Source organism: Indicator indicator, chromosome 23, assembly GCF_027791375.1.
Source record: "Indicator indicator isolate 239-I01 chromosome 23, UM_Iind_1.1, whole genome shotgun sequence".
NCBI lineage: Eukaryota > Metazoa > Chordata > Aves > Piciformes > Indicatoridae > Indicator > Indicator indicator.
This window is the reverse complement of record NC_072032.1, coordinates 4,156,187-5,285,460: the sequence shown is the minus strand read 5'-3', so window position 1 is coordinate 5,285,460 and position 1,129,274 is coordinate 4,156,187. Positions and strand designations below refer to the sequence as shown.

At 44.7% G+C, this 1,129,274-nt stretch overlaps 10 protein-coding genes across 11 annotated transcripts; 4 read left to right on the top strand and 6 right to left on the bottom strand.

Annotated features, from left to right (window-relative positions):
• Positions 1-51,857: 51,857 nt before the first annotated feature.
• Positions 51,858-73,285, bottom strand: HTRA3 (HtrA serine peptidase 3). The gene is made up of 9 exons (XM_054391551.1): positions 72,862-73,285; positions 65,458-65,557; positions 63,573-63,795; positions 62,721-62,915; positions 59,871-59,903; positions 59,160-59,274; positions 54,113-54,161; positions 52,149-52,244; positions 51,858-52,023 (listed from the first exon to the last, which is right to left on the bottom strand). The coding sequence occupies exons 1-9, from the start codon at positions 73,283-73,285 to the stop codon at positions 51,858-51,860; spliced, it is 1,401 nt and encodes a 466-aa protein (XP_054247526.1).
• Positions 73,286-73,521: 236 nt separating this feature from the next.
• On the bottom strand, positions 73,522-111,251 carry SH3TC1 (SH3 domain and tetratricopeptide repeats 1). Its single transcript, XM_054391422.1, has 20 exons — positions 111,047-111,251; positions 109,596-109,598; positions 108,882-108,956; positions 107,534-107,655; positions 106,164-106,269; positions 104,423-104,566; positions 103,600-103,777; positions 102,329-102,402; positions 101,933-102,128; positions 101,039-101,166; positions 99,116-99,157; positions 95,877-97,562; positions 95,018-95,198; positions 94,756-94,924; positions 93,394-93,516; positions 92,985-93,135; positions 91,745-91,941; positions 91,291-91,517; positions 89,860-89,948; positions 73,522-73,985 (listed from the first exon to the last, which is right to left on the bottom strand). Exons 1-20 carry the CDS (start codon positions 111,249-111,251, stop codon positions 73,522-73,524), a joined length of 4,560 nt encoding a protein of 1,519 aa, XP_054247397.1.
• Positions 111,252-161,970: 50,719 nt separating this feature from the next.
• Positions 161,971-254,676, top strand: ABLIM2 (actin binding LIM protein family member 2). Its single transcript, XM_054391421.1, has 22 exons — positions 161,971-161,986; positions 168,853-168,996; positions 176,320-176,503; positions 183,185-183,300; positions 188,539-188,665; positions 191,321-191,414; positions 205,881-205,968; positions 209,279-209,337; positions 211,295-211,372; positions 215,764-215,910; positions 218,222-218,254; positions 220,412-220,532; positions 222,266-222,364; positions 227,879-227,980; positions 229,268-229,321; positions 232,274-232,326; positions 233,002-233,128; positions 239,227-239,285; positions 241,899-241,953; positions 242,298-242,362; positions 242,554-242,634; positions 254,563-254,676. Exons 1-22 carry the CDS (start codon positions 161,971-161,973, stop codon positions 254,674-254,676), a joined length of 2,016 nt encoding a protein of 671 aa, XP_054247396.1.
• Positions 254,677-303,258: 48,582 nt separating this feature from the next.
• Positions 303,259-354,567, top strand: AFAP1 (actin filament associated protein 1). 2 transcript variants are annotated; one of them, XM_054391537.1, is made up of 17 exons: positions 303,259-303,385; positions 308,650-308,747; positions 316,456-316,564; positions 317,290-317,501; positions 321,298-321,477; positions 330,659-330,751; positions 332,198-332,282; positions 332,507-332,656; positions 335,917-336,128; positions 337,614-337,759; positions 341,914-342,031; positions 343,884-344,141; positions 345,822-345,936; positions 347,708-347,872; positions 348,744-348,934; positions 349,649-349,810; positions 354,541-354,567. In XM_054391537.1, exons 1-17 carry the CDS (start codon positions 303,259-303,261, stop codon positions 354,565-354,567), a joined length of 2,448 nt encoding a protein of 815 aa, XP_054247512.1. The 2 variants fall into 2 exon arrangements, with proteins under 2 accessions (XP_054247512.1, XP_054247513.1); XM_054391538.1 differs by lacking the exon at positions 343,884-344,141.
• An 18,692-nt stretch (positions 354,568-373,259) lies between these two features.
• SORCS2 (sortilin related VPS10 domain containing receptor 2) lies at positions 373,260-908,664 on the bottom strand. Its single transcript, XM_054391420.1, has 28 exons — positions 908,128-908,664; positions 710,939-711,006; positions 578,867-578,960; positions 460,280-460,444; positions 457,997-458,070; positions 446,746-446,810; positions 445,194-445,312; positions 440,057-440,146; positions 432,884-433,063; positions 429,080-429,226; positions 427,575-427,677; positions 422,925-423,001; positions 420,259-420,350; positions 419,213-419,320; positions 405,302-405,422; positions 403,829-403,962; positions 403,083-403,211; positions 401,536-401,707; positions 397,563-397,749; positions 392,617-392,750; positions 391,164-391,287; positions 388,648-388,760; positions 386,932-387,057; positions 385,218-385,317; positions 383,669-383,771; positions 375,841-375,998; positions 373,620-373,699; positions 373,260-373,283 (listed from the first exon to the last, which is right to left on the bottom strand). The coding sequence occupies exons 1-28, from the start codon at positions 908,662-908,664 to the stop codon at positions 373,260-373,262; spliced, it is 3,624 nt and encodes a 1,207-aa protein (XP_054247395.1).
• Positions 908,665-923,420: 14,756 nt separating this feature from the next.
• On the bottom strand, positions 923,421-926,225 carry LOC128974838 (28S ribosomal protein S26, mitochondrial-like). Its single transcript, XM_054391576.1, has 4 exons — positions 925,919-926,225; positions 925,337-925,474; positions 924,504-924,627; positions 923,421-924,111 (listed from the first exon to the last, which is right to left on the bottom strand). The coding sequence occupies exons 1-4, from the start codon at positions 926,185-926,187 to the stop codon at positions 923,980-923,982; spliced, it is 663 nt and encodes a 220-aa protein (XP_054247551.1). The 5' UTR covers positions 926,188-926,225; the 3' UTR covers positions 923,421-923,979.
• Positions 926,226-931,771: 5,546 nt separating this feature from the next.
• PTPRA (protein tyrosine phosphatase receptor type A) lies at positions 931,772-1,042,339 on the bottom strand. Its single transcript, XM_054391556.1, has 23 exons — positions 1,042,307-1,042,339; positions 1,011,461-1,011,532; positions 964,858-964,936; positions 964,041-964,400; positions 960,863-960,880; positions 953,789-953,873; positions 952,480-952,553; positions 949,881-950,017; positions 947,892-947,982; positions 947,335-947,411; positions 945,702-945,738; positions 944,773-944,870; positions 944,514-944,633; positions 941,386-941,552; positions 939,523-939,658; positions 938,649-938,798; positions 938,432-938,525; positions 937,409-937,485; positions 934,947-935,081; positions 934,349-934,474; positions 933,656-933,807; positions 933,229-933,364; positions 931,772-931,903 (listed from the first exon to the last, which is right to left on the bottom strand). The coding sequence occupies exons 1-23, from the start codon at positions 1,042,322-1,042,324 to the stop codon at positions 931,829-931,831; spliced, it is 2,514 nt and encodes an 837-aa protein (XP_054247531.1). The 5' UTR covers positions 1,042,325-1,042,339; the 3' UTR covers positions 931,772-931,828.
• A 31,933-nt stretch (positions 1,042,340-1,074,272) lies between these two features.
• MAVS (mitochondrial antiviral signaling protein) lies at positions 1,074,273-1,079,107 on the top strand. The gene is made up of 6 exons (XM_054391419.1): positions 1,074,273-1,074,389; positions 1,075,146-1,075,320; positions 1,075,744-1,075,898; positions 1,076,595-1,077,144; positions 1,077,862-1,078,016; positions 1,078,482-1,079,107. Exons 1-6 carry the CDS (start codon positions 1,074,273-1,074,275, stop codon positions 1,079,076-1,079,078), a joined length of 1,749 nt encoding a protein of 582 aa, XP_054247394.1. The 3' UTR covers positions 1,079,079-1,079,107.
• Positions 1,079,108-1,084,873: 5,766 nt separating this feature from the next.
• PANK2 (pantothenate kinase 2) lies at positions 1,084,874-1,106,849 on the top strand. Its single transcript, XM_054391492.1, has 7 exons — positions 1,084,874-1,085,075; positions 1,096,284-1,096,636; positions 1,099,544-1,099,797; positions 1,101,103-1,101,279; positions 1,102,105-1,102,228; positions 1,104,347-1,104,472; positions 1,105,474-1,106,849. The coding sequence occupies exons 1-7, from the start codon at positions 1,084,874-1,084,876 to the stop codon at positions 1,105,522-1,105,524; spliced, it is 1,287 nt and encodes a 428-aa protein (XP_054247467.1). The 3' UTR covers positions 1,105,525-1,106,849.
• A 5,387-nt stretch (positions 1,106,850-1,112,236) lies between these two features.
• RNF24 (ring finger protein 24) lies at positions 1,112,237-1,121,844 on the bottom strand. The gene is made up of 5 exons (XM_054391615.1): positions 1,121,699-1,121,844; positions 1,116,624-1,116,666; positions 1,115,602-1,115,643; positions 1,113,302-1,113,381; positions 1,112,237-1,112,375 (listed from the first exon to the last, which is right to left on the bottom strand). Exons 1-5 carry the CDS (start codon positions 1,121,839-1,121,841, stop codon positions 1,112,237-1,112,239), a joined length of 447 nt encoding a protein of 148 aa, XP_054247590.1. The 5' UTR covers positions 1,121,842-1,121,844.
• Between the last annotated feature and the right edge of the window lie 7,430 nt (positions 1,121,845-1,129,274).

Sequence of the window (1,129,274 nt, the reverse complement as noted above, 5' to 3'; positions counted from 1 at the left end):
CCATCCCTAGAGGTGTTCAAGAAACCTGTGGACATGGCTCTTGGGGACATGGTTTAATGGTGCTGTGTTGACATTGGACTTGGTGATCTTAGAGGTTTTTTCCAACCAAAATGATTCCATGATTCTCTGATTCTTCCCTGTGTTTGTCAAATACAGCTGGAAAAACAGACACCTTTGTAATATTTTTGTTTGTCAACTGTGGGCAGCTGAGATCTGCAGGCATCCAATCTGTGTGGATCTGCCACATCCAAAGTTAGCCCCATCAAAAGGCAGAGCTCCCTGGGAAAGGGAAACTCTGCTGGGGAAAGTGAGAATTTCTGTGAGCAGTTCTGTCTCTGTGCTCCCAGAAACCAGGTGCCAGGCTGCTGCTTCCTGAGGACACCAACCACCAGCAAAGGATGCAAAAAGGAGGAACTGCATGGAGGGAAGCGTGGCCCAACAGGAGACTCAGTGTTGTCGAAGGGGAGCTGAAAATATGCTGAGCTTCCAGTATCATTATCCAGAAGTGGAAGAAAGTGCTCAGTGTCAATACAAAGCTAACTGGAGTCTGAGTGACAGAGATTTAAGGAGATGGTTTGTCTGAAGAAAGGGTCTGCAGGAAGCCCTGTCCTTTGGGATGGCCAAGCAACACTCCATGCTTTTGCTGCATGCTGTGCCCAGGGCCTTTAAATCTGCTTCTCAGAAGAGCTGGTGCTGTTTGAACTGCCCTCCAAAAAAGCACAGCTCTGAGTGCCATTAAATAATGGGGTTTGCCTAGGCCCACACAAACACTTGGCTTTTTCCATCAGTTTATCAATGCTGAGTGCTTGCACAGCCCAGAGCTGAGCACTGGCTGCGTTTCACTCGGAGTGATGGAGGAGCCAGGAAAAACATCTCCTGGGGAGTATTCCCAGTTGTAAATTTATTTTTGACACATATAGGGTGGAATTGGGTTTCTCTGTGTGTGTTTTGATCTCTGCACAAATTCTTATTGAAAGAATGTCTTCCAGCTCCACAGAAACTGCAGATCCTGCTCCAGGCCTAAAGCTGTGGGCAAGTCCCACAGCCAGATGTGTGGGGCAGGGGGAGCAGAACAAGAGAGAGAGAGGAGAACAAGAGCACCAGTCTCATGAGGACCTGGGAACAGGGGTTGTTTAGTCTGGAGAAAAGGAGGCTGAAGGGAGACCTGATTGCTCTCTACAACTGCCTGAAAGGAGGATGGAGTGAGGTGGGCATTGGTCCCTTCTCCCAGGTAACAAATTGATAGGACAAGAGGAAACGGCCTCAAATTGCACCAGGAGAGGTTTAGGTTGGAGATTAGGAAAAATTTCTTTACTGCAAGAGTGGTCAGGCTCTGAAACAGGCTGCCATGGGAGGTGGTGGAGTCACCAGCCCTGGAGGTGTTCAAAAAAGTGCAGACATGTGGGTTCAGGACATGGTTTAATGGCCACGGGGATGTTGGGTTGATGGTTGGACTGGATGATCTTAGAGGACTTCTCCAACCTAAACCATTCTCTGTGTGATTCAGAATTGCCACAAAGTATTTCTATAGAAACACTACAGATGGCACCACCACCTGATCTTTGAGAAGATCATCGAAAGGAAGAAGCAGACAATTGCCTAAGACACTGAGGTGAAGCAGCCCAGCTCCCCATGCAGTTGCAGACCACACATCTCTTTCCCAGCACACAGTTGCACAGAGCTTTGTTCATCCAAGCACAACCCACCAGCACAGATGCAGTCAGAGGCACTCTCTGGTCTCACTGGTGGGCTCTGTTCCAAGGTGGCCTCACACCAGGTGATGCTTTGGAGGTGGTGCAGTGCTGCCCTGCTGCACTCTACCTGAGCAGGAAGAGGCCACTCTTCTCCTGCATGGTCCATCATGGTTCTGGTGAGAGCACACTCAGGGGGTTTGTCTCTGTGCTTTTGCTCACTCGTTGTTCTGGGGTTATTTGGGGGGGGCATTGTGGGTTCTTCTTTTTGGTTGGTTGGTTTGGGTTGGTTGGTTGGGTTTTTTGGCTTTTTTTGTTTGGGGTGGGTTTTTGTGGGTTTTTTTTTTTTTTGTTTGGGTTTTTTTTTGTTTGTTTGTTTTTCAGGGAGGAAGGTTTAAAGAAAAATTTCCCTTTTTATTTCTCAGGTTGTTTTGAGAAGCAAGGCAATGGCACAGGGTGACTTAGCCATCTTATGGCTTCTCCTCCCTAGTGTCCATTTCACTGGGGTCTCCTCCTCCTAATTCAGTTGTGAAGCCAGGTCCACAGCCAAAGCTGGAGCATTCTCAAGTTTATTTCTGTTGCCAGACTCCCTGTTCATTGTGGGAGGATTCCACATGCAACCAGAGGATGATTTTCCTCTGTGTTAAGAAATAATCCTGGCACTAAACCATTTGAGTCATCTTTCTGTTTGCTTGACTTCTCCCATAATAACATTATCCAAAACTTGATTCACCAGCTAATCTCACAAGGCAGGATTTTAGATGTGTTTAAAGAGAAAGAAAATTATCTTCTTGTTTTGTTTGGTTTGTGTTGGGGTTTTTTTTTCTCATTTGACCTAAGAAAGCTGCAAGCTGAAAGAGTTGTGCTGTGTTTTGCTTCAGCTAAGATTAGAGAGCAAGAACTTCTATAGGGAGGCAGATTCCTTAGGTGCTCAGTTTGCACCATGATCAGTTATGGTTTGTTTTCCTTGGGAGGAACATGGTAGCATCATCATTAGTGGTGAGGTGTGTCTTGTCACTTCTCAGAACCATTGTGCTGTCTCTGACTTCCCAGACTGATCCTCTCCTAAACATTTGAGGCTGCAACACTCCTTGCACAGAAACAGCTAAAAGGTCCCATGCAGACTCATTCACGTTCCTACACCATGAGAGGTGAGGTGACTCAGGGTCCCTTCTGCTCAAATGCTGTTCTGCAGGACAGGATTAACTGTCTCTGTGCTAGCCCTTCCATCTGGTGTTTGCTTGGACACAAATAAAATTGTCATTAACAGACTGCAGCAGACAGGCATGGCTCTCATTCTAGAAATCCAGTGTTACTTCATCATGTCTTTGCTGAATCCTGGGGAGGGGGCTTACTGAATGCATGAGAGACTAGGATCCCACCACCCAAGTTGTCTGCAAAGCTCTCCCAAATGTGTCTCCAAAAGCTTGCAGTTTAAGTAGAAGACAACAAATAATGAGCTATGAACAAATCAAGAGCTGTTTCAGTTGCCATTTTCAGCCAAGGTTTTTATAAACCAATCTGAGGGTTAGTGTAAAAGAAGCTAATGGGAAGCTCACCTGGAAATCTTCTGATGGCTTCCTAATTTAGGAAGGAAGCTTATGAGAAAATAGGTAGCCAGCACTTGCCATCAAGGATGGCATCATGGAGGCTGGAGTAAACATCCTATAAGTGAATGGGAGATTCCAAAATTAGGATCAAGCTATGATGAGACCTGAGAGTGAAGACCAAGAATTTAGGCTTAATCTTAGCCAGAAGAGAGTGGAAAGACAAAGCAAGCAAGGGGCAGTGCCAAGGTCTGGTGCTAAGGGAAAGTGCATCTAGTCTGGAGTACTGTGTCCAGTTCTGGTATCTCCAGCACACCAAGCACATGGAACTGCTGGAGCAGGTCCAGAGGAGGCCACAAAGATGATCAGAGGCTGGAGCACCTCCCCTATGGGATAGGCTGAGAGACCTGGGGCTGTTCAGCCTGAAGAAGACAAGGCTCCAGGAGGACCTTAGGACCTTCCAGTACCTGAAGGGGCTACAGAAGAGCTGGGGAGAGACTTTTAACAAGGGCTAGGAGTGACAGGACAAGGGGCAATGGCTTTGAGTTGGAAGAGGGGAGATGTAGACTGGAGATTGGGAAGAACTTCTTTCCAGTGAGGGTGGTGAGACAATGGAAAGGCTGCCCAGGGAGGCTGTGGATGCTCCCTCCCTGCAGGTATTCAAGGCCAGGTTGGATGAGACCTTGAGCAACCTTGGCTAGTGGGAGGTGTCCTTGCCCATGGCAGGGGGATTGGAACTGGGTGATCTTCGAGGTCCCTTCCAATTCAACCCATTCTGTGATCCTACTCTCTCTTGTACTTGGCACAGAAATGACAACAGAGGTGCATTTGCCAGGGACAGAAGAAAGGAAGAGGCCAGTGCACACCACTGGGAATGAGTTTTACTGTGTGGGAGAGAGGGATGTCAAGAGTTTGGAAAGAACTCTCCAGAGAGGTTTAAAGTGTAGAGATAACTTGCACACAAGGCTCAGACTGAGTGACAACAGCAAGCTCTCATCCAGAGTCTCCCCTGAACCCACTGCTCTAAGTCATCACATCACATCACATCTGTTGCAAGCCCTGTGCCCTTACTTCTTACTGGTTTTGCTTCCATCTGTATCCAGGCAACACCTGCAATAATATTATTGTCTGCAGACCTCTACTAGTCCAGGGCTTCCTTGCATCATGTTGCAGCATTTTCACTTTAGAGATACAGATTTCATACCCACTGAGACCTACACACACTGAGTGACAACACCCAGGAGAGGCTGAGAGCCCTGGGGATTTTTCGTGTGGAGAAGGGAAGGCTGAGAGGGGATTTAATAAATGTTTATAAAGATCTGAGGGCTGGGGGTCAGGAGGGAGGGGACAGGCTCTGCTCAGCTGCACCCTGGGATAGGGCAAGGGGTAATGGATAGAAACTACAGCACAGGAGGTTCCACCTCAACATGAGGAGGAACTTCTTCACTTTGAGGGTCACAGAGCACTGGAACAGGCTGCCCAGAGAGGTTTTGGAGTCTCCTTCTCTGGAGACAGTCAAGACCCATCTGGATGTGTTCCTGTGTGACCTGTGCTGGATTCTGTGGTCTTGCTCTGGCAGGGGGTTGGATGCAATGACCTTCAGAGGTCCTTCCAACCATTAGCATCCTGTGATCCTGTGAAACTCAGCCCATGCACATGTGCTCAGATGCAAAAGTAACCAGTTTGTAAGCAGGTTGAAGATGAGCTAGCAGTGCCCAGGTGGCCAAGAAAGCCACCAGCATCCTAGCCTGGGTCAGCAATGGTGTGGCTAGCAGAGGGCAGGGATTGTGCCCCCGTACTGGGCGCTGGTGCGGCTGCACTTTGAGTACTGGGTTCAGTTTGGGCCCTTTACTCTAAGGACATTGAGGTGCTGGAGCATGTTCAGAGAAGGGCAACAAAGCTGGTGAGGGGTCTGGAGAGCAGGGCTGGTGAGGAGCAGCTGAGGGAACTGGGGGTGTTCAGCCTGGAGAAGAGGAGGCTGAGGGGAGAGCTCATTGCTCTACAACTCCCTGAAAGGAGGTTGGAGCCAGGGGGGGATTGTTTTCTTCTCCCTAATAACAAGAGATAGCATAAGAGGACATGTCCTCAAGTTACACCAGGGGAGGTTTAGGTTGAAGAACAGAAGAAACTTGACTGAAAGGGTTCTCAAAGACTGGCACAGGCTGCCAAGGGAGGTGGTTGAATCCCCAACCCCAGAAGTGCTGAAAATAGGCAGAGATGTGGTAGTGAGGGACACGGTTTAGCTCCAGCCTTGGTAGAGTTAGAGAGTGGTTGGACTGGATGATATGAAAGCTCTTTTCCTTTCCTTCTCTGATTCTTTTTGTCAGAATTCAGCCAGAGGTGAATGTGTAAAGCTGGTGGGGGGGAGGAATATTTCCTTAACACAGAGTCATAACAGCACCACAGCAATCAGCTCCTTCTGAAAGCATTCTGGCATTAATAAGGAACTCTTTGTGGAATGGCATTTTAATTAGACATGTAATGAAGGATCAGATCCATTATCTCAAGAGTTACACTGTGAGATATGGGAGAGGGAATTCTCTTCTTACATTCCAGAACTGCAGGGGAGCTGTGAGCACATTTTACACCTTGTGTTTGTGACACTCAATTGGATCATCTCGTTTGTCTAATGAAGTTGTAGTGCTGTTTGGGAGTAATAAAGTCACCCAGGGGAGTTACTGCAACAAATGCATCCTACAGAAGATATGATGGGTTTAATTACCTCAAGATGTTCAGAGCTATTGCCTTCTAATTAAAAATCAGAGGACCTAATGGCAGAGGTATGCCCAGATAGCCCAGGGAAATGATTTGTTGATCTATGGTTGCTATGAGAATATTGAGCACTCTGGGCTGCCTGTGCATTAACTTACAGCTGTGTAATCATCAATGCTTTGGAAGGCTCCAAGGCTTCATGCAAGCTACATTTTGATGCCTGCACCCTCTCTAATTACTTTGGAATGATTACACTGGGCTACCTCCACACTTCAGAGGCAAACTCTGCCTAAAGCACTTCCTTCTGCACTTCCATGCAGAGGGCACCTACAGAGACTCTGATTCATGCAGCTTGCAAATGCTGAAACCACACTGAAAGCCTCACTGCTGAACACTCTGTAGTCAGCAGTGTCCCCTGGGGCAAAAATCTTCAATTCAGGGAGGGTCCAGGGACTCTGAGAAGCAGCAGCAGCCCCCAGTGTGCAGGAACCTGCATCCACAGCACTGGAGGTGTGCTCTGCCTACCCCCCTGCATATAGAATCATAGAATGGTAGGGGTTAGAAGGGACCTCTGGAGATCAAGCCCAACCCTGCTGCTAATGCAGGTTCACCTAGATCAGGCTGCACAGGAACACATCCAGGAGGGTTTTGAAGGTCTCCAGAGAAGGAGTCTCTGGGCAGCTTGCTCCAGCACTTGAGAACCCTTTCAGTAAAGAAGTTTTTTATAATAGCCAACCTAAACCTTTGCTACTGCAACTTGAGGCATCCTCAAAGTAAAGTTTCTCCTTAAGTGAAATCTCCTGTGTTCTAGTTTGTACCCATTGCTCCTTGTCCTGTCACTGGCCACCACAGAAAAGATCCCAGCTTCAGCTCCCACTAGACTAAGTAGCTCAAAGCCCCATCCAACCTGGCTTTGAAAAATTCCAGGGAGGGACCATCCACAACTTTTCTGGGCAACCTGGTCCAGCCTCTCACTACCCTCATGGGGAAGAATTTCTCCCTTCTATGTAATCTAAACCCACACTCTTTCAGCTTCAGCTGTTACCTTCTGTCCTGTCACCACAAGCCCTTCTGAAAGGTCCTTTCCCAGCTTTTCTGCAGGCCTCTTTTAGGTGCTGGAAGCCTTCTAAAAGGTCTCCCTGAAGCCTTCTCTCCTCCATGCTGAACAACCCCAGCTCCCCCAGCCTGTCCCCATAGGGGAGGTTCTCCAGACTGCACTAACTTGTTTACACAGCAAACAACTCACCCAGCTGTTTTCTCCTCCCACTGCTCAAACCCCATTTTCATTTTTGCTATTTCACTGTTTTGCTGATGGTGGTGAAATACATTTTACCATACTGCCTTCCCTGCCTTCCCTGGCTTGCCTCAGCATTTAAAGGTACTGTGGAATGATGAAAGTCCTAAACAGGGATAAACTGGTGTGCGTGCCATGACATCTTCCTCAACAGTGAGAGGAACAGAGATTTAGGGACAGAATTCATCCCATGGCAGAATCCATCCCTTTATGAGCAGAATTCATCCCTATGTGGGCAGAATCCATCCCTTTATGGGCAGAATCCATCCATTTTTGGGCAGAATCCATCCCTTTTTGGGCAGAATCCATCTCTTTATGGGCAGAATCCATCCCTTTTTGGGCAGAATCCATCCCTTTATGGGCAGAATTCACCTCTGTTTGGGCAGAATCCATCCCTTTTTGGGCAGAATCCATCCCTTTATGGGCAGAATTCACCTCTGTTTGGGCAGAATCCATCCCTTTTTGGGCAGAATCCATCCCTTTTGGGGCAGAATCCATCCCTTTATGGGCAAAATCCATCCCTTTATGGGCAGAATCCATCCCTTTATGGGCAGAATTCAACTCTGTTTGGGCAGAATCCATCCCTTTATGGGCAGAATCCATCCCTTTGTGGGCAGAATCCATCCCTTTATGGGCAGAATCCATCTCTTTATGGGCAGAATCCATCTCTTTATGGGCAGAATCCATCCCTTTCTGGGCAGAATCCATCTCTTTATGGGCAGAATCCATCCCTTTATGGGCAGAATCCATCCCTTTGTGGGCAGAATCCATCCCTTTATGGGCAGAATCCATCTCTTTATGGGCAGAATCCATCTCTTTTTGGGCAGAATCCATCCCTTTATGGGCAGAATCCATCTCTTTCTGGGCAGAATCCATCCCTTTCTGGGCAGAATCCATCTCTTTATGGGCAGAATCCATCCCTTTTTGGGCAGAATCCATCCCTTTATGGGCAAAATCCATCCATTTTTGGGCAGAATCCATCTCTTTATGGGCAGAATCCATGCCTTTTTGGGCAGAATCCATCTCTTTATGGGCAGAATCCATCCCTTTCTGGGCAGAATCCATCTCTTTTTGGGCAGAATTCATCCCTTTGTGGGCAGAATCCATCTCTGTTTGGGCAGAATCCATCCCTTTCTGGGCAGAATCCATCTCTTTCTGGGCAGAATCCATCTCTTTTTGGGCAGAATCCGTCCCTTTATGGGCAGAATCCATCTCTTTATGGGCAGAATTCATTCCTTTGTGGGCAGAATCCATCTCTTTATGGGCAAAATCCATCCCTTTATGGGCAGAATCCATCCCTTTATGGGCAGAATCCATCCCTTTTTGGGCAGAATCCGTCTCTTTATGGGCAGAATCCATCTCTTTTTGGGTAGAATCCATCTCTTTGTGGGCAGAATTCATCCCTTTGGGGACAGAATCCATCCCATTATAGGCAGAATCCATCCCTTTATGGGCAGAATCCATCCCTTTATGGGCAGAATTCACCTTTGTTTGGGCAGAATCCATCCCTTTTTGGGCAGAATCCATCTCTTTCTGGGCAGAATCCATCCCTTTTTGGGCAGAATCCATCCCTTTATAGGCAGAATTCACCTTTGTTTGGGCAGAATCCATCCCTTTATGGGCAGAATCCGTCCCTTTTTGGGCAGAATCCATCTCTTTATGGGCAGAATCCATCTCTTTGTGGACAGAATCTATCCCTTTTTGGGCAGAATCCATCTCTTTATGGGCAGAATCCATCCCTTTCTGGGCAGAATCCATCTCTTTCTGGGCAGAATCCATCCCTTTTTGGGCAGAATCCATCCCTTTATGGGCAGAATTCACCTCTGTTTGGGCAGAATCCATCCCTTTATGGGCAGAATCCACTTCTTGTGGGCAGAATTCATCCCTTTTTGGGCAGAATCCATCTCTTTATGGGCAGAATCCATCTCTTTATGGGCAGAATTCATCCCTTTGTGGGCAGAATCCATCCCTTTATGAGCAGAATCCATCCCTTTATGGGCAAAATCCATCCTTTTTTGGGCAGAATCCATCTCTTTGTGGGCAGAATCCATCCCTTTGTGGGCAGAATCCATCCCATTATAGGCAGAATCCATCCCTTTATGGGCAGAATCCATCCCTTTTTGGGCAGAATCCATCCCTTTATGGGCAGAATTCACCTTTGTTTGGGCAGAATCCATCCCTTTATGGGCAGAATTCATCCCTTTGTGGGCAGAATCCATCCCTTTAATGGGCAGAATCTATCCATTTCAGAAGGCTCTGCTAAGCAGAGGAAGAAACCTCTGCTTGGAGCTGTCACTTTGCAACTCTAATGCCATCCAACAAGGTCACCCCAGTGCCTCAGTATGATCAGCAAAGTTCTGCTTTGCCTGTCACCTCTCCTAGAAATATTCCTATCTCCAGGAAACAACATCTCAGAAACCACCACCCCTGTGTTGCCAGCTGGCATTTTTATCCCAGCAGAAGAGGCAGAAGACAGCCAGAAAGGGGGAAAAGCAAGATTTCTGATCTGTGTGCAGTTTTAGCCCAACTTGAACAGTTACCATGGGTTTGTTTCTTTTTTAGTGGCCCACAAACAGCTCCTCAGAAAATCACTTGCAGAAGCACTGCTGTGTGGTCTTCCAGAAAAGACATTCCAGAATCCTCCTACTCCTTTGAAACTGGCCCACTGCTTTGTCATAGGGTCTCAAAAGCTTCACCTCTGGGAAAGTTGTGGACATGAGAGAAACGCTGCTCAGCCCATCTCTTACCTCTTCCTCCTTTGTATGCCTGCACCTGTTTGCAAGCTTCCCTTCCTGTCCTGCAGCAATCACATCCATCAGTGCTGTTCACAGACCATGCTGCTAGGCCACCAGCTCACACAGCCTGGCACTAGTCTTTCAGCCAGGTGTCTTCTGCTCTGATGTTAGTCCATCTTGTCACACTGCTCTCCACAGGATCACAGGCACACAGGGTTGGAAGGGACCTCCAGAGATCATCAACCCCCCTGCCAGAGCAGGACTATAGAATCTAGTGCAGGAACACACAGGAACACATCTAGAGAAGGAGACTCCACAACCCCTCTGGGCAGCCTGTTCCAGTGCTCTGTGACCCTCACAGTGAAGAAGTTCCTCCTCATGTTGAGGTGGAACCTCCTGTGCAGTCGTTTCTATCCATTGCCCCTTGTCCTATCCCAGGGTGCAACCGAGCAGGGCCTGTCCCCTCCCTCCTGACCCCCAGCCCTCAGATATTTATAAACGTTTATTAAATCCCCTCTCAGTCTTCTCTTCTCCAGACTAAAAAGCCCCAGGGCTCTCGACCTCTCCTCATAGGACAGTGCTCCAGTCCCTTAAATTCCCAACAGAAGGTATGTCTCCACAAATCAGACAATGAGGTGGCTCTGTGGGAGCCTTGTGCCTCAGATCAGGTGACAGATCCACCTCTATGAGTCTGACAGGAGGTCACACCATAGTGGCTCATGAGATGATGCAAAGAGGGTATGGGGACGATGGGAGACCTGCAGTGCTGCACTGAGTGTCTGAGATGCACTCACCAGGATGTGTGACGCTCTCAGCTAGTTTGTCAGCCTGGTTTCCTGAACTTGACCTTGTATTCTGGCTCAGGAGTCCTCACATCTGGCCTGTACAAAAAAAGAAAAGCAAGAAATTCAGTCACCATTACACTAACAGAGCTGCACAGATGGCACAGAACCATCGGGAGGCAGGGAGCCATGGCCCTACAACTACCAGCCCAGAGACTTGGCTGTGTGACAGCAAGTACAAGGCTCTCATCATCTTCCTTTGCTTTATTTCCCATCACACCAAGAGAGCTTCAACCTGATGTGATGCCCTCAACCTCTCTTTGTTTGCTGCCAAGCCCAGCCCAGGATTCCCAGAGCTCCCCTCTCATCCCACTTTACCCATTTCTCCTGTTCTCCTCTACTCATAGAATCATAGAATTGTTAGGGTTGGAAGGGACCTCAAGGATCACCTAGTTCCAACACCCCTGCCATGGGCAGGGACACCTCACACTACAGCAGGTTGCTCACAGCCTGGCCTTAAAAACCTTCAGGGATGGGACCTCCACTCCCTGGGTGCCCACCTCCCTGGGCAACCTGTTCCAGTGTCTCACCACCCTCATGGGGAAGAGTTTCTTCCTAATATCCAGTCTGAATCTACCCATTTCTAGTTTTGTTCCATTCCCCCCAGCCCTGTCATTACCTGACACCCTAAAAAGTCTCTCACCATATCCTAACTCTCCTGGCCACAAACATTGCTGTGCCCCTCTTGCTGAGCACCATCCTGCTTTTTGACACACTGGAAAACCTGCTTTGACTCAAGGGTATTTGTAGCCAGTGGCTCCTTGCTTTCCTGGCTTTGGGTTTTTGGCAGGACTCCTGCTCACATTCCCTGGAGTCAGAGGGTACAAGGAGAACCATCTTCTTCTCAGTTACTTGGCATGTTGGCATTTAGCTGCCTGTATCTTGACTCTTTGCTGGAAACTGCCTGCTGTGGTTTCCCCAAAGAGCCAGAGGGAACAGTAGCATCATCCTGTCCACACACAGCCCAGGAGGAAGCTATTGCCATTTTTCCTTCTACTTCCACCCACCGCGAGTAGCTCACCAAGGAAGGACCTCCTTAATGTCCCTCTGTGAGTCCTGAGTAACTCTGACCATGTTCCAGATCTTCCTCATACTGAGAGTTCTAGAGGCACATTGAGGTGGAACCACACAGCCACTTGTGAAAAAGCTAAGCACCTGCACTGCATGGCAATGGAGGCATAATCATCACAAGAGGGTTTCTGCAACATCTTCAAGGAGCTGATGGCTTGGGCTAAGAGTATATAAATTGATAGTTTCTATGGCAAGATGCTTTGTTTTGCCCAAGATAAAGGTCAAGCACATCTGGAAGACATAATAGCTGCATCCTATAGGGACTACATCAACTCTCTGGCTGCCAAGATCTCCCATGAGCAGGCTCAGAGGGCCAATCTGCTGATTTCCCCAGCTGTCACTGGTTTATTTAAGGGGATCAATCAGTTTTCAATTATTGTTCTGCAAGGCAAAAATGAAATCTATTGTGCAAGCTTTGTGCCAAATGACAATGGCTGCATGCTACATTCCCTTGAATTCTGAAAAGCCTCTTTTCTGCTGTCCCATTCATCTCCTTGGACCGTAGATCATGGTGAAATGGGCCTTCAAATCTTGTAGCCATTTCACACAAGAGAAACATATTTTCTTGAAGCAGTGGTAGCAAGCAACCTGCTTTAAGAGGGACAACCATTTGCTGCCCCACTTGGCTGAATGTGAGCAGGAGTGTGGTCAACTCCATAACTGCATCACTTCCTCAAGTGAGGCTACACTTCTCAGCAGTTTCCACCAGCCAAGGCAATTCAAAGTGCTTTCAGTTTATATTCACCAGACTGAATAATTTTGTGTTTAAAAATAAAGTGAGAACAGTCTTGGTCTGACATTGGTTTGTGCATTTCACTGAGCACCTGTAAAGTGCTTGATAGCTTCAAATCTGGCAAAGGGATACCAAATGCAGAGAAGCATTAAAATGGATGGGCTTGCAGCAACTGGTTTGACTGGAGAGGCAGGAGCTGAAGGACAGCTGTAGATTTTGGGTTGTCTTTATTCCTAGAATGAGAGCAAATGAGAAACTGCCAGTGCAGTTGTGCACCAGCAATTTTATTCTTTGGAGAAATAATGCAAGAAAAGAGAGATAAAGATGAGAAAACAACAGTCAGACTAAATTTTGCTTGTAATTTATTGCACTAACTAAATGAAGAGAAAACATCTGGTGAGAAAGCTACAGCATAGGGACTTAGAGCACTCCCTGAGCAGTAGCTGCCTTCATGCTTACTTGCTTACGACCTCAACTAAGTTTCAGGCTGCTGTGTCCTTAATTCAGCCCTTAATGAACTTTTCTTTGCCCTTTTGACCAGCAGTGTAGCTATATAGAATGCATGAACACACAAGGAACAAAACCTCCCCCACTGACTGACCGGCAGCCCTCTAGTCTTTGGCTACCCCTTCTAGAGCAGGACAAACTGGCCAGCTACAGTATATTTATGCAAATATTTTTCTACTCTAATTCTCATTTTTTTACAGACCAGGTAGAGTTAAACATTTGCGACAATGATGATTCTGCTCCTTTGCTTATGCTGAACCTCTGCAGATCACCAGAGGTGGAGGACTCCAGAATGCCTGCCTCATGAGGTGATTCAGAAGGGGTGATTTGCTTTCCTAGGAACTCTGTGCTCTCAGAAGTGATAAGGGCTGGACTCAGTTCCAGGAGAAAGGGGAAGACAGCACAAGCATGTGAGGGGAGAGGCTCTGATGAGTCAGCACATCTCAGCCAACAGCAAACCACAACCAGCACTGAGCAGGACCAGCACAACCAGCACTGAGCAGGACCTGCTCGAGCAGCAGGTGCACACTGAGTCAGCAGTTACCAGGAATATTCACAAGTGCAGTCCCCAGAGTTCTTCACTGGGCACCACCCCAGCTCCCCAAACCTGCCAGCACTGCTGATTCTAGCACAAACAAGCAGGTCTGCCACAAATGCCAGTCAGGCAGTGGGGGAGGAAAACTTGGGCTCAAGTCCGCAAGCTGGACACTGGCCAAAGGGCCTTGAATACATTGGAGTGTGGAGGGACATCTAGAAGAGAGAGAAGATTTAAGCTGTTTAAGCTGTGGGTAGCACCCAAATGGGGAATCATTTGTGATCTCTGATACTCACAGAATCACCAGGTTGGGAAAAACCTTTGAGATCATCCAGTCCAACCTATCACCCAACACCATCTAATCAACTAAACCATGGCACTGAGGTCCTTATCCACTCTTATTTTAAATGCTTCCAGGGACAGGGACTCCACCACCTTCCTGTGCAGCCAATTCCAAAGGCAAATCTCTCTTTCTGTGAAGAATTTCTTCCTCACATCCAGCCTAAACCTCCCCTGGCACAGCTTGAGCCTGTGTCCTCTCCTTCTGTCACTGGTTGCCTGGGAGAAGAGACCAACTCCCACCTGGCTACAACCACCCTTCAGGTAACTGTAGACAGCAATAAGTCTCCCCTGAGCCTCCTCTTCTCCAGGCTAAACGCCCCCAGCTCCCTGCATCAAGCCACAAGCTGAGCAACCCTCCAGCTAGACCTACACTTAGCACAGGGGGTTGGGTGTCTGAACCAGCCTCTCTGTCAGGCAAGACACCTCCAAGTCTACTTCCACATGCCCCCAGATCTGCTAGCAAGCTCACCTCTCCTCTGAGACAGCACAGCTGCATGTGGCCACCACCCCTGGGGAATGGTCCTGGGAGCTGCTGCAGAAAGCTGCTTGGCCATGGCCACCCCAACCCAGCCACCAGTCCAGCAGCTCAAGGCCACAAACAGCCACCTTGGCTCCAATGCCTGGGAGCAATGCCTGGCACTGCCAGCTGGTTATTTGCAGGAGTGATGGGCAGGTGAAAATAGGCGTTTAGAAAGAGAGATAGAAAAGTTAAAATCACACTTTCTCCAGAACTTTCGAAAATGAAGTGATCCATGGCATGTTGGCTTATTCTTTGAAGGGGGGAAAAGTAAGGGGAAAAAAATCTCTTGGAAACACTCTTAAATTTGGTGAGCTCATCAGAGAAGGCAGAAGGTAAAGAGGACTACCCTTGGTCATGTGCAGACGTGCCTCAGAGCTGGAAAAACAGCCGGTGCTCCAGATGGGGAGCAAACTGGAAAAACATTCTGTGTTTATATTTATTTAGTCAATCTCTTGGTGTCCTTGGCTGCCCAGAGGAGCTACTGAGAGGAGTTTCTCCTGTGCTGGTTCAGAGTTAGGTTACACACACGTTCAGAAATTCATCTGTCTGCCACTAATGAGTTGTTCAGCCTCGCTGGAGGGTGATGACGCAATTAGTGCGAGCGGGTGAAATCCACCCCAGGTGAAACTCCACTGATGTCAGTGAGCTGCTTCTCCATGATTTGCTTATTCCAGTGCATGCAGAGACAATATGTAGAAAGAGGAGTCTTGCAAAAGGATTTACATGGATTGCATTTGTCTTCTCTGATGCTAATCCCGAGTAAAAATTGGCATTGACGTCAGCCATGATTTCTGTGGATCCACTCAAGGATCAGGGCATTAATAGTGACACTACACTTGTAACAGTGTCCTTTGCAGTTCTACCCACAGCCACATAAAGTAGTTTTTCCATTCCATTCCATTCCATTCCATTCCATTCCATTCCATTCCATTCCACTTTAAAAAACTCCTAAAGTAAACCAAATTCTAACAGACTCTGTAACCCCAGGCAGTTTCAGGAATGGATTTGCTTCAGAAGAGCCCACAGCTAGAAGGTGCCAAGCAAAAAAAGGCTGAATTTTGCCTTCATTTCCCTCCTGAACAGAATCATGGAATCATAGAATTATTTGGGGTGGAAAAGATCTCTAAGATCACTGAGTTCAACCATCAACCCAACACCACCATGGCCATTAAACCATGTCCCACAGTGCCATGACCGCACATTTCTTGAACACCTCAGGGATGGTGACTCCACCACCTCCCTGGGCAGCCTGTTCAAATCCCTGACCACTCTTGCAGTGGATAAACTTCTCCTAATATCCAACATAAACCTTCCCTGGTGCAACTTGAGGCCATTTCCTCTCCTATCATCTGATACTAGGGAGAAGAAACTGACCCCCACCCACACCTAACTACAACCTTCCTGACAGGTATCTGTAGACAGCAATGAGGTCTCCCCTCAGCCTGTGTAAAACAAAGCAAGAGGCTTTTCCTGCCCCAAAGGCTTTTAAAGTTAGCTCTGTCCATCATTTAGAGATATCTTGTACTGCAGTGAAGCTACCAGGGCTTCATGCCTCGTACCCTAACAGATAAGAAAGGAAGCACAGATCAAGCTCAAATCAACCATTCCACCCAGGTCATGTGGGCAAACCATGAGGGACAATTTATGACCAGGGGGGTAGCCCATTTGATGCTAATTGAAAGAGTACAAGCTCCAGGCCTCAGTTTTATTGTCTCTGAAAAACCCCAGTGCTTTTGCAAAGGCTTCACTTAAGTGTGACCTCTGAAATATCTCTGCTCGTGGGCTGTAGCAACAGTTCCCCAGCTGTGCTGTTATTCATCAGTAACCATAGAAATCAAACTGCTGCCAAGTATGTGCTCTTTGTTTTTGTCTTGAAGGGCTGAAAGCTGATGCAGGGATGTCTTTGCCCCTCCTGACTGCCTTGTGAACTCACACACTGGCAAAACTGATGGAGAGGTGAGGATGGAACTTGCTGTCGTTGGAAAGCTCTGTCAGCAGTGAGCTCAGTCAACAGCCCTGCTGCTGCAACTGGGCTTCTGCTGGTGCTTTGTCAGTGCTTTGTCAAAGAGCCTGCAGCTAGAAGTAGGCTGTGGCAGAAAGTCAGATCCTGTTATTCAGTAATTGCCCTCCCTAATGAGAAACTGACTTTGTTTGTTTGTTGCTGTTGAGATCCAACTGAAGCAGCACTGCTATTTTTAGAAACATTATTTGTTTTGGAAAGAAAAATTGTTTTAAAAGTTGCATAAAATCTCTCCTAAAGGGATGTCTTCAAGTGAATTGTTGGCTCACTCTGATCCTGGAGGGTTTTGTGGGCAATTCTCTTATTAGGGTAAGATTCTTTGAACTGGCATCTGGGCTTTTTCAGCAGTCACTATGTGGGCACAGTTCCAATGGGCAGCACTAATCATGTGTGAAGGTGGGGGGAGGCCTTTCTCCCCAGTCACAGAAGAAGATAATCAGCTGAGATCAGACCCCTAGCTTTAAGGCAGCTACAGCTAGCTGAGAGAATTGCTGGAACAAAACTAGAAATGGGTAGATTCAGATTGGATATTAGGAAGAAGTTCTTCCCCAGGAGGGTGGTAGGACACTGGCACAGGTTGCCCAGGGAGGTGGTGGAAGCCTCATCCCTGGAGGTTTTTGCAGCCAGGCTGGATGTGGCTCTGAGCTACCTGATCTAGTGTGAGGTGTCCCTGCCCATGGCAGGGGAGTTGGAACTGGATGATCCTTGAGGTGCCTTCCAACCCTGACAATTCTATGATGGCTTACTGCCCATTTATTGGGCAATGTAAGCTCACACAACCCTTGCTATTTCCCATTGTATTCCACTGGTTGCTCTCTGCCGTATGTGGCATTGCCCAGCACAAACCAGCTGCCCATGGGCAGTGCCTCACCTAACAGGTTTGTTTTTTGTTGACATGCAGCATCTGTCCTACAGCAAAGGGCACTTAGCATAAGAGCACTTAGAGAACACCTGCAACATGCAGGGAAGCTTGGTGCAGAGATCCCTGCAGGAGCTTTTTGAGAAGGAAACCATGCAGGACGGTCTTCTAGCTCGGCTAGGCAGCAATAAACAGTGCACACAGAATCATGGAATCATAGAATTGTTAGGGATGGAAGGGACCACAAGGATCATCTAGTTCCAACCCTCCTGCCATGGGCAGGGACACCTCACACTAGATCAGGTTGCTCACAGCCACATCCAGCCTGGCTGCAAAAACCTCCAGGGACGAGGCTTCCACCACCTCCCTGGGCAACCTGTGCCAGTGTCTCATCACATCATACTCAGGTGTCTTTCTGAGCACTTCTGGCTTGGGATAAGTGCAGGAGGAAATCACTTGTGTATCTCCACAGCCAGAGTGGAAGCATCACCACCCTGAACTCCTCCACCCAAGTTCAACAACAAGGATAGAGTTGGCACAGTTATATATAGAACTGGCACAACATAGAGAGTTGGTACAAATAGAGAGAACTGGCACAAATCTATAGAAATGGCACATATATAAAGCTTCCCTCTGGCACCCTCTGAGGGCTCACTAATGTCCAGTTTGACATCTTCCCAGGGATTTTTCTTAGGGGAAAATAGCTGATTTTAAAATTTGCCTGGTCACTATCAGATATACCCTGCTGGGGTACACCAAGAATGTGCACACAAGTACAAGGTCCTCCATCTGGGGAGAAATAACAGCAGGCACCAGGACAGGTTAGAGGCTGCCCTGCTGGAAAGTAGCTCCACAGAGAAAGACCTTGGAGTGCTGCTGGACAGCAAGTTCTGCATGGAACAACAATGTGCCCTTGTGGCCAAGAGAGCCAATGGGATCCTGGGGTGCATCAAGAAAGGTGTCCAGCAGGGCTAGGGAAGTTCTTCTACCTCTCTGCTCCGCCCTGGTGAGACCACACCTGGAATCCTGTGTCCAGTTTGGGGCTCCCCAGTTCAAGACAGAGACCTGCTGGAGAGAATCCAAGGGAGAGCCACGAGGTTGATTAGGGGACTTGAGCATCTCCCCTGTGAAGAGAGACTGAGAGCCCTGGGGGTGTTTAGTCTGGAGAAGACTGAGAGGGGATCTGATCAATGACTATAAGTACCTGAGGGGTGGGTGTCAAGTGGAGGGGGCCAGACTCTTTTTGGTGGTTCACAGTGATAAGACAAGGAACAATGGGTTCAAACTAGAACATAGATTTCACCTCAACACGAGGAGAAACTTCTTTACAGTGAGGGTGACAGAGCCCTGGAACAGGCTGCCCAGGGGGGTTGTGGAGTCTCCTTCTCTGGAGACTTTCCAAACCCACCTGGATGCATTCCTGTGCAGACTACCCTAGGTGATCCTGCTCTGGCAGGGGGGTTGGACCCAATGATCTCTTGAGGTCCCTTCCAGCCTCTGATATACTGTGATAATGTTGGGTCACTGAAATCCTTGGTGTCTGAGAAGAAAAAAAAAGAAACAACCCAAACACTTTGTGCTGGTTCAAATAAGGAAACCAGTACAAATACCATAAAGACAAAACTGCCAGCTCCAGATTCCAAACAAATTCAAAGGTCTATATTTAGCTCCTACTATTCCTGCTGCAATTATAAACCCTTTCTTGTTAACTGTACACCATCATCTCAATGCCCTGCCTGGCAGTGCTGCTTGCAGCTCCATCATTCATCTCTATTTTTAGTTTGCTCACAGATAAGGCAATAGCAAAGGACAGAGAGTAAATGCTTGAGGCTGGTGTTTGTGCAACACCTCCCCAGTTGCTGCTCTAGGAATTGCTCTAGAAGAAGCTCAAACCTGTCCCAACTCCCAGCAAACAATCCCTCTTGCAAAGACAAGCGTCAGATCCAGAGCAAACCTTTCCTGGCTTTTGGGGAAGGGTAGGAGAAAGGGTGCATGGGTCCTTGGTGGAACAGAAGGAGCAGGTTTCCTCAGCAGGCACCTGACATTAATGATGCTTTGTGGCCATGAAGGAGAGAGTGAAGAGGATCACACCTTCAAAGAGAGAGATGTTTGATCGAAGTGCCAGCCCTGCACATCACAAATGGGATTAGGCTGTTGGAATTTTTCATCCCAGCTACTCAGATTTTCATGAAAGAGTTGCAATTCCCTAATTGCATATCAGAAACAGGAGTGTTTTCAGCTTCTAATAAACCCTGGAAGTCTTTCCAGAACCCCTTCAAAATGCTCAGCCTGTGTTGAATGTGGCCTGCAGCCTGCCACAGAGGATTTCAAATTTACCTGGAGCCTGGACTCAGGAAGTGAAAGCAGGAGGAGGAGAAACACAACAATGAGATCCAGTCCCAGCTGTGATCAGTAGCAGTGGGCTGAAAACCAGGTTTTAAAGTGTATTTCATCTATAGAAGTAGAAAAATCATCTTTTTAGAAGCTTGCACAAAGAGAAGTCACACTGACGGAAATTCTGGATGGAGAGCGGAGATACAGGTCCAGGCTGTCAGCTTGCACTCAGCCCCATGCCAAGGTGGGAAGGGGCTCAGGAACCTCATTCAGCACTGTGATGGGAATGTCATTGCTTCACCACCTTGTCACATCCTTGGTGCTCTTCCAAGCTCAGGGAAGCCAGACTCATCAAATTTGAACTTAGTCAGTGTCTACCTGTCTGATTTGGCTTCATTGCCTGGTGCAAGTAGTTGGGCTCTCACAGGATGAGGTCTGAAAAAGGAAAATTTAATCTGGAATACAATTTCTAGCATCAAAATGAAGTGGGATGTGAAGCAGTCCTACAAGGAAAGAGGCTGATTCTTGCATCCAAAGTCTGGACCACACAAAATCCTAAGTACCTCCTGCAGGAGCAATCATCCACTGGTGGAAAGACGGAAGGGATGAGGTAATCAAAAATAGATATTAAACCCCTCTTTGAGATACAAGGAGGGAGCTCTATATCCCCAGTACAGAGAGAAAGGCAAGCAAAGAGGGTTAAGGCCAGATCCAGCAAGCCAGCAATAATTGACTAATAACCTAAATTCCTATGTGTGATGTGGAAAAGTCTCATTCAGCTGCTGTTAACCCTGGAAACAGCCAAGCTTCACTGGTAGCTGCCTTTCTCTATAAGGCCTCCCAAGTGCACAGCCATGCTTGCCTCACCACGATGGTCTCAGGCAAAGCCTGGTTAGGAGACCTCTTGGGCTGCAGGAATAGTTGGGAAACCTCAAACAAATTTAAAAAAAAAAAAAGAGAGAAAATCAGCCCACGTTTCTCATTTCCTAGTGCAATCTGTAGTCATTAGAATGTGACCCAAAAGGGTAGTGTTGGCTCAAACTTCTCTGTTTCTCACTGCTCTTGAAAAGTTCTCTGACTTGAGCCTTTGAAAGAGTGTTTGTGCTCAGGGCAGGAGTCCAGAGGATGCATCCCAACAGGGTGACAGCATATCCTGGTGGAGCCCAAGAAAGGTATGTGTGAGGGCTCTGCTGCTCACTGATTTCTGGTGCCTGGATGTGGCACGTGGCATATTCAACCCACCATGGTGAAGATGCCAGCCCAACACACAACCATCTCCAGCCCTTTCCTGGACATTCAACTAACAGGGAGCTGCCTGCACAGGTGGGATGCCCAGGGGATCCATCTTTTGGGATCCATCCCAGCCCCTAAGAGACAGGCAATGCCACACCTCTCACTTTGCTCTGGCCAGTTTGAAGACTTCATTAGGAAGTCAGTGATGAGATATTGATTTAAATCTCCTGTTAGAGCTAGAGGCAGAGCAGACACAGCATTGCCATACCCAAACTCAACCCTAAACATTAAACTACTGAACTGCACTGGGCCATGTGCACACAAACTGTCAAGGAGGCAGAGGATAAATTTTAATAGCTTCATGTTTATATGAGAGTAACAGAAGTTTCTTCATGCATGGAAGCTGCAAACATAAAACAGAGGAGAAATCATCAAAAGTGTGTTTTGTTGGGGTTTTTTTGGTGTTTTTGGTTTTTTTTTTTAATGAAGTATTTCTATCAGAAATTTATCCAATGTAATCAGAAGGACTTTAGAGAGTGGAACTGGCTTGAAATAGCTGCACTCTCTCAAACAAAATTAATGATTCCAATATAAAGACCTGGATACCTCTATGGCACATACAGGTCATCTCAGTGAAAACAGTTCAGTGCTTCTATAGAATCATAGAATTGTTTTGGTTGGAAAAGCCCTCTAAGGTCATTTAGTCCAACTGTCAGCCCAACACCACCACCTCCCCAGCTGCCATGGCCACATGTTTCTTGAACTCCTCCAGGGATGGCAACTCCACCACCTCCCTGGGCAGCCTGTTTCAATCTCTTGCAGGACAGAAATTGTTCCTCATGTCCAAACTAAGCCTCCCCTGACACAATTTCAGGACATTTCCTCTCGTTCTATCACTTGATACTAGGGAGAAGAGACCAAGCCCCACCTCACTCCAGCCTCCTTTCAGGGAGTTGCAGAGCGCAATGAAGTCTCCTCCTCTTCTTCAGGCTAAACACTCCCAGTTCCCTCAGCTGCTCCTCACCAACCCTGTTCTGCAGACCCTTCACCAGCTTCGTTGCCCTTCTCTGGACCTGCTCCAGCACCTCAATGTTCTTCTTGGAGTGAAGGGTTCAAAACTGAACCCAGCATTCAAGGTATGGCCTCACCAGTGATGAGTACAGGGGGCACAATCCCTGCCCTCCTGCTGTTGGCCACCCTATTCTATGCTGGACAATATTTAATTATAGAAGTATTTTTTAAACAAATTGAAAATGCAGAGAACTTTGATGCTGTAGGAGATCATTTTGGAGAGCAGTAATTTTTTTTCAGCAGCACACCTCTTAAAATTAGCAAGAAAATGAGATGAGTCTTCCAGGAAATCTCTAAAACCTTCTTAATGAAAGCAACTAACAAGAGTTAAAAAAAGAAAAGGCAAAAGGAAAACAAAGCTACAAAGCTGACAACTTCCTTGTGACCACAAGCTCTAACTGAATGCTGAATTTGCACTTGTAAAGACATTTGTTTTGCAATGTATAAAATTTCCTCTGGCCTGTTCTGGACACCATGTGCCTAGCACATTTGCTTTATCAGTGCTCCAACAGCATCTGATGTTGCTGATCCCTTGAAGATATTTGTTTTGTAGGTCTCATCCAAGTCCCCACACCCAGTGATGTCCAGTAGGCTCCTGCTCCTCCTAGGACAGGCTGGGTTTTCATTTGTTGCAGCAAATTCCTGAAAACATAGAGTGAGCTGGAAACCATCCTAACTCTGCTGCTGTTTCTGGGAATGACTGACTGGCTCCACAAAGGCCTGAAAATACATAACCTCATTTTATGACAGGTTGTCCCAAACGCCTTTGGAACAGTCCTGTAATGATTTGCATGCTCCTCAAACTGATATCATGCTTTCATTCCATCTCAGTGTGAAATCTGAGCAACACCATGAATCATGGCAGGCCAGGCACTGCACATGCAGACTCACTAAGATGCTGGGAAAAGAAGAGGAAAAACAACAGCAGAGCATCTGCAGGCTCCAACGAACTGGGGGTCACACTTGGAAAAGTACAGCCTGGGCTCCTGTGCCCAGGAGCCATGAATGCAAGAGGAGTTACCTGGGTTTGCTTCTGGGGACACGTGTAACACCATGTGGTGGAATGGAAGCTCAACATGAGCTGGCAGTGTGCACTTGTAGACCAGAAAGCCAACCAGAGCCTGGGCTGCATCAAGAGAAGTGTGGCCAGCAGGGCAAGGGAGGTGATTCTCCCCTTCTACTTAGCTCTGGTGAGACCCCACCTGGAGTACTGCATCCAGTTCTGGAGCCTCTATTACAAGAGGGAGATGGACATGCTGGGAGATGTCCTGAGAAGGGCCACAAGGATGAGCAGAGGGCTGGAGCTGCTCTCCCTATGAGAGACTGAAAGAGTTGGGGCTGTTCAGTCTGGAGAAGAGAAGGCTCAGAGGTGACCTTATTGTGGCCTTCCAGTACCTGAAGGGGGCTCCAAGAAAGCTGGGGAGGGACTTTTTAGGCTATCAGGTAGTGACAGGACTGGAAGTAATGGAACAAAGCTGGAAGTGGGGAGATTTAGGCTGGATGTGAGGAAGAAGTTCTTCACTATGAGAGTGGTGAGAGCCTGGAATGGGTTGCCCAGGGAGGTGGTTGAGGCCCCATCCCTGGAGGTGTTTGCAGCCAGGCTGGATGAGGCTCTGGCCAGCCTGATGTAGTGTGAGGTGTCCCTGCCCATGGCAGGGGGGTTGGAAGTGGATGATCCTTGTGGTCCCTTCCAACCCTGACTGATTCTATGATTTGTTAGACTGAGTAAAATTCCCACTGCTGTGGAAGGTGAATTTCTTCACCAATAAACACAGCCATAGTCAACCTCCCTTAACCATTACCAGATCACCTGAGCTGCAAATAACACCAGGGCTGGAGAGGCAACCATCTCGGGCAGCACAGATTCTCCTGAAGCATCTCTGTGCTCCATCTCTCTGCTGTGTATCTACCAGTGTGGACATCAAACTGATGCTTCTGGTCCTAAATTAACTCCATGTATTAGTACAGAGGTGCTACCAGGTTTATAACCCCTTCTCATGGGAAGGTGTTCATCACAGGGGACTACAAGAAAGCTGCAAAAGGCCTTTTTACAAGTCATAGGATGAGAGGGAATGGATTGAAGCTTCAAAAGGGCAGATTTATACTGCAGATGAGGAAGAAATTCTTTACCGTGAGGATGGTGAGACATTGGAACAAGTTGCCCAGGGAGGTTGTGGATGCCTTCTCCCTGGAGGTGTTCAAGGCCAGGTTGGATGAGGTCTTGAGCAACCTGGGCTGGTGGGAGGTCTCCCTGCCCATGGCAGGGGTTGGAACTAGATGATCTTTAAGTTCCCTTCCAACCTAAACCATTCTATGACTTTATGAATCTATGAGCAGTCCAAGTGCGAGCAGGGCAGGTTGGCTTGGTTTAAAACCTGAATGTCCTAAGTTTTCATTACCCTGCAGATGGATGTCTGGCTGCAAGAGAAACAGAAGTTTTCTGACTGAAGTTTGATGTTATTTTTTTCTTTTTTTTCTCCCCTTAAAGATCTAAACCATCAAAGATTCATCAAAGCATGGCAGTGCTTGTGTTATCCAAAAACCAGCTCACAAACAAGACATTTCTAAGTGCTTGTGTCAGGCTACCAACACCAAACACTTGGCTTGCTCGACACAAGTAGATTTTGAAAGACACCACAAAAGAATCAAACATTTGCAGAGCACCTCATCTCTTTGAACATATTCACTGAAGGACTATCCCCCAAATGCAGAGGAGAGCAAAGTGATTTGCAGCTTGCTCACAAGAAATGGGCAGCTCTCTAAACATGAAGGTTGGTGCTATCTTTGGTGTGTTCTGCAGAGATGAAGGACTTGGGCTCTCTGAGACAAAAGGCCACCCTGCTTCAGCTGTGCCTGGGAATGGGATAACCAGAGCTGTGCTTACAGCCATCTGCTTGTATAGCTGATTCTGGTCAGGGAAGGAATTCTGCTGGTAAATCCCTTTTTATTAATATACATTCAACACTGTGTCCAAACTAGCATTATGCCAGCATATAAATGCACTGGAAAAACAAGGACACTGCTAAGGAATTCCAGCTCCACGATTAAAGCTCTGCCTATCCACTCAGACTGCTTTTTATGCCTCTCCTGAACATTTACTGTAAGGATGAAACATACAGAAGTGGAATCCACTCCATCTTTCCTGCAGAACACAAAGTAGGGTATGGTCCATTTAATGTCTTGAAACAACATTAGGAGAACCAAAACCCTTGAAAGTTGGATTTGGCATGTGGCAAATTCCTAAAGCAGCTTTCCATTGCATCAGATCTCCCAGTGTTGGTAAGAATGGCATTGAGATTGGAGCTTTTAGCTAAGGAAAACAGTCACTGAATATTGGAGATCAGGTCTGATGAGGAGAGGCTGAGAGAGCTGGGAATACTTAGCCAGAAGAGGAGGTTGAGAGGAGACCTTATTCTTCTCTACAGCTACCTGAAAGGAGGTAGGAGTGAGGCCAGTGTTGGCTTCTTCTCCCAGGCAACTAATGACAGAACAAGAGGGAATGAGCTCCAGCTGCACCAGTGGAGGTTTAGGTTGGGTACTGGAGTGGTCAGGCACTGGAACAGGCTGCCCAGGGAGGTGGTAGAGTCACCATGCCTGGAGATGTTCAAAACATGAGTAGATATGGCACTTCAGGACATGGTCATGGAGATGCTGGGTACAAAGCTGGACTTGATGATCCCCGAGGTCTTTTCCAATCTTGATGATTCTATGATTCTAATATTTCAAATGTGTATTCAAGGTAGGAGCTGGCCTATTATTCACTGTGTTGTGCCTAAAGGCTGAGGAGTCTCAGTAAAATGTAAATCAGTCAGAGAATTCCCAGAGGACTTAAGATATGTTAGCAGCCATCCTGCAGGGCAGGTGCCATCAGTTGTGTGCATCTAGGAGAATTCCCAGGGTCAAAGCAGTCAGAAAGGTCCATCCCGCTCTTCCCTGCTCGCTCCATCCTCAGAATTATCTTTGCACAGGAAGATTTTTTTTTTCCCCTGATTTTCACAACTATTTCAAACTGTACACAGATCCAGTGCATACACAGAGCTTAAGCTCTCCCTTGCCATTGTTTGGAGGGGGTTTTTCTAAGGGCTTTTGGCAAATGAGGCCATTCCTGCTGCAGCTCCGAGTACTTCTATTTGAACATCTGAAATTCCACAGCTATCAGCACATCAGCTCGAGCTTTGGTGACTCATAAATCTTTCTCAGCATCTTATTTCATGAGGTCTAGTTCAAGTATTAGATGGAAATTACATTTTGCAGTGACCGTATTCGAATGGTGCTACTTAAAGAGAAGAAAATGGGTTTGGGGGTTAAGAGCAGTCCTGGTAGGTATTAGTGAGTGTTCAGAAAAGCAAAGATCTGCTTTGATAGGAGAAAAAGAGACATTTTTATCACTAGCAACAACGTGAAACATCAGCTGAAGCTCTAAGAGGAGAACGCATTGTCTGAAAATGCAGAGTTTGAAGGCAGGCACAGCCCTGACACAGCACCTGCCTTGCCAACAGCTGTTGTCAGGCAGATCCACCCAGAGAACGCTGCTTCAAATTAAGTATCTTAAGTTTCTTTGCATATCTTGGCCTTTCCTTTTTACCTCTGCCACTGATGTTATTCATGGCTCGTGCACTTCCACACAACAGCCTGTTACATCCAGTCAATAAACACCCAAATGGATCTGCAAAAAGCTAAAGCCTTGTTTTAAACCCAAACCATTAACTCTCTGCTGTTTAATGGACCACCTGCACCACAGGGAACTCCTCTGGGACAGGAAGAAACAGGGTCCAGATCTCCTGAGTATACTGGAAGCAAATCATTTCCAGCCCATGGCAAGGTTTTCAGCACTAACACCACAGGTGGTGTAGTACAAGCAGGTAGCCTTCAGAGAGATCATTCTCCCACTCCTGCTTCCTTAAAGTCAGCTCTGCAGCTTTGATTGACAGGGTGACTACTCCTTCCAGTGCACTTCCAGGCTGCTGTCAGCACATGATGCTTGTCAGGGCTAGCAGTACAAAGTCTGATGGGTGGCACAGGCTGCTTAACTGCAGAAGGGTGGCCCTTTGATGTCTCCATTCTCAGGAGAACCTCAGGTACCCTGTCAACACCAGCCACACAGGCTCAGGCACTGGCAGTACGAAGAAGCCTGGCACACTGCTTGTATCAGAAGATGTGAATTACCCTTCTCTCTTTTTTATATGGCAAAGGTTTCTACAGCTGGTCTGCTGAGCAAGGTTCTCCATGGAAATGCCAAAAAAAGGTCTTGGCAGTTGTGGTGTTGGCTTGTCACCCACTACTGCAGCAGGCAGAGCCCTCCCATGGCCTGTGCCAACACCTACTTCCAATTGTTCCTTAGCCTAAGGAATATCAAATGCACATGTCCCAGTGTCTAAACATTGAACTGTTAGAGGATGACTTCATACACCCTTCTGGACAGCCAGCTTCCCCTGGAGTTATAAAAGATTCATTAGGCCAAGAGATAATTCTTCTGTTTTGGTTTCAAGAAATCCTTTGTGAGAGTGGAGCTGGGGTCTAGCCCTTGCTGTGAGACCTGTTGAAACACCTTCTCCCATTGCTGTGGGTACTGTGGAAACAGGATGCACAGTTCCTAAAGGCAGTAAAACTAGGAGAATGTGCTCACATCTACCAGGGAAAGCACTCAACCACAGCAGTGTTGGTAACTTCTTCTGCCCCGTTCATTTCCCCTCGGTCAAGCCTGAAGACTGTGATCAAAACTTACCAGAGTACCATGGATAGAGACCCTTTTCTTCTCTCTTTGGAGGGTCACATTCATATTTCACTTCACTTCTAATTTGCCCATGTCACAGTTAGCACAGGAGCACACTCCACAGGATGCTCCCATTGCTTTACAAAACTAGCTTAACAGAATCAAACCAACAAGTGAACCTCTGGGCTCTGATGTTATTGGGCTGCCATCTTCTTTCTTGATAAATATTTCAGAGTCTGAAGAAATTTGGTATTAAGCAACAATTTTAATATTCAGCTTATAGTTACACTGAGTTCATCCTCCTTACTCATGCCCCCTGGGCTATCACTCCCCTGGCTGTTTTCATCTTTAAATAAACACTTTCAGCAGGTTTTCTTTCCCCTCTTAGTCACCATTTGGACAAATTGGTTTGTTTTGGGTTTTTTTTTTTGTTTTGTTTTTTAGAACTCCCACTGTATGATTTGTTTGGCTTCTCACTCAATACTGTTACTCTTCAAATTCAGCCTTTCTTTATTACTGCTGCAGTTAAATTATTTAATACCTATCTGAGCTTTACAGAAGAAGCACTAAAACACTTGACTCTGGAACTGTTTCACGTTAAAAGTCGAGTTCTACTTCTTGATCTCTGCTAAAACTTCTTAACTGACACCAAGATTTCAAAACAGCTTTCTCCAGCTGTATAGCTCAGTCCAAAGCCAATCCAATGGGGAACATAATTTAACCTCTTTCCAGATTTAATCATATTTATCCAGCCTGCAAGTACTTCAGTCATCTAACTACTGCACTCATCTGGTCTTTTCCCAGATCTACGGAAGGCTGCTTCTAGACAGTGCATCCTTCCTCTTAGCCTTGCCACTTCTTCTTCAGGTACCTTTTTCTCTTCATTTCTTTTTTTTTTTTTTTTTCAGGAGAATTGAGAAAAGGAAAATGATCTAAGCCAGTAATAAATAGTTGGAGCTAGGCAAGATGTCTTCTCCATCTTCTGTAGGTTTTGGCAGCTGCTTTGACTTCAGCGTTCTTCAGTTTCCATTAACAATATAAATAATGGCTCTTAGTAAAGCTGGGCCTAGCACCAATTCCTTCATTACTCCTTATGTTCATCTTCCCTTCCAAATTGGGACAGTGCCATTATCATTAACCTTGATTTATGGTCCCTTGTCTGTTTGCCAGCCTACTTGAAAGTGTAGTTATCCAAGTCATTTTTAATTCATTTCTGCAATGAGACTCCGTGCCATGCTGTTATAAAGTCCAGATTCAGCAAATACTCTGAATTCCTCTTGTATATTAATCCTGCCACTCCACTTCACCAGAGGTGTCATTCTGAGGAGAAAACAAAGCCTGGGGAGTGTTTGGAACCACCATTCCCAGTGCAGCAAAACAAATAGGTCTGACAGGTTGAAGACATGACTCCAGATTTCAGGAGTACTCCTTTTCTGTACAGCAGTACAGACCTCCTATTTTATTATCATGCCAAGGAGTCAGCATGAAATTGCCTTTGTTCATTTTCCTCAGGAATTCATAAGCCTGGGCTCTATTCATCCACATTATTGGAAACATTGTTCACTTCTATCCATGTTTGTCTTCTGAATACCTTCAGGAAAGTTGGCATTCTGGGGGGGATCAGCTCAGTGTGATTATCCTTCATTTATTTAATGCAGCCCCACTGCACCCTAAGGACTCTTTCCCAAAGTTTCTTTTCAGACAGTGTTTGTTCTCCAGAGGTTTGCTCTGTGATGATCAGCAAGTGGGGGGTTAAGCTTCACACTGAAAATTCATCTCTGCTTGATTTCTTTCCACCTTTGTCTTCACTGGCAAAAGGGGTGGAAGCAATTGAAAATCTGATTCATATGTGCAGGAAGTCTGAATCTAGAGAAGGAAAAGCCTCCTCCCTGCAATGGGGGAAACAACCCAGCACCCTGCAGAAGGGCAGCTCACAGGCAGTGCAGCAGCAGAAGTTATTTCCATCAGATGGATGGGATAAGAGAGCTAGAGAGAGGTGCTTCTTGCCTACACCAGTGAGAAGGGGGACATTTTATTCAGCATTTTAGGAAGGAAAAGGAACCATTCTCTGCTTTTGTGTTCCACTGATAGAACTAGAACCAGAGTCCAAAACACATTACCAGGATCTTGGTGAGTTGCAGCAGTTCAGGTAGCAGCCTGCTAGTCCCCTAACAATAACTGCATTTAGAAATCTCTTGTAATTTCTTAAAGATGATAAAGAATACAAATAAGGAGGAGAACAAATTATCAAGCACTTAATGGTGCTCTTCATTCCTTCTTCCCTCAGCTGCTGTGAGCCTTGCTGCACAAGTCAAGCACATGGTTTGACAGACTTTTAGATGGTGTTAACCACAGCAGTCAGCTTCTTCAGGGAGGAAAATAGTTTATCGACAAAGGTTGGGTTTGGAGAGGTTTTGCATCTCCCAGCTCTGCAAAATAAACCCACACCAGTGGCAAGAAGTAAAGAAGAGCAACTGTCTCAGTTGCTAACCTTTGGTTGTCATCTCACTCTGGGGCATCTCGAGTGCAAGGTACCATCAGACACACAAACAAACTGATACTCCTGCTGTGAGCACTCTATGGTTAGTGCTCACAGCTGTCTGTGCAATGACAGAAATAGAATAGAAATAAATTCTCATAAAGCAAACAAAAATGTTGTGCAAGGACACAAGGTGGAAAGGGGAAAGGTACAGGAGAGAAGAAATAGGAGTTCAGGAGAGGGTTGGGGGTTAGCCAAAACCGATGGAAGAAAGAACTTGATAGGAGTCCATTGGGCCTGGAGCAATGAGTGCTGGGAGGGTATCTTGGCTGCTCATCAAGTATCAAGAGGAAGCCATGGTAGCCAGGAGAGCTGGGTTACAATATAGACATTTAAAGACATATAGTTGTCTTTGTTCCACCTAATTTATTTGAGAATTGTGGAACTGAAGAAAGGGAGGGATGGGAGGAAGAGGAGACAAAGAAAAAGAGAGAGAGAAGCCAATCCTTTTATCAGCTTGTCCACCAGCTTCCTCAGCCAAGAAAACCCCATTTTGATCCCTGACTTTTTATTCCATATGCTTGCCCACCCCAGTTTCAACATGAGCTTTGGAAAGCATTACCGGACCTATGTGTCTGAAAAAAACTGTGCTCTTTCTTCACTGTTTTTATCCCTTCAACAGCTGCTTTCCAGCAGCCAAGAAGGAATTTAGGTCTGCTAAATGTTAATTATTACACTGCTCTCGTACTCCCTCCTCACACCCTGACCCTGCCCTTCCTTATCATAAAAACATCACAGAAACCAAGCTGCAGGGATGGAGTTACAGTAAAGATGTTTCTTCACACAGAGATCCTTACTCAGTTGTTGCTTAATGCTCCCTCAGGATAACCTGACTTCAGTGAGATTGGTCCCCACAAGGTCTCAGAAGGGATTTCAGGGCATGACCTGCAGAGCACAGGAACTCCCACAAAATGCTTTTTTAGCAGCTCCAGGTGGGGAAGTTCACCAACAAACTGTTGTGGGAATACTGACACCACAACTGCAAAGTGTTGACTTCTGGCCCTGCTTAGGATACCCTGCAAGGTCAGACTCCACATTTATAAACCAGCTCTGATAAAAGTGTTTTGCTATTGGTTTAACTGTTCTAGAATCAGAATTGTTTCAGTTGGAAAAGTCCTCTAAAGGTCATTGAGTCCAACCATCAACCTAAGACCACCATGGCCATTAAACCCTGTCAGCATGATCTAATTTATAGACCTAAGAGTAGACTTCAGATGTTCTATAGGTGGAGTTGGTAGCACTGCCCACTGTTAAACTTTCCCAGCACTTCCACTTACAAGACTCTGCATTCAACAGCTTAAAGCCCTGCCAGACCTGAACCATTTGGGCTGAAACTTTCCATGTTGCTCAGAAAATTTAGCCTTAAGGCTGAATTTTTACTGGCAAGTATCAGCCAAAATTGTGCAACTGTTCAGCTTTCTCCAAGGACAGAACTGGGAAAATTAGACTTTTTTTTTTTGCAGCATTATAAGCACACAGATATTTTCCTGAAGGAGCTAAGAGCTTTGCTACAAAGTGTATTGGAAACACAGTAAAAAAGTAATGTTTTCTTACAGGCAGCATGTTTTCACTGGTTTCCACCAAATCTAGACAAAGTTTTACAAGATAAAATTCTATGAAACAACAGATTGAGTGTGCTCAGCAGAACAGCTTCTGGTTTAAAAGCTAACCAGTACAATTTCTGTCCTTGCTGAACAGTCTGCAGTTTCTCACCTGATTTGGGGTTTTTTTGGTTTTTTTTTTTTTTTTGGGGGGTCCTGGGCTTTCAGAGTGAGAACAGGGCTGGCTCTTTCAGATTCCGCCCCCTTTTGGAGGCACAGATATTTTGGTGCAGAAAAAAAACCCTTCAGTGATGGAAATGAAACTTGAATTTGGATGTGATGGAGCAGAGAGGAAAAATGGTCTACTAAGAATGGAAAAGGGGACACAGACATTGAGGAACATAACAGTCTGAAAATGAGTGGACAAGGACTTAAACCTGTGCTGGAGGATGGGAACTTGGGTTGGACTAATTACAAGGAATAAGAAGGCCAGGAGAAGCGATGCAGTCATAGGAACATTCTGGAGAAGGTGAGACACCAAGTAACAAGTTGGGAGTCACAACAAACTTTTTTTTTTTTTTTTTAGCCTGTAATGGATACTCTGCTTCCTAAGTCTCTTCATTTGCTGTTGCCAGATAGTAGCTGTGAAACCCATTGGTGATCTATGTGCATTTTCCTGCTTTACAGCTGCTCCCTATAAATTATATCCATTTACTTCTGCTGTAAATTATTCAGCTGCTTGACAGCACCTTGCTGAGTTCAGCAGTGACAAATTGAACTACCTCCGTTCCTTTTCAAGAAAAAGCAATAGGAAATCCAGTCTAGTTAGAAATGGGTGTTGTACCTCAAGATGGCACTGCCCTCTTTGCCCAAAATTTGGTCACTGCTCCTCTGCATCACCACCATGTGTGCCTAAAACACCTCTTCTCTGCATGTGTTTGAATCCTGGTGGCTTTTTGCTGAGAGATGCTCAGACCTGACTGAGGCTGCATGGAATCAGACAAAAAGAGTTCACACAGTCCACTCACCTAACTCTTAAGAGCAGTGATCTCCAGCTAGGACATGGCCTAAACCACAAAGAATAGTGGAAGAACTTGGAGCCAAAGTCAGTGGAAAAATTACAAAGAGGCCTTTGTTAATTCTTTTGGTGCCGTGATGATGCAGAGGACCTCTTCAAAGAGATTTCAGTGCAAGTTTTAGCTATGCTAGAACAGACGAAACCCCAAGCTGCTCCCTCCACAGTACCCCCAGGCTGCGTTCTCCTTCTGGCTTTGTTCCCTGCTGGACCTTGGATTCCTTGTGGCACAGTGGAGAGGGGGAGCTCCAGTTCTCCACAGCACGACCCAGGATGCCAGGGCACTGGTATCTAGTATGAACATGAGCAGGTGCCCTACACAGTGCCTATTGGGACCAGCTCTTCAAGAATAGGGTTGTTATATAAAACAGAAGCACCAGTTCCATCCTCACCTATTTCTAAAGAAAAGCATGAGCATTCTTCTTTCCAAAAGCAGATGTAAATGTCTAGCCACACAAGACCCTAGGCTCTAAAATGGATGGATTCACCATTCTGTAGGCTTGGATCCAGCCTATGCTCCAGAGGGGGATCGTGTTCATAATACATAAAGCCTCCATTCTTAGTTTTTCCCATTGGTTAGCATTAATCTTCTCCTTGCTTAATAGTCGTGTTATGTGTTTGCCAAGAGGTCATTTCCCTTGCTGTTCAAAGGGAGCCCATGGACTCCACACACACACACTGATTCTTTGACTCAGAGGGTCAAGGAACTAAAAATGTTGGTGTCTAAAGGCATCAAGGTCCTCTCAGGAAACCAAGTCAGACACCTGTGGGATAGGTTCATACCATTAAATTTCTTGGGTATGTAACACCATTTGGTATCTCTCTTGATTTAGTCTGACCCATCCACAGCCCACAGACTTACCCTCAAAACAGAAAAACTCACTAGTGTGACAAGCAGGAAGCCTGTGACAGAATCTGAACATCAGTTTTTGTGGACACAGCAATGGAGGCACAAAGGCAGAGTCACAGCAAACCACTGGCTGGAGCTTTGCCACCCCAATTAAACACTTTTCCACCTAACCACTGAAGTCATCAATCATATTCTGCTGTGCAGATGATTTGCTGATACAAGTGGATGAGCTAGCTCAATCTGTAATCATTTCTCCTTAATGAGAATGAGACTAGAGAGAGAAATCCTAGCACACTGGATCCACCCACATGTTCCAGTCATGTCCTGGCCCTTACAAATGCATCCCCACAAGGAAGGGAATTTGTCTTTCAGATTTGTTCAACCACATCCACTATCACAGAGTCATAAAAATGATCTCTGGAGGTCATCTTGCCCAGCCTCCCATGGAAAGCAGGGTGGTCACTAATGGTGGGTCAAACCACCTCTCATTTTGTCCAGCCTGCTCTTGAAAACCTCCAAGAAGGAAGACTCAGCAGCCATGCAACCACAAGTCAGTCTAAACCAAAGAAACCAAGCCATGTAAAGCTGACTGGAGAACCAGCTCTGGTTGTGCAATCTACCATTGTGTCTTCAAGAATATTCTGCAGATGCTTAGGGGGAGCGTATTAAAACAAGGAGCATGTAGAGGGATCCTCTGCTAGCAAGAAGACAAACTGATGAAAGAGAAGTCTTTTTTAGGAATATTATTGCACACAAAAATGCAGACACAACCTGAAGCTCAAATTCCCCAAGTCAGAGGGTCACTGCCAGCTTGCCTGGTTCTTACTCTCTTTCTTTAGAAGATGGCTGCTCAGAAATTCAAGACCCTTGGCTAAAACCTGAGTTCTTTCTGTACCCTCTAAAGTTCACCACCTGAGTTCTCATTCTAAAAACCAACAGATTAACCCCCCACCCCACCCCCAATGGATCATGATCCTTAATCTCATATTATCAAGACAGCTCAGTGTTCCAAAGAAGATCTTAATCACATGGATCAAGACAGAAAAGGAGGCTTAGGCATTTAAGGGGGCTACACATTTTCTGGCTGTCCTCAGCTTCAAGTTCAAGCTCAAGTTCCAAGGTTCAAGTTACTACATTTGTGTTTGGTTTGTCTTTAAACCTCTCTGTGCCTCTGCTTCACAACTTCAGTAATAACCCTGCAAGGCATGTTTCAAGAATCTATGTCTAAGCTATGGTTAAAGCACTCAGAGGTCATGCTAATAGATGCCATTAATAAGTATCCAGGTAAAAAAATGGGAATTGCATGATCACAGCTTTAAGGTATACACCTCAAAGAGAACTGCCCACATCCATGTACACAATAGAGGATTAGAGACTAGAATGAAGATGCCTAACTTAAAAATATTCTTAAATGGTGAAACTATGATTATTTCACCCCCAAAACTCTGAGAGGCAAATGGATACTGAATACACCAACCGAGCCTTCATGTGAAATGATGAAGACAACAAATTCCAAGGGATTCTCTAGCATCATTTTGATCTTTCTGGGCTTGTTTTGTTTACCCACCCTTTGGTTTCTTTGTCCCTGACTCAGACATGCATCATCCCTATTTCTGGGAAAACGCTATTGACATTTTGTCCTTGGGTGTCTGTCACTGGTGAGGGGCAGGGTGAGACTATCTAATGCATGGAATGTAGGTCATGAAAAGCTGAGGGCACTCAAGATGTTTTTGAAGCAGAAAAGAGGCTTTACAGGAATGGGGAAATCAGAAAATAGACAGCTTCATGTGATTTCATTTTAGCTGCTTCACTGAAACCCCACAGCTGCTCCACTGGTAAGATCTTTTCTGGAGACAATGAGCTGAGTGTTCTTACAAGGGCTCAGTGCTGGTGGGCAAAACCCAGCAAGGCAAGAGGGCTTCTTTCTCTGCAGAAACACTGGGGGCTCATCCTTCCTGTCCTCCAGTTTGGTCTGTGTGTGCAGCAAAGCTGCTAGGTACATGCTGAAGCTGAGACACTACCTCACCAGCTCCAGCTCCATCCAAGGCAGTTGGTGATGAGCACTTCACATCACTGACACAGGAATCTGGGACACTTGGAAAGTGCCTCACAAGCTTTTTCCATTCCAGTTCTTCTTTCTGGGCGGTCCTTACCAGAGCCTGCTCTGGGGTTTGGCTCTTCTCTACCCAAAGCTAGCCAGAAGAAATTCAGTTCTACAACGTTTGCCAGACACTCCAGGCACTTCCTTTTCACCACATTGCCCCAGATTTCCAATCTGCCTAATACCATTTCCTCCCTTATCTACTTTATCAATTTCCCTCCCTGGCTGTCACTACCTCTCTAGGAAACTCTACATCATATTTTAAATTATTTCACATCCCTAACTCCTACTTCAGGGCTTTAACTGGACTAAAGCACAACATTGCTCTCTCCCTGACACAAATGAGTACCCAACAATGACTTACAAAGCCATTGGCACCTATCTCAGGGTGCTCTCATGTCTCCTGGAAATTTCTCTCTCTAACTTAGGTACCAGGCATAGTTTCAAGAACCAAGTCTAGTATATGGTTAAAACATTCAAGTGTCCTGTTAACAGATGTCATTAATAAGTACCTAGGTAAACAATGAGAATTGCATGAGCATAAATTTGAGGTACACACATCAAAAAGAACTACCCAGAACAATCCTAAATCTGTGACTCAGTGGCCTGAGAAGCATTCATGTAGGAAGAATAATTTCCTTCTAGGAAAGCAGAAACCTCTCCTTTGTGGTGCTGGATTCCAGGTACATTTTTAAGGAACTAAAAGGAGCAACGACTTGAGAGTTATAAATAAACTGCTGCTGACCCTTCCCATTGGTCCCTTTGATGTTCTGCTCCCCTCCCTCTGTACTTATTAAGTGGTGTGTGCAGAGCCTCCTTGATGCCAGCTGTCACAGCAGCTCAGGTGTTAGTCATAGCCTGGGCATGATCCTGAACCCACATCTCCCACATGGTCACTCATGTGCTGAGGTTTGGCTTGGAGCTCTGTTTTCTAACAGTAGCCAGGTGGTCAGGGGGGTTCTGAAGGCCACTGAACTTGGTGATTTGCAACCCAATGTTTGTGCAGAAGGGAGGCACAGGATGTTTAATGTCTGGCTGCTAGACCTCAAGAGCAGTTTGCAGGAACCATGGAATCCTCTATCATCATTTTAATAGCTCATTTGAGAACAACAAGGTGATTCCCTTTTCAAGAGCTGTGGCCCAGAAACCATGAGATTACACAATTTCAGTCACCTAGGGCCAGGTTACAAGAGGAGAAGTTAAAAAGGCTTTGGGGGGATTTGGAATTTGTGACTGCAGACGCCTAATCTTAAAGGAAGCAGCATAAAGCATTGCCAGGAAATAAGAGACACTCTCTCAAGGCTGCAGACACATGCACATTGCAGGCAATTTCTCAGTAAAAATGTCTGCTAGGAATCCTCAGGTGGGTCTGCAAATGTAGTAACATCCAGGAGAGGAAGCAGTGTCATGGATAAGTGATGCAGAAGCATCTCTGCACTAGCAAGGAAAACCTGATGCCATTCAGTCAGTTGTAAAGATGTGATGCTGCTTCACCTGAGTTTTAGCAATGAATTAAGAATAAATTTTCAAGTGCCCATTCAGCTCCACATCTGTTGTTGATCTAATTAGCTCTTTTAAGGACTCCAAGGGAACTGTTGCAAGGGATAGATCAGATTAGAATGCTATTGAAAAGGATAATAACAACCTGATCTAGCTGGAGGTGTCCCTGCTGACTGCAGGAGGGGTTGGACAAGGTGCCCTTCAAAGGTCCCTTCCAACCCAATGCATTCTGTGATCTGTGATTGAACTTGGATCTAATAATCCCACCTGAAAGTAGCATAGTCAAGGTCTGGACATTCCAGGTTTTCTGTACTATCCAAGCTGAAGACAAGAGAACGTTCTAGACTGACATTCAGCCCAGGGGGAAGAAATTGGATATGCACTGCTTGAACATAATGGAACTGCAGATAGGAGTGAGGCTGTCAAGAGCTAAGTTCTCCTGGGTAATTAATCCACAGAGAAGAAAAGTTCAGAGGTAAAGCAATTAGGAATGACTGCACCAAAGTGGGGAGGCAACTCAAATCAGCTGTTTCAGTTCCTGACACAGCTGTATCTCATGTGCCTTTCAGAGCTTGGTTTGCTACCAATAAAGAAGTTAGTAAATGAAACAATTAAGGCCAATACAGAGTGTAAGATAAACCTTGATCAAAACCAACCCCAACCCTTTAAATCCAATTCAGATAAGGCTTAATTCTGAAAACTCTCCAACTGTTAACTTCTACCCCAGTTGCTCAGTTACAGCCTGAACTGTAACCTCTGAAAATTAGCAGACTCCCTCAGGAATGCAGAATTTCAAATCACAGTGCTGCTGCACGTCTTTTTCCACTCATCTACCTGATGTAAAACCAGTAGATTAAAGTCAGATTGCATAGGAGTTTGAGCTGAAGAAATCTGGATATGTTATTAAATGCAGACACTAAGCAACGGAGAGCACACAGGGAAAATTCTACACTCCTAGCCATGATTCTTCTTTTCAGGAACGTTTTTGCAGCCCTGCTCTCTGCACAGACTGAGACTCCTCAGGTTTGGTCTCCCCTCTCTGCAATTCTCTGGTGATGCAGTCTGCAAATATGCTAAGTACCAAAGCCCTCAAATAATCATAGCAGCACTTCAAGCCCTTGGAAAACCAAGCCTCTGTCAGCTTTTCCCTAGACAAGAGGTAGCAAGACAGACACAGCAGCTGCTCAGACCTGAACGAGGGCTTTTTGAAGTAAAAACAGCCCAGGAGCACAGCAAACATTCCAAATGAGGCTGCAGCAGATAGAGGGTGCCTGAAAATCAGGGCTGAGTCAGAGCTGTGACACCTATAGCAGTATTTGTATCACACAGATAACACTAATTGGTGGCATCTTGGGTTAAGCAATAAACAAATAAATCAGCCCTCTCTTTGACTTGGCTCCCTAGCAGGTGACCTAGTCAAGGAAAGTAAGTGCCTGCAAGAATGAAAAGTTGCCAAAGGGATGAGTTTTACAATTAAAACCATTTCATGCCAGATTTCACAACACTAAGTGCTTGAAATGATGCTACACTGAGGTGCTGGAGCAGATCCAGAAAAGGGCAATGAAGCTGCTGAAGGGTCCAGAGAAAAAGTCTTGTGAGGAGCAGCTGAGGGAACTGGGGCTGTTTAGTCTGGAGAAGAGGAAGCTGAGGGGAGACCTCACTGCTCTCTGCAGCTCCCTGAAAAGAGGCTGAAACAAGGTGGAGCTCAGTCAGCCTCTTCACCCAAGTAACAAGGGACAGGACCAGAGTCAAAAACCTCCAGGTTGCACCAAGGGAGGTTAGGTTGGATATTAGGAAAAATTCCTTTATCAAAAGGGTTGTGAGGCACTGGAACAGGCTGCCCAGGGAGGTGGTGGAGTCACCATCCCTGGAGGTGTTTAAGTGTTGTGTGGCTGCTGTGCTGACCTACAGTGCTGGGTTAACAGTTGGACTTGATGATCATAAAGATCTCTTCCAACCAAAACATTTCTGTGGTTCTGAGAGCAGATAACATCTACATATGCCATACACTGCACTTTATAGTACACTCTCCTCTGAAGAAAACAACCACACACTTTAAAAGCTTTATCTCTAGAAGCCTTCCCCTTTCCAATGGCCTCATTTCTGAAGGAAAGAGAAATCTGCTCTCCACTGGAGAGGAGGGCAGGAGGGATGGCAATACATGGCTCTAGAAAGGACAGGACATAGCTACCCCTGACAGGTCTTGTTGATCACTATTATAATTACTCTCCATTTTTATGTGATTCCTCCCTAATAAGGCTACAAGCCCCTGAGAAGATCTCTCCCTAGTGCTTGCTGTGTCTGTGCTATGGAATGAACACAAGCACTGGAGCAGGGAGGTTTGGCCATGGCTCTCATGCTGTTACTAATGAGGTTCCTGGTATAGCTTCCATACCCCCTCTAAGCTGATTCTATAAATAGCAATCAATGCAGCCTTACATGGCTAAGTCTTGATAAAGTTTCTGATGGTGCCAAAATATCCTACTTCTCTGCATGCCAGATGCTTCTAATGAAGTGACTTCCCTCTCATGGCACTGTGTTTGCATTACCCTCTCCCCCCCTGAGCTGCTCACACTGATGCTTACAGCTGGGTCAGCTTTCTCCTCCTCTCTTGCCCTCTTGCCTTTGTATAAGAAATAGGATCATTATTCTCTGGAGCCACCCACAAAGATGACAGGATGTGTATGGACAGCCTCTTTCTGAGAGCATTTCACACTGATTTAAGACTTTGTTCCATTCAGGGCTCACTTACACTGCTGTTACAGAAAGCTCTCTACAAATGGCCAAAAACAATAATTAAAAAATTTGGAAAAGGACTCCAAAGTTGGTAATAGCAGAGGGACCTTGTGTCCAGGTGATGTGCTGTGCAGTACCTGCTCCCAGAGCCAAGTCCAAACCTCTATGCTAGGTCCTGAGCACCTAGGGAGTATCCAATTAAAACTGCCTTTGGACATGTCTGCAATGAGGGTGGTGAGACCCTGGCCCAGGTTGCCCAGAGATTCCCTATCCCTGGAACCATTCCAGGTCAGGCTGGATGGGACTGAGCAATGTGATCTAGTTGCAGATATCCCTGCTCACTGCAAGGGGGTTAAGCTAGAGGACCTTTAGAGGTGTCTTCCAATCCAAACCATCCTCTGATCCTGTAAGAGTTGCTATGTTGTCCTCATTCAGAAATGACAATTCCTCAACCCTTTTTCTCTCAGTTTTTGCAATTTTGCCCAACAGTGACCTAGTTAAGCCAATTTACTGGGAGATGAGAGATACCAGTGTGAACTCAATTAACCAACAGATGGAATCAAAGCCTGGATCCACATTTGCTGGGCAAGCGGCAGGATCACAAGGATGTTGTGTTGAAAGGGTACATTCCCTCCTAAACATCTTCTTGTTGTTTGGGGAAGGAGGAAACTACCACAAGGAACCAGAAAATACCACAGCAGAGCAAACCCTTCAAGAAGATCTTTAAAAGCAAGCTGTGGAGCAGAGACTCTGAGATCCTACATAGCTTTTGGCCTAACTACAAGATTTAATCTCATCACAACTGCACTGCCACAGAGATGCAGCTGGAGGTGTGCACATCTCTAATATTTCTCAGCACCAATGGCACTTGAGGTGTTTCAGTATGGCAATACTGGACCTGAGTTTAGGCTTACTTGAGATAGCTTCTCAGACTCTAATCCTCATCATCTAATCTAATCAGATTTTAGTTTTTCCTCCTGGGGCAGGAATCACACAGCACTCACAGGACACTGAGTAAGGAATTCCAGTTTTCCCCATTCTTGCTTCCAGTGTAATTAGCTGACAGCTTCACTGGAGCTCACAAAAGGGATCTGCTGTGAGAGCTTAGAGGCCAGCTGGTCTGAATGAAACTAAAGCCACCTCCTGTGAGGAGGGGAAGAAATAAAAGTCATGGAAAAACCCAAACAAACCCAAACAGACCCTCTTTCCATAATGCTATCCCCTTCTGCTCTGACTGAGTGAGCACAGGGTGGACTGGCAGATACTGCTTGTAGCCCACACTGGGGTAAGGTCTTCAAGGGAAGATCAGAGGAGGTGAAATGGAGATGAGGCTTTACCTGCAAGCCATAGGACTGCCCCCAGACCTGCTCAGTCCATGACTGCTCGTGTTCACTGACTTCTATCTCTGTGGCTCCACTGTTGCACTCTGGTCTGTGTTAGAGAATCTCATGAAGTGAAGCCTTTTACTATTGATGAAGAAGAAGGGGGTGAGGGGAAGCATATTCCCAGCCTCTTGCTGGGTGCATTGAGCCATAAGCCAGGCACGCAGAACATTTCAGGCTGAATTCTGCAAGCTTTTGGGAAATCTATCCAACCACAAACCCAGACAAGGTCAGAGCAAGTCTGACCATCAATGCATTTATTTAGAGCTCAGTAGTAGCTGGGCTCTGGCTGTCAGCTGCAGGCTGTGCACACAGAGTGCAGTCAGTGGCTCTGCAGAGTCTGCAGTCCACAGCAGGGAAGCAGCCCCACAGCCCAGGTCTAGTGTTCAAAAGGGGAGCTCATATTTTCCCCAGAAAGGAAAACCCTAACTATAGTCTTATCAGAACGATACCCTGCTTTATTTAGAACTGGCAAGGAGGCTTGTAAAGGTTATTTTGTGAGATCTGATAACCCTTCACTAAAGGAGAGAATTTTATTGCATGCTATTGAGGATCACATTAAAGCTATTCTGTGGGAGCCTTCTTAATCTTCCGTTATTGGGCATATTACCTTCTGCATCACCATAAATGGGTTTGGAAAAGTCCCTGGGAAAAGAGCTGATCTAATTGCAGGAGTCAGAAGAGCCTCAGGATTCAAGGCAACAAGAAGATGGTATGGGGTGTTGATTGTCTTGAGTTTCCCTGCTGAAAGACTTCTACAATTTTCCTGTTCTCCTTTATACTGATGTCCCCCTTTCTGCATGTTACATTTGAACAGACTGCAAACTGCACCGTGTATGTTTTACAGTGTGTGTAACCTGGAGCTCATGAGGTGTGGGGGCTATGTCTTTGTCACCCCCAGGATCAGGGCTACTACAGACTTGCTACCAGTGGCAGATGAAATAGGTGTTGGACTGGCAAAGTGCATGCACTCCCTTGCAGAGATTTGGAAGGAGGCTTTAATTACTCACATCACGGGAACTCAAGCATGGAGCAGATTTCAGTGCTCCCCAATGTCCCATCGTGCCTTCACTTCAAGCATGTGTTTTCTTTCACAGATTTGAGGATCAGGCCCTGGGTTTCTATGGTGTACTTGTGCTGGACCTATGGACAGTTATTGCCTAAGCAGAACCAGCTCTAGTGACCAGAACTGTGAGGAGCAGCTGAGGGTTAATTCAGCGGGCAGCTAATTTGCCTCTTCTCTCTTTCAAGCTCTTGGCTGCACTGCATTGCCAATCATTCTCCTGTTGCAAATGAGCAACGTGGTCTTTACTCCTGAGACTCCACGTGGAAAACCAGCAGAGTTCTTTTGATTCATTGTTGTAACAGATTGTAAACCTCTCCTCTGTTTTAGAAACATTTACCATAGCAGCTGAAAAACGGTTTTGCAAACTACTGCTTGCTTCAGCCACAGGATTAGATCTTGAGTCAAACCCCAAACATCCTCTCTGCCTCTACAGCCCCCTTCTGTAATCCTCCTGATCTCTGCTCACACACAGCAGTTCAACAGCCAGCTGACTGGGGATGGCTCTTTTCTGTTTTATTTGGGTTTTTTTAGGGGAGCATTTCAGTCTAAACCCAACCTGTCCTGTGCAGTAGATGACAATCAATAAAACTTTCTGTTTGTTAATGTTGGCAGTGAGAGAGGTGGGGACTTAGCAGTGAGAATGAACTGAAGTGGTTTTGGTCCTAGCAGCAGAAAGACTTCTGCTGCACATCATTAAGCAGCAAGCTTTAATTTCATGCAGCGTTTAAATTTCAAAACAGGACATGAAGCAGGGTCTCAAAACAGGGCAGTTTTACCTTAAGACACATCCTACAGAGTGAGAGTGCATTTCTTTTCATTATATATAGAGCTGACATTAAAAAGAAACTCAACTAAATGACAAAATATGCCTGTGATGGTTGCTGGCTCATTATAAGGTTTCTTTACCTACTACTCATACAGAGAGTGAGGTTGACTGCATCACCTACTTAACATCACATTTCTGTGCTTTATAGGATGGGAAATAATAATCATAGAAATGAATCAGAGAATCATTTTGGTTGGAAAAGTGCTCTAAGACCATCAGGTCCAACCTTGTACCAAATACCACCATGCCCATTAAGCCATGTCCCCAAGTGCCATGTCTACACATTTCTGGAACACCTCCAGGGATGGTGACTCCACCACCCCCCTGGACAGCCTGTTCCAATGCCTGACCACAACACCTCTCACCCTACCTCCTCTCCAGGTTCTCTGTGTGCTCTGTGCTGTATTTTTTTTTTTCCTGTGTGTTTTGGGGGAGATAAATGAACATCAAAATGTGCCACTGTGATCAGAAGCATCGAGATGAACTTGTGGGAAATCTGTTCTCCAAGGATGATGTTTGCGTGCTGACTTTCTCTGCCCTACATGAGGGCACAAACCAGTGCTGTGGTGTCAGATATTGCCACACACATACAAACTGTGTCTGGTGGTCAGTCTCTGGGCAGTGTGGTGCCCATGAGCCACACACAGCGAGCCCTGACATCTGTGAGGCATTCATGGCACACCACCTGCATCTCCTGGAGAGGCTGAGCCTCAAATGCCATGGGAATGGGACTGTATAAGGACACAGACAGTTAAATAAGCCATCAGCCAACCACTACTTACCCCAGGAAGAGCTAGCTGCCACTTCAGGCCATGATTGCCTTACTCTTCACCTTTTTCTTTCTCCATGCTAAGAGAAAGCAGGATGGTGCGAGGCACATTTTTCACTCTTTGACTTCCTTTACTTTTTCTTTTCCTGTAAAAAAAATAAAACCAACAACCACAGAGGTTTGATTTCACAAAGGATGCCTCTGTGACTGCACATGCAAAATGAAAATGTGTCAAGAGATCTTTTTCTTCAAAATCCTCTTTTTTTTTTTTTTTAACTGCACAAGTCCTTGCAATCTTGCTGACCTTCTGAAGTTTAAGCACCTCTGTGCTTAGCCCCAGACTTCACTGATGTGACCAGGATGATAACAGGCTGTGTTTTTACCTGTTAGAAGAAGAATCTAGGCAGCATTAAATGTGAGCTTTCTGGAGAAAAGGAATCATTCTATTTTATGCAGAAGCATGTTCTCAAACCTGGTCAGAGGGAGGTAGATAAGGAAGCTTCTGGCCATCAGCAAGCTGAGATAACTTCTGCTTAGCTGCTGCTGTTAGTAGCAGCTGCTGCAAACTCTCACAGTCTGCCCAGTTACATAGAACCATAGAATTGTCAGGGTTGGAAGGCACCTCAAGGATCATCTAGTTCCAACCCCCCTGCCATGGGCAGGAACACCTCACACTAGAGCAGGTTGCTCAGAGCCACATCCAGCCTGGCCTTAAAAACCTCCAGGGATGAGGCTTCCACCACCTCCCTGGGCAACCTGTGCCAGTGTCTCACCACCCTCATGGGGAAGAATTTCTTCCTAACATCCAATCTGAATCTACCCATTTCTAGTTTTGCTCCATTCCCCCCAGTCCTGTCACTCCCTGACACCCTAAAAAGTCCCTCCCCAGCATTCTTGGAGCCCCCTTCAGATACTGGAAGGCCACAAGAAGGTCTCCTCAGAGCCTTCTCCAGACTGAACAGCCCCAACTCTCTGTCTGTCTCCATAAGAGAGCAGCTCCAGCCCTCTGCTCATCCTCATGGCCCTTCTCTGGGCACATTCCAGCACCTCCAGATCTTTCTTGTAACAGGGGCTCCAGAGAGGCAAATGCATGCCTGACCTGCAGCAGCCAACAGAAGCACAGAAATCTACCCAAAAGCCACAAAAGGGCTTTGCCAGCTGACAAACCAACTTCCAGGTATGGTTTATAGAACCTCTGTGCTTCAGTCTCATGTCAGAGCCTGACTCCATGCCACCAGGGTTGACAGCATTAGCAACTGACTGTGGTGGGTCCGATTCCCTCAGTACTACACAAAATGAATGTTGTGTTATAGAAACACTGGCCACTTAAAAACCAACTTCAGACAAGGCTCTCATTTCTCTTGAGAAAATATTGATTTTCCTTCATTATAATTCTACCATATTTGGGGGGGGGGAAGCAGTTTGAAAAATAAGTTTTGCAAACCTTGTTGCAAGCTAAGGCAAATTCTTGATGCCTACCAGGGCAAGATGTGTAAGGGTGAGTGGTTTGCTGTTCAACACAGCTATCAAACCTCTTCAGGGCTGTCACCAGGCTGTAGAAAGGCTTGCTTTATTCTAAAGGGGGGTGGTGATGTACAGAGGTTTGCCAGGCTGCTTTCAGAGGCTGCTTTTTCTCATCTTGCCAGGATTTACTCCTGTTTCATCCTTTCTCTGCAGCTGCTCTTAAAGATGTGAGGCAAAAAAATGCCCAAACCAGAACACCACCCCAGAACCAAAGCATCTCCTTCACCTTTCACACCACATTCAGTTTCTGTTTGTGGGTGTTTAGGTCCATACCTACTACACCTAGGGTGCTGATCAGCAAGAAACTAGGTTAAAAAAAAAAAAAATCACAGAAGCACTCAGAAAATTTACTGCAGTAAACCCAGTTAAAAACATAGACCATAAGTACAGAGCTTTTTGAGGGGGGGGAAATGTGAAACCTTGATGTATAATAATCATTGCACCTCTCAGCACTTCCTCAGCTTCTGCACACTGATTTCTCCTCTTCATCTGACCCCCCTGAGAAGCTGTAAAGGGCTTTTCAAAGCACCAGAATTCCCTTAACCTGCCCTAACATTTTCTTTCTGCTTTTCCCTGACTGGAAGACTTCAATATAAGATTTATAGGCCAGGAGGGCAATATTTTAGGACAGCAGAATGACAACATTTAATCCCAGAGGAGTTCAGATGCTGAAGTCTTTCTGCAGAGACACAACAGGCAGCTCTATGCCCCTCATGTAAGCCACAGTTTGTTTCCCAGTGGGATATACTTTTCCAGCTGCATAACTTGAGGTGGGAAACAGAGCACTGGTGGCTAACCACAGAGACTACCAGCATGATGGACTCCAAAGCTCAGATATTTTTATGGACATAAAAATGGTATTTGAGAGCAGATTCCTTGCATCTGGATTTATAGATGGGGAAAGAAACAGCTAGGAAGACAGGAGTCATTAGTGCATTGCAAACTCTCAGCAGGCAGCTTGTGGCAGGCACATCATGGTGTAGGGAGCTTAACACCTGAGTGAGGCAGGATCCAGCTTTTTGCTACCTCCAACTGGAAAACCTCCCCCAGGGTCTAGACAAAGCCATGAAATATCACCTACTGCTTCACTCAGAGTTCACTTCCCCAGAGCTCTGTGGATTACTTCTGCTGGACATGACACAGAGTTGAGGATGATTTTTCACTCATTCAAAATTAGGATGGAAATTTAGCTATTGACCAAAGGCAAAACCTTCACTATGCTGAAGCTGGCTTAAGGTTGTACAGGTGAAAGTCATCTCATCTTACCTGGGGCTTGTACATCAGTTCTGGTCATCTGAGTCCTTCTGCACAGGAGGGAGGCTTTACAGTAAATACTTTTTAGAATACAGCTTGTTTTGAACACCTGCTTTCTAAGAAGAGGAAAGCTGCTTCTTTCCCCTGATGCTAAGAGACATTTAGCCAGGGAGCCCACACAAAACAACCAGCAGCCTATGTGACACCAACCCTGAGGTGGACTTCCTTCCACAGAGAGCCAGACCAGTTGGCACTGCTGCTGTAGGACTGCATGAATTCTAGACCCACCAAGATGTTAGAAAGGTATCTTCAGAAGTATTAGCACTGCCTTCTCTAGCCTCACTGTCTTTCTTGGACACTAAGGATCTTACTGAGAAGATGGTTGAAGGTTTCTTGTTGCGTGCTGGGTTTGGCGTGTCCCCCAAGCTGCTGCAGGGACTTCAAGCAGCAAGTGCTCATGCCCAGCTATTTAAAGCTGTGGAGGTAGGAGATCGTTTCAGAGAGGAGCACAACTTCAGATGGAGGCAATTGAGAAGTCATTGAACTCAGCAGCTGTGCAGCTGCGTCACCAAACCCCTCCTGCTGCCCAATTATTTTCCTTGGCGACTCCTTCCCCTAAGAACTTGTTTTTTCCTGACTGTGTCTCAGCTGGCTGTTTGGGAAGGCCTGGCCAGTGTTTGTTGAAGAAAGAAAGAGCAAGCAGTTGCTTCTGTTACTCTCCAGAGATCTTTAGAGGGAAGATGCTGTTTCATGCTGACATGTTCTCACAGTCTCTGGGGGAACCTTTTGACAGAAAGGGAGGGGAAGAGGAAAGGAGGATGGGGGAGACCTGCTCTGTCTGACCTTTCTCCCCAGAGGATAAAAACCATCAGAGGAAAAATAAATATATTTTCCTCCTTTTTTTCCTTTGTGACTGTTGCAGTTTGAGGCTCCACTCCTGTATCCATGCTCCCCAAACATCAGTTCACTGCTGGTGAGAATACCATTGAGTGGGTTTTATTAGAGAAATGCAGTATAGCACCAGCTCACGTCTTTGCTAGAAGACAGAGAACTGGACCATCCAGAAAGATCTTCTAAGCTACTCTGCCTTAATTACTGGTGGTTCTTTCTGCCTCAGTTTACAGCCCATGGCATAATCTGGAAAGTTCTTCCACAGCAAAGCCCTGCCAAGGTGTCTGCTGTCACAAGCACTTGGAAGACCTGGATAAAAAGACCAAATCTACTATTTGCAGAACACCAAAGTTGCAAAAATAATCTGCTGCTGTGGGAAGAGGAAAGGGAACAAACACACACAGACCTGGATGCTTTCCCCAGGCATGTCCAGTTAAAGGAAGATTACAGAAACCCAAGTAAATAAGGGGAATAAAATAAAACAAACACACTCCTTTCCCTTCCCTTTTTAAGTCTTCCTCCTACTTCAAAGCAGTCCTCAGACTTTACTCCTATCTGTGGGCACAGAAAGCATACCCTTACTGCCCATACACATCCCCTCTGGGGTAAGCTCTCAGCCTTGCATGACTTTGAACACCAGTTCCTGGCTGGTGGTGCCTGAACAGAGGCAGCAGCACCTTCTGTGCCCTGCAGTGTCTCTGGTTAAATAAACTTTTCCTCAACCCACTACCCTGGTGTTATGCTGCAGACCTGAAGCACTCATCATAGCTTCCAGACTTCAGAGCTTGGGAAGAAAAAAAAACCAAATTCCTCTTTCTTTGGGATTTCTGCTAAACCAACAAAGCCTGAAGCAAGAACCAAGCAGTGACAACAAAGTGAAAAGTGTGAGGCTGCTGTCTGGGGTCTGTGGTGGGACAGAAGAGAACAGCCAGCAGAGAAGAGCAAACAGAGGAGTTGCTGTGGAGAGAAAAACGCAGAAGTTTGAAAGAGCCCCTGTGGCAGAGACCATGTGGAAGAGCTTTGCAGAGAATAGCTGGTGCAGAGGCAGGCACAGGAGAGGTAGGGGAAGGAGGACTGCTGGCTGCTGTGTGGTCCTGTAGTGCAGCTTGTGCAGGACATAGCGAACAGCAAGCAGACAGCAGTTTATGCAGGAGAAACACAGAATCACAGAGTGGCTTAGGTTGGAAGGGACCTTAAAGATCATCCAGTTCCAAACCCCCTGCCATGAGCAGGGACACCTCCCACTAGCCCAGGTTGCTCAAGGCCTCATCCAACCTGGCTTTGAACAACTCCAGGGAGGGGGCATCCACAACCTCCCTGGGCAACCTGTTCCAGAGTCTCACCATCCTCACTGTCAAGAACCTCTTCCTAATCTCCAGTCTAAATCTGCCCTTCCCAAGCTTCAATCCATTCCATGTTGAAAAGAGGCACAGATGTGGTGCTGAGGGACATGGTTCAGCACCAGCTTTGGTAGAGTTAGAGAATGGTTGGACTGGATGAACTCAAAGGTGTTTTCCAACCAAAATGACTCTATGATTCTGTATCTTGCCTTCCTAACCATCTCTCTTTATGGATGGCACAGTATTCTGCAATGTGTTATCTCAGTCTGCTTTCTACTGAACATGGAGCCTGAAAAGCTGTTTCAATGTGGTCAGCCCCACAGCAGGCACAGGTGGGCAGGACAGGGCAGCTTGCTGGCAGAGCTGCACAGCTCCCACTGCAGACCTTGCTGGGCTGCAGTGCAGAAGCTCCCTGAAATACATTTCCTGAGTTGTCATTGCTGAGCTCTCTCTTTCCTTATTTTGCTGATTAGGCCTTGCAGAAAGAATGGAGAGGCTTTGGAAATCTTTGTGGCAATCAAAATGTGGTCAGACTAATGAATATCAACAACATTCGTCTTGTTGACCCAGCCCTGACATGGAAAAGCTGCAGCTGCCAGTCCACTTTTATAGGGAGATCAAGACCCCATTTGTTTGGCCTGAGAGACACAGGCAGTTACTGCTGACAGCAAAGGTCACCTCGGGGTTTTCTTTCAGGCACTGACTGCTGTCTCGTTTTATCTTAGCCAAGAAACAAAGACATCAAGGTTCTTACAGGCTTAACACTAACTGCTGCTATCAGCAGATGCTGACTCCATCTCCAGACCGAGCAATTGACCTCTGCAGCTCTGGCCAGCATCAGGGGGCAGAGTGGCAATTAATAAAGTCTGCTCTTCTGTCTCAGCAGCTGAGGGTCACACCCCAGCTGGAATGACACAGAGACTGCTGCAGCCAGAGGAGGCGACAGTGCTTCCTGAAAGAACCTCAGCTGACATGGCTTCCCTGAGTGAAATCTGCTACTCCACAGCTTAGGAAAGAGGACCTCTCACTGGAACACAACTCTTTATGAGTAAGGAACCGGCTCTTCTCGCCTCCACAGTGTCACAATTCAAAGGCCAAGGCACTTGGGCAGCACCATTAAGAGTTTATTTTCATTTTAATGCTGCCATGCCACTTCCAGACTCTATTCCGTGATGTAGTCTTTAGAGTTGTCTGTGATTTGTTTCAAAATCATCAGTGTTACCAGGGAGCCAAAAACCTTTCTCTTACAGTAGGAAAAGCTAATCACTCTGTGGGCCTTCTTACCAAACAAATTGTTGGTCAGAAATCTGAAGTCAGCAACAAACTCATGGAAATATTTTAACCTATTGAATACTAAGGGAGCAGGCACAGGCAGTCAAACACCCCTCACTGCCTCACAGCAGCCCTCTGTCTGTCACATCTCACCTCAGCTCAGAACATACTTTGGAAGCTGTGGTTGTAAGGATGGAAAGGTGGTTGTAAGGATGGAAAGGTTGTAAGGCAGATGTAAGGATGGAAAGGAGTTGGTCCCACTGAATGTGGAATACGCAGCAGGTACAATGAAGGCTCTTCTGTTGGAGGGGTGGAAACAGCTCCATTAGTGACAGCATTGGTGTCACACCAGTATTAAAGAGGAAATGGCCTCAAGTTGTCCCAGGGGAGGTTGAGGTTGGATATCAGGAAAAATTTCTTCCCAGAAAGGAAGAGGCTTCCCAGGGAGGTGGTGGAGTCCCCATTCCTGGAAGTGTTTTAAAAATGCATGGATGTGATGCTGAGGGATGTGGTTCAGTGGCAGTGGGGGGATGTGAACTCCAGGTGAGCTGTTGGACTTGACAACCTCCAAGGTCTCTTCCAACCTCAACAGTTCTATGACTCTGACAGATTTGTTTAAAAAGAGCTTTACAGCAACAGGCATTTGTGTAAACTTTAATCTCCTGACAGTAGAAACATACAGAGTCCGAGCCCAAAGTAGTGTAACAATTTTACAGCAAAGCTTACCAGTAAAATGCAAAACTGATTTGTATCAAATTCTTAAAAAAAAACCTGTGCACTTTCTCAAACTTGTCTTTGTTCAGCACATCCTTTTGATTTACAGAACAAGGCAGTAATTCTATAAGAATCATTTACTATATTCCAAACTCGCATGACCTAGGTGTAACACTCCATAGCCTGAGACCATTTTTGCTCCTTTCATACTTACAGATTTCACCTCCCAGCAGCACAGAAGCACCAAGAACAAACACAAGCTTTGCCAACACCAATTTCACATTGAAAAAGTTACATAAAAAAAAAAAAAAACAAACCCAAAACAAGCTCAGCTGTGCACTGCAAGAGCTTGGTTCTTGGAGTTTAAGAACCATTTCCCCTCTTGGCATGCTTCTCACATCCAGCAGCATTTTAATCTATCAAAATGCAGAACTGGATCTGCTCTGAATCTGCAGGAAGTGGACCCCATTTTTTACCAGCAACCCAGAATTGGTTTTCCTCCTCCCCCTCCCCAGAAGACAGTTCTTTGACAGGTGAAATCTTCTATAAGGAGCACAACTGAATTCATCCCAGCTACTATGTACAGAAATGGCTCAGGCAGTTAAGTTAGTCCACCTTGTCATTAGTCAAGGAAGGGAAAGGACTGCAGCTGTAAAGGAGGTATCTAGTGTTCCAGGGTAAGTGAGTTTAATTATGGTGAGAGCTTCCTCACTCCTATTTACATGACAACTTCAGGCTCAATATTAAATAGTAAGTCATCATTTCCTCTTCGAACTTCAAGTAGTAGAGGTGACTCGTTCATCACAGCCTCCTGCAGGTCACTGGAGGTCACCAAAGGCCGCCCGTTGACTTTCACAATGATGTCTCCATCTTGGATCCCTCCTCTGTAAGGACAAGAAGCAAAAGGCAGTAAGAGTGTGCTCTGTGCAGAGAAAAAGAACAAGGGCTGCTCACCACCACCTATTTGAGGATTTTTTTTCTAGGAAAGAAACCAGTGTGCTCTACCTACCGATGAGAAGGTGAGTTTGGAACAACTTCATGGACATAAATGCCACTTCTGACATCCGGGAAATCAGCATTGCTGTGTTTCAGTTCTTCCACCAAGCTGAAAGAAGAAGAAAATCATGCAGCATTTGATTCCACCACAAAATCTACAGCATTCCAACATTATTTTTTAATTTTTTTTTTTTTTTTGTATAAAGAAAATTGACTGACTTCACTGATTGCCCCTTGTTCTTGTGATGAGAATGTACAGGATTTGGATTTGGACCAAGACACAGAAGATTTCAGCAAGTCAAAACTACTTCCCTGTGCAGAGCATGCTCTGTTTAAAGGTCCTGCACATCTCCTGCAAGAACCTGACTTCTGCTATTTGCAGCAGCAGCAGCAGCACAGAGGACCCTGTAGAAGAGCACAGGGATAGCAGCACTCTTTGACCTGGTCAGAGATATTCCTGTCCCAAAGCATCAATCTGGTGATGGTGCACAGATCTGCTAAAAATGTTGCTTTCTTCATTTTGCAAGTCATTCCTCATTTGTCTTTATCTAGACAGCACAGCTTTGGATAACTTCAGGCATCAGATAGCTCAGAACTGTGAGAGTTTTCCAAGGAAATTCAGCTTCCTCAGGTTTTCTCAAGGAACTGTAAGTGCATCCCTTTGTAAAGAAAGAAGACAGGAACCAGCTGCAAAACAGAGACTCTGAAAACATCCCCTCACTTATAAGAAGATGACAACACTTCAAGGTCTGTGCATAGTGTGGGTCCAAACTCACTTCTAGATGGATGACTTTGCTGTCAGACATGAAAACCCATGGGGGCCTCAGATGGGAAGCAAACCCAAATGGCTGCTTACAGCTTCATCTCATTGGGGTTTGCACTGTGGAAGCTAACAATTAAACATGCCAAGGGAAGTGGTCTTTTGATGAGAACAAGCCTGGAGACATCTTACACTGCTTCAGTAGATTCCACAAAAGCAGAAAAACCTCTTGTGGTGTTCACAACTTTGCAGAACAACATGAAACTCAGAATGCCATTACTGGGATTTGTGCCAGCTGAGGATCTGACCCTTTGGGGAAGATTGCAAGAGCTGAACTCAACAAACAATGATGGATTTACTACAACACCAGCTGGAAACTGTCTTCTCCAATTCTGTAGTCTACTGCCACTTTGGAAAGGTGCCTACTTCTGGGAAAGAACTCATGTCTAAGAGCCCTCGTGTTATGGCAGGGTAGAGCTGGGCAGCAGCAAGATGAAGCAGTGTGAAACAGAGGGAGGGTGTCCATCTCTGGCTTTGTTATCATGGGGGCATAAAGCTTTAGTTCTACACTTCAACAACTGCTTTCCTCCAGATAACCAAATCTCATATCCTATGGCCTCCCCTGGCACTGGTAAAACTAATGCCAAACCTTCAGGCCCACTCATGGTCACCTGAAAGCAGCAGCTTGTTCTCACAGAACTGTAGAGCCATATGGATTAGATGGGTCCTTAAAAATCATCAAGTTCCAACCCTCCTGGCATGGGCAGGAACACATTTTACTACACCAGCTTGCTCAAGGCCCCATCAAACCTGCCTTTGACCAGTGCCAGGTTTGGAGCCTCCACAACTTATCTGGGCAACCTGGTCCAATGGTGAAGAATTTCTTCCTAATGTCTAATCTAATCTTTTCATGTCACCTAAAACCTGGTGTAACTCCAGATATCTTTTTCAAGAACCAAAATCCATGTTCAGCCTCTTCTTACTATCCCTCAGCTCTCCACAGGGCACTCAGCACTATCAATACTTAAAGAGAACGGCTGACAGTGGTTTTGCAGGTCTCAGAACATATTTCACCAGCATCACTGGTGCAGGCTTCAGAGAAGCTAATGCACATTTCTGGATTCTCTGGAGAGTTGTAATGAAAGCTGAATGGTGAAGGCCTGAAGCACTGCTGACCTCAGGCATGCCCACCCAGACCCCCTTGCTGAGGTACTCACGCAGGTGTTATGGTCAGCATCCTGATGCCAATGAAACGTTTCTTCCCATCTGCAAATCACACACAGGACAGCTCAGAAATGGAGGCAAACACTGACAGAAATAATCACTTTGATGAGCTGTTAAAACAGGATGTGTGAGCTTTTAACAGGATTCAACAGAAATCAGACATCTCCACTGAGGACAGTTTTTTGGTTTGGTTAGCTCCCTGCAGGTGAGGGTAAGGGAGGAAGTCATTTACACTCCAGAGAAGTTTTTTTCAGGAGAGTTTCAGTGATCTAGTAGCACACGGCTTCGGTAAAGGGAAAAACTTGCAACCAGCTGCCATTTCATTTGAAAGTGCTCAAGATAATGAAATGGTGTTCTCATTCAACTGTAGAAATGAGATTTAAGGGAATGAAAATGTCCACACTTCAGAGAAAGGACAACCAAGGACTCACCTGGATTCTAACCCAAATACCTTGTTATCACTAGCCCAAAAACCAAAAAGCAAGTTTTAAAAAGACCCCAGAAATATTAACCAAACTAATCATAAAAATGATCAGGGGCTGGAACACCTTTACTGTGGGGACCAGATGAGAGAGCTGGGGCTGGAGACCTCATTGTCTCAGTCTCCAGGGAGGTCGAGTGGAAAGCTGGGGAGGGAGATTTTTTGCAGGTCTGGAAGAGGACATGGTCTTAAACTACAAGAGGGAGATTTAGACTAGATAGACGGAAGGAATGTTTTACAATGAGAATGGTGAGACACAGGTTGCCCAGAGAGGTGGTAGATGCCCCATCCCCAGGGACATTCCAGGTTAGGTTGGAAAGGACCTAGTTAAAGACGCTCCTGTGTGCTGCAGTGGGGCTGGACTAGACAACCTTCAAAGGTCCCTTCCAAACCATTCTATGATTCCATCATCAGCCAGGACTCTACAGAATTCTAAATGGTGACAATTCAGTCCTTTAGGAACAACACCACATTTCTCTAGTTGACTTTTAATAGTCATGATACTCCACAGCTGGCTTATGAAAACAGTGCAGCTTGATGACATCCTGAAGTGAGTGCTTCAGTACTTAGTTACATCCGGTATGAAACAATATTTCCCCTTACTTGTTCCAGCAGAAGTACTTCACAATTTTATTTGGGCTTCTCCATGTTCTCATGTGAGGAGACAGTTTGAAAAAAGAAATGGACACAGTGTCTTCTAACTCTTATTCTTTCCAAGAAAGAGAGTCCCAAATCAAGGAATTAGTCCTCAATCTTATGCATGTCAAATATTCCCATTAGTGTCAGGGAAGATGTTGACTACTAAACGCTGGATTTACTACCCTGAACATCTGTAACCATCAGCCTTGCCTCTCCCTGAAATGTTCTGCCTTTCCTCTATTTTAAAGTGAAGTCAATCAGCTGTACTAAGTGTCATGGAGATGTCCAGTTACTCAAAATTGAAGTCTCAAAACTTTTAGGTGTGGCACACTGCACTCAGTGCTTCTCCAGTCTGCAAGGTTTCACTTTCTAAAAGGATCCAATCACGGTAATTTTCCCACCTGACACCAATCCCTTCCATCCCTGCAACGTGGGCAGCTAAATGATGAAACTGACTTCACAAGGTATGCAGAGGACAGACTCTCTGGTGACAGTTCACTGTTTGCACTAAACAGTTTGCTGCCTGTGTGAAGCAGAAATATGCAGAAGCACAAAACATACTCTGGGAGCTCAGTTAGGAATGTTTACACTAAAGGAAAGTGAAAACTAAAGAAGAGGTAAAAGGAACTGATCTGGAAGAAACAAAGCACAAGCAGGAGCTTGGGCAAGAATGAAATCACAGCAGAAATGCTGCAGATCTGTAAGGGAATTATTATCCCAGTCCAGATTCCTTCCCTTCCCAACCTCCAGCCATTTCATCTCGCAAACACAGGTGAAAAAACTTCAGGCCTCCATTCCAAGTCAAACAGCTGGCACAAACCCCCAGGTTTTCATCAACAATGATTAGAGGGAATAGAATTATCCAGTTTATTAGAAATAGCAGCAGAGACTGGACAGGCCCAGACAAGCAATTGTAGCATTTCTCATCCCCAGAGCAGAGCCCTCTTGATGTCAGGGTTAAGTCACATTGGCACCTGGAACTACCACTGTCACACTACACCTGCCATTCTGACACCTTATGCAGACATGAGGCAGAAAGGCTGGAGTAAAAAGTGAAGCTCTACATCTAAGAAGTACATCATCAGTGTGAAGCCCCAGCAGGAGTTAAAACACGGTTAGTAAGTTAGATCAGGTGGAATGAATGGGAAACTCTTGTGGCTTAAAGTTGAAGCAGAGCACAGCAGAGAGAGAGAGATCCAAATAATTTCATTTTTGGAAGCCCCAAGCCAGATTAAACACTGCTTCCAGGTGCACAAAGTCAAGTGAACCATCCTCAGCCACTACTTCAAATTTCAATCTGTTTTGTGTTAATTGGAATTCACAGGCAGCTGACCCCAGGCACCTGGAAGCACAATAATCAGTACAAAACTGAAGTCCAAAGCCATCCTCTCCATTTTCACCCCTCTCTGCCCCTGTTTATTTGCAGTTGGATACAATGGACAGGCCTTCAGCAATAGAAGCCTTCTGGTACCTGAAAGGAGCTACAGGAAGGCTGCAGAGGGACTCTTTCCAAAGGCCTGCAGTGATAGGACAAGGGGCAATGGTTTGAAATGAGAGAAGAGCAGATTTAGATTGGATATTAGGAACAAGTTCTGCACCATGAGGGTGCTGGAACACTGCAACAGGTTGCTCATGGAGATGGTTGAAGCCTCACCCCTGCAGATACTCAAGGTCAGGCTTGACAAGGCTCTGAACAACCGGATCTAGTGGAGGATGTCCCTGCTGACTGCAGGGGGGTTGGACTAGGTGATCTTTGGAGGACCCTTCCAACCCAGACCATTCTGTGATTCTCTAACATATGCCTTCTCTATAGAACTGGTAGTTAGCTGAACAACTGGGATGTGAAAGACTAAGGTCAAGTTTATGAACCAATATTCTGAGTATCTCCTGTGTGCCAGAGTCTGTCTGGAAGGAGCAGTTTCCTGAGGGGATGTTATCATCTTCAGGCAATATGCTGTTTAGAGCAAACTGGTAATAGCCTTAAGCTTCTATGAGCTGATTGTACCACAAGGGCAGATCCCACTGCATGGAACTGGAGCAAAAAAAAAAAAAAAAAAAAAAAAAAAGGCATGATAGAAACATCCCAAAAATTCTGCCTGCATCAATTCCTTATGTCAAGAAATTATGTCTATACAGACCCAGAAACTGTGACCACAGGCTTAAAAAAAATGCAAACTAAGTCTCAAATATGGTGAAATTATCTCCTAGAAATTCTCTGTATGCATCAAGGGCTTGAAATGGCTGCTCCCCTGCCTGCAGCAGAAGTACAGAGGTGCTGCAGACAAAAAAAAAAAAAAAAACAAAACAAAAAAATTAAAAAAAAATATAAAACTTGCCTATGCCCAAGGTATGCTAAGAGTGATGGCCACACTGACCCTAAGAGTAAGTGTGAATCCTTTTCCTTTGATCAGAGGATGATGTAAATGATGAAAAAAAAAAAAAAAAATCAAACGGTACATTACAACCACAAGAGAGACTTGAATCCTTCACGGTGTTTTTGCCTTAGGGTTCCACAGGTGAATTTCTCTCTAGGCCCTCTAGCTGGGCTCAGCAAATCCATCCTCTCTGGAGGCAAAGATTCCTGAAGGAGCAAAGGGGCTGATTTCAAGTGGTGGCCTTCACTGACTTCCCAGTTCCAGTTCCCAGAAACCCTCTGGCAGATGGGGGGCTTCCTGCACAAGGTTTGTGTTCATGTCTTTAGAGGAATCACCCCTCCTGGTTTGAGACAATAAGCTTGGATCTGAAGGGTAACATCTCTCATGACACACACCTGTGTCTCAGAAGCCAACAAACAGTAACCTGGGTGAATACATAAGGATTTGACAAGTTGGCTGAAACAGAATTGTCAGCTGCTTTGAAATGTACTTTCCAAATGATAATTAACAACTTTCTTCATCAACTGGCCCCTGAAGTGAAATCAATCTAATTTGAGGAATTCCACAGAGGAGGTAACATTCATCATAACTGAGGTGGTCTCAAATATACAACCAGATGCACAACTTAAAGACCTTTGACTAAGGGCCAGTCAAAGGCTGAGAGGGCCAGTGGTGCAGGGAAACAATCCTGGCATCAGCAGCTGGATAAATTCAGGAGAAGACAAGATTAATATCAAAAAGATTCAAGAGAAGCAGCAGCAGCCAACAGTCATGACAAAAGATGAGTAGGGTGTGGAGAGATGAATTGGCAAGCGAAAGAGTAAGAAAGATTTGGCCTGGCTGAAGCATGACTTGATTAGCTTCGGCTGTGCAGCATGTAGTAGGACACCCCTACAGTGTGACAGATTCAAGGCAGCCACATGAAGAGCCCCAAGCACTGCAGCTGTCAGTTGCTGGTTTATTCAGATTTATGTGCTCTTTGGTGCTGGGACCTTTCTTTTTTTCTGCCTCTCCCTTCTCCATGTATTTCTTCAGGAATTGGCACATGGCTCTTCCCCCACTGGGGTCTGAGAGTCTACCAGAACATCCAGTTATACAGCACTGAGAGGAACAACCATGGCAAAACAAAGATCATCCAAGGACACTGCACATGCTGCACTCCATCTGTGGCATTAAAGCTTTCACCTTATTCTCCGTAGTACATCTTCATCTCCTTTTCCCTTGGACAATGTGAAAGAGAAGGATAAGGTCCCTTCAACAAACCACCAGATGTTCCCAAGATCATGTCAGACTGCAATGACTCCTCTGTGTCCTGTCCTCAGAGGCCTCTCCACCCCCCCAGATTTTTACAGATATTGTCTACTCTTCAGGGGGTTGAGTAATAAACCATCCCTCCTACTTCTGTGAAGCTGTTTTCTATTTCCAGGTCTGCAGTGTACTACACTGTAAAATAATGCTGCTCCTCTCAGTAACAGGATCCCACGTTCTTGGGCACCTCTCCACCAGATGATGGCAACCACTGGAAGATGTCCCTGCAGGCCTTACCTTTACTTTGTTTGTCAAGAGACTCTGAGAGAAACTGAGTGATGCGGTCGGAAGGGATAGCAAAAGAAATTCCAGCCGTGACCTTCAAGGTGTTAATCCCAATCACTTCACCATCCTGTGGGGAGGCAGCACCCAATTAATTTGTTCCTAAGTGACAGGGTTCAGCATTTCACATTTAAAGCTGGTGTAAGACATACTAAGAGTGTTGTAATCACTTCAGAAATAAACATTTCTTGTAAGGCAGGATCTGGGCTGTGATTCACCATCCCTCTCACACTGAGCTGCGATGGCCAGAGAGATTACATTACAGTTTGTTCATCCAAAATCCATCTCACCACTCAGAAAGAGATTCCCTCCACTGGGCAGTGGAATCACTACAGCCACAATTCAGCAGCCTCCAAAATCAGTGCTGGTTTAAAGCAAACTATTTTAAAACCAGTTGTGCTGATTAACCAGGTCCCATCCTTGCTGTGCATCCCAGGTTTCATGGTGTGAACAAGCATAACCACACCCTATTTTCCTCACTGATGTGTAAAATTTCCTCTGCTCTATGGGAAAATGTTTTTCAGTGGTGTAGAAACTGAGATGTAATTTGCACAGGTTGCATTAGTTGAAGGGTATTTGACTACAGCTAGCTTTAATGACTGGAAGCTGGTGTGACCTATGAATCTTGAAACAAAACAACACACAAACCAAGCCACCTGCACTCACCAGATTAACGAGAGGTCCTCCAGAGTTGCCATACTGTGAAAAGGACATAAAGGGACAATAAATTGGTGCTTTACTGTAGGAAAGGCCATTTTCATTTCAAACAGTATGTTGTTTTTAAGTGTATGAAAGAGAGCATCTCATTTCTTAGGCAGCACTGAAGAACACAGTATTGATTACAGACTATCCCAGGAAAGGTTCACAAGAGTTCACAACTCTTGCAACTAGATTATTTTGATTTTTCAGAAACAGGCTGTAAGTTAGGAGCAACAACCGACCACTCCAGAGCTAAGTTAAGCTAAAGCTAAGTTAAGCTTAAGCTAAAGCTAAGTTAAGCTTAAGCTAAAGCTAAGTTAAGCTTAAGCTAAAGCTAAGTTAAGCTTAAGCTAAGGCTAAGTTAAGCTTAAGCTAAGGCTAAATTAAGCTTAAGCTAAGGCTAAGTTAAGCTTAAGCTAAGCTAAGTTAAGTTAAGCTTAAGCTAAGTTTAAGCTAAATTAAGCTAAGCTTAAACTAAGTTAAGATAATCTTAAACTAAGTTAAGATTAAGCTAAATTAAGCTTAAGTTAATCTTCTTAACATAAGTTTAAAGAAGAGTCATTAAACAATTAAAACCAGTATTTAAATTCTTCTAAAGACTCTCAGGAAAAGGTTTTGAAATAATTCATTGCAATTTAAAGTTACACTTCAGTGCGGTGCACATACAGGTCTTAAGTGGGTTTGTTCCTAGTTTTGGTTTGTAAGCCTGTCAGTCTCTCTGGTAGAGAAGAGCATGGTGCCCTACAGGTCTAACCACAGCATATTGTATAAGGCAGGTACCACACAAGGGCTGATTTTGTAACCACAGACATGCAGCTCTCTCTAGGGAGTGCACATGGCAGCTCTGAGCAGTCTGAAATTGCCTAATACCTAATGGCCTTCAGAGCAAACATCTAACAGGGCTACAGGAAATGAGATTTGGAGAGGCTTCTTGTTCATCTTCATGTTGGCTCAACAAGTTTGTTTTTGAGCAAGGCCAGTTTTCAAGTAGGTCTGCTGAACAGCCAAGAGCAGCAACTTAACCGCTCAAAAGAAACAAAAGCTAAGTGATGCCTGACAGCAGCTTGAGCCACAAACTGTTTACACTTTGATAGCACTGGGCAAACCTTATCAATTCTCAGAATAAAACAGATATTAACGTTTCTAGAACAGCTTAGAAGGTCCAGTTTAAACCAAGAGATCAGTTTCTCAGATTGCATCCTTTCAGTGAGCAGAGGCTGCACTCTTGATTTTACATCTGACTGACACAGGAACCAAAGTAATGACTTTTCAGCCTTCCTCAGCATACCACTTTTGCTTCACCTGTCCTCTGCCTGAAGGGTAACAACTTCAGAACATGCAGTATAGCTCCACTTAGGAAGGTATGGTCCTCTTTTCTCCTGCCCCATGTTCCTAGCAGCTCTCAGAAAGCAGCTGCATGCACGTTCCTGCTGGGAAGTCTTGGCTGAGCCACAGGAATGCTCTGAACAACCCAGCACTGAAACTCCTCCCGTTCTCAGGAGAGAACTCCTGCATTAGCTAAGCACAAAGCATCCCTATGCCAGGGACTAGCTTCACATTTTGTGGTCTCAGATGGCAAAGCAATTAAAATCTGGTGTCATTATCCTTACCTCCTCTGCTATCACCATTCCTTGTCTCAATTTGCACATCAGCTCTTGAGGGCAGTGAAAGCCTAGGTATATAGGAGGCAGCAGTCTGCTCTTGAGGAATCCTGAAGAATTCCATGTTCTAATTCCATGTTCTAATTCCATTTCTGCCACCAGTTCAGTGTCTTGCTCCCAAGGAAACCATCTCACATATTTTTTCCTATGCTCCTTATACAGCTAAGAGAGTCATTCCAATTCAATGTTGAGGTTCAGCTCCTAGATCAGACAGAAGCTTTTGGGAAAAGCTCCTTTTTATGTCCTATCTTAGCACCAGAAGCAATTCCCTCTTTCTTCTCCCTACAATTTATCTCAACAAGTCCATGATGATAAACATTTATGAAGTGCTTTATGTGTGTAAAACACTAAGAGTTATGACTTGTCATGTCAAATTTGACATTGAGGTGCAGTAAACAAATCCTGAAAATGTTTTCCTTTCAATGTGTAACATTTAATCCATAACACTGCAGACTGTTTTCTTGCAGGCTATTTTCCTCCTCAGAGATGTGTGCAGTGCTCTTTTTAGAGTGAGTACAAGTTGTATACACACCCAAGGACTTAATTTCTCTGGAACCCTCCAAGCTGCTCTGAGGGGACATTACTTTCCTGTATTTATGTATAATATGTAGTGCTGGGACCCTTAACCCCCAACTGTACCTCAAACTTCATGTTATTTTACATCTAGATTTTTACTTGGAGCATGTGATTTGCAAATGGAAACCAAAAAGAACAATAAAGAAAACAGCCCTCTCCTTATGTTCTTATCTGAGTGTCCTGTCATGAAACTGAAACAGATACTATCAACCTGATTACTCCATCTGCTTCCAATGCATGGAGATGAAGAAACTTTGGCTCCATTCTACAGCTTGCTTGGCCAGATCAGCTGAACAGAGAGAAGTGCTGATTTACTGGTGGTCTATACAACCATGACCTGCAGGATGAGAAGGGTCTGCCATGTGTTACACCTTCAGAGACAACCTCAAAAAGGCCAGTTGTATTTATCAGACCTTTCACAAGACCAATGCTGACACCACATAGTATTTTTATCAAAGAAGAGCCTATCACTGATTTGTTTAGTGGTTCCATCTCTCAGAGCACACATGTCCTGCTGAATAGGTGGGGATGTGAAGGTGCCAGGCCTGTGAGGCTCAGCTGCTCACACCCCAGTACTTACATTGATGATAGCATCTGTCTGGACATAATCCATATCCGAGTCCCGCAGGCCCAGCTCTTTGCCGTCCCGCTGAGCGGTGCTGACAATCCCTGTGGTCACAGTGTTCTGCAAGGCAAAGGGACTCCCAATTGCCACCACAAATTCTCCTGGCCTCAGATCAGCAGAGTGTCCCAGTAACAATACTGGTAGCTTTTTCTTAAATAAACACAGAAAGACATTCATTTATACCTAAAAATAACATGACTGGAAAGATCAAGAACTAGCAAGAGGTTAGGAACATTCACTTGACATCACATTAATGAAAAAGCCACTCACTATCACACACCCCAAACTGAAGCCAGGTAAAATTAGTATACTGCAGGGTGCTACTCCTTTAAACCCTTCAGAAACTAACTGCTAGTAGCAGCACCTTGCAATTTCACCCAGGAAAAAAGAAGCCAAAAAGATTCTGAAAGAGATTTCCCCATTTTCAGCAGATTGTTCCCTCATCCTCCTGGAAGCAGCATACAATCCAGCTGCTGACCAGCCTGCTGCTCTCCCTGCACCATGTACCACCTGCAGTCCAGCTACTGGCACAAAGCAGGAAGGATTAACCAAAATAACCTAGGTCTTCAGGTCACAATAGCAGAATCTGGCTACATACTAATTGAGCTGCCTTTTTTCCCTTGATTTTAGCTGTTCCTAGCACAGAAGACAAAGTGATTTAACTCTTAAGACCTGTATTTCAGTACCTTGTTTTCCCAGACACATTTCTAAGGAATCCCTAAATACATTCCAGCCAATCCCCCTGTACTAAATGAAACTGAAACAGGGGTCCCAAATCAATCGATTCACCTGCTTATGGCTGCTCACCTTAGGGTGAATCTTTATTGTTGCAATGTCAGATTTCTTGTCAATATCTCTGATGGTTGCTTCATAGGTGTCTCCATTCTGCAGCTGCACTTTCAGTTGCTGTCTCCCTGATATAGCATTGGTGCTTGACACCACGTGGGCATTGGTCACAATTAAACCAGAATCAGACATAATAAAGCCAGATCCACTGGAGAGGGGCACATTTCGGCCAAAGAGAGGGTGCCTGTACAAGAAGCAAGTAATTTGGGCTCATGAGAGAAGCATAACTTAAGAGATTACATTAGAAATCATTCATGACCTTTCACACTGAGAAGTAAAGCACTTGATGGCCCACAAACCCTGCAAAAATCTCATATTAAAAAAATAGGACAAAGAAAGTATCCTCCGCTGAAAACTGTGACTGCTTTTAGTCAGTCAGGGAAACAGCAATTGGGGTTTGCAACCCACAGGGTTTTCAATTCCATCTTCATAGGCTTCCTTGCAAAGAGGCTAGGTGACAAAGAAGGAAAGAGAAGGACCCCACCTGATCCCATCAGTTGCTTCTTCTATACAAGAAGCAAATGATGTCAAGAAACAGCAGAGCTGATAAATGGACTGATCATCCAATGGGAAAAGGGGAAGACAATACCCCTCTGTCCCGTTGCAAGGCTGTAAAGAGGTGACATCTCAGGGAATCACGATGCCCAAGTATTGACTGGTAGGAAAAAGGCAACTGAAAGACTAGGAATGTGAAAGAAAGGAAATTAAAACCCACTAACAATGGATAAAAATTGGTGGGAAACAAAATTTGCTGCAATAGAGACATTTAAATGACTTCATAAACTGTTTAAAGTATTACGACTTTTCTTTATGAACTGCTGCTGTAATGACCTTCCATTTGTTAGGGGAAGAAGAAAAAGTGCCAGGGCAGCAGAAGATGAGAAAAGGTCCACAAATTCTTTTTTCTTCCAAGCTGTGGTCCTTATTAGGAAATGGTTTCAAAGTTCTGGGCTATTCAGCAGTAAAGAACTGGAGCCAATCCCAGGCAGAATGCAGCATCGCAATTAGCGCCTAGCAGGCTGACAGACAAACATTTACTTATAGGGAAAGAACAAACAACCCTAGCAACATATGCAAAGAACTTCAACATCCTCTCCAAAGAGCAGTTACCATGTGCACAAAGCTAAGGCTCAGAAAATATGGTTATCTCGACTTTGCACATTAAAAGAGCTTATAAAAATCTAAGCAAAATTAGAGTACTCCAAGCAGAACGGCATTGATGTCATGGAATAAATATGCTATTGGTAGCAGTTTGTTCTGACAGCAGGCTGGTTTGAGCACTCACTGTTAAACCTGCCTCCTAGGTTGTTTGGAGGGCTCAGTGTTAAACTTGCTTCAGCACAGTGAATATTGTCTTGGTCAGGAATTCAGTTCCTTTCTCTCCCACCAGAACCCATTTCTGTTTAGATAGGTTACCCCTGGCCAGCACGCTACGTTCTAATGCTCTCCATGCCAAAATGAACCCACCTCTCACTGAAAGAAGGGTGAGCAACAAGAAGCTATGTTTTCCCAGCTTAACTGCTGGATTTCTGTTGCTTGTTGGATTATGTTTATTATCTCAGTTAAAAAAAATAAAACAACACATTGTAGTGAAGGCTGAAGAGAGCTCCAAAGATGAGCTGGACTTACACTATAGCAGCCAGCACATAAAGTGCTGTGCCAAGCATCAACCCAGCAAAAGTGAGCTACTGAACAGGAACAAAACACACCAATGGGGGCTTCTCTAGGTAAAGGAACTTGCTCTGAAACAGTATTTGGGGAAATTCAACAATTGCAAATGAAAAGGGCTACACTGGAAACTCGCTGTTCAACAATGCAATTAAAATCCAAAAACTGGAGGTGTTACCTGAGGAAAAGTTCAATGTGTACAACTGCAGGTGCAATCTTTTCCACCACATCTGCTATGAAGTTGAACTTGTACCTTGGGCTGCTGGACTGTAGGTGACCTATACTAGCAGAAAGAATTGGATATGTTAATAAGACAATACCCACTTTGATAAAAGAGGTGAGATAAATATGCTTGAATTGCATCTTCTACCAGGATAATTTCCAAACCGATACTGGCAAAGGAATCAAAGTCATTAAGATGGTTCAAAATTTATCCAGCTTGATCCTGAGAAAACTAAACATCAGCATCACTTGGCTGCAGGTTCTTTGATTTTCTTGGAAGTCTACAAGCCTTGTCTGGAGTACTTTTCTCAGGACAACAGCTAATTATTAACCAAAACCCACAGGGCCACAGGATAAGTCAGGCTGAAGAGACCTCAGGAGGTCTCTCAAAGCTGGGTCAGCTGCAAGGGCAAACCGGGCTGCTCAAAGGCTCCACCCAGCTGAGACTCACAAACCTCCACAGATGGAGTCTCCCAAAACTCTCCAGCCAGCTTGTCCCACTGCTTTACAGTCATCCATGAGGTATCTAATCTGAACCTCTCTTGCTGAGACTGATGTCTCAACTCATGCCCATTGTCTCTTATCCTCCCACTATGAAATACAGGGCCTCACAACTTCACTGAGTACAGGAATGCTGCTGTTAGGTCCTCCTGAAGCTTTTTCTTCTTCAGGCTGAGCAAGCCCAGCTATCTCCTGTGAAAAGAAGCTGAGGGATGTCCAGCCCCATCAACCACCCTTGTGATCTTCTCCTGAACTCATTCCAGTTTGCCAACACCTTTCCTGAATTGAGGGGCCCAAAACTAGATGTAGTACTCTATGGTCTAAAAAATGCTGACTTTTAGAGCTGCAGCATCTGGGAAGCTGTTAGGATTTTTTTGAAGCAAACACATTAGAAACCTGATGTAAACGGCAACCTTTGACCTGAAAGGTGTTGCAAATTCACATTTAAGCTGCTGCAGGCAGGTAGCAATAGATGAATAAATCCTAAGTGTTCTGCTAAGATCCAGTGCAGCTCTACATTAAACAGGACTACACACATCATCTCTGAACGCTGAAGAGAATTCTGTGGGATAAAGATCTTAGGAGGGAAAAAAAAAAAAAACAACAGTATTTTGGCTTCCAATGTCACAGCATCCTGGATTCTAACATCACAACATCACCAGGTACAAACAAAGCTCATACCAGCTTTTTTCAAACCTGGTGCAAGAGCACACTGCTTACTCAGGAGATGCAATTCTTTTCTTGCCATTTAGTCAGGATGGAGAGGCTCCAACTTCTGATTTCTAATCAGAATCAACTCCTCAAAGTTGTGCTTTGCACCATCATGACTTGCTATAAGTTCAACTCGTGTTGAAGGATGAGCACACTCCACATCAGCGTTCGTGTACCAAGTCAACACCTGGTCTTCAAGGGTTCAGGGTTTGCCTGTTTCTACATCACATATGAGTCATGAGTCCAGCCTAGATTCTGTCTTTACAAGGCAAGTAGGCAGGAGGCATCACACAAAAAAAAACACAGAAAGGAGACATTTAAGAGAGTTCTCATGCATTTTGATACTGTGGAGTTCTTATTTCAAAGATCATTTTCACCAGTCCTTATCTACAGATATTTTACTGACCATTAAACCTTGCAACTTGTAAGTTGCTTGGGATGAATATATAGATTACAGCATGATGGAGTCTAACCTACTAAAAAAAAAAAGTTGTCTCACTGATTGATTCTGTCCTTTGAATGAGTTCATAGATAGTGGGTGACAGAATTAATTGTTAAAGTCCCTGCAGTCTCTTAGAAAGCTTTGCCAATGAAGTGTTAAAGGCTGTACAAAATCAGAAAGTGAAACTCGTACATTACCACAGCATCCAAAAGACCTGAAGCAAAGACAGGAACTTCTGGAGTGGAGCCAGCACTGCCACCAAGGAAGAAAACACTGAAGAAACCAGATCAAGACAATTAGGCAATTCTCCATAAAAATCCATGAGCTCCTTTTCCTGTTCCTGGCCACGGGATTTACTTGTGAGGGGAAAGAAACTATGCTTACACTGAGCAAGCTCCATTTATGTGAGTTGGTATAAACAGAAGAACAACTTGGCAGGCTTGGCCTGGGTCTATTATTTTCATGGACATTCTCATGCACTCTGACAAATCTCTCTACCCAACTGTGTCACTACTTAGCTTCAAAGAGACACTGCAAACAGGAATCACAGAAGACAGCCAGATGCAAGCACAATTTGCTGTTACTAATCCATCTTCCTAAGCCCCTGAAGATTTCTCTTACCCTCAGTTCACACAAGCAGCTTGCCTGATTATGCAGTATGTCTTTTGCAGCCTGCACACACAGCAGGTTCCACTGATGGGATGGAACATTATCATCACACTTAGCATCTATGGGAGGCAGTTGGCTAGACACTCAGCTGGTAAGCTATCACAGAATGAGGGGGGGGAAGCATGGTGAAAGCAGATTTCCAGTTGGTGGAAACCAACATAGCTCTATGTGAGTCAGGGCAACAAAAATCAGCACTGCACATGGCCAAAAGCAGAGGAAGACACCTGCCAAAGAACTCAGGTTTGCCCCACTCCTGACTAGCCACCAGGTAAACATCACAAGTGGCAATGGCTTTCCAGGGAAGATTTGGGGTAGGCAGAGAAAAGAAGCCTGAAAAAAAAAAAAAAGCACGGAATGGATCTAAACATGGAGAAAGCCAGTGAAAACAAAATGCAGCGACAGAGAGAGGAGACTGTAAAACTGAAGCACATCTTGTCCTCCTTCCATACCATACTGAAAGCATTCCTCAGTCTGAGCACAAGTCCAGAACCTCTGTACTGGGGTCACAGGACAAGAACACTCAGACCTGAATGAATCCAAATCTGCACTACATATTAAAGGGAAAGTATCAGAAATAACAGACATGCAGACTTTGCAGGAAAAGTGTAGCTGAAGATCTGGTCAGAGATGAGCTGCTGTTACTATTGTCTGGTGGGAACTAATTTCTGATGACATCACATTGACTTAAAAAGTTCAGATGCCTCCATAGAAACTGATGTCCCTTGAATCATTTGCTGAGAATAACCATTATATGACATACTAGGAACTCAAGCTGTGGACTTGTAAGATATAACTGCAAGCTAACATTTACTCTCACACTGTTTAAGGGAACTGAAATATTGATTACTGTCAATTAATAATTATGCACTAAAATGTTAAGTGCTGGTTTTCATCTGAAGTTCTCAAAATCCTTTAAAAAGGAAGAATTGCAGCTTGATAAAACTGAAGAGGGAAGCAACAGCCAATATGGTGCAAATTGTTTAAGGGGACCCTGGAAGCAGGTAGTAACTAGTAGTAGAATCAGGGCTTTATGTCAGACCTTTCATCTACCCTTTAGTTTGCTTCAGTTGGTAGACACTAGCTGCTGCTCCTGTTCTTTCTAAAACATTTAATATGTGTCTTCTTCCCTCCTCATCTCCCCAGGCTACTCTTGCTGCCTTGCAGAGCTCCATGAGCTCTCAGACCTCTGCTGGTCCATGGAAGCAAAAGCTCTGAGTTTCCAGCAGCTTTCTGTGTTGTGACCTATTGACCTACTGAGATTTGCCACACATTTTCTCAAAGGTCTCTCACTAAGATCCATTATTTCCCACATTATTGCTGCATATTCAGAATCATCTCACAGTAACCAAAGTTAATTTATCTTGGCGAAAAGCCATAATTTAATTCAATTAACTACCTCTTGTATAACCGAGATGTCAAAGGCGCTGCAACCAGGTTGTACTTCAAGCAAAACCAAATTTACACTGTATGAGTCTTTAGCTGTCTCCACATCTCAAAAGAACCAGATTTCCCCAATCTTCTCCACAATCACAAATGCAGCAGCTTTTCAGCAGGTCTGAACTCCCACCCTACCATCTGAACTAAGCGATCAGATCTTCAGAAGCTCTCCAGCTCCTCTCAAGAGGACACTCAAAACCCAGATTTGGATGTAGGCACACAAGCTGGAGTTAGTGTTCATCCCATTCTGTAAAATGTGATCTTACATTTACAGCTCTACAGGCTCCAACTACATTGGATTTACAGGGCCAAAGCTAAGTGCCTGTCAGGTAGGAGTATCCTTACTGTTAGCTTAAGGCTTTCCTTGGACAGTAGTGTCACCTACAGCTCTGAGTTCATCTAACAGTGGTTTTATTTAATTTCTTGCAGAAACAGAATCACTCCAATCTCACTAAGACTCCTGCAAATCAGGAACTGCAATGAATTTGTAGAATTAATCTACTATGAACAGAAAAAGAAAAAAAAAATCAGCACAAATAAACTGTCATAAACCCACTGAAGAAAATAAAGCCAGACCCATTTATGTTTGCAAAAGACTGCAAGTTTCTGAGTATCTGCCAAGTCACTCCCTACAGAATTAAATCAAATCACATTCAATGCTTTCTTAAAGACAGCACATTGTATTAAAATCCACAAATTTTGTATTCATTAGGAACCTGTGAGCCTGGGAAACTCATTCTTTTAAGGTTGTTCCCCCCAATCTCCCTTTTAAAACCAGCTTCAGAAAAGATCTGTGTTCAGCACAATTATTATGGCTAAGGGAGGACTGCAACCTGGCAGATCTGATCACCAGGGATAAACACTGTCCCCACTGTGCTTTCATGGAGCAAAATGAAAGACAAATAAAAGATTATAATGTCTCTGCTTAAAAAACAGAAACATCTGCTGGAAACATAGGTTCATGGGCAGCTTTTCTGATGAATTCAGCATTAAGATCAAGTTGCATAGCTGTGCACTGACCATAAAGCCTTGGTGAGTTTAATGCCACATTATGGTTCAGGCAACTTGTTTATACAATGGATGTCTACCGTGCACAGCTGAGAACAATCTGGTGAACCAGCACCAAAGGGGCTTTCTTGTGCAGTGCAGCAGTTACACAGCCAGACAGACTGGCACAAGCCTTCCAGCAGAGACACCTCACTGCCTTCAGATGCTCGTTAGTCCTCCTTCCTAAGTGACTCTCATAAGGAGACCCTATGAGAGCATCTCTTTCCAGTTAGCGAGCCTGGGAAGTGCTACACTCTGAGCTAAACCAAACACTGTACAATATCCAGCCTCACCTGCAGGAACTCAAAACAAACTCAGACACAAGGAAAACAATCAGTAAAGAATGTGACTAGTGTTTGTGTTTCCAGACAGCACCTTGCGGTGCATTTCCCTAAATACAGCTGGAGGCAGCTGCAAGGCTTTGATGGCAGTAATGCTAACAGAAGACCTCAGCATCTCAGCCTGTCACAGCCAGACTCTAACTCAGCATCAAGACAAGCAACTGGAAATGGAGAGGAGTAGAGGTTTCAAAAACTGCATGTTCTGAAATTGGCCTAAGTCACTATGCAAGGCTACAGTTATCTGAGATTGTTTTAATGTATGTATGGTTAAGTGACATAACTAGCTAGCCTTTCAAACTCTGAGTCATCTAAGGCCAAATTGCTTTTGAGAACAGGGAAAAGAGACAGTAATTTTAAACTCTCAACTTTCTTTGAAACCTCTCATTACATCCATTGCATGTTATTGTTAAAAAAAAAAAAAGAAAGAAAAAAACAAAGCACCCAAAAACCATCCCTGAGTTCTATTCCTGGCTCAACCACCACCTCAGTCTGACCTTGAGCAAGGCATTTGGTTTCTTTGAGCTTCAGTTTGTCCAGCTGTAGAATTGAATTAAAAAAAAAAAAAAAAACACTTAACAGAGAAACAGATGCTTTAACTAAGCTGAGGTTTTCTGGGACAAGAAAAACAAAGCCAAAATAAAGTGAACACTAAAATACTTGCTTGGGGAAAAAAAAAATTTAAAAAAGAGAAGTTACTTCTGCTTCATGGCTCCAAATTCCTGAGCCTATTAACAGTAGATTCAGGAGGATTCCTTAAAGAAAATGTCATATATACCAAAGCCTAAGTACTCAGTAAGCCCTTAGCTGCAGGCTAGCTCACACTCTGATTATTTCATGTGGATCAATTCCAACCAAGTATTAGGAGTACTAAAGCTAACGGATGCTGATGTGAAAAAGAACAGGCAAACATCAACTTACAGCTACAAAACACTGGAGACACTTCATCTGCTACTCTAGGCTGGCATCCTGAGCAATTCTTGGCTCTGAGATACTCCTAAAGGAACTCCAGGAATATCACTTGAGCTCCTCCCTCTCTACACCACAGTTTACCTCTTCTCAAGAATGGGATATATGAAAGGTACCCAACTCAAGGAGAGGCTGCAACAGTAGCTCTTCTCCCTTTGACCTCTGCCAACAATTTTGCCAAGCTTGTTATTTATGACTAAACAGGGTGGTTAGTGGGTCACCTGACTTAACGGAAACACTAATGAGCAATTTAAAGCTCTGTTATGCATACAAATTTACCTTCCAGGAACACAACGGGAAAGGGAGCAGAAGCAAACCCTTAAAATAACCTATCAGTAATCAGTACATACATGAAAAGCTATTAGCAGGGTGACACTTCCATGAAGCAACCCACTTCAATAATAGTTTTAAAAATTACCAACTTCAACCATTACTAAACTATCTGAAGTAAAACCTTCCAGCCTGAAGCTGCCACAGCATATCAATATCTGAGCATAGGTCCTAGTATGTTACTGCAGACAGAAGACGGTGCTGTCAGGTGCATTCACCTCCTGCTCACCAGAGCCTTGCAGCAGCATGCAGCACACCAACTCTCCACAGCTACACCACCAAGGTGAAATCTTCTCAAACCACACCACCAGGCCTCTAGCCCACAATGATGTTCCAGGAGGATTTCTGCTGTTCAGAAAGGACCGGAGCACCACCCCCACATCACAGCGATCGCTGGCAGCCAGGTGGAGGTGCCTTTGACCTTGCAGCCTCTTGCCACCCCTAGAGCCACCCAGTCTTCCCAGGTCATACAGGATCACTGAATGGTAGGGGTTGGAAGGGATGTCTGAAGATCACAGAATCACAGAAACATTCAGGTTGGAAAAGACCCTCAGGATCACCAAGTCCAACCCAGAACCCTACTCCCCAAGCACCACATCCAAACCACCTTTAAACACATCCAGGCTTGGGGACTCCACCACCTCCCTGGGCAGCACATTCCAATCCCTGACCACTCTGAAATTTTTTTTCCTAACGTCCAGTCTAAACCTACCCAGGTGTAGCTTGAGGCCATTCCCTCTTGTTCTATCACTAATTCCCTGTTCTATCACTAATTACCTGATCATCCACTCCAACCCCCTTGCTGGAGCAGGGCCACAGGATCATCATTTTTCTTAGGGTGGAAAGCAGCCCGGCCCTCTGCTGTCTACCCAGTGCTCTCTGCCCCCATCCCGGGCAAGCCCTGCCATGCTCCTACCCGATTCACAGGCTCCCTTCTGGACCTGGGCGACGGCGGGCAGGCCGTGCTGCAGCGCCTTGCGGCTCACCGCCTTCAGCTGGCAGATGTTATCGTAGGTCCGGCCGTCGCTGCCGCACACCTGGGCGCTGAGCTTGCACTGGCAGACCCCCTTGGCGAAGCGCTTGCCCATAGGGTAGCGGCAGTCGAGGCTGTCCCCGCAAGGCGGGTCCTCTTTGCGGCCGCAGGAGTCCCCCTCGCCCGCGGCGCAGATGAGGCAGCAGTTGCAGCGGTCGGGGACGTAGCCGCTGGGGCAGCTAGGGCTGGGGCACTTGGAGACATCGCAGCGGGTTGGGCACTTGGCTCGGGACGCCAGGAGGTCCGCGGCGCCCGGGCTGCAGCTGAGGGAGAGCAGAAGCAACGAGCTCAGCAGCGACAGCCGCATCGTCGGCGGGCTGCTGGCGGGGACAGCGGCCGAGAAGGGGTGCGAGCCCGCCCGCCCCGAGAGCAGGAGACGGGGAAGGTGCAGTGGCAGTGCGGCGAGGAAAGGGAAAGTCGAGCTTTATGCACACACCGGCGGGGAAGTGTCTTCAGCCCCGAGCAGAGCGTCTGCGAGCGGAGCGGGAAGGAGCAGTAGATGGAAGGAAATAAGGAAGAAGGCTGCAGTACAAAGCCGCAGAGTCAAGACCAGCTCGGTCCGTCCGAGGCGCGGCAGCTCAGCTGCTCCTCAGGACCAGCACACGGGACTAAGGCGCCGAGCCATGGCCAAGCTGCCGCGCAAGGTGAGCGCCGTGCACCGGGAAGCAGTGAGACCGGCGCCGAGCTGAGCCGCACGGTTATATGTGGGACGTGCCCGCCGCCGCCTCCAGCAGCGGCCACGGCAGCTCCGCGGTTGTACCACCGGGCAGGCCCCACCCCGGCCGGGGAGGGACGGCTCCCCGCGGGCGGGCCGCCGGGCCGGGGCGGGCCTGACTGAGGGCAGCGCTCCGACGGGACGGGCTGGCTTGATTCCCGAGGGGACGGCAAAGCGGGGTGGGGGCCCGCACCCTTAAGGTAGGGGGACTGCTGGTAAATCACCCCTCCGAGGGCTAGGGGCCCGAGGTCAGCCTGGCTGCAGCCATCCACTCGATGTAACCAGTTGTGGGCTTAAAAGAATGCAAATATGTATAAATATAAGAGCATATAAGTGAAGAGAGCATCTGCGACTTCTGTGAGTACAGAGGGCAGAAAGCCAACGGGTATTTTGTCTTCCCTCATGCTTGTCCTCAATGTTATCAGCCTTAATAAGGGTCACCTGTGTCACCAAAGGGTAATCGAGGTTGGACCCTTGTTGTGATAAAAGCACAACGGCTCTTGGACATGAATCCTTTTTTGAACGTGATTCATCCATGGCATCCCAGTAAGTAGTACAAAACACTTTCCAAGAGCCATAGGGGATCCACTGGGCTCCCCTACCAAAAGATTCGGTAGCCTCTATATGACAGCAATTCAAAGTATTGCCAAAGCCTTAATTATTGAGGTTTGGGGTTTTTAAAAATCTGTTATTAATCACAAAATACTTGGTAGAACAGTCAGGTGGAACAGAGCATCTGTTGAGCTCTATTAACTAGCCAACCACACAGCCTTCATAAAATACAAAGTAAACCTTGCCCATGTGTGCATCTTTATCAACAAAACACATTTACTTGGAGGTAACAACTAGTCACAACTTTCAAACCAATTAATCTAGGTTAAGCTCGTTTCCAGGAGAGTTAAGCTGACTTCAGGAAAAAGTCCTTTGACATAGCTCACCCAGAGATTATACCAACCTTGGCAGGTTCAGTTGCTGCATATGACACTTCCAACCTTGACTTCTGCCTGCAGTGCCCCTTTCCATCTTCTTCATGCAAGGGATAAAACTTACGAAATTCCACAGGTGCCTTGGGCTTTCTCCTGATGGGATCGTGTGAACCAGGTTTAAGCAGGTGAAATTTACTAACTAGCTGCATCTGCCTATAAGGTCATAAGAAAGGAGAAAGTAGGATGCTGACCTCTTGAATACAGTAATTAGCATTCAGAATCTTCTCCTACAGTTAGTGGCTTGTTGTTCCCTCTGTTATAGGAGCAGAGTTGGTCCAGGGCTGGATCCTCCAGACAGCTGCAGTCTCACTTACATAAAAGTCTTGTGATGAGAAAACTTCCTGTAGAACACATCTTGCCATTTATGAAAAGGTAAGATTTACTGAATAATTCTGTTTAAAGAGTAATACCTACAATATGACCAATACAAATGTTGTGGTATGTCCTTTAGGGGGTGAGGAGACTAATAAAAATTAAAACCATTAGGTCCAAAACGTGGATCAGAAATAAACCTCCGTGTGTAAGTAATGTCAATATTTTCATTATTTATGATGACATAAGAAAGAAGCTGAGGAAAATGTTTCAAATTACAAAAAAGAATCTGTGAGTTGCTGCTGTAACTTTCACAGCTCTGTTGGTATTCAGCTACCCAGTTCTGTAGTCACACTTAGAGACTTCAAACAACAGACAGGAAAACAAGGTGAATATGGACAGATAAATACAGCAACCTTGACTGGAGAGTTTGCAATCTAGGACAAGTGTAAGGAATTTCTACAGAATCTTTCATAATTCATCAATCAGGATCTCATTAAATTAGAATTTAAAAAAAACCTGCAAGGTATTTTCTGCTGACTTGTTGGTTTATAGCCAAAATAAACCAGGTAACTTAATTTCTCTCAGATAAGTGTATCTATAGTATAGCCACTGCTAGGATTGGGTATTGACTATATTCTCAGTATTGATCAGGCTTCTCTTTATTATAAGAGATAAAACAAGAACTGTAAGGAATAGCTCAGTCTCTGCAACCCATTATTCATTTATTTGTTTGTTTTAAAATTCATTATTAAAGAAAAAAAAAAAAGAGAGTGATGCAGAGAGCAAGGCTAGCAAAAAAATGAAAGTTACACCAAGTATTGGGTGTTCCTCTTCAGAACAGTAAGAGGTTTCATGGCTCACTGCTTCTTGGTGAGCACTTTTCACTAGAATTTGAATTCATTCCAAATTCAAATGTGGCAGTAAAAGCTATGTAAATGATAATTCGTTCACTGAAGGTTCTCCATCGCTTGGAAAAATGACCGTTTTACGGGTTGTGAATCACCTCTGTCTGCTGGAAATGATGCTTCCTGCAGAGCTGGAAGGGAGGTACCTCAAGACAAATCCAAAGCAATACAGGAAATGTTCCTGGTGACTCAGTGGGTATCCGTCTTCTCCCTCGAGGGCCAAACTGTGATTTTATGCAAGTCCCAAAGGACAGTGAGGCATGTAGTCACCATGCCCTTAAGAGAGTATCAGGAGCTAGCTCCAAAATTCACCTACTGCTTCTAAATCCTCCTCTTCCCTTTGGCATAGTAGGGGGGGAAAAAAGTCTTTGTTGGCTTTTTACAAATTTAATTGTCCTGTTGTGCTTGTCCCCATCTTTTGGTGGACATGCAGGGCAGGTTTCTAGTCTCTGGTGGTTCCTACTTCTGTCTGGCTGTGTAAGTGTCATCAGAGCCATGGGTGCTGGTCTCTTGTGCTGTGTAGTCCACATAGTCATGGCAGAGAAGCAGGGTGGCACATGGTGCTACACAATTAATAGTGAAATGATGCCCTAGTGCTGCACTGGGAATCTGTATGCTGCTGGAGAAGGAAGTGCCCTTTGGATGCTACCTAGCTACATATATGACCCTATAACCATTACAATGCAGGCTTCATTACCTGACTATCATATTTTCCATTTCCAATATTTTCCTGATCCAAACTGGGTAACTATGTATCAGCTGATTAAAAGTCTCAATTTAAATCACAGAATGTTCCAATTCACACTGCTCTAAATCCTGTAATTCTAGTTCATCTGTGCAGATTTATGTCTTATGAGTGTCTCTGGAGTTAATTTCTACGTAAATCAATTTTCTTGTTATTGTTTCTTTAATATGGTTAGAGTTCAGAAACATTCACTTCTGTTACAACAGAAAGTGGTTAAAGACCACTCTGACCTTGTCATTGAGGTCTCCAAATTAGGAGCACATGTAGGAGGATTTTGAAAAGAGATCCAGAGCACACTTTAAACTGGAGTAAGAAACACTGTTTATTTATCAGATTGTCTGCATCTCATTTCCTAACCTAAACAGCCAAAGTCTGTTTGCACTCCTGACATTGCAAGTCTCACAAGCTGATCCAAGAGAACATCTGTCCATTTGTTTTCAAAACTGGACACTGCAGAAGAAAGAAGAGGTAGGAGGAGAAATAAGATTTCCAGAAACATAACAGTTCAAACAAAGTGACAACTTCCTCAACTGTGCTCATATGCCAGACAAGCTGTGCCTCAGAAACAAACTTTTGAGAACAGTTTCTTCTTTTCCCCATCCCCTAACAGCAAGTGAAAAGCAGAGGTCATTTTTTTCTTCTCTGTGTTCTGCTCAAACTTATGCAAATAAATGGTTTTTGGAAGCATTAGTGAGTCCAAAAATGTGTTCAAGAAACACTCTCCAAGTACACTGCAAGCAAATTAATAAATGAAGAGTTTGCTCCCTTCTACCATGATACACAGCTACTCTGAACTCAATGCATTTGGGCAAGAGCAAAAAGGGGAAAAAGCCCACCCCAAAACCATTCAAGATTCTCCCCCTTGTTGAAATGCACAGAATCTCTGTATGTTTTACAATAAAAATCCAAACAAAATCCCCTTCATATTGCCACCTTCCTTACTGCTCACAAGGTCTCAATGAGAATCCTCTGCCTAGGTTTGCATTTGCTGCTCCACAAAAGATGTGAATCAGTTGGAGAGAATCCACAAGATGTAAAATCATGAGAGGTTTAGAAATATGCCTTAAAGCTAAGCTTGACAGATCTGAAATTGTTTAGTCTAAAACAACAGAAGACAGAAAAGGGGTAAGATAAGAGGATTCAAATATGTAAAAGGTTGCTGAAAGAAGAGGGTTACAAGCTGTTCTCCATGTTGGCTGGGAGAGCTCAAGAAGAAAAAGACTCAAAATACTGCTAGGGAACTTTGGAACTGTTACTGTGAAAAATCTTTCTAAATATAAAGGGACTGAGCAAAGAGAGCAAAGCACTGGAACTGAGTTTCCTGGAGTAGATGTGGAATAGCTTTGCTTTTTAAGGCCTTCTTTTGAAGAAAATGTACATAGTTATTGTTCAGAAATTACTGCAGAAAGAGCTGAGCTGACCTGGGTAGGTAGAATCTTGAACACCCTTTCTACCTATGTTTCTGATTTTGTGACCATAATGCAGACAATCTGCCTGATTAAGGAGTACATAATGAGAGAGCAGATGGCCTAAAATGAATTTACGAAGCTCACTCAGAATTTCAAGAGAAAAGAAAGTAAGAGATGGATTAGAATCAGAGATGAAGAAGGCTTCAGTTAAGGCTATTGCAGCTTAATAGTTTGTGGTATGATAAAATCACAAGGCAAAAGCCAAACAGAAACACTGTGAAAGTGAAAAAGGTTGTACAGCCGGAGTCTGAGGTCTAGAGGTGATCAGAAGATAAAGTGCTGAGGGTGGGGAGATCAAAGAGGAATATAGAGCAGAAGGGAGGGTAGGAGAAAGAGAAACATTTCCTCTGGGTGGCATATATGGTGTCCTGGAAAGGTTTGCAAGATTAGAGAAGGATGTAGGGTGAGTAAAGGAATACCAAGGGTGTGGTACTCAACTCTATTCAGCATGTAAGACAAGACTTCTGGTAGGTGAGTTCCATGTATTAATGCAGCCTGCTGTCTTTGTGCTGTCATTACTGATGCCACTAGGTACTCAGGAGAGAAAGAAGAGCCTCAACAGTCACAATCCCTTCAAGTCTTCCTTCTCTTTCCTAATTTTTTTTTGTTGGTACCATCCCCTTTTCTATGACTGGTTTTTTCCTTGCTGGCAGAGTGACAAGGTTCAGGGGCCTGCAGATTTTATGAATCTTTTTATGGTGGCCTGGTCTTGTAGAAGGGTGATGTGGATGTCACAGGATGGATGTCAGCCAACCCTTCTCAGGGAGGGTCGGTACAGAGGGTGCCAAGAGGGATGAGGATTTGAAAGGCTGAAACAGAATTGTAGAATTAATTACAGAAATATAGAATTAATCCTAGGAATGGGAGTGAAAAGTTTAAATTCATGAAGAAAGCTTATTCTGCTTAATCCATGAAGAGACAAGTTGTTCCTTTTCACTTAGAAACACTTAGGGGATTTACTCTAGAGATGGTGCCTGCCTGGGATACATGGTGCTTTTCTCATCAAATTTATCTAATTAAACAACCAGTCCAAGGAAGAATGCTGAAGCAAAGTGGATTTAGGATTCTTGCCAACCTCAAGTTTTCAAACTCCTGAGTCTTTTCCTAATGATGAATTATAAAGTTAATGATCTCTATTTTATTTCTATTTATGGTTTTCTAAGTCTAAGAGTTGAGTTGTTGAGCTTCCTTCCATGAAATGAGAGCTAGAAAATTGTTTTATTAGGGAACAGAGGCTCTCCAATGACTGCAGTAAGTGTTTTATGGAGAACACCACATTGTCAAAATTTCCCATAAAATTAAAAGAATGGAAATCTTTGGTTTAAGTTAGAGGTCTAGAACTTGAAGGTAAGTAGGACTTCTTGTGAGGAAAGAAAAACACAACTTAAGGAAAAGAGGAAGGAAAAAAAATAGCATAAGCACAATGAGGATTATAACACTGCCTGAAGATTCCCTGGCAAGGCTGAGTGATGGCAGGAAAAAGGAGCTAGTAGAGTTCAAAAGCCAGGGTAAGAAGGTTGATCAGATGAGTGAAACCATGGTGCAATGGAGAAGCAATGGATCAGCTGTGGAGAGGATAACCATGTAAGTTGTGATCTGTCAGGGTCAGTCCAGAGGTTAGTGTCTTATTTATGCTGGTTCAAAACAGATCATTGGACACGAACAGAGCTAGTCTGAAACTGAGATTTATGCTAGAAGGAGCTGTTGATTTGGAAGCAATAGTTTCCCCCCATCCTTCCACCACTACTACATTTTAAACTGGAGCTCTCCACCTAATTCTGTGACTCAGGCTAACTTTGAGTGAGAGGGCTAGGATACAAAGATGGTTGTGAGAACTTCTCACCCAGGCTGTGGGCATTTTTATCAGCTTAGCCCTTGGCCAAAGCAAGTTAAGAAGACAGGTGCTGCTCTTAGGCCAAGCTGTTTGCCATAGGGCTTTATTTGCTTAGCCTGGCACGTTTTGTATGATGTCAGCACATAAAGAATGCTCTGCAGATAAAGCAAATGGCAAATGATTTCATGAGCCTGTTAGTGACAGATGTGTGCAGTGTGAAGGAACTAACTCTGTAGCTCAAGCTACAGTGCTTGTCAGGACCACGCTCTTCCAGCTCGTTAATTGCATTTCTCTGGTTTGTCTCCACGGATGATTATCTGTGAAACCTCCCTAGCAGTCTTGACAAGGCCTTCTGCTTGCCACCCCACCACGGGAATGCCTGTTGGAATTCTGTGTACCACTATGGAAGCCACAGTGAAAGGCAGATGGATGTTGTGCCTCTTTCATGTCTGCCTCAAACCCCTTTGCTATTCAGGGCCAAGTGCTGCCTTGTATATGAAATCTCTCACCTTTTTTTATGATGAAAAACGTTGTTTTATCAGTATTGTCACCAAATTCCTTTTAGCAATGTGCTTTAACACACATGTCATGGCTTTTTGGGGTGTTTTGTTTTTTTTTTTGACAGTGACTGGGTAAGAGAAGGGCAGATACAAGATGCTCTAATTTGCATGAGGAAATTACTGAACCATATTAAACTTGTTCCTGTCCAATGTCTGAGTGCTATCTCAGCTCTCTAGATGGATACCTACATCCTCAATAAAACCAGTGAAGCTGATCCTGAGGGTATGTTCAAGACTCAGGTTTTACAATACAGTAAGTGAAGTTTGATGCAGCTTGCTAGCTCAAAGGTTCTGTAGTGGGGGCACTACTTGATAGTCTCAGCAGACCCAGCAAAGGCTAACCAGGCATGTTCTTGTCCACAGAGAGAGCAGTGAACAGTTGGCACCATCACATTCATTGATTAGTCCTAAATCCATGCAAAGACTTAGAAAGAAGTATATGCCTTTGAAAGGAGACCAATCTCTCTGTCTGCTGTTGAAACTGTATTTCCAATTTGGCTTCTCTTTGCAGAAGAGAGAGTAGTGGAACACATAGGATTTATGAATTGTCCCCAGCAAACTTATGTTTCATCTTTTAGCTACATTTTTAGATTTGAAAATAGCGTCTGCTCCTTGCCTCTCACTCAAAGAGACTTTAGAAGAGATTAGTTGCAACAATTTTCTGAAAGCCTAACATAATGAAACAGCTGAAAGAGAAGCTTAAAAGAAGGCAACTGAAAAAAGAAATGTATTCCCCACCATGACCATAACTCATAGCTCTACTGTGTGAGAACTCAAACTAATCCATCTGGTTTTGGTTTTCAGTCACAGATGAATTAATAGCCCCTCATTTAAGTTACTGCATGGAACCACTATGAGCTTAAAGAAGCATTAGTCATTTTATTTGCATTCAAAGGGTTCTGGTTTTTTGAATGTCAGGAATATCTCTTTGCTTCAGAAAGGAACATATCCTGCATAACAAGGGTTACCAGAGAGGTAGGAAAATCTGCGTGAGCTGAAAAATTGATTACATAGACTCATTTGGGTTGGGCAAGGATCCTCCTGTGTCATCAGTTCCCTTCCACTGCACCAAGACCAAACTGATGATATCAATTGGATTGTGGGACAAAGAAAGTATAATTTCAGCAAGGACAAACCCAGAATTATTTCAGTGTATGTGTATGAAATTAAGGACCTCGAGCTGTCCTGGTCTATCTCCTGCAGAAAACACCAGCAAGATTTGGATAGTTTTTGCCAACATTCTCTTCAATAACCTACTTGGCTATCAAAATGATACACTTACACTCTAAATACGTGTTTTTCTCTTCTCACTGTTTTTTCAAGAACATTACTAAAAGCTCTTCAGCAAGTGGTTGTGAGTGGATTGCTGGAAAGCAGGGAGGGTAACTCAGGACCTTAGAGTCTGCAACAGTTAATGTTCATTGCTTATGAAAACAGTTTGAATTGGGGGAATATACCTCTATTCAAGGGAAGCCATACCCTGTGGAAGCAACTCTAGTCACAGCAGGCTTCCTCCTCCAATGACTATTTCAACTCTCTCTCAAGCCTGTCCTAGTTTCCCCGTTGCTTCCATGTGGCATTGGGCCAGACATCTTCACCAATGAGTTGGAAACCCTGATAGATAGGAGAATATTTAGTCCATGCGATAACAATTCCAAAAAATGACCATGTTACAGTGGAGCATCATGAAGAATTTTGCTGCAGTAGGAATTCTGGTCTTTCATTTTGGTTTTGACCTAGAAATTATCTGACATGCTATAGACCAATAAATTGTTCCCATTTTTTTGATGGTATCCATAGTTTTGAATAACCTCAAGCAGTTGTTTTGCAGTCTGTACTCTTTTTTTCTCTGTTAGGCTCATCACCCTTACTTCAGATTTCATAGGAAGGTAGAGACTATCTTAAAAACAGTTGAAATTGCCACTTACCACTGATGTGTTCTTCGTTTTTAAAATGTTGTTTGCTCTGAGGTTAATTCAAAAGGCAGCACTCAAGCTCAGGAGCATGTTACCTGTTATTGAATATTACATATGTAAGTCAAAATATAACTTGTTCTCTTGTAGATCGAAAACCAATCTGATATGCATGCATGGCAATAGATCCCTTTCATGTCCCAGGGAACCATAGGAGGTAACAGCTTTGTTCACAGTAAGCAGTTTTAGGATGTCGTTGTTTAGGGAGGGTCCCAGGAAAAAAGGGAACTGCTTGAAAGAGTCCAGGACAGAGCCACAAAGTTGCTGAAGGCAGTGGAACATTTTCCTGCTAAGGACAGGCTGAGGGATCTGAGGCTCTTTAGCTTGGAGCAGAGGAGCCTGAAGGGTGACCTCATTCATGTTTACAAAGATGTGCAGGGCAGTGTTGGGAGGACAGAGCCAGGCTCTGCTCAGTGATGTCCAATGACAGGACAAGGGGCAATGGGGGCAAGCTGGAGCAGAGGAGGTTCCACGGGAACAGAAAGAAAAACTTTTTCACTGTGAGGGTTCCACAGCCCTGGAGCAGGCTGCCCAGAGAGGTTGTGGAGTCTCCTTCTCTGGAGACATTCAAAACCTGTCTGGGTGTGTTCCTGTGTGACCTGCCCTAGGTGACCCTGATCTGGCAGGGGGGTTGCACTTGATCTCTGGAGGACCCTTCCCTCCCCTCTGTCCTCGGAAAGCTTTTTTGTGTGAAACCAACAAACAAAGTGTTCTAGAAGCCATCTCCCTTTATATGCATGGTAGCAGCTGTTTTGCCCCTGGGTGCATTTGGAATTGTTGGATTTTCAGGTGACAACTTCATAAACTTTCAGAGAAAATAGAGTGGGGAAGAACCAAAAATATCAATGCCTGCACCTCTCACCTCCCTCGGTCACCAGTTCTATAGAACAATCCTGCACTTCTCTGAAATTAAGACTTCTACTAAATATTTTATCTTCCCCATATCTTGGGCACAACTTTGTCACTAAAAGGAGTTTATTTTTAATTAAAAAAATAATTTCCAAATCCTTTTGGATCCCACACAGTGCCTCCAGCAACAGCCTGGCTGTTCTTCATGGCAGAACCAGGGCCACAGTCTCTCTCATGCCACACAGGGACACCCTTGGTGGTTGCAATCCAGAACCTCAGCCTTGTCCTCTCAGTTCACTACTCTCAGGCACAACTATGGATATCCATTGAAATTAAAGGAGCCCAGTAAGAGTAATTAGAAGATAGTAATTAGGACCAGAGGCTTCTGACTGGCGTATTCTATAAGTAACAGCAAACAGAAATAAAAACTGAATGGAGTAATTAAATAATTCTATTGATGAATCATGTCTAGCACCTGTGGAACGCAGAAATCAGCCACTCAGGCTGTAAATTTCATAATTTTTTTGTTCACATAAGCAAGACTCAGTTCTTGCAGCCTGGCTCCTGAGCTTTGCCATTACCTCACTGAGGATTTGTGCTCAGGGGTGTGTTTGTGTTTGCAGAGCAGTGGAAATTTTTTTTTTTTTTCAAAGAGTCTGAAAATAAAGCCTGCGTGGTTTTCAATTTGGAAAATATTTTCCTTGGCAAGGAAAGTGATAAACTCAGTGGCTAAAAATGGTGGACTTTCTAGGGTGTATTTCTTGGGTTATACCTGAAATAGGACAGCAAACTCAATGACAATAAATCTCTCAGCTGACAAAATTAGTACAGTAGTGTACTAATTAAACTCTGCCAATTAAACACAAGAAAGCTCTCATTAGTCTGGACTTCTGGAGGTATGTAGTGATACAGGTCATTCATTGCACATATTGATTTGGTGCTATGGAATGGGTCATTGTATCTTTGTAACCATGGTAGAACACAGTGGAATATTGCTGCAGGCAACGAAAAAGCAGTAGTGGGACACAGTGGAGTATTGCTGTAGGCAATGAAAAAAAGCAGTTGTCTTTGAGGCTCCAGGGTGTTTGCCTCAGTTTTCATCAGCTTCAAACCACAGTACCCAAAGCTGGAATGCCACTGCAGACCAATCAGCAAAGGCAGTTGATGAGTAATGGAAGTTTACAACACTGAGGTCATTGTACTCTTCACACAACTGAGACCCAGCAGCATGGTAATTGCTCCTCTGGTTTGCTGCTGTCACTTCCTCTTGTCAGAGCAAAAACTGCTTCCAATCAGAACCTGCTTTTGGAACTGCAGAGCCAACATATGGTTATCTGGAACCTTAGGCTAAGCACTAAGATATTCAGTAGTGTTGCCCAGCAGTTTGTAGTAAACCACAAAGCCAGAGAGATTCCATGTTTTTTCACAGTGGTATTGACCTGTCAGGAACACACTGATGGAATTTCCTCCTTTTTCTAGCATCTCCTCCCCCACATTAACAGCGCTTGATCTTTAGGGACACCCTCCTCTTTCATTTGTTCTTTCTAAAGGACAGATTCATTAAGAATGTTTGGAAGTGCTCTCTGGATTGAGATGTCAACCAAAATAAGGCAAGGAATGTCTTCTTAGCAGACCCTGAAGAGACTTAAATATGAGGTCTGAGCAACTGGTGGTGTGGAAACTACTGTTCTACCACAGGAACAACATCTGGTCAAGAGATTCCAGTAGCTAAAATTCTAAGTGTCTATGAACTTCAGATTGCTGTAAGCATGAGTTTGGAGGACTGGAGCTTTGTTGTCAGGTGCCTAACATCTGAGCTATCCATTCATTTGTCTAGCCCACACAAGAGTACTTTTGAAGTATTTTTATTGAGGATGATGGATGGAAAAGAGATTGAGGCCAACAGAAACATGTAACAAAAACTGCTGTAAAAGTTTGTGTTGTGCCTGCCCCACTACTGAGTCTGATTCTTCCCAATAAATGTTGGACAGTTCTGGAGGCAGCTGCATTTTTCAGTTAAAATAGGGGAGTTTCACATTCAGCTGAAATAAAAATGTGCATATAAAATAATTCTCCTTATAAAAAATGTTTTAGTAGTGGAAATGGATTGCTCAACAGACCAGTAGCATGCAGTGGATATTGCATTTCTGCTCTAAATGATGTGTTTAAAGTCCAAGACGTTTGTGACAGTTGTTCATTAGCCTGCACTCCTCTCAATCTCATTTCCTAGTGGCCAGCCACACATATAAAAATCATCAGTCCTAGTGAGTAAGTGTTTTTGCATCAGCCTGAAGACTAAACTGTCCTCTCATAAACTGAGAAAGCCTTTTGGCATCAGCACTGCCACCGTATGTCATGCTGTGCCTGAACAGATAAAGAAATTCTGTCTGTCCCTTTTGCTGCCATATCTGCTTTCATTCACAAGCACTAAGCTTGTCTGAGCACAAGAATAATACCATGCAAAAGCTCAATCTTCCAAAGATTGTTTTATTGTTTAGCTTGGGTAGACCAAAGCCCATTCAGTGCCTGTAGGATGCAGGATTCCTTACTAAGCATCTATCCAGTGCTGTGGTGCAACCAGCATTCAAACTCTCCTCTGAACCCTTCAGCCTGATTTAATTCCATGAGCACTCACAGCCCTGGCACTGCTCACATGCACATCAGCACTGACAGTGCCAACCACACAGCTCTGCCCTCACAACACTGAAGGAAAACAGGTTTCCCCTATCTCTCTCTAGTGATGTAACCATGGTTTGGCCCCACACAACACAACCAAATGAAGTAAGGCTGCCTTAGTTGGTGGTTAGACAGCTTGATATGGAAGAGTCTGAATCACCACCTCCTTTGGCTTGTATCTACCAGACTCTGAGACACTTACAGATGGAGGCCTTTTGATCTCCCCATAGCTTAAGCTGTTATGTTTTCACAGAATCACAGAGTTTTGTCAAATTAAATCCTGAAAGCATTCAAATGCAAGGGATCAGAAGGATCTCTAGGGATCCAGTGCAACCCTGACACCCTGAGGCTCAAATACTTACAACCAAGATCTAAAATACATATAAAAATACATTTATCGAACTTGACAACCAAGATATAAAATATATAAAAATATGTATTTATCTAACTTGATTTTTAAAGGCTGCAGTGAAGGAGACTCTCCTTATGTAACAGATCCTGGTACTTCCTTACTCTGCTATTATGAAAATACACAATGCAAAGCTTTTGCTTTTCCCTGCAGATGAGAAGAGCAATCTTCTTGCTTTTATGAAGACTCTTGTATTTGCCCTCAATTTGTGGTAGACTAAACAAGCATTATTCCTTCAACCCTTCCTCAAAGGTCATATTTTCTTAACTTTTTATCAGTCTTACTGTTCCTCTTTGTACTCTCTCAACATCTTTATTGAGTTGTGTTGTGCCTAACACAGTTCTTCACCCAAGGTCTCACTGGACAGAGAATCCCTTTCTCTGTGTTGTCCATGACACTTCTAATGATTTGAAACTCCCCAATTTTGCACTACAGCCAAAAGGTTTATTCCTGTCTGACTCATCACCCATTACAGCCCCCATCCTCTTCTGCCACCCAGTCAGCTGTCCCCTGTTCTGTGTTTATTTTTCATAACACAGGTCTCTAACAGAAGTTTCTTTTCTCAAATAGATTTGATTTCTCAGCCTGTCCTCAGCGGTGCCTTTAGCCCCTTTCAGTTTGCCATCAGGAGCAAATTATAGACATCTAGATTTCCTCAAAACTGCCCAAAATTTTACCTCTGAAGGTGGCTGTTTGAAATCTTTTCCATCTTGATAGCAGTCCCAATATCTGGTTTCCAAGTGCTCAGTAAACCAGATGTTTATTTACATCATATGTGTTTGTACTAAAGGATGCATGATGTGACTCTGGTTTACAGTCAGGCATTTATTACTTCATCTTATTCCACTGTCTCAGTAAAGTCCTTATCCTGTTCCTCTGGCACATGAGCTCTGTGACAGTTTGCCATCATCTTGGTATTCCCTTCTGCCAGTCTAATGCCACTGGCATATGTTAGGTCTTGCTTTTTTAAAATCCCACTTCTGAGGTCCTTGGGGTTCCAGAAGAGAGGTGGATACCTAAATGACCACTGCAGATTTACCAAAGTGTAAAACACAACAAAGAATTGGTGTCAAATCCAAACCACACAGACTTTGCCCTTTTCTAAGTGGACTCTTTTTGATAATAAAAAAGTCCATCCAGGAGCAGGCCAACAAGATTTGTATGATCCTTGGAAAAGGGTGTGTGAAATAAATCTGTACCAAGATCTTTTATTTTAACAAGTTCAATTATAAGTGCATAAACTTATTTCTAAGTGATGAGTTAAGCCCCTAGAGTAACAAAATGGTTTATTTGCATGGTGAGCTCTTCTAGAGACTTTTATGAGTTTGTTTTTGTTCGTGAAAGAAGTTAGAGAGTGAAGATGATTTCAATGCAGAGTATGGACCAAATGGAAAGTGATACGTGACTGCACCCAGCAAAGAGCCACCTCCCCTTAAAGGGTTGAGCATCTGAAAGGAAGAAAAATGCCTTTAGGGTGTTTTCAGATGTTTTTTAAAGCTGGATGAACTTAATCCATTTTGTTTCCCACCATTTATTCAGAAGCATTGCCTCAGGATATGGATGACTTTAAATGCTGATATTCCACCACTCCCACAGCAACTGTGATAGTAAAAATTCAGATATTGGCCCAAATTTTGTGCATGTTGGAGACGTTTACAGGAGCTGACTGCACCTGTAGGCCTGAGGAACTCAGGGCTTGTTGCTTTGGTACTTTATTTCTGGCCCTGCTCCAGCACCAACCTGCCCTTGTAGTGAGTGGCCCAAAAATAAGAACCCAGTACTCAAGGTGTGGCCTCACCACTGCTGAGTACAGGGGGAAATCGCTTCCCTGGTCCTGCTGCCCACACTATTCCTGATCCAGGCCAGGATGCTGTTGGCCTTCTTGGCCACCTGGGCACACTGCTGGCTCATGTTTGGCTGGCTGTCAACCAGCAACCCCAGGCCCTTTTCAGCGGGCAGCTTTCCAGACACTCTTCTCCCAGTTGTGGAGTGTTGCATGGGAGTGTTGTGACCTGAGTGCAAGACCCAGCACTTGGCTTTGCTGAACCTCTCACAGAGCTGGCCATGGCCCATGAGGCCAGGCAAGAGCTAGGTCTAGATAAGACCCAAGTATCTACCACAAGCCTGTTGTGTTAGATGCACCTTAAGAAACATTCAGAGCAAGCCTGTGTTATTTTTAGACAAGCAGAGAGGCTCTGTCACACTCATTCCAACTTCCAAAAACTTAAATATTTTCCATGCAAGGGTAGAATTCCCTTCTGGTGACTTGGCAAAGAAAGGGCACTTTGAGCAGATTTTGTACATCTGCTACCTCAGGAAAAACACCTGCTGGAAATTTTCAAGAGCTTTCCAGCACATAACTCTCTAAAGCAATGAATTCTTTAGCTGGCGTGTGGGTTTGATGGGAGTGCAAGTCAGAGCAGTGAACTTGCCTTTTCGTGTGCAGGTACAATCCCTTTGGTGTGCAGGGCACTGCAAAGGCAGCTTACCTGTCACTCAGTGTTTAAAGTGACAGAAAAAGAGTAATATTCCGGGAAATAAGTGTCATTTTTCTTCCATTTATGATCTAAAAAGGCAAAATGAAAGCAGAGCATTATTAGAAACAAAATATTCAGAGGAACATCTCCTTAGCACTGCAGCAGACAGCACTCTAAGGTGGATGCCTGTGCTAAGTGGGCTGCTAACCCTGCCAGTGCCTTTGTTCATGGGGTCAGCATTTTGAACATCTCTGCCTAAGATGGTATAGCAAAGATAGTGGTTTCTATTGTCTAGAATGGCAGCAGAACACCAGGGTCGTGCAAACCCATTCATGTGATGTCCCTCTTGAGACAAACTGACCCTTTAACACTAATACCAACAGGTTTCAGCACATCCTTGGCTCGCTTACTAGGCTTCTGCTCTACCCCATTGTTCTCTACATTCACTCCAGGTGTCCTGTGGAGTCTCCATCTCTGGAGTTATTCATAACCCACCTGGATGCAGTCCTGTGCAAGCTGCCTTAGGTGATCCTGCTTCGGCAGGGGGGTTGGACTTGATTTCCAGAGGTCCCTTCCAACCCCTATCATTCTGTGATTACCAAATGAAGCTGTGCACTTCTTCTGAGCCACCCAGCTTTCTCTAGGTTGTGGACAGGTTAGTTTTCAGAAGTGTTTCAGATTATCTTAGAAGTATTCTCTTGACCTGCTTTTACTCCCTGCTATTGCTTGCTTGATTTCCTGAAGGATGTTTCCTTTGCAACAAAGCACACAGATGCTTGTCTGGAGGTCCGGTCTTGCTTGTCCTGGGAACGGGGCTTGAAGATTCATCTCGTTCTAGGTCCTCACTTTTTAAAGGATTTTTTTGAGTGGGCTTGCTTTTTTTTAAGAGATATCAGATTTTGCTTGGAAAGAAGGGTGCTGGAAGAGCAGCGTGCTGCTGCTTCAGGTTTTCGAACTCGTCTCCTAACCTGCTGGCCTGGAGGGCAGCGCTGGGAAGCTAGAGAGCGCCACCGTGTGGCTAGAGGCTCTCTCGGCTAGCAAAATCCAGCGCTTGGCCCTGCAAGAGAACGGCTCAAGGTTGGATACATTAGAACCTGAAAAAACACAACATGAAGCAGGCTGAACTTCTCCGAGGAGGACAAGGCTGGGGACGTGAGAAAGCGGTGGAGCTCTTCCTCCAGTTAAAAAGGAGGCTTCTGGTCATTTGGTATCCGTTAGTCTCATCTGCCACTTTCTATTGTGTTTTATGCAGAGATGCCTAATGCACCTTTCCCCAGGTTTGATGGGATAAAGCAAAAAAAATAGAGTATGTAGCCAAAACCCCCTAGCTGGTTTCTGAGACTCTCCACATCTTCCAAAGACATTTCCATACCTCCATTCTTGTTAACGTCTCTTTACAATCAACACTTCATACGGAAGCTGTTAGGTTACAGAAAATAAAAGGCATCATTTCACAGTTTCTGAATATTTAATTGTAAGATTATCAGATTAAGACATGAATATCCCTTTGCAAAAGGTAGAGCATGACCTGTCATTTCCACATGAGCTTTGGAATGAAAATATTTTGAGGCACAATGATTTAGAGCTATCAAAGTTCAGAGCCTAGAATGTTTGCAGCTGAAGTGAAATGGTTCCGTTTCCTGAATATCATGTTGTTGTATGTAATGAAATGCTGTAAGGTATCATTGCAGACAACAGTGACAGCTCTACAAAAGGTCAGTTAATAAAACCCCCTTGATAATTTAGCTTTGAAAACAGGGAGAGAATGCCTTCACCTGACCAGTGAAATCCAACAAAACAAAACTTGGGTAGTAGCAGGGATTTCAGTTCTGGAAGCTATTTAGAACAACACACAGAGGAGTGTGCAGGAATTGAAAGAGAAATTTTATCTAGTGCATGTAGGTTGTGCAGTGGATGTATTTGACAGAAAGTGAGGGGTGATGTCTGGAGAACTGAATTGAGCCAGTTCTCAAAGACTTCACCTACCAAACTTGTGCAAATGGAGCTGATGTCAAAGCAGAGCTAGAGCAGGTGAGAGCTCAGGCATACAAAGAAAGGCACAATCCCAGGGAGTGGTTTTTGCTCTGTAACACTTTATTAAATGTCTTTATATCTATGCCTTGACCATTGCAGTATCCAGCTAGAGAGGAAAATTTAGTTTAAGACTGATGGGTTTGGGGTTTTGTTCACAGGCTGCTCCTTAAACAGATACATACCCTGTAGACAGTATATACCCTGGAGACAGTGAAAAGTTCACTGCCATGTAAACTGGTGATTTAGTCTGGTAATTTTGCAGCACAGGTGTGAGACAATGAATGCATTCTGCACCCTCCTAGCCAGTGCAATATTTCTCTGGATACTTCTGCAGTTGTTAGACTGCATTTTCCACAAGTGCTTACAAACTCTTATAGCACAGATCAGGAGCTAGATTTATCCTCCTCACGTTCAGCTCTGTTGCAAAGGTTCTTGCTTTCTGATAGAAGAAGAGAGACAGTTCCCGATCCACCAGGAAGTTGTGGTAGATTATGGCAAGTCTTGTGTAAATCTTCAGCTGAGCTTTTTTGTTGCCCAGGTCCATGGCAGCAGCCAGTGCCAAATGATAATAGCCTGCTGCATCAAAGGGGTCCTGAAACAAGAGACACAAGGGGAGCACCCTTTGTTGTACTACACAGAGAACATCCAAGCTCAGTGTATTAGGAATCAAACAAGAAGAGTACAGATGCTGGACTTGAGTAGGTTTTCCTGCTTCATTATATTTCCATTCTAAATGCAGCAGCCCTGAATGTGGTAAACCTGCTGCCACAGAACATTACTGATGCCAAACCCTGCTGCAGAAATTACTACATTTCTTACCTTGAGGTCGTAGAATATGATGTCTCCTAGGATGGAGTACACCTTGACGTAGTACAAGGTTTCCTCCTCAAACTCCAGAGGAGAGGAACAGAGGGACAAGGCCTTCAAATAGAAATGTTCAGCTAGCTCAGAGTGCCCCAGGTGGTGATGGATGGCAGCCAGACGATGGTAAGCTATGCGCTCATTTAGCTGATCTCCTGAGGAGGTAATGGGAGAGTCAGGATAAAGACCAAAGAGGCAAAGCAGGCAAATTGTCTCACAGCAGAAGACCTCTCTGCTATTTTCTGGTTTATTACTAGATAGTGTTTACTGAGTTTCTGTTTAATAGAATCACAGAATGGTAGGGGTTGAAGGGACCTCTGAAAATCATCCAGTCCAACCCCCCTGCCAAAGTAGGGTCACCAAAGCAGGTGACACAGGAAGGCATCCAGATGGGTCCTGGAAATCTCCAGAGAAGGAGACTCCACAATCCTTCCCTTTTCCCTTTCCTAACTAATTTTTCTCAAGAGACCCATGGCCAAAACCTGTTCTTTAAGAAAAATCCCACTGAATTCCCAGCTGGAGGATTTGATGATGTCTGGGATTTGCTTAAGAAACAGCTACCTTCATGTCTCCTGGACAAATACACACCCATGTGCATGCTTATGAAGAACACAGATTATTATGAAAGTCATGGAACAATCTAGCTGGGTCACAGACTCCCTTGCCCCTCCCAGCACATACCTCACATCACAAACTGACAAAGAGATGATTTTTCAGACTGATCAAAATTACCTCTCTGTGCCTGTATGCAGGGGTGAGAGGGGTTTTAATCAGGTGAATAGCTCCCAAAGTTGAAGAACAGCCATTTCTAAAACTAGCCCTGTGGGGTTTGATTACTTTACCAGGTTGGGTCACCAGCAATGTTATCAACAATCTGCAAGTATGACATGCAAAAGCCTCTTAGGACAATATTGGTCAGTATTGGACAGTATTACATCTTAGCTTCTAGAAGCATGCTCAGTTTGGGCTTTGGAATCACAGGTTTCATTCTGTGCTCCACCAAAGGTTTCCATATGAATGTGGAGTTAGAGGAGGCAGCAATAATATTGTTAATTCTTAAATGGAGGCAAAAATAGCAATGAGAGCATTGTTGTGGAACCCTGGCAAGAAATCTGACTGAATTCAAAGGAAGAAAACCTTTTAGTCTGGCGTAGTTCATAGACATCAGTCATTCAGCTGTAACTGAAATTGGTCTTACCTAAATTTACACTGAGCATGAGAGATGCTCTTGCATATTCCAGACTTTCCTCATAAGCCTTCAGATTCACCAGCAGCTCCACCAGTTTATTGCACAACCTGAGCTCAGTGGGTTTGTTGCCAGTCTGGACAGCAAGTGGGAGAGCCCTGTCCTGAAACACATAACATTAGGTACAGCTGAACTCCAAGATGACACAAATGGAAAGCTGTCAGTGCACATCAGGCAGTTTCTGGTTTCATTTTGCACAGGAAGTGCAAGAGGTGATCTGTTAACACCATGACAAAGCATTCAGCTGCAGTAGGTTATAAAGTATTTGCTGACAGGATCAGGTTTTGGTGCAGCATGTGTGGAACACTTGCTGTAACAGGAGGGTGCATAACTACTGATGCAGTAGAAAAACTGCACAAACCCTGTAGAAAGTCACTGCTTTCTCCTTCTCCCAAGTACCATTGAAAAATATGTCTCCAGCAGCTTCAGACAATTCCATTCCTAAATTGGGATCTCCTGTGTGAAGGGCAGCATCCTGAGCAACCTGAGAACAAGGAATGAGGAAAGAAAGAAAAATAAATTAATAAATAATAAATATTAGCAATTGAAACCAGAGCTCATTAAAGCCTCTCTCCTCATTGTAAGGTAGGAAAGGCTCTATTGGAGGGGACCATGCTGTTTTTTTTTATGGTACCCTGTTTTTGAGCAGGCCAGCTGCTGAAAAAGGAACCTAAGCAAGCTGGGCACAGAGTGCTGTGGTCACCCTTTTTCTGGCAATAGTATCCTGCTCCCTTTGTCAGCACATGGCACTCTGTAAACAGTGTGTTTGGTAGCTTCCACATTGAACTGGAATTAGATCAATGCTTACTACAGAAAAATTCTAATTGCAGGTTAGATATTGCTAACAGTGCAGGTGTAAGAGCCTGAAGTGGATCCTGTAAATAAATGCAGCTCTGCTGTCCTGTTCCTCTGAGCTAAATCTGTGCCATGTTAGCCGTGGAAAGCAGCACACATCCTTCCCAAAGCAGGAACACCAGGATACTCAGTGATAGGGTAAGTAGGAATGTAAACGGGGACTTCCATGTGGAACAGGATTAAGAATCTTGCTTTGAGTTTGTGGTCTGAGATTTTCAAAGTGCATTCAGTTGATCCAACTCCAGCTCTGCTCTTAAGCATCAAGGCAGCAATTCTTTCCCTCCTGTTTTGGCTGCAGGCACCTAAGGACTCCATTGCATCACATTGTGGCAGTTGTGTTTTACATGCAAGTTAAGATGTGAGGACTTGTACAAGTTACTGACACAGTGATCAACATTTCAGTGGGTAGATTCCTGCTTTGAGACTTTCCTTGTGGACAGGCATTGACTCTGCTCTAAAATGCCAGCTTCCATGCATGCACGGAGTGGAATACACATGCACATCCCTGGCCTGCTCCTAACAAGGGAGACAAAACACTGGAGCAGGCTTCCCAGAGAGGCTGTTGGAGTCTCCTTCTCTGGAGACAATCAAAATTCACCTGGATGTGTTCCTGTGTGACCTGCTCTGAGTGACCCTGCTCTGGCAGGGGGGGGCTGGACTCAATCTTTTGAGCTCCCTCCCAACCCTTGACATTCTGTGACTAACAGAAGACACTGAGGCTTTCAGCTGTCAAGCACTACATAAATGGTGTCAGCATTTGTTCAGAACAGCAATTAACAAGACCTCTGGGATCATTATATTGAAGTGCTCTCACCACACCACCTGCACCACGTTGGCATGTGCATTCCTGTACCTGTGGGCAGCATACCTGAATGTACAGATCCACCAGCTCGTTCTGCCTCAGAACGTAGTAGATCTTCCCTGCCCTTAGCCAAGCATATGCCTCTTGCTCTTTTTTCTGGAGATCTATAAATATTCCAAGGCTTCTTTTGGTATATTCCAGAGCTGACCTGTAAGCCCTGAAACAAGGAAAACTGCTCATGACCAGAGGGTTCTCAGAATTCAGTCACAACCTGAAGCTGTATCAAAAATCAGTCAGAATGAAAGCCAAGTCATCCAGCAGATCCTACCTTTCTGTTCCTAAAGACAGGTAGAGCTGACTAATGGTTTCCAGTATTTGTCCCTCCAGAACTTTGTTGGACAACTTTCTAGCCAAAGAGAGTTGATACTCATTGTAGATCACACACTGAGCCTCGTTGGGAGCAACTGTACTGTAGAACTGGCACAGCAGTTTAATTGCTTGTAGTTGGCCTAGGAGAATAGATTAGAAACACTAACACAAGTCTATTTCAAAATATAACTTCAATGAGCTTTAAAATAATTACTACTTCCCCTTTCACAAGTTACAGCACAGCCAATAACAATATAAAAGTCTTAAAAAGAAGATTGGCACTGCCAGCTTCTTCACCCCCAAGATTAACAAAAGCTAGAGATTACCTCAGGCTTGATCTTCCAAATGAACTAATAAGCCAGTCACCTTACCTATAGAAGCTGCCTTCAGCATGGTAGCTGATTGAATATTCAGTAAAGCAAGCATGGGTCTTGTAAACACAACTATTTGTTACAAAACCAATCCAGAGTACTGACTGGTTTTGTATCTTTCAGCTTGAGTCTGGTCTGTTTGTGCTACCAATAAATATTGGCAGTGTTCCTGAACGTAGAAATCTCTAGCCTCTTTACTAATTATTTCAGTTTTCCTTAACATTTCATGTTCTTTATCACTTGGGGCAAACTTAAGCACCACCAGAAGAGCAAACCAACATCTCTATTTCTCCACCATTACAGGACAGAGCAAAGATTTTGAGCACTTCGATAGCTGTCACATGTCCAGACATAAAAAGCTGTTTAAGGAACTATTCCATACTTCCACAACAAGCATTCCCATTGGTCCACTTCACAGCTTTGAGAGAGAACACCCCAAAAACTTACTTTCCAAGTGACTTGTCTCCATTGCAACCAAAAAAGCCCATTCATAATAAACCCTTCCTTTTTCTCTTTGTGTTCTACCAACATAGTAACATCCCAGCTGAAGGAGGACTTGGATAAAGTCTTGGCCACAATCCATGCTTGGAAGCTTGGAGAAGAGCTTCACTGCCCTGATGAAATAATGTTCTGCCAGCTTGCTGGCTGCTGCATGCAGGCAAAGTGCCCCAAAGTTAGCCAGGGCTATAGCTTGGTTGTGGGTGGTGCCAGTCTGTTCCGAGAGGCACAGTGCTCTGTAGTAGCTCTCAGCAGCTGCTTTGGTGTTGTTTGTTCTTCTCAGAGCAATAGCAAGCATGTTATAAGCAATGCCTAGTTGTTGGGGATTGCTCCAGGAAGAGTCCACAACAGCATTTAAAATGACTAAAGCCACATCACATTGCCTGTGGAGGATGTATAACCAAGCAAGTGAAACCAAGTTGTTAATAGTTTCCTCTGGCTTAGCAGAGACAGAGTCCAGTGCTTGCAGCATGTAAGTGATGGCCTTTGCATACCGCTTGTGGTGGCTGTACAGTTCTGCTAGACTGAGGCAGAGAGTGCTGCACAGGCCCTGCTGCTCAGCACTGAACACTGAGGAAAGTGCTTGCACAAGGTAAGGTGCAGTTTGGGATGGGAGCATGTGTCTGAGTCTTCTCAGACCGTAAATCTTCGGAGCATTTTTGATGACTAAATCAATCCTTTGCAAGGAATCCATTAAGGTGTTTGGGCTCTGGGAAGAGGTTACCTTTATGCAACTTAACACAATGTGTGGCAAGCACTTTTCGTGGTAGGACTCTGCTAGTTTGAAGTAACAGTGGTTTGCTAAGTTGTTTTGTAAACCCAAGTCCTTAAGCAAGAGCTGAAACCTTTCCAAGAATGGCAGTGCCTCTTCATGCTGCTTGTGTGCACCGTAGTGTTTTGCCAGTAGAAAGCATGCCCTTGCCTCTGCGTGTTTGTTCTGGCTCAGAATTGTCCTCTTCAGAGCATACTTCAGAATATCTGACTCCAGGTCAGCACTGCAAATGTAGTTGGGAGTTCCCATCAGAAGAGATGCAGCCTTCTCAAACACATGAGTGCATTTTTCTTTGTTCTTCTGTGTCAAGTAGATGGCTGTGAGGTTTGTGTAGAGAGCAATGACAAGGTACAAATCACTGAAGCCTCCAGCCACTGCTCCCAATGCCTCCTCAAAATACACCCGGGCTTGGGAGAGCTTCAGCTTTCTAACACTCAGCCTGCCTAAGAGAAAGCACAGCCTTGCTAGTGCCCAGGACATGCCTGCCTTCTTTGCTGCTTCCCTTGCTGATCTGAAGAAGCTGACCAGTTCCTCCTCTTCTGCAAACCCACAGAACATGCTGCTGAGAAATGGGCAAGAGAAATCATACAGGGGCTTGAAGTTCCTGTCATACTCTTCCCTATTTAAGAAAAATATCAATGACTCAAAGATGCCAGATGCTTGAACATCATCCTGGCATATATGGAAGCAAGGTCCCTCAGGTGGAGGAAAGTTTGCTGTATTTGGAGAGCCAGCAGAACCCTTTCCTTCAGTAGTTGGCTTTTCTGCCTGGGTGACCTCCAAGCTCTTGAAGTTCTTCAGCAATTCTTCTATCTTGCCATTCTTGCTGGTGGATCCTGTGCTAGAATGTGAAGATGGAGCATCTGAAATTCAAATAACAAATTACAGCTCATAACTCCATTTGTGCACACACACAAAGAGCTTTGATAGACCAGTGAGAACATTTACCAGTGGAAGATGCTGCTAGGGTAACATTGTGTAAACATCCTGCACTTCCCTAACCATTTGTCTAGGAGATGTGCCAAAGGTGGGAGCAGAGACAGGTCAGGAAGGAAGAGTTGTGGGAGACAGCAAGAATGGGGATAAATAGGGCTTGTAAGCAAGCTTCTGATCAGTGCACTTAGCTAGCTAGGCCCAGTGCCTGATCCAGCACTGCTCAACAGAAGTCCAACATTAATTAAGAGTGAGATTTGTGCCTGAGTGCACCCTCAAATAGCATACATTGAGTGCACATCATGTGTTCTCTCTGGGTGTATGAGTGAAAGGTCTGACAACGATTTACAATTCCAACTGGTTGGTAAGAAGAGGGAGACCAGAATCTGGGAAGACCCAAGGTCTGAACTGGAGACTGGTTAGAGGGCCCAAGGTCAGGAAATGGATGGACTTGAAGTGTAAGGACGCTGTGAATTTGATCAGGCATGTGAGTTGGGTGAGAGTGTGCCCATGTCTTGAGAGACAACTAAGGCAGGTTAGCCAGGGAGGGTGCCTAAACTCAGCTGCTGCAGTTGAAGTCTCATATGGGTGCTGTGAGGGTGTCTGCAAAAGTCCTCTTCTCCTGCCCACGTTATCTCTGTGTGGCCAGCCATGCCTGTGTGATGTAGAATAACATTTCTTCTTTCACTCAAATACCAATCCTGATGCTCTGCTGGCACAGAAACTCTCTCAAAATCACCAAGTTTGTGGTGACTGCTGTGGTCACTGACCTAAGATCTGCTCATACTAGCTTTGTTGAATACCTCACAAGTATAAAACCAGACAGACATGGTATCATCTCTTTAGTCCTCCCACTGTTATCCATCCAGCATAGTAGGGCAGGGACTAAGGATCTCATTTGCAGTCAGTGTAAAGCTTACAGCTGCCTATCAACAGGAGCTTAATGAAGTTGCAGATTTAGAGCTCAGATTGCTTAGAATTTCATTTCTGAAACTGTTCATCAGGATCATAAATATAGAAATTGGTATTTAGAAAAGCATAGGACAATGCAAGTAATGGCAGTGACAGCTAAAAACTAAATGCCAATGGGAAATATGCACCCTCATCAAAAGATCTTCTTTGGGAAATAGATTTATGGGATGAAATTGTCTAGTAGATGGAAAAATCTTTAGAAGTTCAAAGTCAGCACTTGCCAGGTGCCCCTTGGAGTATTTTGCCCTGTTGATGTCAGTGGTCAGGGGGTGGGGTGTATATGTGTGTGTGTGTGTGTGTGTGTCAGAGCAGTAAAAATAAATCATACAGTTTGCAATTGAAGAGCAAGGTCCAAGACAATCTGTATGAAAAACCAGTGTTTTACAGCAAGACCTAGGAGAGCAAAGAGGGAGGAAAGTTATAATGGGAAGAGACAAAAGGAGAAAGATGGCAAAAAAGATCAGGAATCTCAAATCATGTTAATAGTTTTAGGCAAAAAAAAATATATTACCACATTCATAGGATTTCTGCAGTTCTGCTTCTTCCAATTGGTCTGTAAGGAAGAAAGAATAAGAACCACGTTAGTTATGGTATCTTCATGCTTTTTCTGTTTCAAATAGCTTTGGGTCAGGCTTAGAAGTTACTAAACTTCTAGGACACATCCAATTCTTCTGACAAAGAATTCTGAACTGAAAATTAGCCTCAGTTTAGGCTAACAGATACTAGAGATAGACCTTCCTGCTGATAAAGTCACTGCTTTCTCCACAGTTAGCATCATGCACCTGCCACTGCTCAGTGAAGTGGGGGGGACATCTGCATACCCCAGGTAGAATCAAAGCCCAAGTGGTGAAGATGGTCTTGTTAGCTGGGGGAAGATGTGAGAAGTTGTTGGCACTTGTAAAGATTAGAGGGGAGCTGAGATATGGTGGCAAACACGCAATAGGCAGAAATAGCAGTATGGCCACTAAGCCCATGGAATTGTTTTAGTGCCTAGTAGAGGTCTGAGCTTTTGCTTCCAGATTTTTCATCTGAGTAAGGAAGGAGAGATGTGGAATCATTCTGCGCTTGGACATAAGCTGCATTTTGCAGCTCAGGTCTGACAAGCCTCAGTTGTTGGTCACACACAAACTGATGTGCACAGTAAAACCAACCTGCCTGAGTCAAACCTGCACAGCCAGCTCCTTTCAAACTGGAGCCTGCAGGCCTGTCTTAGGGCAGCACCGATAGATAGAAAACTTTGGTAGCTATTTGGCAGTCATATGCATCACCACAGGAGATCCTGTGGTGGGATAACACATTGTTCAGCAAGATAATTGCATCGCACCTCCTTACACTAAGACTTTAAAGGTGAAACCTCAATCATCTCGATTAGTTTATGTGAAGCATGAGCACTTCAAGAAATAAAAGCTGTGTCACAGACTAGGTAACTAAAAGCATGTCTTTTTTTTTTTCTTTGTTTCCTTTTTTCCTTATTTTTCTATACCTTTGAAATCTGAATCAAGCACACAGAGATGCACATTTGCATTAGCTGGCAATTATTATTCCACCTTTCCAGCCAGCAGCATCTCGCTGGACACACTGGCTTTTATAATGCAGCACTCTGCCATTTGAAAGTTTGCAGAACTGTTCAGATCAGAGTTTTTTAAAACTCTTCTTAAGTCATTCTGCCCCTGTACTCAGCACTGGTTAGACTACACCTTGAGTACTGGGCCCCTCAGTTTAAGAAACATGTTGAGCTGCTTGAACATGTCCAGAGAAGGGCAACAAAGCTGGGGAAAGGTCTGGAGCATAAGCCCTAGGAGGAGCGGCTGAGGGAGCTGGGGGTGTTTAGCCTGGAGAAGAGGAGGCTCAGGGGAGACCTTATTGTCATCTACAACTACCTGAAAGGAAGCTGTAGCCAGGTGGGGGTTGGTCTCTTCTCCCAGACAACCAGTGACAGAACAAGAGGACACAGTCTCAAACTGTGCCAGGGGAGGCTTAGGCTGGATTTGAGGAAGAAATTCTTCAAAGAGATTGACAATTGGAATGGGCTGCCTAGGGAGGTGGTGGAGTCACCATCCCTGGAAGTGTTTAAAATAAGCCTGGATGAGGCACTTAGTGCCGTGGTTTAGTTGATCAGATGGTGTTGGGTGATAGGTTGGACTGGATGATCTTGAAGGTCTTTTCCAACCTGGTTGATTCTGTGATTAATTCACTCCAAAAAAGGACAAAGGGTTTGTAAATGCTCTGCTTGGCGAAGTCTTGCATCAGCAGGAAAGTAGCATATATGATCTAAAGGCTTTTTAAATGCCATAGCCACAATCAAACTGGATACCAAGATATTTCAAAGTAGGTGTAAAGGCTAGCATCTCATTGAAACAGAAATGGTCAGAACAGGCAGCTAGGAACTGCACCTGCCTCTTGGGCAGTAAAAAGGAATAAAACCCACACTTACCCACTCTGTACACAGAGCACACATCAGTGAGGGAGGTTTGTTCCAGCAAGTGTATCACTTCTTCCAAGTTTTTTTCTTCTGAAAAAAAAGACAGCTCTTCTGCTTCCAGAAAATCCAGGTCTTGTGGTCTGACAGAGAAAGGAGCAACCTTGAAGGAGTCTGAAAGCAGATGAGGTTTAAAGAGCTCTCTGCATCACATTGGGCCTTGTTAGAGAAACCAATGCATTCTTGACACGGTCCTGCTGTGTTCAAATTGCTATCAAGCCACATTTACAAATGTACAAACTGAGTAGCTCTGCTTGCACCTCCTCTCAGTTTCTGCCCTTTAGGAGTCTGTCATGGTATAGCATTTTGAGAGATTCATTAAAAGGACATTATGGTATTGAATTTAAGATAAAGTCACACATCAAATGGACCTGAAAAGAGCCTTCCAGAACTTGCTGTTTCAGCCTGCAGACAGTCCAGACACAAGAGCAGCTTACTGATGTGGTGCATGCAGGAGTGCACTTTTCTGTAGGCTTCTCTGCATTATCAGCAATTATATGCCAGAGGAGCCCTATCTGAAGCACATTAAGGATACCAGCACAAACAGAACTCAGATGTTTTGACATAAATCATGAGAGACCAGCAAAAATGGAATCTTCTGCAAGAGTAAAGCTTCTTGGGTCTTGTGAACTGAACAACAGAAACTGAAACAGATATAACTATAGATAATATTTCCCAGCAGTTAAGCAAGCTTCATAATCCAGTTTCTCAGTATTTGTTTTAACTGCTCCACACCAAAACTGTTCTCATTAAAATCAATCAAAAAAATCCCAACTAAACCTGAATTTAACATTCAACATTTTCAAGCTGAAGAGCTTAAGTCTCTGAAGTTAAATAAAGATCACTTACTCATTTCTAGGTAAGTCCAGTTTAACATGACCTGTCTTTACAAAACCTGTCTGGCCAGTAGACATATGCCTTCCAAGAAACCATTCCATGCATTCAATGAAGTAGCCAAGGATCTCAATCTTGTCCCCTTCCTGGAAACTCATCTCTTCTGACACAGTACTTTCATAATTCATCACAGCTAGACAGGATCCCATTGCTGTGTGTTAAAGGAGATAAATTACTTGATCTACAAATATTATTTAACAATACAAATAGACTTCCAGCAACTCAGCAGAAAACCTGGTTAACAAAAGATGTTCCTGGAAGCCATGACTTGCACATCCAATGTGACAAGGCTTAAAGCATCCAAGCCTCACCAGTTTGGTTTGAGCAATTAGAAATGCAAAAGTTTCTTACCAACTTTCTTGATGGATTCAGATTCAGTCTTGTATGTAAAATCAATAGGGTTAGAATATGCTTTAAGAAACCATCTGCAAGTAGAAAAAGGAATTGCAGTCAGAGTATAAAAAAACTTCACTGTTATGACAACTACAGCGATGTTTTAAATCTATTTGAAACCAGACACATCCCTCCTTCAGTTTCAGCACTGTCTTACATTTCAGACATCTGGTTTGAGTTGTAGCAGCAGTAAAAGAAGTGTTAGTTCAGGCAAACCAGCCAGAGAAAGCCATGCTCCTTCACCTTGCTCAAGGTCAACAGAGAAAGTCCAGCTTTTTAAATACCAAGAGCCCCTCAAATGAATGATTTTTCTGGTGAGTCCTGAAGTGAGTTCATTGATAAGTCCATTGATGTCACTTTGGCTTTATAGCAATTATGAGCTTGGAAATGAAACAAACTATACTAAGGGCATGGATGGCTCCTGTTAGCAGTATTGAGTAAAGACACTGCTGACCTGTTATCCACATTTCCAAGCATCTCACTTCTTACTATCCATATTTCCAAGAATGGCTGTGGTGGTGCTGAGTTGATGGGTGAACTCTGTGATCTTAAAGATCTTCAACCCAAGCAATTCTATGCCTCTATCTCAAAAATCAGCATTTTTAACTTTATCATTCTAGAAATGTTAATAGATTTCAGACTCAGGGGAAAAAAATAAAAATGAAAGCACGATCTAACTGAAGATCTAGACCATCCAGACTAATCTCACTTGTGTGGTATGGATGGAAGTAGAGTTTTTGTCCTCAGGGCTAATGGCAGATGGATGTTCCATGATAACCTACCATTTACAATCACTCATTTCTAAGCAGACATTGAATCACAAAATGGCTTGGGTTGGAAGGGACCTTGAAGACAATCTAGTTTCAACTCCCTTGTCATGGGCATGGACACTTCCTGCTAGACCAGCTTGTCTCATCTGACCTGCCTTTGAACACTGCCAGGCTTGGAGCCTCCACAACTTCTCTGGACAACCTGTTCCAATGCCTCACCATCCTCATGGGGAAGAATTTCCTCTTCATGTCTGATCTGTATCTAGCTGCTTCCAGTTTGAAGTTAGTGGTTTGAAACACACTAATGTTCTCCACTATCAGAATCATGGATTTACAACATTTCACAACTGTAGGGTGTTACCATAACAAAAGCCATCACACCCCAGGTCCTGTCACTACCTGCCTTTGTGTACACATGGAAGAGATGCATGTGAAAAGTAGCTGGAGTCAGGTACCTACTGATGAAAAGGGATCAGGGGCTCCAGAGAAGCATTAGACAGCACAGCTGTGTCACCATCCACAGATCCACCTGGCACAGATCCAGTGAAAGCCCCAGTCTCAACAGAAGTGTTTATTTCATTGTCCATAGCCATTACCTTTCTTATCAGGTTGTCAGGACATACAACAAAAAATGCCCCTGAAAGGAAAGCAGAGGAACAGGTGTCACATTCTGTGATGTTTTAGTGTTACACAACCATAAAACTGGCTTCAAGAGCATCAAAGCAATACTCAGAAACTGGAAATCAAGACTTTCAGATGCTCATACTTGTCTGTCTAATTTCTCTTTCAGTGGGGGGAAAAAAAAAAACCACAATAAAATAAAGGCAGAGCTGAGATGGTCAATGAAGTGCAGAACCTTCTGCTGCTGCAGCATTCCCCATGTTCCTGCTGCAGTAACCAGCAACCCTTCCAGCCCATCATTGTCTCTGATGGTGGCAGCAGGTGCTGCCTTAGGAGAAGCACATGAGCCTTGCAGCTATCTGTAACCCCTCTCCTGTGCACCTCCAGGACCCCGAATAATGTTAAGCAAGTTGGAATATGCATCCTGCCCTAATCCTCCTGAGATCCATTTATGCACCAGCTGCATATGAATTTCTCTAATCCTCCTGTGAATCTGTTGAACCCAGTCTGTGTTTGGTCCTCTTCTTTCTGGTGCATTTGGAGTGGACAGATTCAAATGTCAGCTTCAGTAAGGATTTGAATAGGTCTTAATATTAGATCTGGGGACCTAAGAGAAAGGAGCTTCTCTATATTTAGCCTCAGCATGTACCCTCTTCCTTACCTTCCTGTGCTAGCAGGCTTCTGTACATCAAATCTAATGATTTTTCATTTATACAGACTTCAATGCCTGCTTCTTCCTCCTCTTGAGAAGAGAGCCAGAAAGATTGATCTAGGAATAGATTTTCCATGCAATGATTTATAAAACCTAGAAGGAAAAAAGAAAGCCAACTTGTTTTCTTTGCAGTTTTACAGTAACATACAAGAAAATAACCATTCAGAAAGGCAGGGACTGGGGTCAGCATTTGGAGAACTCCATTATTGCTGAACCAACAACAGCTACACAGTCTTGGTTAAATGACAGCCAGGAAGTCACATGCATAGCAGCTACTTTTGATGCTTAGCTCTTAAGCTATACCTAAAAGGTGCTCAACTCTTCTGTGCATAAAAACTGAAGCAGACCATGACCTCCCCTTTCAAAAGTCCCCTATAATTCAGCTATGTTTAAAGGTTTGAAGTCTGAAAGAGGCAATCACTAGCAAGCTCTGAGAAACAGGTCCTCAGCACCACTTAACAGATGGCTGGAAATAACCTCAGAAAATAATCTCTTTATAAATGTCTGCTGCCTGATTCAGCTCTGCTGATTTCTGCAGGTCCTGTGCCTGACTAACAGGTTCCTGGAACTTCTTTGGGACAAAGATGCTCCAGCTTACCAGTCATGTAAATCTGAGGAAGGTAGTGCTTGGTCTTGGAAACCGAGACACCTTGCACTAGGATTTAGAGCTTTCAAAGCTGTGTGATAGTTACAAGGAGATCTGGGTTGGTGCATCCTAGTCAGCATGATATAGATAATTACTTAAAGGGCCAACATTAATGCATTAGAAAATTCTTTGTGCAGAAAGTTGTGATGAAGAGGAAAGGTGAGCAGATGAGTAAAGTGCTGCTCTGCTGTTTGGAAGATGCTGAATCAATTCCCTGATAGCCACAGCCTGGCTTAAAAAGAGACTTTCACTTCTTGTGCTCTCTTTTCAAAATTGGATTGAAACAGTTGTTTTTTTTTTTTTTTTTTTTTACTCTAAGGAACATTAAAAAAATATTACAAAATTGCAAGCAAATAGACACCATGAAATTAAAGCTAAAAGTCTTTTTTAAATTCGTCTGAGGGAAACAGGCACCTTCAATAATGCACACAAGCTCTCCCTACACACAAGAAAATAATAATCAGGTAAGCAAAATGGAGACAAAAGATCTGATTCAAATGCTCACTGTTTGTCAAGGAAAGGTGTGGAACAACCAGAGGAGTCCAGTGGGAAGTATGATTAGAAGTTTAAAAGAGACTCTGTGAAGAGGGACTAAGAGCAGATTTTCCTCATGAAAACAACACAGAGTGGAGGGGTGGCTTAGGAACCTCCAAACAGGTGTTGGCACAGTGCAAAGAAAAAGGAGTAACCTCAACATGTCTGCAGAGAGGAGAAAAAGCTGTAAAAGCATTTCACTTGGAGCACAGGTTAGACTTTAGGACTAAACCATCTGGATTGCAATGGACTGCTTACAGATCTGATCTGATTTTGGAGTATCAGACAATCTTCCAGCAATGATAGCTGTTATCTGCTTTGGGTTCCCCTGGAGATTGGTCTCTCCAGCCCTATCCCCAGCACCCAAGCCCAGGAATATTATTTACTGCCATTAGGAGTTAACATAAAGAGTCTCAAAAGCCTGTTGACCAAGTTCCCAGTCAATCAGAAGTTACAGTGCAGAGGAAGAAGGAAAGCTCATTGAGCTGTGGGATGGTGAAACAGCTTTACCTAGGGAGTGGTAGGTTAGAAACTTCCAGATTTCTTCAAAAGTTTTAAATGTCACCACTATTAGATCTTGGTCACTGTGAATAGACAGCAGCCTGGCAGACAGCTCCTACAAAGAAATCAACATTTTAATTGCAGTTGTACTGGACCTGAGCCCAGTTTCTTACAGGTAACACTTAGGCTAAAATGCTACGTATTGAAAAAGGGATTTAAAAAAAATTCATTCAGGATTTTAAATTGAACAACTTGAACAGCTTAAAGAGCAATTCCTTTTGGAAAACCAGAAGTCCAACTGAAGCCTCTTCACCAGGATCAGTGCTCTGATCTCCTGCATGCCCCTTTCTACACTAGATTAAATATTAATGAGATCCTGAAATCTATTAATAAATTGCCAAGACATACTAAAATATCTCAGCCTCAAGGGCTTCATGCACTGCTGAATATCAAAACAACATTTTAAGGAAACTTCTGAGTACAAATCTAGCTTCCTCCAAAGCTCTTTTCCCAATGAGGCCACAAATCTGGTCTATTTGCATGTGGGCTTCCATCTCCTCCTGATCCCTTTCTCCATCCAAAGCAGAGCAGTAGGAAGGCAGATTTTACACAGCCACACATCAGCAGGCTGCCGGTGGAGAGTTCAAAACACATGGAAGGCAAATTATGTAGAAACACATGCTTCCAGGAGAATCAAAGCCACAACTAATTAGAGTTTCAGCATTTGGCCTGCTACTGAAGGAGGCTGGAACTTGTGACATGAAAGGTCAAATGCTGTCATCCTGCTTTTTCATCAGGAGGGAGAAGGTGACTAAGTTGCATTTGTAGCAAACCTCATTGACACATTCCCTATATACAAAGATAGCCATAAAAACGGGCCAACCCTCTTTTTGTGCTATTTAAGGCTCTGAGCACCTAGCTTTAGGAAGTCCAATATTTATACTGTTCTCTTTCAGACTTCCTCTTTGGCAGTGGGCTCCTTGGGTAACTTGGATGCTAAATGACTCCAAGTGACTGGAAATTGAAGCGAAGAATCAAGGAGGGCAAATGTAAAAAGCAATCAGAAACCCTTTGGTGCAAATGAAAGCAGGATGTTGTCAAACTAAAACCCTTCAATGCCTTACTCAATCTTTTATTTCATGTAAAATGTCATCTTTAACTGGATGTAAAATAAACAAGCCCAGCTTGTGGCACATCCTTTCAGTGCTTCACTGTTTGCATGTCTCTAGATGGCTACAGGTCACAGGAACCTCCGGTCACTCCAATTCAAGCAAACAGCACATAGATGGAAATAGGACTCCAATATCTCTCAGACTCTTTCAGTTGCACAGGGGTGAATTCTCTGAACAAGCAAAACAGCTCCCAGGCCTCTGACTTACACTGAAAACTGCCATCACCTCTCTGCTGTTGTTCTCCAGGAGACGGAGCTGCCCTCTGAGCTGTCTCTGGAGCCTGGGATCAGGACATCCACTCCGTCTTATCAACAACCTCAAGGAGATATCTGGAGAAGGAGATCATAGAATCACAGAATGGTCTAGGTCGGAAAGGACCTCCAAAGATGATCTGGTTCAACCGAGTCTGCGGTCAGCAGGGACATCCTCCACTAGATCAGGCTGCCCTGTCCAGCCTGACCTTGAATACCTCCAGGGATGGAGCCTCAACCACCTCCCCAGGCAACTTGTTCCACTATTCCGCTACCCTCACAGTGCAGAACTTGTTCCTAACATCCAATCTAAATCTACTCATCTCTAGTTTGAAGACATTGCCCCTCATCCTAGCACTACAGGCCTTTGGAAACAGTCTCTCTCCATCATTCCTGTAGGTCCCCATTAGGTTTCGCCAGAGCCTTCTCTTTTCCAGGCTGAACCATGTACAGTGGCACAGGCTAGGAGTCCCCAGGGGACACTACCTGCCACTGATGTCATTTGTCAGATCAGAAGGCAGAGCACACCCAGTATTGGTTTCCAACAAGAGAAGGGGAATGTGACCAGACACTCAGTTCCTTAAGCCAGGCCATGAGGCCTCCAGAAGAGACTGAAGACCTTCACTCAATTGCAACTTCGTTGAAAACACAGCATCAAGAAGAGGGAAAAGGAAGAAAACCCCAACCAACAACAACCCCCAAACAAAAAAACCCCCGCAACAAACCCCAAACCAAAAAACCCCCGCAACAACCCCAAACAAATCCCCAACAACAACCCCAAACAAAAACCCCCCGCAACAACCCCAAACCAAATCCCCCAACCAACAACCCCCAAAAAAAAAACCCCCGCAACAACCCCAAACAAATCCCCAACAACAAACCCAAACAAAAACCCCCGCAACAACCCCAAACAAATCCCCAACAACAAACCCAAACAAAAACCACCACAACAAACCCAAACAAAAAACAACAAACCCAACAGACTTGGAAAGGCTACAAACTTAAATAAGACATTTGAAGAATCAAGACCCATCTGTAAATTAAGCACTGAACTTTGATTTGCCTTTTCTGTAGCCATTATGATACGTTCCATAAATTGCTTCAATCTTTAACAGCAATTCTTCCTTTATGAGAAGTTCTCAACAAATGTTCTGTCGAAATTGGACCTGAAGCACATGCCCATCACATGCTGTCATGAAGTACATCATGAAATGTGCAGGAGTGATGACTGCAAGTCATCTTGTGTATTTGTCTCACTTAAAAGCATTCTATTTCTAGGATAACATGGAAAGAAAATGTCTTACCAGTTGGAAAATTCTCTGCTTGGTTAGGAGGGGCCCTTGAACTGCCATTCATGCATTTCTCACTTTGTGAACACTCTGTCATGAGAGATGAAATAGATGGTTAAGTGCATTTTCTACGTCCATATAAATAAGACTTAAAAAAAACAACCAACCAAAAAAAAAAAACCCACCACAAGCCCTTCCTGCCCCAACTCCTCACACTTTCAAAGCATTTGATGCATTGGATAATTACTAAAACAAAATAACTATCTTTACCCCCTTCCTGCAATATAGTTTCCAAACCCCACAGACAGTATCTGCAGGTCATTTCTACCCTGCTGGGGAGGGAGTTAAATCTCCATTTCATCACTTTGATGTGAAGCTTCAAGATGGAAGCTTCAAGAAACTGAAGTCCCATGTGGCAGGGAGCAAGATTTAGCCTTCAATTTCATCATCCTTTGCACCTGTACTAAAATGTGGGCTCCACTGAAGCTTCAGTAGAATAAACTGGCAGTGATATGAGGGCCTTCTACTAATTCACATAGAGCAAAATAATTCTATTTGTTACAGACTTCACACTGAGGACCATGTGAAAACAACTGGTTTGAAGTTTTAGAAAAAGAACATAAAGTCTAATTTATGTTAATAGCAATCTGCCTTTTTTTTTTCCCCTGGTTTTGACCCATATTTCTTCCACTCCTTTTGGAATGACACATTTTCATGCTGAAGAAACACCCACTCCAACCAATTCCAGTGTTTTCTCAAGGCTCCCTTGGCAAAACCCAATGAGGATAAGGCTTGAAACTTCTAAGAATAAAAGTGGGAGAAACAGATCTTTAATTTTTAAAAGAAAAACTTGTTTTTTTCCCATGTATCCTAAGACATTTTCCTCTGCAGATCTGCTTCTAAGGAAAACATTGGAACAGAGTAGAGTGTGGTGATTTCTCAGCCTTCTGCACCTTCCCCTTGAGTGCCTCTATTGATGTTGCATGAACAAAGTCATGCAAATAAAGGAGGATACAGAAACAGAATTTTCCCACTTCGGAGAAAAGGCATTAAGCAGTGAAAACGTCATCTTTAAGGCCAATTATTAGTCTATGCTAGAAATTGCAATTCCCAAACACTTTGGAGTTTGTTGTGTTTTGCTTGGGTGTTTGACAGGGTTGACAAAAACCCTCCAAGATTTGTTTGACTTGAGTCTGGACTCGATAATATTTGTTTTGAAACAGAAACACAACAGCAAGCTCGAAGAGGTGTAGCCTGCTTGTATGTAAGGAACAACTCCCATTTCAGCTCCCCACAGCTTCTAGGACCACACTCAGTTGTAGTTCTGCTTTTCCTGTGTTTTAGTCAGAAGTAGAAACACAGCAATCAAAACTTTGACATCTTATTAATTGCTTTGGTCATCATTTGGCAGCTGCTAAGGACAATCAGTGTGGCTTTGGTGTGGGAGCTTGCCAGTGCAGATATTTCAATAGTATCATACATGGACTGTCTTTGAGAGTTATTTACTGAAACATGGATATCGAACAGGAAATATTTTAACTGGGGTTGTGTAGTTTGGAGAAAAGGAGGCTGAGGGGAGACCTGCTTGCTGTCTACAACTCCCTCAATTGAAGTTGGAGCTAGGGGGGTGTTGGTCTCTTCTCCCTAGTAAGAAATGGTAGAGCAATAGGAAATGGCCTCAAATTGCAGCAGCAGAGGTTTAAATTGGACATTAGAAGAAACTTCTTGACTGAAAGGGTTCTCAAACACTGGAACAACCTGCCCAGGGAGGTGGTTGAATCCCCATCCCTGGAAGCGTTTCTAATAGGCAGGGATGTGGTGCTGAGGTACATGGTTTAGCACCAGCTTTGGTAGAGTTAGACAGCTGTTGGACTGGATGATCTTAAAGGTCTTTCCAAACACAAGTGATTCTACTCTTGTCTGCCAAAAGCAAGTTCCAATTAAGAGCCCAGCCTATACAGTATTGCCACAGAGGAGATACAGCTACTTGTTTTGTTATATTTAACAGTTGTAGATGTATTAACAAAAAAATAAAACAAAACAAAAAAAAACAACAAAACAACCAAAAAACCCCCAAAGTTTATCTGAAAACCACAAAATGACAGCTGAAGAGCACAGTAATTTAAATGCAAAGAGAAGTCCAGTGCCAAGTGGCCAGCATGTATTGATCAATGTCTTACCCATTTCTTCTTGCAACACGTCCATCCCAACTCCATCCATGACAGTGCTGATAGCAGCATCAGCCTCCACAGGCACCCACTCAGACTTGCACCTTTCCTGCTCCATTTCTTTCCTCTCCAAGTTCCTGTCCTGATTTCCCTCTAGACCAGGGATGGTACTAAGATTGAGCATGGATGTGCTGCCTGCTGCTGCCAAGCTCTCCATGATCAAATTCCTTACAGTGATGCAATTAACATTATCAACAATCTGAGGAGAGAAAAGGAAAGTAAAAATGATTAAGAAAAAAAAGAAAATCAGTATTTTAAAGAAATGTCCAAATACATTCACATGTTAAAGAGCTGTCCTTAGCCTGCAGGAGTTGCCTGTAACTGTAATACACATGAAGGTATTTGCTTTAGATTTCTCTCAGAGGAATTGATGTGCGACACCCAAATTCATCAACCCAATTAGATGATATCTAAGGACCCTTCCAACCTCAGCCATTCTATGATCCCAGAAAAAGCTCCTGCAAGCAAGTGGTCTCCCTCTGCCTTATCAACAAAGCGATAGATTTGACTAAGAACAATTCAAGGCCTTAAGTGAAGTCTACTTGTGCCCTCCAGTTATTCATTCCTGGCCAGCTTTATTCCAAAGCCTCCAAGGGACAGCATCACTCACATAAACAGAGGCAATGCAGGGGGAAAGCATCCTTTTGTAAAGGTGGTGAGGATGGAATGGGTGCTACATGATTAATTCAAATGAGCAGGAAGTTCAGATGAAGAATGAATCCTCTGCAGTGACACAGTGCAGGATGACAGACACAAGGATCCAGAGATTTCTTTGCAGTAAAGCAGAACAGTGAGCTGCTGAAGCCAGAAGCAGATTCTGGCAGCAATACTGGTATTGGCATGAACATCAGAAAAAAAAAAAAAAAGAAAAATAAAAAGGGATAGAAATGAAAGTAGAGCAGAAGCAGCTGAAAATTTCAGTGCTCCATCTACAGTCACTGATGTGAGACTTTCTGCAATCTCATTTCTTGGGTACAAGTTACTTCAGCTTTGGAACAGCACAGCCAGACCACACCAGCCAATGCACCCACAAAGGACACAGATCAAGCAGGCAGCACATGCCCTACTGATATTTAGAACCCCTTCCCCCATGGGCTCTCACAGGCCTCTAATTGATTTCATAAACCCACAGGACAGATTTGGCTTTGGTCCCATCTCTTGGACTTCCCCCAATTCCACTGTGCTTAGTCCAGCTGTGCTCAGCTGCATACAAACTTGTAATCTTCCTGAAACGTCCTTTCTGCTGTTTTCCAGCAGAAATTGGTTAAAACTGAAGCTGTTGATAGATTACTTAATGCTCTGCCAAAACCTCAGTGCCTGGTCACCTAGTAGCCCTTTATGATCTGCTGTCAGACTGGTCAGGAAACCTCTGCCCTCTCTGTTCACCATGCAATGGAGTATCTCAAAGCACATTGTTCTGGCTTGTTCCTTCACATGCATGTCTCCCAGCACTCACTGCCCTCCAAGCTTCACGTCACAGAACCCCAAATCTGAGCAAACAGCTCCAACATGAACTGCACAACAGCTTCCAGCTGTCCACCATGGTAGGCAGGTACCTGGGGCAAGGCAGTGATGTCTGCTCAACTTTCCTACACTGTTGTGCAGTCACTGAAGCCTTTAGCCCATGGAAAACTTGAATGAGCAGTAGCCTACATCGACAGAAGTGAAGCAACTCTAAAAAGGATTAAAGGAGGTGTGCTGAGAGGTGGTCTGACCAACTCACTCTTGGGAATTAGACCTTAACCATATCTACCTCAAGTACATAAATTAATGAGGCATGAAGAAATCTAGGCTGGGTGTTGGGTTAATGTCCTCATTGTCCCATTTTGCCATTGATTTGAAAAATGCCAGGCAGAGTGGTGAGGCTGATTTTCAACAGATGCTTTCTGGTGTAGCATTGCAGTTCTCCATATAAAAAGTTCTGTGCATGAGTTCATAGAAACCTGTGAAACCCAGACAGCAACTCAAACAGACAATTTGGATGCCTTTCCTCAGCAAAGAGTATTTCCACTAATGCATTTCATTAGCCTGGTTGTTTTGATCTCACTTTCTGTTGCTAACTTTCCTGAAAAAGTGCCTATCAGGCTTGATGACCTAGTTAGGAATGACTACAAGCACAAACCTGCCAGAGCCCAAACTCACTTTGCAGGGGATGTGCTTTTCCATTTATGCAGTTGATCTTTTCCTTAAAGCCTTGGCAGCAGCTAACACCCTGCTTTCAGTGCTGTGCCAGTAAACATGGTCACTTTCACACTCAAGAATTAAACACTTCAGCCTATATTTTGAAAATACTGCAATCTCCTGTTGACTAGGATATAAATATTGTGATATCAAAGCTATTTTAATTCCAAAGGTGACTGCTTTAATGACATTGTTCCAAATTGGTGTCCATTGTTCCCTGACTCCAAAGCCAGTTGTTTTTGATCAGGATTATCTTTCATTCCAGGAAGGAAATTCAGTCTTGAGAATGTTATTTTTTTTTTCCATCAGCTCCTATCTACAAGCAGAAATATCCATCCTCAACAAAATATAGGGAAAAAATATATACTGGGACTTGAAATCTTAGAGTTCAGGTGAGTTGGAGAAAATATATTAACTTTTCTTGTCTTTGGTATCAATACATACTGAAAAGGGCAACATACAAACAGGGTTGTGAATCAACCTTTAAATCTCAACAGCAGGTAGGATGCCTTAATGAAGCAAAATGGATATGCTCTGTTTAAGAGGATTAAAACCTCAGTATCCCAGAACCTGAACCAAAGGGGAAAAAACATAAACCCACCAACATCACAAAGAGTGAAAGCAAAAATGCTATCAGCATTTTCTCTTGTCTCTGAGGTACATCAAATCAAAATTCAAACCTCAAACCCATTTCCAACAGTCATGCCCTCCTCTCCTTTATGTTTGCCCTATCAAATGCCAGCCCTCATGGCTCTGTATAAGTGCTGAGAACAAGCACTGGGTTCACCAGTGCCATCTCTCCCCACAGCCTCAGCTCTCTGGGCACTGCCCTGCACAGAACCATTGGCAGCACCTGTGAGGCCCAGGTCAGCTCCCCTGCCCCTGGCTTCTCACAGAGCACAGCAGGCTGGACAGGTCTGCACTCAGCAGCTGTTGAACATGAGGTAGAATTAGAGGGTTTTTTTTCCTGCTGCAAGCTAAACTGAACAACTCCCTTATCATGCTTTTCCCCTCTGTTGCTGCTTCCTCTGCACTGAGTGCTCCTATCTGTTTTTAAAACAGTTAACTGGAAGGGAAAACATTTTCCACTTCCCCTGGCTATGCATATTGAGGCATTCCCCAACACCACCTTTTGCTGTTTTCAGACTTGTGGACAACAGGAACACTTTCTCTCCTGCCAACTGCTTCCCATTTAAAGGGAGTTGAAGGAGGAATTTAGTAACATCCACTGAACAGCTTCTGTCTCTTTAAAGGTGTGTTTCTGAATAGCAGAACAGGATCACCCCCACAAAAATGGCATCTGCTTTTAATTAGCTGCCAAAACCCTTAATGCAGTAAAATATTCATTCATCATCTTCCCTCCGGGAGGCTCAGGACAACTTCTTAATGACTGGTTTCAAGTCACCAGTTGTTGAAATTTTACAGAGATGGAAATCAAGGCAAAGATTATTTGTGATCATACAGGAATGCTATGAAGGTGCTGGAGAGGTAGCCAGGGTTGTTCATACATACTGGAAGCCTCCTGGATGGTCCAAGGTTGCTGCCATTGCTCCTCTATGCATCAATTCTTACCTCACCCAAAGAAGATGAGCACCAGCTACTGCTTGTTTCTGCCCCTAGCTGAGCCCCTGGTGGATCATGGGCAGCTCCTCTGAATCTGAAGTCTCCAGGCTCTTCTAAACCTGAGGCAACACAACTTTGGTAGCCCTCAAATTTTCACTTATCTCATGCAGTGCACTGCATTCCTCCAAGGCTCCAGACCAAGTGGTGAAGCCTTCATTGCCTTCATCTAAAGGACATTTGACACTGTTCATGCCCTTGATCTGCTCTGTGCATCTCACATGTCACAACACCTCAGTCTTACTGCCACAAGGTAATCTGGGTCATTTTCCCAAGCTGATGCTTAAAGTAGCTCTCCCCTTCTCCCCCAGTTTCAGCTCACACTTGTTTCACATCTATGTTAGGCTACAAACATCTTACAGCCAAGATCATTGCGGACTTTGTCCTCAGAGAAAGTAAATCACAGCCTTGAGCTCTCTGAAATTCAGTCACTGACATGAATTTTTAAAAGCAACTCCATACTATGTAGAGTATAGGCAACACTTCACACTTCCCTCCAGTGCTGCTATGCAACAGAAAAGCAAATCTGTAATCCAGGTAAACAGACCTAGGAATGTGAGTCCTCTCCAGAAAGGAAGATTGACTCCTTTATCACTGAAGAAGCTTCAGGTTAGTTAATTCTCAGTAAACTTTTGAAAGCAGTGGCATTGTTCACAGCTGGTCTACAAACAAAAGCACCCTACCAATCAAGATGCACTAGATTAATTTATTTCATACCTTAGCAGCACTGAAACATGCTTACCACCTGCAGTCCAGCTCTGAAAGCTCCCTAAATCCAAAATTTCCAACTTCAGAGACAGAAAACTGTCAACTAAGCTCCACGCTTTCAGAGACGATTTAAAATAAGCATAAACTCCAGGGGAGGTTAAAAAAAAAAAAAAAGTCAGATGACTGCCAGGGAACTACAAAAGGCATCTGTGAATCTCAGCACTTCATTCTGAGAGCTGGGTTTGAGAGAGTTCGATTTGTGGCAGCTAATGCAGAGGAATACGCCAGAAGGAATGCTCTCGTTCCTGGATAGCAGCTCAGCTCACACAATATTCCCTAGAGCAGGGAGCACAAAGCAGCTCACCAGCTCCCAGCAGGTTCCCCTCATCCTGACAGAGGACACTGGCAGATTTTGCTGCCATTCCACCGTGGACACAGCAAAGCATTGAAAGCTACTGAAACTGCCCCTGTCTGACTGCAACTCTAACACGTTGTCAAATAGCAGCCACAAGCACCTAAAGCAGAGCAAGAGATGGACATGCAGATACAGAGCACAGGACTTCTCCTACCTTTTCCAAGCCTGATTCCCTCTAACATGCTAGTAAGGAGCAGACAGATCCGCGCTCTCCTCAGCTCTGCTCAAAACTGACTCCAGCACAGCTCTTCCTGTTTGGCCTTCTTATCTTTCCTGTTGATTGCACAGCCTGGCTTGGATGTGGCAAGTACAAAAAGTTGTCTATTAACTGATCCTGTTAATTCAAAATCTTTTTTTTCCTCCTAAGGAAAAAAAAAAAAGAAAAAGACAGAAACATTCCTAAGCATGGAGCTGAGCTACTGAAGTTCATTATGTGAAGCAGACATGGATCAAATATGCTGCAAGGTTGAATCACACACTTTTTCTTTTCAAAGTCATTATTCCTGTTGACATTTTTGCATTAGTGGCTAAAAGACTCCATGGGACACATCCAGGCCCTTGTGCTAAGTGAGCATTGTTCAGAGTAACAACTGGTCCTTCAGATGGAGCACCAGGCTTTGTTGCTCCTTTCCTTTCATCACAGAGGTAGAGTTCTTGCTATCAGCACAAAAAGCCTGGGGAAGAACTGTTTGACAAGGAGTTTGCTCTGACATGGGCTTAAATTGCAGAAGTGTAGAGTTTTGCAAATCTATTACATACCCTGCATCTATCCAGCACCAAATAACAGGTGTAGGAGTTTAGCAAGGCTGCTGCAGAGCACCTCTTTGTCACAAGACACTGTCACTGATCCAGCTGCTACATCCTAAAGGACCCCCAAAGTCTGGGATGAGAACAGTTGAAAAGAATCCTATTTCCAGTCTGCTTGCTTTTTGTCCTCCACACCTTGAGATGGTTTTATGTCCCCTTCCTCCAGTCACAGTTATGCTACACTTACAGCACTGAGTACCCCATGTACCATCAGTATGGACCATGCACATCTAGTTCAGACACCTCAGCCCAGCATTTAGGATGAGGCCATCAACCAGTTGTGTGTGTGTAGCCTTGGAGGGTGGTGTCCTGAGACTTGTCAAACAGCTGGAAGGACCCTGTTGGACTGGCTAGCACCCGGAGAGTATGGTTTCACAGGATCACAAACTTTCAGTTTGGAAAAGCCCTAAACCATGTCCCCAAGCACCACATCCAAACCACCTTTAAACACATCCAGGGTTGGTGACTCAACCACCTCCCTGGGCAGCACATTCCAATCCCTGACCACTCTTGCTGGGAAAAACTTCTTCCTAATGTCCAGTCTAAACCTCCCCAGTCTCATAGCTTGAGGCCATTCCCTCTTGTTCTATCACTAATCACCTGTGAAAAGAGACCAGCACCAGCCTCTCTACAACATCCTTTCAAGTATCTGTAGAGAGCAATGAGGTCTCCCCTCAGCCTCCTCTTCTCCAGACTAAACAGTCCCAGCTCCCTCAGTCATTCCTCATCAGGTTTATTCTCCAGGCCCTTCACCAGCTTCCTTGCCCTCCTCTGCACTGGCTCCAGCAGATGAGGTGATGTGTTGCCCCACACAGCACAGCTGCCCTCCTGCAGCTCTTGCCAAAGGGAGTAGGAAAAACTCACCCTTCAGATGCCTTTAAAGGCATCAGTTACAACTCCTGCTAATCTCCCTCTAAGAAGCAGGAACTAAAACTGTTTTCAGACTTCATAAACAAGATATTAATTACAAATCACTCTCACTCACCTTCATCCCATCACACCACGTTAACAGGAGTTATAAATGCCACCTCACACTGATCAGCCAGTCTGTTGCTGCAGCATGCTTGGGAGCTCTCCATCTCTCCAGGAATTATGAGGTTGGAAAGTGTTCAGGTAGGTGTATAAATCACAATGAGCCACTCATCCCAGAGGGCTCTCCTCCCACTAGAATTAATTGGATATTGCACTATAAAGTAGCACACTCCAGGTTTGTTTATTTATTTATGGAGTAGCTATACCAACAGCACCAAATATCACTTTTTTATCCCCTTTTACCTGATATTTTCTATGAGCTTCATAAATGCCTGAATCTTCTCATCACATTGTATATTTAAGGATAATCTCTAGCTGCACTTTCTAACCTCAGTGCTTCACTGGCATTCCTGTCACCTCTTCTGTGTGTTCCAGAGGAAGTTTTGCAAAACCCAAGGAATCACCTAACCCTGTATTTTTCTCCTTGCATACCAATATTCCCTCCTCTATTTCTATGGCCCAATCATTGCAGAACCTACCACTGCTTAGTCTGTTCCTAAAAACCTGAAAAGTAAATCAGGGTTTATGTTGGGGAAGTGAAAGCTGGAGAAATGCAACTCTCTTGAGGAAACAAGTAACCAAATAGCAACAACTGAACTCCAGGCTCCCTGACTCGCTCCTCAACACCAGATTAGAATCATGGAATAGTTTGGGTTGGAAGGACCTTTTAAATGTCATCTAGTCCAACCCTCCCCTGCAATTAGCAGGGACACCTTCAAGTAGATCAGAAATCTTCTTTCCTCTATGTTTTTACTCCAAAGTGTATTTCATTCATGGTACTTCCATTCTTGGGGGTATCTTTTGGTACCTAGCTGAACTGGAAACAAGAAAACCAGTTTTCAGCTCCCAGGGTAATGTCATCAGAAGCTGGCTCTGGACTTCCTGCTGTCTTATTAAAACAATCTGCATTATAGAATTGTAAGTGAATAACCTTAGTGACAGCATGAGCAGCTGCTCTCATGAAGTCACTCCAGAGACTACTGTATGCTAACAAAGAGGAAAACACAAAGGTAGCACAGAGCAGCTTCCATGCTGGCAAATCACATCCCTTACACTACACTTTAATCACTGGAAATGGTGCTACCTGGTCAGGTTATGCTAAAAAAATAGACTTGAGAATATTTTTATTCTTTAACTGTTCAGGTTACATGAAGGCTTGGTGGCCTTGCTTATGTTGGGCTGTCCCTGATCTTGTCAGGATTATTGAAAGAACTGGGGAGGTCACTGGGTGTTCAAACAAGACACTTCCTCCAATTGTCACTCTCTGGCAATGCTTTCCATCATCCTGTTTGTCAGTCCTCCTGCAGCTGCATGTTCATCTGACCACTCTTCACTACAGCAGCCTGTTGTAGGAAAAACAGCACAGCTGAATATGAAGGCCAAGTTTTACCTTCCAGTTATTATTCCATCCCAACTGGGGACATACCTGTGAAGGAACAGGGTGCTGCCAGAGGAATTAATTTTAACATATAAACAGGCTGAAATGTAATTTGTGTGATTAGTCACTGATAGCCAATCCCAGACTGGGCTAGGAGGGATCTTTGTAGCTGCTTCACCAAATTCCTGCCTGTCCTCTTTCATCTCAGGTCCACCAAATATACCAAAGCTTATTTCCACTTGCTGAATCCTATCATTAAAATATCCTCTTAGTTTCACATTTTCTATTTCATGTTTGGCTGAAATTAGCATCCTTAACTATGTGCAGCTGGCATGGCAAACATGAAATCACATAAGATACTGCTTAAATTATTCTCTTTCATCCAGGGAAATCAATGTAATGCATGCTGTAAAGAAGCATCAGTGGAGCCCCTAGATATGAGGTCCATCCAGCTTGAAGTGTGAACTCACAGTGGCAGCTTTTTACTCAGCCAACTTACCCAACTAGTTACAGGGATTTTAGCAATATCAGCATGGATGTTGGTCATGTTATCATGTTCACACTATGGCTGCACACAGAAATAGTTTAGCCATGTGTTTCCTTTTGATTAGTGTGTTATCTCTCGACTGAAAGCGCATTCAAGAGTTAGCTAAAGAGTTAAAGTGTGTCCTCGGGGAGTCCTGTCAGCTTTTTGCCTGCCTGGTTGGAAACCCAGATAGCTTTACTTCCTCCAGCCTTGAAAAAGCCACCAGCCCAGCTCCAGCCCGGTTCAGAGAGGAAAAACAGAAAACATGAAAAGAAAAACACCCTGCCATGGATCAGCACGGAAACGCTGTCGCCTGGGAGTCTGCAGGGAAGCGCTGAGGCCAAACACCCAGCTGGTCCCCACTGCAGCAGTGCTGAGCTACTCACCCAGCTCACTAGCCAATTACCAAATGTTATTAATAGATGTTACTGAGCCTGTTGTTCCTCAGCTCCAGCAATAACACGGTGCACACCTGACCTCCTAAGTTTAGCAGCTCCCAGGAGCCACTGTTACTCACTTGAGGACGCTTTTGACCATGGATCAAAAGGCCAACGTGCTTCTACCAAGGAAACAATTTGGGCTCACAGCCAAACAGCAGACAAGAAAGTCATGATCAGATTCCATGTTCCATCTCAGCCAAGACATGGACCGTAGGCTTCCATGTATTAGACAAACCTTCTGAAACAGTTTAACCAGTACTGACAAAAATTTGGTAATTAGCACTTACCACTTCAAAGATTAATCATCATTTCCTTCCTTCATTTCCCCAAATTTATTTTCTGCCTCACAGGGATAACAGCCTCTCCAAATTAGACAGAAGGCTTTGAGTCACACATGGCACAGAAACTTTTGCTCCTCAATGACCCCAAACCCAAAGCATTTAGAGAGATTGTGTCCATAAGCTTCAGTATAGAAAATGAACTTCATCTCTTTTTGTTTCATGTCAAAAAGGAAATTAAATTCCTCATTGCTTCTCTTATCTACTGGGATTAACAAAGGCTAAAAACCCACCTCTGACAGCATTGCAAGAAAGGTAAAGAAAATGGGTACCTCCTTTTATAATCAGGTGAGTTAATTGTTCATTAAAGGTTAACTTTTTCCAGCTGCTTGAAGTCTGCAGGTAGAAATGAGATTTTTTTTCCTTAAGGGAAGGTCTGTAGCTTTTTCCTAGATATCCAGGAAATACATGGGGATATATATTCAGTAGGGATTATTTCTTGTGTTGATCAATTTAATTTAATATCTCTTTTCCTTCAGAGAAATATTTTCCATCTCAGGTATTCAGAAAAGGGCACTAATCAAGGTTTTTTTCCAGATGAGATATTTCATTTGTCACAGCTTTTAAGCCAGAAAAAAAATATCACTATAGCTGAAACTGTTTATTGTGAGGAGTGGAGGAGAAAGCCACATCTCCTTGGTTTTAAAAAAAGGAAGAGGAGGAGGAGCAGCAGTGATGAATATTTAGCTGTGTTTCAATTCCTTCTCCCTTCTCAGGATTTGCATAAATGTATTTGAAATATATTTTCATATTTCTATAGAGATATTCATGCTTTTATCTATTTATTTGTTTGTTTTTACTCTGGTGCTAGAGCACTTCTGGGATGGATAAAAAGGCTTTCAGCAGAGAAGCACTTCCAGTCCTTAGCTGTGCACTGAAACACTTAATTTGCAGTGCTGAAATTTTACCCATCTGCTTGGTGATTCTGCTGAGGGCTAGAAAATGCAGGGGGAAGGAACTTTATTTCTGGGTGCCTGAATACAGATGGAACACAGATATCTCCTGAGCTACTCTTGCTATTGAGGAAGTAAATTTGTACTTAGGCATCCATGATTCTATGAGTCTAAGTTTAGCACTCAAGAAGAATCTAAAATCTGCTAGCAGGATGCTGTATTTTTCTGGATATGAAGAACAGGCTTCACTCTGAGGGAGGAAGAGCACTGGAGCAGGCTGCCCACAAAGGTTGTGGAGTCTCCATCTCTGGAGTCATTCAAAACCCACCTGGACACCATCCTGTGCAACCCACTCTAGGTGACCCTGCTCTGGGAGGACTAGATGATTTCCAGAGGTCCCTTCCAGCCCCTGGCACTCTGTGATTCTGTGAACAGCATCAGAGATGCAATGTAGGACACACAACGGGAAATCAGCACACATCAGCCTGTACTGCAGGACCGAGTGAAACTGACTGAGGGCCAATGGACTGTAGTCATCCACTTCCAGCCAGAAGCTGTGGCTTCACAGAAAGAAGAGGCTTCCAAGGAGTCACATTTGCAGGAGATCACAGTATGCTTAAAGAGTGTTAACCTCTCTGCACAAAAGGGACAGCACCACGCCTCTCACTTGTTACTGCAGAAAGCACAACATTATCTCCATGTGTGCAGTCAGGAGCACAGGTATCACTGGTGGCACAGACTGGGTAACCTTGCACTGAGATCCTTGCATGCTTCATCTGCTATTCCTCAGTGAAAATTACATTTTGGGCAATGTTTTTACAACTGTAGTGACTCTGATGCTAATTGTGCTTCATCTCAGCTCTTCCCCAAACCATCCTTTGCATCTGTCCTGGTTTAGAGTCGGACAGATCCTCTATTGCCCCAAGAGGGGCAAAAGAATGACACTCACACAAATGGGTTGGATAGTGATGGGAAGTTTAAATGGAAAAGGATAGTGGTAGAGACATCCCAACACACAGAGTTCCCTTGCACCACACCCCAAAAGCCCCCAACACTTCCCTTCTCCCCACCTGAGGGTGTACCCTAAACCCCCAGGGCTCTTTCTCCCCCCACCCTCCACTGCTAGGTTAGTTCCAGGCTGGCCAGGCTGAGACCCCCACACACACTTCTTATCCTGGCATTAGGCTTAAACAGACCTACAATGCCCGAGATACACCCCCACTGTTTACCCGATAGGGAAGCATCTCCCACGGGAGCAGAGAGGGAAGAAAGAGAAAGACAATGACTTTGCAGCCAAATGTCTAGGGTGCAGGATTTACGGGTAGCAATACACTGTTTCCTGTGCCCACATACTGGGTGGACACTGGACACTGGAGATGTAACTATGTGGCAGCCTAGGGGGCACCCAGCCTAAACTGCCACAGCATCAAGTTGCTGCAGATTTTCTTGCTGTAAGCTGGGTGGGTGTCATCCTCCTGCATGACTTACACAGTGATGCTCATCACTACCTGCTAGGCTTGCCCTCACACACAGCAGGCTGTGACAGTCAAACTGATTTGTTCTGAGCAACTTCCCAAGAGCTGACTGCTGACAGGAGAGAACAGTCCTTGATTGTCTTACTTGAACAAGGACTTCTTTCATCTTTGGCCATTGTTCCCTTTGATGTTCTTTCATTCTTTCTGTTAGCAAAGTTTGCCTGGGAGTTTTATCTGACTTGCTGATCATAATGCATTTAAGCTTGCAATGGGTAACTGGTGGCTAAGTTTTAACTGCTGATGCAATATTTATATTCTTTCCAGAGTGTGAGAGGAGCTTTGCTTAGAAGTTGTTACAGACATCTCACTGCAGTGAGTGCTGAGTTACTATTTCATTGCAGCTGCTTCACACAGTTCATTATTTATAAATACCTGTACTTCTGGCTCAGTGGATAGCTGGGGATTTATTTCCATGCCCAGGATCTCTGTTTTTAAGACCCCAGCCTGTTATTCCTCTGTAACTTCAGGCTTTCATTAATATCAGTGTCACATCAACACGGTGAGGTGGTAGGGAAGAAACTGCTGTCACAGGCACAGACAGGTTACAAACACAGGTGTAGCTGAGAGAACTGTTTCAGTTGGAAAAGACCTCTAAGATCATTGGAGGGCTGCCCTGCTGGAAAGGAGCTCCATGGAGAAAGACCTCGGAGTCCTAGTGGACAGCAAGTTCTCCACGGGACAACAATGTGCCCTTGTGGCCAAGAGAGCCAATGGGATCCTGGGGTGCAGCATGAAAAGTGTGTCCAGCAGGGCTAGGGAGGTTCTCCTCCCCCTCTACTCTGCCCTGGTGAGACCACACCTGGAATACTGTGTCCAGTTTTGGGCTCCCCAGTTCAAGAGAGACAGAGACATGCTGGAGAGAATCCAAGGGAGAGCCATGAGGATGATTAGGGGACTTGAGCATCTCCCCTGTGAAGAGAGACTGAGTGCCCTGGGGCTGTTTAGTCTTGAGAAGACTGAGAGGGGATCTCATCTATGTCTATAAATATCTGAGGGGTGGGTGTCAAGTGGAGGGGACCAATCTCCTTTCGGTGGTGCACACTAATAAGACAAGAAACAACAGGTTCAAGCTGGAACAGAGAAGATTTCACCTCAGCGTGAGGAGAAACTTCTTTACCATGAGGGTAACGGAGCCCTGGAGCAGGCTGCCCAGAGAGGTTGTGGAGTCTTCTTCTCTGGAGACTTTCCAAACCCATCTGGATGCATTCCTGTGCAGACTACCCTAAGTTATCCTGCTTTGGCAGGGGGGGTTGGACCTGATGATCTCTTGAGGTCCCTTCCAACATCTGATATACTGTGAGACTGTGATATAGATAGATAGATAGATAGATAGACACAGTCTCCCTCTCTCTCTCTATACATATATAGTAGGTTTTGTGTCAAAATTCATAACTGAGATTTAAGATTTGGCATTAGACATAAAATTAGCCTAGTTCAGGTCTAGTTACAGGACCATAAAGCAGTCCAGCCCTGAATTTCTGAGCAATATACAAATCAAAAGGGGGGGAAAAAAACCAACAACAACAGAAAAGTTTTTAACACATAGATGTCCAGAGAGGTCTCTTCATACAACAGAGAATCAGTAAAAAGCAAGAGACAGATCATCACAGCATCTCATACCAGGTTCTTAGTTTTCTGTGATTCAAAATCATTGAAATAATAGGAAAAAAATGGCACATTTTTGGAAATGTATAGAACACATTTGAGGGATGATTTACTGTTTAAAAAAAATAAACACTTCAAAATAAATGACTGGAAATTGTAGGATTATTTTTTGTCTTCCAGAAGATGTGGGAGTTGTCAAAAGACAGCAATTTGGGATGAATATGGCCTAATAATTATGAATATGGCCTAATAATTAGCTTTCAAGTTAAAAACTAAAAGAATAAACAACTTTTCTTAGGAGCTTAAACTCGGTTTTCAGGACTACCTACTGGAATTGAAAAGCCTGGAATACAGAGAAGCACAGGAGGATTTACAAAAGAATATCTAATTTAAGTGGGTTTTTTCTGATTTTATTTTTTTTTTTACATGACATATCCATTTAGGACAATTTTAGAAACATTTAAGCAGTTAATACTATGGCTGAGAAAAATGAATTATTCCTTTAAGTTTCACTCCAAGTTGCTATATGACCTGAGTATCTGTGTCAGCTTTGAATAGGAAGCCAAGGGCCAGCTCCATCAGGTCAAACATCACAGCTACAGAACTTATCTCACCTCAGGATGGGAAGGTTGTGTAGGTTTTTAACTTTTAGATAACTGTTGGTGGAAAAGAGCATAATAAGTGCACTGATACAAATGCAGAGCAAGTCTTCCCAGCCCTGTCATGTTGTGACTCCAAGCTGCCCAGAACCCAGCCTGAAGTCAGCATCAGAGGAGCTGTGCAGTACATTACTCTTATATAACTGGCTGCCTCCTCTTGGGTTTGTTAGAACAGCTGGTTTGATGGTTTTGAAAACCATTCTTGCTTCCAGAACTGTAGCAGATTCCCAGACTGGTGAAACACTGAATAAGCTGGCTTTAGTAAAATGTTATGTGTCTTTGTACTGTCAGAGATGGAGGATCAGCAGTTCACCTGCTCCAGAAGACACTGACAACCTTCCCCTCCTGAACAACTGGACTTGCTGCCCAACACCTGTGCACTGTAGAGTTTAGGCTGAGCAGAAAAGCAATGCAAACATCCTCATTGTCATTCCCTGCGTGTGTTGGGGACGTGCTAAACCATTTACTTTGCTGGGGCCCAAGAAGATCACAGAAGCACAGAACGGGTGGGTTGGAAGGGACCTCCGGAGACCATCTAATCCAACCCTCCTGCTAAAGCAGGTTCAGCTAGATCAGGTTGCCCAGAATTGCGTTCAGGTGCGTTTGGAATCTCTCCAGAGATGGAGACTCCACAGCTTTTCTGGGCAGCCGGCTTCAATACCCTAAAATTAAAGAAGCTTCTCGTTAAATTCAAGTGAAACAACCTGTGTTCTCGTTTGTGCCCATTGCCCCGTGTCCTGTCATTGGCCACCGCTGGGAAGCACCCAGCCCCCGCAACCCTTCAGCTATCGATTAGCACTGATCAGTTCCCCTCCCAGGCTGCTCTTCTCGAGGCTAAACAGCCCCAGATGTCTCTGTCTCCCTTCCTCACACAGATGTTCCAGGCCCCTCAGCATCTTCGTTGCTCTCATTGGACTGCCTCTAGCAGCAGATGCAGAAGACCTCGCCCACAGAGCTCTGCAGGGCTGTAAGGGAGAGCGGAGCGGAGCTCGATGCGAGAGCGCTGCGGCTCTTGCTGAGGCAGCGGGGAACTTTGCGCCGGTGGAGGCGGGAGAGGGGTGCTGCAGCAGCGGCGGGCTGAAGCCTCTCCCCGCGGGCCGCAGCAAGGCACCGAGGGGGTTGTAGTCCGCGGCGCTGCCTACACTTCCCAAGGTGCCTGCGCCGCGCCGTGTAGAGCCGGGGCCGTGGGTGCGCGGCACCTGCCGCGGGGGGCGGCGGCGGGCGGGGATGGTGCCGCCCGCGGGGGCGCGGTGACGGGCGGCGGCGACGGGAGCGGCGGGGAGCGGCCCTTCTGGCACGCCATGAGCACCGGCACAGGTAAGCAGGGCTAAGGGTACCGTTTTGCTCCTCGTATTTCGGAAGGGTTGCGTGTCGCTGTCCCGTTGCGGTGCCGGCACGTTGCGCTGCGGCGGCTCGCCGCGCTGCGGGGCAGGAGGAGCCGGTGGAAATTCGCTAATCTCCAAAAAAAAAAAAAAAATAACGCACCAGGGAAAAGTGAAGGGATGTCGCTGTGCCTGTCGCGCTGGGGAGCTGCCGCAGCCGCGGGCGCTGCTGGGCGGGAGGAGCTGCGGCTGCCGCGGTACCCGGGCACTGGTACCCATCGCGTGGGCTCCGGTGCTGCCTCTACCCCTGTGGTGTTTCCCGGCGCGGTTCAGGAGCCCGGGGTCTGTCCTCTCCCCACCACCACGAGTACCCTCGACACAGCTGGGGAGCCCTAGCTCTGTTTCTTCCCACCGCCACCGGTACTCCCAGCACGGCTCCTTAGCCCCGGCTCTGTACCTTCCCCACCGGTAATCCCCAGCATGGCTTCTTAGCCCCAGCTCTGTGCCCCCCCCGCCGGTACCCCCAGCACGGCTCATGGGGGATGTTTCGCCCCTGCCCCGCTGCTGCCTCCCTCCCTGCCCGGCATCCTCAGGGATGGGAGCCGGCGTCTCCTCGTATTTAGGTTAAAAGCTCGGCGTTTGCTGCCGGCAGAGATACCCTGATGACAGAGGAGGTGCAGCACAGGAGGTTTCATGGAGCCCTGGCTGGCATTGCCACCTGGGTGATGCAGCTGCCCAATGCCATACAAAACTGATTTAGCCTCTTATAGATGCAGAATTTGAGAATTGCCTTGGAATTGTGTTTTTCTTCCCAGCAATTCAGCGTTCATCAGCCTTGTGTGGCATAGGGGATGGAAGGTGTGTGTGGGGGTACTTCGGAGCTCAGCTGGTCACAAAATATTACATCTTTAAAGTGGATTCAGGGTTGTGCCTGGGGGAAAGGGGGGCTATGAAAGCTAAGTGTATTTGGTTTCTGAGGATAACTGTAGCTGTTAAACATTCCTCTGCTGGGAGAGCAGGGAGACGCTGAGCAGCTTCAATTGCCTGGTGGCTGTGTGTCAACGTGCTTCATCATACCATGTCCTCACAGGCAGCCAGGTGAGAGCCTGGAGCAAGCAAAGAGGAATATAAGCTCCCTCTAAGAGTAGTGCGAGACCTGCGGTCAGGCACCTGCCAGACATCCGCTGAAATCCTTGTCTGGCATCTCCTGATATCAGCTGAAGGTGTAAATGTTGTCTATGTGTACCATCATCCACATTCCTGCGTGCTCTGTGGGTAAAATATGCAGTGACAGCCTGTTTGCCCTCTCACAAGGAGTGTCCAGGCCAAGGCAGAGTGTCCAGGGGTGCAGGTGGGGACAGAGTTTGAGAGTGAATTCAGAGGTTCTTCTCCCCCTCTATGATGATCTACTGAGACCACATCTGGAGTGTTGTGTCCAGTTCTGAGCTCTCCAGTTCAAGAGAGAAAGAGAACTAATGGAGGGCCATGAAGATGCTGAGGGGACTGGAGCATCTCTCTGGCAAGGAGAGGATGAGACACCTGGGGCTGTTTAGCCTGGAGAAGAGCAGCCTGACAGGGGATCTGCTCAGTGCTGATTAATAGCTAAAGGGTGGAGGTCATGAGGCTGGACTCTTTTCAGTGGTGCCCAAGGGACAATGGGTGTAAGTAGAATCCAGGATGTTTCACTTGAACTTAAGGAAAAAATTATTTCCTTTGGGGTGCTGGAGCCCTGAACCAGGCTGTCCAGACAGGCTGTGGAATCTCCTCTGGAGAGATTCCAAACCTGCTGGGCCATTGTAATCCTGTGCAACCTGCTGTGGGTGACCCTGCTTTAGCAGGGGGGTTGGATTGGATGATCTCCAGAGGTCCCTTCCAAACCCCATCATGCTGGGATTCTGTGAACAGAATTGTGCACTAGAAACCCTGAGTCTGTTCTCTGTCTCTAAAGGGACTCGAGATGGTTAACACAGATGGTGGCATCTGCACTGGAGATGATTGAATTCCTGCACAGAATCCTGTCCTGGGTTACTCATCTGTAATTTTGAACCAAAGAAATGCTGTGAAACATTTAAATTCTATAGCAGTAGGATGTAGGCTGGCAAAGGGGAGTATTGAAGTCTAAAGCTGGATCTTTATAATATTTAAAATGCCAATTAAATAGATTGCAGAGCCACAAACCCTGTAGAAAGGGTAGTGGATACCAGTCTGGTGCAGGGGAGGCTTGACACAATTCTATCTCAGTAATTGCACCAAACATGGTGTAAATGAAATAGCAAAAATGAACAGTGCCAAGATAAAAATAACATCCTGGGGAAGAAAAAAGAGAGAGTGGAAAAAAACCCTGGGAGTGCTTAGCTCTCATTGGAAAGCTTAACTGGCAGTTTGGGGAGTACTGGCTTTAAGTACAGGTTTAGCTTTGATGTCTCCAAATGTTGATGTTTGCATGTCTGTGTGGGCAATGTAAATGATTTACAATCAATTTCCATGACAAATTAGATGTGAGGGGTCCACATCTGCTCTGCAAAATCAATGGGAATGTTCCATTTATATCAGTGGGGCAAGGATTGTACAGCAATGCCAAAACTTGGCTGAGACCACTGCTTCCAAAAGGTTTCCACCAAAATTGCTGTGGAGAGGCTGTAATTCCAAGTTTGATGTTTAGCAGACAGCTATTCCTGGTTCTGCAAAGAAAACAAGGGTGCAGTGTGGCATCAAATCAGCCCCGGGTAAGGCTCAAGGAACTGCTGCACTGATTGGTAATCCAGGAGGAATCCCTGCTCTTCCTGTTGCTCTTGAGATGGAGTAAAACTTCTGTGGACCTGTGCTTGTTATCCCAGAAACCTTTGCTTGGTCTGTGCCCCTGCTGCTGCTGCAACACATCATGAGCTGTCAAGGTAACCCTGTGTTGTAGATATTATTTTAAATTAGATAAATGGTAGTAGCAGCCAATGGAATTGTTTAGAAGGGGTGGACGCAGCCAGACAGTTTCAAACCATCACACCCTGTGGCCCTGCCTTGCCATTTTAACTGCAAGATTTGGTGTTAGATATAGAAATGCTTATATTGTAGATCACAGAATTGTTTGGGTTGGAAAAGACCTCAGAGATCATCAAGTCCAACCATCAACCTAAGACCACTGTGGTCTTACCTAGTAGAACTACATGGTGTGGCCCTGCTTTTAGGATTCTAAAGGTACATTTAAGAGTTTATATTTATCAGTCTAATGTTTCAATTCTTTTTCATCTTAAATTCATAGCCAGAAGAGTAGAGTAGGTTAAAAATCTGAGATTGGTAAAATTAGGTTCCCATCAGTTCCCAGAAATAGGGTGACATGGCATCTATTATTTAAGTGCAGAGCTAATTACATAGGAGGTGAATTATCTTACCTTCGATTCGATTAAAAGTCATGACACAAATTCACACAGCTGTTTAGTCTTTAAGCTATTATATCAGAGGGAGAAATTGATTGCATGGATCAGAGAACAGCTAATGGAGTGTCACAGCCCAAATGGAGCAGGGACGTAGTGATTCTGGTTACAGAAGAGGTTATGCAGGGCCCTGCTCTGCTTGGGAGATTGTAGGATAGAATCATAGGCTCATTTTGGTTGGAAAAGCCCTTTGAGATCATCCAGTCCAATCATTCTCTAACTCTAGCAAGGCTGGTGCTAAACCATGGCCCTCAGCATCACATCTGTCTCTTTGAAACACATCCAGGGATGGGGATTCAACCACCTGCTGGGGCAGCCTGTGCCAGTGGTTGCAAAAAGTTTCAATGAAGAAATGGTTAACTCCTTTTCCAAGTTCCCATGTAAATATGCTGATAGAAATCCTCTCTGGAGACACCAGCATGACTGTTTCAGACTAGGATATTTTACAGTTCAATACAGTGTGTTATTGCCAGCCCTTCATTTGAGAGAACATTGGATTCCTAGACAGGACCAACAAGAGATGCTTTGGAGATCTCCAGCTAGTGAATCTGTGCAGATTATAGTGTGCAATCCAGCAAGTTTTGTGATTAAACAGAACTACCTCATTTCATTGCTGCTTGGGCTGTTTCCCTGGGAAAAATAACCAATGAGACGTTTCCTGATGGTGTTTTCTTCCCCTGAAGTACAACTGCATGGAATGTTCCTGCAAAACAAAACAGAATAACATCAAAACAAAGCAAGCAAACAAAAAATGATTCTTTTAAGTTTTTGCTTGAGGATTCTTCTTTACAGCTCTTTAGAAAAGGATTTCAGCTCAGTGGATGACATCTGCTAAATGGCTTCATGCTCTTGGATTGTAAGAGCATACAGCACAGTCAGGAAAGGAGGAATAAGTCAGGAAAGGAGGAATAAGTCAGGAAAGGAGGAATAAGTCAGGAAAGGAGGAATAAGTCAGGAAAGGAGGAATAAGTCAGGAAAGGAGGAATAAGTCAGGAAAGGAGGAATAAGTCAGGAAAGGAGGAATAAGTCAGGAAAGGAGGAATAAGTCAGGAAAGGAGGAATAAGTCAGGAAAGGATGAGATGATGGAACATCAGCTGGTAACTCCTGGCTGCAAGACATCCTGGCAGCCACAGGCCTTCACATGCTGCCCCAAGTCCCTGGAAAGGTGGCTAGATCTTCAAAGCCCAGACATGTGGATTTGTGAGCAATCTCTGCTGCTGGCTGTTCTGCCTGTTCACAGTGCAGCATCTGTGAGAGCATTCTCCATGGCTGGTGTCTGCATGCTTCTGACTGCCATTGCAATGCCATGGGGAAGTCAGTTACTGTCAGCTTTGCTTCTCAGGAGGTTAATGGCTTGCATACTCAGTCTGCAGCCATCAACTTTGTCATAAAAATATAGAAGCTAAAGAAAACTGAAAACTTACTGAAAGCATGGACTCTGAGGTAACCTTCTTCCTCTCTTACCTTCTCTGCAATGGATTGGTAAGCATTCACAGGATGTTAGGGGTTGAAAGTGACTTCCAAAGATTGAGTCCAACCTCCCCCTGCCAGAGCAGGACCATAGAATCCAGCACAGGTCACACAGGAACACATCCAGATGGGTCTTGAAATTCTCTAGAGAAGGAGATTCCACAACCCTTCTGTGGAGCCTGTTCCAGTGCTCTGTGACCCTCACAGTGAAGAAGTTCCTTCTCATGTTGAGGTGGAACCTCCTGTGCTGGAATTTATATCCATTGCCTCTTGTCCTGTCCCAGGGTGCAACTGAACAGAGCCTGTCCCCTCCCTCTTGACCCCCAGCCCTCATATTTATAAACATTTATTAAATCCCTTCTCAGTCTTCTCTTCTCCAGACTAAAAAGCCCCAGGGCTCTCAGCCTCTTCTCATAGGGCATTCAGAGAGATGTGAGAAAGATCTGATGTCAGTTTTGCCTAATTCTGCAAATCAGTCCCTCTCTACACTACACAAATCCAGGCTTTTAGCAGTATAAACACATCCTTCATGACTGTTAACTTTAAACTCCATCACTGCATTTAAGAAGTCTTCACATTTCCTGCATGGTGTCACTGCAGACAGCAGAGCTGTGTCTCTGCTGGTGTCAGGTGCAGGGCAGCAGATGGACCTCTGGGATTGTTGGGCAATTTGCAGGCTCACTGTCTGCATCCTTCAATATAAGCTTAAGGCAAATAGCTCTGAATTTAGATCATTCCCTCTGTCAAGATCCATTAGCAGTATGTGAAGGTCCTTTACTGTTATCATCTGGAAATGCTGGAATGTTGTTTTCACAGCTTATTTATCATTTGATGTTCGTGCTCTGAAATCTAGATGGAGTATTGTTTGGGTTATTTATTCTTCCATTTCAGCAAAGGAATGAGAGAGGAATAGAAACTCCCTCCAGTGAACATTTCTGTCTGCTTTAAGACATGCTTTTCTCCCTTTCTCTGTAAAAGCAAATCATTCTTTTCCTGGTATGAACCAAACTGATCAATAACTCTTCTTGAGTCTCCTGACCCCATAGGACAAGTTGTTTGACATGCAGTTGAGGGGAAAACAAACTCTACATGCCCATGACAAAGGAACGTTCCTGAATTGTAAAATGCCACTTGGGATGTTTTAATGAAGATTTTGCAATATGCATTATTTTTCAGGGTGGGGGTGCTGTTGCTGGGTTGGTTTTTTGGGTTTTAATGGGTTTGGGTTTAGGTTTTATTGGGTTTTTTGGTAGTTTGGTTGGTGGTGGGGTTTTTTGTTTGTTTTCTATTTAGAAACTGTTACTTCTAGATGTAAGCAAAACTGTCACTGCAGAACAGTAACAGTGCACAGCTGTTCTTCATGGTGGGTATGAGGCTCAAGTGTGGTATCTCAGTTGTCACTGCATGCAGTGCAGTAGCTGCTCCTGAATACAGCATCCAGTTCCTTGGAAAAGATTCCTCACCTGTGCTGGTTTATGAAGTGAAATAAGTGGCTACAGTACAAATGCAGAGCACTAAGCACACAGTGGTTGTGTTCCTTCCAGCCTGTGTCAGAAGATGACAGGGTAAACCTGGTTCCTGTGGCATTGTTCACATGTTGAAATCCTGGGTGAAGTGGGAGTGGAAGTCCGATACCTATCGGATGAAGAAGCAGCCCCAGAACCTGTCATGCAGGAGCTTTTGTCAGTTTAGAAAATAGGTCAGATACCTCCTTCCTCTCACAGTTTGAGGATTTGTGGCTAGCAGGGAATTTCAGAAATACTGCATAAGGCAGTTTACAAGTTGATGGCTAAATGCAGACTGGGATCTTCTCTGGCCCAGCAATGCTGTGTGGTACTAAAGGAGTGGGCAGCCCTACATGGAGAGTTCTTGGTCAGACACCACTTCAGGTTTTGCTTGACTTATTTTTACTTCTCTCAAGAGTTGATTGAGCTGCAGTTACAAATCCCAGATGATGAAAATATTGCTGTTTGAAAAGATGTGAATGCTCTACAAGGCATGAAAAAATATTTTTACAGTGTCATCTTTATTTTCATCTTGGTTGCTTTCATGTCTCTTGCTCTGTTTACAAACTCTCTACCTCTTTTCCTGCTGATGTTCTCAGTACTGCAAACTTAGCTGGGATTTGCAAGTCAGGCAATCCTGTTCTTCACCTGGTCACAGACTGATGAGGATTTCTGAGAGAGTTCAGCTGAGAAGTTTGGCTTCACAGAGTCTGGTAGGGTTTGCCTTGCTCTGCTGGTTTTTTGTCTTTGCAGTACAGCAGCACCAGAGCAATCCCTGGGTTACACTGTTAGATGCAACCCTGAGACGGAGGATCTCATCTTTAAGATTACCTCAGAATCATAGAATTGTTTCACTGGAAAAGCCTTCTAAGATCATAGTGTCCAACCTTCAACCCAACACCACCATGGCCACTAAACCATGTCCACAAGTTTTTTTGAGCACCTCCAGGGATGGAGAGTCTACCACCAACCTGGGCAGGCTGTTCCAATCCCTGACTGCTCTTGCAACAGAGAAATGTTTCCTAATCTCTAACCTAACCCTCTCCTGGCACAATTTCAGGCCATTTCCTCTCGTTCTGTCAGCTGAGGCTGGGGAGGAGAATGGCTCCCACCTCACTCCAACCTCCTTTCAGGAAGCTGTAGAGAGCAATGAGGTCTCCCCTCAGCCTCCTTTTCTCCAGACTAAACCCTAGGTCCCTCAGCAGCTCCTCACCAGCCCTGTTCCCCAACTGTGTTGCCTTTCTGTGTAGGGCACAGAGACCGAAGGAAACCACAGAAACAGGTTGTGTTGCCACTGTTACTCCTGATGACAGGAAGATGGGAATGGGAAAGTGTTTGCAGCCCAATTCCATAACCCAGATAGGAGGCAATTGGGAACAGCTGGGGCTGTGCCTGTCGGCACCACGAGCTGTTGTGTCTGGCAGTGACTGCAGCACCTCACCCCTGTGACTTGCACGCCTGCTCTCCAGTCTGCCATCCCCTAACCTTGGCTGTAAGTCAGGCTCACAGAGTGCTGGCTGCAGGGTTTCTGTGTGTGGTCTGAGCTCAGCAGCTCCTGCCCTGCTCAGACAGAAACCCTGCACTCTGCCACTGGCTCTGGAGCAGTGACAGAGGAGTGCTGGCAGGTAGGTGAATGCTGCTAAGGGAGCAGCACTGCTCTGTCTGCTGTCTTGACTCTCTTCCATGACTATGGAATGTGTACATACAGGTACAGCATTTTCACCCTCCTGATCACCGGAGTCCAGCCCCAAATACTGCCAGGGTTTGTGCAGTGAATGTGGTGAGGGACACTGTGTGCATCCCTCAGGTCTGTGACGTGCAGGAGAGGTGGAGAGGTCCTTTGATCTTTCTGGAGAGGAGAAGGCCAAGGGGGATTGAATTCCAGTCTTCAGCACCCTGGTGGGTGGGTAGAGGCAAGATGGAGCCTAGCTCCTCTCAAAGGTGCATTGAACAAGAGGTAACAGTTGAGCAGATGAAGGAAGGGAAATAATTGTAAGGAAAAGAAAATATCTCTGTGAGAGTGCTGAACCCTGGAAGAGAATGCCCAGAGAGGCTGTGAGGTCTCCAGCCTCAGATATTTTCAAAACTTGATTGGTAAATTCCTGAGCAAGGCAGCCTGTCTTTGCAGAGTGCCCTGCTGTGAGCTGGACCTCTGGGCACCTGGCTGAATCCTTTCTGTGGGTCTGTGAAGCCACCCTTAGCATGACTGCAGGGCTCCCCTGGAGCTGCTACAGAGCTCTACAGGCAGATTAATTACTGGGTTTTTTTTGTTTTGTTTTTTTTTTTTTTTCCTGGCCAGTTACCAACCAGTCTGCCTGGCCAGCTTTTGATGGCTCATTCCTGCTGTGGAATATTGGAGAAAAACTAGTGTCAGCTTCATGTAGGAACATTTGTGAAGCTCTTCTGCACCAGACTCTGTGAGAAACAGGGTTCCTGTGCCACTCAGCTGTTGAACAGCTGCCTAAAGATGTAGACCTCTGCTGTGGGTTGTGTGTGCAGCTGCAGAGCCTCCCCTTGCCTGGGATGGAGAGTTTGTTGTGAGCATCTGGCTCCTCCATCACTACTGGGGCTTTGAGAAGTGCTAAGCATCCCCCACCTATGGTGCAACCACTGGGAGCTGCAGAGTGGTTTGCCACTCAGAACCCAGGGCATTTCTTTATGTGTCTTAGTACAGAACAAGGTGTAAACATTTCAGCACCTTGATTCCAGCAGCCACAGCTTTTGATGGTGCAGAGCTGAGCTGACAAGCACCTGAGAGCCTGTCTTACTGTGGTGGTGGCTGTGAGAACCACCAAAGCTTTTCTGTCAGCTTTTTTTTTAATGCTCATGTCCTTCCCACCCATAACACCTTTTAGTAATAAGCATTTGTGTTTCAAATTCAATGTATGTCTGTGTTTCAGTATATCATAGAATTGTCAGGGTTGGAAGGGACCTCAAGGATCATCTAGTTCCAACCCCCCTGACACGGGCAGGGACATCTCCCACTAGATCAGGTTGCTCAGAGTCACATCCAGCCTGGCCTTAAAAACCTTTGTTGTCATTAAGATCATAACACTGCCTGTACCAGCTCAGATTCACCATCTGTGTGGTCCAGTAGCCTCTGCCCAGCTGTGCCCATTCTCCTGATGTGGGAGCTAACCATAGCAGTGGTTGATGGTCTCCATCTTGCTCCTGAGTGTATTTCAAGGTGGCAATGCATCACCTCAGATGCTGAAATTTCACTCATTTGTGGTGATGTGGTCTCAATTCCCTGGTCTGCAGAAAGCAGGGATTCCTATCTTAGCAGAGCTACCCCCCTACACTGCTGTAGCTTTGCTTGTGTCTATTTTATTGATGGGATTTGACCTGAGACCAAAATCTTGGTTGTGCTCAGGACCCTCAGCTCCTGTTATTTCTCAATTTGGGGGTTAAATAATCTTTCTGCATTGAAGTGCTGTTGTGGCAGTTTAGGCTGGATGCCCCCTGCCACTGCCACATGAGATACACCTCTGGTGTCCTGGGTGCCCACCCACAGGGGTGGACACAGGAAACGACGTATTTCTACCCATAAATCCTGCGCCCTATAAGGCCATCTGCAGAGTCATTCTCTTCCTCTTTCTTCCCTCTCTGCTCCCACGGGAGATGTCCTCTCTTATCGGGTAATGCCGGGGGAGTATCCTCAAGGCCTCTTGGGCCTGTCTAGGCCTAATGCCAGGAGGAGAATGGAGGGGGGGCAGTCTCAGACCTGGCCAGCCTGAGACTTGCCTAGCAGCGGGAGGGGGAAGAAAAAGCCCTGGGGGGTTTGGGTTTACCCTCAGGTGGGAAGAAGGGAAGGATTGGGAAGCTTTGGGAATTCTGTGAGGGGTTCTGTACGCTTTGGGATACTCTTTGTCACTATGCTTTGTGGTTTGTAGTTCTCTGTAGCTTCACCAATTGCTTTTCCATTTAAACTTTCCATCACTCTCCAATCCGTTTGTGTGAGTCTCATTCTTTTGTCCCTTTCGGGGCAAGAGACGATCTGTCTGGCCCCAAACCAGCACAGCTGTGCTACGTTTTCAGGGAAAAAAAACCAACCCAATGTGGTAGTTTTAGGCTGTGCCTAGAAAATTTTCCACAGATCTTTTATAGGAAGTGATGGAATGGAGTTAAATGACCATTGGATGTAAAAGGGAAAATGATGATAAGGTGTAAATAATCCCATTGGTCTGAGTACCAACATAAAGTTAGTTTGTATAAGCTAACTTTATCGTTTTTTAGCTTTCTTCACTCAAGCTGATGCTTCTGCTGGCTTTGCTGACCTTGAATGTGTTCTTGTTTTGGTTAATTGCTAACAGCCTACTCTCTGCTTCTCTCCTTTCTTCTCTTGTCCTGTGTGCAGGGGGGAAGGGAGGGGAGGGGGGGGCAAGCTGTTGGTAGCCCCCTGGTTTTGTCTCTGGGGGAGGGGGTCTTGTGCTGTTTATATATTGTAAATCATAGAATCAGTCAGGGTTGGAAGGGACCACAAGGCTCAGCCAGTTCCAACCCCCTGCCATGGCCAGGGACACCTCACACTACATCAGGCTGGCCAGAGCCTCATCCAGCCTGGCCTTAAACACCTCCAGGGATGGGGCCTCAACCACCTCCCTGCACAACCCATTCCAGGCTCTCACCACTCTCATGGTGAAGAACTTCCTCACGTCCACCCTGAATCTCCCCACTTCCAGCTTTGTTCCATTCTCCCCAGTCCTATCACAACCTGATAGCCTAAAATGTCCCTCCCCAGCTTTCCTGTAGCCCCCTTCAGATACTGGAAGGCCACAAGAAGGTCACCTCAGAGCCTTCTCTTCTCTGGACTGAACAGCCCCAACTCTTTCAGTCTGTCCTCATAGGAGAGGAGCTCCAGCCCTCTGCTCATCCTGGTGGCCCTTCTCTGGACACCTTCCAGCATGTCCATATCCCTCTTGTAATAGGGGTTCCAGAACTGGATGCAGTACTCCAGGTGGGAGTATCTGTAAATATTGTGTATTTTGTACATATTTATTGCATTTCATGTTTCTAGACTGTAGGTTTGCTTGTAAATACAGCTTCATTTGCTTTCAGCTGAGCTGGACTGGCAATTTTATGCTGGGGGGAGGGGGGTGTGTGGAATTTCAATCCACCACAACCAGAGATAGTCTCCTGCTTCTCATTTCTTTCCCTACATCTACAATGTTAACATGAGAGATGCCTGAGCTTTTTTCCCAAGGTCAGGGCTGATGGGAGCAGCGTGGTCTGTGTCCTGTGAGGAATATGAGGCTGGTGTTAGGGAGAAGCTGCCAGCTCTGAAGGAATGCTTGGCTAGGCTTGCTGCATCTTGCCTCTGAAGCACGTAAGGTCTATGCAGATCTAGAAGCATGCCATGGTCTTGCCTATTTTAGAGAGCAGCAAACAGCAGGAGCTGCAAATGCAAGTTGGCAGAAGCAGCTCTGCTGTTCAGCTAGAGCTGTCAGAAGCTGCCATCGTGTTGGTTGGATGCTTGCTTGGTTTACTCATCCTGTTGTGAATTGGAAAAAGGCAGCTTCTTGGAGCCTTTCTAAATACCAAGGTACTTGATGTTTCTGGAAATACATAGGAATGCATGCCTGGAGGGCTTGGGGTGGATGGTAAGAGCTAGGAGAAGTGTTGTACTGACCCCAGAACAAGTCACCCTGCTGTTTCATTCATTTTTGTCCTCAGGCTGCAACCTCTTCTGCTGCTCCTGAGGTGGCCATTGCATCTCACTGTCAGTGTTCACATCTCCTCTTCACAGTCTGTGTAGACTTTTTGTTGCATATTCCTGTGTTATCCCTTAAAGAATTTATTAATGCAGTAGGAAATTTGGAATCCTCTTTTAAACACACATACTGTAATTAACAGGGTGCCTCCAGTTGCATGGATGCTCCCTGACTGCAGTTTGTTGTTTGTAAACTTTCAGGAGGAGATGCAGTTTCTGGGTTCTGTGCTGTCCCAACAGCTGTGCTATTTTCTTTAGTCCTGAGCTGAAAGATAGGATCATCCCTTAAGGAAAATTTGGAAACCTCTTCTAAATACAAATACTGTAATTAACTGGGTGCTCCCTGTTGGATGGGTGCTCCCTGTTGGATGGGTGCTCCCTGTTGGATGGGTGCTCCCTGTTGGATGGGTGCTCCCTGTTGGATGGGTGCTCCCTGACTGCAGTTTGTTGCTTGTAAACTTTCAGGAGGAGATGCAGTTTCTGGGTTTTGTGCTCTCCCAACAGCTGTGCTATTTTTCAGTCCCAAGCTGAAAGATAAGATCATCCCTTAAGGAAAATGCTGCTGTATTTTGCAGGAACTCTTTCCTCTTTTGGTGGGATGTAGCACTCTTTATGTTCTCTAATGTCAGAAGTATATCATGATGCTGCTGGTGGTGCTGCATGTTTCTATAGATTTATTCAGCTGTTTTATAGCATTTCTGATTAAATGGCTGCAAAACTCTTGTGGGAGAAGAGAATTTGCTTGCACACACAGGAGAAATGAGAAGAAAGAGCTTTGTGATTTGTGTTTGGTAGGGTTAGTCAAGGGGAAAAGAACCTGAAAGCTCAAAGTGAACAAAATGGTGCATCCCTTAGGTCACTCTGACTTCACATGGATAAGGCTTACTGCATTTTGGGTTATTTTTGGCAGTGGCATGAGTGGCTGACATTTGCCTAAAGTAAGGAAGGAAATCAAAAGCTTCATTTGCTTGTCACCTCCCACTGACTTTAGCAAAATATCTGCTCCTTAGCTTGTCCAGTGGCTCAAGGAGGGAGGGAAGAGTGTGGCTTGTGCCAAACAACTGTGACAAAACCAGTTTCCTGCTGCTAACTCCATGCTCCAGGCAGCCAAAATATTCCCCTCCCCCCCCCACTTGCTTTTTGTCTCTCTGTGGGTCATATCCACACGGAGATTTCATGCCAAGAAGAAATCAAGAGTGCAGCTGATGTCACCCATCAGATAAGACTGCACATGTAAATAAACTTCAAAAGAAGCACCACCTAAGCCTGGAGATCTCCTCTTCTCACGTGGGAGGAGGAGGAGGCTGCATGTCCTGGCACCCATGAGCCCCACCAAGGAATCCATGCAGCCCACAGTGACGCCTGTCCCAGCAGAGCCCTGCCAGCAGCTGCCACTGTCACTTGCCAGGTCTTTAAAGCTCTTTGAAGGTGAAATGACGTGGCACAGAGATAACAGGCAGCTCACTCCTCTGGAGGTTAATATTTCCCCAAATGCCAGTGCTGCAGAAACGTGCAGAGGAGTGGAACAGCCCTTGCTCTTCTTTCTCCTTGCCCATCCTGGGGATGGAGGCAGAGTGGCAGAGTTCCAGGTGGTGTCAGTTCCTGTAGCTTTCATTGGTCTCCATCACATGGATGCAGCAGGTAACTGGGGAAGTATTTGTGATCCATTCCAGATCAGACCAGTAACACACGGCAGAGTTCTGTATTCCCCAGTGACCTGAAAGCTTGGTTATTGGGGTGAAGACAGGTCAGTCCTGAGGGCTTGTTCTGAGTGGGGAGTCTGCAGAGCAGGTCTGGTGAGGAAAAGCTGAGGGAACTGGGGTGGTTTGGTCTGGAGAAGAGGAGGCTGAGGGGAAACCTCATTGCTCTTTGAAAGGAGGCTGGAGTGAGCTGGGGGTTGGTCTCTTCTCCCTAGTCTCAAGTGATAGAATAAGAGGAAGTAGCTTGAAATTGTGCCAGAGGATGGGTAGGTTGGGGATTAGGGAAAAATTCTTTGTTGCAAGAGTGGGCAGGCGTTGAAACAGGCTGCGCAGGGAGGTGGTGAAGTCTCCATCCCTGGAGGTGTTCAGGCAATGTGTGGACATGGCACTTGTGGACATGGTTTAGTGGCCATGGTGGTGTTGGATTGATGGTTGGACTTGATGGTCTTAGAAATCTTTTCCAACCCAAACAATCCCATGAGTCTATGATTCTAAGCTTGTTCACTGGGCACGTTGGTCTAGATAAAGTGGACCTATTTCAAGCCAGATACAGCACCTCTGTTCAAAAGACACTGAAACAACCAGGTTCATCTTCAGGAAAACCTGACCAAAGTGCACCAAAACTGACTGTTCCCTAATGCTCCCAGTGTGCTAGCATCAGTCCATGTGTTTCTCGTCAGGTTTTGATCATTTCATCACTCCAGAGAGGTGTAGCCACTGAAGTAATTTAACGCTGGGAGAAAGAACATCTGCATGATGCCTTCAAGCCTTCAGGTGAGGTGTGGAGCAGACAGGTCACACAGGTGTCACAAAGGGGGAATTATTATTAATTAGCCTTACAACAATAATATGGCAAAGGGGTATTAATAAAATATTAGTAATCCTTTTTTAATGAAAATTGCCAAAACTCATTAAACAGGCTCGTTGTATGGTTGGAATGTATATTTCCAATGGGAATATGCAGTCCCTGGGCAAGATACAAACAATTTTATGCAAACTGGGAGGCAATAACTTGGAAAGAGAAGGTCCCCGAGAGCAGATAGTGCTCGATTACAGCGGGGGGAGGCCAGATAAGAACCCTTAAACCCAAAGGGTCATGAATTCATTACTCACATATGGTTTTACCCACATGGGGGATGCTGTTGCTGCTGTGTGAGCTTTGGGGCACTCTCGTAGGGCTCTGGCACAGCAGATTGCCAGCAAGGAGAGGTCACCACCTGGGCCCAGGCTGCTCTGGCTGCAGCGGACGGCAGGCAGTGAACAACGCTGCTCCTGACGGGAGCTGGCTTGGCTCCTGGGGAAACTGAGGCACAGCACCAGGCTGGTGGCAAGGGGAAGCAGGCATGAGGGATCTGGCTTCTAGGCTTGTGGTTTCTCAGGCTTGCTGTGTATGGCTCATGGCTTTATTCCAGGCTCTGGACCAGCTACTCAAGGCATGGCATGCAACACGAGGCAGCTTCTACAAGGCAGGTCCAGGTAGGCTTGAAAGCAAGGCTTAAACAATGTTTGAAGCAAGGTTTGAAGTGAGGCAAAGGTGACTACCAGGTCAACCTCTATATACATATGGCCAGTGATCGATTGGTCCCCTGGGGCACTGAAGCTAAGGTATAGCTGCCCAATGGCAAGGTGTTCTGCCAGGCTATAACCATGAAAGGCAGAAGCCAGGACCTTGTTTCTGGGGGAGCAGTGCTCAGCTTACCTGCTCTCACCCCAGATAAACAACTTGTTTACCAGACAGGCAGAGTCCTGTCCCCTTTGTTCTTTTTCCCAAGTTACCCAGTCTCTCTGCAGGAAGGAGGGGAGAGAAAAGGACCTTGTCTAGACATCCTAAGGTCTGTCTGGGTTTGTCCTGGGCCATGTCATGGCTCTACCATGACAACCAGGGCACAGCACAGTGCAGGCTGGTTATGATGAGCTGCACTGCTGCACAAACTCATGTCATCTTTTGTGTTGTTTGAAGCCTTTCCTTGACGTTTGGTTTTCGTTCCCAAGGTGGCTCGTGAAAGGTTGTGCCTCACACCTGTCATCCATCTGAGTCCTTGCATTCTTGCTGGTGAGGATTGTTTGGCCACCATGGAGGTGAATGGGGCTGCTGTAAAACAAAAACACCCCCCAAAAAAAAAAATCTGCTGAGTGTTTCTTTGCAGGAAATCCTCAATACCATACAATAATGGGCTTTAACAGGGCTCCAGACCACAGAAGCCTCTTCAGAAGCTGCATTTTGAAGAGTGTACTCCACAATTTGCTCCCATTTGTAGCTGCTTTTAAGGAATTCATGAGGGTTATTTTCAGAGCTGTTGACATGAAGCCGGTGAGGAAACAGCAGCCAGCCCTGAAGCCTGCAGCCCCCGCAGGGAATGCCTGTCAGGAGGCACCGTGGCAGAGCAGCAGGGTAAGGCACTGGCAAGTGAAAGTTGTCTTACACATGCCCAGAGAGTCTTGAGAAACCAGAGTGCTAATGCTGGAGATGCTGACTTAGCAAAGAGTGCAGCTACGTGACAGAGGAGGAGTTTGATTGAAACATGATTATGATTTGTTGAGCTCTGATGCAAATGCACAAGAGCTAAGTTTAGCAGGCTTTACATTGTGCCTTTATTGTGAGGTGGGCATGATTCACATTTGCAGCTTGGAATTTCTCCTTTGTAGGGCTCCTCATAAGGCTGTAACATTTATTCTAAAGCTGATTCCTTAAATGGTTTTGAGAGGAATCATTTGCAAATCCAAGCCTGTGTCACGTGCAGTCCCAGTGAAGCCCAAGGAGCTACGTGCTGATGGAAGAAACAAATCTTCATGCTGCAGTTATTTAAGTATTAGAGGGATATCAGATCAGGTATTGGAAAGATTTAGACTGGAGAGGAGGAAGAAATTCTTCACAGTGAAGGGTGGTCAGATGCTGGAACAGGTTGCTCAGGGAGGATATGGTTGCCACATCCCTGGAGGTGTTCAAGGCCAGTTTGGATGAGGCCTTGAGCAACTTGGGCTGGTGGAAGGTGTCCCTGGCTATGGCAGGGGTTGGAACTGGATGATCTTTAAGTTCTCTTCCAACCTAAACCATTCTGTGATTCCATGAGAGTTATTAGAAGCTGTCCCTTATCTTAGAATTGAAAATGTGAAGAATCTTTTATGAAGAAATTTCATTTAAGTAAGAATATTTTTAGATTTCACAGCCTTTTATTGACAATTTTCCTCAGAGACCAAGTTGTAGCTTTGTTCAGCTCTCTCGTGCAGACAGAGAGAGAAAAATGTTACTCCTTAAAGTTGTACCCCCAGAGCCTCCTCACCCATGAACTATTGTGCTGCAAGTTATTAATGGGATACCTTTTTGTGGAAGTTCACATCTCTTTGATGTCATCTAATGCAATTGAGTTGTAAATAAAACATGCTGGGACATGAAAAGTGTCTTTGAGGTAACAGTTCTGTTTATTCTGCTCGAGGAAACCAAAGGTGAAGTTAAGAGTGTGCTTAGAAAAACCCAGGCAGGAAGCAAGAAAGCAGCTTCTAATTATGATTTAAAATAAAACCAATAAGCAAAGAGGACTAGAATAGAATCATGAAAGCTTGCTGTAGGTTGCTGCAGTGGGGTATTAACATCCTGAACTCTCCAGACTGTGACACATTTTCCACATCAGAGTTGTACAAATGGCAGCTTAAGTCACTTCGGTGACATCTGCTCTGTCACTTGCCTGCAGGCTGGAAAATTAACTGTTATGGGAAAAGAGCCACAGACAGATCCAGCAGCTCAGGGTTTGCTGCAGGTTGTGGAGGGCTGGGGGCCAGTTTGAGTCCCTTGGTGCCAGTCATGTTGGTGAGGTGCTTTTGGCCCCTGCATTCCTTTGGTAGGAGATGCTCAGCCCAGGGCATTGTCATTTCCTCACCAGTGAGCAGAGTGGAAAGAAGGAGGCACTTCTGGTGTTTCTGAGAGGTGTATCACGTGCTGTGGGAGTATTTTTCTTTTTTTGCCCTTTAACATTTTCCCCTGTCATTGGGACTACACAAATAAGTGGAACTGCTCTGCTTGCTTTGCTCTTCCCAACCCCCTAGGAACATGGCTTCACAGAACTCCTGTGATTGGTATTCTTAGAATGACAGAAGTGTCAGGGTTGGAAGGGACCTCAAAGATCAGCCAGTTCCAACCCCCCTGCCATGGGCAGGGACACCTCACATCCAGCCTGGCCTTCAAAACCTCCAGGGATGAGGCTTCCACCACCTCCCTGGGCAACCTGTTCCAATGTCTCACCACCCTCATGGGGAAGAATTTCTTCCTAACATCCAATCTGAATCTGCCCACTTCTAGTTTTGCTCCATTCCCCTTAGTCCTATCACCACCTGACATCCTAAAAGAGGATTGTAGTATCTCTCTAGGACTTCATACTGGGTTGGTTTGTTTGTTCCCAGATTGCTATACAAGCAGGAGCAAAAATCCTTATGTATGTTTCTAAAACCTCTCAATAAGGCCATGAAAACACACAAGGAAACTGAAGGAGAAATCCTAAGTAGTAGCATCTCTAGTCTTAAACCAGATCAGAAGTTTGAGCCTCTTTTTTTTTTTTTTTTTTATACTGTTTGGATCTCATGTTGTTCACAGAGGAAAGGGCTGAGGAGACTTTGCAGAAAGTGTTTTAAGGCTTTTAACATCTTGCATTATGACAGAACCAACTTGAAATAATGAAGAAATGCAGCACAGATTGCTGGAGAATCACTTATCCCCTGCTGATGGGGCTTCATTTAAAATGTCAAATATTTCAAGGCTGTGATAAAATTGTGAGGCTTGACAAACACTTCTTACACTGCAGGCAAAACTCCCAGTGCTGCCATGGCAGAGTCAGCCAAAATGCAGCCAGATTGGCAGTGCTCATCACATTGCCTCTGCTTTGAATTGCAAGGGCCCTGTGCAGGGTGGAGAGAGGCAGCTGGCTGCCTGGGGGCCAGGGGATGTGTGCTTAGGTGGCATTGGTATTTACTGTCACAGCTACATCCCTGCTTCTGAGGCAAACTGCAGTGTCAGCTGTGTAGTTTGTGAAGCAGGTTGGGTCCTGTTTGGTGTACTCAGAGCTTTAAAAACCCAGCCTGGCCTCTCTGCTTCACTGTGATGGTTTGGTGGTTGGATTCCCAAGGCCATTGTATGTCTAATATTTGGTCTGTAGGACTGTAATGAAATTTTTAGGGTCAGTCCTGAGGCCAGGCTGCTGCACATCTGAAGGCAGGCAGTGTAAATAGAAAGAGGCATGTCTGTTGTGATTGATGGCACCATGGGACAAGAGATGTATTCTGACATTCCTATCTGGAAGAAAAAAGTCATTCCAGTCAGCCATTTCCACACCACTGTGCCTAAAACTGCGCTTCTGTTCTGTTAGAATCCAACAGTCCAAAGCTGTATGTTCAGATCAGAAATGCTGACCCCTCAGGACAACCCAAGCTCCTTCTGGCAGATCCAGAGAGGAGAGTTTTGCTCTGGTGTCTATGGTATGCGGTAGGATATGATGGAAGGTGGCCCAGCAGCACTGAACACCAGATCACTTTTCAGCTGATGCTGATTATGAGTCTGGAAGGGGAATTTTGGTCACTTTCAAGTGTGTGTCCTGACTCATTGTGATGATGTTCCTGTGAGACAGGGATTTTAGATCTGTTTTGCTGTCATGCTAGGGTCCTACCACTGGGATGAAGTGGAGGGTGGCCATGGATGGGCTGTCTGGATGGTCAGAGGCTGGGTGGATGAGAGGCTCTGTGAGAACCAGGCTGCTTCAGGAGGCTGAGGGGGAAAATCATTGTCTTCCTGTCCCTGCTGATTGCTGTAGAGAAAAGAGACCCAGACACTCCTGAGAGGTGCATGGCAAAAGAACAAGGGTCCGCACCATGACAGGTTGTGACACTTGAAATTCTGATTGGATGTCAAGGGAAATGAAATTCTCAAGAAGGTTGTAAAGCAGTGGAGCAAGTTGTCCAGGGAAGTCGTTGCCTTCATTCTGTGGAGGTTTTCAGATCTAGAGGGGACAAAGCCCTGAGCAACCTGATCTAGTGTGTTGCGTGCTGAGCATGAGGCTGGACTGGGACTAGATGACCTCCAGAGCTGCCTTCTAACCAAAATTATTCTGTGGTTCTAAACATAGCCTGTGGGAGTGCTAAACTTGAGCTGGCAGGATTAAAACTGCCTTTAAAGCTGGAGCAGGACAGCAAGGCAATGCTTCTGGGACTCTCATGCAACACTTTCAGAAACTCCAGAGACGAGCAGACTGTCAGTGGGAACTCAGTTCCTCTGCAGCACAACAATGCAGCAGCTGAGAGTTACCATAGCTGCGTCTCAGGCTGTACATGGTGCCAGGATGGACTTTGTGAGGGGGTCAGATTTAATTCTCCAGGTCACAAACTGAACAGCTGAATAGATCCAAGGCTTCTGTTTCCCATTCTGTGACAGATAATTAAAAGACTTAATCTCTTGTACAGCTGACCTGAGAACAAAGATGCTGCATTGCCAATGGTCTGGAGATTTGCTGTGTAGTGGAGTACCCAGCTTCTCATTTTTTATTTAAGATGTTGTTACTACAATTAAGTCAGTTTTAAGGTAGCAACTAGATTGAAAGTTGAGTTGTGAAACTGTTTGTTGTTTGGTTTTTTTTTTTTTTTTTTTTCACTTGTGAATGTAAAACATCCATTGAATTCCTAGAGAGGAGAGGTAAAGCCTCAGCAGTATAGAACTGCCTATAAAATGGTTGTAAAAGATATTGAAGGAAAGGAATTGTTTGGGGAATTTGTTTGTTTGTTGGGTTTTTTGGTTTGTCTGTTTAAAATTAGAGTAATTTCAAGTTTAAAAAGGCACAATTTATTTCTCAATTAGGCCCACACCTCCTCATACAGCTAGGAGATGGACTGACACATACCAGAGTCTGGGGATAGCATGTAAGCATGAAAGCCTGTGAGGAGGGGCTGAATGTGTTTGAAAGGTGCATTAAGTAAAATAATTAAACCTTGCTGTGTGAGTAGGAGAATGCACTTTAAAATGACTGTTGTAATTCTGTCTTTGTACAAGTGCAGTCTCACTGGCTGGACAGGAAACACACAGAATGAATGAAAAACTCTGGCTCAGTAGCTTTGCAGACTGACTAGAATTAGTTTATTTTCTGTCTCTTCCCAGTTTCTGGTAGATATTACCAGACCAAATATGGGAGTGGGAAATCTGGCAGTCTGCTGGAGGATCCTTGGGGTCTGCTGTTGTAGTGCTCCAGCACCAGGGACACAGGATCACACAGGATGTCTCTAGCTGCACAACAAACAGATGATTCACAGCAGTTTTCCTTCACCTCTCTGTGCTGCTAAGTGGAGCTCACAACTGGGGTTGGCCTAATCAATTAGTAAATAAGTGTTGATTACAGCTATATAAGCATAACCCTGCTAGGAGTCTGGCAGTGGTTGGTCTGATGGTGTGAATGAGGTGACAGATTTGACCTGCAATTGGGAAGAAAGTTCAAGGGAGGCTTCAAAGAAGCAATTTGTAAAGCACAGCAGAAAATGTACCTGAAATGCAGGGATTTCCTGCTGCCTTCTCAATTGCCATGCTGAATGGCACTCTATTAGTGGTGTATTTACCAATAAAGATATTATTACTGTGTGTGTGGAAAACCCCCATGAGATCATCTTGACTAAAGAATGTTTTGCCAAAGCAAAAAAAAAAAAAAAATTGGATTTTTAGGTAATAGATAGGAATCAGAATGACATAGTATCTTTGTGTTTGTTTGCTTTTTGTTTTGGTTGTGTTGGTGGTGGTTAAATGTGGTTTGGGGTTCTGTTGTGGTTTGGATTTGCAAATGTTTAGCTATTATTTGGGGCACTTTTTATTGTTTTGGTTAAGAGGGAAGAATTGACAACAAATGCAGGTATTCCTTGTAAAATCACATTTTCTTAAGAAAAGAACATAAGGAAAGGCCAATTTTGGTGTGAATAGCAGGGCCAAACGACAGGAGGCTATCTTCTGAATCAGAAACACCCATTTCAGCTGTTTCTTCACTCCAGAGAACCTGTTGCATTCCTGTTGCTTTTGCCTTTCCCCTGGTCCTACTTCTCTTTCCTCATCTTTGCCAGCAGCTCTCAGAAGTTTTCTGCTGTTTTACAAACCTCCTCAAAGAGAGGCATCTCCCTCCTTCGCTCCCTCCCTCCTTCGCTCCCTCCCTCCTTCGCTCCTTCCCTCCTTCGCTCCTTCCCTCCTTCGCTCCTTCCCTCCTTCGCTCCCTCCCTCCTTCGCTCCCTCCCTCCTTCGCTCCCTCCCTCCTTCGCTCCCTCCCTCCTTCGCTGTCTCCCTCCCTCCTTCGCTGTCTCCCTCCCTCCTTCGCTGTCTCCCTCCCTCCTTCGCTGTCTCCCTCCCTCCTTCGCTGTCTCCCTCCCTCCTTCGCTGTCTCCCTCCCTCCTTCGCTGTCTCCCTCCCTCCTTCGCTGTCTCCCTCCCTCCTTCGCTGTCTCCCTCCCTCCTTCGCTGTCTCCCTCCCTCCTTCGCTGTCTCCCTCCCTCCTTCGCTGTCTCCCTCCCTCCTTCGCTGTCTCCCTCCCTCCTTCGCTCGCTCCCTCCCTCCTTCGCTCGCTCCCTCCCTCCTTCGCTCCCTCCCTCCCTCCCTCCTTCGCTCGCTCCCTCCCTCCCTCCTTCGCTCGCTCCCTCCCTCCCTCCTTCGCTCCCTCCCTCCCTCCTTCGCTCCCTCCCTCCCTCCTTCGCTCGCTCCCTCCCTCCTTCGCTCGCTCCCTCCCTCCTTCGCTCCCTCCCTCCCTCCTTCGCTCCCTCCCTCCCTCCTTCGCTCCCTCCCTCCTTCACTCCCTCCCTCCTGTTCTTTTTCACTTAATCTGTAAGGTTTTGATAAGAGCTTACTCAGAAGACACACTTTGCACATGTATTTAGCATGTGGTGATCTCCTGAACTTGTGTAGTCAGAATCTGGAAATCTGGGTTTGTAACACTGTGGGAATAATTATTCAGAGACTGTCTTCATCACCTAATTGTAAACCTTGGAGATGTTACAGAGCTTGGACTAGCCCAGGAGGCACTTACAGGGGATGTTCAGTGGTGGCCTTCATGTTGGGAAGTTTCTGTCTCTTTTGTGCTGGTGGGAACCTACAGTGCCTGCAGTTAGATGAGATGACTCCCACCCTAGCAAACAAGACTGAATTTTCACCCCATGTCTGTATTTGCATAAAGTTTTCACAGAGTGAAGAACTGGAAACTTGTTCTTTTGATTCCACTTTGGACAAGAGGAAATGGTCTCAAGTTGTGCCAGAGGAGGCTTATTTTAGGCTGAACAGTAGAAGAAAATTCTCCACTGAAAAGGTTCCCAAACCCTGAAACAGGCTGCCCAGGTGCCCTGTCCTTGAGGTGTTCAAAAGACACAGAGATGTGATGCTGAGTTTAGCACCAAACTTGGCAGAGTGAGGTCAACAGTTGGACTTTGATGATCTCGTAAAAGTTTTTTTCCAACTCAAATGATTCTGGTATTCATTTGCCACTGGAAAAGAAGCCATGCTAGCCTTCCTCACAGGGCTTTGGAGATTGGAAGCTGTCTAAAAGCTTTGTAGTTATGAAACCAGTGGTACAGGATATGGTGTTCAAACCTGCCTGCCTTGGGCTCTCAGTGTGGTGTCAGATGGTGAAGCTGGGACGTGATGGGGGTCATCCAGCTCTGTGGCTTGGGGCACAAGTGCACGTCACTCCCGTCTTCCAGAACGAAATTCAGACCAGGTTTTTCCACTCTGTTTCACCTCAGTGTTAGAAGAAGGAGTAAAATTGAGGTTGCTCTGAAATTTCTCATGCTTAGTGAAACAGGAAAGTGTTACTGGTGGGGTAGCCTAAAGAGATATGGGACTGGTTTGTGATTGACAGTATGGAAAATGTTGTTAGAATGACTGAGTCTGGAAGCTGGGGTAAAGTTAAGGTTTCTGCAAGTCACTGTGGCTAATTCAGAGCTTTATGCTTTTGGCACCTGGCATCTCACTGGCTTGTGTAAGCAAGGTGGGTAATCAGCAGAGAAGCACTTCCAGAAGAGATCTCATTTCGCCTAGCCCCAGTGACAGCTGCAGCTAAAATGCTAACAAATATAAGGACTGGGTTGCATGAAGGAATTCCTGCTGGTTCTCTGCTTCCCTAATGTGTTAGCCTTTACTGGGGCCTTTTCCTGGCTCTTATGTAAGAAACTGCAACATTGAGACTATTCATTTGCATCCTATCATTTTTCATACCCTGAGGACCTCATCAGTCCTTTCACAGAGCTGGGCATCATGCTCTGAATATGAAACTGATACTCACTTCTTCCAGCTTGATCAGATTAGCTTTGTTGGACTATTTTTGGGTTGGTTTTTGTTTTTTTTTTTTGAGGTTGCTCACTTAGACTTAGACATTCACATCCATGATTTAAGAGAATACCCAGAAAAGCAAAATAACTTTTGGAAATCCAGGCTTGTTCCTCCAGAAACATCATTAAACCCTAAAGGTTTTGAAGTACAGGTACAGATGGTGCTGAGCAGTGCAGAGAAACCAGTCCTAGAGTGACTGACTTCATTCATTGCAAAGCAGGATTGTCCTTTCTTAGTTCAGAGCAGGGCTTTCACTCTAAATGCCAGAGAAATGGAATGCACTAAGAAGGTTATTTGCTGCCTGAGTCATCATTTACTTTCTGAGTGTCTGGTGGGGAGGAGATTTCTCTTTGCTTGTATTCTAGTTTAGACATAAACACTGGAAATGTGCCATGGTAGCATGGGTCACTTGCTCTTTCTGTGTGTCCCATTAAACTGAAACTGGGCTTGTCTCATTACAACCAGCATTTTTGTGTGATCCTTTGGGAGCAGAGCCTCCCTGTGCCTTCTTGCACCTTTGGTATGTGGTCTACAGTGGTGAAGAGTAAAAAGAGCTCCCATGAAGAGTAAAATTAGCTTCCATTGTTTGCAGTCCTGCAGAACAATAAGGGAGACTCACCACCTCCTGCTCCACAGGGACCCCAGGGCTGGTGGAAGGAAAGCTTGGAGAAACTCTGTGCTGAGCAGAAAGGACATGTCCAGGAGAAGGAAAGAAGGTGGGGAAAGGAGGCATCAAGATGGGTCAGGGAGGAGTATTTATGGGAAAAGACAGAAATTAGGGATAGAAAGGGCTGGTTGCAAGTAAGTTGGCTGCTGGGCAGCATCTTCTCTGGCTGAGCCCAGCACCTGATGGCCACAGTCTGTCTTGTCTTCAACTGTATGTGGGTTTGGTGGGTGTTTACTGGGGACTGGCTCCCAGCCCCCTTCCTGCTTGTGTGCGAAAGGCATCCCTGTGTCCTGTGGTCCACCACATTTGGTCATGCATCATTTATCCCCCCTCTGCATAATGCTGACTGGCCAAACAGCAGTCATGGACCAAACTCACATGTGAGCCCTGTGTGAGGCAGTGGAAGGGAGCTTGGAATGTTTAAGGAGGGATGACTATGATTACAGCCAGCCTCAGAGCCATGTGGACAGCAAGAAGGAGATGTGGGAGAACATGTAGTGTCATGGGCTGACCCAAGAACCAGGACAGGTGTCAGTGATGACCCAACAGACTGAGTCTTGCTTCAGTGGCATGTAGGTCAGGGAACAGCATCCTATGTACTTATTGTCTTAGTAGGTTGTTATTAAAGCCTTGAATCAGGAGGATTATTGGCAACTGGAGCAGCTTGCAGCCAGATGAAATTCCCTTGTTTCCTTCCCCTTGCATGGAGGAGGAGTGACCTACATCTTGCCTGGTGGGGATGCCAGCCTCCACATCACAGCAGCTCCCTAGGCTTTCTGTATCAGGGACACACAACAGCTTCCCTTGAGACAGAGAACATAAAGGCGTTTGTAACCTTTATGCTAAACAAAAATGTTCCACTTGACATAAACCCCATTGCCTGGCTGAATAAGATGGCAGGTTGCAAGTTAAGCAATCTGAAGCTCAGTGTGCTGTATAGACAGCTCCAAAATGCATCTGTCAAGGGTAGGGCTGCTAGTTGCAGAGCTGTGCAAGAGCAGCACAGTGGCTGCAGGCTCTGGGGTTGTGTGGCTATAACACATTCTCCTCTCAATGTGGTTGTGGTAGTTTCAGGCTGTGTCTTGAAAATTTTCCATAGATCTTGAACAGAAAGTAGTAGAATGTAGATAAGTCACCATTGGGTGTAAAAAGGAAAATAATAACTTCTAAACAATCCCATTGGAAGGATATCTGCCATAAAAGTTACTTTGGTAAACTAACTCTCTCTTCTTTGGCTTCCTCTGCTCTGGCTGGTGCTTCTGTTGGGTTTTGGTGACCTTGGCTGCATTGCTTTGTTGTGGCTAAGTACTAACAAACAGTTCTCTGCTCTTTTCTCTCCTCTATCACGTACAGGGGGGTAAGGAAGCTATTATTAGCCCCATGGTTTGCCTGGGGGTTGGGGGTGTTTTGTACTGTTTATCAATTGTAAATACCTGTCAATATTGTATATTTGGTACATATTTACTGCTTTTCATTGTAGATTGTATAGTTTTGCTTGGAAATACAGCTTTCATTTGCTTCCACCTGAGCTGGCCTGGCAATTTTACATTGGGGGGGGATTTTCAACCCACCACAATGGTGTTGAAAGATAATTGATTGCAGAAATTGTGTAGCCTAAATGTGGAAAAAAAGGGAAGCAGGATGCTGGTGGGGATGAAGAACAGTTAGATTCGTATGGGTGTGACTGCAGCTGAGAAGAAATTCTCATGCTGTGACAACCTCATCAAAGTTAACTCATTTGCACCTGTGTGAGGCAGTGAGACTTCAGCACCAGCACTTCAGTCACATCACTTTTTTATTTATGTGCATTTGCAGCAACTGTATGAATAAATCAGCAAAATTAAGGCCAAATTAGAGCAAACAGAGCCAGGAGTTTAGTTTTGTAGTTCAGAGAAATTATTTAAATCGTTTTTGTTTGCTGTAGAATATGACTTAAAAAAGAAACAACCTTTGGAAAGGTCTTTAAGTAGACTGTTTGCAATCCTTTTAGAAACACCATTTCATATAGCAGCAGTGGAAAGCTGGTAAATTTTAATGGAATTAATGATTTAATTAATGATTCATTGTGGCTTGGCTAGCAAAATGAACTACTGTTTTCTACATCACTTTATCTTGCCTTCGCTTTTTGGTGTTGCTATATCAAGCAGGCACTGTTATTGTTATTCTGTTTGTTCCAGGGAGTGGAAAGAGAAATGAGCCATGGAAATTCCTTCTAAAATGTTCTTCCACAGTTCCAAACATTTGCTCTTTTCTGAGCCAGGGAATGTGCTTGTTCCCCTGCTCCATTCGTGACACAGGCGGAGCAAACAGCAGGGTGAAGAGTGATGCCGAGCAGGGGTGCAGCCCAGAAATAATCCCCAAATGCCAGCTTTTGATCTGGGGTTGTGGCTCTCTCTCTACCTCCCTGCCCTAAAGATGAGGGCACTGGCAGGAACGTGGCTGGAGTAACTGGTGAAGGTACTCAAAGTGATATCAGGCAGCCAGGAAGCTACAGAGCAGTAACAGATACAAAGAGCAGTGATTTATTATTTTTTTTTTCCAGTTGATTCTTAAAATTTTGCAGCTGATTTTGCTGGAAGTTAGCAATGAGGAATATCAGCAAATTCAGAGATATGAGGAATATCAGTTAATCCAGAGATACTGCAAGAAAAAAAGAATATCTTTCTGCTTTTATTCAAGGGAGCTCAGAGACATCATTTCAGCTCAGATGTTAGCAATGAGAAAACATAACCTGAGGCAAAGGGAGGAAAGGCTGAACTGTCTGGCAGGCAGATCTCATTGCTGAGATCTAAACTTGGCTGAATTCAATAAAAAAAAATATTATTGCAAGTCTTCCACCCAGATCAAGACTAATTTCACTGGTCAGCTTCACTGGGAAGAGGGTGCAGTCCAACAGCATCACACTTCCAGAGATGACTCTGGAAGTTTTTTTTTCTCTCTTGTTCAGCACTCCACATTGCTGACAAATTCCTCAGTGATCACCCACCAAAAGGAAGGCATTGAAGCAGGCTTTGGATCCAACCTGCTGCTTTGCAGCTACATCCCTTGGTAGAGAATGGGATTTGGAACATAGGCAGAATAATGTTTTTTGGCATGGTCTCTCTGGGCTAAATGCAAGGATTGAAGTTCTAGGGGTTGAGTGCCTGTGCATGGGATGTGGAGAGCTGAAGGTGAGGAAATGTCTGAAATCCCCTATGTCCTCTGGGCCAGGTTTCTCATTCAGAGCTTTATGCTTGGCATTCAGGCTGGATCCTGGCCCTGATTTCAGCATCTCTCTCCTTGCCTTTGTAACCCTGAGCAGAGCTGTCTGTGCAAAGGCTGGGGTTAGACACTGTAACAGTGTGAGAGCTGAAATCCCCCTCCCACACTGACAATACCCAGGCTAGCTCAGTCTGGAAGCAAATGAAGCTGTATTTTACAGGCAAAACTACAATCTATGATGAAATGCAATGAATCTGTACAAATAGACACTATTCATAACATTTGCAAATAGGTACAATCAACAGAGAAACACAACCAAGCCCCCTTTGGCCCTTCCCCAAAAGAGAGGGGTCCCTGCTTCTTTTCCTCCCCCCTCCCAAAGCAGGCAAAAGGGAAGAAAGCCAAGAAGCAGAGAGAGGTTTGTTAGACTTAGCTTGTCAAGGTCAGTACGTGTGTTGTCTTCAGCCAGGAAAGAAGAAGCAGGCAGACAGAAGCCAAGCAAGCTGAGACTGAGAGACTTTGTTTTGAGTAGTGATTCTTAAACATTTCTCTCTCCCCAATGGAAGTGTTTAGAATAATCATTGTTTTGCTCTCTTACACCCAATAGTGATTTATTTACATTCTTTCACTTTCTCTGCTCCATCTTTGTGAAGAAAAATTAAAAAGTCTTAAAACCATCACAGCCACACAGCTGCTGGAGCCCTGGAGTGCGTGGAATTTGCAGCTGTGATCCCTGCTGGATCTATCAGGGTGAAACTCACCTTGACACCTTTCCTGCTTGCCCTGATCTGGAGGCTGCAGCCAGTTTATTGTGAGGAGTGGTTTCAATGTTTGGGCCACTCAAGCTTGTCCTGGTAGTGCCATGCAGCAGAGAGGCTGAGCTGCACAGCCTTGCAGCAGGGCAGCTTGGGCTTAGCAGGGCAAGGGGCTCTCCAGGTTTCCTCCAACAGAAGTGCCAAGGCTCCAGGAAGGTCTCTAGTGTCAAATGCAAGGTGCTCAGGTCTGGTGAGTGCTGCGAGGTGAGGCACTCACTGAGTACCCCCACACAAGGGATGCAGACAAGCACACACAGCTGCTCCACCATCCACTGCCTATGGAAAAGGGGGGAAAGGCCAAAGGCACTTTGTAGCAGTCCTCCATGGACAGCTGGCAAGTGGGAAGTGAAAAATCAGCTTGCTTTGCCTTTGGACATGCCAAGGAGCAGGGGGTTTGCAGCTTTGGACTTAATTCATGTGCTTTGCAGGCATAGGAGGCTTATCTTAGACCCGGTCCCAGGCCTCTTCACTCTCCAACTCTTCTGTTTTGGGGAGTTAATTTCTGTGCATTCACTGCTTTTTGCTTTTTCCTTACGAGTTTGTGAACATTCGTTTGCTCTTTGCTTGTTGTTTATATGACACCTCAGAAGTGAAATTTCTGGATTCTAATTAAAACACATGAGATGCTGAATCCATTTTTTTCCCCCCTAAACAGGCAACCAACCCACATTATCATTTGATAATTTGGTGTGGTAGGTAGCTGGTGATTGCAGAATTATGGCAATAGCTCTGTGACTGTTCAGAAGAGAGCAAAGCAATGAAGATCCTTTCAGGCTGTCTAATTGCTTAGTTAATACCTCAGTTTATGCTCTATTTAAGCACTCAGAATTTCCCTTGATTAAAAATCCAGACAATTTTGCTGGTAATTTTGCATGTAGAAATGATAAATTAGCATCTAGTGATCTCTTTCTCTCTTTGTGTGCTGTGCAGCATCAGCCCACAGAGAAAAATCCTTTCAAACCTGCTCTGTGCATTAATTTACTCCCAGAAGAAATGATCCTGGTGTTTCTGCAGTGCCTGACATCTTTCTTGCACCATTCATGATCCTCTAAAAATCACATTTGTATTGTAGCTTAATTCCTCCCATACTAAAGGATACAAATGAGCTTTTATAACCTTCATGCCTACTAAGTGCAATTTTTGGCCGCACCACCTGACGTTGCCTCCTCCTGCTTCTTTGGTTTCCCTCCCATTGACTGCTGGGCTGGGATTCTAGTTTTTATCTCTGCAGTTCCTCTTACAGTGCTGTTCCTCTTGCTTTCCCTTGATACAATACATCCCATTATCCCATTCACTTTCCCAGCTCACCACCAGGTATTCAGCAGAAGGTTTAAGTTTCCCTCCGGCGCTCTCAAGTCCTTTCTCCAATTAGTCCCTTACCTTTTAGAAACTAATATCTTTTCTTAATTGCTTGCCTTACCCATATTACACAGCAGGTTTTTTCTCCACTAAATGGTAGCCTATGACCTCTGTTGAAGCAGCCCTTTTCTCATCTGATGGCTACTCCATTTGCCTCTAAGGTCAACAGCTTCCCTGCATGGCAGGGTGACCTCTGAAGGCGTATGAGCTGGGGTAGCATTGCTGAGGTTCTCATTGTCCCTTCACTGCTAACCAGACCTAATCCCTTCACTCTCTGACCTGTGCCACTTAGCAAACTGCTTTCTGGATCATAGAATCAGCCAGGTTGGAAGAGACCTCCAAGATCATCCAGTCCAACCCATCACCCAGCTAAGCAATCAACTAGACCATGGCACTAAGTGCCTGGTTCAGTCTTCTCTTGAACGTCTCCAGTAATGTGCTAGTTCTGTGTCACCTCATTATGAGTCAGGCTTGGATTCTTTTCTATCCTATAAGAATGTTCCTGCACCCTCTTAATGGTTTGATATGTGACTTTTTCTTGTTATAGAATCTCTGCTAAAGGTTTTGCAGGCTTTGTCTGAGTTCTACTCATGATTTCATGTGCACAGTTGAATGAAGAATACTAGACAGTGCTTTGATTCTAGTTGAAGGAGTAAAAGGGGATAGTGCACCCTTTAGTCTGGGTCTAGGTTTCCTGTAGAGAGATCTCCCTTTGAAGAAAGGACCTGGAAGAGGGAGAAGTTCTGGTTCTGTTCATCTGACTTGCTGGCCAGTAGACAAGGACTGTCATCAGGAATTTCAGGGCTGAAGGAAGGTCTTTATTCTCAAGAGGTGACAGGGAGCTGTGAAGGATTCATGACCCAGTTACCTCTGGAGCAAGCACAGCTGCCTGCTCTCTGCCATGCAGAGCTCAGAACAGATTCCCAGCCTGATCTCACATTCTCACCTTTCCTGCTTCATGACTATGCAGCATTGTTGGTGTCTTATCCTTCAGTGCCATGCCCTACTGGAACCCACCAAGCTTTATTTTTCTGTGCCTTGCTGGTGTCTGCCTTTCAGCTCAAGATGACTATGGACACAGCTCATAGGTGATGAGAAGTTTCTGACACGTGGACTTGAGGATGGAGGTGTTTCAGGAGTGCCCAGTGATGGGCACAAACTTGACCATGGGAAGTTTCATCTAAACCCAAGGAGGACTTCTTTGCTTTGAGGGTGATGGAGCACTGGAACAGATTGTTTATGAACCCTGCATTGAGACTGGACTCTGTAGTCTCCAGTTGCTGCTGACCAGCCTTATATGCAGGTGGCTAGAAACTCAGTGAGTGACTAAAAGTCCAGGGACACAGAACCATAAAATCATAGAAGATACTGAGTTGCAAGGGGACCCTTGAGGATCATTGAGTCCAACTTCTGAATCCACACAGGCAACCTAAAATGAAAGCAGAGAAGGGCAACAAAGCTGGTTGAGGGGTCTGGAGCACAAGCCCTATGAGGAGAGGCTGAGAGAGATGGGGGATGGAGAAGAGGAGGCTCAGGGGAGACCTTATTGCTCTCTACAGCTACCTGAAGGGAGGTTGTAGCCAGGTGGGGGTTGGGCTCTTCTCCCAGGCAACCAGTGACAGGACAAGAGAACACAGTCTCAAGCTTGGCAAGGGGAAGTTTAGCCTGATCTTAGAAAGTTGTTCACAGAAAGAGAGATTGGCCACTGGGATGGGCTGCCCAGGGAGGTGGTGGAGTCATCATCCCTGGAGGTGTTTAAGAAAAGCCTGGATGGGGCACTTAGTGCCATGGTCTGGTTGATGAGTTAGGGTTGGGTGATTGATCTTGGAGGTCTCTTCCAACCTGGTTGATTCTGTGAAACCAATATGCAGATTCCAAGCAGCATGAGCCCTGCTGTATGCAAGCAGGTACAGAGTATATTGTGGAGTCCCTGAATCTCAGGTGTGGTTTCAGCTCTGTTTTTTTTATCTCTTTTTATCTCTATCTTCTTGATAGGAAAGCACTGCATATTTTATAATGAAGAAAAACATCTGTGTGCTTCCTTGCCTACCAACATCTCTAAAGACAGGCTATGGAGCAACTCAAATGAATCTGATGAGGTGCTGTATCATGGGAGAAAGGATCAGGATTAGACCATATGCCATTGCCTTCAGTTACTATTGACATTAACTTTTAGTGGGAAGAGAGAAGCAAGTACAGGACAAAAAAACCCCAAAACATGAGTTAATTAGGAACAGACCAGAAATCTTTTTAAAATGCCATTTACAACCAAGGGTACCATGGGCTGTGAAGCATTTGCAGCCAGCTAATCCATTTCAGCGTGGCCTACATTCATTGCTAAGCTGTCTGGCTGCTGTCTGCAAAGACATCAGTGAAGGCATTGACCTGGGTGATAAAAACCTGAAACAGAGGATGGAAAAGGGAAGTTGTGGTAGTTTCAGGCTATGCCTATAAAAAATTTCCACAGATCTTGAACAGAAAGTGGTAGAATGTAAATAAATCATTATTGGGTGGAAAATAATGATAAGTTCTGAACAATCCCATGGGATGGATATCTTCCATAAAATTTAGATCTGTAAACTTTCTTTCTGGCTTCCTCGCTCTGGGAGACACTAACTTGCTTCTGCTTGGCTTTGCTGACCTTGGCTGTGTTCTTCGTTTTGGCTGAGTATCCTAAATAACAGTTCTCTGCTCTTTCTCTTGTCCTTTTGTGTCCAGGGAGGCAAGGAGGGGAGTAGGGAAGGAGAAGCTATTAGCTCCCCTGGTTTTGTGCTGTTTATAAATTGCAGATACCTGTAAATATGTGTAAATATTGTATATTTTGTACATCCTCATTGCATTTCAGTTCTAGATTGTAGTTTTGCTTGTAAATACAGCTTCCTTTGCTTCTAACCTGAGCTGGTCTGGCAATTTAACGCTGGGGAGAATTTTCTATCCACCACATCAGCGCTGTGGCTACCAGAGCTTCCTTCGAAGCTGTGAGAGGAGCCAAGTGCGTCATCCTTTTCAATAACATGGGCACTGTACTGCTGTGACCTTCCAAAATGGGACTTACAGGTGCTTGGCTGCTGCTGATGTGAGAAACCAGGTTAAAGCCTTTCTGCTTTCTGGGTGCTTGGCAGCAGGCGGTGGCGGAGCTGTGTCGCCGTGCTGCCGTCACTGCTGTCTCTTGTCACGCTCCCTCGAGTCAGTCCATCATACTAATGAAGGGCAATAGTCTTGGACTGTGTACCCATGGAACCTGTGGGCAGTCCTGGAGTTCCACAGCAGCACCATCCAATCCCTCTGAGCTTTCTGGGCATGATTTTTTTTTTTCCTGTGCTGTAGCTAAGCCATGAGACTGCAGGGGAGGCACAGGAGTTGCACCCTGGAATTGTAAATACAAATTAGTGTACATTTTGATCACTTCATGTCAAAATGTGGCTGTGAAAAGGAGACAGCCTGGTGAGCAGAGGGAAAGGCTGTGCAAGAGTGAAAGGGCTTTCACTTTTCCTGCCTGTTAATTGATGTTCCTTCAGCACATTGCTGCTTAGCCAAGTGCCTTCTGCCTTCCTGCCAAGCTGAAGTCGCTGCTGGGAAAAAGTAAGTAGGGCAGATCCCGGAGAGCTCAGCCAGGGAGGCTGATGGTGATCCAGAAGAGTGCAGGGATAGGTTTGGCCTCACACAGACATCACAACAGCATTAAACAAAATAAAATATTCCATTGGGTTTAATGCCAGAAGTCCTCTGCTGCAAGGCAGTGCATGTGTAAGAATTAAATGGAATCACTCAGAGTTCTGATTCAATGTGCAGAACCTTGGGATCTTCAGATCTACTCTCTGGGTCTCAGGCTGTGTCATCCAGGGGCAATTGGAAATTATGGACCACATAGAATGGTAGGGGTTGGAAGGGATTTCCAGAGCACATTATCTGACTCTAATTCTACCAAAGCTGATGCTCAACCATGTCCCTCAGCACCGCATCTCTGCCTCTTAGAAACACCTCCAGGGATGGGGATTCCATCCACACAATAGTTTGTTCTTTGATGGAGACTGGAAGGTTTTGACCTTTCTGTGAGGTGGTTTGTCATTGACTGGTGAGGTTAATGGAGACTCACCCTTCAGGAGACAGATTGGATCAGCTCAGTAGATTGTAGTGTCATTCAGTGCAAACCATGCTTCAGCCTGCACAGTGGAGTGAACTTGTGTGCTTTGTGCGTGGTGCTACACAAACAGTGTTGCTTTCACAGCCCTCCCTCAGCAGCTTCAGAAGCTGTGGAGAGCTGTTTTCACATTTACACCCTGAGCAGTTCCTGTTTGCTGAAGGAGAGGAAGAGCTGGGGTTTTGTTGCTTTGTAACCAAGTAGGCAACGAGCGAGTAAAGGATGGGGAGCTTTGGAGAGAGGAGAGTATTTTGGCTTCTGTGGAGCTTGCAGGGAAAAAAAACCTCATTTGTGCTGTGAAAAAGGGAGGTGCAAACTATTCCTGTCACAGCACTTTACTCCATGCTTAGCCAGTTTGTTCTCCAAGCCAGCAGTCCCCTTTCCAAAGCACAAGCCACATTATTAGCTTCATACGGATTTAGTCCACAGCAAGTAAGAGCTTCCAATTTTAATCCTCATGGAGTATTCGCATGATAAGTGGGCAAGCAAGTATTGCTTTAAATAGCTCAACACATCACTGTTATTCCAGTCCAACTCCACAGGAGCAATCAGGAGAGAGATTTTTGGCCACCAGATATCTTGCTGACCACCTTCAGGAGAGAGACAAGCTTGCAGCATCTCCCCCAGCATCAGTGCTGTGCCCTCCTGCACCAGGGGAAGGGACCGCCTGAACTGAGCTGGATGCCTCAAGGAGGCTTTTCAGCTACCTCAGCCTCTCTTTGTAACTTGTGGCCAGGCAGTTTGCAGGTTTTCCTCCTTTAAGCCTTCCCCCACCCCCACCCTGCGGTAGCTATGGCAGGTGGCATCTCTTGATGCAAACATGTCCTGTGCCCAGTCCCTCCCAGGCCCCTGCCAAGGGTGGCCTAGCCCATGGAGAAGACAATCTTCAGGCTTCTGCAGGATGCTATTTTTACATGGTGGCAGCAGCGAGGTGTTGGCTGCTCTCCAGGCTGTGCGTGGGTGCTGCAGGAGTCATCTGACCCCTGGGCACGTTGGTGCTGGGGTGACCGCAGGCTGCTGCAGCTCCGCCACAGAGCCTCAGCCACCGGCCAGCCACGCTGCGGCTGCTGGCACTGCCTCTCTCCAAGGGAATTAACGTGGGAATGCCGGAAGATACAGGTACAGTGAGGTGACTCCAAGTTGTGGAGAGCCTGAAATGACTTCTTTTTATCAGCCAGAGCTGATCCTGCCGTGGGAATGATTATCCTGTGTGATGTGGAAAGGCTGCAGAGTGCAGGAAGGTGGTGAAACAGTGGCTTTGAAATCATGCTTCCTATTGTTTTAATTACATGAGTGATGGCTGGGAAATGACAATGATGCTGGCACTTTTTTGACAGCTCAGTTTGACAGCTTCCCTGGTTTTAGTTCATTTCAGTTGATGATAGTTTGTATTGGCTTGTAATGGCAAAACCACCAATTGCTTGGTGCAGATATTTTGAGTGCTGTTCCTAGATCCTTTCTCGGTGTGATCTTGTTAAACTCACACAAAAAATAGCTTTTACAGTGCTGCAGTTCCTAAAAGTCAGCAGAGATTTTTTTTTTCTTTTTTTTACTGCCTGCCTTTGGATTTGGTAAATATTTTCTTCTAATAATGAGGGCAGGAGGTTAGCTCCTGCTGGGCTGGTTTATGTGATCTGAATTTTGCACTGAGCATATGGTAAGGTTTGGAGCTGATGAGCGCTGAGTGCTTGAGCTGTGCTGCATCTCATATGCATGTGGTTGTAATCATGATCTGCTGGATACCACCTCTCCTTCACCTCTGATCCCATAAACTCTGTAATTAGCAAGGAAAAGAGAGGTTTCTTCAGCTGTGCTGCCTGCTGTCCTGGATCAGCTACAGGTTTTTGTTTTGATTACAATCCATAGGTAGTGCTGGGAAAGGCATACAATCCTTCCTCCAGTGCCAGTGGAAGGGCACTGTAAAAGCAGCTGTTTGTAAGCAGCACAAGCAGGAGGGCATCTTAGAAAAGAACACAGCTCCTGAACCATGTTCTGTTTGAGTTTTGGACCATGTGAATGAATTCAGTTACACAGAGACCAACTGATATAAAGTTATACTGAATTTGCTGAATTGCCTGTCTTGTGGTGTAGGAGCTAGAGAGGCACTAATTGTGCTTTGCTGTAGGAGCCACAGCAGAGGGCTTGGAAAGAGCAGTAGAGCATTTCTGCAGCTGGACCCAGCTGATGCAGAGAAGCCCAGCTGGGAAAGTGAGTTCTTGTGCACTGCTGTGGGGACAGTTCATCCCTGGGCAGCTGGAGGGCTTAAGGGGTGGCACAATATGGGCATTCAAAGCAAAACTTGGTTAGCTTCCCCTTTATCCTTGGCACCTTCTCCTTTGTTGTGAGATGCATGGAAGAAAAAGGTGTTGGGGTGTGATGACAAGGCTGGGAACTGCTTTTAACATAAGCTGCTGATTGTGAAATATGGCAAACCAGGTTACCATGAGGTACCTCACAAGCTGTTGCACAACATCTAACGCCTCTGCTGCTCTGGCAGGTTTGGTGCCTGTCCATTTGGGCACATGTGCTCCCTCCTACCCTGCTGCCTGGACCACCAGGGTGCATGGCCAGGCAGGGCTAGGGATGGGGAGCTGATTTTTTTTTCTTTTTTTTTTTTTTCCCCTTCTGCTGAGCATGATTTGGAAGGCTGAATGGGGAAAGCTCATGGAGTCCCCTTTTTAACTATTGCTTTTTTTTTCATTCTTTCTGTGCAAGGACCATCAAGGTCTCAGGTCTCCACAAGGCTCCATACTGAATCTCCAGTTCTTATGAAAAACCAAAGGCAACCTCCTTTTCTAAAGCAATTCCCTGAACAGGAGAGAGATCACCACACTACTGTGTTTTATTACCCTGACCCCCACACCAGCACTCTGGAAGCACTCCCAGTCACTCTATTTTACACAGACAGAAGGCAGGGAGGGAGCAGGGGCCACCTTTGTGCATCAACCAAGAAATAATGCTTCACCAGATATTTAGAGGCACTTAAATGCTTGTTTTTTTAGCTTTCAACTGGCTGTTTTGAAATCCAGCCCTGAATGTTTCGACTGAAGCGACACAAGAAAGGTTTGGCAAAAACAAGCAGCTTGAGCTCCCGTCTCTAATTCTGGTTGGGTGCTGCTGCACTCATCTGCTTCTCCTTTAATCCTGCTCAGAGAAAATTGCAAATTTAATTCCCCTCTGGGATGCTGTGAGCCACACCCTCCCCAAATCACTTGATAGCAGCATTTCATCAATCAACATTTCTGCCTTGTTCCTCAAAGGCTTAGTGAGCAAAGGGCATTTGGGTCTCGTGCTGGTGTATTTTGTTCTGCAGTAACCACCTCTAGCTATGGAGATGAAAGGTTTCAGCAGCAGCACAGAGAGAGTTTTCTGCTAATTCTTTCATGCAGAAAAATCACTGCTAGCAGAGCTGTGCAGTTTGGGTTCAGAGTTGGAATGTGGCCTTTGCCTTTGGGAGTTAAAAAAAAAAAGGCATGTTATTATGAACTTAGCAGCTGATATTGCTAATTGTAGATACTGATTGTAGGTCATAGAATTGTTTGGTTAGAAAAGCACTCTAAGATCATTGAGTCCAACCATCAACCCAGCACCATCATGGCCATTAAACCACAGTGCCATGCTCATATGTTTCTTTAACACCTCTAGGGATGATGACTCCACCACCTCCCTCGGCAGCCTGTTCCAATCCCTGACCACTCTTGCAGCAAAGAATATTTCCTAATGTCCAACTTAAACCTCCCCTGGCACAATTTCACGCTGTTTCCTCTGGTTCTATCACCTGATCCTAGGGATATTGATGTTCCTGTAGATGTTAATGTCTAAGTTCTTTTTCTTCCTCAAACAAATTTGTCTCCATATCATGAAGTGAATGTAATGGGTCATGAAGAAGGAATGTTCTGGTGAATTTATAGAGGAGCCAGTAGTGCTGACTGTTGCTGAAGAAAATGGATGTAGCTTTTCTGCTGATGGAGGGCTGCTTTTGGAGGCAAATGAAATTACATTTGTATAAGCCTGAAAGGGAAGGCTTGCACTTTTTCAACTCATCCTCCGGAGTGGGATGAAAAAAACCAAACCAGCCCACAAAAAGAACAGGAGAGGTGACCATTCCCCCAAGCCTTTTGGGTTTGCCTTTGGGCTCTGGTTCAGCACTCTCCATCCACGATAGTGCTCAGTAATGGCTTCTGTGGGTCCTTAGTGCTGAGTTAAACCAAAACACCCCAAAGTGGAAAAAGCCTCAGGCATGTGAGCTCTGCAGTTTCTGACCATATGTCTCTTCACCATGTCTGTGATCTACCTTAATGATTTGTCTTATTTGGCTGTCGCAGAGCCTGATGGCAAAAGGGTTTGTCATCCTCTGTGTAGACTGATCCCAGACAGGATCTTTTGCCAAGGGTTTGATTTCCCCCAGCAGTTTGCTCACAGCAGAGGGAAGGTGACATTTTCCATCCCAGACTCTGGAGTACAGCATGACCAGGTTCTCACTAATCTTCTCCCTTCTGCCACTGCCATCAGCTTGTCTTGTGCTGCTTCCAAAACACTCCTGTCTCAGCCAAATCCTGTCCTCATCCTAGTCCCCACTGCTGTTAAATCCTATTGAGGCTAGCAAGGCTTTAGGAGCTGTGCTTACACAAAGGGAGGGGTTTGGATCACAAATTGGGATTTTGGTGGATTCAGTGGATGTTGATCCACTTCTGCCAGACTTTCAGCCTTTGCTCCCAGTGCTTCCAAATCCAAGGTGCTATGGTTTTTAGCACTGAGAAACAACATGTTGTATCCTATCCTATTCTTCAGTTTCCAACAATTTTCACAATTAAAAAAAAAAAAAAAGGCAGCAACAATTGCAAATTGCACTAATTGCAGATTCATCTCCCAGGTGCAAGAAAAAAAACAGGAAAAGGAAGTTTTCCCTGGAAATGTGACAGCATTTTTACTTTAGGGAAAGGGGCTCTGTCTGGCATGGAGGGCTGCCCTTGAGGCTCTCAGGACATCTGAGTCCCACCAGCACATGCTCTGGCTGTGCCTGACACTTCTTGACCAGCCCTGCCTGGGGGACACTCTGTGGCATGAGATCAGGGCTGTGTGTGTGTCACCACACCAGCCAGGCACTAACAGCTCTGGAAAGATGCTGTTCCAAAAGCCTCAGCCATGGGAAGAGTTGAGTGTGGCAGTGTTTAATCAATCTAAGCCCGAATTTTATCTTTCAAATAGAACTTTTTTTAGGCCGAAGTGTTCTGGGTGTAGTCAGCTCTTTCTAAGTCAAGTCTTGCCTGAATTAAATCCTCCAAATTTGATTATTGTTAATAGTTCTGGAGAGGACAAACCCTCTTTTCCCTTAGTAACAAACACTGAGCAGCTACTTGATGAAGTGGCTGAGGAAAATGCTCTGCTTCAGGTTCATACAGGGTTGATTCTCTTTGAGGGTGGGTAGTTTGTTTTGGGCAGGTTACAGTACAGAGAAGTTCTCGTGTCAAAAGTTAAGTGTTGCAAAGTTCAGAGTTTCCTGCGTTTTCTTTTGAGGATTAAGTCAGCTCCTCATGGGAGCTTGACCCATGCACACTATTTACTCTCTGTAAATTTGGGCATCTGCCTTTCTACAAACTTCGAACTGCCTGTGGTGCTGTGTTGTTTTTGTTGGAGATGTCCTTAATTATAACCAGGGCTTCAGGAATAGCTCCAGAGCTCATGTTGCCTTCAACAGGACTTTTTGGACAATCCCAGGATGTATAGTGTCAGCAGACAAGGCAGAATGCTAATGGGTGGTGAATAATTAATGCCATGGGCAGCTCTATCCCATGTATCTCCTTGGCAAAAAAGGAGCAGACACCTTGCATGCAGGAGTAGAGGGTACCAGTTTGGGCCAGACTTGCAGAAACTCCTCTAGAAGACCAGGAGTTTCTGAGCCCTAGAAGCAGAGGCTCAGCATCTCACTGAAATGCTTGCTCCCTTAAGTCAGGGGATGTGGAAAAGTCTTCTAAGTACCACCACAAGGTTCTGGTGAGGGGGAAGGGATTGGAATAGTTGAGGAAGAGCAGCCAGGTCAGAAACGAGAGAACAGGAAGTGGATGACACATGTTACCCTGTGCTCAAATTGACAGTGCCATCACAGAATGGTAGGGGTTGGAAAGGACCTTGGAGACCATCCAGTCTGACCCCCCTGCTAGTGCAGGGTCACCCAGAATAAATCACCCAGGAACACATCCAGGCAGGTTTTGAATGCCTGCAGAGATTGAGACTCCACAACCATTCTGGGCAGCCTGTTCTTGAGCTCTGCCACCCTCCAAGTAGAGAAGTTTTTCTGCGTGTTTATGTGGAACCTCCTGTATTCCAGTTTGTGTTCTCTACCCCTTGTCCTGTCCCTGGGCACCATTAAGAAATCTGGCTCCATCTGCCTGACACCCATTAACTGTTGACCAGCATTGGTGAGATCCCTTCTAAGTCTGCTCCTCTCCAGGCTAACCAGCCCCAGTTCTCTCAGCCTCTCCTCACAAGGTGGATGCTGCAATCCCCTCAGCATCTTAGTGGCTCTGCACTGAACTCTCTCTCCAGTAGTTCCTTGTCCTTCCTGAACTGAGGAGCTCACTGCCTCTCTGTACCATCCCTGACATGCTGTATTTTCCAGCCTTGGAAATAAGCACAGCACATCACAGAAGAATGTTCATTCAATTTGTCCTTTACTTAACACCAGGACAAGTGCTCACTGTGTTTTCCTGTTATTAGTTCTTCACACAAGGAGAAGGCCAAGCCTGTTGTGTTATAGTAGAGTCCCTTTACCATTAACTGCCTTGATGTTTGCTCCCCAGACACCTAAGTGCTCTGTAATAAAAAAATTGATGCAAGCACTGCAGCAGAACTGCAAGAATAAGGTCACACCTCACCTGTTCCACAGCACACAGTGGGGTGCCAGCTGGTGGCACCAACCCAATAAATGCAATTTCTGATTTACATCACAAGATGGCAGCAAGTTTTTAATTCCCTTAATATTTGACTTCCTTAGATAATCCTGATCTCTGGAAATCCTGGGATTTGTGCTTGCCTTTGCTTGGTGATCAGAAGGGACGTGGTGTGTACAGAGCTGTCAAGGTTTTGGGGACTGTGAGCTCACAACATCTACAGAAGTGTGTTTCTATCTTAACATCAGTTCAAAAAGCTCTCACCTCGAGCCTTAAAGATCAGTAGCTTGCAGGGTTATAGTCACTAAATCCCATTAAAGGTATTTTGGATAAAACCAAGAGGTTTAATCTATAGTCTTTGACTTCTTGAGGAGAAAATGTGACAAAGCATTTTGTGGCAGCCAGACACAGGCTCTCAGGACTTGCTGATGTGGGTCCTTTCCTCTCTCAGCAATCCTGAATTATGATTGAAATGCTGTAGATGTGCACTTCCAAAGCTATGAAATTAGAAGCTTGGCTCAGCTCCTGTAGCTAATCTTTTGTCCTGTGCTGGCCAACACCAGAAGTTCCAACAGTTTTATCTGCTTGACCTGTTTTCTCCCAGGTGATAATTGTCTGTATGAGGACAGACTGAGAGAGTTGGGGCTGTTCAGTCTGGAGAAGAGAAGGCTCTGAGGAGACCTCATTGTGGCCTTCCAGTATCTGAAGGGGGCTACAAGAAAGCTGGGGAGGGACTTTTTGGGATATCAGGTAGTGATAGGACTGGGGGGAATGGAACAAAGCTGGAAGTGGGGAGATTCAGACTGGATGTGAGGAAGAAGTTCTTCACCATGAGAGTGGTGAGAGCCTGGAATGGGTTGTCCAGGGAGGTGGTTGAAGCCTCATCCCTGGAGGTTTTTAAGGCCAGGCTGGATGAGGCTCTGGCCAGCCTGATGTAGTGTGAGGTGTCCCTGCCCATGGCAGGGGGGGTTGGAACTGGATGATCCTTGAGGTCCCTTCCACCCCTGACTGATTCTATGATTGTTTCGAGGTGTTACAGAAGATTCATCTGATGGCTGTTTTCTGATGCTCTCCTTTTTTTCTGTTCTCTTGCAGTTTCACAATCACAGGCTGTGCACAGCCAGCTGGAGAAGCCATCAAGCACTGCAATTCTCTGCCATAACTGTGGGAACCCATGCAAAGGAGAAGTTTTGAGAGTTCAGAACAAATACTTCCATATTAAGTGCTTTGTTTGCAAAGGTAAGTGTTTGTGGCAGCTGCTCCTGAGGAGCCATGAGCTTCATGGTCCTGCAAACCCCCCAGGCGTGTTTTACAACCCACTCCATGCCTGAAAGGATTTGCTGTAAGCTTTATGGCTACTTACTGTAAGATTGTAAACACCATAAATCCTCCAAGTGGAGTGTGTTTGGAGTGGGTATAAACCTGTGGAGCATATACTACGGAGCTGGGGCCTGAGGAGGGCCAGCTTGGGAGAAGTGCAGTGGAACACACACAAGGTTAGGAGAGAATTAACATTCACAAAGGAATTCAGAGGTTATTCCTCTCTCAGCTTTCTAGAGCATGCCCTGGGCTGGGCCATGGCCATGGCTGTTCAGACTGTTGTGTGTTGGAGTGTGATACTTGAATCCCAGGTGACTCTGTGCTCTTCCATTCTGGGGGGGAACTGCTCTGTTTGCTCCAGGTTGGTGTCTGGTGATCCACTATTGACACATTGGCCTTGGTTCCTGTGGTTGTGAATTCTCTCCTTGTTTCTTGCTGCTGAAATGTATTAAAGGAGAATGGCAAAAGGTGATAAAATATTGATGACTCTGACTATCAGATTGAAAACAACTGTGTTGTCTAGTTCATTCTGAGGCATCTGTCAGGTCAGGACTGCTTCTCACACAGAGTGTGGTGTTAGGCAAAAACTTGATTACAGCAGTGTAATTTAGTGATCCAGTGGAGGCACAGAAGGATGCAGAACTGTAGACAGGAGAGATGTAAGTGCTGTGATTATATCATCCTAGGGAGCCTCTTTTTAATCTTCCATAAAGACAGAAATCACCTTGTTTCAGGAGTGTTTGTCAAGTGTGGGTTTTTTCTGTAGTGTCCTGGCATTTCCAAAGTAGCATTAATCTATGTCCAGTAGAGTATCCAGGAAATCCTGGGATTGGGACTCAAAGCCCAGTGTTTCTAGGGTGTCTGGGTAATGTCATTCCTATCTATAGCTTCGTATAGCAGCAGAAAGTGCATTTTAGTATTTTACAGTCACTCTAGCAGAGCAAATACTGGAGAGCCTGTAGCGCATTCACAGATCTACTTGCATGCAGAATTCCTGCAGTAAAATGGGAAAATCTATGCAAACCTGCAAAAAGCTATTCTTTGTAGGAGACTGCTCATGTCAGAAGACCCCTAACTCACAGCTTTGTCCTTTACTGATTTTTGGCCTTGATGAAATGAAGTAAGCTTGCAGCCCAAGCCACAGATCTAAACTCCTGACCACTGTGCTATGGCAGCTTCACTATGTACCCCTAATGAGAATTCCCTGGACTGCTGCCTAGCTGTGGATGCAGCACATGCTGTCTTCCATGCTACCATGGCTTGTTTTGCCTCAGGGACTACATTCAAATATTTTTTTTAGTTTTTTAGATGACCTCTAAGCCTGCACTCAGTCCTGTGCCAGGCAGCACAACGTGCATTAGAACATAGCACATCTTTAGTGTGGCTGAAGAGCTGCCTGGCAGAAAGGGACCTGGGGGTTCTAATTGACAGGCAACTGAATATGAGCCAGCAGTGTGCCCAGGTGGCCAAGAAAGCCGATGGCATCCTGGCTTGTATCAGAGATGCTGTGTCCAGCAGGTGTAGGGAGGGGATTGTCCCCTTGTACTGAGCTCTGGTGAGGCCACACCTTGGGTGTTGTGTCCAGTTTTGGGCACCTCAGTACAGGAGAGATGTGGAGGTGCTGCAGCCACGGCAGAGGAGGGCAACAAAGCTGTGAAGGGCCTGGAGAATAAATCTGGTGAGGAGCAACTGAGGGATCTGGGGGTGGTTAGTTTGGAAAAGAGGAGACTGAGGGGAGACCTCATTGCTGTCTACAACTACTTGAAGGAGGTTGTGGAGAGGCTGGTGCTGGTCTCTTCTCACAGATAATCAGTAATAGAACAAGAGGGAATGGCCTCAAGCTGCAGCTGGGTAGGTGTAGGCTGGGCATTAGGAAAAAAAAAATTCAGAGCGAGTGGTCAGGGACTGGAATGTGCTGCCCAGGGAGGTGGTGGAGTCACCAACCCTGGAGGTATTTAGAGGTGGTTTGGATGTAGTGCTTGGGGATATGGTTTAGGGGGTGAACTATGGGGATATAGTTTAGGGGGTGAACTTTGAAGAGTAGGGTTCTGGGTTGGACTTGGTGATCCTGAGGGTCTTTTCCAACCTGGATGTTTCTGTGATTCAGCTTTGAGCTGGGCTCCTGGTCCTAAGAGCCAGCGTTTGAGACTGATTAACGGGAAGGACTAAGACAGAATATTAGGTGAAAAGGTTAAAAACACCAACTAGGTTGGAAATAGAAGTGATTTGTTAGATCAGATGCCTCTGCTAGGATATAAATATGCTGGAAGCTCCGCTGAGTAATCTGAGGGACTGGCGTTGGAGCACAGCCGCAGGGTCTCACGTTTCGCGGTGCGAGTCACTTACGAGAAGCTCACTAGTAAGGTTTCTGAGTCCCAATTTATGGCCAGGCAGTAGTGGCTGATGGCATCTGTGGTATCTTAGGCACTGGGGATGAGAGTGGAGGCTCTTGTTCATCAGGCACTCCCAGCAATGTTCCCATTGCTTCCTGAGTACCTCAGGAGTTCGCAGTCCCAGATCATATTAACTCTATACGGCTGGCAAAAGAGAGCCTTGCTAGGACAGTGTGGTAGGTTTGGGGCTTGCTCGTCAATGGCACATTAATTTCATATTTTATTTCACTGAAATAAAAAACCCTTAAATTAGTCATCATAATTAATAATGATAATAACCACCTTTGCCTGTGCTAAAGTCATCTAATGTTCTGCATTGTGGTTTGGGGGTTTTTAAACTTCAACGTTAAAAATAATTCATCGCTAACTTTCTAAAGGCAACTCAGTAATGAAAGCATGAAAACAATTTTGCTCAGTTAGTGTAAACTCTCACAGTCATTAAGTAATGATTAATTTGGTTTGGTTGGTTGGATCACATTCTTGCTGCAACCATACTTTGTATTCATAAAGAATTTTCTGCAGCCTCTCATGTTTTGGTCCTAACTGATCACATCAGCACCTTAGTGAAAGCTTTTGCTTCCTGGCATACATTTCAACATTTCATCCCTCTTTGTTGTCTCATTAATGGTATTTTTCTTTAGTCTTTTCATTGCCTTTCTTTTTTCCTTATTTACATCCTTTTAGTCAAGAGGCTGAGAAGTTACGCTAGAAGGCAAAATCATGGAGGGGTTTTTCAAAGCAGTAATTGCTGAGATTTCTGGAGGATGATCCAAACTGCAGATACAGCCATATGCAGGAGATGTTTGCATTCCAAGGGGCTGGTTCCTCACTGGGAAGAGAGGGATGCCAGGAAGAGGTGCTTAACCATACTGGGAATGCAGAGGTAGATTTAGGCAGACACCAGTGAATGGAGAGGAATACAACTCAGCATGGTCAAAATCAAAGTAGAACTGGGACAAAACTGAGTGGATTTAGAAAATCATGCCTGGCATCTATTAAAATTCTAGATGGTAATGAAAGCTTTACAGGCAGTAAAGATGTAATTCATATAAAGACCATCATTTCAGCCCACACTAGATAACATCCCACCTGTGAAGAGCCTGTAGTTCTTTTGAGTTGCTCAAGTTCTCTTCCTAGGGTAAAGCGTTTTTCCCCACTCAAGAAATGTCAGTGCAAAGATGCCTTTTGCCAGGGGGACTTTGTGTCTGTACCATGCTCTTTCACATGGGGACACAGCAGGGACACAGCCAGTGTGCTGGAGTAGCTGGTGGGTGTCTTCATGCACTGAGGTGGTGTGAACCCTGTGTGGAGACCCAGAGAGAGCTGTTGCCTAAAATCCATCACTGGCACAGTGGTGTTATTCCACCTCCCCCTTGCTGCAACTCATTAACACCAGACCATCTGTGCCTAGTCAGAGCAAGCACTTCATTTGCAAACCTGTAACTGACACCCAAGGCATCATTATGAAAAATCATCTGAAAAATATTGAGTGTTGTTGCTTTACAAGTTTTTTTTTTTTTCCTAGAAAAGAAAAGGAAGCTGATGTAATTAATTTGGCAAATGACAGCAGTATTTTATCATAAACACTTAAGATACTATTGGGTTGAAGGTGCTGTAAACCACATTCCTCTCTTTCTTAAATATCTATAGCATGCTCGTAAATTTTAAATAACCAACTTGATTGCTTAAAAGAAGACAGCAGTGTAAACCAGACAACTTTTCCAGTTTTCCTGGGGGTTCTTTCAGTAGCTTGGAACAGCCACCCACAGAGGATTTCAGAGAATCATTAAGGTTGGAAAAAAACCTCCAAGTCCAGTCTCCTGCCCCACACCTCCATCACCACTAGACCATGTCACCCTTAATGCTACAGGAGAGCTTTTGTAGGTACTGGGAAATTCCACTTTCCAGCAGGGAAGTGGAAAATGGAAATGCAGGAATTAATGGATGTGCATTATCCTGTAAATTATAGGAGTCAAGTTACACAGTGCACAGGAAACTCCCCAAACTCCCCCTCATGTTAATTAGTACACCTGAGTCATTAGTGCTCTGTCAGTCTGACAGAGCTTTCTGACTCTTTAAGGGTGCTCCTGCCTTGAAGTGTGTTCTCCACAGAGACATTATTATGGGTATGATGGGCAGTCTGGCTGGGAGCTTTGCGTGGGTGTCCTCTGCACTGTGTCCTTCATGGTTTTATCAATGCTGCACGTGCATGGTGCAGTGTGGTGAGAGGGATATGCTCTGTCCCCACAGTATTTTTTCCACTCCAGAATGCTGGTCTGGTTTTCCTCTGGCTGGCCTGCCTGCCTTCCTGCAGTTCCTGACTGGGAGCTGGGAAGGGGGCCAGAAGGTCTGCCCCAGATTTCCTGGGGCTGCATATTCCTATTTTTGTTTACCCAGGACTGTAACAAAGTGTGAGATATCCCAGGCCTTGAGATTGTAGCTGCCTGTCAGCTAGTACAACTGAAATGCTGTCAGTGACTGACAGGCTGGAGTATCCTTGGTTTCACAAACATCTGCTTGGGAAGACTCAGACATAATCAGTGCTGCCTGGGCAGTGAGTGCGTTGTGTACCATCCATGGTGCCTCCTGTCTTGCTGCTGCCTCACCTACAGACAGAAGTTTCAGGTGTAAATTGTCCAAGGCTCTGGGTGAGCTGATATCCAGCTGATATTCCTGTGCAGACTTTGCATGGTCAGCAAACTTCCAGCTGGGAAAGTTTCATGAAAAGCCTACTTGGGCTCACCTGCAGCAGAACAAATCACAGGAGGAGTATCACAGTGACAGTTAGCTTCTAGAAATGGGCTTAGACTGCTTCACATTAGTTGCAGGTCAGGCTGAGATGGAGTCAGTGGAAGTTTGCCAGATGGTTGCTTTTGCAGGCCAGGAGAAATGCTCCAGATTGAATCATGGGCTCTTGGAGATTGGGCTCCCAGCCTGCATCAGTGCTGCATGCAGACATGTAGTTTAGATGAGAAGTATGTCAATCTGTCCTTCTTGGGATCTTGAGTCAGCCACCAGCATCCATCTCAGAGATAGTGGAAAGTGCTAGAAATGGACATCAAGCTGCAGGGCTGAGGAAGACAACTTTTATTAGCTGTGAGAAAGATGAGATCTTATTTTCTCCCTAACAACATTCTCAGTCAGTCTTCGATTTTTGAGGTCTTTGCCTCTCTCTCCTGTGTTGGTTCATGCCTCGTTGCTTAGACTGGGCAATGGAGAAAAAATATAGAGTTTATACATACAGTTGCAGTTTGATAAGGAGAACCCTTGATTGTCTGGCAGGCTGAAAGCAGAACTGGGTCACAAGAAGACCAGGGCATTTTACTGTTAGCAACACAGCAAGTGTAGCATCCTCTGAGTCTCTCAGGACACAGCCCAAAAATGAATCTACATCCAGCAGGCTCATTTGGCAGGGAGGAAAATAGAGCTGCATTTGCTCTTGGTGCAGTGCAAATGGAACACTGATGACATACAACAGCAGGCTAGCAGCATGCTTAGAGTGCATTAATTAATTGCTATCGCTGCTATTGCTGCTATTTATTTTTACAGGCTGTAGGCAGTAAAGAATTATGGAGTTAGATTGACTGTGAAATCACACAGTGCAAACCAGAGTGCCCCAGATGCTGCTACAGACACTGGGCTGGGGGGAGAAGCAGCCTGTTTGTAAGCAATTAGAGGAACCCCTCAGAGCTATGAGAGGTATGTTGGTGGCAGGTGACTGGAAATCATCCTAATGAGTGGAATTACTGAGTTGTCAGAGCAGCCATCCTGAGGTACCCTCCTCAGAAACACTGTGGCTGTCTTCCACCCCAGGTCCCACAGCATGGCCAGTTACTGGCTTGCTGCCCAGTGCCACAAGAAGAGACAAACATTTATTAACTGCTTGAAAATTCCTCCTGCAGCCTGGTCCTGTTCAGGGTAGGGCATTGCCTTGGTGTGCAGGGTAACACCCAGGCAAGCAGCTGAGTTACCCAGGGTTAGTCTCTTCATTATCACAAGTGCTGTGCTGGCAGAGCCTTTCTTGTTTCACTGAGATGAACGCCAGCAATGGCTGGAAGCTGTTTCTGGGTTTTAAATAACTCTGCCTCCAGATGCTCCTTTCGGATGACAAGTGTTGGGTAGAAGTGGGTCTGTGACATAATTCTGATTTCCTGTCCTAGGAGAGAAAGATCTGGTGGTTGCCTTCAAACATACTCCATTTCTGGAGTCATTCCAAACCCACCTGGATGCCATCCTGTGCAACTTGCTCTGCATGAACCTGCTCTGGCAGGGGCATTGCACCAGAAGAACCCTGCCTGGATGCATTCCTTTGTGGGCTACCCTGGGTGATCCTGCTTTTGGCAGGGGAGTTGGACTTGATTTCTGGAGGTCCCTTATGACCTCTAACATTCTGTGGTTCTGATCTCCAGAGGACTCTTCCAACCTCTGCCATTCTGTGATCTTGTAAACTCATGGTAGTCTGCAGCAGTTGCCATGCACACCAGACCCTGTGTTTAGAGGGAGCAGTATTTCAGTTATGTCCTGGAGGAGTACCAGACAATTGTAACCTGTCAGAGGCATTTCTTTGTACCATTGATGCTCTGGGTTTGGCAAGTTTATGTCCTTTATGCATTTCCTTTGTGCTGTTAATGGTGCTGGGTGTTAACTCCTAAAGACTTCATTCTCTGCACTGAGTTAATATTTTTCCACAGACTAAACCAAATCACTGTACAAAATACATCACTGGTGCCATTTGCTGTACAAATAGTTGGGTTTGGGGGTACAACTGATCATGGGTGAAAAATCAGATTCCTCTCAGAGTGAGCTTTGCTTTTCCAGCCATCTGAGTCTGCCTTTTCTCTTCCTGCAGCTTGTGGATGTGACCTGGCTCAAGGAGGATTTTTTGTGAGACAGGGAGACTACATTTGTACTTTGGACTACCAGAGACTCTATGGCACACGATGCTTCAGTTGTGATCAGTTCATTGAGGGAGAAGTGGTCTCAGCACTGGGCAAAACCTACCACCCAGACTGTTTTGTGTGTGCTGTCTGCAGGTATGTTTTCTGCATGATCTTGTTTTGCATTTAAACACTGGATTTTTAAACTAGAACAGGTTGCCCAGGGAAGTTGTGGATGCCTCCTCCCTGGAGGTGTTCAAGGCCAGGTTGGATGAGGCCTTGAGCAACCTGGGCTGGTGGGAGGTGTCCTGCCCATGGCAGGGGGTTGGAACCTGATGATCTTTAAGGTCCCTTTCAACCCAAACCATTTTATGAGATTTGCCAGATGTTTGAACTGGTAGCCTATAGATGGGGGGGAAAAAATGTTCTGTTGTCTGCTCCTCCAAAAGTAGCAGAATTTTCTTTTTTTTTTTCCTTCTCTTTTCTTCTTTTTTTTTTTTTTTTTTTTTTTTCTTTTTTAACGTTTGTCTGTTACCTGGTAACTTGTGTGAGGTGTCCAAAGTGCTTGAGAAACTGCCACTGACTCTGCTGTCAGACCTTTTGCCCCAAACGTTGCTCTTTTGTCCTTTGTTGACTGAAGTTACAAAGTGCCAGAGACTGAGCCTTTGCAAGCCAAGTGTATGCTATATTAATGGATTCAAAGTGAAGTTTCCCAATGCTGCTTCCCAGAAACTCCAACAGCCATTTACCTTGTGACAGAAAGGATTCACAAAGGCTTGCCTGCATGTTGGATTTCAGCAAGGATCTCCAGCAGCTATGGCAGTCACAAGTCAATCACAGAATCAACCGGGTTGGAAGAGACCTCCAAGATCCTCCAGTCCAACAGATCACCCAGCACTAAGCAATCAACCAGACCATGGCACCATCCAGGCTTCTCTTGAATGTCTCCAGTGATGGTGACTCCACCACCTCCCTGGGCAGCCCATCCCAAAGGGCAATCTCTCTCTCTGTGAAAAACTTCCTCCTAACCCCCAGCCTAAACCTCCCCTGGCGCAGCTTGAGACTGTGTTCCCTCATTCTGGTGCTGGTTGCCTGGGAGAAGAGACAACCCCCACCTGGCTACAACCTCCCTTCAGGTAGTGGTAGACAGCAATGAGGTCTCCCCTGAGCCTTCTCTTCTCCAGGCTAAACACCCCCAGCTCCCTCAGCCTCTCCTCACAGGGCTTGTGACACTGAACTCAAGCATTTCCCCCACTCCAGCCCAGAGTAACTCAGTGAGATCATTCCCACATGGACATGTGTGAGCTGGGACCTGTGTTGGTGGAGATGGTTGCAGACTCTGCAGTACAAGCAGTTGATGCCTGTTTGACCTGCATCTTTATCCTCTTCTGTGGAAACACACAAATATGGAAGGCTTCAGGAAGAAACTTTAAGTCCACCAAACCTTTGGAGCAAATGAGAATGCTGGAATGGTTTGCCTGGCTAAGCTGGAGCCTTTAGCAGTACAACAATAACCAAAGGGGAAGCACAGTGGGGCATTGATGCATCTCCCTGGAGATGTGCTGGGGCCTCATTCAGGTGACTGTGCTGTCCAAACCCAGCGTGTTCCTGTCCCTATGGCCATCTGCCCAGCTCCTAGGGCTGCCAAGCTCAGATGTCCTCCTGTCCTGATGCAGAAGTTGGGTATGTGCCACGTAGAGCTGAATCATGTGTGGAGGGGCACAAGGCAGTTAGCCTTCAAGGGGCTGTGTGCCAAACATAGATCTAGACCTTCCCTGTCAAATCCAGATCTAGAACTTCCCTCAAACACTTTGTATTTCTACCGTCTTCAAGAAGATGATTTGCTGTGGCCAGGAAGTTGAATATAAAAATTCAGAAAGTTGGAAACTCTTTTTTTTTTTTATTTTTTTAACACAGGGTTTTATGGTGGCTCTAATTTTACACAGACATCATCAGGTAGCTTGGGACAGTATTTTAAGGCTGAAGCTGTCTATCTTCTTCAGCCCCTGCATCCTGTCTTGACCTAGCTACCTCCACTGATCTCCCTGCAGTAAATCTTCCTCTGAAGAGTCCAAAATGGTGCACACTGCTCCAGATGCAATCTCCCAAAAGATGAACAGAAGGGAAGATCACATTCCTGGCCCTGCTTATTACTCTGATGCAGCCCAGGATGCTCTTGGTCTTCTTTGCTGCAGGGACACTGTGGAAACTCTTGCTCAATGTAGTGTCCACCAGGACCCCTACATCTTTTTATGTCTTTCCAGCTGATTGACCCCCAAGGTGTACTGGTGCATGGAGTTATTCCTTTGCATGTACCCTGGTTGAAATTTGCTGAAGCAGTAGATAGCAAGTACTGTCCACTCATCAGCTTCAACACCCTGGGTCAAATCCATCCCCATGGAGCAGCCTTGGGGGATGTGATTGTACAAGGTACAGGTTAGAAGAGAATTTGATCCTGTAGGTCCTTAAGTTACAGTCTGGCATGACACCTGACCCAGTGTAAGTGCACTCTGCTGCTGAAGTCAAGAGCTCTGCTCTCCCCACAGCCCTGGCCATGTCCTTCTCTTCGTTTTCTTAGATAAATTTAATTGACTCCTCAGCCATGTAGTCAGAGCAGTGATTTAAAGCACAGGAGGCTCCATCTGCTCTGAAATGAAATGAACATTTCCTTTTTGGCCCAGAAAGCTCAAACTACCTGCACTCAGCTTGAATAACTTGCCCACAGCTGCATAGGTTGTGGCATGGTGCAGAGAAGGACAAAACCAGGCTGAGGGACTTGGGGCTTTTATAGCCTAGAGAAGAACTGCCTGAGGGGGGATCTCATCAGTGCTGATCAATACTTCAAGGGTGGGTGTGCAGAGGATGGAGCCAGGCTTTTTGCAGTGGTGCCCTGCGGCAGGACAAGAGGTAATGGGCACAAACTGGAACATAGGAATCTCCATTTAAACACGAGGAGGAACTTTACCTTGACAGTGATGGAGCCCTGGAGCAGGCTGCCTAGAGAGGTTGTGGAGTCTCCATCTCTGGAGTCATTCCAAAGCCACCTGGATGCCATTCTGTGCAACCCACTCTGTGTGATCCTGCTCTGGCAGGGGAGTTGGACTCGATGATCTCCAGAAGTCCCTTCCATCCCCTGTCATTCTGTGATCTGTGACCAGCACCAGGCTTTGCAGTGTCAGCACACGGTTACCATCAGATCAGGCTGATGGTAGTTTGATGGTTTTACAGCACGCTTTTATTGCTGAGTTCCAGTGGTTTCTGGGTTTACAAATACTGCAGGCAGGCAGATAAAAAATAAAACTCATTGGGAAACAAATCACAGAAGATGTACTAAAATCCTCCAAGTCAGTTCAGAGAGCTGCACTAAAGATGCTCTTAAATCTCAGTTTAAAAATAGATCCATCCAACTGTGAAAGTCACACTGAATAGTTTTTGAAGGGATAAGTAGCTGATTAAAGCCCATACCTAGCAATGTTCAGTGGGTGACTGGTGGTGAGATGTCCCCTTATGTGAAGACAATGCTGCTTTTAACCTACAATGCTATGTATAGACCTGCTCACAAGTTACAGAGCTCAGAAGCTGACACCTTGTGAATTGACTTTTACCACCACCTTCTGCTATGCCTTCACTCATCCTCAGGCAGAGCTCCTTGTGAGAAGCAGAGGTCAGAGTCACAGAAATACTGGCAAATGTGTTGTGTGCAAATTCTGGATCCCCAGTGAACAAGGTTGTGAAACAACCTCTGAGACTTAATTATGGGTTTAGAAGAGCAGCAAGGAAATGTCTGCAGACAGCCTCACATGGAGGTGGTGGAGGGCCCATCCCTGGAAACATTCAAGGTCAGGTTTGATGGGGCTCTGAGCAACCTGATCTAGTTGGGGGTGTCCCTGCTTATTGCAGGGGAGTTGGACTAGATGACATTGAAAGGTCCCTTCCAACCCAGTGCATTCTGTGATTCGATCTTGTAGATGTGGGAAACTTAACAGAGGACTGGAACTGTTGCCCTCTCCCATCTGATTGGCAAGGCACTGAGATTAGTCACTGAACTCTTAGAAATTTAACTAAGATACATTTATGGGCTAGGAAAGCCTCCATGTGCCCTCTCCTCTGAGTAGGCTCTGTGGCAGGGAGTGATGCTTGTGAGCTTTGGCATGTTTTGTGGGTGTCACCTCTCTGGCTCTGTTGTTGTACCAAAGGTCACTTAGCCTGCTCCTCTCATTTAAACTTGTTTTCTCTTGGATTGTCTAATTGTCTCATGTAGATGCCAATTCAAACTGCTTGGCCCCTGCTTCTATTTTGCTTGGTCACTGGTGCACGTTTGAGATGAGCTTCTGGTTTCATCTGGAAGTTGAGCTGGACTTTTGTTAGGTTAAAGCATCGAGCCAAGAAAATACCTTTGCCTTCTCTCTAGCTGCTGTCCTGATATACTGGATACAAGACTGCCCAGAGGTCACAGGCAGTCTTCAGAGCAGTGAATCATAGACTCATAGAATTGGTAAGGTTGGAAGGGACCTCAAGGATCATCTAGGTCCAAGCCCCCTGCCATGGGCAGGGACACCTCACACTAGATCAAGTTGCTCAGAGCCACATCCAGCCTGGCCTTAAAAACCTCCAGGGATGAGGCTTCCACCACCTCCCTGGACAACCTGTTCCAGTGTCTGACCACCCTCATGGGGAAGAACTTCTTCCTAACATCCAATCTGAATCTACCCATTTCTAGTTTTGTTCCATTCCCCCCAGTCCTATCCTTACCTGACACCTTAAAAAGTCCCTCCCCAGATTTCTTGTAGCCCCCTTCAGATACTGGAAGGCCACAATGAGGTCTCTTCAGAGCCTTCTCATCTCCAGACTGAACAGCCCCAACTCTCTCAGTCTGTCTTCAGAGCAGAGTAGCTCCAACCCTCTGCTCATCCTTGTGGCCCTTCTCTGGATACATTCCAGCACCTCCAGATCCTTCGTTTAATAGGGGCTCCAGAACTGGATGCATCATCCATGGCTTCCAGTACTTCACCATCTCCAGGACTATCAGTGGTGCAAAGCCTGCCGTTTTACTGAGACATCTCCAGAGAGTCCAACTGGATCATTAGCTCAGTCCCAGTCTTGGTTCCCATAAAGACTGTGGCAAAAGCCTACTCCATGCTAATCCCCTGCCCAGGGCATGCAAACATGCCTAAGAGGGGAAGGTGCTGGGGTGCTTGTATGGCAGTGCAGTTGTGAGCTTGCATCTGAGGAGCAGGTCACCATTTTGGGGAGAGGATTAGTTTGGAGATTACCAATGATCATAATGAGTCTGTAGGTGCCTCCTGTACGTCCAGGTGAGATGGCCTCCTAAAAACATGTAGGGACACTGTTACAGGTTCTTGTCTCAGACTGGAACAGTTGAAATTCCTTGGCTTGTGCCTCTCCAGGTCAATCAAAAGTGCTAAGTGCTAGACTTCATTGTGTCATATTTTGGTTGGCATGAGAACATGATTAAATGGCTTCTTTCACGTGGGCAGTAGAAAACCAGGGCAGCATTTGGATTACATCACTCAATTTTTGAGACATTTTTTGGAAGTTCCTCATGAATTTGTTGGAAAGGTGAGCAGCAGAATTCATGAGGAGATAGCCAGAGGTGCAACAATGCTTGAACTCCACGTCTCCTCCTCCTTTTTCAGGTATTGCCTGTGATCCCAAATGGATGACAGTGTTGGACACTTAGCTGGTTTGGAGTAGAGTTTAGGACCATTCTGTAGAGACAAAGGGCAGCATTGGCTTTGTTCTCTCTTTAAGTGATAAGAACTTTTAAAAGCTGCACAAATGTAGAGTAAGGCACTCCTGGGCTGTTTGGGGAGCAAGATGATGTTTGTGCTTCACAAGAAGGATCAGTGCAGCTTTTGTAGTGAGGACAACCTCTCAGTTGGTATGAATTTGATAGCAGCATTTGTGGGGAAATGTCATGCAGAATTGTAATGAAAAGTTCATGAAATCATCTGATCAGATGGACTTCACCAGGAGCAGGAGGCCTGTGTTATGCTTGTGTCTCACTTAAGCCATATTTTGCTGGCTCGCTTGGGATTTAGTTGGACAGAAGCTTTGGGTGGAGTGAAATGTGTTTCTGAATCCTGCCCATCCTTTGCTGCACTGTGAAGTGACTTGTCCATCTGGCCCTCTGAGAGAACAGCCCTCAGCAGTTTCTGTGCCCAGGCAAAGCTCCCAGGGGAAAGCTTTTAGTTTTAAGGGCATTGATCAAAAGGAAAGATTCAATTAAGGGTAAGGAGAGCTGTCACTGAGTAAAGCAGAAGAGCAGTGTGGATGCTTTGGGTTTCTAACTGAGTTATCTTGTCTCCAGTGAGAGTTCACCAATGTTTCCTTTCTGTGCATGTGGATTAAGAGGAGGGCTTTGATATGATCAAAGCTGGGAGGACAAGTGCTGGGTTTTTAATGTATAAAAGGCATCTCTGCCTTGCAGCTTAACAACAATAAAGCAGCTGCATTCGCCTGCTCTTACTGCCTGTAATGCCAGGTTTATTTTCAGTGTGTAACTGAGCCTGCTAGTGATCAATCCTTGCTGATGCCACATTTCTGAGATACAGCCAGGATCTGGGCTTGAGTGCTAAGTTTGTTTTTGTGTCTTTAGATGTTATTCTTTCCTAAGTAGCTGTAACATCTGCTTTTGCAGTTGTCTGCTATGTCCCTTCAATACCTCTGAGTGGCTGAAAAATTGTGAATGAGAACTGGGGGAAGCAGAGCAAAAGAAAACAGAATGTAATAACAGTCAGCTCCTTTATGGAAAGGTCTTTCACTTGACAAAGGCCTGAGGCTCTAACCTGTTTGCTTTTGTTTGTCCTGCTGCAGGCTGCCTTTCCCTGCGGGGGACCGGGTGACGTTCAACGGGAAGGAATGCATCTGCCAGAAGTGTTCCCTGCCCCCTGCCAGCACCACTGCCTCTTTCCCTCTACAGAACCTGCGAAGTAAGGAGGCTTTCTGCTCTTCTCTTTTGGTGCTTCTTAGTCTGCACAGGTTTCAAGAACAAGTTTTTACCCCAATAGGTGTACCTGGAATTTCTACCACTACTGCTGTAGGGGCAGGTCAGGTCTAGCTGCCACCGTTGGAGCTGGTCCAGAGGAGGGCCACAAAGATGATCCAAGGGCTGGAATACCTCTGCTGTGAGGATAGGCTGACCCCACAGATTGCTCTTCTTTGTATATAAGGAATCCAGCCCCCATCAGAGAGAAATTTCTCTTCCCCCCTACCCCACACAGAATTCTTCACCATTTCCTTTCTCCAGTTCCTGCAGTGGGAGATGCTGTGCTGATTCCTCTCTTGGGGAGGGGATGGCCCTTTCAGCTGCTTTCTCGTGTCACTTACTCCCAGAGATGGCTCATGCTCAGCCATCTTACCTGCCTGTATTTGCAGACCCATACTTTAATGACCCATTGTCTGTCTGTCTCCTTTTCTTATGGGAAAAATGGCTTTGACTTTAATATTATTTGCCTGCTTGAGTACTGACAGAGCAAGTTCATTTGATTATCTGTGCTGCAGAACCCTTTAATGTACTTGCTCTCCCTTTCTCTGTACATCCCCTGCCCCCATGCAGACTTTTTCTTGCCTTGCCCTTCTTCAGCTCTGTCAGGTTGCTGCACCAGTCTCTCCAGTGCAGAGGTACCTCAGCACATCACTTGTCTCAAAGGCAAACAGCACTGGAAAGATTTGTGGCAAAACCTGATCTTAGCTTTTCCCCAGGTAAACTCACATTTAAGCCTCAAATACAGGTCTGCTTTAACTCTCGTTAGCAATGGGTGAAGGCTGTGCATAGGTTTCAGTGACTTAAGAGTCTTGTTCAAACTTGGATGGTATCAGCCACACTGGAGGCTGGACTTGTAAAGGAATTTGATCTCATCATCACCTGAGCCAGACCAGCTCTGCTTTTCAAACCATATACTGCTGGGGGTCAGCTGACAGGTGAATGACTTCTGCAAGGGCAAACTCAAGTGCACATCTGGCCTGCAAGAAAAGTGTTACCATGGAGCTGCCAGGTACATATCAGCCTTACACAGGAGCTGTGGTGCTCATGGGACTCAGGAAATTGGATAGCAATGGTGGAATCCCTCCCTGGTGTGGGGCATAGAGTTTTGATGGGTTGAGCCACAAATACATGGAGATGTCTGCATGTGTATGTGGCAGGATGTGCAAGAGCCTGAGCAGTGGCAATGCACAGAAAATTAACGATACCTACAATGATAATAAAGACTTTGGGAAGCACTCAGGTTAGCAAGTGATATGTGAAAGAGCAATATACAATACCAGCTGTTTTCCAAGCACCTTATCCTTAGGCTAGGACCAGGATTTCAGGAATAAAGCAGCAGCTTCAAGGACATGTTGGCTGAACTGGAAAGCTGAAAGCCCAGTCTGGCTGTCTGTAGCTGTGCCACGTATCACACAAAGCAATAAATGTCATCTCCTTCTTAAACAACAGACTTCTTGGGAAAGAGATGAATGTTTTAAACAAACAATTCTTTTTATAAAAGAACAGTAGTGCACAAAACATCTGACTTCCAGGAAGCTGAGGCAAGGAGCAGGGGATCTGTTGAGCCATGATCACTCCTGGCTCAGAGCTGCTCAATGTATGGACCATGTATGTTATTTGTTAGCTTATTTATCTCTGACTTGAGCTCAAAAATGCTTTTGCGAGGTCTCTTGGGATTCACCAAGTTCCCTCTGCCCCCTCTGACCAGCCTGGAGAAGAGGAGGCTCTGGAGAGACCTAATAGCAACCTTCCAGTACCTGAATGGGGCTACAAGAGGGATGCAGAGAGACTGTTTGCTAAGGCAAACAGTGACAGGACAAGGGGCAATGGCTTCAAACTGGAGAAGAGCAGATTTACATTGGATGTTAGGAACAAGGCCTTTACTAATAAGGTGATGGAACACTGGAACAGGTTGCCCAGGGAGGTGGTTGAGGCTCCTTCTCTGGAGATATTCAAGGTGAGGCTCAAAGAGACCCTGGGCAGCCTGATCTAGTTGGGGATGTCCCAGCTGGATGTCAGACTGCATGACCTTTGGAGGTCCCTTCCAGCCTGGACCATTCTATGATTCTATGACCAGTTTCTGTTTTCATCCTCCCACTTTGTTTTTCACCTCCTTTATGCCTTATATTTGAGAGCAATGGAGAATGACAATTATTTGCTTTTTGCCTGCCTCCTTGATGGCTTTGTCATTCTACAAATGCCTCCCTACCTGTTTTGTTCAACTCACAAAGCACTGGCTGTTGAAAACCTCTTGTGGCAGTGCCGATGTTGAAGGGTACTCAGGGAAGAACATCAACATGTAGCAGCAAATTGATGTGTTCTGCAGAGTTATTGGTTGAAATTAAATGAGTCACCAAAGGATGCTGCATCCAAGGCAGGAAGGCAAGGACTTTGCCTTGGTAGGCTCTGTCGGCATGGCAACCACAATATTTGTTTTTAATTATCTGGAACTTCACAGAGAAAACAGCAGTTGAGACTAAGAAAGTGGCTCACAAAATGCTTTCTCTCTGCCCACCCAAGCTTAAACCAGGTGAAAGGTGAACGACCACTGAGCACACAGTGTTGCACTAAGTTTGTGAAACCAGCCCTCAACTAACTGGTGAGCTGGAATTAGAGCACAGATGAACCCCCAGTGCAGGAGAGCTCACCCACAGATGTCTGATTGCAGCTAAAGGATTGGTCCTGCAGAACAGTGCAGTCTTTATTCTCTTGTGGGACAAAATGCAGACAACCCCCCAAATGTTCTCTTTTTTTATTAGCAAAACTCTGATGCTCTGAGCTGTTCTGCACACACTTTTGTGCTGGGCTTGTTTCCACATATCAATGCTCTACACAGTCTGCCACTGGAGAGGCATGTTATTGCTCCCTTCATGCATTCCAAATCCACTAGAGGCATATAAGAGCTATCCTTTATTGTTGTGCACTCAGAAATGAAACATTTACCATTGCACTGTGTCTCAGAAACCACAAGAATTTGAAATCAGGAAGTTTTTCAAGAGGCTGTTTAAAGCTTGTAATGAGAGCCTTTGTCTGGAGTGCTTTCTTAATAACTAGATAACTCTCTTTTTTTAATGCTTTTGTGTGTTTCTTCTCATCCATGCAAGACATTGTTGTGGTTTTTGGGTTTTTTTTTTTTTTTTTTGCTCTTCTGACATCTCTAAATGACTCTTCTGTCATTATCAAATTGTTGGGGCACATGGAGAATTCCTGAATGAAAGCCCCCACCTATAGTTTCACATAAAATAGAGGGTAAAATTGGAAGATTAGAAGAGTTACTGAGATACTGATACTAGAACCAATTTCTTTCTGATATTCATCCTTATTTTGTCAATATTCTGATTATTTGAACATTTTGTAAGAAGGCTATACGTAGACCAGAACCTACAGAGTGAAGAGTGACTGAGAGTAGGACCCTGGAGGATATGAAAGGATTTATTTAGGATGTAGAAAGCCAGATTCAAATCCCATGTCTGTGTAGCCTGTCTAAACTGAGTGCTTACAAATAAACTGTTGATGTGGAAAGAGATTTGGCTTTTAATGGTGTAGCCCAAAGCATCCAATGTTAAAAAAAAACACCAAAAGACAACCAAGGCCCCCCAAAAGTCTTGTCCTCAGTTAGTTTTTCTGGGGATTATGACTAGTTCACAGTACAGGTTAGGAGCTGATCTGCTAGAGCACAGCCCTGTGGAGAAGGACCTGGGAGTCTTAGTAGGCAACAAGTTCTGCATGGGACAGCAATGTGCCCTCATGGCCAAGAAGGCCAATGGGATCCTGGAGTGCATTTAGAGGAGTGTGTCCAGCAGATCTAGGGAGGTTCTCCTCCTGCTCTATTCTGCACTGGTGAGGTCACACCTGGAATATTGCATCCAGTTCTGGGCTCCCCAGTTCAGGAGGGACAGGGATCTGCTGGAGAGAGTCCAACGGAGGGCTACAAGGATGATTAAGGGACTGGAGCACTGCCTGATGAGGAGAGGCTGAGAGCCCTGAGGCTGGTTAGTCTGGAGAGGAGAAGACTGAGAGGGGATCTAATAAATGTCTATAAATATCTGAGGGCTGGGTGTCAGGAAGGAAGGGACAGCCCTGGTATGGAACAAGGGGCAATGGATAGAAACTGCAGCACAGGAGGTTCCACCTCAACATGAGGAGGAACTTCTTCACTGTGAGGGTCACAGAGCACTGGAACAGGCTACCCAGAGAGAGGTTGTGGAGTCTCCTTCTCTGGAGACTTTGTAGATGCATTCTGTATCATCTGTGGTAGATTCTCTGGTCCTGCTCTGGCAGGGGGGTTGGACTTGAAAGTCTCCAGAGGTCCCTTCCAACCCCTCACACCCTGTGATCTAGCCTGTTTAACCAGCACAGCCTGGCCTGTGTTAGCCACTATGACATGGTTTGCATTTAATTTTCATTGCTTTTTGGAGCTATCTACAAATAATAAATATCCAGCCAGCCACCATTTTCACATATTGCAGTGTCACTGCTGCTCAGGAATTTCTGTTGGCTTCCTAAGTGTTGGTGTATTGGTCCTGGTTACAGAATGTCACATCCATCAGAGTTGCAGGGTTAGAGAATGGCTGGACTCACTCATAAAGGTCTTTTCCAAATGAAGTGATCCTATGATTCTAATTTCAGCTCTATTTTTTGTTTTTCATGATTGCAAAATGCATTTTGAAATACAACAGAAGTTTTTCAGACCTAGAAATGAAGCTTAATGTGATGAATCAATTATTTGTTTTAATCTCATGGCTTTTAGTTCTCCTTTATGAATTTTATTGGGCTAATCAATTATTTGTTTTAATCTCACGACTTTTAGTTCTCCTTTATGAATTTTATTGGGCTAATCAATTATTTGTTTTAATCTCATGACTTTTAGTTCTCCTTTATGAATCTTATTGGGCTAATTCGAGATGCTTGAAAACTCAACCAGCAAAACTTCCTGTCTTTTAAACACAATATAAGTTAATGGGATTATAATTTAAGGCACTAGGAAACATGAGTTCAGGCTTTTTTTTTTTTCTTTCAGTTATTCAACTCCTTTAGCAATGTCAAGGCAATACTAGGGCAGCACCACTTGCCATCCATCAGGGAGCTTTGGAGCCTGCATTAGGACACTGCTGGCTCCTCATGCTGCAGTAACCATCTGAAGCCTGTGATTCACTCTTACTGGATTTTTTTTTTCTTGCAGATTGTGGGGGCTGTGGTTCAGAAATCAAAAATGGGCAGTCCTTGGTTGCCTTGGACAAACACTGGCATTTGGGCTGCTTTAAGTGCAATATATGTGGCAAGCTACTGAATGCAGAGTACATCAGCAAGTAAGTTCATGGAGGGAGCATTTCCACTCCTTTTCAGCATTCCTTTAATACCAAATAGCTAATTTAGCACTGAATGTCCTTTAGTTTTTGTTTATGTATGTTTGGAGCTGGATGGAGCCACTCTTCTCACTGCATGTCCTTTAGTTTTTGTGTATGTATGTTTGGAGCTGGATGGAGCCACTCTTACTGGTGTCCAGGGACAGGACATGGGGCAGTGGACACAAACTGGAAGACAGGCTGACAGAGCACTGGATCAGGCTGCCCAGAGAGGTTGTGGAGTCTCCTTCCCTGGGGCCTTTCAAAACCTGCCTGGATGTGTTTCTGGGTGATTTTCTCTAGGTGATCATGGTGTGGCAGGGGAGTTGCACTTCACAATCTTCAGAGGTCCTTTCCAAGTTGTAACATTCTGTGGGATACACAGATTAGAGGTTATTATCTAAATTGTACTAAAGGCAGGGGAAAAAAATCAAAGAGGAAAAGCAGAAGTCAAATTTGTCCATTTACCTGGAATGAGGCTTGCCAAGGAGCAGCAAGACAGTGGCTGGAGTTTGCCTCAAAGCCCTAAACACACCCTCAGTTATCTGTGTCTGACTCTGCTCTGTGCCATGCTGTGATGTGAACAAGCAGATATTCTCCTTCCCATGTGATTCACATAAGCAGAAATCTTCTCCAGAAGCTCAGGATGGAGCTAGGTATCATGGTTTTGTGCTGCTCCAGCCCCTGGTGCTGTCAGTTTTGGACTGAAGGTGATGACAGCAACGAGAGGCAGCACAGCACAATGCACACACAGCCCAAGTCCCATCAGTCTGGTGAGACACAGAGCTTTCACTGGCCAAGGCACCTGGGGTTCATTTCTGCTTTGGAGAAGCATGCAGATATGATGACATTTTCTTAAACAGCTGAGAAACTCAATCACTAGTGCCCAGAAATGATGGATTTCAGTCAGTTGGTGTCCCACTGGCTTTCAACAATTATTTGGACCTGGATTAATACCAGTGTAACATTTAATTTCACAGCTTGCACTGGAGAAACACTCTTTATTAAAAGGGTGTTTGTATTATCTCAGATGCAGTGCTCCTCTGCTGTAGTTTTGGTACAGTGCCTTTTTTTTTTTCCTTCCCCCCTTGTTATTTAATAATAAAACCTCCATAAATTTTAAAGATAGAGTTACTCTGCAATCCTCTTTTTAAAAAAAAAAAAAAAAAAAAAAAAAGCTTAATGCCAAACAAAATAACTCCAGAGAAGAAACATCCTGGCTTCACTTAATTCAATTAATTATTGCCATAACTTATGGGTTGGTCTCTAAGCAGTCCAACTTGTGTGCTGTAAAATTAATCTTTATGCTTCTCCAGGGAAATGTCCAATAAAATTCTGCCTCTGCTAGCAAAATCTGTCTGATCAGGAAACATGTTGAACTATGTTTAACTTAGACTTTCAAACGGGAGAAGAGTCTCCAGGTTTTTCTAGAGTGATTTATTTTCACCCATTGGTTTAATTGTCTGAGTGATAAAACTTGATAGAACAGTGCTTGAAATATAAAATGGACAATGAGGTTTATTTCAGAGCAATGGCCCAAGTGTTCTGGTCCTGACTTTTTAGGAGAACACTAAGATTTGTGGGTTTGGTCTTCATGTTCTTAAATTGTACCTTGTCTTCTATCACTTGTGGTGCTGAAAGAGCTTCACATCCTGCATAAGGGACTTGAGCATCTCCCCTATGAAGAGAAACTGAGAACCCTGAGGCTGTTTAGTCTTGAGAAGACTGATCTCATCAATGTCTATAAATATCTGAGGGGTGGGTGTCAAGTGGAGGGGGCCAGGCTCTTTTTGGGTGGTGTACACTAAGACAAGGAACAACAGGTTCAAGCTTGAACAGAGAAGGTTTCACCTCAACATGAGGAGAAACTTCTTTACAGTGAGGGTGATGGAGCCCTGGAGCAGGCTGCCCAGAGAGGTTGTGGAGCCTCCTTCTCTGGAGGCTTTCCAACCCCACCTGGATGCACTCCTGTGCAGACTACCCTGGGTGATCCTGCTCTGGCAGGGGGGTTGGACCTGATGATCTCTTGAGGTCCCTTCCAACCTCTAATGTACTGTGATGAACATACCATACTGCCAGAACTCTTCTGTCATTCAGGCTGAGTTCCAAGAGTTGTTACTGGTTTCTGTGGAGCAGGTTCCTGAGATGGTTCATCCATGACTGTCTTTAAACAGGTCTAGTGAAGAATATCAATGGACCAAAATGTTAATCAAAACTTAGTTTACAGTTAAGATAGTTGTTCTATATATTAGGTGATAGATGTATTGGGTTGATCAGAGAGAGAAATGTGGAAGAAACTAATGAGTAACACTATGAAAACAAAGAGGGTGAGGATCTCAGAGACTGAATGTTGTGACAAGGGGGGAGGTGATGGCCCAGTTCAGGGACAAAACAGGAAAGTGGAATTGTGATAGACTCAGAAGGGCCAGAAGAGTTGTTATGCAATTGCAGAAGTATGCAATTTGTTGCAAAATTAATAAATCCCAGTGTCTGAGAGGTGCCAAAGCCCATAAGCACCCTATGAAGTGTTGAAGCATTAAGGAATCTTAGCTGTTTTGTCTCCCAGTAAACCTTCCAGCCTGTGTAAAGCTCTCTGTGTGGGCTGTTGTTCCTCCCCAGGGATGGAGTTCCGTACTGCGAGACCGACTATCACGCCAAGTTTGGCATCAGATGTGACAACTGTGAAAAGTACATCACAGGAAGAGTGCTGGAGGTAAGGGGACCCTGCCTTCAAACATCTCCAAGTGTTCAGAGACATTTGCTCTTTGGGCTGTAGCTGTGTGCTCAGAACTGAGTGTAATGCAGAGAAAAAGTGTCATGGTCAAAGTTCCAGCAAATTTGAAGTGCACTTAGCCATAGTAGGTTCCAGGGAGTGATTAATACTAAGATAGGAAAAGAACAGAAGGTCCAACTTCTGCACTGATTTTTTCCACAATACTGTGGTTTTCTGTCCTGGTTCTTTCCTTGAAATATCCATACAAAAAAATACTCTTTTTGTTTGGTGATGTACTTGGTTAAACAATATGGTTCATGTACAACAGTCGGGTTAAACAATAGCATGTGTTGTGCTGTGGTGAAGAGCTGAGCCCTTGGGAGGATGAAGAGGATTAAAAAAATGTTCACAAGATTTGCATGCCAACAGTAGTGAGTTGGGTTTGTGAGAGCTGAGGATGCAGAGGGCTCTGACTGCTCGGTGAGAGCATGGTGCAGAGGAGCAGAGTTCTCTGGGTTTGGTGTAAAGGGACCGGTAACAAACTGGAGAAAAGTGAATTATTTTTATTTAAGCTGTCATAAAAATTTCCCCATGACTGATTCTGTCTGTCACTGTAGTTCAAGGTGATGGTTTCAGCTAGCGCATGTCTGTCCCTCTCCTCTCCCCTTCCCCAGGGTTGCTCTGATGGGATGACAGTGCTGTAGTACTAATTCTCTTCTCTGGTACTGGTGCATTCTGGATGTAACTTCAGTTGAAATATGTGGCATTTAACTGTGGAAAAAGATACTGATGCAAGATTCTGAAACCTGTAAAAATAGAGAGGGGGAAAAAAAAAGACTGAGGAGAAAGGATTTTTGTATTCTGTAAAAACACAGCAGTGTCACTGTCAAATAGGAAAGATAGGATGAAGCCAGTACAAAGCAGGCAATGGCTTTGAACAGGTACAATGGGATTTAATGTCTGGAGGCTTGTTACAACCTTCAGCTCCATGGCCTGTGGCCTCCTTTCCATAAGGTTCTATAAAACAATTTACATTTTTTGTGTGCAACAGAACTAATGAAGCCTGAATATGGGTGCATGTCCTGTGTCCTAGCAGTCTGCTGTTGCTATAGGTCGTTCCTCATGACATCTCTCAAAACACCTATTCCCATCCCTTCTGTTTCCCCCTGAAGAATTTTGAGAGCTTTCCACTGCCTCTTCATGTGGTCAAGAGGTGACAGGCAATATGAGCCTCCTTCCATGGGGATCAGCCTGTGATTTCCATGAGCCTTTGGGACTCCACTGCAAATGGCTTTTGAGTTTCAGTGTTGAAAGTGGAGAGCAGTCAGAGGAGGAGTTGGTTCACACACCTCGTTTCATTAGGGAGCTAGACAGAAAGTGACGACCTAAGCAGGTTTGAGAGAAGGCAGAGGCCTTTCTGTAGCTGATGTGGTTAAGTCATTTGTTGTTTGTCTGCAGCAAACAGACTTGTTCAAAAGGCTTGGAACTGGGGGCTGATCTCTTCCATCTGCCTGCTATTGAACTCAGCATGTGCTTGTCACCAGCTGCTTTGTTGATATGTTTGTATACCTCCTGGTCAGGAAGATAAGGGGTGGGGGCAAGCAAGCATGACTTGTTGTTGCTGTAGATTGTGGGGTTTGTAGAGTTGTCTGGAATTCTGAAACATTTTCCCAAGCGTCATTATTTCTTCTTACCTTCTTGATCATAATCTGCAGATACACAGCAATAACAGGGCAAAATGCTGTTCAAGTGGGGGCAATCCTGACAGCTATGCTTATCAGGCAGAGGAATAATCTGCTAAGGGAGCTGCTGGAAGCTATCACTTATAGAGTATTAAAACAAGGTTGGACAAGGCACTGGAAAATCCACGTTAGGGAGCAGTCCTGCAGTGACAAAGGGAGGGACTGCATGACCTCACAGGATTTTTTCCATCTCTGATTTCTGTGATAGCGTCAGGAGGACAGCTGCTTCCACAATGACTCTGTGCCCAGATCTTATGGGATTGTCTCCCTTTCAAGCCCTGCTCCTTTTTATGTGTTTATTCAGCAGAGGAGGAAGGGAGAGTCAGCTGGTGTGAGTTACTGATAACTTACCAAAGAGCTGGCTGGTTTTGTAGCTTGCCAGCCAAATATAAGGATGATTTAGTTACTTAAATTCTTCCTTCAGCCCATTTTCTGAGGGCTGGATTCATCCCATGTAGTCAATGGGGTTAAACATGGGATAGATAGCTCTGTTTATAATTCCTTTCTTGTTTCTTTCTTTCCCTTCAGTCCACCTTGGCTTACCCCCAGTCTCCCAGGGAACTTGTACTGGAAAAAGCTACAAGGGGGGGCTGAGCAGCTAATGTGCAGAGAGCATGAATTCTTCTGCTTTCAAAGGCAACACTTTGCTGTTCTTTTTACAGCAGCTCTGCCCACCAGTGCTCTGATGGACAGGGCTGGTTCTGCTGGAGCAGCATTCAGAGCAGTGTTTAACAAGAGACCAGCCCTCTCCCAGAAATTGCTGTGGTTTATCCCTGGCCATATATGTTGATAAATCTCCCATCTTGAATGGGAAGCAAGAGGAGGCTGGAGTTCAGAGTTTGATTTTAAAATACAATGGGACTGAAAATCCTTAGGGAGAAGAAAAGGGTCAGTTTTAGTGCTTATGCTATAGCTCTGTTCCCAACCCAGCAATAGTTAGAATCCTGCAGGGGGAAACCCCCCACAATCTAAAACAACAAGCTGTTGATTTTTATAACCAGGTGGTTGTCCTACCTCCTGGTTCTTCCACTTGACTTGCCATGCAAAGGCTTGGAAGGCTGTGGAGGTATGTGGAGGAGCTGCGTGACTCCTGAGGGACACAGAATGATAGAATTGCTGTGGTTGGACAAGGTCTCCAAGATCATTGAGTCCAACCAGCTGACTTAGACTTTCTGCCTTCAACAATGCTTGGGCTTCCTTAACATCTGCTTAACTTTATCTCAGTTCCAGCACCTCTCTATGCTGAAATGGCCTTTGCATACAGATGAATTTCTAGCTTTATAAAATATCTTCCCCCCTTTAATTGATGAGCTCTAAAGTGAATTTATAGAGAGCCATCTTACTTCCTCTCAACTGTTTTGCAAAACTGAATGAACCAAATTCTGCCCTGCTCATAAAGCTCCAGGCTTTTCTGGTGATGCTGGTGGGCATTCTCACTGTCTGTTCCTAGCTGGAACCACCATCTCAGCATGGGTGGACATTGTACTCCAGATGATCACAGAATCAGAGAGTGATTTGGGTTGGAAGAGACCTTAAAGATCATCTAGGTCCAACAGCCCTACCATGGACAGAGATACCTTCCACCAGCCCCAGGTTGTTCAAGGTCTCATCCAGCCTGGCCTTGAACACCTCAAGGGAGGGGGCATCCACAACCTCCCTGGGCAACCCGTTCCAGTGTCTCACCACTTTCACTGTAAAGAATTTCTTCCTAATCTCCAGTCTAAATTTCCCCTCTTCCAGCTTCAATCCATTGCCCCTTGACCTGTCTCTACAAGCCCCTTCCCCAGCTTTCTTGAAGGTCTCTTTCAGGTACTGGAAGGCTGCTCTAAGGTCTCCCCAGAGACTTTAGATGATGCCTCACCACTACCTTGTGCAGTGATAGGACAGGTCTCTTGGGGCTTATTTACCTGCAACTCATCTGCTTCTGGAAGCACTCAGGAGTAGTTCAACTCCTGACTAAGCTTCTGTCTCCAACTGTTCTGTGATTCACTGCTACACGGCTGTGGTGTGAGGTGCTGGTGAAAAGGGCTGGCTCATTAAATGTAAAAAAGGGTCCAGCTGCTCTATCTGACATCCTAATCTGGCAGCACGGCACTCAGTATGTGTGGGGGGAGAAAGGGTTAGCATTTTTTTCTGATTTACCTTGCTGTGTAAATGTCTAGAAAACATAACCACTGTCATTTTTAAACCTATCCCTCACACCCAGGCTTACTTTAGAATAAGGGAACAAGTGGAGTAGACACAGGGCAGGACTGAGAGGAGAAACGTCACTAATTTAAATGTCAGTGAAATGCCACTTACACCTCAGTGGCTTGTTAATTAAAGCATGAACCTTGGGGTTTTTTTGTGGTTTATTTCTTTGCTTTGCCCTCGGGTTGGGCTGCTTTTGTTTGCAGCCACAGCTACTTTGTAAATCAATCGCCTTTCCCTTTGCAAATGTCTGGGTAGCAGAGACGAGACTAATTCCTTGCAGCAGGGTGTCCACATTTCTGCCTGCAGTGGGGAAGAATGGTTCGTTCTGAGCTGTCTGTTACCCTGCTGCTTCGCTGACAACAAAACCTGGGCATGTGTGAAAGGTGCTTGAGCAGCTGATAACGGAGGCGCTGGTGCTGAGCCCTGCCGGCAAAGCGGCTCCGTCTATCGAAGGGTTTAGCATGGGCAGCCTAGCAAAGGATGTCAGAGCAACCACAGGATCCCAGTGTCAGTGCTGATCTGCACTTAGAAACTGCTCCCTGCACCGCTTTGCTCCCATCACGAGAGAAGAAAGCAAGCTTGTGGCAAAGAGACTTCTGTATAAATCGGCTCTCGCAAAAGGAAGCCAGCTAAGGTAGGAATCATCAGTTGTAGTGTTGGTGGAGATGTAGGGTGGTTTGCAGCTTGAGAGTGGTCTCTGTTTTGGTGCCACCTGTGTTTGTCTGGGGCTGCTGGGGCCGGGGCAGGTTAAGAGTCAGTGCATAAGATCGAAACTTGGCTGGCTAAGTGTGAACTGACAGTTGGCTTAGACTTTCTGCTTTCAAACAAGCATCATTAAAAGTGCTATCAGCAGATGAGGAGCAAGGCAAATAGTTTTGAGTTTAGCTTTTAGCCTTTCCTGCAAGCTATTTGTATTGTTCTTCACCTTCTCTTTCTTCCTCTCTGATCCCCTTTTTTCCACCACTTCTTCCCTCCAGAAAGAGATACAGAGCTACACCAATCCATATTTGTTAAAAAATTCCCATTGTGGACATGTCAGGAAAAGATAGGACATATTAAAAGGAACTATTGGCATAGATTTTACCCTGTAGATCAGTTTTTAGGTTTATTGAGGAAGGACACTGAGCAGCACGTGGTTATAGCTTAAGCCTGTTAAGTTTTTACCAACGGGATTCTGCAAGCTGTTTCTGAATAACACAAAAGAGAAGTTCAGAATTGGAGGGAAACTGGTTGCTAGAGCAGAAAGAATGACTATTGTAGGTGTTGTGGGGGATTTTTTTTCATTTGCTTGCTTGCCCTTCTGTTGAGGATTTCTCTTGTACGTGTGGAAAAAGTCCTGGGAGTGCTTCTTTGCATCCACACCAGTGTGGGTTTGTCTGTGGCAAAGTGCATAGTTTGACTCCTGAACCTGGCAGGTAGGTGATGGTGCCCACTACTTTTCCCCATTGTGCAAAAATGTACTACCAGTTAACTGTCTTCACTGATTAATGAAAGCATCAAAGCAGTGATTCCATAGTCACCTTGGGATACCTTCAGAGCCTCAGATCTGAGCAGCACAGGGCGTGCCAGCTCCTCACCTCGCCCAGCGCCGTGTTGCTGTCTGGTGCTTTACTCCCCAGTGCTGTTTGCCAGCAGTTAGGTATTTTGACAATGTCAAATGTTGCCCTTTTTGTCTGTCTCCACTTCCTCATCCTGTTAGTTTACATCATTTCTTTCATTTCTGGTGATCCTCTGCCTAGTGCCTGAGGCTCTGCAGGACCTGGTACCTAACCTGCGATCCAGCCAGCAGCAGAGGCATCTCCCTCCCATGACAGTGGTGCAGCAGTAACTGCACCTAGTGACAATTGGCTTTGTTGATGAAGTCTCTCCAGCATGCTTTGGCCCATGTAGCAGTACTTCAGTGTGTCAGCTCATAGCAGGAAAGCAGCCTGTATGACTCATTTCTTGTTTCCATAAGACTTTTCATCCTGCCAACCTCCAGCATTTTATGTACTTCTTCATATTTTGTCTTTTCCTCCTAAGAACGAACTTCTAAATGGTACCTTGAACTGGAAAAGTGTGGCTGAGTCTGAAAGTAGCAACTTCCTACTTCCAGGAGGGACGGCTAATGTCAGATCTACATATGACAGCAGGATTTCCCATCCTAGCTAAATCTGGGGATCCAAAATATCAGTCCTTAGTCAGGCACAGAATGCGAGACAGCTTCTGTCCTCAGATGTTTGCAGCCTGGATCACCACAACCAGCCTGGAAAGAGTTGTGATGGCATCAGCTGATAAATCATGCTGCCTCCCCAGGGTTGTTTGGTGTTGGCTGAAGCTTTCCTCCTCCCATCTGAAATGGGTGGGCTAAATGCACAGCTGTGAAGTCTAAAGGGATGGGGAGTACGTCTGCAAGTCGTCTTTCTTCTTGAAGTTTGATCCAGCTGCAGAGTGTCTTGGCCCATAAGTGGGTTTTAAGGAGTGGGAGAGGCAAGTGGGAAAGAAATGAAGGAGACTGTTGAGCAAACAGAAGAGAAGCCTCTTCCAGTCTTAGTGGGTGGCAAGAAAAAATTGGAAAGCTGAGAAGAAAAAGGTGAAAGGGGCAAATCACTCCTCACATAACAAAAGCAAATACATGCAAAATCAGTGATTTTAGGCATGACAAGGCCGTTCTGGTTTGCAAGTTCACACACTAAGTTCTGCAGAAAGATGCACTACTGGCCTTCTGCAGCTTTTGCCTGAGAGCCCAGGGCCCAGTCAGTCACTGCCATGCAGAGGTCAGTGTCCCTGTTGGTACATTCGGTCTGCCCTTCATACCTGGAAGAATAAAGAGTGTGTGGGAGGCAGTAAAAATGACTCAGATGTGGGTGGGAAGTCTCAAGGCTCTGCAGAGTACAGCAGGATGAACCAGAATCCAGACAAAATGAAATAACTGTACATATGAGACAGATCAACTGTCAGATAACTGTACATATGAGACAGATCAAGCTGTCAGTAATGCTGCAGGTGCATGCACTGAACCTTTCACATGGCTGTTTCTTGGCATCTGGTGGGATGATAAATTGATCCAGTAAGGAGAAAATGAGGAAAAGGAATGATTCAACACATTACACTAGATTAACACTGGTGTAAACCCTGTTGAAAATGGTTCATTTGCCCTGGCACACTGCCAAAGTGACTCAGTGGTGAGTCAGGTCCACTGTGACTAAGAGAATTAGTAAGAGTTTTCCTCCCTAATCTTCTCTTTGTCTCCTGGCTCTCACACTTTCCTCCTCTCACCACGGTTGGATAACATAAACAATAGATATGTTTCAAGTACCCCTGCCTTGCTCTCTGTCCCTTCATACCCAGTAGATGACATGACAGCTGTTTACTAACTTAACCCTTGTTGTATAGCACTGGTACTGAGTTAAACCCTCAAGTTCCTCTGTGAAACTCTGGCTTTGCTAGAAATCTGAATGGAGATTTTATGTGCTTACACTTAAAGCTGGTAACTGAGCACAGAATTCTCCTCCAAGCAGCAAAATTTGTCAGATTTTCTGAATATCATCACTCTAATTTGAGTATGCACCACTGAACCCAGTTTGGGGGACCAGTACAGTCCACATGATAGGCCACTATGTGGATGCAGTGGCAGAGTTATGAGCCTGTGGCTGCTGAACAACACTTGATGTTCACCTTCTCCATGGTACCCCTGAGATAAAGAGAGAAAGACAAACACCTAGACTTTACACAGCCTCTGGGGTTAAGCCCACAATTCCACCTTGAAATGCTGGCCAGGAACAGGAGGGTTGTATTGCCAGCTGGGAATAAGCAAGAACACAACCCCTAATTTCAGCCTAATAGCTCTGAAAGGAAGATTTTTCTGAGCCAGTTCTGTGCTGTTAGGTCAGAGGGTTATTAACTAATAACTGATTTCGTGCTGGGAGCACAAATTGAAACCTTAGCTCAGCCAAAGTCAGGGAACTGCATTTACTTTTCAAAAAAAAAAAAAAAAGGGTGAATTAGCCTCCATAAATCAGTGCAGTGACTAGTTGGGCCATTTAATGTCAAAGAGCTGTGGCTTGTTCAAAAACTTTATTAAATTTCATGGTGATAAATATCTGGAGTTCCTTTCTATAAGTGTCTCTCATTATCAGTTTCCTCTTCGTTGCTGGCACCTAACAAAAAGAATTAAACATCACAGCAAAACCAGTCAGCTGGGGAAGGAATGGCAAGGACAAACTGCATGAATTAGATATCCAGTAAAGAAGTTTTCACCTTCTTTGACTTGCATAGTCTGAAAAGCATTTCCCAGTGAAGGTATCTAGTCCTCAGTGTTGAGTTTGAAATGACAGGCAATGAACTTGCCTTGCCTAGTGTTCAGATGTTTTCATCTCCAGATCTCAGTCCATGGACATAAGCTGCAAGCTGTAGCAGGTTCATTCCTCAGGGAGTTCTGTCTGGATTTTATGTCCTCTTTATGATGTCTACAGATGGCTTTAGGGGGCCCTACTAGCACTGTTCCCATACCTGTGAGGAGGCCCTCATGAATGTGGAGGCAAGATCCTTACTGAGGTAAGGAGGAGAGCAGGATACAACTGTCCTAAATTGAAAGATAAAGAGAAAAAGAAAATATTCACTGTAAGAGTAACTAAGCATTGGAGCAGCCTCCTCAGAGGTTGTGCAGTGTCCATCCTTGGAGAGTTTGTGTCTGACTGGACACATTTCTGAGCAGAGTGATCTGAAGGTTGAGCAGAAGGTTGGATTTAGATGACCAAGCTGAGGTCCTTCCCAGCCTGAATTGTTCTGAAATTCTGTGGGGCACTTGCACACTTCCTGACTTAAACCTGAATTCTGTTTCTGCTGTGAGCAGTGCACTCCAGGACATCTCAGAGCCCTTCAGTGAGTGATATGAATGTCCATCAGGATGAGAATTATTCCAGAAATGCAGACAGAGCATAGGAGATAGAATCATTTATTGTCTAATTGGAGTTTTAAACTTCCCCCCCATCACTACAGAGCCTAAGTATTGTCCCCCTTCCCATCCCAAACAAAACTCCCTCCACTTAGCAGCAGTCAAGTTGTCTTTCAGAAGAGCTTTAGTCCCTCATTTCAGGGTGAGAAGCTGGCTGATGGAAGTCCCCACTGATTGGTGGTGGGTTTGTGCTTTATTCTCTTTGCCTTGGCTTGATCAGGTGGCTGTCTGATGATAACCCAACTCTCCAACAGATTTGTTCCACATGAAGAGCTTTTAACTGAGAATGCTTCACACCAGTCCTCTGCGGGCTTTGTTGCTGGGTCACGCAGCTGCACCATGCCTTGGCACGGCAGCAGGCTCCTGGTTCTGCAGGCTGACTTCCACTAGGCTTTGCTCAGGGTGGCATACAGTTAGGACCTCATCTGGGGACTTTAGAGGATGGGGGTGGCAGGACCTACCCTGAACAGTCAACACCCAGTGGTAGCATAACAGCAACGTGTACTGTGTGATACCTCAACATGGACAATGTGCTTTGGTACAATGGAATCACTCTGACCTGAGCTCTTTTCCACTAACTCTTTACTCTGAGTAGTAAAAGATGTCAGTTGCCACTGTGCATTTTGAACAAGACAGATTTTTATTTTTTATTATATTTTTAACAGGAGAAAGTGTAATGAAAACTTTTAACTCTCAGGAAAGGAACCAGATAGTTGCAAGTTTATTTAAGACATTAAATGTTTCTGTCTGCTTTCCTTCTTCCCTTTACTGAGCAAAGCAGTGAGAGAATATGAACTTAGGCTTCATTGGTGAGAGTCACCAGAAATCTTGAGTCTTCTTTCCAGGGCTCAGCTCATGCTTTGAGCTTTAGGCTTCTCTGGCTCAGTCTCTCCTATGTCAATCCACAAGTAGCATTCACTCATCAACTGCAGTAAAGAATGAGCTCAATCACACCCCAAGCAATGTCACAGGGGCCAGACCAGACCAACAATGTCATTGTGGTAGAGTTACAATTATCATACATATCATCTTTTGCATATTCTGCCACTCCATCAGCTCCTGCAGCCAGAGACAGAGAATGAGCAGAGGCTTTGCTGAGCTGTCTGCAGTAAGGCAGGATCTTTTTCCTGAGTGATGACAGCTAATTTAAAACCCAACCTTACCTCATTAAGCTTATTCCTTTTGGTATGAATTACTCCAGTTTTGCTAATGTTTCATGTTTCCTAGTCCTGAGGTTCATCCTGCTTTGCAGACTTCAGGGCACCATCCCTTGCTGTCATCAAGTTGTGCTTTAAGTGATGTGATTCACACTTGTCACATCAGGTTCATTCTTCTTTTATCTTGTTCAAGCCCTGAAGTTATGAAAGATGAGAGAATGTGGCTGCATCTCCTTTGTTGCAGAGCTTTCTGGTTTGTCTTCTAAGTGAAGCATGAGTTTGTGGTGCTCCCCATGCTTAGGGCAGGGAGTGTGGGGAGATCCTCCGCTCTACTGGGAGAATGTTCCTCATGCTAACCCATCCCAAAGGGCTCTGCCTGCTGTGTGGAGGAGAATTACACAGAATTACAGAATGGTAGGGATTGGAAGGACCCTCTGGAGATCTTCTAGTCCAACTCCCAGCTAGTTCAGGTTCATCTAGAGTAGGTTGCAGAGGAACTAACTGTTCAAAGCAGTCCCTCATAGCTACACGGAATGAAGTATTTCACAATCCTTTGTTTCAGAGTGTTAAGGACTGCCTTGACTCCACCTTTAAATTCCACAACAAAACTTTGACTTGGTGGTTGTGGAAAGCTGGTGTCCTCACCTGAGGAGTAATCAAAGTGTTGGCAGTGTGCTGGGGCGTTAAGGACATGCTTTGCTATTCAGGTTTGTAGGAATTAATCTTCTAATAGGTCTTCACAGTAAAACTCTCTTCACATCTGGATGCCTGGGCACAAAGACTTGGTGCAGTCTTGAAGCAAGTGTAGGATATTGGGAAGGTTTCTTGCAATCTGCCACTTGAACCACGAGAGATCTCCTGGAGATGGATGTCGCTGCTGCTCTGCTCTGCATGGGTTGATATTTTATTAAACACTGAGGCAACAATCTGCCAGGCTAAGCCTTCAGACTGTGCAAAGAAGTAACCATATGGTTAGGAATTTGTTTGCTGCATTAAACCCCTTCACATCAATGTAACCAAGGAAAGAAAAAATAACTGAGGCATTATTAAAGAGCTGCTGCCCTAAGCTGATAACATTTGTGGGTTCTGCTGGAACTTGTTCACCTATGAGAGGTGAAATAGACTGGGGAGGAGAAGGAGGCACTGATGAAAGCCTCCTCAGCACATACCCAAGTGGGGTGTGCTGGGTCTGATTGACATTCAGACCAAACACACCCAGGTTCTAGGTTCAAATACGTTTTTTGTTATCTAACCTGGCAAAGTGCAGAAATATCATGGAGTATTGGCAGTGAATTCCTGCATCAAGTTCCCCAGCCCCAGAATTAGCCTCTCACTTAGGAAGGTGTGTCTGATGTGTTTTAAATCTGTAGTGCTGGAGGCTGCCATGCCTTGTTTTCTGTGCTCTGGTTAGGAGAGGGACAAAATAAACACATTTTAAAAGGTAGGAACAAACCCCAGTGTGAGCACCTGGAGTTATATGAGAAATGTGAGTATGTCCTGTTGCAATTCAGAGGTAATTACACAAATCCATGAGTGATCCATGGGTGAGCATCAGCAAAAGGATTACTGCACCTTTCTCCCCTGCTTTTTCAGTTGTATCTATAAAAGAGATCTCTCTGTGCTGCTTTACAGCCAGTTGATGTTCCTGAGTTATAATGATGCATTTGTTTGTACTGTGTTCAATCTGGGGACCTAGATTGTGCTCTGTGATGCATCCAGGTTATCTGGGAATGGGTTCTGACAGTTTATTCTGGCAAAGGAGTAATTGACTTCCCCTAGAGAGTGTTAGCCTGGCAATTGCATGAGCTGTGCTACCCCAGCTGCATTACTGAGGCTGTGCCTTGCGGTAGCACTGCTTGTGCTGTGCAGGTTTTCCAAGGCAAGTGATGTGTCTTTTCAGCTTGATGTTCCAAACCTAAGTTTATCTGGTGATAGTGAAATACCCTCCTGTGCTTAAATACCTGAACTCAGGCAAGCACTTATAGACCTGAGGTTTAAGCCCAGTACTGATACTTTGTGCTCAGACACACACTTTAAGATGTCAACACAGTTAACAGTGAGCATCTTCCATGTCTTAAGTTGCAAAACTCAGCCAGTGACCTGCACATGTGACACCATAAGAAGAAGAGTGAACTGAAACAAAGCTGGTTTCACAGATTCACAGTTTGCATTGGGTTGGAAGGGACCCTCAAAGGTCATCTTGTCAAACCCCACTGCAGGGACATGTCCAACTAGAGCAGGCTGCCCAGGGCCACATGGAGTCTGATCTTCAGGTTCTCCAGGGATGGGGCCTCAACCACCTCCCTGATGTGGTGTGTTGCTCTTCCTTATTGCTGATTTCAAAGGCAGCAACAGGTTTTCAGCAGTGAATCAAGTTAATATTTAATGAAGTGAAACCAGAGATTCCTTAACATAAATTTTCCAAGCTCCTATGTTTGATATTGTGAAAGGCAAAACTGTCCCCAGACACAGATTGTGTTCTGCAACGTTAAATACCTCTGAAAGCTTTGACATTCAGTCAATGCAGAAGAATGAGACAAGGCAGCAGTGTTCCATTTGCAGACTGACAGAAGGGGGGAGGCACAGTGCAGTGATGTGAGAGCTATTTACCTGCTGAAGACAGGGAAGCAATGTTGGATAGGACTTTCTTAAAGGCACACACAGGCCTAGCAGCACTTCCCATTTTTTCAGATGAGCAGGTTACAGGACATACTACCTGGACCAGAATTTGCTTGCTTTTCAGCTCCAGGAGAATTTCTACTTTCTAACTTTAGTTTAAACTTAGTTTTGTTGAGCTCTAAGTTTTAGAGTCACTTCTGGCTTTTGTTCATAGTGGAAGTAGTTCTTCACAGAAAGAGTGATTGGCTGTTGGAATGTGCTGCCCAGGGAGGTGGTGGAGTCACCACCCCTGGAAGTGTTTAAAATAAGACTGGATGAGGCACTTAGTGCCGTGGTTTAGTTGATTAGATGGTGTTGGGTGATAGGTTGGACTTGATGATCTCGAGGGTCTCTTCCAACCTGGTTAATTCTGTGATTCTGTGAAGTGGCATTGACCTTAAGCCACCTAAACCATGGGCCACTGTCTAGCACCAAAGAGTCATAGAGGAGGAAGGAGATGCCAAGATATGGCTGTCAGTTCTGTAGGGGTTTTGAACAAAGAGGAGTGCTGGGAGCATGTGCAATAGCCTGCTTTGGGCTGTTGAATTTCTGTTTTGTGGGTGTCATCTAAGAGACTGGGTAAAAGTGCAGTTTGAAGGCACTTTTTTCTGGTAGTCCTTTGAAAGTTATTTAACCCATGTTACACTGTGGTGTTCTGACAGAGGCAAGTCCTTGCTCCTTTGTAGCAGGTAGACATCTCCTCTTGGGAAGCACACTGGCAGTGGTGGAACGGTTTAAATTAATGTGGGGATAAGGTAATTGGAAATTTGTGACAGTTTAGGAGTTGCTAAGCTGTTTGGAGCAAATTTAGGGCTCAGTCCTATTCTTGTTCTGATCAATCAAATGCTGGTATTAAATTATGTTGATTAATTTCAGAACAATTGGCAAAGCTCTCGCTTGTCTGTGTGAGGGAGTTAATGCACAGCAGCCCCAAGTGTCAGCTCAGAACTTGCACACCACACACATTCCTCATGGAAGCCTTTACTACCCATTACCTGTAAGGCAGTCTCAAAGCAGGTACAAACATTCCTTGCACAGGATACTACCTGCTGTGCATTAAGAGAATGTAATCAGAGGGATCATGATGAACAGAGAGTAGAGTTGCAAATCCATGCTCAAGGTTCTGACCTCCCAGCTTCCTTGTGCAGGTAAGTCCCATTGGGTGCACAGTATGGTTGCTCATAGGGAAAATGTGGTCACTATAGAAAATTGTTTCCATTCTGCAAATAATTCAGGGATTTAATTATTGCACATTAACTTTTTTTCTTTTCTTCCTGTTTTTTCCTTTTCTTCCTGTTTTTTCCTTTTCTTCCTGTTTTTTCCTTTTCTTCCTGTTTTTTCCTTTTCTTCCTGTTTTTTCCTTTTCTTCCTGTTTTTTCCTTTTCTTCTGTTTTTTCCTTTTCTTCCTGTTTTTTCCTTTCTTCTGTTTTTTTCCTTTCTTCTGTTTTTTCCTTTTCTTCCTGTTTTTTCCTTTTCTTCCTGTTTTTTCCTTTTCTTCCTGTTTTTCTTTTCTTCCTGTTTTTTTCCTTTCTTCTGTTTTTCCTTTTCTTCCTGTTTTTTCCTTTTCTTTTTTGCTGTAAGCAAGACCACAATTCCCTTTGTAATCACAAGTTGTCTATAGCAAAAAAAATAGCAGGTTGTTGTGGGAGATTGTTGAATTGGTATTAACTCATTTACTCTCTCATGAGTCATATTCTAGAGGATGCAAGCAGAACTTCTCATAGTGAAGCTGCTAAACTGATCACTGTAATTAATCATCTCTACCTTTTTGCCCAAACAGGCAGGAGAAAAACATTATCACCCGACGTGTGCACGATGTGTCAGGTGCAGTCAGATGTTTGCAGAAGGAGAAGAAATGTATCTTCAAGGTAAGAAAAAAAAAACCAAAACAAAAAACAAAACACCCAAACCCAGCTCCACTTGGCAGCCTGGCCCTCTTGCCCATACTTGCTTGCATGGCTGAGCTGTTTTGCATGCATTTTCACTTCGTAACTACCAGAGAAAGAGAAGAATAAAATGGGTAGGCTAAGAAGAAGTAAAACCAAACCCTTCTTGCTTCTTACTCACCTGTTACCCCTCTCCGTTCAAATCCAAGAGTCAGTGTGAGTCACAGGAAGGAGGAGTGGTAGCAATTATTCCCTGCAGCTGGAAGTACTTGATATTGAAGATTCTAACATGTTCTATTTACTAAAAAAATGCCATTTTGCTGCTGTGACAAATGGTCCAGATGAAAGTTAACATGCATGTGGGAGAGCAGCTTCCCTAAGGCTGCTGCTGCAGTCCTAAGAGCAGCTCTGAACCCGTTGGGGGCTGAGGAGAAAATCTGAAGTTTCTTATATGAATTCCACCTCAATCAGCTCTATGTGCCCCCAGAGGGTGGAAAAGAGGATGCCATAGAGCTGGAGCCCTTACCACACAGTGTGCCCATGCCTTATGCAGCCAAAAGCTTGCACAGGGAAATTTGGTGTTTATTGTCAGGGAATTTCAGTGGCAATAGAGGAGGATTTGCACAATAATGTATTCAGTGGGGTAAAAAAAAGTTGTCTAGCAGAGATTTGGGCTAAAAATCACTATTTTATGTACATCACTTTTAGCTGTTCTAAACTGGTCAAAGAAATCAGTGTCTGCACAGTTAAATACAGGGTTAGACACCAGAGAAAATGAAGGCTTTTGTCCATGTCCTTGACTGGCAGTGTCTTTGCAAAGGAAAGCACAACAGAGAACTCAGTAGGATGTGGGAACTGCCAGACTGGGGCATTACCCTAAAACCACAAGCTTGCCCAGATCTCTCTTACAACTTAGCAATTACCCACAGTGTTCTAGAAGCCTGCTTTGAAATCACCATACAGCTGGAGAAGCCAGACTTTAGTTAAAACACAACAGTGGGCACAGTAAGATCCAGTTATAATTTAGCAGGTTATTTGAAGTGCCAATTTCATTGTCACTCTGGTTTGCAACAAGAACTAGCTCATTAAAGGACATAATGATCCTTGTCTGTGTTGGTGGATTCTCCCTCAGGAGCCAGGAAATGCTGTGGTTCTTCCAATTGCAAAGTAACTCAGCAGTACTAAAATCCCCTGGGAGGTCAGTGCTTTAAAAAAAAAAAAAAAAAGATAGCAAACTGCAAATTTGATTTCCAGCTTTCAAACCCTCTGAAAGTGGGTTACAAGTGAATCTTCTGTGTAAGTTCTGTTTGTCTTAAGGGTGGGTATTTGTTAGGGTTTGTGCTGGGTTTTGGTTCAAGGAGTTGCAAAGTATGCTCAGGCCCTGTTAATTTGGACCCATCTTACTTCATTTTCTGGTGCAGGAAACTTTCTTACTAGCTTACTATCACCTGCTTTGTCTTGACATGAAGAAGTTTCCATTGGAAACTGGTGTTAGCTTCCTGGAAGGGTTTTATACTTGCTCTTCATCCTCTTAGTAAACTACTGTCTAGTTCCTTTAGCTGTTGCATGTTCCTTTAGCTGTTGCATGTTCCTTAGCAGAAACAGAATCATCAGTGGTCATCCAGCAGATGACTTTGAGGTGACTCTTCTTTTCCTGTGTGGAAAAGTTTCTGAGCCATAATAAAATATATTATTAAAAAAAAAAAAAGGGATCTAAATACTTCCTAAAACCATTGGAAAGTTTTACATCAACTTCTGCAGCAGCTGGGACAAACGCTTTCAGAGAGCAAGCTCAGACCCCCTTGTAACTGGAAGACAAATTAGCATTGAATTTAAAGCTGCTTCTTAGTGATTGACTCCCAAAATTCTGCAGTAAGCTAGTAAAGCTAATTTATCTTGTCTGTACTTAAGGATAGCCTCTTACTGCTTGAGCCTAGCTTCATCTGGGTTGTTTTTGTGAAATAAATTCTAATGATCTCCATCTGTCTTCTGGGAAATAGACTTTCTGTTTCTATCTTCTTTCCAAAATCCACTGCTTTAGAAAACTATCAAACTGCTGTGAAAACAAAGCATTTCCAATAACTCTTCTTGGTGCTCCCCACCCAGTATAAACATCAAATATTTGTAACACAAAGGTTCTCAGCTTCCCATTCAGTGGGGCAGAAGTTGCAGCGTGCTCATGTTCTTTAACTCTGCAGAGCTTTGGTTTGTGGCTAATGTCAGCTCAGAGTGGCAGGAAAAGTTCCTTTTTGCTCTTAAAATTTACAGATCTTTTACTTTATATAGTTACACTCATTTCATTGAGCACTGAACATCATGTTCAGCTTTTTAAAAGCTTTTTCCTTACCTTTGTCACTGATGCAGATATTAGTTTTTTTTAGTTCTTCCCCATGAAGGTGGTGAGGCACTGCAATGGGTTGCCCAGAGAGGTTGTGGAGTCTTCAAGCCTGGAAGTGTTCAAAGCCTGGTGGGATGGGACCTTGAGCAACCTGGTCTAGTAGGAGATGTCCCTGCCTATGGAAGGGGTTTGAAACAAGATGAACTTTAAAGTCCCTTTGAGCCCAAACCACTCTATTGCAAGACTATCATAGAATCACAGAATGCATTGGGTTGGAAGGGACCTTTTAAAAGTTGTGTAGTTCAACCCCCCTGCAGTCAGCAGGGACATCCCCAGCTAGACCAGGCTGCTCAGAGCCCCATCAAGCCTGACCTTGAATATCTCCAGGGATGAGGCTTCCACAACCTCCCTGAGCAACCTGTTCCAGTGTTCCACCACCCTCAGAGTAAGGACCTTCTGTATCTATGCACATCTATATGTGTATCTGGATAATAAAGAACAGGAAATTCTAACTACATGTAAGGAAAGAGAAAATTACCATGGGAGTGGAACAAGTTGCCCAGAGATGCTTGTGGGGTCCTCATCCTTGGGATACACAGAAGCCAACTGGGCACAGCTCTGAGCTTGCTTACTGTAATGGGACCTGCTCTGAGCTGGAGGTTGGGCTGAAGGAGCTCCCAGTGATCTCATGTGACACTTCCTAGATCTCAGGTGTTGATCTCACATACTGAAGTACATGCAGCTTTTGGGAGTACCTATGTGAGCAGGCTTACTGGTACTGAGAAACTGACAGGTTTGGCTTTGAAGGTATCCAGAAGTTGTGACTGCAGTGGAATCAGCCAGTGTGCTGCCTTGCAAGACCTTCTAGGAAGGTTTAAAAATGTTCTTCTTTTAAACATTCTAAGGTTCTTATCAGGGAGCTGAATTAAGCAAGCCTTTAAATTCCCTTTCCAGGTACATCCATTTGGCATCCAGTTTGTAGACAGGCTGCAAAGGCTGAAGAAAAAAACAAGGTAAACCACATGGATTTTTTTCCCAATGTCATTCTACTGTCATTGTCTATCCCTTTTTCTGCCATGGGCATGGAGGGAAGGATTTGGAATTACTTCACTGCTGTAATTTTAAATCTTAAGTGACAGAAATCTAGTAGGTTAATGTAATATAAATATTCTGCTTTTACTTAGTGATTAAAGCTACAGCTTCAGGAGAATGCTGACCTAAGAGTTATGTGTATCAGCTGAATAAGGGAAAATGTGAAAAGATGAATAAGAGGGGGGGGAAAAAAGTTAATTTTTAACTTCTGTCTGCTTATGATGTGATCAGTGCATGACCCCTTTTAATGTGGCTCTGCTCTTAAAAGATCAGAGAACTTCTGCTTGATTTGTTTTTACAAAAGAGAAGACTCTCCTCGGAATTTCATCCTTAGGATTTGTTTGTAAAATGTTGCCAAGCCAGCTCCAAGTTAATGCAATCTCTCAGGCTTTGAGGACCTCCTCAAGTGGGATGATTTGTGCATTTGCCTGTGTGTAAGAGGAAAAGGGGGAGTTCTGGCAGCTCTAATAATTACAAGGTTAGAAGATGAATAAGCAGCCCCTAGGAAATGAAGAATTAATCTGTAGCTGAGGAAATGATCCCTCTGAAGTGGTGGGACTGAGATACAAATATTTAATGCAGAGGCTAAATGTTGGAGGGGTAGGAGGTGGGTTCAGTTCTGATATTCTCTGATGCTCCAAGTGGTGCCCTTGGCATCCTCATTTGATAAAGCCCCACTGTAGCACAGGGCTTGGATGGGAGGCACATGGGAGAGGGCAGAACAGCAGGCAGCAGCTATAAAAAGAGTGTGTGCAAATCTGGTGTGGTAGCAAGAGCAACTTTGACTCAATTACAGTTTAAAATAAATTTTGGGTTGGGCTTTCCCATGAAGGATCTTGGCTGCACTTTTTGTACCCATCTGTTTGGGAAGAGGTTGCTCTGGCATTCTGCATGGTGAGTTGGCTATCGCATCAGTGGTGTGTCAGTGTGAGATGCATTGTTTAACACATATATATTTGCAGTTGTCAAAATACTTTAATAAGAGCTGGTCATTCAGCCTGGTGTGCAGTACTGCAGGCTTCCTCAGGATTTTGTTCTGGCTGAGTAACTGAAATTGCAAAGCTAAAACCCCATGAAGTTTACTGAAAACGTAGCAAGGGTGAAGGGGTTTCCCCTTCTTCAGTGAAAACAAACAAGGTTCTGCTGGGATCCTGTTTGGCTGCCTTTTTCTCACAAAAGCAAAGAAAGTGTGCTTGTGAGATGCTGTGTAAAGGCTGACTGATTTATAGCACAGCTCTTCTGTCCTCTGGGAGCTTGCTCCTACCCCAGCAGAGAGGAGAGGACATCTGGAGATGTTCGGAGAAGGACAACAAAGCTGGTGAAGGGTCTGGAGAACAGGGCTGGTGAGGAGCAGCTGAGGGAATTGTTTAGTGTGGAAAAGTGGAGGCTGAGGGGAGACCTCGTTGCTCTCTACAACACTGTGAAAGGAGGTTGGAGCTAAGTGGGGGTTGGTCTCTTCTCCCTAGTAACAAGCAACAGAACAATAGTAAACACTCTGAATTTCCACCAGGGCAGGTTCAGGTTGGATATTAGGAAAAAATTCTTTGCTGCAAGAGTGGGCAGGCATTGGAACAGGCTGCCCAGGGAGGTGGTGGAGTCACCATCCCTGGAGGTGTTCAAGAAACCTGTGGCCATGGTAGTTGGGGACACGGCTTAGGGGGCATGGTGGTGTTGGGTTAACAGTTGAACTTGATGGTCTTGAAGGCCTTTTCCAACCAAAATAATTCTATGCTTCTGCAAGTCAGTGGGAGTTTTGCCTGAGCAGGCAAAAAACCCAGACTGGAGCTGAAAGAAGTGTTCCCAAGTGTAGTAATTGTTCCTTTTCTTTGGCTTTTCCCTCTGTTTCCTTTCTGTTCCCCCTCTCTTCTCCTGCCCTAGGAAACGAGGACTTCCTCTGAGAGTATTATTTCTGTACCTGCTTCAAGTACATCAGGTTCCCCAAGCCGTGTGATCTATGTGAGTATTCCATGGTGAAATCTGTGCTGTGGGCTGAGGAAAGCCCCCTGCTTCCTCCTGCAGCTTAGCACATTGTGTCTCCAAACCACTGCAGCTGGTGATTCCTCTGAAGTGGAATTTGCTCTCTCACGTTTGGAGTGTTTGGATGCTGCATTTGCCATAGCAGAATTCTGGCAGTTTCCTCTTGGTTTTTTTCTGCTGTATTTGTAGCACTTCTGTTAGGACTGGAGCTGGCTTGTACCAAAGCATGCAGAATACCACAGTGCTGCCTAAAAAGAGTAGTTGCTGAAGTAAAGAGTGCAGCCCACAGGTAGATTGCAAGCTTAGATCTGAGTGCAGCTTACCTAAATCAGGCTCTTCAGCCTGCATCTGAGTGCTTGTGAAAATGGTCATGCTTGTGACTGCAGGACTCAGGCATGGACAAATGCCAGTCTCTAACCTCAGAGAACCTTTGTTGTGTTTATGGTTTGAGAAGTGCTACCTCTGGGAAGTTCACAGAGAGAATTTACAACAACTACACTAAAAGCTTGTGCTGAGTAGTGTTTTCAGGGCCAGGAGGACTGTGCTTGTCATAGCTAATGTTCAAGCTGCCACCAATAGGTAAAAAAACCACCTATGAGTGTGGCATGATCCATACAAACATCTCTTGGAGATCCTTAGTATCCCCAGGGCTATTCCTTGTCCTGTCCAAGTGCCCCTCAGGCAGGGCATGCTGTTCTCACTGGGTTAGACTGCATGCAGAGGAAATCAGTGGAGATGCCATTGACTGCCAGAGAGGTTGTTGTACAAACAGCAAAGGCTTTTTCTGAGTACACTGAGACAAGCAAAAGGGTGCCTTGGAGCCAGACTTGCCTCTTCAAGTAAAAATTATTTTGAATACAGTATGCCCTTTATTTGAGTAAGACTGAATTAGCTGTGGAGGGACTGCCTCTTGTCTCAGCACTCATCTATGTTTCTGAGCTCTCCTTCCAGCAGAGCTTCATGTTGTGGATACCAGTGGTAATCCCTGTAAGAAAACCTCAGCTCCTGTAAATGCAATTCATTGTGCTGGGAACCTCTTGTCATCTGAACACTTTTTTTTGGCCAGATGGTCTCTATCTCTCCAGCCATGCACCACTTAATTGTTTTTATAAGCGTGAGCTTTCTCCTGAGATTCATGTCTTTTGTGACATTTATCTAATTGCTGCATGGTAGTTCTTGTTTGTTTTGATATTTGTGATTACAGCTTTGAATATGCTCCACAGGCTGTTAAGTCAAGGACAAAGCTCCACTCTCTTTTTCTATCCTTTTTGTTCAAAGGCTATCATTAAGTCAGCACACAGCTCCAGTGTTTGTTACTGTAATACACTTCAGAGGCAGCTGGGACTGTGAAACAATAAACTTGTCTAGCAAATATGAGTCAATTAGGAAAAAAGATTCCCCAGAGGTGTGCAAGTTCTTGCTCTGTCTCATCTCTGACTGCTTAATTGTCAGAGCCATGAGATTGATTAAATCTGATGTTGACTTTCCCAAAAAAGGAAAGTAAAAAGAATTCAGATCAGGTTTCTGGACTTCTGTATTATCAACATGATTCTTTGCCTATCTGTTGCATCTGTTTTCTATTATAGGAGTGTTATGACATGCAGACATGCTCCAGTTTTGTCTTGGATGCTTTTGTGATTGGTTTCACCAAACTAAAATTCATGCAACCACTGAAAGGAAGGTCCCCAGCCACACATAGACCTGTTCCTCTCTGGCCATGTCTTCCCTTCTCCTCTTTGGTGCTAGTACTAGTGGGTAGACAGAGGTATAATCAGTCACATTTGAGACCAGATTCAGCTGAAGGATAACCCAGGAAAAAACCTCCAGACAACCAAAGAGGCAATAAGAGACCCAGCTGTCTGCATGTCTTCTAATGCTAATGCAGAAGGCAGAGCACAGGGGGAAGGAGCACACAGGATAACCATTTTCAGCAGTAGCTTGGATTCAGACCATTAAAAGCAAGAGTCAAAATACACATTAGCAGTTGCTGAGCTCTGTGAACTGTGGTGTGGGACACCAAAGAATTGAGAGAAAACGATGGAAGGCCAGGAGCCATGGAGTTGTGGTGATTGTATGTTCAAAGGCATCAAGTCAGAGCAGTGCAGTCCTTCTGAACAGCAAAGCATCTCTTGGGAGCTGTGCTCTGGGTCATGCTTGAGAGGGAAAGCTGGAGGAAGCATGTTTTGCTTACACCTGAGTGTGGTTCCTAGGGATGGTTTACTAAAGCCATACACCACCACTTCTTCATCTGTTGGTGTCAGATTCTGGTGTCAGAGAGGGCACAGGCCAGTGCCCATTGAAGTTAATGGGCATCTTCTCATGGTCTTCAGTCATGGTTTCATTATATCCCATTTACCCTGCTGCTTCCATCCCCTCAGTCCTTAAATACAGCTTAAAATTTAGTTGATTTCTAGACTGTGTCATTAAATAAAAGTCCTTCTTTATGGTTAGGTATAAACCTGATATATCCAACTGGAAGTCTAGGTTAGGTCCCACAGCTGTGCTGTCTGTTCTCATAGCAGGAACAGAAATGACACTGCATACAAATCATATTTGCAATTACCCAATTGTAAAACTGCATATTCCAAATGAAACAGATATTCTGAACTTAGAGCATGGCTTTAACAGAGTCCAAAATACCAGACTGCTGCAGAAATGGCTTAAAGCCTCCTAGCTGGTGATCTGAGCCTTCCCTAGCAGATTTGAATTCCACTCACGTATTTGAAAGTAAATGAAACAAGAAAAATACAAACCAGTGTAGGCTGGATGTTTGTAGACTCGAGTGTTTAGAAAGCAACTAAGGTGTTTTTTCACCCAAATTTGCCTACATTTTGATCTTCAAACTGAAAAGAATTCTGTAACTAGAGAAGTTTTACTCCTGACAGTTCTGAAGTCCAGTGGGAGGAACTCTTGTTGCACATCTGCATGGAGAGAGAGGGGCTACAACCTTATGTCACTTAAAAAGAAAATTGTCACAGCTTTCTTGTACCCTGTAGGTACAATGGTGCCCAAAGTCCTGCTGGAACAGCTCTGTCTCTGCTCAGCAGGCAGGGCTTTGTTTTCATCAGGAGATATTTCATTGCTCTTTAACTTAAAGTAGCTGCAAGGAAGGTGAGATCTGTAGGTCACTGAAGAATCACATATTTGACTAAAACACTTTTTTTTTTCATCAGTTTTGAGGTTGTGAATATGTGATGGTTGTGGCAGCCTTGTTCCACTTTCTGAATTAAGAGGAATCTTCCTCTCCCTGTGTCCCTTCTCTTTGCACAGATCCATGCATTGCTTTAGAAAAAGGGATACCTGGGAGCTGTCACACTGAAGTTTTTCCTGGATGATTAACCTCATCAAGAAAACTTCCCTGAAAAACCTATTGAGCTTTTCTTAGCTCATATCAAGAACAAATATAGGCACTGCACACACAAATCCTGGGAACTTGGGTATTTTTGTGTGTGGAAAGTGTCTCTGCACTTTCATAGCTGACCACACTGAGATCAGCAGAGCACTGGAAGGGGTCACTGATTATTTTGTGGCCAGCAAAGAGCTCCTCATTCTGCAGAGCCTGAGCTGGGGGTGAGACAATGGCACTGCCCATTTCCCTGCTCTCAATGTGGCCTGCTGGCCAGTGTGCCTACAAGCCAGTACAAGCTGGGTACTGTTTTGGTGCAAGTAACCATTACCCTAAGGATAATCTGTACAAATGTGGTAGTTTGATAATTACACTTTTGGAGTAAGTGTAGTAAGAGGAGAGTGGCCCTTTCCTTCTGGTGGCTGTGTGACTCTCATGAAAGGATTTGAATTTCACTTAAATGGCCTCTGTGATCTTCCAATGAGCCCACCATGGTACAAATCTGTCATCTGCAGCACTGTGGCCTGTAATTAAGGGCTGCTTAGGCATAGTCAAGAAAGGAGGTGAAGCTTTGGCACACAGCTGACTGGGAAAAATTAAAGACCTGACAGATGTTTTTCAGCATCTGGAAATATGGATTTGATTGTTCACTGCTGCTTCTGGTAGGGGAACCCTGCACACCAAAACCACTTTAAAGGAGGGGTGATTTGTCTGAAAAAGACTCCAGTGTCTGGCCACCTTTGTCTCTTAGTGCAGCTAGCAGTGAGTGTGATAGAACCCAAGGGACCTGGAATGATGTCGTGCTACTCCTATTAGCCAAATGTGAATGACAAAGGGAAGGAGAGAGCCCCAGAATATAAAAAGAAATGAGCATTGTGTAGAAAACCAAGAGATGGGAATGTACAGAGACAGAAGTGGTTTATCATGATGATGACTTTTCTGCTTACCCCTGCCTGTCCTTTTCTGATTGCGCCCTGATCGTATCCTTTCTTATTCTCACTGCTCTCTTTCCTCCTTTTCTTAGGCAAAGCTTGGAGATGAAATTCTTGACTACAGGGATTTGGCTGCTCTTCCTAAAAATAAAGCCATCTATAACATTGACCGCCCAGACATGATCTCCTATTCTCCATATATCAGTTACTCTTCAGATGACAGGCATAGTTACGGGGAGGTACTGGAACATGGGTATTCTTTTTACTGTGAATTTAAGAGTCTATATGCATCATTAAACATGTTGCTGAATGCTCTCTAATGTGCATAATTAAAGCAGAACACCCAAACTCTTAACATTTACAGCTTCTCTAACTGACTCATGTCATCCATTCACTCAACAAGTCCTTCCAAAACACGAGTGAGATCTTCATTTCACTTTTTACTTGGTGGAAATGAAAGAATTGCTTGCTGTGTTCATTTTCTAAGCAGATGACATGTCCCTTAAATACATGCTCCTCTGAGAGGAGTTCAGCATGCATGCAGTAAGGAACAGAAGCCATTGCTAATTATAATGCAAAAATCAGAAGTGAAGCCAAACGTCTTTCATGGCTTTATTTATTTTTTTTTTAAGTGTACCCTGTTATTTTGGTAACACACACAATGGTATCACTTCTCCTAGGTACAAATTTCATGCAGTTGTCCCTTTACTAAAGTTCATCCTCATGGCATGCATGCATTTAAAACCTGCAGAGCTAACATTGTGCAGTTTGTGCTACTGGAATCTGATTTAACATGATCTTAACAACACTAATAGTGGGGTTTGTGAAGCATATTTGTATGTAATCCCTGTCATGCAAGTTACCTTTATCCCCTAACCATATCTACCTTCCATTTGAATTTCTGATTTCTTTTACGATTTTTAGATCTGTTTTTCCAAATTAAACCTCTTAGCTGTATTTAGGGATAGGGTGGACATCTGCTTTGTTTTCTTTAGGTGTAAGTGAATGGGTAGGAAGAAATGCCTGTGTGTAACAGCCCCAGTCCTGCTGTCATTTTTCCTCTTAGTGCCACTGAAGTCTTAGACCTGCTCTCAGGTGAAGTGCAGCACAGACAATAGGTTTGCAGATTCTCCCCAACCCTTCCTGTCCAATACTGAACCACAGTAGCTCTGTCATAGTGCATCCTAAAAGAACTAAGATTGGATCTGGTAGAGGGTCTAAATGGTATTTAGGGTTTTGGTTTCACTAAACCTGAAGCTGCTGCCTAGCCCTGAACCTATGGAGTGTAAACACTTCCTTACTATGTCAAAATGTGTGGGTGCTGATGATGGCTGTGACCCTCCTCAACTGCCCATGTACGTCTAAGCTTGGCAGGGGTGCATGGACTAAATCTTCTGCCCAGCTCCTGTCAGGTCTCAGTCATTGGGACCATCTCTAAGGTGATTGGGGCTGTGCTTGCAATCCAACATGCATGTGTTCTGGTGCTCCAAATATTTACATGCTTGATATTGCTGAGGGGGCAGGGGGTCACATCTCAGCATCCTGACTACTACCTGCAGTTGCAAGAATTTCAGTAGATTTCAGGATTTGGAACTGTTAGGGTGGGTCTAGAGGAGGGCCATGAAGATGATCAGAGAGCTGGAGCACCTCTCCTGTGAAGACAGGCTGAGAGGGTTGGGGTTGTTCATTCTGGAGAAGAGAAAGTTCTCCAGAGAGAAGAGAGACCTTAGAGCAGCCTTCCACTATTTGAAGGAGGCTTCCAGGAGAACTGGAGAGGGACTTTGTACAGAGGTGTAGAATGACAGGATGAGGAGTGATGGCTTCAAACTGTAAGAAGCTTGGTTTAGATTAGATATGAGGAAGAAATTCTTCCCCATGAGGGTGGTGAGGCACTGGAACAGGTTGCCCAGAGACGTTGTTGAGCCTCCAAGCCTGGCATTGTTCAAAATCATGTTGGATGGATTGTTGAGCAACCTGGTCTAGTAGGAGGTGTCCCTGCCCAAGCAGAGGGACTAGGTGATGTTTAAAGTCCATTCCAACCCAAACCGTTCTGTGGTTCTATGATTTGCTCAACTAACCAAAGGAAAATGAGTGAACAGAAAATTGTCAGATTCTATGATGTTTAATTGGAAATGAAATAGCACAGATATTTTGCTTTTCTTGAAACAGCCAGCTCTGAACAACAAAGTTCTGGTCCAGATTTTGGAGGTGCTTCAGTCCAGGTCTAACTAGGACTTGTGTGTAATTTCAGGCAGCTGCTTTACACAGGAGTTTCCCAGCTAGCAGCACGCTCTGTGGCACAGGACTGACCTCACCAGACCCCAGGATTCTGCAGCAGAGAAATCAACAAGTGCTTCATGTTAAATGATAAATGAAATCATCCCTTGTTTACTTACTTAAAACCAAAAAAGAGAAACTTCCCTGACAGGTGTTCTTCCTAACTGCATCACGTGTTAGACATGGATGTGGGGATTTTAAGAGCAGTTCTTCTCACAAGTAACTTCATGCATGGATTTGTATCACTAATTGGTTTTGTGTTGCTGTTTGCAGTCACCTCAGTTGCTCTCTCCAGCACCTACTGAGGTAATCCCCAACGCCTTTGTTCTCCTCTTCTGACCCCTTTTGTGATGCATAAACCTGGGCATGTTGAAGTGTGGGGTTTGCCTCCTGCTTCTGCACTGCATGGGGTTTATCATTTGTGTTTTTCCCAGTCCTCTTGTGCTCAATGTGTGCTTTGCTTCTGAATTGTCATCTGTATGCTTCTGTCTCCACTGTCACACACATTTCTGCTTTCCAGAATAAATGATGTATGGTGGTCGCTTCTTCAGGCTCTCCTAAATAAATTTTGTTGGGAAATATGATTTATGTTGACTTTTGCAGCTGCCAGTGTGAGCTGACTTGAACTGATGCTTGACACAACTTTCTCCTCTTTTTTTCTCTCTGTTTATTCCACAAATATTTAAAGCCACAGACATCGTTTGTGCACACACAGATCAATCATTTGCACAGACCTGAGATTCTAGGTCTGTGTTTTGATGTGCATTAATGATCAAGCCAGTCTTTGTTTCAAGAACCATCACCTTGGAAGCAATGATAGCATTTAACGAAGTTTCCTAAGTACTTACCCAATTACACATCCAGGCCTAGCTGATTTTTCCATTATCCTGATTTTTATGTATTTCAAAATTTTGGTAATACTAGAGAATTGTGAATTTCCATCAAGGCTTGTAAATCACAGACTGTCACTTTAATCACTGGTGGAAACAGAGAAGTTAACCAGCAGAGGTGTAATTTCATTGATAAAAATTGAATATTACAAATGAACATGTGCTTTATTTAATATTGGCTTTCATGAACTTGATTCACTGCTCCTTACAGGGATGCAAGGTACACAAAAGGTAAGGTCCAAAGCAATCAATATGACATCTTGGTGGTTTGGAAGCTTAGAAGAGTTTTACTTTAGCTAGCAGGTATCAAAGTGTCAATCCTATTGAATTCCAGAAGTGGCAGTGGTATGGAGGTTGGTGCTGCTGCGAGTTGTGTTAGGTGACTGCTCCCAGAGTATCCACATGGGAAGCTGCCTTCATCTGAAGATGAATGGATGTCTAAAATTAAGTTGTCCTGGTAGGAATATGGGGGATGATGATGGAGCTGAGTAGAACCTCCTGTGTGTTTAAATGATGGATGATCCAGTGAGTTTCATGCAGATGCCTACAGATGTCCTAGTGTTCTTGACAAAGGGGCAAACACCTGCTCTGGTATCTTCACTCACTCCTGCTGGAATAGGAGAGGGGAAGCAGTTTTTGGAGTCTGCTGTCTGCAGGCTACACTGATTTGTTCTGACTTGAAGTTAATTCAAGCCAATCCTCCCTTGTCTTAAATTTGAATTTGCTTTCACAGCTAGCTCACAAAAAGTGATTGCCACACCTGATTCCCAAAGTAATGAATGCTTTTGCTGTTAAGAAGGCAATGCATGCAAAGTGCAGCTGTGATGGAGGGCTTTGGAGTGGGTGCTTCAGCACCAGACTTGGTAGAGCTAGGTAATGGTTGGACTCAGTGATCCTAAAGGTCTTTCCCAACTGGTTCTACATGGGTTTCAGTGGTTGAAGCTAAGGGTTTAGCGAGGAAGGGGCTGTGTGAGTTGTTTAATGCTAATGCCATGTCTGAGTGTTGCTGTCTCTTCCCTAGCTAGCACTGAGCATGGTGGGGTGTGGCACACTGGGCAAGTCAGACAACAGAGACACTTTCTGTGGTGTAGTGCAGACACCAGATGCTGATTTCTGTGTCCCCCGTAACTATGATGCATCCATTCACTCAGGTCCAAAGTGACCACAGGACCATCATGCTGACCTGCTCTCATCTCCCACCTCACCCCTGTTTGTTCAGAGGATTGTACAGTTCTGGAGCAACACTTTAGAGTGTTCTGTTCTTCTCACATTGTTGAATTTGTTGTGTTGTTTTAATTTCCTATGTGTGCTGACTTTGGTGGGAACAGGAGTGTTCTCTGACCCTTGGCAGAGCTCTTTTGGGCATGCTGGGAACAGGAATGTTCTCTGACCCTTGGCAGAGCTCTTTTGGGCACACTGCAGTGGAGGTGCCACCTCATCTCATTGAGATTGCATGGAGCCTCAGGAGAGCATCTCCTCCCAGCTGTACAGCAACATGCAAAATGGCACATTCTGCCTGCTTTGGAGGTTGTTCCCCTTCCCTGCTGACATGTATTTCCTCTCTTCCTCTCAGGGTGACCAAGATGACAGATCTTTCAAGCAGTACAGGACATCAAGTCCTAGCTCTGCCGGCTCGCTGGGCTACGGTCGCTACACTCCAACCTCCCATTCTCCTCAGCATTACAGCAGAGCAGGTAATTGAAAGCAGCCTCATTTATTCTCCAGGCTTTTCCACTACTTTGTCTTGTGCAGTAAGCAGAGTAGACTCTGCTAGGCACGGGTTTAAGGGTGGGCTATCAGTTCACTGCAGTGATTTAATTACTGTGAATGGAGAGTCCTGTGGGAAGAAGAGGAAAAAAAAAGGTATTTCAGGAATGAGCACCTAAGAAAATGACAACAGACAGGTGGAAAGGTGGATTTTTTGTGTGTCTGTAAACAGAAGGCAACAGTTTAAATCACTTAATCCCAGTCCCAGCCTGCCTGAAGCTACACATTCAACCCATAGCTGCTTCAAAGTGCAGCATGGCAGCAGTGAATGTAACACAGTCAAGAGGGGAATGGAGGGACTTCATATCCCTTTTTGTTATGGGTTATGGTCCAGGTCTCCTCTCCACAGTGCAGGAGCTGAAGGACTGAGTACTGGGTCTAATGGCTGGATTTTGAAGGCCAAGTTGCTTCAGTTGAGAAGCTTGTAGCAGTGGTGACTGGAGCTTTGGGCTGTAGTAGCTGTGTTGGTGCTCTTGTTGCACAGAGAGGAGAGCTCTTCTTCTTCTGATCTTTGCATCAGAGTTCCTCACAAAAGCCTGTTCATGTTTGGGCACTGTACAGAGTTTTATCCTTGGAAACAATCAATTAAATTGCTCAAAATTTATTCTAATTTTTCTCTATCATTTGAGTGGAGAACCCAAAGCATTTTTATTAATTTTTTATTGTCTTTTAATTTCATTGGGGACAAATTATGATTATAAACTAGTCTTGAAAACTGGCAATTTTTAATCTTTCCAGTGGAAATGAAAGTTTTATGAGTAGCAGAAACAGTTTTTGCAGGAATTGAATATTTATAGTACCTAAAGTCTTTGTCAAAGTGGAAATGAGCTTGGGTGTGAAAGATTTGTTAAAGAGAGGAAAGATCAGTCTCTGCTGAAGGGCTGTGTCTTACTGAAGCTTAGCTGCACACTGCTAAAGGAAGGAGGAAAGACAAAAGAAATTCCAAATTAATTCTAATATTTCTCAGCCCCATTGAAAATTCAGAAGGTAGTCATCATAACTTCCCCCTTTAACAGATGCTATTAGTCCTCCAAAATATGTTACGGAGGTATTATTATTACAACAAAACAAACAGAGAGGACTTGGGAGAATGTCTGTCAAAGTGTCTAATCAGGTGTCTAACTTTCAGAGCCAAAATAACTTCAGGATGTTTCTTCAAAGAGCTCAAATTAGCCCTGCCCTTGAGTGTCCTGGTGCCTTGTGAGCTAAACCCTGCCAGCGTGCTCTGAGGACAGTGAGGACCGGCCCCACTTGTAGCACAGCTCTCAGCAGTCAAGGCTCTCCCCACTTCATTCCATGAGCTCCATAATGAGCACACATCCTTCCCTCCTGCAGCTTTGGAGTATGCAGATTTTGCCCCTGAGTGCAGCCATGCTTTCTGTGGTGCCTTCTCTGGAATGTTTTCTGATGCCTTACGTTCTCAAAGCTTCACAGAGGGCTCTTTCTTGCTGTGGAAAGCCCATGGCCATTGGCCAACCACAGAGGGTGGCCACTCTGCTGTTTTTAGCAATAACCAGAGAAAGATGAAGTCTTGAACTGCATCTTCTAAGCATCAGGAGGAAAGTATTCCAGTACAGAAGGGAAAGCTGGCATGGTGGTTTGTGGCTTTCAGTAAGTGAGCTAAAGCCGTCTGTTTTCACTCCCTCTCTGTTGCCCCCAGCTGGTACTCTGAGTCTTGGTACCAGTAGCTGCATCTCCCTGCCCCAACACCCAAGCCCTACATCTGCATTCAGACATCATTACATCCCTTTCTTCAAAGGTAAGGTCCAGGAATGCAAACCCGTGCTGTGGTCCTGTAGATTTATTCAGCTGTGTTTCACTTCTATGTCTGTGCAAGCATGGCTTCCACTTGGGTAAAACTTGTCCTAATTTTGTGCAAGTGCTTCCTTGATGTACTGTGTAAGTTTGAGGGATGGGGTGAGGGTGGGATGTTTGATTTCCTGCTGGAGTGTTAAGTGTCTTTCAGAGGGGTGGAGGAGAGGAATTGGCTTTTATAATGAAAATGAAGGAAGAAATAGTTTAAAAGTCTGTTCTACAATGCATTGTTTACCTTTACCCTAATTTGGTGGTGCTAAATACATATTGTAACAAGCTTATACATGGGGTCTAGCATTGGGTGGTCAGTTACCTAACCTTCTACCCTACAGTTAGGTGTTCTTCATGTTCATTACCAACCATTATGCCAGATAAATTGGTGAAATCAATATAGCTGCTCTGATTAGCAAATAATCTGGGCCATCAATTATAAAACAGTAACTGAGTCTGTTCTCCATGCCATTGATTGTTTTTGCAGTGGATATTATCTTTTAATGACCTCCAGGTTATGTATCTGAGACAAGTACTGAGGAATACCAAGAACCTTTGAGGCAAAGGCTGGGGTTCTTTAGCCTGTTAGTTAAATACCATAAAGAGAAAACATTCAACTACCATGTGTATCTTCCCATGGGTCTGTCCCCGTCAGTGGCAATAATACAAGGAGGACACACAAATTGCAAGCATTTTTAATGCCAATTCCTTGGCTCTCTTGAACTGTTTGATTTAATAAAGCAAAACAGTTCTTGTCATCACAACCAAAGGAAGGGACCCTCTGCAGGAGCCAAAATTGCAGACTCAAGTGACTAGCAGGCACAAATTGCCTTTGGAAGAAAAGCGTCTTCATTGGGCCCTGATGCATCCAGAGAGAGTTCTGCCCACAGTGTTTTCACTGCTATGAACAGGAGCAGAACCAAGTGTAGGTCTTCCATGCACAAGGAAAAAAAAAATCTGATGAGACTAAACTCTCTGTTGTCTTTTTTAAACTCTACCTGCAGAGCTCCTTCCCACAACCACAAGCAGTCACCCACCTGTTTCTTGGAAGGCTGGCATGCAGCTGCTATGCTCAGAGGCAGTGCTTAAGCAGGTTTTTTGATCTGTCCTCTGAATTTGGATGATGTTATCCAGCCTGATGTACTGAGTAAGAAAAACCTCTTTTGTGTGCTGCACTGCACCATTTCACTCCATGGAAAGCTCTTATTCCAAAGCCTGCCTGCAGTTGCTTAGCAGCACTCCTATTCAAATGAGTTTCTGTGCTACCTGCTGGTGCTCAGAGCAGCAGCAATTACTTACTGCTGCTGTTGGGAAGAAGAAATCCTCAAGTGGCAGCTCCTTGTGCCCAAACAATTATTAGGGGTGCAATTTAAACGATAATATTTGGCAATCCTGCAGCACTTTCTATCAAGGAGCTAAAATATTTTGCAAGCAGTATCTTGGGGTGCCTCTCAGCACTGCTGGGAGGCAGGCAGAATTGTCTGTCACTTCCCTGTACAGGTAATCCTGAGCCCTGCAGAGCCTGTGTAGATTATTCACTGTTACACACTGAGTTAACATCACAGTCCACAAGGAGGCAAAAGATTTGCCCTCATCCTCTTCAAGGTCTCTGAATTTTTTTTCTAGGAGTTGCAGACTTTTTTTTTTTCCCCCCTTACCTGGAGAAGCCTTTGGAGGATGTCAATGTGCTATTTTTTTCTCTTTAACATTGGTTAGTGTGGGAAGAGGAGGATTGTACCAATAGTTGCTTTGTATCCAAACCAAGGTTAATGCTGCCACTTCAGTTGTTAAAAAGTGGCATCACATTCATTTATAAATAAAAATGAAAAATAAAAACTTGATTAGATCCAAACCTAACACATTGCTGAGAAGCAATCTTTGTAAAACCAGCTCTCTACAGTGGTCATATTAAGCTTCCAGGAGATAAATGTTATTACCCCAGGGGATAAATGTTATTACCTCAGGGAAATTAAACCAGAATCTTCCTTTTGACTTCACTGAGGTTGCATCATATCCTTCCTGAGAATGATGTGGGTTTGGTAGTGGTTTTTCTCCCTTCAGTACACTGTAGTCTAGCTCCCATGAAGCCAGCAGGGTGAGCTCTTCTTTTTCAGGCAAATGATTTGGTTGTGCTCTTTTAAGGATTTTTATCTTCAGAATAAGTGCTTTGGTAGCCTCACTTCAAGAAAGCTTCACAGTTCATGCCCTTGCAAATCACAGGGTGTGATATCCTCCCTACCTGCACTTGGTGTAACTCTTCCTCTGGAGATGGTGGAGTCAGTGAGTGGCCAGGCCATGATGAGCCCTGCTGAAAAAATTCTTGCTTAAAACATGGTGGAAAGTCTCTTGCCTTTCTACTACAGGAGCATAGCTTCCAAAGTCCATTTATTTGGCTTTGAAAGCTTGAGAGGAATTAATCCTCCAACTTCAAAACAACTTTGTCTGGCTTGATGCAGTGTGCAGAGATATGAAAGGATCCAGTTTCAGGAGGAGGCTTTGACATGTCCCTCACTAGGTCAGTGGTATCTGTTTGTTGTTCAGTCCTGAACTTAGACAGCTCTTGCTGTAACTTGCTATCAAGTTTCCCATCCTCCCAGATAAGATGAAAGCTGACTAGGAAGGAGATATAAACAGCATTATACTTCTCCTAACAATCCCTTGAAAAGGGAGCATGGGCTGAGCCCTGGTCAGTTGGCTCCACATACACAGGGTTAAAAGAGCAGCCTACCCCATCAGCAGCCAAGAGACACAAGGAAGTTTTTGTGGTTGACACTCAAGTTCAAAGTAAACCTTTCCAGCTTCTCTCCAAATTAAACAAAATCCAGAGGAGAGTTCATGATTCTGTTTTTTTAGCTCTACACTGGGCAGCAGAGCAGATCACAGCCTGTGGTGGAAGACAAAATCAGAAGTTTGAAAACGTGCTCTGTCTGGTAGCTTTATTCTCTCTGGGACCTTATTTGAAGTTGTTCTTCCATGTATGCCAGGCAAAGCTTGAAAGAGAGAAATTCTTGGCAAAGCCTCATTTTGGAGATTTTAATTCTAGGCTGGATTAAATGACTGTCTGTAATTCCCACTCATGAACTTTCTCTCTGGCTCTTTAGTTTGCTTTTATCATTAAGTACTTTTTTATATTATGGTATATAAAACATGTGAAGTGCAACAGCTCTCAGGTCCAAACCCGTGGCAGAATGACAGTTTAAATGTGTATCAGCTTGTGTCAGCAGGCTGCACCAAGAAACTTTTCCCTCATTTCATCCTTAGTGCTTCCCTTTTGTGCAAGGTAGGGGTGATGACTTTGCAAACTGCTCCACACAGATGATGCTGACATTGAGCAGTTTGCAGATTGGCTGTCCCCTGGTGCTTGCACTTGCATCCTGTTCTCTTCCAAGACTATTCCTCTTAATGTATGCTTCCTCCTGACTGCTTGCTGGCACTTTGCCCTGTCCCTGAAGAACAACTCTCTGCGTGTGCACAATGCCAGCACCGTGGGGGTCACTGCTCAGGGAAGTGGGTTTTTTTTTTATGCAGCTCATATATGAATATATTTTTATATATTCATACTATATGATTAATGTATCACTTGAAAGGAAATTAGAAATGAATACACTGCAAAAAATCATTTGCAAACCTTCCTTTGCTTTTTAAATCAAATGAGTACAGTAGTCACAGCACGCTGGAATGAACACCACAAGCTTTTGGGAGTTGTAAGGAACCTTATTTGAGCAAGTGTCTACCACTGCTCTTGGCATTCAAACTGGGAGTAATGTTGGGGCTTCTTCCATGTAGAAGGGATGGGCAAGCATCTGGGCAGCAAGAGCAGAGAGGGAATTCACACCTGAGCAGTGAAAACCTGTCCCCACTGCTCTCCTTCCAAGAGCAAATCCAACACCAAGAAACCGAATGACATTTAGTTCCTTGTCTGAGGACAAGCTGATGGCAAACTGGGAGTGATTTTAAGTAGCTCCCTAATTCTTGCCTTACTTTTTGGAAGCACCATAGGCTATCAGCATGGGCAGCTGGGATCTGCACTTCTCAACTGCTCAGATCACATTTTTTTCGAGGAGAAGTCACTGCTAATGAGTACAAAGTGGGTACAGCTGACTAGTTTGGGAGTTTTAATTTTTCACCAACTGTGGAAATGGCAGACACAACATTTCAGGTGGATTAGTTGGTATCTCCTCATGCAATACCCAGCATGCTCTCCCGGCCTTGGCTGGCTTGGTTCTGCTCCCACTGAGCTCCGTGGCACTACCCAGTTGACTTTGGTGGTGCATGTCAAGGCTGGCTTTGGTGACAGACCAGTGGCCATGCATCCACTGCTTGTCAGCAGAGGCAGAGATCGCTTCCCTGTGTGTATAACTGTCCATGGCCTGGACACTTATAATAATTCAGTAGATTTATGGCTATAAAACCTGCCCTCCCCGAAGGCAGAACTCAAGTTACAGATACAGCACCCTGAGCTGCTGCCCTTTCTTTACCCCTGCAGAATTTGCTATAATTTCATCATTACTGGCCATTAAATTTGTGCTCCATCCACACTAAACCAGTAACAGCGAGTTAACAGCCCTTTTATGTTGGAGTAAATGTCATGTCTGGCTTCCAGTTGCTTACAGTGCTGTAAATGAAGCGGATTTTACAAGTCCCAAAAAAGTAGAGCTTTACTTTTTTGTTTGCCAAGCAGCACTATAATGCCATAGAATGCGCCTCGGGGAGACCAGCTGAGAGGGAATGAGGGGCATTTCGTGAGCATTTGACAAAACAAGTATGGAAATACAGAATCAGTATGGAAATGGGGGTCAACCTGATGTATTGCCTTGCAATTTGGGGATGTGGCTATGGCATTATAGACCCATGACTTGATAATCCAACCTTGTCTGCATACATCAGAAATGCTGTGGCATGTTACTTGTGGGAAAAGTTTGCAAGTAAGGACCAAATTTTGACATCTGGTTTTGTCACTGATGGATTCAGGAATGTTTGGCTTAGCTGTAACATCTGGGTTTTGGTCTAGTCCTGCTCTCAGATAATTTAAACAGTACAGAATGATTTCATTTCTGGTTTCAGGGGCAGGCCATGAGCCATAGCATTACACTTTTAAAACCCTTGATTGATAGATGCTTCAGTTGAAGCTATGTGAGACACATTACAAGATTGTTGAATGTCCTTATCCTTTTTTTTTTTTTTTTTTTTTTTGGTTCTCTGCATTGAAAAGTTGTGAAAAAAGAAGTTTCAGTTTCCAAGTGGGGCAGTGCCATCTGATATTGTCTTATCAGATATTCATTACTGATGAGATTTTGGGAGTCTGAGCCAATACACTGGGCTGGAAATTAATGGCTTTTACAAACCCCTATACGTTTCAAACTGTTGGATTACCAAGTCATTCTCAACAAGCTTTTATGCTTGAAATACTCTACTCTGCTTTCCATTTTTTTTCTTTTATCTGCTTTCTTTGCTCTTCCCCTTGGAGGCAGTGAAAGTGGCCGGAGCACTCCAAGCTTATCCATGTACTCAGACAGCAAATCTTCACCTTCTGTCTATCAGCAGGCTCCTAGGCATTTCCATATTCCAGGTAGGCATTTGCTGCTTAGCTTTTGCTCTTCAATTGCTGGCACCTGTTTATCCTCTTCTGAATGTTTTTGGATTTGTTTTTTTGCATTGATTTGAGGATTTTGATCTGCAAAAGAAGAACATGTCTGAGAAATGAAGATCTGTTACCTGTTAAGCTCTGTCTCAGAAATAAAGGAGTTAGGGAGCTGTGTGCTTAAGTGCCTATATAGAAAAACCTGTGCTAGAGGAGGCACAAAGTGATAAATGTTATTAAGCCTACAAAGATACAATTATTTATAGTGCCATGGCTGTATAGGTCTGCTGAATTTGTATGCAGCCGGGAAGGCTGAGGAGGTTTTTGGGTTTGCATTTTTCCTTATTCCTCTAATTTCTGAGTTAACAGGTCATATTAACATAGGCTTTAAATGTAGCTGCAAGTCTTTAAGACTTTGAGAATCTCACCATGGCTGTGCCTTTGCACATCTGCTATGAAGTTTTCAGGTTCACATTCAGTCAACAAGCACATTAAATTCAGGTCCACACTGGTTAGCCTTTTTGACTGCCTGAGCACATCTACCTGTTCAATGGGACACTTTGTTTATTTAAGTTCAGCTTCTAGGCTGTTGTAATTTTTATCAGCTTTATCTGTCCAGAGCTGTGGTACCAAGTAAATCTGATGCCTGTACAACGTGATGGATTGGGCTAGATGATCTTCAGAGGTCCCTTCCGACCCTTACCTTTTTATGATGATATAGGAATCCTGGACCATGGCTCTGGGCACTTTGAAATAATTCCTGGAAGGCCAAGGTAGCTCCACAATACAAAACAGACAAACTGTAGGCTTTGCAGTAAGAACACTGAGCACTTCAGTTGCAAACATCTGTACCTGAACATCTACACTTCCTTCACGGTTCCTGGAGACAGTCCCTTCCCAAGTGTGACTGTTAGAGCAGGCTGGTGTCCAGGAGTTTTATCTGAAGCAGTGACAAGTGTAGCCTGTGGAGTATGCAGTGGTGGTGCAAATGTAACCACCTACATTTCAGCAAGTGGATGACATTCAAGGTGTCTTAAAGCATTTCAAGAGACTTAGAGGGAATCAAATTGCATAGGCAGGGACAGCTAATGTTTGAAATACATGAAGATGATGGATAAAGCTTCACTCTCTTGCATGAATGACAAAGCACTGACTGAGTATGGTGTACTTGCTGGTGTGTTTGCATCTTTAGTGCTGTTGAGAGGAGACAAGGGCAGCTGGTCTGAACTGCTTGCTTACTCTTTTCTTCTTTCCTTTCTCTTTGCTCTTCCTCAGACACTGGCGTAAAAGATAACATCTATAGGAAACCTCCTATCTACAAACAGCATGGTACAGTCTGCTTTTCTCTGTTGCTCTTTTCCCTGGGTGGCTTTGCAAACAAACACATACTGACTTCCAAATTAGTTTGCTGCATTCTGTGTTTTCATTCTGGCCCTATGGTCTCAAACAGAAAAGGAAAAATGTAAGATGAAAATGAAGTAACATTTTGTGCTGTCCAAGGAAGGATGCAGTGAGTAAGCTTCACTGATTTACACAAGCTGATGCCATGCCTCTGATGTCCTGTATCCTGGCTGTGTCTTTTCACTTTACAGGTATTTTTGGTTTCCAGACAGGATTTTAAGCAGTAGCTTTTAATTTTTTACTTTCCCATCCATCAAATACTCCAAGTCTGGATTATGTCAGTTTTACACTGCTGTAAGGAGTTGCTCCTCATAATCACTGGAGTGAGCAGCACATAATTAAATTAGCAAATCAGCCCTGGCTGTAGGTTAACAAGGATAGATGTTTTAAACTCTCTTTTATAGATGATAGCTGTTCTGCAGGGTTGGGTTGAAAATAAGTGTTCCTTGTTGTCCTGCAGAAGAACAAAACCAGAGTTTACTGTAGCTCACAAAAAGCCCCAAACCAACCAAACAAGACCCCCAGCAATTAATTAAATGAAATTTACCTTTTGTTCTGGAAGAACTCCTGGCTAAAGCATGAACACATGAGCAGCTGATGATTCAGCTCCTCAAGCTAAGGGGACACTGAGCTAATAGATGCTGAAAAGGAGCCAGAGAACATTCCTTCATTGAAGAGACCACGTTTGAACAAACAAGCACAAAAATGTTCTTTCAAACAAAAAGTGCAAGAAGCTCTTCTAAAACATTTGGCTTTGAAAGGTTTCAGTTACAGCAGTCCCCAACAGATTTGCTGTGGCTACAGCTTCTGTGTTTCTATTATAAACACCCAACCTCAGAATGTGGGGGGGGAAGAGGTGGAAAAATGGAACATGCAAGGGGTTGGAAAGTGAGGAGTGGGGAAGCCTACATGATTGCTCTTTTGTGTATGTTCATTGTTCAGAAGTATTTGAACATCATTCAGAACATGAAGGAGAAAAGGAAGGGGTTTGTTCTTTGGCAATATTGGCACTGATCTGTTTGAGACATGCAGTTCACACTGGGCTTCACAGCAGGACTGAGTATCCCTTGTTGTGGTGAAGCTAATGCTCGGCACTGATGAAATTCAGGCCACTTGGATTTCTCTGCCAAGGATGTGTTGTATAAAGCCCTCCCAAGAACATGGGAGGGGCAGCCCTTTATGGCCCCCATTGATTCTGGTTGCACTTCTCTCCATCTCTTTGAAGTCTGATGCTCAGCATCCCACGGAATGTTTGAATCTCTGAATAATGCTTTGGATTAAACTGGGGTTTGGGGTTTTTTTTCTTTTTTTTTTTTTTTGCCTTTGGAAACATCTTTGTCTTGAAACAAAAACAGTTCCCAAAAATGCATCAGATTTTCTGCATGGATTTCTGATGTAGTGAGAGCAAGACACATGCTTACAAGCTGGAACAACTTGCTGACTGGTGATGTAGGGCATGGTCCCAAAATAGCAGTGAGCCAGGTTTCAGTCCTTCTTGCAGTGTAGGGAATTAATTCTTCATTTGTCAGATATGAATATTTCTTTATTTCTTGGAGAAGCAGCTTGCCATCTGGTCATGCACTGAAGCAGGCTGCCCAGGGAGGTGGTGCAGTCACCATCCTTGGAGGTGTTCAAGAAACCTGTAGATGATGCACTTCAGGGCATGGTTTACTGAGCACAGGTGATGTGGAGTTGTGAGCTGGGCTTGTTAATCTTAAAGGTCCTCTCCAACCAAAATGATTCTTGGGAAAATGCCCTCATCAGGATGCTCTCCGCTAACTCTGAAATCCCTGGGGATTTTCATAGTGCCATTTTTTTTATGACCCAGCTTTGTTTTGCCACACAGGTACAGATGCTCACCTCTAAGCCATAGGTTTTCTTTCCTTATTGCAATTTGTCATTTTTCTAGTATCACCTCCTCAAGCAAACCAGCTATGATCTGGATGTGAGCAACAGAACAGCACTGAAACGCTGCTGGTGGTGGTCTTTTGCCCTTGTTTAGATGCAGGGCAGATCACCTGCCAGTGTGCTGCCTAGGGAAGTGGAGAGGGCATTTCCAACAACTCAACTTGATCTCCTCCCCACTTCTGTCTCTGAGAATCTCATTAGAGCCTTAACTTTTGTGTTACCACACTGGATTTATGATTAATAAATAAGTTTTCTGACCAGACTGTGATGCATGAGGTTCTTGTGATGCCTTTTTGCAGACAAAGCTCTTTGCTGTAATGACTTCTCCTGGGTTTAAGATTATGTTAGATCACTGCATTACTCCAGCTTTGTACCATCAAATCTCTCCCCAAAACAACACAGAGTGATACCAAGGCAACTAAGACTCAAATTGTGGGAAATTTTCTGAAATGGTGTGAAATTGGGCAGAAGAATCTTTCTGTAAGATTCTGAGGTGGTTGAAACAATTCCTCAGGGGCATAAAAAGATAAGGAACACCACACTGTGTGGTTGGGAACCCTCTAATGAATAGCTTTTAGGGCTTAAGGTTTTAGTTTTCTTTTCAGCAAGTTGGAAGGTGAATTTTAGAATCTGACACGGCATCTTTTACAGGTTTCATGGAGAGGTAATACCAAATTTGTTCCTATCTTCTTTACTATCATCATTGCCCATCCTTTTGGGGAATGTAGGAGGCCCAGGCATGTAGACCACAAAATATCTGCACTTTCATGGCCAAAGTAGCACAGAAAATGACTGCACTGCTTACATCAAATTTCCTACCCAGCTCTGGTTTGGTTCTTTTCAATTGATTTTTTTTTTTTCCCCTCTTAAAAGTATTTGGAAAATAACCACATTTAAAACAGAGCAGGTGGGGGGGAGGGGGGAAGATTGATGTCATCTATTCTAATTTTTATAATGAACTTAATCTTCCAGCAGCAAGAAGATCAGAAGGGGAGGATGGCAGCTTGGATCAAGACAGCAGGAAGGTAATGATCAGAAGGAATAAAAGGAAGTTGTTTATTGATCTTCCTTGAAGCAACTGTTGCTTAAAATGTGATCAGACACAGAGGTGTCCTTGCACGTAAGGGAAAGAATCATTACTACTTTTGGGTCTTCCCAACAAGATCAGTGTAGAATCAGATAATGGTTGGGCTTGATGATCTCAAAGGTGTTTTCCAACCAAAACAATTCTATGATTAATCTCTCACCCAGAGGGTTCAGAATCTGCATTCTACAGTGAAGAAGAAGTACTGAGATGAAGAACAATGAGCTCATGAATGTTCATACAGTCTCAATACATACACAGGTGATTCAGCTGAGCCTGTGGATGCTTTAGGGGCATCTTAATGTATAACAAAAACGTTACCATCAGATGAATAAAAGTGACATAGCACCAGACTTGGTGGAGTTAGATAATGGCTGGGCTTGGTGATCTTAAAGGTCTTATCCAACCAAAAGAATTCCATGACTCTACAGTCATCTAAAGGGGGGCACAGTGGGCTGCTTCACTAACAGAGCAACTGGAAGTCAGCAGTTTTGGGTAGTTGTGGTGGCTCGGGCATGCTGTAGTCAAGTTCAGTCAGTTCACAAGACTTTCAGATGGGTGAAGTGCATTCAGATCTTAAATCCTGAATCTTCTAACAGGCTTTTACTCTCCCCAGCTAAAGACCAGCTGGCTTATTCTGAAGGGGGATGTGGACACCAGGACTAACTCCCCGGACCTGGACACACGATCCCTGTCTCTCACTGCTGGAACTGACCGAGAGGGCTCCACGGCCGGCTACTCCCGTGAGTGCTGCACCCCACAGCCCCTGGCCTGCCCTCACAGCAAGGTGACCCTGCTGCAGCCTCATCCACAGCTCCCTACCTGGCCTGCTGCTTTGTTTCCCTATCCTAATTACATCTCTTTGTCAGTTCTGCTTTGCTGTGGTGGGTTGAAAATTCCCCCCAACATTAAATTGCCAGACCAGCCCAGCTGGAAGCAAATGAAGCTGTATTTACCACCCAAACTATAATCTACAATGAAATGCAGGGAATATGCACAAAATATACAGTAGTTACAGTATTTCCAGGTATTTACAATTTATAAACAGCACAAGAACCCCCCTGGCCAAAAACCAGGGGAGCTAATAGCTTTCCCTTCCCTGCTCCCCTCCTTACTCCCCTGGACACAAAGGGACAAGAGAAGGAGCAGAGAATTGTTTTGTTAGGCTTAGCCAAAATAAAGCAATGCAACCAAGGTCAGCAAAGAGCCAGCAGAAGTACAAGTTAGTGTCTCCCAGAGCAAGGAAGCTGAAAAGAGAGAGAAAGATGACATATACAACCCCACTTTATTGAGAGTGTGTCCAATGGGATTGTTTAGGGTTTTTCATTATTTTCCTTTTTACACCCAGGGTGATTTATTTACATTCTACCACTTTTCTGTTCAAGATCTGTGGAAAATTTTAAAGGTACAGCCTAAAACCACCACATTTGCTGTGGCTCATGAGCATTCAGTGCCTTCAGACTGGGATAGTGAAGCCATTTACAGTTTCATTTTTAGGAGCAGAAAAGCTGTGCTTGTATACAGAAACTGTCTCTGAAGAGCAGAGGTTCCTTACCACCAAAACTTGCCCCTCATTGATACACAAAAATATAAGAGACTTCTCAGAAGGCTCTTGTCAATGATGCCCAATGACAGGAAAAGGGGCAGGGAGGGTAACTTGAGGCATAGGAAGTTCCATGTAAACATGAGGAAGAATTTTTTCCCTGTGAAGGTGACAGAACACTGGAGCAGGCTGCCCAGGGGAGTTGTGGAGTCTCCCTCTCTGGAGATATTCAAAACCCACTTGGATGCGTTCCTGTGTGATCTGCTCTAGGTGACCCTGCTCTGGCAGGGGGCTTGGACTGGATGAGCTTTCAAGGTCCCTTCCAACCCCTAGCATTCTGTGTGATTCTGTGGGGTTTTTTTCTGTTTTCAATAGGATGACAGTATTAAGGCAGCTTTTTGACTTGTCCTAGCACTACTCCTTGATACAAATGATGTGTTTTAAATATTTTAGAGCCATCTCTTCTCTATCATGATCATAAACACTTCCCTCCAAAGATTAACTTAGAATAATCATTTTATTTTTGGTATTGCTCACAGTTACAACATCACAGAAACCTTCCAGGTGGAATAATGTGGTACTGTTGTTACTAAATACTGGTCTGAAGCTCCTGTGCCCGTGCTAGCTGCCAGGACCAAAAGCATGTGCTGCACACTTTCTCACTCCACATTTTGGCAAGTCAGAAGCTGAAGTGGTCACCAGAATCGAGTCTGAATTTTAGGCTACATAAGTGGCAAAGAAAAAATAGGTTTGATGTATTTGAGCAAAGGGTCATTCCTGTCCCTGCCTCCTCCACTTTGCACCATCCAGCAGCAGCAGGTCATCTGGGGTAAGCAAGCTGGGGAAGCAGTTTTCCAAAGGAATGCATCCAATGCGAGGCACGTCTGGCAGCAGGGCTGGGATGTCAGCCTTGTGGGCAGTTTGGTAATGTGATAGCTGGCTCCATCAACTTATATTAAGGAAATTATGGCTTAGCTATGCAAGGAAGAGGAAAAACAGATGCTACAAAGTCTGTCACAAGGCTGTAACAAGATAAAGAGAAGTTATTTTGGATCATCTGTCTCACTGGGGTAGCTTGAAGGGATTTGATTCCTTAATCCCCACCAGAAATTGCACACGTGTGTACAAGGTGTTTTGCAGCATTTCCCTGTGCAGGGCAGACCAAGTCTGACCACCTCACACACCTAGCATCTATAAATCACTGCCCAGAAATGAAAACCTAAGCCTTTCATTGTAATACACAGGTTGGGAAGCTGTCTGGAGTTCATCTGGTGCTTTTCTACCGATATACTGAGAGAAAAGTCCTTGCATGCAACTTCTAAGTAGGAAGAAGTGTGGAGCAGACCAAGTACTGTGTGATCCAGGATCAGGCTATGGTGCCAGCTTCTCTCCTGAGAATATTGCTAGACCTGTCAGTCTTGTATGCATTTCTGTTACCTTGAGAATGTGGAGCTATTAAACCCAGAAATGCTCAAGATCGATGTCACCTCTCTGCCAGTGCCACACAGATTGTGTAGTTCATCTTCCTTTGCCTTTTGTGAATGTTTCTCTGTCTCTCATGAAAATTGGCCCTATGAGCAGCTACACAGAAATTACATTGAGGAAGTTTTCCTGATGTTTTCACCTTTTTCCCCCATTACTTTATGATTTTACTCATATGACTGACCCATGGACATCCTAAGTAGTTCCTTCTCTACTCAGTGTTTCCCTGTTCAGTTCTGAGGACCTGCAGTCTGTCACATGCCCCCCTGGCCATGGAAGAGCAGCTTCTGTTTCTTGCACTTATGGCTGAGAATTCTGACATTCAGCCCCATCTCTTGGGCTGTATCTGAGTGAGTATCAGAGAAAGTAAACTTTTTGAGTGTAGGTTTGGTGCCAGGTGGTTACATGCAGGGTGGAGGGAGTTAGCAGGCATCAGACTGCAAATCTCTGGTGATGTGTCCAAACACAGTGAGCAAAGAGCCCTGAGTTCACCTGTCCAGCCTCCAATCAAACCAGAGAAGGGTTTTTCTGCTCTAGAAGAGACTTAGCCACATGACATTAAGCACATCATTATGAAGCTTCTATTTAGAGTGGAGCTTGCATCTCCTTACATCCACCTGTGTAAATATGTCCTGTTTCTGCATGTGTAGGTTTTTAATAGTTAATCATTTACTATAATTCACGATTTTAAATGCCAGGTATTTAGGAGAGCAGAGTGAGCTGTGTAGTCCTTGCTCCTCAGGTGTCCCTGACATTCTGAGAGGCAACCTCAGAACATCCAGGTTAGAGTGAAGGTCCTACTGGGAGAAGCAGGAGCTGTAGCCTTGCAGGGAGTAGCTGATGTTCAGGTGGTGCCTAATGAGAGGGAGAGATGGCTTTCTCTTGGCCAGTTACTCCAGAAGATGGACTGCAACAGTACCACTGCAGCTGGAGGAGATGATGAGCAGGATGTGCTGCTTGGCTTTTACTGAAGCATTTTTCCTTTCTATTAATATATATATATATATATATAAAGCAGCAGCAAAATAAAGCACGTTTAACTTTGTGGCTAAGTTCACAGGAAACAGAAGCTGAGTGAAATGCAGCTCCTGTTGGAGTCAGTAGGTCTCGATAGCTTGTTTTGGGCTGTTCCAGCTGGATCCTCCTCTGGGATTTCTTCCAGCCAGCCACACGATGTCGCTTGTGCCCGTGGCTGGCTGCTGGCAGCCTGGCAGGCAGCTCCTGCGAGCTGTGGCTCGTTTCAGGCTGCTCTTTGCCGTAGTGAGCTTTTCCTTCCTAACTGAGTAGTGTTATTTGGCAATAGAACACAACTGTCTCGTCCATCTTCTCTGTAGCCAAGAGGCCAAAAGACTGAAGTCCATAGTGGTGTTCAATGGCAGCATCATTTTCCCAGGCATGTTTGGGTGCAGATGTTCAGTCTCACAGCTGTCACACTCTTTGCCCTCTGGTGTCACTGCCATGCAGATAACAGGCAGTGGTAAGTTTCTAGTTTCCAAGGTGGAATAGCTAAGTGATTCACCTAATGCAGTATTCATCACTATGACCCTGTATCAGACATGGAAACTCCCTGTGGGGCTGAAAAGAAGAATTCTGCTCATTGTTTGTAGCACTCCTCAGATGGTGGTTGATTATGCTTCTGAAAAAATCTCTTGTTTTTATAAATTATCTTAATTTTATTAACTTAAATAAATCAGGTTTATCAAACCTTCTTTCCAGCTGGGAGCTTTCATTGCCCTAGTTGTCCTGTAGGCCACTGCTCTGATGGAGTTGATTTAACCCACTTGAACACTGATGAACAAGAACAGGACAAAGGATTCTTCCAGGATCTCCTGACACTCCTGTTGCTACTATTATTGCCATATCTTATGTGCCTCAGGACAGACATTCCCAGTTTTTTGCTTTTTTTTTTTTTTTTTTTACACTTGCATTAGCAGCTCAAGGTCATCTTGTGGTCAAGCTCTATATCTAAGCCTGTCTCCTTCCCCATCGTTTCCAAATTATGAGCTCTCAGTTTCAATAGCAGAAGTTCGGGGTATTTATTAGTCCCCAGGTGCATGGCTTTTCCCATGCACTGTTAAATTTTATCCCATTTCTCTTACTCTAATACTCAAGGTTATTCCAGTTCTTTATGATATTCCAATCCTTCTGTTGGCAGTGCTTTATAACTTAGTGTAGACAGCAAAGTTTATTAGCCCATTACTATTTTTGGTGTCCAGCTGATTAGTGAAAACATGAGGCACCTGCAATTCAACACCAGCTCACACTGACACTTTTCTCTCCCAGCTCTGCTTGGTTGTCACTCTGCATTTCTCACATTGCAGTGTTTCCTTATTGCACTATAATTGCTCTGATAAACTCCATCCTCTCCAGGTTTGCATTTGATTCCACATGCAGCCAAGTAACACTCTTCGATGCCACATGGGATGAGATCTAGGAAGATTTATGTTGTGCAGAAGTCATTTCTCTTAACAAAGAAAGCTACCAAGCAACTCTGGAAATGTACCTTTAACTTATGTCAAACCAATTAAAATCTGTGTGAATGTAATTGATTTTTCTGTTTATTTTGATAGCTCTGTTCACTCTTTCCTTAAGTTTTCTTGTTGGAAGCAGACAGGTAGCTCATTATTTTTTTCCCCTCTTAAATAGAAAAAACACAGCTGTTCTCCAATGGTAAGAGGTACTGCACTTGGAATTCAGTGTGAGCTTATTGCTCCGTGTTGAAGTCCATCAGGTGCTTTGAATTCTGTCATGGCTGTGGTCCACTGACATCCCCTAATTCCATTAGCTTTCCCTCCATGCTCAGCACTCTACCTTTCATTCCTAAAAATGGATTTGGAGTCCTCCTTAGGCCACCTTTCACCTCTGCTGTGTACTGACACAGCATAACTCCCAGTGATCCCATTTCTTCTTCCCTTGTTCTCTTTTTATTTGGATAGCGGGAGAGCCTTTTTGCTATTTGTTTTAGTATCATTTTCAGTGCTTAACTTAGCTTGACTCCTGGCAGCTCTCACTTGATCTCAGCACATGGTGAGCTCTTTGCTGAGCCATCTTTTGTTTTATTTCTTTCTGCATGCTTATTCCTAATAATCTCCTTGGGGAAGGATTATTAATCCAGTGGGGTCTGGATCCTCTTCCTGCGTTCCCCTCTGACATTTTTGACAGAGGGAAGCATTGTACATTCAGTTCTTTGAGCTAACTGACTTCTGTAACTCTTTGTATCAATTTATCACAGTTTCCTGCACTGGACTCAGGACTGTTTATTAGACACATGTTTGTTCATCTTCTGGTAAATTTAAACTGATTTGGCTTCTCACTTCTACACAGCATGATTTTTATTAACCAAAAACTAACCAGAAACACTTTTTTTTTTTTTTTTGTCCTTTCACTTGCCAAAAGCAACTTCCAAACTTTCTTCTTAAGACTCCCTATTAAAATTAAAACTTTTCAGTCATTTCATAGTGACCACTCACAGTTTGATCACCATATCTCATCTGGTTTGTTCATGGGAACGCCACTTTGATGATTTTGTCCATGTTAAAATTTTATTTCTCTTGAGTCTTCATGCTCTCGCTGGTTTACTTTATCCATATCTTCACTTATGCTTTTTTTCCAATCCCACTGGAATCACTAGAAATTGTTTGAAAGAAGGCAAAAAAAAAATAAACCAACCAACCAACCAAAAAAAAAACCCAAAACCCAAATACCCCTGTGGCTTTTTAAAGTGGTAGGATACCAACCCTTCTTTTTTTTTTTTCAGACTGTAAAAGATTTACCAAAAAAAACCCCAAATCCATCTGTATCTCATGTCTTTTGCAGGATTTCCATATTCCAAATCTGCTTCTCTACCTGGCTATGGAAGGAATGGCTTACATCAGGTAGGTGTCCATTGAAATGCATTCTCCAGACAGAAGGGTGTCATCCATAGGCAGCTCAGTGCCTAGCTGGAAATCTGCACAGTAGTAACACTTCAAAGGTGTTTTGGCTGCCAGCCCTGACAGATTCATAACCCTGTGTGGGTTACAGTTTGGCTGTCTGCAAGAGTAAGACAGACTGAGGCTTCTCCTTCTAATTGTATGTGTGATGAGCGTTAGGAATCTTGATTCTTTTCCCAAACCAAATAAAGGTCCAAAAGGTACAGGCTACACATATAAGTAGATCACAGCATAGCTTCAATTAATGATAAAGGGGGATAGGCCTCTAATTAGGCAAGTAGTAATCTCTGAGTAGCCCACAGCCTTTCTGGAACCATCTGATCTGTTTGTTTCCAGTGTGCATGAACATTTGCACATACATCTACACAGACAGTCATCACTCTTCCAAGGCAGGGAGGGAGCAATGCAGAGAGAACTACAGGCAGCAACCTAGAGAGCAAAATGCATAACCAAATGATGATCAGATCAGGCCAGGAGTTCTTTTTCTCATCTTTTTTTTCTAATTTTTGTAAGTCTCTGACACTGTGGCCTCTCTGGCATCCTGCTTTATGAGTTCTCTGTTCACAGCTTTTGGTTTTAGGTAGAAACCTGTTATGGCTAACAGTGCTGAACTGGCAGTACAGAGGTCCACATGCATGTACATTCTGAGGATTGATTTGTGTCTGAATTATGTGGGCAGGACCTTGTTCAAATTCCCTCCTTTTTCCAACAGAGGGTGTGAAAGCTGTACATGAGCAGGATTAATCTTCCCCAGTGATAAAAAAAGTGCAGGTCATTGGAAGAAGCTACAAGAAATCAGCTGTCAGGAAACAGCTAAATGAATTGGGGAAGGACTTTTTACAAGGGCTTGTAGTGGTAGGACAAGGGGTAAGATTTTGAGCTGAAAGAGGGAAGAAATTCATTACAGTGAAGGTGGTGAGACTCTGGAACAGGTTGCCCAGGAGGTTGTTGTCCCTTCCCTGGAGGTGTTCAAGGCCAGGTTGGATGAGGCCTTGAGCAACCTGTTCTAGTGGCAGGTGTCCCACAGCAGGGATTTTGGAACTAGATGACCTTTAAGATCCCTTCCAACCCAAACTATTCTGTGTCTCTATGAATTTTCCAGTAGCCAATGCAGTGTCCCTCCCTTTCAGTTAATACAGTAAGCCTAATTGTGCCTGCATGGCTTCAATACCAGACTGCTAGAATGCCTCTCTGAAGGCACCAGTGGCACTGCAAAGTTACTCAAATGAGATTTAAGGATTTGAAAGGGTCTAGATAAACCTGGACACACCTACAGGTCAACAACTTCTTTCTAGAAGACTGGTATCAGAATGACTGGTATCAGTAACTTGAAGATAGTGAGAGACCAGCCTGTGCCCAGTCACTGCGCTGGTGAGGCACTAAAGCCATCAGAAGGCTTCACACAGGTGAGGCCACAGCAGAGTCCACCAGCAGTGGAGTTGGCCATGCTTGTAGGCTGAGGCCATGCAGCGTGCCATGCAAGTGTGGCTGACGCCATGCAATGTGCCATGACACCAGCAGATGGCAGCATCGGTCCCACCGAAAGGCTCCAACCGCACAACCCAACACTAGGAAAGTCGAAAAGGTTGCTGATGGTCAAATCCTTGAGGCCAAAATTCTTCTCAGAATGGGTGTCCTCTGCCTGGATCGCAGCTTCATACCAGCTTTTGTGGTTTGTTATTTTTAATCAACCATCCCAGTGCTGCATAACAAAACAAACCAAGAAGGAAACCAAAAGGAGCCTTGCAGGTTATTGTGAGCATAGCTGTGAACATCCTTGGTACCCTGAAAGGCAAAATGAGTCTCGGGGAGGGACATGCCATGTAACAGAGCTTTTGTGATCTCCTGTCATGTTTTTCATCATAGCATTTGCCAGAAAAGGGGAAAGACAGAGAGTAGCACAAAGCTATGGCACATACACATGGTTCTGCCTGGTCCTAGTGGCATCAGCAGTGTGAAACAGAAAGCAGAATGAGGCAAGTTTCTACACAGCAAAGGTGATCTGTGACAATGGCAGTAAGACATCTCCATCACATGGAAAGGCATGTGACAATTTCAGCTTACCTGCCAGGTCTTCACGTGGGGATGGCTGGTGTCTTTTTGACACCTTTCTGCCTCATTGGAAGCTGTGAGGAATCAGAGCTCAAAAAATATCCAAAGGACTTAGGAATGAGGTGGGTTGATACGACTGCCATTGCCTCTCAGAGTGACATCCAAGCTCCAGCTTCCATTCACCTATGGGAGCTCACAGTGCGGGCAGCAAAGTGCACCTGTGGTGTCTCTGAGGACCCAGGCACTCCCTTGACACCCCATCCTCTTCTACAGGCAGAGCTCCACCTCTGCCCTTGTAGACCAGTGGGTGCTGTGAGCACTTGGGATGCCTGCTTTGAGCAGTTAGGTGATGTTCAAATGAAACTTTTTCTCTCTCACAAGGATCACAAGGATCTGTATTTTGATCCTGTGGTACGAGCTGTTTTTTCTCTCTTCTCTCAACAATGTGCAAAGTGGTTCTGGGATGTATTTTGCTGCCATGTTGCTTCTTTCTTTCTCTTTCAGCCTGAAAATATGAGCCAGTATGAAACGGACCAGGAGGCAAGCTGGGGGATGAAAGGTACATTGCAGTATCATTGCCACTCCACTTCAAGTTTTCATCCTGCAAAAAGAAACACCCAGTTGTGCCAGGCACACTCACTGTGTAAGCCAGTGGCACTGGCAGATGGATTTTCTGTAGTAACCCTTTGATTTCAAGGACTGTTGCTTTGGTGGCAGGCAGTGTTGTAGGCTGGGCATGTCTGGAGATGCTCAAATGCTTACTACTTGTGCAGTTATCCAACAACTACTGAGAGGAGAAGAATGTAGCATAACAAACCTGTGATGTGCCTAAATGTTCATTGTGGCGACTCCAAAAGAAGCCTTTCCATTCTAAACTGTGCACCTGTTCTCCTTCTCTTGCAGAATACAAGGTAAGAAGGGCTTTTCCTCCACTGGAAGAACACTCAGATTCAGCACTTCCTACCAAGGTTACCTGTGTTCCTTTTTTTTTTTTTTTTTTTCATTTGATGTTGTTCATTTTTGTCCCAGTGAAAATGTATGCAGGCATGCATACGTGGATGCAAGTATGTACCCTTTACATTACTCAGTTCAGCACAGTCACTTGCACACAGCAGAATCAGGTTTGGCTGCAGCTGATCTGCTCTTGTCTTTTGCACAGATTTATCCCTATGAAACCCTGATTGTAACAAACCGAGTTCGTGTGAAGCTGCCCAAGGACGTGGACAGGACCAGGCTGGAGGTAGGAAGGATATTTGCTTGATGCCTTTGGAAGTTTTTGTCTTACCTTTCTTCTTTATTTACCATCTTAGACATTCCTGTGCCCAAGAGAGAGGAAAGGAAGCACATCACATACTAGATTTAGTTTCTAAACACTGGCAGGTAGGCAGTGTAACTAAAACGAATGGCCAAAAACCCTTGCAAATGTCTGGTCAGTTTGTGTTTTACAAAGATAGGGGTGAACCCCTTTAGTTTTGGGTGATTCTACCTGATTCTGAAAGTGGAATGGGGTGAGCAGAAACCCATTTGATTTGGTTTTCTGTAAAACCTCTCCTAGAATAACCTGGCTGTTATTAAAGAAGCTCAATTTGTGCTGCAAATACTTGGACCTCAGTTTCTTCTCCATTGTTTTCCTCAGCCTCTCCTTGGGCTGTGTGGTCCATGATCACAGATTTGCTGTGGCATCCACCTCTCCCAAAGAGTGGTAGTGTAAGGTGGAGTAATGCAGAGATTATTTATTGTACAGGAAAGCTGACTTTGCAAAGACCAAATCTTGACATGGGTGTTCAGGCAAAACTCATGAGGTTAATTTTTTTTTTGTTTTCTTTTTGACTAAGTAATGACAAGACTGAATAAAAGACTCCCCTAAATTATCAAACTAACATATCTTTGTGTGCATTACTGTCATGAAGAAGAGAGAGTTCAACAAATGTAACAATATGGGAAGATTTATATTGAAATAAATTTATCCTCAACTCAATAATATGACAAGAAAAGAAAAAAATAAACTTCAATCTTAAAGAAAAAAGAAGAAGAAAAAAAATTCAGAAGCAGCAGGAAGTTCTTCATTCAAGATCAGGTTTTTTAGTAAAATTCATTTACCTGATGGTGATGCAGGTAGTATATTTTGGAAATGGTGTTATGTTCTTAAGTACTTGTTGCTTGATTACCCAGCAAGTGGCCCTGATTTGATTGTAAGGAAAAAGGAGCCTCAGATGTGTGCTGTTTGTGTGCTGCTTAAAGCCTGGGGCACAGCAAGCCCATGACTGCAATAATAAGAAGCATAATGAGTCCTTAAAAAGGAGCAGGGAGCTGGAGGGTTGATCACATGGAGACATCCTATAGAGGATCCTTTGGTATATATATCTATAGAATCACAGATTTGTTTCAGTTAGAAGAGCCCTTTAAGATCATCCAGTCCAACCATTCTCTGACTCTACCAAGGCTGGTGCTAAACCATGGCCCTCAGCACCACATCTCTGCCTCTTCAAAAGACATCCAGGGATGGGGATTCAACCACCTCCCTGGGCAGCCTGTGCCAGGCTTTGAGAACTTGTTCAGTGAAGAAGTTTCCTCTAATCTTCAACCTAAACCTCCCCAGGTGCAACTTGGGGGCATTTCCTCTGCTCTTACCTCTTTTAACTAGGTAGAAGAGACCAATCCCCACCTGGATCCAGTCTCCTTTCAGGTAGTTGTAGAGAGCAATGAGGTTTCCCCTCATCTTCCTCTTCTCTAGACTAAACAACCTCATTTCCCTCAGCTGCTCCTCACCAGACCTGTTCTCCAGACCTTTGCCCAGCTTTGTTGCCCTTCTCTCAACACGCTCCAGGACCTCAAAGTACTTCCTCTAGTGAGGTCCCCTATGTGTGTATGTGTATATTAAAGAGTAGAGTCTTGATTTAGAGACACCAGGCTGGTCTGAGCAGCCAGTGCAGCTCCAGATTGCTTTTTTCCAGACAAAATGCAGTTTACTTTGGATGGAGCAGCCTGTCCTGGCTGCTCTTGTCTGTAGCTCACACTGTCCTCAGCTGGCATCACTGTTTGTTTGACAATGGAGCTGCTCAGTCTGCCTCACACCAGGTGCAGCCCAGTGCCTGATGGCTGAAGCAGCCCCACCACTTCAAAGATCCCACAGAGGTTTGCAAAAAAGAAGAACAATAAACAAGATCTGCTCCAAAGCTGCAGCAGACAAGCGATAAGGGGACAGGGCCCATCCTGCTGCACTATGTTAAACACTTGTGTCAGCAGGGAGGGCTCCTTTGTAGCCCATCTTACATTTATTAGGGCTTGGGAGTTTGTTAAGCAGCATTTTAATAGGATTACAGCTACTGGAAAAACAGAGGCAGCAGCTCATCTACACATTCAAACCATGTGCAGAGCTGAATGAGAGGCACGGACTGCTGCCTTCTCTGCCAGCCTTTTATATAGAGGGTTGGTCTCTTCTCCCTAGTGGTAGAACAAGAGGAAATGGCCTCAAGCTGCTCCAGGGGAGGTTTAGGTTGGATGTCAGGAAAAATTTCTTTCCTGCAAGAGTGGTCAGGGATTGGAACAGGCTGCCTAGGGGGGTGGTGGAGTCACCATCCCTGGAGGCGTTACAAAAACGTGTAGACATGGCACTTTGGGACATGGTTTAATGGCCATGGTGGTGTTGGGAAGATGGTTGGACCTGATGATCTTAGAGGTGTTTTCCAACTGAAATGATTGTATGAGTCTGTTTAGGAGCATGAGCCAGATGTATTTAACAGGCCTCTTGCAAGCTGACGTGAAGCAGTTGTGAACGCTGAATGATCCAGCAAAGATGTCATGGAAGAGGTGCTCTGATTCCCTCTTCCAAGAGAAATCCCCTGTACTGAGTGTTCCTGTCTTAAAAAATGATCTCAAGTGAATGGCATCAGCTCCTTGGGCCAGGTTAAGGGAGGCTGCACTGAGAGCCTCAGCTGATGGTCAAGGACCACAGCCGGGTGGGGTTCCAAGGGGTGGTGCTTCCCTAACTTCATTCCCTTGTGAGTACTTTCTTGATTATGCTGTTGTGTAAGGCATTTATTTTAAGGATTACAGAAAGCATTTTCTTGTAAAAATGCATATTTTTCTAAGCCCAGGAGGTATCTGGAGATTAGGAAGGCTCAAGTGGTAATAAAAGCATTCCAACAACAGGAATTCTTCGCTCAGAACACATCTATCTAAGCCTGCAAACACGCAGCGTGCTTTGGTTTGCTTGCCCTGCCTCAGTGAGGCAGAGGGACCCAGTGCCTTGTGCTCCTCCAGGAGACATTTATGCCCACAGTGAACTGAGCCCTGGTGGTAATAAACAACCTGCTGGCTTCTAAAAGCATTGCTGGCACCCTGGCTTTTGAACCAGTATCCTGGACCTTTGTCTAGTAGACACTCAAGGAATTGATACTAGAGAAGGGTTTGCCCCAGGAACCTTTTTAGAAGCTTTTCTCTACTCCAGGGATGTTGGTTCTAAGGTTGGATGAACAGAGCAGCATTCCTGTGCTAATGGGAAATGGTGAGGATCCAGTTAATGCAGCAGGTGCTGCAACACAACAAAGCAGCAGCACAGGGCTGGATGATGAACTCTGAAGAACAGGAATTGCCCTCCCACTGCATTTGCAGGTGACACAGACTTGGGGGAACAGCAGTTGATGGTCAGGTGAGCAGAGCCTCCATTCAGAGGGACCAGGCTAGAGGAACAGGTCAACAGGGACTGCATGAAGTACAGTGAAAGTAAACCCAGATTCCTGCACTTGTGACAGCATAACACCACTCATCAGCACAAGATGGGGAGGAACAGCTCTGCAGAGGAGTCCCTGGTGGTCCTGATGGAGTCAGCAGCTCACCTTTGCAGTAAAGAGATTCTAGAGAAAAGCATCCCCTTTTCAGAAAGTTGGCATTAGAAGGCCAAGAGGCAACAGTCACAAGCTGCAGAAAGGGAAATTACACTTAGATACATGTGAACAGGTCCTCACTGGCAGAGCAGTGCACTGGGACAGGTTGCCCAAGAGGCTGTAAAGTTTTCATCCCTAGAGGCATGGACAAGGCCCTGAGGAACGTGCCCTAATTTTCAAGTTGCCCCTGTTTGGAAGATCTCCATAAATCCCTAATTCATTCCAGTTGGTATATTCCATGAAGAAAAAAGCTTAACATAATATAATCACAAAATAGGATTCTTTGGTGCTCTTGCTGCAATAGCATTTGAAAAAAAAATACAGAATTTATTTGGTCCATCTTGGAAAATTTAATGGAAAGGACTAAAATATGAATGGCCTGGAGGAAACTTCCCTCCTTTGGACAACTGAAGTCCTGAGTTACCAGGGACTAAGGCATCCTCTTTGGATGGTACAGAGCAGTACATTCCTTACCTGCCAGTGCTGCTCCTCATGGCCAGTTTGGTTTTGTTTTTTTTTTCAAAGGAAGTTTGGCTTATGGACACTACTGAAAATCCTGATTTCTCTTTCAACCACTGGAACCCCCTTCCTGATTTCAGCCTTGGGCTCCTAAAAGCAGGCACTTAATACTTTTAGTTTGGCCATTGCTTGCCTGTTGTTCAGTCACAGCAGTGGGGTTCAGTGCTTGCACCTCCAAATTGATGACTCCTGCCCAGCTGCACAGGCTGGGTTGCTTTGGGGGTTTGGTTTGATTTGGTTTGGTTTTTTTTTTTTTTTTTCTTGTCTTGAAATTGCTTTTATCACAGAGTATAAGATTTCTCTTGTGGTCACAGGCTGGTGGTTTTGAAAGCCAACAGAGTCAGACTTCTCCATTTGGCAACCATCTTTTAGTGTTTTCATTTGATTTTTCTTATCTAGTGTATCTTAGCTCCTTTGGCCTTTCCTTTTGAATGTCAGAGTTAAAAGCATTATCCATTCATGCCTATCAAACACCGTGGAAAGTAAATGATTGCACTTTTGTTTGAGCCTGTTCATTCTTTGTTTAACAAGGACACACTGAAACAATTGCCAAGGGGGGAAAAGAAAATAAAACAAAAACCAAACCCAAAACTATCCTGGAATGTCAAGTAGCAATCCTTCCTCTGCCACCTTGTTCTCTTGTAAACAGAAATGAGAGATTTAAGCCTGGGTGTGGTCTGGTTTGAACAGAGCCCTCACATTAATTCAAACATGCTTTTTCCTCCTGAAACTGCTTGTCTGGATTTGTTTTAGGGATGACATTTTTTCCATTAGTTTTCATTCAACAGCCACCCTGGGTTCTAGCCATTTGGGCTGCAACCATTTTAGGACTGGTTTGCAGTAACTTGAGTCTGAATTTATAACAGCCCCAGCTCCTCACTGTCCTTCATACAAGTCATGTTGTGCTCCCCACCTCCTCTGGAGCTGGATAGGGAAAAAAATCAGTCCCCCACAGCAGTAGTGCTGAGTGGAATGCAGCATCTCTGTGAAGTGTCATGATACCCTGAGAGACTAATCAAGATAAATGCACGGACTCAGGAACCTTGTAGAGATGCTTGGAGTGACATCAGCATGGGAAGGCTTTTGGATGCATCTCCTTGCTGCTTCTGCTGCTCTTTGCCTGGGAGCCTGTTTTGGGGACCCACATTATTATGTGGAAGCAAGGGAGACAGGGAGAGCTAGCCCTGCTGCCAAAGCTTGCTTGCACAATTGCTGCAGCTGCTCAGTGTTGGGACTAAGTGCCTTCATCTCACCTAACCACAACTGTAGCACCTACTGCCTCATCCCCTGAGCAGTGGAGCTGCTCTGGTTATATTTTGATACCATTTGAAGTTCATTAGGTGGCAACTCGTGCCATTTCTTAGCTTTCTCTTCCCTGCTGCACAATTACTTAATAGTTTGAAATATTTATTGAGCATGCAGCTTAATTACTCCATGGATGAGCATAACATTCAGTACTGCCTTGGGAACGTGGCACATGGCTAATTACAGCTTTCTAATTAGCCATGCAGTAGGCTAAGAAACCTCTGAAAAATCTCCTGAGCTCCAGCAGTGCAACAGCAAGAAGGGTGAAGAGTGCAAACCATGTGAAAGCAAAGTGAGGATTTAAAATTCCATAGATAAAAAAGGAAATTTTCCAGAAAATGATGCTTGGGCATCTGAAAGTAACATTTGAGCTAACTTGGAGAGGCATGGGAGAAGGGAGTGGAGGGGTGGGGAGAGAAGAAAAACTGGAGAAGGGAGAAGGCTATGGTTCCAGATGATGAGGTGCTTCTAACTTCCTAAACCTTAATGCAAGAAAAGACTTTGTCCCACCAGCAAAGCCTCTGCCCTACCCTGATGAGCTGAGATTTGGTTATTTACATGAATGCTCCTGAGTTAACCTTTCCCAGTAAATCCCAGTTTAGTTTGAGCATTTTGCAATTTGAAAACCCTGGGAAAGATCCTGCACCTTTTACTTGTGGATTTTGTGGATCAGAGGCAGGAAGCGTTAGGACTCTAAACAAAAATGACCAGAAGTGGACAAACTTGTTTCAGATGGCAACAGAGAACAAGAGTGCAGAGCAGTGCATCAGAGGTAGCCTGGCTGGAGGAGTCCCTGTGGAGTGCTGCTCAGATGGCATTTCCTATGGACACAACAGGACAAAGAGCACAAGAGAAACAAACCTGCCTTTAAATGACCTCTAGGAATTAGGACTTGGATTTTTCTGGTCTTCAGCTCATCACCTCCTGCCATCCACTGAGGTGGTTCATTGGTTCGGTGTTGACTCCTGAGGAAGCATGATACCCTCTGGATTTCCTCCATCAGCAGGTTTTCACATGAAGACTCAGCCAATTACTGACACAGCCTTGTGCAGCATGATCTGATCACAGCTTACTGCAGCATGGCTGTAGGTTAATTGCAATTTTCCCTTCCTGTCACTTATTCACACTGGTGCCAAGTCCCTAAGTCTTAGTTTTGAAGATCCCTGAGTTTCATTAAAAAGCACAATTATTCTCAGGGAAAGAATCTCATTGGATTAAACAAACATTATAACTCTATTCAGAATGATTAGTGGCTTTTTAGCAGGCCACAGGAAAAAGAGAGATAAGCCTCATTCATTTAGAGGGGAAAGCATTAATTCTGTCTGAGATAACGCTGTGGAGCAAGTGTCTGAATCTGCAATTAATTACTTTTTGTTCTGAGACACTCAGAGATGAGCATGCATCTGTACTGCTCTTGTGAGTGCCTCAGAGGGTGAGGAGTTTCCTTTACAGTGGCTGCATGGCAGCAGAGAGGCTTAGCTCAGCCCTTGCTTAGTTCTGTCTGTCTTAGTATGAAACATTTGTGGCTTAATTCTGTTCGGTGTTAAGTGTGTTGTAGGAGAGCTAGCTAGTCCTGTGAAGGGGACTTGAGCATCTCCCTTATGAAGAGAGACTGAGAGCCCTGGGGCTGTTTAGTCTGGAGAAGACAGAGAGGGGATCTCATCAATGTGTATAAACATCTGAGGGGTGGGTGTCAAGTGGAGGGGGCCAGGCTCTTCTCAGTGGTGCACAGTAATAAGACAAGGAACAAGGGGTTCAAACTTGAACAGAGAAGATTTCACCTCAACACGAGGAGAAACTTCTTTACAGTGAGGGTGACAGAGCACTGGAGCAGGCTGCCCAGGGAGGTTGTGGAGTCTCCTTCTCTGGAGACTTTCCAAACCCACCTGGATGCATTCCTGTGCAGAATACCGTAGGTGATCCTGCTTTGGCAGGGGATTGGACTGGATGATCTCTTGAGGTCCCTTCCAACCTCTGACAATGCTGTGAGACTGTGATAATGACAGCAAGGTGTGGTGACCCTTCCTACACAGTGCTGTGCCCTATAGGTAACATCCAGGTGAGGAATTACAGCAGCAGCATACCATTCCCAAGCTGCAGGCCACCTTCAGGCTTCCCAAAGTGGGAGTCCTGAGTTGTGACCCTGTATCTCTAATCCAAAATGCTGCCAGAGCAGGTGAGGGATCGTGCTTCTGGAGACAAGGCTCTCCTCTTCCATACAAAGCCACTGCTGTGAGCCATGGACACAGTTGGTGAATCCTCAGCACTTTACTGACCTTGGCTCCCCCTGCCTGTTCCTGTTTTCCCATGCAGGCTGATACAAAGTGCTGTCCAGAACAAAAAGCTGAGTGCTCGTGACTTTACAAGCCTCAGCTTAATACAGTTTTATCAAAACAATATGCTGCAGTAGTCCTTCCTCGTGTGGCAATTTCACGCTTAAGGATGTCCATAAATGCTGATGTTCCCGTGCTGGGAGCTCCGGGAGAGCAGGATTTTTACTGCAGAACCATCTTTAAACTTCTCTTGAAGCAGGGTTTTCAGGTAGCATCATGTTACCATCACTACACAACTTCCAAACTGAGCTCTCTTCTAAGCAGCCACTTCAGGGGGTGGGGGCAAGGGGACCTTAATGTGATCTCCTCAGTGTCTGTGGTGTGCCCAGCTTCGCAGTGTAGGTTGAGTCAAGCTGCCTGAGTAGGGCCAAATGGCCACAAAGGGAATTAAGAGTTGGTTACTAGCACACTGTAAAACACCCAGACTTCCTGTGTAAACAAGGCCAGCCCTAGTAAAATGGAGAAAAAACAAAAAAAAAGGACTAATGTGCTTTTCACCACTAAGTTTGGAGTAAGTTTGGCCATTCCTTTAACGGCCCAGTGATGCACTATTAACAGAGATGGATAGTTTAAGCTGGTCCAACCCTAAATAGAAATCATGTTCTTGGCTTTGTGAAGCACCACTTGACACACCCATCTCCCCTACCCAGCAGTGAATATCCTCCTTATTCCCTGTGCATAATTTCCAATTTCCCTTCTTTTGTTTGACTAATGAGAGGAAGTAATGCTTCATGTAAGATAAATTAATATTCAAATAGCTGAGAAGAGAGATAAATGAGTCTGTGATTTAGTGGTGCATTTCCTCTGCCTTTGTTTGGGAGGGGCTGTAAGTCTTAAAGCTGTAAGGTTTAGGAAAGTCCCAGCAACAGTGCAGACAAAATTGAACATCACACACACACACAGAGAAAAGTATGAGCACAAACTTCCCACACTGCCCTACTCCCGTGGGGTTTAGCCCCTTCAAATACTTGTGGACATTTGCCATATTTCCCCTTAAGTCATCGTTTGGCTAAGCTTATCCATACTTAGCCCTTTTAGTCTTTCCTTATAAATCAAGCTCTACAACCCCTGATTACTGTTGTGACTTCTATCTGAAGCTTTGCCAGTTTGATGACATCCTCCTGGGATCAAGGTTTACTCCTGACTTTGCAGACAGAACCATAATCATCGCTGCTTCTAGGGTTGGTCCCAAAGCTGGAGTCCACAATGCTTAAAAAAGGGATAGTGAAAGTTTCTGAGATGCAGGGGAAGCTGTGGGAGTTGTGCACAGACTGCTGTCCTCAGAGGGTGTTCATACCAGAGAGGAAGTGTTCTCTTCTGCTAGAATTAATTTTCCATGTGGATAATGCATCGATGGATTAAGTAATTTAGAATGATAGAACAGAATCATAGAACAGTTTGGGTTGGAAGGGACCTTAAAGATCAAATTCCTCTGCCATGAGCAGGGACAACATTTTGCAGTCTGGTTGTTAGTCCTTAAGATGAAGGACAGTATGTGGAGGAAAATTCAAAGCAAGGGGACTGCCCAGTGGAATGGGAAGTGGAAAGAAATGAGCCTGCGCTTTCCCAATCTCAATCTCTGAGCTGGAAACTCTCAACTGCTTTTGGACCAGGCAGCAGCAACTGAAAACTTCTGTGAGTTAAAAATAAATAGGGCTGGTGTAAAACCAAACCTCAGTGCAATTAGAAAATGAGTGCATGCATGGAGTGAAGGTGATGTCATCTGGATACAAGCAGAGGAGCAGGGCACACAGCTAATTCAGACTGGCTTGAATGGGTGCGGGCAGAGTGAAAGCTCCCTAAGCCTAGGGGCAAAGCAAAAGGATCAACGGCAAAGCACAGCCTTGGAGAGGAGAGGGAGAACTGCAGAGCTTCTGCTGAGATTGGTAGCAAGCCTTGGTGGGAGGTGAAGGTGTAGAGTATTTGACACTGCAGAAAAAGCCTAAGGCTTGCTGGCTCAACCTCTGTTGACCTTCAGTATTGAGACAAATCTGCTGAGCCTACAGTAGTTTCAAGGAAGACAGAATGTGATTTACCTCCTTTTAAAGTTTTGCATTCCCTGTGGTTTGGGGTGATTGGCAAAGTGGATTTACCTGCAGGGTGTAGGCTTTCTGATTTTGAGTATGAACTACAGTTTGTCAACGCTCTCCCCTGAGTAAGGGGATATTGCAAGTCTTACCCACAACCTAGACAGTAAAATAAGACAGAATATGAGACACTTTGCTCATCCAGACTTTGCCTTCAGTCTCACAATTCACAGGCTTCGTCCTTGCTGTGAGAAATTGCTGAAGTGAAGCCTACTGATTTGTTTTGTCCACTGGATTACCAGGAAAATGTTTTCTAAAAGCTCAGTCCAGAGAGAAGTTACTTTTCCTTTTTTTTTTTTTCTTTCTGAACCCAGTAGAATCAAATTCTGTCAGTGAGAGATTTGCTAAAATACATTGTCAGATGTTGCTCATTTCCATGTGAAACAGGATCTGCCCAGTCAAATATGCATGGCCTGTTTGTTCCATGCTGTGCATAGTGCTTATGGTGGGATGCTATCATTGGCCAAATGAAAAATGAAGGCTCAGCTCCAAAATCTTAGTCACTGTTATTCTGGATTGTGGAATCCCAAGGGAAAAAAACCCAAGGCTGTCATTTTTCTTTTATATTAAGAAAGCACAAAGACCCACGGTGACCATTCAAGGTAATTAAATGTAGTGGCTTCTTAGAAACAATTTCTTTAGTTTTCCTTGAGTAATTGACATCACAAAGATAACCTCATTGCTAATAAGTGGAAGGTGAAATTTTGCTTTCAAATTCGTGAAAAGAATATAGCTTTGTGAGGCATGTTCAAAGATTTCTTGTGCTTAGCACCTTTGGGGGACCATCTTTGGTGGTGCTTCAGGATGCACCAAGGTGCTGAGGCTGGGGCTGTCTGGAAGAAGAGCTGTGTCTGGGGAGCTGCAAGTCAAAAGGCTCAGGTGGGGAGGAGAGGGTAACCTTGCAGGGCTGGTCCTGAGTTTCAAGCAAATCTTTGTGGAAGAGGAGAGTCTGTGTTTAAAAGTTTCAATTTGTAATTCTCATTGCACTGAATCTCTACTTTTGGATGATGTGTCCTTAACACATCAGAAACAGGGAGCCACAACTGAGCAAGAGTTAGGCCACAGCTATCAGCAGGAGTGTACATGATACTCGTTTCTAATTCAGACATTTATCTTTTCTCTGTGTACATTGATAATTGTTAGGCAATTGTTATCCTGCCTCCTAATTCTTCATGTTGGTGTTCTCCTCTTTTTCTCTCTCTCTCTTCCATTGGATTGTTTTTTGGGGTTTGGGTTGTTTGTTTGTTTTTTTTTTTAATATTGACTCATGAAAACATCAATCGAAAGTGTAATTTTTAGTGTAATTCTTGGCATTTACATCTTTTTCTCTCTCTACTGTTGTTTTTGTTTGGTTTTTGTTTAATATTGACTCATGAAAACCTCAATCAGAAGTGTAATTTTTAGTGTAATTCTTGACATTTACATCTCTTTCTCTCTCTTCTGTTGTTTTTGTTTGTTTGTTTGTTTAATATTGTCTCCTGAAAACAACAATCGGAAGTGTAATCATTGGTGTAATTCTTGGCATTTACAAAGCCCACAACGTTACCCAACTTGGACTTCTGATATGAATTTCACAATTTAGCAGGGAGCTCTCTCCTTTGTTAGAAGGCTGCTATTAGTGGACCAATGTGGTGTCCACTGCTCTCATTAAAGATGAAGGCAGAACCAATCCAGCTCTGAAATTATGTCGTTATTAATCCCTTTAAAGTCCTGCAGTAGCTTAAATTTGTCTGTGTGCTCTGTCATCAAGCACCATCTATAAACACATCTCTTCCCCCAAAACTATAGCTTCTGCTCAGTTGGAACCATGTTGAAAAGATGATTTTTTTCCCCAAAGTCACCAGTGCCATCAATAATTTCATCTCCCAGTGACTCTGAGCTCATTTGGTTTTGATGAAGTCTTTTCCAGAACCCATTTGGGAATTTAAATGCAAATCCTAGCATGTTATTTTGCTGTGTGTTTTAAAGCTTAGAAAGGGCAGGAATAATTCTGTGCACAGGCAAGCTTAATGATACCTTTTGTATTCTCCTTTTCAAGAGGCATTTGTCCCCTGAAGAGTTCCAGGAAGTCTTCAAAATGAGCATTGAGGAATTTGATCGTCTGGCACTTTGGAAGCGGAATGACCTGAAGAAAAAGGCCCTGCTTTTCTAGCCCTTCCCAGATAAAATATGTGCTTGATCCAACCAGAAATAGTCTTGCCAGAACTATCACATGCACTTGCTGTTGAACCATTGTCCAGCTTCATTGTGTCAGTTTGTGTTGGGACGGATTAGGTGGCGGTGCGTGGGGATGCGGAGGGTTTGCTAACCTTGCACAACCAGTTGGTTTTGTCAGCGACTCCTGGTCCTACCCAGTTTACAACCTGCAAAGACTCTAGCTTGAAATTTATCATGGCTTGCAGTTATTGCCAGATGCAATCAGAAATTCTGAAAGGAAGAGAGAAAAAAAAAAAAGAAAAGGGAAAAAAGTGCAGCTGTGAGAACAGAAATGCATCCACCGTTTTGTTCCGTTGGGTTTGACACCACCATTTTTCCACAAAACACTTCCCAGCAGGCTATCACTTGCTGCTGTTAAAATATGGGAAAAGCCAAAGAGAAGCATGGCCACAGGCAATTATTGCAGCTCTTCTTGTGTGGTACTTTTTAATAATGAAAGCAAAACTACGGAAGCACCTTAATTCTATTTCTTATATGTAGACACAGCCTCCTCTCTAAAAGGTCGTATTTGTCTAGAAGGTAAGGAGCTATCTTTAATTACAGCACCAGAGGATTTATTTTATTAAGAATATTTTGTGACATGAAGCAATTATAATGAGTAAAATGTATGCAGACCTACTTAAAAAAGTAGTCCCATTCATCAGGAAAACTGATGCCTTACTCAGAACTGGTTTGAGAGTGTGTTGTGCCAGCTGACTGTGTTTTCCTACTGGCCTGGGGTGTCTGGAGAACTTTTTTTTCCTACATTTCCTGCTGATCAATATACCATGTAACCATGATTATATGTAGGTAGACAGATCTATCTAGAAAAGGATTCTTTTCATCAATATGTATCCTAAGCAAAAACATTCTTCCTCCACTTCCTGGCTGTGCACAATGAGCCATGAGATCTGTGATGGCAATTGGTAGGTGTGGGAATGGAACAGTTCAGCATAAAATGTAACAAAAAATAAAAAAAAAAAAAAAGAGCTTGGTGTGCTCCTATCAATAATACATCCAATTATAATCTACTAGATGAAAGCCTCATGCATTACTATTTGCATGTCTCTGTACAAATCAGTTTTAAAACACCAAACCTATGTGATACTGGTGCAGTACCTTGACGCTGTCTTTCAATAGCAGGTAAAGCTAACAAAATCTAAGTGTTTGATATGAGCATTAGACCTCAGTATCTCTTCCAGCTGAAAGACTGTTAAATGATTTCAGATGGTCAGAAGGATGGTTGCTGACAAAGAATGTTTTAAAGCGAGTTGCAAGTGTCGTGAGATGTTAAAAGAGGGAAGAAAAAAGTACATTTTCCAGCCATCTGTCAGTATTCTGCATTTTTACTGCCTTGAATGTTTGTACTCACTCCCTCCTTCACTTTGTCTTTTTGCATTTCCTTAAGGTAACTGGTTACTATATGCACTACAACACTTCTTCAACTGACCCAGCATTGGAAAAACCATAGTATTCAACTTGCCTTCTTCCAACTAACTTTCAAAGTCTGTGCTGTTGGAAATAAATATTTTCTCATGACCTAAATGTTTTGTCTGATGATACAGATGTTTAAAAAGAAAAAAAAAATCATTAAAACAAAGATACAACTCAATGGCTTTGCTCATGTGTGTATGTAATTCTTAGATTGTAGTGCTGGCCTGGATAGGGTCCTCCTATGATATTAATGTAATTAATAGATAGAATCATAGAATGGTCTGGGTTGGAAGGGACCTCCAAAGGTCAGTCCAACCCCTTCTGCAGTCAGCAGGGGCATCCACAACTGATCAGGCTGCCCAGAGCCCTGTCAAGCCTCATCTTGAATATCTCCAGGGATGGGGCCCCAACCACCTCCCTGATTTGCAATAGCTTGGCACCAGGCAAATATACCAGGGTAAAAGGGCCATAAAATAAGCAGTGCTGTACTTCACTACTAAGTTTCCTGTACATCACCTGAACTTTGTAAACCACAGCATGGCATCCCAGAAACATTTCTGCATCTAGAATTTGTCATATTTTCCCCATTTAAAGTCTGCAAATTGGAATTTTAGTCATAAAGTCTTCTTTCAGGAGTGTCCTATTAAATGTAGATGGAACAACATGTGCATAGTCAATATTGAGGTTTGTTTCTAGAGCTCCATATGCTAATCTGAAGTAGCATTTTGGAATGGAAAATGCATTTCAGAGTGATGAGAGAAATCTTTGCCAGCATATTCCATCTGATTGCGTGGTCCAGCATTGGCAGGAAGAAACTGAGAGTCTCCACAAATCATCAGCTATGTTTTAGATAATGCTCTTTAGAGTTACTGAGATGTTCTTCTCTACCCTTGTGTTTGAGGCATTGCTGTCTCACAGCACTTTGGTAAGGATGTGTACAGCTACACAGGTCACAAGGATTGGTGTAGCTCCTGGAGGACCCTGCTTTGATTTGTGTACAAGAAGCAAGGGAATTCTGTCAGATTTGATTTTCATACTGGGATGTCTCAGCTGTGCAGGACAACCCTGACGTGGGATCTAATCCTCACCTTGTGTATTTTAAAACAGGCATGTCTCAAACGCAGCAACAGAAGAGCCAACTGATTTCATCATCAGAGTCTTTTGAGACAAAGGAACACATGGATTTTTGTGGTTGCTGAGGAATATCTAACCAACAATTCCAGATAGGAAACCAAGCGTGCCAGATTGCCATTAGAGCTGTCTGAGAAGGCTGGACATTTTTGTCTGACCTTCTGCTATTTCTTTTCCTTGTGGTTCAGGGGAGAACTCTGAAAACTGGAATTGCAGAAAAAAGAAAATACATGGTTGTGAGAAGCTACTTGGAATGCAGTAACCCTCTGAGACCAGGCTTGCATTTCTTCTTCATCTCCAGGCCACCTCTGAGGTATGGCCAGATCCTCGCAGACTCTCAGGAGGTTCTGTCTCAGGCTTTTGGAGTCTTTGTCTCACTTCTCTCTTTCTACATCCTGTTAGAAAAGGGGGTGCTCAGTAAAGATGCTCACCTTTGAAACCTTGGGTCTCTGTAGTTTATTTCACCGGTAAGGAAGTACACACAGCAAATTTAAAGTTTGTTGGGTTAATGAAGCTAATTCTTATTCCCTCCTCACAGCCACTGTCTATGAGTTACACCTAAGAGAGTTAGAGCTGAGTGAGATAAAGCTAAGAGGTATGTGTTGTCCTAAGTACTCTCACTTGCATGGTTTAAGGTGTTCTCTTCCTACCAGTGTTTGACTACTCATCTTGACTACTCTGCAAACCCAACGATGGAAGCAATGTGTCCCACAGATGACTCAAGGCTTAAGGAAGAGGTTTAGTGTCTCTGCTGTGAGGTCTTTACCCTTTGTTAGAAGTCTGGATATCCCTGATTTGTCTTTCTGAATCTTGTTATATTTCTCTGAATTATTTGTTGTCAACCTGTTGTCTCCACTTACTGTGATGCACTCCTTTATGACACCCCTAGGTTGCGTCTCCACTAAAAAGGGCATTTTTTCCCCCCCAACACTGAAATCTTTCTTTACCTTTGAGAACTCTTCTGTAAGCTCCTCTCAGCCTGTTGTGTTCAGGTGGCCTGACAGAATAAAGACATGAGAGGAGTAGCTTTGTATTCACCACACTGAAGCATCTTTTGTACAGGGGAAGAAGAAAGGTAAGAACAAATGTGACTTTTTAAATTACAAATATACATAATGCCTAAGCCTTGCTTGAGCTGGTCTCAAAGCTGCAAGGCTTTGAGATTTTTTTTGCTTCTGGCTGGACATGCTTCTGAATTCTGACATAAAAGTCATTACAATTTTTTACACTACTACCTATATTTTTCTCTTTTTTTTTTTTTTTCCTCCTATTAACAGATAATTAAATAGGTGCCATAGTTGATAGCAAATTAACCAGCTAAGGCTGGTAATGGTCTGTCTGGATTTCCTTACAGTTCTCTGCCTGGAATAATTCCTCTGGGAAACCAGGTTGGTACCCTTTAAGTCACTTGATAATTTTGTTAGTCAGACTTTAAAATCCAGTTCTCATTGGAGGACAGACACTTTGGGCACCCCAGATCTTGCCAATTTGATACTGGACATTTTTTCATCTCCCAGCTAGTTTTTGATAGCTGGAAGTGCCTTCAGGACTTTGTGACTCACTGTACAAGCATCAAATTGTTTGAATTGACTTTTTTTCCCCTTAATCCTTTTTTTTTCTTTCAGTGTAATGACTGGTTATTTTTACAGTACAATAACAATAACATAAGAATCAAAGGCTACTGAAACACTGTATTCCATTTTAAATGGCACAGAAGAGAATATAAATACAGAATAGAAAATGAAATTTATTTTCAGAGCAGAGGCTGAAATTGAAGGGTTCAGCAGGAGAATGTTCTGTTGCCACCAGGACTCTGCTGCTGTAGGCTGTTCTGAGGTGCTGAATTTCAGGGCAAACATCTTCCTTTAGGGCCTATAAATGGGTTTGGAAATGTTCTATAAAAACATAAATACCAGGCCATGTGCTTGTATTTTACCTTTGTACCTCTGAAATAGGCTCACACCTAAACTAGCAAACTTCATGCCTTCTACACTTGGGAGGTGACTAAAATTAGCATTCCAGTGCTAACTGATTTCAATCAGTTTGGCAACACTGCTGCTATTCTGAAATTAGAAGTATTTGTGAATGTTTCCTTGAACCCTGATTTGTTTAAGGTAATGTCTAAATGGCAAATCACTGACTGTAAGAAATTCAGTAAGGAATAAAAAGGCCTAATACTTGCAAAGTAAACCTTAAAGATACTTTCCATCATCAGACCTTGACTTCCCAACCCTGTACAGAAGGTAAGCGTTACCTTACCCTGTACAGAAGGCAAGCAGATGCCCAAACATAAATAAGGTATTTTTCTTTCAAAACCCTTCTGGTTCATTGACTTAAGTGGAAAAAATGGAAAGGGCTTTTGGAGCAGAAAAAAGCAGAGCTTTGTTGTCTTTGAAAGCATCATTAAAAGCAGGAATCACAAAATTGCTCATGTAAAATAAAGAGATGTGGTATCACCTGGAGTCAGCTCAAGAGTGAATTAGGTATAAACAAGAAGGAACTTAAAAAGAGCTTCTCCAGTGCTTGTGGAAGTGTTCTCCTGTAGGTACAAAGCAGTGGCACTGTAGAACATGTAGAACAGCCTGGGATGTTTGTCTGACCCGTGGAGACTCTCAGCAGAATCACAAAGGCATTGTTTTGACAGGTGATCAGTTGGAGAACTGGCTGTTCCCTGATCTTGGTGATAAAGGAGGGGGCAGGTGTAGAGTTTCATACCTTGTTGAACAATGCTGAGGAGAAAAGAAGTAGGGAAGGGCTGAGCTCCCATTTTTGGCCCAGTCTTGCTTGAATTCAAAGAAAGCAGGAGCAAGGAGCTGAGATTTACAGGAGATCTTCTCCCAATGTGTTCAACCTTAATTAAAAAAAATAAAATAATGATAGTTGGATTATTTATTGTTTAAAATTTGTACTATGCAAAGACAGAGCTGCTTTTTCAGTGATGCTGGGGGGGTTAATATGCAAATAATGAAAGGATGTTAGCATAGCATTTTGAAAATGTCAGGTGCTAAATGCTAAGCCCACCCAGATCAGTGGTAATCTTACCTGCACAAGACCACAGAGGGCAGGCTATGGAGAATTTCTTCTAAAGCTGAAATCAGAAGGAGGGATTCTTTGCTTCTGTTTAGCTCAAACAGAAAAATATGATTGGGAAGTAACCATTTTTAGCTACACGTTCAGATGTGTGTGCTTTGCAGTAGGACCTGGGCAGGTTAGACTGATGGGCCAAGGCTCATTGTATGGAGTTTAACAAGGCCATGTGCCAGGTCCTCCATCTGGGTCACAACAACCCCCTGGTGAGCTTGAGGATGTGTGGTTGAAAAGCTGTGGCTTGGAGAGACACCTGGGGGTGTTTGACAGTCGACTGAACCTGAGCCAGCAGTGCCCAGGTGGCCAAGAAGGCAAATGGCATCCTGGCTTGGATCAGAAACAGGGTGGGCAGCAGGGACAGGGAGGTGATCATCCCCCTGTGCTCAGCACTGCTGAGGCCACACCATGAGTGTTGTGTTCAATTCTGGGCTCCTCACTTACAAGAGGAACATTGAGGGGCTGCACCAGGGGAGGTTCAGGCTGGATGCTAGAAAATATTTCTTCACAGAGAGAGTTATCAGACAATGGAATGGTCTGCCCAGGGCAGTGGTGGAGTCACCATCCCTGGAGGTGTTTAAGCAGTGTGTGGACCTAGCACTTAGGGACATGTTTTAGTGGTGACTCTTCAGTGCTTGGTCAAAGGTTGGACTGGATGATCTTGGAGGTCTCTTCCAACTGGCTATTTTCTGTGATTCTGTTTATATAGAGAGATGTATAGATGTTTAGTTAATATATATGAACTTCATATTTCCCTCCTTCACCCTCATTCAAAACCAGTTAGTGGTGGAATGAAGAACCTCATTTAAAGTACTTCACCTATAACATTTTCTGTGAAGAGAAGATAGTTGCAGAGAGTTTCCTTACACAGGAGAAGCCCCAGATGTGTAGAGAGTAAGGAGAGTGTCATGCAGTGAGTGAAAGCTACTTGATCCCTCTTCTTGAAGTTTCTGCAATGCACATGGTTTCAAGTTTGCTTTCTGCAGAAAGCTGAATGGCATTTCATAAGAAATGCTTTTTAGGACACGCAGAGACTCAGCACAGTGAGAATCTTGAGACAAATTTAAAAAATATAGGTAGACTATGATACTCCCCCCCCCCCCCCCCCCCGCTTTGAACCTGGACACTGTGGGACCCAAGAAAGAAAAGACTCATTAAAGAGAAGCTTCAAAAATGATACTCTTAAAAAAATTATAAAGATGCTAATAGTGTATTAATAACAATATTCTGCTGTAATAGGATCACAGTCTATGACAGGAAAGGAAAAGAAACCTTTATCAGGAGCTTTCTGCTGTACATAAAAGAGGTTTTTTCCTAGTTTGTAAATGCCTTAAGCAGCTGAAGCAGCTATAGAAACCCTTACAGAAAAATCTCAGTTTCAAAGAAACAGAAGGTTTTTGCTCTAAAAGGCTGTAGCTTGCCTTCTACATTTGAAACCCTGCTATCATCATCCTTTAGTAAAGAGAGTGGCAGTTACTGCAGTGTCACTCCCTCTCTTGACAGCCCAATGCCAAGAAGGCTACAGGAAGATAAAGACATCCCCATGACCTGCCTGAATGAATTCCTGTGTGATCTGGTATAGGTGATCCTGCTCTGACAGGGGGCTTGGACTGGATGATCTCTTGAGGTCCTTTCCAGCCCCTGACATTCTGTGATTCTGTGACTCTGCTTCCTGAAGCCATAACTCAAGCTTGTGAAGACCACCTCTACAGTAGTGAGGAGCAATGTATTGCACATTCTTGGGAACAAAGATGGTATTTGCAACCTTGCATGGATGTTTGGTCTTAAAGCTCAGAGATGCCTTTCCAAGCATGGGGGATGTGTGTTTCAAACAGAGAGATTTATATAAATTTGCCTTCCACTGCTTTGTGTTAGAAGATGATTAGTTTAAGAAGTTCATTGGGTGCAAACTATGAGGTCCAGGTAGTGGGGACCATGGAGTTCCTATTAATGATGTGACTGCAGTTTCCATGCAAGAAACTCCTTAGTACTCAACTGATTTATTTTAATGCTCTTTGTTTGAGGTGAGTTATATGCTATTCCTTTTAATTCTATGAATTCAAACTTGGGTTTAAATAGTGCTTAAAGACTCATGGGAAAGAAATTGACTGGATCACTAAGGTCTCTTTTGCAGCTGAAGTAGCTTATGGAATGAATAAACTCAGAGCTGGGAGTGGGAAATGCCATTTTAAAATGCAGCACCCTGAGAACTAAGAATCTGGATTTTAAAAAATAAGGCTTGAGCCCTTCAGCTTTAGAGAGAGTTTATCTTCCAGAGGAACTGTTTGTGCTGTCTGGTGTTTGTCTCTGTGATAGATGGCTCATTTTTTGTCCCTATGGAGTTCCCACCAGAAGACAAGCAAGTCTTACCACTCTCTCCAACAGCCTGAGGACAAACCCCTTGTTATCTCACTTCCTCATCTGGCACAGAGTATAAAGTCCTTATTTTCTTGCCAGTCTTGTGATGACTATTTCTCATCTTTGCTGATGAGCTTCTTAATATTTTCAGGACATCCCCTGTGGAAGAAATTCAGCATTGCTGGAACCAAGCACCCTGCCTACAGACTGCAGAGCTGCTACACAACATCTTGGTGCAGGCAGAGCTTACACACTCAAGTGTTATTCAATGTAATATGTGCATTAAAATTTATCAAACAAGGGGCAGTAAAGCCACCAAATCCTGGATGTGCTTACTGCAAACATACCAGTCAGTGGCATGATGCATGGATTACACTGCACACACCAGAGAAGCCAAGGGCTGTGCTTTTAGGGAACCTTCTGGATTGTTCTCTCCAGCAATCATGCTTTACAGGTCAAATCAAGTAGCTCTAAGACAGCAATAGCTGAAAGCAATTGAACTGTGGAGGAGAGGAGCTATGGTTTAATTTTTTCAAGGCTGACAAAGCCCTTTAATATTGCCAGAAAAATCACTTCTTATAACTACTCCAAACTCCACTCCTGCCAGCTCCCAGCAAGCTTAATGAACAAAAGGCAGGTGGGAGCAGGCTGCTGCTGTTAGAGAAGCTCATGTAGTAGGCAAATCCTTCCCTGCCTGTACCCAAAGGCACACAAGAAAGAGAACAGCTAAATGTGATATTTTAGGGTAAACCATTTGTCCTGACAAGGTTGGGCTGTAAATTCAGCAGTCCTGATTTAGGCAACAGAGATCTCATGCATATCCTAGTTGGCAGGGAGTGTAAATGCTGAATAAAGAGAATTTTCCCTGGTCGAACCTGTTACTTTGAGTAAGTAACTTTGGAAGACTGAGGAGGATGAAACAGGACAGAAGACCAATCTTGGCCAGATCACACCAAATTTTATTTACCGAAATTAAAGGTGCTTAATGAATTGTGTGCAGAAGTACATGCATACACATGTACAACAACAGAGGCTACAAGCCTGCACAGTATGGTGAACTTGCTTGTAGAATGCTCCATGAACACTACTCACAAAAGAACATTGGTGCATCCGAAGGTTATAGATGAAGTAAATAACACCCAGCTGGACTAAAGCTCCATGGAGCCTTCTCCAGGCTGAACAGCCACAACTCTCCCAGCCTGTCCCCATAGGGGAGGTTCTCCAGCCCTCTGATCATCTTCAGGGCCTCCCCTGGACCTGCTCCAACAGCTCTGTCGTCCTCTTATGCTGGGGGCACCAGAACTGGAGGCAGTGCTGCAGGTGGGGTCTGAGCAGAGGGGCAGAATCCCCTCCATGTCCTGCTGCTCTCCCTGCTTTGGATGCAGCCCAGCACACAGCTGCATTCTGGGCTGCCAGCGACCATTGATGGCTCCTAAGGAGTTTGTCACCAACTAACACCCCCAAGTCTTTCTCGTCCAGGCTGCTCTCAAGCCACTCCTCACCCAGCCTGGATTTGTTCTTGGGATTACTCCGACCACGGTAGCGGTGGGGTCCCCATTCCTAGAGGGACTGAAAAGCTGTGTAGATGTGGTGCTGAGGGACATTGTTTAGAGGTGGACTTGGCAGGCTGGGTTAACGGTTGGAGTTGATGATCTTAAAGGTCTTTTCTAACCAAAACAATTCTACGATATTGCAACACTTACGAAAAACCCTCCACCCACCCCGAATGTGCTGCTGTAGGGCAGGAAGCCCGTATCATCCGATTCCCAGCGGGGCACCTCGACTCACCGGCCCCTGCCCGGGGGGAAGCTCTGCATCCCCGGAGACGCCCTGCTCGGGGGCTGCCGCACACACCTGCCCCCTCTATCCCACCCCGGGCGGCTGCCTGCTCACACCTGCCCCCTCTATCCCACTCCGGGGGGCTGCCTGCTCACACCTGCCCCCTTCTACCCCACCCCCGGGGGCTGCCGCACACAACTGCCCCCTTGTCCCCTACCTGGGGGCTATCCTGGGGCCGCTCCCCCCGCGCCTTTGTTCCTGTCGCCCCGCCCCGCCTCGCCTTTCCCCGTGTTCCCTCCCCATGGCTGGGGGCGGTGGGAGTGGGTGGACCGGCACCGCCTCCGCGCTTCTTCCCCGCCTCTCCCCGGCGCGGCGCGGAGCTAGCTGCGCTCGGCGGGGCTGCCCTGCGCGGCCGGAGCTGCGCCAGGCCCCGGAGCTGCCCGGACCCCGCTTTGTGCCGGCAGCTGCGGCAGGACGGCAGGAAAGGTAGGAGGGTTCCCGCAGCCCCTCTGGCTCTAGGCAGCATCTTTCTCCCCAGTTCCATGGGCGGGGAGGGGAAAAAAGGAGGAAAAAAAAGAGGGAGGGCGAAGGGCTGGATTCACAAAAAGGTGTTTTTTTTTTTCTGCCGAGGCTCCGTTGCTGCTCTAGGCAGCTCTGTGTTAGGAAAGCTGTGGGCTTACTGAAAAAAAAAAAAGGGGGGGGGGGCTTAAAAAAAATTGTCCCGCTCGTTTTTTTGGCCGGGAGAAGCACATGGAAAAAGCTGGGAGGGAGCCCGGGCATCAGGCAGAGGCAGCTGCGGCGGTTGCTGTTCCCCGCCGGGCCCCGGCATCGCTGCGCGGTGCAGCCTCTGCCCGGGCTTGGAACCCGCAGAAATCCAGCAAAGGGAAATCCCCCACAACGAACCCCCTCGCTCCCCCCCGGGTTTGTCATTCCAAAACTCGCATCCCTTGTTGGCGACGAAAAGTCCCAGCCTGGCAGCCGCGCCGCTGCTTTGTACAGCTGCGAGTTTCAGTGTTGTCTGCTTTAGGGAGGAGGTGGGCTCGCTCTCTCCAGACTTTGTCATTCGAGCCCGTTTCATCATAGCCGAGAGATTGCATCATTATATAGTCCTGGATTCACTGAGGGCAAATGCGAAAAGAATCATCTCTCCAGATCGGTCCCATTGACTTCCCCACCCGGCCCCCTCCTCTTGATTTCCTGTCTCGGAGGTTACAGCTCCAGCAGCCTGCCGTTGGCAGGCAGCGGCTCCTGCACTGCGACCTGGTTTGAGTTTTTGGGAAACTCAGCATTTGAACTTTGACGGCTTTATGCCGTCTCTTGTGTGGGGAGGGCAGAGGAACCTTGCCAAAGATTTAGGCGGTAAGGAAAGAATAAGGCGGCAGAAGAGCTGGCTAAAGAGCCAGAAGCAGACGGTGCTCCAAAGACTGCAGGCTGTGGAGTTGGAGGAGGTGAGCGGATTCAGGCAGGCATCCCACATCCACCTGCCCAGAAAGGCAGCATAGATAACGAGGCTGCACTTTGAAAGGCAAGACAAGGCAGATGTCAGGAAGGGAGAAATAAATATTTCAATAATTTCCCCTCTGGATCCTCCATGATCAGTTTGATGCCAGCACGTGGTGTGTCTTTACCTGTTTTGTTTTGGTTTTTTTAATCATACCTTTGTAATGACTCTAAAATGATACATCTCAAAGTCAGAAAGATGTAATTAAACGTTGTACTGCAGGCCAGGGCTTCCTAAGCAGATGGATTCTGCTGTTCTATGTGGAGTTCTTTTTTTTTTGTTGTTCCGTGGGGGGAAAAAATGTCACAGCATGGCTTGGGAGGTGTTTTCCATATCTAGTATCTTGCCCTGGCAGGTGCTCTGTCACTGTTTGCTCCCAATGTTACAGGGCCACTTTTTTTGTTTCATGAAAATAGTGGTGGTGTGAAGTTCTTTTTCCCTGCTTCTCCAGAAAGGGTTGGTGCAAGGGGACAAGGGAGCAGCTTGGCAGCCAGATGGATCCATCCGTCAGTGTTTTCCTACATGGGTGCTTGGAGCCTGTCAGTCATCCCTTGTGCCTCCTTCTGGTTCTGGTTTCCATGGGGAGAGCTGCACCATTTACTTTCCCCTTTTCAATAATCCATTTTTCCTTTTGGAGCTGGGGTGGGAGAGGAGTGAATGCAGCATTAGAGCTGGAGAGAGAGCTGTTCTGTTTTCCTGCAGCTATAGGGCACCAGGTGGGCTTAAGGAGAATTTGAAATGGATTCGTAAAAGCAGCATGTCCAGTTTTCTTTGTGTATCTGAACACCCTGTGATGATGGTGACAAGCCTGCCCACAGAACAATGAGCAGACACTCACTGCCGCTGGTGGTGTGTGGCACTGTTTGGTGTTTCCCAGGAAATACAACAGCAAGAATCAGAGGGTTATGTGGTGTTCCTGGGTCTGGGCTAGATTTTTAGGTGAAAGGATTTGGAAGATCTGTGGGGTTGGAACTGCAGTGTTTCTTGAAGCAGGGGCAACAAGGAGGGGTGAAATTCACACTTCGGTAGATCAGCTGCTTGCACTCTTAAAATCTTGTGTTCTTTGTAGGGAGGTTTTTTCAATTTCACCAATTCCATTCAATTTCAATGGCACCAATTTCAATTTCACCAATTCCATTCCACCAGTGCCATTCAATTTCAATGGCACCACACCGAGGGATATAAACAAATAAACACTGGGGCAGACTGTGTTTGGTACACACACGGCAAATTGTGCTGTTCCTTTCAGTGGTGCAGAGAGAACCTGCTGTAAGGTCAGATCAGGAATTGTCCTGCCCTGCTGCCCAGTGCAGACTTCCTCAAGACATTGCCTCAGGACAAAGAGACAGCAGTTTAGGTCTGGTTTATGCAATCTGGAGTCAACTGTTTCAATTTCCGTCCATCTTCCTAAGTTTGATGTCTGATACTCTGGGCAGTGGGAGTGTGGTATCCAGGAGTCTGCCTGGTTAACTGCATTGTTCAAAGCTGTGCTCTTTGTTTTGTGAGGAGCAGCAATGGATGTGCTTTATAGTCGCCTGCCAGAGTTCTTTTGCTAACTGGGATGCAAGGACTTACACTTCCAAACTCCTGCAGAGTTTAGTTTAGTCTGTGCTGTTGTGGTTTTAGTGGCATTAAAAATAAAACATTTGTGCATCCCTTTCAGTTACACAGTTCAACTTGGTTTAGAGGTGAATGACACCTAGCTGCTGGTATGACCCTGAATTTCCTCTGATTCATCAGTCTGTTGACAAATAGAGTGCTTCATCTGGCACAGGAGCTGTCTGGGCTGGGCAGGTCAGCACCTCACACACTCAGCAGGTATCACTCCAGGTTAATATTCTCTAATATAAAATGTTATTAGGCTCCCAGTTGAACTCTAATAGCCAAACCCAACAAAAAGAAGTCAACCGAAGGACTGCAGAGTTACTCTGACCTCTGAACCAGGACTGAAAAAGCTAAGTCTTGAATGTCCTCCTCCACCTATTAAGGTTTCCTACTGTGAAGCATCCTAACCTGGCCTTACAGCATATTTAACTCTTTACTATTATACCAGATCTCTTTCTGGGGAGTGCCTGTACAAGGAAATACCAAGAGCAGGCTGTCAGCACTGTGAGCAGGTAGGAGAACATGCAGCTGCAATCACTCAGGGGTTACACAGCATGACTCGGGCTGCGCCTGCCCCTCTGCGTGTGTGAAGGCTTTGTATTGAGTGTACAACAGCACCATAAAACACCATACACAGGTTAAACTGCTTCTGCTCTCTGATTAAAAGCTGACTCTTGACTCTCCAGGCCATGAAGCATGTGCTGATTCTAGTGGGGCAGGAACATTGCTGGGGTTTGTGGGAGGGATAACTGATGGCAGATAACAAATTAAGCTTTTGAGACATCAGCCTTAGTGTTCAGATACAGATGGAAATTAAATCCTGAGTGGCCAAAATATGATTTGTCTGCTATCCACTGCCCCTCAACAGAAAGCTAGTCACTTTGGGTGGTGCATGATAAGATCTGACTGCTCAAGGTGCTGAGCAACCTTAACTCAGAGTAGTGTCCAGAGCTAATGATGTTGATCACCTCTCTTAGCCTAGGCTGTGGAAAGGATGAATCAATATCTGCTGTATGTTTTGCCAGTGTCTATCAAGAAATTGAGGAAAGAGGCTCCTCAGAGGACTTTTTTAATAAGTTTGATTTTGTATAGATGCTCTCTTTACATGTAGTGGTATCTTAAAAGTTGATGCTGTGTGTTTGTCAGTAAAATACAGGAATGTCTACTTTAAATCTCTTTCCTGAGCTGTAAAATAAACAATTAAAAACATCAATGCATTAATCCTCCCATGGTGACATAGTGGTGGGATTTGCTGACTGTCTGGGGGCTTTCTGCTGCCAAGCATCTCTCTGCCATCGTGTATCTTTGAGCTGATGAAGGCTGCCTTTCTCTGGTACACATGTTGGGCTTGGTTTTGTTGTACCAAAATCTTTATTAGTACAAAATGCTGAATAAAACTATTTCCATCCATTAATAATAAGTCCCAGAAAAGAGTACACATGTGGTTTCAAGTGTAATCCAGAGTGTAGCTGATACCTCAAAGATTTTACCCCCAAGAAATACAGCACTTTGTGTCTGTGAGGTAAGTGCTGTGAATTGCACTAACTATGCATTCATTATTCATTAGGGGACTGTCATTATATGTTTGTGAATTCCCCCAAGTCTCTTATCACTGCCCTAATCACATCTAAACATTGATGGAAAACAAGCTTTTGGTGTCCAGCTTGACTGGCTGATGTCCTGGCTTGCTGAACTTAGCCTGAGCTGATAGCCACTTTTAAGGGGCATGCTTGTTTAGTTCATTTAAATGAATGGATTTTGGGAAGGGAGCTTAATTCATGTCTTCACATTGTCAGAGGCAGAGCTAGCACTGCTTCACAGATAGTATCTAGTGGTGTGTTATCTCAGTTTTGCAGAGAAGCAAAGAGTGAAGGCTCTCTAAGATGCCACTATCTCATGCTGAACTATGATGTACTGGCTTCAAACACTGCCAGTTGCTCTGGGTGGACTTTATTTGATTTTTGTGTCCATTAAAGGGTGTTTAAGGATCCCTTTGAAACTTATCTAGTCTCTCATCAGTTACACATGCTTCTGGCATTCCAGTTCTTCAAAACTGGAAGAGAAGGCAAGGTAAGGAGGGGATTTCCCTGTTATTAGCAGTTAGCAGATCCAGCTTTTATTTGGCTGTAGCATTGCTTAGCAGGAGCAGCTGCAGAGGGGGAATTGCAGTGTGACCTTCACAGCATTTCCTAGAGCCGTCATCAATCAGATCTGGCAGCAGCTTTATCGCATCTATCAGTGCGGCTCGTAAGCCACATGCTGTCTAGTCTAGAGGGGGGAAAACAAATAAACAATGGGAGCTACTGTAGGTTTTGTTTAAAATCAAGCAACCAGGAGCAAGTTTTTTCCCCATCTGTGGCAGCTCTGGAGGCAGCTTTCAGTTTGCACCCTGTGCTTTTTGGGCTGATCAATAAACCATGGTGATGGCCTTTCACAGTTGATGCTCTCCCATCTCATTCTCGTCCCCAGCATGAGTGTGACTGAGGAGCTGATGCAGTTGGTTTAGGTGTTTTCTGCACACATAAAGGGAATAAAGAAGTGTGTTCAGGCTTCTCTGATTCCTGCCTGAAATGATGGAGCTATCTCTGATCAAGCAGTTTGCTGGTTTTTATGGAAATGAGTTTGCCTTCACTTGACATTCTAAGGCTTTTTGGGTGGCAGCTTCATAACACAGTGGCCAAGGTCAGCCCATCAGCCCACTTGTAAGCATGCAAAACATGATCAACACCCTGTAAGTGGTTGGTTGGTTTGTTTGGTGCTTGTTTGTTTGTTGCCTTACTGACCTTGGTCTGGTCTGGGAATCTTACTGAAATTGAAGACATTTTATCTTGAATTTATTTTCATTGTTATACCAAGTTTGCTGCCATTTTCAAATTCCTTTGCTCTCCTTTGCTTGCTAGCTGCAGTAAGTACAACTTCTTGCCTTGCTGTCTAGGGCTTAGGACAGTGACAGGTTGTCACTTCATGCCTAGCTTCCTTGCAGCCTGACAGGTAGGTGGGAGAGCAGGATGCAGTGGGGACAGGCAGAGTTGCTAGCGTGTAATTTGAATTTCCTTCATGGGCAGCTGCCTGTGTGTGTATATGACAGATACAGATACATCTGTAGGTGTATCTAGAATGTGTATATGTATAGGGAATTTAGATTAGAGCTGCCTTTGTCCTTCAGGTTTTCTGAGACAAATGGCTCAGTGCCAATGAAGAGATAAATTTACTGTTAGAGAAGCAAGCAAAGGTTAAAGCCCTAAGCTTCAAACTGACAATGATGATGACCAGCAACAGGCTATGGACTATAATTTTTGTGGTTATTAACTAGCAAGTTCTTGGTGGAAGCTTCCTTGGTACCAGATTTGGGCAGGGAAGCTTGAAATTCCATCAGAAATTGTGCAATAGCAGGTGTGAGGAAAATGCTCATGCAAAGTGAAATACATTAGCAGAGCAGTTATCTGCTGTCAGGAAAGAAAACCATGTGAGCTGGTGAGCTGGCTGTGGAAAGAGTGACTGGTGGGTTTCCTCTGTGTGTGCTGTATCACTTTGACAGATTTTATGGCACTAGGCAGGGCAGTGGCTGCAGCTCTCAGCCCCTGCCTCAGAGACCAGCAAACTCCAGTGAAAAACAGCCTGCCCAAAACGATGCTGTGCATTGTCCATCTTCAAACACTGGGGTGGTCCCTGAGGGTTTTGGCAGTCAGGGGGAGGATTTGACAGGCAGACATCTTTGAGTGGTTTCAGATGATGCTGTCAGCCACTGTGTCAGTGGTACCCATCCTTACTGCTGAGAGGGCATCAGCCCCTGGGGCTCAGCTCAGACCTGGATAGGGCCAGAAGATGCTGAAATTTTGGACCAGACTGGAGCAGCCAGGCACCAACCTGCACAACTGCTTGATAAGGAGTTTTAAGAGGCAAGAGTCATGGTGGTCCCATTCCAGCAGGAGAATGAGGGGGACAGAGGAGGCTGCTAGCAGGATTCAGCCTTGGAAGCTGATTCCTGTGTCATTGTTCAGGGGCTCCTGCTTTAGGTGCACACAGCAAATCAGCTGGCTGCCTGCTGCTGTTGGAGACCAAATGAAAAGACATCATTCCAGCCCTGCAGGCAGGGTGGGCTGCAGTGAGGAAATGAGAAAATGGCAGGAGTTGAAAATAAGATAGATAATGTAAAAGGCAAAGTCATTAGATAAGAAGCAGAGCTGCTGAGTGTCACCAGGGCAGTGCTGGCCAGGAGCTGAGATGCAGAGGGGCCACTCTTTGATGCTGTTCTGCTGCTGGGGCTTAGCATAGATCAAACCAAAAGAAATTACCAACAGAAAAGTGGGATTTATTCTCCTAAGCCAAATCTGCACTAGGGAACAGAATGAAATACTTACTGGATGTTGTAGCTGGCTGTAGGAGATAAAGTAGAAAATAAATACCTGGAAATGTTAGGAGCTGACTGATTTTCATCTCTGTTAACACACAACATTATCAAAGAATACTCTTTGGAAAATATTTGCTTCTTGGAGGGGGGGAAATAATCCTGCTGAGGAGCTTTTGTGACTGTAGAGAGCTCTCCCTCCTCACCTGGTCCCTTTGCCTATACCTTGTGTTTGCCCTTCCTGGAAAGGGGATAAGGGGTGCGTGGGGGGTCTTTCAGGAAGAACCAGGAGAGCTGAGAGGAGACAGACTACATCAGACCACCAGATTTTGTTTATGAGCTTGACAGGAATGAGATCCACCCTGAAGAATCTTGGGGAAAATTCTGGATGAGGGCCAGTGTGAATAATGGTGAGTGTAGATGAATGGGACCCCACCTGGTTACAAAAGCAATCTATTTCCAAGGTTGGTTCTGCTGAAAAAAGGGATATTTAAGGAGTAAGGGCTCATTTAAAAGTAAAAAAGAAACCCAAACAGTTGGAGACCTTAAACAAAAATCAAAAAAACCTAGAAGTCTCTCACTCAGAAATTAATGAAAACAAGCCCCTGAGGATGCAGACAGCTGAAAGCACACAGCAGAAGCCTCAGATAAACAAGATGAGTGTCCTCTGGGGAAAGGAAGAGCTGTTCCCTCTCTGGGAAAGTTTGCCTGTTCCTGTGGCTTGTGAACTTTTCATATTCATCTTCTCTGGGACGTTCTGCTGTCCTTGGTTCACTTTTTGCAGCTTTTTGGTCTCCTGCGCTTCTTTCCCTGGAGCTCACAGAAGTGTTTGTGCAAGCACTCAGCTTCAAATAAATGAATCATCTTGTTGGATGCTGGTGAGAGGAGTGCTCAGGGTTGTGTTCCTCTTCATGCTGCTCTGCTGACCGTGCAAGAGGCAGCTCAGGAGGTGTGAGTTTGCTGACCCCCACATCGACCTTTCTGGCCCCAAAAGGAACCCTCCCAGCGACCTCCAACAGCTGTGACTTGGATCCACCAAGGCACCTTCCCACTTGTGACAACCACATTCTGAGCCTGATCTCAGAGCTGTTCTAGATCAAACTGTAGTCAAGGAGCCAAAAAGCCACAGCAGTTAATGTTCATCTGACTGGAGCCCCAATGACTCTTGGTGGCTGTTCCTGACTGCCTGCCTGCAGTGGCTGAGCCTCAGCCTCCCAGAGCTGCAGTTTCCTTCACATCCCTTTCGATCTTCTCCTTTATTATTGTTTACAGAATCCTGAGTCTGGATTTTGCATATGTGGAAAATCTTGCTAAGAGCTGTCACCTTTTGACCTCCTCTTCTGCACATCTCTCATTTTTCTGTCCTTCTGCTTAAAGTCCAACTCTCTGACTTCAAAAAGTAATTTCATGTTAAAAATAAGCTGCCCTGGAGGCACCCCTGTAAGCAGAAGCTCTCCCTGCAACTTTAGGGCAATTAGGTACATGTCAAAGGTCTGTGAGAGTGTCTGCCCTGAAGAACCATCTGAAATGCTGAATAAATTACAAGGAAAGCAAAATCTGCCTTGAAGAGGTATAATGTTGGGAGAATTTTAGACTTCTTGAACCCTCTTTAACGCCTTCAAATTCCATTTTTTGCCACAGCATTAGGGGACTAGCTCTGCAGTACTTGTACTTGAGGATTCCTTTCTGGTTTATGGTCAGCTCCTCTGGGCTCCCAAGATCTAAATGCAAACTCAGATTGCCCTGAAGTTTATTGTACTTGGTGAGAGCAAAGGGTGAAATCTGGCTTTGAGACTTGGGGTCATTTGGGCTGGGTTTCCTGCCATACCAGCCCTTACAAAAACCCAGCTGTTCTGGGGTTGTCATTGTGCCAGCTTTAAAGAAAAACAACCAAATACAGAAAAAATACTCTGCCAAATAGGGATCAAACCTTAGCTTGGTTTGAATGTGCTTTAAGTAGCCTCAGTCTTTGCGTTTACACTGGTTAAGTTCTACTACCCCTTCAGGGGGGTGACTTGGAAGCTGGATTTGCGGGAGTCCAGCCCTTTGCCTGCGTCTCAGTGTAGGGAAGAACGGCTTCCTGCTGAGGTCTAAAGGCTTTCCTCCATGGGTCAGGATCTGCACAACCCAGGGCAAACCCTAGATGTAAATTTCTGACAGTACAGATACATTGCCTAGGTATGACTGCAGAGCTGCTCTTGGCTGGGAGCTATCATCTGGATGGTCCAGGCACGTTTCTGAGCCAGGACCAAAGCTGCTCAGAGACAGCACAGCAGGGGTGTGCCCTTGCTCCAGCTATGACCTGGGTGAAGTGTACAGCCAAAGAAGTGTGTGTCCTTCTGCCACCTTGTCAGCAGTGACTTACAGAGCACTTGCTACTCTGGAGCAGCTCTTTACATGTTAATAACATGTAATAACATGTTTTTGATGAAAAAAATTGATGACTTCATGAGATGGAAGAGGGAGTAGGGACTGTGAATGGATGCTCAGGGTGCAGGGGGAGGGGGAGAACTTACTTAGTCTGCTTGGATGCTTGAAGGAAGAGCCTAATAAAGCTGTAAGGATTTTGGTACACTAGTCATCTCTCTCAGCAGCCCTCAGAACTCCTGAGATGTCAGAACAAAGCCATGATCTTCACTTCATGAACTGTATAGGAGGGCCAGAAGCATGCAAGAATCTTGCAGCATCTTTTCCCTTTTTTTGCTGTGATCACCCCTGGTTTATCCCTTAACTCTAATGGCTTTCATCTTAACTCCTAGAACTCAGGTGATTTTAGGAGCACTCCTGAACTCTGAGGCAAACAAGCATTTATCTACCTGGGAAACTTCACCTTTTGAATAATATTGGGTGTTCTATCCATAAGATCATTTGTCACACCACTTTTGAACCGCATTTTCCAAGGCTTAGCTCACCTGCCCCTTCTGTCAAGCAGTTTGTGGAGCAAACATCTCACCTGCTGGTCTGCAGCCCTGGACTCCTCATGGAGCAGTGCCACAGGATGCTGTGCTCTTTGCTGTGGAAAGCACAGACTCTGCCCTTCTCCCAGTGAGGCAGTGGAGAAGATCAGTGCAGCTGAGGCATGCTGGGGCTCTCCACACCATGCACTTTCCTTTGATCACATTCACTAGGGTCAGCTATGGGGGGGGTCACGACCATCCCAACCAGTCCACTCCACTACAGTTTGCTGAAAGAATCCTTGCCCTGTTCAGCTCAGTCATGCTGGTGCAATGAAACAACTAAAAGTGTGTGTGCATAGTTCCAGAAGGCTCTTAGCAGCCCTGGGAGGGGTGGAATGAGGCCTGGCTCTGTGTGTACCATAGCACTTCACAGGGTGGTTTTGCTGCAGTCAATAATAAAGAACGTTTTTTTCATAACTTGGAAAGGCACAAAATCATATTGAGCAACTGTACCTTGTGAGAACAGAGGCTGTCAGGGTGCAACTATGTGCAAGAAGAGGGCATGAGCAGAGGTTTGGGTTGTTTTTTTTTTTTTTCTTGGACTAGAGAACTCATTATAAGTGACATAGTTCATCAAAATTGCAATTATTGGGCATTTTCTGAGGTAAGCCTTCCTAGGAAAAGATCAAATTCCTTTTGTCGTTGTTTCTTCATTAAAGTGAGAATTTCTTCCCAGTGAGATTGCTGTAAGGAGGAAACAGTGCACACTGGCCAGTGGAAGTCACCTGGAGCAGAAGGGGAAAATGCCATTTCGCACCATTCAGAACAGAACGGTAAAAGCCACCTGGAAAAAAGAAATGTTCTGTGGTTGCTGATTTCACAGGTGTGTGCATTCCCTATGAAATCATTATTTATACTCCAGTAAACCTAATACAGCATTTAATAATTGCATGCATTTTTTTAGTTTGATGTCATCAACGCTGCCTCTGTCTTCCCGTGCTTGAGAAACAGCATCCATGCCTGCAGTGACTCTGCCTGTAGGCAAGTGACTTTAATTCTTTTTTTTTTTTCATTGACTAATAAGAGAAAGATCAGGGACCTGGGACTGCTGGGAAATCACTGAATGCCAGCAGGAGAGCCCTTAGAGTGGGAATGTTCCTTGTCTGCTGCCGTTAACTTGTGTCACGTTCAGTTTGTCTGGCAGCTTCCAACTGGCAGTGAAGATCACCAGAACCTGGGCTTCTAGGCAGTCTATTCTTTTCATTTCCTTATCACACCACGGGATTATGTCAGTGAATTTCAGTTTTGATGCTTCTAGGCTGTGTGTCCCGGATGATTAGAAGCTTTGTCAGCATAAAGTTGTGTGTTCTTTAAGGATCAGGAGGCTCCATCCCATCCAATCCACATGTGAAGAATGAAAAATAGCATTACTAAACTAGCTAAACAACTGTACAATGTGTGTTAAGACTAGCAAAGAGATTGATTTGGGTAGTTTTGTATTGTTTTAGGTTCTTTCTCTTCCCAGAGGTTTTTTTTTTTTTTTCCACCTTCTTCATACATTCACCCCTTTTCAGAATCTTTCAAGGCAAGAACTGTGTATTCTGTAAGATAAGAAAGAAATAATTTTGTTGCTACTCTTTTGCTGTAGCTGCTGTAGGAGTTAATACTAAAATAATTGTTAGGGCAGCTTTCAGGTTAAAAATCCTAACGTCTGGAGGTAGAATTGAAAGTGGTGTGTTGATTGTGACTGACAGCTGCATGTCCAAACACATTTTCAAGGCATCACTCATCAGCATCCACTTGACAGTGTAGGATGAGCTTGATCTAACTGCACTGTCCAAAGATTGGACAGTGCAATTTGTATTGCTGCTGGACCTGGTTTGTCTCCACAGTGAAATCCCTTCTCTTTTGAAGATCCTACCCCAAAATAATCACCTCAGTTGTTATTGAGGATTACATAAATGTGATTGTATTTCTTATTTAGCATAAGAAGCAGCTTTTGCTTGGTCTTAAGTAAGACCCTGCAGACTTCTGGACTTGCAGACATTCATGACTGAATGGTGCCCAAGCCTCCCGAGAATTGTCTGCCAGCCTTTTTTTTTTTTGCCTTGCCTTGCTCTGTATTTATTTGAGCACCTGCATCTGTTGTGAGTTTTCATGTTAGAGGAGATTATGATTCAGTGCCCTGATGTTGTAAGAAGTAAGGCTGAGGTGCTCCAGCATGGTGATTTTCAGTCTTGCCAAAGGGAATTTGTTTGTGTCTGCTTTCTTATCAAATGCCCATGGGGAGAAATTGTGCAGGGCATTTCATTTCAGCTTATTTTCAATCACTGTCCTTTGAGGATAGAATGCAACTTGACATGTGCAGCCAAAGGCAAAGTGAAGCAGAGGGCAACGAACTTGGACATTGAAGAGGAAAATGGTTTCAAATAGGAGCAGGATTTGTGGAATTGATGCTTAGCCGCATCAGGTGCAGGAAAGTAGTAATGGGATACAGAGGAGCAGTGATGGGATGTGTAAATGCATTCCTCAGTGTGCTGCAGGGTCTGGAGATTCATCAAGGCAGCTGGGCTGGTGGTGATGGGTTAGGAAAAGCAGAGGTAGTGAGTGCAGGGCAAACCCTTGCCCTGCTTCCCCGGGGGACTCCAGGCTTGTTAAAACCCTTTCCATTGTGTTGTGGAGGCTTGTGGCATTGGCTGGTCCTGAGGAATGGGTGTCAGCTTTAAGCCAGAAGTGCTTTCTTTCCCTCCTCTTGGGACAATGGTATGAAATCTTTCTTGTGCACATCAAATCTGCTGTGTTTTTCACACCAGACTTTTGAGGCTGGGAGAAAAAGACTTGTGATGAGGCTGTGATGGGAGGAAGCCAAAGTCAGAGTGAAATGAGAATTCATTTTTGTGCAGTAATGTTAACATTGACTAACTTTGAAGATTAGCATTTGGAAATGTGCTTTCTGAGAAGAAACAGTTTGCTTTAATGTGTTCACTTCTAAATTAGGATTCAACTACTGATACTTGCAAGGCACAAAGAAAAGCACTCCCACAGACCATCTGTACTGGAAAAGGGAAGTTAGGAGGCTAAGTGTGGTCTTATGCTTACAAGTTCTGCCTGTTCCTGGTGCTCGTGACAGCAGGCATGCTGAGAGAGCTGGAAACTGAGACTATGTGAGCTCCAGTGTGGCTCCCAGTGGTACCAGTTAGTGTGTGCTTCAGAAAGTGTAAGGCTAGATATTTCCGCTCCTTCTGTTCTTGGTAAAACTGGCTAAGCACAGGTAAAAGATAGCATAGAAATGAGTAATAGAAGCACTGCTAAATCTTTGCGTGACTATGGCCTATGATTGTTTAAAGGACTTTCTAACTACATTTAAATAGCTTTACTGTAAGGAGAAAGCTCTTTTTCACTTTCCTTTTAGTAAACATGGGATCAGATTTTCAAATTAAAGGCATGTGAAAGCTGATAGGCACTTAGAGTAGTTTGCATCCTGCCAGACTCGAGCCACACATGGGAGAGCAGGTCTACAGCTGAGCTCACTCCCTGTAGACTTCCTTTACAATCAAGGGGTAGAAATCTGCTTCTCTAGGATGTAATTAATCTGATCTGTTCTAGATGTCTATTTTAGGAAACCTCAATTTCTCCATTGACTGTGCATTGAGCCTAGGGCAGCAAGCTGAGATATAGCTGACTGCATTGTAAGCATTGGCATTCAGTCAGAGGAATGTCACCTCCAAGGCCTCCTGACTTCCAGCCCTACCAAATGGGTAGTTCTTCTCAAGTAAAAGAATTCATTCAGGAAGCTGAAAACAAGATGATTAGCATGTATAAGTGGATTATTTGTACTCTTAATTTGGGTTTGGTGCTCACAAGAAGTCCATCACAACATCTTTGCTTGGCTTTGAGGGCTCATGGAACTCAATGAAAACATCATTGGAAAGAGACTGGAAACGCAGGACTGATGAATAAGACATTCTTGGAAAATGAGTTTTATGATAGAAAATTCTTAGCAGTGTTTTTCTGAGCATTGCTGCATAATTTGAGTTCCCTGCTTCGTGAGTAATTTGCCATATTGGTCTCATCCAAGACCATTTGTGTACCAAATGTCAACTCATTCAGCCGTGAGCTTTTTATTTAGATCACTCTGCTCAGTGCCTAACTAATTAAGATGCCTTGTGTTTGGTTGACGGATGTTGTTAACCTTAAGTAAACCAAAAATAATTAGCTTTATTACCACTATTCAAAATGAAAAAGGAGGAGAAAAAAAAAAAGTATGGTCAATTCACAGGAAAACACTCTCTGAAGACTGGAAAAGTGAAAAAGAAACTGTGCAGTGGTTTGGGAGTTGTCAAATGGGGAACTACAGCTAGAATTTGGAAAAAAAATGTTGCTTGTGTCCTTGGAAAAGGAGCCCTAATTTCTGGGAAGCAGAAGTGTCTGTGTTTAACCAATGATTTAACTAATCCTTGAATCCTACCATGTCAGGGATTTGGGATTTTGAAAGGAAGTCTTGCATTTATTACTAAATAAAGTATAGTAAGTTAAGTATCCTTCAGGTTTGGATAGGAAGTATGGATACAGATAATGAGGAGTATGGCTTCCTTTAGCAGCTGTTCAGTCTGCAGAAGAGAAGGCTCCGAGGAGACCTCATTGTGGCCTTCCAGTATCTTAAGGGGGCCTACAAGAAAGCTGGGGAGGGACTTTTTAGGGTGTCAGGGAATGATAGGACTGGGGGGAGTGGAACAAAAATAGAAATGGTAGATTCAGATTGGATGTTAGGAAGAAATTCTTCCCCATGAGGGTGGTGAGACAGTGGAACAGGTTGCCCAGGGAGGTGGTGGAAGCCTCATTCCTGGAAGGTTTTAAGGCCAGGCTGGATGTGGTTCTGAGCAACCTGATCTAGTGTGAGGGGTCCCTGCCCATGGCAGGGGGGTTGGAACTGGATGATCCTTGAGGTCCTTCCACCCCTAACAATTCTATGATTCTATGAAATCCATTGTGTTGTATTGCAAGCTGAGCTCCTGAAAGACTGATCATTACCCAAACTTCTATTTGGTTTGGGTTTTAGAATACACTATATTATAGTACATATTAAATGCATGATATGTTTTATATATATATATATATATATATATTTGTCATTCCTAGGTAGTTTGGTAAAGTAATTATTTCCATAGAATTTAGTGAGGAGATTTACATAGAGATGCCTGAAAACTAAATATGCAACAGCACTCAAATGCGGGCAATGGGAAATGAACACCCATTCAAATGGGGCTTTGCCCATGAGACCCAGGCAGGCAGAGTTCTGGACACCATACTTGTTTGCATTGAAGCCAGTGGGGAAATTCAGAGCCTTGAATGTGTCTGTTAAGGCAGCAGGACAAAGGAAGGGCTGCAGAGTGCTTGTGAAGCTCCTTCTTCCTGGGGTCAACTTCACCCCGAAGACAGGCAGTGGACACAACCCATCTTCTAGTTTTCTTTCCTTGTTGACATTTTTTTACTCATATCAGCCTTTTTCTGACTTCTTGTTGCTGTTGACATCTTAAAAATAGTTCAAAGACTTAAAAATGGTGGAAGTTATTTTTATGAAGAATGTAGTTAAGTTCTCCCCCACTGCTTCAGGCTGAATAATTGCTATCATCCTGCTACATCTTGCTCATGTTACCTATTGCAGGTGACCTCCTAGGAAGCGTTGTTATTGTTTGAAACGTGATGATTATTGCTGTACTGTTTTTAGCTAAATATTTTTTGTTGGAAGAAAGAGATAAGGTAAATATTATTAAGAGCTGGAGAAGTGAAGCATTTGTTAGAAAGTGCTGTTCCTAAACACATCACGTTCACTCAAGTGGAGACCACCACATAGTAACTGTTTAGTTTTGGCAGGCGTGCATTTACGTGTTCTTTCCAAGGGCTTATGATATGCTGAGCAGCTGGAGTTTGCATGAACATTCTGCTAAAGGAGGGCATCAAGCCTTGAGAGATGTTCTGTGCTTTCTGTATCCAGATCTCTAGCAAAATACCATAAGAATAGGTAGGTATTTGCTGTGAGTACTGCTTCTCTAGTGTAGAATAGTCTGGTCCTCTAGGAAAGAAGTGTAGAGCTAACTGTGTTGTACAGCTGGAGAACAAGGTCCTGAGAGTTAAAATAGATCAAAAAAAATTACAAAGTTCCCTCAAAATGTGAGGTGTGACTGTGTGCATGCCTCCATTAGAGCATTTACTTAGCCACTTTCAGTCTCTCCTATTTAATTATCAGGTAGAAGCACAAAGCCAAAAGGATCTAAAGTAAAGAGTAGGTGTGGTAGCCCAGGGGTTCATTAATTTTGTTTAAAAAAAAATAGAATAAAATCTCTACTGATATATTTATTGACCTTAAGCCAGATTTTCAGAAGGAAAAACAAACAAAGTCCCTGATGTAAACCATGAAATACTACTGAGCTGTTTAATTCTCAGAGAAGTACTCAGAGTGAACTTTACTGCTCTGCATGGTTGCTTTGTAGTCCTTAACAGCACAGAGCTGCACTGTTATCAGAGCAGTTAATGCTTTCCACAGGGATGCAGGATAACACCCCTGCTAGGAATGCACTGCCCCAGGGAGGAGAGAGCTCAATGCGAGCTTGCTTGCAGTTACTGCTTGCATTTGAAAATAATTACAACGTCTAGGCTATTGGTGCCGTTGCCTCTGGTCATTTCAGCAGCTTAGGGTGCCCGAGTGATATTTCACATACAACAAACAGAAGTATTTTGCATGTTGGCTTCATAAATACCATTTTTTGCCTTCAGCTGTTCAAGTCACAGTCTGGTCTGTGCAGCCCCAAATGTCTGCGTCTGAGCTGTGCGTGCTCCAAGAAGCTGGGTGTGTGCCACAATAAAAACAGCCTTGTTTTGCTTCCATGTAGCTACAGAGTCCTGCACACCACCAAATGAAACCCCTCAGGAACAGGGACTCCTCTGAGGAGCTCAGGGTGAGCTGCAGCCTTCTTGCTGTACTTCGAGTGCCTGACCCAGGAGGCAGAGATGCTTTCTCCTACCACTCGCCTCCCAGTAGCTGTTGTGCTTCCACCCACAGGAGCCTGGGGAGAGTCATGTATGTCCCTGTGTGTGTGTGCACTCACATGTATGTGAAGATGTATAGGACTAGACCATGTACAGAGATCCTTTCCAGCCTGGACTCTTGTGTGACATCTCCTGCAGTGCTACTTCACGTTAGCTTTAAATCAAAATGTAGGCTATGACTAAAAGAGACAACTCAACTCTTGCTCTGCTCCTTCCTCTTGCCAGAGCTCCTGTAGGAAGGTGGTGAGATGGCTCTGTGCCCTCCTCTGGCTCACCCCATGGCTTGAAAATGCTACTGATGCCCCAAAAGAAGTTGTGAAAATGAGGGGTCAGAGATGAGATCAGCTTCTCCCAGCAGCAACCCAGACATAGGTTAACTTCAAGTGAACTACAGCTTGCAGGAAAGGTAGGGAGGAGAAAAAGCAGAAATAATGGTTGAATTTGAAACGCAAATGTATTTGCAGGCTTGCAGATGCTTCTTTCACTTGTACAGACTGCTGAAGGTCATCTCAAAAAGTGATTCCCCACTTGCTGTTTGCTCAGAGCATTGTGAGCTCACTTTAAGGAGAACATGCAGCCTGGCCTGAGGATTGTAAGGTCTCTACTTAGGTAATACTGTAGCTGGAAGCACCTTGTGAGCATCTTGGAGTGGAAGCAGGGAAGTGGAGAGAGCATCAACACGAGGGGTTTGTTTATGTTCTGTTGTACCTGTCATCCTCTCAGAGTATGTTACCTACCTCATGCCAGTCTGATGAGAAGTGGATGAATACCTTTTGAATTTAAACTCTTAGCAATGTCAAAATTACCTTTCCTTGACTTCTCCTTGTGTGTTATTTGGATATGTTACAGCTGGTGTCTAAATTGCTGCTACTCCTTGACAAGCATAGGCAAATCCCTTAAGAACTTGATTTCTTCCTCCTTCCACAGCACTTGGCATGATTAGATCTAAGTCATTAATGAGAAACACTTATTTCCTGTGGAAATTACATCATCATGTGATGAACAAGAAAGGAGAGTCTTAAGAGAAAACCAGTTACTTTATGCTCTGTGCAGGCTTCTTGTAAGCCTGTCAAATCCTACTTGGTGAAGAGTTCTGATGTACCCTTAATGGCCAGCTGAGGTTCCTACCACCCATGCATGGCTGAACTATGGGTGAGTCAGCTGCTGAGGTGCTGTGGTGTTTAGATACTAACCAGGAATAGGAACCTTTTGCATTAACAGGATTCTTTCAGGCACAGTGGCTCATCAGCTGCAATGAGACCTGTGCAGCTCCATGTGTGTGAAAGAGAAAGTGATAGCTTTGGCAGCTCTGGTGAAATGCAGCAAGGACAAGTGTAGAGCATCTGGGAAAGAACCATCCCATGGACCAGGATAGGCTGGGGACTCCTGGGGACCCTTAACAACCATGATAGGTTGTTCTTCTGCCCCTTCCCTTTCTGTGCCTCCTATCTGCCTCTGAAATGGCTGGAAAAAAAAAAAAACAACCAACCAACCCAAAAAAACCACCCTTATGCAGGTGCTGTCAGGCTGGGACATGCTTTTTGTCCTCTATCAGTTCTTAGTGGCTGGCACTTCTCACTCCCTGCTGAACCTACCACTCTTCCTGGTGAGATGTGACCTCTGAGGGCTGTGACTTGCAAAAGCCAGTCCATTCAAAGTAAGGTAGAAGTTTACAATTATTAAAGCCTAATCTTTTAGAAGGCAAACTGAGCATGTAAAGGAAAGGCTCTGACTGGGGAGACATCTCATTCTGATGTGGTCTGGCCTCCTTGCCCGTTGTCTCATCCTTCTTCCTCTGACTACTCTCACTTTGGAAGTGGCTTTGGTATAAAGAAGGTTTTCTTTGAAGTATTGTGGAAATACCATTTTTGGGAGACCATGAGCAGCAAGTGTCCAACTTCCTTTATAAGCTGTCTTGTTAGAATATAGCTCTGATAGCTGTGTGCCTCCTTGTCTGGTGCAACAGGAAAACTTTCAGTGACTTTTATGGTTCAATTACTTTTGGCAGACTTTGATTCCCCATGTTGGACCCACACACTTGTATAAACAGAACTGGCTTCAAGCTGTATTAAATATAATCACTTAGCTACATAAAAAAAAAACAAACAAAACCAAAACAACAACAACAAACCAAGAGAAATAATGACGGAGATTCCACTTCTTATAAACATGAAAATGATGATTTGCTGTGGCAATCACACCCTGCTTGCTGATATTTTTCCCTTTCAGGCTCTTCAGCCCTTGCATCTTTCCCTATTGTCATCCCTTTTGTCTTTGCTAAAAGCACATTTTTCCTTCTCTGAACCTCACAGAAATAGATTCTGCCTAAATTGTGTCTTAACAAACACATGGAGACACATGACAACAGGAAATACAAAGCAAAAGCTGAAATATGACCCCAGCATTCCTCAGGGAGAGGGATACTGAATATTCAGTGAAATCCTCAAGTTCCTTTTGCTGCTGCCTAGAACCAGCTTGATATGGCTGGTGAGCATTCAAAAATATGTTGTGGAGGGAGCACAGTCAGAGAAACAATGTGAGGAATTCCTTTGCTTTATGTTGATGTGTGAAAGTATTTGTTCTACAGTACAGTCAAGAAGAGAAAAGAAACTAAAAAAAAAAAAAAAAAAAAAAATCCATATGCAGGCAAAAAAAAAAAAAACAACCCAACCAACTAAGTGATGGGACAGAAGAGACTGAAGGTTTTATTTTTCAAGAGGGTTTGGGGATGTTTCTGAAGAACACCTCCCTTCAATAGAGTCCTCCAGAGCAATGAATCACTTCAGCCTTTATTTGAAAGCTAAAAAAAATCATTTAAAAGAAAAAAACAACTGCACAACCTCTGTGTTTTTGAAAACTGACACTAAAACCATGGAAATGTTTTTCCTTACAAATGAGGTTGAAACAGCCTCATCCCTCCTCTGGTGCTGCCCAAACTTGAACTCTAAAAGATGCTTCCTGAAATTCAGAGAACCCGGTTGCACATTGCACAAACATCACAGGCTGCAGCCAGAATTCAGCTGGCTGGATGTTTGTCTTTGTAATTTCAGCCTTTGGTGTAGACAACAAAATAACTGTGGCAAACAGGGATGCTGAGCCTCCTGTTACCTCCCATTGAGCCACAGCCCTGGCACTGCTCAGGCTCCAGGAAGCACTGATGGGACATGAATGAGCTGTTGCTTCTTCTGCACTTGCCCAGGTGTGAAGTTGTCCAGTTCACTTCCCAAATGCTTTAAAACCTCAGAATGGAGCTTGGTGTTGTTTTCAGTATAGACCAGCAGGTCAACATGAGCAGATAAGCTGATAGCTGAGAGGCTCCTGGGTGCAGGCTGCTATTCTTGCTGCTTTCAGTGATGATGGGGCTAAGCTAGGGACAAATTATTTCTCTTCCTGTGCTTCCCCAGAATTTCCTATATGTACCTGAAAGGGGATGGTAAACCTATGGAGACATTGCAAAACTCATCTGAAAAGGCAAGAGGTATCTTACGTGTACTTGATAGACATCCCACACCTCAACTGGGCCAGTCAGCTGAGCAGGAAAGCAGATGTTCTTGCTGCAAAAGGCATGTTTTAGCAGCTATTGGAATTTCATGATGATTGATTGATTATATGGGAGGTATTAACTACTGAACAGCCTCTAAAGATTTGTTTAAACTGAAAAATATGCAGAGAAATTTCTGAAACCTTCTGAGTAAGAATGAAAAGAAATTTGAGGAACCTTTCCAGGTGTTTGTGCAACCTAGGTGCAGATTCGATTGTAAGCTACATTATTGTCTTCTCAAAGGATAAAAGTGCTCCGAATTTCATAGTAATATGGCTGAGTTCTTGGGGAGTCCAAAGACTCCATTTCTTTCTGATCTCATTTGCTCCCTTGCTGAAGAGGCCAGCGTGTGGTTAGTAAGAGAAAGTGCACATTGACGGCGCTGCTTTAGTTTACTTGGGTTGGGGAGACATGGATTTACTTAGGGAAAATCCAGATGCTGATGATTAGATGAAAGGGAAAACTAACCAAAAACAATAGGATGAGACTAAATCTGTGGAGCCACCATAATAGATCTGTGTATCTGGATTGCAATTCTCCTGATGAGTAACACGGGGCCCGGAAGCCCTCTGACACATGTTAGGTTCGTAGGGCATCAGCCCATGCCTTTACTCACATCCTTTTTATACTTCTGTAAAACAAAACTGGGAGCCAGTTCCAGCAATTTAGAAACGTTTTATGGCAACTGAGTCAAGGAATTTGGCAGGTTTTGCAGTTTGGAAGGCCACTGGAATGTTTTGTAAAAGTGATGCTAATGTCTTAAGAATAGTGAGGTAAGAGCAGTAAAGTTTTCTGTGTTGCAAGAAGTGGGATTCTTCCTAATTTTTATTTGAATACTGAGATGCTCTTCATTCTCTAAGAGGTCTCCTTTAGGCCTATCCCTCCAGGATAATGCTGGAGGAGTCCATGGGGAGCCTTCCTGCTTTTCCTTATGTTTCCATGGAGACGGATTGTTTGCTTTGATTTGATGGAGCTGGACTGCACCTTTTAGTTAATAGCTTTGTTTGTGTGGAAACGATTGCAGAAATTTGTGGTCTTTTTACTTACAAAATTAGAGGGGATAAAAAGGGTGTGTACTAGTTTTCTAATTCCAAACGTAGTTCTTCAGGGAAGTTACTCAGAGACAATTTCTCCTGTAGGATAGTTTGTGTGTTTAATGTAAGGTCAAGAGGTGCTGCTCCCTGGAAATGCTGAGTGTAGCGACATCCAACAAATCTCACCACTCTTCCTTAAACAGTTAAATGTCAATGTGAACCTCCATGTCCAAATGATTCATGTGGCCTACATGTTTGTGGCATAAATATCGTGATGTTTTTCCTATGAAGTGTGCTCCCTAGCTTTTTTGGTATGTGTGTTTTTTGGCAGCAAGCATTAGCAATTCCTGACAAGTGGAATCTGTCACTGATGTTGTATTTCTCAGAAATGCTGAGATGAGAAGTGAAAGAACATGCAAATATGAAGGTACAAGGAGCTGACTTCTTGCTGCCACTGTATTGTACTAAGGATTATAGGAATGAATAGAATCACAGAATTGAATCATAGAGTTGTTTTGGTTGGAAATGTTCTTTAAGATCATCCAGTCCAACCATTCTCTCACTCTGGCTGGTGCTAAACCATGTCCCTCAGCACCGTATCTCTGCCTCTTTGAAACACCTCCAGGGATGGGAATTCAAATATACCTGGATCTTCTCCTAGACAGGAGTAAGGCAAGGACTAAATCCATCAATGCTATCAGAATACTGTGTTTAAAATCAGTGTGCTACAAGTGTTGGTTTATTTAGTCCATGCTATCACCTAATGTGGTATCTGAGAGCCTGTTTGTACAGGAGCTGTTGGATAACTTCCTGCCTTTAGAAGTCAGATTGCCAGTAGGTTGGCTCTGGTATCCTTTCTGAGAAGCAGACTGTGTTGAATGTTTGATGGGATGCTTTGCAGGGGCATGTTGGCAGTCTGACCACTTCTTTCCCTTTAGTCAGAGGACTTCAACCCGTTCCAGCACTCCTGGAAAGAAGATGGCAATGTGTTAGTGTTATCAGCCACGTTAAGTATCAGCTGTGTTGCAATACCATGAGGAGCCTTAGGCTAGAATGTTGCAATCTTAAATGTCCAGCTTCCCTGGCTGGTCATTGAAACCACTGGGTCCTCACTTACAGAGGAATGAGTCTTGAAAACCACAATGAATGCCCCAGCAGCTCAGCCCCTGGCAGAGTTATTTTGTGCCCTAGGAGTTACAGCCTGCAGCAGGATCAGTTCTGTAGATTCCAGCAGGCAGTGACCTTACATGAAGCTGCTAGCAGGAGATAATTAAAAATTAGAAATCAGTTCTATGAAGACAGCTCCTAATTTTTTGCATCTCCGTGTTAGCAGAACATTCTCATGCAGTAAGAGTGACCAGCTGAACTAGTTCTGGCACAGAATGTAACTGTCCCTTGTCATAAATTACCTAATGAAATTTGGGGCAGTATCAATTGAATCCATATTGGAGGGATGCACTTTTTCAAGGAAAATGGGGTTTGTGATTAAACTCAGGTATAAGTCAAGTACAGGGAGAGTCTGGACTTCAGAGTAAGACATTAGGAAGGAGAACAAAAAACCATTTGGGAGTAGCTGCAGAGTCACTGTGAAATTACAGGCAGCAGCCCTGAAGATTGCAGCACCTGACTGGATTGCTTTACCAGTGCCTTACTGGGATTTGTGATGGATGCACCAGATCTGACAGTTTTGCAGCTGTAGGGTGAGGTGGCTCTTACTCAAGGAAAAGGAATCCTTTCTTTTTCATTGAATTGAGGCACTCTGCCACTGCTCAGTCTAGTCTTGGGTGCAGGCAAAAGCCAGAAACCCACAGCAGAGCAGCTCCATGCTGCTTTCCCGGCAGCCCACCATCAGCTGGAGATGGAACAGGAAGGAACTGCATTTCTGGCTGGATCTACCATAGGCAGATGATTAAAAGTTAGCTTTGGGTTTGTTATAGGTACTGCAGATCTGTTCGGAGGACATTTCCCACATGCCTGAAGGAAAGAGAAGGCTTTTTAGGAATCTGTATTTTATAATAGTCTTTTTGATGTAATGTGGGTTATTATTATGGTGGTGGGTTTTTTTTTCACATTAAACCATACAAAAGTGGTGCATTTATGGTATTGGCACTAATACTATCTTCAAATTCATGTTTTTATTTTATTTAGAAAATGTTCCATGCCAAAGGCAAAGTGCCCCAAATTAGCTTAAAAAAAAAAAAATACAAGCCAAAGAAAAAGTTGTCCCCTGGATAAAACCCAGCTCTGGGAACAGAAAGAATTAGAGTATCTTCCTAACTGGCACCAGCTCCTGCACAGCATTTGGCAGATCACTTAGGCCAGACTTTAGCTGTAGTGTTTGTGATTAAGAGGAGAGGCTCTGGTTTCCAAACAAGTTACTATATAATGATATTTTAGCTGATATTGGGGGCCACTCTTAAGAGTGCTGAAAACTTTGAACTTTCGGAGAATCACAGAATGAATCACTGAGATTCATTACTAAAAAGAGACATGAAACAACGATGCAAAGGCACAAGCCTCTGTGTCTTGTTGTTTACAAAAGTACCTCAAGGTATTGCAGTGCCAAAACCCAACAGGCATTTGAAAAGAATGGAATGATTGCCGTTTAAAAAGTCACAAAGCAGCCAAAACCAATACCAGAATGTTCATTTTTTACCCTCCAAAAACAAATAACTTCTGTTCATGATAAACACTAGAATTAGGGAGGCAGGGCAAGTTACAGAGTCTGTTATTTACTTTGTTTGGAAGCAGAGCTGAAATTGATTTCTGCTTCAGAACAAAAGTTTAGAGGAGAAGCAAAGTCGCCTCCTGCGCCAGATGATTTTCATTGAGCTCTAATGACTGACTCCTACCAGAGTCATTCTTCTGGGCTCTGACTGCAAAGTGCCTGAGCACAAAGTTCATTTTTCCTGAAAAGTCACACTTCCTTCTGCGGATGTGAGGAGTAACTGATGGTGACTGAGGTGAAAATTCCTTTGTAATAAGAACACATGCAAGTGAAGACCTCTCCAAATAGGCAAGGCTGCCAGAAGTGGGCATTTACATGGAAAATTTCCAGAGCATCTTTTGCTAATATTTAAAACTGGGTTATTCTGAGGTGAAATTAAATGTTCTGGTGCCTCCTTCTAGTACACCAAAACATCTTTGTGTCTGGGCTAAAACCAGGCCTTGTTGAAAAACCTCAAGAGCAGGTATTTCCAGCATGCTGACAATGAGCAGCCATGCAGCTTGAAGGAATGAGCATCTGCATTTTTGGGAAGGGATCACAGAATCAACAAGGTTGGAAAAGACCTCAAGGATCATCAAAGTCCAACCTGTCACCCAAGACCTCATGACTACTAAACCATGTCACCAAGTGCCACGTCCAATCCCCTCTTGAACACCTCCAGGGATGGTGACTCCACCACCTCCCTGGGCAGCACATTCCAATGGCTAACAACTCTCTCCCTGAAGGATACTATAGCAGGATTGCTTAGACTAGATGAGCTTGGAGGTCTTTGCCAACCATTAAGGATTCTCTGATTCTATTATGTGATAAGATACCTCCATCAGAGTGGGGTGTGAGGCTGAATTCAAATGAAGCTCCTAGAGGTCCTTGGGAGTGATCTAACATGTGTGCTTATGTACAGTTGTCTTTCACCTGGGGGGAATCACAGTTGCTCATTTCAGAGGAATCTTACAAAAGGGGAATCTTTGTATTTCTGGGATGGGGCTCTTTCTGTCCCTCTTGTTGCTATAGTGAAGCTGGTGGCCCTCACAACATCTCTTTTTTTGTGAAGAGCATAACTGAGCAGCTGCACTCCCACCAGGTTGCTCCATAACTGTTCATCAAAATGACACTTCATCTGCTTTAATGTACCTGAACCCTGCTGTGGAGGGGACTCCTGTGCTCAGGGAGGCAGCATATTTTGCAGTGCCAAAATAAATAGGGGGTAGGAGGAGAGAGGGCTGAAAGGATTTTCTGATGAGGGAGTGTTTGGATTGTGAAGTCTACAGGGGTTTGGATGATATCCATGCTTGTGTTCTGAGGAGGCTGATCTCACTAACAGTGCCCAGCAATAAATCATGATTTCTGAAAAGTGATAAGGCTGCAGCCTGTCCAAAGCCAAGAGGCAGCAAAGAGGCTTGATAGGAGGTGCATGATCTATAAGAAAACACAGAGGCAATGCCATTGGAAAAAGTGCAAAAAAGAATTAAGTGAGACACAAAATAACAAACAACTAAACTACGACCCAGACTAGTCCTTGGCACTCAACTTCCCCCTTGTCTTCTCAGCTGACTGACTGGTGCCAGGCCATGCTCCAGGTGCAGGGGCAGAATGGTGTTGAAGCAAAACTGCCCCAGCCTTTGAAGACTGAAGGATGCTGGTTCTCTGACACTTTAATAGGTGCCCACTCCTCACTTGCATTTGGGGAGATGTTTGTTGTGGCAGTCCTCAGTTGCAGATCAGAATATGTGGGAATTGCAAGAATGCTCCCTGACAAGATGTGCTTCTCCAGATTGAGCTGTTTTCTGAACCATGTGATAATTGCCAAAAACAGTGTTCTGGAGGCACTGTCACAGTACCTAAATTGTATGTCAAGAGCTCAGTGACCCCTTTCCATATAGTTTTTAATTTGAAGCTGTGCTGACAGCACTGCTCCATGAATCAGCTGCATGGATCACTGAACTGTGGCCTCACAGAGCACTCTTTGGGAAACTGCTACCAGAGCTCATGACTGATAGCTCCTGATTTGCTGCACTTAAGTGGTGTTCCCAACAGGTCAGGGTACTGGGCTGAGTTTTCAGAGCTCTGACTTCATCTCTGGCTTTGCCATCTGTTTTTGTAGTGTCTTAGGCAATTACTTTTTTTCCACTTAGTCACTTAGTTGTTGCTTTTTTTACCTTATAGGAAGATAATTGGTAAAAGAGGCTACAGAGAAACTGTAATCCTCAAGTTCCACTCTCTTGCCTGAAGCTGGGTTTTGTGCTTTGTGTTTGTTTCCATAAAGGGGAGATGTGAACACTCCAGTCTGAAAGCTCTCAGACTGGGAGGCTCAGTGAATGCTCATGCAGTGCTCTGCAGAGGAACTGTGTTAAGAATTTTCCAAATAATAACCACACCTGCTGGCTTTGGTTCAAGCCCCTTCCACCCGTGCTCTTTCATTATTTCAAAATATAGTCTCTCTGTGCCACAGAGCTAAGACCACTGCTTGGAATTTTATAATGAACATTTCAGAGCTGTGCATGTGGTTTGCTTGATGATGATGATGACAGTTTTCTCCTCTTGTTTTCCTTCTCCATACTCCTTTTGTTTCAGACTTGCAGGCTAAATTGATACAGTGGGTTATGGTTTCACTGTCCCCTGTGAAATATTTTTTGTCAGTGTCTTTGTGTTAGAGAATTTAACTAAAAACCCCATTATAGAATCATTAAGGTTGGAAAAACCCTCTACGATCAAGTCCAACTATCAACCCAGCACCACCATGGCCATTAAGCCATGGTCCCAAGTGCCATGTCTTCACGTTTTTTGAACACCTTCAGGGATGGTGACTCCACCACCTCTCTAGGCAGCCTTTTCTAGTGCCTGACCACTCTTGCAGCAAAGAAATTTGTCCTAATCTCCAAGCTAAACCTCCCCTGACACAAATTGAGGCCATTTCCTCTCGTCCTGTCTCTAATTACTTGGGAGAAGAGACCAACCTCCACCTCACTACAACCTCCTTTTAGGGACTTGTAGAGAGCAATGAGGTCTCAGCCTCCTCTTTTCCAAGCTGAACAACCCCAGCTCCCTCAGCTGCTCCTCACAAGTCTTTCTCTAGACACTAGCCACATATGGGCAGGCAGCACCTTGGCACATGCAGCAAGCAGTTGGTTGCATTGGTGGGGTGGCTGTATTGGTGTGGCTCATGCATTTTCATTCTGCAGCATTTATTCTTTTTCAGTGTAGGAGGGCAAAAGGTGAAATCCAAGCACTTTTAATTAATCTGTGCTGCAAATAATCATAGAACCACAGGATCTTTTCAGCTGGAAAAGACCTTTAAGATCACCTGGCTTGGCTTCCTCAGTACTCCTGGACTTAGGTAAGCCATTGTCCTACAGGCTGGTGCAAGCCAGGAGCGTAGATGCGGGGGCCCAGCACAGCCTGTGATTGTTCTGCCAGGCCAAACACCTTGGGTTTGGTGTGGAGCATCATATGGTGAAATGGGGTGTCCCTCTGAGCCCACACCTCCTGCTTTGGCAGCAGCACAGCATCCTTCTGCTCCATGTCAGGCTAATGAGGTGAGGGGCCCCGGGGGCTGAGCATGCTGCCAGGATGGCTGTCAGCAGCTGACTCCTCGCCAGCCATCTGAGGCAGTTTGGTGCTGCAGGTCCAGGAGAGGCTGGAAACAAGAAAACCATGAACATGGTTCTGCCATCATCCTCCTCTTCCTTTCTGGTATTTATTAGTATTTGCACATCTGGCCAAACCATGCTGCAGCGTGTGCAGAGGAAGCTTCTGCTGGTGGGGGCTGTGCCCCTGGACAGCTCTGCAGTGTCAGGGACACCTGCAATGTGGTGTAGAAATACAGTGAGAAAATGGAATATTGCTGAAGTTATTAACATTATATATATATTATACATAAATTCTATCTGCTTTGAGGCACTTTGTCTAATTCTCTAACACAGATGCCTGATCATTTCCTGTCTAGGGGTTTGGGCTTTTTTAAGGTTTAAGGAAAACTTGTCTCTTCTTCACAAAGTCCTTAAGGGCACATGACTTGGATCCACATTTTGATTACAAAAGCCAAGGACAAAAATAGACAACACTGTCAAAAAAGGATAAAATTAGTCAGATTATCTGGAGGGGGCCAGAGCTTGATTTGGATTTTCAGATGTGCTAAGGATTTAGATTTTTCTCAGCAGCTGTTGGTGCTGGGAGGACTTTGCCATTAATGGGAATTGTCAGACAAATGCAGTTTGGAGCTGAGATTTTGTCCCAAACATTTGGTGTTAGATGTTCAAGATGGATATATTTAGTCTCTAGGGCTAATTGGATGTTACAGCACAGAAACCAATTTTGTACATTTACAGAACTGCAGAACGTGCAATTTTCCCCATCTTTTGCTGGGGGAAGCAGGAAAATACCAAATATTTCTGCAACATGTTCTTTGAAAGAGTTTTACACCTTATTAGTTTACTTCTTAGCTCTGATGAAAGTGTATGGGGGAAGAAGGAATGGAAGGGAACACAGCTAGGAGGAGGAACCCCCAGTCCAACTTTTCTGGACTCTCTGAAACAGACTGTTTCAGATGAAGCATCTTTGTCTGTCCTGATGAAGGACAGATCCTGTCAGATTAGGGGCCACTGTCACCCCACTTGAGTTGCAAAAAGGGTTGTGTAGTCTAATAATGCTCTGTAGCACTGAGGAAGACAGATGCAGCATTAGCTTCTGATCCAAGCAACCACCGTATTAATTGTCAAGTGAGCAGCAGCAGGAAGCAGATGGTGAGATGAGGCAAGGATGCAAATGTTTGCCATTGATAGCTTTTACCTTTGTGTAATAGCTGTGGCTGGTGCTGGGCTGAGCTGGTGGGACCCCATGGCTGCCCAGCTGCACCAGCTGGTCCCTCCCCAGCCTGGCTGCCCGGGGATGCTGCCCAGGGCTTGTCCGTGCATGGCTACAGGCGTGACAGGGCTGATTCGTGCTCTGATGCAATAGGACGACTTTTATAGAGAGTCAGCAGATTTTTGATAATGACTGAGACCAACAGATGCAGCAGTCTGTGGCTTCCTAGTTAGGTCCTGAGTCTGTGAAAAACAAAGCACATCAACCCAGGGAAATACGCAGGCTTGCTGTAAACTCCCATCCCTGCTGCTTTGCTCTTTGAGGTTTCTGTTGGAGGAGGGTGCTGAGATCTCAGTGGGAGGACATTTGGCAATGCATCTTCTTTGTTCCTCAGGGCTACAGGAGGAACTGGGAAGCTCCTTTTGGCAAATATTGCTAAACAAGCCACCCAGGAGCTTATCCAGCAATATGAGTATGAAATCAAAGGCACATCCAGCCCTTGGTGAAGCTCAGGTTGATCAGGATATTCCCTCAGAAGCCTGGTGAGAATGAATGGCATTGCAGCCATCCTCCTAGACATAAAAGGTGGCTTCCTTGCCCAAGTGATATTGCTGAAGCATGCTCAGACATAGCTGCATGATTTGAACAGAGGGTTTTGTTCTGGATCCAGTGGTCCATTTTTTATCTTTACAGTACCTATCAGCTGAGGCAAGTGAGGAGTCACAGGGAGAGTATGCTGAAGATATGAGTAAAGCACATTTGTTTTTTCACTTTCTTCACCAGGTATGAAGTTTTAAATGCCATAACAGTGAGAAGCTGGTGTTGCTTATGCTGTTTAGTTCATTGGCAGCACATTTTGCAAGCAGTAAATCAGCTCACAGACCTCCAGAAAGGCACCCAAACTCAGGATGTCTGAGAGCCTCTGGTAACAGTAACATGTTGGACATCCTCTGAGCTCTGAAATACTCCTGAATGGAGCCATAATTTTTGGTTTTAAATATCACCTCTGTTAGAAGGGGCCACCTGTAAGGGGGGAGGATGAGAGCAGGCAGAGCCAGTGCCTGTACTGGTGCCAGGGTGCAGCTGCCCTGTTCTCCCATCCTCCTGGTGCTGGCTGGGGGGAACAAACAACCAACTGTTCATCTCCTTTGCTCCTGGTACACAGGAATGAAATTACAATCTTTGAGATGTTAATAACTGAAGCATATTTTGTTTTTTTCCTCTGAACTCATCTTCTTGTGGTGGTTAGTGAAACCAATCAGAAGGATTTGGACTTTTGTTGGTTTTTTTGTTTGTTTGTTTGTTTTTTCCACCCTGGGAAAAATGTTTGCAAGGTCTGGCCTAAAGGTAGATAAAAACCCAGCTGCATGACGAGACACGGCGCAACTGTTAAGCAAGAGGGAATGTGAGGATTAGTGTTGAAGGGACTGCTGAAAGAAAGAGGGATTTCATGGGAGAGGGAAGTTGCCTGGCAGGGAGGAGGGAGGTTGTTCCAAACATATGGGGCAGCCTAACCAGATGTAGAAAAACTGGATAATGTGCAGAAAACAGAAAGCAGCCAAGGGAAGTGGGAAGCGGGGAGGTAAGCTCTGCATGAAGATCCTGTAGGTAAAGCTGTCTTGGCACAGTCTGCCTTCCACAGAGGTGCAAGGGTGATCAGATAGAAGAGGGAAGGTGGCTGGAGCAGCCTGAGAGAAAGGTGTTGGCAGCAGTTTACTGCTCTTTGTTCAACATATGTTTTCTGGTTTCATGCTAAATACAAAGCACATCTAGAATTAAGAGGAAATCTCCATGTCACAAAAGTTTTAGCTCTGTATCCCGGTTTACAGTGAATTGGTTAAGCATCACTGAAGCCATGAGAACTATACCAGATAAGAACCCAAAGTTTTCAATAAGCTGTTTGTTTGTTTCTATTTTGTTGTGAGGGGAGTTTGCTTCTTTATTTATTTAACTCTGTCTCATTGGAGCCTAGAGATAGATTAATGTTTATTTTGCTTGGTGAAGGAAATTCAATTTTAAGTCCAAGTTTGTATTCAGGCAGATCATATATTTAAAAAATTCCAGAAACAGTAGTTAAATAAAGTCAGGATTTGATTTTTGTTCAGGCAAAGGTTCCTGCTAGAGTTTTGTACTCTAGAGAAACATCTCAGCAAACAAAACTAAGTGCTGTAGTCCACTTTGGTGTCCAGCCTTGCACTTCATCTTTCTGCAGCCAGTTCATCACAAGTCTGCAAAATAACTGTTGGCAGTATAAGAAAGATGGAGATTTCTTTGCAAGCTTGTGCAGTATCCAGTATTTAATGTTTCAAGGGGTCTGGATGTGCCTTTTGAAGGCTACTATAAAGAAATAACTTCACATTTTCTGGCCTGGAAAATGTGTCTGAGGGTACAAACTAATTAAGTGGGAAGCTTCTTGGTGGTATTTATCATGATGGTAGGATTTTATGACATTTCCATTGCATTTATGTCTTTATGCAGGAATGAGTCAGCTTGCATAGTGGGAGAAGGTGGTGGGTTTAGGACAACTGTTTATGTGTCCTCCAGATTTTTGAGTGAGGCAAAGAATTGCAGCAGAGAAAGGATCCTCTCATTTTTCTGGCAGTCTCACGTTGCCTTAGAGCACTGGATCCTCTGTGTCTTAGAATCATAGAATCATTGAGGTGGAACAAGACCTTTAAGATCATCAAGTCCAACTGTAGCCCAACTACCATGACCACTAAACCATATCCTGAAGCACCACATCTACAGCTTCTTGAGCACCTCCAGGGATGGTGGTTTCTGGATCTGTCCTTATAAAATTCAGCATTATCTCATTTCTGGCTTCAAATTAGCTGCAAGCCTAGAGCACCAGATTCACAGAGTGCAAACTGTTGTTGGATTGCACTGTCCATCTGGCTGACCTGATGAGACTCAGGGCTTCGTGAGCACTTTGTAATTGTGGTATTTGACATGGATAATAAAACTTGTACTGCTGAATGCAAAAAAAAAAAAAAAAAAAGACCAGGTTACAATGCACAGTTCTTACCACTGCCATATTTGTAGTTCTTCGTCATTATTTTGCTGTTCTCTTTCTCCAGTCCATTAAGCTCATTAGTTTGCTGTCTCACATTTCTGCTGGATATGTAATTATTCATAACTTGGAGAGAAATCCTAACCTAAAAAGGAATCTGTGTGCAGCTGAGGACCCAAGTGAAGGGCTCACAAGAGGCGCTGCGACGCTTCGCTGTCTCTTTACACCCACAGGTTTATCTGCTGCTGTGTGTCTCAGCCTTAACTGAGCTCCATCTCCTCTTGGGACTGGGAGTCTGGGGCAGACTTTGACCTCCTGCCACAGATTTTCTGTCTCCTTCTTGCATGGTGAGGGAACTGCTTTCCTTGTGTGGAATCGGAGCTGGTTTATTAATGCTGCAGTGGCTGCTTATCTTTTGTGGTTTGGAGTAATGGAGGAGCTGAGCTAATGCAGGAGCCAGCAAGCAAGCCCTGGAATGTCTTGTCCTGACACAATGATGTCAGCTGATACATTTGGAGATGGTTAAATGCAAGAAAGCTCTACTTTCTGCCCTAGTAGGGTAGTGGGAGTCTGAAAAGAAAACTCAACCTGGGTGCCCATAGTGAGCACAGGCTGGAGGATGAGACTCTGGGCCAGGCTGCTGGGCTCATAGCTGGAGTGAGATCCATGATAACAGTTATTTGGGGAACAAAAGAAACCTCCTGTGGAAAATACACTCCTACAGAAAGCCTTCAACTACTTGATAAAGTCCACTGTGAGTTTCTGGAGTGAGTTATCAGCATTTCCTCATTGTTTTTGGCTAACATGAGTTCAAAAAAATGCCTGCAATACTGTTTCCTTTTTTACTTTTGCCTATTTTTGCTTTGTATATTTTTTCCTTTCTTCCTTTTTTTTCCTTTCTGTTTTCTTCTTCATGTTTTTTTTCTTCCTTTATTTTCTATGAGACTGCGAAGCTGCTTAAAAGGAGTCATTCCTCTCCAAAGTCTGTGGCAGTGCTTAAGCACTGGTCTGGACTTCAAAAGCCAAACTCTTTATCCACCTACCTTAGGCTAATGGATTGCACTGCTGCATTGCTGTCACTCATTGCATGGCTGTACCTGACTGAGTAGGATTTTAGGCAGCTTGTTTCTTGTCCAAACATTCTTTAACGCTTTCCCACCTCTTGTTTTATCACCCAAATATTGCAACAACAGCATTGGGAGCTCTGATAGCTTTTTGGAAAAGCTAGGTTTGTAAAAGCCAAATCCTTGGAAAAGCAGAGGGAAGAAATAAAAAGAGGGATACATGTGAGTTGTGGCTGAAATAATCCCTTGACATGCATTGAGGCTGATCATAAATATGTAAGAGGCAGAAGGAGGTTTTAGTAGCTGTGTTTTGCCTCTCTTGCCCCAAGCTGTCTGGAAAGAGAGTTTGTGACAGTCTGGGGAGCTCCAAATTTTAAACAAAAGGTGATTGTTAGGAGTTTTGGAGAGGTTTAGATATAATTGTGTTAAAACACTCTGATGGCAGTCCTTGTGTGTCTTTTACTCAATCCATGCTAATCCTTCATCTTTAGGGCTTCAGCTGCTCTTCAGGGTTCATCTCCCTTTCACACACGTGTACCACTCCTTCCTGTCATGTCCTGTACCCCCAAGGTGATCACCTCCAGTGTCTGGAGCAGGTTTTTAGCACAATACACTGGCAGAGTTCACCACACATTCTGCACTGTAGCTGCCAGGACAGCAAGGAAGGTCCAATGAAGAGAAAACTCTCCTAGTGATATGTCTAATCTTTTCACTCTGTTCTTTCAGGGTGACTTCTCATTTCCTGCTGCTTGGGATTCTGATACAGTTTACAAGGATGTACTCTAGTCTCTGGGAACATATTGGGAAAAGCAAAAATGTTTCTTTGTGCTAAATACGCTGGCTTTGATTTGAGATTTCCTGCATATCTCTGTGAAATTCTTTTCCCAGATGATGATAATGCAGTCATGAAAGGAACTTCTTCGTAATTTGCTGGAATTTGTAACTGCAATAGAGAATTGAGTGGAAGTGAGTCAAAGTAATTTTGTGTTTCTCTTCATACAGATTTTTTTCTCCTTGTGGTTCTATATTCTTCATAGTGTCTCTGGTATTTAGATCTTTACAAAACACAGGCTTGCTTTCCCCAGCAGTGTTCTTTTTAATAAAACATTCAAACGACAACATCCTAAGCTAAGGAGGATGACACTGTTCTGATAGAAAGGGGTCAAAACATGCAGTTCACACTTGGAGTTTGATTCAAAACTGGTTTCTCCACTCTTGCTTGAGTACCTACATGCCAGTGAGGCTCTTTCAGCAGGATAGGAGAGTTTGTATATTCGAGGAAGATTTTACATGCTGGATCTTGGTAGGCTTGAATCAGAGTTAGAAACAGAATAAACTGTAATCAGTGTTAGAAACAGAATAAATTTTAATCAATCAGCCAACCAACCATCCATCACCAACTTTAACCTTTTTTTCTGAAGGAAGTCCCAAAGTATCATGCTGCTAGCAGAATATGAAGGTTAGCTTGTTTAATAATTACAAACAGCTCTGCACATTCCTGTGTGGAGGGCTCCAGAGCTGCACACACTTGCTTTAGGTAAGTACAGGACTCTCCACTAACAGAGGAATCACTAGATAGGCAGAATAGTAGATGGCTAGATAGATGGCCTGTACTCTACAGAAAGTCAGATTAGGTAATTTCTTTTACTGGATCTCATTGACATGGTCTGTTCTGGCTTTCAACATCTGTAATCCATAAACTAAACAGAGAGCAGAAGATGTAAGCCCAGAAGAATTTAATTCATCAATGTGCAAGGGGACTAATCAATTTGAATTCATGTTTCAGAGTTAGGTTTATTTACTGACCTCCCTGCCTACATGCATTGACACTAGAAAAGCAAGCATGGAAGTGCATTTGATTGGTTTGGGGCTTCCATTGTATGGACAAGCCAATAATCAATACAGATACTTCTGGTCATCCTTCCTGTCTTTGTATTTATTTTTGTTAAAAGTTCTAGTCAGCTGGGACACACTTTTGGGTCACTTATGGTATGACAAAAAAGCAATCTGAGTCTTCTTTTAATGAGTTCATCCATGTCTTCTGGGTGAAGCAACCTTGAAATCAAGTGTAGGATCTAGCACTGCTCTTGTGATTTTTTTTTTTTAATTATTTTTTTAAAACATTTGGAAGTGAAAACTTTATATTGTTTTAAGAAATAGTTGTAGGCTCCTTCCCATACATGTAGATGTTGAAGAATTGCATCATCATGCTCTTTCAATCCCAGTTGGTTTTAGTTCTGGTTTGGAACAAAGACTGGTGTGATGTAATTGCCTTCCTCTGATGGTTTTTACCTTGGTGTATTCCATGGCTGGCTCGTGTACATGCATTTTATGTGCTGTCATTACAAAAACTGTAAAGCTCTGGAGAGCCAGCCTTGGAAGCCCTTCTGGATGTATCATTGTTTTTTTTCTTTGTGCATGGCAATTGCAGCAGCCCATCAGGGACCTGTAATTCCTATTGAGCATAGAATGGACTTCTCATCATTTAATGTGGAATGTGATTCTGCTCCTTGCTCCAGCTAAAATCTGCTTACTGTTGTGATTGCCATCCCTGGGCTCCACCCTGCCTTTCACCACCTGCCACTTACCAGCAATTCCTCTGGCAATAAGACTGCAGCCAAAACTGTCAAATAAATTGGCCCCTTTTTTTTTTTTTTTTTTTTTTTTGAGAGCCTTCTGATTATTATTCTTATTTTGTGGTGATGTCAGATTTCCAAGGGTAATCTTTCACTGGGGGGGGAGTATGTTTTTCTTTGGGCCTTGCATCACCCTCTCATTTGCAGTCTGTGTTTCAGCAGCAATGATTGCTCACTCCAAGTATGCATTATGTGGATTTGCTATTATTCGGTTCCATTACTTTTTGTGATCACATCATTACATTTCTAGGAAGGAGAGGACTCTTTATCCAGAAAATAAGCCAAGGGCTGACAACAGTACAACTTGTTTTTCTCCACAGGAACATACAAGTTTATTTGTTGCCATCTTAGGAAAAAAAAAAAAAGGGGAGTTTTCCAGTTCCTTGTTGTGCGCTTGGAAGTGCACTCCTAAGATGTGTGGAAAGTGTTTCTTACTAGCTGGGAACAGTGTTTCCCTTCTTTCTTTTTGGATGTTTGTTATCATTTCATATATATAAAGTGAAACTTCAAACTTCCTTCCTTCACATTCTGATGCTGGTGATGCTATTGACTCCCACACAAAACAACCCCAGTTTAGTCATGGTAGAGCAGTAAGAGGAACAATGTCTGTGTGTTGGTGCCTAGCATTTTAAGACAGCTGCTAGTTTTTTTTTTTTATTCTCTTTGTCACACTAAGATTTTAAACATTTACAAGCATTTACAACCACTTGCTTGAAGTCAGCCAGGTACCTGTCAGCTTACAGGGGCAGGAAGAGCAAGTCACACCTCCCTGGGTGCCTGTGTGATGCACTCTTAGGTATTTGCTGGACACCAGGCCACATGTAAATGCAATTGCAGTGAATATATTGCTGAGACAGTGGGTTTGAGATTTTCCAAGCATTGTCTCACTGGTATCAACTTCATCTTGTCATCCTTTTTCAGTCCTAACCAAGGCTTTTTCTTTAAATGCTCTGCTGGGGGCAGTTCCTTCCAGTCACTTCCAGTGACTTAGGTGGCCTAGGCATTGTAGGTCAGTGGCCTGTGGTGACTGTGGTCATCAGTGACTCCAATGGAGACTTCCTCCACAGACATAGAGAAACACCACACGTTTGTGGGATGAGGCCTCAGGAGAGATTTGAGCTGATGCCAGCTCCCAGGAGTCTCTCCAGCAGTGGTTTCCTAGATAGGAGATCCTCTTCTTTTGCTTCCCTGTCTCTTTGCCTCAACCTCCTTCCTGCTCTGTTTTCATTTTTCATTTTACAGACTTATCTGTTTATGTTAGGTTATAAGCTCCTGACTACAAGGGTCTTACAATTTTTTAATAACTGAAACCAGCTCTGCACCCTTTGCACACCAATGGTATTTGATGCTTTCAGACTTTTCCTTCCCAGATGTGAAGGTTTTCAGCAAAGGAACGAGGTTACAGTGGCACAGGGTAGTTTTTGGTGAAGAGGAGACAGGAGACCTCCTATTTACAGTCTTCTCCCTTACAGAATCCACAAAAAATGCCATTGCAAATAAATGTTAGCCCAGTAAAATGTGCAATTACTGACAGCCATTAGTGGTTGTAGAACTACTTGAAAACTGCACATTGCCTCTGCTATATCCAGACCAGATTCCACACTGACTGCCTAGAGCCTATAGGAATGAGGGCTTTTGAGAGGTGTACTTTGTAATGGGTAAATGTTAAAAAAAATTCATATATTCTATATTTAAAATACAGCTGATAACAATAATGGCAATACATCCCCCAGGAAGAGGAGCTCCTTCACCACCACCATTTCCTCACCTTGCTCTGGATTTGGAACAGGTTGCACAGGGAAGTAGTTGAGGCCCCATCCTTGGAGATATTCAAGGTCAGGCTTGACAGGGTTCTGAGCAACCTGATCTAGTGGAGGATGTCCCTGCTCACTGCCAGGGGGTTGGACCAGATGACTTTTGGAGGGCCCTTCCAACCCAAACCATTCTGTGATTCTATGATCTTACATTGAAAGCATGGTTAAGAGACCACTCTACTCTTAAAGCAATAGAAGTCCTATTTCTGAAGTGTGCCATTTAAAACTCCCAAGGACTGATTATTGGGAGGTCAGACTGGATGACCTTTGGAGGTCCCTTCCAGCCTGGACCATTCTATGATTCTGATTTGTGTATTATTATTTTTATTAGATCATAGCTCCTCTTTAGTCCTCCTTGACTCTTGTGATCTCTTACACTTCGCAAATCTGGACGCATACATTTTGCTTCAGAGAGCTGTATGCTGGTAGGTATCTGTGGTGTGGTTCCATAATGTGGTCATCCCTGGAAGGAACAAGGTTGTTGTGAAATACTGTGGATCACTGACAGGCTTATGGACAGCTCAGACAGCTACAGATGTGACAGCAAAAACAAAACAAAAAAATTGACGTGTAGCCATGGGATGTTTTTCACGAGCACCATTGTGACAGTTTTGCTGTCATTTTGGAAACCCTCTTTCTGCCTGTATGTTGTCAAAAGCTGTGAGAAACACATTTCCTGAAAAGTTGGGCAAAGTAATTATCTTTTTTTTGTGTGTGTCTTTCAGCCATGGAAGAGTTAATAGTTGAGCTGCGCCTGTTTCTCGAGCTGCTGGACCATGAGTATCTAACTTCTACTGTCAGGGAGAAGAAAGCAGTAATAACGAACATTCTCCTGAGGATACAGTCATCAAAAGGTCAGTGTCAGGGTGGGTTTTCTTGCAGGCAGAATGCTCTGTGAAGAACTACAGGCAAGCCCTAAACTGAAGCAAGACAGAAAGACAGGGTGAAGCCAAAGTGTAACTTTCTCGAATGCTTTCCTTCATGCTGAGCAGTAAAATACAGCAAAAGGCATACTGGAAGTTTCTTGGATACATCTGGGGGAATCCAGCCACAAAATTATGTGCTGGATAGAAGGTTTTCTCTTCTGCTGATAGAGGGGTTACTTCACAAAATCACAGAATTAACCAGGTTGGAAAAGACCTTCAAGATCATCTAGTCCAACCTATCACCCAACACCATCTAATCAACTAAACCATGGCACGAAGTGCTTCATTTCATTTGTGGCAGCAGTGTTATCTATGAGTTCTGATGGCAAAGTAATGCTGCATCAGGGAGTGCTGGCTACAGCAGCAATTTGGAGATGTGTGGGTGCTGCACCTCTGTTCAGTGACCCAAATCCATCAAAAGGCTCCATACTGAAGTGGGCTCTGGTGTATGGCAGGTACCCGAGTGGCAGGCCAGAGCTGGGAAATTGCTGTCATCATGCTTGGGTTTAATTTTGCAATTAGAGTTGTATTCACTTTCCTCTTTTCCTCCTCTCTAAAACCATTTTGATTGCACACTTGTTTTTATGTGTGTCAAGATTATGGAGCTGAATGCAGTTTAAATGATCCACTCTGTACAGCAGCTTTCCCAGAGAGCTTACATGAAGAACATTCAGCACTATTTTTTCTACCAGTACTGTAATGTTTCCTTACAGCACCTTTGTGTTTGAAGTTGCATCTGGGCTGTAAGAGCTCTGTCCCTCGTACATGTGACACAAATACTGGCAGTGCAAACCCTCAGTGTCAGAGTGTTGAAAAATATCAGAGTGCATTGAGGAAAAATGTCACATTGTGAGCAGCTGCATTTCTCATGATTTATTTGTCCCTCAGTGCTAAAAGGACCCAGTCTTGCTTGGTGAAGTGTTTCCCCCCTTCAGTAGAGAAATTTGCCACAGAATTCAAGTCCAAGGAGACCAACATGAAAATGATGATTGTCCTCCTTTCCATTTTGACATTCTTAGAGACCCATCACTATTTTTCCTTTACTACTGAGTGAAGGAGGCAATTTCACATATTGTGGAAGAAGGTATCATGCTCCAAAAGCTGATCAAAATACACCAAACTCCCCCAAACCAAAATCTGTAGGTGGGGACCTGTGATTTGCTATGTTTAGAGACAACTGAGCTGTATTTTACAGTAGTTCAAAATAACCTTGTCTGTGCTCCTCTGACTCTGCATGTTCTTTTGCTAATCTTTTCAACTAGATTTAATAAGAAGAAACATTTGGCTTCCTCAAGAAGTCAGATGTCATTCTGTTCCCAGCTTTGCAAACACAGGGAAAGGTTGTCATGTCCTTTCATTCTGGCTTAGGGATGGTGCTGCAGGACACAAAAGCTACAGCTGTGCTAGGGAATTCAGCAGTGAGGACTGTGTTTCTGGAACCTGTGCTGTTAAATTATGGAGTGGTCCTTGGAATAGGTTTGGCCTGAGCTGATTTGTCTCTTCTATCAATTCCTAGGCATGATTTGGGAGTTAATACAGGCCAAGTTCTGCTCCCAGCAGACAGTTCAAAATCGTCACCCTTCACCTTGCTTTTGAAGGGTGAGAGATTTTAACCATATGGATATCAATTGCTCCATACCAGAGCACCTTTCTAGGTGTGTTTAATTTATGAATGTAGATGTGGCCAAGGATAAAAAGACTCCAGGACCACAGCTTTCTGCCTTTCAGCAAATACCAGGTAGGTTTTAAAGCCTATTGCAGGACCTTTAATAAGATCCATTACAGGATCCATCCCATAATAAGATCTATATGAGATCCATATCTTAAGTGGTAGGGCTTAGCTCAGTGCAGTTGTTAGTGGAACATTTTACCCACTTCTGTCTCTTACATTCAAGAAGACAAAGCTTGGACATTTCAAAGAAAAGTAGAAGTGATTAAAGGATCCAGAAACAAGCCTTCAAATTATCCAAAATGAGGTACCATAATTAATCTTGATGTGGAAAGGTATGACTGAGAATGAGCTCTCAAACTTACCCAAGAGTAAGTGCCATAGCTGAGCATTTGTCTCAAAGTGGAAATAAAGCAAATGTTTTGAGCACTGAAGCTCTGAACTAATGGAAGGACTTGGTAAGTTCTGCATGCCACTGCTGGCATTTATCAAGGTGGAATATTTTGCTAAAAGATATGCTTCAGTTCAAACAAGAACTAATTCAAGGAAATCCCACAGTTCAGTTAAGCAAGAGGTCATAGGACTATGCTTTATATGCCTATAAAGTCTAGTTTATAAAACTGCAGTTTAAATAGAGTGTAAGTCAGCATGGCCCATGGAAAAAGCATCCAGTTTCTCTCCCCAGGCTACTCATGCTTGCTCATTGTGTAGTGCATCTTCCTTTCTGCGAGCACAATCATTATTTGCCTTTTCTTTTTGCTGGTTTAGTCCTCACCAGTGTGATTTCCCTGGTCTGGTTCAATCTGAGGCCACACAAATGCTTATGCTGGCTCAAAGGAGAGTTTGGTGCTGGGACAGGAACAAGGCAGGGAAGGGGGAGAGCTGCCTCCTTGGGAGCTCTCTGCCATCCCCTGCAAGCTTCGAGTGTGTGTGAAATTACCCAGGGAGTCATGGACTCTGCTGGAGCTGCCCCTGCTGCTTTTTGTGTCAGTGATAACACTCAGGCCTCCCATCCCTTTGAAACTGTTCATCTCTTCGTTCAAATGAGAAGCAGTAAAAGCTGCACAGCCCCTCAGCACTCTCTAACTAAGCTGAACTGTCCTGCACAGGCTGTTCTTCTAAATGTTGTTTTTTCTAAATGTTTTTTTCACCCCACCCACACAACTCCAGGAGAGCTCTGGGGTCACTGGCACAGCTGAAGAGACCTGAAGACTGTGCTGAGGTCAGACTCGTTGTATGTGTTTGCAAAAATCAACTGTGTGAATCCAACAGGATATTTCAGCTGCTAGAGCAAACCCGTTTCAGATCAGTGGGGAACAGTAATGAAGGATCTGAGCAACTGGGAGCTGGCTGGGTTCTTTCTGACATCTGGAAGTGGAGAATGATGTTTTTCTTTGTAAAGGTGTGGAAATTACTGTAATGGCCTGGTTGGCTTTTAGTAAAACTCTTTAAACTCGGGAAGTTCTTACTTGGGGAATTCTTTTGAGCTCTTTTGCCTTGTTCTGTTCCCCCTCCCAAGCACACACAGTTCCCCTTCATTTAGTGGCTATCAAGAAGAGGGAGCTGGGCCAGGCAGCTTTGTTCCTCAGGTCATAGCTGCCTGGCCTTGACCTGCCCCACACCCAAACCAGTGGTTGGCTCTGAGTGGACACTTGTTTTCCGTCCTGAGCCTTGGCGTGCCCAGTGGATTGTAGGGCTGAAGAAAACACTTGGCATTTCCTTCTGAAACTCAGACCACCTTCTAGAAAACAAAGACACAAGCAGTTTATTTTGGAGCAAGGACTTTGCTGGATTTAGTCACTGCACAGGAGTGTCAGCATTGCCTGCTCTCCTCAGAGGAGCCTCTGCCTGAAACCTCTGGGGCTCACCTTGCTGTGCCACTTGGTCGGAGAAGATACACCTTGGAGCAGGTTCTTAAACACACAGTTTAAAACTGAGGGAAAAGTAGGTTTACAGGGTCAGTAGAATTCACTTGGACTATTGTAATTGGGTTTATTTTTCAGGAAGAAGCCCTTCATGTTTGGCTCCTGGTTGTTAATGGAAACCATGGGAGACTTGGATATGAATAGCAATGTTGATGTGGATTCCTCTTACATAAAGAGGAACAAACGAAAAAAAAACCAAAAAAAAAAAAAAAACAACCAACATTGGAATGTTTTCCAAGACTAATCTCCCCTCTTGATTTATACAAGGAAAGAAGAATCTGTGGCCCTTAGAGCCAGTTTATTTTACCAGTGTTGTTTTTTAGTCCATGACTTCACAGCCAGTGGGACTGCGGTGTTATGACAAGAAACATTTCATCATTTGTGACAATTTTGAGAATTACATGATCTTGACCAAAAGACATCCATTTGACTATGTAAATATATATTTTAAGTAAACTAAACACTAGGAGCTAAATTCAGTGGAGGGGTAAGCAGGATACAATCCATTGACTGAATTTCTGCCAGACCGTTGAGGGGCTGCACCCTAATCTCCCTTTCAATATTCAGGAAAATAAACACTGTTATGTTCACTGTGAGTTCAGCTTTGATTTAAATCCCTGTGCCAGAACCTCCAACAGATGGGTCACTCCTCTCCTCCCTTGGGAGTGAGATGTGATAGTGACAGGAAGGACCCTCAAAGAAGCTTTTACAGCTCCTTTCCCCTTTTCAAATTCATCTGAAAAAGGATGTGCTTGTGTGAAGGAAAAAAAGAAAAAGAGAGGAAGAAGGAAATGGTGGGAAAAGAGCTCCATGGTCAGAGGTGCTGGTGGCAGCAGTGAGCCCAGAGAATATGGGCCTCATGGGCTTGGCCAAATAGCTGTCACCATAGCTGCCAGGAAGAGAGGAAGGCAAAATCTCTTCTTTTGCTCTTTTCTTCATTCCTGTGCCACGAAAGGTTCCCCTCCATTGGACAGTTTTAAGATTCAGCTTGACAGGGTGCTGGGTCAGCTCATAGTAGAGTTAAAAGTAGCTCTACTGTTATCTAGAAAGGTTGGACCAGATAATCCTTGAGGTCCCTTCCCACCTGGCATTCTGTGATTTGATGATTTTGGACTCTCTTTTGCACGATGACCTTGCCCAACCAAAATGTGCCGTGGGAACATCCGTTGCTCATCTCCTCTGGTTGAAAGCCCTGTGTGCTCCCTAGTGTGGTATCTCCTCCCCAGAGATGGTTTTGTCTGTGTGGTAGATGCCTAGCAGTGGGTTGGGGTTTTAGCTGTTCAAGTCTCTCAGTTCTAGATGGATGGACAGTTCAGAGTGATTTCCTGTAAATGTTTTCAGTGTCTGGTATTTCTTGATCCGAAGAGCATATATGTCATTATCATATAGGGCAAGTATGTGTTTGTTCTGCTTGATTAAATTCCTGAATTCCCAGCATTCTTCCAGTCCTGCCTCAGTAACCTCACTTGGGGGGTAGGCTGTGAGCAGCACTGGTGCCAGATTTTGGTGTGTGACAGCTGAACGGTGGTGGCCACGTGGAGGAAACGTCCTGTCTGCATCCACAGAAGTGTGAAGTGCTGTCTGTTGCTCTTCCACAGGTTTTGAAGTAAAAGAACATGTACAGAAGCAAGAAGTCACCAACAGTTTGCCAGCACCTCCTCAAATGCCTCTGCCAGAAATACCTCAGCAGTGGCTGGTGAGTGTTAATGGAAATATACAGAGATAACTAAGAGAGAATGTGATAGGCACTAACAGAAATGCTTACAAGGGGGAGAGGGCCTCCAGGACCAGGGAAATGATTATTCTTCTTACGTCCACTCTACTTGAGGGAATTGGTTTCATCCTGCAGAATTCCCTCTGGTGAAACAAGGCAGGGAATAAGTCACCTGCAAAGGCTGTGGATTTGTAACCTTTGCAAGTACTAAGACTCAAGTGGCAAAAGCCTGAGCAATTTAACCTTAACTTCAAAGGCTGACCTGCCTCGTGTGGAGGTTGGCTTGGCCCAGGCCACAGATCCAGCCAGTTTCATACAGTTTTGACATTCAGCTTTCCCTGAGCATGATTCTTACGGGAAAGGCTCCCTCTTGACAGCTGAAAAATGAGGGGGCAGTTTGAAAATGAACAAATTCTACTCTCTTGGTGGTTTATTTTTTAAAGTCTTTAATGCCCTTCTGTGCTCAGCCTCTGGGTGGGAAAGTCCCTTCAGAACAAGTAGAAGTGCATGTTCTTGGAGATGTTTATAGCAAAGATACTAACTGAGGTCTGTAATTCAGTTCCCCTCAGTTGGGAGCAGCTGTCTGGTTACAGAATGAACTCCAAACAAGTTTTGAGGCTCCTCTGTCGCTGGCTTTGCAGTAGATTTGAAGAAAATATTTTCCATGTTTGTTTGAGAGCTGCATAAGCAGATCATGGCTTAAGTCTGTTGAAAGGTGAACACATCCTTAGCCCTAATACTGATCAAATATCCATTTTTTTTTTTTTTTTTTTAATTCATTTGTGGGAAATGTTGTGCCTGGTGGTGGGGACAATCCATGGAGACCTGCAGGTTTGAAGCAGGAAGCAGAGATGCACATTTCACAGGGGCAGAACAACTGGATGGCTGACACTGCTTCAACTCAGTGTGTTACTCTGTTATCCCATTCATGCCCAGTAGCATCTTAGGTACTAATTTATCAGATTAAACTCTTGGGCAGTGTTTTGGAATAACTTTTCTTTGATGGTGAATAATGCTGTGTATTGCAGACCAAGGTGAAAACCCAACAGAGAATCCATCAGGGAGCTATCAGGATGATTAAGGGACTGTAGCACTGCCCTGTGAGGGAGAGGCTGAGAGCCCTGGGGCTTTTTAGTCTGGAGAAGAGAAGACTGAGGAGATTTAATAAATGTTTATAAATATCTGAGGGCTGGGGGTCAGGAGTGGGGGGGCAGGCTCTGCTCAGTTGCACTCTGTGATAGGACAAGGGGTAATGGATATAAACTACAGCACAGGAGGTTCCACCTCAACATGAGGAGGAACTTCACTAGGAGCACTGGAACAGGCTGCCCAGAGAGTCTGTGGAATCTCCTTCTCTGAAGACTTTCAAGACCCATCTGGATGTGTTCCTCTGCAACCTGTGCTAGATTCTATGGTCCTGCTCTGGCAGGGGGGGTTGGACTCCATGATCTTTGGAGGTCCCTTCCACCCTCTAATATCCTATAATCCAAACATACATTACAGAGAATACCTCAAGCAGAGTTTCTCCCTAAGCATTGCCAGCTTGTGGCTTGAACAAGATTTTTTTTTTCTTTTTAATTTTATTTTTTCAATTTTAATTCTGTCTACTGTAATGAGAGGTGCTGAGATCATTATAGGGAAGGGAGTATTTATCCTAGAAACATTCAGATCCAGAGCTGATGCATATGCTGCAGCAAAATTCAGCTAAAAGGGACGCTGTAAGAGAATCTTGCATAGATTTGAATGGATGCAAAACTGCTCTTATTAATATACAGTGAAACCTGGAGAATCAATTTCATGGTCAACAGTGCCTGAAAGTTATTATTTCTCTTTAATTCAAGATGCATATAGCATCAATTACAAGGGAAGGAGTTAATGAGAGGCATGAAAGTGATGCAGAATGCTCAGACTCCAGGTGTTAGCTTCATAAACTGAAGCCAGTTGAGATCTTTGTTCTTTCAAATTTCTGTAGGTTCAGTTTAACAAACTGGCTTCCAAGTTGGTTTCTTTTTAAAGCCAGCTGACCTCCTTTTTCTCACTCATGCACTAATGTGTAAATTCCCTTAGAGTTGGTACAGCTGCAGTAAGTGAAGGTGTGAAGTACCAGTTAGGTCCAGGAGGTCAGCACTGGTGTTTGCAGTAGCTCAGTTTGGATTTCTGGCTAACAAGCATTTCTCTGAGCTGCAGCGGGAATTGCTGTGGAAGCCAACACAGAGCAGGCTGATCTGGAGTGCCATTTTCCCATGCTGAGCCTGAAAAAGTGGAGTTTGTGCACTTCCCAGCCCTCTGGCCTGCCCATATCATGTGGATGCTCTTGTCCCAGTAAAGTCACCAAGCTAAGTTTGTTTTTCCATAGTTGGGGGAGCTGATTTCTGCCAGTTTTCCTGCAATTCTGTTGCTGCTGTCAGGCAGTGGTGGCTTTTAGTTCCCTTTCTGATGTTGCTGCCACTTTGAGATCAGCCAGGAAATGTCCCAAGCCTCTCATTGTCTTGCATTATCCAAATACAGGTTAGGAGTGGTGCTATATTAAGGTGGAAGTACACCATAATTTGTGAAAAAGATGACAGACTGCTGCTGTCTTCAAAAGACCAGGTAGAGCCAGAAAGGAAGGACAAAATCGTCAGCTGTTTGACTTTTGAACACTGGGGCAAACTCAAAGCCCAGTCTGACTGTTAAAGACTTCTCCTGAAGTCATGCTTAGCTAATGAATTGATCATTAGCTGTTTTTTTGGGAACCTTTCTCTATTAGATGCCTCTTTGTTACCCTTTTATTGGGTATGATCAGAGACTGTCATAACATCTTTCTTTTTGTACCCATCTGGACATCAGTGGCAGTGACCAAGATGTACTTTTCCCTCTCCTGCAGAGGGATTTTCAACCCACCCTGGAAGAATGGACTCCTAAAACCATGCAGCTGATGCTGGCAGTCTGTCTGTAAAACCTGTACAGACTTAGAGTGCTCAGTGACACAAATACTGAGCTGCCTCACCCAGCCACTATTCATAGACAGTGCTTTCAGAGCTGAGTGGAAGAACCCCAGGGCCCACCAGGGGCTAGGAGGTTCTGCTCCAGATTGCCCCTTCTTCACATGGCAAGTTGAAAGTCGTGTTGTGTGGCACCTCTTTTTGCCAGCCATTCAGGACAGAAACCATTTTCCACTTGCTGGATACCATCTCCTGGTGGCTTCAGCCTGCAGTGGAAACACAGCCTGCTCCTGGAGCATAGGAATTGTCTAGAAGTGGGAATCAATAGCTTTAAATAAACTCTCCACTGTTTTCAAATCAATGGGTTTAGCACATCAGTTATTGAACGTGATGGAAATTAAAGTTTCATTTACACCACTGTTTCTCTTTATGGCACTCAAGGGATTCCACATTCAAAAATGTTTAGTCTGAATTGATGTTTAAGCTTTTACTTATGTAAAGATGTGTGGGTGGGAAGGAATTCAATACTCCTTCAAGTAGTGCCAGGAGCCAGAGTGATGTGTGGGCAGGTGCCGTGCAGGGTTTCCTTTGTAAATCTGTAAACCTGCATATTTGCACAGGCCAGATCTTGTATCAGTTTTATTATTCATCAGCCCTTGAACAAAGAGTATAAAATTCACTTTATTTGGAGACATGCTGTTAACAGTTTAAATGAATTCTCTGGTTATTAAAACACATTAAAGCCCAGAGGCTTTTCCTGGACTCAGTGGGCTTTGGACCAGGTCTTTAAACTGAGGGACAAAGTTAGACTCTGCATACACCTGATCAAAGTGAATCACTAAGCACAGAGTCTCTCAGTAGTGCTCCTTTTCTCTATACATTCCCTTGCGTACACCTGGTCTAGGAGACTTTCTGTCAGGTTTAGAAAGCACAGATCCTCCTTGCTTTAGGCTGTGGATATGCAGCTCCTTCAGATGGCCAGCCAAGCAAGAGCTGCAGATTAAGGACGTGAGCTTAAGGGCAACTTGGAGTCCTGCTTTTGCCTGGGTACATCCTTATGTGCATGCTATCATGAGTATGATGTGAGCAGCTAGGGAAGCTTTGCCTGGGTCAGCAGCAGAGGAGGAGATCACTGTTGGAAACAGTCAGATTGGTTCTCCCCTTTGAATCTGCTTTTTGTGTCTTTTGGCCTGCTTTCTCCATCAGCAGCTACTCGTAGGAGATTTCCTTGCTCTTGACAGGCAAGCAGCAGTGCTAGCTGATGAGTCTGGAGGAACAACAGTCAGTGCTCAATGCACACCTCAAAGTGCTGCTGGTGGTTCAGCACCTGGGATCCCATCATTGCACTATCACCAAGTTGCCCTGAAGTACATTTTCCACAGAGGCAGGAGGACAACATCCAGTGTGTCCTGCTGCTGAGACGTGCCTGGGGATCACTACTGTGTATTATCCACAGCATGACAGTGACAGAATGCTTCTGGCCTCCACACATTTGCTTGCCATGTTACCTCTGACAGTGATTTCAGTGCACTGTGCAGTTCAACAAAATCAAACACAAACACCACCCTTAGCTGTTTCACACGATTTTCACAGCAAAATTGAGTCTGTGCTTTGTTGTTCTTGGAATATTGACAATTCAATAATTGTTCAACTGCAACAAGTGTCTAGCAAGATGCCAGAACCCCTGTAGATAGAAATCAGAAAGATGGGTACAGCAAAGCCTAGTTGAAATGGAGTCAGTAGTTTTGCCAGCTGTATTGATTCTTGGTTCATGGATTCATTTTGCTTTCTGGGCATCCTTGGGGTTTTTTTGTTTGTTTTGTTTTGTTTTTTAACGTGTGAGGAAAGGGATCGTAAATGTGCCAGCAGTCTTCCTTCTTCAGGCTGAGGATGCAGTGGGGTTGTAAAGAGGTCAGGTCTAAGCTTACTCCAAAGCAAATGATATGTGCACGTGCCAAGGTTTCTTCTCAACAGCCCACACTTGCCTGCTGGCTTCTGAATAGCTTCATTATGCATCACCTGTGTGTGACCAGTCTGGTGTTGCTGTGCTCAGTGTGGCGGGGTTCCATAGCAGCTGGCTCCTCAGTGTGGCTGGATCCAGGCTGGTGGTTACTCTAATAACACAGACGTGAGCGTGGCAGCCCTTGCCAGCAGCCTGGTGCACTGACAGTCTGCTCAAGTCACTGCTTTGCACTGGTAATCTCCACAGCCTAACTCACTGCATAAGGGGAGTGTTTATTTCTTACAAAAGGTAAGTCTTCTTTGGGGTGTAAAGGGGTTTTATATCCTCAGACCTCTGCACTATGACACTGATTTTGGGCAACAATCTCTCACTCATATTTGCTCCTTCTCCTACAATGAAATAAAAGTAATGTTTGGGTTTTTGGTTTTTTTTTTTAATCCAACCCCTTTCTTATTCCTGTGATTGAGGAAGGTTATTTGTTTTGAAAGGCAGCATTGATGAGTTGCCCTGTTGTAGAAACCAAAAAATAAAGGTAGAAATTCATGCCAGTGCCGCCTTTACAGGTTGCCAGTTCTTGCTTCCTGCTGCCACTCCAACCACATGTTCTAGGGCTTTTTGAGCTGTAATCCTTCTACAGAACATATCCATGGTTTTGTGGGGGTTATGGCATTTTTATTTTTTTCAGGCAAACTAATGAAAAGTTGTGAAAACAAGAATTATTTCGCTTCATAATTCATAACTTTATCAACCTTCTGCTAAAAACTGCCAAGTTGAAAGAATGCAGCAATGATAAAAGAATTTTTTAAAAAATAAAGCACTGCAAGTATTAGTCAGACCAGAATGCTCAGATGTAGTTTTCACACTTCCTGAGGCTCCAAGTCTTAACCATGCCATAGCTCCCAAAAGATGCAGTTGTTTACAGCACAGGTTTGGCTGAGATGTTTTCATTTAGTATTTAATCTGTTGGATCTCTTCGCAGGATTCAAGCAGCCTTGCTTTAATCAGAAAGGTTATAAAGTTGGATGTTTCTGCTTCTCCTAATAATTTATTTTATATATATATATATATATATATATATATAAAATTGTTTTCAACTTGGTTATGGTAATCACTGCAAAATGCATTTCAGAGAGGAGGGCCCAGTTCATTCAGCAATGGATTCCATCTGTGTTGACGTTGGCTGCACAGCCCAGCCCGCCCCAGCTGTACAGAGTAACTGCCGCTCCAGCAGGGTCAAATTCAGACAAGCACCATTTGTGTTTCATTTCCTTTCCCCCCCACCCCCCCCCCACCCCCCTTTTCTTTCTGAATAACATTTTGTCTGAAAACAAGGAAATTTTCCCCTTTTCCCCAATCTTTATTGGAACCACTTATTTGTTTCTGGTTAAAAGATAGCTTTGAATCCTTGGTGCTGCGTCAAGTCGGAGTTGGACTAACTCTTGGCGTGGGTATTTCCTGGGTGAATTAGGTTTAACCAGGACAGGAATTTCATATATTCTATATACACCTGACAGGAAAAGTAGATTAAGGCTAGACCAAGATATTAATACATTCTAATGAGAGGGTGGTATGAAGCTGTGCTGCCCCAGGAGCAAGCCTTGACCCCAGCTCACTTGAGCAAGGCTCTGCCCAGGCCTGTGAAGGAAGAAAATGCAAACTCTTTGAGGCAGTTCCCCCACTGGTGTCTCACAGTTCAGGACTCGCAGAGCTGCTGTGTGCAGGCACAACTCATAATGGTTGTCAGTTTTGCAATCCTAGCAAAGATGTGCTATTTTTTCACATCCCTTTTGCTCCTTGTGCAGCAGCAGCTGACCCTGAAAACCTCATTTATTCTGTGGTGATGTGCAGAAGTGCCATTTGGGTTTTTTTTTTCAGCAGAATTTTAGGGACACTCCATTAACAGTCATGGAGTTTCCTTTATTTGGCTTCTTTGACAGATAATGTCTCTAGCAGAACTGTAAGAAAAACTCCTTTGGTTCACCAGGTAGATCACACTGATTGCCATCTCTTATCTGTAATGGGGTGTGCCATATGAAGTTGGCTGTGTCATGTGATCCAGGAGTGCTATTAGTGTAGATATCAGACCAAAAATTTCTATGTTTAGGCACAAATTGGGGCATTGGTCGTGAGGAAGTTTGCTGCTACTTGGAAGGGAAGTCAGTGCTGGATGAGCTGCAGGGCTCCTTGCCTTCTTTCACATTGGGAATACACAAGCACTTACCTGCAAGATGGCACAAAAGGGCACTCTGAGTGTGGGATGTATCTTGCTGATATTGTTCATTAGGTGTCTAGCATAGGTGTGCTATCAGTAATGAGATCTGGAGGTGTCCAGCTCTAAAATCTTGCAGATAACCCAAACACTGGAGGTGCCCCCAGCAGTAATTTCCTTACACCTAATGCCACACGTTAGTAAAGCTCAGGTTCCTCCCAGGTGACTTTAGCACTGTAGCTCACTCTATATTGTGTGGGAGAAAGCTCAAAGCCTCTGCTGGACTCTAGACTCTTCACTCTTCAGCCCACCAGAGCTGCAGTGCAGAAAGTGTCTGTATCTGACCATGAGTGAAGGCCACCTCAAGTAGTTTCTTATTTCAGTGTCTTTGATGCTGCCCTGAAGACCCCATCTTATTCAAAGGACCACGTCTAATTCACTCCTCCGGAGCCTTGCCTTTAGAGATGGTTAACATAAGATACAGTCACAAGAGCAGCCTGGTAAGGTTAGCACTGATCAGGAGCAGGTATTCTGACCATGTTTAATGTCCCACCTGGTGGGTCTGTAATCACTTTTTCTTTCCCTTTGTCTTAGCCACCAGATAATGGGCCTCCACCACTGCCAACATCTTCCCTTCCTGAAGGCTATTATGAAGAGGCAGTGCCACTCAGTCCTGGGAAGGCTCCTGAGTACATCACTTCCAGTGAGTAACAGAGTTCTAGAGCAATTTCTGAGCAGTTGGCAATTGCAGCAAATCCATCAACTTTTTATGTGTTTGACAGCTACATCTTTGGTGGTGCTCTGGTCATGTGCCATAAGGATGGCTTTGACCGTTTGTGGCCAGCTCTACTTACCCTCACTGGCTATGCATTGATTTGGCTTGCAGAACTGTTTTGGTGCAGACAGAGCAGGTTCCTTTTAGAGGAATCTACACCTGGAAATCAAGTTGGATGCATATAAAGATGTGTCAGTTGCTTTGGAGACAGTCCAACTCAGCCGCTGGTCTTTTGGACTGCTTTGAACCACCAGTGTGGTGAGGGCATTGAGTCCAGAGCTAAGAACCATCCACGTGATGGTATTCTTGTGACTACTTCTCTAGTGGAAACCACTCTGCCTCATGTCCAAATTCTTACTGTAGACAAAAGATGAATAACATCTTGAAGATAACAAAATCCTACCTGTGTATTCCCAGCTTATTCTTTCAGTTAAAACTTCCAAGGTGTCTTCTGTAAAGTTTCCTAATGGGGCAGCATCATCAACTCAATGAAGCTGATGTATTGGTGCTAGTAAGCACTGAAACACTGATTTAGTCCTGGCTGACTTTTGCAAAAGCTTTAACTTAAAATGAGCCCTGCTGAGGTTTTCAGTTATTCCAGGTTGCTTCATGGCTGCCTGTTGTAACCTGCCCCTTGGATGCTCTTCTCAAAGATTACGACTCGGACGCGATGAGCAGCTCATATGAATCCTATGACGAAGAGGAGGAGGATGGAAAGGGGAAAAAAATGAGACATCAGTGGCCTTCTGAGGAGGCCTCTATGGATCTGGTGAAGGATGCCAAAATCTGTGCCTTCCTCCTTAGAAAGAAACGATTTGGGCAGTGGACCAAACTGCTGTGTGTTATCAAAGAGAACAAACTACTGGTAATTGCTGTTTTTTCTCTTCCTTGTCCCTTTCTGATGATGGTGTATTTTAATTTTACAGGAATTTGGGGGTTTTAATATGTTCTGCAAACAGTGGCCAAGTGTAGGGTAACCTTACTAAAGAGTTTGGTCATGACTTACCCAAGAAGCAGAGAAGCATTGCAATTACAAGTGTATCATTTAGCCACTTAAAGCTTTGGTTTTTAATGTCCTTAAACTTTAAGCCAGGCAATTCCCTGATAGCAGAGAGAAAATCTGGCCTATTAGCATCTAACATATTTCATTTGGATTAAAAAAAACCTGCTAAAACTGTAAAGCCAATCTTTCATTCCCTATGGACCAAAAAAACCCAACCCTCTTCTAGGGAGCTTTGTGTATGAGCTGCAGGATCAGACTGTTGTAGAGAAAAGTCCCTTGTTAGGCTGAGCTCTGCCTTGGCAGCAGATGCAGGGGCAATGCGTGCACTTTAAACTAAACCTTTGCCATCTGTTCTGCAGCAAGTACAGATGCAGCATTCACAGGATGCACAGCTGCAGTACAGGGAGAAGAGAAACAAATGGATGGATTTGTTCCTTAAGCAAATCTGTTATGTTTCTGATTGGAGGCACTAGTGAAGTAAATTATCTGCTCATAGATATCTTTTTATTTTCTGCAAAGAGCCCAATTCAGGCAAGCACAGATTTCTGTGTCACTGTAAGCAAGCTGGTGCTTACAGAAGGAATCCACCTTGGGAGATTGGGCACTCCTTTCCTTGCTCTCTGCTTATAACTAACTATGTAACTAATAATTACTGCACTCTTCTGTTCAAAGCTGATTGACAGGGTGTAGAACGTTTTCCATAGAACCTCTTTATTCCACACTGGTACAGTGTAGCTAAGGTGTGCTCACTTGCCAAGTGCATTTGTGCTTATGGTGCTATTAGGAAATAAGGGGATATGAAATGAGAGGGAAGGGAAAGAAGGGGATATGAAATAAGAGGGAAGAGAAAGAAAGGGATATGAAATAAGAGGGAAGAGAAAGAAAGGGATATGAAATAAGAGGGAAGAGAAAGAAAGGGATATGAAATAAGAGGGAAGAGAAAGAAAGGGATATGAAACAAGAGGGAAGAGAAAAAGGGATATGAAACGAGGGAAGAGAAAGAAAGGGATATGAAATAAGAGGGAAGAGAAAGAAAGGGATATGAAACAAGAGGGAAGAGAAAGAAAGGGATATGAAATAAGAGGGAAGAGAAAGAAAGGGATGTGAAATAAGAGGGAAGAGAAAGAAAGGGATGTGAAATAAGAGGGAAGAGAAAGAAAGGGATGTGAAATAAGAGGGAAGAGAAAGAAAGGGATGTGAAATAAGAGGGAAGAGAAAGAAAGGGATGTGAAATAAGAGGGAAGAGAAAGAAAGGGATGTGAAATAAGAGGGAAGAGAAGAAAGGGATGTGAAATAAGAGGGAAGAGAGAGAAAGGGATGTGAAATAAGAGGGAAGAGAGAGAAAGGGATGTGAAATAAGAGGGAAGAGAGAGAAAGGGATGTGAAATAAGAGGGAAGAGAGAGAAAGGGATGTGAAATAAGAGGGAAGAGAGAGAAAGGGATGTGAAATAAGAGGGAAGAGAGAGAAAGGGATGTGAAATAAGAGGGAAGAGAAAGAAAGGGATGTGAAATAAGAGGGAAGAGAAGAAAGGGATGTGAAATAAGAGGGAAGAGAGAGAAAGGGATGTGAAATAAGAGGGAAGAGAGAGAAAGGGATGTGAAATAAGAGGGAAGAGAGAGAAAGGGATGTGAAATAAGAGGGAAGAGAGAGAAAGGGATGTGAAATAAGAGGGAAGAGAGAGAAAGGGATGTGAAATAAGAGGGAAGAGAGAGAAAGGGATGTGAAATAAGAGGGAAGAGAGAGAAAGGGATGTGAAATAAGAGGGAAGAGAGAGAAAGGGATGTGAAATAAGAGGGAAGAGAGAGAAAGGGATGTGAAATAAGAGGGAAGAGAGAGAAAGGGATGTGAAATAAGAGGGAAGAGAGAGAAAGGGATGTGAAATAAGAGGGAAGAGAGAGAAAGGGATGTGAAATAAGAGGGAAGAGAGAGAAAGGGATGTGAAATAAGAGGGAAGAGAGAGAAAGGGATGTGAAATAAGAGGGAAGAGAGAGAAAGGGATGTGAAATAAGAGGGAAGAGAGAGAAAGGGATGTGAAATAAGAGGGAAGAGAGAGAAAGGGATGTGAAATAAGAGGGAAGAGAGAGAAAGGGATGTGAAATAAGAGGGAAGAGAGAGAAAGGGATGTGAAATAAGAGGGAAGAGAGAGAAAGGGATGTGAAATAAGAGGGAAGAGAGAGAAAGGGATGTGAAATAAGAGGGAAGAGAGAGAAAGGGATGTGAAATAAGAGGGAAGAGAGAGAAAGGGATGTGAAATAAGAGGGAAGAGAGAGAAAGGGATGTGAAATAAGAGGGAAGAGAGAGAAAGGGATGTGAAATAAGAGGGAAGAGAGAGAAAGGGATGTGAAATAAGAGGGAAGAGATTTCTGAAAATGTAGCTGGAATTGATTGGCTATTTTTCAATGGTTAGTGAGGATTTAATATGTGTATCATTTAAATGTTAAATAGAATGTTCATTCTGACTCTCTTTTCAGTATATTGTCATAATGCCATTTTCCTTAGCCTGCATTTTTATCACCATAAATCAGGGTCATATCAGATTTCTGGAGTCTCTGGTAACAGCCATGAAGAGAAGAAAGAACAAGGGAAAGGAACAGATTTTTCTCTGAAGTCACACCATATTTCTTGTACACTTATGTTTGTTGTTCTATATAGAAATATGTTATTTTTTTCTATTTTCATTTCCTTTAGCCACATGTGTGGTCTGAAAAGTTATTTGTTTTTTTTGTCTTTTTTCTTAGGGGTTGTCTTTCAGTAATTCTATAGTGGGGATTGAGAAAACAAAAATCACAATAGGAGTCTTAACGACCAGCTACACAAGATTGGTTTGTTGTTTGAAGGGAGATTTAGACATTTAATTTATGAGATATGCCAGTAAAACAAATATATATTCTTAGGGATTAGCAGCTGCTTGTGTTATAAATGCAGCTGTCACCAGAAACCCAAAATATTTTAATTAGAGTTAGACATTAGAAGTAACTTCTAGTAGGGAATCATTTTTCACTTCAAGTCCTTTAATATAAGACATACTTCAGGGTTAGTAATGTATCATTATAAATAAAATGTTTGAATTAATATAAGGGGAATTATAAGCTGTTTATTGCCTTTCAAAGTGACCAATGTTCTATGTTTTCAATATTTCAAGTCATTTTTTGAACGTTACAAACTTAAAATCTCTGACCAAGCTAAAGAAACATTGAGTTAATGGCCTTTGGAGAGGGAAGGATTGTGAGTGATGTGCAGAGGCTGGTTTTGAGTGACTGTGTTTGCTCAGCCTATGACTTGACTTTTATTATCTCAAAGGAAGAAAAGAGCTGAGTGAGGCATGTGCCACTGTCCTGGTATGTTGGGCTCCTACAGGTGAACAGATACCCTAAATCACCTTTTCCTAGCTGACTGAGGTCAGGGTTGAAGTCATAAGGATAATTCAGAGAAGCTCAATGCTCTCCATGTAATGTAGTCCTGTAGTGAAAGATGTCTCTTAATGTCAGTCTAGAAGTGATTTTGCTTTACAGAGAGGAGGAGAAGGAGAAATGCAAAGTTACCATTGGCTGCACTGTGTGGTGTGTGGTCAAGGGCTGTATTTCTGTAGAAAAGCAGCTTTGCCCCAAGATTCAGGAAGGTGATGTGTAACTTTTGACCTTTACTATGTTTATTTAGTGTTACAAAAGTTCCAAGGACCAGCAGCCCCAGATGGAACTGCTTCTGAATGACTGCACTATCACCTACATTCCCAAAGACAGCAAAAAGAAGAAGCACGAGCTGAAAATCTCACACCAAGGAGCAGATGCCCTGGTTCTGGCAGTGCAGAGCAAAGAGCAGGCAGAACAGTGGCTAAAGGTAAGGTGGCATTTCTGAACAAGAGCTTTTCCACCCACACAGTGCTCCCATTGCCTGCTCACTTCCATCTTCAGTTCTTCTTCCAGGATGTTTTAGTGGCTAGGGCATGTTGGTAGTGAGCTGAAGGTTCAGATTCCCTAAGGTGGAGGGGGCTGGCTTCCTGGATGCTCTTGGGAGTGGTGTGTATGCATAGCTGCCACAGTTACCCTGCAAAAATTGTGATACCATCACCACAGCCAGCTTTCTAAAAAGAAGGATCTCTGAGGAGGTACCTGTTTGAACTGCTCTGGATGGAGAGAAAATGCTTCAGCTTCCTGAAGGCAATTTGAGTTTGCTAGTCCTGGTTTAGCAGTGTATCCTCTGTTATGGTTTGTTCTGGGAATGCAGACTTCTGGAAGAGAGATTATTTTCATGTTCCACTCCTTTCTGTTTGGTGTCTACTAATGTGGAAAATCTCAAGGCAAGGGCTGCACTTGTAAATCCTAACCAGATTACTAAGTATTTATGTTGGACTTTGCCAGTCTCACATGTGGAGGTCAGTGAAGCAGTGTGGGAAACTATCACTGCAGTTTGAGTAGCTTGTTTTAAGACCTTGAAATCCAGCCTTTTAAATGCATGTAAAAGTCTGAATGTCTAAGACTCATCAGGCCTTCTCCACTCAGTGCTCTGATCTGACCTTATATGGTGCTTGCTTTTCTAAGAACAAACTCTGCTTTTCCCAAATACAATCAAATTAAACACAAAGGAATTTCCTGATGGCAGACAGTTTTGATGCAGAAGTGGGAGACATAAAATGCAGCTGATGAGGTACAAGTTCTGCTGTGGGCTAATTTACTAAGTGGAAAAATTAACCTGCCATTTCCTGATCTGCAATATTTGAATGCACCTTATGAGGGCTTGGGGTCTGTGTGTGTTTGGTTTTGACTGTGAGTTTGTATCTGAGGTTAGAAAATGTCTGCTTGCCTTGCCCTAGAAACTAATCACAGCCATGGAATTGTTAGGCTGCTTCTAACATCATTAGCTAGGCTGAAGTCTTAAAATGCAGCACCATCCAAGTGTCCCACTAAGTCACCTTGAATTTCAAAAACACTGCTTGGAATGAAATGAACTTCATCAGTCATGTTCTTCTCCAGGGGAATTCTGCTGTAATTAGATTGTTGGAACTGCACCATTATTTCCTGTCTTGTTCTAAACTTGGGTTCAGTAATGCTGAATTCATTGGAATTTATCAGACTTTCTTCCATTAAAAACTGTTTGCTTTATGTTTTTAAATTGCACATAAAGCATTCCCCACACAGGCAGACAGAACAGTATTGGATTTTTTCCATATCCCAGATGCATTCCTGCTATGTTAAAAAAAAAAATGAGGTTTTGTGCAGTTGCATGTTAACAAAGTTATGTTATCTGCAAAAGCATTTGGAGACAGGCTGACAGCACTTTATTTAGTTCCTTCATGCTGCAAAGCTCTCTATTAATAAAAAAAACTCTTCCAAGCACATGGCAGCACTACTCTATGCTCAGCTTCCAAGTTCTGTGCACTACAAGCTGCCTGTCCAACAGCTAACCAAAAATGGGCTCTGCAGCTCTTACAACAGCTCCAGCATTGTCAGGAAGTAAAGCTTTGTGAGGGGAAAAAAAAAAAAAAAAGCACTGGGTTTTGTATTGTTTGAAATGTAGCAAATGTCAAGGTATTATTATTATTTGTTATTATTAATTTATCATGACGATGAAAAAAAGCACTGGGTTTTGGGTTTTTTTAAATGTAGCAAATGTCAAGGTGGTATTATTATTAATTATTATTAATTTATGATGAAAAAAGCACTTGGTTTTGTATTTTTTTTAAATGCAGCAAATGTCAAGGTGGTATTATTATTATTATTAATTATTATTAATTTATGATGATGAAAAAAAGCACTGGGTTTTGTATTTTTTTAAAATGTAGCAAATGTCAAGGTGGTATTATTATTAATTATTATTTATGATGATGAAAAAAGCATCGGGTCTTATATTTTTTTAAATGTAGCAAGTGTCAAGGTGGTATTATTATTAATTATTATTTATGATGATGAAAAAAGCATCGGGTCTTGTATTTTTTTAAATGTAGCAAGTGTCAAGGTGGTATTATTATTAATTTATGATGATAAAAAAGCATTGGGTTTTGTATTTTTTTAAAATGTAGCAAATGTCAAGGTGGTATTATTATTATTAATTGATGATGATGAAAAAGCACTGGGTTTTGTATTTTTTTAAAATGTAGCAAATGTCAAGGTGGTATTATTATTATTAATTTATGATGATAAAAAAGCACTGGGTCTTGTATTTTTTTAAATGTAGCAAATGTCAAGGAGGTAGTATTATTATTAATTATTATTAATTTATGATGAAAAATCACTGGGTTTTGTATTTTTTTAAATGTAGCAAGTGTCAAGGTGGTAATATTATTATTAATTTATGATGATGAAAAAGCACTGGGTTTTGTATTTTTTTTAAATGTAGAAAATGTCAAGGGATTCTTATCATCGTCGTCATTATCATTATTATTATCCTCATCATCATCATCATTATCAGCATTATCATCATTAACAGCATTATCATCCTTATCATTTGCTCATTCAAGCCTTACTTGAAATGAGCTGCTGAAAATGCTATGTGGCTTTGTGTTGGAAGTTCCTACACTTGCTCATGAGTAACCTCTCAAGATTTTTAAACCATGAGATGCATTATCTGCCAAAGATACTGCACCAGTATGTGCCACTGGACCTCGGTTATCCCTCATGAGCAGTGGGTTCTCATGGATTTATATCTCAGTGTCAAAGTTTAACTCTCAAGCCTGAAAAGCTCCAAATGGCTTTAGAGGCCAGACTTTCCCATGAAGGCTAAACCAGATGGTTTGGTTTTTTTTCCAGAGTCAGATGTGATCAATATAAAATACATTTACTTAAGCAAATACATTTAAAATATCTACTGGAAAATAAGTGTGAAATAAATGCACAGTGTTTGTAAAGATGACACCAAGCCCCCTAGCTGATAACCCTAGTGCAAATTGAAGTCTAGACTGGAAGCCACAAAGGGAGTTTCAGTTTCACCAGCTAACAAGTGCTTGATGAAAAAAGATAGCTGATGTCACCAAAGAGCCTGTCAGGCTCTCAGAGCAAGGAGCAGAACTAGTATAACTTCAGCCTAGAGCTGAGCTCACAGCAGTGATATAGTGAGCAACAGAAAGTGGTGGAATTTTCCAGAGTTGAGTCCTAAAATGTTCCCACGAAAATGCACATGAAAAAATGTGTGCAGTTGCACACTCTGACCCAGAAATGAGCTTTTTCCATGCATGCCTGAGCATAGGAGCATCTGTGTGTGCTTCTGTGCAGTTGTGGTCAAGCAAGGCCTTACAGTCATGTGTTTGTCTCAGCACATCCAGCAGAGTGGTGGAACTACACTTAGCTGTAGGCAGCCCAGGGAAATGCCATGTTGGAAATAAAAGGACTGCTAAGAACATGACAGGACAAGAGGATGCTTGTTCAGTGGCTTCATTCATACAGATGAATGTGTTCTGTGTGCAGGACCTTCAGACTAGGCCACTGAAAACTGCTTTCAGGATTAAAAATACATGGGTGCCAAAGAAATGATGCTCTGAAGGAGCTTCTTGTAGAAGGAAATGGTCATGGTGTCTGATCCCAAGACCTCTTTCAGCATTACCTCCTGCAGAAATTATTAGAGATTGATCATGCATGAGAGGTAATCTGTCATCTTGGAGTGCTGGCCATCCTACCTAACATCAGGCACTCTTTGTTAACTTTGCTTCCTTTTACAGTGTGCAGCTGTTCTGAAGCAGTCACTTCAGCTGAGGGGCTGCAGAGGAGCAGTGAATCTTGCAGGCATAAGCAGACGTTTCTGCATCCATCACGTTGACAGAGTTCAGTCAGTTTTGAACTTGTAAGAGAGATTTTTTTTGCCCTGAAGAGAGCAGTAAATCAAGGTTGTGACTGCATCCAGTCATCCAAAGACCCTGCAATGCTCCTTGTAGGGCTCTTAATCCACTTGTTCTAACCAGCTTCCATCTCAGTTAACTGTGTGTAAAAGTCTTGGACTATATCTTTCTTTGTTTTTTCCGTTGCCCTGAGCTTAGTGAAGGGAGTCAAGGAACTTTTGGGCTTTGGTCTTAATGTGGACTAAGTTTTACTGAAGAATAAACTCCTGACAGAGCTCTTCTTTTACCAGTTTAAATCAGCACAGAAGTGAGCTTGTAACTGTAAACATTGTGGGGCTGGTTTTATTTTCTATGGGAATTTGCAGCTGGAGAGCTCAAAGCACTTCAGACATTGCTTTATTGGCTTAAGTCATGTTCCCCAAAGAGGTTATTATCTCCATTCTGTAGCTGAGCAGAGTCAAGTGCTGAACCATCATGCCTTCAAGCTGACTGGAAACATGCTGGTCAGGGATGCTAACTCAATACAAATTACTTCCACAGAGCATTGCTTACTTTATAAGAAACTTCCAAGAACAGGCTGTGGCCCAGGACAGTCAGGCCAGGTTCTTTCTCCACTGCACATCATCACCAGCAGTGAAGGCTTTGCAAACTAAATGAAACCTCTGAGGATTTAGGCTTCTGTGGTCTCAAAGAGATGGTTTTCCATACCTGCATTCAGATCACAAGGTCAGTGTGTTTGCATAAGAGCTGTTGATGGTCTGACCTAGAGACATGATGGACTGAGGTGCATGTGAGAGCTGTGACCAGCCTGCAGGAGTGCTGCTAGGGTGAGAGCCAGAAGACCCCAGCTTGGCTGTGAACCAGAGTGTGTGTGTGTGACTAGCACCATGCAAAATAACAAGAGACTTAAATAAACTAGATGCATATGTACCAACCCCCCACCCCGAGTGTATCCAGGACCACAAACCTCCTTCTTGCCTGGTTCCTCAGGGGTAAGTTTTCTTTAGGTTCCTGGCTAAAATCACAAGTCTAGCAGGATCTTGGAGCAGAACCCAGGAAGACTGAGACTTGACCTTCTGCTTTCACTACTGGATAATATTTCTCCTGTCTCCTACTCACACTTTTGGATGGAAAATTATTATAGTCATACCTAGCTCAGAAGTGCAGCCTGAAGTATGATCTGCATCTCTGCACTGCCTGGGCTGGGGATGCAGCTCCCTTTGCACAGGGTACCTCTGCCCTTGCAGCAGTAGTGCCTCCAGCTGCCCTCCCCAGTCACCCAGCACCTCCTTCCCAGTCAAGTGGCTGCCTATGGCAATAGACTGCATGGTAGTAATGCAGGAGAAATGATGTAAGGGTTGTCTTGGTTGAGTACTCAGAAAAGTATTGTTAAGGGGATATACAGGCTCTAAAGACAGGCTTGGCTGCTAGTCTGCCAGAATCCCATTCCCAGTTTCCTCAGACAAACAGCAGTGCCTGTGCTTTTCATCTGAAGCCTGGATCTTTGAAGGGAGCTGGAAAAATCTGATTTCCTTCTTCTGCCTTTGCATGTAGAAAGAGTTAAGTGTATGGCAAGTATTTTGCCTCCAGTCCTAGGATATAATTTAAAATAAGATGCAAGAATTACAGACATTTGTAGGTGAGTGCAGGTATGGAAGTTTTATAGTCAGTGTTAGTGCTTGTGTAGTAAAATAGTTTCAAAGAGAAATACTCCAGACACATGTCAGAAATTCCACTGACTTGTGGAATTGTCAATGGCTTGGGGCAGGGAATCTTTCCAGCTTTCTACCTGCAAATATTTCCCTTTTGTTCCTCCTGTCACTGCACTCTGTGAGGCACTGGTGTGGATCCATCTGGGGATTCAAGGATTTTCTATAAGACAAATAAGGAATAAGATTATAGCTCAGGCTGCTCATACCTTCCAGGTCTGCATTTGAAAGAGGCAGTTCTGAAGTCTGCTAATTGTAACACTGCAATGCTAGTTGTGTCATTTAACATCCTTGCCATGGAATAACAGAAGATTATTTTCAATGTATTTACTTTTGAGGCTATCCAAAGAAATGACAGACCTGCAGTTTTCTGATTACATTTGCTCCTATATCTCCAATATCTGAACACATAGTCTGCTCATGAGCTCAGCTTGGTTTTCCTGGCAGGTCACCCTGTGTGTGTAATGTACAAAGGCATTTATGATGAGGAAAAAAAAAGAATGATTTCCTTTTTCTCATGTGTGAGAAAACTTCAGCTAGTCATGGACTACGCTTCAGGCTTCCAGGTGATGCCAATTCATTAGAAATAACACAGTTGGGGATTCCTTTTATTTGATTTCTGCTTTTGTAGCCATGAAGATATTTTATTGAAATCAATAGAAGTTTGCTGACCTCCTTCCCCCACCTTCTCTCACAAACATTTTTTAAAGGGAAATAGGAATCTTTTGTTTTCAGATGACTTCAGGAGATGGAACGTAGGAAAAAAAAATTGACAAGTCCTCTGAAACTTGTGATTGAAATGATGCAAGTTGGCAGCACTGGTGGAATGTTTTATCCTCAAAATGTTGAGTTAGAGGTATAGGCATGTGAAAACCACATTTCTAATGGCAGCTGTCTGCAAACATAATTATAGAGAGCACATCCAGGCAGGCATTCTATAAGGAAGGCGTTTCAGCCTGGTGAGCTGCTGCTGTGCATCAGACACCATCGCATGGCACATAGGTGATGAGCAAGGCTTTGCCACTGAACCCCTTCAACCCAGATGAAGTGTGGGAGCCTTGAATATGCATTTGCTTCAGATCTTGACACAAACTTCCATTTGACAGCGTGCCCTAGTTTGTAATCAAAATTTAATTACAGCCCAATTAAGCACTTTAACTTCTCCTTCAATATGTGAGGTATGATAAGAACCGGATTTACTGGAGTGCATGACTTTGCACATACTCTGCAGGCAGTGCTGCCAAATCATTTCCCTCTGTTCTGTCTGTAACTCCCATTACTGTCTGCCTTTGCCAAAATTAACTAACTGTGTGGTGTGAGCAGATGCTGAAAACATGAGCCATTGACTCAGGGTCATGCAGGAGACAGAAGTGACTGTTCCCAGAAACTGTGTATGGTCACATTGCTCTAGGAGGAGCACAGCAGTGTATTTATACCATTGCTGAGGGCCAGCAATTCAAAATAAAACAACACCCATTCAAGAAAATAAATCTGATGATGTTGTGGAATTTAGGGCTGCATTTAACTCTGAGGTGCATGTGCTCTGCAGCAGGTAGATTTAAATTCTCTTTTTACCAAGGATGCCAAATGCTATGAAATACTGAGCTTGTGTTTGGGGGACAAGATACAGGCAAGTTCAGAGTAAAGAAAGGCTGCTGAAGTGTTTTGAGATACCAGAAATAAAAGTGTAGGTTCATTGCCCCTCTTGGCTTACGTTTGTGTGTGTGTGAGTGATTTAATCTTTCTTTTGTTCATGAGTTCTCCATCTGTAAAATGGGGCTGGTGCTTTTGCTGTCTTTGTAAGCATTGGGTTCATTTCACAGAATGTTAGGGCATGCAAGGGACCTTGAAAGATCATTTAGTCCATTGGACCCTACCAGAGCAGGATCACCTAGAGCAGATCACACAGGAACACGTCCAGGTGGGTTTTGAATATCTCCAGAGAGGGAGACTCCACAACCCCCCTGGGCAGCCTGCTCCAGTGTTTCATCACCCTCACCATGAAAAGATTCTTCCTCGTGTTTCCATGGAACTTCCTATGCCTCAACTTCCACCCATTGCCCCTTGTGCTGTCATTGGGCATCACCCAGCAGAGCCTGGCTCCATCCTCTTGGCACTCACCCTTTACATATTTATATCCATGAATGAGGTCACCTCTCAGCCTCCTCCTCTCCAAGCTCAAGAGCCTCAGCTCCTTCAGGCTGTCCTTGTAAGGAAGATGTTCCACTCCCTTCATCATTTTTGTGGCTCTGTGCTGGACTCTTTCAAGCAGTTCTCTGAAGTCCTTCTTGAACTGAGAGGCCCAGAACTGGACAGTATTCCAGATGTGGCCTCAAGGCTGGGGACCTCAATGCTGTGCAAGGACTGTTTGGTGCCATCTTTAGCTCTTTGACAGTTTCAATATCGAAATTGTTCAGTTCAAAACTAAATGGACGTTGTTTGTTTGTTTACTTTTCCTCTTTTTGAGAGCAGTCTGGCTACTGACAGGAGTTAGCTGCTGTTTTCCCTGGAACTAGGAGTTCTCAGGCCGGATCCTCTGCTCTGCCAGCCGGGCTTGCTGTAAACAGTGTAAAGAGAGGAGCTGGATATGTAAACACATCCATGTGCATGTCCAGGAGGAATTTTGCATTGTGGTGCTGCTTCCAGCAGAGCAGGATGCCTTTCTTTCACAGCTTGCTTGGCTCTGCCATCCTTGCATGGCTGTAATCAGCTATGTAGAGCTCAGCACCCCCTTGGCATGAGTCTGAGTGGAGAGTGAGGACATGTTCTCGTCAGCACAAGGAATTTCAGACTGGGAATGGGTTAGTGGTAACCTCACAAGAGATAAAGAATTATGCCTGTGGGGAGTAAAGGCTCTACAGGTATTTATATGTTTATGCAGTTTCAGGTTTGTAAGTTCTTCATATTCTATCAAAATCTCAGTGAATCCCAAGCTCTGGGTTTTTCTTTAACCCTTTAAAAGCAGGCAGTGCCATTCTCATGCCTACAAACACCTTTACAAGTACTCTGAACTATACGTCACTGTGCAAGTATAATACAAAAATGCTACATAATGCCACTGTGCAGAATTAGTTGCAAGTTGATCAGCACTTCATTAATCCTCTAGTGGCAAAAAAAGAAAAGGAGCAGCTGGGCAGTGTGCTGTGCAAAATTCTTGTCCTTTGACTTGCAGGACCTTGGCTTGGATCCTACTTTTTTGTCATTGTAATGAAATTAATTTGGTGGTGTCAGATGAGTTCATGTTGCAAAACTTGCACATGGAAGTCAGCAGCGCTGCTGCTTCTTCTACTCAGGAGAGCCTTGGAGCTTAGCTTGTCTAGAAACTGAACCCTTCCACCTCTAGACATTCTGTCTCCTCCAGGTTGCCTGTGAAATGACTTAGGGGAGGCAGTGTGGAGAAGTCAATGTAGTGGCAGCCTGCCTGACACCTGCCAGCCTCGTAAACATCTGTGTGATTCTCCTTCCCATCTCCCTTTCCATTTGTTTATAATTCTTCTGATTTGTATTTTGTGAGTAATTAATACATTTTGCCTTGTCTCCTAAGGTTGTAAAAGATGTGTGCAGCAACTGCACGGGAGCTGTTGAGTCTGATGGGCCGTTGTCCAGTTCTCCAGTACACAAAACAGAGCTGGAAAAGGTAAAGTTATCCGCATGGTGCATGTAAAATTCCTAGACACTGGTTGTAAATACCTGCTGACTGGTTTAGTCCTTCTGTTGGTTTTGTTTGTTTGGATGTGTGCACACATCCTGCACAGTGAAGCCTTCTGCCATGTCTGTTCCTTTGGTCACAAACAGCCAGCAGACTGATTCATGTCCATGAGCAGCTTCTCTTCAGCCATGTAGAAGGCTGAATGCAGACCAAGCAGGTTTGATACCCCTGCCATGATACAGAGACACTCTCCATCAAGTGCAAGGTTCAGGGATGTGACTCTCAGAGAAGAGCTGAAGGTTATACAAAAGGTTTAAATGAAAATCTTTTATTTTGGGGAGTCCAGGTCTTGAAGAGCTCCCTGGGCATGCTGAGGTTACTGTTTGGCAGAGTACAGAAACTTGGCTATTCGTATGTGGTTGTCTCTCCTGCCAGCAGGATATAAGAGCAAGAATTAGGAAAGAGAGCAGCTGTGCAGTGAGTGGTCAATACATTGCCAGCTACTGTTCTGGGAGCAGAGCCCTCTGCAAACACTGCTTGAAAGTCCCCATGACAAAAGTGTTGTCACCAGCTTCCTAATAAAAAATCCAGCCCCTGTGGTGGAAGGACCCCACTGCCAGTGGTCTTATGCTGCTTTGCATCTGGGAAACAAAGGGCAAAGCATGCTCCATGATAGCTCAGATCTCCTGATTTGACAAAGCTGTTGTCTTTGCATGCTTGCAGGCAGCTGCAGAGTATTGGCAAAGTAACTGAAGGTGTCATAAAGCAGTGGCTTTTCTAAGATGTGTGCCAGAAAACAATGCAGCAAATCTTCGCTGTCTTTCTTTTGGTGACAATCTCTCCGTCTGCTTCCCGCCTTCACCTCCCATGAATCATGTAGTTACCAAAACTGTGCTGCCATAAGCTCTGTGCTGCTTCATGCCGTATCTCATGCACAACCATGACAGAGTAATCAGCACTAAAAATGTCTTTCAAAAGCCCCTTTTGTTTTCACACATTGAAAGTATTGAAGCACCCCGTAGGGATGCCCTTTCTTCTGGTGAGTTGCAATGCCTATATGAGGCATTAATTCAAGAAATCAGTTTTAAGTTATTCTTACCTGGTCCATGTCAATGTTCATTGCTTAAAAGGTTTATAAGTAGCAATGCTTAGAGTCTATAAATTAATTTAAAATATATTGGGTAATAGGAGGTATTGGATTGTTCCTTCACTGATCGGACTCCACTTTCGAATCCAGACCTGTTTTGTGGCTTCTGTGCTTCTGTAAAGTCTCTAACGTGGAATTGTTCACTATTTGCTATTTGTCTTCCAAGTGGATGAGAGTTTGAAATGTCTCGTCTCTTTGTAACAATCATGCTTTCAAATTCACTTGTGACCCTTCACTTGGCAAGAGGTGCCAACACTGTAGAGCAACTCATCTCTTTGCTCCTGCAGAAGCTGTCGTTCGAGAGGCCAAGCTCCGATGGGGAAGGTGCTGTGGAAAATGGCATCACTGCCATGTGCAATGGCAAAGAACAAGGTATGTCTGTGTCAGATCCAGAGATGCTTGGTGCAAAGGAAAACTGCATGTAGGGAGAGGTAGGAATCAAGTACCTGGATTTTGTCTTTTCAAAATAGGGAGGGTTTGGGTATTTTTATTAGGATTCAGTTTTGTGCCTTGGAGTACTGTTTTTATTCAGGTTGTCTCCTTTTGTTGGTTGATTTAAACACACTAAAACACCACACTTTTGCTTTTTTTATTAGTCAAGAGGAAAAAAAGTTCAAAATCAGAAGCCAAGGGCACTGTGACTAAAGTAACAGGGAAGAAAATAACGAAGATCATTGGTTTAGGAAAGAAAAAGCCATCAACAGATGAACAAACCTCATCAGCTGAAGAAGATGTGCCAACATGTGGTAAGTGATTTTTCTCCTTGAGCTTTAAATGCACATCACAGATAAAACTTTATAGAATTCTAGCCTAGAAACTCCACTAAAATTGCTTTCACTCTTGTGATAGTTCCCTCAACAGCAGAGGGATGCTCTCAGAGTGAAAGGGGAGTAGGAAATCAAGAGTTTATCATTTGAAAAGAGGCTAAAAGTACTTGACTTTGTAGATAAAATGGTTGCACAGACTCAGAAGGTATATTGCTGTGTGCAGAGGTGAGGGGGAAGAGAACTATGTACAAAAAGCAGAAAGAAATAAGAACTCTTTGCAAACAAATGCAGATGAATATGGGCTGGGCTATGAGAGAAACTTAGGTTAGAAAGCAAAAGAAGGGAAAGAATCAGGGCTTTTATGATGGATCATGGTGAGGTTTTATGGGATAGCAATCAAGACAGCAGCTGCCTGGCCTCAGCCAAAGTGGTTTGAGTTTAATTGAAGGTTCCCAAAGTGGGACAGATTGGGCAAAACTTGATGAAGTAACAAATTGCTAGTAAGCTATTTTGGCTCCTAATGTTGATTGCTCCATAGGACAGCTGCAGTGCTTGACAGCACCAAGGAAGCACATGCAAAGGCACACAGAAAATGCTCCTATTTTGTGTCTTCATTGTAATGTTTGTTCACAATTTAGGACTTTGTGCAGTGCACTTAGCTGAAGTCCTCACAACTCTGGTGTTTTCCAACAATGCAGTGTTTTTGCATCCTCCTTGTAGTGCTTCAGTCTTCAGCAACGCTTCCATAGATGAACATTTGAATCCACCCTTCTCCCAGTCCCTTCCGAAAATAAGTGTCCATAGAAAGAAAACTGTGAAGCAATTGAACTGGATTCTGAATTTGGATTTAGCTTTTCCCCTTTAAATTGATGAGGAAAGCTTTGGGAAATCGAGAAATCTGTGATGAGGCAGCCAGTGGCAGAGCTCATTGGTGCACAAAGTGTGATAAACACTGGCCCAGTGTGAAAGAAAGATCCAGGGACCACCAGCTCACAGGTGGCTCTCAAGCCACACTTTGGGATTCATTCACACAAGCAATCTTTGATTAAGTAAGTGTGTATATATACATATCTATACATCAGCTAAGTGCAGAGGTGATTTGTCAAGCAAAAGAACAGCTGGGAAAAGCTGTGTCCAGCCAGCTGCATTGTCTGAAGCATCTGGCTTCCCTAAAGCTCAAACTTCGAGGTCTCATGCTCTGCTGATTATTGTGTGTTATGTGAGATTTTACCCACAGCTGTACAAGCTAATTCCTGGTATTTCTACCATTACTTCAGATATGGACATAAACATAGCCATTACTATTGCCTGCACTTGGATCTGCTGGACACCACTTGTAGATTTTATAGGGAAATATCTTAAGTGTCTAGGTTTTGGTTGTTGCAGGAAGTCTTTGCAGATGGAGTTTCTCACCACCAGAAATCTGGCTTAGTTCAGTGTCCTCTGGGAGGCTGCTCCATAGTCAAAGGCTTTTACACTTCAGAAGGCTGTACCTCTAACAAAGGAAAACACCAGCAGAGCCACAGGTGACACCCAGCTAGAGTAGAAACCAAAGCCCACCTGCACTTGGAGTCATGGCAGAGCTCTTCTCTGCAGCATCACTGCTCCCTGACTGGCTGGTGGGTAAAGGTGAAGTGCTAACGCTCCAACTGGGATCACACTCCAGGCATTTTGTTCGTGTCAGCTGTTGCAGGTCTAAGTGGGGATATGTGGGAGGAAAAGCATGAGGTCCTGCTTGGTTCAGCTGAAGGAGGAGGGTTTGGAAGTCCTTCTCTGAGAGGTGCATTGGAAGCAGAGGGGAAAAACAAGAAGTGTCTGAACAAAAGGGCTCTCACTCCATGACAAGCCAGCTGGCTTGCATGTGAAGGGTTTTCCATTTCTAGGGATTATGGCATAACACACAGCTATACAGGATTTTGTTACAGGAGGGGGAGAGGAGCTGGAGAGTGTGATCATCACACATCCTCCTTTTTTATGGCACCTTCCAAGATGTGTGCAGTTCTGATCTGCTGTATCCTGTTGGATCGAGCTCTGACATTGGAGCCACAATGCTGGAAGGGAAAGCCAGAAAAATTAATGATAAGTCATAGTTTTAATGAAAACCAAAGAGATAGCTATCCAACAAGATTAAATGAAAATCAGACCTGACATAGAGGATAGTTTTTTTTCACATCAGCTCTGGCCTGTGCAGGGTATCATTTGTTTCCTTCCTCATAGCCTGTTTGGAAGCAGCAGCACAGTGAATTCATGGACTGTTTGTAATGTGGAAGCAAAAGTAAAAGATTTTTTTTTTTCATTCCCAAGCTAAATAAAGCAGGGAAATGGGGCTTTGTCTTGATTTTAAAGTTGGAGTCTGGAGTGGTTGTTGCTATGGGACAGAGAAGGTAGAACAGAAAGCACTGCCCAGTGAATGGCATTTTGTGCCTAGACTGTATCCAGTGTAGAGCGTGATAAGAGAAGTGGGGCTTTTAAAAGGCAGTTTGCTCATGGAGTTTTGATTTGGTATACGAGTACTGTGTTATTCTCAGGAAAATATGATCTTTGTTTAAAGCTTTGTCTTAAAGTCTGGCTAAGTTTCATATGCATTTACTTTCTGAATTTTTAGCCAATATGATTTTTATTTTCCTTGGCGTTGGTAGCAATCTTTTAAATCCTACTTTAAAAGCGCTGCACACCAAAGATGCATCCTGCTTTCTAAATGGAATCAGAATGTGTAACATCAGTGCTTAGTAGGTCTCTAAACCACTGACTTTGGATGCTCTAGAAGGTAGCTCATCACCTAATTCTGTCAGCTGTTATTTTCCCAGAAGATTTTTATCCTAGCAGGCAACAGCCACAGTGATCAAAGCTATTACAAATGGCCAAGGTGAATCTTCTGTGTGAGCTCATCAGCTTGTTCCTTTTTATCACTGTCCTTTCCCCATTCTTACTGAAGCCCTGGGGGATGGCTGTGTTCCTGCTCATCCAGCTGTGCAGTGCCTAACACACAGCAGCCATTTGCACATGAGCAGGATCCCTTCTTTGCCTGCTTTTTTTTCTAGGCTATTTGGCACTGGGGAAGTTTTCATCAGAAGCGAGGGGGGCAGGATCATTTACTTGTCTTCCTAAAATCCATCTGGACTTTCTGTTTTAAGAGGAAAAAGTTGGGCTAGCATTACATTGAGAAGCAAGTTTCTTTCTTTCTTTTTCTTTTCAAAAGAAATCAGGAGTGCAGCGTCTCACGTTTCGTTTTATTGCAGGATATCTCAACGTGCTCTCCAACAACCGCTGGCGCGAGCGCTGGTGCAGAGTGAAAGATAATAAACTCATTTTCCACAAGGACAGGACGGATCTGAAGACACACATTGTTTCTATCCCTCTCCGTGGCTGTGAAGTCATCCTGGGACTGGATTCAAAGCATCCCTTGACCTTCCGCCTGCTCCGGAACGGGCAGGAGGTTGCTGTGCTCGAGGTGCGGTGCTTGCTAATGGCTCTGATTTGTAGGAACACCCACAAGCTAAATTAGAGCAGCACTTCCATACAACCTTGGCAGTCAAAAAAAAAAAAATAGTCATCTTTGGAATAATATTATTGCAGAGCTGGTTAATAAGTACTGGAAAGAGGGAAAAAAATAACTATTAAGAGCTGTAGGCAAAGAGAGAACTGAGATTCATGCAATTCAGAAAGTCTCTCAGTGAGATGCTTTTCTCTGCACTGACCTTCCCTTGACCTGCTACTAAAATATCTCTGCTCCTTCTTTAGGCATGCTTTTACACAAGGGATATCATTACTTTGGGTAAATAACTTAGTAACAGCAATAATTAAATCATAGATCACTGTCAATGGGACCTCTGGAGCTCTTAGCTCTCATTTGTCTGATACTGACGTGGACATCTTTTGCTCAGTCTGTATCTGCAGTAAGGTAATGCTGCAGAAAGAAAACAGTGTGCCAGCAGGCTAGGGGGGGTCTTCTGACTCAGTTAATGAATAATCATCATGTACTCACTGACACACTCCTGGCACTGTCAAGGTCACACCTTCATCTCTGTCAGGTGGGTTGAGATTTTTTTGAGGGGCTTTATTCGTCATATTTTGAAAGCTGAAATGAAAAGCTGAGTGTAATGAAGATTAGAGGAGGAGGCAAATTGTTGCTTTCACTAGCAGGGTGATCACTGTGACCACTTTGGACTTCCAACTGCAGGTCACATCAGTCTCCTGTCCTTGCAACAAGGCCTGGTGTATGTGAGCAGTTCATAGAAGTTGGAAAACTAGAGAGCAGCTCAAGGAACAGTGAATGGCAATGAAATACTTAAAACTGAGAAGAAACCACACAGTTTCCTTCCCCCCTCCATTTTTCCATTATTATTTAGTTTGCTACTGTGTAACTTTGCAATCGGTAACTAGAAGTGAAATATGAAAACTTGAAAATTATTTTAATAGTATTGATGTTTGTCCTTGTGCCATTAGGAAAATCAATGCCCTCAGCTAGACAAATGTCAACAGCAACATCAAAATCTCTTCTACTCTTTCATTCCCACCCCCTGCTTTGTTTCTCCTTAGCACTAATTTTTCTCCTCATGCTAACTCCAATCCCCCAGCCTAGCACAGGAAAATAATTCTGATACAGCTTTCAGTTTTCTGAAGTCTAAAGTAAGCATGACTTAAATCTAAATCCACTAGCCTTAAGTGATTAATTTTAGTTCTTTTTTTGGAGCCTGCCCACTTTGTATTACATCATAAGTGATGTAATACATAGAATATAGCCTGCTTAAAGTGGACTCCATCTAGCAAAGCAGATTTAATCCTGGTTGTTGTAGGAGTTCAGCAGATCGAAGCCAGAGCCTCTCATACAATGTGGCAGCAATTTGTCAGGCAAGAGGAATGCAACATTTTCCAACACTGCTCAGCTCAGTGGAAGAGTGAAAACCTGACCTATGTTCTTGCCCTCTCCTTGCAGGCATCCTCCTCCGAAGACATGGGCAGGTGGATAGGAATTCTGCTGGCTGAAACAGGGTCTTCCACAGACCCTGGAGCTCTGCACTATGACTACATTGATGTGGAAATGACAGCAAGCGTCATCCAGGCTGCCAAGCAGACATTCTGGTGAGAGAAAGAGAAAGCTACGCCTGTGTTCCCCATTCTCTGAGAGCTGGTATCTCTGTCTTAACTCTAGGGCCAAAGCAGCTTATCAAAGTCCACCTCCCCCTCTGCCAGACATTGAACTCCTGAAGTGTGTCAGCATTGCAGCATCTTAGACACCTTTATGATTATCATATTGGCATCCTGCTAAGTTCTGTACAAGATGCAGGCACTATCCAACCTGAGTCAGATTTTAACTCATTTCAGTAAGTCTCCATGTGAAGTGCTAGATTTTAATCCTTTATTTTGCTTGAAGACTTACCGCTATCCCTGGAAGAGGACGAATGTGCTGAAATACACAGCTGTGTAGTTCATGTTTATCTGCTGGCTGTATTTGCCAATATCTACAGAATGTATTGACCAATGCAAGCTGTACACCAACACTGTGTAGCATTAAGTCTTGGATAGTCATACCTTCAGTGTTTCCTTCTCATAGAATGGTTGGGGTTGGAAGGAACCTCTGGAGGTCATCTGGCTCAACCCCCCCTCTGCTAAAGCAGGGTCACCCACAGCAGGTGGCACAGAATTGTGTCCAGGTGGGTTTGGAATCTCTCCAGAGAAGGAGACTCCATAACCTCTCTGGGCAGCCTGCTCCAGGGCTCTAGCACCCACAAACTGAAGAGGTTTCTCCTTAAGTTCAAGTGAAACTTCTTGTGTTCTAGTTTGTACCCATTGCCCCTTGTCCTATCACTGGGCACCACTGAGAAGAGCTCAACTACATCCTCATGATCTCCAACCTTTAGCTATTTATATGCATTTACAAGAGCCTCTCTTAGTCTGCTCTTCTTTTCCAGCCTAAAAAAAAACCCCAGGTTCTCAATTTCTTTATGATTAATTAAAAACTTCATCAAGCTCACAGCAGTCCAATTAACTCCAGGGTTTTAATTTCAGAGGTGGAAATTGAGGTGTGTAGGGCACAGCAAGGAAACTAAATTGCAGATCAGTGCTGTGCATTCCCCTTTACTGATCCTGTGCAGAGAAAAGCAAGGCACACTTAGCACAGACAGTGATTTACATGGTCACATCAGTTTAGGCATTGAAGCAGTCCTTGGTGGGAAAATTCTGTCATTTTTCCTTGGATAGATGAGGTTGTTTAGAAGTAGGAGTGAAGGAACAGTTGGGACAGGTGGGATGCCCTGCTGCCAACGTAGCCCCTGGGTTCAGATGGTTAGAAAGTGGGTGGCATGAGAAGGCAGCTGGCAAAAGTGTCATCCCTCATCTTGCTCCAAAATTAAGACTCCCCACACAAGTTTGGAATTTGTGTGACTGAATACATTTGACAATAACACCCCATCTCACCATCAGAACCTGAAACAAACTGAAAAAAAACAAAAACAAACAAACAAACAAAAAAATCCAAAAAGCAAAAGCTTCAGTTTTCCAAAAGAGGAGTCTCCTGCCATTAGCAAGGTGTCAAGATAACTTTAAGGAGGAAGAATGTGCAGCTTCCTTCGGGATCTGGTTTGAATGACTTCTGATAGAAGTCAAAGTGACTCAGTGTTGCCAGAAGCCCACTTTTGTGAAACCCAGAGAATTTTGGTAGAATCAAAATGCACTTAGCTTAGCCTTATGTTAATATTTGTTTTGAAGTTAATAGGGCTCAAAAAGTTTATCCTGTGTTGACATGTGCTTTTGCTTTAGTCAGCATCTTGCAATAACCACATTTAAAGCAGAAATAAAATGGAAACCTTTTTCCCCCTGAATCCTGCATGGCTTTCCTTTTCTGAACAAATGTGATATTAATTGGAGCCAAGTGAAAAAACATATGCAACTAAACCACATGTTAGAAAGGAATGTCAAACAACTTCCAAATAGCAGAATTCCCCTATTAAGAATTAGTTAAAATTCATTGGATGTCTTTAAAAGGCTGTAAGAGCCTGTTGATAAGCAGCTAGAGTAGCTGCCTGCTGATTTTCAACTGCTTCTAGAAAATGAGGAGAAACTATAATGATCTTTACTGTTTAAATGCTGCTCTTGTTGGCCTTTATAGCATGAGTATCACTACTCCACATTCACTGCAGTTATCACTGAAGTCACTTCAGGATTATTGGTTCTTTGTTACCTGAGACTGGTGCTTTGCAGAACAATTGAGTCTTCACTAATGGTCCCATCAGTTTTCTTTATCTAAAAGATTAGGTGTCTAGGGAAGGCTGAAGACAAAAAGGCTTCAGAGCAGCTTTGTTCCCTGTCGTTTCCCCTCTAGCAATTTCAGAAAACAATTAACTTACATGGATACATCTGTAAACAGGATTAATGAGGCTCAGTGAAATAATGCTGATGAAGTGTTTGTAGATACTTGGATAAATCTTAGCTTCCTCATGTGGTGGGAATAGTTACTACTGGTGCAGGTGCATCAAGCCTCATTAATGGATATAACCAGTTTTCAGACATGGTTATTATGATTCACTCTCACTGAAGGTACTTCAAAAGAAAGTAATACAATAATGACTCCAAATGCAGCCTTTCAGACTAATCAGAAACACCTGAGTAATACTCTTCATTAAAAGGAACAGTAAACAGATGCAGCCCTTTAATAATGTCTGATAAAGTATGAGATAAGATAAAGTTAAAGCCATTTTTATTACAGAATTTATCTTGGGCTTTTTGTTGTTTGTTTGTTTGAAGTAAGAAAAGCTTCTGTGTAATGATTATTCCACCCCCACGCTGCTCTGAAAAGTTCACACCAAACTGGGTAGGTTTGTCCCTCCTGTGAGCCTGGGTCTCCCATGGTTCAGGTGAGCCACAGTTGGATGAGGTCTGTCTCCTCTGAATGAGAAATTCAGTGGGCTCCCTGTTTTTCCAAAGCCAAACGAAAGCAACTGTTAAAACCACAGCATTCTTGAGCTCCAGCCAGCACTACAGAAGACCCTCTTTGCTTTGGTAGGGCTTTATCATATTTTATGAATGTCAGCACAGAGCCTGAATAGTGCCATTGTTTAGGATGGAAAGCTTTGTTTTCCCAATCACCTACACCTAGAACTGTAGGAATTACTCTATACCTCATTCAATTTCAGCAGTTGCTACACAGCAAAATTCACCCTTGGGATCCTTACCACTGCTGGGCATGCTCCTCTCATTGTCTGCATTGATAGATCTTTGCAAGTCTGCTGTAGTCCATGATGTCCTACCCTTTTGAAATTTGCAGAGGACTCAGATCCACTCTGTGAAACAGAGCAAGAGTGAGCCTGTAGTGCGTCTGCATGCAGAGTTAACCCAGACAGCCTGATACCATTGTGCACGGCCTCCAGGAGTCCTGATAGGGGGGGAAAAAAATTCCCAGATTTTGAGGAAGAAATTATTCAGCAAACGTTGATAGATAAGTTAACTTAGAGTTCAACAAAGTTCCTATCTTTTTTTTTTGTTGCTTTTGATTGTTGGTTTTGGGTTTTGTGTGTGTGTGTGTGTTTTTGCTGTATTTGATTCTTGTTTCTCCCAGTTCCTAAGTCTGCACCCCTTCAGGCATGCATGCACCCAGAACACCTGCTTCTCCCCGATGCAGACAGCAGGAGAACTGCTATTGCCCACTGGCAAGCTGGTTTATAATGCAGATCAGCAGGTTCCCACCTAAAGGTGCCAGTGAGCTGTTGCCTTTCTGGCTTAGGAATAGGTGTTGTAGTCTTGGCTGCTGCCAGCAATGTGTGTGTACCAACAGAAGGAAAACTGCTCTGCAGAAAGTGAGAAGAGATATAGATATGATTCATAGAGTGGTTTGGGTTGGGAGGCATCCTAAAGATCATCTGGTTCCAGTCTCCCTGCCATGGGCAGAGAAACCTCCAGGTCATTCAAGGCCTTATCCAACTTGGCCTTGAACACCTCCAGGGAGGGGCCAGCCACAACTTCCCTGGGCAACCTGTTGCAGTGTTTCACTACCCTCAATGTGCTTCCCAGGCTCCATAATTAATCACAGAATGTTAGGTGTGGGAAGGGACCTTGAAAGGTCATCTAGTCCAACCCTCCTGCCAGAGCAGATTCACCCAGAGTAGGTCACACAGGAAGACATCCAGATGGGTTTCGAGCGTGCCACAGAATCACAGCATGTTAGGGGTGGGAAGACACACCACTGAACCATCAGGTGGGCTTGGGTTCAGGTTTCTGATGCTGTTCTTTGCTTTGCCCAGTTTCATGAACCGGCGAGGCCTGTCCACCAGCCCCTACCGGGGGAGCAGTGCCAACGGCTACGCCTGCCCCAGTGGAGTGGCACTGCACTACGACGATGTTCCCTGCATCAACGGAGCGGTAAGGACCGCCTTTTGCACAGCACAAATGGTTTGCATGTGCTGGATGCACAGACATCTGTAAATTGTATTATCTGCAGAGCCCCACTGGGCAGTTTCCAAACTTGCCCCCTCTCCCCGCCCCGTTTTTAAATTTCTTTTTCATCGTGGGCTGCAAACTTCTCTCACACCTACAGAGGCTGAGGGGTGTGGGCTGGATTGCTTACATTAGGCTGAGCATGAGCCAACCTGCATTTAGAAAGCAGCTCCCTGTTGATGATTTGTGGCCAAGACTTTGAATACTATACTCACTTGAGGGGTATCTGTTAGATCATGCCAGACATGGCAAAGTTAAGGACTCGTTTACAACAGGAACTTTTTGGTGTCTGTGGGGGAAAAAAAAAAGGCAAAAACCAACCCAAACCAAAGCCCAAGCACTCCTCAGTGCCTGTGTTGGCTTATGACAGGAAGTACTCCTCATGCCAGAGGAGAATCCCAGTGGTCACTTCCATCTTCATGAATTGCAGAGCTGGTAGTAGGCAGATGCCTGATAGGGTTTAACACAAGTAGATATTAACCTATAGCAGTATGTGGTCCTCAGGAAGATGGGCTACAGCCTATGTCAGCTCTTTAATTTGAGCTGCTTCATAAAGGCCCTTGCTAAGACTGATCTCAAGAGAAATTCTGTTTCAAAGAGTCTTAGTAATACCAGAAAGATGATAGAAAGCTCCTCTTGGGAATAACACTCGACCACATGTGTGGTGAGGAGTCTCTCTGTGTAGTTCTTGGATGTGCTTCTGCCTTTGTGTGAGTAGTGTACTGCCACAGCCAGGATGGATTAAGGAAGGGTATTTGGCAATCAGGTTGGTTTAAGATTAATTGAATGAATCACTGGAGTATTGTTGAGCTTTCCATATTTCTGGAAAGGGAAGAAAAAAAAAAAAGGAATGGCCTGTAGCTATTTTAGCTGGTTAGCTCAGAACAACAATTCTCCAGCAAGTAAAATGTAATGCTACCATTCCGGCAGCTGGTATTCACTGGAAAGACAGAGAGCCTGAAGAAACAAAAAAGGAAAAAACCCTCTTGGCATCTGCTAACTGTTAGGCCATATTACTTTTAACAACTCATGTACCAGATGTAATCCCACAGATTGATCTGTGTAGCCTGTAAGTATCTCCCTGTTACTACAGCCTGCCTGTCCCCCTCAGTGCTAGAGCTGGCAAGTGAAGGTGCAGGCTATGAATAGCAAAGCTGATTCCATAGCACCAGCTTGCTCATACCATGGAAACCATGGGGCTATGAGCCATGAAATTCTTCCTTTCTACAGGGTTCTCCCTCCCTTTCTCTGAATAGCTTTACTCTGAATAGCTGTACTGAAGCTCTCTACAACTACCTGAAAGGAGGTTGTAGAGGAATGGGGGTCAATCTGTTCAAGCAACTAGCAAGTGGAACATTTTAAAGGTGTAGCCTAAAACTGCCACACAGAACAAGAGGAAGTGGCCTCATTTTGCACCAGGGTTTGGTTTAGGTTGGATATTAGAAGAAGTTCTTTACTGAAGGGGTTATCAGGCATTGGAACAGCTTGTCCAGGGTAGGGGTGGAGTCCCAGTGCCCAGAGGTGTTTAAGCCATGCTTAGGGATATGGTTTAAGCAAGGACTTGTCAGTGTGAGGTTAATGATTGGATCTTAAACGTCTGTTTTCACTCTAGGCTGTTCTGTGTGACTGTCACCACCAAGCACCTGCTCGCTTGGCCCAGGGCTCAGGGCTCACTCACCCAGGGCTCACTAACGCTCAGAGCGCTGCTGGTTGACTTTCACGTGGGAGGCTCTGCATGGTGTACTGTGTACTAACTGCCAAAGTGTGTGTGTTGCAGTGGGAACCAGAAGATGGCTTTCCTTGCCCTCGTAGCAGGAGCACTGGAGAAGACATGCTCTATGATAACGCAGGCCTGTACGATAACTTGCCGTCTCCCAAAATCTTTGCACGCTACCCGCCCGCCGCCAGCAAGCCCAATAGGTTATCCGCTGACAAACTCTCCTCTAACCATTACAAACATCCTGTCTCATCCAGTCTGTCTTCTGCTCAGTCTGTCACTAATACCTCTGCTGTGGGGAGGGGATCTGGCTCGCAGGTACTGTACTGTTGAATACGTAACCAAGCTTTTGATTTCTTGGCTGCTCTGCTTATCTGATTGTTAACCTTAAGGGCATTTGGCTATTGCAGTCCTTAGTGTCTGCACTTGAGTGCTTGGAGCTTAGGCACGAGCCCACTGCAGGTGAAACAGGTTTGCCAAGTTGTAAATTCTGTTGTGGAACAGAAGTATTGGCACCTGGGAAAGGCTTTCCCCACCGGTTCGTGACCCTTTACAGATTGTGGATAACAACAAAAAAATAGAGGTGACCTTGCAGACCTTACCTGAATGCATTTCTAGCTGCCTGCTGTCTCCTCAGGCACTGATGACTTGAGAAAACAAAAAGCGAAATATGACCTGGCCAACAAATTTACTTGTCTAGAATTGTAATAATCTATATATTTTATATATTAAGGTCTTATGTATAGTGAATATACAATAATCTCATAACTTATATATATATATACTAAATGTATCTAGTGTGTATGTGCCATATTACAATTACTGCCTGTTATTTTCTTCCCCTGGGGAAAAAAGCCTTAAGCTTATGTCTCTGCTTCTTTCTGAGGGTGGCCTGAGGCTTCTGGACCTCATGTGAAATGAGAAGCTATAGAGCAGATGAAATCCATGTGTGCTCAGGCTTGGTAGCAGGCAGGCAGACCCTGGCAGGGGTGAGAGCAAGGCTTGCTCACAGCTATGCCAATGACCCTCTCCAGAGCCTGCAGCCAGTCTCTGAAAGCCAGTCACTGGCATAAGCCTATGAATGTCTCACAGAGATGGGTGGTTTTCAATCCAGTGTGAAATGGAATAGTCAGAAGAATGTGTCTCTTGTATAAGGTACCTATCTTAGTGTGTGTTACATCACTTAACCCTTACAAAAACTTCATATTGGAATACTAGAATTCAGTGAAGTTGCAGAATTGGAGGTGGACCTCAGCAATAAATTGCCCTGACCCTTGGCTGCAGCAGCAGTAGGCTTCTTGTTGTACTCCCAGTTCAGTCCTCAAAAGTCCTTCAGGACAGTGCTGCTCTTCCCAGGGTTCAGATTATTGCAAGGGAGCCCATGGACATCAAATGTGCTGTTTCTGGTAATCTGCTTGTTTGGCCATTTTGAAAAGGGTTTTTTTTAGCTATTATTTAAAAGTTTTATTTACTTAGAGGTTATATGAGAGGAAATTGATATGGCAACTCCTAGCATTTAAAAATGTGTAATATATTGTTACAAGGAAAAAATAATCCATGCACTGCAAGGATGGCAGGGTCAGAGTCAATAAAAAATGCTGAATTTTTATGTGGCAAACCTTAGAAGGGTTTTCTGTGTTGCCAAACCTGTCCTTCAAGAATCTTTGTTGTATAAAATTGCTCAGTGCCTGTTCAACTCAATCTGCCTCACAAGGACTTTCCTAATTCAGTCAATGCTAGAGTTTTAAAAAACTTGGAGACAGTGATGCCACCAGAGATGAGGAGTTCCTGCCCTTGTTTTCCTGTGGGTGCTGATGTGGCTCCTGCTGAGCTCTGAGACATCTCTGGAGGAAGCGCTGTCTCCAGCTCAATCAATGTGCTCTATTAAGTCTCTGAGCAGGCAGCTCTTTGTCAAGCTTTGCCCTTGATGAAAGGGTGACTGTAATGCCAGCAGCACAGGAATAGCTGGAGCTGATGTGTACTTTTGTTTCCTAACAGTTCAAAGGCAAGAAGCCCCCTGTGACTGCTAATGGGATCACTGGAAAAGGGAGAACTTTAAATAACCAGCCGAAGAAATCGGAGTCGGTGTCATGTGTGAAGCGCACGGCATCCAGTGAGTACCCACTGCTGCCTCACTGGGGAGCAGAGTCATGAGGATACCCAAAAGAGCTGTCTTACCAAATAAGATAACCACTGAGATTCTTCTGTGGCTGAAAGGCTGAGCAGGAGATGCCCAGCAAGCCTTTGAATGGTGTGTTTGGGTGGCTGATCAGTACTCCAGCCGTGTCACGAGATAAAGCTTGTCATATGGAGAAGGAGAAATGGAGAAGGGGACCTGTGGCTGTTAGTTATCAGAGCAGCAGGGGAAAAAAATGGGTAATGATTCTTCCTTTAGGTGAGAGAGTAATTCTGTATTCCTGTTGGAAGAGGAAGGTGAGGAGCCGAGACAGACAGGAGAATGTTATGTTGCTCAGAAGTGAACTTACTGTTATTGCTAATGAAAAAGGTAGGATAAAATAATGATAACAACCACACAGCTCAAAAGCTTCCTCAGAGAGAGGGGACTACAATTGGTGAGTGACACTTCAGAAACTGGGTTTTTCTAGGCAGTTGAATTGCCTGTAGGAAACCCCTCACAGGGATTGCTTTGAATAAAGAAGAAAAGAGAAAAAAAAAAAAAAAAAAGAAATAAAAAAACTGTAATAATATTTTAAAATACTGGATTGAAAAGCACAGCTCCTTCTAAAGGAAATGAATGTGGCTTTTAATCCCATGCTAAGTGTTTAAGAAGGTCATGGATTTAATGGAGAAATTTGGGTTAGACTTTAGGATAAAAGTAGACATTTTCTAACCTTGCAGGTAAATAGACAGTGGAATAGCTGTGGAAGTAAAGGCATCTGGGTTAGTAAAGGCCAGCTAAAGCTGGTTTGGCAACGATTTTCAGCAATGGTTTAGTGTCCTTGAGTTTGTGTCAGAGATGCAGACAAAGTGATGTGCTAGCTGACCTATTTTCTTTGAGTCTACAACTAGGGCAGAGGTGTAGGGGGGCTGTGATATAAATTCGAACACAGATGTGAACCATGAAATGAAAGCATTTCTGTGGGAAAGTAAAAGAAGGAGAACGCTCTCAAGTATCAAAGAAGGGAGCACAACTTTGTATTCTCTTATGTCAGGTGTGAAAATGTGTGCTTCAGGCACTTGAAGTAGGAATGGAAGCTGAGCAAAAGGGCAGGCAGGCAGTTTTTCTTCTGACCCCTTCCAATTAAAAATCAAGGGTTCAGAGCTAAAGAGGAGCCTCCTTTCCTTCCTCTGAGCTACACAGAAAGGCAAGGCCACTTTTCAGGAGCAATGTGCTATAAGGTAACTGTTGTTTTTCATCCTTCCTGTATGAAGTAAAGGGAGGTGGTAGCCAGGTGGGGGTTGGTCTCTTCTCCCAGGCAACCAGCAGCAGAATGAGGGGGGACAGTCTCAAGTTGTGCCAGGGGAGGTATAGGCTGGATATCTCTATTCTTTACAAAGAGATTGCCCATTGGAATATGCTGCCCAGGGAGGTGGTGGAGTCACCATCCCTGGAGATGTTCAAGAGAAGCCTGGATGAGGCACTTAGTGCCATGGTCTGGTTGATTGGATAGGGCTGGGTGATAGGTTGGACTGGATGATCTTGGAGGTCTCTTCCAACCTGGTTGATTCTATGATTTCTGTTACCTGTGCTGCAAAACTCAGCAGGAATCGTGGACCTTGAGAGAAAAGAAACAACAGTGGAAGAGGGCTGGCAGCCTGGTTCCTCAAACCATGGCGTGCTTCCTGTGATGCTTAGTCTCAGGGAATAGCTTCATTTTACTGTTAACTTTTAACCATCCCTCACTACAACCCAATCCCTGCAGATGCAGAGCAGTACAAATATGGCAAGAACCGTGTGGAGGCAGATGCCAAGAGGCTACAAAGCAAAGAGGAGGAGCTGCTGAAGAGGAAGGAGGCCCTCCGGAACAGGCTGGCCCAGCTGCGCAAGGAGAGGAAAGATCTGCGTGCTGCCATTGAAGTCAACGCTGGTAGGAGCTGCTGCTTTGTGCTAGATGCCCTGGCAAGGCCAAAGCAGCAGAACAGCTTTGTGTGCTGTGCTGAAAGCCTGAGGTTTGGGTTTGATGTTAACCATCCTCTATGGTGTCTGTTGTAGCATAGTATGGATTTTATATAAACTGGGTTTGCTCAGCCTTGAGAAGAGAAGGCTTAGGGGAGAACTCATATCCATGTACAAATATATAAAGGGCAATTATCAGGAGGAGGGAGACTCCCTTTTTATGGAGTCCCATGGTAAAGACAAGGGGTAAAGGGGACAAGTAGCTATTGGGGAGATACAGACTGGATGCCAGAAAAAAAAAATATCACCATTTGAACTATTAGACATTGGAATCAACTCCCAGGGGAGGTGGTGGATTCCCTTACATTAGACAGTGTCAAGGCTCAGCTTGACAGGGTGCTGGGCAATCTCTTTTAAACTAGATTGTTACCCTGAAAGGTTGGACTGGAAGATCCTTGAGGTCTCTTCTAACTTGGTATTCTATGAATCTATATACACCTAGGAAATGATCCTGATGGGGACTTCAGACAAGCAGAACATGGCAGTAATTTTATTGTGACTGTCATGGGAAAATAACAACAACAACAAAAAAAAAAAAAAACCCCAAACAAACAAAAAAACTCCACCAAACCGATTTGAAACTAGACTAAAAACCTATGGAAGGCACCTGAAAGAAAGCACTTGGTTTCTGTTGCTAAGCTTTTTATGTGGGGAAAAAAAAGTTTGGCAAAGTACATCACATTTTTTTGATGGCACTGATCTTTAGAGACTTTGTTCTTTTTCTCAAAACAAAAGAGTTTCTGTTTCTCCTTGTTGAAATAATGACATTGCTGTGATGACAGGCAGGAAGACTCAAGTGATTCTTGAAGACAAGTTAAAGAAGTTGGAAGAGGAGTGTAAGCAGAAGGAGGCTGAACGCGTGAACCTGGAGCTGGAGCTGACCGAGGTGAAGGAGAGCCTTAAGAAAGCCTTGGCTGGTGGCATCACCCTGGGCTTGGCTATTGAGCCCAAGTCAGGAACATCAAGCCCACAGGTATGCAAAGCCATTTAACATGCACATTTCATGAGCAGGGAGTGCTGTGTCTTCTCAGCTCCAGTAAAATGAGTGGGAACTGAGAGGTTTGGAAAGGCTTATTGAGGCCAAGCAATAAGAACTGGATGTCTGTGTCCTCTGCATTCTCCACCTGCATCAGGTGTGCTGCAACAGGGGGCAGGCAGATGTGGGAGCCACAGGCAGGATAATGTGCAAAGCTGACAGCTCAGTGGTTGTTCCAGTGCATGAACTGAGCCACTGCTCCTTCTCAGGGAGGTTTAAATGCACCAAGCCATCATGCAGTGATGGAGACCTGCTTGTATCAGTGTCCTATCAGTCACTGCCACCCTTTGCTAGGGCAGCATCTCACACTTTCATGATGGAGCTTGGCAGGCCTGTCCTGGCTTATGTTGTAGATCTCTGTCAGAACCAGCCAGCAGAAGACTTAGAGAGGGATGTATCAGTTCCTTCAGATGACCCAATATTGTTTAATCACAGAAAACAACCTTTAATTTTCATCACAACTTCCATTTCCATCACAGAACACACACTTTGCTTTGCTTTCCTATATCTACCCTTGGTTTTGTTTATTGCCCATTATTATGAATAATCATTTCTTTTAAAAACAAACCTGCAGCCCTAGGTCTAGATAGAAAATGCTGCCTGTGGGACTGTTTGGAGGAAACTCAGTGCAGGCTTTTCTCTCTTCATTAGTCTCCGATTTTCAAGCACCGAACCCTGGAAAACTCTCCCATCTCCAGCTGTGACACCAGTGACACTGAGTGCTCTGTACCTGTGAACAGTGCAGCAGCTCTGAAGAGACCTCCCTCATCAAACACTTCTCCTTGTCGAGGCCATGTCCTTCGAAAAGCAAAGGTGAGAAGGCTTACATCTAGGCAGCTTACATCGAGAAGGCTTACATCTAGGCAGCTTACATCTAAAAGGCTTACATCTAGGCAGCTTACATCTAAAAGGCTTACATCTAGGCAGCTTACATCTCGTTTTCCTTTCCTGTCCTTTTTCTTACTTAAAATCTTATTTGCTCGTGGAGAGACAGAAGAGAGGAATATTGGTTCCTGCTGCTTAGGTGGTGAAATTTAGCCTTAAGAAGAGAACGTGCCATGTCTGAATTGTGTTACCACATGCATAATGCTGTGTTTGGGGAACCTCTTGCAGAGTTGAGTAGTTTGGGGGACAGATCTGCCTCTGTGTTTTCATTCCATGTTTTCCTCTGTAGATTTAATTTGCCAGGTAAATGGTCTGTGGTGTAGACAGCCCTACACTAACTCTGTGTAGTAGAGAAGTGTTGTAGCGAGTGTTCCAAAACACCATCAGATTGGCTCTGATCTTTGCCAGTTGTTGCAAGAACAGAATAGTAAATTATCATAACTGACACCGTGTTGTGCAAGTAGCTACTCTTAAGGTGCACTTACTTTGAGGAGAAAGTCAAATCATCTAATTTAGTCTGACAAGTACCAGGCTGAAGTTTGCAGACCTCTTGCATTGGTGTAGTTTTGTCATTGTTGTGCTTTAGCTCAATGGGACTTGCACAGCCATTCTCCTGGGCTGAAGTTATTAGCACCAGGAGCCTGTGGGCAGTATGGAACCAAGAGTGACGGTCATCCCAGCCTCTTACTGAGGTAGTAGTTCACTGTAGTGATTGCAGACTTTTGTCTTTTGTGCAGTCCATTTCTTTTTCAAAAGCAATGAAGCATTCTGTCCAGGGATGTTTTGAGTACCTGTTGTGACGTAGCTTCATTGACCATAAACATGTGCAGTGTCTGAGCACTTGACACCTAAATACAGGAGATATACAGAAAAAACTTCATCCCAACAGATGCTTCAGTTTTCTGGCACATCCTTAATCTTTTCATTTCCTCCCCTTCAGCCCCTTGAACATTGCACAGGACGTGAATTACCTTCTACACGCTACGTGAGAGCTTTCTCACCCTTCATCTGCCACCCTCTCTTCTGTCCATGGACATCAGCCTCTCTTTCTGCCAGTTAGCTTGATTCATGACATTCAACTAAGAAGAATTAAATTCAGGATAATAGGTTTCAGTTCTGTTTAACTTGGAAGCTTGCTGCTTGTAGGGTTAATGGTTGGACTCAGTAATCTTGAAGGTCTTTTCCAGCCTGAGTGAGTCAAAGATTGTGTTTCAGACCCGAGCAAGGATTCCTGTGCTCTAAAGCTTATCTTTGTATTCCAATTACAGCCTAATTTGTCTCATAAAGATACCATCTCTTAACTACAGGCTGTGCCTGTTAGCACACCATTACTCAGGGAGTGTGGTCTAGCAGAGCCCTTACAGAAGGGAGTGTGGATTTGTGCTGGGACAGGCACATTAAAGCCAGCTGTCTAATCTTTACAGCTGGAGAAACCACAGCCCTGTAACAACCTAAACATCTTTGGTGTCAAGAATCCCTTCCAGCTCAGCTGTAGCACATTTTGGATGCTCAGCCCATACCATAGAGGAAAGCCCCTGCTGTGTTGTGGATGGCATGAGCTTGGTCAGGCCCTTTCACAGAGGAATCTTGACTCTAAGATTAGGCTAATCCAAAAGGATGTGGAGCTACTCAGCATATTTACCATCCTGGGAAAAACAACTCCCAAGTATCCAATTCAGCTTGAACAGCTTTTTAGCTTTTTTTTTTTTTTTTTTTTTCCCTAAAACCTCCTGCACTAAATATTGAGTGAAATTTTGCTGAATTGGATATTGCAGCCCAAGCTGTACTCAGCAAGAAGCTGCAGCCAAAGCCTGCCAGCAGGCATGCATCTGCAGCACAGCCTGCTTTCAGAGGGGGGACTTTGGCTTTCCATTCGTATGGCCTTCTGCCAGTTACAAGGGAGCCCCAGCCCTGCAGGTGTGACTAAGGAAAAGGCATCACATCTGAGTACCCCAGAGCAGGCCTTGGCTCTCCAGGCATGGGTGTCAGTACAGTCCATGGGAATGAAACAGATTTCATGTCTGTGCCTGTGCTTGCATCTTCAGCAACTGGCAAACCTCCCAGTGGTGAGGGAGTTCTCTAAGCTTTCCAAATGTTAAGAGGTAGAGTTTTTTTTTTTTCTTTTTTTCCCCCAGTTTGCATTTGAATACAGTTGGAGGGGAGGCCAGGCACCAGAGACTGCAGGTCTGGGAGCTGCTTCTCTAAAAATCTCTCCCCTCAGGTGCCCTGACATAAGAATATAACTGTCTGAAGGGTGGAGGGCATGAGGGTGGGGCTGAGCTCTTCACATTGGTGCCCAGTGACAGGACAAGGGACAGCAAGTACAAACCAGGAGGTTTCACTTGAACTTAAGGAGAAACCTCTTTAGTTTGAGGGTGCTGGAGGCCTGGAGCAGGCTCCCCAGAGAGACTGTAGAGTCTCCTGCTCTGGTGCCATTCCAACCCCACCTGGGCATTGTGAGCCTGGGCAAGCTGCTGTGGGTGGCCCTGCTTTAGCAGGGGTTTGGACTGGATGATCTCCAGAGGTGCCTTCCACCCTCCCCACTGCTGGGATTCTGTGAGAAGGAAAGAGGGAGAGTGAAGGAAGAGGATCTGGTGTTAAATCTGAGAAGGAGCAGTGTGTGGGGACAAGGGGTTTAGGGCAGGCACTGCTGACACACATCTGCATACATCTATTTTTAATTTTCTCTATGTAACACATGCTTTTGATTATTTGAGAAAGCAATCACACATTTTTAACAAGGCAGAAGGCATTTTAATTGTGATTTTGTTAATCTCTCCTTGGCTGGAAATGGAGACTGTATTAAAATGTGGAAACCAATATTCTGCATTAATATGGCTTGAGAAGTGGTCCAAGTACCCTTGCTGCACCAGAACAACAGTTACTGAAACACTGCACATTTCAAATGAATTTCTAGACCCAAGTCGTGCAGCAAGGAGACTGCAAAGATTATTTCTGGTTTGTTTTCCAAACTGGTGGAATGGTGAATGTCAACAGCTTACATTTTGCTTCTGTTCTGGGACTGGAGAGGAAAAAGAACTCTGCCAGCTTCCTATCATGCTGTCCGTGTTGACTTAAACATTGGTGTGAACCTGCTGGAGAAACAAAAACAATGAAAAACTTCCTTGTGCACCTGCAAAAGAAGCTACTGCCTTCAAGGCTTACTTAGCATATGAAAAATTCTCCTCCAAGCTGCTTATCCAAGGACTTCCTCTGGTAGCATATAGACAGGGAATGTACATTTGACAGCCTTTTGAAAGCAGTCCGGCTTCTCCCAGTACTGTGGTTTAAGTTTAGGTGTACCCTAATCTGCTGTGTAATACTGAATATTTACATTTCCTTTTACTAAAAGCACCATCTCAATTAAGGGAACAAAAACCCTACAAGATTAAAACAAAAAAGTATTGTCTACCTGCTTTAAACCCAAGATTTCTTTTTTCTTACGTTGCTAAAACTGCCATCAGCTGTGACCTTTACATTTGCTTTACAATGGTTGAAGAAGTGTCATGGTCATGGCAGCTGTTTAGCCCAATTAATGCTCTTCCTGCAGCAGAAACAGATATTTACATGCATAAGAACTCTGAAACGTTCTGGAATGAGAGTTAAACTCAGGAATTCAGGGTGGAAGCCAAGACAGCAAGCTGCTTGCAGAGTAGATGGGTGGGAGAGGAATCTGTAGACTTCAGTCCCTGGCTAAGAACAGCTGGGCAGCTGCTCCATGGGGATTACTTCAGCCAGAGGCCAACTCCTTCATACCTTCGTTAGCTTCTGATCACTGCAAGGGTGTGATTCAAGGAGTAGGTACAGTGTGGATGTCCAGAGCTGAGCCCATCCCTCTTCAGCTCACATGGCCTGTTAGGAAATGCTGTAGGTGTCCCTCAGTAGCCACAAGTTTGATTTACCTCTGTGTTCAGCTGCAGCAATCTCATGCCTTTCACATTTGTAGCAGAACCAACAGAAACAGCTTGCTCTGGGACATGGATGAAGGCATCACAGATTCTGTGCTTTGCTGGGGCTTGCAGCTGTCATTACCCTCAGCTGACAGGTGGGGAACCTGAGGCACAGACAGGCAAAGTGATATCTTCTTTAACTTGCTGAGCAATAGCTCAGCTTGGATTACAGGAAACAAATGCAATGTAAACTTGTCAGACACACTCACAGCAAAGTAGTTTCTCCTTAAGTTCAAGTGAAACCTCCTGGGTTCTAGTTTGTACCCACTGTCCTGTCACTGGGCACCACTGAGAAGAGCCCAGCCTCATCTTCATGACCTCCACCCCTTTGATATGTATACCTTGAGAAGATCCCTTCTCAGGCTGCCCTTTTCCAGGCTAAAGAGCCTAATGGGCCTCTGCCTTACTCACCTGCAGCTGAGTGCTTTGCTCCAGCAGCAGCAGCCCATGCAGAAATCCAGCAGAGCTTATTGCAGTGCAGCAGAAAGCAAAGCTGCTGGAGTGCAGTGGTGGAGCAACAGGCACTATCAGGACATACTTGTTAGCATTCCCTAACTAATTTGTGGGCAGCAGACTGGATCCAGCAGAGTTAATGGAAAAACTGTTGCTGACCTCAGCTGGCTGTGGCTCAGCAGATCTGATGACACCAGTGAAACAAGCTGACTTCTCTAGCATTTTCCATCTCTTTCTTTTTCTTCCCCTTTCCAGGAATGGGAGATGAAAAATGGAACATAAGTATAGCAAAACCTCTCACTTTCCATAAAGGCCTTACCTACTATGGACCAAGACATAGGCTGCAAGAGACTCATCTAAAGGTGGTATCCAGTGGTACAAGAGAAGAGGTTCTAGGATTGTGTTATGTTAAAGGTAGCTTGGCGCTGTCCTGCCCCTGTTCCCTGGACTTATTGCTGTGTAGCTACGTGTGCCCCTTCTTGTTAGCTGTAACTAGTTCTGACTTCCCTGCTAAAGAAAATGAACACCAAAAAAAAAAAAAAAACCCAAAAAAAACAAACACCACCCAAACCAGCCATAGTAATGAAAAAGGAGCATAAAGTCACAGCTGAAATGTTGCTCTGCTGAAACGTCACGGACCAGCAACGTTCATTATCTCACCTCAGATGGCCTGACACCACTGAAGACTAGTGCACCAAGACTGATGAGAAATCATCTCCTTCCAGGTTCAGAACTGACGTCTGAGGGCTGGCTGAAGCTCCTGCTCATCATTTGACACTTTGCTGTTGGCCTCTCATGTGGCAAAGCTGCAGAAATGCCTCCACGGAATTGGCGTGGCCTGCTTGGCCAGGAAGGCAGGAGCTCATCAGTGCCACTGTCCTCTATGCTGGGGTGGGAGCTGGGATGAGACAAGGCAGCTGTCAGCATTGGTTTGGATCCTTTTTAGACAGAGGCTTTTGTCACTGAGAGACACAAAGCTTGGGGGAGAAAAAGAAAATGCATTTTTAGTCTTTCTCTTGATTGCTGTTGCAGAGCACCAGTCATTTTCAGAGGTCATATTGGTGAGCTATGACCTGTTGCTGATTGTTTGTTTGTTTTTTTGTTTTTAAAAGGCAACTTGGTATTTTTAGAGACTGCTTCTTTTCTCTGCTTTTTTTGAAAAAGAAAAAACTTCACAGCAATCACTCCTCAGCAGATAGCAGCAACTCAGAACAGCTCATGCAGTCTTGTCCTGTTTGGTTAGAATATGGTATCGTTAAACTTGAGTTAGAGAACACTGCTGTAACTTAGTTTCCTTCATCTTTTCATACCTCAGCTAATATTTTTGAGGAAGGTGGACTGAAAAGATAAGGATGATTGACAGACTTTTTTTTTAATATAAATTTTACAGAGAATTTGGGGATTTTCTTAGGAGTCTATTTCTGTTTACTAGGAAAGGGTGTCTTGCATTTTATAGTCTGTAAAATGATAGAGGTAAGTCTGTTCTTTGTCTCTGTGTCACTCCTGAGAACTTACATACAGTAAATTGCCAACTAAAGTCCTTCAAAAACTCAAGATTGGCTTAAAAAAATAATCAGGGGAGGGGGTAAATATATATATAATGAGTTGGGTTCTTTTAATGTTTTCTCTGTGTTTTTTAAGCCTTTGGAGAGCCTTCAATCACATTCTCAAGATTCTTTTTTTCCTCCTCAACTAGATCTAGAAAATTGCTTTAATTACAAAAAAAAAATAATCAAGTACTGCTACTTGTATTTTGAAATAATCACAGATCTGAGGGCTGGAGTCTTGATAATTAGTTAAGACTTACAATTAAAACCACAGAAGTTGGCAAGACAGCAGTTACCAAGGATCACATCGCTTCACGGCCCAGCCTGCAGTTTATCTCTTACCTTTAGGAATAGGTGCGTGGCTCCTGAAGGATACACTGGGATTCCTAGCTGAGCTGGATGCCAGAGCACTTCCTGCAGGAGCTGAGGGGATTTGTAGGCACAGAGCTCTCAGAAAGAGCTGCTAGGACACAGGACTGTGTCCTGTTTCCAGGTGCAGTTAGTGCCAGGGTTCCCATTGTCCTTAGCAGAGTAGAAATGCAGCCCAGCAAAGATTGCTTCTTGGGACTGTGCTTTGTACAAAGTCCTGCAGGCACACAGATGCAGGAGGGAAGCAAGTGTCAGTGTGGTTTTCACTGAAAACAGGATTTTTTAATACAATTTTAAGTCATCTGCTTACTTACTAACTCTCTTAAGTAGAGGGCACATCCCATACTGTATAGACTTATAGACTAAACAGTATCAAGTTCCCATAAAATTTTAGCAGAAACAAATTTGGAGCAAAAGTTAAGTTCATTTAGGCTTTTTATTTCAAATTAAGTTATTTATTTGTATATTTCAATAAGTATTTAATTTATATCTGTACATATTTATGATGCAAATTAGCCTTCTAGTCAAGGTTTGCAATGGTGTAAACAGTTGCCATTAAGTGGTCCCGCACCAAGTAATGCAGAGTAGGCAAAAGCCAAGTCACTTTCCTTCTTGACCCAATAGATTTTTTTCCCATGGGGAAAAAAACCCCAAGACTAAACCAGGAATCCTTGGCAAGGCCATGTTGGCATTCATACCTGAGAGAGAAGTGTGGAAACGTGTGTCCAAGCAAGCAGAAATGGTGTGGTGCTGGGGCCGTGCACACAGCACCAGCCCTGGTGCCACAGCCTTCTGCTCCGACACAGAAGCACCTACAGCGCCTGCTGCAGCAGGGGCTGCTGGCAAAATGAAGCAATTTCCTTTCCTTCCTCCAGAAAAGGCTGCATAAAGCCACCAGCAGCTCACCTTCAACACCCCACAGACTAACTGCATGTCTAGTACTGACAACTGACATCAGCGATGTCTGCTTTGTAGAATGGCCAAGGACTGGAGAGGAGGAGAACAACAAACCCTTGGAAACCACCTCTCCAGCGACCACGTTTGGTGCTGCACAGTGCTTGATAAAAAGCAACAGGACTTTGTCTTTCCACCAGCTGCAGGCTGGGGAGCAGCAAGCAGAGTCAGCAACAGAGCAGCACAATTTTGGTTCTAAAGGAAACCTCCTGTTTGAAACCGTTCCTGTGTCTAATCAAATGGTAACTTTGTGCTTCCTCAAACTCCTGTTACTGTACTAGGTGCTTTTTTTTAATTGCTTTTTTTTATAGGTGATGCTTTTTTAACAAGAAACAATCATCACTTTGGGGGATCAAAGCTGTCTGTTGTTTTTTTGTTTTTTTCTAATGACATGATTGTGGCAATTTGATTTTTTTTCAATGACAATACTTCATTTAGTATCAACTTTTTTGTTGAAGACACTTTGACACAAATTGGCCCAGCCTGTATGTTGTAAGATAAAAGTTCTCATCTTAAGAATGTAATTATTTCCTTACTGTATTTTTTAAAAAAATGAAATCATATTTAAAAAAAAAGAAAAGGAAAAAAAAAAAAGAAGAAAACAACCAAAAAAACTCTTGTGGAAAAAAAAGCATGAAACATGAACAAAGGTCTTTTTTTTGTTTTATTTTTTTTATTGGATAGGTTGGCAGTGCCCATTATAACTGACTGTAAATAGAGTCTTGCTACTGTATTTCTCAAGGTATTTAAGTTTGTTGGGTTTTTTTATTTTTGACACACATTCATGGAAACTCCTGTATAAAAAAAAAAGAAAAAAAAATCCAAACTAGACCCACCTTCAGCTGTGTGTCTCAAAAGCTTCAATTTAACTTTCTACCTTCCTAGTTTATTCTTCAGAAATTCTTGCAGAGCGTGAAAAAAAAAAAAAAACCAGACTGGCACCTGCTAGGTGTGACAGATCCAAGACCATTATTAATAAAGTTACCTGCCAAAAAAATAAGAAGTAGCTGTGGTGTTGTGTCTCGGTCCTCATCGGTGTCATCAGCAGCTGGCACCACAGCAGGACACCCTCAACAGCCATCCTCAGCCAAGTGCCCTCCTCCCCTGCCAGGGGCACAGGCTGCAACTGCTGTTTTCTTGGTAGGAAATCTGTCCCCACTTCACCGTGGTAGGAGATCTGTCCCCACTTCACCGTGGTAGGAGATCTGTCCCCACTTCACCGTGGTAGGAGATCTGTCCTCACTTCACCGTGGTAGGAAATCTGTCCCCACTTCACCGTGGTAGGAGATCTGTCCCCATTTCACCGTGGTAGGAGATCTGTCCCCATTTCACCTTGGTAGGAGATGCGTCCCCACTTCACTGTGGTAGGAGATCTGTCCCCACTTCACCTTGGTGGGAGATCTGTCCTCATTTTACCATGCAAGGACCTTTGGCAGCTTGAGCGCACTCTGAGGGCCATGGAAGATGGAAGCTCAGCACATGCAGGGCTCCTTAGCAGAAGTTCCTCCTGCTACAGCTCTATCTGCCTAGATGCCAAGCCCAGTAATAAATAATGTAAAATGTACATTACAAATTGCCTCTAAGAAATTAAGGTTGCTGAAAAATTTTGGAGCTAATTATCAGGCTACTTAATGACAAAGATAGGAGTTCCCTAGAGGGGACGGACAGGTGAGACTGACCACAAGTAAGCCAGGATTTCTCCCTGGTGCTTTTCTTACATTTAGCTCCCACTCCAGTTACACTAAAATTACTACAAATGTCATGCTTAAGCTGAATCATAGAATGGTCTGGGTTGCAAGGGACTGCCAAAGGTCCAACCCCCTCTGCAGTCAGCAGGGACATCCTCAACTAGATCAGGCTGCCCAAAGCCCTATCAAGCATCACTTTAAATATCTCCAGGGATGGGGCCAACCACCTCCCTGGGCAACCTGTTCCACTACCCTCATTGTAAAGAACTTGTTCCTCACATCCAATCTAAATCTGCTCTTCTCTAGTTTGAAGCTGTTGCCCCTCATTCTATCACTGCAGGCCTTTGCAAACAGTCCCTCTCCATCCTTCTTGTATGCCCCTTCAGGTACTGACAGGCTGCTATTAGGTCTCGCCACAACTTCCTCTTCTCCAGGCTGAACACCCCCAGCTCCCTCAGTCTGTCCTCATAGCAGAGGTGCTCCAACGCCATGATAATTTTCATGGCCCTCCTCCGGACCTTCTCCATCAAGTCCAAAATATATTTCTTTTACCCAACTCAGGGAAGCAGCAGGCAAACTGGTTCCCTTTCTGTACTCACAGCCTCCTCGACCTCAGGAGGAAAAGGTGGACAGCATTTGTAAAACGTGTCACGGTGGTAGAACTAAAAAGAATTGTCTGCCAAGGAGACTCAGTTGCTTGGGTGCTTAATCAAAGCTCAGAGCCCTTCAGTGCCTTTTGCAATTAAAAAAAAAAAACAAACAACCTTCACAGCAAAATAAATATTGGGGGGGAAAAAAAGTATTTCCCTAAAGAAAGAAAGAATGTCTGTAGAAAACATACAGATAGGACAAGTTGTATAAGAATAGATGTTCTATATATAAAAATATGCATTTAGAATAGTTGCACTTCACAATATAGAGCATTATTAGAACCTTAAGTTACTCAGGCTCCTGGCCTTAAAAAGCCTTGAAGAGGCTCTTTATGTGTAAGCCACATCTAATACTTTGTCTACCCACTGCATCCCAAAGACACCCAGTATGAAAGACCCCAACACCACCTACCTTACTCCACTGAGGTTTGTTCCTGCAGGTGGGCACTCATATATGCACTACTGCAGTGCTGTAATGTTGTTTTAATATATTTTCTTTTAATTGGTGCATCAGTTGAGCACCCTCAGCCCCCTCATTGAGAGTATTCAGCAAGAGGCTTTTAAAGGACTCCTGGTTAGCAAATGAACACTGGCCCCTGTGACACCATTTTTCAGATGGAGAGGGGAAAACATCAGGAAACAAGAATTTTACAATAAAAAAACAAAGGTGATGTCAGGGAAGAATTACTTAAGGTCATCAAACACAAAGCTACCAGCTCTGAACAGAAGAGTCCAGCTCCAGGGTGGGTAGAGGCTGGAAGTGCAGACTGGGTGTCCTCCTGTGCTCCCCATTTTCCTGCCACCCTGCTGCTGAGAAATGAAGCTGGTTTCTTCCATATTTAGTTCTCCCCACCAGCAGCTACAGAAGCCTCCTCCTATAAAACAAGATCAGATCCTTTTCAACTCATTTTTAAAGCAAGCATCTGTCTTAGGATCAAGACAATGCACTTTAATTCCTTCTAATTCCTATCTAATGTATTAGACAACTGAAATAATTCAATTACATCAAGAATATTCTTCTTCAGTAACCTCTCCTGGTGACAAGGAAATAATTTTTCTCTTTGATTTTGTGGAATTATAGCTCAGGAGAATTACAGCTGCATGGTCCTGAGTTGAACTTAAGTGAAAATCTTCATTCCTGGTTCCATTAATTTTAAAACAGACTGATAATTGCTGCCATTGAATTATTCCTCTGAATTATTACTTCTTTAACCTGTTTTTTAACATTTACCTCTGCTGCTGCTTTTTTTCTGGAGGTCAGCTCTTGGTGTGATGCTGTAATAGTCAGAGTGGATCCTTTTTATCACATTAAAATGAACCAAGCAACATTTTGTAGCATTTTGCTTCAGCCTTTGAAAACCAGGAGGGTCAGAGCACAGTAACATTTTCACCACAGCAGCTGGATTTATATGAAAGCAAAGCATCTTTTAAGGCATAAATCACAAAAAGAAGGAAAAAGGAAAAAAAAAAAAGGAAAAGAAATCAGGGCCTTAATGGAAAACAGAAAAAAAATATTGGCTGGTGTTTGTGACTCAGAAGTTTTATTATAGAGACATAATTTATGATGATGTTGAAACCAGGCTTCAAAATAGCACAGCAATTAATATGGCTTTGATGAGGACAGCAAAGGAAGCAGAATTGCAGTGAATATTCCCCCCCTCCCCCCCAATGGAAATTGGTTTGTGAAGGAGAATAGCCCTTCAGGTTAGGTATTAGCAACTTCCATTTGGTGCCTCATTTACGAGAACAACTCGTCCATGTCTGTCCTCACTCCTGCCCTTCCAGCTCAGGAACATTCCTCAGAATGATCTATTGGAACATCATTAAAAATTACAGACTTTAGGGCATCTTTTCATTTTGCTTTTGTTTGTATCCAAGCACTAAACCTGCAGAATGAGAGATCCAGCAGGCTGCTTACCTGTAAACGGCAGTTTAAAGTCTGAGCTACCCACACCACAGGATTGGAGAAACCTAAAATGACAACCATCCCAATGCTTTTCTAGCTGAGCTACTCGAGCAGGGAAAGCCTCAAGCTTCATTTCTGAGCCCAGCCTTACCTTTAGCATGACGTCCTGCAGGGTGGGACCATACACCCCATAGCACTGGGTCCTCTGGCTGCTGAGTCTTTCAGCAGGGACGATGAGAAAGCCTTGAATTAGGGCAGACTGAGAAAATGAGGTTTAAACTTAGAGTTTGGCCATTTTTCCTTCTGGCCCTCAAGGCAGACCCACCCCATGAATAAATAATCTGTTTGGTGTCCCATTAAAACCTCACTGCAGTCTATACAATTTCTGTGGCTAACAAAACCAGATCATGGTTTCTGTTGCTGCTTTGTCCCAGGATGAGCTTTAGAAACAATTCACAGCCTAGAACTCAGTAAGAATTCACAGGCTGAGCTGCCCTGCTAACCTGCAGTGCAGCTTACCTTCTCTGCAAACCACAAACTATTCCAGCCCCAAACCTCAGCTGAGCCAGCAGCAGCTCACCTCAACACCGTGAAGCAGGGAGGAATGTCCAAGCTGCAGGGATGCACAGCACACCCTGACTTCAGCAACCCAGTGACCTCCACAGAGCTCTTGCCAGGATCAGTAACAGCCAGGCTCCAAACCTTGCACACAGCCAGCTAAGGAGAGGTTTGGATTTGCATACCCCTCAATTTTGCAAGGAGGATGCAGATCCTGTACAGCACAGGCAACTCTTCAGGAGGACAGTGAGATAAAGACAAGACACTTAAAAGAGTAAGCAAGGAGCAAGTAGTATGTGAAGATACCAATGGAAAAGAATGGAATAAAGACATGGGAAGGGCAGAAGAACACACTTGGTTCTGTTTTTGGCCATCTCTTACAGGTAGATCAAGGTTAAACCTTGCTGGATTCTTTAATTCTAAAGCTAGATTGAAACATTCAGCCTTTCACCTGCAGTTGCAAGGCTTCAGTCTCACCACGGAGTGTCACTCTCCACCAATTCTACTGCAACAAATCCACTTGCTAGGGACACGGGGGAAAAGACTTTTCCCTGTTTTCCCTCGGAATGGAGCTGAGCTGCAGTACAGGAGGATGGAGTGGAGTGGCTGAAGTGGAGGAGGATGAAGCTGAGCAGTCAGCTGCTCGTGACCGAGCAGCGGCCAAACCATTTTCCCTCCACAAATCCCACCGAGTGCTTCACAAGAAAAACAAAAGCAAGCAATAGTTTAGAATCAAATTTTATTAAAGAAAAAACCTGTAGTGCAGGTTCTCAGACAAATGCATACCTTTGGATGCAGTGGAGTACACAGGAGTATACAGTAGTTTGCCTGCTACATGTTTGGAAGCTGAAAAGAGCCCACGATAAACTGTGCTGCACAGTTCATCACCACCAGTAAAAGCTGTCAGGAACTGGGTTGTGGATCACCAACAGAGAGTGGGGTTATGTGTGCACTACATATTGCACAAGACTTTTGATTAAGCTATTAATTGTGCAATTGGATCACAGTTAAGTGTTACATTAAGCATATTCAAACAAAGACCTGTGGGTTGCTGGGGTTTTCCCTCAAAAACAGCACATCACTACAAAACTGCCATTAAATGTTACATATTTACAAAAATATACAAATTACACTTCCCCCTCCCCCCCATTTATGACAATGCACCACTTATGGATTTCTTTCCTTCTTCCTTTGAGCCCTGATACAAAGGAACCTGCTTAAGTCAAGTTCTCCTGACACAACAGTAGGAGAAGGCATGTTTGAACCAACATAGAATGTGCAAAAGCAGAAGAGGAGGACTGCATGGTCATGGATGGTATGGGCTATGGCATACTGATGATCACCAAGAGCCTTCACAGCATATGGATGATCATCTTTACATGGATTGGAAGGGTCCTGCGGTCAGAAAACTACTGCCAGAAACACAGTGTTAAGCATTTGCTGGTCACATCCTGGTCAAAGCAGCTGCAAGTGGTTCAGGACCAAAGTTCTGCCTGGGTTGTAATTAGCTTACATCTACCCAAAGTCCTCTTGTGCTAACCATGGGAATCAGAATTGCAGGTGAAAATCAGCTGGACCCCCAGGTGAGAAGGTATGCAGGGAGGTGACAACTGAGCACTTCCCTTCCCTAACACAGAGCCGGATCGACAAAGTCGGAACTGCACAGTCACAAATTAGAGGTTGGCCCTGCAATGCCAAAGAAATGTTCCATGTGGAGAGCAGGGCAGTGAAGAATGCTCTGGGAATCCTCACAAGAATTATGGCAGGTCTAGTTTTTATTTTGTTGGCTTTCATCCCTTTGCCAAGAGCTGTAGCTGTAATTAGCCAAGAAATAGTAGTCAGGCTTGGTTTAATTTCCAGTTTTTGTCTCCTTTTGTTCAGATGAGTAATGCCAACAAAATCTGCATGGTTTATCTGCCTGAATCTGCAATGATCTGGGACCCACCTGCGCTGAAAGAGCCCCAGATGCACTGTAAATGTGCCAGCATTCATCTTTTGCTCTTAAATGGAAAATTCTCCCATCCCAACTCTATTATCTCTCCAAATCTTCTTCCAGTACTTAGTCCAGGGCGAATTGATGTTCCTAGTGCATAAACGCAGCACAGTGGATACTCTGATAATTTTGTTTTGGTGAGGAAGGGTGGTAGCTGATGTCTCCTAAATCACACTTGCAATGCCCTAGGCTGATACTCTAAACCACCTCCCCTTTTGCAAAGAAACTTACCTATAGTTAGTGGAAAGGAAAATCACAGTAGCTACACATAGTTGTAAGAGCAAGTGACAAGCAAAGCACAAGAGTGGAAGCTTCTCCAAGTGCCCTGCCAACTCATCAAGATTCCCACCTCTTCCAATCTGCTCTTCCTCTGCCCTTTTTGTTTGGTTGAGGTTTTTTTTAGTATTTTTGTCTCAGCCACACAGAAGGGAATAAAAATTATTTAGTCCACTTTGGACATCCACTCAGCTTCCTGGCAGAACCACAAGCAGAGAAAGGCAACTCAGAAGAGGCTAGGATTGAGAGAGGGGAGAATTCAGCTTTCCTCCTCCATTTGATTACATTTCCCCTCCACAGTCTCCTGCACTGCAGCTAGCACAGCCCATGACTTACACCCAGGAGGAAATATATCATAGCTTGTCAGTGACAAATAAAGGAGCTGTACTCAGATGCCTGGTATGTACATGGAATAGAGGAACTCCGTGTTCTGAAAAATTAAGATTTCTAGTCACATGTTGCTGGTGTTTGCCCTTAGGAATACTCTACCAACTCATTCATACTCTCTAAACACTATAAAATTAGAGCCCATGGAGGGATTCTAGCAAATGACAATTTCTCAGTACAAATCCAAGACATAGACCTTATAAAATCATTCTTTCCCTTGCCAGCTAGCTCAGTGCTGTGCCATGGAGGGATGCCATCAGCAAATGCTCTGTAATCATTTCAGAAGTAACCCCACACTGGAGCTACCTCTGCAGAGCACAGAGCTCCCAGGATGCAGTCTCTTCTCCATGCACCTCAGCTGGGATGTGGCTCTAAGTCAGATCCCTCCTAAACTGTAGGCAGAGCAGCTGATAATGCCACATGCTGCTGGTGCTGCACCAGTTCAGCCTCATGGGTTAAAGCCTCTGTGCCCAACCAGCAGAACTGAAAAGAGTTGCCACTACAAATTCAAGTAAGCTCCAAGCATTAAGCAAAGCAAACTCCCCAACTCATGGCAACATCACACACTGCTAACACCAACTTTCTCTTCCTTCCCTTGTCCTGTTCAGACTTGTGCTCTCCTCCCTCCTGCATCTGTCCCACATACACTCCCTCTCCAGAACAGCCTCTACCCTTCAAAGACACCACTGAGCTTTTCAATTATCTTATTCCCATCAACTTCTCCAACAAGAAGGTTCTGCCAAATCTCTCTCTGGTGGCTTTGCTTAAACTCATATTGTGTGGAACTTGAAAGCAAGCCACTTGCTTTTGCCCCTAGGAAATGCTGCATCTACACCCATCCCACAAACCTGACAAGTGAAATTGCTCCCGAGAGGGGTGACCACTCCCTCCTGCTCCTCTATTAGCAAAGGACCCTCTTATCCTGACCTGCTCTTCAGCTCCAGGTAGTCACAGTTACCTGAAAAGGCTCTGTACTTTGGCCTCAGCATTTCACAGAATCATAGAATTTGTCAGGGTTGGAAGGGACCTCAAGGATCATCCAGTTCCAATCCCCCTGCCATGGGCAGGGACACCTCACACTAGAGCAGGTTGCTCACAGCCACATCCAGCCTGGCCTTAAAAACCTCCAGGGATGAGGCTTCTACTATCTCCCTGGGCAACCTATTCCATTGTCTGACCACCCTCATGGTGAAGACCTTCTTCCTAACATCCAACCTGAATCTACCCACTGCAGGTTTGCTCCATCCCCCCTAGTCCTATCACTACCTGACATCCCACATTACAACACAAACACATCACAATGCTGCCCAGCCTTGCTGCAGTTGTTTGGCTGACAGATTGAAGGCAGGTACCACCTTACTGAGCTCCAGCAAACTCATGCAGCCACCATGTCTCACCCCTACAACCCAAAATGAGGCAGAATGAGGTGTTTGGAGATAATGGGCACAGCTGTCTGTCAAATGTATATTTTCCACTCCAGACCGACAAGGTTAATACATACAGAATCCTAGAATCATTTCACTTGGAAAGGATCTCTAAAATCATCAAGTCCAACTGTCAAGCCAACACCACCATGGCCATTAAACCATGTCCCACAGTGCCAAATCCACACATTTCATGAACACCTCCAGGGATGGTGACTCCACCATCTCCCTGGGCAGCCTGTTCCAACGCCTGACCACTCTTGCAGCAAAGAATTTTTTCCTAATATCCAACCCAAACCTCCTTTGGTGCAACTTGAGGCCACTTCCTCTCACTATTTATTGCTTGGGAGAAGAGACCAACACCCAGCTTGCTCCAACCTCCTCTCAGGTAGCTGTAGAGAGTAAATACATAGAACACATCACATGTGGATGAGAGAGGAAAATGCCAGGTTATTATTATTTATTTTCATCTTCATCTCAGACTAGAATTATGTGCTCTGGGACAAGAAGCTGAGAGGAGTCCTGGCAAGGCAAAAGGGAAGAGTTCCAGAAAGATTTAGAGAAAAGGAGAGCCAAAATTTAAAGTGAAAGGATTAAAACAACTGGAAGTGGGAAAGAGACAGGAAGGATCAACTGCAGTGAGACACAAGGGAACTACATCTACCCAGACAAGACAGAAGAACTTGGAGGGGAGACAGGGACAGGGAGGAGATCATGTTGTCACTCAGGACACAGTAGGGTGCACATCCGAATAGAAACAGAACATAAAGCACAACAAAACTCAAGGAAGAAGAATGTGGACTGTAGAGAGCTGTCATCAGCAGGGGCAGGCAGGCAAGGCAAAGCAACACACAGGCAGTAATAAAAAAAGAACAAAATGGCAAAAAAAGGAGTAGGGCAAGAAGCAAGGAGAAACAGAAGAGAATTAGAAGTCAGACAGTTTTGTCTATGAAGTGTCAACAACTGCTTAGCAAAAGGTTGGAAGCACCAAATGATGCAGGTTAGCCCTCTGAAAAGTTCAGCACCTCCAAAGATTTACCTCGATGAGAGGAGGGTGCTCACAAGCAAAGGGAGCCAGGGAGCTGGGCATCTTCCTCTGAACCTTTTAAATGCCCATCTGTGAATCTGGGACCTGTAAGTGGTGTATTAAAATTTTCTCCTTTAGAGTAGTCTCAGCATTTGAAAGCTGCCTGCGTGCATGGTACTGATGCCTGGGGTGTACACATCTTCTGCACAGCCCTACCTCGTCATAAACCATAACAAGGATGGCTCAGAAAAGAGTGGATACAAGTCTGCTGTTTTCCTATCTGAGCTGTTCTCATGAATTCTTCACCATTCCAGTAACATTTCCTTTTTAAACTGTTTTAATTAACAAGCAAATGGTGTGAATTCAGACTTTTTCAAAAAAGGAGAAGAAGTTGTTTTTTTGCCCTCTGGGCTGCAAGTGGAGACACTGTCAAGTAAGAGCTAAACATAAGTATCAAAAGCTGGCTAAAATTAGCAACAAACAGCCCAGAAATATGACATGCTAAGGAAGTTATTTGGAATGCCTGGGCTTCCTGGTGATGAATATACTCATTATGCCATTAAAAGAGTGCAACAAAGGCAGATTGCTGAAGCAGTGCCAAGTACTGCTGCATGTATTATTGCTGCCCAGCAGGGCTTTATGTTCCCTGTATTGCAACAAATCAGTGGAAAATATGCAGATTCTCCAGAAACTCAGAATTCAAGGCCCATCCATAAAGCTCAGGGTTTGTGCAACGCTTTCAAGAGTTGCAAGGAAATAGTTTTGAAGGTAATTACTTGTGTAAGGGAAAGAATCCACTTCTTTTTTTCAGGGCTAGTAAATGTCACTCCTAAAAGAAAATCAATCTTGAAGAAGAGAGAGAGGAAGGGTGTGTAATTGAGAACATGGATGGTTAGAGATACTCTTTAGAAAAGTATTTTAATACAAACCATCACAGCTCTGAGATAAGGATTTTGCTCACGTAGCTGTACCAGAGCACTTCAGAGTGTGTGTTTCTAAGCCTTCCAGTATTTCTGGTCTTATTTACTGTCTTCCAGAAGACCATCTCAGCTAGCAGCACATTAACCAACTCCAAACAGTAATTCTGACAAGCTTCACAGAAGGAAAAAGAGATGAAGAGAACGAAAATCCTTCATTTGGTCACACATGGCTCCACAATTTCTATTTTACCTAATTTGCTACTCCATTTAACAGGAGGGAAAGGCCAGGGCTGAGGACCTAAAGCAATCAGATCTCACATATTAAAAATCATTTGAAAGTCACTTGCTGCATGTAGCAGTTGCAGAGGGAAAATAAATTTTCCCAAAAGCTGTATTGAAGAGGGCTGCATTCTTCAGTCTTCACACCACCTGAATACCACCACAGCTCCTTCTTTCCCTGATGGGATATATAAACCCTCTGCTCTATGCAGCATGCTTGAAAAGAAAGGAAAAAGGAAAACTCTGTCCACACAATATTCTCATTCAGGTTTGGCCTTTTCTAGGCTATCTCAATGCTGAGAAATCCTTCTGAGGCTGCAGAAAGAGCTGGAGGAGAAGGTACCGAGGTGATCAGTCCGGCAGAAGGGCTGATGCAGGAAAGAAGATTAAAAACTTAAGAGTACACAGCTTGACATTTCCCAAAGACTGCAGGGTTAGGCTTTCCATTCTGAAAGCTAACTGGAATCTGAGTTAATTCACAATTTGTCACGTTGGTGATTATAGTCTGAACACGAATGCAAACCATGACATACGTAGCCATGGGAGGAATAAACCTGCGTCCTAATGGCACCGAGAGGGATAACACAGAAACACTGAAAGGAAATAAGGAACATGAAAATACAGACTTGGCATTAGGAAAATGGTCTGAGCAGATCCTTTAACTACTTCTAAGCACTTAAATGCTGTTCTACTGGAAGATTTAGAAAGCCCTTCTCAGACTGGTAAGATTTAGGCTAAATGCCAGTCTCGTAAAGAAAGCTGCAGAAGCAGTGTGCAACTGGGACTAGAGCAGAGACAACGAGCCAGGAAGCATCTCTTTGGGTGGACTTTGACACAACATAATTTTGCAACTCAAAGATCAATATTTATATAAAGGTAAATGCTTATAAATTTCTTCCTGGTGGAGAGCCAGTTTGCCAGGAGAAATGCACGCTTACTTTACTCCAAAGCTCTGAACTAAAACTGAAGATGGGAATAAAACAGCAGTATCAATCAATATGCAAGAACAGCTCCAACTGGCAGGGACTATGCAATGAAATAAAAATTTTAGTCTTCTCTTTTCCTCCCAAGTCTCATTAATGAAAAATTACATAACATTGCTTCATAGGAAGCAGGAAAAACCTGTGACTGAAATTGTCACTGACTCTCTAAACTTAGCAACCTTATATTTGACTTGAAGCAACACTTGAAATTCAAAATTTATCAGAACCACTAGTGCACCATGAAAAAGTTACTGCAGACAAATGCATGCATTTAACTTCTTCAACAATAAACATCTCCCACATTTCTTTGTGGAAGGAGGATGGCAATCACTACACATCCCTTCTGCTGACCTCCATAAGAGAGACAGTAGGCAGCAGCAGTATGCCCACTAAAGGAATGCATCCAGCTGGGTTTTGAAAGTCTCCAGAGAAGGAGGCTCCACAACCCTCCTGGGCAGCCTGCTCCAGGGCTCCAGCACCCTCACGGTAAAGAAGTTTCTCCTCATCTTGAGGTGAAATCTTCTACTTTCAAGCTTGTACCTGTTGTTCCTTGTCTTATTACTGTGCACCACCCAGAAGAGCCTGACCTCCTCCACTTGACACTCACCTCTCAGATATTTATACACCTTGATCAGATCCTCTCTCAGTCTTCTCTTCTGCAGACTAAACAGCCCCAGGGCTCTCAGTCTCTGTTCCCAGGGAAGATGCTCAAGTCCCCTAATCATCCTCGTGGCTCTCCATTGGATTCTCTCCAGTAGGTCTCTGTCTCTCTTGAACCTCATGGGACCTAAAGCACAGCTCACCATCTGCTCTGCACTAGGAACTACTAATGGCAAAGAATTTGAAATAATTTATGCTCACCAAATTATTTCATTATGAAGATGCTGAACAAACAGCAATTAATTTAGCCTCACAATACCCCTGTGAGGTAGCTAATTTCTATCACCCTCATTTTACAGGTGGGGAAACTGAGGCACATACAGGTTAAGTAACTTGCCCAAAGTCCGGTACAGAATCCAACCCAGGTACCTGACACCCACCTTATGCTTCTTAGCCATCACCTCACCCTTCCTCACTAATACATTGAACTGGAACATGACAAATTCAGGAGATGTTTGTGCATGTGTGACTACATACAGGAACAGCTCAGTGCTGCTGTAGACCTGTATCAGGCTTTTAGACAGATAAAAGATAAAGTGCTAAGGTGTCATGGACGTAGGTCAAGAAATTTGAAGCCCAGCACTAGTGAGACTTTTAACTTAAAAATAAACCAAGACATCAGGAACAGGAACATGGCAATGGGATTGTCTCAGTTGTAAAATCATTCATTTTAAAGCTATTCTTGCCAGGCTTCCTTATTATCTGCTGTGTAGTGTAAATACATTTTCAGCAACACTGACATCTCCTTAGAAAACAGTGGGTTTAAGACATGACAAACCAACCTCCCGGGAGTGCTGCATGAATCAAATTAATAAGCATCAAAACCCATGATTCCAGGCACTGTGTTGTGCTGAGTGTTAATTAGAGTAGCAAGCAGTTAAATATTCTGCAGTGACCCAAAAGAGCCCTGTTAGAGAGACACATCCCTGCACTGAACACAGAAAAGCAGCTGTTAAAGCACAAGGTACTCCTGACCTGGTTCCAGCAGTGCCCTTTGTCCATCAGATGAACCATGGCAGAACAATCTCAAGCTAGAGCTTCCACCCCACCCCTTGTTCATGAGGCTGAGTGCCACCACTCGCTCACTCTACACAAAAAAACCACCTCAGAGTTATCCCACAGGAACAAGTGAGCTGCTTGCAATACCACTGCATTCCCTGCTCTAGCTCACTTCCACTAGAAAAAGCATAAAGAGCTGGTGAGGAGGGAAAGCCTCTGGTGCAACAGTCCCAAGAACTTGCAATGCACAGCATGTTCTGTATTTGCAGCTCTCCTCAAGAACCCCAGGCTCAGAGAGGTGCAAACCCCTGGATTTCTCCCCTGTCTGGCAGACAACAGGCAGCTAGAGCACTGCTGCTCTGCAAATGAGCTTGCACAGCACTTGACAACCACAGATGGAGTCATTTTAGCACAAGTTTTGATATTATTTTCCTGAACAGTTTGCAACTGCTTTTCAGAAGCCTCACTTTACCTTTCCCAACTAGGTCCTTACATGGAATTTATAATCTAGATTTTCTTGTGCTTTACACACACACACATCCTGTGTGGGGTTTGTGAGAGCCTACAGTACTGCACCCAATTACCACACCCCCCTCTGCTGCACTGGATGGCAGCATGCATGGGAGAATGACTCCAATGCACATGATCATTTAAAAGCAGTTTTTCGCTGGTTTACCAGCATTCAATATTTTCTGTTTGTTGATTCACAAAGATGTAGTTAGATACCTGTCTCCTCCTCAAGCAAGGTGGTGTGCGAGCTTGCCACTGGCATCAGTATGACATTCAGTGAGCAAAGAGCTCTTTATTCTCTGTCAAAGGCAAGAAGTGATTCTATGCTTTCTGAGAGAAGCCTCCTAACCCCAGGCAGCTGTGACACAGGACGTCAGCTGTCTGAACTCATCACAATGCTGTCCGTTTCCCACATGGTTCCATAAACCACTAGGAAATGGCCAACAGGATGTGTGTCCACTGCACTGCTGTTCCCTAGGGATGCAGAGGTGGGGACTAAGAAACTGACCCAAGTGACAGTTGGGATTAAGGAAGCCTTACTACAGGCAGCTCCTTCAGAAGCCCTCCCACCTTCCCTGCAGGAAGAGAGGCCAGCAGTGGTAGGGACCGAGTGACACCCTGTGGTGATGGAAAGGCAACATGAACCCCTAAATCACAGCCCACCCTCCCCACTGGCCTCCTTGGGCTGCCAAACCAACCCAAGTGGAAAAGGTCAGGCCAGAGTTTGCCCACCCTGCCCACAAGGGCAAGCATCCAGGGTAAATCCCAAGGACGGATGTGGGTGGGCAGAGGGGGGCAATGGGCAGCCCAGCCCAGCCCTGCCCTGCCCTGCCTGGAGGAGAGCCTTGACCTACCCAGCACTGCCCTCCTGACAGCAATCTTAGAACAATCACCATGTAGAGAAACAGCCTTGGAGGAGGCATTTTCATTCTCTGGAAAAGTTAAGGAGAGGCAGGCCACCAGCAAGGGACCTTTACAGCATAACTCATCCAGCAGCTGCCATCGGCCTGGAGCTGCTGGCTCAGGGGACAGGAGGAGAGCGAGTGAAACAACTGTCCACAAGTGAAGGCACCTGGTCTGGAAAGAGCATCAAGCTGGTGGTTTTGTTTGACAAGGGGCAGGACTGGGGCAGATACTGGTGCTGATGGTTTGTCAGGACTTGCTACACATACAAGAGCATTATCCTATATTATAAGATACCTTAATTACCACTTAAATCCACAGAAGGGCCTAAGCCTAAATTCATTAGATTGTCTTACACATGTTTAAGTTAAGAGCTTATATGGACCAGGAGTGCATTTGTCTCCTTGCTCAGTCCTCTCCCAGCACAGAAAGACTTGGCCTCCTAAAAATATGTCACTGTGATCAACCAACCATCTGTTCTGGTCTAGTCACTTGTGTAAAAATCACCTTTTTTGGGCTGAAAAGTCCCAGCCTTCCACTGAATACCTCAATTAAAAATATAGTTAAAAAGTTACAGTTGATCCTTCTAAAAATAAACATAAAGAACTAGAGCATATACAGAAAAGAAAGAAGAAGGTGGCATTGAAGGTGCCTAGGGCTACAAGTTTGCTACCACAGCTTGAGCTCGATCGTGACAAGTTCTCAGGCCATGGAGAGAACGCAAGACGAATTCTTCTTCTCCCTTGGTAACTGATGATGAACCTTTTTCTCCATGGGACTGATAAGAAACCTCCCCTCCAGCAGCATTTACAGTCAGATTTGCAATGTTGTGACATCACCAGGGAAAAATAAATCGCTATAGAGAAGAGTCTGTCGGGGGTTTGTGTTCAGCTGTGAGTATCAGCTAACCAGGTAACTGTGCATCTCTCTGGAGTTGATGCTCAAAACCACGCCTGAGTGATTGCCTATGAAAATACAAAACAAAGGGCCAGCATTAGTGTATTTCAGTCACTTCACAACGAATCCCCTTTTTATTTCAGGGACAAGTCAATCACATAAAGCAAGTGGCTTTATCTAACCACAGGTCAGGTGAAGGTGCAACAGCTCCGTGTACCTACAGCATACTTTTCTCACAAAGCTTTTTGGTCATGGTGGTGGATTTGTGGTGAATTCCTAGGGTTTCTATCCCAGTGACAGCAAAAGTTGGTTCCCTTTGTGGCTTAAAAAGGTGTAGTTGTCTGGAGGGGTGCGGGTGAGGGAGGAGAATGGAACCTGAGGCATCCATTCGACATGCCACTGACCTGGGACTGGACACTGACCGGCATCAGCAATAAGGGAACTCTGTAGCTGTTCAAGTTGCCACTTCTCCCAGAAGGAGTCACTGCAAGGTAATGGTGTTGAGGAGTCCCAAGGTGGGGGTTGCGATAAAGTAGGCAACATAAAATATATAGAAAACAAAAAAAGTGGATGGGTGAGTCTGGGAATACTGTACTGTGGAAATTCAAAAGTTATGAGAAGAGAGAACAAACAGAAACCCAGGCCTGTAACTCCCTGCTGTGCACGGAGCCGAGGCTGCTACTGACAGCTCCCAACAGGGAGGCAGAAAGCTCTCCAGAACTAGAAGGGGTCTCCAGAGCATTGGAACCTTCTGCAAATCAGAATTTAGTATCAAGCAGGGATAATACCAGGTTTCATACTCTAGCCAGATAAAATAGAAGAGTATCATTAACAGGAATATTTCCTTGGCAGTACTGAGCAATACCGGAGCTAGCGGGAAGTACTGCAAGCAAGAAAACAATGCAAGGAGCAGAAATGGAGTTTCAAGTCTTAAATAAATAAAATCTTGTGTCTAAAAGCTGCACAGTAGCTGACAAACACAGATGATTATGGTCCACAGAAATGAACTCTTTACGCTCTGGTGGAAGCGCTGCTGGTGCTGCAGCTTGGCAGAAGCACAAATCACCTCGAGATCTGCATTTGCTAACTGCCTCAAGTTTCACATCAGAACATCATGATCTTGCACTCTTTAACCCTAATAATGCTCTGCCTAGATAGAAGAGCTATTTATTTATCTCCAAGCAAGGAGTGCAGGGCAAGTAGAGATTATTTCTGAATGTGTTACAAATCAGGGCAGCCTTTCTTTATTCCAGCATCCCCAAGCTGCCTTAGATAAATAGGCCATAAGGGATTTTCTACATTAAAGGAAGTTGTGCTTTTGTACATTACTAGAGGTATTTGAATGCTCCACTTTAATAGGCTTGTCTGCAAGGACTTTGTTAGCATTCATCTTTCTCCTCCAAAGACCCTGGAGATGAGTTGATCAAACAATTTTAACACAGACTTTGTTTTTCCAGGGTTCTTTTTGGAACCAACTCTGGTACAGTCATGAGTGCAATCAAGGTCATCTTGCAAAACTGAATGAAAACCCAGTGATAGTCATATGCAAAGGCTGTCAAAGAGAAGACACAAATAAACAAAGCAAAGCAAGAGTCTGGATTCTTTGCTTGTGTTCAAAGCTAACACCTCCAAGAAGCTAGGGAGGAGCACACAGTTCAAGTGAAAATAAAGACACTGACAACAAACAATAGAGGTGAAATCCAAGATAAAGAAAACTCTCTTCTGCTGAAGTTATGTCCTGCCCCAGGCTTCCCTCTTGTGCAGCTAAAAAATCATCCTGCTGCATGTGTACACGAAGCCATTACAGTTGCCTGTTACACCATGAACCTACTGCTACAAATTCCAAAGGCTTTGGGTTATCTGATTTATTGTCACAAAATGTATAGAAATGGAACTGGGAAACTTTTCCCATTATCCTACATTTTTCGCTGTGACCTGAGAGGAGTCTGAACACGATGCTAAATTTGACAAGAAATGAACTTTATAGACCAGCACTCCAGGTTACACTGGAAAGAACCTCAGGGTGCCAGGATATGCTCTTCCACCTGATACTGAGACCGTTCTGTGCAGGTGTTTCCCTCATGGGCTCCTTATGACCACCCCATGGATACTAGAAAGTTGTCAGCTAAAGCAGGGAAGATTTATCACATTTTTCAGAGGGGTTATTTTCCTAGAAATGCAAACTTTAATTGCCACTGGAACACGATGGCAAATACAGCAATGGATCTAGATACAATCCACCTGCAAGCATGAAAACATGGACTCTACAAATCCTCCTGGCCTAAGCTCAATGTTTCACTAACTGGGGGCATTATGGAGTTAATTCAGCTGCGAGCTATCACATCCAAAAGTAAGTTCTCTCAGAAATTGTCCAAGCAAGACTCCTGACATTCAACTGTACTCAGTCTGTACTCGTGCTCTACCTAGCACATCATCCATACATTAGCCTGCATCACGTGCAAGCCAGAAGACAACTGAAATAATCCTTTGTTAGTGGTGCACTACCTGCTTCTTCCTGAGACTGAGGAACAAAAAAGAAGAAAAAAACCAAAAAGCTAAACCAAAAACAACCAACCAACCAAATTCAATCACTTGTGAAAATGTATAAACTAAAAATGAAGTTACCTCTTGCGTTCCCTAGCGTTTGAGAGTCCAGATCATCATCAATAAACTCCTCACCCTGGATGATGTTCTGGGTGTCCTCACTGTGATTAACAGGGCTTGTCATCTCCTGCTCTTTTTCGTTGTGCATCTGGGCGTAGACATTTCTGCCTGGCAGTTTCCTGCATCAGACAAAGAGAAAAAGTCTTGTGATGGAGTTCCCCCATGTGGTACAGACGCTGGCACCAGAGCAGAAATGCAGCAGACCGAAGTCATTCCAGAATCACAACACAGCACCAACCCCTCCCCTTCCTTAATTTTGTGTTCACAACCTAAACTTCTCAACTCCTTCTTCCCAGTCACAGGTTTATGTAACTGCCTTGTCTCGATGTTCATACCAACACACTAACTGTGTACCAATTTCTGACTAAGATTGACAGACAATGAGCAGTCCTGGGGGAAAAAAATTACTAAAAACACAGAAAAACTGTTTGAAGAACTCAAGCAATAGAAAGGCCCAGCAGGCATTCACTCCTGGCTCCAAGTGTCTCCACAACAATTAAGCTGGGTAACAATCATCATTGCATCTCTCTGGTGAGGTGGGCTGATACTGAAGGGTGACAGCATTTCATATTCTATCAGGTTTGAGAAGACAGAAGCCATAGAAACACATGAGACAGGGAATGGAAAGAGAGTAGAGAATGGAGGCCAAGACCAAGGGGTAAGGTGTAAGGTAAACAGGATCAATAAGGGCAAAGACGACAGGGCAGGTTGATGAATTTAAGTGGGCAGTACTGAAGAAGAAAAAGTGCAAAGCCTGGCTCAGCACTACTGGGAACTGTTGAATTGGACAAAAGTCCCTAGAGCAACCAGCATTTAATTCACTCATTCATTCAGAATCACTTTATTGAATGGCTCTATCAGCTCAACTGAACAATGAGCACCATGGCTCAGACTGGGAGGCTTAAGACTCAGTACTGATAAAGAGTTCTTAACTAGATTAACTTAAGTTAGACATTGTAGAATCAAAGGCAATAATCAGGACCTTCTAACTCTGCAGCAGAGTTTATGGTTCAAACACTTCTTGAGAGCCATACCCTTGGCTGTAGCTGCATTCACCTGCAATCTGCCTGGACACCTAAGGACATCCTCTCCTAGGCACCAAGCAGACACTTCTGATTAGGGAGCTGCAGGTTGTGAGCTCTGTTTCCTACACTGCAAGAAGCAGTTTGACAGCTTGATCAGCATGACAGCAGATCACAGCTGTCAAAGCCTGTGCTTAAATACAGATTATTGCCACAGGCAGGCAGCGAGAAGAAAAGAGAAAATTGGTTTGAACTGCTGAGGTTAAGCTGTGGTTCTTCCAAGCTTCTTTAGACAATGAGAAAATAGAAAAAGTGACATTAATTTGTAGGCATCTCTCTAAACCCAACCATCTTCTGCTCCATATTCTGGCAGCAGTGTGATGTCTGGATAAATAGACAGGTTGCTTGGTTTCCCCCAGGCTTTTGAAGTTGACCTGTCTTTCAGTGACATTTCAGAGGACAGGTTCTTTACCAGGTGGCACCATTCTTAGTTTGAGATAAAAGTTACTGCAGCAAACTAGTTTGAACTGCATCTTCCAATGCATCAAAGTAATCAGCATAAACTGAAATTGCTAAATAATGCAAGGTGACTAAGGAGGATCTCCACCCTTTCATGTGAGCTATCCAAGAGGTTTCTTGCTCCTATATATGCACACACAGATAAAATTAGATATATAAAATCAAGGATTTTGTCCCATTATTTAAAATCAGCACAAAGAAAGGTATCTGATTGTTCTTGCTCTTTTCTAGGTCTTGGTGAGCATGGAGTAAAACACAGGAATAACCAAATGCAAGGACCAGGATGAGAGAAGGTCTGAGGACACAGTGCTCTGCACTATTGCAACTACTTCAACAGGTCCAAGGGCTCCTCCAACACTAACATACACATAGTGCCAAGCCTTGCACCATTCTTCTTCCAGTAACTGAATAGAAAAAGCCATGGGAAGTCTGACCCAAGAGTTTAATCCCAGCAACACAAAATGCAAAGCACATTTCTAAGAACAGAGAAGAAGATTATGCCATAGTTCCTTTTGGGGGTTTACTCTTCAGCTGCAGAGTGCATGTGCTTCTCATCCATCACTGCAGACAATTACCTCTGCTGAGCTGCACTCCATGGTTTACATTTTTAGTTCCTTTTGTTTTCTCTGCGGCATTTTGTTCCAATCATGAAGAAGAAATATTCATGCCTGCTCTGAGGACCATAAAAATATGAACTGGAGCCTTAATTCTGCACAGAACTAGTAACAAACATCACAGCTTTCACCAGGTCCTCTAGGTCCCACATCTTTTACAAGACATTCTAGAAAGTGTTAGGTTTTTTTTTCTTTCCTAGTCTATATTCACAAATTCTAATCAGTTCATATCTGAGACCCTTTGCACTTAATGTTCAGCAGGAAGGAACATCAGGAGGTGGATGAGACATTGATTCCCACTCATTTAAACTCTCCAGTTTATTTGGTTTTCAGTCCCTTCCCTGTGGAGCCAATATTCACTGGCCTTTATGCAACTCAATTTATTTTCCAGAGGTTTGATTAAGACTCTCTAGTATAAAGAACAGGAAGGTATTTACATGGCAAAGAATGTGGGATAATGCAGCATTCTCTTGGACCTTTAACAAAACTAACAAAACTAATAATCCATTAAATACAACACTTTATTGAAGTGCTGTGTGGATTAATGTGCAGATGACTGACTTCTTTGTGCTTTAAGGCACTCCTGATTTACATGGCTCTTTCATTTCAGAAATCTTCTCTGCATGCTATCACTTTGTTTTCTGAGGAAGGTTTTTATGAAATATTATGGATCATTAAATTAGTGCCTGTTTTTTCATAACTAAATGCCATGCATTGGGACTAAACTTGCTCTCCTGGAACATAAAAGTAGTATAAGCAAGGTGGGGGAGAAAAAGATAGCTTTACTTCAGAGACTGAAAATGAGAGAGTAAGGCAATGAGGCAGAAAGATAATACAGTTCTGCTCCAGCTTGTGGGAATGACCCAGGAGGGGGCTCATTTACCTAAAGTGGGACTTGCTAGTAGTGAGAAGGAAAGGAATAGCCACAAACTGGTGTACATTTGGCTGAAGCAGATTCACAGTGATTTGTGAAAACAACATTGCAGCTCTCAGTACACTGGCAGCAGTTTGCATACAAATTAAGAGCTGAAGATTTTCATGCTACTGCTAACTGTTCTTAACCAGCCCAAACACCTAAGCAGGAAAGCCAACTATTTGCCTTGGTTTGGCTATTCTGATATCCTCTTGTTATACACAAGTATAAAGAAAGAAAATTATGATTTCACATCTTCCACTACTAACATGATGATTGGAAGGCAGCTTTGATGTGGCTAAAAGACAACATTCCTTTCCTCCACTTTGCCTGGTGCAGACACTGCTATTGACCTTCTCTAGAATGCTGTCCAGGACCCCACACCATGGAAGCTTGCATTAAAAGGATGAAGAAATCTTTTCTGGATGGCAATTTGAAACCCACAAAAAACATCAATCTTGTTTCAAAGGGAGTGGAAGAAGTGTGTTCTTAGTGAACCAAATTTAGTAAAGATGGTATGGTATTAAAAAAAAAAAAAATCTATATCTGCAGGTCCCAGTTCTGCATTAAAGAATAGATTTGGTTTCTCAAAAATATTTTCCAGCTGCTTCATGTTGTTCTGGTCAAAAGAAGCAGCTGTAGCCCATTGTACTTGGATGCTTAAACAACTGAAGCATACTCCTGAGCGTTGTAACACATTGCTTGAGGCATCAGATAGGTGATTTCCACACTCAGAAAGCAAGAGCAAGGAAAAGGCAAATTATTCTTGCTTGCCCACCATCCATACTGTCTGCACTGCCACTTGTGCCACAGCCAGTGCCAGATTTAGCAGCTGGGGTGCTGCCTCTTGCTGCCATGCTGAAAATCTCCCCCCAAACTACTTAAACCAAACTTTGCCCTTTTGTGGGGTATGACTGGAAATAGTTTTTAAAGGCATCAAAATTTATCATTCAAACTTCAGTTCTGTTCAAGGTCCTTCACCACCTTGGTTCCTCCTCTTTGGCTATGCACCTCCATGCTCCTCTTGTAGTGAGGGGTCCAAAACTCAACCTTGCAATGTTTGCAGCTGTACTGCACACAGGAGCAGAGGGCAGCAGTCTTCCTGCTCAGTGCTTCAGTATTTGGGATTAGAGCACATCAGAACCAATGTAAGCCATGACAGCTCTGATTATCCATCAGACTCCACAATTTTAGTGTTGATTAGAGTAGTGGGAAATTACACAGTTTGAACCTTCTCTTTCTAATGGGCATTCCTTCAGGAGTGAGGAGACAGCCTTGGGTTTGACTATGCGTACAACAACTCAGCCAAGATCCCATTACCTCTGTACAAATCTGCCTCTGGTTTTGCTCTACCCCTCTATTTAATTAGATAAAACACTCTCCTGATTTCTTGTATATGAGGCATCTGACAAAATCTTGCTTCTGCAGGACTGTTATTTTTAGATTAATGCTCTCCCCCAAACTAATTTTCACAGAATCAACCAGGTTGGAAGAGACCTCAGAGGTCATCAAGTCCAGCCTATATTTTGTGAGCCTCTTGTGATGAACACCAAGTTTTAGCACTGGGTAGTGCAGTTCTCAACCAAAGAGAGATTGAACAGGAGCAGCAAGTTGTTTCATCATAGCTGTCCTGACTGCCCTGAAAGATTCATGAGAGAAGCATGAGTTTGGTCCCCAATGCCTTGGCAACAGCATCTTTAATCAGGAGGCAATTCTGCCTCACAAAATTGGGTGTAAATCAAGACCCAAGTTCTTACGACATGAACTTCAGAAACCATCCAGGCAGGGAGGGCAGGTGTGAACAAGGGGCAGGCATGAGCAAGGGGCCTCATTATTCAGCAACCATTGGGCGGTTTGGGCAGGTTTCTCCATTTCCGATCCAATCCCTACTATGGCCTACACAAAAGTCTGCTATTTTCTCTTCACTTTTCAACACAAGCTCTGAACACTGCCTCTGCTTGGTGAAGAGGGGTAGAATACTCTCAGGTAACCTCCTTGCCAAGGCAGTCACCATCTGAGCTGCAAGCCAGTCTTTCCACCTTCCATCTTTCCAGGTATCAGCCTTAAGTAAAGAACTGCTCTGTCCTTTGGGCCAGCAAAGAGACAGAATAGTCCAAGGCAATCTTATAAACCACCTGCTTTGCCTGTGCTCTGATGCCAACTGCAAGTCCTGTAGACTCAATTAGTGTAGTGCTAAAATTAAGACTAATAAACATTTCTCTGTCTTGGGGGGAAAAACTCTTAACTCTTCTGAAGGGAGTATCTGACTAACAGTTTATAGAAATGAAAGCACCAAATGTCTTCCATCTCCTCCTTAACTCTGTGAACCCCACATAAAAGTTATGGACAGTAACAACGTTTCAGCACCTTATACATGTGTGTATTTTTTATGTGACAATAATTCATATTTATCTTTGCATGTGGTGTTTGAGTTACCATAGAATCACAGAGCAGCAGGGTTTGAAGGGACCTCTGGAAATCACCTAGTCCAAGTTCTCTGCTGCAGTAGGTTCACCTAGTTCAGGCTGCACAGGAACATGTCCAGGCAGGTTTTGAAAGTCTCCAGAGAAGGAGTGTCCACAACTTCTCTGGGCAGCCTGCTCCAGGGCCCATTAAGTGTTATTCTGCTGAATTTATGCCCTAAAAGGAACAGTTTTTGTTCCAGCAAATTAGTTTTTAATATAAGGCATATAATATTGACATGCTGCCTTTGCTCCTCGGAACTTGCAGCCTATCTGTAAAGGACACTCAGTTTCATAGCCTCAGTCCCTGTGGACCACTTTGTAAACTTAGATACTGACTGTGCTGACTTTAAAGGGACTGTGTTCACTAGTAAGTTCTCCACTGGGACCCAGCATTTGACTATCCATCTTTATAAACACAGCAAAGGCTTTGTAAAAGGGATTAAAGATTTAGGTGGGAGAGTTCACAGGAAGCATACACTGAAAAAGTGATTTTTCAAAGGCAGCACCAATTAGGTGCTCGATATTATTTGAAGATCAAACTGCAAATGAAGGATGCAACCAGAGAAGCTGTCATCTTGGAAAAGCTTAGCAGGAATATTTTGACAGAAGTCTGTCAAGTACCTCAGAATCAGATAGGATATGGACTAAAACTGAACACCCCTGCACGGTCATTCCTCAACGTCAAACAGCGGTTTGCAGGCTGCTGAGAAACATTTGAACGCAACTCACAAGTCTCCACGTTTGCACCCAAATAAAAACCCAACCAAATTTAACTGCAGATGATTTTCACAAATTATGTAGAGAAGTATGAGAGACATTAAAGCTCACAGTTTGCAAATTGCACTGTAATTTCCTTCTTAATAAAAGCTCTATCTATACAGCAATGGTTCATTGGGCACTTTCAAAAGAACTCAAGGAAAATTATTTTTTTCTTCCTTTCTTGAATATTTTACACTTCTTTTGCCATGCAGCAACTGTGTCTGTTATTTAATTGCTCCCATTTCAGAACTAATAAAAGATATAAATCATACAGCTTGCAAAAGATATCACCAGCAAGTTTTATGCTTCCACACTATGAACAACAATCCTCCATGCACTGCTACTGAAATAAAACAATTACATCACATCTAATATAGCAAAGTATATTTTTATTCAGTTGTAGACAGTCTGATACAATGAGCTGTGCTTTATCCTTTTCAGCAATCAGCCACTATGGGCTCTCAGAAACCCAAGTGCTGTGGTGAGAAGATGAAGAGATTCTTGGGAAAGGGAGGGGTTTCCTCTATTGGATTCAAACCTCTTTTCTAAACAAAGTCTTACTTAAATGCTGTCTGTGCTCATTGCTCTCACTGACTCAGTGCCACCCTCAATTTTACTGACTTTCTGCATATTACTTCACTGCATATTACAAATGAACATCAGTCTTTAAAGAGTGAGACAAATGAACAGGCACCCTCCCTGGAGTAAGGACGTCAGGGTTTGATGATGATGATGAAGGCTTGCTTCCACTATGATCAAACGCAAGAGCTTCTCAATGCCCACGAGATACAAAATTAACAAGAGCTCAGCCAATGATTACATGAACTCATCAACAAGAACAGAATTCTTTGAATTGCACAGCACCCTAGCAGCAATGATTAAAATAAATTGTAAAGACCTCTCAGACTGTCAAAGACCAGCAGGGGATTCTGTCAAGTTTGAGAAAAGGTGTCTCAAAAAGACCGCTTTCAGAATTATTTCTCCTCTCGATGCACTCTAGTGTCAAATTAATCCTAATCTATCTCCACCACTCATTCCATGTGGCATTGCCCCAGCAATTGAAACGTGATGTGAGCAAAGAGAAACTCCCAGGAGCTCTGTGTAAGGATAAAATGATTTCTTTTTTAGCAAATCAGCATTGCAGACGCACTCACTGTCCCGATCGCTTTAGTTTGTTCATAACTGCTAGGAGCAATGAGGTAGGAATTAATCAGGACTAATATTTTAGCTCAGGTCTCTTTCTTGGTGATATTATTTAGACAAGCTGAACAAATTCTCTGTAATTCCCATGTTGCTGCTATTTATGTTGGAAGACAGCAAGGGAGAACAAGCATCACTGCAGTATCTTGCTCCCTGAAAAGTTCAGAAAAACACAACTTTCAAAGCAGTGGACTTCTTGCAGTTCTTCAAGAAATCTCTTTTTCAAACCTCTGTTTTCCTGATATATGGATAAATTACTTCTTAAGATGTCTATGTTCTTGCTGAAGGCTTACTTGCCTTTTGAACTTGTAGAGGATGAAAGCCCCCACCACGACTAGACAGATAACGAAGAGAACCACGATAGCCCAGTAGCCACTGCCTCCTCCAATCCTCTGAGCATCTGAAATATGAAACAGAAGAACAGTTTAGCACGTCCTCTTTCACATCAGTGGCATTCCTGGGCTTTCTTTTCTACTTAATTGTCAGGTCAAAATGATTTTTTGTTATTTGTGTGACCCTTTTCCTTTTCATCTGTAGGTTCTTCAGAAAGGAAACCACACAAAATTAATTGGTGCCTTGTGACTGAAGGACAGAGGTCCAATTTAAAGACAAAACCAAGAACCAACACAAAGCACAAAACCCTAAAGATTTAATTATTTGCTTACTCACTGGATTTTTTTTTTTTCTCTCATAGGAAATGAACACACACCCTAAGTACATGCATTACAGAAGCAGAGCTGTATTAATTTCACAGAGGAGGAAACTAAGGCCATGAACAACAAACTCAAGGCCATGCTTGGTGAAGGCTGGAATGAACCTGAGCTTCTTTCAGTCCCAGCATTTGCTGCTGGCTAAGGACTCCTTCACCTTTGAACTCACTGAGGTACCACAGCAGAACTGCAGCACCTTGCTGCATTACAGAGCAGAAAAAGGAACTTTGCCTTCTACACAGACTTGGCAGGCAAAGCATCACAACAGCATTTACACAAGGGACTGTGGTCAGCTGAGCTTTCTGCCACGACACACTGAAGCAACAAAGGATATATGATGGGTTATGATTCACAAGCAGAAATTACAGCACATTCTAACACAAAGCTCTGTCAAAGCTGAACTTCCTGGTTAAAAGATCATTGTAATGTACCTCTGTTCAAATACACACATGTATGCACACAGACTCTCTTCAGTTCCCAGGCACATCGAGAATCCAGAGATGCAGGAAATGCATGCAAATAACCTATTTCTATTTATTCTACAGACAGAAGCAGCATACTACTGATCTCAGGACAGGATTAGCAATGTGGAGACCCTGCCATAAGCTTCATGTCACGTGGATTTGAAGCTCAGAGATGCCAGGCTACATATCCCAGACCCCTGGAGCTTTATCTACAGAGTTAATGGCTGAAGCACAGACATTGCTTTCTCACCAGGTGGTGCAGCCAAAGTGCTTCAGCAGGCAGTGTTTTGGATGAAAGGTGGGCTCCTCCTTCAGAGCCCTGCTCTGTGTAACATAGGTGTTTAGTTCTGACAGGGTCACACAGAAAACAGCAAGAACCTTCTGAAACAAATGATGAAGTGTGGCAGAAGCAAAAGGTGTAAGAAATAGTTATTTGGTGGTGATGGTTAGTGAATGCCAAATGAAAACCTATCCATATATAGGTGTGTGAGTGTGTGTCTATATTCACACAATCACACAGGTGTTTGTGTGTGTCTGTGGCACAAGTACAAGTTAGTCTGTGTGTGTGTGTGTGTGTATGAGCAGGCATATAGATCTACATTAGTATTTTCTCTTTATCAGAGCTCAGACACCCAAAGGTTGGTCTGTTGGGAGTTGTGTTTAGGTATTTACCTGAATCGGAGTCGGCTAACGTCACCAAGACCCAGTATCCTCCCCTCAGGAAGAAACTGATGTTGTGTGCATTCAAGGCTTGCTTTATAGCCTCTATTCTCTGAAAACACAACAGAGAGAATGTCAGATGTCTCAGGCTCCACTCCACTTTGGGAGACTCAGTGCTTTATAAAGGAAAACCTCTGGGTCATTAAACAGTAAGAAACTCCAAAAGCATTTGTCAGTGGTGAGCTGAAATCCTAAAGGAATTCCATATTTTAAAATATTGCAAAACTCCACAAGCCATAAAAGCTAAACATGTCAAATCTTTCTAGCTTCTCTATATCTTCTGCTAAGCAAAGGCTTTATGTCTTTCCAGCATGTGACAGACAGCAGCATGCCATTTGCATACACTGCTGGGTTTGCCTTGCTCATAACTCACGCAGTGCACAATGCATATTAAAAACCCTCCATTCTTTTAACCTATCAGAACAAAATCTATGATGTCATTTGAGAGTTCTTGCTATGAAAAGGAACTGCTGTTTGATAATGAACTGCATGTCATAATTCACCTCACCTCCTTCCCTATGAGGGGATGCATTCCATTTATACCTATCTGTTAACAATACTCTGTAGACACATCCATCCATCCAGGTGGAAAAAAAAAATCAGGATTCCTCATCTTTTTCTCCAGTGGATAAAGCACAGCAATATCTGTCCATGTTTTATTGGAGAAGAACCATTAAATACACCATCATATCCTAACCCCAGAAGAAAAACTGTCTGATTTTCTCTCCTACTTGCTTGTGTCTTCAACATGGGCAATTTTCTAAAAGATCAAAGCCAGTTTTACACTCTATGCTCTATCATTTTGGATACAACATCCCACAGGATGCCAAATTAGAAATCTGCTTTATATCCATGGAACCTTCACCAGTAACTCCTTTATGACTTTATCAATTACAGTGCTCATCTTTGACAAAGCCTTTGCAGAGTAACAGAAACCCCTGCAGTCTCTCTCTTGTTATGGACAGAAACTATACACAAGTTGAGATTCAGATATTTTCACTCATACTGAGCAACATCTAACTTCTGAAATCATTCCCCTGACTTTATTATATCTTGGGGTGGGAGAGGATGACTCAACATAAGGGTGATGTGAGCATAGCCTCAGTTATATTACAAGCCAATCACACCTGATAGCTTCTAAGTGTTTACTTTTCCACCCCCCAAAGTCTGAAACCAGAATGGATATGACAACTGCACTGATGAGCAGCCTTTAAAGAGATGCTGGCATCACTGTGTTTAAACAGTCACTTTGTTTCAGCTCATGTTCATGGCACACAATGCAAGTGGGACCAGCACTTTAGGCTAATCTGACTGTCAGTAAGTGAAATTACTCAGCTGAGATGGTTCAGCCCTCTTTAGAACCATCAATGTTCCAAACACACTCCTTGCTCTACCAGATCTTCACAGACTGCTGTACCATCATTGTTGATTTTCTTTAACAAATAGATATTCTTGAGAAATACACCAATGCCAGTAAGCACTGGATGATGCTGGTCTGTACACTGTCAGCCAGCAGCCATAACTCTTCCTAGCTACCAGGTGGGAGTGAGATCTTCACACCGTTAGGAAGCACCTTTTAATTTCACATAAAAGCAACGGGAGCACAGGCAGTGACTGCAAAACAGGATGAAGAGTGGCTTGAGCAGACATATTCTGCCCTGGTTACCTTATCACTAGTTACACTTCTCCTGTGTTTGGGCTGGTTTGCTGGCAGCAGCACATGCAGGTCAGCAGCTGTGGGCAGACCTGGCTTCACCACCGTCACCAGCGCTTCTTCGGGCGTGTTGGTTTCCTGCAACACAAAGGACAATGTGCTCTGCACTTGAGAGAAGACACACAACTAACCCCAGGTGTCTTTTAGTCTTTGCTGTTCAGATCCTTACTATTTAGAGAGGGTTCCAGCAGCAGCTAAAACATGAACAAAGCCAAACCCAAAGTAGCTGAAATGTGAGCTGCTCTGTAGCAGCATCACGGCAAGAAGCACAAATGAAGCGGTCTGCAGTTTTAGCAACACTCTGCAATGTCTGGCCAGTGCCACGGTAACACAACAAACATTCCTAAGTGATTTAGGGGCATCCGTGGGCCATTCAGACATTTAGTAGACTTAGAAGGGCATATTCATTACAGCTAAGTTTAGCTTAGGAGGCTACTTTTCCATACGTGTTTAAGGGACAGAAAAGTTTCCAGGGTGAGTTTAAGAGCACCTAAGATTCAGCTCCTGGAATTGTAATGAACACCTTCATCCTCCACTGAAAATCAGCTGCAAGCTTTTCATATCAGGTTGTGCAAATACTGCTTTTAGTCCCCAGTTCCTCCATGTATTGTAGAATACAGCCACACTGTTGAGGATGCCCCTGCTTACTGCAGAGGGGGTTACACTAGATGGCCTTTGGAGGTCACTTCCAACCCAGACTATTCTGTGATTCCTGTAGCCTTTCCCTAACAGATTCAGGAATTCCACTAAATTGTCCATATTCTTTTGCAAATGACTTAGTAATGAATAAAATGTAAGGTCTGTTTGATTAGGAAGTACACAATTTGACAAACTCTTCTTATGGAATAGGTTTAAGTTGGCAACAGTGGGAAAGTAATTTGACATTGGATGCAAACCTTCGGAAAGAAAAAGAAAAAAAAAAGGAAGGAAACAATATAAAGTCAAAATTCCAGAACCTGATTTGCACTACTGCAAACCCAGGAAAAGCCAAAGGATTAAAAATCTAAACATTTTCAAAGCATTATCAACCTCCAGCTCAGTGCTCTTGCCTCACTATAGGCAGCATGTGCACCCGAAGAGCACAGCTCCAGAGCTCACACAATTTTCATGGGGTGCTCTTCCCTTACCTCACAGTACTGCTGCATGGCTTTGTACTTGATTTAACTTATAGGATTCAGCTGCTTCCCATCCACATTTCCTTTGTGAACATGATCTACAAGCCAGCTGTATGAACCACGTGCCTACAGATTGCATTTCATTTTCAGAGCTCCACAAGTGGCATTGTGGCTTTCTTTCTGCTTTGTTTTTACACACAGGCGATGTCTCTGTATTGCATGGCATCCTCTACCTAACTTCTAAATATGTCACATTCAAGCTACTCTTCCTGTTCTGGAGGCAGCAGTGCACCTACCCCTAATCCCACAGAGCAATATTTAGCATTAACTGCCAAAGAGGCTGTGTTAGACCTAAACTGTCTATGTTACAATATCATCATCTACAGCCAGCACGTAAAAGCAACACTAGGCCCAAACTTGGCTGAAGTGTGGCTCATGAGGTTTGCTTTATTATTTTGCTCTGTCCCTTTCTTTCTAAATGAGGAGACATTAACTTCACCTTCAAGCTTTACAGCTGCTGAGGGAACATTTTATGAGCAATCTGAAAGAGCACCTTTGCCAGCAGTTGTGTTACCACCCGCCCTATGTCTTCCCTCCACTCCGGGATGTTGGGGTTGTACGTGTCCAGGTGCTTAGTAAACTTCAGAGGAAGGACATGAAAATGATCTAGAAAAACAAAACCAAACATTTTTGAACAAGCAACAAACCAGGATGCAAAACTGGCTTTGCAGAACTGAAAGCTGCAAACACGTATTTGGCACAAGTTGCTGTGCAGCACCGCAGTGTCTGGGAACCCTGCTGCTCTGTGTTGTGTACTCTGCATGCAGCAAGAGCACTCTCCTGTCAGGCACTCCATTTCTTTCTGCATTTTCACCAACATCATCAAATTTGTGCCTACAGATAGAAAAGCAGGAAGAAAAAGAACAGAAACCCAAACCCAAAGCAGATTTACATACATGCCCTGGAATCCAGAACCTTGCCAGCACTTTTTTCTTAGGACAATATAGCACACAGCTATGGTTAGTTTCTCTTATTTGTAATGGGAACCATAGAATCAACCAGGTTGGAAGAGACCTCCAAGATCATCCAGTTCAACCTATCATCCAGCCCTATCCAATCAACTAGACCATGGCACCAAGGGCCTCATCCAGTCTTCTCTTGAACATCTCCAGGGATGGTGACTCCACCACCTACCTGGGCAGCACATTCCAATGGGCAATCACCCTCTGTGAAGAGTTTCCTCCTCACACCCAGCCTATACCTCCCCTGGCACAGCTTGAGACTGTGTCCCCTCGTTCTGCTGCTGGTTGCCTGGGAGGAGAGCCCAACCCCCACCTGGCTACAACCTCCCTTCAGGTGGTTGTAGACAGCAATGAGGTCACCCCTGAGCCTCCTCTTCTGAATGCATCAGTGGATATTATTCTCACTGAATCATAAATATACAGGTTTGCCCATTACATGTTTCTGTTTTCCATGTAAAATGAATACATTGCATACTCCAAAAGCTAGCTATGAAAACATGTAGCAGGAAAGATATGACAAAGGCTAAGTGCTGCCCTCTTTGAAATCACAAAAACAAGGTACAGCCACCCAGCTATGAGTGTTGAAAATACCTGAAATACTAGAGATAGAGTGTTTCATAGTAAACTATCTCCAAAATCTTCCCTTTGTCCATACAGGCTCCTTGGATGAACACTTGGGGAACTCAATGTAAAGCAGAGGAAGAGATCCTCTGAGATGCAAGAGTCAAACCTGGCCTCCCCAACACTTCTATCAGAACTGCATTTTAACCTGGATTTGTTTTCCAAAGGTTTCTTTATTTCCCTCATGGCCAGAATTTTCTTGCTCTTGGGATGACTAAGAGCAGGAGGAGTCTTGGAAAGCCAAAGTCCTTATCTAGTCACACTAAGAGGATTATACCTCTAAGACTTCTAGGAAAGTGGATGCACTTATAAGTGGCAATATAAATATTAAATCCATTTATCTTAGGGAAGGAGGAGGTTCATAAAAGCTCCATTTAGCATGAATGTGGGGTTTACCATTATTTTAAATTAGTAAGTACACCAAAAGGAAAAATAACAAAATCTTCTGCAGCAAATGGAGATGTATCATGCTGTGTATTTCATGATATCTGAAGGCTTTTAGCTCTGCATTAAAAAAGAAGCTTTTCCACTTATCTGCAATCCTACATGTGACAGAACAAACACAACAGTAAATAATTTCTCACAGTCTGTTCTGCCTTGTCACCACGTTTTAAGACACAACAAAACACAGCAGGACACACAGTGAAACAAGAGCTGAAGGGTTATTCAATAATTAGAGCAGAGCTACAGTTGATCCAAACTCCCAGATAAACATCAAAGAAATTGTGAGAAAAGGCAATTATTGCTCTTTTTTTTTTGGTTTGTTTAATGCTGAGAGCAGATATGGAACTAGATTTTCTTTTTTTTTTTTTTAAGAGGTATTTAAAATATTTTATTTAGAAATTCTAAGAATCTTTCTAGCCACAGCCCAGAGCACTACTTAAAATGCTATTGCTACATGCAGTGTTTGGGAAACACAGCAACATTTAAAATAGACAGAGGAAACAAAACTGTTTACAAAGGCCTGTAGTGATAGGACAAGAGGCAATGGCTTCAAACTAGACAAGAGGAGGTTTAGATTGGATGTTAGGAACATGTTCTTTACTATGAGGGTGGTGGAACACTGGAACAGGCTGCCCAGGGAGGTGGTTGAGGCCCCATCCCTAGAGATATTCAAAATGAGGCTCTGAGCAACCTGGTCTAGTTGAGGATGTCTCTGCTGACTGCAGAGGGGGTTTGACTAAATGACCTTTGGAGGTCCTTTCCAACCCAAACCATTCTATATTTCTATGATTCCATGAAAACTCTTCAGATGAAACCCCTCCACACCACCACATTGCTTAACTGCATGGAGTTATCGACCTGACAGTTCATTCCTTCCATGTCAAGAACTAAATGTGGCTTTAGATAGAATTTTACACCAGGTCCAGCTGTGTCAGGGCTGGTTTAAGAGGTAGACATGAAACGAACAAGGGCAAGGTCTTACCAAAAACATGGACAACTTTTGAGTCCTGAAGCATGGAGCTCCCACAGGAAGCTTGCACTGTGACTCTGACATCACCTGTCTCAGCAAACTTTGTCACCAGAAAACTGTCCAATGTAAGGAGAGGCTTTAAAAAACAAAGTTCAAAGTAGAATTTCAGCAAGAACCATGAGAATGGTGTCATAAAAAACATTACCCAAAAGCAGTTCACATCAATGATTCAATTAATCAACACTTCATCAGATTGTTCAGATCCCAATTTTCAACACAGACATTTCTCTCCCTTCTTGGGTCCTTTAGAGACAGAATGGCTGCCAGCTGGGGCAAACATGGCATAGAATCACAGAATGGTGGGGGTTGGGATGGACCTCTGGAGGTCATCAAGTCCAACCCCCCTGCCAAAGCAGGGTCACCCTGGGCAGGTCATTTCTTTTGGAACAATTGGTAGAGCATTAGTTTTTCATTCAGATCCTAGTGGAATAAATGGATTTTGAGGCAGGCTCAACAACCTCACATGATCTTACACAGCAAGCCATTTGCCTCAAAAATGTAGGGTATGGCAGAGTTAAAAGGATCAGTTCTGTTGACCATGACCCATGAAAGTGCAGCAGTCCACTATAACCTCCAAGGTGGAGATGAGACACTGTTTCCCAACCACAGACCCCTCTCCTTAAGAGCACACTGATCTGTGGAGCCTGTTCTAGCAATGGCAAAGTCAACAGGGATGGGCAGATGCAGGCACATTTACCAGAAGAAAGTTCTTTGTGCTTATCTGAAAGCATTCCTCTGTCACACTTAGTCTGCCTCATACACAAAACATATCACTTGTCTGTTACTGAAAGAATTACCTTAAAAGAACTTAACCCTGTGAGACCAGAAATATTCCCAACAGAAAGACTTGCATATTTGTTGCTCTAGGATATGTTTATCTAGATTTTCTATCCCCAAATGAATATCACTAGATTGTTTGAGGTAGGAATCCTTTTAGATGTCCTAGTTATCTTTGCTTTCCCAGAAAATATTTATCTACTTGATGAATACATTTGTGTACAGCCCTTCAATTCACAGCACTCACATTATCAACAGGCAAGTGCCAGCAGTCACCAGTGCTATGGTCCCAAATGCATTCCCCTCCACAAGGCTTTTTCCACAGGTAATGAAACAGAATAAATTGGTTTTCCCTCCCAAAAGAAAACAGTTTAGAAATTCAAATCAGTTCTAGAAGAGAAATTTTCCATTTCCACATAAGTATCAATAAAGGGAAGTTAACATCTGCAATGTATGTGTTGGAACAGGGGAAGTTAAGACACTTCTTGCCAGCAGACATAACTGGTTGTTTGGGGTAAAAGATGATCTAAAAGGAGTCCTGCAAGATGGAAGCACTTCTGTAAAAGGTGTCACTCAACCTTTATTGGAAAGGGAAGGAAAATGATCTCACTCAAAACCATTCAGGTACCTGAAGATTGTTTCCTATCCACCAGTAGAAGACTGTCAAATTAGGGTTCTTAGGCAGAATGATGGCTGTCAGGTTCACCTCCTGGTTTCTCCCAACAACTGGAACTGCTTCCAATCTTAAAGCCTGCAGTGGAGCTGAACAAAGTTCACACAAGATGTCATCGAACAAGAATCTATCAATTTATTTAGGCCTCTTTCCCCCAAAGCCTCTCACTTGTACATCAAAGTCCTGAACGTATTTTTCCCTCCCCCATGCTTTTCCATCTGAGATGAAAGCTAGCTGAAAGGACCTCATTTCAATCACCAACACCCCCAGAAAACCCCACAAATTCCTAGAACCAAGAGATGGATCACCAAAATGCACCTCTCTGATGCATGTTTTTGGTGCATGCCCAATTGCAGCAAACATAAGCAAATATCCCAGTTAAAAGTGGAAAAGGCAAGCACAGCGTTTTTCTTTTTCTTTTTTTTTCCCAGTAATAAAAGATAACTGAATAGAACTCTAAGAAATCTCAAACTGCTAAGGGAAAAGCAGAAAACTGACAAAGAACGTTGCTGACTGCTCATTTTCATTTTAAAATGTCAGCTGTTGGGCTCACATCACCATTGATGCATGATTTAAAATAGATGTGTACATCAGGGGACCATCTATTTGCAAATCAAAATAGATCACCTTTTCACTCCAAAATGTGTCCCTCAGTAAGTTTGTTCCTTTCTGAATGTTCACCTACAAAAGGCTGTAAACATTATTATTTGTAGAACAGCAATGAATCATCACAGTGATTTTTATCTGCTCCTGCATGTTGTATTTGGCTTCACAGTGCAGGAACTTCCACAGAATGCCAGATTGGGAGGGACCCCAAAGATCATCTGGACCAAGCTTTCTAGACACCAGTAGAATTTAGCAAATCTTTCCCTTGGAGGTTTCTGAGTGTATCTTTATCAGAATCTGTGAAGATAAAAGCTTTCTAACAGCACAAAGTGATAATCAGAAGTTCTTAACTCAGCTGCACCATCCTGCCAGGATACCAAATGGCTGCTCCAACACACACTCCTTACACAGGGTGTAGCTAACCTGGCCAGTTGTGTGCCATTCTATACAGCTTCTGACTCCTTCAAAGGCTTTCATCTCAGTGCACACTTAAATGTAATTAAAACCAATCTGAAGCCTTTCTGTTACTCTCTTTCCATGAACCGAATCGTTGCCTGCTCACATCTAAACCACTTAGACTGCTCTGATTCAGAGCACATTGCCCAAGCTGTGCACACCTTCCTTTCCCACCTGGCTTCAGCCAGCCTGTGAGATGCCTCATCCCAACTTATCTCTCATTCTGCATTTTCTCTTTAACCACCTACATGAATTCAAGACATGTTGGGTGCTTAAATGAATTGTTTCTTCAATAGCCTCTTTGCCAAAACAGAATGAAAATGCCCCTTCTGTTGCTGATGTCTTGAGCAAAACTCAGAAATTCTAGGAATTCCATTTTCCTTCTTATGAGGCAAATTAAAGAAGCCTGGAGAAGATCTGCATCATTGTTTCAAGTGTGCCATAAATTCACATTTTGCCAGAGGAAACTAAACAGTCTTTTCCAACCTTATTGATTCTGTGATTCTTTGCTCCTGAAGAAGGTTACTTCCTTCTCCAAAATTACCAGAGTGGAAGTTGTTTGGTGCTTGACTGATGACTGGTATTTCAAGTTGCCATTCCCATATACTGAAGAGCTAACAAAAAATTATTGTGTGCCTTGCTTATTTCAATCACTCAATTCCATTGTACATTTGAACAAACTTCACAGCCCCCTTAAGTGTGGACAATTAGGAATGAGGCTGACTTGCACAATTTCTGTTTTAATTTCAGTACAGTTTTCAAAGCTCCCTAATTATTCACACACTACAGAGACTATGGTTTCATGAAAAGGAAAATGCATGCCTAGTTCTTCTTTAGTTCTTTTTATTTTGGGACACCCACTCACATTTATTTAGGGCCATGAAAATGAGCAGGGGGTTGGAGCACCTCTGCTGCAAGGATAGGCTGGGGGGGCTGGGGTTGTTCAAGTCTGGAGAGGAGGGGGCTCTGGGCAGACCTAATAGCAACCTTCCAGAACCTGGAGGGGGCCTAAAAGAAGGATGGGAGAGAGACTGTTTACAAAGGTCTGCAGTGACAGGATGAGTGGCAATGGCTTCAAACTAGAGAAGAACAGATTTAGATTGGATGTTAGGAACAAGTTCTTTACTCTGAGGGGGTGGAACACTGGAACAGGTTGCCCAGGGAGGTGGTTGAGGCCCCATCCCTGGAGATATTCAAGGTGAGGTTCAAGGAGGCCCTGGGCAGCCTGGATATAGTTGGGGATGTCTCTGCTGACTGCATGGAGGTTGGACTGGATGACCTTTGGAGGTCCCTTCCAGCCTGGACCACTCTATGATTTATTCTTTCAGACCTGCTCTAATTTCTTGTGCAGTTCATCAGCAAGTTATAGGTTGTGTGATCTGGATCAGAAAGCATCATCTGGATGACAAGCCACAGTTCATGCAACTGTCCTGCATTACAGGGCATCCCACAGCAACAGAACTTGGCAGGAGGAAGAAATATTCCCTTTACCAGTTGGTCCTGAGAAAATTCCCTGGGAACACATCAGCTGGAGATAGAGTGAAAGCAGGACTCTGAATATTTCTGCTTTCATGGTATTCTACAGTGAAGAATGTCCCTGAAGGCTATTAGTGTTTCTCTAGAATGTAGAAAGAGCAGTTTAATTAGTGCCAGCTAATTTCCTCAAATCTTGTAATGTACTTAAAAAATGAAACAGAGTAAATCACTCAGAAAGGATTTATTCAAGCAGGCTGGGTCACAGACCTCCATGAGTCTCCTAGACCATGTGCAGCATCTGTGGACAAGCTCAGGAATGGACCACATCTGCTTTCAGTGCTCTGCTGCCCCTGCACTCCAGCAGCAAGGTTCCCTTAACACAGCAGTGATTTCCTTTGTGAAAAATTTCTCTGGCTTCTGCAGACAGCTGACATGCTTTGGGTTTACTGCTTATTCTGATACAGGCCACACCAGGAACACACTTTGAGGAAGCAGTTGTTCTGCTGTCCCATCAGGGTTTGCTACTGCTCATCATCCTCTGGTAAGAAATTCTTCTCCCCAGAGAGAAGGATGCTACACAAAGTTTAGTGCTGTTTTTTGCCTGTACAGATCTACTGTTCCTGTGCTCCATCTACTTCTCAGCACTTAGAAGCTCCTAAAAAGTAATGGTGAAGACCTAACTAATTTATCTGAGCTCTCTGGAGTTGTCAAGTGGTTTATAAACCAAACACAGCAGAAAAAAAGAGAATGAAAGTGATGTGGAGAATGCAATTCTGCTAATTTCCATTTGATTTAGTAGGAGATTGGCCATCAGCATTAAGGGGCTGGGCTCCATCTGCTAACCAAAGCAGAAGTGGAAACTCTGGACCCAAGGACTGACTAGCAAAATACACAAATATCAGCTGTCACAGAGCACATGGATCTGTGCACAGCCTGCGGTGTGGCTCCAGTGATTTCCATTGCTTTGGGATTAGAAGGGAAGACACCACTCACAACACAGGGAAAAGAGACACCTGGAGAATGCCAGAGCAGTATCTTTTCCATTTATGCTTCTGAATTTGACACACATCTGAAGACAGACAAGGCAATAGCTGTCTTGAATCTCAAAGGAAGAGGAAAAATTCAGTTCCAGTTATGAGTTTCCCTCTTCATTTCAATTATGAGATGAGACTGAGGTACATTAAGCTGGTGATGGTGCATGATATTCCCATGCCATGCTATTCTTTTACTTTAAATCCATTTGATGAGTTTTTTTTAGGTCTTAATTAAGGAGAGGAAGAGCAGTCTAAGTCAAGTAACCCTGCTTGTCAACATAAATCTATATCCAAGTACCACCTTAAAACTTTGTAAGAATAAACTGTCTAGGTTCTAATATTTCAATAAGTAGCCTGACTATTGGAAAAGCTGAGATTTTCATTCTTCTTTAGAATCATAGAATGGTCCAGGCTGGAAGGGACCTCCAAAGGTCATCCAGTCCAACCTCCCTGCAGTCAGCAGGGACGTGCCCAACTAGATCAGGCTGCCCTGGGCTTCATCAAGCCTCACTTTGAATATCTCCAGGAATGGAGCCTCAACCACCTCCCCAGCCAACCTGTTCCAGTATTCCACCACCCTCAGAGTGAAGAACTTCTTCCTGATATCCAATCTAAATCTTTCTCTAGTTTGAATCCATTGCCCCTTGTCCTGTCCCTGCAGACCTTTGCAAACAGTCTCTCTCCATCCTTCCTGTAGGCCTCCTTCAGGTCCTGGCAGGCTGCTATTAGGTCTTCCCAGAGCCTCCTCTTCTCCAGGCTGACGACCCCCAGCTCCCTCAACCTGTCCTCATAGTAGAGCTGCTCCAACTCCCTGATCATTCTCGTGGCCCTCCTCTGGACCCTCTCCATCAGGTCCATGTCCTTCCTATATTGAGGGCTCCAGCCCTGTACACAGTACCCAGGTGAGGTCTCACCAGCACAGAATAAAGTGGCTTGTACACTTCTCAACACATCTGTTCACTTGCTTCACACAGCACCTAAGAAGCTCCTAAAAAGACATAGCCTGAAGTGTTATACTTTAGCTGCCAAGGCTGCCAACGAGGTCTGGAGTCAGGAAGATGGATCAAACCTGAGATCTGACCTGAGGCATGCTTGCTATTTCAATAATTGATACACCACCCTTCTCCCAAATCCAAACAGAACTACCTCTACCCTTCCAACACAGCAGGTTTACAAGCCTGTGCTCTAACAACGTGACAGCACTGCCAGTCTGGGTGAGGGCACCGAAAAAAACTCCTAACTGTGACTAGTCATTTTCTGCACTACTTCATAGTTGTCAGGAGGTTTTAAGGCAGCAGCAGAAGTAAGGAAACCAAAGAGCTGATTTACAGCTGACTTGGATGAACACCACAGCCTCATCGTGCCCAGCCATGTTCTCAGCCTTCACCGAGACGCGGTAGATGCCAGGGGTCTCGTAGCGGTGCCGGATGGGCTCTCCAGTCATCGTCAGGTTCACGTAGATTGCCTTGAAGCCATCTCCAAGATCCACCTGGTACTTGGTGTTCAACATATCACCCTAAAAGGAAAATGGATCAAAAACGTTTTCAATGGCCAGAACCAAAGAGAAGACAGGAGAGGTGATCAGAACCATCTCCCCAATCAGGGCAGCGTTTGCAGCCCCATGCAGATATTCTGACTCCATTGCCCCAGCTGCAGTAAAACTGCTTACACCCACAGCAGAGATTTTAGTGCAACAAATGTTGTGTGCATTGCTGGAGACTATACCAAATGCCCACAGGAAGGTGCAAGCTTAACATAAGGCACCTCAGCTCACTAACCAAGCTGCATGACACAGGAACCACCACTCTTTTTCTAACAAAGCTGTGCAGGGCAGCTCCAAGTTCTGCAGTGATGCTCACATGACTGAAAACAACTGATGCTGTTATTTTAGTGAGCTGCCACTCATCCAGTGAACTTCTAGCTTATGCAGTTGTAAAACAAATTAGTTTAGACCTTCTTCCCAGTGCCTTCTAACCATGTCCTTCAAATGTCAACCAGATGGTCTTAAAATATCCAACCTGGGATCTTCCCACACTTGTGTTACAGAGCAGCCCTGTGGAGAGGGACCTGGGAGTCCAGGTAGATGACAAGCTATCCATGGGACAGCAATGTGCCCTTGTGGCCAAGAAGGCCAATGGGATCCTGGGGTGTATTAAGAAGAGTGTGTCCAGCAGATCCAGGGAGATTCTCCTCCCCCTCTACTCTGCCCTGCTGAGACCTCATCTTGAATACTGTGTTCTGTTTTGGGCTTCCCAGTTTAGGAGGGACAGGGACCTGCTGGAGAGGGTCCACTGGAGGGCTACAAGGATGATTAGGGGACTGGAGCACTGCCTGATGAGGAGAGACTGAGGGACCTGGGGCTTTTGAGTCTGGAAAATAGAAGACTTAGAAGGGATTTAATAAATGTTTATAAATATCTAAGGGCTGGGGGTCAGGAGGGAGGGGACAGATTCTGCTCACTTGCTCCCTGTGATAGGACAAGGAGCAATGGATGTAAGCTGCAGCACAGGAGGTTCCACCTCAACACAAGGGGGAACTTCTTTACTGTAAGGGTCACAGAGCACTGGAACAGGCTGCCCAGAGAGGTTGTGGAATCTCCTTCTTTAGAGACTTTCAAGGCCAGTCTGGATGCAATTCTCTGCGACCTGAGCTTGATTGCATGGTCCTGCTCTGGCAGGGGGTTGGACTTGATGATCTATTTGGGTCCCTTCCAACCCCTGACATCCTGTGATTATCAAAGGACAATGAAAGGAGGTTGGAGCCACACAGAGGTTGGTCTCTTCTCCCTAGGTTACAAGGGATAGGGTGAGGGGAAATGGCCTCAGGTCATACCAGGAGAGGTTTAGGTTGGACATGGTGATATTGGGCTGATGGTTGGGAACCCTCCTGCTCAGCCTCCCCTTCTCCTCACTAAACAACCCCCAGCTCCCTCTGCTGCTCCCCACGTCACTCATGGTGTCATGGTGTGGCTGCTCAGGAGAGCTGTCTGGATGCAGTCATAGGACAATTCCTTTCAGCTGTGAGCAGCAACACTTCCTCAGTACTGCCTTAGCAATCTGTCCTGCTTCCTTGGTCTTCATCAGTGTGTCCCTCCTTGCTTGCTACAGCACATGGCCATCACAGTCATGCAACTAAAACACACTGCAGGGCCAGGATGAGAGAAACTCCTCTGTACAAAACAAAGTTGATTTAAAAACCTTCCTGGCCTCTAGGAAAGGAACTCCTACAGCCATATGGTAGACAGTGACCTGAAAGGCCACCAGAGCAGAGCAAAGGGGACATTCACTGACATTACCAAAAATCACTTCCTCATAAGCCATGCTCTGAAATATGTTTACATCAAAATCTAATCTCTTGATGGAGCAGTGATACAAAATCAAAGGAGGCAAGAAAGCTCACAACTTACACACCCTGGCATCACAAAGGGAAAGTTAACAGACTATCATTTCCTCCTTTTGTTATTTTGCAGTTTGGTTGATTTTCTCCCGTGTTTTATCAGATGCAAGAGCATTGCTTATAAAGTAAAAGAATACCCATAATAAGGAACCTGGAGGACTATCAAACACCTAACCATCACATTGCAGCACACATAAAGGACCTTGAAAGCTTCTTCGGTGTGAATATTTTTTTTCCAAGTAACATCTTGCTTTTGACAACAGATGGGTAGCATTTAGTGGAGGAGATAATACGGTATTAAAGTTTAAAGCAAAAGAGATGTCTCCTTGCCAGCAATATGCCAGTAAGTGGAGTCTCTTTAGATGACATTAGCTTGCAAACAGTTCTTGTTTGCTTTTTCTTATGCTAACAAGTATACATGCATATTCTCTTCCAGGTGAGACAGAAAGCAGTGTTGAAAGCAGGAGATGCAAGCTTCTCTTAATATTTTACTCTAATAGCTTCCTTAGTGTACAGATGAGAGTATTGTCTTCAAAAGACCCAAAAAACCAAACCAAACCAAAACACAAAACCAAAAAACCGAGCAGGAAAAACAGAGCAGTGGACAGCTAAGAAAAGAGTCACATAGGGAAAAGGCAGCTAAATTTGAAAAGAATTGGACATTTTTTATCTTGGTCAGCAGAGAAAAATGGTAAGTTTTGGTTCATCCTAGGAGAGGTGCTTCTTAAACTTAGTAATGATAATGAATTCTCATTAGAGTTTGTTGTACAGACTAAGCCCTAAGCAATGCCCAGGACATTGGAGTACAAATGCTACTCGCAGCCATAGAGGGCAGCAAACTGCTACATTTCTTCTAAATCTGCCTTGCACTTGGAAGTCCCAAGCAAAGAGCTCCTCAAAAAGCACAGCACGGGATTCTCTTCCAGACCCCTCACTTCTGCAGACTTCTGAACAGTTTGAAATGTTTTATGAATTGCCACAGAGATTCATGAAAGCTTCAGTATGGAAGTCAAACTGCTAGTCAAAATCATCAGAGTTCAAATTGCAACCAAATGCTCTGTTCTACTAACAAACATTTCCAAACAAATTACAAAAGGCAGCAAACTGCCGGGGCCCAGCAAGCCTTGGGACTCAGAGCCTGGGAGCTGTGTTCTGCACGTAACCTCCTTGGTTCCATTACAGAAATAAATCCCCAGTGCCCAATTTATATCACACAGGTTTGCCAAAATGTGTGAACTTGCTTCAAGTTCTGGCAGATCAGTGGGGTTAGCCAGGAACCTGCAGTAACCTGAGCACAGCAGTTAAGCCTAATGCTAAGAGCAACTCTTTGGGAAACAGACCTGTGGCAAAGGATTCATCCCAAAGTTACTCACTGCTGTTGGTCAGGGCCTCAGGGTATTGTCTCTCTCAATAAGCAAAAGTCCCACACCTCTGGCAGCACAACTAATATGTAATAAATATTTTTATGCTGTGCTATTTGCTGGTTTCTTTAAAGCTTTGCCTCCATTCCTTTCTGAAAGGCAGAGTTTCAAAAACACTTAACCCAGAATATTAAATGTCCTCTGTGTTTCTGTTCTCTGATGCAGCAGTTGAAATTGTCAGTCCAAGGAGGCTTTGGTAATTTAGTTCCTTTGATTTTCCAAGAAGCCATTGCCTTTATGAAATAATGACCGACTATGCTGCCGAGGAGACATGTCCCATTCTGTGGGCAGAACTTGAGCTTACTGAGCTCACTGAGCTTACTGGATTGTCTGATTCAGTTGAAAACAGATGCTCTGCCATTTAGAGAGTCATTCAGTTTTGTTTCAAGCACAAATTGATCTTCATTCAGCAGCAAAGCAGGCAGGAGTGAAAAGATCCCTAAAGATATCAAGGAACCTATCATGAAGCCAATGTTAACTACTACCTGCTCTTGTCTGACCACAAAGGTGATGTCTTCCCCAGGCTTAACAGCCAGGCTTTCTTCTCTGATGCTGATCTGAAGTCCCCTGGGAGCAATCAGTGGACACATGTGCTGTGCTAAGTTCTGCTGCAGGTCTACACCACCTTCACACACGTTAGAAACAACTTTTCTGTACCTGTGAAAACAGCAAGCACCATGAACTGGAGGTGAGCAGAAGAATACCATCAGAGGCACTGAATGTGAATGTGATGGTAGCTGATGAATCCCTTGGCTTCACAAAGAGACAAGACTGTAGATGAAAAAAACAACTGGTGATGAGGGACATTGCCTTCATTGAGTAAAACCTGTGGAAGGAAGAGGGTGTAGGGCACCATAAGGATTTCACTTGCATGCCCTAGGAGACTGCCTTTTCCCAGTTAGAGACATGCCTGAGCAGCCCTCCAGGAGCCAGACAGTCTGCTACCCTTTCTGCCATCTCCTTTCCTACCATTCAACAGCCTTCACTGCTCTAGAGGTCTTGGTTCAAACCCCTAAATCAGGAAGAAATTACACCGAGCAGCTTCTGCATTAACCCAAAGCCAGCTGCTTAACTGCTGCTCCCAAATCCATGTGTCTCTTAAAACACTTAAAGCATTCACTTAATAGCATAAAAGAGTGAAAATCCCAACACTTTAAAAAACCCTAACAATGACCTACTTGGATGTGTACAGTAATTATTTACAGATTGGTTTCACTCAGGTATGTTATTTTTAAACATCCGTTAAAACTGGAGTCGGATTTCACTCTTTTGAATTCCTCTTCTGTATATCACAGCTGTCAGCCACAACTCAAAAGGCATCATTTTCCTCAGCAAGGCAAATATACAGAGAGACCCTGATTCTACTGCCAGATTTGACATTTCATTCATTTGGTTCTCATCTCCACAACTGACAGAGATGATGTTATGATAAGCCAGAATAGATGCCAGCTGCGAGTTATTCTCAGCACAGACGTCAGACCGCACTGTAGTGTATATTCTATGTGGTATTGTTTACCAAAGCTTTCCTTTGATTCTGAGTGTCCCATATGGGCAGCAAAAGAACCTGTTCTTCATGGAATTCCTTACCCTTATGGACTTGAGAGACTAGGAAGTGCTGTGAGATGTTATTGGCTCCTCAGAGCAATGCATTGGATTCAAACCGAAAGCTGGTTTGAACACAAGTAATGGGCTGAGAGAGAAGGCTCTGGATAGACTTTCCTGTCAGAGAAGGGTAACAGTGGCTACAAAATGGTACAAGAAAATATTAAAAAAGCCCAGCTGAGAACAAGACTGCTTCCCCTCTTCCCAGATGGATTAATTTTTAACTGCTCTGAACATGTGAAGTAACATTTCTCTTTCATTAGGCTGCCGGAAGCTTCTGCTCTAATTCAGAGTCAGAACTTCTCAATTCCCACTTTTTAATGTTTTCCTGATTTACATTTCCTGCAAAGCACTTCTGTGACCCTTGCTCCAAAGGTTCTCCCTTTCTTTGGAAGCCTCTGCAAGCCAGTGGAACGCAAAATCAGCTTACCCAGTGCTGCTGGTGTATGCCTGCCCCAGCACACAGTCCTCAGGAGGTGCTTCTGGGTTAAACCAAAAGTCAGCAAAGCATTTGCTGGACTCAGACTTCAGCGGTGCAGAGCGCTCAAACCCATAATCACTGGAAAACATCAACACCAGGAGTGTTACCAGCTCCACTTCACTCAGCACTCTAATGTGGTGTAGATGAGACTACTTTTTTTAAGAGTAAAAAGATTTTCTTTACTTATTATTCTACTGGCTGAACATAAAAGTTGATAAAGCCAGCTCTGTTCTAAGGCTAATTTCAATGGGAGTTGTACACACCTGGGGACAAATTGGTTGTGATTACTTTGTCAGTTCTGCAAAATTAACTCTCTCTGCAGCTGAGATTTTTAAAAGGTTTCCTTTGCCACTCAGACCAACACATTTCTTCTGGTTTTGTGCTTTGGTTTGCTTCATTTGCAAATAGAAAGGGTTTCCTTGCCTTACAAATCAATCCAATGGTCATTTTTCAAGTCCTGGTCGATAGAGAAAACCCTCAGGATTTGTTCAGTCAGGTGAAGCAAACACTTAAAACATGGCAATGTTTTTAAACAAAGGCAAATGGGAAAGTGACCTGTTCTTCAAACAACTGCTTGCCTATTTGTTCATACACAGCTATGTGGGGAGAGGAGCAAAAGGAAGCAAATAAATCCAGCTCAAACTCTAAGTAACTATTTATGAGCAATAAACTCAAACGTCCACAGATAGACTCACCATAAGAAATCAGAGTTTGCACATTCACAGACTCTGGAAGTGAGAGCTGATGTGAAACTTCTCCCTTTAATGCACCAGGATGAAATCTTCCTCTTCCGAAAGCTCCTCTGCTGGCCCATGATGCAACGATCACCCTGAACAGCAAAGCACCAGGCTGAGTGCACACCATAACCCCCCACACAGACATGACCATATGCAGTCCTGAGAGAGGCTGCCACAAGCTTGTCTGGACTCTCTCATGTTCAAATGTACAGCTCTAGAAAGCTCTCATCCCACTGCTGTCTACTATGGGCCATTTCACAGTTGCAACACTCACTGTATTTTGGGGCACAAATCCAAAGTACATCAAAATTCAAGGGCACCTTAGTCCATGGTTCAGTGTGTACAATGTTGGCACGACCCCACAACTGGCTATTCAAAAACTCACTGTAGATGCAGATGGTTGAAGTTCTACCTAAATCACCATGTCTCAGGTCAACAGGAAGCACCAAGCATGTGGACACAAGCAGAATGAGGACTGATTGAATAGGCTCTACTGGTAACTGGGCAGCTGCAAGCACTCTGTCCAAGTCTGGTAACTAGGCAGTTGCAAGCACTCCGTCCAAGTAATTTATTAGTTTCTATTTGTAAAAGACATTTCAAAGCCAATATTCAAATTATTGCTTTTTAGGCTCAGATCTGAAAAACATCCTTTGCAAATACACAGCATTCCCAAACAAGAAGTATAAAATGAAGCATGAGAACCAGTAAACGAGAGCTAGAGAAACACAGAATAGTGTGCAAAAATAACCACACCCCAACCCTGCAGAAAGAGAGAGAACAAAAATGTATTGGAAGAAGCAAAACAGAATAATCAGAGTGATTCTGAATGAATATCACATGTCCCATCCACTTAATGCAAAACCCCTCCTCATGTTGGTCTCTAATCAATACATTGTATGGAGAACATAGCTGCCCAGGATTGGATTTGGCCAGAGCAGCAGGATTAGCACAGCCCTACCGCATCACTGCAGACATGGCATTGCCCATAACAACTGGGCTCCGTGACAGGATTAGCCCAGGGAGATCCTGAGTGACTTCTGGAATGAGCTTTACTCATGGCAGTTTCTATCTGAGTACAGCATGTGGTCAGGAAGTTGGCAGAACACATGGCTGCATGCTGAAATTGCTTCAATCAATATTGCACACTTCAGTTCATGGCAACTGCTGCAGAATCCAGCAGGACCACCTATTACTATGGCAGAACACCAGATACACTTCTGCCTTTCCCAGGACACAGATCACACAACCAAAGGGAACACAAAATCCTCTCTCATTTTAAAGTCCTGTTAAATCAGCAAATATCCACAGAAGGGGATCCAAGCTGTGGAAGTAGCATCCAAATTCTGTTTCAAAACGTTTCCCTAGCACACAGTTCTGCAGGAATCTGAAAGCCAAGGAAAAGCTGGGCAGTTAACACAAGACCATGAATACCTGTAGGTTTGTGAGCTCCCAAGATTCGTAGTCATCATCAGTGCACTCCCTGGGGAAGGATGGTCTGAAGTCCACCTTCACCAGTTCCCAGTCTGAGCGGTAGCTAATGTGTCCGAAGACCCTGCAGAAAAGGATCACAAGTAAAAGCTTACTGCAAAGAAATAACAGGGCTGAGATTCACAATTTCAGCTCTGTCTTTTCCTTCCCACTTGCGTGGTTGGCTTCTAAAAGGTCCCTGGTTAATTTCCCTTCTGCTTTTATTCCTCTTGATATACAATGTGTCTACTTGGAGAACATTTGCAAACTGAGTGTGAAACCTTACAATGAAAAAATACAGTTCAGAGATGAGAGTTTATGTTTTGCCCCAGCAAATTATCCAGAAATTCAACTGGAAATTTACTGCTTTCTCTCATTTGGCAGTCAACAGCTTTATCTGTGCTCTTGTCATGTGAAGCATTCAGAGCTCTCAGGTTGTGCTGGGGAGGCTCGGAGCAGAAACCAGGAGCACAGGATTCAGTTTCCAGCTCTGTCACTCATTACTTATGATTAGAGTGCAACTTCCTCAGTTGGTTTTGTTGCTTTGGGGAGTTTTTTTCCCAACTTCTGCAGATTTCAGATGGCAATTCGCTGTTTGAACTCACAGCAGTGTCAGGAAGTTTTATTCATTTCCAGGGAATACACGAGGCAGAAGAACTCTTCTTCCTCTTAATTTCAGATATTCCAATGGAGAATAAAAACCAGCCAAAACTATAGTTTTTTAAAATATATCTTTTTTTGGGGGGTGGAGGGAGGGGGTGGGAAGGGGAGTAGGGGGAGGAAGACAAAAAGAAATATCCTTGCTTTAAAACCCAAGGTGCACTTTCAAAACAGCCAATATTTTCCAAGTCAGTATATTTATTTCCAAAACAAAAAGAGTAAATATGACATGCAATAACAAATTAGAAAGGATAAAGACTCGATTTGGGCACAAGTCAAATACATTTGTGGTTTGTATCAGGCTTACATGCTGAAGAATTTAAGGTTGATTCTGAAGCCAACAATTTCTGTGCAGTTCGTACTGCTCAAAGTTCATATTCCAAGCTTTAACAGCATTCTCCAAAACTAATTCATTCCTTTTGTTTTGCCCTAAGTTTTGTCCAAATCCAGACACAGCAGGAATGGTAGAGTTTTGCTAAAAGCTCTCTGCTGTGCACATCCCTTTCTCTTGTCCTGAATTCCAGGTTCAAAGTGGAACTAGGGTAGAGCAGAAGTGATGGACTGGTGAATTCTCTGCAGCACAAAGCCAGTCTCATCACACTAAGCATCTTTCCTGGTAGATGGATGCAGACTGTGAAGTCTACCAGAGAGGTTGAAATTAGTCCCAAGGGATAAAGAGCTGTAATGATTTCCCCTTTTCCTTCCTGGTGCCTTTGTTTCTTCCCCACCATAGCATAGAGATGTAGCATCCACAGATTACTGCCTGCACTGCTCACATTACAGCAAGCAAACAAGCCATGCTCATAGGAAACTCTACCACCAGAAGTGCACTTAATTAAAAAGCAACATCTGCTCTTGGTTTGTGTGCTTCCTTGGAAGGCTCTAAGATTAAAGAACTTGGGCCATCCACTTCCTTTCCTTCTAAATGTACCCATGGCTCAGAAGCAGAAACAATACACAAAAATTAAAGAAGGTGTCTGGTCCACTGGCTGGATGTGCACACAGGTGTGTGGTCCCACTGCACCCATTGAGACCTACAGGTTTGGTTCCTTTTTCTGGTTCAGCTGGATCCTGAGAGGTGCTGTCACCTTATAATCTTAGTCACTGGTATTTACATGCTCAATAAAGTGACTACATAGGTGGTCTCAGGCTTTTCCCACAAAGCCTGCTGCAGTATGACTGGCTGTGCTGACAGGCAGGGATTGTCTTTTGAATGCCCAATACCTGCACTTTTTGATTTCAGAAATTTTTTTCTTCTCCATACAAGCTACTAACATAAGGCAGACTTCGCCATGTGCTTACACAGCTACCTATCTGCCTCAGCAATGCTTCTTTAGGCATCACAAAATGTGGTTACATTTCTTTTATTAACTCATTTATCAACAAATACGTTCAAGTGCAAGCAGCCAAGTCCTGTCAAAGCTTCACTCCCACCTCCAGCAAAGTATTTTCTACAGATGAAATTTTCTTCATTCATGTCAGCTACTCAGGCAGATTGGTAAGAAAAATAGAAGAAAGGAGAGGGTGGTTTGAGTTCAATGCAGAACAGAACAATGAAGTTCTCCTGAAAGAATCCAAGAAAATCTCAGAATTATCATAATCATCTTTGAGACCTCACAGAGGATGAAGGTGACTCTAGATGACTATGGAAAGGGAAACATTTTGTATGTATCTATATACAGATGCACACAGACATATAGAGGTGTGTATATAAACCCATAGATATGGGCTGCTTTGAGCTGGGATAGAGAAATCTTCTTCATAATAATCTGGGGCTGTGTTTTGGATTTGTGCTGAAAGCAGTGCTGAGCACACAGAGATGACTGAGCTGCCCCTGAGCAGTGCTCACACACAGTCAAAGCCTTTCTGCTTTTCACACCATCCCACCAGTGAGCAGTCTGGGGCTGCACAAGATTGTGGGAGGTCACACAGCTGGGCAGCTGATCTGAACTGACTAAAGGGCTCCTCCACACATAGAAAGGTGGAGGAGAAGAAGGAAGGGAACGGGGCATTCAGATTGCTGGGTTTTATTTTCCCATGCAACTGTGCCATGTGACAGAGCCTGGCTCTCCTGGAGATGTCTGCACAGCTGCCTGCTGATGGGAAGTGGTGAACGAGCTCCTTGCTTTGCTTGGTGCATGGCTTTTGCTTTACCTACTGCACTGCCTTCATCCCAACCCACAAGCTTTCTCACTTTCACTCTTCTGATCTCTCCCCCATCCCACCAAAGGGAAAGCAGCTCCACAGAGAAAGATCTTGGAGTGCTGGTGAATAGCAAGTTCTCTATGGAACAACAATGTGGCCAAGAGAGCCAATGGTATCCTGGGATGCATCAAGAATGGCATGTCCAGCAGGTGTAGGGAAGTTCGTCCACCTCTCTATTCTGCCCTGGGGAGACCACACCTGCAATACTGCAGCCAATTTTGGGCTCCCCCCCAGTTCAAGGAAGACCTGCTAGAGAGAATCCAACAGAGAGCCACAAGGATGATTAGGGGACTTGAGCATCTCCCCTATGAAGAGAGACTGAGAGCCCTGAGGCTGTTTAGTCTGGAGAAGAGAAGACTGAGAGGGGATCTGATCAATGTGTATAAATATATGAGGGGTAGGTATCAAATGGAGGGGGCCAGGCTCTTTTCAGTGGTTCACACTGAACAATGAACAAAGGGTTCAAACTTGAACAGAGATGATTTCACCTCAACATGAGGAGAAACTTCTTTACAGTGAGGGTGACAGAGCCCTGGAACAGGCTGCCCAGGGGGGTTGTGGAGTCTCCTTCTCTGGAGACTTTCCAAACCCACCTGGATGCATTCCTGTGCAGACTCCCCTGGGTGATGCTGCTCTGGCAGGGGGGTTGGACCTGATGATCTCTTGAGGTCCCTTCCAGCCTCTGATATACTGTGAGACTGGGATGGGGGGAGTGAGTGAGCAGCTGGTTTAGTTATCAGCTGGGGTTAACCCATGGCAATATAAAACCCAGCAAAACAGAGCCCAGGGAGTTGCAGAATTAATTTTGATGCCCACAAAGATACAAACCAAATTATTGAGCTATGCACTTACAAGTACCTTGGAGATAATTAACTTGATAACAAAATCGCCATGGGTTTGTCAAACCCAAATAACATCAAACTAATGCAATTTCCTTTTAGAGGAGAACTGGATTGGTGGGTAAAGGAAAGGAGAAAACAAAGCATGTTGTGACTTCTGTTAGAACTCTTCCACCCTTGTAGCTGACATTGTTCAACAGAAAAGAAAACACCATTGCAGATAAAATAATTACAATGAGGAATGGAAGCACATATCCCAAAGAGAAAAATCCATTTTTAAAACCTAGTTATCAAACAGGGAAATATATAGTTTGGACTTGATGATCCTAAAGGTCTTTTCCAATCCAAACAATTCTATGATTCCATTTTGATGTATGTAGCAGAAAGATACCATGATAGGTCCACAGTCAATGTTTTCATTAACACCTGTGTTGTTGAGTAACAAACACAGAAAACGTTGTGGATAACACAGGACAAAAGGTGCAGACCCCAACTGATGGCAGCAATGCTCAGAAATTTGTGTGATAAAACACTCCAAAACCAACTGCAAAAATTAAAACCCCCTTCATATCAAAGGTGCAAAACCAAGGTGGAGAATCATTTCCAAATATTAAGGAAAAGGCTTGGGGAATTCAAACCAGAATGCAATGTTGCTGCAAAAGAAGAGCTAATTGTAGGTTGCTTTCAGAACTGGAAAGCAGAAGACATGGAGGCAACTACTTTGATAAACTTGGCACTGGTGAAGTCTCTGAAATAATATGGTGTCTAATTTTTGATGGTTTATGCATATACCCACTAAAAATGAATTTGAACAGGGGCAAGGATGATGCATAAGCTGCTTAAGCAAATGTGACCAATGAGGAAAGATTGAAAGAATTGGGTTGTACCTGCACCCAGCTTAGCAAAAGGCTTGAAAACGTGGTCTTGTGATTCTGAACACTGCTGCAGCAGGTACTCTTGGTGCTCTGCTGAGGACAAGAGGTTGTAGACATATCAGAGTGGCCCCTTTAAATGCATTGCTAAGCAACACTGGAATTCAAAAGAATTGTTTCTCCAAAGTAAGGAAGAAAGGCATGTTTTAAGCAAGATTCAAAGGCTTGGAGAAAAACATGAACAACAAGAAAGCAATATGAACTGCAATCACAGTCTGATTACTCAGGTGCAAAATACATACACCCAACCAAATCACATGAATGGAAAAAACTGGAAGAGTGCAGCAAGTGTAACTGATGAGTAGAAGTTAAACATCAAGATGATACTAATTCACAAGCTACTAAAACCTTCTTCTTGATTAATTATATTTCATTAGAAAGCTATCAAATCAATTCTGCTGAAACTATGAAAGATGATGCTGTGATAAATAATTTTGGAAAGAAATTCCAATTACCTTGGAAATTCATTTACTTTTATTTGCAAGAATTTGGAATCCATAATTTTAACTTCAGTGTTTCAGTTGCCATAACAACTTTGTACGTTTGTCCCCAGTTCATTTATGAACACATCATTTTTTAATTTGATTGCATCATTTGATAGCTGAGACAGTTTAATGCAGTTTTTAAGGCAACTCATTTAAACTATTTGCTGGATGATTGCTGGTTATTTCTGTTCCTGATAAAGCTCATAATCAGGGGAGCTAATTTAACACAAATTCCATGCAATGATCACCTTTGCCAGTAAATTCAGGTTTCTATTCAGTAGGTGTTCCTAGATGAGCACCAACAGCTGTGTCACCTTACAAACCACTGGCTGAAAGCTATGATGGTGCTGATGCTGGTGACTCCCAAAAACTGATCAGGCAAACATTCAGCCTCCATCATTCAGGAGAAATCAATCTTATTTTAACACCAACTGCTCATCTCTGTTGTCAGAGGTACAACCACCACGCTGACCTTCCTCTTCAGCTTTTCTGTCTGTTCTTCTGGATTTTATTTAGAGGCTTTCACAGCATCAAAACAGGCTCCCCAGAGAGGTTGTGGAATCTTCTCTGGAGACTTTCAAGACCTATCTGGATGCGTTCCTGTGTGACCTACACTAGATGATATAGTTATGTTGTCCTGCTCTAGCAGGGGATTTGGACTCAATCTCCAGAGGTACCTTCCAACCCCTAACCATGCTGTGATCCTCTGAAAACATTGTTTGCCACAGCAGCCAGATTTTAGCCTCAGTGTCTCATATCATGGATCTAAAGCTATATAAATGAAGACACACTTGTAACAACTTCCTGCACTGTCATGGTGCTCTTCCTCTGAGCTATTAGCCACAGTGTCTCCAGACAAAGGTATTAGGTTTGAGCAGCCTGATGGCTGACAAAGCCACCAGATGCACGGAGCAGCATAGCTGAAGCTGGAGCAGCCTGGCTTTACTTTTGAGTATCTAAGAACACTCCCAGACCTCAGAGTGGCAGGAGTGCTCCTGCTGTACTGCTGCCACAACGAGAGCACACGTGGGATTTATTCAGGTGTCTAATGCAGCAACTTCAATTCTCCAAGTTTTGCAGTCACACTGAGGACTAGTGATGACAACTGCACAGCTACTCCTGTTTGAAATCAGATGCCTCTCACACTCTAGACACATTGCTTTAATCTCCCAAGTGCTGTGTGGGGTTTTGCTCTCCCCTTTGATGACTTTATCATCAACCATGATGCCTGAAGCAGCATGCTGCTGCGGTAGCAGAATTTGTCTGTGTGGTCCTGCACTGCCCTGCTCTGGTAACTTGACGGGACAGGTGCAGGTGGAACAGGACCTCCAGTATTTTTGGGAGAGGCCTCTAATACATAAAATTAGTGACAATAAAACCTAGAGTTTGAATGAGGGCCAGCTGAGGACCCCATACACAGGTGAGATGGCCAATCTCAGTGTCTCTCTCTTGGACAACACCTAACTTCCAGGCAGCACCTAAGCAAAAACACCAAGCACGTGCAAAAAGGCAGGTCCCTGAAATTCTTTGTGGATTTAAACCTCCTAATCCAACAGCAAGCACATGGCCAAGCTGGGAAAGGAAATCAGACTCAGAAATGCTAGTTAATTATTTGAACAAATTTCAGTTTATCTCCTGGAAAGTGTTCATTTAAATGGCAGCAGTCACAGAGCTACACTAAAAAGTGGTATTTGGATCTTGCTCCCCATCCATGGCTTCCTCTCCTGCAGTAAATCCTATCAGTAGCAGTCACAACTGTCAGTGGAGTTACTGTACTGTTAGAATACTTTAGAACTGTCACACTTCCCTATTATTTTTAAGCCCCATTGCAATTTCAGATTGAACACTTAATCTACCTTACAGTCATGAGATATCAGAGGCCATTTACATTTAAACCAGCAGCAAGTTTCTCAGCTGTCTTTGGCCCAAAAGGAATGGTGTGCTGGAAGTTTCTAAGTGAGCTCAAAGAGCTCACTTAGATCTTGACTACAGAACATGACAATCTAACTGACAAAGCAAATAAATGTGACAATCTTCCTGTTTTGCCTGTTGTAGCTCCTATCATGACAGTGCCTTTGAACACACAGCAAGACACATGACCTCCTCATGCCACAGCAAGGAAATCACCAAGCTGAAGGAGTAAAGTGATGAAGTCCTGGCATGGAAGGATGCACTTTTTCTCTCTAGTCTGACCACTGCCAACAGGCAGTGTTCTCCTTAACTCACAAATGTTATTAGTGAAATATTTTCCACAGGGATATGGAGGGATATGGAGAAGAGCAGGTTTTATGGAAAGTCTACCATTTGCAAAAGGAAAACATCAGATGAATCTTTATAGGCATGCTTCCTTTCCAACAGTTGTCTTTGCTTCCTTTGCACCATTGTAAAATCAACAAAAACTATTCAAAGGGTTCATATTAGTGAAGAGGATGAAAGTGATGTAAGATTCAAGCTGCAGTCTGTTATACATCAAGATCAGAATTCAGCATATTTTTCTAATTCCCCCAAAGAATGTACCAGAGGTCACATTTTCAGTGGCCTTCCCAAATTGCAGCTACAGAAATGATGAATGCTTCCATGTGCAGGAGCAGACACCTGCCTCCAAAACGCAACTGCATATAGATGGTGCTTGTGTACACAACAGATCATGTTCAAATAAGCTGGGACACTTGTGATTTAAGTGCCTTAAACTACAAGCACATGCATATGCTGAATGCACTGAAGAGAAAAGCAGGAGTTTTGGGGTTGGGTTTTCGTTTCGGTTTGGCTGCCAAAAGTGAAAAATGAGAGGAGGAAACAATTTAGTTGAAATTGAAGCAAAATATGTTTTCTCGTTGTTTCCTGTCCCCAAAAATAATGAATGGCAATTACTCTTTTATGCCAAAGCATCTTGGTTTCAGGTTTTTGTTTTCAGGAAAAAATAAAAAGAATGGAAACAGATGATTAGTTTCTGAGAGCTGCTGGGGAGGAGCAGGATGAGAGTGTTCCCATTTCAGCCAGAAGTTCAGTGGATCCATGATGTTTGTGAATTACCACCAACATTTTTTTTTTCCATCTGCTTGGCAAATCCCTGTTAACTTGAAAGCTGTCTGGAAAGGTTTAATGCCTAGCATGATGCCTTATGCAGAAGTAAATACAAGGTGGACAGTGAACAGAATGGATTCATTTAAAGAGAAACAGGGCACTGTAGAGAAGAGCTTTGTATCATCCAGCTCTCTGCTGTCATCTTATTTGAAGATCAAATTCATTTGAAACACTTAGAAAATTTTATAATGAACTCTTTAGCTAATACTTTTGGGGTTTTACCTGCTCACATATTTAAAAATCAATTCTCTCTTGTCATAGGCAAGAAATTCTTCATTTAAACTTCACCTGGTAGAGACAGAATTAATTGCCTATGCTCACAGAAATTGTAGCTCCTTCATTTTGAGAGCAAAATGTAGCCAAATGGAGTTCAAGGCCACAACCAGAATTAAGTAAAATGACTGGACAATTTTACTGTTCTGATGTCCATATCATCACCACTTGTTAGAACTAGAAACTAAAACGGAGCTGCCTCCCTGACCGAGACGTTAGAGCACCATGGCTGCAGACACTCACACAAGGGCTCAAAATGACACAATGTGACTTTAACTTGGTGAAAAAGTCTGATGTCACCTTTTTTCTGCCCTTTTGCCCTCCTTCAAATAGGGACAAAGTGATAAAAGATTTTTACAAGATATGGATTCCTGTGGTAGTTTCAACCCACCACAATTCCTGACCTTTGGGTTCCTCTTATTCAAATCTATTTGCAGGCCTGCCCTGGAACTGCACTACATATGTGCTTTAGCAAAGCATCGTTTCTCCATGCTTCTGAACATGCTGTGAACACTTTAGAGAAAGAAAAAAAAAAATAAATGAGGCTTTACCCACTGATCCTCTTCTGAGCACAGACAGGCACAGTCCCATGGTCTTGTCTCCAAAACCACAGGCTGGCAGTGACAAGAGCTACTATCTGTGTCCACAGAGATGCCAGGAAGAGCACTGGACTTGCCCTTAAAGGGGCATTCATTCAGCTCACTGACTGGAATCTAGACTGGGACAAAGGAACCAGTTTACTTTTCCAATTTTTTTTTTTTTACACCATTCTCTTCCAGTCTTTCTGCATGCTTCCTTCATCTATTGAGGGGTGGGTACGCCCTTCCTGCAGAGAGCAGAACAAGCACTTCAGAACTAAGCAATAACCTCAAACAAGAGATTAATTTAGCTGTAAATAAAACCTAGATTTCACCTTGGGAAATCTGCTATTCTCTTCTATACTGAGGCTTTATCTACCATTTATCTGCTTCCTTAAGGACTGCAATATGAGAAAGTTGCTAGGGATGAATTTGTAACACAGAGAAGTGCTTCCTTCTACCTAGTGAGGCACCCAGAGACAGCAGGGAAGGCAGTTTGCTCCCATGTGTGGCATGACAACCAACAACATGTAACACTGACTGTTAGGGATGTTGCTAAAGGGGAGGTTGACATTCCCAGCAGAATCGGGTTGGAAAAATCCAGATGGTTCTTCTAACTCCTAACACCTGTTAGTGTCATATCCAACTTGTTTTGATCAAGTTTAATACATACTATTTTCTTGCTTTCATTATCACAGTCTCACAGTATATCAGAGGCTGGAAGGGACCTCAAGAGTTCATCAGGTCCAACCCCCCTGCCAGAGCAGGATCACTTAGAGTAGTCTGCACAGGAATGCATCCAGGTGGGGTTGGAAAGTCTCCAGAGAAGGAGACTCTACACCCACCCTGGGGAGCCTGTTCCAGGGCTCTGTCACCCTCACTGTGAAGAAGTTTCTCCTCATGTTGAGCTGAAATCTTCTCTGTTCAAGTTTGAACTCATTGTTCCTTGTCTTATCACTGTGAACCACCCAAAAGAGCCTGGCCCCCTCCACTTGACACCCACCCCTCAGCCACTTGATACACATTGATCAGATCCCCTCTCAGTCTTCTCTTCTCCAGACTAAAGAGCCCCACTCCTCTCTCAGTCTCTCTGCATAGGGGAGATGCTCAAGTCCCCTAAAGCATCCTTGTGGTTCTCTGTTGGATTCTCTCCAGCAGGTCTCTGTTTTTCTTGAACTGGGGAGCCCAAAACTGGATGCAGTATTCCAGGTGTGGTGTCACCAGGGCAGAGTAGAGAGGTACAGGAACTTCCCTATGCCTGCTGGACATACCCTTCTTGATGCATCCCAGGATACCATTGGCTCTCTTATCACCTAGGAACACACCAGGAATGCAACACCAGGCTCTAAAGAGAGCAAAATGCACATGCAGAAGTTCTGCAGTTCAGGGATGCCAGAAAACTCCCAGCAGCATCTTGTTACTCTGTGAGACCTTAGAAAGAAAATCCCTCCGGAAAAACACTCAATTACTTGTAAAGAAGATTTTGATCCTGTGTGACTCAAAGACAAGCAGTCCTTTTATGTAACCTCTTCCCTGCCTTTACCAGGGGCCATGGTCTGCAGCGCCATGGTTATCGTGCCTACTGCATTTACACTGCTTGGGAAACACTCCCTGAAGCTGGACTGTGATTTAGAAGTCATTTTAACAGGTCTGAAACTTTCATTCCATGAACTACTTCCTTTCAAGAGGAACATCGATATTTCAGACACACACAAATTCTTCCTTTTTTCCACTGAGTTAGGCCATTACTCAGTCCAGTGTTATTAAGTCATTTTACCCAAATACAAGATCTAGTCAAGTCTAAGACTGGGCTGCTCTAACTTCCATTCTCAAAGAACCTAGGACAAAAGAGAGCCTGCTAGACCAGGCACTGTTTGGATGAATATATATTCCTCAGGAAAATTACTTGGCAAACTTCAGTTCTTCATTTAGCAATACCAGGTGGATTTGAGCTCTTCGCATTTTTACACAGGTTGAGCTTCCTAAACTTTGTGAGTACTTTATTGCTTATCTTCCCTAAAACTGGGTCTACTTGGAAATTGGTTTCTACACACAATGAGTTTCCTAAAGGTTTTGAATAATTTACCACTCCTAAAAATCTTAACTAGGTCTAGTCCAGAGCACAATGCAATAAAATATCTGTTCCTTGGCATCTGAGCGTACACAGTTTGAATCCCGCAGGGGATTTGGATGAATGATTTAGATTGATGTCGACTGGCAGATGACAACTCAGTGTTATGAAAACTTTTGACAAGTCAACATCTGGGTTTTTTTTTTTTTTTCCCCTCTGTTTTGGAGTAAACACAAAACTTTACCTGAAATAAAAACCTGAGGCAAGCAGGTTCACATTCCCCTGCTTCTTCAGCAAAGCTTATCAGTTAGGGTAAGTTAGGGCAGAACTCCAAATGGAAGTGCCCCATTTCCCCATGCTGAAGAATGAGAAGCCTCTCTCAGACACAGCATTGCCAGGCCTCTCAACATCTCTCCCAGATTCAGCCCTTCGTGGATTGTTTTTTAAATGCAAATAAAATCCTTGAAAGAACCTCAGTGGAACCAGGACTTTACCTTACAGTGACAGCCACTTTCCATACAAGCCAAACGTTCCTTACATCTTTTGTGAGGTTATTCCAGAAGCTTTAAAGGAAACAGTGTCTGCTCCATAATTTTGCTTCAGCTACTGCCTGCCCCCCTCAGAATTATGCTAAGTCTCCTAACTGATGCAGATTTTGACCTTGGACTTTTAATTAAGATCTTGAATTTCAGGTTGAAAGATACTAGTAATTTATTGTCATTACCACACACAAATTCATCTCACCATGCCCTATCCAGAAGACAAAACATGTTATCTACTAAACCAGAAAAGATACAATAGGTTTTTTTGGGTTTTTTTGTTGTTGTTGTTGTTGTGTTGTTTTTTTTTTTTTCCAGGGAGTGTGTAAGAGCAGATGACATTTCTCAAAGCAGCAAATCACTGCAGATTAACTCATGTGCAGCAGCTCAGCTGAAGGTTTGGGAGAGCATGACCTATGGCAGACAGTGACAAAAGGTCTGGACTGCAATGTCAGGCAGAGCACCCCTGGGCAGGCAACCTCACCCTGAAGGGAAAAACCAATTAGAAGCAGTAGGAGAAACAAGGAGGGTGATACAGAAGGAAGGGGAAAGGGGGGAAGAAGGAAGGGGGAAGGGGGGAAGAAGGAAGGGGGAAGGGGGGAAGAAGGAAGGGGGAAGGGGGGAAGAAGGAAGGGGGAAGGGGGGAAGAAGGAAGGGGAAAGGGGGGAAGAAGGAAGGGGAAAGGGGGGAAGAAGGAAGGGGAAAGAGGGGAAGAAGGAAGGGGAAAGAGGGGAAGAAGGAAGGGGAAAGGGGGGAAGAAGGAAGGGGGAAGAGAGGAAGGGGGAAGAGGGGAAGAAGGAAGGGGGAAGAGGGGAAGAAGGAAGGGGGAAGAGGGGAAGAAGGAAGGGGGAAGAGGGGAAGAAGGAAGGGGGAAGAGGGGAAGAAGGAAGGGGGAAGAGGGGAAGAAGGAAGGGGGAAGAGGGGAAGAAGGAAGGGGGAAGAGGGGAAGAAGGAAGGGGGAAGAGGGGAAGAAGGAAGGGGGAAGAGGGGAAGAAGGAAGGGGGAAGAGGGGAAGAAGGAAGGGGGAAGAGGGGAAGAAGGAAGGGGGAAGAGGGGAAGAAGGAAGGGGGAAGAGGGGAAGAAGGAAGGGGGAAGAGGGGAAGAAGGAAGGGGGAAGAGGGGAAGAAGGAAGGGGGAAGAGGGGAAGAAGGAAGGGGGAAGAGGGGAAGAAGGAAGGGGGAAGAGGGGAAGAAGGAAGGGGGAAGAGGGGAAGAAGGAAGGGGGAAGAGAGGAAGAAGGAAGGGGGAAGAGGGGAAGAAGGAAGGGGGAAGAGGGGAAGAAGGAAGGGGGAAGAGGGGAAGAAGGAAGGGGAAAGAGGGGAAGAAGGAAGGGGAAAGAGGGGAAGAAACAAAACTCCAGTCTGGGCTATTTTCACTGTTCCTTCTTGGGGAAATTGTTTCTGGTACATGTCAAAGCTCTATTTGTAACTCCTAGGAGAGAAAGCCTGTCACGAATGCTGAGCTCCAGTATGAAGGATGGCACAAGCTGTGCTGGTAGGAACACACCACCACCCTGCACATTCCTGAGTGCATTTCCTTTCCCTGCTGCAGTCAGCTTGTGCCTTTCTTCCTAATTGGAAAGGCAGGTTTTAACTCTCAGACACTTCTAAAATATTAACATTTATCCTAGAGATAAAGCAAAGCCATAAAAGCTCATAACCAGATGTCTCTGGCTCTTTGGAAAAAGACAAACAAACAGAGTTGCTGAATGTGCTTATTTTTAACTCTATTCACAGCATCTGCCTCCATCCCTGCACAGAATGAAAACATGTTAGTACAGTGTTGTTCTAGTTACTTGTTAGCTCTGTGATGCTAGTTGCTAGGACACCAATTTAGTTGTTTACACCACGAAGACAATTTTCACAAGAGGACAAGAGAGATATTTGACATTTTTCAAGTCTGCCTAAGAATCTGTAGAGAACAGAAGGAATGCAGGAAGCAGCTATTTTTTAGCTACGATTCTCAGCTGCGTATCTGCTCTCTCTCTGGTTGGAATCTTGCAAAATTTCACTTCAAGTTTTCAATCTGAAACACTGCACTCAGGTAGCTTCCAAGACAGGCTGCATACTAGGGCTGTTCAGACACCTGTGTGACTTCAAGAAGCAAAAGCCACTGACCCAAGGACTATCTCAAACATCCACCATTAAAACCATGCTTAACTGCATAAGAAAAGAGAGCCCTGAAAAACACAGATGAAAGCAGAAGCTTACGTCATGACCAGTGTCTCATCACCAGGTTCACTGAGCAACCCATCTACAAATACTGATGTGCTGGTAAAATTATGAGTACTCCACGTCTGGCCTTCATCTATGCTGAACCTGGGGAGAAGCAGAAATGGTTTTCAGTTGCAGCTCTTATTATACAAACCAGAATTCATTCACTGAAAATAAGAAAAACCCTCCTCACTATCACAGCCCAGGATTTCTGACCAATAACACACAATATCCCTGGGCAGGGCATCATATTATTGTGATCTTTTCTCAGCAACATAGACAGAGGTGTATAATAAATTTGCCACAACCATGGGATTCTTTAGCAGGTGAAAACTGAAGCCTACTCACAAAGTATCTTGCTACTTTGTAGGTTCAAGAGGAAGTTAATTCCCACTTCATTCTTTCTTGTGGTAGTCTCTGAACTAGAGATCTGTTAAGCACAGGCCAGGAATGCCCTGAGAGGCAGAATAATCCAACTGATGAAATGTGGGAGGTGCCATATAACTGCAGGCACCAAGGTGATGGCACCTCACAATTGGTACCATCCACTCCAAAGTTTGCATAAGATGCTGATATTACACTCTGTGCACCCAGAAGTTATGAATCAAAGGGTCTCTTTTACTCTGCACTTTTCTTATAGGGCTTTTGCACAGCAGGTTAAGGATGGCTTCCATTCTAGCTAACCAAACACACAGCCTAGCTCCTCTCAGTATACACAGTATCACACAAAACCAAAGCTAGTCCCAAGTGATAAAGATCTCTTAGGTTTTGTATGCTGAAGATAATAATTTGTCTGCCAACACTGATGCAAGAAAAATGTATCATGATTAATGCAGTAGTCCATGGTGCTTTCAGCACCATAAAGTCACCTTTAAGAAAACATCCACCTGCATTTTGTTGACTTAATAAATGCTAAATTAAGGTGACTCCACCTGCACTTCACACATAACCACATGCTATGAGCCAATGCTCATCTTAAAGTCTGAACTGTGCCTGAGGTCTTGCATACACAATAGCTCTACTCTAATGGACTGTAGGATTACTTGAGTATTTTCAGAGGAATAGAAGTGTCTTTGATGGCCACAATAACTCCACCATGGTCCAGGTACAAGATGTGATGCTCTTCTTCAAAAACCTACGAGTGAGACAAAAAAAGGCCAGCTAAGCAAATGTACAAACCAGCAGAAATAAAATGTATGAGCCAACCAGGATTAAAAAACTTCTGTTCTGTACTGTCTGCACTTCAAACTGAAAAGGACACCAAAGTCAGTTTAACTCTTATATTTCTCCCAGCTGTAAAAGAAAATAAAGTTAAGCAGGTGAATCAGAAAATGTTCAGGTTCAAATCACAATCAGATTAAACTGTCTGAAGTGATTTTAACCCGACCTTTTATTTCCCACAGTATGCATTCTGCATTCTTTCCTATTATATATCACCAAGTGACCTATCACCTCACTTCGGTGTTTGCCATATTCTCTGTATCTTGCAGAATAAAATGCTTTGCAGTCTAATTCTAACAAAAAGCTGTCTGTGACTTTCTCATGCTCTTCAGACTCTGCAGAACTTGAAACACTTGGTGCAAGCATGTTGCATTCCTGGTGTCAATGGTTTACTTCAATTCAAACTTCATGCCATCACACAGAGGCCTCTCTGAGCTCTGACCCAGAACACATGTAATATTGATTTCATGGCACAAAGGATTCAACGTTACCTAAATTATTTTCATTCATTTTTCAGAGGTCACCAGCAGAACTAAAATAAATGACCAGGTAGAGAATGTCCCTTTCTGCATCTGAAATCTGTTTTGATACAGGGTTTACTCCTGTTACTAACCTGTGAAAGTTCATTTAACAGAAGAGCAGATGATAAAGAGAGTTACTGCACACACTTAGCACCTAATAGACAAACATGAAGCCTCCTACACTCTTTGGCAAAGCAAAGGTGAAAGACATAAAGGTTACATTTACTCTGCCTTGTGAATGAAGAAATACTGCCAACACCAAAGGCTGCCTTTTCTGGTAATACCAAATGCTTCCTTTAGTGGATTTAGCAAGCAAGACTGGAGTGGGGCAAAAGCATCTTATAAAGAACACTCACAATTACTTCAAAAACAGTAAGCATTGGCTTTAGGTTGAGAAGTCAATCCTCCTCTCATCTAGCAAGAGCACATTAAGGGAATCCTAGGGCTTCAAGGGTCTCAGCAGTTTTCCAGTGTTGCCATCTTACAGCAAACCCCTGTGATCAGAGGCATTTGTTGTCCTACCTGCTTGTTCTATGCAGCTGCATAGTTTAGAAGAGAATTCAATAAAGGACAGACTTTAACTTTAGATGCACTTCACAAGGATGAGATCAGCAGAGTTTTGATCCTCTAAACTTTGACCTTTTGCTCAAACCAAGCCAAAACAGTATTCATGACTGGGCCACACCTCCAAAAGCTTCACTGGCATACTGAGGCTAAGGGAAGCTGGTCTCTGCATCACTATATCCAAATTAGGGTTTCCCAGAAAAGCTGGATGGCCCTTCCTCATGCACCCCAGCTTTGGCACATGCAGGCATACTAATGCCAACTTTAGGTCAGGCTCTTCTTGCACGCATTTCAAATGCTTCATAAGCGGAATGCATGAAACTCCTCATGAAAGCAACTCTTCACCTTCAGTACATGAAAAAGAGGCTTTCATGCCTGGGGAGTTCAGCACTAAAGTAAACATTTCTCTCTGCTTTCTGGAAACAAACCCAAGACAAACAGTTTGCAAAGCTTTTAGGCAAAGGTGGTCCCAGTGTCAGAGCTGAAGTTCAAACCCAAGAACATGAGACATGCATGTTCACAGTCAGCCATGAATACTGACATATGCCTCTCCACTAACTAGAGCCAGGTAATACATTTATTATGTTCCTTACTAGGAGCCAGCCACTTTAGCCACTATAGCACTAGATTGTTAGAGCCTATTTCTGTGTTTTTCCTTCTTCTGTAACGTTTTTAGCATGTTATGTGCTTTATAATCATAATGTCAACACATTTGAATGATCCTAGAGAAACATGCTCCACAGAAATTTACTCACAGACACTAGAGACAACTGCAGTGTCCAAGTCAAAGACTTAAACCTACCCAAAGAGTTGTGCTAAAACTTGAGGGCTGGAGCACCTCTCTTACAAAGACAGGCTGAGGTAACTGGGGTTGTTCAGCCTGGAGAAGAGAAGGCTCTGGGAAGACCTTGGAGCAGCCTTCCAGTACCTGAAGAAAGTCTACAAGAAAGGTGGAGAGGACTGTTTACAGTGGCCTGTAGAACTAGGACAAAGGGCACAGTTTTAGCTTAAATACCAGTTTTCAGACTACAAAGCTGAAGAATTTCTGCCTTTCTACCTAAACCATGTCTTTTATCTTGGAATATTTGTATTGCAAGACCTAGCGAAGTCCACATCATCATTAGCATAGAAAGATCACTTCAATTATTAAAAACCTAAACGCTGTGGGGTTTATACAAGGTTCTTTAGAAGAGACCAAAACATTCAAATTTCAGCAGAACCTGACAACTCAACCAATTTGAGTCCTTGCAAATCATCTTCATCTCTTCAAATTTCCAAGCCAAACAGGGCTGGTAACAGCCACCAAATTGTGGCTATTGTAAAGATGAGTTAAGCATTATTACATTCCTCACACCTAGTACATCAACACCATCTCCAAGAGCCTTTGCTGATTTCTTTCTTACCTGCCTCCATGTCTTCCCACAGTCAGAAGTTATGTACATCTCTTCTTTATACTCAACCAGCTGGGACCCCAAGTTACCTGTCACAAAACAGGGGGAAATAAGGGTTGTGTTCACATGAGCAGGAGAGTGGATCTGACATCAGTGAGAAGTTTTCCAGATCAGAGAAAGAATTAAACTGATGATCAGCTGGCTTGCTTCATTCCTGGTCGCACCAGACAAAGCCTTTTAAAACCATAATGTACACTTTTAACTCCTTCCTTTACACTGCTGTCCATAGTCTGCAACAAGGAAGCTGAAATGCAGAAGTCAAATCAACGTTTTGGTTTTGTTGGTGGCAAACTATTCTAAACCCCCACATATCTAAGACAGAATTCTGAAATGCCCATCAAGCTGTGCCCCAACCTTAACCACAGTCTGCAAGTTTTTTCATCTGGAACTTGAATTGTTAAAACGTTTTATCTGCAAGACTTCACAATGTGGGAGTGAAATTCAGAATCTGCAGAAACACCTAACATTGCAAAAAGGGGACAGGGAGGTTGAAAAAAAGCAATGTGTAAATATAAAATAATTACTTGATTTACCTAAATATTGGTCAGGAAGTTTCTGAATATATTGACAAAAAGCACCAAGGAACAGCAGCTAGCAATTAAATTGCTGCAGAGCAAACAGAAGTGTTGAAACAGACTTGTGGAAGATGATCTTAGCAGACCCCAGGTAGAGATGTCCACCTTTTAACATGAAGTATTTCAAACAGCAAACTACTAAACCACCAGGCAGCTGACAGACTCCCAGGGGAGAAGCAATCATAGCACAATACTCCTTTTAAATTATATCCTCCAGGGGAATTCCAGTTAAATATAAGGTTTGCAGGGTTTTAGAGGAGAAATAAGATGAAAATTATCAGATCCTCTGAAGCAGGAGAGATGAGGAAAGAAAACAGGTGAGACTAGGGTAACAGTATGAAATCTCACTTGTGTGGTATATAAATAGCTGGGTGTAACCACCAGTCACAATGTGTGCACACACAGATACATCACAGTGTATGCACACACAGATATATCACAATATGAGCAGACACCCACACAGATATATTCCAATATATGCACACACAGATACATCCCAACGTGAGCACACACACAGACATATACCTCACAATGTATGCAATGTATTTGAGCCTGATAGGACAAAAAGTAAACTCAAGTTTCTCAACACTTCCTCAGCTCCCTGTGAACGTGCAGAATTCACTGCTTGCTTGATTTGCCCTCTGGACTGGCAGCTTGTTATTGTGAGCTAAGACCTGGAAAAAAAAAAACCTACACTTCTCAAAACATTTTCTATAGAAGAGCCCTTCAAGAGTTGATGGCAAAAATTTACACATCAATTGACACACATTTCATAACTGATGCTGTGAGAAATAGGAGCTGTTGCCAAGATTGAAATGCATGAAGACCCAATGTAAATGCAAAATCCTATTGCATCTCTTAAAGGGAGCAAAGCAGTTATTTAAAAGAACACTTTAATGTGCAGCTGTAAAATTTAGTATTCTGCCTGCTCAATTTATATCTCTCTATATACATAAGCTACAAAGATGCATTTCCCAGAACTATTTATGCAACTTTAATGGAGTGGAATTTTTGTTTGTAAATGAGTTCAGAAAGATGCCATTTTAACATCCTATTACTGCATTTCCCCAAATGCTTTAGGCATTAATGCTCTTCACCAGTTAATTACTACTTAAATTAAAACAATATTCAGTAGTCTCTGTGCCCTGATTTTCAAGCACAGTACCAAAACTGTCCTTAAGTCACAGTTAGGTCTTCCATTAGCACAAGCAGCTGTGCTCTATAAGCTTTCTATGAAGCAGCCAAACTCCTTGCTAAAGGGATTTTTTTGGTTATGTTTTTCCTTATTTGATTGGTAACCACACTGCTCTTATTGAGAAGATGGTTTGGTGTTGGGTTGACCTTTGGACTTGATGATCACAGAGGTCTTTTCCAACCTTAATGATTCTATGATTCTAACTTCATGGCTCTTAGGACACAGTTTAGCACCAGACTTGGTAGAGTTATACTGGAAGAGTTAGAGTTAGTTGGAGTTTGGTTGGAAAAGATCTTTCAGTCCCATCAATCTTAAAGATCTTTCCCAACCAAAACCATTCTACAATTCTTATGGTTAGAAACTGTTTTCTCATTTCCAGTTCTTATGCACTCTCTTACATCCCTTCTTTCCACCCTAGAGTTACATTTTCAGGAAAGAAACCAAACATATTCCTTATTGTCCTTTATTTTTCTCAGCTAATGAGGTTCCTCTTGTAAATATTCTCTATTTCCATCAACTTCCAGGTAGTCCTTAGCACCTGCTCCCTGGTCCTGAAAGCTGATGATCAGAATTGTACATATTATTATTATTATTAATAAAGTCTCTGTACAATATTTTGCCAGAGTGTTGATATTTCCCTCTCTCCCTTGGCAGCTATTTAACTACTTCACCCTCAGAACACATTTCCCTTTCCCACAGCACAAGGCCTGATGGCTCCTAAGCACCCTGTGATCAGCTGACAGTTACAGATCTTTATCATCTTCAGTCACTTCCAGATGTGCACTCCCTAAATCTAACAGTAAAGTTCCAACAGTGTGTGATGTGTCCCAAATAATCTGATTTCTGCATGTGTTAAGAAGCTGCTGCTTTTGTTGATTTGCGTAAGATTATCAGTTTCAGGGATCAGACCAGAAGAAATTCAAGCTCATTGCAAGCAAAATATTTCTGATAAGAAGTGTAAGTTTACAAGGATATCAGATAAGACTGAACACATGCACTGAATCCAGATGACCTGAGCATCCAAATCATATAAATGCATGTCAAGGTCAGAGTTGATTCAGGTCATCTGTTGGCAGGAGGATGCAGTTGCTCTTTAAAGTGTTTAAGACTCCAGCGTAAGTCCCTTGGCTGTGTTGCAGCACCAGAGACAGGCCATACTGCACTACTCTTGGGAAATTACTCCACTTTCACACCATCCATCCCAGCTTTTCAGCTAGCTGCTATGAGTGAGGGTACTTCTATTTTATTATAAGCTGCTCCACAATCAGGTCAGATTTAACATTAGTTCACTTGGTGATGACATCTGGGTATCATCAAAAAGACTCTGACTCCCTCACCTTCACACTGAGCAAAGTTGTTGACTAGTTTAACTAGCTGGTACAGTGAGACAATGGCAGAGTGATAAACCCACACCTTTTTCTAAGAAGGAATTCAAGGCAAAATACTTTCTGCTGTCTCTAACATTGCCTCAGAGAACTGTGCACTTAAAACCTCCACGAAACCCACCCAAAAGAAAACAAATAAACATCAGCTCACCACATCAGACATGACACAGGGACAGAGAAAATGAAATAAAGTAATGGACTAATTCATTAAACCTCATCACTGAAATTCCTGCTAAAAGGCATTCAGGTACAATATGCCGAGGCTAAAATTGAGAATTTACTTAGAATACTTCTATCTTTATGTGAAATACCATCCCTGAGACAGAAGGTGGTTTTGTAATACTGGAAGACCTAATTTGTGAATCAAATACCTCACAGAAATGTGTCCACAAAGGCTCTGTGTAAATTCATCTCATTCCTGTCAGTAAAACAGAGCAGGATTCCACCAGGCAGGTCTGCCTCCAGTGAAATATTTTAAGCTGCATTTACACTAGGGAAAAACTTGAAGTCTTCAGTTAAATTGAAGGAATGGCAGCTGTCATTCTCTTTAAACAGCAGATCTGCTCACCTTGATGTTCTTAGGGTATTTTCAGTTTAGCAAACCATTCACAAGGGACTAGTGCAAGCTAAAGCAGAAACCACCAGTGAGGAAATCAGATATCCCTTGTACAAAGAGATAGGCAGCACGTCTGTGTTTTACCTGAACATAATCCATCAAATAAGAATACAATTATCCATCTGGAAAAAGCTCCTGGAACAGTTAACAGTTCAATAATTTTGAATCAAAGAAACAGAAAATTAGCTGAAATGAACAGATGAATCACAAAGGTACAGAGTAAAACAGTGCTGTGGATGTTTTTCTTGAGGAGTAGCCAACACAGTAAAGGAATTCCTTTCATGAAATTCCACCTCACAGTACCATGGCTCCATATGTGACAATGGAGAAGCCACAATCAGCATTGTCCCTGACACAGAGACACATTTGCCTCTTTCACATCATCTCTCTTTAGTCAGAAAGGAGTTAACCAAAAAAAAAAAACCATCTGTATCTAAGACTAAAGAGCAAAGGCTTGGCCACTGTCTGCTTGGATTTGCTGGGCTGTTCATGGTGTGAAAGCCCTACACCCCACTTCCAGAGAAAAAGCAAGCAGGACAAGGCCTTCAGCCACCATCACTCCTCCATACCACACTGAAGGGGAAGGAGACACTACCCAGCACAGAGAAGCAGAATATGTCCAGGCACCTCTTACAGAACTGTCCTAGCAGGCACAGCTCTGGGACTTCAATTAACTTGTTTGGTTAAGACATCCCATAAAGGATTATTCTGTAGGGAAAGCCTTATACTGGTAATGTTTGCAGCATGATGTTGCTACAAACGTGAAAGACTAGAGCTGCAAAGAGCCACTCTCACATTTCAGGTCTTACAAACAAAATCTCATGTCTTTACCTGCTCCCATGATGAGCCCTGGTGCAGTGTCCTTTGTGTGGACTGTTCCTGACACGTAGGGATTGTCTGCCCAGCGGAGATGGAGGTGAAGGTAGCAGTCAGGCTTGTGGGGGAAGAAGCAGACATGTTTTAAAAATAATTGGTAATAGTTATGCTCCTACAATAATGAAAGCTCAGTCAGAAAGCATCTTCAGCAATGTATGTCTTTGTAGAGAGAAAGAATGGCTGCTTCCCATCTAGCCCAAGTCCAGTTTGAAACAGCAGCTTTAGCTTTTTAACAAGAATCTCTGGTGATGCCTACATAATCTGCCACTATATCTCAGCAAAAAACATTTCCAAACTAATGGAAGTCAAGATGAAATTATTGTATTAAAATCCCCCCTGACACAATAATTGCCTAAAGATGCTAACTCATCCCAACAGCAACATCACTGCAGCTTTGTTGGTCCCAGGTAGTTGATAAAATTATGAAACCCAACTTTGTACACCGAAGATTCTTTCTTAGAAAAAAAGTGGTATGAAAAGTAGCAGAATGAATTTTGGACATATTTGATAATCTCTCCTTCCTAAACAACCAACCTGATCTAGAGTGAGGTGTTCCTGCCCATGCCAGGGGAGTTGGAACTAGATAATCCTTGAGATCCCTTCCAAACCTGACAATTCTATGATTCTTGCTCCTCGTGCAGTGGCACTCCAAGTTCAGATTGCTCACAGCAGTTTGACCAGGAGTGGGCTGCCAGCACTGCCTGAGCGCTGCTACCACTGCAGCCCTCCACTCATCCCAGAGAGCTCTGGATTAGGCCCTGCAGGCTTGAACTGTGTAGCACAGTCTTGAACTCTTCCAGAGGGAAGCAGTAGCTCTAAGCCCTCCACTTCTGCTACATGGAGAGGGATCAAAGCTCTTGTAGCAGGAGGATAAAAACATTTCACTGAGCAATGCAGAGCTTGGAGTCCCTGGAGGCAGAGTCAGTAAGAAAAATACAAGGATTTCAGTGCAGCCTCACAAGTAACAAAATATTGTGGGTAGCTGGGACATCTTAAACAAACTGAAATAACATCACCTTACAAAAAGGAAGGACTTTTTCATGCAGTTAACTGTGGTGTTTATTTCCCAGCAACAGGGAACAGAGAGTTCCTTTGGTTGAAGATGAAAGAAAAAGCGTGAAAGATGGAAAGAGCAGAGGCACTGGTAAGCTCTGTTTGACTGCTGATGCACCCTGATACCTAGGCACAAATGCCTGTGGTCATGGTTATGCTGAGCTGGGATGGTCTGGTTGGCACACAAGACAAAACGTCCCCTTGGAGTCAAAGTGACCTAAACCATGAAATGCACTGCCACAGAAAGCGCTGACACAAGGTGACTGCACCAGCACTGCTCCTGCAATACCAGCTTGGCTGCTAAACTCAGCACAAAGCTCCCCAGCTGCTGAACTCCTGCACATCCCACTAGACAAACAATTCTCATGCACTGTAGAGAAAAAAAGAGGCTATGAAGAGCTACTCACAGGCTTGCAGTTAGTGGGTTTGCCGTTCATGTCGATGTCTGGAGGGTTTAGAAAATCCCAGTCACGGCCTTTGTTGTAGGTTATCAGAGTTGTAACTTTGCCATCGATTTTCTGGTTGGCCAAAAAGACTCCTTTTACACCTCTGACCTGAAGCATACAGGAGAGAGAGTTAATGAGCAGCACATACATAACAACAACAAGGATTATCCCTGATTAAAATGCTCTTCTCTGGCTGGGAACTCTGTGTCCCAGGTAGTGTGTCCACCAGGAAAGTGAATGAGACCTTAAACAAATAAATAAGGAAGGCAAAATGATATGAGGAAAGGGAGAAAGGAGGAAGGAGAAGACAATTACTAACTCATTTGTATTTCTGAAAGTATTTTAAAAGGATCCACAGTTCTCTCAGTGCCAGAAGGCTAATCATATGACATGTAGTTTTTACAGCAAAATACAACAATTATGATGGCATAGCAGAATTTTTCTTCATTCCTACTCCCATCTCTAGAGTAACCAAGCACTAGGATAACCTTTCCTCTCTAGAATGTGGGATATAAAGTGTTTGAATCTATCAGACACAGACAAGATATGCAAAAAATTCTTCCAGCATCTCAGTTAAATTCTCTCCCTGCTGCTGTGCAAGATAAAAGCTGAGCAGCACTTCAGCACTTGTACTTGGAATGGAAGGCAGAAACCCTGCTTGAAATAATAAATAACTTTCAGGTATCTATCTTCAGAGCAGGTGCAGAAGTATGATGTTTGGAGTGGTGCATTAGCCTGAAAAATAACAACCAATATAAAATGATGGTGTTTAAAAAATGGCAGCTTTAAAAATCCCCCTCCCCTCTGTGGCATTATCTATGTTCTTCCCTCTTGTGACCTATGCAAACACAGGCCTGGCTCTGCCTCTGACTGCTGTGTGTCAAATCTGTCTTCCAGATTCAAACATAATGCACAAGCACCCAAATTCTTCTGCATTTTATGCTCCTTGACTTAGATCCCTAATCTGAAATTGGGTGATTAGTATCTTTCTCTCAAGAAGGGAAGAGATTCACATAAGAATAAAGTGCCAAGGAAAAGAAGACATTTCAGCATCCTGGAGTGTTCAGTTACTCTGATGAACACTGCAGTAGCTACCCAAGACAGATGAACAGAAGGAAATTCAAAAGTACTTTTCTCTTGTTTTTTTCTTTGGACTTTTGGATTAGGTTTTGGAGCATCTATATTCCAAAACAGTAGGGGTTAGGCATTCCTCAGTATTCCTCAAAAAAAACCCCAAAACACCAATTTGTACCTTAAAAACTATTTTCTGTACAGCTTTTCTGCTGCGCTATTCTGTTCTATGACATCTTAATTGCTGCACTGTTACACGACTGATTTTCCAACCAGACAATATTCTACACTAGTTGGTAGCAAGGAGCACAGTTCAGGTGGCCCCACAGTGTTTGTCAGCAGCAGTTACTGAAGCACAACAAACACTTGTTTGTGATAAAAATTTCAACATATATGTTTTGCTGTTATGGGAAAAAAAACCTGACAAATGTGTGCTGTGACACACACAGCTCTCCTCTGTTTGAGGAGTCAGGACAAGATCCAGCCTGGAAGCATTACCTCAGTATGGCCATTTTTCAAATATGCCTGTGTCCAATTTGTGACTGGTTCCCACTGGCAGCCCTTGATCCCATTTCAAGGGCATCCTCCTTTTGTACAGCCACAAATTTCAAGGGCATGCTCTTGTTAGACAGTCTTTTACCTCTCTTTTCCTTGCCTTCTTTGAACAAGTATTTGGGAATTATTCACCTTTCGTACATGCAATGGGAAAAGAAAAATGGTACTGAAAAAAAAAAAGAAAGATAAAGTATCTAAAAGAAAATGAATGCAGACAAGTAGAAACCTGTAAAAGATTTTATGTCAGATGTACAAGGAACAGATGAAGTGAGGTCAGCAGAAGATAACAAAGATGAACAGTGCACATTTGAAGGAGAATTATGCACTAGTGAAAAGAGAAATTGTCAACCATTGAGGACTATCTCTGTGTAGCACTGAAGATTCTTCTTCCAGGGATGGGATACTTGAATTAAAATGTCCAGAGAAAACTCAGACTAGAGAAAAAAAAATCCCATCCTCAAGGACTGCAATATGTGTTCTATTTATTAGCTGGTTTGTACTATGTGAATAATCCATGCATTACCTGCATATATGAGTACTTGATCATATTCTAATAAAGAAGATGAACACCAATTATTTCTCCTACAACCTATCTGGGAGCTCCCTTATTGTCAGCAAAAGTGTTCTCCTGGAATGCAACTGTACTCCAGAAATAGCTCTAAACAATTGAACTGTGTGGCTCTGTGCACACTGCCTTTCAATTACTCTTTATCATTTGCACATTTGCTTTTTAATGTGACCCTACAAATTAATCCAGCACACACAATCATCTGGCATCTCTCTTTGTCTCTTGCACATTATCAAATATGCCCTCAGTAGCCTTCTGAAATTCTGAAGGCACCAGTGAAATTGAGTTAACTCAATAACCCTTGCAGACAAAAGGACAGCCAGGGGTGGCACCTCTGTAGGACTGATCTGAAATGACATGCTGCAGGTGACAGGCAGTAGAGATTGCATCTGACTCCCATTTAGCTTTTCATCCCTCAGGAGTGGCCAGCAGCAAAGAGCTGCAAATTAACACTCTCAATAAATCACCCGTGGGAATCTGGCTCCACACAACCTAAAGCTTCACTCCTGAGGAAGCCTCATTTCTAAAAACGTAGAGTCTAGAAAACCACTGCTAATGGCAGACCTTTAGGTCTTCCAACAAAGGAAGGAAAGCTAAACAAAGACGGAGAAGATAAGGTGGAAAAAACTCACTATCATTTCCCCCCTCCCCAAGAAGAGTCCAATTGCAGCCATTTAAGATCTCTGTGAGGCTGTGGCTTGCATCCAGAATGACCACAAACCTTCTCCAGTGGAGTCTGGAGCACTTATCAAGATTATGTTGTGGTTTTTCAGACTAACACCAGGCAGATTAGAGTATAACTGTGGCCAAACTGGGTCAGACCAAAGGTCCATTAGTTTAATAATGTGGTAATGGCCAGTCCTATGTGCTACAAGGAAGAACAGAAGGAGAGCAAATGTCCACGTGATTACATTTAAATGTCATCATCAACAGGAACAGAACTGGTAACAGTTTGTGCTGCCCTTCTGTAGAAACACCAGAGTGCTTTGTTTTTGCCAAGAGCACTGATGTTAGGAACCAAGATAGATTCATTTACAGGAGAGTTTGTCTCATAGCACGTGCTGCTGGCACAAGACGCCTCTTGGAACCACAGGATTTGCTGCCCAATATCAATTGTGTTGGTTCTCAGCTGTATCAGAGCTGACATAACCTAGCACAAGGCTCACAGGATTTACTATTTAAGAGCCTCTTGGCTAAAAGATGTCCTCCTCTAAGTCAGGCCATGTATCACTGAGTTACCTAGAAGTAGAACATCTGCATGCAGGCAGCTGCACAACTTCTTGCTCCCATAATAAGTTGTGATGCCAGCTTCACTCTTCAATATGCTTAAAGAAAAATAAAAAATCCTCAGCCAGTTCTGGCTTTGCACATCCCTGGAACCTGACACCAAGAACCTTAGAGAGCACAGCAGGAGGGAAATAGCTAAATAGCAATAGTGCACTACTAAGAAATCCTGGTCTGTTTATATTCCAGATAATGGACAAATACAGGAATGTAAAATTAATTACACTTAAAATAAATAAATTAAAACTCCACACAGACTACACACATCTGAAGAAACCAGGACTTACCTCCAGAATATCTATCAGGACATTCTCCTCTGGCTGCTTCGTGCTCCGGACGTTCTCCAGCAGGATAGAGTAGTAAACACCCTGGGGATCAGACTGATAGAGGTTGTAGGTGTCTGTCTGGTACCACTCCTGAACAGCCACAAAGACCTGGTTTTCATCTGTGCTAATTATCTGTAAATCCTGGAGAAAATGAAGGCAAGATTGTGCTTTAGCAAGTGAAGTTGGCCTTCCTTGAACTTTGTTTCTTCCATTCAGAATTTACACTTCCAGATTTGCAGTTCAGCCTTACTGTTATTTTCCTTTCACAGCAATTTCTTTTCCCTTAAGAAGCCAACCAGTCCTTTAGTTGGATATAATAATAATATTAGTTGCAATAATCCTGCACACCACTTTCTGCACAGTCATGACAAAACCCTGTGGGAAAATCATTTGGTTAGGTAAGGAAAACTGCAAATTTTATGTCCGAGTCTCAAATTTATCTTTTAAAGCCCTGGATGGCACAGACTGGAAACCCAAGCTAAAACTGTCATGGCACTCTTGTAGTACTCCTATAGCACAAGAAAGGAAAGGTGAATTTAAAAAGAGGAAAGAGAAGTTAATTGATAAGTACAGAGGCTGATAAATACTGCAGTGTGCCAAGCCCAGCCCACAGCCCAGCAGACGACAGGCACATGAAGATGGGATGCCAGCAAATATCACAAGACAGAACTTACTGTCACTAAAGAGTTAACTAGCAGGGACATGGAAGAAAGAGGAAATAACTTGAGGGAGAGAAAGCAAGTTTTTATTGCTTTCTCTAATTCACAGCCATAGATAGGACCTCAGGCTGTAATCTCAGCAGATCCTATAACAAAAGCATTTATTCTGTGATGATTTCATGCTTGGACTACTGCAATTGCCTTCTGGCTGGACCTCCTGCCTGCTTTCTCCACATTCTGCAGGCTACTCAAAGCCCTGCTGATTATCTAATTTTTCTGTAACCATGCTATTCACACATGATTGGTTCAAATTAATTTATAAAGATTTTTATAAATTAATAAGAGGTCTTCAGGATTCGGAGCACCCCTTACTGTTACTGCTCAGATTTTTGTTTACACCCAGGCTGGCTTGTTGTATCTATTCAGTATTTGAGCTCTTGTGAGGTTTCTTGTCTTTTCCATGTTCAAATGAAAGAATCTGTGCACTGTCAGGTGTCCTGATGACTGAAGCTTTAGATTGTGTGGAGCCACATTCCCACAGGGTGATTTATTGAATTGGTTTGCAGCTCTTTGCTCCTGGCCATGCCTGAGGGATGCAAAGCTTTTTTTTTTTTTTTTTTTTTTTTAATTCAAGAACTATAATTTCTTAATCATGGTAAAGAAAGCAAACAATCTCCAGATAAGTAAGTATTGCAGCTTGATCATAGAATTAGCATTAATGGCAGCTGGAAATCTATTGAATCTGGAGCATTTCCAGAGAAGAGCAACCAAGCTGGTGAAGGGTCTGGAGAGCAGGTCTGGTGAGGAGCAAGCTGAGGGAACTGGGGTTGTTTATCGTGGAGAAGAGAAGGCTGAAGGGAGAGCTCATTGAAACCTACAACTCCCTAAAAGGGAGGTTTGAGTGCAGTGGGAGTTGGTCTCTTCTCCAAATTAGCTAGCGACAGAACAAGAGGAAATGGTCTCAAGCTGCACCAGGTTTGGATTGCTGAGGATAGGAGAGAGGAAGGAAAGAGGTTTAGAGAAGGAAGGGAAGAGAAATGCATTGCTTTCACTGCAGACAGCCCCACACTGCCTACAGTTAGCAACTCACCACTCTGCTAATACTTCATATAACTTTATATTCAGGAGATGCTCAATAGGGTTTGCTATATTACTAACTGTGATAAGGAGCCTTGTGACACAAATAAATACAATTACACCCTGAAGACAGAAGGATATAAATGATTGCAAGGACTGCACAGTAAGCCAGCACTCCTTTGTGTAGTAAAATGTGCTGATGGCATAGAAGCTACCAGAAAGTGAAAACACTGCAGGCAGGGTTCAGCACAGCCAGCCTAATAACACCACATGGGCAAGACTGCAGCACTTTAGTCAATAAGGCAAATAAAGAAACACCCTCAAAGTTCCTGCTTTTCAAATCTGGCAGGTTTTCAGTCCAATGTCAAAGATTTGCCCCTTTGCAATCTTTTAGTGCTGTGGCTGGGCAAGGCATTACCCTGAAGCAGGAGATAAATCGAACAGAGAATCTCAAGGAGTGAAGGTATCAGAAGCTCAACAGATGTAAGCATTCAAGGCTGTGTGGTCTCAGCTCAACCTTCAGGCTGCACAACATTTATACCCCTGTGATTTCTTAAGCACAATCAAGGTAAGTGGATGGCACAGACAGATAATCTCCTTGCTTGTCCAAGTAAAACGGTGCAAGGAGAGCAATCAATACCAAGTTACACTGTGAAGAAAAGAATAGTTCCTTGAACCCACCTTGAAGGGATTTGTACATCTGGGGAGCCAGACAACTGCTGCAGCTCAGGGTCAGTATGCCCTGACACCACCCAAGAAAGAAATACTTCAGTATCAAGTGCCACTGCTATTGCTATTTGTGTTCTTGGCTCAGCAGCCATTCCAATGGACTTTCAGAGGAATGGGTGAGCAGTCCAGCTGCAGCTGCCAGCTGTTCTTCCACCTGGCACAGAGGAACAACCTCAGCTAATGCCTCCGTAGGGGGTAGACAGCAGCAGTGGTCAAAGAGCTGCCCAAGGGGAGAAATAATTCTTGGTGGATGCAGAGCCTTGATAAATGAGCTCTCGTAGCCTCACTACTTCGCCATCCAACCAGCAAGCAGCCTCAAGAGAACTTTGCTGACAGCAGGGCTGCAGGAATTTCTCCTGCCTTTTCTGCTGCTAATGAATGGATCCACTTAAGGAATCTCTTCAAAAGTTATGGCAAGAGGGAGCTTGACAGAGAAGGGAATACATTCTTCAAAAGATGGATGGTTAGTTTGGGAGAAAGTGTAAAGCTGCTCAAAATATTTTATACTTTTCATAGTGTTAGATCTAGTTTTGAAGAGTACAGACAAGTTTGGAAGAAAGCTTGAGGCTAAAACAGTGATGTATGGCTCAGACTGGGGCAAGAAGAGGTGTTCTAAGCCCCTAAGAAGAGTAAGAGATGATAATCAAATAAAGAGAATATATGGAGTTGATAAAAGCATGTATAGGAGACTTGTATTACCATGAAGGCATTAAAGACTAACTTAATTCTAAGGCAATAGGATTTTTTTTCCTTTTATTTTTATTTTGCCCTTGTTCTCTCTTTTGTCTTGGTTACCTGAAAAATGTGACATTATTGCCTATTTCTCAAGATTGGAAGGACAGAGAGAGATCAAAACAGATGAAAGAAGCTTTCTCCAAACTGTATCTTTTCAGAACTAAACCTGAATTCCACTGGGATATAAGACAAGAGAGCCTTTGCATTATTAAGGTTTTGTAGCTGGCATGAACAAATGCAGAATAAAGGAAAGCTTTATATCAGTTGATAAAAAAAAAAATCATTATCAGTGGAGTGCAACAGTAAAACCACCAGGGTTAGAAGCAGATCCCTTGATTTGGTCAGCAATTTTGTTAACATTTTTTTTTTTTTTGCTTAAACTCACAGGATAAACTAATTCCTGGCTTTATTAGTCACAATAAAGCATGAGTCAAAATCCCAAATAAGGTCCAGAATCCAACACACTCCTCCTTCAACACATCACACTTCTCTAGGTGAGGACAGCCAGAGCTGTGGCAGTCCTGTGCAGTACATGCTGATGACTCTCCAGATGGGGCTGCAGGCTGTGCTCCTTGGCAGACCTGCTCTGCAGCCATGGCAGCTGAATACCTGCTGCAGGCAGAACACAGCCCAGGAGGGATTGCTGGGTTTCCCTGCAACACTGCTGTGTGCCTAGCCAGCCATCTTGACACATAAATGCAATCCTGCTGCTCTTGGATTGATTTTGGTGTTCCCTTCCTACAGTTATTAACCTCTCATCCAGTTCTAGCAGCAGAGAACAAGCAATCCTGGTAAGATGGAATCTAATACCCATTCATTTTTCAATTCCTCTTCTGTTTTGGGGAGCAGACAAGCAGCCTTTAATATGGCCTCATCAAAATTTGCTACCATTCAGGCAGGCAGCAGCCAAATGCTGTCAAATGCAGCAGACATCTATGTGCTTCAGTGGAGTGTCAGTGTCAGACACTGCTAAAAAAAACCAACAAAAATCTCTCAACAGCACAGAAAAAAGCTGCAAGAACTCAGAAAAAAGACATTTGAAATTCTGTTCATTAGGTGGCCCCAACAGCTCTGCTCTCTCTCCATGCATGGAGCTATGATACATCACATAAAGGTGATCTGAGTGGTGCTGTGGAGCTGGAAGCTTGTCTGGAAGCTACTTTTAGCAGCCCTGGATTCACAAGGAAGCCTTGAGATACATCCAGAGACAAACATTCATCCTTCCCTTTGCTTGTCTTTTACAGTCCATTTGGACAAACAGAAGCACAAATGCAAATCCAAGCTACAGGAAACAACTGTTTTTTGTTGTTTTGGTTTGGTTTCCTGCCCCCCCCAATTTTCAACCTCTTCATACTGAAAGGAAAATGAGACATCAATAATTATTAATAATAATTAATAATGATTCTAATTATTCAGTCTAACAATACTCATTTATCTCCATATGTAAAATAACTTTGAAACCCATCTGTGCAGCAAAAAAAAAACAAAAAACAACAGTATCTGAAGAGCCCAGCACTATTCCCTCAGGCTACAGCCTGGTGTTCCAGCACAGCCCTCCTAACGTTGTCAGATACATCCCTGCCCAGCCTGCAGTATCTTCTGACTTGGCTACAGTTTTCCTTCCCTGTACACAGCCACTGCCCAAGAAGTCTGGCCAGTGACATGAAGCACCTTACAGAGATTACTGGAAAGAGAATTTTTTTTTTTAAAGCCTCATTCAATCCTTTTGAGAAAAATGAAATACAGCATACAATATATTTCAGACCTGCTCCATCTCCTGCTCAGGCAGAATCTAATACTTAAAACACCCTGAAACTCAGTTCTTTCAAAAGCTGTTATTTTAAATCAACCTGACAGAAAAAAAAAAAATAAAGCAATTCTTTGTAAATTCTTTCATTCTGTTTATCTCCCACCACCACAAAAGCAGCCACTGCACAGTCCCTTGATGCGCTCCTAATGTGCCAGTGTCTGTGCTGATATCCTGCTTCTCTGCATAAACTTCATCAGCAGTTTGCTCACAGGAATCTTTTCCTTTCTGCTCAGACTGGATTGGAAGGTACATTTCCACTGCACTCTGATGCTTCTCACCGACGTAGAGCGTGGTGAAAAATTTCAGAGCTGTGTTCTTGTTTACTTCATCAACTAAAATTTCTGCTCTTGTGTGACGGTACCAAATATTTTAATTTTTTTTGAAAGGGTACCTTCTGCAGAGGAGGTTAAAATCTCTGACCTTTACCACTGTTCTAATGGATGTCTGGCTTCCAGGCCCTCTCGGTGCAATTTTCAGCTCTGCTATGTGCAGATACCAAAGAAACTTTTCTTGGAGGCATCATCAAAATGCTAAAGACATACAGTTTGTTTTGTTCCACTCATCAGGTACTGCTGAACTAGGAAGAACACAAACCCATCCCTTTCAAAACAACACAGTCACCCTGTTCCTAGCTAGCTACTGACTCTATCCAAAATGAAACCATTAACTTCCAATTTATTTATTCAGTCAAGCCTGGAGTTAATCTGCTTAGCTAGGGGGAAAAAAAATGGAAAGAAAAAAGAAGACAAATAAACAAACCCCATATTTTTCCAAGACAAGGAGTTCAGCATGAAGCTCTGTTCCAAACAATCCTGACTACATCTGACAGAAATGCTGGGGAGTTTTGAGTGACACTTTCTGAATGTGCCAGAGATGTGCTCATGAGGAGCCTGCACCCGGAAAGCTAAGCGCCCTGTGCCGATTCATGGCTTTAAAGCTGAAAGTGATGATCAGATCCTTTAGTTTGCTCTCTGCTATCTTCTCAACCAGAGAATTTCCAACAATCATTTCCCAATATTTTGTAGGGTGCATGAGGAGCAAAGAACTTCTGCATGGTTAGAGCCAACCTCCCAGAAAGGCACTGGGTTATGATTGGAAAGCTTCAAACCCTGGAACATCTGTCACTTTCCTTGGCACTTCTTCAAACACATAATTATCAGCACCAGTAAGAAGTTGAGTTCAGTTTCTAATTTGGATTCAGCTCCCAGCTGACCCAGTTGGTCTCTCTCCACTAAAGCACTTCTAAGACTCCGTATTTTCTGCCAATGCAGTGGATTCTTGGTCTGTCCTTTGGAAACACAGTTTTTCAATCTTTTTTTTTTTTTTTCTATTTTTTGTTTTCACTGAGATCACTACACTGACCTTGGTTATAGCACAGTCCCACAAACACAAGAGGGGTCATTGTGAACTGTGGAAGAAATAAAGGACTGTGGAGGACTTCTTTGCCTGATTTTGCTGCCAAGGAACACTCAAGGGACAGAGATCTAGGTCACCCACTTTGTGCTGTTGTCTCCAGCCCTCCTATAGCATTTGCTGCTCTTCACAGCTGATGCAAGCCTGCCTATTGCAAACATTGATGCCTACAAGACAATAGCCTCATAGAGCTCCTGACTTCTGACTACCTCCACTGATTGACCCTCATCAGTCAGCTGGATTTGAACTCAAGAAACAGATTCATATCATGGTTTAGGTGGAAAGGACCTTGAAGATCATCCACTTCCAACCCCCCTGCATTCTTTAATGGAACCGAGCACCATCAACTGGTAAAATTCTCTCAGATTATTATTCATGCTTCTACCAGAAAGCATCATGTGGAATTAAACTGAAGAACAATTACACAATATCATTGCACTGCTTGATGGAAGCAGAGCTCAAAACCTGTTGCAGTGACTGATGACAAGCTGTTGCACGTTCCTACCCTCTCTGGTTTATGAGCTGCTATATTCCTAGAATAAAACCAGTAGCACAAGAAAACACCACAACTGGGACCGGAAATCCTTACCAGGAGATCCTTACTGTGATCTCAGAATAACGTGGTTTGAAAAAGAAAAGAGGAAAACTAGTTTAAATAGAAAGAGAATACGACAAATATGTGTAAACAGGGAGAAAAAGCTGAGTACTTACTTTTGGCAGTGCATATTTTGGCAGCTTCATCTGTACGAAGGCATTGCGCCGGTAGGACACGTAATACTTGGTCCGATTTGCTGAGGTTGTCTATACAAAGGAAAAACAGAACCCAGTGGTAGTTTGTGTGAAATCTGAAGTCTGAGATGGAAGATACTATTTTTGTTGCCTCTTTTTAACACAGCTATTGCTTTTACTGCATGCAATTAATTTGCACACTGTACTCCTAGAAGGATAAATCAGAAGTTTTTAAAAAAGCAGACTCCAAGTAGATTCAAAACTCTTTTGCTCTCTTCCTCTCTAGCAAGGAAAAAGTGATTTCTTTCCATCTGTTGCCATTTCAGCTGTCTTCGGTGATACTTGAGATTTCAGCATCTGACTGTCCCTAGTTTTTTCTCTCTGTACCCATTGGCCTGCTAGATCTTTGCCCTTTCACAGTATCACAGTACATCAGAGGCTGGAAGGGACCTCAAGAGATCATCAGGTCCAAACCCCCTGCCAGAGCAGCATCACTTAAGTGTAGTCCACACAGGAATGCATCCAGGTGGGTTTGGAAAGTCTCCAGAGAAGGAGACTCCACAACCCCCCTGGGCAGCCTGTTCCAGGGCTCTGTCACCCTCACTGTAAAGAAGTTGCTCCTCGTGTTGAGGTGAAAACTTCTATGTTCTAGTTTGAACCCATTGTTCCTTGTCTTATCACTCTGAACCACTGAAAAGAGCCTGGCCCCCTCCCCTTGACACCCACCCCTCAAATATTTATATGTATCAATCAGATCCCCTCTCAGTCTTCTCCAGACTAAACAGCCCCATGGCTCTCAGTCTCTCTTCACAGGGGAGATGCTCAAGTCCCCTAATCAACCTCGTGGCTCTCTGTTGGATTCTCTCACAGCAGTTCTCTGTCTCTCTTGAACTGGGAGTTGAAGTCCCAGCAGCACAGCCTCCAGGCAAGAGGCAGGGAGGAGGCACATTTCCCATGAACACCTGAAGGGCAGGTGGGAATCCAACAGCATAATTCAAAGCAGAGCACGAAAGGCTGAATAAATCACACTAACATGTGTAAAGCATCCACTATATTTGACTCATCTTTTCTATACTGGGTAAAACATTTCCCAGTGCAAGATGTTGATGTGCCACATGGAAGAGGAAGACTACATGAGGAAAAACTTTTTCACTGTGAGGGTGACAGAACACTGGAACAGGCTGCCTAGGGGGCTTGCGGAGTCTCCCTCTCTGGAGATATTCAAAACCCACATGGATGCATTCCATTGTGATCTGCTCTAGGTGATCCTGCTCTGGCAGGAGGGTTGGACTGGATGATCTGTTGAGGTCCCTTCCAGCCCATAACATTCTGTGATGATGATGATGCAATTCTGCACCTATTGGTTGGTCAGTTTGAAAGTCTGCAATGCGTCCTGAAGACACAATTCTACACTTAGAGGGGTAAGAGACACATTTCAGCTGCTAGCACATGTGAAAATAAGGAGAGATTCAGGTTTTATGTAAAATACTTGGGGGCTTATGAAGATTTTCACTGAAGAAAGAAACAGAAACAGGCACTGACAGAACATCTCTGTGTGCCTAGCACCCATTAGCCCCTTTCTCCTCTTTGCAGTAGCACTGATCTTCTACCTCATTCATAAAACCCCAACACAAATATTGTTCCAAAATACAAACCAGAAGATTTTAAATAAATATCAATGAAAATACTCAAGCTAGCAGCCTCCCTACATTTTTTTTTCAATCAGAAATGCAATGTAGTAGGTAAATTGTTGTTTTAGCCTTTGGTAAATAATATTGCACTTTTTCCCCCCCACACAGATGATCAGCTAAGTAGTTGCTACTCAGTCATTTCTCTAAGTTGATAAAGAGTAGCTGCTTTGCAGGAATGGAGTGGTCAAAAATGAGGAGAAAAAAAAAACAAAAACCAAACCAAAATTAAACGCCCAAAGCTTTTCTCTGGCTGTCCATGACAAATCAGATTTTGGAACAGAAGCACAAGGAGACTTCTATTTTCTTTGACTGAAGGAATTCCTTTACAATTCTACCCCAATCTCACAGCTCTTCTCCTCAACTTTTGTGTTTCAAAAGGGAACCTAATTTGTCTGACAGCTTATCCTGAAGCATGCAAACTTGGCTTGGTCAAAATAGAGTTGATGCACGGCAGCAGGTCCACCTGCCTAACTACTTCAAAGATATCAAATAATTTCATGTTGTAAAAATGTTCAATCTTTCTTTAAATCAGTTTCCTGGTTTTTTTGTTTTGTTTTGTTTTTAGTGATAGAAAGAATGTGATGCCCTTTAAGAATCTGGGTTTTTAAATGATGGATTAAACCAAAAACCTCAGCACTGATTTAATTAGTGTTAAATAGCAGTTCTTAGCCATCTTTTCACAGCCTTCTGGTTAATTATGCATTTTTTTATGTCACTCCTTTTAAACACCTGAAGATGATGCAAGGCAGCAGAGAATCAGAGATGAAGCAAGCTAGTCTTGTCACACTTCACTAACATTAAAGGCTGGTCTGTGCTTAAACACAGTGTTGCAACTTCAATCCTCCTACTACTACAATCACCTTCAAAACTGTCTGACTGTCAGTGCAAAGCAAATAAGAAAAGAGCATTAGAAAGTTGATGATGTTTGTAGCTACAGATCTACTACAGCAATGGGTTTGAGATCTTTCTCAAGATGACAAAAGGCTGAGATTTGGGCCAGGACTGGCAGTGCAGCCCTGCACTGCTCCCATTCACAGCCACACAGCTCAGGGGTTGTGTGCAATGCTGGGGCAGCAAGTCTCAAACTTTCCTCTCTTTGCACAGATGATTCTGTCCCCTCTTCTTCCTGACAGATATCACTGCGGCATTAGGAAGAGTCTCTGCTCTGATTCTAACTCACACAGCCATATGCTGACACACAGAGCAATATTTTCACCTAGTGATGAAAGAATTTGTGTGCTTTTGGAAGCCTGCTGTTCCTCAGACATGCAGCCACTGTGTGGTTTCACTGGCACAGGTAAGTGGCATCCTGCACCACACCCAGGGGTGGCTGAAGTTCAGATGTGACTACAGGACCTCAGGTATCTTCTCTCCTCCATCAATATAGACATGGCAATTGAGCAAGGAGTGCTCATACTGTGATTTACTGCAGGCAGGTCTGAAAGGAAATGACTAGAGATGTTTCCCCTTGGTGTGGAATACATCCACATATCATCTACTGGCACAGTTCTGGGCTCCCCCCCCAGTTCCAGAGAGACAGAGAACTGCTGGATAGAATTCAATGGAGAGCCACAAGGATGATTAGGGGACTTGAGCATCTCCCCTATGAAGAGAGACTGAGAGCCCTGGGGCTGTTTAGTCTGGAGAAGAGAAAACTGAGAGGGGATCTGATCAATGTCTATCAATATCTGAGGGGTGGGTGTCAAGTGGAGGGGGCCAGGCTCTTTTCAGTGATCCACAGTGATAAGACAAGGAACAATGGGTTCAAACTAGAACACAGAAGATTTCACCTCAACATGAGGAGAAACTTCTTTATAGTGAGCACTGGAACAGGCTCCCTCCAGGGGGATTGTGGAGTCTCCTTCTCTGGACTTTCAAAACCCACCTGGATGCATTCCTGTACAGACTATCCTAAGTGATCCTGCTCTGGCAGGGGGGTTGGACCTGATGATCTCTTGAGGTCCCTTCCAACCTCTGACATACTGTGATGTGTCTCAGATCTACAGAGACTGTGTTACCAATGGCACCATTTGGCTAGCAGCAGCTGGCTATTATTATTTGTGTGCATTTCCAGGTTGCACTTCCAGTTTGTGCCTGCCTGTGCCTGGCATGAGACAGAACAACAACAGCTCAAGATAAAATTATACAAGTGGTCCAGCAAAACAAAATGCTTGAAGAGGAAGCAGCCAGTGTTTTGCTGAGCACAGCAGTCTGGAAGTTGACATGGTGAGAAGCACTTCTCACCATCTTCACACTGTGAAATGGATTTTAGAGTGTGCCTGGAGGGAGCCACAAATAATGACACCTTTGAGCAAAAGAGTGTCATGAGTGATAGCTCTGAGCCTACTTTAATTCAAAAATTCCCTCCCAGATCCATTTGCTCTTGCTTTGTGGCACTACTTGTTCTAAGCCTTGAAACAAGAGAAGGAAAGATCTTGTGTGTCTCTATTAATTTACAGATCCTTTTGGAAGAAACAGGCACAAGCAGGGGAAGCTGCAAAGAAGCCAATGTGATGTACACTGAGGCAGTGATGGGGAGACCAATCCATTGCATGATATTGCTTTGCTGCAGAAGCCAGTAAATAAATAAGCCTTGCTCAAGTAAATCATATCAATGGATGGCAAATAGTAGACATAACTGTTCTTGGAGAAGTCTGCAGCTCTGACAGATTCAAGTCACACCAGTTCCAAGCACACAGGACAACATTTTCAAATGTGCCTAAGCTATACTGGTGCCATAACCAGGTTTCTCCATGCAGGTCTTGCAGTTTTGGACCATCACAAGTGGTAGGCATTCAGAGAAGTGGTTTAGTGGTTGACCTGGCTGTATCAGGTTTACAGTTGGACTTGATGATCTTAAGTGACTTTTTCAACCTAAATGATTCTGTGATTCTGTTCTGAGTTGCTCCAAGCCCCCCCAGCTATGGCCATCTCACCTATCAGGCACAGCCATCTAAGTCTTTTCCTGGATAAACCTCTTCAGGGAAGAATCCTGTGAAGAAGCTGAGCCACTACACTATCAATAGCTTTCCCTGGATGCTCTGAAAGGAACCTTTCTGTGCTATTGAGGTATTGGAAAGGATCCAGAAAGTATTGTAAGCATAAGAACAAAAAGTTTGCATTTTGTCTGACACAAGTATTTATAAAAAATAACTCTGAACCATAAAATCCACTTGAAAATGTTCCTAGACTTACAGCTAAGTCAGTGATAAATTAAAATCATAGAAATGGGCATCTGGGTGCACAAACAAAGACTAATTTGTTTTGACTGATCAAGGAATGCTTTGCTTTATGTAGAATAATCATAAATCATCATTCATACTCTGGAGCAGGTTCCTCCATGCTCCTAAATCAGTGCTGCTGCACTGTTTGAAACGTTATATTTTTGGGGTCTGAAGTGGGGCTGTGTCTCCAGAACATGGTAGTACCTGCAGAAATATGTAGTCATCCTGCACAGTCAGGGAATCCCGGTCAGTGTCCCCAGCAAACTGGACTGTCATGGTCTTCTCAGAGCAGTTCTGGATCTGGCAAGTGATGTAGCGATAACCTGAGGGAAGAGAGGCAGAAGCAGGTGACAAGGGCTATCAGGGGAAAAAGAAGCCAGCAGTATAAAATGTTATTCATGTAGGGAAAAGGCTGCCTTTGCCAGGTGACTTAGCTGTAAAATTATTATACCAAACCCTTAGATGAGAGTTTTTCAGTCTCCAGTGTGCTGAGAATATATTAACTGCTTACAGTTCAGATCATTCCCAGGAGGTAGCCTGTTATTATCCAAATTTTGCTGGTCCAGAGAGATTAGGGGTTAGATGAATGAGACATTCATGGGTGGGGATAATAGAAGGAGCCTCTTTTCTCACTTAACCTATGCACAGAGACAAATTATTCACTTGGAGAAATAGCAGCCTGACACAACACAACTGAAATCAATAGATCAGCTCCAGTATAAAATTGTGATGTGAGAGAGGAGAATCAGGTTCCATTTAATAGAGAGTGTGCAGAATGTTAAAGGCTATTTTCAAAGCTCTGTAGGGAAGCTAAGACACACTATTAACACACTGCCGGAACTGCTCTGTTGGGGCAGGACTTCTATATTCAGAGTTAATATCTTGCTGAAACAGCCTGGATTTATATCAGTAGAGGCTGTGGCCTCTCTCTTCCTCTCCAGTTAGCAACAGACAAGGAGTATCCTCTCTGCCTGGGCTGTTAGGACAGCATCACTGCATCTTTGATGCAGTCTGCTCTTGACAGAGAGAGCAGAGCCAATAATCACATCTTACACTGCCTGTGGCCCAAAGACCTTCTCCTAGGTCAAGCCCTTGAAAAGCTCACCCTTTGCCACAGGCTTCTGAGCACAAAGTACTGGAGCAACTTCCCCAAGCACAGCAGGAAAAATGTTCTACACACAATGCTGTGTCCAGGTCACTGATTCTCCCCACACTCCAGACAGCGTGAAAGAGCACAGAATGCACCCCTCACACCCTCCAGTATTTCTGCAGTGTGATAGGAAATGCATTCCACACTTGATGACTTTAGATTAGGAACGGCCATACCAGTACAGAGAACACAAATATCTGTTCCAGTTCTGGGAGATGGTGCTTAGTGCAGTAGGACTGGCACAGGCAGCGATTCACTTGAACAGACACTTACCCAGCACTGACACTGCACTGCCTGTTTGATTTGCAAATCAGAAAACAACGCTCCATGTTTAAGCGCCAGAATAAATTGCACTTTCAACGCACATTTTCCACAGAGCATGGCACCTTGACGTCAATCCACCTCAGAGCAGAGAACAAGTCAAGTTTAAATTACACTGGAGTTGTACATAACAGGACAGCTTTGCTGACTACACACAGAGGAAGAACCTCACTTGCACAATTTCTCCTCTGACTAGTTCTAAAACCAGTCCAAAAGGTCCCCTCTAAAACAAAAAGAAATGACCACACACTTGGTTATCAGTTGATAGCTGTTTCATTTGCATACCTCCACTGGGGTCCTGGATTTCCATATGAACTAAATCAGGGTCTCCATCAACTCCAGCAACAGCCCTGAGAACAAAATGTAATTGAGTTATGCAGAACCAGCCACAGAACACAAATGATGGGAGAAAAGAGAGGATTTCATACTACCCAGCTTTAAGATTCTAGCTGGGAAATTAAAATAAGCCCCATTTATGATGCCCTGCTTCTATCTTCTACATGGAAACTGCTTCCTCTGTACTTAATACTACATTTTTTTCTTACATTTCTTTAGAATAACTTCTATTAAAATATGGAAATAGGATCAGTTGGAGAAAAGAACATAAATAGGTAAGAAATTAGAAAAAAACCTTCACAACCATTAATTGATATATACATATATGGATAGATACAGGCACAGATATGCACACACTCCCATGCACTGGCAAGCACCAGACCATCTTTTTACAATTATGTTTGACATTTGAGACTTCAAGATAGATTTAGTGCCAAAATAGACTAAAATTCCATTCATATGAGAAATATCTTAAACTTGACACGCAGCTTCCATAACGAATCGATAGATCTTTGGTTGGCATGTTCAAGGCAAGAGCAGAGTCCACTCTGACAAGGGAAGAAAGTGAAGAAAAATTGTGAGAAGAATATCCTGAGAAGGAAATTCAGTGAGAATGGATGAAGGTGCAGTGCAGCTTTGGGAAAGTGCAGTGGGAATACAGGCTGATTGTCTCTTCATACCTCCCATGACAAACATGCTCAGCCAAAAATCGAGGCTTATACTCTCAGGACTTCCAACTCAACCTAGGAACAGCAGCCCCAGCTGTGCTTTCTTCTGGTCCTTCCTTCATTAGCCTGAAGGATTCTGCAGAGAACATCTGGAGCTGGCAGCTGTGCTGTCACTAAGTGAAACAGAATTCAGCCCCACTCCCACAGCCACGTTCCTCTTCCCCAGGCTCCTCACTGGTGCTGTTTTGGGATTGAGAAATTTTCTTCATAGTAGTCCAGGGTTGCGTTTTGTATTTGTGCTGAAAGCAGTGCTGAGCATACAGGGATGACTGAGCTGCTCCTGAGCAGTGCTCACATGCAAAGTCTTTCCTGCTTCTCACACCATCCCACCAGTGAGTAGTCTGGGGCTGCACAAGAGAGTCACACAGCTGAGCAGATGACCTGAACTGACCAGAGGGCTCCTCCACACCATATAAGTCAGATCAGTATGGAAAGGTTAGGGAAGAAGGCAGGGAAGGGGTAGAGTGCTGCGTTTTATCTTCCCAAGTAACCATGCTATGTGATGGAGCTTGGCTCTCCTGGAGATGTCTGCACAGCTGCCTGCTGATGGGAAGTGGTGAACGAGCTCCTTGCTTTGCTTGGTGCATGGCTTTTGCTTTACCTATTGCACTGCCTTCATCCCAGCCCACAAGCTTTCTCACTTTCACTCTCCTGCTGTTCTCCCCCATCCCAGCAAGGGGGGAGTGAGCAAGTGGCTGCTTGGGGTTTAGATGCCAGCTGGGGTTAACCCAGGACAGCACAGTAATAGTCCATCAGGGCAGCAGATGTGAGCTGAAAACACACAAAGGAGATACACTGAGTGATCAACTGCAGCTGCATGCAGATAGCTAAAACCCCCATTAGAATGTGTAAGAGAAAAAAGATCATTTTGCTATAATTATTAATAATCAAAGGCAATAAATCTGTGCTTTGGATTGAAATTACCTCATTGCTCAATGGTTTTAATAGCATTGATTTATGAGAAGCAGTTAAAACTTTGACTTGGTAATTGGTGGCTCCTTGGGAACACAGGCAGGGGAAGAGATGAGATGATTTTCACAACCAGAGCAACTCACACATGCTGGTTTTCCCTAATAAGATAAATGACCAGGCCAAAGAAGGAAGGGGAGAGAGGGTGGGGATTGAATCCCCAACCAAGCCATGAGATGTGAAGGAAACCTGTAGCGGGAATTTTTCAGTGTAACTGTGTGGAAACCCCTTGCATTTACTAAGAAACTGGTCTCTGAAATACAAACCATGCTAGCATTTAGGGGGCACCAGACTGTCAGAGAAGATGTTACATTCACTGAGATCTGGTAGGAATATACATGAGCACAGGGAACAGATCTGTGAAGTTTTTTGCTGTGTGTGCTGTATCTATTTTTCTAGACGTTCACTACATCAAATCAAACCTGCTATCAACTCTGCAGTCAGGATTTTGAGGGAAGAAAATTATGTTGGCTGAATGTTTGGGGTTCTTTTGTGTGCTGGACCTCATGCAGCTGAAACAGAAACTAATAGAAGAAGCTCTTTCTCAGGACCTAATTACCGCAGGGGGTTTGCTTTGGTTAGAATCCCCTCACTTTTCCTCTCACAGTATTGTGCAATGACACTGTTCACATCTCAGCAATCTGGGATCCTTTCTTCTCTCATTTGTTTTACTTGGGTAAAGCAGGGCTCACTCCTGAATTCAGAAGTCTTCTGAGGTAGGTTGTTTCAGCATTTTACATTCAACCATTAAAATTTCCAATGAAAGTCAGACTAACTTTAACTTTAGATCAGACAAGCCTTCCTCTAGAAGAAGTTGGACTCAAAGTTCTCTAGAGGTCCCTTCCAATCCCTAATATCCTGTGAAGCTTGACCAAGCACACCATGCTGGATAAAGCAAATGCAACATGCCAGAATTTCAGATCACATAGCAGCATGGTTACACCACTTCAGAATTAAAATAGCCCAACTTGACCATAGGGTGGTGCCAATACAGGCAGCCTCACTGTGTTTCTTCCCCTTCCTGTAAGCACAAGCCCCCATTACCTCCCTTGTGCTTGTCTGACACCATGTTGAGCCTCTTTGGGAAAGGAGTCCTGCGGAATCAGTTTAGAATTTTTTGGAGGGATTAGTTTATGAAAGCACTAGACCATGCCAGCAGTTGAGCACCAATCCTGTGGAAGAGAAGCAATAAGAGATCCTCTTTTGGTGGTGCAGAGGAGAGACTGCTTCAGCCTGGTGCAGCTTTTGTGCATATCTAATCTTGTTTACATCATAAAGCTGAGTCTAATAAAACACAATGAGAAGCAGAGAGACATCAGAGCATCTCTGTTTCCATTCAAGCCTAAACTTGATCTCCTGAGGGACACTAAAGTCCTTTCTTATGCATATGTTTGGGGGTTTGTTTGTACTTTAGGGAACCTGTCCTGAAAAATCAGCTGTTGTATGACCTAATTCTTCGTATCTCTGCATTAGTGCTCCTCCAGGTAATTCCCCTGACCTTAACTGCACAACATCAGCATGGAAAGGGTGCAATGGAGAGGACTACCAAACCCTCTGCCTCTGCCACTGTCTGTGTAGAAATGTATTCTCCATGACACAAGCATTAGGCATTTTATACTTTCAAATAACCATGCTAGAATGCTAAGAATTCAGAATCTTCTCTTAAGAATTCCAATTCCAAGACCTCTTGCATTCTTTTAGTAATATATTTCTTTTTTCCAGCTACCTTTCTTCTTCACAAACTGCCCCAGTATTTTCTTGCTCTAGAGGTATGCAGTATTCCAAAGACTCCAAGACTCACCTGAAATTTGATATTTATGTAATACACATGAACAAAACCTACCACTGTAACCCTACACATCTCAAAATGTGAATCATGAGCATCAGTTCCACTATGATAATTGTGATTCATATTTTACTTCAAGCAGGAAACTTTTCTTTGTTTCCAGTAGTCCAGGCAGGAAACTTTTCTCTATTTCCAGTAGTCCAGGCTCACTTTGTAAGGTAGCAGTTGCCTGCAAATACTGCTATGGACATAAAACTTCTCTCTCTGCAATGGATCCCTTCACTGTTAAATACTTGATGCAGTTCACTTAGGTGCCTGTTAAATAAGGCACCTTCAAACAGGACACCTGAACAAAAGAAAGCAAACCAAAACAAACCTTCTTGGTGATGCTGTGCAGGAGCCTCCAACCAAATGCCATCTGAAAATTTGCAAGACTTCTTAACCTGCTTTCTGAATGTGAAGTTTATCCAAGAAGGGAACAAGTTCCCACTTTTTGCTGGCTGATTTCTAGCAACTGGCTTAAGGGCACTGCCTTGCTTAGAAAGCAGAAGTATGCAAATGGTTTTGCTGAGTAGCTTAAAGTGACATTGACTGTTGGCAACCTGGTCACTCAGGGACACAAAACTAGGATTTGATTCAGACAAGTCAGAAAGAATCTGATTAGGACTTGGTTGGACTCAGTGATCTTAGAGGGTGTTTTCCAGCCAAAACACTTCTGTGATCCTATGACTGACTTGTGCTTCAGGCCTTGCTGCCTTCACATCTGCTTTGAAAGGTACCTTCAATGGCTGGTCAATGCCCCACACAGCCACTGTGTGCTGCTACTTATTCGCTCCCTATGCCTAAATGCTTTCTAACAAGAAGATTTTTCCTGCCACCTTTATCCAAACAGCAATGCTGGAGTGGTTTGTCATTGCTGTGGGTTGACCTTGTCTGACCACCATGTGCCCAGCAAGCTGCTTTATCACTTCTCCTCCTTAACTGGACAAGACAGGGGAAGAAAATAAGATTAAAACCTCACAGGTTGAGAGCAGAACAGGGAGATTGCTCACCAATTGCCACCAGAGGTGAAATGGACTTGTCTTGGGGAAGATTAATTTAATTTATTGCCAATTAATAACAGAGGAGGATAGATAAGAAATGAAAACCAAACTAAAAAAAAAAAAACAAAAAAACACCCTTCCCCCACTTCTCCCTTCTACCCAGGCTCAGCTTCACTCCTGATTTTCTCTACCTCATTCCTGAGTGGCACAGGGAGCAGGGAATGACAGAGTTGTGGTCAATTCATCACACATGGCCTCTGCTGCTCCGCCCCCCTAATGCTCCTCCCCTGCTCCACAGTGTGGTCCTACCCATGGGAGATAGTCCTTCATTAACTTCTCCAGTGGGGTCCTTCCATGAGCTGCAGTTCATGAACTGCTGCCACAGGTTCTGCTGGACCTGCTGCAGCATGGGTCCTCTTCACAAGGTCCCAGGTCCTGCCAGAACACCTGCTGCAGCGTGGGTCCTCTTCACAAGGCTCCAAGTCCTGCCAGAACACCTGCTGCAGCATGGGCTCCTCTTCACAAGGCTCCAAGTCCTGCCAGAACACCTGCTGCAGCATGGGCTCCTCTTCACAAGCTCCCAGGTCCTGCCAGAACACCTGCTGCAGCATGGGCTCCTCTTCACAAGGCTCCAAGTCCTGCCAGAACACCTGCTGCAGCATGGGCTCCTCTTCACAAGCTCCCAGGTCCTGCCAGAACACCTGCTGCAGCATGGGCTCCTCTTCACAAGCTCCCAGGTCCTTCCAGAACACCTGCTGCAGCATGGGCTCCTCTTCACAAGGTCCCGGGTCCTGCCAGGAGCTTGCTCTTGCATAGGCTTTCCAACAGGGTCACAGCTTTCTTCAGGGCACATCCATCTGCTCCAGTGTGGGGTCTGCCACTGGTTGCATGTTGATATCTGCTCCACCAGGGACCTCCAGGGGCTGCAGGAGACCTCACCATGGTCTTAACCATGAGCCTTGAGCATCTCTTCCTCCTCTGTATTCCCTGACCTTGGTGTCTGCAGGGCTGTTTCTCACTCCATGCCACTGTGCAGCTCTTTTACCCTTTCTTAAATATGTTATCACAGAAGTGCCACCTTGGTCACCAGTGTCCAAGGCTGTGTCTTGGAGCAGGCTGAAACTGGCTCTGCCCAACATGGGGGCAGTTCCTGTCTCTTCTCACACAAAGCTTTTAGCAGTCCTTGCCCCATGAACCAAAGCCACTCATCCCCATCACCACACAGGCAGGAACAGGAACAAACACCAAGCTGAGTGATGAAGTCCAACACAAGAATGCCTGCCCACACAGATCCTTGGCTTCCCACACAAGAGCCTTTCATAGAACATTCAAAGTTAAAGGCTCAATGAAATCCTCTTTGCATTTTCCTCCCCTCAGGGCATAATGTGGCTGAAATCCCCTCCTTCACCTGACACTTGACTAGCCAGGCAAATTTGACAGTAATGGGCACGCTGTGATTGATTACTTGGATGGGATTTCATGATGAGAGCAGAGCTTTGGTCCCCAGTGAACAACTGCTCTACCCAAATAAACTCCTCATTTTTTATTTTTATGTTCTCACCTCGATGAAAATGGAGAACCTACATCGAGAAATAAGAGTAACAAACACCTACAGCACAGGATCCACAGATGTGAGTGAGTCAGGGATGAAGCATTTCTAAGGCTCTAGACAGAGTCATAAAGGAAATGTGCTGGGACTAATTCTCTGGTAATTACTGATTCATGACTTACTGTCCTGGGGTATATTTGTGCTGGTGCAGACAGCTGACTCACAAGCTATTCTTCTTACATATTACTAAGCTCTATTTTGAGAAATCAAAAGGAACTGCAGTGATGCATAAGCCCTGGGGATTGAGAAGAATAGCAGCAGAGCCCAAAGAATCCCAGACTGAACTCCTCTGTCTTCTGCTCAAGGATTGCCACATAATAAACCATTCTTTGTTTTAAAACAGGCTTGATATACAAACCCAGTGACATGCCCTGTGGGGTGTGAGTGCCTGATGTTTGGCTGGGATGGGTCAGATCTCTGCATTCCCTCCTACAAATACACTGGGAGCTGCAAAAAGTTCTTGGCAAAGGCTGGGTGCTGTAACATCAAGAGGACACAGCCTCAAGCTGAGCCAGGGGAAGTTTAGGCTGGAGGTGAGGAGAAAGTTCTTCATGGAGAGAGTTGTTAGACATTGGAATGTGCTGCCCAGGGAGGTGGTGGAATCACCATCCCTGGAGGTGTTCAAGAGGGGATTGGACATGGCACTTGGTGCCATGGTTTAGTGGTCATGAGTTCTTGGGTGACAGGTTGGACTTTGATGATCCTTGAGGTCTTTTCCAACCTATTTGATTCTGTGATCCCTGCAACACAAACCATCACACTGGGGCAATACCGTGTGGCCAGCTGCAGTTTACATGCAGTAAAACTGGACATAGGAATCAAAGTTCCTGAATTATAGAGCACAAGAATTTGCTCAAAATGGAAACTTTTCACAGTAAAAAAAAAAAAAAAATATTAAAATGTATCTGAACCTTCCTAGGTAGCATTTACACAGAAAGAACAGATTAACAGATTTCTTTTCTAATGTTGATAGAAAAATGAAATGCTTTGTTTTGAGTTGCAGTATGACCCAGCATTTCATTTTATTAAGCTGATTCCAAACACATATTTCATGATTTTGCTTTGAAAAATTAAAAAGAAAAAAAAAAAGGCTTTTAAACAAAAAATGTCAGAGCATTAATTTTCAGTATTGCCATATTTTCTGAACAGTTTTGTGTCTGTATTTTGCTTTATGTTTTGTTCACTTCAACTTGAATGAGAAAACAAGCAAAGAAAATTAAATCACTTTCTAGAACACCTCTGTTTGGCAATGATCTTTACACTTAGCTGCAGCCTCACAGCTCCTTTTGTTTTTAGAGCAGAGTGTTTTCAGTTGGAAGGAACTTCATCAGGTCTAACTACAGAGCTGACCAAAAGTTAAAGCACATTATTAAGGGCACTGCCCAAGTTCCTCATAGACACTGACAGGCTTGGGCACCAATCACCACACTAGGAAGCCTGTTTTGCCTCCTCAGATGCCACAAGAAGGCCAACTGTTATGAAAGATTAGTTGACTTTGCTTCCTGAAAGAAGAATGAAACAAATTGGGCAAACAGCTGGGAAGGGGTAAGAAAATGCCATACTACATCACAGATGGGAAGAAAATCTTCCGTGCTCCTAAAAGCTGGATGGTAGTACACACTTTCCACTGATACCAATAATCTTTCCATTAGCTCCACTGTCATGAAAGACCAAATTCCAGACAATAAATATGCAAAGATACTTAAGGGATGGTCCAGAGCACTTGAAAAGCAAACAAAGCCTAGAAGATGATATTCATATATTGCTTAAAACCTACAGTATGTGGGCGTAGATAATTTAAGATATTCAGTCCCTACTGACCTTCCCTTAATATAAATACATAAGTCATTCCATTAAATTAATTGCAACTAAGATTTTCATTCAGTTAAAAACAGAAACCCCCACTTCTTCAGGAAATCTATCAAGATTTGGCTGCTGCTACAGGCACAAGAGGAAAAAAAATGTTTCTACAAAGCACAGGAAAATAGGATGGATGATATTTGTAGTTACCAGGATGAAATACAAATCTCAGGCTATATTATGAGCTTCAGTGGCAAAGCTCTACTGCAATCAGAAAAGAAACATCTGCTGAAGAACTGCCCAGTGAAATGTTCTTGGCATAATCAGCCAGTGTCAGCAAGATGCATCCTCATCTGGAGCGAGATGTTTGAATGAATGCCATTTCATTTTAACACACCAGAAGTTAACATTGCCAAGCAAACAATACTGGACTCAGTGTCCTAACAATCAAGGGATGACAAAGCCCATACTCTTGCCTGTGTTGAAAACTACAAAAACACCTCTACCTGTGCAGCACTCTGATAATTCAGCTGATGAAGGCCATAAGGCAGTGGAAAAATTCATCATGACAGACAAACTCCCACTGGAAGGTCATCATGTGCACCCCTCTACCTGTACCAGATCCTTTATACAACGCAATGCCCCATGCGGTATTAGGAGTAAAACATAATTATGCATCTTTATTGCTGTGGAAGTTTAAGAGAATCACAGAAACAGAATCAAGCAGGTTGGAAAAGACCTCAAGATCATCAAGTCCAACCTGTCACCTAATATCTACCATCTCCTGACAACCAAACCATGGCTCCAAGTGCCATATCCAGTCTTTTTTTCAACACCTCCAGGGACAGTGACTCCACCACCATCCTGGGCAGCCCATTCCAATGGCCAATTATTCTTTCTCCTCACCTTGAGCCTAAACTTCTCCTGGTGTAGCTTGAGACTGTGTCCTCTTGTTCTTTTGCTGGTTGCCTGGGAGAAGAGAACAACCCCCACCTGGCTACAACCTCCTTTCATGTAGTGGTAGAGAGCAATAAGGTCTATCCTGAGCCTCTTCTTCTCCAGGCTAAACAACCCCAGCTCCCTCAACCTGGTGCTGATAAGGCACTAAACATCTGCTCCCACATTCCTGCTATTGCTGACACAGTTCTTCAGAGACATCAGAGTGGTCTAGATACAGAAAAGAGGAAAACAAAAAACCTGGAAAACATATCTAATGGTTATAAAAGTACAGACTCTTAGAATTTATTATCCTTATTGGAGAGGAATGTGACATTTATGAGCAACCATGACTTTGAAGTACTACAGGAGAGTTACTCCTATCAAAGCTCCAGGACACTTCCCTGATTGTATCTGAATGATATAAGGAAACATAAGGATTCTGAAAGCAAAATATGGACTCAACGTTAAACAGGCACTTGCTGGATTTACTTCTTACATACAAAAAACATTGACAGATTGTCTGAATCTGAGCAAAGTGGCCACATTTCAGTGGTATGCTATGTTTTTCATAATTTCAGGGTGCTAAATATACCCAGTCAGATAACAAAACCACCATTAAATAAGCCTGCAAGAGAGAGGCTTCTACCTGTTAAGTGACTTCAACGGGTTTCAGACCCAAACCACTTGATTTTTTTCTGTTTTTTGAGCTGCAAGCCCTCCTGATTAACAACCTCTATAATCTTGGTAAGCAGATTGGTTATAAGCAGCCATGACATTTCTGAGCCAGTGTGTCACTTCTGCATGATTATACCCTTCCACATGGCAGTTACAGGACCTGTAAAGTGTATCAGCCATGAAGCTCCAGCTGCTGTGTAGAAGCAAGTTTTCAGTAAGGCCACATTTTGCAGGAGTAAGTAAGAAAGTGTGAGGGTGATTCAAGTGTTTCACAGAACCATAGAACAGTTTGGGTTGGAAGGGTCCTAAAAGTTCATCTTCTTCCAACCCCTATGCCATGGGCAGGGACAGCTTCCACTAGACCAGGTTGCTTAAAGTCCCATCCAACCAGGTCTTGAAATGCTCCGATGGAGGGAATATCCACAATTTCTCTGGAAAACCTTTTTCAGTGCCTCACTACCCTTGAAGTGAAGAATTTCTTTCTTATATCTAATTCACATCTACCACCTTCCAGTTTAAAACCATTAGCTCTCCTCCCATCACTACATGCCCTTGGCAAAAATCCCCAGGCTGGGATTTGGGTTTGCCTTTCCCCAGGTGTGGCCAGGACAAATGTCTATATCAACTCAAGAGAAGGGTAGCTCCCTGGAGAACAAGGAGAAGCACAGCATGAATGTCAAACAGCACAAATCTTGCAGCCAAGATTAGGTCTCTCCATTTCAGTTCTGGCAATACTACTTGCAAACCACAAACTATTGCTGCAAGCCTGATATGGCTCCATAGACATCAGGATAATTATACTGTAAGCAACTGACACAGCTCAGAGCCCTTCTAGAACTAAAATCCAAAGTCATTCAGGGAATGGAAGTGTCTAGCACATTTTGGCTAACCCTGTAATAAAAAATACCTGTTACTGGTGTTGATATAGTTAGGCACATTCTACACTCACACACTGAAGTAAAGTGCTATCAAAGGAGGAATTCTCTGGCTTTCTCAATAGATAAACGTTGAGTGTGCAAACTGATCATTTTGAAATACAGAATTAATTAAAACCTTATCAAAAGGTTCATTTTGGTGTAAAAGAGGCTACAGACTTTTCAAATTAATTTCATTTCTGTAAGAGCAGGCATTGCCTTATTCTTCAAACACTTTTTCAGTCTGCTCAAATCACTTCTTAAAACATTTTGAGAGACTGCAAACTATCTGAGCTACAAATGAAGCCACGTGACAAATGTGTGTTCAATACAGTCATATTTCTCCCCAGTTCCCTTAACAGTGCAGGGTAATTCATGACTCCAGTTAATAGGTCTGATTCGACCTCTCTTTTAAAAAATGTTATGGATTTTCCTCTGCAGAAAAAACTGCTCTCCTTTCTACAGATCAATTCCACCAGTAAAATAAAGAGCAATTCCACTGGACATTACAGCCCTTTAAATCTCAGGCTCCACAGGGCCAGACCTATAACCCTTGTTTGTGCTGACACCTGGTGAGATCACTGGCATGAGTGGACACAGCAATGCTGACATACTTGATCTGCAAAAGGTGCTGAGGCTCCCCTGTCCCCTTCAGTACCTCTGGAAACATCTTTCTTGATTAGAACAAAAATAGCCTCACTGTTCATTTCTCAGTTGGAAAAAACCAGACTGCTTACCAAAAGATATGATCCTTCGAAACTCGCTCCTGCAGAAGGATCCATTTTTTCCCCAAGTCAATGGATACATAAACCTACAAAAGGAAGAAACAAACAAATAAATAATAAAAACAATTTAAATGACAGAAAACTGTTCATGCAGTACATCTGCAAAGACAGGCACTATGTCACCATGGAACTTTCTACAGGATTTTCCAGAGTAATAACCTTTCATAGAGAAAAATCTTTTAAAATACAATCTATAATCTTTTAAGGTACAGCAAATAATGAACAAAACTCAAGGTCTTCTTGTTTACCATGGAAACAATTCACAGTTCGTGTTGTGTCAGATTCTTTTTTACCTCAACATTGTTACACAAGAGGAATAGTTAAATGACCCTTTTCTTCTTCCCATTCATTGACCAAAGGAGCACAAACATCCCCTTTATGCTCCAAGCCTTAATCCCACCAAAAATACTGAAGCCAGGAAGTCAATGGATTTAAAACTCTGCTAAAATAGGACCAAAAGATATTAGAGACATGCTTCAGAGGTTTGATGAGGAAGGGTTTATTTCATGGGTACTAATTTGTGACCTGTGAGAAATGGTCACTCAGCAGAGAAGCAGAAGATGCCCTGGAGGAGGACGACTCCAGCTTCACCTTCCTTCTGAATAGCTCACCCTGGTGACAACCCAAATGTTAATGGTATGGATGGATATAAAGAATGCAGATGAAGCTGTTTTCCCCCAGAATAAAATGGGATATAAACCAGCTATTAAAAAATCTCCCTCCTTATCATTTGCCTTGACAATGTGTTCCTCTAGTTAAAATGGGAAATATCTCTCAGACTTCTCAACAGAGAGATTTCAGGTCCCCTGCTGTCTGCATGCATTTCTTATTTGATCCAATTTACATATGATGGCTTTTCTCTTAATATCTCTAATAGGGAAAAAAAAAAAAAGACAAAACTGTTCTCTGATGTGGGAATAAGTCACCAATTCAGTCACTGATTGTCCTGGGAGAAAGCGTCTCAGAAAGAATGTTTTTGTTTTAAAGTGACAGGTTCAATTAGAAACAAGACAAACAGCTCCATGGTTGTACATCACATTTCACTGCAGAAACCCAGCAATATTTGCATGTAAAGATAAAGGATGAGGTAATTTATCTCTGTGGGTAGCTTTACTAAACACTGAATTAGAGATTCACAGACAACCAGCACTGCCCAGTTACTCTGCACATTTTGTTTATGTAACATGCATTCAACATTTGTAATTGTGTTAGGATTTCAAGGATGGAAGCTGCTAAATAAAATATGTAATCTGTGTCTGAGTTTGGTTTGCTATTTTTCTTTTATTTTAGTTCTATCCTTATTTGCCTGTAACCATTAATTGTTTGGGTATCAGTTATTAACTTTTGTATCCTCAAAAATATCCCAAAAGCTGACTTGACGCAACATCCCTGAAATCAGTGCCGTATCTGGTTGCAGCATGAAGAACCTTCTCTGACTCATCACACTTAAATATACATCTGAGCAGTCTGACAGGGATTGAAACGGGCTAAAGTGCACTAATGTCAGTTTAAAACAGGAGAAATAATGGAGGTGAATGGAGACACTACCAGGGCCAGAATCACAGTGGCTTTACAGCTGCAGTTTTGGCACTGTGAAAAGATGAACTGCATAATGTACAGGCTCTGTGTGCACTCACTGGTGCTTAGCCTAACCCAGCCAGAAAAGCACATTAGCATTTAACCAGAAGAAATCTGAAAGATGGTCAAAATCTACAAACATGATGCAACTCTGGAATATGAAAGCAGTATAAATACATCATAAAAAAAGGGAATTATTCTACATTTCACTGATTCCCCAGCTCCTTTTCTGCTGCAGAACCGTGCAAGTTTATTCAGTCCTCCTTTATTTTACCACCCATGACCAGCCTTTGGAGGCACTATTTCAGCTTCTTCAACTTTCTTTCTTCACTATAAATTATAGAGCAATTGCTTGTGGTCACATTCAGGGGAGAAGCACATTTCAGGGGTACTATTTAACTAGATTATGATGGAGTAGAAATATTACCAGTATCCATATTGACTGACAATGCCAGGATTGAAATTACTGTAAAAACAAAGATTTGCACACAGAGACAATAAGTATTTTAATGAACCTCAGAACCAGATGATGATTCCCTTCTGAGCAAATGATGTCTCATAAAATCCAACATTAATCACCACATCAGAACTGTTTTACGTCTCCTTAACAAAGCAGTTCCTAAATTTAAAAACAAATGAAGTATCTTTGAGCTTTACCTTGCCTTCCTTGGTGTAAGCCAGTACTTTATCTTCTTCTTTGGGGTGAAAAAGGAGAGTTTCCACAAAGAAAGTAATAGGTTGTTTCTGGAAAGTGGCTCCTTCATCTGTGCTTATGAAAAGACTTTGGTCACGGTCATTATGGGAGGAACTCACAAGAATTATCTGAAAGACAAAAATGACAACACACATTCAGCAGGCTGCTTTCTTTGTAGGAGACCACATACCCTTGTTTTGCTTATGTAAACATCAGCATTTGCATCTAAATGTAAGATTTTGTACATACCCTACCTACCAAAAAACCTGTGGACGAGAAACCTCTGAGGCATCTAAGAGATAAGAACTCTAAGATCCTATTAATCTTCCCTGACTAAATCTGTGAACGCTGAAGTCTCTAACTTCTCTTGCAAATCACATCAAATTGATCACCTCTACTCAATGTGACTGCCCTAGGTTTTGGTCCTCATGCAAAGTTCGTGAGGCTACATGAGAAACTCCCCAGACTAAGCAAAACAGAAAGAGTAGCAGTAAAGATCCATTTCACCACACCCATATAAATGCATCACTTTATCTAGTGAGGCTGCCTTTACAGATACTAAATGCAGAAATCATCCCTGCTATAGTGAGAGCAGCAGAATGAGCTAGGAGAAAGAACAAGTCTACAACATCTCTTCCCTGCTGACAGCTTCTGGATAAGAAGGCAATTCATTTTGATGCAGAAAAACCTGCCAATCAATTATCTGCATTTTCTTCTCAGGTCCAAATAATACCTTGATTGAAACCCAGTAATAGTTTCAGCTGTCTCTTTGCGTGAGCTTCACGTCAGGCTTCCAGCAACAAAAAAATTTCTCCCCACATAATTATATCAGAATGTCACTCTTTCCAACTTTTCCCCCTGCTGCAGTTGGCCAGCCTGGGTCTGCAAGTGCCAAGTGAGGACTCATTTCCATCGTCTTTCCAGATCAAACAAGCCTCCTTTGCATTCAAAGAGGTGCCTTTATCAACTGATAGCCTGCAAACAAAACATGGATTTTCTCAGCCCAGCTGGGTTCTCTTTGGCTCATACTTCAAAAACAATTAAAAAAAGAATATTCTCAATGCAAAAATGTATTTAGTAGATTCAGCAAACGCTGTAGAAGACACCACAGAATACTGATCACCATGATACAGTGACTGTAAATTGCTTACAGAGATAAATGGCAATGAGTTATGCAAACAGAATCCAAATCAACATGAACACAGAGAAGGAAATTTATTAGACACAACAGCACAATTTTGATGGAGTCACTCTTTTGGAGTAAAGGCTGAGGCTAAAATTTTGGAATTTCTAATGAATTCCATGGATTCGACAGCTGGGCTGAGCTTCTACTGCAATTGGTCTTGGGGGGGAAAACTATAAATAGAACATTTGTAGATGCTCTAATTTGACAGGTTAGTTAAGCATGTGCACTTGTACTTGAAGCACAGACATAGTTGCACTAATTTCTGTGTAGCTCTCATATACCAAAACTGGGGCACATCTTGAACAAGAGAGAGAACTGCTTCAGGGTCCATGGCCCACTGCTGAAACTTCACACTAAAGCATACATTAAGCCCAATCTACTTCTGTTAGCTGTGTGACTGGGTCAGTGAAGGAGAGCAAAACAACAGCTCATAACCTTGCTATGACCTTGTATTTTTTTTTTAAGATAAGCTCTACCCCAGGGCAGGGAATGGTGTCATTTTTATTAGAAAGCTTCCACAAATGACACCTTCACAAAAGCCATCTCTTATTCCCACTATCCAGTGGCTTCCTGGCTCTTGGTAAACTCTTTAAGCAGTATCTGTTTAATTTATTACTAGATACACTCCTGTTATGCTGCTGGTAGCCTAGATACAGAATTCAAAAGGTTCTTGTAGCACCCATTTGGCAGGGTTTCTGCAGAGGGCACAGCAGATTGTGGCTGTCAGGTGCTTCCCTTTGCTCTGGGGGAGTGAAGAAGCATTTATGCCCAGCACCGAAATTTGTACTTCCCTTGCCACACTGCCATCTGCAATTCAGGCTCAAAATATCTAGTTTTTCTTGGAAATAAAAGAATCCAAACAATCTGTGTGCTGAGTGAGCTATTCAGTGCATGTTCTTGTTGGCTCCTGAATAGATCATAGAAAGAAGCATCCAGTCTGGTCTAAGCTAAACTGCACAAGCAAGGCTGTAGTTCCTGATGAAGCTTGTGTCCAGGCATGTCCTTACATTTTAATGCATGTACAAGGCTGGCCCTGAGACCCTTGCTTTGCTTGCAGTGTGTACAAGTCACTCCACACTGTATTAGCAAAAGCAGTATGGTGGTAATTCCATGTAAATGGTTAACATCTCTGGATACAGTCTTCTAGTCCAGATAACACTTTCTCTATCTATCATTATCTTCATCATTCTCTCCTGTTAACATTTTTAAAACATACAACTAGCACAACAAACCAGCAAGGCATAGATACACTCCAGAAAAGAGAAAAGAACAAGGTTTGTAAATCTTGGGAGCAGTTTTCATTGTTAATGGGCCTGGAACACAGTCATGTTGAAGTTTCATAACGAGGACCCAAGAGCAGCCTGCAGAGAGCATTCTTGAAGCTGAAGTCACAAGAAAGCTGCTGGCTCTAATGAAATGCAAACACACTCTGATATTTGCTAATGCTGTCCTGCAAAAATATTATGGATCTTTTCAGAGTTAAATCCATCAGGAAAAGAATAGCCTAGAGATTGTAGACATTTCAGCACATATGGCAGAGTCCCTAGCTGTATTTTATTCACATAACATAATTCATTTAATGAAATAGTTTTGAGTTTCACTCAGTGTTCTGATTTATATTTCAATAGCTTAAACTGATCACTACGTGCCAGGCACACAGATTTGCCTCCCACAGCTCACACCCTGGGTGCTCAGCCATGCCTGCTGGCTAACTCCACTGACTGAGTAAAGTATTCCAGTGTAAATATTGTGCCCCTATTAAAAGCGTTCCATAACAAGTTTTATTTACTTTGCAAGTGGAACAAAGAGCAAAACCTTCCTGCTAGCAACTGATGAAGGGATGCAACTGGGACATACTCTCAGGAGAGCTGGCTGACTGATTGCTGAGGGTTTTAACTCAAAATAAACAACTACTTGCCTGAATAATTGTGTATCCAAAAAACCAAAACGGATTTCAATCACATCTAAATTTCACTTAAGCTTCTTTTAAACAACTTTTTACAGAGCATTTCTCACCTCCTGGGGCACTCTTCTAATATTTTAGTAAATTGCAACTTTGTGTTATACTGTTTATGCCTGACCTCACTTCTTAATCTCCCATCAGCTAAACAAACCGCAGTAACACGTGTCTATACAGTCGGATCAGATGTAAAGCTACTGCTTCCAATAGCTAAGTAGAGGTAAAAGAATATTTCAAGGAGATAAACTATCCCATAGGTGGCACAGAAAAGGAGCAAAACCAAACTATGTTATAGATCAAGGAAAGAATGTTACAGAGGAAAGCATAAAAGATTTCTAATGAAAATGACAAATACTCCACCATGCCAACGTATGAATGAAAGCATTCGGAAAAATGAGGAAAAGCTTTGCTCTTCCCCATTTCAGGGAAAGTTAGTGAGGCAGGAAGTAATAGAAAAGCCAAATAAATCTGAAAATAACACAATTCAGTCCATTTATTTAATCTCTCTTTCAAGACTGATTGGCCAATGTGCATGTCTAACCCTTCCCTTTGCTGGGTGCAATCTGAGCCCCTATGGACGAAAAGGCCCTGGCAGCTCAGGCTGCAGTAGCTTGCGTATCATGCTCCTTCTTCTGCTGTTACCACAAAGACTTGGAATAATCATAGTGATTACTGGGGAGTCTTAACTGCAGATTTGGCAGCAATTCAAAGCCATGCTGTAATTTCAAGTGGCAATAAACACAGGATATTAACATGCATCGTCTGCACTGCCTCTGAAACACAACCCCCCCTCCCCTCAGTTTAGATCCAATCAAAACGTAAACTCAAGATAAATTTGATCTTAATCAGCACTTTCTCTAAAACAAGGCAATCTTCTAACATGTTACAATTGTGCTGCCTCTTTCAGCATCAGCAACTGATCTTCATTTCAATTCTAGCTTTTATTTTCCACTGTTTCTCTAGTATTAAAAAAAGAGAAGAAAAATAAATCAAAGCGTCCACCATAAAGAAATTTCTAGACTCAAAACATCTGGCTTGCAATGGGAGAGTTCTGCAGTAAGTGGTGAGAGATGAGAGACAGCAATTTTTAATTCTATAAGCCTGTATATGGTCAGAAATCAGGACACCTCATACTGCTCAGCACTCTAAACTGACCTTGAATGAAGAAACCTCCTTTGGGTTGAGTAAAATATGAAATACAGAAACTCTTCTTTTAAGCACACAGCATCTATGCACTGACAGGGCCAAGTGCCCAGGATGTCACTACCAGTAGGCTGAGCCTCCACTGGATACTGAGGATTTGGCCAGGGAGATTCAATCCCAAGGAGTGCTGGACTCACTCCAGCAAGAGCCTTAGCAAAGCCAACTTATGAGCCATCCACACTCAGGTCAAATCATTCCCATTAAGACTTAAGTGAAGGTTCTTAGTTAAAAGGGAGACAAGGCTGCTGGGCATAGGACAGCACCAAACTGCTAATGCTGCCATCACACAGACCTGCATGCCTGCATCTGTTCTGAGGACAAATATTCTTTGTGGCAGCCCTGCCAATCTCAGGGCAGTAATTCACAGAGCTTCACAGCACTGCGGTCTTGCCCTCAACATTTTCCAGATTAAGTAACTAACTCATCCATTTTTCTTGTTTTTACAATTTACATTATTCATGTGTTATTAGATATGCTTGGCTGAGACAGAAATTACTCTAGCTCCTGATCCCAAGAGTAAATGACGTTGCTGCTCAGATGGCATTCATAAAACACACAAATTGGGCTGCCAAGGGTTATGATTTTTATCTTTGATGGTATGAAAGACCTGATAACTCAAGAGTGGCAAAGACACAGAGGGAAACATGGTCCTTTTATGCTCATAATTTGTCCTGGTTTGAGCTAGGACAGAACTAACTCTGTTCAGTGATTTTATTTTCAGCGCAGTCTCTGCTCAGTAACTGCACTTTCTGAAGTTAATGGCATATTTTCACAGGCAGTGTCTGCTTCTAGCAGTGCTAACACTGATGTTTGTACTTACTGCCAAGGGGTGGCCTGCAGAAAAGCTCTGCCTTAGACTTGCTCCTGTACAGACCAAGGTCATTGTTAAATCTTGTGTGCCCCATTGAGAGTGCAGAAAATAAAAGACTACACCTGCATGGAGGAGCACCCAGGACAGGTAACCCTAAAGGGACAAACAAGGTTTTTTATTTCCATACACAATCCATTCAGCATAAAGCTGAGGGATAACCAGGGCTGAGCCTTTTCTGACTCAGTGTATTCTGCCTTTGATCCCAGCCTGTGCACTCCTGAATTCACTTCCAGCATCCAGCTCCTGAATGCAGTCCCCACCTGCTGTTGAGTCCAGTGTGGGACTTTCCCAGAGCATGGCCAACAGCATCAGTGGTAATAGTGATGCAGTTGCCATCAGCAAGGTTGGTGTTGTACATATTTCTGTATATTTAGTTCTATTGTTATAATTTTCATTAAAGCAGTTTAGTTTTCCTTTCCAGTCTGAAAGTCTCTCTCCCTTATTCTCTTCCTCTTCCCATTTTGGAAGGGAGGAGGTTTAACAGAGAGTGTCTGTCATTTGTCTAGTGGCCAGCCCAGTGCTAACTCTTGACTGCATGATAAGAACAGTATCTAAAGAATCATTCCAGAGTAACTCCAAGCACAATAGAATAAAACACTTTATCAGATAGTTTAATCATGGAGATTTTCCCTGGAAGTTGCACCCAAAATCACTCCTCACAGATGTTAGTTATTAGTGAATCTAATCACTAATGGATTACTGAAAATTAACAAGGCTAGCAAATCGGCTTCTGTTGAACTGTCTAAATGTACATTGAGGGAATCCCTCTGTACATGAATGTACTTCCAGCCCAGAACAGGCTATTCCTTTGCACAGCTTCCTCTAGAATCTACACTGACTTTCTCTTGAGGAGTCCCTTTCCAGCTGCCAAAACAGCAAGAAGTCTCTGTGAGAACTGCCACAAGGAAAGGCAATGTGGGAGCGTTATGGATGGCTCCCAAGAAATATCCACTACACTGCTCACAATCTCAGCACACCATCAAAGGCCCACTGAAGCAATCCTGATGGGGCTAATGGAAAGCATGTGCTGCAGTTTCATCTCCCCTGTGCTGTGGTCAGCTCATTAATCATTTGGAATATCACAACTGAAGCTGCATTATTTATCTAGTACCAGTATCATGTTAGGCACTTTAGGATGTGGAATGAATATTAAGAGGTTAGGATCTTCAAATGAGCTGGTTACACATGAGACATGCTGAATAGGGAATGACCATGAGAGTTAGCACCTTAACAGGAAAATGTGTTCAGAGCAACTGGACTGAGAACAAGCCTGAAATGCTATCATCTGATCATAAAAGAAAATCATCCTGAAGTAGTTGGCTTTTCTCTAGGGCATTCACTGCAGTGGAGGCCAGTTTAAAGGTGGTTATGTATCATCATGAATGCCCAGAGAGAAACAGCTACAGAAGTTCTGCCTGAAAAATCCTGCTCTGTTCCACTTGTTGGCAACTTGCATATATCTAAATCTGCCAGATCTCTGAGATTGAACACCTCAAAGGTGCTGCCTGTACCACCTCTCTAGGGGATACCAACTACAGTCTTTTTATCTAGAGAAGTGTTGGATAGCACAAGCAAGTTGATTTTTACCCCTTCCTTCACAGGAACACATTCCTCTATAACCTGCTGCCAAACCAAAAAATTGTTGCCAGTTGACTAGCATGGCAGGCCAAATTTTCAGAGGGAATGCTCTGATCAAAAACATTTCAGGGCAGTAACTCATGCCATCAGTCCAAGAATTCTTTAGAACTCACACCTAACCAAGCAAATTTGGTGTTCCTGCAGCATATTGGAAGAGGTGTGAATATGCCACAGGTCACAGCAGAGGGAGAGAAGAAACAGGACTCAATATCTTCATAGCCCACCCTTCTTTGGCAGCTAATTTCCCTGTTGTTATTCTGTTGTTATTTGCACCTGTCTTGCAAAGACTCAAACCCTGTTTATTTTCTGCAAAACATTTTGGTCCTGTTATGAGCAAGGAGTTAATTAATAAGGAACATCTTTAAAATATCCAACGGCACAGACTGAAATTACAGTGAGAGGAACAGAAACTTTACTGGGTATCTAAGGTCAGCATAAAGGAACCTAATACTATGTGAGTTATGGATATTAATTTATTTTGATCCCTATTTCAAGTGAGAACAATCCTCTGGTCATCCTGCAAGGCCCAATGTTAGCCTGGCTATTGCTAACTCTTCAACTGAAATAATCATTTAATGTAGCTTTTGCATAGTTCCTAGGTCTAAAAACAGAGTAAAACTTCATGCAGAGATGTTTTGTGGGATGGTCAACACCTTGACATCTTCACACAGTCAAATGGTTTCATTTAAAACTACACACCCCAGCACACCAGGAGCTAAATCAGTCTTTCCCAGTACACTCTAAATCAGCTGAGTAAGGAACAGCACTGGGGGAGGCATAGCACCAGCTCTTGTCACAGCAGGGGAATGTTCCCTAACCAGGTTTTATGTTGCCCATAAAATAAGGACATTTTGTGTGTCCCTGAGGAGACAACAAAAAAAAAAAAGAGAGAGAGAGATTTGGATTGCACAGCAGAAATAGGCAAGTTTCATTCTTTTTTCACCAGTTTCTCCACAAATATTAGTGTTTCCCAGACACAACAGGCACACCCGGATCTTTCCAGCTTGGGCATTCACAGACTAATTCAAGAAGCTATTTTGCAGACCCCTCCAATAAACTTGCAAATGTTTTCTGCCTGAAGACACCAGAGAGCAAAACTACAACAGGGTAATGGGTACACAAGGAAGGACTGCATGTGTGTGCTGGTCTCACCTAGTGGAGAAACAGGGCAAACAGTTCCTAGACACCAGCTATTGATCTGCCAGCAGCAACAGCTGCACTGAGCTCAAAGAGACAGGGATGGTAATGAGTGGAGGGAGAGCAAGTATGAAGCAAGGCAGTTGTGATGGGTACAAACATCAGTCATATGGCTCCTCATGGTCTTCTGCAACAGGCAAATACTCAGAATGGCCTAGATTGGAAGTGACCTTAAAGATCATTGTGTCCCAATCCTCTTGGAACATCCCCTACTAGACCACCAGGTCACTCATGGCTTCATCCAGCCTGGCTTTGAACACCTCCACAACCTCCCTGAGCAACCTATTCCAGTGTCTTACCACCTGTAAAGAATTTCTTCCCAATACCCAGTCTAAAACTACCTTCTTCCAGCTTAAAGCCATTCCCCCTTGTTCTATCATGACAAGCCCTTGTAAAAAGTCTCTCCCCAGCTTTCTTGTAGCCCTCTTCAGGCGCTGGAAGGCTACTACTAAGTCTCCAGGATGAAATCCCTCAGGCTGTCCCCACAAGGGAGGTTCTCCAGCCCTCTGATCACCTTCATGGCATCTGCCCTAATAGTACAGAATATTACAGATGTGGCTTTTAGTCTTTTATTATGAAATCTGGTTCCGTTATAAGGTTGCACAAAAATTTTCCCGGAAACCTGGAGAAGGGAGGTCTCAGAACATTACTCTGGGGGAGCCTGCACAAATTGTTCTCTCCAATCCCAAATACTCAACAGGTCTCTAGATTCTCACAGCCAAAGGTCTTCCCATACTGTTCTCAAGATATCCCCAGTTCCAACTGAAGCACCAACTTCAAGCATCTCTATTTGTGTCTCTCCCAGTTGTACACTTCTTATGGAGATCAATGCACTTAACAACCCTGCTACAAATCATCAATAATTAGCAATTTCCAAACTTGGAGGGGTGTGTGTGTACACATCTGCAAATCCACACAGCTTCAAGTAACCAGATGGGCTACATCTAAAGCTGCTGAAGTAGCTGGCTGAAATCACTGAGAGCTTTGAAAGGCTCCAGCAGCTGGGAAGGGCTCCTGAAGACTGAAGAAAAATAAGCATCACATTCACCTTATCATCATCTGCAAAGTCTCTCAGATATCTAACACTGCATTTTAAATTTGTCCGTTCCCTTATCTAAAGGGGTAGCTGGCACTAGGAAGTGAGTTGTTCCGGTTCTAACCCTTCAGGAAGCACCTGCTTCCTTCTGAGAGCTGTAGGGATTCTCCTTAGTGGAGATGTGGGTATAGTTAAAGATCTCCTAGACCACAGGGGACAACACAAACCAGAGGCAAAGAGCTGACTTGAGCACATCTTTCATAGGTATAGCACTGCTGATTATGTGAGCTTGAAGGGGAAAATGCAAGGGGGAGAAGAAAGAGAAGGCAGAGCAGCAAAAGCAAATGCTGAAAAAACAGTAATTATTTTTCACTTGAATTTGGCCATATCTCCATTATGTAGGGTACAAAGCTTAATTATAAAAGCTCACGCTATTGAAATATTTCTCCTTATCTTTGATATCCAGTCCAAATGGACTGGAAAAAAAAGCCCTTGAAAAGCAGAAAGGAAATGTCTTTTAAAGTAATTTTTGGTCCCATTAGGGCAAATCTCATTAATAGAAAAAGGACTTCAGTGAAGAATAGAGCTTTTATATTCTGAAGCACACAGCAGTGCTGTGCTTGATTCTAGCAGCCCCATGGATAATAAACCTGTCTCCATCAGTGCTTAGATTTCTGCAGCTGTAAAGTGCCCTTCATGTTGAGGTGAAGCTTTAGTCAGTGTGCATTCCTGGTACTCGCTGCACCAAGTTTTCTCCAGTTGTGCTTGGGATGGACTGAGTGGAGCTTTTGAAAAATGATGTATGATTTTTTTTTTTTTTCATTGAAAAGCATCATTTTGCCCTAACCGAAATCTGTTGTGGAAAGTTACACTAGAAGAGTTATCAGCATGACTCCTCACGCCCATGAGGGAATCAGGAGGACAAGGGACACCTTTTGAGGCTGCTCCACCTGAATAATCAATGCCATCCCTTTGCTGGATGTTAAGGCCACACTATACTGATGTTTCCAGTGGTCTTAGTATCTGGGAGTCATTTGCCCAGTGTGCCTTGTAGGATGTCAAGCAATGAAGAGCAAGCATGGCAGTTGGGAAGACAAGATTGTCCCTGGATTTTTCAGAGGTTTCTTCCTGTCCTGTTGAAGAAAGCTTGATGCCACTCCCATTCTGATGTTCAGGCCCCTAACGTTTTGGTGAGGCAGGAGCTCAAGACTCCTAAACCAGAAGGATGAGATTCCACCTTTGATCTTCTGAGCATCAGCTATAATTAGCAATGTTTAATTTCTCACCTGTGTTCTAGAACACATTCAAATGACCTTTTCTGATCCTCAGAGTAATTTCAGAATTTGCTTTTTGGTTTTGTTTTGTTGTTGGTTTTTTTTTTTTTTTTGTCCTGTTGCCATTAGCCCTGCAAACCACACAGTGCACTTTCTTATCTTTATAAAATCTTTTTCAGTATAACTTTCTAGGACACTTTATCCTTCACCTCTTATGCTTTAATCCATTGCAGCCCTGGACCACAGCAAGTCACTGATAGAAAGCATAAAAAGATTTATGGTCTTTTATATCAATTATATTTGAGGCAACGCTCCCAAAACCTTGTAGGCATCATCAAATTCACCATAACACAACACAGCTAGCTGGGGGAGGCTGGGTAGTGTGAGGTAGCCATAAAGGATGGGATGTGAAGAGCCTCTTTCACATAATTAAAAGTTAATTAAAGACTCACAGCATAATCTATATACAGAAAAAATGGCCTTTTGTCATCTCTACAGGTGACTTCCATGCAAGAAGCACTCATCTGAGACTGCAGCCCATTCCAGAAAAGTAAATAGAAATCACACAATAATCAACACTCTGTCCCAGGTGGCATACTAATTTACCAACAGTTCTTGATAATTTATTACAAGTTAAACAGTTCAGTGACAGGCAGGGAAAAAGAAAAAAAGAGGAAAAAAAAAAAAAAGAGGTTATTTACTCTCTTGCCTGGTAATGTCTCACAGTCAGATCTACCTTGTTTCATCATGCTTGCTCCTAGGCATTTCTCTGAGAGAATTAATAAGCAGACAAGAAAAAGTTTGTAGAGGAATAGGCTATAATTCATTGCTACTGAAACCAAAAGGGCCTAAGGCACTCAAAAGGCAAAGATGTTACATTTACAGAAAAAAAAAAATATGCCCACCAGACAAAAAAAAAAACCCAAACCAAAGCAACAAACAAACCTACAACAAAAATCCACCAAACTCTCCCAAACCAAGATTAAAACCAAACCTCACTCAAGAAGAATGAGTGCCCAGTTGGCTGGTTAGGTCTTCCCAAATTGCCTCCAAACAGACCTCTGTGGTCTGTGCAATAATTTGATAACTAAATAATACTACTGGAGGTTTATACAGAACCAAAAGGATCCTAAATCAAAATGTTCCAGAAAGCAATAATCAACACTTCAGTGAGTTTTAGCTGTATAAAAAGGGGGAGAGTTGGGGTGCAGAACTAATGCTGAACACAGCAGGAAAGGGGATCCCCCCATCCAAAAAGTGGCCAGCATGCTTGTGGTCCTTGCTAAGCTTTCAAACAGCTTCAGCACATCCATTTCTCTGTCAGCCTGATTACAAACTGCCCAGGGCAAGGCTGTCTTCTCTGTTCCACATCTGGACTGTGCCAAGTTCAGGCATACCTTTGCCTCTAGGTGCAACCATAACAGAAGTAAATAAATACAGCTGCAAAAACCCCACTGGACACACTGAGTGCTGAGAGCTGATGAGTGTTTTCTGAACTCAGGTTGTTTTTTTTTTAAGCCTTAAATGAGAGATTGGGAGGTTTTTAAAGAGACATCAAATATTTATGGCAAATTAATTCAAATGAGCTACACACTGCCTTCATTTCCACTGTCAGATACAGAAAGCAGCTCCATGAATTCCATTCACTGTATGACTGCTGAGACCCCAGTGCTGTGATTTGCAGACTGCTCAGCACCAGGAAGTTTCCAGTTCCATCATCTCCTTCCATGCTTCCCACAAATTGCAGAAATTTTAAATCTATGCCTACAGAGAAGCTCAAGCCCACTTAGCCCCCAATGCTGAGCATCTTTTCCATGGTTTATCACTAGGAAGAGTTTTCAGTTTCCTGAAGCTATGAATGTGACTGTACAAACAACCCTGGTAGTGGGTATTAAAAAGAGGTTAGATGTGATTCAGCTGTTAGAATTGCTAAGGAGGAAGAGAAGAAAAGAGAACAGCAGAGGTTCATGCCACAGCAGAGTGTTGAGGCTAACTGACAGCAATCACTGCAAGCCACTGAGAGGCTGAGCTGTTCACCTGGAAAACAAGCTCTGACTAAGGAATGTCAGATTGCCAACAGATGATTGAAACATGATGAAATGAAAAGTTGAAGCCATGGTTTGGGAGTGGCCCTTATCAATTGTGGGGAATGGTAAATCCCTGCAAACTCTTTAAAAACAACTCTAAACACAACCTGTCACACCCCAGGTAAGACTCACTCACCTGGTTCCCATCTCCCTCTGTCAGCAACACAGGAGGACTCTCAGGTTCCTCTGCTGAGCAGTGCACGGGTCACCTGTACAGGTTTTTACAGAAATGCAGCCAGGTAGGGCAGCTGGAACATGATGCCAGTACTTTCCAAACACAATCCAGTTGTTGGCATCTTCCTCATGCACATTAAATCCACAGTTAGTGGCCATGGTTAGTCCTTGGGTTTTGAGAGAATTTGTGAATCCAGATTCAGACCACTGTTTCTTATGGAATATGGAATCTACATCTGCTATAGAGAAACAATTTGCAGTGAAGTGGAGCCACATAGCTCAACATAGTACACATCTGATTTCCAACTAAAAGTCAGTTGAACAGTAAAAGAATCCGACTGAAAAAAAGTCTGCCTTATATCGAAGTATTTCTCAGAAAGACACAAACCAGCTCCATTTTGCAGCCTGCCCACAGGTTCACATCATAACCTATTAACCAGGGGTTATCTCTGGTTTTCACCAGTAAAATGAATGTAGACAAAGTCTTTTCATGTCTGCAAGGCTCTGGAAACATTCACAGGATACAGACCATGCTATAATATGCATTGCAGGTTTGTATTGTCATCAGTGTCCAAGATTTACCACGTTCAGACGACGAATTTATGTCTTTAGTTCCTCCAACCCCCAGGTACATCTTTTAACTTCCCTCTTGTTCATGTCTAAGTGAAACTGCAAGTTGATGAACAATCACTGAAGGAAAAGGAGAATGAGCAGTGAAGGTTATGAGTAATTTAAACATTTGTATAAACATCTCCATCAAAAGTTGCAGTTTAAGTGATTTCTGTGCTGCTCTGTATCCTTATCAGATCCAAGCCCCTAGGAAAGCACTTGATGGCCTGTGGTTCCCACTGTGCAGCACAATAGCAATGGCTGATCCTATTCTAAATGCTCATCTAATGGGAAATGGTTTGGTTTTATGTCAGTATTCTGTCTATACTTGCCTTTGGAGCTTAAGACTGCATTGTATCCACTCCCAAACCCAGCTGTTGCATTTTTAGGCAAAATATTCAACCGTGGCCTTTATTAATCGGTGGTCACTTGGTTAAATCTAACTGAAAAACCCTGCCACCTCCTAAAGTTTCCTCCAGTGAAGAGTGCTTTTTGCAACATAGTGCTGGCAGAAAAACAATTTGCTGTGAATGCTGCAGCATAATGTATTGCTGGCAAGGCACAGGAACTGCTTCCAAAGCACAATGCACTCCTCTGCAGGCACAGGTCATGGCTGCAGAGCCATGCAGCCCTCTCTCCCCAGAAGATTTTCAGCAGAATCACACTCTCACAAGACCCTCTCTTTCAACACGAGGCCCTAAAGCTAGGCCAGCTCTGGTGTACTCTGAGACGGGTGTCTGTAGCCTCTCTGCTGAAGGTTACACAAAAATACCTGCTCTGGTCATGGCCCAGTGTACCATGGCAAACCACCACACATATAATTTAAGGAAGATTTATCAGAGGATGGCTCTTGCATCCCAACAAAGATGTGGCTGTGATGGGCAGGCAGCAAACACAGGATCTCATACTGCAGGTGATTTTCTCAGCAATTCCCTGTAAGACTGGGGAGAGTTTACGCCATCTCTCTATGCTTTAGAACACCCATCAACCTAACAGAGATAATGCTTATCTGCATTGGAGGACTTAGGTGGGAATTAAAGCATGAGTTAATATTCAAGCATCCTTCACAGTAGGCACTTCAGCATAGCTATACTTACACTGCTCCAAAAAACCCCATCTCATTTTCCATGCTGGCACTTTGACCATTTAGTGTGAAACTGTTGTTGTAATGGGCATAGCATAGATCAAAATAGTAGCCACAGAACAGGGAAACAACCAGTACAGAGAAGAAAAATAAACATCATCTGTGCTGTCAAAAGAAGTACCAAAGCAGATTTTCCATAGAGCAAATGTAACCTCCACCCACCCAATTAATAGTCCCCTCTAGAAATGACAGATAGAAATATGAAGAGCATTAAATCTGCTGAAGCTCAGTGTAACAGATATGAATCTTTACCCTGAGAAATAAAAACCCTTGCTACAAAATCTGGCTCAACCACATTTGCCAGTGTAAAAACTGTGGCTAAAGCTATTAAGTCCAGATCTAATTTGACCTTTTAAAAAAGGAGAGAGCTGGAGACAGGGGTCTCTGCAGGGCTTTGACACTTTACTATATGAAGTGTTACAATGAAATAAGCAATCCTTCCTCAGGCAGAGGAGGCTGCAGGTTTGCTGTGTCTTGGTTTTTGGAGATGTAAGAATTTAGGCCTTGATTTATCCTTTACAGCACACCAGTATTTTGTGACTTTCTTATTATCAAGAGGTGCTCAATCCAGTGTGAACAGTTAACACCCCTATTAGCACTCTGTTTCCCCTTGAGAGTTATCTCATAGACCAACAGCAGATGCAGCAGTCTGAAGAAAAGGCAGAATCACAGCAAATACCATTAAATTCCAAATTCTGAATGCCAGTAATAGAAAAGATTTTTCTTCTCAATTCCTACTCTATAGGTAAATAATCCGATTTTCACCAAACTGGATCCTATTTGCCTTGTTTTCTGTAACAAGCACAGGTACAAACTGAATCTGAATCTCAGTCTTACCTGAGAACAATACAGGCGCCTGTTTCCTCCTCCATCACCACTTTACTATCTGTCAGTCTTGCAATTTGATTACATTCAGAGCTTTTGACAGAGACAGCCCTTTTTTTACATTTCAGTAGTGGCTCTTAGCAGTTCAGTCCAGCTCCCTGCTATGCAGACACATTTATTTCTCCATTTTCATTACAAAGCTGAATTAATACATATCTCAACCTTCAGCAAGGAGCAGCACTGTAGGTGGCTTGGTTCAGCGTGGCTGAATTATTGACATGACAGTTGCTTCCTGGATCAGTTGTCAAAAGGAATCTCCAGCTCCTACAACTTTCTGCTCCTGCTCTTGCATGTTTCTTGATTGCCCTTGGAGGGAAAAATCTTCCTTTATCAACCCACCCTGGCTTGGTCCTTTTCCTATCAGAAACAAATCTAACATTCCTTCTCCTCCTAACTTTGAGTGGTCACATACTAATCTTCTCAGAAATCCCCAAGAATTAAAAGCAGTGTGATCCTGCCCCAGAAGGCTAAAATACAACAGACATCTGAAGGACCTCTAAATACTTCTGTGACTCTGTACCGACCACAGCAGATCAGAAAATACGAGCATGGAGTACAGGAGACAGATCCTGACCATGATTTGTAATGTAAAAAAGGAAACAGACCAAAGTACAAGGGAGAAGTATTATCATCCCTCTCTGGGTTGTGAGCTGATGGGAGAAAAAAAACAAAGCCCAGCTCTCAGAAAACCTCACCTTCTGTAGAAGCACATCAATAGAGACGTGGTTTTCAGAAGTGCTGAACATACAGCAGCTCCTCTTGTGAACCCCAAGAGTACATTTTCCAATTATGTCAGATCTTGGTACTCTAAGCTCTTGAAAATCTGATCTTAATCATAGGCACTAAGCAATTTATCTCTTTTCCCACCATCCCCCAAATCGACTCCCAGAAGGATTCTGGCAATGTGAAGTCTGTTGCAGAGCTGGGTATTAATGCAGTGCAATTTCTGTTTCACTCAAGAAGTTAATACCACACATTTCTTAGTTTCATGTTTATATATATTCTCTGTTGATATTTATGGCAGTTAAATACCTGCTCTCAACATGAGCCACGAACACCAAGTACCTGCAGTCTGGAGACATCACTTCAGAACACCACACTGTTCTTATGAGTAACAACTCATCCTTGCATCAGATGAAAGAGACAGAATGGGGTTTGATCTCAGATTACAGCTGTGATGGGAGAATATTCTGTTCAACAGAATGACCTGTGTTACCTTTTGTAAGGAAAGTGTCAATTATTAAAAGCTTCATTAAAAAGAGAGAACAAATGAGCAAGACAGAAAAGCCTTTAAGAAAGTTGGGCTGTCAGGTTTTCTCAGAGCAGTAGAAGTGCTTTTCACACTGCTGTGTGAGCTGAATCACAGCTGACATTTATTCCAAATCAAACCTACCTACAAGTTACACAGTCAATCAACATTCATTAGAGTCAAGAGTTAGGATCTATTAAAGTGTGGGTTTTTTTTTTCCTCTTCTGAATCACACTCCCCTTTACAGATCTTCCATCAGTAGCTTTCCAACTCAGCATCACACAAGACTGAACTCTGCAGTGAGCTCTGTGCCTGCAATGGACACATTTAGTCTGTGTTTTGAAGGTGGGACACGCCAATGGAATCCCAGGGATAAGTGAAATTGAGAGGCAGGTATCACTGCTGATACACAGCTGACACAGATGTGCACCACTGCTCTTCACTGGACCTGTCCAAGCCTTTGTGATAGCAACCTACTGCTATCAGCTCTTTGCCACCAGGGTTTCCAAATGAGAGTTCCAAAAGTGTAGCATTCGAGATTCCTATCCTGCCTTGCCAGTTCCTACCTCTTACTCAAGTTTTGATAAGCTATCACTTGTACAGCAGGTTGTGAATTTACAGATTAGACAAGAGAATCAACTCAGCTGTGCTCAAATCATGACATTCTCAGCTGTAGTGCAATGAACTTGGACTGCAATGTGATAGCATTAAGCAGTGCTGCTGCCCAAATGCAGGGCATGCTTCAGAAAGTCAAGTAACTGAGAAGTCTGAATGACAGAACCTTTTATCTCTCCTCCTGTGACATCAAAAAGACAATGAAGCCCTGCAAAGGAAATTACAGAATGTTTTTGCTACATGCCTTAATATTAACTCTTAGCACCAAATAATGCTCCAATGTATCCGGTATGAGACTGCCATTTGCTGGAGGATTTGATCCAAAAGGCAGACTATGACCCACATGCAAACAGCTGAGCGAGTTATGCATTAAATTATTGACAGTAAACAATTTTACAAGTGCTTGCTTACCATAAAAACTCAGAACAGTTGCTGTATTTTTCCCAACTACAACAACCCCTCACAGATTCATACCTCTGAAGGCTCAGAGTAGCCTCTGATGGGAGCATCCCTGCTGGAACCACACATGCTAGTAGTGACATTTCTAACGTCTCTTGTACCCTGGCATCATTTCTCAGCCTTGCTGGATTTTCACCAGATCTCTACTAATTATCTCTTCAATACTACACTGCCTGTACTGGTTACAGAAAAACCATTTCCTAGATTAGGGTTCACTGCCTGTGTTCTGCTTTGGCTGTAAAATGCAGTTTATTTCATGAAGCAGAACAATCCAAAGAGCAAGGAGGGCTGGTGAGAGTCACCCTAACACCATCCTACTCAACACCATAGCAAATGAATTCCCTGTGGGAGGATGAAGGAATACTTCAGGTCTTATCAGGAGATACTGGGCCACCATTAGTATCCAAGTAACCTCAATGCATCTCTACATTAATGGCATCATATTTCAACTGAAGAAAGGGCTGCAGCTGTCAAGTAAGTGCATTACCCACAGTAGGAACTGCAGAGGTTGCTGTGGGCAAATAAATGGTGCTCTGGAGTACACCATATATTTTCACCTGGGGTCTATTTGCAAGCAATATTTTAGTATTGTTAATGACATCAACAAAATGAATGAAATACCTGAAAGACCTGAAATTCCCACTTTTTCCAACAAACAAGCAAACACACACAAAATCCACTTTGGATAGCTCCTTTCTTTGATTTGTATCTCAGATAATGACCTCTGCATCATCACCCCAAAACATCCTATCTGGCTTTAGAACACCTGGGGTAAAAAAATAATACAGTAAGATGCCTGATAGATATAGCTACCAGTTTGCCATTTGAACTCTTCTCTAAACACCTTATCAAAAAAATCCAAAGATTTTCCATTAATTTTAACGGAGTGAACTTTGGAACTAAACTGGCACCATTTGCCCCTTAATGACAGCTATTTGCAGAAGGGAAGCTGGTTTATGTAATCAATCTAAGCACCTGCTTGTCTAATCAGTCCATGTCATCAGACAGATTGCATGACTGCCACCACATCTTGTGCAGATACATTCTGAGAGAAGAATTTGTTGCCATTTCACATTTATAATCAAGGTAGCAGGGAAAAAAAAACACCACTGAAGAAATAAAAATAAGATTTCATCTCACAAGTATTCATAAAAGCAGGAGGGAAGAGAAGTGTAAAGTTGTTTTCAGAATAGATTTAAAAATTTAAACCTAATTTTTCTCCCAAAATCCCAAAGGAAAATTCATTGACACAGGAAAGCTACAGACAAGACCTGAAATTACTGAGCAATTCACATCCTTAACTTTATTTTTTCCCTTGCTATTCTAAAATGGTTTTAAAGTAAAAAAACAGCAGTGGGCAGGATGTCCCCTCAGTCTCCCAGCAGGATATGAAGCACTTGATATGAAGGACATGAATGATGAAAATGAAAACATCAAGCTCTCCCCAGTGAGCTCTGCTATGAGAATCCACCCCTGAACAGAAACATTTGCTAGAAAACCTCATGAAAAGTAGAACTTTGGCAAACTCTCCACTGAGTTAGCTGGCATTGGTATAATTTTTATTGCTCTGTTTAACTTCTAATTCTGTTGCAAAACCAATTTCCCATAAACACCACACTCATTAATATCTGAATAAAATACCTGACATCAAACAAGATAAGGAATAATACCAATTCCAAAACCCTGAAGACAGTGAACTTCACATTGGATTTGTATAATAATTGGTTCAGAAAGGAAGGAATTGGACAGCATAACATGTAAAATGCTTCAGCATCTTCATAAACAGTCTGGACAATTACTGAAGGAAAAAGAAATCTACCATCTACAATCCTGATGCACAGCAGGAGAATGTGGAGTGGAGAATCAACTAGGATATGGAATCATCTGCAATTGTTCCTTGAGTGCATGACTTGGTGCATGTTATGTACACAGCAAGCAGTATTTGGTGAAGCTCAAATTTGAGAAGACCTATGCCTGCTTTTGTTCCTGTTTGAGTGCTCCTCTCCTAGGGTATGTCCATAAGGAAGAGGGTATGTCCACAAGGATTGCCCTTGTATTTATTCTTTACCATGCTCTTATTGCAGAGCTGGAGGATCAGGCAGGGAACACCATGCCTTTTTTTTTTTTTCTCTCTTTTTTTTTTTTTTTTTTTTTTTTTTTTTTTGGTGGGCCTTTTTTATTGTAATGAATTTCAGCTATTCTTCTGGTTTATGTCCCTAGAAGCCTTTCAGTAACAAGCCTCCAGAAATCCAGTTAAACATTGGGAAAGTGCTACATAAGCATTAAAGGTGGTTGTTAATATCTTGTGGGGGTTCAAGCAGCTTAGATCACTTTTAACTGGCCCCTCTGGCTACCACACAGGGCTGTGTTATTCATCTCTGGAGAGAGTTGTGTCCAGTCAGCTTTACCCACAGCCAAGTATGTTTATTTATTACAGCACCATGTTCTCTAAACTCTTCTGTTCAGTTCTCAGGCATGTCTGGTGTAATGGGCAGGATTAAAAGAATGCTTCTGAGTATCTTTGGTTATGGTTAAATTTTTTTCTGCAAAGACATGTATGGAGACAGAAGCTGCCCCAGGGCTCTTAGCAGAGCAGATGATAAGCGATCCTCTTTGGCTGGAAAATATGCCTTGCAGCTGTCCCTGATTTTTACCCCCAAAAGCTCACTATCCTCCCTTGATCTCAGTTGTACTTAATATTGAAAAGCAAGGCATAGAAACATCAGATAGGACAACAAGGGAACAGCCTTTGGGAAACAAGTCTCTGCTTAAAAAGAAAAATACAACAAACAGGAAGGGAATTCCTTGCTTGGTGCAGAGATTAACAGCGACTCTGCCCCCAAGCAAAGGCAAATTAAAATACTGTGTAAACAATGATTTTTTTTCCTGATGCTACAGGCTCTAAAGGTAATCTTCACATGGAAGAAGCAGAGAGAGCAGGAAGCCAAGCATCCTTAAAGGTAGTCGCTAGTAAATGAAAACTAATGCATCACATTTCCTGCTACAAACTCTCCCCAAATCACATAGTAGTAAGGAAACCGGTCCATCATGAAACAGGTCACTGGAACTCTTCACATGTTATACATGTCAAAAGGAACACCCCAGCAGTGTTTACCACTCAGCTAAGCAGCTCTGCAATCATCTGTTTTCTCAACACTTTGCTCAGAAGTCACAACCAAAACGACTGGAGTGAGAGAACCTGAGGCCAGGTTCAAAATCTAGGAGTTCTCTTGAAAACACATACAGCCACATACTAGTGGAAAGGCTTTGAAATGTTCTAGAAGGACTTACTACTAAAGAGCAGATGCCTGAAGTATGCATTAGACATGTCAGCTATAGTTTCCCTGCCAAAAAATCAATTATGTAAAACAAACTTCCAACTAGAGGCCAGATTTGAAAAGGAAACATTTGGAGGAAAGTAAAACACCTTTGCAAGAAGAGAGGAAGAAAAGCTCCTCTGCCTTTGCCTGCTGCTGCCACTACTGTCTAGAATTTCAGAAATGTTTCATTCTCTTCTCTTTCAGTTATGATTATTTCAGGAAATTCTGAAATGTTTTCAGTAGAGGGTTGTAAAATGGATAAGTGGCTCAGGCAGGCAAACACTGCTGTAAAAACCTGTCGCTGGAAGATCTCTGTTTCTGATTCACTGGGAAAGAATGTGGCTATTGGAACAAGAACACAGGGCTGAGTATCAAGTGTAGGAGAAGAAGAGTTACTGAAAAGGATTCTATCTGTCAGCTGCAAGTTAAACACTGCATCACTAACATGGATAGAGGCAGGTCCCAGACCCCAGCAGATGGCAAAACCAAATATGACTGAATAAATAACTCCCCTTAAATAAGCATCTCCCCTGCAGATCCTGCTTTAAGATGTTATTCTCACAACCAGTCAAGAAACAAATTATTGCTTAGACCATAACAGGAATTTGGCAGATTGGATTGCTCTGGCCCACAGCATGAGATGCTATCCTGGCACAAACCCACAGTCACCATTTTAGGCAATTCTGGTTTGATCTCAAACTACAGCACTAGTACGATAGTTACTTGATTTCATCTACTTCATTTCACCACAGGACACACACATCCAGGCTTGTCAAGGACTAAACTACCTGGATGCTGTATCATCTGACAACTATAGCTACATGGCCTTTTGGGGTTGGAAAGAATTCATTCAAGATAACTTCCAAGGACTTTGTATAGTGAAATTTTCTCCTTAAAGAAATTTTCAGCTACACGAATCCAAAGCACCATGCACAACTTCACATTTCCCTTCAGCTTTTCTCTTTCAATATGGTGGACACTTGAGAGGTTTATCTTTTGCAGAAAGGTACATTACAGAGCTGCATGACATTTGCTGATACTTTTTATGTCATGTTGGTCAAAATTTGATGAGACACCAGTGTGTCAAACACTAATAATAGAGATGTCCAGTTCTAGAGCCCCTATTACAAGAAGGATCTGAATGTGCTGGAACATGTCCAGAGAAGGGCCATGAGGATGAGCAGAGGGCTGGAGACCCTCTCCTATGGAAACAGACAGAGAGTTGGGGCTGTTCAGTCTGGAGAAGAGAAGGCTCTGAGGAGACCTTGTGGCCTTCCAGTATCTGAAGGGGACCTATAAGAAGGCTGGGGAGGAACTTTTCAGGGTGTCAGGTAATGATAGGACTAGGGAGAATGGAACAAAACTAGAAATAGGTAGATTCAGATTGGATGTTAGGAAGAAATTCTTCCCCATGAGGGTGGTGAGACACTGGAACGGGTTGCCCAGGGAGGTGGTGGAAGCCTCATCCCTGGAGGTTTTTCAGGCCAGGCTGGATGTGACTCTGAGCAACTTGATCTAGTGTGAGGGGTCCCTGCCCATGGCAGGGGGTTGGAACTGGATGATACTTGAGGTCCCTTCCAACCCTAACAATTCTATGGTTCTGTCTCCAAGTAACAAGCTAAATAGGAAGCATTTATGTTAAGCTATCATTATACCTAGCACAGCTTTGCTTTACAAGTAGTGCAGCTGATACAGAATAAGGGACTGTATTAATGGCAAAGCAATGAGGTTTCCTGAGGAAAAATATTTGGCAGATTACTGGTTTCTATCACTGTTATTTATGGTGCTTTTGTTACAATGATTGAATATGTAAAAAGATCCTTTGGGGCTGGCCATGTTTTTCTTAGCCTGGCCTTGATTTCTGTTAAGACTACAAAGAGAACATCAGTTCTGGATCCCATTTTCGCTTTCATGTCCAATGATGCTCACATCAGTGATGGTTTTTCCTCATCTGATTTCAGCTGGTAATACAAAATCACAAACAAAAACTGAATGACACCAGATGAGCCCAAGGCAGGGTACATGTGCTTCACATTTCAAATATCACAGAATTTAGATAATAAAACTAATAAGGAAAAACTTCTGTAAATTGTTTAAGTGGGCTGAAATGGGCTTAGATCTGAAAACAGACAAGATAACATACAAGATAATAAATGAACATGAGCTACTGAAATTACAGTGATCAGAAGAGTGAAAGAAAAAACGTAACAGTGATACTTTCAGAGAGAAATAATTGGTTTAAATGAGTGAGACAATAAAAATGACTCATTTCTATAGCTGGGATGAGGTAAAGCAAATTCTTCCCAACAAACTTTGCAAAGATTTACAGAGAAGAACTGCTGACAGCAAAGGAAATAAGTTTATTTTACAGCCCATGTCTTGAGTAAAGGAATTTCATGCTTTCATAGTCCAAAACTGACACATGCACAACCCCTCAAGTCACACTTGTTTTCATCCATCCTTCCCTTGCACACATGGACACACCACAGAAGGCAGAAGGACAGGAGGAGTCAAAACAAACGTTCCCTTTTCAATGCATCCTCTAGTGCTTGATGTCCACATTCCCTTCAGTTCCTTATTTCTGCACATAGCAGTGACCACAATATTCACTGCTAACACAACAAAGTAAAGACTAGTGTGAACTGGAAAAGACCTCTTCAGGCAGGACTCCACTGGAGTCACAAAATACATGTTTGATGCACAACCAGATTTCTTACTTCAACTTACTTACAACCAGATTTCTGACTTCTTACTTACTGCAACTGATAAAAAAAACATTTCTGAAAAATCTTATCAGAAACTGGTCACCTGCTGGAGAGGTTCAAAGCAGAAAAACAGGACATGAGGATTCACATAGAAATCTGATGGCTATACTGGATGCATACCCTGCATAAGGCAACAGAACAGGAAAGGGAAGCTGCCTTGCAAATAGTATTGGCCATCCTATTCCCAGCGATTTAGCTCCAGATGGATTGCACTGTCCCCAGAGCTGGATAGGAACAATTAGAAATCCAGCTGAATATTTATGCTTGCATTTCCTTGGCAAGGAAATACAACAGCTAAATGCATCTTGCAATAAATACTGCCTCATTTCCTAGCATAGCTGCCTCTGGCTACCTAGCAGCTCTTATTAAATCCTGTCTTACCTCTGCTTCCAGCAAGGCAGCACGGTTCAGCAGGCAGAATTGCACCCCAGTGACCCTGCTCTACTCTGGGCACTGTCATTATCTGGGGCTGACTCTCTGCCAGTGAATCATGAAGAAGCCTCTTTGCTTTCCTGGCTGCTAAGACTTTTCTGTAAAGATGATGATGATGATGATAATTCCTTTCTCATCAGCCAAATGAAAGAGGAATGACAAGGGCTGTTAATGATTTGTACAACACTCTGATAACGTGCAGCACGATTTAGGTGTAAAGTGTATTTCAGTTATGTCAGCTATGAAAAAGAGATCACAAAAGCACATTAGAGCATGGAGTACACTTTATGCTAATTATTGATGGAGAGAAAATGAAGAAGCTGTCCCTTCCTACACCCAGAACTAATGAGACTCATTTGATTCCTGTTTTTCCATAACCTACTTATGAGAGCACAGAAAATTCCCACCCTATCTGCTAGATGTATACTGAAATAAATCTCCTCCCACAGAGATTTGCCTCAAACATGGAAGTAATCAGAATGTTTAGGATTTGATGGAGGCCAAAGAGGAAAAACACTCTACAAATTAAAAACTGTGCCTTCTAAAATAACAGTTAGAAAATGTCTATAATAACACAGTATGAATGACTGGTAATGATGTCCCAGACCACAAGGCAGCCAAGGCTTTTGCTGGGCACAACTATTTTGCTTTTGACAGTGCTGACATGTTCTGAAAAAACTTCATTAGAAGTTCACACACTAGCTTGTCCTTTTCTCCTCAAAAAACCACCCCAAACCTACACACATCAGGTTGTACACTGACAACTGCAGTTAACAGAATCACTCCCTCATGTATCTGTATTGGAAGAAATTTAAGAGGGCTCTATAAAATATTATCTTGCAGCAGCAATACTTTTCCTGGTCAGATTCTACTTACCTGTTTTTCACAGAAACAAACTCATCAGCTCCATCAAACTCATAATCAAGCTGCTGCTCTTATCTGGTTGTTCAGAAGCATAAATGGACTTTAGTCTCAGAACAAAAATATCAAGGGGAAAGTCTTTAAGGAGATGTAGAACTTAAATGGTTGAAGTTTTGCTCTACAGCTGCTAAGCAATTGCTATGTCACCTTACTTGTACAGTGTTATCTCTCTATATACATCTTATGTGCATGCCTGGATGTCCTTGCATGTCACCCTGTACTCTGTGCTTTCACCAGTTAGTTCTATCTTCACAGAAATCAGCAGGGTGAAAATGTGCCAACACTTCCACAGGAAAGCAAAAAGGAGCAAGATACATTTTTGCCATTTCCTATTCCATTTTTAGCTGATTAAGGTAAGTGATGACATGATTTGACCTACAATTAAGAAATGTGAGCAAGTGTTTCTTTGCAGACAAATTATCAATAACATTTTAATTAAGGTTTGATTGAACCAAAGCAATTACCACATGGCAGCAGGTAGTGAGCAGCGGAGAGCCTGGGGCATCATTCCCCTGCAAGGGCTAGAGGAAGAGGCAGTAATTACTATTGAGGAGGCAAATCTTCCAGGCATGCTCAGATGAGGCAAACCCCCCTCAGCTTGGTCTACAAATTGGTCATTTGCATAAACATGTTCTCTGGCCAGCAAACGCTGCTGTAGAGACTACCCAAAGATGGCAGCAGGCCAGCCATTTACCTAGCAGCCAGCATCCATGTCCCTTTCTAGCCCTTACATCTCAGTCTGGAGACTCAATCTTAGTAAATGGAGCTGTGGGTCAGAGCTATTGATGAGGGTCCTTGCCTTTGAAGTCACCTCCTATCATCCTAACAGCATCCAGCTACAGGACATTTTTTTTTCTGCTTGACATATCCTGTCCCCCCAGGGAAAGTCTGAATGTTTTTGGAAATAAAATTACTGTGAGACAGAGCATGGGCACGATTTTACACACTGGTGTAGCTGTCCAAGAGCTTTACTTCAGCACTGTGTCTGCATTACCCACACAAAGCAGCAACCCACCCCGTGCCTTCCAACACAGCTTTTACATTTGTTTTCTAGGCAGCAAACCAGAAGTAGGCAATGGCTTTACTTCACTTATATGGGGTTGTTTCACAGACAGATGCCAGGTTTATTGCCCTTCACCTCCCTGTTCCTCCAAGATCAGGCTGACACCATCCTCAAGGAATGAGAGCACCCTGCCAGCACAGTTACCTGCTGTGTGACCATTATAAATCATTTCAGTAACAATCACTGCTAATAGCAACTGCCCTTCAGCTCCTGCCTCTTTCTGTGGTCCTCTCTTGGCTTAGTCTGTTCTTTTCAAAGCAACAGGGTATTGAGAAAGATAAAATAAATAAAAATAAATCCATGTATCTACCTCTTATTCATTCTCTGCACATTATTTTTGTGGTTTTCTTTTTTTTCTCAAGACTAAAACTCAAATGCTGCAGTATAAACCAAGTGGCTACACACAAATGTTGTTGACAGAACTTAGTGGTTTGGGGTTTGTTTGTTTGTTTGATTTTTTTCAAGTGACCTCCATCATGTCCTTCAAACACATTGCTATCCCTGCTGATGAGCAGCTATCACATCTCCCAAGGCTTCAATCACACTAGAAACAGGATATCTACCTATTCCACATCCATCACTGGAATGATGGACTTAGAAATAAGCACCAAGCCATCTCATTTCATAGTAGATATATTTGAAAGACTGATCTGATCTCTACAAAACAGATTTCCTTACAAACCATACCCAAACAAACAAACAAAAAACTCCAACATTTCTCTGCATCCAATTTAAACATTCTGCACTTTCTCAGTTACTTCCACAAGGAAATTTGCGAAGTGTGATTACAGTCTTGCAAAGTCTAAAATTCCCATCATCTCATATTTTGGTTTTTTTTTTTTTTTTTTTATACTTTGCTGAGCAAATTCCTCTGACCACGTGCCCCTGACTTCTCATTGCAGATCTGGTGAAATTTTGTTAGCATTTATCACATGCAGTGTCAAAGAGAAACAGTAAAGTACTTCCTGCAGACAGACAGATGCTGTTCTGAAGGGCACGAAATAAAGAAAGAAAAAGACAAGGGGTATAAGCATGGCTAAGCTCAGCACACATTGTGTTGCCTCAACTCTGTTTGCTTTTCCTCTCACATCTGCACATACTCCTTTGTAAATAAAGTCATTGCCTGCACAAAGCAGCAATATGGATGAATCCTGCAATCCAAGCTCCTTTCAGGTATCATCCATGCTGGGACTAGACCAGTATCCCAGTGCATTCCACCTGAATATATCCCCAGGCTGCCTATTAACCACAAACGCCCTGCTGTGTTTTGCTCAAGTGACATTACTAAGGATTTGACCTACATTTTACAACTATGAAAGCAAAGAAACACTGCATCAGGCTTTGCTTTCAACAGGGGATTGCAGAAATCCACTATGGTGACCAGTGTAACAAAGTTATCAGGGATCTTTGGATACAGCTCATCCCATGAGCAGCAGGCAGCTAGACTCGATGCTTATGAGTCCCTTTTGACTTACTCTGTGATACTCAAAGTGAAAAAGTGACTACCTGCAGTGTAAAATGTATTTATCACATGTCACCTGATGATTCAATCACTTGTGTCCTTGAAAAGTTTTGTTACAGCTGAAAGCTAACAGCTGTAGATTCCCCTCCATAGTGTTTCAGAGGAGTTTTCTCTCAATACATCCATCTTGCAGTGGTATCTTTGTAGGGCTAATGCAGAGATGACACTTTCTCATATCTGTTGTCAGATGCCAAGAAAATGGATTCTAGGAAGTCTGTGAAGATTTGTTCTGAAACTTTTTAGTCTGAATACCAGTTCCTTACAGACTCTTGGTGATGGGGTCAAACAAGGAGGAAGGGGTGATCTCTGGCTCTTCATAAACCTCCCCTCTTCATCTGCTTCCAAGAACAGTTATGAATGCTGACACATTTCTGCACTTAAGAACTTGGAGAAATCCTTCACAAAACATCCAGTTACAAGTTAAAAACTTTTAGATGTCAATTTCCCAAGCTGGCAAAGGGAAATACCCCATAGAATCATAGAATGGTCCAGGCTGGAAGGGACCTCCAAAGGTCATCTAGTTCAACCTCCCTGCAATCAGCAGGGACATCCTCAACCAGATCAGCTTGCCCAGAGCCTTGTCGAGCTTCAAGCACCTCCCTGGGCAACCTGTTCCAGTGTTCCACCACCCTCATAGTAATGAACTTGTTCCTAACATCCAACCTAAATCTGGTCTTCTCTAGTTTGGAGCCATTGCCCCTCGTCCTGTCACTGCAGGCCTTTGTAAACAGTCTCTCTCCATCCTTCATTGTAAGCCCCCCTTCAAGTACTGGAGGGGTTGCAGATGCACCTGCAGGACCAGAGGTTGGAGGGGCAGCTCTCTGGACTGTGTCCTTAGTCTGAATCTGATGGAAGTAACAGTGACAAAATTCTCTTGTATGGGCTGTGTAACTCAGAAGAACCACCAGGCTTGATCTGCCTTCCTAAACCCAACATCAGCCTGGCAGCAGGCACAGGGAGATGGGATTAGTCACCACGTAGCTCCTGCAGCTCTTCAGTTACCACCACGACTGCCACTAACCTTTCAGCAAACACATTGCTGTTGCCATGGGAATCCACCCTGGACATGAAGACAGTTTCATGATGTAGTGCACACACCAAGGGGATGTCCTGCTCCTGACACCTGCACCACCACCAATGGCAGCCAGGGATGCGGCAGGAACATCCGCTTCAGGGAGAGATGGGATGACAGCTCAGTGGGAAGGTCAAGGCCAATCGAGAAAAATTAAGACCACAAAGAGGTGCCAGGGAACCCAGAAAGCCAGGCCACAGCGCTTCAAATCACTTTGCCTTCCACTTCTCCAGAGTAAGCAGTCATGGAGTGGTTGGAAGGGACCTTAAAGATCATCCAGTTCCAACCCCATGCCATGGGCAGGGACACTTCCCACCAGCCCAGTGCAGAAAACTCCAGAGTTTCTGCTTATAAAGAGAGAGAAGAATCATAAGACAGAATAAACAACAATGTGCCCTTGTGGCCAAGAGAGCCAATGGCATCCTGGGGTGCAGCAAGAAAGGTGTGTCCAGCAGGGCTAGGGAAGTTCTCCTCCCCCTCTACTCTGCCCTGGTCAGACCACACCTGCAATACTGTGTCCAGTTTTGGGCTCCCCAGTTCAAGAGAGACAGAGACCTGCTGGAGAGAATCCAACAGAGAGCTACAAGGATGATTAGGGGACTTGAGCATCTCCCCTATGAAGAGAGACTGAGAGCCCTGGGGCTGTTTAGTGTGGAAAAGAGAAGACTGAGAGGGGAATCTGATCAATGTCTATCAATAGCTGAGGGGTGAGGGTCAAGAGGAGGGGACCAGGCTCTTTTGGGTGGTTCACAGTGATAAGACAAGGAACAATGGAGACAAACTTGAGCACAGAAGGTTTCACCTCAAGATGAGCAGAAACTTTACAGTGAGGGTGACAGAGCCCTGGAACAGGATGCCCAGGGGGGTTGTGGAGTCTCCTTCTCTGGACATATTCAAAACCTGTCTGGATGCATTCCTGTCTGGACTACCCTGAGTGATCCTGCTTTGGTAGGGGTGTTGGACTGGATGATCTCTAGAGGCGCCTACTAACCTCTAATGTACTGTGATTTACTTTTCCAGTCCATCCCTGGACCTTTCTGGTCCTCCTGGAGGACTCAACTCTGTTTTTTTTCCAAAGCCACCAGCCTCAAACCATGACAAGAACACTGCTCTGCATCTTTCCATTGAAATGGAATCACATCGAACAATGATGCAAATTCAAAAAAAAAAAAAAAAAAAAAAGAATTAGCACTTTAACCTAGCATATAAGAGGCATAGAAACTCTGCAAGAGTGTTTATTTTTCAAGTGAATGCAGTAGGTTTATCCGAGAAATAAGAATCACAGAATCTAAACAGCACCTTCCCAGCTAATACTCAGTTTGCACTCCACAATTTGCATTACAATCACTGTCTGCTTTCTTCTCAGAAAGACCAGCATAATGAGATTTGCAATTTACTGCACATTACTGTGAGAATCTTAGGCTTTACTGAAATACATCAAATAACATTCTAGGAACCTTTAATTCAGTATTAATCTACATCTGTCAAGTGAAGAACTAAAAATACATTTTGAGTTGCATCATTTTCTCTTTCTTGCAAAACCTGCATTTGTATATTCACTGCTTTCCAAGATTCAGTGCCTAGTTCATCCTCAATCTCTGAGCTTGCTGTTGTACATTTGCTGTCTCTTCACAGCCTTGTGTGCAAATGTGTTTTGCCTTCTGCAGCACAGTTCATGCTTAAGAACAGATACTACAGTAAAGGTATCAAAGCAGTCCTACCACCTTTGTTACTAGAAGATATTCTTTAGAATCACAGAATGCACTATGTTGGAAGGGATCTCTGGAGGTCATCTAGTCCAGCCCCTGGACTGTAAGCAGGGACATTCCCAACTAGAGCAGGTTGCTCAGAGCCCCATCAAACTTGACCTTGAATGTCTCCAAGGACAGAGCCTCCACCACCTCCCTGGGCAACCTGTGCCACTGTTCCACCACCCTCAGAGTAAAGAGCTTACTCCTGATGTCCAATCTAAATCTACCCTTCTCTAGATTTACACTTAATTATTTTCATGCTTTCTTGGAGGCTTGATTACAAAGGCAACCAATGGCTGCCAATTGAGTTTCTCACAGGTGGAAGCATTTAGATATACCCACTGTCCTTACAGATTAAGCACAGTTAATGTTCTTTACAACTAAATAGTTTCTTCAGTTTAAGATCAAAACACATGAGTAAATTTTTGCTTTTTTCAAGGCACTGTTGTAATGACAATCCCAGAGGGGAGGCACAGCAAACACTCCTCACCTCCTCTCCACTACCTCACTGCTTGAAAGGCACTCAGCTACATCACACAATGGCTTTTATCACTTCAAGTATCAAGTAATCATTTTTTGATTACCAGTTACATCCTCCTGAAATGAAAGTGGCGAAAAGCCACTGCAGCTCTATCGAATAATAAAGTTTACCCTTTGCCGAGTATTGCTGTCTAAATTGCAGCAGTTGCTGTTGATACAATTCTAGATGTTCTTGCTTTGGTTCATTTTTAACAAGACTGTGCAATCAGGTATTTAAATCAGAGGGTAAAAAGCCTAGGGAAAACCTGGAAAAAAGTCCTGTGTAAAACCACCCCAGGTCTTACAGGAAATTGGAGGTTACAAGGCAGCTGAGCTCACCTTCTGACACCATCCTATTGCAGGGCTGAGCACATTCCTGGGATTTCAATTTGAGATATTATGTGCTGTAAAGTGTGGGAAGATGTCAGTACAGTCCTGAGGAGTCAGCAGTGCCAGCTTGCTAAATCACTGTTTCTTTAAACTTACATTCTGCACTTGGAAATCACTGTGAGAATCTCAATTAGTGCAAACTGTGGTGTACTAAAAAGCTGAGTACAAGCAAACATTCTTCTGGTTGGTAGTTTTGATGTAAGAAATTCATGAGCTTAGCAGTAAAACATAACTGTAATGTAGTAGTGATGTAGATGCACATCAAAGCAAAATCAATCTAATAAAGCTTCACTCAGTCAACACTGCAGTGCCTTTTTTTTTTTTTAAAGCTATGGGTGCAGTATCTTTAAAAGCAAGGATTTAGGACATGACCCACTGTTGCCAATCCATGACTTGAAAAGATGTCCTATTTCTGAAAATATTTTTGCTGCTACTCCTTTCCCTGTGTGTCCCCACTTCTTCATCACTTGGGTTTTAAAAAAAATATTGCTTACCCTCTATTCCCCCAAATGCCATTTTCTATCACTCCCTGCTGTCTTCCTTTGCACTTGTCTGGAGCTCTGAGTTGTAATAGATTACCTGAACTCAGTACCATCTCCAGAGGAGTCACTGCAATGACACAATTCAAGGAAATAAAAACATCTCAAGTCGCTGATTAGCAGGAGAAAAGGGTCGGAGAGGACAGGTGGGGAGCAAAGAGAGATGATGACAGATTATTATAAAGCTCCCAAGTGTGTAGTGCTGAATAAACCCATGCACCCAGCTGAGAACTGGGAATTTAGGAATCATGGATGGCACACTGTAGCAAACTGATTTACAGTGTTTGCCACACAAATATTTCCCCTTGAAGCACAACAGAAGTGCAAAGGGAGCATTTCTGAGTTGTATTTCAGAATATCTCACTGACAAGTACACAGCAAGACACCTTCACGAGTCATCTGTTTACCAAGAAAATCCACACCATGAAGGGGTGCTGGGTTCTGCTGCTGTGTACCAATGATGGAGCTCATTTCCAAATACAGCTGCAGTTAGGCAGCAGCAGACTCCTCAGCCTTGCTAAGAATGGCAAGCAGTAGAAAAGAAAGCTACAGATAAAATCACAGACTTCATCCCTTTGCTCTAAAGGGGAGTCACTGCTGCACTCTGCAAAGGGTGAGGGACAAAAAGGGAAATCGAGAAGTTGTCAGGGACTGAAAAAGAGCAGCACTGACTCAGTATGAATTTAAAAAGCAAACAAACAACACACAGATGAAAATTATACAGATGTATAGCTTGGTGCTGGATTTTGTCTTAACACAGACAGCTTCCAGCTAGGACAGCTTCGCAGTACCAGAAAGTCCCTTTTATGAGAACTTTCTTGTTTGGTTATGGCTAATTATTTATTTTTTCTATTGAAGTTACAGATGTTCTGAGGTACAGAAACCTCTGCGATAAAATCATATTTAAACATAAAAATAAACTAATTTAAAACATAAACAAATGTCTGCAATAAGCAGGCAATGTCTCTTACTGAATTCTGAAGAATAGCTGCTATTATTATTATTATTACTACTACTGTTATTATTAATCATTATCATAATAATTACCATCATCATCTCATGCTTTAGCAGGCATTTGATAATCCTTATCCACATATCAAAAGTACTTCTGCATTTCAGGTGTTATAAGCCTCATAGATCAGAATATTTTAGTAAGACTTTAATGACTTAATAACCTAATGTTCTCTTAACACTTAAGGCATCACATAGGCAAACTGCTTTGCCTACAGACTCCAGGCAAGCTCTTCAGCTCATCACACTGGTGACATTCTGTCATCTGTATCACACAAGAAAGCTCAATGGACCTTTAGGTCTAAGATTCATGAATTTCCTTTGAAAAGCAACATAACAGCAACAGCATCTGAATGACTGGACTCAAGGTTTGGGATAGAGCCAACTAACAGCGATGCAGAAGGCTCCATGTCCTGAAAAAAGGACCGTGTGCCAACTGCTAATTTTGTTTGGGATGCAGGAGCACAGAATGAGGCAGACCTCACTCCCAAGAGCTCATCATAAGTTTATGATTTTCAAGTCTCATATCTTTCCAGATCTCCTGAAGAGAGGTTTGCAAGTGAAGCTTAGTTTCATTTTTTTGGTCTACCTTTGTCAATTTATTTTTAGTAAGAACTTGAGAGGTCAATACTTAGTTTTGACAATTCCTTAAGAATTGTGCATTCACAGGTTTCTAAGGGAAGGGAATAGTACAACTGCTAGGCTGAAACCAGTGTAGTAAAGCACTTACTACTCTCAAGTTCAACAAGTATTTGCCTACAGCATACTTTATATTATAGAGCAAGACATTAGTTTTAAGCCAGGGTCCTCAAGAGGTACAAGTCACAACCCATAAAAATTTGCATGCAGTGTGAAGTTTAAATTGTCTGGCTCAGTGTTTCTTGAAAACTCTCTCCTGTTTCCATACTCATAAATCATAGTCATGCCATATCTTGATATTTCTTCTGATATGCTAATGAGATTGCACTACTTGAAAATTGTTTAAAAAAATATATATACATTGTCCCAAACATGCAGCTTTCTAGCCATAGCAGCTAATTTCTAACAATCTGGACTTTATTATGATGCAAAAACTTCCAGCTGTGTCTGCAGTTGAGTTTCAAGGTGAACCACAAGTCATTGGCAACTGCTACCTAAATTCCATGTCCATTTTTACTCATTTGAGAGAATAATCTCTACAGTTCAAAAAAAAGTTGCAGGCCTTCAGTCCAGGTGGCCCTCTTACCTTCCTTTCTGAGTTACATAAACCAAAAATATGCAAATCTACCCCTGATGCCAAAGGAAAAAATTGATTTCATTGAGAGAAAAAGGAAATACTGGGGACCTGCCTTCTACTTAATTGCTGCCATCAGATGCTGATAAGGGTTTACTACCCTGGTATTGGGTAAAAGCCTGAGAAGCCATCACCAGGATGGATAACTGCAGCTCTGAAAGAGGCTGTGAATGAGGGTGGACACTTAGAGATCTTGATAACAACACACAGAATCCACTTGAAAAACACACCAGAAGGATTTATCGTTGACCTGCCAGGACTGAAGAAGTGATGCATCCTCAGCTGCATTCTTGAATGGTGTTGACCATTCAAAGCATAGATGTGGTGTATCTCTAGCACCTTTCCTCCTCTCAACAGCTCCTACAGCCTTAGAGCAGCAGCTGCTGCACACCAGCCACCCAGCTGCCTAATCTGTCCTTATTTCTCTCAAAAATGATTTGGCTACACAAAGTTTCTGAATCCTCCTGCAATTCCCATCTGCCTTGTCCCTTACCCTGCTGCAATCTTCCTTCACCAAATGCCCAACAGAAAATCCAGCAACTACAAAAATATCCCTCCAATATACTCATAATTTTTTCCATTCTTTTAATCAAGCTGTTAAGATGGTCAGTGTTCAGTAGGATGTGCCTTGAACTCATCTGAAAATCTGTCATCCAACACCCCAAAAAACCCAAACCACATAGCATCCAGAGTCTTGCATGTACTTTACAAATGTAATGCCATCCAAGCCATGATGCTTTTATGCCCATAAGAAATTGAAGCACTTTTCTCTCCAACACACTCCCTTTAATTCAAGCTGTACCTTAGGCCAGTATAGCAAAGAGTTGTTAAGAGAGGAAATGAAATTAAATCCTTGCCAATATGACTGACAGAAGAAAACATTAAGCAGAGCCATAAGCACAAGACTGCACTCTGGCACTTCTGTTGGGTATGTGCCACAAAAGATTCAGTAAAGGCAACTCCAGTGTCAGAATGCAGCTGCTGTCTGGGTTGTTGGTTTTTTTGTTTTGTTTTGTTTTACTTATTCATATTTCAGAAGGAACAAGATCCACAAATCTCAGTAAGAAACACTTCAGGTTGAAGAGCTTTAGAAGGCTTCAAGGAGACCTTATTGTGAGACCTTCTTGTGGCCTTCCAGTATCTGAAGGGGACCTACAAGAAAGCTGGGGAGGGACTTTTTAGGATATCTGGTAGTGATAGGACTAGGGGGAATGAAGCAAAACTAGAAATGGGTAGATTCAGATTGGATGTTAGGAAGAAGTTATTCACCATGAGGGTGGTGAGGGAGGTGGTAGAAGCCTCATCCCTGGAGGTTTTGAAGGCCAGGCTGGGTATGGCTGTGAGCAACCTGATCTAGGGTGAGATGTCCCTGCCCATGGCAGGTGGGTTGGAACTGGGTGATCCTTGAGGTCCCTTCCAGCCCTGACAATTCTATGATTCCCAAGCTTACGGAAGGCACATCCATGATCAAGCATTCATCAGCTTTTATCCAGTCTGCAGAAACATTTCCCATATGTTCTTATGAAGAATCTGACCAAGCTACACTTAGCTAATTTTTATGTTTAATTGCCACACATCGAGTACTCAAAACTCAATTCTGCATCTTTATTAAAAATTATTAAAGATGGGAAATCCCACACTAAGGATAACTTGATACCATTATTCTCAGGAGACTATGTGCACAGATTTCTCAATGAGCTGCCAAATAAAGACATTTTAGTCCTTCTGTAACAACGAGCCACCAAGCACCTCTTTATCTACAATTTAATTCATATAATAAAGCTTTGAGAAGATCTCACGTTTACCCTGAGAACACTGGCACCAAGAATGGCTAGAGATGTCACATCCTCTGCAATGACCACATGTAAACACACTCAAAGCCAGAGGAAAGAGCAGCACATGCTACTATTAGAAATCCATCAGAGTACAATGAAGACTCAAGGGTCAAATCTCACAGTGGTAGACTTCATCAAAGAAAGAATTACAGCTTTGTGCCTTCTTTGAATCCTACACCAGGATTTTCTTCAAAGCCTTCCATGAAATCCACTTCTAACAACCCCGTGAGTCACCTTTAATCTTTAAAGTCGGAACCACAGAAGGTGCAGTTTTAGAGATATTACAAATACAAAGTGAATTCTTTAGCCAACTGACCACTTTTTTATGAGCACAATCAAATTGTAACCCAAATGCCTTTGAAGCTTTGTGAGAAGGGCATCTCAAGGCTTTGCCTTGGAAACAACACATTGAACAAGATCTGCTGCTGCCAGCAGATGTGCTCTCCAGAAAGAAACAAAACCTCAGGTCACTATAATGTGACTGACAACACCTTGTTACCACAGCAGAAACCTGTGATAAGATAAAGGGATTTCCCTGTAGCATAGGATAAGTCTGAGCAAGGAAAGAACATTTCTGTCCATCCTGAAGTAGATACATCCAGTGAAACTAGTGTTATAAATAGGACTGCACAATGTAATCAGAGAAAACATCTCTTGTGGAGATTTCTTCCACAACTATCTTCTCGTCCTCCACTCCAAACTCAGCCTGGGATCTCAAAGTCAAATTTGTCATCACCAGAAATACACCTTCGTGCATTAAATTATGATAATATTTATTTTAATACTTAATTCTGACTTTACTAATATGTCAAACCAACTGCTTTCAATAGGTGTTTCTAGGTACAGCTGCTTTCAAGTCAGTAAATAACCTGACTGACAGAAACAGGACCAGTAACAGTGCAGGTCAGTGATACAGCAGAAGAGGGATTTTACAAGTGGGACTGTTCAGGCTGCAGAAAAAAGGGCTCAGAGGGATCTTACCAATGTATGCATATACCTCCAGGGAGGGTGCAAAGAAGACAGAATCAGGCTCTTTTCAGTGGTGCTCAGTGACCAGATGAGAAGCAGCAGGCACAAACTGAAACAAATGACATTCCCTTTGCACATCAGCAAACACTTTCTTACTGTGAGCATGACCAAGTACCAGCACAGGCTGCCCAGAGAGGTTGTGGACTCTCCATCCTCAGAAATATTAAAAAGCTGTCTGCACATGGTCCTGGGCAAGCAGACTGAGTAAAAGAACTGAACCAGATGACCTCTGGAGGTCTTGTTCAACCTCAGCCATTCTGTGATCACTACCAAGAATAGCCATAACCATGAATTAGTGGTGGTCACAAAACCTTTCATTACACATCTGACTATCCACAATCTTCCCAGAGTTAAAGCCTCCCAAAGGCAGCCCAGCCAATACACAGCTGTTAGGGCTCTCATTTGCTGTATGGGAAGCAAACATGAAAATCTCAGCTCTACACACAGGAGAAATCAAATCCCAGTCACTCAGATGTCATCTATTCCAGCTTTAATTTTTAAAAGCATGTTTTATGATGAGATGTGAAATATATTTCTGTTAAAGGCTCTTGCCACAGAATGGCCTGAACATAATTCCAGATTTCCTTACCCAGTGAACAGAAGCTCTTAATTCTGAGATTAATCAGAATTTTTGCAAGATGAAAAGCCCTATCTTTAAGAGAAAAGTTTATTCTGGAATTCAAAAATTCTAAAGAGAGCCACAGATGGTCAATAAGCCTTAAAATGAACAGTGTCAGCAGTGAACTGAAGTTTGTCATATGTTCTGAAAAACCCTGCAGTGAAAGACCTAACGTTAACTGCAGAATAAATATTTCCCACTGCTGCTCTCACTTTCCCCAAGAAAAGAAAGTTTACATTGGCCAGAAGACTCGAAGTATTTATCTGCTTCCAGTACCTTGAAGTGTCACCACTGGAGGATAGGGCAGTAGAGGCTCAGCTACAGATCAGTTGAAAAGCAGCAGCTCAGTGAAGCAGCACCATCTGCCTCCTCCTTGCCTTTGAGTCACTTCAGAACAGCCCAGCTTGCACTTGTAATTCTGTCACAGCTTACAGTGCAAACAGCACTGGCTAAGCTGGTGACAAATTGAATTTAGAAGATAAGAAATGTACGAAATTCACTCTGGGTTTTAAAATTAAGTCTGTTTTGGAAAAGAAGAAAACCTCCTTTTATTTTGGATCTACACTAACATTTAAGCAGGCTAATAGTGAATATTCTGGCTAAGACCAGAATTACTGAGGTTTTCCTAGAGAAGTGGGTTTCTCTTTTTCATTCACTGCATTAAGCTGGTTTACAAACATGCTGAAGCCACCACTTTGAATGGCTTTAACAACACAGGAGCTATCGATCCTTGCACCCAATTCCAAGAGCTGATGAATGCCCTTTTTCCACTTCAGGAGAAGAGAGACAACAACTCTCCCATCTCTTGGGACTGAAGAACCTTTGTGACTGAAACCCAGCTATGTCTTTTTTTCCTCCTGAGGGAGGAAAACAAGAGAAAATTGGCCATGTAGATGTTGTTCAATAGGCAGTGCTTAAACTGAGGGTCTGTAGCAACATGAACTGCTTTCTATAGCTGGTTTGTTTGTGGCCTGGGCACAGGAGCCAGGGGAGCCTGGTGCATTATTTGCTGGATGTTGCTGTTACTGCAAGATAAATGCAGCATTCTCCTTTTTATCTCTGGAGTGCCTTTCAGATAAACAGTCTGACCTAAAGCAAAGCCCTTTGCTGTTTAAAAGCAAACCCAGAAGAGATCTATTTTCCCAACAAAAGCAGGAGCAAGAGGAGAAGTGGCTTTAGACCTAATGTTTAAGAACACTATTGATAGCAACCCAGCTTAGTTACACAAGGAAGGGATGGGGGATGACCCAAAAAAATAAGGGCAGCTCAATGCCTGCTAAAGCTATGAGATACAGAAACAAGAATACAAGGATGGAATCTGCAGGACCTTTGCTGTCAGGTTGTGCAAAATCAAATTCAGTAACAAGCACTGGTCAAGAAGCATTGGGCCCAGTGGTGCCATTAGGACAAAACTACAGCTCTCCAGTGGGAATGTTGTGCTCTGAGCTGCTGAGTGCTGAACTAGCATTTTAAGAGGGAAAAAAAAATTCTGTAAAGAAAGCAGCTCAGGTTTGTTCTTTACTTCACCTCTGTAAGACTAACAGGTACAAATGCCTTTGCACAGCAGAATGAGAGGAAGGGAGTAACTCAGTCTCCTCAGATTCAGAGCATATTTACCTGCACAACAACCCAGTATTTTCAGGTATCAGCATCAGATATCAGTGTCACCCAACACATATTCAATTACAAACACAGTTTCCAAGATCCCAGTGCAAAGCCAATAGATGTGACTTGATGAAGCAGATTTGCGTGCATCCATCACGATATGTCAAAGAGCTCCACATGCTCCTGCTGTTTTCCCCAATACCAAAGGACAGATGCTTGTTCTTTAAACCTCAAATAATGCAAGCCTCACATTCTCTCTAGGATACCTGTCTCAAAGCTTCACCATCCTTATTGTTAAAAGTTTTCCCTGATGTATAACCTAAATCTTCCTTGCTCTCATTCAAGTTGTTTCTCACTGATGTCCCTGTGAAAAACACATGAATGGATTCTCTGCCTCTTTGTGACAGACTTTTATATATTTGAAAGCTGTTATCGTGACACCTTGGTCTTACCTTCTCTGTCTTAATAAATAAATAAATAAATCCAATTATTTCAATTTTTTCCTTTTTTTATTTTTTTTAATACAGATTTCTGAGGGCTCTCTGAACTCTCTTAAATTTGTCCATCTTCTTTTTGACCTTAGGAGGTCCAAGGAGCACAAAAAAATTCCTTCTGCTGTTCAACACCATGTTGCTGTTACACACTCCAGATGGTGTTTTGACATCACTGACAAGACAATTTTATAACTGGCACTTAGTAAACACTAACTGTTAACCCCCATTTTTATTTGTATTGCTGACGCCTAAGGAGTCATTACCCATCCTGTGCTTGTAGAGTCAATTATTCCTGTTTAAATACAGAACTTTAAATGTGTCATTTCCACACAGCAACCCAGCTAAGCTCACTTTATTTTCCCCCATAGTTTCAGTAACATAATGAGTAGAGTGATTTTAAATCCACAGAATTCAGACCTTACCACCCAAACACCTTCACACATTTCCTAATGCTGTCATGGGCAGACCAGACAAGCAGTCTCTATCCTTCATGCAAAGTAGGGAATGGAAACAGAGAATAATCACTGGGCTCCTGAGAAGTCCCAGTTGATGCATCTGTCCATTCTGGCAGGTGTTGTAATGTGTGCACACGGACATCTACAGCTTCTCTTCTATCTACCAGAACTGGTAAACTGTCAGAAGGGAGACTTAAAATTCCTGATGTTATTTTTTTCTTGATTAACTTTCATCTCTTGAGTACAGTTACTCTGTGTCACTATAATCTCCCAGTTGCTTGCAAAGAATTTATTCATTCCAATGCTTTCCTAAAAGAAAACCCCAAAGCAACAAACCCAAGAGTTCAACTGCCAACCTGGTAAAACCAGGAACCATGGCACTGAAAACCAGTCAGTTTCAAATAAACTAGATTAGTTCTGATCAGTGTGCCTCTGGAGCCTCACTCTGTCAAGTGTTCTCAAAGTCCTAGAAACCAACATTTACCAAGAGCATAGGAACCTGCACAAAATGCAGTCCTGACAGACCAGAACACTCAAGTCCAGTGTCTTCCTCCACCTGAAAGGATTCAAATCCATGTCTCCTATCAAAGTAGCTGTAACTATGAGATGACCTCTGGTGAAGACAGAGCAGGGAGGAACAGGGATTATAAAGCCTGAGATATTTTTAACTTACTTCATAAAAGTAACAAAAACCCTCCCTACATTTAACGTAACAGCAATTTTCTGCACACCATAGTGCCCCCTCCGGGCTGGATTGCTCTAAGCCTTTGAAAAAAACCAAACCAAACAAAGCCAGAAGTGTGCAGCTACTGGAATTATGTGGAAACTATTGAAGATTCCTTACTTCAGGATGGACAGGATTATCAGAAACAGAGCACGGAAAGCAGGTAACACAAGCATTGAAACATGCTGTAACTAAGCTGGAACACCATAGAAATGGCAACAGCAGAAAGTACAGAGCATCAGTAACTGCCTAGAACAGATGCTGGTAAAAGACAAGATCCTTCCAGTCACACAACCACATTACCAGGGAATGCCTGTGGGTGTTCCCCTCATACCTCAGTGGCTTTGCAGCAATAAAAAAAATGAATACAAATCAAGGAATAAGAATCCCCTTCAGTGGTTTAGCCCTGCTTGGCCTCCTCTGTCACTCAGCCTGATCAATCGGATTTTAGTGCTAGCAAAAGGTTATCTTGGATTGCATTTGCTTGTGTTCAGGCTTATTCAAACTGTACCACAGTAGAAACTGTCAGCACCTTTGAAGCATAAAGCTGACAAGCTTTTTGGAAGTAACCATGAGATATATATAGCTACGTGGTTTATAAATCCAGGCCAATTATAAGTTCTTCAGGCTCTTTTATCCATTCCTTTTTGAAGTCTATCCTAAAAACTTTTAGCTCCAATTTAACAGAAATAAATGTAAGTTTACTCTTAATTTAATGGCTCTGACTGAGATGATCCTCAGCATGCAACAGCACAGGATTAGGTCTTGTCTCTGAATTCCACACACACAGCAGCACTTCTGAGTGCATCAAGAGAGGCCCAAGCCTGAGGAGAATGCTGACTCTGTAACACAGCAGAGGAAGGAGTGACCACCTTTGTTTTGCAGAACATTCCTCAGCTGCAGCTCCTTTAAAAAGGGACTCAGGTTCACCACCATTGCGTTAGTAACGCAGAGTTGTTCGTGTGGAGGGAGCAGACCTCAGCAGCCCTGAAGTCAGCAAATCCTACTCCATGCACAGCCTGACCTCACACAGGGCACTGCCTGCTCCCCAACTGGAAGGCTGGCAGCAGCCCCATTTAACTCAAGGGAATTGGTGGCACAGCTGGGGGTGGAGCTGGTGGCTCACTGGAGTACTGCAGTGAGGCTCTGGGGAGAACCGAGGGTAGCTCTTGTCTTAGGGTAGATCCCAACCAAGTGGTTTGTACCTACCTGTAATACAACAGAGCCTAAAATTCAGAGCAGTCTGATTGCTTATTCTGTCAGTTGTAAGCAAACACAAGACCTGCATCGACTTCATACTGAAGCAGAGCTCCAGCTACACAGAGTCACCCAAGAGAAGCCTTCCTCTTAAGGACGTGTTCTCTGCTGACAGAAACACTGTCCATGAATGAACAAGCTACGTGCAGGAGGTGACACAGCTCCAACTCCGAGGGAAGAGTCACTGACTGCACTGAAGTGCAGAAACTCACTGTAGAGCAACACAAAGTCTCTGATGTAAATGTTGAGTACCTGTGGGCAGGCAAAGCCCACAGTCAGGTCTCCTCATTTTAAACAGAGCAATTAGCAGAGAAGTCACTCTGTTTTCAAAGGAGAGTTTGCTGTGACAGGACTAGGGGCAATGGCTTTAAGCTGGAGAAAAGCAGATTTAGACTGGATGTTAGGAACAAGTTCTTCACTACAAGGGTAGTGAATGCTGGAATAGGTTGCCCAGGGAGGTAGTTGAGGTCCCTTCCCTGGAAATATTTAAGGTGAAGCTTGACAAGGCCCTGGGCAGCTTAGTCTAGTTGAGGATGTCCCTGCTGACTGTGGGGAGGTTGGACTGGATGACCTTTGGAGGTCCCTACCAGCCTGGACCATTCTATGATTTTATGATTTCCACAGTCTTGACCTCTTCCTTCCTGGAGAAAGCAACTCAGCCCTTCCCACTCCATCCCTCAAGTACCGAAACACTTCCAAATTGCAATTTACACACAGTAAAATAACCCAGGCTTCACCACAGCCCCCAAGAATCAGCTTCTCAGATTTTACTCTGTGTCATAAATACATCAAAGAGGAGGAAAAAAAATTAAATTACCTACAGTTTGATTAAGCAGAGTTTTTCCTTTCTTCTTATGAAAAATGTTGAAAATGCTACAATTAATTCAAATGCCAGGACCTATCCAAAACTCCTTGTTGGAGGAGGCTTGATTTTCAAGGGAAAGAAATCCACAGAGGTCTGACTTATTAATGGGTTATTAAAAATTAATTCATGCCAAGAGCACATTAAATTTTCATCTTATTTAAGAAAATATAACCATTTCAATGAAGATAAAACAATCTAAGCTGGTAAAACACATTAATGGGCTTAATACTAAAAATGTATTGTCCAGAAACACAACAAATGAAATGCTCACAGGGTAATCAAACACCAGGTTTATATTACAAATACATATTCTCCACAGTTAGTCTGAAGTAAAACACATTTAGGGAAGCATTTATTTTGCTGAGAGTTGATCACTTAAGCCCAATAATTTTGATACAGTGAAAAGAAACTGTTCAGAATTCCTTCACTTCACCCCACAGGGCTCCTTCATTTAACATAATTTCTTTAATAAGGTTAAAACAATGTTAAGGGAACTGGGATTTGGATCCCAGTCCTTCCATACTTCTTTTGTGAGGGTAAGGAAAGAATTTTCTTTAAATAATAGCAACTTCCTAAACGATAGTTTAAGGACAGACTCCTGCAAAACACCAGGCTCTCAGGTATAATTCAGATGCATTCAGAGATGGAAAGAAGGCACTGCACTAGGATGTGTACAGATATGTTAATGTACTCCTATCAGGAGCAATGTAGTTATGCAAAAGAAAGCAAAGTGGATACCACTCAGTGTTCAAATGTGATGCTAAACTGCTCTCACAAAAATATTTGCTTTCTCATTACAGAAGGATGAAAGCTGCCTCATTACAGAGCTTCTGATAGTTCTATGTGATCAAATCAATTATATTTTCCCCACTTAAATGATAAAGCATCAGTTAATACAAGCAAAAGCTTATGGCTGGCTAGAGCAGAGGTAGCAGTTGCAATGCTGAAAGTGAAGCTGTAGATAGTTGTGAGAGAAAACAGCTTTAAATTTTCTACAAAAGATTTGCAGTTTTCTCAGCTATTTTTTCTCAGTCCCTTTTCATTTGCATGGACTCTTTCACTCAAATCACCAGACAGAACTATCACACCTAAGGGCTAAACCCCTAAAGGCTAAAACGGACACTGAAAATCAAATCTTTTCCAATTGCAATAATCAAGAAAAACAGCAAAGCCAAAAATGTTTTTTATTTGGTCACAATCTGTTGTGGCCTTGAGCCAAACTGAGGCATTCCCTGCTTACTGCAGCATCATTCCATTTTCCAGGGCCCTTTCCCTATGCAGTCTCATTATAACTTTTTTCCCCCTGATCTTCTGCTTCACCATCTCCCAAAAGTACTTCCTGTACTCCTCAGGTTGCTGTCATCTACAAATTTAATAAGCACATTCTTGACATGCTTCTTTTTGGCAGTGAAACATTAATAACACTCCCCTATTATAGCTGTGTCAATGGTTTTCTACCCACCTACAATAATTTCTTCTGCTGAAGTCAAAACATGAGACATCTCCTGCCTGTCCTTTACCCACAAGACCTGTTACTGAACGAGAGATGAAAATGAAATTGGTTTAACACATTTTGTTCTTGGCAAATTTATATGTTTACTGTCCCTCATCTCCTTTATTTTTTGGGGTGCTTACAGGAAGGTTTAGTGACTGCTTCCAGTAATTCTCCAAGAACTGAAGTCAAGTATACAATAAATCTCACTAAGCTGCTGGAGTCCTGTGTAGAACAGATACATCAGCTATTAATTTAAAATGAAGACCCTTTTTAAATGCTTAGTTGATTCAATTTTCATGCAAGCTAACATACCTTGGCTTCTAACCTCAGACTGTTTTCTTTTTTGACATACAGCTGTGACATTTGGAGAGTTGGAGAAAATCATCTTAGTCAAATATTTCATTTGTTCAAGCATGATAAAAATATAACACTCAAAAACCTTCCCAATTGCCAGTGACAGGCTCCAGCATGCTGCAGCCAGTTATTTGTTGATTTTTTTAATGGATTGATTTCACTGAGCTTGAAATTCCTGCAATCTTTAGTAAACCCAAGACAGTCTTTGAAAGGGCAGAGGCATAGACATGTGAGAGTGTTTGTGGTTTTCTGCCCTGCAGCAGACCAAACAGCTGTAACCACACCATGGCTTTGAACAGCCCTGTAATGAGCACAGCAAGCAGCTCAGGTGGTGTGCTTTGCACCACTTGTAACACCTTATCTTTCAGGAGGCAACACTCACCTTGCTTTATTCACAAGACCTGAAAAAGAACTGTGCTAAAAAGATGTTGCTATAAACTATAGCGTAAGAAGTTCCACCTCAACATGAGGAAAAACTTCTTCATTGGAAGGGTCACAGAGCACTAGAACAGGCTCCCCAGAGAGGTTGTGGAGTCTCCTTCTCTGGAGACTTTCAAGCCCTTTCTGGATGTGTTTGTGTGCAACCTACACCAGGTTCTATGGTCCTGCTCTGGCAGAGGGGTTGGACTCAATGATCTCCAGAGGTCCATTCCAACCCCTACCATTCTGTGATTTGTGTACTACATAATACAGTAAGACAGATCACTTCTTCCCCATTATTTAAAAACAAAACAAAACACAAACCCCCCAGAATACCCTATTGCTCAGAAATGTAAGAAACTAAATCAAGGACATCACAAGAAGGAATGGAGAGACATCTATTTCCTACTCTAGGACACATCCCTCAGCAGGGCACTCTAACTGCAGGCTTGACAGAGAGCACTTTTACAGCAATGCACTTCACACTACACAGGCCAAAATGCTGATGTAAAATCTTCATCACATCTTCAGGTGAAGGAAAAAAAAAATATATATATATATATATATAATTCTGGAGAGCTATCAAGTTTTAACAACACTAAATGGCATAGCTGTGTATCAACAACTAGCATTTCATTTGCTCTTCAATGCCTGCAGTGAGAGGACAAACAGATCATGCAAACATGCTCATTCTGCTCACTCCAGTAACCTTCTCATACATGCAAAACTCTGGCTTACTTACAGCTGACCACGGCTTGTATATTGAATTGATATGTAACACGGTTACACAGTTTACTACAGACTTACAACTGCAAATAAAAGCAGCTAAATAATTGCTTCCAGTGTAAAATTGGGCAAAGGAGATTATCTTTCTAGCAGGAATATCCCTATTTACAACTAAATTGTGTCTTCCAGGCTAAGATGCAGATGCCTTTTCACAGCAGCAGGATTTGATGCTGTGATGGGTATATTAATACCAGGCTGCCAGAAGTGATTAGTAATCTCCTGTGGGTGCAGCCAGCCCTGCTCATGCTCACTTCATCCAGAACAGGAAGGAGGAGAGAAGAGAGCATTACTGCTTACCCTGAGGAGCTGCAGAGAGAACAGCTTCAGTGCAGGAGCTGAAGACATGAAGGGATGTGAAATGTGTCAGAAACCTACCTAGTTTAGCTAAGTCTGTGAGTTGGTGCTGCCTAAGCCAGTTCAGAGAAAGGTCATAACATACACATTCCTGGTTTGTTTTTAACCAAGGACTCTGCAGCCCCTTAAATAAAAAACAAACAAACAACAACAACAAAAAAACCCACAAAACTAAGACAAAACAAGCAAACAAAAAAACCCACCAAACCAAGCCGAAAACAGCATCATCAAAAAGCTCCCAAAGAAAGCCTTGAAGTTGGCAAGGAGAAATCTACAGGTAGACATGAAGGTTGCCTTCAAATTCTTGCCATGCTCTAAAGAAAGGCACCTGAGTAAAGGCTTAGTGGCTCCCCCACTTGAGCTCCAGCTGCCACAGCTGCAGGCAGGACTCATATCCACAAGCCACATCCAGCAGTGGGTGACAATAACTGCTTAGACAGTGCCCTGTGGGTTAGCAGAGATGACAGGAATGGAATAGGTGGTATTTGGGTCTTCCCTGGGGTAGAAGAAACTCAGGCCTATCTGTCATGCATCAGAGAGGCAAGTCCTTGTCCAGTGATTCTAGGTGCTTGGAGAGAAGTTATTTGTGGATTGTTCTGGGTTGAGAGGGCTCACACGTGTGTGTGTGCAGCCCATGTTTTATGGAGAACTGCTTCTCTCTTTTCATTCATCATGATGATCCTGAACTCATTTTAACATTTCAGTTAAGCATCTGGAAGTCAGCAGGAGGAATCCAAGTCAAGAGTGCTTATCCACTAGGTACAGGAGAGTCTGGTGGAGATACATTTGATGGCTGCACACCAGAGGGCTGGAGGTAGCTGCAGGCAGTGAGCTGTTTTTTTTGGCTCATACTCAAGGTACTCAGTGGGAAGGGGGAGAAACTGGGTTATACTCCTTGCTTGGTTTATGCATCGTACAGTTTGCAGCCACTGAAACCCAGAAATAACCCCAGAAGAAAAGCTATGAAGGCAGGACTCAGTCCCCTGACATTTGACTATGGAGCAGCTTGTGAAGGTGACATGAGTCACATCACATTTCTATTTGCTTGAGGTGCATGAAGCAGAATAGAGGGGAAAGAACTACATGGCATCCCTCACCTGCTTTTTTAAAGGCTAACAAACAAACAAAACAACACAACACAACCACAGCAAAAAGTCTGTCTTGCACTTTGTATTGCATTCTGCCAAACTTTTAATCTCTGGAACACCATTTGCCCAACACCAACCCACTAAATAAATGTTACTTATTTCATGGCTGCAAATGCTAAATAGGCATTTTCTGGGAATTGTTTCACTAAGTGCCACAGATCATTCTCATCTGTTTCCAGCTGTGGTCTACTGCTCTAGAGCAATGCAAAACATCTCTTGCACTTGGAGATCAGGAGAGGTCTTTTCCCCAGCTGATCAGTTTGCAAACCCGAGGATTGACAGGTTATGTCCTTTGTACTTAATATTAGCAAGAGTACATGATGACTTCACAGTCAATAAATTTTACTGTACTCAGTTCTGCATTAAAAACAATTCTTCATGTCATTTTCAGATTACTAATGATAAATTACACCTTTGTTGCTAGAGAGATTGCTAGCAAAACAAGCCTGGTATGGTTGCCACACCATGCAAGGGTTCCCCCCCTCCTTGAGTGTATTTACTCAGATGAGACTAGAGTTGTTCAGCAATATTAATGACTTCAGAGTTCTGGAAGATCCAAATTGCTTGCAAATAAAGGAGGTGCATCTTTACTGATGGACTCACACTTACTTTATGCCTGATGGAAGCTGATGGCACAACTCCTTTCATGAGAAATAGTCACATTTCTCTAAGCCTGGTGTCTGCTACTGGAATGTTGTGGTGCAATGAGGTTATGCAGAAATAAACTGGGATGTATTAAAGTTAAATGCAGCACTCAGAAAACACAAAAGAACTGGAATGTTAATGAACCAGAGAGCACAGTTAGAATGCAGAATTAATTTGTAGTCAAGTGAAGCCTGAAATTTGCTATTGGATCTGCTACTTGTTGACTGTGGTTTGTGTTAGGTTCTGAGGCTTGCTTGCTCTTTTCCTCACTCTACTGGGAATTAATGCTAAAGGACAAACAAAACTGAAGTACACAAGTCACACAAATAACCAAGGAGCAGGAGGCTTTAAAGTTGTTGTTTCTTGTCCAGCTGAGGTTGATTACACTCTCAATCCTTTAGTAATAAACAAACAAACCTAAAGATAAGAATAGAGTCTTTTCAATTAAAAAAAAAAAAAAGTACAGGGTAGACATGATGAACAATAAGAAGCTCCAGGCACGCCACCACATTTGTACCTGCCTGCAGTTTCTCAGAAAATTAATTTTTGGGGCATTTTTAAAGTTGAGTGTGTAGCAATGCCAGATATAGCCAGTACATACATCATGCTTCTGCACATGGCTTTACTTCTCCAAGCACAACATGCCAAAGTAGCTGTCTCATTTCTGCTGGGGCACTACTGGACTACTTCTTCATGCTGATTTATTTACCCTTTCACAGCAGTACCAGCATCTTATCCATTATCAGCATCAGTTTTGCATTTTACCACCCTGGGCTCACTCACAAGTGCTCCCTCCACAAACACCAGTTAATATACACCAGCTACTGCAGGACCCAGCTCTTGGAAGCATCATTAAGTATCTTACAAAACTGCCTCATTGTTCTGCAGCCAGATAGATGCACCACCCCCCTAGCACCCTGAATGTGTGGGGGTAGGTCCTCTTCTCATGGAAATGCTGAAATTCCTGAACACGGTGAAGTGCTGCTCTCAAGCCTCATTACTGCACAGGTCCTGAAGGTTATTCTCTGCTCTCCCTAGCGAGCTGCATGGCACATCTATGCAGGTTGCTTACATGACAGCTAGTCATACCTACAGCTAGTTGATATGCAAATCAAGCACTGCTTGCTGCCCCTGGTTTAGCTGCCTCATGCTCTTGTTGCAGCCTTACAACCCCTGCCAGGTTCTGCTAGGTATGCAGATCTGTTTCCTTCATCTTGAGACTATGTCTCCAAGAGGACAGACTTCACCTTGGGTCTCACCCCCACTGCTGAACATTCTGTGATGTGTTTGCTGAACTTGTGCAGTCAGACCATCTGAAGTTTCCTAACCTGCTAACCTTTGCTCTTCATCTCCATTCTCAATTATTTCAATTCACAGTGTAAATGTTTGCTGTCAAATATGGGTCACATTTGAATTAATGGAATCCCCAAAGAAAAACACAGCCATTACTTCTTAGGGGTTGCTTATGCTGAGTGGTACTTGATAACTCATTCCCACCACTCACTCATACTGATCAGCAATGACAGGAAGACAAATCAACTGGAAAAGTTGGGAAGTGACCTCAGTGTGGAGAGCTGAGCTGGCATTCAGACCGGTACCATAGTAACGTAGGAACACTTGGGAACGCGTAATCCTCACAGAATGTATTTGTTGTGTAAACTAAGGATCATTAACTGTGGAAGCAATAAGAAGTTGGAACTGTGGGCTTGAGAAGGAAGAAGAGCAAACTGGTTCAGACCAACTCTGCATGCACGTTCACAAAGAAGTTCAGCTAAAGGCCGTAGGGAGGAAGAAGATGGACACCCTAAAAGCCCACAGAAGACCCCCACAGTACATAACAAGCATGTGTGCAGGAGACTTACATATGTAATGATTCCATCAATTGATATGAATGTGCTAATCACTGCTTAGAGAACTGATAATGATGTCTGAGGTGTAAGCAGACACCCTCCCAATTGTGCTGACTTTGGCACACTCAGGTGAGGGCAATTCCCTAGGTGTCCTATGCCAAAATAAAGAGATGCTGCTTTCTGACACCTCACTGGGCTTAGAGGATTTCTTTGCTGTATTCAGTCACAATTTTTGGTGATCCAGATGGGACAACTCTTTTGAGCCTCAACAGATACTGGGGATTGCAGATGAAGACTGGCCAGCACCGAGGATTCTCAGTAAGGACCCCAATCCCAGTACCAAAGAGCCCCTGAGCAAAGACCATTGGACTGCGAGCACAAGGCTTCCCTTACGCTGCCCATCAGTCACAGTGAAAGCTGTGCAGGGTTGGGTTAATTCCCAGGTAAGAAGGGTCAGAGGCCTCAGCTGGTTCTGGAATGTGTTGGATTTACCTCAGTCCTGGTCATTGTCGGTGTCTCTGTTGTGATTCTCGTTGTCCTGCTTTGCTGTTGTGTTAAGGCTGTGCCTCTTCATAATGACTTCCTCCATATTTTAATATACTTTTCCAAGAATAAATATCAGAAAATTGTTGGCCACAACTTCTTTCAGCCAAATGTTTTAAGTAATGGATATTGCTTTTGGAACAGAAAGGAAATAATGGGAAACTTGAGTCCTGCATGGGGCCTCCTTTATCTGTAAACTTTCACTGCATTTCCCTGTTTGCAAACAATAAATAATAATGATAAAAGTGAGCATTTTTATAGCTGTTTTCAGCTATAAACTTTGAGGCAGTCTTTAGTACACTTGTCTAACTATAGCCAATAATTTTCCCCTGTGGACTGGTGTGGAATGCTAAATGCAAGTGTAGTCCATTAAAAGGGAAATGAGGAGAAAGTTTGTCTTGTGGTTAGTGCCTGTGACAGAGCAATAATTCTTCAGTGTTATTTCCAGCTCTGCCATTGACTCACAGAGTGACCCTGGGCAAGTCACTAAGGCCAAGAGAATAGAGTTAAGTTCCTACATTTGATTTAACCATGAATAAGAAGTTTGATTTTCATAACTGCCAACTATCTGGAAATTCTCTTTGAGGAAAAAACTTTGCCCTAATCTCTTGTTCCAGCAGTTGACCCATCTGAAATTCAGCCTTCATGGAAATTGAACTGGTTTAACACCAATCCATTTAAAATTGATCTCATTAATTTGTTATAAATCTCAACTGCATACATGCTTAAAGCAGCTAAACTCTCTCTTGGGAAACAGTTAGGCTTATGTGGTAAAATACGTGTTTTATTAAACAAATCTCAGCAATCTGAGTGCTCCTGAATTAGGAGCTGGCATTATTTTACGATGAGTCAGACCAAACTTTTCACACAGGCACCTTTTTATCTACATTCTGCAATCACTGTGTGTCCAATCTAAGATATGATTTCCTTTTTGTATTACTCAGCCTTGTTCAAGACTATCACTGAAGATGCTTTTTCCTGGCCTCTGCAAACGCAGTCCTCTCCCACTGGCACTCATCTCAACAATTTTTTTATGCTCCTCTTCCCAGCCCCTCTGGCTCCTTTTCTCCCATCCCTGTGAACTCCAGCATTCCTGGCTTTGCTGTCAAGACTTTCAACTACCTTAAGATCAGTTTTGACCATTCAGTGACTGCTCAGATGCCTGCTCCCAGTTTTAAGTAGATGATCTTCCCTTACAAATGTCTTTGGGGGAAAATTAATCAAGCCATCACACTCAGAAAAGATTCTAACTGCAACACCAGCCTGACAAGACTTCATTTGATTAATTTACTACCTATCATAAGAATAGCAAAGACCTGCCAACAATTTATGGATTTTTAGATCAAAATATGAGCTGCTTTTTCAATAAATGGAGAACCAAACCAACCCATGTGCTAACAGAAGTGATGCTGCTGCCAATCTTTTCTATTGATTGCTAGTGAAAGTTGACAGAGTATCAATGGCATCTCAGTGAGCTTCCCTCTACCTACCCTGCCAGAGTGCCTCATGTGTTCAGCACATTTAAAAGGTAATTATCCTTACTGAGTGCATACATTTTAGAATCAAATTATCCACAAACACAACCTTCCTGATTTTTCATATTTCAACCAAAAACTAGTATTTCAACACAGCAAAATACTGTCTGCAGCAGAATGACTTCATCTGGCTCCTTGCAATGCACTGCAGAGAGGAGAAAGCTTTCACACAGCACACAGGGAGCATTGCCACAGACTCTGATTTGAGAAAGAAATGACCAACCTGAATCTGAATAAATGCCCTTCAGACCTTTCCACTGTCCTCAACTCATGCACGTAACAAAAGAATCTGTTAATTCCCATGGCACTCTCCCCAGTAAAATCAATGCTCTTTACTTCATCAATTCTGAGGTCAACAAAGCCTTCTAAGATATTTTATTTCTTCACTCTGAACTCCTGAGTCAATTTGTCAAATTGAAGAACAGAAAATAAGCAATACAGAAATATATAAATCCTTTCACTTTTTGACTCTAAGAGCAGCATGTCATGCTGAACAGTTGTGCAAACAGGGTAAAGAACTTCTGCTTAAAGCTACAAGCAGCAAAGAAATGCCTTCCTTAAAAAGGGTTTCCAAAGTCCAACTACTCAGCAGGAGGGTCAAAAGGGAATTTCAGATATAAAACAGAATGAACAGAAGACAGAAGCTGATGGTCAGCAAGGTATGGGCACCACACAATAGAAACAGCACTGGCAAGGACAGATGGCAGAAGGAAAGAGGCTTGAGATAAAATAACTGAAATACCAAACAGAATTCCGTGCCACAACCCAACAGCCTCCTTAAGTTTTAATTTGCTCATTGAGCAGTTTCACAACAGGATGCAAAAGTAGCATCTAAATAATTGAACACCTTTGTGAATAAAAAGATGAAAAATATACCCATCTGTTCAGCTTTCTACAGAAAAAGCACGTGCTTACAACACTGCAATAGCATGTTGGCATTAGACCTTCACCAGCAAGCAAAGTATTGCTTTGTAATGCTTAATATTAATAAGATCACAGAGCAGTTCAGTCTTTGTAACACATACACATAACAGCTTCCAAAACAAAAATAATCAAAACTACCACTATGTATTTTGTATCATTATCAAAAAGGAGTGAATTCTTTTCATGAAATTTGAACTCTTTCCATGGTGACTGTTTGGTGGAGAAGCTCCAAAGGTGTTTTTGTTGTTGTTGTTGTTTTGGGGGGTTTGTTTTGTTTTGTTTTTTAATGGTAAACATGACAAAAGGGTATCTTGGGTCTCTATTATGTTCTACTTCAGTTGCATTTTTCAATGTGTTGCAGGTTGGTCAGGTAAGGATCATGTGACATCAAGTTTACAGACTATGAATGGTGCCATGAGAATTTAAGAGCATATAGGGAGAACTCAGTCTTGGCTCCCCCCCACCAATCTTTTTTTTTTTTTTTTTTTTTTTTTTTTTTTCCTGAGCATTTCCAGTGACCTGCACAAAGCTAAGTCTGTCAAAGAGACTAATTAAAGATAATTCCCCAAACATATATTTATTGGAAGCTTTAGCTCCTCTAGTCAGATTTATTAAGATATTTGAAAGCATTCAAATATAAATCTGTGATTAGAATAAACTACAGCAGGGGAGACCATGGTTGAACTAAACTTTGGGTTTAGTCACCAAACTGTTTAAGCATTTCTGAAAATTCTGAGAGGGCAACAAAGCTGGTGAGGGGTCTGGAACACAAGCCCTATGAGGAGAGGCTGAGGGAGCTGGGGGTGTTTAGCCTGGAGAAGAGGAGGCTCAGGGCAGACCTCATTGCTCTCTACAACTACCTGAAGGGAGGTTGTAGCCAGGTGGGGGTTGGGCTCTTCTCCCAGGCAACCAGCAGCAAAATGTGGGGGGGCAGTCTCAAGTTGTGCCAGGGGAGGTATAGGTGGGATATTAGGAGGAAGTTCTTCACAGAAAGAGAGATTGCCCATTGGAATGTGCTGCCCAGGGAGGTGGTGGAGTCACCATCACTGGAGGCATTCAAGAGAAGCCTGGACGAGGCACTTAGTGCCATGGTCTGGTTGATTGCTTAGGGCTGGGTGATCTGTTGGACTGGATGATCTTGGAGGTCTTTTCCAACCTGGTTGATTCTATGATTCTAAGTCTGTCTACTGCTTTTGGTTCCTTGATCTCTTTATAAACTTGAACCACAGCCTCCAGTTCTACTCACATGGCCTTAAACCTAAATCCTGAAATCCTAACCAGATTAACAGCTCTGTGCAGAAAGGAGCCAGACCTAAATCCAGAATCTCTGCTGAACAATTTGATTCTCCATGTCTGGCATGATATTAAAATAAAAAGAAAAGGAACGGCCATTGGTTTGTCCCTACAACATCACCCCAGTGTCATCCCAGACTGACCAGTCACCTCATTACACAAACCAGCAGCAGGTGCACACACTGCACATGGACACACAGCTGACATTTATAAGCTCTGCACGAAATTTTCAGTGGAAAGCCCAAGGGACAAGCCCACAGTATCTGCTATGGTTTGGAACCAATCTAGTTCATTTTTAAGCAAGTAGTGGGTCATGCTGCATGGTAGATTACCTTTTCCCTTCTCCTCTGGGTAGCACCTGGTTAATGAACAATTCAGACACACTGGGGATATGCTAAATCACACAGAGAGAAGCATGGAGGTAGGAGTCCTCCAATTTCTTCAGAAAAATTTCTATTAAGGTGAGAAAATGGTAATTACCCTTACAGCACAGGAGCAGCAGCATCTGTGCTCGAGCAGCTGTAAAAAATATTCAGTCTAAAAGTGGCTGGACTTAAACAGCCAAGACAAAACCTACCGCAGGGATCTTTGGGGTTCAGACCTAAGTGGGACAATGAAAGCAAACCTACATATTTCAGTTCCAACAGCATGTCTTATGTAACAGCTCCCAAACAGCCTTTCCCCCCTGCACTAATTCCAAAGCCAGGCTGATTTAAAGCACTCCCAATATGCTATCTGCTATGAACTATATTGGGGTTGTGTGGTTGTTTGGGGGGGAGGTGTTTGGTTGTGGGTTTTGTTTTGTTTCTGTTTGAGGGTTTTGTTTGTTCATTTTTCTTAAGCTGAAATTTGGTACGTAGATTGGAGTTAATCTGATTTCACCCTACAAAGACAAACATCTAGTTTCTCTCTCTGTCCTGGCAGAGAGGTAGGACAACTGCTAGTCATCAGAGATCTATTTTAGGACAGAACAAGTCATCCTCTGTTGATGCCTCAGTTCACTGACTAGACAAACACCAGAAAATCAACTCTAGCTAGATGCAGAACATTTCTACTGCTAACATTAAGCCATGTAAATTCCAACCTTTAACATCTATCTGATACTGAGAACTTGAATGTTTATGGCCTATTAGTTCTAGCAACAGATGTTAAAGCCCTAACTGGTACTAAACTCAAACTTGCCCTTTTTTTTTTTTTTTTCCCTAACCTGAAGAGATAAAGCTTTTCCACCATTTGTGTAGATATCCAGATGGCTGGAAATATCCTTGAAGACCATCCAGTTGACTGTAGTGTATGGTTCATAATGAAAAGCAATCACTTTAAGCCTGTATGGCTAATTTTGAATGCACTGAAACACCATCATACTCTCACTTAATGAGCCTCTCTCCTATAGCTGCCAGTTTGTGGTGTATCCCTTTAGAAAGTGATGAATAAAAGAATCATCTCCCTTGATGAAAGCTTTGGTCACCATTTCAAAGAGAGCAAACAATAGTTTTGAAGCTTTCATCAGTGCCACTATGAACATACCTATGACTAATCCTGCTGATTGTCAAGACTTAGTCATTAAAGAAAGCAATTTTTAATAATGGTATTTTCAGGCCCAATTATATATATATAAAAAGAAAAAAATGTATACATGTTTAGGGCTACAGTCACTGGTGATCTGTTGGTGACAACAATAACACAAGAATAGATTTCATTGTACTTTGAAGTCACTTCAGTTCCATTTTTTGCATCATTGGCCCATGCCAGACACAAAGATTCTGCTTTCTTATCAATTTTTTATCAATATAGTTTGTATTTCAAAATAACATTAAAAAAAGAGGGGGGGGGGGGGGAATCCAGCTATTCGGAGTCAACCCTCGTTCTGCCCCAGCTTTCATCACTCCCACTGTCACTTCCAAAGTCACAGTGACATTTTCTCCTGATTTTCTCCCAACTGGCTGTGACCACTTCGTGTGCTTTGCAAACTGGATCATAGTTGAATTGGTACCAAAAGAATACTTCAACACAGTCATGAAGCAAGAAGATAACATCAAAAAGCTTCCATATTAAGAGGTCCAAAAAGCCCTCTGGAAAAACTCTATGCCAGGGCTCAATTCAACAGCAATTAGCAGCAAGCACCATTGGAACAAAACAGACAGATGCTTTGCTGGCTGGGCAGACCAAGTGGACATGCTCAGTGCCCTGCCAGGCACTACCATACACAGAGGAGCAGTTTAAGGTAACCATGCTACTCATCTCCTAACTCGTTACACTTGCCACAAGACTCCACAGGTGCTTCCCAGTTTTTACTGGAAAAAACAGTCCTCAGTGACATCCATTTTCCCAGGGTTTAACAAAGTCTATCTAAATGAATGGCCTTGCTCTTCCAAACCAGTCTCTAAATCACAGGGGTTCAGCAGCACAGCGCAGCAACCTCTTTGAAAGTAGCAGAAAGCAGCCACAAACCCAGCTTAATCTCCTGATTGGATGGTATTTCCATACCCTTCCCATTAAAGCAGAGCAGCTGGTATGCACTAATGAGCACAGGCCCACTGCTCCCAGTATTAAATTCCTCCTTTGCTCATTTCAAGTTACATTTTAACCCAATTTGACACTAACAGCAGCAGCTTCATGGAAACGTTTGGTTGGTAACAACATTAAGAGTCAGGCCACATCAAACCACACTGAGAAAGGGGAGAGAAGCACACAGAGCCAGAATAGCATTCCAGATTAGAAAGGAAAAAAAAAAAAAAAAGAAAGAAAAAAAAACCACACACACACAAAAATAACCACCAAACAAACTCAACCACCACCACCACTACCCCAACACCAAAAAACCACAAAACAAACAAACAAAACCAAAAAATCCCTACCCCCATGGTTTAGTTCAAGAGAAGCCTTTTTTGTTGCTTCCCACCACCTCCACTCACAGTGCTACCTCATACATGTTTGTCACACCCTTCTGGAAGGGGTCTCCCTGGACTTTTTCCCCTAGGGAATACAAAACGACTGCAGGATGCTGCTGTGTTGCCTTCTTATAGCCCAAACCTCATCCCTGAGGTGAGAACCAGGGAATTGCACAGCACAATGCAATGCCACCAAGGGGCAACACCAATGACAGGTGTTGCCTCCTTTCTGGGACAGGAATTCCAGATCTCCTTGGCCAAAAAAAAAAAAAAATACAGAGGCACTTAAGAGAGAGATTCAACAAGCAGATTGATGGCAGGTCCTAGTTAAAACAATACTTGTGCTTTCAGAAAACTTGGATCTTGAGTCAGAGAAACAAGACTCCATGGAATAGACCAGTGCAGACATAGAAATGATTGCAGTGCCAAGTTTCATCCCACAACTAGAGCAATCAACAAGAGATCACATTTTTGCAAGCTGCTAAAGTAGAAACCAAACCATGACTTGCAACAGATACTTAATGACCTTCAAAGAGGACAAAACGTGTAACATTACATTGACCAATAGACACAAGATTAAAATTAGTGAAATCATTTTGATGAATCTAGACTTTAGGAAGAAAAAGTGCATCTCCCTTTATTTCACTTCCTCCTGCTTTGGCTATTCATATCAAGAATAATGAATTCTCATTCTCTTCCTTAGAGGCTCTATCAATACCATTGCAGACAAACCCAATTAGCATTTAAAGGCTGCAACCTGCTTGAATTGCTTTGAGATTCCTTTGAGCTCCTCTCCCAGGCAGACTATATACTGAAGCTGATTTAGCCCACTCATTTTGAAATACTGCTGCTATTTTGCCCTTAATATATCACAACCAAAAAGATGCCTTCACTCTGATAGAGGACCACAACTGATTTCTGCATACAGTTGAATAAATGAGAGCAGATGATAAACAAGCAATACCCTATCTGATGGTTTCAAACAGCACATTTATTTTGCATAAACAAATTAACTAGTGGAAAAAAAAATCCCCCAGACCATTTACTTTCTGCTTCGTTCAGAGTGGTGAAATCTGAAATCATCCCAAAGTCACACTGTGCCAGGAGAACTGAAATTGCTTTTAAAACACTCAAAGCTGCTCTCTTGTTTGTTTTTTTTTTTTTTTTTTTTTGAGGGGGGATGCTGCATGTTGGCATTGCTGTAGATGTTGTGCTTGTTCCCACAACTGTATTTTCAGTCCCTGTCTCAAAGGCTGGTAAAACCCTAGTCTCAGTGCCATCCTAGGGAAATGATTGCCATAGCTTAATTATGCAATGTGTGATTAAAGTCTCTTCCTCCATCAGCTTTCAATTTCCTCCTCCTAGTTTCAATTAGTGTTTCTTCTACTCAGGCTTTAAAAGTAAAACACAGATTTCCATTCTGCTTTTCCTTAATCATTACTTTGGCTAGTTTGACTGTTTTCTCTCCCTAAGTAGTCCAAGGCTTTTCAATCTGTTTACATATGAGAAGATTTTCTCCATACCTCCCTTCTATTTCCCCAATGTGCCTTTCTCACGCTGCAATCAGAATAAACCAGAGAATATCCCAGGTGAGGACACAGCATCGACTTTTCTTCTTTATTAATAAAATCACAGCTACAGTGTTCTGAATATTTCTTCTCCCTCTCATTCTTATAAGTTTGGAACATTTGTTTTTTCTTTGGCAGCTGTTGCACAAGACATAGAAGCCAGAATTTATCTGCCTACACTGATGCCAAGGTCTATTTTTGACTGGAGCTTGCCAAGTTAGAGCATAAATTAATGTCTAAATTTAGATCTAAATACCTACATCTGAGTTAGTTACCTGAGCTTCTCTAGGCCATGAAGAGAAACAGGCAGTTTGAAGCTAGAAATTCAGACATCATTCTGTGAACATCCCACAAGTGTAGCTCCATCAACCAATTAACTGAGATGTTAACAATTATGCTGAGATGTTTGACAAATCCTAGTAGGAACCAAAGCAGCACGTGAAAAACAAAAATTGCAGTAACAATTTTAGGGGACTTCCTAGGCTGGGAAGCAGAGTTTTGCAAGGTGGTCATTACTAAACAGAAGGAAGAGGATTAACAGATTGGGTCAAGGATGTTTATTTTGATGACCAAGTCTCTAAACCAATGTTGTTCCATTCACAAAGCATCACATCTTCATCATATTTTTCTGATGAGTTGTTCAAACCATTTCTTTCCTTAGGAAAAAAGTTTCCATTTCAGTTTAACAGTTTCCAGCTTGAATTCTCTGGTAGTTTGAGTCAGTAACACTTTTTGAGTGCAGGAAGGCAGACAAGTAGGACACTCAATATGCAAAACAAGGAGATCAAGAGTTTCTCTGAGATTGTGTCATTTAAGAATATTTCTTCTCCACTTCTTTGCAAATTTGATGCCTTTTATGTGGTTGTAAAGAAAGGGAGCTAGGGATGGAAGTGGAAGAAGAAAAGAGGGAAGAGAATAAGAGCATAGAGCTAGTTAAGAAACAGAGAAACAAAGAGTAAAGTCTTTGCAAGCTGCAGTTACTGTATTGGGGCAGCACACAGAAGATGATGTGATTTCTATTCCTCAAGACCAGTATGCTTTCTGTAAAAGAATTAATTCAGAATGGCCCTAAAAAGAAGTTAACATTTAATGTAAAACTGCAGGACCATTGCTGCCCTTTGGTGCAAATGCTGGAAGGTGAAGGAAGAATTCCCTTCACAGTGGAAATGCAGGCAGCTGTGGCTCAGGAGCTTCCCTGAGCTTTCATTTTGCTTGTTTGTTTTCCAATGAAGTACTATTGATCACCAGTCAGGTGGTACCAAGAGGGCTGTACAAACAGGTTCTGCCAACACAACCACAACATCTTGACTCACCTCCTGCCCTCTCCCCTTCACTTCCACAAAGGAGACAACAATTCTCTCTCCTGCCTGATGCTTTGAAGAATAGGAAACTGCACTTAAACCAGCCAACTTCCGTTTGCTTCCCAAGTCTTTTATCTTAAATGCAGGCCCTTTAAAAAAACACCTTGAGCTGATTTTAAAAACTACAGAAAGATTTTAGAAGCTCTTGCTGTACAATCAGACATCAAAGTTTGATGTGGAATATGGGTTTGTAATAAAATTGCATCCTTTCTTATTTGCATTTCAAATAAACCATTAATGTCTTACAAAAGGCCTGAGAACCAAGATAAAACATCCTTCACACTTTGATATGTTGGCTGTTGTTCACCCCTGTGGCTTCACCTTTTTTCTTCTACCAGAGTTACTACAACTTCACACCACTTGGGGTTTTTTAAATTTAACCTTATGCCATCACCAATATCTGAAGCCAGATAAGCTGCTCTGACATGGGCTGCTGAACACCACAAAAACCTATGATGGAGATGGCTTATGGCTTCAAAAGCTTTCAAAATGGACTTCAAGGTTAGTTTTTTTCTCTTAAACCTCATTTAGAGTCCTCAAACTACCTTCCAGCTCCATTCCATAGCAGGCAGCATCTGCTGCTGGGCTCCACATCTGCCTTCTCTTTGAAAACAAATTTAAACAGAAAGATTTAAAAAACCCATGAATGACAAAAATTATTATCCTGTGTTGCTCCAGCCAATGTCATATGCAATTGAGGAGTGTCACCAGAAAGCAGAGGACAGGTCACCAGAGTGGTTGTTGCTGCTGTCACCACACACTGTATAAAACACAAGCAAGTTCCTATTAGCAGGGTCCCAAAGCAGCAGCTCTAAATTCACAGCACTGACTTCCCCCTGATTACACACAGCACATCAAGGAGGGGAAGGGAAAGATAACACATCCTGATTCAGAAAAAAAGCTCTTCCTTTCCTATCTGACTTGTGTAATAAAAATTAAAAAAAAAAAAAAGGAGTGCATTTGCAGGCTATAAAGCCTGCCTGTTCTGCAGTCTGCCTTTGCTACAGTGAGAGGTAACTTCTGTCTTGGGTGCAGCATGAACAGAGTCTTGAAGAAGGGATTAATATTTTAGAGACACTAATAGAAAGATGCTTGCAGGGCACTAGGAAAACAAACAAGAAGTAATGAGCAACCTCACCTCTGTTTCTCAGGTGAACAACCTCTGCTCTTCCCCATTAAACAACCACAACTTTCCTCTTCTAACTGCAAACAGAGGTGGCTACCAACATCAACACATCATCTGCAGGCACACTGCTGTCCAAAGCCTGCACTAGCAGAAATGAATCAGCCATAATGAGGATGTGAACTGTAGTGAGCCTTGGTGTGCTGAGTGTGAGGTTAAAACAAAACTTTACCAAACAAAACCCACCAGAGCTAAACCCACCAGAGCATCATCTGGGGATAGGTGTTAAAGGGCAAGTTGAAACAGCATTTCTTCACTTCTAACTGGACCTTTTCCATCATGTACACCTCCTCAAAAAGCATACATCAGGGATCATCTTTCTCCTGCTTGATCTTGGTTCCAAAAGACAATGCTCAAGAAAGGTTAATAAAGAATCATTTTGCCAGTTTTGAGTGATTTAAGCACAAAGGCTTTGGGAAAACATAAGGAAAAAACCCCAAACAAACAAACAAAAAAATAACCACCAAACCACAAAACCAACAAAACCCCTGTACTTTTCTGCACACTGATAAATCTAAGCCTGACATTTTCTGGGTAGTTAACTACTTCCTGTTGGTTTAGGGTGCTGATGAGATGCTCTGCAGCACCATGGATGAGAAGTAATCCCTGCCCTAGAGAAAGAGGGTGATGTGCAGGCTTAAACTCAGGTAGTCCCCACTGAATTAGAACAGTCTCACAGTATGTCAGAGGTTGGAAGGGACCTCCAGAGATCATCAGATTCAACTGCCAGAGCAGCCTCACTTAGGGTAGTCCACACAGGCATGCATCCAGGTGGGTTTGGAAAGTCTCCAGAGAAGGAGACTCCACAAGCCCCCTGGGAAGCCTGTTCCAGTGCTCTGTCACCCACACTGTAAAGAAGTTTCTCCTCATGTTGAACTGAAACCTTCTATGCTCAAGCTTGAACCCATTGTTCCTTGTCTTATCACTGTGAACCACCAAAAAGAGCCTGGCCCCCTCCACTTGACACCCACCCCTCAAATATTTATAGACATTGATCAGATCCCCTCTCAGCCTTCTCTTCTCCAGACTAAACAGTCCCAGGGCTCTCAGTCTCTCTTCACAGGGAGATGCTCAAGTCCCTTAATCATCCTCGTGGCTCTCTGTTGGACTCTCTCCAGCAGGTCTCTGTCTCTCTTGAACTGGGGAGCCCAAAACTGGACACAGTATTGCAGGCTCAGGTCTCAGCAGGGCAGAGTAAAGAGGTAGAAGAACTTCCCCTAGCCCTGCTGGACACCTTTCTTGATGCACCCCAGGATCCCATTGGCTCTCTTGTCCACAAGAGCACATTGCTGTCCCATGCAGAACTTGCTGTCCACCAGCACTCCAAGGTCTTTCTCTGTGGAGCTGCTTTCCAACAGGGCAGCCTCTAACCTGTCGTGGTGCCTGTCATTTCTCCCCAGATGTAGGACCTTGCACAGATTACTCCTGTGTCTGAAGTTACATTTATATTAAAGGGAACAGACATTCAGAGCTTAATCGTGGACAAGAAAACCCCAAACCACCAGCAAAAGCCTCTGGAAAATGCAGAGGATGGAGTGGAAGGGGGGAAAGGAGAAAGATGATCTTGCCAAAGATATTCCCCCAAGAACATGAGCCTGCATCACTGCTCAGTTACTCTGCAGCATAATTAGGCACAAACCTTGCTGTTAATAAGACTGTTCACATGGAGATCGTTTCCCCAGCTGACTTTAGCTATTTTCAGCAAAACATACAGAAAAAAAATAGGGTTGTGAAGTATGTTTCATTTCAATAAAGAATTAAGTGAGCAGTTCCATACTGCTGGCATTGGATATAATCTAATTCCTGATCCCTGTAGTTGTGGAAAGAGTGAATTGGAAATTATTATCCTGGCCTATACAAATAGTCCCATGTGAGAGACAGCTCACAAGTGAAGTACAGGATTAGGCCTTAATATGTTGTGTTTGGAAACCACCTTTTTCTCTGCATTAGGAAGCTGCTGTATTTTCTTCTCACATGAAACTTCCAGCAGTAAAATGCATTAAACCTCATCTCTGGGGATGATACAGGACAGCTCTATGGTTTTCTGCACACCAAAACCCCTCACAATATTCACAGATTAAATAAATTACTCTGAGGTCACAAAGGCCTTCACTGGATCAAAATCGTTTTCATATCAGTTACATATTTTGAATAAAAGGTTTGCATTTGCTTTAGGGATTTGCCTCTTGATCAACTCAGGTACAAGCTGCACCTACAGGAAAATTCAGAGTGCCTCTCTGTCATCGTATTTCCAGTTCCAATGTCTTTTGTATCTACCTGATGCCATTCATTCCCAATTCCTGATCAGGAATTTTTTTTAAATCTCTGAATTAGAGGGATTTAGAAATTGCTATGAAAACAAAATGGTCCTAGGATGTTTCATTTATCCCAAACAGGGAAAGCAAAAAGGGATTAACAACTGTGCACAACACAATCACCTACCTTGATGTACTTTTTCCCCCCCACTTAAGACAACTTGAAAATGAAACTCAATTTAAACAAACCAGCACCTCAAAATATCATAACCACTTTTTTCCCCCCAGCTTCTTGTGTAAAAATGATATTAATTCAACAGACATTTAAGAGCAGTTTTACTGAGCAAAGTCCTCCATTTTTTCCACTGCACACAACTACTCCAGGCAACATAATGCCCTTCATCTCTGCTCCCCAGACATAAAAGGCCTTGCAGAGGGGCTGCTGTGCTTTAAGCATCACACAGGGAGACTGTTTGAACCACAGCTCCATCCGAGCCCGAGCAGAAGGCTTTAATAGCCACTGCTGTCAACACAAAGAGATGTTGCTAAATTCAGGCAGAGGCAAAAAATGAAAATCAATGTGATTATAAATGATCTGTTTTCTTGCAGCTTGCAACCACTGAGAGAGATGCCTAGGGAGCCAGACACCCATTTGTTTGTAGCTCATACTCATAAAACACACGAGCGTGTCAATACTTGAACGAGCAGTTACTAAAAAGGTTATAAGTGCAACAATTCTAATCCAATTATAAAAGCAAAAAAAAAAAAAAAAGTCCATAAAATCTATATCAAAAGCTGAGGTATTAGTCTAAAACTTCTTTCCATCCCCCAGTGACAGGTGAACGTGATACCATCCTTAGCAGTAATCTACCAAGGGATGCATTTTTTGCTATCATTTAATAGTCTAGTTATATAAAATCAATACTCCCACACATGCTGTCATTCTTCTTATTTCCCATTCAGGATTCTGGAAGCAAAGAATTCCCCACATGTAATTATGAATCCATTTAAAACAAAATATTGAACCATGTCTTCAAACCTTCTTCATACTATATCGCATTCTCAAGGTAATTACTTCTCAAACTTTCACAGCTTAAGCTACTTTCCTTATGGGAAAGGCTTAGGAGTGCTTCAGGAATGCAGGAGAGAATGAAAATGTGTTGAATAGCAGCATATGTATCAACATGGTCTTTTGCTCAGGTCTTCAATAATAGCCAAGACACCTACTTATAAAATGGTTTGGGCTAGAAGGGACCTCCAAAGGTCACCCAGTCCAACCTCCCCACAGTCAGCCTTGTTGAGCCTTGAATATCTCCAGGGAAGGAGCCTCAACCACCTCCCTGGGCAACCTGTTCCAGTGTTCCACCACCCTCACAGTAAAGAACTTATTCCTAGGATGCAATCTAAATCTGCTCTTCTCTAGTTTGAAGCCACTGCCCCTCGTCCTGTCACTGCAGACCTTTGTAAACAGTCTCTCTCCATCCTTCATTGTAGGTCCCCTTCAGATACTGGAAGGTTGCTACTGGGTCTCCTCAGAGCCTCCTCTTCTCTAGGCTGATCAACCCCAGCTCCCTCAGCCTGTCCTCATAGCAGAGATGCTCCACCCCACTGATCATTTTCATGGCCCTCCTTTGAACCTACTCTATCAGGTCCATGTCCTTCCCCTATTGAGGGCTCCAGACCTGCACACAGTACTCCAGGTGAAGTCTCACCAGAGCAAAGTGGCAGAATCACCTCTCACTTGCCAAAGCAGAATTAGCAACCTTGCTTTTTTTGGAAGCAAAAAGGCTTGTCCAGCCAAGCACCTGACAGTGCTTCCTGAGCCAGCCCTGCAGGCAGAAGCATGATTGACAACATATTGACTCTAAGGGTAAAAAAGAGGTTAGGCATGAGCTGAGCATACACCTCCTAGATTGTGGTGTTCAAGAAACGTGTAGCTGTGGCACTTCAGGGTATAGCTCAGGTTACAGCTGGACTCAATGATCTTCAAGGCCCCTTCCAGCCTTAATGATTCTGTGATTATTTGTTAGGGGATTAAGCAGTAAAATGCCAGCTCTGAAAACTGTGCACAACTCCAGGCACCAGCCATGTGCCAAGACATTCACCTGAGCTAGGACTGAGGTGTCTCTAGGGCTGTATGGCAGTAAATGCCTAGGCACGCCACCAGCAAAAAGAGTTGGACTTCCAGGCACTGAAACTCACCAGGATTATCCTCCCACATACTGATTCCATCAAAATTGTATTTAGATGCTAAATTTTCAGCTAGGCTTAAGAGAAATTATGAGTGTGTTGTAAGAAGCAACAAAGAAATGAATAACTGGGCAGAGCTGTGTCACAGACAGGAGGCTGTATCCATACCCATCTGCTGAAAAGAATGAGAAGATTTAGAAAGCAATGAGAAACTTCAGCATCCAATACCCTGCTCAGCCACTGAATCCATCACTTGACAGAAACAATACACAGAGAGCATCATGTGACAAAGCTGTGAGGAAATTCCAGGCAGAGCAATGAGGAAGGAATGCTGAACCATTTCAGGAGCAACCAGGTGAATTCTGGAACATCTCTTCCTGCACAGACTCATAGGTTGCTTGATATAAGTCCCATAGTACTGGAACAAGTTGTATTTAAGTATTTTCAGAGTAAACATTCAATCACTTTCTCAAAGAACAACTATAATACATAGCTTTAAAAATATATATATATATATAGGATGGATTTAACATTTCAGGTTAAAAAAGTTACTTAAAAATTGTATGTGTGTGTATATATATCTTATATAGAGAGATAAATAGATATCTAGATATCTATATCTATCTATCTCACCCCAGGGAGCTCTGGGCAGAAGAAGATGCAGTTCAGGTAAGTATCAGATTAGCCACACTGGTGCTGACAGGGTTCCCATTAAATGTCTTTTCTGCAGGATTGGAGAGGAATAGATTTCTGAGGGAAAATGTCTGCATGAAAGTAAATCTTTGCCCAAGACTGTTTGATCTACAGTTTTTCTACACTGCCATCTTCCACCAGCTCACTGATCAGCAGTTTCCAGGACAAGAGTGGCAGCTTTGTGTTTAACAGCCTGGATATGCTTTTCTTCCACAAATTTCTTAATCCTTTTTTAAACCATTGCAAAGGTTTAGCACATCCACAGACTGCAGAAAGAGGAGAGCAGGACCGTTAGACAACCCAAGCACACTAACAAACAAGCTTTCTTTGTCTAAAGTCGGTTTGCCTGTCAAAAAAAACCCTCTAATATATTTTTGAGACATTCAGATTCACATAGAATCATCTTGATACAAATTTTATGTATTATTTTTATTCTTTAAAAGTGCTTCTAATGGTTAACTATGGCTATTTGACTTACTGGGTAGTTCCACAGATCACATATCCTCCCTTACTTCCCCCCTCCTCCAATTCTGAGGTAGATTTGACACCTTCTAGTCCTCTGGTGGCACCTCAGATTCAGGTACAAGGCAGAGCTATTTCAATCCCTGAGTTCATTTCCCCTCCTAAGTGATCACCATCAACTCCTGGCAATTTCTTTTACAATCTCCTCCACTGGAACTTCAGTTTCATCCTCTCAGATGTCCTCCCATGAACAAGGGAGATGGTGGGAGGACCTCTTGACTCATTTCAGGCAATACAAGCTTCTTCCACTCCTTTGATTATTTCAAAGTTGACTCTTGACACAAAAGACACAACCAAACCAAGGGACAATCCTCACTGTCTATCTGTGAAGTAGAGAACAACATGATGATGACTTTCCCACTGACGGTTATCATTTAAAACCAGAGTAATTGTTATTAAGTGCCCTCATGCTACAATGATATTTTACTGCAGAAAGGATGTGATGTTTACAGAGTATCAGAAAACAACTACCCTGAGCACCAACTATCTTCTTTCACAAGCTCAAGTTAAAATAAAGAGGAAAAAATAAAATATCTATAGTCATCTAAGCTGCATTAAAAACATTAAGGAAATTGGTTCAATCTGAATGGGGAGAGATGAGTTTTGTTATTCCTTGCTGTCAAGGAGTACAGAGGACACTACAAGGCCCACAGAGCTGCAGCAGCTGTCTCCTCAAGCTACCACTTGCTCTGTGTGTTTGGATAAAGCAGTGAACAGGAGCTGTGCTCTCACTCTAGCTTCATGTGTGCACAAGGAGTGAAGAAAGACAACAAACCACTTACTCAGAGGTAAAACTGGAGATGGTCCTCAAGTGAGTAGCTTGGTTTGGGTACATCAGTAGCTTGGAGGGCTTAAGTACAAAATTTCATAGCAACCAAGGAGCATTATCAGAACACATTGAACAACTGGGTTTGACCTTTCTGCAGCTGTTTTCATAAAGAATCTTACCCAAGACAACAGTTCATGCTTTTTCAGGTGGGGTTGTTTTGTTATCACACAGTTTAACCTTTCCTCTTTTACAATATTTCTGGACTTCCAGGGTTTTGCCCCAGTGGTCTAAGGGATCCTTTGGTTGCTTCAGCAGATTTAATGATACAGATTTCTCTGATGACCTTACTGTAAAAGCCATGTTGTTCTATGGAGGAGAGCTTGCTTTTTGTGTTTGTAGAGCCTGGCAAAGACAGCAGCTCCCTGGCAAGACAGCAGCTCCCTGGCAAGACAGCAGCTCCCCATATAAAATGGTGGTTTTCTTCAAAAAACACTTTATCACATTAGTAAACTTAAATTGGAGCTGTCACATTTCTTCAGAGCATCCTGAGGAATCTGTCAGTGCTGTGACCAAGTGCATAAATTGTGGCATTTCATTTCACAGTAAATCAAAACCTAGATGGATGAATGATCTGAAACTGCTATGTGCGTGCTGCTGCCTGAAAGAGTTGAGCCGTTTGGTTTAATATCAGACAAATATTCTTCCAGCTGCCCGTATGTGACATAATGGTGATGTGCAGCCCACAGTCAGATTTACAGTCTGATAAAACACCTTTAGCTCTGTGAGAGCTCCAGGCAGCATGCTGCCCATTCAAGTTTCTAGTTCTAGAAGCCAGTCTTCAGCCAAACACTTCTCACAACAGACAACTCTTCTCTAACTCAAAGGTTTGCATCAGCTATGAAGAAGAATCATAGAATCACCAAGGTTGGAAAAGACCCCAGAGATCATCAAGTCCAACCTATCACCCAGCACCTCATGACTAACTAAACCATGGCTTCAAGTGCCACATCCAATCCTTTTCTGAACACCTCCAGGGACGGTGACTCCACCACCTCCCTGGGCAGTGCATTCCAATGGCAGATCACTCTTGCTGTGAAGAACTTTCTCCTCACCTTGAGCCTGAACTTCCCCTGGCACAGCTTGAGACTGTGTCCTCTTGTTCTGGTGCTGCTTGCCTGGGAGAAGAGACCAACTGCCACCTGGCTACAACCTCCTTTCAGGTAATTGTAGAGAGCAATGAGGTCTCCCCTGAGCCTCCTCTTATCCAGGCTAAACACCCCCAAGCTCCCTCAGCCTCTCCTCACAGGGCTGTGCTCCAGACCTCTCACCAGCCTAGATGGCTGATTTGGACACTTAGAGCTTGGTCCTGCCATTAGCTCATGCTTCCTGCATTTACTTCTAGAGTAGAATGCATAGCAAAACACACTCAGTGAAATGCATCCAAATCTAACAAACATCTGCTGCAATAATGAACAGCTTGGTGACTCACTTTGGCTGCAGAAGTGCCTTTAAGTGCACCAGCTTGACCAGCAGAAGTAAAGGGCAATGCAACCACAAAGGATTTGCAAAATGAACAGAAAGGGGAAAGCCAAGTTGCAAAATGCTATCAACAAGATTTAAGTGTATTTGTTCTTCTTACAGACAGTTGTGACAAAGAAATCAATACTTCATATAAACAGGAGACATGAGGAGGCAACAGCAAGCTGTCCACTTTAAACCCTGGGCTTTTGCTACTCAAATTGTGCTAGGAGAAACAGATTCAGTCACTTGGAAAGAGGAAAGGTAAAAGCAGTAAGTTCAGCTTGGAGCACATTCCTCCATGGCAGGACAATTTGTTAAGAAGTTCTCTGTTCTCTCCCCAGATGAGAACTCCAAAATTTATTACCAAAGTTTCAGTTCTTGGAGGTGCTGCTGGTTTACACTGGAGACTCCTTTAAAAGGAGAAGGAAGGGAGGGAAATAAATAAATTAATCTGAGAATTTTGTTCTTAGATATCATAACTGCTACCATCCAGAAGTATATCAAATGTCACACTTTAGAATAAAAACTGAAGTCTCCTACTATCAGCATTACTTAATTTCTTGAGCATTTCCCTACAGCTTCAACATCTTTTAAATCATTAAGTAACTGAGGAATTGCTAGAAGAACTGTTAAAAAAAAAAAAAAAATCTCAGACTCCCCTGGGAAACATTTGAAATGGCAATGATTCCTCCAGCACTAAAGGAGATACTACCCATGAGCAGCTCTAGTGTTATCCTTGGGACCTATACAGCAATTGCTGCTCATATCTTTAGATGACAGATCAGTTACATCACACCAAGCCCTAGCCTCAAAGATGTGAAGCACTATGGAAGTAGGCTGCCACAGTTTCTTTCACAAATAAAAGACAGCTGCATAAGGACTACAGATGAATTGAATTGTACAGTTGGGTCTCCTGAATGAAACAGCTGTTTTGCCTCCTGAAATACCAATGAGCAAGGAACTGCCAGATTTTGTAAAGGGATCTCTGCTACATTTAAGTTAATTAGAGAATATGAAAAATTGGCATTTATTCAGCCTTTTGATATAAAATGGAGAGAACATTCATTTTTGCATATTCCCACCCAGCTAATTCTAATTGTCTTTCTATTTTGACTGACAGGAAGAAAATTCTTCTAGTTATCCTTCAAGAATTATTTGCTGGCAGTAAAACAGGACTGAGAAATACCACCATGATGAAAAGTCTACAGAAACACACATTAAAAGCTCCTCTATATTTATAGAATACAAGTTCAAACATGGTCTAATTTACACCCATTTTACCTGAATTTCTAGCACAAAAGCCAAGGAACCCCTGCTGTTAATTCTACAGTGGCAACAGCAATCCATTGAGGATTACATTGGCAGTGCATACCCAGAGACACAGACACTAAAGCTTAATTCCCTCTTTGCTCCCTTCTTCACCATGCAAAGACAGCTCAAGGTCTGTGCAGTCCCTCCTGCATGGTCTAGCAGCACAGGCCCTGGTTACCAAAGATATTTCCTTGTACCATCTTGTGAGTCCTTGATATAAATAAATAAAAAGCAGTGTAACAGACAGATGTGCCAACAACTTTTGACTTGCCCCTGGGCTGGTCCTGAGTTGCCTTTTTCTGACCCATCTTCTCACAACAGTTGCCAGGTTTTTCACTAGAATTTCATTACACAGAATTTGTCCATCAGAAGCTAAAATGAACACTCATCTATGGAAAGAGCTACTCCTACCAAATTTGCTTTTTCCACTTCTATACAAAAATTTGTTTTAGCAAATAGTCAGACAGCTCACATCTCCCAAACTTGAAGTCAAGTTTTGAGATGTATTTAAGTCTAATAATTTTCCTTGATGTAAGGATTGTTAAGGCCACAGTTCTACAAGGATTCATCAAGTTTATTTAATTTTATATCCCGTAATTAATTCCAATGACTTTATTTGTATTGTAAAACAAGTCTACCACTATGCAGGAAATATACTAATCTGTAAAACCTCACTTACCATGATACTAAAAGCCTTGGTCCTTTCAGACTATTATTGTACCTGTGCAACAGCAAACTGAACAAATTTTATGATTTGAAGAACATCCTGACACACATTCTAAGACCCCTGAATGTTCCTTCTCATCTGCAGCAATACATTGAGTGCTGTAATAACTTGAGTTTAAAAAACCCAAACTTATCTAAAAGACCATCATTGCCTAAGAAGACTTCTAACTGAAACATTGAAGTTGTGAGATGTAAATAAGTCAGGTTTTTGCAGAGAAGCCACTGTTCTGTTCAAATTCCTGATATCCTCATCCATCCTCAGGGTCACACAGCTCTCCCTGCTCCATACAGAGAAAACCTGGGTTCTAGCTCCAGTGCTCTGATTCACACCTGCCTTCCAGAACCTCAATGTATCAAAAAAGAAGCCTAAGGCAAACACTACTTGGGGGGTATTCATTCAGACCATCTCAGGGTATGTTCCAATCATTAGACATCATGCTTTTGTTAAAAATTGGAATGTTAAGTATGCAAAAGGGTGTTTAGACAACATGGATAAGGATGACTTCACCAGCAGCAATTAAGAGGAAGACAGATAAAAAGAGATACTATAATCAGAAGAAGCAACTGAGACAGCAAAAAGAAGTAGCTCAAATGTCACCCTTCTTTATTCTAATAAATATGTAAGTTACCTTGTGTTCTTCCAGTGACTGTTGCCCTCTTTCTTCCTTTGCTACCTGTTTCTAACCCCCTGTAGAGGAGCTGGGCAGTAATATAATCATAGAATGGTCTGGGTTGGAAGGACCTCTGAAGATCACCCAGTCCAACCTCCTCTGCACTCAGCAGGGGCAGATGAGGTTGCCCAGAGCCCGGTCAAGCCCCACGTTGAGTATCTCCAGGGATGGGGATCCAACTGCCTCCCTGGGCAACCTGTTCCAGTGTTCCACTACCCTCATGGTAAAGAACCTCTTCCTAACATCCAATCTAAATCTGCTCTTCTCCAGTTTGAAGCCATTGCCTCTTGTTCTGTCATTGCAGGCCTCTGCAAACAGTCTCTCTCCAGCCTTCTCACAGACCCCCTTCAGGTACTGGAAGTCCAGCATTTGCAATCAAAACCCCACATAAACAAAGAGCAGATTTTGTAAGAAATCTGTTGCTCTTCCTTTGTCCTCCAAAACCTAACAAGATAGATTTTTAACTCCAGCTAACTTCCATCTAAGGGGAGCAGCACCAGGTCAGTGAACAGAAACAAGCTTTATTTTCTGACTTCTTTTTCCATGATGCTTTCCTATTACAGCAATGCTACATTTATCAAAGAGTTTGTGCCTGGAACATACTTTTAAGATTATCCATATTTTTTTTTTTTTTTGTTTTTAGGAATTCTTTGTAAACAGAGCTTCTTCCTTTGAAGTAGGATTTGAAAACATTGATAGTGTTTATCCCAGAAGGGAAATAAACAAGAAAACGCATAATTAACATATCAAAAATAATGAGTTATATTGAGAGGGAGCTTTAGTTCTCTGTCTTGTGACAGAAGAGTAAAGGTCATGCAACAAAATTGACTAGTGGTATATTAAAAGTGAGAGGAGGGGAAGAAAAAAAACAGGCTAGGAAACCTCAGCTCTTTCCCTTTCACTCCTTGTTGTGAGATAATTGATGTTTTAAATGTTTGAAACCACAGGCTTTTGCTGGCTTTTCTTTGACATTATTTTTGGAGCTCCTAGGTGGAATAATACTGCTCAGGCAATTTCAAAGAGGTCTGAGCAGGAACCAAAGCCCTGTATCAGGAATAAATTTTTAGAAGAGCCCTGAAGACAGACAAAAGTAAAAGCAACCTGAAAGCTATGGAACTAGAGCTCAAGCAAGTGGGATGCTAGTAAACAGCAGCAGTTAAGAAATTAAGATGTGCTGACTCCTTTCCTCTCTTCAAATTCCAAGTTCTTTATTACAGTCATACCCTTTTTTTTTTTTTGGATGAAGCCTCTAAAAAGGAGTTCAGACTTTGCACTATTTTTAAAGTGAGGTAAATTTTGTCAAAATCACTTAGACTGCAAGGTTCTGAGGTGTGGTAGTAGGTACAAATATATGTTTAGCTGCATATACAATGCATGTGTGTAGAGTCAGAGAATAATTTTGGTTGCAAAAGACCTTTAGGATTATGAAGCCCATCCTAACTCTACCAAGTCTGGGGCTAACCCATGTCCCTCAGCACTGCATCTCTGCCTCTTTGAAATGCCTCCAGGGATGAAGCTTGGATGTGTTCCTATGTGTCCTATGCTAGATTCTATGGTCCTCCTCTAGCAGGGGGTTTTCACTAGAAGATCTCCAGAGGTCCCTTCCAACCCCTAACATCCTGTGATCCTGTTTTCCCAAAATTTCTCTTGAAGACAGAATATCAAATGAAGCAGACCTACTTTAATTTATCTATTAATTTATCTATCTATTAATTTAATTCTTGGTTTCTTAGCACATGGATACTCTAATAAGTATGTCCAATAACAACAACACTCTTCATGCACACATTCAGCCTAGGATTACCTTCCAAACCCACTTATTACAGTCAAATATCTCCTGACCTATGGCAAACCTCAGTCTGCACAGTCTCAGAACATAATGCATGCAAATGAATGCATTACAACTTAATACGCAGCACGAGATTGTTAAAGATAACTTGGATGGCTTTGTCAGAGGCAATTTGTTAGCACAATAACTTGATTGTGTATTGGAGCTGTTAACACTGAATTCATCCCACCTCACTGCAGACAACCAAGGATAATGCTTGATCTGTGTGTATGACTGGCACGTGGTCCTTCTGCAGCGAGTGAGAAGACAAAGCATGAGATACTCATGTCCTGGACGGAAGGAAATGCATCCTCATAATGCCAGTCCTTCTCTGTAGGGGAAGACTAAGTGGGAGGTTAGGAAGGCAAATCAAAGATACCTCTACAGTTGGTGGAACGAGTCTGGACCCTCACTTACAAATCTCACCCTTCCCAACTTGTTTCTCCAGGATTAAAACAAACCAAGACCACCGGAAGGCTGACATTTCAGTGGCTGCAAGCTTCTTCAGGGTGTAAGTCTTTCTCTTGGACAAGCTCTTTGCTAACTCTTCAGCTGGAGACCACCTCTCCTACTGCTTATTGAGGAACCGATTGCACAAACATCCCTCCTGTTCTTCAGCACAAACTCAGATGGTTTGACTTGGGTAACTTGCAAGACCTGATTCAACAAAGATTTGATTCTGCAGATGTTGCTGAACATTCTGTAGAGGTTGCTGAACAGCACTTGGTCAATTCCTTCCACTACCTCACCTTTCTTCCAGTCCAACCTGGGATACAAAAGAACAGTGTTTCAGGGGTGACAACATCTCAGCTCACTGCAGCTGTCTCCTGAAGGTTATCTGACCCCAGGTGAAACCCTCCTGGTTTCACAGAACAAAGTCCTGCTCCTTCAAGGCAGGTAGGACCTGACCGTGGATTAGAGGCACGCTGTGAACTGGCAGCATCTCTGTTAAGAGCTGTTAATAATTCATTATCACCATTTTATACCAGTCAGCCCCTGGAGAAGAGTAAATTAAAAATGCTGCTTGAAATATCACCCTTATCAGCAGTACTGGGTGGGGGAAATGCAATTCCTTTTCCCTATCACCACATGAAGACACGCTGACAAACTGGCCTTCTTTAAAAGAAAACAGTTGCTGACATTTTACATTTCTGTTTTTACTTTATTTACAGAAGACTGTCTACTGGGAAATGACATTTTCCTTCAGCTAACAAAATGAAAAGATATAGAAAAATGCTAGAGCTGGCATTCACAGGAAATGCAGCCAGAGAATTACAGGAGACAAATAACCACCTATGTTTTCTATAATTACACAGAAAAATGGAGTAGAATTCATACTATTGTGGGTTAGTTATAATCCTATTTGTGACCTCCAGAAGGCAAGAATAGAATCCTTTCTGTTAGCTACCTTTGTAGCACCAGTCAACACCAACTCTCACAAAGAACATTTCTTGAAATGACAGAGTGAAGTTGTAACTGTTTTTTGTGATATTGTAACAAAAATATTGTATTGCAGAACGATGAATACACCCAAGGATGGATTTAGCATCAATACCAATGAATTCTTATCTCTCCTCTAGCAATTACCATTGATTCTTATTGCACGATAATGTCTAAATTACCAGATGCATTTATTTATAGCCTCGACAATACAGGCAGAAAGACAAAATAATGAACTCAAATGAAAATAACAAAAATTACTCAGCCAAATTGACTATATTCCACCCAGAAACAGGATGTTATGCTCACAGCATTCTGGGGTGAAGCAGCACAATTTGACTACAATTGCATGTTTTTACTCATGGCTTCTACAGGCTGTCAGCAGCTGTAGGAATACAGGCTCCACGTTGCCCATGATAGCTGACAACACAAGTGAAGGAAGCAGCTTTCCTCCTCTACATGCTTGAGGAACTGTAATATCATTTATCCACTGGAAAGGTTTACAAAGGCCTGGCAGAGTGAGATTAATTCACTTTTTTAGGAAGCAAGCAGCAATGTTTGCATCCTTCCTTCTCCCTGAGCTGCAAACCCTTCATATAATCAGGCTTGGTTGGTGCTACTGGAGGCTCAAAGCAAAATAAATGCAAAACGAAACAAACAAAAAAATCACACTCAAAACAAGTGGGACTATATTAATTATGTGTGGAAGTAGTACAGGATACAAGCAGGGTCAGAGCCTCACCAGCAGGATGAGGTTCTCCTCCCATTCTCCTCTGTCCTGGAGATGCTGCACCTGGAGTACTGTGTCCAGTTCTGGGCTCCCCAGATCAGGAGGCACAGGGAACTACTGGAGAGAGTTCAGGGGATCTTTGGATGCTGAAGGGACTTGAGCATCTCTCTTAAAAGGAAAAGTTGAGAGACCTGGGACTTTTTAAGCTGGAAATGAGCAGTCTGAAAAGGGATCCTCTCAATGCTCATCAACATCTAAAGGGTGGAGGTCATAAGGATGGGGCTGGGCTCTTCTCAGTGGCAGCCAGTGATGGAACAAGGGGCAATGGGTAGAAACTATAACACAGGAGGTTTCACTTGAACTTGAGGAGAATCTTCTTTACTCTGAGGATGTGCTGGAGCACTGGACCAGGCCTACAACTGTGTCTTTGCTGAGGCATAAAATCATAGAATCACTGAGGTTGGAAAAGACCTTTATGATCATCCAGTCCAACTGTTAAGCCAGCACTGCCAAGACCACCACTAAACCAATGTCCCTCAACACCACATCTACAAGGCTTGCCAACTCTTTTGATGAAGACATTTTTCTTAATGTTCAAACTAAACCTCCCCTGGCACAACTTAAAGAAGTTTCTTCTCCTTCTGTTACTTGGAGAAAGAGAAAACTGCCCACCAAACTATAATCTCCTTTCAGATATTTGTAGAGAGTGGGAAGGTCTCTCCCCAGCCTCTTTTTCTCCAGGCTGAACAACCCCAGTTCCCTCAGTTACTCATATGACCTTTTCTCTTATGGAAAAGAACTCCTTTAAGTTATTTTCATGTTGAATCTCCCCCCCCCAAAAAATCATCTTCAGAGTACTACAGAATCAACCTCCCACTGGGTGGCTCAGTTTAAAAAAAAAAAAAAAAAAGAAGAAAGAAACCAGAGACAATTATTTGCTAGAAAATTATTTTGGTTGTAAGTGTAGGGTAGGATTTTCTAAAGTTCTCGTTGTCTGCCTAACTTTGCTCCCACTGGCTAGGAAGAGAAGTTTACTGTGGTTTCCAGCAGGAGCAGAACTAGGTCAGCAAGAGAATCTGTGAAAAGCCAACCTCACAGTTACATATTTTGTAAGGATCTCCAGGAAATAGGTAGGGCAAGACACAGTGAATGTAAAGGAAGTGGTGGTGGGGAAGCCACAGAAATGATCCAAAGGGCTGAAAAGTCAGCTTTAGCATGTGAGCACTCCAGAGCTTAGCCTGTTCAGCATTTGCTAACTGCTGGTACTTACACTAGGAAAAGATGTAACAGAAGAGAAATGCTCAGTTTTGATGTTGGGTGTATGTTAGGATATGACAGGCAAAAGCAGAAACAAAGTCATGATGCTGTGGTAGTCAAAAGAAAACAGATTTTAAGCTCACGGTTTCAAGTCCTCTATGTTCACACTAGATTTGGGATTGGGAAAAAAATTTGCCCAAGACCATGCCGACCCAGAACCGCCCAGCCAAGGTTTGCAGCAGAGACCTGGAGCAAGGAGCATCTTCAGGCACTATTGAGGATTCAGTCAGCAGCCATGCCTGAGCCCCCCCTGTTTGCTCGTAGCGTGCAGTGCTTTGGGGCAGAATCAGTTTGAGCAAATCTTTTGGGTTCCATACAAGCTAATTTAACAGCCATCCTGAAAAAACCCATGCAGTCATGTTTTTTCCTCCCCTTGCTGGTCTCAGACACTGTGAAATAAAGATGAGTCTACGGTCAGTCCCTGAGCAATATTCAGCACCAGTGCCCTGCTTGTTCTTACACCTCCTGCCAGCCTTGCTTCTTTACACTTCATCTCAACTGCACTTTTACTAATTTCTAAATACAGAGATGAACTTTTTGCCTATGGCCTCCTGCCAACCCTTCTTTCTTTCATGTTCTTGAGCCTTGGCTTTATTAGCCTTGTCTGTCAGTATGCCCAGAAGATGCCCTCATCAATGCACTTGACAGGTTGTTCCTAACATGTCCTGAAGTACCATCAGCAATGAATTGCCTTGCTTCTTACTCTGAGACAACTTCAAGTTTCTCCTCTCTACTTCAGCCTGTCAGTGTGAAGCATTTCCTGCCTCGCTTAGGCTGTTCTGCTGATTGATTCAGTGCAATAAGGAGAATTAAAAATGTTTGGAAGCTGAGTTACTTAAAAGTTCAGTAATTTCAGAACATAAGAAATCACCTACAGTCATTCTTCACAATTTTCTATGGAGATAATAATTTCACCTACACCTGCTGCTTTTAGTAAGATTACTTTTCCATTTTGGTGCAGATTTGTGTAGTGGTCCAGATGCAATCAGGGTTTCCCCTCAGTCAGGCCTTGTCAAAATTTGACTTTGGGGATCTCCAAATTCAGCACAGTCATGCCTTAGTGTGCAAAAATCCCTGCCTGACAATCGATTTGCCTTCCCAGTTTGTGCCCCTCAGGTTCTAAGGAGCCTTTTCTGGTAGGTGATGCTGGGTTAGTTACTTGACAAGTGGAAGGTTCTGTCCACTTACAGGTGATCTGGGAAAGGGATGTAGTGAGCTACCTGCCGCAGACCATTGTCCAGAAGGGTGGCACACTGCCTGCTCTGCTGTGCCCCATTTCCAGCCTCAACAGAAGGATTTTACCTTTTTTGGGGGTTTTGTTTGTTTGTTTTCATTTTCACATGGACACTTCAGCATGTTGGCTTGGATTCTGCCTACAGTTTTTAATTCAAGAGGAAATGCCCAGCAAATACCTCACCATGCAACCCTCTCCATGGCTCCTGAAGTGACACAAGCCTTTCACTGGCATCTGTAATACCAGTAATTAGTTGTGCTCCTATTTACACTAGGTTTCCTAATTTCTGCACGTTGGCTTTTCTCTACCACGGCAAAAATCTCTCTAATCATCCAGATAAACACAATTCTCTCTGAGGTACTCTCCCTGAACAGTGGATATGACATTAGGTTCCTCCCAGTTTCTTTATAACCAGTCAGGACCAATTTGTGGTACCTGCCTTTTGCTTACAGTCTTGACTCCTTCCTTCCTCCCTCCAGGAACTCCAGTGGTTCAACATGTGTCACAGGAGGGACACCTGACAGATCTGTTGGGTGCTGTTCCCACAGATCCAGAAGGGCAGCAGTGATGGGCTTGGGCCCCTCACAAAAGCCAGCACCAGAGGGATCAGCCTTTCAGCTCCCATGAGGAACACCCCCAGATCTGTGGTGGTCAGCACTGCCTGCAGTCAGGCTTTGCTACAGAACCTGCTGCTCCAGGTACCAAATGGACTGGAGCTCAGTCATATGTGCATTTGTCAAAGAGAAAAATTAATGCCTTTCCAGACACCAAGTTCATTCTTTCGTTTCACTTTTGTGGTAGAAATTCATCCCTTTGCCTGATTTAATACTGGGTAACCTCCTGAATGTCCAAGGATATCACTCACTCACCTTCCAGCACAGCCTTGAAGCTTCCAGCAATCTCTATTGATCCAATGCTAACTCCCCTGCATTTGTAAGCCAACAGCAGCAGTAGGAACTAGAGCTTGCAGGCCTTACTGCAGAAACCCAGCTGTCAAAAGCCTGCTAGCACACAACTGTTTTCTCCAAGAATTGTTCATCTCCCTCCCTGCCATCTGTGACACTGTGAAGAGTCACAAGTCAGCGTTGGTCATCTCAAAACCCAAATCTTTACTGCTGCTGCTCCTCCTCACAGAGGTTCACCACATAGCCCTGCACATTCTGCAGATCTGAATTCCCCTGGATAATGTGCCTTTTGGTATTTACATTTTTATTAGCAATACTTTAACACAGCAGTTCTGCTCACCCCAGAAGGCTTCAAAGTCACACACAGTGCCAACAAAAAGCTTCAGCTCCTGTAACAGAGTGACAGTCAGCCACTAAAGATGTGCCTGACAATTACAGACTTCAGCAGATGACAATCTTAATGACAGGAAAAAAATCCACCTGTACTAAAAGAGCCATGGAATCTAAATGCCTTCATTATGCAGGTAGCACTCTGGTATTTCACTGGTGGAACATAACTTCTGTGTTAAACTGAACAACTGATAATTAACTTGCTTCAGAAAGGAGATGATGATGACACCCTGCTGCCACACCTGACATGCACCACACTGAGGCAGTCCACTGATGGTGTACTTCACCAAGGCATGCAACTGAGAGAGACACCAAGGTTCTACAAACATGTCACAGTACTTTTCAGCACATCTTCATTGTTAACACTATTAACATATAACCTTTATGAAAAGCCCCCCGTTCTTCATTAATCACATTGAGATTAATCACATTAAAGGTTAATTCTGAAAGAATTTAATTACTCCAATCAGACCTTACTGATCATAGTTACCTCCCTTCTCAGGCAATGCACTGTTATACAGCATTAAACCAATGCCCACTGCAAACCCTTCCCCAGCTCAAAACAACCTGCAAGTGGTCTGGAGCTACAAAGACACTAACCATCTGCCCACTCATTTTTAACACCTTCATTAACATCAGGCACAAAGCTGATTAATATTAATATCACTGTGGTCTTGAAGGAGAGATAGATTGTACCTCAGCAGAGCCCTTCTGAGGGGAACATCCAGCAAACACTTTTATGCCCTCATAATCAACATGAATGGCCATGGACAATAAAGACTTTATGCTCTCACATCACCTACCTGTATATCTTCTATTACTTTGCCTTTTTTTTTTAATTAACCAAACTGCTGTTAGTAGGGGTGTAAAGCCAATTCATCAGTAGAGATGGAACGCAAGACTAATATGCCACATGTGTACATAATTCTGATTTCTTTCAGTTAATTTCTTCCTGCAGGTTAACAATGCAGACACAACCAAGAAAGGACATGGCCCTTCCAAAGGCAAAGGACCTAGACTGCAGGGCTATTAAAGTAAAAGTTAGAACAGCTATCCCCAGTTCATTTTGTCCATCTGCAGGCACGCTGTGATCTTGCAAAATAAAGGGATCCTTCCAGCTTTGCTGTTTTTCTGTACTTGCTGCATTCTCATTACACCAGTTTGTAATCTGGATCACAGTTCCCCAGGTTCACAAGTCTTATTTCACTGCTTTGGGAGGTGTTCAACCTGCCACCTTGGTGCCAGGAGAATCACCAGCTCCAAGAGACACTCAAACATCCACCTAACATACTCTTAAGAGTAATAACAACAGTGATTTACACCTGATTGAGTAACCAAGAGCACTGATCCATCACTGAAAGTCAGCTTATGATGCATGGTAGAAATGCAGATGGAAATGAGGATTCCTCATTAATAGCTTCATTTGTCAGACAAAGAACAAACTCTGCAAGCAAAACTCTCCTCTGGTAGTATTGATTTAGAAACGCAAACTTAACACAGGATTAGCTGCTTAACAGTGAACACACACAAAGAGGCAGTCAATAATGACAAAGAAAGGCCAATTTCTAAATCTTCTTCACTGCTTATTTCTGAAACTCTGCCTCTGAGTGAAGATCTCAGTCTGCAGACAAGGCTGCTCACCTCCATGCCTTCCATATTCAATGCTGTATTTCAGCTGCCTCTCCCTCCCGTTCTGTGATGTGTCAGGTAGAGATGCCACTGCCTTTTCAGCACTTTTGACAACTAAACCCTGACTTTCTGCACTACAATGGTTGAAGAAAGCCAGTTCCTCCTCTCCCCTAAATTACTAGTATGTAATTAATGTTAACATTCATGGGGACATCAATCAAAGCTTAATAGCTGATAGCAATTAAGCCAGGTATTGCCTTTATTAACGGCACTGGACTCAAAGGGGTAGCCCTCCCAGCTCACACAACCAAAGATGGTCTCTACATCCTTTACATACACTTACAGGAACATGTATTTATTCAATTTCTGGAAAACTGGTTACATATTCATTCAAATAAAGTCTTCTTCCTTCTTGGTCTCTGCTGTCACTTTCTGACCTCCCAGCAATATTAGAGTCTCTTGTTGATGTTCTGGCCAACTTCTTAGTGTGTGAATTTTTATTGCTTTAGCTGTTGTTCTGCAGCTGTGTCTTAACTTCTTCACTCCAGCCAGCTCAAGGCCTCACCATTATTTATGTCTAGAAGCTAATCTCTCTTAACTACTGGGAGAGTTTCTAACTGTAAGAAAAACAATTAGTAAGTCTCCCTGCTTCAATATCACTTCTGAATCTGGCCTACTGCATATAAAACTACAGAAGCAATATTTCTATTTTTTCCCTGAGCTACAGTGTCAAAGAATTATGGGGGAAATGCCATTCTTAAAAAAAAAAAAAAATCATATGCAGTTGAAAAATTTCTCCTTTTTCTAACTGATGGGGAACCAGAGGTGCAGTTTAACAAGCAAATTTTCCCCATTTATCTTTTCTCTTATATTTTGCAAGCTTCTTCTCTGTCCAATACACTTGATCAATCAGGATCACTGAGTCCTTGCAATGATTGCAGATAAAGAACAGGGAAGTACCAATAACTGAGTCTGAAACCTGCAAAGTTAAAGGAGCCATAAACACTGGATTGCTATGTACCAATCCTCTTTTCTGTCTCCACAACCTAGCTCCTGTCTGACCTCAGGAAGATCACTTCAGTCTCAATTTCAAAAGTAAACACCAAAACATTCAGAGAAGGGGGCAAAACCCATCTATTACACAGTAATCAAATCAATTCAAAGAAAGGTTTGGGGGTTTGCTTTAAATGAAGGCAACATCTGATGTAGGTGAGTGCATGGGAGGGTGACAAACAGAAACCACTGAGTAGTGCTTGCCTTACACTTCATGGAGAGTAGAAAAGAGGCACTAAGGCCAGGTCTGCTTTCCCCTGACCACCATGGAGCTGTCAGATTTTCACTGGCTCTGCAGATTTATTTCAGTGACTACAGCGATAAGGCTGAAACATCACAGAATCAATAAGGTTGGAAAAGACCTCAAGGATCATCAAAGTCCAACCTGTCACCCAAGACCTCATGACCACTAAACCATGGCACCAAGTGCCACGTCCAATCCCCTCTTGAACACCTCCAGGGATGGTGATTCCACCACCTCCCTGGGCAGCACATTCCAATGTCTAACAACTCTCTCCATGAAGAACTTCCTCCTCACCTCCAGCCTAAACCTCCCCTGGCACAGCTTGAGACTATGTCCTCTTGTTCTGCTGCTGGCTGCCTGGGAGAAGAGACCAACCCCCACCTGGCTACAACCTCCCTTCAGGTAGTTGTAGACAGCAATGAGGTCTCCCCTGAGCCTCCTCTTCTCCAGGCTAAACAGTCCCAGCTCCCTCAGCCTCTCCTCATATGGCTTGTGCTGGAGGCCTCTCCCCAGCCTTGTTGCCCTTCTCTGGACACGTTCAAGTATCTCAATATCCTTCTTAAGTCAGCCCTGGTCCCTGCCCATTTCAGTAGCTGTTTGCTAGCTGAAAGCTTAAAAATCCAATGACCTTTTATAGCTGCACAACAGCTCTGTTATCCTGCCAATATCTGCACTCCCATGAACACCACGCTCATTAGCTGACATCAGGTGTGAGTACCACGAAGGTGATGTAGCTGAGCTTTAAATGGTACCTGCATTGTCCTGTGGATACTTATTCCACAGCTACTCTGTAATTAAAGGCTTTATCAAGCCCTTTGAGAAATTCACTTACAAATAGAGCTAAAGAAACGTCGAGTTGTTCTAAATTACTGTATTTTCACCCAGCAATTCAGCAGACTGCCAGAAAACACAGCCAAAAATCTCAAACACTTTTTAGACCAGGAAATGAGATTAGGAACAATCAGATCACACAACTACTATGTTATTTTCAGACACCATTCAAGGTACTGACCTAAACATCAATTACCTTCCTGCCTCACATGCATACAAATCAGTGTCTTGAATCCCACAATCTGGAAAACACAGCTGGTGGTTCTGATGGCTGAACAATAGGTTATGTTCAAGAAAACCCTCCAGAATGCACTTCCTTGCAGCAAAGCAGAATGAAGTCTGCAGTTCCCACTCAACCAAAGTGTTGCCACTCTGATAGCTAAGAGACAGAGCTAAGCTCAGCCAATAATTCTTTTTGATACGTTATCTGGGTAACAGTTAAGGCCACTTCCTACCCTTTCATAGCTAATTCTTGCCATTCTAAGCGTGGCTAAAACAAATCCACAGCAAATCAACCCAACATAAACATGAGATATCACATAATAAAAATGGATCACCTGTGGTCTACAAAGCTCTCCTCTACAAATCAACTCACTGTCCCAGCCCTGGAGTCTCAAAGTAATGACAGGCAAGTTAAATGTAAGTGCTGAAGGATGCAGACACACAGCACATTACAGCTCCAATTTAACCTTTCTTAAAGGCAGTCTTAGGAAGGGCAGTAAACTCAGTTATTTCAGTGAAGTATGCTCTACAGATTTAAAAGACTTCTTTCTTTCCACACCCATTGACATTCATTTTTTAGTGTAATTAAACTGCTCTCATGGATCAGTGAGCACAGATAAGAATTGAAAGCGGAACGAGATCGTTCACCAGCAATCTTTTTTGTTAAGTACATAACCAAATATTATTTGTTAGGCTGAAACACAAAATGCATTTAAAGGATCTCATTCTGTTCCAAACCTGAGAGACAGACAGAAAATGTGACCTGCTGAGAGATAAAGGATTCAGGAGCAAACCAGACAGTTCTCATTACTGCTATGAGATTTAAAGCTAATTTCTACAGGTGAGGCTCCAATGAAAATACAACCCCCCCCAAAATGGTAGCTGCTACAATTAGGCCTTGAGCAATAATATAATCACAAAATAAACACAAAAGCTTTAACAACAACAAAAAAAATCTAACTCTTGTGAATGTGTCCAAGTGAATCCAATGTCACACTCAGTCAAGCTGACAATTCTTTTAAATCATCACATGATCAGGAAATTCAGTAGGAAGCATCATTTAGGAAGCAGAAGAGCAATAAGACAGAGTGTAGAGAAGTAATGTTTGAGGGATTAATCCAACCCCTTGGCATGTTATTGCTTAATGTGTGCTACTTGAAATATTATCAGCACCAGTGGCAACACACAAATCTGCTTCTGTAACAACAGAAAAACACCAAAAAATAACAATAAAAAATTACTAATAAATACTTAGGTGGTTGTGTTTTTTTTCCCCCTCAGGGAAACAAGACAACATCAAAGTTAATTCACCTATCAAATTTTTCAGTGTTTAGAGAACCTGAATTTGGACTTTGACACTCTCTCTGGCTCTGTCCCAGTATTAAACCAAGTCTTGCACAAAGCAATCTTATAAAGCTCTGTGCATCAAAAAACTCTCACACTGTGTACAGATGAACAGCACTTACACCTGAGACAGTGCTGGTGCAATCAGCAGAGAAAGCATAAAGCATCCCCAGCTATGCTGCACATGGATGAGTGAGTGGTGATGCCCATTTATTCTGTACAATTTGTGAATGTTCTGCTTTTTCATAGAAAGAAAAAAGCCATTTTGGTAAATTCTAGAACAGCAATACTTCAGTTTTCAGACAATCCTGGCCAAAAAGATACAGATTTCAGATCAACTGCTGTATTTTTACATTTGAGACCTGGGAGACTTTAAAAGCATAAGCACCAGTGGCATGAATAAACTTTGCATGCTTAAATCCCACCAAGACAAGGGGGTTGATTTCCCTGAGCTTCCATTATTCAACACTTCTAACTGCTAAAAAGGTCTCTGTTTCATTGCCCCTGCAAGAACATCTGTACCAGGCAAGAGGCTATTTGAGTTGCACAGATCTGAAGAAGAGGCATCCTGCTCAGTTACATCATCCAAAGATATTTATCCTTTCCCTGTGAGTGACATGGAGGCCAAGAGGTTAAGACAATGATCTACCATTGCCTCATTAATGGCCCTGCAAGTCTGCTCTCATGTGCAGTGGCAGAAATGGTTAGTCAAGTTTTCAGAGTGATTGGAAGCTTCATATTCCAGGTGTAAAAAGACAGTCTCAGTCCTCAGTAAATCCCACACTTCTAATTGTAATAAAAATATTTTCCTGTTTTCTCCTTCATAAAGAGAACTTGAGCTGACAGGGTAATCCCAGTGAGTAATACAGTTACTTGTGCTGATTCTCTCTTCCTTAACAGTTGCTCATTAAGAGCCTTGATGCCAGTAAAAACTCTGTCAATGTTTTCCTGTAATACAAAGCAGGAGTTTTCCAGTCACTGACTACTTTGACATTTATAGCAGAAAGAAAAAAAATAAAGAAAACCCATAACATTTCCAAGCCTCTATTGTCTGTAAGAGACCCAGAGAATGGACAATCTGTTTATTCCTGCACATTTGCTCTCAGAGTTTATCACCTGGCCCATGTACAAAGAGGGGAAAAGGCAAAACATGGAAGAAAACCACAAAGGGAATACAGGACAGGAGTCTGCCTGCTCATGTAAGCTGTGAGCAAACTCAAAGCAAAGGGGGATATAGAGAACATGGGCCATTCACCCCATCACCTTCCTCACATAAAGCAGGAGCTAGAGAGAAAATGCCAGTGCTAGGTGGGCTGAAGGTCTGGTCCTGCTCCCTTTGTACATTGTACGTAGACTACAGACAAGATCTCTCACAGAGCAACATGCATTGGCTACCTCCACAACACTTCTTGGGGCACCTTACTGGATACATCTTGTTCCTCTCTACTGACCCATTTTCCGCAATCAAAAGAAGATGTGCAACCCCAAGGCAAAGCTGCTGTGGTTGCCTCCAAAAGGCTGCCACACTGAGCTGCACAGGGGAAGCCAGAAGAAATCCTCTCACAGACTGCATCTGCCTTGCATCCCTTCACAGCCCTGGACAAGTCTCTCAACCTGCCTGGGTGTCAATTTCTCTATATAGCGCCTGAAAACTGCACCAGAATTGTACCAAAATGCTTAAATAGGAAGTGCCACAGGCAAGCTGAGAGTGGCAGTCAGCAGCAAGCACAGGGTGCAATGAGTTTCCTGTCAAGCTAGCTGGGATTTATGGAGACAGCAAGAAGCTTAGTTTCTTTGCACTCAGGTATTTTCAATTTTTTTTTTTTTTTGCCATCTTTTCCAGCATGTGTGTCTCCTACTCTTACTCTGGTCAGTTCCTTTGTACTGCTTTTGATGCCTTCATGAATTTAGCCAATGAAATAGTACTAATATATAACCATACCACATAATTCCTCCTCTACAGCCCTACTCAGTCTGAACAAAGGTAATAAACCCCAATCCATCTAATTTAGTATTTTCTTTCAAAATAGCTTACAAGCTTATCTATACAATTCTGTATGAGGAACAGAATTCACTTGATGCAGGACAATCACTTCACAGACACCAAACTAGGAGGAAAAGCAAGAAAGAAAACAAAATAACCATGGCAGGATACACTTAGATCTCACCCTCCAACTCCTCCCACACAGAAAAAAACCCACACAGCCACAGAAGTCAGCCTACAGCACACAATGTTTAGTATCAGCTTACTGGTACAATTATAAATCTGTTTTTACAAAGCATATATCTGGAAGGTTTCCCTCTATAACTGTTTAACATCTAACTGAATGTAACTGTAATAGAAAAACCAATGATTTCTAGCAGGTTACAGCCCTGCAGTGGCAGCTGTTTAGTATTAGAGACCTCAACCTTCCTTTCCAAGCCATGACATCTCTCTCAGATTAGTCAGTGGTGGATGTCCCATCTCTGAGCCCATGGAAGTCTCAAATCTCCAGCATGGCAAGTCACCACAGCTCCACTGACTCCATCAATGCCTCTACAAAAGGACACAGATGCACCTGACATTTTCAGTGGCCTTATTAAGCTCTCCATTAGGCTTCATCACCCTCACCAGCATCACCTGTTCTTCTCAGATGCAGATGTTTCTGCTACTACTCTCTTGACCTGCTCAAGTCACCAAATCAGCCTGGAGACAGCCCTACTTTGTTTTGCTGCAGAGTAGTGCAGATACAGATGCCTTTTGTACATCATCTGCTGGCAGCTCAGAGATGAACCACCCTCCTTCTTTCTAATTAACTTGGGCTAAATGATAGACTACTTCTGGAGGGAAAAAAAGAAAGTCTCAGTGTGGGAATGACTACTAATACCTAACAAGGAACTGAGTATCTGCAGCCATAGTCTTAAAATTAGTCTCACTTTTAACAATCAGTCTCCACTTGAAACACTCAGCATCCATTCCTGGAAGCAAAGAGACAGCTCCAACGGTGACAATGCAGCTATTGTGCCTATTCACCACTCCATGTGCTGCAAAAACCTACACACTGATATTTTATCTTCCTGAGCACAACCGCCAGCTCCATCTATTCATTCAATCTGCAGTTTAGCATCATGGCCTCTCTAGCACTGAATTAACTGACTTCTGCAGTCCTCACAAACACATTAACAAAGCTTCCCATCAAAGCATCACCCAAGCCCAGGAATTAAGAACGGCTGCAGCCAGGAAAAGCCCACATAGATGTTACTTGTCTGGCAGCTTCAGGCTTATTCTCAACATGTTAAATAACTCAAAAGTTACTCAGCCAGCTAGTCACTGACATCAACCCCTGCACAGCTGAGTAAGTAATGTTAAGGCCCTGTAAATGGAAGGAAATCCTATTATGATTGCCAGGAGGGGCATCAGTCTTTTCTTCCAAGCCACTGCTCCCTATGAATGAGTGGAACAGCACTAAGAACCAAGCACAAAGCCTGATCTCCAGCAGCTACAGTAAAGCCACACATTCTTCCAAACTAGAGACACCCTGGGAAAAGCTTCCAAAGACCTGGGATCTGCTGAAATACTGAGAGGCACATCTTAAACATTAAGATTTCTATAGCAATAGAGGCTTCACAGAGATAAATGTGAATGTAAATCCAGGATAAATGACACCTGGCTGTTCAAGCTTCTTGCAGTTGTTTTGTTTGGTTGCTTGGTTTGGGTTTTTTTTTTTTTGTTTGGTTGGTTGGTTTGGGTTTGTTTTTTCTTGTTGTTGTTGGGGTTTTTTTGGAGGGTTTTATTTGTTTTTTAAAATCTGTTTCAGCTATTTTCTTCCTTCAGGTCCTAACAGCCCCAATGCCACCCGGCAGCCCAGGACCAGGACCAGGCAGGGAGAGGCTGGGCTCCACAGCCCTTGATCTGCAGCTGATCCATCTGCACTGCAATTAATCTTTCATAAACAAATAAAAATTGCACTTCTGGGCTTTCTCTATCTGCAATGCCTTCTTCTGCTGGACAGAACACATCCAGAAACCCAGCAGCTGCCTTACAGGTCTCTAAAAGAGCAGGGGCAGGAGGAAGAAAGGAGTAAATAGATACACAAAGAGAAACTTTTAGTCACCACAAAATGTCCTGCCAGGGAATATTTGGCAAACACTGTTATTGAGGTGCATGTAAGCGTAAGCAGATCCTTTCTGTCACTTCAGTGACTGAGGAGAGAGAGGCAAAAAGGGATGAAGGAAGTCTTACAGAAGGGAGTATCCTTGCAAAAATGGTAGCTAGTCTGGGCTAAACAGAAGAGAGAAGCACAGCCTTAAAGCTAAAGTCTTAACTCACCATTCAGAGCAAGGAACTGAATTGCATTCTGGTTTTACCTTGGCACAGATCCTTGGGTTCAACCTCTGCACTACACCATTTGCTGTGACTAGGACTCAGGGCTACTATTCCTGTCCTTTAAAAGGGGACTGAACAAAGCTTGAGGGTAACTATATCTACTATTAATACAAGTTGGGCAAAGGAGAAGTTTCAACTGTGATATGTACTGAAGAAAATAGTGTATTGTCAGATGTCTTTACAGCAAATTAGTAAGACTGAATGTCTCACTTCTCACACTAGTCTCTTTGGGATTAGTGAAGGAGCTTTTTCTTCTCTCAGCTGTCCTGAGAGAACTGTCCTGTTTCCTCCATTCTTTAAAACACACTAAGGTATTGTTATAAGGAACATTTGTGCTGGAGACTGGACAGACCCAGCATGTTCTGGCTGGCATCTCCATGTGACAAGAACTAAACTTCATCAGGTGAGCTGATGTGAGCACCACTTGCTGGACTGGATCACACTTCAGGGATGTGTTGAAAATGGGAACATTGCAGCTCACCCCTCTGCAGCTTCTGCTGTCTCAGGAGAGCAGCAGTCAGCCCTGTCACACAGCATGTACCTGGAGGCCAGCAAATTGGCCTTTATATTATTTTCCTCATTAACTGCAGAAAGAGAAAGCTTCCCGTAAAGCCCGAGGAGAGGCATACCTCTTTAGAGCTTCACCTGGAAAGGAAAAATTCAGTATTTTCAGAGGGCTGCATGTTTTACAATGACACCTCTTATTCTGACACAGGGTCTTCCTCTTTACAGAAATTACAGAATCCTGGCTGCATATTGCCTTAAAATGACTCTGCCCTTGGCTCTCACTGTGAGAATTTCATTCTTCCAGCGCTCACACAGCCTGAGCTTTACTTACAGCACTGGAAATGAAGAGACTCGCCTCATGATTATCTGAATCAGACTGCAAAACACGAGTGTAACACAGACACGGGAGCAGTCCTGCTTCAAACTCTGGTGTAGCTTGCACGAAAGCAGCAGCAGGAGACAGCTCCTGAGCCGCTCTGATTGTTCGCTGTTGACCACTAGAGGCCAGCAGCTCACCTGCTGCTGCTGACCCCCGACGTCCTGGCCGCCAGGAGGGAATCTTCTCCCTTTGGAATACACACACAGGAACCTCTCCCCTTGGTGATGGATGCTATCTTCTAGCAGAGACAAGAAACTTAGGCAATCACAGATTTAAAGGAGATACAAACACACACACACATAATCTTTAAAGGGGAAAAAAAAAAAAGAAATTATTGCAATAGGGAGAACCAAAAAAAAAACCCAAAACCTTGGTGTGCTTGGGTTTATTTTTTCACTAAAAGTTCTCAGTCCAAGAAAGGGTGCTAACTTTTCTCCTGAGTTTGAATGCTGTCTCTGACAGTGGTATCTATGGCCTGGAACATGTCATTTAACATTTGGCTGCCCTTCCCTCTAGCTGCAACAGGTGCTTAAGAAGCAAAAGAAAACGGATTTGATACACCAGCCCAAGCACATCCACTTGGAAACAAGCCCTACTTTAGAACATGGCAAGCAGCAATCATCTGGAAAAAGGTCTTGATTTAGACATCCAAAAAAATAAGGACGTTCAAAATGTTTTTAGCATACACTTATTTATCTTTATTTCTTCCCAAAACTCTAACTTACACACACAGGACTGAGTAAGGACCATTAAATAGCACCTACATCAGAGCTGTTACTTCACAGTGGCAAAACACAAGGGAAAAACCTCCATTCATCACAGACCTTGCACTACTAGAGGCAGACACTGAAAAAAGTGCTCGTTTGGGCAAAAGCAGCTTTTTTCCAAGCACCTCTGTACTTAGCTAACACCCAGCTCCTAGCAATTATTTAAAAGCACTAAAAGAAAACTATATAAAGAGATGAAGTTATGCATTAAAAACTTTGACATTAAAAGCAAACAAAACTGATTTCTGGAAGAGAAGAACTTGTCCAAATGAGAAAGCCTTAGCTATAGTTTTTCTAAGGAACAGGCAACCTGGAAAAGATCAGCAGACCACTTCCTTTCCCTTATTTCCACCCACCTGCAAACCAGTGCCTGAGACCACAGTGCAGATACTGCTCACGTGTAAATAATCTTTAACAAGTTACAATACAGGTTATCCTTGAAAATAAGACCTCCTTTCAAGCACTTTTACACTAAGAAGTGAAATAACATATCACATCTGTTTTATGCCTACCTCAGGGAGCTTCCATCCCTGTGATTGGTTGGTGCCCTTCCAGCCTGGCAAACAGTTGGCATGCTGTGCTCTTCAAGAGCTGGGAAGCATCAGAGGTGGAAAAAGGTCACATTCATGAGGCTCTTCAATCTAGACACTTGCACCACCTCACAGCAAGCAAAACAGCTCAGCACACAGGAAAAATGGCAGCCATATCAGTCCCAGAAGAGCCACAAACACCACAGCTCCAGCTTCATATAAGGAGTGGAGCTAATAGCATCAATTACTACCAGCTGAGATCTTGCCCCTGTTTTTTTTCTAATTCCCCATTAGCAGCTGGTATAATTCTGTCAAAGCTGTGTCTCAGCACAGTTCAGCTGCAGGTCAGTCTGCTTCAAAGAAAGCAAAGATGATCATTTTGGTGAAATGGTTGCCTGAAATGCAATCAAAGACTCATTAGGAAACTCAGGCTGTTTCTACCCTAGAGAACATTTCTTAACCCTTGTAAGCAGGATCCTCAAATCCTTTCTCTTGCTGTATGAAACCAACCTCTGTTTCTCTGCTGCCTCTGCTTTGCATTGCCACATTTGATGGAGCATTTGTGTGCTTGCAGCTTTTCCTCACAGTTTTAGTAGTCACTCAGCAGGTTTCAGGACAGCAGAGATTCAAGGCCAATGAAAATCAAAATTACTTAGAAAAAAAAGACAACCCCTAAGAGCAGGCAATTCCAGCTGTTCAGCATCACTGAATCCTTACCATCTTTCTCCATGGATTTTCCAGGGATATCAGGTTTGATGAGCCAGTAAGAGGGGTGGACAAGATATTACATTTGCCAAAAGAAATTAGGCAAGTTGATGAGGAGAGTTTGCTGCAGCAGTAACAACCTAAGTGCAGGAGAGGGCATAGCAAAGGCAGGGCTCCACACTGGGTGTTGTTATCAATGAAGCTTTGTCTGTTCATGTCAACAGAGAACCTGTGCTCCAGAAGGGAGGCAATGCTGTAATTCCCCATCAGGCAACCAAATTAAAGAGCATGCCTTTAATGGAGCTACTCAGGGAGTACTTTGGGAAGCATGCCTTAGTCCACTAATTGCAGCATTCTTAAAGAGGTAAATAGGTTTAAAAAGCAACAGCAATTTTAGGGAAAATGTGATTTGGGGAATGGAAGTTATAATCTAAGTGCTTTGTGGTATTGAGCACATGTTCCTCACGTTGTACATGACCTGCATGTTCAGAAAGGAGCCCAGAGAGAAAAAGGCAGGTGGAGACACTTGCCCATTAACATGTAGCAGAGTGGTCTGCAGATACCCAGATGGGCTTGATTAAATGAATTCATTAGCCTCAGAGCCAAGACTTCAACTATCAGTTTTCCTTGACTGGCATTTACTTTGCCCAAGAGGACCAAGACTTACACTAATCCAAGAGCACTGGAGACTTAAAACTCCCAAAAGTTAAGACTGACTTGTCTTCCAATGTAGAAAAAAAGAGCAGGTATGCAGTTGTAGGGCTAACAACACATTGTGGATCTTACAGTCCTAGCAAAGCCTTGAAAACAACCAAAATTGGATTTGTAGTCAGAAAAAATATCAACATCGGTGACAGTGAACTGTCAGCTGGACTGAAGTTATTTTACTAACTTCATTTGTTTTGTTTGCTATGTTGAGACAATCTCTTTGTCCAGGTAGCACACTCAGCTCAGTCTCTCTTTTGTCCAGGTAGCACACTCATCAGCTCAGTCTCTCTTTTGTCCAGGTAGCACACTCAGCTCAGTCTCTCTTTTGTCCAGGTAGCACACTCATCAGCTCAGTCTCTCTTTTGTCCAGGTAGCACACTCATCAGCTCAGTCTCTCTTTTGTCCAGGTAGCACACTCATCAGCTCAGTCTCTCTTTTGTCCAGGTAGCACACTCAGCTCAGTCTCTCTTTTGTCCAGGTAGCACACTCATCAGCTCAGTCTCTCTTTTGTCCAGGTAGCACACTCATCAGCTCAGTCTCTCTTTTGTCCAGGTAGCAAACTCATCAGCTCAGTCTCTCTTTTGTCCAGGTAGCACACTCAGCTCAGTCTCTCTTTTGTCCAGGTAGCACACTCATCAGCTCAGTCTCTCTTTTGTCCAGGTAGCACACTCAGCTCAGTCTCTCTTTTGTCCAGGTAGCACACTCATCAGCTCAGTCTCTCTTTTGTCCAGGTAGCACACTCAGCTCAGTCTCTCTTTTGTCCAGGTAGCACACTCAGCTCAGTCTCTCTTTTGTCCAGGTAGCACACTCATCAGCTCAGTCTCTCTTTTGTCCAGGTAGCACACTCATCAGCTCAGTCTCTCTTTTGTCCAGGTAGCACACTCAGCTCAGTCTCTCTTTTGTCCAGGTAGCACACTCAGCTCAGTCTCTCTTTTGTCCAGGTAGCACACTCATCAGCTCAGTCTCTCTTTTGTCCAGGTAGCACACTCAGCTCAGTCTCTCTTTTGTCCAGGTAGCAAACTCATCAGCTCAGTCTCTCTTTTGTCCAGGTAGCACACTCAGCTCAGTCTCTCTTTTGTCCAGGTAGCAAACTCATCAGCTCAGTCTCTCTTTTGTCCAGGTAGCACACTCAGCTCAGTCTCTCTTTTGTCCAGGTAGCACACTCAGCTCAGTCTCTCTTTTGTCCAGGTAGCACACTCATCAGCTCAGTCTCTCTTTTGTCCAGGTAGCACACTCATCAGCTCAGTCTCTCTTTTGTCCAGGTAGCAAACTCATCAGCTCAGTCTCTCTTTTGTCCAGGTAGCACACTCAGCTCAGTCTCTCTTTTGTCCAGGTAGCACACTCATCAGCTCAGTCTCTCTTTTGTCCAGGTAGCACACTCATCAGCTCAGTCTCTCTTTTGTCCAGGTAGCACACTCATCAGCTCAGTCTCTCTTTTGTCCAGGTAGCACACTCAGCTCAGTCTCTCTTTTGTCCAGGTAGCACACTCAGCTCAGTCTCTCTTTTGTCCAGGTAGCAAACTCATCAGCTCAGTCTCTCTTTTGTCCAGGTAGCACACTCAGCTCAGTCTCTCTTTTGTCCAGGTAGCACACTCATCAGCTCAGTCTCTCTTTTGTCCAGGTAGCACACTCATCAGCTCAGTCTCTCTTTTGTCCAGGTAGCAAACTCATCAGCTCAGTCTCTCTTTTGTCCAGGTAGCACACTCATCAGCTCAGTCTCTCTTTTGTCCAGGTAGCACACTCATCAGCTCAGTCTCTCTTTTGTCCAGGTAGCACACTCATCAGCTCAGTCTCTCTTTTGTCCAGGTAGCACACTCAGCTCAGTCTCTCTTTTGTCCAGGTAGCACACTCATCAGCTCAGTCTCTCTTTTGTCCAGGTAGCACACTCATCAGCTCAGTCTCTCTTTTGTCCAGGTAGCACACTCATCAGCTCAGTCTCTCTTTTGTCCAGGTAGCACACTCAGCTCAGTCTCTCTTTTGTCCAGGTAGCAAACTCATCAGCTCAGTCTCTCTTTTGTCCAGGTAGCAAACTCATCAGCTCAGTCTCTCTTTTGTCCAGGTAGCACACTCATCAGCTCAGTCTCTCTTTTGTCCAGGTAGCACACTCATCAGCTCAGTCTCTCTTTTGTCCAGGTAGCACACTCAGCTGTCACAATCCACCTTTTTGAAATGCCAAATCATGTTTCACATTATGGTCTCTGCTCTGAATTCTGCAATGAGAAGCCCAGATCACAAGGAGCCTGTTTCTCCTGCTCTGCTGAGGAAAGCCCACCACCCACAGCAGTGGGGGAGAAGAGAGATCTGAAGCCATCTGAATCCTGCCTGTGCCACATGCAAACTGACAGGTGTGGCTGGATACAGCTGCTAGAAAATACAGTACACTGAGCAGTCACAGGCTCCCTGTTTGTCTGAGGAAAGGAGAATTGTGTAATCAGTAAATCTAACTGAGTCTTATTGATCAAGCCAGCAATGCTGCCTCTTCAGAACCCTGATGAAAATGCCAATACAAAGGCCATCAATAGGAGCTCTACTGTTTACAGGGACAGCTGAAAAGGGTCACCAAAGGTGCTGGACAGAACACACTTTATCTATAGGTGCACTGCAGAATTTCACAGCTTGCCTGCTTTAAAAAGACATCAGGAAAAAAAACCCAAAAGTCTGAGACAAGTCTGCCTTCTGTACCCTGTGTGATCAGCCAAAGCTCAGCAGCTCCTGCACTAACAGTGAGGATGTACACCAAAAAACAATTCATGGGCATGCAATTAGCACTCTGTAAGCAACCCCTGATGCTGGGTGTGACCCACCTGCATGAACTCCACTTTTCTCTTTTTCCAACAACAACTGCATTCAAGCACCTCACACTCAGTTCTGCCATGGGTTAGACATATTTGTAGTATCATCTGATGTCTCTGAATGAACAATCTGAATGAAAAAGTATAAACCAGTTTACCTAGATAGCCATATTCTAAACAAAATTAGATGAAAGAGATGAAAAAGTATAAACCAGTTTACCTAGATAGCCATATTCTAAACAAAATTAGATGAAAGAGATGAAAAAGTATAAACCAGTTTACCTAGATAGCCATATTCTAAACAAAATTAGATGAAAGAGATGAAAAAGTATAAACCAGTTTACCTAGATAGCCATATTCTAAACAAAATTAGATGGAAGAGATGAAAAAAAAACAATAAACAGCAAAGTCTGTAATGTATAGAAAAAGAAAATTTGCTGAGGAGTGGACTGCTGTGGAAGGGAGTGGATGCTCCACGTGCACCTCACATTTTTCACCAAAGAGCTTGGTACAAAGGCATTTGCAAACCTTTTGCTTGAAGAAAAACCATAACTAATGGCATCTGCCACAGGAACTGAGCAGCATTCACTGAGCAAACCACAGCTTCAGACACCAGTCTGAATAGATCACCAGTGCCCCTGGGGCTCAGCTGGTCTCCAGCATGCCACTAGACTTCAAAACAGGAAGGCTGTGAAGTGACAAGATGGCCAAGTGACAAAAGACCCAATATACATAATGCAACAAAACCAAGTGAACTTGGGTCATCTTGCTTACAGCAGAAGGCTTTCCATCCCTGGAGAATTTGGAATGCTCCCAGCATAACAAGGCACTGATTCTTGTTGCACTGAGTCTCCATGGGGCATGACAGGAGCAATCTTTTCTCCCATTAGGGGAAGGGGAGCTAGGAAATGCCACAATCTTGAAAAAGTGTAGCTCAGAGACTTACAAAAGGGAAAGGATACCGAGGAAAAGAGGAAGACACGTTTGAAATGGGGTCTGTGGGCAACTGGGGGATTGAACTAACATATTTCTGTACAGTGAGTGGTGAGAAATTGGTGATTTCAAGACTCTGAGGATCTATTTCAAGGATTTATACTGGATGCTGCATAGCATTTGCCTTTCTCATGGTGTCTTTAACTGTACAATATACAACCAGATGTGTCCAGAAACAGCCCAACTCAAACTGCTCATCTTATCCAGAAAAGAATCTTAAGCAGTCTTGAATTAAGTTAAACAACTGGAGGTGTAAAATGAAAAGATATTTAAAAAATTATAACCTCTGACTGGAAGAGCCAAGAACCTGAATTCTGAACGTGTCTGGCACTCACTAAGCCCAGAAGGCCAGCAAACCTTTAAGCCAATACTGTCACTGAAATAGTAAGTAGCACTGTGCAGAATTAAAGCATGAATAGGAGGGTTCAAAAGATGACAGCACAACTAGAGGAAGTATTAAGCAGCTTTCCCAACCCTGTGTGCAAATGTGATAGCCAGGTCTATTGCTCCTCATCCAAGAGAAGTTTCATAGTGAAATAATTGCATTAAAAAAAAAAAAAATTAAAGCAGATTAGAATCATGGAGTCATAGAATCACAGAATTCTTAGGGTTGGAAGGGACCTCACAAGGCTCTTCCAGTTCCAACCCCTCTGCCATGGGCAGGGACACCTCACACTACAGCAGGTTGCTCACAGCCACATCCAGCCTGGCTGCAAAAACCTCCAGGGATGAGGCTTCCACCACCTCCCTGGGCAACCTGTTCCAGTGTCTCACCACTCTCATGGTGAAGAGCTTCTTCCTAACACCCAATCTGAATCTACCCATTTCTAGTTTTGCTCCATTCCCCTTGTCCTATCACTACCTGACACCCTAAAAACTCTCTCCCCCCCTTATTGCAAAATAAGTTACTAGTTCATAGAATGTACTTAATGCAAAGAACTTAAAACAACTTGAGTCTGGCACATCAACATTAGACAGTAGATGCTGTGGTGCAGAACCAGATCTACTTACTGACTCACATTAGCAATTTGCTCAAAGGTAGTAAAAGAAACCTTTATTTTGCAGGCTGGTTACATTATGTGACCAATACAAAGGAGGTTGATGTGTTCTAGGCCTTTTGGGACGAGGTGTCTAGTCCACTCATCGCTGGCATTTATGAATTACATAACCATAAAGAGAAACCTGACAGTGTATTTCTTTTTAAGAAGCAGAGTTCAGTTATTGAACAAGTATCATGTTCACAGGAAAACAGTTGCACTTCTCTAACAGGCAGCTTTAATGAGCCTATTTCCATAAAAATGCTTGATTTCCAGCTCCAAACCACTCTGGTGCTCTCCCTCATCTCCCTTGTTAGGCATCTTATTAAGAAGAAGTTTTATGAAAAATATTCAGCGTTTTATTAATTTGAGTCTTATTCCAGGGCTGTTCTCTGATATCAGCCTTACCTGTTTCCCAGGAAATACTCTAGGGCATCCCTTGCTGACAGACAGACATATACAGCCCCCAACCACCTCTATTTCAAAGCACATGGATTGATTTATGGATTGAGAAAAGTCCCATTTTGCTTACAAAATCTCCTACCTTCAATTGCAGTGAAAGTAAACAAAGTCACCTTCACAACAGAGACTACTTTGCACCACTTCCACAAGAGATGGAGGTTTCGTTTTCCTACTCCCCTTCAATTTACCTGTTCCCAGCTGCACAGAAGTGAATATAAACCACCCCACCCTCTCACCAAAAGTGCTGCATCCCTACTGAGCTCCTACAGCATGAGCAGAGCAGCCAGCTCTGTTCACACCATCCAAGCAGCAAGCACCTCCACCTCTCCTCTGTGAAGGCTGCAGCACCAGGCTTTAGAATAACACCAAACAGAAAGAACTCCAGGACTTGCTCCATTTAAAAATCTCTTGGCTCTGCAGTTTTGCCCCTCAGTATCTTCATGAGAAGAGCTCCTCTGAGCCCAAGCTCCTGCTCCCCCCTTTTTAGTGAGGAGAGAGAGAGGAGGAAGAGCCTTTTCAGGATCTATGTGCTGGCCTAAAACCATCTTCAAGTCAGCAATTGGGAAATGAGGCCCTGGGATGGATCTGCAGTGTACACATGTCCCTCGATAACAGAGCAGCCATGGAGCTCCTGCATGGTCCAAACCCAGTCATCTTCACTGTCTCAATGGTGCTTCTGGCAGCAGTGGCTTAAAGCCAGCCCCTAGTATTGGCAGCATTTCAAACTCCTTAACATTAGACTTGACCAAGTTGGAAGAGCACTGAGCCATGCAGTGGAGGCACAGCCAAAAATCTGAGCTTTTCCAGGAGAGCCCCCAGTGAACAGCCAACAGAGAATATAATGATATTTCAATGCTCCTTAAATTCCTCAAAGGAAAATAAAATACTTTTTCCTCAACCATCACTACAGTCATGACCTACACTACTATATATTAAGGTTTAACATTGCCCTGGTTCACAAGCAATACAGGAGAGACAGAAAAAAGCAAAAGCTCTGCCAGGCCTGCTCTGCTCTGGCTTGGGCTCTTTTCTGGAGTGAACAGTTGCTTTCAGAGCTGCTGAAGATATTGCTTCAGGAAAATTCACAGTGGGTTTAGTCTTTTATCTCAGCAGAGGTCACCCTGAAAGCTGCATTGAAGAAACAAAACAAAAGCACATCTGATGTAATGAGCCTGGCTACTGAGAAGGAAAAGCTCCACAAGCTTGAAACAAAACCGCCAAAAAACCATTTTTGTGTGCCCTGTGGCACATGCAGCCAACAGCAATTTCTGACTTTAAGAAAAGAGCTAAGGGAAGGCTTCCAATATGGTACATTTTGCTATAAAGCAGTGACTTTCCTCACATGGTAAAAAGCTACTCTTCTCATTTATAAATTAAGATATGGAGAGATTACTGTCCTGCTCCTCTGGTAAAGAGTAAGTCTTGTGCATTCCATTTGATTCCCCAGCTCCCAAATGCAGTTGTGCAAATGCTTAACCTCATGCACTGAACTGAATGGCATCATCCAAGTGTTTAATGTCAAACAGGAACAGTTTAAACTTCTGCTGAAGCAGAACACAGAAACCAACCTGCAGTTCAGGGCTCCATTCTTCAGTTCTGATGAAACTCATACCAATGCTGGCCTCTGCAGGACAGAGGGACTGTTAAGAGACTGTCCCTAACACCCACCTGGGAGATACACAAGCCCTATGAAGAACAACTGAGGGAGCTGGAGGTGTTTAGCCTGGAGAAGAGGAGGCTCAGGGGAGACCTTATTGCTATCTACAACTACCTGAAGGGAGGCTGTAGCCAGGTGGGGGTTGGGCTCTTCTCCCAGACAACCAGTGACAGAACAAGAGGACACAGTCTCAAGCTGCACCAGGGGAGGTTTAGGCTGGATGTGAGGAAGAAATTCTTCACAGAATGAGAAATTTGCCCACTGGAATGGGCTGCCCAGGGAGGTGGTAGAGTCACCATCCCTGGAAGTGTTTAAAATAAGCCTGGATGAGGCACTTGGTGCCATGGTTTAGTTGACTAGATGGTGTTGGGTGATAGGTTGGACTAGATGACCTTGAAGGTCTTTTCCAACCTGGTTAATTCTGTGTGATTCTGTGAAAATGGCACAGAGGCAGAACAGGGAAAGAAGTCCAGAATTTGTAGCTCCTCTTCATTTCAGACTGAGCCTTCAAACTCTCAGACCTATGTGCTAATGCCAGGCACATTAATGTGATCTTACTCCAGATCTTTGGTGAAGTTGTTTGAACCAAGTTCAAGGCCTAAACAACTTAAGTGACATAAGGAGCAGAGTAAAAAAAAAAAATAAAATTATATCACAGGTTCCTTAAATCAAATTCTTATGATTTTAAAGGACACCTGAAAAGCTAAAATTCCAATCAAGACAAGACTGCAGTGATGCTATGTAAGCAGTTACATGGATGCTATAGAAGCAGGAACTATTTAATAACAGCTCTCCTAAAAGTTTATGTTAGCCTGATTTTACTTTTGGAATGTAGGAAGAGGCATACAGCAGTCTGTGTGCAGCCTGCACAAAGCCCCTGCCACACAAACCCAACTTTCTGAGTCAGTGAACAACAAATTTACACCATAGATAAGCTTAATATTCCTAAGTAAGCAAAGATCCTGAAAACTGAATTTAGAGCCATTTCAGAATATTGCTTTCCAATAATGTTTTCAGCCTTAGCACAAGCACAGAATTGCTGCATTTTTAGTACCAATACTTCTCCATAACTAAACAAATACCTGCAGCTCTCCTCACCTTCTTTTACTGAAAAATCTATTGTTTGCTAGGAAAACACCTGCAAGGAAAACAGTTGAATCTCTCTTAAGAGAAGAGCCGAGCATTTCACTGTCACAGACAAATGTGGCCAAGTTGGGCTACTCCCTGTAAGGATCAACCAGAGGAGCACAGGATCAGAGGATGTTGGGGATTGGAAGGGACCTCCAGAGATCATCCAGTCCAATCCTCCTGCCAGAGCAGGACCACAGAATCCAGCACAGGTTGCACAGGAATGCGTCCAGATGGGTCTTGAAAGTCTCCAGAGAAGGAGACTCCACAACCTAACCTCTCTGAGCAGCCTGTTCCAGTGCTTTGTGACCCTCCCAGTGAAGAAGCTCCTCCTCATCTTGAGGTAGAACCTCCTGCACTGTAGTTTCTATCCTTATCAGGCCACCAGGCCTAAACAATGTGACCACACTCAGAGGCTCAGGAATGGTTTTGTTTGAGCACAGAACTTTCCTGAACACACTGCATCTCTACTAAGAGCCAGCAGCCCTCAAGTGGAGGCCCTTGGAGAGGTGTTACTCTGAAAGCCATTTATCTTTGACTTCAATTTGCAAGCAAACACCAACACAGAGCCATTACAGAACAAGTGCTCTCTGGATGCCAAAAATCAATGGAGGAAAATTAAAAATCAACAAAGCTCTCACATCCAGCCTCCTAAATGAAATGGCCTGTGATCCAGTCAATCCTCGTTAAGAGGAGAGTAAAATAAATTCTTAAGCAAGGATGAGCTGCAGTGACACTTCTTATCATATTTACATTGCATATCATGTATCTCTAGCTGTACTCTGTGTCACAAGGATATGATCTGAGAGTAAAGATACTCACAGTGCACAGAACAATTAAGAAACTGCTTTCAATACTCAAGTCCTAGTGGGAGACTAAAGGTTTGGACTCCGAGAAGGGTGATGCCATTTGTACTCAGCTCTGGTCAGGCCACGCCTTGAGTCTGGTGTCCAGTTCTGGGCTCCTCAATTCAAGAGAGATGTTGAGGTACTGGAACGTGTCCAGAGGAGGTCAACGAAGCTGGGGAGGGGTCTGGAACACAAACCCTGTGAGGAGAGGCTGAAGGAGCTGGGGGTGTTTAGCCTGGAGAAGAGGAGGCTCAGGGCAGACCTCATTGCTCTCTACAACTACCTGAAGGGAGGTTGTAGCCAGGTGGGGGTTGGGCTCTTCTCCCAGACAACCAGCAGCAGAACGAGGGGACACAGTCTCAAGTTGTGCCAGGGGAGGTCTAGGCTGGGTGTGAGGAGGAAGTTCTTCACAGAGAGAGAGATTTGCCACTGGAATGTGCTGCCCAGGGAGGTGGTGGAGTCACCATCACTGGAGATGTTCAAGAGAAGCTTGGATGAGGCACTTAGTGCCATGGTCTGGTTGACTGCTTAGGGCTGGGTGATCAGTTGGACTGGATGATCTTGGAGGTCTCTTCCAACCTGGTTGATTCTAAGTGACACAAGTAAACATAGCAGAAGCACAAACACAGCACATTTGGATAAATGTCCCTTTGCTTACATACTGAAGAGGAAATCCATGTTTTTTTAAAGTAGTCAGCTACTTACCATTCTCTTCAGGTCAGCTCATAAAGCATTACTGGGAGAAACACACAGAGTGTGGACCTGGTGTTTAGGGACATGGCTTAGTGTTGACCCTTCAGTGCTGGGTCGAAGGTTGGGCTGGATGATCTTGAAGGTCTCTTCCCACCTGTGTGATTCTGTGACTACTCCAGAAGGCCATAAGTCTGAGCCTCTGATATGAACACAGTCATGGATTTCATTAATTAATGTGTCATAGTCCCAGTGGAGGCTTTTCCAGTGAATCATCTGTCATTAGGTGTTGTGGAACCAACTTCTGCTTCCAATCTCAGCCAACTGAAACTGGGCAGAATTGATCAAAGCACAGAACCACTGCACATGCTTGACTGGTACCTCTTCTGACTGGGCTGTTTGCAGCAGCAGCAGCAGGAAGTCCCTCATCCTTGCCTAGCACTGATGATGAGATTGCTTGGCCTCCTAGAAACATATGGACTTTGAAAACCATTTCATCTTTGTCTTGCACAAGGACTCTTCCAACCTGGTTGATTCTATGATTCTATTCTATGATTCTATGACTACATTCCACAGTGTCTGCAAGCTGCTGGGCATAAAAAGTCTCTAATGATTACCATCTTTTTTCCTTCACTAGCATGAGGGTGCTAAACACTGATATCTTCTACCACAAAACACAAACTCTAAACCTACCCTAAGGGCTACATGTGACAGGTGTCTTGCAATTCTGAAAAGAGATGGCAGGGCACACAGAACACAAACAGGATACAGGTTTGACTACTTACAGCTGCAGAACTGACTCTTTGGGATATTTGTTTGGCATTCAAAGTGCTCTTAAAAAATGATAAAAATCAAAATTGACAATTCATTTTTTCCAGAAGAAAGACAGGTTCCACAGGTCTCCTCTCCGGTGACTACTTAGTAAATCTTAAATGACAACCTCAGTAAGTTTTAATAGGGAAGAGAACAGAAGCTAAAGTACAAACTGCATTTGAACTTTGTGTTTTATTTTCACTTCTAAGGTTAAAATTTCAAGATGGTTGGGTGAGAGAGAGAGAGAGAATAGCTCAGGGTATCTTTCTTTATTACAAAGCTGAAGAAAACTTGTGAGAAATCACAGTAGATTTTGCTCTGATTAAAAACAGCAAAGCAAAATGGCAGTTGCCAAAATCTTGACTGTGTTTCTTGCTCTTCCCTAGCAAGGGAATCACTTGATTGCAACTTGCCTCATCAGATGTTGTTTTAACACCTCTTGAGATGCACAAAGTTGATGTCTATGCTCCCCTGAAGACAAGAACACGTTTTTCAAGGCTCTAGGCTGCAGCCACACTGCAGTGCAACATATGCTGTCCTGTTCCTTCAGATAACAAACGTCGTCTCTTCAGCCACACAAACAACTCACTTGGTCTCCTGAGACGCCTGACTGAGGTCTCTTCAAATAGGCATCAACTGCTTTGTGGTCCTGGGTAACACACTTCTAATGCAGGGCTAGGTGATTCCAACCAAGGTATGGTAACTGAGCTGCCTTTTCTGAGCAGCAGCTGAGGCAATTGGTTGTGATTCTGAAATTCCCAGTGGTAATCCTTCTGGAAAGACTATAAATATTGCACGCCCACCATTACATGTGATGAACAAATATTGACAGCACACTGCCTTCTGCAACAGTCAGCCACTCACTTCAGTCGTGAGAGAGACTCACTTAAAGAGAGTTTTTAGACTGAGTGAACATATCCAAGATTACAAAGACATCTGGTGATGCAGCTTCAGAAACCTGAGAGGAGGTTGCATCCAGGTAGTGGCCAGCCATTTCTCCCAGTAACAAGTGACAGGACAAGAGCAAACAGCCTCAGGTTTAACCAGGGGAGCTTTGCATTGCATAGTAGGAACAATTTCTTCACCAAAAGGCTGGTGAGGCACTGGATGATGATTCAAGTGGTGGAGTGTCACCATCCTTGGAGATATTTAAAGGATGTGTAGATGTGGTGCTTAGGGACATGCATCCTGGGCGGCATCAAGAGAAGTGTGGCCAGCAGGTCAAGGGAGGTGATTCTCCCCCTCTACTCAGCTCTGGTGAGGCTTCACCTGGAGTACTGCATCCAGTTCTGGAGCCCCTATTACAAGAGGGATATGGACATGCTGGAAGGTGTCCAGAGAAGGGCCACCAGGATGAGCAGAGGGCTGGAGCACCTCTCCTATGAGGACAGACTGAAAGAGTTGGGGCTGTTCAGTCTGGAGAAGAGAAGGCTCTGAGGTGACCTTATTGTGGCCTTCCAGTATCTGAAGGGGGCTACAAGAAAGCTGGGGAGGGACTTTTTAGGATATCAGGTAGTGACAGGACCAGGGGGAATGGAATAAAGCTGGAAGTGGGGAGATTCAGGCTGGAAGTGAGGAAGACGTTCTTCCCCATGAGAGTGGTGAGAGCCTGGAATGGGTTGTGCAGGGAGGTGGTTGAGGCCCCATCCCTGGAGGTGTTTAAGGCCAGGCTGGATGAGGCTCTGGCCAGCCTGATGTAGTGTGAGGTGTCCCTGCCCATGGCAGGGGGGTTGGAACTGGCTGATCCTTGTGGTCCCTTCCAACCCTGACTGATTCTATGATTCTATGACATGGTTCATTGTGGACGTGGCAATGTTAGGTTGACGTTTGGACTTGATGACTTTAAATATCTTTTCCAACTTAAATGACTCTCTGATGCTCTGGTACCCTGGTGTGAAGAGGATTCAAACCTTAGAGCCTCAGAAAGGGAGGGAGTAAAGTGACAGAGATCTGAACAAGGCAACAGCAGTGTGTTTCTTTGTCCAGTGGGAAGAAACTATATATTATGAAAGCAGAGAATCACTTTGAGGTGATTCTTGACCAAAATTGCATCTAATATGTACATTTGCATCTGATGAGCAACTCCCTCAGCTTCCAGTGCTGCAGACACTAGCAGTGCTGCTGCAAGGCTGCCCAGCAACACAGGCTGAGCTGAATGCTGCCTCTCCTGGAGTGAGGGTGCTGGGAAAAGCTCCCTCCAGGCCAATCTGCAATTGGAAGGGTGGGAGGAGAGAAAGAGAAGAAGAATGGAAATAGGTTGGAAAGGAAAGCTGGAAGAAGAAACAATTGCACCAAGGAAACACTTTTTTCATGACTTCCACATGTGCAAAGTGGGGAGAGATGTTGTCTGCTGGAGCCCTCCACTCCTGGGACTGACTGATTTGCCTAGAGCCATAAGGAATAAAAGCAAACCAAGTCAAAGTGATGCCAGACATCCCAAGGTTATTACTGCAGCTCTCCCTATATGGAAAATCAATACACAAAACACATGAAAGCCCAGATTGCAGCACTGTGCACTGTTCAGCAGCAGCCCCAGATGAAAGGTCATCAAACAGGAGTACCCCGGCTACCACAAAATGCACTACAGCAGAGCCAGGCAAGCCAGAATTGGAGGTTTCCTCCTGATTTTTGTGGTTCCTTAAGAAATCAAAATAAGGTGGAAAATCAAAGCTTTCAGGGAAAAGTCACAATAGCATATTACTGTGCAGCTATCATATTTGCTGGGTTAAAAAGCGGACTGAAAATTCACTGTGAATTCTTATGTTACACTTCACCTGTCTCAGAGCCAGTAAAGATGGCTGCAGACCTTTTGTTTTGAGATTTCAGGTAAAAGCCTATAGCCCTAACCACAGCAGATGGCATTGCCAGCTCACAAGCATGGTGTGGGACGATTTTATTGGCTGAAGTTCATAAACTGACCTGCAGAAGGGGCTGAAAGGGGGACTCAGGTTCTGCCATCACATCACTTGGTCATTTTTAAACAAACTTCTTCAACAGCCTGAGCAGCTGGACTTTTATCCCTGGCTTTTACCTAGGTGATGCCTAGCTTACATTTTTGAGCATAGCTTAAATGCAGGAGCAGGTGAGACAGCAGCATTAAGGAACAGTAAAGTGTCCAACCTCAGCCACTGACAAGCTGCCAGAGGTTGTCCAGTCAAGGAGAGAAGACAAGAGAGAGGGGAAAATACCCCCACAAGCAAAACCCACTGTGCTATCAAAGTGTTCACAGAAGATAAGTAACTGGCAATTATCTAAATCACGGACCACTGAATACAGGAAAAAAGAAAAAATGTAGCAGACTCTGAGCATCAGCCTCATAAATTTGCCTCTTAACATCTTAGTTTAAAGAAAAGGAGGAAGAGGATAATCCCCTTAATAACAAATCCAAGAATCCCATGGAGAGTAAAATAAATAAGTAAAGCAGAATACATTAGAGCTTTGAGATAAACTCAGGAGTTATAAATATTATGTAGGTCAAAAATTTACCAGCTATCAGAGGACAAAATGTGTAAGATTCTGGTGGTTCACTGGTTTAGGCTGCTACATGTCAGGGAACTTTCAGAAGAAGTAAACCTTGATCAGAAAATGCTGAAGTGTCTGTTATTCTGACAAGTTTCCTAATTCAAATATGAATTTTAACTAGGAATATTTATTACTTTATAAGTGAACCTTGAACACAATGTTTAAGAGGGGTCACAATCTAAACAAAATATTTCACTTGATCTCAAATTTTTTTCCCTTATCTTTGCTCCATCAACTCTTTGCCAAGTTTTTTATTTTCATCTGTAAGTCAGGGTTATATTTTTTTCAGAAACTTTCAGATAAGCATTTCTGACCCTACACTACCCCAGCCACGTTAACTTGTTTGCAATTGGTAAATGACCTCATGAAGTTCAACAAGACCAAGTGCAAGGTCCTGCAGCTGGGTCAGGGGTATCCCAAGCTCTGATACAGGCTGGGCAGGGACTGTCTTGAGAGCAGCCCTGAAAAAAGGGACTTGGGAGTGCTGGTGGATGAGAAGCTCAACATGAGCCAGCAGTGAGCACTTGCAGCCCAAAAAGCAAACCAGAACTTGGGTTGCATCAAGAGAAGCATAGCCAGCAGGGTGAGGGAGGTGATTCTTCCCCTCTACTCCACTCTGGTGAGACCCCACCTGGAGTACTGCATCCAGTTCTGGAGCCCCTATTACAGGAAAGATCTGGAGGGGCTGCAATGTGTCCAGAGAAGGGTCATGAGGATGAGCAGAGGGCTGGAGCTCCTCTGCTATGGAGACAGACACAGAGCATTGGGGCTGTTCAGCCTGGAGAAGAGAAGGCTCCAAGAAGACCTTATTGTGGCCTTCCAGTATCTGAAGGGGACTCCAAGAAAGCTGGGGAGGGACTTTTTAGGGTGTCAGGTAATGATAGGACTGGGGTGAATGGAGCAAAACTAGAAATGGGTAGATTCAGATTGGATGTTAGGAAGAAAATCTTCCCCATGAGGGTGGGGAGACACTGGAACAGGATGCCCAAGGAGGTGGTGGAAGCCTCATCCCTGGAGGTTTTGAAGGCCAGGCTGGATGTGACTCTGGGCAACCTGATCTAGAGTGAGGCATCCCTGCCCATGGAACAGGGGCAGGGGGGTTGGAACTGGATGATCCTTGAGGTCCCTTCCAGCCCTGACAAATCTGTGATTCTGTAATGTTAACAAAAAGTGAATTCTATGAATTATGCAGAAGAACATAGGCAATGTTTTCAAGAGTATCTAAATTTAAGGTCCTATATGTAAATTCATCTGCCTTCTCTGTTTCTAAGTATAACATTAAAGATGAAGTCCAAATTGCCTTTAACACTTAAAACACCTTAAAACTTGTTCCATTATCATCACAGATTAGCTTTCTACAAACTTCCTGAGAAATTTGGCTCAGAGGTCTCCTCTTCAGTATTAAAAGAAGTACTGATGAATATTTTATCAAATTCTGTTTATTCATCTATTTAATCATCCAAAAAGCTAATACAAAAACCTGTCAACATCTAACTGGTCCTTATTTAGAGCTAATTCTGATCTTACCACTGAAAACTCTGCCTAGATTTCAGTCCTTCAGTCTGGAAAAGTTAACCACTCTTCAAAAGAGAGCTTCCATATATTTATTTGACTATGGGGCAAATTACATGGCATGGTATTTACAGTACTGACAGACCTTCCACAAGCCCATCCTCTTCCTTTGCCTGGTAAGAATGCATTTGATTTAATTGGTCTATAATTTTGTTGAGTGGCAAAAGGGCAGTTCTGTGCTTCAAGCTGAGAAGCTGGTTTAGATGTGTGACCTATCATTAAATCCCTCTCATTTCCTTCCTAGGCAAGTCATTTACATCATTCTGCTTCCACATCTGTGCAAGGGAAATCCTATAACCTCTTCAGAATTCCCAAAGCTATTAACAGCAGACACCAAATCATCTATAAACACATAAAATGCTGAGATCTGATGGCAGAGCCCAACTCACAAGTGGTTTTAATACAGTCTTATGAGTTACCAAGCAGCATTGGAAGGGAATGTTGCTGCCTCCTGAAGGGCTTTTTCTTCCAGAAAGGACACTTTATAGACTTTGTCTGCTGAAGTATAACCTTATTATGGGCTGGACCTTGCAATAATATACAGTGTGGGAGAGTTTCAAAGGAACCTTTGGGCTTTGCAATTCCAGAGCCTAGCAGCAATTCTCTGTCCCTGAGCTCTGCGCAGCAAAGATATAAAACACAGAGGCCCACAGCTCCTGCTCCTGTTACAGCACCTTGCAGAGGAGAAAAGCATTTCCCAACCCCTCAGCTGAAGCAAGAGACAGAATCTTCCTTTTGCTGGAGCCCACAGAAAGAAGGAAGTGCAAGACACTATTATGTAATGGTCAGATTGGAACCTTTAGCCAAACCCCACTAATTTATGCCTGCCTGCACTTTATCCCAAACGAACTGTAAAAGCACTCAGACACAGAGAATCCTGTAAAGTGATGCAAAGTGTAAGAAAATCAGCTCCCAGGTATGGCTGAACGAAACAGCAGGACCTATATTAGCACTGAAGAACTACTCCAGTGCATTTAATATCTTAAAATGACAGGAGATGTTTGCTTATTCCCAGGGACCTCAGGGCAATTCCTGTAGCCATAGTTACACTGAAAGCACAGCTTTTTATGCACCTAGCAGTCGCCTGGTTTTGGCACCAAGCTTTACAAGATAAACTCTCCACAATCCCTCAGCACTACCTGAGGCACTGCTCTTGCCAGGCTTTTCCACCAGATCTCCTTGCTTAGACTCAATATCTTCTAGAAAAGAACACTTTAAAGTCAAATCTGAAAGCCATTCCAATGCCCAGACTGATAATGCTGTTTGTTTAGTGAACTAAGAGTAAGATTGTAAACCTGTACTTTGTAGATCCAGCAACTGCAGCAGAAATTAATCCTGTTCTATTTGGGTCAAGAAGCTTAATCTCCTGATTTATGTGAGAACAGAAGTACTACCATCACATCCAAATTATTACCTGAGTCCTGAACCAGCCACGCCTGATAAATGCTAACCAACCTTGAGAAACACAGAAGCATATTTATAACAATTATTTTCAGCATGCTGCAAATCTTACAATGCTGTTCAGTACTGCAGGGGTGTGACACAATAAGTGCCTTACAAATAGGCATTCCTCTTGAAATGGGATCATAGAAACAATTAGCCTTATTTTTAAGGGGTAACAGGTGGTCTGCTACTTCAGTATTAGTGTCTTAAGCTCATAAATAAGGAAACTAAACTAGACTAATTCTTTTTCAGAACCTTGTAATGTGACCTCTCTACTCTGTCCTGGTGAGACCACACCTGGAATACTGCATCCAGTTTTGAGCTCCAGAGTTCAAGAAAGACAGAGAACTGCTGGAGAGAATCCAATAGAAAGCCACGAGGATGCTTAGGGGACTTGAGCATCTCCCCTGTGAAGAGAGACTGAGAGCCCTGGGGCTGTTTAGTCTGGAGAAGAGAAGACTGAGAGGGGATCTGATCAATGTCTATCAATAGCTGAGGGGTGGGTGTCAAGGGGAGGGGGCCAGGCTCCTTTTGGTGGTTCACAGTGATAAGACAAGGAACAATGGGTTCAAACTTGAATATAGAAGACTGCATCTCAATATGAGGAGAAACTTCTTTACAGTGAGGGTGAGAGAGCCCTGGAACAGGCTGTCCAGGAGGGTTGTGGAGTCTCCTTCTCTGGAGACTTTCAAAACCCACCTGGATGCATTCCTCTGCAGACTACCCTAAGTGATCCTGCTTTGGCAGAGGGGTTGGACCTGATGATCTCTTGAGGTCCCTTCTAGCCTCTGATACACTGTGAGACTGTGACCTCCAGGTAGACTGCCAGATCATGTCATGTCACAGCATTTTGGCACAAGGCAAATAACATTACAAGTTGTGAGGCAATGGGAAGTCAATCTTCAGGGAGGCTCAGCCTTGCTCAAGGTCACAGAAACTGAAGTCAGGTCTCCTGGCTAACAGCTCCCTGATTGAATCATCCTACTGCTGCTGCTGGAGTGATTCATTTTATGAATTACACTCAGAAATGTGTCAGCAGTTTTATTGTCATCCCAAGAACACAGTGATTTTGGAATAGAAACACAGATCATTAGCTACATTCTTCTAAATAATAATTTTCTTTTGCTACTGTAACCATGAAAGAAAAAGGGTTAATTTGGTCCAGAATCTAGCCATGAGGTGTAAAAAGGAGTGATGGTCAGAAATGGAAGGGCAAAAAAAAAAGCACAACAGAAAAAGAAAAAGCAGAAAAACAAGGTCAGGAAAAGGTGATCACAGCATCACAGTATCACAGTATATCAGAGGTTAAGAAGGGACCTCAAGAGATCATCAGGTCCAACCCCCCCTGCCAAAGCAGTTGATGAGAAGTTGCAAAAAAATCATTATGGAGAAAGATGGAAGAGAGAGAAGTTGGCTAGACAAAACCAAACAAGCTTGTAAAAGAGCCCTCCCTGAAATCAAATCAGGAGTAATGAAGAACCCCCCACTGCTCTGACAGCAATGTTCTGCTATGAAAGGGTAACAGCAACCGAGTGCATTGCTCCCACAGATGGGAAAATGCCCCTAGCAAGAGCCATCAAGAATGCTTCAGAAGTACCTTAGTTAGACAGAAGAGATTTCAGTTTCCAGGAGTAAGGCTCCTCCTCTGCCTGAGAAAACAGTGGGGAAAAATACAAACAACAAACCCTGGCTTACGTTTGTATTCATTTTTGATGATTATATTGCAATAAATGGGTACAGGCTGCATAAGAAGGACATGACTAATACATATCTGTGATAGAGGTCCTGCCTTTGCAGCAGGACTCTGCTGCTGCAGGGTGCTGGAGCTACTGGGAATCAGGGCTTATTTCAGAACCAGAAACAGGGAAGCAGTTCCAGTCACCCTTTCTAGGAAATGCCACACAGGGTGGAACGAAACCACTGTAATATTACCTTCTACAGTAGTTTAGCAGTCCTGTACAAATACTTGTGCCATGACAGCAAGCCTGCAGCCACTGCCTGGCCTGAGCAATAGGTTTTCTCCTGGCAGCACAGGGGCAGCAGCCACAGGAATTCTCAGTGGGGTGAGCACGCTGCCAGCCCTGCACAGTGGCCATGGCAGCAATTTGAAGCCTGCTCATTTCCAATATGCTCCCATGCCAGCCACAGGGGAGAAAATCCTGCTGCACCTCTGCTGCTGAGAGAGCCAGAGGAGCTTGTGTGGTGAGCACACGTGGAGGGAAGCTGAACAGCTGCAGTGAGGAGAAGCAGAATGTGACACATCAGTAGATTGGAAAATGGTAGTGGAGCGTGAAGCGTGGAAGCTGGGACTCATGCTGCTCCTCCATCAGGGGGGAAATGAGGAGGAAATGCAGAGGTCTCCAGGAGCTGCAGAAAATCCATCAGCAAGCATGATGAATGTTTCAAACACACACCATTATTCGGGGGCTGTCTGGGCAGTATGCCTACCGTAGGCTGTCCTTGCAGAATCCTGAACAGTAGCACTCATCTTCCTCCAAACAGTGTTCAGAAGTTCTCACAGAACCTCCTTAACATTGTCCTACTGGTTAGATGTTACTGCACTTAAGACTCTGAGTTAAGATGAAAGGCTTCCAAATTTCCTCCCTCCTGTTACACAAGAACCTTGGCACGTTCCTCTAGGCACGTTGGGATGCTCAGTAAATAATTAGATGAAAGTAAGCCCTGCACACAGGATAATTACAATAGATACAAATCATCTAAATTAATCACAGGAAAATCTCATCTGCTGTTTGCCACCTTAGCACAAACCTGACTTTCTTTTATGGACTTACCTGTACCCATTTCATCTTAGCATACTGGGCAACCAATTAAATACTTATTAAGTACTCTAATATGCTTATTACTAATTTTACCATTTCTTCACAATCAGCTTCTCTGAGCTCTTTTCTCTTCTTTGCCTTTCAAAGATTCAGCACTACTCATATAACCACTTCCTCCTTTCTGGAACAGTTTTGATTGATCAGTTGATACTGGTTTTCCCCCTAGCTGTTATCCTAAGTTGAAAAGGGTGGACAAGGGACTCAACTTGCCTAACGTTCTGCCCAGCACAATGTCCTGCCCATCTACCACCGCCCTACCAGATTATTCTCTGTGTCTATGGCTCAGATTTAGGTTTGAGCCAAAGTATAAGAACCTACATTTTATAATCAGGAGCTCTGAAATGACACACTGGTCTGTATTTTGCAAAATTGCTCTTATTTTCAGACATACCAAATCAAAATCCCAGGTTTTAACACACAGACACACACACACACACACCCCACAATGGTGTGGAACATTATGCTTCCCCATTTCTGCCTCCTCTCAGCAGCCCCTCAGCAGCAGACATTGCTACAGGTGCTGAGGCAGGCTTCAGACCTGCTTCCTACTATGTGCTCTTGATTGACTGCTCCTATTTCTCCAAGCAATGACCCCTGCTCATCATAATAGGAAATAAAACCTTGCTGAAAATACGATGCTTGGATTCCTTCTCTCTACCCAGAACTACTGGGAGGGGAAATGGATGTCTCTCAAGTGCAGGATCATATGCACAGTGGTCTCTTAACACTTGCTCACAGGTCCTTGCCATTATCACATAAATCTTTTTTATGCTGCACTCCCACCAACCAGTCATTTTATTTTTGGCTTCACTACAGTAAACTTAATTTAACATTACAGCTTTTGGGTAGTTATTGGTCTACTTTCATGATTAATGAGTTTTAGACAGGAAATTCATAAAAACAGAACAAAAGAATCTATAATAAGCATGCAGTGAAGACAGAACTGTTTTTCCTTAGAGTAATTGTATGCCTGAGCACAAAGGAATGCAAAGGTCTCACATTAGGCTACAAAATCACAGTGGAAGGTCAATCTCAAAAACTTCCACTGAGACCTCTGCATTAAGCATCAAATGAACTACAGGACAGAATAATAACACTGAGTATCTGTTGAAGTGTGCACCCATTTAGCCCACACACCCTCTACCTTGATGAGTTATCCTACATAGTATGGTGAACCCACACACCAGCCAGGACAGTCTACTGCTCACTTGTGCTCTTATCCAGGTTTGCTGGTTTGGGGCTTTCTGTGGGTTGTAGTTTGTTTGTTTTCTAAATGAGGTGCAGTCTTTAACCAGAATCTAGTCCAGGTGCTGCACTGTAAAACATGTAGAGGTCAAAAGGAGATGAAGGTTTAGAAGCAGCCTCAGACTGCATGGTTCAGTGTTTTGGTAGACAGGCAGGCAAAATAGTATTGAGTGTAGACTGACACATCTGATCAACAAGAGCTGAAGATTCCTTTCTAGCTCTGCATGTAGAAGACCAGGATGGAGAAATGCACAGAATGTGTCTGCAGAATTTTTATGGGAACCGAACCAAACCTTTCTCCATCACATTAAACAGAAAAATGCCTTCCTCAGCCTCCTGTTTAAGAGAACATACACTTCAGTAGAGTAACACCATTGACATATTGCAGGTAGTACAAGGACTTAGAATATGAAAACCCTGTAACAGGTACCCACCTCTGACGCAGCCCTGTGAAAAAGCCAACACACAGGACTCAGACAGGGAAAGCTGCAGCCCATAGCTGCTGTTTAGCCACTACATAGCTCATGTTTCTAACAGCCACATTCCTAGTGGTTGTTCCAGGTATGCTTTTAATTTTCAGCTGCTCCACATTCTGTTTCTCAAGGCTTTCTCTCATACTCACACCCCATCCAGGGGCACCCACCAAATCTTTCCCTTCCGTGGCTTGGTTTTGGTGGAGCTATATGAACCTCTGCCACGGATCACAGAAGGGACCTCCAGAGATCAAGTCCAACGCCCCTGCCAAAAGCAGCATCACCCACTTGACACCCACCCCTCAGATATTTATACACATTGATCAGATCCCCTCTCAGTTTTCTCTTCTCCAGACTAAACAGCCCCAGGGCTCTCAGTTTCTCTTCATAGGGAAGATGATCAAGTCCCCTAATCATTCTTGTGGCTCTCCACTGGACTCTTTCTAGCAGATCCCTGTCTCTCTTGAATTAGGGAGCCCAAACCTGGACACAATACTCCAGGTGTGGTCTCACCATGGCAGAGCAGGGGGGGAGAAGAACCTCCCTAGACCTGATGGACACACTTTTCTTGTATTGGTATGCTGAGATGGTGACTCCTAGCTCACAGCTCAGTGAAAGCTCTGACTGCTTTAACCCTTTGAGTTCCACTTAATAGCTTTGTGGATATCAACTAGGCAACTGCTCATCAGCTGTGAATAAAACCTGGAATTTCTGCTTAGGGTGGTCTCTCACAGCAATCCACTCACTAGCAAACTATGGATGGAAAAAAACAACTTGATTACTGGGTGTACTTCTGGAAGCATTTGGAAAAATCTGAAGATGAACTGAACAGTCCTGGACAGAAGTCTTGAGCAAAATGATGTTGTCAGGTTGCATCAGCACTCTGGTGGTGCATCACTAGAATGAAAGTGAATGGTGACACTGTTTGCAAGCAGAGGATGCACCACTCCAGAGAGATGATGCATTCACAACATACAGACTCATATCATGCAATTTCACAGTGAAACCTTCCTGAAGTAACTGTTCAGGTTATTGACAGGAATTTTCCATAGTTGACAACTTCTGCTGATAGAAGTGTAAGATAATTCTGCTCTCTATGTTTCCAGACATTCTGGTATGGTCTCTAAGGAAAACGATAGCTGAAGAGAATTATTCCTTGCAAGCTAACGCAGTCATACCGAGTTTTGACAGCTTTTGACAACAATTGTTTTGCTCTGAAAGACAAATGTCAAAATGCTGCATTTCCCTGTAAGTGCCTGCAAACATTTCTCAAGCCAGCTGCATGTCAGGAAATGCTTTCACAGCTGCAGCAAACACCCTTTTGTGATCCTGTGTAATTTATACTACTTTAAAGTATCAGGAGGCAAAATATTCTATCAAAAGATAGCCCACACCCTTATTACTTTCTTAAGTGTTCTGCATGGTTTGTCAAGCAAGAATATGTTTGTCACCTTGCCTTTTAGCTTGGATGAAACAGACAGCTATTAGTTGTTGTGACAGCTGGGAAGTGTAATGTTCAACCCATTTAACTAATAAGTCAGTGTATGTATAATCAATATTTATTTTGTCTTAATATGAGAAGCCTGAATATCCTTAGCTGCCCCTTTTTCCAGAAGCAGACAAACAGGAGGATGGATGCACCAGTTGCATTAGCACCAATGAAAATTAAAAGGTGCACTGAACGAGGGAAAAACATCACTGTTGATTCATCTCCTCCCTAGCAGCATTACACAAACAGAACGAGAGCAAATACCAATTCCTACATCCTGCAGCACATATGCCCTCAAAAAATGTTAACTATTTTGTTGATAATTAAGCTTAGTGAAGATGAATTCTACTAAATTTGTCTCCCGTAGAAAGAATTTACTTTGTTGAGCTGACTCTGGATTGGCACTATGGAACTCAGTGTCAACTCATATCCCATACTCCAAGAATCATGTCCATTGCCCCCAAATCACAATTATAATGGTGTTTTGGGGAACAGAGGATAAAAATGGAAATTATTTCCCCCAGGTGGTACATTAGGGGATATCTGCGCTATTTGACACTACTATTCACCAAAAATTATTTAGAGGCCCTAGAAATCCTTTCTGCTCTCTCTGCTGGTGTGGTTGGTTGCTTACTATTGCAGAGCATCTTCATGGAAGCAAATCTCAGCATAAACCCAGCACATGAAATGATTCAAAAGGGGATTTCTGTAACAGAGGGATTCCAATATATTAGTTTATTAAGCAGGGTTTGTATCTCTAAGAACTTCAACTCGCCTTAAGCAAATACAGATTTTTCTAAGATAGGATTAACCTGAGATTGTTTGTGAACATTGGTGTGGCCTTCAGTCTTCAAACCCAGTGCTGATCTTAGCACTGTTTGTTCTCCCAGATTGTCACTGAGCTCCTTGTGCTTCTGCAGGCTTTTATCTTGTAGCTGTGTGGGCCTGGAAAAGTCCTCCACAGGACTCTCTTCCATCTCATACTTTCAGGATTTATTTCAGAAACTGAGATAGTTAAAGATTTTTGTATTCATTCTTTTGGGCTTGAAATCACCAGCAGCTCATATGTCCAAGAAACACATAACCTGCAGAACCTTTGTGCTTGGTGGTTGTTCCACTTCAAGAAACAAAGCAAAAAAAAATTCAGTTCTGACTTTGCAGCAGATTAAATTTATATTACCGAGCTCAGGCATAGCATAGCTTGGGCACAAAAACTCCAGTGGCAATTGCAAGAGAAATAAAATATGTCCTTAATCACCCAGGCACCCTTGCTGAGTCCCACTGATTTTTGATTAAGCAGCACAGATAAACACAACCAACATCGTCCTCCCAATCAGGGGCTCAGCGGGAAAGCAGCGCTGCCGTACTGCACTGCAGCTAAAGGCCCTCATCAAGAGACAATTCTGACCCCATGAAAGGCCTCCTGTGCTTGTGGTATCCACAATGTATTCCACAAATCCTGCCAGTTAAGTTACAGGCGTTTTTGCAGTCATAGAAGGGTTGTTATTGTGTTTTATTTTTTCTGATAATCGCTCTTCCTGGTGCTTCCAATAGAACACCCACTGTAAACACACTCAATGGGTCAATTTCCCTCTCACTTATAAAGTCCACTTAATCTTCCCAGGCTCCATGAAAGACTTTTGGTTCAGTAATGATGCAGGAATATTTTTAAAGAAGAATTTCAAAGAGAGGATTTTTTTTTTTTTAATTTATTTCTAAATTAAGGTTTTACACAGGGCAGGCATCGTTCTCAATGACAGCCTGCCCAGTCCCTGTGCTTCCTACTAAGGAACACACAGAGCCTCTGAAATTGTGCATAAAGGATGAAGAAGTTGAACATTAGTCCCAGGATTTGTGTGGATCTGTGAAAACCTACAGAAGTTGTTCCTACAGAAGGAGTTCCTCTTCCATTTCTGTGTAGAACTCCATGGAAGCTCAGCTGCCAAGAATCAACAGCCTCAAAACTTTACAGAGTCCATCGAAGCACTGCTTCCCACTATATATTCTCTCTCTCTCTATTTTTAATATATATATTATACATATATATTATATATTATATATATTCCCCTCTATAGATATTCTATATATATTCTATACATATATAAAATATATATTTTATTTATTTATTAGAATATAATATAACATATATTTTATATATATATATCTCAATCATATGTTCCATTTTCTCCTTTCTGAAGAATAAATACCCTAATTCCCTCCCAGTTCCCACGAACACACCTCAGGTGACTTGCAACTTCATGAAAACCACTCCCCTGTGTGTTAGAAAGCCTGCAAGGCAGACTTTGCTCAGTGGCAGAATCTCAGCTGCACTATACAAATTAACATTGGTTTTGCCACATACCTTTTTTTTGTTGGTGGGACAAATGTAGAAGTTGTCAATAACAATCCCGGACTGCAGATTCAACTTTGTGTACAGTGTCCCAAAATCTGAGGACCTGAAAGAGATCAAACATCTGTAAGTGCTCTCTTCTAAAGACTTCAGCATTGACACTCTGCAGAGCCCTCCCACTTTGCAGCACTGCCTATCCTTGTGCAATGCTTCTCTGCCATCCTGTATTCTCCAGCTGCTAAAAGAAACCTGTGCCTGTGAAGAACATCTTTTCTAGGTTTGAAAAAACACAGCTAGTTTGTCTGTGTTTTGCAGTGGTGTGTGGAGCTGGTTTTCACCCCATGCAGTGACAGAAGCCCCACACATACACCCTTGAATCACCACCCACAAAGTGGGGAAAAAAGAGCAAAGGCTCAGCAGCAGCTACTAACATCACCTTCTCGGCTACACAGGGAGAGCTCACCCCAGAGCCTGGTGCTGCACAAGAGAACAATTTGGCCTGAGATCTGGAAGACTTGTAAGGGACCTCTACTGGACTTCATACTTGGAAAAGGCATCCAACCACTCCCCTGGATCTTTTTTCTAACTAATAAAGTCAGATTCATTCCTTGGCCATCAGTATGTCCTACAGACAAACCCAGGAATATGTCAAATGTGGGTACTCTGCAGAAAATCCTGCAGTGAAACGTGGCATCTGTGCCAGGCACCTGCATCAGCAATGTCTGGTATAAACAGAACACACAAGTGGAACATTAGTAAAGGAAAAGGTTAGAAAAACACTCCCAAAATTAAATCCCTTTGGATGAAGCCTCATTTGTTCCACACAGGATCAAACTGCACCATATGGCCTCTCTGTATTTGCAGATTATCCCTTTGCATTTGGAAAGGGGCTCAGACACACTTAAGGCACCTGTCCCTTCTTCACCAGGAAGCCCTACCTTGGACAGATGGTTGGTGGAAGGACTTCCACTCTACACTCCCTTTTTCTCCTGTAACAAACAGGGCTGAAAGCATCCCACCCACTAGCTCTGAATTATTCAGCTGGGAACACACAACAGCTCTCACATGCAAAAGAACCAGGATGAGACCTCTGACCCTCCCAGTGTGACACTGAGGACTGCCTAGCAGTGATTTCTGCCTTGTAGCCCCATTCTACCATGTTCATTCCTCCCTTGTGGTCTCACACTCCTCATCCAGGAACACCACTGCTGAGAGTTGTGGGGATGTGATTGAGTGCCACAAGAGAGAAAAGTGAGAAACCAAACTCCTGGCCAAGTGTGTACACCTTGGTAAGTGGCCCACAGCCTGAGCTCTCCTCAAAGCCATGTGAGGAAGAAGAGTCCCCAAGGCCTTTGTGCCTGCAGGAGCACTGTGTGCCCACTCTCTGCCCGCCTGTGTCCCGGAGTGGCCAGGGGTGTGAGAGAAAATGTGGTACAAAGCCAGAGGAGGCCACTCTGCATTCACTCATCCAGCATTCCACATGATGTAACAACCTTCAGCTGTGGTCCAGCAGCAGCTTTCAAAGTCTTTGGCATCACCAAATCTATTTGGCTGATACTGATCAGGACCTGGGTCAGGTCCTAAGGGACACCAAGTAAAGAAGGGTTCATATTTACCTTGCTTTTCTTCCCTCTCTATGAGCCAGAAAAAGGACTGGGCACAGCCTATGACATACAGACCATGGTGACAGCCTGACTTGGGAGTTCAGCTGTTTTCTAGTTACATCTGAACAGATTTGATCTGGGCTTTTCCCCTCCATAACGCTGCTTCACCTGCAGATATGCAGCAATGCATTACAGAAGTTAACAGAATCAGAGCAATTCAGTTTTGACAAATAATGATGTAGTAGAAATTAAATAGACCCAATTGCACTGTGCTGGGTGTTCAGCACTGAGCTGCTTAAAATTCCAAGGGGAATAGGATGGACAGTGCTAAACCTGATTTGCTGGAGGTGTTTGACAGAAAAGAAATTAAAGCAAAGACTAAAATACTGACTTCAGCCAGATGTGCTGAAATCCTGCAGAACAAGCGTGAGTGATGGAAACAGAACCTAGTCTATTCACTTTGAGCAAAGAATATCAGGGCAGTGGCTTGCCCAGTAATATTATCCTGAAATAATTCTCTGAACCTTAAAAGATGATCCAATTCCCTTTGAAGAAGCAGTTTCAGAATTAATACAATAGGAGCACTGGAGAGTGACACTGCAGGAGGGATGATGGCGGTGACTATATCAAGGTATGAAAAGAGTGCAGGCAGGAAGCCTAAAGAGGAAAAGCTACTTCAAAGATAAAACGTTCCAGACTAAAACTTCCTCTTTTAATTCTCATGACTTACAGAAAGGACAAGAAAAGGCTAAAGTTGTAACAAAAAGGGCACACGAAGGTAACCGATGTGTTTTCAGACAACAGCAGGAAAGCTGTAGAGTCAAAAAGCTTTTATTTTCTGGTACAAATTAGCTATCTCAAGGGACACAAAAAAAAAAAGGAACCCAGTTCCAACCTGAGACAACAGGCTAATGCACAGCCATAAAGGCATTCATGTGCAGGGGTGTTCCAGAGCAGTGGGACCATGAGATGCTGGAACATCTTGATCAGTCACATTCTGATGCAAGCATCACACAACTTGTGTCTGACAGGGCTTGTGGCTGGGTAATAGCTTCTTGGAGTAACATCTTTCAAAGTGTGTACCCGTGCTGAGACATGTGCCTGTCTGTTTGCTTTGAAGGAAAAAAAATCACTTGTCCTGTGACAATGGCATGTTCAAATGATGGAATTACAGCAGAGACAGAATTATGTCTTTCTACCTTGTTTTAATACTGTGAGCTCAAACCAGAGTTGGGCATACCTCCAAGTGGTACTGAAATGGACCCTGATGAAACAAAACTTTCAAAGCCCCTAAACTCTGAGGAAATCTGGGTCTTGTCTGTAAAAATGTAACTTTTTGATATAAATCTATGCCTAACATAATTTGGAACTGTACCTAAATGCTGAGTCTGGACATCAGCCAATAGAAATACTGAAGAAAAAAAAAAAAGAGGGGTGGGAGAGGGGAATTTAACAGCTACGAAAAGAGACATGAACCAAAGAGACATGAACCAAACGTTTGCCTGTCTAAACTTCACTCTCATTATACAGCTCACCACTGATGGCTCACACCTAGGACGCAGGATTTCTCTCTGCTAGTTTTGGGTTTCCAGATTACATTTTACAAGTATATTTTAAAACATATACAGGAAACATTAAAATGTATATAGGAGGATGTCAATGGACATTTTTAGAGTGATAAAAATTTCAGTCCCCAGGAAAATTTAAGCCTCAAAGAAAGATGTCGACTACAAATGCTTCCTTCCTTCCCTGGCTTCTTTGTTAACAAATTGAAGAGGTGCACTGCAAAGAAAGTGGTTGGAACACTTAACAAAGATGTTCATCTACTTGGAGATTAATTCCAGTTCTGTTCTAGCCAAATGAGCCATACTGTTCAAGCCCCCAAACCTGAAAATGCTAAAAGACAACAGTGAAGAGGTTTCCAATGGCTTGTGGATTACTCACCTAGTGAAACAAAATGAAAGCCTCTGGGAAAAAAAGCCATGTGAAAGATCTGCTTTGGATTCACCTGGTTTAAATTATTGATAAATCACTAAAAAAAACAGAGACTCAACTGAGATGCACATTACAGCATGAAGGAGGAGTGGATTTGTGCATTACACTCACTGGAGCTCTTCCCACTTAATTTTCTCCAGACTGTCATCTTCTCACCTTGTCCTCCTTTTGGTCAGAACAATCCCATATTTATACCATGAACTTCAAAGTGCAGGAGAAATTCAGGTTCTTGCTCTGTCACAGACTTATATCTAGCACCAAGATTTCCTTTGCATTCTGGTCACTCAGATGAAAAATAGAGACAACTCTATCTCCTATACCTCAAAAGTCTGTAAGGAAAACATGTCTATAGGGCAGTAATGAAGGACTGGCTGCTGGAGTATATAAAACAGACACATCAGAAGTTCCATCGACAAATTCTAGGATAAAACTAGTGAAAGGGAAGTACCCAGAGGATTATCACTAAAGATGTGGTCCACTAATGTATCTCCTTCACTTAACAGCCCAGAAGACTTCATGAGCTCTTACACATACGTGGAAATTGCAGGGATTTTGCTTAGCCTCATAAAATCTTTTAAACAGCAACAACAAAAAAACCAAACCTACAATATTCCAAAGCCTTTCTTCTGAGCAGAAACACATTGTAATGTTGGGTTCCAATACCTGACTCATGTGTTGAGGAATTTGTGCAGATGAAAGTTTCCTCAAAGGCTCTAGAAGAACATGAGTCCTAACAACCCTGCCGCAGGTTACTCCATCAGCTGTCAGCTCTGCTGGAATGAGTTCTGAAATTTCTCTCTGCTTTCCAGAGAAGTTGAGCCTTTTTGAAGTTAAATATTTTCCCTCCCAAACCTAGAAATATATAAATGTTTCTATCTTAATCCAGTTTTATGCTAAAGAACCAGTGGCACAGGCAAGAGCTAACAGAAAGCTTAGCAACTTCACACTTAGGTGATACAGAGTTCACTTTTTCTTCCTAAAGCATTAAAAAAAATGAAGTGTCCTGGTTTCACTTACCCATCCATTACTGATAACAAATATTGATCACATATGCTGATAACCTAGGTCCTTTTAGCTGAAGGGTCCTGCTCTGTAATGCTCTGATGAGGACAGACCGTGGTGCAACTCTGCACTTAACAGAGTTACAGAGAGTCCTTCTTGTTTTTGCAGGCATTAAGAGCACATGAAGAGCCCACAGGGGAAAAAAAAAACCAACTGAAACCAAACCATTGAACAGCCACATTCCTACTGAGTGAGAATTCAAGGAAGATCAAAACATGACCTGGACTTCTAGTCAATACTATATAAACATACCCAATTCAGCTGGCTGCTCTGAGAGGGAAAACCAGTGCTGAGTAGCAGACAGTAAAAGCAAAGATTACCCTGCTAGGTGGCTTTAGAAGTCTGGTCTGTCCTCAGGAGCTATAGTTACTAACTTCACAGGGAGGGATAGGGCACAGCCTTGTTTTGCAATGTACTTAAACGTGACAGAAGCCAAATGTTAAACTCTGCTACACATTGGCTTTGCTCCTGAGGGTTTGACAGCTGGCATCCCTGACACTGCATGGTACCTGGGCTGACTGTGCCCCACAGATACTGGCATGCCAGGCTACAAGTTTCTACTCTGATGATGCAATTACCTTTGCAGAAAGTGTTTGAAAGCCCAGGTTTTCCAGGAAATATCCTGTCTCAGAGTCATCTGGACACAAAGCTTTGCATACTACAGGAACCATGAGGGTGGTAGAACACTGGAACAGGTGGTTGAAGCCCCATCCCTGGAGATATTCAAGGTCAGGCTCGACAAGGCTCTGAGCAACCTAATCTAGTGGAGGATGTCCCTGCAAGGGAGTTGGACCAGATGACCTTTGGAGGTCCCTTCCAACCCAAACAATTCTATGTTTTCTTATGAGGGACCAAGGATGGTCCCAGTTCAAGAAAGACAGAAAACTGCTGGAGAGAATCCAACAGAGAGCCACAAGGATGATTAGGGGACTTGAGCATCTCCCCTATGAAGAGAGACTGAGAGCTTTGGGGCTGAAGAGAAGACTGAGAGGGGATCTCATCAATGTGTATAAATATGTGAGGGGTGGGTGTCAAGTGGAGGGGCCAGGCTCTTTTTGGTGGTTCACAATGATAAGACAAGGAACAATGGGTTCAAACTAGAACACAGAAGATTTCACCTCGACATGAGGAGAAACTTCTTTACAGTGAGGGTGACAGAGCCCTGGAACAGGCTGCCCAGGGAGGTTGTGGAGTCTCCTTCTCTGGAGACTTTCCAAACCCCACCTGGATGCATTCCTGTGTGGACCACCCTAAGTGATCCTGCTTTGGCAGGGGGGTTGGACCTGATGATCTCTTGAGGTCACTTCCAGCCTCTGATATACTGTGATAATGTGATAAACTGAGCTCTGTGTACAAACAGAGGTGTTACTTGGCACAGGAGCTCAAGATATGTAAAACATGATAATATTTTCCCTTACTGGAATCCTGTCACATGTTTATTGTGTACTGGTGATGGATAATTAGAGTGTACAATATGCATGCACACACTTCAACTCTGGTAGTTGGCTGCTCTGTGCCTTTAGTATGTACTACACCTCTTTCAGTGCTGTACTGAAACATTCCCACTCCATAGTCTCACTGGAGATCACTACAGTTACCCTCTGCAACCCTTCATTAGCCCTTCACTATACCACAAACATCCTGCTCGTTAGCCTATAATCACGTTGCTTATCAGCTACATTTTCAAGCTCCTTGTTACCTCCCTGCACAGCTCCAATAACAAGACTTTATATTTCACATCACATTAGCTTCTATTAGCAGCAGCCATCCCCTTTTCTCTCCCAGAAACTGCTAGTGTAGGTAAGACACCTATTCTGGAACCACTGCCTTGGTGCATTAATTTCATCATCAACACACAGTGCTCGCTGACAGCACGTCTGGGAAGGTACAGCCTGCAGCCAGCCTTGCAGTACACTGAGATTTGTGATGACTCCATTCAGCCATGAAACAAGCAGTGTCACAGTGACAAAGCAGACAAGACACTGTCAGGCACACAGGGTTATGTCTTACTTTCATAAAAAGTAAAGGCTCTGTGTTGTTTCTTCCTTCTCAGCTTTGCAGCCCAGGTAGGGTTGGGGCAGGCAGTGGAGCACGCAGCCCTCCAGGCACAGCAGCACCTTAAAAATTCCCCATCACCGTCCTGCCCCAGCCATCTCCTCCTGTTAAAAACAATCCAGCTGGAATGATCCACGTTCAAATCAAGGTTTTGAAGGTTTGCTTTTAACCGGGAATCATCTCAGTAATTCTGCTTTTGACTCAGTCCCACAAACTGTTGTAGTGACCTCAATAAGGGAGCAGAAAATGAGAATGAAATGGTGAGAAATAAGGAAAGATCAATTTCTTACCACACTTTCTTCACTGAATTCAACTGAGCATGTAACTAGCCATTAGAGTGCAAGCATTTATCCTGAGAAACAGTCCTGTGCAGATTTAGTTTCCAGTTAAAATTGCAAATCAACTGCAAATCCAGCACTGCCTTAGCAGGTCTCAGTAAGGAATGGAGTAAATCATGCAGAGTTTGAGGGGTCTGCTACTGAGAGACAGCTCTGGCACACTTGAAATCAAAACACGGGAGCAGACAGTGCTACAAAAATTATAGATATTAATGGGTTTTTGTCCCATAAAAATGCTACCTGCCTTAGAGCACAGGAAGAATTTCACCATTAGGTGTATATTTTAAATAAAAAGGCTTTCCCTCACAAGCTCAATCTATTATTTCTGAAAGTACTGTGCTGTGAAAACTAAATTAAAAAAACACCCATGGGCTTCATTTAACTATTTAATTACTACCTACAGAAGAAATTAATACTTGACTTGCTATATAGAGCTAACATCCTTCCACCAACTGGAACAAACAAGAACCTCTGAAAAGAAAGGTGTCCTTTTTGAAAATTTAGGGGAAATGATAAAAAAGAAAGAAATGCCTTTAGTGCTAAAAGCAGTTTTCCAAAACTGTGTGTACTAATTGTATTGCCGGAATTGGAAACATCCTTACACCACTTCCAGTACAATTCCTCTTTTCTGAGTGCTGTGATTGGAAAGGAGTAATTACAAAGGAAAAATTTCCATCTCACATACTTGTGCTCTTTGGGAAAAGGGGGGTGGTTTAAGAACATTTTCTTGAGGTTTGCAAGGAACATTAAAATTCTTCACCATGGAAAAATGTTAGGTATTTCCCACAGCCCAGGCTTGTTACTTAAGCCACTGCACACAGCTGAAATATTTCTGAGACAACTTTATTCTCAGTCAGGCAGCTCCTTGGAAGGCAAGGAGGATGCTGGGATGTATGAGAAGAGAGAATCTGGCCTGGTGCTTCCTGACCAAAACAGCAGGTTTTCTTATAACCACTGGATAGACCTGGATGCCATAAAAACATTTACAGGATTAAAAAAGAAGTGCTAATAATTTGACAATTGAAAGTGCACATCACATGCCATCATGTATTTCTCAAGTAATGGGCTCTACCAGCTATAAATCAGTTACTTCAGTAAGTGGAACTCTTCTTTGACTCCAGCTGTAGAAATTTTTGCCTTTGCTGCTGAAGTTCTGGCCTCAACTTTTATGATTCCTCTGGAGGAGGTGGGAGGGATAGTGAATTATGTGACCAGGCTGTAGCACTTTATAAAAAGGTAAATGAAATCAGTGGGCTTGGCAGAACCAGGGGAGCAATGGACATTTTTATGAAGAGCAAAAATGTCCTAGCCAGTAAGTAAATACAGATAAACAGACTCTGGAAGGTATCAAGCCTTATGCTGAGTGCATTAGAGATCCATCAACAGCCCCACGGTTGTCTGCTGTGGATTTTCTAGCATGCTTCTCCAAAACTGCAAATGCACATCACGGATGGAGGGCTGGGCAGTGCTCAGATGAAGCACAAGTTCAGCTCCCACATCTGCAGTTTATTCTAAGTTATGACAATTGCCTCATGAACAATGACAGTTGTACAATTCCTTCACGGGGAATTTTAAGGAATCATTTTGAACTCCTCTCCTGCAACAGAAGTTCACTGTCCATGTCACAAACATCACCTGCCCCACCCAAGCCTGCCCGGGAATGAAGGTGCCATGATGTGTCTGCAGTCATGACAATGTTCAGACAGTTCAACAAGAGCAGATTTTCCTAGCAGCCTTTAAAGTGAAGGTGTGCCTGTGCCACCTGAGCTGGCACTTTCAGAGCACAGAGGGAGAGCTGCAGTCAGCCACAGGAGGAGGCAAACCTGAGGGAGTTGCAGTCACCAGGGTGACTGAGGGATTGCAGAAGCTCACACCCACAGCAGCAGCAGCCTTTGTTGGTTACTTGCTAATGGCCCCACTCCTAGCCTCTTCACAGCCTTCTACAATTGCTGAAGCTTGCTCTTTAAATTTGTTTTGTTTAGAGCTATTAGCAGCCACATTTCCCTTGCCGACCTTCTCCTGTAACTGCAGTGGCACCTGGGGAGGGCTCTGAGCCCATCAGCTGTAGCTTAGCCTACTGTTGAACTTGGCAAGCCACCGGCACTTAAAGCCCCAGCAGATGTTTCTGCTTTTATAGCAGCTCTTCCAAACCCTTGGCCAGACATAAATCCAAAATAGATCCAGGAAAGAGACAAACAGTGCCACCATCATGGCACTTAAAATTAGGAAGCAGAACCAGTCCTTCCTGCAGGACTCTGACAGACCATTAGCAGCAGAAGGTGCCGTGAAGTGCTCCCATAAATTACCCTGACAGATGAGGAGGGCCAGCCACAGCCAGTGCAGCACCTTGTGCACTGCCTCACAGCTTGCTAGGAAACAGAATCCTAAGGCAGACACATTCACAGGGGACCTTCCAAACCGAGACCACCCTTCACAGCAACAAATACGGGAGGTGTTATGGCCATACTTTCACACAGACCTACATTGCTTCCACACCATGGCAAGGAAGGTTCTAAGTACAACACAGTCAGGAGTGATCTTTGTCAGAAGACTTCTGAATACCAGCCATGCTGGATCTCTTCTGCAAAAATGAAGTATCACCAAGAACCTGGCCACAGCTGACACTGGGATTTACAGCAAAGGGACTCGATGATGTCTGGAGGTCCCTTCCAACCCCTAACATCCTGTGATCCCGTGCCACATACCACGGTGATGTGCTAATGCATTTTTTCACTTGATGATGGCTAACTGCTCCAAATGGAAGCTTGGTCCACTATAAATTGTTGCCATGGAATTTTAAATGCAAGTGGAAAACAACCCCCACAGGATAAGAAGAGTTCTCTATGTTCAAAATAACACAAAGCACTCAAGGAGCAAAAAAACTTCAACCACATCCTTGTCTGACAGTAAAAGAGATTAGAAAGAAAAAAAAAAAACAAAACAACAAACCAAAACAAACCACCAAACACCTTACTCAGCATCTAAAAAGTTTTTTTTTTTTTCTGTGGGAGTGAATACTATTACATGTTCTCCTGCTTCCCTTAGTATCTACCAGATAGAGCTGCCAGCAGAGGATGCAGCTCTGCAGGTCTGGGGCTGCTGGGGTTTCTCACTGATGTCAGACAGCAGAAGATGGCCTCATTCCTTACAGAAGCCTTCTGGTGGTGGAAGATCTGGCTAAGTGAAGATCTGCAGATGGAGGTCAGCAGATGTTACAGCTTCCAAGATGGCAGAAAAACAGATCCATGGGATGACGACTGGTAAGACATCTGCAGTACTATACCTCCAGTATGAGAGGGGCATGGACATACTGGAGTAAGTCCAGCAAAGATGATTAGAACCCTACAGGGCAAGGCTGAGAGACCTGGGAATGTTCAGTCTGGAGAATAGAGGGCTCAGAGGAGACCTTAACAATGTCTATAAATAGTGGATGGGAGAGAGTAAAGATGGAGCCAGATTGTCCTCTGAAGTGCCCCATGACAAGAGAAGAAGCAGTCAGGTAATGAAGTCTTATTCAACTGCCCAAAGCAGTCAAGCTTACATGGGAAAAAAATAAAAGTAAAATGTGGTTTTGCCCAATGAAAACTTTTTTCCCTCCCTCTTCTGCTGTTGTTGATTCCACTCAAACCCCACTGCTTTGGGAATTTAACCTATGAAAGCTTTGGCAAACCTTATGGTACATGCAGTCAAGCCTCAGGTTCATAGTGAAAGTTCAGCACAATACCACTACTCTGCAAATAAACATAGAGATCCCCAGTGCTAGCCACTAGTCCCATCAGGCATATTTTATTAAGTAACTTCTAGACATGACTCGGAAACCAGCCTGATCTTACACCAATAAAATGAAAACCAACGTGCCAGTGCTCAGGGAGAGCCTAAGACACGTTTGCTGTTCTTACTTCTAACTACACAAATTTCAAGGCAGACTTAAAAAAAAAAATCAAGACTCCTATAACTGGAGAATGCAAAAGGAGGGTGGTTAGGAGTCACTGATTGCACTGCTTATTGCCCTTGCCTTTGGGTAATCCCACAGAACAAAGCAGGCTTCATATAGTAAAGCACGTTTACATGAGAACTTGTGTCCAGACTGCATCACACCAGATCTCCACATGTAAACTGATTTTTCTTTTTTACAGACAAACTCTCATCATCACAGTATCACAGCATATCAGAGGTTGGAAGGGACCTCAAGAGATCTTTGGGTCCCACCCCCCTGCCAAAGCAGGATCACTTAGGATGGTCTGCACAGGAATGCATCCAAGTGGGTTTTGAAAGTCTCTAGAGGAGACTATACAACCTCCATCATGAGATAATGACCTCCTGAAAAACCTTACAATATATCATCAAGACATGTAATACTTTGACTGTTGAATACCTTGACTGATGTCCTTTCATGCTCAGGCATTTTGTATTTTCTCTAATTTGTAATATCCTGTGCTAATAAAAACGAGAGCTCTGACTCATAATGTTGTTGTCCCTATCCATTTACTTCACAAAGGGAATTCCTTCTTCCAGAGCCATCTAACTTTAGACTATGTCCTATTTTTAAACCAGCAGACTGGTTGTGTTTAACATTACCACTGATTAACCTGTCTGTGACATCTAACCCTGCAGAATAAATGCCACAGAAGTTTTCAGGAGATGAAACCCAGTGGCACGACAGGCAAAGATTAAAATGTTCCAAAGACTTCATCAGAAAGTCAGAGGAAAGTGACCTAGCTTCTGAGCTGGGTATTTGTCAAACATCCTGACAGTGAAGCTTGCACACTCCCAGAAAAGAGAGCATCACAAATAGAATTATTTTTAATGGCTGTAAATCACCATCCTTGAGTCAGCTACACTAAACCCTAAAATCATTCTTAAATGAGACGTAACCACCTTGCTCCTTTTAGTCACTTTAGTGTCTGTTGTTCAAAAAGTTTTGGCATAATATAATACTTTCAGTTCCTGAATTTCAGACATTTTCAACTGCAGGAGAGGTTCTCCTACAGGAGAGTGCCACATTCCCCAACCATACCTAACAATTGTTCATCATTAACCACTAGTCCAAGGATACCAAAAGGGATGTCAGCACATACATTTTCCAAGGTACTCTTTTGTCATGTTCTGATCTCTTTTCTCTATTATTAAGAAGTTGCTAGTAAAACTGATTGATGGGTCCCCTTATTGTACCAGGAGGACTTGTCATTCAACTCCTTGACCTTGGCTTCACACTGACAGTCGAGTGTCTTTGAAATCTGTTTACTTCAGAATTTACAAGAGTATTAATGACAGGATGTCAGCACTTCTCAGGTTTGAAAAGATCTAATAATAGTAAATGAGCTTGGACAGGAGGGTCATCTGTAATGTACTTTAAGAAAGAGAGACAGATTTCATTATTCCACCTTATGATTAAGGACCAAACAATTCTTGAGCCTCTTCTTATTCTTTGGTAGCTTGCATTTTTGGTTTTTTTTGGGGGGGGGTTTGTTTGTTTTTGTTTTGGTGGTGTTTTTTTTTTGTTGTTTTTTTTTTTTTTAAGAATACTCTCTTTTTTTTTGAGGCCACATAATATGAAAACAAGAAAAAAGCTATCCTGTCAAATAAAACGACTTAACACCCTTTCCAGAAACAGCTACAGAACCTAAGAAGCTCGGTCATCTCCTATGGGCAAGCTTTGTGCAGGTTTGAGAAGCAGCCTAGATGACAAAAAAGCTGTTTTACTCCTTCATCATGATGTACCACATATCAAAACGAGCTATTTGTCCCTCTGTCATGAGCATTCCTGCATTCCTGCACTTCAGGTTCATGGAAATGAGACATCTAGATTTAAGGAGACAAAGGAAGGAAACCTTTTTTTGGTGGTAGCACTTCCCTTCCTTCATTAGCAATATTACCTACAAAATTCCAATTGGCAGAAATTTTTTCTTGTTGGCTTAAGAGCCTTTGCTTTGCTGCATAACTGTCCCAGGAGGAGAAGTGATCTTCTGTTCCAACTCCAGCACAGCTGCGCTCTCCTTATTTACCTGCTCACAAATTCATCTATTCTGCAGCAGGAGATTAGTAAGAATAACAAAACTATGATAATCAGATGACCCCTCAGACCTCAGAGAAGGTGTCCTCCAGCATTAGTGCTGTCTTCAGGCCCTGACTAATCTAGCAGAACAATGAACAGTCACGTCACACCACTGTTTGCATTGGCCACACGTGGCCTGCTCAGCGTTTTGCTTTCAGCTTTTTCATCTGCCTCGGGTTCTGCTAACATTTCGCATACTCTATGCCAATAAATAAACGTGCATTCAACACAGCTGAGCTTCAGAGTCCTCAAATTTCCTCAAATATCACAAGAGGTGAAGAAAACTTCCAGTTGTGCCTCAATAACACAAAAAGCCAGAAGAAAACTGATATTTGTGGCTCATAAGACACTGAAGGATGCAGAAGAGAAGGGTATTACCATATGATCAAAGGAAGCTGTAAATGATTATAAAAAGAAGAAAAACTAGAAGTAGCTTTGAGTCACTCTGTTAAGAATGCAAATTATCAGTAAGGGATATTAGCTGATGGATTGATTAGAAATTCTGAGTGATTCCAAGCCATTAAGTTATTCACACTGATATTCAAAACGTAATTACTTTCAAACCACACAACAGAGTTGGATTAATGGAACAAATGCTTCATGAGTCATGTCTGCTTCTTATGCTGAGGTTTTGGTTACTTATCATTTCAGCTCTGTGGCTTTACTAACTAACAACAACAGCAATAATAATAACAAATAACACCACATCCAGGCCCTCCCATGATTATGCTCTCAAGAAAGAAAAGGAGAAAAAAATGTGTTTTAAAGGGATTATCTTAAAGAAACTACAGCTTGGGTTATGCATACTGTAGGGAGATTCTCAGGCTTCAAATTTATGCTTTGCAGAAATCTCTTCAAATCTTCAGGTACAGATTTTTTGGGGAAAAAAATAAGTTGTCTTTGTCAGTAAATGTGTCAAATGGCATAGAAGAATGTGGGAGGGAGTTAGCTCTGCTGTTCTCCTACCCCTGGAGCAGCAGATACGCAAAGGCAGAGGCATAATGAAGCAGGGAGGAAGCAGGGTCATCCATGCCTGGAAGCTGTAGTGAATAAACAACACTGTCAGGTATATGACATCTAGAGCTGTGTGTGATTTCATCAGTTGGAGATTGAAAGTCCTGAGGAGGAAAAGATGGTCTGCTATCCTCTGCTGCTCACCCCATCCCTACTTGTTACTTCTTGTAAGCCTCTCCCCCCTCAGCTTGCAAGTCCAGGAGCAGCAGAGCAAAACCTGCCTTTGGAGATGGCTGACCTTTAGTAATTGCATTTCAAATTATTATCAGAGCACTAACTGCACACACAATCTTTCTTTATACCTGTCTTCTCTTTGCCTTCCCCATCACAACAGCATTGGGGTTTTGTTGCTTTTTCTTCCTACTTCATTCCTGTCTTTTGGCAGCGATTACACAGGACTCTGTGTGTCGCATCAGCAAGGAGAGAGAAATGCATTATGCCTGATTTTGAAAGCTGGACATGCTAGGCACAGATTTCATCCACACTGCAGGCAAAGCACCACTAGCAGCACTGATAGCAATGCCAGGCATCCTTGACACACAGATAAGGACTCCGTGTATTTGCTTTGAAATTCTCTGTTACGTTCTCTTTTAGCACACAGGTGTCAATTTACTGTCCTATCTCAGAGAAAAGAAATGTTAAGAAGAAATTCTTCATCATGAGGGTGCTGAGACACTGGAATAGGTTGCCCCTGGGAGGTTGTAGAAGCCCTATCCCTGAAGGTTTTTAAGACCAGGCTAGATATGGCTCTGAGCAACCTGCTGTAGTGTGAGGTGTCCCTGCCCATGACAGGGGGGTTGAAACTGAATGATCCTTGAGGTCCCTTCCAACCCTGACAATTCCATGATTCTACCACTTAAATATGCTGTCTGCAGGCAACTGGCTCCAAAATTTTTGGATAAGGGGACTCTGTTGAAACATTTCAAAAATCACTCTAAGCTTTCACCTGGCAACAACACTCCTGTAATGAAGATCCACAGCTCAGATGTGAAGCACTGGCCCATGAACTTGCAGACAACCGGTGGTCCATACCCACTATCTGTGAATCACTACACAGGGAGCATACAGACACCTCTGACAGCTATCACTAACTGTCCAACAGTTTGGATACTCTGCCATCAATTATGGAGAGAAAAATAGGACAGATGGCTGGAAAAATCATTCATCTAAACCTAGAGTAGTCTGCTTAGTTAACTGCATCATCTCTATCTCCTTACTCTGCATGTAGCTTATCCTCTCTGAACTCACTTGCCACCCTCACTGCCTCAGGCTCCATTATAACAGAACAAAAAGAAAACAAAAAAAAGAGGTGAAGTTCTGAGAATGGTGAAACAAATTGCTTTTCCTCAAAATGGCTAATATTCTGCATAGATTTATATGGGAAAGGAAGGGTCATGGATTGAATTGAACCTGCTGCTGTTATTCATACCATGCTGGTTCAGTTTGACCCATTTTGTTCTGATTCAAATCATTACAGGAAGAGATGCTGAGAGGCAGAGAAGAGGCAGAGAACAGTCCATTCTCTAACTCCTAATTAAAAAGGTACTTAAGTAAATCACCTGGAATCAAGCCCTATGCTTTCTATGCACATGAGCACTAAATGCATCTCAATACAGAGGAATGTCATAGAACACTGCATTACATTATTTATTCTTCTGTTTGGAAATTATTGGAGAAATCAACCACAGTTGTCTCAGATTATTTGTAAATTCTTGACCTGTAGCTTGTTAGCTATAAACCACTGAGCTCTGATAGGGAATAAGGTCACACTTTATGGCTGTCTTGTCCTGCTCATCTTGTGACTGCTGTCCTCAACATTTGTGATTACAAATTCCAGTTGCCATCCTCAAGTATTCTGTAATGTATAGTTAAAATGTGTTGATTTGGCAAATCCTGCCCTTTGCTGAAGTCTCTTTGCAGTAAATGAACACGGGACAGGTCTAGACAGGATTGAAATGCATTAATGCTCAAACATTTGCAATATTCTGCTCAGCTCAAGCAGAACAAGAGATTTAATTACTTGTGTGACTTCTTTGTGTGTCCTGTGCCCCAGCAAAGTCTCAGCTCCACAGTGCACTACCAGGTGGTCCCTGCCTCAAACCAAACTCAGTCGCAACCTCAAACGCACTCAAATATAGGGAAGACTTCCAAGGGAAATTGAATGGCCTCTGGGTTTCACCACACCAATTCCACAGCAGTTTGGCTTGTCAGTTAATCCTCAGTGTGAGGAATGCCACCATTCTTACCACTGGTTTTGCTAACAGGCTCTGCCTTTCAGGCAGTATTACCCTCCAAATCACCCCAGCCACAGAGATGCCAGCTCCTAACTGCAGAGCAAGCACCTGCAGAGAGCAGCAGGGTCCCAGTGCTTGCTCTGGCTGCTCCTGGGAAACACTTCATGCCATAAAGTATGTGGTAACAATTACTGGCAGGGCTGATTCTGTTTAAATGCCACATTGTGGACCCTAAATACACACAGGAGTTTGGTGGACCTTGCAGCAGACAAGTTCTACTGACACTAGCCCTTCTTAGTGACTGAGGTTTACAGAATCATAGAATTGTCAGGGTTGGAAGGGATCTCAAGGATCATCCAGTTCCAATCCCCCTGCCATGGGCAGGGACACCTCACATTAGATCAGGTTGCTCAGAGCCACATCCAGCCTGGCCTTAAAAACCTCCAGGGATGAGGCTTCCACCACCTCCCTGTCACCTTATCACAGCAGCCAGAGCTTCAGGTCACTTTGTGCTCCAAAGGAAATCTATTTGCTTGCCCAGAGCCCTTCCAGTGCCATCCTTTCACTTCTCTACCAGCTACCAATACTTTTAAACAATACTTTTTAACTTAACAATTCATTCTCTCAAGTGTGCTTAAAAAGTCTGTGCTGTTTTCCTGTTGTCATCTAATGTACAGAGACGTTTAGAAGTGCAGGATTTCATCCTGAAATCTGCCTACCCAAGTGGTTAGCAATCATTTCAATTGAGAACATATTCCCATTCAAAGCAATTCATAATCAAAAATCATTGTTTTTCCTCCTTAACAGCCTGTGTCCAATTCAACAGAAACATGCTGGGGGGGGCAGTTCAAAAGGTTTCTTAGTTCAGCTGATGAACCACTTGCCACACAGCTTTCTATGCTGTTTTGAGGTCTCTCAATTAATCCTCATGCACTGCATATACACTGAATAATGCATGTCCTTTTGCCTAAGCACTCCCCAAACACACTGCTCCTCTCTCTGACACAGACTTAACAGAACTTGTGAGACACACAAGTGATCTCTGTGCTACGCTGATCAGAGATGCAAAACTGTCCCCATACCTGTCCCAACAAACCTAACCTCCACACCTGGGCCTTTTGGGCAACGTTTTGCCTCTTGGAAACAACCTGAGTCCAATCTTAGCCTTGGAATGACTTCTTCTAATGTATTTTGGAACGCTCCAACTTTCATTAAAATTTTGATTTCACTACAGAAAATTACAAATGTCATCAGTCAGTACCACAAATAATCTTGGCTCCTCTTTTTCACATGTGTTTGGGGCTTAGTGGGGTCAGGGAGGGGGAGGCAGGGAGGCAGCTTTCCCTGGTATTTTGGCCAAGGGGGTACCTGTACTGTTTTGCTAATTGTAAATACCTGTAAATATTGTCAATACTGTATATTTGTACATATTCACTGCATTCCATTGTAGACTGCAGTTTTGCTTGTAAATATAGCTCCATTTGCTTCCAAACTGAGCTGGTCTGGTAAAGTTAATGTTGGGGGGAGGGGGTGGTGGAATTTCAACCCACCACAATTTGCCTGAAAACATATTCAAGTGGTAATGGTTGAGCAACCTTACAGCCAGATAAACCAGGCTCCAGCTCTGGTCCTGTGCGCAGTGCCCTGCAGGGTGCTCTCAACCTCCAGGCACTGCAGTGGGCCACCTGTTAATATTAAAGCCTCTGACAGCTATCCTTTTTTTTAAAGGACAGTAAGTGTTAAGCCCAGTGATAACAGGATCTGATTTCAGTGTTCTGCCTTTATAATGGAGCTGACCAAGTTCATTTACAACTTTGCATGGAGATCCAGCAGAGCTAACAGAGCTAACTAAGTGCTTACTATACTTGATGGGATAAAACCATGAGCTAATGCTGCAGCTCACAAGAAATTAGCCTGGTGGAAACTGTCCATTCTCCCAAATCTAAACGATGTAGGATATTTCAAGAGAAAAAAAAAAAAAAGAATTGAAAATGCATTAGGGCAGAAACGTGAATGTATGCAAAGCATGAAAAACCTAAAAGAGCTTCTTGATTTGGGCATAAATCACAATTAGCAGTCAGGATTCCAATTTCCTGTCACAGTGCCTATAAATATTTATCTCTTGTATCCAACTACTGTAAAAATGTCTTTCTTCTTAGGAGAAGTGTTTCAGTCTTTGATCCTGCCATTACTGAACTGCAGATCTAAAGAAATGTTTCCAGCATACCTCAAATCCACAATGACAGAATCACCTCTCAGGAGCTAAGAAAAATGAGAGGTCTCAGGGGCAGGCAGAACAGCTTCTGACCACTGGATTACTGCTGAACTGCTCAACTCTACAGAAGATTAACTCAGGTGCCCCATTCACCTGAAACACCTCCAGGCACCCTACCTGCTCCACCATGCCCACCTCTGCCATGGCTAAGGCACAAAACAAATCCTGAGTCCTCCCAAATTCCCATCAGATCCTGTTGTAAGTTATTCCTTACATTACTTGACAATCAGACTTTATACTATTTTACACAAAATTGTCATGCCACACAGAACAGCACATCAGTATGAATGACACTCAAGGCAGAGAAGCAAATTCTGCTTTACTGCACAAACTTCTCCTGAAGTTAGCAATCAGCTCTAAGGCAGCAGCACTCAGTGTGCCTGTGGAGCCCATTAACATTCTCACTGTGTTTTCCAGATCACCACTTTCAGGAGGTCAGAACAGTAATCAGAATAAACCTGACACTAAAAAAGAGCCATAAGACTAACAAGATATTTTATTTAGCATTAAGATGTCAGAACAGATAAAAGTGTTTATTTTAGGCACGGTCATAAAAGGAAGTTCTCCAGAAGGAAGATCCAATTTGCCACACACTGAACAGCTAACAGCATCTGATAATGCTGCAGATACATAAAATAATTATCAATTAGCATACCATTAGTGATCTGCCTTATTGGAGGAAACCTCTTATCACTTAAACACAAGCCATATTACCTGTAGCTGCACACTTTTCCAGCTTTAAGCACATAAAGAAATAAGTTGTTCTAACCCCCAAACCCTATTTCCTGATACCATCAATTTCCCATTAGAATCACGACAAACAAATAAGCAGAACCACACAGAAATCAAGAAAACAGAGCTGCAAAGTTTCTTCACAAGAGGCTTATCTCATTTCCACTACTGTCAAGGCAGGTGAATTACACCTCTGTCACCCCTAATGGATTATTGTTTTAGTGTATTTACTGACCTCCAGAAATTAAGACTTTAGAACCTCCTCTGGAAAACATTCCAAAGGACAAATCATGTAATGAACTTCTTCCCAGTTCCTAACTTGTGGGGTTTTTGCTAAGTTGCAAGCCTGTTATTCAACACCTAGCAGCATCATTTGAAGACAGCATCCTCATTGCTGACATTTTTTAATGCATTTGAGGACTGTTAACACATTGCCCACTGAAATCTCTACAATAAATAACCCACATTCTTCTGGTCTTTGCCATAGGTCACATTTCAGATCCTCCTTCATGCCTGATGCTCTTCTCTAGGCTTGCTTTCACCTGATGTCCTTCAAAGTTGAAGTAGAAGGATTTTGCATGTAAGATGAGATATATTCTAGTGTGAGGCTTGGCTTTTTTGCATCACCAACAGAGGACTGAAGTGCGGATTGGGGCCCACTTTAATACTCAGATTTTATTTCTGTAAAACTTCCACTTAATGCTGGAAAGCTGACAGTTCCTGTTGAAGCACAGTGCTTAAAGCTACTAATTAATCTTCTCTGTTTTTCTCATCATTTCCACAGTTTGCCAATGTTGGTTGAATCCATTTTGCCTTCCAACATGCTTACAACCCCTTCAGCCTCTGTGACATCTACAAACATAACACACACACACTGCCTATGCCACCAACCAGATCACTAACAAAAACTGATCAACCCAAAACACAAGGTCTCTAGAGAATCCCATTTATTTCACTCCTCTGTTTTCCCAGTGAAGCATCAATGACTCTGAGAGTCTTCAGAGCAGCTCTACACCTCCTCTGCAGTAGCTTCATTTGGATATCATCCCCTAGATGCTGGGGGGGGGTTGTCTCAGGAGACCATCAAAATCTTTGGATGAAAGTAAAGAACTGGATACCCCAGAATTGCTTCACAGAAAACAACTGAGGAAAGCAGTAAACTGAACATGTCTTTTGCTAAACTCATATTGATAATCCCATTACCCTACAGGGCAAGTTTCCACTGACTTCAGTGCTTAGAGTTGGAATATTAACAATTCACATGATAATTCTGGATAGTATTTAGAGATGTGGTAAACAACAGCAAAGGAGATGATTCACTGTAGTCTTTGCATGCTCACCACAAAAAGAGAAATTAAAAACTGCAGCATCTGTGGAGAAAATACTTTTTCTAGATGCTAACTGAAGTAGGCCTTGTGACAAGAACTGTTTTTGGTGGAGAAATCTGATAAGGGATTATAGAGTTGTAACAAGCATAATCCCTTGTAGTGTGAGCTCAGGAGATTTCAGATTTGGGAGTGCAGAGCAATGCAGCTCCATATGCATGAGAGCTTTGTGCCCCTGGCCAAAAGTACTGCAGTCATGGACATTCAAAGCAACTACAACATCTACATGAGATAAACTTCCACAGTTCACATTTCAAATGCATCATCTTCTTAGTGCTGGCTTTATTAAAAGAACTATTCACATTAGTCTATATTGACACTTACAGGATGTGCAACAGAAGAACAGCAAAACATTTGGGAAAAAAAAACAAACAGCAACCAACCAAAACAACAACCAACCAACCAAAACAACAACCAACCAACCAACAACAACAACCAACCAACCAACAACAACAACAAAAAACCACACAAAGAGAGTAGATATCTTTATCCTAAACCTAAACACAACATCCTAATATGAAGGCAGAGCTGAATCCAGCTATCCTGGGAAGCAGTGAGTTGCAGAGGATTTTGACAGAGCAAACACAACAATGCCAGCCAGGATAGTGTGCCAGCTATTTAACAAAAGCAAACAGCCTCCAATGTTGACATATTTAGGCCTCATTAAATCCAAAATACCAAAGCTTCTCCATATTTACAGCAGAGGTGGTTTATTCAGCACTGAAAAGGCATCTTCTCGCACTTTATCTTTCCTGGGAGAGTTTCCCAGGTTTCCACAGTGCCAGCAGGATATGTTCAAACTGGAAAGCTTAAGCAATCCTAACTGCTTCTCCAGCTCACATCTTTCTGGCTCACAACCAAAGGGAAAGGAAGGACTTTTTCACATGACATGTTGGAAACATAAAAGTGATTTCTAAGAAGGTGCTTCATGATGCAAAATCAGCCAAGGGCAGCGTTCTGCTTTTTCTTTCCTGTCTGACTCTTTAAGGGGGTGTCTCTGATGAGGCAAATCTAAAACCTTTCTGAAGAACAAGACACAGAAGCAGTTCACCTGGTTTAGCTGCCTCACAGAATCACACAGAATCACAGAATTAAGCAGGTTGGAAAAAGAAATTTGAGATCATCAAGTCCAACCTATCACCCAACACCACCAAATCAACTAAACCATGGCACTAATATCTCATCCAGTCTGATTTTATCCTTTTCTCCTAATATTTCAAATACTCTCTTGAAACAAAACATTCTGATGAAGTACCACATTCAGTCTCACAAGAAAAGACAACCACCACAAACAACAAAACAAAGAACAAAACCTTACTTCTGAACAATTTCTGAGAGATTAATTTAATCTTCTTTCCTTAATCTACTCCAGAGTGCCAGAGCATGAGGGGGCTTCTGTACATGTTACTCGGTGTAGTAGACTGAAGGTACTAAGCTCCTCTAAGCCAATTCAGTGTTGTGTTCTGTATCCAGGTGTTTCTTCTTGATCAGATCCCACAACAAGGTGGGCTCCATTTTTATTATTCATTTGGAAACTGTGTCAACCTACCCATACAGGATTAGATTATTGAGACTCTAATCATTCCAGTCTTTCTCACCTCAGAGTGACACCTCTCACAGCTAGGCAGGAAACCATTTCCTTGTAATAAAAAAGATTTGAGACTCTGTAAATTGCCATGGTTTGAATTAGGATGAAAATAATGACAAAACAAGACTTGCCAAGGATTTTCTTTAAAAAAAAAAAAAAAAACAAAAAACAAAACAAACCACAAAACAACAAAAGCCAGAGAAGGATCAGCGCTCCAGAAGAAAACAAAGCTGGAGGTGCTGGATTGTGCCCAAAGAAGGGCCACAAGGATAAGGAGAGGGCTGGAGCACAATTCCTGAGGACAGGCTGAGAGAGTTGGGGTTGTTCAGTCTGGAGAAGAGAAGGCTCTGAGGTGACCTTATTGTGCCCTTCCAGTATCTGAAGGGGGCTACAAGAAAGCTGGGGAGGGACTTTTTAGGATGTCAGGTAGTGATAGGACTGGGGGGAGTGGAAAAAAAATAGAAATGGGTAGATTCAGATTGGATGTTAGGAAGAAATTCTTCCCCATGAGGGTAGGGAGAGACTGGCACAGGTTGCCTAGAGAGGTGGTGGAAGCCTCATCCCTGGAGGTTTTTAAGACCAGGCTGGATGTAGCTCTGAGTAACCTGATCTAGAGTGAGGTGTCCCTGCCCATGGCAGGGGGGTTGAAACTAGATGATCCTTGAGGTCCCTTCCAACCCTAACAATTCTATGAAAGCCTTATGGTGAAGATACTCATTAGTCCTGTGGGAACCTCTGGTTCAACTTCTTGATCCTACACTGCCTCAAGGACCACCTTGCTTTTTCTTAGACATTTGCCTGTCTCTGCATGGTTCCCTCTCCTTTCAGGGAGGAATTTCCAGTCACAAATGGTTTTAAAAGCATTCTTGATGAAACCAGCACATTCCTGTAAAAAGCTTTCATTTCACTAAATGGAAATGTATGGTAAAAAAAAAAAAGGCAAAAGACTGTCAGCCACTTTCAGACTGCCCCCACTTTTATGTTCCTTCTGAAAGCTGGTGAAGGCACAGAACCAAGAAGGAAGTACAGACACATTTCCCAGAGTAACTGCTGGCATGGTACTGGTGAATTCAAATGGAAAAACCTCGCTGTTCAAGTCTGTAACTCATTATTTTGTTTTAAACCTCCTCACAGCAACTGGCTGACAATAAGGACACAAACGCAGCGTTAGTTCGATTACTCACTACCTGAGGTTTCACACAGTGCTTTTTAACCCATTTATTGATTGTCTGCTTCCAAACCTGTAAAATCTTCATTTGTGAACTTCTTTTTTTTTTTTTTTTTTTAAATTGTGTTCACCCCAGCCATCTGCAGCACATCTGTTCCTTGCTAGTGCACAGTAATTAACTTCAATGTGGACTGGGTGCTATTCTGCATCAACAGACATCAAAGCACCTGCTTGGACAAGAGACCAACACATCTTTATCAGTTATAATAGTTTAGCAGGTAAGAGTTAGATTTTCTATCTATCCCCTAAGCTTCTGTGAGACATCTCTACATAGTAACTGAAAGCTGTTCTTAACTGAAAGAGTTTTTTAATGTTTAACTGAAAGAGTTTTGTAATGTTCCCCATTCCAGTGGCAAACTATTATTTTTAGAGAGAGAGATCTCACATTAAAAGATAGATACTCTGATACCACTGTTTATTTGTCTTTAAACACACCAAAAAACATTTGTGTTTCACATTCACTCAATTAGAAATCTTGTGTCACTGCAGTTTTTCTGCTGAATGTGAAGAAAGGGACACATCTCTCTTTGTGATCTCTGCTGGAGAGAGAACATTTAATGAATCCATTACAGAGGTTCCCAGACTTGTAACTAATTCATTAGGTTTGGAAAAAAACTCCTCAGGATCATGTTCAATCTACGTAACTACCACCACTTGGGGACTTTGTAGGCTGCCTTGAACTGACCACATAACCATAGCCATTAGACTTCCAGGCCAACTGGATCTGTCTTTAATTGCACACTTAGTACAAGTCAGTTTTGACAATCCTGTTACATTTTAAACAAGACATAACTGAATCCATTGTGAATCCCTGGATAATTGCATTTTTTTTTTTACCTTAAAGGTCTGTGGCTCCTATAATTAATTGCATTCTTTTTAAAGTCAGCCCAGAACTGAGTGGCTTCCTGCCAAGGAAGTTTTTCTAATGTTCAAAGAGTCCCTCTGAGGGACAGCAGGTGCTCTTTGTTTTCATTTCTCCGTGTGCTAATGCCGGGGAAGCAGGGCATTCAATCGCCATGTGTCCACAAGCTGATGCTCTCTCCATCTCCATAAAGGACAGACACTACTCCAGCATTTGGAGCAATACCCTAAGAAACACAGCAAGGATCAGCCTGTGAGGTAGGCTGCTTGGGGAAGTGGTTCTCTTGGGGAGATGCGGTTCACAGGTGCATGTGAAGAAAGTCTGCTGCAGTGTTTGGGCGTCGAACCTTCCACTGCGTGTGTTACATCCTCAGTGAGGGTGCTCAGCCTGTTAGTTCTCAGAACACAAAGCACTTCAGTCTGCCTTCCCTGGGCAGCAGGGAGCTCATTAGTATCACCAGCTCTCCATCTGTCTCAGAAGGAGGAAGAGATGGAACTAATATATGATGGAGGGGGGAAAAAAACCTCCTACAAAAAAAAACCCACATACAAACAAAACCCAAAGAACAAACTGATGGAAAACAAAAAAAAAAAACAAAAAAAAAAAAAAACCAAAAAAAAAAAACAACCCACCACCAAACAAACAAAAAGGCAAACAAAACTAAACCCAAAAAGCAGCTTGGGAAGCAGCAGGATGTTATCCAGAAAGGCACAGAATGTTTCCTCTGAAATCCTCTCACCCTGTCTGCACAAAACATGGAGGATTGTTTGAGCATGGCTAGGAAATGTTCACAAGAGTGTTTGTAAAGACTGAACCATGATAATATTAACTGTAGGACTTTCCAAAATCCACAGAAGAGCATCTTTAAATGCAGGTTTCCACGCAGGAGGCCTGTCAAACATTCCTGCTTCTGTACTGCCTGAACCCCAGAAGCAGATAACAGCTGAAATGCTGCCTTCCTGGCTTCAAGAGAACAGGTAATGGAAGAGAGCAGCTTCTGGGACAGAGCAAGCAGCCATCCTGCAGCTCTGTGTCAGCATGTGTCAGTGAGGGACAGAGGGAAAAATGATCCACAAGTGGGAAGCATCATGTCTGGTCTGACACCCACAGTGAAAGCTGTAGTCAGCTAAAGGCAGCACAGTCTCCTTCCCAACTCTAGCTTTTACAAGGGATTGGGAGAGCAAGAAGAGGCCACCAGAGAAAGCCAGGGTTAGACAGAGACACTGAGGATAATGGCAGGAAGGAAAGGACTGTAGAGTAAGAGGACAGTACAGGGCAAATGCAAGGCAGAGCATGCAGCTGAGATAAAGGATGAACCTTCTGAACACCACCTCAACCTCCAAATGCCCCAAACATCTCTTTCTTCAGATGTTAGCCATCTTAATACTACAATTAGCTTTAAAAGATGATGCAAGCCCCATCTACCCAGCTAGCAAGACAACATCTCTCTGAGTACTTGAGATTAAAACAATTTCTTTTTAAACAAAGACAACAACTCAAACGATTTGGAGAAGTTTTTCAAGTACAAGCAATTCTGTTTGCAACTATGTTCACTGTTTGGGTCTTAAAACACCAAGGACCAATGCAGAACTCAAACCTCAAGTATACTTCATGTAACCTGCTTTGTTAATGTGGGCAAAAAGGGTCACAGCTAAACCAGAACTGAAATCACAAAGTCCAAGTAGTCCAAAAGTCACTGACTGAATCCTCGACCACCTGGTCCTTCAGGAATCTCAGTATCGATATTCAGACAGAGAATACCTCTTATAGACAATGACAAGTGGTTGCACAAAGTATTCAGGACTGTTTTTTAGTACTGTGACATAAATGTCAGCCTTTCAGTTGATCCCACAGACCTTTGGGTCAATGCAGCAACTCCACAGATGGACAAAGATGAATAGCTCAGATACTGAATGTCCAAACTCTGAGACTTCTTCGCTTTATTGGTGGTTTGTACTTAGACACTCAGAATGTTTTCTTTGGTTGTTAACTCTGGTGTCAGGGAAAAGACCCTTAACACTGTAAAGAAATTACGGATGTGGGGGGGAAACAAAAAACAATCACACCCCTGCCAGAAAAGAACAAGCAAGGAAACAAACAAACAAAACCCTAACAAACAATGAAAACTCCAATGAATAATAAAGAATCCTTAAGTCAGATAGTGACATTACCCCCATGTACCTGAGCTTTGGTTTTCAGAATGACTGCACAGGTGTAGCCAGTCAGTCACCACCTGACTGTCAGTCTGCTGTCAGTCACCAGAACATTTTGGAAACCCAATTCACTGACCTACAAGGCTCTACAACTGGCTTTAGAGAGTTTAAATTTATGTATATCAAAATCATGTTCTGTTAAAAGGGGGGGGAGGGGAAATATGTTTCTAGCTATGAATGCCAAAAAATGTTAATGGTGTGACCTCAGTTTTCTGCTGATCATGAACTATGTGGAACTCTTCCAATAAACATAATAGAGTGGGAAAATGAGCAACAGAGTTCTTGAAAATACAGAGTTAGTACCACAGAGGAAACGCACTTCTGTGCTGCATCCTGGGCCATGGACACTCTCACAGCCCACAGGATCCTCCTCCTGACTGTCCCATGCACCTCTCAGGGTCTGAGCTACCCTGACATGACACCACTGTTGCCTGTGCAACTTCTAAGAAATGAATGCACTTAAAAAAGCAGCACACTGCAGCAGCACACCAGCAAAATCAAATCTCCTATCTGAAGAAAAAACACACTGATGAGTCAAATTCAGCTCAGCACAGCTGGGGTAGCTCCCTGAATGTCACTGCAAGTACCCCAGCAATGGAGCCACAGAACCATTTTTAACATCAGTGTAACAAAGAACTGAGTCCAGTTCACAACTCAATGCAAAGCTTGAGAGGGAAGCAGCACCAAGCGCTTGGGGAGTAAGGAGACACACACAAATTTCCTGCTCTCATTGTAACAACAAGCCTCACTTTTAGAGTGAAGAATAAGGAAAACAAAAGGGAAAAGGAAATAAAACATGAAAACCTGACCCTCCATATCATATGTGAAAAATCCCAAGTGCTAAAAGCCCAACAACACCATTCCTGGCTGTTCAGCTTGTTTGGATTTCACCAAACCCAGCACAGTAAGGAGTCATCAACAATACCCATGCTCAAAAGCTAGGATTCTAAAATCTGAGGACAGCATACATGCACTAAATCCTAACTTATCCATTATGAACAGATTATTTAAATGGAAAATATCTTATTACATTCATTTGATCGACCTTAGACTGGGGTCCCAGGGGTAATTGTATTTGTCAGGACAAAGAGAAACATACTTCAATATAATATTCTTCAGCAGGTATTGATCCAGTCTAACTACATGTATCTAATTGTAGCTATGGGAGTGATGGTGCTATTCTGTATAGCCTGTAAGTAAGTGAGGAACATGTCTGGGATAACACAATAAAGCAAATAATGCTCTTAGGTTACATGGGATACTTTAGGAGCGTGACTGCAGAATTCCCTGAAGAGAAGTTGCAGATAATATTGAAACCAGTGAAACCTAACAGCTGCCACAGGGGAATTCCCTGGTTCACTATTCTGTTCTGGTAACCCTGGACAGCCAGGTACATGGAATCACCCTCTGGGCAGAAGCACTCTTTATCTCTCTTCTGTGCTGCTCTGTAAAAGCCTGAGGTGAGAATCTACTATTTGCTGTTCTACCTTTCCCCCCCCATATTTAACCACTAAGCCTTTCCTGATTTCACTTGTCATTAATGATGCTTAGCTCCAGGCCACAGAAATAAAATTCCTGAAGAACTCCCTTCACCTGGAATTTCCATAATTAGAGGCATGCCTTTGCTGGGAAAGTCAGTGCAAGTTTCTTACTGCCTAGCCATGCTACTCCATACATACTATTTGCATCTCCTGGGGCTCCACAGTAATACCTTGAGTCAAAATAGAATATTTGGACTGGCAGCAGTGTTTGGATTTCAGTGTAAGTATTGCTTGACTCCACATGGAAGGTATAAAGTGCCCAGCTCCAAAGTATCTCCATTTCTGAGATGGGAGAGGGTAGAGGAATGCCACATCTTCATAGACCCCTGACTACAGGTAAGAGAACAGTGTTAAGCAGCCAGGTTACTCTGTACTTCTAGCAGTGCCATTCAGCACAGTCTATCCTTGCTAAGAATAACTCTCTGCTCCAGTAACCCAGAAAGTGGAGCAACACACTCTGCTTTAGCCCTACAGCTAGATGTCCCATATGGCATTTGCACAGGCTTGTGCTTAATCTCTTTGCTCATATTCTATATTCACAAATGAACAGGGCACTGAAAGCAGGGCAGATGTGACAGGAGACAGTAAAGAATAGAAAGAGAGAGATTAGAATCTTCCCCATAAAAGCAAGAAGGATACATAACAACTACATGTAAGAAAGGGACACAAACTTAAGGAAGAATTCCTCCCCTGCACAGAAGTTGTAAAGGTTGCTGCAAGCTGGTGAGAATCCCCTTTGAAATTCCTTCTTTCATTAACTTTCTCATCAGCCTTAAACATTTTTCCAGTATAATTTTATGGCTAATACATTATCATTATTTTGAATTGCCTGAAAATCATGAATCAATTTAGTCACAAGGCAGCTCTGTTTGATTTCATGTTCTTGTTATTTGCTGCCTCGGTGTTGCAGTTCTCCCTTTGCTTCCTCTCTTTCTCTGCCTCTCCTCACATCAGCCTTTTATAATGCCTTTAATAGAAAAGCTGGCCTGCATTCTCATGTACTATTTAAATTCATCATGTCTGACCTCTTCAAATGCAATGAATGCATAATTAATTTTCATTATAAATTTAGAATACTTCCTCTCCTCTTGCCACTTCGAGCTTCTTTTAGCTTTCAATAGCTACCATGGTTTATTTTATATTCCTTAAGAAATTCTTTCTTGCAGTCTTCTTTTCAAATTTCACAACACAAATGATTTGAGCCTTTGGTACACACATACACAGAGCAGGAACCTGCCCAGGACCCAGCAAAGGATTCACTGGTTAAAGAATGGGCATTTGGGCCATCACTGAAAACAGACTGTCATGGAAAACCAGCTGGCACTGCAACCTCTGAATGCAGCATCCTCCCAGGAAAAAGAAGTTTGGGGATTAACACATGAAGAGTCCTCACTGCTCATACCAAGTATTTTGGAAACACCCCAACACAGAGCTAGAAGTATACATTCCTTTCTCTCTTTCAATGGTTCCATTACCTCAGCATTACTTTCTGTTTCATGGTCATTAGGAAACTCTTCATTGCAGGCACAAACGCATTTCCAAAACCCTGGTAGCCAGGCTTTCCTTGGATATTGGTTCTCTTGGTATAATAAGGCAACAAGTCTGTCTCTCTAAACTGCTGCCAACTGCATCTTCAGCATAACACTGGGTGAGTAACACAAATTCATGGAATCATAGAATTGTTAGGGTTGGAAGGGACCTCAAGGATCATCCAGTTCCAACCCCCCTGCCATGGGCAGGGACACCTCACACTAGATCAGGTTGCTCAGAGCCACATCCAGCCTGGCCTTAAAACCATCCACAGATGAGGCTTCCACCACCTCCCTGGGCAACCTGTTCCAGTCTCTCACCACCCTCATGGGGAAGAATTTCTTCCTAACATCCAATCTGAATCTACCCATTTCTAGTTTTGCTCCATTCCCCTTAGTCCTATCACTACCTGACATCCTAAAAAGTCCCTCCCCAGCTTTCTTGTAGCCCCCTTCAGATACTGGAAGGCCACAAGAAGGTCTCCTCAGAGCCTTCTCTTCTCCAGACTGAACCACCCCAACTCTCTCAGCCTGTCCTCAGGTATTGTGCTCCAGCCCTCTGCTCATCCTTGTGGCTCTTCTTTGGGCACATTCTAGCAGATAAAGACAGAGTTATCAGCCTATAGCAAAGGAAAGCAGCTGGCTCAGTTTTGGTTTCAGCATTCTCCATGTCATGGGGACTACTGTTTAAGGGAACTGCCTTACTACTTCATGGCAGGAAAAATTAGGAACTTTGCTGAGCAACATCAGGCTTATCTAATTGACCAGAACAGTTTTGAAATGTATTCCAAGCTGAACAAACAGACTTGTGGAACTGCAGCATTCAGAATGTTTTCCCATGAAGGACACAGAAGTGGAAGACTTGCTTAGGTCACGTTTCTTTCTGCTCAGTATTTCAGTCTGCAGGATAACCATAACTGTACAGTCCAAAAAAGTTTGATGATTTGGCTAAGCCAACCTATTTCTTTTATGACAACTGCATTAACCTCCTGGATTTTCTTTTTCCCTGTGAAACTATGCACAAAAAAAGTCTTCTAGAAGATCTAAAAGAATTGCCAAAGGGGAAAAAAATAAACAAAACACAACCAAACACTATAAAAGCTGGTAACTAATCATCACTAAGGACCAGGAGACCTCCAACAAGGCAGGCCAAGTTAGCTGGCCTTCCACTCTTGTCAAACACATCACTTTAAGACTTTAAAGTGCTTTAGAACTCCTGTAACTTCACAGGGAAGCTTTCTGTATGCAAATTAATTCACACTTTTAACTACTTTGCAGTTTAGTTGTACTGCTTTCTCAAGACACCTCTCCATCACCCCCCTCTGTCTCTGCTAGCTGAGTGACTCAAAAAGCCCTGTCTCTGACTAATAAACTGTGAGTTGTCCTTGAGGTCTTTCCAGGTTTGTTATGTTAAACCACTTCTAGTGGAAAATATGTAATTTTGCTGGCGTTTCCATCCTACTGTCCAAACAGGGCAAATTTTAATCTATAGGCAAATTCTGGCCAAACAAGGTCTAAATGACATAACATCAAGGCAGAAAGGTCACACACTGAGAATGTAATAACAGCTGCATTGTAATTGTTGTTTTGATGGACTGCCTGCGGTGTTGTTAAGGCATGAAGTGCTGAATTATCCTCTTTATTCATTCGGGAAAAAAAAAAGGCAAAGAGACTGCACAAATAATGTGAACTTTACCTTCTGAGTCTAACTCAGATAAACTGATCATTTGCTAATGGAAAGCCATCTGCTTGTGCACTCTGTTGCTGTTCCTCTCCCCTCTGCTTGGACTTAAAAGCCAAGCTGTAATATGGAACTGAACCCTGTTAAAAGCAAGCAAACAGTACAAAGTCCAGAGATTTAACTAATGTGATGGAGATTACTGGGAAAATGGAAAAGATGGTTGTTTTGTCCATAGTATCTGGTATAATGAACACATATCATCCCCCTAAAAACCACTCTGTACAAAAGAGCCCTTAAAAAAGTCATCCCAGTCTCTTAAAGAGGCTCTTGACAATGCACTAATGCACTTTGTAGGCTACAAGCCTGAAGGCTGTGCCTCTATGTGCCAGGAGTACACTTGCATCATTTTCCTGGTCCTATGGGGAGATGGTGAAGTGCTTCACATGGAAAATGGCATTCCTGTATGAGCAGATATTGCCACAACTACCCTGGAAAACATCCTGGTGAGGAGGAGGAGAAAGAAGGGAAATCCTTGACTGGCAAGAAGATTTATTGGATAATTTAATAGGATTTTCTCATCACTAAATTCTATTTTTCCTCTGTCCCTAATCACCTTTCTTCTACCTCATTAAATCCAATTTTGCTTCATCATATCTTCCTTTCCTCTGTAATTTCATAGATCATCATGTAATTTCTCTCTCATCAAGCAGCACACCTTCTTTTTGCATCATTCTTTCCGCATCTTCTCTTTCCCACCTTATCATTTTGCTGCCTCATTTCCTGCTCATTATCTCTCTTGCCTTAAACTGGTCACTCATACAATGCTGCCCACCCTGTCCTTCTGCAGCACTGTGAAAACACTGAGCACACCTCTGCTTTGCTCAGTTTCTTCCTTTCCTTTAAGGTGCTTTGTTTACTGAGGCATTTTTAATTTCTTCATCCTCCTTCTATCTGGAAACATAGACACACAGAAATTATAAAATCAAGCTAGACAATCATTAAATCATATTCTAGGGAGCTGTATCCATGCTCCTGCATACACTGTTAGCTGTATTGTGGGTTCACTGCACAAAATTAAGAACAAACTTAGTACTTCAAAGTAGCTTGGACTAATCTGCGTTTTATTCATGCCCCTGAACGACACTTTATGTTTCAGCAAAGAACATTTCAGTTGTTCTGCACAGCTTCTGATTTTACACAAAGAGTAAAGACTAGTTGAGTACTATGTCATCCTGGGGTGATGCAATGACATACTTGGAGCAGCATTCAACCTCATCTGCATTGCAAAGACTGAATCCTATCAAATAATGTTCCCATACCATATTTTGTAATAGGTGCCCCCATATATTCTCAATGAAAGTGAAAAAAACTCTCTGTACACACACACAAAGAAAGTCCTTCTTAAGCCCTTTTCCACATCTCTCAAGGTTGTAAAGGAAAACATGACAAAAGAGAACTTTTTCAAGGTACCTGTTTCAAAATACACGCTGCATCCCTTTTGCAAGAGGTCCCCAAACCCTCTAATTCCTTTTAGCTGCTGCTTCTGAATCTGCTTTGTGTACAGAGACCTGATTGGACAGAGCTGCATGTCCAGAATGGTTTCAAGAACATAATAGTTGAAGGTTCAAAATGTAGAATGTGAACAAATGGAGCTCTGGGGCAGGCATATCATTCCCACTATTCTTTCTTCCTGCTGAAAGTGCTCCATCTGATTAAGTTACTATTTCTTGACTGTCAGACAAAGTTTTCCTATTACTCCCACCCTTTTTAACACACTGCCTCCCTATAATCAATTCTCAAATTCCCTGGTTCTCAGGGACAGTGCTACCCCTTGAAGAGACAACTAATGGCCACAAGAAGGGCACAGTGCAGACACTTACTTGACCATTTGTTTCCCCTTGAGTTTTCTGCAGGGACATTTTGAGGACTGACACTCCAGCATCCCTTGTTCCTTTTATGCTGCCAGTTGTTTCTGAACAGGGCCAATTCAACCAGCATCAAATCTGATAACCTGACACTGCAGAAAGGCAAGCTAGCCAGCTGTCTGGCAAAGGCTGTGTCTGCATGAAGCTGATGGTTTTATTTAATGCTACATATGCTGTTGATACTGATTAAAATCAATAACGACCTGGAAAACAAACTGCCACTGTGATGCTGCACTGGGAACACTCAATGTGCAAAATTACCAAGTAGGGCTTCTCAAAATCAGGATTTTATGCAACTGCATTTAGTAATGATTTTAAGGCCTAGCTTGTTTAATCCTTTAGTTTGTTTTTACTGCATTTAAAGTGTTTCATCTTCTCAAGCTTTCACCACCAAGACACACATCGATTCCTTAAGACTATGACAATAGCACAGAAGTGGAGAACATTGGGGTATGTTTGACAGAAAACAAACTCCAAAACCAAAACCACACAGTAAGAACCACCAATGAACCAAAAAAGGCAGGCTCATGGAAGCAGAAGAGGATGCCAGATGACAAAATAGTAAAAAAAAAAAAAAAACAAATCTTTTAAAATTAATATCTTAGTGTTGTGTACTTGATGTCTGTCTGCTGGCCATGTAATGCGCCTGTAGCAGGCAAGGTTGACACTGCCTAATGAGTGATTTGTCTCTTAGTTTTTAGGTGTATTTGCACTTAAAAATTGGGGCAAGATTCATATTTTTGTAATATTTCTATAATTTAAGTTAATTCACACAAAGTCATGCTGATCAAGCCCTGTGAGGAGAGGCTGAGGCAGCTGGGGGTGTTTAGCTGGAGAAGAGGAGGCTCAGGGGTGACCTCATTGCTGTCTACAACTACCTGAAGGGAGGTTGTAGCCAGGAGGGGTTTGGTCTCTTCTCCCAGGCAACCAGCACCAGAACAAGAGGACACAGTCTCAAGTTGTGCCAGGGGAGGAATAGGCTGGGTGTGAGGAGGAAGTTCTTCACAGAGAGAGATTTACCATTGGAATGTGCTGCCCAGGGAGGTGGTGGAGTCACCATCCCTGGAGATCATAGATTCATAGAATCAGCCAGGTTGGAAGAGACCTCCAAGATCATCCAGTCCAACCTCTCAACCAGCCCTGTCCAATCAACCAGACCATGGCACTAAGTGCCTCATCCAGGCTTTTCTTGAACATCTCCAGTGATGGAGACTCCACCACCTCCCTGGACAAGAGAAGACTGGATGAGGCACTTAGTGCCATGGTCTGGTTGATTGCTTATGGCTGGGTGATCAGTTGGACTGGATGATCTTGGAGGTCTCTTCCAACCTGGCTGATTCCATGATTCTATTCTATCATGCACAATATGTGGGTGCAGGAAAAAAAAAAAACAAAAACAAACCACACAAAACCAATTCCAGTTTGTCCCCTACTACATTTTGCAGTCACAGATCTAATGTGATGCTTTACAGGATTTAACAATGTACAACTCTATTGGAATGAGCTAATGAGATGTCAGAAATGCACCTCACAGCATTTATCTCTGTTAGTAAGAAATTCAAAAATCCTTTATTGACAATCTAATAGATTTTCATTTTGCTGTCAGTCTTTCAGCTTCTACTATGAGTGATTGCATCTGTTGCATTAAAATGTGTGTGTAAAGCTACATTCATCACTTGCTTTAGAAAAAAAAAAAAAACTCTCAACCACAGAATGCCTTCAACTGGACAAAAAAAAAGAAAGATAGAACACCAAGGACAAAAATAGGAAGGAGAAATCATTTAGATACAGAGATACTCTAGAAAAACCTGATACACTCCTACAGTAAAACATATTGGTGCTCAGTTTCTTTTTTCGAGCTTGCCACTCCAGTAGCTAATGATCAAAACCCAATAAATAAAGATTCATTACACTCCAGTACCATACCCCTAGAAAAGCAATATAATTCCACATATCTCTGCTCCTGATCTTATCTCTGTAACAAAGAAAACTTTCATATTTCACAGCATAAGTACATAGAGCACGTGAAAATCAACACACAGATGGCATCAGCCAGTTCAGAGCCAGTATACAGACAGCTTCTCTTTTGTCTGGAAACAGAGCTGAGATCCAACAGTCCCTGAGAAATGGTGATGGAAACCCAGCCCATGGGACTTTGACTTGCATCTGTACAAAGGAAAGAAAAATTCAGGTAAACAAATGCAACAGCTGTGCTTCTGCCTTGGAAAACATTTTGGATTTAGAGCCTGATAGCACCAGTCCATAGTCAAACATCACACAAAAGCTCTGTAGCCTACCAGGTATGGGAACTGACAGTCAATATTGTGGCAACCACTGAATAAAAGAAGTGAAAATACAGAGGGAAATGAGTTCTCATTTGTCACAAGCACAGCATTTAAACAACACAGCTTTAATATTTAACCATGCGATTCAGATTTCCTCAAAAATGCAGAAACTTTGAAACCTACCACAGAGAAAATGTTAATTGGTGTAAAGCATTAACTTGTCAGTGCTGTTTTCTAAAAGCATGTGAGGGAGTATCAGTGAGAAGAAGGGGAGAGATGTGATTTTCATTCTGCAAGATGTATGTTAAATCTACTCTCATGGCATTTTCTTGGTACTTTAAAAAATCCATTTACAGTTGTCTATATTCTGCCTATTTTCAGCCACAGCTTCAAATGCCTCTGGTGCATCAATATTTTAGTAACAACACAGGGCTGGCATTTGCTATTTTCATGCATCCTGTGCAAGACCTTATTATTGAAACATGGTCATGCATCCCTTTGGGCCTGCTCACTGTCTTAACTGAGAGTAGTGCTCTAAGTACTTAAATCTCTGAACCTGTCAATTTCTTTGGAGAAAACTGATGATGAAACATGCCATTTATGCCATTTGAGGCTCCTTATTTTCCATAAAGAATTTACATGAGCACTGAAACAACAAGCCACTCTTCCCTAAACCAAGGGGATTTACAAACACAAAATCCTCCAGGAATGCCAATCCTATATTAAAGTTTAGATTAATCAAGTCATTAAAGAGATGGGAGGCAAAATGATGAGACTGAGGATGATCTTGTTTCCCAAAAGTTGAAGTGTTTTGTGATAGGAATCTTAATAACTTTGTGGCATATCTTATGGAAAAGGTTATTCCAAGGCTTCTAACTCTACAAGTGGAGAGCTGGAGGAGTGGCAGCAATTACACTCCTGCTATAGAGGGAAGTTCTGGGCTCAGAAGGTCCTAATTCTGTCATTGCAGATTAGTTCTGTGGCCTCAAAATGCTTAATTTTTCTGTCCTTCAGCTTTGCAGCTGTAAGAGGGGGTAAAATTTTGGGGTTTCCCCAGTTCTTGATGGGAATACACAGTCAGAGTTGCAGAGAGACACACAGAATACCTGCACACACCTACACTCTGGCACAGAGAACTCAATGCTCTGTATGCTCTGTGAATCAGAGCATTTGGAAGTGAGAGGATGCTACTGCTGTATGTGTCTTACTTGAAACAAACTTTTATTTATAATTTACAGGTTTTTGTTGGGTGTGTTCACTTGTTTTTTTTTTTTTTAGAGCTAGACTGAAACCATCAGAGAAGAGGAGATTTAGATTGGATGTTAGGAACAAGTTCTGCAGCATGAGGGTGGTGGAACACTGGAACAGGTTGCCCAGGTAGGTAGTTGAGGTCCCATCCCTGGAGATAATCAAGGTCAGGCTCAGCAAGGCCCTGGGCACCCTGATCTAGTGGAGGATGTCCCTGCTGACTGCAGGGGGTTGGACTGGCTGACCTTTGGAGGTCCCTTCTAACCCAAACCATTCTATGATTCTACCTCCTGTGAAGATGTGCTTCATGTCAATGGGTACTAAGAACTATTAATGAACAGCCATTGGTCATACATCCCATGGGAATCAACACTGCTTTCACAGCTAGCAAAACTCTTTTTTCTCAGAGTACAGCTCTACTGCATACTATGAAAACAAAAGAATATGAGATGAATTCATTGCATGCAGAAATATTTCTGCCTCTTGAGACAAATGTCTAGTTCTGGTGATCTCTGCCTCCCCACCCATCCTGCTCTTCTCCATCTTTGAAAATAAGCTAATTTGCATGACTACAGAGTAATGATGGCCAGACTGATGTGCCTTGGGAATAAGAGAGGCTCTATTTTAAAAGAACACTGATAGAATACTAAAGAGAAATTTCAGGGAAGGACCATGTAGAGAGTGTACCACTGAAGAGGTTTCTCCTTTCCCACTATTATCACTGTCTCTAGAAAAAGGGATTTATAAAGTTGACAGATATTGAAGGGTTCAGTTCCACCATTCCTCTTGTTACACACCCTACTTTCATCTACCCTTACACATTAATCTCCTGCTTAAGCTTCCTTCTTTTTCCCTGTTTCACCTCCATAGTTGAAGGTACATCACCTCCTGGATCAGTGTGTGTGTTAACCTGCACTTCAAATGCACTGCTGCTGTCTCACTCTGACACTGCATTTTCTAACTTTATCTGGACAACAAAGTATGTGTTTGCTTGCAAATGGATAAGATTTTGTTCTACCACACTAGTCAAACACCATAAAAACATTACATATTGTACACAAGAAGAAAATGCCATGGCAAAAAGGCCAAGAAGCTCCCTGCTTATTCATACTGCAGAAGTAATTCTTTGATAGGTTTCAAATAGAGTGGCATTGCTGCTGCTTCTTGGGCCAATTCTATGTTCTTTTCCTTTCCTCACAGCCAATTAGGTTATGTAACAAAGTTCTTTGCCCCTGCAGAGATTAAGATTTCAGTGTAAAGTCCTAGGGAAGGGAGACCTGCAGGAACACTCTGATGACAAATCTTAGTTCAGGTTGTGCCATTCAGAACCACGCCAACGTTTCCAAGAGACCAGACTTCATCACTCACCAGCAGTAACTGGAATACATCTCCAGCTTCCTAGGAAAATGCTGTCTTTATCAACATTTAACTTTCTTTAATGTCACAAGTTGTATTACCCCATTAATCAAACTGATAATGGTGGCTTGGATTTCGCATGAAAATCAAAAGTAGTAACTATACAACTGTGAAGAAATTGTAGATTGCATGTCAGTCACCCTCGGAAGCAAACACAGCTTAGCATTCACTGCAGTGCATTTAGAAAGTATCCACAATGTCTGTTCTAAAATCTTCTACACTGAGAGTCAGGAGCCATGCCAACAGTACATTTTAACTAAAATGCTTCTGCTGACTAAATATCCTCTTTGCTTCCATTGGGCAAAGAATAAAGTAGCTGTAGGATGATTTTTAAATGGTTCCAAAAGAGAATGGGTGGGTGTCAAGTGGAGGGGGCCAGGCTCTTTTCGTGGTACCCAGTAACAAGACAAGGAGCAACAGGCTCAAGCTTGAACAGAGAAGATTTCACCTTCACACAAGGAGAAACTTCTTTACAATGAGGGTGATGGAGCACTGGAGCAGGCTGCCCAGAGAGGTTGTGGAGTCTCCTTCTCTGGAGACTTTCCAAACCCACCTGGATGCACTCCTGTGTGGACTACCCTAAGTGATCCTGCTTTGCCAGGGGGTCTGGACCCAATGACCTCTTGAAGTCCCTTCCAACCTCTAATATTCTGTGATCCCCTTTCACATAGGTTCAAACTGAGAAGACAGGGAAGTAAAATGTCCCATCTCTTAGTGAGGAATAACAACTCATTTAGTGATGGCAACATGCTCAGAGATGCACCCAGAAGTGAAGACAGGGACCCTGCCCCAAGGCAGATACAATCACACGCAAGACAGACACAACACCTCACAGAACTGAAGAGGACTTTATCTCAAACTGTAAAGTGTTTTAAGAATACCTAAAATAATTTGCATGGCTTATCAGTATCAATCATGCACAGGAGATTGAGTTCTCAGAAAGGGTATAAACGAGCCAGCTCATTTCCCCACTGGATTGGGGGGAATCTTCCATATGGAAGGAAGAGATCCAAGTTCAGAGTGGAAAAACAAAGCAAAGAGAAACGATTTAACGTGAAGAGTATGCTGTGGAAATAAAAAGTGAGAAAATCAGCAATGTAAACAATATAAATGGATGACATTAGTATTGCAGGCAAAGAGATGCAAAGAAAAAGAAATGGAGCAGTGGTGAGGGCAGGAGGAAGGATGAGGAACACAGAGAGGCCAAGGGCACATCAACAGAAATGAACTTAAGGAAAAGAAGTTCTAGTTTTGGGGACAGAAACACAACTCCCTGCAAGGAATTACAGTCAAACCAAAAAGGGAGAGAAACCCAGAGGCTGAAGAAAGAGAACTTAAAAAGAAACTCCACCTGTATACAGGACTTTTCCCTTAGTATTTATTGCTACAACAGGAGACATCTGTAGATATTGATCCGTAGGTATGTTGGGTAATTGAAACTTTAATTTACATTTATTGTTCCTTGTATTAGAAAGGTCACTTAATCTATGTCAGCCTCAGCTTTCTCCAACATTATTTACACTTGTTTGCAACAGCTGGAGAATATTTTCTGTATGTAGCAAACAGAGTAGACTAAGATTTATTGTACATGGATCTAATAAGTTAAAAACTTTCTGCTATGAACAGAGGGCTCTGCAGGTGATATATTTGCATTTTTATCAACGTTTTCTATTTCATACAATAATTTATATGAATCTAGAGAGAAAATTATGAAGTACCTATTAGGCTTTAGCATAAAGAAGAGCTACAGACTGTGTAAGGCTGCCAAAACCATGAAAGAGAGTGGTTCCTATGAGAGTGCTATTTGCTAAGGGAGAATTATATTGTTTGGATCAATGGCAAGAATAAATTCAACAAATTAATGTATTTTAAAGCCTCTTTTCAATGCTTCATTTTTTTTCCATTCCTCCATAAGGTACTGATCTTTCCTGGAGAAAAGAAATTGGGCTGGGAAGATCCCTGCCCTGACCAGAGCAGTAGTTCTCATGTTCCTTCCTAAGCAAAATGAGGATATCCTGAGCAAAAAATAACATGACATTCTGCAAAGAAAGGCTGCTCAGAGGCTGTTGAACTTCAGATTTACTACAAAGGGGAAGGAGGAACTGCCCAATGCCCTGCTAGTGATTTTGCAGTTCTACTGAAATGGGTCAGGATACTTATAAATATTTAAAAAGCAGAGGCAATCCAAAGAAAAGCAAACCTGAGGCCAAGAGAAACAGACACCAAGTCCTGTTACAGTTTACTGCTAACATGTGCACGCAAGTTCTCCAGCTATAAAAGGGAGCTCAAGCAAACAAACTCTATATGCCACAGAATCATCCAAGCTAGAAACTGAAGAAAAAAGAAAACAAAAACAAAACCAAACTCATCAGAACACAATAAAGCTTTCTAGAACATGTTTTCTGGTATTAAAATGAGACTGGGTGAGGAACTTAGTGGCATGGTTTAGTTGATTAGATGGTGTTGGGTGATAGGTTGGACTTGATGATCTCAAAAATCTTTTCCAACCTGGTTAATTCTGTGATTCTGTCATTCAGTGCTATATTAAGCTCAGAGTTTTAAAATGCCCTATCCAGATCCATCCCTTCCCTTCTGGGGTCATTGGTAAACCTTTAGCCCAGAGAAACTACTGAAATGCGTAAGAGTTGAGCAGTGGTGCTTTGAATACTTTTCCTCTTCCCAAAGGAAAGGGATTACAAAAGATATGGATTGGTTTTGACAGTCACCCAGTGGCTGCATGTAACTCTGAGCCCACAGCCTCATTCTCCTAATTACAGTGAGGAGATACCCTGTGTCTTACAGAATGAATGGTATCCTACAATGAAAATACAGCCTTCTGATTCAAATCCTAAGGGTAGAAAAGGACACTCAACAGCCAGCTTAGATTAGAAAAACTTGACCTTCCCAAAACAAAAACCTGTTAAAAGTTCATTGCTAAAGGTGGAAAGTGTTTCATGTATCTGACAGGACAGTAGCTTCAAATATTTACTGTTGGCTGACTCCAGGTGCCTCAGGTTAGGACTTTATTGATTTTAAGAAAAAGTAAGTTGGAGTCTAGGTATATATAGAATACAGCAACTGATATGGCATGGCTGAGTGGCTGGAGTAAAGCAAGGAAAAGCTGCCAGCAATTTAATTGATAGAGGCCAGCCAGGACCTCCTCTCTTTCTGTGTTTTACCCACAACATTTTTCCTCACTTTAAAAATTCCAGCTGCAGTCAAATCCCATTTCTGTTATGAATGGGTATGTCCAGGATTTCCAAAAAGAGACTCTAACTGTTCAAAAGCCTTCCTGTTAGAGTTTTGATAACTTCCCTTGATTTGCTGCAGGGAGTGGTCCTTGTGGATTTGGGTCTAAGAAGCTCTTAGTGCAGTCAGTGGCTCATCACCATCGCTGCTTTGATGACTTCTTGAGCAGATGTGATTCCCCACTGGGTTAGAGCCTTAATAACTGAACTCAAAGTTACTCTTCATTAAAACATGTTATGAGATGCAAACCAATTCAGCACAAGCAGAGAGTGTCACTGGAATAAATTGCTTGGCAATTTGCATTCCTGTTTGGCCTTTCCAGAGCCTGCTCAGCTGAGAAGTGAGCTTGCACATTACAATCAGCACCCAAGTAAGGTTGGAGGGTTCTGATTTTGCCATGTCAATCGTGGGACTCACCAAACATTGCAAATGTCAACATCTGAGATAGTCACCTGGGGTTTTTTTTATCACCAAGTGAAACAGGCATACAAAGACTCTGTGTCAAGATTTTGTTGGTAGCACACAGACAATTTTTACACAAAGCCAGGCAAAACAGGAATGCCAGGCACTGAACACAGACATCTTCATCACTGACATTTTGATTAGACCATGGAGTATCTGATGGCAGTACCCTTACACCAACAAATCTGGGTTTGGCCAATACTGCCAACTTCTTAGTCAAATTACTTAATTGGATTAAAAATGCCAAACCATGGCCTTCAGTAACTCTGACCATTTTCTGTTCAGGCACTTCCCATGCCTGCAATGATTTCCTACACCACTACAACCCAGAGGATGTTTTCCCATACTGAAAACTGGGTGGGAGCTGTTGCCAGCACTGAAAACTGGGTGGGAGCTGTTGCCAGGGTGTTGACAATGAGCCCCAGGAACCTGGTACATAATCACAAGCTTTCCAGAGTCAATCCACAGCATTTTTTCCTCAGAAGCACTTGCAAAGAATATACACTATGAATAACTGGATAATTTTACAAGGACAATTGTCAGCCATCTGTGACCTGCCTGCTTTGGTTACACTGAGAGCATTTTGCTTATTAAAGTAACTCTATGGAGAGCAGTGTAAGAAGCTTAACTCTTATTTCATTTCCATCACACTGTACTGTATGAAATCTATGGACTTTGCAGTGAATCATGCCCAGATCTTCAAAGGGATGCAGTTCAAAAACCTGGCCATGAGATGTTTTAGCAAAAGGCAGATTACTTAAAATGCTGTTAATGAACCCAGAAATGTGTAATGCACAACTAAAATCATGCAACAAAAAGACAGGATAAATATCCCAATATTTGTGTGGACATTTCAGTAAGTGAAAATAATAAAAGAAGGCCATCAAATAACCAAGGTGGTGAAAAAGTAAATCTATGCTCAAAAGACTCATTGAGAGGGCTTCAAAAAGGAAGTGAAGGTAGCCTTGAAAAGGAGAGATGTGTAATTAGAAGTTTTAATGCTAGGAAGACTTACATCACCAGATGGCTTAAAACTTTAATCCTTTTATCCTTTCATGGCATCTATTGCAGATACCTGGAAGAACCAATAGAGGTGGGCAAAGAGAGGAGGAGAGTTCACAGAAAGATTAAAGCCTTTCTCCACCATAGGAAGCCATAACAGACAGAAGGTGTTGCATTATTACTGGTGCATGTAGGCATCTTTAATTGAATTACAACTGAAGGTATGCCTAGAGAAAGGTCATTTCATCTCTGAGGCCAATCCTATCACCGTAAAATTCTTTTCCAAGACCTTTTTCCCATCTGGGATTCTAAACATTTATCCCTTAAAATCATGACCCCTGGATATTTTAGAATTCTTGTAAGCTGCACAAACTTCTGACCACCCACATTTCATGGCCTTTTCCCTTCCCTCCAAGACAGAACAAATGTAATTTATACTTTCATTGTTTAAAAGATAGGCATGATTTTAGCTGAATTTATGGATTCATTTGAAACTTGAGTGTTGTGACTCTAAGCCTGTGTGTAGATTAGATTAGGGCAAGCAGGCTCCTGCAGAGCACAATTGTTTTTCCATTCAGAAACTAGGAAGGCAGAAGCCTGTAATCTGTTTATAGACTTTTCAAAAGGACCCAGAACACTAAATGCCCACCCTGATGCTCCCCTAACACTCTCCATCTGTCTTCTCAGTTCTATAATGGAATTCTAGGAATCCCATGGCTATCTTTTCTTCCTTGAAACTAAATAAAAATTAAATAGAATGAACAATTTAACTGCAACTGTTGACCGTGACCAAGTTGAAATGTCTTTATAGGTGACAAAAGTCTCCTCTGAAAGAAATAAATTCTTCTTACTAAAAGCTGAAATGTAGAATTCCTGTCTCCCCATCACCCATTGCTTAGAGCTTCCCTCTCTAAATAATGTATTTTCCTAATGAGAAAAAAAAGAAGTATGGAAAGAGATACTCAACCCACAAAATGTGCTGGTAAAAAGAAAGCAGAAGTAAGTTTTAAAGTCAAAAACTTTTTGCAGCAACCCAATTCTTACTGTAATTAATGAGGAATCTCTCCACTGACTTCTAAAGATGAAAGACTTCAAGGCATTTTAGGAACAAATTGCATCTCACCCCAGTTTTGGCAGCTAAACAAATGCAAACATCCATAAATGAGAGCAAGTCTAATTGGAAGCAAATTAATCAATTATCAATGTCTTAGCAAGACACCAACTGAGGGGAAACTCACTCTCTTTTGAAATTACAGCCAAATTAATGGGAAATATTACTGTTTCTTACTAAATTATAAGAGCCATGTCCTTATGACATCCGTTCACAGTGGACCATTTGGGGAATTCTGGATGAGGGTCGTACACTTCCAGTAGCCACAGATACTAAAAGTGGTTTGCAGGCAAGAAAGCCTCCACTGCTTTATATCCTCCTCAAATTTCCACTTCTCCCATCTTTTCTTTAAGCTGAAATTCTGGATATTTCTATTTAACAGTCATTTAAATCAGAAGAAGAGAAAACAAAATGGTTTATAACAACTGTCTCTCTTGGCCTCAGGTGGCTTCCACAAACACATTGAAATTTGGTCTCCCTGAAAGCAAGGGAGCTTCTCTATAGGAAACTCCCAAGTAGAAGGAGAAAGCAGATATATATATGTATATACACTTTTATTTCTACTTTTATATCTATTTATCAGACTAACAACACCAGGCAACATTAAAGCTGGTTGAAGGGTGCATTTTATACCACATGAAGAAAAAACAAAGGAAGTTATCCTTAAAAAACACAAACAAAAGTCAGTGATTTTTTTTTTCCCCCCTAACTATTGTGTCTGGAATGCAGAGTGCCCAGCCAGGAGGTTGTATTTCCCAACACAAAACAAACTTTCACACACATTATTAGGGACTGGCATAATTACAACGTGACTTCTTAGCAGCAGAGAGGCAGAGTTTTGTTTTGCCAGTCTCAGCGTCACTGCCAACGTGCTTTTAACAGGTAATAAGCTACACATAGCTAAATGGGAAGAAAAAGCAAATCAGTGTGAAGAGAAAAAATCAGAAAAAAAATCTGCCTGCCCAGATTAGTAGGATTGGCAAAGTTCTAACAGTACAACACAGACAATAATTCATATTTAAATCCTCTGCAATTTCAAGACCATTTTTCTACAAACATCTCTCAGTTTTGCAGCCTGAAGGATAACTTTGGGTTCAAAATGCAAGTTTCTAGCTCATTTCTGATCCTGTGGTAGTGTTTCCTCCTACTGTCCTAATACAATGGCATTTCTTTCAGCATTTCTCTCATGTTCTTCAGGTAAATTTATTTCTAGTACCATGTCCAATGCCTGCGTTGGGGGAATTGAATTTTCATGAGGGATCTGAGAATTCAAAACTCTGAATTATGCCTGCAAATTTGGATTCCTCTTAACTTCTTTTTTATATCTAATTCAGGGACAATATCTTATTAATCATAGGCCTAGAGTGAGGGGAAAAAGAAAACAAAACAACGACCAATTAGGAAGAGAAGTTGTTCTTAGAACTTTTGCATACAATGGAACAAGGAAAAAGCATTGCAGTTACCTGACCCCAGCCAAGAACATTCCTAATCATGGGCTTTGAGATGCTTCATAGGAAGCCTCTGCTGAGAAGCTTCTTCAGAACCTATACCCAAGCAGGGTACAAAGGGTAGATCTTGCTACCACTCTAAATTCTTCTAAGGAAATTCCTGAAACTGCTCCATGAGGATGAGACCTGAGTTCCTGCTGTGCATGTCTCAGTATTAAAAAGGGAACCTCCTGGAGCATTGTGCTTCACTTTATCCCACAAGACTAGGGTCTGAAATTAAAGGTCAGACCCATTATTTCACATCAGAGCTCAAGGCAGGAGAATTTATTCTCTACAGAATTAAACATCAAGCAGATGTGCTTCATCAGGCATATGACTGTTCATAACTTAGCAAACAGCAGGAGAAAGTAGAAATCTGAGAGCATTCCTACAAAATCTGATGCTGTCTTCAGTCTTTTGCTGGACTACAGAACAAGGCCAGGGGAGCTCTCTCTGGAGATACTCAAGACCTGCCTGGATGTGTTCCTGTGTGATCTGGTATAGGTGATCCTGCTTTGGCAAGGGGGTTGGACTGGATGAGCTTTCGAGGTCCCTTCCAGCCCCTAACATTCTGTGATTCTGTGAGCTAAAACAGCAAAGAAGTTATCTGCATTTTCAAAGCTGACTTTTTTAGCATTGCCCAACTCTGGCTCCAGTTTGTGAAGTCCACTAACCATCAGGAGAGCAAAGAGGCCTCACTGGTATATTTTGACAAGTGGCAAGATGGCACAAAACCTAAAATTATCCAAGTTACCTTTATATTGCAGTATGGCTACACAAATAAACTCCCATGTTTTCCCTGCCTCTCTCTACCTGGAAGATGAGCAAAGAGAGCAGCAAAGCATTTGGTGTTGGCTAAAAATGCTGCACTTCAGGTGTTGCTTCCCTCTCTTTTGTTCATTCTTGCCTGGTAGATTCAGAAGGGTTTGAATCTAACTAGTCTGTTACCCATCTTTTCATTGAATCATAGAATCATAGAATCACCAAGGCTGGAAAAGATCTCAGAGATCAAATCCAACCTATCACCCAGCACCTCATGACTAACTAAACCATGGCTTCAAGTGCCACATCCAATCCTTTTTTGAACACCTCCAGGGATGGTGACTACACCATCTCCCTGGGCAGCACATTCCAATGGCATTTGCCCAAGCTTCCCTGAGAATTTCCACCTCCAGCCCTCTGTAGCCTGGATTCTGAACCACTGAGAACAATGAGATGAGATTTAGGCCAGACTCCAGTGATATCATCACCCACGGTGTCACCTCAGCCTGTTTTCAGTTGGGTGGCTTTCTTCATCTTCCCATCCTATAAAACTCAGTCCCATGCCAGCCTTCACTCAGGTTAAAGGTCAGAATTTTACAACATGTACTCTAATGCAATCTTACAAATGTAGAAGGCTGACCTCTCTCTCTCCTGTGAACATTCCTGTTCTCATGCTCTGACAAGAGCATCATTGCTCACAGCCCCCACTCCTCTGCTCTCAAATGTATAACATGCATAGACAACAGACTTTGCTTCAGTTGCAAATAACTCTACTAAACTAAACAGACTGATGCTAAACTTGCATCAGGTTCACTGAGAGCATAACTGAGGCACAGAAGATTTTACCAAAAAAATCCCAACACTTACAGTTTGGGAAATGTAACACCAAGGCCAATGCAGAGGAGAGCTTTACACAGTGTGTAACTCTTCATTCCTCACAGTTCCTGTTGCACCTGTCTTCTCCTGCTCTTGAAAAGTGATGCATGTGCTCTCTGCTCCAATGGAGGAGCAGAGCTGCTCCATCCAGAGCCGTGTCATTACATTTCCAGTGCTTAGATGCTTCTTAGATACTCCCTCAGGCACTACACATTGTTGCAGAGTATGACCCATTTTCATAATCTGATTTTTCCACTGTTGTCTCTCCAAAAGGTACATGTTCTGCTTTCATCTGAGAATTTGCAGCAGATCTTCCAAGCCCTTCCAAAAAGTTGTTCTTGCTTCCCAGTTTCATCACTGGCTGACTCATGCTGACATACCAGCACCATGGCAAAGAAAAGGACTTGTGTGACAGTCAAAGGTTTCCCCTGGTGATACAAAGCTAACTTGGTCTTAGCCTCAGATGTGTAGATTGTAGAAAGATGACAAATTGATTCTGTACCAATGCCTGTACATCATGCAGAGCATCTTAACAGGCTGGTTTTGAAAGCATCACTTTTTGCAGATAAACTTGGAAAGAAATTATGAAAGTATTTCTTCCCCTTAAGAGCATGTCAGAAAACACCACAGTTTCCCATCTGCTCAAGAGAAGTCAGGTACAGACATCCAAACGTGATTCAACAGAGCACACTGATGGTAACTGTTTTCACTTCAAAGTCCAGTTCTGCCTTTCTCCCATGAAACGCCATCAGAGTGCCACCAGCCCTGCACTATTGTCAGGTCCTGAAGCCCTGGTGCAGCTCAAAGCCCCCAGCCTGCCTCACCACCAGATGTGATTACAGAACACGTTTTGGGTCTGGCCAGAAACCAGAAGCATGAGGATTTGAGATGGAAGTTTTACTCACAGCTTCCTCACTTCCAGGGAACTGGACATCAGTCTTGGTGACACCAAAGGCAGGGTCTATCTGCTGTTTAATTTTTTTCTCTCAATTTATCTTCCAGCTCATTAATCCGTTTCCCAGCAACCTGTCCCCACTTTCTATTCTTACATGCAATTCTTCTCTGAGCTCCTGCTGGGAGGCATCCATCTTTCAAAGCAGCCAGGCTTTAATTTCTTCTTGTCTAGCTTGAGCCACATCAATCCTTCTCCTTTTCTCTGTCCTGAAAATTCAAGACTTGTTCTCGGATTAAGAAAACGATGCTGGAATCAGGACAACTAGCCTGAGTAATAGACACCTTTCCTTAGAGAGTGAGCTTCCAAGGAGCTAGAAAAGGAACACCCCATTTTTTAAGCAGAAAAGTGATAAAACCTCAACAAATAGAGCCTCATTTAGCATGGCAATTCTTCAGAGAACAGAGCAAATGTCTTCAGAGGCAAAGCATTTTCTAGATGATGTTATATAAAGCCATTCCAAAATGATCACATCTAAAAAAAACCTGCAAATATGTATCTCAGGTTCTCACATTTGACACTTTTCATTCATCCAGAAAACAACTGAACAGTTCAGAAATGATTAGTTTGGATTCCCACCACACTGCTAGCAGTGTATATAAATCAACAAAGTTGCTTCTCAGAGCATTTGCATACACTGCCAGCTCGCATCTGCACCTTGCCTGCTGTGCTCTGCTATCTGCTAGGCTCCTGCTAATGGTGGAAAAATATTTCTAACACAAAGTGCTCCAGGTTACTACTTGTACTGGATGCACAGAGAGATAATAAAAGTGTTCTCATAAAGACTCCTTCACCTTCAGTCCCAGCTCAATTAAGAGATGTTTCCTTCACGCACAGAGCTTTCCTCTCCATCTCCATATCTCATTTCACACACTTAGGGACAGCTGTCAGACTAACCAAGCCAGTCCTACTGCTATCATAATGACTGTAGGGAAGGTAATGTGTCTCCTGCTTGCTTCAGTGAATGATTCTGCTGCTGCAATATTTTGCTATCTCACTCTTGTGCTGCTATTTATATTGTGCTGTTTAGGCAGACTCAGGCCATGTATTTGGAGCTAACTTTACCAGCACAAAAAAGGGTTTGTTTGGGGTTTTCTTTCAGTTTAGGGTTGTTTTCTGTTGTTGTTGTTTGTGGGTTTTTCTGTTTGTTTTGTTTTGTTGTTGTTGTTTGGTTTTTTTGTTTTTTTTATGGAAGTAACTTCATTGCAGGGCTATGGCTACAAATCAAAGATGGTTTGGAGAAGAGTTAACAGATATGATTACAGAAAAAGATTGATTTCCCTCTCCAGTATTCCTTTTTTATTACTATTTTAGGGTTTGAGGCATGAAGTAATTCCCTTATCTGGACCAATACATTTGACCAGAAGTAGCTGAAATAATAGAAGCAGCAAGAGGTGCACAAAAGCTACACAAAAGAATGTAGAGCAAAACTATTGGAGACAATCCACCTGGGGATGCTCTATAAAGGCAGAGAGATGCTGGATGTGGAAATCCACAAGAGACATCATATTGAAGAAGCGGAAGAAGAGGAATAAGAAGCAATAGTCTAGCTCAAATCCTTTTGTATTCCCTCTATCCTCCAAGGTCTGGATGGCACACAGCCTCTCACCACCAATTCCTTCTTTTTTATTGCTGTTTCTACTTCACCAAAAGCTCTGGTCCAGCTAGGAGTGTTCTGACCATGCCCAGACTCAGGCTTGCATCATCCTTCCACATTTCCCTTGTGGACAACCTGAACCCCTACTACTACAGAAATCCACCTACATTTTTGACACATAGATGTGGTGGCCATGAACATGTTACACACATACCAGAGCCACAGGAGACTGCCAGGCTGTATACAAATAGATGTACACTTGAGTGAGCACTGGAGCAGGAGTTCCCAACAACACAGCTGGGTTCCCTCAGAGACAACCCTGACAGCATTGGATGAAGTATATAGATGATGAATTTGGCCTTAAGTCTGGCCTTGAGGCTGCTCTTGCTCAGCAAGAAGGTTGCAACCTGCATGTACAAACACCTCCTGCTGCAGAAATGGTATCAGGTACTTCCAAAGCAAATTTTCTGCAATTTAGGCACACTAAGGGGATGCAGTGTCTGCCAATACTGCACAGCTTAGCCTCCAGTGTGGGGTGACAGTGTTAGCCATGACTAATACAAAGGCAGAAATATGACCTAGACAGAAGACTTCTTTTTTCCCCCATGTATCTAAGCTAAATGATAACTCACAGAGGATACTGAGCATTTCAGGCTATGTTTACAGCTATAAACTATTAAGATGCTAACAGCATCTACATTAGAGAATACTTCTTTCCAGAGCTAACCAGCATCAGATGATTCACTGACCTTGTGTTATGAACACTTCACTGGCAGTTCCGTTACTATGAACGAGCAGCTTCTGGGGAATTTTTGAACAAGGAATCCCTCCAATGCTCCTTAAAAGTTGCAAGGTTGCAATTATAACTAAAATGGATGTTGTGGTTTCTATTCATCTATCACTACAGTCCTCTGGAGAAGACTTCTTTGCTGTGAATGACAACATAAAAACGAGCAGATGAGCCAAAGAGCTGAGGAGTGTGACAGAGTACAGGGTTCAGCAGCCTGAAACTGCAGACTGAACAGGCATGCTGGAGAGGAACAAGTCTGCTACAGTGCTTGATGGAGTGACTCTCACAGGCTCTATATCTTAATTTTTTCCTTTTTCCTGCTTTTCCCTCCTTTTGTTATAAACCTTTTTGAGGTCAGTATTCGCTCCCTCCTTCTTCCTCCAAAGGTATGTTTTGTACAATGTGGAACTGACTCCCCCTGATACAATCTGTAAAGGAAACCAGCCAAGGCTGTTTGTCTTTGAAAAAACACAGAATCCAATTATTTATAACACAACTCTGTGCCCACATCTGGATATTTCCTCCTATGACAGTATCAGAAGTTTATTCGGTCTCAACTACCACTCCACTGTATTTCTTCCTCAAATATTTCTTACAGAAATAAAAGTTAAAGAACTGCCCTGGCCCTGTACTACAAGGCACCACGTAGTGTAACACGTTCTGCTCCCTCAACATGGCAAAATCTGTCTGCCAGCTTCAGTCTAATGGCTAGATCAGAAATAAATGCAGGGTAAAATCTACTGCAGGCATGAAACACTCCTGTCAGCAGCTTATGTAAGCCTGGAAGGACACTGTAGGGCCACCAAACCACACAGCAGACAAATCTCTACTTGCTCACATGCAGTGAATGTTCCTTATCACCACCAGCTGACCTACTGCCATTGCAGTAAGCAAAACCTGTTTCTGGTCCATGTGAAAACCTGTGACCTGTAACTGTAAAGCACATCTTGGGACTATGTCCCTTTCAAACCTTTAAATATTTGTTTAGGATCGAGTTCAGACCTCACTGAAGTCTTAGAAAGATTCTCATCTAGTTTCACAGTGCCTTTCAACCTACTGGGCTGTACACTGGTCCATGGCTGCCATGGCCCAAGCTGGCCCCAACACTGCAGGTGTAGCCTCAGCAGGGCAGAGTAGAGGGAGATGAGAACCTCCCTTGACCTGCTGGCCACCCTCTCCTGATTTCCTCCTGACACAAATCAAACCTCTCCCTCTGTGCCTCCATACTGCCAAGCAGGAGGATGTGAGAGCATCACTGCCCTGCAGCTGCACAAACCTTCCAGTGCAGCCTGATCACAGCTTGCTGAGTGTTTCCCCCTTCCCACCCAGCCAGTTCCTCTCCTCCCCCCAGGCTCTGCTGAGCAGCAGAGGTTCTGCCTTTACCTGAAAGCTGGATTCTCTCTGGCGTTCTGCAGGGCAACAGCTTCCACCTGGAAGACCCTGGCTCAAGCTCAAGACAGAAGTATGAAGATTTCCATTACCCTCTCCTGCATGAGTCAACAAGGAATCATCATACTTCAGTCAGACCCATATGAAACCCTCCATGCTACGTTCTGAAGTGTAATGGTACAGTTAAAAGAAATAGAATGCAAGACAAATCTTGATAAATGAAGCATTTCCTCAAAGTGTAATGTATAAGCGCAGGGCAAGGAGGAACTGGACCAATCTCTCAAAGGCCAGACCTCTCTAGAGGAGGTTTATTACATCTGATTTTTGCAATTAAAAACAAAAATGGGGAGAGAACAACCAGAGCATTATCCACCTCAAAATACAAATACACCCAATCAGCAGAAGCCAAGAGCTAATTGTTAGTGGCTGATAGTGAACCTCTGCCTGTCACCTTGGCCAGAGGACAAGTGAGGGAGGAACTTTCTATATATTAACAAACATAAACTGTGAACTAGTTTAAAGGCTATAAATGCATTTTGTCTTTGGCTCAGAGAACTGACATATTGCTCTTTAACCTTCTCATATCATACAGCAAAGCAAAGAACAAGAACACTACCTTTGCTATAATCAATCCCATCCTGAGTTCCAGAACAAACCATGGGAAGTTCTAAACCCTCATACCCTCTCAGGTCTCACATCTGCTTATGGGTTGGTCAGAGAACCATGGCAGGCTTCAAGAGCTGTTTCAGAAAAACAAGTTAAATGGTCACTTCTGATTAAAAAAAGTGTTCATAAGGCAGCCAGTGTCAGATGAAAAAGAAAACATCCTGAGAATATTGACCATTACATGCAGCAAGATTCAAACCAGGTTACACTGCCTTGTGACTTACTCTCTTAAACAGCCCAAGTGAAAGCAAAAGAATGATTTAATACAAAGGTGCAAGCAATGTGTCCTTCAGGTTAATAAAGGACATATTCTTCCAGGTATTCCCTTGGAATGATGAAGCTCAAAATGAGATTAAGTGATTCTGAAAGGCTTCTTTTTTCCCCTCTTCCAAGATTCCTATTCCTTTCCCCAATTCCACTTCAAGTTACACACTTCACACATTTGATTTACAAATAGAATGTGGTCTTAGACTCTTAGAGTATGGATCATGGCCCCTCTGGAGCAGGGCAAAGGAGCTGAAAGAATACTGAGAATTGGTAAGCAGCAGTAATCTGCAAAAACTCACTTCTGAGGTGGAGGAATGAGGGCAGGTTGTGACAAGTGACTGCATGTGGGTTTTCTATCAGGGGAAGCACTCACCTAATGCAATTGCTTACAATAGCTCAGATCCTCTGAAATGTTTGAGCAAGTCAGTAATTACAGCTGCATCTCAGTCTTCACACAGTAGAGGAAAGAAGTCATTGTCAACTCAGGGGGTCACATAAAGACAGATAAGCCAGAAAGAGGTCAGGGATTTCAGTCTGAAAACACCAAGTAGCCAGAGCAAACATGCTGGAACTCTACAACAGGAATTATTGCTGGGCCATACACAACAATTCAGATTTCCATAAGCACAAGTGGCAGGGGCTGAAAGTCAATGGGAGCTGGGCTGCAATTACTCATTCAGCATCAGCACTGCCTAGAGCAGCTTAAGTAACCCCCTCAGTCCTGCCCTTGCACAGCATTGCATCAGTGTGCTCAGTGAGGTGTCTGTGTCCATCTCATGGCTAGGATGGAGAAACTGCTCAAGCTGTAAAACAATTCCATTAGAAAAATAACAGTGAGTGTTATTACCAGGCATTGGCAGCATACAGAGACAACCAAGGAGACAGCCCAGAGAAGGAACTGGTGATGTTATGCTGCTACCACAACCTGGTTCAGCTGATACATCCATCGAAGAAGAGCTGTTGTGTCTCCCTGAGAAGCCCTACCACATCCAGTGAAGAAGAGTTGTTGTGTTTCCCTGAAAAGCCCTACCAGATTTAGCTACATCCACGGAAGAGCTGTTGTGGCTCCCTGAAAAGCCCTACCACATCCAGCTACATCCATTGAAGAGCTGCTGTGTCTCCCTGAAAAGCCCTACCACATCATGTGCCAGCATCCTGGCTGCTGAATTTCCCAGTCTTGTTTGAAAAAGAGCACAAGAATAAAGAGTGAAAACAAGCAGCAGGCTGAAGATGCCCACAGCTGAGTAGATTTTGCATATTCACCTATCTAAATCTCCACGGATTAGGCTAAGATTTGATCAGTGTTTACCTGGATTAGAAAGCACATTGTAACTCCTACTCTCAATCAGTCCAAATTTGCATGAATAATATACAGGCTCTCTTTACAAAACTGCTTAATCGTTTGCTTTACTTTCATAACAGAAGCCTCTTTGAGTTTGTTTGGGGGGGGTGTGTTTTGCTGTTTGTTTAGGGTTGTTAGTTTCTTTCAGAAACAAAATCAAAGTCAACATCCAAATGGATTTGCAGAGTCACACAATAAAAAAGAAAAATAACAGAAGCAAAATACTCTGTAAAGGAGAAGAACCATCCCTGGCACTGTATTTACATACCAGAGCAATTTTGAACTTACTGCAGTTTTGATATTGGAAAATAAGTCTTTACCTATGACCTTCTGAAACTTTTCAGCCCAGGGTATTCTCTCTCCCTGGAAGAGCTGATCTCTCTTCGATCTCAGATTTGTGTCCCAGAAACCCAGAGGACACACAGCACTTTTCCCAGCAGGAAGTTAATTACCAGTGTAATAAAAGTGGCTTTTCACACTTTCATTTTCAGATAGGGCATTCTCTTCAAATTGTTTTGCAGAAGCAGGCAACAGAGCGTGCAGTTTGGGTATTTTGTCTCCTTTCCTCCCTCACCAGGATTTGTAACAGGATGAAACTAAAGCAGCTATTGAAACGCTGAATTGCAGTGTTTGAACTCACACAGAGGTGTTTCTTATTGTTCTAAAGTATCCTTAATTTGCCAAGGAGCAACAGGCAGAGACTGCTCTCAGAAGGCCAAGGTCAGCAGGGCAAGAACCTCGCTGAGCAGGGCTCCATCCTGTCATGTCAAGTGAAGAGAGCTGGACAGACTGCAGGTGGTGGCCAGGTCCAATCATGAGTTCAGATCATAAGGTAAGGTCGTGGTGGTAGGTCAGGTAGGTCTGAGATCCAGTTGAGGAGGCAGCCTCCATGTCAGAGGCCAGCTCATCAAGGTCCATGGCCAGACAGAGGTATGTGGTGGCAGAGCTGGAGACAAGCACACCCATGGTGTGGCTCAGGTAGGGGCTGATGATTCCAAGCTGAGCTGAAATGAAGCTCCTGGGGCCATGGGCAGGGGATGGGAGGCACCCTAGGGGAGCTTGGTGAGGGCCACCAAGGCCCATTGGTACCTTCAGGGCACATAATTCTAGGAAGACTGCATGGGTTTTGTTGCTGCTTTGATTTTGGTTTTCAAACCACTGAAAGCTGGGGAGATCGTGCCTAAGCTCTTCTGAGGGCTTTCCTGAACTGAGTGCTTAACACCTGCCTGATCTGGAGGATTCCACTTGGCTTTGCTTTTAGAACACCCCAGGTTCCAGACAGCACAAAGGGACAGAGCTGCTTTCCTACAGAAGATGCTGCTTTTTGGTCTTCTCAGTGCATGATTACATAACACAATCACTACAACATTTCAAAGACTTTGTTGAGAAAATAACCCACATAGCATCAGGTCTTTAAAAGATAATCAGGAAGTGTTAACTAAATATTATCATCTTTAATCAGGGGAAAATTCTTGCCTTATTGCCATTCCACATTTGAAAGTCTATGTTTAGCTGCTATTAAAAGGTTCTGCAAAGGACACTGAATCAGTGATGCTCTGCAGGGACTGGAGAGTTGCACCCAATGGGCAGAAAGCAGAAAATAACTTTGCCAAAGCAGATTAACCACTTCCTGTCACCAACTTATACCAGTTTGCCCAGTGATCTTGCTCACAAATCTATGCATTACCAAAAAGTATTTTTACCATCACCAGACACCAAGAATTCCAAAAAAGCTGAGCTCCACTGTGCTGGGAGCTGCAGGCCACCACAGCTATACTAAAGCAAATCCCTGAAGCATTTTAAAAACAATCGCAACTATAAAAGGATCCAAATCTTAGAGACACAGAATTGTTTTGGTTGGGAAGGACCTTTAAGATCACCCAGTCCAACCACTTTCTAACTCGACCAAGTCTGGTACTAAACCAAGTCCCTCAATGTTGCTCTCTGCTTTAGTTCTGCCATTCCTGAGTTCTTAAAAGTTTCGCCTTTTCTCCTGCCATTTTCAAAGTCTGTTGGATTTTCTCTTCAGAACACAGTATCAGAAATATTTTATCTCTAAATTCTCTGAATTAATATATATTCCATGTTGCAAGACTGGTTTAAGTCTATGGTTTGATAATTTGAACAGTTATTTATTTAGAGTGCCAGAATTAGAAACTATAATTTATCTACAGAGCTTAATTTCAGTACCAGTGTGTTCTCTAAATGAACACATATTGCATGTTGCAAGACTGTTTTAAGTCTATGGTTTGATATTTTGAACAGTTTTTTTTTTATTTAGAGTGGCAGAATTAAAAACTATAATTCATCTGCAGAGCTCAATTTCAGTACTAGTGTGTATCTAGATCACTGCATGACCTGTATCACTCAACCTGAGGCATAGAAGGGGAAGATGGTCTTACAGTCTAGGCAGTTAAGCCACTGAATATGAAGTCAAAATAACAAATTGCTTGTTAAATAATTTTAAGTGATACTTTCCTTAGAATATTCTTGTAACAGCTTGTTACAAGATTCAGTGTCCCTGTCAAAATTCAATGTCTTCTGTCCCCCAGACTCTGGCAAGCAGATTAATAACAGAAAATGTAATGCTGTGTTATCCTTCATTGCCTCACTGACAAATGATGAGGTTTCAGCTACACCTTTTTGTAAAATCTTGTATTTTTAATAATGATATAAAGCATGAATGAAAGCACTCCACACTGTACCCTTGAAACGTAATCTGTGCAAGACTCTGCTTGCGTTGGTGGATGCTGCTTCTGCTTTAATGTGTGGAAAACAACTCAGAGTATGGGTCTTGGAACAGACAAAGGATTCTGGTGCCAACTCCCAGAGCTGCTCCCAGTTCTTGTCACTGAATGACATTCTGTGTCACGGATTGAATGGAACCTGCTGCTGCTATCCATACCTTGCTGCAGACATGCCAGCTTCAAAAATCAAACTCCTTACTGGTGCCAAGTACTATGGGGCTTGAAGTTCAGATTGCAACATGGGAGAGGTCCTGTTCTGGTTGCTGCTTCTGGGTTCCAGGGGGTTTTGGGTGTTGGTTTTTTCTACTGGGATGGCAGTGGGACAAGGAGGGATGGGGGAGTAGTTTTGAGGCTTGGGCTCTCGGCTCGCTTGCTTCTGCTTGTTGCTTCTTCTGGGGCTTTTTAGTCTGGAAAAGAGAAGACTGAGAGGAGATTTCATAAATGTTTATAAAGATCTGAGGGCTGGGTGTCAAGAGGGAGGGGACAGGCTCTGCTCAGGTGCACCCTGGGATAGGACAAGGGGCAATGGATGTAAGCTACAGCACAGGAGGTTCCACCTCAACATGAGGAGGAACTTCTTCACTGTTTAGGGTCACAGAGCACTGGAGCAGGCTGCCCAGAGAGGTTTTGGAGTCTCCTTCTCTGGAGGCTTTCAAGACCCATCTGGATGTGTTCCTGTGTGACCTGTGCTAGATTCTATGGTCCTGCTCTGGCAGGGGGGTTGGACTCCATGATCTTTGGAGGTCCCTTCCAACCCCCAACATCCTGTGAGCCTGTGATTCTGCAAATAGGCTAAGGCAATTATGCATTTTGTACCACGTTTATCTGATTTTTGATCAGTAAACTCTATTCTTCTCTCACTTTTTTTTTTTTGTCTCAATCCTAAGGGTTTTTTTGTGTGTGTGTTACTTTTCCCTCACTTCTGTGTTCAGAAAATAACCAGAGGTGAACCCACTGGTTCAGTTTGACTGGTTTTGTTTTCATTCAAACCATCACACTGTGTAATCCTATTTTCTTGCACTGACATATTTCACTCCTGCAACCTTGGCACACAGGCAGCACTGTTAGGTGCTTCTATCTGCTCTCATTCCAGCTTAAGCCAAGCACTTATCTCAGTTAAGCTGAAGCTGCTTAGGAACACATTTAGGGTAAAGGAAGTTCAGACATGCAACCAAGACCACAGGTGGACATGTTGAAAATTCCTGAGCAGTAACAGTTCTACTCAGGGTCTTAGGTTAAACCTATTTATCAGAAAGGGAGGCAAAAATCTCACTGCATGTTTGTGCTAGACTAAGAGCATAGATTCTGAACTTGTAAGACTACTAACACTGCAGAGCACGACATGAATCAACTCTTTGCACCAATTTAACTAAGGAAGCCTGGGGTAAGACAAGACCTGATGTCAATAGTCATGTTCCACCAAACCCAAACAGCTGACCTATCCTAGTTTGCACAAACAATTTGGCACAGGCTTACAAACAATGGATGCTTCTGTGGCGGCAGGATCAGTTCATTAAGAGAGGATGGGCTGAATTATTCATGGAAAATCAATTATTTAGCACCTGTGCTTTAAAGTACTGCCTGCCGTGTTAGACACTTATTACAAAAAGGACATTAATAAATTAGAGAAAGTCTAAATTAGGCAAGTGAAACAATGAAAGGGTTGTAAAGATACAGCCCAGAGGGGAAGGGATGAGAATGCTGCTTTTATACCTGTCAGGAAAGGTGAGAGTAGACCTTTTAAGAACAATCCCTTCTGGTAAAGGATTACTCACAATGGTAGAAAGAGAGACTTAAATAGCTTGAATCTAAATGCAGTCAATATTAACACTGATCAAATGCCCAGAAGGAGGCTAAACAGGTTAAAAAAAAATTACTGATATAAAACTAGTTAATAGAAGCATAGGCAGTAATAACAGTGTTAATGACTTAAAAATACAGAGGCGTGGTGAGATAAAGATTTCAGACATTCTACTGTAGTCTACAGAGAAATGCAAACTGCAAAGCCTAGGAGACAATTAAAAAAAAAAAAACAACACACAAAAAGGCACAAAAAACAAACAAACAAAAACCAAACAAAAAAGTCTCAATCAACCAAAAAAATACCCAACCAACCAAAACCTCACCAAACAACAAAACAAAAAAACCAGACCAAACCAAACCCAAAACTGAACCAAAAACAAAACAACAAAAGAAACAGCAACAACAGAAAGAAAACCCCCCAAAAAACCACTTAAGACGACTAACCTTACTAATGATCTACCACAAGACACTGGGGGGAAGCATCTAAGTGAGGGAAGTCTAAAAGGCACAAATCAGAGTTGAAACAGTGTCACACTCAAGGAGAGGAGATATGTTGTGAAAGGAGGGGGAAAGTTGGCCACCAAAGGCATTGGAAGGATTCATTCTACACCAAAGACTTCTCACAGGCAGTTAGGCAGCTACAGCATCTCATAGATGGAGTTTAAAACACACTGGGGCATAAAGCTCAGCTTGACCAGGGAGGGAAGCAAACCACCAGGCTCTAGATTCACTTTTTCTCCTAGGAAATCCTTTGTTATGCACTTTCCCAGTGGGTCTGGGATCTGAGATGACAAAACCCTCCTCTCTTACAATCTGTGCCCCCTTTACTAAACTATAATAATTACTTTCCTCAAAAGCTTTGGAATGCAATTAAAATTGTATTTATAAAATAGAAGGATGTGCCCAGCAGGTATAGGGAAGTTCTTCTACCTCTCCACTCTGCCCCCGTGAGACCACACCTGCAATACTGCATACAGTCTGGAGCTCCCCAGTTCAAGAGAGACAGAGACCTGCTGGAGAGAGTCCAATGGAGAGCCACAAGGATGCTTAGGGGACTTGAGCATCTCCCCTATGAAGAGAGACTGAGAGCCCTGGGGCTGTTTAGTCTGGAGAAGAGAAGACTGAGAGGGGATCTGATCAACGTCTATCAATGGCTGAGGGGTGGGTGTCAAGTGGAGAGGGCCAGGCTCTTTCAGTGGTTCACAGTGATAAGACAAGGAACAATGGGTTCAAACTTGAACATAAAAGATGTCAGCTCAACATGAGGAGAAACTTCTTTACAGTGAGGCTGACAGAGCACTGGACCAGGCTGCCCAGAGGGGTTGTGGAGTCTCCTTCTCTGGGGGCTTTCCAAATCCACCTGGATGTGTTCCTGTGCAGACTACCCTAAGTGATCCTTCTCTGGCAGGGGGGTTGGACCTGATGATCTCTTGAGGTCCCTTCCAACCTCTGATATACTGTGAGACTGTGATTTGAATTCTGAGATGATTTTTTTATTGCAAGTTCAACACCTCAGTTAATACTCTGGCATTAACAGTAAAACTCAGCTTTCAACAGCATTACCTTACCCCAGCCTTGCCATTTATTTGGGTTGGATGGGCTGCTTTCCTTCTTCTCTTGCAGGCAGAAAACGTGTCACTCTGAGTTTGTATCATTGTAATATTAATACAGTCCAGTTAAATGCAAGAACAAAGCATGGGACTTGAATCCTTTTCTTCCCACTCCCATCAGGAAAAACTGTCCCATCATCAGAGAGCAGTTTGCATTTGGAGTAGGATAAAGAATGAATGAGTCATTTAATCAACCCCAAATCTGACACAGCAGATCAGGCAATGTAATATTATACAGCAAGCCTGTTCAGTTGGCTGTTCTCTTACAAAATAGGTGGAACAAAAAAATCTTCAGAAACACTTAGCTAATTCTGAGTTTGGCTAAAATTTTCCAGCTGGGGAAAGGTCTTGCCCTACTAAAAAGCCCTTGGCTATGCATTAGAGTACTGGAGTTGTGCAATGAAAGTCCCTGCTGCTCCCAGAGCTCCACAGCAGCAATGCACACCAGTACTTAAGAATGGTCCTGATGCATCAGCTTGGTGAAAACTGTTCAGTGCTTTCATCTGGCAGGGAGAATTGCTGTTGCCAGTGGGAATCACAAAATAAATTTCTGCAATATTCCAAACCATTCCATATCAGCTGATTAAGCACCAGGGGAACTTCCTGAAGAAGACAATAAGAAAGGCTGGGAATGAGCTAGAAATCATTCTTTTCCTGGAGGATGCTGAAAATGTTAAGACCTACATTTGCATCAGGCTCTGCATTTCTAAGATCTGAGCTTGTACTCAGTGCAGTTGATAATTATTTCACTAACACCCAGTGTTTTACAATTCTGTTGCTGCACTCTGTTGTTCAACATCCTCAAGCCTTTGAGCCAAACACCTGCTATGGTACATACCAGCAGCAAGTCCTCCTCCTCACAGGAGATGACAGCAGCAGCTTGCAGAGTAAGCACTGACATGGGCAGGTGAGAAAAAAGCCTTTTGAATAGTTCCAGGTCTGGACAGTTTGTCCCAGAGGCTGTGGCCAAGGCCTGGACTGTAAATTAGACCCTTTGCAAAGGCCTAAACACAAGTTGGTCGACTCATGAAGCCATAACATGTCCAGTCTGTATAGTCCCAAGTCCTTTCAAACCAAGAGTTACAGAAAGATTTTCTTTGGTGCAACCTCACTAACTGCTAATTCTGCAGACTGTACTTTTGACTCAGGAAAAGCATAGAGAGCTACATAAAGGGGAGTGCAAATTGACAGGCACTGTGAAAAGTCCTGCACCAATATTTCTCTACTCTACCCTGTGGCTTTAGCAGCACTTTTCTACCTCCCCATGCTCCATCATCCAAAGGTGAACAGTACTTAATGGGCCACGTCCCACCTGCAGAGGCATTGCCTCAATAACCTGAAAATTTTATCATTGAAACACATTTTTATGTTGTAAAAACATTTCAGAAAGTCTACTCTCCCCGTGCTTGGGGAGATCAGGGCTCAGCTTCCTGCTGTACAGAAATTTCACCTTTTTGCTTTTCACTGCATTTTGAAAAAAATTAAAGGCAAAAGAATGGCATTAACAGCTGTGGAGTTTAGCTACCTCTTAGGGTTTTTTAAGTCTTATTAACTGGGGTATTGCAGCCTGATAAAAGCAAGGAAAAGTCTTTGTTCATTAACAGCAGAAAGGGAGGCTACGGCTCTTTAAGTGGAACTCCACAAAACCACAAATTCTTTTTGTTATTAAAGACCTCACATTAAACCTGCTCTGCTGACAAATATCATCTGACAAGCAACAAGTTCAGCTCTTGTCGTTGCCCAGAGCTTGCTGTTAGCCCTGTCTGAAGCACCACAGTAATTCTTCCATTTGGTACTGAATGATCGTAGCCTAATTTACCTAAAGCAAAAAAAAAAAAAAAAAAAATCAGAAACCCACATTTCCGTTTCATCCAGTCTCAGCATCAGTAACAGTTACACCCAGAGTGCTACAGTTCCCCATCTGTAATACTTTCAGTCACTGAGACTGCAGACCCAAGAAGTGCTGATTGCGTAACACCTTTCCACACACATTACCATTCCCTGCAGCAATGCCTCTCAGTCCCAGTACAGCAATAGTGTAACCAATTTCATGCCAGGGCTGGAAGAATTGGTATGCATGAAGTGTTGGTTTCCTACTGAAAAATTAATTAGTGCTATTTGTATGCATCACTCAGCTCTTTGTAACAGTGAACAAGCAGCACGCGGCGATTGCCGAAATCCTGCCTTAACTTTCTCGCTCTGTTTTAAAATTCAGCGAGCACAAATCACTGCTGTTTTGTACAGCCTTTGCTGGGCCTCCTACATCTATTTACTTCATGGAGACACTTCCAATGGAAAGTCCTTTGAATACCAGCACTTCACAGGATCACAGGATGCTAATGGTTGGAAGGGACCTCCAAAGATCATTGAGTCCAACCCCCATGCCAGAGCAGGACCATAGAATCCAGCACAGGTCACACAGGAACACATCCAGATGGGTCTCGAAAGTCTCCAGAGAAGGAGACTGCACTACCCCTCTGGGGAGCCTGTTCCAGTGCTCTGTGACCCTCACAGTGAAGAAGTTCCTCCTCATGTTGAGGTGGAACCTCCTGTGCTGTAGTTTATATGCTTTGCCCCTTGTCCTACCCCAGGGTGCAACTGAGTGTAGTCTGTCCCCTCCCTCTTGACACCCAGCTCTCAGATCTTTATAAACATTTATTAAATCCCCTCTCAGTCTTCTCTTCTCCAGACTAAAAAGCCTCAGGGCCCTCAGCCTCTCCTCGTCAGGCTGTGCTCCAGTCCCTCAATCATCCTCACAGCTCTCTGCTGGACTCTCTCCAGCAGATCCCTGTCCCTCTTGAACTGGGAAGCCACCATTCCAGGTGTGGCCTCACCAGGGCAGAGTAGGTTTCCGTAGGTGCTGTGGCCTAATCATAAAGGTGAAAGAAGTACTACAAAAGGAAAATATAAATTACACTGTACCCTAAATTCCTCTGCACTTCCCAAATACTGTGCCTGTGATTTCAGAGCTCACATTTCAAACATGGATGTGGCTCCAGGCCTCATACAGAACACCAGACAACACCTCAAGATGTTGAAACAATTGATGGCCATGCCTCTAAGTGGGATTTGGATCTGGGATCATCTGGCACAAACAGAAGAATGCTGCTGACATTGACTGATGAACCTCTGCTGAAAGCAGCAGTATTTTTATTTTGCAGTTATTAAAAAATAATCCCAGCCTCACTTAGCATTATTAACATTCACAGCATTGCAAGCAGGGCAATAAAAGCAGTGGCCAGCCAACATAAGCAACCTTCCCAAGTTTCCCCAGCAAACAGACACAAACCCCCAGCAGTGAGAGGCATTTCAAAAATGACATTTAAATACAGCACCTAGAAGTGCTAGGTATGACTGATTATTATGTTAACACAACTGTAAGACGTGAGTTATTTATTACAGCCTTTAGTAATCCAGTATCATAGCACTGATGGCCTTATCCCATTCAAGATCAATCTCAAATGCTTGAACCTTTCAGATGGGCTAATGTTGCCTCTCAGTCTTCATTACAGTGGGAATGAAGGGCAAACTAAATGATTAATGGAGTGTTTCATTAGTTGTTTCATGGCAAACTGTGAATAGGAATTTCCATCTGAGTACCCAATTTCCAGCCCATTTGGAAAGAGGAGGTGATATTGGCTGGATCAGCTGGGACACATGGTGAGCAGAGACTCACACACTGAGTGCTTGTGGAGAGAGAAATGCAGTGAACCAAGACAAAGCCATCGACTAGAAGAGGAACAGTCATCATTCTTCTACCACCCACTAGCTGAAGGCCAAAGTGGCAGAATTTCTGCAAGGAATATTAATGTATGGCTAGCCAAGGATCCCCAGCTTCTTACAAATGTGCCATTACAAGAAAATCCTGCTAACATAGTCACTGTGATGGTTTTAGGGCTATGCCTTTAAAATTTCTCACAGATATCGAGCAGAAAGTAGTAAGAATGTAGATAAATCACTATTGGGTGTAAAAGAGAAAGATAATGATTATTCTAAACAATTCCATTGGAGGGACAGCACCCTTTAAGATTTAGTACTCAAAACAAAGTTCAGTCTGGTATGTGTTTCTGCTGGGCAGTCTAGCAGGGTGCTTCTGTGTTTCTCTTCTTGCTTTCTTGACTGAAGAAGATAACATAATGACCTTGAATGCTAAGTCTCTGCTTCTTCCCTCTCTTTCCCTTTGGCCAGGGGGGTCTGGGAAGGCAGGAAAAGGGGAGGCAGAAAGACAGCTTTCCTGGCTTTGGTCAGGAGGGTTTTGTGCTGGTTTTGTTAATTGTACATATCTGTAAATATTGTAAATATCTGCATAATTTGTTTATATTCATTGCATTCCATTGTAGATTGTAGCTTTTGCTTGTAAACACAGCTTCATTTGCTTCTGAACTGAGCTAGTCTGGTGTGGTTAATGTGGGAGGGAAATTTCAACCCACCACAGTCACACACAAGGAGAGGCCAGACACAGGCTACTGCAGATGTCTAAAGTCATCTCTACACTGAAATATATCCATGAAGCATCACAAAAATTAAAACCTCTGCCATTAGCAAGTCACAGTATCACAGTATCACAGTTAGAGGTTGGAAGGGACCTCAAGAGATCACTGAGTCCAACCTCCCTGCCAAAGCAGGATCACTTAGGGTAATCCACACAGGAATACATCCATGTGGGTGAAATTTTGAATATATCAGCTTAGAAGTTTGTCTATGAAGGCAACTGGCAAAGCAAGTACAGCTGAAGTTAAATATTTGCTCACCTCTGCATTTGTAATACATAAATGGATGAGCTGATAATATTTTATAACACAACAATTCACTGCCTGATAATATCGAATCTCTTTCCTGAATCTAAGTTCAGCAAAGCTTCTGGAATTTGAAAAAAAAATTAAGAGTTAAGGTAAAGCTCTGAGAAGTTGAGTTCTTTTCCCATCAGAGCAGAATACCAGGCACAATCTGCCAAGATTTCAGCAGTCCCCAGGTACTGCATTTTATCAAACCAAACTCGAAAATTAAAAAGTTGTTAGCAATAATCTGCAGTCCCAAATGATTGTGATGGTATCTGTTATTCCCAAGAAATTAGTGTTGAGATAGATACTGGGCTAATTCAAGAGGCTGAGCCATTTTCCACCTCCCAGTGCTGCAAATGTCAGTAATAACACCACGAAGAAGAAGGAAGTAGGTGTTACGTCCTACACGTAAAGCTCCAAGTGCTATTGATCAGCAAAACATTAATGAACAGCTCTTCTGGGAAGAGGTCTCAGATCTCAGCTCAAATTTAAATGGCACTTATCCCTGACAGGCAAAATGAGTATTTCCAATTCATATTAGGTAGCCTTTGTGTTTCGTGAGAGGAAGCCCTTTAAGATCATCAGACCTTCAGATGACATAAAACAGAGATGTGACCACATGTAAACCTTTTTTGTAAGCACTTTAATTCATGCTGTCCCTCAATGAAATGCAGGGGTGCTGCTTGCATTCAATACAGTCATCTGGTACTGGCTGACACCTGGCTCTTGAGTGTTAGATGCTTCTCTTAAGTTTTACCTTAAAGGAAGCCTATTAGCATGAATTCATTTCACTTCAGGCTTGGCCACTTTGTCTCCATAAACCACTTTTAAAATTCCTAGAACAACCACTGTAAAATTTCCTAGAACAGAGGAACAAACAAGCTGACCATACAGCACTTTCTTGCATCTTGCAAGTAAACCTCTCATGATGTCCATACTGCCTTGTGCTTCCACACTTATTCCCTATCCAGATGACCACTGGAAGCTCTCACAGTTCCAGCTTCCTCCTTTCATCTCCAACACTTCCCATTGCTTCCATGGGATGTTTCATTACTCCAGAGTGCTTTCAGGTTTTAGGACCTGAGAGCAGAAGCCTTTGGACAGTTCTGTAAAGCTCCACTGTGATGTGTGCTGGGTTAAGCAGGGCACTCTGCAGTGAGCTTCATGGCTTCATGCAGTGAGCATTGGACCCTCAAAGCATTGCACTTTCCCTTCTTCATGAGGTTCAGTAGCACTGGACCCTCAAAGCATTGCACTTTCCCTTCTTCCTTCATGCCAGGTAAAGATTTGAAACACAAGAAAACAAAGGAACCCTCAGCTGAGTTGGCTGCAAACTGAATGCCTAAACAGCATGACCACCAGTGTGCTGTATCTCCTTCCATGCTGGTTGCATACTTCCACTCTATTTTCTCTTGCTTCTGGTCCATGCTGACCAACTGGAAAAATTGCAGAGCTGCTGTTTTGAAGACTTTTGCTCCAAACCCCTCCCCATCTGCTCCAAATCATTCCAAATATCAGCACTAAAACCTGGAGGAACATGTGGAATAATCTTATGGGCAGAAATACCTAATGAGTATCTCCAGCACTGTAGCTACCTTGGTTGGATTCATTTTCAAAGTGACTTTTATCAGCAGTGACTAGGGACTGCTAATTAAGAAATATTAATTCAAGCTTATTATTTTGTTTACAAAAAAAAGGGCTAAGCAAATTCAACTGTATTCAGCTGAGCAATAAAGCATGTTTAAAATCCATACAGAGAACAAAGAGCAGCAATTTCATAGGAAGTAAGACAATGTGATACTTACTCCTCTCAGATCATGGACTAGCAAAGCATCATTATAATTTTGATAGAGGCTCAGATGAAACACTGCTACCTGATCAAGAATGTACCTGCTGAGGGGTATAGAAACACTCCTGAAGAGATCAAAAGAAGGTGCATGGAAATCCAGTGAGTAGCTATAAAGCAAAGTCCCAAATCAGAGAGGATCCTACACCACCTTCCAGACCAATACACCAGAGGAAGTGTAGGAATGAGATACCAACATTTCCCAAGCAGTGTTTCACTGTTTGCTGCCACCCAATATACTAACACACTATAGCAAACTGGGCATCAATCTTGATAAATACCTACATTTGTGAGCAGTAACACCACGATAAACACCCTGTGTTATCCATCCTTCCAGCCTCCTTTGACAAATTGCAGTGCTATCCTGCTTCTCTCAGTACAGGGCTGCCTGCTGGTGCCTTCAGAAGTAGATGTGCATGTTGTTCACAGCCCTGCTTCCCTAACACAGGCCACTGCTCCCACCTTTGTACCCAAACTCCTGGTGAGAGAGGCAAGCTAGAGCAAGAAACTGTGCAAATAAAGCTGGCTGCAAGCTGGTCCCTTCCCAAAGCCATGAGCCAGCCCCCTGCTCTGCCCTGCAGCAGCAGTACAGTGCATGAAGAAGGTATGGCTGGCCCTAGCTGAGGAAGGAAAGGGAAAAGAGCTGCTCCTTTCTGTGCCAGAGGAATTTATGGTCACTAAAACGCCTGTGCAAGCCCAGCTCTGAGATACCAGCAGCAAGCAGATGGCACATAATGAGGACAAAGGAACCTAACACAGCACCTAAAGCAGACCACAGCGTTGCACTTGCAGGTGGAGCCACTCACAGCAGTGTTTGTAGCCTTTTCAAGAAGCACACAGCGATGTGCAGGGACTGCTGCTGCGTGGAACGTGTCCATGCAGATGCTCCACTGCCTTCCAGAAGGCAAGCTGTGCAACATACTACATTCAGAGACAGCTGTGTGTAACAAAGGGTCCACATTCATCACACAAGCAACACCACGTTCAAAGTCAGACTTCTTGTTCTTCAGAAAGATTGATTTTAATGGACTTAAAAATAAAACCAACGAAGGCCAGACAAATTGAGGAGATTAAAGAGTAAGACCACAATGGGCTAGAGGAATTGTGCTGTGAATAATTAATCACAAATCACAAGTCTTCTGAAGCCAATTATTTTCCTAGGATCCTTTCAGCTGTGAATTGCCCACTATTGAATGACCCAGGCCTTCCCACTTCTGCTTCTCCCAAGCACATTCCAGCTGCCACTGGCTACAGGAAAGATACTCTAATTCAGTGCAAAGATCCCAGGGGTGGGGAGGAGGAGGGGTTGTTGCTGATTGATAAATCTTAAAATTAACTCCTTTGGAGAGATTTTAAGCCATGAAAAATCAGTGAGATTTCAAAAACCTACAGAGCACAATAAATCTCCAGATACCCCACCAGCTCTCAGTGACAGGATGGGCAGAGGCTTTATCCAAGAAGAATGGTGCTGGAAGGCTCCTGATTTCAGCAGTGTAGAGAGGTATTGCACAGGGCCATGCAAGGGCACGGATTTCTAATGCAAATAGGCACAGCTGTACTCAAGTTTTCATGGCAAACAGGGAACACTGACCTTAACTTTTTTTGCATTACTCCTTTATTTTTTTTTTCCACAGCACATTTGCTTAAGCAATTACTATCTGCTGTCTTGCGTTCACTAAGCATTCGGACTACCCCTGCCTTTTACCTCTCCAGTCCATCCTCAAAAACAAGGTGTCAGCAGAATCTTCTCTCTTTTAATTGCCTACTTCGATGCTTTAGTCTTTTCAAAGGGTTCCCTGTGTTGTTTAAATATTTAAAGGAGATACAAACCCCTTCATCTTTTGAGAAGGCAAGACTGTCATCCAGCATTCTTTGTTCCACTTTGAAACTCCATCGAACTTGGAGCAGAAAGTACAGGAAACTCCTGATCTCTCATAAAGCTGCTGTTCTGCCTCCCTCCTCCACTGTGACTTCCCTCAACTCCTTCCCATGCCCCTTAAACAAGAAGCTCTCTTCAGCAAATGATTCCTCTACATGTTTCTCCTTGCTCACAGTAGTGGCTACAGTAAACAAAAACAAACCACAAACCAACAAATAAACAAACAAAACCAGCACTTCCCTTTCTAGTAGTTTTTTTTGTGTGTGTGATAACAGAATCACAGAATCAACCAGGTTGGAAAAGAGCTCAGAGATCATCAAGTCCAACGTATTACCTAATACCTAACACCTCCTGACAACTAAACCATGGCTCCAAGTGCCATGTTCAATCTTTTTTTGAACAACAGAATCACAGAATCAACCATGTTGGGAAAGACCTCAGAGATCATCAAGTCCAACCTATTACCTAGTACCTAATACCTCAGGACAACTAAACCATGGTTCCAAGTCCCACATCCAATCTTGTTTTGAACAACCTCTTTAACCCATTGCTTTCTCCTGTGGTTCCTCCCAGCACTCTTCAATTAAATGTATCTACCATAGGAACAAAGCACACAGGACCAAGAAAATAATGCAGGCTAACTACTGAAACTCAGAAAGATGCAGTTATCATTAAGCTGGGTTTTCTCCTGTTGTTTTGTTTCATTTCTGACCCTAGGGATATCAGAGCAGGATAATTCCTGGAAGACTTTGCAGAGTCAGGTTAGGGTTACAGGTGAGGCTACCTGATACTGAAAAAGAATAAAATTCAAATTAGAAAGTACTAGGCGGGGGGGGAATAAAAGACAAAAGAGTATAAAGAAAAAAAGATACATTTGAGAAGGAAATGTGAAAGCTGAGAAGGCAGGGAGATGGGAAAAGGAAATGCAAATAGCAATCTTGGCAAGCCATTGAACATTAGAAGAAAATGTTCATCATGTAAGAGTCTGTCCAAACACTTGGAAAAGTCAGTACAAATTGGCTCATCATGTTTTAGCTTGAAGAAAAAGCTCATATCCCATTTGTCCAGGTTATCTGATGAATTTTTCCTGAGCTGGAAACATGCAGGTGAAATCAAATGGTGGTGTACAATATGTGACCAAACCCCACTCACTGCACCACTAGACCTACGCAGAAAAAAATCTGCTGCTAAACTATGATCAGCAAAGGGTGTGTATGAGAAAGGTTTGCTCAATGTGTAAAACACTGACACAAGATCTACTGCTTTCTTCACTTTTCTGTTCCTAAAATACCTCACTTGTGAGTGACCAGTAACTCAGATCCATCTTGGTTTGTGAAGAAGCTTGAAGCAGCAGTGAATAAGCTTTAGAGAAATACATAACGTGGAGTTGGTTTTGCCTTACAGACAGTGGGCAAGCATAGGACAATCTGATCATTTCACAGCATGGCAACACTTCACTCTCAGCAATTCACAAAACCACTATCATCAAATCAAAAAACTGCAGACTTCAGGGGTTTCTTTGTTTGCTTTCCTGTAATTAAAGCACACATTGCCTGATATGTTTTTCGCACTGTGGGAAATTCTCACTTTTACTTCTAGTATCATTTCTGAAGGTTTATTTCATTGTCAAAGTTGGGTTTTTTTCCAAGTGTTTACTGAGAAAAACGAAAACAATTCTCACCTTTCAGCCTCCTGCAAGGTTACCTGTGAAAGGGTTTCACAGAGGAACAAGCCCAGCATGCTCCCACTCTTCTTAACAGCAGGTCTTGGGAGGCAGCTTGGGAGGGAAGGCAGAGGGCAGACACAGGAAACAAGGTAGAAAGAAAAAGCAAACTGGGAGGAAAAGAGCAGGTTGAGAAAACTGAAGACCTGGTGCCATGCACAGCCAGTTGTGTCTGTCAGCCCTGTGGGAAGCAGGTTCAGGAGGGCACAGCACCGATTCTGGGAGCACTGCTGGGCGCTGGCTGAGCGAGGGAAGGCCAGAAGCAAAAGATGTCCCTGCTGTCCCCCCAGAACATCACCTGCCTGGCATCCCTGGGGGCTTTTTAGTCTGGAGAAGAGAAGATTGGGAGGGGGTTTAATAAATGTTTATAAAGATCTGAGGGCTGGGGGTCAAGAGGGAGGGGACAGGCTCTGCTCAGTTGCACCCTGGGATAGGACAAGGGGCAATGGATATAAACTGCAGCACAGAAGGTTCCACCTAAAAATGAGGAGGAACTTCTTCACTGGGAGGGTGACAGAGCACTGGAACAGGCTTCCCAGAGAGGTTGTGGAGTCTCTTTCTCTGGAGACATTCAAGACCCACCTGGATGTGCTCCCGTGCAACCTGTGCTAGATGCTCTGGCAAGGGGGTTGGACTTGATGATCTTCAGAGGTCCCTTCCAACCCCTAACATCCTGTGATCCCTACCAAGAGCAGCCTAGACAAGCAGCTCTTTGGTAAGTATAGGTAGAAGGAACTATAAATAGAATGAATAAGTATAAATGGAACAAAGCGCAGGGGCAAAATGAGGAGTGGTAGAGGAAAAAAGCACAACAAGGAACATGTTGGTTTTACTAAATGTAGTTATGAAATACCGTATTATGCATACAATATGTCAGGCCTTGGCCAGAGGACCTGCACACACAAAGAAACCACTAGCAAGAAAAAGAGAAAATTCATCAGGAGCTGCACAGGCCCTTCACAGATGTTGGAGAGTAATTTTTTTTTTTGCAGTGACCGGACCCAGACTCACCTCTCCAGCACCCTTTGGTTATCATTGCTCATCTCCACACACTGAGTGCCAGGACCTCTGTGGGACTGAGGCACCCTGTGTATCTCCTACTTCTCTCCTGGGAACAGGAGAAGAAATTGCCATGAGTTTCTCCTACAAACACAAGCCTTATGAGGAGAGGCTGAGGGAGCTGGGGGTGTTTAGCCTGGTGAAGAGGAGGCTCAGGGCAGACCTCATTGCTGTCTACAACTACCTGAAGGGAGGTTGTAGCCAGGTGGGGGTTGGGCTCTTCTCCCAGGCAATCAGCAGCAGAAGGAGGGGACACAGTCTCAAGTTGTGCCAGGGGAGGTCTAGGCTGGGTGTGAGGAGGAAGTTCTTCACAGAGAGAGAGATTGCCCTTTGGAATGTGCTGCCCAGGGAGGTGGTGGAGTCACCATCCCTGGAGATGTTCAAGAGAAGCCTGGATGAGGCACTTAGTGCCATGGTCTGGTTGATTGGATAGGGCTGGGTGATAGGTTGGACTGGAGGATCTTGGAGGTCTCTTCCAACCTGGTTGATTCTATGAGTCTATGAAATCTATCCTGGTTGATTCTATGATTCTGTGCATCATTCAGCACTGACACTGGCTGAGGAGCTGCTAACACTTTTAGGTGGTTTCAGATCCCATTTTCAAGCTTCATGGTGACAGGTCTAGGGGATGGAGGCTCTTCCCTAAGGACTGTTTGGTACATGCTGGTTTTCAGCAACCACTTCCTCTGGAGATGTTTTTCAAGACCAAAAGAAAAAAAAAATATTGATAACAAAGACAGATAGGGAAATCCTGAGGCAGAAAGCTCCTAGAGTTAAGGTTTTGTTAGAGCTAAACCTAGATGAAAGAAATCAGTGAGGGATATGCTTGTAGTTAGTCCTCAGTGTGATCAATACTAAGCATGATACCATGCTGTCTTTTGTCTCCTTAGTGTGCTCAGAAGCCAGAAACTGGAATGGAACCAGGCACAATGCCCTACCTGTCTCACACACACCAAATTCTAAAATGCATGGCAATGCTATTTTCTATTCAAACAGCAGTAAAGGAAAAAAAAAAAAAAAAAAGAGAGAGAGATTTACCCAAAATTTCCTTTTAATAAAATGTTTTGATTAAAACAGAAGTTCTCTCACTGGAAAGAAGCTACCAAGCCATGAGGCCATTTCTTTTTAATGGATTAAAATGAGAAATATGAAACGTTATCAGACCTAATAAGAGAATCCATTAATCCAATTATAGAGCTCTCATCCCTCAGAGGTACTGCAAAACAGGAGTTCCCCACCTGAGCATCCACAAGCAGCCAGAAGCACAGAGTAGTGACTCAGAAGGCTGACCAAGCCCTACCAGGGGTCTTGGCAACAAAATCTTGAAGATCTCCAAATACATTTGTCTGCATTACTCTTATTGTCACGCATTAACGGGTGACTCAACTGGAGAAGAAAATAAAAAAGAGGAGTGCAGATGGGTAACACTCAGTATTTGAATAATGGATCATTTCCATTAAGCTGTAAAAAGAATGTAAAATCGCACGGTGATCTATTAATCTGATTTAGTGATGGATAACTCAAATGATGAATATGGATTATATATTTTTAATGAGTGTTACACTTAACAAGCATGAACATTGGCCAATGTGAGCATTAGTGAAGGAATAGCAAGGGTTAGAAGGTTTTGGATCTAACTGGAGCACGTTTTAGCATGCACATCATTAGTATCTTGAGATTAAACAGTATCTGTTGGAGCTCATAACCACTGACAGATACAGAGATCTTTAGTTATGTAAAGCAGCATGTCTCCTCTTCCTTGGTGAGTATATTTTAGTGCCTATGTTGCGTTGCATGGAAATATTTTTCTTTCAGCTGAACTGTTTTGAAAAATACAGGGGCTGCTCAAACACTGGAGTATAGGCAAAGGAACAGGTAAGAAAGGAAAGCTCAGGAGAAACAACGAAGTTGAGACTGAGTTTCATTAGAGGACAACCAGATGTTATGCTGTCCATGCTCCAAGTAAACAAGTCCTGGAACAAAGGCACCCCTGAATCAGTCCAGCCACCCTTCCAGCTGCCAAGTTCGCCTACAGCTGTTGATTACCACATCTCATCCCCTCCACAGTCTCCCAAGCTGCTCACATCCAAACTCCAGCACGTTATTTTTCATCTGTTCTCACGCAGTGCAATAAAGACCATTCCTACCAGAGCTACACAAGTTCTCCACCTGCTCTTGCAGCAAACAGAAATTCACTTTAACACCCATAAACAGCTTCACTTTGTGAAATCACTCTTTGCAGAGGAGACTGGACTTGAGCCTCTTCAACACTGTCCTGTTTCCTGTTTTCTCTCTTTTGCAGCCTTGCATAGCTGCTGCAGTAGTGTTAGCAGGTAAAACACATCTTCCTCCTCCTCCTCCTCTTCCTCAAATGATCCCTTTTGAAGCCAGCTCAAATAAATAACATGTTATCTAGACAGCCTTCTGGCAATAAATTGCAAATAACTTCCTAGCCTTACAGTTACTGTTTCACTCTGTATTTACCCTTCACCGATCAACTACACTGCTACTTTCACTGCTCTTTTGGTATCATGATGGTTGTAGCTACAAGATGGAGACATGAAATCAATGATACAAAGTTATACAATGGAAAGTACCTCTTTGAAAAAAGAGATCTTTAGGCAAAAAGTGGGAAAATGGTCCCTCTCTGCAGATAGACAACATCAGAAAGAAGGCATGACATGTCCTGAGAGGAACCTTTTGTGGATCCCAAGATTGAAATCCAGATTTCTTGGCTTTCACTTACAGGATCTCATCAGCTGACCTCCTTGTTCAGTTCCTTTATATCACAGCTGATGAGTTTGCAACTACTTCTCTGGTTTGCTAATACAGAGCTTATCAGCCCATCCTTTCTCTCCACTTCCCCATGTATTTTGATCTTAAGTCCCTTTTTTCACCCATCACCTACCTCAGGGTGCCTAAAAGAAGTTACTTACAAGAAGTCATAGGACTTGGCTAAATACTATGGCAGCTCCAACTTTGCTTATCTCCTCAGTTTTGCCCACTCTGCAGTGACAAAGATGCAGTTCTTTGTTTCAGGTATCAGCGAACAGCCTTTTCAAGAAGGTGATTTTCATTTTCTTTAGCACAACTGAGGTTTGTTTCTTTTTCGTTTCCCAGCTTAGGAGGAACAGCCTGCCCTGAACCTCACTAGTAAGCAATTAAAATCTGGAAGCTTGCCAGCCTCTGTGGTACTGTAAATTCATTTCCCAAGCAGACATGTAATTCTTGGAGCTGAAGTCGAGACAATAAAATGTGTAAAAACTTGACTACAATATGACTCCTCACTAAGTGACAAAGCCCCTTTCACATCAAGAAATGGGAGCAAACCAGTCGATAATGAGAAAGTGCAGGCACTAATTATTTCATTATAAATCTGGAAATGATGCATAATTTAATTTTTGGAAATGAAATGTTCTACTGATAGAATAATCATTTGCTCAGCCCTGATGTCGTGAGGACTCCAGTTGGCTTTCATGTCTCCCAGTAACACACTTACTCTCACCATTAAAGCTGAGCAATATTCCAAATGCCTGCTCTTCAAAAGCCTGTACACAGTTTGCAACTATCAGTTTGACACTCTCCAGATACTGCAGGAAAGGGGGGGGAAAACAGTGGCCAAAAGGGCAAAGACAATGTTTTAAAGGTAGCTTAGCCCAGCAGATGCAGTCAGTGAATCCCTGCCACGCACACTGGATGAAACGCAGAAAATCAGCAGTCAGAGGGTTCACAGGCAGGTCACGGCCACGGATGTCAGTGCCCCAGATCAGCCACGTTTCACTAGTAGGCTAACTGACTTCCAGCAACTTATCCCTGTGGACTGGACATGGATTTGGGAAAGCTTCGGGTTTCAGGCTGGGAACTGAAGAAAAAAAGGAGAGGGAGCAAGGGAGAGAATGAGACCCATCAGCCAAATCGTATTACATTTCCCACCGCGCTCCCACCGCACAGGCCTTGACAGAAGGTAATCCGAACAAATCCACCTTGTAAAACTTTTTTCACCTAATTCATACAATCATTTCACTGTTGCTGTATGTGTGCCTATCCCTTGCAAAGGTCTAAGCTGTGGTGTGCCTTACATATCCTGGAAGATTAACAAAGCCGCTACAGCATGTGGCTTGTTGGAACCAAAGGGAGCAGATTTGTTCCAATGTTCTGAACTGTTCTAACATAAATTGTTATTTCACCTGAAATCCTATATGGTGTTCCATGCTATATAGTCATCATTATGACATTATAGTTAAAGGTCAGGCAAGGTTTCTTTTATAGCCTTTGATAAGTGGAGGATTTATTTTTCTCAAACCCTTTGCATGCCAGGATTTAGCTCCATGTGGTTTGAGTCCTATGCTAAACACAAGTTTGTTTCTGAAAGGTGGTATTGAGCCATCAAGGAGCAAAAGAAAACTTCAGATCTACAAAAACCCTTCATACACTTAGATGGCAGAGTAAAATATTAAAAATAGCTCAGTAATTTTATTAACTTAATCCAAAAATAGCTACTGAGAAATTAATATTCATTCACCAATGGCTGCATACTAATTAAGAAACACTTCTGATTTAACCAATGCATTCATTTAGGCCAAGGATCAGCACAACATTAAAGTACAAATTTAAATCCATTTCTAGCTGCAGAATTAGTCTGCTTTATGTTTAATCCAAATGCCTAAATCCATTTATTAAAGAGCTGAAGGGGGTTCAGGCAGAGGGGGTATAATATCAATTATAGATTGATAGCAGTACTCCCTCAAAAAGAGTGAATTGAAAGACTGAAAGATTATTTTATGGAGATAAAATGAAAGGAAAGATGATAAGCATGCTGTGCAACAAAAGCACAGGCTACAGAGTGCTGATCTGACACCATGAGGAAGATGTACTGAATGAAACAAAGAACACAGCTAATCAAACCTGGTCAAGCAAAACAATTCTTGTCAAGGCACCAATCCATGCATTTCTGTCACATAGTAAAGAAATCAAGCAGAGCAAGACTTATATTCAGGTCACAGTATGATATTCAGAGAAAAAACAATTCTTAGAGTTGTGGGCAAATGCTCCAGAACATTTTGGAAACCTTACTGAACCCAATTCTTCAGGGTCTCAACCAGTTAAGATACCAAAGAAACCTCTAACACGTTCTGCCCTTTTTCTTAAGCACTTGGTACTCAGATGTTATACACTGGCCCAGATGAATGGTTGGTCACCTAGTAATCATGAGCTGTTGAACATCAACATGAGGATTTCCTTTTGTACCAGCATGAAAAAGTAATTTGGTTACTTGAAACCATAATAGTGCTGTTGCAAAACTCTCCCTTTATTCACAGCCATGTATCTGTTGCTCTGAAAGAGTTGACTTTTCCTCCAAGCTGTGTATCACAAAGGGAAATATTTTCACAGTTGATATTTTGTTTTTTTGACTGTGGAAGAACAGCTGCTGTCCAGACATGGGGCACACACATACAAGACTCCAAACAAGATGCTCACAAAGATCAGTGGTCACTAGATTGGGTATATTCACCTCACCATTTGGGTTTTGTCATGACAACAGCATGCCTTGCAACTAGCATTAATTACTTCTCCTGAAGTAGATCTGACAGCTTTTCTCATCATAGATTCAATCTATAACGTTTCATGTGGCACTGCAGACTGAATAGTGATTTTGAAAATGTGAATACCAACAACTCATTGCACAGAAGCTGAACTCAGCACAGAGCCAGTTATGTTTCTCAGTTTCTTTTCAGTAAGGTACCCAACTCCACAGAAAGGAACCAGAGCTACCACTGAGTATATTTTTATATTTGTTTTTAAAATTCAGCACTTTTCCTTTTACAAAATATTATAGCAATAGCATTTTCCCTAGATCACTAACAGCATGAAAAAAAAATTTAAAAAATTAGTGTTAGCACAGGTCTGAGGAGCAGAGCATCCTGCCTGCAGGGGCTATAAAACAGGCTGAGTCCTGCTGGATCCCTACAGGAATGGGATGCAATTAGCTCGTGCAAGGTTTACTTTAGAAACCAGCACAGCACCAGACACCTTTCCTTCAACAGCAAAGGAAGAAGGTCCAGTTGGGTAGCACATTTCTTGTCTTCCAAAATGCAAAAGCCATCAATATTATTTAAATACAGTATAGGCCATGGAAAAGATTGGAATCATAGAATCACAGAATTAACCAGGTTGGAAAACACCTTTGAGATCAGGAATTCCAATCTATTACCTAACACTATCTAATCAACTAAACCATGGCACGAAGTGCCTCATCCAGGCTGTTTTTAAACACTTCCAGGGATGGTGACTCCACCACCTCCCTGGGCAGCACATTCCAATGGCCAATCTCTCTTTCTGTGAAGAATTTCTTCCTCACACCCAGCCTAAACCTCTTCTGGTGCAGCTTGAGACTGCGTCCTCTTGTACTGTCACTGGTTGCCTGGGAAAAGAGACCAACCCCCACCTGGCTACAACCTCCTTTTGGGTAGTCATAGAGAGCAATAAGGTCTCCCCTGAGCCTCCTCTTCTCCAGGCTAAACACCCCCAGCTCCCTCAGCCTCTCCCCATAGGGCTTGTGCTTCAGATCTCTCTTTTCTGAGTAGCAATTGAGAATAAAATGCCTTGTGCTAGATGAAAAAGAGAAAACTTCAGGCATATAATCTCTTCATGATAGTTATTTCCTTTTTAATATAAAACTCTTTTTCTGTGTGTGTGATATGAAGCTTAATTTTTGTTATACTTCTTGAGAAACTGATATAGAAGCATCAAACTAAGCTATACACTCGACTTACAGCAGAATGGTAATTACTAAAACCATAATGCTACGTTGAACTTTCACATTTTTATCACTCTAAATACACCAAGAAAACCCCTTCTCATATACAGAAAGACATAAAAAAAACAAACAACAAAAAACACAACCCACACACAAAACAAAAAAATCCCAACCCTGCAGTAGCAGAATTTCAGTTATGTAAATAAAGCATTTTTCAAGGACTAAACCTGACTCAATTAAAAGTGTCTATTCTCATATGGCTGATATCTGTTCAAATATACTTTATGCTACACAGGCTAATGATTTGAATCTCCTTAGAGAAGCAAAAACTGCATTGTTCTGTATTTCCATATCACTTGTGTCAGCCCTGGTTGGTAGTGCTTGATATTATTGCAGCTGAACAGTTAAAGACTAATCTACAATTCAAATTCTCACAAAAGCACTGCACATACTTTAATATTTTTGTAATGCCGTGGTGAAAAACCAGTCCAGCAGATACCATTCTTATAGAGCCTATTAGCAAATTTTAGTTCTACTCTTTTGAAATAAAAATAAAATTCAAAATAAGCTATGAGGAAGAGTTCAAAGAAAATTAGTTCATATTTCCATAAGCACTCGCTCATAAAACCTTTACCACTCCTCCCCCCATTCCCTGATCAAATAAAGAATTCCCATGCAGTGAAAAAACGTTTGACTGTGTTGGAAGATTTATTTCCCTTCTCAGAGATCAGGACTGATAGGTTATATTTTCACTCTGCCACTGGCTTGTTCTGTAACCTAGGGCAAACGAGTCAATACCTCTGTCTTCTTTTATATGGAACTTGGGGGGTATGGATACTTTGTTTAAGAGGGCAATTACAAGGATTATTGATGCTCTGTGAAATGCTTTAAGATCTTCCAATTAAAAGCATTGAATAAACACTATCCAGAGCATAGTGTTAGAGTGTATCAATTGCACATTAGTATTATAAAAAGGAAATTACTATTATTTTGAGAACAAGCACAGTATCACAAAGATTTAAATTGCTTCTCTAAAGGAGCTTTGTGAACAGCTTTGTTTAAGAAACTAGGCAACTCTGGGTTTATGATCACTTGGCTTCCCAGGTTGTTTTAAGTATAAAATGTCTTAAACAATTAGTCAATAATTGACTGTTCTCAAAACAAATTCAAATCATAGAATCAAAGCAAACATGCCCAAACCTCTGCCAATACCAAACAAAATCAAAGCTCTGTACTAGGAAAACGCATACTAGGCCAATGCAAAGCTTTTGCTTTGATCATCTTCTGGGCATTTCTTTGTATCAGTTTTGTCCATTAGGCAAATTACTGTGGAGAGCAGAAGAGTGCTGCCCTTAGTGAACTGCAAGAACTCACCACACTTTAGAAATTTTGTAAAGCTCAAGAAAAAAAGAAAACAAGAGAACTGTCATCCTAGAGCCATAGCCTTCAGATCTAGGGACTTGCTGTCCTGCACAGGTTACTTGAACATCCCTGAGTCCATAGGAACAGAGAGACTCTTAGCCCACCTTCCTCACTGTTCTTCAATGATTGCTGTTGCACTGCTGGGGCCCTGCTGCCACAGGATCACTCAGAAGAACATTTCTAAGGAGAAGGAATGGTTGGAGGACTGGTCACACAGTGGGTCAAGCAAAGATCTTAATTTAACTTTTTTTTTTTCCTCTATATGCCTAACAATCAACATGACTAGGAGTAAGGACATCACAAACCAGGCAAGGTTCATGACTCGTGCATGTGTACTTGAGCCAGAGTGCACTAGGAACACTGACATATTAGGGGAAAACGAGCTGTATTAGTCAACACCAAAATGAGCATTTACTCACTGCTGAGCCTAATCTAACATCCCAGCATCCTTCCAAGGGAAGGATTTTTCAACCCCAAATTTTAGTTTTTGCTCAGTTTTTGTTTAGGCTTTCCAATTTTTTTCTAATTCTGTCAAAGGACATCTGGGATGATTTTTTTATTCAGTTTTCGCCTGTCTCTGAGCAATGACTCAATCATTTTGGCTTCAGTTGAGAAACACCACAAAACCCTTGCTCCTGGTCACAGACCAAGCACAGACAATTACAGACTGTGTAAAATAAGTCTTGGAAAGGAGGAATCAGACTAAATACTTCGCAGCCATTAGCAGAAGTTTCTTCCCTGATCTCTGCATAACTACTTTACACCTTCCATCAAGGAAGTTAGCAGGCAGTTGCTCTAAAACATTATTTTCTCTTGCAGTAATATATGGAAAATGAAGATCTTTTGAAGATGCTTTAACCAATATGCTGCATGACTCAAAAGCCAGTAAAATAGCTGAAAAATAACTGATCTGAAAGCCATATCAGATTATCTCTGTATCTGGAGTGCTATAATGAAACCCAACAAGTGGCACAGACCCACGATAAATCAATTCATAATCACACTAGACACAGCACTGGCAACATCATCCATATAGCACTAAAACCCGTCCAGGTGGTGAAACATATTTCACCTCCAGAGACCTTTATTAGCCATCTCCACTGATACACAATGATTGTTTCAGGTTGTAGAGCACGACCCCAACCACATGCACCAGAAGTAATGAATGGTCAGACAGAAATGAGCACTTTGCTTTCATCCTCTTCACTTCAGTGAAACCTAGTGTGTAATGCTGGGCTAAACACAGGCAGCAATTTGGTAATTCACAGTCAAACACACTCTTTAGTACCTGGGTTAAATTCCAGTTTGCCCAATCACTACACACTGATATTCAGTTATCAAAAATCACACATCAAACGTTGCCTAAAAAGCATGCATGCAGAACACAGGTTTTCTGTAATTCACCAACCTTTTACAGTACTTCACAAGTCTGCTCTAACCTGTCACATCTATAGAAGCTTTTCCTCAGACAGGACAGGGAATCAAGAAAGTAATTTGTAGGTTTTCATATTACTGCTAAGGAAGACACTCCACTGTCTTGACTTCAAATCCAGACAAGGAAAAGTTGATCCAGACTGGAAAGAAACCTACTCTTAAAGCTTAGTTTGATCAGCAGTTGGAAAGACTCAAGAACTAATAGAAATTATGAAAAAAATAATCATAGCAGCTCCTTGCTGTGGCCTGGTCACCTACAGCAGCTGCAGTCACTCCCCATCACACTGTGTGTGTTTCCAAACCCTTGGTTCTTAGCAGTCTCAAGCATCTGCACATCATATCCTGCTGCTGGGAGTTCAGGCCACTCACACTTAAATAAATTAGGCTTTCTGCTCTTTAAACATTACATCTACCAAATAAAACTTGCCAGATCCATTTAATACCACACGCATTATGAGAATGAATAAATAGATCAAAAATACGTATTCACCAATCAATGGCTTCTCTTTTCCCCCCAGATATCTACACCACTTCCCTGTCCAAGTTTGAGCTGTCTACTCTACATCTCCATAATGAGCAGGCTGGATTGTGGCTTAATCACCAGAGGTTATAGCAGCCAGCATAAACCCCATCATTTCATTCAACAGTCACCATTAAACTCTGCAGCAAGTCATTGTTCTTCTAGATCATGAGAGAAAATGTTACTTTGATGCAACCCACAGCCTAATTTACTAAAGATTTCTAAAGCATTAACAAAGTTTTCCCTGCAGAGCTCACAACCTGCCAAGACCAAAATCAGGAGCAAACTGAAGAAAAAAGGTTTAGCATATGGACAAAGCAGTTTGCACCATCTCTTCATTCCTTAGCAAAACAGTACTGGCACTACTTTGAAGATACAAAATAACTTTTAAAATCAAGTATCCAGTAAATCTTAGTAGGAGAGACTGAGGGAGCTGGGGTTCTTTAGCTTGGAGAGGAGACTGAGAGGTGACCTCATTGATGTTTATAAATACGTGCACGGTGAGTGCCAAGAGGATGGAGCCAGGCTCTGCTCGGTGATGCCCAATGACAGGACAAGGGGCAGTGGGTGGAAGCTGAAGCATAGGAAGTTCCATGGAAATAAGAGGAAAAAAAAATTCACAGTGAGAGTGACAGAACACTGGAACAGGCTTGCCCAAGGGCGCTGTGGACTCTCCCTCTCTGAAGATATTCAAAACCCACCTGGACGTGTTCCTGTGTGATCTGCTCTAGGTGATCCAGTGCTGGCAGAGGGATTGCACTGGATGAGCTTTTGAGGTCCCTTCCAGCCCCTAACATTCTGTGATTCTATCATTTTGTTTTCCTATTGAACTTGTCCTACAGAAGAACTGCAAGTATGTTCTTCCTGGTGCATACAAAATTCTTTGATCATCTAATGAGGGATTAAAGCTTCACACACTTTGCATTAAACAGACACTGATAAGGACATCAGGTGTTCCAATGGACTTGGGGAGATGTGGTAAAAATATAGAAGAGACAGCATTGCAGGAGGGAAGGAAAAGGAGAAGAGGTGCCATCAAGCAGTCATGACTAGATATTATAATACATTGCTGTTAAAGCACATCAGCTCATTATGATGCCCACCTCTGGCCCTGTGAATCAATAACCACAGCACAGTATCACAATTCATGCACAGCTTTTTCACTCAGAAGGTCAACAATTAAAACATTTCTCATTTTAGTTCATGGAGAACTTGTTTTCAAGAGGCTATTCAGTTCACTCCAGTTCAGTCCTGAGCTGGCAAAGTCAAAATGGAACAGCAGCAGCTTTTCACTGTTCCTGATTACTTTGTTTGCTGCATTTAAACAGCAGAGGATTGGGTTGAATCCATCAGTTGGAATAATGCAAGGAGCAACAACACAATTTAGACTCATTTACCACAACAGTGCAGTTATTTTTAGTACAGTTGGTTTTCAGTTACTTTGCAATACAACAGAGGATAAATCATCCATTTTAACAGAGACAAAACAAGTGATCTTCCCTTCTGATGTAATGTTCTATATTTTCCCCAACCTTCTAAAAACTTTACCATCATCAAACAGAATCACCCTGCGAGGCAGGAGGTGGAAGCAGCAGCAGCTGTAAGGCCATCACATCCTTTCCACATATCAGATCAGGAAGAAAGGATTCTTACAGGACTCTTACAGCACAATAGAGGTTTTTCTCCTTACTACATCTCAGTAGTTAATTTTAGAAGCATTTGCTCAGCGTTGCCCACATGCAAGTCACCACCTCTGCCAGTTAAGGGGAACCATTTTCTCTGTGCCTCCCAAGCACACATCCATTCCAGTGTGTGCTTTAGACCAGAAGAAAACATGATGAGAACCAGCCTCTTGCACCACCCTTCAACTTAGAAACAAATGTAATAAATCACTATTTCTCTGACACATCACAAGGCAAAAAAATAGCTTGGCTCTTTCAACAGTTTTTAAAAGAGCTGGAATCAGCAAAGTGGTTTTGGCATGCCAGGATGGGTAAGCAGGCAAATATGGACCATACAAGCTGGTAGAATTAAAGGGCTTTTTACATCTTAAGCATGAGAGAAAAGTCTGAAAGAAAAGGGATTGAACACTTCATAGGAAAATGTAGAGCATACTTAACCATCATTCCAAAGGAATTCTGTGCAAGTACAGATATGATGTAAAAAAACTCCTAGTTACTTCTGAGAAAAAAAAAATCCACAATGAAGTGTTGTTTAAGGGGAAAAATATATATAAATCCATGTATTTCAGATGTATGTTTCTGAAATGCCAGACAGAACTATTCAGCTGTGTGCTGAATTTTCACCACTGGGTAATTTTAAGCTGCCTCCCAAGCACTATCTCATGATCTCATTGTATTGTGAGCTTTATTCACTGCCCAGTACATGTATAAAATATTATGATAATAGTGTGGATCTAGCACTGCAGTATCTTTAAACATTAAAAAAAAAAAAAACACTTTAAATTCATCTCTACAGAAAAATAATAATTACAAATATTACCTCTGCTTCCACAAAGTAGATAAACATTCCTGTCCAAAAGGAAAGCAAATCATTGGCTGAGCTGGGAATTAACCACTTAGGACACACACTAGAGCTGATTTTCCAGGGGACACCTGCAAAAGGCATTTCCTTCTGCTTGCTCATTCTCCATGCAGTGTTTAAGTGAGTCACAACAGATTTTATTGGTTTCACCAGCAGAAAGATCTATAAATGCAGCAAGAGTAACTGGCAGTTTGCCCTAATTTAGTTTGGGATTGTGATTGCTCTGCCCTGCCATGGGGAACTCATGGTCTCAGTGCAGGGTTTCTGTCAGGACCTGTCAACATGCACCATCTGTAGCCTCATGCCTCTACAGAGCCTCCCAGAGGCTCTCACATGCCTTTGGCTTTCACCTGTTCCCCTGACTCTCTCACCTCTCTCCAAGGTTAACCTGAAGAGCACTTCAAATTTTCACATCCAAATACTCACTAACTACTAATGCATTGCAAACATTAAATATCATTTTCCATATTAAATATTCATAGCAGTTAGGCTTTTAGTTATAAAGAAATGAAAGGTGGTTTAAAGGCTTTAAGACTGCAAAATGTAACTTTAAAGGATGTAACATTTTCACATATTGCCTAGTTTCCTCCTGCCTGAGAATGAAGTTTTATTTGCCCTCAAAGCATGTGATAAACCTATCTGAGAGTCTTAACTTCCTGCAGCACACCATTGATTTTACTCTGAAGCAGTCAATGCTACAAAAGGACACATTATCCTACTGCAGATACAAGCTGAGGCAAATGAGAGTTGAATATTCAAAGCTTAGTTTCAGCTTCTTGGTGCTTGTTCTTTTTCACCCCTACTTAACAGAAGCCATGAGTGTGCAGCTTGATTATTTGACAGCGCACAGTGAGTGCACAGAGGTGAGAAAAATCTAGAGGGAAAAAAATCCCAACCCCAAATCCACAAGCAAAACAAATAAATACATTATGAAACAGAAGAGGAGAAAAGACTTGAGCTACTCTTTTTGCAGAAGAAACAAACTGCCCTGGCCTTCACAGGCAGGAGATATAAATATCTTGAGCTAGGACATTCAGACTTGAGGAGCTTATAAGAGCCTTGAACCAGAACTATTCAGTCTGCAGCAATTTGAGCTAAGTCATCCTGAACTTGTAGCTTCCACCACACAGTATGCTCACTTGACAATATATAGCTCATGGTACACAGAAGCATAATGAGACAAACTCTTTGAAGAGATCACAGTCTCTCTGTATTAAATCTAATCCTATTTCATACTTGTAATATGGCTATAAAATATAGTAATGCTTCTTTCAGGAAATCCAAGACAGGTTGGTAGAAATGCGTTCCTTCTTTAATTTCAAAATTATTTCCCTCTTTTAAAATGAGGTTAGTAAAGCAGCATAACATTGCTCCTGGTTTTCCAATAGCCAGGCATATCCAAAGAAGCCAGGAGGTCCATGGAGGCATTTTTAGCTAGTAAGCTTCTTTGCCACTCAGTGCAGCACTGACAGTCCCAGCAGTAGCTGTTCTCCTTTAGCAGCCCTGTGCTATTCATAAAGAGGAGGAATCAAGATTTTTAGGAAGAAAATGTCCTGTACCCACCTCGAAGATACATTTTTTTCTGATCTATAAAGCACATCTGCTAAAAATGCCTTAGGGAGATAATAAAAACCTCATTAAGGGCTAGAAGTGAATCGTGGCTCAAGTTACTGAGCATCCATTGCTGCCCACCCCAGCCCTGCATATGGGGAATGATAACCTTGCTGCATGCAAGCACCATGTACTGGGGGGGAAAGCCTCAATTCAAAGATAAGAGCCCAGCATTTACTGCAAAGTAGGGAAAAACCTTGTAGCACACTGAAAAACAGAATCTGAAAGTGAAGTAAATATCAGTTCCTCGGGTCTGCATATTTAATTTTATGCTGCATTTGATTAGCTTGGATGGTTTTGAAGATTTAAATGCCAACAGGGAGAAAGTTTTGCACTAAAAATGCACAAGGATTACAAATCTTGTCAGGAAAAGCTATAGGGAAAGCAGAAATTTCAACAGATGGAGGGGAAATACTGGAAGATTTAGGTACCTGAGGAAGCTGTCTGAGTTTGGAAATCAAGCATATTATTTAGTTAATTATTCCACTGCTAATCTAGGCAATGAAATAATTAACTAAACTTGAAAGAGCAGCTACTCACACTGGTATCATTTGATTTTTTTCAAAGTCTGGCATCTCAGTGAAATAAATGTTTACACCCCTTAGTCTTACAGCCTTTAAAATCAGACAAGCAAAGGGTTCTTGGTTTACACTTCTAACAACTGAAAGAAATTACTGAAGAAAAAGGAGCTTGATTGATTTGGGATTTTTTTTTTGTTGTCTTTATTTGTTGAGGGGTTTTTTGCTTGTCTTTTTGATGGTGGTGGTCTGGGTTGTTTTGTTGTTTTTTTTTTTTTCAATTAAACCTTAGGCAATGGATCAGATTTAACACAAGGAATCAACTGCACCACATCATGTGTTGCACAAAGAATTGTAGAAAGAGGCTGAATTATCCATACATGCACACACACACTCTGACTCAAAGCATTTATGGGTCAGAATAACATTTTTGTCACTCCTGGGAAGGAAGCAGGAAGCAAGGGCAAAAGCTTCTCCTGAACTCCAACATACAAAGGTGATAAAATCAATGAGCTCTAGACTGATGTGGCTGATGTCTTGCAGCTCCTTTTCATTTCACTTCCATGTCTCAAGCACTGAATTTTACCACTTTGACTCTCAGCCTTTCTTAAAATATATGCATTGAGGCAAGAAATAGAACAGCACAGGAGATTTTCCATGCTTGGGGCAGCAAGGAGAACAAAGACCACTGGTGAGCACACTTTACATTCAAGCTGCCAAGGCTCCAGTTTTAATTTTCTTCTTCTACCTTACTTGTATGGAAAAAAAAAAAAAACCAAAACTGCAAAGTGAGCCCCTCTGGCAAATCAGAAATTCCCTCTTAATAAAATGAGAATCATTACACAAAGCTATTCTGCCTTTATTGGTAGGTTTCCACACCACTGAGGCAGGTATTGTTTCCTCAATTTTTATTAACCTATTTTCCCTTTGCTCTTTGATGCCCACAAGCACTTTTGTGAAGCTTTAGCTGGATTTTAACAATTAGTAATCAATCAATTTTCTATTAGAGACACAAGCACTGCAGATGTGATTGAAGCACAAGGCTCTTCAGTCTCCACACGTTCAGTAACACCCCAAAAGTGAAGTCTTTCGCTCAGTGGCAAGCTACTCGGGGAAGGAAAGTGGTTTGAAAGGGTCAAACAAACCATAAAGAACACTTGGACTTTTATTCAAAATAAAGCCACCTTTAGCACAGCAGTCAGGAGTTGAGCATGCACCAGCATCTGAAGGAGCACTAAAAAGCAAGGGAAGAAAACATAGGACTTGGAGGCAAAATGTGAAGAGGTGGATGAGATGCACAGAAAATACTGTGGTCAAGGTGTCAGATTCTGAAGGAGGCAACTGCACTTAGGACATCAGGTATGCATTTCAAACTCGCTCTTTTATCCCCAGCTGGGGCTAAAAGCTACATGTGAGCCTCTTCCACATGCAGCAGCTATTAAAGACATATATCCAGAACTGAGATATTGGAAGCAATCCAGTTGGACATAAAGGGAGATTTGTGAGCCCGAGCTGCTGTATGCACGTGAGCTCCCCCTCAACTGTCGGCCCCTGCTCTTCTGCTTCTCAAAACATCTCAACAGACATCCTTTCTCTGAGGAGTTATTTCCCAACCAGTCCCACAAAACCTCCCTGCACACAGCTCTTTCTCATCATGGCAGCACCCTGAGCCTACCTGGGCTGAGTGAACAACAGAGAAGATGGAAAGAAGAAGGATCAGAGCCCTTTCGAACAGATTCTGCCACAGAGTGGCTGTGCTGCCTGTCTTGGGTTCACATCGGGCATCGACTGCTGCAGGGTGTTTGCTTTTCCTCTACAGCATTTACTAAATGTAAATCTAACCCTGTGGGGCTCCAGAGATCTTTGCTGCCAAATAGACTAAACACTGCTGAGGGCAAGAGTGGGAGCCAGAGCGGAACACGGAAGGTGCCAGAAAGAGCCAATGCAGCTTAGTAAGACCCAAAATCACATTTCCCTAAACACTGGGAAAGTAGGAAGCACTATCAATACCATTGCAGTTGTAAGATAGGAGGGATAGAAAGCTGGAGAGGTAAATACTACTGTGTATCACTAAAAGTAGGTCATATTGGCAGACACCAGCTGCTGGAATTTGCCGATGGCACAGAGCCTCCGCACTGGCACAGTGGCACAGTGGCACAGCTCTCCGTAGGCTCTCCATCAGCTGATCTGTTCAGCCTCACTGAGAAAAGCCAAGGAAATTCTAGGAAAGGCAAATATTTGCCTTTGACAAAATCAGAAAGCTCACACATGATCTGTTTCAGTTACCTCAATGTGAAGCAACATCAGACTGCAAAACTCAGGATTGTGAATTCACTGCACTTACCTCGTGCAAAACACCTCCACATAGAAAAGTAAATCCTGTCTAACATGCACATATCTTACAGGACACCTCAGAAATTTAAACCAACAGTTGGCATAAAACCTGAACACTAGTGAAATTAATTTAAGTTCTAACAAAATATGAGGGTGCTTTACAAGTAAAAACTTCAGCATTCCTAAGAAGTCATCATTACCCAGATGCACAGGAAAAAAAAAAGGCCATGAAAGTAGCTTGCTTATAGTGAGACATGGAATTAGCAACAAACAGAAAATAAAACACATAAAACTCATGTAGGGAAAGGGGGAACATGTGGATGGATGAGGCTGAAGAAAGGTAAGTGAATGACAATGCATAAAAGATAACAGTAGGAAGGTACGGAAGATCTGTGGGGAGAGTGCTAAAACTGTAAAGGATGACGTGAAGTCCACAGAAGTGCTGATTTTTATTTACCACTTTCTTCTGTTCTCCATTCACCTCATGTAAAGTTGTGGACAAACTATGGAGTTAGGCATATGCCCTGTTAGGCAACACCTGCTGAAGTTAACCAATGCTCAGCCCAGCAAGTTGAGCACCACAGAGCCCTGAGTCTTCAAAGGACACACCAAGGAGCTTCCCTGAGCTGCTAAGAGCAAATTTTAAACAAACTTTTGAAAACTGGGGAAGTTGTAAAGAATTAAAGGACTGCCATAGGAGATCCAATATTTAAACAAGGATAAAAGAGATGGGCCAGAGACCACTAGAATAGTTATTTAGCATTCAGTAAAAGGAGTGATTAATTTGGAATTTCATCAACAAAGAATTAGAGGCTAAAAATCTAATTAATGTCAATCAGTCAGTTTAATGGAAGGTTGGCCTTGTAAGACAAAACTATTGTCTTTTTGTGAAGAGATAACAGGTCTGGTTGACAAAAGCAATTGTGTGCTACAGTGCCCTTGATTTCTCCATGGCATTTGACTGAGTACAACATGACAACTCAATTAAAAAAATGATGCTATGGAATTAGCAGAGTGTACTTCAGCTGGAGTCAAATGCAGCATGCTCACAGGTCCCTGATAGTGACAACTCATTCAACAGAGCCATAAGGGATTCAATCTTCATCTGAAGTTACCTCTCTCTCAAAAAAAAAAAATCTCCTCTGGCAACAGCAGTAGGTGAGACAGCTTCTCAAAGGCTAGGGGTCTGAGAAGTGACACTGAGTTGCTGCTTACAAGCAAAATCAGGGGTGACCTCATTGATGTCTACAACTACCTGAAGGGAGGTTGTAGCCAGGTGGGGGTGGGCTCTTCTCCCAGGCAACCAGCACCAGAACAAGAGGACACAGTCTCAAGCTGTGCCAGGGGAGGTATAGGCTGGGGGTTAGGAGGAAGTTCTTCAGAAACAGAGAGATTGCCCATTGGAATGTGCTGCCCAGGGAGGTGGTAGAGTCACTGTCCCTGGAGATGTTCAAGAGAAGATTGGATGAGGCACTTAGTGCCATGGTCTGGTTGATTGGATAGGGCTGGGTGATCAGTTGGACTGGATGATCTTGGAGGTCTCTTCCAACCTGGTTGATTCTATGATTCCATGAAAATCTAACAAAATTCCCTTTCATAGAATCAAAAGGAAGGCATCACAAGGAGACCCAGGAACAGAGGTTTTATTTGCCCAGTGGGAACTTCAGGACTGTACTGACCTCCCTCATGAAGGGATTTAGTTTAGAAGATTGTCAAAGTTTTTAAACTAAGATCTGTATTTCCTGCAGAATTACTGAAAAATAAACAGAGGCTTCTGGAGCTGGATGCCTGAAGGTTACAACTTGGTCACTGACATAGCAGCCACCCACTGTGGGAACTCAGAGAACAGCTTTGGTGGAAGTGAGATAGGAAAGAGAAGCTGGAGGAAAGAGAAGGATGAGAAGGTCAGGATAAACTCTTGGAAGACTTTCTTAGTGAAAATCATCTATGATATTCTTGGAGGGGATCAAATAAAGGTTAGACAAATAGAAATCACCTCGCTTCTTTTAACACTCTATGTGAGACCTCTGACAGAATATCAGCTTCGTGACCACAATTTAAGAAACATGTGGAAACACTGGAAAACATTCAAAGGAGGGCCACAAAAATTACTCAAGCCTAGAAAATCATTATTTATGATGTGAGATACATGAACAGTAACATATTCATATCAAAGAGAATGTTATAGGCTGACTTCATCACCATGCACAGGTATTTTCACACATAAAGGCTCTCTGATAGCAGGATGGAAATAGTTAATCCATGCAGACAATGGCATAACTAACTTCCAGTCACTGGATCTCATTAGCAAGTTAAACCTTGAAAGAAGCTTTTGATTACTTTTGCAGCTGGGAAAATCAAATTGAAATATTTTACCAGGGGACTCTGCATTGCTTGAAGTCTTTAGAAGAAAAAATATGCTATCTTTCTAGAATATATTCTTCTTCTTTCCCATCTCTTCCTACACATTCTTGAAGAAATTCTCTGCAGTTAACATGCTTTGTTGGACTGGACAGGAAAGGTCATGTTTTGACTTTTAGAGGCAGAAAAACTATAAAGGTAAACAGACTCCAAAACCTCTTCCTGCTCATCTCTCTTCTTTCACAGGTCACAGGAAGTAAGTTTCTTACCTTTCTTCCCCCTCCCCCCCAACAAATTACTTCTACTCTTCATTAAGAAGATCTTGTATTTTAAGGCTTCCAAAATCACCCACTGAGGTCACCTTCTTGTGGCCTTCCAATATCTAAAGGGGGCCTACAAGAAAGCTGGGGAGGGACTTTTTAGGGTGTCAGGCAGTGATAGGACTGGGGGGAACGGATCCAAGCTAGAGGAGAGGAGATTGAGATTGGATGTTAGAAAGAAATTCTTCACCATAAGGGTGGTGAGACATTGGACAGGTTGCACAGGGAGATGGTGGAAGACCCATCCCTGGACCAGGCTGGATGTGGCTCTGGGCAACCTGATCTAGTGGAGGTTGACCCTGCCCATGGCATGGGGATTGGAATTTGATGATCCTTGGGGTCCCTTCCAACCCTGACAATTCTGTGATTCTGTGAAATGAATCCTCTCCCCCTCATGCAGCTATCTAGACTTACTCCAAAGGCAGAAGAGGAAAGAATCATGTTCAGCTCATTCCACATTAGAGACTAAGCACAAGAAAAACTAGAAAAACAGTGTTATGAATTGAATTCTTTCTTTTCTGATGGACTCATGTAATCATATCTAATGAATTCCCTGTCCTTCCAAGGGTCTCCTGTATTGGAGGGTTTGTGATTTCTCCTGCTCTCTGGCACAAAGAATGCACTCTCTAGAAGATACAGATTTTTTTTTTAACTGAATAAAGGAATATTTAGGCATAACAAAACAACAACAACAACCTAAAATCCACCACAAATAAAAAAAACAACAACCATTTCTAGGATTTTCTCTAAAGGGAATTGAACCTAAATCCCCAGAGTGGCTCTTTTGGGCCTGAACCAATATGAAGCACAGCTTATATCTTCATAGCAAGCCTGCTGCTTCCATGGCAAAATACCACATGAAAGGTAGCTAATGGTTTCTGAGTGGCCCTGGTGGAGATTCTAATTGTACTGAGACTCTGACAATCATAAACAAATAGCAGTGCCCAAAAAAGATAGGGCTGCACAAAAGTGAGCACTTTGCATGAGATTTGAGAAATGCAGTATCTGTGCAGCACTTGAGCTGTCAGATGAAAGCTGTGTACCCAGCCCAGGGAATCATTTTCCCACAGCCACGACTGACCTTGAAGCCTCCTGTTTCCCAAATGCACAAAACTGGTCACTGATGAAATTTTTAAGGCCAGACTAGATGAGGCTCTGGCCAACCTGACCTAGTGGAAAGCATCCCTGCCCATGGCACAGTGGTTGGAACTAGATGATCTTTGAGGTCCCTTCCAACCCTGGCAATTCTATGATCCTCTGTAAATGCCTAGAGAAAGTTCCTCAAACAGCCTCCAAGAGCACCATGTATGAAATTCATAGTATAGCTAAAGGTAGGATTTATGCCTGAACTCAAGATTAACCATCTATTCTATCTCCCAGAATGCCAGGCAAAAAATAGACTGCATTTTGTTCTCATCTGATTAGTCTTCATTGCTCAGAGCTAGGCATAATCCTGTGATTCATCTCTTAACTTAGCAGACTGCTTTTGCAGACAATTTAGGAACCTTTAGTGTCTTTAAAAGCAGCAAAAGAACCACAAACCCCTCAATGAAAACTTCAAGCAATGAAAACAGTCATCACATGCAAACAAAAAAAAAATCTTTCAAAAGAAACAACAAAGAAAATGGGTGCCTTGTTTCTAAGACTACTAAATCACCATTCCTGGCGAAGACTGGATATACAACAGGTAGCTAATGTGCCCATTTGGTGGCTTCCAGAACCATCTGCTTACTCAACAGGATGCTAATGATCTGAGTTACAGGGAGACACTCTTCATTGCATTTGCACTAGGAAATTATACAGCATGTTACTGAAGTCTTCATTGTGGTTGGACCACCACAAGTCTTAGTCATAGTCCCTGTCATCTGCCCACAACATCCTATCACTCATCTGGCATCTTCTAATATTTTCATGACTCCACCAACATGTCCCTATCACTCCCTGAACTGGAAAGTTATGCCAGCATTATGCCAGCACTTCAAACACCAACAACATTTCAAAGGAGCTGGCATACTGCTAAGTACCCTCCTGGAAACTATCCCATCTTGGACTCTCTTAGAAACAAAGAGATCACAAGGGATAAGGAACCTGCTACACCTTGATCAGGCTCCCTGTGTCCCCAGGGAATGTCAGGTCACAAGGAAAATGCCCCCAGCTCTTTAACTTGCTGAAATCCTTGCACTAGACCTTAAGTGTAGGGTGCATGTGGGTTTCTTCAGATACACCAGAAAACGTCTTGTATTTCTCAACTAAATAATTTTCATGAGGTTCAAAAAAGCACCAGAATGTTTTTATCTTTATCACAGTTATAAAACAGGGTGCAGCTGTCACTGCCATTCTTATCTCTGCAAATGTTTGGAGACTCCCTCCACAGAGTTCCTTTCAGACAGTAAATGTTTGCTAGCCAGGAAAGGACTCTTGACTTCTACATCTCTTTTGTCCAAAAAGCATAAAGTTTCTTACAAAGCCCACTATGCCTTGATCTAATCCTCTTTCACCAAAAAAAAAAAAAAAAAAACAACCCCCCAAAAAACCCCAACCCCCAAACAAAACAAAACAAAAAAGATGTGGAGAAAGGCGGGGAAGGAGCATGAACTCAGCAAAACCCTCCAAGAGCAAACAAAGCTGTGCTGCTCCTGAGCAGTGTCTATATAGCTGCCAGCCAAATGGTGGTGGAGCAAGAAAAAAATCCTTTGAGTATCAGAAGTGTTTCCAGGAGGATGCCTATTCCCATGATCAAATCCAATGCAACACCATCAGGATCTGGCTCCAGACAACATCCATGACATTTTGTTGTACTTATCAGCACCACAGCTCAGTGCTGCTGACAGGATCTGAGGAAGGCAAGCTGGGCAGACCAGCTACACCGGAAACTTTCAAGCTTCCAAGCTTCCAGGGTTGTTTCTGCTGGAATCTAGGTCCATCTCCGCATCACAGTCTCACAGTGTATTAGAAGTTAGAAGTGACCTCAAGAGATCAGCAGGTCCAACCCCTCTGCCAAAGTACAATCACCTAGAGTAGTCTGCACAGGAATGCATCCAGGTGGGGTTGGAAAGTCTCCAGAGAAGGAGACTCCACAACCCCCCTGGGCAGCCTGTTCCAGGGCTCTGTCACCCTCACTGTAAAGAAGTTTCTCCTCATGTTGAGGTGAAATCTTCTCTGTTCAACTTTGAACCCTTTGTTCCTTGTCTTATCACTGTGAACCACCCAAAAGAGCCTGGCCCCCTCCTCTAGACACCCACCCTTCACATGTTTATAGACATTGATCAGATCCCCTCTCAGTCTTCTCTTCTCCAGATTAAACAGCCCCAGGGCTCTCAGTCTCTCTTCATAGGGGAGATGCTCAAGTCCCCTAAGCATCCTCGTGGCTCACATCACCTTAATGTCATCTGCAATGGCTCCCATGCTCTCTCCTGCCACAAGCTGACAGGCTTTGCTGTCTGGGGTGGGGTGGAGAAGCAAATCAAGCAGTAAATCACACAGACACTTAAAAACAATACCAGTTGCTGCACAAACCACACATCCTTACACTTAGCAGCAACACATGGTGGGAATCTGCAGCTCCCATATGCTGAGAATTTTTAAAGTTCTATTTAACTTTAAAAAAAAAAACAACAAAACTAAACAACAAAAAACCACCCCAGAACATCCAGATGTTTCTGAAAAGCCCAAGATTGTTTCCTATTGCACTACATTAGGAACCTGATCTAGTTGAGGATGCCCCTACTTACTGCAGAGGGGGTTGGATTAGATGACCTTTGGAGGTCCCTTCCAACCCAAACCATTCTATGATTCTATGATTTCATCATCCAGAAGTTCAACAATACATTGCATATTTTATCTTTTCAGATCAGCAGGCTTTTTTCTAGCTTAGACCAATGAGACACAGGTCTTTGGGCTCAGACCCTTTAACACCTGCAAGTTCTCAAGTTTGGCTTTTTCCCATGATTGGCCACCATCCAAAAATCCAACTTTTACCTTAGGGCTGCCCTCTCACCCCCCTGGCTTCCATCCCTCAGCTCCTATTCTGTCCTATGTTGGGCCAAGTGAGAGAGGAAGGAGAGGATAAAAAAAAAGTTTAAGTTAAATATTCAAAAGAGATCCTGTGGTATCTTTAAAGTTTAATTCAATTTTGCAATTTCCTAAAGGAAGTATATTCATTTCAGACTGGTCTGGCAGGACAGATAATTCACTCCAACACTCAGGAAAGAACAAAAGGACCAAGCCTGAGGAATTAATTCAGAGAGCAGCAGAATCAACACATTCCAACACAATGCTTTGGACTTCCAGTTCCCACAGGGCACGACTGAATGCATCCCACCACCTCCACTGGCATTAGGATCAGCTCTGTCACCCCTGTGGAGTGGCTCCCAGGTTCCCAGTTAAAACATCCTGCTATTCTCAACAGCACTGATCCTTCCACCTTCAGCTCCTCTGGAGGCAGGTGGGCAGGCTTCTCATAACCAACTACAGGGGGTTTTGCCAGGGATATCACTTAACTAGGGTAACGTAACCCTCCAGGTTTTACCTGGTCTGCCCGACTCCAGCCTAGGTATTTGAGAGTCATTCTGTCAGAACAGAGAGAAACAAATGCTCTAGCAATTGGTAACGATTAGAGCAATCTACTTGTCTGCTTCCTACTATTAGGAGATCAAACATAAACCTCAGCCTGGATACATTACAGACTCATTAAAGCCAAAATGGAACAAACCATTGCTCACAAATTCATGCAAACCAGTCAGTCAGTGAGGGATGGGAAGGGCTTTCAGAGTCAGGGAATTATGGACAAATGGGTTTAGAGGGAAGAAGATCTCAGTTTCTAAAACCTTGACTCAACTAAAGCAACTCATGATAAATACCAGAAAAAGAGGGTTTGTTTTTTTGCCTTTTCCTGCATGGAATGGAACTTTGCTGATGTACATAAGTCAACTAAAATCTAGAAATAAGGCCACTGTTTCCCCAAGTCCTCTCTTCACACAAACAAACCAAGCAAACAAGAAGATGGCATTTAGGAAAGAACACAAACTGAGCAATAATTGCAGATACTCACTATAAACTATATAGATTGGCATGGAATTGGACAAGAGAAGAGGATGTAGAAGGGTATCTTCAGTAGTCTGCTCCCATTTGGGTTTTGCTAAACAGACTGCATATAAACTAACACCACACTAATTAGCATAAGAATGCGTAGAGAGCAGCCTTGGAAGGAGAGTTGCTTAGCACTCAGGACAGACACAGAACCACAACAAACAGTGCTTCTTTAAGTCAAAAGAGCCAAAGGATGCAAACAATTAGAAAGTACTGCTGGTGAATTAATGCCATTAATTCCATTCCACCACTTCCCAGGCAGTGTTTGGGAGTAAGAATATGTCAGTACCACTGCAGAAGATCAGTAACAAACAACAAGGAGATGAAATCTTCTTCCTAAGCTTCATTTTTAATAAATAATGCACAGTGTACTAATTCCTGATGTTCTAATACACAACTGGGTACAAACATTTGTCTGTAAAAACTGATTTTAAACTCTATGTTCTGTGAAGAGGAAAGAACATACTATATATGTATTGAAAAGTATATATAGCCTGTTTTTAAATAACAGTAGCTGGCAACTCTTGGATCCTGAACCATTTTTCAATCAGTCATTTTTGTTCCTCTAGAGTGAAGCAAACAATAACTGAGGGAGAACTCCACATGCTCACCCAGAATACAAAAAGCCAGACTTACTGTGAGGAGGAAGAGCCATCACAGCCCTGCTGTATTTCTGCAGACTTTAAAACTTGCAAGTCCCTACCATCTCCATGTCTGTGTCAGCCCTGCATCAGGACACATTACAAGGTCAGAGCTGTCTGGGGTCAGAAGGGAGGATGGCAGCAGGTGAAGCAACCTGAAGCACAAGTTGTAGCTGGATTCTGTCTTCCTACAGTCCTGCTGCATAAGAAACCATCAGAACAGGAAACATCTATGCTGTGACTCAACAGACCTTGGCTGCACCAGGTGTGGGGCATCATGGAAAGAGAGAAGGAAACCTTGTCCTGGGAACAGGCAAGACACAGGTCTAGCCATGGGAATTACCTTCTGCTTCAGATTGTGAAATCCTATGACAAATCTGAGTATCAACTTGAGACTTAAGATGTTTTCTTTGGGGGGATTTTTGTCCTTTCAGGGAGACAGATAATCACCAAAAAGATCCCAGGTCTTTTTTTAAAGCATTGTGAAAGAAAATTTCTGTTTTGTGAAAGCTGAAAATAAAAAATCTCTTCAAAATACAGCTCCTAAAGGCAAAAATGCCAGAAAAAAACCCAGAGTGATTAATGCAGGCTTGTTTCTGACTTCTGAATGCTGTGTTGTTTATGACCCCAGTGATTCAGGTCATGTTACATCCTTGTATACAAATAGAATTAACTGAAAAATATTTACTACACTACTAAGCCAGCAAAGATTTCAGCAGCCATTTATTTCTAGTGCTACCTGAATTGCTATTCTTCACCCCTGAAATCTCCTCCTCAATCTAATTCACATGTTGACTCAAACAAGTGATCTTTCTAAATAGTCCAGAGTTTCACTACAGGAGGGATGAGAATCCCCTGTTGCACATGATAAAGCAGTTTTGCATATTTATGATGGTAAAGTTACATCAGTAAAAGTGGAACCTGTGGTCTGACTGAAAACTACTGCAGTATGCACTGCTCTGCCTCCAAGAGGATTTGCATTATGATCTGATGCTGCCTGGTGCCTACCTACTCTTCTAGGATCTCATAAGGGAATGAGAAGCACTCACCAAAATTTGCTATTTAATGAGCAGAGAACACAGGTTCCCAGGGATGATTAATATCCAAACCTTCATTACATTCGTGTGCATCATTAAATTCAGGGATTTGTTCTGATCCCCTAGAGAGAGGAGATCCAAAAGCAAAGTCTGAATCTAGATTTGCTCCGTTTCCTTCCTTAAATCCCACCTCTGGGAAATATTGCCAAGTACAAGTAGACTGCAAGCTACCATACTGGAAAGGAAGAGCTGCCTGTATGGAGACTGGAAATGAGTCAGATCAACACAGAGACATTTAGCTAAGCAAGATGCCAAGCAACATCACTATAGAACACAGCAGTGAAATGGAAAACAAAGAAACTTAGTAGTGCAACTCTGGGTTACAATTCATGGTCTCAGTGTCTAAACAGGCATTACAGGTTCTTTAAAGGGATAAGGATCACAGGATCACAGGATGTCAGGGGTTGGAAGGGACCCAAAGAGATCATGGACTCCGACCCCCCCTGCCAGAGCAGGACCATACAAGGTAGCTCAGGTCACACAGGAACACATCCAGACGAACCTTAAGAGTCTCCAGAGAAGGAGACTCCACAACCTCTCTGGGCAGCCTGCTCCAGTGCTCTGTCACCCTCCCTGTAAAGAAGTTTCTCCTTGTGTGAAGGTGAAATCTTCTCTGTTCAAGCTTGAGCCTGTTGCTCCTTGTCTTGTTACTGGGTACCACGAAAAGAGCCTGGCCCCCTCCACTTGACACCCACCCATTCTCTTTTGGAACCATTTAAAAATCATCCTACAGCTACTTTATTCTTTGCCCAATGGAAGCAAAGAGGATATTTAGTCAGCAGAAGCATTTTAGTTAAAATGTACTGTTGGCATGGCTCCTGACTCTCAGTGTAGAAGATTTTAGAACAGACATTGTGGATACTTTCTAAATGCACTGCAGTGAATGCTAAGCTGTGTTTGCTTCCGAGGGTGACTGACATGCAATCTACAATTTCTTCACAGTTGTATAGTTACTACTTTTGATTTTCATGCGAAATCCAAGCCACCATTATCAGTTTGATTAATGGGGTAATACAACTTGTGACATTAAAGAAAGTTAAATGTTGATAAAGACAGCATTTTCCTAGGAAGCTGGAGATGTATTCCAGTTACTGCTGGTGAGTGATGAAGTCTGGTCTCTCGGAAACGTTGGCATGGTTCTGAATGGCACAACCTGAACTAAGATTTGTCATCAGAGTGCTTCTGCAGGTCTCCCTTCCCTAGGACTTTACACTGAAATCTTAATCTCTGCAGGGGCAAAGAACTTTGTTACATAAACTAATTGGCTCTGAGGAAGCCTGCTCCAATGCTCTGTGACCCTTACAGTAAAGTTCCTCCTTGTGTTGAGGTGGAACCTCCTGTGCTGCAGCTTACATCCATTGCTCCTTGTCCTATCACAGGGAGCAAGTGAGCAGAGCCTGTCCCTTCCCTCCTGACCCCCAGCCCTCAGATATTTATAACCATTTATTAAATCCCCTCTAAGCCTTCTCTTTTCCAGACTAAAAAGCCCCAGGGCTCTCAGCCTCTCCTCATCAGGCAGTGCTCCATTCCCCTAAACATCCTCGTAGCCCTCTGCTGTACCCTCTCCAGCAGGTCCCTGTCCCTCCTAAAGTTTGGAGCCCAAAACTGAACACAGTACTGGAGATGAGGTCCCATCAGGGCAGAGTAGAGGAGGAGAACTTCTCTGGATCTGCTGGACCTTCTTAATACACCCCAGGATCCCCAGGATCTGTGGCCTTCTTGGCCACAGAGGCACACTGCTGTCCCATGGATAACTTGTCATCTACCAGCACTCCCAGGTCCCTCTCCACGGGGCTGCCCTCCAGCAGATCACCTTCCAACCTGTACTGGTGCAGTTTATTATTCCTCCCCAGATGCAGGACTCTGCACTTGTCCTTGTTGAACCTCATTTGGTTCCTCTGTGCTCTCACTCTGTCCAGGTCTCACTGGATGGCTGCACAGCCTTCAGCTGTATCAGCCAAGCCTCCCAGTTTGGTGTCATCAGCAAACTTGCTGAGCAGACACTGTCCCCTCATCAATGTCATTGATGAAGATGTTGAACAGCACCAGACCCAGCACTGATCCCTGGAGGACTCCACTGGTTACAGCTCTCCAGCTGGACCTGGCACATATTGATCCCCACTCTTTGAACCCTATCTTGTAACCAGTTCCTAATAAGAAGAAAGAAATGGAGAGCATTGCAAACGTAGACTTAAAATGAAAAACCTACAGAGAATTATGTGCAGACACACACAAAAGAAAGTCGTGCAGGCCTTGCACATGCCTTCTCTAGTTTTAAGGGCAGTTTAGTTAATAGCAAGAGATTTTATATTTTCCAGGGAGGCTTTAAAAGTAATTACTGTCCGTATGTTCTTTCTCCATAAGTCTTAAGCGGCAGCCAGCAGAATTTCATTTTCTTCCCTTATTTCAGCAATAAATTCCCTTAAAGAAACTCTGTTGTGCCCTGAAAGCAAAAGCAGTATCCATAAATAAAAAATAAAATAAAATAGACAATTTCCCCAGATGACACATTTCCACAAAACAAGGCCAAGGAACAGAAGAACTGCAAGGAGCAAGGCAACACCCCAGAATATTTTAAGGTTTTCAAATCTGACAATAGAAGAGACAGATGCCTGGGCTCAGGCCAGGAATGTGTCCTCAGTCCTTAAACATGACCTCTTTAGGCTCTCAATAGCAGGCCCATGGCTTTTAGCAGTAAGAAAGGATGTTCACAGACTGTTCATGAACCCAGGGTTGTTTTTTTCTTTTTGGATGGACCACGACACAGAACATGTGTAATGGGAAGGTTTTGTTCATCTAAAAACGTGTTCAAACAAGAAACCTTATATCCTCTGGAATTCCTTTCCTCATCTTTAAATTATGCACAAGTAAAAGTACAATGGGTATTTCACTTCTGTGACATCCTTCCTCACAGATCAACTGAACAGGCTTCTCACCTCTTACTGCAACAACTTTCTATGGAACAAGAATTTTACACTTGGTTCTATAAAGGACACAAAAAATACATCAAGTTCTGAATACACTGCAAGTTAATCTATAGAGCATAAAGGTTCAGCACTTCCTGAAGCAAAAGAACATTTTTCTTTCCATCCAGCACTGCCCAGCCAAAAGGAGGATTGGCAGTATTTCATTCTGCTGATGACTTGCAATGCTGAGTTCCTGGGTGACTTGTGACTTGGCAGGGCATTGTAGCCAGGTTATGACATAGCCTGGGACAATGGATACTGGTGGAAAAAAAAGGATTGAATGAAAAGAGGTGGAAATAATCTTCTCTGCTGTAGAAGGAAAGAGGAAACAGATGAACTCCTGGGGTTTCTTTCAGTGTGGGAACATCCTGCAGCTTTAAAACATGAATTTGAAAACTTAGTATTACTTTGCACATGAGACCCAAATGAAAGTTAGTAAATGGCAAGAGGCCAGAGCACACAGCTGAGCACTCTTGTTAATGTGGGGGTCCCTCCCCTAGATAAGAAAGACCCTGAACTATATCAAGAAGCCAAAGCCTAACAGCTTGCACCCTCTCTCCTGCTTTGGGATCTCACTTTTATATCCTGAAAATTCTCAGTATGACTAGAAACACAGACAAATCCTTAGATAACAGAAATTAAAGCTCATCAGAGCTGATGGAGGCAAACTCACATCTTCAAGACACAGTCCATCATCTCTCTCTAGTTGCTTATAATAATGTTGGCTGATTTGAGTTGGTAGGCAAATGCTGGGAGAGCAGATGGCATTGTTAATACCTGCAAGTGCTGTCTGCATGCAAAAGCCCACAACTCAAAATGAACAAACCACACTGTTATGCCGAGATGCTGTCAGTGCTTATTTCCATCCAGGTACTCCTAAGCCACAAGCATCAGTTTTCAACAAAGTGTAGCCATTAAACCACCTAATTTGGCACCAATGCAACATAAACATAAATGTCTTCTCACAGGCTGTGGGTAACATTAAATAATCCAGAAGGCCAAAAAAAGCAACATGAATGGCTGGGAATTTTTAATTAGACTCAAAAAAACCCCTACCAACACAATTAGAGCTATTTGACAGCCTTGTTGGCAATCACACATTAGATGTGAGTGGTTCAATGGGCAACAGCAACAGAGGCTGCACCCTCATCTGCTAGACAGTGATCCTTCCAAACAGTGCTGAGCTGAGAAATGGTTCCTACCATGACCTTCACTGATCCAGTTCTGCAGACAAAAGGTGGACCTTCCCAAAACTATGATTCCCTCATATTTCAAAAACTACTAGGTGTTTCTTAAATATGTATCCTTCAGATACCCTAGGATGCTTCAGACACCCTAAGATGCTTCAGACACCCTAAGGGCAAGAGGAACTTCTCAGCTATGACCTATCTTCAAAGGAACATTAAGATATAAATGTGTATTACACATAAATCCTGGAGTGTCCTGTGAGTATGCAAGCCTGATTTCTGCTTCCATATTATTTCCCTTACCATTGTACACATGCACTTCTGCTGCTTAGATGAATAGACTAAGTCCAGGTCTGTCTTCTCCACCTAATGTGTTGGTGAACATTGCCACCATCTCTTCCCCAAAAAAAACCCCAAAACTCCCCAAATCCAGATTCATTCAAAGTCAAGTATCTGGATCCAAGTTGTTTAAAGCAGTGTTGCAAGCAGCAGAGGTGAAAGGCCTTCCAGCCCCACAGACAGGTCAGCCATAGTCCCTCAGTTTGCACAGCTGCTGCCCAATGCAAAGACCTCGGGAGGCTGCACTACGCAATCTCCGCAAGTCACTTCCAGCCACCACGTCTGTGATTCTGCAGCTCACTCACCCCTTCCCAGGGGCTTGAAACTGTGCTTAATGAAGGCTCAGAGACCAGACCACACACAAACAAATCTGTTTCCACTCCTTGCAAAGGGAACTCCTGTTCATCTGATGTCGACAGACTTCTTCCACTACCTCTGTGCCATGCCATCTCTCCTCAAACCACCATCACTGGACCAGGGCCAGTTTGGAGGTGTCCTTGGAGATGCTTTTGGCTCAGCTTCATTCTTACACCTGCTGCCTCCATTACAGCCTGTAGCATGTGGACATCATCTGGTAGGAGGTCTAGGTCCCTAAGATCCCCAGGCTAAAGATAAAATAACAACAGTTTCAAACATACTTGTTCCAAGGAAATACAGCAGTAAGAAAAGAAATCCAAGCATTGTACACTCACTTCTGGCACTGAACAGAGGGAGAAATTCAGCAGGATAAAGGAGTACTGGAAAAGCTCCTGTCCTTCCTGTCACATCTCTACATCAGCTCCACAACTCACACATGCAACTCAGTCATCCTCTGGTGACTTCTCAGAGCTGAGGCTTCATTCTAGTCACCATTGCCAAAGTTGGGAATCCTGCCTCTCACCTGCTCAGCCAGGATGACACCAAGTTATTATGCAAGTAGACAACTCCAGCTGATATATGGTATATGAACTATGCTTAGCCTCTTTTAGATACCACCAGAGCTGTATATCCTCACCTGAAATAAACCCCTGCAGGAAGAACCTGCTAGAGAGACACTGGTCATTTGTTCAAATAATCTATGGCTAGAAGAATGGCTTGAAAGTTCAAAAGCCTGAGGGGTATCACAAGGATGAATTTTACTTCCCAGGAAAGACTTCAAACCCAGACATTTCTGTGGCAGACATATCAGCATATCCTTTCAGATCCCTCTTGAGTATATTTCCTGCTTGCTGGATTTGAAACCTTGGAGCAATAAAACAAGTTCTCATTTCTTAATTAAGTTTCCTGTAGGCAAGGTTGAAGAAGGAATATCAGTGAGTCCCTCTGAAGTGGGAGTTAGCACAAAGCCCCATTAACAGGCCCACTGCCCCAGCCTTCATAGGCTGATATTATCAAAAATACTAAAACACACACTGCTTTGGTTCATTATTTTCAGTCCTCTAGTAAAAAATAATTTTAAAAATAAAATGAAAAAATTAATTATACTAATTCTGTCCTCACTTGTGTGGTTAATGTATGAGCTCTCACTGTTTTCCAATCAATGGATTCGGTAAAGATGAAGCCACGCTGGTTTTCCATCAAAAAGTCACCAGGATATCCAGATAAAAAAAATAATAACTCTAATAGAGGCAACAGAAGATGATGACAGCAATTCTTGTATCACTTTGCTTTTCTTTCACTGAAATGTGCAGCTGAAAACTTCAGGCCTCCCTCTACCTCTCTCTGTAGTTAGACACGCACATAGAACACCACATTTGAACACAGGGATGGGTAACCCTATGCCCTGGAAATAAGGCAAGCAGAGTGCTTACAGAAGCTTTACCTTGTTTTGCCTTCAATAACATAGATTAAAACAGCAGCAGAAAAACAACACCAATATAATATGATGCTGAAGATCCAAATGCTATACCTCAGGAACATGCTGCAGTACACACACACAAATTGAAAAACATGGAAATATGCACCTTTTAATGATTGAACTTCAAAGTTACTTCATCAATGCACTATGTCAACCTGCCAAGAAGACTTGCCAGCTGGTGGAGCTCACTTATAGCCTTTTTAAGGTTTCTGGTTTGCTTCAGGAAATCCTTGGGCACAGAAGAAATACCCTTTGCCCTGAAGGTTATCACTGTGCCACTCAGCCTATTTTAGGTACCAAAGTCTAAAAAAGGAAAATACATTTCCTAAGTTCCTCCTCTAAGCACATTTCAGATGACAAAGTGTAGCAAGAGTATCATAGAATTGTCAAGGCTGGAAGGGACCTCAAGAAACATCTAGCTCCAAGCCCCCTGTCACAGGCAGAGGCACCTCACACTAGATCAGGTTGCTCAGAGGTAGGTGAATACTCAGTGGGAACCAGTTTAGAAAACTGTTCTGTACAGAACAAAACATTTCTTCAGGTGGGCTGAACATTTGCATTAGTGACTAAGTAATTTTACACCCTAAGGATAACAACGAAATTAGCAAACACACTGTCAGAAACAAACACAGTCTGTAAACCAAACAATTTCTACAATAGTTTCACACATGGTTGAATGTTAAAATAAACCATGATGATACTCTCTCCAAGTCAAGATGCCTGTTTTACCAAAAGGTCAGCACGATCAACTGCTATGTCTGTATTAGTCAAGTTAGAGTCAACAGTAATATCTTATGCTTAAATTAATCAAGCAATATGCAATTATATCCCTGCCATGAAAATATGAAAGATTATTTAAAATAATCCAAAAGAAGGCTGCAATTCTTAATGCTTTGTTGGTTTCATTCCATTTTTTGGGAAGGGTTAAAGTATATATGAAGCTTTCCACCTTCTTACTCACATTTTCCAATGTGCTAATCTTTGCTCTTTTGAATTGTTTCAGATTCTCCTGTTGCCAATCTGCTCAACCAGCAGATGGAGATGGCACACTAGGCTGTTTCTTTCCTTGGGAAAAGGAAGCCTCCCTGCCCAGAAAGCCAGGAATTTGTTGGGGAGGACTGTTTTGTCCATTTCTCTTGGATACTTCTTCTAAGAAGGTGAAATCTTGCAACTATTGAACAAGGCAGGAAATGATGGCAGCAACATCCCTGTTCCATCAAAAAGATTGCAGTCATGGTAACAATCATCACCTACCTAGCTCGATCTCTGAGTATACAGAACACAAACAGCAAATCTTTCCCTACTCCAGAAATGTTCTGCATGGACTAAGTGATGGGAGTGAACCAGACATGAGCATCATCTGGAAGGTATTCTGAAAAGATTAATTTGATCTGCTACCGTTTCTCTCACTCCATGACTGAGTCGCTTGCTGTATCCCTCCCACCTTCTCTGTTTCTTGCTTAATGAAGGCACCAGGCTGAACTTCTCTGATACCACTTCCCCAGAACTGTCCATGTTGTATTTTTTTTTCTTCCTTTGCCCTAAAGGTTTCTTAGATCATCATCTCTGATTCCAAAGCAAAAAAACTGGAGAGATGGTACCTATTGACTCCTCCTTTTCCAATGGGACCATCACGATCCAGATCCATCCCACTTAACACTGACCTTGCACAAATTGGTGGACAGAGAAAAGCAACTGGACATGGTGAGGTCATCACTCCTATCTTCTAAATTAACACTCTGGAGGCCTCTACTCATCTCCATTAGACCTCAGGCAACTACCTACCCAATTTAGGGATTTAAGTCAATAGGAATATCTGGGGAACCTTAGGGCTGCTTGGTGCATACAGAGGAGAGCTCTTCCTTTAAAAACATAACACCTACATGGAGAGGAGAAAAGGGAAGGGGATTTAGTTACACCTCTGCTCATTAAAGCTTAACTATCTGTGTTTGCCTTGCCTTCCTCTTTCTTTCTAGTAGCACCCCTAAATAACGTAGTTATTCAGCAGAACTTTGTTCTGCTGGGCAGAACAAAGGGATTCAAGCTCCTACTAATAAGTTCCCCAACTCCAAATCGCTCTCTGACTGCAAGGAAAGTTAACAAAAAGGACAATTTAAAATTTATAACTTCCTTAATATCGTGTACAGAGTGTGCACAACAACACACAGACAAACCTAAAAAGCAGTTACGTAACTGTGCTCCGTTTGCCCATGCACAGTAAAAGGCACTTCCAGAGAATAATTATTTCTGTTTACCTCCAGCTGTCCGTAGTTTGTGGGGCTCTTCTGACACAGGAAAAGAGGAATTCAGCCAGAAATCTGAAACCTGTTGCATTTAGGAACACATGTGTGTATAGTAACTAAGTGACTGATGACTTCATAGGAACCTTCCAAACCTATTTAAAATTTGGGAAAACAGCTGGAAGGGTATTTTTATTTCCTGTGTAATCTGTACACCACAGGAGAAAAAAAAAAGAGAGACAGAAACAGAGACCTCCCCAAGAGATCCTGTACATTTCATAGTTTCCTAGAGTACCACATCCATAAAATCTTGTATGCTATTGCACTAGGAGCTATAGGATGTCTTCCTGTAGCTGTAAGGAAATACATTCAAAAGCAAATTTTTGAAATTAAGAAGATGGATGGCAACAGCAGCTTTAGATGGCTGACATCTTACAACTGCTTGGAAATTAATCATGTCCATGTAATCTTAAGACAGGATTCCTCCTCCCCCTCCAGGGAACGACAGCAGTCCCTGGCTGCCAATATACTGTGAGGTAGAATGGTGAATGTTACCAGAAGAAACATAAAACCAGTTAAAAATGCCTGCTCAAACCTGATTTCCCTTCATTCCCCCAAGAGGTACAAAGAGAGTCAGTGTCTGCTAAATACAAGGACAATAAAACAGTGCTTCAGAGACTGGCACTGTCCAGTTCTGCCAGCACTTCCCATCCCCACTTTGCTGGCATGCTGACACTTCCTTCTGATGTTAAAGCTGATGGAGCAGCCAGTGTAGGACAGAGATAAGCCTTCTCCTCCAGTGTAAGACCACTGGAAATTTCTCACTCACATTGTCCAATTTTCTGTAACAAGCTTCTGGTCTATATAGAAGCCATAAATGAATGGCAAATAGAAGTATACAAACCCTACAACAGAAAAGAAAAAAGAATATTATTCCTATGTCTGCACATGAAAAGGGCCAAGTGTGCCACAAACAGCAAAGAAAAATTATTTTTACATTCCTTCCTCTTCAAAGGACAATGAACACATCTCAGTATCCTCCCATACAAACAGCAAGAAAATTACATTAAGAAATGTAGATTCCCAACTCACAAAGCTGTTCTACATTCAAATTCTTTGCCAACACAGGTGAAGAATGTGCCCACGAGCAGGAAAAATTAAAACCATACTACAAACAGAACTAGAAATGAAGAATCTAAACTAGGAATAGAACATGAGCCTTTTTCAATACTTGCCCCTCCACATTTGAACAAGATTGCTGTTTTCCAGTTTCAGATATGCCTGTCCCATGGCAATACTGATAGTCTTTAGATTCACTTCAGTTTTAATTTGGAAAGATGCATCAGAGCATCTACTCTGACCTGCTGCACAAGACTGGCTAGAGCACTTCAATCAAATAAGCCACACAAGAAAATGGCAACTCTTGACTAGGCAATGCATGTCTTTCTAAAAGCCACCCAGTCTTGACTAGATGAATCTATCACTTACTCTGGTTGGTTTGTTTCCATATATAATTATGTTTCCAATTAAAAATGTGTGCCTGATTTCTAATTTAAGTTTGTCTTGCTCAGTTCTCAGCCATTGCTTCTATTCATACTTTTTTTTTTTTTTAGAGCTCTCCAGTACTTGGTATTTCCTCTGTTTGAGAGGACAATGGATTTCTTCCAAATGGTGTGTATGCACACACACAGTGTCCCATCACCAGTACCTGTGAACAACATCTCTGCAAAGTCTGAGAATGTCCACATGAAGGGTAACAGGGTTAAGTCTTCTCCTTTTATAGAGACCAGCCTGCTGATAACAAAAGATAATGATTTTATTTAACATCTTATCAAAGAGATAGCACAGGCATCAATTTTTGTCACTCAGAGGGGCAGGATCAGTTACTCTGTGACCACCTCTTCTCCCTTCTACACCTAGCACATACCTCCAGGTTTGATACAGCAGTAGAGGAGGCTGGCCTAGCCCTGCTCATTTGGTGATGGGGTCCATAAAGTTCACACCTTGAACTGACTAACTACAGCTCCACTGCTGAATGACAGAACAGTTTTCCACCTCATGGCAAACAAGTTCACTTTCTGTATCTACCTGGTACATCCTGATGTCCCATCCTAAATCACTGACACTGAGAGCAAAAGCCAATTAAAAAGCACTCCTTGGTGCTTAGACCTTCTTTTGATCCTGATAAGGAATAGCACAAAATCCCAAAGGAAGGGCAATCAGTCCTTGCTTACAAAGCACTTCACGTTCTCTTCATGCAACCACGAACCCACCCCTAACCACACAGCTGACATACAGAAGCTGACAATCTGATGAGAAGAGCCTTAATACACAGTTCAGCTGGCACGCAGCATTTATTTGGATTTTGCACATTAGTATTTTCTGCAGAGAAAGAGTATGAAATATCCTCTTAGGAACTCTTCCTACCTCTTCTGTTTTCAAGTTTTCACCTCCTACTATCGTCTCCTCTTCCTCACACAAACACACCTGATAAAAGATATACAAGGACAAGGCTTCCTTCTTTTCTTTTCCTGACAGGTCTGATATACAAAAGCTTGTTCTTGTAACAGGCTCCTAAGCAAGAAAAGGACTTTCTGTTACACAGGAAGGTCATGGACAGAGAACTACTGCTGCCAGAACAAGCAAAAGCCTTTTTCTTCTGAATAAATGAAATCATGTTTGGAAATGCATGGAAACCTTAAGACATTTCTTGGAAATCTGATCTGTGATTACCTTCTTACAAATGATCAGGAACTGTTCTTACTCTTAGAAATCCTGATCTCTTGCTCTTAACATTTCTGCTTCCGTTTAAAACACCCTGAAAAGATGGGTGAGGGAAGATGGGGAGGAGATCTCTTCTCAGGTGAAAGAACACAGAAGATGTCTCCCTGCAAAAGGGAAGGCAGAAGCAAGAGGCACAAATGGCAAGGAAAGGACTACCCATCATCACTGCTCAAGTCTCAGGCAGCCAAGATCTATTGGAGGCACAAGTGGCAGCAAGATGAGCTGCAATCCAAATGACTAAACTGTTTCCAGCCATAAAAAATTAGCGAATGAAAATGTTCTGGAGGTGATGTCTATAAGGCATGAAACAACAGCTTTATTTTAAATGATGCAAATCCATCCCTCTGCATTCAGCTTTAATTGAAATGCCAACAGAAAGCGTTGGCTGCTGGGTGGAAGCAGTGTGAGAAGCTGCTGCAGACACGCAAAGTCTGATTTATTCATGTGCATGATCTTTGGGTTTACTCACCAGAATAGTCAAAGCCTCTAAATTCTGGATAGTTTCAACTTGGTTTTACACTAAATATGTATAACTTTAAAAAAAAAAAGAAAAAAAAAAAGGAAATGTCCAGATGACAAATGTACACAAAACACACGACCAAGGATTTCACAAAGGCTTCCTCACTCCTAGTGAGAAGTTTCTCAGGGAAGATGCTGCAGTGAGGAAGGCAGAAATGCCTTTGCCTTAGACTTAAGGATGCTCTTCCCTGAAGAGACATGTAGTGATATCTCACTTTTCACTTGTCCCATGTAAAAAAAAAATCACAATCATAGTGACATGTAGTGATGTCTCACTTTTCACTTGTCCCATGTAAAGAAATCACAATCATAGTGACATGTAGTGATGTCTCACTTTTCACTTGTCCCATGTAAAAAAATCACAATCATAGGAAAAAAAAAAAAAACCAACAATATATTGATAGGGGGAAAAAATAATGTACATTTATTTAGCATCAATCACTTATTTTTTAACAGGGGAAAAAATGCCAATTTCTTCCTTTCATCTTTCTACTTACTACTAGATTCTAAGTATATAATGTTGATAAACATAGCATAAGAAAGCAAATTAAGGCAAGAAAGAGAACGCTGAAAGCAGAAGGCTGTGAAGCTTCGACAATGAATCTTTTTGAGGAGGGAGTCAAACATTATTCTTAAGCAAAGAACAGGAGAGATGTTGGCAACTCTGAAACAGCAGATGATTAAAAGCAGCCAAAGAAAGTCACATTTAAGCAAGCATGAAAACCACAGAAAATGAGAGCAGAGGATAAAGTAAGTAAATGTCCTTCTATATAAACGTTGGGTACCTCCAAAATGTATAGATTGCTTAAACACTTGGTGGGGAGGAGGGCAGAATACAGAACAAATGGAATCACTAGCAAGGGTACTATCCATGGGGAAAAGCTTAAAGCTAAATGCAATCAATAAGTGAAGTGTCTGAAGCACCACACAAGCCCTGTGGACTGGAGGTGCAGTCCCACGCAGGGCTGGAGTGCAGCAGGCAGTGTTTAGCACACTGCCACCGGGCTCGCCTTCCCTGCTCCCATGTGCTTTGGGATCTCAACTGCAAGATCAGGAAACCCAGCAGAAATGGGAGAGTCCAGTGAGCCCATGTAGACTGCTCAAATGTTACACTGGGGCATGATGCCAGAGCTTGCTTGAGCAGTTAGCCAGGAAACTCTGAGGAGAAGCAACTCTTCAGCCAGTCTCAGCAAGCCTGTCTGAGACACTGCAACTGTGAGCAGTATGGATGTGGATTCAACAGCTCTGCATAAGCAAGGAAGCCAAAATGTCCACAATGGGAGGAGGCTCAATAGGATTCTTGCATAAAAAGAAAGAAGCTTGGTTAAAAAAAAAATTAAAAATCAATGAAATAGGTAAAATACCAGAAATGTCTTTTTAAAGAGATTGCATTTCAGTGCAAGTGCATACTAGCTGAAGTGAACTAAAGGCAAAAAAGGCATGACTGAAAAGATACCTAACTTGAGGAAAGACAAAGCTGAATTGTTGTCCAGCAAAAGATAAACCAGGGGGAAAGAAAATATCCTCAGAAGGACAATACAATAATGCAATAGAGCACAATAAAAACCTTTGAAACACAACTTGGAAAAGTTTAGACTGCAGTAACAAATCTTCTGTCAACCTAACAAAAGACTTGAAGCCTGACACAGCAATCTCTGGAGCCATGACTAGAGCAAGGTGAGAAAAGAGCATCCAGAGATGAGGCCACAGCTGAGAATCAAACTGATGGTTTGCATTGCTGTTCACCCTGGAGCTGCTTTAAAAGGCTCCCACATCAGAGCTCTTCGTTGCTGTCACTGTATTAAGATATGCCTCGTACTAAAGTGTCAGTGAAAGATACTTCACACAAATCAAGACTGCTCATCTGCCCAAACCAGATGGTACTCATCCAAATGTTCTAAAGGAACTCAAGGATGAAATCACTAAGCCATTAATTGCAGACAGCGTCTTCTCATTTAAAATAATGTTTGTATTAGAGAAATGGACATTGCAAATATGAATTCCAATTTTTTTAAAGGTCTCCAAGAGCAATTTAGAAGGGTACTTCAGAGCAGTGAAGTTCGATGTCAGCACTAGGCAGATTAGTAAAACCTATTCCAATTCTTTAATTTGACACACAGAGAAATAAAAGATATTGAGGGAGAGTCCAAGTGGACTTTGGAGAGGGAATGCATGACTCACTAACCTCCTTCGGTTTTGACAGAATCAATTAATATATAAAGAGGAAAATTCAACCAAACTGCTTACTTCCAAAATTTTTCAGAAAGATCCCCCACAAAATGTGCTCACAAAGCTATATTGCTGATGAGGTAAGAGGGTGAGAGGACAGGTCTTCATTTAGAGGAATAATTATTTAGGAAGATTTCAGAAGATTTGATTCATTTTTGCTATTGAGAAAAGTCAAAGGAGTCCCACAGGGTACTTTGGTCAATCCTTTTCAGCATTTTCTTAAGTATAGAAAGAGAGGCAGACAGTCTGCTGACAACAGCACATCATTCAAAGGAGTAAACCAAAAACAAATAAGTATCAATTAAGTATGAAAATTTGCAGATGCACCTTGTGATAATGAGTGTCTGGTCATTAAAAATGGCAAAAGGAATTCACAGTAGACAGCTTTAAAGGGATGCTCTAACACTACATACAAACTGAAGGCTTTTGCACAAACTACTGCCATTCTCTAGAGTGGAATTATACAGAGCGCCAGAAAAACATCAATTTACCATACAACAGCAATTCCACAAATAAATAAAATCAGTAATTCTGTAGGGAGGTAACAGAGACCAAACCAGAAAGTGTTAGTACAGCTCCGTGTTAGCTCCTTCATTGTGCCCTTACCTCGAACCCTGTGTTCAACACTGCTGTACTTACCTCAAACAGGACACAAGAGAAGCACAAGAAATACACACAGAGAAGAGTAAGCAAAGCAATGAAGCAACTTTTCTTCAAGGATCAAAAGATGCAGTGTCCATAAAATCACTGAATGACAGAAGTTCTAAGGGACCTTTGGGGGTCATCTAGATCAATCCCCCTGCTAGAGCAGGTTCAACTGGAGCAGGTTGCATAGGAATGTGTCTAGGCAGGTTTGAAAGTCTCCAGATAAGGAGATTCCACAACCTTTCTGGGCAGGCTGTTCCAGCACTCTGTCTCCCTCAAAGTAAAAATTTTTTCATTATGTTTAGGTGGAACTTCCCATGTTCTAGTTTGTGCCCACATCCCCTTGTCCTGTCACTAGGCTCCAGAGAAAAGATGGGCTCCATCCTCCTGACACCTGGCACAGGCTGCCCAGAGAGATTTTGGAGGTATTCAAAACCCATTTGAGCTTAGTCCTGGGCAACCTGCTATAGGCAACTGTGATTGGAGCAGAGGGCTTGGACTAGACAATCTTCAATGGTTCCTTCCACCTCCAATCATTGTGTGTGAAATTCCACTACAGACTTGGGTCCTTTTCTCACAGTTTGTAAGTATTTGGTATGAGCTACTGGCAGAGACCAAGGACTGTCCAGCTCAGTACTCTCTTGTGCTGTACTCATTTTCATTAAACTATTGTAATTTACAAGCTGTAAAATGTATCATTCTGAGTTGGAATCACTTTATGTTGAAGAAGAGGAGTCAATATGATTAATATTTTCAAAAGCTTTCGAGGATAAAAAAAAAAGAACAACATCCACCACACACCTTTCTTCTTACACAGAAGAATCAACAGTAGAGCAAATCACAAACTAAAGCATAAACCTAATGTTTGCTTTCTTTCACTTCATCTGATTAGAGCCATTAAATTTGCATCATCCTTAGCTGTGCAATTATTACCACGGAAAGCTTAGCCTGTTAAATTCAATTCTCACATTGCAAAAAGCTTTCCAGGGAGTGATTCTTCTTTTAATGTAACTTCCACAGGACTTTAATAGAGGTTGTATTATTTGAAAAAGCTATTTTTCCTCCTTATCTTCCTCCTAAAGGAGAAGGTGCTTGAATTTGACTCATAAAGACTCAATGGCTCCTTATCCCGATTCAAAGAATATAGGGGTGAAAATGGCACATGTAGTTGAGAAGCTCTCTAATATTGCTTTGCACTACATCACTGACTCTCAACATACTCAGCAAGTTTATTCTCACTTTCCCTCATCCCTCACCTGATATTAAAAAAAAGGGAAAAAATAAAATGAATGGCAAAACTGGAAAAATGTAAAAGATTTCCTAAAACAATCATCTCCTAAAGAGCTTTATCTGCATGCACAAGGAGCTTTGGAGGGTATTTTTAATAGAGGGTTTCAAAAATCATATCCTCCAACAGACAATTCATCGTGATTTATTTTTCCCCTTCCTGCTCATTTATTTTAAATTATAACAATTTTCAATCCATCTAAATGTAGCAGTGCCATTCAGAACAAAACCTGATTCATTTTTCAAATTAAGGAAGATTGCTTGCCCAGCGCAGATGCTTCTCAAACTGACCATTAAAATCTACTGAAAACATACAATCTCTGCTCAGAGAAATGCCCCACACCCAAGCTGTCCACCACCACGTCACAAAATCTCTACTTAAACCCAAACAAAATCCACATTTACTAATTTACCACGCTTCTGAGTCATGTTAAATCATGAGCTCTCTCCCCCTGCTCCTTCTCTAACAAGGACCTGAGTAACTAGAGTATTTTGAACTGTTAAATGCTGCCAACCTAAGCCACTGGACTTTTATTTCACCTCTTTCTTGGGATTGTTTCTGTACGCAGCAGTGGCACAGAGACACGCAGGAGATTCACTCGTTTGATGGTCTCATTCATGCAGCATTTGCTGACAGCCTTTCCATTTGAAGTTTCTTGATTCCTGTTAATTAATGCTCTCTTGGGAAAACATTCCCCTCCAAGTGACAGAATATGTGGATAAGAAGCAAACAAAACAGGAGCAATATCCTTGCCACTGCTCTCAGGAGGAAAACCCAAAGCCTGGGAATGCAGAGGCACCTGAAGGAGCACAGAAATGGTCTGCACAAGTTGCCCCTCAGTAGGACAAGCTCTCAGTGAGCCTCACCTACGCTTGAGATTGGATTCCTTCTTGTCTCTATTGCACAGAGGTGATGATTCTTACTTCATGTGGTCTTCAAAAGTCTCAGAACTTCAAAACCTAATATTGGTGAAACTAAACAGACAAGAAAATAACACCTGCATTGGCAGGGGTTGGGCTCGACCTCCAGAGGTCCCTTCCAGCCCCCACCATTCCATGAGTCTATGATCAAGCTACAGGCCAAAGCTCTCATCTGAATCATCCACATCCAAGAACACTGTATTTCACAGCTACATTTCTATCAGTTCCCTGGGCTTCACACTGCAGCTGTTCCTATGGGAACATAAATCAGCATCAGCTCTGGTGATGCTTCTGATCATTCTAACAACTTTGCTGTGAGAAATCAGACCAAGATCACCAACCCTTCCAGTCCACAACTTGTGCTTTGTACTATTCTTTTGTACGTGGGATGAAATTCACAAACTAAGTTCATGCTGTTCCAAAAGCTGATTTGGCACACCAAAATGTTGGAAAGCTTTTTGTAAAGGACAGCAATGACTTCTTCCATGTAGTTATTTTGTTACTTGTCTTCTACTACTCTTCAACCTTCCCTCCCTCCATCTCACCCTTGTAAAAACAGTCAGGGAATGCAGATGTCCATCCCACAGAGCAGTTACTCCCTCCCTTTCTTTTTTAAAGGAAAACTACTAGAAAGGATTTTACAGAGAAATGTGTTTGGCTAAGAAGCAAGGAATCAGAAAGGGGGTTTTGGCCAAAACAATTAAAATGAAGACTATCAGAGAAAGCAAATGAACAGATGTGGCTGTCCTTTCCCTGCAGCCTCCTGGGTCACCTAGGGTTGAGCAGAGCAAGCATCGAGCCCTCTTGTAAACTTCACAGTTAGATTAAAGAGCCCTTTGCTTCCCCTTGATAAACTGAAAGGCTGAGCTCTGCATCTCTCACAGGAGGCCATTTTCTCCAGCTTTCAAACCCTCCCATGACTCTCTGCATTTTCTACATGCTTCTGAATGCATGGACAGGAGGCCCTGACATATTTCAGCATCACCCCAGCAGCAGTGTGCAGAGAAAGCAAGATGCTGCTCTTCTCCCTGCTGAATGTGGTTCACATCAAGTTCATAATTAGCCAAGGCACAACCACAGAGGTCACCTCTCTGATCCCCTCAGACTTTTTACCATCATGATTTTCCCCGATATGCCAACATATTGTACATCATACCCCACAGTTCTTGTTCTCAGATAAATAGCATTCCATTAAGCTGAACTTGGTTTCAATGGTCCAGCTTAAAGCCCTTCTGTGAGCCCAATCCTCATAACTCCCTAAATTCTTTTCTGTCACACAGCTGTAATCAACAATAATTTGTATTTACTGACAAATAAGTGGTGAAGACGTTGACAAGAAGTAAGGTTGATACTGACCACTACTAAACTCCAGGCAGCTAATTACTCAGTGTTGACTAATTTTAAAAAGACTTGTGAATTAAATATTTTAAAATATATTTAACCTGTGCCTTATTGATACTGCATAGTGCTTCCCTCCCACCCTCTCAAACAGAGAATGAGCATCAGGAAACTACAATTCAAAAAAATATAGCAAACTCCCAGAACAAGATACAGAAAAGAAGCAGTGAAGCAGAATATATCTGTTCAAATACTCCCAGACTAATCTCTAAGAAAAAAGCTTAAACAGAATACAGGTAAAGATGTGGAAAAACAAAGTGGAAATCAACACAATGTCTTTTTGGTGATACTTCTTGTTCTGTTGCATAATCAAACAGGTGCAAACCTTACCAGATCCTGAGAGTTCTGGATACTCAGTAAGTAGAACATTAAATTTGGTCAATAGTATATTTTCTTTATTTATTTATCTCTTTTTTTTTTCATGGGCATATCAGCATTTAACTTCAAAAATGCTAAAAATGTGGGGTAACTCCCATTCTGAAGACCTGGAGGGAAGACTTTGGTAACTAGAAAGCATTGAACACTCACCCTCTGAAAATTAGGTGGGTTATCAGTAATTACTTATCAGTTAAGAGAAATATTGTGTTGATTTATTTAGCATGTGAGAGAATACAGTGACCAGCTTAAGGCACATAAGAACAACTCTGGTGAGTCTTACAAGACTGGGTAAGTCACACACTGATTGTAAACTATGAGAGCATGAGATGCCACATCAACTGTGCACCCTACCACTGACCAAATCCTGAGCACTGGCTCCAGACAGATGGAGGCAAACAGATTTCTTAGGCTTTTAGCTTGATATTCGTATCTTGAAGCAGAGGAGGGACTGATCCATCTGCTTATTTTCAATACAGAACTAAACCAACTAGCAAACTGTGACAGACAGAAACCACTGCCTTTCTGCAACTGGCTGTCTTGCTCTGGCAAGCCTGCTCTAGTGTGAGGTGTCCCTGCTCATGGCAGGGGGTTGGAACTAGATGATCCTTGTGGTCCCTTCCAACCCTGACTGATTCTATGATTCTATTCTATGATTCTATCTTTCAGCTGCCTAGGCAGGACTGAGAAGCCTGGCTGGGGGAGAAGGACTCAGTTCAACACTGGGACTCCTGCCATTTGCTATTAGATGCAGAAGGAAACCAGGAGCATAGAAGCTGCTGCAGAGCCACTTTGCCTCCAGCGTGCCTTCCCAAAATCATCTGCCCATTACACTAAGTGACAAAACAGATGATAAGGGATAAGGCTCAGCAAAGATCCTTGCTTGTGACAGAGCAAAGAATAGGTCAGGGAGCCAAGAATGAATTGATGAGGAGCCTTCATTCTACCACAACAATTCTCTCTGCCTTAATGTCCAAACCACCACAATCATCATCAGATGCATGGAGGAAGACCAAGGCCTTTCAAGCCTACTTTTTTTTTCACTCAGAATAATCTAACCTGTACACAATCATATTGCCTTCCTCCAACCCTCCTACCCCAAGTAAGATCACCCAGTTTCTGCTTAGATGAAAATGCTTTGTGATGCAAAAACCAAAATGGCTGTGCAAACTGTCAGGATGAGAAAATGCCTGTTGTTGAGCTCAGGTTTAACCCATCTTCTGCTGCAGAGCTTCATCTGTGGAACAGATACTCCAATAATCAAAGCCTTGGAGGCTATTGAGGAGAGGAGAAAAAAGAATGTGAACAGACAATTATTGCTTCCATAATAAATAGCATTATACTCCATGAATGTTTGCTCTAAAATACCCACAACTGGTACAAACTACAGCTGAAGTCTGTTGTTAGTTTCAGGACCTTGGAACCTGTGCAAATTGTTACAGCCACCAGAAGCACCAGCAGTCTTTACACTAATTAAGCCAATTTATTGCCTTTTCCCCCAGTAGGGCACATGCATTTGTGCCCTAAAATAAGGTTTGTTTTCAAGCAGAGATGGTAAAGGCCCATGCAGGTTAGCTTGTCCCCAGGGGTGGCACCACACAGTTCACTTCTTCTGGAGTGACTGATTTCTGGTAGAGAAACCCCTCTGTGACTTGCTGATGGTGAAACCCAGCTGACTGTGAGCATGGCAGCAACAACAGCTGCTGCTTCTCATGGGGGTTTTGCTGAAAGGGTGCAAAGGAAAATTAAATACTGAATATGCAGCACTCTGGAGCAAAACAAGAACTGGAATAACTCCTGGCTGGCCTAAGGTCTGCCTCACTGTCATCCCAACACTTGTGCTTGAACATGTAACACAGTAATTCATTTTGCTTTGCCATCTGTGAGAGAGAAAAGAGCCTCCTCATGAACACCATTGCCCATCAGCCAAACTAAGCACAGAGATTCAAAACAGGACAGAATCATAAAAAAGAGAAAATCTTTGACCCTTTGTTCTTTAATCACTTTCCTAACAAAACACTACAGCAAAAGAAGCCTGCCAAGAGAGCAACCTTCAATAGAACAAATGCAATTTGACTCCCTTCTGTTTCCCATCCCCACTCCTGAATGTTCTCTTCCCAAAGTCCTTTTCACCAGCTTGCTGCACAAACTGAGGCAAATCCATCAGCTTCTCACAGATTGCTGGGTGGCTCCTGCGTATCCTGATTTTCAGAGCTACTGCTGAATTTCATCCTGTTTCGTTTGCATTCTTTCCAGTTAACTCATATCCATCACATGCCTCACAAAAGAGACAAGAAATCCACCACACTGAACCTCTCAAAATTTCTTTTCAGTTCACAACCACTTTTTAAAGCAACCAAGAGTTTTCACTCTAGAAGTTCCAGGTGTTTCTGCTTGACCCTTGAAAGCCTGTCAGTCAAGAAAAAACATGTACAGAAGTATAGGTCAAGCTAAACACAATTAAAAATTGTCCAAAATGTTGTAAAGCCAATAGCAGTAAAGCTACTGTATGAAGTCCTCTTTGAATAAGACTTTACCTTTACCTACATCCCAGGAAAGTACGTGAATTCTTGCCCTCAAAAATTCTGCTTTGCACACTTCAGTAGTGTGACTTAAAACAATTCTCTGCTAATTGAAAGATCATTAACAACAACAGAAAAAAAAAAAAAAAGGAGCCTAACTTTCCTTCTTTCCTTTCAGGGGAAATCTTATCTTCCTAACATTTGTGGTCATGACAATATTTACCTGTGGCAGATAAATCCTAAAAAGGCAAGAAAGAAAATACATTCATCTGTCATTCAGCCTGATTAAAAGCCTTATTTAGAAAAGTCGATGTTACAACCAATTACAGCACATTCTGCCTAATTACCTGGGCGGTCCTCTACAACAAACTACAATTCTATGACTAGGAAACAATAGCTTTGGCTTTGGTTCATGGATTACAGCAGCTGCAGCCAGGAGATGTCATAAATAATGTACCAGCAACTAAATCAAAACTTATCAAGAATTCATAGAGCATGAGAAAAGCGAGGACAAAAAGTTAACGCTGGCAGCTCCGCTGCTCTTGCGCTGGGAGGTTCTGTGCAAACAATCCCTGTGAGGAGAGGCTGAGGGAGCTGGGGGTGTTCAGCCTGGAGAAGAGGAGGCTCAGGGCAGACCTCATTGCTGTCTACAACTACCTGAAGGGAGGTTGTAGCCAGGTGGGGGTTGGGCTCTTCTCCCAGGCAACCAGCACCAGAACAAGAGGACACAGTCTCAAGCTGCGCCAGGGGAGGTTTAGGCTGGATGCAAGAAAGACATTCTTCACAGAGAGATTTGCCCATTGGAATGGGCTGCCCAGGGAGGTGGTGGAGTCACCATCCCTGGAAGTGTTTAAAATAAGACTGGATGAGGCACTTAGTGCCATGGTTTAGTTGATTAGATGGTGTTGGGTGATAGGTTGGACTTGATGATCTCAAAGATCTTTTCTAACTTGGTTAATTCTGTGATTCTGTGATGCCAGTGTTACCTTTCTGGAGAGGTAAGGAACTGACAAGGGTGTGTCAGTATTTTGTAAGGAACAGAATCTCACCCGTTAATGATTTCAGCAGATTGGGATTTTCATACTCATTGTGATATTCAGACAAATGTAAGCATTGACCCAAGCACAGCCTATTTTATGTGGGGTGAGCAGTGGAGAGGGACTCCCAGAAGACAGATCATCCCACTTCTAGAAATGGGATAAATTAAGTTTGTGCCCCTTCACAGACAGGAGAGATCAGGTTAGACTGGGAAGCAAGGTTAATTGGGAATTTGATTTCAGCCTTCCGGTATCTAAAGGGAGGTTATAAATAAGGCAGGACCAGGGTACTCAGTGAAAAGGTGATAGATGGCAAGCACAGGCTGCAAGATAGGAAATTCCAGCTGACACAAGCCCTCCAAATGAGAGCTGTAAGGCATGGGCAGAGGTTACCCAGGAAGTCATGGGATCTCTGGCTTGGAAGATTTTCAGAACTGCACAGGAGGAAGCCACAAGCAACCTGATTAACCTCTGCATCAAGTCCAGATTTGAGCAGGGGTTGTGCCTGATGACCATGAGAACTCCCTTGCAACCTAAATCATTCTCTGAATGTATGAATACAGAAGACATTCCCAGCAAAGCAGTTGTGTAAGTGATAGAATACTATTCTAATACCAACATGTATCAATTCTTTATTATAATAATATGTGTCAGTACCCAAGATGAAATCACAAAGAATATTATAAAATCTCCAGCATTTGGAAGTACCAAGACTCCCAGTTAACATGGCAATTAAATATCATTTGATACACAAATATTTACTTGTATTTGTGTATGAACATGACTTTTGAGAACCTAAGTCCTGTTATCACCATGAAGTTCTGGAAGACTCAACCTGCATTTCACTTACCAGTGCACATTAAGAGATGTAGTTCAAGTACATTTAAGCAAGGAGACAAGGTCTCCTCTGACTGTGACCTGGGAAGGTAACACTGTGATATGTCAGAGTGTTTCACGCAGCATATTTGTAACATACTTTTCTGATCTTTGAATAATTAACTGTCTTTTCTTGTTTAATTTTATTGAAATGTGCTTCTTGGATGCCTTCCACTCTGGATCTGACAGACTCGTACATTCACCTGAGGCCATATGGAAATCTGAGGCATGAAAGCTTTCACTCTGGGTTTGTGCACTATGCCAGCAAGTGCTGCCCTCTCACAACTTAGAGAAAGAACATTTTACTGGTGTGTCCTTCCCTTTAGCTCAGAGCAGTCTGAAAACTGCACCAAAATAGCACCGAGAGTTTAACTGCCATGCACCTGAAATCACCACGCATACAAAACTCCAACATGTGTATATTTTGCTTCCAATTATTTTTAAATGAGGCTAATACAAGTAAAATATTACTATTCTACTAATTTTGCATGTCAGGCTGAAGAAAAAGCAAACTAAAAAACTACTGAAATGTGAGAAGCCAGAATTTAGCACAGACACTGCCTAGGGGTAGAGTAAAGGGAAAGAAATCTCAAACTCCAGCCAGCGCACTTCGGAACAACACAACTTTAAACTCTATCCCAAAGAGACATTACAGAATTAGGGAATGAACAGCATATGGTAAGAATTAGGATAAAACACTGATAAGTCTCCAAATTCTTGGAAGAGAGTAAAATTTAAAATCATTTTCTCTCCCGTGGGTTAACATTTTCTGTTGAAGTCTCCAGAAGAGCCAGCGAGCCCGAGGAGGGATCAGCATTACAGAAAACTCTCTGAATCACACAGAAAGCTCCACCATACATCCTCCTGCCAAAGGGAAAGCTTGAAACACTGGATATCAAAAGCTTGAGTGATGGAAAGACTTTTGAGCTGGACTGTTAGTCTTTTTGATATTGAGATAACAGTGTTTGCTGCATGCCTGCTTTATTTGCTTCCCTGCCTTTTGCCCAGAGGTGCCTGTATTTCACTGGGCATCATTCGAACTGCACGAGCCCTCTGCAAGAAAAACCAAACCCAGCTGGCAATAAAAAGGACCTACCAGATTTGGGGAGGGAGGGAGGAAAAAAAAAAAAAAAACACCAAAAGGTGCTTTTCAACAAGTAGGTGATAGATAACAGGTATTTCCTACACACACCCAGCCCCCTTGTTGGATTTACAATTTCTGATCCTGTCATAGAAAATTAGAATCAAATGTGCTCACAGGTCGTGGAAATATCTCCAGGCTGTCAAAGCAACTACAGGGGAAAAGCTCTGCCATCAGAAGGACATCAGCTCTGGAACAGCTTCAAATGCAGATCACATATTAATGCAAAGACTTTTGGTGGGGACTTAACACCTCATTAAAAGCAGCTTCTACAGCGAGGATTGGAGAAGTCAGGCCTGGAAGAGACAGAAACCCAGTCCTAGGAAGGAGGGAGAGGAATAGCTAGCAAGAAAGGGCCACTAGGAGAGAAAACTGCTGACAAAGTGAAATACGTTTTACAGGACTGATAATTGTTGAAGAAGGAAGTTGCTATCTCTGCTCTCTATGCAACAAGAGGAAATTATGCCAATGGGAAAAGAGGGGAGTGGAAGAACAAAATCAAATATCATATGAAAACAAAAGAAAATAAACAAACCAAAAATCTCCTAGTAGTAGCTGGAACAGAGATTTGGTTGACTAATTGACTAATTATCAGTCTTCTGTTCACTAAGAAGCTGCAAGGGAAAAGCAGAAACTCTCAACTAACCTTCCACATTCCAGATCACTATAAAGAATCAAAACATGTAAATATTATTGTAAAGTGAGTTTAAGTTTTGTAAACCACCCACACCCTCAAATTCTTCAGCAAGGAAGAGTATATTTACAATTTTAAAACTGGCCTGCGTGGAGTTTTCAATTGTCCCAGTCCCTACCAAATTAAAACAGAGAAAGCTGCCTAAGGATACAAAGTCCATAATAAATAAGTTATGTGGGAAATACTGCCTTTGTTATAGTCACACTGAAAAATATCTTCCATAGTGCAAGGATAATGAGAGCATGAAACACTAACACTACATTTTTCTATAGCATTCTGCATAATTAACTCTGCAGCTGTTCATTCATTCAGCCCCAACCACTAAATTAATTTGCAGTCAGTTCACAGGGGATGCAAGGAGGGCAGACCTCACGCCACAGAAGCAAGCAAAGCTGCTCACCTGGCACATAACCCAACCCTGACACAAGGTGCCCAACACTAAGAGAAGCAACAGGGGGTTGCAAACCAACAGTTTCAAAGTGGAAAGTGTCCCTGCCCATGACAAGGGGGTTGGAACTAGATGATCTTGAAGGTCCCTTCCAACCCAAACCGTTCTGTGATCATCAGCTGCCTTGTAGTGAAACTACAGTAAGTGTTTGCAGATGAGTCTCATGGTCTGTCAGTGCTCTCTGGTTGCCTCCTGGTCTTTCTCAGGTACAAGCCAAAATCCTTAAAGACACAAACAATAACCATTCCTAAACATTACACTTCTTTCCTATTGTCTGCATTAACACAGCATTACAGCCCCAGAAACAATGGGGATCCCGCTGCACTTGTACGATCAGCTCTCCAAATTGCTTATACTGCAAAGAAACAGATTGGGAAAAGACCAAGAGGAAGGAAGCACAGGAACAACAGGTTCTTCAGTCAAGGTCACAGGGGCTGAAGGTGGAACCAGCAGCATCACTAGCTGTCAAGTACAATGTCACATCTACTTTACTATATGCTCCCCTCAGCCATGACTTTGCCCTTTTCAGGTTTTGGAATAAATCCCATTCAGGTTTTTATGTCTCGTTCATCATCATAAAAATGTGATGAGCAATGGAACTGGCTGTTTTGACTGTGCTTTCTTATTTATTCCATTTTGCAGAGTGGCAAAGGAAACACTGCTTAATAGATATATACAGTGTCATTCCATCTGGCCCTAGGTTACTGGCTCTGCACCCCCCTGCTGCTCTGGCCTGCTGACAGGGGGAGTTAATGGATGACAATGCAGCAAAGTCCTTCTGATTAGCTAAAAACTGATGGCTCAACTGTTTTTATATGAATTTAGCAAGGAGGAATCACACCACAAGAAAAGCTCTGAGGATGGTGAGCAGTGACAGTTCCCTCTTTGTTGCTGGGAGGGAGGGCAAAAACATCATACACTCCACAAACCCCATGACTAATGCATAGAAGGGCATTGTTTCTCTACTTCCCACCTTAGATCTCTCTGCTGAGGCTAGCAAGAAAGGTGATCATTTCCTGCAGGGAGGCTAAGATACCCTGAGAGATCTGAGGAAACGCCAGTGAAGTCTCTTTCCAGAACTTCCTACTACTACCAAGTAAGATTGCTGGTTCTATTACCATCAGTCCCAGCCAAAAGGAACACACCTAAAACAAGAACCCCTGCACGGTCCTACAGGAAAAAAAAAAAAAAAAAAAGACAAGAAAAAGGCTTATGGTACCAATGCCAGCCGAAGCAAACTGAAATTCTGTGCCTTAGGCTCAAAGTTACTCAAGCCACAGGCCAGGATTATTAATCTATTTAAAATAAATCTATATTCTTTCTTCATAAATTGACTTACTTATTATATCTCACAATTATTTAATTCCTTTTCCAGAGAGATTAAAGAAAATACAAATAAATTTAAAAACCAAAGCAAAACCAATCTGTAAACAAGCAGAATTCCCATGCTCCAAGATATATTAAAGTTCTCAGCAGCCATGCAGCAATCAGCTCCAATAAGCACAAGTGTGCTGCAAGCAAGAGCCTTTTCCTAACTATATAATCACAGCTTTCCAACCGGATCTTCCATCCATATGTTCTATACTCTTTGTGCATTCACAAACGAGAGCAGCAACATGTAAACATTTGAAATCATCATCACCATTTCAAGGTGCTGAAGACTTGCATCAGTAGTTGTGACACAGCGCTCTAGTCTGTGAGCAACAGATAGCAAACACTGCTTTGGGAGCCTTTACTTGCTTGTGGGATTTAATTTTTTCAGTTCAGATCTTCATACACAGTAGATCTATTTTTTAAATGGTGTTATGGTAACACGTACATAAAAGGACTTCCTTAAGCCCTGAAGAGCCATTTAAAAGACATCTCTTTCAAAGACGTCTACAGGTTATGACGTAGAGAATAGTTCCCAACACCCATGACCAAATTTCATCAAACGGCCAAAAGCTACAGCCAAAACCTGTGCCAGGATGAGTGCAGCACCAAGGTGACAGCAAGGTTATTATCAATGTCACGGCTCTTGGTCTTAGGAAAGACTATGGTGGAGTCACCATCCCTGGAGGTGCTCAAAAAAAGATTGGAAGTGGCACTTGGAGCCATGGTTTAGTTTTCAGGAGGTGTTAGGGATTAGGTAATAGGTTGGACTTGATGATCTCTGAGGTATTTTCCAACCTGGTTGATTCTGTGTGATTAGAGCATACACTGCAGCAGCACACTGCAATATCAGCACCCTTTATGTCCCTAAATCAATACCACTGCCCATTAAAAACATCAGGAATCAGCTCTTCTAATCCCTTGCACATTCCAAGATTTGTCAAGGCAAGTTCCTTTCATTTCCTTTGTCTTTTATGTATTTTTCTTACCTGACACCCATAATAAAACATTGCTGATAGGCTGAAATCCACGACATTCACTTTCTAACCATGGCTTTCCAGCTCATTTAATGTGTCCAAACTAAAATTAAAACAGAGACTTCCCTGCACAGTTCAGCTCATAATGATGTAACGTAGAGTATTAGCAAGACAGAAATTGCAGCAAAAATAACGAAAGTCTGCAATGCTATTAGGTGAATATGGAAATATGATCAAAGAGAACATAAAAATCTGTTGTTCAGTAAGAGAAATAAAATTTTAATTGTAGGACTGCCTTCTCAGTAGTACTGCCCCAAACCTTTTCACAGCAGAACAGGTGTAGAGAAAAGCTGCAGAGGTATAATCGAGGGCAGTCTACTTTGACTGCAGAACCTGCATTACTCAGGATGATGCATTTGCCAGAGAAAGCACAGCTAGACACGAGATCCCAAGCTGAGTTCACTGGTCTAATAATCAGAAAGCCATTTCTTTTTTTGTTTTTACTTGGAAAGAGAGTAAATTTGATATGGAAATCACAGACTCAATAACTCTATCCCCTGGGGCTATTACTACAAAGTCAGTTTTCAAGGCAGTACCACAATATAAGACCATCTGGAAGCACAAGTTGCTGCAGAATACAGTTGCTCACTTACTAAGCAGCATTTCACACCAAGAAAGCATTTCACTAGGGCACCAGACTCTATATTGGACTTTTTTTTTTTGTTTGTTTTGCTTTTTGAATTAATTTCAGGAAATAGGTGAAATGAGTTTCACCTACAAGTCAAAGAATTTGGAAACAAACGCCTGTATTCATTTTCTCACTTTCTCTGAGTCACTAGGGGTCTGGAAATTTTACTTTCCTGAGTGGTATGTTGGTCATTGCTTCTACCTTAAAAGAGTATCCTGCTCTTTGTAGTCTGGATTTTAATCCTGGTGTAAATTTGCATCTTTGTGTATATGCCCAGAGCACTGCGCATAGATTGGTGCTGCTGCTGAGTGGGCTTGTACAAATGGGTCTTGCCCTGAATATGTGGCTTTTTGTGGGTGCACATAGGAAGAGCTGTGCCACCAAAGACAGAATTTTCCTGACTCCTTGAGGTTTGGCAAGTCTCATGCTGTCCATGAGGCTCACACATCCAACTGTCCAGGCACTGGCCTGGATTCACAACCTCAGAATCACAGAATTATTTAGGTTGGAAAAGACCTCTGAGATCATCATAAATTAACCTCCTTGCAGCATGCTGGAAATCCACTCTTTCCTCAAGCAGCATTTGGAGTAAGGAGTCCCAGGAAGTACAGGTAGGATATGCAAAAATATCTAAACATATGGGAAAGTCTGTTTCTTCATTTAGCAGTTCATTATTGACAACATGGGGCAAAATACCACAACATCTCTGAAAAGAGCCTACCTAGAGTTCAGCATCCAGTGCTAAGAGGAGTTAAGAGCACAGTTAACAGCAAACAATGTTTTGCTGGGGGGGGTGAAGCAATAACAACAGGGTGATGCCATTGGGAGCAATGGCAATTACATAGCTAGTGGCTTTGGCACTTCCATATTATTACAGCTTGATAATACGCAATCAAAACTTTATTAGCAATCAGCAGCAGCATCTATTATTCATTGTTTAGATCAAGCTAAGAAGGGGAACACCACAAACGGGTCTCAGACAGTTCCATGGCCACACAGTGCTGAGTCGCTGTATAACCTTCAGCAATCATTTACCATCTCAGCTGTCCCATGTATAAAAGGGAATAATAATAATATCCCAGAGACATTATTGGAATTAAGTAATTCAGGTGTACAGATAAATATTAGCATGAATTTCTTAGTGACTACCAATTCAAAGTTTAAATATTTGATTGAAGTAGTCAAGTTCATACATCTCTAGGCGAGCAAGCACCCGAGGCAGTAAAATACATGCAGCTATGTGTTTACACACAAACTTGTCCATAAAGGATATGAAAATATCTACTCCAGTATCTAATCTCTTAAATGGTCTGCTTGATTCAGGTCCTTCATACTATAAATGTGCTGGATAAAGATGTGTGTGCATACTACAAAGCAAAGTATCTTCAATATATGATCCATTTGTGAAGATAATTTTAGTTCCTGAATTTTACATTTTAGGAACAGTATCAGTCTTTTCATTATGCTAATGAGGCAAACATGACAACCCACTGCATTCCCCATACTTACTGCAGTTTAGAAACTAAAAGCAAATCTGAGAACAATCCCCTGTTCCTTCTTCATAGGTTATTTTAACCTATAGTTAAGAGGCAATCAATGTTATCTCAGTTTATTTCCCTACAATATTTGGAGTCAAACAACTAAACAATTTACCCCAACCTTAACAATTACTTGATAAGCAACAAGTATGAGAAACAGCAGACCAGAGAAGCACACCCTGGTGCTTTCTAAAAACATGCTTCCACCATGACTTATGCCTCCCCCTCTTCAGCATAACCAGACACGGCTGCTACTAGTAAAAAGTTGTCAAGACTTTCATTATCCGGCACCATTTTTGCTGTTTATTCAACAATGACAAAAAAAATTCCCAGGTAATTAAAATGGAGGTCTCCCGATCCTGTAACCTGACTTGTGTGGGCAGGCATAAATTACCTACAAGAATTAACAACGCCCTGCAGAGGCAGAGAAATTCATCACCTGGATCCACTTCCAAAACCAATCTATCTTCTTTTCATAAAGCATCGACCCCCTGCCAGGCATGCAACTGACTGGTGCTTTTCCCTACCATTTGCATTACTCTGCAAAGTCTGACTACAACTCCAATGTCACTAAGAATAAATAAGCACCCCTGGACCTCTGAGTCATCCTTCCCTTCTCATTCCCTGTTCCACTAAGCAAGGAAGATAAAAAATTAATTCTTTTGAGTGATAGGAGAAAAAAAGAGTGATGAAGATGAGATGTGATGCAGAGGAATTAAAGAGAGATGCAGTTTCAAGAAACAAAAGAACTGACAGATGCCAGGCTAGGATAATATTTAATGATTAGCAAGATAAATGTGGGAGATTAGCAACAGTAAAAAAATTAACCTGGTGGGGATTGATCAGGTTATAACAGGTCTGTTTTTTTTTTTTGCTTATAGTCTTAGAGAACATAAAGTGACTATTATGATCTAGCCAGGAAAGATAGGAAGAAGAAAAACATTGGACTGATTCAGGAAATAACCCTAAGGCTCCACTCCCACTAGGGCACAGAAAACTCGTAAAGATCGATGGCTTTTGTCCACTGGTAAAACAACTTGCCACAATTTTTCACACTTGTTTTACTGTGTATTTGTTCTGATGCAAATGAGAGGCATGCAAAAGACAATCCAACCAAAAAAAAGTTTAAAAATCTATACACAGTGCATCCGTAGGCAGGCTGCCAATGTCAGTACAACACATGGGCTCCATCAGCAAACAGGGAGCCTCACCAATTTACACTCCACCATTTTACACAGAGGGAAACACAGAAGCTCCCTGATTCCTGGACAGCTTCATTCAGTGTTTATTTTGGTTTGGTTTAGTACAAATAATGAGCTACAGAGAGAGGCACCGTTGGATGCTTTCGCACAGCCTGGTGCTGTTTGTGCTTGTCCAGATCCAGGCACTTGGTGACTTGCTCAGTCTGACAGCTCCATGTGCTACTTTTACACCACAGTAAGGGGAGGTGGAGGAAAGAGGTGGGTAGAACATATCTAGGGATGGATTTGCTACAACTCTTGGCCCAAGGGCTAATCTTAAGAACTTTCTTTCCTGCAGTTTTTCCATCCTATTTTTATAACCCATTAAAGTACCTTGTACATCTATTACTGGGAGGCAAAAGGACCTGATTTCCCTCTGATGCAGGCTAGCATCAGTTCCATTTGAATGCAGTTCACACCACTTCTTTTTCCACACCAGCTGTCAGCAAGGTCTGAAAGACCTTGTTTAAAGTGTTTCTGTTCTCAAAAGAAAGCAACATTATCTGAAGCCTGTTTTATGTTTATTTTGAAAGAGCAGAGAGTTTATTTTGAAGAGTCCAACTGAGTAAGTTTAGAAGCCTTCTATGACAGATTACACTGAAGCATGGATAGCAAAATTTGAAACACATTGCACATGTTTTACAGGCCAGGGGCATCGAAAAGGAAAGCAAAGGCAGCTTATGCAGTTGTGGGAATGTCAAATTTGCCATTTGGATGTCTTCTCTGCACAAGATGTTGGACAAAAAAATTAAAAAAGAAAACAAATGTGCAAGTAATTTTGCATCTTGTAAGTTTAAAGGATAATTACAAATTAATAGCCCTAAAAGAGGCCAATCTCCAGCCAACAAGCAGTCTCCATTTGATCTTTCTTTCCTGAACACTCCCTTTTTCATGAATAGAAGTTTCTTTTTAACTTGAAAATCTCCTTGTGCTGCATAGAACACTGCCCCTGGCCAGACTGTACTACTCAGCTACCAGTATGACAAGTTGTTATTGGAAAGATACACTTAGACTACGAGAAGTCCCACAAGGTTAAAACAATGCAGCTTCTTCTAAACAAGGAACAAGGCTGGTGTGCAGCATGTCCTGGTCACAGACTCTTCTCACTTCCTATTCCCTTGCCTGCTCCTTTTCTTGGACTGTCTCTATAAATCTCCTTACGCACACAGATGAGGGTTTAAATCTCCATAAAAGCTCTTGGAACAGTATGGAGTTCACAAGCACCCAGCCACAAAATATTAGATAACCCATTTGTTTCTAGACCTGAAACTTAGGGGCTCCTCAACTAAATCTGACATTTATAACAACTATTTAGATGCCCCAGCAGAGTATTTCAAGAATATTTCTCCTTCTACAGATAACCCACCAAATCTAGCATAGCACACATTGAAGCAATCTCCCCTATGAAGAGAGATTGAGAGCCCTGGGGCTCTTTAGTCTTAAGAAGAGAAGGCTGGGAGGGGATCTCATCAATGTCTATAAATATCTGAGGGGTGGGTGTCAAGTGGAGGCTCTTTTCGGTGGTGCGCAATAACAAGACAAGGAACAACAGATTCAAGCTTGAACATAGAAGATTTCACCTCAGCATGAGGAAAAACTTCTTTACAATGACAATAATGGAGCACAGGAGCAGGCTGCCCAGAGATGTTGTGGAGTCTCCTTCTCTGGAGACTTTCCAAATCCACCTGGATGCATTCCTGTGTGGACTACCCTGGGTGATCCTGCTTTTGGCAGGGGGCTTGGACCAGATGATCTCTGGAGGTCCCTTCCAACCTCTAATGTTCTGTGATACTGTGAATGTTATATTTATTGGTAACAGTGGTAAACATTCACTTTTGAAGTGTACATAATTTATCCAAAAAACAAAAAAGGTAAAAAATTGTTGTGGAAGATTATCATAGAATCATAGAATCAGTCAGGGTTGGAAGGGACCACAAGGATCATCTAGTTCCAGCCCCACCTGCCCTGCTTTTGTGCTGGTACACACCAGAGTGTGCAGTCGAGCACACAGGCAACAAGCTTATGGATACCTTATTTCATGTGTGTTAAGGAAATGAAAATCATCTTCCTACATGTTCCCAGTTGTCATAAAACACTGTAAACTTGCAGTGGCATTGTCTTGCAATCAAGCATGCCCACTTTCAAATCAGGATTATTTTTACAGCACTCAAACAGTAAGAACTCCCAACAGCCACATCCCGACGCCACAACTACTTCAAAGTTTTTAAGCAACTTTGATGCAAAATTTCTAAGAAAAGGAAAAGAATGGCACCTTGCAAAGTGGCAGCAGGAAGGTACCTGATACTTTCAATCACTGCTTGTCTCTACAGTCAAAACCCATTCAAACTCCTTCTTACTGAACTGGAGAAACTGCATTTAAGGAAGCAAAAAGAGCTGATGATAATCTTGCTTTATCGGCATCAGTTGGCTATCAACTGAACCTCACAGCAGTTTGGAAAGGGAAAAGAGATGGATCTGTTCTGAGATGAGCAGGGAAAAGCAGATAACTTACCTCCACAAGGAGCTCTCCAGCACTTTCCCCATATCAGTATGATAATATTTGGTCAGGATCAGGATCACCTAAAAAGAAAACAAGAATATATTTATATATGCAAACTGATAAAAGAAACAGAAGTAGACCATGGGCAGCATTATTCTGGTGAAAGTAAAGTGAAGCTCCTGGAAAACTGAGCTATACTTAATTTTATCTCTTAACCAGTTTTGCTTTTAGACTTTTTTTTTTTTTTTTCTGAGAAGAGTGCCTTCAGCACTCAAAGTTTTCAGGAAACCAGGTGACTTTGTGAAAGATTGCCTGGTCCACATGTGCAGTGGAGTTGGAATAGTCACATAAATCCCCCCCAGCACAACAGCCCCCAGGCATGACTACGACTTTCTCAGCAGGAAGAACGAATCTGCTTGTTAGCTTAAATTTAAGAGGTAACTCTCTTGGACATCTACAGACAATGTTGTTTGTTTTGTTGTTTTTTAATCTAAAATGTTGGTCATAAACTTTGATTATCCAGATGACAAATCCAAGCAGAAAGCGAGCTCCACTCTTCCATGCAAGATCACGAACGGCAGCGTTCATGTCTGACATTTTTTGCTCCTACAAGTATCACTTATTTCCCTTCAAGACTCAGCTCTGTGCTCTGCAAATTATTAATCACTAACAGCCAGCAAAATACACAAACAAATTTTATCCACAAAACATCTTCAACCTGTGAGAAAAGTCAGGAAGAGACACCTTCCATTAACACAACATCCAATGGATTCCGACACTGTAAAGCAAACATAAAGCTCTAGTCCACAACTGGGGCAGCAAGTTGAATGCTGTGGTTTATATTTAAATCATTTGAAACAGATTTCTTCCACTTGCTGCTAGTCCATATGAGTGGTTTTTATGACCATGTTCCCATAGCAACTCCAAAGATGTAGAAGGGGAAGAACCTCTGGTTCCTTACACAATTGCTGCCTTTCTTCAATACCAGGTCAACATCAGTCTCCACCAGCTGTCATTTAGCTGGCACTTCCTCTGCTCTAGACCACCAGATGAAATTCTCCAGCAAACAACAACTGTAGGCATTCACTTTGAGCATTCAGATAATTAACATACTGATGATACATTTAAGCTGCAGTATCTGTATGCTGGAGCTTGTGAGAGAACAGAATTCCAGACCATGGGTGTTGTGTAGATGGCACTTCAGAAATGGCACAATGTTTTGCAGAAGTGAGCTACAACACCAGCCTCACTCAGGCTTAGCTGAACCTAATAAATTCACAACACATATTCCTGGGTGTATGTTGAGATAAATAAAAGCAAAACCAATCCATAATTCTCAAACAGTATTATTTTCTCCTAGCCTCAAAAATGTCACACTCTACCATAGCACTCTGCTGGAATTGGATGGTTTATAAAAATAAAATCTTGGTTTAATATAAAGCAAGAAAAAGGGGGGGAAAATATTTTACTTTTAAATAGGTTACTACAAGACTTACAATGCCAAGAAAAAGAGCCATTTTCCAAAGGAGAGAGTATCTACTGATGAGATTCCTGGCTATAGCCCAAGACACTCTGTCAGGTCAGCTATTTATTCTTTTGTCAGTGTCTTAACCACAGCTTTCTGTTGGTGCTTGCAATTAAGGAGAAAATAGAAGAAACTTCACTACTGAGAGCATCTACTGGCTGTGAATTTTAAGGAAAAATGTTCAGATTGTGCTTTTCTGAACAACTGAAATTCCTTTTGGGCCACAAAAATCGACCTGGGAGGTTTTTCAAGAGATAAAGGAATGCATCTTTGGTGGAAAAAAAAAAAAGAAAAAAGAAAAATGAAAAAAGAAAAACTAAAAAAGAAAGAAAAGAAAAAAGAATAGAAGAGAAGGGGAAAGAAGGGAAAGAAGGGAAGAAGGGAAAGAAGGGGAAAGAAGGGGAAAGAAGGGGAAAGAAGGGAAAGAAGGGAAAGAAGGGAAAGAAGGGAAAGAAGGGGAAAGAAGGGAAAGAAGGGGAAAGAAGGGAAAGGAAGGGAAGGGAAGGGAAGGGAAAGGAAGGGAAGGGAAGGGAAGGGAAGGAAAGAAAAAAGGAAAGGAAAGGAAAGGAAAGGAAAAGGAAAGGAAAGGAAAGGAAAAAGGAAAGGAAAGGAAAAAGGAAAGGAAAGGAAAAAGGAAAAAGGAAAGGAAAGGAAAAAGGAAAGGAAAAGGAAAGGAAAGGAAAAAGGAAAAAGGAAAAAGGAAAGGAAAGGAAAAAGGAAAAAGGAAAAGGAAAAAGGAAAAGGAAAAAGGAAAAAGAAAAGGAAAAAGGAAAAGAAAAAGGAAAAGGAAAAGGAAAAGAAAAGGAAAAGGAAAAGAAAAGGAAAAGAAAAGAGAAAAGAAAAAGAAAAAGAAAAAGAAAAAGAAAAAGAAAAGAAAAGAGAAAAGAAAAAGAAAAAGAAAAGAGAAAAGAAAAGAGAAAAGAAAAGAGAAAAGAAAAGAGAAAAGAAAAGAGAAAAGAAAAGAGAAAAGAAAAGAGAAAAGAAAAGAGAAAAGAAAAGAGAAAAGAAAAGAGAAAAGAAAAGAGAAAAGAAAAGAGAAAAGAAAAGAAAGAAAAGAAAAGAGAAAAGAAAAGAAAAGAAAAGAAAAGAAAAGAAAAGAAAAGAAAAGAAAAGAAAAGAAAAGAAAAGAAGAAAAGAAAAGAAAAGAAAAGAAAAGAAAAGAGAAAAGAAAAGAAAAGAAAAGAAAAGAAAAGAGAAAAGAAAAGAGAAAAGAAAAGAGAAAAGAAAAGAGAAAAGAAAAGAAAAGAAAAGAAAAGAAAAGAAAAGAAAAGAAAAGAAAAGAAAAGAAAAGAAAAGAAAAGAAAAGAAAAGAAAAGAAAAGAAAAGAAAAGAAAAGAAAGAAAAGAAAAGAAAAGAAAAGAAAAGAAAAGAAAAGAAAAGAAAACAAAAGAAAACAAAAGAAAAGAAAAGAAAAGAAACGAAAACAAAAGACAACAAACGAAAAGAACAACAGAAAAGCACAGAAAGGAAAAGAAAAGAAAGGAAAAGAAAAGAAAAGAAGGCTCACTGTACTGCTTGCTAGCCATAGTTCACTGAGGGGAGGCACACACCAGACTGGGAAGCTACTGCTGTTCCACACACTTCAAATCAATGATTTTCAGGTGATTGGAAGCTGTGTTGGGCAGCAGCCACAAGCAGGATTGGTGCAGGATTGGTGCACCGATGCAAGTCACAGCTCTGAAACCCAGGTATCCGTGTTTTCCAATCTCACTGGTAAATTCTTGTAAGGATCAAAATACTTTACGCCAGAAGTAGGGAGACTGATTTAGGAGGAAAAGCAAAGCCACAATAAGCCATCTTCAAATTCTTAAACTCTGCTAGCAGCTTCTTGCCACAGCTTGAGCAGCATGAGGCCGCTGGGAGGCTCACCACTATTTCTACGATGCCAGTGGATTCCATCCCAGTATCTGAAAAATGTAGGTCAGCTATTTAACAGATTTTACATTATTGTCCCCAGGCTTGCGGGCAGCTTTTCAGGTTAAACAGTGATCCTACTAACCCTAACAGTGTTCTTTCTCAGTTAAGAAACAGATCCAAAACCAGGAGGAATCATTTCACAATAAAAAAAAAAAAATGTAGAGGTCTTGAGGATTTCTGGATCTTGTTTGTCACTTCAAAGAGCAGAGTCCTGTTTGCCTGATTTCATTTCAATGGGGGTCCATAATGGCAAGCATTTTACAGGCTCATATACAGGGTTGTCCTGTAGATGAGAAGAGGCTTGAAGCACAACAGCAACTGAGCAATCAAGGGTATGCTTCTTAACCAGTTCAATACTACCACCAGTCCTGGACAGCTACAATAAATGTACCTTTTTTGTGTTGCTAATTTATAGCTAAAATAAATATAGACAACAGAGGAGAATTAGATTTACCAGAGTCTTTGTTTAAAGGATTTTCATAGGGTTACCTGGAGATCTTCTAGTCCATCCTGTTTCATGAGAAGACTTGTGAAACCATTTTAAATCAATTCATCTTAAATTTACCAACAGGTTTTTGAGTTAGTCTCCAGAGTATGTCAATGGAATTAGCCACAATAATTGAGTGTTTTGTGCTAGGGATCTGCCAACACTTGATGGTGCTCTGGATGAATACACCTAAGAAATGTACCCCTTCTGCTTTCATTGTCCTAAAAGGCAGTCCTAAAAGGCAGTCAGTCTTTCTTCATAGATTTTTTTTTTTTGGGGTGGGGGGGTTGTTTTTGTCTTTTTGGGTTTTTTTAAAGTAAAGTACATAAAGTACAAGTAAAACTTCATACATGTTTTGGTCCAGAATAAAGACATGGAAGTCTAGTATAGATTTCTTGCTCCATATTTGCTCATCAGACTTAGGAGCAGTCCTTACTGCACCTCACAGCTCTCTGATCACCTTTCTACTGCTTGCCCCTTTGCAGCAAAGTGGCAAATACCTCCAGTTTCACCACCTCCTTCGGGAATATCAGAATAAATAGAGCATTTCCCTGCCAGGTTCCCTAGAGGAGACAATATTTCCACCTTTTTTATTCCAAGAAATTGTTTTATTTTGATACATGACAGGCATATGCCAACTATGTCACACCATAGGGATCTGAAATTAGGAGGGGAAAACAGAAAATGAAAACTTTCAGGCTTTGTCATAAAATTAGTGTTTTATTACTTGCTTCTTTACTACAGCCCTTGAGCTCTCCATAAAGCCAGAGCTGGCCAGTATTTTTCCATATGGACCAAAGTATGGAAGATAAATCCCTTAGGATTCCAAAAGTCATATGCAAAGTGCACTGGAAGCAAATTTTCAGTGGCAGTGATAACTGTAATTCAGGTCAATTTGTCTAGGCTGGGAAAATTTGAAGTTCAGAAATTTCTCTACTGCTACTTTCTCATCTTCCTCCCACCTGTCCTTTTGAGGTGAGGGTGGGGGAGTGAAGAGTATGTACAGACAGAATTTTGCTTCTCCTATGCTATTCCACTGCTTCCATAACTTAGTTTCATTGTGGATGGATTCTCACAGCTGAAGTAGTTATAGCTCACATTTGCTTTGCAAACAAAAGGGTTTTACCAGTTTCTGACCCAAAACCTGCTTCAGTATATGGACCTGCCCTCAGGAGTGCACTGGGGTTTCAGTGAATAACAGACATGGAAAACAAATGGAAAACTCCACAGATATGAGCCATGAATAATTAAAGTTAGAATTATCTATGCTTTTCTCCCCTCTTACTTTCTCTCGCTCACTTCTGAAAATGCTTTGCAGCAAGGCTGGAGCAAAACGTACTTCTCAATGTGCTTTTCATCATTTCCTTATATGCATTTAAAGAAGCCCATTTTAATCCTCCCATCATTATGTCAGCTAAGAGGGCTGAGAAAGGAAAAAGGAAAGAATTCTAGATCAACCACTTTCCTTGGCGTTTGTATTTTATATTTGGCTTTTTTTTTCCTTTTCTGTGAAGGATTTGTTAAGACCATTCCTTTAAAAAAAAAACAAAAAAAAAACAAAAAAACAAGTTAAGGGAAAAAATAAATTTGCATGTCCTCCCCCTCTATGATGTTTTCTTTCATGGATCATTATTGAAAGAGTTCTCTCTTTTTCTATCTACATGGAGATTCTTACAGATTAAGCTTTATTTGACCCCTGACATTTGTGATTTGAAGTAATCATTTTTTTTCTGGCTTTTATTCAGAAGTTTAATAGCAAAGACTTATACATTCAAAAGCATAACTGCAAGTATGATGGCAAGTTTTTGTGTTTTCCCAAGTTTATCAGAAGGTGAGAACATGCCATAAACACTTCTGGGCAGCCAGACCTACCAGGAAAATACACTGCTCAGGCAGACTCAGGTTCCTGCAAAAGTTTTAGCATCTGCTTAATTTAAGTCATGTGAATGAATCCACAGAAATCTAGCAAAGTGTTTATGAGAGTCACTGGAACAAGCACTTAATGCTCTGTATGACTGGAACAGAAGCTGCTCGTTTGCTCAAGAACTCTCTAACTCACTTTTTCAGCTATGTTTTCAACTGTTTCAATGCAAACTGGAACTAGTTCAGAGATTTCAAGATGTTCTGGGAGCAGCCTATTAATTTGTCATCATCACCTCCTGTACTTCCACAACTTTCTTGACAACTAATAACCAAAAATCTCCCTAACAGATTATAGGCAACCACCTACTGCTCCAATCCCTCAAGGCATGTTCACTGCTGTAGCATGCAGGGTTTATACATCATTTAAATCAAAGACTCTTAGGAGAAAAGTAAAAAAACCAAAAAGATTATTCATCTGAAGGTATTTTACCCCAAGTCTGTTATATGGACCAACTGCCATAGGACTATTAACAACTTCATAATTGATTAGTTATGGGGAACTGGAAATGGGAAAGGACCATTCAGGTTTACTCTTTTGCAGTGTGATGATGAAAAGTGAAGGAGGAGGCATTTATATCATTACTAAAGCTATTAAGAATTCACTGTATAAGTTTATACTCATCTCTGGTAATAAAATTCATAAAAGCAACCCATGACTTAACATGAAAGACTTTAAAAAGTAGATTTATAGTCCTTCTAACTAAATTGTATTGGGAGAAGAGAGAACTTAGTGTTTATGAAGTCACTGATCGGACCAGTGCACTTAGCTCAGGCATTAGTAATAATTCTGTACAGTGAATTTATTCAGAACTCAAGGTAAGACACAATAATGGCTCAATTCCTATAATCCTAAAGGTATTTCAAACCACAAGAGCTGCATAAGTGCCTGGTCTGGAAAGTGGTGGCTCTGATTGCTTCTGAACCCAAAATATTTTAAATATAGCACTTTGCACATTGACCCTGCAAACATTTATACAGAAGAGTAACTCTAAGATATCCAATATATTTAATCAACTATCTAGCTCAGAACAGGATTATATTATGTTAGCACTGCACAAACATGGAACAAAAAGACAACCTACTGCCTTCAGGAAGCCTACGGTCCGAGTTCTTCACATGATCAACTGATGCCAGATTTTCAGTGCAAACTCCTAAGAAAATAATGTTTCTGTGATGGTACTGTATGTACATGCTTTTGGCTGCTCATCCCTACCTTATACTTCCAAATACCCTGACTGATTTTAACAGTATTTAACAGAGAGAGAGCCACCTGGCAGAAGAAGCCATGCCAGTTCCTATCACAAACCTATCTAGGAGAGTGGCAAACAAAAAATACAAAAATATAAGAACAGGGGAAGTAAAAATGCTTCCCAAATATATTTTCAACCTTCAGTAATTTGCTGCACTTCAGTTTTTCTCAGTTGGCTGCTAGGATAAGCACAGACTTCCAAGTGGTACTGCCTGACCCATACATCAGCACAACAACAGAGACTATTGTGTAACTTTTAATGGTCAGTCCTCAAAAACCAAAGCATATGTAAAATTTGTCAAGCAATCTGGACTGCTGCTACTCTAACATATTCATGTTGCTGCTCATTTCCATCCTCATTAGATGCAGTTCCAAGATTTCTGAGCACACTCCATATGCAGAAGTCGCTCAAGCAAGTTGGAACTCAAATTTGAAGGCCACAGAATTACAGGACTCAAAATTGGGAACGAAATCTGCAGCTTGGAAAACAGTGTCTAACATTTTAACTTCTTGTTCAATTAAACTTCCAGTTCTTTTCCAAAGAGCTCAAAACAATGTCACCTCTGACACTAAAATCTCTGGTTTGCTGCCATTGCCTTTTTCTACAAGACTCAAGTATTTTTTTTTTTTAGGTTTAAATATTTAACATAGCATTTGATAAGCTCTTAAAACCACATCTACAAACATGCCAAGAGAATAAATTTCTACAGCATGAAGCAAGAATATTTTTCTCCTGGTCTGGCTTGATTCCTAATTGTAATTTTTTTTTTAAATATAGCCTAACTTGTCTCCTCTAGTAATGTATTCTGAATGGAATTAACAATCCTTCCTGCAGGAGCAAGCTTATTGTCTGAAGATTCTTTTCTATTCCCATGAAAATTCAAGAGGAACAAGAGCTGACATCCACAGCAGACATATGTAAAACATCCTCTTCCAGATAATTCAGGAACCTAGCATTATGAACAGGCAGTTCACCTTGGTCATCAAGGTTATACAGCTATTCATCAGGAAAGAAAGGTCACATTTTAAGTGCTGTTCATGGAACCTTCCCAGTCTGTCATGCAGCGTTACTGCCCAATGGTAAAACGTTAACAATTGCAAGTGAGCTTCCAACCTGCTCCACTAAATCATTTTTCAAAGCCAGGGTGAGTCTGCCTGTTTTGCTTTTTTTCACATTAGAAAATAATTGCACTCTTGATTTAAAAAAAAAAAAATTATGCAAGACATCTGGAAACATCTGTACAGGATACCACAAGCTGGGAAGAGTGCTCATTTGACACAGAGCTGTTGGCAGATAAGTTTGGAATAAGTTTCTCTCCCTCACAGCTGCTCTGTTTTCACCAGAGCCACAGGACTAAGCATCATTGTACCTGATAACATCATACGTATCAGAGGCTGCATCACTGACCTCAAAATTACATTTAATTACTTCTGAGAATGACTTACAGTGTTCAAATAAGACCTGCCTGCCTGTCATAAAGAGGCTTTGTAAGACTGTATATAGGAGTGAGGACTTTGATGCTTCATCAAGATCAGCCAGAGTCACAATATTTAATATCCTTCTTATCATGAGTAAGGACTGGACTTTATATTTCCTGAATACTGCAGGTACTTGAATTTGTTTGTTATAAATGAGAAAGATAAACGTGGACACGTGATCTACAGGAGGGAACAACAGCACACTCCTGCCTGAGAGGGGTACTGCCAGGGCAAGCGTGGTCCTGACAGATCCATTGACATTTCCATGGATGCTGTCACATTATTAATTATTAAAATTTATTAAAATTATTCATTATTAAAAATTAAAGAGACAGTTTTAAACTATCACAATGGTAAACATCAAAGCAGTTGTATCATAGTGACAGTGATGCTGATTAATATTTCAGTTAGGAGACCAGAGACACCACAGAGGCAGATGAAAAACTTGTGTCACACCTTTAGCAGTAGAGAAAACCTGTGTTGCACTGAACAGCATTAACATGCTTAGGGATACTTTAACACCTTTTATTTCAAAGACAAAATCAGACCTGGACAAATGACACAAAAACAGAGTGAGAAAGAGTGGGGGAAAAAAAAAACAACACAAATAATTCAGGGGGTCACCTAGTAAAAGAGGAACAACACAAAACAGATCTAGGTATATTACCTCAAGTGCTATCTAAAAGAAGTCCTTTAGTCCCCCAGCACCCAGCACCCTCCCAGCAGGGTGGATCCCGCTGCCTCTCCAAGCAAGGACCATTTTCTCTACAGCTTCACACAGGGTCAGCTGAGGCCTAATGCCAACCCCATGTCCTTCTTTTACTGGAAGGAATTTGGTCTCTCTATGTCTGCTTTTTACTTTCACTGTTTCATCTCTACTTCTTTTGCTGAAATAATTAACTTCAGGAGAAATAGCAACACACTGCCTTTAGTATGGTGTGAAAGGGAACCATTTCCACTCCAACACCAAGCCTGCCTCCTCGCTGTGGCCACACAGAATAAATTTGGAACACTTCAAATGACATGAACAGAATTCAGCTACTATAAAATACTGGGAATGAACCCTTTTGAGGGGAAGAAGGATGAAAGCACATTTATCTTCAGCTTTATCTCTGAAGCAGCAGAATTTCATATCTGTGCCAATGGTATGGGTGTAAAGGAGCTGAAGGAACATCCAACTGTGTTAGGAGACTATTACAGAGGGCTTGGGAGCAGTTGGGAAAATTGGTCAGGGGCCAAATATGTCAAAGAAAACATTGGAAGGGGCCAAGGGAGTGCTGGAAGGTTCTCCACATTCAGTCCAAAGCCAAATCAGGAGGTTTCCAATCTGTGAGCACTGAGTTTCTGCCAGCTTTTTGTATTTCCTCACCCAGCCTTCTGCCCTAGGTGTTCATTACCTTAAAAGCCATGGGGTCATTAAAGCTAAGTGGAATTACACAGCACTGTCTGTGAAAGGAGACAGCTATTTCAGCAGGTAATGCCACAGCATTTTGGATCTCTAGCTAATGCTGTCCCACCACCCGGACACTACGTTTCAATTTAATCAGTGTGAAGAATACTAACACAATCGGTCGTCTTAGAGCCAGGGTGAAAATCAGCCTTGCATTCCAACCTTAAACCCCTAATACATTTCAAATTACCTTTAGATCAAGTAGATACATGCAGGAAAATATTGTTGTCCCTGACAAATGAGGTCTACCGTTCTTTATTTTACTCCAGCAAAGTTTCAAGCTTTTGACAGATTCTTTGGAGACAGTTTATGTATGTCAGCAGTTAGCAGGTTGTAGCTAGGGCTGCAAAGCAGTTTCAGCAACAAACTCTTAATGTGAAATTCTCCCCCTTAGAAACCGATGTTTTTCATGCTTGGTCTCCCAGATTGTTTTAGAAAAAGGTTAAAAACTTTCTTCAAGTTATGAGAACAACTCTTCCATCTTCCTAGATATAAGAATCGGTGCAAGAGTTAAGCAGCAAAGACTTGGGAGGAAAAATACTTCTAATTCATTCCTAGAGCACTTTTGAACAGTTCTCTCTCACACACCTTCTCATGGCATTTTTCTGTAGGAATGTAGCAGTTTCAGGTTTGTCACATACCATTAACATAAGCTAGTACCACCTATTTTACAGCTGGGAAATGGAGGCAGAGATATATCACTGCTTTATCCCACATAAATTTGTGATGTAGAAGCCCCTAGGGACAGAAACAGATCCCTCTGGAGATCAGATTGATCTATATAGATCTGCATAGTCCTTTGGAAGGCTTTTTTATCCCTCTTGATTTGATCCAAGGACCTACGCCTCCAGCTTGATCATCTCAGAAAGACTGAACGAACCTGTGCTTGTGGGAGAAGTCAAGGCAGAGTGGAAACTAACACATCAAAAAGGACAAACAGAGAAACAGGATCAACAGACAACATAAATTCCATGTGCCACCAACCTCAGGGATTTTGTTTCCAATAGATGAAATTCCCAGCCCCAAGTCTTGCATTCATCAGAGGCCATTTACCCTAACACTGCAACCCAAGATTTAAAGCTATGCACAAGCACTTTGCAGAGCTTGGAAGGTCTGAAGTACAGTTATGTGCTTCCATAGCACAGATGTCCTATCTGACATGGAACTTGTGCCAAAATCAACATTTTCAATACGGAAAAAATTCATTTTTCCCCCTTACCTGCTTTTCCACCAAGGATTAAACAGAAATCTGAAGAAAGCATTAGAAGCAGCTTGTGTGACTATATATCATCTCTGAGAGCACAGCAGACTAGTGTGTGTAACTGCTGAGGAAAACACATTTCATTTCTTCAAAACAGCCTGTCTGACTAGGATGAGTTTCACATCGAGGTACTTTATCCCAGAACTTAATACCATCAACCAGTTTAAACTTCTGTAGAGTGCACATAACATTTACTGTTGTCCTTCATTATTCTGAGTATGTCTCTGGAACTGCTGTTTAGTTCCCAATCTCTTTTTTTCTTTTCTTAATGAGTTTGTTCTATTTTTGTACTGTCAATGTCAGACTTCTTAGTATTTTATTTCTGAAACTTACAGCATAGCCTTCTCTGTTTACCACTCAATAGCCCTTTTCTGATGGAAATCACCTCATCCCAAAACAAAGAACAAAAAAAGCCAAACCTTTTAATTCTTGCAAATCATTTTTTTCATGAGTTCATGAGGCTTTAACTGGTGCTATGACAGAAAGACACTAATAGCCAGAGATACAGCCCAAACCCAACAGCAATTTTTCACCTCAGTGTTGTTAGCAAACGGATGTTTTCCTTGCTCCCTCCTCACCCTTCCATACCCATGCATTTATTTTGAGCCTGATCCAAAGTCAGTTTGAACCATTGGGGAATCTGGATTAGGTCCACTCAAAACATATTAAAAGTAAATCAGGTCTTGAAATTTTCTTTCATGAAGGGAAGGATCCAGCTTTGATAAACGCAATATTTGCAGAACTTTCATACGTTCAGAGCGGAAGAGAAACAACCACAGAGCATTTTCCACCAAATGCACCTAGTTGTACAAATATATGACTTTAAATGTCAAGTTATAAGAGACAGGAGGCTGCTCAAAGAGAACAGCTAGGGTGATATTTAATGATGCAAGCTTTTTATATCCTAGAGGGGGAACGTGCACTTACCCAGGTATTTCATAAAGTAAAAGTTCACTCACAATGTAGAAGAGAAACTGAGCAGAGAGAGGCTGCTTGAAATTACCTCAGATCTATTATGTCGACCCACAATCATCCATGTACATTTGGGGGTTTTTAATTAAACACTGTGTTTTGCAATAATTTGCAAAGACTAAAGGTCACAGGAAAAATAGAACACCCATACATCTAAACCAACATTTGTCTCCTTTGATTTCCCTGCTTTGCAACAAAACCCCACCTTTTCATCAGCACAGAAAGAATATTTCCAATCTCTCCCAATCCCATTATCTTAGAGCAGTAGGCCTGTATTTTTCAACAGCAAGTAGAAGAGAGAAGATGCTTTCAATCCAGCCCAAGAAATAGCTGCTAGCACTTTATTTTGTAGACAATAAAATGAATAAAACATCCATTCAAGATTGCTCAGCCACCTCCTGAAGACAGAAGCTTGTCAAAAGCTGATCGAGGTTGAGAAAAAAATAATAAAAAACATTTTTAAATCTTCTATTTTCCCTGCCAGTTCTTCAGTGAACTCTCTTTCTCCCAAAGGGAGAACAGTAACAATTCTTCAGCAAAAGTGATGTCAAAAACAAGGAAACAAAGTTTATTTCAGCTAGAATTTGGCTTTCAACAGTCAAAACATCTGATTATCCCAGTATCACAGTGAAAACTCTTGCACACAATATAGGACAAACACACTTCCAAATGGCTCAGGTTTTCTTTCAGAGAGTTAAACTGAGCAAGCACATCACATTACAGTATTGGTTCATTAATACAGCATCGTTATTGCTGCTACATGAAGAAAGAAATTACAAATGCTAAAAGTTCAATACTGGGAGTTAACTCAGTGCAGAGATTTCCTACCTGTGCTCACAAACAGCCCTGCTCAGAGAGCTACCCACAGAAACCTATGCAATGTCAAGGGCACTATCAGCAGGGAAAGAAATCAAGTTTCCTTCATATTTCCTGATCCAGAGAAGGTCAAAGCATCCTTTACTCTCAATAAGAGCAAACAGACAGCAATTTACCTGAAGTGATATCTTTGTAGCTTCCCTCTCCCCTCCCCAAGTGAGGATACAAGCAGCCTGAAGTGCATTTCTTAGGGAGGAGACACACACATTCCACTTGTTATCAGTCGCACTAATTGACACACAACAGGACAATGATCAAAAAAAAAAAAAAAAGAAAAAAAGTGAACAAATGAAAGAAATCCAGGTTTAAGGATGTAAAGGGGACAGGGGACTGCATTGAAAAATAGGACTGAAAATTATGTGAATTCCCCATGAGTAAAACAGAAGGCAGCAAATGTGCTAGAGTGAAATGCATCAGCCAGGAAGGGCAGAGCAGCTGCTCAGTTCTTTGGTTGCTATCCAGCTCGGGCAGTGTCCATTTTCTCAGCAGGTTAAGCTATTTGGAGAGCTGTCAGTCCCTAAAAGAAATGCTTACTTCTCAGTGCCTTAATGTGCAGGGCTTCTGATCACAGCTGTCTGGTTTGGGTTTAGTATCCTGGCACCTAGGGCTGGTTCCTTTCTCAGAGAAGAATAACAGCCTGTGGCTGTGCATGGCTGCCTAATGTGAGCAAGGACTGAGAGACCAGCAAACTGAACACCTCACTCACCCTACCCAGGGGCAGCATCAGGACTAATAAGAAGCTTAGGCTTTGTGTCTAAAATGAAGACTAGCTATTAAATCTTTATTTTCACTGAGGGGGTAAAAAAAAAAAAAAAAAAAAAAGGAGGAAAAAAAAAGAAAGAAAAAGCAACTTGCTCCTCCCTCCACAAACCAATGCATTATAGATACATTCCTCTGGATCTGCCTTTAATTATTAATCACCATTCAGCTTTGCAGAGACTCTCACAGTTATTTCACACTGACAGACCAGAGAAAAGGTTCTTCATTTGCAGGAGGGGTAGGGGAATGGACAAAAGTAAGGGGAGGGGGGATCAGAAAACCTCCAGCACAATTTGTTTATTTTATAGTTTTAAGAAAATGATGCTGTTTAAAATTCCATTTTTGACACCAAAGGAAAAGGACAGAAAAAAAAATTAAAGAACTTCTTGTAGCTAAATGTTTCCTATCCATAATGCTTAATATTGAGCTGCAAATCTGTGGAAATAGATATTTCTTAAAGGAGTTGCAACTCCAAACCTTAACTGCAGTAATGTTCAGTAAAGTGTAACAGTCCTCATAGGAGGTAATGGCAGATAATGATCACAAAAGCTAAATGCTTTCTCCCCAAGCTCACAATGAATCCAAGTGGACAAAGGCTATGAAATATGTGCTTATTAGGGTGGTACACAAGCAATTCTTTCCTGAACATGGAAGAGCAATTTACATTAAAAAAAAAATCCACAAATAAAGAATATGTGTTTTTACCAAAATCACAGACTCACAGAATGTTACAGGCTGGAAGGGACCTCCGGAGATCATCTGGTCCAACCTACCTGCCAAAAGCAGGGTCACCCAGGGTAGTCTGCACAGGAATGCATCCAGGTGGGTTTTGAAAGTCTCCAGAGCAGACTTCACTGGAGTCTGGGCAGCCTGTTCCAGTGCTCCATCAAAATAAAGCATTTTGATTCCCAGCAGTGGTTCCTTTTTACTGTAAAGGGAATGATTTCTGCACCTAGGCATCTCAGGCATCTTGTGGGGCATTTTCTAGTCTAGCTTTTAGATTCACTACAACATAGGTTCTAGCTCCCAAGATGTACCTGCAGGCTAACTTACCCTAGCACTGTGTTCTGTGTAAGATCCTGTGATTGTTCCTGATGGTTTATAAGTCAGAAACAGGTATGAGATTCTGAACAACATTTTAAGTGATTCATTTAATATTTTGCTCTTATATAGCCAGCATCTTTTTTCATCCATGCCACTAGGTTCTCCCCAGGAATCCAAGAACTTTCCAAGCCCAGACTTTTTTCATCTCTCAGAGTCCAAAGAGCTGTTTCTAATCTGTCTCCTCTTGTTTAGCCTTAGGCTTTACAGACCTCCACCTCCAGCAATAATTATTCTAACTAGTGTCTCCTTCCCGGGGCTAATTGCCAGTACAGTTAATTTGATTTTTCTGCAGGGGGGGGAGGGGAAAGTAAGTTTGTCAAGAAAAAGTCTGCAGCCAGAGACAAGGGGAGGGGGAGGGGAAAGGAAAAAAATAGGAAAAAGAGCACAATCTTCCAAGATAGAAATTTCAGTATCAAGAACAAACCTCATGAGCCTTCTTTGCCAGAGCTATTCAGCTTAAGTACACATTGAGCAAGTTACCCCCCAACAACCTTACGTTGCCTTCTGGGTTGCTTCGTCCCAAAGCAGCCTTCCATTCAGAGAGTCTTATATCCATTTTTCAATTTCCTGATGTACTGCCCTTCATCTGGCTGTATTAAAATGAATTTTGCTGGAACTTCATCATTTAATCAACCATTTTGGATCACCCTTTTAACAACCTTCATTATTTCAGCAGTTTTCGTGCCATCTACAAACTTAAGAGCAAAATTCACATTGGTGCCTGTATCAGTGACTGCAAATACAGAAACAGTGACTAGCACTGGATTCAGAACTCAAGTCTAGAAACTGAGGTAATGAATTTTTACAATATTGTGAATTAAGTCCCTAGTGCTTCCCTGAGGGAGATTTCTTTCTTTTCTTGGCACTTGCCCCAGACAGACTACTCTAGCTGGTGGAAAACACTCCGACCTCTGAAGCTAACAAATCTGCCTTGGATTGTAAACACCCAAGATCCCTTTTTTCACCACTAAGCCATCATTTCACTTCACAGCTTTTAAGGAAACACCATGTGTTCCAACTGTCATATTTACCCAACACTAAAAAGCCTACCAGGAAAAATAAATTTTCTTCCCATAACGCAATGGGTTACTACATTCCTAATTGTAGAACTGGAAACAGTTAAAAAAGGAAACTCTTCATTGCATTACATCATGCTTAGCACTAAACTGGCTCCAGTGTTTCAGTTAGCTTGAGGGCTTGCAATGTGCTTGTTCCAATCAAACACCCCATGCTCTCCCTCATCTCTCCATCATTTGCTTCTTTGTCATCTCCTGAGGAAAATGAAGCTTTAGAATCTGGACTTAATATCAGTGTTATAATCAAGCACTCTCTACCTTCACAGGATCACAGGATGTTAAGGGTTGGAAGGGACCTCTGGAGATCTTCAAAGTCCAACCCCCTGCCAGAGCAAGACCATAGAATCTAGCACAGATCGCACAGGAATGCATCCAGAAAGGGCTTGAAAGTCTCCAGAGAAGGAGACTCCACAACCTCTCTGGGCAGCCTGTTCCAGTGCTCTGTCACCCTTACAGTAAAGTTCTTCCTCATGCTGAGGTGGAACCTCCTGTGCTGTATTCTACTCTACACCCATTGCCTCTTGTCCTACTCACAAGGGGCAAATGAAAAGAGGCTGTTCCTTCCTTCCTGACCCCCAGCCTTCAGATACTTATAGACATTTATTAGATCCCCTCTCAGTCCTCTCCTCTCCAGACTAAACAGCCTTTCCTCATCAGGCAGTGCTCCAGTCCCTTAATCATCCTTGTAGCCCTCCGTTGGACTATCTCAAGCAGATCCCTGTCCCTCTTGAACTGAGAAGCCCAGAACTGGATGCAGTAGCCCAGAACTGCCTTCTTTCAAATTCTTCTATCCCTCTTCTTCTCAGAACTGGAAAACAAGGTGCAAAGGCAAAGATTTATAGAACCCATCCTTACAGGTTCCGTTCAACTGCTCTCATAGCAAGTCTGGCACATAAACTACATTCAGGTAGCTGTGGGGATCCTACCATTGATATTTATCATTCAGTAACTCCCCATCAACAACTACACAGAAAATCTAGAATACTGTGTCCATTTTTGGGATCTTGCTGCATCAAAGACTAGCAGAGTGCAGTGAGCCCACTAGAGGATCACAGTCACAGAGCTGAAGCCTATGACAGAGGTCAAATAAGGGAGCTCCATCTGATAATGAAGAAAAGAACTAAGACAGCATCTTCTGCTATCTAAAGAGAAGGAAAAAAAGGAAAAAAAAAAAAAAAGGAAACAGACTCATCCTAGAGAAGTAAAAACATAATCTGAAGGGTAAATCTGTAAATTCCACTGGGATGTAAAAGGAAAAGTATTTTCACAATGCAAGTAGTTAAGTACTAGAACAGGTTGCTCAGTGAGGCTGAGGAATTTCTACCCTTGGATATCTCCAAATGCACCTGGACCTGGCCCTTAACAACTTAATCTCACTTTTGATATAAGCCTTACTTTGAGCAGGAAGGTGGGCCAGATGACCTCCAGATGTCCCTTCCAACCTCAATTATTCTGCAATTCTATGTCACATGAACTGCCTTTATATTAGTATCATATGCCTTAATATCTCCTGTGGATATCATATTTTAAGACAAAAGGCTTCTTGGTCAAATTTCTAAGGCCAAGACTTTAGAGGAAACTAAGTTTTGTTCTCTTTTCATAATGACTTCATAAAAGCAGATTTGAATGGTTTATAACTTACCAACTCCACTACTGCTATTGCAGTGAGCTCTTCTCATTATGACAATGAGATGGTAAAAAGTCTTGTTTTTCCTGAGATAAAGCAAATTCAGAGATAGCATTTCTACTCAGACTTCACAATATCTAACTCAGCCTCATGGCATAATTCATGAGCAGAGTGCTGAGCACATTGCCAGGTTTCAGCTCTTTTTTACCTTTGCTGTTTTCATATCTGTTCTCATTATCACAGTATGGCAACAGAAATTATACAGCTACACTACCACAGAATCATTGAATTGTTTCAGCTGGAAAAGACTTCTAAGACCACTGAGTCCAAGCATCAACGAAGACCATCATGACCATTAAACCATGTCCTGAAGTGCCATATCCACAGGTTTCTTGAACACCTCCAGGGATGGTGACTCCCCCACCTCCCTGGGCAGCCTGTTCCAGTGCCTGACCAGAACTATAGCTTAGCCTACACTCCTTGAAAAACATGTAGAATGAATATATTCATTTATTAATGACCATAAGCAGTAACAGGTTCTTCCTCCCCCAAAATGACTTCCTTTAGTGCAATAGCTGTACCCAATGATTTGGTCCCAGACATGAAGCAGGTTAGTGGCTGAGACCAGAGCTGAGGTCTTTCAAGTCCATCACCTTTACCACTAAAGACCATCCTGTCTTCACATAGCTCAGCCACTTTTTCCAGTGAGATACTGTTACTCATTTGTATATATGGTTAACTACATCAAGAAATATAATATTATTAATAAAATAATCATAGGATAGTCTGGGTTGGAAGGGACCTCCAAAGGTCATTTAGTCAAACCCCCTCTGCAGTCAGCAGGGACATCCTCAACTAGATCAGGTTGCCCAGAGCCCTGTAGAGCCTCACCTTGAGTATTTCCAGGGATGGAGCTCCAACTACCTCCCTGGGCAACCTGTTCCAGTGTTCCACCACCCTCATGGTAAAGAACTTGTTTCTAACATCCAATCTAAATCTGTTCTTCCCTAGTTTGAAGCCATTGCCCCTTGTCCTGTCATTGCAGGTTTTGTAACAGTCTCTCTCCATCCTTCTTCATAATTTGCTTTAATAATTTGTGATATTAAATATGAGTTTAAGGGTATTTGCTCTAGACTAGCACAGTATCACAGTACATTAGAGGTTGGTAGGGACCTCAAGAGATCAAGTCTAACCCCATGCCAAAGCAGGATCACTTAGGGTAGCCTGCATGGGAATGCATCCAGGGGGGTTTAGAAAGTCTCCAGAGAAGGAGACTCCACAACCCCCTTGGGCAGCCTGTTCCAGTGCTCTGTCACCCTCACTGCAAAGAAGTTTCTCCTCATGTTGAAGTAAAATCTTCTCTGTTCAAGCTTGTACCTGTTGTTCCTTGTCTTATTATTGTGCACCACTCAAAAGAGACTGGCTCCCTCCACTTGACACTCACCCCTCAGATATCGATAGACATTGATCTTCTCTTCTCCAGACTAAACAGCCCCAGGTCTCCCTAGCAAATATATTTTCAATTGTGATGCTTACAGCTGAGCAAGAAATACTCTCACTCCTTTTCCTTAGCACTGTTACATGCACTCTTGCAACAGGGAGAGCACTACACACCAGTGATAAATGAATGATCTTCCAGTAGGCAGTCTATGAAATGGTTTGAAACATTCTGGAAGAAACAATTCATTGAAAGCTAGGGCCACATCATATGCTGCCATCTTTTGTGGTAAACTTAAACAGGGGTTGCAACCTGCCCTTCACTCACATCCATATAACTGGAAAGCAAAGGGAAGAAGGTGGTGGCAGGACAACTCATTCTGACAAAGCACCCTGTAGCGACCATATCAATTAGGTTTGCATAGATCTCCAAGTGGGAGGCAGTTAATGAAACACTGATCATTTTCCTCAACTCTAACTCAGACATGTTAATTAAAAATTAGAAGAAATCACCATCATATAAAATGAGTTCACTGAGAGAGCACAAAAATACCCACGCCAGGCAGGGCTCTGTACACGAAACTCCACTAATCAAAATGGATATTTCTCCATGTGCAAGTCTGCCCAATGAAACACAAATAAGAGTGTGAGTTTAACATTTAATGATTTCTCTGTTAAGAAGAAGACTTTCATTCAGGGATGCTATAATTTACTCTGAGTAAGATCCACTTAATCATCGTGTTTACTGCCTCCTTTTCCTTCCCACACTTCCTTTTGCGAGCCAGCCAAGCAACTGGCAATTTAAGATTTAAATTCTGACCACTTGAGCCTTTATCTAATGCATTTACCAACCCTCATCTTTATTTTCCTGAGTGTGCCACAGATGATCTAGCTGAAAATCCTCCATAGCTTACAACATGAGCCAGCTCCATCAGCAAGCAAAACACTGAGGAACACAGCTTCACCCCACAGCAGAGGAATTGCCCCTGGCAGCAGGATAGCTTCAGTTCAGCTGCAGAAGTGCAGAAGAAGAGGGGTTACAGAATGTGGAGGGAGAAAAAGCCACATCAAAGAGAGTAAGGAGAAGAGGGGAATAAGGAGAAGAGGGGAATTGATCTGGAGGCTCACATCCTGAACACAAAATTCAGATTGAGTTCCTCTGATGGTAAATTTTCAGCCTCTTAAGGAAGTCTCTTTCACCTTAGCTCTCCATGAGCAGAGAAAAAAAAAATCAATAATTCTTTGTTCTCCTCACATAGTCCTCACTTTGCTAAAACTTTATGGTCTTCAAGACAAATACTCTCTCCCATTTGGTGCATTTAGTAAGATGAGATTCTGACCTTCACTGAGATCTTAAGGACATACAGAGTGGTTAGCAAAATTAAAGGATGCAACATCAAGTGCTCCACAGACTGGCAGTGCCAGGATTAAAGCCACTACATCTTTGTCTTCCTCCTATAGACCTGGTTGCAAGTCTGCCATGGGAATCTTTTTACCCAAATCAGCTTCTCCTGCCTGTGTATTCACAAGCAAAGCTGCTAATATGAAGGAGACTATTTTTAGCTGGGGTCCCTGGACCAGGAGGATGGTTGCAGAATGTGTTCACATCTCCTACTGCGACCAGGCAGAGCAGAGCAGGCAGCAGGGCTGCTACAGCAGGGTGAGCAGCAGCTTCTGCCCTCAGCACTCAACTTGGCTCCAAGATAACTTCAACTCTTTTGAACATATTTGTTTAAATGGAAAAAAAAAAATCTGACACGCTGCAAACCCAAGACTGAATCTAGATCCTACATTCATCACAAAATGATTGAGCAAAATTCTTTTTATTAATATGTACATGAGCAGATGAGCAAAGGGAGATGAGTCACCTTTTTTTCCCCTCTGAGCTGAGAGAGATTTCTCTCCAACCCATCCTGTTAGTGCAGCAGAAGTGGAAGAAGTCTGGGCTAGAAGCCTGCTATGAAGAAGAAAGAAAATAATGGTGTATTGTGAAAACCACAATGGAGGCTAATGACCAGAAATGTCATGAATTGATGTCTTAATCAACACTGCTAATAAAAAAAAATAAAAACAAAAAACATAACAACCGCCACTGACAAAGTAATATTATTGTTCAACTGCACACAAACACACAGAGGAGATCTCAGAACCTTTCAAAGCAGATGGACCCATAGCTTAAGGAAAAAAAAAAAATTAAAACCCCCAGCAACCTAAAGAAAAGCAATGCAGCTGCAGAGAGTGGCTACAGCTCACTGCAACAAGCCTGGACTTGTTCAGCTGTGTGAGCAACTTTTTCCAAGCCTGAATGGTGACCTTCTCAAATACTCATCAGAAAATTAAAATGGCCCTTCCATACCACCCTGTGCAGCGTGCTCTAGTGGGACAGAAATCATGACCTAGGGAGCACTGAAACACAGGCTTCTATTTAACAAAGAGATTTTCATATATAAGTTGTGCCACTGAAGGGACAGGCAAGTTCACATATTTCCTTACTGCACACGATGTTCCCTCAACACAGAAAAAGCTCAAAGCATGCAGGATTTCCAGAACTAGAATCCCCCTCCAGGCAACACTCTGCAACAGCCCAAAGGGGAGTCAGTCAGGAGGAGCTAAGCCTGCTCTTCCTGCACAGAAACCATGATTCAGCAAAGCACCCAGGCACACTCCAAGTATTCATCAAACTAGGGCTCAGGTCCTAAAGCTCAGTTTTTAAAGGACAACTCTGTTGCTAACCTAGACAGCAGCAATTTGCTCCAAACCAAGTTTTGTTCTATTCACACCAAGGACCAGCAAATATCTCTGGTCACCTGCAGTTTAAAATTCAAGGAAAAATGCTTCTCAAGAAGGGTTGGTTTGGGGTTTTTTATTAGTCTGGTCTTTAAATCTGATCATTTTACTGCAGGAGTCAATTTTGCAAACATGACTGCATTTTAATGTAATAAAGAAGAGTACCAGTTAACTGATGCTAAGCTAAGATTTCTTGTATAACACACACCAAAAAAAAAAAATTATCTCCTATGTGCCTATAGCACCTTGGAAGCACACAGTATTTCAACTCTGTTTACTGTATTAAAATGTAATTGGATATGCTGTGAGGTTGTTTCTATCATGTTTCTGTAAATATCAGAGGTGCCATGGGCTTCCCCCCCCCCTTAAAACAACCAAACAACCAAAACCAACCAAACAACCAACACCACAAAACCCATAAGCTAAAAACAACAACAACAAAAAAAGATCCTAACCAAACAGACTTCATTTCAGCAGCACCTAATTCTCACTCCCACACAGGTGATTGTACATTAATTACACCAGTGATTTTCTGCTTTAAAGAATGTGTCGGTGTGAAAGGAGACTGGCCTTTGCACTTAGGATAAAACTCTTCCCACAAAACCAAAACTGACTGGTCTGATTCTTTTTTTCTTTCCTTCTCTACAGACTCAGGCAGTGTTAGATGAATATTTCCTGTTGCATGAATGTGATCACTTACACTGTGCACTGTGATGCATCAGAATAAGTCACATTACATTCTACACAAATATATAGAATCATAGACTCATACAATCAACCAGGTTGGAAGAGACCTCCAAGATCATCCAGTCCAACTGATCACCCAGCCCTAAGCAATCAACCAGACCATGGCACCAAGTGCCTCATCCAGGCTTCTCTTGAACATCTCCAGTGATGTCGACTCCACCACCTCCCTGGGTAGCACATTCCAAGGGTAAATCTCTCTCTCTGTGAAGAACTTCCTCCTCACACCCAGCCTAGACCTCCCCTGGCACAACTTGAGACTGTGTCCTCTTGTTCTGCTGCTGGTTGCCTGGGAGAAGAGCCCAACCCCCACCTGGCTACAACCTCCCTTCAGGTAGTTGTAGACAGCAATGAGGTCTGCCCTGAGCCTCCTCTTCTCCAGGCTAAACACCCCCAGCTCCCTCAGCCTCTCCTCATAGGGATTGTGTTCCAGGCCCCTCCCCAGCTTCATTGCCCTTCTCTGGACATCTTCCAGTACCTCAACATCTCTGTTGAACTGAGGAGCCCAGAACTGGACACAGGACTCAAGGTGTGGCCTGACCTGTGCTGAGTACAGGAGAAGAATAACCTCCCTTGTCCTGCTGGCCACACTATTCCTGATCCAGGCCAGGATGCCATTGGCTCAAAAACTCTATCTTGTTAAAGATGCACCTCTTTCTCTGAAACAGATAATTTCATTTTAAACAGAAAGCTTTGGTGGCTTGGAAAAAAAAAAAAAAACAACAACCAACCTTTAGAAATCATTTGTCCTTGAGCCATTCAGCACACCTATAGATTACACTTTAAAAGAATCTCAAATAATGTGATAGATTCTACTGCTGTAAGGGCTGGAAAATACAAAGCACTGCAAGTCATACTAGAAAAGAAAGCTAACAATAGCCTGTCTCCAAGAGAAGAATGCCAGATATGTTAAAGCAAGACATCTCCCCTCAATGGCTATAACTATGGAACAGTGCACTGCACTATGAAAAGGAATCACAGTATCACATATATCAGAGGTTGGAAGGGACCTCAAGAGATCATCAGGTCCAACCCCCAATCCTTTCTCTGCTCACTCTTTGAGAACTTTTGTCTTTAAGACAATGCCCTGATAGTTGCTGTAGTTTCAGCCTAGAAAATGAACTCATTTGGTAAAGAATATGCCTTAAAATTTGCAGAAATTATCTGCACCAGTGAGATACTGCTGTGGATGTCTCTCTCACAGAGATGACTTCCTAGCAACTTTTTCTGCAGACTGTAAAATGATCATCTGTGAAAATGAAGCTTCACTGCAGCTGATCAGGATTTGGAAGTGAGAGCATTAACGAGTTGCAAACTATTAAACAGCTCTTAAAACTGTGCATATAATTTGCAGCTATTTGCAACCAGCCTTTCCTCACAAAATCAGTGCAATAAGCACTTCTGATATTTTTTCTTTACACGGAAAGTCATTTTCAAAGCATTCCTTTCTTTTATGAACATATTTAGCACATTCTAGACTACAAACTTAAACTGTCTTAAAAATAACAAATCATGCTGCTAATACCATGAAAGAAAAGAATCTCTTTTTACTGTGATCACCTTCTCCCACTGTGGAAAAGAAAGAAGAAATACAAACAAGCTCAAAATAGTAGTAAAATTTCTTTTAAAATTTAAAGCTAAGTAACAAAAGTATCCAGCAATGTCCCTAGTTGTGCTTCACCTGCCTTTGGTTTCACTTAATGGCATTGCACACAGGCAGCACATCAGTAGCCAGGCTCAGCCTGTGTACTTTGAATCTAAAATTAAGATGAGCTGAGTCTGATTGCTAGTTGGGAAGAGCCACAGTGCTCACCCCATGCAAACCTCTCCCGTGGAAAGGTTTCAAAAGCAGTCGAGGAATTTAACCACTCATTTTCTTTACATAAACAGCTGCTGAATGGGAGTTAGGCTGCAGTTTGACAAGAGAGCAGAGCTACCCCGAGGGCTCCTAAAAAAACCTACCAGAGCACTGCTTCAGTATTAACTCACCCTGACAGTTCAAATCTGACAAGCAAACACTGAAAAGTTAATTTTCTGTTGTCAAGCTTTATGTTGGCTCAGGTATTATCCGCCTGCACTGTTCCAATCACCCCTATGGATCAGGTAACATCTGTCTTCCAGCATCAGGCACAGAGCCAGCACGGATTTCACGCCGTGCTGCCTGGCTAATGTGACAGCACTGCTCCAGATCACTCCTGGGCAGCTGGATGATGGAGGAGAGCCTGGTCTGGGATTAATGATCATGGAGCTGGACTCTTCTTTCTGATTCACACCAACCTGGAAGAAGCCACAGGCTTCCAGACAGGACAGAGCAAGAGCGTGCTGGCCAATGCACAACTGTCCACAACCCAGGGTCTAAAGGCAAGAGAGGACACAGGGCTGTACCCAGAACCCAGGGGCAAAACCTTCCCCAGCACTGTGCCAAAGTGACGCCAGTCTCAGGCACCTGAAGGCATCCAGAGCCCCTTCAATGCTAGACCACTGCAGCAGCCAAACTGCTCTGACCTAAGGCATGCACAAGGACAGGGCAGCAGCTTCACAGCATCTGCTCTGCTCACCCAAAAGGGGGTGAATTCAGTCCCCAACCCTCCTCGATTGACCAGTTGTACAGGTGCGACCCTGTCAGACCAGTCTGGACCATGAGGAGTTGCCAACCCCAGCTGTGTGTTTCAGATGCTGCCCAGGTAATCTGTCATTCAGTGGTAAACACTGAGACTGCCAGTCTGGAACCCCACCACTGGATCCCATTTAACAGTGTTGAGCTGATTATGAAGATCTCTGCCATTTAAATTCCTTTCTTCTTAAAGCCTCCAAGGCAGGAATGGCAACACTCGAGTGGGTCAGCTTAGGAGAACCATGAATGGGTGTATGGGGAGAGCATGGAACCTCCACAGGGAACACAGGAAGCAACAGTTTGGTGCAATGGTGCTTGCTGTCACTCTTGTTTTCCCCAAGGACCACTTTCTTTGCAAAATTTATCTCATGTTGCCAGTAAGCAGAAAGTTTGCGGCAACTGAAATGTAAATTGTTCCTTTTTACAGAATATTTTGAGTGAAATCAATTCTACAACAAATCCTCTGTGCCTCACTGCTAAGGTGACTGACCATGACTTATCCTCCAAAAACACAAGCTCTTGTATCCAGCTGGTTTCCATGGTACAGCAAGAATGAAGGTGACTGAGTCACATCACTTAATCGGTGATGAGCTGAGTGGCTTGCTAATACAAAGCCAGTCTTACTCCTGCAACTGAGGTTTGCAGGTTAGGATCACGCAGTTTTTTCCTAGCAAGCAAATAAGCTTCACCAAACCCCTTCCCTAGTTACTGTTTATGAAATACATGCACCACCATTAGAAAAAAAATCCTAAACTTCTTCCTTCAACAGTGACAGCCAGACTCAAACCCTCCCTGTTTCACAGACAGACATGAACTAAAGGAGCATCTTCATCCTCAATGCACCAAAACAGTGCTTGAGGCTGTACACTCTTTACAGAGCCCTGCAAAATGCACACATTGACTGATGTTTAGATGTGATTTTACTTCTTGCAAAGAGAGGGGAGGATGTTTTTACCATGGTTGGTTGTTTTTGATGACCCACACAATTGTTTTTCTGAGAAACCTAAACATGAAGCACAACTCCAGGTACTTAATAAGTAATGAGGTGAGATACTTAAGTAGATGAAATACTAACATTGAGAAGTAAATGTAAATATCAGGAGATACAAAAAGATCTGTAAAATATGTATTTAAAAAAAAATCAAAACACAAAACACAAAAACCCCCACAAAAAAACAAAAAGAAACAAACCATAAGATAGGCTCTAGAAGCACTTAGGCACAGCCCAGAAAACAACCACTAAGAAGATGTGAGAGCTTTCCCTCCCATTTACTGAGGAAGATCTGTGGAGGAGAAATCTTCACACTGCTGTTACAGAAGAAGAGGTTCTCCTATGTCCATTATCAGAGCACTACTCAACTCACTGCAAAACAAGCAAATTGAGATATGACTTGAGGTGGTTTTCTTCATGTACCACTAATGAATCATGGTGTTTAAAGCACTATAAAATCAGGAACAGATGTGTTAAGTGTCCAGGGAAGTTAACACCAGGTAGTGTAGGCAACTTGACGTCTATGGATTTGTGACAGCACCGTAACTCAGTCTACATCTCAGCAGCCATAATACCTTTGCTTTAAGAGCTAAGGGAAGCAGAAAATAACTCCTCTGCAAAGTACTACAGTCCCCTAAAGAGATACCACTATAAACCCACACAACAGTCAGGTTTTTATTTAAGTATATTAAAGCGCAATTAAAACCTGCTATCTATGAGCCTTCTCGGAGCTTCCTCCAGCCAGAATTCCTCATCCCACCAAGAAATGTGAAAGCTTTAAAAAAAAAAAACAACACAAGTCTAAGTTGCTGTGCATTTGCTTTCAAAAAGGCAGGCAGAGAAAGTGTGCCTTGTACAGGGAACAGAAGTCACTGAGCTTTGCAATGGTTCAGTATTACACAGGTACACATTTCCACAGCCTACCACGCTACCCCACACCAGTAAATGGGAGCAGCCACTCCATAAGGCACAGCTCCAACAAACTCCTTCAGCCAAAGGATTTCCCTCAATATTATAATATTCCCCTTTTAGAGAAGGGCCATGAGGATGAGGAGAGGGCTGGAGCACCTCTCCTGTGAGGACAGGCTTAGAGAGTTGGGATTGTTCAGTTTGGAGAAGAGACCTCTGAGAAGACCTTACTGTGACCTTCCAATATCTGAAGGGGGCCTACAAGAAAGCTGGGGAGGGACTATTTAGGGTGTTGGCTAGTGATAGGACTAGGAATGGATCCAAGCTAGAGGAGGGGAGATTTAGATTGGAAGTTAGAAAGAAGTTCTTCACCATAAGGGTGATGAGACACTGGAACAGGATTGCCCAGGGAGGTGGTGGAAGCCTCATCCCTGGAGTTTTTTAAGGCCAGGCTGGATGTGGCTCTGAGCAACCTGATCTAGTGTGAGGTGTCCCTGCCCATGGCAGGGGGGTTGGAACTGGATGATCCTTGGGGTCCCTTCCAACCCCGACAATTCTATGATCATGACAGAGGATGCTTCTGTGTTGACCCTCCTTGGAAACCTCACTGGGGTGTTACCTTCATCTGAAGTCTGAGCAACTGATGTTAATGTTCCATAGCACTGAGGCTTGTGACTGCACCACATGCCCTAGAATGGATTCACCTGCCTCAGATACGTCACCCAATCTACTGAAATTCATTTAGATGATAAATAAAATTTACTCTGGTGTCACCTTTCCACTTGTTCTGCCTTTCTACTATCCTGTTATGCTTGGAAGTCTGATAAGCTTAGTGAAGGCTATCATATCTGTAAGGTTAAACAAAGAAAAAACCCAACAGTTTCTGTACATGATTCAGCAAATGACAACCCAAGTGAACTCACAGAAGTCTCTTTCATCTTTTTTTTTACCCCTTTTCCAACTCCCTCTGCCCAAATGCAACAGAAAAAGTTCCCCCGGCCTCAGGATTTCTTCCCGGGGATATATCTTTAAAGTCTGTATTTCAGAATACAGTCAAGCCTCAGCTGGGAAGCCACATGACTCATCTATGACAACAGGACAGTTCAGGACATTTCCATCAAGTTGACAAAGATGCATAACTGAAATAAAAATTCATGTTCGAATTATCAACAAATGAAAGTTAATGACGGATCAAATTTGGCAGAACTATTCTAACACGGCACACAATTTGGTCCCCAGCTATAAGATGTGATATTTAAGTGATAAATGGTTGCTGGAGACCTTTTCAAGATAATTGACATGCTATGGTGCATTAATATTTCTTTCATTAGTATCAATCTGGAGCACTCATCTGTTGGCAGAAGGCCAAGTGCATTGTGTATAAAATACCCCTACCACAGGAGTCTTCTGCTCCGAAGACAAATGAGTCTAGAAACCAAATAGTTTTACTATTAGTCAGCAGGTATTAGGAATCTGGCTTTTGCCCTTGATGTTTTACTGTCATCTCCTTTTGCAGCCATACTTTCCACAGAAATTATAATACCAACAGGATAAATTATTTATGATTTTAAGCACTTTATTTCTCTCTGAGATCAGGTATTTGGATATGAACGTCACCCAAGTAATCACTTGCAGTTACTTTCACAGATCAAAAGCACAAAAAGATTTCAGAGAGTCAAGTTTTTACAGCAAGTATGATGTAAGTCCATTGATTGCTTTCAGAGTAACTGTTCTAGTTATCATCCTTTTAGTTGGTCTAAGAAACGTACTTGTGTCCCCTTACCAAGCTCCTGGGAAGGAGGACATGAACTGGAATCATTGGTCTCTGTGGGCTTCATCCAGCCCACTGTTGCAATGATATTCTCTTTTCTCCTCTCCATTTCTCCTCATGACTGCTCCATTTGAAAGCCAGCACTCACTCTGCTGTTAGCTCCTCAAACTCATCCTCCTTTCAGCTCTACTGGGCACTTCCAACTTTTCAGAAGTGACTGGCCATAAGATTCTCCCAGCAAATGCTTTAAGAAAGTTACCTTTGTCAGTGTCCTGAGCACACCAAAAGGCCTTATTTGCCCTGGGCAGCCTCACATTGAACCCCAACCCTTGCACCCTCTGTCTACAGCCTGAGATCTTCATTTCAGCTGCAGCACTGAGTCCTGGCCTGAGCTATGACACAGATGTGCCTGTTTCTCCTCACATTTCCTCATGTTCCTGAACTATTGCTTGGATATCCCAGCTTGATCTTGGACCTTACTTGTTACTCTGTCTGCAACTAGGGAAACAGTAATTTTACATGAATTTTTAACTAGGTTTACTATTCCCCCATCAAATTTAAAAAGCAAAGGGAAAAAAAAAAAAGGTATACAAACTCTCAGACACTGGTTGACCTGCTCTTGGACAATGTTTTCCAGGTTCTGAGAGGTGGTTACAGCACACACTGGCAGCTGAGGTGGAGAGACAGCACCACAATTCAATAAATGTTGAAGAGCTAATAAAAATACTTTCAAACCAATGACTGGGATGAAGTTAAATAAGTATAAAAGAAAGAGAGAAAAGATAAATCCTGTGGATTCCCTTGAGCCAGGCAAGCTTTGAATTCCCAGCATCAGCAGAAGAAACAGAAAAAGAATAAAGAAATGCTGTTGTCCCTTGTGTCATCGTATAGAAGTTAAAAAGCACAAGACCCTCTTCACCTTGCACAATCACAGTTCATTTCTCTTTGAAAAGATCTAAAGACCTTTGGAGAGGCGAAAATACATCTATTTTCAGCTATTACAACCACAGCAGTGATCTTCACATGGGTTTTATGCCCACACACAGGCAGCTAAAAACAGACAGTGAAGCAAGCAGCTCCTACCCAAGAACCGTAGTATAAATGAAAACAAAAAAGGACACCATCACAGGGTAAGCTTCTGGCTGCCAAAGCATAACACTGTTCAGGGTGTGGTGCAGGTCCTCCTTGGGACACACCTGCTGCCAATCATTTTAGCTACAGAAACATCCACTGTCTGGAAAGGGAGCGTGAGAAACCAAGCTTTTTCTATCACAAATCCATAGCATCGCACATGGATTTCAAGGAGCAAATCTGGAACATCCTGGAGAAGATGACTTTAGAGTAGGAGACTTAACTACTTCTACCACAGAAAAAAAAAAAAAACGTCTCACAAGAAAACAGAACTGAAGTAATGGCCTGGGAGAAAAAGCTTAAGAAGCAGACAGTGAGCGGAAGTGCAAATGAAGATTATGCTAAATGCACGTGGGACAGAACATAGGGATGCAGCTGAACTAACAGCATAAATCCACCACACCAGACAGCCACTCTAGGGACAGAAATCAGAAGAGAGACTCAATCAGAAAAAATAAAAAAAGAAAAAAAAAAAAAGAGGAGTGGAAGCAGATATATATGGGTGAGAAAGACATTAATAAAGAAGAGCATATTGTACATTCCTTCTCAAGTTACACAAACATTGCTGACACCCTGCTTAATACGTGTGTAACTCCATAGGATATGAATTCATCCCAGGATCCACACACATCCTTCTTCATTTCCTGTTTCTCCTTCAGTATTAGTATGCATTACCTGCTAAAATACAAACATCTCTTGCTTCCAGTCTCACAGATCCCTTCCTCTTCCTGGGCCTTCCCCCACACAGCTTTTGTCCATTTGGAATGAGACCACATCATCAACAGAATATTGCATCAAAAGACTGAAGGGCCAGACACGCCTGCCTGTGATCAGAGCAGCCTTCAAAGGGATGGAGAGAGAGCAGGAAGCAATACAGAGAAGCCCAGCACAGCTCCAACCCCCAAGAAACAGCCTGGTCCTTACACAAGCTTTGCCATGGGTAGAGAAACAAAGGGAACACTGCTTTGTGGGTCCTTGCAGAAACAGCAAACTGAGTCAGGGTTCAGTCCCCATTAAATCACATCATGGAGGCTCAGCCCAAGTGGACTTCTTATGCTGGACTTCTGTGGCATCCTGTTCCATGCAACATCGTTCACATCTGATAAGCTGCTTTTCATAAGGGTATAGATTCCACTTGGCTGGGTGCAGCTGCTCTTGATTTGGCCAAGGTGAACAGTCTGTGCTTCTCTACTTTAGTGACCCATAACAAACCTAAATATAAGCTTTGTAAGGCTTTGATATAAAGCAATGCTGAGACAAGGTACCAATAAAGCAGCAGGAATCTTCATTACTCCTATGGGGGAAGGGTAGATATTTATTCTGGTTTCCATCAGATAATGGAAAAAACAGAGCAACAATATAGGAATTCCAGTCCTTGAGTAAGAGCATCTGTAAAATCAAAAAATAAATGGCAGGGGGGGGGGAGGGGGCGGAATAAGAAGATGAAAAAAGCCTCATGTACCTCTGAAGTCCAATAATTTGAGACAGGAAATTGGTACCACTATAGCAACCAAGGTGGTGTCATGAATGACTGAAAGGAATTTTTTTTAACCCCACAGGGGTAGGAAACTATGGCTCCCCAGGATGTAAGAACATTTTATTTACAATTAAGCAGTAAAAGCAATCAGCCATATATTATACTGTATTTCTAATAAAATTTTCCTCAGACTTGGCTTTCTGCAGCTTTGTTGTATCTAATTAGTGAGAAGTCTAATTATAGATCACAGACAGTGAATTCTTCAACTGGAATACAGACAGATTACTTTTAGCCAGCCAGCATCTTACTTTGGTAAGTCTACAGGCAGGATATCCAGATGTAAATTATGTTCAAGGTGCCAAAACATCTCCTGTGAAGGAAGGACTTGTAGGAAATGAAAGCTTGCAGCAATAAGACCAAGTTTATATGGAACCCCAGTGTAAGGTACATGGAGATATCAGCCTTGCACAATGGGTTGGAAATTTCTCTTCCAAACCAACAGCAAGAGATGCAAGACAATGAATACAATTTCTCCTGTCCATCAACTTCCCCTTAGCAATGAAAATCCAATCAAGGGTAAGGAAAATTGTCCTAAACCCAAGAAAACCACGATGGGCCCCTAGCAATGGGGTGGGATTTCAGCAGGAAATAACTGATTTCCAAAGTGATGGGGAAGGATGAACATGACCTGAAAGCCTGTGAGAATAAATGACAGAGAAACAGTCCAGATGGTTAGGCTGGTGTGAGCAGTATGCAGCCCTGGGTCTCCTCTGTAATTGTTCAGTATATTCTGCTTTTGGTTTATCTGAAGCTATTTAAATGCAAAGACTTTCTGAAAAGTCAGTGAACCAAGAGTTTGATACAAAATATGTAAAGAAAAAGATCTATATTTTTGTTTTACTTAGGCTGTCCCTTGGGCTTTAACAGACCATTACTTTACATGATGATACTGCACATTAAGTCTCTAATTAAACCCACTGTGCTAGATGCTCTACAAACACTGATCCCTGCCCCAAAGAACTTGCACCTCCCTGGAAAGATGATGGAGCAGCTCATCCTGGAGGTCATCTCTAACCGCATGAAAGACAAGAAGGTTATCAGGAGTAGCCAACATGGATTTACCAATGGGAGATCCTGTCTAACTAATCTGATAGCCTTCTATGAAGTTATGACCAGGTGGGTAGATGAGGGAAGAGCAGTGGTTGTCATATATCTTGACTTCAGTAAAGCTTTTGATACTGTCTCCCATAACATCCTCATAGAAAAGCTCAGGAGATGTGGCATAGATGGCTGTCAGTGAGGTGGATTGCAAACTGGCTCCACAACAGAGTTCAGAGGGTCATCATCAGTGGCACAGAGGCACCCTGGAGACCTGTGGCAGGTGGTGTCCCCCAGGGGTCAGTACTGGGTCCAGTTTTGTTCAATATCTTTATCAACGACCTGGATGAGGGGATTGAGCAAGTTCCTGGTGATACAAAACTGGGGAGGGGGGGGGGGGGGGAAGGGGTGTTGGCTGACACCCCTCAGGCTGTGCAGCCATCCAACATGGCCTGGACAGGCTGAGAGCTGGGTGCAGGCAAACCTCATGAAGTTTAATAAGGACAAGTGCAGGGTCCTGCATCTGGGGAGGAATAACAGCAGGCACCAGGACAGGTTAGAGGCTGCCCTGCTGGAAAGCAGCTCCACACAGAAAGACCTTGGAGTGCTGGTGGGCAGCAAGTTCTCCTTGGAACAACAATGTGCTCTTGTGGCCAAGAGAGCCAATGGGATCCTGGGGTGCAGCAAGAAAGGTGTCCAGCAGGGCTAGGGAGTTCTTCTACTTCTCTACTCTGCCCTGATGAGACCACGCCTGGAATACTGTGGCCAGTTTTGGGCTCCCCAGTTCAAGAGAGACAGAGACCTGCTGGAGAAAATCCAACAGAGAGCCACAAGGATGCTTAGGGGACTTGAGCATCTCCCTGTGAAGAGAGACTGAGAGCCCTGGGGCTGTTTAGTCTGGAGAAGAGAAGACTGAGAGGGGATCTGATCAATGTGTATATCAGTAGCTGAGGGGTGGGTGTCAAGTGGAGGGGGCCAGGCTCTTTTTGGTGGTTCAGAGTGATAAGACAAAGAACAATGGGTTCAAACTTGAACATAAAAGATTTCAGCTCAGCATGAGGAGAAACTTCTTTACAGTGAGGGTGACAGAGAACTGGAACAAGCTGCCCAGGGGAGTGGTGGAGTCTCCTTCTCTGGAGCCTTTCCAAACCCACCTGGATGCATTCTGCTTTGGCAGAGGAGTTGAACTCAATGATCTCTGGAGGTCCCTTCCAACCTCTGGTATACTGTGATCTACATGATCCCATGTCAAGTGTATGTACAGCACAATACTGCAGGACCGTAAAGCCAGTGTGCCTAACTCATGAACTGAAGTGGCATGAAGAGGAGGGAAGAGGAAATTCACTTTATTTGTATGGAAATAACTTTGGATTACTCAGTCAAAGAATGTGGACACAGCAACCTCTCTGGCTAAGAAGCCAAGCCAGCCTTTCCATACCGGCCATGAAATAGGCACTTCAAGGACAGCAGCCCTCACCAGTTTTTCTTCATGGGCCCAGGGAAGCCACCAAACCTATACATGAACATGGATGATAAAGGACATCATTCATCTTTTATGAGGAAAAACAGCTCTAGCTGTATGGGTGCAACTGAAATAACGAGTCAGAAAGTCCCAAAGGCTGAATACAGGTTTCTTTCCCCTCCCATTAGCCACTATTTCTGCATGCTAACAGCCTGAACAAAACACAACACCTCTCTGGAAGGGTACCCTCAGGATGAAATATTTTGCTCAGTGGTGAGATGAAAAAGCAGTGTTCCCCAGGCCTTCTCAGAAGTTTGACTAGCCAAAGAGAATGCATAAATACAGGGGAAAGAAAAACCAAAAAACCTCAGATGCTATAAACTGTAAGTACCAGAACGGGCAGCTGGAAGGGAAACCTCTCCAAATCCAAGGAGTAATGGAGATTCTTGACAGCAAAGAACTAAAGCCAGTGGCTCAAAAAATCCCAGTTCACCTAGAATTTTGAAAACTGTGCTTTTCCATATTTACCAAATGTGGACCACCAACAGCATCAGAGGCAGCACTCACTGCTACAGAAAATAGTTTTAGTTTAGGTTTTAGTAACACAAGAGAGGTTTTCAACTGAGAGATACATTTCCTTGTATGCAACTCCTATGATAGGAGCAGAGGGGAGCCTTTAATTACTATAGTAGGGGTTCAAAATGAAAACCAGAAATAACCAGCACAGATATTTCTGCTACAGCCAGGAAGATTGTGGATGATGCATCTGAGACTTTTGTGTGCTAGGTCTTGTAGCAATTAAGAAACTCTGAAATGGAAAGGGGGAGGGAAAAAAAAAGATGAAGAGACTGTCTAAGATGAAAAGCTGGAAAAGAATCTGTGAGACAAAGTGGTTTTGCAAATATTGCAGCCATGAGATGAGTCACACTGTTAAGCTTGCAAAGCCCAAGACAGCACTGAAATAATTTTCTACTCTCTTGCTTATGATATTCTTTGAGCACCAAATATCTTCCATTATCGTTATGGCTTACATGATTGCTGCTTGAAAATAATCAGGATCAGAATAAAGGATTCCTGGCAGGAGAATACAGAATGCTGTAGAAAATACTAAAGACCCATTGTAAATATGAATTTCTTGGCAAAGATGTAGTGAGAGATATTTGTACTGTTTTACTGAGTTAGCAGAAAGACCATAACAGCAATACAGAACTGAGTGCTTCTGGGTTATAGTGCTGTTTTGATTAGAAAACTCACTGAAAACCTCAATATTCCACTACGTATTTACCACACCTGATGCTATGAACACTGCTATCTGACAGCAGCCTCACGTATTTTGTGGTTCCCATAATATTCCTAATGACATCAGGTTATGCACAACACAAAACCCCAGAGATGAATGACAACCAAGCCTGCTCCAGCAAGAGCCTGCTGTTCTTTCCCCTGATCTCCATTTACTTCAGTGGAGCTCTGTATTTTCACTACAGAGTGAAACCTTAGTGACAAATCCAATTAAAAGGAGTTTTGAAGACTTTTTTTAATAAAAAGATTACCAAGAAAACCTTATCTTTTTCCACATTTAATCAGCATGCATCCATTTTCACTTCACATGCCTGAGTCACATTACAGTATTAAAACAAGAATTTCAATAAGGTTACTGTTTTGCTTCTGCCTCATTAGTGTTACTACCAATTGCAATGATTGATATCTATTGTAAATATTAATATAAGACAATTCAGGGTTACATTCAGGCTAAACTGTGATTCAAATCCACATTTTGTTACATTTAGTTGTTTCTCTGATACACTCAGCTATCAGATCTCCACAGGATGTGCTATGTCTTGGATTATATAGAGTTGCTAAGGGATTTAAGGAAAGTCAAGATTCTGCCCTCCTTCTACACCCCACCCCCCAAAAAACCCACAGGTACTTCCTATTAAGGTAAAATCAGTCCTGACTGCTTATTCTCAATTGAAGTGCAAGAGATGTAGAATCCGAACAGCTCACCAGGGATGTGAGAAGAAACATCTTTCATCCTTTTTTTCAGAGGGAGGGGAAAAACTGAGGAGAAATTAGCTCAGGGTTTGGGGGTTTTTTTGTTTGTTTGTTTGGGGTTTTTTGTTTGGTTGGTTTGGTTTGGTTTTTTTTTGTCCCTGCAGCACTCTTCGTTCAGAATTTCACAGCTTGAAGTTCAGCACCCATGTAACAAGTTTGGCAGAAAGATTGCAAGCTCCAAAGTTAAGAATTCACTGCAACTGCATTTAAAAGAGGGATCAGGGGGAAAAAAAGGCCAGTCTTAGCAGGATACTTATTGAAAGCATGGACACTGAGAATTTCAAGTCAACTCTTCCAGCTCACAGATCCAGACTAACCCAAAAACCAGTACAGGTTTTTTCCCCTGCAAGTAAAATTTCTCCATGCCACAAGGTAACAAAACTACTTTGGTTTGTGCTTGGCATGACAATCCTTCATTTTCTAACCACTGCACTATTCTGGAGCACAGACAGAGTTTAAACTCCAGACATCCTGAAATGACTCTGAACTGCATGGCAATGTCCCCAGATACACTCAGAATAGGAAAGCTCTACAGCTTTAAATGAGAATGTGAAGAAGTCAGCAACAGGAAACAGCCTTCATAGTGATGTGTCCAGTAGATTTATTTTTCTTTTACACACAACCTATTCTTCAGAGCACTATGTATGTTCAAAAGCAACAACAAAATCCCCATCAAAATCAGCACAGGGTATCAGCAACATTTTCCTAGAAGATGTTAAGTGCCCTTGAAATGCATCTCTGTTCAACCTTTTATGCCCATTTCAAGCATTTCTCTCAGTGCCACACCAATACAAAGCTGCTGCTGTGCAAATTGCTCTTTTACTTCATGGATCATGAGGCCTAATAAAGTCCTTTTTAAAGTTTAAAAGTAGGGATTAGTGCTCTCAAGGGAAATCCAAAGAACATTTCCTTTGAGTTCTAGATCATGAGATTTATTTTCCATCTCAAAGGCAGTGGATGTCAATAACCTTGACTCCGGTTGATGAGGATTTGAGAGGAACTTACATTAAATGTACTCCCACCAGAGCATCTTACTTCACAGCTGAAATGGGAAGCATTGGAACCTGGCAGGAGCAACCATCTCTCCTGGAGGAAAGGGTTGGATGGTGGCCATCTGGGATGAGAGGAGTGATCAATGTGCACTAGCGGGTTTATACTATTTCAAGCACTTCTCATTCAAAGGGTTTGAATTTTTCATCCCCTGTGAGTGCACTCAATGTCTAAAATAAAATGAAACAGTAAGAAGAGGTCTCATTGTACCTGCAGGAAAACACTCTTCAGCCAAGCAGTGAGACAGAAGAGTGAGGTCTCTTTAGACCTCTCTGCTTCCCATTTCACCTCAGTTCTTGTACATATCACAGTTCCACGTCGATAAAAAGCAAATCAGAGAGAGGTTTTAAGTGACCTTTCCAAATGCAGAGGAATTCAGCCTCAACAACTATTTTTAACTTTTAGGATTTCATTGCAGTTAAAGGCTCTTTACAGATTTTTTTTAACATTTTAATAATATTTAAGCTCAAAGTTCAGAAGACTTTAGAAAGTATCCTCTACCTGTTCAGAGGTCAGAAAGATGGAAGTATCACATACACTGAGTGCATGTTTGTATTGACAGTGATTGTATATCATATACTGATCATACAGACAGAAATCTACATGTAAGCATCCACTAAGATGCTTTCTGCTTAAATTTAATCTCCTGGGTTTTGATCACTTGCCATTTGCAGGATACTGCAACCTCTCTGCTTTCACATCACTCCTCTCTCTACACAGTGATCCCCTTGTGCTCCACATCAATGTTTGCTGCTGTTCAGACACCACATTCATGTTTGCATCTTAGCATGCCAGGTTGGAGATATTGTTACCTGGAAGAATAGTTTTCCATAAGACCTTCTGCCCTCCCCAGAGACAGTACTGTGTTACTAAAAGAAAAGCTGATTTACCCCGATTTGCAACAAGGATCTGGTATTTTTTTGGTTATTATTCAATACTAAGTGTCTGACTTACAACTGAAGTCTGCTAAGGGGCTGACAACTTCAGTCTCTATTCTCATTACTGTAAAAATAAAGAAATAGAAACCAGAGCTGATTGTCAACACGGATTTCCAGCCTTAATTCTGAATGTTCTTGAATTTTTAGAGCTCAAGCCAGACATTTCATTGTTACTTAAATGTTGGTTTATGTTCCTTAGAGGAATTTCCTTTTTATTGTTGGTGGGGTTTTCTTGATTTTTTTTTTCCCCTTCAGCAGTGTGTATAAACCCTTGCAAGTAAAAAATGCCTTTCAAATTCTAAACATGCTTTAACAGTGTCTTAACTACCCAATTATTCTGTAGGAGCATCTAACAGCTTCAGGCAATACAACACCAAGAAATGTGTTTAGCTGTGTTGGTTTAATGAGTAAGAAATATAATTAGAACTTACAGCAAAAAAACACAAGAAGAACAGAAAACAAAACAGAACAAAAAACAAACAAAACAACAACTACAGAAAAACCACAACCAAACAACTCCTTCACACCTGCAAGCAAGCAGGCTCTTCAGACTACTGCCCAGTGCTCCTATACCCTGAAAGAGATTCAAGCCACTTGCCTCCACACACACAAAAATTCTATCAGTGTAAAGAGAACCTTTCAAACAAATTGTAACCCAGTAGGTATAGACCACAGTGGGCTATTCTCAACATAAACCAAGTCCCTTTGTGAAGATTTTGGCAAACTACATCAGTAGAGAGCTTCTAAGTCATCACAGGATGTTAGGAGTTGGAAGGGACCCGAAGAGATCATGGAGTCCAACCCCCCTGCCAGAGCAGGACCATGGAATCCAGCACAGGTTGCACAAGAACACATCCAGATGGGTCTTGAAAGTCTCCAGAGAAGGAGACTCCACAATCTCTCTGGGCAGCCTGTTCTGTGCTCTGTGAGCCTCACAGTGAAGAAGTTCCTCCTCATGTTGAGGTGGAACCTCCTGTGCTGTAGTTTATATCCATTACCCCTTGTCCTATCACAGGGTGCAACTGAGCAGAGCCTGTCCCCTCCTTATTAGCACCCAGCCCTCAGATATTTATGGGGAGTTTGGTCTTTGCTTCTGCTAACCCTTGCTGGTCATCCTTCCCCCAGTGCTAACCCTAAAAAGAGGAATTTCACCAGAATGTGTAGGCTCACGTTTGTGGTTTCTTTTCTCTGCACATTCTGAAGTACACACAGCATCTCTCACAAACAGGAGAGCCATGTGCAAGGCCACGTGCACTACCAATGCATCCTGGACCAGTGAGACCTCCCACACTCTACAGCTGAATGACTGCAGGTAGGATGCACAGCTTTCCAAAGCTAAATTGTTTCAGAAGAGCTAGGTCATATTTTCAGCTTCTAGGAAATGTGGATTCAACTGCATTTGGGTTTGCCAGCAGAGGAAGCCCCAGTCCCAGCCTTTTCATAGAATCACAGAATCAACCAGGTTGGAAGAGACCTCCAAGATCATCCAGTCCAACCTATCACCCAGCCCTAAGCAATCAACCAGACCATGGCACCAAGTGCCTCATCCAGGCTTCTCTTGAACATCTCCAGTGATGGTGACTGCACCACCTCCCTGGGTAGCACATTCCAAAGGGCAATCTCTCTCTCTGTGAAGAACTTCCTCCTCACACCCAGCCTATACCTCCCCTGGCACAGCTTGAGACTGTGTCCCCTCATTCTGCTGCTGCTTGCCTGGGAGAAGAGCCCAACCCCCACCTGGCTACAACCTCCCTTCAGGTAGTTGTAGAGAGCAATGAGGTCACCCCTGAGCCTCCTCCTCTCCAGGCTAAACACCCCCAGCTCCCTCAGCCTCTCCTCACAGGGCTGTGCTCCAGACCCTTCCACAGCTTCATTGCCCTTCTCTGGACACCTTCCAGTACCTCAACATCTCTCTTGAATTGAGGAGCCCAGAACTGGACACAGGACTCAAGGTGTGGCCTGACCAGAGCTGAGCACAGGGCAGAATAACCTCCCTGCTCTGCTGGTCACACTATTCCTGATCCAGGCTAGGATGCCATTGGCTCTCCTGGCCACCTGGGCACACTGCTGGCTCCTGTTCAGCTATTATCACCCAGCACCCCCAGGTCCATTTCTGCCTGGCTGCTCTCCAGCCACTCTGTCCCCAGCCTGTAGCACTGCTTGGGGTTGTTGTGGCCAAAGTGTAGAACCCTGCACTCAGCCTTGTTAAATTTCATCCCATTTGCCTCTGCCCAACCATCCAGCCTGGCTAGGTTCCTCTGCGGGGCCCTTCTACCTTCCAACAGATCAACTCCTGCTCCTAACTTGGTGTCATCTGCAAACTTACTGCTGATGGACTCAATTTCTTCATCCAGATCATCAATAAAGATATTGAACAGGATGGGGCCCCGCACTGATCCCTGGGGGACACCACTAGTGACAGGCTGCCAGCTGGATGTGGCATCGTTCACCACCACTCTCTGGGCTCAGCCCTCCAGCCAGTTCTTGACCCATTTCAGAGTGAATCTGTCCAAACCACGAGCTGCCAGCTTTGCCAGGAGCTTCTTTTCTCATAGTCAGTGCTTGCCTTCACCCCAAGTCTCCACCAGCTCTGGGAGCATGTGTCCACCCTGCCTTCCAGCCCACAATATACTCATCCAGGCAACAGCAGACAGTGCTGGCTTCAGCTCCATGCTGCTCTCCAGCATGGTGGGAAGCCTCCATCTGCCACCCTCTGCCCACCGTGGCAGTGAGGAGATGCTGGCAGACTGTGCAGATAAGCTGAATGCTGAAGCAGAAGGAGTCACAGTTATGTGTGGGGATACGAGGCTAGGAAGCTCAGTCAGGCTTGGCCCTGAGCCACCTTAGGGTGGCACCTGGCAGAAGGGATTTTGTTACCTCCATCAGCCTGCTTTCCAAACACCTTTGCTGAGGCACAGAAACCCAGCTTTCAGGTGTTCTGCAGGGGAGTTCTGTACAACCCACAAGCATGTGGTTCCCAGCCTACAGTCCATCCTTGGCCAGTTTTGTTGGTTAAGGAGTGTAAAGGATGCTGTTTCTCCTGTTACAAACCTGCTTTATGCAGATCATCCACCTGACACAGGAACTCTGTCCTAATAACTGGGCAATTGGGATTACTGCTAATGATGCAATTAATACCAACACCAGGATTTCTATTCTCTTCTCTCCTGGGTTATTTCACTCGTTGTTCTAAAGTGCAGGGTTTCCAATGCTGTATCTTGTATAATAAGGGTTCAACTTGGTTGAAATATCTTAACATAGCAGGAAAATATTGTTGCTCTGCAAGAGAAGTGTACTAACATGAGCCCCAAGCTGACTTGGCCCTTTGCCTTTTCACCTATGCAGTACAAAGCACAGACAGAACCCATTTTTAAGAGAACAGCAACCTTTTATAAATATTACCTCTTCTTCCCTTTTAATCCTTTTACATTCTGAAATTCTTCACTTTTTCTACATCACGTTGGCTGTGATCACCAGTATAACCTGCTGAGTCAGGTTGATACTGTACTAATTTAGGAATAGGTAATTATCTGCTGTGTATTTGCTAAGTAAAACCCTATCTACCCAGTCAAAAAATCCATGGACCCACCTGTATCTTAGCATTAAAGCTGGATAACAAGACAGTAGTTACCTGTTACAGTAAATACCAAACAGTTCCATCCTACTTACATCTGCTGAAACTTTACATTTCTGTGTCCATAAAATTCTGATTTTTCAAAGTAATAAGCGCTGCCAGCAGATTCAGATGGAAAAGGCATTTCCACATGAGATTAAATTTACTGATGTAGATCAAACCAAGCATCTCTGTACTTGAAGTTTGGAGTTAGGCTTTCCATATACGCAGACACTAAAGCAAAAGCTGCATTTTATCTACCACGAATTTTCAGTAGCGATACCAAAATCTCTTGCTTGCAGTTTCTCACTGGGTCTTAGAGGTAGCTGTGTGAGCTTACAGCAGGTCTGAGCAGGAGAGGAGGCAGGGAAGATCAGCTTTCTGAAGAAGGAAAGGGATGGCAAGCCAGAAGGGAAACAGGAGGAGGAATTCTGTATGCCTATTTGTATGCACTGCAAATACTTCCATGCAGTTTAACTCGTGCCAGTTGCCTTAAGAGACAGCTCAAGTGAGGCAAAGCCAGCTGTGCAAGACCTGGCAAGGGCACTCCAGCCAGAACTGTGTGCCCAGCTGTAAGACATAAGAGATCATCTGAGAAAAGTCAGTTTGCAAACATTTAGCAAAGGAGCTTCCTAACTGGTGAGCACACAAACACCCCACACAAACCTACAGGCTGAGCTGTGTGCAGACTTAGAGACACTGAAGCTGGGCTCTTCTTAAAGATAGCAGCTCTAGTTCTGAGCCTCAGGGCAACCACTGCACACCAGATGTAACAGTTCAAGAAAGCACTGCAAGGAAAGTGGATTTTTTAAAAAGTGGAGGAGGTCCTTGTGCAAGTTAGTCACTGGTATCCTGAGACTCAGATGAGAAGGATCATTTGCAAGGCAAGTCCCCAATCAGCTGACATTTAGAGATAATGTAAAGTCACAGGACACCAGAGATTGACCTGCAGAGTCATGTCATGCCAGGGAAGAGTAACCAGCAGTAATTAGTAGAGGAACCCTAACATGTGGAGTTGCCCAGATGTGTTGCTACACACAGGGAGACCCTGAGGTCTCTCAAGGCTCTGAAGCAAGTCTGTACATGGGATGAAACTCCTCAACTGGGAATGAATTGAGATTTTTCTCTTCATTTTTCCAGAAGTTAGAAATCAGTCATCTCATCACCAGCCTCTGCACGACAGAGGAAATACTTTCAGTGTGATGAGAAGTCTCTGCTCACTCTAGAGACACCTTTAAAAACAGTATTTCTGATATCGCTGTACGTAAAAGAAAGTTTACCCCTTGATGACAGCATCATGAGAATTCCTAACAAGTTAAGAGTACAAACTTACTTTTGGGTGATGTTTCAGGTGGTCCCACCAGATGCCCCTCCAAAGACATCCTCATTCATTCTCCAATTTTTTAGCTTGCTTACTAAGTGATCAATTGCTCTCTTTGGTGGTTCGGAGAAGCTCCATGTAGTGTTATCAAGTCACATCCCTAAGGATATTGCTGCACTGAACCTGAAAGAATGTATTGAAGCTAAAAACCTCCATCTGAGACAGCTGTTTCTACCAATTTCTGATGCCAGATTCACAAAGATCTAAAGGCTGGGTAAAGGGAAGCAGTGGAAGTGATCAGTAGGTACAGCTACGGAGGAGGACTGAAACACCAGGACTGCAGCTGCAACTAGCTGAACACATGGGTTTCAGGGTAATGCTAACTATAAAAGCAAAATGCACTTTAGTAAACTCTGAGCCATCTGAAAAAGCATTAGACTGCTCTTGCAACAGCATGAAGCATAAAGGGCTTGAGGAATTAGCGTTAGCCCATCGATAGATCTACCAAGGGAAAGTAAGGCTGCTGAGCCTGGAGTAGTTCCATAGCAGCTCAGCTTACTGATCTAGTGAACAATTTGCTCCTGTTTGCAGGCTTTACAGGACTGTGCTCTCAGTAGGTCACCCAAAACAGTATATAATGCAGTAGGGGGTTTTGCTAGAGGAAGTACCATGGAGCTCTCAGGATCTGCAGCTACTGAGACAGGGTTTCACCGTTGTTTTTGGCTGTGGGGGGAACAGCTGCAGATGAATAAATGAGCTAAACTGGATACAGCAGTGAAACATGTAAGACTTCAGACTGGTGCACTGACCTTCATACAACAAAAGGAATCTGAACTACTCCACAAAGTGTGCCTGTCCAACACCCATGGAGAAAACAGTCTCTGCACCATTAGATGCTACTGCCCCTTTACCTGCAGTGTATCTGACATTATATTGTTATAGATGAGGATCAAGGACTTGAAGAATGTTAATTACAGCTTCTTGAATGCAAATAAACCCTTTGTTATCAATGTATAAATATTACAGGAAACAGCATCCCATTGAAATGACCAAAACAACTGGCAAAAGAAGCAAGCAGGCAAGTGGGATGACCAGGCTGAAGAGGAAGCTCCCATAACTCTTGTCAACTCTGCCCCTTTTGATCTAGGTTGCTGAGGAAATGCAGAGGCACAGCTTCACATTCCCAGTAAGTGGGGAGAGAAGAGTGGGAATTCTTTGGGAAAAACACAACAGAGGAAGTCATCTGGCACATAGGGAGGTAGCTACGCTATGGTTGGCTGTTCAAAAGCAAACAGAACTTCAGATGCAGGGGGGAAATTTGGGAACTATTTACTGAACAGATGTCAGCAGTGGCTGGGAAAGCAAAAAGAAATCCATACCTCAGCCCAGACCAGTCCTGACCCATAGCTCACATCCCATGAAGCATGACAAGTGCATAGCAAGAACTTCAAGCAGTTGAAGACCTGCCCTCCAGCTACCTGATGCTCACTAGCAAAGGCCACAGGGACATGGAAGCATCACTATCACACTGATGGTCTACTGTGCTGACTTATAGTCTCATAGTCCTCCAAATCCAGCTGTACCACACACCCCTCAAGCATCCAGAATGCTTTTTTTCTCAGCACTTCCCTGTTTTTCTATTCAAGCCAGCCCATTATTTATGTGTTCTTCCAAGAGAGACCTTTTCAGTTTCCATGAACACCCAGCTGTCAAATACCCACACAACCTGTGCACCCTCATTACACACCACCAGTCTCACAAACCCCTTCTCACTGCCACCCACTCCTGGTGACTAAGTAGTCCATCCACACACAGCTTTCCTGTCAGATGCCTCAGGCACTCCCTTTGCTTGCAGAAGGTATCAGTCATGGGCTGCATCTCTTGCACACTTCCACAGGGTCTGATGTCTCCAGTTTCTCCTCTATGTACCATATTTTGATCCAGATTCACTGATGAAAATCTGCATTAATTTATTGTGAATCTACTTACAAATCCATAGATTTTACTTCATAAGTAATGACATTTGCCAGTAATTTTTTTGACTTTATCTAGCTAAAAGAAAAAAAAAAATCATCATTTTTCCTGTGGGTGGAAGTGATGTTTTCCCAAAGAAGTCTTAGCAAGCATAGCATTGCTGCTATTTATAAAATTAGAGTCTGTTGTTGACAGGATTTCTGCAAGCTCAATGTTTTCTACGATTAAGATCGCTGTGCTGAAGTCAGAAGCTCTATACTAACAAAGTCACAGTTGGAAATCAAAGTCTAGCACTAAAAAAATATTGATGCTCACCACTATTAGCTCAAATTCAAACAGCTAACATGGCTTCCCAAAGGTGGTCTGGTTATCAACAGCAGGAGTCAACAAAAACCAGAGCTGCATGTACTTCAAGATGCAAGAACAGGAATCACTGATTCCATCTGCAAAAACAAAACCCCATGCCTAGGCTGCAGTTTGCTACACCTTCTAACACAAGCTGTGCTTCTGCCAATAGCCTCTGTTGAAGTGAGGATTCTGGAAGTTCAGGTGTCACCATAACTGATGCACGTTTGCCTCAGAAACTGAAGCCATGCTCGTGGCAAATTCCCAACCTGTCACCTCTTTATTGGTCAGCAGGCCATGGGTGTGCTCCTCTCACTAAAAACTCCTGGACTTAAGCTAAGCTAAAGGAGATTTGTATCTGTTCAGAGGGGGTTTGCAGTTTGCTTGTTTGCTAGCTTGAGTTATCAATTGATTCACAATGGTCTCCAAACTGGTGACATATGGGTTTGATGGGCGGACCACGAGATGGATGAAGAACTGGCTTGATGGCCTCACCCAAAGAGTGGCTGTCAATGGCTCCATGTCCCAGTGGAGGCCAGGGACAAACGGAGTCCCTCAGGGCTCAGTCCTGGGACCAGTCTTGTTCAACATCTTTGTTGATAACACGGACAGAGGCATTGAGTGCACCCTCAGCAAGTTTGCTGATGGCACCAAGCTGTGTGGTGCAGCAGACAGGTTGGAGGGAAGGGATCCATCCAGAGGGACCTGGACAGGCTGGAGAAGTGAGCACAAGCCAGCCTCATGAGGTTCAACAAGACAAAGTGCAAGGTCCTGCATCTGGGTCGAGGCAACCCCAAGCACAAATCCAGGCTGGGCAGGGACTGGCTGGAAAGCAGCCCTGAGGAGAGGGACTTGGGGGTGCTGGTGGATGAGAAGCTCAACATGAACTGTCAATGTGCACTTGCAGCCCAGAAAGCCAACCAGAGCCTGGGCTGCATCAAGAGAAGTGTGGCCAGCAGGTCAAGGGAGGTGATTCTCCCCCTCTGCTCTGGTGAGACCCCACCTGGAGTACTGCATCCAGTTCTGGAGCCCCTATTACAAGAGGGATATGGACATGCTGGAAGGTGTCCAGAGAAGGGCCACCAGGACGAGCAGAGGGCTGGAGCTGCTCTCCTATGAGGACAGACTGAAAGAGTTGGGGCTGTTCAGTCTGGAGAAGAGAAGGCTCCCAGGAGACCTTCTTGTGGCCAGCCAGTATCTGAAGGAGGCTACAAGAAAGCTGGGGAGGGACTTTTTAGGATGTCAGGTAGTGACAGGACTGGGAGGAATGGAATAAAGCTGGAAGTGGGGAGATTCAGGCTGGACGTGAGGAAGAAGTTCTTCCCCATGAGAGTGGTGAGAGCCTGGAATGGGTTGTCCAGGGAGGTGGTTGAGGCCCCATCCCTGGAGGTGTTTGCAGCCAGGCTGGATGAGGCTCTGGCCAGCCTGATGTAGTGTGAGGTGTCCCTGCCCATGGCAGGGTGGTTGGAACTGGCTGATCCTTGTGGTCCCTTCCAACCCTGACTGATTCTATGAGATATGGGGGCAGGAGAGGGCTTACCTCTCAGTGCCTGGTTTTGGTCAAGATGTAAATCTGCTGTTGTAAAGCTCTGGGTCCAGCAGCAGTGCAGTCCTGCCCCTTGTGCTGCATATACTCCTGTATACATTTTGCTGACTATGGGTATCTAATGCCTGTCATTCATTAGTAAGGGCACAAGGACAAAGCTGCTGCTGATAATGACAACAAACAAGTTAGAAAGATTCTATAGCTTTCAGTTAAAGAAAAAACCCAGAAGATTTACATTAAGTGAAGGTCCATCAAATCAAAGGTATGTCCTTATATAAAAGGATAAAAGAAAAATCATTCACCTATAAATACTTCCAGAATCTACAATATTTAATACATCTCTGCATGCAGAAAGGAATAATAGAGATTCTTAAGACAGCTTTATTGCTTTGCTTTAGTTAAAAGTGGTAAGATAGAGAACAACAAATCTCCATGTTTAGTCATTTATGATCAGATGTTGTTCACAGTAATTTATAGGCAACTGTTTTTCATTAGCACATGCCCAATGTCCCTTCTAAATATGCAAGTCAGATACTTTATAGACAACTCTCCCTCTCTAGCCAAATCATATTCAACACATTCCAAACTGGGAGACTAGTAAAAGTCAATCTTTTCACTCAACCAACCTGATTTCAGAATGCAGCAAATAATCTCTTCTCCCACTGAATTCAGGAGGATGTGCAAGTTATCAGCCTTCAAAAGATCTAAGATGTTTCTGTTTAGCAACCTAAATTAATTTGAAAACGTTTACCTGCTGGGCCCAAACCTTGAATAAATGACTTCTGACTTGAACAACATCTTCCAGAACACAATTAAGAACGTTCACTGGTAACAGAGCACTTAACAAGACACCAGGGGGGTCTATATGTAGCCAGAAAATGAGGAAATTTCAATTAGTAAGTTGTAACTTCGTGTAACCTACAAGCAAACAGCTGCTGGACAGGGAGATTGGCCAAAAAACCCCAACACCCAAACAACAGGAAAACAGAAAGAAGGCAGGGAGAAGACTTTCTGCAAAGGAAGGTGTTTGGATAGATTCTACTATTTATAAATAGATCTTTATTTTAAGCTCAGGACACCTCTGCTTCATCCTCTGAGCTCTTCCCTGTTCTGCTTCACCATAGCCAAGCCTTTGTATCATGTTTTCTACACAAAGAAGCAGCATCCAAAATAGTACCAGCACCAGAAACCAAAGCACTTAGAAGAGAAGATGAACTGCTGGACTTCGTGGTTTGCAGAGGAAGTGTCAAGGAAAGAAATGTACTTGGCAATGAAAACTGCTGCTGCCTAACAGACAGATCAGCATAGCCTTTCCTCCAGAGAGCAGTGCAGACTTCCAAAAAAGATTGCAGAAAGCAGGGAAATTCACTTCAAGGCATATAGCAAAAATTAGGCCTGTGCTGGGCTCCTCAAATGTTTCAGCCTCTGCTGGACTCCTCTCTCATCAGTGATTCTCAATACCACCACAAACAGAGTTATGTTGAAGTTCTGCTAGAACTGGAGGAAGGAATGAAACCATTGTTTTAGATTTACAGCAGAAAAACCTTAACTCCCTGGGAAAAAAAAAAAAAAGTCTGAAGCAGCAGGGGGAAAAAGGCATTTTTAGGGATGTAGTGGAATGTGTAACATTATGAAACTTCTGTCTGCTTTATAGACAGTGATGGTTATGGTTTATTCTCATTCTCACTCTGAAAGGAGGTCAATATTTACTTTACATAGTACACTACAAATGCCAGATATGGAAAGAAGAGAGAACTCTACCCCCAGGACAAATCCTACCAGGACCCAGCAGCTAGCACAGACATGCCAAATGCCTTTGGTCACCGCAGAAATAATTCCTCAGGGGTCCCTCTGCAAAGCACAGAAGCAAGTCCTCAATACTTTTTTCTTCCAAACAAGAAGTGCTTCCTATACAAAAATACAAGAGAAGTATGCACTACCTAAGCATCTTGGGTTTTCCATCACATGTCCCTTTTAAAGAGTTAAATTGTACTCAAAGAGTTCATTAACTAATATCTGTAAAAACTTTTGAGGATGAGCACTAGCAGATAAGGATGACTTACTGTCCAAGGACAGAGCAGGCATGATCAAGTGTCTAGCAGATTTGTGCTGCTTGATAAGAGTTTTACTAATTCTTCTTCCTCTCTTACAAATTCTCATGTCCTGAATAGATGCTGCAGCAAGGACATACTACTTGTCAGGCTCTTCCAATGCTGTTTACTGACACCAAAATGTAACATCAAAGAAGGTGTGGGTGCAGGAAATGTTTTTTAAATTAAGAGTTATTCTTTCATTTAAATCCAGCACCACAGTTCTACTGAAAATCTACATTTTGAAAATGTTGATGGATAGAAACACATCAGTCTTGTCTGTAACTGAGGATGTATCTGCCTGGTTCTACCAGTCTGGTGATTCTGTTTCACTGGTGACATGCATATGTATCTCTCTACCTGTGTGACAAAACTGAAGCCAAGCAGATCTGCAGTAGTTGTCACTCTAATTTATACCAATATAAAACTCAAGGATAAAGCAATATATCTGCTGAGAGAACAGACAGGAGAATGGTAATGTTGCCACGAAGACCCAAACCATCCAAGTGCAGGATGATTTTTCCACTGCAGCAAGACCACGCGGCCAGGCAAAGAACATCCCAATTTGAGCTGATCAGCAGGCAGCTAGCTCCTCTCCAACAGCAAGGACTCAGGATTTATCACAATTCCCTCAGTCTGGTTTTTAAACAAAGAGAAAAATGGTGCAGGAACCTGAAAATGTATCTCCTAACAATTGCAGCTAATTACCATGCAGGCTCCTGCTCCTATCCCAGCTGCTCAAGGATAATTACCCTTAATGAAAGTGGTGGTTGCAGGATTCTTGGCTCTGCTAAGTTGCCTTATAATAACAGACTGCTGAACACATTTGGCATTCTGTACACCTTGCCAGAGAGGAACGGTATTGATCCACACACCATGGCAGCACATTTAGACTAAGAAATTCATTTGTGGAAAACGTATTATACCTTCCAAAGCAGAGGAAAACATCAGTCCCCAAGACCAGACAGTATCTCTGCCATGACACTGTCTGAAGTGCAGCTTGCTCACAGGACAGCACAGCTCCTTAACACAAAGCCATTTCATGTGACAGAATAGTAGTGCTCTTGCCTGCAGAGCAGCTAGGACAGAGGAAGCTGCTAACAGACACAGCAACCTCAGGTGGGGCTGGGGCAGACCATGGCCTCTGTGGCCCCATCTGTATGGGGCAAGTTTTGCCAGGGCAGCTATACTGCTGTATGACAGCAAAAAAAACTGCTCACGGTGAAGACATGGTTCAAAGGGACCTGTGTTTTTTGTCAACAGGGGCCATTCCAGCTCAGATTTCCCTTCAGCTCTGTATTAGCTCATTGGGCAAAAACCTCCTTTAGTTCTTCACCCAAGCAACATGTTACTGGCACAGCTACCATAGCTGCCAGCCTTACCTCTGCCCAAGTGTAGCTTGTCACAGAGGCCTTGCCTGCAGACATGCTGTCAATGGCCATGGACAGCTGTCCAAAGGGGGTGTAAACCTACCCTGCACCTGATGGTACAGCCCACACACATCATTACTTGGTACTGTGGAAACGGGGAATAGTGACACGGAACAACGAAATTCCTTCTGCTCACATGCAGTTCTGAAAGGGCTCCCAAAGACATCAATCAAACTGAAATGAAATAGGCTTCAACTGCACTGTTGTGGTGCAAGAGAGATCAGTAGCATGCTGTATCAACATCTCAGCTCTAGAAAAAGGCCACCAGTATTTCCTGATCAAGATATTTCCCTTTGATGGCTTTTCCTTACACGTGCTGCACAGTAAATTCTTGCATAATACTTGCTACAGTTTTAAGAAGGAATGACTCTCACTTGGGTCTAACAGAAATAGTAGGACAATAAGGCTGCTCAAACTGCCTTTCCACACAACCATCATCAACACAGACAAGCCAACCTCAAGATGCAGTTTTGCACAACAGAGCTGGGAGCTCATAGGGGACATTTCCAGAAACTGAATCTCATTTTTGCAGGGAGAGATGCAGCCTGGGGAATTAACAGAATAAAGAAAGTATTACACAGCTTCATCTTACATGGAGGTTTTCAACCAAACTGTGCTTTTACTGGTTTTTGCCTTGAAATTATACAATTGAGGACTATAATAGCAAGACAGAGCAAAATGACAAAGAAATGAAGATACAGACAGGGACAATGGAGAAAGATACATTCTCAGACAAAATCTGAAGCATAAAGTGAGTTGATGAGTTGGAAAGATGTGAAGACAACAACAATAGAAGACAGAAATACGGAGTTTCTCTGACAGCAGGAAGACTTTTTGATTTGCCAAGCAAGTGGTCATCAAGGTGCAGGCAGAGGAGGCTGAGGAAAGTGACACAGAATTGAAACTGTGGAGAATCTGGGGAACCTCTTTGGCTTTTTTAGTTTTATGAATGTGAAAATCATCAGGTCCTATTGTCATTGAGATGAAACAACATTTCTGCCTCAAAGGATGAAAAAGGAATGAAGAAAAGGCAGCTCCCCCAAGGCAGGGGGGTTGGAACTAGATGATCCTTCAGGTCCCTTCCAACCCTAACAATTCTATGAAAAGAAGGAGTACTACGATGAAGAGTTAAAAACATCAAGTCAATAAAAATACTGGTTGAGAGGACATCCAATCAATACAGCAGCTAATGTTATAGATAATGTTTTGGAGAGAATCCTACACTAACTTTTTTTTTTTTTTTTTGCATATGATTTAGCTGCAGTAATGTTGAAATTTGTGTTTATTTGGCACAGTTACCTGCAACTGGCCATCTTCTATCCCTGACCTGGGAAAAAAAAAATCAAGTAGTACCTGGCAACAGAGACTACAGAAATCACCCAGCTGTTTAGATGCAGCACATTTTGCATTCTCCCTGTCCATTCATGGTTTACAGTCACGTTCAGAGTTTTGTCTAGAGAGATGCTTCCACACTTTAAATACCACATGATAATGTTTGCTTACACTCTCTGAACACTGAAAATTATAACCTGAATCTCCAGAGACTAGGTTCTCCTACCACAGCTGAACTGTGGCAACCTAAGTTATCACTACATGTTGTCACCCACAGGCATCAAGAACACTAAGCAATTTGTAATTAATGCCCCTTTAGGTAAGATCATACCTGTAAGACCCATGGCAAAAACGGAAAGAAATGCAAAATCAGTGCTAGGAATCCATCTCAATGATCCTTTTAGTGCTTGGATATTAAGTGGTCTCAATGCATGGAATGACCTCAGTAAAAAGTAGCACAGATTTTTGAAATGTTTCACACAGAGCATCTGCAGACAGCATAGTATAACAGAAATTAATTTAACTCCTAATTTGGTAGTCCCCTCATACAGAATCACACACAGAAACACTCAGGTTGGAAAAGACCCTCAGGAATACCAAGTCCAAGCACCCTGATCTACAAGGTTCACCCCTAAACCATATCCCCACACATCATATCCAAACCACCTTTAAACACATCCAGGGTTGGTGACTCCACCACCTCCCTGGGCAGCACATTCCAATGCCTGATCACTCTTGCTGGGAAAAAAATGTTTCCTAATGTCCAGTCTAAACCTACCCAGTCACAGCTTGAGGCCATTCCCTCTTGTTCTGTCACCAATCACCAGGGAGAAGAGACCAGCACCAGCCTCTCCATAACATCATTTCAGGTAGTTGTAGACAGTGATGAGGTCTCTCATATGGTAGATTAATATTCATTTTTGCTGGAATTTAGGAAATTCGAATGTATTCCAAATCCCAGACCTTTGCTTCAAACAAGCACCTTGTGCTCAGAGCATTTAAGGACACACTCACACAAACACCCCCTCCCCTATTTAGAAATCACTTCATCTGCTCTTAGAGAACCCAGACTTAAGTCATCTTCTTTCTCTGAACAAAGATGTCTTTCCCGTCACTTGGAGATTAGCAGCTGATCTCAGGTGCTCCTCAGTTACAGGCATAAAAGCACTCCCCAAGTCCTCTCACACTCACTCCATCCATCTTGCATGACATTCAGCCCCTGCTCCGGTGAGGAAGGTGACAGGACCTGTGTTTGCCAGGTTCTGCACAGAGGGTTTCATGTGACACTGCCACCTCATCCCAGTGAAGATCACCCACTCTGCTGCACTCACTTTGCTTCCCACCAGCTGTAACAAGCCTCACTTTATTTGGCTTGTGATTTCTCTTCTTCAGGGGAGAATATAACAACTTTAACCAAAGTGGGGCTGCTGGTATCAGACTATATTAGAGGTTGGAAGGGACCTCCAGAGATCATCAGGTCAAACCCCCTTACCAAAGCAGGATCACTTAGGCTACTCTGCACGGGAATGCATCCAGGTGGGTGTTGAAAGCCTCCAGAGAAGGAGACTCCACAACCCACCTGGGCAGCCTGTTCCAGTGCTCTGTCACCCTCACTGTTTCTCCTCATGTTGAGGTGCAATCTTTTATGTACACAAAGTCCAAACAGCAAGGAGACCAAATGAGCTTTCTTTTAACCTTACTCCTTCCTACAATCCTAGCACAAAGCCTGGTGATCTGAAAATAAAGATGCAACCTGCAGATCCCTGCTCTCTTCAGCTAGCAGTGAACACTCCCTCAAAGCCCTTATGTAGGTATTTACTGCTTCAGTCTGAGCCTCCTCTGTTGCAGGTGGCAAGGGATGAGAATTAAAGGATCTACAGTGTTCAAAATTACAATTCTCTGTGTCAGCTAAGTGCAAGGCAATGCAATAGCTCCTGTCCACTTATATCTTAGTTTAATTCTCATTTGGAGGGCAAGCTCCCTCAATCTGAGTGAACAGCCCTGTTGCCTTGTCTCTGCCAGACTACTTGGCCTTCCTATATGGTGATACATGTCAAGAAGGGTGACTTCTAAGGTACAAACCCAGTTTGTTTCACTACAAAAATACATGGTAAAAAAAGAAATCACAGCTTTGTCAGGGGCTTTGAACCCCACACACACAAGCAAGTTTGTCCTGTTTCATGACACTTCCTGAGGCTAATTTAACACAGCCTTTTAATTATTGCTAGCAGTCAAATAAGCAGCACACTCTTTCTGTCTGCTGGGAGAGACAGCTCAAAAAATAACATAATTCACAGCAAAATTGAAGTCCCAATGAGTAGAATATTTTTATAAAATATACCCAGTGCTGTCAATCAACCAAAGCCTATCTAAACCATTCTCTAATGCACCAGATAATTTAAACACTAAAACATCCTTTTAAATCCCATAGAATAAACCTAATATCTCATCCAAGACAAAGTGATTATCATTTTCATTTCATTTCTTAGGCACTTCCTAATAGGGTTTGTTCTCCTAACACATGTGCAACACCCACACAGACACCAGAGGCAAGGCATGGGAATCAAATGGGAGACTACAACTCCCATTTACAGGTAGGGACTAGACCATGTTCTCCTTTACTCTTTCTAGAATAACTCAGCTGAGAAGTTACTCCAGACCTTGGCAAATGAAAACAGACCAGAACCTTGCCCCAGCTTACTAGTACTTATGTAAGAGTAACTAGATCAAATGTTAAGGAGACGGCCTGAAAGGAACCTTAGAAATCTGCATGCAAGACAGAAAAGTAAAGAAAAATATTGTATCCAGTTGAAGACAAGGGAATGATGAGGGGTTGAGAATACCCTCACCAAGTTCTCTGATGATACAAAACTGGGGGGGGGTGGCTGACACCCCTCAGGCTGTGCAGCCATCCAACGAGATCTGGACAGGCTGAGAGCTGGGTGCAGGCAAACCTCATGAAGTTTAATAAGGACAAGTGCAGGGTCCTCCATCTGGGGAGGAATAACAACAGGCACCAGGACAGGTTAGAGGCTGCCCTGCTGGAAAGCAGCTCCACAGAGAAAGACCTTGGAGTGCTGGTGGGCAGCAAGTTCTGCATGGGACAGCAATGTGCCCTTGTGGCCAAGAAAGCCAATGGGATCCTGGGGTGCATCAAGGAAGGTGTCCAGCAGGGCTAGGGAGGTTCTTCTCTGCCTCTACTCTGCCCTGGTGAGACCACACCTGGAATACTGTGTCCAGTTTTGGGCTCCCCAGTTCAAGAGAGACAGAGACCTGCTGGAGAGAGTCCAACAGAGAGCCACGAGGATGATTAGGGGACTTGAGCATCTCCCTGTGAAGAGAGACTGAGAGCCCTGGGGCTGTTTAGTCTGGAGAAGACTGAGAGGGGATCTGATCAATGTCTATCAATATCTGAGGGGTGGGTGTCAAGTGGAGGAGGCCAAGCTCTTTTAAGTGGTGCACAGTAACAAGACAAGAAACAACAAGGTACAAGTTTGAACATAGAAGGTTTCACCTCCACATGAGGAGAAACTTCTTTACAGTGTGGGTGACAAGAGCACTGGAGCAGGCTGCCCAGGGGGGTTGTGGATTCCCTTTGGAGACCTTCAAAACCCAGATGGATGCATTCCTGTGTGGACTACCCTGCTTTGGCAAGGGGGTTGGACTGGATGATCTCTCTGGAGGTCCCTTCCAACCTCTAATGTACTATGATACTGTGAATCCAAACTGATTGCAAGTTTACACCCTAACAGACAGGCATATTTCCAGATAACCTATGGAGCAAGGCTGAGTTAGTAGTCCTGACATTTTAATATGGATACTACCATGTACATATGAAGATTTTAAATATTCTTTTAATATAGCTCTCATTGGACAGCAAAGGGGCAAGAATGGCCCTGGTCAAGGAACTGAGTGGCTGTTAGGCACTTCAGAAAAGGAGTGTTACACCAGGAGTTGGACATGTCCTTTCACAGCTGCAGTAGAGAACTACTCTAGGCACTTGAAAAGGTCTAAAAAACCTGATATTACATTCTCTGAATTAACAGAAAGCTCTTATTCATTAGGACTCAGTGCCAGGCTTTTGTTTTGCTCTTTTTAACAACAGCAGGGAGGTTGTTTTTCATAAAGCTCCACACATAGTGGTGTCAATGTCCTCAGAGTTCTGAGTTGCAGTATCAATTCAACCCAGCTTAGTCCTTCAATATTAGATGGTGGTGCCCAAGGTAAATCATACAGCCCTTTGCAACACACACACTATAAAACTGCAACTCTTTGGAAGCAGACTCTCCACTATGGTCATAACAACAGTGCCCAGAGCTGTGCCATTGTTTTAGTCCATCACTATATAGTCCACAGATACCAAGCAGAACACACCAGACTATTTGAAGCTTCTCTTTCTACTGTGGAGATAGCTTACAGAGTCCCACTATACTTGCTGCAGGGAAATGATGGAAGAAGCAAGAAATCTTAACGTGGTATGAGGAAAATAATTCTTTCTTTGCAGGCTTTCAGCACTGAATCTACTCTTGTCACCTTTTATTTACTTAACAAAAAAAGTCTGATGGCAGAACTAGCAGACCGTGATGCAACGTTACATTTGTGGAGCTATGGTGTTAGCAATGGTTCATTGAGATTATTTCTCATGAACTATCACTAAAGCACTCTTTGCAATTATGGTGAACAATTAAGCATAAATTAAATTACCCAAAATGACACTGGGCAAAAACCTCTGCAGGGATTAATTCTGCTGACCCCCGTGACTTTGCACAGGGAAGAATTCAGACTTGATGGGCACCTTGGAGGACAGCAGGGAAAAAAAATAAAGTTAATATTTAAATCCTAGTTAATTAAAATGCATTTATTAAAGGCATTCATGCTAATCCAGACTCTTTGAAGTTATTTACTGAACATCAAAATATCCTGACTTTGAAAAGGCATTTTAAAGCAGGCACCTTCCTGAAGTGAAACAAAGGTGAATCTACACATCTGGCCAAATTCTGCTAGAATTGCTGCTGTCCCACTACAACCATAGCCCTTTCTCCTGAAAAAACAAGGAAGAAGATTTGGTCCTTCTAAAAAACTTCCATACAGATTAGAAGAAACTTGATTTTCTTTCCAAACGTTGAGGGTTTACAGGCACATGCCTTCACCACAGATTAATATATACACTGCACCATCTGCAGAAAATTCAACACCAAAAGAACCTTTCATGTCTTTCAGTGTAAAAACTACATGAATACTTGGAATCGTTTCCATGTCATCCTCATCTACATTTCCCATTTTCAAAAGGGATGGCTACCATAAGTCTGAAATGCAGACATAGCATTTAAGAAATAGAGAAAAAATGGTTTGTAGAAATGTGTGTAAATTAAGTATTTCTAATACCTTTCTTTTTTTTTTTTTTAATAGATTCCATGGAAAATACTGTATTTAAAATAAGATTCCTTTTTCTCTTCAAGAGTGTGGAAAACTTAAAGTCCATTTAGTTTGAGCAAAACCAGCACAAGATAAAAAAAATACACATTTTAAAAAATGGAAAGCAAACGTATTTCTAGTGACTTAAAAATCATAAGCCCTAGAGAGTTAAAAAGCCAAAGTATTTCCCCCCCCCTAAAATAGAAAATATTTTCTGTGCTTACTCCACCAGAGTCTGTGGAAATCACAGTCAGATTATCCTAAACCTCCAGTCTTTAAAGTCTTCTAAACAATAAAAATACCTATCACCAGCCATCAGAATTTTGTTTAAATCCACAAGAGAATTGGTACTTTGTAAAGTTGAAAGCAATTGTCAAGAAATTAATACAATCACCAATTATCCTTTTAACAAATTGTACTGTATCACTCAGGAAGCCTTTTCTCTTCTCTAAAAATAGCTCCACGTGCCCTGAACAAATTACAGAAATCACATCTAAGGCTCAACAGATCTTACTGTTCAGGGAGCACCCTGCAAAATCCTTTCATTAGTAGGCTTCATGAAACATTTTCATGTCTTTAGACTCCCTGTTACCCCCACCTTGATTACAATTGCTTTTACATCAATGTACTAAACCTGCGTGCCCCTGAAGGTCATCAGGAGAAAACAGTAGCATGAACTTTGCTTTTGTCACAGCTACCAAGATATCCACTTAGGGTTTTATCTTGTTGTGAAGATTTGGTGTGTTTCACAGAAGCTGGGTAATAGCTTAATAACAGAGCACAATGCCAGAGTGATGACTGACATGAAAAAATAGTGTGTGTTCAGAATCAAACACCATCCCTGGAGACTTCCCAGGTCATGCATAGCGTCACTTGGGATACACATCATGATCTCTTCAGCTCTTTTCCATCCACTCTGAAAAGAGCAGGACTGACAGATGTGAACATTTAGCACATTTCAGTTTTTTCTTATGACCTCTGATATGGCCACCCTTGTTCTTTATTATTCTGGTATGTGCAGAAGCTGTGAACTGACTGAAAACCATTTGTGGTAACTTAATTCATGGATGGATTCTATTCCATCCTGCTATAATCTGTTCTACATCCACAAATAGCTGAAGACATTCAACACCTTTTACCTCTCACTGATCACCTCCAAGGAGAAGCTGCTCAGTGAGGTATTCAGGAGCTGCCAATACAAGGCTCTAGCTTTCCTCTGATTTAATCACTTGCTATAAAGGCATATCGAGTTTCTAAACACTCCAATACAGGACAAGTTCCAGTAACACAGAGAAAATAAATTCCATCTTTGACCTTTTTAAACTGCTCTTACAGCATCCGTCTGTAAAACTGAATTTATTTTTCTACTCAATATCTTCCATTCAATGGTTGCAAGACATTAGCTACGACTAAAATCAGGTCAACAGTGCTTAGAATAAGTAGCACTTTAACCCAACAAATACAAAGGCACCAAATCACCCCAAAACAGCCACAACTGATCTGTTTGCTCCAAGACTCAATATTCTTGGTGGCAAGTCAATGTTCTTCTTGCAGTCTTTATGAAGAGTAACACTTAAAAGAGGGATATTTCATAGAAGAACACGATGAGGTCATCACAGGCTTTAAAGTGGGAAACGACATTACTGTTACTCATGACATGATAATGCCCAGGGGCTCTAATCACAGCCTGGGCACCACTGTGCTAGCTATTTTTACACAGAATAGGACATAAATGGATCAACCACATTTTAAAAATTATTAAATACATAGATAGCAGAGAATGGGCCAGGCCTCAGGCTCACAATGTCTCATACAAGAATTAAGGTCCATATAGTCGATCCATTCATTTACTGACCTGACCACAACTTGAAAAACCTCATTTAAATTATTTCTATCCTTGCAGCTAATATGTCCATAGGTTAGATGTACATGACACCATCTGGGTAAGTAGGGATGTCACAGATAATAGCTGCCCCTAAAGCCTCTATCAATGAGGACAGAAGTATAGTAGCTCCAGTTAGGTTCCTCTCCAATCAAAGTGACTATACTATTCAAGCTACATAACACTTTTCCCCCTTCCCTATCTAATCTCTAAATATGTATATCATATATGGATGCATGTTATGGATGCATATATCGATGCAGTTATGGATGCATGGAGCTTCCAATGCAAAATTCTTTACCATGAGGGTGGCAAGACACTGGAACAGGTTGCCCAGAGAAATTGTGGATGCCTCATCCCTGCAAGTGTTTAAGGCCAGGCTGAATGAGGCTTTGGGCAACCTGTTCTAGGGGAAGGTGCCCCTGGGCATGGCATGGAGGTCGGCACTAGATGATCTTTAAGGTCCCTTCCTACTCAAGCCATTCTATGATTATCTTGCAAATACCATTTGCTATTTCAGCAGCAAATCCTCTATCACAGTAACTCTTTGTTCAGGATGTCAATGGAGTGAGATGAAGACCTCCTGACCTACAAGCATGGCATCTACAGTACGTGAAGAACTACATCCACCTGCTGGTAGCTCAAGCAGACCTGACCTATGGGTAGATAAAGCACCGCGGCAAGCAATGCAACGCAACCTCTCGGCAAGGCATCCCCCGGGCCGTGCGGGGTTCTTGGGCGCACGGAGAGAGCCTGCACAGCTCCGCACGGTACAGACATCGACTGGCGCCCTCTGCTGGCCGTCACCGCAAAGCACAAACAGCGACTAACCAATTGAGTCGGCTCTCGTGTGCATTAATGAGTTATTAATTAGTTTATGCCGACTTGTCAGGTAAAGGGCTGTCACTTTAGTATTGAAGGACGCGGATCCGTGGTGATTCAGTGACAGACAGCTTGTGCCTGACCGTAGATAACGGTGTGCTTTTGGGGTGAGCTTGGCATGCACTTTGCTTCCAAACCGTCTGAGGCAGTTGTCACTGCTCCGCCAGGCTGGCTGTCAGGAATGCATGGCTGCTTCTCTGGGACACTTGCCTTGGCCATCAATACACTGTCAGCGATGAAAACCAACACCAGGGAGGCAGTCCTGTCTAGAGGCCAGGAAAACGTGCCCTGGACCCTGGGTCCTGTTCCCTCTGCCCCTGCCTCACCAGGTGACCTGCTGATTTTCATTGCCGGCATTACAGAAGCAATTGGAGACATCAGGACTGGGGCAGGGTGGGGGCATGAGTGTGGTATGAATTGTTAAAAAAAAAAAAAAAACCAACAACAAAACACCAAACAAACAAACAAAAAACCCAAACAAAAAAGCTTGGCCTTCCTAGGTAACAAGGTACAGAAGAAAGATGAATTAAGTGCATTGTAATAGGGACCCAGAAGTACAACATCATTAAATTGTGCTCCAGTCTCGTCATCTGAGAAGCACTTAGGCATGTTCACATTAAAGGTAAATATGCATTTTTAAACACTGGTATTACACTATCTGTGTGTTGGGGGAGGGCAGGTGACTCATTTTCTCACATTAGGGTTTTTTCCCCACTGGAATGGGTAAGACAGAAACTTTCTGTGGACTGTTTCCATGATGACAAGACACAGGACTGCGCAACACATGAAACATTTGTTTTACAGCTAGCATTACACCCCACATCTGATACCTTCATCCTTGGTACTTCACTTAACCACGGTTGCAGATGAGCACTTATCACAGAATTATAGAATGGTTTGGGTTGGAAGGGACATTGAAGATTAGCTAGTTCCAACCCTCCTGCCACAGGCAGGGACACCACTAGATCGGGTTGCTCAGGACTCTGTCCAGCCTGGCTTGAACACCTCCAGGGAAGAGGCATCCACACCTTCCCTGGGCAAACTGTTCTAGTGTCTCACCACCCTCACTGCAAAGAATTTCTTCCTAATCTCCAGTCTAAATCTCCCCTCTTCCAGCATTGCTCCTGGTCCTACCACTGCAAGCCCTTGTAAAAAGTCCCCTCCCAGCTTTCTTGCAGGCCCCCTTCACGTACTGAAAGTAAAATTCAGGGACAGGACTTCTACACGAGGGTTTTGCCTCATAAAGAAATACTGACAGGAGAGTGAAAACCTCAGAAATGTTGCAAAATCATATATATATATGTAAATATAAAATCACAGCAGGTTTTTCTTCTTTTGATTTCACCCCCTGCAGCTGCTGCTCTCTAGGCATGTGTGTCCAGTTCCTTTCTTTTGCACACACAGCAAACCAGCATCAATGGGAAAATTCAACCCTCAGCATCAGGCTGTCATCACAGTAAAATGAAACTGCTCATTTTTAAGCAAAGGAAGCTTTTTTGTGACTCATTCCCCCAATAAAGCCATCATCCCATGCTAACGAGGTGTTGTGAGATAGCTCACATGGTTGAACCAAAGCCCTGCTCCTGGGGCTGAGCAGGAGGAGGCTGGATCGGGAGAAGTCACCTTCTCCTGACCCCCATTTTTGAGCAAAATAAAGAGGCTTTCCACTGGAATGAAGTGCTGCGGGCAAACATGCCCTAAGGAAAGAAGAAGAGCCATTCAAATGAGTAAAAGCCTTGCAGGACGGGGCCCTGTGTCTACCCTTGATACTCTTATTTCCAGTTCTCAAAAGCTGTGTCAGACCTCGAACTGCAGCTTCCACATCGCTGACATTCAAATGAAGGGCCTCCTGGCTTTTGTTCAGTTATCTAAAATGAAAGCAACTTAAGCTGAAATTTAATTTGCCATTTATTTGCAGTTTGTTAACCTGTTCCTAAACACAGGTTGAAAACAACTCTCTTATGGTTTATGTTTTCTTTAGGTGTTTTTTTGTTTGATTTTTGTGTGAGTTTTTTGGTTGTTCTGGGGGGGGAGTTGTTTGGTTTTTGAGGGGTTTTTTGTGTGTTTTCTTTGGTTTGGTTTGTTTTGGTTGGTTGGGGTTTTTTTTATTTGGGTTATTTTAATTCTCTGAACAAGATTCTTAAAGGGCAGCTAGACTTGAGAAGAGCAAAATCCTACATTTACCAAAAGCACAAAGAATGGAATTGAGAGTAGCTACTCAGGTAGAGTAGCAGCTCTGATGTTTTGATGGGGTTTTTTTTGCTGGTAGATCTCTCTGTCAAGAACTTATACATTGTCAGCCAAGTACATGTACATATATATATATAAACACATAATGCAATGGAGTCTTAAGAGAACAATATCATGTTCAACAAGGTCCATTTTCATTACTGTTATGAAGATAATATTATAAAAGCCCCAGAATATTTGGATAGAATATAGGGGAGAACACAAAATATGGCAATGATCTTTAACAGACCTTGTAACAGCTTCCGACATGGTACTGGGGCACAGGCTGCATCTTGCTAGTCTGTGAGCTTGCCAACAGCCACCAAGGGCTATTATCATGGCAGTGTATGTGCTACACATACTTAGCACAGCAAGGGAACATGACTCAAAGAATACAACTCAAAGATATTTACTAAGGGTTGTAAAGATCTGGCAAGGACAGACCTCAGTTTTTCCAAGATAAGAGCCACACCAGCAAGGAAGTCAAAACCCCTGGACCATGTCTTGTAATAACCCACAAGAAAGGCTGCTTCCTTGCTCACCATTCATGCTACCACTGCTGAATTTTGTCATTCCAGTAGCCACATCAGAAGCAGGACAGGTATGAAATGCCAAAATACCGGACAGAAGGGTTGCTGCAAAGCCAAAGCTCCTTAAAATCCCATCCCCTGAATCTTTACAGGACTGAGTCCATAATTTAGTATAGGTCTAAAATATTGCTTTGATCAGCCAGCATGCCCTGGAGATGTCTTCTCTCAAACAGGAATGTTGAACTACTTAAACCTGACCTGCATGGGACAGCAAAAATGCATCTGGAAACTACTAATTTATGAAGCCAACTGAAGAACTACCTCACTTCTAATACAACAGGCAACCACAACTCTAGCTATACATGCTATGCAATAGTTCTCAAGTAAGTAAGTATCTCCTCCAACCCAACAGTTTGTGGTCCCCATTGGCCCTTATGTTTGGGGGGACCCAAAACTGCAATACACAAACACACTTCTAACTAATACCCCTGGGATGTCCCAGTCTATGTAATGGGAAACACCAAATTCAGCCTAGGAGAACGAATCTCCTACCACTTAACAAAAGTCAACCAGCTTGGGTCCTGTGCCCCTATGGGTGGCAGTTAAGATTCAGACATAGATATTTCTGTGATGTCTATTACAGAGCCCATGCCTTGAGCCTGTTAATAAATGTGTCCTTGTAAAAAGCCCTGTGAAGTAGAGAAGTAGTGTTATCCTGATTTTTCACAGATGGAAAATGGAGAGACAGAGAAATTAAAGGGGAGAGGCTGTCTCTAGGGTAAGCATGACGCAAACCAGCCAAATCTTTATAGGTCAAAACTGCCACTTTGAATTGCACCTAGCAACAGATGGGAAGCCAGATTCATTCCATTATGTGTCCTTTTCAGTAAGGAGACAGGGAAAAAAAAAAACCAAACCTGTAAAAATACGCCTTATTTTTGCTATTATTGTTTGTTAGGCACTGGCAGAACAGAATGTGCTTGTGGAGGAGACGGAGAGGAAATGGCAGTTACTGCAAGGGTAACATTTACCTACAGATCTTGTAATCAAGGAGTTGCTTTTTGCACAAGTTCATTCCCAGCAGCTCTGAAATCTCCCAGATGAGTAAAGACATTTGGTCTCTAGCCCAGTGTTCTCTCAAAGGCAGTCTAAACAGAAAGACAGCTAAAAGGGAAAACCCAGCTTATCAGGCTGCTGCTGCTCTATCTCTTGCTGCCTTCCACAGTTTGCAGGGCACATGAAAAGTAAAATAAATACCAGTTATATGTTACTTATCATCTGACACATTTCACCAACAAAAAAAAAAAGGAGGGTTTTCTCTTTTTAATTCTGTCTGCTGCTGACAGAAGGGATGCTTAGAATTAGACAGAGAAGATAAAATGTTTTTAAATATGTATATGTTTAAGAGGTTATCTCAAAGGAGAAAATATTTTTCTGCTGTGGTTGGCCAATATCTTAGTCCTGCTTTAAACATTTATCTGATGAAATCATTGCATTCCTCAAAAGAGATGGCTCATGAAGCCTCCAGAGTTTTATGGCTAACAAATAATTAAATAGCCCAAACTCTGTACTTTTAACAGTAAAGTGTCTGGCTCATGATGCCTAGTTAAAAATCCAGCAGGTTCAGCATGCCAGCCCAGCCTGGCAGGGATAATGCAGGCTCACACAGCAGAGCAGGCAGCAGGGTAGGGTTTTGGCCAGGCACCCCTGCCCAGGAATCCTTTGCACTCCAACCAGCCCCTGCAGACACAGCACATGGGTGGAATCATCACACAGCCACACCAACAGCCAGGACAAGAGGCATTAACGTTGCAGAAATTACAGTGTGGTGACTTAAGGACATCAGCTTTCCTTTGGGATGAGCTGGGTGTAGAGACCTTGGGAAAACCAGCTTTTAAATACTGCTTCCCAGCTGGGACTGCATGGTTTGAGAGCTTGTTTGTAAAACTATGGTGCTGACTCCAGTTCAGACAGTGGTATGAATGCTCTGACAATCAGGAAAGTCTTTGGTAATGTGTACAGTTCCCTGGCATCAGGTGTCTCCCAGCATTTTAGAGACATTTGGAGAGGAATGTCTAGAAACCGTAAACCCCAGAAACGACAGCAAACAGGAGAAACGGTTACAGAGGCTGGCTGAACACCTGAAAGCCTACATCCTCTATACTCCACTGCTGTGTGGTTTTATTTCACAGAATCACACAAAGCCAGGGGCTGGAAGGGACCTCGAAAGTTCACCCAGATCAATCTCCCTGACACAGCAGGGTCACCTAGAGCAGATCACACAGGAACACATCCAGGTGGGTCTTGAATATCTCCAGAGAGGGAGGCTCCACAGTGTCCCAGGGCAGCCTGTTCCAGTGTTCTGTCACCCTCACAATGAAAAATTTTTTTCCTCATGTTTCCATGGAAATTCCTATGCCTCAACTTCCACTCATTGCCACTTGTCCTGTCTTTGGGCATCACTAAGCAGAGCCTGACTCCATCCTCTCGGCACTCAACCTTTGCATATTTATAAACATGAATGAGGTCACCCCTCAGGCTCCTCCAAGCTAAAGAGCCCCAGCTCCCTCAGTCTCTTCCCATAAGGAACATCACAGTCATTTAAAAGTCCTGTCAGTTCATAGGGTGGCACAACATTCTCAAACACCATGTGCTGGCAACTGCTGCTGTTGTTTCACTGACATTTTTATGTTAGCATTTTACACAGCATGGGCTGTCAAGTGACAGGGAGGCAGAATGCATCCAGGACTGTCTAAGAGGAATCAGAAGTCATTACATCACTTCTACACCTATCCAAAAGTTGGAGGAAAATTTTCTTTTTGAAATAATTACAATAGATTAATTGAATCTGGAACAAGCCATGTGAGGGAAGAATAATGTGACTTCTTATTACTTTGCAAACATGCCCAGCAATGAGCTAAGGACAGCTGTCAGTCTGATGGGAAACCTGAAGGATGAACATGAGATGACCATGATGACATTTTTTTGTCCAAAGAACCCTCAGATGTCAACCAATTTACAATCACTCTAATGTGTTTAAAAATCTTCACCTTTACACACAATGGCCTGCATGCATTAGAAACACTGGCTGATGATTTGACATGCCACTTCCAGAGTGCCTCTTTTACCTGACAGAGTGAAGAGGTGGCTGGTACAAAACCTACAACCTAAATTACCTGTGAGGACGTAATTCTAGACACTTGCTGTCTTCAGACTGAGAAACCTATGCCACTTCTTAGGCTCCAAACCAGATCTGGTTTTAACATTACAAGAGAAGACTAAACAATCTGTGAGCTGATTTGAGTGAGATACAAACTCAGGTATCTTTCAGAAATTGGTAGAAGGGGAAGATCTTGAACTAGATTAATTTAATTAGAAATAACCTGCTAGTAAGGTTAATGGAGGCAGGCACTAATAAACCCTGTGAGAATTTTAAAAGCTTGAAGTCAAGGATCACAGGTTATCTGAAATGGCAGAACACCTGCCTGCCTGCTCTAGACAGAGCCTGACCAAATCTGTACAGCCAATTCAGTTTCCTAACAGATACTACAGAGAACTCTACAAATTAATTACAAGAGAACAAAAATTTTAGCTGCATGAAGAAGATCAAGCCTTAGATGGTATCAAGATCTCTTACATCCAACATCAGTTCAATGTAGCAGCCAGGAAAGGATCTCCAGGAAAACACAGAAGAGAAATTGGCAAGATTTTGGGGAAGATTTCTTGCAGCATCTGGAGTTCTCAAGTGACCAGCTCAGCTTTGCTCCATCTCACCATGTGCAAATGACCTAGCCACCTTTCCATGTGCCATGTTTCCCTAAGCATGGCAGCAGCAGCAATCTGAGGGACTGCAGGGGAGGGGGGAATAGCAGTGCCTGTGAAGTGGACAGGAGGTCCATAAAGGGCAACTCAAGCCTTGAACACTTTCAGGTGAAAGTTGAGTGATTTCCCTGGGGTAAGAAGTACCACCTGGGAGGGACTCTGTGGTCTGCACTTCAGACACGCCAGCAGCTCACTGCCAACCCAAAGACTGATGATTATTAAGAAGAAAAGCTACAACTGTTGGTATTATTCATAGCCAAGCTGTCCTTGTTCCAAGCTTATAAAAAGTCCTCCCTTGCAGCAGAGTTCTCATGATCAGAGATGTACAGTGTGGCCACAGCACAGCAGTGGAGTTCGGACTCCTGGCTCTTGTAGCTAAGCCCAAGCAGGGTGGGCACCACACAGCTCCAGTCCTATTTGGATGGAGCTTAAGATAAGCCATAGAAGATGGAGATTGGACAAAGCAGATCTCCATCCACCCTTCTTTCCCCAAAAGAAGCAGCACTAGAAGAAATGATAAAAGCAGCTGCATGACACGGAGTCAGAGCCAGCTCGTTCTGGGTATTCCCAGCTCTGGAAATCACTCATATCTGGAGCATATCTCTGTAACAGTAATCTTCAAAGCACAGGTTATGCCTTCTCTCTGACTGTAATTTTGAATGCAGCTTACTTATCAAGAATTAACTTGAAACTGTGCCTTTAGGTTAATCTGACCAGTCCTGATCCATCTGCAGTGCCTGACAGTTGTCCAACATTGTACACTATATATCTTGAAGCTCTGAAGTTGTTCAGTGCAACAGGAAAGTTTCATAGTCCAATTGTACAGATTGTAACCTCCCAGACAAATACTAACTTGTATGAGCTCTCCTTCCTAGGAACTAATTAAAACACAGGGTCTCTGATTCCCTACCCTTCTAATACCATCCTAGGAAAAATAAATAAATAGTGCTTAAACACTTCTGGAAATACCTCTCCAAATGTTGCAGCTGAGTGTGAATAGGGGCAGAAGATAAATAAAGTCAAGTCAAAACAGACAAGCCAGGTCACTGGGAAATAACTTTTCTCCTGGTATTTCTAGGTAATAAAATAATGGAGAGAAATCTAGCACCAAGAGATCACAGCAAAATGCCTAACAGAGGTGGAGCATAGTCAGTGATTCCCAGAATCCCTGCCAAAGAATGAAAGCAACATTTGTTTCCACCTCAAGTGAACAGATTCTGGAGTTGTCCCTCTTTCAGTTCACTCAAAACCTTGCAATCAAAACACATTTTAGACTGCTTAAAATGCCTTAATGAATCTACGCAAGACTGGAATTTTTCCATGTCTGCTCTTATTCAATCAAGGGGAAATTTTCTTTTCAGTGAAGTTTACCCTGTATGGTTTCATCAGTGCACAGCAGTAGCAAGTCACTGCGTGCTTCTCAGACCCTAGTCCTTACAATGTAGTTCTCAAATCTGCCACGTCCCTATTCTGAGGGTCCTAACAACAGAGCACATTCATTCACTGCTTTCCCGACCAAGCAAAACACTCACTGGGATTTCCTTTTCAAGCCTGCTAATTGAAAACATTCTGCAGCTTATTAGTCACTCTACAGATTATCTGCTGACAAGCAAACTCTCACTCATTCCAGACTTGTTAATTAACACGTAATTACTGATCCCACAGCGACTGGACTGCAGGTGTGATGCTCTGGGTCCTGCCCTAATAACCGTTCCTCTCACATGCCGGCACAGATGGAATACACAGCAACTGCATTTTCCCAGAACACCATCCCAGCCTCCCCAAAAGGACTCAGGCTCTATTTCGATTTGAGTTTGTTGGGGTTGAGTGTGTGTATTCTGGTGTGTTGCTGTTGTGGTTGTTGGTTTAGGGTTTGTTGGTTTGTGGTTTTTTGTTTGCTTTGGGTTTTTTTGTTGTGTTTTGTCTGGCTTCATTACATTCAACACCCACCCACAACCCATCATGGAAAAGCAACAGAAAGCTGCCTCCTCCCATCAGCCTGGCTCAGCAGGAGCTGGCCCAAGGCAGCTGTTCCGCATGGTGAATTTGAATAGGAAGACCTAAAGGAAAAGAATGGCAGAGAATGAAGGAGAGAATAGCAAGGAGAGACAGATATGTCCACTCATTTCTGTCACTATCTAAGTGATGATCTCACCTACTGGTTTATTCTGTGCAAGGCAATACTCAGTCAAGTCTTTTATGTAGCATAAACCTTACCATTAAAATACTGCCTTCCATTCAACTACTCTTCTAAGAAGCCTCATGGCACTCCAACTATTCCTTCTATGCATTATTTGGCTAATGGGATGTTGAAGAAACCTTTTTCAAATCTCTTTACACTGAATTTCACTAAGACTTGAAATGTTTTAAAAGAATCTTTTCTCAAGTAAGGCAAAAATGTTATCAAATTGTAGAATCAAGGTTATAAAGAAACCGCCATGGAAAGTTGAGTGAGATTAAATCACTTACCTGTTTGGAATTCCTTATTAGCAAAGGTATACTGGTCATGGGATGCAGTCAAGAACCAAGTGCAGAAGGAACTTAGCAAATACATTTGCTAGGGATAACCAAATGTAAAACAAATAGGAAAATAGATTGTTAAATGCATGTAGAGAAGGCACACAGTTCTGTTCTCACTGTGGTCAGAGGCAAAACCACTTTTGATGCCTCAGTGGGAGTACACTATACTCCATTCTACACTATACTCCATTCTAATCTAGGGATTAATAACAATTTTCATATACCTAGGAGAGAATATTTGATATAAAACTGACCAGGAATCATGAAAATCACATCAGATGGAATCCCAAAATTTGTTGCACTGTGGTCTGTTACAAACCACAAGAAATGAACGTGACAAATGAGCTTCCTACAGTCTTTCACTACCATAGCAGAGGAAGCAAAGGATGAGAATGTTGTGCGTAGCAGTTCAGTTTGAAAGCTCCAGTTTCATTTACTGGAGTTCAACAACAAAACCTTTGTAATCAGAACAGTGTGGCACTATTAGGACCTTCCAGACCTGCACTGACTCATCTTTCTGTGCAGTAACTGTCAGTTCACTGTCGACTACGCTGTTAGCTGATGGACTTTTTTTTTTTTTAAGAAGAAAATGGGTAAGAAAGATGGTGACAGTACAAATTAGTTAAGAGTCACTAATTAAATCTGGAAAGGGACTTCTGGAATTAATATATCATTTTTATAGGACAGAGATGTTATCTGGGCTGTACACCTGCATCAAAGGAGAGAGCATCTCTGGGGCAAAGGCACAGAACCTGCCAACAGGAGGAGATGGGAAACCTCTGTGTGATAAGAGGATTCAGACTGCCAGATCTGGATGAAGGTATTAAACTGGAACAGAATATAGTGATCCTTATTAAACATGGCACATTAATGACATTAAAGACCAACAACACCTCAACAGCCATGGAAGTGGCAGAGAAAGCTGTAGCAATGTCAGCCCTCCTGTATCAGAGAAGCATTATGTTTCAACTTGGTCTTGCATGTGGACATTACAGAACATAACTTTTCAAGTCATTGGCTTCACAAGACTTGTAATGCAAAATCTAATCAATGATATAAATCACTGCTTAGTTATCACATGGCAGCAACCTTCTGAAACTGCCTTGGCCCTGCCTTTGCCAACTTCTCTCATCTAGGAATTTGAGAAGGGCCTGTCGACAAACCTCCCATCAGTAAAGGTTTTAGAACTGACTCCATGCCATGTGCTCACACAACTGAATTTGCTGATATCAGTGGACATGTGATGCACCACAGGAAAGTTTGTGCTCTGGAATTTTGTAATTCCTTCTTTAGCTACAAGACTTTTTATGTACCTGAAGTGAACCAAAAAGAAAACTAAAATTATGAAGAAGGTAAATGTAAGATAGGTGTTCACAAAATGATGATAGCTGGGAAAAAATTTCTGTAATCAGAAGGTGATGTCTTTAGCTTGACAGTAGACACTTCCTGTGAACTGCTCCACAAAGGTCAGCTGAAAATACTGCCCATGGAGTAGAAGTTGGAGCAAAATCCAGCTCTTCAAGAGTTAAGATAATTCTGTGAGAATGAGGCAAATTCTCTTTCTGACCCTGTCTGTGATATATCAGTCTTCATCATCTTTAAGTGGTCTGACCTCTTTCTCCTAACAGAATGATGAAAGACAGCTACTAAAACTACTCTATTTCAGATCTCAGCCTCTAGAGGAAAGGCAATTGTCAGCCTTTCTGAATAGGAAAACATGGGAAAGGATTGCTAGGAAAAGTCACACTCAGCCACATCTATAAAAACGGTCCAAAGGCTTTTTCACACCTGGGTAATGTTGAAGCAGGCTTGTCAGGAAAGCAACAGCATCATACAGTGCCACTGAGCACCTTCCAGCCTCTGGTTTGCTGCAGAAAAAACTAGGACAAGAAATGGTGAAAAGAGACAAGTCAGGTGCAGTCCTTCCCTCTTTACTACGCTGAAACTTACAGGCACTGCTCTGAAAGGGAGCTTCTCTAAGCTTCAACACCCACATGGAGTTTCAGAATCATTCTCCTGTCTACATTTAGTTTCAAATAACATCAGTGTGAGCCCATCAGCCTTTTGGAACGATGACAAAGAGACTGTCCACCAACAAACAGAAGCACCTAAGAACTTGCAGCACAGACTCTTAAACCTGTGCTTTCAGGTAATGTCTTGGACTACCTCCTGCAGATTGCAGTGCTAATACAAACAGCATCTCTTGGAAGAGAAGGAAAATAGATGACACTAAAAATTAAATGCAAGCACATTTCTGTCTTCCAAAACAAGCCTGGAGAAGACCTGAGCTGGAAGTAAAATACATATGGAGATTGCAGAAGTCCAAAATATTTTTCTAAGTGAAGAGAGGAAAATCTTGAGTAAAGGATTGGTTAGAAACTATTCTTTACTTTTCTGTCATCTCTTCCTTATTTGCCAACCTCAGAAAAAGAAATGTGTTACATTGTTTGTGTGGATTTTTTTTTTTTTCATCTGAGATGATATTCATCTCTTGGAAAGTTACAATGAAGCTTGGTCAGTCTGGAATTTCTGCTAATTAATGGAGGTTAATGAAATCTGGAAAGAAGGGGAAAAAAAAAATATCACAAAACCCAAACCCCTCTCCTTTATCCACTCTTCCTCACAAGAGAGAGGCTTCACTTAATTAGCTACTGTTTCAGTCTTAATATTTACAGATCACTATAGCATCACAGAAATCCACAAAATGACACATTCCAAGACACTTCCAAATCTGTGCTCACTCAATGCATTCCATGGCAGAGCTGTCCTTCTGAGCTAGTGTGATACACAGGCATTAGTACAGACCTCCAAACATGGTGATACTAATAATGATGAGAAATTCAAATCAAATGGCATATCATTAATTTGTCAGATCATATCTGAGTTTGACTATTTAAATGTATTAAGGAAAACTATTCCATAACACAACAGTAAAGATCTTACCTTGGTTAATTTCCCACAAAATACCATCCCAGCTTACTACTTCATCTTGATTTTACATATCTGAATTTTAAACACAGTATTTAGACTTGGAAAGAGGTTTAATTAATCAAAGAAAAGAGAAAACATGAGCATTGCCCTAAACTGTTAAAGTCTCAAGAGTGCTCTAGATTTCTGCTTGCATCTCTTTGCTTCCCCATGCACTGACACAAAACAGAGACCCAGACAGTCAGAGATGCCAGAGTGACAGTGTGAAACCTGCCATCCTCCAGCTACCACAAGAGCAGGTCCAGGATGCCCAACTACAACCCTCTGAGCTCATCTAGAGGGTCTTCAACAGTACAGAGTCTGGTTTGGCTCCCACAACTGGCACAGCACTATCAGATTGCCAAGACTTTGTAAGGCAAGACAAATGCTCTTGCAGGAATTGGATTAAGGTCTTAATGCTTGCTTCGTACCACCCAATAACAAGACTTGGGCTTCATTATCTAACATGACAGGATTCAACTCAATGGGAGGATGCCTGCAGTCCTGACATCCTGAGTTCCTGTCCTTTTTCAGGACTAGGTGAACAAATGTACTTTGGACAGCTGTTGGACACTGCAGGGAAATGGGAGGTGAGCTGGAAGCACTGCTTCACCTTGTGGAGGGGAGCACAAGTCAAAATATTGCTTGTTAACATATTTTGACCTTTAGAAGAGTTCAGAGTAGAGATTACACCTGTAAACAACAGAAATGCTACCAGTTACAGAGAGTCTGGAGTTTTGTTGTTGGCCTGTATTGCACAGATTTCAGTCACTGAACAATTCTTTTCTAACACAAATCACTACTGAGTTTTATACAGCTACACAGAGGTGACCACTGTATGTGAATACTTCTACCTCTCCAGAGGCCTTTCCATTACAGCTTGAGCTATTCCTTAAAAAACTTACATCTAATGATGCAGCAGGAGCTCAGAATCAATTACAGACTGAGTCAATACCTTTAAGATAAATGGGAGGTACCTTATTAACGTAATAGACTTCAGACCATATTCTGATGGTGCTAAAACTAGGCTCACACAATTTATTAACAGCCTAAACACATGGACTGTTTTTAAAAAGTGCTCAGCCTGAAGCAACTTTTAATGATTTGAAAATTCTACATTTCTGGAGTAGGACAAGTTATATAATTTAAACTTCTAAACACGGGCGTAATGGAGTATGCAACAACAACAACAAAAAACAATCCAAAGAAATACCTCTGCAAATGATTTATGGGCCTTGAAGAGTACCACAGAAAGAATTCTACTACAGATTCTTCACTTACAAACTGATTGGCTGTAATCCACTGAGGTTTTTTTAATGCATTAGGGAAAACAGAAACACTTATCACTGCACTGCTTGGTATTGTCTCAAATTCACGTCCCCACGACGCTGTTATCCTTACGCACACTCTCAGCCCACAGCCAGGTAATCCCTCGTAGCTCAAACCTCTTACCCTGAGATTTAAAGTAGATTATGTGGCAGGGCTTTCACTGCTGTGCCTCAGATGATGCATGGTAATTTATTAAGCTGTCTTAAACTGATTACAAGTCTGAGCCCTAAGTTTCTCCTGAAGATATGGGCACTTCTGTGGCAGTTTGAGGTTGTGCCCAGGCAAATTTTCCACAGACTGAGTAGAAAAGTGGTAGAATGTAAATAAATTACCATTGGATGTAAAAGGGAAAATAATGATAAAGTCTAGATAATCCCATTGGTACATCTAACATAAAGTTAGTTGTATAAACTCTTTTTCTTTTTGATTTCTTGGCTCTAGCAGATACCAGCTGGTAGCTTTTGCTTGGCTATTGCTGACCTTGGCTGTGTTCTTGTCCTGTACTAGCAAGCTACTCCCTGCTCTTCTCTCTCTTTCCTTTACCTTGTATAGGGTGGGGAAAGGGAACAGGGAAGGGGAAGCTGTTGGTAATCCCCTGGTTTTGTCCAGGGGAGGTTCTTGTGGTGTTTATAAATTGTAAATACATGTAAATGTTGTATATTTTGTACATATTCATTGCATTTCATATTTCTAGATTTTAGTGTGCTTGTAAATAGGGCTTCATTTGCTTCCATCTGAGCTAGTATGACAATTTTGTTTTGGGGGGTATTTTCAACCCTCCACAACTTCACAGAGAGTCATGGAGTCATAGAATCAACCAGGTTGGAAGAGACCTCCAAGATCCTCCAGTCCAACTGATCACCCAGCCCTATCCAATCAACCAGACCATGGCACCAAGTGCCTCATCCAGGCTTCTCTTGAACATCTCCAGTGATGGTGACTCCACCACCTCCCTGGGCAGCACATTCCAATTGTAAATATCTCTCTCTGTGAAGAACTTCCTCCTAACCCCCAGCCTATACCTCCACTGGCACAGCTTGAGACTGTGTCCCCTCGTTCTCTGCTGGTTACCTGGGAGAAGAGACTGATCCTCACCTGGCTACAACCTCCCTTCAGGTAGTTGTAGACAGCAGTGAGGTCATCCCTGAGTCTCCTCCTCTTCTCCAGGCTAAACACCCCCAGCTCCCTCAGCCTCTGCTCATAGGGTTTGTGTTCCAGACCCCTCCCCAGCTTCATTGCCCTTCTCTGGACACATTCCAGTATCTCAACATCTCTCTTGAATGGAGGAGCCCAGAACTGGACACAGGACTCAAGGTGTGGCCTGACCAGTGCTGAGTACAGGAGAAGAATAACCTCCCTTGTCCTGCTGGTGACACTATTCCTGATCCAGGCCAGGATGCCATTGGATCTCCTGGCCACAACCACTCAAGAAGTTACCACTTACCAACTGTACTGTGTGGGTACTTCCTATCAAGCACCACTATAGGCAGTTTAAATCCATGTGCTTTACCTTCCAATCAGAGTCATTCCATACTCCATTGTGTTTGGACCATGAGCAATGTCATTTCAAACTGCATTATTGAGCCCCACGTGGCTGCCCTTAAAGAAAACAAAACCTGACTCAGGTGGGTTTAATTTCCACAAGCAAACACTGAGATGCAAATTAAATTGTTGCAACTGGTTTTAAAACAACATACAGTTGGGCACAGCAGACTATGCAGCTATTTAAATGCATCTATTTCTTTTTACTCATTCTTGAAATTTCAAATTACATTTAGAATTAGTTAAGCTCTTAGATAAACATAGCAGGGCTCTAAAATACTCAGATTCACATAGCCTCTTGGATCTTTAAGGATTAACAACCATAATAATTATCAGAGTCATACAACAACTGTCCACATTATTCTTTAAATCTTTTTATTTTATATACAGCTTCATAGAGGAACCTTCATTATACTAACATAGGATGAAAGCTAATCCAGCCAAGAAATATTGAATTAAATCTAAAAATCCTTCAGAAACTGCCTGCTAGTGATTTGTTGTAAAGTTTGTATTTACCATGTTGTTCCACGATTTCATACACTCACAGAATCATTTAGGCTGGAAAAGACCTTTAAGATCATGGAGTCCAACCATTAACCTAACACTGCTAAGTCCACCACTAAATCATGTCACTAAGTGCCACATCTTTTAAGTATCTCCAGGGATGGTGACTCAACCACTTCCCTGGGCAGCCTGTTCCAATGCTAGATAACCCTTTCAGTGAAAAAATTCTTCTTATTGCCCAACCTAAACCTCCCTCGGTGCACCTTCAGGCCACTTCCTCTTGTCCTATCACTTGTTACTTGGGAGAAGAGACCAACCCCCACCTCACCTCAGCCTCCTTGCAGGCAGCTGTAGAGAGCAAGGTGGCCTCACCTGAGTCTCCTTTTCTTCAGATTAAACAACCCCAGTCTCCTCAGAAGCTCCTCAGAACACTTGTGCTCTAAACATTTCACCAGCCTTGTTGCCATTCTCTGGACAAGCTCCAGCACCTCAATGTCCTTCCCACAGTGTGGGGGACCCAAAACTGAACCCAGTATTCAAGGTGTGGCCTCACCAGTGTTGAGTACAGGGTACAATCACTTTTCTGGTCCCACTGGCCACACCTTTTCTTGTACAGACCAGGATGCCATTGGCCTTCTTGGCCACCTGAGCACACTGCTGGCTCATGTTCAGCCTGCTGTCAACCAACATCTGCAGGTCCTTTTCTGCCAGGCAGCTCTCCACCCACTCTGCCCCAAGCCTGGAGCACTGATGGAGTTTTTGTGACCCAAATCCAGGACGTGACACTTGGCCTCACCAGTCAGCACTGCATAAGAAAAAGCCCATAAGGGAGAAGGTGGGAGAAGAAATGGTTATTACTTATTTACCATCTGTATAAACAGCAATTGATGCTTTATCAAGCAAGACAAATGTTCAGAGACAAAGATCAATTTATCTAGTAGCATCCAAATGCTGCAATCAGGTTGTCTCAGCTATACTACAAACTATTTCTAAACAAAAATCACTAATATCTACCTAATGCTTTTCAGAAGCAAGGCACAAAATTAAGAGATTTGGAAAGTATTCCAATTTGATAATGTTTAAACAAGTTTTTGAGCTGTTAAGCTGTTGCACCTAATCCTGTCTCTCTGTAAGACAAGGACCATAATTATGAACTGCAATTGAGCTTCCCATTTGGATATTATTTTAAATGTTATCCAACCACTAAAGATTATAGTAGAGCAGCACACATTTCATTATGCTGGTCTAGAGCCTGGTTGACAGGATACCAAGCAGACTGCCTGCCTTATCAGGAAAAGGCAGAAGAATATCTCCTGAATGTTGGCAGAAGATCAGTCCAGAGTTCTTAGAAGTACAAGACTACTTAAAAAGCATCTGCTAGAATCCTGCAGATTAAAGAGCCTGACTTTCTCAACTCTTGGGAATCCAATAGAACATTGCATGCTAGTTAAAGAGAAATCAAAATGTGAATATTATCTAAATTTCTTTCTCTCCTCAGCTGTGTGGGCATTTAAGTCCATGGTTTGGGTCAATTATCCTATGAAATAAGAACCCAAAACATTAAGCCAAAAATCAGAGGCATTCTAGAATCCAGGGGGAATCACACCTGAACCCAGAAGATACAGTAATGGTGAGGATACGCCACAGAGCCTGTAGGAAAGGAACAGTTTTCTTTGTCCCTGCAGGATCTGAACTCCTAAATGCAGTTACATGACACTAAAGCAGAATCTGTGTGTGAGGGAGCATAGAGAGTGCAGTGGCACCAGCAGCAGGGAGCTGTTGTTCCCCCTGTCTGCTGCAGAACACATCAGGCAGTCAGGGCACAGGAGAATGAGTATTGATGAATCCATGTAACACTTCCTTGAAGTGATGGCAAGTTAACACACAGGTCCAATCAAAGCTTTCAGCACGCAAAAACAAAATCAAAGCAGGACCCTTGAGGTACTAAATATAGCTCCAACTCTACATTTTCTGAGAAGAGTTACTATAGAAGAAAATTGATTTATCCTAATACAGTCTGGAGCTACCTCTGATCTTTGGGCAGCTGCCTCTCAAGACACACTTTAACCAACAGCCTCTGGTGCTTTAGTTCATGTCCTTCATTTCTCCTTAAAATGGCTCTTACAAGAGCTACTATCCATTTGAATAGGGCAGTGCAACCCAGAGGCTGGTGCTATCAAACAATACATTAAACAACATCATGTACTACACCATGCTGCACACCCTCCCAGCATGTTCCCAGACACCAGCACTCTGGAAAGGCTGCAGCACATGCACCCCACAGACTAAAGTCCTGAGCTCATTGCATGCACACACTTGCCATGGCTCAGGTATACAACCATGGCTGAGCAGTCACTCTGTCAGAGGAGGGGACAGCATGAGACAGTCTTTGATCTGGGGTTTATGTTTTTTTAGCAACTGATCAAGTCAAGGAAGAGGGAATGAATAAAAGAACAACTACATTAAGCCTGCAGTCCAAGCACAGCATTTTGAACTTGGAAAGCACCACATTAGTCTGCAACTTAATTATTTTGTTTAAATTAGGAGCAGGTAGAAGAGCTCAGCAGGCCTGTGGAAGGAGCCCTGCTGCTGTCCCAGCTCTGACTGCAGCACAGTGTAGCTAGTTGGCAGCCCAGGCTGAGAGCCTTCCCTCACTTTATTTCACAACCTGCACCTCCTGGACCATGCACCTGCTGACCTGGGGATGGATTTGGTTTGGTATTTCCCTTGCCTGGCTTGCTCTTCTCTGACAAGCACTGAACTTTTGCTACAGCTGTAGCTGCAGTCTCAGGGCATGATGCACACATGATCAGATTGATGATTACAAGAGGAAGGACGAGGAGGAGAATAGAAATCAATGACTTACTGTACCAAGAAAGAACCAATTATTCAGCAAATCTGCTTTTGCTGGTTCTGTCACACAACCCCATCTATTAAAGTCCCATCATTATTTGAATTAACTGTTGCTGTCACAGCAATAATATTCACAATCAGCCACCGACATTCTGCAACTACCTAACTTATATTAGAACCAATCTAGTAATACTGCTGCACCTAATGAACTGGTTTGCAGCTCCATTATAGTGCTTACCAGATAATATATTAGACAGCAATAAAGTTTAGATTTACTTCTCACACCATAGTGCTGCATTATTAGATGATGTATACACGAAGCTGCACTTTGCTCTCAATTACACAAGTATAAATCTTGAGCAACTCTGCTCTAGTCAATAGTTATTTTAAATTGACATGCAGCTACTTTGCATTTGAAAATCTGTAATAAAGAGTAGAGTTCTGTTCCATGTCTGTGCATTACTTATAGCACTCCAGGTGGTTACTCTCATAATGATACAGAATATTTTTGTACTGTTGAAATAAATGGCAATCCTGTTACAGAAAGTGGTTTTATAATAAGGAAGGAAATCAACCAAATGTTTAGTGCAAGAAGATGCATTAAGACAACTCCTGGAATATAGTCAAAAATGATTAACTGAAAAGGAAAATTGCTCTCAACAAGGTAGTTTTAATTTGCTTTAAAACCAACTCAGGCAAGCAGGAGCAAGCACAAGCTGTTGTATAAAAGTCTGACTTTGAGGTCATGCAGTAACAAAGCTGACATTAAAAAAAATATTTTTGCATATCCACAGAAATAAATAAAAGCAATTAATTAGAAAGGTAAATTATAATAACAAATATAACACTATTAATCAGATTGCAGTACTAAGTTGGAAGGACCCAAACTCCAGTATTTTCACAATCTGAACCTGGACAAACTCCACAACAACACACACAACTTCTTTTTACATAGAGTAGTGGCAGAATTTTATAGCTGCTTTGATCACAAGCAGAGAGCAGCTTGCAGTTGTTCACCTATCTGCCTCCCAACTAAGCAATGGCATTTAGTGTGAAAGGCTGTGACTGCATCTCAGTGGTGAAAGCTGAGCAGGGAACTACTGCAAAAGCAGAAGAATTCCTACATTAGCCTTGCAAGCCCTCTTTGGGCTCTCTGGCTTGGGAATGCCATGGAAAGCCCAGTTCACATCTCTGGCAGTTCTCCTTTCAGTGAAACAGGTGGTGGGATACCAACAGCTGACTTGCATCGTGGGTATTCAGGGAGATCACCTCCTGCACCAGTTTCCAATCACCCAGTCTTAGAAAACAGATTCACATTTTCAGAGGTTTTGCAAAATTTGGGCTGTGTTCCTAGGAATCCAGGCATTGAACAGTCCAAATCACTGCACTTCCCCAGGCCTATGCCCCAGTTTTAAAGAGGGAGATACCAGACTGGTATTTCCTCCACCCACCGCTAAAAACTTGTGTATTTAGGCTGCAATTCAATCACAATGGTTTCTCAGTTCATTTCTGCAACAGACAGGGTACTAATTTATGGTGCAATGGATAGATACCACCAGTATAAAAAATAATTAATGACAAAAATAGTTAAATGGGTTCCTCTATATGCTGCATGGCATGCTTTTAACACTGGGAAAATGCAATAAAATGCACTAATTTTAAAAATGTAGGAAGCAGGAAATGTCTAGACTTTTAAAAGACATTACACATTCTTTCCCAAGGCTTGAAAATAACTCTCCAATTTTTAATGAACAAGAGTCTTTTGGCTAGAACACACCACGAGATCTCAAAGCCCTCAGCAGCTTTCATTGTACCAGTAACTTCTGCCCAAGCTCTGAAACTCTGGCAGGCAGAATGACTCTGAAGTAGTTGAAGTCCTGTGAGAAACATGGTTTTGAAACATGGTTCTCCTCCCCACCTACTATGCCCTGGTGAGACCTCACCTGGAATGTTGCATCCAGTTTGGGCTTCTCAGTTCAAGAGGGACAGGGATCTGCTGGAGAGAGTCCAAGGGAGAGCTATCACAACAACTAAGGGACTGGAGCACTGCCCTACAAGGAGAGGCTGTGAGCCCTGGGGCTGTTCAGTCTGGAGAAGACTGAGAAGGGATTTAAGAAATGTTTCTAAATATCTGAGGGCTGGGGTAAAGAGGAAGGGGACAGGCTCTGCTCAGTCACACCCTTGGGAAAGGACAAGGGCCAATGGATCTAAACTACAGCACAGGAGGTTCCACCTCAATGTGAGGAGGAACTTCTTCACTGTGAGGGTCACAGAGCACAGAACAGGCTGCCCAGAGAGGTTGTGGAGTCTCCTTCTGTGGAGACTGTCACCCATCTGGATGTGTCCCTGTGTGACCTATGCTAGATTCTAAGATCCTGCTCTGGCAGGGGGGTTGGACTGGATGATCTTCGGCAGTCCCTTCCAACGCCTAACATCCTGGGATCCTGTCACCAAAAACGTGAAAGCTGAAGAAAAGTCAAAATGGCACAGTCCTTGAAAAGGGGAATTTTATTTCTCAAAGTCTCTCTGCCCTCTGAAACTGGTTTTCTCCTCAGACTAGAGCACCTTCAAATGGTCTGTGTTTGCCTTCACAGCAGGTAAGTAGTAGACTGCTGGTATAAGGAGTTTATCTCTATGTGGATTTGTATTCCCTAGCATTCTGCATGTGTTGGAAACGGCAAAAAGGTGTTGGACAAAATAGAAGGAAAGAAAAATGACAGAAAATAGAGTTCTAAAATAATTGGCTGTTGGGGAAAAGAATTATGTAGGTATGCACACATTCACACACACATAAAATCAATACTAACTTACTTAGATTTCCAAGCTGTAGCTTTAGGAAGATTTCTGTCCTGAGGTTTTCAGTCAGCCCACTCCACAGTTAGGGACTCTGCAAAGTCAGATCTGAGGTTGGATTTCGGATATATGTAAGAGCCTAGGAGCTGGGCTCATCAGCAGAAGTAGGAATATCTGCCACATGCACATCTTCTGTCTGCATCTTCACCATGTTAGACTCTCCATCTCTTTAACCAAATCCCTAAAAGCCTTCAACATAAATGTCATTCCTTGCTGTCAAATTATCAGTGAAAGGAGGATTAATAAAAGAAAGGAGATGAATTAAAAGTAAGAGAGATGAGAAAGAGAAGAAAGTGTATAGATGGGAAGGATGCAACAGTTCATTTTCACCTCTCATCATCACTCACTCACACATGCACGCTGGGAAAATGGCAAGAATGGCACTCAGAGATGATGAAACACCAAAGAAACCTAATGGAGGAGGTTAAAAAGAACTGAAAATGGTGAACTCAGAGTCTATCCTCCTGTCTCCCACCACTGATGAGCCTTAGTGAAACTGTGGTTGGTGCTAGTAAAGCTGGATCTTCACTAAAGAAAAGTTATTAAAATGGATTTTATCATTGTAGCTTAAGCTCCCACACTTGGCACCACAAAAATTATGTTCATCCATCAATCCCTAACAGCTACATACATTGCTCTTGGTAAGAAGCAGCCAGGGATTCAAGAGAAGTGACCACACAGCTTTAGCATGCTCCAGTCACCAATGATATGTGCCAGGTCATTCACAAAAAGGCAATGATCAAAGCTATTATTGATCTTTCCACACTGAAGACAAATTCCTGTTCTTTTCTTTACCACACCTCCCCATCTCCTGCTACCTCTCCCTTTAGGCTTCCACTCCCAGCATTTGTCACACTTAGAAATAAGATGCCTAAAGAAAATTATTGAATAAAGTCTTAAAAGAGTTGCTTCTTGATCTCAAATGCAAAATAAATGCACTTTTCTTACTCTTCTATGTACCTCAATGTAATAAAACATTTTTTTAAAACCCCAGAACATTACTTACTGCCAAATTAATACTGAACACACACACACACAAACAATAACAGTAAATATGTAGTAATTGTTATTTTCTGTTCTACCCCTTCATAGTAGACTTCTGACAGAAGTTAATTTACAAAGCTTAAAATACTTGAAAAGTCAGAAGTACTTTAGAGAGTCTTCCTGCTCCTCCAAATACTGGATTACAGGATGTGCATGCAACCAACCCTGACAACTGAAGAAAAAAAGTATTATTTATGCTTGAGTATGACCAAAAGCATATACAGCAAACACTTGGGACAAGATCAGGACTACTCCTGAATAATCATCCCCTGCAACTGGAATGGAAAGAGAGAGCTCATTTTAAGCTCCTGGACAGAGGCTGGTATCAATCCATAATCCCTCCCAAAGCAGAAGAAAGCATGAGGACTGGAAAGATCTGGAGTAAAATGCTGGCCCTGATGACTTCAGATGAGTCAAAGTATTTTGTAAGCCAACACAAAGAAGCACAAAGCAAGTAAAGAAATGCAGCCTCAGAATGTGCCTGCTGACAAGCCATCTCTCCAGCCTGCAGGACTCTCCAGAGAAGGTGTTTCACTAGCCTTGATCATCCAGCAGAGAGTACCTAGAGGGGCCCCAGCCTGTCCTTCAGACAGCACTGGCGTAACACAGGTCAGTTCTCAGGAACAGGCAGCCCAACAAACTGCCAGATGCATTGTTGTGGGTACCAGTTGGCATAGCCTCAACAGCTAGAAACAACAAAAATGGATTCTAAGCTGGGCACCACCACCCAGCAGAGTTAAGACTGTTATCAGGGTAAGAAGATTTTGTACCTCTCTTTCCAGCTCACTGCATGCTGCACTGCCAGTGGGGAAACAGGGACGCTGCCTGCAGCAGAACAGAAGGAATATTAGGGGCTGGCTCCCATTCCTACACAGCAACTGTTTGGGTTTTTCATCCTCACAATGCTATTTTCATTTCAAATCCCTCTGGGAAGAAGTAGACTTCCCTTTACTCCTCTTCTTTCGGTGTTGTGAATGAAAGCATAGAGTAAGTTTTAATTGCTAATGGTCCTGCACTGCCACTTGTATGTCAGTCTCAGGAAAAGACACCCTGCAATTTGCATCAACATGCCGAGGCCCTGCTCACCTCAGCACACCACAGACCTCTCCTAGACATAATTAGTGTGGGCAGCAATTCATTTCAAACCATGTTAAATTACCACATGGCTTGTTTGCCTTCATAACCTCTAGCTCTGTCCTACTCACTCCTGGTGAATCAACTGCACACTGAGTAACCACAAGCTTGGCTCTTTGGGCACACAGGCAAGTGCACACACCAGGCAGAGCTGCTAAGCTGTGACTTCCAACAGCTGATTTAATTTCCTTAACATATACACTATGCATACCTGGACTTTTAAGACAGGAATGAGGTAGCACTTAATGAGGCTGATCCTAGCAAAAGCTGGAAATTATTCCAAGTGAGGATATCTTCAGTCAGGTGCCTCAAAGTTCAGACCTCATGCTGCCAGAAGCCCCGGGTCAACACTTCACCTCACTGTCACTGCAGCAAATAGCTTAAATGAAGTGTAAGATGAGACTCAGCTGTCTAAACCTGCACCCTCAAGGCACAGAGTGCTTAGAGCAGGAAATACCTGGAATAAAATGCAGGTACACATGGGGAATGGGCTCTACCCTTGTTTGACCTGAGATACTGCTCAGTGCAACCAAAGACCACAGAGCTCAGGACACACCTGACTTGGAGAGCACTATACAGCATGTCATGGTAACCACCAAGGGTAACTCTACAGTAATTTATTATAAACACTGGAATAACACCAGTTAAAAAAAAAAAAAAAAGTGAGATTTAGAAAGGGGTTAGGCAACCTCCTTGCTTTGTTTTTGCATGGACTAATTAACAGTAACTGCAAGCTGCACTAATGAGGCAGGCTTCATCCAAATGTAAGCAGTAAAGCCCAACCTCCTAAGCAATTCCCAGTCTAAGCATTAGATCTTCCTCAAACTTCAAAATACATTCCATGCCAATTTATTTTAATTACCCACAAGCAACAGGGGGGGGAAACCACTCACATCTTAGTCATTTCACCCCAAATTTCTCTAGTACACAGAGGAGTTACAAAGACCTCCACAGCATGGCTCAGAATGGAAATTGCTGGTGAGCTGTTGAATCCAATGATTCATGAAAGGAATCAAATTTACCTCACAAAGCATGCAAATCTGGACAGAGGGCAGATGGAGAAAGTGTATCAGATATCAGTATTCCAGGGGGAAAATCTGAAGTAGTGAAAACAATTACAAAATTTATTTAGGAAACGCTAAATCTACTAAGGTCTCCACAGAGGTCTCAAATGCAACTGCTGCAGGATCAGTGCTGCCCTTCAGTTGTGCAGATATTCTGAAATGCGTATTACAAATCATAGAGGTTTCTACCCAGCCACTTTGTACCCCAGGAAGAGAGAGCCGAGCCTCATTGTCCAAATGCAGGACCTGGCTTCAAATTCTGGCTTCAGATCCTGGCTCTGGCTCCACTCCTTTCTGAGACTCTGGGAAAATACCTTAACTCCTAACAGCCCATATTAATGCTGACTAATCCTGCACAACCCCTCTGATGTACCAAGATTTAACCAATGACTTCTTTTGGAGCATGCAATTTAACCTGCTGCTTCTTACCTCTTGCCAACTAGGATAACACAATTCCAGCCACTAAAAGGAGGAAGAGAAAGTCTTGAGCAGGCACAAAGTCACCATCTCAGCTCTACTCAATTCCTCTTTCCCTGTCCTTGGGAAGACTCAGACCCTGTCAGACAGCACGTTACCCTGGCTGCTCCATCCCACAGGCACAAGTCCAGGCAAACCAGGAGCTAGAGCCACCTGCAGCTGACCCTAGCATAAGACAGGCTCCTCTCTTGTTCAAATACTGTGCTGAGAAAAACACCAACAAATTTTAGTTGTCTCAATCTCCCCCCTTTACCATGAGAACTTAAAATTACTTTTTTTTTTTTTTTTTTTATCCACTGGACAACTATGTAGCCATGTTATTTAAAGAACTGCACGTCCTAGTCCACAAATCTGTAATCCTATCCTGGGTTTTGTCACTGCATTTGAAGTAATCAAGAACCAGGAAAATGAGAAGGGAATTATTCTTTGAATCAAACTGTTCTTCAGCTACTACAAATACCAGTCCTGCACATCCTTAAATAACTTTGTCAAATATTCATACGATTAAAGTAAAACCCTCCTGTTCACATGCAACAGCCTCCTTTACTCAAGTGATTATCACCCTCTGCTCAGTATATTTATTTTCATGGTTCTAACAACTCAGTAACTAATGATAGCAGTTAAATCTCCCTCTTCCACCTCTTCTTTGCCTGAAATTACAGGATGTGACCTGCAGATCATGTTTCTGTAGGGACAGAAGTGCTAGTGACACCACATCTAACTCTACACAGCATTAAAACCAAGAGAAAAATGTACCTCCTCCAGTGCTGACCTCAGCTCTCAGCAGGACACCTTTTACTCAAGAGTAAAGAGCTGCCTACCTCACCAAAATAACCCTTCCTCTCCCTAGCTTTGCAACTAGCATCCTTAGTAAGAGCTACAGAAAAGAGCAGATACTGATGGGCTCAAAAAATTCTTTTTCCCAAATGAATTTTTCTTCAAGTAGTGGACTGCATGCATGCAAAGCAATATGCTCTTCACATGACAGAGGGGGCATCAAGACACTGCTGTGTCTTTACCAGCTGGCTGGGGAGGAGGTTGGAATTAGAGCAAAGAGGAGAAGCACGTGCAGAGGAGTAATGAAGGTGACCCTGCTGTATGCATTTACAAGCCAACACAGACCACTGTCAACTGGTTCACAGATGACACGGCAGCCCTGACTGCCACATGCTGTACCACATTATGCAGGTCTGCTGAACCGTCCCCTTGCAACACTCAGATTAAGCCTTTCTCTGCAGTGCTGCTGGTTCCTCCCGCTCAGCACGCAGGATGAATCTCACAGCCATAGAGGACAGGCTCACAAGGCTGCCCAGAAAACTGTTTCCTAGATTCTGACCTTAAGACCAGAAGGACTGCTGTGATTCTCATCTGACTTTGCCTCTGACAGAACGGAGCACAGAACTCAAAGAGGGCTCTCAGTTCTTTCCAGCACATCCCTTAGAAAGCCTTCGTACCAATGGGAGACATCAAGTGCTGGAGACAGAGCAGCATTCCCTGGTGAGACATCTCATGGATAACACTCCCACACACACCCCTGTTACAAACCTGTGCTTTTACCTTCTCCTTGAGTTTGTCTAGTTTCAGTTTCCAGGCACTTGACTGTGCCTCGTCTTTGGCACCTGGACTGAAGATCCCTCTACTCTCCAACAGTATTCCCTGGGTGGGTAATTAGAGCTGTCACATCACTCAGAAACATGCTGGCTGTTCTCACTTCTACTATAATAATTTAACAAACAGAATTAATCAATATTTTTTTGCAAAGTATGTGTTTGTAGACAAAAATTGAATTCTCTGTAATTAAAAATATGGGAAAATTATTTTGGAAGAGAGGCTGGGTTTAATTATTTTGACAAAACTTATAGGTCCCTTTTTTTCTCCACAGCTGTTTTGTTTTTTTTTCTTCCTTTTACCAAACCTTTCCCCATCCTCTCCTTTCTCTGTAGTGAAAATAAAAAGAGAGAGGCAGCTAAATGGAAATGGCATTTAAAATTCAAAAACTTAGTCATCAGTTCCTCAATTTTAAAATTTTGTTGAAATTTTGAAACTTAAAAGAGTGTAAAAAACAAAAGCACAAAAGGTTTCCTTAATCTCTTTGTTTAGGCAAATCTGTATCTTCGCAGGTTACAGCCTCTCATTAAAATTATAGTCTTGAAATTAAAAATATATTAAAATATATTTTTGAAGGAGCACTCTCCTCTTCTACCCATCCCCTGCAATGCTCTTTGGCTCCTCTCTTTCCTTAGATCTTCTATTTTCCCTGTCTCTGAGCTTCTACAGTAAGTTATTTTGTGGTTTTAAAACACAGAGGAAAAAAAACTCCAAATGCCGCTAAAGAATAAATGTAAATAGAAAACCAATCATCAGCAGTACAAATTTATTACTCCTTGCTGTACAACAAGATGCCCTTGTTTGCAATCCATCACACTGGCTGGCTGTTCCACAGTGCCTTTCTGAAACCTGCTAATTCTGCAATAACATCTTACTAATAGGAAGCCATGCGTGTCACACAGCACACACATCACCTCCCGTGCCGAGACAGCTTCTCCTTACAGCATCCCCTAACTCCTGCAGCCCCTCCTGACAAACCTTTACACAGGTTCTTCCCCTCGTGTTTTAAAAGCGTGGCAGACAAATGCAGAGGATAAACACTTGCAGGAAAACAGGGGAATGCTAATGAGTATACTTTTTATCTATGACACTGCATTTTTTCTGTTCTCATTCTTCACTGTGATAATGCAGCCTGGGGAAGACAGCACTGCTTCAAAATACAGCTACTGACAGAAGAAATCATTAATAGCAGGGCATTCTTTTTCTTTCCCCCCCCCAAGATCTGTTCTCTTAAATCTGAATATTTTTAGAAGCAAATTACATTCTAAACATGAGTAGCAACAGAAAGTTGATCATGAAAAGTCAGCTAGGCTTTATTTTCCCTGCTTAGTCACCTAGCAAAATTGCCATTTGGTTTCTCTCAGGGGAAAAAAAAAAAAACACAAACTAAAAAAATTCACTTACTGATAACTTACAAGAAGCAGCAAGCTTGATCTTCCAATCCAACATTAAATTTTAAGATCAGAATATAGGGAGAGGAAATAAATATGAGGCCCCACAAGTCATTTTCACAGTCACCTTCTGAACTCATGTTTCTGACAACAAACCTACCCTAATCTAGAATAGAGGTTGACAAGTGATGTTCCTCTGGTCACAACACTCCATTATATCAAGCAAATAAGTGTTTCTTTTATTCATAATGTCCTTGTGTTTTGCTGTCCAAAGTCACTCAGGTGAATTTACTGAATATATTTTCACAACAGTAATTGGAAAAGCTTAGGAACATATAATTATTCCGTATCACTGCATTTTCCTGCTGTGATGGGGTAAAGCTAGCCAATGAGGAAAACCAAAATGAAACAAATCCCCAAAAAAGATCCATTTCAGCGCACAGAGTTTTTATTTATTTCTATTTCTCTTGTTGTTTTCTTTTTTTTCTTCCCAGTATCCCTAGCTCTTACACTTCCATAAGCAAAACGATTCACTGCAGGAAATGAAGCGTTAATGCAGCTTCAAGACATTCTGAAGCTACAGCTGTTTCAACAGACAAGATTTTTAGCCCTGAATGTACTAGTAGCACTTGGAGCTGAAAGCATCTATTGAGTGAAGAAGGGCTTGACCCTTTGCTCAGCAACTTCAAAGTCCTGAGTCATATGACCCGGAAAGAATCCCGAAATGAAAGAGCAAGAAAACCATCGTGCTCCAAACGGCTTCTGTAAAACAGCATCCTTATCACCATGCACCAGACTGCAGAAACGAGGCTGATCATTGCAGCCATCGTTTCCAAAGGATAAATGCAAAGAAATAGCTGCAGGGATGGGCAGCTAGGTCTCCCTGATCTGAGAGGAGCAGGTTCAGCTTCCACTGCCAGCTGCAGTTGGCTCTAGGCTGTACCCTCCTCACCTCCAACAATCATGTCCAGGCCAGGAGCAGACAACACCTGCCTGGGAGATCTCCACAACTCCAAGGCCAGTCTACCTAGAATGCCATCTGAATTTCTTTGCCAAAGAACAATCGGTAGGAATCACAGCTGTCAACAACTGCACTGACTTCCATCTTTTCATGATGTTCAGCAAAGTTTTCTTCATTTGCCAACTGCAGAATCTTCTTTTACTTGTCTCTTAACAAACCTGTTTTCACAGGTTCAGTGAGAGCTTTCATCTCTCAGAGCCTCAGCCAGGTTCTATAGGCAAGGAATGAGTCTCTAGAAAAAGGAAGGAAGTACCTGCAGGTATTGCTGAACAACCAACTGTACAAGCAGTAGCAGCTACTACAAGCACCATCTCATGTCCAATGCAACAAAGGTAGAATGGAGAACTATATCTGAAACAGATAACCAAGATCAGGGAAACACCTCTCAAACAAAAAGAGAGCATGAAAAATAAAGAGACTAAAAGAAAATTTGAAGATTATAAAGAACTATAGATCAAGCAATTATATAAGAAATTATTCAGAAGACATGCTTCCATGCTCTTAGTAGCTTTGGGTTTATGCAGCATTTTCATTATAAATCAGAACAGTTAAAGCAGATGTCTGTGGGCAGCACAGTACCATTTGGGGTGGACTGGGTGAAGGATGTGGGGAAAGCTGCTCAAACCAAGCCAAGTAAAGTGTTCCAGCAGAGTAACAAGGAAAGGTCACCATAATGAAACACACTTCGGAAAGATTCAATGAATTCAAAATCAGCCTCCACTCCCCAGGAAAGAAAGATCACCTCTTTATGGTCATGTGGGCAGCTTGATTACAATCTTTTGCTTGCTATTATGGGAAAGGTGGACTTTGATCTGCACCCAACCTCCTTTCCAGTGAAGAGGCACTGGTTAACTGTCTCCCAAAGCACTTTACTTCCAACAGACCTCAGATAATTCATGATCTAATGCATAACAAAAAAATGAATACTAAAGGATACAATCAAAACTTTGTCTTCCTTTAGATGGATCTTTCTACCTCAAAAAGTGATAAACTAAGCTGAATCTGACATGAAAAGAACTATTTTGCAGATAGATCATGAATAATAAAAGGTTCCCCAAAAGGGCTGTCTTGCAGACATGCAAGGGCCGGATGAACCTGGTTGGTGACAGCACATCCTTAATTTCCCTGCTAACAGCTCGTCTAACATTTCTCTGTCTGCATTCTCTAAAGGGTTAACCACATGAGGTTTTCTCCCTATTCAAAACTCCCTGTAACCTACTTCCTTACCCAGAACATCTCGTGCATTGTGCTAGCACACAATGAAACTATTCAGAAATTCTTATGATTCAGGCTTTTTTCTGTCGTTGGTTTGAGGCTTCTGGCTAGCAAAGCGTTACTGTGGAATAACACAAGTGCTCTGCTTAAAATTACTTTGGGTTTCTAATTCATCTCTTCTGGACTTAGTGTGGCATATGCTGAACCAGAATCTGGCCCCTTTTATTTCTCACATCCTTAATATAAATCCATGAGACATGGCTTCATTACTCTCTTCCTCGGCTATGGGAACAGCACTGGGTTGGATCATTAATGCCAGAGCCCAAAGCAGTGTGATGATTTTGGCCAGCTGAAGGAGCAGGTCTATTGATCCTTCACCTTCAAGGAGTGATAAAATCTTCTCTTCCTGGAAGAAGGCTGCTATCAAACATGCATCAGCTTCCTCCAATTTGAATGCCCATTTGCATCTGAAAAGATACTCTCCCAAAATTTTAGATGTGCTTCACATGTAGTGCTTCAGAGTAATCAAATAACAGGGCTAAGAATCAACAGGATGTTTGAATGCTACACACCAGTGCTCATGACTACCAGCACCACAAAGTTAACCCATCTTTAAGTTAGGATAATGAAGAAAACTACTGCAAGCCCTACACCCACAGAATAGCTTAGAGAATATGCAAGAGCATGGGCAGGGAAGTGTCTCACAACAATGCAGTTCATGGCTTCATCTCAGCTTGACTTGACCTTCACAACCTTGCTCCTGGGTCAGGTATTCACACTGAAGAATAACCTAAACTGGAAGGGTCTGGTTTGTTTTATTCAGAAAGTGCCAGGAGAAAAAGAAAAAATAGAAACTCTATGAAAACAAAACTACGGAGGGTGAAGTTAATTCTTTCCAGGTTTGGATCCAGGCTGATCTGACAAGCCTAGCTTTGTCCCACATCTGTTGGGATGACAGAAAACTTGCTTAGACTTGCCCTCAGGAAGGGCAAATTGGGTAACAAAATGTTGGTGGCTGAGCAAAATAAGTGGCATGTGTCCAGGTTGGTTCTCAGACTACAGATCACAAACCTTTAAAAGATTATGGTGTCTCCTTGCTGGAAGACAAACCCAATGTTCTTCAATAAAAGATGCTGCAATCACAGAGGATTTGCCACCACATACACACATCTTTCCCACTTTGATAAGTCTCATAAATAAAATTAACAAAACTGTCTCTCTCCCTGGCAGGTCATTTTTTTTATTGTAGCCAAATTTCTTAACAAGTAGCAATTACCAAACTACACTGCCTGTAAGTGCACCCAACAGTCACAGACTAGAGCATGACTTATTATACCCATGAATACCTCACAATTGAAATACATTTCCCCTATGGGACTACATCACTGCTTGATTTAATTTTTCCTGACATTTGGCCTGGAGCTTCTTTAAAGAAATGAACTTAGGATGGCTTTGCTGACAGCAAAGGACAAACCATGGCTATATGCTCAAATCCTACTTAAATCATGCACACTACCCTTTTAAAATACTAATCCTGCATAAATTGCAGGAACAGTCACTGAGCTCTATTAGGCAGAGTTCCTCTACCATTTGAGGATGAGTTACAGGTCCACACATGCAGGCCAAAAGCATTGCCACAAAAAGGTCCAGCATAAATCACAGACAGCTGCAAAGGAATAAACACTTAGACCAGTGACAAACTCAGTGATGTGCAAGGAGATGTGCCAACTCCTCACAATCCCTACCAGGGCTTTTTACAGCCTCAGTAGTTCTTCCTATGAATCATCCATATTCTGGTTTGGATTGGTCTCTTTTTCCTTTTCCTCCACAACATTCTCTAAAACACAGGTACATAAAAAGATGCCATTTAAGAGTATTCCTAAGGGAAAGAGGAAAATGAAGCAACTCATGCAGACTGGGGGAGAAGAGATGAATTAGGAATTAGGAGGACTACAGTGCTTCTAATCTGTCTGAAGAGCTGCCACAAAAGTCTATATTTATTCTCCAATTGGGTTGTACCTTCCTCTTTAACCCTGTGAAGCTGTTACTAATGTTAGGTAGTTGTGTGTCCCTCCCAATGTTACATTTCATGCCCATTATGAGTGACACCTTGAGAGGTTCAGAGAGGGAAGTGCTCTGGCAGTGCTGCAGGTACAACAGCACCACCTATGGAGTACTTCCAGTGGCTTCCTGAGAGCATCTCAGCCTGGTGCTTGAGGACCACACTACAGCTGTACGACCTCCAGCTCTGAATCCTTGGTGTCAGTGTCTGGAGGAGATGAATATAACACAAGGAGAACTTATTGTGGCCTTCCAGTATCTGAAGGGGGTCTACAAGAAAGATGAGGAAGAACTTTTTAGGGTGTCAGGTAAAGATAAGATGAGGGGGAATGGAACAAAACTAGAAATGGGTAGATTCAGATTTAATGTCAGGAAGAAATTCTTCCCCATGAGGGTGGTGAGACACTGGTACAGGTTGCCCAGGGAGGTGGTGGAAGCCTCATCCCTAGAGGTTTTTAAGGCCAGGCTGGATGTGGCTCTGAGCAACCTGCTGTAGTGTGAGGTGTCCCTGCCCATGGCAGGGGAGTTGGAACTGGATGACCCCTGAGGTCCCTTCCAACTCTGACAATTCTATGGTTCTACATAATTTTAATTGTGTTGAATTCAAGTAACTCACTTGAACAGAGAAGATTTCACCTCAACATGGGGAGAAACTTCTTTCCAGTGACGGTGACAGAGCCCTGGAACAGGCTGCCCAGGGGGCTTGTGGAGTCTCTTTCTCTGGAGACTTTCCAAACCCACCTGGATGCATTCCTGTGCAGACTACCCTAAGTGATCCTGCTCTGACAGGGGGTCAGACACAATGATCTCCTGAGGTCCCTTCCAGCCTCTGATATACTGTGAGACTGTGAACTTCTTATCACAAAAACAGATAGAAATTGTTCCTGAATTGTTTTGCTTTAGAAGAGCAAAATTATGGAAAAATTAATACTGGGACTAAACCAGGTCTGGCCCTAGTCTCATTGTGTTGAGGAGAGTTCTCTCTGAGCTCCACATCTTCACCTCCAAGTGGTCTAACAGTAAATACTCCTCAACTCAAGCTGATTTGAGGTTGGCATTAAGTCAAGACAGCAAGTGAATGCCTGTATCTGAACAGCAATGGAAACTGCTTCATCCACAAGAAGGCTGACCAGCCAGGAACCAGTGAAACACTGTGACAAATCAAAGCAGGACAATCAACTCTTTGTAGTTACCATTACACTAGATGCACCCTAGAATCTGTGATACTCCTTTGACATTTTGGAGCACCTAATCCAAATAAATGAGTTTTTCAGGTTTTGCATAACTTTTCCATAAAAGTATGTCTAAACTCAACTACTTTTCTTATTCTTTTATTGTCCTCACAATCCACTCTTCTTCCTGCCCTCTGGAGCAACTTGACCCCTGGCAGCAGGTATGAACACATGCATGGATTAATCCATTTCCAAATTGAAACTGGCCAGTTCAGGATTAAAATTGGCCATGCTGATCAGTCTTTGAATATATAAATCTTTGAATAAATTGTAGAGAGCTTAAAAACAGCCTGGATCTGCCCCATGAGCAGCAAAACAGAGAAATCAGGCTTAAGTTTAACACACTTTGAAATATCCACTACTCACACTGCTCACTCTTTCAAATGCACTGCCTGCTTGTTCATGGAAGCCATGGGACAACATGCTCCAGGCTTATGCCTCAGGAATCATCTCTCTCCTTTTTCATGCATCTACAGGATGACCTTTGTACCTGTTATCAGGGCATCTTCTGTGCCCTGAGCAATCTTGAAGAATGTGGAGAAATAACCACAAGCAATTGAATTCCTGTTTATCACAAAACTCTTGGTCACTAACTGACCGAATATTCTGAGTGAAAACATGAAGTGAAATGTGCTTAAACTAGCACAAAGTAAAGAAATAGAAAAGTTTCCCAGATAGGAAGATTGCCTAATGAGCCATGTTTCATACAGTGTTGGTGAAATTTCTATGTTTGATGAACTGAATTCTTTTTCCAAACATTCAAACTTTTTGCTGCGCCCTTTGTCTCTCTAGCACTCCTCGTCCACATCTCCCTTAACCCATGTTCCTCTCACAATGATTTTCACTTTCCAACACTGTAACTCAAGTTCCCAGTCTTGTCCTAGGTATATTTTCCTTGAGGCAGTCAGAACTAAAAGACAGATCATCTGTCTTAAGACTTGCATTTTTTTCCTAGGTATGTAGCAAAACCTTGGTGTGACCAAAGCAAATTCTTTAGCTCTCTGCTTCCATCTCATACAGTTAGGGGAGAACATCAGCAGGCAGGGAAAGTCTTTCCATCAGGACTCTTCACACCTGGTAGAACTGTGGCTCCACTAAAGGATTCAAACTGTAGTAAATTCAAACACATGTTGGCTTGCAAAATGGTATATAAATGTGTTTCTTAACAACATTGTAAACATTTTAAATCATGTGTAAGCAGCAAAACAAAACCTCTGCACTGCTAGGGCAGAATAAGATATTTTAGTGCCAACTCTGGTCCATTAGATTTTAATTGGCTCCAGCTGGCAGTCCCATAAACCCGAATATTTTTTACCTGCAGCTGAGCAGCTGTCCACACAAAGAGAAGAAAAATATTTCCTACTCAGGAAAAAGAAGAAAATATGTTGCCTGTAACTTCTTCCTTTAAGCCTAATGCAGAACCAAATACAGTCAGTGTACCAGGTTAAACAGCTCTGTCGGAGTTCCTTTTATCCAAAATCCAAATAACCTCAAAACCTTAAATTCTGCACTGTATTTACACAAGGAGAATCGGTCAGTAAAACACAGATCTCCAAGGAATCTGTAGAACACTGTGCTAGTGAGAGAGTGAGGTTTAACTCAAACTTCATATAAACCCAGAAACAGTAACAATCAGGGGGTTTTCCACATCTCTGCCTCTCTTTTCCCTCCCTAGATGGATGCACTATGGGACAGAGCACCTCACTGCTTCCCACTGGCCAATTTGGCAGGCACTGCAGCTCAGACTGGACAATTCCTTAAAGCTCTCCCTCTGAGGATTTAGTGAAGGAAACTGTGAATCATAGAATCATAGAATTGTCAGGGCTGGAAGGATCATCTAGCTCCAGCCTCCCTGCTCAGAGTCCTATCCAGCCTGGTCTTAAAAACCGCCAGGGATGAGGCTTCTGCCACCTCCCTGCAACCTGTTCCAGTGTCTCACCACCCTCATGGGGAAGAATTTCTTCTTAACATCCAAACTGAATCTACCCACTTCTACTTTTGCTCCATTATCCCTAGTCCTATCACTACGGAATATCCTAAAAAGTCCCTCCCCAGCTTTCTTATAGCTCCCTTCAGATACTGGAAGGTCACAAGAAGGTCTCCTCAGAGCTTTCTCTTCTCCAGACTGAATAGCCCCAACTGTCTCAGCCTGTCCTCACAAGAAAGGAGCCCCAGCCCTCATCCTTGTGGCCCTTCTCTGGACACATGAAGCTGAATTAGTACTGCAACTACAACAATGAGCTCCCATTTTAGTCATGTACAGGCAACTGTCTACATTTTACCTAGGTATCTGTAGATAAAGAGACAGATTTCAATTAAACACAGTTCACAAAAATTATAGCAGCTTGATCAAATTCATCTCTCTGTAGTAAATACATAGTAACTAGCAAAGCAAAAAGAGATTCCAGATTTGCACTGGAAGACAAAGGTCACAACTTGGTCTGATAGATTTCAGTGGTACTTTTTCCTTTCACATAGTCCCCTTTGAGGATGAAAAAGGAGCTAAAACACCAAACCAGCAGAATTTTGGTCTGAGCTGCAGACCTGTTGTGTTGCTAGGAACAGATATGACACTGTCTCCTGCAGTGTCACAGAAGAACATCTCTGCCTCATAAGGGAAGCTAGATAAGCCTTTCAGAAACACCACAACCTTTCCCTGCACCTGAGCTTCCTCTCCACCATGAGCAGCACAAGGAGGACCCCACTGAGCTCTGCAGGCACTGCCAAACAGCACAAAGAGAGCTGCAAAAATCCCCCTTTGCTAACTGCTGCATGCAGCACCTGTAAGCAGAGGGATGGCAGAGACCCTCCCCCTTTTAAAGACTTCAAATGGGTGTCGAGTTGTCTCCCTGCTGAGCACACAAACCCCCTTCTTCTGCTTCCTCTGTCCTGCTCTTCTCCTGCTGTTAAAAAGGTGTTTTGAGGAATGAGAAAAAAAAGCTACAAACACATTGGCCTTCAGATCCTGAAGCCTTGAAGCTTGCCTCTGCTGAGGGAGGACACAAGGCTTGGCTTTCACAGAAAGGGTTATCAAGCATTGGAACAGGCTGCCCAGGGCCAGGGGAATGGTGGAGGCACCAGCCATGGAGGCATTTAAAAGATGTGGTTTAGTGGCAATGGCTTAGCAGTCGTGGTGGGATTGCAAGCTCCAGGCAAGCAGTTGGACTTGATGATCTCAAAGGTCTTTTCCAGCCTCAACAGTTCTATGGTTTACAAGCAGCACTGGCATCCCTCCTCCCAACACACATGCCAGCAATAAAGCAGACGGACAGGGCTGTTTAAAAAATGACCCTAATGATGTAAATTAGACAAACATTAATAAACTCAGCAGGTTATTTCCCTACAGGAAAACCCACCATAGATCAGAACAGCTCTCGTGTGTCGGTGATTCATACTGCTACACAAAGCCTCTGCCTGAAAATCAAGGTTCCACATGAGACTTGCCTTGAAAACACCTTATCCACCAGGATCCCTGTCATTATTTCTGAAGTACAAAGAGGCCAATAAAAAGAGCCACATTAAAACAGGTCCCCTGTTACCAGAATGTTGTGATTAAATGTTTGACTTGCTGTTGGCTTTATTAAGCAAAGCAAACACCGGCAGCTTTCCAGATTTCTGAACTCGGAGTCATTTTTTAGCATAAGGGCTGACCCAAACCTGCTGACATCCTACAAGCCTGGAAACTGCTCAGAATACAAACCTGCAAGTTATATTTTATCCCCCTGCAAAGTGTTAGATGCCTGATTATGTAAGGGTTAATTTCCTGTTACAGGGATATCTTAAAGCTACACAACTGAGACTAAAGAGCTGCTCTCTCAACAGAGGGATTAAAGAGGTTATGCTCTTAGGGGCAGAAAGCTTATTCCAGATGGCTACAACTTCTCATTTTGAAAGAAACACATAATATTATATTAAAACCTAGTCTAAGTATTCATATATTCCTATGATTTTTTGGTTAACAACCTTATTTCTGTATGTGAAGTATTACATGATACTCAAAAGAAAAGCACTAAGGGACTAGAGATTAACTGACATGAATCAAAAGACTGGAATCACCAAAGTTAGAGTAGACACTCTTCGCCTACCTCCATACTGGAGACAAAAAATAAGTGTTAAGAAAAGCTCCTTAAAGACCTGCAGAAGCAATGAAACCACCAGCATGACAGCAGTGGATGAGACCCTCAAGCACCTACTAGCCAAGCTCCATCCTTCCAAGGCCTTCCCTAAATATACTGGTACAGCTGATCCTGACTTTGGAGATATGATGACCATTTCAGCACTTGAGGTCTTTCCCAGCACTGTCTTCTACAATATCCTAGTACAGGAGTTTAATATCATACAACACAACCATTTAATTCCATGCTAGCAATAAAAAAAAAAAAAAATGCAGAAGTGGCCCAAACTACCACTCCAAGCACTGTTTTTAAGCATGATGTCAGCAACTGGTGCACAATATCAAGACCCAAGTCCACAAAGATATTTAGACATCAAGCTGTTTCAGTACCTGCATTTATTGTTGAGGTACCATGGGATTCTCAAAATTCTACAGCTCAGCTGTTCCTTCCATACCTCTGATGTATAGATGATAAAGCCCACACCTGTCTGTATGCAGAAAACATCCCACCTGCAACCCTGGGTTTGCCCAACCCTGACAGCACTAACCCAACAAGTCAAACCTTCCTCATCTGTTGTGCTGCAATGGTCCAGCTTGTTCTATGGATTATGAGAAGCCATACCTAAGGATCCAACTCACAGATGAAGACCTACATGTAGATGAAGGATCCAACTCACAGATGAAGACCTACATGTAGATGAAGGATCCAACTCACAGAAGAAGACCTACATGTAGATGAAGGATCCAACTCACAGATGAAGACCTACATGTAGATGAAGGATCCAACTCACAGAAGAAGACCTACATGTAGATGAAGGATCCAACTCACAGAAGAAGACCTACATGTAGATGAAGGATCCAACTCACAGATGAAGACCTACATGTAGATGAAGGATCCAACTCACAGATGAAGACCTACATGTAGATGAAGGATCCAACTCACAGATGAAGACCTACATGTAGATGAAGGATCCAACTCACAGATGAAGACCTACATGTAGATGAAGGATCCAACTCACAGATGAAGACCTACATGTAGATGAAGGATCCAACTCACAGATGAAGACCTACATGTAGATGAAGGATCCAACTCACAGAAGAAGACCTACATGTAGATGAAGGATCCAACTCACAGATGAAGACCTACATGTAGATGAAGGATCCAACTCACAGATGAAAACCCAGATGAAGGATCCAACTCACAGATGAAGACCTGCATGTAGATGAAGGATCCAACTCACAGATGAAGACCTGCATGTAGATGAAGGATCCAACTCACAGATGAAGACCTGCATGTAGATGAAGGATCCAACTCACAGATGAAGACCCAAATGAAGGATCCAACTCACAGATGAAGACCTGCATGTAGATGAAGGATCCAACTCACAGATGAAGACCCAAATGAAGGATCCAACTCACAGATGAAGACTTACACGTATGTGCCACACACAGGCTTTGACACATGAAGAAGCTAACTGACCACTCACTTCAGACAATGAAGTCCATCTCAGCTGCTCAGCTCATCCTGAAACAAGCACCCAAATTTGGCTGGCTGAAGAGCCCTAGACTGTGTAGCTTAAGAAGCTGAATAGCTTTAGACTCATCATGAGATCTTTACTGACTTTTTAACTGAGACTCCTGCTTCATATTTAGGCAGCTCTTACTCAGATATTTAAATTCACAATGAGAATCTTTCCCTGAAGTCTAAGGAGATGCTGTGGGTTCAGGTTTTACGTGTTGTCATTCAATCTCTTCCAGCCCAAAGGGACAAATGCTTTCAGCAGGAGTGTGGGAAAGCTTACAGCAGAGACAGCTCTTACAATCTATCAGTTTGCTGGTTACAAATGAAAGCAGAGTGTGCTGTGCCTTCTGCCTGCAGTTCAGAAGCATCAACCACACTCTAGATACGTAACTCAGCCATTGTTCCTCACTTAAGGTACAGCTGCTCTGTTCCACTGTATCACTCAGTGCCATCAACCCTGCAAGGCTTTAAGCATGTCACTTAATCATCCTCCAAAAGGCAAGCTGAACAATGTCACATCTTTATCATTGCATATGGCATCACTTACTCTGATAGCTGTAAAAGCAAGAATCACTGTTAAGCATTTAATCCTGTCAGACAGGGATATTAACCTGCTATTTTAGAAGCCATTGCCATCTGCTCTGTGCAGTGCTGACAATGATGGCTTCCCAAGGAACAATTCTTTCTGCCAAAAGAAAGAACAGTACGAAGAGCTCTGATGGAGGCAGAACTCTAGACCTAGTAGCGAAAACTTGTGATGGATGTTATTTCAGCAAAGACAATGTGGGGGGAAAGAATGAGTTCTTTACAACATTCATTTGCTTCCCACATTACATAAGAAACTCATCTCTTCCCCTCAATTGCAGGTGCACACACATCAGTCACTCACTTATCTCTGCCTACAAGGATAAACCCAAGGAATGTCTGCATGCCACAATAATGCCCTAGCAAGGACATCAACCCTAAAGTATGCTTCAAGGGGGAGAAAGTGAATAAACAGAAGATTTTGAATCACAGACTAGACACTTGCTTGAACAAGTACTAAGCTGAGACTAAGCACAAGAACTGCAGAAAGCAACTGAACTCTGGATTCTGGGTAGAGTACAACCATATCAGCTGGACTCAGCTGACAATGACTCTTTCAGACATGAGATGTTTCATTCATATTTCACACAATAGCTACATAAGTAATGAACAGATGGTTTTGCTATTCACACCACTTAGTGGAGCATGAAATGATGCACTGACAGGTAGGAGAGAGAAGAATTTGAAGCAGGTGTGGTAGTCATACTACAGCAGCATACAGGATGTCTCTTCTCCCAGGCAACCAGCAGCAGAACAAGAGGACACAATCTCAAGTTGTGCCAGGGGAGGTATAGGCTGGATATTAGGAGGAAGGAGAGAGAGAGATTGCCCATTGGAATGTACTACCTAGGGAGGTGGTGGAGTCACCATCACTGGAGACATTCAAGAGAAGCCTGGATGAGGCACTTAGTGCCATGGTGTGGTTGATTGCTTAGGGCTGGGTGATCAGTTGGACTGGATGATCTTGGAGGTCTCTTCCAACCTGCTTGATTCTATGATTCTATGTAAAAATCCAAGGTGCAAAATACGTAACCAAAATGTATTTGGAGGTATTAGTGGCTGTGTTTTTACAATTATCTTTCTTCAAGCTCCCAGGGCACAAATTATAGGCAAGCACATCTCAGAGTGAACTTGATAATTAATCCATTCATAGAAGAGAGACAAAGATTATCCATATACATGATCTCCAAGACCTGACTACAGCAGTGCACAGAGGATTGGATGGCAAGCTAGAGACCTCAACAAAATCCAGCTGGCGTAACAGGCAACTGCTCAGTTTGTGGCTGTGAGACAGTGAATCCACCACTCTGATGCCATGGTAACTGTACTCACTGATGAGAATCAAGTTTTTAAAAGAAATTAAAAGTTATAGTAATCAAAGCTTTTATCTTCAGAGCTAGCCTATTACTTGACCCTCAACTGGGAACTCCAGCATTGAGTTTCTGCCATCATATGATGGTGTCTAGAGCTGAAAGCTGACTTACCTCTTCAAGCTAACATTCAGACAACCCAAAGCAGTGTTTAAAAGTACCCCAAGTTTCTCTTTGAGTAACTGAAACCATGCACAACCTCACCCAGAAGCCACAAAACCCCAACTTCAAAATACTTTTGTGATTCTTTTTAAGTCCCATTTATGGCTTTAAGTCTATTTGATTAATTTAGGACAGCAATTTTTCAGTATTTTCACAAGAAAAACAGCATTGTATATTAAAATTTATTTTCTTCCTGAAATGTATTAGCCCTTAAATTAAATATTAGCAACAAAATACAAAGTAAATTATTTTTGGTGTCACAAACAGTGCGGGGTTTTGCTGCAACTATCACAATGTGAATGAAATAGAAAAAGAGCTTCTCTCCCATGAGGTCTTGTGTCTCTGTGGGAGAAGCTGCACTCAAAACCAGCATACCTCTCACACATCATTTGTCATTAGGATTTTACTCATATTACTTACTTTCATGGACCTTTGATCTTCTTTTTGGTCGAACAACTTGCTGAAGACAACCTGTTGGCATTGACCTTCCTTCCAGTCCCATCCATGAACAAAGAGCCACTGCTCAACAGCCAGGTAAAGCTACCCTTGGTGAGACAAGGCTTGGATCCCACGTCTGGACTGTTTCCAGATGCTATGTTATAATACAAATAGCAACTGTGATCTTGGAAAGATGAGATGTAGTTATGAGAGCTACAGCCTGTTGGGGTGCCACACATCTACTTTGATGAAATCTGCACAGCAATCCTGACTGACCCCAGTTCACCAGGGTGTGGGCTTTGTATCCTCTCCAAAAGGGGGCATCTGGAGAACCTCCTAACGGCTCCAGCCCACTGCCTCTCAGAGGAAATAGGCTGCCATCTACTGAGTTAGACCTTCCATCAGCAAAAAAAGGGAGCTAAAGCAACAAAGGGGAGGCTCATGGTTAAGGCAAGGAGGTTAGAGACTTTCCACAGACATCAGGTGTTCACACTAACAAGGATTCCACAGAGAAGGACACCTTTAAGTAAGCCCTGTTTTTTTTCCCCTTTTCCCTTCCTTCCCAGCTGCTTTCCCTTAGTCAGCAAACTGATTTTCTAATGGGATTTATTAATTCAAGGGATACTTTTACAACATCTAACCCCTGTAATCCTTTTGCTCTGAAGGACAGAGACTGCTGTGCCTGCTGTTTTGCCACACTGAAGAAGCAATGTAAAAAGCTGGAGCATCAGAAAACAGCAAAGCATAGTGGAGAGCTGCAGGAAGGGAGGCTTTTTGAGCACTCACAGAGTTCATTAAAACATTTATATGAAGCAGGCAGTGAAAAAGATCAGAGAAAAGCAATAAAACATATCATGAATAAAAGAACATTGCCACAAACAGCTAGTCCCCACCAACAGTGCAGTGGGTTGCCAGCGTTAAGACAAAGCTTACTAAACCTTAGCCACAGAACTGTCAGGGTAGGAAGGGACCCCAAGGATCATCCAGTTCCAGCCCCCCTGCCATGGGCAGGGACACCTCACACTACAGCAGGTTGCACAGAGAGAGTCCCAAACAGCCTGGCCTTAAAAACCTCTAGGGATGAGGCTTCCACCACCTCCCTGGGCAACCTGTTCCAGTCTCTCACTACCCTCATGCTGAAGAATTTCTTCCTAACATCCAATCTGAATCTACCCACTTCTAGTTTTGTTCCATTCCCCCTAGTCCTATCACTAACCAACACATCCTAGAAACTCCATCCCCAGCTTTCTTGTAGGCCCCCTTAAGATACTGGAAGGCCACAATAAGGTCTCCTGGAAGCCTTCTCTTCTCCAGACTGAATAACCCCAACTCTCTCAGTCTGTCTCTATAGGAGAGATGCCCTTAAACAGCATCTCAAAGCAATGGCAAATATTAAGATCCTTTCTTGCACCAGGTGCTCTGCATGCTCCTCTGTTAATATCCATCAGAGCCAACTATGTTCAGTATCACACAGTACCTAATATAAATTGATTAAAAGCCTCAAAACAACACAAAGAGATAAGAATTATTGCCTCAAATTTAACCAGGAAGAAACAAAGAAGTAGAATAAATTATTTTGGAAGATGCTGCACACCTCTAGGTTCCATTCATTTTCCTTGCAACTCAGAGTCCTTACAGCAAAAATAAAGCTTAAAAATTTGTAATTAATTTGTATTAATGGATAGTTAATTACCCAAATAGCAAGTGCTGGAATGTTGGGTGTCCAGAATGAAAAGCAGAGTTGCAGGTTTCCCTTAAGAAACTAAGTGGCTTATTCAGGCACTTGGTTGTAGAACAAATAAGCTTAAAATTCTGTCCCTGTGCCTTTTCAAATGTCACACAGCAAGCCAATATCCAGAGTGGGATGAGAATATAAGGACTTTTTATTCCTTGTCAATCCCATCCTCTCACAATGGAAAGCAAGCCAAAATTGGGAGGGTAAGAATTTTATCCCAGGAACCCCTCAATTCTATGTAGCCAAATCTGCCCTGAAGGAAATAAAACTCTTCTGCTTTGCTTCTTCCCAGTGCTGTTACAACAAGCATTACCACATAATTTCAGCTGGCTGCACCTGCTCTTAACAGCGTCACTTTCCAACTGTGCAGAGATTTGGAAATGGTTATTAAACACTCATCAAAGAATAAAAACAAAATTGAACCTAAATGGACTGTGCTGCACTTCATGGAAGAGAGACAGCTGGCAGAGCTGCACTGCACTGAGGCATTCTGTCAGGCTCCACAAGGAAATGCCATCCAGGCTCCCCTGGTGGCATCAGGGCTGCAGTGGCAGACTCCCACATTCCAGGCTATCAGGTCAAATTGATTCTCCATAGATAGCAAGAGATGGTTTCCTTCTACCAGACTGCTGAATATAGTCATACTCAGGAGCATTTGAACAGAATTAATTCAGCCAGTTTGTTAAACAATCTTTAAAAAGATTTTTAAACTCTATCACCATGTTCTTTCCAGTCAAATCATCCTTTTTCACTCACCTCTCAGGGAAGAAATTCCTGTAAGTAAATTCCTACACTATATACCCTCCAGGGAAAAAAGGATGAGGCTCATGGGAATCCACTATCTGCTTATTACAGCCCAACAATATTCCTATTGGAACAAATAGCCTCTCACATCAACTCAGAGATCCACTCTCTCCCAACTCCCAGGGAGGTCATTTCACTGGCCAGGTGCCCTGAAGAGCACTCTGTGAAGTGGCTACAAACACAATGCACCCTGTTCCCACCTGCAGGCTGCCCTGAACACAAGTTAGAGCAGGCTCCAGCGCCTGGCAGGTTCCAGCAGATGCACTCTGGTGAGCCCTGTGCTCCCACGTGGCAGCTGCTGTTGGTACTGCCTACAAGTTTGGTCTGAAAGGCAGCTCCTGGGTTGCTGTTAGCAATGCACCAGAACAGAAAGCTGGTGAGGGGTCTGGAGTACAAACCCTATGAGGAGTTGCTGAGAGAGCTGGAGTTGTTTAGCCTGGAGAAAAGGAGGCTCAGGGGAGACCTTATTGCTCTCTACAACTACCTGAAGGGAGATTGTAGCCAGGTGGGGGTTGGTCTCTCCTCCCAGGCAACAGTGACAGAACAAGAGGACACAGTCTCAAGCTGTGCAAGGGGAAGTTTAGGCTTGACCTTAGAAAGAAGTTCTTCCCAGAAAGAGACTGACCATTGGAATGGGCTGCCCAGGGAGGTGGTGGAGTCACCATCCCTGGAGGTGTTTAAGGAAAGCCTGGATGAGGCACTTAGTGCCATGGTCTGGTTGATTAGATAGGGTTGGGTGATCATTTGGACTTGATGATCATGGAGGTGTCTTCCAATCTGGCTGACTCTGTGATTGCTGCATGTTAATTGATCAGATTTCTAGCTGTTACAGCCAGGTCAGAAGTCAGCCCCACTCAACCCTGCACTAAAACCTTGCACAAAGGATTACACAGCCAGCAACTGCAAAACTGTGAGAACCACAAAGGACAGACCCAAGCAGCCAAATTTTCTTCCTCACACTAATATATAAAATCTACAAGAATTCTGCTTACAAGTAGCAAAAATACTGCTCCATGTAAATATTAGGAAACATTCCTATGTACTCATCTCAACTTGACTGCAAAGCTGTCAGATTTTTTCTGCTTGCTGCAGCCACACATCTTTCCAGCCCTGTCAGAGCAGCCTCTTGCAGAACTTGGAGCTAAAGGCTGCGTTAGAGAGATGTGACATCTTTCTACCCAACTAGTGTAAAATGTTAGTAAATAACTGAATAATAGCTACAAGTGGAGAGGGTGAGGGAGGAAACCTCAGGGGAATGGGTCTGATCTTATTTCTTACCAACAGTTCAGTGCTACCAAACACAACCATCAAAGACAAGGCAGCAATCCTTAAACAGTTAAAAGTGGAAAGACTGAACATCCCCCAGAGAACAGCTAATGGGGCAGAGAGCTTTTCACCTGTGGGTCACTGGCTCAAATCTGGTTCCTCTCAGGGCAATGAGACTGCTGGGCAGTCAGCTAGGTAAAAGGATGCTCCTAAATCAGCCAAGGGCTTGCTCCTAGTCAGCAGGTTTTGAGAAATAATCCATTGCACACCATTTCTGCTCTTGGAGAAGGCTGTAACTTCTGTATGCAGAATGTCTGCCTATGGCAGCCCAGGCATATTAACATTGAGGATGAGGTAGAAATACACTGCCCAGGATGCTTATTTAAACTGCAACACTTGCATCTTCTGTCATGGTTGACAGTTCCCAACTCAGTGTTACGTACTAAGCTCTTGTATTCAAGACGTGTTTTTTACTGTTTCTGCTTCATGAAGATGATCTGACAAACTCATATCATCCTGCTGAGGGAAGGCAATGGGAAGGAATGCAAAGTAAAAAGTAGATAAACTTTCAGGCTATGGAATGGGAGGTTTTTCATACAGTGACACAGTGGAACTGCTTCCCACACACTGTTAGAGATGTCACGTGTATAAATGGATTAGAGAAATTAGAGAAATGAATGAGAGTCATAAAAGTTCTGAACTACAGGGACTCAGAATGTGTATGAATTCCAGCAGAAGTAAAAATTAACACCTCCACCAGCTCTTATGGCATGCAGACAGATCTTTTAGACAGAGTTTAGGGAAGTTAGTGGAGTAACAAGTGATAAATTAATTTTCAAATACCCAGATGCATATTCAGAATTATGGAACATAAGGAAAAGGATCTCTGGAGGTCACCAGGTTCAACACCCTGCTCAAAGCAAGGTCAGCTACCAAGTTTGAGCTGCTGAGGGTTGTACCTAACCAAATGCTGGGGATCCCAGCTTTGGCTGGACACCTGTACTAATGCTTAACCACTGATAGTCTGCATGGTGAAAAGGTTTTTCACTAATATCTAACATAATTTTTATGTCCTTTGCATCAGCAAAGGATCAAGACTGTTGCCAGTCCCATCTCAGTAGCACAGCGATTTCCACATCAGATCTGATGATATCCTGTATCCTCTTCTCTTTTTTTTTTTTTTTTCATTTTCCTCCTAATAGGAAAAAATGCAGCTGAAAAAGTAGGAAAATCAACTTATTTGGTATCTCTGAATCCATGCCATTAAGTGTTAGGATTCTTCCCAACACCAGAAAGCGAAGGCTGTGAAGCAATCAACACCAGCAGCATCAGATTTAAAGATGGTGAAGCTGTCCAAGGCGTAATATTTGTAGCTAGCCTATGTTTTTGGAAATATTTGTTCTGGACTTCCTCTCCTATCATTTAAGAAACCACAGACATTTCACAGGAGGAAGTTACTTCCCCAACAGCAGCATGTTTTCAGCGACAGCACAGTTTGCCGCAGGTGATGCTAGAAGACACAGAATCTCTGCTATATAAACTTCATCATGGTACTCCCTTGGGATATGCCACTAGAGTCTCTCCTTCCAATAAAACTCAAGTTGTTTAAATAAAAATGACCAGAGCTATATTCAGTCTTCTGTTCTAACTAAGCAGCTTAAGATGCTATAAGAATGATGCTCTCGATGCCTTTGAGAATTTGGCACTTACCAGTGGTACACAGCAGAGCACAGAATCATAGATTTGCAAGGGTTGGGAGGGACCTCAAGGATCATCCACGTTCTGCCATGGGCAAGGACACCTCACACTACATCAGGTTGCTGTGGCAGTTTAGGCTGGGTGCCCCCTGCCACTGCTGCATGAGATACACCTCTGGTGTCCTGGGTGCTCACCCAATAGGGGTGGACACAGGAAACGACGTATTTCTACCCATAAATCCTGCACCCTATAAGGCCATCTGCAGAGTCATTCTCTTCCTCTTTCTTCCCTCTCTGCTCCCATGGGAGATGTCCTCTCTTATCGGGTAATGCCGGGGGAGTATCCTCAAGGCCTCTTAGGCCTGTCTAGGCCTAATGCCAGGAGGAGAATGGAGGGGGGGCAGTCTCAGACCTGGCCAGCCTGAGACTTGCCTAGCAGCAGGAGGGGGAAAAAAGAGCCCTGGGGGGTTTGGGTTTACCCTCAGGTGGGAAGAAGGAAGGATTGGAAGCCTTTGGGAATTCTGTGAGGGGTTCTGTACGCTTTGGGATACTCTTTGTCACTATGCTTTGTAGCTTGTAGTTCTCTGTAGCTTCACCAATTGCTTTTCCATTTAAACTTTCCATCACTCTCCAATCCGTTTGTGTGAGTCTCATTCTTTTGTCCCTTTTGGGGGCAAGAGACGATCTGTCTGGCCCCAAACCAGCACAGTTGCCCAGAGCCACATCCAGTCTGGCCTTAAAAACCTCCAGGGATGAGGCTTCCACCACCTCCCTGGGCAACCTGTTCCAGAGTCTCACCACCCTCATGGGGAAGAATTTCCTCCTAACATCCCATCTGAATCTACCCACTTCTAGTTTTGTTCCGTTCCCCCTTGTCCTATCATTATGTGACACCCTAAAAAATCCCTCCCCAGCTTTCTTGTAGCCCCCCTTCAGATACTGGAAGGACACAATAAGGTCTCCTTGGAGCATGGACGTGACAAAATACAGTGCTCACAAAAGCATTGGAGGGAATAAAAAGCAGCACCATTTCTCTTCCACTAGAATCTGTTACAGTATTAATGATTCAGATATTCAAAGCTTTCAGCTAACACTCAGGCAACACAGTGGAACATAATGTCAATATTTATAAATATATGAATACATTAAGATAATAGCAATGAGAATTCTCTCCTCCTAATTGACTCCTTTCCAAGAAAGGTTTACCATGAACTGCAGTTCTCCTGCTTCTTCTCTGGCAGAAAGATACAAACATTAAAATATTCCCAGGCCAGTTCAGCACTACTAGTAGGGCTATTTTAATAATAAGGAGAGGAAGGAGGAAGGAGGAAGGAGGAAGGAGGAAGGAGGAAGGAGGAAGGAGGAAGGAGGAAGGAGGAAAGAGGAAGGAGGAAAGAGGAAGGAGGAAGGAGGAAGGAGGAAAGAGGAAGGAGGAAGGAGGAAGGAGGAAGGAGGAAGGAGGAAGGAGGAAGGAGGAAGGAGGAAGGAGGAAGGAGGAAGGAGGAAGGAGGAAGGAGGAAGGAGGAAGGAGGAAGGAGGAAGAAGAAGGAGGAAGAAGAAGGAGGAAGAAGAAGGAGGAAGAAGAAGGAGGAAGAAGAAGGAGGAAGAAGAAGGAGGAAGAAGAAGGAGGAAGAAGAAGTAGTAGTATCATATTGATAATATTAATAATTATTAGTATTAGTATTTATCAGAATTACTTTTACTATTATTTATTTTATTACTTGTATTTTTATTTTTCTAATGCACTGAAATTTACTAGTGAACAAAACCTAGCCAGAAATTGTTGCACTTCTGCTGAAAGCTTAATTTTGTCAAAATAACTCTTGATTTCACATGCTTAATTTAATAAGAACTACTGAGAGAACTAGATTTCCCCTAAGTGTTGAGGATATGCTCTCTCAGAAGTGGATATTTTGATGGGGTGACAAGACAGACATATAAAATTATTACAGGTAAGAGGTAAATCAACAATCAGCTCCTAGAATCACAGACCCAGGAGACTGGACAACTAATATTCCACACTCATGTAGGAGAAGACTTGAATACAAGACCTTACCCAGTGGAAGCAGCTGACAGAAGTTGGTGAGACAGCACCTAATTAACCAGGCTGGAATTCTGCCCAGATATGCAAGTTAACAACCTAGAACACACATACTGTGGATTGTTAATTACCACCAGTGTTCATGACCTTAAGTTTATGCATCATCTGAAGCCTGCCCTCCCTGGGAAATAAGCCACCAATATGTACAACTCCACCAAACACAGACTCCCAGGAAAAAAAAAGCCCTGGCCAGATCTACAAAGATCTCTCTAGGAAGGTAATATGGATACAGAATCTGATTTTTTGTCTAAGATGACTTGCAGCTAGCAAGGACTGGTCTCTGACAACTACCCCTCTTCTTTTATCAGTCAAAGCAAGTTTGATGATGTTTTCTCTTGATTTACCTAGGCATGAAAAGGAAATTCAAAGCTACTGCACTATTTAAAGAGACCCTTAGCTTTAAAGCTTTTAGAGAATATATTGATTGCATTACCAAGAGACAAGAACCGCCAGTTTTCAAAGAACTTCTGTTGCTACCATCTTCATCTGACTCTGATTTTCTTCCACTTCATACTTCAGAATAGTGAAGTGTCAGATGTGCTTTCCATTGTTGAAAAAGGGTTTTTTTGTCCATCTCTCTTAAAAAACATGTCAAGGCACTCTTTTTAAATGAGTTATATTGTTTTATGTAAAAAAACAGTGTTTAGAGAAGAGCTCCACTGCTTACTGTAGTGAGAGAGGACTCTGTTGTCACTGCCTGGTTGTCCATGCTACTCCACTGCCACAGCACCATTACAATTTACTCTCACATGAGAGCAGGGGACAACAGGCAGGGGGGGAAAGAAAATAATTCAATATATTTTTAAATAATCAATAGCTTTAAGCTGTTTTAAAACTTTTTATTCAGTCCCCAATTTTTCACTTCGTTTTAGCCAGGAAATTGGAAAAATCAGTATTACAGAATTACAGAATGTTAGGAGCTGGAAGTGACCTCAAAAGATCAGGCAGTCCAACCCCCCCTGCCACAGCAGGATCACCCAGAGCAGATCACACAGGAATGCATCCAGATGGGTCTTGAATATCTCCAGAGAGGGAGACTCTACAACCCCCCTAGACAGCCTGTTCCAATGTTCAATCATCCTCACAGGGAAAAAAATTCTTCCTCGTGTTTCCATGGAACTTCCTATGCCTCAACTTCCACCCATTGCCCCTTGTGTTGTCATTGAGCATCACCAAGCAGAGCCTGGCTCCATCCTCTTGGCACTCACCCTTTACATCTTTATAAACACGAATGAAGTCACCCTTCAGGATCCTCCAAGCTAAAGAGTCCCAGCTCCCTCAGCCTCTCCTCATAAGGGAGATGGTTCCACTCCTTTCAGCACCTTTGTGGCTCTGCATTGGACTCCTTCAAGCACTTCCCTGTCCTATTATTCACTCAGATTTATTCATATGACCTAAATGAGGTCTTTGGCCACAAGACTACCCATTCTATGCATGCTAGAGTTGAGTCAAAAAGGTAGCAAAGTAGGCACTGGTACAACCACACAGGCCTGTGTCAGCTTCTGACCTTCTCTTGCACTGTGCTGAACTACACAGGCTAGAAGGTGGAACCATGTGTTCATTTCCTTACCTTTTCCTTGTTATTTTGTTGTTCTTGAGTTATTTTTCTCAGCATATTTTGGCTACAGCACAGATGACCCATTGTCGTTTTCATGCAAAGTCTCACTTCAAAGGTTTTATGTGTTTGGGTTTGTTCACAGATGTGACTGCAAAAAGATTTCACATTTTTATTGCTATTGTTCCTTTCCTCTAGTGCCTATGTAGGGTCCGAGCGAAATCTGTTGTGTGGATGAGATCTGTCAGCAGAGTAACATGAGCAGGACAGGCTGCTTTCTCCTTCTGCTCGTCCTGCAAATCTAACTTGGCAACCAGTGGAGGAACTGGATTTTATTCAGGCTCACACTTCATCAGCAGAACTGTTAATGAAGTCCCAGCATTTTCACCTGCACCGCCACATTAACAGCAACTTGTTGAACACTGCAGCAACAAAGAGGCAAAGTACAGTAGGAACCGACTGTGCTGCTGAGGAATTCACTTTATCCTCCAGTTCTTTGAAGGAAGGATTAACTCAACAGCTGAAACAAACATCTCCCATGGGGTAAAAAAAAAAAAAAAAAAAAAAAGAGAGAGAGAGCCAAAAAACCCAACATACAGAATCCTTCTTAACTGTCTTACATCCAGCGTCACTCTCTGCTGCAAAATCAAACAGGATCTGCAAACCGCAGTAATTCCTCAAAAAAACACTTGTCAGTTGTTTATAATTTGTGTTAGCATTCAGAAGTACAGCCTGTTGGAATAAGAAGTAGACAGTTTTCATACTGCAAAGGGTATTTTCTTTCTCCAGTTTCTAGTCTTGCAAACAAATAATAAATCACAAGGTGGCAAATGCTCTTTTTAGGCTTCTGTGGGTGGACTCTATCTCCAGAGATCCCTTCCAACCCCTACAATTCTATGATTCCACTCTACCTTCAGGCAGCAGACCTTTAAGTAGGGGGGGGGGGGGGGTGTCAGGGTTTTGGATTGGGTTGTTTGTTTTGTTTTTTTTTTTCCCTAGGATTTCCTGTAGTAAACCATGGAATCAGTAACAGAGCTATTATGTCACTTACGGAAGAGGAAGGGAAACAGGTCAAACTTTGATCTTGATTAAAATTCAAGAAGAGCACCAATGTTCAAGAAGATATTTGGGATTTAAAAGATGAATGCAGGTCTAAAAGCAAGCAGACTGGCAAACTTCTCTTACATATACACAAAAGGACAGGGGAAAAAAAATAAATCTGGGAACTATAAAGTCAAGTCACCTATCACCAAACACATTCAGGTGCCTGTACAGACAATTACAGATCCAGCAAGCAACCAATAGCAACTGAATTAGCACCATAATTCCGATACCCTCTTTGGATTTTAGGCACATATTAGAAGCTTAAAGTTTTTGTGAGGGTTTTCCCTACAATAAGCCTTAACATCTGCAAGCTGTGTTCAAAATCCTATTCATTACCAATGCCAAGAATATGAAAGGACATTACCCAGCACACCCAGGCAGGAGCCAATTCATCTAAACCCAGCATGAAAATGTGCTGTTACTATTCAAACCAGAGAGCACAACAGGCAATGAGGCACTGGCTGGCCTTTGTTGCTGCAGTTTGATCACATCATCATGCACTACACATTTTGATTAAAAAAAAAAAAAGAACCCAAACAAAACAAAACCCACAAAACCCAGCGAAAGACAGTAAAATGAACCCTAAGATGAACAAAACCCAAGCTTTCTCCAGGACTAGAAACTCATTGAAAACTTCAGGTACATTTCTGACTTTGGAGTACTAATCCATAACTGAAAAACAAAAAGGGGCAGCTACCAAGCTAGTGCAGTCAGTTAAATCACTGAGATCTGACTGGAGGTGTCTGTGAAGCAATTAGGATGTAGCTAAGGGCTGAACCTCGTGAACAAGTACTCACAGAAAGTCACCCTGCCTCGATCCATTTACAGTAACTGCTTAAGCAATGATATCTGTAGGGAGTTTCAGTCTTCTGAAGAACTATGATGCAAAGAAAAAGGAGACTCAATTCCCAAAAAGCCCAAATCTGGAAAGTCATTAGTTGAACATCAGCAAAAGAGCCTGGAACTGCTAGAGCAGGAACCTCTCCTCCCCTTATCTTGAAGCAAGACTCCTGTGGAGATATCCACAAAGCAAATTATGGCCTGGGGAAGCAAGTCACCTTTGAACCACAGATGTAAAGTCTCCAGAAGAGAAAAGCCTCCGGAAGGTAGTTTGGAATCACAACATGGGTTTTAGGGTTTTTTTGAAAGAACTGGACAAGTCTGAAATCTGGATCCTTAGGATCAAGTTAGCTCATAAATACATCTTTAAGACCAGTTGCTGACTGCTATCTAACCACCTGGCCACAGGTGTGCAAAGAGATGTCACAGCAAGGAGGCCAGGGGAAGTCCCTGCTTCAAACAACCCAGATTCTTAGTACATGCCAGAATAACTGCAACAGAGAAGGATGAAAAAATTCTTGAGCAACCAGGTTATTCTCAACCTTAACTGACCACAACATTCTATGCAGTCTTTACCCTGATGCACACCACGTCAGGACCCTCCGTTCCCAGCTCTGCTCTGGGCACAGCCCATCACTGCAGCCCCTCACTCTGAGCTCACTGGAAGTTCACCCCAGCTCTGCAGCATGCCAATTCACCAATCCAGACAGTTCATCTGTGCATTGCTTCACATGCCCAAACACATCCTGCATATAATCACAGAATGTTAGGGCATGGAAGGGACCTTGAAAGATCAGGCAGTCCAACCCCCCCTGCCACAGCAGGATCACCTAGAGCAGATCACACGGGAATGCATCCAGGTGGGTCGTGAATATCTCCAGAGAGGGAGACTCCACAATCCCCCTTGGTAGCCTGTTCCAATGTTTAATCATCCTCACAGGGAAAAAAATACCTTCCTCATGTTTCCATGGAACTTCCTATGCCTCAGCTTCCACCCATTGCCCCTTGTGCTGTCATTTGGCATCACCAAGCAGAGCCTGGCTCCATCCTCTTGGTACTCACCCTGCACATCTTTAAAAACATGAATGAGGTCATCCCTTAGGCTCCTCTTCTCCAAGCTACAGAGCCCTCAGCTCCCCCATAAGGAAGATGTTCCACTCTCTCAATCATTTTTGTGCCTCTCTGCTGGACTCTCTGAAGCAGTTCCCTGAGATCCTTCTTGAACTGAGGGGCCCAGAACTGGACACAATATTCCAGATGCAGCCTTACCAGCACAGATTAGAGGAGTACCTCTCTCAACCTACCAGCCACCCCAGAATGCCATTGGCCTTTTTGGCCACAAGAGCACATTGCTGGCTCATGGTCAACCTCCCATCCACTACGACCCCCAGGTCCTTTTCCCCTTCACTGCTCTCCAACAGGTCAGTCCCCAACCTGTACTGATAGCTGGGGTTGTTCTTTCCCAGGTGCAAGACTCTACACTTGCCCTTGTTGAATTTCATTGAATTTCTCCCTGCCCAACCCTCCAGCCTGTCTTTAACGACTATGTCTAAAGCAGCATTACCTCCTTATATGATTGTCATCCTACACGTGGTTAACATTTCCATCACACTTATAGCTATCATACATACTCCTCTCACTGCATTTCCATCACATAATCCAAGCATAAACCTACAGGGTACCTAGGCAGTGACTTTACCCTCTCCTTTCAGCTCTTCATTCCTGCTGTAATAATCTTTTTACCCTGCATTTTGCTGGGGGATTTTTTTTGTTCCTTTTTTTCTCCCTTTTCTTTTTTAGCTCCTCATTGCCTTGGCAGCCCAAGGGGAGCAGGGTTTGGATTAACTTTCAGAGGCTCCACTGAGGAAGTAGGAAATATTAGCACTCCTCCAACCCCATACCTATTTCATTTAATATTCACTGGAATATTTATAGGTCATGGCATTTTGTTAAATGTGAGACTGTATGCAAGGGCACTTTATCTGAAAAACAAATCTGTTCAGGACAAAGACATGAGTTTGGATCCACCATATTTAAAGGGTTGGAATTTTTTCATAGCATTAACATATCTGCCTCCTACAAGCAATTACTTCAATGGTCAAAGAACACAGCAAAGCAGAGAGAGCACTTACAAAAGCAAATCTAATTTTGTTTTGTAAAAGTCACTCCTGAAAAAAAATAAAAGAAAGAGCAGGGAAGAGGTCAGGTGCAATGTAACCTAGCTGCTCAGGAGGAAAATTCCCATGTTGAGTGCAATGTTAAATCAATGAAGCTTAGCAAATTTTAAACAGGAACCTTAACAGTTGCCTCTTCATGAAGTAATTGAAACATGTTTTTGCAGCCCCCTCTTCCCTTGCCTTCACTTTCTCTTTGTTCCTCTCAGAGAGGACTATGGATGATGATTTGGTATAAACAGGGGATTAGTTTCCTCTCTGAATGCTCACTCCCCATTTGCTCTGTTTTGACAGTGCAGCCTCTGACAAAGCAGTACCACAACTCTGCCAGCTTCACCCTACACAGGGCCCTCAGGTATTTCTACTTACAGAAACTGGGCAGGGATGATCAGCAAGCCAGGTCACTCCCAGGTTCGATGTGGATTCTCAAAAGCTAGAAGAGGGTATGAAGACAGCAAGTCTTGTTCTGCACTGCTCTCCTCCTCTGCACAGCAGGGCTGAGCCAGATCAGCATCACCCACTGTGCCAAAGCCCCAGGAGCAGGAAGGAAAGGGTCATGGCACTGCTCTCCTTTTTTGGACCCACACACAGGGAATGCGACAACCACATGCCCATTCTGGGAAGCAGTCTGCCTGTTAATGCTGCCTTTGAAATTTTCCCACTTCACATTACAGCTCCAGCTGAGCTGTAATGCTACTGCTAAGTCCTAGGAATTCAGAAAATTAATACATTTTCATAAATCATGTCAAGTTCTCAAATTCTCCCTCCTGTACTCAGCCTGGTCTTGAAAACAATGATCAGTTCCATTTCCTAGGCTGGGTAGAGTTGTTTGTGACAGCTACATAAATCTGGAAGATGTCCACAGCACTCAAGATTTACACCACCAGAAACAAGAGCAGCATCCAGACGTCTAGTTTCATCCTTTCAAGGGTTTTCTGGCATGTTAATTTTGCTGAACTGCTTTTGATGTAGATTTCCAGTGCCACAAAGACTCAGAGAAACAAAAAAGCACTTCACAAAATTTAAATCACAGCCAAATTTCTAATTCTGATGGGTTTTTTATCACCTTCTTTCTCTTTCACCTTGCCAAACAATGCCTACATTTAGGACACAGGCTGCTGGTCTGAAAGATGTACAAGAAAAATCCTACTGCTATCAAAAATTATTTTCACATGAGCAAGGTGAACAGGATTTGGCCCAGAATCCTTAATGGGTAGAGAGGCTGAATGCAAAGAAACATTAAATGTGAAACTGAATTCCCCAAGGCTCAGTGTCACCATGTCAGCATCAATGTGGACACTGCTCCATTTTATTTTACACAGAGACATGAACTTTAGCTACATTAAAAGCCAGTTCTATCTACAGCTGTTCTTTGATGTTTAAGGCCAGATGGTTTCCAAAAAAGACTTATTCAAGCCATTGTAATCCACACCAAAATGGAAGCTGGTAATGTTAATGGTAGGATAATGTGAGAGAATGTGCAGTGAAAAATGGGAAAGAAAAAGCCAAGCTGATCAGAATCAGTTGCTCTGCTCAATCTGTTTGATGTATGACTGCTGCTTAACCATCACAAGCTATAACAGTTCCCTTAGTGTAAATCCTTTCTTTTTTTCCCCAATTGTTTAGGCTGTGAAGGTCCAACTTAATTGTTCTCTGCAGTAAGCACCATTTTGTCTCATTATCACTGATGTTCCAACAGCAAAAAAAGAAAAAGACATTAACTCCTGACAGCATCACACTCACCCAGCTGGCCTCAGTATTTGTTTTCAGCTTCTCTCTTGTTCTTTCCATTGCAGTTTTTATCCTCCTGCCTATTCAGCAACAAGCTTTACACTGTGTTGTGTCATATCCCCCCTGCTTTCCAGCCAAGGTTTGACAGTCTTCATTGCTAATCCAACAGTTTGCACAAGTCCATAGCACAAGGTCAAGTCTAATTATCTTCTCCACTTTTCCCCCACTCCCTCAAGGCAATAACAGCTTCAGGCAATTAAATACAGAATCAAAAAATGAGAACTCTGCTCCTTTTAATTGACCTGCATTTTCAGCAGCACTAGAAGGGGAATGTTAGGGTCTCAGGTGCAGCAGAATAAAGATATCAGCACCTGCTGCCACATGTTAGACCTCCTAAATCCATACCTAATATTTGCAGCTCAAACAAATTGCCCAGGCAGTGTTTCTCTAGTTTTGTAGCAGAGGCTGCAAGACACTTAAGCTATACACCAGATGCAGAGCTCTGTCTAAGCAAGCTTTCATTTGATAATAATTTTTCAGTCCAGCTTTGTCCCAGATGCTCTGTTCCATCTTTTTCTGCATGTATGCAGTTCCTCATCTTCCTTGCCCATACCCTTCTCCTTACAATTTACAAGGCATACAAAAGTTCACTGAGTATCTTAAGGCAGAAAGACAAAGCTACCATTCTTACTCCCTCGTGGTTTAAATAAAGAGAAGAACACAGGAGAAATATTCTGAGAACAAGTAAGGAGAAATTAAGCAAAAGGTCAGATTTTCAAGCTTATGAGTTCCCTTGTTTGCTCTGGAGGCAAGTCAGGTTCTGCCAGAAGGATGCTGTAATCTATTCCACAGTGCTAGGATTAGAATCCATGTTTAAAGAGCAGTAGTGTGTATTAAAGACAGCAAGCAATTCTTTTTATAAAGAGACACAAAAATCCCTAAAAAAAGTCATCAAGCTAAAATTTGCAGAAGTACCTCCTCCCTTACCTACAACAACATAACGAGGTCTGCAAAACACCTCCTCACAGGTAGCAGTGAGCAACTTAAATCTGCCAAACTTTCTCTCTATCTTCTGCTGCCATAGCCGGCAACAGATTGCATCCTCTTCCCCACAGAGGAGCAGTAGGCAGCCAGCATGCACACTTGTCATCTTCTTAACACCCAGCTCAGCTCCATGAGCACCACCATAAAGCCCTCACATCATCCTTGCCCCTGAAGTCTCTCCATTGGCTCTCATTCAAGAACATCTTCCTTGCCCCCTGCAGTAAGCATGTGCACAGCCTCTGCCTCCCTCCAGCATGCTCCAGCATATCAAGAATGGCAACCTTAAATAGCCACTCATCCTCTCGTGCCTCAGACTCTCTCTGACATGTCTAGCCCTAAGAATGCTGTCTCAGGACCAGCTGAAAAGGGTCCTGTCTAAAATCTATTTCTCTTTGAGGCTAACAGTCAACTGTGGCCAGATACCATCTCCTTTTGCTTACCCTTGCAGAGACTGTTTTTTACCTAGCTGGCCATGGACCACATCATGATTGTCCATTAAAGAGACAGTTTCAAACCATCACACCTCATCACTTTCCATCCCTTCCTACACTCTGAAATACCTTATTTTGATCAACATCACAAACTCCCTGAAACATAATTTCTAATTCATTATGAGTTTGCGGAGTTCTCAGAACAGCATGGACCAGGTGCAGTTAGAATGTAAAGACAACAACAGTTTTCAATTCTTGTTTATATTAAGAGCACCAGAGAACAAAAATGCCATAATACAGAATCTTCTTTTTTTAGTTAGCAACTTAACATGGCTCTGGTAGTATCCTCAGTTCTCATGTAATTACTCCATCCATGCTGAAGACAAAATTTCTGCTGTCTTACTCTTTTCTGCTTCAGGAGGCTTGTCTCCTATTGATTTAGGATGAGCAGCACTCCTCTCTCTGTTCCATAAGTAAAAAGAGACCTGCCAACTGCCCCCTCTCATCTCTCAATAGAGCCTCCACACAGCTGTCAGGGAGCCAAAATCCAACACTAAAATCTCAAGAGGCAATACTAAAATCTGCCAGGGCAGACACAAATGGCTGCTGCAGAGAGAATGGCACTGTGGAGGGCAGGAATGCAGGATGGGAGGGAGGACAGTGCTCTTCTCCCATCAACACTAACAAAACCATAGCAGAACAGAAAAGACTTCTGCTCTGTGGACACAGACTCAGCTGATGCCTCTGCCCCAAAACTACTCATCTGCAAGAGAGAGAAATTGCTGGGCCAAGCCTGCCACCATATGCACAGCCAGGAGCTGCGGAGGGAAGCCTGGACATCAGCGATGGCACAGGCATCTGTTTTGCACAGCTCTCACTCACAACACGCTGTGCCTGGCTTGGGCTGTTAGCCCTTTTGCTCTGCTGTCCCCAGAGGACACCCTAAGCACTGGTGTGGAAGAAGTTAAGATAAGGAAAGCCATCAAACGTACAGGAGAGCCTTTCAAATTCCTTCTTGTGGGGCAAAAACACAAGTGTTAAAACACACATTAATTTTCTTCCCCATAGCAGGAGCTTTGCAGATATTGACAACTCTCTCAGGATGAAGCTTACAGCAGCTGCATTAATTTATACTATTGAGCTAAAATGCTTTTAATTTATTTTCTAATTTGCTTCACATCCCCAAATTCCCTAAACTGCTTCCGTCTGTTTAATATGAAGGTTAGCCAAGGCTCTGCCAGATAAATCCACCTTAAGGCTATCAGAAACCTTTTGTGAAGCAGGAGCATTCTCCTTCCAAAGAGGCCTTTCTTCTCTTCATCAAAAGCCTATTAATAACACAATTATTCCCGTTGAAAGAAAAGGCCATAATTAATAGACTCAAGAGCAAAACATCTATCCTACAGGAAAACAGACTTTCTGCTCCTGGAGGCAATATTTGAAATCCAGAGTATTCCTTTGGATTTAGAAGCAGCTAAATCTAAAGAACAATGAAAATAATAGAGACCAAAAAAAGAAAAAAAAAAAGTTGCAGATTCCATGAATAGCTCAGCACTGAAAGCAGAAAATGAGAGGCTACACTTCCCATTTCCCAGCAGTCAACTAGAATTACCTTTCACACCATGGCTTGAGCTGAATGATCTGCAAAAGCATTTTATACATTACACCAAGGCTCAGCATTTGGAGCACACAGGTATACATTTTTAAGGACACAGCTACTTCAGGAGAAGTATTTCCCTTATTTGCAACCTCCCTCATTCTGTTGGCTGGGAGCTGAACGAAATATTAACAGGATTTCTGCACAGGGCTAGAATTAAAAGAGCATGGAAAGGAAGGCTGAGACTAATGAAGAGCAGAAAGCAGAGAGATACCAGAATATTTTGAAAGCTAGTGTTTTCCAAAATTTTTGTAGCTATTAGCCAATCCCTGTCACACCGGTACCACTGATAACCTCCCTAGTCTCAGCTGTGCTTGAGAAGAACACTACCAGTCTGCTCTATACTTACATAACACAGGCTTGCAGAAACTGAGGCCCACTTTGATTTAGAATGAACCTAATTACATGGGATGCATGCGGGGAGATAGAGAGAACCTCACTGACTAGGTAAAAGGTAGGAGCCTGGAGAAGCAGTGATAAAAGTGAAGTAGGAAGGGTGGCACCCCAGTCAGCTCTACACTCATTTCAGTTCCATATTTTTCCATTGGCATGACAGCTGCTCATCTGTGGCACTTCTAATCAGCTGCAAATGGCTGGGGGGCTGTCTCCTGTCCATTTGTCACCACTGTCTTCTCCTGACTCCCACACAGGACTGCCAGCATCTCTGCCTTTTTTGCCATGTTAATCACAGTGGGGATTTTGGTTGGCTTCTTTTGTTTGGTTCCCCTCCCTCCCCCTCCTCTCCTCGTGCTCCCTTATAGAATGGCACTGCAGAAAAGATCTGATCCTTTTTCTCCCCTGTTACGATTGACCATTATCATCTCAGCCTGTGCAGTGTCTGGCTATCCCAATCTCCAACATTACTGCATGTTTATGCTAGCAGCTGCTGAAAACAGTGAGCAGCTGACAAGTTGCTGTCATTGAATCTTAACTGTGCTGCTGGAGGAGATGTCTTCAGGGCAGGCAGTGATGCAGCATCTTTCTTTATCAAAACCATGCCAGGGTGTTTTTGCTCTTTGCCTCACCCCCCTTGGCTGCTGTGTGTGTCACCCAACACCTAACCAAACTGAAAGGCTGTAAAGTCACATCACAAGTGCCACAACTCACTCCTCAGAGTAAAACACCTAAACCAAGACAAAACATTTCACCTGTGCTGCAAAAACAAAGCTGCTGCTGCTCTCAACAAGAGTGACCTTTAAATGTGCAGCATACAGAGCAGAAAAAGGACATTTTGTCACCACCTTTGCAATGCAAGGTTCCTGTTACGCTCTACAGTGCCCAAATCCACAGCTTTCAGTGGAGAAACTGCTGTGCCAGTATTGTCAGTTGCACAGAGACACATGTGCAGACTTATAGACAAATATAGTAAAGGATGCTGTAGAATATTATCACTTAAAAGAAATTAGACAGTTACTCATTTATTCCTATGCTACAATTTTATCAGGCACGAGACCATCAAAACCAAATCACCATGGAGCACTGCATGAATTACTCTGGGATGACAGAAACTAAGAAACAATCTGAGAGGTTAAGAAAGGCCTCAGGACAAGTTTGGCTCTGAGTATATCGTTTGTGAGGACTAATTAATTAATATTTATAAAGGGGTTTGCATTTTAAAAAAAAAATATATTTTCAGTATTTTTCTACAGCAAAAAGTCTGCTCTTGGTTTAGTTGCACCAAAAATGCTTTGCTTCACTTGCAAAAATCTCATCTGACAACAGCTATCATGAAAATCTGCTTATTCTATATAGTGAAGTGTTGTTTCAGTCTTTGTGCATACTCTCTGAAGTGACAGGCTACACAGGCACCCTTCAGGGAAAAAATCTGCAGAGTATTAGTATGTTTGGATAGCCAGGCTGAAGGAGAAAGTATCAGTATAAGCCTGTTAGCTTATAAATCTGCTAGTGTTTGCAATGAGGATCAAACAATTCCTTAGAGGAGTTCAGAAGGTGTATACTGAGCTCAGAGGACAGCATGTATGGTAGAAAAAGGCAGGTGAAACACATTTTGCATTAATTCAGCACACAGTCCCCACAGACCTCCCTGGCAGGAGCTATTCTGCCATCACCCCAAGCGGAAAAAATGGCAGACCAAGCCTGCCAGGCTTCCCCTGTGCACAGAGACACACATCTGCCATTAACCTCACCAGGCACCTCTGTGTCCAGCTGCTGCAACACCAATCTGAGAGACAAAGTAGCAGACCAGTTAAGGAGACACATGGAGGTAGTCCTTGCCTTACTTCTTGCAATTCCAGCCTTTCTATTTCCAAATGCAAACCTTTCAGCTCCTGGCTCTCCCTGTTGTGAGGGATATACCATCCACCTTTTTTTTTACACAGAAGTATGTGCAAGCCAAGCTTTCATACCTCCTGAGCTTTATTTCACAGATCTTTTCAGAATTCTGACTATCTTTTATCAGAAGCCTGTTAAATACTTTATTTGCTACCAGGAAGAAAAAAAGGGGGGGAAAAAGAAACCCTCTGTCAGTCCCTGCTAGATTAACTCCTATAGATTTTTCCTTTTGCAGACCTTGAGTGAATTTATATACATATAAAACAAGAGACTGCTGTTGTTAACCCTCTGTAAAAGACTGAGCCTCTTTTCTCTTGACAAGATGTTCTGATGCCACTGGTCTTCTCACTTTCAATGAGAGTGCAACCAACTGCATTGAGGTCAGAGCTTAGCTCACCTCAGCTACATCTAAGACAAGACTGCTTCTTCAACAGGCAAAAAAAAATGGAAAATTAACACCCAGGAGAATGAAAAAAAAAAATCTTTGTTTTCTAATTTTTGGTCATTGGAAGCTACTTCTCTATGGTAATGCTAATTTCTGTTTTTAAAAATAAGACTCCCCCCTGGGATGAAAATCTCCTCAGAGGGCTCTGGCCTTTTGTTTCCAATTCCTTGTGAAGTCCTCAGGGTTGAAAATGCAGCTGCCACTTAATACATTCAATTTTCCATGCATCAGGGTCAGTAATCCAGTCCTGTGCAGAGCAGGATCTCCCAGTTGGCTCTAAGCTTCAATGACAACAGTGAGCAGGGAGATAAAAATGATGGACACACACAGAGCCCCCATCAGCAGTACCTCACAGAACCACTACCCAGCCTGCTATTCCTTCTTTTCTTTTTTTTTCTTCAAATACATCTTCAGTGATTATCTGGCTTGTGATTCTGCTCCTACGAGAAGGCATCTGAGAAACCATAATTAAAAATCATAGGAAAAAAAAATCACCCACTGCATTTTTTAACATCTGCTTATAAATCCCCCTTCAGACCTTCCCACCTATTCTGGGGGCACAGTGCACATAAAACCCGGTGCGCCGAGAGAGAGGCATTCATCTCACACCACTTTATCTTTGAAGTGCTGATAAGAGGACCTAAAAATGCTAATAATTTGGAAATTCCCCACAGAGCCATAATGAACAGATTTATATAAACCTCAGCATTCTGCCAGTGTCTCGGCTGTGAGCGCTCCTCACTAGAAGGAGTTTTCTTCCTCAGCCCTGCTGCAAGGCTCAAACACAACAAGCAAGAGGAAGAGCAGCCCTGTGCAATATCTATATTTCCCTTCCCTTTCTGCAGGTATGTATGAAGAGGTTACACATTGAATTGTCCAGTTGCCATACTGCTGGGAGGGAGAGTTTAAAAAGCAAGAGCTAAATCAACTTCAGCTCAGTACAAAGCAGTGGTCCAAACAAGTACAAATGTGAGAGAAAGTGGATCAGGATAACCTGAGGGCAGCATGAGACTCCCTAGCAACCACAAGCAGCAGATGGCTTTTTCATCCCTCTCTCTGTCTCTTACAAAGGGTAGCAAAGTTGTTTAGTGATTAAAGCTGCTGGGAAAAGAGAAGCTGGACCACTGAACAAGATGTGTAATCTCCAAGAAGGAGCTTACTCGTTATAGCTTCTCTGTGGCTACCTCTGTAAACCAGAGATAATGTTATCCCCCTGCCCCACCTTTCTAAAGCACTAAGAGGTTCCTGGACATAAGGTATATAGACATAGATTTTTGGAGGAAAAAGAAAGGAGAATGGGTTGGAGAAAGGCTTAATGTTCTCCAGGACAGAGTACACTAATGGCCACACTTGGATGACAACAAAAATTTGAAAATGGCACAGCATTCTTCACTGAGAGACATCAAAGCACAGTGCAATGGATTTCTGCCTCTTTACCTTACAAGAAAGAACAAGACACAGAAAAGACTTACCAAAGTCATCCAGTAAGTCAACACTAAGACAAGAGAGCCAGACTCTGCCATTACCTACCAACCATTCCAGGAGAAACAACTTTGGCCAGGACAACAAACCTGACTTGAGGAGAGAGACTGTTTACAAAGGCCTGTAGTGATAGGACGAGGGGCAACAGCTTCAAACTAGAGAAGAGTAGATTTAGATTGGATGTTAGGAACAGGTTCTGTACTGTGAGGGTAGTGGAACACTGGAACAGGTCACCTGGGGAGGTGGTTGGGGCCCCATCCCTGGAGATATTCAAAGTGAGGCTTGACAGGGCTCTGGGCAACCTGATCTGTCCCTGATGACTGCAGAGGGATTGATCGGAATGTGCTGCCCAGGGAGGTGGTGGAGTCACCATCCCTGGAGGTGTTCAAGACGGGACTGGATGTGGCACTTGGTGACATGGTTTAGTAGTCATGAGGTCTTGGGTGACAGGTTGGACTTCGACAATCCTTGAGGTCTTTTCCAACCTTGGTGATTCTGTGATTCTGTGACTCACAGAATTCTGTGATTCAGAGGTCCCTTCCAACCCAGACCATTCTATGATTCTATGGTATTTGATTGCCTCCCTAAAATGTCTGCATTCACAAGGCACTACTTCAGAGTGGAGTGGAAACTGAATTCATTATAGTAAAATAATTTTAAATGCACATTCCTTTTTGTTCCAAAGCATTTTCAGTTTTTATTATACCTTACCTGCATAGAAGATGAGGTGGCAGAGGGATATTGAACAAAAGTGACTCCTGTGAAAATGCTTGAAAGGGTTAAAAAAAAAAAACAAACCATGGCCAGGAAGTCTAAGCAAATGTGGCATTCTTGTATGATTGTGTGATTTTAATAATGGTGCAAACACAGGAACTGTGTTATATAAGCAAGCAACTCACCTGTCCCTCCCTGCCACACACACCAGCACTGCATATACAGGCACACTGATGTGCTGCTAGATATAGATGCTGGGCTGATTCTATCTGGGGGTCTCTGAACTACAAGGTCTTTGAGCCCTAGAGACCCTGATCCATGAAATCAGTTTTACTTGCATTTAATGGCATGTTTCTGTGCTTGTCCTGTAATACTTTGGCTTTACTGTGTTTTGTGCCTAAATATTTCTCCCCAGCCAAATTATGTTTGCATTTATAGGTTGGTTTAAGTATTTTTCCATGTAAAGAGAACTGGAGAAATGAGTATTGAACATAAAACCCTACACAGTTATGGAAGACTGCTTTCCACAAACACCAAAGCACTGAGAAACTGAAAAAAATAGTCTTAGTTCCAGCCTTGGAGCTAGGCATCACCTCTCCAGTTAGCAGGGAATTCAACAGCCCTTCCTACAGAATTGCTTGGATTGGTATTGTCTAAGCTCTAGTTTATTTGGGGATGCAGAATAGGGTGCAAGGAGAAGAAAACAACATTTAAACACTAAAATATAAGTGGTGAGTATGACAGCATTGCCTAACTCTTACTTATGGATGTTCCAAAGCACAATGCACTGACAATTTTTGTCAGCATTTCAGTATCAAGTGACAGTATCAAGGTCTGCTTGGCACTTGAAAATCCCTAGCCCTAAATTCCTGTCCCTTTGGTGCTGGTCACTGACAGGAGCAGACATAGCAAAGATTTATCTAGAAGTCATTTGGGTGCATAGGAGAGAAGAATTGTTCATAAGGAGAAAAAAAGAAAAAAGCACAGTAAAACCAAAACAACAATAAAATAGAATAAATAAATCCACTTGTTAAAACTTGTCTGAAATCATTTTAGGTCTATTCTCAGATTATATAGTTATAAATACCTGAGGGAGGAGATGGAGGCATGGACTGTCTGCTGATTCAGGCTTCTGCACAGCAAAACTGCATTATCTCTACTGCATTAAGGCCTTACACAACTGCCTAAATGGCCTTGGGATTAGGTCCTATGGGAAGTGAAAACAAAAGTAAAATACTTGAGTGCAAAACTAAATCAATAATCCTGAAGCTTTTTATTCCTCTCAGTCAAGAGTCAAATGAAAGACAATCAATACAACTGTTGTAACTTCTTCCTGAAAAAAAGCAAGAGATAATCTGTCCTGCGGAGTCGGGGGAGCCCGAAGCGCAGTAGGGAGGATCAGTCCTCTTCAGCATGAGAGCAGCAAAGGATGCTCAGTGCTTTTCTTACCCTGTCCTGCCAAGCTCACAGTAAATAGGAGCAAACTCCACGTTAGTGCCATGACTGCCAACGGCTGCTGTCTAAAGGGGACTGCATTTCTCCACAGCCTTTAAACCTCTGTGCCAAATGAGCACCAAGTTCAAAACAGATTTTCTGCAGAGTAAAATTTTCCTCAACAATTATGCTGCAGGACAAGAAACATTCGACAATCCAACTTCTTCCTTCACACTCACAACATCTTTGATTGCTTCACCACCTCCCCATTTCTTTCAATTCTCACCTACAGCCATCCATGCAGAATTCACTTCGCACAGACAGCAGCCTCACTAACAATAACTGAGCATCTGACATTATTAGACCTTTTCCTGCTACAGGTCCTTTATGGAGACTGAATAGCCTAAAGGCAATAAATGGCAATGAAATGTAAACAACCTTATCAGAGAAGGAGAGAAAAACAAAGCACTGAAAAAGGAACCAAAGAGGAAATCTGGGATTTTTGAGCAGAGTCTTTAAAACAGGTGACAAGCATGTGGAAAGCCACATGTAGCAGTGATGCTTCTCTTTGAAGGCAGCTTTTATTGCAGTAGTTTCCCAAGTACAAGAACCACACACATTTCCCCTACAAAGATCTGTCTTGCTAGTCCCAGCCTAGCCAGCCTCCCTGATAACTCTGCAGTATTTGGAGCCAATGAGTGTAAAAGGCTCAGGTGCACCACACACAGACACTAACCAGGGAAGATGCTCCAAGCTGGACTGCCACTACAGGTGGGAAAGAGCCTAAAACCTGAGGACTCAGTTTCTCTTGATGACTGGTTCCAGCAACAACCTGCACGGAGGGAGTAACAGTAGTGTTTCCCACCCACTCAGACACCTCTCTACTCTGCCACTACAAAGCAACAGAACCCCACTGACATACATAGTGAGCTGCTTCTCACCTTACAGACACAATAATGTCCTAGTATCTAAATTTATATCCACTAAGACATCTTTGCAGATATAGACCTTTTGTGTTCCCCACAGGTGACTCAGTTTTGGTCTTTCATCTCTGTATAGTACATCATGCAGCAAGAGAAACATTCTTCCAACAGTTTTCTCCAGCATCTTCCACTGCAGTCCTCCTGCACTACCTTCTTTGGACATATTCAAAGCCTGCCTGGATATGTTCCTGGGTGATCTGGCATAGGTGACCCTGCTCTGGCAGGGGGATTCGACTAGATGATCTTTTGAGGTCCCTTCCAACCCCTAACATTCTGTGATTCTGTGATACCTTCCAAACCTTTGTTTGCTGTCAGCATTGCTGCTGCACCTGTGTGGTTTCATTGGTTTTGGTTCTATTAATAGGCAGATTTCCTACAAGCATTTTCCCAAGGACTCCAAGAAGAGTACTCCACCCCAGTGGCAGAGGCTCCCAATCAAACAAAACATGTTTTATTTGGCAAGTTTAAATCACTGAAGGCAACAAGGAAAATGCCAAGCTTCCTGGCAGGGAAGTTAATTCTGCATTCAGACATGCCCTTGAATCCCTTACTCACAGCTTTTTTACTATCATTCACTACTCCCAGTCATTAAAGTTCTATGGATTAATAGAAAGGAGAAAACATTTATCCAGCAGATAATAGCCCTACAGTGAAACCTGCATCTCTTTCTTTGGAAGAAGGTCCTCTAGCCATCAGGTCATTAAAAAGGCTGAGATACAGAGATATTTTCCAACACCATTACAGCAGGTAATAAGGGAATACTTTGGTATTTTACAGTTAAGAATAAATAAATAAACAAATGGGAGAGAGGAAACAAACAGCAGAAGAACTAAGAATAAATAAATAAATGGGAGAGGGGAAATAAATAGCACAAGAATTAAGAACAAAAAAAAAATGGGAGGGGGAAATGAACAGCACAAGAATCAAGAATGAACAAATAAATGGGAGAGGGGAAATGAACAGCACAAGAAAAAAGAATAAATAAATAAAAGACAAAGAGAAGAAATACACAGCACAAGAAATAATAAATAAATAACTTGAAGAGGGGAAGTAAACAGCAAAAGAATTAAGAATAAATAAATAGCGGGGAGGGGGAAATAAACAGCACAGGAAATAAGAATAAATAAATAAATAAACGGGAGGGGGAATATAGACAGAACAAGGATTAAGAATAAATAATTAAATAAAAGGGAAAGGGGAAATAGTTTAAAATAGAGCCAAGTTCTATAACCCAAGTCCTTTTATGAGCCTGAAAGACTTGCCCACAGTTGCACAGAAAAATCTGTGGAAAAGAAAGAAATTGAGTCTCAGTCTCTCAAGTCTCATAGGCACAAGGTAGCCTTCCCTCTCCATGAACAGCACAGCTTCTCTATTTTCAGCAACAACCAACCACTGTGATTGATAATCTGTGTTAATATACCAAGCCATCACCTGCAAAAACAGCCTGGAGATCTGCATTAGTTTGAAGAGCGGTGCAATTAGAAACTAATCTATTAGGTTGGACAGGAATTAAAACACAGTGGTAATAAACCCAAATCCATCACAAGGGAGAAAGTGTGCATGAGAGTGCTCAGGAAGATCTCACTGCCTTCTAGGGACACAGACATTTTCCATTTGATCCCTGTTTTCACACCAAGATCAGAAGCCTGGAGTATCTCTAATGCTTCAGGATATCCTAAGAGACAATCCAGGCTTTGTCTTCATCCTTGTGCTATTTTAAAAGACACATTACTAATGATGAACAACATGCAATTTTGTGGGTGAAAGCAGGTGAAATGTGTGTTTCCCTGTGCTTTAACAGGCAACTGGAACAGATCTGCCAGTTAGTCACATACAGTGCAGCATCAGCTGCTAATTTTATTCTAAGGGTCTTTCTCAAAGGAATTTAACTGGCTAATTGATTATGGATATGTACCTAAAAGGGGTTTATCATAGCCCAAAATGCTGACCTTCAGAACCACACCTCAAGGTCTCCTTTTCTCAGGTGCCAGAAGGTTTATTTCTGACATACCAACAACTTTAAAAAAAGTCTAATCCCAGCACTTCAGTAATAATAAATAAAATATGAGAAATCAGGCTGGCAAGCTCACTAAATCTATAAACAGAATTGTGTGAAATTTTATCTTGGATTCAGAGTCCAATTCCACAGTTTTTCCTTGCTGTACCATTTGATGGACTACATCAATACATGTGAGCTTCCCTGAAACACGAGAGGGAATACAAGGAGAAGGCAGATATCAATCTCATGCCCACAGATGTTTTCCTTTATTTGAAACCAGAGAGTTATGCTGTATGCTATCTTGCTTAATTAATGAAAACACATTTGGAGACAGTGAAAAGAGCCACAACACCCATTTGTATTACAAAGAATCAATGCAATTTTGTAACTAAAGCCATTATAATTCTCATCAGACACCAATAAAACTTCACTACTTTTGAAGGTCTCAATGTGAACAGCACCTTTTCTACCATAAAGTCCTGTCATGCTTTTCTTTTTTTTTTTTTTGAAGCACATGTAAGAATTCAGCCAACATGGCAGAAGGAAACAGCACTCCCTTAAAGTCAGAGCTGAGATAGGAAGATAATACACAGAAGTTTGTGCAAGATAAAAATGTATTTGCCAAGATACTGCTGATCAAGTTTGCCTGTATTGACACACCTGAAAACATTTAAATCACTTATGAACAGGCTGCACTAGCACACATCAAGCTGGCTAACCACCACTTCCATGCTTAGCATTCTTTGAAAGACAGTAAACTGGAGAGCTCTCACAGAGAGCAACAAACACAATCAGAGCCTACAATGAAGTGTTTAGAACAATCATTATTTTGCTTTCTTAGACCCAATAGTGACTTATTTACACTCTTTAGCTTTCTCTGCTTGAACTCTAAGAAGAAAAAATAAAGAGACAGTTTCAAACCACCACACAAAGCAAGCTGAAGCTATGAGGGCTGAGCTGAAGGAAAGAAGAAAACTTGAATGTAGTTGATGATTAACCACATGAAAAGTAAAAAGCAAAGGAAGGAAGGATTTAGTATACACTTAACGTGGAGTGGAAAAGGAGAAACTGTCTGAACAGCTAGCATGGGTATAATGATCTTCCCATGACTTCTCCCAGACTTGGAAGCATTGTTCTGTGCTGAAGAGCTTCAAAATCAAATGACACCTTCTATTCCATGGCATCTGCTCCTTGCAGAGATCTATCTGAACACAACAAAATATCACAGCTTTCATTCCTCATAACCTTGTTCTCTCTCCACAACCCCACTGCCTTCACTGGGTGAAATCACTGAAGGCTCATCTGAAAAAAAAGTGGATTTTTTTTTTTTTTCTGATGACAGTCAAGAAACCTTCCATCTGAAAAAGCTTATCTCTCACTGGAGATAGATTTAAACACACACACACAGAAAAAGGAAAAATAGAACTTAGTTTCCATGTTTCAATTTGAGTTTATGAGTCTGGTAAAAAAAAAAATCACTAGTAAATTTGGCACTTAAAACATTGAGAAGCTGCAAGTATAGAACCTCAGGGCATATTGACAAAGGTGGTGTTTGAGAGAAGAATTTAGGAACTAGATGATCCTTGAGGTCTCTTCCAACCCTAACAATTCTGTAATTCTATGACTAAACAGAAGTAACATACAACATTAGAGTAAACATTCTGATGGTCTCTTCTCACAGGTAATTAGTGATAGAACAAAAGGGAATGGCCTCAAGATGCAGCTGGGTAGGTTTAGACTGGACATGAGGAAAAAATTTCTCCCAGCAAGAGTGGGATTGGAATGTGCTGCCCAGGGAGGTGGTGGAGTCACCAACCCTGGATGTGTTTAAAGATGGTTGGGATGTGGTGCTTGGGGATATGGTTTAGGGGTGAACCTTGTACAGTAGGCTTCTGGGTTAGACTTGGTGATGCTGAAGATCTTTTCCAACCTGAATGTTTCTGTGATTCACAAGAAATCAGTGCTCAGGTGATATCCTCAGTAGTGTGAAAGCAATTGCAGCAAGGAGTGTGTGATAAACCAAAAAAAAGTCCACATTGTAAAAGAAATTATGAGGGAGAAGATATTGGTGATGATGTTGACACAGTGGCAAATCCAATCGCAATGCCATCACCAGCACACCGAAGTGCACACTGTTAACACAGTCAGAGCTTTCCCCAAGACTCTGCTGATATTAGAGGGGAATATGAGAATTCCTAAAGCAAGTACAAAGTTACTGCTGTTTGGTTTTGCAAGCCAGGCTGAGGGATGATCACTTCTATGTACTTTCTCTTTTTATTCTCTCTGCTTGCGATTATCACTACTGATTATTTGATCCCAAAAGAGGAAGCACGTAGAGAGGAGAATGAAAAGAAACAAATGGGCAGACAATTACACTCCATCAGATGTACTTGAAATCAATCATGATGCAGTTTACCTAGGCTGTTTTCCTGAGCTTGCTGTCTCTATGAACTGTTCAAGGGAACTCAGTAATGATCTGGTTTTCTGCCCATTGATTTTTAGCACTGTTGTCATTTCAGCCAATAGAACTTGGGTAAAGACTAAGTCAAAATGTTTTCTTCTATTGGGGAAGCTAACAAGTGCATGCAGGAATTCCCTAGAAAATACAAAATGGAAAGAAAACAAAAGGGGTGTTTGCTCACAACATGACCATGAAGCACAGCAATGTGAAAAATCAGTGAAGGGGAAGACTATCAGTGAAAAGGGAAAAGGACTCTTTCTGGGTTTATTAATGGGGTTTTCAAATGCTGCAATTTGTGCTTGGATTTTTTTTTTTTGTATAATCAAAGCACTCTGCAGCTAGGTAGCAATTAGAAATGTCATCAGTCAGGGTATTTTCATATGTGTTCAGCAGCTGCACAAAGTTCACCTGCTGGGTTCCAACAGGAGACTATAGAATGGTTCAGTTTATGGCTCATCTGTACATTAAAATTTTGTGGGATTAGGGAAGCTATATTAAATCAAAAATAAGGAAAAAAATTAGTGATTTTTCATGGTAGTCATAGGACCAGGGAGAAAGGAGCAAAACGAGAAATGGGTAGATTCAGAGTGGATGTTAGGAAGAAGTTCTTCCCCATGAGGGTGATTGAGAGACTGGACCAGGTTGCCCAGGGAGGTGGTGGAAGCCTCATCCCTGGAGGGTTTTAAGGCCAGGCTGGATGCGGCTCTGGGCAACTTGATCTAGTGTGAGGTGTTCCTGCCCACGGCAATGGGGTTGGAACTGGATGACCCTTGAGGCCCCTTGCAACCCTGAGAATTCTGTGATTCTATGATATTAAAACTTTTTGTAAAAATCACTAATGTATATTTGATATTCCTTAGCCCTTGGGACAAAGGCATCACACAGGGGTGAATAATGTGCTATAGTTGACCCATCTTTTGCTGTTTATAGAAGAAGCGATTTGTGGTTTTGACTCAGCTAGTGGCTGAGGACAAGAAGCAACTTCCAAGAATCCAGGCACAAACACTAGCAGGCAAACAATTTTTAAAAAACATTTTCCAGTTTAGTCACATAAACCACAAACTTAAAACCACAAGAAAATGTTACTTCCAAATGTCCTATTTGTTTATCACCAAAAGCAATCAGTTGAGGAGAGGAAGATGTTTTCTGAGTTTGAGGATCTACTGCTTGCAAAACAGGTTCTCCACCTAGAAGTCTTTTGCGATCAGATCTTTACTTCCAAGCGCAAAGGTTCTAAAGCTGCACATTTCACTTGCAAAGATTATTGAACTCAGCAGTAATAACTAACAGAGAACACTCCTTCTATTGGTAGTGCATGAGACTGACTTTATACTTGAAGGGTCAAACACCAGGACAACTGACATACATCATCTAAACATTTTACTTCATTTTGAGCATCTAACTGAAGTTAGGTTTGCCTTTACTACCATCAAGGCACTTCAAGTTAGAATACAGTGATTCCTTTTCCATCCCAGGTTCCCTGTCTGTAAAACTGGGATAAAACTTACCTTCCCCACTCAGTGGATTAGCTACAGAGGCTGAAAACCCTTTGAAGCTGAGTAGTGCTCATCATTATTATCCAATGGCAACATTCCAATTACAGGCTCTCGTCCTTCTTCCTTGAGAAGCTGTCACACACAATACAGCACTCCGTGCGTCACCAAGATTAACTATGTCTAATATGACAGGTTTAAGATGGGCAGGATATTATCTTAACAAGGTTACATGCAAATATAATTACTTGTTTGCTAATTCGTTTTCATTTAACCTACAAATGCTGTCAGTCTGCTTTCTGCAAAGAAGGACCTAAGAGTTCTGCCATTAAGGGAACGTTTTTTCTTTAGAGGGTGTGTGAAACCTCTTCTTCCTTACTACCTCCACCACATCAGACCTATGTATTGCATACTGGTCTTATAAAGGCATTATGAGAATTTCACATTTCTTCTATTTCTTGGATTCTTGCAAATTACACTTTGTCCTCAGCACGCTTTCCAGCTGCCACACCTTTCCCATTCGTGAATTAATTCTAATTATGTTTTCATTTTACTGAAGGAATATCTAAAGCAGACAAGCCACAGAGCAAATTTCAGGCACCTGTAGTAATTGCAGGCTAAGAACATGTTGCTCACAAGGTCTCTGCCTGAATATGTACATATCTGCACACTCTTTATGAACCTTCTCTTCTTGAAGTCAGAGAAAAACAAACAAACATATAAACAAGAACTTGAATGCATGCGTTCTGATAGCAGCAGGATGCTGGACGTGCTGGAACGTGTCCAGAGAAGGGCAATGAGGATGATCAGAGGGCTGCAGCACCTCTAGCTTCTGACCTAGATACTTATCTTTGCAGAACTGGATTTACAAAAAGCCCTGTAAAAGGTGCTGGTCAGTTTAAGCAATAAATAATGGGATTTTTAAGGCTCACTTTGCTGTGAAACTACAACTATGGCTCTGCAGGTCAATCCTACATTAAGTGCACATGCAGGAAAGATCCTTGTTTGCTGCAGTGAGACACAAACTCACAGGAGCCTGCTGTCCCTTGAAAAACAGCAACCAATGCTGCATTTTTACCTCATTTGGAGACCCCTGCTACACTTCTGAGCAAAGCACTTCTACAGAAACCTTCTTCCCATTGATATGGACAACCTGCTACAGAAACCTGAGCAACAAAGAAGTGTGGGGTCTTAGGGAGAAAATCCTACTTAGAGTCATCTTTCTCTGTTCTCAATTGTTAATTTTTCAAACTCCATTATTAAAATCAAGTTTAATTCTTATTCATGACTTTAAAAAGACACAAAGAGATAGGGACGAAGGGAATTGCTCCCTAGAATGCCAATTTCCAAACCTGTCTTTGCAGAGAACGTAGATTGCACTTAAGTTTGATGTACAGACCTACAGTTAATTTGCTGTCATCTCAGGACAGCAAAGAAAGAGGCTGAGAAATGATTGATAGATTACACTCCAGAGAAACAAAGTGATGCCTGAGCAACTTATCGTCGTCTTGTCGGTTACTTTGCAAGAGACTGACCTTTCTAATTCCCATATGAACCTGAAGCTAACTTTGAGCTGAACAGGCCCACTACACACACTGCACTGACAGCTAGAAGCACTTTTTTTTCTTCAGGCTGGAACACACATTCCTTTATCTTAAATTCTTCAAGGGTGAGGCAGTTCAGCTTCAGCCAAAAGAGAGACCACTGGGCTGGCAGCAGCAGCCCTGGGGCTACAGCTGGAGCAGTATGGCCAAACCAGAGCAGAATTTCTCTGCCTGCATCCTTTACAGTCCAGTATGGCTCAGCAAGGCTGGAGATCTAATTTTGCAGCCATCCATCTTGATCTGATCGATGAAGGTACAGTCCCCTACAACCACAAGCCTCAACAGGCAATCCTGCACTCTGATTTAGGTAACCTCCAACTCTGACCAACTGTCTCAGTGGCTCCATCTCTACATTAAAGACAGCAAAACATTGCAACTGCAAGGGCTGTATCTGGCAGAAGACCAAACACAATAACACCATATCTATATGGGCTTATTGCTACCATGATATTTTCATTTCCTTAACAGTTTAGATGTTTTCATCTCAGACAAACGTGCAGGCTAGACTCCCCGTGTGCCTAAACAATAGGTTTCTTTATTGGTAAGCACACATCCAAAGTAATCTTTGCAAACGTCTACAATAAAAAAAGGCAACAAAGGTAGTGCAAAGTAATCTGAAATATCTGCTGTTCCCCTGCAGCAGAGAGTGGCTCATTTTCTTTAAACATCTGCTTTACCCACCTTAAACCAATCCTCACCCCCATCTCATCTGAAGACAAACTTTCATGGTATGCAAAGCTCTGCTACACCCAGCAATAGGTGTAACAGATTTTCATTACCACTCCAGCAACCATCATTAAGATCCATTCGCTTGGACTGCTTGGACAGAGAAGCTCTCTTGATTTAAGACCTCTGCTTCTGCTCAGCCCTGATCAGAGAAGCCTCAGCAAACTGATGGTACATTAAACTTATTCACTGTAATGAAGCCATACCACACACTTCAGAAGTCTCTTGTCAAAGCATAACAGCCACTGCTGCTACACCTTAGGACCCCAGGGCTGGATTACTGTATTGATTTTCACACCAAGCAACTGTGGATCACTTATGAGTTGCAAGCAATGAAGCAAGCAGCTCCCCACCACTAGCAGAACAATTTTTCAGGCTATACAAATGCCATATTAACCCTAATACAGTTTGAAATGTTGATGCTGAGCTATGAAAGCCTTTCTATAGGTTAGACCCAAGCTATTTTTAAAACCACCTTCCTTGCTCTGAGTGCCATAAGTGTTAAGGGCAGCCTCTTAGTTCTAATTAATAATGCCAACTGCAGGAGACATTTTGATTCAAGCAAATTTGTCAGTGGCCTGTAGTCCCCACATAGATCTGACACAGCCTACATTTAGCACGAGGTATATGACTATGAAGACACACATGGCAAACAGGAGTCAACACAAACACATCTCAACAGCACATTTTTAATTTCCAAGGTATTTTAAAGCCTTGTCTTAAATTTGCAAAGCCTTCAATCAAAGAAGCTTCCTCGACAACCCCCTCTTTTCCATGATCTTGCATGATAGCTCTGCTCTTGAGGAACAATGCAGCTCTCAGAGAAGCAGCAAGGATTGTGTGCTTTCAGTGGCTGGATGCCAAATATTGAAGTCCTCATCCAGTACCTGAAGAGGGACTACAGGAAGGATGGAGGGAGACTGTTCACAAAGGCCTGCAGTGACAGGACAAGGGGCAACGGCTTCAAACTAGAGAAGGGCAGATGTAGATTGGATGTTAGGAACAAGTTCTTTACTATGAGGGTGGTGGAACACTGGAACAGGCTGCCCAGGGAGGTGGTTGAGGCTCCCTCCCTGGAAATATTCAAGGTGAGGCTCTTTGAGGCCCTGGGCAGCCTGATCTAGTTGGGGATGTCCCTGCTGACTGCGGGGAGGTTGGACTGGATGACCTTTGGAGGTCCCTTCCAGCCTAGACCATTCTATGATTCTACAAAGAGAAATTTAGCAAAGCTTCCTGTTTAACCCCAAACACAAACTACATTTTGGGGAAAACTGTTTCTGTGCAAAGCATCAATAACAGTCATCACCACAAGCAGAAACAAAAAAATAAAGCAATGTTTCATTCATATCCTTGTGAATGCAAAGTAATAATGCTCTTGGTGGAAACACCTACTGATATTCTTAAAGTTATTTTAGACATATAGCTTAATAGCTTAATAAACATCCTGAGCCTCATGCTTAGTTGGAAACCAAACTGGATTTCTAAATCTCCACCTTATAAGTCTTTGCACACACACAGAGTCTGATGTCAGGAAATCCAGGTTTTGGTGCCTTTGAAAATGAAGTTAAAAACCAAACAAACAAAACAAAAGTCAAACCAGCTGCGGCCCAAAAGCCAAATAAACTTGAAAAATCTCCCCTTCAAGTCATATTTGCCCAAAGGAAGAGTTGCATGGCATCTATAGGTCTTAATGCTGGCAGGTGTATATTTGTCTCTACTGCCTTTGATGAAAAAGCATCAGAAATCCCTGCACTTGAGAAGTTAAAACAGAAATCACAACATGACTCTGCAGGTTCTCCTCCACACAAAGTTGTACCTCCAGATAAGGTCCTGCTGAACTAAGACTATGGCCATGAACCATGGGAGAAGACTAGGGGCTCAGATCCCACGGGATCACTTGGGAAAGGCAAAGGCAAACAGTAGCATCCACTACAGCATGAGGCATATGGTTTATGTATGTTTCCATCGGTGGCTTGGATCAGCTACTTACAGCACAGTAAAGAAATGTGAACCATGACAGCTGTAATGGACTGGTATCAGTTCTGGCCACTTAATAGCTTTATGTTCTCAGCCTTTTCCCCTTAGACTGGAAAATAAAGACCACAAGCAAGCTCCCTATGAACAGCAAAAAGAAAAGCTCCCCTAACAGCTGCTTTATCTGAGATAACATTGCAAGCTGAAGCCCTAACTAATCCAACTGCTGTAATAAAAAGGCTGATGCCATCATTTTTCTAATCACTTCAACAAGCTACATATACACAAAGTTATTATTACATACACTATGCTCCCTTTGCTTGCAGAAAACTGATCATCCTATTGATTGCAGCTTCTTATTTAGATTCCAACAATGTATCTATCTTAAGCTTAGAAAGCAACAGCCTGGCCTTGTGGCTGAGTAGTTCTCTATCACACAATTAGTAGAGACAGACAGAAAAATTAATTTTTAAAAAGGAAAAAAAAAAAAATCAGTATCTACATTAATGTCTATGACTCACTAGGAAATCCCCCCCTTCAAAGATTTTCTTTCTGGGCAGCTAGCTGTGGTATCTCCACTAAGAAGCACAATTTCTTTCTTCTCCACCCAAGGCAAAAACTGCGTTTCCAACCACAACCCTTACACATATACCAGCCCTGTCAGCAAACTCAGAATTGTATAATTCTGTGCCTTGAAGAGGGAAAAATTGTTGTTATGAATTAGCAGGCACCACTGAAAGTCCTCAATGTTACTAAAAATAACAAGGTAACTGTTTTAAACATCATTTCATCTTCAGCTATATGCCAAAGCACTTGGTTGGTACCAGACCCCAGATGCCACAAACCACAGACCTGAAATGGTTTGGGAAACAGCTGCAGGCTTGCCACAAGTGCAGCCAGCACTCCCAGCTTGAGAGCAAGCAAAATGAGATGCCCCAAAGAGCTATTATGGTTGAAATTGATCAATTTTTCTTACAAAATGTTATTATGTTTATTTGAGGCTGGTAGCAAAATGCACAAGACATGAATGTATTAGAGAACAAGCACACTGGGTGCAGCCAGCAGGTGAAACAAGCAAGTTTATATCCTCCTCTTTTTTTATTCTGCTATTTTCCATTATGTTCCACCCGAACACCAGTGATTATGTGAAGCTGCCTTTGCAGGTGTGCAGCACAGGACTCTGCATTTTCAAGGCATTATGGAATTACATAAACCGAATAATTCAATTGAAATCATCAAAAATTACTTTCTAGAACTGAGGCCAAACACAAGCAGAGCTTGGCTCTCCTCCAGCATGGGCTAGCAACAATATCCCAGCCTTGTGAACATACTGCAAGGTTTTGTACAGGCAAGGGATCAGAAGATAAATCAGTTCCTCTCTTTCTGCAGTACACAAATCATGTACTTGTTCAATACATACCAAAGCCTTTATAGACATCTTGCAGTTTTCTTCCCTGCAATACACCAAGCTGCCTAGGAAATTAAAAGTGCCTCCCACGAACAGACCAAACTCCCAGGGAGGCTTACAGAGTTCAGGTGCATCACAAAACATCCTTTCAACAAGTTAAGCAAAGCTAGAGGGAACCATCATCACTCAGTGAAAAGAAATACAACTGTTTGGTGAAGTGCATACAGAATTTGATTAATGCATTTGACATACTCCTTTTTTGGTAATGAGCATGAAGGAGGTGATCTGCTAGAGAGCAGCCCTGTGGAGAAGGACCTGGGAGTCCTGATGGACAGCAAGCTCTGCATGGGACAGCAAGGTGCCCTTGTGGCTAAGAAGGCCAATGGGACCTTGGGGTGCGTTAAGAGGAATGTGTCCAGCAGACTGACGGAGGTTCTCCTCCCCCTTTGCTCTGCCCTGGTGAGACCTCACCTGGAATATTGCATCCAGTTTGAGCTCCCCAGTTCAAGAGGGACAGGGATCTGCTGGAGAGAGTCCAAGGGAGAGCTACAAGGATGATTAAGGGAATGGAACACTGCCTAATGAAGAGAGGCTGGGAGCTCTGGGGCTTTTCAGTCTGGAGAAAAGAAGACTGAGAGGGGATTTAATAAATGTTTATAAATATCTGAGGGCTGGGAGTCAAGAGAGAGGGGACAGGCTCTGCTCACTTGCACCCTGGGATAGGACAAGGGGCAATGGATAGAAACTACAGCACAGGAGGTTCCACCTCAACATGAGGAGAAACTTCTTTACTGGGAGGGTCACAGAGCACTGGAACAGGCTCCCCAGAGAGGTTGTGGAGACTCCTTCTCTGGAGACTTTCAAGACCCATCTGGATGCATTCCTGTGCAACCTGTGCTGGATTCTATGCTCCTGCTCTGGCAGGGGGGTTGGACTTGATGATCTCTGGAGGTTCCTTCCAACGCCTAACATCCTGGGATCCTGTGAGTTAGCCCTCTAAATCACTTGTTCAAACAATAACATTTTATATCAATTCAATCCCTTGTCACCTTGCATATCAACATATAAAAAGGCAAGGCAGTAGACAATATTTAACATTAGCACATAAAAAGAACACATGAAATCTGCCACTTCTATTAATCAGGCCAAGCTTGCTCTGTTACAACATAAATGCTGCATTAGCAAACTTACATATTACAAACCCTGTGCTCTGCACCTTAAAAAGTTGAACCAGCTCATGTGTCTATGGAAAGGTGTCCCTGAAAACAGAAATTCCCACAGTGTCAGAAGCACTGTTAGCCATGCAAGTCATCCACATGGTAAGGAGCAAAACCACACAACAAAACCAGCGCTGCATCCTGAAGCTTGAAAATTAACATTACCTTAATACAATGGCCTCACCTCTAAACACAGATAGAGGCCCAATAGCATGGAGCTGCGGAGCTGCTCAAGGGATTGGAGATGAGAGGAAATGGAGAAAAAGGAGGGAGGGAAAGTAAGAGCAGCTAGAGAGATGATGCATCTCAAAGGCTATTCCAGAAAACTGCACTGAAGCCTAATACCAAGTTATTGAAAGAAAGTCCAAAGTACTAAAAGCTTCATGCTAAAGGTAGAAAACTTCTGAGCAACTCATTTCCAAATGCTGAACACCATGAAACTTATAAAAGCTATCAGAGGCTGATACAGGTCACTTGGTTATTAAGTGAAAGTGACAAAGCCTCATATATGAGAGGGACTACACAGATTTGGGGATCCTCTCACAGGCCAGGCTGATGCAGGAGTGACACATCTGAGTGCCTTGCCATGTGCAGGAGGAGAAGCTAATTCCCATCTCTGATTCCTCTCAGGGTAACAGAATGCAAGCAGTAGAAGTAGACCAAAGACTGCTAATTAGATGATGCCGATTTAGGGATATACCTTTAGTTGTGCCTGGGATGCAAAAATTTTCTTTGCTGATACTTCACACACGAGCAAAAGCATTCCTCTTTTCCACCCCCCTGGAATAAAGAGCCTAATAAACCAATAGCTGCCATTAAGTATGAAACTGTTTCTGAATCTTCATACTAAACAAAGAACTCCTATCTTTTCTAGCCCTCAATACAAAGGGATATCAAATTCTCCAGGTCATATTTTGCATTCCCCCGATAGCACAATTTATTAGCTTGTGGACAGCAAAGAATATCTTATGATGTATTAGTGTAGGCAGGGGATAACGTGTCTCTGCTGGTTACACCCAGAAGGCACTCAGAAGTTTATTTTCCTCTAGTGTCTGCAATGCTGAAGACCTGGGAAAATGTGAATCCAGCTGATTCCACTGACTTCTCCATGGAAATAGCAATTTAGAAGACAGAAATATTAAAAGGCTGCTGTCTGTCGAGCTCAGTGTATCACTCCTGGAGAGAAGGCCATTATTGACCTCAAAAAATTGAAAATGATAAATCTTGGGTTGTATCCACATTATGAAAAAAAATTAATCATGTGGACTGAAAAGAAAACCATAATGTTCAATTGGATTTGCCTCATCTCCAGGAATATACCTAGAAATGTACATTTCAGGAATTAAATGGGAACTATTCAGCTATAGTGTGACTCTGCTTCCAAAAAATTGACTATAACGTGTTCATCAAACGAGGAATGAAAGCTCTGAGAGTTTATGCAGTAGTTAAATATTGCTGAACTCCAAATGTCGTGGCTAGCTCAAGACAAAAAAAAACCAAAACACCTCATCTATTTCTTCACAAACCAGCAGTTGTAAGGGTCTTAACTGGTTCAAATGATCAAAAGCTAGCATGGAAGCGTGGCTCCCCAGCTGTACAGCTAACACATCATCTGCTTTGCAGAGTAGCAAGCTATGGGCTGTATTATCAGGGGAAAATATCTTCTTTTATGTTCACTGATTCTCCTATGTGTTTTTCCATTTACAGATTGGTACCTTACAGCTTTTCCCACTTTTTATTTCACATCCATTATTGAAGAAGAGAACGTTCTCAGGACTGACAGTGTTCTCTCTTTTTTTTTCTTAACCCATTAAAAAAAAAAAAAAAAGCTGTGCCAGATAGCAGATTTTACAAATATTTAATCATGGAGGGCAACCACATTGGGTAACACATGCAGCACTTAAAAATTCAAAATATCAACTATAAATATAGGCAGTAAGCAAACCTTTAGAATTCACAAGATGGATAAAAATCTCATTGCCAGAACTAAAACTCAGAGCTGACACATCCTTAACACTCCCACTGTAGAAGTACTGCCTGGCCAAAGCCACCTGAAGCCTGTTAAGTTAGTAAACTCCAAAGACCATTATCATATTAAACCCTGTTTGGAAAAGGAGGGCACAGTGTTTGGAGAGGCTTCTCAGCACTAGCTGGCACTCTTCTGGCACAAAATCCTAGTTTAACAGAGACTGCTGTAAACATAAGCCATTAAACTGAACTATATTCATCTGGAAAGGAAGCTTCTTATTCCTGATGGAGACACCCACAAAATTGCACTTACTTCCTGCAAAAAGAGGACAGAAGTAATTTAATTAAGAGAGAGAGAACACAGATTCAGGACTGGAATTACTCTACCACATTAACTTCTGATTACAGATGGATATAAATTTTGGGAAATGAGCCTAGTCAGATCCACAAGATAACCACTGGGACAAAGACTGTCATTAGGCAAAGACAGGGATGAGCTGGCCAGACATTTGTCTTCTCTCCCCACCATTCAACAACAAATTCCTGGTTTGTGTTTGCCTTTATTTTTTTTTTCCTCTACTAACTCCAAATAAATGCATCAAGGTAGAGAGCAACATAAGGCACACAGCTGAAAGAGCCAGCAACTGAGGAACAATCACTGCACTAACATTCTCAGTGTAGTTTTTAATATTCTCTTCCTCCTGCTGTTTTTTAGGAATTACAAACAAACAACAACGAAGCAAAAAAATAAACAAAAAAAAAACCCTATAATTATCACAGCAAATAACAGAATATTGACTAATTCTTCATACGGGTCTCCAACCTCGCTACACCTGCAATGCCTTCCTGCTCACAAGCAGCCATCAATCTTTTCTCTGTCACCATCAAGAGCTCTATTACCAAAATAAATACTACTGGGGAAAGAAAGGACTCCCATGATGGTCATCTCATCTTGACCCCTCTTCTGACCCTTGCTCTGAGTTCCACTTCAAGTGCCTTCATCCATATCAAGAAAAGCATACAGAAGCTGAAAAGCCTCATAAAACATTTTACTCATCCTGATTGTTAAATCACCTTAAAGCACCAAGTTGAAAACAGAATCCTAGGCTTTTGTTGAGAGTTCAACAAAGTGGAAAATATTACACAAGTGACAGATGCTTGACAAACCACATCCCATAAGGAATCTCTCAGACTGACAACAGATCACTATGTACAGAATCAAAATTACCTTTTGTTTTAGACCTCTCACAGAAACTTTTGTACCCATGCTAGGGAGGAGAACAGGATCACAGGATGTCAGGGGTTGGAAGGGACCTCCAGAGATCATCAAGTCCAACTCCCCTGCCAGAGCAGGACCATAGAATCCAGCACAGGTTGCACAGGAACACATACAGAGAGGGCTTGAAAGTCTCTGGAGAAGGAGACTCCACAACCTCTCTGGGCAGCCTGTTCCAGTGCTCTGTGACCCTCCCAGTAAAGAAGTTCCTCCTCACGTTGTGGTGAAAGCTCTTGTACTGTAGTTTCTATCCATTGCCCCTTGTCCTATCACAGGGTGTAACTGAGCAGAGCCTGTCCCCTCCCCCTCTTGACCCCCAGCTCTCAGATATTTATCAACGTTTATTAAATCTCCTCTCAGTCTTCTTTTCTCCAAACATCAAATTAATTCTAGAAAGTTCATTACCCTGCTGGAGACTGGAAGAGATATCAGCCTCAGTTTCAGATATGATCATTCAAACAGTTAAAAAAACACTTCCTCCTGAACATGAGCATTCTCTCAAAATAACCAATTTAGGTTGCTATTGAATAAAAATAAAAAAAAAAAAAAAAGCAACAAACCACACTTCAAATGTCTGCTTCAGTGAGCAAACTCTCCAAATGGAAGATGCACACAGGAAGATGGGTCCTCCCCCTGGCTGGTTTACATGGTTGTAATTAATTCAGGTAGTGAATCTCACCAGTTGAGACTCTGGTATATCAAATAATTTAATTTCATGGATGGCCCTACCTGATGCAGTTAGATGTAGCTGCTGTTGATAGACAAATGTTTGTAGGTTCAACAAATTCTGAGCCTTTCTGGATTGCAGGCAGCAGCAGGAGACACAGTGCCCCTCCCCTCACACATCCATCAGCACAGGGATGGATGCAGCTTTCCATGTGTGCAAGACTGCACCAGGACAGTGTCCAGAAGGCAGCTACAGGACTTGAAGTCCATGAGATCTGCCATGCAAAGCAAAGCAGGGTTGCTGGTTGAACTTCAGCATGTGCAAGCCTTCCTGCTCACTTTGTTCCAATAAAAACCTCCTAAGCACTCTACCAGGGTCGTGGCATAAGAGATTCTGTCTCACAAGAGACAAAGGTTTTGAGCATTAAGAAGTTTGTTGCTGTGGTGATGTTGATGATTCACCCTGTGAAATCTGTGGCTTTATACCTTCCTACCATTGCACAAAGTCACACACACAACACTATCAGACTCTTGCACTTGTGCATGGAATAGACTCCAAGTCAGCAAAGCACGTATGCCCACAGTCACCTCAGAGTAATACAGTGGAGCTTAGTCATGCACTTCAGTGTCTTCTTGAATGGATTAATCCCATGTCTGTAGTTGTATGCATGCTGAAATGCTTGGTTGAAGGGGGACTTAAATCTGCATTGAGTTTAACTTCTTTTATTTTTCTTCATCTGTGTAGATTTGTGATAGTAGTTTTTACAGGTTCATAGACAGACAGATGAAGACTCTTCTTCTGTTGTAACATCTTCAAGGACTAGCTAGGAGATCTCAGGCTAGAAGAGGGTATACCAGTAATACAAAGCCAGGGATGATAAGCAGACTTTTGCAAAATGCATTAAAATTAGTCTGCACTATTTTCTTTTCAAAATAAAACTGTTCAAAGACAGGAGAGAGTCAAAGCAACACACACTTTGCCTCCCCTGATTTTTTTCCAAGCAGCTGAGTATCATTAGATGGATCCTAGTAAAGACAAAGGGAAAAAAATAGGGCTCCAAACACCAACAGTCTGACTGGTGTTTCTTATTAAGGTGTAAACAGAAAGGAACTCCATTGAAGCCACTAGAATAAGACCTCTGTCATCTCCTTCACCTCAATACACTACACAAACCCTATTCAGTATTTGTCAAAGACTAACAGTCTGAGACTCCTCTAGAAGAGTACAGAACTTGGCCTGAAGAATCCAAATTGAAGATTATTAAACAAAAGCACAACAATTACACTGCTGCCCAACAAAATCACAGATTCACACAGAATCACAGAGTTTTAGAGGCTGGAAGGGACCTCAAAAGATCATCCAGTCCAACCCTCCTGCCAGAGCAGGATCACCCAGAGCAGATCACACAGGAACGCATCTTGGATATATCTATCCTGAGTATCTCCAGAGACTCCACAATCCCCTTGGGCAGCCTGTTCCAGGGCTCCATCACCCTGACAGTGAAAAAAAGTCTTCCTCCTGTTTCCATGGAACTTCCTATGCCTCAGCTTCCACCCACTGCCCCTTGTCCTGTCCTTGGGCATCACCGAGCAGAGCCTGACTCCATCCTCTTGGCACTCACCCTTTACACCACTGCTTTGTGGACAGTTACAATGGCAAGCAATGTTTGTGTATTCATAATCCAAATGCAGCAACATTAACACTGGTGTTAAGGTGACAGGGTCATTACATTCTATTGCTTGCACCCCAAAATAGACATTTGCTGTTGTTCTTAGTATATGATCCATTCCATAAACTGCAACAGGAACATCTTTGATGCCCCCTTTCCCCCTGCCAAATAAAACAGGGCAAGTGTTTAGTAATCACTTTGCACGTAAACTCCAAGTGAAAAGACTTGCTTTACTTGGCATGGCCTCTCATATGTCCACTGTGAGAAAAGTCTGGCAGCACCCTTTATAAGCTATCTGGAGAGCCTGCTCTCAGGCAAAGATTTCAAGGATCTTTAAGAAAGAAACAAGCAGACACATACAAACCATGACAGTTTTGATTCTGGAGTGTTGCCAGTGTTCACCACAGCTTTAATGCTAAGATACACAACATTTTTCTGCATGTGCATTGTATAATATGTTTCTTACTCCTGGGATCCATATATCTCACTCAGACATGCAAAATACAAACAAACATGCATATAACTTTTTTTTTCCAGTACTGAAATACTAATTGCATTTCCTACATAACGAATTCCCTGATGATACTTAGATCTGTTGCACAGGACATTTGTGTTTCAGTCACATCATCTGAAAACATTTTGAGCAGAGAGGGGTTTCTCTGTCTGTGCTTTCATTTGTTCCCAAGCAGCTAGTTCACTGCTAAGAAATGCTGATGAAACAGATTTTTATTGATCAGCTTCATGCTTCATCTAACATACTAGGATGTTCGGTGCCTGATCCACAGTAATTGAATAATCAATTTCTTGCTTCCTTAATAAATCAAGTTATTAAATGCAAAATATGTACAGCTGAGAATCCAAGAAGCTCATTTGCAAATAAGGCAATGGTGGGATTCTTTAAGGAGATGGCCTCTGTCTTAAAGTCTGTAGATATATTGTCAAAAAAAAAAAAGGGGAGCCAATAAGGTAATAAAGTATTTTAAATATAGCTGCTTACATCTAGATAACATAATTTTATTACCTGCCTTAGAAACACTAGCCCAAAAGAAATAAACTGACTGATAAAAGAATGTAATTTTTTTCATCTGTTTATTTTTTTTCCCCAAGACTATGTTAGCCAAGCCTCCCTCACGCTCTCAGAACTATCAGCAGTTTTATTTTTACCATAAATCACAGCACAGAAGGATATGACGACACTTAGCAAATAACCAAAATAAACCCATCCACCGTTATCAACACAACCTCTGGATTAGTGTTCATCCATCTGAAAATGGAAGATAAAATGTGAACATCCAAGTTGCTCTGGGGAGGAGAAGCAAGGTCAGTATCATTGTCTTTTTTCACTTTTTTTAAACTCGTGCCAGGAGATTCCACCTACAGCTCTCCACAATGGATCTCAAAACTCTCTCATGTTGAATGCTTTCTGGAATGATGCCAACAGGGCTATCTCCTCCTAAAACCCCTCAGCTTCTCATCTGTGGAGAGCTCTGCACAGAAATGGGCTGACTGGAGAGCAGGGGAAAGACTTTTAGGCCATCCCTTCTCTTCCTCTCCGACTTGCCTCGGAGCTGCAGAGCAGGTAGACCCAAGTCAGACAATCCAGTAAGAGACCACTGCCCACCAGGTGCTGACCAGTCACCCTGCAGCTGTGGTGGGGTCTGCTGAAGTTGGTACAGCCTTGTTGCTTTCAGCATATGCATATACTAGCTCCCACAGGTACTGCAGCCTTCAAAAGGTTTAATACAAAGCCTGCATCTGAAACAGAGAGTTCTTATGGCACCACTTGCCACAGGCACTAAAATGTCACTGCAAATTCAGATGTTACAGAACAGATAAATATCTTCAGGGCAAGCAATGGATATAATCTCTGTGATAACTTGCTGGTAATATTCTACTTAAATAGTTTCTGCTCCTTCTCACCTATGTTAGGCCATAACCACCTAACACATAGCTAAGCTCAAGAAACAGCCCATTGTGAAGAAGAAACTTGGTCACATCAGCTGCACTGGAAGAGAGCCACAAATTTTGATGCCAGTGATGCTTAAATCTGATCAAAACCTGAGGGAAAGCTTTTGCATCAGCAAGAAGAGCACCAGCCCCAGCTGAGTAACACCACGAAGATTGCTGCTTTGCTCTCAGCAGATCAACTAGCAAGTAGCCTTCCCTTATCTTTTGCTGGTGCTGGTCTCTTCTCACAGGTAATTAGTGATAGAACAAGAGGGAATGGACTCAAGCTACAACTGGGTAGGTTTAGACATTAGGAAAATTTGTTTCACAGAAAGAGCAGTCATAGAATCATAGAATCAGTCAGGGTTGGAAGGGACCACAAGGATCAGCCAGTTCCAACCCCCCTGCCATGGGCAGGGACACCTCACACTAGGATCAGGCTGGCCAGAGCCTCATCCAGCCTGGCCTTAAACACCTCCAGGGATGGGGCCCCATCCCCAACCCATTCCAGGCTCTCACTACTCTCATGAGGAAGAACTTCTTCCTCACTTCCAGCCTGAAGTGGCATTGAAGTCAGGCATTGGAATGTGCTGCACAGGGAGGTGGCAGAGTAAGTAGCCCTTGCTGTGTTTAAAGGTGGTTTGGATGTGGTGCTTGGGGATATGGTTTAGTGGTGAACCTTGTTAGAGTAGGGTTCTGGGTTGGACTTGGTGATCCTGAGGGTCTTTTCCCACCTGAATATTTCTGTGATTCTGTGCCTCAACTTAATGATGGTAACTGAGGTCAGTGCTGCTTTCCAACAACCACACAGTTATCATTAGCAGAGAAGAGATTAAACCTTGAGGGATGTGCAAAGAAATACCTTTGCTGTTTGCAAGGTCTCACACAAGAAGTAACAATTATGAAAACATGCTCCTGCTGTCTGGTCTTGTTCTCACAGAGAACACCTGAAGTTCAGCACAGCATGAGCAGGTAGGAAGGAGGAAGACAGGACTGCTATACAGCTGGTGCTTTATTTACAGTCTGTGCCTGCCACCAGAGACAGCGTGTCTTCACACTGCATCAGACTAACAGGTATGACAGGAGACCTGAAGCACCTAGATGCTATTAGCTACTGCAAATGCCCCAGCAATCACAGCCCAGGATACAGTGTTGACTAATTAATGGACAGTGGACTTGTCTAATGATCACATGTGATTAACTTAGCACTCTCAGTCAAGCATGGCAGCTGTCAATGTACACTCCTAGTTGTTTGCAGTGCAAAATACAGGCATTTAAAGTACCTTCACAGCAAGTTTTTAAAATATGGCTACCTGGTTGCTTGCAAAAACTTCTTCATGAGGGGCTGCTTGCTCTGGAATCAGAGGATAGTGTTTCAATTTAGTCACAAGTTTGATTAGTCAGCCTAGGACCAAAACAAAACAAAACAAAACAAAACAAAAAAAAAAAAAAAAAAAAAAAAAGGGAAAGCAAAAAGTTCATTGTAGAGTAAGGATATCCCCCCACAGGGACATAAACCAGTAAAACTGAAGTAATTAGAAATCATACTTTAATTTTTTCCAGTAAAGGTTTTTACAGGCTCTATCATTAGTGAGCCATGTACAAGACACTTGCTGGACAGACTGCGAGAAACAAATTATAAGACCTTGAAATGGAGTCATAACAAATGAATGCAGCTCACTGCTCAGTTAACCATGACTCACATTTTCTTATAGAATGAGAACAATTTCAAAAAACAGAGGTAAACACCACTGATCACAAGAGCTATGAGCTCTCTCAAGGCATTAACCAGCCAGGAAAAGCAAAAGTTTGGAAGAAAATTCTTCTGGCATTCCTGACGTGTATTTGTGCAACGAAATTGGAGTTCGTGAAGGGAACTGCCCTGGTGAGACCACACCTGGAATACTGCACCCAGTTGTGGGCTCCCCAGTTCAAGAGAGACAGAGACCTGCTGGAGAGAGTCCAATAGAGAGCCAAGAGGATGCTTAGGGGACTTGAGCATCTCCCTGTGAAGAGAGACTGAGAGCCCTGGGGCTGTTTAGTCTGGAGAAGACTGAGAGGGGATCTGATTAATGTCTATCAATAGCTGAGGGGTGGGTGTCAAGGGGAGGGGGCCAGGCTCTTTTTGGTGGTTCACAGTGATAAGACAAGGAACAATGGGTTCAAACTTGAACAGAGAAGATTTCAGCTCAGCATGAGGAGAAACTTCTTTACAGTGAGGGTGACAGAGCACTGGAACAGGCTGCCCAGGGAGGTTGTGGAGTCTCCTTCTCTGGAGACTTTCCAAACCCACCTGGATGCATTCCTGTGTGGACTACCCTGGGTGATCCTGGCTCTGGCAGGGGGTTGGACCTGATGATCTCTTGAGGTCCTTTCCAACCTCTGATATACTGTGAGACTGTGATATTCCCTATTTACACATCCATTACAACGTCATCCTAACATCATGGAACCAGAGTCACATTGCTCAAACTCAAAGAAAACAGATGTCAAGTTTTCTTAGGCTGAATTACCCACGCAAGGCAGACAAATTAGATCAATCAGTTGGTGTGGCACCCTGCTAAATCTGCTGGAGCAGAAGTTTGCAGGAGCTTTTCTACAGGCAAACAAATCATTTCCAATCCTACCCTTTCTCCTTCTTGCCCACTTCTATGGGAAACCCTCCTACTGTATTTTGTTTTGTAGAAAACAAAAATGTCAAATTATTTTTATAAATGCTGAAACAGGACTCTGCAAGTCTATTTGGGAATCAATCTCAGAAGACTTACAGTGTCTCAGCATTTCTGTGTCAGTTTTACTGTATTGGTACTGATAGCATTAAGCATTCTACCTGTCAGAATTTAAATGCAAGCAGTTCATAACAGAATATTTTGAAATAATGCAACACATTAAGTAGAACTCTCAGTCACACTGTACAATTTGTCAGCTTGCCAGCAGAACAACTCATCTGAGCAGACAGATTGTTGCTTATTCTTTAGCTGTCACTTGTGTTACTTCACTTCAGCTACTTTTGCCTGACACTTGGCATGGAGTTAGTCAATCATACTGACGGCTGCCTGATATCTCTGATAAAATGCACAAACAAAACAGAGATTCTGGTGACTCATCCATCAGTCCAAAGGATAACTTGATACCCCAGACAGTGGCTCCAGGGAAGAAACCCCTGCCAGGCACACATGGTGGTAGGTATTACTGACACAGTCTAGTCATGGCATCCTTCCTAAGACTGAGAAATTACTGAGATAAATTCCTTGGATTTGCTGGATTAAAAATATCTTGAGATTTTGCATCTGTAGAGCTCCCAAATATTTTTGCAAACTCTGCATGTTGCCTCTTCTGAAGTTAAGGCATTTAAAACATCTATCCAATGTGAAACAAACAAGCAAACAAGCTTTGCAGAGCATACAGAGATTCTCTGGGCTTGTTCCAAACACCTCTGGAAACCTGACCAGACATCTTCCATCAGACTCCACTCAGTCCACCAATTTTTGTATTAATCGCTCAACAGTTACAGTGCAACATGACCACTCTCCCTTGACAGACAATCAATTTTCTTTTCATGTGTTTATTTTCTTTTAATATCCTGCCTAGCATTCCACAGGTGGAGCACAAAACAGACTTTATAAAATGATGCTGTTACAGAACAGTAACGTGTACGTCCAACTGTCTGCCCCTTTCCCCTCCCTATGCAGATACACAGTGATAACCTTCATGCATCTTAAAGCTGCATCTGCTCACTCATGTGTGAAAATGAACCTCAGACTTCCACCAGTGATGAGGACAGAAGCCTAATGGTTTAGTCCAAATTAGCTCTTGAATTGGGTCATATATATTTTAATGAAGTAGAAGCTAATGTAGGGGCTGGAGTCAGGAAGCTGGATGCTAGATGAGCTCCTGTGATTGCTTTTGTCCTTGCTTTGATTAGTTTGGCAACCACAATCATTTACATAAATGGTAAATAACTTACAAAGGGGGAATCACATCCCAAGGGAGCAGGAGAAAAGAACATACAGCCTATTCATAAAAAGATTTTAATGTGCAAATAAATATCAGGTGGTTTTATTCTCTGCCTGCATGCTCCTCATTGACAAAGCAACTCAGGTGGCCCAGGTGGCATCACACCAACCAGGACTGCCTGATTGCAGACCTAAACAAAGGTCACTGTGAGAAATGAGATGAACACCAGGTGAAAAGAGATGGAGTTTTCCTTCAAATCTCAGTTAACAGGTAGGTACATTCCAGGCAGAAATATAATCTCCACCAAACACAGCACTAAACAAAACATTCAAAATCTGCCCTACTCTGTCAACAAGGTCTTGCCTCAGCAGCTTCACCCTTCTCTGGCAGCACCACAATTAACTGACTTGGTCACGAAGCACAGAAGTGCACAGCAAGTAATGGTATCAAGAGCTACCCAGTTCAGAATCAAACATGAATCCCAACAGATGTATAAAACTTCCCTTTGCCCACAAAACTAATGTAGGTTGCAAGCTTTTTCACTGGCTTGCATGCTTTCAGATAGAACTCCACCCATCTACCTTAGAGTGGAACACACAATGTGCCTCCTGATGCTCCTTCCTGGTCATTTCAGCTGAGCACACCAAGAATTTAATGACCCTCACTGGCTTATGGAAAGGATCCTTTCACACCTTTCACATACTGGACTGAGACATCTGACACATTTCATCTTCACTGAGCAGTTGCTAGCAGGATTTACCAGCTTCATGATGCTTCCATTCCTTCAGGGAAGCCTCTTCTCCAATATTTGTATCTGTTGCATAGATGAGTCAACAAGATGTAAAAAAATATATTAATAAAAATGATTACAACAGGTCACAGATGACTGGACTAGGATTAAATCTGACTCAATGGAAATGCCCATTTAAGGACACTAAATAAGAAATATCATCTCTAGTAAATTATCAGCTTCCTGAAACCCGAAAAGACTAAAAAAGCTGATCTAGGACTATCCAAATGTCCACCTTTCACTGAAGATACCATGGCTGCACCTCGTTCTGTAGATTAAAGGGTGCCAGGGAACATCTCTGAGCACTGGAACTAACCCGCTTGTGCCAGGAGCCATTGAGGGACCCTGCACTTCTTTGGTGTATGCCAATATGGCCAAAAATCCCTAGACACAGCCTGAGAGCCATGAGGAGCCAAGGACCAGTCCCAACAGGAGAGAGACATGAAGCTTCCCTGGTTGGGAGGGTGACAGTCTTGGGCTGCTCCCACAACTGTCACCTTCCAGACCAGTACAGTCTCAGGTCTGTTCTGCCCATCAGCATCATGATTATCCCAAGCAGGGAATCTGCAGGACTCCTTGCTAAAAGATGCCATGAACACCATGACCCAACATGGCCTTCAGGGGAGTACTTGAGTTGGGCAAGTACCTAAGGCATCTGTGGAGTTTTACCATGTAAATGAGCCATACCAGGTTCAAGACATCCCCCTGAGCTAAACAACATTTGAGGCTGAGAGAACATTCATGGAAGCATCAGACATGCTTGTCCCTTTCCTACCCCTAGGTCTGCTTATTGTGGTCACTGCTGGAGAGAGGATATTGGGCTAGATGAAGTCTTTGTCTGAACCAGTACAGCTGATATGCTGTTATATAGAAGTGGTAACATTCATAAGAGTTTACTGTGACAGAGCAGATGTGAGGAAGTGTTCAAGAAAACGGAGGAGCAGAGAAGTAATTTGGCAGGTAACAGTGGCAGCAGTGCTGGCTTAAACAGCCTCCCTTCTCCCTGACCTCACCCACTTATTCCCACCACTCCCTTTGTGCTTGTACAGCTGTTAGTGCAGCCACATCATGAACCAGGCTAGGAAAATGGTTTGGGTGAGACAGCTCTCTTCTTCTCTGTTTCCCTCCCCTTTCCCTGGCTTATTTTTCAGCCAGATGACTCTCCAGATTTAGCTGCTGCACAGCTGAACAAATAGTTTGCCAGAACAACACAAGAAGCAGTACAAATCAGGAGGATGTGTCCAGGAGGTGTTTATGCTCAGGATAAGCTAAATTTAAGCAGGACCATGACCACCACCAGCCCCACAGCCTGAGACTTCTTGGAGTACTGGAAGAAGTGGCTCTGTCCAGAGGAGGAGAACTTGTTACCCACCTACAGCAGGGACTGGGAGAACGCTCTGCCTGCCTGGTCTAGAAAAGACTCAGCTTCAATAGGGATCAGTGAGAGAAGTTGTTTGAACAGACATTCCCTGCATCATAACTCAGACAAAAGTAAGAGCTCTCCTAGGAGAAACCAGGTCATGTTCAGTTTAAAAATGGGACATGGCCCAGGTACCTGTAAATTATCTGAGGACATTCCTGCTAAGCAGAATTGCTGTGTGCCTTAAACAGTAGTTACTGAGTACATTTGGCTTTATTAGTTCTCTGGGCAATTTCCCTATTAGGAACCCCCTGATTAAGTGGAAAATGATACACTGCCTTTGCATTCTTTATAAACAACATATGGTAGTTTACTGCCTAGGAACACACAGAAGCTGAGCAGAACACAAAGTAGAGGAGGGACTTGGGTACTACCAACAGCTGCTTTCTGAACACAGGCCATAAATGACAACTTGGCCTCCATCTCCTTGCACAATCCATTCTGACACCTTGCCACACAGGAAACAGGAATAATGCATTAGGGAAGTGCAAGATGCCATAAAAACCATCTCTTTGTTTTCAGGTACACAGCATTTGAAGACTGGCTCCAGCTGTTTAAACTGCCTGCCTAACAGGCTGCCTGAAATAGGAACCAGCTCCTGACAGAGGTTGTGTTACTTTGGTACAGGTGGATCAGCAGAGCATTCAACCAAATACCTTCACTGCCTTAAAATAACAGCAGCAGCCACAAAACAGTGGCACGAGTGCTGGCAGCCAGATGATGCAGCCTGAATGACTGCTGGGCTCTGGCTGCATGTGCTAAACTCCTCTCTCACTACACACTACCACACCTTCTTGGAAAATCTATTTCCCAGGTCAGCCCAGAGGAAACCAGCAGAGGCTGAGTGAGGACACATTAATAAATGAACTGGGACACTACAGACAGCTTAAACTCTGGACTTCATTATGTTCAAAACACAAACCAAACAAGTATCAATCAAATTACTGATGTCACTCTAGACTGTCCCCTTCAATAAACTCTTTGAAGGTGAAGGAATTAGTTGAATTCCAACAGAAAGGTCATATAATATGACTGTACAAAAAAACACATAACAAGAAACAGAATTCAGACAGAAAACTGATTTCTAAGGAGCCCTAAAACTAAATTCACTTCACCTCTCTCACCTCTTGAGATGCCAACAGCCTCTGGTAGATTCTCCCAATACATACCTACCAGCTAAAATTAGGCTCATGACTGTGACTCACCCAAGTGGCTGCCAATCTCTTAGTTAAAAAAAGAAACAATTCCAGCAGTTGTGTACCACACACAGCCCTGTGCTGCATAGGATGCTTAAATCTAAACCGGAGCAAAGCTGCTTCCTGGCTTCAGAGGGAAAAAACAACACAGACTATGCATTTCTTAAAAGTCATGATATTTTCTGATACATTATTTAAAACTGCAGAAAACACAATTGCCTGTGCTGATTCTGCTCAACAACTGCAGGGAGTGCAACAGAGGACTACAAGGATGATGATGAAGGGACTGGAGCACTGCCCTATGAGGAGAGGCTGAGAGACCTGGGGCTGGTTAGTCTGGAGAAGACTGAGAGAGCATTTAATAAATGTTTATAAATATTTGAGGGCTGGGGGTCAAGAGGGAGGGGACAGGCTCTGCTCATTCACACCCTTGGGAAAGGACAAGGGCCAATGGATATAAACAATAGCACAGGAGGTTCCACCTCAACATGGGAGGAACTTCTTCATTGTGAGGGTTGCAGAGCACTGGACAGGCTCCCTAGAGAGGTTGTGGAGTCTCCTCTGGAGACCTCCAAGACCCATCTGGATGCATTCCTGTGTGACCTGTGCTGGATTCTATGGTCCTGCTCTAGCAGGAGGGTTGGACTTAATCTCTGGAGGTCCCTTCCAACCCCTAACATCCTGTGATCCTGTGATTTTGAAGGATTGATCAAGTATCTGATCAAGCCATTTGATTGAAGAACTTTTTTTCTAGCAGTCAAAATGATTGTGTGTCTTTACTGGCTGTTTATCTGTAAGGAAAAACTGTAGCATGTTAATCAAATCAGGCAACAGTGTCAGTGCTCACCAGATTAGGTGAAAATCACCTTTGTATCAGCACACACCAAGCCAAACCAAGCCTGACTTAAGGCAGCCTCATCAGGAGCGGAGTGAAAAGTTGTTTCTGAGCAGTTACGTCTATCTGTTTAAACTGGAATCTTCTGCAGCAAATAACCCCACCTGCCAAGTGTGATAAGCAGTCAGCTCATGTTTTAGTCACTGGAAGCAAGAGACAGTCAGTACTTCTGGACATAAACTCCCTAAAGAATAAATTATAACAGGAGGAGTCCAGCGGGGCTGCCACTACAAAATTCCCATTGAATTCAGCAAGACAAAAGTAGGCTTTGAGAGACGTTCCACACAAAGTTCCACCAGACTTTGGTCTGCCCCCAAAAGAGGCAGAGTTGCCACAGCACTCATGAAATGGAAAGGAGAGAGATACTAGAATTAAAGACACTTCAGCCTCCAAACAATATTGTATTCACTGAGAACTTTTTCAGCACAGATTCTGGAGCTTAATTCTGTGACCAGCTGAAAGCTGTGACTGCACTCACTGCCATCACACTGAGCCTTTTAAAGTATGCTGCAGAACTCACACCCTTTCTATTACAAGCAAGATGAACTTGTCCTTGCCACTATAAACCTGGACCAGAAGAATTCAAAAGGAGAGCTCTACACTTCAGTCCCCATGTGATAAAAAGGAAGTTAGTCCCCACTGTAGCTGTAAGCTCCTCTGTTCTCTATGCCAGAGATATGTGATTAAAACAAGACTGGAATGTGGCCCCAAAACTTAATCAAAACAGTGGCTTTTTTTTTCCCCCCTTCCTCTCCACCCAGGGAAATGCTCAAACATTGTGTCCCAGCCCATGGAGCCAGCATGCATATGAATCTGGAGTACCACAAAGGAGCCCTTATCTCATCAGTGTGATATTGCATGTGTCTCAGAGAAGCTATCTAACTGCTCATTAAGAAACTGCAGTTCATCTGTTCAGTGGAGGGTGGCTCAGGCCAGGCTGTGTTTAACAGCACTGTCTTGATATTCAGAAATTTATTAGATTCCCATATTTGCACAGGACAACTGCGCTGTGTTTGGGCTCTCTCTCCTTGTAACAGTAGCTGTCTTTCTTTATAAACCAGAAATTATCAGCTACTGGTTGATCAAAATACCTTTGCAGTCAGAAGGCTCACTGTCCAGCAGTCCTCCAGACATCCTCTTCAGCCAGGTTAGACTAACAGAGGGGCAAAAAATGTAGCTCATGTAGGTCAAGGCTGACATTCTCAAACCTGGCTGTCTTACATCATGCTCCTACATCCACATTTAGTTTTCACTAATGCTGAACCCCCCACACAACCTAACACATAAAGGCACCGTGGGAGTCAGTGTCTATAAAAATGAGTGCAGTCCTACTTACAAGGCTCAGCTACAAATTCGGATGTCCGACTTCACACATCGGCATGCAGAAAAGTACTGGCCTCAGTAATTCATTTAAGGCTGCAAAGACAGTCAGGGTTAAGGACTGAAGATGTAACCAGACACTCTCACTCAGGGTGCCTCTGCCTAACCAAAAGCTTCTCAGTCTGCAAATGCACAGTTTTATGCCAGCTTCTAGCAGAGAGCTGAGAGTTAGAAAAATCAGAAAGCTGTGGAGAGAGGTATTCAGTCTTCACAAAAAGGATCATGCATTCTTCCACATGGAACCTTAATAAACAGCATGTTGAAATTAATACATCCACTTCTCAAAGGCAATCATAATCGGTTTCCCCAGTAATGAACTTTCAGAGGACACTTTACTCACCCTACGTTCCTACAATGTGCAACTTCTGTTAGGAGATGCACCCGACTCCAGCATACAAAAGAAAAGCCACCGATTACTGTTCAGGGTATTTTTCACTCTGTGTTTTATCAGCATACAGAAGGCCAATTAATAACAACCAAAAAAAAAAAATCTATGACCTGGGGGTGCTCTGCAGAACAGGTGGCCATGAATAGATGCTGGAATGGAAGCTTGCAAAGCGCCACTGCTTTCCTGTCCTGCTCTCCGGGAGGCCGGAGCCACATAGGAGATCAGGGAAGCCCTGGTGCCTTCCCTCTCAGCACCCAATAGTGCAGGAGTGAATCAGCACCAACACAGTTCCACTCTACCACAAATCCATGGAAAATTCAAATGTAAGGCCATCACTCTGCCCACCCCTTGCCACCACTCCCAGCTAAGGCAGCACATGTTGTGTGTCCTTTTTGATTGCCGTGCTCACAAGGAGAGCAGCAAGAGCAGAGCATGAGGAAGAGGGTTAAAGGCTCTGCATTTCTGGTATGCCACTGAACCTCCCTGCTTCTTGGACTTCAGAGAGGATCCACATTGTTTCCCTAGCATGGTCTATTATTTCCCAGGCTCCAGAAGGTGGGGTGTGGCTTAGCCCCTTGACAAACCACCCAAATCCCCCCACCCTCTGCAGGACTCCCAGCTTAATGCCAGGGTTCAACAGAGATCCAGGCAAACAAAGGGGGTGAGACCCGTGGATAAAACCAACACCACGATGCTTAGTTTGGCTGAACAGTCTTTAACACCACCTATTTCTTGTAAGTATGTGCATGTTAATTAAAGATATGTCATAAACTGGTAATGCTTTGCTTGAATGGCTTCTCACAAGGATATGTTTTCAGGGGAGAAGGCAATGAAAAATATTGCAGGTATCAGGTTCAGTACTGAAAGATGCCAAAGCAACAACATAAAACATAACAATGGCCAAATAACACAGCTTAAAGAGAGAAGAAGATGGGAGGGATATCGGAAGAACCAAGTACTTTTCATGTTATTTTAAGGTGGTAACATGAGGTTTATTTCTTCAAGAGATGGGATTGTTTCTCAAGGAACTGAGCCAAACCCAACAGAAAGCTAGCAAGACACAGACAATAAAGCACTGCCAGTGAGTATAACAGCTGTTTTTCAGCTCACTTAGTTTAACCTGTCCTTGCCTTTGGCAGAAGACTTTTGATTTCAGCAAGACAAGTGGGATTTCATAGCAATGCTGAACAAACATTTTATAGAGAACATAGAGGAAAAAAATGTTTCTGTTCTCTGTGCCCTGTTCAGCCAAGATGGACACTGGGTTTGTTGCTTCACCTTCCTCCATTTGAAGTGAAGGCTAAAATTCACAGAGCAAAGTGCTTCTGAAAATCTTGCCCTTAGCACGTTCCCTGTGTTTCTCTTCACACTCCCCTGAGGTGGTAATTTATTTTGTTAAACAAATAGACTACGCTGGAACTAAAACAACTTACTGAAGGTATTTCTTAATCAGCTTCATCAAGCTCAAGTGAAAAAATATTTAGCTTGTTTTAAAGAGTTCCAATATTTGCATTTAGAGGAATATTAAGTAGGAATTAAATCGTGTTCCTGACATATCTGGGGTTTGATTAATGAGTAATAAAAACATCTACATTTCATCTTGACAAAATCCAGAGCTGCTGCCTTAACAAAATACTATCATGCAATTGAAGCTTGCGGAATATTTTGATCATTTTAATAATACCATACCCAGTCCTTGTGCTGGGTAAGGATCAAATCAGAAATTACATGCTGCCTCCCTCCTGAAAGGAAGATGCAAGGGGCAGCTGGGCTAAGGTAAGAGTCATCTAGTCAGAGCAGCAGAAAAGCAGAACATTCTCCTGGAAGTTCAGAGCTCCTCCACTGCTAACTCTTTCTTCTGGTGCCAGTAAAGGGAGGCTGTGTCACAAGAGGAATATGTGACACTTCAGCTGTAATTAAACTTGTTGCTGAGTGTGATCCACATAGAAGTAATTCTTGATCCACTTCAGCTGATTTCCCAGTGATTATTTCCCCATGGAAAAGTGAAGGACTTTTAGCAGGCACTGATAAAGGCATGGAGTTGAATACAAGCACAAAAGAGCCACTTGGACTGGAATGGGCACATTACAGGTTTTAATCTTTGCAAGTGCTTTAGAGTGGGATACTAGAACCTGCCCCCTTGTAAGCCTACTTTCAAACAAGTCAATTGTACCTCCTCACCAGGGGCTGAAACTGCATCTCTCCTCTGGCTGTTCCCTGATACCTGGTATTTACCACTTATGCATTGCAGCAAAGTCAGTTCTTTGTGTGTAACACTGCATTTAATCTCTACATGTGCTTAAGAAAAGAGCAGTGAGCTTGGTATCTTTCCTAGACTCAGGTGTGCAGCCAAGTGTGAGCTAACTGTCCACAGATGGAGCCAGTAGAGTTCTAGACATTACAATTGTAAATAAAATTTGTTACTGCACCAAGTATGTTATTTAGGGCCATTTCAGATGCCTTAGTGTACCCCACCTGGATGATCTAAAAAGGCATATATTTTTCCCAGGTCTAGTATTCTGCCCTTTTCATGTACATTCACAGGATATTGGAAATTCAGACCAAGTGGCAGGAGGTCATTATGTTAAATACCTGAATTGTTCCTCAGCAATACTTCTGTGGTCTCACACTCCCACTGCCCAGTGGGCATCTTCCCTTACCTGACCCTTTGTCCAGAAAATGACTGAAGACATTTCATCTGTCCAAGCATATGGTACAACTTCCAGCCTACAGGCTCACAGGGTGTTAGGGGTTGGAAGGGACCTCCAAAGATCATCCAGTCCAAATCCCTGCCAGAGCAGGACCATAGAATCCAGCACAGGTCACACTGGGACACATCCAGATGGGTCTTGAAAGTCTCCAGAGAAGGAGACTCCACAACCTCTCTGGAGAGCCTGGCCCAGTGCTCTGTGACCCTCCCAGTGAAGAATTTCCTCCTCATGCTGAGGTGGAAGCTCTTGTGCTATGGTTTATACCCACCACCCCTTGTCTCCTAGTTCAAACAGAAGAGACCAGATACATGCAGCAAAAGTGACTCTATGACAATGGCATTAAGGTAGGATCTGAAGATCAAGACTTTCTCTGTAGATTTCCTGTGGAAATCTCTGAATCTTCCTGTTTGTGAGTTAGGTACACCAGCACTTCTGTAAGGGCTCCATGAAAACTAATTTGTGCTAAAAAGCAGAGATTTTGCTAACTGGGGCCATGCAAGTACCTGTGATAGACCAACACGAGATGTTAGCATAGACAGTGCACAAAGCAAGTCAGATATAATTAACTCCTAATTAAGCATTGCTTTTTCTGGCACTATGGCTCTGACAGGCATTGGGGAAAGGAAAAGGAGGTGGTGAGTAACATTTATATTTGGAATTGTTTTGACTCTGCTAATTGCTGCAAGAAAAGGATTTTGTTTGATTGTTTATACAGCATTTTAGGAGAGTAAAAAAAAAAAAAAAAAAATCCAGCACTGAGACAAGTCTGGGAGCACTTAAACATTTCCAGAGAGATTTACGCACAAAATCTTTGGTGATCAAGAACAATCAAATACAATCCAAGTCCTGAATCTAAACGATAGCCTACTTAGAGCTTTTCATCTCCCTTGAGAAACCATGGTCCCTTAAAAGACTTTGGCAGACCTGGCTGGATACTTTGGTACTTAATATGCAACAGCAAGAGTGAACAAGCTTGTGAACAGCCATTAAATCACAATCAAGGAGAGAGTCTAATCAAGTCTAAAAAGAGCAACATTACATTTGAGCATGCAGTTCGTTATCAGCTGAACACATTAAACCATTAAAAGCATTCACAGAGGAATCTGATGAATAATTTCATAGATAGAGGATACCAGAATTTGAATATGAATACAAGCCACAAGCTCGCTCTGGGTTGAAATGCCTGCACCTCGCAGCTACAGAGCAGCACCAGATATAATGCAGGACACAAAAGTGATGTGAATAGGAATATTTCACAAAGCAGGCATCAAAAGGAGAGAGGGAAACAGCTTAAAAATGTCACCTGAAGGGGACAGCAGCATAGCTGAGGGAACTCCTAAGCTACCAAACCTTCAAAGTGGGAGCTCATCAGAAATTCTTACTTCCATTGACTGGTTTCTACTCCCCACAGGAGAAGTATATATTAATAAACATAATACCATTGTGCTCATTTTAGAGAGACATAGGTACAGAGAGGCAAAGTGTGTCTCCACAAGGGGACACAATAATAAATAATTTAATACTTTAGCAGTGTAATTTGTAAAGTATTTGGACAGCAAGATTTTCTGACAGCAAGAGAATGAGGTATATCTCTTTTAGCCCTCTGTACAGAGAGGTTAAATGAAGCTAGAAAAGCAAAAATCATCAGTGTTTCCCAACTGAGACCTCAGTTGAGGCTTCTCAACATTAGATGGATGTAGAATTGGTGAGCTGAGGCACTCATCTCCATTTTAGGCAACCTTACCAAGACCTGATTTTCAGAAAGCAGTGTGTTCCTGGTCCTTTCAAATCAACCTTTTAAAACATCCTCAAAATAGCTATCCAAAATCTTTACTATTTTATACAACTAAATAGCTGTAAATACTGTAATTTATCACTTTTATAACTCAGCTCACCTATATTCTTAAGCATGCATTTTACAAAACTGGTTTTATTGATACAAGTTTGTAGGTTTGTAAAGCATTTGTCAGTTGCTCCCTAAAACACGTTTTGTGTTGCGTCTACAGAGCACATAGGATGAAGATGTTCAGCTCCCTGCCTGCAATGCTTAGACACTGTGAAAACACAGTAAGAAACAGCAACAACAAATCAGCAGGACAGCCAGCACCAGCATCCCAGCATCTTATTAATCTGCCTGGAAAGCCAAACCCAGGAGTGCCAGCTCTTGCTTTACATTATTCCACACTAAATCACAGAATCATAGAATTGTTAGGGTTGGAAGGGACCTCAAGGATCACCCAGTTCCAACCCCCCTGCCATGAGCAGGGACACCTCACACTAGATCAGGTTGCTCAGAGCCCCATCCAGCCTGGCCTCAAAAACTTCAAGGGTAAGACTTCTACCACCTCCCTGGGCAACCTGTTCCAGTGTCTCAGCACCCTCATGGGGAAGAACTTCTTCCTAACATCCAATCTGAATCTACCCACTTCTAGCTTTGCTCCATTCCCCCCAGTCCTATCACTACCTGACACCCTAAAAAATCCCTCCCCAGCTGTCTTGCAGCCCCCTTAAAATACTGGAAGGTCACAATAAGGTCTCCTCAGAGGCTCCTCTTCTCCAGATTGAACAGCCCCAGCTCTGTCTCCATAAGAGAGGTCTCCAGACCTATGATCATCTTTGTGGCCCTTCTCTGGGCAGGTTCCAGGACATTCAGATCTTTCTTGTAATAGGGGCTCCAGAACTGGATGCAGTACTCAAGGTGGAGTCTCACCAGAGGGGGAAATGTGAAAGTTAAGTCAGGTTTGGCAACTTCTTACAACTGCCTCTGCTTCAGAGTAGGTCAGCAGAGAGAACAGCAGCACCATGCCCATGACAGCACACCAGGGATGGAGGTAAGTTCCACTGAACTGTCAGTGTTCAACAGCTTAATTCCTGAATAAAACTTAAATGAAGCAGCACCAGTGCATTTAAAGGTCCTAAATCAAATGAAACTTTAACAAAGAGATGACCAAAAGGTGACTGCTAAAGGGAAATGCATTAGGGATGGGACAGAGGGTGACTCTCATACATTGGCATGTGAGCTGTTTGAATCAAAGCACCATTAAAAATTAATTTGGCTGCAAAAGGTCTTCTTGGCCCACCAGATCTTCACAGACTGAAAGTTTCCACTCCTGCACAGAAGGCTTCTCACTAGGGAATACGAAGCAGACACGTAGTGGAAAATTTTGTTAACAGCCTAGAATCAGTTATGGACCTGAGAATATTCAAAGCCCAGAGCCAGATGAAAAGAACAGTTAACAAAGGAGAGAGAGGGAAACTGAAAACAGTGTGATGAAAATATAAATATTGAGCATTGCACTGTAATTCAGCTTGGTTACACACTCCTGAGGGACACGCTGCACACTCTGAGCCATGGCAAGGACACTGAGAACTGGCAGGAGCATGCAGCACAAACCACAGCTATTACCATTACATGCATCTTATAACATAATCAAGCCACAGGCACATATCCAGTGCATATCCAAGTGCCTTCTGGTGGACAATGGAAAACATTCTTTCACTTTTGTTTTAAGTTGGACTGTGGTTCGAAAGAACAAAGTCTCAGGTTCCATGTGAATTGACAGTCTTGAGGAAAAACAGTAACTTTGGAATCTACTTTTGCCCTTGTCTCAGTGTAGTCCATAGTACCACACTTTGGAAAACCTCAACAATATCACTGTGTATTCCATGGAATCCAACTGGATACAGTGTGTGAGCAACCATACCCAATAGCAACACTCCTACCACATACTTGCAGGCCTTTCATCACCATCAACTGGATCATAGAATGGGGTGGGTTGGAAGGGACCTCCAAAAGTCATCCAATCCAACCACCCTGCAGTGAGCAGGGATATCCTCCACTAGATCAGGTTGCTCAGAGCCCTGTCAAACCTGTCCTTGAATATCTCCAAGGATGAAGCCTCAAATACCTCCTTGGGCAACCTGTTCCAAATCCAAGTCCAAAAGAAAATGAGTAGAAGCTGAGTAATGAAGTGGGTGATGGGCTTGCTAAAGCTCCTGCAGGTCATTTACTAAATGGTAGAGGGTGGGAACCCTCCAGGAGGTGTAGAGACTATGTATGAGGTAAATGGTGGTGGTGATGGAGGAGCTCCTCTTCCTGGGGGAAGTGGTCCATATCCACCAATTGCTGTTAATTAATTAATTTTCAGGTTAATTACATGAACATAAATAACCATTGTTATTCCCATTTTCAAGATTCAAAGCAGAAACTCAAGATCCATGTTAATCTGCCTTCTGTTCATCTACAACTACAACATCCACCACCAAAGACAAGGGATTGCCAATACTCTGCTTTAAAGAATTCCACTTCAGCCAAGCTTCTAACCAACGTTCTCAAGAAATTCCATAGAAACACCTGAGGAAAAAAAGGATAAACTTTATGGCACAGCCTGAACTTCAGACTGTTCTGCAGGTTTTCCCACAGGATGGTTAAACTCATCCCTAATATCTGCTTTAATTCCCCTTGTAGAAGAGGCACTCCTAATACATCCGCACTGTGGATCAATCAATTCAGTCACTCGCAATGATCCAGGGACTAAAGAAGTTTCAGTTTAAATTCACACTTACTTCTTAATTCATTGTTTAGGAGGTTTTTGACAGCAGTTTTATATAATCCTCAGAAGACAGAAGGCCACAGCAAGGAGAGCTAAATGACAAAGTAACTAATATCCAAGCTAGCAAGAAAGACAACATGGATACATCACAAAACACCACTCCTAAACTTCTGCCCTACAATCCTTAGCCAGGGGAAAGGTGGATTACTTAATCTGAAACAGGTATCAACACCACAACTGCAGATACTAAATCCATTGTTTTAAACACCATTCATGCACTTAAAACAAGGATCCTTTAAAGGGGGGGAAAAAAAAAGTACAAATAATGCCTACAACAAACAGCTGAAGCAGCCTGCACCCTCCCAGCGTCCATGCTCCTAAAGCATCCTGCTTCATCTTGCTTATTCTGTGTCTGGCCCCCTTAAACCTCTCTGCCCAGCAAAAAAAAAAAAAAAAAACAACCAAAAAAACTTAACCAGAGGATGCTGAGCAGCCTCATTCCAGCCTCATCTATTACTTGATTAGAAAGTAACTGGCACTGAACAGAGCTGGATCCTCATCAAAGAGCAGGTATGCTGAATGCATGCAATACAGCAAATTACAGGCACATTTACTTTCATTTAATCCTCATGCATCTCCTTAAATCAGGAGGTGAGAAGCACAACCTTTTCTGCATTCACAGTATTTATACTCACCCCTAATCATCTTTCTAATAAAATACTAACAGTGAGCTTGTGGAAAGTACTTCCTGCAGGTTTTATGCACTCAGCCACTCTTTTGGTCACCATTCACCCTCTTCTCACTTAAGCTTAGGCCATTTCTGAAAAGTTTATTGTGTTTTCATAGGTAGCACAGGCAAATATTTCATGGTATTACTGCAAATAAACTCTTTTTTGATTCACACTATTCAAATATAAAAGACAAGAGAATCAGCTGGCTACTGAACCTAAAATAGTTATTGGGCTTCCTCTGTGAACTGATGCAAAGATAGAAAAATGGGAGTTAGATGGCAAAAGCAAGAGCCAGACCATCTCCTCTAATTAACATCAGACTAGCTTTCTGGTTTCCTGGCAACTTTGGAGTTTCAGCCTTGTCAGATGGAAAGTATTTGCTTGATAAAATGTTCAGAAATTCTCATCACTCTAATTTGCCAGTGAAACAGATTTTTACAGGGAGGAGGAAGTGAAATTAAATTAGATCCTGTTTTCTTCTTTCATCAAACTGATGATGAAAACAACAAAAGGAAAACATAAAAAAGAAGAAAGGGTTGATAAAATATTATGCCAATTCTTTACCTACAGCCTACTCCTCGTTTCAGATGGCAGCCCCATTGGTTCAACCTGGGTGTACACAATCCTTTTGGACACACTGCAGTAAAACCTTAACCTGCATGAGTGAATCTGACTTCTGGGGTTTGCCAAAAACCTGTACCCTCATTTGTGAGCATAACAAGCATTTAATGTCTCAGCCACTGGTACAATAACGAGAAATGCCCTTTTCACTTGGCTGTCAGAAAGCTTGTAAACTCTTGAGCAACAACTTTAATATAAGCCCCACACAGATGGTCCAAATTTAGAGTACCATGACCAAAAAAAAAAAAAAAAAAAAAGAAGATGACAAGAGGCCAACTTCATAACGTGGCCAGAGACTTTGTTGTCATATAGAAGTAATTAATTCGGTCCAGTTCGGATTACTACGCTGCACTTCTCAGCCCAGCATCTGAGCCTGTCTGCGTCATAAAATGGCAATCACTCCACTGGAGCCACAGAAAGAGAGCTGGAAGCCTGGAGAGAACCCTTCACAATCCCCCTCTTCTGCTTCTGTGCCATATGGCCCAACTCGCATCACAATCTAATAAATGCAAGACTGTGTGATCCCTTTGGTCTCTGAGTCAGGCTCTGCATCCAAAAATTTCCATCTTGCAATAGAATGAAAACAAATATGCTTGAAAAACCTTTTGGAAAGAGCATGACAATTCCCAGTTTCTATTTCCCCCACTCAGCTTGTCCAGGCTCACTCCAGTGAAAGCACAGCGTGCCTGGGTCAAATCCCATGAAATGGTGTTCCTTGAATTGTGTCAAAACTCACTTTGTGGTAATCCAGGCACAAATCATGCTGTTAAAAATATGGTGCTCCTAACATGACTTTGCTAAACACCTCTTCTACCAGTACCTAAGAACTGCTAAGAGACCTTGAATGTTAGCTTGATACTGTTATATGGAGCCCAGGTTGCAATCAAAGTCCTTTCTTTTTCAGAACTGCATGATTAAACAGTCAGAGTTTCCTACAGGTCCTTTTGAAGCTCTTCATCCATTAGCCTAGCATGTAATATCAATGGTAAAAATATTAACTGTCCTTCCACCAGACAGAGAATGATGGGTTCTTCTCATTTCAATTATCCCAAGGGCCAGATCTTTACTTTGTTTTGTTCTGTTTCCCAGTTACAAAGAGCAAAACATGTCCTTTCAGCCTGGCTGACTTTCATCAGTCATTAAGGGGAGAAAGCACAAAACCTATCAGATCCAAGAGCCATGCAGCAAAAGCCAAAACGTTCATTTCTTAGTGCCATGCTCAGACTAGCTGAGCACTTGGTACCATGGCAGACCACCAGCTTTCATACCACACTGGCAGAACTGTCACAAGGTGAACGATGCCAGGAAGTCAGGAAGGGCAGACAGAGGATCACTTGCTCCTGGCAAGGCAGCAGAGCTCCTGCTTTAGCAGCACCATTTGGTGCAGAAAGCCAGTATCTTCTCAAAGGTGAGATAAGACCAGAGCAAGGTGGCAGCAGAAGGTATCTTACTCTAAAGAGGCTGGAGGAGGAGGGAGCTGCTGCCCTAGCAGAGCACAAGCAAAGAGAGATTTCTGCATTCCTGTAATCTCTGACTTTCAGCTCCCATTCAGCTCACATGCCAATGCTCCACATTTTTATTCTGCAGCTTTGAGCATTGCTCAACTGTTTCTGAGGGGAAATAGAAGTGCAGAAGCTGTTATTTAACGCGTGGAATACACAGAACAGAATCATACAGAAACCACTCTCCAGCTGGCCCTGCTCTCCCATTCATAGGAGAGTTTTCATATTCTTCTGGGTTGCTGTTTGCTTTAACTGCTGGAATACAGATGCTGACCACTTTAACAGGGCAAGCAAACTCAGCACCCATCACTGGCCTGCAGAAAAGGAATCCTCTGATAAACTCAAAGTTACTTTGAAAAATCCATCAAATATACAGAGATTCAAAGCATCATTTCTCCCACCATTTTTCATTTCCCACTAGTTTTTGGGCTTTCATTTCTTTGGTTATTACAGAAAACCGAGTTCTGTGTAGTTAGGGAAATGGCATCTTTCCCTTTTAATTTATCCCCCACAGCACAGCCATTCAAACTGGTGGTTCAGCAGAAAGGAGGTCAATGTACTAATGGAATCAATAAACTTAAGTGTGATGAAGTAACTGCCACTTCAATTACTGTACAAGCTGTAAATCATTTTCAAACTCAAGAAATGGCCTTCTATCAGTAAACTATCTAAGCAATTGTTTAAAACTCAAAGTGTGATCCTGTAAACATTTGGGGGTTCAGCTCTACATCTTACTCGTAACTTCTGTTTATTTCCCATTGCTTATTCCTCAATTGACTCAGATTCAGAACAAAGGCAAACTGAAGGAGTATTTAAAACCAGAAATTATGATATTGGCCTCCTGCTGCCCACTTGTTCCCTCTACTCCTGCACTGCATGCTGTGACAGTAACTATTTCTCCCAAGCAAATGGGGAGCATGGAGCCACACCTGTGCCCACACCAAGCCACTGGTGCTGTCCAGATGCAAAGAGCACAATGCTGAAACAAGCTCTCTTGTTATTTACCAGAAAGTCTCCAGGCTGATCTGCTGGGTGCTGATATGGACCAATGGCTGACCACTCTTGTTAAGCTCCATATGCTGCATTGCCCTGTGTGACAGGTCTCTAACCTAGGAAGCAAAAGCATGGGCATTTCTTCCCCACTGCTGGAAGCTTAAAATAAGTTCCCTAGGTGACAGGAAGTCTTGGCTGCCCAAGAAGATAAAGAAATACTGCAGGATGATATTGCATGACCTCCTCTTAACAGTTCTCATTCCCCAGTGAAGTGGATCACCCAGTCACTCTCTCTCAAACCCCGAAAGATGCTCACTGGCACAGAAAAGCAAGAGCAAGAAAGCCCAGAGAGACATTATTACAGTTTAAGCAGTATATATAGAGTGGCATGAGGCTGCACAGCAACACTTAGATGGAACAAAAGCTTATCATCCACTAGTCCAGGACAGATATGAGTTGTTACACTGAAAATGATAACCACTGGCAACACTAATTATCTAGGCTGAAGCAGAATGTATGTGGGCTTACAAACTACTAAAGCATAGATTATTAGACAAGTGGAGCCAATGCTGTCCCTGTCAACTCTTCCTAAAGATCTGCTATGGATCAGCAGGCAAAATAATTTGCATTAACTCTGCTTTTGGTGAACTCCTTCCTGTCCGTTGAAGAACTTCAAAACTGAGTTAAAAGTTGGGATTCCTCTGCACTTTGTGTTGCAGAAACGCACACAGAGCTTCTGAGCCTTCCCTGATTTTAAGAGAACTCATTTTTACCAGCTGTGTATTTTGCTCATACAAAATTTACTTCTAAATGGCTACGATATTTATGCTTATGCAGGTTTAAGAATTAAGAATGCAGAGGGAAAGCATAAAAAGAAGCAATAAAGAAAAGAAATCAAATTCCAGAACCTCAAGAGCATGCTCAGCAGTAAAAGTGCAGTGAAGCAGAGGCAGGAGAAGTCCTGGGAGGCTGTATGCTGTGTGCCCAGCTTCCAGTGTGGAAGAACATCCAGGCAGGGTCATGCAAAACTCAGTGACAGTGTCCAGGCCTTGAAGCAGATGCACTAATTCAAAGCAGAGTTTGCTATGTGAAGTAGAAGCCAGAAATACATAAAAAAAAAAATCTGTATTTTTCTAGATAGATTTCTGTCTTTGTACATTATTTTGATCAGCAAGAAAAAGAATTCAACTCCTAGAGTTTACCAATAAAGTGAACAAAGCTACCCAGAAGATGTATTTTGGAAAAGGAATGCAGCAGGACACAGCCTCTGCCAGAACTTTCTGCCAGTCACTTCTGGATACAGAATTAGAATCACAGAATCAGTCAGGGTTGGAAGGGACCACAAGGGTCATCCAGTTCCAAACCCCCTGCCATGGGCAGGGACACCTCACACTAGATCAGGCTGGCCAGAGCCTCATCCAGCCTGGCCTTAAACACCTCCAGGGATGGGGCCTCAACCACCTCCCTGGACAACCCATTCCAGGCTCTCACCACTCTCATGGGGAAGAACTTCTTCCTCACATCCAGTCTGAATCTCCCCACTTCCAGCTTTATTCCATTCCCCCAGTCCTGTCACTACCTGATATCCTAAAAAGTCCCTCCCCAGCTTTCTTGTAGCCCCCTTCAGATACTGGAAGGCCACAAGAAGGTCACCTCAGAGCCTTCTCTTCTCCAGACTGAACAGCCCCAACTCTTTCAGTCTGTCCTCATAGGAGAGGAGCTCCAGCCCTCTGATCATCCTGGTGGCCCTTCTCTGGACACCTTCCAGCATGTCCAGATCCCTCTTGTAATAGGGGCTCCAGAACTGGAGTGTGGACTTCTCCACACGATTCCCCCAATGTGGGAGTAAGGGTCAAGGGATGGTAGGGAGGAGGTGGCACAAAAAGACACTATGAAGAATGCCTGCAGAGCTACTCTTGCCCAAATCTGTTCCCTCACACCGACAGGAAATCACGTTCATCGCTGCTGTAGCAGCTCTACAATTCTGTTAGTTGTTCTAAAGAGTCTCTTACAAGCCTCCAGATTGTAAGATATGACATCACAGTCTGACCTCCCTTCCTAGCAGCACCAAACAAAGCTTCCCCCCACCTATGCCAATTTGAAGTTTCAAAGGCATTTTTGGGTACAGCCTTCTGTATTTTCTCTAAGCCACACAAGCAAAGCAGAAAGTTTCTTTTCATCATAGTTTATACCTCTTTTCTTCAAAATCTGAGCAAAAACTCTGACTAGAGCTTTTTCTTCTTTACATATATGATTACCCATTTTTGTGCTTGCCAAAAATTAACTAAAATATTAAACCCCCCCCATTTCTCTTTTTTTTTTTCTTTTTTTTTTTCCTTTTTTTTTTTCTTTTTTTTTTTCCTTTTTTTTTTTTTTTGTTTGTTTGTTTGGGGGTTGTTGTTTTTGTTTACACCAACTGCTCACCTCTGACTTTTTTCTTCTTTCTTCTTCTTCTTTTTCCCAGAGGTGCTTTTAAATTTCATCTGGGGTTTTAACCTTCCTTTCAAGGTCCTGCTTGTGAATTTCATCCGGACTTGTAACCCCCCTTTCAGGTCCTGCTAAGCTAAGTTGGGGACCATCAGTGGCCACTCTTCCATGGAAATTAGACCCTTGAGAACCCCCCAAGGGTCACGTCGGGACTGCCATTACTGATGGGGGCAAGCACACATCTCCACAGGCTGGGTGAGGCCCAGCTGTTTCTGAGTGAAGACATTTATTGCATTACACAGACAGATTATATACTTTTCTTTAAACAGAGTTGGCATATCCTAATTGGCTGTTAATTACTGACATGCGTTTAAGCAAAGCATACAATAGGTTGTAATTAGTAAACAACCTGTTTAACACATCCAACCAAATTCTGCCTAGTCTTTCTCTTCAGTTACAAGATGTTTACCTTCTTTCCTAACTCAAAGACTAAACAAATCCTTCTCTAACTGGAGCAAGGGCCAGCCTCCCTCCACAACTCATCTGCTTTACGAGGTGGAACAAAGAGCAGCAAAGAGAAGTGAAACAGACTGAAAAGCAACAGATGCCTGGAGATGGAGAAAGGTGAAAGAATAATTTAGGTGGTATTTTAACAATGAACAAGGCAACAAAAGCATATTAACAGATAAGGTGGAGATAAGGTTGAGTGTGGTTTGCAGCTTTGATCCTTCTTTTGATTGACTTAAACAAAGCTTGAACATTGAAGATTTCACCTCAACATGAGGAGAAACTTCTTTAGGTGAGGGTGACAGAGCACTGGAATGGGCTGCCCAGAGGGGTTGTGGAGTCTCCTTCTCTGGAGACTTTCAAAACCCACCTGGATGTGTTCCTGTGCAGACTACCCTAAATGATTCTGCTTTGGCAGAGGGGTTGGACTGGATGACCTCTTGAGGTCCCTTCCAACCTCTAATGTACTGTGATACTGTGCAACACCATCCTCAGAGTCTCACACACTGCCATAGCTTTTGAGATTGTTTCACTTGCTTCTCAAAGAACTAATGGAAACTGGGATCCATACCAGATGACTAGAAAAGGACAGACACTGACCTTATTTTTATAAAAAGAGATGAAGAAGTAGGAGGAAATCTGGAAAGCACCAAGCAGTCAGTGTAGCTTCAATTCCCAGAAAAATTCTGGAAGCTCTCACTAAATATACTGTATGCAAGCAATGAGTGAAGTCCAATTTGAAATTCTCAAAAGCAAATACCATCAAAATTATCTAAATCCCTCATATAGCAGAGTAACACACCTTAGAGGCAAAAGAGAGGCAACAGATTTGCTGTCTGTCAAGGAGGTTTGCAAAAGATAACGTCCTTAGTCTGGTATTATTTAACACCTGCATGAAGTAGCTATGCTTGTTAAATCTGAGGGTGACACCAAGCTGAAACACACAGGCTGAGAACTCAAAGTGATCTCCACCAGTTGGAAAAACGCTCAAAACCAGGCAGGTGCCACTCAGTAAGACAATGGCAGCCAATGAGCACAAATACTGAAGTGTTCATAATCAGGACAGGCAAGAGCATAGTACACTCAGCAAAAGAGGAGCTGGGAGTGTTAATGAATCATGAGACAGTAATGTCTGCACCATGGCACTGTATGGAGATGGATAAAGAGGCTGCAAGACACACGTGGACTGTGAGTCTCAGAAAAGGAACTTCCACTCCAACCTGAAAATCTCAGCTGGAAGAGTGTCCAACCTGAAAATCTCAGCTGGAAGAGTGTTCATGCCACAGGACTAATGTGGATTAATTGGAGAGAGCCTGGAAGAATGTAATAAAAATGATGAGAGGTCTGGGAAAGCAGCACCAAGTGAGCACCAAGGAAAGGATGACAAAGCTGAAGTTATTAAATCTAAAGAATGCAGGACACAGGAGAAGCATAACAAAGGCTTTTAGATATATTAAAACTTGATGAAAAGAGACAAGGAAAAAAACTTTTCTGGATAGGGAAAGAAGTAAGCTGAACCAAGGCAGTTCCAAATCAGACATTAAAGAAAACAGCCTAACCCAGATGTCCAGGTTCTTATCAGGATCAATTCTCCAGTTTAGTTCTCCACAAACAATCACACTGACACCAGCTGAGAGTCTGTACAGGCTGAGAAACAGTCTGAGGCTGCTTAAGACAGCACTGCTATCCAGAGAAACAGGTAGCAGACTGCACATTAAGGGATCTGTTTCACAATGCACTGATTCAGCAGTGAAGCTCCTTCCCAATGTCCCCATTTCCATACTGCTCTGGCTACTTGTTCTTAGCCCCTGGCCTGTGTCTGCTGCCTTTTCAGTTTTGTCAGTGCCATGACTGCAGAGCTGTACCAGGCACTGGGACAGTGAAATGAGCCAATTTAAAAACAACCCTGGGTTTGAAGAGTTTGTTTCAAGAGGGCTGTAACCTGGGAGAATGCAAAATCAGCAAACTTCAAAGCCTCTAGACCCCTGCACAGCCAGGAGAACCCAGGTCACACAAAGAAATGGGACACGCAAGCTGCTTTTCACACTCAGAAGTTGCTTACCTCCAAAACTTTGACAACAAGCTCTCATCAGGCAAAGCTGAGCTGAGAATCACAGAATCACAAATCAGCCAGGTTGGAAGACACCTCCAAGATCATCAAGTCCAACTGATCATCCAACCCTAACTAATCAACCAGACCATGGCACTAAGTGCCTCATCCAGGCTTTGCTTAAACACCTCCAGGGACATTGACTCCACCACCTCCCTGGGCAGCCCATTCCAATGGGCAATCTCTCTTTCTGGGAAGAACATTCTAAGATCAAGCCTAAACTTCCCCTGGCACAGCTTGAGACTGTGTCCTCTTGTTCTGGTGCTGGTTGCCTGGGAGAAGAGACCAACCCCCACCTGGCTACAACCTCCCTTCAGGTAGTTGTAGAGAGCAATAAGGTCTCCCCTGAGCCTCCCCTCTCCAGGCTAAACCTCTCCTCAGGGCTTGTACAGCCTCTCCTGACAGGGCTTGTACACCCACCACAAGCTTCCACATTTTCTTAAGGCTTTGTACCCTAATACTTACAGGACTGTTTCATGTCCTGTACATCTCTACTGAGACTACACAACTGGCACTTCAGTACTGCAAGTGGAATGCTACAATGGCATTCTAAAATTAGAACATTAGCAAGACTTTCTCCTAGACACCCCCAGGTGCATGGTGGCACTTCCACTCTTCTGCAGGAAATCTCACAGCAGGCATCCCCTGAAACTAAATTAACAGGGCCCATTCAATAAATACATTCTCTACAGATAATAAATAAAAATCTCCTTCAAAAACAGGTATCAGGGCAGATATTGAGGGCTAGTGTTATAAGCAGGTTAGCTTATAGTGTAAGTGTAAGCACTTAACCTCTTGGAGCTCACTGCTAGAGTACAATGGTCAACGTTGTAGAGCATGCACACAGATCCCAGGCCTTGCACAGTACTGATTGCAGTAATTACAAAGCAGGTAGCTTAAATGTGTTGTCTGAGTAGCTTAGCAGTTGACCCTGACAGTAACTAAATAGGAAGGTGCAGTTAATTTTAAAGGCACACAGATTACATGGCTAATACAGCTCTAACACCTGGAACGGGAACAAAGAGCATTGCCCCAAATTACAGTGACAGTCCCATGGAAGATTCAGGAATTAAAACAGGATCATGTTTTAGGCTGACTTTGCTAGACCACAGATATCCCTCATTATAACCTGAAGACCTCATATGGCAATTATTTTAGCCCAAAGAAAAATTCTGCAGTGCTCCACTGATTTGTAATTCTTCTGCTCTGGGGGAATCGTCATATTCCTCTGCAAACAGTTTAAATACTAATTATTTCTTTGCTGAACCCTGCAGTGAAATTCATATCTAGAAGGGGCCATGTCAAAGCACTTCTAATATTTCTGCGGCTCAAAGAGCAATACTCCTCATCTGCTTCAGTGATTTTCTGCCCAACAGGTACAACATGGAAGTAATGAGCATTGTAAAACTTAATACAGTACCATATATATTTTACAGCTCTGCAGATCCAGATCAGAGAACATCCAGATTGTTTTTACAGCATTAATGGCAGATACATTCCAAATTATTATGTATGCAATGATTCTAAGAAATTTATAACTCTTCCCAAATTAATTTTTTTTAAAAAGCCATTGAGAAAAGTAGATTTTCAAATTCCAGCCATTCTTTGAGGAGGGGAAAATTTCACAGAATCACAGAATGTTAGGGGCTGGAAGGGACCTCAAAAGATCATCCAGTCCAGCTCCCTGCCAGAGCAGGATCACCTAGAGCAGACCACACAGGAATGCATCCAAGATGGGTTTTGAGTATCTCCAGAGGAGACTCCACAACCCCCTTGGGCAGCCTGCTCCAGGGTTCTGTCACCCTCACAGTGAAAAATTTTTTCCTCCTGTTTCCATGGAACTTTCTATGCCTCAACTTCCATCACTGCCTCTTGTCCTGTCATTGGGCATCACCCAGCAGAGCCTGGCTCCATCCTCTTGGTTCTCACCCTTTACATATTTATAAACATGAATGAGGTCACCCACAGGTTCCTCTTCTCCAAGCTGAAGAGCCCTCAGATCCCTCAGTCTCTCCTCTCCCTTCATCATCTTTGTGGCTCTGTGATGGACTATTTCAAGCAGTTCCCTGAGGTCCTTCTTGAACTGAGGGGCCCAGAACTGGACACAATATTCCAGATGTGGCCTCACCAGAGCAGAGTAGAGGGGGAGGAGAACCTCTCTCAACCTACTAACCTCAGCCCTCTTAATCCACCCCAGAATGCCATTGGCCTTCTTGGCCACAAGAGCACATTGCTGGTTCATGGTCAACCTTCCATCCATTAGGACTCCCAGATCATTTTCCCCCTCACTGGTCTCCAGCAGGTCAGTCCCCAACCTGTACTGATACCTGGGATTGTTCTTTCCCAGGTGCAAGACTCTACACTTGCCAATTGTTTTTTAAGTAGATGTTATTATGAAAGAAAATCACTTACATCAAAACAAAAAAGTAGCTTGGTAAAAAGCCTATTTCACTAAGGCAAGTATCAGGCATTAAAAAATATATGTAAATGAAAAATCATTCATAATCACAGAATCAATTAACCAGGTTGGAAAAGCCCTTCAAGATCATCAAGTCCAACCTATCATCCAACACCATCTAATCAACTAACCCATGGCACCAAGTGCCTCATCCAGTCTTATTTTAAACACTTCCAGGGATGGTGGCTCCACCACCTCCCTAGGTAGCACATTCCAATGGCCAATCTCCCTTTCTGTGAAGAATTTCTTCCTAACATCCAGCCTCAACCTCCCCTGGCTCTACTGATTTTACAGGGCAGCATTTAAAAAGCAGTACGATGCAGAACGTAAAACTACATGAAAGCTCTGAACAAGGGTCTGTAAAATGAGATTCTCTTATATCAGACTAAGATCAGTCACTTTCCTGTGTAGCTTACCTCACTTTTCCCTTCTGTTTACCTATGGTAACAGGATCACACAAATCTTCAAGTAACCAAACACTTCAGGATCTTTGATGTTGCCCTTATAACCAAAGAGGCAGAACAAGACTTCCATGTGTGACATTTGGATACAGAAGGATTCAAGTTACCTGCTGAAGACTGAACAGAAAGCTTCAGGCAGCCCTGCAAACCAGAAGTGATTCTGCTGAAGCACAAGCAAGAACAACAGGACTTGTCTTGATGCAGAGAAATCACAACTCACCTGGAGTCCCATCTTGGAACTGACACACAAACTGCAGAAGGGAGGCTTACACTGTTGGTAAGCTGAGCAAAAACGTCCCACTTCAGGAATCTGCTTGGAAGAAAGGATGGCTTTGGATCTGTTCCAGACTCTTTGGAAAAAAAAAAAGCACCTGATGTCCAAACATCTTGATTAGAAAGCTGCTCAGTGTTTGTTCAACACTGCTCATTTTCATCAAACACTATGTTTATTTTCCTTATTTCATGACTCTTTCTTAGCAGCAAGTTCCAGCCTGGTGTAGTCATGGAGCATTAGCTCAATATTGGCCAAGTATAGCACAAAGAGTCTGCATGAGCATGGTTCTCACAGCAGTGCAATGGTTAAAGCTGACATCAGTGGACAGGCTTCCCCCAGCTCTTGGGAAGGACTCATCCAGGGACTCCCATCCCAGCCTTAGAACATTTTTTGAGAGCACACTGTATTTTACTGATATTTACCTGTGCTTTCAAGGAACAGCAGCTCAAACTTCTGCATTATAAATCTACAAACTATACAGGCAGCCTAAGTGCCTGGAGCCACCTGCACAAAGTTTCACACACAGCACACGCAGGAACCTGAATTTCTGTGCCAACACAAAGTTGAGAACATAGAGACTAGAAAAGAACAAATTTCATCATTTTTTTTTCCAAATATAGGGCAAAGTAGTTTCATACAAATCACTCATCTGAAGTCAGCCTTAGAAGGAGCAGGCAGCTCTTCAGGAACAGAGGGCAGGGTACTCCTTGCCAATGCTAGGACTCCTCTTTCTGACAGAATAAGCCTGCATGCCACCACCATCCAAGACTAAGTCTAGGGCTGTCTAAGACCAAACTTCATTATTAAATCCGGAAACACTTCAACTGAAGAGTAAAATCTATGAGTTAACTATCTGTGCTTGGACCAAAAAAAGAATACAACATCCTACTAAGTCTCTTTCTACAGAAGCAGAAATCTACTACTTCCACACAAAAAGCCTTCAGTTCTTACCAAAAGATTCCCTTCATATTTATGAAACCAAATCAACATTCTCAAAGGCTCCAATTTTAGTGCAAGTTACATCTTCATTTTATTTAAAATGAAACTACTGAACATCTTCTCCTTCCATTTCTTACAGCATGTCTCAGGCATAGACAAGGAACTGCCCAGGAACATACTGCAATACCCACACAGACTTCTGGTTTGGTTCCATTGTGTTAACAAAGCACATCCATCCCAGCTGAATTAGCCTTGTAGAGAAGATGTAAGCAGCACTGTTTAGTATGTTTCCTAATTGCCTCTAACAAGGTTTGAGTGAAGGACAGAACAAATGCAAACAAAATGATCTTACTTTCTATTGCGCTTGAGTTTTGACAGACTGGAAACTTTCCAAATTCTCCTTCTATGTTGTGGTTAAAATAGGAACAACCAGTCTGCAGCAAATGGAGAATTGTGCAATTAAACATGTTAGCTGCTGAAGAATTGTCATCTCTGAAGCTGCCTTGAAGCATGATGAGCCAACAAATTTGCCTGCTTAGGAAGCATCATGACTGAAGTTTTGTGACATTAACAAAGACCCTTCAAGAATGAGAAGTGATACAAATGGCTGCAAGCTCTGCTTTCTAGACTTGTGATTGTTCCTAAATACAACACAAATAAAATCAGTCTAAACCCATCCACTTTTCCAACACCCATTAAGGCCTCTTAAATTAAAAGTCTGTCCTTAAGGACAATTTGTCACATCACAAAATGATGACCTATGGACCACGACACGCTGACATTATACCATCCCACCAACAAGTAAATGCCACAATTGTGACATGAACACTGCCCTACAACAACCTTTTGCTAGCCTCAATGATACCACACACAAATATTTGACCATGTGAAGCAAAGAGAATCATTGACACCTCTGAGACTACAGCAGGGCAAGTCTGTTCCCTTGCATAAGCCAACATCAGCATATTCACTCCTAGTTCTACAGCATCAGAAATGCCTCCAGTGCTACCAGGGCTGATCCAGCAACACATAAACCTCACTTCCTATCTGAACATGAGCAGTCTGATGCACAAGAAGTTAAGTCATTGCATTAGTCAAGCTAAATGAAGCAGTAATAGAACTCTACAGCCAGCATCTTTAAGCAGTAATAGGGAAGGGTGAATCTAAATTAGTTTTCTAATTATTTCCTCTTTAACGTGACTATATAAGCCATTACCTAAGTGATACAGTATAATGCCCTAAAAATTATTATTACAGAACAGACCTGCTTTGCTTTACTACTGTCCCTTCAACAAAAGTGAGGGAGGAGAACAAAGGCACCATCATTTTTTTCCTCCATGTAGATAGACTAATGATACCTACCAAAACTGGGTGTCATCCCTCAGACTCATTAGCAAGTGATTCAGAAGCACAAAAAGCAGCTGGGTATACTAAAAAATTCAAATTAAAATTAGTCCTGATCTGTTGCCAGGATGAGACTGCTAGCAATGAGAGATGAGGGATCCCCTCTGATACTGTGGGGGCTTAAATCGATCTTAACTAATATGGTGACTAGTACGGTCACAGCAGGAGCCCAAAGATCTGATCCAGAACACACTGAAGCCCTTTGGGTTCAGAAGTACTGAATGGAGCAGCACCAGTCCCATAGCTAAGTGACAGCAATGTGCACCAGTGAATTCTGAAAGAAGACCTCAATATAGGGAGCTTTCTCCAACAGGAAAGCTATGAGGACTCAGGTCCCATTTCTCTCTTGTCTGGTGCAAGGAGATTGATGCAGGAATCAATTCACTCATGCCAGCTGGTTTCCATCTATCTGCAGTGATTTTAAGATGATCAGGATATTAGTTTTCTCCAGCTGATGTGCCTTCCAAATGTAACATGGTGACACCAGTGATGCTGAACAAACCAGCTACAGCACCTAGAAAGATTAAATTAACCAATCCATAGACTGTAAGAAGATAAAGAAAGGCAAACCCAAGAAAGCTCTGCTTGAGCTAATGAGTCTGGTTTTTCCAGTTAATAACACAGAAACGCAGGAAAAAAATTATGAGGAAAAATGGAAAGAAAGAACAGTGTGAAATTCAGCATTTACAATATAATTCCTGAGATATTACCTGTTTGTATTTATTTTTCCTCATTTTGTAGGCTCCTGCACCTCTCCTTTTCCATTACTGTGAACATTCCACTAACTGTGAGACAAATCAAACCCAAGAACCCTTCTGTAACCAGATGAAATTCAAGTCAATGAAATGGTGCTGCTTTATTCTATCCAAAAAATATAATCACAGCACAGGTTCCCATGGAGCCTACAGACAGTCCCCTGTAACTGAATGTTTTTACTGATACCCTTCAACCCCAGAGCACTAGAAACCATTATTTAAAAATCATGAACTATTTGTAAACAAGAAATAGCAAGACTTTCTAAATTCACCTTCAGCACTTCGCCAAACCTTAAGAATCATAGAATCAGTCAGGGCTGGAAGGGACCTCAAGGATCATCCAGTTCCAACCCCCCTGCCATGGGCAGGGACACCTCACACTAGAGCAGGATGGCCAGAGCCTCATCCACCTCCAGGGATGGGGCCTCAACCACCTCCCTGGACAACCCATGCCAGGCTCTCACCGCTCTTATGGTGAAGAACTTTCTCACACTCAGCCTGAATCTCCCCACTTCCAGCTTTGTTCCATTCCCCCTCGTCCTACCACTACCTCATATCCTAAAAAGTCCCTCCCCAGCTTTCTTGTACCTCCCTTCAGATACTGGAAGGCCACAAGAAGGTCACCTCAGAGCCTTCTCTTCTCCAGACTGAACAGCCCCAACTCTCTCAGTCTCAAGAAACTTGATCATGCCTGTTTAATAATTGGCCTTAAAATTAAGTCAAGAGAAAAGGGTGGATTTTTGCTTTAAGAGAATCACCAGCTCTTAGTGGAGAAAACCCTAGTTAATTATGCCCTGCAAACTTGGAATGAGCAAGCAGAATTTCTTGTATCTATCGAAACACCTGCATCACTCAGCACCCCAGGAGATCAGCTGGTTTAAAGTCAAATACTGAGACATCAAAGGCATTTCTAAATACTTGGTAAGGGTGAGACAACAGAATACTCTTAGGTTAACTCTCAGAAATTTAAACTGAGTCCCACTTGTTGATAAGAACACATACTGTGTTGGTAACATAGCAACAGAGTAAGGACTTCCATTTAAAATTACTCCTGGTTCAGATGAGGTTGTCCATGAGGTGTGCCAGGGGAGGGTTAGGTTGGAGATGGGGAAAAACTTCTTTGCTGCAAGAGTGGTCAAGGATTGGAACAGGCTGCCCAGGGAGGTGGTGGAGTTGCTGTTCCTGGAAGTGTTCAAGAAACGTGTGGCCATGGCACTTAGGGACAGGGTTTATGGCCATGGTGGTGTGGGGTTGATGGTTGAACTGGATGATCTTGGAGGTCTTTTCCAATCCAAACAACTCTCTGATTCTATGTAACAAACATTTATTCAGCTTTAAATAACTAAGGAAAGCATTCACCATATAGCACATTTCCCTACACTAGTCCCATCATCTAACACTTCTAAAAAGATTCTTTAATACATTCCACAGAAACAAAAAGACATCTAAAAACCACTTCTGCCAGGCATCTTTCTCTCTGGAAACATTAATTCAAGAGAAATGGTACCCTTTAAAATCCTAAACTGGTGAGAAAGTTGCAGTAGAAAACAAGTAGTTTGTAAACTATGTGTTGAGAGCTCTCCTTGTCATTCCATGTAATTTGTTTGAATTTAAACACTATGTTAATCAATATAGTAAGAAATGGTTTTGAAATTCTAAGATGGAGCTACATATCCACACAATTTCCTAGAATCATAGAATTGTTTAGGTTGGAAAAGGCCTTTAAGATCATCAAGTTCAACCATAAACCTTGCACTGCCAAGTCCACCACTAACCTGGCCTCATTAGTGCCAAGTACAGAGGGACAATCCCTGTCCAGTTGTGCTGGCCACATGATTTCTGATACAAACCAGGAAGTCTTTGGCACTTTTGGCCACCTAGGCACACAGCTGGCTCATAGTCTGCCAGGTGTTGACCAACACCTGCAGGTCCTTTTCTGACAGGCACCTTTCCAGCCACTCTCCCCCAAGCCTGGAGTGTTCATGGGGTTGTTGTGACCCAAGTGCAGGACCCAGCACTTGGCCTCATTGAACCTCATACAAGTGGCTGCTGCTCATTAAAGCTGAGAGCAAATAAACTGTGATTATTTTTCAATTAAACCTAGATGAGCAGCACAGTAATTCCACTGATGGGTAATATACAAATTCTTTTTTTAGATGGCTTGTGCAGATTACAGAACTGCATGCCTGGCAATGGGATTCTGAGTCTTTCATTTCTAATTATGATCATTCAAACTCACCCAGAAGCTTGACACAGAAGCAGGGGATTTCATTTCACATCCCCAATCTAAAACTCACCCTCGACTTTAAGAGATCACTTCACAGCTTTGGGCTGGGGGCATGAGGTGAAATACACTGTTCCTAGGCCAGTTTCAATTTAGATGATGCATCCTGGGGACACAGGTTTTTTTTTTTTTAAACACCTGCTCTTGCTATCCTCCCAGGCTACAGATACTGCAATGAATGCCAAGGTTACCTTAAGCAATGCTGTGCTATCTGTCCAAGCCTGCAGACAACATGTGACCAAGTGTGAACATCTATATTCACTGGAATGGCAACTCCCAAACTGATGACATGTCTGTGTCATTATTAACCATGTCTTTGAAGATCTTTTTTTTTTTTCCAGATAGAACTGGGAAGATGATACTATTTAAGCCCTCAGGGCTGAGGAAGGTGATTTAATACAGAGAAGGAAATGAAGGCAGAATAACAAAGGAGACACACAGAAACAGAGGAGAGAGAGAGGAGGAATGAGAGACATACAAAAAAGCAGACAGAAAAGTAACAGAAACAAAGGGCAAACACAGAAGGTGCCTAAAGGTGGGCAGAGATTCTCACTGAGTGATGGTGACTGTGACAATCAGGTTCAGTTAATAAACAGAAGTCCATTTAGCTGCTAAAAAAAAGAAAAAAAGAAAAAAACCTTGCACATTTTGTGCAAACCCTCCACACACAACAGCCTGTGGATCAAAGACTCTGTATCACTTCCTGGCACACAGTCTATGCCTAAATGTGACTTCCAGTGCTCTCATCCGAATGGGCTTGCCTTCTGAGCTGCTGACCCCTGTGAAACACCACGCTCTGCTGAGCCCTGCTCCCTCAGGCTGCTTCACAAAGCACAGCAGGGCACCAACCAGACTTGCTGGCAGTTTCTGCAAACCAGATAAAGATTATAGCCTACTTTAGCCTCACGTCCCCATCTTCTGGAATTATCTCTTCGAAGCCACAAACACCAGAGCCAAGCTGTAACCCCTCACAATAATATGGGCATTGATTCCAACAGGAAGTGAAGAGTCTTCTTTGCAGCCAGCTCTTGCATTCAGGAAGCCTCTCTTGCCTCAGCAGCACACACAAAAGCAGCTCAAACATTCCTGCATGCTTGCAGACTGCCCAAGACAAACCAAGTCCACCCACTGATGAAGCAGCTTGCCTTCCATTCCATTCTTACATTGTGCCAGTTCATGCTGGTTTAAGAAGTAATCTTTCAGCAGTTCAACAAAAATATTCTATCCTGATAATTTCCCAGCTAATGAGGCAGCTTTCACACTGATTCTATATGGCAGCCTGATATCAATCATCTCCCTCTTCTACCCCAAGGGTCTTTTACATAAAGAAATGGAACACAGGGCACAAGGTGCTTATACCATAACTTAAAAAATGCTCTCTCCCAGAGTTTATTAAAAGCAATACTGAGGTTCAGAGCCCTCTAAATGTAGCTCACCTTTTTAAAAAACACATCATTTTTCAAAGCAGTTGGAAGAAGAGGAAGGAAGAGGAGATCTTGTTAGTGGTCCTCACAGTAGCACTTGAGCAATGCTCCAGGAAGATGAGCATATGCATTTCATTAGGAACTGAAAACACCTCCACTGAGCTACCCCTGATGATTTTTAAGCATAAGTGCCCAGTTCAGCCAGATGCATTCCACTGCATCTTCTTTTGCAGAAGCTGGTGGGAGCCAGCAGCTTAATCAGTGACCTGCAAAGAAGGTTTCACAGAGCTACAGAAATGCTGTTGGGCTGATGCACAACAAACTTTCCTTCTTCTCTTCTTTACAGTGGTTTTAGACAGAGTTTAGAAATAATGTCTGTGTTCCAAGAGAAATTTACAACATTGAGAGCAGGATGCTTGCTCCAACAACATGGGCACTGTTGTTCTGTCCACACATCCTGTTCCAAGAGAAATTTACAACACTGAGAGCAGACTGCTTGCTCCAACAACGTGGGCACTGTTGCTCTACATCCTCCTCCCTCCTTGATTGTGCTCAGCAGCACCTTAGTGGATGTCTCATACAAGAGAGGAAAAATTAACTCTGGATTCTTTTGTATTTGTTTTTCCTATCAGGCTGGGAAACATCAAAAGAATAGGCTCAGATTTCAGCTGACCCTGCCAGTACTGGCCTCCCTCATCCAGGGCACAGAAAAGCTCAGCACCACCAGTGCTAACACTTTCCCAGCTCTCTACCCCCAGCACTGGCACAGTCAAGGGCAGCCAGGGAGTTGATTGTCAGCCCTCTGCAGACTGTCACTGCTGCTCAGGACACAGGTCCTTCCTACTCCAAAGCCACTGTACTCCAACATAAGTGTTCTGCATAGTTTCTGTTCAGTTTGTACTTCTCACTCAGGGCAAAGAACATGTTTCAAGTCTGCTCTCAAGGCAGCTGAGACCTTTTGACATGCTTGCCATTACGTGGTTGGGTAACAGGCAGGGAACCATAGGAAACCACTTCTTACCAGCCAAACAAATTAGCAAAATATGAAATGGGTCTCTAAACCAAATGCTGCTCTTCTGATGAAGTCCTAGCACCTGTGTGGCACAGGAGCCTGGGGGAGGACAGCTTCTCAGTTCATATGGCCTGCTTGCTCCTCTGCTCTAACCACATTAAATACTCCAATAAGCAGGACTCCAAAGCCCTATACACATCACTTAGACTCTGTGGTTTGCAAGACTAAAATAAGAGAGGCCAGAAGGAATGCTGCTCACGTAGCATATCCACAACCAATATGGAGCAGCCCAAACTAATATGAACCCTCACTGGCCACAATAGGGCCCCATGAAATGCTCAGAAGGAGCACAGGGGGATCACTCCAAAAACCAGCTGGAAACCTACAGATAGAAGTATGTTAACACCAACCTGCCATGGAGCAGGATACAGAGTTGGTTGAGATTAGAGCCTGTGAGTGCAAACAGAGCAGATCCCAGTGGCTGGGCTTTGACTTCCTTTCCACCCAGGAGATGACTGCAGGCTGGAGTTGAGCAAAAGACTGTTAGTGTTTCTGTGCCACCCAACTGCATGTGGTTACAGGTCTCTAGCATTACCAGTCTGGTCCCTTGGCATCTCCAGGCATTTTCTGCCACACGTTTCCCTGCACTTCACCTCAAGAGCTCTGGAGCAGGCTGAATGTTGGAGCTCTCTGTACATGCACTGCATCGCCTTAGGGCCTGTTGCCTGGTGGTGGTAACCCAGTAGCAAAGATGTCTCTATGACCCAGAAAGTAATCCACCTGTCCTTGGCACGGGTTGCTTTTGTTTGGTTTATTTCTGGGTTTAAGCCTCATCCATGCAGCCCCAAAGAGCGATTCCAACAAATTTCTCTAACTCTCCATCTCCTTGGACATCTGTCTTGCAGTGACAATTGCTGCTGGAGGCACAGGAATGCACTAACCACAAACAGGCTGTTCATCAACACCTGAGAAAAGCAACTTTCATTTACTGTAGCTCAGTTAGGGAGGCCAGGCTACACCCTGCTAGAGTTTACAGACTGAACAGATCTTCAGTCACCATCATTCTCATCTGTTATTAGAGAAACACTTAAAGAGCATCAGCTTAGAGCAGAGCCCCAGTGTGCCACAACTTGATCCTACTGCTCTTTCCCTGTGGCAGGCTCAGGCTGGGGAGCAAAGTGACAGTAACACTGACACAAAACGTGTTTCCACAGCCATCTGCTAAGCCTGAACATGCTGGCCAGCAACCATGGGTCTCCTGCTCAGTGGGAATAAGAACAGATCACTGTAGTTGGTGTTTGCAAGTAAGTTTCTACAACATTTGATGCAGTTTTACCCTATCCTGAATGGGCTTCCAAAGATCATAGAAGAAACACATTTCATTAAGTAAATGCAGGGGGGAAAAAGGCATTAAATACACCTACTTCATCTACTAGAAAAAACTTTTAACCACACTGCCACACAGAAACCACAGAAGTTAGCATTTGCTAATGACCCAAATAAGTGGGTTTGTGACTTACCTTGTACACAGGACAAAAAAAAAATGTTTTTTACTTATAGAAAAAAAAACCACAGTTGAAGAAGTAACCAAAGTGAGTTATAAAAGAAAATTCTAAATGGCAAAACAAACGTTATTCAGAGAAACATTTACCAGTGTAAAGAGTAGGAAAGCTACAAACACAGAGAAAGAAGCAGAGTTATTTAAGTATATTGGTAAATGAGGGCAGAAAAAAATATGTTAAATACAGGTTAAGTGTCACTGAAAATGGCTTTAGTCACATAATCTTTAGTCTGTTCAATGATCCTCAAGTACCAGTCTAGGCATTTAAATTAAACTGCACTACACTTAAAAGGAGACCTGATCAAAACAAACATCAGAACAACAAGAGAAGTTTGTATGACCTGTGAGAGCCTTTTCTTCTCCAGTTCCTAGACTGTACTGAGAAACAGTCAAAGGGACAAAGAAACCACAGATGTGATTTTCTACAGCCATGCCTCTTTTAGGTGTTATGGTGATAACCATTACTTTCCTATCAAAGGAACAGTGATCCTAAGGGATAGGGAAGCACTGTTATTCTCACATCGCAGGTAGGAAATTGAGGCACAAAATCACCTATATAACACAAGTGCTATTTCAGATGATACTGGTGAGATAACTGCCAAAGCTCCTCAGTACTCCCATCATACTTCAATTTAACCCAATAGCCTTTCATTTGGAACCTCACACTCTGCCTCTGTCCAAGCCTCACATTTCCCTGACGTATCACTGTGAACACATCACTGCCTCAAAGCTTGCAGAAATGGTGATGGGGCTGTGCAGAGCAACCCCCAAGAGCAGCACCCATGCTCTCAGTCCTGCAACACAGCAGCGCCTCAGCATCCCTCCTCTTGCCACAAGAGCCTCACCCAGAACTGACAAAATCCGCTGGAATCACAGAATCACAGGGGCTGGAAGGGACCTCAAAAGCTCATCCAGTCCAACCCCCCTGCCAGAGCAGGATCACCTATACCAGGTCACACAGGAACTCATCCAGGCAGGTCTTGAATATCTCCAGAGAGGGAGACTCCACAACCCCCCTGGGCAGCCTGCTCCAGTGTTCTGTCACCCTCACAGGGAAATAATTCTTCTTCCTGTTTCCATGGAACTTCCTATGCCTCAACTTCCACCCATTGCCCCTTGTGCTGGCATTGGGCATCACCCAGCAGAGCCTGGCTCCAGCCTCTGGGCACTCACCGTGCACATCTTTATAAACATGAATGAGGTCACCCCACAGGCTCTTCCTCTCCAAGCTAAAAAGCCCTCAAGATCCCTCAGTCTCTCCTCATGAGGAAGATGTTCCACTCCCTTCATCATTTTCGTGGCTCTGAGCTGGACTCTCTCAAGCAGTTCCGAGAGAAAAGAGAGAGAGAGAAAAGAGAGAGAGAGAAAAGAGAGAGAGAGAAAAGAGAGAGAGAGAAAAGAGAGAGAGAGAAAAGAGAGAGAGAGAAAAGAGAGAGAGAGAAAAGAGAGAGAGAGAAAAGAGAGAGAGAAAAGAGAGAGAGAGAAAAGAGAGAGAGAAAAGAGAGAGAGAGAAAAGAGAGAGAGAGAAAAGAGAGAGAGAGAAAAGAGAGAGAGAGAAAAGAGAGAGAGAGAAAAGAGAGAGAGAGAAAAGAGAGAGAGAGAAAAGAGAGAGAGAGAAAAGAGAGAGAGAGAAAAGAGAGAGAGAGAAAAGAGAGAGAGAGAAAAGAGAGAGAGAGAAAAGAGAGAGAGAGAAAAGAGAGAGAGAGAAAAGAGAGAGAGAGAAAAGAGAGAGAGAGAAAAGAGAGAGAGAGAAAAGAGAGAGAGAGAAAAGAGAGAGAGAGAAAGAGAGAGAGAGAAAAGAGAGAGAGAGAAAAGAGAGAGAGAGAAAAGAGAGAGAGAGAAAAGAGAGAGAGAGAAAAGAGAGAGAGAGAAAAGAGAGAGAGAGAAAAGAGAGAGAGAGAAAAGAGAGAGAGAGAAAAGAGAGAGAGAGAGAAAAGAGGGAGAGAGAAAAGAGAGAGAAAAGAGAGAGAGAAAAGAGAGAGAAAAGTGAGAGAGAGAGAAAAGAGTGAGAGAGGAAAGAGAGAAAAGAGAGAAAAGAGAGAGAGAGAAAAGAGAGAGAGAGAAAAGAGAGAGAGAGAAAAGAGAGAGAGAAACGTAGACCTCTGTGTAATTTCTGTCAAGCTGCATCCTTTAAGCACAGAATTCTGCTTCTCAGGGATGTATGCAGGTGGAAGTGTCATTCTAAATTCTTGAGAGCTGCACTAGATTTCTGTGCTGTATCTACCACAGCAGAGTCTTAATCTGTAACCGAAAGCCCAACAGCCATGCTACAATGAGGAAGGGAATAACTGCAACAGCAGCAATAAACTCCAGATATTTGGGTGAGGAATAACTTCAAATAAATTCTGTGGTTAAGCAAAGTTTGTCATCCAGGCCCCTCTACAAGAAGTGGAGAGAGACATGCTTTCAGAAGTCAACCCATCCAACCTTTCTCGATGTTAAGATCAAACCAGGGAACATCTCCACCTCGTTCCTACTGCAGAAGTCCAAGCTTAGGTTTGAAAGCTGAAGTTAGGCATGACAAAGAATCCCATCCATCACTTCTTTCAAAAGTGGTTTTGTCACTGGTGATTTGTTAGGGTTTTAAATTCTTATTCCTGGGGCAGAGGTTTGAGGATGGGAATGATTGATAAAGAATCTAAGACCATGGGAAAAGAAATGCTAAAGGAATGTTGAAGGTCATCAGGTTTCACCCTGAGCTACAGCAAGCAGTCATACACTGCAGGCTACTTTCAACTACTTTTTAGCTGCTGCTTTAGGGAATTTGTGCTTTCAGGAACTAGAAGCATCTCACTTGCACTGTACTGCAGACCATCTCTCCTTATGCTAACACCCTTTGGTCTTAACTGCCAGGACCATGATGGATTTGGCAGTGTAGGTGGACTTGGCAATGTCAGGTTTATGGTTGGACTTATAAAGGCCTTTTCCAACCTAAAAGATTCCATTAAAACACTTCACTAGGGCATACAAAGGGCTTGGTATAAAAGCCTCCATAACCTGGGCAGTTTCATGTTTTAAAGTCATAGATGAGTACACACCTCACAGAACTTCCTGGTTTAGCCAATTACTTTGGGGGGGGGGGGGGTTGGTGGGGTTTTTTGGGGTGTTTTTTTGTTTGTTTTGGTTTGTTTTGTCTGAACAGCTCCTCAGTAGATTCCTAACACTGTCAAGCTTAGGAAGAAATGCATCCTGTTCCCACTGTGATATGTGAACCTGTTAGCAAGAGCCTGAACACACACCTAACGATTGGTATGAAGCCAGATTTGGTTCATCATGTGCATGGAATACATCAGCAGCATCAGAGAGAGGATTTCAATCTGGTGTCTGTCTTTAGTGTTCATTGCTAAACTTCCCTTATAGATTTCAAGTCTCTGCCTTTGTTCCAGTCTTGGGACAGTAGCTCCTACTCATGCTAAGGCTGCTAGCACCTTGCTCCTAAGCAAACCAGGCAATGCCAGGTAAACCAGCAAACCAGGTAAAACCAGGCATGCCTGCAGGTGTGGAGGGCTGCACATGGAGGAGGACTTTCAAGCATATTTGAAACACACACTAAACAATTATGTATGTATCAGTTCTAAGTGGCTATTTAGAGGATAAGAAGAGCTGTACTCTCTTTTCTATAGCAGGAAACATGGAGAGAGCTCATCTGGCAGAGACATGACCAGCAAGCTGTAGAACTGGAAGAGAGGGAAAGCAGAGGCTGGTAGAAGCAAATAAATTAAAGGGGAGGGGGGGGGGAAGATGTTAAACTCCACAATTACTTCAGCCAGATTAAAATCATTCTGCTTTCTGTGTGGCATTCTGCTGTTCCATCCAAATACGATTACGGGGTTTGGTTTCTGGTCTTTATCACACTATCATCTCGAGCATTTTAAACCCCCTCTCCCTATGGGAAATCTGCCTTGCACTTTGCAGTATATCTGCCATTCATCAAAGATCTGAGCCATCAGGATTTTTGACCTCATGCTCCCTTCAGTTTCATAAGAAGCAGCCTGGCTGCTCCGGAGGAACAGCACCAAAACCATACCACAAAGGGACTTTTGCCCAGTTTGGATAGATAATTACATTTACTGTTACAGATACTGCTACAGCAATACTGAAGTCAATGCTTTTTATAGATCCCCTCAGCAAAATTTATTGCCAACTGAACAAACCAGAAAAGCAATTAAAGAAAACGTCTGCCAGAAGAATACACTTACTGATCACTGGGCTGCATCAATCATCCATGGTGAAACTGCATGGCAAGGAGTAATATTTTTTAAATTAAAAAACAAAAATCTGTATATCAAATAGAGAAAAGCCTGGATCAGTTAAAGTTCCTTTGTGCAGCAATTTCTCTAGATGTGCAATAAACCTTCCTTTCTGACAAGGTGCTGCTAAATGAGCCTACAAGAAAGCTGGGGAGGGACTTTTTAGGATATCAGGTAGGGACAGAACTAGGGGGAATGAACAAAGCTGGAAATGGGGAGATTCAGGCTGGGTGTAAGAAAGAAGTTCTTCACCATGAGAGTGGTGAGACCCTGGAATGGGTTGTCCAGGGAGGTGGTTGAGGTCCCATCCCTAGATGTGGATGAGGCTCTAGTCAGCCTGCTCTAGTGTGAGGTGTCCCTGTCCATGGCAGGGGGGTTAGCACTAGATGATCCTTGAGGTCCCTTCCAACCCTGACTGATCCTATGATTCTATGAAATACTAAACCTGGAAAAAAAAACTTTGTATATTTCTATGTTTTATTTCCATAAATACTACACCTGGAAAAAAAAAAAAAAAAAAAAAAAACTTTGTACACTTCTAGGTTTATTCCCATAAGTACTAAACCTGGGGAAAAAAAAAAACATAGAAATATGCATATTTCTATGTTTATTTCCATAAACACTAAACCCAGACAAAACTTTGTCTGTTTCTATGCTTATTTCCATAAACACTAAACCTAGAAAAAACTTTGTAGATTTCCAGGTTTATTTCCATAAATACTAAACCTGAGAAAAAAAAAACTTTGCATATTTCTATGTTTTATTTCCATAAATACTACACCTGGAAAAAAAAAAACTTTGTATATTTCTATGTTTATTTCCATAAACATTAAACCTACACAAAACTTTGTCTATTTCCATGTTTATTTCCATAAACACTAAACCTAGAAAAAACTTTGTAGATTTCTAGGTTTATTTCTGTAAATACTACACCTGGGAAAAAAAACTTTGCATATTTCTATGTTTTATTTCCATAAATACTACACCTGGGGAAAAAAAAAACTTTGTATATTTCTGTTTATTTCCATAAGCACTAAACCTACACAAAACTTTGTAGATTTCTATGTTTATTTCCATAAACATTAAACCTAGACAAAACTTTGTCTATTTCCATGTTTATTTCCATCAACACTAAACCTAGAAAAAACTTTGTAGATTTCTAGGTTTATTTCCATAAATACTAAACCTGGAAAAAAAACTTTGCATATTTCTATGTTTTATTTGCATAACTACTACACCTGGGAAGAAAAAAATTGTTCATTTCTATGTTTATTTCTATAAGCACTAAACCTACACAAAACTTTGTATATTTCTATGTTTATTTTCATAAACACTAAACCGAGACAAAACTTTGTAGATTTCTAGGTTTATTTCCATAAATACTAAACCTGGGAAAAAAAAAAAACTTTGCATATTTCTATGTTCTATTTCCATAAATACACCACCCGGAAAAAAATTTTGTATATTTCTAGGTTTGTTTCCATAACAAAGAGCTATATGTTTCTGAGGGATCAGGACATCAGTTTACTGGACAAATAAATGCCTGCAGGGAGTTAATATTTTGACAACAATCAAACAACAAAAAGGAAATACTAGCACCATAAAACTGCAGACTTAGAAGGAGTTGGCCAAAGTCCTGGTCACAACACTTCAGCAGTCTGCACACAGCACGAAGAGCAGCCCATGAATCAAAATCAATTGTGAATATGAGTTTCACTCTCTCCCTGTATTGCTGTTTTGGTTTTGATTGTTGTGGGTTTTTTTTAATCAGCTAGTATTAATGCACACTGGGAATTCTCCCAGAGGGTCAAAAAGAATATAGTTTTGCAAAGAAAGTTGTTTATCTAGCACAAAAAAAGGTTCCTGGGCTGACTGTGAGGGCTCTTCTAAGGAAGGGGTTTTTTTAAGGCTGTCAATGGCATCCTGGCTTGGATTAGAAATGCTGTGTCCAGCAGGAGCAGGGAGATGACTGTCCCCTTGTACTCAGCTCTGGTGAGGCCACACCTTGAGTATTGCGTCCAGTTTTGGGCACCTCAACACAAGGGAGATGTGGAGGTGCTGGAATAAGTGCAGAGGAAGGCAAGGGAGCTTGGGAAGGGCCTGGAGAATAAATCTGATGAAGAGCAACTGAAGGAACTGGGGATGGTTAGTTTGAAAAAGAGGCTGAAGGGAGACCTCATTGCTGTCTACAACTGCCTGAAAGGACATTGTGGAGAGGCTGCTGCTGGTCTCTTCTCACAAGTGACAGAACAAGAGGGAATTGCCACAAGCTGCAGCTGGGTAGGTTTAGACTGGACACTAGGAAACATTTTTCCCAGCAAAAGTGGTCAGGGATTGGAATGTGCTGCCCAGGGAGGTGGTGGAGTCCCCAAGCCTGGCTGTGTTTCAAGGTGGTTTGGATGTGGTGCTTGGGGATACGGTTTAGGGGTGAACCTTGTAGAGTAGGGTTCTGGGTTGGACTTGGTGATCCTGAGGGTCTTTTCCAAGCTGAATGTTTCTGTGTGTTATCTATTCACTATTTTTCCCCAAATGAGGGAGGGTAGTGTATTTAATCTGGGAAGACACATATTCAGCTTAACACAGCAAGAGGCTGTCCTGCGAGCACACCACCTGTATCCACCCCGATGCACGACTCGGTGTCATTTATCAGTTACACAAGTGTCAATCACCAGCCTGTGCCAGAGTAAATGGTGCACTGCACCACCCACCTGTCATCTCTTCAGCTCATGATATTTTAAGACTGGAAAGGGAATTAGTTCCACTTGCATGAGCCTTTGTTTGAAAGTAACAGCGCACAACAGATTTCTGCAGGCACAGAGGACAGAGAGAAGAGATACTAATTGTAGGAATTCACTAACCAGATACACTCTTCTTGTTACAAGAACCAGCTCTGCAAGACTTGCATCACTAGTGGTGGGTTTAACCCTGCATCCCACTGTTAAGAAAGGTGATAGGCCTGTTATCAGTAAGGGCATGTATAAATAGTTATTAAAATACAAAATAAAAGTAATGAGGACACAAAACAGGAAGCAATTAGAATTCCTCCCTGCACAGCTCCCTCTTGACAGAGCAAGGTACTGAAGGTACAGTGCTCTTCCCCATTACTTCAACTCATTTCACAATCAGTGCAGCCATATACTCTGCTGCACTATCAAATCCACTGCTTCCCTAATTCACAAAGCTAAGGGCATTACAAGAGGGTAATAAAGTGGGTGTCAGACTTCTACAGCGTGGAAAAGAAGGGGGAGGAGGGAGGACTAACTTAATTTATAGCCTCCATTTCTTTCAAGACACTCACACAACTCATACTCACACAACATACTCCTAGGATTGCAGCACAGGAGGACTTACAAGATAGCACTAAATTTTGTTAAGTTCCATGTGCACATTCACCTAACCTCTGCTCCTTTTACATTTCTTTATTTGCCCTTGACCCACGCAGGAGCATGCCATGGTCGCACCTTGAATGAACTATTCATGCAGGTGTACATCCCTCAGAGGAGCACTTACCCACTCATCCTTTATGATTATTTGTCTCTCCACCACAGAGCTCAAAGGAACAATCCTACTACCTTTTTCTTCTTCATGTGTTTTACTAGGTAAGGTGTTTAAGAGGCTATGTGGTCACCTGGAGCCCATCATGGTCAAATTTTCAGCTACACAGCTGTAAATGGTAAAGGAACTAAATTAGCTCCTTGGTTTACAAAGTGCTGAGTACCTCCAAATAGGTGCCAGGTGTGCATGGTGACACCTAGAGATTGCTCAGTGCCTCCTGAGGTTTGCAGGGCCTGATCCAAACCCCCACTCTTACCAATGACAGCCCTTCTCTCCTTGACTGTGGTGTGCTTGGGACAGAGAAGTGCTTCCCACCTCTAGCCTGTGTTTCCCAGGTCCAGCCTGTGCTTCCCAGGCAGGGCTAGATTTGTCAGAACCTGAATGTGCCAGGTTTGAGAAGCACTGGATCTCAGCCTTCCTGCCCCCATACACTTAAACCAGAGTAAAATAAACAAATACATACATATATAACTACATAACCAAACCGACATTCAAGACTACCTTAAATATGTTTTGGATCAGGTACTTATTTTCAATTCTTTTAATCTCAGCAGCAGCAAAATTCTCTCCAAGCCCTTTAAGCCCATCCTGCTTCCTTTTGGCTTAACGTATTCCTTCCAGTTCTTTTCACACACACAAAAAAAAGAAAAAAAAAAAGATTCTACAGGCTCTTTACAACTCATTTTTCTCTGGAAGCTTTTGTAAAAATCAGCTCTTCTACTGGAAACATGCAATAAAACAAAGCTAACAAGCAAAGAGGGTTAAAAAAAACCTGCCAACAGTCACACTGTAAAACATCCAGTGCAAAAAGATTGGCTGCTCTCATCTGGAATAAGGCAGCAAAGAATCTTTCATTACCAGGTCACTTGTTCAAATCCACTCTTGCCTGATGGTAATCCCCTGATGGCAGGTAGAGTAAGCAACACATTTTTTCAACGAACTCTGCAAAAGTATTTCTTATTGAACATGTCAATAGTGTAGAGACTGTCTACAGGCATTCAGGATGAGAGTAAAATCCTGCAAGACTGAGTTAGTAGACAATAACTAACAAAATAAAATAACTAAGTCACGGCAAAGACTGTAACCACCTTCATTTATTCTGCCAGTTGTCATTTATCTTTGCTTTTGGAGACACTACTTGATAGTACTTTAGAAAGTGAACTGTAGCATACCATGAAAAAATAATAACATTTTAGCAATACAAGCCCTCACTGCAGCATCTGTTATTAAATCTTTGCAGAGAGGCGAGGAGAGACCACTAGTCATAAATGTGGATTAGCAAGGTTCTACTGTATTTTGTTTAGAGTGCAACAGCGTTTTGCATGAAAGCTGTTACTTGCCATTTATGCCAAAAAAAATGAACTTATGCCAACTTTTTAATACTGAATTCTTCAGGGAAGTAGTTCTTACAGCCTGCAAGCACTGTCCACAAAAACCAGCAGCAGTCTAGCAGCAGATAAATGGAGGAAGGATGGAATCATAATAGCTGATGCTGCTGATTTGCAACATTTTCTTTTCAAAGAGCATGGCCATCACCTTAGGCTTCCTTCCCGAGCAAATAAAAAGGTTTGCCTGGGAAACTGTCAGGCTTTATGATGCCGACTCCAACTCTGACGCCTCTGACCATTAACATAAGTGCTCAGCGTGTGCAAGAGAAGCACTGCACCCTCATGCATGAAGCCTTCGCGGCTCCACATCCTGGATAATTCCCTAGCACAACAGGCAAAAAACAGGACTTGAGGTCCCAGAGGAAGGATAATAATTCCCACACTAACAAGAAGAGCAACACAAACTCCCTGAAGTGAGCCAAGCTTAAGTAAACTTCACATGAAATTCACAAAGTTCAAGCAGAGTCAGATCCTTGCTGAACTGTAGTAAAAAAAGTCAGTTTTCCAGATATGCTAAAATCCTCCAGGAGAAAGTTGTCTTGAGCCTTCATAACGGTATTTCCCTGTCTGTGAAGTTACACAGACAGTGCAAGGTGCCATGCAATCGTTACCTGTGACACCCACTGCTATCATACAACGTCTCAGCAAAAGAAAAATTAGAAGCAGCAAATCCCTGGAACCACCCATGCAAACACACGGCGTTTAATGGGTCGATACATAAAGAAATGACAACCGGCTGAAATTGAAAATTAGTTAAAAAATAGATTACGGGTGCTCACCAGGAGAGATTTTCGTCTAAAATAAGTCATACAATAATAAAGACCAGGCACACTGCTTTAACTACGGGAAGCAGCGAACACTAATGCCCTCATGCACCAACACCGGTCACAGTGCGCGGTTTCATCCTTCGCTGGGGCTGGAACAATCCTCGGAGAGCTGCTGCTTTTCCTAGAGCTTTGCGGGACGCGACATTCCCTGGTCCCCGCGGCCCGGCGCGGGGAAGCACCGGGCTGTGCCGCGGGAAAACACCGGGGCGTGCCGGGGGAAGCCCGTCCGACCCCAACCCTCCCCGCGAACCGCCCGCTGCGTGGCGGAGACTGGGCGAGGCCGTCCCGCTCATCCTCCACCTCAAGCCCGGGGCTGGGTTTTATTTGAGTTTTGTTTTGTTTGGGCTTTTTCCTTTCTCTGGCTCTTGAGGAGACCAAGCGCGGCGCGGGGGAGATCACACGGGGGATGACTGAATCGAGGTGAATCGATTAAGGCGCGACAATTTAATCTGGGACTTTATGCGGGGCTGGAAGAGATAATCCCCATACCGCAGCTCGCCCTCTGCCTCTTCTTTAGCCGCGGACCGCCGGCGCCACGCCGACAGCACACGGACACCGCGCGGCCGCTCCGGGGCCACGGCCATCCTCCTCCTCCTCCTCATACACCGCGCACCGGCCCCGCTCCAAGATGCGCGCTCGCAAACTTTTCAAACTTCTCGGGAAGTGGCGGAGGGCGCGCGGAGTCGGCCCGACCCTGGCGGTGCCTTTCCTCCCCACGGCACCTCAGGCAATACCCGCCCCGAGCTCGGCCCGCGGGGACCCCCAGGCTCCCGGACGGGCAGCGGGGAGCGACGCGCACCGCTCGCACCGCCACCGACTGAGCGTAGGCGGCGGCGGCAGGCTGCGCCCCGCTACTTGGGGGAGCAAAGCTACGGTGAGGACAAGAGTAAGAGCAGGGTGTAATGCAAGGACCCCGTCATCCCACCCGCACTGCCCCGCACACTCACGCTGCTGTTCTCGCCCGTCCAGTGCACCATCGCCTGGTTGTGAGATGCGTCCCCTTTGAGCACGAAGGAGGTGCTGATGAGGGAGACCTGCTCCCGGTCCGCCGGCGAGGATGCTCTCCTTGACCGGCCGCCCCCCGCAGCCGCTCCGCCGCCTCGGCGCGGCTCCGGAGGGCTGCGCGCCCCACGGGTCAGGGCTCCGGGGCGCGGGCGGCCGCAGGGCTCCGCGCAACGCAGAGCGGCGGCGACCAGCAGCGGTGGCAGCAGCAGCAGCAGTAGCGGCAGGCGGGCGGCCCCGCGTGGAGCGGCGGCGGACACGCGTGTCCCGCCGTGCGCCATGGTGGCTCTCCGGCGTGGCAGTGACAGGCGGGGAGGTGGCGGGGAGGGAGACACCGCCGCGGAGGGCGGGTTGTAACCGGAGCGGGGCTGCGCGCCCAGCCGGGGCGCCGCCGCCATCTGCTGGCCCGCGCCGAAACGCCGAGCGCTAGCGGAAGGATCTCGCCCACGCACGGACAGACAGACGGACACAGGCGGGGTCATAACAGCAGCCGGTCAGGTGTCGCCCGGCGAGGTGGGCATGGCCCGGCATGAGTAGAGCTTGCTGATTGTGATTGGTTTTTGTTTGGTTGGGTTTTTTTTGGCGCTGAGGTCCGGGGAAGGGTTTTTGGAGTGCGCTGCCGGCAAAACTCAGCAGCCCCTCGGGGTTGGGGGGACACAGGGGTGCAGGGGGTGAGCGCGCGACCCCTGCCTCAGGCGGCTCAGGGAATGGCCCTGGTTTGGCTATCGGTCCCAGGGCTGCAGGGCTGAGGTCCCGACGGCTCTTACTTTCAGCGGCTGGAAGCCGAGTTACAGATGAAGCAGGTGCAAAAGTGTGGTTCTTGTGGTTAAGACGAGAGTGCTGCGGTAGAGACCCGGAGCGAGTCCATCCTGCTCCTCACCTGGAAGACACCAGGCTCGTGGCCAGCACTGCCCAGAGCCAACTGCTAATCCAGCGTTGTCCACTGTAGGGACACAGGACTTGTGATGGGTGCAAAGAAATCCTCAAGTCATCATGGTCAGGATAGGCAATGACTGGGTCTGTGCAGGGTAGTCTTACTCAAACTGGGCAAGCAAAGCAGTGGAAGAAGATTTAGGCGTCACAGATGGGATGCTCTTCCTGCTCCACTGCAGCATGCTGTGTAAGTGGATAAGCTGGGGCTTGTGGAGCACTTTGACACTGGGAGAGGAAGCAGGTTAGAATCACCAGGTAATTGAGGTTGGCAGGAACCTCTGGAGGATTCCTGCTCCAAACCTCTTCTCAGTCCAAGGCCAAACCTGAAGCTGTATCTAACTTCACAATAAGATAAGGATGCTCAACTAAATGTCAGAAAATGCACTTGAAAGACCAGAAAGGCAAACAATGACTCCAACTACAGACACATTATAGGACAGCAAACAGAGAAGATGTGGGCTGGGCAAAACCCAGGTGAGTAAAGTTAGTAAACCAGCTTTAGTTGTAATCTGCCTTTACCCTAATGGCCTAGAAAATTAGGATTACAAAAGATTGTCTAGGAAGATTAACAGGGAAAAAAAAAAAACAAAACAGTATCCACTTATTTAACTCTACCATTTGTAGGCCAGGTGTGACTACTATTATGGCCTATAGTCATCAGGCCATCCCAAATTGATGTGAAAAAGGCTTTCAGCAAGCTGTGTGATTACAGTTTAACTCTACACACCCATGGTATCCTGCCCTGTTACTCCTGTAGTGGCTCAAACTATAAGGCAGTTTCAAATTCAGGATGACTCTCCCATTTCAAAAGGAATTAAGGTTAAAAATTTACATATATATGTATATGTAAACTAAAAATCTCCTCTGGAGGATGCTAAAGCAGACAGCAATTGATGTCTTATTTCCTGTTCTGAATGGTGAGATTGGAGTCTGTGGGGTTGAATCATTCAGCCTACCACTGTGCTTGTCACCGATCGAATCCCTTAGTACCAAGTTCTTACAAGGTCAGGGACTGGATAGAAACAAAGGTTAACTTCACTGTTTGCCTCCTTTAGAGTTTATCATACCCAAGACAGGTCAGTAGGCAATCCTATGAAATATTGGCACCATCTCCTGTCTCTGCTATAGACATTCTCAGAATAGATGATGAGAACTTCTGGCACTACGTGAAGGGCTTTTACCTGGCTGCTTCTTCAATGGCTTGTTAAAGCTGTTTTTACACCAGCCAGATTAATACACACTTAGTGAATTTTCCAATCTAATAAATAATGCATATTTACTGTATCAGTAACCCACAAGAATAAAATGCAGCTCTAGACTAGGGACATGGCAGCAACAGTACCTGCATTGCATTATATCACAGTTGTGTGTGGTAATAGCATAGTTCCAAAATATGAGCATTAAGCAGTTTGGATGGGAAGGCTGAGGTTTGATAAAAACTGCAGAGGAAGTTCCATTCTATAACTCCCAGTAATGTAATTCAAAGTTCTGTAGTTAAATCACTGGAGAGGTAAAAATATTTATTTGTTTGGTCCAGCGTCGGGGGGCTCAGATCAGGGGCCGATTGTGTTAGGCAAGAGAAAACAAAGGTTGATCCAGCTTCACAGAGATGTTTGGTTATGCAAAGGACAATCAAAATAACATACTTCTAGTCCAAAGCAAGTGTTGCAACTATTCCAGCTGAAATGCAAACAGAATCACAAATCAACCACGTTGAAGCCAACCAATCACCTAATCAACCAGACCATGGCACTAAGTGCCTCGTCCAGGCTTTTCTTAACACCTCCAGGGACATCAACCCCACCACCTCCCTGGGCAGCCCATCCCAATTGCCAATCTCTCTTTCTGTGAAGAACTTCTAAGATCAAGCCTAAACTTCCCCCTGCACAGCTTGAGACTGTGTCCTCTTGTTCTGGTGCTGGTTGCCTGGGAGAAGAGACCAACCCCCACCTGGCTACAACCTCCCTTCAGGTAGTTGTAGAGAGCAATAAGGTCTCCCCTGAGCCTCCTCTTCTCCAGGTTAAACAATTCCAGCTCCCTCAGCTGCTCCTCATAAGAAGAGACAGAGTTGCTAGTGATTTTTATAGCTTTGTTAAGATCATGTTAGTAACAGAAAGAAACTGGTTTACAGAGCAGTGAGTACAATTTTGTCTGTAATGCCTAAGCAAGCTAAGCAATAGAAGAGACCAATTTTCCCAGTTTCAAAGCTACTACCAAGCCTAGGGATCCTAAAACAAAGAGGCTTCCCTAAATTTCTGTCACCTTTTATGTCTCCTGTAAACTCTGCTTCAGCAAAACCACACAGGCAGATAGAAAGAACCTGGTATCAGACACCTCTGAGCTCCTCTAGTGCCACAATAGAAATAGGAAAAAAAAAAAAAGCTTGAAATAAAAGAATTACTGTGTTGTAAAGCCAAGGCAAGTTCTGCTAATGGCAGAATTATTAGTGCAACCCTAATACAGTCTACTTATTTTTATTGACTATCAGAACGGATTAAGAGGTTTCAATTAACCCACTTCATTTTTACCAGGTTCATTTCCTATCCAACACTGAAAGTGTCACAGCTGAAGCCACCAGCTCTGCTCTAGCAGCAATCAAGATGCAATGCTAGTACTCCTGCTGTTGCTGGACGTTAAGTACTCTTGCCCATCAAAATACTGATAACAACTTGTGAGGTGTTTCATGCTCACAGCATTAGGTTGATCACGCAAGAATTACCCCTTGAAGCATGCTCCATACAGGTTGCTAACTTCTTTTAAAGGTTGATTTAAATTAATGTATCCAATGCATTTAGGATCCCTTGTTCTAGTCATTAGATACAAGCCCTTTTCCATTTATGTTGTGCTTATGTTAACAACTTCATTAGGAGCGCAGTGACCTACAGGGGTTTTTGTCAAACTGCATGAAAACAACCTAATCTCACATGTATTTATCAAAATGCCTGACTCCAAACCTGCCTTACTGCTCACTCTGACTGCATTCTGAGCTAACAAATTAATAAATGGCAAGGCTTGATTGCCTTGTTACCCAATTAGCAAAGAACCAAATGCTTTCCTCTGTGTCAAATGCAAATGATTATACATAATGCCTTGCCCTCATTTCCCTTATGCCAAACAGCAGAGGTTTTATTTAGCTCAGCCTCTCAGGGGCCAAAATAACTTCTATTTTTGTATTACCAACACATAATATACATATTTCCCCAGTCAACAAATCTAGGTGTCTTAACACTTTTCTCAATAGCTGTTCCATTTGAGAGAATAAACTCAAGCAGATGTCAGGTTGTTTTGTTTGCATTAATTCACTGATAGGTTGCTGTCAGCAGCCAGCCCAGATGCCCACAGAAGAAAGCCTAATTAATAGGAAGCAATACTTGTCACTAGGAAAACAGAACCCTGCCTCAGTGGGAAGTTCTGAAGTTGAAAAAGTGAGTAGCTGCCTTTGTTCTGTGAAAGACTGACTAAGCTACAAAGTACACCTTCAATTATCCTATTCAAATTTGAACAATACAAAAGAGAGGATTTCAGCACAGTGTATTATCTCTGATTATTACAGCAAGCTGTGTTCAGGTATGAGTACACCAACTGGCATACAGCTAGCAGAAGGAATATGGAAGAGCTGTGAACTATGTGAGGGGAAGCTAAATAGCTTTTAATTTTATCAGTATCAAGCCAGCAAACAGTATATATGCAGGAAAAAAAGGACACAGTCACACACATTTATATAAAATATATAGTCCAGTAGCCCATAAACAAGAAGGCACTGAGGCAGACTAGAAACCTCATCCTTTGAGCATCTTCAGCCCTCATCTAATTCAACAGCTGAGCAGCTCAGCACCTTGCAGGATTTTTACTATTAAGGAAATACACACAATAATTTTCTCTAGTTTAAGCTCATAGAATTAAAGACAAAAAGAGTAAAGTAAAACCATTGTCACAAAACAAAATGAAGATGATGTTTCATCTTCCATCAATCAGACAAAAGAAAAGGTACAACTAACCTGTATGAAGCTGTTATGCCCCAGATGGTGTCTGGTGAAGCATAATGCTGTGGTGGCTGTTGTAAGATTGTGTCTTCAGCCTTCATAGTTTCTCACCAACAATTAACGAGGTGAGTTCTGAAAACGTGAGAGAGTTGGATTAATTGTCTGCACTTTAGGAGCTCACACAGAACAAAAGCTTTCTCTTTTATGTGGCTAGACAATGGGCATTTGTCTTGCACAGAACAGTTTTGCACTTGTGTTTCTTCTGTCCTAAGACTTCTTAAAGCTTATTTAATAAAAAAATGGAAAGCTGGGAAGGATTTGGCTATTTAGTTAAGTAAAATGTGGCATGAAGGATACAATTCTCAGGCTTACATTCAGCTCAGGTACAGATATGCAGTTCCTTCCATTTAAAAAACACTGTTAAGGTCTTACCAGCCATTGACATTCTGATCTAGCCTTACCACTGTCACTTTATTAATGAGTTTGCTAATACAATTGCATTTCTGGGTAAATGGGATCAGGAAAATAAATAAATACAAACAAATACAGAAATATTAAGCTCAGCTAACCCAAATCCACTCTAAATCAGTCTTTTGGTCTTTTCCAAAGGATCCCTGAAGTCATCATTTTTCTAATATATCTTCCTATCTGGTAAATGCTTAGTGGGAATTCAGTGTGACACATTTACAGCTACCTTGATCCTCTCCAACTCTTCATGGAAAGAGCTCAGGAAGGAATGCTGATGTGGGTAGACTCCAATTTATGGCTGATAGGTTTTAACCAACAGAGCAAAGCCATTCTACTGCAAGCAATCAAGCTTAAGATGATGTGGGACTGAGTGCTAACTGTGTGGTCTCTGTGTGCCTATTTAAAGGGGTGGGGAAGGATTTTGCTCTAAGTTTTCCAGGGAGTTTACTAAATTTTGTCTCATGGCTGAGGTCTGCAGATGTGGTAGCTGGTTCAAAGCCAAACCAACAGAAATGAGAGAGCTTTGTGTAGAAGATGTATTCAACTAAAACAAGATATATTCAACTAAAACATAACAGAAGACTGCACAATTTTCCGTCTGGGAAACAGGGTTACTTAAAGTAAGAACCTTCAGAAATAGGTGTTTCAAATAGTCACAGAATCACAGAATTAACCAGGTTGGAAAAGACCTTGGAGATGCTCAAGTCCAACCTATCACCCAGCACCTTCTAATCAACTCAACCATGGCACTGAGTGCCTCATCCAGGCTGGTTTTAAACAGTTCCAGGGAGGGTGACTCCACCACCTCCTCAGGGAGCCCATTCCAATGGCCAATCACTCTTTCTGTGAATAGAATAGCACATGCATTTTGTTTAGGTAGGACTTTGTTCTGAGTGGCTTATTCTTTTTTCATGGTTTTGTCTGTTTATCTTGTTTCGTTTGTTTGTTTTTCCTTTGCCTTGTTTATTTGCTCTATAGATTTGTGTGGAACAGATGAATGGATAAAGAAAAGTCTTTTTCCTTTTCCCTCAGAAAAAAAGCAAGCTGCTGAAAGTAATGCAGCACTGTGAAAAATGTGCACTATTACATGCCAGGGAACCTGACTATGCCACACTCTGGAGAAGACCATTTTAGAACAGAAAAAAGAAAGAGAAAAGAGAGAGAGAGAGGGGAGAGAAACATATGGGCAATAGTGAAAATCCAAGTAATGGAAACATAAAAGACAACTGCCACCAATTCTTCCCCTACAAGCTACGGTTCCTCAAAAATAGAACAGCTGAAGGCAGATGTTTTATATAAGTAAAAGGCTGGAGGGCATTGGAATCACAAGCTGGAGAAATACAAAGGACTTCACACATTCCAAGGCTCTCCTTATCAATTTTAATTCTACCTTTAAACATTAATTTCTTTAAAATCATTCTTGCTCTGCATTTGACCTAGTAATGCCCCCTGCATTTTGTAACATTTTAAAATCTTCTTTTATGCACCAAGACAGGTTCCTTATATCAAGACTATGCTACTTTTTCCCCTGTGAATATAGGGTGATGTAACTCATTTGAAAAAAACCCAAACCACTGGATAAATATTAAACTGTTCCCAACAGCCTTCTATAAATTCCATTATCAGGATGTCTTAGAAACACACAGGATGAAACAATATCCAAAAGAAAAGCATTTCTCTTTTTTTTTTTTTCTTTCCTATATAATATTTTCTCTCCAATTCCAAACAATTGCAGCCTACCCTGAAGCTCCCTTTGATTCAGGATCTTGACAGAGCCTAAATCTATAAAGATGCAGGTAGGCATTTTCAGTGCTTTTGGCTCCTAGCTTCGACAAAGATCAGTGGGAGTTAAGAGCTCAAATGCTTTAGAGAATGAATTTGCCCTTAGAAATCTGGCATGAGTGGCTGTGTCAATTTTCTTTGGGATTATCAACACCAGGGAAGTCTGGGAAACTGGTAGGTTTTTCCCCATGCCTGCAATATCATCCACTTGGGAACACAAATAGTCCTGTGTGCGAGGTAAAGAAGAGCAAATGTCTGCCCACAGGAAACAATATGTAACACTTACACAGCAGCTTGTAGGGGCACAATGCTCTCCTCACAGCTCCAGCGTGCTGGGAACAGGAGACTGCAGAAAAATCTCAGTGTTGGCATTTAGGAAGTGTGGCAGTCTTCATGTTTTCAAAGAAAGCCTGAAAACACTGAATAAAGGAATCCTCTAAGCTCAAGATTGTAGAAGATAAAGAAAGCAGAGTTGAGAATTTCATTTTCGTGTCCCATTCTTGAAGACATTCTCATGATTTTTCAACATTTCTTTTTTTTCCTGTGCAGTGCTGTGACAGAAAGGTCTAAGCATGATTTTCTCACTGTCTTCTTCAGTGTTTCTTACACTGTAGGACCTGAGCTGATTTCTTCTGCTTTTGAACTGATACTTGGTAAAGAATTTTTAGGCAAAAAAGGGACTTTCCCTAAGATTTTTTTACTCCCAGTCTTCAGCTGGCAATCCTGTATCCCTGACCTACAGAAGATGGAACCAGAAATCTGCCAAAGATGGATGTTAGAAACACTCAACAAAACAAATCTGCTCAGGGCTCATTAAAGAACACACGAAATCTGAATTTGCATCACCTAAACTGTAAAGAAACTGACAAGAATCACCTGCATCACCTAAACTGACAAGAAACTGGGAATTATTTCTATCTCTATCTATATATACTTAGTGACAAACTTACTGCTAAATTCCCATACTTCACTCTAATTTTGAACATGATTTAGAATGTAGCATCCATAGAAGTAGATTTATCAACCAAAATACTTAAATACAACAGGAGGTGAAAAAAGGCACTTCAATAGAGCCATCTAAATCTTTTCTCCCAAGACTACTTGCTCAAGAAAAATACAGTAAGGCCTCAGATTTGTTTCTGCTGTTGTCAAGATCCTGCAGTTTTAGCCTGCTGTACTCATACAAATTCATCCATCAGTAAACACAGCTACTCTTAAGTCTTATTCAAGAAAATCCATTAAAAATACCTGAATGGTGGAGCAAAGATAGCAACCTGAAAAGCAAACACACTGCCCATAGCTATTTTTGTAAGACCTAAACCACCTACACCATTCTGTCCAAAATTACCTTTTCTCATGAATTTTAAAATTGTTTCATGTGGAAAAAAAAAATCAACCCTTTGTGCCCACAGTGCAGTGTTTGAGTGGTTTTTCTTGTTCAGCTTTCAAGCCAGAAACAAATCATTGTTCCTGCAATTTTCCAGCAGTGCTGTTGTAGATTTAGCCCTCACAGAACTGCATCACAGGACACAAATCTTCTGGTTTGGGAAGTTAAAAAAAAAAACAAAAAAAAAAACAAACCCAAAAACTTCTCATGAGGTCTCTGTTCTCAGCAGAAATAAATATCAGTTAAGATCCTAGAATCCTAGGGTCCTAGAATGGCTTAGGTTGGAAGGGACCTCAGAGATCACCTACTCCAACCCCCCCCTGCCATGGGTAAGGACACCTCCAAAGGCCTCATCCAACCTGGCCTTGAACACCCCCAAGGAGGAGGCATCCACAGCCTCCCTGAGCAATCTCTGTCAGAGTCTCACCACCCTCATACTGAAGAATTTCTTCCTAAGATACTCAGTTGTAGCTGGCTTGATGGAGAATTTTTCTCATCCTTAATTTATTCCTACCACTTTATTTTCAAAGCACCTTCACCTTCTAGGCTTTCTACCCCCAGCTGTTAGCTATTCCTAGGGATGTGCTACTGTGAATAGGCTGCACCTGACCTTTTTCTGTATTGGCTGAGTCTCTACTCATCTCCAAAACCAATGCAATTCTTTGTCAAGCTGTGGAATATTGCACATGGTCCCTGCACTTCATTAATTCAATCAGTCACAACTGCAACACTCGATACAGAGCTTGTCACTGTTGGGTTATACATTAGGGGAAATATGTTGAATGCATTACTGACTTTGCAATGACAAAAAAAAGTGCCATAAAGCAAGGTTTTATGCCAATGCTTACAAATCCACAGAGATCTTGAGCATTTAAAGTCATGCAAGTGGACCTACTGCTTTCATTAGGAACCTTCCTTTGCAAACTTTGAAACAAAGGTGGGCCTCAAAGTGAGGCTGGACAGGGCTCTGGGCAGCCTGATCTAGCTGAGGATGCCCCTGCTGACTGCAGAGGGGGTTGGACTAGATGAGCTTTGGAGATCCCTTCCAACCCAGACCATTCTGTGAAACAAAACATTTTGTACATTTTTAGAAATGGCTAAATATGGAGAAAAATCTTCATGCCCATTGCATTAACTAAGCATCAGCATTTCAAAGGGGAAGCACCATTCATATTTCCCCTACTAATGGTGCCCTGATGCACGCTGTCATATCTGTCAACTTGGACTTTTTCTTTCCACCTTACCCTGAAGTCTTATTCACCCCTCTCCTAGGTTGGAAACCCACCTGCAGCACAGCTGAATGGAGTGGCCACTTAATAATCTGAAGTTTGTAGGTCTTGTAGGGCTGAAACCTTAGCAATAACTGCTTTCCAGGAATGCCATCAGAGGATGCTAATCTAGGACAGGTCATGCAATGCCACAGAAACATGGCTGCTAGCTCTACTCACCAAACATCTACTGAAGAATAAAAATAGCCTCTAAGCATTCAGAAGTTAACCACTTCTGACACATACATCAAATTTAATTATGTCTTAACAGCTACTGCCATTCACTTATTTCTTCTACTAAAAATGTTGTTTCTGAACCTTAGATACATTTACTACCATGCAGCCCAAGCCTACAGTGACCTTTTTATGTGGATGTATGCCTTAAATGAGCTAAAGTATAAGAAAATGTGACTCCATTAGAGCCACAATGCAAATGAGGTAAGTTTCCTAACAGTCTTACTTTGGTTTGGTCCCATGATTTCCATGTAGTTAGACATCCTCTCAGTCTCTCTGAAAACTTCAGTCCTTCCTCTTTGTTGAATTTGCTTTAAATAATTCTGCCAATATTCCCCAGCATCATCATCTTGTCATTGTGGTTTCCCCAGGTCTTACACATTAAGCTAGATTCACATCTACCCATAAGAGAGAGAATCAAAGTAGCTGTAAACAAGCTCAGTCCTGCCTTCCCCAGCTGTGTTACCAAGGCTGTGGTAAACTCACACAGCTGCAGTTCTAACAGTGTCTGCACTAACAATTGATTATGAATGTTCCCTATCACTTTCCATCTTCCTATCTCCTCACTGACCTCTGGAAGATACATGTAAGGTGTCTCCATGTCCTATACTACAAGAGGACCTTGCTTTTCAGCAGCAGGGTTTTCATGAGGGTCTGTGAAGCTTTCAGGGAATATTATCCTCTGTGTAACTGATTCTTTGCACAAATACCTTCTACCAAATTTCTGTTTCATTCTGAAACAACATGTTCAAAACCAGAGTGCAACGAACTGTGCTCAGAGTAGGCTTTCTTGCCAAAGCTGAGCTTAATAATGCCAGATTTTGCATTTCACTTCACTGAAAACAGCAGAGCAACATACCACTTGTAGTTATTTTAGTGTTAAAAACACAGAACCTACAGTAAGAAAAAGAAAAGGCAGGTGGAAATGTTTAAGTGTCTCCAAACAAACAAACAAGAAAAGATATTTGCAAATATTTTAAGTGGAAGCTCACAGATGTGATGAAATATTGTCAAGAGACCACCTACTAATCACAAGAAGATGAGAACACTGTCACTGTCTTCAGAGGGAGCAAGATGAGGCTCTTGAGATGATAATACCTCAGTGTGCTGAGCCAGAGCCAGGTTCTGAAGGTAATCAAATACCTCCTACAAGCTGCTGTTCTGATGAGGATGAATAGGCCACACTAACTTCAGTGCAATACACAAGCTTTACACTTCTCAGAGGAGCATCTGCTTCTTTTATAGGTGTGTGCGAGTCTCATTTGGGCAGGGAATCCTTGGGCAATAATATTTTAGAAGAGCTTTTGTTGGGCTATATTTATTTCCCAAACATGTGCAGGTGTGAGAGGTAGACAGGTTTGGCTTGTAAAGCCAAAACATTCCTCATTTGCACACCTGCACTTCTGGCTAAACACCAGAATGCTGAGAGCCTGTAAGTGGCACTGCTGTATGATTAATAGTAATGCTTAGCCTTTACTAGCCCTGTGCATTGGCTAAGCTGATCAAAACTAAATAATGTGCTAAAGCCATTGTAAATTACACCAAATTCTTATCCCTTTCGAAGTCAACAGAATTAATTGTTCCAAAGGTGTGTTGAGAAGCTCAGCCTTGGTTATAGACCAAGTACAGCTGCAGCACTGACCAGTGCAGAAAAAGCATTTACCTCCCCTGGTCTCTGAACATCCTTCCTTCCAAGTTCTCAAGGAACCACATTGGATGAAATACTTAACAATCTTCTCCTCAATCAAAATTGCAGCATCACATCTGCTGGTTTACTGCATTCAACAGCAGCCAGATCATCAATACACACCAAATCTATAACACCCCCCCAAGGATTCCCCTGTGATGTGCATGTGAATCACTGATTCATTCAAAGTACTTTGTCAAGTGGCTGGACTGTGGTGCCAGGTTTTCTTGGGATTAGGGTCAGGGTTAGAGTTGTGTTAGGGTTAGGGCTATGTTAGGGTTAGGGTTGGTTTAGGATTAGGGGTTAGGGCTACAGATAAGTGGCATATGTGATAATACTTCATACTCATTGTTTAGGGGTTAGGGTTACAGATAAGTGGCATATGTGATAACATTTCATACTCATTGATTAGGGGTTAGGGATTGGACTTAGGGTTACAGATAAGTGGCATATCTGATATCACTTCATCCTAATTGATTAACCTCTGCTATTACACTTGAGAACGTTCCTTTGATATGAAGCTGAATCATAGTTTTACTACTCAGTGGACTTGAATTCATTTCATTTCCATTTCCCATCTGGCCAAACAGAAAGGATTGTTTGTTTAGTTTCAGTGTCAATTTCTGCTGTTGAATTGTAAGAAACCAGAACCATGCTGGAACACATGCAACCAACAGACCTGTCACAAACCTTCTGCTGAAGAAGAAAACACTGGACAAGGAAAATCTGCCACCATTGGAAGAAAGGGTTCAATCAGGCAAAGGCAAGCTTCTTACCAAACTTACTGAGAGCATGAAATAGTAATGAATTATGAAGGCAGTATCTGGGATTGGAGGTAAAAAGTGCAATATTTTGTATTTTTTGTATTACAGTGTGAGACTCCCTAACCAATGAAACGGGTACATTCGTGATGCAAAATTAATTAATTGGAGCAACTTCCGAGAGGATTTGTTGCTTTGTCCTACCGTCAGCCTGCAGTCTGCTGATGCAAGAGCGCCCTCAAGTGGTAGAAGAGGAGAGAACTTGGCAAACGGCTGATCCTCTAGGTAAGCCTATTAAATAGAGGAGACCTCCCCGACCCCCAAAATGCTACTTTTTTATCTCTAAATAACAAGTGACAAATATTGAGATGCCACCACAACACTAGGCGGGGAAAAGCTCTGTGGCTGGGGCCTGCCTGCGTGGCTGCCTGTCCTGCTGGCGGCCTGGCCAGCCTGAGAGCCCCATAGTCGGGGGCTGTGTGACGAGTTGTGGAGCCCTCTGTCTCTCTCTCTCTGTCCCCAGGAGAAGCCCAAGCTCCCTGTAAGCAGGGCTGGGGGAGACTGCTTTAGGCGGCTAACAGGAAGGAGCATTCCCTGGCCCTTCAGGGTGTGCAGGTTGAGGAAGTGCCGTACTGGAGGGCACAGCGCTGCCCATGGCGCTGCTTTTGGCTGGGCGACCTCCCCGTGGTGTCTCTGGGCTCCTGAAGCAGTGGTGTTGTGCTGCAGCCAGGAGGGCTTGCCCCTAAGCCAGGCACAGGCCAGAGCCTGTGGCTCCACGGGGCTTTCTGGGGGTGCCGAGCGGAGGGGGGGTGCCCCGTAAGCAGGGCCATGTGTCACCAGTGCCTGGCAGGAGGTTCAAGGAGGGACCCCCCCCGTAATCAGGGGTATGTCTGTCCCCAGCCTTTCAGAGGCATGGGGCCAGGGTGTGTGGGGCTGAGTGTGTGCCTCCTGTTTCTGGGGCTGGGGCCCTAACCCTGGGCCATGAAGCTGCACTGCCTGGCTGCTGAGTCTCCCTCCAGTAGCTGTGGGGCCAAGCCAAGCTCTTGACTCCCTCGGTGCCAGCCTGCCCTAAGCGGTGTCCGAGTGCCTTTGCGCTCAGTGCAGCCTGTGTGGGATGCCCGCCCTGTTAGCAGGGTGTGGGTCAGGACACCCTGAATCGGAGAGAAGAAGCCTCTGTGGGCCTTTGGGACCAGGGCTGCCCTGTAAGTCAGGACTGCTCAGTATCCTGGCATCCCAGGTACTTGGCAGTGCCAGCAGGGGCTCCAGCCCCCTCTGAGCAGGGTCGTGCAGCCTCTCTGGCCACTGCTTTGTGTGCCCACCTCGGAACCTGGCTCCAGCACCTACCAGAAGTCTGGAGAGAGTAGGAACCCTATGCAGTTCTTGCCAAAGGCAAGCTTGCAGGCCAAAAGCTTGTTTCCACTTATTGGTCCAGTAAAAGAGTTGCTGCTTCCTGCAAGTGTTGCCTCACTGATGTCCTTCGCAGTCTTCTCTCAGAATGGAATCTGAAGGGTTCAGACATGCTACACCACTGTGGCCTCCAGTTTCAAACACCTAAATGACAGGACAAGGGCAAATGGCCTCACATTACACCAGGGGAAGATTAAGTTGGATTATGTCAGTGTGGAAGTTGGGGCTGTTCAGCCTGGAGAAGGCTCCAGGGACACCCTGTAGTGACCTTCCAGCTCCTGAGGGAGCTACAGGAAAGTTGGGGAAGCACGGTTTACAAGGGATTTTAGTGACAGGATGAGCTGGAAGAGGGCAGATTTAGGATGGAGATAAGGAAGAAATTCTTTCCAGTGAGGGTGGTGAGACACTGCAACAGGCTGCCCAAGGAGGCTGTGGACACCCATGGCTCAGGGGTGTTCAAGGCCAGGTCGGATAAAGCCTTGAGCAACCTGGTTTAGTGGGAGGTGTCCCTGCCCATGGCAGTGGGGTTGGGAATGGATGATCTCTAATGTCCCTTCCAACTCAAACCATTCATGATTCTACATTTCTGTGGCTCTTTGACCCATGAGAAACTCAGAGGAACAGAAGAAAAGTTCTCCAGGTAGTCCCTGACCCTCTGTTTTTCAGTGCTGTGGTGTCATTCTGACAGTCCCACATCTCTGAAGACTCTTGTTAGTGCAAGGATGATAATGTCTGGGGCTGCAAGTGCTGGGATCTTCCAGCTCAGCAATCACACGGCTTACATGGGGCCAGCATGACAGGCCAGCCCCTTTGCCCTCAGACACTTTCCAGTACTGTACTGGTTTAAGCTGACTGGCCCCACTAACGGGGACAGGAATGCCCCCAACCCAGTGGCACAGAGCACCAAAGCAGGCTGGATCATGTACTCTCTACCATGATAAGCCAATGCTCGCTGCAGGACAGGAAATGGGCTGCCTGGCATTTCTGGGACTTTGTTACACAGTCTGTGATGTTCCTTCTGCTGGGATTTTCCCATTTCTTTCCCAGTTTCCAGGCTGGGGTTTGTCCCTGTTCTTCCAGTTTCAGTGGGGCTCAGGTAGTATTCATGGCAGGGACTCCAATGGCTGAGTATCTTTTCTTTGTTCTGTTCCTTTTGTGTGCTCTGACAGCCCTGCAACAGAGCAGTGACTTGTCTGCAAAACCACCTCTAGGGAGGACCCAGAGTAATTACTCCATTAAAACACCACAGGTGATGAGTAAAATCAGGCTAGAGGTGAGTAAAACAGAAGACACACAAAAGCTGACATGGTTTGGATATTCTTATCACATTTTCCTGTTTAGCCATACCACGAGATGAGAAACAGGTGGCTCTGGAGTGTGAGCAGGAACAGCAGGTCCCTCCACCACAGCAGAAGCCAGAGGAACAGCAAATTCCTTCCCTCCCACCACCAAAAACCAGCAGCGGGTTGGTGTTTCCTACAGAGCCACTCAGACCCAAAGACTTCAAAGGCATCTTGAGGGGTTGATGCTTGAACAGCTACAGCAAGGAGCTGACAGCTGCCTCAGAACTCCTCCTGCTTGCCCCACCATGTGCTTGGTGCGAAAGCTGGAGGGATCTGCACTCCTGAGAGGTGGGAGAGCAGGGAGCCAGTGACAGGCACATGAACACCAGCAGCTTCGAGCTGCCTCATGAGGCTCAGATGGTACCTGGCCCAAGTTTCTCCCTCACCCTTCTCCCCACAGGCATGACCCCTTGAGAAGAAGCACATCCAGACCCAGAGCTGTCACCACCAGTTCCATGGGTGATTTATAACGGAAAAGGCAGCACTGGGCTCGCCAGCAGAGGCTGAGGCCAGGGGGCAGGCCAGCAGCCCGTGGCCCGTGCCGCTAGGACAGCACAGTCCGTCTGACGATCCGCCCGTCCTTGTCGATGGCGAAGTTGTAGTTGCGAGGGTTGTCCAGGCACTCCTCGATCCGTGCCTCCAGGTTCTCAGGGGTGATGAAGGATTTGGCTTCCTCCTGAAAGGGGACAAGCAGCAGCTCTTCATGCATGGCAGCAGAGGAGTCACTGTGGGCAGCACACAGCCTGCTGCTCTCTGCAGAGCTCCAAGAGCCAGAGAAGCCACCAGCGGCGCTGGGATCTCAGCAGGCGCCCAGACCAGTCCAAGGAAACCTTTCTTCCCTCCCTCAGGATTATTCCGCCCTCTTTTCACAGCTCTCACTCAGCCTCCCTCCCATCCACATGCTGTCAAAACTCCTGGAAGGTGCTAATACTTGTGTTCCCAGTTCCCAGTATAAAGCTCTCTGGAAAATAATCCCACGGCTTCCACATCACTCCCAATGGCTGCCAACAAATCCCTCACAGGGACTGCTGGCCAGTGGTCCCCCCAGGAGGCACCAGCTGCTCTTACCTGCAGCTGGAGAATCTCCTTCTCCTTCTCCTTCAGCATAGCCTCCATCTGCCTGGCCCTGTTCTCTGCAGCCTGGAGCTTTTGCCTTTTCTGCTCTTCCTCCTCTTTCCTGAGTCTTTCCTCTCTGTCACAGGGAAAAGAAAACAAAATGACTAAGTGTTGGTAGACATTTGTGCTCTGCAGGGTAGCACCTTGGTGAGATATGCCGACCCCTTGGGATGCAAAGCTGCCAGGGGTGTGCACAGCCAGGGGCCATGCTGGGCAAGAAAGCTTGTGCTGTCCCCAGCATAAGGACCAAGGGAATCGCCTGTGTCCTGCAAGAGAAAAATGAATACAAAAGCTTTCCAAAGCTCATGTGCTGTGAGCTCAAGAACCAACAAGGCCTGGCTGTATTTGGGAGCTCCGAGTTGGAGCACATAATTCCTCCAGCAGGAACTGGATGTGGAAGCTCAAGCACTTTGTGATGGGCCAAGGGACAGCTAGTAGGGACAAGACCAACTGGCTTTTCCCTGTTACCTTCTCCTGATTTTGAGATTCAGGAGATATTGATTTTCTTGGAAGCACTGACATGCTCCCTGTGTCTGACTTGAGGCCAGCTCCCTTGGAGGGAACATGAAAAACCTTCTCCTCCGCAGGAGAGCGCGAGGACCTCCAGAGCTTGGTGACTTACCCCTGGCAGCAGGAGGTGCCGCAGATGTGACTGGGTGTATGCAGATTCATTTTCAAGAGGCCAGCGTTTAGGTCAAGTGTAAAAACGAAGCCTGACTCTAAGTGACCCAGGTGCTGCATTCATTGTGCACAAGCAGGAGTAGAGGGAAGGGCAGGAGGCTGACCTGCGTGCCCGCTGCCGTGCGTTCTCTGCCTCGTTCCAGGCCATCAGCCGCTGATGCTCCTCTGCCAGCTCTGTTGACTCCTCCTGGGACAGCAGAGCCTCCCTCTTCTTCTGCAGCACCTCAGCCCTGAACTCAGCCCTACCAGGAGGGGAGGCCACTCAGCTCCTGCCCAGGGCTGGGCACCCAAGAGGTTTTCCCAAACCTGTCCCATACCAGAGCCAGCTCCACTACCCTGATCCTCCCTCCTGCCCCATGGTGGCCCCAGCCCCACCACCTTGGCCATTCCCTACCCCAGAAGAGCGTGGGGGCCAGCCACCCCTGGCTGAAAGCAGTCCCAGACTCCTCAAACCACCCCTGCCCCACAGCCCTATACCTAGCACCCTGACCCATAACCAAGCCCCTGCACCATAGCAGCCCTACACCCAGTTACGTGCCCCACAGCAGCCTCACAACCCACCTTTGCCCCACAGAACCACACTCAGCCCCTTGCCACAGTTCCTCAACCCTCTCCTGCCCCACGGCGGCCCCACAGCGCTACGCCCAGCCCTTGTCCCACAGCAGTCCCAGCTCCCTTGCGGGTACCGAAGGGCGCCGAGGACGAGCCGGTGCTGCCGGTACCGCTCGATCACTACCAGCAGTTCCTCAGGGTCGACAGGCGGCGGCACCTTCAGCCGCGACGCTTTGGACTTGGCGGGAGGGTCATGCCGCGTTTTGCGGCCCCGCGCCGGAACCAGCCGCGGGCCCCAGGCGGCGCCCGTGCCGGGGCAAAGGCCAAGCCCTGGGCGGGCAGCGGGGCCCAGCGCGGCAACCAGGACCGGGCCTGGCAGACAGCGCCTCAGCGCCGGCAACATGGCAGCGGACAGCCCGCGGCACCGGACGTGACGTAGCGCAACTGCCCCGCCCCAGGGCACGACGGGAGAAGGAGCGAGGCTTGGCGGGAAACAGAACCACAGAGCCAGGGAGAGCACCTGGCCGGAAGAGACCTCCAAGATCACCCAGTCCAGCCTTCGACCCAGCACTAAGCCATGTCCCTAAGCGCCAGGTGGTGCAGGGAAACCGGCCCCCGGGACAGGAGTGCTTCACGGCACACCTGATCACCCCGGGAGAGGGAAAAGTCACCCTAGGCCAGGAATCCCGCCATGGGATTCCCTTGAAACGGGGAACACCCCCACGGGAAACTCGTGGGGCAAGAGATGCCTTGCGGGACATGGAACGCACCCACGGGAGTCCTCCCGCCAGGACACGGGATCCCTTGCAGCACAGGGAACTTCCCCCCACCCCGCGGATACCCGTGTGGCACGGGACACTCGTGGGACAGGGAATTCCCCCTGCATAGACGCAGCCCTGCGGCATACGGTACCTCCCCGGGACACGGCATCCCACGGGACGCGGGACCCCGGGACACATAACTTCGCCCATAAAAGACGGCCCCCCAAAAGACACAGGCCCACCACGGGAGACAGCCCTCTCCCTGGGCACCCCCCGGGGCATGGGAGCTCCCCGCGGGACACAGACCCCACATACAGGACACGGACACCCTTTTGGCACGCACAGAACCCCCGCTACGGGACAGACACCCCCGCCAGGGGACGCGGCAGTTGCTCGGGACACATACCCTCCCCACGGGAGACACATTCGTGGGCCACGGAGCCGCACGGACCCCACCACATGGGACAAAGACCCCCCCCACGGGACATGGCAGCTCCTCGAGACAGAAACCCACCCACGGGGCACAGACACCTGTAGGACAAGACCCCCGGCCCCAGCACACACCCATGCGGGACCCTCCCCCACTAGACCACCATCCCCCGCCCTGCCACAGCTGCCATCACTCAGCACAGGGTTCCCCGGAGCCCTTTTATTGCTCGCGGGTGGCCGTTTGGCCGCTCCCAGGGGCATGTGCGAATGTCGGTCCCCGGGTGGGGTCAGTCTGTCCTGGGGCTGGTCTGTCGGTCTGTCCCCGGGGTCTCGGCCGGTGCCGCTCACCGCAGCGCAGCCCCCTGCGGGGAGCGGGCCGGGGGTCGGTAGCTGTCCTTCCCCGGTACCCCCAGCCCGGTGCCGGTCCCCGCCCAGCCCGGTCCCCGCTCACCAGCAGCGGCTCCTCCCGCCGCGGGGCCGGCGGCTGCTGGGGGGGGCAAGGCGGAGAGGGACGGCAACGGCAGAGTGGGGCCGGGACCTGCGGGAGAGCGACCAGCATGGGGGTGGGACACGACACAAAAACTCCGGGCTGGAGGTGGTTAATCAGGAGTGAGCCGGGCGGGGGTGTGTCCATGAGGATGCTCTGGGGGTGTAATTCCGAGGGGGTGATCTGGAGAGGCTAACAGGGGGGTATAATCTGGGGAGGGGGGTGCAGGCTAAATCCGAGGGGGGGATGTGATGATTTGGGGAAGTGTTACCCGGGTTGGGGTGATGGTTACGGGGGCGTGTGTGAAACGCGGTGGGAGAGGGAGATAAGCGGGGGATGGAGGAAATCCGAAGGGGGGAACCCGTGGCGGGGAGATAATCACAGAGGGGGATCCCCCTGGATGGGATATGCCACACGGGGCGGGTGGGGTGGGGGTGTCACCCTGAGGAAGGTCCTACCTGCAGGGCCGGGGGGGTCCCGAGGTCCCGCTTGCCCCCCGGATACCAGCCGTGGGACCAGTGCTGGCCCGGGCAGTGGGTGACCAGCAGCAGCAGTGCCAGCAGCAGCAGCAGGGACCCGCGGGGTGCCATAGCCTTGGGGAGGGGGCTGTGGGGGGCAGAGTGATTCCTGTCTCACCAGCACCCACCCCAGTGGGGTGCTGGGGGCTTGGGGGTGGAGGTGCTAGAGGGATGAGCACCCACGGGTGCTTCTTGGGCTGGTTTGGGTCCAGCAAAGATGGAGAGTCCAGGGTCCCATCTGGGGTGGGTTTGGGGATGTAGATGCTGGAGGCTATGAGCACTCATGGGTGCTGCTTAGGGTGGGTTAGGGATGGAGAGATGGAGGAGGTGACCACCCCAGGATGCTCTTTGGGTAGAGGATGGAGATGCTAGAGGGAAAGTGCACCCATGGGAGCTGCTGGAGTTTGGCTCCAGCATGGGGATACCATTGGGGTCTGATTTGGGGTGAGCACGGTCACCCACTCTGCAGTCCCTGCATACCATCAGCTCCCACCCACCCAGCACCCCGCTGCCGGGGCAGCCTCACCTGGCCGGATGGGTGCCGGTGGTGGCTGTGTCCAGCTGCAGCAGTGGCCAGCCTGGGCTGGGCACTGCTATTTGTAGGGCTGGCCGATGGTGACGTTGGTCCTGCCGCCGCTCCCGTGGGGGATCATGACCTCTTGGACAGTGCTGCAGCTGCCAGCAGCTGGAAAAGGGCTGGATCCAGCCCAGATGGTCCACAGCCCCACAGACAAAACGTCCAGGAGGTGCTCAGCAGCCCCCAGGAGATGCTCTTGGTGAAGATGAGGGAGCAAACCCTCCCTGCCTCAGTTTCCACACTCAGCCCCAGTTTCACCACTTTTCCCCCTGTTTTGAGTCGATCACCCCCAAACTGGGGCTGGATGCTGGCCATGACCACATGGTCCAAAGCCCCTGGCTCAGGGATGTGGAGCCCTGGAAAGGGATTTAGGCAGGATCTGGCCTGGGATTATCTTCAGCAGCTGCTCATGTCTGCTGTTTGCTGTTGGATGTGGCAGGATGGGACCATGGCAGATTGTGGTCAGCTCCCCAGACCCCCAAAATTATTCTGTCCTGCAACCATCTGGGACAGGAAGGAAGGGAGGGGGAAAAAAGACACCTCACCTCCCCGAAAATTCAGGAGTTAAGGAAGTGATGATTTTGAGTTCCTGGGGGGGTGCCAGGGAATGAAGAGAGGCCAGCAGCAAGGTCATTTCTGGGGGACATTTTGGGTTGCTGTGGGGGGGTTCCCTTTGCCTGTGTGCCCCTACCAAGTAATTTCCCCCAGGAAATCCCACCTGGATGGAAAAGCTATGCTGGAAAATTCAGATACCTCAGCTCACGGAGTGGATTTTTCCACAATTTCCCAGCTTTCCACCCCACGTCCTCTGCGTCTTGCTGGGCAGGAATGTCACCATCCCTGATCTCTGCCACTTCCCTGTGCTCTCTATCACCACCCCGCATGCCCAGCTCAACCCTTGGGGTGAAACCTCCCCCTGAACCCAGTTCTCCCAGTGCCTGAGGCAGGGGATGGAGCTGTCCCAGTTAACCAGGGCAGGGTCCCCCCAGTTGTAGGAGGAACCAGGTGAGGGTTTCATTAACCACCTCTCCATAACAACAAAACTGCTCAAATCAACCAAATTAACCTTCTTTCTTTCTTTTTTTTTTCTTTTTCACTATAGAAATGATGCACTCTTGGGTCCTCAGGACTCTTCTTGACCCTTTGGATTCTTCTCATGCCCTGGCCCATCACCAGTGTTAGGATTTCCTCATGTTTGACTTCTCCTGGCAGGGAAATGATAAAAACCAGGAGTTATTTTTTTGCCTTCTTCTCTGATAACCCAAATCTCAAACATGGAGCCTCCACTGAAATCCCACCAGCTGCTGCTGTGGTCGTTAGGGCTTCCAAACTGGCAGCACGTGGTGGCCTGTGCCTGAAGGAGGAAACTTTTGGATACAAAAATCAGGGTATTTCACAGCATCATAGCATGGGTAGGGGTTGGAAGGAACCTCTGGAGATCATCGAGTCCAACCCCCCTGCCAAGGCAGGGTCACCTAGAGAAGGTCACACAGGAACATGTCCAGGTGGGTTTGGAATGTCTCCAGGGATGGAGATTCCACCACATCTCTGGGCAGCCTGTTGCAGTGCTCTCCCACCCTTAAATTAAAGAAGTTCCTCATGTTTAGATAGAAATTCGTATGTTCAAGTCTGTGCCTGTTGCTCCTTGTCCTGTCACTGGGCACCACTGAAAAAAGCCTGGTCCCATCCTGACACCCATCCTTCAAGTATTGAGCAGCATTGATGAGATCCCCACTGTCTTCTCTTTTCCAGACTAAACCCCCCCAATTCTCTTAGTCATTCCTCATCAGAGAGATGTCCCAGTCCCCTCAGCAGCTTTGTAGCCTTTTGCTCTACCTTCTCCAGCAAGTCCCTGTCCTTCTTGAACTGGGAAGCCCAGAACTGGACACAGGTACTCCAAATGTGGTTTCCCCAGGGCAGAGTAGAGGGGGAAGAAAAGCTCCCTCAACCTGCTTGCCACACATTTCTTGATGCATCCCAGCATGCCATTGGCCTTCTTATCCACACAGACACAGACAGAAGTTGCTATTTTGTGGGTTTTTTTCCCCCTTCCTTTTTGTTTTTCAAAGAGCTGACCAGCAACAAAAAATAGGAAATCCCATCTTGAACACTGGGTCCTGTTCTGGTGTCCCCAGCATAAGGACACAGAGCTGTTGGAGTGAGTCCATAGGAGGCCACAAAGATGATCCAAGGGCTGGAGCACCTCACTGTGAGGACAGGCTGAGGGAGCTGGGGGTGTTCAGCCTGGAGAAGAGAAGGATCTGGGGGGACCTTAGAGCTGCCTTCCAATAACTGAAGAGATTCTACAGGAAGGCTGCAGAGGGACTTTCCATGAGTGTGTCTAGAGGCAGGACAAGGGGGAATGGTTTGAAGGTTAGGGAGAGTAGGGTTAGACTGGATCACAGGAAGAAGTTCTTCAGGACAAGGGTGGTGAGATTCTGGAACAGATTGCCCAGAGAGCTTGTGGATGCCTCCTCCCTAGGGGTGTTCAAGGCCAGGCTGGACGAGGCCCTGGGCAACCTGGTCTTGTTGAGGTGTCCTTGCCCATGGCAGGGGGGTTGGAGAAGATGATCTCTGAGGTCCCTTCCAACCTGAGCCATTCTAGGATTCCATGAAACCACTTCTCTGCAGGTCCAGAAAAACTGGTGGGGCTGTAGGTGGTTTGGGATTTTTCAGGGGGGGCTGTAGGTGGTTTGGGATTTTTCAGGAGGGTCTGTAGGTCAATTCTTTTTTCTTGTTCTTTCAGATGAGAGCTTCTTGCTGTATTTTTTTTTTTTTAGAAAGCCTTTACTCCCTCAAAAGAAAAAAAAAACCAAAACAACCCAAAAATAAGATTTACAAACAAACCTCAGCTCTCTAGAAGAGAGGTGGGGTGACAATATTAATCCAAACAGCAATGCTATTTAATTCCCCAATAAAACATTGGAAAAAATAAAAATAAAATAAGAAAAAAACCAAACAACCCCCCCAACAAACCAACCCCCCCCCCAAAAAAAAAAAAAAAAAAGAGGAGCCAACAGGATGTGCACTAACACTTTGCTACACATAAAATCTCCAGCTAATATGAAGCTTATGGTACCAACCTCTAACCCAGGTAAGATATATACACAGCTTGGTTTTTTGTTGGTTCTTTTTTTTTGGTTTTTTTTTTTTTTTGAGGGGGCAGGGGTTATATTAACAAACAGAATATTACAAAATATTAAAGAAGGCAACTCTTCTGTCATTTTGTTTTTCAGGGTGTGGATTTTGTTGGTTGTTTTTCTTCTCCTTCTTCACTTGAAGTTGGCGTAGTCCGAGAAGGCGTCGATGTATTCCTGCACCACCTTGTAGCAGAATTCGTACTGTTCCTGGGGGGATGTAGGGAAAGAGCAGAATTAGACCATGGGAATTTACAGTCACAGTGTGGTGGGGCTTGGAATGGACCTCTGAAGATTGTCTAGTCCAACCCTCCTGCCAAAGCAGGACCTCTGGAGATCATTCAGTCCAACCCTCCTGCTAAAACAGGACCTCTGGAGATCATTCAGTCCAACCCCCCTGCTAAAGCAGGACCTCTGGAGATCATTCAGTCCAACCCTCCTGCTAAAGCAGGACCTCTGGAGATCATTCAGTCCAACCCTCCTGCTAAAGCAGGACCTCTGGAGATCATTCAGTCCAACCCTCCTGCTAAAGCAGGACCTCTGGAGATCATTCAGTCCAACCCCCCTGCTAAAGCAGGACCTCTGGAGATCATTCAGTCCAACCCTCCTGCTAAAGCAGGACCTCTGGAGATCATTCAGTCCAACCCTCCTGCTAAAGCAGGACCTCTGGAGATCATTCAGTCCAACCCCCCTGCTAAAGCAGGACCTCTGGAGATCATTCAGTCCAACCCTCCTGCTAAAGCAGGACCTCTGGAGATCATTCAGTCCAACCCCCCTGCTGAAGCAGGGTCACCCCACAGCAGCTTGTCCAGGATCACAATGTCCAGGTGGGTTTGGAATCTCTGCAGAGAAGGAGACTCCACGATCTCTCTGGGCAGCCTGCCCCAGGTCTCCAGCACCCACACAGCAAAGTTTTCCCTCCTGTTCAGACAGAACCTCCTGGGCTCCAGTTTGTGCCCAGTGCCCCTTGTCCAGTTGCTGGGCACCAGTGAAATGAGTCTGGCCCCATCCTCTTGTCCCCCACAGGCCCTTTAGCTCCTGTGGAGCATTGATCAGATCTCTCTGACTGCTCTTCTCCAGGCTAAACAGCCCCAGGGCTCTCAGCCTTTTCTCATGAGAGATATTCCAATCCCCTCAGCATCTTGGTGGCCCTGTGCTGGATTCTCTCCAGTAGTTCCCTGCCTCTCTTGGACTGGGGAGCCCAGAACTGGACCCAGTACTCCAGATGTGGCCTCCCTAGGGCAGAGCAGAGGGGGAGGAGAACCTCCCTTGACCTACTGACCACTCTTCTTAATGCACCCCAGGAGACCGTTGGCCTTCTTGGCCACAAGAGCACATTGCTGGCTCATGAGCAACTTGTCCACCAGTACTCCCAGGTCCCTCTCTGTGGAGCTGCTTTCCAGCAGGTCATCCCTCCCCTCATGAAGAGAGAATCCTTCATCTGAGGAAGTCTTTACCCAACATTGAGTCCCCTGCCTGCTCCTGCTGAGGTTTGGGGTGGCAGGAGGGGCGTGGGGGCACTCAGCTGCACTTACCAGTGTCTGCACCATATGTGGCCTCTGTAGTCTCAGACTCTTCACTGTCTGAAAGACGTCGAGAATCCCTTCTGCCTTCACCCTCTCCAGGACAGTGCTGAGTGCACAGAAGGTGCCTGTTCTTCCTGCTCCAGCACTGGCAAAGAGAATCAAGAAGGTAAAGGAAACCATCCATGCTGGCTTTGCTCAGGGGACAATTCATAGGGGAACTATCAGAGAACTAACTGGAGGAGCCCTGTCCTCTCCCAGTTTAGCTAGGACACACTCTACACGAGCTCAGTCAAGCAGGAGAACCCCATACCACATCTGCCTGGGCTGCTCCAATGCAGCCCAAGTCTTCTGAAGGACCTTTGATCATCTCCCAAGCTCCTTGGAGAGCAGGCCCTCTTGGAGGGGTGGCCAACCCCTGGCTTCACCCAGGCCTTACCTGCAGTGCACAGTGATTGGGTGGTTGCCAGACTGCTGCTGCTGCTTCTGCACAGCTGCAATGATGTTGATCATTCCCTTCCCATCCCCAGGGATCCCAACTTCTGGCCAGCCATGGAAGTGAAACTGCCGGATCTGCCGGCTCTTGTTTTCCTGGTGGAAGAGCACAGCTCGAGGTCAGGAAGTTTTCAGGAGACTCATACCAAGAAACCCAGCAGCTCAGGGCTTTGGGAAGACCATCCACTCAGGAAGGATGTCCATTTGTGGAGAGGAGGCATTCCCAGAGCATGGAGCAGGGCAGGATGTGTGGAATGGGGAGCAGGAGAGAGGCTGGGTGGTGAGCACAGGGACTAGGCAGGAGGACGATGAGGGCTGCTGGGTGGTGGGCACAGGGACAAGGCAGGAGGAGGATGAGGGCTGCTGGGTAGCACCAGCAGGGGGACTAGATGAGAAGCTATTAGCAGGAGAAGAACTCTCAGTGGTGGGAAGGAAGCACAGGTACCAAGATGGGATTGAAGTGGATGGATGCTATGATGGGATGACAGGGAGATGATGGATGGGGCTGAAGATGCCAGGGGGGAGGTACAGCACTTGCAAGAGGACTCACAAAGCACCATAAACATCAGCAAGAGCTGATGGCAGCCAAACTCAAGAGCAGCCAGAGCTCCCTGCAGGGGGAAGGCCACACTCTTACCCTTGTGTTTGTTACCAGCAGGTCCCGCACCGTGTAGCTCTCACACTCCTCCTCTTTTTTCAGCTCCACAGTGATGTCTCCATAGGACACAGAGCCATCAGATGGCCAGTACTGGGCACACTTCTCCTGGGAGAGCAGGAGGAGGCAGGGTGAAGACCCTCTGGTTTTCTCATGGGCTTGAACAGAAGAAGTTGTCTACTTTCCCTTCAGAGGGCATCCTGCTCACTGCAGGGATGGTGGACTAGATGACCTTTAAAGGTCCCTTCCAACCCAAACCATGCCATGATTCTATGATTCTCCTAAGGCTGGCAGCTGCCCAAAACCAGGTGGCATCCCACAGGCTTGCTTCAGAGAGGAGCTGCCTCCTGCACCCAAAGGTGCTTTGAGAACTGAAGGTTCAGAGTTGCAACTCCGGGTCTACAAACAACTGGATTCTTTGCATTGGAAGTGAAGGGTGAATTGTTTTTGCTACCAGAAAAGGGGGGAAGTAGCACCCAACACATGTGGCATGGGCAGTGCTGGGGCCAATGGGGCATATTAAGGGGTGTCCCTGATGTGTTTTGCTGGTCCTTAAATGCAGCTATCCCTGGGCACTCACCTGGCCTCTCTCCTCCAGCTCCGTGAGCATCACTATGGAGCAGGATTTCCACTCCCAGATCATCCTCCAGAAGTCCTCTATCGTGTGCTGCAGTGGTCCCTGGCTGGCAATGTAGGAGTCCTTCTGGCGATAGCCCTGTGATGGGAACACAGGGACAGAGGTGAGCTGGCACTGCCTGGATGTGGGAGCAGAGGGAGGAAGGCTCTTGGACATGGTGGGGCTACCAAGCTCAGCTGCACTTCAGGAGCATCAGGACTGTGTAAATCACTTCAAGGGAGGAGATTCTACCCCTTTGTTCTGCTGAGAGCCCACCTGTAGAGCTGGGGCCAGCTCTGTAGTGCTCAGCACAGCACAGACATGGACCTGTTGGAGCAGGGCCAGAGGAGGCCATAGCAATGCTGGGAGGGCTGGAAGCCCTCTGCTGTGAGGCCAGGTTGAGAGTTGGGGTTGTTGAGCCTGGAGAGAAGAAGGCTCCAGGGATCCCTTCTGGTGGCCTTTCAGTGCTTCAGGAGGCCTGCAGGAAGGATTGGGACAGATTTTTATCAGGGCCTGTTGTGACAGGACAAGCAGTGATGGTTTGAAACTAGAAGAGAGAGATTCAGATGGGAGAGAAGGAAGAATTGTTTTACCCTGATGGTGGTGAGACCCTGGCCCAGGTTTCCCAGAGAGGTGGTAGATGCCCCATCTGTGGTACCATTCCAGTTGAGGTTGTTTGGGGCTCTGAGCAACCTGCTCTAGGAGCAGATGTCCTTGCTGACTGCAGGGGGGTTGGACTAGACGACCTTTGTAGATCTGCTCCAACCCAAACCATTCTATGATCCATGATACACAAACCCCATCCTAAGTCTGGCTGACTCCAGCTCTTCCACAGCCAGAAAATGCTTCTGTTTCCAACCTCCCTCCAACATTCCCCCTGTGGCCTCTCTGCAGACTGTGACTAAAGACACTTCGTCATTTGGAGCTTGTCGTTGAAGCAAAGTTCAGCAGAGGCAGGAAATTAAATCCTCACCAAAACTGGCTGAGGTGACATTTCAGCTCTCTGATCTCCACCCTGCTCCCAGCTGTGCCGTGTCGGACGCTCCTGCAGCCAGAGCGACCCATGGGACACCCAGCAGAGGAGATTTCAGGGAGCTATTAATGTGGGAGGTTGTAGACGGGAGGATGCTGGTTTTGCTGGTTCAACATAGGGCTGCAATTGTTCATTTGGGGCAAGAAAAAAAAAAAAAGCCCCTGCTATTAGGAGATGAAAATAGAAATGGGGCTGGAAAAGAGCAAAGCTCTGTCATGCAGCCAGCACTAGCACCATGGCACCAAGATCGATACTCCTAGGAGATGTCCCCCCAAGTCAACAGCATTACTCACAAGAAAAGGATGTGCAATCACTTTGCCTCCTTCCTGCAGGGAGGAAAGCACTTAACCTCTCTGCCTTGCCTCCTCCTGTCCCCCAGACAGGTGTAATGGGATTGACCTGGCTTTCCTCAAGGGTTTTGGGATCTGTGTACTGCTCCCTTACCCAATCTGCTGGATGTTTTCTGACCAAATGAGCAGTGCAAGGGAGCAATCACTTCCCTGGCTACCTGCATCTGCTTCTGCAGAGCCATCAGCAGAGCCCAGAGTTGCAGAAGGGAGACCAGCATGTGGAGACTCTGCTCAGGCTCCAGCTCTCCTCTCCCACCACCCTTGTCACAAGGACACTGTATGTACAGAGAGGTTTCTTGGAGGAAGGAACCACTGCCATAGAATCACAGAATCACAGAATGTTAGGGATTGGAAGGGACCTTCAGAGATCATCAAGTCCGACCCATGCCAAAGCAGAGTCACCTAGGGCAGGTAACATAGGAATGCATCCAGATGGATCTTGAAAATCTCCAGAGAAACTTCTCTGAGCAACCTGCTCCAGGGATCCAGAACTCTCACAGTAAAGAAGTTTTTCCTCATGTTGAGGTGGAACCTTCTGGGCTTCAGTTTGTGCCCATTGCCCCTTGTACTGTCACAAGACACCACTGAAAAGAGCCTGGCCCCTTCTTCTTGACACCCACCCTTCAGATATTTGTAGTCATTGATCAGATCCCCTCTCAGTCTGCTCTTCTCCAGGCTAAACAGCCCCAGGTCTCTCAGCCTTTCCTCCTCACAGAGAAGTTCCAGTCCCTGCAGCATCCTCGTAGCGTCCACTGGACTCTCTCCAGCAGATCCCTGTCCCTCTTGAGCTGGGGAGGCCAGAATTGGACACAGTATTGCAGGTGTGGTCTCAGCAGGGCAGAGTAGCTGGGGGAGGAGAACCTCCCTTGACCTGCTGGCCACACACACTCTTCTAAATGTACCCCAGGAGACCATCTGGTGGCATGAAGCGAATTCAGCTGGAAAGAGCCTGACAAAGCCCAGAGAAGGAGTGTTTTGGGACAATTCCTTTTCATAGGAAGCAGCATGGGTAGAAGATGGAAAGCAGCTGAAAGAAGACTCACGTCAATGAAGGAAGCGTTGACGTAGTCTGTGTTCTCTTCACCTCTCTTCACTGGAATGATTACTCGGTTGAACTCATCTGAAACAGAAGGGCAATGAGCTGAGTTTTGGGGAAGACCTTCAAAGCATGACTCTTTGATAACCACACATGGCCTGGGAAGACACCAAGGCCTAGGTGAGACAACAGAGATTTGGGAAGGAGAGCCTTGCCTCAAGTGGGACAAGGAGACTTAGTTCTGCCTTCTCTCATGCCCTGGTTGGGGAGAGAGAAGGGGATGATGACTCCAGGAGCAGACCTGCTCAACACAAGGACTCCTTTCTCCCTTGAGGCATAAAGTGTCAGGAGCACAAAGCTACTGAGACAAAAGTCAAGGCAGTGACAGGACAGAAGGAAAGCAAGAAAGCCCAAGAGCAGAGTTGTATTTGGCCATAAAACCTACCTGCCCTTGACTCTGCCCCATCCCTTCATGCTATCCCTGCTGGAGCAGGGGGCTGGACCAGATGACCTCCTCCCTTCCCACCTCAGCTATTCTGTGGCTCCACTACTGCAGGCACAAATGTCTCAACAGCTCCTGAGCATTCACAGAACCCCAGAGGGGTTGAGGTTGGAAGGCACCTCTGGAGGACACATGGTCCAAAGCCTGCTCAGGCAGAACCACCCAGAGTGGTCCAGATGGCTTTTGGGTATCTCCAGAAAAGGAGACTTCACAACCTCCCTGGGCAATCTGTGCCAGTACTTGGTCATTCTCACAGTCAAAAAGTGTCTCCTGATGTTCAGAGACACCCTCCTGTGCTTCAGTCTGTGCCCATGGCCTCTGGTCCTGCCACTGGACACCACTGGAAGGAGCCTGGCTCTGTTCTCTTTGCACCTCCCCTTTAGGGATTTATAGACATAGATAAGACCCCCCAGAGCCTTCTCTTCTTCAGGACTTTGCACTTCTCCTTGTTGAACACCCTGAGGTTCTTGTTGGCCCATTTCTCCAGCCTGACTCCTGTCTCCCCACACCCAGCAGGCAGATACTTACATGGAATTATCTGAAGCACCCTGTTCTTCTTCATGTTCGCTGGCAAATTGCCTGTCCTCATCTTGTCATTCTGAATTTTGATTGAAGTGAGCTTCTGCAGAGGAAGGAGAGAAAGCAGAGGCAGGTTTCAGAGCCACCCAGGGCCAAGGAAGCACCTAGTGGTCCCAGCAGACCAGCACCATCCTAGTGGATCCACCAGAATGAGAACCATGCTCACCTTGAACTCCTCTTCCAGCCCATTGCTGCTGGTCCCTGGCACTTTGTTGTAGATCTTCTGAAGGTGGATCTCCAATGAGGTCACCTCCAGCTCTGTGTCACCATAGAGATAGTGCTCCAGAAGTGCTTGGTATATAAACACATACTGCATCTGCAGGGGTTGCAGGGAGAAGCCATCAGCCTCCAGTCCATGCTCAGCAAGGGCAACCCAGTGTCAGTGGACGTGCTGGCTGCAAACCCACTGCCCACCTATCCTCACTGGGCAGGTGGCACCTCTCTGGGACCTTCCTGCTGCTCTGCAGGGACTGGGACCTTATTTACTACATTATTCAAAGCTGACATGACACAAAAGCTTCCCCAAGCCTGGAGAAAAGGAGGCTGAGGTGAGACCTTCTGGCTCTCTACAACTCCCTGAAAGGAGGTTGGAGCCAGGTGGGGGTCAGTGTCTTCTCCCAAGGAACAAGCAGTAGGACAAGAGGAACTGGCCTCAAGTTGCACCCGGGGAGGTTTAGGTTAGACATAAGGAACAATTTCTTTCCTAAGAGCGTTGTCAAGGCCTGGCCCAGGCTGCCCAGGGCAGTGGCAGAGTCCCCATCCCCAGAGGGATTTCAAAGCCCTGTAGAGGTGGTGCTGATGGCCACGGCTCAGTGGTGACCTGGCAGTGCCGTGTTGACAGTTGGCACTCGACGACCCTAAAGCTCTCCTCCAACCAAAACAATTCTCCAAAGGAGATTACAAAGAGCAGGAGCCAGCCGCAGGCTCCCTTTTTGCAGCCTCCTTGCCGAAGGAGGGTTGGTGCTGAAGGCCATGGGGCTGGGGGGTGAGCAGAGGTGGGAGGGGCGGGCGCCGGGAGAGGGCCCCGGGGGCACACTCACGTCGGTCTGTACCATCTGGCAGCGCTGGGCGCGGATGCGGCTGACGAAGCCATAGACGTCCACCTTGCGCTCGGCCTGCATCATGTCCAGCATGGCGTCGATGACGATGAAGGTGCCGGTGCGGCCCACCCCGGCGCTGGGGGAGCAGAGGGACCAGGGCTCAGGGCTGCCCTGCCGGCCTCGGCCTGCCTGCCAGAGCGGCCGGCAGCGAGCCAGGCGCTTCCCAGCAGTGAGTAAATAGCAAAAGCTGCTCTGGAGAGGAGAGAGGTCCCCGGCCTGGCGCACAGCATGGCCTGAGATGCGCACAGCACCTCCAGCAGCTGCTGGAGGGCAGGAAGGCGCTGAGCAGGGTGAGCCAAAGTGAAAGCTGAGCCAGCTACAGCTTCTAGAATCTGCATGGGCTGCCTGTTGCTCCTTCCAACCACCCCCCATCATGTGAAGGTGAGCCCACAGGGAAGCCCTGATCTGTGCTGGTATAGAATCATAGAATCATAGAATGGTCTAGGTTGGAAGGGACCTCCAAAGGTACTCCAGTCCAACCCCCACTGCAGTAAGCAGGGGCACCCTCAACTAGATCAGGCTGCCCAGAGCCCTCTCGAGCCCCACTGTGAATATCTATACGGATGGGGTAACCGAACCATTAAGGAGAAAAAGAAAGATCAGGCCAGCAGAGGCTATGGATAGACAAAGCTCAGCTGTCTCCCAAGAAGAAAGCTGGAAAGGTGGATTTGGGAGGCTGAAAATGTGACCATCACTGCTTTAACTGTGGGGCCTTCCCTTACTGGAACATGGACCTCTGTGGCTCTGCTCTGCCTAAAGCACCTCCATGAGAGGTTAAACATGGTGGTCTCCACTCACAGGCACACTATCAGCTGAGCAGGGTTAGTTGGGCAGTAGGGTTCTCAAGGACTGGAACAGGCTCCCCAGGGAGGTGGTTGAATCCCCATCCCTGGAGGTGTTTCAAAGAGGCAGAGATGTGGTGCTGAGGGACATGGTTTAGCAGCAGCCTTAGCAGAGTTAGAGAATGGTTGGACTGGATGATCTTAAAGGGCTTTTCCAACCAAAGCAATTCCTTGATTCTGTGATTCTGAGTACTGCTTCCCACAACAAGTGATTTTGCCCTCCTTGTGCAGAGGCCCAAGGGAGATGCCACCAGCAATGGTGCCTAGATTGGCTCACTCAGTATCCAGCTCTCTCAAGTGACCACTTAACACAAGCTCTAACACCACCATCCTCTGATTCCAAGAAGCTCATTCAATTCAGATCCATTTTTTCCTAACATTCCCATGTGGAACATTCCTGTTTAACATGGGAAAGTTAAATAAAAGAGGCCTAACCAAAAAAAAAAATCCCTTTAGTATTACACTGGAGATGCTTCCCAAGTAGCCCCTCACTACAAGGAGGACATTTTGGTGCTGGAGCATATCCAAAGAAGAGCAACTGAGCTGGTGAAGGGCCCTGAACACAAGTCTTATGAGGAAGGGATGAGGGAACTGGGCTTGTTTAGCCCTCTACAACTCCCTCAAAGGATGCTGGAGCCAGGGTCTCTTCTCCAAGCAACAGGACAAAAGGAAACAGCCACAAGTTGCACCAGAGGAGGTTTAGGCTGGACATGAGGAACAATTTCTTCCCCAAAAGGGTTGTCAAGCCCTGGAAGTGGCTGCCCAGGGAAGTCCCCATCCCTGGAGGCATGGATGTGGTGCTTAGGGACATGGTTTAGTGGCAGAGGCTTAGAAGCAGTGGTGGGATTGTGAGCTCTAGGTGAGCAGTTGGACTTGATGATCTCAAAAGCCTCTTCCAACCTCAACGGTTCTATGGTTCTATGACCCTGGAGAGGCTGAGGTCAGCATGGCCAGGACATACCTGCAGTGCACCACTATTGCTCCTGCATACTGGGGATTACATGTCTTCACTTTCTTCAAGAACTTCAGCATCCCAATGGGGGTGAAGGGGACCCCAAAGTCAGGCCAGCTGGTGAAGTGGAACTGTGTCACCAGGCGCTGAGGCTTCTTGTTCGTGACATCGCCCACCTGAAGGGGAAACATGGACTCCGGTTAACGGGAACCCCTCAAATCTCCTTTCCTTCCCCCAGAACAAGGGCAGAGAGGGAGCTGCAGCCCCAAGGCTCAGCTGGACAGCTTCAAATTCACTAGAGTCCACAGGCAAAAGGCTTGTCAGTCTCTACCAGCAGTACAGTTTAATTGTCCAGCATCACATCCTGCATCCCAGGGGTGAGAGATGCCAGCCCGGGCTTGGCTCCAGCTCCAACCTGACAGAAGCTGCTGTACTCCGTTCCCAGCCAGCTCAAACAGAAGCTGCTGCTTCCCTCCTTCTCCAGGCTGTTCAGCCTGGAGGAGAGAAGGCTCCAGGGAGACCTTCTTGTGGTATTTCAGTACTTAAAGGGGGCCACAGGAAAGATGGGGAGGGACTTTTCACCAGGGACTGTAGTGATGGTTCTAAACTAAAAGACTAGAGAGAAAGAAGAAATTTTTGCCACTGAGGATGGGGAGACACTGGTGCAGGTTGCCCAGAGAGGTGGTAGATGCCCCATCCCTGGAACCATCCCAGGTCAGGTTGTTCGGGGTCTGAGCAACCTGCTCTAGTTGCAGATGTCCCTGCTGACTGCAGGGAGGTTGGACTGGATGACCTTTAAAGGTTCCTTCCAAACCAAACCACTCCATGATTCTACAGTTCTCTGATCCTTGCCCATAGCATCCTTGTATTAACAGCAGGAGAGGAAATCACCCACATCCAGGCTGTTGGAGTGAAGGGTGAGTCTCAGAAGAACCCCACTCAGGGTCCAAACAGGTTTTCTGTCACCAGCTCTTCCTTGTCTGCTTTCAAGAGCAGCAGGAAAACAAACAGAGTGACTAAGGCACCCAGAGCCAGCAGAAAACAGCAATGAGAATGGAAAGCCATCAAACCCAACACTGGGCTCTGCCTCAGCTCATGGGATAAATGGGATTATTTGCAAGCATTAAGTATCCAGGATAACAGCAGGATCTGACACTGCTAACACCAACTGCTGGACTATGACAGGACTCAATTTCAGCCTTGGCATCCATCAGCTTCCCTCCTGCTCTCAGCATAACCATGCTGGTACCCACTGGGAACAGGCTCCTGGATGGTTAAGGTGAGCAAGTTCTTAGTATCTCTAGTTTAAAATGAATGCTGAAGTTATTTCATCCCAACTCTCCTCTCACAGCAACTCAAAGGACTAGAGGAGCTCACAGAATCACTATGGCTGCAAAAGACCAACAAGATCAACAAGTCTAACCATTATTTAACTCTACTACTACACCATATCCTTGAGCACCATATCTAAATGGCTTTCAAATACATCCAGGGATGGGGATTCAACCACTTCCCTGCACAGCCTGTTCCAGTTTTTGAGAACCCTCTCAGCACAGAAGTTTTTCCTAATGTCCAACCTCAACCTCCCCTGCAGCAATTTGAAGCCATTTCCTCTTGTTCTACCACCTGTACCTGAGCAGAGGAGGCTGATCCCCACCTGGATCCCACCTCCTTTCAGGGAGTTGTAGAGAGCAGTGAGGTCTCCCCTCAGCCTCCTTTTCTCCAGACTAAACAGCCCCAGTTCCCTCAGCTGCTCCTCTCCAGCCCTGTTCTCCAAACCCTTCACCAGCTTTGTTGTCCTTCTCTGGACCTGCTCCAATGTCATTCTTGGAGTGAGGAGCCCAAAACCGACTCCAATACTCAAGGTGTGGCCTCACCAGTGCCCAGTACCAGGGGACAATCATCTCCCTCTAGTCCTGCTGGCCACACTATTACTGATCCAGGCCAGGATGCTGTTGGCCTTCTTGGCCACCTGGGCACACTGCTGGCTCATGTTCATCTGCTGTTGACTAACACTCCCAGGTCCTTTTCCACCAGGCAGTTTCCAGCCACTCTGCCCCAAGCCTGGAGCAAGCACTGGGGGTTGTGACCCAAGCACAGGACCTGGCACTTGGTCTTGCTGAAGGCCATGTGATTGGCCTCAGCATATTGATCCAGCTTATCCAGATCCCTTCCTACCCCCTCCAGCAGATCAACACTTCCACCTAACTTGGTGTTGGCTGCAAATGTACTGAGGGTACCCTCAACCTCCTTGTCAACATCATTGATAAAGGGATTAAACAGGAGTGCCCCCAGCACTGAGCTCACCAGCACCTGTTGGATGTCTAGCACAGGGGAAGGCAAGGGAAAGGGGAAGGCAAGGGAAAGGGGAAGGGAAAAGGGAAGGGGAAGGGAAGGGAAAGGGAAAGGGAAAGGGGAAGGGGAAGAGAAGGGAAAGGGGAAGGGAAAGGAAGAGAAGGGAAGGGAAGGGAAGGGAAGGAAGGGAAGGAGGAAGGGAAGGGAAGGGAAGGGAAGGGAAGGGAAGGGAAGGGAAGGGAAGGGGAAGGGAAAGGGAAGGGAAGGGAAGGGAAGGGAAGGGAAGGGAAGGGAAGGAAGGGAAGGGAAGGGGAAGGGAAGGGAAGGGAAGGGAGGGAAGGGAAGGGAAAGGGGGAAGGGAAGGGGGAAGGAAGGGGAAGGGAAGGGGAAGGGAAGGAAGGGAAGGGAAGGGAAGGGAAGGGAGGGAAGGGAAGGGGGAAGGGAAGGGAAGGGAAGGGAAGGAAGGGAAGGGAAGGGAAGGGAAGGGAAGGGAAGGGAAGGGAAGGGAAGGGAAGGGAAGGGAAGGGAAGGGAAGGGAAGGGAAGGGAAGGGAAGGGAAGGGAAGGGAAGGGAAGGGAAGGGAAGGGAAGGGAAGGGAAGGGAAGGGAAGGGAAGGGAAGGGAAGGGAAGGAAGGGAAGGGAAGGGAAGGGAAGGGAAGGGGAAGGGAAGGAAGGGAAGGGAAGGGGAGAGGAGGAGAGGGGAGGGATGGAAGGGATGGGATGGGATGGGATGGGATGGGATGGATGGGATGGGATGGGATGGGATGGGATGGGAGGGGATGGGAAGGGAAGGGAGGGGATGGGAAGGGAGGGGAGGGGATGGGAGACACGAGCCCTGGCACCTGCTGGATGCAGAACTTCCGCACAGTGTAATCCACCAGGACAGTCACGTCCTCCACGGACACTCGGATGTTGCCGTAGGTCCAGCAGCCCTGGTCTGGCCAGTACTGAGCACACTTACACTGTGGGGACAGAAGACAGGTGCAGCTGAGCTCTGGTCCCTCTCATGCCTGGGACTGGCTCCAAGACATGCCCACAGGCATGAGATGTGCCAGATTCAGCTGGGTTAGACACCAGCCTAAGAAGCTTTCTGGCACCTACCTCTTTCCTCTCTTTCAAGTTGGTCACCATGACAATTGTTGCTGTGTTTTGCTCCCAGATCATCCTCCAAAAATCATTCACGGTTTCTTCCTTTGGTCCTAAGGGGAAGGTAAAACAGACAAGTGGTCTCTGGGACCCTCAAGGGCTGAGACTGAAACCCAGAGTATGAGAAGTCACACACCATGGATGATGCAGCACAGTTTTTGCCAACAGATGTCAGCACAGGAGGTGTTTTGGTACCCAGCAATCGCAGCTAACCCGAGGGACAAGAGCTGGGCTTTTGGGGGATGTTTTATGGTGAGCCCCAAAAGGGGAAATCAGACAAATGGAGCACGGAAATGACTTGCCCAAGATCTTGTGCTCTTTGACTAGGAAAACAATTTTGGGAACAAACTTTGGACCAGCCAAACCAGGGGAGCTCTGCAAGGTGCTGTGCTGTGGTTAAACTGGCACAGCTTCATGGAGAAGAAGGACCCCAACTCAACCACCACCAGAGAGAGCTACAGGAATAGAAGATAGATTGAGACAGTTGGGGCTGTTCACGCTGGAGAAGAGAAGGCTCTGAGGAGACCTATTGTGGCCCTCCAGTATCTGTAGGGGGCATACAAGAAAGCTGGGGAGGGACTTTTTAGGGTGTCAGGTAATGATAGGACTGGGGGGAATGCAACAAAACTAGAAATGGGTGGATTCAGATTGGATGTTAGGAAGAAATTCTTCCCCATGAGGGTGGTGAGAGACTGGAACAGGTTGCCCAGGGAGGTGGTGGAAGCCTCATCCCTGGAGGATTTTAAGGCCAGGCTGGATGTGACTCTGGGAAACCTGCTCTAGTGTGAGGTATCCCTGCCCATGGCAGGGGGGTTGGAACTGGATGATCCTTGAGGTCCCTTCCAACCCTAACAATTCTATGATTCTAATAACAGACTGCTCACCTTGTGCAGCAATGAACTTGTTTTTCTCTTGGTACCCCTGCAGAGCAAAGGGAGATAGAGATGAGTATGTTCAGCACACAAGAACCATGAAATGCATCCACCATAGACAGCCACTGCCTGCTCTGTGCCTCAGGGTGCCCCATGGAGAGAAAGGGCTGCAGCCCCTGAGGGAAGAAACAGCACTGACAGTGGGGCAGAAATGATGACAAATCCCTGTGCCAAGGGTCCCTGCCCCACAGCAACACTCTCCATGCTCATGTGAGGTGGGGATGACCCCACCTGTTGGCACAGCACACTCATGAAGTGGTACCTGCCAGTCCTTCTGCTGGGATCAGAGCCTGCATCCAGAGCATCAGGTGAAAATCAGGATTCATCTCTGGGAGATGGGCCTGCTGAACTCATGGGGATTGACTGTGTGTATTTCCTAAAGGACAGTTACTGGTCAAGAGAGTAAAAAGCTCTTCTGGGTATTCCTTCTTTTTATGTGCTTCCATCTCTCTCCAAGCCTTCTTCTTATCACCCTTCCAATTTCTCTGAGCTATATGGTGATAATCACATGGGACCCATCTCCTCCAAGAAGCAGAGCAGGGCAATGGTGCAGCAGGTGACACAGGAAGGATGTGGACCTGCTGGAGTGGGTCCAGAGCAGCACCATGAAGATGATCAAAGGGCTGGAGCACCTCTCTACGAACACAGGCTAAGAGAGTTAGGGTTGTTCAGCCTGGAGAAGAGAAGGCTCTGGGCAGACCTTAGAGCAGCATTTCAATACCTGAAGGATATTGAAGGAAGGCTGGGGAGGGACTGTTTAGAAGGGCCTGTGGGGATAGGATGAGGGGCAGTGGTTTGAGACTGGAGCAGGGGAGATTTAGGCTGGACATCAGGAAGAAGTTGTTTACAATGAGGGTAGTGGAATACTGGAACATGCTGTCCAGAGATGTGGTTGAGGCCCCATCCCTGGAGATATTCAAGGTCAAACTTGACAGGGCCCTGAGCAACCTGATCTAGTAGCAGATGTCCCTGCTGACTGCAGGGATGTTGGACACGAGGACCTTTGAGGGTTCCTTCCAACCCAGTGCATTCTATGATTCTGTTCTAGCTGGGTTTCTTGATTGTTTTTCATCCCCTTCCCACATCCAGCCCTGCAAGCTGGGCTGATGACAAACCAGCCACATCACTCATCAGCTGTTAATCAGAAACCCCCAGTTCCTGCAGGAACAGTTCCCAAAGCCCTTCCAAACCAGCTGGCTCAGCTTTGCAGCACCCCAAGAAGTGCAAGTGTGGAAAAGAGGAGTGGGAAGAGATGTGACAATGGCAACACAACCAAGCAGGGGCAGAGATAGAGCCAGAATTTGAGCCCCAGCTCTCAGCCTCTTATTCCACTTATCCACCTTTGTCTGGGCTCATGACATGGAGTGGAGCACAATGAGCTCTGCCACAGCCATGCAGAGGTTAGGAGATGAAACAACAGTAGCATTTATCATTCTGGAGGAGCTGGGGAGATGGTAACACAGGAGGTGTTTTCTTAACCATCCTCTCCCAGGCACAGGCCACACCCCACAAAATCCCCCTGCTCCTGGTGGCACCAGGCACCGCTGGCTGGGTGGAGATGTCCCCTTCAGATCACAAAACTCACATTAATGAAGGAGGCATTGATGTAGTCGGAGTCAGGAACCCCCTCAACAGGAGTCAGGTGAACCCTGGAATGATCATCTGGAGGAAAATTAAAGCTCTGCATTAAAACCAACTTCCTCCACCCAGCTGACACCAGATCTGGTGAGAAAGCCTGGTGTTGGAGTGCAGCCTGGGCTTGCTGGTTACCTCCCGGGCCCAAACATCTTTATCACCCCAAATTCTTCTCCTTTCAGCCTAGAGATATGCTAGACCTTGCTCAAGGAAGTTTCTCACAGATCTAAGGAGGTGCCCAAGCCAGCCCACCACCCCATGGCACCTGACACCAGCTGGCTGTGCTGGCATTTCCCACCCCTATCATTTCCCAAGGTCTCCTGACTGCTGGCAGCTTCAGGAAGCTTCTCCTTGTAGGTATCTAAGGCTAAAGCAGTTGCAGCCACCCAACCAGCAGGTGAAAGAACCTCAAACATGTTCTCACCCACCCCAAAACCAGGAATGGGGAGCCCTGGCAGGGCCACCAGCTGTTTCCCATTTTCACCCCCAGTCAGCTCTGATACCTACAGGGTAAAATGTTCACATATCTGTTCTTCTCCTTGTTCTCCTCCTTGGAAGCAGCTTCACACGTGGCCTGTATGGGACACGCTGGGAGAGCCTGTAAGGGCAGGAAAGGGGAGTTTCCATGATGTTGCTGAATACTGGAACAGGTTGCCCAGGGATACAGACCTGATGTGGCCCTGGGCAGCCTGATCTAGTTGGAGGTGGCCCTGGTCACTACAGAGGTACTGGACAAGATGGCCTTTGAGGGTCCCTTCCAACCCAGTGCAACCTGTGGATGCTCTTACTCATGGCACAGTAGTAACCACGACACAACTGGTGTTGGTGCACACCACATCTGAGCATCTGACCCTTCAGACATGTCCCTAACACCTCCACACCTCACCTCCACCCCAGCACCAGCTCCTTGTCCCCAAGGCAACCATTTAAACATCCTGGGCTGAGGCAGAGAGAGCAAAACCCTTCTGAAACATAGTATCTGGAGTCTCAGGACCCACGGACACGAGGTGGCAGCAAAGTCTCCAACACCAAACCCACCAGCCCAGCAGTCCAGGAGCTTGCTTCTGACTGGGAAGGCTCCTGTTGAGGTTTCCTCCATTAACAGCAATGCTAACAGTGACCCAGCTCAAGGCTGAGTCACCCCAGCAGATACAGGGATGGGAACGGACACCCACGCAGGGGCTGATTCTTCATACAGCAGTGCTAGGCACCTTTGGGATAGGGAGTGCTGGGGTCACAGGTGATGCTGTCTCAGTCCCAGGAGCTGGGTTTCATGCTGGAGCAGAGGAGGGGCTTCCCCAGCACCTCTCTGGGTGAGGAAGTGGATGAGAACACACTGGAGGGATTCACCACCCCATCCTCCAGCTGGTGGGACAGCTGTGCTTCGGCTGTGGAAGTCTTTAGGGCAAGGGAGGATTTATAACTGCCAACCCCCCACTCTGGGCACTCATGGCACCTATTGGGTTTCACCACAGCATGGCCAGGAAGGGTGTCAAGTTGTGCAGCAGCTGGAGAACGTTCAGTGGCACTTGGGCATCTTCTCACCACCCTCGTGTTGCTGTACCATGGCTTGGACCTAAGGCTTGATGTGTTTGCAGATGCCACCTTGCAGACAACCAGATCAACAGAGGGGTTTCTTCCATTGATGAGGTTGGTGCAGAGTCCAGGCAGCTCAGCAGCTGCTAGGTTACATGCTGGGATACTTCAGCCACTTATTTAACTTGCTCTCCTCCCTCCTTTCTGTGCTGCCTCCTCTTGTAATGCCGAGGTGAAACGGCTTTATTGTCACAAGAATCTCCAGAGCTCAGCAACATGGAGAAGAGGTTGCAGCCATCTCAGAAGAGATGCTCCAGCATCGTGGGAGAAGCACAGTACCTGAAGGGCTACTGTTGAAGGCCAACTGTTGTCCTATAAATCAGCATCACTCCGTTTCAGAGTTAACAGCTCACTGACACAGATGGGGTCACTTCTGCTTCTGTGTCAGAGCTCCTGTTTTGGTGGTTTGTGGATTCAAGCTAGGATTGGGAGGAGGGAGACAGCACTTGGGAGGAGACCAGCAGGCAGGGAAGACCCCAAGACATCCAGAACACCTCCTGAACCCAGAAAAACAGAACCCCATTGTGAAGCTTGCCAGAAACCCTCTGCTTTCTGTAGTGAATATGAGGGGTGGTGGCTTGCCCACCATCACAGCAGACCTAGGGCCAGAATCAATCTTCCCAGCTCGCAGCCTGAGGCACAGGAAGACCTTCAGTCCCTCAGTGAAGCTCCCAGATAAGCTCCTCAGAAGCACAACATCCAGCACCATTATTTTATCGACTGGATTACCCCAGGCTGTTGTGCTGTCCCCTGCCCAGTACCACTGCAGCTCCTCTCTGGGGTGCCAGCTGCTTTGTCCCTGCTCTGCCAAGCCAGACCAGATTTTTCCCTGCTGTGCACCCTAAGCCTGACACGGAGGGCAGCCCGTGGGATGTGAGGGCAAGAGGTGAAGGCACTCACGTTGAACTCCTCCCGGAAGAGCTTGTTGTCGTCGGCCATGCGGCGGTTGATCTCCTCTTCCAGCTTGTCCACGGGCAGGGGAGGGTACTTCCGGTTGGTGCTGGGGGAGCGGGCCAGCAGCGGCATGCTCTGGGGCTCTGCAACGACACCTGGGCATCAGAAGTGCCCACCAGGCTGCTCCCCCTGCCCAGCACTCAGCTGTGCCCAGGTGGGCACAGAGACCTTGTGCACCCTGAGCTCTCCGCTTTTATGGTCACCATCCCCCTATTTTCATAGCATCACAGAATGGTTTGGGTTGGAAGGGACCTTAAAGATCATCTAGTTCCAACCTCCTGTCCATTTTCCACTAGACCAGGCTGCTCAAAGTCCCAACTAGCTTATAATTTCCTGGGCTTTTGCTCTTCCTATGGGTGGTACACAAAAGCCTGGGCATGCTGTGATAATATGAAACTCTTTCAGCACCCTGTAGTTGAGCATTATGCTGTGGTAGAGGGAGGATGGGACAAGGAGGACCAAAACTAACAACCCCATGAATGCTCCAGGCTTGGGGCAGAGTGACTGGAAAGCTGCCTGGCAGAAAAGGACTTGGGGCTGCTGGTCAACAGCTGGCTGAAGATGAGCCAGCAGTGTGCTCAGGTAGCCAAGGACAACAGCATCCTGGCCAGCAGGACCAGGGCAGTGAGGTACTGGGCACTGGAGAGGCCACACCTTGAGTACTGGATTTAGGTTTGGGCCCTCGCTCCAAGGACATTGAGGTGCTGGAGCAGGTCCACTGAAAGGCAACGAAGCCACTGAAAGGTCTGGAGAACAGGTGTGGTGAGGAACAACTGAGGCAACTGGGGTGGTTCAGCCTGGAGAAGAGGAGGCTGAGGGAAGACCTGATTGATCTCTACAACTCCCTGAAAGGAGGTTGGATCCAGCTGGGGGTTGGTCTCTTCTTCTAAGGAACAAGTGATAAGACAAGAGGAAATGGCCTCAAGTTGTGCCAGGGCAGATCTAGACTGGACATGAGGAACAATTGCTCCCCAAAAGGGTTGTCAAGTGCTGGCCCAGGCTGCCCAGAGCAGTGGTGGAGTCCCCATCCCTGGAGGGGTTTCAAAGCTGTGCAGATGTGGTGCTGAGGGACATGGTTTAGTGGTGACCTGGCAGTGCTGGGTGAATGGTTGGGCTTGATGACCTTAAAGGTCTTTTTCAACCCAAACAATTCTATGGTTCTATGATAATATGAAACTCTTTGAACACTCTCTGATCAAGTATTACACTCCCATAGAGGCAAGAGAGGGCAATGAGGACCAAGTCATCAATAATGGGGGATGAAGATCATCTCACTTTGAAGTCAGACTTCACCCTTGCTCACCTGGAACATCTGGCACCATCACAGTGATAGAGCTCCCAGGTGGACACAGCAAAATTAGCTGCTGCTCTTGCTTCTTTAGTGAAGCCAAGAAAGGCCAGCTGAGGGTTATACCAACACCACTGATGGTTTAGGAAGTTCACACCTTTGTTCACAGTGATGTAAAATGGGTTGGGAAGGTCTCAGCTGCCAACAACAAAAAAAAATGGTGCTGATTTTCAGTTAGCACTTGCTCTGAAGGTGTTTGGAAGGAGCTCAGGAAAAGGACCTGAAAACAATGTGACCTCATGGCCGAGAAGGCCAATGGCATCCTGGGATGCATTAAGAAGAGTGTGACAAGCAAGCTAGGGAAGGTTCTCCTCCTCCTGTATTCTGCCCTAGGGAGGCCACATCTGGAGTATTATGAGCAGTTCTGGGCTCCCCAGTTCAAGAGACATAGGAGAGGGTCCAGTGGAGGCTACAGAGACGCTGAGGGGCCTGGAGCATCTCTGTGAGGAGGAAAGGCTTAGAGACCTAGGGCTGTTTAGCCTGGAGAAGAGCACCCTGAGAGGGGATCTGACCAATGCTCAGCAGGATCCTGGGGAGCAAGAGGATGGGGCCAGACTCTTGTCAGTGGTTGCCAGTGACAGGAAAAGGGGCAACGGGCACAAACTGTAACCCAGAAGGTTCCATCTGAACATGAGGAGAAAATTCTTTGCTGTGAGGGTGTTGGAGCCTTGGAGCAGGCTGCCCAGAGAGGTTGTGGAGTCTCCTCCTCTGGAGAGATTCCAAACCCACCTGGCCATTGTGACTCAGGGCAAGCTGCTGTGGATGACCCTGCTTTAGCATGGGGGTTGGACAGGATGATTTCCAGAGGTCCTTTCCAATTCCCACCACGCTGGGATTTTGTGAAGCTGCATGTGCCTTGTGGCTGTGTTGGAAGGGGAAAGGCACTGCATGGTCAGCAGACCAGCCTGGGTAGGTCTCTGCTGCCCTGAGAGCTGCCCTGGAGGACACAAACCAGCCCTGCTGCTGCCTCTTCAAGGGGTTTATGACATTTTGGGAATATTTACAGTTTTTAGGAGAAGCAGCGGTTATTTCACCAGCCAACTTGGGCTGAGTGCAAGCAGGGTGAAAAAGCCCACAACCCTAAAACATTCTGTTGTTCTGAAGAATGTTTGCATCAACCCCTTTTGATATGACCACAGTTTATTCCTTCTGTGAGATGTGTTTTTGCTCCCCGTGTGGCACCAACACAGGTCTCACCTGCATCATCTGTCCTGCCGTTGGACAATCGGAAGGAGTTGGAGTGACTCCCTGCTTGCTTGTATTTCTTGAACCTGCCAAAGACAAAGGAGTGGAGAACATCAGAGGTCACCTTCTGGGTGACAGATGCAGCCATCATGGCTTGATGAGCTAGCTGGTGGCTCCAAGAGGCTACAGAACCTCTAAAATCCTCCCAATGAGCCTAAATTTGACCACATCTGGAAAGGTAGCAGACCAGAGCAAGGTGAAAGCCAGAAAGCTCTAAGGCTGCTCTTTCTGGAGGACACCCCAAGGAGTTCCTGCTCCATGGGTGGATTCAGCAAAGCACATAAACCCCAGGGTGATCCATCCTTCTGCAGCACAGCTTTTAACATGAAGCAGCTGCTTGTACTGGCTGGCCCGAAGCAAAGGGTTTTGCTGAATCACCAGGCAGGCAGCAGTGAGCAGAAACCCTTTTGGAAGGGCTGGAAGCCAGGTGGGGAGGACTCAAACTCCCAACTCCTGAAGGCAAAACTCTCCTCGGCCTCACTGCAGGCCCAGAGCCAAGACACCAAGGGACATTTTTCCACTGCTAAGGAAATTGTTTTTTCTTTTTTTATTAACTTACTTGATTGCCACCATGGGGAGTGGATGAAAATGTTTACTGCTGGAGAATAAACACCCTCTGCTCACTGAGCAGATATGTGCTCAGGGCTGGGGATGCCACACTTCGGGCAGCCCAGATGCTTGGATCTGGCAAGAATGGACCTAAGCATGCTCTGTTACGCTGTAGTTCCAGGTGCAGCATCACCCAGCACTCTGCTTGTACCCCACTGGCAGCAGAGGATGCACAGGCACCATGCACAGGTTGTGGGTACCCAAGGCAGAGCCTGGCTCTGGATGTCAGATCACAAGGGATACCAAGATGGGAACCCAGGAATAACATCCCTGCTTATACATGGAAAGAACTTTCTGGCTCAAGTTCAGCTTCCCTGGATAACTCAATCCAACACCCTCAGCCTTGCACAGAAAGCTCACCTGCCTTTTTACCACGCTGACAGGACCTCAGTCTAAACCACCCTACTATATGGGACACTCTCAGCAGCAGAACAGGCAATTCCCTACATGAGGCTCAGCTTCATCAAGGCAGGGGTAACCATCATCTCCCACATAACTCCAAACAGCATTTCCATTATCCTTACAGGTTTCTTTGGAAAAACATGGCTGTGTCAGCCTCCAGCTTCTGGAACAGCACAAAAGGCTGATTCCCACTCATCCAGTCAGTAATTTTTTGCCAAACAAGGGAAGTCAGCATTAAATCACCTCTTACCTTAACATGTACAGCACAATAATAATAAATACTATCACTAGAAGGGAAGACAGGGCCACCATCACAGCTATAATTGGAGTCTCATCTGCAGAAGGAAGAGAGAAGTGTGGTTAGCAGCGTCGGAAAACATCCAGTGGCATCCTTTAATGGGGCTCTACAATTTCTGCTGGCAAAATATCATCACCATCATCAACATCATCATCACCATTACCATCATCATCATCACCATTATCATCATCGTCACCACCATCATCAGCATCACCATCATGTAAGGAAGATGACATTTCTCCAGCCTGACAATGAAGACAGACACACAACTTGAGCGAGCACCACATATCTCAGATACTTCAAGGTGAAATTAAGACTTGTCATTGCTATCCAAAGCCTGGAGAAGGCTCTGGGGAAACCTTAGAGCAGCCTTCCAATACCTGAAGGGTGGCTACAGGAAGGCTGGGGAGGGACTGTTTAGAAGGGCCTGTGGTGACAGGACAGGGGACAATGGTTTGAAACTACAGCAGGACAGCTTTAGGTTAGACATTAGGAAGAAGTTCTTTACTGCGATGGTGGTGAGACCACCTGTGAAAGGGTTGTGGATGCCTCATCCCTGGAAGTGTTGAAGACCAGGCAGGATGAGGCTTTGAGCAACCTGCTCTATTGCAGATGTCCCTGCTGACTGCAGAGGGATTTGAAGTCGATGGTCTTTAAGGTCCCTTCCCACCCAACCCATTCTGTGATTCTGTGAAACAGGACAAGAGGGCAATGCTTCACGCTGCACCTGAACACCTTCAGGATGAGATTTGCTGGAGAGGTTCAGGGCTTCTGAGCTCATTAGGATCTGTCTGGCTCATCACAAAGAGGTGTCTCCTGCTGGGATCTCCTTCCTCCCTGCAAATACTGGGTCTAGAGAGGGGCTGATGTCAAACAAGCCATCTCTGGAGACGACCATGCTGTACATAAGGCCCCTGAGTATGAACTAATTCATCTTGTTTTGTTGTTTGCTCCCTTGCAGAAGCTTCTCGGGGGTGGGCACCACACAGTTCCCTTGCAAAGAGTCAGATGAGGCATGTCTGAGACATTCCCATCCTCAACAGATGTATTTTTAAAGAGGCTGTTTGCAGCTTGGCCTGAGGGTTGGTGAAACAGTGGTTGGGCAAACAAATCACCCAGCTGGGGCTGGAAGCCAAGCAATGCTAACCAGAGAGGAAAAGGGCCCTGGAGGGTGTTTGCCCAGATAAATGTGGATGCCAGCGATGCCAGCTGGAGGGGTTTTCATTTTCCATCAGCTCTCTCCATCTGTATGGGTCACCACACCATGCCTACACATCTCAGACCCCTGAGGCTGCAGGCTATGATCCCTCTTTCCACCTTCTGTGCACCCATTTCCCTGGCAGAGCTGACTCCTGCTCCACATGGCTCAGCAATTTCAGCCAGCAGATTTTCTTAGGTGAGAATTATTTTGTTATCGCTGATTGCAGGGGGGTTGGACCAGATGGCCCCTAAAGGTCCCTTCCAACCCAATCCATGCCAGGATCCTATGATTCCTACCACCTCTGACTAGTGATCTGTTGAGGGTTAATAGTTCTGCATTTGTCCTCTGTGGCTGTGTGGTCTCGAGATGTTCTTCCACCCAAAAGATAGGATTTTTGTGTAATGATTTCAAGGCAGTGACCTGGTATGGCAAATAAATCCACGACACCCTCCTGGTCTTGTGCCTCTTTGCTCTTTCCATCTACGGTCCTCATTTGTAAGCATATCCCTCAGCCCAGCAGCAAAAAGCTAAGGAATTTATGAACTCATAGAATCATTCTCTTTGGAAAAGACCTTGAAGATCATCAAGTCCAACCATTAACCCAGCACTGCCAGGTCACCACTAAACCATGTCCCTCAGCACCACATCTACACAGCCTTGAAACCCCTTCAGGGATGGGGACTCCACCACTGCCCTGGGCAGACAGAAGGTCTCCCCTCAGCCTCCTTTTCTCCACACTAAACAACCCCAGTTCCTTCAGGTGCTCCTCCCCAACCCTGTCCTCCAGACCCTTCACCAGCTTTTCCCTGGACCCACTCCAGCACCTCAATACACTTCTTGGAGTGAGGGGCCCAAGACTGAACCTAGTATTTGAGGTATGGCCTCACTAGTGCTGAGTACAGGGAGACCACCCCTGCCCTGGTCCTGCTGGCCACACTGTTCCTGATCCAGGCCAGGATGCTGTTGGCCTTCTTGGCTACCTGGGCACACACTGGCTCATCTTCAGCCAGCTGTTGACCAACACCCCCAGGGCTTTTCTGCCAGGCAGCTTTCCAGCCCAAGCCTGCAGCACTCATAGGGTTGTTGTGACCCATGTCTGCTTCCTGCACACTCAGCAGCTGCTTGAGCCTTGGCATTACCCACCAGGAGGATGACAAAAAGCAAGGCCTGGAAAGCAACACAACCATGGAGCATCTCAGCCCAACCACAGCCAGCCCTGCCTCTCCTCTAGCATGATCCTTGTTGAGACTTCCAAAAGTAACCATCATCACCATCCTGGGCAGAGCAGAGGAAGGTGAGCTGCCTTACCCAAGCCCTCGGGCACTACGCCCCCACCAGGCATCGCTGGAGCCTTTCTCCTGCCTTGGCTCAGCCTCGCAGATGCTGAGCCGGGCAGAGGCTGTGCGGCAGCGCCGGCTGGCAGGAGATGTGATTTATGGGCAGGGTGGCTGTGGCAGCAGGATGCAGGGAGCCTGGGGGGTTGGTGGTTTGCTCTGCAGCCCTTCTCCTGACACATCTGGCTGGATGAGTTAGAGCTTTTCCACCGTGGCTGCTAACTGCCGGCGTGCTGCCCAGCCCACCCTGCAAAGCCCAGGCAGGAAACAAGCTGGAGGGGTCCCCTCCTGCCCCAGCCAGCCCTGACAAGCTGTGCCAACCACCCTGCAGTTCCCATCCTGCTCCAGCCTTGGCCCCAGGGCACCTGGAGAAGGACAAGGACACAGCCTTCTACTTCCACAGATGTGCAGTGCTGGAGCATCCACCATGATCCAGAGCCTGGAGACCATTGGGATGCTTAAAGATTGCCCTGGATCCTCTGAGAAAAGAGCAAACCATCTTCTGCTGCTCAAGACCATAGAATTATAGAATTGTTTTGGTTGGAAGAGACCTTCAAAATCTTCAAGTCCAAGCATTAACAGTTTTGAAATCCTTCCAGGGATGGGGACTCCACCACTGCCCTGGGCAGTCTGGTCCAGGCCTTGTCAACTTTTTGGTGGAGGAATGTTTCATATCTCCAACTGTAGGTAGAGGTGCTACAGACCAATCTATAGGCTGCCCCCTATACATCATGAAGACCTGAGTGCAGCCACCTAGCAGAGAGAGATGGTGCTGAGCAGCCCTCCTTGCTCATTCCTGTCAACACCTGCCCACACAATGTGAGTCACATTGAGCAGACAAGGAGCTATGGGATCATGAGCAAAAAAAATGGGGGTAAAGGAAAGGGCAGCAAAGTCATAGGGTCAGTGCTCCTCAAATAAAACCCCAGGACATGAGATGTGGAGCTCCTGGAAAAGCAAATCCTGCAAAGTGGTCAGAAAGGGAAAGCAGAGCAGAAGCAAGAGTTTAAATCCTGTCTGTGAGATCTCAAGTCATAAATCACAGTCCAGCTGCATTCCCTGCCAACATCACAGTGAGCTTGCAAGAGCAGATCCCTGATACAACCTCCAGTTGTTTTCCTGCTGTATTTCCTTCCTGGTTGTATCTGGGAGGTGGAAGAAGCCACCCCAGAAACTGCAGGTGAGGATAACTCAGCGTGTTCACACAGCACCTGAAGTGACTCCCTTGGGAAGGTGTCACACACATGCACATGCTCTGCTTGGGACAAGGCCAGACCACCACTGCATGCAGCTCAACATGGTGGTCCTCCAGCCCCATCTCCTACAAGGTGCTACCATGGCAGTGAGGTGTGCTGGGAGAGGCATGCAATGAGCAGAGCAGTGCTTGAAAGCCAGAGGATCCTCCTGAGCTCCACATCTCTCTACTGCTGGCTCTCCACCCTGGAGGGATACAGACACATTATTTCAGCCCATCCACAGGGAAATGGAAAAGGGTTTGTTATCTGCTTTCTTCAAACCATGCCTGGATGTCTTTCTAGAAGGTTGGCATGGCCCTTTCTGTGCCTGTGTGAACCTCATGAGGTTCAACAAGGCCAAGTGCAAGGTCTTGTCTTGCACGTGGGTCAGGGTCATCCCTGGTATCAGCAGAGGCTGGAGGATGAAGGGCTGGAGAGCAGCCCTATGGAGAAGGAAGGGGTGCTGTTGGGTGAAAAGCTGGACAGGAGGTGGCACTGTGTGCCAGAAAAGCATACATGCCAGCTAACCCTGCCTCTAACTAATCCCACTTCTGGATCCAAGAATAAATCAAACCCATTCTTGTCTGTGCCCTTTCCACACCCAGAAATGACCAAACATCAGAGAAAATGGTTTTCTGGACTAAATCAGAGCAGAGGCAACTCCACCATCCTCAAGCAGGAGAAAATTGACCTACAGAGAAAGAAGACAACACACCCCAAGCCAAGCTGAACCAACGGCTGGACTTTTGGCTATCACTGGTTGCCTCCCAGTGCAGCTTCTTGGTGTCAGGGAGCCAGGAGTTGTGACCAATCCCCCTAGAATAAGCCTTCAAGTCAGAGGCCTGGGAAAACATTAATGATTTTGTAACTATTAATGTTAATATTAACAACACTAACGTTGATATCAACAGGAAGTCTGATTTTCCCCCCCTTTTTTATTTCTTTGCAGGAATGAATGATGGCAGAAAGATCACAAAGTAAGATCTCAGCCATGCTGGACCCAAGGGGGTTACTGAACATTTCTGCAGCAGCTTAACCATTATTTCAACTGAATTCCCTCAAACCTGTGTCCTTTCGATTTCCTCTGTGCAGATGTGGCCTGACAGCCAGAACATCCATCTTTCCTGCACCATCAGCAGGGCACTGGGAGCTTGGCAGCATGGCTCAGCCCTGGAACTATTCCAGCACAGGTTGGTTAGGGCTCTAAGCAACCTGCTCTAGTTGCAGACATCCCTGCTGAGTGCAGGGGGCTTGGACTGGATGATCTTTAAAGGTCCTTTCCAACCCAACCCAGTCTGTGATTCTCTGTGGGGGCCCTCTCTAATCCACAACCCACCCTGATACAGCAAATGCAGCCATGTGCCATCTTGCCACCATCTTCTCCACTCACCACAGTGGCAGCAGAGCAGAGACACCAAGTAGTCATAGGAAAGCAACTCAAGAACCAAGCTAAGGCCAGATTGCTACACCTGGTTATAGCATCAGACAGTGATAGAATGTTCTTTATTGCTCCACAGAGATGGATTCCTGAGCTCTGGAGAGAAACAGCATTGCTGTCCCCAGGAGATTGTGCTCTTCTCCCCTGGGTTGCAAATCCAGAGCTGCAGCAAGTCATGCAGAAGCTCCATCCCTGGAACCATTCCAGGTGAGGTGGTTTGGGGCTCTGAGCAGCCTGAACTAGTCGAAGATGTCCTCGATGACTACAGAGGGTTTGGACTAGGCGAGCTTTAAGGGTCCCTTCCAACCCAGAGCATGCCACGACTCTGTGAACAGATTGCTGTGGAGTTCACAAAGCTGAGACACCCATCAGAGCAGGGATGAAAACACACAGAGGAAGCTCCTTTCTATGGGTGGCAGTGGCTGCACCTCCGCTCTGCCCTCTCCTGTAGTGCCAAAGCAAGGAGTAACTGGAAATGTTCTGGTGGTGACACCAGTTCCAGAGCTGGGAAAGCGTGCCTGAGTGCCCCTGTCTTACAAGAAATGGATTGGTGCTGCTGCTTGCCAGCTGAGCTCAGGAGACTCATAACTGCTCACACCCTTGGAGGTGAGTAATGGCAAACTACAGCAAGGACACTGAGGGGCTGGAGCACGTCCAGAGAAGAACAACCAAGCTGGTGAAGGGTCTACAGCACAAGACTTGTGCAGAGCAGCTGAGGCAACTGGGGGTGTTCAGCTGGAGAAAGAGGCTGAGGGGAAACCTTCTGGCTCGCTACATCTCCCCAAAAGGAGGTTGGAGACAGGTAGGGGTTGGTCTCTTCTTGTAAAGAACAAGCAAGAGGTCAAAAGAAAATTGCCTCAAGTTGCACCAGAAGAGGTTTAGGTTGGACATGAGGAACAATTTCCACCCCAAAAGGGTTGTCAAGGCTTGGAACAGTCTGCCCCAGGGCAGTGGTGGAGTCCCCATCCCTGGAGGGATTTCCAAGCTGTGTAGATATGATGCTGGGGGACATGGTTTAGTGGTGACCTGGCAGTGCTGGGTTAATGGTTGGACTTGATGACCTTAAAGGTATCTTCAACCAAACCAATTCTGTGACTCCATGATTTTCAAACCAGGCCCAGATCCAGTAGGATTAAGTAACAGCCAAGAGACAATTCTTCAGTAAAAAAAAAAAAAGAAGGAAATGTCCTGAATGACTTCTTAGACTTTGGTGATCCAACTCTACAGATTGCAGCACTGATATTTTCAGTGCTGAGCAGGAACTTGTTGTGTCCAACAGCACAGGTATAACTTGCTATGGGGTTGTTTATTTCTAAAAAGAAGAGCCCACCACAAGCTCAGATCTCAGGATGTCACCACCTCTTCCAAAGCCCTTGAGAGTTGTTGTAAAAATCATTTTTTGCCTTGCAGTACCTGAAGGGAATCTACAGGAAGGTTGCAGAGGGACTTTTCATATGGATGTCTAGTGGCAGGACAAGGGGGGATGGCTTTGAAGATGAGGAAGAGTAAGGTTAGAAGTCATCTTACGAAGAAGTTCCTCAGTATGAAGGTGGTGGAATAGGTTGCTTGGAGTATTCAAGGCCAGGCTGGAAGAGGCCATGAGCAGACAAGTCTAGTTAAGAGGTGTCCCTACCCTTGGAAGGGGGTTGGAATAGATGATCTTGGAGATCCCTTCCAACTTGAGCCATTCTATGATTCTATGATTTTTGAGGCATGTCCTAATGAGAGCTATCTCATAGCAGCATACTTCTGCAAGTGTTTTTTTTTTTTTTTCAGCTGAGGGCTTGACTAAAGAGCAATGAAAGAGAGAATTCTTACCTCTTCTGTCAGAGTTACCTGCAGAAAAAGAAAACAAAAGTCTCTTAGCAACAGAGAAATAGACATCTTCCTAAGTCAGGAAGGATCAAAGACTACCACAGTAACAAATTTAGTAACTCTTATTATCTTCTTGTAAACCCTCCCTTTAAAACACCAGCTGCAGAGCCAGGATGTTAAAGGGAATTTCAGGCCTGGCTTAGGAACGTGGAGAAAGGAACAAATCCCATTTCTTTTAGCAGCAGAGCTGGGAGCTGAAGTTGAGCTGTAACATGGACAAGCACGACCCACAGCTCTTCATCCCCCACACAGACTGTTTAAGCCCATAACCAGCAAGTCACTGGTGCAACTCATTAGCACTTAAATATTATGAGATAACATCCAGCACTAATTTCAGAAGAGTGGCTGAGCCAGAAGTTCAATTAAGAGGAGCTGGGCTGAGGGATGGGGGTGGTGAGCATCCAAGGAAAGCCTCTACCTGCTGTTTTGAATGTCTCATTTGGAAGAAGCCAGAAGAAATCCATGCCAGTTAGAAATCCCAGCCCAGCTCTCTTGCTGCAACGATGCTGGCATGGCCACCCCATGCCTCTGGTTTAGGTGTGAAGAGCTGCAGCACAGAGCTGAAGAAGGTTTGGAGAAGCAGGAACTGGCTGTACAAGGTGTAATTGATGTGGTGCTTTCTGCTCCCATCCCTCTCATGTGCACCACTTAATCCTTTCATGACTGATGTCCAAATTTCCCATTAAGATTAATGGTGAGGGCATCCCTAAAACTAATTGTTCTCCTTGATGAATTACTTGAAATAAAGAAAGAATTAGGTTTAATCATTTGTTCTCAGGACTGACATCAACTTGTGGCTGGACTTGATGACCTTAAAGGTCTTTTCCAACTGGAATGATTCTATGATTCTAAGTGAGAAGCAACATCTGCCCTTGATGGTGCAAAGGCCAACAGGTCATGGCATACACCAAGGGAGTTCACTCAACCCAGTAACCCCAGTCAGAAAAAACCCAAAGAAAGGCAGACACAAAAATGATAAATTCAGCACCCTGCAGCAGACATCATGCCACAAAATCCAGATCTTAGTGCTACTTCAGGCCTCTTCCATTGCTTCCATTCAAAGGCTACATCTATACTGCACCTGCACCATGTGTAGAATCACAGACTGGTTTGGGAGGGCCCTTTAAAGCTCATCCAGTTCAACCCTCCTGCAATCAGCAGAGACATCTGCAAACAGAGCAGGTTCCTCAGAGCCCCAGACAACCTGATCTGGAATGGTTCCAGGGATGGGGCATCTCTAGACAACCTGTTCCATGTATCCAAGGTGACTCTGAACTTCTTCATTCTGCAGAAAAGCCTTGAAGATTTGTGTTTGATATGAAGGTGGATGAGCTTAGGACTCTAAAAAGAGGACTCTAAAAAGCTGGGTCACAAACTTCCTGCAGTCACACTGTGGGCAAAGCCAACTTCACTGGAGTTTCAGGGGCTGCAGTTTCCAAAGATGCTCAGAGGAAGTGGACAAACACATCTCACTGATGTGAAGGGAGGTTTAGGTACCCAGCACCCAATATCCCTTGGGAAATTTCCTGTCAAGGAATGCACACTTTTGATCTTCCTGCACTAACTGCAGTGTTACCTCCTCACTGTCCTTCCTCCCCCACCACCAATCCTGCACTGTAAAGGCTCTCCAGTGAGCACTGACATGTAACTGCTGCAGCTCATATGGTACCAAAGCTGGGTCTCAAGTAACACACTGGTGTGCAAACCATGGCTGGAGAGTCATAGATCACCTAAGATTTCTGGTCACCTCAGCTTCTTTTTTGCCTAATTCTTACAATTAGAACAGCCAAACTACATTCTTAGGGGCCACTTTTGTGATGTGCCAAGAGGAGAATGACAGCAGGATGGCAACAGAGACAACTCTCGTCCCTGAAGACCTTTCAAAGCAGACCAAGTAATGGGGAAACAGTGATAATGGAAGCATAGAATCACAGAGTGGTTTGAGGTGGAAAGGACTTCAAAGACCATGCAGACCAACCCCCCTGTCATGGGCAGGAACACCTTCCACTAGATCAGGTTGCTGAAAGCAATGTCCAACCTGAACTCCAATGCTTCCGGGGATGGAGCACTCATCCCACCATCAGATGTGCCAGCAAATGCAAGACTGAGACCTGCAGTGCATGGAATACTCTGCTCAGTAATGTCTCACCACATTGCTCCTGGTGCTCATCACAATGGAGACAGAGCATCTTCAGATGGTTTATCAAATCATCTGCAAGCAGCTCAGCAACCATCAGGTGGAGCATTGCCCTGTAGATGGGCCAGCACCATTCTACTACATCATCCTTCATCCCCAGGCTTGGCTCATTTAGGACAATGAGACAGTTTACCAGCTTTCCCCAGAATTCCCTGGATCTCACCCCTGCCTGGCCACCTCTACTCTAAGCCTTTGGGACAGGGACTGCCTTGTTGTGTGTGTGCTTGCACAGTGCCAAAGTGCATGGCTTGAGCTTATGGTGGCTACCAGAACACCACAAAATGTAGCAACACCCCAGATAACCCAAGCTCTGCAGCTGAGCAGCAACTTGGAAGGATCTGTTGGTGGTAGCTACAGAGACACCTTATGGGTCAACCTTTCAGGTGGGCCCTGTTTCACACTCTGGAAACCATAAACATTGATGAAATTCATATGTGACAAAAGTGCAATGAGATCCTACAATCTGTGTGACCCAACACCTTGTGGAATGAGATCTAGGTATTCTGGTGCCCCAGCATCTTGTGGAACAAGATCCTAGGGTTTGTGGTGTCCCAGCACCTTATGGAAATGGTTTCTGGATCCCCAGAACATTATGGAACAAGATCCTAGGTATTCTGGTGCCCCACAACCCTGTGGAACAGGATCCTATGGTTTGTGGTACGCCAGCACCTTATGGAACAAGATCCTAAGGTTTCTAGTGCCCCAACACCTTGTGAAATGAGATCCTAGGGTTTCTGGTGCCCTAACACCTTGTCAAGAAGCCCAAACCTTCAACAGGATAGATCCCTATTGATCCAGCCAGTTCAGGGAGTTACATTTGTTTGTATCATGATGGAATTTGCCCCAAAGTGTCTCCTCCTCCCCTTTCTTTCAGCAAAACCAAGGAAGAACAAAGAAACAAAGAAAGGTGAAGGAGATGCCTACCATTGTGGGAAGCAGAAGAGGTCTCTTGTGTTGTGACTGTTGCACTGAAGTTCCTCTCCATCGTCTCTGCTTCTGTGCTGGGGAGAGCAGTGTATGGAGCAGACGGCGTCACACCAGGCAGCAGGGAGGTGGCTGGAGGCACAGGCATGGTTGTCCCCAGGGTGGAGGTGTTGAGGCTGACAGTGGTGGTGTTGGAGATCATGGTGGCTGTAGATGCAGGTGGCTTTGATGCCATGGTAGAAACAGTCACTGGAGTGCTAATGTTGAGGCTGTGTGCGCTCGTCGTAGTCCCATCCTCAGGACCTGCTGTAGGAGCTTTGGTGGGGCTCCTGGGGGAGGTGGGCACTGTTGTGGGTGGCCCTGCAAGAGGAGAAAACACAAGAGGACCTCCATGAGATACCTTGCAGCAATGCTGAAGGGTTTAGATGCTGGAGATTTGCATGACAGGGATAAAACAGCCCAAAAGCCTGAGGCCAGGCCAGGGAATGCTTTGCACAGCACAGTGATCCCCACCCTATAAAAGCAGGGAACTTGGACAGGTATTGAGGAGGAACAAGGGTTGGATCCATACTTTCTAGAGGCAAAACCAGCAGGGCCCATTTACTACACAATCACAGCATGCCAGGTTGGAAGGCGCCCCAAGGATCATCTGGCCCAACCTCTCTAAGCAACAGAATTGAAATGCCCAGCACCCTCTTTTCAATGCTTTACACTACAGTTAGGTGGAGAGCAGAGTCACTGAGCCTGTGAGCACTTACTCCTTTGATCCTAAAGATGGTTTAGGGACAAGAGAGAGGAGACAAGGAGCATAGCTTACCTGTTGTGATGTTGTTAGCACCTACGCTTCTCAGGCTGCTTCCGAGCAAAAGGAGAAAGAACCACAAATCCATGTTGACCTGGGGAAGAGAGCAAGGAACAGTGACTTCAGCCTTCATAGAATCATAGAATTGTTTCAACTGGAAAAGACCTCTAAGCTCATCAAGTCCAACAGTCAACCTAAGACCACTGTGCCCATTAAGCCACGTCCTGAAGTGCCATGTGTGGCACATCACCCCAGAATAATTCCTCCCTGTGGACACTGCTGTGCATCCTGTATGTGCAGAGCTGGCGGAGAAGAGTGAGCATGTGGCTACAGACCCTGTGTGGGTGGGAAGGATTTATCAGTATACATCTCCAACTGAAGGGTGCTTGGGGAGATACCAGTCTGGTGGACCAGCAAAGGGAGATACCAGCAAAGGTGACCACAGATGAAGCAGGGAATGGGTGAACAGTGGAAGAGCATGAGAGGAATGAGCTGTGAGGGTGAGCACCAAAGAGAAGGACCTGCTCTTACAGGAGATTAATAATGTGTCTGCAAAGGAGCATACTATGAGCAATGTGAAGATCATGGCAAGGAGCCTAGATCAGAATGCTCAGGCAGGGAAGGAGAGGTCAGCTCCTCCTGCAGGCAGCACCAGGCTCACTTAAGCTCCTGCCTGTTACTGGGTGTGCGCAGAACACCCACAGGAGGCCAGGCTCTGCTCCATCCAAACTCCACCAGATTCCCTGCACGTGAGGACAAACAAATACCCACAAGCACTAATCCAAGATCACTCCTTGCACTGCAGGAAATGTCCTGCAAATCTACAGGATGATGACCTCAGCAGAGCTGTTATCCCAGCCCTTATAAGTCCAAGGTTTTAGTGGTGATTTCTTTCCTCAGTAGACCTCCAAAAGCTCTTGAGAAATGGGGATAGCTATCTCCTCCCAAGTAGATCCAGGCCCAGAGGCTGAGGTAAACGACAGCAAGATGTGAGACATCATCATCCTGGCCAGAAGAAAGCCCAAAGCTGCCAAGCCCCAGACCAGCACGTGGTCCTGGGACCTCCCAAGGACGGGCCAGCATCTTGCCTCTGCTAGGAGACCTGTGAAGGCTTGGAGGTGGCTCTGCTGCATGCCATTGATGTGCCATTGCCCAGCAGCTGCTGTGCCACTCTCTCTGGGCCTTCAGGCTTTTGTCCCATGTCCAGTTGCATCTTCAGCATCTCCTGGGAGAAGGCTGTGAGACCTTGCTGCCAAGTCAGCTCAACAGGCTGCCAAGAAAGGGCTTCGTTCCAGATACGTGGCCTGAGCCTCTCCCTCCTAAATGGATCTTGTGTTGTTTGCTCTCTCCTTCTATTTATTTAAATCTGCTTCCATCTAGACCCATCCCAAACTCTGGACAAACGAACAACACTGAAGTAATCAACACGTTGGAAACCATATCAGAAATGCAAGATCCTCCCCACCCCACCCAGGAGTATCTCCTCCCACCAGCACCAGCCACTTACACGTTTTCCTCCCCCTTGAAAGAAAACCTGGCAAAAGTCAAACTCACTCAGTGACCACAAGGTCAGACAAACCCTCAGCCAGAAGGAAACCAAGCTCCAGAGATAAGAGCTTTCCTTCAGCAACCTCTATGGCCAGTCCTGGGGCAGGGCTCTCTCCAGAAGGTCCCAATGGCACGAGCAGACAGCTTCCCAGAGGGTTTCATCACCAGTTAGAATATCTGTCTGGGTGAATTTGAACTGATTCAGTCCTCCTGCCGTTGGTGACAGCACTGGTGCCTCCCTGAGGCTCTGCTCCAGGGTGGGATGTCTGGGAACCCCACAACTAAAATGGATTTGATGGTACAGAATCCCAGCATGGCAGGAGTTGGAAGGGACCTCTGGAGATCATCCTGTCCAACCTCCCTGCTAAAGCAGGGGCACCCACTGCAGCTTGCCCCAAATCACAATCTCCAGGTGGGTTTGGAATCTCTCCAGAGGAGGCTCCACAACCTCTCTGGGCATCCTGCTCCAGGGCTCCAGCAACCTCACAGCAAAGAAGTTTCTCCTCCTATTCAGATGGAACCTCTTGGGCTCCAGTTTGTGCCTGTTGCCCCTTGTCCTGTCACTGGACACCACTGCAAAAGAATCTGGCTCCATCCTCTTGGCCCCTGCCCTTTAGCTGTTGCTGAGGATCCCCTCTCAGGCTGCTCTTCTCCAGGCTAAACAGCCCCAGGGCTCTCATCCTTTTCTCTTCATATACATGCACCTGCCCCTTCAGCATCTACAGAGCCTCTATACTGGATTCCCTCCAGTAGTTTCTTGTCTCCCTTGAACTGGGGAGCCCAGAACTTTACCCAGTACTCCATATGTGGCCTCCTTAGTGCAGAATAGAGGAGGAGAAGAACCTTTATCAACCTGCTCCTCACACTTTTCTTAATGCATCCCAGGACACCACTCATCTTCTTGGCCATGAGGGCACATTGCTGGCTCCTGGTGAACTTGTCCACTAGCACTCCTAGGTCCTTCTCCAGGGAGCTGCTGTCAGCCCCCCACCTGTGTGGTGCTGGGGGTTATTCCTCCCCAGGTCCAACGCTCCACTGTTGGTGCTTGTTGAGGCCACGCAACAGGCAATCACACTTTGGAGTTGTGATGGTCCTATGGTAAAGAGGTTCTCCATCCAGCATAGGAAAGGGAGCTTGTGCCCTCCCCGTGTTTGACTGCATCCAGGAAGCACATGAAGACGTGCTGCCAGCAAGAACAAAAGCACCTTGCTGCAGGAGACAGATCCTCTGAGCACCTCACTGTGGAAACACACAGAACTAGGTCACTCCTCATGATGGGACCCACATGCAAAGGCAGAAGTACCATTGCTCTCTACAGCTCCCTGACAGGAGGATGGAGTGAGTTGGGGGCTGGCCTCTTCTCCCACGTAATGAGGATTAGGATGAGAGGAAATGGCCTCAAGTTGCAGCAGGGAAGGTTTAGGTTGGATATTACGAAAAATTTCTCCACAGAAAGGATCTTCAGGCACTGGAAGAGGCTGCCCCAGGGAGTGGTGGAACACCCCTGGGGGTGTTTAGAAGATGAGGAGCTCAGGGACACGGTCTAACAGCCGTGTGCAGGGAGATGTTGGGTTATGGATGGACCTGATGATCTTAAGGTCTCTTCCAACCAGGTGATTCTGTCATTCGGTGACCACTCTGTGAGCTGCCAGCTCTGCCTCACCACCTTAAACCCACAGCTGAGAGCAAGCAGCGGAGGGCTCTGTGTTAGGGGAGGGCTGTGCCAGCCCCGCCGCCAGCTCTGCCATTCCTCACCCCCTGTTCCCAACCGCAGGATAAAGGAAGGCCAGGGATACGCCGAGACCTGCTTCTTCCCATGAAAGGCCTGGCGAATCCGACCCCAAAGCCGGAGAAACCCGAGTCTCCCTTCCCCCCGGCTCCCTCCCTGCTGCTCTCGGAAAGGCAGAGGAAATACTTGTAATGTTATCAACACAAACACGGCTCCTGGCCGCGGCCACATCCTGCCAGCGCTGCACACAAACAGCCTCACGTCACGGCGCCGGCGCTGCCGCTGCCGCGGGGGGGACCACCACCGGCCCGGCCCCCAATCGCCGCCCCGGCCGCTTCGGATGCTCGGGATCCTGGCTGCTTGGGAGCCTTCCTACTCAAAAACCTGGGCTAGAAACCTGAATAGTGATAGGGCCACGAGGATGATCAGGGGGTTGGAGCAGCTCTGCTACGAGGACAGGCTGAGGGAGCTGGGGGGGTTCAGCCTGGAGAAGAGAAGGCTCTGGGGAGACCTAATAATTGTAGCCTGCCAGTACCTAAGGGGGCTACAAGAAGGATGCAGAGGGACTGTTTATACAGGCATGCAGTGACAGGAGCAGGGGCAATGGTTTCAAACTACAGTAAAGGAGATTTAACTTGGATGTTAGCAACAAGTTTTTTAGCATGAGGGTAGTGGAACAAGTTGCCCAGGCAGGTAGTTGAGGCCACATCCCTGGAGATATTCAAGGTCAGGCTGGATAGGGCTCTGGGCAACCTGAACTAGTTGGGGATGTCCCTGCTGACTGCAGGGGGTTGAACTAGAGCTTTGGAGGTCCCTTTCCAAACCAGACTATTCTATGATTCTATGATCTATGATAATTGCTAGCAGAGTTTCCAGAAATATTTTCTTTCTCTCTCTCTCTCTCTCTCTCCATATCTATCCCTCCAACTTTTATTTATGTCTGTATATATGTATGAATAGATTTATATATATTTATTGGAATCACAGAATGGTTGAGGTTGGAAAAGACCTTTAAGATTATCAAGTCCAACCCTTAACCCAGCACTGCCAGGTCACCACTAAAGCAAGTCCCTCGGCACCACATCTACACCACTTAGAAACCCCTCTAGGGATGGGGATTCCACCACTGCCTTGGGCAGCCTGGTCCCGGGCTGGAAAACCCATCTGGGGAAGAAATTATTCCTAATGACCAACCTCAATCTCCCCTGGAGCAACCTGAGGCTATTTCCTCTTGTCATGTTGTATTTATTTATCCTAAATAAATTTTATCCTAAATAAGTTTATCCTAAATAAATTTATTTGTCCTAAATAAATAGGACAAAGAGCAACTAGGATTTAATTTAGCCTAAATCATAGAATCATAGAACCATAGAATTGTTAGGGTTGGAAGGAACCTCAAGGATCATCCAGTTCCAATTCCCCTGCCCTGGGCAGGGACACCTCACATTAGATCAGGTTGCCCAGAGCCACATCCAGTCTGGCCTTAAAAACTTTCAGGGATGAGGCTTCCACCACCTCCCTGGGCAACCTGTTCCAGTCTCTCACCACCCTCATGGGGAAGAATTTTTTCCTAACATTCAGTCTGAATCTACCCACTTCTAGTTTTGCTCCATTCCCCCTAGTCCTATTGCTACCTGACACCCTAAAAAGTCCCTCCCCAGCTTTCTTGTAGCCCCTTTAAGATACTGGAAGGCCACAATAAGGTCTCGTTGGAGCCTTCTCTTCTCCAGACTGAACAGCCCCAACTCTTTCAGTCTGTCCTCATAGGAGAGGTGCTCCAGCCCTCTGATCATCCTCGTGGCCCTTCTCTGGACACAAATAAATATATTTATTTATCTATATTTATATAGATAATTTTATATATATATATATATATACATATTTATGCATATTTGCATATTTTTATGCACACACACATATATAGACATATAGATATCTATAGTGTATATCAGCTGCACTCTCCCCTACACTGCTGGGAACCTTCCCATAGGAAAGGCTGTGTTTGAGCCTACTGGTTTTGAGGCTGCAGAATGTTATGCTTTAAAACATGTGGATCTTGTCGAGATGATCGATGTTGGGGAGGGGGGTGGAGAAGGAAATAATCTCTTTATAAAGTAATAAGTGGCTTGAAAATGGCCCTGGTGCGTGCTGCTGCTGGAGGGGAGTTGGCTGCAGGATCATCCCCCCCACCCCTCCCCATGTCTTTAGTCTTTAGTGCTGCAGAAAGTGGCCAGCTCCTACCCGGATACAGCCATCCACAATCAAAGGCAGGATTTATCCCCACCTCTGACATATTCCTAATTCCTGGAAAATGAGGCAATCCTTTTCTCTGTGCGAGGAGGAGACACGACCTGAATTCCACCCAGCTGCCTGGGACCCCAGGACCCACTGCTGTTTGCTTTCAGAAAGATGCTGCAATGTAGTGGCTCAACCCCAACCACCCAACTCCCTCCTGCTGGCCCCAACTGCAGTGAAAAACACAAAAAATCGTTCACTTTACTTCTTTCTTTTGTCAGGGAAGAGGGCAAAGCCAGGAGTGAGATTGGCGTTTGCCCTGGTTAGCAGCTCACTGTAGGACAAGAACAAGCCTGAGCATAAAGAAAGGGGAAAAAGGTCTGGTTGTTTTTTTTTTCCCTTTTAGGTGGCAGCAAGCCATCAGAATGGCTGGAAAACAAACCTGCTGTTCCTCTCCCCCTCCCTGCTCCTTTCCAATCCCATTTGTGGCTCTGCAGCCTCTCTGTGGAGCTGTGACCAGCAGCAGAAGAGAGCTGCCTGTGGGCTGGATTGGTGGCAGAATGATTTGGGTTCCTCTTCCCCCTAAGCCCAAACCTCTCATGATGGGTGAGATGCAAAGGAGGGGAAAATGACAATGGGGATGAGCTGCAATGCTGGAGAGCTCAGCAAAGCCTGGTCCTCAGGGAGGAATCACCCAGGGAGGGGCCATATAGCAGGATCCTTACACTGTGCATTGGTTTCTTCTCTTCATCAGCCCCCTGTGAGGAGCTGCCTCGGCTCTAAACTACATTGGGCTGGCTGCAGTGAGCTGGACATCACAGAGAGAGGGGCCACTGAGCTTAGGGAGGAAAAAAGGGTTGTGACTAATTCCTTGCATGTGTCTCCAAAGCTGAAAAGAGGCCTTTGATGTGTCACCGAACATTATTCCCCCACCCCACCCTCTGCTTTTCCACTCTTCAACAGAAAAGATGAATCACAGCAACCATTCACCCTCTCTGGAAATCCACTGCCTTTCCTTGCTTTTTTTTTTTTTTTTTTTTTTTTTTTTGCTTTTAAATAAACAGGAGGCTCCACATGAGTGACAGCTGCTGTGAGGGCTGGTGCATGAGGAGGGGGACAGGCCTGTGGGAAGGGCTTGGGCTTCTGCTTCCTCCACCTGCCCGACCTTCAAGAGATCACCGCTTGCCTGCACCTTAGTACTTAAGTCATGGCATGGGTTGAGTTGGAAGGGACCTGAAAGCTCAGCCAGTCCAACCCCCCTGCAGTCAGCAGGGACATCTGCAACTCGAGCAGGTTGCTCACAGCCCCAGACAACCTGACCTGGGATGGTTCCAGGGATGGGGCATCTCCCACCTCTCTGCAACCTGGGCCAGTGTCTCATCACCCTCATCATGAAACATTTCTTACATCCAACCTCAACCCACCCTCTTGAAGTCTAAAACCATTATCCATTGTCCAATCACTGTAAGTCCTGGTAAAAAAATCCCTCCCCACCTTTCCTGTAGCCTACTTTAAGCACTGAAAGGCCACCAGAAGGTCTCCCTGGAACTTTCTTTTCTCCAGGCTGAACAATCCCATCTCTCTCAGCCTGGCCTCACAGCAGAGGGCTTCCAGACCTCCCAGCACTTTCATGGCCCTCAGACCAAGAGGTGAAGGCACAAGTCCTCTTTCAAACAGCAACGTCGTCATATGTACATGGAGGGAATCTAACCCCACGCCCACCTGGCTTTCTGAGCATCCAGAAATAGCTGGCATGGTTGGGGTGATGTTAAAAACTGCTGGCCCGAGCCAGGATCAGTTTTCCTCCTGGAGGTAATCTTTAGTGAGATGTTAGTCTATCCCATGCTGACCATGCAGGCTCTCAAAGCACACACGGGCAGTAGCAATGTGCATGAAATCATTGTGGGTGGATGAAGGGAGGATCAGGTGTCCACCAGCCAGAAGGTGGAAGGAGGCTCCCCAAGCTCCCTTCCTAACTCTGATAAGTGGGAATTGCTCTATTTCAGCCCAGCTTAGCATCAAGTCTCCTAAAATGGCTTTTTGACTCCAGAAGTGAACAACACAGCTTGAATTTGTGAAAAATGTTCTCAAAGACCTTTGAGATCACAGTCAAGATGAACTTACTGACTCCAGTCCTGCTTAACATCTTCATTAATGACCTGGAAGATGGGGCTGAGTGCACCCTCAGCAAGCTTGCTGACGACACCACACTGGGAAGAGTGGCTGATACTCAGAGGGCCCTGCTGCTGTTCAGAGGCACCACAACAGGCTGGAGAAAACAGGCCAACAGGCACCTCATGAGGAGAAGTGCAAAGTCCTGCCCTTGAGGAGGAACAACCCCAGGCACCAGTAAGTACTGGGGGCTACCCAGCTGGAAAACAGCTTGGCAGAAGAGAACCTGGGGGTCCTGGTGGACACCAAATTGACCATGGGCCAGCAATGTGCCCTTGCAGCAAAGAAAGCCAGTGCTGTTCTGGGCTGTGGCAGACAAAGCATTGCCAGCAGGGTGAGGGAGGTTCTCCTTCCCTTCCACTCAGCACAGGTGAGGCCATTCTTGGAGCACTGTGTCCAGTGCTGGGCTCCCCAGTCCGAGAGAGACATGGACACATTGGAGAGAGACCAGCAAAGGGCCAGGGAGATGATTCAAGGGCTGGAGCATCTCTGCTATTAAGAGAGGCTGAGGGAGCTGGAACCGCTCAGCCTGCAGAAGTGAAGGCTCTGGAGAGGCCTCATCAATGTCTATAAATCCCTGAATTAGGGGTGTAAAGAGGACAGAGCCAGGCTCCTTCCAGTGGTGCCCAGTGACAGGACTGGAGGTCATGGGCACAGACTGAGACACAGGAGTGACTCTGAACTTCAGGAGACGCTTTTTGACTGTGAGGGTGACTGAGCACTGGCACAGGTTGTCCAGGGAGGTTGTGGAGTCTCCTTCTTCAGGGATCTTTAAAATTTGTCTGGACATGGTCCTGGGCAACCAGCTCCAGATTGCCCTGCTGGAGGGAGGGTGGACCAGATGACTTCCAGAGGTCCTTTCCAACCTCAGCCACTCTGGGACTCCATGAATCTGTAACTTACTGTCCTGCCAACTTTTCAAAAGGCCAACTTGCTGGTCTTTAAGCTCATAGTGGAGTGAGACAACATCCTGCACTAGGAAGGAGATGCCTACACTCTGCAGGATGTATCTTAGGATTTCACCAGAGTCCCTCCAGCTCTGTGCTGGTGTTCAGTGCACAAGCAGCAGTCACTGCACACCACGACAGCCCTCTGCCATGTACAAGACAACCCTCACCTTCTCAGAGCCACTAATCAAGAACCACAAGCTGCCCCGGGAAAATGAAGCCATTATAGACTCCAAAGAATCTTGGAGCACCTCAAGACTGGTAAGTGAGTCTCCTAGAAAAGCCCTGAGACTAGGGAATTATTAGCCCAGTTAGGAGATAGGAAAACTGAACTGATGAGGTTTTAAGGAAAATAAAAAAGAGAAAAACACCAATGAATGTGGATGCTTAAGTGACTGGCACAGTTCAGTTCCTGAAGAGAAGCAGAGAGGGTGAGAGTGGCCATCTGTCCTGTGACCGCGGCATGACAGATCTTGGTGGTGGTGTTTTTTTTTTTTCTGCCTTGATTTTGGACACAAATTTTGCTCTGCTATGTTTAAAGCCAGGCAAATCCCAACACTGACATGAGAGACCCCATGAGCTCATGTTGAAAACACAGAATACAGAAGCAGAAGTTGTCTCCACCCCTCCATCCAGGGGTGGCACAATGAGCTCAATGATCTCCACTCCTTGATCATTGACGTGCACTGATGGGTCCTCCTGGCCACAGTGCCAGCACAGCAAGTACAGTCACTGTCTGGAAGCTGCCCCAAGTGCCTTGGAGGGGAAGAGATACAAATATATAGAATTATTTCCCTAATGTTAATTTCCCTAATGACCCTCATAATTAGGAAAGGTTTAATTTGCTCTCAGCCACTCTTTTCTGCTGGCACAGCAACTGCTGGACCGTGGGAGCATGAGGCAGTCACTGCTGCACCTCTCACCACAGAATCAGAACCATTTTGGTTGGAATAGACCTTTAAGATCATCAAGTCCAACCACTTGGTCCTCATTGCCCTACCTTCCTCTAAGATAGCATGACGCTTGATCACAGGGTGTAGAAAGAGCTTCACATTATCACAGATTCACAGAATTCTTTTGGCTGGAAAAGACCTTGAAGATCATCAAGTCCAACCCTTGACCCAGCACTGTCAAGTCATCACTAAACCATGTCCCTCAGCACTACATCTGCATGGCTTTTAAAGCCCTCCAGGGATGGGAATTCCACCACTGCCCTGGGCAGCCTGGTCTAGGCTTTGACAACCCTTTTGGGAAAGAAATTGTTCCTCATGTCCAAACTAAAGCTCCCCTAGCACAACGTGAGGCCATTTCCTTTGTCCTATCACTTGTTAGCTGAGAGAAGAGAGTGACCCCCACCTGGCTGCAATCTCCTTTCATGGAGTGATAGAGAACAAGAAGGTTTCTCCTCAGTTTCCTTTTCTCCAGGCTGAACAACCCCTGCTCCTCACAAGATTTGTGCTCTAGACCCCTCACCATGTGTGGAATAAACCAGGATGGGTTGCGGAATAAATTGTGGAGGGAGACAGAAAGGGATGAGGAGCATCTTGGATCTGCAACAACGCAGAATGATCAGCTGGAGAGGATTTCCTGAGGGACACTCTGAAGGTGGGACAGCTAAAAGCTGAGAAAAAAATTGAGTTCTAAGAGATGGAAGAGCACTGAGCTAAGCCCAAGGGAGCTGTCAGGTAATGGAGGATGAAGGACCAAACCTAAGACACAACCAGGAGAAAGGTGCTGGGGATGGAGGGTTTCACTGCAGGTGAGGCTGGTGAGGGTCACTGGAACTGGAAGGAAATGTCTGGAGAGAGAGGTTAGACCCTCTTCTGGAGTATTCCTAGTATCAACATTGTCTGGGTGATGAACGGCTGGAGAGCAGCCCTGTGGAGAAGGACTTGGCGTGCTGGTGGGTGAAAAGCTGGACATGAGCTGGCACTGAGTGCTCACAGCCCAGAGCCAGCCTTGTCCTGGGCTGATCCCCAGCAGTGTGGGCAGCAGGGGCAGGGAGGGGATTCTGCACCTCTGCTGTGCTCTGCTGAGACCTCACCTGCAGTGCTGGGGCAGCTCTGGAGTGCTCAGCACAGCACAGACAGGGACCTGTTGGAGCAGGGCCAGAGGAGGCCACAGCAATGCTGGGAGGGCTGAAAGCTCTCTGCTGTGAGGCCAGGCTGAGAGAGTTGGGGTTGGTGAGCCTGGAGAAGAGAAGGCTCCAGGGAGACCTTCTGGTGGCCTTTCAGTACTTAAAGAGGCTGATCAGAAAGCTGGGACCAGACATTTTTTTAGGGCCTGTTGTGACAGGACAAGGGGTGATGGTTTGAAACTAACAGAGGGAGATTCAGCCTAGAGAGAAGGAAGAAATGTTTTACCCTGAGGGTGGTGAGACCCTAGCCCAGGTAGCCCAGAGATGTGGTAGATGCCCCATGGCTGAAACCATTCCAGGTCAGGTCATATGGGGCTCTGAGCAACTTGATCTTGTGAAGATGCTCCTGGTCATAGCAGGAGGTTGAACTGGATGACCTTTAAAGGTCCCTTCCAACCCAAACCATTCCATGATTCTATGATCTGCTGTAGCAGATCCCCAGAGCTTGTGCAAACCCTTGGCTGGCACAAGAGTGATCACCATGGCCTGCTGCTGTGGGACAGGCATTGCAGGTGCCCTGCGGTGCTGAGGAGAGCGACTGCCTGAGAGGCTCCAGCGAAGCTGCTTCCTCTTATTGTTCAAAATAATGAATGAGAACAGAAAGAAAGAAATCAGTGAAGTCACACAGGAATATATTTCTTTAAATATTCCATGCCAGGGTGTCCCCTTCTTTGTCCCAGTCATTGTCTGCACCACGTGTAAAGAGAAGAGGGGTGCAGCTCACACAGCAGCTCTGCCTGCTCCTGGCTGAGGAGTTGGGCTAAGCGTGGCCATTTTCATAGAATCAGAGAATCACAGACTGGGTTGGGTTGGAAGGGACCTTAAAGATCACTGAGTTCCGACCCCCCTGCCATGGGGCAGAGACATCCTCTACTAAACCACAACATCCCCACCTCGTGAGCTGCCCTTGGAGAGTGAACCCATGGGACATGGGGAGGAGAAAGAAGGTTTAAAAATAACAGACCAAAAATGAAGCCCAGCTGTTAGGCAGGACGGAGCTGACGTCCCAGCTCCAAGTCAAGCCAGAGGGTTTGGGCAGCGAGGGGTGGGAGCATCCTACTCAAAACAAAGGTGTTGGAGGGGCTCATTCTCCTGCCAGCCTTAAGATCTCATTAGGAGAGGCTAAGCTCCAATTAAAAGGCACGCGTTCGGTCATGCAGCTTAGCCTGGTGGTGCTTACCCTGAAATCCACCTGGGACACCTGTCAGGGTGCGGGGAGCAGCCAGCCAGTCCCACGGAGCAGCCCCCCGCGGGCTAAGAAAGTGTCGCGGAGCCACCAAACCACCGCTGTACCTGCCTGTGGTAATCCTGCACCGCTGCTGCTTCAGCCCTGTTGCCACAGTAACACTTCTGGTAGAGCCCAGATCACTGATTATGAAACTGGGGGGGGCGGGAAAATCAGAGGCTGCTAATTAGGATCTACTCCAGTTCTCCAAACGCTCCCTGGTAATGGCATTACGGTTGTGAGAGCAGGGAAAATGAAGCCACCGGGAAGCAGGGTCAGCACCGCTGGCCACACCACCCTGCTCTTTGGGGCTTTTTAGATGTGGGTCTTAAAATTCAGCTTGCAAATTCCCTCTAAATTCGCCTCCTTTTTCTCCTCTCGAAACAAATGTGCAAGACGTGGTGGAACAGTCTTTACTCTTTACATATATTTGCATGAATTAGACTAGAAGAAAAAGGCTTGAGGACGGCATACAAATGGTGATAGCGGGAGCAGGGCCAGGGGTGCAGCCCCTGCGGCTCCCCTTCACTCTGCTTCTCTCACAGTTTGCCAGAGAGAGGAACCCACATCCCAGCTTTACCAGTGGCTGTCAGGTTTGCAAACAAGGGGAACTGGAGTTCACAGAACCATAGAATTACAGAATGCATGTGGTTGGAAGGGACCCTCAAAAGTCATCTTGTCCAAAACCCCTGCGGTCAGCAGGGACATCTCCAACTAGATCAGGTTGCTCAGGGCCCCATCAAGTTTGACCTGGAATGTCTCCATGGGGCCTCCACCATCTCTCTGGGCAACCTGTTCCAGGATCTCACCACTCTCATTGTGAAGAACTTCCTCCTGATGTCCAACCTAAATCTGCCCTGCTCTAGTTTCAAACCACTGCCCCTTGTCCTGTCACCATTTGCCCTTCTAAACAATCCCTCCCCAGCCTTCCTTTAGGTCCCCTTGAATGCAGCTCTAAGGTCTTCATGGTGCCTTCTCTACTCCAGGCCAAACAGCCCCAGCTCTCCCAGCTTATCTTCATAACTGAGGTGGCTCCAGCCCTCTGATCAACTTCGTGGCCTTCTAAGGACCCATTCCAATAGGTCCATGTCCTTCCTGTGTTGAGGACTCCAGAGCCGGACACAGCACTGCAGGTGAGGTCTCACCAGAGCAGAGCAGAGGGGCAGAATCACCTGATGCAGCCCAGGATGTCATTGGCCTCTGGGCTTCCAAGCACTTATTGCTGGCTCATGTCCAGCTTCTCATCCACCAGCACCTCCCATTCTTTCTCTGCAGGGCTGCTCTCAATCTCATCATCCCCCAAGCCTGTGCTGGTACCGAGGATAACAAGTTGAAAGTCTTTTCCTCTCCGACTTCTGCTCTGAGTGCCAAAAGCGTTTTGAGGCATGTCTTCTGCTGAAAGCTGCAAGCTACAGGCTCTGGCTGGAGCAGTTGTGCTGCCAGACACAAGTGTTTTTCCACATGAGGGTACTGGAGAATATTTGCAGGCAAAAGGAAAACAGCCTGGCAAGTACATCTGGGGCTGCAAACCCAGCGTGATGCTGCTTTAGATGGCAGCTCACCCAAGTGCCTTCATTTCTCCATCCTCACTGGATGATCAATCTTCCAAGAGGATGAAATAGTGCTGAACAAGTGGGGTGAGGGACAAAGCTGTGCTGGTAGCTCATAATGCTCAGTACACCACTGGCAGAATCCATGTTTCACCAACCCAATTGCCTGACTTCAGCTAGCTCTGCTGAGGAGGACCCGGAGCCAGCAACTCCAAACAGAGCACAGAGGCTGAAAACCAAATTGCTGGTTAAATCTGTGTCCTGAACAGGCATGGCCTTGGATTTGTCATGGAGAAGTGCAGGAGTTGAGTGATGCCAGCGCCTTCCAGTGCAAGACCACCAGGCTGTGATACCCTGACCTTGACCAGCAGCAGATCTCCCTGTGCTCAGCACTGCTGAGGCCATACCTTGAGTACCGAGTTCAGTTCTGGGCTCCTCACTCAAAGGACATTGAGGGGCTGGAATGCATCCAGGGAAGGGCAACAAAGCTGGTGGTCTAGAGCATGAGTTTTGTGAGGAGCAGCTGAAGGAACTGGGGTTGTTCAGACTGGAGAAAAGGAGGCTAACGGGAGACCTTCTGAATCTCTATATCTCCCTGTAAGGAGGTTGGAGCCAGGTTGGTCTCTTCTCCCTAGTGGGGATTTGGGGGTTGGTTGCTTCTCCCTAGTAGTAAGTGATAGGACAAGAGAAAACAGGCTCAAGATGCAGCAGGGTAGGTTTAGGTTGGTATGAGGAACAATTTCTTTCCCAAAAGGATTGTCAAACCCTGGACCAGATTACCCAGGGCTGCGGTGGATTTCCCTATCCCTGGAGGGGTTTTAAAGGCATGCAGATGTGGTGCTGAGGGACATGGTTTAGTGGTGGACTTGGCAAGTGCATGGTTGGACTTGATGATCTCAGAGGTCTTTTCCAACCTAAACAATTCCGTGATTCTGTGATTCTAATTACCCTTCCACAGCCTAATTACACATCATCAGCTCCTGGTTTGAGGGACTGACACTGCAATTAAGCTGATGACTGGGGTAAGGACTCTTCCTCAGGCTGCCCCAGGGGCAGTGCTGCGCTGTGCCTGATAATCCTTCCCTGCAAAGGGTGAACAGCAGAGTGTTGGGAGAAGAATCAAGGAATTACAATTTCCCCCCCTTTCAGACAGGGAAATAAGTGAGATTGATTTTTCTTTCTGTAGCAGCATCAACTGAAGCCTTCAAAGCACAGCCCCTCTGCTCACCATCACATGAACCAGCCTCTTCTCCCACTCCCCAGTAACACTAGGGGTATGGTAGGTGTGGTGTTAATTAGCTATAAAAGTGATTTACTAGCTGGAAACAATGCAAAGGGCTGACCTTTAATGCTAGGACACCCACTGACCACAACACAAGAGCAAGTGGCCAAACACAAGGACATCCCAGTCCCAAGCAGACGAAGATGAGCATGTTTCAACGAGGAGACAAATGAAACCAGTGGGCTTCAGCTGCTGGTTTAGTTGGAGGCACTGTTCCTAACCTTTTAATAGGCTTATTTACAGGAATTAGTCCTTTAATGCTGTGTGCTCATGTCTGTAGAACAGAATAAGCTGGTTCAATATGACCACAGAGAGAACATCTGCTTCTGTGAGCAATTAGGGCAATTACTGCCAATTATGGGGACTGCAGGTAAGAGCAGCTGGGAAGGGGCTGTCTACCAGGAGGGATGGGAAGCTTTCCAAGATGCTGATGTGAGCAGGAAGCTCAGTGGGAACACCAAAATCCTGGCAGAAAGGAGCCTGAGCCCTGAGGAGGGCTGAAATATCCTCAGCAAGGAAAGGATTTGGGGGACAAGCAGAGTTTTGGGGTGATCCCTGTTCCCAGTCCTGCTGTGGGCATTTGAAGCAGATCAGTCTCCCTGATGTTTCCTCTCAGCAGCCCACACCCTTGAAGAAGTAGTGAACTCTGTTTGCCTCCAGTGGCTCTGTTTCCACTTTCCATCTATCTCCCAACTGTTTTTTCAATTTGTTTTTTTTTAATCTATTTTCCTTTCCATCTTCCATGCCCCAGAGGAGCATCCTCGCTCAAGACGAAGCGCTGCTGTAGGCACAGGTCTTGGAGCCACACCAACAAGATGGGCATCTTACAAGCAAAGAACCACAAACCAGTTTGGGTTGGAAGGGACCTTTAAAAGTCATCCTGTGCAACTCCCCTGAAGTCAGCAGGGATATCTGCAACTAGAACAGGTTGCTCAGAGCCCCAGACAACCTGACCTGGGATGGTTCCAGGGACAGGGCATCTACTACCTCTTTGGGCAACCCGGGTCAGGGTCTCACCATCCTCAGCAGAAAAAAATTCTTCTATCTAGCCAGAATCTTCCCTTTTGCCCAAGTCCTAATGATCTTCTATCACTCCTGCTGCTATAAACCTATTACACACATATATTTATATATATAGCTATAAACCTATTATAAGACTAATATCATAAAGCTATATGACATCTATAATGCTATAAACATATCACAAGCCTAATATCATTGCTCTAAACCCACTTCCTGCCAAAACAAGACCATGCAAATTGACCCAACCCTAGTCTTAAGCAACAGGGTGGGTACAAGCCCCTGCAGATCCCAACACAAAACCTACTGCTCAGCAGGTAACATTAAAAATGTAACTCAAACGCAGCTTCTTAGCCTTAAAGTGATTAAACAACAGCCTGGGACAACTGATTTGTAGCCCTCCCATGTTATTCACAATTCATTCTCTATTTTAATCTCCCCAACAAAAGGCTGAACTCAACCATGTTATTGTCAGAGAGGGTTTTTATCACCAGCTTTCAAGTCAGTCAAGGCATGGGAGAGAACAATGACCCTCACAGGAGAATAAACACAACCTAAACAAAACCACCCTGTTGCTAAGGTCAAAATCAGCCTTTCTGGGGGGCACAGCCTGGGAGCTGGGAATCCCAGTGCCACCCCATAGAGAAAACAGGGAGAATCAGAAGTTGGGTTGGGGCAGATAATCTGAAAAGGGAGAATTTGCACTTGGACTAGGGAAAGTAACCTGAGACTCAGCCCCATCGTGTTTTTCCCTACAGGATTTTCCTCTGTATCATGTAACTGACTTCAAACCAAAACCATGGCTGGAGCATGCTGCTGTTTGCAGTGGGTAATGCTCTGCCTAAGCTTTTGTGCAGCTCCAACCTCTGTATCATAGCCATAGAATCCTAGAATGGCTCAGCTTGGAAGGGACCTTAGAGGTCATCTCCAACCCCCCTGCCATGGGGAGGGATGCCTCTCAACTAGACTGGGTTGTTCAAGGCCTCATCCAACCTGGCCTTGAACACCCCTAAGGAGGGGGCATTCACAACCTCTCTGGGCAACTTATTCCAGAGTCTCACCACCCTCCTACTGAAGAACTTCTTCCTAAGATCCAGTCTAACCCTGCTCTCCTTCAGCTTCAAACCATGCCCCCTTGTCCTGTCTCTAGACACCCTTATGAAAAGCCCCTCTGCAGCCTTCCTGCAGGATCCCTTTAGGTACTGGAAGGCAGCTCTAAGGTCCCCCTGGAGTCTTCTCTTCTCTGGATTGAACAGCCCCAGCTCCCTCAGCCTGTCCTCATAGCAAAGGTGTTCCAGCTGTAGTCTTGAGCTTCATGTCTTGATCCAGGAGGTGATCCATGACTGAAGATCTCCATGCTGAAACCTGAAGGTTACTGCAGTGCTAATGGCTAAGATGCTCACAAGCTTGGCAGATGGCTGCTGGGAATGATCCATCCTGTGGTGCCATTGTCAGCATGGCAAGAAGAAAGCTGAAGTTGGAGGAGCAAGTTCTGCTGGGGCAAAAAGGGCTATGGAGATGCTGGCCACACTGCCCCCACAGCTGAGCTGTGAAGCTAGATTTAGATTAGACTTTAGGAAGAAATTCTTCACCATCACAATGGTGATGCACTGGAACAGGTCACCCAGAGAAGTTCTGGAGGCTCCTACCCTGGAAGTGTTCAGAGCCAGGTTGTGTGGTGCCTTGAGAAACATTGTCCAGTAGAAGATGTCTCTGCCCATGGCAGGGGGTTGGAACTAGATGACCTTTAAGGTCCCCTGCAACCTAACATTCTATGATTGTATGCTGCAGATGCTGGGAACATCCATCTGGGACCTCCTCTCACAGAAAGCCCCAGCCCCAACCTCAAGGATTTCTCTTGGGCCATCAGCCCTGAAAGCAACTGCCGAGCACCTTGTGGCTTCTGTCCTTAGCAGAGAGGGCAGCACCTGCTTTTGGGGTCTGCTAGAGAAAGGCCCTTACCCAGTGGCATGGGAAGGAGCTGGGTTTGGCTGTGGTATGCTCCCTGTTAAGCACAGCTGCCAGCTTTGCAGAAAGAGTTCCAGGCAGCAAAGTGGCTCTGGGGTCAAGAGTGACCATAAGGCCAGGAAAGCCCGGGCTAACAGCCCCAGCAAGGTGTCACAGGGTAGAAGGTTGGGTAAGGGGCAATCAGAGTCATGGTGGTCCAGAGAAGCCACCAGTCTCCAAGAGCAGCCCATCTTCCTCCCCTCTAGATGGAGCTGCAGGAGAAGCCTGAGGTCTCTCCTTAAAGTGACAGCAGATGCATCCCATCATCTCCCAGCATCATCTCCTGACCTGCAGCTTGGCTTGTGGTGAAACCCAACAAATCATCAGATGAATGATTCCCTCCTGCAGTACAGCAGTGAAATGCCCATTGTGGCAAGCTGCAGGTGAGACACAGAGCCCCCCAGAATGGTTTTGCTTCCCTTCATCTGGGCAATCCTCAGCTTCCAGACCACTCAAAAGGCTGGAAAGGTTGTTGGGATCAGGCACAATGCAGCAGCTGCCAGAAGGAATGACTCCTCTGGAGATTTGCTTTGCGCTGGCACCATTAATGCTTCTGAAGGCAGGGCAGCAGTGCTGAAATGATGCATTCTGGCCATTTCATGTGTAAAATCAAAAACACAAAGAGGAAATTCCAAGCTTCCTTGATGGCAGTAGCCTGGACTCACATGAAAGAGAGAACAGAGTTAAGGTAAGGCTGGAATTAGTTTTTTAGTGATATCCAGATAAGCACTAAGAGGCTATGACAGAACTCAAATCTCTCTGAATTAGGCACCTAGACCAAACAGCCACCACAATGAGATGAAGCTCATTTCAAAGCTCTCAGAAACAATCGAGCACTTGGCCCAGGCTGGAACAGCTCCCTTATGGGGACAGGCTGAGGGAGTTAGGTTTGTTCAGCCTGGAGAAGAGAAGGCTCCAGGGAGACCTTAGAGCAGCCTTCCAGTGCCTGAAGGAGGCTACAGGAAAGCTGGGGAGGGACTTTTTACAAGGGGTGGTAGTGATAGGATGAGAGGCAATGGATTTAAACTGGAAGAGAGAGATTTAGACTGGAGATTAGGAAGAAATTCTTGACAGTGAGGGTAGGGAGACACTGGAACAGGTTGCCCTGGAGGTGTTCAAGGCCAGCTTGGACAGGGCCTTAAGCAACCTATATTAGTGGGAGGTGTCCCTACCCATGGCAGGGGGGGTTAGAACTGGATGATCTTTAAGGCCCCTTCCAAGCCAAACCATTGTGTGATTTTAATTTCAGCAGCAGTGCAGTGGAGAGCATCCGAGACGTCCCCATTTTCAGTCTTCGCTGTCCCAGCCTTTTCAAAAGGCTTTGCAAAGCAGCTCTCCTACAAAACCACCCATTTCCAGCCCTCCCTGCCTAGCAGCATAATACACAGAGGGCTCCTCAGTGTGGCTGTTAATTGAGACCCCCCTCAGCCAGGCATGAAATGGTACAGGAGCTCGCACCCAACAACAGAGACGGCTTTCTGCAGCCGCTGCTCGCTGCTCAGATACAAGACAAAGTCTGTTGCTGAAGGCCAAGCTGTACTTGGTGGTGTGGTGGCCCAGCCTAACAACCTCATCTCATTTTCATAGCATCCTGACATGGCTTGAGTTGGAAGGGACCTTTAAATGTCACCTAATTCCAATTTCCCTGATGAGGACAGGCACATTTTTCACTATCAATCTTCCAAGTATTTCTTCTCATCAGCTCAGTCCCCTGAAGAAGTGAACTCTGCCTCCAGTGGCTCTATTTCCACTTTCCATCATTTTTTCCATCTATTTTCCATCTTCTTTTTCCTTTCATTATTTCTTTTTTTTTTTAACCTATTTTCCTTTCCATCTTTCGTGCCCCAGAGGGGAATCCTTGTCAAAGACAAAGCACTGCTGTAGGCACAGGTCTTGGAGTCACACCAACAAGATGGGTGTCTTACAAGCAAAGAATCACAGACTAGTTTGGGTTGGGAGGGACCTCAGCTAGTCCAACCCCCCTGCAGTCAGCAGGGACATCTGCATCTGCAGCAGGTTGTTCAAAACTCTGTCCAACCTGATCTGGAGTGGTTCCAGGGATGGGGCATCTCCCACCTCTCTGGGCAACATGGGCCAGGTTCTCACCACCCTCACTGTAAAAAAGGTTGGATGGTGACTCCTCCCCAGCTTTGACTCTGGTGTAGAGCATGAGCTGTAGAAAAAGCAGACTTGGAAGCTTTGAAAACATGAAGGCATGTCAACTAATTAATGACCCCAGCAGCAGCACAAGAAAGGGTTCAGCTCTCAAGTGCCTGATGGTTGTTTTGCTGAGGGAAACCCCCCATTTATCAAGCACTGCTTTGCAGAGGCTGCCAGCATGCTTATGAGAGAACTTCTGACCAGCTCCCAACTCCAATGTTGGTAGTGAAGACAACAGGCCCAGCTCAGTCTCTAAAGCAGATTTTCACAGAATCACAGGATAGTGCAGGCTGGAAGGGTCCTCTAGGGATCATCTAGGTCTTGCTAAAGCAAGGTCATCCAGAGCAGCTTGCCCAGGATCACAGTCTCCAGGTGGCCTTTGAATGTCTCCAGAGAAGGAGACTCCATAACCTCTCTGGACAGCCTGTTCCAGGGCTGCACCCTGTGAAATGCACCCTGTGAAAAGCCTGTCCTTAGCTGGTGGCCTTTCTCAGCAGCAGAAGGACATTTCAGGTGTGGGATGCACTCAAAGTAGCTGGAGGAACCAGTTATAAATAGCAGACGCCAAGATACTTATTAAGAGTCAAGCAAGGAACATCAGCAGTGGGGTGACCTATAATCCTTGCTGGTGTGGACTGCAATTAAAATTAATGAGTTGGGAAGAAGTGGCTCACCATGGCCACTGGCACCCCAACATCTGAGACTATGAATTCATGTACAGACAGAACTAATCATAGAATCATGGACTGGTATGGGTTGGAAGGGACTTTTAAAAGCCATCTAGTGCAACCTCCCTGCAGTCAGCAGGGACATCTGCAGCTAGAGCAGGTTGCTCAGTGCCTCAGACAAATTGGCCTGGGATAGTTCCAGCAATGGGGCTTCCACCACCTCTCTGGGGAACCTGGGCCAGTGCCTCACCACCCTCAGTGTAAAAACTCTCTTCCTTCTCTCTAGTGTGGATCTCCCTCTTTTACTTTGAAACCATCCCCCCTTGTCCTGTCACAAAAGACCTTCTTCCTCCTGACCTATCTGGGCACAGAGATAACACCCACAAAAACCATCTCCTCATATCTGACGCTGTGCTACTGCCAATGTTTGTGTCTCCACCACTGCTTCTGCCCTTGCCCCAGAAGACACTTTGAAGGACAGAATAAACAGTGACATCTCTGAAAGCTGCTTTAGCACCAAGTGAAAGACCCCATTCACCTGGAGGGAAGAAAAGGAAGGTTTGGGGTGACCTGGTTCAAGGATGCAGCTCTTGCTGAGCAGCTTTAACTCCTCTCATCCCAGATTAGCTCCTCTGAAGCCACCAGCAGCAAAGCTGTTTCACTTGCTGGAGAGATGCTGTCTTTGTGTGTCAGACTAAACATCTGTGCTTTTAAGCCCTGGATTTGCAGATCACATCTATGTGTTTGGAGGGGGAAAAAAACCCAACACAAACTGTCTGTCAGGGGAGTCTCACTGAACAGAGACACCATTATTTCCTCCTCCCCATCCCCCAGCTCACCCCTCCTCTCTCTCAGGCAAAGCGGTTCCACTGATTTCAGGAAAATGCAGAGAAAGAAAAAACAAATAACAAACCCAAACTGCACATTTTCTATGGGCAGTGTTTTCATCTTAGTCAGCAAGGAGCTACCAGAAACACAGCATGCAGCTGGCATCTCCCCATCCCACCTCCCTGCTGCAGGGAAGGACCCAACCTGGGATCTTGGGTTTGAGGAGCAGGTGGATGGTCTCACCCCCAAGCAGCTTTCTGGTTGCATCTGTACAACCAGCCCTGAGACCAACCATCATCCTGAAACCTCATCAGTGCCAAAAGCACTCAAGCCCAAGTGGACCTGCACTGCCAACCAAGTACACACTCAGCCTTGGAGAGCTGGAGTCCTCATGGGGAAGGTCAGTAGAAAGGCTGAAGACAGAAAGGTCATCTCCAGCAAAGGCCCCAAAGGCCTTTGTGCCAGCAAAGTGTGGAGCCATTCAAGGAGATATGGCTTGGTGATTCAAGATAATTTTTTTTTTTCAGCTACAGCTGATTAGTTTTATCTCACCAGCAGAAAATTGCCTGAGAAAGTAGCAAAGAAACCCTCCAAAGCCACAAGTGTTCTCATGGTGTTAACTGCTCTGTTGGCATTGTCTGAAAAGAAGGGAACACTTCTGCATCTGATTTACTCCATCACATCAGAGGGATGCACAGGACCTTCTCTTCCCACTAACCACTCTGGGATTCTCTGATCTTGGACCACAAACCCTTCACGTTGCTTTTCTAGCACAAAGCCTCTGCAAGGTGACTCTCACTGGCTCCAACAGCAAGCTGTAAGGCTGGTGGTGAGCCTGGGCATCATTTCTCTCCATGCTGGACCTCTGATGAACGTGTGGCAAAGACCAGCACTTGCAATCTAAGTAGAGAAGGTTAAGTCAAATCATCACTATCTTCCTCTACAGATGGTACTCACACCAGCTGGTGAAGAGGTCCTGCTAGCTACATCCACCCAACACAGCCATCCACTAAGGAGAGATATTCATCCCCTTGAAGCAACCTCACTGCTCAAGATCAGCCCACCTAGAGCAGGCTCTGTCCTCCCTGCCTGGCGATGTGTCCGCCTTGTCCTCATGGCTCAACAGCATCTTCCTGCAGGGCATTTTTTGTTTCTTTTCCATTTCAAAGGACCTGAGGTATTACAAGAGCTGTGATGCAGCACACCCAGACTGGGGGGTTAACAGCTTGGCAGGTAAGAGGTGAGTCACACAAGCACAGGAGCACACAGGGCCATTTAATTGCACGAGCCCTGCAGTAGCTGGAGGACTTGGTGAAGCAGGACAAGGGAAATTCGGTGCCTCGTGTTCACACCAAGTGGGACCCTGGAGCAAAGTGTTCCCTGAACCACACCTAGGTATGAGGATCTGCTTGATGGCCAGAACAGGGAGTCAGGAAGCCAGCCTGGAGGCAGCTGAAGAGCTGGGCAGCAAAGGACAGCTCTGGAGTGCTCAGCACAGCAGAGACAGGGACCTGTTGCAGTCCAGACAGAGGAGGCCACAGCAATGCTGGGAGGGCTGGAAGCCCTCTGCTGTGAGGCCAGGCTGAGAGAGTTGGGGTTGGTGAGCCTGGAGAAGAGAAGGCTCCAGGGAGACCTTCTGGTGGCCCTTTCAGTACTTAAAGAGGTTGATCAGAAAGCCAGGGACAGATGTTTTATCAGGGCCTTTTGTGACAGGACAAGGGGTGATAGTTTGAAACTGAAAGAGAGAGATTCAAACTGGAAAGAAGGAAGAAATGTTTTACCCTGAGAGTGGTCATTCCCTGACTCAGGCTGCCCAGAGATGTGGTAGATGCCCCTGGAACCATTCCAGGTCAGGTATTTAGTGCTCTGAGCAACCCGCTGATTGCAGGGGGGTTGTACAAGATGACCTTGAAGGTCCCTTCCCATCCAAACCATTCTGTGATTCTACGACAGTGAAGCATTTCAAGTCCCAGCCTTTGGTCTGCACCAACATCTACACCCTTGGTGCAGAGTTTTGGCTTCAGGGAGCCAGCTATTGTCTCCCCTTTTTTTGTGGGTCTTGCTGCATACCCACCTCTCCTGGCCCAATGCAATTGCCCTTCAGTCTCTCTCCACCCATTCTACAGAGGAAACCAGTGCAAGGATCAAAGGATGCTCCTGGGTGGGAGTGGCAAGTGTCTGATGTGGAAGGGCAGTAACTGCAGAGATGACAGGTAGTGGGGTTGAGCAAACCAAGAGGTCACTCCTTGGTGCTGGAGCCTCTGGCCATGTAACCTGAGATGATCACAGAACATTGAAGAAACATCAGAGAAGATGCAGAGAAGCAGTGGATGGAGAGAAAAAAAATGACCTCGGTTTGGAATAATCAAAGAGCTGGGTGACAAAATAAAGGGCTGAGCTCCTACTCCTGCCTCTACTGAGTGTTGTTGCACTTGGTCACCCTCAAAGGACCCTCATGTTTTACTGGAAGAGGAAAATGCCATTTAAAGTCTTACCCTGGAAGTCCTTTGGTTGCACTAGATGAAAGGAGATCTACTGGGGAAGGGAAGTAACCACAACGAGGAGCTAAGTCCCTGCTGAGCCGAGCCCCAGCATTCCTGCAGAAGGAACTAACAGAGTGGTCTTTTTTCCTTCCTTTTCCCCTGCAAAATGAAAAGCATCTCTGGCATGTGGCTACTCCATGCCCAGCAGCAAGGTCTGTGGTTTGAGCAGGAGAGGAACTAAAGGCTTCCAGTGCAACTTCTTTCCTTCCCCACACATCCATCTAGCTCCCATGTGGTTTTTGAGGGCAAAATCCACGTTAAGGCAGGCAGAAGTGGATTTTTGTTTTATTTTCGATGTGTCCTGTGTAGTGCTCTGATCCTAAGTGCTCTTTAGCAGCTCTGGGAGGATGATCCCAGCCTGCTGCTTGATCTTACACTCAGGGAGAGCAGAATGCTCTCAAGGCTTTGCATCTCTCACCCACAGGTGTTCAAAGCTGTCTGTTCACCTCAGGTTGTATCATCCCAGCTGGTTTCAAGCATCCTTCTGTCATCGTGGTGGCCTTGAGTCTCTTAAAGGTAGGGCCCAGCCTATATTTGACTTAGCATCTGATTGTCACCATTCTGCCTTCCAGAGAAATCCTATTTCCTCAAGTAATGAGCAGCCTGTTGGTGGGGAGAGGAGGAATGAGGAACTCCATCACTGCTGAGTCTTTCCCACTGTAGCCAGGCCCTTGACCATGCTCAGCAGCTGCAGTTTGTCACAGTACTGGAAAACACAGAAGCTATCAAAGAAAACTGAGATCCTTCTTTTTGGGTGTCAAGGGGATTAGCATGAGACCCGAGGTGATGAGCTGATAAATAGCCCCATAGACACCTTATAACCTGTGCCAAAGGAGTTCAAGAGATTAGAATAAAGTTGAGAAGGGAAAAATAACTGCTATTTGAGAAGGTCCTGTTGGGGGAAAACAGGTGGAGGGAGGTGATTCTCCTCTATTTCTCTCCTCTAGACCACAGCTGCAGTGCTGGGGCCAGCTCTGGAGTCCTCAGCAGAGCACAGACATGGACCTGTTGGAGTGCAGACAGAGGAGGCCACAGCAACAATGGGAGGGCTGGAAGCCCTCTGCTGTGAGGCCAGGCTGAGAGAGTTGGGGTTGTTGAGCCTGGAGAAGATGTCCCTGCTGACTGCAGGGGGATCGGACTAGACGCCCTTTAAAGGTCCCTTCCAACCTAACCCATGCCATCTATGATAACACTGTTCAGAAAGGTGACACAGCTGCTAGATCCCATTTCAGAAGCTCCTGTCAGGGTAAAAAAGCCAACACTCCTTGATGCTGCTGCAGAAAGTGTTAACCCCAGGCTCCATCAACCCTCTTATCTCAAATGCTGAAACCCACTCCTGGCACGAGCTGTCCAACTGACCCGGTTTTATTCACAAACTGGGTGAACAAGGACAAAACCATCTTACTGCCTTTGAGAGAACATAATCCACATTAAGCAAGGTGGACTCTGGCATCTCTCTCCACGCTTGTGGAGACACATTGTCCTCTCCTGACCTATTTAGGGCCGGGCTCCAGTGAGCAGCCCCGCAGGGAGGATGGTGTTGTCTGCCATGTCAAAGCCTAAAATCCCACTGCCCTACAAAGAGCTGAGATAAACTGGCCCCTCCAAGCAAAGGGGTGGCCAAGCTTTTATCTGCTCCTCATTGTCAAGGTGCACTGAAGCAGAATGACTGGATGGTGTGAGGCTAGGGAAGGCACTCCTGGAAAGCCCTGCCCCAGTAACTCCCTTGGATCTGCAGTGTCCATGTTGCCTGTTCTATCTGCCTACTGGGTTGGAAAGCTGCTCCTGATTCCACACTCATTCCATATAGGTATGTTTGTGGTTTCTGGCCACCTTCTGCTGCCTGACACTACAGTGAAGGGAATTAGTCCTGAGTTTTGGACTAGAAAGGCAAAAAGTGACTTTAAAAAGGGCTGCTGGGTGACAACTCTAAGGTCATAGAATCTCAGAATGGTAGGAGTGAAAGGAACCTCTAGAGAGCATTAGTCCAACCCCCCTACCAAGGCAGGATCACCTAGGTCAGGTCACACAGGAACACATCCAAGTGGGTCTTGAAAGTCTCCAGAGAAGGAGACTCCAAAACCTCTCTGGGCAGCTTTATCTGGGCAGCTTTCGTGCCCTTCATCCAGTCTAGACAGAAAAATCTCAGGACACAGATGATTTCCGCCATGGTACTAAAAAAGTGATATGAAGGGAACAATAAGCATCAAGCTGTGTCTAAAATTAGTAATTTACAAAACAATCTGAGTTTGCAACATCCCGAGGACAAAAAGCAAAAAAGCAAAGAGGGAGCAGGCTGCTTATTTAAAAGTTGCAGGACAAAAGGAAACCTTGATGGCAGCTGTTATCAGGGAAGAGATCTGCCCTCATTGTGTGACAGCTTTGCTGCTAACTTAGAATCACAGAATCACAGACTGGTCAGGGTTAGAAGAGACCTTTAAAGTCATCCAGTCCAAACCCCCTGCAGTCAGCAGGGACATCTACAACTAGAGCAGGTTGCTCGGAGGCCCAAACCTGACCTGGAGTGGTTCCAAGGATGGGCATCTGCCACTTCTCTGGGCAACCTGGGCCAGGGTCTCACCACCCTCATAGTAAAGAATGTTAAAACGACTTCCATGTGATTAGCATTATGCTGTTAAAACTGACATGGATGTGTTGGAGTGAGGCCAGAGGAGTCCACAGCAATGCTGGGAGGGCTGGAAGCCCTCTGCTGCGAGGCTGGGCTGAGAGAGTTGGGGTTGTTGAGCCTGGAGAAGAGAAAGCTCCAGGGAGACTTTCTGGTGGCCTTTGAGTACTCAAAGGGTTGATCAGAAAGCTGGGGACAGACTTTTCAGCAGGGCCTGTTGTGCCAGGACAAAGGGTCATCGTTTGAAACTGAAAGAGAGAGATTCAGACTAGAGGGAAGGAAGACATTTTTACTCTGAGAGTGTTGAGACACTGTCCCAGGTAGCCCAGAGAGGTGATAGAATCTTATACCTGGAAGTGTTCAAGACCAGGCTGGATGGGAATTTGAGCAACATGCTCTAGTAGGTGTCCCTGCCCATGACAAGGAAGTTGGAAGTAGATGACCTTTACAGGTCCTTTCCAACCCCAACCATTCTATGATGATTTTATACAGCAGTAGTCCCAGAAAAATACTCTTCCTCCTGCCAGATCAAAGGTACTTTGAAACAGGGGGGGCAAGAATATTTACAAATCACTGCTGAGGGGAGGGATGGGAAATTGGCAGGGGGTCAGTGGTTTCTCCATTTCTCCTCAGACACTCATACCATAGATCCCTCACACCATATATTCAAGTTGTATCTCCTTGCCTTTCCTCCCATCAACAGGAAGAGGAACCACCTCGGCAGATAAGTAAGCCCAGTGGTAGACCACTTGTGACCTTCAAGCCATGATTCAGCCACAGCACAGCAAGAACAATTAGCCACATAGTTCAGCATTATCAGCAGCTCAGATCCTAACACGCTTCAAAAGGTTTCCTCAACACCAAGCTGCATGATGAGCACGTTTAGAAGAGAGAAATCAAACATTCATGGCCAGCTACGTTTTGCCCCAGTTTCTTGCCCACTCTCAGAGCTCTGTACCATGGAGCAAACTGCATTTCTTGTGGGTGACAGCAAAGAAGAAGCTGTTGAAATCTCAGTGCAGCAATGTTCAGTTATTAAGCTCTGGGGCTGCCACCCTAAGGACACAAGACAGTTTTGGGAGATGCCTCAACTGCAGCTTCAGGGAAGCTGCAGAACACTGCTAAAGGGATCCACCTTTCTGCATCTAGAAACAGTCACAGCAGGGGCCAGAATCCCAGCCCAGAGAAACATTCACCCCGTAACAAACGACCAGTCCCTAACACCACCAGACTCCTCACCAGCCCACCTCCCTTCCCCACCCCTGAGCAGAGGAAATGAAAACCATACGAACTGGGCAGGGAAGAGATTGATCAGATCATCTCGGCCTACCCACCACCCAGCAAAGGACTCTTCCCTACAAGAAACTTCCCAAATGACTCCATCCAGCCTCACTTCTAAAAGCCCAAAGCTTTGGAGTTTCCACCTCTTCCCTTGGGACATTATTTCTCCTCACAGCCTAAATCACTTCCCTGCCAGGAAGCCTTTCCTACCAAGACTCTCCTTTTGAAAATGTCTTCATGTCAGTTTGCAGCCCTCCCCCCCTCTCCTGCATATGTGCATTTCTGAACTACACTAATTAAACAGATTAATAACCAGAAAGGAATTACAATTTAGGAATAAATTAATTGATTTTCCTTTTATCCTCTGTGAAAAAGCCCAACATGTCAGAGGCAGTCTGAACATCTCTGCAATCTTCCATCTTTAAATTGGTCCCACTGCTCATAATTACACCTCCCCACTACCCAGGGAAGTTGTTTTGCTTTTTCTTCTCATCTTCATTCTGGGGATGAGGGAAGGAAGAGAGAGTAGGAAAAAGAGGAAGGGTGTGATAAGAGGAAAGAAGAGAGGGACCCATCCCACCAGACCAGTCCAATTGCTTGTGACAGTCCCCAGGTGTATGGAAATGCAGGACATGATACCAGCCTTGCCTGATGAATATTCCCAACTCCATTTCAGAGACAGGGTCTGGGTTTATCCAACAACTGCCTTGTCTGCAGCAGCCAAGAGCTTCCACATCACATAAACACCAAGTAAGAGAAAGGCTGACTTCTGACCAAACTGTGGGCAGCAAAGTTGGGGAAAGGACTAAGGTCCAAAAAGCAGATCAAAAAAAATCTCCTATTTTTTCCCCAAATTGGAACAGCTGCAAGAGACAAATGAACCCCCAAACCTCCATCAGGCTGATGGTTGCAGCTTCTTCTGGTAAAGGGCCTCACAAACACAATGCCTTTGACTGAAAAGCATCCTAAAGAAAGCCCTGCCTGGAAAACTCAATTCCAGTACAGCACCGCCTTTGCCCAGCAATTGCCACAGAATCACAGAATCCTTTTGGTTGGGAAAGACCTTTAAGATCATCAAATCCAACAATTAACACTTCTTAGATGTCTGAAAGACAGGAATCTTGGAGATAGGAAGTGCATATCCGAAGGGAAAGCCAGAGCACAAGTAGGAGGCTGCCCTTCCTTCGTCTCCCTTTCCTGGCTGCGAGGCACAGTGAGGAAGTGATTAGAAACATTTATTTGCAACATCACAGCCAATAACCCCAACAGCTCCAGCTCCCTCCCTTGCATCACTTGTTCCATGGTCAGGGGAACGCAGGAGAGGGGTAGCTCCAACAGGCAGGCAGATGCTTGGCTGGAGCTCTCCTTTCCCAAGCTTTGCATAAAGCCTTCAAGCCCATTAGGTGCAATCAGGGAATCACAGAATGTTAGGGGATGGAAGGGACCTCTGGAGATCATTGAGTCCAACCCACATGCCAAAGCAGGATCACATAGGGCAGGTCACACAGCAATGCATCTAGATGGATCTTGCAAGTCTCCACAGAAGGAGACTCTACAACCTCTCTGGGCAGCCTGCTCCAGGGCTCTGGCATCCTCACACTGAAGAAGGTTTTCCTCATTCCGAAGTGGAATTTCCTGGGTTCCAGTTTGTGTCCACTGCCCCTTATCCTTTCACAGGACACCACTGAAAAGAACCTGGCCCCTTCTTTTTGACACCCACCCATCAGATATTTGTAAACATTAGTAAGATTCCCTCTCACTCTTCTCCAGACAAAACAGCCCCAGGTATCTCAGCCTTTCCAGCCTGTTCCAGGCCCTTCACCACCCTTGTAGCCTCCATTGGACACTCTCTAGTATATCCCTCTCCCTCTCGAACTGGGGAGCCCAGAACTGCATACAATACTCCAGATGTGGTCTCACCAGGGCAGAGAAGAGGAGGAGAACCTCCCTTGGCCTGCTGGCCCCACTGTTCTTCATGCACCTCAGGATACTGTTGGCCTTGACCACAAGGACACATTGCTGCCCCGTGAATAACCTCATGTACACCAGGACTCCAAGGTCCTTTCCAGCAGGTCAGCCTCTAGCTGTACTGGTGCATGGGGTTGTTCCTCCCCAGTTGCAGGGCTCCACACTTAACCTTGCTGAACCTCCTGATGTTCCCCTTCGCCCAGCTCTCCAGCCTGTCCAATCTCCACCTCTAGCTCTGTGCACGTCCTTTGGAAACCCTAGACAATAAAAAGCCCTAGCAAGGCCTGGAAGGTTGTGCTATGAAAAGCTCTGAAAAGGTTAAACAAAAGGACTGGGCTGTCCAATGAGGAAATGAGTAAAAGGAGAGTGTTGGAGAAAATAAAACAGCACTGAAAAAGCCATCTAGCTTCTCCTCCTCTTTCCTGGACACAAATACCATCACAAGAACACCATAGGAAGCGATTCTGACTGCTTTGAAAATCACTGAGGTCAAAAGCATGACAGAAGAAAGGAAAAAGGATTAAACAAAGGGATGATCTAATCTCCACAGCCATAATTCAAACCTTCGAGGTAGAAATAGCAACAGTACAGGGCCGGAGCCAGCCTCTAATGCAGAGCGCAGGCAGGAGGGGGGAGGCAGCTACCCACCCCCGCCAGCAGATTAATCCTTAATTGCTCAGTTTTGCATTTCTGACACCTCCCTTTGAAGCACCCAAGCTGCTGCCATCTCACAAAAGGCACTGCTGAGCCTGAAAATTGCAGAGCTAGGCCCTTGCTGCTGCGGTTCCTTCAGGGCTGTGGTGGGCTGTGCACGGTTCCAGATGCTTTTGTGGGTCCTCTGTGCAAAGAAGAAAGGAGATGGCTCTGAACTCTAGGGACAAGAGAGGATCAAAGCCCAGGATCTGCCAGCCTCACAGACAGGGAAGCAGGGCTTGGATGGTGGCTCATGTTTTCACAATGTTTTTAGGAGGCCTTAATTGCAGACAGATACTTCCTGGGATAGTCAAATACTTCTGAGTACTTCAGTCACTTCAGCAGCTTTGCAAACCCCTCCAGATCTACTTGTGAGGAAGGAGTGGGTGATGAGGAGATAAGAGGAGTAGGGTCATCAAGACAGTCAGCTGGTGGAGATGGTGGCTTTCAGAAGGGTCACTCACACACTTCCCCAGCTTTCTGTCCTTCCCCTTGACCCCTCTTGCTCCACACGGGGAAGGAGATGACAGGGATGGAAACATCACTGTAGGGGCATCTCCTCAGTCCCTGCATATATCCCTTCTCCTCCTACATTCATTTTTAAGGGAGAACTTCCTTCTTCACTGCACTGCCAATGTCTAGGCTTTGGTTCCGGAGCACATCCCTGGGTGCAGGGGGAAGGGCAGAGGATTTGGTGCTTTCTTAGCCAGACATCCCTGGCACATCCTCATGTGTTGGATGGATTAATTAATTGACTGCCCTCTGCCCCTGCTAATGAGGGTCCTCAGTGCAGCACAGACTATTTACATCCAACAAAACTACCCCTGGTGTTTTGTGGCTGATGAGATGCAGCATCCAATGTTTTGCTGTACATGGCCAAAGTTCCTATCCAACGACACATCAGACTTTCTTCAGCCAAACCCACTCTTCAAATTCCACCTGATCACTCACTCACTCACCTCTCAGTGGCACCCAACCTCATTGCTCTTCAGCACAGCAGAGACATGAACCTGTTGGAGCAAAGCCAGAGGAGGACACAAAAATGATGTTAGGGCTGGAAGCACCCTGCTGTGAGGCCAGGCTGAGAGAGTTGGGGTTGTTGAGCATGGAGAAGAGAAGGCTCTGGGGAGACCTTCTGGTGGCCTTTCAGGGCTTAAAGGGACTGATCAGAAAGCAGGGGACAGACATTTCATCAGGGCCTGTTGTGACAGGACAAAGGGTGATGGTTTAAACTAAAAGAGGGAGATTCAGACTAGAAAGAAGGAAGAAATGTTTTACCCTGAGGGTGGGGAGACCCTGGACCATGTGGCCCAGAGTGGTGATAGCTGCCCCACACCTGGAACCACTTCAGAAGAGATTGTCTGGGACTGTGAGCAACCTGCTCTAGTTGGAGATGTCCCTTCTGCCAGCAGGGAGGTTAGACTAGATGAACCTTTAAAAATCTCTTCCAACTCAAAGCTGTCTGTGGTTCTGTGAGCTGGGATACTTGCTCTGTATCTCTGGTAGGTTACTTCATTAAGGTATCCCTCTGGAAACTGTAGTCTGGGCTGAGTATGCAGTGGGAAGAAGCCCTCCTGATGACACAGACATTCCTACCAAAATAGAAGCAGTAATTTTAGACATAAACAACCTTCAGCTTACAGCACAGCAAGTCTTGGACCTGAAGCTGAAGCCAGCCAAGCCCAGGTTTTGTTGTCTGTATCACAGCAGCCACATGCTCCAGTTGGATCAAATGCTGTGTAGGCTGGTGAGTAAAAATAGCTTTGTTCTTCCCCAAACCCAGAAGCTGGACAATTCACATCAAAACTGGTTCAGCTGCAAAATCCAAACGCTGAACAAGTAGCACATTTTATGAAACACAGATGTTAAACATCATTAGACAAAAAAATCCAAACCAACCCCCAAACCACTTGTGCTGTGAAACTCTCCAAATATCCGTGACAAAAACTGCACCACAGAAAATGCTCCCAAGAATGAAGACCATGGCAGATCAGGTGAGGCCCCACCTGGAGTTCTGGGGCCCCCAAAACAAGAGAGACATGGAGTGGGTCCAGAGGAGGGCCACCAAGATGATCAGAGGGCTGGAAAACTCCTGCTGTGAAGACAGGCTGGGAGTGTTGGGGTTGTTCAGCCTGGAGAAGAGAAGGCTCTGGGCAGACCTTAGAGCAGCATTTCAATACCTGAAGGGGACCTAGAGGAAGGCCGGGGAGGGACTGCTTAGAAGGGCAGGTGGTGACAGGACAAGAGGCAATGTAACTGGAGCAGGGTTTAGGTTGGATATCAGGTTTAGGTTGGATATCAGGAGAAAGTCCTTTGTAGTGAGTGGTAAAATATGGGACCAGGTTGTTCAGTGGTGTGGTTGAAGCCCCATCCCTGGAGACATTCAAGATCACATTGATGTGGCCCTGGGCAGTCTGATGTAGTTGAAGGTGTTCCTGTTCATTGCAGGGAGGTTGGACAAGATGACCCTTGATGGTCCCTTCCAACCCAATGCAATCTGTGAATCAGCAGCTGAAAGGGCCTGAGGGGCTTTCCCTTCCCAGTCAGCACCCTGTCCCATGCCAGGCATATTCCTTCTACCCTGAAGACAAAGACAGGCAGTGACCCTGTTTCCTGTCCCTGGTGACCATGGCTTCTTGTCACCCCCTCACATAATTAGTGTTCATAGTCTGCAACATCTGAAAGATCTGTTTCCTTATCACACTGATGCTCCCTTGAGTGGAAGGAGCATCTAACTGTTAAAAATAATAGTTAGTTTAAGACTGACCAGTCTAAAGCCCAGTTAGAACCTGAATTAAAGAAATCAGAACTAAATTTAAGGATAAATCTGCCCAAACTCTGCAGTGAGTCCTTTTTGACAGCTCTGATGCTTTAATGAAAAGCAGAATGATGTCCAAGGGGAATTCATGTTGATGCTGGGTTTTAGAATCACAGAATCACTTTGGTTGGAGAAGACCTTGAAGATCATGGAGTCCAACCATTCTCTAACCTTACCAAGGCTGCTGCTAAACCATGTCCCTCAGCACCACATCTCTGCCTCTTTGAAACACCTCCAAGGATGGGAATTCAACCACCTCCCTGGGGAGCTTGTGCCAGTGTTTGAGAACCCTTTCACTGAAGTTTCTTCACCATGAGGGTGGTGGAACACTGGAACCACCAAAGAGGTGGTTGAGGCCCCATCCCTGGAGTTATTCAAAGTGAGGCTTGACAGGGCAACCTGATCTAGTTGAGGATGCCCCTGACAACTGCAGAGGGGGTTGGCCTAGATGACCTTTGGAGGTCCCTTCCAACCCAGAACATTCTATGATTCTATTCTATTCTATGCTAACACTCAAATTCTGGGGCTGCTTTCACTGCATTTGGGAAGTATTGAGGCTCAAAGCACAGTGTAGGGGCCAAAGGTGGTTCTGAGCGTCCCAGTGCTGAGCTGCATCACATCACTTGAACAGTATTTTCAATTAAGCACTTGATAAAGATTAATCAGAACCTTCAGCATCTGACAGCCTTTCAAGAACAGAAACAGCCACTTCAAAAACAATGAAATCTCTTAGACACCTGCCTGAGGGATGAGAAAACCTCCTGTTCAGCAGATAGGATCTTTTTTTATGAAAGGACAAATAAAATAGATGCAGGGAGGAGATGTTTTAAAGCAGTTAATGCAGAAGACAAAGTGTGTTGCTACCCAACATCTCACTAAAACATCTCCCCAAATAACACATTTCAGGCCCTACTCCAAGCAGATAAAACTAAAGAAATATTTATCAAATAGGTTTTGCTGGAGCCTCTGGCTGGTGCTCAGGACAAGGGTTCAATGGATTCTCCTTCAAAACAAACCAGCACAACTGGGGAAGCAGCCAGCAAGAGAAGCAGGGAGCAGCCCCCAGCACTTCCACCAAGCACCTGGCTCACAACCAGTGGCATACTGGCCTTTCCAGTTCGATTTTGTGCTTGTGGAGGATACCTGTTAGCATCCCCACCACTGAAGCTGAAGGCGGCTTCACGCTGCTGACAGCACCCAAGCCCAGCTGGGCGCTGTGAAAGCTGAACTGCCTCACCGCAACCCAAGGGCTGGGCTGGCAGCTGAAGGGCTGAAACTTTGTTTCCTGCAACTGCTTGGTTGAGGAAACAAATCTTCAGTGTGCTGAAGGTGTCTGAGCTCTCAGGCAACAGACCTGAGCCTCTGACAGCTCTGGAAGGAGCACCACCAGCATAGGTGTTGAGGCCTGCTTGCGTCCCAGCACCCTCAGGGAACTGCAGGACCAGGGTTCTGCTTTTCTTCAACAGCAGCGTTTGCCTAGGTGGGGAGAAGCCAGGGAGGTGACCCCACACAGGGGCAGTGCCAGGGAGGTGACCCCACACAGGGGCAGTGCCAGGGAGGTGACCCCACACAGGGGCAGTGCCAGAGAGGTGACCCCACACAGGGGCAGTGCCAGGGAGGTGACCCCACACAGGGGCAGTGCCAGAGAGGTGACCCCACACAGGGGCAGTGCCAGTGAGCTGACCCCACACAGGGGCAGTGCCAGGGAGGTGACCCCACACAGGGGCAGTGCCAGTGAGCTGGCCCCACGCAGGGGCAGTGCCAGAGAGGTGACCCCACACAGGGGCAGTGCCAGAGAGGTGACCCCACACAGGGGCAGTGCCAGGGAGGTGACCCCACACAGGGGCAGTGCCAGTGAGCTGGCCCCACACAGGGGCAGTGCCAGGGAGGTGACCCCACACAGGGGCAGTGCCAGAGAGGTGACCCCACACAGGGGTAGTTCCAGTGAGCTGGCCCCACACAGGGGCAGTGCCAGGGAGGTGACCCCACACAGGGGCAGTGCCAGTGAGGTGACCCCACAGAGGGTCAGTGCCAGTGAGGTGACCCCACACAGGGGCAGTGCCAGAGAGGTGACCCCACACAGGGGCAGTGCCAGAGAGGTGACCCCACACAGGGGCAGTGCCAGGGAGGTGACCCCACACAGGGGCAGTGCCAGGGAGGTGACCCCACACAGGGGCAGTGCCAGAGAGGTGACCCCACACAGGGGCAGTGCCAGAGAGGTGACCCCACACAGGGGCAGTGCCAGAGAGGTGACCCCACACAGGGGCAGTGCCAGTGAGGTGACCCCACACAGGGGCAGTGCCAGAGAGGTGACCCCACACAGGGGTAGTTCCAGTGAGCTGGCCCCACACAGGGGCAGTGCCAGGGAGGTGACCCCACAGAGGGTCAGTGCCAGGGAGGTGACCCCACACAGGGGTAGTTCCAGTGAGGTGACCCCACACAGGGGTAGTTCCAGTGAGGTGACCCCACACAGGGGCAGTGCCAGGGAGGTGATCCCACAGAGGGGCAGTGCCAGGGAGGTGACCCCACACAGGGGCAGTGCCAGTGAGGTGACCCCACACAGGGTCAGTGCCAGGGAGGTCACCCCACACAGGGGCAGTGCCAGGGAGGTGATCCCACAGAGGGGCAGTGCCAGGGAGGTGACCCCACACAGGGGCAGTGCCAGGGAGGTCACCCCACACAGGGGTAGTGCCAGGGAGGTGATCCCACACAGGGTCAGTGCCAGGGAGGTGACCCCACACAGGGGCAGTGCCAGTGAGCTGGCCCCACACAGGGTCAGTGCCAGGGAGGTGATCCCACAGAGGGGCAGTGCCAGTGAGGTGACCCCACACAGGGGTAGTGCCCCTGCAGCTGAAGGCAGCCAAGTGCTGCAGCTGTGGTTTCAGACCAGTTTGTTCACTGTGACTTGAAGGTGGCACCAGGTCCAGCAACAAGGTCAGAGAGCACAGCAGAAGCCCTGTCTTCTGTTGCAGGCTCATTCAAAGATGCAGATTCAGAAGAAAGCCTCCAGCCATCACCACCATTCCCAAAGCAGCCCTCCATAGAATGGGTTGGGTTGGAAGGGACCTTAAACACCATCTAGTTCCAAACCCCTGCCAGGGACAGGGACACCTTCCACTAGACCAGGTTGCTCAAGGCTATGAGGAGCCATTCCTGGGTTTTCTGACATGTACATCTCAGTTTGGGGAAGCTTTGAAGGGCAGAGATCCATTCCTTTCAGATATTTTGGGTTTTGCTCCAGATCCTTCAAGCTCACACTGTGGTCATAATGTCCTACCACCTGGCTTACTACATCTCTACCACCATCTTTGGGGTGAAGGAAGCATGACACTGGGCATCCTGGCAAGTGCCTGATCAATGCCTATCACTTCTTTCTCTTGTGCATCTCTGAACACACCTCTCTGAGACTTCTGGCACAGTTACAAATGCACCCTGACCTGCTCTCCTGGACAACCCAACATAGCTTTAACAGTTACTTGAATCCATTTTCATGCTGCCTAATCTCTGGGGCCAGGGTAAGACTTTTTTGGAAGGCTTGTTATGACAGGACAAGGGGTGATGGTCTGAAACTTAAAGAGGAAGATTCAGACTAGAGAGAAGAAAGAAGTGTTTTCAGATTCAGACGAGAGAGAAGGAAGAAATGTTTTACCCTGAGGATGGTGAGACCCTGGCCCAGGTTGCCCAGAGAGGTGGAAGATGCTCCATACCCAGAACCATTCCAGGTCAGCTTGGTTTGGGCTCTGAGCAAACTGCTCTAGTTTGGGATGTCACTGCTGACTGCAGGGGGGTTGGACTAGATGAACTTTCCAAGTCCCTTCCAACTCAAACCATTCTGTGACTCTGATTCTCAAGCCATTCCCCTCTCCTCTTGCAGAGCTCCCCCATCCCCTCACCTTTACTCTGCAAGGAGGAACATTGCATGCAGTAACTCACAAGAACTAAACCCAAACGGACTGCAGCTGCAGAGAGCTTTCTGCTCAGAAGCTCAGTATTGGTTCAGATGCCACACTATCCACTCACTGCAAGAAGACAGCAGCATTTAATCCTCAGAACAGAACTAGTTTGCCTCAAACACAAGGTCTTGTGCAAAAACTAAGGCACTGGGGCATCTGGTATCCTTAGTGACATGGACTTGTCCACACCTTGCTGACTTCTAGAACCCCCTGAACAAGACTGGAAGCAGTTCACATCATTCTTTAATTTTTTTTTCTTTTACATTTTATTTAAAGGACCAGGTCAATTTGAATTTATAACCCCCAAACTTCCTCTAGAACTACAGCTGCTTGACCTTATGCTTCCTCAAAGCTCAGCCCAAGGTAAGACCTGGGGTTGCCAAGAACATCTGCTGAGCAAAATGCAGAGAAGCCAGCATGCTGTACCAGCAAGGCCACCTTGCAGTGGGGAAAGGAAAAAGCCATGCAGAAGTAAAAGTGCAGCTTCACTCTAGTATAAACTCCATCTGTGTTGGAAGTATTGTATTTTAAAGAGCTTTTTCCCTCTCTCCTGCTCTTCAAAGAGTTCCGTGACCTTGGCAAATTGCTCATCCAAGCACATGCACCACACCAAATGGAAGCAGAACTTGGCCAAGCTGCTCCACTTGCTCACACACAGCTCCCAGTCCCACAAATGCTCTGCAGCAGCAACCCCCCATGGATCCCAGCAGTCATTTCCCCAAGGATCCCACACTTCACCCAGGATACCACCCTCCTCCCGCACCATCCAGAGCCAATGCAGACACTGGGCAGAAGGATCTGGGTCCCAGAGAGGGCGGAAGGGAAAGGGAATATGTCCTGCAAAATACACCAGATGGGGATCTATGAAGTGCACTTGAAGAGCAAGCTAAGGAATGAAATTCACTGTCAGAGAGCGATGGTGTCTGACTCTCCTCCTCCTTGGTCCCCACATAACCCCCAGAAATAATTTACCTCCTTCCCTAGCGAGCACATCCCTTGGCTCCACAGGTACCAACTGTCCTCTCTCACTCGAGGTGTTCTGATGTTTGGGTGAAGCTCAGAGCAAGTGGCTGAGGCTGTAAGCCCAGCAGTGCCCTTGGTCTCAGAACCAGAGGATTTACGCATCAGAAGCTTGTCTGCCTCTCCTCAACTGCAGCGCTTTACCTGCCACCAGATCCTGCTCCCCACAAAATGTGTCTGCCTCAGACCACTCTTGGCAAAGCCCCACAGCACCTGTTAATGCTCTCCCAGGGGATAATCAATTATTCCAGCCTGTCTCATCCCCCCGCATGAACATCCCCATACAACAACCCTCCTGCCCCACATATCTGCTGGCCCTCAGAGTGACTCTGTGTGAAAAGGGAACAGGTCCCTGCCCAAGCACTGGTGGTTCCTCACCACAAGCAGATGACAGACGTGAGACAAATCCACCTAACCACCAACTGCAATAGCTCCAAGTCTCTCCTGCCAAATTCCTGTAGCATATGGAATTGTTTTTATGTCCTTCCTTTTAAATCACTGCACAGGCCACTGAGGATTTCAACAGCAATACTGAAGGAAAAGTCACTGGTCAAGGGGGAGAGGAAAATGCCGGTGACAGTGCCAGCCTGAGGACAGGGGATTTCCACACTTAGCTCTTGGAAAGACCTGATAGGATTGATTTGTTTGCTTTAGCTTCCAGCAGGGAACGCCAAGGATTTGGCCTACAGAACACTTAAATAACATCCCAGGGCTTGAGTTCTGGAGAAGGAGACAGGAGAAGTTGGCGGAGTTGTAATCACAAACCTGACTAATGCCACTGCTGACCTGCACCTGGCTGACCAAATGCATTCCTGAAACCTGGATGTGGTTTCCAGCACTGGTAAGGGCTTAGGGCAAGAAATCTCCTGAGTGCAATTCTCTAATTTCGTAACATCTCCTTTGTCTCAGCTGAGACCAGATGTCCTCTGGTCCCTCCAGCTTCAGTGTCCCCTCTATTTGGTACTGTGACAAAACTGTCACTAAATCAGCTGCACTCATGGCTTTACCAACAGACCCACGGCACGAGTGATTAAATTTCACAGAATCCCAGGTTGGAAGGGACCTCAAGGATCATCAGCTCCACTCTTTCTTGGCACAAGCACAGGGTAGACAAGATGGCCCAGCCCCTGTCCAGACAAATCTTAAAAGCGTCCAATGCTGGGGACTCCACCACTTCCCTGGGACATTTTTCCAATGGTTGATTGTTCTCAAAGTGAAAAATTTTCTTCTGGTGTCCAAAGGGAATCTCCCCAGCAGTAACTTGTCCCCATCAGCCCCTGTCTTTTCCATGGGACTCCTTGCAAAAAGGGAGTCTCCATCTTCTTTGCAGCCATCCTTTAAATACTGGAACACGGTGATAAGGTCTCCCCTGAGCCTTCTTTTCCCCAGGCTGAACAAACCCAGTTCTCTCATTTTCCTCCTCAAATTTCCTATCCTTATCTTTCTTAACCAGGCTGGAGCTAGCAAGCTTTACTTGCTCAGAAAGAAAGATCCATTATGGGCTGCAGAAACAGTCATTTAAATCCCCTCATGTTACCTGCCTGATATGAAGGGTCTATTTCATTGAGAGAGATGAGGATCAACTCAGCCCTTTCCTGGGACCAAATATAATCAAAGTAGAGATGAGTTTGAAGCCACCAACATTAAAAAAAAAAAAAAAAGTTCCTATAGATTTAGGTCCACCAATAGGAGCAGTAACTGTGTTTAGCTGCAATTGAAAACATAGAATCATGCAATGTTTTGGGTTGGAAGAGATCTTTAAAGGTGATCCAGTGCAACCCTCCTGCAGTCAACAGGGATGTCTGCAACTAGAGCAGGTGGCTCAGAGCCCCAGACAACCTGACCTGGAATGGTTCTAGCCATGGGGCATTTACCACCTCTCTGGGCAACCTGGGACAGTATCTCACCACCCTTAGGGTAAAATATTTCTTCCCTCTTTCCAGTCTGAGTCTCCCTCTTTTAGTTTCAAACCATCACCCCTTGTCCTGGCACAACAGGCCCTGAGAAAGTCTGTTCTCAGCTTTCTGATCAGCCTCTTTAAGTACTGAAAAGGTCACCAGAAGGTCTCCCTGGGGCCTTCTCTTCTCCAGGCTCAACAATCCCAACTCTCTCAGCCTGGCCTCACAGCAGAGGGCTTCCAGCCCTCCCAGCACTGCTATGGCCTCCTCTGGTCCTGCTCCAACAGGTCCATGTCTGTGCTGTGCTGAGTAGAGCCCCAGCACTGCAGGGGGGTCTCAGCAGAGCACAGCAGAGGGGCAGAATCCCCTCCCTGCCCATGCTGCTGGGGATCAGCCCAGGACATGGCAGTGAGACACAATGCTGAGGAAGCTCTTCAACTTAGCAAGGAAACCCCAGTCAGTTCCTGAACATCGCAGCTGCAACCCTCCTGAAAGCTGAAGCTGTGGTTGCTACACCCTGCAGAACAAAGACTGGCAACGTATTTTTGAGGCAACCACCAATTTGGTGCCACTTCCTGTCTGATTCAGGTGAGAGGTCCACCAGGTGCTGGTGTCAGTTTTTCAGGACCCAGTTTCAATACAAGCCACAGACCTCAGAAGGACGCAGGAGCTGCCAATGTCTGTGCACTGGGAGTTAGAATCACTGAATGGTTTGGGATGGAAGGGGACCTTAAAGATCATTTAATTCCAACCCCCCCAGGTTGCTCAAGGCCCCATCCATCCTAGTCTTAAACACTCCCAGGCATCCACAACTTCTCTGGGCAACCCATTCAATTAACACAAATCTGAGGTCTTCCTAACCACCTGCAAGAGGAAACCTGCCTGCAGAACCAGTTCCTGAAGAACAAAACCATTCCCATTCAGGGAGGTAGTTGTCAGAAGCAAGGTGGAGGGTGGATGTGTTTATTTATACACCATGGCTCCAGGTAGGGGCTGCAGGCCCTGACACGCTGCCCGGTGTGGTCTCCAGAAGGAGTTGTCTTCTTCCCATCCCCAGCCCACAGCCAGCTCCAACAGCCAAGCACTGGGGGGGTGAGCTCAGCACTGGTGGTTTGTGAAACAGCTTGGACAAATCCCAGGGTGCTTTTAGCACCTAGCAGGCCAGGTTCAGCTCACACTGCTGACGTCAAATTCCACCTAGAGGTCTGAAGCTTCACAGGAAAGAGGTGAGGAGAAATGCTTGTGAGGTTTGGGAGCACCAGAAACTTGTGATTTCTGGTCCAGAAAGCCCTCCAAGGGTCAACCTGCACATCAGCAAACATGAAATGAAAGCCAGTGGGATGCTGGGTTGCATCAACAAGGACATCACCAGCAGAGACAAAGAAGCCACTATTCCACCCACACCTGGAGTACTCTGCTCCATTCTGGTCTCTGCCATGCAAAAAAAGATGTGGACAGGCTGAAGAGAGCCCAGAGAAGATGTGGAAAAGCTGGAAAGGGCTCAGAAAAGAGCCACAATGATGACTGGGAAGCTGCTGAGAGAAATGGGTTTGTTCAGCCTGGAGAAAAGAAGGCTCAGAAGACCTATCACCATGTTCCAGTATTATAGGGGGGCTACAAAGAAGATGGAGACTCCTTTTTTACAAGGTGTCAACAGGGAAAAGATGAGGGCTGATGGAAGCAAGTTACTCCTGGGACATTCTGACTGGACACAAGATGAACATCTTTCACAAAGAGAAGAATCAGCCAGTGGAAAAAAATCTCCTTGAGGAAGTGGTGGAGCCCCCAGCATTGGACAGCTGTAAGACTCAGCTGGACAGGGATTGGGCCATCTTGTCTAGCCTGTGCTTTTGCCTAGAAAAATTGGAGCAGATGATCCTTGAGGTCTCTTCCAACCTGGGATTCTGTGATTCTATGAAATGCCAAAATCTGAGAGCAATCCTTAAAGGTTTAAGAAGGACCACAGCTGTTGGTACCTTCATCTGAAACTAAAAGAGTAACTCTTTATAGTGGAGAACAAAGCTCTCCTTGGCTTGGTTGCCATCCAATGGAAAAGCCACCAGGGTGAACCAGTGCAGGACTGGGATGGGTCCTGACTTGTAAGCTCTTCATTCCTCCTGCAGTTTGCTCATAACTGCATGTACAAAGGGAGAAGATCAAGCTAGGGCACCAACACACTTCTTGGCAAGAGCAATCCTTAAGAGAGAGGGTGCAGGGTCTGACCTCTGAAGCAGCTGATGTCTCTACCTTGGAGGGTCCCACTGGTGGGGCTGAAGTCATGCAGCAGCAGCTTTCCACTGACAAATTAAATGTCAAGCTAAGAGGGGAAGGAGCAGCAGAGGCATGAGCCAGCCACAATCACCAGCTCTTATCTTGCAGGAAGGACCTTTCAGTTATTGTGGGTAGTGCTGAAAACATCAGCTGGGTGATCAGCACTGCTGGAGCTGGTGAGAAGAAACCACAAGGGTCAACTTCTGCAAATCCATGGGGCACGTCAGTTTGGCTCCCACCTCCTAAAAGATGGTGGCAGTGTGGCTGGAAAAGGTACAGGGAAGGATATAGATAGCCTGGAGGTAGTGAATGGCTTTGGATGGACTTGGTTGGAATAAGATCTGTGGGTTAAGGACTCACTCTCTGAACAAAAGCCACACTGAGCTCAGGGCTGCAGCAGTATCAGTCTGGGTGTCACCCCCACCCCTGGATGGTTTCCTGCCCTTCTGAGCAGCTCATGGTAAGCCTGTGGTTACCTCTGCAGCTGGAACACTCAGAAACCCTCCTGGTGTCAGGACACACACAGCACAAACTGGCTGCATCGCAGAACCACAGAATCATTGAGGCTGGAAAGAGCTTTAAGACCATCAAGTCCAAGCATTGATGAAGCCCTGGAGCAGTCCTGGAGGAGGTTGTGGAGTCTCCTTCTCTGGAGACTTTCAAAACCCACCTGGATGTGTTCCTTTACAACCTGATACAGGCAAATCTGCATTGGCAGGAGGGCTGCACTAGATGATCTCCAGAGGTCCCTTCCAACCCCTCCATTCTATGATTAACCCAGCACTGCAAAGTTCATCACCAAACTATGTCTCTCAGCACCACATCTACACAGCTTTGAAACCCCTTCAGGGATGCCCACCACTGCCCTGGGCAGCCTGTGCCAGGCCTTGACAACCCTTTTGGAAAAGAAATTGTTCCTTATGTCCAACCTAAATCTCCCCTGGTGCAACTCAAGGCTAACCAGCTGGCAGCTGCTGGGCAGTGTACCTGGCAATGCTTCACACATTCAAACCCAAATGGCTCAACCCAAAGCCACGTCTCCATCACACTCCTCACCTTGCTCCTATTGCTTCCAACATACACTGGTGCTCCTCCTGACCCAGGAAAACACTAATCATAGAATCATAGAATGGCTTAGGTTGGAAAGGACCTTAGAGATCATCCACTCCAACCTTCCTGCCGTGGGAAGGGACACCTCTCAACTAGACTTGATTGCTTCATGTGAAAAAAGCTGGCTTTATTCCCCCAACCTTCAAGTGTTTCTTTCATCCCTTTCCCTGTTCCTATGAGCCACTGCAATTTTAAATATTAGATAATTTGAGTCTGCAACTTGGAGGTTTCTTCAGAACATCATCTTCTTGCTTTTTGTAGGCAGACTGATGATGGCACTGGAGCTAATTTGCTTAATTAGTGATTTATAGAAAGGTCTCTCTAGGAGAACGTGAAACCCTTCAAATGAAACACTCTGAGTGCAGAATCAAGAGATCAGCCCTCACGAGTGTTCAATCATAGAATTGTCAGGATTGGAAGGGACCTCGAGAATCATCCAGTTCCAACCCCCCTGCCATGGGCAGGGACACCTCACACCAGATCAGGTTTCTCAGAGCCACATCCAGCCTGGCCTTAAACACCTCCAGGGATGAGGCTTCCACCACCTGCCTGGGCAGTGTCTCACCACCCTCATGGGGAAGAACTTCTTCCTAATTGTCTAATGTAAATCTCCCCTCCTCTAGCTTGGATCCATTCCCCCCAGCCCTATCACTGCCTCACACCCTAAAAAGTCCCTCCCCAGCTTTCTTGTAGGCCCCCTTCAGATATTGGAAGGCAACAATAAGGTCTCCTTGGAGCCTTCTCTTCTCCACCTCTCTCAGTCCATCCTCACAGGAGAGGAGCTCCAGCCCTCTGATCATCCTCGTGGCCCTTCTCTGGACACACTATTTCAATCAGCTCTGGTGACTGATGGTATCATACTCCCTGAATACCACAGTGAACTTCCCACAGTGCCAAGCAATCCTTGTCTCAAGTTTTTTCCTTACAGGAGGATGTTGGTTTTGCAAGCATAGCATGGCACTGGGATGGGAAAGGAAAGAAGTCATCACAGCAAAGAAACATCCACACCCAGCGTCAAGAAGAAGGGGCCAGGCTCTTTTCAATGGTGTCCTGTGACAGGACAAGGGGCGATGGACACAAACTGGAACACAGGAAATTCCACCTCAACATGAGGATAAACTTCTTTACTGTGAAGGTGATAGAGCCCTGGAGCAGGCTGCCCAGAGACGTTGTGAAGTCTCCTTCTCTGCAGACGTTGAAGACCCACCTGGATGCATTCCTGTGTGACCTGCCCTAGGTGATTCTGCTTTGGCAGGGATGATCTCTGGAGGTCCCTTCTAACCCTTACCCTTCTATGATTCTATAACCCAGATGCACAGATTGGAAGGGATCCTCAAATGTCATCTTGTCCAACAACCCTGCAGTGAGCAGGGACACCTCCAACCAGATCAGACTGCCCAGAGCCAATACAACTCAGAAGACACCACCACACAGCCCAGAAGGAGTTTCCCCTTGACTCCAGCAGCTTTGGGTCTATTTTCCTCCCTGCAAACACTTGGCTTTTGCAGACCACTCTGTCCAACCACACATATCCTCCTCTGCTGGGTACTGTGGCCCCGTGGAGCACAGGGAGAAGCCCTGCACAGATGTTCACTTGGTGAGGAACAATAACTCATGCAAATCCCTGCTCCAAGCAAATTCCACAGCAGTGCATCTTACCACGAGCCAAACAAAACGTGGAGCGGCACCAGGGAACCGTCAACCTGTGCTGGAAGAATTTGCTCTTGTTATAGCTTGAACTTGCCCCTCTGCCTCCAACCACTCAGCTGGAAAATCATCTACCAACCACCAACCAAACCACCCTTCCACCCATGCTGGGGAGAAGTGTAAAGCCCAAGTGCCACATAAAGCACAGCTGGTGTGAAAGTGTGATGGATAAACACCTTTCACGGCCACCTGTGGTGCTTCCTTACATGCTGACAGCTCAAGTGCATGCAAGAACAAATCCTGCCTGTGATGCTGGCCTCACCAAACACCTCTGCTCCACATCCACTGCCACTACAGTTAAGGTATTTGCACATGGCAGGGGTTTGTTGCACCGATGGGAGCTCTGACACAGCTCTACCACTGTTTCAGGCTTGTAAATGGAGATGCTATGAGAGTGTGCAGGGCAAAGCCTGGAACGGTGCAGGGTTCTCCAAGGTGGCTTCTGCATCACAAATCCCTTCCTCTCTGCTCCTGCCCTCCTGCTTCTCTCAACTGCAAGTGGAAAGGAGGACTCCCACTGTATGGTGATTGCAGTGAAATTTTTTTCCTACTAGAGAGATCAGCAGTGACCAGAGCACCACCCTGCTGATGCTTCCCAGCACAACAGCCATGGCAGAAATGACCCAGCAAGGCAAGGATCCAGACACAAACGACTCAGAAATCCTTTTAACTCCACACACTTCTTCTTTTCCAAGTTTGTCCCATAGGTGAAGCACTTTTAACATCAGGGATTTTCCTCTAAGTCATTAATCAAGAACTGAGGACTCTGTTGCCATGCTTGGAGATGCACCAGCTTTCCACAGAAGCTCAAGAAGATGAAAATAACCTAACAAAATATATTTTAAGGGCGTTTTCTTTTTCTTTTTTGTTTGTGTGTGTGTGTGAGATGGCAAGTTAGAACCTGAATTCCAACTCAACCACTACCTTTCAGCAGAACAAAAAAATCCCTGTGCTGAGTGCTCTCAAGTAAGAGTCATGTCCCTTCCAGCTCTGCACCAACAGAAGCTTTATTATCCTTTGGGGGAGGAAGTCAGATTTTTTCCACTTAGTTATGTTCCCAGGTAGTTCTTAAATAAGATTTCCCTTCCCCCTGTGTTTAAAAGGACACTTTAAGACAAGGTGATGGCTGGGCCACAGGCTGCACCATCCTGCCACAGCTGGTCACTGGCCAGTGTGAGAGAACAAATGTCAAGATGCCAAAATGGACAATGCTTCTTCCTACCTTAATTATCACGAGTAAATCATCCACCTGCATGTCATAAGGAGCCCATAAAGGTTCTTCCAGTGCTGTCCCCTGCAAAGAAACAAACAAAGAAAAGCTTTTAAACCCCAAGGATTTAAAATTCAGTCACATCTTTGGAAAAACAGACATTCTGCTGCTGCCAGCAAGGGGATTCTGCTTCCTTCTACCTACATGCACAATGCAGCTCCTCCTTACTGCTCCAGCTGGAGACACACTGGGAAAAACACAGAAGGTGAAACTGTGGGAGTTGCCAAGGTGAAAGATGATGTTGGGCCAAAGAACAAATAAGATGACTTTGATGGTCATGGCTTTGTTTGAGGTAAAGTGAAGTTTAGGATGGCCTACAGCTAGAAGAGTGAGATGGTTTTTATGCTAGTGAAGGCATTAGGGTTTGGGGTGAAGTGAAGTTTAGGAGGGTCCCCAGCTAGAAGCATGAGATCGTTTTTATCCTAGTGAAGAAACCTTGGGCTCCTGGTGGTGTGGATTTAGCCAGACACAAGTGGTTGGGGCACGTGCAAAAGTATTCTGTGTATGTTCAGTTATTCCCACAGCAAGGGAAAGGGCCAGAAAGCCACAGGGTGGTCACCAGGACTTCTGATGGCCACATACCAGTGAGACAGCCACCAGTGGACCTCCCCAAACCCTGGATACAGACTTTGGCTGTCGGATCAAGCACATTTTTAGTGGTTACAGAGTCCTGGAGCAGGCTGTCCAGAGAGGCTGCGGAGTCTCTTTCTCTGGAGAGACTCCAAATCTGCATGGACATTGTGATCCTGAGCAACCTGCTGTGGCTGTCCTGCTTTAGCAAGGGGGCTGGACTGAATTCCCAGAAGTCCCTTCCAACCCCCACCACAGTGGAATTTTATAGAGGGAATGGGCTGAAGCTTGTCCCTGTGTTTAGGTGACCTGTGGTGAGGTTTGTGATGTTCTCACAAACCAATCTCCCTCCAGCTCTTGGACATGGGTTCCTTGCTCCACTGCAAAGCCACACCACAGGGACTCATGATTTACACACAAAGTCAAGACTGTCCCTGCTTGCTCTCCACTTTTACCTGACAAGCCAAGTCAGTCCTGCTCTCTCCAGCTCTCTTCTTCTTCCCAAAAGATTTTTTACCTACATCAGCTTTGAGGCAGCCCCTTGCAGGAGTCTGCAGTCCCAGCCCCTCCTTTCCCTAATCCCATCTTCTGTGCTGATGCTATAATGTATGAAATTAGAGACCCGAGGCACTGCTGGATTTAGACTTGAATATATTTAACCAAATTAATATTTTTTTTCTGTCAACATCTTTTCTCCTCAGCCTTGGGCAGGATGTGGCCCAGCCATCTGCTCTGGTGGTGCCAAGTAGCTGCAGAGCTCAGACATAATCCCTGGGTGATCTCCTCACTGCTTTTCATCCTACTCAAGTGTTGACTCGAGCACTTGTTCAATTAGACAAGTTTCAGCACTTCAATCAGATGGGCACACAAGGCTGATTTTTACCTCCAAGGAGAAGAAAAAGTCTGATTTAGCTGAGTGTGATAGAACCAGAGTTTCAAAGCAACAAGACCTGCAGAGCACATCTGCTCTGAAGGCTGCCAGAATTACTGCTTAACCCAAACAGGCCACCAGCAACCAGCAACTTCCATTTTGAAGAGAAGCTGAGAAAGAGCAGATTCAGATGTTGGATCTGGCAGGGAGGAGAGCTGGGTTACTTCCCTGGTATTTCTCTTTTAAGGCAACTGGAGAATGGCTGAGGTGTCTCCCCTTCTCTTGACTCTGGCTCTATGTGAGCAACCCACAGAGGTGGCAATCTGGCTGATCTCCCATACCACTGGGATTTGGTTCCTCACAATCCACCTGACACCTGCCAGCAATGCTGCTGTCCTCGGGCAGCAGGGTCTGGGAGCTGCAGAAATGCCTCCAGCCTGTCCTCTCCTCCCTGCACAATGGGGATGAGGACCTTCTGTCCTTTGGTCAGCTGTCTCTTGCACCTCTAGTGCAAGGTCCTGCATCTTCGTCAGGCAGCAACTAGCACAACACACAGCCTGGGGGTGAAGGGCTGTGAAGAAGGACTTGGGGGTGCTGGTGGGTGGACATGAGCTGGCACTGAGCACTCACAGCCCAGAGCCAGCTGTGTCCTGGGCTGATCCCCAGCATTGCTGGCAGCAGGGGCAGGGAGGGGATTCTGCACCTCTGCTGAAACCCACCTGCAGTGCTGGGGCCAGCTCTGGAGTCCTCAGCACAGCACAGACAGGGACCTGTTGGAGTGTGGATGGAAGAGGCCACAACAATGCTGGGAGGGCTGGAAGCCCTCTGCTGTGAGGCCAGGCTGAGAGAGTTGGGGTTGGTGAGCCTGGAGAAGAGAAGGCTCCAGGGAGACCTTCTGGTGGCCTTTTCAGTACTAATAGGGGGCCTGTGAGAAAGATGGGGACAGACTTTTTATGAGGGAGCACAGTGATAGTATGAGGGGTGATAGTTTTAAACTAAAAGAAGGGAGATTTAGATTAGAGAGAAGGAAGAAGTTCTGCTGTGTGGGGGTGATGAGACACTGGAACAGGTTGCCCAGGGAAGTAGTGGATGCTCCATCCCTGGAAGTATTCCAGGCCAGGTTGGATGGTCTAGTGGAAAGTTTTTCTGTCCATGGCAGGGGGGCTATACCAGATGATCTTCAAGGTCCCTTCCAACACAAACCATTCTATAGTTCTATGACACTATTTAAAACAAAGGAGTAAATGTTACAGGATCAGACCACTAAGCTGGCAAACACAACTGGGCTGTATTTTCATGGCCACTTTATCGCTTCATTCACAAAGCTGCCAGATGCTCAGCACAGCCTCAGACAGTGCTAAGTGCAAGAAAAGTTGGAAGATATTGTTCACCTCGTTGCATTCAGCTGCAGCTTCAGAAGGCCTTGGTGTAAGGAAGGACTCCCCTTCCCTGCTGTTATTAGAGCTACAGGGAATTTGCAGTGAAGCTGAGTTTTGCCCAAGCTTGGAGCATCACACCTGCTGGGTGTAGTCATGGTTCCTTGTGAAACAAGGACAAAACCTTGCTGAAGGAAACACCTACACTAGGAGGCAAGGAGAAGAAAAAAAAGCAGATGCCATGGCAGAATGAAAACAGAAGAAAGCTTACAAAAGTCAAGGGCACACGTCTGAAGAGCTTTTAGAGCAGGCTGTGTCTTCAGATGGCTGTACAAACAGATCAGTAAGAGAAGAAGAGAGCAGCTCATGAAGCATGACGTGCGGTGACTCATAAAGCTCATTCCTTCTGACAGGGACAGGGTGCGGGGCAGGCAGGCACTCAGGGAGCCCCAGTAGGTACAAGTAGAAACATCTGATGCTGTACAGGCTTACAGGAGTATCTGACATCCACATTTGTGCTGAGGAATGAGTCACACAGCCCATGTGGAGAGGAGACAGCCACTGTCGAGGAGCCAACATATGGCAGAGCTGAGGGGAGGTGGTGTGGCTCATGTTTGGCATCCTCAGCCCCAGCCACACACCAGCCTCTCCACTCATGGAACCATAGAAGTATTTTGGTTGGAAGAGACCTCCAAGATCATTAAGTCCAGATGTCAACCTAAGACCACCGTGGCCATTGAACCATGTCCCAAAGTGCCATGTCCACACAGTTCTTGAACACCTCCAGGGATGGGGATTCCACCACTTCTGGGCAGCCTGTTCCAACCCCTGACCACTCTTGCAGCAAAGAAATGTTTCCTAATCCCAATCTAAACCTCCCCTGGCACAATTTCAGGCCATTTCCTTTTGTTCTATCACCTGGAACGTGCTGGAGCATGTCCAGAGAAGAGCAACAAGGCTCATGAAGGGCCTGGAGCACTTGGCCTATGAGGAGTGTCTGAGGGAGGTGGGGTTGTTCAGTCTGGAGAAGAGGGAGCTGAGGGAAGACTTCCTTGCTCCCTACAACTACCTGAAAGGAGGCTGGAGTGAGCAGGGAGCAGCCTCTTCTGCTGGTGGCAAGCGAAAGGACCAGAGGAAATGGTTTCAAGTGGCACCAGGGGAGGTTCAGGCTGGATGTTAGGAAATGTTTCTTCACTAAAAGGGTTCTCAGACATTGGGATGGTCTGCCTAGGGCAGTGGTGGAGTCAGCATTCCTGGGGGGGGTTCAAGCAGCATGTGGACCTGGTGCTTAGGGACATGGTTCAGCATTCAGTGCTGGGTCAAGGGTTGGACTGGATGATCTTGAGGTCTATTTCAACCAGATATATTCTGTGGTTCTGCGAAGCTAGGGAGAAGAGACCAACCCACCTCACTGCAACCTCTTTTCAGGGAGCTGTAGAGAGCAATAAGGTCTCCCCTCAGCCTCCTCTTCTCCAGACTAAACAACCTCAGATCCCTTGGCTGCTCCTCATAAGCTGTGCCCCACATCTGCCGTGCCCTGACCCCACCATGCTGTAATCCACTCTCCAGATAATCCTCTGGAAAGGCAGCATCCTGTGGCTCTGCTGCAGCAATCTGGTTCCTAGCGTGGGCCTTACCACCCACCAGTCCCCAGGACCCTCCAAACCCCAAATACCTTCCTACAGCAACAGATTGAAAAGCTCTTCCCTCCACTCTTTGGTAACCATTAGTTGAAGCCTGTCACCAGCAGAACAGTTTTGGATTGCAACTAATCCAGGGCTATATGAACAGATTTTGTCCAAATACTCCCCATATCAAACCAGTTCAAAATAGCCTCAAGTTGTACCAGGGGAGGTTTAGGTTGGACGTCAGAAGAAACCTCTTGACTGAAAGAGTTCTCAGAGACTGGAAGAGGTTTCCCCAGGCAGGTGGTTGAATCCCCATCCCTGGAGGTGTTTCAAAGAGGCCATGTAGTGTTGAGGGACATGGTTTAGCACCAAACTTGGTAGGGTTAGAGAATGGTTGGACTCAATGATCTTAAAGGTCTTTTGCATCCAAAATGATTCTGTGGTTGTATAAAACAGAAGACACAAATCAGAAGCTGGCTGCACCATCCACTTGAACAGCTCCAGCTGCTAAGAAGGGAATGCAGAACGATTTAACACCCAGGTTCAATGAGGTTATTTTCTACTGGGCTGTCTCCCCTTAAAGCACAAGACCAGTTGGCTGTTTCCACCACAACCAGTGTCTTTAGCTGCTCCTGAGAGGAGCTGAAGCAGGCACAAGGTGCAGCTGCCGCAGCCGCGGCCAGCGCTGAGCGAACGGCACGGGGCACTGATCGGCCTCACCATGGCAATGCCTGCAAGTCAGGGCTGGCACACAGCTCCTCCTCTGGAGGTGGGACAGCAGCCAGCCCTTATCTCCTGTATTGTAGAAAAGAATTCCAAAAATCCACCCTATCTGCTCTACCTGCCTGTTGACCGTCGTGGCAGTGCGGCCGTGCAGGCGTGACAGCAGTGAATGCCGGCAGCTCTGCCTGCTGTGCCTGGGGATGGTTCTGCTTTCAGCCCAGGAAAGGCCAAACCAGCGACTGGGAGCAGCACAGACATCTGGCTGCACCCTGACAGCTCAACAGGGCAGCAGCTTCCAGCAGGCAGAGCTTCCCTGTGCCTCTAACCGAGGCACCAAATGCTACAGGTGGACTCGATGGTCTTAAAGGTCTTTTCCAATCTAGATCACAGAATCCTAGACTGGCTTGGGTTGGAAGGGACCTTTAAAGGTCATCCAGTCCAACACTCTGCAGTCAGCAGGGACATCCCCAACTAAAACAGGTCACTCAGAGTCCCAAACAACCTGACCTGGAATGGTTTCAGGGATGAGGCTTCTACCACCTCTCTGGGCAACCTGGGAGAGGGTCACACCACCCTCATTGTACAGAATGTCCTCCTTCTCTCTAGTCTAAATCTCCCTCTCTGTTTCAAATCATCACTCCTTGTCCTGTCACAACGTGCCTGGATTAGAAGTTTGTTCTCAGCTTTCTGAAAGGCCACCAGAAGGTCTCCCTGGAGCTTTCTCTTCTCCAGGCTCACCAACCCCAACTCTCTCAGCCTGGCCTCACAGCAGAGGGCTTCCAGCCCTCCCAGCATTGCTGTGGCCTCCTCTGGCCCCTTTCCAACAGGTCCCTGTCTGTGCTGTGCTGAGCACTCCAGAGCTGGCTCCAGCACTGCAGGGGGGTCTCAGCAGAGCACAGCAGAGGTGCAGAATCCCCTCCCTGCCCCTGCTGCCCACACTGCTGGGGATCAGCCCAGGACAGGGCTGGCTCTGCAAGCACAAAGAGACAAGGCAGAGCTGTTTGAGGAGAGGCAGCCCCTATGTAGTGAAGAGATATAGCTGGGGAAAACCAAAAGAAACCCAGGCATGCAGAGGTGACCACCAACCTCAAGAGCCACGTCATGGGAAGTGAGTGGATGAACAACTGTGTGTGAGAGGCATTCATCAGCCCTGATTTGATAGGCAAATATTGGCACATGGGCTGATGTGGGTAGAAGTGGGATGGTAAACAAGCTATGGCTCTACCTGGACACACCTTGGGAGGGCACAGCAGTCCTCCTGAGCTCCGGGCAGGGACACCAGAGCTGCAGAGCACATGGTGCTCAAGACATTGTGCAGCCCAGGCACAGAATCCCAGAATGCTGGGGGCTGGAAGGGACCTCTGGAGATCAAGCCCAACCCCTCTGCTAGAGCAGGATCACCTACAATAAATCACACAGGGTCACATCCAGGCAGGTTTGGAATCTCTCCAGAGAAAGAGACTCCACAACCTCCCTGGGCAGCTTGCTCCAGGGCTCTGCCATCCTCAAAGGGAAGAATTTTTCCTTATGCATACATGGAATCTCCCGTGTTCCAGTTTGTCTCCACTGCCCCTTGTCCTGTCACTGGACACCACTGAGAAGAGTCTGCCTCCAGTTTCTTCTGTCACTGGGGTCTCTTTTCTAATCCAGCCAAATATTTGCAACCTTTTTATTCCTCTTCCTCTGTTGATTTCCTCAATGAATAAACATGGAGGGGAAAAAACCTATCCTTGTGACTTGGTCATCCCCTGCACAGCCTGGGTTTGTTGGGAGGAGATGGGAAGTGACAAGGAGACATGAGATTTTAGCAGCACAATGGGGACACAAGCTGCCACGGGGCAGATGGGGTGGCAGAACCTCACATGCTGCCTTGAGGACAATCTCTGCTGCTGGCTTGTGGCTGTCTTGGTATTCAGCAAGCCTTGTTCATCTGCAGCACTCACTGAGTAGGGCTGTCAGGACACTCAGCTTGCCTGCAGAAGGCCTGGCCATGTCCTGTGCCTTGGGACTGAAGGAATGCACCAAGCTGCTATTTGTGCTTTCCCAAAGGGTTGGGGAAAAAAAATCCCAGAGCCTCATTGTGCTGTTGGCTTGCCAGACCTTGAACTTGGGAATTTCTCTCTGATGGAGCTTGGGATATTAAGCTCCATCCCTGGAACCATTCCAGGTGAGGTTGTTTGGGGCTCTGAGCACCCTGAACTAGTCGAAGATGTCCTCAATGACTACAGAGGGTTTGGACTAGGTGAGCTTTAAGGGTCCCTTCCAACCCAGAGCATGCCACGACTCTGTGTTGCTCAAAAATCAACAGCTCTTTCTGACTGCCACTAACACTTGGATTCTCTAGAACCTGTTTTGTTGGCCTTGGGGTTAACCCCAGCCCTGCTCCCTTTCAAATGCCCTTTGTCTGCATCACAAGATCTTTTCCTAGCACTGCTCAGGACACCCCATCACACCTCTGTGGCACCTCAGCCCAGTCTGCTCCAGTTAAATATCAAGCCAACCCTCAGCAGACCACATCACTGCAGAAGGTGGCTTTTAACAAAAGCAGAAGGTGAACATGTGGAAAAAAATAATCCACATCAGCAGAGACCAGAGGAGAAGGGGTTTGGCCTTCTGGCACCAGCACTGTCCCACTTCAGTGCACTCATAGAAGAGTTTCACCTCCAGCTTGACTGTCAGGCTCTGATCTTCACTGTCAAAAGTTTGCAAATAAATCCACTCAATTCTACACAGAACATGGAACCCTCAGCATTTTTTTGGGGCCTATTAATGAATGGCTTGAGACAACACCTCCTACATCTGAGAGAGGCTGCCCCAGCAGTAACCACAAAAAGGCAAGGGCCTGACCCTCCTCACACTGCTACACCAGGATTGTATTCCTTGTGGCTTGCTCAGCCCTTTGCACCGAAGAATAATGTCAGCTCTCTGGGTGAAATTCAGAGCTTTGACCTCCACCTCCAAACAGCAGAGAGTCCATGGGGACTCAGCAGCCCCAAGGACCTGGAGAATGATGGCACAAGTCTTTATGTGCACCCTGTCTGAAAGCATCCAGCACCTCAGGCAGGGGTTATGACACCGTCAAGGGGATGCAGGGCAAATTTCTGGAGATGCAGCCTTGGGGATCCACCTCCTTGATGATCTGAAAGGTTTCTTCCAACCAAAAGGATCCTATGAGGCTATGACTCCTGGTCCATACCACCCAAATTCCCCCACACAGTCAAAAGACCCAAGATCCAACTGGGTTTCTGACAGAGGTGTTGATGTTTCTGTTGGGATACAGCGGATGGCAGTACAAAACCTGTGGCAGAATTCCTGTGACACTGCGTGAGGATTCCTGCCATGGGAATTTTGTAACCTTTGCACATATCAGGGATGGGAAATGGAGCCAAAAGTCACGGATGAGACTTCCTCATGGAAGGAAAATCTTTGAGCAGCGGTGCCAGATGTTGCAGGCAGCTGTGAGGCTTCACTTCAATCTATCACAGTCATCTCCTGCAGGCTTCAGAGGACTCAATGCAAAGAGTTCTCCTTTGTTTCATTAGTGGAGACCCTGCTCCAGCAGTAAAACAAGGCTTCTGGTCCTCTGGAAGTCCTTCTTTGTTTAAAACCACACAATGCTGCTTTAAGTGGGTTTGGGTTTTGCTTTAAAACCACACATTTTAAGGACCTTCACCCAAGTGGAAGGAAGTTTCCAAGCAGGACTGCCTCCCTACACCAGTGTCCTGTTCCTACCTTACCTACCATCATCTGGTGCATATGATTCACCTAAGCTTAAATGGGCAGTGAAGTTCTCAGCCTGGATCAGGAACAGTGTGACCAGCAGGACCAGGAAAGTGATTGTCCCCCTGTACTTGGCACTGGTGAGGCCACACCTCAAATACTGGGTTCAATTTTGGGGCTTTCACTCCAAGAGAGACATTGAGGTGCTGGAGCAGGTCCAGAGAAGGGCAACAAAGCTGGGGAAGGGTCTGGAGAACAGTGGTGGTGAGGATTAGCTGAGGGAACTGGGGTTGGTTAGTCTGGAGAAGAGGGGACTGAGGGGAGACCTTCTGGCTCTCTGCAGCTCCCTGAAAGGAGGTTGAAGACAGGTGGGTGTTGGTCTCTTTTTCCAAGTAACAAATGACAGGAGAAGAGGAAATGGCCTCAAGTTACAACAGAGGAGATTTAGGTTGGACATTAGAAGAACCTTCTTCAGTAGAAGGGTTCTTAAACACTGGCACAGGCTGCTCAGGCTGGTGGTTGAATCCCCATCCCTGGAGCTGTTTCAAAGAGGCAGAGCTGTGGTGCTGAGGTTCATGGCTCAGCTCCAGCCTTGGTAGTGTTAAAGAGTGACTAGACACAATCTTAAAGGTGTTTTCCAACTGAAACATTCTGTGATTCTGTGACTCTACAGAACTGCCCCCAAACAGTGAGAACAAAACAAAAGTATACATCTGCCAAGATGTTACAGATGCCTCAAAGATGCAGGGGAACTTCTGGGGTAAATGAGGGTAAAATCTGAAGAGGGAAGCTCTGAGAAGGCAAGTGGGAAGAAAAGGATCTTCTTGACCTGAACAGAAATATTCTGGTTTACCCCAAATGACATTCTGCAGCCACAAATGCCTTTTACAGGACTAAGAAGATGAAGTAGACACATGCAGAACTGTTCTTTTCCTCCAAGGCTGTGGGATTGTGAGCAGCAGTTGGACTTGATCTCAAAGGTCTCTTCCAACCTCACCAGTTCTATGGTTCTGTGGTTCCATGGTACCATTTAAACAGGACAGTCATGATGGCTTGGAAACCCTCTCCGAAAGAGTTAAAATGTACTGATGGAGACTGGCACAATTAACATTCTGGTAAAGTCTATTTAAATTGCAGGGAAAGCTGAGCTTGTCCAACTGGATAGTCAGACCACAAGTTCCCCTAGAGAGGCCTTTGATTTTCCAACATAGCACCCAAAATTCTCTCCTGCTTGTATAGAACCCATGTGGAATCACGAGCTCGATTGCACAACACAGCTGGAGGGATAATTCCAGGTGATGTAGGTCTAAACTGGAACCATTGCTCTGGAAGGGCTGAGAAATCCACTGGGAATGGAGAAGATGACAAACCTGGTCCCTGCTGACAACACTGCCTTGAGAGCTACCCACAGTGGTGGCACCTGTTGATGCAAGGTCATGGGTGCTCCTGATCAGGCATGGCACTCAATGGCAACGAAATGTGAGCAAATATCACAGAATTAGAGAATGGCTTGAGTTGGAAGGGACCTCTAAACATCATCCACCCCAACACCCCTGTCATGGGCAGGGACATTTTCCCATTAGATCAGGCTGCTCAAAGCCTCATCCAGCCTGGTCTTGAATACCTCCAGGGATGAGGCATCCACAAGTTCTCTCAGAAATCTGTTCCAATGTCTCACCACCCTCACTGGAAAGAATTTCTTCACAGTGTCCAATCTACCCTGCTCTAATTTATCACCATTGTCCATCATCCTATCACTACAAGCCCTTGTAAAAAGTCCTTCCACAGCTCTCCTGTAGCCCCCCTTCATGTACTGGAAGGCTGCTCTAAGGGTCTCCTCAGAGCCTTCCCCCTCTCCAGGCTGAACAGCTCCAACTCCCTCAGCCTGTTCTTGTAGGAGAGCTTCATGGCCTCCTCTGGACCAAATCCATGTCCTTGTGGTGGGAGCTCCAGAGATGGACACTCTAGCTGCAGATGTCCCTGCTGACTGCAGGGGGGTAGACTAGGTGACCTTTAAAGGTCCCTTTCAAGCCAAACCACTCCATGATTCTATGACATGGGCCATTTGAAGCCACCCTGCCCTTCGCTCTCTCTCTCCTCCCTGACACTGGTGCTTTTATTTGGCTACATTTCCTGCCACAGCACAGACAGGAGAAATGTTGGTGCCAAAACCACTGCAGACAGGTCTGTTTGTACACCACTAACAGAGCTGTGCAGTCACCACTCCAGAGCTGACACAGGGACAGCTCTGCAGCTTTGTCCCTTGTGCTCGTTCCCAAGGCATGGCTGATCGACAGGAGCCAGTTCAATGGACTCACAGGAAGGCAAGGGTGGGAATGGGCTGAGAAGAAGGCAGGGGCTGCCCTGACAGCAGAAAGCAGCACATTCCAACCAAGAGCTGCTGCTGGCTTACATCTCAAAACAAAATCCACCCTCACTTGCTCTGGGACTGACAAACTGCCTGGGTGAGCAGTGGAGCTAAAACTCAAACTGCAGCTTTGCTAAAACCCAGATGCCATGGGGTCTCAGTCCCATAAGGAGGCTTTATCAAAATAAAAAATAAGAATATTTCAACCAGGAGCAAACACCAGAGGCAAAAGCCTCCTCTGGATGTTGTTAGAAGTCAAAAGATTATTAAGCATCTAAAAAGTCAATAAGTGACATGAAGGGATGGGTGTACAGAGGTGAGCAGGGAAGATCTGGTTGGAGCAAACTGATATGAAGACAGGTGGGGGATGAAGAGCTGGAGAGCAGCCCTGTGGAGAAGGACTTGGGGGTGCTGGTGGGAGAAAAGCTGGACATGAGCTGGCACTGAGCACTCACAGCCCAGAGCCAGCTGTGTCCTGGGCTGATCCCCAGCAGTGTGGGCAGCAGGGGCAGGGAGGGGATTCTGCTGTGCTCTGCTGAGACCCCCCTGCAGTGCTGGGGCAGCTCTGGAGTGCTCAGCACAGCACAGACAGGGACCTGTTGGAGCAGGGCCAGAGGAGGCCACAGCAATGCTGGGAGGGCTGGAAGCCCTCTGCTGTGAGGTCAGGCTGAGAGAGTTGGGGTTGTTGAGCCTGGAGAGGAGAAGACTCCAGGGAGACCTTCTGGTAGCCTTTCAGTGCTTCAAGGGGCTGATTCAGGTGTTCAAGAGGGGATTGGAGGTGGCACTTGGTGCCATGGTTTAGTAGTCATGAGGTCTTGGGTGACAGGTTGGACTTGATGATCCTTGAGGTCTTTTCCAACCTTACTGATTCTCTGATTAGAAAGCTGAGGGCAATCTCTTGATCAGGGAGTTTAATGACAGGACAAGGGGTGATGGTTTGAAACTGAAAAAGGGAGATTAGGCTAGATAAGAGAAATTTTTCACCCTGAGGGTGGTGAGATACTGCCTCAGGTTGCCCAGAGAGGTGGGAGAAGCCTCATCCCTGGATCCATTCCAGGTCAGGACGCTGCTCTAGTTGCAGGTGTCCCTGCTGACTGCAGCAGGGTTGGACTAGCTGACCTTTAAAGGTCCCTTCCTTCTCAAACAAACCATGCTATGATCCCACAAGCCCATGATCTCAGGCAGACCTCAACACCACCTGCTCACAGCACGATGCCACCTCCCCGCTGGGCTCCCCAGCCCCAGCAGTGCTTTCTCAGGGCAGAGGCTGACGGCCCCAGCGCAGAGCCTCGCTGAGCTGGGCTGTGCAGTAACCAGTAGCAACTGTGCCTAATCCAGCCTGGAGACAAAACTGCCAGGCCTCATTCATACCCACATCACGTGCTGAGCAGAGTCTGGCCACGGCCACAACTACTGCAGCATTTTTTCTCAGTTTAAGCCTAGTTTTAGAGCAGTTTGTGTGCTTTTTGTTTTTAAATAAGCATATTTAAATGACTTTTTTTTTTTTTTAACAAAGATGCAATTTCAATAGATGGGTTTGGGGTCAGCTGCAGCCTTAAGATGTACAAAAGCTTTTTCCTCTGCATGTTTATGCACAAAACAATTTATTTCACTGCTTTATTTCCACAGTCCTGGAGAAATTACCAAGAAAGAAGCTGCTCCAGAGCTGCCATTCTGGAATTTTTTTTGCAAGGATCACGAGAAAGAACAGAAAAGTCACATTGAAGAGAATGGGATGAAATCAAGCAATTGCTTTGCCCCACATTCAGGTGACAGCACTGAAAAGCCACCTAATTGATAAAATACTGCTGGTGTCATGTACTGACAGTGAGAAATATTGATACTGAGAGAAAAAAATCTTAGACATATGTATTTTCTACTGAAAGAATCAGAGAATCACAAACCAGTTTGGGTTGGAAGGGACCTTTAAAGGGACATCTGCAGCTAGAGCAGGCTGCTCAGAGCCCCAAGCAACCTGACCTGGGATGGTTCCAGGGATGGGGCATCTCCCACCTCTCTGGGCAATCTGGGCCAAGGTCTCACCACCATCAGTGTAAAAAATGTCTTTCTTTTCTCTAGTCTGAATCTCTCTTTTAGTTTCAGCTCACCATCCTTTGTCTTGTCACAACAGGCCTTGCTAAACAGTCTGTCCCCATCCTTCCTGCAGGCTTTTTTAAGTCTTGAGAGGCCTCTACCACCTCTCTGGGCAACCTGGGCCTCTCACTACCCTCAGTAGAACAAATTCCTTGTTTTTTAAGAAGTGAGTCACCAGCCACATGGGTTAATAGCCTGGGACCAAATTTCACTGAGTTGCTAGCCCAGATTTTTGGTAGTTTCAACAAATGATTATTTTTCATTGTAATTTTAATGTAGCTGATTCTAAGTGAAGGAAGCCAAAGACTAAATGAAGACAAAACAGCTTCCCCACTCCTGCTTTTGATCTATGAACACAGTGGAGGTAGGACAGACCCAGGTGCACATGGAAAGACAAGGGAAAACTTTTGGGATATGGTAGCTGCACAAATACAGCTACAGTTTCCCTGTGTGCTCTCTGGGCACGCTCCACTACCAGCCCAAGGTGAGACAGGGGCTGAAAAAGACCTTCAAGATCGAGTCCAGCTGTTGACCTAATCTCCAAGGAGGTCAGGTAGAAGAGAGAGGGTATGAGGCAGGTAGAAGAGAGAGACAATGGGCAGAAGATGAAACAAGAGATGTTCAATCTGTAGGGAGAAGCTTTTCCAGGGTGAGGGCAGTTGAGCAGGTTGTCCAGAGAGGTTGTGAAATCTCCATCCCTGGAGGTTTTCAAGACTCAGCTGGATAAAGCCCTGAACAGCCTGGCCCAGCCTCACAGCTTTGTGCAGGAGGTTGGACTGGAGACTTCCTGAGGCCTTACCTAACCACTTGAACCACACTGTGAGCCTGTCCTCCCCAGTATTCCACCAGCAGTTACAGCTTGGGCCACAGAGTCAGCCTGTCACGCTACAAACATGGATGAGAGAACGATCTGATTCTGTATAGAAGAGGGTGTGCAAGAGAACACAGGTTCCAACACCTCATTTAAGAGACATGCCAGGGCCACAATGTCAAAAACCTTCTAGATAACAACCTGAAGACCCCTCTCCCCCTTTTCCATGTCAGCCTTTTCCTAAGACTCTCCCCCATGCTACATTTCCTCTCCAGCACTGCCCATGCAAAGAGTCTGCAGCACCCCCAGGCAGCCCGGGGAGATTTTGTTCTGGTTGCAAAATAAAACAAAACAAAACAAAAAAAACCCCAAACAAAAAAAGAAAGAGAAAAAAAAGATAAAAAAACCCAACAAAAATATCCCCTTGATTATTTCTGCTTCTCTTTGAACAAGACCAGCTATTGTCAGGGAGTGTTTTACAGTTGGGAATGTCACATTGAGAGTCTGGTCATGCCAGTCGGGAAGCCTGCTGCTGCCACTGCCCAGCAGCAAACTCTTTATGTAAGGCACCCAGAGTCCAGTGCTGGGTAAAGCCTCGGAGGAAGCCAGTGGGTGTGACACAGCCACATTTTGTGCAGTGATATGGAAAGAAGCAGGGGAGAGCCTGAGGTTTTTTTGGAGGTCTAAGGTAGCAAAACGACACAGAGCATCAAGCAGAGCCAGGTGATGCCAGGTGATGGGAAGCTTTGGCTTGACACTGCTCTGGGGGCATTGCATGCAGAAGTGTGGGGGTGAGCAGAGCTGGAGACCTTCCCAGGGAGAAAGTCAGGAGGGAGCTTTTTCTGTCGAGAAAAACCAGGCTGGCTCCATGGACAACAAACCCATTTCCTGCCTGATTGTGACTGTGTGAAGGGAAACAGGGCTCTGGAGGCACCAGTGCAAACAAAACCCAGCTACCTTCAACTCCCCCTGGGCAGCAAGACCTTGGGAGCGCCCACAAACCATCAAAAACGTACAGGCTGAACATTAAAACAAAATAGGTTAAAAAAACCAAAAAGGCAGCAGGCCCTTTTCCATGGTGTGTTACGTTACACACCAAACTGGATGGGTTGCAATCTTCCTCTGCCGCACCCTGAACGCTGGGTTTCGGCTTACTGCACCCAAGGGTACCTGCAGGAACTTCCTCTGAAGCACCTTATTTCTCCCCTCCCTGCTAAGACCACAGAAACAATGAACAGTAGGGGTTGGAAGGGACTTCTAGAGATCATCAAGACCAGCCCCCCTGCCAGAGCAGGATCCCCCAGGGCAGTCACACAGGAACACATCCAGGCAGGCCTTGAAAGTCTCCAGAGACAGAGACTCCACCACCTCTCTGGGCAGCCTGTTCCAGTGCTCTGCTACCCTCACAGTAAGAAGTTCCTTCCCATGTTTAGATGGAGCTTCCTGTGTTCAAGTTTACAGCCACTACCTCTTGTCCTGTCACTGGGGACCACTGAGAAGAGTCTGGCCCCACCTTCCTGACACCCACCCCTGAGATATTTGTAAGCATTAGTAAGATGCCCTCTCAGCCTCCTCTTCTCCAGGCTAACCAGCCCCAGCTCTCTCAGCCTTTCCTCACGTGAGAGATGTTCCAGGCCCCTCAGCATCTTGGTGGCCCCGTGCTGGACTCTCCCCAGTAGTTCCTTGTCCTTCTTGGGCTGGGATGCCCAGAACTGGACCCAGTATGTCAGGTGAGAGAGCTCTTAGAGAGCTCTTCCAGCCAGCCTCTGAGCTGCAGCTCTTCAGCTGCCCATCCTGCAAAGAAAGCCAGTGGCATTTCCTTCCCCCTCCCACATCCCTGTGCACCGACGAGGAAGTACTAACCCCAGTGAAGTAATAAACACAAGCTGGTGACAAGGGAACGTGCTGAGCAGGAGGAAAGGCAGCAACCCTGTGCTGCTCCAGCCTGCAGGATCCATCCTTCCAGCCTCAGGAAACAGCTTTTCATCACTGGGTATCAAAGCTCCTCCCAGTGCTGGCATCTCCCCCTCTTCTGTCTGCACAACTAATTTAAGCATTGAGGGTTTAGGATTTTGTTGGGTTTTTTTTTCCCAATCTGTGGGGATTTGTTTTGTACTAGCATCAGTGCTCACAGCTTTTCCAGCTGCTAATAACCTTCCTAACAGTGATCGTACCTGAAGGGGGCCTACAAGAAGGATGGAGAGAAACTGTTTACAAAGGCCTGCAGTGATGGGAAGAGGAGCAATGGCTTCAAGCTAGAGGAGATTTAGATTGGATGTTAGAAATAAGTTCTTTACCATGAGGGTGGTGGAACAGGACACTGGAACAGGTTGCCCACAGAGGTGGTTGAGGCCCCATCTCTGGAGGTATTCAAGGTGAGGCTTGACAGGGCTCTGAGCAACCTGATCTAGTTGAGGATGTCCCTGCAGACTGCAGAGGGAGTTGGACTGGATGATCTTTGGAGGTCCCTTTTAGCCCAGCCCATTCTATGATTCTAAGATAACTGCCCCACAGCCACTCCACAAAGCCCAGAAATCCAGTTTACACCCCTGGCAAGGGAACCTGCAGGCACTTTGACAGCTGCATCATTTCACCTCCCCCATGGTCTCAACTCACCCTGAAAACATTTGGGAAAACCTATCAGAAGCCTTCCTGCTGTAGGTTCAGGGCTCTGAGACTATCTCTGCCCACACAATTTTCTCTAACATCCAAACAAATGCCAGGTTGGATGGGGCTCTGAGCAACCTGATCTAGTGGAAGATGTCCCTGCTCACTGCAGGGGGGTTTATGGTCCCTCCCAACCCAACCCATGCCATGACTGTAATGACTGTTCTCAGATCCACCCCTCTGCTGCTCAGCTCTCCTCTTCCCATTATCTCTGAGGTCCCCAGGAATTTTTCCATCGAAGACACCACACTGCTGCATGAATCTCTTCATTGATGCAAAACTTGATCCTTTTTCAAAGACCCCTTTGGACTAGATGACCTTTAAAGATCCCTTCCACCCCAAAGCATTTGATGCTGCTGTGATAACGACTGGAAGCTCACACTGCACAGAAGGCCTGGCACTAAAGGCTGCACAAAAGGCTTTAGACTTCAGAGGAGGAGAAGGGCATCAGGAGCACAGACAGCTTGGAGAGATATAATATCACCACTGACAACAAAGAGAACTACCTGCAAGCACCACCTTCAGAACTTATTTTTTTTTTTTAAGATACTGCCTTTTATCCTCACCTTAAACAGCAGCAGCAGGGAGAGGAACTTTCTTGATGTCACCAGCAAGGATGGTGGCAAAGTGCCACAACCCATCATAGAACCATAGAATTGTTTTGGTTGGAGCAGACCTATAAGATTGAGTCCAACTGTCAGCCTAACACCACCATGGCCATTAAACCATGTCCACAAGTTTCTTAAACACCTCCAGGGATGGTGACTCCACTACTTCCCTGGGCAGCCTGTTCCAGTGCCTGACCACCCTTGCAGGAATGATTTTTTTCCTAATATCCACTATACTCATGGAGTGTCTCTGCCTCTGGAGCTGTGGGCTGGGGAGCCAATGACAAATGGGGCAACAGGGGAAGGTTTGAGTGGGAGAAGATGAAGTGATCACTTGACCAGTGTTGCCCCAGCTCAATAATAATGTTTTGATTAGGAAAAGCATTGCACTATGCCCCCAAAGAGGCACCAGCTTCCTGCTGTTTTCTGGTTTGTCTAGAGTTGCTTGAGGAGGGTTGAATGCTTCATGGCTTCACAACACCAAAGCACTGAAGGCCTCATGAGGAATGGATTGCCTTTTAAAAACTCCTTCATCTGCTTTAAATCCTCTTTATTGCTCCAGCTTGAATGCCTGGAAGGAAGCTAAAGAACTATTAAATGATGTCACTGCCTCTAGCTTCTCTCTGGCCACCCTTCAAGCAGGAGGGGACAATTATGAACAAGGTCACATGTATCAGAAGGCCCTTGAGTTCAAGCATTAGTGACATCAGATGTATCTGGGCATGGAGATGATGTGGCTTCAGTCACAGAAACATGGTTTGGGTTGGAAGTGACCTTCAAAGATCATCTGCAGTCAGCAGGCACATCTGCAACTAAACTTGGTTACTCCAAGTCCCATCCAACCTGACCTGGAACACTTTCAGGGATGGGTCATTCACAGCTTCTCTGGGCAACCTGGGACAGTGTCTCACAACTCTCAGTGGAGGGACAGTGAAGAGTTTCTTCCTTCCCTCTAGTCTGAATGTCCCCTCCTGCAGTTTAAAAGTGTTACCTCCTGTCCTTCTGTTTCTTATCAGCCCCTTTAATTACTGAAAGGCCACCAGAAGGACTCCCTGGAGCCTTCTCTTGTCCAGGCTCCACAACCCCAACTCTCTCAGCCTGGCCTCACAGCAGAGGGCTTCCAGCCCTCCCAGCATTGCTGTGGCCTCCTCTAGAGAAGAGAGCACAGTTTTTTGGTTAAACCACTGCATCTTCTTTGGGCACTGAATGCCCTTTCACACATGCTTTACATACTGCTGGAAACCACTCAGGTAACACACAGCCTTCTGCTGTTATGTGAGATTGACCATTTAGAAACCAACATGGAAGTCCACTTGCTAAATTTGTTGAAAGTGTTTGACCACTAACCACCAGATTTGGACCACAAGTTTCTCCCCACTCTGAAAATGAAAACAGACTCTATCAGATTCAGTTATGTGAAACAGAGAAAGGATGAAACATGCAGGAAAATGGCAGTGTCAGGTTTTAAGTGACAAACAAGCAGGCTGCTTGCTCAGCTGAGGTACATGCTTATGGTGGGCATCGTCATAGAACAGAACCATAGAATCATAGCACTGTCAAGGCTGGAAGAGACCTTCAAGTCCAACCACTCACCTAGAGCTCACAGTCTCACCACTGCTGCTAAGCCACTGCCACTAAACCATGTCCCTCAGCAACACATCCATGTGTCTTTTAAATCCCTCCAGGGATGGGGACTCCACCACCTCCCTGGGCAGCCTGCTCCAGTGCCTGAGAACCACTTCTGGGAAGAAATTTCTCCTAATCTCCAAGGTGAAACTTTCCCTGACACAACTTGAGGCCAATTCCTCTTGTTCTGTCACTTGCTGTATGTGAGAAGAGACCAACCCCCACCTGGCTCCAGCCTCCTTTTAGGTAGTTGTAGAGGGCAGTGAGGTCTCACCTCAGCCTCCTCCTCTGGAGATTAAACAAACCCAGATGCCTCAGCTGTTCCTCATAGGACTTGTGTTCAAGGCCCTTCACCAACTTTGCTGCCCTTCTTTGTACCTGCTCCAGCCCCTCAAGGTCATTCTTGTAGTGAGAGACCCAAAACTGAGCCCAGTATTTGAGGTGTGGCCTCACCAGTGCTGAGTACAGGGGCACAATCTTTGCCCTGGTCCTGCTGGCCACACCATTGCTGATGCAGGCTAGGATACCTAGAGTGGGGTAAGTTTAGATTGGACATTAGGAAGAAGTTCTCTACTATTGAGGATGATGAGGCACTGGAACAGGTTGCCCAGCGAATTTGTGGGCATCCCTGGAAGTGTTTAAGACCAGGCTGGATGAAGACTTGAGCAACCTGCTTTAGTGGGAGCTGTCCCTGCCCCTGGCAGGGAAGTTGGAACTAGATGACCTTTAGGGTTCCTTCCAACCCAAACAATTCTCTCATTCTGTGATGAGTCTCTGAATGCTGCCCTAAGCAGTCTCAGTGAAGGTGTAAAATCTCCATTCTTATCTTTCCTTGGGCTTGTACCACAGCTGCCCATCACATGTCCTGTAAACGCTCTTTCAACCCAGCTCTCTCCACCAGCCTCATGAAAGGATTCCACTGCACCAAACAGCAAGGCAAAGAGAAAGAATGACTTCACAATCCAAATAAAGGCCTTTTTTTTTTTTTCTGACCATGCAATTGCAAATAACAAACATATCTGTGGTTTACAGAGGAGGCAATAAATGAAAGCTGCAGTCACAGAGCAGACCAAAAAAAGAGACTTAAGTCATTCAATCCACCACCCCAGGATGGCTGCGGCCCCATGGGATGTGGCTCTGTTTTGTGAAAGACTTGAAGTCCTCAGCTGAGGAAGTGCAGCATGAAGAGCACTCACAGAAGGGTTGAGGGTTTTGGTTTTTTTGATCTAATAAAATTGAGCCAACTCTCTGCTGCTTCCTGAGCTCAGCCTCCTCGGGGTGGCTGCAGCAAAAGCAAATGGTCTTCAGCAAAGGAGCTTCTGAGTTGGGAGCTGAGCAGAAGGTACAAAGCAGAGGTTTGATTCTCAGCAAAATGGTTGTGTTTGTTCCTAGCTGAAGAGGGCTGCGACATTCCCGGTTCCACAAAAGCCAACTGCCAGTTCATAGCTTGCTTCACTTTAAATGGGGACTAAAGGATGCATTTCAACCCACCAGGAAGCTCCTGCACGTTAGTTTCCCCTCTGATAAAGGCTCCAGCAGAACAGCCCCATGAGGACACAGAATAGTAGAGACCTCTGGAGATATCCAGTCCAACCGCCTGGCTAAAGCAGGGCACCCACAGCAGCTTGCCCAGGAGCACAGTGTGCAGGTGGGGTAGGAAGCTCTCCAGAAGAGACTCCACAACCTCTCTGGGCAGCCTGCTCCAGGGCTCCAGCACCCTCACACTGAAGTTTCTCCTCCTGGGTTCCAGTTTGTGCCCATTGCCTCTTGTCCTGTCACTGGGCACCACTGAAAAGAGTCTGGTCTCATCCTCATGCCACCTGTCCTTTAGATACTGATCAGCACTGACCCACCAAGGGCAGCAGGCATCTGGTCCTGGAGATAGAAGGAAATCTCCTCACCTTCTGGTCCTGCTGGCACACTATTGCTGACACAGGTGAGGATGGTGTTGGACTTCTTGGCCACGTGGGCACACACTGGCTCATGTACAGCCAGCTGTAGACCAACATCCCCAAGTCCTTTTCCACCAGGAACTTTCCAGCCACCTGGAAAGCACAGAGCCTTCACAGGGTTCTTGTGACCCAAGTGCAGGAGCTGATTCTCAGACTCATTGAACCTAATCCTGTTGGCTTTGGCTCATCAATGCACCCCAGCAATCCAGACCTCTCTGTAGAGCCTTCCCACCCAAGGACTCTGCACTAGTCTCCACTGCATTTCCACAACACACTTCAGAGAAGAGAAATTTAGAGTAATTAAAGTCACTATGGCAGAGATGAGTTTCTGTGAACATTTCAGCTTCTCTCTCAGCAGCTACTCAGCTGGGTGGGAGCCTACACAGACAGACACGCCTCCAGGAGCAGGGTTTGCTTTCAGATACATCCATCCATTAAGATTCTCAGAACTTTCCAGTGTGTAACTGCTACATTTTGACAGCTGAAGGGGACCTACAGAAAGGCTGGGGAAGGACTGTTTGGGAGCGCTTGCAGTGATGGGAAGAGGGACAATGGTTTGAAACAGGAGCAGGAGAGATTCAGGTTGGGCATCAAGAAGTTCTTCACAATCAGAGTGGTAAAACAATGGAGCAGGTTGCCCAGGGATGTGGTTGAGGCCCCATCACTGGAGACATTCAAGATCAGACTTGATGTGGCCCTGGGTGGCCTGATGTAGGTGGAGATGTCCCTGCTGACTGTAAAGGGGTTGGATAAGATGACCTTTGAGGGTCCTTTCCAACCCAATGCAATCTGTGAATCTGTGTAAGCAGGAAAAAAGGCCAAAGCTTGAGTGAATGAGATTTTTTTGGGAGGTAAACCCATGACTTGGGCAATCTTGGGGGACCTGGGCTGTGCTGTAGCCACCTGCCCACAGCAGAGAGGTGACAGCACTACAATAGCATGAATAATTCTTGTTCCTCACTCCATCCTGAAGGACAGCACTCAGAATCTAAATTAAGCACAGGAGAGGGCTGACCATTGCCACCAGGCTCAGCCCCACCCTGCCTGCAGCACATAAAAGCCCAGTAACAAAGGCAGAGATAACATTGTGTGTTAAAACACCACACACAGCCACGGGGGCTTCCTGGCCCAGGGAAGCTGCTAGAATTGTAGTGGATTGTGCTCCTGGGGCATTTAGATTGGCAACTTGGTGGCCAGCAGCCCATCTGTGCTGTAATTTACCACCAGGCTCTTAAAACCCCATCAGGGTCCTCTTCATGAGCTGCTTCCAGTTCTGCACTGTCTGGTTAGGCAACCTGCTCTTGGTGTAAGCAAATCATGGGTTGACAGAATGGTTTAGGTTGGAAAAGACTTTCCAGATCAAATCCAAGTATTAACCCAGCACTGCCAGCAGTCCCTCAGCACCACATCTACATAGCTTTAAAATCCCTCCAGGGATGGGGGCTCCACCACTGCCCTGGGCAGCCTGGTCCAAGCCTTGACAACCCTTTTGGAGAAGAAATCATTCCTCATGTCCAGCCCAAACCTCTCCTGGTGCAACTTGAGGCTATTTTTACTTGTCTTGTTCTTTGCAAGAAGAGACCAACCCCTACGTGGCTTCAATCTTCTTTCAGGGAGCTGTAGAGACCCAGAAGGTCTCCCCTCAGCCTCTCTCCAGACTGTACAACCCTAGTTCCCTCAGCCACTCCTCACAACCCTTGTGTAAACCCTAAATCAACATCATCCCAGGGATATAAAAGCTAAACGTGGAGCTGTCCGGCAATTAGAGAAGAATTTGTGTGTTTGAGATTTTTAACACGGGTTTTACAGCTAAGGGCATCTAAACTAAAACCATCTTCGCTCTTGGACACCATCCAAAGCAAGAGAATGGATCTTCAGGAGACCACTTAGGTTTTAAGGAATTTGGCCATTACATCACTGGTAATTCAGAACTTTGCTATTTCAAACCTAGGCAGCCTCCAGGGGCTGGTGTGAAATAACTCCAATTAACAGGAGCTACCAAACTGTCTTGGACAGGTGCTCTGCCCAGGGCATTTTCCCCTCACAGCAGAGGGCTTCCAGCCTCCCCATCACTGCTGTGGTCTCTTCTGGCCCTGCTCCAACAGGTCCAAGTTTCTGCTGTGCTGGACTCCAGAGCTGGCCCCAGCACTGCAGGGGGGCCAGCACACAACAGAGCACAGCAGAGGGGCAGATTCCTCTCCCTGCCCCTGCTGCCCACGCTGCTGAGGATCAGCCCAGGACAGGGCTGGCTCTGGGCTGTGAGTGCTCAGTGCCAGCTCATGTCCAGCTTTTCACCCTCCAGCACCCCAAGTCCTTCTCCACAGGGCTGCTCTCCAGACCTTCATCCCCCATACTGGGGGTTGCTTCAGGCCAGGTGCAGGACCTCACACTTGGCCTTGCCCAACTTCAAGAGGTTTGTACATGCCCACCACTCACACCTGTGCAGGTCCCTCCAGATGGATATGTTGTCATATCCATATTTTGCAATTCAAATTATCAGATGTCAGTGACCCAAATAGAGACTGCTAGAGAAAGGGTCCTCCATAAATGAAAACACCACTATTTTAGATGTCCCCAAATGACATCCTGAGTTGTCAACACCTCTCTTCTATCCCTGTGGTAACCTGCTGGCTTCTCTCTTTCATCTTTGCTTTCTCCCCAGGGAAGAACAACCATTTCCACATCAATCCCTCCCCCTTCCTTCCTTAAGGTCTTGTATAAATTACAGAGAAGATCTCATTTTCCGAGCTGTTTCCCTGAAAGTCATCAAGTTGGGCTTTTTCCCCTGCCACTGCCCATGCTGAGCTGGTTGTTTGCAGAGGACCCTGCGAGGCTCAGCCCAAGAGGAGGAGCAGCCTCCAAGAAAGGTTTCAGGGGTGAAGCTGAACACCCTCGGCTCAGCACTTAAGGCTAACACCTCCCTCATTAGTATGCTGAGCCTCATTAGTTCTGCTGCTCACCACCACACAGCACTGAAGTGGGGCTGAATCTTCCATTTCACAGCTTGCAACATGATTTCAGCTCCTCACAAGGTCTCCAGGCAAGGGGTGCTGACAGCATTTACACAGCTAATGCCTGGAAAAGAGGCAGCATGTGCCTCTTGAGTGAGCAGAGAGGAAGCCATCTGCACACAGGACAGGGGCTGACATAGCAGAGGGCAGCAATGACTGCCCAGTGTTCCACACGAGGCTTTGTAATGCCATGAGCTTGACTAAGGAGTTGGCATCACCCTACAAAGCCAATTTTGCTCTTTACAGCTCCCTGAAAGGAGGTTGGAGTGAAGTGTCTCCTTGCATGGAGCTGCAGTCTCCTGTGTTCCAGCTTGTACCCACTGCTCCTCGTCCTATCACGGGGCACCACCACCCTCACCCTGACACCCACTCCTCAGAGACTTGTGGACGTTGATCAGATCCCCTCTAGCTTTCTTTTCTCCAGACTAAACAGCCCCAGGGCTCTCAGCCTGTCTTCACAGGAGAGACGTTCAAGTTCCCCAGTCATCCTCATGGCTCTCTGTTGGACTCTCTCCAGTGAATCCCTGTCTCTGCTGATTTGGGGAGCCCAAAACTGGACAGAGTATTCCAGGCATGATCTCACCAGGGCACAGTAGAGGGTGAGGAGAACCTCCCTAGACCTGCTGGACAAGCTTGTCTTGATGCATCCCACACTACCATTTGCCCTCTTGGCCACAAGAGCACATTGCTGTCTCATGGATAACTTGCTGTACACCAGGACTCAAAGGTCTTTCCCCTTGAAGCTGCATTCCAGCAGGACAACTCCTAGTCTGTACTGATGCCTGGTGTTGTTCCTCCCCAGATGCAGGACTCTGCACCTGTCTTTACTGAACTTCATGAGGTTCACCTTCCTCCAGCTCTTCAGCCTGTCTAGATCTTGCTGGATGGCAGCACAGCCTCCCAGTATTTCAGCCACCTAACCCCAGCTTTGTATCAACAGCAAACTTGCTGCTGCTGACCTTACTCAAAGTTCAAGCAGAAGGCTGCCAGGGACAGCAAAAGGCTCCCAGATACTCCGAGAAGGAGCTGCAGTAGGATTCTCCAACGCGTGTGGAGCATTCTGGCTTCAGGAGCTTTAGAGGCATTGCGCAGATTAATCAAACAGAATAATTATCTCTTAGGGAAGTGTTGAGCTGGAATTAAAGAGATTAACGTCTGGGGCCCAGCACTGGAAGTTCTCACCCTTGGGGCAGTCCTATCGACTCCTGCATCTCGCCCCCGCTTCCCACAAGCCCTCCTCTGATGGCAGAACCTGAGTGAAGGTGCCAGAGGGAACGACCATTCCAAGGCTTTTTTATTAGCATTATTTCCCCTTCACACCCTCAAGAGGCTCTGTCTTGTTTTATTCATGACTCTTTGAAGAAAAATCTTCCATCTTGAGGGAATAAATCCAAGGATCTTTAGAACAACACCACTGCTTCTGCTGGTGAAGTATGTCTCTGACCAAATACTCACTTGAAGGTACCAAAGTCAGACAATCACAGGATGGTTTGGGGCGGAAGGGACCTTAAAGATCATCTCGTGCCATGGGCAGGGACACCTCCCACCAGCCCAGCTTGCTCAAGGCCTCATCCAACCTGGCCTTGAACACCTCCAGGGAGGGAGCATCCACGACCACCCTGGGCAACCTGTTCCAGTGTCTCCCCACCCTCGCTGTCAAGAATTTCTTCCTAATCTCCAGTCTACATCTCCCCTCTTCCAGCTCAAAGCCATTGCTCCTCATCCTATCACTACAAGCCCTTGTAAAATGTCCCTCTCTAGCTTTAATGTAGCTCCCTTCAGGTATTGGAAGGCTGCTCTAAAGTCTCCCTGGAGCCTTCTCTTCTCCAACTGAACAGCCTGGCCCCATAGGGGAGGTTCTCCAGCCTTCTGCTGATCTTCTGGACCAACCCCAACAGGTTGATGTCCTTCTTGTGCTGGTGGCATGAGAACTGGGCAGTGCAACTGAGTACAATAAGGTGTTTGCTGGTACATTGTTATGTGTTAGTGGACCCAAAGGTTAGTTCAGGCAAGATTCTGAGGTTAGTAGAGCACTTCTTGGCATAAATTCATAGAAGGGCACAGCAACAAACACTGTCCCATGCAGTTGTGTGATCTCTCATTGCTAGATCTCCAAAGCTATGGGTTCTTCTAGAGTTAAAGCAAGGCTCATCCTCTTGTTTCCCAAGCTGACATCAGAGGACACAAGCCAGGTTACGCTCATGATGGATTTCAAATGCAGTTACTGCACACGAGCTCACCTGTAAAGCCCTGAGCATCCAGCATCTGGCATTTGTAAGAGTTTGGCCACATCCCAATTCCTCTGGAAACCAAAGAGATATCCAAGACTTCTTGGAACGTGGCTCGGAAGTAACTAACGCAAGGACAAGAGGAAATGGCCTCAAGTTGCACCAGGGGAGGTTTAGGCTGGAGAGTAGGAAAAATGTCTTTGCTGTGTAGATGTGGTGCTGAGGGACATGGTTCTTCAAAGGAGAATTTGCAATGAGAAGAAAACTCTGTTCCAGTGGTGACATCTGTGTCATGCATGACCCAAAAGCTGTAATCATCTGACACCAGCCAGAGGTGACAGTCCAAGCTGAGACCACAGCAAACAAACCTCCCTCCCAACACTCAGTCTGAAATTGCCCTGGGAGGCCTCAGAAATCCCACAAGATTCCAACCCATCTCCAGCTGCCTTGCAAGCCTCATTAAGCTCAATTGCCTTTTGATTTTATCTGCATTTTCTCATGTTCTGGGCTCTTTGGGAAGGCTCCCTGTGTACCTACCTGTGGGCATGCACCCTGCTGCGTGCAGCCACTTGTCTGCAGCTACCAACTTCCCAGTCTGTCTGCCTTTCTCAGGGCCTCCTCAGAGAACAAAACTGAGGGAGGAAGCCCAACCTTTGGGAAATTCTCCTGATCCTGTGCAGTCACCGATAAGGAGATTGCTGCTCCCACTGCACCTTGCTGATAGGGATGAGCTCAAGCCAAGTTCAAGCTCGGCTTGGCTCTGCTAGGCTCAGCTCTTCCACTTCCCCCAGGGTTTTCTGACAAATTGCTCTCACAGAGATTTAAAAAAGAGGATGCTGCCCTGGCAGTAAGGAAGAGATGTTCTTTCCTGCTTTCCTTCTCCACATAAATGTTATGTTTCCCGAAATACAGAAGGATGGGATTCAGAGAAAGCAATGGGGAACCTACAGAGATAAAAGGCTGAGGAAATTCTGACCCAGGCTAAAGATTGTCTGACATTCCAGATGACATCCATGGCTCTGTCCATTTCTCAGTCCTTCTTCTCAAGCTCCCTGGCAGCCATTGGGGCAGCAGAAACCACATCTCCAAACACCATTGCTGTCTATGTGATCATACAGGCCAAGACTTGAGGAGCTGCAGTGACTTTTTCTCCTTCCTCCATGTCTTGGGTTCAGATTAAAAAATAACACAAAAAGTGTTCTGCCCTGTGACAGAACTTCACAGAGCAGCCTGAGAGGGGAGCTTCTCAGTGCTGGTCAGCAGCTAAAGGGTTGGGGGCAAGAGGATGGGGCCAGACTCTTGTCAGTAATGCCCAGAGACAGGACAAGGGGCAATGGATACAAACTGGAACCCAGGAGGAAAAAATTCTTTGCTGTGAGGGTGCTGGAGCCCTGTAGCAGGCTGCCCAGAGAGGTCGTGGAGTCTCCTTCTCTGCAGAGATTTCAACCCCTCCTGGACATTGTGACCCTGGGCAAGCTGCTGTGGGTGCCCCTGCTTTAGCAGGGGAGTTGGACTGGATGATCTTCAGAGGTCCCCAACATGCTGGGATTCTGTGTCTTGTCATACATTGTGAGCCTCTAAACCTCTCTGTGCTGGAGAACTGAAAGTGTGCTGGGGGAACTGAAAGGCAAGTAACAATAGAATCATAGAGTTGTTTTGGTTGCCAAAGCCCTCTAAGATCATCAGGTTCAACCATCAACCAAACACCACCACAGCCATCAAACCATGTCTCTAACTGCCATGTCCACATGTTTTTTGAACACCTCCAGGGACAGTGACTCCACCACTGCTCTGGGCAACCTCTTCATGATCAGTGTCACTTCCACTGCAGCAGCACTTATGGATTCCTACTGACCAAATTGCTGCTGGATCTAGCCAGATATTCCATACTCATCCCCTCCTTACCCCTTCTGCCCAAATGAGATTTACCAGAAAAAACAAAGGATGTTGGGTCTTGGAGAGTCCCAGGCAGGGAGGTGACCTTCACTGCCCTTCTCTCTTACAGGCCAAGAGGTAACACAAACAGCAAGACTACATATCAGGGAGGGAAGATGTGGGAGAAGAACATGTGGAAGAAAAATGAATGACCCTATGGGGTAGGTTTAGCACCAGTTTGACTCTGAGAGGTATACTGGAGGTAGCCAACAAGTTGGAAGATTCTATCCAAAAAGAGAGAGTCGTTTCACTCCCCCAAACCTTCCCTATTCAGTGGAAAACTCAGCTTGCCACCAAGTCAGATGGAAGTTTCTGAGCCAGCCCAGGCAGGGGTTCACCTATACACACAAGTGAGAAAGGCCAAGAGCAAGGCATCCAAGCACACAGCCCTGCCAAACCCTCCGTGGTTTTATCACCTCAAGCTCCAACCAAGACCTCCCTCCCTGCTGTTGGCACTGCACACCCAGCAGTTCCCAGGAAAGGTCTCTTGGCAGCGATCCCAAACACGGAGCTCCTGAGCTGCTGCTGGGCATGGAGTGGCTGTGCACAGCCTGGGCTCCTCTGCTGCCTTTGGAAGCTGCATTTCCTCCAAAGCCACCCCTGAGCTGCTACCCTTCCTGCTGGCACAGCCTGAAAAGCACCACCCTCCAACCATGCCCTCCATATAAACTGCGACAGAGGAGGTTCCACCTCAACATGAGGAGGAATTTCCTTCACTGTGAGGCTCACAGAGCACTGGAACAGGCTCCCCAGAGAGGTTGTGGAGTCTCCTTCTCTGGAGACCTTCAAGACCCATCTGGATGTGTTCCTGTGCAACCTGTGCTAGATTCCATGGTCCTGCTCTGGCAGGGGCTTGGACTCGATGATCTCTGGAGGTCCCTTCCAACCCCTCACATCCTGTGCTCCTGTGACTTCTCTCCACACAGCTGCTGACACTGGCCTCAGGCAAGCCTGGTGACCTCAGGCTTGGGCTGAAGATGAGCCTACCCTTGTTCTCATTGCAGGTTTTGCACAACACTGGGGACACTTTGCCCTCTACCTTTCCTGTAAACCTCCTGGGATCATGAAATTAACTATGGTGGAAAAACCTGAGCTAACCCAGTGGTGGCAGGGTAAGCTGGGATGGACCCAAAAGCCCTGGAAGCTCACAGTGATGAGACAGTGCAGTGGTCCTGAGCAACCTACTGTGGGTGCCTCTGCTTTATCAGGGGGGTTGGACTGGAGAATCTCCAGAGGTCCTTTCCAGCCCCCACCACGCTGGGATTCTGTGGTTCTGTGTTTCAGTTAAGTGGACACAATACATCCACACCAACAGTTCTAAAACTCATCACACCCACGGTTCTGAAACCCATCACTAAGTATGATCCAAGTTCAAAGGTTTAGTCACCCATAAAAGTCCTGTTTCACTTCCCTTTGGTACAGAGGTGTCACACCACGTTTGCAAAGAGTTGAGAGAAGTTGTCTCTGAACCCATAAATGGGAGAGGTTTGTGAAGTGCCCTGTGCCAGCAGGGCCCTATGTGCAAGCTCTACGGAAGTATCAAACCCCACACACAAATTTCATCTGCAGACAGGATGAATCTGTGACAGCCACAGCAGCAGGAAATACCTCAGAAAAGCCCTCCTTTATCAAACTCAGCAGGTTCCACATGCACATCTCCATCTGCTGCTCTGGCAACACCATCCTAGCATCAAACCCATCTTGGTCCTTTGAAATAATGAACATGGAACTCTACAGTCAGGTTTTTATTTTCTTTTGAAAAGCATTCCTCAAACTTTTCCTCAAGTCAAAGCACGGAGAGAACTTTGACCAGAACACCTGCCCACAAACTCCCTGCTGCATGTGGGGTTTTAATTCACTCATGTCCAGAGTAGCATTCCTTCTCATTCCATAATCTTCCTTCCTTCTTACTCCGTGACTTTCCTTCTTACTCTGTAATCTTCTTTCCTTCTTATTCCTCAACTTTCCTTCTTACTCCATCACCTTCCTTCTTACTCCATGACTTTCCTTCTTACTCTGTAATCTTCTTTCCTTCTTATTCCCCAACTTTCCTTCTTACTCCATCACCTTCCTTCTTACTCCATGACTTTCCTTCTTACTCTATAATCTTCCTTCCTTCTTATGCCCCAACTTTCCTTCTTACTCCATCACCTTCCTTCTTACTCCATAATCTTAATTTCCCCTCCATAATTCCTGCCAGACTTTCTGTGCCAAGGCAACAGCACAGGTCAGTGAACTTCGACCTACTCCTGGTTCGTGTAACCAAGAAAAACCCCTTAAGAAACAGTGCAAACATTTGCCACCCCAAATCTTCACAAAGCGAACTGAATGTTACCAAAATGAAAGATTCTTCCAAGTAACAAAACAGCAAACACTGGATTCGTGACAGTTCACATGGAAACAAAGGCAACCTCCCACTCTATGAAGACCACACTCTGGGAGATCAAACAGGGGAACGATGGAGTACAAATTCCACCACGCAGGTGTTACAAGTGAGATGTGGATCCATGGGGAATTCTTATACCCTGCCCCACTGGGGGCTGTTGCTCTCCTGCCTTGGCTCCAGCAGGCCCAGCTTCCTACCCAAACTCCTTTCTGTGTCTACTGTACCTTGCAAGGGACGCTCATTCGAGGGTCCACCTCCGCGACGTGCCGCTCAGAGGTGTTTGATGAACCTGGCAGCAGGATGATGGGAGGCACACAACCAATCCTTACTAAGGCTGATGAGTAGTCTCAACGTGCCCTGAAAGACAGAAACACCCAGGTCACAGCTGGGGCTGAGACCAGCAAGGTGGTTCACACAGAGCAGCCTCCTGCCTGCCCCAGCTGCTTGCATTTTACAATCCTAGAATCGTTTGGGTTGGAGAAGGGCAGCTTCCAAGGGCCTGCAGTGATAGGATGAGGGACAATAGTTTGAAATTAGAGAAGAGCAGATTTAGACTGGATGTTAGGAACAAGTTCTGCACCATGAGGCTGGTAGAAGACTGGAACAGGTTGCCCAAGGAGGTAGTTAAGGCCCCATCCCTGGAGATATTCAAGGTCAGGCTTGACAAGGCTCTGAGCAACCTGATCTAGCTGAGGATGTCCCTGCTCATTGCAGAGGGGCTGGACTAGATGACCTTTGGAGGTCCCTTCCAACCCAAACCATTGTATGATTCTATGAAAAAACCTTTAAGATCATTGAGTGCAACCATAAATGTTGTGGGTGAGTGGGACTGTCCCATATGACTGAGATTGTCCCAACCACTGACACACTCTCCATATAAAATAAGTTTTTCAGAGTATTACAAGCACAGCTGGAGGTACACCAGCCTGCAGGAGGTACACCAGCCTGCAGGAGAAGACTGAAGACCATAGCTCAGGCCACTTAAGGAGCAACTCAAGGCTACACAGTCTGCTACTACACCAGGAGCCAAAAAATCAAATAATTGCTCTTTAAACTGTTCAGTTTTGCAAAGAGGACAACAAGAAACACATGTCAGTTGTCCTGAAGCTGGAAAGGTCTTCCTCTACTCCGCTCTGATCAGGTCCCACCTGCAGTGCTGGGGCCAGTTCTGGAGTCTTCAGCACAGCACAAACTGTTGGAGCAGGACCAGAGGAGGCCACAGCAGTGATGGGAGGGCTGAAAGCCCTCTGTTGTGAGGCCAGGCTGAGAGAGTTGGGGCTGTTGAGCCTGGAGAAGGCTCCAGGGAGACCTTCTGGTGACCTTTCAGTAGCTGAAGGGTCCACTCAGAAAGCTGGAGAGAGACTTTCTACAAGGCCATGTAGTGATAGGACAAGGGATGATGGTGTTAAACTGAAAAAGGTAGATTTAGATTAGACATTAGGAAGAAATTCCTCACTGTGAGGGTGGTGAGACCCTGGAACAGGTTGCCCAGAGAAGCTGTGGATGCCTCATTCCTGGAGGTGTCAAGGCCAGGATGGCCAAGGCCTTGAGCAATCTGGTCTGTTGGAAGGTGTCTCTGCCCATAGCAAGGGGGTTGGCACAAGATGATCTTTAAGGTCCTTTCTGACCCAAACCATTCTGTGATCTGATAAACAGACAAACAATTTCTTTATCTTCAGCTGTGGTAGAGAGGAGTTACCTTCTGCAGACACAGGCAGCAGAGCATCTTCTACCTGATGGTGCAGCAATGCTCCCCGGACGCCCACTGCCCAACTCTGCATCCCCCAGGCTTGCTCAGGGCACTGTGGCTTCCCAGCCCTGCTTTGTAGCAGAACAGGCTCCCTCTAATTACCCCTCAGCCTGCTGACTTCTACACAGTGGAAGAGGAACAGGTCAGGGCCTCCAAAGGAGCGAGTGTGAAAACAAGCCTGTCTCCTTTCTCCACTCACACCGCAGGGCCCAGGCACACGAGGACACGCTCCTGCCTGACTCATTCCCACCAGCAACCATGGGTACTTCCCAGGGAATTGATGTTCTGGTTGAATTATTTCAACTGAGAGGACAGGGAGACTCACTTTGGTGTTGCAAGGAGCAAGGGTGTGATTAGAAGGCTCAGCCACATCCAGAGAGCCCTATCAGAAGTAATTTCTATGCAAATCAAACAAATATCCCAACTTTGCTAGGAAAACAGCAAATTCCACCCAGATTTACATGCTTTGCAATCTCAGTGACTTCAGAGGGATTGAATCACCAGGCTGCAGCCTTCCAGCGACACCAGTGATCCCTTCTTGGTCCTCCATTAACCACCCCATCAGCCAACTAGGTGCTACAGCCAAGACCCCATGAGCCTATGTCTCAGATTCTCTGCTCCCTGTCAAAGCGGTGAAGGTGGGAAGGGGAAAGGAAGACCTGACGATGGCAATGCCAAGCCAAAACCACACAGCTGAGCATGGGAACAGCCAGGAGGTCCTCAGGGCAGCACAGAGGGAGAGGTATGAACCCTCCTGCAACCTTAGTAAATCCAGACCCAAAACCCTTCTGATGTGAGGGCATTTAGGACTTCTGTTTCAAAGAGCAGGGATAGAATCATCATGGAATGGTTTGGGTGGGAAGTGACCTCCAAATGTCATTGTGCCCAACTCCCCTGCAGCCAGCAGGGACATCCTCAACTAAACCTGGTTACTCAAAGTCCCATCCAACTTGTCCCTGGTTTCCAGGGATAGAGCATCCACCACCTCTCTGGGCAACCCAGGCCAGTGTCTCACTGCCCTTTTTTAATTTCGATTCTCCCACCCCCTGAGATTTCAGCACTCCCTCATGATAGAGAGGAGCTCAAGTTTGCTGCCATCTCATCTGCCTCTGCTCTCCAAAGCATCAGTGATGCCTCCCCCACCCAGGTCTTAAAAACCACCTACCCCACTTTTCCTTTTACAAACCTGGGTGCCAAGGGCAACTGCTGCCCCTGCTCCTCACTTCAATCAAGCTGTTATTTACAGTGCAACCAGTGCACTGGGATGGAGGCTAATAAATGTTTAATTGCCCAGTAAACACCAAGGGCTTCACCTAAAGCCCATTTCAAAGCCCCATCAAACATAATCATCCTTTGAATGTCTGTCTGATGTTTCCCAGGCTCCTGCAGGGTGGGGGAGAGGGACCTGGCTGCTCTGTGCTCACATGAGACAGGGGGGTGGCTGGAGAATTAGAGACTTGGTTTGGTTGGAAAAGGTCTTTAAGATCATTGAAACCAACTTCTCTCTAACCCTAGCAAGGGTGGTGCTAAATCATGTCCCTCAGCACCACACCTCTGCCTCTTTGAAACACCTGCAGGGATGGGGATTCAAACCACCTCCCTGGGCAACCTGTTCCAGTGTTTCAGCACCCTCATGGTAATGAACTTATTCCTAACATCCAATCTAAATCTTCTCTTCTCTAATTTCAAACCATTGCCCCTCATGCTATCACTGCAGGCCTCTGGAACCAGTCCCTGTGCAGCCTTCCTGTAGCCTCCTTCAGGCACTGGAAGGCCTCTGTTAGGTCTGCCTGGAGCTTTCTCCCAGCTCCCTCAGCCTGTCCTTGTAGCAGAGGTGCTCCAGCACCTGACTGTTTTCCTGGCCCTCCTCTGGACCCACTCCACCAGGTTCTGTGTTGAGGGTTCCAGAGCTGGATGCAGTACTTCAGGTGAGATCCCACCAGAGCAGAGAGGAAGAATCATCTCTCTCCATCTGCTGGCCATGCTGCTTTTGATGAAGCCACATTCTTCACATACATCTAACCAGGCAAGTGCTGACTTCTGCCAAAGCAACCAAAGGGCAGAAAAGTTCTTCAGGCAGGTAAACCACCTCCTCAGATCTGCCACTGAAGGCAGATTTCCTCCTACCAGCTGTAGTTTTGGGTCCATTAAACAATACTCCCTTCCTATGCAAGTCTTGCATATCTCCTAGCCCCTCAGATCTCCACTATGATAACTGGAATGAGTCATTCTGACACATGAAAGAGAAGCAGTTATGTTTTTATTACACTATTACACCTCGCTGGGACAAGCTTCCTTAAAGGCCTGGTGCTAAATCACAGTCTAATTATGGTTTGGGAAACGAACAAGAGATAAACACACCAGAAAAAGCCACAAGGACTTCACAGGGAGAGCTCATCCCTGATGTGGGGCTGCACCATCCAGCTATGCCACACATGGGCTCCAGCAGCTAGCCCTGTTCCAGAGTTTTCTGCACCCTACTCAAGGTTTGATGAATTTTCAGCCTCCAAAGTAATCCTAAAATCAGATCCTAGTACTGCTGAAGTCTTCCGATACAGCCAAGGCCATCTGACTCCACCATCCAACCAAGAATTCCAGAAAAGGACCTGTGGGTGCTGCTGGATGAGAAGCTGGACAGGAGCCAGCAATGGGTACTTGCAGCCCAGAAGGCCAATGGCAGCCTGGGCTGCATCAAAAGCAGCATGGCCAACAGGGCAAGAGAGGTGATCCCGCTACTCTGCTCTGCTCAGACCTCAGCTAGAGTACAATGTCCACCTCTGGAGTCCTCAACACAAAACATGGACCTCATGGAGAGGGTCTGGAGAACAGTTACAAAGATTATTAGAGGACTGGAGCACCTCTCCTATCTACATAAGCTGGGAGAGCTGGGGTTGTGCAGCCTGGAGAAGAAAAGGCTCCAGGGAGACCTTAGAGCTGCATTTCAGTATCTGAAGGGGACCTACAGGAAAGCTGGGGAGGGACTGTTTAGAAGGACAGGTGGTGAGAGGATGAGGGGCAGTGGTTTGAAACTGGAGCAGGGGAGATTTAGGTTGGACAGTAGGCGGAAGTTCTTCACAGTGACGGTAGTAAAATACTGGAGGAGATGAAGGTGGTGGAGGCCCCATCCCTGGAGACATTCCAGGTCAAACTTGATGGGGCCCTGAGCAATCTGATCTAGCAGGGGATGTCCCTGCTGACTGCAAAGGAGTTGGCCAAGATGACCTTTGGGGGTCCCTTCCAACCTGATGCGTTCTGTGATTCTATGGTTGTAGGCTCCCCACCACCTCTTGGCTCAGGTGATGGGAGACACCTGCTTCCCAGCTCCACCTGACTGAACTGGAGGGTCCTCCAGCTCCTCTCCACACAGCAGGCAAGGGATGAGGGCAGGCTTATGAAAAGGGAGGCTGGCAGCCAGGATGCTGGAGGCAGGGCTGTCATCAGGGCGTAGCTGCCTGCGCCGCCTCGCACCGGCCCCCTTCTCCTCGCGGTGGGACGCTGGGGCTCAGCGCAGCCAGGAGACTCTGGCAGAGGACGTTGGAGCACTTGCTCCACTGCCAAAAACGTCAAATTAGAGAACAGCAAGAGCTCATAATAAATCCACCCAAAGCCAACCACAGCCCTGCTCAGCTGCCTTCTCAGTGAAACCAAAAAAATAATCATTGATGAAAGCAAAAGTTCCACCCAAAAACGCTTCCTGTCCCTGCACCAACCTTTGTTTGCTTTGGGTTTTCGTGGTGGATGGGAGCACAGAGGGCAGTTTGTGGGAGATGGGTTATTGCTGCTAATGCAAAGAGCTTTGGGTAGGTTTGGGTTGTTTGGTTTTTTTTTTTTTCCCCTCCTTTTAATTTCTTTCTCCCCTTTCTTGAACAGACAAAGCACTAAAAAAGCCCACTTTGAAACAGCTTGGTCCTGCACTCCCAGATGGCAGCAAAAATTAGCATTATTTATTTGGGGTTTAGTCACTTTTGAAAAGAGAATTAGGAAAAGGAAGAAGTGCACTGAAATTAGGACTCCTTCCCCTTTCCCTTTTGCAATCAACACTTCGAAATGTAGAGGGCAAAGAGCCCCTTGCAGAGCTCTAGGAAACCACACTTTGGAAAAAAGAAAAAAATAATCCATCTACCCAAGAAGGAGAATGAAAACAAGGAGAACAGTAAGGGTGATGGAAGTTTGCTCTGAGGAGACAGCTGGGAAGGTGAAAGGAGGAAAAAGCAAAAGAAAACAGGCAGCAGAATGATACAAATGAACCCAGAACAGCAAAAGAAGCTTTATGAAGCCATTTCACATCTGCCCAACACCATATCCAGCAGAGGAGATGTGATGGCATGGTGTGAGACAATTCCAAAGCCAGCTGCACTTACGTCCCCCCTATAGAGGGCTCAGCCCAGCCCTGGACTGCCTGAGGACTTCGATGTCCCTGTTTCAGAATCACTTTGAAGTGACTGAGGTTGGAAGGGACCTCTGAAGATCATTCAGTCCGCAGGGCACCCACAGTAGCTTGCCCAGGATCACAATGGCCAGGTGGGGTTGGAAAGTCTCCAGAGAAGGAGACTCCACAACCTCTCTGGGCAGCCTGCTCCAGGCCTCCAGCACCCTCACAGAAGAAAAGTTTCTCCTCATCTTCAGATGGAATCTCCTGGGTTCCAGGTTATGCCTGTTGTCCCTTGTCCTGTCACTGGGCATCACTGACAGGGAAATGGATGAGACCTTCCACCTCCTAGCTGTACTTGTATTTTTGGCTCAAAAAGGCTGCAGAATCTCCTATTTACCTACTTGGTCTTCCTAAGGGATCCTGCTTGACTGGTGCAGTGATAGAAACTGCAGAGAAACAGCATGTACAGGACAAAAAACTTGCTTGTGGGTCACTATGGAATCTGATGACATAGAGACAAGCTCCTCACCAAAGAGCTTAGTTTAGATGAGCAAGTGAAAAAGGCACAGAGTACCAGCTGTGTAGATGACAAACACACATCATTTTCTCCAGCAGTGAAGCCTGTCCTCTCTGCAAGAAATTCCCATTTACTTCCAGCACAAATGGATTACTCAGGGACAAAGAAGCTGGGAACAAAATTAAGTCTTGGAGTCCAGCATGTCCCAGGAGATCAGATCAAATTCAGCCTGCTCCTTTCCTCTGCTGCGTGCAGGCCAGGAACCTGATGGCTGCTGATTGCTTCCATCACCACAATAATTAGGTTAATTTTGAGCTGCTTGATTTTGGCAGAGAGTCTCTTAAAAGCCCAATCAAGAAGCATTAAATGCAAGAGTTAAGCGAAATATAGTACCAACAAGGTTTGGTGTCTGCCCCTCTTCACTTCAGTGCGAGTATCCAGGCTTGGGAGAAAGTCTGCAAAGGGAGGCACCCTTAGGAGAGATCCAAAAAGCCTTTTTCTTAAGAGAAACCATCTAGAACCTGTGAGATCAAAGAGATGGAGCCCTGGCTTCAGCTCCCACTTGGGCTCAGCAGTTTAGAGCCCCTTCCCACCCATGAGGGAGAAGAGCTTCATCAGCCCACAGCCTCTTCTGTCACTGAATCTGAGAAGGGTTTAGGTTGGAAGGGACCTTAAAGATCATCTAGTTCCAACCCCCATGCCATGGCAGGGACACCTTCCACTAGCCTAGGCTGCACAAAGTCTCATCCAACCTGGCCTTGAACACCTCCAGGGACGAAACATCCACAACGTCCCCGAGCAACCTGTTCCAGTGTCTCATCACTCTCACTGTAAATAATTTCTTCCTAACATCTAGTCAAATAATCCTCTTTCACTTTCAAACCCTCACCCCCTGTCATATAACTACACTCCCTGATGAAGAGTCCCTTCCCAGATTTCCTGGAGATCCCCTTTAACTACTTGAAAGGCTGCAGCAGGATCTCCCTGGAGCTTTCTCTGCTCCAGGCTGAACAACTCCAACTCTCTCAGCCTGGCCTCTCATCCTTGCTGTGGCCTCTTCTGGCCCCACTCCAACAAGTCCATGTCTCTGCTGGGGTCTCAGCACAGCAGAGGGCCAGAATCCCCTCCTTCCACCTGCTGCCATGCTGCTGGGGATCAGCCCAGGACATGGTTGGTTTCTGGGCTCCAAGTGCATGTTGCTGGCTCATGTTGAGCTTCTTTGTCAGCAAGTACCTCCAAGTCCTTCTCCTCAGGGCTGCTCTCAATCCATTCTCCACCCTGCCTCCCTGTCCTTCCCTGAAGATGCTGTGATGCTAAGCAGCCAAATGTGCAAGTCCTACAGTGATGACTAGGATGCCAGGGGAATTTGGGACAACACTAGGAGGGAAGTTCTGGCCAAGGTCAGTTCTCAGGAGTTTTTTTATGTTTTTTTAGATACTCACTGGACTTAAGAAACCCAGAAGGACTCAGATTGCAGGTGCTGCAAAGAAGAGAGACCAGGACACAGTTCCTTCCCTTTTACGTTCCACCTGAGAGGTTGTGGAGTCTCCTTCTCTAGAGATCTCCAAAACCCACCTGGGTGTCTTCCTGTGTGACCTGCCCTAAGTGGGTCTTGCTCTGCAGGGGCGCTGGACTTGATCTCTGGAGGTCCTTTCCAACCCCTGGCATTCTATGATTCTACATGCTGCTCTGCACAGGTGCTGAGGTTTGACTGGCAAGGAGGGACACAACATTGGGCTTCAAACAGCCAAACAGTGCTGCAGGTTTCTTAACAACCAAAGCAACAAGAACTTAACCCCTAAACCAGAAGCACCTCAAGTTGCTTTCAGTGCTGGCTTCCCAAAGAGCCCAGGTTGCTGAGACCCCAGTTCTGATCTAATTTTAATTAATTTCTAAGAACATAGCTCTTAAAAAAAAAAAATGCCTCTTACTCAAGGAGTAAGAGCTGTGTGAGAGCCACAGCCACATTCAAAGTTCTCTACTCATTCATGAACTCTAAAGCCAGGCTGCACCATTAAGTCCAGTTTGCTTATTTCTGAGTGTAATTATCCCCAACTTCACAGAGCCAAGACACTCCCAGAGAAGAGACTTGTGATGACAGAGGCAGCAACAAAAGCCCACTCACCTCACTGCTGCTCTCATGCCGTGCAAAATAATTGCCTGCCCACCCAGCCCCAGAGGTTACAATTACAGTGAGAATGAGTCAGGCAGGAAAGGCCTATTGAAAAAAAAAGGGGGAAAAAAAGGTTTTCATGAAAACAGGCAGGCAGAAGGGAGGTCCACTCCTGCACTGCACCGTCTTTGCTCCTGCTTTGTCTCAGCTGCCAACCACAAATTAACTCCTCGAGTTAAAACTTTGCTCATCTAGCACCTTTAATACTCAGTCACTAGAAACTGAACATCTGGTTTGCTTGGAGGCTTTCAGCAGTGACTCAATGTTATCTGCAGTGGTGGACTGCTGAGGATTAATATTCCTGAGGTTTTTTTTTTTTTTCTCCTCCCCTAGCAACAGGGCTGCTTTCTTTCAGGAGCAGGAAGCAGACAGATACAAGGAAGACTTCTTTTTTTATGCTAAGTTGGTGAGACACTGGTCCAGGTTGCCCCATCCCTGGCACCATTCCAGGTCAGGTTGGATAGAGCTTTGAGCAACCTGCTCTAGCTGGAAACATCCCTGCTGACTGCAGGAGGGGGTGGACTGAATGAGCTTTAGAGATCCCTTCTGACCCAAACCACTCTGTGATTCCATGATTCTATCCCTGCCTTTCATAACAAAAATCCTTAATGCTCTGGGATCAGAATTACATTTGGGTCTGGATTTAATGAGGTTGCATGAGGGCTCACTCCTCTCCCCCTGTGATGTTCCAAAGAAGCCCCTAGCTGTCCCCATGCTCTGTGATTCTATGAATCCTCCTAAAGTGTGTTACAAAATCATTACACTTTGACCCAAGTTGAAGCACAGGACCCAGAGAGACTTTTACCCACAGCTGGAACCACTGGCTGAGACCTCCAGCAGCACATCCCTGTGGCTCATAGCTCTTGGGGATCGATAGAGGTGGCAGGGTGATGGATGGCTTTCAGCAGCAGCCTCCTGCTGTGCTGGCAGTAGGCACAGTAAACACACCACAATTAAAACAACTGCAGGAGCCCTCCCAGCAAGTGCATCCCCCCCCAGCTGAGAGCAGCCCCAAAGCTTTAGCTGTGATTTAACCTCACTGGCTTCAGGCCCAGCAGAGAGCTCAGCATCACCAGTGATGTACCAAGGCAGACAGGGAACTTTAGGAGGAGGATGCAACAGCAGGAAATGTCCCTGCACCAAGGGACACAATTAACTGGCTGAGAGAAGACACCAGCATCTCATTAACATGGCAGATGCCAGGCATGTCCAGAGGCATGGCATGCCTGGGAAAAGGATTTCAGGGATAACGTGCAAGGGAAGAGCCTGGACATCAGTCAGCATCTCACCTGAGCAATGCCCAACAGAAACCCATCACCATTTGTACAGGGCCCATCTTGCAGCTCATTCAGAGAAGAAGCATTATCCGAGAATCACAGAATGGTTCAGGTTGGAAAGGACCTCCAAAGATCATCCAGTCCAACCTCTCTACATCTGCAATTAGAGCAGGTTGCTCAAAGCTCCACACAACCTGACCTAGAAGGGTTCCAGGGATGGGACATTTACTGCCTCTCTGGGAAACCTGGGCCAGAGTCTTACCATCCTCAGTGTTAAACATTTCTTCCTTCTCTCTAGTCTGAATCTCCCACTTTCAGTTTCAGACCATCATCCCTTGCCCTGTCACAATAGGCCCTGCTAAAAAACTCTCTCTCTCCAGCTTCCTGACAGGCCCCTTTCATTAGTGAAAGGCCACCAGAAGGTCTCCATGGAGCCTTCTGCTCTCCAGGCTGAACAACCCCAACTGCCTCAGCCTGGCCTCACAGCAAGGGGCTTCCAGCCCTCCCAGCATTGCTGTGACCCTGTCATCTCCAGAAATTACACTGCTACCAGGACAGTACCATCAACTCCCATAGCTACAATACCCACAGCTCACAAAGCTCCACCAAGTTCTGAGGCCAGAGTTTGTGCAGCAGTCCTACAGACCACGACACACAAGCGCTGCCACGCACGCCCGGAAGATTCAAACCGCGCTCCTCGTTAGTCCCTCTACGGGCAAAGAAGCAGCAGAACTGGTTTGGAAAGAGAAAAGGAAAGAACACCGAGATGACTCTGATAAGATGTCTAATTAATAAGGCATGAACTAGACAGGCTGGTTGGGTCTGGGCGTCCCATCTGCTTTGCCTTCAGTGGGGATGGCTCCCATCTGCACAAGCGCCGCGTTCCATCCGGCTGCTCCCGCGCGCTGACAAGCCAAGGAGGCGCCGCCAGCAGCCGGGCACAGGCGGGCTGCTGCTCCTCTCTTGGGAGGAATGGAGAAACAACGAGGAATAGGAGTGCTCAGCAAGCAAAGGGTGCTCCTGAGACACCACCGCCACTGCTCAGAGCCCCAAAAATCCTGACCTAGAAGAGTTCCATGGATGGGTCATCTACCACCTCTCTGGGCAACCTGGGACAGTCTGTCACCACAGCTAACATCCAGTCTAAACTTTCCCTCTTCTACTTTCAAATCATTCCCACCTCGCCCTATCACTACACTTCCTGCTCAAGAGTCCTTCCCCATCTTTTCTGTAGGCTTTTTTATGCACTGAAAGGCCACCAGAAGATCTCCCTGGAGCCTCTGCAGGCTCACCAACCCCAACTCTCTCAGCCTGGCCTCACAGCAGAGGGCTTCCAGCCCTCCCAGCATTGCTGTGGCCTCCTCTGGCCCTGCTCCAACAGGTCCCTGTCTGTGCTGTGCTGAGCACTCCAGAGCTGCCCCAGCACTGCAGGGGGGTCTCAGCAGAGCACAGCAGAATCCCCTCCCTGCCCCTGCTGCCCACACTGCTGGGGATCAGCCCAGGACACAGCTGGCTCTGGGCTGTGAGCACTCAGTGCCAGCTCATGTCCAGCTTTTCACCCACCAGCACCCCCAAGTCCTTCTCTGCAGGGCTGCTCTCCAGCTCTTCATCCCCCAGCCTATGTTGATACTTGGGGTTGTCCAGGCCCATGTTAAGGTCCTTGCACTTTGCCTTGTTGAACCTCATGAAGTTCACATAGGCCCACTTCTGGACCTTGTCCAGGTGCCTCTGGATGACATCCCATCCCTCGGGCATATCAACCACACCACTCAGCTTGGTGTCATCAAGCAGTCTATTATATTCCTTATGCAGCAAGAGGGAAGAAGAACAGGACTGAATATGCAACATCCTATTGAGAAGGTCCACACCATGTCTACAATTACATAAAGAAATCACCTTATGTTGAAGGCAGGCAAACTGGGAACACCAAACCTAGAATAACTAGGATGCAAACAAGCTCAGATCCATCTGGGATGCCAAACCCCTCTCACTGTCTTCATCCCATAGAGCTATCTTCATAATTTGCAGTCAGGGCTGGATAGAGGAAAGATCAGGGAGGATCTGCCACCAAGGAAGCATCCCCACACCCCAAGCCACTGAGCTCCAGCCATGAATTCTCACAGCACTAGGGACATCTGACCACTGCAGCTTGCTCCAGCCCATGCCACATCTCCACACCACTCAAAATCCAACAGCATACAGCAGCAGAGAGCTGCTGTTTGGAAATCAGGGCTGCTACACCCAGGATCATCACACAGCACAACGCAAAGGACCAGCAAAGCCATGGTGGTGAAATCTTCCAGCACAGATTGGATCTCCAGACTTGTCTCTCGGAGCTAAATGCAAACAGAATGCATGGGTGGCTGCATCTTTGTCCCAAGAAGGTCAAGCAAAGCAGAAAGCCTTGGCTGCACTAATTAAGTCAAGATCTTGGGCAAAACACTTCAAGTATTTTTTCTCCAGAAAAAGACAGTAAGCTTCCAGTAGCATCCTGGAAGCTGTCCTTCTGATATGGAACAGAGCTAACTCAGCTACATGCACAAGAGCAAAGGCACAAGAGACATTCAACTGAAGCTTGCCAGCTACACTGGGATGGTAGGAGGGGGAATGGGAGATCAAGGCAGCAGGCAGAGCTTTGGAACAGACACAGAAACAACTTTCCACGAGAGCATGTTCCTTTAAAGTCAGATGTATTAGATCATCTTGTCCCCCAGAGGATGTTGTTTCCTAATGTTTTGCCCAGACTGATTCCAAATGTCAAAAGCAACGCTTGGTTTGCTGCCTTGGTGCTTTTTTAACTACCTTGAGTCCCCACAGAGCCAGTCATGGAGGAGTACTGGAGACTCTCTTCTGTCTTTCACATTACAAACACAATTACTGCTGCAGCCTGATTACAGCATCTCTTGTCACACAGACTCTGCAAGAAGCTGGAAGAGCAGCTTGCCTTTCACATGGAGTTAGCAAAATCCAGACAAGTCCTTCAGTGCTCTGTGCTCACGTGCTGATGAAATGTAAGCAAACCTTGTGCAGAAGAGCATGCCTTAGAGAAAACCATCCAGGGCCTTCAGAACAGGCATGATGGAAAGACCCTTGAAAGTGCTTACTCTGAGATGCTGACATCTCTCCAAATATTTGTCTTGCTTTGCAATCCTCTCATTTAGTCAACGAAGGAAAATCTTCACTAAGGAGACTTTTAGATGCATGTGGTAATCTGGGTAGGGATGTTCTTGCCCTACCTGTGTGGTGGCAGCCTGGGTATGAACATTCTTGCCCTACCTGTGTGGTGGCAGCCTGGGTATGAACATTTTTGCCCTACCTGTGTGGTGACAGCCTGGGTATGAACATTTTTGCCCTACCTGTGTGGTGGCAGCCTGGGTATGGATGTTCTTGCCCTAGTTGCATGCAAGGACTGAGTACAGTAACAGATCACAGGAGTACCATTAAGGTTAGTGTGACTCCTCTCCCCAGACACGAAGGCAGGGAGCATCTTGGATGTAGCTCTCGGATAACTCTCAGTGGAAATTAGTACTACAAGCTAGAAACATCTGGATACAGATAGTTAAACAAGATAGCACTGTCAGGTCACATCTGTTTTCCACATTTACATTTCAGCCTACTGAACGGCGAGAGTCTGGCACTGGCGGCAGCTGGGAGAAGATCTGTGCTGGGTTACCCCACGTCCTCCGAGATGGATGATCCTACTGGCCACTGCCACCAGCCCAGAGCTCCTTTCTCCTCCACCTCCCCAGCCCAAGCACTCCCACAGCCACCTGTGCCAGGCTGTGTCAGGCACTGTGGGCCAAGGCAGCCCAGCTAACCTGCCAGAACGTCAGCCTGGCCAGGGAGCCGAGCTGGGGGCGCGGCGCTGTGCCAAGGTAAGCAAGCTGAGCTGCCTTGCCCAGCTAGCAGGCGTGGTCCAACACGTGCAGGAAAGGGAACAGCAAAATCAACTCACCAAAACACCACCACCTCCATCTTGCATCAGCTCACCCCTGCCACACAACATCTTGTCAGCCCTTCACACCATCACTCCGGCTCAGCAGGGGGTGGGGAAACAGCTGCCCCTTTTCAACCAAGTACCAGAGAAACACAGAACCCCAGGTTGGAAGGAACCTCAAGGAGCATCTGGCCCAATCTTCCTAGAGGAGATGGCCCAGCACCCTGAACTAACAAATGAGCCAATGCTGCTGTGCCTGAGCCCCAGGGAACACCCATGTTTCACAGGACAAGGCTTGACCCCTGTTTGTCAGGCAGTAAGTGGGAATATGGAAGCACTGGAGTGGGGCCAGAGGAACCCATGGAGATGATCAGAGGCTGGAGCACCTCCCCTATAGGACAGGCTGGGGCTGTTCAGTGTGCAGAAGAGAAAGCTCTGGGGAGACCTTAGAGCGTCCTTCCTGTACCTGAAGAGGGTTACAGAGAGCTGGGGAGGGACTTTTGACAAGGGGGTATAGTGATAGGATGAGGGGCAACGGCTTTGAGCTGGCAGAAGGGAGATTTAGACTGGAGATTAGGAAGAAATTCTTCAGTGTGAGGGTGATGAGACACTGGAACAGGTTGTCCAGGGAGGTTGTGGACACCCCCTCCCTGGAGGTGTTCAAGGCCAGGTAGAACAGGGCCTTGAGCAACCTGGGCTGGAGAAAGGTGCCCCTGCCTGTGTCAGGGGGGGATGATCTTTAAGGGCCCTTCCCACCCAACCCATTCTGTGACTCTATGAATATTGAGTGCAAGTACTGATGGTGAAATAGCAGAGCTGGTACCAAAGCTAAGGGGAGGTGACAGGACAGGACTGAGCCACTGAGCCTGGCTATCAAAGATGACACATTTTAGCAGCTCATTATTAATAATGAATCCTCTGCAGGATGTTTGCTGCTAGGAAAAAGCAAAATTGTTGCTTTTTCAGCTGCCCATTACCTAAAGTGAGCTGAAGAAGCCTCACTTCAGAGAGAAGAAATCCATTTGGGCTCAGGCTTTCAAGTGGGAAGCAGTCAGCGTTGTTGGACACATCTTATCTCTCCTCCAAGCAATACACTTCAGGCTTAGAAAGCATTTCAAACCCTAGCACCTTCTCAACAAGCATGGAAGCACAAACTCCTTTTAGTTCCTATCTCTTCCCTTTTCCCTAGGGGACACACAAGGGAAATACCCTAGTCCCCTCCCTGGGCACAAAACCAGCAAACAAGGCATTAATGAACAGGAGTAGAATGACAAGTGAAGGAGAATTCATGAAGAGAGCTCCCAGAAGACAGGAATATTAAAAAGGTTCAACTCTGAGGCCAGGAAAGACTTAACAAACAGGCATCTTGAAGCTACTAAGACACAGCCCTGCCCAGAGGAAAGGAAAACGACGAGTGGAAGAGTGAAGTGGGCAAGTGCTGGGCATGTCAGCAGAGACAAGTTGTGGAAGAGGTCTGTAGAAGTGAAGAAGGGGGAAAAAAGGGCAGTGTGGGTACTGACAGACTTCCTGCCTGCAAGCACCAAATTCCAAGATCATCTCTTGTCTCTTGGCTGTGGAGATGGAGAGGGCAGGATCCAAGAACAGCTCACAGCGGGGAGATGAAAACAGCTTCCTGTACCTCACTCCAGTACTGCAGGACAGAGCTGCAGGGAGATTTTCATAGAGATTGAAAGAGGGGAGATTTAGATTAGATATGAGGAAGAAATTCTTCACTCTGGGGGTGGTGAGACACTGGAACAGATTGCCAGAGGCTCTGGATGCCCCCTCCCTGGAAATGTTCAATGCCACACTGGATGAGGCGTTGAGCATCCTGGTCTACTAGGAGGAGTCCCCACTCATGGCAGGAGGGGTTGAAACTAGATGATCTTTAAAGTCCCTTCCAGCCCAAATCATTCTGTGACCCCGGAGGAACCTTCTTCACTGAAAGGGTTCTCAAACACTGGCACAGGCTGCCCAGGGAGATGGTTAAATCCCTATCCCTGTAGGTGTTTCAAAGTGGCAGAGATTTGGTGCCAAGGGACATGGTATAGCAGCAGCCTTGGTAGAGAATGGTTGGACTCCATGATCTTCAAGGTCTGTTCCAACCAAAGGATCCTGTGACATGATTCTGTGAATGCTTTTGGCCTGACCCAGCACTAGAGCTCTCAGCAGCCCTTGCCAGCTTGCTGTGAACACAGCAGAGGGTGAGGTACACTTCCTGCCATCACCTGTGCTGGGGGGTCTGCTCCCACAGCACCACAGCCACAGAGCTGTTGGACTGCAAGGAGGTCTGTAAGCAGAAGAGCAGCAAAGCCTGGTAGCTATCCTGCAGGAAGCTAAATGCAGACATGAGTCAAGCTTCCAAGGCACCTGTTCAAAATTGCTGGGCTCTGAGCAAAGAGAAAATCCAGCAGGAACAAGAAATCATCATTTTTGGTTGCTTCCAAAAAAATTATACCTGTACAAGCTCAGTGTCTCCAGCTGGCAGACCTGCAGTCCTGGAATTCAAGACTTTGTGATGCTGTTTGCCAGGGCATGGTAGAGATGATGACCCAAAAAAAGCAAGCCATGAATTTAGCTCCAGAACAGGATGAAGCAAATTTGTGCTCAGAAATTAATTCAATTGGCTCTTACCAGCAAGAAGAGACCTAAGCACCACATCCTCAAACCATTCTCTGATTCTATGACATAGAAAAGCAGAACAGCCCAAGCTGTGAGGAGATCAGAATTGGAAAGAGGGGTTTGTTATCCTCTCGTGCTGCCCACTCTAAGTCCCAAACTGCAGGAGGGACACACAGGACTAAGCTCTGGATGCTGGGTGCTTACCTGGCAGGCTGACCTCCTGAAGAGTCAAGTGAAAGCATCCCAAAGGAGCTGAGCTGCAATTGCATCCAATCATAAAAGGGTTTGGGTTGGAAGAGACCTTTAAGAGCCACCTAGTCCAATTCCCCTGCAGTCAGCAGCAACATCTACAACTGGAGCAGGTTGCTCAGTGCCCTAAACAGCCTGACCTGGAAAGGTTCCAGGGATGGGACATTTGGACAACATGGACCTGTCTCATCATCTTTAGCATCAAAATTTCTTCTTTCTCCAGTCTAAATCCCCCTCTTTTAGTTTCAAGCCATCACCCCTTGTCCTGTGTCATAACAGACATGGCTAAAAGTCTGTCCCCAGCTTTCTTATTGGCCCCTTTAAGCACTGAAAGGCCACCAGAAGATCTCCCTGGAGCCTTCTCTTCTCCAGGCTCAACAACCCCAACTCTCTCAGCCTGGCCTCACAGCAGAGGACTTTCAGCCCTCCCAGCATTGCTGTGGCCTCCTCTGGCCCTGCTCCAACAGGTCCCTGTCTGTGCTGTGCTGAGGACTCCAGAGCTGGCCCCAGCACTGCAGGTGGAGTCTCAGTAGAGTGGAGCAGAGGAGCAGAATCCCCTCCTTCATCCACTGGCAAATTTATTACCTAAACAGCAAAGTAATCCTGCAAAGGTCCTGCACCTACAGGCCAGTCCTGTTAGTGAAGATAAAGCCCAAGAAACACTTCAAAGGAGCTGTGACTATTACTGGAAAAAGAAAAGGTAGCAGCAGCAGTAGTCTTCTTCCTCCCCTGGGCCTGGGATCTGCTGCTGGCAGGGTTTCTGGCAGGGCTGGGAGCCTGCTGACACTCTGGAGTCAGAGGGGACACCCTGCACACACTGTCCAAGGGCTGGACATGGATGAGGTGGCAGGGAAAGCATTGGCTGTAGGATGGGACTGGCCACAGCCCCAGGGAGCCTGACACAGGTATCCTGAGATGACTTTTCCATGTTGGACTGCAAACCAGGGAAAAAAGTCCATGCCCCCATGGGAGCTGGCTGCTGCACTACCCCCCATGTCCTCCATTAGTTACTCATTTCTGTAACTACATCACCTTAGTGAAGAATCAGAGGGAGAAACTCCAACACCAACCATCACGAGACCACCTCAACCAGCCACCAACACCCTCTCCAACGGCAAAGAGGGCTCCAGAACCCAAATTCCCTTACATCCATGTCACATTTCTTGTTCCACATGGCACTGAGTGGCCCAAAATGAAGCCCCTCTGTGCACACCACAACCTCCTGCCTGTGTTGATGGCTCCAGGAGGGGTCACACCATTAGAGAAAGATCTTTAACCACTGCACAGCGTGATTTTAAAGCTTCTCTCCCAAACTGAGCCACACCCTCACCTTTAATGATCCCCAAAGTCAGGCAGCACTTCACTGGGACCTCAGGCCAGCTCTCCTCCCCTTACTGCAGCCAGGAGAGCCTTGCACTGCTGTCAGCCTGCCACAGCTTTCCACAGCAGCTGAACACACTGATCTCCACACATGCCATGTTCAGAACTCTAAATCCACTCTGCAAAGGCAAAAATCACTCCATAAAAAAAAAAAAAACACAAACCCACAAACAGTCCATACAAAAGCAGCTGAGCCAGTATTGAGCAACTGCAAAGTTCTTGGCTTCCTAGGAACAGTCATGATCTTGCAGCAGCTTCAAAAATCCCCCACTGAATAGGTCAGTTCTTGGGCTGAGATGCTGAGGAGCTCAGCTTTCCCGTCATTGCTGAGAGGCTGCTTCACTGCCCAGAAGCCCTGGCTGAAGTTTCCACCCTGTTACCATCAGAATTGTGTGGTGGCTCATCTCTAAAGCATTTTTTCCCCCAGGACTTTCCACCTCTTGTGCACAGAGTTCCCTGTTCTCCATCCTTCAGTCAACAAGTAGAGCTCTAAGAATGAAAATTCAGTCTCTCAAGTTCAAAAAGGGGTGGTCTGGGGGCTGGGCTTCTTGGCTTTGGCTGCAGGGGGTTGGAGAAGGACTGTAAATGGATCTTTTCAGATAATCACAGTCTGTAATGAGGGTATTTGATAAAGGCAGGCTGCAAAATGGCAGTGTCAGGCCTACAACTGCTCTTACATTTGTGACTGAGCCAGCAATGCCATGGACAGTGGATCAAGTACACCCTCAGTTTGGAGATGACACCAAGCTGAGTGCAGTAGCTGACAAACCTGAGGGACAGGACAGCATCCAGAGACCTGGGCAGGCTTAAGAAGCAGGCCCATGTGAACCCCATGACATTCAACAAGGCCAGGTGCAAGGTCCTGCACATGGGTCAGGACAATCCCCAGTATCAACACAGGCTGGGGGTGAAGGGCTGGGGACCAACCAGTGGAGAAGGACTTGGGGGTGCTGGTGGGTACAAAACTGGACATCAGTTAGCACCAAGCATTCACAGCCCAGAGCCAGCTGTGCCCTGGGCTGATCCCCAACTGTGTGGGCAGCAGGGGCAGAGAGGGGATTCTGCACCTCTGCTCTGCTCTGTTGAGACCACATCTGCAGCTCTGGAGTGCTCAGCACAGCAGAGACATGGACCTGTTGGAGTGGGGCCAGAGGAGGCCACAGCAATGCTGGGAGGGCTGTGAGAGTTGGGGTTGTTGAGTCTGGAGAAGAGAAGGCTCCAGTGAGACCTCCTGGTGGCCTTCAGTGCTTAAAGGGGCAGACTTTTTAGCAGGATCTGTTGTGACAGGAGAAAGGACCCTCTTCTACAAGATGACAGGTGTCTTCAGATCTCCTTGATCTACACAGGAGCAGAGACCATGCAGCACTGGCAAGATCAGGTCCATCCAGCTGGTTCCATGAGCAATCACTTAAGGTTCCAACACCACCACCAACCTGTGCTGGGCCAAGATGCACCACAGATATGGCAGCATCTTTGGAAAGGTGGAGAGGAGTGCAGCACCTCCGTGGAGAAACCACTCTGCTTCCTAACAGCATGTTGCTCCTCAGCCTGCTGACACATCACCAGGCCCTCACTCTGGAGGAGCACTGCAGCGTTGGGCAATGGGGCAGCATCCCATGCTCCATCCCATGCTGCTCACTCAGCTGCAGGAGAGAGAACTATGATGGACAGAGGCTCCTGGGTTCCTCTTTCTTGCCACAGAGAGGCTGAAATCCAGCCGAGGGTCTACCCTTTTCAGGCAGCTCCTTGCATTTCATAATTCATCTTCAAGTTTCTACACAAAGAGGGCACCAGATGGGAAGTTACATAAACTGAACCACCCCCCCCCCAGAACGTGCTGTATCCTGGAGGAATAACAACTGCCTCTGCACAGGCATCAAGCTCAGCTCCACAGACTTCAAGGAAGGCTCAACAGGTTCCAAGATTTTACTCCTTAGTAAATCCTCCAGCACACAGGGGGTGAGGCATGGACACAAAGCAGTATCAGACACTTGGATGCATACATTACTTCTCTTGGGTGGATCAAGACATTGGAAGGCTCCAGTGAGACCTTCTTGTGATTTGTCAGTATTTATAGGGGACATGCAAGAAAGCTGGGGACAGGCTCTTCAGCACAGTCTGCTGTGACAGGACAAGGGGTGGTGGTTTAAACCAGAAAAGGGAGATTTAGACCAGAGAGAAGGAAGACATTTTCTACATTGAAGGTGGTGAGGCATGGACCCAAGTTGCCCAGAGAGGTGGGAGATGCTCCATCCCTGGAACCATTCCAGGCCAGGTTGTTTGGGGCTCTGAGCAACCTACTCTAATTGCAGATGTTCCTCCTCACTGCAGGGGGGGTGGACTAGATGACCTTTAAAGGTCCTTTCAAACCCATATCATTTTGTGATTCTAAGAGATCCACCACCCTGGTGAACATGCACCAGCAGCACCATATTTATACCAGTATCAGCAGGAGTACCCCTGCAGCCCTGGCCAAGGGATACAATCTCCCACACATTCCCTCTCCACAGCAACCGACAGGAATAGAGACACTTTAAGGACACTTCAAGCCACCTTAACATGCTGGTGGAATCAAGGTGGATTGTTATGGTTTCAGCTGAGACAGAGTTCATTTTTCACACAGCCACCAGGTTTGTCAACCTCTCTGGAGCCTCAGCTGAGGAAGGGATCAAAGAGTCACTCTTCCTCTACATGCTGGAGGGAACAAGCAAGAGGAGATGCTCTTAGAGACTGGATTGAAACGACAAACAAGGCTGCAAGCTGCCCATCCCATGCCTCATTCAGTCATAGAATACCTTGGATTGGAAGGGACCTTAACGTGCATCTAGTTCCAAGAGGCTGCCATGGGCAGAGACACCTTCCACCAGACCAAGCTGACTGAAGCTCTGTCCAACCTGGCCTTGAACACTTCCAGGAAAGGGGCATCCATTCTCTGGACAACCTGTGCCAGTGTCTTATCCTCACAGTGAAGAATTCCTTAAGATCTCTTTCACCTCTGGATCCCTGCTGGAGTCTAAAATTAACTGGTACACAACCACTGCAGATCTAGCCAGGCACAGAAATGATGGCAGATGGGTTGGCAGCTCTATGTAAAAGGTTGTTCCCTGGCCCCATGAGAAATGTCTGCAGCCTGCTCCAGATCAGCTCCCCAACCTGTGCAGACTTTCAGAGTCTGACTGAAAAGCAGATCCAACCATTACAAGGGTCAAAGTGATGGAAAAAACGAGGGACCCACAAAGGAAGCTGTTGGAAGCCACTGCAAGGTAGGAAGATTTTGAAGGACTTGAGTGAAGCAGAACTAAAAAGTGGTGAGACTTTGCAAAACTGCAGAGCAAATCCATGCTAGCCATGGAAACAGCCTTCCCATGACTTTGCCACACACTCTCAGATCATCTTACTTAGCAACTCAGCCTCCTCAGTCCTGGCCACTGGCTTCCATGGAGTCAACTAGCTAAATACAAGCTGCCACCATTGACTTGACCAAGGATCCTCCCTGGCACTCCTGTCCTGCCACCAAACGAGAATGCAAATTCTACACAGCAACTGGGATTAAAAACATCTCCCTGGCTGTAGCTAAATAGGTTTAAAGTCTCCTCAAGAGAGGAGCTTGAGGATTATCCATGCTTTCTGATTTATTATTCATTTCTAACTCATCCATGTTCATCTCTAATTCATCATTCAGCCTAGCATGGATAGCATTAGTGTCTTCCAGGAGACTGATGTCAAGTCCAGCCAATCCCTGCTATCAACACAAGCTGGGGGATGAAGAGGTGGACAGCAGCCCTGTGGAGAAGGATTTGGGGGTGCTGGTGGGTGAAAAGCTCACAGCCCAGAGCCAGCTGTGTCCTGGGCTGATCCCCAGCAGTGTAGGCAGCAGGGGCAGGGAGGGGACTCTGCCCCTCTGTTGCACTCTGCCGAGACCCCACCTGCAGTGCTGGGGCCAGCTCTGGAGTGCTGAGCACAGCACAGACAGGGACCTGTTGGAGCAGGGCCAGAGGAGGCCACAGCAATGCTGGGAGGGCTGGAAGCCCTCTGCTATGAGGCCAGGCTGAGAGAGTTGGGGTTGTTGAGCCTGGAGAAGAGAAAGCTCCAGGGAGACCTTATGGTGGCCTTTTAGTACTTGAAGGGGCCAATAAGAAAGCTGGGGACAAACTTTGGAGCATGGCCTATTGTGACAGGACAACAGGTGATGGTTTAAACTAAAAGAAGGAGTTTTAGACCAAGGAGAAGGAAGAAGGCTTTTACACTGAGGGTGGTGAGACCCTGCCCAGAGAGGCAGGAGATGCACCATCCATGGAACCATCCCAGGTCAGGATGTTTTGGGGCTCTGAGCAACCTGCTCTAGTTGCAGATATCCCTGCTGAGTGCAGGGAGGTTGGGCTAGATGACCTTTAAAGGTCCCTTCCAACCCAACCCATTCTGCGGTTCCAAGTTGCATTTGGGCTGGCTAAATCTTCACGTGTCTGATCTACAACAGAGGAACAAGTCTGCACCTCTAGCCAGAGACTGATTAAACACCCACACAGAACAGAACCATGGAATGGCTTGGGTTGAAAGACATGCAGAGCTTAGAGCAGACCTGAAGCTCTTCTGCTGGGCCTTCACGCTCAAGAGTGGTCATTTTTCAAGTAAGTGAAGCCCAGAGGCTCTGAATTCCACCCCATGCTCAGCAGCACTGGGAAACACACAGCAGCATTTCCAGGCTTCTCCAACATATCCCTAAGAGCTTTGCTTCTGGAACAAAAACAAGATGATTATCGGCTGGCATGACAAAAACATTATTCAAATTGTAAAGCAGCAGGGTGGTTCTGCATGCTGCCCTGCCACACACCAGCATGAGAAACATTTCTGCTCCTTCCAAGCCAGGAGATCCCCAAGCAGTGCTCACAGTGCCTGGGACAAGAGGCTGCCCTTGCCAGAGTGCTGCTGGAATCCTCAGAAACCACTAAAATGCTGCTTTTTTTGGTTATTACTGTTTTTAAAAAGCAAATCCTGTTCTTCATATTTCTCCTCTTACTCAGCAAGATTTACTTGCTTGAGGGTTTCTGCCTTTTAGAAGCTTCTAACAGCATCATGAGGTTAGTATCTGTCCTGTCTGTCCCCTGGGTTTAGCCAAGTCTCTTGGGTCACCCTGACACCAGCAGCCAGACCAGAGTTCCTTCCTGACTTGTTTTCCACAAACCTATTTCAGCACCCAGGCAGGCTGCTTCCTCCTCCATCACTGCTCCTCCTCCTGTCCCTGGTCAGGGCTGGGTCTGCACAGTGCATAGCAGTGTCTTTCATGACTGGAATAAGCACAGCTATGAATGGAACAAGCACAGTGTCCTCCTGCAACCAGTGGGTAACCTCTAGGTCAACACAGGTCCTCCTTTTCCTTTTTTTTTTTTCCCCAATCCCAGCATGGTAGGGGTTGAAAGGAATCTCTGGGGATCACCTAGTCCAACCCCCCTGACAAAGCAGGGTCACCCCACAGCAGCTTGTCCAGGATCACAATGGCCAGGTGGGTTTGGAATCTCTGCAGAGAAGGAGACTCCACAACCTCTCTGGGCAGCCTCCTCCAGGGCTCCAGCACCCTCACAGCAAAGAAGTTTCTCCTCATGGGTTCCAGATGGAACCTCCTGGGTGCCCGTTGCCCTTTGTCCTGTCACTGGGCACCACTGGGAAGAGTCTGGCCCCATTCTCTTGCCCCCACCCTTCAGCTCTTGCTGAGCACTGAGAGGATCCCCTCTCAGATTGTTCTTCTCCAGGCTAAACAGCCCCAGGGCTTTCAACCTTTCATCAGAGCACGAGTGCTCTAGTCCCTGAATTATCTCTCTAGTCCTTCACTGGACTCTCTCTAGTCTGTCCATGTCTCTCTTAGTCGGGGGAGCCCAGCACCTGCAAGCTCCCAAGGAGAAGGGGGCTGTTTCAAAGGGCAAAGTCAGAGACACCCAGATGGGAACAAGCAGGACTTCAAGCTAGTTGCAAAGCACGACGAGGCCAGGAATTATTTCCTGGCTGCAGAGCGCTTGCTGACACGAACCATGACGTAATTTACCAACACAAATTAGCAATCCCAGCCCTCAGCCAGCAGCAGCTTGTGAATGAAGTGTCTGAGATCCCCAGAGTGTGAGCAGAGACACCAGCTCTGAAAACTCAGGCTCGCAGGTGAGGGATGGACCCCACACAGTGCAGGGGTTGAAGGAGGATCTGCTTCTCGGTTTGCAAGTTCCCCACTGCACTGACCCACCTCACTGCAGCTGTTACCAGTGTTCCCAGAGGAGCCCCAGGGCTGCCCAATTCATCCCAGTCATGCTACCTCTGCTTGCTGCTCTTCCTGCCACCTAGTCAGGTACAGCTAACCCTGTGTGAGCACACCAGACTGTCCACTATAAATAACAGACCCCAAGGATGACACACATGGATGCACAGAAGACGAGCAAGGATGGTTGAGCACCAGTTTTGGGAAAACCTTCTACAAGTTGCCTTCTGGTCAGAAGATGCCCAGCTCCTTGGAGAAGAATTTCTGAGCACAGCCTCAGGAAGACAACCTACCTTCAGCAGTTAAACCAGATACATCTGCTGCTCTCTGCAGCCCCAGAGCTGGGGCATCATCCACGGGGTGGAGACCAAAGTGAGCTAAACCCTTGGGTTTTAGATCATCAGGACAACAGCTCAGAGAGGTTGTGTCAAAACCTCAGGCGTGATACATGAAGGCAGTGAGCCCGAGGGGGGGCTGGTTCCTCCACACAGCACCCCAGCACCAATTGATTCACTGCCCACACCTGAATCGAGGCTTCCTGCCTTGTTACTTAACACAAATACACAACCCTACAAGCTGCAACACGCCAAGTGCTGTTTTTCAGACTGGTATGCTGCTGCAGCTCCTCTGCCCACAGCTTAACGTGCTCTTATCAGCCTACCTCGGAGTATTTTGGACCCCCGAGTTATCAATTCAGGTCTCAACCCTCACCCCATCTGACCCTACAAGCAGGTAGCATCGGCCAGGGGGTCATGCAGTTGGCTGTCCAGACACTGGAAGCCCATCTCACTTGCAGGGCACCTCCTGACAGCTGGGATTTCCAGGATAGGCATCTCCCACTTCCACCACCCCCAGGGCTCAGCCTGAGGAGACATTCAGGCAGCACTCTAGAAAAAAACAGAAGGACACAGCCTCAGTGCTCACTGCCAGAAACCATGAACCTACCAGTGCTGAGGAAGGTGTCTGTGAGTCCCAGGTAAGCGCTGGGGAAGCCAGGAAGGACGCCTGCGCCTCCCCTTCTCCAGACAGGCAGGGGTTTGGGGGAGGGAAGGAATTTGACCCCTCTCCAGGCAGAGGAAGGGAGAACAGGGGTGTCTTCCCGGAAGGACCAGAATATAGCTGTGGCTCAGGCTAGGCTGTGGAGCAGGATGTGGAAGTCCTTGTTACGGCAATCAAAAGGTCTCAAGCACTTGGCCGGGGCGCCAGGAATACACCAACACGCCAGACCGGCTCAGGAGCAGCTTCTCACAGCAGTGTGGTGGGAACAGTTTTGTTTATTTGTTCCTCAGTGTTAGCCAAGAAGGAAGGAGGTGGTGGTGGTCTGTTCACCCTCACCACAGATGTCCTCTGCTCCCTCTACTAGCAGAAGGCTTAAAATTGGTGACACCTACACCTCCTGCCCCCCTCCTACCAACCCAGGATGTTTGGTTTTCATTTTGCTTTATAAGAAGGACAGCATGGCACAACCTGACTCACACGGGAGAGGCAGAGGTTATGCTCTTCTCTACTCTTCTGAAGTTGGACAACTCTTATTTTCCATCCCAGGTCTAAATTAGTACTAATTATTCCATACAGAATGGAGTTGCTTCAACAGGAAAGAATTAGGACAACAAATTATTGTGGAATAAAGAGGACTCCATGCCCTAGCAAGGGACCTGTTTGTACATGGAATAAAAAGGGGGTTTTCTCATACATCTTTTGAGGAAGAAACCATAGCCACTCCATTTATTCAAAACATTTCTAACCTCCATGCCTGTTACAGTAGCCACCAAGATTTCCTATGTGCCCAATATGCCAAAACCCGACCCACACTTGATTGTTTCAACTTCCAACATCACAACTGCAGCCATCATAAACACAGTGGTACCTGATGTGTAACCACATCAGACATGGGTTTGATGGCCACAGCTCACGGATTTGGAGTCAGATCAGGGAAGACAGGGAAATGAAGGCAACCCAAAGCAGGCTTTCCCAAGATGAAGACAAATTTAGTTGAAACCAAACAGTCCCACCAGAGCCACAAGAAGACTTCCAGTTCCCAGCCTTAAACCAGCTCAACACAGACCTGTGGGGGACACACGGCCTCACCAGCTCCAACCGTACAGAGCATGGTTAGATGTAGCCCTGTAGGACACAGGATCATGGAGTTGTTCTGGTTGGAAAAGCTGTTAAGATCACTGAGTCCAACCATTTTCCAGCTCTACCAAGTCTGGTGCTAAACCACCTCCCTCAGCATTTTTTAAATACCTCCAGGGACAGAGAGCCTGTTCCAGTGTTTGAGAACCCTTTCGTTCAAGAAGTTTCTTCTCATGTCCAATCTAAACCTCCCTTGGCGCAGCTTGAGACCAGTTCCTCTCATCCTTGCTACCAGGAATAAGAGACGAACACCCAGCTGGTTCCAACCTTTCAGGGAGTTGTAGAGAGCCAGAAGGTCTCCCAAGCTATGTGATGCTCAAGATAGGCGATTCATGTGCCCCAATGTGTCCCCCACCATCACCTCCTCCCTGCACAAACAAAGCAGGACTCAACCCTGAGGAGCAGCTGTGCCACGAAACACCTTACACTGCAGGAAAGCCCCACCATGGGTCAGTGTGGGAAGTAGCACCACTGTCTCAGGGGTTTCCAGAGCCACCAAGAGGAAACTAAGGGCCTCCTGAAGACGTTAGTCAGAGAAGAGCATGGCTAAGCCAGCCCTGGCCTCACAGCTGGGCAGATGTGTGTGACAGTGATGGCATGCACTGAGCTCAGGACACGTTTCCCACGAGCTCTGGCTACACCCAAAGCTTCACACAGTTCTGTGTGCTGAACCTGAGCACACAGCCTGGTGAGCTGTGTCACAGAGAAAGGATCTCCAGTGTTTCTTGTGGCTTTCTTGAGAAGAAAGCCCTCATGATGAAAGCCACTCTACCCGCTCACCAAAGCTAGAGACATCAGGAAGAACAGGATCAGGCCAGCCTCTAGCGATAGCCAGGACCAGCTGCTCCCGAGGAAGATGCAAGGAGTGACTCTGGGCAGTTGGGGGATCGCCTGCTGCTTGGTAAATCTCCTCCTAAGCCCTTCAGAGAGTGATTAAGCACAACGGCTCATACCCCATCTATTAAACATTAATCCTTCCTAATGTGGCTGCCGGCGTTCCGGTTATCCGGTCCAGATAACCACACACCCCAGCAGCCCGCCCCTGTGCCACCCCAAACCACACAAACACAACGGACAAAACCCAGCAGGGGGTTGTGATCCAGCTAGAGGAGAGCTGTCGATACTCTCCTCAGCCTCCAAACCTGCAAGCAAACCATCTGGACCTCCCCAGGAGCAGGAGGGAAAGAGTTAAGAGCAGGGAGATGAATCAGCCCACTGCTATAAACGTGGACATTTCCTACCTCTCCACTCCAGTGCTTCTTCCTGTCCGCAGGCTTCCAAGATGCTTATGGACCTGATCACATTCAAATGATCTCCACCGTGACAGGAAAGCCCTGGGATTTCTTTTCTCTCAAGAGGAAAATGCAATTTGTGAATGGGACCAGAAAGCAGCCACGAGGGCTGACCTCCTTCTCATGTAACACCACCAATAAAGCACCAGCCAGCAGCTTCTGGGTCTGCTGAACTACCCCTGACCCTATGGAAGCATAGAAGCACCGGTTCTACCTGATATAACCTCTCCACAGTTCCTGGGGGGTTGAGGCATCATGCAGCCATCTGAACATTCTAGGAGGGTGCTGGAGCCCTGGAGCAGGCTGCCCAGATAGCCTGTGGAGTCTCCTTCTCTGGAGAGATTCCAAACCCACCTGGACGTTGTGATCCTGGGTAACCTGCTGTGGGTGACCCTGCTTTAGCAGGGGGGTTGAACTGAATGATCTCCAGAAGTTCCTTCCTACTCCATCACACTGGGATTCTGTTCCTTTCCTACTGGATCAGAACCCACTGTCCCGCTGCAGACACTGAGGGTTGGAGAAGAGCAGATGTAGGCCAGCAGCGGGTGGAGACAGTGAGAAAGGGAATTCAAACTGCTCTTCCACAAGGATGTTGATGTTGGAATGGAACCAATATCACAGATCCACACAAAGCATCAGCTATTGGCGAGTGACATTTCAGAAGAGGAGAGCTATGTATCCTCTTAGCTTGCAAACAATACAGCCACACCAACGCCAGGACAGCAGGGCCCTGGAAATGGGGAACTGCTATTTTCAGCACCTCCCAGTACCCCCTGACTGCTTCAACAAACTGTTGGTATGAAGACCAGGAAAAAGCCCTGGAGCTTCCCACAGCCATCTCCCCCCAAAAAAGCTCTCCAACAGGGATGGGAGAGGAACACGTAGAATTGGATTGTGGCAGTGTCCATTTTCTGCCCAGCACAGATGAGTCTCTCTCACACAGCACCCTCAGGTCCCACCAAAGCTGTGGTCCACACCCCCTAAAAACCATCCTGGTTCTTCACTCTGACCACAGCAAAAGTCACTGGGGGAGCTTGCAGCACCATGACCATCCACAGGGTCCTGTTCCTTGAAATCCAGACAATTTTCCAACCCATTCCCCAAATGGCAAGAGTTTGCATTTGATCCTTGATGAAAAAGAGACATAAATCCTCCCTGCAAGCCCAGCAGCTCCCTGCACTGGCTGCAGCCACCTTGTGCACCTCCCTCCTTGCCACGGGCTGCTGCAGCAACAGGAATTGCCATCAAGAAAGATGAGAAACTCCTGATGGGGCTGTGGGTCGATTTACCCACACCCCTTTTTGATTCTAGAAGTTCTTTTAGCGAAGGGGAAAAAATCCCTCAATATTTTCACGGCATCCTGCAGGCTTGCAGCAGCCAGGGACAGGCAGAGAATAGTTGTCTAATTTTTTTCAGCATAATGCTCTACTGAGAGCGTCCTGTGAACAAGCAAAGTAAATTCCTGAGGCTCTCGGCAAGGACCCTGTCGCTCCTTGCGAAACTTCCCAGCTGGAACCAAAAAGCCAGAAAACATTTGGTTTTCCCTCCTCCAAACAGGGGCTGGGATTCCTTTCATGACAGTATTTGGATTTTAACGTCAGTCCATATTTAGCAGAAGGGGAAAAAAAAAAAAAGCCTCCCTTCCTTCCTGTCACATTTTCCACCCTTGATGACATCCAAGATCAGAAATAAGCAAGTGCTGGCCAAAGAGGGAAGATGCATCTACTCCAGCTTGAGAGTCCAGAACGTGGCAGAGCCTGGAGCGTGGTGGCAACCTGTGTGTTCCCACTGGGGGTGCGTGGAGACACAGGCCAAGGAGCTTACACAGCCCTTGTAAGTCATGGTGAGGAGAGGATACAGCCCTTGGATCTCATGATGAAAAGGAGACAGAGCCATTGAATGTAGCATCAAGGAGGAGACAGAGTCCTCGGACCTGGCATCGAGGGGACACGGCCCGGGCACTTTGCAATAAAGGTAGAACAGGGCCCTCAGGCCTGGCATCGAGGAGGGGACACAGTCCCTTGGACTTTGCAGCGAGAACACAGCTCCTGGATCCGGCATGAAGGAAGGGACGCAGCCCTCGGATCTCGTGATGAAGAGGGGACACAGCCCCGGGACTTGCTGTGGATGAGGAATGTCCCATCACACGCTCCGGTTCGGAGCAGGGGATAGCGCAGGGCCCGAGGCAGAGCAGGAGCCCATCGGACCGGGTACCGCTCCCCAGGGACGCCCCACACCGCCGGCACAGCCCCAGGGCCAGGGCCAGGCCCTTCCCGGGGGCGGCTGCTCGCCCATGGGGTGACCCCAGCAGGGCGCTCTGTCTGAGGGGTGCTGGAGGGGGTCCCCAGCTGTGACGCCAGGGGTGTGGGGCATGTGAACTTCCACAGGTGGGCCATGCAGAACCCCACGTGTCTCACCCATGGTGAGCCGATTATGATCATTAATAAAGAAGCATAATAAAGCTCACTGGGGGACACACAGGACCCGAGCCGGGCCCCACGCGTGGGTGACGCCCGGAGAGGCCCCACCCCCCCAAACACCCCCGTCCCCGCTCCCCTCTCTAAAGCCGGGGCGGTCGCTCACCTGCAGCGCCGGGCGCGGGCCCCGCTCCTCGTCCGTCGCTGGCTCTCGCCGCCGCCCCGGTACGAGGCCGCGACCATGGAAGCCGCGCCGGGGGAGGGCGCGGGGGTCGGGGGTTTGGGGTTGGGGGGGGTGGGGGAAAAGAAGGGGAGGAGGAAGGGGAAGGGGAGGGGGGGAGACCCTGCCGACGCCCCTCAGAGCCCTGCTGCGGGGCTGCCGGCCCTGAGGCGCCCGGGCACCGCTCCCGCCGTGGCCGCCATGGTGCGGCTCCGTGCAGGGCGCGCGCGGCTGACAGGGGCGGGAGGGCGAGGGCAGGGCGGGGCGAGGGCGGGGCCACAGGGGATGCCCCGCCCCGATAGGTGCCGAGCACGCTGCCGTGCTCGTGCTGCCCCCTGGCGGGGCGGGGTGCCCTGCCCCGCCGCTAGCATCGGCCTTGGAGGGGAGCGCACGAGAGGGAGGGTACTTCCTCTCCTCACAGTGTCTTGCCAATCAGCGCCATGGGCGTGAGCGGCGGCCAATCAGCAGCAGCGGCAGCCTGCGGAGGTGGGCGGGCTCGAAGCGCTGACGGCGGCGGGAGAAGGTATCGGGGCTGTGGAGCGCTGGGGTCCGGGGGTGCGGCGGGCTGCGGGCGTGCTTTGATGTTAGAGGCAGGCACAGAGCCTCCCGGCGAGTGGCGGGGCCCGCCGAGCGCAGCAGGCAGGGCCCGGGCGGGGAGGACAGGCAAGGCTCGGCCCAGCCATGGGGGGAACAGGCAGGGCCCAGCCGGGAGGGGGACAGGCAGGGCCCAGCCATCCCCACCCAGCCATCCCCACCCAGCCTGTTCTCCGGGGCAGCTGTTCTCCGGGGGGACATGCTACGTTGCTTTTCCTTCTGTTGTCCCGTTCCAGCAGCGTCGCCCAGGGCCTACAGCAGGTCACCCATGGTCTGGTGTGACCCTGTGCCAAAGTTTGCACGAAACCCCCGGTCCCCAAAGTAATCACAGTAAATAAATGCTGGACAACCGCCCGAGGGAGTTGGGTTGTGAAAGCGGAATCGAAAGGTGAACTTCAGCCAGAGCGGTTTGTTCTTGGCGTGTTTTCCGGGCGGTATTTCCCCTTGTGGCTGCTGCCACTGTGGCATGGTTGGGTGTTCATGCTGAGGAGCCAGGCTCCTATGCAGGAGCCTAAGCTTGTGTAGAAAAGCCCAAGCTGCTATAGAAGAGCCTAGGCTCTTAGAGAAGAGTAGCTAAAGGAACTGGAGTTGTTTAGCCTGCAGAAAAGGAGGCTGAGGGGAGACCTTCTGGCTCTCCACAACTTCTTGAAAGGTTAGAGCCAGGTGGCTGGTGGTCTCCCAAGGAAGGAGTGATGGGAACTGAGGAAATGGCCTCAAGTTTGGCCAAGGGAAGTTTATGATGGATGTTAGAAGAAACTTCTTCCTTGAAAGGGTTCTCAGACTGGAGCAGGCTCCTACAGGAGGTGGTTGAATCCCCTCCCTGGAGGTGTTTAGAATTCTAGAGAGACAGCTGTGGTGCTGAGGGACTTAGCACCAGACTTTCTAGAGTTGAGAGTGGTTTGACTTGATGATCATACAGGTCTTTTCCAACCCAAACGATTTCCTAAAAGCCAAGCATCCCCTGCAGCCCTCCACTAATGTTATGTCCCTCTCTGGGCAGGTGTGGAGCCAGGATGGGGTTTGCTGAAGACAAAGTGTACGAGTACATTTTGAAAAACTTGAGGAATTTCAGGAACATCCGGGTGGCATCGCTGGCCGATTCCCTGAGCTGCCTGACCGACGCTGACAGAGTAATTCCCTGCTTCCCAAGTCCTGCCAGGCTCCTTCCTTCCCATACAGCCCAAGCAACATATAGCTTGCCTTATGTCCAAGCCAGACCTTCCCTTAGATGCCCTGTGTATTCTCTTGAGGATGAACTTCAACATACAGCTCCACCAGTGTACAGCTGCCTTATGTTGAAGCCAGAGCCCCTCTTAGACCCTCTGTGTGTTTTATGTGCAGTGAACATCACTTCAGTGTACAGCTCAGGCAACATACAGCTGCTTTGCCTCTAAGCCAGATCATTTCTTACATGCTGTGTTCTATTTAGGGTGAACTTCCCTTCACCATACAGCTCAGGCAAAGTATAGCTGCCTTATGTTGAAGCCAGATCCTCTTTTAGATCTTCTCTGTGTTTTATATGCAATGAAGTTCATTTCAATGTGTAGTTCAGGCAACATATAGCTGCTTTACCTCTAAGCCAGATCATCTTTTAGATGCCTTGTGTGTTCTGTTTAGGATGAACCTCAGCATACAGCTAGGCAATGTATAGCTGCCTTAGGTTGAAGCCAGAGCCTCTTTTAGATCCTCCGTGTGTTTTATATGGGATGAACCCTTCAATGTATAGCTCAGGCAACGTGTAGCTGCTTTACCTCTAAGCCAGACCATCTCTTAGATGCCTTGTGCGTGCTGTTCAGGATGAACTTCCCATCAGCCTATAGCTCAGGCAACACGTAGGTGCTGTAGGTTGAAGCCAGAGCCTCTCAGAGCTGCTGTGTTCTCTGTAGGATGAGCTTCACTCCCGGGAGGAGACACGGGGAAGCCAGGCCACTGTCTATAGGTTCTACCAGCACCTGAAGTGCCGGCAGGGCTGGGTCCCTGACCTCATCGATGCGCTGCGCCACAACAACGCTGGGCACCTGGCTGATGAGCTGCAGCATGTCTACGACTCCTGGCAAGTCTGTACGTGGCCTCCTCAGCCTTCAGTGCTGTCCCAGGGGTGTCTGGTGGAGATGGGAACTGGACCCACATCTTCTGGTGTCCAGCAGCTGGCCTCTCTCCCTGCCCCAGTGTCCCAAGGGTGCCTGTGACTGTCCCCAGAGTTGTCCCTCACCCCAGTGATGTGCTCAGGGGTTCCAGGGCCCTTGTTTGAAGGTGCTTGTGTTGGCAGTGGGCTGGCTTTGTTGCTTGGGGGGAGATGGAAAGGTGGATTCGGGGGTGCTGCAGGCTTGGCTGATGGGACAGAGCAGAGGCAGGGGCAGGTGAGGAGCAGCCTCTGCCCCACACATCTGTCTCCTTGTCTTTTTCTCCAAGGTCCTCACTCACAAGCCACCTCAGCTCCTCCAGGTGCACCGGCTCCTGCTGCTGGTCCCTTCCCTCCTGCAGCCAGCAGTGCCCATCCTGCCACCTCCATCCGCGCCCAGACCCCACCCCCACAGCCTGTCCCAGCTCCGAGTGCACCCTTGGCAGAGCAGCTGTGCCAAGACCTGCCCAGGGTTGCCACCACTGAGCAGGACGCCAGGACCCCAGTGCAGGAGTCGGTGAGTGGAGCATGCATCAGACAGGCACACAAAGGTCCCTTTTGAACCAGAGTGGGGTGTGGGGAGCCTGTGGTAGGGCTGTGTGTGTCGAGGGAACCCCGAGCAGCTTCTTACTTCTGATCTTGCTGCATGACCTGACAGTGATGGGTTAATGGTTGGACTTGATGATCTTAAAGGTCTCTTCCAACCAAAATGATTCTGTGACTATGATTCCATACTTGTGTCTGGCATCTTATAGCCTACACACAATCCTGTAACTGCTCCCCTCTCCTGCTTCCCTGCCACAGACGGGCATGTGGGGTCTGCTCTGTTAGTCTGGGCTCCCTGCTACAGCAGTTTCACACAGCTGCATTCTACAACTCCCTGAAAGGAGGCTGGAGCCAGGTGGGACTCATTCTTTTCTATCAAGTAACAAGCAATAGAACAAGAGAAAATGGCCTCAAGTTGTATCAGGGAAGGTCCAGGTTGGACATTAGAAGAAACTTCTTCACTGAAAGGGTTCTCAGGTACTCAAACACTGGTACAGGCTCCCCAGGAAGGTGGCTGAATCATCATCTCTAGAGGTGTTTCAAAGAAGCAGAGATGTGATGCTGAGGGACACAGTTTAGCACCAGCCTTGGTAGAGTTAGAGAATGGTTGGACTCGATGGTCTCGAAGGGCTTTTCCAGCTGAAGTGATTCTATGATTTCCTTCCAGCTCTCCAAAACCCTCCCAGATCAAGAGAGTCCCCAGCCACCTCTGCCTGGAAGCACTGTCTGTGATGGAACCAGCAATGGGAACAGCAGAGAGGGGCACCTCCTGCAGCCCACTGAGGCCACCCATGGGGCAGCCAGCATGGATGTGGCATTGGCTGTCCACCCCGAGCAGGGCCAGGCCTGGCTGAGCCGCCCGCAGCACCCGGTGTGCGTGGACAACGGCTGCTTTGGCAATGCCAACCACCTGCAGCGTGGTGCACCGGGCCTGGGGCTGCCAGCCAGGCAGCCGGGCGCTGCCCACCACCCCCTGCCGCCCCGGAACGAGCCCCAGGAGGACTCATACATCTCCACTGAGTCACCCCGAGGCGAGGGGCTGCAGCCCTCAGACTCCACACCAAAGAACCAGGCTGTGCCCAGCTCTGAGCCCCCGGGGAGCTTCGTGGATGTGCGCAGCCCCCTCCTCATCCAGCAGCAGTTCGATGTGGAGCAGAAGCAGATCAGGATGGAGGAGGATGGAGGAGCAGGTCAGCAAGAGGATGGAGGAGACACAGGTGGGTTTCCTCTCCACTGTGCTGACAGGGAGCAGGGTTGAACGTGCAGCCCAGTGCCCATCCTGCTTGGCAATGAGGGTGGAAAGTGTCAGAGAAGGTGCTGGTGTGCGTAGGGCCCTGCCAGGAGGCCAGGAGAACCCTCCCAGAGAACGGTTGTAGCTATGGCTGTTGATGAGGAACAGCCCAATGTTGTCATGGCCCCTGGAGATGTGGAGAAGAGCTCTCTGTTGTTGTCACCCATCTGCTGGACTGCAGGGGCCTTCTTCAGGGAAGGAGTAGGTTAGGTTGTGCAGAAATCCAGCCTGGCTGCCTGTTTTCCTCTGTTTTTCCCTGGTTTTGTTGTTGCAGTTGTTGGCTCGCTGTGCTTTGGCATAATGTCCTGAGCAAGACTTGGCCAAGGTACTTACTTCATCCCTGATATAAACCCCCTCAGCTGAATGCCTCTGCACCCCCTTTTCAGCAGCCTGGGGCCACCCTGCTCTGCAAGGGAGGAGTATATTGGGGGTGCTGGCTTGGCTGGTGCCGTCTGCTTTACATGCACCTAGGAGGAGAACTCAAGTGCCACAGCAGAGCCAGGGTCATGAGCAGCACCCAGTATTGCTGGGTCCTCTCCCTGACCTCCACAGCTCTGGGAGTGTCCTGCTGTGGCATCCCTGGGGAGAAGCAGAACTCTTGGAGGTCTCCTGATGAACACAATGTCTTTTGTTTTCTTCCCAGCAGACACACGGATGGAAACAGCCACCCCAGTTTCTACCCCTGTGCCTACAGACACTTCTCCATCTCACACCACCCCCCTGAATCTTGCACGAGAGGACAAGCCACCCATGGGGGAGATGGCCAGCAGCACCCCCTCTGTGCCAACAAAGGAGAAAGTAGGTGACCTTTCCCTCTGCCACTTGCATTTCACTCAGATTCTTGTGAGTTCCCCCTGAGCAGATTTGCTGCTCAGTGTCAGATTTTGAGCTGGTGGTGAGTTTATTCGGGGCTTTTTTCATGTGTTCATGCCCCCATCTGGATGCTGTACTTTGGAGCATGAGAGAAGAGAGCCAAGGCTTGTCAGGCTTTCATTCCTTCCAGTCAGTCTCCTGGCTTCCAGGTGTCTCTTTCCACCCCTCTCCTTGTTGCTTGTCTCACTTCCATGCTTCCTGATTCTCCCTTAGAGCCCCAAAACTTCCCTGCCCCACTGAGTGTCCCAGCCCTGGGAGTTACCTGTGACCCAGCCTTGCTGTTGGTGGTGGTTGAGTGCTGAGGTGGGCTTGCCCTGTGACACCAGTGCCTAAGACCAGGCCAGATGGATGCATCCAGTGGTACCCAGCCTCTCTCATTGTCTCCCAAAGGTGCTCCCAGCCTTGGTGGACCCTCTCCCCCATGTTGCAGGAAGCTTGGAAGTCCCATCTGGGAGGATGGCATGCCGGGTGAGCTGTGACACAGGTATCGGGGAGCCTTGCAGCGGTGTGGAGGATGATGTGGAGCTCAGCAAGCCAGGTACCCTCCTCTCTGTACCTAGCTTCAGCTTAAACAGCGACGCACTCATGGTGAGCACAGATAGCTCCAGCTCAGGAGAAGCATTCTCCAGGCTCTCCTCGAGATGCCCAGCTCCACCAGCTCATGCAGACCCCAGGGAAGAGGAGGCAGCTGGAGCAAGCAGAGATTCCCATCCACCTCCGAGCTGGGACAGCACCTCCCTGAGTATCCATGAGGACCACTACCCCAGCATCCAGCTCAGGGAAGGCAACAACATCCAGGATGGAGCCGATCCCCTTGGAAACCCTCCAGTTTTGGACCCAAGCAGGGGCTGTGGGACTGTGAGCAGCTTGCCTGAGGCCGGAGTGTCCCCCAGGGACATCAGCAGACCGTCCCTGCCCTACATCCTTCCAGCTGTGGGCATTGCTCTGATCTCAGCCTTTCTGGTGTACAATCGACTGCAGAAATAGCCCTGCAGGGGATGGGATGCCACCACTGTCACCTGGCACGGGTGATGCCTCTCTGCAGCAGGAATTTGGCCAACATGTTTAAAGCCTGAAGAGCAGCAGCTGCGGGGAGATGGTAGGGCTGGTGTTAAATCTTTCTGGAAGGTTTTGCTGGAAGAGGCCTTGGTTGTGTGATGCTGTTGAATTTGGGTCTGGTCCTGCCCTGCTTCCCAACTATCTTGTCTGTAGCCTTCTCCTTTTACAGCCATAGGGAAGGCCTTGCTCAGGCAGTGACCTTGAGTCCAAAAAGAAAGTTCTTGTGTTGATTGTCCACATCATCCAGGAAGCCCCAAGAAAATGTCCTAGTGGTCCAAAGGGTGACCCCTGGACTGTGCAACAAGGAGAAGTTTTGCAGACAGCCTGTAGGAGTGGAGCTGATATTTTTGGCTCTGTCTGCTCTTCTTGGCTTGAAAACATTCCTGAGGGTCTGTGGAGCAGCTTTCACTAGGTGCCTCATGCTGAATTTGCCTTGGTGGCTCTGGTTCTGCTGCTGGGACCTTGGCTTGTCCCTACTGCTCCCTGGTGCTGGGTGTGTGGGCAGGACCCCGGTGCACCAAGTCACCTTCTGCTCATTGGTGGTAAGGGCCACCCCAGTGAGGAGAACCAGAGGCCACATCATGTGTGAGCTGTTTCTTTTCCTGTCAGCTGCCATCCTGAGGGATGGGTTCTGGCATTACTTCCTGAAGCACTGATGCCCTGGGGATGCTGCTGAGGGCCAGGAAAGAGCCACATCTAACAAGCTTCCTCAAGGATCAACCCTATTCCACCCCCCTCCGTCCAGGGAAAGTAGGATTATGCTTTCAGTGGAACCTTTCACATGATGCACTAAGAGGACTTGGTCCCATGCAGGAGTGTTTGGTAGCTGTGGTCTTGAGGCTGTGTTTTTAGAGCCTGGCTGGGGAGGTGAATGTTTCTTCTAGGCTTTTCCTGATATCTGGTGCTATGGAACTGTAGGAAACTTCCATCCAGGTTGGGACACAAACAGGGTTGACTGTGAGCTGCAGGAGGCTGTACCCAGTGGTTGGGATGCTTGAGTTATCCTGAAGGTCCCATTTAAAATTGCAGTGTGTCATTTCCCTGCTATCCCCAGGGATTAGTTTGGAGTATGAGGGGATTGGGCTGCAAGACTTCTAAGATCAAATCCTCAAACTCAAAGAAATATTCACAACTTCTCCCTATACAGGGCAGCTTTCAGGAGGAGAAGCAGCCCCACCCAATAATAAAGGAGATCACAAATTGATCCAAGGGCTGGAAGCCCTCTGCTGTGAGGCCAGGCTGAAAGAATTGGGGTTGTTCAGCCTGGAGAAGAGAGGGCTCCAAGGAGACCTTCTGGTGGCCTTTGGGTACTTGAACAGGCTGATCAGAAATCTGGGGACAGACTTTTTCTCAGGGCTGGTTGTGACAGGACTAGGGGTGATGATTTGAAACTAAAAGAAGGAGACTTAGACTGGAGAGAAGAAAGAAATGTTTTACCCTGAGGGTGGTGAGACCCTGGCCCAGAGAGGTGGTATATGCCCCATCCCTGGAACCATTCTAGATCAGGTTGTTTGGGGCTGTGAGCAATTTGCTGGAGTTGCAGATGTCCCTGCTGAGTGCAGAGGGTTTGGCCTAGAATCATAAAATGATTTAGGTTGGAAAAGACCTCAAAGAGTCCAACCCAAAGCATTTTATGATTCTCTGATTCAGTTGCTATTGGCACATTTTGAGCTTCAGGCAGCTGAGTGACAGCCAGCCATGCTCCCCACTTCTGTCCCTGCAGCTGCAAGTTATTCACCATTTCATTTGTTCATCCTCTCATCTCCTCCCTCATAAAGCAGAGGACACAAAAGTAACAAAACTACTTTTTTTTTCTAGTTAGAGGGTTACTGTAGCTGGAGGATTTCTTGTAATTTTTTTTTTTAAAGCTCCAAGTAAGCCAGTGCAGGCTTTTCAGGTCTCCCCATCATCCCATGATTGAGACAGGACTGGGCAAAAGGTTTGGCAGTCTGGTGGTGGATGTGCACAGCAGAAGGCCAGGGGTCATATTAATCTGGTGAGCCCACAAGGGTGTCATGGGCTCTAAACAGTTGCAGTGGTCTGATGCTGGTGGATGGGCTGCACTTTCACTCACAGAATCATAGGAAGGTGGGGGTTGGAAGTGACCTCTAAAGATCATCCAGTCCAACCCCCCTGCTAAAGCAGGGCACCCACAGAAGCTTGCCCAGGATCACAATGCCCAGGTGGGTTTGGAATCTCTCCAGAGAAGGAGACTCCACAGCCTATCTGGGCAGCCTGCTCCAGGCCCCCAGCACCCTCACAGCAAAGAAGTTTCTCCTCCTGTTCAGATGGAACCTCCTGGGTTCCAGTTTGTGCCCACTGCCCCATGTCCTGTTGCTGGGCACCACTGTAATCCAGGCTATTGCACCTTCTCTGCTTTACTGTGTCAAGTAACTTACTCCTCAGGGATTCCTGCCACACCTTACTGCTGGCAGGGGAGCAGGAGGGAGATGAGCTCCCCAGATGCTGGCTGCGAAGTGCAGCTACATCACCAGAACTCAGCTTGCAGTGGAAAGGCTCCATCAGAGGCTGCTTCTCCCTCCTAAAGCTTTCCCTCTGCCCCAGAAATGCAAGGAGTGCCTCCCTCAAGTGATAACGACAACAGATATCTGCAGTAGTGAAGTAGGGCTGTACTCTGGTGAACTGGAGATGTTCCCAGTGCTTCATCCATTGTAAGGACACTGTGTCCTTCACACATTCAGCTCCATCTGCTGAGGGAGGGGAAACAGGGACTGTTCTCCCCATCTGACTTGTGGTGACTTGTCCAAAACCAGGCAGGGAGAAGGACCTGGGATGCCCCATCACCACTCCCAGTAAGCTGCTTTTCTTCCTCAGCTTTCCTCACTTTGTCAGCGAGGGCTTTGTACAGAGCCATCACCTCCCCATGAAAGCTACACTTTTCAGCACTAAGAACTGCTCTTTATTTGCAGAGGGTGAGGAAATCTCCCCAAACCCATTCACCTTGTGAAAAGGCTCATGATTACCTCTAAATATTTACCAAATTCATGGAATCATAGAATTGTTATGGATAGAAAAGCCCTCTAAGATCATCTAGTTCAACCATCAACCCAACACCACCATGACCACTAAACCATGTTCCCAAAGGCTGTGTCCACACGTTTCTTACACACCTCCAGGGATGGTGACTCCACCACCTCCCTGGGCAGCCTGTTCCAATGCCTTGCAGGAAAGAAATTTTTCCTAATGTCCAACCTAAACCTCCCCTGGCACAATTTCAGGCCATTGTCTCTCATTCTGTCACCTGAAAGCAGAGTGCTGATCCTGTGTGACCAGGCTGCAGAATCCATCCTAGATTAATAATTAGAGATGGGGATGTGTGTCTTCCCCACATGCTTTCTGTGTGATTTGGGGACATCCATAAGATCCCAAACCACCAGCCTCCCTTCCACGACCCTCTCTGATGTTTCACTTGCCGGCCACGTTCTCCCTTCGCTTCTTAGCCACATTTGTGCACTTTGTCTTTTCCCTGGTGCCACTGCTGATTGATGCCACCTGAGGCTGGATCAAAGCCCATATTCTACTTTTTGGCATTCTCACAGCTCTGATGTAGCACTTTAAAAGTGTCACCAGCACATGAGCCATGCCCTGCACATTTGTTAAAGAAAGAAAGCCTTTTACTAACTGATTAATAAACCTACGGGCAACTGGCAAGGGTGCTGTGTGTGTTTGTACCATGAGGGGTTGGATCATGGCTTTTGGAGGCTTCTCTGGAGAAGATGGAGAATTAAATCACCAAACATATCTGCTCAGGCAGATCCCTGAGGATCTGAGCAGGAGGATCCCAGCAGCCCTCCTCTACTGTTTTTGGGGTTGTGTGGCAGTTCACGCTGGGTGCCCCCTGCCACTGCTGCATGAGATACACCTCTGGTGTCCTGGGTGCTCACCCAATAGGGGTGGACACAGGAAATGACGTATTTCTACCCATAAATCCTGCGCCCTATAAGGCCATCTGCAGAGTCATTCTCTTCCTCTTTCTTCCCTCTCTGCTCCCATGGGAGATGTCCTCTCTTATCGGGTAATGCCGGGGGAGTATCTCAGGCCTCTTGGGCCTGTCTAGGCCTAATGCCAGGAGGAGAATGGAGGGGGGGCAGTCTCAGACCTGGCCAGCCTGAGACTTGCCTAGCAGTGGGAGGAGAGAAGAAAGAGCCCTGGGGGTTTGGGTTGACCCTTAGGTGGGAGAAGGGAAGGATTGGGAAACCTCTGGGTACTATGTAAGGGACTCTGTATCCTTTAGGATGTTCTTTGCCACTACGCTTTGTAGTTTTCTGTAGTTTCACCAATTGCTTTTCCATTTAAACTTTCCATCAGTCTCCAATCCGTTTGTGTGAGTCTCATTCTTTTGTCCCTTTCGGGGCAAGAGATGTTCTGGCTGGCCTCAAACCAGCACAGGTTGGTTCCTGCGCGTTGAGTTTCCTGTTTCAGGAGACAGGAGCCTTTAGAGAAGCCTGTTTGTACAACTTTGCCAGACATGATTTAAAGCAGCTCCATCTCTGGCAGCTGGAGAGCAGGTTCCAGGATGAAGATGGTTCTCGAGGTAGCATATAGCTGAGCTACAGAAGTCCTTCTTCAGGATGCTTTGGTTGCTAAAGAGGAACTGTGTCGGTTCTGGGCTGAGAAGTGCACCAAAAGGCGCTTTAAGCTGCAAATCATTACAAGCTGGAAGCACGTTTGGGTCATAAGTAGCTGTGGTAGAAGGCTGGGAGGGAAGGGAAGAGAGGTAACCAGCTGGACACCATGAGCAGATGTTTCCCGAGGTGGACAACAGGCACCACGTCCAGGACTCTGCTGCCGCTGCTGTATGGTCCCGATCTTCTGGCTGGATCAGATCTGCACAGAAAAGGGAGGCGGGCTGTCTTGGCCACTCTGGGTTCAGCTCTGGTGTACAGGCACCAGTGACAGCTGCTGCCCGGGAACCACTGCGCATCAGTTGAACAGCTTTTCACCCATTTCTTTCTGCTGTCTGTTCCTCAGGAGGAAGCAAAACCTGCCCAAGTCACCTGCCCTCCAGTCTGAGGAACACCGATGCTGTTTGACGGTGTCCGCGTACTGTGGGCAGGGGCCGACGGGTTTAGGCCCAAGACCCGGCGGCCGCAGTCGTGGCGGTGCCACCGCGGGCGGGCCAGGGTCGAGGGCCGCAGTGAAGGGGAGCGGGCGGCCTCGCTATCTGCATATGCAAATAGTATGCAAAGAAGCCCCCCCGAGCCCAGCCAAACCGGGCCTACTGCAGTCTTCCTTTCGGCACCCGCCTGCGTTGCCACGGTTACCTGGCCTGTCAATCAGCCTGCCTTCTCCCGCCCCGACCAGCAGCTGCTTCATATCATTGGGTAGCCGCCGTGTCATTCTCTGTGCATAAGAACTCAATAGGCCAGCGCTCCAGGGCATGGGCCTGCCCCCTCAGGCTACCCACCCTGCCCTGAACTCTCGCATTCGACTGGGCAGCCGCGCTTGTCACTCTCCGCGGCAGAGCGCGGAGGGGTGGGGCTTGACGCTCTGCAGCCGTCCAATCGCTTCCTGCTATTCGCCAAGCCGCCTGTCGTTCCGTGCGGCGGAGAGCAGGGATTGGCGGTTGCCTCATTGGCTGTCCCGCTCCGCCGCAGGGGGCCGTTAGGCGCAGGCGCGCTGGCGGCGGTGGTTGCGGCGGCGGCGGCTGAGGAGCGCGGCTCGGCGGGGCGGGCGGCCCATGGGGTCTGGCCGCGCTGCGCATGGAGTCGCTGCGCAATGGAGACGGCCCGGAGGAAAAGCCGCGGCGGCGAGGCGGGTGTGCGGGTACGGCCGAGGCCGGAGCCCCGAGGCGGCGGAGCAGCGGCGCCGCGGGGGTTGACAGCGCGGCGGGGCCGCAGCCCCGCGAACGAGACGGCTCTGTCAGCCACCAGCGCCGGGACTCGGTCCGCAAGAACCGCCCGCGTGAGTGCGGCGGGAAGGGGAAAGGAAAGGGGAAGGGGAACGGCAAAGAGAGGGGGGCGGCGGGGTCTGCGGGAGGGGGCGGGCCTTGAGGGGGCGGGGCGATCGGATCGATTGGGACGGGGCACGGGGCGGGGCCACGAGGGGTGGGGCCGGGGGTGGTGGGCTGTGTACTCGGTGGGGGGGTAATGGGGACACCGGGACAGCACGGGGCGGGAGTGGTCTGCCCAGCATGGCCAATCTGGGGACGTCCCGGTGGGGTGATGGCATGAGTCCAGCATGGCCAGTTTGGGGGGTGACATGGCCACTTTGGAGATGTAGTGGAGAGGGGGGATGGGCTCAGTATGTCAGGTTTGGAGGCATGGTGGGACAGTGATGTGGGCTCAGAATGTGAGGATGCACAACAGGACAAGCCACAAGAGCTCTGTGAGGTTGAAGGTGAGATGGTGCTTGGGCCGATGGGGCTGTGGTGTGGGTGCTGAGTAGCCCAAATTGAGGATCTTCGACTGGAGGATGTGGGGAGGTCACTGGTGAGGACACAGCTGGACAGATGGAAGGACCAGGGGTGCAGCCAGAGCCAGGGGGTGAGGGAGGGCTGTGTGTCTAGGTGCTGTTGGAAGAAAAAAAGTGGGAGCAAAGAGAAGGGTGTAAATGTGGGAAGGGGAGAGCCATGCCGGTTTGGCAGACTCTGGGAGCAGCCTGACACAGGCTCCATGAGGAAACACCATCCCCTGAGCCAGGCTCTCAGCCGCTGCATCAGGAGCAGGTTAAGTGCAAAATGGATGGCAGCCTTCATCTTGGCAGCCGCAGGGGCTGCTGCTCAGGTGACTGTGGCTGGGGACTTGCTTCAGCCATGTTTGAGTGCAGCTGAGGGATTATTTCTTCACTTACGCTGGAGCTCTTTCCTTGAGCCATCCTCTGACAATGAAACAGCATCAGTGTGGCCCCTGTTACCTGCACAGCTGCTGGAAGGGTGTCACAAAAGAGCCCAGGCTGGCAGCAGGGACCAGGATTTCCTGCGGCTTGTCGCAGGACCCAGCCTGTTGGCCGATGGTGCCGAGACGTTACCACCGCCACATGAATGGCGTTTTCAGTAGTGCTCTTTCTCTTTTTTTCAATAACTGGGGAAAAAAGGAAGCTTCTCTTTCGCCTTTAGTCTGGAAAAATAGGAATTACACCTCAAAAGCCTTCCAGGGATGCTACTGAGCTGGATGCTTCTTGCGTACCCCATTCCAGGGGAGTACAGCTCAGCGATGCTCACACAGCCGCCATGCAGCTGTGCTGACCTGCGTCCCTTCACGTCTCGCTTTCATTTCCAGACCATGCTGGATTACAGGAGCCTTCCTGCACCAGGAAATGATTAGAAATTCAAAGATAAATAGTGGAGGTAATTGTGGGGTACCGTGCTTACCCCAGAATGGATAGGATGAAAGAAATCTTCAGTAGAGGGCTGTAATGACACCATCAGTGGTGAGCATCCTGTGATTTAGATGCGGCAAAACAAACTCTGCGTGCAAAAATCCCTTTCCGTGGCTACTCTTGTAAGGAATTCAGCAAAACCTACCAGTGGGAGCTGTGGGGTTGTTAATTAGAGACCTGCTGGTCAATAGGGTGCAGCCAGCTGAGGGGAATGTACATCTGTGGTATGAAAATGAGGGTGGACTAGGAGCTGCGCATGAGGTGATGAGAACTCTTCTGCCTTGCTTGTCTCCTGTGGAAAATGCAGATTGAAGTTGGCTGCTGAGGTTTTTCTGGTGAAGGTTGTGGTGAAGTTAAATGCAGAAACTGGCGTGGGACGCTTTTGGGAAAATAAATGTTCTGGCAGCTTCTGAGACAGGATTGGGATCCAGTCTGGAAGGTCAGCGGAATGCGATTCAGGATCATTTCCTAAAATGATTCTTGTGGTAATTGGAAGAGCAATGTGGGGGAGCAAGTGTTGTCCCCTAATAGGGACAATGTCTGATGTCAGAGTAAAGTACATTTTGAAGTTCAAATGCTGGATCCCACCTCAAGATTCAAGCAAGCCTCAGTGAGAGCAGGCTGCTTAATGGGCATCTGATCAAAAATACCCTAATTTAGCTCCCACATGTCTGCTGCTGGAATGTGGCAAATGTGCTTGGTGACCTTGAAGCTTGTCTTGCAGCCTGTGCTGGCAGATGCCCTGGCAGATGAGTCCTGCTTCCCTAGGAATGAAAGGATTTCAGTGGGCTGCAGCTCCAGCTCATGATCTTTCTTCTTCCTGAGCTGTTGCTCTGCACCAGCAATGTGCAGCAAGGGCTGATTCACTGCAGGGATCAGGGAAGGGCTGAGACTGAGGGGAATTAGATGCAGCAGTACAGCTGACATCTGAGCTACATCTTGGCCTGTTAGATGCTTCTTGGTGTGCTTCACAGCAGCTACAGAGCTTTGTGGCAGACACCATGATTTTCAGTATGCCACAGGTAAATGAAGGAGAAGTCAAGGACGCTCTTGCCCTTGGAAGGGAGTGAGAAGTGTCCCTGAAAATGTGGTGAAGCAGAGATCTGTTGGGAGATCTGAGCTGCTTTTGGAGTGTGGTGCTTGTGGGGTGTGTAGGGGGCTTGCTGGGATTATTAGTAAAGGCAGAAATGGGTCAACACAGAAGAATCCCTTTTTGATAATGAATTATCAGCACCATTAATGATACCTGCACTTACAAACTGGACTGGAAATACCCCAGATCGGTAAAGAGGATATTCATGTCATGTTTAAGGTACCTTGCTGTGGGCAGGGTTAAGTGCCAGGCATAAACCCAATGATGAGCATCATGAGCAGGGGAATATTTTATTGTAATGAATCTTCTTTGTGTTGAGAGAAACAGGTCAGCAGTCCAGTTCATCAGCTTCCCCCCTTTTCCCCTTCCCCCCACTCTCTCCTGTGCTGCTGCAGTGCTCTCTGCCCCTTCCTGCAAACCTGCTTTCCTGGGCAGAGAGTTTAGGCTATTTGCTAAAGTATGCTGCTCCTTTCTGCAGCCTGCTTGGTAGTTCTCTGGAAACAAAAAAGCTTGTTTTGATGCTCTGGCCAGGCATCCTTCATGGTGTTCCACTGCTGAACAAAAGGGCAGAGGAGGTAAGTTGCATAAAGTGTAGGTGCATTGCAGCAAGCATCAAGAAGACATCCTGCAAGTACTTTCTGACAATGGATGCATCTGTGGTTTGAAAAACCCCAAACATGTCCTCATCCATTCTTTAATCCTTTATCTGGACTTCCTCAGGGGTCCAGTGCTGTTTAACACCTTTGTCAACATGGGCAGTGGCAGTGAGTGCACCCTCTGCAAGTTTGCAGATGACACCAAGCTGTGTGGTGCCATGGACTCACCTGAGGGCAGGGGTGGCATCCAGAAGCATCTTGACAGGCTTGAGAAGTGAGCCAGTGCATGAGGATCAACAAGTCACAGTGCCAGTTCTGCATCTGGGTCAGGCCAAATCCAGGCTAGGTGCAGAGGGGGTGAGAGTAGCCCTGAAGACAACACCTTGGGGGTGTTGGTTGATGAGAAGCTCCCCATGAGCCAGCAGTGCCCTCATGCAGCCCAGAGGGCAGCTGTGTGCTGGGCTGCAGCCAGAGGAGTGTGGGCAGCAGGGCAAGAGAGGGGATTCTGCTCCTTGACTCTGCTCTGCTCAGACCTCACCTCCAACACTGTGTCCAGTTCTGGTGTCTCCAGCATAAGGCTGGAGAGCTGTTGGAGCAAGTCCAGAGGAAGGAAACAAAGATGAACCAAGGGCTGGAGCACCTCTACTGTGAGGACAGGCTGAGGGAAGTCAGGTTGTTAGTCTGGAGAAGAGAAGGTTCTGGAGGGACCTTAGAGCTGCCTTCCAATAGCTGAAGGGATCCTACAGGAAGGCTGCAGAGGGACTTTTCATAGGGTTTCTAGAGACAGGACAAGGGGGAATGGTTTGAAACTGAGGGAGAGTAGGGTTAGACTGGATCACGGGAAGAAATTCCTGAGTATGAGGGTGATGAGACTCTGGAATGGGTTGCCCAGAGAGGTTGTGGATGCCCCCCTCCCTGGAGTTGTTCAAGGCCAGCTTGGATGAGGCCTTGAGCAACCAAGCCTAGTTGAAAGGTGTCCCTGCCCATGGCTGGGAGGTTGGAATGGACCTCAGAGATCATGACTCCAACCTGAGCTATTCTGTGATCTGGTACCTCATTTTGCTAAGGTTTCAGCGTCTCCTCTAAGAATCACACAAAGACAGAACACAGCCTTTGCTTTACATGATGGATGTACACAGCAGAGGTACCAAGAAAAGGCTGTTTTGGCAACATTTTGGTGCAGTACAGAATTTAATCTCTGATTATTTTGTTTTCAATTACCTGGTTTTAGGGGCTGGGTATGAAATGTGCATTTCTGGCAGAGCCTGTTTGCGGTGATGAGAGGATATGTAGACTTACTGTCACTTGACATGAAATGCTGATGAAGATGATGTTTAGTTTATTTTCCCCCAGTTGTAAAATTTCCATGGGTGTAATGCTCTGCAAATAAGTGGAATATTTTAGAGTAAGCTGATGTTTAGAGATGCTGCCATACACTGGGCTTAACTCCTCAGCCTCTGGTGTTCCTCCCCAGGCTAATCGTTTTAGCTGCTGGGATAATTGGCTGATAACTTCAGGATGAGGCTGAAATACAGCCTGAGCTGTGTGTTTTGTGAAGAAAATCCACCATGGAGATCTCTGATTATATTATCTCTTTCATCTTGACACTTCTGCAGCTTTCAGAAGTCGTCTGTTTGGGTTTGTTTTTTTTTTTTAATATATTTATACAGCATTCAATGTCATAAAGTGATTTACATAACAAATAAAGACATTATCTTTTCCTTGCTGCAATCTATTTTTCTTGCCCTGAAGACCTTGCAGTAGAATTCTAAAAGGGATTTGGAGATGGAGGAGAGGTGGCAGCATAACCTCCTTGAGGTTATTTCACAGGAGCTGTGAGCCCTTCACTTTGTTTGCAGGCTGCTCTTGTGGCGTTGTTGCATATCCAGAGATCTACCTCTTTGAAGGAGGTTTATTTTTAAGGCAAAGTGCTTGTTGTGTGTATAAAAACTTCTGTGCAGAGGTGCTTTTGAAAAGGAAAATAATCCTTTGTTGGGCCAGAAGATGAAGAATTTTTTTTTTTATTAGGGGAAAAAAATGGCTGTAAGATACTTGAGAACTGCTGCTGCAGTGTGTTGTGTTCGGGGAGCAAAAGGACAGTAAAGCAGCTCATCGTTGTGTGCCTGATCTCTGAGTGGTGCCACAGACTCACCCATTCCTCAAGTCACTTCTGAACTGCTCTCCACTCTTGAATACCCCTTGTGCTTATTTTTCTTTCTTACACCATGTTTGAGAGTGGGGTCGGTGCCTCTTATTGTCCTTACGAAGCAATAGAGAGCTTCTTTCAGGAAAGGGCTGCAGCAGGGTTTGAAGGCTCTGAGAAGAGGATTTCCTGCCTTTCTTGTAAGTGCCCAAACACCCAGGGAGAGACTGAACACTTCCTGGAAGGTGCTGGGCAAAAGGAAAGTCCAGAGGTTCATACAGCAATGCTCTGCTGATGGATTCCTCATGCTCCTCATCGTTCTCTGGCTGGTGAGTGCTTGGAAAGGCAGTGTGCAGGGCTCTTCCCCAGCACAGAGGGCTCAAGGTAGCAGGGGGAGGTGATGAAGAGGGGCAGTGTTTGCTTTTTGTGCCCTGGCCATTGGAGCTGGTGTCTTCTCACCCTGGTTATTTCAGCAGAACCTTCTGACTGACAGAAAGCAGCCCCCAGGCTGCCCAGAAGCTGCTGCATGCCACCAGTTCCCACTCTGCCGTCTGCTGCAGCAGCTCTGCTGGAGAAAATGCTTCAGAGGATTAAAAGGGAAGAGATCTTTGGGTGGCTTTCAGCTGCACTGTAGGTGCTGGGAAAAAAATAATCAGTGTTTGAAGAGAAATCTCAGTAGCAGATGGTGCTGGCGTTCATCCAAGAGAGCTTCCTCCTTCCTGCCTTTGGAGGCACAGATTTTTCTAGTTCTGGGATGTGGCAGAGCTGTTGCTGCCCTGCATGTTCACATTGGCTGACTCCTTGTAAGTGTAAAGAACAAACCAGCACTTCTCCAGGTTGTTGATTTCCTCCTCTCCTACAAAACTGGGCTGGTAGGGGAAGTTCTGTCCCTGCCCTGGGTGATCTGAGAGCTCTGTGCAGATTTCTCTGGATAGCATGGTGAAGAAGTACTCAATTTGGAGCTAGCATGCTGCCTGCTTGGGTTCTCCACCTGTGGCTGGGATGTATATAACGGGAGATGCATAATTAAGAATCATTTGGTTTAAGTTAATTACCTTAATAGGCTATCTTTAAGAATTTATCCCTGGTGACTCAGTGGAGGTAGAGCCGAGCTGTTGGCAGAAGGAGAGCACCAGCTGCTCCCTGCACTGCCTTTCCACAGGGATGTGTGCAGCCAGCTCTGGGCTGAGGCTGCCTCCCTGCATGGAGGCTGGATGCTCTTTTGGGGGCCAGCTGGGATTTAATGGGCCCAGTGCTGAGTGAAGACCATTGAGGCCTGAGCCCAGCCTGACTGCAGTTTACACCTGGCTCTGCAGGAATCCTTCCTGTCTCCCTGTTAGCTGTGTCCTCTGCTGTGCCAGGCAGTGGATAGCTGGTGTGGTGTAACCCCCTGCTGGGTGTTCTGCCAGGGCAGTGGCAGCTGTGACACCTGAGTAAAGGGAAATGTACAGGTATTAAGCATGGAAGTTCCTGAGAGCATTGAGAATGAGCTGGGTTGACATTTCTAAGGAGATGGTGTCCTTTTTTTTCACTGGGAAGGCTTCTAAACTGGACCAGGATGGTGATTCTCATGCACTAAGATCATAGAATGGTTTGGGTTGGAAGGGACCTTAAATCTGGAAGATTTGCATCCCTGAATGGAGGAGTTTGGTGTGTGGACTTCACAACCAGCTTTAAAAGGAGCTGCTGTTACCCTGCTCAAAAATTCATGTCCCAGCAGCTGAGTGTCTGCTCTGAAGTGGAAGCCCATGAGCTGGTGATGAAGCCACCCATGAGGTGTTTCCAGTTAGATGGCTTCAGAAGGGCTCCATGCCTTGGATTTTGGATACTTTGCTGCTGCACCCCAAGACCCCACCCTCCCCATTTTCACCCTTGTATAGCCTGGCAAAGTGGGGCCAGGGAGAGGATTCCTGCTTCAAAATAATGTGGATGCTTTAAAACAAACAAACAAAGGGACAGGCTTCATAATGCACAAAAAGCCTGGCGTGTCCTGACAGGAAGGAATATATTCCAGAAATCTCAAGAGGCTTCCTGGAACCAGGACATGAAGTTTCTGGAAGTGATCCTTCATCAGAGCAGAGCTGATAAAGCAGCAGAGTGCTTTCAGAGTGGGAAATTTGTGAGAAGGGATTCTGGGATGTCAGTGACCACACAGAGAGGAGAGGACTTGGCTGAGTAACCTGGGAAGCCTCTTCCTTTCCCTGCCTAGAGCTTCTTGGCTCTCTAGCAGAGCCTGTGCAGTGGGAAAACTGGGTTTAGTGAGGGTGGTGGAACACTGCAACAGGTTGCCCAGGGGGGTGGTTAAATCCCCATTCCTGGAGGTCCTTAAAAGATGCAGAGATGTGGTGGTGAGGCACATGGTGTAGCACCGACCTTGGTAGAGTTAGAGAATGGTTGGACTCAGTGATCTTTTCCAACTGAAATAGTTTTGTGATTCTATCCCAGAACAGGCTGATCAAAACCTCTGATGTAAGAAAGAAAGGCTGCCTGACTGTGGATGAAGTATGTGAGGGTAGTTGAACTCAGGTACAGGTTGCACAGAGGAGGTGGTGGAGCCTCCATGCTTGGAGATGCCAGGAGCCTGACTGGGCATCCTGGTTTGTTTGATCCAGTTTGGGCAGGGAGGTTGGTCTGGGTGATCACCCTAACCCCTGACAATCACATCTGCTAAACTTTAGTTACAGTGCTTGGCAGACTTTCCACCCTGAAATGCTGAGGGAGTTTGCAATTTTGCAGTTCATTTGAGGAGTGCAGAATGGGAAGCTGTCATCACAAAAGTCCTTGAATTGCTCCTGCTTTCTTTCTCAGTTGGGCCCCGATTCAGATTTCTCTCTCATTCATGAACAGCTATTTTTACTTCTGTTCTTGTCTGAAGTACATGCATTAGAAACAGAGTGATTGGAGCTTGGGTGAGCCTCCTAAAAGAGAGTTTGTATCTTCTTTGATGGTTTCTTTTGATGATGGTTGGGGGGTGGCCTCTGTGTAAATACACAAAAACAACAGGCTGGTTTAAAAATAACCTGGGTAAGCCATGGCTGCAGCAGCCCTGGGGATCTGCAGTGCTCTGAGAGGGCCTTTTGCCCCCGCCTTGTGCAGCAGCAACCTTGCTCTGCTGAGAAGATAGAAGATGGTCTTCAGATGTGCACTTGCCTGTTTGGTTTGTGGCTATCCAGAGATGATTATTACCACAGAGATGATTAGTGCCACCACCAGTACAGAAAGTGTGGCTAGCAGCAGGTTGGAGACTCCCTTCTTACAAGGAGTCCCATGGAAAAGACAAGGGGTGATGGGGACAAGTTATTGCTGGGCAGATGCCCACTGGACTCCAGAAGAAAACGTTTGCTCATGAGAACAGTCAGACCTTGGAATCATCTCCCAAGGGAAGCAGTGGATTCCTCTGCGTTGAGCAGTTTTAAGGCTCAGCTTGACAGGGTGCTAGGCCAGCTCACTTCAACTAGGCTATTACCTTGAAAGGTTGGACCACATGGTCATGTGTGCTCTTCTGGTGCCCCCAGCATAAGGAGGACATAGAACTGCTGGAGCAGGTCCAGAGGAAGCCACAAATATGATCAGAGGCTGGAGCACCTCTGCTGTGGGGAGAGGCTGAAGGAGTTGGGGTTGTTCAGCCTGGAGAAGAGAAGACTTCAGGGAGACCTTAGAGAAGCCTTCCAGTACCTGAAGGGGCTACAGGAGAGCTGTGGAGGGACTTTTTACAAGGGATTGTAGTGACAAGATGAGAGGGAATAGATTTGAGCTGGAAGAGGGGAGATTCAGACTGGAGATGGGGAAGAAATTTTTGACAGTGAGGGTGGTGAGACACTGGCACAGGGAAGTTGTGGATGCCCCCTCCTTGGAGGTGTTCAAGGCCAGATTGGATGAGGCCTTGAGAAACCTGGGCTAGTGGAAGGTGTTCCTTCCAGTGGCAGGGGGTTGGAACTGGATGATCTTTAAGGCCCCTTCCAACCCAAACCATTCCATGATCACCTGGTCTCTGACATGTAAGAATGTTACTAAAACCCAGAGGGCCATCAGTAACCTCTACCATGCAACCTTTACCATGAGGGTGGTGGAACACTGGAACAGGTTGCCCGGAGAGGTGGTTGGGGCCCCATCCCTGGAGATGCTCAAAGTGAGGCTCAGCCAGGCTCTGGGCAACCTGATCTAGTTGAGGATGTCCCTGCTGACTGCAGAGGGGGCTGGACTGGGTGACCTTCAGATGTCCCTTCCAACCCAGACCGTTCTGTGGTTCTGTGATCCTGTGTTGCTCTCAGCTTTGTTTTCTAAATGTTTGCCCTCTTGGCAAGCCCCCAGAAGGGTTTAGTCTTGCTGCCAGAAGCTTTAACATGTGGCTGCCTTTTTCTGTTTGCTGTGGAGCCCACAGATCTTGTTAGCTCTGGCTCTATCCTTTAGCTCATTAATAGCAATATTAATCTGTTCCAGTCCTCAGCTCTAATCGCAGATTCCATCTGATCAGGGTTTTCTCTTGATGTTTTCTCCAAGCAGCTCATTATCTACCCTAGCTGTAAGTGTTGCTGGGCCTGACACTAACATGCATGTTTTGTACTAATAAAATAATCCAATTAAACATTTGGGGTTTTTTGTCTCCCTGGGGCATCTCAGATTCCTTGTCTTACCTCAGCGATGTGTTGTAATTAGTTAAGGTTTGTACATCCCTTTGATGTAGAAGCTCTGGCATTATCCTGGGCTCTGGCTCAGAACTTGAGAGAAGAAATAGCTGAGGATTAAAATGGCAGCAGTGTCCAGCAGGGGTGGGGATACTGCTGTGGCAGTGCTGTTAAGAGTTTGGAGTGTGGATATCAAATGTTAGGAGCTGCTGAGCATGAAGTACCTCATCATAGGAATTGTAGAATCACTTAGGCTGGAAAAGGTCTCTGATAATCAAGTCCAACCATAACCCAACTACCACGACCACTGAACCATATCCTGAAACACCACTGCTACAGCTTCTTGAACACCTCCAGGGATGGTGACTCCACCACCTCCCTGGGCAGCTTGTTCCAATGCCTCACCACTCAGTAAAGAAATTTTTTCTAATATCCAATGTAAACCCCACCGGCACAGCTTAAACCCATTTCCTCCCCTTCTATCACTTGTTACATGGGAGAAGAGACCAACCCCCACCTGGTTCCAATCTCTTTTCAGGGAGTTGTAGAGAGCAAGGAGGGCTCCCCTGAGCCTTCTCTTCTCCAGACCAACCGACCTCAGCTCCCTCAGCTGCTCCTCATGTGACATGCCCTCCAAACCCCTCATCACCTTGTTGCAGGAGTTGTGCTCCTGCTCAGAGCAGTGTCAGCCACACTTGTCATGGGCAGACCAAACTGCTAACTTTTATTTCTTTGTTTTCCACTTGCAAGTAAGTAGAGCAGTCGGAACTGCACACATTCATTCCGTTCATAACCATTTAAGGATAATGAAGCTGGTGAGAAGTCTGAAGAACAAGGAGGAGCAGCTGAGGGAACTGGGCTTGTTTAGCCTGGAGATAAGGAGGCTGAAGGGAGACCTATTGGCTCTCCACAATTCCCTGAAAAGAGGTTGGAGCCAGGTACCACCCTAGTATCAGGTGGTAGAACAAGAGGAAACAGCCTGAAATTTTGCCAGGGGAAGTTCAGTTTGGAGATCAGGAAATTTTCTTTTCTTGTGAGAGTGGCAGGCACTGGAACAGGCTGCCCAGGGAGGTGGTGGAGTCACCATCCCTGGAGGTGTTCAAGGAATGTATGGATGTGGTTTAATGGCCGTGGCTGTCTTAGGCTGACTGTTGGACTTGATGATCTTAGAGGTCTTTTCCGACCAAAACAATTCTATGGCTCTCTGAGTGGAGAGGCTGGTGTGTGGCTGGTTGGATTCAGTGACCCTAGGGGACTTCACCCAAAACCATTCAGTAGTGTGGTGGCTGACACGCCAGTATCACACCCTCCTCATTTTTTCGTTCTCTCTTTTAGCCTTCCCTTGGTTTGGCTTGGACATCGGAGGCACCTTGGTCAAGCTCGTGTATTTTGAACCAAAGGACATCACAGCTGAGGAGGAGGAGGAGGAAGTGGAAAACCTGAAAAGCATCCGCAAATACCTGACCTCCAACGTGGCCTACGGCTCGACCGGCATCCGGGATGTGCACCTGGAGCTGAAGGAGCTGACCCTGTGTGGGCGCAAAGGCAATCTGCACTTTATTCGCTTTCCTACCCATGACATGCCTGCTTTTATTCACATGGGCAGCCAGAAGCACTTCTCCAGCCTCCACACCACCTTATGTGCCACGGGAGGCGGAGCCTACAAATTTGAGCAGGACTTTCGCACAGTAGGCATCTTTGGCTTCTATACCCTTAGGATCTGGGAGTGAAAGTTGGATGATCAGCCTGAAACTTTCTCTGCAGGCTCTAAAACCTTGGCTAAATCTTGAGCTTTGGAAGGAATCTGCCCTAACCCTCAACCCTGGCTCAGGAAACAGCATGTGGAGTCCACTTTGCATCTTCAGATCGGCACACTTGCTGTCCGGAAAGGGCAGCTCCTGTTCCTCTGGATCTGGCCCCTAACTGGATCTAGCTCCTGACTAAATCTGGTCCCTAAAGTGAATCTAGCCCCTGACTGAATCTGGCTCCTAGCTGGATCTGGCCCCTGACTGAATCTGGCCCCTTGCTGGATCTAGCCCCTGACTGAATATGGCCCTTAACTAGATCTAGCCCCTGACTGAATCTGGCCCTTAACTAGATCTAGCCCCTGACTGAATCTGGCCCCTAGCTGAATCTGGCCCCTGACTGAATCTGGCCCCTAGCTGGATCTGGCCCCTGACTGAATCTGGCCCCTAGCTGGATCCAGCCCCTGACTAAATCTGGTCCCTAAGTGAATCTAGCCCCTGACTGAACCTGGCCCTTAACTAGATCTAGCCCCTGGCTGGATCTGGCCCCTCGCTGGATCTAGCCCCTGACTGAATCTGGCCTCTAGCTGGATCTGGCCCCTCGCTGGATCTAGCCCCTGACTGAATCTGGCCCCTCGCTGGATCTAGCCCCTGACTGAATCTGGCCCCTAGCTGGATCTAGCCCCTGACTGAATCTGGCCCCTCGCTGGATCTAGCCCCTGACTGAATCTGGCCCCTCGCTGGATCTAGCCCCTGACTGAATCTGGCCCCTAGCTGGATCTAGCCCCTGACTGAATCTGGCCCCTAGCTGGATCTAGCCCCTGACTGAATCTGGCCCCTAGCTGGATCTAGCCCCTGACTGAATCTGGCCCCTAGCTGGATCTAGCCCCTGACTGAATCTGGCCCCTAACTAGATCTAGCCCCTGACTGAATCTGGCCCCTAGCTGGATCTGGCCCCTGACTGAATCTGGCCCCTAGCTGGATCTAGCCCCTGACTGAATCTGGCCCCTAGCTGGATCTAGCCCCTGACTGAATCTGGCCCCTAGCTGGATCTAGCCCCTGACTGAATCTGGCCCCTAGCTGGATCTGGCCCCTGACTGAATCTGGCCCCTAGCTGGATCTAGCCCCTGACTGAATCTGGCCCCTAGCTGGATCTAGCCCCTGACTGAATCTGGCCCCTAACTAGATCTAGCCCCTGACTGAATCTGGCCCCTAGCTGGATCTAGCCCCTGACTGAATCTGGCCCCTAACTAGATCTAGCCCCTGACTGAATCTGGCCCCTAGCTGGATCTGGCCCCTGACTGAATCTGGCCCCTCGCTGGATCCAGCCCCTGACTGAATCTGGCCCCTAACTAGATCTAGCCCCTGACTGAATCTGGCCCCTAGCTGGATCTAGCCCCTGACTGAATCTGGCCCCTAACTAGATCTAGCCCCTGACTGAATCTGGCCCCTAGCTGGATCTGGCCCCTGACTGAATCTGGCCCCTAGCTGGATCTAGCCCCTGACTGAATCTGGCCTCTAGCTGGATCTAGCCCCTGACTGAATCTGGCCTCTAGCTGGATCTGGCCCCTGACTGAATCTGGCCCCTAGCTGGATCTAGCCCCTGACTGAATCTGGCCCCTAACTAGATCTAGCCCCTGACTGAATCTGGCCCCTAACTAGATCTAGCCCCTGACTGAATCTGGCCCCTAACTAGATCTAGCCCCTGACTGAATCTGGCCCCTAACTAGATCTAGCCCCTGACTGAATCTGGCCCCTAACTAGATCTAGCCCCTGACTGAATCTGGCCCCTAACTAGATCTAGCCCCTGACTGAATCTGGCCCCTAACTAGATCTAGCCCCTGACTGAATCTGGCCCCTAACTAGATCTAGCCCCTGACTGAATCTGGCCCCTAACTAGATCTAGCCCCTGACTGAATCTGGCCCCTAGCTGGATCTAGCCCCTGACTGAATCTAGCCCCTGACTGAGTCTGGCCCCTAAGTGGATCAAGCTCCTGAGTGAGTCTGGCCACTAACTGAATCTTGCCACTAACTTCCTCAGCTCCTACCAAGACTTTCTCCCTGTTATTCATCTCTCATCTCAATCTTGGGGGGTTATTCTCTCATTGCTGTCTTTCACATGCGTAATATTTGTTTTGTTGTTCTTTTGCTCATGTGGTTTTGCTTCTAACACTTGTGTGAGTGAGCTGGTGGAGGTTCAGTTAAATGGGGTGGTCACTGAAGTGAAAGGAGGTTAGTGGGTGGGATTTGAGGTCAGCATGGAGCTTCATTGTAAGTTGGGTTCTTGTTCATAAGTGAAAAATGTGTGATAAATACTTGATTTAAGTGAAAATGCACCAAATGGGTTTTGTGCAGTTGAGGCAGTGACATGAGGGGAAAACCATTTCATAACCTGGTTGGAAAAGACCTTTAGGATCATCAAGCCCAACTGTTGACCCAGCACTGCCAGCTCTACCACTAAACCATGTACCTCAGCACCTTTGTAACTTCCTCCATTTTTTCCTTGGTTTTGGGGGATTATTTTGTCAAACATGAAGCCTCTTCTCATTTTAACTTGCTGGTCCCTCAGATTCAGGACCTGAATCAGGCCCTTGGAAGTTTATAGGATTCTCTTGGTGTCCCTCTGTGGACCCAGCTGTTTTTTTCCTGCCTCTTTCCTATCCGTGCCAGGGCAGCTGCTGATCCACGTGTGTGGAGGACAGAGCTCTCCTGTGCTCAGCACTGCAGGGAGTGGTGGAGGTGGCTGAATTCAGTTGGCAGTGGAGGCATTTTTCTAGCCCTGAGCAGAAACACTTCAGATCCCTGTGTGCTTCTTGAATATTCTCCTTTCTTTTTGTTTTTCCTCCCCAGATAGGTGACCTTCAGCTGTGTAAGCTGGACGAGCTCGATTGCCTTATTAAAGGGGTTCTGTACATCGATTCAGTTGGGTTCAATGGGCACTCAGAGTGCTACTATTTTGAAAACCCAACGGATGCTGAGCGATGTCAGAAGCTCCCATTCAACTTGGAGAACCCCTACCCTCTGCTTTTGGTCAACATTGGCTCAGGGGTCAGCATTTTGGCTGTGTATTCAAAGGAGAACTACAAACGAGTAACAGGCACCAGGTGAGTGCTGGGGGGGATGGTAAAGTGAGCTTTATTGTGGAGTCTGGGATGCATTGAGCAACCTGGAATGCATTGGGCTAGGGGGAGGTGTTCCTGCTTGGAACTAGATGATCTTTAAGGTCCCTTCCAACCTAAACCATTCTATGATTCTGTATGCCAGAGGAGTTTTTCATAGAATCATAGAATCATAGAATTGTTATGGTTGAAGAAGACCTCTAAGTTCAAGTCCAACCATCAACCCCAACATCACCATGGCCATTAAACCATGTCCCAAAGTGCCATGAACACTTCCAGGGATGGTGACATTTTCAGGGACAAGCTGGAATAAAGGGGGTGACTTTGAATGCTCAAGCTCCTGTTTTTACTGCAGTTCCTTCCCTCTGCCAGCAATGATCCCTCCTGCAGGAGACAATCTAAATGTCATGGTTTGGCTCTTTAGAAGATGTTTTGTTTTTTTTTTTTAGAGGCTGGTTTTAGTTTCCCTGCTGCAAGAATTAAAGTATTTGCCATCAGAGAGATCCCATAGTTTGGGATTATCCCAGATACACTCAAAGTCATAGAATGGATTGGGTTGGAAGTCACCTCTGAAGGTCATCTAGTTAAACTCCTCTGCAGTCAGCAGGGACATCTGGAGGTCCTTTGGAAGCATGGTAGGGGTTGAAAGGGACCTCCAGAGATCATCAAGTCCAGTCCCTCCTACCAAAGCAGAGTCACCTAGGGCAGGTCATAAAGGACTGCATCCAGGTGGGTTTGGAATCTCTCCAGAGAAGGAAACTCCACAACATCTCTGAGCAGTCTGCTCCAGGGCTCCAGCACCCTCACCATAAAAAAAAATGCCTCCTTGTGTTGACGTGGAACCTCCTGTTGTTCCTTGTCCTGTCACTGGGCACCACCAAAGAGCCTGGCACCTTCATCTTGACACCCATTCCTCGGATATTTACAGACATTCAAATGGTCCTCTCCCAGTCTTCTCCAGACTAAACAGCTCCAGGTCTCAGTCTTTCTTCATAGCAGAGATGTTCAAGTCCCCTAGTCATCCTCATAGCTCTCTCTTCTTCATCCTTAAGAGACATTCAAGGTCAAACTTGATCAGGCTCTGAGCACCTGATCTAGTTGGAGATAGCCCTGCTGAGTGCAGTGGGATTGGACAAGATGACCTTTGAAGGTCCCTGCCAAGCCAAACCATTCTGTGGTTCTGAGCGGGGCAGCCTGAGCTGGCTCAGGTGTGTAGCTGAGCTGTCAGTGCCATTGTCCTTGTCTCTCTGGAAGCAAGGTAGGAGACTTTTGTTTTTCTTTACATTGCAGCCTTGGGGGAGGAACCTTCTTTGGTCTCTGCTGCCTTCTTACTGGCTGCTCCACCTTTGAGGAAGCCCTTGAGATGGCATCTCAGGGAGACAGTACCAAAGTGGACAAACTGGTGCGGGACATTTACGGGGGAGACTACGAGCGGTTCGGGTTGCCGGGCTGGGCTGTGGCCTCCAGGTAAGGACTTGGCTGTGTCTTGGGTTATTTTCACTGGAGATAATGCAAAGGTGAAAAACTGGATTGGTGTGTCTTTGGAGACCAACCATTCCCTCTGCTGTTCTATTTTACCACATGTAAATGACTGAGAATCATAGAATGGAAGGGGTTGAAAAGGACCTACAGAGATCATTGAGTCCAACGCCCCTGCCAAAGCAGGATCACCTAGGGCAGGTCCCACAGGAGCACATCCAGGCAGGTTTGGAAAGTCTCCAGAGGAGGAGTGTCCACAGCCTCTCTGGGCAGCCTGCTCTGGGGCTCTGTCAGCCTCATAATGAAGTTCCTCCTCGTGTTGAGATGGAATCTCCTGTGCTCTAGCTTGTACCCATTGTTGCTTGTCCTGTTATTGGGCATCACTGAAAAGAGCCTGGCACCTTCATCCTGACACCTTCCCTCAGATATTTACAGACATTGATAAGACCCCTTTGAGCCTTCTCTTTTCCAGACTAAACAGGTACAGCTCTCTTTGCCTTTCCTCATAACAGAGATGTTCAAGTCCCCAAATCATCCTCATAGTTCTCTGTTGGACTCTTTCCAGCAGATCCCTGTCCTTCTTGAACTGGGGAGCCCAGAACTAGACACAGTATTGCAGGTGTGGTCTCACCAGGGGAGAGCAGAGTGGGAGGAGCACCTCCCTAACCCTGCTGGCCACACTTACCTTGATTGAGAAGTCATTTTCAGGTTAGAGACACTTGAAGATGAGTCACTTGGGTTAAATGAGCAGTTCTCATTTTCTCCTGGAAATCTGCTGCAAATGGACCTTTAACCCCCAAACTGTCTTTACAGCTTTGGAAACATGATGAGCAAGGAGAAGAGGGAATCTGTCAGCAAAGAGGACCTTGCCAAGGCCACCTTGATAACCATCACCAACAACATTGGCTCCATAGCACGGATGTGTGCACTCAATGAGGTACTGCAGGAGAGTCCATTCACTGCTGCTGTCCAAAGCATCACCTCAGTGCTGCTCTCACACAGATCTCTCTTTCCCTGGAAGTGCCTCTGGAGATGGTTGTGCTCAGCTTTTTGGATGAATGCCTTGTTTGGGATTCCAGAGGACACGTTGGCCTTGCTTGTCTGTGTGGTTTGAGGCAGACAGTTGTGCTGTTGGCTGAACAGCTCTGTGTGAGGTAGGGGTTGGTCTCCTGAGGTGCTCTGCATGGTCAGGAGTTAAACTGCTTCTCTGTGGTGCCTGGAGGAGTGGTAGGGCTGTGATGAACAGCTGTGGGGGCTGCTGGGGGAGCAGGAAGGGTGGGGCTGAGGGGTGCAGGGGCTGGAACCTCTCCTGTGCTGTTGATCCCAGTTGCTGTCTGTTTCCTGGCCAGGCCCCACCACTTCTGTACCTCTGGGCTTTCAGCTTCTTTACAGTGCTGCCTTGTTGCGTTCATGTCAAGCAGCATTGTACAGGGCTATGAAAGAACAGAGGAGTGCTCTTCACTGCCAGCCTGCTCCTGTGGGAGGAGCTACCAGGGTGAGGAATCCTCCTGACTTCTGCTGCTGTTGGCAGATGCTCATCATTTGTCCTCATTTACTGCAGAAACTAGGCAAGAGATCCCCAGCAGTGCTGCCCACAGTGCAGATGCTGAGTCCCCGCTCTGGAGCACACCCTGAGGGTCAGCAGGGTGCTGGATAGCTTGGGGAGAGCTTTGGTGAACATGGGGAGAGAAGGAAAACCCCTGAGGGAAGGAGCAGATGGGACTAGAACATTGGAAAGAGGTACTGGAAATTGGGCTGGAGGAAATTTAAGCTTGAGGAGGGCATATTCAGACTGGAGATTAGGAAGAAATTCTTTCCAGTGAGGGTGGGGAGACACTGGAAGAGGTTGCCCAGGCAGGTTGTGGATGCCTCCTCCCTGGAGGTGTTCAAGGTCAGGTTGGATGAGGCCTTGAGCAACCTGGGCTGGTGGAAGCTGCCCTTGCCCATTGCAGGGGGGTTGGAACTGGATGATCTTTAAGGTCCCTTCCAACCCAACCCATTCTGTGAAAATCTGAAAAAATATGTTCTTGTTGGAGAACAAGAAAGCTTCAAGGTCATCACTTGACTGAGTCCCAATCCTTAGCCCAGCACTGCCAGGTCACCACTAAACCATGTCCCTCAGCACCACATCTACACCTCCTGCAGGGATGGAGACTCCACCACTGCCCTGGGCAGCCTCAGCCAGGCCTTGACAACCTGCAAGGGGAAGAAATTGTTCCTAATGTCCTACCTAAACCTGCCCTGGTGCAACTTGAGGCTGTTTCCCCTTGTCCTGTTGCTTGTTCTTTAGGAGAAGAGACCAAACCCCACCTCACTCCAGCCTCCTTTCAGGCAGCTGTAGAGAGCACTGAGGTCTCTCCTCAGCCTCCTCCAGACTAAGCACCCCCAGTTCCCTCAGCTGCTCCTTGCCAGCTCTGTTCTCCAAACTCTGTCTCCAAACAGCTTTGTTGCTGTTCTCTGGCCATGCTCCAGCACCTCTGTGTCCCTCCTGGAGGGAGGGGCCCAAAACTGAACCTGGTATTAGAGGTGTGGCCTCACCAGTGCTGTGAGATTCTTTGTCTTGCAGTGTCTCTGTCCTCTCCCAGTGCACTTCTGACCATCTCAGGGCACCTTTCTGATCTCACCTGACCTTGAACCATCTCTTGCTGCTGCCAGACCCCAGCCCAACTTGGAGTTGTCTCATGTTTGCTCTTCTGAGTCCAGTTGTAAAGTTCTAAGCTCATAGAGCTGCAAGTGGCTGGTGACTCTTCCTCTGCAGCTCCCATCCCTGCTCACTGTGACCCTTGGGCCCCTTGGTTGCCAGAACAGCTCCTCAGGGTGATGCCACTGCCCTGCATCTGGTTGGTTTAGTGCCAGCTGGAGGCTTCCCTCTGCTTTCAGCTCCTTGTTTTTCATTCAGCCTCGCTGGAGAATGGGCTTGAAAAGCTGCCCAGGGCTTTTGTAAAGGCACTACAAGTGTCACTTGTTTCTTCTTGCTCCCAGGTGGAGTTTTCAGCAGTGTGAGCAGAGAATGGAGCTCCCTGGTAATGGTTCTTTTTCCCCTCCCTTGCTGCAGAACATCAACCGCGTGGTGTTCGTGGGGAATTTCCTTCGGATCAACACCATCTCCATGAGGCTCCTGGCCTATGCTCTGGACTACTGGTCCAAGGGACAGCTAAAAGCACTTTTCCTGGAACATGAGGTGAAAAGACCTTTAGAATTGATTGGAGTGAGTGTGGCAAAAGGCAAATCCTTGGTGAAGCAGGGCGGGAGGGGGGGCTGTAGCTGTTGGTGTGCAGCAGGTCCCCAGTGCTTTGGCACTGCAGCCACAGTGGAGCACCCAGTGCAGGGTCACACAAAAGAATTGTTTGCTACCAGTTTCATCCTGCTTGTGAACTGTAAGACTCTTGACAGAGCAGATGATGCTGTGCAGCTCTGCTTGCCAGTACAGTGTCAGAGGTAGGATCTGTTTTGTCAGCATAGAACCATAGAAATCTTTTTGTGGGAGAAGCCCTTTAAGATCCTCCAGCCAACCATTCTCTAACTCTGCCAAGTTTGGTGCTGGACCATGTCCACATATGTGCCTCTTTGAAACACCTCTAGAGATGGTGATTCAGCCACCTCCCTGGGGAGCCTGGGCCAATGTTTGAGAACCTTTTCAGTTTCTTTTAATATTCAACCTAAACCTCCTCTGGTGCAACTTGAGGCCATTTCCTCCTGTCCTATCATTACTGCTGTTACTAAGGAGAAGAGACCAACCCCCACCTGACTCCAGCCTCCTTTCAGGGAGTGGTAGAGAGCATTGAGGTCTCTGCTCAGCCTCTTCTCCAGGCTAAACCTCCCCAGTTCCCTTAGCTGCTCCTCACAATTCTTGCACTCTAGACCCTTCACCAGCCTCACTGGCCTTTTGTGGACCTGCTCCAGCACCTCAATGTCTTTCTTGGAGCAAGGAGCCCAAAACTGAACCCAGTACTCAAGGTGTGTCTTCACCAGTGCTGAGTGCAGGGGGACAATCCCTGCCCTGGTCCTGCTGGCCACACTATCTCTAATACAGGCCAGGATGTTGGCTTCTTGGCCACCTGCCTGGAGCCATTCTCCCCACCCTCCTTTATAGGTTGTTCAGATTGCCCCATGGGTGTGAGCTCATTGTTCTGGTGTGTGCCATGCTGGAGTTGTTCATGGCCATTCCTCTCTGCTCCTCAGGGTTATTTTGGTGCAGTTGGTGCTCTCCTGGAACTCCTGGATTCAGCCTGACCCTGGGCAGAGCTGCCCCTGTGAAGCTGTGGGGCTCTTCCAGTGTCACTAAAGCCACGTTTTGCTTCAAGTGTCTGTTCAGTGACTGCTCAGTGGAGTGTGACCCACCCTGAGAAGGCAAGGACTGCTCTTTGTGTCTGTGAAGCCACCTTCCATGGCAGCACAAGTTTGGCCAGAGGACTTTGCACCTGGATGTGCTGACTGGAGGTGGCAGCTGTGTCTGCAGCGTCTGTGAGGTGTTCAGTGGCTGACACCTGAGAGCCCTTTTTATGTCCAGTGGTGGGGAGGTCACAGCAGCTGTGCACTCCATCGAGGTTCCTCTGGGTGCTGAGTGTCTGCAGTGGTTTGTGTTTGCACATGGAAGGAAATTGTCTGTAAAGGAGAGGGAGCAGCATGGCACTGGCACCTCTGTCCCCTCTGTGCTGGACACCACCAGGCTGTCAGGGAGCTCCTGTGCCCCTTCCTGCTGCTCCTCACCAATGTGTGCCAGGGCAATGTGTGAGGCACAAAGCCTGTGTGTCAGATTGGTTCCCAGTTCAGCCTGTTACAGCCTGTACAGACCACAGCTCCCATCAGGAGTCTGCCAGGCTCCCACCTCGAGATCCCCAGAAGCAAATGTGAGCATCAAGCAGTGTGTTGGCTTTTTGTTTGCTTTTCCTTTTTCCTTTCTCTCTTGTAAAACTTGGCTGCACATAACTATACCAAAGAGCTCATTTCTCCTAATTCCACACTGGGGATCTTCTTTGCCATGCCCCATTTTGCATTCATTTCCTGGCTGTAGCTCCAGGGGAAGCTTCTCCCTCCCCTGTGCTCCTGTCCATGTGTTCCCTGCATGCCACCCTGCAACCAGCTGCCAGGTGAGTGCTGCTGTTTGCAGCCCTTGGAGACCTTGTGGGCTTGGAGATGGCTGAAAGGGCTCTGAATAAACACTGCCTGCCCACAGTGGAGATGCTGGCAGTGGGCAGCAGTTTGCAGAAGAGAAGCAGCACACCCAGGATTTGTTGTCTCACGTTCCTTTGTGTCTCCTGCTCTTTGATAATGCAGATTGGGCCTTCAGTTGTGAGGTGAAGGAGATCTGTAGTGCAAAAAGAGTGCTCCCGTTCTGGAGGCCATGCTGGTAGCACCATCTATAACTGCACTGCAGGCAGGGAATGTGAAGAGCTGCTCTTCTGGAGAGCCACCTGCACCTTCCCTTGATGGTGTAACCTAAGTGGAGATGCTCAGCATGTTCTCTGCACCACAGTGTTCTGGCTTTCCAGCTGAGCAGCTCACCTGTGGGTAGAAGCTGTCCTTCCACCAGTGGTGTGAAGTGGGCTTCCATGAAATCCCAGCATGGAGGAGACTGGAAGGGACCTCTGATCATCCACTCCAGCTCCCTGCTAAAGCAGGGGCACCCACAGCAGCTTGTCCAGGATCACAATGGCCAGGTGGGTTTGGAATCTCTGCAGAGAAGGAGACTCCACAACCTCTCTGGGCAGCCTGCCCCAGGGCTCCAGCACCCTCCGAGCAAGGAAGTTTCTCCTCATCTTCAGATGGAACCTCCTGGGTTTCAGTTTGTGCCTACTGCCCCTTGTCCTGTCCCAGCACCACTGGAATGAGATCACTCTTATGGGAGACCTTCTGGTGGCCTTCCAGGACCTGTCAGAAAGCTGAAGACAGACTTGTTAGCAGGGCCTGTTGTGACAGGACAAAGGGTGATGGTTTGAAATGGAAAGAGAGACTCAGACTGGAGAGAAGGACAAAATGTTTTACCCTGAGGGTGGTGAGACCCTGGCCCAGGTTGCCCAGAGAGGTGGGAGATGCCCCATCCCTGGAACCATCCCAGGTCAGGTGGTTTGGGGCTCTGAGCAGCCTGCTCTAGCTGCAGATGTCCCTGCTGACTGCAGGGGGGTTGGAACTTCCTGCATGGGTCCAGTAGTTTGACAAGAGCAATAAAATAGGGGCAGAAAGAGAGCAGTGTTCCTGTGGAGGGTCCTCCTTGCTGGCTGCAGGAGAACCTTTGGATGCTTTGCCTGTGCTGCTGGGTTTGGCCATGCCCTGCTCTGTGTTCAGTGTAATGTGGTGCTGCTGGAGGTGAGGGGGTTGAGCACAGCAATAGAGATTCATGGTGTGGGTTGGGCTGGAAAGGACCTTCAAAGATCCTCTAGTCCATGGGCACCTGCAGCTAGACCAAGTTGCTTTGAGCCCCATCCAGCCTGGCCTTGAGCACCTCCAGGAATTGGGGTGTCCACAATTTCCTGGGCAGACTGCACCTGGGGCTCCCTTTATTCTTCATTGCTCATGAAATCACACAAAAGATCCCCCAAGGAAGTGTACAAACCCAACTCCTCTTGGAGCTGCTGATTGTAGGTATCCTAGACTTAACTGCTTCTCCACCCTGTGAGATGTCTCAGTTCTCCTCAGGTCACTCATCCTCATGGTCACAGCTTGGGCCCTGATTTGACTTGTGGAAAAGAAACAGAAAGGTGCTTTGGCTTTTGGAGGTGTCCTCGTGCCCAGGAGCTGCTTGGCTCTGTGATGTGGTGCTTCCATGTGAGGACAAGGTGGGTTTTACACAGACCACATCAGTGTGGGGAAGGTCTACCAGCCTCCTTCAAGTTCTCATCACCCAAAGAAGAGATGCTGCTTGCATTCAGTATCTGCAGCCTGTGGGAGCTGAAGAATGACCAAAGGAAGAAGTAACCTGAGGGTTGCTGCACAGAGGGAAAGTGTAGAGAGCTGAAGAACCTCTGCAAAGCTGAGGAACCTCCACAACCCTGCAGCCCAGCCTACAACAAGTTATAGCCAGCTGAGGAACCCCTGGAGAGCTGAGAACCCTCAGCAGTGTTGAGGAACCTCTACAGAACTCGGGAACCTCTGCAGAAATGAGAAACCTGCACAGCTGAGGAACATTGACAGGTCTGAGGAACCTCTGTGGTACTGAGGAGCCTCTGCAGAGCTGAGAAACCTCTGCAGAAGTGAAGAACCTCCAGAACCATGCCGCCTACAGGTCCTTGCCCTGTGGCACTGGAGTTAGGTGCCAGGCTGGTGTCCCTAGGAGCAGCATCCCACTGGTTCTCCATTGTTGCTTCTCCACACTGGTGTGTGTGTCTCCTCCTGTGGACTTTGGCCTCTGTGCTGTCTGCTGTCCATCACCAAAGTCCCTGATGTATTTCTTTTGTAAATTGTTTCTTTTTTCTCTCCTAACCAAACATTGCTCTTCTTTTTATACCCCTAAACCCCTCCTTTGCTTCTTGTCTCCTCCTTCCTAGTGCCAAGGCAGGGGGTGGATGCTGAGCTAAAGAGGCACCAAGAAGGTGCTGGTGCCATGGGTGTGGATGAGCCCTTCCTGATGATCTGAGGAGTTCACTAAAGACAGCTCAGCAATCCTTGACCACCCCTCTCTGCCTGCCCCTTCTGATCTCTGGAGACCAGTTACTGTGTGTGGAGGGGAAGGACAAAACTCAAAACTTCAGTGTTGGCCTGGTGGTGAGATTCTTCCCCATGCTTGGGCCTCCTTCCAGGCTCATGATGGTTTCAAGCAGGCCTCTGAAGCAGGCTTGGCTTAAAGCAGAGCACTGGGTGGGGGCTGTGCTGCTGAGGGTGGGTTGTGCACCACCCCAGGTCCCAGTCAGTTTCTGCAGTTGGTATCCAAACCCTGAAGCTTACTGAGGGCCACCACATCTCGTTGGCTGCAGCAGCAGCAGCTCCCAGCACTGCTCTGTCCAGCCATGGAGATTCCAGGGCAAACTGCAGCGTTTTAAGGGCTAATGCTGGTGGTAGGTGATGGTGCTTTGGAGGCCCCTTGGCCTTTCCTGTGTGGATGATAGGGATGGAACTGGAGGTGGAGGCCAGGCACCTCCAGAGCAGTAGCCAGGGGCTGGTAGTAACAAAAATATTTACACCCCCTTGGTGCTGCCTTGTCCCACCCGCAGGAATCTGCACACAGCAAGCTCTCCATGACCATGACTTGAGCTTCCAGAAGACGAGTAGGAAGGCAGCAGGACGCTGGCTCCTTGCACGTCCTTCTGGAGGGGAAGCAGAAACATCTGCAGGTGGGACCAGCCCCGGTCACGCAGCTGCGGCGGCGCAGCGAGCGCTAGAGGGCAGCAGCTCCCCGCGCAAGGGCACAGCGGCGCAGGGCACAGCGGCGCTGCTCCTCCGCACCAGGTCCAGGCAGGGTTCGCAGCCTGGGATGGTCCCCCCTAAGCAGCCCGGATGGGGACAGGTGGAGGGAAAGGCCCTCCCTGCCCGGCCTGTGGAGCCCGGGCCCTGCAAGCTTGTGTGCTGTGAGGCTAGGCTGGAGAACAGGATCCAAGGTCTCCAGGGAGACCTTCTGCTGGTCTTCCAGTACATAAAGGGCTGATGAGAAGGCTGTGGACAGGCTTGTAAGCAGGGCCTGTTGTGACGGGACAAGGGGTGATGGTTTGAAACCCAGAGAGGGAGATTCAGACTGGAGAGAAGGGAGAAATGTTTGACTGTAAGGGGGGGTGAGACCCTGTCCCGCGTTGCCCAGACAGGTGGTAGATGGCCTATCACCGGAGCCATTCCAGGGTTGGGGCATCAGGTTTTTTGGTGCTGTGCGCGGCCTGCTGTGGTTGCAGGTGTCCCTGCTGACTGCAGGGGGGGTTGAACCAGATGAGCTTGAACGCTTCCTTCCAACCCAACCCAATCCAGCCTGTGATTCTATGTCATGGGACTTCCTGGGGTGAGGTCTGGGGTTTCCAGCTGTACCCCAGGAAGTCCTGTGACATAGAATCACAGAATGGTTTGGGTTGGAAGGGACCTTAAAGATCATCCAATTCCAACCCCCCTGCCATAGGATAGGCACACCTCCCACCAGCCCAGGTTGCTCAAGGGCCTCATCCAACCTGGCCTTGAGGACCACGAGGGAGGAGGCATCCACAGCTTCCAAGACAGGGAGGCTGGGAGCTGGACTTCTCCAGAGCTCAGCTGCTAGGAGCTTGCTCTTGGCCCCTGGGCCAGGTTTGGGCTGGGGGGGGGAAGATGGTTGGAGAAGACCTCTTGGTGAGCAGGGCAGCCCACACCATGCTGGGCCCTGCTGGGGAACTCCAAGGCACCCTTAGGTGATTTCCCCAACCTGGGAGACACAGACACTGGGAAACCCCTTCCCTGCCCCCAAAGCAGCTTCCCCTCCATGGTACTGGGCTGGGGATAGCCCCCCTGGGGCCACCCAGAGCCAAGCCATGAGGGCTGAGTGCCAATCTCCCCCCTGCAAACACAGCCCCACTTCCAAAACCCTGCTTTTATTTACAGTTCAAGTCCAATCACATGCAAACCTGGGGGTGGGGGTGGGGTTGTTTTGTTGAGGGTGGTTTGTTTTTTTTTTGGTCTTTTCTTTTTTTCCTTAAGAAGAGTGTGATTAGCAAAAAAGAGGCATTGTTAGAATTTTAAAATAGCAATTAAATATACAAAAATAGAGCTTACAAAAAACCCAACAATCCCAAAACAGAACAACACCCCCCCAACCTCCCCTCCCCAAAGAAAAACACAAACCCAAACCCCACCAGCAACTGGTTTAAAAAAAGATTCTGCTGCAGAACTGGTAGTGTCCAAACACCTCTGTGAGGCTCCTCGCTCCACAAACAGTCCTGGGAGTCACCTTGGGGGGTGGAGAGGGGGGAAGGGGGACAATGACACCAACCTGGGCCCTGGGGTGGGCTGGGGCTGGTAAAGCCACCACCATTTAATATTGAGCCCCTGCCCCCCAACAAAAAAAAAAAAAAAACACCCCACCCCAGAGAGGGAGGGAGAGAGGGAGGGAGGGAGAGAGGGAGGGAGGGAGGGGTGTGAAGGCAGAGGGGATGCTGGGGCGTTTGCTACGGTGCCCAAGTTTTCCCCATGAGGCTGCTGGAGGTGAGTTCCCCTCTCTCAGCAGCTTCTCCCCAAGGTGGTGGTGGTGGCCTTCAGGGAGTTTTGGCTGCTGGCTCTTGTGTCCTTCACCCAGAACCCCACCATGGTCAGGCCCCAGCCAGGCCGTGCCATGATTCTGAGGATGGTTGATGCTGGGCTTGTGCCCATCAGAGGGCCCAGCAGGCCTGCTGAGGTAGCCCAGCACACCGAGGGGGGACAGCCACCCTGTGGAAAGCAGGTGGGATAAGCAAAGCCCACGAGACCCCACGGAGCTCCATCTCCTTAGCCCTTTCGGAGCAGCAGTGGACACAGAGCAGGCACCCACCTGCAGCATCAAGCCCAGCACTGCTGCACTCAGGATGCTGGCACCCAGTCTGCTGGGCAGAGGTGGTGAAGGCAAAGGTAAGCGTGCCAGGAGGACAGGCAGGGACCACCCGCGATGCTCCAGGGTCCCCAGCTGCGTTTTGGGCATTGCCGTTGCCTGGTGGGCAGCAGCGGGGCCGGAAGGCAGCGGTGTGCTCGGCGCCGCTCCGTCGTGTCCCACGCCGCTGCCTAGCCGGCGGAGGGATGTGCTGGAAGAAGGATGTGGTGCGGAGCCCCAGGAGAGGCCCTGAGCCCCAGGAGAGGCCCTGAGCCCCTTCACCCCGGCAGGGCTGCGTGCAGGCAGGATTTAGGGGCGCAGGGCACTTCTCCCCGGACCGTCGGGGAGGTGTCCCTCGCTAAAGTGCTGCGGGCTGTGCTCCGGGCCGCCCGCGCCCCGCCGGCCTGGCTCCGCCTGCCGGGGCCGCAGTAGTGCTTTGGTTGTGTCCGAGGGGCCCGGGGCGCTGCCGGGGCGGGCCCTGGGGCGCCGGGGCTGCAGCTATACGATGTTCTCTGCGCCGGGGAGGGGGCCCTGCGGGGGGCCGGGGTCCTGCTTGCTGTGCAGCTGGGCCAGCTGCAGCACCGGCATGTTGCAGAGGGGACAGACTTTGCGCACCTCCAGCCACTTGATGAGGCACCTGTGGGGGGACACAGACACGGGGGGGGGTGGGGGTGGGGATGTTACTGCAAAAATAAATCCCCAGCTCGGTGCCCCCTGCACCCCTCCGGGGTGGCAACTGCCTCGTTCCACCCTCCCCCCGGGCTGAGGGCAGCTCGGATCCCTCAACACCATCCCCAGAGCTCTGCTGCTGGATGGCACCACTGAGCTGCCTTTGTGTTCTCTTAGGTGCTTTCTGAGGGCTGTGTTCAGGTGGATTTCTGAACACATCTGACATCCTCTAGAGAGAGGTTTACAAAGCATGAGCACAGCCACGAGAATGTCTAAAACAGGAATGCAGAGGGACAGAGGCAGGAACAGATCCTGCACTCGGGGCACAACCACCCCATCAGGGCTCCAGGCTTGGGGCAGAGTGGCTGGAAACTGCCCAGCAAACAGGACCCGGGGATGCTGGCTGACAGCAGCTGAACATGAGCCAGCAGTGTGACCAGGAGGCCCAGAAGGCCAACAGCATCCCTGGCCTGGATCAGCAATAGTGTGGCCAGCAGGAGCAGGGCAGTGATGGTTCCCCCTCACTGGGCATCAGTGAGGCCATACCATGAGTTATGGGTTCAGTTTTGGGGCCCCTCACTCCAAGAAGGACATTGAGGTGCTGGAGCAGGTCCAGAGAAGGGCAACAAAGCTGGGGAAGGGTCTGGAGAACAGGGCTGGTGAGGAGCAGCTGAGGGAACTGGGTTTGTAGCAGTGTTGCCAGCTCACCACTGGACCTTTGCTGCTCCAACTGTTCAAACTCACATGACTAGGAGCTTCTGCTGCCCTCCCTCTGGAACTGGGGTGGGAACAAAGCCTGGGTGAGGAGCAGCAGCAGCAGAAACACTCAGGCCAGGGCCTCCCTGGGGCAGGAGCAGGGGCAGTCCAGCCCTGGTGGCCCCTTGGCACACTCACTTTCTGTGGAAGGCATGTTTGCAGGGACAGATCCCCAGCTCGTCCTTGGGCTTGAATTCCTCCAGGCACACAGCACAGATCTGCAGAAGGGAGAGGCAGAGAGGGAGGATCAGCAGCCAGGAAGCTTTCTGTGCACACCCAAGCTACACAGAGGTCCCCAAACTGGCCAGAACACTCCCCAAAAAAACCCACCCCCACAGTGCTGCCCACAGCCAGTTCCCATCTTCTCCCCAGAGCTCACCTCACCCCTGCCTTTGGTTGGGATAAAAAGGGCTTCTGGTGCCAGTAGGGAAACACTGGGAATGGGGATAAAAACACCACCACCCTCCCTCCATGCCAGAGGGAAAGCAAACCTTTCTTTTTGCTGCAAACCCTCTGTTCTGACCCAGAAAATGCCTTTTTTTTTTTTTTTTTTTACCCCTCTGTGCTGCAGAAGGAATGTCAGGGTGGTTCCTGCATCACAGGGAGGTGAAATCACCCCTAAAGCCCTCTCAAGACTTCCCTGCCAGGCTTTGGGATTGCAGGCTGAGGTCTGGGTCTCCCTCCTTTGGTGGAGAAGACCCCAAAGTCCCCCCCAGAGCAGGGGCAAGGCTAGGATTGTTTAGCCTGGAGAAAAGGAGACTGAGGGGAGACCTCATGACTGTCTTCAGCTCCCTGAAAGGAGGTTGGAGCCAGGTGGCACTTGGTCTGTTCTCCCTAATATGAGGTGATAGAAGGAGAGGAAATAGCCTCAAGTTGCACCAGGGGAGGTTTAAGTTGGAGATTAGGAACAATTTCTTTGCTGCAAGAGTGATCAGGCATTGGAACAGGCTGCCCAGGTGGTGGAGTCACCATGCCTGGAGGTGCTCCAGAATCCTGTGGCCATGGCACTTGGGGCTAGGGTTTAGTTGCCATGGTGGTGTTGGGTTGATGTTTGGACTTGATGGTCCAACCAAAACAATTCCATGATTCTACAACACACCAGGAGGCCTTAGGGTGCACAGGGATGGATCCAGGCTGCTGCTTGGTCTCTGGGACTGACCTGCACCTGCAGGGACAAAACTCTGGGAAGAGGGGCAGGAAAGTGCAGCATCTCTGCCCTGCTGGCTGCTGGCTCTTTTCCCAGCAGGCAAGAGCCCCAGCTGAAATCTCCTTCTGCCATGCCGCCAGCTTTTCCTGACCCATTTGGGACATTCCCAGAGATTTGGGACAGTCCTTGGCATAGTTTTGCCCAGCCTCACTTCCCCTGTGAGCCTCCAGCAGTCCAAAACCAGGGCCAGCCCCGCTGCCAAGAGCCCTGGGGACGAGGCCACCACAGAGGGCTCCCGGCTTTCCCGGGGACGTGGCGTCCGTCGACGTTTTTCAGCCACCCAAAGCTCGTTGGAGGTTTTTTGGACTGAGCCCTGGAATGGCTCCCGAGGAGCGCACACATGTGGGAAGCTGGGAGAAGCGGCGCCATGGAAAAAAAGGCAAAAATAAACCCAGGAACAAGAGGCTGAGGAGCTCGGCGGGGACCTTCCCTCCGCACGGCTCCGGGCGAGCCCTGGCCGCTGCCCCGGGACGTTGCAAAATCCTCCCCTTCCCCTGCGCTCCGCTCCCCGCCCCCTGCTGACTGTCCGGACCAACCCCCACCGTCCAAACAGGGGTCCTGGGCGTGGGGACAGACGTTTAGCAGGGCCTCTTGTGACAGGACAAAGGGGTGACGGGCTGAAACTGAGAGAGGGAGATTGAGACTGGAGAGGAGGGAGACATTTTTGACACTGAGGGTGCCGAGACCCTGACCCAGGTTGCCCTGACAGGTGGGAGATGTCCCATCCCTGGAACCATCCCAGGTCAGGCTGTGGAGCTCTGAACCACCTTTGCCTGTGTTCCATCCCCACCCCAGCACCAGGAAGAGGAGGGTGAGGAATCACAGAATCAACCAGGTTGGAAGAGACCTCCGAGATCATCAAGTCCTGCTGATCACCCAACCCTAACTAATCAACCAGACCATGGCACCAAGTGCCTCATCCAGGCTTTGCTTAAACACCTGCAGGGATGCTGACTCCACCACCTCCCTGGGCAGCCCATTCCAATGGACAATCTCTCTTTCTGTGAGGAACTTCTTTCTAACATCCAGCCTAAACTTCCCCTGCACAGCTTGAGACTGTGTCCTCTTGTTCTGCTGCTGGTTGCCTGGGAGAAGAGCCCAACCCCCAGCTGGCTACAACCTCCCTTCAGGTAGTTGTAGACAGCAATGAGGTCTGCCCTGAGCCTCCTCTTCTCAGGCTAAACATCCCCAGAGTCGTTCTGCTGCACTCCCACCCCAGGGAGGTACTCACCTCATGTAGGTTCAGCTCCTTCACCTTTTCCTTGAGTATAACCTGTAAGACAGAGCAATGGGGTCAGGACCCAGCTTCTTGGCAGGACAAACCTCCACAAAGAGATCCCATTTAGTGTCCCAGTAGAACTGGACCCCCCCCAGTATACCCAGCACAGCATCACATCTTCTGGCACAGGGGGAAGGCAGTGCTGGCACAGCTGTAAGCACTAACACAAGCACCAAATCCAGGAGCCCTCTCCTCCCAGATTTAAAGTTCCTGGGCTCCCACACTCAGCAACAAGGTCCTGTGTGGCCATCTGCCTCTTCATTTTCACTCCACCCTGGCTGAACACCTGGAGAGGGCTGTAACTCCAGGGTGATGTGATCACACCACACCAGCCCAGCTTCTCGCTCAAACGACAGGCCAGAGGAGGAAACACTGCACAAGCCCTGGAGGAAACAGGACACTGAAGCAGCAACCTGACCCCCACCTCTTGTCCACCTGACCCCCACCTCTTGGCCATGGTTATTTTCACACAAGCACTGGCACGTGTGGGTGCCTGCAGGTAAGAGCTGGGCACCCAGAACTTAGCTGGAGGTGGTTCCTAGGACAGCCCCAAGGCTGTGGGGGGTTCAGAGCAGCCAGGTCCAACCCAGGAGCTGGTTCAGACCCCACAAATCATCTCTGAATCACTGGGAAGTGAAGGCATCACTGCTCACCAGCAGGGAATATAGAGAGGGTTTGGAGAGGCTGCCCAGTTGAGCTGATGTCCCCACCTCTCAGGGACCTTGTCTGAGAACGTGGGGAGCTGCAAACTAACAGGTCAGAGATGCTCCTGGAATGAGTGCCCAGATGGCAGAAAAAAATTCTGAAATCAGTGGGGACAGAGGTTTGACTTGGTGTTACAACTTCTCCTTGAAGCCCACAATCTTCCCAAGGGGAAGAACAGCACAAAGTGACCTGATGGAGTGACCTCTCTAATGTGGATTTGGTGCTAAGGCCAAGGGAAGAGGAAGACAACTCATTGTGCATCATCTCACCTGTTTGTAGGCATACAGCTCCTTGTGTGCTTGGTGTCTGAGCCTGCAATCCAAAGAGAGAGAAGCATGAAGCCAGGCCACATGACCAGGCTGGCTCTAACAGCCCAGCCACACCATCCCCCCCTCTCCAGCTTCAATACACAGATGTTTCACCTTGCCCTTCAGAAAGGAGGATGCCCACATGGAAGGAGGAGTTAAGCAACACCCAGCTTCCCCTGCAGCTGGGAAGGCCACATCTCCATCCAGGCCTCCTCTTCTTTTCCTCTCATGTCCACCCTAATTCTCTGTGCAGACACCACCTGTCCCACACAGAGCAGCAGAAGCTAATGAGCAAACCAGGAGCTGCCACAAGCACCCCAAGCTTCCAATCACTTCTGCTGCCAATGATTGCTAGTCTGGCCACAGCACCTTCTCCAGGCCCCAGGATAGCTCCTGCTCCAGCAAGGATGGGGAAGGAGACCTCCCCACTCAGAGCTTTCCCACCAAAGCCCCCATCCTGCTGCTTAGGTTCCTCAAGCACAGCTTTATCTTCAGTAATAAGCTCAGTTGTGCTGCTTCTGCCTCCCAAACTCTCAGGGAGAAGATTCAACAAGCTGGCTGGATGAACAAGCAGAGGAGAAAGCTTTGGAAGAGAATCACAGAATTGTTTAGGTTGGAAGAGACCTCTAAGATGATGGACTCCAATCATTAACCCAGCACTGCCAGGTCACCACTAAACCATATCCCTCAGCACCACAACTACACAGCTGTTAAATCCTTCAAGGGATGGGGACTCCACCACTGCCCTTCACAACCCTTTCAGGGAAGAAATTGTTCCTAATGTCCTACCTAAACCTGCCCTGGTGCAACTTGAGGCTGTTTCCCCTTGTCCTGTTGCTTGTTCTTTAGGAGAAGAGACCAAACCCCACCTCACTCCAGCCTCCTTTCAGGCAGCTGTAGAGAGCACTGAGGTCTCTCCTCAGCCTCCTCTTCTCCAGACTGAACAGCCCCAGATCTGTTCCTCCAGGTGCTGTTTGCCTGAAATTCCCCCTGCCCAAAATCTTGTGGATCTTAAAAGCTGAGGGATGGGCACAAAGGCAGCTTGGTGCTGCCAAGAGCTGCAGTAAGGCAGGCCCGGAGCCCCAGCTGCAGCAGGGAGCCATCCCCCTCCTCTCCTCCTGCTGCCTGGCAGGGACACTGCTGGCAGAGCCAGGGATCGGACCACAGGGCAGGAAGCATAAGGCTGAGGTCCATCCCTCCATCAGCCACCCCGAGCAGAAGCAGCAGCAGGAGCTGCAGGAACAATGGAGCAGACAGGATGAAACCAGCCTGATCCGCAGGGATGCCGGCGCTGGGAAGCTGCTTATGAAACCCAGATGGGGCAGAGCATGAAGTGTGGCTGGGGGGAGCTGGCCTGGGAGGGGACAAGCAGCTGTCCCCTGGAGCACTGAGCAGGCACCCAGGCTCTGGTCCCCAGCAGCCAAGGTGTCCTGCAGAACAAACTCCTGTGGCTGTGGATGAGCAGCAGTGGGGAAGAGGTGAGCAGCTGGCACAGGTCCCTGCTGGGGGAGACTGAAGGAGGGCTTCCAGGGACTGAAGAGGCTGAGAGAGAGATGGGCACAGAGCTTCAGCAGGGCCTCTTGTGGCAGGACAAGGGGGGATGGGTTTACACTAAAAGAGGGGAACAACAGAATCATAAAGGTTGGAAAAGACCTCCAAGATCATCGAGCCCAACCTTCTACCCAGCAGCTGCATCACCACCAGACCATGTCCTGGAGTGCCACATCTATCTGGTTTTTGAACACCACCAGGGATGCTGACTCCACCACCTCCCTGGGCAGCCTGGCCCCTGCCCTTTAGCTCTTGCTGAGCACTGATCCCCTCTCAGGCTGCTCTTCTCCAGACTAAACAGCTGCAGGGCTCTCAGCCTTTGCTCCTCACAGAGATGCTCCAGGCCCCTCTCATCTTCACAGCCCTATCAGCAATGCTCCAGTGCTCAATGCCAAACCTTCCACAAAAGCAGTTGTTTGGGATGCTCTGCACTTGTAGGCACATGGTCCTCATCCTGCTGATCATCTACAAGGCTTTCCAAACCATGCTGAAGCTCAAGCTCTTCTACTCCCCACAAGCAAAGTCAAAGGAGATGGCTGCTCCTGGAGGTGCATCAGCACAGCTAAAACCAGAGGCAGGGCCCAACCCTCCACAACAGGGGCTGAAGAATTCCAGTTTGGCTCCATTTTGCCAACAACAGAGCTGGGGGGGAGGGGAGTTGAAGAGCCATTCATAGAGTTTGGGGCTATAAAGGGATCATCAGATGATCTAATCCAGCCTCCCATCTATCACAGGTCCTTAGGTAGCACTTCATTACTCCTGGGAATGGGAGCCAGGATGCCTCATCCAGAAAGGGGCTCTGTCTTCAGCTAATGACATGAGGAGACAGGGCTTGCACTTCCCTTGCTGGCTCCTCTCTCCAGTTACTCACCCTCTCTCTGACTACATGCCTCCAGCTTCTAAATTTAAAGATTTTCTGGCTTGATCTCCCAGACATTACTACTTGTTATTTCACCTTTGGGGCAGGACACACCCAGCAAGACCTGGTGCCCAGGAAAATATGCTGAAAGTCCAAACACCTCTCCATTTTGCAAGCAAGCTGTAAAGATGCAGGCTCAAGCTGGGCAAAACACCTCCTGGGGCCTTCTGAACACCATTTATCTATTGGTTTTGTGCCCTCTCCCACTGGCATCCCAGTTAAAAGATGAACACTGGACACAGATGCAAAACCCCAGCACAGACCTTGTTAACTCTGAGCACTGAGAACAGCCTGGCTGCCCCCTGCATCTGGTTCTGCCCTGCCTGCCTGGGTGGGCAGATGTGCTGCAGCTTCAAACGACCTTTTCTTGTGCATAACTGTGGGCAAAAGTAAAGATGTGATGCCCAGGCAGCCCAAACCACACCTGGGAAGTCCTGGGTTTGGGCTCACCTACAAGTTGTAGGAGGTTTTGCTTTGTGCAGAGTGGAAAACAGGTGGAAATCATTGAATATTTAGAATCATTTTGGTTGGAAGAGACCTCCAAGATCACTGAGGCCAACCATTCACCCAGCACTGCCAGCTCCACCACTAAACCATGTCCCTCAGCATCACATCCACACAGCTTGGAAACCCCTCCAGGGATGGGCACTCCACCACTGCCCTGGGCAGTCTGCTCCAGGGCTGGACCACCCTTTCAGGGAAGACATTTTTGCACATGTCCAACCTGAATCTCCCTTGCTGCAACTTGAGGCTGTTTCCTCTTCTCCCATTCCTTGTCATTTGGGAAAAGAGACCAATTCCCCACCTGGCTCCAACCTCCTTTCAGGAGGTTGTTGAGAGGCAGAAGGTCTCTACAGCCTCCTTTTCTCCAGACTGAACACCCCCAGCTCCCTCAGCTGCTCCTCACCAGCCCTGTTTTCCAGACCCTTCCCCAGCTTTGTTGCCCTTCTCTGGACCTGCTCCAGCTCCTCAATGTCCTTCCTGGAGCGAGGGGCCCAAAATTGAACCCAGTGTTCAAGGAGTGGCCTCACCAGTGCCAAGCACAGGGGGACAATGGCTCCCCTGCTCCTGCTGGTCACACTGTTGCTGATCCCAGCCAGGATGCTGTTGGCCTTCTTAGCCACCTGGGCACACACTGACTCATGCCCAGCACAACTTTCCCCCACGGCCACCTCAATTCCCAGGCACTGTCTTTTTTCCCTGTTTGCCTCTCACTTCCTCTCCAGCAGGAAGAGTTTCACCTCTCAATTAGTGGCCCACCTCTCTCCCCAGTGGCCCATAAAACAATTGAAACAAGCCCCAAACTGCAGCAACCTTTAACCCTGCTGTGCAGTGCCCGCCGCTGGCACAGACAGCTGCAGCCTGCATCATTAATCTGCAAAGGGCACTGTTGAATGAGCAATTTGTGTCCAATAAGGCAGGGAGCAGGCATTAAACTCCCAGCTCTCAGCACAGAGCCCTCCAGTTACTCATTACACAGCAGAATGTGGGGAAACATTAAGCAGAAGGCAGCCACCATGAATCAGCCCTTTCTCATCTGCTTGGGGTTTGTTCTGAGATGCCAGCCATGCTCCCTCTCCTGTTGGAGCACACAGAGGCACCTGTCTCCTGGGTTTCAAGAGCTGCCTGATGGCACTGGTGGCACCAGGATGGGATGGGCAGATGGCACTGAGTGCATGTTTGGCCTGCTGGCTCTGCTGGGGATGAATGTTGAGTCTGATACATCATCTTTGATACTGAAGGGAAGTGAAGCCACTTCAGGGGTCAGATCAGGTGGGCACAAGGTGCATGGCAGAAAGGAAAGATGATGCCATCCTGCTTTAGGAAAAAAGACCTCAGAGCCCTGGTAGGCAACAGGCTGACCATGAGCCAGCATTGTGCCCTCGTGGCCAAGAAGGCCAATGGCATCCTGGGGTGCATTAGGAGGACTGTGGCCAGTAGGTCAAGGGAGGTTCTCTTTCCCTTCTGCTCTGTGCTGCTGAGGCCTCACCTGCAGTACTGTGTCCAGTTCTGGGCTCTCCAGTTCAAGAGAGGCAGGGAACTACTGGGGAGAGTCCAGCACGGGGCCACCAAGATGCTGAGGGGCCTGGAACATCTCTCATGTGAGGAAAGGCTGAGAGAGCTGGGGCTGGTTAGTCTGGAGAAGAGGAGGCTGAGAGGGCATCTTACTAATGCTTACAAATATCTCAGGGGTGGGTGTCAGGAAGGTGGGGCCAGACTCTTCTCAGTGGTCCCCAGTGACAGGACAAGAGGTAATGGCTGTAAACTTGAACACAGGAAGCTCCATCTAAACATGGGAAGGAACTTCTTACTGTGAGGGTAGCAGAGCACTGGAGCAGGCTGCCCAGAGAGGTGGTGGAGTCTCTGTCTCTGGAGACTTTCAAGGCCTGCCTGGATGTGTTCCTGTGTGACTGCCCTGGGGGATCCTGCTCTGGCAGGGGGGCTGGACTCAATGATCTTCAAAGGTCCCTTCCAGCCCCTACCAGTCTGTGACTCTGAGGGATGGGTGACAGGCTCAGTGTGAACCAAGGCAGCTCCTGGAAGCAGCTGGGGAACGTTCCCTTACCTGATCAAGTAGCAACAGAAGAGCAAACTGAGGATGAAGACGAAGATGGCTGTGCCAAACACCACAATGTAAATGTTGAGAGGCAGGTTCTGGAACCCGATGTTCGGCATCCTGAAGCTGTAATGCTGGAAGTCTGAGCTCATGGGTAGGCTGCAGAGACAGGGAGGAAACACAGGGATGTGAGGGGAGGCCCCTTCAGCAGCATGGGATGTCCTCCTGAGACCAGCAGCCCCTCCAAAGACAGGCAGGGGGAAGGAGAGAGCAGCCAGCAGTGCTCCCTGCTCACTCCTTGAGGTGAAGGAATCCTTGCCATAAACCATGAAAACAAAGCTGGGCTGGATCAGCTGGGATTGGTTTTCCTCCTTCTGTGAGCTTCTCCTCCAGCTCCTTCCCCCTCCTCACCACACACATCATCCTTTAAGTCAAATGCTGGTGGGGATTTGCAGGTGAGGAGCTCCAGCTGCAGCCAATATCCCCCAAACCCCTCACTGATTAAACCAAAATACTGAATGCCTAACAGCAAGGCAGCTTTGCCTTCCCTTCCCCTCCTGTGGCTTCTTCATTCTGTAGAAGTCTACTCTCCAAAGCCATCAAGCATGCACAAGAACCGACATGGGGTCAGCACACTCCAGCAGGCAGGAGAGGACAAGGACATCCCCGTGCTCCATGTGCCACCAAGGAATGGCAGGGGCCATAGAAGGCACTGGGGGTTGTTTTCACCACCTGAGACTCGGGTTTGGAGGCTTAAGGGCATCTCTGCACCTTTCAGTTCTATTCCTCAGTGCAACCCCAGGCTGCTTCCCACCAGTAAAACCCTGCAGCTGCCATGAGCAGCAGCCAGGAGTTTGGCTGTGGCTGGACCACGTCTGGGGTGTGTGACTGAGCCCTCCCTCCCCTCCCAGAGACCAAATCAAACCCTGGGCAGCTGCCTGGGCTAATGACTTCAGTGGATCATCTCTCCTGTGCTTTGCTTTACGACTCACCACATGGCAGATGAAGGTTTCAGCACACCCCAAGTCAGGAGTCAGGCAGTAACCCAGCCCAGCGTCTCTGCACCACCACAACCCCCCTGGCTGCTCCGAGGCCACACTAATGCTCCAAACCCCTCACGGGCAGCACATATGTATTATTTCTTATTATTCCTTCCCATTGCAGCCTCCCCCTGAGCCATTCACCCCTGAAAGATCACAACCATCTCTGGCCAGGCATAAAGTTCAGCCACCCCCAGCTTAGAGAAGGAAGTTCACAGCTCCGCCTTGTTTGCCTTTGTGCCCGGGGGAGAGGGCTGGACCCGCACGGAGATTTCACAACAAGCAGGGAAAGTACCTGAAGTCTGAGCCCTCTTTCCCAAATAAAATTCCCAAGGGATATGAGGTAGTTTTAGGCTATGCCTTTAAATTTTTTTCACAAATCTTGAACATAAAGTGGTAAAAACGTAAATAAATCACTACTGGGTGTAAAAAGGAAAATCCAATTGGAAAGGTATCTGCCCTAAGATCTGGTTCCCAAAACAATCTCTCTCCTCACTTCTTTGCTCTGGGAGAGCCTAACTTGCTTCTGCTTGACCTTGCCTGCATTGTTTTGGCTAAGTCTAACAGCAGCTTTCTCTGCTCCTTTCTCTTGTCCCTTTTGTACAGGGGGGTGAGGGGAGGCAGGGAGAGAGAAGCTGTTGCAGCTCCCCTGGTCCTTGGCCAGGGGGGTCCTTGTGCTGTTTATCAATTGTCAGTCCCTGTAAACACTGTAAACGCTGTATATTGGGTACACATTCACTGCATTGCATTGCAGATTGTAGTCTTGCTTGTAAATACAGCTTTCATTTGCTTCCAGCTGAGTTGGGCTGGCAAATTTAATGTTGGGGGGTGGAATTTTCAACCCACCACAGGATAACAAACCCTCCCCCCAGAGCAGGGAGTTTCCAGTGGCACATTCACTGCGTGGCTCAGTTCTGCATGGGGTGAGGAGATGGCAGCCAAACTGCATGACCTGAACCCACAGCAGCTTGCCCAGGATCACAATGGCCAGGTGGGGTTGGCACCTCTCCAGAGAGGGAGACTCCACAACCTCTCTGGGCAGCCTGCTCCACCCTGCTCCTGCCTGCTCCAGGGCTCCAGCAACCTCACAGCAAAGAAGTTTCTCCTCATGTTCATGTGGAATCTCCTGGGTTTGCACCCACTGTGTCCTTCTCCAGCTTGTGCCCAATGCACCTTCTCTTGTCACTGGGCACCACTTACAGATGGTCTGGCCTCATCCTCTCATCCCCCCCAACCTCAGCTCTGGCTGAGCATTGATCAGATCCCCTCTCAGGCTGTTCTTCTCCAGGTTAACAGTTCCATGTCTCTCAGCCTTTCCTCCTCAGAGAGATCCTCCAGGCCCCTTGCATCTTCACAATCCCCCATGCCAAGGCAGGTTCATGTAGAGCAGGTCACACACATGTGCCAGTGGCTTTTGAATGTCCCCAGAGATGGAGACTCCACCACTTCTCTGGGCAGCCTGTTGCAGTGCTCCATCACCCTTAAATTAAAGAAGTTCCTCCTCATGTTGAGATGGAACTTCTTACGTTCAAGTCTGTGTCTGTTATCCCTTGTCCTGTCACTGGGTGCCACTGAACAAGGACTGACACCCACCCTCTCAGGATTTATAAGCATTGATGAGATTCCCCCTCAGTCTTTTCCAGACTACAATGTCCTCCACCCTCCCATCCCACAGGTATTGCTCATCTTTACCTTGCTGCACCAGGAGCAGGCTCACCGTTCATCCCACCAGCCCCTCACCACACGCCCTCCCCACAGCCTCCCTGCTCCGGCTGGTTTCGGTTTCCTCGGCTCACTGGAAGTTTCGAGGCAATGTCTGATAAAGCCTGGATTTGATTAAAGCCTCCAGAGCCCAGCACACATGTTCAGAAACTCTCCCAGCCAACGTGGAAAGGCTCTGAGAGCTGGGGGGCCAGCACCCCCCGGCGAGCGCCTCCAGGGCTGGGATTTTACAGCAGAGCAATCGGCTGGCAGCTGAGGCTCCTGCAGCAGCCTTCGCTGTGCCCAGCTGAGCTCCTTCAGCTCAACCCAAGCCCCCACACCCCCCCCAAACCTTTGTTCCAGCAGTTAATGGGCAGCCCAGCGTAGGGCTGGGTTTGGTTTTTGTCTCCGCACCACTTGCTGGGGCAAAGGGATTTGAGATGGTTCAGAGGTTCTGCCCTCGGTCACGCCGACGCTCACGCCGTGGAGAATGCTTGGGCTGGAGCATCAGGCTCCAGCTGAGCCTGGCCACCCTCAGGCTTCTGCTGATAGGCACCAGTGTTGGTCAAGGCACTGGCCAAGACTGGGTGGCTCCAGCTCTTCAGTCCCCCAAGGGGAAGCCAAATCTGGGTAAGATGCAGGTGGCTTTTTGCAAGGAAGCAGAGACCATGCTGGGAGGACAGGCAGCAAAACCAATCAGCACTGCACTACTCTCTGTTCTTGCCTTTACAACTCCTCTAACTTTCAGTGCTCCTCAGCATTTGGTTCAGCCCTCTCATCCACCAGGAGATGCTGCAGTGGACTGAGTCCAAAAGCAGAGCTGGTGAGGAAGGAGGAGCCAGGCTGCATTTAGGGCACCAAGCCTCATCAAGCCAGAAAAGCTCCTTATGGTTGTGTCCAGCCAAGCCATGCAGATCTTCCACCGGCCCCCACAGCCACAACCACAGCTCAAACCATCACAGCCTCCAGCAAACACATGGCTGGGAGAAAGAGAGCTCCACCTCACCCACAGAACACTGTTCTCCTCTTCCAGAAGCACCATGTCCCTAATATTTTACCCCAAAGGGGTGTCACCTCCACAGCCATGACCTACCTGTGGCCATACCATGAGGGCTCACCCTCCTGGGGACAACCTTTTGATCCCTTACAATGCAAGTTCAGCGAGTCCCACACCAGATTCATCCTCCCCCTATGTGAAGTAACCTTCTCCACATCAGAGCCACCCTGGTCCTTCCTCCCTCCTGCTCCAACAGCTGAGAAACTGAACAGCAAAACCAAAGGAGGTTAGAGGGAAAAAATAAGTTAGTCTGCAGAGGATGCAGGAAACTGTTAACTTTGAAAGCATTCACTGAAACCTGACGATTTTAAGCAGCCAAGCTCTGGGGCTGGGTTACTTTTGAAGGGGGGAGGGACTACATTTTAATCTGCTTCAGATTTGTGAGAGCGCAGCCAAGGGAAATAAAAAAGGAGCTGTAAAGCAGGATGAAAAGTTTCTGGTGCAGAACAAAAGCCTCCCTGTTGCTCTCACTATGGCCAAGGCATTGCAAAGCAGGCAGATGCTCCTCCTGGGGTACCCACCAGCCCTCCTGGGGCACCTACTGTCCCTGGGAGATCCCCACAGCACTCAGGATAGAGGACACAAGCTGCATGGAGAAAAGGGAGCTGGGAGAACAGAAACCTTATGGAGGGGAGGATTTCCCCAGGGCTGGATGGGACCCTCACTGTGGCCTGAGGTTATTGGGGAAGGGGGAAGTCATAGAATCATGAATGCATCAGGTTGGAAGGGACCCTCAAAGGCCATCTTGGCCCTGCAGTGAGCAGGGATGAACAGGGACATCCAACACAAGGACATTGGCCTGTTGGAGCAGGTCCAGGTGAGGCCTTGAAGATGATCAGAGGGCTGGAGAACTTCCCCTTATGGGTCAGGCTGGGAGAGTTGGGGAGGTTCAGTTTAGAGAAGAGACGAGGGAGACCACAGAGCAGCCTTCCAGTACCTGAAGGTGGCTACAGGAGAGCTGGGGAAGGACTTTTTACAAGGGCCTGTAGTGATGAGTGGTGATGGCTTTGAGCTGGAAGAGGGAGTCTTACACTGGAGATTAGGAAGAAATTCTTGAGAGTGGTGAGACACTGGAAGAGGTTGCCCAGGGAGGCTGTGGATGCCTCCTCCCTGGAGGTGTTCAAGGCCAGGCTGGATGAGGCTTTGAGCAACTTGGGCTAGTGGAAGGTGTCCCTGCTCATGGCAGGGGGGTTGGAACTAGATGATCTTTAAGGTCCCTTCCAACCCAAACCATTCTGTGATTCTATGATCTGTAAATAGAGCAGGATGCTCAGGGCCCCATCAAGTTTGACCTTGAATGTGTCCAGGGATGGGGCCTCAACCACCCTCATTATTTTACCACCCTCTTTGTGAAGAACTTCTTCCTAATGTCTAGCCTAAATCTCCCCTGCTCCAGTTTCAAACCACTGCCCCTCATCCCATTGTCCCAAACCCTCCTAAACAGTCCCTGCTCAGCCTTCCTGTAGGTCCCCTTCAGATGTTGAAATGCTGCTGAACAGCCTCAACTCTCCCAGCCTGAACCAGGAGAGGTTCTCCAGCCCTCTGATCATCTTTGTGGCCTCCTCTGGACCCGCTCCAGCAGGTCCATGTCTCTCTTGTGTTTTAACAACCCAACAACTTGCAAAACTGAAAAGGAACAATGTTGTCCTCACAACAAGGCCATATGAATGATGGAGGGAGCCAGGGAGGGCAGAGCACACCCAGCTCCACACCTCCTCCTTGCTACAGCCCACAGCGAATCACCCCGCAGGGCCCAGCGCAACCCTGGTTCTTCGACAACCACAAAAAATGAGCTTTAATTAAAAGCCATGTGATGGTTAATGGCATCTCCAGATGTCAGCAAGTGTTCCAGGTCATCTTGGCAGAGCCTTGATTACCAGTTGAGCTGGTAAAGGCAAAGCTAAATAAGCCATGGAGCTAAATGAATCCCTATTATCATCGCAGCAAGTGCTTAATGCACTTAATAACCAAGGTCTCACCCAGAGCTTTCATCAGCAGATCTCCAAGGGATTAACGAAGGAGGCAGTGATCTTCTCACAGGCAGGGAAACTGAGGCAGGGAGTGAGGCAGAGGAGCCACAGTCCCCAAGCCCAGGATGAAACCAGTGGACCAGCATTATCCTGGGCAGTTGTCTGGTTCTGTGATTCTGTGTTTGAAAAATTAACTCTGTGCGACTTTCAGCCCAGGGATGGTGCCTCCAACACCTCCCTGGGCAGCCTGTTCCAGTGCCTGACCACTCTTACAGTAAATAAACTTTTCCTAATCTCCAACCTAAACCTCCTCTGGCGCAGCTTGAGGCCACTTCCTCTTGTTCTTTCAGCTGATATGAGAAGAGACCAACCCCCATCTGGCTCCAACCTACTTTCAGGGAGTTGTAGAGAGCAAGGAGGTCTCTCAGTCTCCTTTTCTCCAGACTAAACCTCAGCTCCCTCAGCTGCTCCTCCCCAGCCCTGTTCTCCAAACCCTTCACCAGCATTGTTGCCCTTCTCTGGAAATGCTCCAGCACCTCAGTGTCCTTCCTGGAGCGTGGTGCCCAAACAGATTCACAAACTGCATCAGGTTGGAAGGAACCCTCAAAAGTCATCTTGTCCAACCCCCTTGCAGTCAGCAGGGCCACTTCCAACTTGATCAGGCTGCCCAGAGCCACATTAAGTCTGATCTTGAATGTCTCCATTTGCATTCCTTCTTCAGGTTTTACTTATTAAAAGGAACTGCCCATGGGGGTTGTTGTTTTATCACCATTATTTATTTATCCCATCAGAGCACAGAGTGGCCATGCCAGCATTCTGCATCACACCTAAATATAGCCCAAGCACTGTCTCTGCTGCCAGAAACAAAGCCCCATTTTCAGAGGAATTCACCTCAGATTTTCAAGATGAACAACTTCTTCTGCAGGAATTCAAAGCCAAGCCGGGCTTCGGCCTGAACCAAAACTGGATGGAGCTGGTGGTTTGAGCCCCCAAAGCATCCCACCAGCTCATCTCTAGGAAATAGGGAGCTTTAAAAACTAAAAGCCAGGCACAGGCACACTCCTGCTGCCCAGTTCATAGAATCACAGAATGGTTTGGGTTGGAAGGGACCTTAAAGATTGTCCAGTTACAACCCCCCCACCATGGACCGGGACACTTTCCACCAGCCCAGGTTGCTCAAGGCCTCATCCAACCTGACCTTGAGCACCTCCAGGGAGGGGGCATCCACAGCCTCCCTGTACAACTACCCTCACTGGAAAGAATTTCTTCTTAATCTCCAGTCTAAATCTGCCCTTTTTCTAGCTCAGAGCCATTCCCTCCCGTCCTGTCACTACAAGCCCTTGTCAAAAGTCCCTCCCCAGCTCTCCTGTAGCCCCAAGTACTGGAAGGCTGCTTTAAGGTCTCCCTGGAGCCTTCTCTTCTCCAGGCTGAACAGCCCCAACTCCCTCAGCCTGTGCCATAGAGGAAGTTCTGCAGCCCTCTGCTCATCCTCGTGGCCTCCTGTGGACCGTTTCCAACAGTTCCAGGTCCTTCTTGTGTTTGGGGCACCAGATCTGGATGCAGTGCTCCAGGTGGGGTCTCGCCAGAGCAGAATAGAGGGGCAGAATCACTTCCCCTGGCTGAAACCAGGGATCTCAGGGCCAGGAGAATGCCAAGCCGTGGTGAAACTGCAAGTGGCAATGCTGTCTGGCCGGGCAGGGCACCGGGCAGGTGTGAGCGGCGTCTCCGGTTTCAAAGGCGTTACGCAAGCCCCCGCCGTGCTTTGTCCGGGTTGAACCACAACGGCTATTAACTGGGCTGGAAGTTAAAGTGTGAGC

Excerpts from the sequence above, each read along its gene's own strand:
- HTRA3 (XM_054391551.1), bottom strand. The coding sequence starts at position 73,285 with ATGCGGCTGTCGCTGCTGAGCTCGTTGCTTCTGCTCTCCCTCAGCTGC. Across the intron at positions 62,916-63,572 it reads CAATAAAGATTCACCCTAAG|AAAAAGCTACCAGTATTGTT; the intron begins GTGAGCAGCCAT and ends TGTTTATTTAAG. Across the intron at positions 59,904-62,720 it reads AGACAGATGCTATCATCAAT|TATGGCAACTCTGGAGGACC; the intron begins GTAAGTACTGGG and ends TCCTTTTCACAG.
- SH3TC1 (XM_054391422.1), bottom strand. The coding sequence starts at position 111,251 with ATGGAGAGCTTGGCAGCAGCAGGCAGCACATCCATGCTCAATCTTAGT. Across the intron at positions 102,129-102,328 it reads TGAATCCATCAAGAAAGTTG|CAATGGGATCCTGTCTAGCT; the intron begins GTAAGAAACTTT and ends TTTAACACACAG. Across the intron at positions 89,949-91,290 it reads GATCTGTGCTATAAGAGTTT|GGCCAAGCGCTGGATTTTGC; the intron begins GTAAGCACTTGT and ends GTTCTCTTGCAG.
- ABLIM2 (XM_054391421.1), top strand. Across the intron at positions 227,981-229,267 it reads TAGGCATTTCCATATTCCAG|ACACTGGCGTAAAAGATAAC; the intron begins GTAGGCATTTGC and ends GCTCTTCCTCAG. Across the intron at positions 241,954-242,297 it reads GGCAAGCTGGGGGATGAAAG|AATACAAGGTAAGAAGGGCT; the intron begins GTACATTGCAGT and ends CTTCTCTTGCAG.
- AFAP1 (XM_054391537.1), top strand. The coding sequence starts at position 303,259 with ATGGAAGAGTTAATAGTTGAGCTGCGCCTGTTTCTCGAGCTGCTGGAC. Across the intron at positions 336,129-337,613 it reads AGGAGGTTGCTGTGCTCGAG|GCATCCTCCTCCGAAGACAT; the intron begins GTGCGGTGCTTG and ends CTCTCCTTGCAG. Across the intron at positions 348,935-349,648 it reads CAGGAACATCAAGCCCACAG|TCTCCGATTTTCAAGCACCG; the intron begins GTATGCAAAGCC and ends TCTCTTCATTAG.
- SORCS2 (XM_054391420.1), bottom strand. The coding sequence starts at position 908,664 with ATGACCCCGCCTGTGTCCGTCTGTCTGTCCGTGCGTGGGCGAGATCCT. Across the intron at positions 578,961-710,938 it reads CTGGAGAGCTCCTTGTGGAG|GTCCTCAGATTTTGGGACAC; the intron begins GTAAGTTATCTG and ends GATCTCTTTCAG. Across the intron at positions 420,351-422,924 it reads GTGGGAAGACATGGAGGCAG|GTTTTTGAAGAAGAGCATCA; the intron begins GTAAGAAAGAAA and ends TCTCACTCGTAG.
- LOC128974838 (XM_054391576.1), bottom strand. The coding sequence starts at position 926,187 with ATGTTGCCGGCGCTGAGGCGCTGTCTGCCAGGCCCGGTCCTGGTTGCC. Across the intron at positions 924,628-925,336 it reads GCACGGCAGCGGGCACGCAG|AGAGGAAAGACTCAGGAAAG; the intron begins GTCAGCCTCCTG and ends TCCCTGTGACAG. Across the intron at positions 924,112-924,503 it reads AGGAGATTCTCCAGCTGCAG|GAGGAAGCCAAATCCTTCAT; the intron begins GTAAGAGCAGCT and ends GTCCCCTTTCAG.
- PTPRA (XM_054391556.1), bottom strand. Across the intron at positions 947,983-949,880 it reads TCTTCCGGGAGGAGTTCAAC|GCTCTCCCAGCGTGTCCCAT; the intron begins GTGAGTGCCTTC and ends CTGCCCTTACAG. Across the intron at positions 947,412-947,891 it reads ATATGTGAACATTTTACCCT|ATGATCATTCCAGGGTTCAC; the intron begins GTAGGTATCAGA and ends ATTTTCCTCCAG.
- MAVS (XM_054391419.1), top strand. The coding sequence starts at position 1,074,273 with ATGGGGTTTGCTGAAGACAAAGTGTACGAGTACATTTTGAAAAACTTG. Across the intron at positions 1,075,321-1,075,743 it reads CTACGACTCCTGGCAAGTCT|CCAGCAGTGCCCATCCTGCC; the intron begins GTACGTGGCCTC and ends TCCCTCCTGCAG. Across the intron at positions 1,078,017-1,078,481 it reads CTGTGCCAACAAAGGAGAAA|GTGCTCCCAGCCTTGGTGGA; the intron begins GTAGGTGACCTT and ends TGTCTCCCAAAG.
- PANK2 (XM_054391492.1), top strand. The coding sequence starts at position 1,084,874 with ATGGAGTCGCTGCGCAATGGAGACGGCCCGGAGGAAAAGCCGCGGCGG. Across the intron at positions 1,096,637-1,099,543 it reads TTGAGCAGGACTTTCGCACA|ATAGGTGACCTTCAGCTGTG; the intron begins GTAGGCATCTTT and ends TTTCCTCCCCAG. Across the intron at positions 1,099,798-1,101,102 it reads AAACGAGTAACAGGCACCAG|CCTTGGGGGAGGAACCTTCT; the intron begins GTGAGTGCTGGG and ends TTTACATTGCAG.
- RNF24 (XM_054391615.1), bottom strand. The coding sequence starts at position 1,121,841 with ATGAGCTCAGACTTCCAGCATTACAGCTTCAGGATGCCGAACATCGGG. Across the intron at positions 1,116,667-1,121,698 it reads TTCTGTTGCTACTTGATCAG|GCTCAGACACCAAGCACACA; the intron begins GTAAGGGAACGT and ends TTTGGATTGCAG. Across the intron at positions 1,113,382-1,115,601 it reads AGGAGCTGAACCTACATGAG|ATCTGTGCTGTGTGCCTGGA; the intron begins GTGAGTACCTCC and ends TCCCTTCTGCAG.